This window comes from Scyliorhinus torazame, chromosome 6 (genome assembly GCF_047496885.1).
Source record: "Scyliorhinus torazame isolate Kashiwa2021f chromosome 6, sScyTor2.1, whole genome shotgun sequence".
Lineage (NCBI taxonomy): Eukaryota > Metazoa > Chordata > Chondrichthyes > Carcharhiniformes > Scyliorhinidae > Scyliorhinus > Scyliorhinus torazame.
In genome coordinates this window covers 25,704,819-26,855,560 of record NC_092712.1, presented here as the reverse complement: position 1 = coordinate 26,855,560, position 1,150,742 = coordinate 25,704,819, and the positions used below count along the sequence as shown (strand labels likewise).

General features: G+C 51.7%; 1 protein-coding gene and 1 long non-coding RNA gene across 4 annotated transcripts; one reads left to right on the top strand and one right to left on the bottom strand.

Annotated features, from left to right (window-relative positions):
* Nucleotides 1-12,250: 12,250 nt before the first annotated feature.
* LOC140425689 (uncharacterized) lies at nucleotides 12,251-84,462 on the bottom strand. 2 transcript variants are annotated; one of them, XR_011947919.1, is made up of 3 exons: nucleotides 84,245-84,462; nucleotides 73,701-73,817; nucleotides 12,251-12,436 (listed from the first exon to the last, which is right to left on the bottom strand). It is a non-coding gene; the product is annotated as an uncharacterized lncRNA (long non-coding RNA). The 2 variants fall into 2 exon arrangements; XR_011947920.1 differs by lacking the exon at nucleotides 12,251-12,436 and adding an exon at nucleotides 56,260-56,933.
* A 227,934-nt stretch (nucleotides 84,463-312,396) lies between these two features.
* On the top strand, nucleotides 312,397-1,118,070 carry LOC140424726 (tripartite motif-containing protein 14-like). 2 transcript variants are annotated; one of them, XM_072508053.1, is made up of 6 exons: nucleotides 312,399-312,929; nucleotides 318,089-318,184; nucleotides 340,840-341,070; nucleotides 360,870-360,892; nucleotides 372,426-372,559; nucleotides 1,117,434-1,118,070. In XM_072508053.1, exons 1-6 carry the CDS (start codon nucleotides 312,468-312,470, stop codon nucleotides 1,117,952-1,117,954), a joined length of 1,467 nt encoding a protein of 488 aa, XP_072364154.1. In that variant the 5' UTR covers nucleotides 312,399-312,467; the 3' UTR covers nucleotides 1,117,955-1,118,070. The 2 variants fall into 2 exon arrangements, with proteins under 2 accessions (XP_072364155.1, XP_072364154.1); XM_072508054.1 differs by lacking the exon at nucleotides 318,089-318,184 and having other exon boundaries at nucleotides 312,397-312,929.
* The last annotated feature ends 32,672 nt before the right edge of the window (nucleotides 1,118,071-1,150,742 follow it).

Here is a 1,150,742-nt window from a genome sequence, read left to right as displayed (position 1 = left end):
ATCCCACACCTCCACCCTATCCCACACCTCCTCCCTATCCCCCACCTCCTCTATCCCCCACCTCCACCCTATCCCACACCTCCACCCTATCCCACACCTCCACCCTATCCCCCACCTCTTCCCTATCCCACACCTCCACCCTATCCCACATCTCCTCCCTATCCCACACCTCCTCCCTATCCCCCACCTCCGCCCTATCCCCCACCTCCACCCTATCCCCCACCTCCACCCTATCCCCCACCTCCACCCTATCCCCCACCTCCTCCCTATCCCCCACCTCCTCCCTATCCCACACCTCCTCCCTATCCCCCACCTCCTCTATCCCCCACCTCCACCCTATCCCACACCTCCACCCTATCCCACACCTTCTCCCTATCCCCCACCTCCTCTATCCCCCACCTCCACCCTATCCCACACCTCCACCCTATCCCACACCTCCACCCTATCCCCACCTCCTCCCTATCCCACACCTCCACCCTATCCCACATCTCCTCCCTATCCCACACCTCCTCCCTATCCCCCACCTCCGCCCTATCCCCCACCTCCACCCTATCCCCCACCTCCACCCTATCCCCCACCTCCACCCTATCCCACACCTCCACCCTATCCCCCACCTCCTCCCTATCCCCCACCTCCTCCCTATCCCCCACCTCCTCCCTATCCCCCACCTCCACCCTATCCCCCACCTGCACCCTATCCCCACCTCCTCCCTATCCCACACCTCCACCCTATCCCCCACCTCCTCCCTATCCCCCACCTCCACCCTATCCCACACCTCCACCCTATCCCACACCTCCACCCTATCCCACACCTCCACCCTATCCCACACCTCCTCCCTATCCCACACCTCCACCCTATCCCCCACCTCCTCCCTATCCCACACCTCCACCCTATCCCACACCTCCACCCTATCCCACACCTCCACCCTATCCCACACCTCCACCCTATCCCACACCTCCACCCTATCCCCCACCTCCTCCCTATCCCACACCTCCTCCCTATCCCACACCTCCTCCTATCCCACACCTCCACCCTATCCCACACTTCCACCCTATCCCACATCTCCTCCCTATCCCACACCTCCACCCTATCCCACACCTCCACCCTATCCCACAACTCCACCCTATCCCCCACCTCCACCCTATCCCCCACCTCCACCCTATCCCCCACCTCCACCCTATCCCCCACATCCTCCCTATCCCACACCTCCTCCCTATCCCACACCTCCACCCTATCCCACCTCCGCCCTATCCCACACCTTCACCCTATCCCCCACCTCCTCCCTATCCCACACCTCCTCCCTATCCCACACCTCCACCCTATCCCACACCTCCACCCTATCCCCACCTCCGCCCTATCCCACACCTCCTCCCTATCCCCCACCTCCACCCTATCCCCCACCTCCACCCTATCCCCCACCTCCACCCTATCCCACATCTCCTCCCTATCCCACACCTCCTCCCTATCCCCCACCTCCGCCCTATCCCACACCTCCTCCCTATCCCACACCTCCACCCTATCCCCCACCTCCACCCTATCCCACACCTCCTCCCTATCCCACACCTCCACCCTATCCCACACCTCCTCCCTATCCCACACCTCCTCCCTATCCCACACCTCCACCCTATCCCACATCTCCACCCTATCCCACACCTCCTCCCTATCCCCCACCTCCGCCCTATCCCACACCTCCTCCCTATCCCACACCTCCACCCTATCCCCCACCTCCACCCTATCCCACACCTCCTCCCTATCCCACACCTCCACCCTATCCCCCACCTCCTCCCTATCCCCCACCTCCGCCCTATCCCACACCTCCTCCCTATCCCACACCTCCACCCTATCCCACACCTCCACCCTATCCCCCACCTCCACCCTATCCCACACCTCCTCCCTATCCCACACCTCCACCCTATCCCACACCTCCACCCTATCCCCCACCTCCACCCTATCCCACACCTCCTCCCTATCCACACCTCCACCCTATCCCACACCTCCTCCCTATCCCACACCTCCTCCCTATCCCACACCTCCACCCTATCCCCCACCTCCACCCTATCCCCCACCTCCACCCTATCCCACACCTCCACCCTATCCCCCACCTCCTCCCTATCCCACACCTCCGCCCTATCCCCCACCTCCTCCCTATCCCCCACCTCCACCCTATCCCCCACCTCCTCCCTATCCCACACCTCCTCCCTATCCCACACCTCCTCCCTATCCCCCACCTCCACCCTATCCCATACCTCCTCCCTATCCCCTACCTCCACCCTATCCCACACCTCCACCCTATCCCACACCTCCACCCTATCCCCCACCTCCACCCTATCCCCCACCTCCACCCTATCCCCCACCTCCACCCTATCCCCCACCTCCACCCTATCCCCCCACCTCCACCCTATCCCCCACCTCCTCCCTATCCCCCACCTCCTCCCTATCCCACACCTCCTCCCTATCCCCCACCTCCTCTATCCCCCACCTCCACCCTATCCCACACCTCCACCCTATCCCACACCTCCTCCCTATCCCCCACCTCCTCTATCCCCCACCTCCACCCTATCCCACACCTCCACCCTATCCCACACCTCCACCCTATCCCCCACCTCCTCCCTATCCCACACCTCCACCCTATCCCACATCTCCTCCCTATCCCACACCTCCTCCCTATCCCCCACCTCCGCCCTATCCCCCACCTCCACCCTATCCCCCCACCTCCACCCTATCCCCCACCTCCTCCCTATCCCACACCTCACCCTATCCCCCACCTCCTCCCTATCCCCCACCTCCTCCCTATCCCCCACCTCCTCCCTATCCCCCACCTCCACCCTATCCCCCACCTGCACCCTATCCCCCACCTCCTCCCTATCCCACACCTCCACCCTATCTATCCCCCACCTCCTCCCTATCCCCCACCTCCACCCTATCCCCCACCTCCACCCTATCCCACACCTCCACCCTATCCCACACCTCCACCCTATCCCACACCTCCACCCTATCCCACACCTCCTCCCTATCCCACACCTCCACCCTATCCCCCACCTCCTCCCTATCCCACACCTCCACCCTATCCCACACCTCCTCCCTATCCCCAACCTCCACCCTATCCCACACCTCCACCCTATCCCACACCTCCACCCTATCCCACACCTCCACCCTATCCCACACCTCCTCCCTATCCCACACCTCCACCCTATCCCCCACCTCCTCCCTATCCCACACCTCCTCCTATCCCACACCTCCTCCCTATCCCACACCTCCACCCTATCCCACACCTCCACCCTATCCCACATCTCCTCCCTATCCCACACCTCCACCCTATCCCACACCTCCACCCTATCCCACACCTCCACCCTATCCCCCACCTCCACCCTATCCCCACCTCCACCCTATCCCCCACCTCCTCCCTATCCCACACCTCCTCCCTATCCCACACCTCCACCCTATCCCACCTCCGCCCTATCCCACACCTCCACTCTATCCCCCACCTCCTCCCTATCCCACACCTCCTCCCTATCCCACACCTCCACCCTATCCCACACCTCCACCCTATCCCACCTCCGCCCTATCCCACACCTCCTCCCTATCCCCCACCTCCACCCTATCCCCCACCTCCACCCTATCCCCCACCTCCACCCTATCCCACATCTCCTCCCTATCCCACACCTCCTCCCTATCCCCCACCTCCGCCCTATCCCACACCTCCTCCCTATCCCCACACCCTCCGCCCTATCCCCCACCTCCGCCCTATCCCACACCTCCTCCCTATCCCCACCTCCACCCTATCCCCCACCTCCACCTATCCCCCACCTCCTCCCTATCCCACACCTCCTCCCTATCCCACACCTCCTCCCTATCCCCCACCTCCACCCTATCCCATACCTCCTCCCTATCCCCTACATCCACCCTATCCCACACCTCCACCCTATCCCACACCTCCACCCTAACCCCCACCTCCACCCTATCCCCCACCTCCACCCTATCCCCCACCTCCACCCTATCCCCCACCTCCACCCTATCCCCACCTCCTCCCTATCCCCCACCTCCTCCCTATCCCACACCTCCTCCCTATCCCCCACCTCCTCTATCCCCCACCTCCACCCTATCCCACACTCCACCCTATCCCACACCTCCTCCCTATCCCCCACCTCCTCTATCCCCCACCTCCACCCTATCCCACACCTCCACCCTATCCCACACCTCCACCCTATCCCCCACCTCCTCCCTATCCCACACCTCCACCCTATCCCACATCTCCTCCCTATCCCACACCTCCTCCCTATCCCCACCTCCGCCCTATCCCCCACCTCCACCCTATCCCCACCTCCACCCTATCCCCCACCTCCTCCCTATCCCACACCTCCACCCTACCCCCCACCTCCTCCCTATCCCCCACCTCCTCCCTATCCCCCACCTCCTCCCTATCCCCCACCTCCACCCTATCCCCCACCTGCACCCTATCCCCCACCTCCTCCTATCCCACACCTCCACCCTATCCCCCACCTCCTCCCTATCCCCCACCTCCACCCTATCCCCCACCTCCACCCTATCCCACACCTCCACCCTATCCCACACCTCCACCCTATCCCACACCTCCATCCTATCCCACACCTCCTCCCTATCCCACACCTCCACCCTATCCCCCCACCTCCTCCCTATCCCACACCTCCACCCTATCCCACACCTCCTCCCTATCCCAACCTCCACCCTATCCCACACCTCCACCCTATCCCACACCTCCACCCTATCCCACACCTCCACCCTATCCCACACCTCCTCCCTATCCCACACCTCCACCCTATCCCCCACCTCCTCCCTATCCCACACCTCCTCCCTATCCCACACCTCCTCCCTATCCCACACCTCCACCCTATCCCACACCTCCACCCTATCCCACATCTCCTCCCTATCCCACACCTCCACCCTATCCCACCACTCCACCCTATCCCACACCTCCACCCTATCCCCCACCTCCACCCTATCCCCCACCTCCACCCTATCCCCCACCTCCTCCCTATCCCACACCTCCTCCCTATCCCACACCTCCACCCTATCCCACCTCCGCCTATCCCACACCTCCACCCTATCCCCACCTCCTCCCTATCCCACACCTCCTCCCTATCCCACACCTCCACCCTATCCCACACCTCCACCCTATCCCACCTCCGCCCTATCCCACACCTCCTCCCTATCCCCCCACCTCCACCCTATCCCCCACCTCCACCCTATCCCCCACCTCCACCCTATCCCACATCTCCTCCCTATCCCACACCTCCTCCCTATCCCCCACCTCCGCCCTATCCCACACCTCCTCCCTATCCCACACCTCCACCCTATCCCCCACCTCCACCCTATCCCACACCTCCTCCCTATCCCACACCTCCACCCTATCCCACACCTCCTCCCTATCCCACACCTCCTCCCTATCCCACACCTCCACCCTATCCCACATCTCCTCCCTATCCCACACCCTCTCCCTATCCCCCCACCTCCGCCCTATCCCACACCTCCTCCCTATCCCACACCTCCACCCTATCCCCCACCTCCACCCTATCCCACACCTCCTCCCTATCCCACACCTCCACCTATCCCCCACCTCCTCCCTATCCCCCACCTCCGCCCTATCCCACACCTCCTCCCTATCCCACACCTCCACCCTATCCCACACCTCCACCCTATCCCCCACCTCCACCCTATCCCACACCTCCTCCCTATCCCACACCTCCACCCTATCCCACACCTCCACCCTATCCCCCACCTCCACCCTATCCCACACCTCCTCCCTATCCCACACCTCCACCCTATCCCACACCTCCTCCCTATCCCACACCTCCTCCCTATCCCACACCTCCACCCTATCCCCCACCTCCACCCTATCCCCCACCTCCACCTATCCCACACCTCCTCCCTATCCCACACCTCCACCCTATCCCCCACCTCCACCCTATCCCACATCTCCTCCCTATCCCACCACCTCCACCCTATCCCACACCTCCACCCTATCCCCCACCTCCACCCTATCCACACCTCCTCCCTGTCCCACACCTCCACCCTATCCCACATCTCCTCCCTATCCCACACCCCTCCTCCCTATCCCACACCTCCTCCCTATCCCACACCTCCACCCCTATCCCACATCTCCACCCTATCCCCCACCTCCGCCCTATCCCACACCTCCTCCCTATCCCCCACCTCCACCCTATCCCCCACCTCCACCCTATCCCACACCTCCTCCCTATCCCACACCTCCACCCTATCCCACACCTCCACCCTATCCCCCACCTCCACCCTATCCCACACCTCCTCCCTATCCCACACCCCCACCCTATCCCACATCTCCTCCCTATCCCACACCTCCTCCCTATCCCACACCTCCACCCTATCCCACACCTCCTCCCTATCCCACATCTCCTCCCTATCCCACACCTCCTCCCTATCCCACACCTCCACCCTATCCCCCACCTCCACCCTATCCCACACCTCCTCCCTATCCCACACCTCCACCCTATCCCACATCTCCTCCCTATCCCACACCTCCTCCCTATCCCCCACATCCACCCTATCCCCCACCTCCACCCTATCCCACATCTCCTCCCTATCCCACACCTCCTCCCTATCCCACACCTCCTCCCTATCCCACATCTCCTCCCTATCCCACACCTCCTCCCTATCCCACACCTCCACCCTATCCCCCACCTCCACCCTATCCCACACCTCCTCCCTATCCCCACACCTCCACCCTATCCCACATCTCCTCCCTACCCACACCTCCTCCCTATCCCACACCTCCTCCCTATCCCACACCTCCACCCTATCCCACACCTCCTCCCTATCCCACACCTCCTCCCTATCCCACACCTCCACCCTATCCCACATCTCCTCCCTATCCCACACCTCCACCCTATCCCACACCTCCTCCCTATCCCACACCTCCTCCCTATCCACACCTCCACCCTATCCCACACCTCCTCCCTATCCCACACCTCCAACCCTATCCCACATCTCCTCCCTATCCCCACACCTCCACCCTATCCCACACCTCCTCCCTATCCCACACCTCCTCCCTATCCCACATCTCCTCCCTATCCCACACCTCCTCCCTATCCCACACCTCCACCCTATCCCACATCTCCTCCCTATCCCACACCTCCACCCTATCCCACACCTCCTCCCTATCCCACACCTCATCGCTATCCCACACCTCCACCCTATCCCACACCTCCTCCCTATCCCACACCTCCTCCCTATCCCACACCTCCTCCCTATCCCACACCTCCACCCTATCCCACATCTCCTCCCTATCCCACAACCCAGAATCCCCACCTAACCTTTCTGGACACTAAGGGCAATTTATCACGGCCAATCCACCTAACCTGCACATCTTTGGACTGTGGGAGGAAACCGGAGCACCCGGAGGAAACCCACGCAGACACGGGGAGAACGTGCAGACTCCGCACAGACTCTGACCCTCGCCAACGGATCCACTATAGTCCCAATACCGGTGCAAACTGGGGTCAAACAGGGCTGTGTTATTGCACAAACGCTCTTCTCCATCTTCTTTACTGAACCACTCCACCCATCACCAGGGAGCCTTTCTACCAAGTGGAACTAACCTAAAGGACAAGTGGGAAACTATTCAATCTCCAACGCCTTCAGACCAAAATCAAGACCACCCTAACTTCTTCATCGAGCTGCAGTACGCAGGTGACACCTACATGTTCACACTCTGAGACCGAGCTACAAACCATCGTTGATGCATTCACCGGGGCACATGAGAGAATGGGCCTCAGACTAAACATTGGGAATACAAGGGTTCTCTACCAGCCCAGCAATGCCACACAACCGTGCCCCCGACCATCAAGATCCACGGTGAGCCCCTGGACAATAGGACCATTTCCCATACCTCCGGAGCCTCCTCCCGGTGCGAGCAGATATTGACGATGAAATCCGACGTTGACTCCAATGTGCCACCGCAGCCTTTGGACGTCTGGGGAACAGAGTTTTCGAAGATCGAGACCTCAAGTCCAGCACCAAGCTCATGGTCGACAGGGGAATCGTGTAGCGCCTTCGGGCTCCTCAAATGTGTGAGCACACGTAACCGTGTAACTGACCCATTCAGCCCTCGCACGTTCCACGTGACCAGCCTGATTAGGGGGCTCCTTGCCCCCCCACCCTGCCCCCACCCTGCCAATCAGCCGGACCCTCTTTTAAGCCAGCCCCCTGCCTGCGTCATGTGACTCTCCAGGCCCTCCCTCAGATGTCTGCCGCCGTCTCCCCCTTCCCAGCCGCACCATACACCCATGTCAGCAACCTCCCCCCCCCAACTGCACCCTCAAACAAAGAAACAACCCCATTCTGACTCCCCCCCACACCATGCCTTCCTCCTGGCAACCCCCCCCCCCCACTTCACTCCGTTAACTAGCCCGCCCCAGTTAGCATGGTGGCCCCCGCCCAAGGCCACTGTCTTTCCCTCACTTCTCCAGTCCACCCAACCCTCCCAACAAAGAGAACAAAAGGTACACTCAGCATCATTGCTCCCCTGTCAAAGCCCAACCCAAATGTCCCAACCCATGCACTTTACAATGGACACCAAGCTCCCCTCCAAATTTCCATGTCCTCACACTCTTCCCAGTCCATGGTCCCTCATAAAGTCCATCGCCTCCTCCGACGAGTCAAAATAAAACTCCTCTTCTGGTGTGTCACCCGCAAGCGGGCAGGGAATAAAACCCCAAACTTCACTCAATTCTGAAAGAGGGCATCCTTTACCCAGTTGAACCCAGCCCGCTGCTTCGCCAGCTCCACACCCAGGTCCTGGTAGACCCGCAGCTCATTCCCTTTCCAGGTGCATTTCCTGCTTTGCCTCGCCCATCTCAGAATTGTTTCCTTGTCCAAAACTCGATGCAGCCTCACCACCACTGCCCTGAGTGGCTCCCTCCACCTGCGGCCTCCTCCTGTGTGCCTGATCCACCTTGAGGGACTGGACGAAGGCCCCTGCCCCAACAACCTCTCCAGCATGCTCATCACACACTTGGCGGCCTCCGGTCCCTCAATGGCCTCAGGCACGCCAACAATCCTCAGATTCTGCCTCCTGGAGCGGTTCCCGAGGTCCTCCAATTTCTCTCTTCGCCTCTTCTGCCTCAAGCGGGTCAACTGCCTCCCCTGCTCCACCTTCTGGATCGCCAGGGCCTGCGCCTCCAGCCTCTGCTCCCCTCATTCAATCGCAGCTCTGAGCGGCTCCGCTGCCAGAACTTGTTGTCCGAAAACTCCACCAGCTGCTCCGCCGGTCACTGGGTAGGCAGCGCTGTCCCCTTGCCGTCCGCCATCTTCACCTATGGCGCACCACAAAAACCTTCCTGTTCCAGCTGCTCTCTCTTTCTCCCGGCACTTCTCGTCCGCTGATCCGTACTCCATCCTCCATCCTCACCAGAGCAGTATCACCTTCCAGGTGGGTGGGGGAAGGACCGAAAAATCCACCTCGAGCCGGGAGCCACCAAACGTGCGACCATTCACTCCATAGCCGCCACCGGAAGTCCTCCCCCCCTCACAATTTTGTACACCTCAATCAAGTCACCCCTCAGCCTTCTTTATTCCAAGGAAAATAACCCCAACCTATCCAATCTCTCCTCGTAGCTGCAATTTCCAAGCCCTGCCAACGTTCTTGTAAACCTCCTCTGCACTGTCTCCAGGGCAATAACGTCCTTCCTGCAATGTGGTGACCAGAACTGCACACAATACTCCAGTTGTGGCCTCTCCAGTGTTTTAGACAATTCCAACATTATATCCTTACTTTTATATTCTATACCCCTGCCATTGATGGACAGCTTCCATATACTTTCTTTACAACATTGATAATAATAATCTTTATTAGTGTCACAAGTTGGCTTACATTAACACTGCAATGAAGTTACTGTGAAAATCCCCTCATCGCCACATTCCGTCCCATGTTTGGGTACACAGAGGGAGAATTCAGAATGTCCAATTCACCTAACAAGCATGTCTTTCTGGACTTGTGGGAGGAAACGAGAGCACCCGGAGGAAACCCACTCAGGCACTGGGAGAACATGCAGTCTCCGCACAGACAGTGACCCAAGCCGGGAATCGAACCTGGGACCCTGGCGCTGTGAAGCAACAGTGCTAACCACTTTGCCTACTTGAACTGCTGCCTTTAGGGACCTGTGTACTTGTACACCAAGATCTCTCACTTCCTCGACCCCTCTTAGTATATTCTCATTTACTGTGTACTCCCCAGAACTGTTATTTTTTATAAATGTTTTTAATTGGGTTTTTGAATAAAGTATATTTACAGTTATGGACACAGAATAAAATTTATCTACATAGAAGAGAAGAAAACGAAAGAAAAAGCAAACAAACTGGTACGATATTGTGCACTAGCTCAACAACAGCAATTCTGTACAGTTAGCAATATTATTTTTAACACATAAGTAGGCACCTGTTTGTGGGGGGGGGGGGGGGGGGGTAGATATACATTTAGGTGCCGGAGAAACAATTACATTGGTTATGTCCAACACAGAGAGTGCAATACGCGAGTGGGTCTGGTGTTGGTGATGTCACTTGCTTCTCCCGGACGGATTCCGCTGCCGTTGTCGTCTCGCTCTCACCTCCGCTTCAGCCGTTCACCCGTCTTTCGCCTGCATTCTCCTTGTTCTCTGTCCCTGACTTTGCCAAGTTTGTTATCGTTTCCCGTGCCCTCCTTCCGGCTATCATTCCCCTGCCTCCCTCCCCCCTCTCTTGCTCCCCTCTATTGTTCCCCGTCTCCTCTCCCCCTCCCCCCCCCCCCCTTCTTCCCCCTTCACCCCTCCCCTTCTCCTGTGGTTTGCCTTTCTTTTCTCTTAGGTTTAGCTGTGCGTCCCCCCCCCCCCCCCCCCCCCCCTCCCGGTCTATCCCTCCCTCTCATGCTTTGGCTACTCTCCCCTGATTCTTGGCTACCTGGCTATTCTTCTGCTTGTTCGTTGGCCACAAACAGGTCCCGGAACAATTGGGTGAATGGCTCCCACGTTCTGTGGAAGCCGCCGTCTGACCCTCGGATGGCGAATTTGATTTTCTCCATTTGGAGAGATTCCGAGAGGTCGGACAGCCAGTCTGCAGCTTTGGGTGGTACTGCTGACCGCCAGCCGAACTGGATTCTACGGCGGGCGATCAGGGAGGCAAAGGCAAGGGCGTCCGCCCTCCTCCCCAGGAATAGATCTGGCTGGTCTGAAACCCCGAAGACCGCCACTTTCGGGCATGGCTCCACCCTGATCCCTACCACTTTGGACATTGCCTCGAAGGGTTATGGTGTTCGGGCCGGAAAGGGGAGCTGAGTCCACAAAGATCAGCCATGATCTCATTGAATGGCGGAGCAGGCTCGAGGGGCCAGATGGCCCACTCTTGCTCCTAGTTCTTATGTTCTTATGTTAATATTTCACAGCGTTCCTCCTGAACTACTGTATCTGCACCATCCATTTCCTTTGTAAACACGGAGACAAAATATTCATTTAAAACCCTTCCAACAGCCTCTATAATAATAATCTTTGTTGTCACAAGTGGGCTTACGTTAACGCTGCAATGAAGTCACTGTGAAAATCCCCTAGTCGCCACACTCCGGTGCCTGTTCGGGTACACAGAGGGAGAATTCAGAATGTCCAATTCACCTAACAGCACGTCTTTCGGGACTTGTAGGAGGAAACCGGAGCACCCGGAGGAAACCCACGCAGACACGGGGAGAACGTGCAGACTCCGCGCAGACAGTGACCCAAGCCGGGAATCGAACCTGGGACCCTGGCACTGTGAAGCAACAGTGCTAACCACTGTGCTACTGTGCCGCCTCCATCTCTGCATCTACACATAGGTTCCCTTCTTCACCTCTGACAGGTCCCCCTTTTTCCCGAACTAATCTTTCACAATTAATAAATTGGTAAAACATCTTTGGATTTTCTATAACTTTACTTGCGAATCTTTTTCATGCCCTTGGCTAATAAAGGCAAGTATACCATATACCTCTGAACCACTGTATCCACCTGCTCTACTTGCCAACTTTTACCCACTTACTTAATCTTTAAAAAATAAAAATTTAAATGTAGAGTACCTAATTATTTTTTCCAATTAAGAGGCAATTTAGCGTGGCCAATCCACCTACCCTGCATATCTTTGGGTTGTGGGGATGAGACCCAAGCAGACACGGGGGGGGGGGGGGGGAATGTGCAAACGCTGAATTTTCACCCTCCGGCGGCGGACATCTAGCTGCGAAGGGACCGCCAGATTGTGACACCTCCTGGACCAGCATTAAAACCCACCGAGGTGTGTGTAGCTGGGCTGATGGAGGGTGCAGAAGTCGACAGGAAACATACCTCCTGACACCTTTCTGGGCTGTGGCTGGGGTTGGAAAAGAAGTCCACTTCCTCTTCTTCCTCCCCTTGGTTTATTTTCTTCCTGGAGACACCTGCAAGTGATAAAGGTAAGGTAAAGGTAAAGTCACCATAGTCCCAGATGACCATAGGCTGCTTTCCCCTTTGGGGGGGGGAGCTGACTGGTGGTGATTTAACCTGGGGATCACCACACCTCAGGCGAGGGACAAGGTAGAGAAGGCGGGGCCTTGATGGGTGATCTCAGCTGGTACGGGAATTGAACCCACGCTGCTGGCCTCGCTCTGCATCACAAACCAGCTGTCCAGCCCACTGAGCTAACCTGCCAGAGTGCCAGGCTGGCGGGGGAACTGCCCGGGTGACAGGCTGGCAGAGCCAACGTGCCCAGGTACCAGGTTGCCTGTGCCAAGATCGGGCTCGGGGCCACCTTGCTCTTAAGATCGAAAGATTGGGGCGTGATTTGAAAATGGCTCCCCTATCTGCGAGTCGTCGTCTTGCACCAGTGCAGGAAATGATGCAAATGCAGCCTCGGCAGGGTGTCCCCCACTGAGGCCAAATAAGGCAAAGTGCCGTTAAATAGCGGGATCTTCCTCAGTGCTGCAGGCGCCAAGAAACACCCCGCTAAACATGTCCGAAACGGGACTCGTTTCTATCCCGTTAAATCGTGCCCACAGTGAATAGCTGGGGGTCTCAGAATTGATCCTTGCGATACCCACTAGTCACTGCCTGCCATTTGGAAAAAGACTCATTTATTCATACCCTTTATCTCCTGTCTGCCAACCAGTCTTCTATCCATCTCAATACACTTCCCCCAATCCCATACGCTTTAATTTTACACGTTAATCTGTGATGTGGGACTTTGTCAAAACCCTTCTGAAAATCCAAATCAACCACATCCACTGCCTCTCCCCCTCCATCCCATAATAACTCTACTAGTTACAGCCTCAACGAATTCCAATAGATTTGTCAAGCATGGTTTCCCCTTCATCAATCCACACTGAGTCTGTCCGATCCTGCTCTGCTATTATATTTTGTACAATGGATTCTAGAATTTTCCCCGCTATCGACGTCAGGCTGACTGGTCTACAATTCTTTCTTTTCTCTCAAGCTTCCTTTTTATTTATTTTTTAAAAAATGTTTATTCAAATTTTTCCAACAAAATTTTTAACTCCCCAACTCCCCCATAACGAAAAGAAGAAAGAACACAAACCCCACAATTAAAAATAATAAACTACTTATACATTGGGTTTCTCCCGCATATATTAACCCCCCCATATAACATTCCAAAGTACCCTTGTGGAAACCCCCCCTCACCCGCCCAAATACCCCCCCGAAAGAGACACCCCCCTCCCCTCCCCCCTGGGTTGCTGCTGACCTCCTCCTAGTGCTCCACGAGATAGTCTAGGAACGGTTGCCACCGCCTGAAGAACCCCTGCACAGACCCTCGTGAGGGAAACTTTATCCTCTCCAGCTTAATGAACCCTGCCATGTCATTTAGCCAGGCCTCCACGCTGGGGGGCTTCGCGTCCTTCCATAATAGCAAGATCCTCCGCCGGGCTACCAGGGACGCAAAGGCCAGGATACCAGCCTCTCTCGTCTCCTGCACTCCCGGCTCGTCCGTTACCCCAAATAGTGCCACCCCCCCAACTCGGCTTGACCTGGACTTTCACCATAGTCCTCGCGAAACCCCTCAAGAACCCATCCAGTGCCGGGCACGACCAGAACATGTGGAAGCTTCCTTTTCAAATAATGGAGTTACATTAGCTTCCCTCTGTAGCGCACAAAGACTCCGTGAGACGAATAGAGTGAAGTCGATGAGGCTTTATTAAGCGTGTCTGTTCCCCCGCAGCTCGATAGTAGAATGGCCTGCGGGGGAGGACTCCGGCTTCTTATACTCCGCCTTCAGGGCGGAGCTAGAGGTCAACGGCCAACCAGGACCCGGGATCTGTCAGCCAATGACATTAGGGCATCCAGTCCCACATGACCCCTAATACATACTACCACATTCACCCCTTGTCAAAAATGAACCCGGCGGGGTGATGCTTCGTATGGTGGTAAGGGTTTACAGGGCTGGTCCTGGGAGGAAAACATTCATATGGCAATACAGTATGTATAATTTTGTCCTGTTTCAACTATTTACAGAAGGTATCGGGAGAAAAGCAAAATGTTCTTGTGAAAAGTCCATATATTGATTTAGATCGACGCCACGAGTCGGTCGGGCGGTCTGGTCGTCCGTGTCGATCGCCTCGGCCCCGGTGGTGGTGGTGGTGCTTGTTCCGGTGTTGTCGTCTCCGGGGGCCTTACGGTTTCAGCTCGGGCTTTATTCTTGGTCGGGCCTGAGGGGAGGGGAACCGATCCTCCTGGGAAGGGGGCGGTCGCGGGGTGCGGCGGTGGCAGGAAGGGGGGGTGTTGGGTGAATGGCGTCGGTGGGGGGTGTGTGTTGCCGGCGGGCGCCAGATCCCGCAGGGAGACCGTGACCTGTCGGCCGTCGGGGTACTCCACGTAAGCGTACTGCGGGTTCGCGTGGAGGAGGTGAACCCTTTTGACCAACGGGTCCGCCTTGTGTGCCCGCACATGTTTTCAGAGCAAGATGGGTCCTGGGGCCGCCAGCCAGGTCGGCAGCGACGTTCCAGAGGAGGACTTGCTAGGGAAGACAAGGAGACGCTCATGAGGCATTTGATTAGTGCTCGTACACAATAGCGACCGGATGGAGTGGAGAGCGTCCGGGAGGACCTCCTGCCACCGTGAAACTGGGAGGTCCCTGGACCGTAGGGCCAGTAGGACGGTGTTACAGACCGTGCCGTTCTCCCTCTCTACTTGCCCGTTCCCCCGGGGGTTGTAGCTGGTCGTCCTGCTTGAGGCTATGCCCTTGCTGAGCAGGAACTGGCGCAGCTCGTCACTCATGAAAGAGGACCCCCTGTCGCTGTGGACGTATGCGGGGCAACCGAACAGTGTGAAGATGGTGTTCAAGGCTTTAATGACTGTGGCCGCGGTCATGTCAGAGCAGGGGATGGCGAATGGGAAGCGGGAGTATTCGTCCACCACATTCCGGAAGTATGTGTTGCGGTCGGTGGAGGGGGGGGGCCCTTTGAAATCCAGACTAAGGCGTTCAAAGGGGCGGGAAGCCTTAATCAGGTGCGCACCATCCGGCCTGAAAAAATGCGGTTTGCATTCTGCGCAGATGTGGCAGTCCCTTGTGACTGTACGGACCTCCTCTAAAGAGTATGGGAGGTTGCGGGACTTGATAAAGTGGAAAAACCGAGTGACCCCCGTGTGGCAGAGGTACTCGTGGAGGATTTGGAGGCGGTTAATTTGTGCGTTGGCACATGTGCCACGGGATAGGGCATCGGACGGCTCGTTCAGCTTTCCGGGACGATACAAGATCTCGTAGTTGAAGGTGGAGAGCTCGATCCTCCACCTTAAGATCTTGTCGTTTTTGATTTTGCCCCGCAGTGCATTATCGAACATGAAGGCTACCGACCGTTGGTCGGTGAGGAGAGTGAATCTCCTGCCGGCCAGGTAATGCCTCCAATGTCGCACAGCTTCCACTATGGCTTGGGCTTCCTTTTCCACTGAAGAGTGGCGGATTTCTGAAGCGTGGAGGGTTCGGGAGAAAAAGGCCACGGGTCTGCCCGCTTGGTTAAGGGTGGCCGCTAGAGCTACGTCGGAGGCGTCGCTCTCGACCTGGAAGGGGAGGGACTCGTCGATGGCGCGCATCGTGGCCTTTGCGATATCCGCTTTGATGCGGCTGAAGGCCTGGCAAGCCTCTGTCGACAGAGGGAAGGTCGTGGTCTGTATTAGGGGGCGGGCCTTGTCTGCGTACTGGGGGACCCACTGGGCGTAGTATGAAAAAAACCCCAGGCAGCGTTTCAGGGCTTTTGGGCAGTGCGGGAGGGGAAATTCCATGAGGGCGCGCATACGTTCGGGGTCGGGGCCTATTATCCCATTGCGCACTACGTAGCCCAGAATGGCTAGCCGGTTGGTGCTAAAAACGCACTTGTCCTCATTGTACGTGAGGTTCAAGGCTTTGGCGGTCTGGAGGAATTTTTGGAGGTTGGCGTCGTGGTCCTGCTGGTCGTGGCCGCAGATGGTTACATTGTCGAGATACGGGAACGTGGCCCGCAACCCATGTTGATCAACCATTCGGTCCATCTCCCGTTGGAAGACCGAGACCCCGTTTGTGACGCCAAATGGGACCCTTAGGAAATGGTATAATCGCCCGTCTGCCTCGAAGGCTGTGTACTTGCGGTCACTTGGGCGGATGGGGAGCTGATGGTAGGCGGACTTGAGGTCCACGGTGGAGAAGACTTTATATTGGGCAATCCGATTGACCATGTCGGATATGCGGGGGAGAGGGTACGCGTCTAGTTGTGTGTACCTGTTGATGGTCTGGCTATAGTCTATGACCATCCTTTGTTTCTCCCCTGTCTTCACTACTACCACCTGTGCTCTCCAGGGACTATTGCTGGCCTGGATTATGCCTGCCTTTAGTAGCCGCTGGACTTCGGACCGAATGAAGGTCCGGTCCTGGGCGCTGTACCGTCTGCTCCTAGTGGCGACGGGTTTGCAATCCGGGGTGAGGTTCGCAAACAAGGACGGGGGTTGCACCTTGAGGGTTGCGAGGCCGCAGATAGTGAGTGGGGGTATTGGGCCGCCGAATTTGAACGTAAGGCTCTGTAGATTGCACTGGAAATCTAATCCCAGTAGTGTGGGGGCGCAGAGTTGGGGAAGGACGTGTAGTTTGTAGTTTTTGAACTCCCTCCCCTGCACCGTTAGGGTAACTATGCAGAAACCTTTGATCTGTACGGAGTGGGATCCTGCAGCTAGGGAAATCTTTTGTGCGCTGGGATAGGTGGTCAAGGAACAGCGTCTTACCGTGTCAGGGTGGATAAAGCTCTCCGTGCTCCCGGAGTCGACTAGGCATGGTGTCTCGTGCCCGTTTATTAGCACCGTTGTCGTCGTCGTCTGGAGTGTCCGGGGCCGAGCTTGATCGAGCATTATTGAAGCGAGACGTGGTGTAGTAGTGGAGCGTCTTCCTCGAACCTCATGGAGCCGTCGACACTGGGGTCCGTTGTTGCCATCCAAGATAGCGTCGGGGATGAACAAAATGGCTGCCCCCATACATCGCACATGGCTGGGGGGTCACAAGATGGTGGCGGGGGTGGACAAAATGGCCACCCCCATGCGTCGTACAGGTCTGGGGTGGTCCAAGATGGCGGCGCCCTGCCTCCCCTCGTGGTGGCCGGGACCCAAAATGGCGGCGTCTGCGGGTCGCACATGGGGCGCTGGGGGGGTTGGGGAGCGTTAGGACCGCGCGGGGCTCCCTCATCACTGGGGACAGCGGTGGTCGGGACCCAAATTGGTAGCGCCGGCGGGTCATACGTGGGGACGGGGACGGGGGGGTTGGGGAGCGTAAGCGGCGTGCAGGGCTCCCTGTTCTCCCGGGACCGCGGTGGTCGGGACCCAGAGTGGCTGCGCCTGTGGGTCGTACATGGGGCGCTGGGGGGGTTGGGGAGCGTAAGCGGCGTGCAGGGCTCCCTGTTCTCCCGGGACAGCGGCGACCTCGCGGGACCGGCACACAACCGCGAAATGGCCCTTTTTCCCGCAGCTCTTGCAGATTGCTGTGCGGGCCGGGCAGCGCTGCCGGGGGTGTTTTGCCTGGCCGCAGAAATAGCAGCGGGCGCCCCCGGTGCGACTTGGCGTTTGGACCGCGCAAGCCTGTGGGGTGTCCAGGGGGGTGGGATGGGGTTGTCGCGACGGGTACGTACGGAGCCCAATGGGCTGCCGCGCGGTCGGGGCCGTAGGTGCGGGTATTACGCGCGGCCACGTCTAGGGAGGCTGCTAGGGCCCGTGCCTCTGAGAGTCCTAGCGACTCTTTTTCTAGAAGTCTTTGGCGGATTTGGGAGGAATTCATACCTGCCACAAAAGCATCGCGCATTAACATGTCCGTGTGTTCATTTGCGTTCACCGAAGGGCAGCTGCAGGCTCGTCCCAAAATCAGCAGCGCGGCGTAGAATTCATCTATCGATTCTCCGGGACTTTGCCGTCTCGTTGCGAGCTGGTAGCGAGCGTAGATTTGGTTAACTGGGCGGACATAGAGACTTTTCAGTGCTGCGAACGCCGTCTGGAAATCCTCCGCGTCTGCGATGAGGGTGAAAATCTCCGTGCTTAACCTCGAGTGCAGGACCTGTAGTTTTTGGTCTTCTGTGACCCGGCCGGTGGCCGTTCTGAGGTAGGCCTCGAAACAAGTCTGCCAGTGCTTGAAGGCTGCTGCCACGTTCACTGCGTGGGGGCTGATCCTCAGGCATTCCGGGATGATCCTGAGCTCCATAGTCCTTTTTAGGCACGCTTAATAAATTGTAGCGCACAAAGACTCCGTGAGACGAATAGAGTGAAGTTGATGAGGCTTTATTAAGCGTGTCTGTTCCCCCGCAGCTCGATAGTAGAATGGCCTGCGGGGGAGGACTCCGGCTTCTTATACTCCGCCTTTAGGGCGGAGCTAGAGGTCAACGGCCAACCAGGACCCGGGATCTGTCAGCCAATGACATTAGGGCTTCCAGTCCCACATGACCCCTAATACATACTACCATACCCTCCAATCTGCAGGAACGGTTCCACAGTTTATAGAATCCTGGAAGAGGACCACCAATGAATTTGATTTGATTTGATTTATCATTGTCACATGTATCAGTATACAGTGAAAGTATTGTTTCTTGCATGCTGTACAAACAATGCATACCGTACATAGGGAAGGAAGGAGAGACTGCAGAATATAATGTTACAGTTATAGCAAGGTGTAGAGAAAAGATCAACTTAATACGAGGTAGGTCCATTCAAAAGTCTGATGGCAGTAGGGAAGAAGCTGTTCTTGAGTCGGTTGGTACGTGACCTCAAACTTTGGTATCTTTTTCCTGACGGAAGAAGGTGGAAGAGAGTATGTCCGGGGTGCGTGGGGTCCTTAATTATGCTGGCTGCCTTTCTGAGGCAGCGGGAATTGGAGACAGAGTCGATGGATGGGAGGCTGGTTTGCGTGATGGACTGGGCTACATTCACAACCTTTTGTAGTTTCCTGCGGTCTTGGGCAGAGCAGGCTCCATACCAAGCTGTGATACAACCAGAAAGAATGCTTTCTATGGGGCATCTGTAGAAGTTGGTGAGGGTCGTAGCTGACATGTCAAATTTCCTTAGTCTTCTGAGAAAGTAGAGTCGTTGGTGGGCTTTCTTAACTATGATGTGGTGATGCCGGCGTTGGACTGGGGTGAGCACAGTACGAAGTCTTACAACACCAGGTTAAAGTCCAACAGGTTTGTTTCGATGTCACTAGCTTTCAGAGCGCTGCTCCTTCCTCAGGTGAATGAAGAGGTCTGTTCCAGAAACACATATATAGACAAATTCAAAGATGCCAAACAATGCTTGGAATGCGACCATTAGCAGGTGATTAAATCTTTACAGATCCAGAGATGGGGTGACCCCAGGTTAAAGAGGTGTGAATTGCATCAAGCCAGGACAGTTGGTACGATTTCGCAGGCCAGACGGTGGGGGATGAATGTAATGCGACATGAATCCCAGGTCCCGGTTGAGGCCGCACTCATGTGTGCGGAACTTGGCTATAAGTTTCTGCTCGGCGATTCTGCGTTGTCGCGCGTCCTGAAGGCCGCCTTGGAGAACGCTTACCCGGAGATCAGAGGCTGAATGCCCTTGACTGCTGAAGTGTTCCCCGACTGGAAGGGAACATTCCTGCCTGGTGATTGTTGCGCGATGTCCGTTCATTCGTTGTCGCAGCGTCTGCATGGTCTCGCCAATGTACCACGCCAGGCAGGAATGTTCCCTTCCAGTCGGGGAACACTTCAGCAGTCAAGGGCATTCAGCCTCTGATCTCCGGGTAAGCGTTCTCCAAGGCGGCCTTCAGGACGCGCGACAACGCAGAATCGCCGAGCAGAAACTTATAGCCAAGTTCCGCACACATGAGTGCGGCCTCAACCGGGACCTGGGATTCATGTCGCATTACATTCATCCCCCACCATCTGGCCTGCAAAATCCTACCAACTGTCCTGGCTTGATGCAATTCACACCTCTTTAACCTGGGGTTACCCCATCTCTGGATCTGTAAAGATTTAATCACCTGCTAATGGTCGCATTCCGAGCATTGTTTGGCATCTTTGAATTTGTCTATATATATGTTTCTGGAACAGACCTCTTCATTCACCTGAGGAAGGAGCAGCGCTCCGAAAGCTAGTGACATCGAAACAAACCTGTTGGACTTTAACCTGGTGTTGGAAGACTTCGTACTGTTTCTTAACTATAGTGTTGGCATGGGGGGACCAGGACAGGCTGTTGGTGATCTGGACACCTAAAAACTTGAAGCTCTCGGCCCTTTCTACTTCGTTCCCATTGATGGAGACAGGGGCATGTTCTCCACTATGCTTCCTGAAGTCGATGACAATCTCCTTTGTTTTGTTGACATTGAGGGAGAGATTATTGTCGTCGCACCAGTTCACCAGATTCTCTGTCTCATTCCTGTCCTATGTCTCGTCATTGATTGAAATCCGACCCACTACGGTGGTGTCATCAGCAAATTTGAGAATCGAGTTGGAGGGGAATTTGGCCACAGTCTTAGGTGTATAAGGAGTATAGTATGGGGCTGAGGACACAGCCTTATGGGGCACCGGTGTTGAGGATGATCGTGGAGGAGGTGTTGTTGCCTATCCTTACTGATTGTGGCCTGTGGGTTAGAAAGCTCAGGATCCAGTCGCAGAGGGAGGAGCCGAGGCCAAGGCCACGGAGTTTGGAGATGAGTTTTGTAGGAATGGTGGTGTTGAAGGCTGAGCTGTAGTCGATAAATGGGAGTCTGACATAGGTGTCTTTGTTATCTATGTAGAGTGCAGGGCCATGGAGATGGTGTCTGCTGTGGACCTGTTGTAGCGGTAGGCGAACTGTAGTGGATCAAGGCAATCCGGGAGGGTGGAGTTGATTTGTGCCATGACTAACCTTTCGAAGCAATTCATGATGATGGATGTCAGAGCCACTGGACGATAGTCATTAAGGTACAATCCACTATTTCTAGAGCCACCTCCTTCAGTACTCTGGGATGTAGATTATCAGGCCCTGGGAATTTATTGGCATTCAATCCCGTCGATTTCCCCAACACCATTTCCATATTGATAATCTATAATAATATTTATTAGTATCACAAGTAGGCTTACATTAACACTGCAATGAAGTTACTGTGAAAAGCCCCTAGTTGCCACACTCCGGCGCCTGTTCGAGTACACAGAGGGAGAATTCAGAATGTCCAAATTACCTTACAAGCCCGTCTTTCTGGACTTGTGGGCGGAAACCGGAACACCCGGTGGAAACCCAGGAAGACACGGGGAGAACGTGCAGACTCCGCACAGACAGTGACCCAAGCCAGGATTCGAAGCCAGGTCCTTGGCGCTGTGAGCAACAGTGCTAACCACTGTGCAACCGTGCCGCCCCCCCCCCCCCCCTCTCTGCTGCTTCTGATCTCCTTCAGTTCTTCCCTCTCATTAAACCCTGTGCATTGCCAGTAACGACCACCTGCACCCATGCTACGTTGGTTTCCTGGTTGCGCCTTCTGCTACCCTCAGCCGGGTACAGAATATCTCTCCTGACCTCGTCATGGTCGAGGGGGACACACAGGGAGGCATTGCTAAACGTGGGTGCCTGACCTTCACCTCCCCTTCCTGACATCTTCTCTCAATGGTAGGTGCTGACGGTAAGAAATTCCGGTCCTTTTAAATATGGCGCCCGGACATGATGGCAGGATGTGCGCCATGAAGCCCCCCCCACCACGGAATACAGTGCCAAAACTCCAGATGTACAATCAATGAGGTCGGGACCGGAAGCTATGGTTTGACTTCCCGCCGATCTCTGTAGCAGGAGACCCGCTCCCGTTAACACCACATGACTTACTCTCAGATGGGAGAATTCCGTGTGACATAGTAGTAATGTCGCTGCTGGACTAGTAATCTGGAATTCCTGGTTCTGGGACATGGGATCATGTCCCACCAAAGTAGCTGGTGAAATTTAAATCCAATTAATAAATCTGTCATCTAATGCTGGTCTCAGTAATGGTGATCATGAAACTATCACCAATTGTCGTAAAAACCCATCTGGTTCATTAATGTTCCCTTCGGGAAGGAAATCTGCCGGCCTTACCCGGCCTGGCCTACACCTGACTCCAGGCCCACAGCAATGTGGTCGACTCTTTACTGTCCTCCAAAAATGTTCATTTCAAGGGCAATTCGGGGTGGGCAACAAATGCTGACTTTTCCAGCAGGGCCCACATCCCATCAAAGAACAAAGATCAAAAAGGTCGGAGTGAATAGTGTGGACGCATTTCAGGAAAGAGAAAGGAAGATTTTCATTGAAATAATGCTTTTCAGGTCCACCGGACATCTCAAAGTGCTTTTCTGCCAATGAAGAACTTTTGAAGTGTTATGATGTGAGAAACGAGGCAGCCAATTTGTGCACAGCAAGATCCCGCAAGCAGCAATGTGGGAACGACAAGATAATCCATTTTCATGGTGTCGATTGAGGGATAAATATTGTCCAGAATGCCAAGGATAATACCCATGTGTGGTGATATGCCTATGGGCTATATCATAGGTGGATGGTGTGCCACCTCCAACCAACAGGTGGTGGTGCAGACACACCATGCGGTCACAAGACAAATGTCATGTGACCTGTGACTCCGACATAAGGGGAGACACATCCGGCCATCTTGAGAAGCCATGATGTGGAGATGCCGGCATTGGACTGGGGTGAGCACAGTAAGAAGTCTTACAACACCAGGTTAAAGTCCAACAGGTTTTTTTTCAAACACTAGCTTTCGGAGCACTGCTCCCTGAGAAGAAGATTGAGAGGGTGATACGACATGCATGTGAATGGTCAGTGCTGGGTGCAGGTTCCAGAGGAGTAGTTAGCAGGCTCCATGGTAACGCGCTCTGTATCAGATTGCTATCTTACCTCACAAGACTCAATAAAATATTCTGATTTGTGCTGGGGTTTTTGCTCGGGGAGTTTGTCGGTTATATTGTTGTGTTTGTGTTGTTGAAATTTGATGTTTAAAATTGTTAAAATGATCAATGCCTCAATAAAAAAAACGATTCTGATTTGGACAAGTCAAAGTGTTTAGTGGATTCTTTCGTATGGTATAAATTCTTCTTTGGAGTGATGCATGGGATCATTTCCATTATATCAACCAGGCAGATGGGACATCGCTTTCAGATGGCACCTCTGGCAGTGCAGCACTCTCTCTGGGAGAGCTGGATAAATACATCACAGACAAAGGAATGGGGGGAAATGCTCACAGTGTAAGATGAAGTGGGGGTAGGAGGAGGCTGATCTGGAACACAGTCATTTGTATAGACCTGTGGGATGAATAGCCTGTTTCTGTGCTGTAAATCCAATGCAATCCGCACATTACATGGATTCACAGCCATCACTTATCATAACAGTTACCCTGCCATTGGCAACTTTTCCAAATGCCATTCTGAGAGCGATGATTTGGTGGCAATTATGAAATTGGCATACTCCTGCGCAGAGGTGATGCTTTATGCTGGCTGCAGTTCAATCACATTTTTTCATGCATGGAATTCAAGGACTTTTAATTGCTATTTTAGAGATCACATTCCATCCAGTTTTCTGTTGAAAAAAAAATGCACGATCAGGAGCCTTGATGAGATGTTGCTTAAGCCAATTTTCCCACTCCCATTTCCCTGCCTCCATCACACAGGACACTGACTCCTGCTGCCATACATTTCAGTGAACATTGCCAAAGATTTCACACTTCCTCTCAGCAGCCGCAAATGCTCCGCTGACTGAGTGCATGAACCGAGATAACTATTCCAATTGCAAACAGCTCCAGTTGAGTTTGGTTCCACCTTTGCCCACCCCCAGGAATGCCAGAGGTTCTGAAGTGCAAGGCGATCGGAGTACGTGAATAAAGAAGACTTGCTCCAAATTGTACATGGTTTTGGGAAGACCACCTATAATACTGTGTTCAGCTTTGGTCTCCACACTTAAGAAGGGATAAGTGAAGTAAAGTCGCCACAGTCCCAGATGACCATAGGCAGTTTTCCCCTTTGAGGGGGGGGGGGGGGGGAGCTGACTGGTGGTGGTTTAACCTGAGGGTCACCACACCTCAGGCGAGGGGCAAGGTCGAGAAGGCGGGGCCTTGATGGGTGATCTCAGCTGGTACGGGAATTGAACCCGCGCTGCTGGCCTCGCTCTGCATCACAAGCCAGCTGTCTAGCCCACTGAGCTAAGCAGCCAGAGTGCCAGGCTGGCAGTGCCAAGGTGCCCGGGTGCCAGGTTGCCAAGGATCGGGCTCGGGGGGGTGGGGGGGGGGGGTCAAGGACCCCGTCAGAGGTAGGTTGGGTGCAGTGGGGGATCCAGAGGTCGCAGTAGAGTGGTTGCGGGAGGTCGAAAGATTGGGCGAGATTTAAAAATGGGCATTGAACCCACGCTGTCCAACCAACTGAGCTAAACCCAGCTTAAGAAAGGATAGACTTGGTGGGTGGCACGGTGGCACCCTAATTAGCACTGCTGCCTCACAGCACTGAGGACCCGGGTTCGATCAAGGCCCTGGGTCACTGTCCGTGTGGAGTTTGCACATTCTCCCCGAGTCTGCGTGGGTTTCACCCCCACAACCCAAAGATGTGTAAAGTAGGTGGATTGGCCGCGCTAAATTGCCCCTCAATTGGAAAAAATAATTGGGTACTCTAAATTTATTTTAAAAAAAAGAAAGGATAGACTTGCATTAGAGGCAGTAGACCAAAGATTCACGACATTAGTCCCTGGGATAAGGGGATTGTCCTATCATGAGAGGCTAAGTTAATTGGGTTTATATTCTCTGGAGTTTCAATGACCACATTGAAACATAGAAAATTGGCAAGGGGTTTGATAGGGTGGACGCAGAGATTCCACTGGACGGGGAATCGAAAACACTGGGGCGGAGATTCAGGATAAGGAGCCAATCATTTAGGATTGAGATGAGGAGGAATTTCTTCACTGTCAGGGGTGTGAATCTCAGGAATTCTCCCCCCGAGAGTTGTAGGTGCTCCATTGTGGAATATATTTAAGTTTGGGATAGACAGATTTTTGGTGCCTTCGGAAGTGAAGAGATATGTGAAGCGGCCAGATGACGTGGTTGCAAAACGCTCCGGCGTTTACGACGGCGTCAACACTTAGCCCCAGGATCGGAGAATCCCGCCCCAGTTTTGTCACACAGGCGGATTTATACTGAAAATGCACTTGCAGATGGGACTTCAGATTAAAATGCAGCGAAAGGTTTTGAAGAGGGACTGGGGGTTCCAGATGTTAAACTGTTTTCTCCCACAGCTGGAAATGTAATCTTGAATATCCTTTTGGCTCATGGGGTTTAGATCAATCGACATCAAGGCAGTTTTTCTGCAGGGCGATATGTTTCAGAATGAAGTATTTCTCAAAACCGCCCAAAGAGTCGGCAGGTGGAAAACTCTGCCAACTAAACAAATACTTCGAGGTGTAGTATTTTTCAGTGAGATCTGTTCTTGTGAACTAAAAGCAGAACCCACAATATTTTATAATTGTGGAATATAAAATCTCACTGTACAGGGAGATCAGATATTGACATGGATAGAAGGTTGGCCAGCTGACAGGAAACAAAGAGTTGGCACAAATGGGTCTTTTCCTGATTGGCAGGCTGTGACGAGTGATGTGCCTCAAGGATCAGTGCTGGGACCTCAACATTTTACAATTTATATGAAAGACCAGGGGCAAAATTCTCCGCAATCGGCGCGATGTCCGCCGGCCGGCGCCAAAAATGGTGCAAATCAGTCCGGCATCGCGCCGCCCCAAAGGTGCGGAATCCTCCGCATCTTGGGGGGCCCAGCCCTAACCTTGAGGGGCTAGGCCCACGCTGGACTGATTTCCGCCCCGCCAGCTGGCGGAAAAGGCCTTTGGTGCCCCGCCAGCTGGCGCGGAAATGACATCGCCGGGCGGCTCATGCGCGGGAGCGTTAGCGGCCGCTCACGGCATCCGCGCGCATGCGCTGTGGAGGGAGTCTCTTCCGCCTCCACCATGGTGGAGACCGTGGCGAAGGCGGAAGGAAAAGAGTGCCCCCACGGCACAGGCCCGCCCGCGGATCGGTGGGCCCCGATCGCGGGCCAGACCACCGTGGGGGCACCCCCCCGGGGCCAGATCGCCACGCGCCACCCCCAGTACCCCGGAGACCGCCCGCGCCGCCTTGTCCCGCCGGTAAGGTAGGTGGTTTAATCCACGCCGGCGGGACAGGCATTCTAGCAGCAGGACTTCGGCTCATCTGGGCCGGAGAATGGCGGGGGGGGGGGCCCGCCAACCGGCGCGGCGCGATTCCCGTCCTCGCCAAATCTCCGGTGCCGGAGAATTCGGCAACCGGCGGGATTCACGCCAGCCCCCGGCAATTCTCCGACCCGGCGGGGGGTTGGAGAATCTCGCCCCATATATTTTTTTAAAATTCAGATTACACAATTTATTTTTTTCCAATTAAAGGGCAACTTAGCATGGCCAATCCACCTACCCTGCACATCTTTTGGGTTGTGGGGGTGAGACCCACACAGACACGGGGAGAATGTGCAAACTCCACACGGACAGTAACCTGGGGCCAAGATCGAACCCAGGTCCTCGGTGCCAGGAGGCAGCAGTGTATCAGGTGAATGTACCTTTAAGAAATGGGCCTTTATCAAATAGCTGCAGTGATGTCAGGGTGTGGGTGGAGTTGGGCTGTCTGTCTTTCGTTTTCGTTTTTGAACTGGCAGATGCAGAGTATGTTTTTGGTTTCGTTTTCAGAGGTAGATAGCTGCATACAAAGCAAGCAGCTGTATAATGATCTCTCTCTCAACGAGCTAAGGAATGTCTCCAGATCATTGATGATTTCAAAGTAATACCTGTTTCTGTAGAGCATTTAAACCTGCTCTACAGGTCCCAGGTTCGATTCTGGCTTGGGTCACTGTCTGGGCGGAGTCTGCACATCCTCCCTGTGTCTGCGTGGGTTTCCTCCGGGTGCTCCGGTTTCCTCCCACAGTCCAAAGATGTGCGGGTTAGGTGGATTGGCCATGATAAATTGCCCTTAGTGTCCAAAATTTCCCTTAGTGTTGGGTGGGGTTACTGGGTTGTGGGGATAGGGTGGCGGTGTTGACCTTGGGTAGGGTGCTCTTTCCAAGAGCCGGTGCAGACTCGATGGGCTGAATGGCCTCCTTCTGCTCTGTAAATTCTATGATTACACTGGAGGGTCTGAGGGGGTGTATATATTGTGCTAAGTCGGGGTGTTAATGTTAATTTATTATTCATGTACAGGGGGGAGGGGGGGATGGAGGGTTGCTTTTTTGGACTATGTTTTGTACTTAACCCTGTTGGGTTCCTTTTTATTCATTTTGTTATTGATATTTTATGAAAACCTTAATAAAAATTGTTTTAAAAAAACTAAAGGAATCGAGATAGATTAGCTCAGCGGCAAAAACATCTGGCAAATGGAGCAAATGTAAAATCGAACATTTTGACAGGAAAAATAAAAAAAACATATTTTCTAAATGGTGAGAGATTTCAGCTCTCCGAGATCTGGGTGTCGTCACACATGAATCGCAGACGGCTACTTAGTCAATGCAGGGGGGTGATGACGATCCCGCAGAGATAATGCTTCTGTCTGACTCCTGTCTGTCTGCTGCCGGCACGCAGACTCCGCGTCTGAGCGAGGTACTGCCCTATGTCCCTTTGCTCTGGAGGGGGATTAGCGACGAGGGTCTCGGGCTCATTGAGTCATCACTGCGGATGAAACATTCACTCTGAGAGGGCCTAGCCGTCTGGCGGGCATGGAGGGCCCGTGTTAAACTGCGTCCAGATGGGGAGACGCCTCAAGCCACTGGGAGGTGGGCTAAAGAGGCAACAATAATATTTAATTCAGCGACATTTCCACGTGTTACAAGTCACAATGTTCCCCAAACAATAGTGCCTAACTTCTCCCGTGCCCACGCGCTGCCCCTACAATTCCTTAGACCTCCATACCCTCCCCATCATGCATTGGTGTGTTCCCAGGATGCACATCAGAGGTGGAGACTGCCTGGCCCGGTTACCTGAGCTGCCCTTAGCATCTGGAGAGCCGAGTCCTAGTGGGTGCAGGCCTATATTCAGATGGCACCGGCGTCGCCACTCCACCCTGTTCGGCCGGCTGTTGCCTGAGATGCAGCGGTCTCAGGAAATGGGATTCAGATGGGCTGGGCACTCCCGGGGTCCCCTGGGCGGAAGGCCCCTCGCTATGCTCCATTGGATCCTGGTCCCTCTGGCTGCTCGTGGGCCCCTGGGTCACTCCATGGGGTAGAGAGGCTGCTAGAGCGAGCTCCAGTGTGCTGCAAGTTGTGTAGGTGCACCATTGTCTGAACCATACAGTTGAAGTTTTCGGCCATGGTCCTCAGGGACTGTGCCATGCTCCAGACTTCTTCCGTCATGGATCTGATCTTGTGTCTCAGATTTTCCATTGAGAGCGTCACCCTCGCAGTGTTGGCCCGGCTGCTACGCATCACCGGCAACATCTCCTGCAACAGAAGACTTTGGGACTCCTCCATTCGGCTTGCAGCCACACGAGCATCGCTGACACCCCCTCCTGGTATTCCCGGCTCCGCCTTTGCATCTCAAGCAACCGAGGACCGAACATGTCCAGAGGCACAGCACCTGGCTGGGGCACAGCTGCTTCCCGAGATCCAGCAAACCTCTGACTGTCCAATCCCTGGGGTGTTCCTGCCTCCACCTGATGTGCATCAGAAGCTGTGTGGTCCCCACCAGATAGTGACGCTGAAGTCTGCCTGCAGAGGTCGCCCACCTTTGTGTCAGTGTGCGAGTGTCTGTGATGGTGGATGGTGCGGGTGTCCTTCTCCCAGATCACCTCGGAGGTCGTGTTGAGCGTGGGCGGTGGGGCACTGTTGGTGAACGGACCAGGCTGATTGGGCGATATTTCTGCAAGGCAAGGGGACCTGGTATTCGTACATGTCCTGGTCAAAGGTTTGGGATGCACAGAACTCACTTGAGACTGGTCAGCCGGATGAACGACGAGTGGCTCCTGACTTTTCTCACACAGGTCCACCTCGCCCTCAGCACAGGCCCGATCCTGGTACTCCCCGGCGAACTCCAGGGCCCTATCCTCAAAACGAGTCAGGATCTTAATCCCGGGCATCCCACCATCCATCTCCTCCCGCTCGCAGAGGTTTCGGCAAACGTATCCTGCTGGAACGCAAATGGGAAGATGTGACCTGGCTGTCTGGTGGCTCAGATATTGGTGATGGCTGGCATAGGTGGGCACTGCACTTAAGCTGAAGGGGTTCTGAAGAGCAATGCCGGGGGGGTGTAGGAAGCTTATGGGAAGTTGGGTGCTGGGGTCCTTCGAGATGGCAACATGTCAACACTAAGTGCTGAATTTGGTGCATTTGAGTGCTATAGTGAGAGTTTGGTGACCGAGGGAGTGCTGAATTTGGTGCATTTGGGTGCTATAGTGAGAGTTTGGTGACTTGAGGGAGTGCTGAATTTGGTGCTTTTTGAGTGCGATAGTGAGAGTTTGGTGACTGAGGGAGTGCTGAATTTGGGTGCATTTGAGTGCTATAGTGAGAGTTTGGTGACTGAGGGAGTTTGGTGAGGAGGGAGTAAGGTGCTCCTTTCATTTCATTTCCGCAAAGAGCGAGAAGGGAGCCAGGAGTTTACAGAGAGTGCAGCTGACTGGGAGCAGAGTCGGAGGGCGGAGGTCCAGTTGGTCCACAGGGCAGCTATATTCTGTCAGGTAAGAGGGGATGGAGGCTAGGCCAGTTGCATGCTCCTCCTGTAGGATGTGTGTGGTGAGGGATACCACCGGTATCCCCGCTGACTATACCTGCGGGAAGTCCAGCTCCAGCTCCTCAGTGACCGTGTTAGGGAACTGGAGCTGGAGCTGGATGAATTTCGGATCATCCGGGAGGCAGAGGGGATTATTGAGAAGAGTTACAGGGAGGTAACCACACCCAAGGTACAGGACAAGAGTAGATGGGTTACAGTCAGGGGAAAGAAAACAAACAGGCAGACAGTGCAGGGATCCCTCGTGGCCGTTCCCCTTCAAAACAAGTATACCGTTTTGGATGCTGTTGGGGGGGATGGCCTACCGGAGGAAGGCCCTAGCGGCCAGGTCTCTGGCACTGGGGCTCAGAAGGGAAGGGGGGAGAATAGAAAAGCAATAGTAATAGGAGATTCAATGGTTAGGGGAATACATAGGAGATTCTGTGGTCGCAAGCGAGACTCCCGGAAGGTATGTTGCCTCCCGGGTGCCAGGGACAGGGATGTCTCGGATCGTGTCTTCAGGATTCTTATGGGGGAGGGGGAGCAGTCAGAAGTCGTGGTGCACATTGGTACCAACGACGTAGGTAGGAAAAGGGGTGTGGAGGTAATAAACAGGTTTAGGGAGTTAGGCTGGAAGTTAAAAGCCAGGACAGACAGAGTTGTCATCTCTGGTTTGTTGCCGGTGCCACGTGATAGCGAGGCTAGGAATAGGGAGAGAGTGCAGCTGAACACGTGGCTGCAGGAATGGTGTAGGAGGGAGGGCTTCAGGTATTTGGATAATTGGAGCGTATTCTGGGGAAGGTGGGACCTGTACAAGCAGGACGGGTTGCATCTGAACCAGAGGGGCACCAATATCCTGGGAGGGAGGTTTTCCAGTACTCTTCGGGAGGGTTTAAACTAATTTGGCAGGGGAATGGGAACTGGATTTGTAGTCCAGCAACTAAGGTAGCCGATATCCATGACGCCAAAGTGTGTAGTGAGGCAGTGGGGAAGGGAACACTGACAAAGGAGAGTACTTGCAGGCACGGAGATGGGTTGAAGTGTGTATACTTCAACGCAAGAAGCATCAGGAATAAGGTGGGTGAACTTAAGGCATGGATCGGTACTTGGGACTACGATGTGGTGGCCATCACGGAAACTTGGATAGTAGAGGGGCAGAAATGGTTGTTGGAGGTCCCTGGTGAGAGATGTTTCAATAAGGTTAGTGAGGGTGGTAAAAGACGTGGGGGGGGGGGGGGTGGTGGCATTGTTAATTAGAGATAGTATAACAGCTGCAGAAAGGCAGTTTGAGGAGTATCTGCCTACTGAGGTAGTATGGATTGAAGTCAGAAATAGGAAAGGAGCAGTCACCTTGTTGGGAGTTTTCTATAGGCCCCCCAATAGTAGCAGAGATGTGGAGGAACAGATTGGGAAACAGATTTTGGAAAGGTGCAGAAGTCACAGGATAGTAGTCATGGGTGACTTCAACTTCCCAAACATTGAGTGGAAATTCTTTAGATCAAATAGTTTGGTTGGGGTGGTGTCGGTGCAGTGTGTCCAGGAAGCTTTTCTAACACAGTATGTAGATTGTCCGACCAGAGGGGAGGCCATATTGGATTTGGTACTTGGTAATGAACCAGGGCAAGTGATAGATTTGTTAGGGGGGAGCATTTTGGAGATAGTGACCACAGTTCTGTGACTTTCACTTTAGTAATGGAGAGGGATAGGTACGTGCAACAGGGCAAGGTTTACAATTGGGGGAAGGGTAAATACGATGTTGTCAGACAAGAATTGAAGTGCATAAGTTGGGAACATAGGCTGTCAGGGAAGGACACAAGTGAAATGTAGAACTTGTTCAAGGAACAGGTACTACGTGTCCTTGATATGTATGGCCGTGTCAGGCAGGGAAGAGATGGTCGAGTGAGGGAACCATGGTTGACAAGAGAGGTTGAATGTCTTGTTAAGAGGAAGAAGGAGACATATGTAAGGCTGAGGAAACAAGGTTCAGACAGGGCGCTGGAGGGATACAAAATAGTCGGGAGGGAACTGAAGAAAGGGATTAGGAGAGCTAAGAGAGGGCATGAAAAATCTTTGGCGGGTAGGATCAAGGAAAACCCCAAGGCCTTTTACACATATGTGAGAAATATGAGAATGACTAGAGCGAGGGTAGGTCCGATCAAGAAGGACAGTAGCAGGAGATTGTGTATTGAGTCTGAAGAGCTAGGAGTACAGGTCCACAGATCACTGAAAGGGGCTACACAGGTGGAGAAGGTAGTCAAGAAGGCATACGGCATGCTTGCCTTCATTGGCCGGGGCATTGAGTATAAGAATTGGCAAGTCATGTTGCAGCTGTATAGAACCTTAGTTAGGCCACACTTGGAGTATAGTGTTCAATTCTGGTCGCCACACTACCAGAAGGATGTGGAGGCTTTAGAGAGGGTGCAGAAGAGATTTACCAGAATGTTGCCTGGTATGGAGGGCATAAGCTATGAGGAGCGATTGAATAAACTCGGTTTGTTCTCACTGGAACGAAGGAGGTTGAGGGGCGACCTGATAGAGGTATACAAAATTATGAGGGGCATAGACAGAGTGGATAGTCAGAGGCTTTTCCCCAGGGTAGAGGGGTCAATTACTAGGGGGCATAGGTTTAAGGTGAGAGGGGCAAAGTTTAGAGTAGATGTACGAGGCAAGTTTTTTACGCAGAGGGTAGTGGGTGCCTGGAACTCACTACCGGAGGAGGTAGTGGAGGCAGGGACGATAGGGACATTTAAGGGGCATCTTGACAAATATATGAATAGGATGGGAATAGAAGGATACGGACCCAGGAAGTGTAGAAGATTGTAGTTTAGTCGGGCAGTATGGTCGGCACGGGCTTGGAGGGCCGAAGGGCCTGTTCCTGTGCTGTACATTTCTTTGTTCTTTGTTCTTTGAGAGGTCTTGAATGAGTACTTTTCTTCAGTATTTACAAATGAGAGGGGCCATATTGTTGGAGGGGACAGTGTGAAACAGACTGGTAAGCTCGAGGAAATACTTGTTAGGAAGGAAGATGTGTTGGGCATTTTGAAAAACTTGAGGATAGACAAGTCCCCCGGGCCTGACGGGATATATCCAAGGACTCTATGGGAAGCGAGAGATAAAATTGCAGAGCCGTTGGCAATGATCTTTTCGTCCTCACTGTCAACAGGGGTGGTACCAGGGGATTGGAGAGCTACAGGCCAGTTAGTCCTACTTCGGTGGTAGGGTAGGTCTTGCCTTACAAGTCTTATTGAATTCTTTGAGGAGGTGACCAAACATGTGGATGAAGGTAAAGCAGTGGATGTAGTGTACATGGATTTTAGTAAGGCATTTGATCAGGTTCCCCATAGAACATAGAACATTACAGCGCAGTATAGGCCCTTCGGGCCTCGATGTTGCGCCGACCTGTGAAACCATTCTAAAGCCCATCTACACTATTCCCGTATCGTCCATATGTCTATCCAATGACCATTTGAATACCTTTAGTGTTGGCGAGTCCACTATTGTTGCAGGCAGGGCATTCCACACCCTTACTACTCTCTGAGTAAAGAACCTATCTCTGACATCTGTCCTATATCTATCTCCGCACAATTTAAAGCTATGTCCCCTCATGCTAGACATCACCATCCGAGGAAAAAGGCTCTCACTGTCCACCCTATCCAATCCTCTGATCATCTTGTGTGCCTCAATTAAGTCACCTCTTAACCTTCTTCTCTCTAACGAAAACAGCCTCAAGTCCCTCAGCCTTTCCTCATAAGATCTTCCCTCCATACCAGGCAACATTCTGGTAAGTCTCCTCTGCACCCTTTCCAATGCTTCCACATCCTTCCTATAATGCGGCGACCAGAATTGCACGCAATACACCAAATGCGGCCGCACCAGAGTTTTGTACAGCTGCAACATGACCTCATGGCTCCGAAACTCAATCCCTCTACCAATAAAAGCTAACACACCGTACGCCTTCTTAACAACCCTCTCAGCCTGAGTGGCAACTTTCAGGGATCTATGTACATGGACACCGAGACCTCTCTGCTCATCCACACTGCCAAGAATCTTACCATTAGCCCAGTACTCTGTCATCCTGTTATTCCTTCCAAAATGAATCACCTCACACTTTTCTGCACTAAACTCCATTTGCCACCTCTCAGCTCAGCGCTGCAGCTTATCTATGTCCCTCTGTAACTTGTAACATCCTTCCGCACTGTCCACAACTCCACTGACTTTAGTGTCATCTGCAAATTTACTCACCCATCCTTCTACGCCCTCCTCCAGGTCATTTATAAAAATGACAAACAGCAGTGGCCCCAAAACAGATCCTTGTGGTACACCACTAGTAACTGGACTCCAGTCTGAACATTTCCCATCAGCCACCACCCTTTGTCTTCTTCCAGCTAGCCAATTTCTGATCCAAACTGCTAAATCTCCCTGAATCCCATGCTTCCGTATTTTCTGCAGTAGCCTACCGTGGGGAACCTTATCAAACGCTTTACTGAAATCCATATACACCACATCAACTGCTTTACCCTCATCCACCTGTTTGGTCACCTTCTCAAAGAACTCAATAAGGTTTGTGAGGCACGACCTACCCTTCACGAAACCGTGTTGACTATGTCTAATCAAATTATTCCTTTCCAGATTATTATACACCCTATCTCTTATAAACCTTTCCAAGATTTTGCCCACAACAGAAGTAAGGCTCACTGGTCTATAGTTACCGGGGTTGTCTCTACTCCCCTTCTTGAACAAGGGGACAACATTTGCTATCCTCCAGTCTTCTGGCACTATTCCTGTTGACAAAGATGACTGTAAGATCAAAGCCAAAGGCTCAGCAATCTCCTCCCTAGCTTCCCAGAGAATCCTAGGATAAATCCCATCCGGCCCAGGGGACTTATCTATTTTCCCACTTTCCAGAATTGTTAACACCTCCTCCTTATGAACCTCAAGCCCTTCCAGTCTAGTAGCCTGAATCTCAGTATTCTCCTCGACAACATTGTCTTTTTCCTGTGTGAATACTGATGAAAAATATTCATTTAGCACCTCTCCTATCTCCTCGGACTCCAAGCACAACTGTCCTTGACTGGCCCTACTCTTACCCTAGTCATTCTTTTATTCCTGACATATCTGTAGAAAGCTTTAGGGTTATCCTTGATCCTACCTGCCAAAGACTTCTCATGTCCCCTCCTGGCTCTTCTTAGCTCTCTCTTTAGGTCCTTCCTAGCTAACTTGTAACTCTCCAGCGCCCTTACTGAACCTTCATGTTTCATCTTTACATAAGCCTCCTTCTTCCTCTTGACAAGTGTTTCGACTGCCTTAGTAAACCACGGTTCCCTTGCTCGACCACTTCCTCCCTGCCTGACAGGTACATACTTATCAAGGACACGCAGTAGCTGTTCCTTGAACAAGCTCCACATTTCCATTGTGCCCATCCCCTGCAGTTTTCCTCTCCATCTGATGCATCCTAAGTCTTGCCTCATCGCATCATAATTGCCTTTCCCACAGATATAACTCTTGCCCTGCGGAATACACCTATCCCTTTCCATCACTAAAGTAAACGTAATCGAATTGTGGTCACTATCACCAAAGTGCTCACCTACCTCCAAATCGAACACCTGTCCTGGTTCATTACCCAGTACCAAATCCAATACAGCCTCGCCTCTCGTTGGCCTATCTACATACTGTGTCAGGAAACCCTCCTGCACACATTGGACAAAAACGGACCCATCCAAAGTATTCGATCTATCGCGTTTCCAGTCAATATTTGGAAAGTTAAAGTCCCCCTTAACAACTACCCTGTTCCTTTGCTCCTATCCAGAATCATCTTTGCAATCCTTTCCTCTACATCTCTGGAACTTTTTGGAGGCCTATAGAAAACCCCAAACAGGGTGACCTCTCCTTTCCTGTTTCTATCCTCAGCCCATACTACCTCAATCGACGAGTCCTCATCAAACGTCCTTTCTGCCACTGTAATACTGTCCTTGACTAACAATGCCACCCCTCCCCCTCTTTTACCACCTTCCCTGAGCTTACTGAAATATCTAAACCCCGGCACCTGCAACAACCATTCCTGTCCCTGCTCTATCCATGTCTCCGAAATGGCCACAACATCGAAGTCCCAGGTACCAATCCATGCCGCAAGTTCACCCACCTTATTCCGGATGCTCCTGGCATTGAAGAAGACACACTTTAAACCACCTTCCTGCCTGCCGGTACACACCTTGGTAAGTTTATGCAGAAAGTAAGGAGGCATGGGATAGTGGGAAATTTGGCCAGTTGGATAACGAACTGGCTAACCGATAGAAGTCAGAGAGTGGTGGTGGATGGCAAATATTCAGCCTGGATCCGTTACCAGTGGCGTACCGCAGGGATCAGTTCTGGGTCCTCTGCTGTTTGTGATTTTCATTAATGACTTGGATGAGGGAGTTGAAGGGTGGGTCAGTAAATTTGCAGATGATACGAAGATTGGTGGAGTTGTGGATAGAGAGGAGGGCTGTTGTCGGCTGCAAAGAGACATAGATAGGATGCTGAGCTAGTCTGAGAAGTGGCAGATGGAGTTTAACCCTGAAAAGTGTGATGTTGTCCATTCTGGAAGGACAAATATGAATGCGGAATACAGGGTTAACGGTAGGGTTCTTGGCAATGTGGAGGAGCAGATTGATCTTGGGGTCTATGTTCATACATCTTTGAAAGTTACCACTCAAGTGGATAGAGCTGTGAAGAAGGCCTATGGGGTGATAGTGTTCATTAACAGAGGGATTGAATTTAAGAGCCGTGAGGTGATGATGCAGCTGTACAAAACCTTGGTAAGGCCACATTTGGAGTACTGTGTACAGTTCTGGTCGCCTCATTTTAGGAAGGATGTGGAAGCTTTGGAAAAGGTGCAAAGGAGATTTACCAGGATGTTGCCTGGAATGGAGAGTAGGTTTTACGAGGAAAGGTTGAGTGTGCTAGTCCTTTTCTCATTAGAACGGAGAAGGATGAGGGGCGACTTGATAGAGGTTTATAAGATGATCAGGGGAATAGATAGAGTAGACAGTCAGAGACTTTTTCCCCGGGTGGAACAAACCATTACAAGGGGACATAAATCTAAGGTGAATGGTGGAAGATATAGGGGGGATGTCAGAGGTAGGTTCTTTACCCAGAGAGTAGTGGGGACATGGAATCCACTGACTGTGGAAGTAGTTGAGTCGGAAACATTAGGGACCTCCAAGCAGCTATTGGATAGGTACATGGATTACGGTCGAATGATATAGTGTAGATTAATTTGTTCTTAAGGGCAGCATGGCAGCATTGTGGATAGCACAATTGCTTCACAGCTCCCGGGTCCCAGGTTCGATTCCGGCTTGGGCCACTGTCTGTGCGGAGTCTGCACATCCTCCCCGTGTGTGCGTGGGTTTCTTCCGGGTGCTCCGGTTTCTTCCCACAGTCCAAAGATGTGCAGGTTAGGTGGATTGGCCATGGTAAATTGCCCTTAGTGTCCAGAATTGCCCTTAGTGTTGGGTGGGGTTACTGGGTTATGAGGATAGGGTGGAGTGTTGACCTTGGGTAGGGTGCTCTTTCCAAGAGCTGGTGCAGACTCGATGGGCCGAATGGCCTCCGTCTGCACTGTAAATTCTATGATAATCTTTGATTAATCTAGCACAAAGGTTCGGCACAACATCGTGGGCCGAAGGGCCTGTTCTGTGCTGTATTTTTCTATGTTCTATGTGGGATCAACGTTACATTCCGAGGGGTGATGGCAAGGTGGAGTGCAGAGAAGAGACGGGGAGTACTGGCTCAGGCAGAATGGAGTCGGTCATTCATCTTCTAGCAGCTCTGCACCCCCCTCCCCTCCCCCATTCTCTGAAGGAGGCGCCGACTGCCTCCCAAACGGGATCCGTTATATTGATAGAGTGCATGCCCGAAGGTACATTATTGCTCGTCCCTCCTCAAAGGCTTCTGGCGTGAGGGTGAGGGCCCCGCCCATGAATCGAGGAGCTGGCTTCCTGGCTGCCATCCTCCGGGAATGAATGGGAATAAGTGTTGCGGCGCCCTTTAAACGCAGCGGCCCATGATTAACGTGCTCAGGTGACCTCGAGGGAGAGCGAATCAGGCACTTCGCTCCTCAGGCGTTTTCCACGTGGATAAAATATTTTTTTCTCCAAAGATTGCAGTCCGTATCTTGCCACTGGGGCAGGCGGGAATCCCACCAGTTTTCACACCGGGATTGGCACATTTATTTGGAACATTCTATCCCATGTTTCAATTCGTCCAATCATGACCTGCTCTCTGACGGTAACCAAGGTAATCTCTCCCACCTCACCCTCCCTTGGCTCCTTCCTATTTCTCACCTACTTGCTGCAGTGTCAGTTTTCACATGTACACTGATGCCCATCCTGCCCTGCCTCGCCACCCTCTCCACTGTAGTTAAATATCAGTCTGCTTATCCAACATGCAGCGTTAAATGAGCAGAAATTTCTTCCAAATAAAAGTTGGGAAGACTTTTGTTTTCAATCCCCGTTCCGACCCCATTCCCTAGCTACCGGCTCCATCCGTCTCCCCGGCAACAGCCAGAGGTGAAACCAGCCTGTTCACAACCTTGGTGTCAATGTGCCCCTGAGGTGGGCTTTCAATCACGCATTGGCATCATCACTGGCACGGTCTAGTTGTGTCCCTTGTCCCCACACCTGCTTCAGCTCTCCTCCTGCTGAAACACCCACCCACAAGTCGTTCTCTCGGCATTTGACTTCTCCAATGCGCCCCTAGCTGGTCTCCCACATTCTACCTTGCAACTTGAGGTCAGTCAATGCGCTGCTGCCTGGCCTCCTAACTCAAACCAAGTCACTGACCTCCATTGGCCCCTGGTGAAGCAATTACTTGATTTTCAAATCTTGTTTTTGAATCTCTCCATGCCCTCACCTCTCCCTACATTTCTGTAATCTCCTCCAACCCCACAACACTCAGAGATCTCATCCTTGTACATCCCCAATTTTAATCACTCGACTATTGGTAGTCCTGCCTTCAGTTACCTAGACCCGAGCTCTGGACTTCCCTCCCTACACCTCTCCAACTCTGCTTCCTGCTTTAAGACGCTCTTTACATCTCTTTGATCAAGACTTTAGTCATCTGACCTAATATATCCTTCTGCGACTTGGTAACGCTCCAATTGCTTCACAGCTCCAGGGTCCCAGGTTTGATTCCGGCTTGGGTCACTGTCTGTGCGGAGTCTGCACGTCCTCCCTGTGTGTGCGTGGGTTTCCTCCGGGTGCTCCGGTTTCCTCCCACAGTGCAAAGATGTGCAGGTTAGGTGGATTGGTCATGTTAAATTGCCCATAGTGTCCAAAATTGCCCTTAGTGTTGGGTGGGGTTACTGGATTATGGAGAAAGGGTGGAGGTGTGGGGTTGGGTAGAGTGCTCTTTCCAAGAGCCGGTGCAGACTTGATGGGCTGAATGGCCTCCTTCTGCACTGTAATTTCTATGGTGCAGACTTGATGGGCTGAATGGCCTCCTTCTGCACTGTAATTTCTATGAAATCTATGAAAGTCTAGATGACCGCTTGTCAAAGCTTTGGGCTTTGGCATTTCCGTGACCGAGAAGTCACGGATATAGATTGAAAGGTGGTAGATTTAAAACTGAGTTGAGGAGGAAGTAATTCTCGCAGAGGGTGGTGAATTTGTGGAACTCACTGCCCCATAGTAAGGCGGCACGGTAGCACCATGGTTAGCACTGTTGCTTCACAGCTCCAGGGTCCCAGGTTCGATTCCCGGCTTGGGTCACTGTCTGTGCGGAGTCTGCACGTCCTCCCCGTGTGCGCGTGGGTTTCCTCCGGGTGCTCCGGTTTCCTCCCACAGTCCAAAGACGTGCAGGTTAGGTGGATTGGTCATGATAAATTTTCTTTAGTGTCCAAAAAGGTTAGGTGGGGTCACTGGGTTAGGGGGATAGGGTGGAGGTGTGGGATTAAGTAGGATGCTCCTTCCAAGGGCTGATATGATTCCATGATATTGCGGTGCAGGCTGAATCATTCGATGGTTTCAAGAAGGATATAGATTTATTTCTGATATAAAAAGGGATATGGGAGGTGGATTTGTGACCAGGAAGAGATCGGCCATGATCTGATTGAATGGTGGAGCAAGGTCGAAGGCTGAATTATCGACCTCTGCACCTAATTCCTAAGTTCCTATGCCAGATCTGCTGAGTTTTTCCAGCATTCTCTGTTTTTATTTCAGTATTCCAGCATCCATAGTATTTTGCTTTTATTTTAGTTGTAGCCTAAACAATGCTTCATAAAGGTTTGATATAACTGATACCATATGCTCTGCTAACTGCTCTCTTACTGTGTCCCCCATCTTCAAAATCGATGCTCACTGACTCTCTACCCCTGCACACTCTTTAGAACTGTGACATTCAGAATATATTTATCTCCCTATACTTCCAGGAGCCTTGTTATCACATACTTCATAATAGATTCTAGCATTTTCCCGACTGATGTCAAGCTTACTGCCTTATAGTTCCCTGTTTTGTCTCCCCATCTTGAAAAAAATGAAAATGAAAATCGCTTATTCTCACAAGTAGGCTTCAAATGAAGTTACTGTGAAAAGCCCCTAGTCGCCACATTCCGGCGCCTGTTCGGGGAGGCTGTTACAGTCCTGAGCAGCAGGACTACAGTGTTAAGATGGCAGCCTGAGCCTCTATTTTATATAAAGCCAAAACCTACAGGAGGATAAATGTATAAAACATACTTCAGCCCTGTTAGCTGTTCCTAACAGCAATTTACCGTACATGTTGCAGTATGCATTGATACTGATATGATAGCTGACGAGGCCAGTAATCTAAGACAAGTAAACAATGGCACCGTCTCAAACAGCTTGAACAAACTTGGTGCTCACAATGATGACAATTCAGCACCTGAGGGGATTATATTTGTCGGCGGACATTGTGAGTAACAAGGAACATTTCCCACAGCTCACAGCATTGGCAGCAATGGCTTGGTGGCACCCACTCCTGTTGTGATGAATGGTTACTGTACCCTTGACACCATGTAGGTGATGCCCCTTTAAGACCGGGCTTGGAACCCTGGGGGACTCCGCCTCCGGCTCCGCCCACCAGGGAGCCGTATATAAGGTGACGCCCTGTAAGTGGCACTCAGTAAGCACACGTCTCGGTCACTGACTAGTTCTCTGCTTATTAAAGCCTTCATTTACCATTCTACACTCTCGTGTCGTTATTGAGGGTACGACACTTGTACAATGCACACCATCCCAGGTGTTCTTGTCTGAGGAAGGGTTCATTCTGTGACACGAGAGCTGATTCTCCAGTCAGACGCTCGTGGAGAGCACGGGTGGGGAAACTGTGGTTGGAAATTAAACCCACAGTGTCCCGCGATGAGGTGACGTTGCCAGTCAATGCAAGAGAGAGATCAATCCCAGTGACCCACCATCTCTACTCAGCTACTCACTGACCAGTTAACACTGTCTTCATTTCAGATTTCCAATATATATGCTATTTTGTTCTGCAGTCTCCCTATTGGTCCAGTCGAACTCAGATATATAAATATGTCCCACTTATTCCCATCCATCAGTTCAACAAGCATCCACTTTCCACTTGTCTAATAAATATATTCATAACAAACTCTTTTCAGAAACATTAATTATTTATGTGCTTTGTCCATTCTGTGACTATAGCTCCCACATACTAACTACATCACCATGCATCTGATCATAATAATCTTTACTCGAGTCACAAGTAGGGCTTACATTAACGCTGCAATGAAGTTACTGTGAAAAGCCCCTAGTCGCCACACTCCGGCGCCTGTTTGGGTACACAGAGGGAGAATTCAGAATGGCCAATTCACCTAACAGCACGTCTTTCGGGGACTTGTGGAAGTAAACCGGAGCACCCGGAGGAAACCCACGCCGACACGGGGAGAATGTGCAGACTCCACACAGACAGTGACCCAAGCCGGGAATCGAACCTGGGACCCTGGCACTGTGAAGCAACAGTGCTAACCACTGTGCTACTGTGCCACCCATATTGGCATTTTGTATTCATATCTATATTTTCTGTCTTTATTATTACTAATCATTTAATTACATTATCATTGTTTCCTGAGAAGGGAAAATGAATTGCATTCATGTAGCACCTTAGGATCCCCCTAAACACTTTACAGCTAATGTAAAGTACTTTTTGAAGTATTGAATGGAGGAAACGCCAAAGCCAATTTGTGCACAGCAAGCTCCCAGGAACAGCTAGTGACCAGATAAGCTGTTGCTTGGTGCTGTTGCTTGAGGAATAAATATTGGCTGAGGACACCGGGGCGAATCCCGCCTGCGCTTCTTCACAATACTGGCACAGGATCCTTCATGTCTGTCAGAGGGCAGATGAGGCCTCAGTAACATGTCTCATTCAAAAGGCAGCAGCTTGAACATCCGCACTCCCTCAGGACTATACCAGAGTGCCAGCCTTGATTTTAGTGCTCGCGCCCTGTGTTGGGATCCTCGTGATTGAGAAGTGACAATGCTGATAATTTGCTCATGTGACCAAATTTTATCGGCGTGTCTTGACAGTGAATGAGGACAGACTATTCAACTGGAAGTGGCATCAACCTGGAGTCTGGTGCTGATTTCAAAATGAAATCTTTGTAAATGTCCTTTGGGGGAATTTGGGGCCTCTAATATTCCCTACTGGGCTCCATGCCTCCACCAGAACCTTTCCAAGCCCAACTTCTCAAGACACATGATGGGAGAACGTCTGACAACGTGACAATGTTCGGTCTGCGTCCGCAGGGGCGGAGCCTCTGCAACGGTCTTGAGAGAAAGGCAGCTGAGATCAGGAACTCGGCGTGCTGCTCGCTTGTGTGCGTCACGTTGCCAAGTCCTAACGTTTGAAAATGCTCTGGTGGCACGGCGGCACAGTGGTTAGCACTGCTGCCTCACAGCTCCCGGGTCCCGGGTTCAATTCCCGGCTTGGGTCACTGTCTGTGCGGAGTCTGCACGTTCTCCCCGTGTCTGCGTGGGTTTCCTCCGGGTGCTCCGGTTTCCTCCCACAGTCCAAAAGATGTGCAGGTTGGGTGGATTGGCCGTGCTAAATTGCCCCTTCGTGTCCAAAAAGGTTAGGTGGGGTTACTGGGTTACGGGGATAGGGTGCAGGCGTGGGCTTAAGTAGGGTGCTCTGTCCAAAGGCCAGTGCAAACTCGATGGGCCGAATGGCCTCCTTCTGCACTGTAAATTCTATGAACTATGAATGATTGTTAAACAAAGGAATACAAAAGTCATTCTGTGCACATAATAATCAAGATGTGAATGATCTTTTGCAGTATTATTTGAGGGTGGAATGTTAGGCAGGACTCAGAATCTGCAAATATCAGGTCTGCAAATAATACAATATTATTCAAACCCATCTGGGCCCAGCAGAACAGGCGAGTACACCTTGGATTTATAATCTTATTTGGAAGATTGGTCCATTTTTCACACATAATCCAAGACAATAGGCATATGGCCTGTCGGTGGAGGATCATGATGCAATCCTCAACTGCGACCACCATGCAATGAGCCGGCAGTAGGTGCCTCACAGAATACCAAGAAATGAACAGAGTAGGATCATAAGCTTATTTGCTCTCTTGCTAATGCAGGGGAGCTGACCCAAACGGCAGGGCCTCCAACTCCCTGCTGAGGCCTCCTAAATCAACACGTACTCCTAAAAGAAAGAATGAATTTGTATTTGGAGAGCACCTTGGGGCATCCTAATGTGCTTCACAGTCAGTGAGGTACCTCCCAAGCGCAGTTACTGCTATAGTGCAGGGGAGTGGGGCAGTGAATTTGCGCACAGCAAGATCCCGCAGGCTGCAGTGAGATCAATAGCCGAAGCTGCGATCCCCCCCCCCCCCCGGTCAGCGCGACTCAAGTCAGTCATTGACTCGAGGAGCCAAGGCAGCTCTGCAAAACGGCAACAATAGGAGGTTAACCGACACGGGCCCTTGAGCAGGACAGGGGAGAGCTGATGGAGCAGCTAATGCTAAAAATTGCCTTTGCAGCTGGAAGAGGACACCGCTTTCAATTCTTTAACAAGAACAGATGCTTTCTGTCAAGAAGAGCAGGCTGGGCCTAGTGAGACGAAGCATTAATGTTTAAGAAAGATGGTCTTATTAGAACAAGAAAGAAGAACATCAGTCATGTAAAAGACAGGTTAATAATGAAGATATGAGGAAGAGGCCAGCCAGAATGACCAGATTATTAGCCAGAGCCTGTAAATTAGCTATGGAACCCAAGCCAGGCTATGTGGAGACAGTTAGTAATGTGTGGGACGTGGCAGCCCCGTGATTTCATGTCACATCGCAGTTCCAGGCGGAAGACCAGTCATAAATTATACTCACATTGGGCAATCTTGCTTTTTTAGACCAGAGTTTTCACAAGCCGTTTTCTTCCCCCCTGTGTTCCTCTTGGGAAAAGAAAACAATATTCGTGCAAATTCTGAATTTGGGATGTTAAAGGACCGGATACGGTCCCGTCACCTCGCAGTGCAACTACTCTTAATCTCTTAACGTGAAGCCTCGGCGATAACATTTGTTGGATTATTTAACAATGCAAGGCAACACTTCTGCCCCCATCCCATCCCAAACTCAGAGAAAGTCAGACCAACCTCAGTGAGACTTGACCTTGGCACCAGACCGGGGAAGGACAGAAAGATGTCCATTTATATAGCCTCTCTGGAACAGTTCTTACAGATTGGAGGTAACTAATGTAACCCCACTATTTCAAAAGGGAGTTGGAGAGAAAACAGGGAATTATAGACCAGTGAGTCTGTCGTAAGTAGTGGGGAGTCCATTATTAAACAATTTATGGAAGGAGCAGTTGGAAAACAGTGGCAGGATCGGACAGAGTCAGCATGGATTTATGAAGGCGAATTCATGCTTGACAAATCTACTGGGATTCTTTAAGGATGTAGCTAGTAGAGTTGGCAAGTGCAGAGCCTGTGGATGTGGTTTATTTGGACTTTCAGAAGGCTTTTGTCCCACATAAGGGGCGAAATTCTCCGGAAACGGCGGGATGTCCGCCGACTGGCGCCCAAAACGGCGCAAATCAATCAGGCATCGCGCCGCCCCAAAGGTGCGGAATGCTCCGCATCTTTGGGGGCCGAGCCCCAACCTTAAGGGGCTAGGCCCACGCCGGATGAATTTCTGCCCCGCCAGATGGCGGAAAAGGCCTTTGATGCCCCGCCAGCTGGCGCAGAAATGACATCTCCGGGTGGCGCATGCGCGGGAGCGTCAGCGGCCACTGACGGCATCCCCGCGCATGCGCAGTGGAGGGAGTCTCTTCCGCCTCCGCCATGGTGGAGACCGTGGCGAAGGCGGAAGGGAAAGAGTGCCCCCACGGCACAGGCCTCCCCGCGGATCGGTGGGCCCCGATCGCGGGCCAGGCCACTGTGGGGGCACCCCCCGGGGCCAGATCGCCCCGCGCCCCCCCCAGGACCCCGGAGCCCGCCCGCGCCGCCTTGTCCCGCCGGTAAGGTAGGTGGTTTAATCTACGCCGGCGGGACAGGCATTTTAGCGGCGGGACTTCGGCTCATCCGGGCCGGAGAATCGCGGGGGGGTGGGCCCGCCAACTGGCGCGGCCCGATTCCCGCCCCCGCCGAATCTCCGGTGGTGGAGAATTCGGCAACAGGCGGGGGCGGGATTCACGCCAGCCCCCGGCGATTCTCCGATCCGGCGGGGGGTCGGAGAATCTCGCCCAAGAGGTTAGTGTGTCAAATTAAAGCGCATGGGGTTGGGAGCAGTGTATTGAGATGGATAGAAAACTGGTTGGCAGACAGGAAACAAGTACAGTAATAAACAGGTCTTTTTCCAAATGGCAGGCAGTGACTAGTGGGGTACCGCAGGGTTCAGTTTTAGAACCCCAGCTATTCACAATATATATTAATGATTTTGATGATGGAACTAAATGTTGTAGCCATCTGGGATGGCCACTTTGAGCATATAAGATGGACACTCGCAGAGCATACAGGGAAAAATGGACAATGCAAAGTAACAAGCAGGCACAGAGCCTGAATGTGTATTTAGAAGACAGACTGCAGACAGAACCGAAACTCTTGGCCGGTTTACACATTGATGGCCCGTCTCCGATGAACAAAGACCAGTGCTCAGGTAGCCGATACCGTCCCAGACATTCCGGCGCCACTACCTCAGCAAGAAGATAGAATCAAAGCAAGGCCAACGGCCACTCAGGACACGCCCAGCCATCAAGGCACCCGCCCCTTTATTGGCTCAGATCCATGGCAGTGATCGAGAAGCTTCCCAATTAATTGGGACCAAGGTTAAGGCCCGCCTAAAAGCACGCGAAGCCCCCCGGGTATAAGAAGGAACCCCGCCATACGTTCAGCCTCTTGGAATTGGCTCTCAACCGAGAGACCGCTCCACCTGCACCACCAGAAGCAAGTTCAAGTTCAACGCTCGCTACCAGACGGACGACCTTAGCTGTACCCCTGCTACCTCTTCGAACCCAACAGCCTCAGATCCGAACAACGGCCATTGTTCCTCTGACTTAAGTGGGCACCCGAAGTTAAGTATAGGTGTTAGTGATAGACATAGTTTAGCCTGTAGTGTTATTGTGCATGAGTAATCATACTGTGTGTAAATAAAGTAGCATTGACTTTGAACTAATTAACTGGTGTATTGGCTCTTTGATTGGTATTTGGTTGAACCTTGTGGTGGTATCAAGAGATACCTGACGACTCTGAAAGCCTATTCATAATTAAGATTAAGAAAGGCAACCTTATTAACCGCCATATTTATAGCCACTAAAAGAGAGCAACAATGTAATATCTCCAAACTTGGGCGGGAGAGTGAGCTGTGAGGAGGATAAAGAGATGCTTCAGTGTAATTTGGACAAGTTGAGTGAGTGGGCAAACACATGGCAGATGCAGTTTAATGTGAATCAATGTGAAGTTACCCACTTTGGTAACAAAAACAGGAAGACAGATTACTCTGTGAATGGCTATTGATTGGGAAAGGGGACAATGAGGCATGGATGTCTTTGTACACCAGATGGCGAAGGTAAACATGCAGGTACAGCTAAAGAAGGCTAATGGTGTGTTGGCCTTCATTGCGAGAGGATTCGAGTACAGGAGCAGGAATGTCTTTCTGCAATTATACAGGGCCTTGGTGAGGCCACACCTGGAATATTGTGTGCAGTTTTGGTCTCCTTATCTGAGGAAGCATTTAAAAAAAAATTCATTTATGGGATGTGGGCGTCACTGGTTAGGCCAGCATTTATTGCCCATCCCGAGTTGCTCATCAGAAGGTGGTGGTGCCTTCTTCGAGGCCATGTCCAAGGTTGTGGGGATGAAGGTGGAACTGTGCCCGAGAGTGGCACGCTTCGTGGTTTTGGACTAGCCAGAACTGCATATGGAGAAGGGGGCTGACGCCCTGACGTTTGCGCCCTTAATCGCCCGCCGGAGAATCCTGCTCGGCTGGCGATCAGCAGCGCCACCTGCAGACTGGCTGGCAGACCTGCCGGAATTTCTCCACCTGGAGAAGATTAAACGCACCGTCCAAGTGTCGGACAAGGGCTTCCACAAAGTGTGGGGGTCGTTCATCAGCCTGTTCCAAGGCCTGTTCGAAGCCAACAGCGGCTAGGGAGAGAGGGGACCGGGGGGGGGGGGGGGGGGGGGGGGAGAGAGGGGGGGGGGGTGCGAGGGATGAAGGAAAACAAATAAGAACACGGGCAGCACGGTGGCGCAGTGGTTAGCACTGCAGTCTCACGCCGCCGAGGTCCCAGGTTCGAATCCCGGCTCTGGGTCACTGTCCGTGTGGAGTTTGCCCATTCTCCCCGTGTTTGCGTGGGTTTCGCCCCCACAGCCCAAAATGGTGTGCAGGGTAGGTGGATTGGCCACACTAAATTGGCCCTTAATTGGAAAAAATGAATTGGGTACCGTAAATTTATTTTTAAAGATCACGTGAGAGCACAGACAATGTAAAGGAACAGAGGGGGCACGGGGCGGAGGAACAAAGAACAAAGAAAAGTACAGCACAGGAACAGGAGGGGTGGGAACCCAAGGGAGTCACAGGACGAAACAAAGGGAAACAGGGAGGAGGGGAGGGCCATGAAGGCCCCCCCCCCACCTCCCCCCTGTCCCGCATGGACAAGAAACCGCAACAGAAAGGAGCGGGGCACAGTATGTGACGCGCAGGGCAGGCGTCAGCATTAAGGGGGAAAACTAGACTACTGACGGGGGCAAGGGAGTGAGGGGGGGGGGGGGGACACCACATGTAAACATCTCTGTAAATAAGAAATGACTTCATGTGTAAATACCAGGTGCAGCACAGACTGAGATGTTGCTCTGTACAAACTTGAAAATGCCAATGAAAATATATTTTTAAAAAAGGTGAAGGTGAGGGAACGTCTTGAATCGCCGCCGTCTTTGTTCTTTGTATCGAGGGAGTGCAGCGAAGGTTTCCCAGACTGATTCCTGGGATGGCGGCGTTGACGTAAGAGGAGAGATTGAGTCGGTTAGGATTGTATTCGCTGGAGTTCAGAAGAATGAGGGGGGAACTCAGAGAAACCTATAAAATTCTAACAGGACTGGACAGGGTAGATGCAGGAAGGATGTGGGGGTGTCCAGAACCAGGAGTCGCAGTCCGAGGATACGGTGTAGACCATTTAGATCAGAAATGAGGAGAAATTTCTTCACCCAGAGAATGGTGACCCTGTGGAATTCGCTACCAACAGAAAATATTGTACGTTTCCCAGAAATAGCTCGATATAGCTCTGAGGGTGAAGAGGATCAAAGCATATGGGGGGGAGGCGGCAACACATTACTGACTTGGATGATCAGCCATGATCATAATGAATGGCGGAGTTCAGATAGATCGTTCCATACATGAAAAAAAGGTAAGCACTGTTGCTTCACAACTCCAGGGTCCCGGGTTCGATTCCCGACTTGGGTCACTGTCTGTGCGGAGTCTGCACGTTCTCGCCGTGTCTGCGTGGGTTTCCTCCGGGTGCTCCGGTTTCCTCCCACAGTCTAAAGACGTGCAGGTGGATTGGCCATGATAAATTGCCCTTAGTGTCCAAAAACGGTTAGGCGGGGTTACGGAGATAGGGTGGAGGTGTGGGGATAGGGTGGAGGCATGGGCTTAGGTAGGGTGCTCTTTCCAAGGGCCGGTGCAGACCCGATGGGCCAAATGGCCTCCATCTGCACTGTAAATTCCATGATTCTCTGGATTAAACATTATGTTCCAGTCAGGAATCTGGGGCGAAATTCTCCGGTATCGGCGCGATGTCCGCCGACCGGCGCCCAAAACGGCGCCAATCAGACGGGCATCGCGCCGCCCCAAAGGTGCGGAATGCTCCGCATCTTTGGGGGCCGAGCCCCAACATTGAGGGGCTAGGCCGGCGCCGGAGGAATATCCGCCCCGCCAGCTGGCGGAAACGGCCTTTGTTACCCCGCCAGCTGGCGCGGAAATGACATCTCCGGGCGGTGCATGCGCGGGAGCGTCAGCGGCCGCTGACAGTTTCCCGCGCATGCGCAGTGGAGGGAGTCTCTTCTGCCTCCGCCATGGTGGAGACCGTGGCGGACGCGGAAGGGAAAGAGTGCCCCCACGGCACAGGCCCGCCCGCGGATCGGTGGGCCCCGATCGCGGGCCAGGCCACCGTGGGGGCACCCCCCGGGGCCAGATCGCTCCGCGCCCCCCCCCCCCCCCCCCCCAGGACCCCGGAGCCCGCCCACGCCGCCTTGTCCCGCCGGTAAGGTAGGTGATTTAATTTACGCCGGTGGGACAGGCAATTTATCGGCGGGACTTCGGCCCACCCGGGCCGGAGAATCGAGCGGGGGGGCCCGCCAACCGGCGCACCGCGATTCCCGCCCCTGCCGAATATCCGGTGCCAGAGACTTCGGCAACCGGCGGGGGCGGGATTCACGCCAGCCCCCGGCGATTCTCCAACCCGGCGGGGGGTCGGAGAATGTCGCCCGTGTTCTCAATAAATATCCCCCTCCCTTCCTAAAGTTGAGTCTCTGCTGTAGACCTCCCATCGTAAACCCAATCTTAGATACACCCCCGATGTGCATACTGTTTCGTAAGTGTCCTCTGCCTGTGCTTGTTACATTGTAGTCGGTCTTGTACAAAACCCCACCAAGTGAATCCCTATGACTATTTGAGACATGTAACAGTCCAGTATCATGTTGAGAAACATATTCAACATATTAGACATCCCAGTTTTATTCTCACTAAATTGATAGTTTTGATCCGTCACACATTTGCACACCCCTCTCTATTCTTGTGTCTCTGGTTTCTCTTAATGTTTCCACTTGTTACAGCATCCGGTTTACCCTGTCTCAATAATCATTCTATCCATCACATGAAAGACCACCCCTCTTCCTCTCTCTCTCTCCGTAACTTCCTCGAATCCTGGGAGAACTCTGCATTCCTCTAACTCCGTCACCTCCTGCAGCCCCCACTTACTTTGCCCAACACCCAAGCCTTAAGCCCTTAAAGTCTGCAAATCCCTCCCGAAACCGCTGTGCATCAGAGACTGTTTAAGACCTCCCTCTACCATCAGGCGTTTGGTCACCTATTCTTTGCCTTCCACTCTGATTACATTCTGAATGTGTGTCTGATTCCGCTTCTGTAAAGCGTCTTTGAATGTTTTACCACAATAAAGATGCCGCATGAATGCAAATTGATGTTGTTTTTATCTTTAATCTCTGCAGAGCAAGTTTTATCCTGAGATCAGTGTAATGCATATCATTACTCAACGAAGTTTCCACAATGGTTTCTCTCAATTATGTAAACCGTTAGATCCTCGTTTCATTCTCTCGTCTCCAAACACCCGTCTCCAGAAATCTGAGGCATGACTCAGCCAGCTTCCCCTAGTTACCCGGTTTCTTTATTCTGTCTATACTTTCCCCACATGATTAAAATAAGGCCTGCTGACTTTTCCTACTAACTGTATTCATGTTTTTCTTCATCATTTATGTCTTATCCCCGGGCCTTTCCCACTGCTTATTTTCCCAGCCCTTTTCCCCCAGCTTTTTCCAATCCACCCATACACACTGTCTTCCTAATGAGCCCATTTTTGGCGCGAGAAACAATCTTCAGGTTATTCTCCTTTGTTGGTGTAGTGGTGATGTCTCTGGACTGGCAGCCCAGATGCCCAGCTTCAGACACTGGAGTTACGGGTTCAAATCCCACCCAGGGCAGCTGGGATATAAAGTGAAGTAACCACTAAACTACCACTGACCCACCGGGTTTACCAGAATTATAGAAAGTCTACAACGCGACGCCAAAGGCCCATCATGTCAGCACCAGCCAATAAAATGAGTCACCCAGCCTAATCAGCCTTTGGTCCGTAGCCCTGCAGCTTACCTCACTTAAGGTGCACATCCAGCCACTTTCACAATGAGTTGAGAGTTTCTGCCTCTCCTACCCGTTCATGCAGTGAGTTCCAGACCGCCACAACGCGCTGGGTGAAAAGATTTTCCTCTTACCCCCTCTAATCCTTTAACCCATCATGGGGGCATTGCGTATAAACACTGGCAAGTCATGCCACAGTTATATAGAACCTTGGTAAGGCCGCACTTGGAATATTGCGCACAATTCCGGTCGCCGCACTACCAGAAGGATGTGGAGGCTTTGGAGAGGGTGCAGAGGAGGTTTACCAGGATGTTGCCTGGTCTGGAGGGTATTAGCTAAGCGGAGAGGCTGAATAGACTCGGACTGTTTTCATTAGAAAGACGGAGGTTGAGGGGATTCCTGATAGAGGTCTACAAGATTATGAGGGGTGTGGATAGAGTGGATGGGAAGGCACTCTTTCACTCTCTCCCACGAGGGAGGGTCAGTCACCTGGAGGCATAGGTGTAAGGTCCGTGGGGCAAAGTTTAGAGGAGATGTGCGAGGCAGGTTTTTTACGCAGAGGGTGGTGAGTGTCTGGAACGCGTTGCCTGGGGAGGTTGCGGTAGCAGATACATTAACGGCGTTCAAAAGGCATCTTGACACATACATGGATAGGATGGGTACAGAGGGATACGGCACAAGGAAGTGCTGAGGGTTTGGGCCAAGGGTGATATCATGACTGGTACAGGTTTGGAGGGCGAAGAGCCTGTTCCTGTGCTGTATTGTTCTTTGTTCTGTTATGGGCCAGGGTTTAGAGAACCCCAAAGTGTATCATGGAGTTCACCTGACCCACAACTTTTAATAGACTGTGGTATGGGGAGCACACGGCCCACTCTACAGGTGTGGTACAGCAGAAATGGAAAAGTATTTTTTAAAGCAAAACAATGTTTATTCTATGAACTCAAGTTAACCTTTTTAAAACATACAGTGAACATCTTAGCAACCATCAATTCAAATACAACCGCCAAAGAATACAACACTAAGTAATGCTTAATAACTTCCCAAAAAACATCTAGAAGACAAAAGAAACACTTTTAACAGAAGCACATCAGGTTTACATTCACTACTGAGAACATTTATAATTCTGAATTCACCAAATGATCAAGAGATAGTCTTTTCATGGCAGAGAGAACAGCAGTACAACTGCTTTGTCTGGCTTCAGCTCCAACACTGAAAACAAAACTAAAACACACCTTGCAACAAACAGCCTAAAATGAAATTACTGAACCAGATAAGTTTTTACAACAATCAACAATGTTTCATCATCATCAGACTTTTTAATTCCAGTTAAAAAAAAAAATTGAATTCAAATTTCACCATCTGCAGTGGCGGGATTCGAACCTGGCTCTCCAGATTCTCTGCTGTTTCTGGTTTACTAGTCCAGTGACAATACCATTATGCCACCACCTCCTCTCCTTAATCTGTTCAAAACGGGAGGGAGGCAAAAAGCGGGTAACTAAAGGCCAATTAGCCTCATATCTTTTGTTGGAAAAATGTTGGAATCAATTATTCAGGAAGTAAAGCAGCACATTTGGAAAATCATAATCTAATCAAGCAGAGGCAGCATGGCCTCATGAAAGGGAAATTGTGGCTGACTAATTTATTCCAAAGTGGACTCAGCGGATGTGGTTTATTTGGACTTTCAGAAGGCTTTTGACAAAGTCCTGCATAAGAGATTAGAGTGGAAAATTAAAGCGCATGGTATTGGGGGTAGTGTATTGGGATGGATAGAAAACTGGTTGGCAGACAGGAAATAAAGAGTAGGAATTGATGGCTCTTTCTAAAATTGGCAGGCAGTGACTAGTGGGGTACCACAGGGATCGGTGCTGGGACCCCAGCTGTTCACAATATATATTAATGATTTAGAAGGAAACAAAATGTAATATCTCCAAGTTTGCAGATGACACGAAGTTGGGTGGGAGGGTGAGCTGTGAGGAGGATGCAGAGATCCGTCAGTGTGATTTGGACAAGTTGAGTGAGTGGGCAAATGAATGGCAGGGAAATGATGGATAAATGCGAGGTTATCCACTTCAGTAGCAAAAATTATTACTGGAATGGCCATAAATTAGGAGAAGGGAATGTGCAGCGGGACCTGGGTGTCCTCGTACACCAGCCACTGAGGGTAAGCATGCAGGTGCAGCAGGCGGGGAAGAAGGCAAATGGTTTGCTGGCCTTCATTGCGAGAGGATTCGAGTACAGGAGCAGGGATGTCTTGCTGCAGTTATACAGGGCCTTGGTGAGGCCACACCTGGAATAGTGTGCACAGTTTTAGTCTCCTTATCTGAGGAAGGATTTTCCAGCTATTGAGCTAGTGCAGTGAAGGTTTACCACACTGATTCCTGGGATGGCGGCGTTGACGTACGAGAAGAGAGTGAATCGGTTAGGATTGTATTCGCTGGAGTTCAGAAGAATGAGGGGGGATCACAGAGAAACCTATAAAATCCTAACAGGACTGGACAGGGTAGACGCAGGAAGGATGTTCGCAATGATGGGTGTGTCCAGAACCAGGGGTCACAGTCCGAGGATACGGGGTAGACCATTTAGGATTGAGATGAGGAGGAATTTCTTCACCCAGAGAGTGGTGAGCTTGTGGAATTCGTTACCACAGGAAGTATTTGAGGCCAAAACATTGCATGTTTTCAAGAAGCAGTTAGATATAGCACTTAGGGCGAAGGTGATCAAAGGATATAGGGGGGAAAGCGGGATTAGGCCCTTGAGGTGGGTGATCATAATGAATGGCAGAGCGGGCTCGAAGGGCTGAATGGACTTCCCTTGCTCCTATTTACTTTATTTCTAATTTTTGAGTTTTTCGAGGAAGTCTCAACCCGAGTGGATAGAGGGGAACCAGTAGATGTGCTGTATTTGGACTTCCGGAAGGCATTCGACAAGGTACCTCATAAAAGGTTAGATCATAGGATAAGAGCCAGCGGTGTTGGAGGTAGCATATTGGCAGGGATATCGGCTAATGGGCAGGGAACAGCGAGTGGAAATAAGGCGCTGGATTCTCCGATTTGGAGACTATGTCCCCTCGCCGGTGTGGGAACGGTGACGTTTTATGGCATCAAAATTGGCGCAAAACGGCCAATTATTCCCCGATTTGCTGGGGGCTAGCAGGGAGGCAGCATAGAGCACCCAGCTCTAGCTGGCGATGTGGCCTGAAGAATTGCCGGGTCCGTGGCCGCGCGTGCGTCCAGCGGCGATGTGCAGCGGCCGCGCCGTGCTTCACGGCGGATGCCTCTCGCGGACCCGGCCTGCGAAAGGTTCCCCCCTTCGGCCGGCTCGCGCGCCCTGGACCGCCGCACCACAGTAGCCCCCAGTCCCGAATATGTCCACCCCTGCCCGCGGATCGGGCCTCCCCCGACCGTGGCGGCACTGGACGGAGGCCGCAGCCGCCACGCTGAGTTCCCGAATGGGTGAGACCATGAGAGACCCACAGCGTCGGAAACTCGGCCGGTCGGGGACGGAGCTTCAGGGGGCGGGCCTCAGGCAATGTCCTGAGGCCATGGATACGTGGGGCCCTCCATGCCCTGATGTAGACAGGGGCATGTTCTCCACTACACTCGCCCTCCAAACCTGTACCGGTCATGATATCACCCTTGTCCAACCTTTACAATTTAACTTAAATTGAGAAAGCCATGCGAGTCCTGTTAAATCCAGTGGGCTCCGGAATAATTGGCACCATTAATGAGCCCAATAGGTACCCCGCTGCCAACAGGCAGGATACCAGCATTGGGCCCTGCTCCCCAAACTTGGTTGGGGACAGTTTTCCCGATGGCGGGAATTGGACACATGTACTTACACCTGTGAACTTGGCTCCCGGACCCCTGTCATCAAGCCTACTCGAGACTCAGTGGAATAACGAGCAATGTTTCTAATTATCCTCCAGGAGTCTATTGTATAAGAAATAGTGTAGAAAAGATAAATCTGGAATATTGCTTCAAGCTAAATGAAGTTAAAGCAAGGGAATATGTGTGCGAAACTAATAAGTGGCAAATATTTAGGATTGATGCCAGGCAGTTCTTTGCAAATTGTATCATAGAATCTTACAGGACAGAATAAGACCATTTGGCCCACAGAGTTTATACTTGCTCTTTGAAAGAGCAATCCCTGTGTGGAAACTGTAAACCAAAAATAATCAAATTTATGGAATGATCCCTAAGTGAAGAAATTACCGACAAGAATTCACATTGTGCTGCTTTTACTTTGACAATTCCAAATTAACGTAAATTAAACATGAATTAACAGGCAAGTGATACTTAAACAAAAAGTTAAATTTCACTTTAAATAGTCGATACTTAGGGCAGCACAATGGCGCAGAGGACCTGGCTTCGATCCAGGCCCCAGGTCATTGTCACCCTGTGGAGTTTCCACATTCGTCATAGAACCATAGAGTTTACAGTGCAGAAGGAGGCCATTCGGCCCATCGAGTCTGCACCAGCCCTCGGAAAGAGCACCCTTCTTAAGCCCACGCCTCCACCCTATCCCCGTAACCCCACCTGAACCTTTTAGGACATCAAGGGGCAATTTAGCACGGCCAGTCCACCTGACCTGCACATCTTTGGACTGTGGGAGGAAACCGGAGCACCCGGAGGAAACCCACGCAGGCACGGGGAAGTAGTGCAAACTCCACACAGACAGTCACCCGAGGCCAGCATTGAACCCGGGACCCTGGAGCTGTGAGGCAGCAGTGCTAGCCACAGTGTCCTCGTGCCGCCGTGTCTGTGTGGGTCTCACCCCCACAACCCAAAAAGATGTTCAGGGTTGGTGATTTGGTCAAGCTAAATTGCCCCTTAATTGGGAAAAAAAAAGAATTGGCTACTCTAAATTATAAAAAATTAAAACAATAAAATGAAATTTTTTAAAAAGTCGATACAACAAAGATGAGCCTTATGCAACTGAAAGGATTCACATTGCTCCCTGCACATGTATAGGACTAGGTAGCTACACATTATAACAATGTGCTGTTCTTTATTCACACAGGCTTATCCAACAACTGTTTTCACCTTCGAACTTTGTGGATATAATGAGCAACAGCAATGGAACATTTCTATGAGTCCTCTCTCCCTCGGGTCAATACAGTTGATTAATGATACCTGTTATATATATAAAATAGACACACATTAGGAAGCTATCCAGCCCTGTTCAAAAAGAGCGGCAGTCCCCAATTACAGTGTCTAACTGATCCTTAAATAGTTCTCGAGTCTTCATCCTCACAATGTTAACAAAAGATCCATTTTATATATTGAGCCAGAGACTTGGGCTGATTGGATAATGTGATGATCTTTGACCTGGAAGCATTACAATGGTCTGTGTCATTATTTTGATGAATGTTTGAAAAGAACCTTTAAAAGTCCAGGTCCCTCTGGTCGATTCTGTGCTGATATGCATCACTGTAAATACACAAGGAGTTAATGTAAATACACTACAACTAAGTAAACACTAGAGGGAGCACCAGAGACATCATGACATGCAGACATACAGCTAATGAACACATAGAATAGGACATGACCCATGGGCAGTCAAGACACCCAGAAGTGACACTACCACAAGGGGGTAACCCATATAAAAGGACAGGGCACACATGCTCTTTCTCTTTCCACAGGCGACACTCAGAGAGAAGGACAGGGGCAGATCAGAAGCATCACACCCACCCACGTGGCTTAGAGCAGACTGGTTAGTTAGATCGAGTTACTATAGCAAGATGAGCAGGAGAGTCGAACTCAAGTAGGAGAACTTCAAGTAGCTTATGCTACATGAAGAATAACACAACAGACTCCAGAATGTGCTGTTCTAAGAAACTATCCTGAAAACATTCTATGAACTCCTCATCTCGGCTACTTTTGCCCATCTGATTTTTCCAATCTATAAAATTCCCCATGGTTATTGCTGTACCTTTCTGACAAGCTGCCATTATCTATTCCTTTACACCCTGTCCCACTGTGTAGTTACGATTAGGGGCCCTGAACATCACTTTTTGCCTTTATCATTTCTCATCTCAATCCAAACTGCTTCTACACCCTGCTTTCCTGAACTTAGGCCATCTCTCTTTAATGTGCGAATACCAATATTAATTAACATAGCCACCTCACCACCTTTTCCCAGCTTCCTGTCTTTCCTAAATGTCATATTTATTGAAGATTTGAACACTCCAAATTTAAGGGCTGGAGAAAATACCCCACCATTTATAAATGGGAAATCAAAGTTAAAAACATCTGGGGTGGGATTCTCCCGTACCCGGCGGGGCGGGGGGGGGGGGGGGGGGGGGGGGGGTCCCGGCGGGAGGGAGTGCCGTGAATCACTCCGGCGTCGGGCCGCCCCAAAGGTGTGGAATCCTCCGCACCTTCAGGGGTTAGGCCCGCCCCGGAGTGGTTGACACCCCGCCGGCCTGCGGGATAGGGGCTTGGATGCAACCGGTGCAGAAGGGCCTCCGCCGGCCGGCACGAGTCTGTGCATACGCAGGAGCGCCAGCGTGTGCTGGCGTCATCCCCGCGCAAGCGCGAGAGGGTTCGTCTCCGCATCGGCCATCGCGGAGGACCACAACGGCCGATGTGGAGTAATAGAGTGCCCCCACTGCACATGCCCGCCTGCGGACCGGTCAATCCCGACCGCGGGCCAGGCCACCGTGGGGGCACCTCCTGGGGCAAGATCCCACCGCGACCCCCCCAGGAACCCCGGAGCCCCCCCGCGCCGCCGGTTCCCGCCGATAAGGGACCTACTCTGATTACGCCGGCGGGTGGGAGAATCCCGCCCCTTGTCTGTCCCACCAAAAACCTGCGGGACAGAGCCCTGTTCTTGGTTATATGCTGAATGTCACTTTAACTCCCTTTGACTGGGAGCAGCCCCAAGCTCCGGAGCTAAAGGCTATTGAGAATGGAATTGGCCTTGTTAGTTGAGAGCACTTAACAGCTCTCAAGTGTTACCGCAGATTCTGTTTGCTGATTGCTCCTGCTGGTAGCTGCAAATGCCTGGAGGCTGTGTGTTTGTTTGCTGCTGCCTCTTTTGCTTCTCTGGCCTGGAGTACGGAAACGGAGGATTGTAAGATGACCTGCTGCGAATGCTGGGGAGGGGGAAGGAGTGTTCATTCTCACTTCTGGCGTGCCAATAGTCTTTGTGATTTTCCACTGTTGGGAGTCTTCCGTTTGGTGCTGTAGGAGGGGGACATAGAGGCAGAATGATCCCAAAGCAGCTACAGCTGCCTGGAGGCAGTGTGTTTGTTTGCTGACACCCCTCTGTTTTTGTTACCTGGAGGAAGGAAAGGGAGGATGTAAGATGACCTGCTACCAGTGCTGGGGAAGGAGAAGGGGAGCTCTTTCTTCCTTCTGGTGTGTTCTGCAATGGTGTGACATTTTACCTTGTTGAGGAGTCTACGACTGGAAGCTGCAGGAGGGAGAGAGGGAGGTGGATTGATTCGAATGAGCAACTTGATGACGGCATTGAAGAAAGGGTTTTGCACATTATTGGTGACTTTATTGTACCGTTGACTGTTTAATGATAAATGCCTGGAGGCTGTGTGTTTGTTCACTGCTGCTTCTTTTGCTTCTGTGGCCTGGAGTAAAGAAAGGACGGATGTAGGATGACCTGCTGCCAATGCTGGAGAAGGGGATGGGGAGCTCTTTCCCTTTTCAGGTGTGCTCAACGCCCGAGCGTCTTTCCACTGTTGAGAGTCTTTTTGATTTGATTTGATTTATCATTGTCACATGTATTAGTATACAGTGAAAGTATTGTTTCTTGCATGCTGTACAAACAATGCATACCGTACATAGGGAAGGAAGGAGAGACTGCAGAATATAATGTTACAGTTATAGCGAGGTGTAGAGAAAAGATCAACTTAATACGAGGTAGGTCCATTCAAAAGTCTGATGGCAGTCGGGAAGAAGCTGTTCTTGAGTCGGTTGGTACGTGACCTCAAACTTTGGTATCTTTTTCCTGATGGAAGAAGGTGGAAGAGAGTATGTCCGGGGTGCGTGGGGTCCTTAATTATGCTGGCTGCCTTTCCGAGGCAGCGGGAATTGGAGACAGAGTCGATGGATGGGAGGCTGGTTTGCGTGATGGACTGGGCTACATTCACAACCTTTTGTAGTTTCCTGCGGTCTTGGGCAGAGCAGGCTCCATACCAAGCTGTGATACAACCAGAAAGAATGCTTTCTATGGGGCATCTGTAGAAGTTGGTGAGGGTCGTAGCTGACATGCCAAATTTCCTTAGTCTTCTGAGAAAGTAGAGTCGTTGGTGGGCTTTCTTAACTATAGTGTCAGCATGGGGGGACCAGGACAGGTTGTTGGTGATCTGGACACCTAAAAACTTGAAGCTCTCGACCCTTTCTACTTCGTTCCCATTGATGTAGACAGGGGCATGTTCTCCACTACGCTTTCTGAAGTCGATGACAATCTCCTTTGTTTTGTTGACATTGAGGGAGAGATTATTGTCGTCGGACCAGTTCACCAGATTCTCTGTCTCATTCCTGTCCTATGTCTCGTCATTGATTGAAATCCGACCCACTACGGTGGCGTCATCAGCAAATTTGAAAATCGAGTTGGAGGGGAATTTGGCCACACAGTCACAGGTGTATAAGGAGTACAGTAGGGGGCTGAGGACACAGCCTTGTGGGGCACCGGTGTTGAGGATGATCGTGGAGGAGGTGTTGTTGCCTATCTTTACTGATTGTGGCCTGTGGGTTAGAAAGTTCAGGTTCCAGTCGCAGAGGGAGGAGCCGAGGCCAAGGCCACGGAGTCTGGAGATGAGTTTCGTAGGAATGATGGTGTTGAAGGCTGAGCTGTAGTCGATAAATGGGAGTCTGACATAGGTGTCTTTGTTATCTATGTAGACTGCAGGGCCATGGAGATGGTGTCTGCTGTGGACCTGTTGCAGCGGGAGGCGAACTGTAGTGGATCAAGGCAATCTGGGAGGCTGGAGTTGATTCGTGCCAAGACTAACCTTTCGAAGCACTTCATGATGATGGATGTCAGAGCCACTGGACGACCAGTTTTTAAGGCACGCTGCTTGGCTTTTTTTTGGTACAGGGATGATGGTCGTCTTCTTGAAGCAGATTGTTGTAAAGAGAGGTTGAAGATGTCTGCGAATACCCCCGCCAGCAGATCTGCGCAAAGCCTGAGTGCTCGTCCGGGTACCCCATCCGGCCAGTGGCTTTCCGTGGGTTGACCTTCGAGAAGGATGCTCTGATGTCTGCAATGGTAATCTCAGATACACGTTCATCTGAGGCTTCCAGGGTGGAGGGCTCGCTCTCGCTGACCTCTTGTTCAAAGCGGTCATAGAATGCATTGAGCTAATCAGGGAGGGGTGCATTGGAGCCAGCGATTTTACATGCCTTCATCTTGTCGCCCGTTATGTCTTGCAGACCTTGCCATAGTCAGCGGGGATCCGTGTGGGACTCGAGCTTGGTCCGAGAGTCTACTGCTGGGAGCTGTGGGAAGGGGGAGCGGGGATCCGTGTGGGACTCGAGCTTGGTCCGAGAGTCTACTGCTGGGAGCTGTGGGAAGGGGGAGCGGGGATCCGTGTGAGACTCGAGCTTGATCCGAGAGTCTACTGCTGGGAGCTGTGGGAAGGGAGAGCGGGGATCCGTGTGGGACTCGAGCTTGGTCCGAGAGTCTACTGCTGGGAGCTGTGGGAAGGGAGAGCGAGGATCCGTGTGGCACTCGAGCTTGGTCCGAGAGTCTACTGCTGGGAGCTGTGGGAAGGGAGAGGGAGGTGGGTTGATCCAAATGAGCAACTTGAGGAAGGTGTTGAAGAAATGCTTTTGCTGATGGTTCTATTGTACTGTTGGTTGTTTAATGTTCATACAAACTGCTGTATCTTTGTGTTTGCATTGATGTTCTGTAGCAAAAAGCTGCTTGTATGTATGGCATGGTGTCTTTTCCCTGTTGACTAATGGTTAGTGTGACGTATGGACTGTTAAGTTGTTTGTTTTCATCTTTTTGTACAAAGGTATTGTTATCATCTTTCTTTATATAAATTTAGAGTACCTAATGACTTTTTTTCCAATCAAGGGGCAATTTAGCACGGCCAATTCACCTACCCTGCACATCTTTGAGTCGGGGGGGGGGGGTGAGACCCACGCAAACACGGGAGAGAATGTGCAAACTCCACACCGTAGGGGCAGCAGCCAAGAATCAAACACTCAAGAGCTGGGCTTCAGCGCTGAGGATATCCTCGAGACCAAAGGGTAAGTGTGTGGATCGGGGAGGGCACCTGAGCACGGTCTCCCTAATGTTCCCGGCAAGGGTCTAGGGGCCCCTGCTGTGGCTGGGGGTTAGTGTGCAGAGCAAGGGTCTCCAGCACAACTGGCTCGGTGGATGGCACTCTGAGGGAAGACGGGACACATAAGGGTGGGGGGTGCTTGGGGGATTTGAGGGTCTCGGGATGGAAGCTCTAACTGATTGTCAGTCTCTCTCCTTCCCCCATTCCTTGCAGATACCAAAATGATTGGTGGTGTCGGCCCTGTGGCGGCTGCCCTCGCGTTGTTGGGGGAGTGGGGGGGGGGGGGTGAGACAGGGCCGCTGTGAAGATTAATGTGACAGAGGCTTCACATGTATCAGTTGTAACATGTTTCAATAGTGAACATTGGACATTACCATACCTCCAGATTGTGACCCCCCCCCTGCACCCCTCCCTGCCCCCCCCCCCTCCCCTCCCACACACACACACCCCTAGTGCCCACTCAGTGATCCTCAATCACCTTGATCTTACATACCTAGGTGTCCGCCCAGGATGCACGCCAGAGGTGGAGGCAGTCTGCTGCTTTCCACGCCCGACCCATCCATCGACTGTCTACACCTCCCGCTGCCTGGGGAAAGCGGGCAGCATAATCAGGGTCTCCTCCCACCCGGCTCACTCACTCTTCCAATTCCTTCCAATGGCCGGAGATACAAAAGTCTGAGAACACGCACAAACAGGTTCAGAAACAGCTACTTCCCCGCTGTTACCAGACTCTTAAATGATCCTCTTATGGACTGACCTGATCTCTTCACACATCTCTACTGAGTAGTACCACACTCCGCATGCTTCACCCGATGTCTATGTATTTACATTGTGTATTTATTGTGTGTCCTATGTTTTTCATGTATGGAGCGGTCTGTCTGGACTGTAGGCAGAACAATACTTTTCACTGTACCTCTGTACATGTGACAATAAATCCAAATCCAATGCCCTTGGTGGACATCCTCTGGCTCCAGAGGGCCCTGGCCCACTTACCGGTGTCATTGGCTTCTCTGTCCCACCCTGTTCTGCCGGCTGCCTTCAGATGTGCCGGTGTCAGGAAGGGGGGATTCAGGAGAATTGGTGGTAGGCCCAGGTGGGCCTGCAGTGGTTTCTCCTCCAGGGGCTCCCGTAGGGCCCTAGGGGTTTCCATGGGACGGAGGGGCAGCTGGAGTGAGATCCAGAGGCCCCTGCCTCATCTGGTTCTGCCAGTCCTGGCGCCTCCCCGTTGGCTGCATCACGGTGTCGACGCCCCCAGCGATGCTCCTCAGTGACTGGGGCCACACTCTGCAGTGCCTCGGTAATATCTTCCTGTGTCTGCCGCCCAGGCCTCGGCGACTGGGACAGGACGTTGAGGCCCTCAGACATGGTCGTCAGAGACACCACCACTCAAGACACGTGCAACCCTCGCAGTGTTGGCCCCGGTGCCATGCGTTGCCAGCATCATCTCCTGTGTCCGTAGCCTTTGGGGCTTCATCGGCGATACGTTCGCTGTGATGTCATTGGCATCCCCTCCTGAATCTCACAACCGTCTCCTGTCACCTGCACCAGCTCGGGGAGAGGCCTCTCCAGAGGCTCGGCATTTGGCCAATCCACCTAACCTGCACGTCTTTGGACTGTGGGGGGAAACCGGAGCACCCAGAGGAAACCCACGCACACACGGGGAGAACGTGCAAATTCCACGCAGACAGTCACCGAAGGTCGGAATTGTACCCAGTCTCTAGCGTTGCAAGGCAGCAGTGCTAACCCCTGTGTCACCATATGAGGTGTGCGCCTGCGCTGGTGGAAGGTGCGGGTGATAGCTGTCACACCTCAATGATGGCGGTCTCCTCGGAGCTCTCCTCGGAGGTGGCGTGGGAGGGCGACTCCAGGTGGCCCAGCCCCATCAGATGGAGATCCTGCGAGACAATGGACATGTGGTCAGTGAGAGGGAAGGGTCATGTTGACCGACATGAATAACTCACTCGAGACAGGTCATCTGGATAAAGGGGCAGTGGATCCTCACCTCTCTGGCACAGGCCAACCTCGCTGTCGGTGACTGCTCTCACCATGCACAACCACGTTCCCCATGGGGGGGTGAGGACTCAGATCTCTGGTACTCCACCCTCCGTCTTGGCCCTTTCCCACTTATTATGGGTTATCTTCTCCTGCGGGGACACAGAGAGGGCATTGTGTATGGTGCTTGTCGGGTCCGGGGTGTCTATGGCAGGGCTGCCTGTGTGCACATGAAGGGGTTGTGGCATGTGGTGCCAGGGGGTTCTGAGGAACAAATGCAGAGTCCGGAGGGTGCGAGGTGTGAGCCAGTGATTTGCGGGGGGGGGGGGGGGCTTTGGGAATTTGGGGGGGGGGGTGCAGGAGAGAGGTGGTAACTTACCCTTGCGGCTTGGTGGAGGTCGTTTGCCATCTTCCTACATTGTCGTGCTGCCCGCACGGGCAGCTGCTCCACTGCCTCCTGGGTGGCATTGGCCACCCTGCTGCTGGTCATGCAGCCCACTCGGGGAACAGGATGTCCCGTCCAGCATCCAAAGCGTCCAGAAGCCTGGGCCGGTCAGTATTGGCATTGGCCTGTGCGCTGCCAAGCTTGTGTGTTGACTGGGAATGAGTGGTGAAGGAGCGTTTAAAAGCAGCTCCCCCTTGTTAGCCGAGAGACACTGAGGCGTGAGTTTGCCGAATCAGGCGGCGAGACAGCCAGTAATGGCGAGAAGCATGTGGGGGCTAATTTCCAGCACTAAGTGCCGTTAAATATGGGCCTTGATCTCGCCGACACGACGAGAGACACAACGCCAATCCCACCCAAAATGACACTGAGAAATGTTTCCCTTAAATTGCGCCCTCAATCTGCCTAACCTTTTGTTTTAATTTATTAATTGGCCATTTATTTATTTAGCATCATAAAGTAGACAGGGTACAGTCGCATAGTTGTTGTTACGGGGCCAGGAATGGGAGACTTGAGTTCAAAACTCACCACAGCAGCTGAGGAATTTAACTCAGTTAATCAAATAAATCTGGAATTAAAAAACAGTAACATGAGCCATGAAAATTCGTGGTTGTTGTAATTACTGAAATCCTTGAGGGAAGCTGTAGCCCACAGGACCCACAGGGATGGCCCGATTGATCTCCCCGTGGGGGCCTGCGGAATACGATCGCCCCCGCTGAAAGGCGGAAGCAACACAACGGGGCCCGATAAAAGCCAGTCAGGAAGGGAACCGCCGTTTCGGATGGTCCCGGTCGGACTTAGATGTTGCTCTCTGTCGCTTTGTAGCTGTGCTTTGGCCTATTGCATGAACCTTTCTGTTTGAATCCTTCTCAGGGCTCCTGCGATTGTAATACTGGCGACGAGGAAATAGGGAAAATGTTCAGACCATGGCTGAATCTCGCTACAGGGGAGAAAGGTCAGAACAAACGTCAAAACGCCACTCTTCGTGACGCTCGATGCTTTTGACACGGATAGGTGTGTTTTGACGTATATAGGACTGGGCCCAGTATGCTGAGCGAATGTATTACTTTTTTGGGAAAACAAGGGACGACCAGCAAAAGGTATACTCCTGACTGCATGTGGGACCCCTACCTTCATCATCACCAATAGCCTGACCAACCCTGCAGCCCCAGATTCCAAAACCTCTGACGAACGGGTGGCACCATGGCAAACCACTATGACCCCAAACCATCGATAATTGTCCGAAGGTACAGAAAAACCCCGCGGGAGTCACAGAACTTTGACGCGCCTGTGCAAGCTGGCCGAGTATTGTGATTATGAGCCATCCCTTCCGGAGGTGCTGAGGGACCGCGTTGTCTGCGGAATCAACAACATGGCAGCTCAATGTAAGTCGCTGGCTGAACCATCTTTGGATCTGAAGAGGATCTTAGAGATATCCTTCTCACCTGAAAACGGGAGTCCAGTACCACCAGGGATCACTAGACGTAGAGGTGAATAGCATTGGTCACCCCCCCGCCCCCCCCCCCCCCCCCCCATTCAGGCGAACATCGCCCCTGAAGAGTGGAGCCTCTGGGACATAACCACTGCCCGAGCAACGTCGGGGCTGTCATAATATACACACAAGTATATGATGGTGCACAGACAGACAGTGAGTGACACAAAGGATGACCAATGAACATACAGAACACAGCAGCCAATTACCAGACAGGACACGGCCACTATATAACCAGGGGACACTAGTTTTCCCGCTCTCTCGGGATGCAGCCTCGGAGACAGTCAGAGCCCGTGAGCAGCAACTAGAACATACACCATGTGGTAGTAAGATAGTCTGGTCAGGTTAGCCTCAGGTCTCCAGTCAACTCAGCATAGTGTCAACCCACAGTTCAAGCATGTTTAATAGTTAAGAGTTTAATAAAATCGAGTTGCATTTCTTCAAGTGTTGGAAGGTTGTCTCTCTCTCTGCTGCAGTAAACGCAGTCCTCGCAGACCCGGCATACCCAACACATCATGGGCCACACCCATTGACTGAGAGCCTCTACAGCCTGGCGAGACATCCCTCCTGAACTCCAGGAGGAGGATTCACAGCAGTGCTGCATCTGTGTCAGAGGAATTGTGGGAACCAGGAACACCAGATCCGCCAACAAGCACGTCACCCTGGTCAGGGAGGCACACCACCTAGAGCCAGGGCTTTACATTTGGCACTACCCGACGAGGACAAGTGCATGCAGCTAAACTGAGTCGCAGCTCCAAGAATAACCCCCGTCAAAATCACCATCCAGTTTAATGGCCACCCCCTTGAAATGGAAATTGACAGAGGGGCTGCCTGTTGGGTCACAGGGTGGCAGACATACCAGAAAGTCCAGACAGCAATCCAACGCCTGGACCTCAGGGTCACTGAGGAGCGTTTGGCAACATGCACGGGAGAACCATTGGCCATCGCGGGCACGGCGATGACTCCTGTTGCCTACGGGCAGCGGTCCGACCACTTGCCATTGAAGATTGAGCGAGGGCCCGGATCCAGTCCATTGGGCCGTGACGGCCTGCACAGGCTCCACCTGGACTGGCAGCAGAATCAGGTTGGGCACTGGGGGATTGTACAAACTCCGGGGGAAATACCCGATGCTTTCCACGATGGCCTGGAAAAAATAAAGGGAGGCGTGGCCAAAGTCTTCATAGAACCAGAAGGCCAAGTGAGGTATTTTAGGGCCTGCCCAGTTCCCAAAGCCCTGTTAACGAAGGTGGACGACGGACTCAGCCGGCAGGAAAGCCTGGGAATTATTCATCCTGTTGAGTCCGCAGAGCGGGCAATGCCCGTACTCCCGGTGCCTGTGTGGCAATTCCAAATTGACAGTGGATGGGTACCCGAGGCGGCGCACGGATCTCTATGCGCAGTTGGCTGGGGGACACTGCTTCTCAAAACTGGACATGAGCCACGCACACCTCCAGTTGGAACTGGACATGGCACCCAGGAAGTCTTTACGAATACATCAGCCTTCCATTCGGGATCTCGTCTGCCGTGAGATTTGTCAGAGGGTCAGGGAAAGCATCCTCCGCAGACTTGCACGGGGGGGGGGGGTTTACTTGGATGACGCCCTGGTCACTGGAGCCACCGAGGAGGAGCACCTGGGTAATTTGGAGGAAGTCCTTCGCCGGTTCTCTGAGGCAGGGGTCCTCCTAAAGACGGGCAAGGGTACCGGGTTGACAAGGACGGCTAGCACCCGGTAGAGGAGAAGGTACGGGCCATCAAACAGGCCCCCACACCCGCAAATACCACCAACCTACAGAAAATCCATCCCGACCTTGGCCACAGCATGGAAATTGGCATCTCCGTATTGTCCCGGCTGGGGCTAGATCCTTGCATGTATTTACTGAAAAGCCCATTCAGTTTAAATCCTTCTCGGGACTCGTAACAGAAACTATCAGCTGTCCTTTCCGCTCTGGCTACTGAAGCAATGTGATTGATTCTTATCTGCTCTTTGACTGATTGGATTGGATTTGTTTATTGTCACGTGTACTGAGGTACACTGGAAAGTATTATTCTGCGAGCAGCTCAAACAGATCATTTGGTACGTGAAAAGGAAATACATAGCCTGGCGCTGGGCAGCACGGTGGCACAAGTGGCTAGCACTGTGGCTTCACAGCGCCAGGGTCCCAGGTTCGATTCCCGGCTTGGGTCACTGCCTGTGCGGAGTCTGCACGTTCTCCCCCTGTCTGCGTGGGTTTCCTCCGGGTGCCCCAGTTTCCTCCCACAGTCCAAAGACGTGCAGGTTAGGTGGATTGGCCATGCTAAATTGCCCCTTAGTGTCCAAAAAGGTTAGGTGGGGTTACTGGGTTACGGGGATAGGGTGGAAGTGAGGGCTTAAGTGGGTCGGTGCAGACTCGATGGGCCGAATGGCCTCCTTCTGCACTGTACGTTCTGTGTTCTATGTTCTATGTTTTAACCACTGTGCTCCTGTGCCGCTCTGTATAAACAATGTGAATCTAGGATTAAATTATAATGCATCATAGAATCATAGAATTTACAGTGCAGAAGGAGGCCATTCGGCCCATCGAGTCTGCACCGGCTCTTGGAAAGAGCACCCTACCCAAGCCCACACCTCCACCCTATCCCCATAACCCAGTAACCCCACCCAACACTAAGGGCAATTTTGGACACTAAGGACAATTTAGCATGGCCAATCAGAGCAGTTCATCGCCGTATTCCATTAGCTCCTGTTGAGAGGCTGATCTTTTCATTCATATAGTAACTGACTTTGCAATCAGGCTCAATATCAGTGTTTGATATCAGGAAAGATGGCAACTTTGTCAACCTAACCTTTGTCGTAACCATTGAAGAATCAGACTAAAACTGAGCATTCCTTACAGCCAGCAGAATATGTAAGCATGGTCATCATCTCCCTCATCTTCACCGAAACAGCTTTATGGTAAATAAAGGGTCAATCTGAGGGAGTAATTTTTAAACTGCATGAATCTGGAATTGGTGAAAATATTTGCCATCTTCATTCGAGCCTCCATAACCTCCTGGAAGGGGAATCTTCACGACAATCGGGGATAGCAATAAATGCGATCTTACCAATAATGCCTGCTTCCCATGAATGACTCCTAACAATATTAAAGGGTATAAATAAAGGCTACAGGTCTGTCTTGACTTGTACCTGATGCACGATCAATTAAATTCAAGACGAGGTTGTATCATAACTGAAGGCTTTAATAGACTACGATGTGGAGATGCCGGCGTTGGACTGGGGTGAGCACAGTACGAAGTCTTACAACACCAGGTTAAAGTCCAACAGGTTTGTTTCGATGTCACTAGCTTTCGGAGCGCTGCTCCTTCCTCAGGTGAATGCAGAGGTCTGTTCCAGAAACACATATATAGACAAATTCAAAGATGCCAAACAATGCTAGGAATGCGACCATTAGCAGGTGATTAAATCTTTACAGATCCAGAGATGGGGTAACCCCAGGTTAAAGAGGTGTGAATTGCATCAAGCCAGGACAGTTGGTGGGATTTCACAGGCCAGATGGTGGGGGATGAATGTAATGCGACATGAATCCCAGGTCCCGGTTGAGGCCGCACTCATGTGTGCGGAACTTGGCTATAAGTTTCTGCTCGGCGATTCTGCGTTGTCGCGGGTCCTGAAGGCCACCTTGGAGTACGCTTACCCGGAGATCAGAGGCTGAATGCCCTTGACTGCTGAAGTGTTCCCCGACTGGAAGGGAACATTCCTGCCTGGTGATTGTCGCACAATGTCCGTTCATTCGTTGTCGCAGCGTCTGCATGGTCTCGCCAATGTACCACGCTTCGGGACATCCTTTCCTGCAGCGTATGAGGTAGACCACGTTGGCCGAGTCGCACGAGTATGTACCGCGTACCTGGTGGGCGGTGTTCTCACGTGTAATAGTGGTATCCATGTCGATGATTTGGCACGTCTTGCAGAGATTGCCATGACAGGGTTGTGTGGTGTCGTGGTCACTGTTCCGAAGACTGGGTAGTTTGCTGCAAACAATGGTTCGTTTGAGGTTGCGCGGTTGTTTGAAGGTTGTTTTAATAGACTAGATCTGTTTCCCCAGCAGCTTCGGTACAGAATGAGGGCTGCTGGGACGGCACCAGTTCTTATACCCCGCCTGTCAGGGCGGAGCTACATACCAAACAGCCAATGGTAAACTCCTAGGTTTACCCAATGATCTACAGCCTCTCGGGTACTGCAATACCTGAGAATACCACAGTACCTGCATGCTGTAATTAGCCCAGTGAACAAGGACACCTTGAAGGAATGTTCAATTGCCACCCCTCCAGCAGTTACCACTGTTGACTCCAGTCAGTTGAGTCAACAGCCTTAAACTTCAAACTATTTTATGGCTGAATTGACTGCCCCTGTTAACTGGTTTCGAAATGACCTACACCACAGAAATAGTCCATTCAGCCCAATCAGTCCATGCTGTATATCTGACTGAGATTGCTGGGAAAACATTCGGACACTTGGCGCCTGAGGAGAAACAAGTTGGTTTCAGATCGGAACTCTGCCTGAGAACTGGTTCGGCCAGTATGGTCCAGCCTGGAACGCTAATTCCTGACTTCCCGCCGTTGATGCAGGCTGACCTGTTGTATGGTTCCTGCTGTCGGCTATTTTTTTGTTTTGATTCTGTTATGGCGGCTGCATTTGTTTCTGTTTTATTTTTCTTGGAAGCTGGTTAATTAATCTGATTTGAGCTTGAAGCCAGTCCAAACTGCACAATAGAGCATTTGACCCATTTCCCAGCACTGGTGACACCATCTGTTCCACATTACCAGATTGCATAACTTCGACATTGCGATCGCCGCATTTTAGTTGCAATAAAGTGGCCTGTTAGATCAGCGGTGGACAACCTGCGGCCTGTAAGGGGGGGGGGGGGGGGGGGCGCATGAGGCCCATCTGCGTTCTGAGTGCTGCGGCCCACAAGACATTTTGTTGACCTATCCCCGCCCCCCCACCCCCCCACCCCCACGCAGGGTTGCCACATTCTGCTGATTTCCATCCACGCACTTTTTTTTCCCGTGTGACTGAAGTGATTTGCACGTAAAGCGAGCGAAAGTGAGGTGGGGAGCGAGCTGATTGCTCACAACACAGACTGTGACAGCCGTGCACTCCCTCTGCGTCCAAAGTGTAAATATTTCTTTTGTTTTTACTATTTGAAGTTGATGAGAGTTCTATTAATATTTAAATGATTAAGCATTTTCTGTACCTCGTTATAAAATATTTGGCGTGTATTAAACGTATTTAACCTTATTCAGGGGGTCATGGTTAGTGAACAAGCCCAATTTCAACCGTGGGGCCCCCTGAGGTGAAGGAGGGTCACTCATGCGGCCCACTCACCGGCCTAGGCTGCCCATCACTGTATTAGATGGTATCATTTAATGAAGATCAGGGGAGGATACCAGCACTTGTGTATTTTCACTGAGGGACAACAGCAACTTGCATTTATACGGCCCTTTGACATAGTTGAAGGCATTTCACAGGAGCATATAGGCAGGGAAAAATCAAGTCTGATCCTCATAAACAGGTATTAAGACCCGTGATTGATCAGAGTGGTAAGTTTTAAGGAGCACTTTAAAGAAGGGGAGAGAGATAGAGAGGAAGAGGGGGTTAGGGAGGGGATTCCAAAACTTAGACCCTGAAGATTTGAAGGCGTAGCTGCCAATGTTGAGGCAAAGGTTTTGAGAGAGCCACAAGAGGCTAAAATTGGAGGAACACAAGAGGCCTGGCTGGAACACAAGAGGCCTGGCTGGAACACAAGAGGCCTGGCTGGAACACAAGAGGCCTTGCTGAAATACAAGAGGCCTGGCTGGAACACAAGAGGCCTGGCTGGAACACAAGAGGCCTTGCTGAAATACAAGAGGCCTGGCTGGAACACAAGAGGCCTGGCTGGAACACAAGAGGCCTTGCTGAAATACAAGAGGCCTGGCTGGAACACAAGAGGCCTGGCTGGAACACAAGAGGCCTGGCTGGAACACAAGAGGCCTTGCTGAAATACAAGAGGCCTGGCTGGAACACAAGAGGCCTTGCTGGAACACAAGAGGCCTGGCTGGAACACAAGAGGCCTGGCTGAAACACAAGAGGTCTTGCTGGAAAGTGTGAATGTGTTGAGTATTGAAGTTGGCAGTGGGCCCCAGTGTGATGTGTCTTCCAGTTTAATAACCTGTCCTCATTCACTGCCAAGATATGCATGTGGAAATATGTTATTTGTCAGAAAAGTGATGATTAGATGCCGGGGGCGGCCCATAATCGCCGTCAGAGATAATGCTTCCTCACCAGCGACATCACGAAGTCCTTGCCCACAAAGGGCGGGAACCTCATTTTAATGAATTCCAATAAATTTTAATATTGTTAAAGGACTTCCCCAACACTCGATTAGCCCCCGACTAAGTATGTTCACACCTATGTTTACAACAGCTTTTTAATAACGTGAATCAGTTGAGAGGATTCCTCAGGCAGAGGGGAAAGGTAAGTATAGCTCCCCCCCCCCCCCTCCCCCGGGAAAGAAAGACATATCTGGGCACTGCCCTGACGCAGGTTGGCACTGCCAGGTTAGAAACCTGAAGTACCCCCCTGGCAGTGCCACCCTGGCCCTCGTGGGCGGGGGGGGGATGGGGCTTGATTGTCTGGGAGTGGAGGGGAGAGGCCATTGTTGATTGTCCAGAGGTGGGGGGAGGCCCTGATACCTCCGTGGTGGTGGTGGGAAAGTGGGTTAACATTTCTGATTTGATTGGGGTGTCCTTTATAGATGGTGCCCCGGTCTCTGTGGAGCCGGGAACCGGCTCCATCAGGCCCCACCCTGCGAGAGTGACAGCGTAAACCACACTCACTCATTGATTTTCTTTCAAAAGGTTGAAGATCGGAAATGATGTCTGCTATGTGCAACTGGAGAGCGACATGCCGGTTTCCAGTCTGCGGCTGGAACTTTGAAACAATATGGTCAAATTCCACCCAAATCACTTATCGGAGATTAACAGAAGACATTAAACCCGAGGCAGACACTCTCAGTAACAACATTTATATCGCGCCTTTAATATGGCTAAACATCACAAGGATGCTCTTAATCTATCAATGGGATTTACATTGAATCCAAAACCACAATGAATTTAGACAGCACGGTAGCACATGTGGCTAGCACTGTGGCTTCACAGCGCCAGAGTCCCAGGTTCGATTCCCCGCTGCGTCACTGTCTGTGCGGAGTCTGCACGTTCGCCCCGTGTCTGCGGGGGTTTCCTCCGGGTGCTCCGGTTTCCTCCCACAGTCCAAAGACGTGCAGGTTAGGTGGGTTGGCCACGCTAAATTGCCCTTAGTGTCCAAAAAGGTTAGGAGGGGCCATTGCGTTATGGGGATAGGGTGGAAGTGAGGGCTTAAGTGGGTCGGTGCAGACTCGATGGGCCGAATGGCCTCCTTCTGCACGGTGTGTTCTATGAATTAGAATGTTTTATTAAATGAAGTCAGATTGGCCTGGGTGATGTCACAGGCTCAAACACGAGCCTTTCAAATTAGGGATATCATCACGTTTAGCAAATTCAAACAAGTTTCCGGTGGATACACATTCACATCCAATTTGGCACAGTTTGATACTCAAGCCCGCGTTCTCACCCAGAACATGGAAGTATAAAATGGTACAGCACACAAAGAAACCATTCAGCCCATCAAGCTTGTATCAGCTCTTTCAAAGAGCAATCCAGTCAATCCTACTCCCTCACTCTTTCCCCCACATCCCTACAATTCTTCCTGCTTCAAGTATTTCCCAAATTCCATTGTGAAAGATTCCATTGAATCTGTGTCCACCACTCTATTAGGCAGAGAATTCCAAATCCTAACCAGTGATTGAGTAAGAGAAACATTTCCTCATGTCACCTCAGGCTCTTTAGTCAACCATCTTAAATCTTGCTCTCTTGTTAATGACCTCTCAGACATTGGAAACACTCTTTCTTTATTAACTCTACTTTCTTGATTCTTGATCTTAAATCATTCTATTAAATCTCCTCACCTTCTCTGCTCGGAGGAGAATGGTGCCAGTTCCTCGAGTCTCTCAATGTAACCCTACTCCTCTCTTCAAAGCCTTCACATTCTTCCAAAAGTGGGATGCCCAAGAATGAGCACAATGCTGTCAGGAAACAGAGGTAGTTTCAGTAATCTATATTTGCATTATTTAAGTCAGCTTAATTTGTATTTCTATATTTGGTATGAAAAGGGAATAACTTCATTTTAGCTTTATGTTAAACAAAGGTGCCTACCAGTCTGTAGGTTTAGTTTCACTTTAAACTTTGCCTGCATTTCAATGGAAGCTTTACAACATAAAAGTAATTACTGGGTTTAACAAAAACTGAGGTACTGCCTAGCAACCAGGCGCCCACACTGAAAAGCAGAAGCATTTGAGTTTCACTTTGGAACCAGGTAACCCGGGGGCAAGAAGCTGTCCACAGAAACTGCCAGTCCGAACGGGGCAATCTAGAGGGACAGAAACTATGTCCCAGAATCTAAATAAATGGTAAGTCCCTGAAACCAGGGAATGAGAGCTCCAGGAATCTGAAAAACGGACTCTGATCAGTGAATTCGGGACAGAGAGAGAGAGAGGCTCCCAGTGAAAGACAGGGCAGCAAGGTACAGACCTGGAGATCTCGGCTAGCGAGAAGCCAGACATCTGTGATGACCATAATGTTGGGGAGATCTTAATACAGCCTGAGAAGCAGTGGTGTCCTGTTGGTGTGGTTGGGTACTGAGAGATTGTATAGAAGCTTGAATGCACAGGGTGTTCCAGGACAGAGGAATACTGAAAGGAGAGGTTGAAATCCTGGATGTGGATCCTTGGTGAAGGCATCTGAGAGAAAGTGTTGTTTGGAAGAGGATTCCAAGGGTTTTCTTCAAGAGTGGAGTTTGGAAACACTTGTGTGAAAGCCAGAGTTCCAGTAGTTTGTGTACAGTGTGACAAGCATCTGGGGGTTTTGATGAGAAACGCACAGAAGTTGGTTTGGGTGGTGTCTGTCACTTGGTTTCAGAGTGTGTTGTGTCTGACCCCCATCTCGCTTATTGGTTTACATGGACTGTTATGAGCCAGAGTTTAGAGAACCACAAAGTGTATCATGGAGTTCACCTGACCCACAACTTTTACTAGATTGTGGTATGGGGAGCACACGGCCCACTCTACAGGTGTGGTACAGCAGAAATGGAAAAGTAGTTTTTAAAGAAAAACAATGTTTATTCTGTGAACTCAAGTTCACCTTTTTAAAACAAACAGTGAACATCTTAGCAACCATTAATTCGAATACAACCCCCAAAGAATACAACACTAAGTAATGCTTACGCTGTCCTTTTAACATCCAGAAGACTTACAAAAAACATAGGGCGGATTTCTACCCCCCACGACGGGTGGGAGAATCGCCGGGGCGCTGCGTGAGTCCCGCCACACCGCCCCGGTACCCGCACGCGATTCTTCCCCCCCCCCCCAAACCGGTGGGGCGAGAATCACGGCTGGCTGCTGGGAGAATCGCCGCTCGGCGTTTGTAACGGGCGAGCGACGATTCTCCGGCCCGGATGGGCCGAGCGGCCTGCCCAACACGACAGGTTCCCGCCGGCGCTGTCCTCACCTGGTCGCTGCCGGCGGGAACAGCGCGGGAATACTGGGGGAGGGCGGCCTGTGGGGGGGGGAGAGGGGGGTTCCTGCACCGGGGGGGGGCCTCAAAAGGGGTCTGGCCCGCGATCGGTGCCCACCAATCGGCGGGCCGGCCTCTCTGAAGGAGGACCTCCTTTCCTCCGCCACCCCGCAAGATCCATGCGACATCTTCCTGCGGGGCGGCCGCGGGGAAGGCGACAACCGCGCATGCGTGGGTGATGTCATTTACTCGGTGCCGCTTTTACGCAGCGCCAAGGCCCGGCACGCTTAAATGACGCGGCGCCACTCCTAGCCCCCCGGGGGCGGGAGAATAGGGGGCTGGGTGCGGCCTCCGACGCCGGAGTGAAACACTCCGGTTTTCACCCCGCCGTCGGCACTTAGTCTCCCGACGGGAGAATTGTGCCCTTAACCTTTAACAGAAGCACATCAGGTTAAAGTCACTACTGAAAACATTTATAATTCTGAATTCACCAAATGATCAAGAGATAGACTTTTCATGGCAGAGAGATCAACAGTACACCTGCTCTGTCTGGCTTCAGCTCCAACACTGAAAACGAAACTAAAACACACCCTGCAGCAAACAGCCTAAAACAAAAGTAAAAAGCTGACAGACAGCCCAGCTCCACCCACTCTCTGACATGAATGAAATGAAAATCGCTTATTGTCACGAATAGGCTTCAATGAAGTTACTGTGAAAAGCCCCTAGTCGCCACATTCCGGCGCCTGTTCGGGGAGGCTGGTACTAATAAACACCCATTTCATAAAGATACTCTCACATGACAGGGCTGTGCACTTACTGTGAATATTAGGGTATAAGGTGGATTTTGAAACTTGTGCTATCTTTATGAATCTGTAAAGGTGTAGCTGCAGTGAAGTAGTATTGTATTATGGATGATCATTTCTTGTTTAGCAACTGTTTTACTATTTTGTTAAAAGTTCATCGTCAGTCCTGAGACTCTGTTCATCCACGTCTCTAAACAAAAAAATAACAGCTAGGATCTATTGAGTCAGGTTCCACTCTGGGATCATGGAATCTTTACAGTGCAGAAGGAGGCCATTCGGCCCATCGAGTCTCTCCGACCCTCTGAAAGAGCACCTTACCTAGGCTCAAAGCCCACGCTATCCCCATAACCACACCTAGGGGACTATTTAGCATGGTCAATCCACTTAGCCTGCACAGTGCTAACCGCTGTGCCATCGTGCCGACCTGACTGTCAAGTCGTAACATCAGCTGATCATGACAATGCATTTGGATAGGGACTAGTATTTTATGTTGGCTTAGTGTACCGTACAAGGCTGTTTTTTGGAAGGGACATGTCAGACTGCTACTATACAATAATCCTTCATCTTAAGATGAAAGGAGAGAGTATTAGGAGACTGGGAGGATGTGACATTGCAACAAACCTAAGCAACACTGCCTGATCTGGTGTGTGCCGACAATGCTGAATATGGAAAGATCAGATTGTTGTTCAAGTGGGGCGGCACGGTAGCACAGTGGTTATCACTGCTGCCTCACAGATTCCCGGCTTGGATCACTGGCTGTGCGGAGTCTGCACGTTCTCCCCGTGCCTGCGTGGGTTTCCTCCGGGCGCTCCGGTTTCTTCCCACAGTCCAAAGATGTGCAGGTTAGGTGGATTGGCCGTGCTAAATTGTCCCTCAGTGTGCAAAGATGTGCAGCTTAGACGGGGTTACGGGAATAGGCAGGAGGATGGGCCTGCATTGGGTGCTCTTTCAGAGGGTTGGTGCAGACCCGATGGGCCAACGGCCTCCTTCTGGACTGAAGGGATTCAATGGTCCTATGAGAATGAATGAGGCAGACTTGTAGAGCTGAATAGCCTCCTTGTTTCCCTTCCATCAAAAGTCCTCATATTGCACACATAATACATTTTAAAAGAAATAACTCACCAATTTTAAAAATTGGAACAGGCTCCAATCTTTGTCTTATCCAGAGGAAATAGGCCATTACATGTACTTTGGGATGATATGATGATTGAACCATTGATACTGAGCAGATCTCTTTTGGCAAATATAAGTACAGCGGCCCCAGTTGAATTCACTTATTTGTAGTTGAGATATTATTGAGAGAATGACTATTTGAAGTCAATTTCGCTCGTTTGCTTCTCGTCGTTTGGTAGAACAGATCCTGGGTATATTTGTCTTGTGCTCGTCAGAACAATCGCAAATAAAAACCAATGTCAGTGGGGAACAACTCTTTTGTACTGTATGAGATGAGAGTGCTGATTGGCTGGCAAATGGATTCTGTCTTTGGTAAAGACGTTGCCATGGAGAATGCACCAGTTAATGGTGACTGGCAGCTGACTGCCAGGCATTGTTTGAAAGTTTAAGCCAGCAGTTTAACTTGGTCAAGGTATTGTCCTGAGGAATGAACCAGCGAATGGCTGTCACTTGTTTTGTTTCGCTGAAACAGGCCCAATGTGAGTACATGTTCTTTTGTGACGGAGTTCAGTACGGTGGGAGGGCTACACTATCGGAGGTGCTGTCTTTCAGGTGAAACATTAAACTAAGATGTCTTGGGCAGATGTAAAAGATCCCATGGTAATATTTCGAAGAGTAGGTGAGTTGTCCATGTTGTCCTGTGAAATATTTATCCTTCAATCAATGTTACAAAAAAGCAGATCATCTGTTCATCATCTGTGTGCTAATTAGCCTCCTACATTACAACAATTGCTACATTTCAAAAGTACTAGTTGGCTGTAACACACTTTGAAACATCCAGTGGACATGAAGAGTGTTGTATAAATACTAGTATTTCATTTATTCTTTTAATAGAATGCTTTACCATGTGTGTAAAAATATGCAGTTATTAAAGGCGTGCATCTACTCACGTCCTTGACACATTTCTCTCTCTCATTTTGAAACAATGAGATGTTGCAATCTTCCCTGCTAAGCTTGGGAGAAAGTGCTTTTTGTAACCAGTGCAGGGTACTCAAGGGTAAAGAGGTCTTCTGGCAACAGAGTCGCTGCTTGTTTCCCTCACTATCTTTTGATATATTTGGCCCATACAACATCAACATATTCACGGGGATCCTTGAACACAGACATCCGAAAGTGCTTTGCAGAGGAGAAATCAAGACTGAATCCAAACCATCTCCCCATGATAGGAAGATAGAGCAGCTAAACACGTGGCTAAACAACTGGTGTAGGAGGGAGGGTTTCCGTTATCTGGACCACTGGGAGCTCTTCCGGGGCAGGTGTGACCTATATAAGAAGGACGGGTTGCATCTAAACCGGAGAGGCATAAATATCCTGGCCACGAGGTTTGCTAGTGTCACACGGGAGGGTTTAAACTAGTATGGCAGGGGGTGGGCACGGGAGCAATAGGTCAGAAGGTGAGAGCATTGAGGGAGAACTAGGGAATAGGGACAGTGTGGCTCTGAGGCAGAGCAGACAGGGAGAAGTTGCTGAATACAGCGGGTCTGGTGGCCTGAAGTGCATATGTTTTAATGCAAGAAGTATTACGGGTAAGGCAGATGAACTTAGAGCTTGGATTAGTACTTGGAACTATGATGTTGTTGCCATTACAGAGACCTGGTTGAGGGAAGGGCAGGATTGGCAGCTAAACGTTCCAGGATTTAGATGTTTCAGGCGGGATAGAGGGTGATGTAAAAGGGGAGGCGGAGTTGCGCTACTGGTTAGGGAGAATATCACAGCTGTACTGCAGGAGGACACCTCAGAGGGCAGTGAGGCTATATGGGTAGAGATCAGGAATAAAAAGGGTGCAGTCACAATGTTGGGGGTTTACTACAGGACTCCAAACAGCCAGCGGGAGATAGAGGAGCAGATAGGTAGACAGATTTTGGAAAAGAGTAAAAACAACAGGGTTGTGGTGATGGGAGACTTCAACTTCCCCAATATTGACTGGGACTCACTTAGTGCCAGGGGCTTAGACGGGGCGGAGTTTGTAAGGAGCATCCAGGAGGGCTTCTTAAAACAATATGTAGACAGTCCAACTAGGGAAGGGGCGGTACTGGACCTGGTATTGGGGAATGAGCCCGGCCAGGTGGAAGATGTTTCAGTAGGGGAGCATTTCGGTAACAGTGACCACAATTCAGTAAGTTTTAAAGTACTGGTGGACAAGGTCAAGAGTGGCCCTAGGATGAATGTGCTAAATTGGGGGAAGGCTAATTATAACAATATTAGGCGGGAACTGAAGAACATAGATTGGGGGCCAATGTTTGAGGGCAAATCAACATCTGACATGTGGGAGGCTTTCAAATGTCAGTTGAAAGGAATTCAGGACCGGCATGTTCCTGTGAGGAAGAAGGATAAATATGGCAATTTTCGGGAACCTTGGATAACGAGAGATATTGTAGGCCTCATCAAAAAGAAAAAGGAGGCATTTGTCAGGGCTAAAAGGCTGGGAACAGACGAAGCCTGCGTGGAATATAAGGAAAGTAGGAAGGAACTTAAGCAAGGAATCAGGAGGGCTAGAAAGGGTCACGAAAAGTCATTGGCAAATAGGGTTAAGGAAAATCCCAAGGCTTTTTACACGTACATAAAAAGCAAGAGGGTAGCCAGGGAAAGGGTTGGCAAGGGAATCTATGTGTGGAGCCAGAGGAAATGGGCGAGGTCCTAAATGAATACTTTGCATCAGTATTCACCAAAGAGAAGAAATTGGTAGATGTTGAGTCTGGAGAAGGGTGTGTAGATCGCCTGGGTCACATTGAGATCCAAAAAGACGAGGTGTTGGGTGTCTTAAAAAATATTAAGGTCGATAAGTCCCCAGGGCCTGATGGGATCTACCCCAGAATACTGAAGGAGGCTGGAGAGCAAATTGCTGAGGCCTTGACAGAAATCTTTGGATCCTCACTGTCTTCAGGGGATGTCCCGGAGGACTGGAGAATAGCCAATGTTGTTCCTCTGTTTAAGAAGGGTAGCAAGGATAATCCAGGGAACTACAGGCCGGTGAGCCTTACTTCAGTGGTAGGGAAATTACTGGAGAGAATTGTTCGAGACAGGATCTACTCCCATTTGGAAGCAAATGGACGTATTGGTGAGAGGCAGCATGGTTTTGTGAAGGGGAGGTCGTGTCTCACTAACTTGATAGAATTTTTTGAGGAGGTCACAAAGATGATTGACGCAGATAGGGCAGTGGATGTTGTCTATATGGACTTCAGTAAGGCCTTTGACAAGGTCCCTCATGGTAGACTAGTACAAAAGGTGAAGTCACACGGGATCAGGGGTGAGCTGGCAAGGTGGCTACAGAACTGGCTAGGTCATAGAAGGCAGAGAGTAGCAATGGAAGGATGCTTTTCTAATTGGAGGGCTGTGACCAGTGGTGTTCCACAGGGATCAGTGCTGGGACTTTTGCTGTTTGTAGTACATATAAATGATTTGGAGGAAAATGTAACTGGTCTGATTAGTAAGTTTGCAGACGACACAAAGGTTGGTGGAATTGCGGATAGCGATGAGGACTGTCAGAGGATACAGCAGGATTTAGATTGTTTGGAGACTTGGGCAGACTTGAGTATTGAAAGTAAAAGAGATCTAGGAGTACAGGTCCACAGGTCACTGAAAGGAGCAATGCAGGTGGAGAAGGTAGTCAAGAAGGCATACGGCATGCTTGCCTTCATTGGCCGGGGCATTGAGTATAAGAATTGGCAAGTCATGTTGCAGCTGTATAGAACCTTAATTAGGCCACACTTGGAGTATAGTGTTCAATTCTGGTTGTCACACTACCAGAAGGATGTGGAGGCTTTAGGGAGGGTGCAGAAGAGATTTACCAGAATTTTGCCTGGTATGGAGGGCATTAGCTATGAGGAGCGGTTGAATAAACTCGGTTTGTTCTCACTGGAACGAAGGAGGTTGAGGGGCGACCTGATAGAGGTCTACAAAATTATGAGGGGCATAGACAGAGTGGATAGTCAGAGGCTTTTCCCCAGGGTAGAGGGGTCAATTACTAGGGGGCATAGGTTTAAGGTGAGAGGGGCAAGGTTTAGAGTAGATGTACGAGGCAAGTTTTTTACGCAGAGGGTAGTGGGTGCCTGGAACTCGCTACCGGAGGAGGTGGTGGAAGCAGGGACGATAGTGACATTTAAGGGGCATCTTGACAAAATACATGAATAGGATGGGAATAGAGGGATATGGACCCAGGAAGTGTAGAAGATTGTAGTTTAGTCGGGCAGCATTGTCGGCACGGGCTTGGAGGGCCGAAGGGCCTGTTCCTGTGCTGTACTTTTCTTTGTTCTTTGTTCTTTGTTCTATGACATTCAACAGCATTATGATCACTGAATCCCCCACCATCAAGATCCTGGGTCTTACCACTGGACAGAACATGAATGAAGGTTCTAAACGAACACTGGCTACAAGACCAGATCAGGAGTTGGGAATCCTGGGGCGAGTAGCTCACCTCCAGACTCCCCAAAGCCTGTCCACCATCTACAGGGCACAAGTCACGAGTGTGATGGAAACTCCCCACTTGCCTGGATGAGTGCATATGTTTTACGCCAGAAAAAATGGCGCAAAATGGCCACCGATTCCCCCTTTTGCCGGGGGCTAGCATGCCGGCAGTGTAGAGCACCCGGCTCTAGTTGCCGATACGGCCCGGAGAATTGCCGGATCCGTGGCTGCGCGTGCGCACGGCGGTGGCCTGCAGAGGGCGCGCCATGCTACATGGCGGAGGCTGCTCACGGGACCTGGCCCGCGAGATAGTGCCCCCCTTTGGCTGGCTCGCGCGCCCCGTACCATTCCCCCACAGTGCCCCCAGCCTCTAATAAAGTCCCCCTGCCCGCGAATCGGTCCTCCCCAGACTGTGGTGGCGCTAAACTGAGTCCGCAGCCGCCACGCTGAGTTCCCGATGGATGAGACCACATGTGATCGATGCCGTTGAGAACTCGGCCGGTCGGGGACGGAGCATCGGGGGGCGGGCAGCGGGCAATGTCCTGAGGCCGTCGATACATCCCGCGGTGTACCCTCCGAGTACGCCGCTTTGGAGGGGGCGGAGCATCGCGAAAGCGGCGCCGCTCCCGATTCGGTCGGGAACTGTGATCCTCCGGCCGATCGCCGAATGCAATTTTGGCATCGGCAACCGGAGAATCCAGCTCATGATCTCTGCCACCTAGAAGGACAAGGGCAGCAGCTATATGGGAACACTGGCTATTCCCCTCCAAGTCACTCACTATCCTGATTTGGAAATCCTGATCTGGTGAACTGGTGCGACGACAGTAATCTCTCCCTCAATGTCAACAAAATGAAGGAGATTGTCATTGACTTCAGGAAGCGTAGTGGAGAACATGCCCCTGTCTACATCAATGGGAACGGAGTAGAAAGGGTCGAGAGCTTCAGGTTTTTAGGTGTCCAGATCACCAACAGCCTGTCCTGGTCCCCCCATGCCGACACTATAGTTAAGAAAGCCCACCAACAACTCTACTTTCTCAGAAGACTAAGGAAATTTGGCATGTCAGCTACGACCCTCACCAACTTCTACAGATGCCCCATAGAAAGCATTCTTTCTGGTTGTATCACAGCTTGGTATGGAGCCTGCTCTGCCCAAGACCGCAGGAAACTACAAAAGGTTGTGAATGTAGCCCAGTCCATCACGCAAACCGGCCTCCCATCCATCGACTCTGTCTACAATTCCCGTTGCCTCGGAAAGGCAGCCAGCATAATTAAGGACCCCACGCACCCCGGACATACTCTCTTCCACCTTCTTCCGTCAGGAAAAAGATACCAAAGTTTGAGGTCACGTACCAACCGACTCAAGAACAGCTTCTTCCCGACTGCCATCAGACTTTTGAATGGACCTACCTCATATTAAGTTGATCTTTTCTCTACACCTCGCTATAACTGTAACATTATATTCTGCAGTCCCCTTCCTTCCCTATGTACGGTATGCACTGTTTGTACAGCATGCAAGAAACAATATTTTTCACTGTACACTAATACAGTTGACAATAGTAAATCAAATCAAATCAAAATATATCGCCGTTCTTTCCCTGTCACCGGATTAAAATCCTGGAACTCCCTCCCTAACAGCATTGTGGATGTACCTACACCACATAGACTGCAGCGGTTCAAGAAAGTGGCTCAGCGCCACCTTCTCAAGGGCAATAAATAATGGCCTAGCCGGTAACTCCAACAACCCTAGAAACAATAAAACACACATTGAAAGAGGAGTTAAACCAGGGTCTGCCTGATGGATTCTAACGCTATGTCACAGAAACTATCGGTGGAAGCCATGGCCTGGACTGGAGAGGGAGCAAAATCAGGAGTGAACAGAGATTTCGAAAATATATTTCTGGTATAGGCACGATTAATGTTTAAACAACGATAAAAATTACACCCTGTTTCAGGTCTTTTCTGATGCAGAATTCGCTGCTGGCAAGTTAGCGTTCGAAATGAAATGAAATGAAAATCGCTTATTGTCACAAGTAGGCTTCAAATGAAGTTACTGTGAAAAGCCCCTAGTCGCCACATTCTGGCGCCTGTTCGGGGAGGCTGGTACGGGAATTGAACCGTGCTGCTGGCCTGCCTTGGTCTGCTTTCAAAGCCAGCGATTTAGCCCTGTGCTAAACCAGCCTGGCACTGTGAGAGGCATCAACGAAAACAACTTGCATTTACAGAGCCACCAGGATTATTACCAGACTGAAGGTTAACACTGTCCTGTTCTTATTTAGCATTCAAAATGCATGCACAATGCATGCAATCCCCAGCAGGAAGAGGATACGAGGTTGATTTACAGTCACTGCTACCTCCACCACCAACCCACCCACCCCAATACCAAAACACACACACGCCCACACCAGTACCCCACAAACAGACCCACACCTACACACCCACCCACACCTACACACACACCCACCCACACCAACACACACACACCCATGCACTAAACCAAGGACGGAGCAATTAAATCACAAAGTTCATCAGAATATTTTGGACGGTAGGAATGAGCTTCATACCTTGTACAATAAAGTGTGTCCAATTGTGAGGTGTTTTGCTTGTTAAGGCTTGCCACTTAACCACCTGAGGCACATTGAAGGGACGATGTTAACCCCTTACCCTCTGACAGGAATGCAACAGCAACGGCATATTTGTGTGAGAGCCTTTGACATGTTTTCCAGAGACATGTGAGGAACTGAAGGCTATAGAAAGGTGGAGCGTTGTCCTCCTATCACCGCTGTAATCTCAGTGCGGAAATCAGAGGAAAAGTTTCCGGACTCATACGTCTCCAAGGTCTAACTTCACATGGATTTGGTAAGACGCGGAGATACTTGAACTGCACTTGAACCCGAGTGATGCGCAGTGCTCCAAATCAAACACTTCTTTATTCTCATGGTCAAACAAACATTGACTGCTTAAATCCTGAGCCAGCTTTCAGAAGCAACAATGAGACTTACTTGGTTACTTAATTCAACACAGATGTGAATAATCGTATTGGGGTTAAGGCAGGCAAGCAGCCCTGGTTTCGGGAATTGTCTGTGGAGTTTAAATTGGAATTCTAACCTTGACAAAGCAGGATTGATGGGGTATGATTGGCCGGAATAATACTTCTGTGATATTTTAGGTTATGTAAGTTTGTGGATTTATGCTTTAATGGTGGTGCAAGTAAAATAAGGCCATTCAGCCCATCATCTTTGTGCCTAGAGCACGGGAGCTATACACTCTCCTACTCTTTCCCTGCGTCCTTTTATATTCCTGCTTTTTCAATATTTACTCAGTTTCTGTTTAAATGATTTTCTAATCCCCTCCTCAATTGTCACTTGTGTGAAGTATTACAGATTAAAAAATAATTCTTCCTGTAATCATATTGCCTTTTTTCACCAATGTGTAATCAGGAAAGGCAATATTTTATTGTTTATCCTCTCTTCACCCTTTATTTTGTTGGGTTCCTTTTAACATTCCCTATTTCAATGAAATGTTTTTGGCTTTAATTTCCATTCCTGATGTAAGGCATGCCGGCCTTCATTGGCCGGGGCATTGAGTATAAGAATTGGCAAGTCATGTTGCAGCTGTATAGGACCTTAGTTAGGCCACACTTGGAGTATAGTGTTCAATTCTGGTCGCCACACTACCAGAAGGATGTGGAGGCTTTAGAGAGGGTGCAGATGAGATTTACCAGGATGTTGCCTGGTATGGAGGGCATTAGTTATGAGGAGCGGTTGAATAAACTCGGTTTGTTCTCACTGGAACGACGGAGGATGAGGGGCGACCTGATAGAGGTCTACAAAATTATGAGGGGCATAGACAGAGTGGACAGTCAGAGGCTTTTCCCCGGGGTAGAGGGGTCAATTACTAGGGGGCATAGGTTTAAAGTGAGAGGGGCAAGGTTTAGAGTAGATGTACGAGGCAAGTTTTTTTATGCAGAGGGTAGTGGGTGCCTGGAACTCGCTACCGGAGGAGGTGGTGGAAGCAGGGACGATAGTGACACTTAAGGGGCATCTTGACAAATACATGAATAGGATGGGAATAGAGGGATACGGACCCAGGAAGTGTAGAAGATTGTAGTTCAGACGAGCAGCATGGTCAGCGCAGGCTTGGAGGGCCGAAGGGCCTGTTCCTGTGCTGTACTTTTCTTTGTTCTTTGTTCTTAATTTGAGTGGATCTCCCAGGCCCCTTTCCAGACAATGTCCTTCCTTCAACTGGATACAAAAACTGCACTCGACCCCCTCATTGTTTCCTAATCAAAGGCTCAACAAATTCGACAACATGCCTCCGATTAAAACTCCAAGGGCGCGATTTAATGGCTGCGTTGCGCTGAAGCGAGAGTGCAACGAGGCCGTTAGATCGCGGGAGAGGCCGAAAACGAGAACCGTGCCAGGCGCCGATCGGTTTGCGATCTAATAGGCCCTCTCTCGTTGACGAAATCGGGATCCTCCTGTAGCGTGGCGAGAAACCAATAATCACCACTTTAGCCCAATCTCTGGGGGTGGCACGGTAGCCCTGCTGCCTCACGGCCCCAAGGACCCCGGTTCGATCCCGGTCCTGGGTCACTGCTCGTGTGGGGTTTGCACATTCTCCCCGTGTCTGCGTGGGTCTCACCCCCACAACCCAAAGATGTGCAGGTTAGGTGGATTGGCCACGCTGTAGCCACCTAAAATGGCCGATTCCCGAGTAAAATGGTCAAACCCCGATCTAAAATGGCGAACGAAAGAGGCTGATGGGAAAATCAGCCAACAGGACTCAAACAGACGGCTGCAGGCAAAACAGGGTATTCGGCTCTGAGGAAATCGGCCCAGACCGATACCTGCAGCCATTAACAGCACATCAACCCAGCCATCTGCATAGTAAGCAGCCATCCCCGGGAACAATTGCTACAAATTCGCAATTGAAAGCCAATCCAGACTTTTCGGCGCCAGCAGTGGCTGAGACCAAGAAAGGTGGACGACCACCCCCCGATCAAGGAATCGCCCCATCATTGGAGCATATCGAACCAAGTGATTGGGACCAAGTCCAATCACTTGGAACCAGGGTCAAGGTCCGCCCTGAGAGGCGGGAAGCCCCTAGGGACTATAAAAATAGGGGCCAAGTTCAGATCAACCCTTCTTCTCCTACTCGCAACCTTCGAGACCCTTCGACGAAGAAACAAGTAAGTCTTACCCCAGCGATCGCTACCAGATAGGTGTTCCAGACTATCGACTCGTACCAGCCTTTTTGAATCCCGCAGGCCAGACCCAATTCGATAGACCATTCGTTTCCCTGACCTGGTGGGCCATCACCAAAGTTAAGTATTGGCCTTTAGTGGTAGGTAATAGTCTAGGAGTAGGATTATTGTATAAGTATTTATTGCTGTATATAATAAATGATCGTTGATTTAACTTTTACTGAGCGGTGTGCTGCATTATTAATCATTACTTGAGCTTGAACCACGTGGCGGTATCAGAAAGATACCTGCCGACTCGTGAGCAAAGGTGACAGAATTAGAGCTAATAAAACTAAGGCTAATAAGAGCAACAACGCTTAATTGCCCCTTAAATTGGAAAAAGAAATTGGATACTCTAAATTAAAACAAAAATAAATGTAAAAATAAGCCCAATCTCCATGCAATTAACGGTAGCGACCCAGTATCTAATGGCCCCTGCTATCCACCCTCCTCCCCAGCAAGTGGCCACATGGGTGCCGATTAGCACTCCTTTTTAAACATGTGAAGCTGGCGGAAGGGCTGCAATCGGGATCCGAGGAGGTGAGTAACCATCTTCGCTTGTGGAAAATGGGCCTAGGGGCAATGGGGTTGCTGACCCTGTGCTCGGAGGGTGGGCTGGGCGAGCCCCCGGGGGGGGGGGGGGGGGCGGTCTCAGTTGGGGTGGTCCGCCATCAGCGGTGGAGGGTCTGCGGAGATAGGGGTGTGCCCGCCCATGGCCTGGAAGGAGGGGTGGCGATGGGTGACTCAGCACCCGCATGTCCGCCATGTCACCCCCTGGATTGTGCGTACCCGTTCCGGGGGCAGCCCCAGCCCCTGCCTGTCGGCCCCTCCGACCACCCATACAGAGGGTAGTGGGTGCCTGGAACTCGCTGCCGGAGGAGGTGGTGGAAGCAGGGACGATAGGGACATTTAAGGGGCATCTTGACAAATATATGAATAGGATGGGAATAGAAGGATACGGACCCAGGAAGTGTAGAAGATTGTAGTTTAGTCGGGCAGCATGGTCGGCACGGGCTTGGAGGGCCGAAGGGCCTGTTCCTGTGCTGTACTTTTCTTTGTTCTTTGTATAACTCCCACTGACCGTGGAGGCTGTAGGCCACGCGACTGAAGCCTATTGCTAATTGGGAATTGGATATCGTAGTAAAGTGAGCACTTCACAGCTCCCAAGTGGATTCCTATGGGTCAATGGGCCATGCAGCATGTGGGGGTTATTGCCTCGTGATGCCTGGATATTGGACCTGAATATAAAACTAAAATATTGGGGTTTCGGCCCAGTATCTGAGCCGCTGTTGGGGTCTAGCCTGGGATTGTAATATCATGGCTGACCATCCAACTCAATACCCTAATCCCGCTTTCCCCAAACTGCTTCTTCAAAACATACAATGCTTTGGCCTCAACTACTTGTGTGGGAATGAACTCCACAGGCTCACCACTCTCAGGCTGAAGACCTTTTTCCTCATCTCTGTCCTAAACCGTCTACCCACTAGTTGTGGACACCCCCCACCATCAGGGACATCTGCCCCTGTTAGACTTTTATAGGTTTCTACGAGATCCCCCCCTCATTCTTTTGAACTCCAGCGAATGCAGTCCTAACTGGCTCATTATCTCCTCACGCGTCAGTTCTGCCATCCCAGGAATCAGCCTGGTTGTAAGTTTCCAAAGCCTATAGGAGCTCCGGGATCACTGCTGCCCAGTAAACTTTGACCTTTATCTCGGAGTGCGATCCTGTTCCTCAGGTTACACCTTTCCTCAGTCTGAGCTGGCACTTTGGAGAGGCAACGATGAAGTCTATAGCACACGTCTGCCTTTGATGTGAGGAGGCTCCCAAGATATGGAAAGTGCTCCACATTTTCCTGCATTGTGTTATTTTTTATTTTAAAAAAATAAAATTAGAGTACCCAATTCTTTTTTTTTTCCAATTAAGGGGCTGTAGCCCTACCTGGGATGGTCACTTACAACAAGAAACATGGACGTTCGCAAAGCCCAACGGGAAATATGGACAATGTAAGGTTCAGGCAGGCACAGAGCCTGAATGTATATTCGTGAGCAAAGAGAGCATCGAAACCCCCAACCCATTCGCATTTTGATGGCCCATTTCCGTAAGACAAAGGATTGATACTCGGGTAACCGATACAAGCCCAGACATTTCGGCGCCACTCCCTGTACTCAGGAAGCATCAACAACCGGGTCAGTGACCGCTTCGGACACGCCCGGCCATCAAGGCACCCGCCCCTTTATTGGCTCAGATCGAAGGCAGTGATCGAGAACTGCCCAATTAGTGGGCTCCAAACCTACTGACCGCCCAAAAGAGCGCAAAACTCTCCAGGGATGAAGAGAGAGACACTGCCATGCGTTCGATCTCTTGCCACCAGAAGCAAGTTCCAAGTTCAACGCTCGCTACCAGACGGATGAGCCCAGCTGAACAGCAGTTACTTCTCCAGACCCAGCAGATCCAGATTCGAACAAAGGCCACTGTTCCTCTAACCTAAGCTGGGTGCCTGAAGTTAAGTACAGGTTGTTGTAGTTGTTAGGTGTAGTTTAACTAGTAGTGTTTATGTTGCATGTGTAAGATAATCTTGTGTGTAAATAAAGTACCATTGATTTTGAACTAACTAACTGGTTGTTTGGCTCTTTGATCGATACCCGGTTGAACCGTGTGGCGGTTTCATTTGATACCTGGCGACTCTGAGAGCGTATCATATTCATATCCAGATAAACAAAGGGCAACCTTATTGACTGCCATATTTACAGCAGGTAAAAAAAGGCAACAGGGCAATTTAGCCGGTTCAATCCACCTACCTTGCACATCTTTGGGTTGTGGGGGAGAATGTGCAAACTCCACACGGACAGTAACCCAGAGCCGGGATCGAACCTGGGACCTCGGCACCGTGTGACTGCAGTGCTACCACTGCGCCACCCTGCTGCCCCCAGCATCGTGTTATTGATCAATTCAGTTACCATAACCTCCAGGGCAATGGGCCAGGCGCTGGAACATAGGATTAGTGTAGTCAGATCTTTGCAGACTGGCATGGACACGATGGGCTGAATGGCATCCTACCATGCTGTAAACGTCTATGAATCTTAATCAACGGGGTGAGCTGGTTGGAAGAAGACCTCAGTTTTCCAGATGTTTGTTAAAGGTCCTTTTCCTCATATGCTTCAGAGAAGGAGTCGACAGTGGAGCTTAGTAACTAGGTCAGCACACACACTGTGTACTGGAACTCAACCACTGAAGGTAGAGGCCGAGGTTCTCCGAGCCTCCGTGCCGGAATCACGCTTGGGTCCGACGCGGACCGGAGAATCGCCGGCAGTCGACGCGGCGCCGGTCGGGGGCCATTGAAAGAGCCCCCCCCCCCCATTGGCGATTCTCCGCCGGCAACTGGCCGAGTTCCCGCCAGCATGTATATATACAGCCTTATATGTTTGCTCCACTCACACCCCCGTCCCATAGAATAGCCCAGGGGCCATCGGGCACCCCGAGGGAGGAGGGGGTAATGGGGCCCATGCCGGTGACTCCCGCAGGGACGGTGTCAAATGGGGCGGGCACCAGAGCTCACCTCAGAGCGGGCGGTCATCATCCCCCATCCCGTGAACCAGACCCACTGTTACTGCCAACCCAGGGCCCGCACCCCATAGTGAGGCCGGTAGGAATCATGGAGGGGGTTGCAGGGGAATGGGGGTGGGGTGGGATGTCCGTACCTATGGCCAGGCCCTCTAGTGGGTTAACCCGGAGATTAGAGCTTCCTATGCGTGGTGGCCCTAGTGCACACGGTGTGAGGCCGCCTGTGCCTGCCTGGGCCCCAAGTCCTGCCCATCCTCGCCCTCCTCCGCATCCTCCTCGTCGGACAAGGTCTGGCGTTCATCCTCCTCCTCCATCACGTCACCCCTCTGCTGCGCGATCGTGTGGAGGATAGTGCAGTCCACCAGTATGTGGGAGACTCTCTTAGAGCTAAACTGGGGGGCCCCTCCAGGATGGTTCAGGCACCTGAACCGTATCTTCAGGATGCCGAAGCACCGCTCGATCACACTGCTGGTCGCTGTACGGGCATCGCTGTACGGGCATCGCTGTACGGGCATTGCTGTACGGGCATCGCTGTACGGACATCGCTGTACGGGCATTGCTGTACGGGCATCGCTGTACGGGCATCGCTGTACGGGCATCGCTGTACGGGCATTGCTGTACGGGCATCGCTGTACGGGCATTGCTATACGGGCATCGCTGTACGGACATCGCTGTACGGGCATCGCTGTACGGGCATCGCTGTACGGGTATCGCTGTACGGACATCGCTGTATGGGCATCGCTGTACGGGCATCGCTGTACGGGCATTGCTATACGGGCATCGCTGTACGGGCATCGCTGTACGGGCATCGCTGTACGGGCATTGCTATACGGGCATCGCTGTACGGACATCGCTGTACGGGCATTGCTGTACGGGCATTGCTATACGGGCATCGCTGTACGGACATCGCTGTACGGACATCGCTGTACGGGCATCGCTGTACGGGCATCGCTGTAGCGGGTCTCCACATCAGTCTGCGACTCCCAGATAGGTGTCATCAGCCACGGTGGCAGCAGATAACCCCTGTCGCCCAAGGGCCAACCCCTCACCTGGGGGTGCGCCTCAAAGAGGTCAGGAACCCTCGACTGTGCCAGGATGAAGGTGCCGTGCCCGCTGCCTGGGTGTCGGGCTCAAACGTGCATGATGTGCATCTCATGGTCACACACGTTCGTCGAGTGGGACCCCTTTCGGTTTGTGAAGACCGGCCTGTCATAGGCCGATGCTCGTAGGAGGACATGCACCCCGTCAATCACCTCCTAGACCTGCCGCTTCTCGGCAATGGCGGCGAACCCCGCTCCCCGGGCATCCTGGTGGGCTCGGTCGGGCATACAGGACTTCCATGACAGCGTGTCTGCGTCTGTACACCGAGATCCGTGAGATCCCGAACTGGTCCCACTTGGTGCCGAGAAGGAGCCCGAGGCGTAAAGGTTATCCTTAAACTATGACCGCTGGTCCTGGACCCCCTCACCATCGGGAACATTGGGCGGGATTTTCCGACCCCCCCACCGGGTCGGAGAATCCCCGGGGGCTGGCGTGAATCCCGCCCCCGCCGTGTCCCGAAGTCTCCGCCACCAGAGATTCGGCGGGGGCGGGAATCGCACCGCGCCGGTCGGCGGGCCCACCCCCGCCGATTCTCCGGCCCACGATGGGCCGAAGTCCCGCTGCTGGAATGCCTGTCCCGCCAGCGTGGATTAAACCACCTTTTGAACGGCGGGACAAGGCGGCGTGGGCGGGCTACGGGGTCCTGGGGGGGGGCGCGGGGCGATCTGGCCCCGGGGGGTGCCCCCATGGTGGCCTGGCCTGCGATCGGGGCCCACCGATCCACGGGCGGGCCTGTGCCGTGGGGGCACTCTTTTTCTTCCGCCTTCGCCATGGTCTTCACTATGGCGGAGGCGGAACAGCCCCCCTCCCCTGCGCATGCGCGGGGATGACGTCAGCGGCCGCTGACGCTCCCGTGCATGCGCGGACCCGCGCCGCCCGGCGAAGACCTTTCGGCCCCGGCTGGTGTGGCGCCAAAGGCCTTTCCCGCCAGCCGGTGGAGCGGAAACCGCTCCGGCGCGGGCCTAGCCCCTCAAGGTGAGGGCTTGGGCCCTAAAGGTGTGGAGACTGCCGCACCTTTGGGGCGGCCCGACGCCGGAGCGGTTCCCGCCACTCCATCCCGCCGGGACCCCGGCCCTCCGGGTGGGGAGAATCCCGCCCACTGTTTCTGAATCTACCTTGTCTAATCCTGTTTTATAAGTTTCTATGAGATCCCCTCTCGCTCGACTAAACTCCAATGAATATTATCCGAACCGACTTAGTCTCTTCTCATAGGACAGTCGCGCCATCCCAGGAATCAGCCTGGTAAACGTTTGCTGCACTCCCTCCATAGCAAGAACATCCTTCCTCAGATAAGGACACCAAACCTGCCCACAATACTCCCGGTGTCACTCTGCACAACCATGGGCCACGGGGATCGATTTTTATAACTGCAAGTGAACCCCTCACCGTCGGTAATTCCCCCCGATGGAGGCGGAGCATCGTGGAAGCCCCTGAGCATACCGGGTCAAGCTCGCTAATGATAGGCGAACAGCGTTTGCTGTACGTGCGGAATAGAAGGCATTGACGCCGCTGTCGCGGCACCGGAGCGTGGCGTTCTGCCGGGCGCCCAGCGCCGGCCACGATTTTGGCTTCACGACCAATTCTCCACCCGGTAGCCTTTCCCGATTTCGAAAATCCCGCACCTTGGGCGCAATTCTCCCATCGGGAGACTAAGGCCCGATGCCTGAGTGAAAACCGGAGTGTTTCACTCCGAGTGTCAGAGGCCATTCCCAGCCCCCTATTCTCCCACCCCCGGTCGGCTAGGAGTGGCGCCGCGTCATTTACGTGCGCCGGGCCCTGGCGCCGCGTAAGCGCCGTGTAAATGACGCGACTGGCGTCGTGTAAATGCCGTCACCCGCGCAAGCGCGGTTGCCGTCCTCCCCGCGGCCGCCCGGCAAGAAGATGGCGGATGGATCTTGCGGGGCAGCGGAGGAAAGGAGGTCCTCCTTCAGAGAGGCCGGCCCGCCGATCGGTGGGCCCCGATCACGGGCCAGACCCCATTGGAGGCCCCCCCCCCCCCCCCATGCAGGAACCCCCCTCGCCCCACCACAGGCCACCTCCCCCCCCCCCCCAGCGTTCCCGCGCTGTTCCCGCTGGAAGCGACCAGGTGTGGATGGCGCCGGCGGGAACCTGTCGTGTTGGGCAGGCCGCTCGGCCCATCCAGGCGGGAGAATCGCTGCTCGCCCGTTTCCAACGGCAAGCGGCGATTCTCCCAGCGGCCGGCCGTGATTCGTGCCGCGCCGGTTTGGGGGGGGGGTGTGGGAGAATCGCGGGCGGCCGTCGGGACGGCGTGGCGGGACTCGCGCAGCGCCCGGGCGATTCTCCCACCCGGCGTGGGGGGGGGGGGGGCGAATTCCGCCCCTTATGTCTATATAGAATCCGTACAATCCCTACAATGCAGAAGGAGGCCATTCAGCCCATCAAGTGTGCACCCACTCTCCGAAAGAGCACCCTGCCTCGGCCCACTCCCCCGTCCTAACCCTGGAGCTCCACGCATCGATCATCGCCAGGCCACCCAACCTGCACCTCTTCGAACTGTGGGAGGAAACCGGAACACCTGGAGGAAAGCCACGCACACACGGGGAGAACGTGCTCACATACCTTTTAATAATATACCTTGTTGTTTCCCACCAGACTGCTAACACGACACCTTATCAAAGGCATTTTGAAAGTCATGATGTGGCGATGCCGGCGTTGGACTGGGGTGAGCACAGTACGAAGTCTTACAACACCAGGTTAAAGTCCAACAGGTTTGTTTCGATGTCACTAGCTTTCGGAGCGCTGCTCCTTCCTCAGGTGAATGCAGAGGTCTGTTCCAGAAACACATATATAGACAAATTCAAAGATGCCAAACAATGCTAGGAATGCGAGCATTAGCAGGTGATTAAATCTTTACAGATCCAGAGATGGGGTAACCCCAGGTTAAAGAGGTGTGAATTGTATCAAGCCAGAACAGTTGGTAGGATTTTGCAGGCCAGATGGTGGGGGATGAATGTAATGCAACATGAATCCCAGGTCCCGGTTGAGGCCGCACTCATGTGTGCGGAACTTGGCTATATGTTTCTGCTCGGCGATTCTGCGTTGTCGCGGGACAAACATGGGACACAACCGACAGAATACCCTTCGTCGTCCAGTACTTCCCCGGAGCGGAGAAACTACGTCATCTTCTTCACAGCCTTCAACACGTCATTGATGACGATGAACATCTTGCCAAGGTCATCCCCACACCCCCACTACTTGCCTTCAAACAACCGCGCAACCTCAAACGAACCATTGTTTGCAGCAAACTACCCAGTCTTCAGAACAGTGACCACGACACCACACAACCCTGTCATGGCAATCTCTGCAAGACGTGCCAGATCATTGACATGGATACCACTATTACACGTGAGAACACCACCCACCAGGTACGCGGTACATACTCGTGCGACTCGGCCAACATTGTCTACCACATACGCTGCAGGAAAGGATGTCCCGAAGCGTGGTACATTGGCGAGACCATGCAGACGCTGCGACATCGAATGAACGGACATCGCGCAACAATCACCAGGCAGGAATGTTCCCTTCCAGTCGGGGAACACTTCAGCAGTCAAGGGCATTCAGCCTCTGATCTCCGGGTAAGCGTTCTCCAAGGCGGCCTTCAGGACCCGCGACAACGCAGAATCGCCGAGCAGAAACTTATAGCCAAGTTCCGCACACATGAGTGCGGCCTCAACCGGGACCTGGGATTCATGTCGATTTACATTCATCCCCCACCATCTGGCCTGCAAAATCCTACCAACTGTTCTGGCTTGATACAATTCACACCTCTTTAACCTGGGGTTACCCCATCTCTGGATCTGTAAAGATTTAATCGCCTGCTAATGCTCGCATTCCTAGCATTGTTTGGCATCTTTGAATTGGTCTATATACGTGTTTCTGGAACATACCTCTTCATTCACCTGAGGAAGGAGCAGCGCTCCGAAAGCTAGTGACATCGAAACAAACCTGTTGGACTTTAACCTGGTGTTGTAAGACTTTGTACTATTTTGAAAGTCAGTCAGGCACAAGGGTTCTCTCCAAATCCATGTTGATTGCCTTCTATTAGTGTTAATGGGGAAAGAAAGCAGGCCATTGTTTCAGATGTAACGCAGCCTCAGGGCTTATTCCTGTCACTCACATCCCGATGAAGGGACCCCCAGATGCTGAATTTATCCCGTTAAACTTCTGTAAAGGCAGGAGGGTCTTGAATTTGATTTGTTGCTCCTTTCTATTAATTAATTTGAATTAAGAACATGGAAGCAGGAGGAGGCCATTCGGCCCTCGAGGTTTTACTGTCGCTGGGCTTGCCGTCCAGCCTGATGTCCGGGGAATATGGGTTTAAATCCCATCCGCGGTAGCAGCTGGGTTTAAATCAAAATCTGGAATTAAAAGCTGGGGGTGAATTTACCACCCCCCCAGCCCTGTGGTTCTCGGCGCCGACGCTGGCAGTCGGATGTTCAATTCCCGGCGCTGGCCAATGGAATTTCCCGTTGTAGCCACCCACGTGTTGCCGGGTGTGTTGCCGGTGGAACGGAGGTCCAGCCTGTGACATTATGGGAAATGTTCAGAACACAAAGGGTTAATGCCATATCATAATTAACCACTGGATGGAGCTAGATGCAGAACAATATGTCGGGAGGGAGATAAATCACTTGGTCGCGTGGTGTACCGAAAACAACCTCTCTCTAAATGTCGGAAAGACCAAGGAACTGATCATCGACTTCAGGAAGCACAGCACGACACACACTCCCGCCTACATCAATCGCTCCGAAGTGGAGATGGTCGATAGCTTTAAGTTCCTGGGGGTCACCATCGCCAACAGTCTGTCCTGGTCCACTCACGTTGATGCAACAGTCAAGAAAGCCCAACAACGTCTCTACTTCCTACGGAAGCGAAAGAAATTTGGCCTGTCTGCATCGACTCTCAAACTTCGACAGATGTGCCATAGAGAGCATCCTATCCAGCTGCATCACAGCCTGGTATGGTAACTGCTCGGCCCAAGATTGCAAGAAACTGCAGAGTGTGGTGAACTCAGCCCAGCGCTTTACACAAGCTTGCCACCCGCACATTGATTCTGTCTACACCTCCCGCTGCCTCAGGAAGGCAGACAGCATTGTCAGAGACCCCTCCCACCCAGGCTTTGCCTTCTTCCAGACCCTTCCATCAGGCAGAAGGTACAGAAGTCTGAAGACCCGCACATCCAGACATAGGAACAGTTTCTTCCCCACAGCTACAACACTCCTCAACGACTCCCCCTCGGACTGATCTGTTCCCTGTAGGAACACTATTCACGACGCCCTATGCTGCTCTTGCTCATGTATTTGCTTTGTTTGGCTACTTGTTCCGCTCTGTAACCAATCACTGTTTGTCGATGTACCATTTGTCAATGTTCTCTGTTGATTACTCTTGTGTCTACTGTGTACGTACTGTGTACGTTCCCTTGGCCGCAGAAAAATACTTTTCACTGCACTTCGGTACATGTGACAATAAATCAAATCAAATCAAAATCAAATATAAAGCACTGACTCACAGACTTCTGGGAGGATGGAGAGGAGAGCATAGGAGCACTGAGAGAGATCAGAGTACAGTTATAGATAGAGTGTAGATTAGTAGGTTATTGTTTACTATAGGAGTAAGTGGTCGAGCTTTAATAAGTAGTGTAAATAAATGTTATTGAACTTAGCTTCTGTGGTCCTTGTGAACGCTACAAAATCACAGAATCACAAAGAACACCACACTGCTGTCAGAGAATTCAGCCCCTTGTCTCAATAATAATTACCGAAACCATCACAATTGCTGTAAAAACCCATCTGGTTCACTAATGCCCTTCAGGGCAGGAAATCTGCTGTCCTTCCCCGGTCTGACCTACATGTGACTCCAGGTCCACAATAATGGGATTGACGCAATTAGGGATGGGCAACACATCTGACCCCACATTCTATTAAATAATCCTTTAAAAAATCCTTTAATAGCCTTAGCCAACAAAGATCCATTGATCAGTGTTGAGAGTGTTAGGGCAGCACGGTAGCATGGTGGTTAGCACAATTGCTTCACAGCTCCAGGGTCCCAGGTTCAATTCCCGGCTTGGGTCACTGTCTGTGCGGAGTCTGCACGTTCTCCCCGTGTCTGCGTGGGTTTCCTCCGGGTGCTCTGGTTTCCTCCCACAGTCCAAAGATGTGCAGGTTAGGTGGATTGGCCGTGATAAATTGCCCTCAGTGTCCAAAATTGCCCTTAATGTTGGGTGGGGTTACTGGGTTATGGGGATAGGGTGGAGGTGTGGACCTTGGGTAGGGTGCTCTTTCCAAGAGCCGGTGTAGACTCGATCGGCCGAATGGCCTCCTTCTGCACTGTAAACTCTATGATCTCATGCAGAAAGAAAAATAAAACCAATGTTGTGTCCAATGCTTATTTCCCCCAATTAAGGGGCAATTCAGCGTGGCCAATCCACCTACGCCCCACCATCTTTTTGCATTGTGGGGGTGAGACCCACGCAGACAGCACAGTGACCCGAGGCTGGGATCGAACTTGGGTCCTCCGCGCCGTGAGGCAGCAGTGCTAACCACTGTGCCACCTTGCCGCCCAGTTGTGTCCAATTCTGATCACCACTCTTTCGAAAGGGTGGCATGACATTGAAGAGGACACAGAAGAGATTTATACAACAGTGCCAGGGATGACAGACTACAGTTATATGGAGAGACTGGAGAAGCTAGGGTTGTCCTGCCTGGTGTAGGGAAGATTCACTGGGTTATGGGGATAGGGTGGAGGTGTTGATCTTGGGTAGGGTGCTCTTTCAAAGAGCCGGTGCAGACTTGATGGGCCGAATGGCCTCCTTCTGCACTGTAAATTCTATGACTAAATCGCTGGCTTTGAAAGCAGACCAAGGCAGGCCAGCAGCATGGTTCAATTCCTGTAAGTGCCAGGCAATGGCCATCTCTAACAAGAGAGAATCTAACCATCTCCTCTTAACATTCAATGGCATTACCATCACTGAATCCTCCACAATCAACCTCCTGGAAGGTGACCATTGACCAGAAACTGAACTAGACTAGCCATATAAATATTGTGGCTATAAGAACAGGTCAGAGTCTAGGATTCCTGCGGTGAGTAACTCAGCTCCTGACCCCCCCAAAGCCTGTCCACCATCGACAAGGCACAAGTCAGGAGTGCGATGGAATACTCTCCACTGGTCTGGATGAGTGCAGCTCCAACGACACTCAAGAAGCTCGACATCATCCAGGACAAAGCAGCCTGCATGATTTGTACTCCATCCACCACCTCTAACATTCACTCCCTCCACCACCAATGCACAGTGGCAGCCGTGTGCACCATCTACAAGATGCACTGCAGCAACTCACCAAGGCTCCTTCAACAGCAGCAATCAAACCCAAGACCGCCACCCACCTAGATGGACCAAGGCAGCAGATACCTGGGAACCCCACCACCTGGAGATTCCCCTCCCAGTCATTCACTATCCTGACTTGGAAATGTATTGCTGTCGCTTCACTGTCGCTGTGTCAATATCCTGGAACTCCCCCCCCTAACAGCACAGTGGGTGTACCTACACTGCATGGACTGCAGCGGTTCACAAGGGTGATGTGGAATGGGCATTTAATGCTGCCACCATATTTGTTCACACTAATCTCTCATGTGGGACCTGATCAAAAGTTTTCTGAAAATCCAGATACGTCACATCCACTGGTTCACCCTTATCTATTCTACTGGTTATGGCCTCAAAACATCCAGCATGTTTGTGAAACACTGGGCTGAATTCTCTACCTCACCACCGGCAGTGAGAACTGTGATTGGGCAGAGAAGAGCGCACAATGGAAAAATCACGAATCCGTCGGCATGTTCCGCTCCCCCGCTGATGGTGTTAGCGAAGTTTGTGCCCCGCGTCAGCAGGCCCATGCAAAACTGTCATTTGCATGGGTTTAAATCTCATTAGTGGGTTGGACACTTGATGCTCCACCCCTCTCCTGATGCTCCGCCCCTCCCCTGATGCTCCACCCCTCCCCTGATGCTGCACACCTCCCCTGATGCTCCACCCCTCCCCTGATGCTCCACCCCTCCCCTGATGCTGCAACCCTCTCCTGATGCTCGACCCCTCCCCTGATGCTCCACTGCTCCCCTGACGCTCCACCCCTCACCTGATGCTCCACTGCTCCCCTGATGCTCCACCCCTCTCCTGGTGCTCCTAACCTCCCCTGATGCTCCGCCCCTCCCCTGATGCTCCGCCCCTCCCCTGATGCTCCACCCCGCCCCTGATGCTCCACCCCTCGCCTGATGCTCCGCCCATCACCTGATGCACCACCCTCCCCTGATGCTCCACCCCTCTCCTGATGCTCCACCCCTCCCCTGATGCTCCACCCCTCTCCTGATGCTCCACCCCTCCCCTGATGCTCCACCCCTCCCCTGATGCTCCACCACTCTCCTGATGCTCCACCCCTCTCCTGATGCTCCACCCCTCTCCTGATGCTCCACCCCTCCCCTGATGCTCCACGCCTCCCCTGATGCCCCCCTCCCCTGATGCTCCACCCCTCTCCTGATGCTCCACCCCTCTCCTGATGCTCCACCCCTCCCCTGATGCTCCACGCCTCCCCTGATGCCCCCCTCCCCTGATGCTCCACACCTCCTCTGATGCTCCGCCCCTCCCCTGATGCTCCACCCTTCTCCTGATGCTCCGCCCCTCCACTGATGCTCCACCCCTCCCCTGATGCTCCACCCCTCACCTGATGCTCTACCGCTCCCATGATGCTCCACCCCTCGCCTGATGCTCCGCCCCTCCCCTGATGCTTCACTCCTCCCCTGAGTCTCTGCCCCTCCCCTGATGCTTCAGTCCACCCCTGATGCTCCGCCCCTCCCCTGATGCTCCGCCGCTCCCCTGATGCTCCACCCTTCTCCTGATGCTCCGCCCCTCCCCTGATGCTCCACCTCTCCCCTGATGCTCCGCCCCTCCCCTGATGCTCCACCCCTCCCCTGATGCTCCGCCCCTCCCCTGATGCTCCGCCCCTCTCCTGATGCTCCAGCCCTCCCCTGGTGCTCCGCCCCTTCCCTGATGCTCCACCCCTCCCCTGATGCTCCACCCCTCTCCTAATGCTCCGCCCCTCTCAGGCAGAAGTCACACGGCTGAGGATTGGTGCAAGTGTTACAAGGAGGGCCTGGTCGACATGGCTGCTGACTCTGTAAGTCCCACACACTCTCACTCTCTGTAAGTCCCACACTCTCTCACTCTCTGTAAGTCCCACACTCTCTCACTCTCTGTAAGTCCCACACTCTCTCACTCTCTGTGAGTCCCACACTCTCTCACACTCTCTGTAAGTCCCACACTCTCTCACTCTCTGTAAGTCCCACACTCTCTCACTCTCTGTAAGTCCCACACTCTCTCACTCTCTGTAAGTCCCACACGCTCTCACTCTCTGTAAGTCCCACACTCTCTCACACTCTGTAAGTCCCACACTCTCACTCCCTGTAAGTCCCACACACTCTCACTCTCTGTAAGTCCCACACGCTCTCACTCTCTGTAAGTCCCACACTCTCTGACTCTCTGTAAGTCCCACACTGTCTCACTCTCTGTAAGTCCCACACTCTCACTCTCTGTAAGTCCCACACACTCTCACTCTCTGTAAGTCCCACACGCTCTCACTCTCTGTAAGTCCCACACTCTCTGACTCTCTGTAAGTCCCACACTGTCTCACTCTCTGTAAGTCCCACACTCTCTCACTCTCTGTAAGTCTCACACTCTCTCACTCTCTGTAAGTCCCACACTCTCTGACTCTCTGTAAGTCCCACACTGTCTCACTCTCTGTAAGTCCCACACTCTCTGACTCTCTGTAAGTCCCACACTCTCTCACACTCTGTAAGTCCCACACTCTCACTCTCTGTAAGTCCCACACTCTCTCACTCTCTGTAAGTCCCACACTCTCTGACTCTCTGTAAGTCCCACACTGTCTCACTCTCTGTAAGTCCCACACTCTCTGACTCTCTGTAAGTCCCACACTCTCTCACACTCTGTAAGTCCCACACTCTCACTCTCTGTAAGTCCCACACGCTCTCACTCTCTGTAAGTCCCACACTCTCTCACACTCTGTAAGTCCCACACTCTCACTCTCTGTAAGTCCCACACTCTCTCACTCTCTGTAAGTCCCACACTCTCTCACTCTCTGTAAGTCCCACACTCTCTCACTCTCTGTAAGTCCCTCACTCTCTCACTCTCTGTAAGTCCCACACTCTCTCACTGTCTGTAAGTCCCTCACTCTCTCACTCTGTAAGTCCCACGCTCTCTCACTCTCTGTAAGTCCCACACTCTCTCACTCTCTGTAAGTCCCACACTCTCTCACTCTCTGTAAGTCCCACACTCTCTCACTCTCTGTAAGTCCCTCACTCTCTCACTCTGTAAGTCCCACGCTCTCTCACTCTCTGTAAGTCCCACACTCTCTCACTCTCTGTAAGTCCCACACTCTCTCACTCTCTGTAAGTCCCACACTCTCACACTCTCTGTAAGTCCCACACTCCCTCACTCTCTGTAAGTCCCACACTCTCTCACTCTCTGTAAGTCCCACACTCTCTGACTCTCTGTAAGTCCCACACTCTCTCACACTCTGTAAGTCCCACACTTTCACTCTCTGTAAGTCCCACACGCTCTCACTCTCTGTAAGTCCCACACTCTCTCACACTCTGTAAGTCCCACATTCTCACTCTCTGTAAGTCCCACACACTCTCACTCTCTGTAAGTCCCACACTCTCTCACTCTCTGTAAGTCCCTCACTCTCTCACTCTCTGTAAGTCCCACACTCTCTCACTCTCTGTAAGTCCCACACTCTCTCACTCTCTGTAAATCCCACACTCTCTCACTCTCTGTAAGTCCCTCACTCTCTCACTCTCGGTAAGTCCCACACTCTCTCACTCTCTGTAAGTCCCACACTCTCTCACTCTCTGTAAGTCCCACACTGTCTCACTCTCTGTAAGTCCCACACTCTCTCACTCTCTGTAAGTCCCACACTCTCTCACTCTCTGTAAGTCCCACACTCTCTCACTCTCTGTAAGTCCCTCACTCTCTCACTCTCTGTAAGTCCCACACTCTCTCACTCTCTGTAAGTCCCACACTGTCTCACTCTCTGTAAGTCCCACACTCTCTCACTCTCTGTAAGTCCCACACTCTCTCACTCTCTGTAAGTCCCACACTCTCTCACTCTCTGTAAGTCCCTCACTCTCTCACTCTCTGTAAGTCCCACACTCTCTCACTCTCTGTAAGTCCCACACTCTCTCACTCTCTGTAAGTCCCTCACTCTCTCACTCTCTGTAAGTCCCACACTCTCTCACTCTCTGTAAGTCCCACACTCTCTCACTCTCTGTAAGTCCCACACTCTCTCACACTCTGTAAGTCCCACACTCTCTCACTCTCTGTAAGTCCCACACTCTCTCACTCTCTCTAAGTCCCACACTCTCTCACTCTCTCTAAGTCCCACACTCTCTCACTCTCTGTAAGCCCCACACTCTCTCACTCTCTGTAAGTCCCACACTCTCTCACTCTCTGTAAGTCCCACACTCTCTCACTCTCTCTAAGTCCCACACTCTCTCACTCTCTGTAAGTCCCACACTCTCTGACTTTCTGTAAGTCCCACACTCTCTCACACTCTGTAAGTCCCACACTCTCTCACTCTCTGTAAGTCCCACACTCTCTCACTCTCTGTAAGTCCCACACTCTCTCACTCTTTGTAAGTCCCACACTCTCTCACTCTCTGTAAGTCCCACACTCTCTCACTCTCTGTAAGTCCCACACTCTCTCACACTCTGTAAGTCCCACACTCTCTCACTCTCTGTAAGTCCCACACTCTCTCACTCTCTCTAAGTCCCACACTCTCTCACTCTCTGTAAGTCCCAAACTCTCTCACTCTCTGTAAGTCCCACACTCTCTCACACTCTGTAAGTCCCACACTCTCTCACTCTCTGTAAGTCCCACACTCTCTCACTCTCTGTAAGTCCCACACTCTCTCACACTCTGTAAGTCCCACACTCTCACTCTCTGTAAGTCCCACACACTCTCGCTCTCTGTAAGTCCCACACTCTCTCACTCTCTGTAAGCCCCACACTCTCTCACTCTCTGTAAGTCCCACACTCTCTCACTCTCTGTAAGTCCCACACTCTCTCACTCTCTCTAAGTCCCACACTCTCTCACTCTCTGTAAGTCCCACACTCTCTGACTCTCTGTAAGTCCCACACTCTCTCACACTCTGTAAGTCCCACACTCTCTCACTCTCTGTAAGTCCCAAACTCTCTCACTCTCTGTAAGTCCCACACTCTCTCACTCTCTCTAAGTCCCACACTCTCTCACTCTCTGTAAGTCCCAAACTCTCTCACTCTCTGTAAGTCCCACACTCTCTCACACTCTGTAAGTCCCACACTCTCTCACTCTCTGTAAGTCCCACACTCTCTCACTCTCTGTAAGTCCCACACTCTCTCACACTCTGTAAGTCCCACACTCTCACTCTCTGTAAGTCCCACACACTCTCGCTCTCTGTAAGTCCCACACTCTCTCACTCTCTGTAAGCCCCACACTCTCTCACTCTCTGTAAGTCCCACACTCTCTCACTCTCTGTAAGTCCCACACTCTCTCACTCTCTCTAAGTCCCACACTCTCTCACTCTCTGTAAGTCCCACACTCTCTGACTCTCTGTAAGTCCCACACTCTCTCACACTCTGTAAGTCCCACACTCTCTCACTCTCTGTAAGTCCCAAACTCTCTCACTCTCTGTAAGTCCCACACTCTCTCACTCTCTGTAAGTCCCACACTCTCTCACTCTCTCTAAGTCCCACACTCTCTCACTCTCTCTAAGTCCCACACTCTCTCACTCTCTGTAAGCCCCACACTCTCTCACTCTCTGTAAGTCCCACACTCTCTCACTCTCTGTAAGTCCCACACTCTCTCACCCTCTGTAAGTCTCACACTCTCACACTCTCTGTAAGTCCCACACTCTCTCACTCTCTGTAAGTCCCACACTCTCTCACTCTCTGTAAGTCCCACACTCTCTCACTCTCTGTAAGTCCCACTCTCTCTCACTCTCTGTAAGTCCCACACTCTCTCACTCTCTGTAAGTCCCACACTCTCACACTCTCTGTAAGTCCCACACTCTCTCACTCTCTGTAAGTCCCACACTCTCTCACTCTCTGTAAGTCCCACACACTCTCACTCTCTGTAAGTCCCACACTCTCTCACTCTCTGTAAGTCCCGCACTCTCTTACTCTCTGTAAGTCCCACACTCTCTCACTCTCTGTAAGTCCCACACTCTCACACTCTCTGTAAGTCCCACACTCTCTCACTCTCTGTAAGTCCCTCACTCTCACTCTCTGTAAGTCCCACACTCTCTCACTCTCTGTAAGTCCCTCACTCTCACACTCTCTGTAAGTCCCACACTCTCTCACTCTCTGTAAGTCCCACACTCTCTCACTCTCTGTAAGTCCCACACTCTCTCACTCTCTGTAAGTCCCACACTCTCTCACTCTCTGTAAGTCCCACATTCTCTCACTCTCTGTAAGTCCCACACTCTCTCACTCTCTGTAAGTCCCACACTCTCTCACTCTCTGTAAGTCCCACACTCTCACTCTCTGTAAGTCCCACACACTCTCACTCTCTGTAAGTCCCACACTCTCTCACTCTCTGTAAGTCCCACACTCTCACACTCTCGGTAAGTCCCACACTCTCACTCTCTGTAAGTCCCACACTCTCTCACTCTCTGTAAGTCCCACACACTCTCACTCTCTGTAAGTCCCACACTTTCTCACTCTCTGTAAGTCCCACACTCTCTCACTCTCTGTAAGTCCCACACTCTCTCACTCTCTGTAAGTCCCACACACTCTCACTCTCTGTAAGTCCCACACTTTCTCACTCTCTGTAAGTCCCACACTCTCTCACTCTCTGTAAGTCCCACACTCTCTCACTCTCTGTAAGTCCCACACACTCTCACTCTCTGTAAGTCCCACACTCTCTCACTCTCTGCAAGTCCCACACTCTCACTCTCTGTAAGTCCCACACTCTCTCACTCTCTGTAAGTCCCTCACTCTCTCACTCTCTGAAAGTCCCACACTCTCTCACTCTCTGTAAGTCCCTCACTCTCTCACTCTCTGTAAGTCCCACACTCTCTCACTCTCTGTAAGTCCCACACTCTCACACTCTCTGTAAGTCCCTCACTCTCTCACTCTCTGTAAGTCCCACACTCTCTCACTCTCTGTAAGTCCCTCACTCTCTCACTCTCTGTAAGTCCCTCACTCTCTCACTCTCTGTAAGTCCCACACTCTCTCACTCTCTGTAAGTCCCACACTCTCTCACTCTGTGTGAGTCCCACACACTCTCACTCTCTGTAAGTCCCACACTCTCTCACTCTCTGTAAGTCCCACACACTCTCACTCTCTGTAAGTCCCACACTCTCTCACTCTCTGTGAGTCCCACACACTCTCACTCTCTGTAAGTCCCACACACTCTCACTCTCTGTAAGTCCCACACACTCTCACTCTCTGTAAGTCCCACACACTCTCACTCTCTGTAAGTCCCACACTCTCTCACTCTCTGTAAGCCCCACACTCTCTCACTCTCTGTAAGTCCCACACTCTCTCACTCTCTGTAAGTCCCACACTCTCTCACTCTCTCTAAGTCCCACACTCTCTCACTCTCTGTAAGTCCCACACTCTCTGACTCTCTGTAAGTCCCACACTCTCTCACACTCTGTAAGTCCCACACTCTCTCACTCTCTGTAAGTCCCAAACTCTCTCACTCTCTGTAAGTCCCACACTCTCTCACACTCTGTAAGTCCCACACTCTCTCACTCTCTGTAAGTCCCACACTCTCTCACTCTCTCTAAGTCCCACACTCTCTCACTCTCTCTAAGTCCCACACTCTCTCACTCTCTGGAAGCGCCACACTCTCTCACTCTCTGTAAGTCCCACACTCTCTCACTCTCTGTAAGTCCCACACTCTCTCACTCTCTCTAAGTCCCACACTCTCTCACTCTCTGTAAGTCCCACACTCTCTGACTCTCTGTAAGTCCCACACTCTCTCACACTCTGTAAGTCCCACAATCTCTCACTCTCTGTAAGTCCCACACTCTCTCACTCTCTGTAAGTCCCACACTCTCTCACTCTTTGTAAGTCCCACACTCTCTCACTCTCTGTAAGTCCCACACTCTCTCACTCTCTGTAAGTCCCACACTCTCTCACACTCTGTAAGTCCCACACTCTCTCACTCTCTGTAAGTCCCACACTCTCTCACTCTCTCTAAGTCCCACACTCTCTCACTCTCTGTAAGTCCCAAACTCTCTCACTCTCTGTAAGTCCCACACTCTCTCACACTCTGTAAGTCCCACACTCTCTCACTCTCTGTAAGTCCCACACTCTCTCACTCTCTGTAAGTCCCACACTCTCTCACACTCTGTAAGTCCCACACTCTCACTCTCTGTAAGTCCCACACACTCTCGCTCTCTGTAAGTCCCACACTCTCTCACTCTCTGTAAGCCCCACACTCTCTCACTCTCTGTAAGTCCCACACTCTCTCACTCTCTGTAAGTCCCACACTCTCTCACTCTCTCTAAGTCCCACACTCTCTCACTCTCTGTAAGTCCCACACTCTCTGACTCTCTGTAAGTCCCACACTCTCTCACACTCTGTAAGTCCCACACTCTCTCACTCTCTGTAAGTCCCAAACTCTCTCACTCTCTGTAAGTCCCACACACTCTCACACTCTGTAAGTCCCACACTCTCTCACTCTCTGTAAGTCCCACACTCTCTCACTCTCTCTAAGTCCCACACTCTCTCACTCTCTCTAAGTCCCACACTCTCTCACTCTCTGTAAGCCCCACACTCTCTCACTCTCTGTAAGTCCCACACTCTCTCACTCTCTGTAAGTCCCACACTCTCTCACCCTCTGTAAGTCTCACACTCTCACACTCTCTGTAAGTCCCACACTCTCTCACTCTCTGTAAGTCCCACACTCTCTCACTCTCTGTAAGTCCCACACTCTCTCACTCTCTGTAAGTCCCACTCTCTCTCACTCTCTGTAAGTCCCACACTCTCTCACTCTCTGTAAGTCCCACACTCTCACACTCTCTGTAAGTCCCACACTCTCTCACTCTCTGTAAGTCCCACACTCTCTCACTCTCTGTAAGTCCCACACACTCTCACTCTCTGTAAGTCCCACACTCTGTCACTCTCTGTAAGTCCCACACTCTCTTACTCTCTGTAAGTCCCACACTCTCTCACTCTCTTTAAGTCCCACACTCTCACACTCTCTGTAAGTCCCACACTCTCTCACTCTCTGTAAGTCCCTCACTCTCACTCTCTGTAAGTCCCACACTCTCTCACTCTCTGTAAGTCCCTCACTCTCACACTCTCTGTAAGTCCCACACTCTCTCACTCTCTGTAAGTCCCACACTCTCTCACTCTCTGTAAGTCCCACACTCTCTCACTCTCTGTAAGTCCCACACTCTCTCACTCTCTGTAAGTCCCACACTCTCTCACTCTCTGTAAGTCCCACACTCTCTCACTCTCTGTAAGTCCCACACTCTCACTCTCTGTAAGTCCCACACACTCTCACTCTCTGTAAGTCCCACACTCTCTCACTCTCTGTAAGTCCCACACTCTCACACTCTCGGTAAGTCCCACACTCTCACTCTCTGTAAGTCCCACACTCTCTCACTCTCTGTAAGTCCCACACACTCTCACTCTCTGTAAGTCCCACACTTTCTCACTCTCTGTAAGTCCCACACTCTCTCACTCTCTGTAAGTCCCACACTCTCTCACTCTCTGTAAGTCCCACACACTCTCACTCTCTGTAAGTCCCACACTTTCTCACTCTCTGTAAGTCCCACACTCTCTCACTCTCTGTAAGTCCCACACTCTCTCACTCTCTGTAAGTCCCACACACTCTCACTCTCTGTAAGTCCCACACTCTCTCACTCTCTGCAAGTCCCACACTCTCACTCTCTGTAAGTCCCACACTCTCTCACTCTCTGTAAGTCCCTCACTCTCTCACTCTCTGAAAGTCCCACACTCTCTCACTCTCTGTAAGTCCCTCACTCTCTCACTCTCTGTAAGTCCCACACTCTCTCACTCTCTGTAAGTCCCACACTCTCACACTCTCTGTAAGTCCCTCACTCTCTCACTCTCTGTAAGTCCCACACTCTCTCACTCTCTGTAAGTCCCTCACTCTCTCACTCTCTGTAAGTCCCTCACTCTCTCACTCTCTGTAAGTCCCATACTCTCTCACTCTGTGTGAGTCCCACACACTCTCACTCTCTGTAAGTCCCACACTCTCTCACTCTCTGTAAGTCCCACACACTCTCACTCTCTGTAAGTCCCACACTCTCTCACTCTCTGTGAGTCCCACACACTCTCACTCTCTGTAAGTCCCACACACTCTCACTCTCTGTAAGTCCCACACACTCTCACTCTCTGTAAGTCCCACACACTCTCACTCTCTGTAAGTCCCACACTCTCTCACTCTCTGTAAGTCCCACACTCTCTCACTCTCTGTAAGTCCCACACTCTCTCACTCTCTGTAAGTCCCACACTCTCTCACCCTCTGTAAGTCCCACACTCTCTCACTCTCTGTAAGTCCCACACTCTCTCACTCTCTGTAAGTCCCACACTCTCTCACTCTCTGTCAGTCCCACACTCTCTCACTCTCTGTAAGTCCCACACTCTCTCACTCTCTGTCAGTCCCACACTCTCTCACTCTCTGTAAGTCCCACACTCTCTCACTCTCTGTAAGTCCCACACTCTCTCACTCTCTGTAAGTACCACACTCTCTCACTCTCTGTAAGTCCCACACTCTCTCACTCTCTGTAAGTCCCACACTCTCTCACTCTCTGTCAGTCCCACACTCTCTCACTCTCTGTAAGTCCCACACTCTCTCGCCCTCTGTAAGTGCCACACTCTCTCACTCTCTGTAAGTCCCACACTCTCACACTCTCTGTAAGTCCCTCACTCTCTCACTCTCTGTAAGTCCCACACTCTCTCACTCTCTGCAAGTCCCACACTCTCTCACTCTCTGTAAGTCCCTCACTCTCTCACTCTCTGTAAGTCCCACACTCTCTCACTCTCTGTAAGTCCCACACTCTCTCACTCTCTGTAAGTCCCACACTCTCACTCTCTGTAAGTCCCACACTCTCTCACTCTCTGCAAGTCCCACACTCTCACTCTCTGTAAGTCCCACACTCTCACTCTCTGTAAGTCCCACACGCTCTCAATCTCTGTAAGTCCCACACTCTCCGACTCTCTGTAAGTCCCACACTGTCTCACTCTCTGTAAGTCCCACACTCTCACTCTCTGTAAGTCCCACACACTCTCACTCTCTGTAAGTCCCACACGCTCTCACTCTCTGTAAGTCCCACACTCTCTGACTCTCTGTAAGTCCCACACTGTCTCACTCTCTGTAAGTCCCACACTCTCTCACTCTCTGTAAGTCTCACACTCTCTCACTCTCTGTAAGTCCCACACTCTCTGACTCTCTGTAAGTCCCACACTGTCTCACTCTCTGTAAGTCCCACACTCTCTGACTCTCTGTAAGTCCCACACTCTCTCACACTCTGTAAGTCCCACACTCTCACTCTCTGTAAGTCCCACACTCTCTCACTCTCTGTAAGTCCCACACTCTCTGACTCTCTGTAAGTCCCACACTGTCTCACTCTCTGTAAGTCCCACACTCTCTGACTCTCTGTAAGTCCCACACTCTCTCACACTCTGTAAGTCCCACACTCTCACTCTCTGTAAGTCCCACACGCTCTCACTCTCTGTAAGTCCCACACTCTCTCACACTCTGTAAGTCCCACACTCTCACTCTCTGTAAGTCCCACACTCTCTCACTCTCTGTAAGTCCCACACTCTCTCACTCTCTGTAAGTCCCACACTCTCTCACTCTCTGTAAGTCCCTCACTCTCTCACTCTCTGTAAGTCCCACACTCTCTCACTGTCTGTAAGTCCCTCACTCTCTCACTCTGTAAGTCCCACGCTCTCTCACTCTCTGTAAGTCCCACACTCTCTCACTCTCTGTAAGTCCCACACTCTCTCACTCTCTGTAAGTCCCACACTCTCTCACTCTCTGTAAGTCCCTCACTCTCTCACTCTGTAAGTCCCACGCTCTCTCACTCTCTGTAAGTCCCACACTCTCTCACTCTCTGTAAGTCCCACACTCTCTCACTCTCTGTAAGTCCCACACTCTCACACTCTCTGTAAGTCCCACACTCCCTCACTCTCTGTAAGTCCCACACTCTCTCACTCTCTGTAAGTCCCACACTCTCTGACTCTCTGTAAGTCCCACACTCTCTCACACTCTGTAAGTCCCACACTCTCACTCTCTGTAAGTCCCACACGCTCTCACTCTCTGTAAGTCCCACACTCTCTCACACTCTGTAAGTCCCACATTCTCACTCTCTGTAAGTCCCACACACTCTCACTCTCTGTAAGTCCCACACTCTCTCACTCTCTGTAAGTCCCACACTCTCTCACTCTCTGTAAGTCCCACACTCTCTCACTATCTGTAAGTCCCACACTGTCTCACTCTCTGTAAGTCCCACACTCTCTCACTCTCTGTAAGTCCCTCACTCTCTCACTCTCTGTAAGTCCCACACTCTCTCACTCTCTGTAAGTCCCACACTCTCTCACTCTCTGTAAATCCCACACTCTCTCACTCTCTGTAAGTCCCTCACTCTCTCACTCTCGGTAAGTCCCACACTCTCTCACTCTCTGTAAGTCCCACACTCTCTCACTCTCTGTAAGTCCCACACTGTCTCACTCTCTGTAAGTCCCACACTCTCTCACTCTCTGTAAGTCCCACACTCTCTGTAAGTCCCACACTCTCTCACTCTCTGTAAGTCCCTCACTCTCTCACTCTATGTAAGTCCCACACTCTCTCACTCTCTGTAAGTCCCACACTCTCTCACTCTCTGTAAGTCCCTCACTCTCTCACTCTCTGTAAGTCCCACACTCTCTCACTCTCTGTAAGTCCCACACTCTCTCACTCTCTGTAAGTCCCACACTCTCTCACTCTCTGTAAGTCGCACACTCTCACTCTCTGTAAGTCCCACACTCTCTCACTCTCTGTAAGTCCCACACTCTCTCACACTCTGTAAGTCCCACACTCTCACTCTCTGTAAGTCCCACACACTCTCACTCTCTGTAAGTCCCACACTCTCTCACTCTCTGTAAGCCCCACACTCTCTCACTCTCTGTAAGTCCCACACTCTCTCACTCTCTGTAAGTCCCACACTCTCTCACTCTCTCTAAGTCCCACACTCTCTCACTCTCTGTAAGTCCCACACTCTCTGACTCTCTGTAAGTCCCACACTCTCTCACACTCTGTAAGTCCCACACTCTCTCACTCTCTGTAAGTCCCAAACTCTCTCACTCTCTGTAAGTCCCACACTCTCTCACACTCTGTAAGTCCCACACTCTCTCACTCTCTGTAAGTCCCACACTCTCTCACTCTCTCTAAGTCCCACACTCTCTCACTCTCTCTAAGTCCCACACTCTCTCACTCTCTGTAAGCCCCACACTCTCTCACTCTCTGTAAGTCCCACACTCTCTCACTCTCTGTAAGTCCCACACTCTCTCACTCTCTCTAAGTCCCACACTCTCTCACTCTTTGTAAGTCCCACACTCTCTCACTCTCTGTAAGTCCCACACTCTCTCACACTCTGTAAGTCCCACACTCTCTCACTCTCTGTAAGTCCCACACTCTCTCACTCTCTCTAAGTCCCACACTCTCTCACTCTCTGTAAGTCCCAAACTCTCTCACTCTCTGTAAGTCCCACACTCTCTCACACTCTGTAAGTCCCACACTCTCTCACTCTCTGTAAGTCCCACACTCTCTCACTCTCTGTAAGTCCCACACTCTCTCACACTCTGTAAGTCCCACACTCTCACTCTCTGTAAGTCCCACACACTCTCACTCTCTGTAAGTCCCACACTCTCTCACTCTCTGTAAGCCCCACACTCTCTCACTCTCTGTAAGTCCCACACTCTCTCACTCTCTGTAAGTCCCACACTCTCTCACTCTCTGTAAGTCCCACACTCTCTCACTCTCTGTAAGTCCCACACTCTCTGACTCTCTGTAAGTCCCACACTCTCTCACACTCTGTAAGTCCCACACTCTCTCACTCTCTGTAAGTCCCAAACTCTCTCACTCTCTGTAAGTCCCACACTCTCTCACACTCTGTAAGTCCCACACTCTCTCACTCTCTGTAAGTCCCACACTCTCTCACTCTCTCTAAGTCCCACACTCTCTCACTCTCTCTAAGTCCCACACTCTCTCACTCTCTGTAAGCCCCACACTCTCTCACTCTCTGTAAGTCCCACACTCTCTCACTCTCTGTAAGTCCCACACTCTCTCACCCTCTGTAAGTCTCACACTCTCACACTCTCTGTAAGTCCCACACTCTCTCACTCTCTGTAAGTCCCACACTCTCTCACTCTCTGTAAGTCCCACACTCTCTCACTCTCTGTAAGTCCCACTCTCTCTCACTCTCTGTAAGTCCCACACTCTCTCACTCTCTGTAAGTCCCACACTCTCACACTCTCTGTAAGACCCACACTCTCTCACTCTCTGTAAGTCCCACACTCTCTCACTCTCTGTAAGTCCCACACACTCTCACTCTCTGTAAGTCCCACACTCTCTCACTCTCTGTAAGTCCCACACTCTCTCACTCTCTGTAAGTCCCACACTCTCTCACTCTCTGTAAGTCCCACACTCTCACATTCTCTGTAAGTCCCACACTCTCTCACTCTCTGTAAGTCCCTCACTCTCACTCTCTGTAAGTCCCACACTCTCTCACTCTCTGTAAGTCCCTCACTCTCACACTCTCTGTAAGTCCCACACTCTCTCACTCTCTGTAAGTCCCACACTCTCTCACTCTCTGTAAGTCCCACACTCTCTCACTCTCTGTAAGTCCCACACTCTCTCACTCTCTGTAAGTCCCACACTCTCTCACTCTCTGTAAGTCCCACACTCTCTCACTCTCTGTAAGTCCCACACTCTCACTCTCTGTAAGTCCCATACACTCTCACTCTCTGTAAGTCCCACACTCTCTCACTCTCTGTAAGTCCCACACTCTCACACTCTCGGTAAGTCCCACACTCTCACTCTCTGTAAGTCCCACACTCTCTCACTCTCTGTAAGTCCCACACACTCTCACTCTCTGTAAGTCCCACACTTTCTCACTCTCTGTAAGTCCCACACTCTCTCACTCTCTGTAAGTCCCACACTCTCTCACTCTCTGTAAGTCCCACACTCTCTGACTCTCTGTAAGTCCCACACTCTCTCACACTCTGTAAGTCCCACACTCTCTCACTCTCTGTAAGTCCCACACTCTCTCACTCTCTGTAAGTCCCACACTCTCTCACTCTTTGTAAGTCCCACACTCTCTCACTCTCTGTAAGTCCCACACTCTCTCACTCTCTGTAAGTCCCACACTCTCTCACACTCTGTAAGTCCCACACTCTCTCACTCTCTGTAAGTCCCACACTCTCTCACTCTCTCTAAGTCCCACACTCTCTCACTCTCTGTAAGTCCCAAACTCTCTCACTCTCTGTAAGTCCCACACTCTCTCACACTCTGTAAGTCCCACACTCTCTCACTCTCTGTAAGTCCCACACTCTCTCACTCTCTGTAAGTCCCACACTCTCTCACACTCTGTAAGTCCCACACTCTCACTCTCTGTAAGTCCCACACACTCTCACTCTCTGTAAGTCCCACACTCTCTCACTCTCTGTAAGCCCCACACTCTCTCACTCTCTGTAAGTCCCACACTCTCTCACTCTCTGTAAGTCCCACACTCTCTCACTCTCTCTAAGTCCCACACTCTCTCACTCTCTGTAAGTCCCACACTCTCTGACTCTCTGTAAGTCCCACACTCTCTCACACTCTGTAAGTCCCACACTCTCTCACTCTCTGTAAGTCCCAAACTCTCTCACTCTCTGTAAGTCCCACACTCTCTCACACTCTGTAAGTCCCACACTCTCTCACTCTCTGTAAGTCCCACACTCTCTCACTCTCTCTAAGTCCCACACTCTCTCACTCTCTCTAAGTCCCACACTCTCTCACTCTCTGTAAGCCCCACACTCTCTCACTCTCTGTAAGTCCCACACTCTCTCACTCTCTGTAAGTCCCACACTCTCTCACCCTCTGTAAGTCTCACACTCTCACACTCTCTGTAAGTCCCACACTCTCTCACTCTCTGTAAGTCCCACACTCTCTCACTCTCTGTAAGTCCCACACTCTCTCACTCTCTGTAAGTCCCACTCTCTCTCACTCTCTGTAAGTCCCACACTCTCTCACTCTCTGTAAGTCCCACACTCTCACACTCTCTGTAAGTCCCACACTCTCTCACTCTCTGTAAGTCCCACACTCTCTCACTCGCTGTAAGTCCCACACACTCTCACTCTCTGTAAGTCCCACACTCTCTCACTCTCTGTAAGTCCCACACTCTCTCACTCTCTGTAAGTCCCACACTCTCTCACTCTCTGTAAGTCCCACACTCTCACATTCTCTGTAAGTCCCACACTCTCTCACTCTCTGTAAGTCCCTCACTCTCACTCTCTGTAAGTCCCACACTCTCTCACTCTCTGTAAGTCCCTCACTCTCACACTCTCTGTAAGTCCCACACTCTCTCACTCTCTGTAAGTCCCACACTCTCTCACTCTCTGTAAGTCCCACACTCTCTCACTCTCTGTAAGTCCCACACTCTCTCACTCTCTGTAAGTCCCACACTCTCTCACTCTCTGTAAGTCCCACACTCTCTCACTCTCTGTAAGTCCCACACTCTCACTCTCTGTAAGTCCCATACACTCTCACTCTCTGTAAGTCCCACACTCTCTCACTCTCTGTAAGTCCCACACTCTCACACTCTCGGTAAGTCCCACACTCTCACTCTCTGTAAGTCCCACACTCTCTCACTCTCTGTAAGTCCCACACACTCTCACTCTCTGTAAGTCCCACACTTTCTCACTCTCTGTAAGTCCCACACTCTCTCACTCTCTGTAAGTCCCACACTCTCTCACTCTCTGTAAGTCCCACACACTCTCACTCTCTGTAAGTCCCACACTCTCTCACTCTCTGTAAGTCCCACACTCTCTCACTCTCTGTAAGTCCCACACACTCTCACTCTCTGTAAGTCCCACACTCTCTCACTCTCTGCAAGTCCCACACTCTCACTCTCTGTAAGTCCCACACTCTCTCACTCTCTGTAAGTCCCTCACTCTCTCACTCTCTGAAAGTCCCACACTCTCTCACTCTCTGTAAGTCCCTCACTCTCTCACTCTCTGTAAGTCCCACACTCTCTCACTCTCTGTAAGTCCCACACTCTCACACTCTCTGTAAGTCCCTCACTCTCTCACTCTCTGTAAGTCCCACACTCTCTCACTCTCTGTAAGTCCCTCACTCTCTCACTCTCTGTAAGTCCCTCACTCTCTCACTCTCTGTAAGTCCCACACTCTCTCACTCTCTGTAAGTCCCACACTCTCTCACTCTGTGTGAGTCCCACACACTCTCACTCTCTGTAAGTCCCACACTCTCTCACTCTCTGTAAGTCCCACACACTCTCACTCTCTGTAAGTCCCACACTCTCTCACTCTCTGTGAGTCCCACACACTCTCACTCTCTGTAAGTCCCACACACTCTCACTCTCTGTAAGTCCCACACACTCTCACTCTCTGTAAGTCCCACACACTCTCACTCTCTGTAAGTCCCACACTCTCTCACTCTCTGTAAGTCCCACACTCTCTCACTCTCTGTAAGTCCCACACTCTCTCACTCTCTGTAAGTCCCACACTCTCTCACCCTCTGTAAGTCCCACACTCTCTCACTCTCTGTAAGTCCCACACTCTCTCACTCTCTGTAAGTCCCACACTCTCTCACTCTCTGTCAGTCCCACACTCTCTCACTCTCTGTAAGTCCCACACTCTCTCACTCTCTGTCAGTCCCACACTCTCTCACTCTCTGTAAGTCCCACACTCTCTCACTCTCTGTAAGTCCCACACTCTCTCACTCTCTGTAAGTCCCACACTCTCTCACTCTCTGTAAGTCCCACACTCTCTCACTCTCTGTAAGTCCCACACTCTCTCACTCTCTGTCAGTCCCACACTCTCTCACTCTCTGTAAGTCCCACACTCTCTCGCCCTCTGTAAGTGCCACACTCTCTCACTCTCTGTAAGTCCCACACTCTCACACTCTCTGTAAGTCCCTCACTCTCTCACTCTCTGTAAGTCCCACACTCTCTCACTCTCTGCAAGTCCCACACTCTCTCACTCTCTGTAAGTCCCTCACTCTCTCACTCTCTGTAAGTCCCACACTCTCTCACTCTCTGTAAGTCCCACACTCTCTCACTCTCTGTAAGTCCCACACTCTCACTCTCTGTAAGTCCCACACTCTCTCACTCTCTGCAAGTCCCACACTCTCACTCTCTGTAAGTCCCACACTCTCACTCTCTGTAAGTCCCACACTCTCACTCTCTGTAAGTCCCACACTCTCACTCTCTGTAAGTCCCACACTCTCACACTCTGTAAGTCCCACACACTCTCACTCTCTGTCAGTCCCACACTCTCACACTCTCTGTAAGTCCCACACTCTCTCACTCTCTGTCAGTCCCACACTCTCTCACTCTCTGTAAGTCCCACACTCTCTCACTCTCTGCAAGTCCCACACTCTCTCACTCTCTGCAAGTCCCACACACTCTCTGTAAGTCCCACACTCTCACACTCTCTGTAAGTCCCACACTCTCTCACTCTCTGTAAGTCCCACACTCTCTCACTCTCTGTAAGTCCCACACTCTCTCACTCTCTGCAAGTCCCACACTCTCACTCTCTGTAAGTCCCACACTCTCACACTCTCGGTAAGTCCCACACTCTCACTCTCTGTAAGTCCCACACTCTCACTCTCTGCAAGTCCCACACTCTCTCACTCTCTGCAAGTCCCACACTCTCACTCTCTGTAAGTCCCACACTCTCACTCTCTGGAAGTCCCACACTCTCACTCTCTGTAAGTCCCACACACTCTCACTCTCTGTAAGTCCCACACTCTCACTCTCTGTAAGTCCCACACTCTCACTCTCTGTAAGTCCCACACTCTCTCACTCTCTGCAAGTCCCACACTCTCACTCTCTGTAAGTCCCACACTCTCACACTCTCGGTAAGTCCCACACTCTCACACTCTCGGTAAGTCCCACACTCTCACTCTCTGTAAGTCCCACACTCTCACTCTCTGTAAGTCCCTCACACTCTCACTCTCTGTAAGTCCCACACTCTCACTCTCTGTAAGTCCCACACTCTCTCACTCTCTGTAAGTCCCACACTCTCTCACTCTCTGTAAGTCCCACACTCTCTCACTCTCTGTAAGTCCCACACTCTCTCACTCTCTCTAAGTCCCACACTCTCTCACTCTCTGTAAGTCCCACACTCTCTGACTCTCTGTAAGTCCCACACTCTCTCACACTCTGTAAGTCCCACACTCTCTCACTCTCTGTAAGTCCCAAACTCTCTCACTCTCTGTAAGTCCCACACTCTCTCACACTCTGTAAGTCCCACACTCTCTCACTCTCTGTAAGTCCCACACTCTCTCACTCTCTCTAAGTCCAACACTCTCTCACTCTCTCTAAGTCCCACACTCTCTCACTCTCTGTAAGCCCCACACTCTCTCACTCTCTGTAAGTCCCACACTCTCTCACTCTCTGTAAGTCCCACACTCTCTCACTCTCTCTAAGTCCCACACTCTCTCACTCTCTGTAAGTCCCACACTCTCTGACTCTCTGTAAGTCCCACACTCTCTCACACTCTGTAAGTCCCACACTCTCTCACTCTCTGTAAGTCCCACACTATCTCACTCTCTGTAAGTCCCACACTCTCTCACTCTTTGTAAGTCCCACACTCTCTCACTCTCTGTAAGTCCCACACTCTCTCACTCTCTGTAAGTCCCACACTCTCTCACACTCTGTAAGTCCCACACTCTCTCACTCTCTGTAAGTCCCACACTCTCTCACTCTCTCTAAGTCCCACACTCTCTCACTCTCTGTAAGTCCCAAACTCTCTCACTCTCTGTAAGTCCCACACTCTCTCACACTCTGTAAGTCCCACACTCTCTCACTCTCTGTAAGTCCCACACTCTCTCACTCTCTGTAAGTCCCACACTCTCTCACACTCTGTAAGTCCCACACTCTCACTCTCTGTAAGTCCCACACACTCTCACTCTCTGTAAGTCCCACACTCTCTCACTCTCTGTAAGCCCCACACTCTCTCACTCTCTGTAAGTCCCACACTCTCTCACTCTCTGTAAGTCCCACACTCTCTCACTCTCTCTAAGTCCCACACTCTCTCACTCTCTGTAAGTCCCACACTCTCTGACTCTCTGTAAGTCCCACACTCTCTCACACTCTGTAAGTCCCACACTCTCTCACTCTCTGTAAGTCCCAAACTCTCTCACTCTCTGTAAGTCCCACACTCTCTCACACTCTGTAAGTCCCACACTCTCTCACTCTCTGTAAGTCCCACACTCTCTCACTCTCTCTAAGTCCCACACTCTCTCACTCTCTCTAAGTCCCACACTCTCTCACTCTCTGTAAGCCCCACACTCTCTCACTCTCTGTAAGTCCCACACTCTCTCACTCTCTGTAAGTCCCACACTCTCTCACCCTCTGTAAGTCTCACACTCTCACACTCTCTGTAAGTCCCACACTCTCTCACTCTCTGTAAGTCCCACACTCTCTCACTCTCTGTAAGTCCCACACTCTCTCACTCTCTGTAAGTCCCACTCTCTCTCACTCTCTGTAAGTCCCACACTCTCTCACTCTCTGTAAGTCCCACACTCTCACACTCTCTGTAAGTCCCACACTCTCTCACTCTCTGTAAGTCCCACACTCTCTCACTCTCTGTAAGTCCCACACACTCTCACTCTCTGTAAGTCCCACACTCTCTCACTCTCTGTAAGTCCCACACTCTCTCACTCTCTGTAAGTCCCACACTCTCTCACTCTCTGTAAGTCCCACACTCTCACATTCTCTGTAAGTCCCACACTCTCTCACTCTCTGTAAGTCCCTCACTCTCACTCTCTGTAAGTCCCACACTCTCTCACTCTCTGTAAGTCCCTCACTCTCACACTCTCTGTAAGTCCCACACTCTCTCACTCTCTGTAAGTCCCACACTCTCTCACTCTCTGTAAGTCCCACACTCTCTCACTCTCTGTAAGTCCCACACTCTCTCACTCTCTGTAAGTCCCACACTCTCTCACTCTCTGTAAGTCCCACACTCTCTCACTCTCTGTAAGTCCCACACTCTCACTCTCTGTAAGTCCCATACACTCTCACTCTCTGTAAGTCCCACACTCTCTCACTCTCTGTAAGTCCCACACTCTCACACTCTCGGTAAGTCCCACACTCTCACTCTCTGTAAGTCCCACACTCTCTCACTCTCTGTAAGTCCCACACACTCTCACTCTCTGTAAGTCCCACACTTTCTCACTCTCTGTAAGTCCCACACTCTCTCACTCTCTGTAAGTCCCACACTCTCTCACTCTCTGTAAGTCCCACACTCTCTGACTCTCTGTAAGTCCCACACTCTCTCACACTCTGTAAGTCCCACACTCTCTCACTCTCTGTAAGTCCCACACTCTCTCACTCTCTGTAAGTCCCACACTCTCTCACTCTTTGTAAGTCCCACACTCTCTCACTCTCTGTAAGTCCCACACTCTCTCACTCTCTGTAAGTCCCACACTCTCTCACACTCTGTAAGTCCCACACTCTCTCACTCTCTGTAAGTCCCACACTCTCTCACTCTCTCTAAGTCCCACACTCTCTCACTCTCTGTAAGTCCCAAACTCTCTCACTCTCTGTAAGTCCCACACTCTCTCACACTCTGTAAGTCCCACACTCTCTCACTCTCTGTAAGTCCCACACTCTCTCACTCTCTGTAAGTCCCACACTCTCTCACACTCTGTAAGTCCCACACTCTCACTCTCTGTAAGTCCCACACACTCTCACTCTCTGTAAGTCCCACACTCTCTCACTCTCTGTAAGCCCCACACTCTCTCACTCTCTGTAAGTCCCACACTCTCTCACTCTCTGTAAGTCCCACACTCTCTCACTCTCTCTAAGTCCCACACTCTCTCACTCTCTGTAAGTCCCACACTCTCTGACTCTCTGTAAGTCCCACACTCTCTCACACTCTGTAAGTCCCACACTCTCTCACTCTCTGTAAGTCCCAAACTCTCTCACTCTCTGTAAGTCCCACACTCTCTCACACTCTGTAAGTCCCACACTCTCTCACTCTCTGTAAGTCCCACACTCTCTCACTCTCTCTAAGTCCCACACTCTCTCACTCTCTCTAAGTCCCACACTCTCTCACTCTCTGTAAGCCCCACACTCTCTCACTCTCTGTAAGTCCCACACTCTCTCACTCTCTGTAAGTCCCACACTCTCTCACCCTCTGTAAGTCTCACACTCTCACACTCTCTGTAAGTCCCACACTCTCTCACTCTCTGTAAGTCCCACACTCTCTCACTCTCTGTAAGTCCCACACTCTCTCACTCTCTGTAAGTCCCACTCTCTCTCACTCTCTGTAAGTCCCACACTCTCTCACTCTCTGTAAGTCCCACACTCTCACACTCTCTGTAAGTCCCACACTCTCTCACTCTCTGTAAGTCCCACACTCTCTCACTCTCTGTAATCCCACACACTCTCACTCTCTGTAAGTCCCACACTCTCTCACTCTCTGTAAGTCCCACACTCTCTCACTCTCTGTAAGTCCCACACTCTCTCACTCTCTGTAAGTCCCACACTCTCACATTCTCTGTAAGTCCCACACTCTCTCACTCTCTGTAAGTCCCTCACTCTCACTCTCTGTAAGTCCCACACTCTCTCACTCTCTGTAAGTCCCTCACTCTCACACTCTCTGTAAGTCCCACACTCTCTCACTCTCTGTAAGTCCCACACTCTCTCACTCTCTGTAAGTCCCACACTCTCTCACTCTCTGTAAGTCCCACACTCTCTCACTCTCTGTAAGTCCCACACTCTCTCACTCTCTGTAAGTCCCACACTCTCTCACTCTCTGTAAGTCCCACACTCTCACTCTCTGTAAGTCCCATACACTCTCACTCTCTGTAAGTCCCACACTCTCTCACTCTCTGTAAGTCCCACACTCTCACACTCTCGGTAAGTCCCACACTCTCACTCTCTGTAAGTCCCACACTCTCTCACTCTCTGTAAGTCCCACACACTCTCACTCTCTGTAAGTCCCACACTTTCTCACTCTCTGTAAGTCCCACACTCTCTCACTCTCTGTAAGTCCCACACTCTCTCACTCTCTGTAAGTCCCACACACTCTCACTCTCTGTAAGTCCCACACTCTCTCACTCTCTGTAAGTCCCACACTCTCTCACTCTCTGTAAGTCCCACACACTCTCACTCTCTGTAAGTCCCACACTCTCTCACTCTCTGCAAGTCCCACACTCTCACTCTCTGTAAGTCCCACACTCTCTCACTCTCTGTAAGTCCCTCACTCTCTCACTCTCTGAAAGTCCCACACTCTCTCACTCTCTGTAAGTCCCTCACTCTCTCACTCTCTGAAAGTCCCACACTCTCTCACTCTCTGTAAGTCCCACACTCTCACACTCTCTGTAAGTCCCTCACTCTCTCACTCTCTGTAAGTCCCACACTCTCTCACTCTCTGTAAGTCCCTCACTCTCTCACTCTCTGTAAGTCCCTCACTCTCTCACTCTCTGTAAGTCCCACACTCTCTCACTCTCTGTAAGTCCCACACTCTCTCACTCTGTGTGAGTCCCACACACTCTCACTCTCTGTAAGTCCCACACTCTCTCACCCTCTGTAAGTCCCACACTCTCTCACTCTCTGTAAGTCCCACACTCTCTCACTCTCTGTAAGTCCCACACTCTCTCACTCTCTGTCAGTCCCACACTCTCTCACTCTCTGTAAGTCCCACACTCTCTCACTCTCTGTCAGTCCCACACTCTCTCACTCTCTGTAAGTCCCACACTCTCTCACTCTCTGTAAGTCCCACACTCTCTCACTCTCTGTAAGTCCCACACTCTCTCACTCTCGATAAGTCCCACACTCTCTCACTCTTTGTAAGTCCCACACTCTCTCACTCTCTGTCAGTCCCACACTCTCTCACTCTCTGTAAGTCCCACACTCTCTCGCCCTCTGTAAGTGCCACACTCTCTCACTCTCTGTAAGTCCCACACTCTCACACTCTCTGTAAGTCCCTCACTCTCTCACTCTCTGTAAGTCCCACACTCTCTCACTCTCTGCAAGTCCCACACTCTCTCACTCTCTGTAAGTCCCTCACTCTCTCACTCTCTGTAAGTCCCACACTCTCTCACTCTCTGTAAGTCCCACACTCTCTCACTCTCTGTAAGTCCCAGACTCTCACTCTCTGTAAGTCCCACACTCTCTCACTCTCTGCAAGTCCCACACTCTCACTCTCTGTAAGTCCCACACTCTCACTCTCTGTAAGTCCCACACTCTCACTCTCTGTAAGTCCCACACTCTCACTCTCTGTAAGTCCCACACTCTCACTCTCTGTAAGTCCCACACACTCTCACTCTCTGTAAGTCCCACACTCTCACACTCTCTGTAAGTCCCACACTCTCTCACTCTCTGTCAGTCCCACACTCTCTCACTCTCTGCAAGTCCCACACTCTCTCACTCTCTGCAAGTCCCACACTCTCTCACTCTCTGCAAGTCCCACACACTCTCTGTAAGTCCCACACTCTCACACTCTCTGTAAGTCCCACACTCTCTCACTCTCTGTAAGTCCCACACTCTCTCACTCTCTGTAAGTCCCACACTCTCTCACTCTCTGCAAGTCCCACACTCTCACTCTCTGTAAGTCCCACACTCTCACACTCTCGGTAAGTCCCACACTCTCACTCTCTGTAAGTCCCACACTCTCACTCTCTGCAAGTCCCACACTCTCTCACTCTCTGCAAGTCCCACACTCTCACTCTCTGTAAGTCCCACACTCTCACTCTCTGTAAGTCCCACACACTCTCACTCTCTGTAAGTCCCACACTCTCACTCTCTGTAAGTCCCACACTCTCACTCTCTGTAAGTCCCACACTCTCTCACTCTCTGTAAGTCCCACACTCTCTCACTCTCTGTAAGTCCCACACTCTCTCACTCTCTGCAAGTCCCACACTCTCACTCTCTGTAAGTCCCACACTCTCACTCTCTGTAAGTCCCACACTCTCACTCTCTGTAAGTCCCACACTCTCACTCTCTGTAAGTCCCACACTCTCTCACTCTCTGTAAGTCCCACACTCTCTCACTCTCTGTAAGTCCCACACTCTCTCACTCTCTGTAAGTCCCTCACTCTCTCACTCTCTGTAAGTCCCACACACTCTCACTCTCTGTAAGTCCCACACTCTCACACTCTCGGTAAGTCCCACACTCTCACTCTCTGTAAGTCCCACACTCTCACTCTCTGTAAGTCCCACACTCTCTCACTCTCTGCAAGTCCCACACTCTCACTCTCTGTAAGTCCCACACTCCCACACTCTCGGTAAGTCCCACACTCTCACACTCTCGGTAAGTCCCACACTCTCACTCTCTGTAAGTCCCACACTCTCACTCTCTGTAAGTCCCTCACACTCTCACTCTCTGTAAGTCCCACACTCTCACTCTCTGTAAGTCCCACACTCTCTCACTCTCTGTAAGTCCCACACTCTCTCACTCTCTGTAAGTCCCACACTCTCTCACTCTCTGTAAGTCCCTCACTCTCTCACTCTCTGTAAGTCCCACACACTCTCACTCTCTGTAAGTCCCACACTCTCACACTCTCGTTAAGTCCCACACTCTCACTCTCTGTAAGTCCCACACTTTCACTCTCTGTAAGTCCCACACTCTCTCACTCTCTGCAAGTCCCACACTCTCACTCTCTGTAAGTCCCACACTCTCACACTCTCGGTAAGTCCCACACTCTCACACTCTCGGTAAGTCCCACACTCTCACTCTCTCTAAGTCCCACACTCTCACTCTCTGTAAGTCCCACACTCTCTCACTCTCTGCAAGTCCCACACTCTCACTCTCTGTAAGTCCCACACTCTCACACTCTCGGTAAGTCCCACACTCTCACACTCTCGGTAAGTCCCACACTCTCACTCTCTGCAAGTCCCACACTCTCTCACTCTCTGTAAGTCCCACACTCTCACACTCTCGGTAAGTCCCACACTCTCACTCTCTGTAAGTCCCACACTCTCACTCTCTGTAAGTCCCACACTCTCTCACTCTCTGTAAGTCCCTCACTCTCTCACTCTCTGTAAGTCCCACACTCTCTCACTCTCTGCAAGTCCCACACTCTCTCACTCTCTGTAAGTCCCACACTCTCCCACTCTCTGTAAGTCTCTCACTCTCTCACTCTCTGTAAGTCCCACACTCTCTCACTCTCTGTAAGTCCCACACTCTCTCACTCTCTGTAAGTCCCACACTCTCTCACTCTCTGTAAGTCCCACACTCTCTCACTCTCTGTACGTCCCACACTCTCTCACTCTCTGTAAGTCCCACACTCTCTCACTCTCTGTAAGTCCCACACTCTCACTCTCTGTAAGTCCCACACTCTCTCACTCTCTGTAAGTCCCACACTCTCTCACTCTCTGTAAGTCCCACACTCTCTCACTCTCTGTAAGTCCCACACTCTCTCACTCTCTGTAAGTCCCACACTCTCTCACTCTCTGTAAGTCCCACACTCTCTCACTCTCTGTAAGTCCCACTCTCTCACTCTCTGTAAGTCCCACACTCTCTCACTCTCTGCAAGTCCCACACTCTCTCACTCTCTGTAAGTCCCACACTCTCACACTCTCTGTAAGTCTCTCACTCTCTCACTCTCTGTAAGTCCCACACTCTCTCACTCTCTGTAAGTCCCACACTCTCTCACTCTCTGTAAGTCCCACACTCTCTCACTCTCTGTAAGTCCCACACTCTCTCACTCTCTGTAAGTCCCACACTCCCTCACTCTCTGTAAGTCCCACACTCTCAATCTCTGTAAGTCCCACACTCTCTCACTCTCTGTAAGTCCCTCACTCTCTCACTCTCTGTAAGTCCCACACTCTCTCACTCTGTGTGAGTCCCACACTCTCTCACTCTCTGTAAGTCCCACACTCTCTCACTCTCTGTAAGTCCCACACTCTCTCACTCTCTGTAAGTCCCACACTCTCTCACTCTCTGCAAGTCCCACACTCTCTCACTCTCTGTAAGTCCCACACTCTCAGTAAGTCCCACACTCTCTCACTCTCTGTAAGTCCCACACTCTCTCACTCTCTGTAAGTCCCTCACTCTCTCACTCTCTGTAAGTCCCTCACTCTCTCACTCTCTGTAAGTCCCACACACTCTCACTCTCTGTAAGTCCCACACTCTCTCACTCTCTGTAAGTCCCACACTCTCTCACTCTCTGTAAGTCCCACACTCTCTCACTCTCTGTAAGTCCCACACTCTCTCACTCTCTGTAAGTCCCACACTCTCTCACTCTCTGTAAGTCCCACACTCTCTCACTCTCTGTAAGTCCCACACTCTCTCACTCTCTGTAAGTCCCACACTCTCTCACTCTCTGTAAGTCCCACACTCTCACTCTCTGTAAGTCCCACACTCTCTCACTCTCTGTAAGTCCCTCACTCTCTCACTCTCTGTAAGTCCCTCACTCTCACACTCTCTGTAAGTCCCACACTCTCTCACTCTCTGTGAGTCCCACACTCTCTCACTCTCTGTAAGTCCCACACTCTCTCACTCTCTGTAAGTCCCTCACTCTCTCACTCTCTGTCAGTCCCTCACTCTCTTACTCTCTGTAAGTCCCACACTCTCTCACTCTCTGTAAGTCCCACACTCTCTCACTCTCTGTAAGTCCCACACTCTCTCACTCTCTGTAAGTCCCACACTCTCTCACTCTCTGTCAGTCCCACACTCTCTCACTCTCTGTAAGTCCCACACCGTCTCACTCTCTGTAAGTCCCACACTCTCTCACTCTGTGTGAGTCCCACACTCTCACTCTCTGTAAGTCCCACACTCTCTCACTCTCTGTAAGTCCCACACACTCTCACTCTCTGTAAGTCCCACACTCTCTCACTCTCTGTAAGTCCCACACACTCTCACTCTCTGTAAGTCCCACACACTCTCACTCTCTGTAAGTCCCACACACTCTCACTCTCTGTAAGTCCCACACTCTCTCACTCTCTGTAAGTCCCACACTCTCTCACTCTCTGTAAGTCCCACACTCTCTCACTCTCTGTAAGTCCCACACTCTCTCACCCTCTGTAAGTCCCACACTCTCTCACTCTCTGTAAGTCCCACACTCTCTCACTCTCTGTAAGTCCCACACTCTCTCACTCTCTGTCAGTCCCACACTCTCTCACTCTCTGTAAGTCCCACACTCTCTCACTCTCTGTCAGTCCCACACTCTCTCACTCTCTGTAAGTCCCACACTCTCTCACTCTCTGTAAGTCCCACACTCTCTCACTCTCTGTCAGTCCCACACTCTCTCACTCTCTGTAAGTCCCACACTCTCTCGCCCTCTGTAAGTGCCACACTCTCTCACTCTCTGTAAGTCCCACACTCTCACACTCTCTGTAAGTCCCTCACTCTCTCACTCTCTGTAAGTCCCACACTCTCTCACTCTCTGCAAGTCCCACACTCTCTCACTCTCTGTAAGTCCCTCACTCTCTCACTCTCTGTAAGTCCCACACTCTCTCACTCTCTGTAAGTCCCACACTCTCTCACTCTCTGTAAGTCCCACACTCTCACTCTCTGTAAGTCCCACACTCTCTCACTCTCTGCAAGTCCCACACTCTCACTCTCTGTAAGTCCCACACTTTCACTCTCTGTAAGTCCCACACTCTCACTCTCTGTAAGTCCCACACTCTCACTCTCTGTAAGTCCCACACACTCTCACTCTCTGTAAGTCCCACACTCTCACACTCTCTGTAAGTCCCACACTCTCTCACTCTCTGTCAGTCCCACACTCTCTCACTCTCTGTAAGTCCCACACTCTCTCACTCTCTGCAAGTCCCACACTCTCTCACTCTCTGCAAGTCCCACACTCTCTCACTCTCTGCAAGTCCCACACACTCTCTGTAAGTCCCACACTCTCACACTCTCTGTAAGTCCCACACTCTCTCACTCTCTGTAAGTCCCACACTCTCTCACTCTCTGTAAGTCCCACACTCTCTCACTCTCTGCAAGTCCCACACTCTCACTCTCTGTAAGTCCCACACTCTCACACTCTCGGTAAGTCCCACACTCTCACTCTCTGTAAGTCCCACACTCTCACTCTCTGCAAGTCCCACACTCTCTCACTCTCTGCAAGTCCCACACTCTCACTCTCTGTAAGTCCCACACTCTCACTCTCTGTAAGTCCCACACTCTCACTCTCTGTAAGTCCCACACACTCTCACTCTCTGTAAGTCCCACACTCTCACTCTCTGTAAGTCCCACACTCTCACTCTCTGTAAGTCCCACACTCTCTCACTCTCTGTAAGTCCCACACTCTCTCACTCTCTGTAAGTCCCACACTCTCTCACTCTCTGCAAGTCCCACACTCTCACTCTCTGTAAGTCCCACACTCTCACTCTCTGTAAGTCCCACACTCTCTCACTCTCTGTAAGTCCCACACTCTCACACTCTCTGTAAGTCTCTCACTCTCTCACTCTCTGTAAGTCCCACACTCTCTCACTCTCTGTAAGTCCCACACTCTCTCACTCTCTGTAAGTCCCACACTCTCTCACTCTCTGTAAGTCCCACACTCTCTCACTCTCTGTAAGTCCCACACTCTCTCACTCTCTGTAAGTCCCACACTCTCTCACTCTCTGTAAGTCCCACACTCTCCCACTCTCTGTAAGTCCCACACTCTCACTCTCTGTAAGTCCCACACTCTCTCACTCTCTGTAAGTCCCACACTCTCTCACTCTCTGTAAGTCCCACACTCTCACTCTCTGTAAGTCCCACACTCTCTCACTCTCTGTAAGTCCCACACTCTCTCACTCTCTGTAAGTCCCACACTCTCTCACTCTCTGTAAGTCCCACACTCTCTCACTCTCTGTAAGTCCCACACTCTCTCACTCTCTGTAAGTCCCACACTCTCACTCTCTGTAAGTCCCACACTCTCTCACTCTCTGTAAGTCCCACACTCTCTCACTCTCTGTAAGTCCCACACTCTCTCACTCTCTGTAAGTCCCACACTCTCACACTCTCTGTAAGTCTCTCACTCTCTCACTCTCTGTAAGTCCCACACTCTCTCACTCTCTGCAAGTCCCACACTCTCTCACTCTCTGTAAGTCCCACACTCTCTCACTCTCTGTAAGTCCCACACTCTCTCACTCTCTGTAAATCCCACGCTCTCTCACTCTCTGTAAATCCCACGCTCTCTCACTCTCTGTAAGTCCCACACTCTCTCACTCTCTGTAAATCCCACGCTCTCTCACTCTCTGTAAGTCCCACACTCTCTCACTCTCTGTAAGTCCCACACTCTCTCACTCTCTGCAAGTCCCACACTCTCTCACTCTCTGTAAGTGCCACACTCTCAGTAAGTCCCACACTCTCTCACTCTCTGTAAGTCCCACACTCTCTCACTCTCTGTAAGTCCCTCACTCTCTCACTCTCTGTAAGTCCCTCACTCTCTCACTCTCTGTAAGTCCCACACACTCTCACTCTCTGTAAGTCCCACACTCTCTCACTCTCTGTAAGTCCCACACTCTCTCACTCTCTGTAAGTCCCACACTCTCTCACTCTCTGTAAGTCCCACACTCTCTCACTCTCTGTAAGTCCCACACTCTCTCACTCTCTGTAAGTCCCACACTCTCAGTAAGTCCCACACTCTCTCACTCTCTGTAAGTCCCACACTCTCTCACTCTCTGTACGTCCCACACTCTCTCACTCTCTGTAAGTCCCACTCTCTCACTCTCTGTAAGTCCCTCACTCTCTCACTCTCTGTAAGTCCCTCACTCTCTCACACTGTGTAAGTCCCACACTCTCTCACTCTCTGTAAGTCCCACACTCTCTCACTCTCTGTAAGTCCCACTCTCTCACTCTCTGTAAGTCCCTCACTCTCTCACTCTCTGTAAGTCCCACACTCTCTCACTCTCTGTAAGTCCCAGACTCTCTCATTCTCTGTAAGTCCCACACTCTCTCACTCTCTGTCAGTCCCACACTCTCTCACTCTCTGTAAGTCCCACACTCTCTCACTCTTTGTAAGTCCCACTCTCTCACTCTCTGTAAGTCCCACACACTCTCACTCTCTGTAAGTCCCTCACTCTCTCACTCTGTGTAAGTCCCACACTCTCACACTCTCTGTAAGTCCCACACTCTCTCACACTCTGTAAGTCCCACACTCTCTCACTCTCTGTAAGTCCCACACTCTCTCACTCTCTGTAAGTCCCACACTCTCTCACTCTTTGTAAGTCCCACACTCTCTCACTCTCTGTAAGTCCCACACTCTCTCACTCTCTGTAAGTCCCACACTCTCTCACACTCTGTAAGTCCCACACTCTCTCACTCTCTGTAAGTCCCACACTCTCTCACTCTCTCTAAGTCCCACACTCTCTCACTCTCTGTAAGTCCCAAACTCTCTCACTCTCTGTAAGTCCCACACTCTCTCACACTCTGTAAGTCCCACACTCTCTCACTCTCTGTAAGTCCCACACTCTCTCACTCTCTGTAAGTCCCACACTCTCTCACACTCTGTAAGTCCCACACTCTCACTCTCTGTAAGTCCCACACACTCTCACTCTCTGTAAGTCCCACACTCTCTCACTCTCTGTAAGCCCCACACTCTCTCACTCTCTGTAAGTCCCACACTCTCTCACTCTCTGTAAGTCCCACACTCTCTCACTCTCTCTAAGTCCCACACTCTCTCACTCTCTGTAAGTCCCACACTCTCTGACTCTCTGTAAGTCCCACACTCTCTCACACTCTGTAAGTCCCACACTCTCTCACTCTCTGTAAGTCCCAAACTCTCTCACTCTCTGTAAGTCCCACACTCTCTCACACTCTGTAAGCCCCACACTCTCTCACTCTCTGTAAGTCCCACACTCTCTCACTCTCTCTAAGTCCCACACTCTCTCACTCTCTCTAAGTCCCACACTCTCTCACTCTCTGTAAGCCCCACACTCTCTCACTCTCTGTAAGTCCCACACTCTCTCACTCTCTGTAAGTCCCACACTCTCTCACCCTCTGTAAGTCTCACACTCTCACACTCTCTGTAAGTCCCACACTCTCTCACTCTCTGTAAGTCCCACACTCTCTCACTCTCTGTAAGTCCCACACTCTCTCACTCTCTGTAAGTCCCACACTCTCTCACTCTCTGTAAGTCCCACACTCTCTCACTCTCTGTAAGTCCCACACTCTCACACTCTCTGTAAGTCCCACACTCTCTCACTCTCTGTAAGTCCCACACTCTCTCTCACTCTCTGTAAGTCCCACACACTCTCACTCTCTGTAAGTCCCACACTCTCTCACTCTCTGTAAGTCCCACACTCTCTCACTCTCTGTAAGTCCCACACTCTCTCACTCTCTGTAAGTCCCACACTCTCACACTCTCTGTAAGTCCCACACTCTCTCACTCTCTGTAAGTCCCACACTCTCTCACTCTCTGTAAGTCCCACACACTCTCACTCTCTGTAAGTCCCACACTCTCTCACTCTCTGCAAGTCCCACACTCTCACTCTCTGTAAGTCCCACACTCTCTCACTCTCTGTAAGTCCCTCACTCTCTCACTCTCTGAAAGTCCCACACTCTCTCACTCTCTGTAAGTCCCTCACTCTCTCACTCTCTGTAAGTCCCACACTCTCTCACTCTCTGTAAGTCCCACACTCTCACACTCTCTGTAAGTCCCTCACTCTCTCACTCTCTGTAAGTCCCACACTCTCTCACTCTCTGTAAGTCCCTCACTCTCTCACTCTCTGTAAGTCCCTCACTCTCTCACTCTCTGTAAGTCCCACACTCTCTCACTCTCTGTAAGTCCCACACTCTCTCACTCTGTGTGAGTCCCACACACTCTCACTCTCTGTAAGTCCCACACTCTCTCACTCTCTGTAAGTCCCACACACTCTCACTCTCTGTAAGTCCCACACTCTCTCACTCTCTGTGAGTCCCACACACTCTCACTCTCTGTAAGTCCCACACACTCTCACTCTCTGTAAGTCCCACACACTCTCACTCTCTGTAAGTCCCACACACTCTCACTCTCTGTAAGTCCCACACTCTCTCACTCTCTGTAAGTCCCACACTCTCTCACTCTCTGTAAGTCCCACACTCTCTCACTCTCTGTAAGTCCCACACTCTCTCACCCTCTGTAAGTCCCACACTCTCTCACTCTCTGTAAGTCCCACACTCTCTCACTCTCTGTAAGTCCCACACTCTCTCACTCTCTGTCAGTCCCACACTCTCTCACTCTCTGTAAGTCCCACACTCTCTCACTCTCTGTCAGTCCCACACTCTCTCACTCTCTGTAAGTCCCACACTCTCTCACTCTCTGTAAGTCCCACACTCTCTCACTCTCTGTAAGTCCCACACTCTCTCACTCTCTGTAAGTCCCACACTCTCTCACTCTCTGTAAGTCCCACACTCTCTCACTCTCTGTCAGTCCGACACTCTCTCACTCTCTGTAAGTCCCACACTCTCTCGCCCTCTGTAAGTGCCACACTCTCTCACTCTCTGTAAGTCACACACTCTCACACTCTCTGTAAGTCCCTCACTCTCTCACTCTCTGTAAGTCCCACACTCTCTCACTCTCTGCAAGTCCCACACTCTCTCACTCTCTGTAAGTCCCTCACTCTCTCACTCTCTGTAAGTCCCACACTCTCTCACTCTCTGTAAGTCCCACACTCTCTCACTCTCTGTAAGTCCCACACTCTCACTCTCTGTAAGTCCCACACACTCTCACCCTCTGTAAGTCCCACACTCTCTCACTCTCTGTAAGTCCCACACTCTCTCACTCTCTGTAAGTCCCACACTCTCTCACTCTCTGTCAGTCCCACACTCTCTCACTCTCTGTAAGTCCCACACTCTCTCACTCTCTGTCAGTCCCACACTCTCTCACTCTCTGTAAGTCCCACACTCTCTCACTCTCTGTAAGTCCCACACTCTCTCACTCTCTGTAAGTCCCACACTCTCTCACTCTCTGTAAGTCCCACACTCTCTCACTCTCTGTCAGTCCCACACTCTCTCACTCTCTGTAAGTCCCACACTCTCTCGCCCTCTGTAAGTGCCACACTCTCTCACTCTCTGTAAGTCCCCCACTCTCACACTCTCTGTAAGTCCCTCACTCTCTCACTCTCTGTAAGTCCCACACTCTCTCACTCTCTGCAACTCCCACACTCTCTCACTCTCTGTAAGTCCCTCACTCTCTCACTCTCTGTAAGTCCCACACTCTCTCACTCTCTGTAAGTCCCACACTCTCTCACTCTCTGTAAGTCCCACACTCTCACTCTCTGTAAGTCCCACACTCTCTCACTCTCTGCAAGTCCCACACTCTCACTCTCTGTAAGTCCCACACTCTCACTCTCTGTAAGTCCCACACTCTCACTCTCTGTAAGTCCCACACTCTCACTCTCTGTAAGTCCCACACTCTCACTCTCTGTAAGTCCCACACACTCTCACTCTCTGTAAGTCCCACACTCTCACACTCTCAGTAAGTCCCACACTCTCTCACTCTCTGTCAGTCCCACACTCTCTCACTCTCTGTAAGTCCCACACTCTCTCACTCTCTGCAAGTCCCACACTCTCTCACTCTCTGCAAGTCCCACACACTCTCTGTAAGTCCCACACTCTCACACTCTCTGTAAGTCCCACACTCTCTCACTCTCTGTAAGTCCCACACTCTCTCACTCTCTGTAAGTCCCACACTCTCTCACTCTCTGCAAGTCCCACACTCTCACTCTCTGTAAGTCCCACACTCTCACACTCTCGGTAAGTCCCACACTCTCACTCTCTTTAAGTCCCACACTCTCACTCTCTGCAAGTCCCACACTCTCTCACTCTCTGCAAGTCCCACACTCTCACTCTCTGTAAGTCCCACACTCTCACTCTCTGTAAGTCCCACACTCTCACTCTCTGTAAGTCCCACACACTCTCACTCTCTGTAAGTCCCACACTCTCACTCTCTGTAAGTCCCACACTCTCACTCTCTGTAAGTCCCACACTCTCCCACTCTCTGTTAGTCCCACACTCTCTCACTCTCTGTAAGTCCCACACTCTCTCACTCTCTGCAAGTCCCACACTCTCACTCTCTGTAAGTCCCACACTCTCACTCTCTGTAAGTCCCACACTCTCACTCTCTGTAAGTCCCACACTCTCACTCTCTGTAAGTCCCACACTCTCTCACTCTCTGTAAGTCCCACACTCTCTCACTCTCTGTAAGTCCCACACTCTCTCACTCTCTGTAAGTCCCTCACTCTCTCACTCTCTGTAAGTCCCACACACTCTCACTCTCTGTAAGTCCCACACTCTCACACTCTCGGTAAGTCCCACACTCTCACTCTCTGCAAGTCCCACACTCTCACTCTCTGTAAGTCCCACACTCTCACACTCTCGGTAAGTCCCACACTCTCACACTCTCGGTAAGTCCCACACTCTCACTCTCTGTAAGTCCCTCACACTCTCACTCTCTGTAAGTCCCACACTCTCACTCTCTGTAAGTCCCACACTCTCTCACTCTCTGTAAGTCCCACACTCTCTCACTCTCTGTAAGTCCCACACTCTCTCACTCTCTGTAAGTCCCTCACTCTCTCACTCTCTGTAAGTCCCACACACTCTCACTCTCTGTAAGTCCCACACTCTCACACTCTCGTTAAGTCCCACACTCTCACTCTCTGTAAGTCCCACACTCTCACTCTCTGTAAGTCCCACACTCTCTCACTCTCTGCAAGTCCCACACTCTCACTCTCTGTAAGTCCCACACTCTCACACTCTCGGTAAGTCCCACACTCTCACACTCTCGGTAAGTCCCACACTCTCACTCTCTGCAAGTCCCACACTCTCTCACTCTCTGTAAGTCCCACACTCTCACACTCTCGGTAAGTCCCACACTCTCACTCTCTGTAAGTCCCACACTCTCACTCTCTGTAAGTCCCACACTCTCTCACTCTCTGTAAGTCCCTCACTCTCTCACTCTCTGTAAGTCCCACACTCTCTCACTCTCTGCAAGTCCCACACTCTCTCACTCTCTGTAAGTCCCACACTCTCACACTCTCTGTAAGTCTCTCACTCTCTCACTCTCTGTAAGTCCCACACTCTCTCACTCTCTGTAAGTCCCACACTCTCTCACTCTCTGTAAGTCCCACACTCTCTCACTCTCTGTAAGTCCCACACTCTCTCACTCTCTGTAAGTCCCACACTCTCTCACTCTCTGTAAGTCCCACACTCTCTCACTCTCTGTAAGTCCCACACTCTCCCACTCTCTGTAAGTCCCACACTCTCACTCTCTGTAAGTCCCACACTCTCTCACTCTCTGTAAGTCCCACACTCTCTCACTCTCTGTAAGTCCCACACTCTCTCACTCTCTGTAAGTCCCACACTCTCTCACTCTCTGTAAGTCCCACACTCTCTCACTCTCTGTAAGTCCCACACTCTCTCACTCTCTGTAAGTCCCACACTCTCTCACTCTCTGTAAGTCCCACTCTCTCACTCTCTGTAAGTCCCACACTCTCTCACTCTCTGCAAGTCCCACACTCTCTCACTCACTGTAAGTCCCACACGCTCACACTCTCTGTAAGTCTCTCACTCTCTCACTCTCTGTAAGTCCCACACTCTCTCACTCTCTGTAAGTCCCACACTCTCTCACTCTCTGTAAGTCCCTCACTCTCTCACACTCTGTAAGTCCCACACTCTCTCACTCTCTGTAAGTCCCACACTCTCTCACTCTCTGTAAGTCCCACACTCTCTCACTCTCTGTAAGTCCCACACTCTCTCACTCTCTGTAATTCCCACACACTCTCACTCTCTGTAAGTCCCTCACTCTCTCACTCTCTGTAAGTCCCATACTCTCTCACTCTCTTTAAGTCCCTCACTCTCTCACTCTCTGTAAGTCCCACACTCTCTCACTCTGTAAGTCCCACACTCTCTCACTCTCTGTAAGTCCCACACTCTCTCACTCTCTCTAAGTCCCACACTCTCTCACTCTCTGTAAGTCCCTCACTCTCTCACTCTCTGTAAGTCCCTCACTCTCTCACTCTCTGTAAGTCCCACACTCTCTCACTCTCTGTAAGTCCCACACTCTCTCACTCTCTGTAAGTCCCACACGCTCTCACTCTCTGTAAGTCCCACACTCTCTCACTCTCTGTAAGTCCCACACTCTCTCACTCTCTGTAATTCCCACACTCTCTCACTCTCTGTAAGTCCCTCACTCTCTCACTCTCTGTAAGTCCCTCACTCTCTCACTCTCTGTAAGTCCCACACTCTCTCACTCTGTAAGTCCCACACTCTCTCACTCTCTGTAAGTCCCACACTCTCTCACTCTCTGTAAGTCCCACACTCTCTCACTCTCTGTAATTCCCACACACTCTCACTCTCTGTAAGTCCCACACTCTCTCACTCTCTGTAAGTCCCTCACTCTCTCACTCTCTGTAAGTCCCACACTCTCTCACTCTCTGTAAGTCCCACACACTCTAACTCTCTAAGTCCCACACTCTCTCACTCTCTGTAAGTCCCTCACTCTCTCACTCTCTGTAAGTCCCACACTCTCTCACTCTCTGTAAGTCCCACACTCTCTCACTCTCTGTAATTCCCACACACTCTCACTCTCTGTAAGTCCCTCACTCTCTCACTCTCTGTAAGTCCCACACTCTCTCACTCTCTTTAAGTCCCTCACTCTCTCACTCTCTGTAAGTCCCACACTCTCTCACTCTGTAAGTCCCACACTCTCTCACTCTCTGTAAGTCCCACACTCTCTCACTCTCTGTAAGTCCCACACTCTCTCACTCTCTGTAAGTCCCTCACTCTCTCACTCTCTGTAAGTCCCTCACTCTCTCACTCTCTGTAAGTCCCACACTCTCTCACTCTCTGTAAGTCCCACACTCTCTCACTCTCTGTAAGTCCCACACGCTCTCACTCTCTGTAAGTCCCACACTCTCTCACTCTCTGTAAGTCCCACACTCTCTCACTCTCTGTAATTCCCACACTCTCTCACTCTCTGTAAGTCCCTCACTCTCTCACTCTCTGTAAGTCCCTCACTCTCTCACTCTCTGTAAGTCCCACACTCTCTCACTCTGTAAGTCCCACACTCTCTCACTCTCTGTAAGTCCCACACTCTCTCACTCTCTGTAAGTCCCACACTCTCTCACTCTCTCTAAGTCCCACACACTCTCACTCTCTGTAAGTCCCACACTCTCTCACTCTCTGTAAGTCCCTCACTCTCTCACTCGCTGTAAGTCCCTCACTCTCTCACTCTCTGGAAGTCCCACACTCTCTCACTCTCTGTAAGTCCCACACTCTCTCACTCTCTGTAAGTCCCACACTCTCTCACTCTCTGTAAGTCCCACACTCTCTCACTCTCTGTAAGTCCCTCACTCTCTCACTCTCTGTAAGTCCCTCACTCTCTCACACTCTGTAAGTCCCACACTCTCTCACTCTCTGTAAGTCCCACACTCTCTCACTCTCTGTAATTCCCACACACTCTCACTCTCTGTAAGTCCCACACTCTCTCACTCTCTGTAAGTCCCTCACTCTCTCACTCTCTGTAAGTCCCACACTCTCTCACTCTCTGTAAGTCCCACACACTCTAACTCTCTAAGTCCCACACTCTCTCACTCTCTGTAAGTCCCTCACTCTCTCACTCTCTGTAAGTCCCACACTCTCTCACTCTCTGTAAGTCCCACACTCTCTCACTCTCTGTAATTCCCACACACTCTCACTCTCTGTAAGTCCCTCACTCTCTCACTCTCTGTAAGTCCCACACTCTCTCACTCTCTTTAAGTCCCTCACTCTCTCACTCTCTGTAAGTCCCACACTCTCTCACTCTGTAAGTCCCACACTCTCTCACTCTCTGTAAGTCCCACACTCTCTCACTCTCTGTAAGTCCCACACTCTCTCACTCTCTGTAAGTCCCTCACTCTCTCACTCTCTGTAAGTCCCTCACTCTCTCACTCTCTGTAAGTCCCACACTCTCTCACTCTCTGTAAGCCCCACACTCTCTCACTCTCTGTAAGTCCCACACGCTCTCACTCTCTGTAAGTCCCACACTCTCTCACTCTCTGTAAGTCCCACACTCTCTCACTCTCTGTAATTCCCACACTCTCTCACTCTCTGTAAGTCCCTCACTCTCTCACTCTCTGTAAGTCCCTCACTCTCTCACTCTCTGTAAGTCCCACACTCTCTCACTCTGTAAGTCCCACACTCTCTCACTCTCTGTAAGTCCCACACTCTCTCACTCTCTGTAAGTCCCACACTCTCTCACTCTCTGTAAGTCCCACACTCTCTCACTCTCTGTAAGTCCCTCACTCTCTCACTCTCTGTAAGTCCCACACTCTCTCACTCTCTGTGAGTCCCACACTCTCACCACTCTCTCTAAGTCCCACACACTCTCACTCTCTGTAAGTCCCACACTCTCTCACTCTCTGTAAGTCCCACACTCTCTCACTCTCTGTAAGTCCCACACTCTCTCACTCTCTGTAAGTCCCACACTCTCTCTCTCTCTGTAAGTCCCTCACTCTCTCACTCTCTGTAAGTCCCACACACTCTCACTCTCTGTAAGTCCCACTCTCTCTCACTCTCTGTAAGTCCCACACTCTCTCTCTCTCTGTGAGTCCCACACTCTCTCACTCTCTGTGAGTCCCACACTCTCTCACTCTCTGTAAGTCCCACACTCTCTCACTCTCTGTAAGTCCCACACTCTCTCACTCTCTGTGTAAGTCCCACACTCTCTCACTCTCTGTAAGTCCCACACTCTCTCACTCTCTGTCAGTCCCACACTCTCACTCTCTGTGAGTCCCACACTCTCTCACTCTCTGTAAGTCCCACACTCTCTCACTCTCTGTGAGTCCCACACTCTCACCACTCTCTCTAAGTCCCACACTCTCTCACTCTCTGTAAGTCCCACACTCTCTCACTCTCTCTAAGTCCCACACTCTCTCACTCTCTCTAAGTCCCACACTCTCTCACTCTCTGTAAGTCCCACACTCTCTCACTCTCTGTCAGTCCCACACTCTCACTCTCTGTAAGTCCCACACTCTCTCACTCTCTGTAAGTCCCTCACTCTCTCACTCTCTGTAAGTCCCTCACTCTCACTCTCTGTAAGTCCCACACTCTCTCACTCTCTGTAAGTCCCACACACTCTCACTCTCTGTAAGTCCCACACACTCTCACTCTCTGTAAGTCCCTCACTCTCTCACTCTCTGTAAGTCCCACACTCTCTCACTCTCTGTAAGTCCCACACTCTCTCACTCTCTGTAAGTCCCACACTCTCTCACTCTCTGTGTAAGTCCCACACTCTCTCACTCTCTGTAAGTCCCACACTCTCTCACTCTCCGTAAGTCCCACACTCTCTCACTCTCTGTAAGTCCCACACTCTCAGTAAGTCCCACACTCTCTCACTCTCTGTAAGTCCCGCACTCTCTCACTCTCTGTAAGTCCCTCACTCTCTCACTCTCTGTAAGTCCCTCACTCTCTCACTCTCTGTAAGTCCCACACACTCTCACTCTCTGTAAGTCCCACACTCTCTCACTCTCTGTAAGTCCCACACTCTCTCACTCTCTGTAAGTCCCACACTCTCTCACTCTCTGTAAGTCCCACACTCTCTCACTCTCTGTAAGTCCCACACTCTCTCACTCTCTGTAAGTCCCACACTCTCAGTAAGTCCCACACTCTCTCACTCTCTGTAAGTCCCACACTCTCTCACTCTCTGTAAGTCCCACACTCTCTCACTCTCTGTAAGTCCCACACTCTCTCACTCTCTGTAAGTCCCACACTCTCACTCTCTGTAAGTCCCACACTCTCTCACTCTCTGTAAGTCCCACACTCTCTCACTCTCTGTAAGTCCCACTCTCTCACTCTCTGTAAGTCCCTCACTCTCTCACTCTCTGTAAGTCCCTCACTCTCTCACTCTGTGTAAGTCCCACACTCTCTCACTCTCTGTAAGTCCCACACTCTCTCTCTCTCTGTGAGTCCCACACTCTCTCACTCTCTGTGAGTCCCACACTCTCTCACTCTCTGTAAGTCCCACACTCTCTCACTCTCTGTAAGTCCCACACTCTCTCACTCTCTGTGTAAGTCCCACACTCTCTCACTCTCTGTAAGTCCCACACTCTCTCACTCTCTGTCAGTCCCACACTCTCACTCTCTGTGAGTCCCACACTCTCTCACTCTCTGTAAGTCCCACACTCTCTCACTCTCTGTGAGTCCCACACTCTCACCACTCTCTCTAAGTCCCACACTCTCTCACTCTCTGTAAGTCCCACACTCTCTCACTCTCTCTAAGTCCCACACTCTCTCACTCTCTCTAAGTCCCACACTCTCTCACTCTCTGTAAGTCCCACACTCTCTCACTCTCTGTCAGTCCCACACTCTCACTCTCTGTAAGTCCCACACTCTCTCACTCTCTGTAAGTCCCTCACTCTCTCACTCTCTGTAAGTCCCTCACTCTCACTCTCTGTAAGTCCCACACTCTCTCACTCTCTGTAAGTCCCACACACTCTCACTCTCTGTAAGTCCCACACACTCTCACTCTCTGTAAGTCCCTCACTCTCTCACTCTCTGTAAGTCCCACACTCTCTCACTCTCTGTAAGTCCCACACTCTCTCACTCTCTGTAAGTCCCACACTCTCTCACTCTCTGTGTAAGTCCCACACTCTCTCACTCTCTGTAAGTCCCACACTCTCTCACTCTCCGTAAGTCCCACACTCTCTCACTCTCTGTAAGTCCCACACTCTCAGTAAGTCCCACACTCTCTCACTCTCTGTAAGTCCCGCACTCTCTCACTCTCTGTAAGTCCCTCACTCTCTCACTCTCTGTATGTCCCTCACTCTCTCACTCTCTGTAAGTCCCACACACTCTCACTCTCTGTAAGTCCCACACTCTCTCACTCTCTGTAAGTCCCACACTCTCTCACTCTCTGTAAGTCCCACACTCTCTCACTCTCTGTAAGTCCCACACTCTCTCACTCTCTGTAAGTCCCACACTCTCTCACTCTCTGTAAGTCCCACACTCTCAGTAAGTCCCACACTCTCTCACTCTCTGTAAGTCCCACACTCTCTCACTCTCTGTAAGTCCCACACTCTCTCACTCTCTGTAAGTCCCACACTCTCTCACTCTCTGTAAGTCCCACACTCTCACTCTCTGTAAGTCCCACACTCTCTCACTCTCTGTAAGTCCCACACTCTCTCACTCTCTGTAAGTCCCACTCTCTCACTCTCTGTAAGTCCCTCACTCTCTCACTCTCTGTAAGTCCCTCACTCTCTCACTCTGTGTAAGTCCCACACTCTCTCACTCTCTGTAAGTCCCACACTCTCTCACTCTCTGTAAGTCCCACTCTCTCACTCTCTGTAAGTCCCTCACTCTCTCACTCTCTGTAAGTCCCACACTCTCTCACTCTCTGTAAGTCCCAGACTCTCTCACTCTCTGTAAGTCCCACACTCTCTCACTCTCTGTAAGTCCCACACTCTCTCACTCTCTGTCAGTCCCACACTCTCTCACTCTCTGTAAGTCCCACACTCTCTCACTCTCTGTAAGTCCCACACTCTCTCACTCTGTGTGAGTCCCACACTCTCTCACTCTCTGTAAGTCCCACACTCTCTCACTCTCTGTAAGTCCCACACTCTCTCACTCTCTGTAAGTCCCTCACTCTCTCACTCTCTGTAAGTCCCACACTCTCTCACTCTCTGTAAGTCCCACACTCTCTCACTCTCTGTAAGTCCCTCACTCTCTCACTCTCTGTAAGTCCCACACTCTCTCACTCTCTGTAAGTCCCACACTCTCTCACTCTCTGTGTAAGTCCCACACTCTCTCACTCTCTGTAAGTCCCACACTCTCTCACTCTCCGTAAGTCCCACACTCTCTCACTCTCTGTAAGTCCCTCACTCTCTCACTCTCTGTAAGTCCCACACTCTCTCACTCTCTGTAAGTCCCACACTCTCTCACTCTCTGTAAGTCCCACACTCTCTCACTCTCTGTAAGTCCCACACTCTCTCACTCTCTGTCAGTCCCACACTCTCACTCTCTGTAAGTCCCACACTCTCTCACTCTCTGTAAGTCCCACACACTCTCACTCGCTGTAAGTCCCACACTCTCACTCTCTGTAAGTCCCACACTCTCTCACTCTCTGTAAGTCCCACACTCTCACTCTCTGTAAGTCCCTCACTCTCTCACTCTCTGTAAGTCCCACACTCTCTCACTCTCTGTAAGTCCCACACTCTCTCACTCTCTGCGAGTCCCACACTCTCTCACTCTCTGTAAGTCCCACACTCTCTCACTCTCTGTAAGTCCCACACTCTCTCACTCTCTGTAAGTCCCTCACTCTCTCACTCTCTGTAAGTCCCTCACTCTCTCACTCTGTGTAAGTCCCACACTCTCTCACTCTCTGTAAGTCCCACACTCTCTCACTCTCTGTAAGTCCCACTCTCTCACTCTCTGTAAGTCCCTCACTCTCTCACTCTCTGTAAGTCCCACACTCTCTCACTCTCTGTAAGTCCCAGACTCTCTCACTCTCTGTAAGTCCCACACTCTCTCACTCTCTGTAAGTCCCACACTCTCTCACTCTCTGTCAGTCCCACACTCTCTCACTCTCTGTAAGTCCCACACTCTCTCACTCTCTGTAAGTCCCACACTCTCTCACTCTGTGTGAGTCCCACACTCTCTCACTCTCTGTAAGTCCCACACTCTCTCACTCTCTGTAAGTCCCACACTCTCTCACTCTCTGTAAGTCCCTCACTCTCTCACTCTCTGTAAGTCCCACACTCTCTCACTCTCTGTAAGTCCCACACTCTCTCACTCTCTGTAAGTCCCTCACTCTCTCACTCTCTGTAAGTCCCACACTCTCTCACTCTCTGTAAGTCCCACACTCTCTCACTCTCTGTGTAAGTCCCACACTCTCTCACTCTCTGTAAGTCCCACACTCTCTCACTCTCCGTAAGTCCCACACTCTCTCACTCTCTGTAAGTCCCTCACTCTCTCACTCTCTGTAAGTCCCACACTCTCTCACTCTCTGTAAGTCCCACACTCTCTCACTCTCTGTAAGTCCCACACTCTCTCACTCTCTGTAAGTCCCACACTCTCTCACTCTCTGTCAGTCCCACACTCTCACTCTCTGTAAGTCCCACACTCTCTCACTCTCTGTAAGTCCCACACACTCTCACTCGCTGTAAGTCCCACACTCTCACTCTCTGTAAGTCCCACACTCTCTCACTCTCTGTAAGTCCCACACTCTCACTCTCTGTAAGTCCCTCACTCTCTCACTCTCTGTAAGTCCCACACTCTCTCACTCTCTGTAAGTCCCACACTCTCTCACTCTCTGCGAGTCCCACACTCTCTCACTCTCTGTAAGTCCCACACTCTCTCACTCTCTGTAAGTCCCACACTCTCTCACTCTCTGTAAGTCCCACACTCTCTCACTCTCTGTAAGTCCCACACTCTCTCACTCTCTGTAAGTCCCACGCTCTCTCACTCTCTGTAAGTCCCACACTCTCTCACTCTCTGTAAATCCCACACTCTCTCACTCTCTGTAAGTCCCACACTCTCTCACTCTCTGTAAGTCCCACACTCTCTCACTCTCTGTAAGTCCCACGCTCTCTCACTCTCTGTAAGTCCCTCACTCTCTCACTCTCTGTAAGTCCCACACTCTCTCACTCTCTGTAAGTCCCACACTCTCTCACTCTCTGTAAGTCCCACACTCTCTCACTCTCTGTAAGTCCCACACTCTCTCACTCTCTGTAAGTCCCACACTCTCTCACTCTCTGTAAGTCCCACACTCTCTCACTCTCTGTAAGTCCCTCACTCTCTCACTCTGTGTGAGTCCCACACTCTCTCACTGTCTGTAAGTCCCACACTCTCACTCTCTGTAAGTCCCACACTCTCTCACTCTCTGTAAGTCCCACACTCTCTCACTCTCTGTAAGTCCCTCACTCTCTCACTCTGTGTGAGTCCCACACTCTCTCACTCTCTGTAAGTCCCTCACTCTCTCACTCTCTGTAAGTCCCACACTCTCTCACTCTCTGTAAGCCCCACACTCTCTCACTCTCTGTAAGTCCCTCACTCTCTCACTCTCTGTAAGTCCCACACTCTCTCACTCTCTGTAAGTCCCTCACTCTCTCACTCTCTGTAAGTCCCTCACTCTCTCACTCTGTGTAAGTCCCTCACTCTCTCACTCTCTGTAAGTCCCACACTCTCTCACTCTCTGTAAGTCCCACACTCTCTCACTCTCTGTAAGTCCCACACTCTCTCACTCTCTGTAAGTCCCTCACTCTCTCACTCTCTGTAAGTCCCACACTCTCTCACTCTCTGTAAGTCCCTCACTCTCTCACTCTCTGTAAGTCCCTCACTCTCTCACTCTGTGTAAGTCCCACACTCTCACTCTCTGTAAGTCCCACACTCTCTCACTCTCTGTAAGTCCCACACTCTCTGACTCTCTGTAAGTCCCACACTCTCTGACTCTCTGTAAGTCCCACACTCTCTCACTCTGTGTGAGTCCCACACTCTCTCACTCTCTGTAAGTCCCACACTCTCTCACTCTCTGTAAGTCCCTCACTCTCTCACTCTCTGTAAGTCCCACACTCTCTCACTCTCTGTAAGTCCCACACACTCTCACTCTCCATAAGTCCCACACTCTCTCACTCTCTGTAAGTCCCACACTCTCTGACTCTCTGTAAGTCCCACACTCTCTCACTCTCTGTAAGTCCCACACACTCTCACTCTCTGTAAGTCCCTCACTCTCTCACTCTCTGTAAGTCCCACACTCTCTCACTCTCTGTAAGTCCCACACTCTCTCACTCTCTGTAAGTCCCACACTCTCTCTGTAAGTCCCACACTCTCTCACTCTCTGTAAGTCCCACACTCTCTCTGTAAGTCCCACACACTCTCACTCTCTGTAAGTCCCACACTCTCTCACTCTGTGTGAGTCCCACACTCTCTCACTCTCTGTAAGTCCCACACTCTCTCACTCTCTGTAAGTCCCTCACTCTCTCACTCTGTGTGAGTCCCACACACTCTCACTCTCTGTAAGTCCCTCACTCTCTCACTCTGTGTGAGTCCCACACTCTCTCACTCTGTGTGAGTCCCTCACTCTCACCACTCTCTGGATGAAGAAGATTTTGAATCTTCTATTGACAGCCTCTCGTTGTGCTGCGTCTCAGAAGAGGAAACGGTCTCTGCGAATCCACACGATCAAACCCGTTCACTCTTTCGAACATCTCTATCAGGTCACCTCTCAATCGCCTTTGTTCAAGTTAACCATTGAAAATAGGAGCAGGAGGAGGCCATTCAGCCCATCGAATCTGCTCGAATTAGGGAGCAAGACTGTCGGCCCTTTCCCGATATGTGTACCCACGCAGTTCCGGTCGGTACCACTGTTCGCTGTACCTTCTCCAGTACCTCAATGTGCCTTTAGAACACGGTGCCCAGAACAGCGCGCAACATTCTGTGTGGCCTAACCAAGGTTCAGTGCTAGTGTTAGCACAACTCCTGTACACTTCAATTCCCTCTGGTAACAAAGCCTCATGCTTGGTTTTGCTTGTTTTACAGCCTTGCCAACATGTGGCGCAACTTTTGGGGATTGATGTATTTGTACTCTGAGATGCCTTTGTTACCGGCCTGTCATTTTCATAGGTTCGTGTTGGTTACATTGACAAAGCAGCTGCCCAAACATCAAACCATGCCCCCCCGCTCTCCCGAGCGAATCCCACTAATCCCCTGCTCCGCCGCTTCGTGTTGATGTTTACCTCCTCAATCTGACCATTTTAGTTGTGACATAGGGGGCGCAATTCTCCCATCGGGAGTCTAAGTGCCGACGACGCCGGAGTGAAAACCGGAGTGTTTCACTCTGGCGTCGGAGGCCGCTCCCAGCCCCCTATTCTCCCGCCCCCGGGGGGCTAGGAGCCGCGTCGCGTCATTTATGCGCGCCGGGCCTTGGCGCCACGTAAAAGCGGCGCCGCGTAAATGACGCGGCCAGCGCCACATTAATGACGTCACCCGCGCATGCGCGGTTGCTGTCCTCCCCGAAGCCCCCCCCCCCCCCCGCAAGCAGATGGCGGATGGATCTTGCGGGGCGGCGGAGAAAAGGAGGTCCTCCTTCAGAGAGGCCGGCCCGCCGATCAGTGGGCACCGATCGCGGGCCAGACCCCATTGGAGGCCCCCCCACAGGCTGCCCCGCCCCACAGCGTTCCCGCGCTGTTCCCGCCGGCAGCGACCAGGTGTGGACGGCGGCGGCGGGAAACCGTTGTGTTGGGCAGGCCGCTCGGCCCATCCGGGCCGGGGAATCGCCGCTCGCCCGTTACAAACGCCGAGCGGCGATCCTCCCAGCGGCCAGCCGTGATTCTCGCTGCGCCGGTTTGGTGGGGGGGGGGGGGGGTGGCGGGGAGAATCGCGTGCGGGCGTCGGGGCGGCGTGGTGGGACACGCGCGGTGCCCCGGCGATTCTCCCACCCGGCGTGGGGGGGGGGGGGGAGAATTCCGCCCAGGATAACTCCGAGAGGTCCTTTCTCCTTGTTACATCATGAGGAATTTAAGCTGCAGAATGCACCCAGTTTCTACTGCGTACATAGAATCGCTCGCAGCTCAGCATTAACTTGGCAGTGTTGCATAGAAAGGCTCCAATGTGTGGCACTGCTGAAGTTGGAAGAGCACAGTAAGAAGTCTCACAACACCAGGTTAAAGTCCAACAGCTTTGTTTCAAACACTAGGAAGGAGCAGTGCTCCGAAAGCTAGTGTTTGAAACAAAACCTGTTGGACTTTAACCTGGTGTTGCGAGACTTCTTACTGTGCTCACCCCAGTCCAACGCCGGCAGCTCCACGTCGAAGTTGGAAGTGTTCTTGTGAGGTTGAAACAAATATGTTGTTGATGTACAGAGTTTGAACGGGCTCTTTGCCAAGGCTGCTGACATTTCATCTTGTTTAGGCCCCGCCCCCTCGGAGCGGTATGAATGGAAACATTAGAAGCTGATGATGCAGGCAGTGGTTGTGCAGTTTTCATTCACAGCTATGGACACATCTTGTGTTGTCGTCCCTTCCATTGTGTAGTCCCTCTGTCCGATCACGGTCCTTCGCCTTTCTACTCCCCTTCCCTCCTAGGCCCGCCCCCTCCCCACCTACACTTTCCCCGTTGTGCTTGTTCAAAACATGTCCAAGTCATGTAAGAACCAGAAACGTTAACTCTTTCTCTCCAGAATTGGTGAGCATTTCCAGCATTTTCTATTTTTTATATAGGCCTGTCCATTTTTGGGGTGGTAGTGATGGGCGGGAGGGGTTCAGCACAGATTACCTGCCCTGTACCTAAACAGTGTGAGGCCTCAGGCTCTTCAGACACCTCGTCAGAGGCCCCAAGCCTCATTAGGAAGGAACCATAGGATCCCTACAGTCCAGAAAGAGGCCATTTGGCCCATTGAGACCCAAGAGCACCCTACTGAAGCCCATGCCTCCATCCCATCCCCACAACCCCTTAATCCCACCCAACCTTTTGGACACTAAGGGGCAATTGAGCATGGCCAATCCGCCTAACCCGCACATCTTTGGACAGTGGGAGGAAACCGGAGCACCCGGATGAAACCCACGCAGACACGGGAAGAACGTGCAAACTCCACACAGTCACCAAGGCTGGAATTGAACCCGGGTCCCTGGCGTGTGAGGCAGCAATGCCACCCTGCCACCCTACCATCTGTCGGTGCTCATCAGCAATAGGGAATGAGAAATTGTAGTATGGCTAGCAAAATAAAAAATGCCCTTGGGTAACGGGGTCCTGGGGTCAGGTCCAGAACTGGGATTAGGGGTCAGGCCCGAGTGCCAGGATTGGGGAGGTTCAGAGTGTGACTTGGGTCTGATTGGGGTTGTGGGGGCCGTCAGTCAGGCCTGGGGTCCAGCGATCGCCAAGTGTCAGGTCACAGGGTGGGGTTCAAGGACTGGTACTGGAGGATTCAGGGGCGAAATTCTCCGTTATCGGCGCGATGTCCGCCGACTGGCGCCAAAAACGTCGCAAATCCCACCTGCATCACGCCGCCCCAAACGTCGCAAAGTCTCCGGCCCGGAATGGGCTAGCAGCGACATGACGCTATCCGCGCTGGCTCACGTGGTTCACGGCGTGACGGATCAAAAGACGCGCTGCTCCCCCCACCCGACCAGAAGACCCGACTGGATGACTGGCCGCCGCTCAGCCCCGAGGTTCCAGTCCCGCGATGTGGAGGCGCTCCTGGACGCGGTGGAGCAGAGGAGGGAGGCCCTGTATCCCGGACACGGCCGCAGAGTTGCCCCACGCCACAGCCGGCGTCTGTGGAGGGAGGTGGCAGAGGCCGTCACCGCTGTGGCCCTGACACCACGGACAGGCACCCAGTGCCACAAGAAGGTGAACGACCTCGTCAGGGCAGCCAGGGTGAGCCCCCTCCCTGCCCGATATCCATATCCCCCATATCCGCCCTCCCCATATTCCCCATATCCCCCTCCCCATATCCCCCCTCCCCCATATCCCCCCTCCCCCATATCACCCCTCCCCATAGCCCTCCTCCCCATATCCCCCCTCCCCCATATCCCCCCTATACCCCCTCCCCATATCCCCATCCCCCATATCCCCCCTCCCCCATATACCCCTCCCCTTATCCCCCTCCCCATATCCTCCCTCCCCCATATCCCCCTCCCCCATATCCCCCTCCCCATCTCCCCCCTCCCGCATATCCCCCCTCCCCCATATCCTCCCTCCCCTATATCCCCCTCCCCATATCCCCTCCCACATATCCCCCTCCCCATATCCCCATATCCTCCCGACCCCATATCCTCCCTCCCCCATATCCCCCCTCCCCATATCCCCCCTCACCCATATCTCCCTCCCCCTATCCCCCTCCCCATATCCCCATATCCCCCCTCCCCATATCCCTCTCCCCATATCCCCCCTCCCACATATCCCCCTCCCATATCCCCCCTCCCCATATTCCCCCTCCCCATATCCTCCCTCCCCCATATCCCCCTCCCCATATCCACCCTCCCCATATCCTCATATCTCCCCTCCCCCATATCCCCCTCCCCATATCCCCCATACCCCACATCCCCCTATACCCCCTCCCCCATATCCCCCATATCCCCCTCCCCCATATCCTCCCTCCCCATACCCCCCTCCCCATATCCCCCTCCCCATATCCCCATATCCTCCCTCCCCATATCCCCCCTCCTCCATATCCCCCTCCCCATATCCCCCCTCCCCCATATCCCCCTCCCCATATCCCCCATTTCCCCCTCCCCATATCCCCCTCCCCCATATCCCCTCTCCCCCATATCCCCCTCCCCATATCCCCCTCCCCATATCCCCCCTCCCCATATCCCCCCTCCCCATATCCCCCTCCCCATATCCCCCTCCCCATATCCCCCTCCCCATATCCCCCTCCCCATATCCCCCTCCCCCATATCCTCCCTCCCCATATCCCCCTCCCCATAGCCCCCTCCCCCATATCCTCCCTCCCCCATATCCCACCTCCCCCATATCCCCCCTCCCCATATCCCCCCTCCCCATATCCCCGCTCCCCATATCCCCGCTCCCCCATATCCCCTCTCCCCCATATCCCCTCTCCCCCATATCTCCCCTCCCCCATATCCCCACTCCCCCATATCCCCCCTCCCCATATCCCCCCTCCCCCATATCCTCCCTCCCAATATACCCCCTCCCCCATATCCCCCCTCCCGCATATCCCCCCCTCCCCATATCCTCCCTCACCATATCCCCCTCCCCCTCTCCCATATCCCCCCTCCCCATATCCCCTCCCCATATCCCCCCTCCCCCATATCATCCCTCCCCCATATCATCCCTCCCCCATATCCCCCCTCCCCATATCCCCCTCCCCATATCCTCCCTCCCCCATATCCCCCTCCCCCATATCCCCCTCCCCCATATCCTTCCTCCCCATAACCTCCCCCACCTCATCCCCCTCCCCATATCCTTCCTCCCCATAACCTCCCTCCCCCTTATCCCCCACCCCCATATCCCCCTCCCCATCTCCCCCATCCCCATATCCCCCTCCCCATATCCCCCTCCCCCATATCTCCCCCATCCCCCTTCCCCTATCCCCTCCCCATATCCCACCTCCCCATATCCCTCCTCCCCATATCCACCTCCCCACATCCCCCTCCCCATATCCCCCCTCCCCATATCCTCCCTCCCCCATATCCCCCCTCCCCCATATCCCCCTCCCCATATTCCCTCCCCCATATCCCCCTCCCCATAGCCCCCCTCCCCATATGCTCCATATCTCCCCTCCCCATATCCCCCATACCCCCCTCCCCCATATCCCCCAATACCCCCTCCCCATATCCCCCATACCCCCCTCCCCATATCCCCCCTCCCCATATCCCCCTCCCCCATATCCCCCCTCCCCCATATCCCCCGTATCCTCCCTCCCCATATCCTCCCTCCCCCATATTCCCCTCCCGCATATCCTCCCTCCCCCATATCCCCCTCCCCATATCCCCCATATCCCCCGCCCCATATCCCCCTCCCCATATCCCCATATCACCCCTCCCCATATCCCCCTCTCCCATATCCCCCCTCCTCATATCCCCCCTCCCCCCCATATCCCCTCTCCCCCATATCCCCTCCCCATATCCTCCCTCCCCCATATCCCCCTCCCCATATCCCCCCCATATCCCCTCTCCCCCATATCCCCATATCCCCCCTCCCCATATCACCTGATCACTGCCTGCGTGTCTAACCATGCATGCTTCATTGTGTATCGCAGGAGCAAATGTCGAGGCACCCATCCCCGCAGATGCAGACCGCCCGCAGGATGCCCCTCGGAGGCCACGATAGTCGGAGAGACCCGGACCCTCCGGCATGCGACGCCCGCAGGATGTCCCTTGGAGACCACTGGAGACGGAGAGACCCGGACCCTCCGGCATGCGACGCCCGCAGGATGTCCCTTGGAGACCACGGGAGATGGAGAGACCTGGAGCAACAGGGAGACGACACCCCCGTCACATGCGGGTGCGGCGACGCAGGGGTGTGCCACCCAGCGACGAGGGGGGCAGCCACAGGCCCCCGTCACAGCCGAGCCAGGACACCACTACCCAGGTCACTACTACCCAGGACACCACTACCCAGGACACCACTACCCAGGACACCCCTACCCGGGACAGCACTACCCACGACACCACTACCCAGAAAGACGAAATACAGGACAGTGACACAGATTGGATGGGCGGAGACGAACCGCCACCCCAAAGTGCCATGGACTCAGAGTGGGACGAAGAGCACGACACAACGCCACTGCTGTCACCAACACCCTCCACCATCGCAGAGACGCTCACCTCGGTTGGGCACTCGTCTGGTCCACTCACTGGTGCGCACAACACAGCCGTCCCGGTACAGCAGGTGGAGGTAGGAGCAGCAGAGGGGCCGGGAGGTCGGAGGGCAGCCCAGCCCAAGCGAACACCTGCCGCCCAGATGGATCCCGGGTTCCTGCAGTTACCACACCCACACATAGATCCGATGCAACCACCGACCCGGAGACGAGCGAAGAGGGTGACGGCCAGCTTGCGGCGGCTGCAGTCGCAGGTGGAGGAGTCCACCCGTGTCCAGGAGCTGGCAGTGGTGCCGGTCATGCGTGCCACCCAGGCCGACACCGCACGGGTGGCGTCCGCGGTGGAGGCAATGGGTGCGACGGTGTCAGACATGGGGAGCGGTTTGCGAGGCCTGGGGCTTTCCGTGCAGGCAGCGTCTGTGGCCCAGGACATAGCTGCCCTCTCACAGGAGGCCATGAGCCAGTGCCAGCGCCAGATGGCAGAGGCACTCAACTCCGTGGCCCAGTCTCTGCAGGCCATGGCCCAGTCTCAGCAGGCCATAGCCCAGACTCTGCAGGCCATGGCCCAGTCTCAGCAGGCCATGGCCCAGTCTCTGCATGCCATCGCTGAGGGCAGCGGCGCCATTGCCCATGTGCGAGCCGGCGTCGCACTGTCACAGACAGGGTTTGCCAACCCCCTGGGCTCCATGGCTGCAAACCTGCAGACCCCTGTCGATACCAGCACGGGCCTCCAGGACTGGCAGCGGCAGATGTCGGGGGGGCGTCGGGGGGCCAGTCCCTTTGCATCCCCCACCCATGTAGAGGCCTTGGGGCCATCGGGCACCCCGAGGGAGGAGGAGGTGCTAGGGCCTGTTCCGGGTCCCATTGTAGGGGAGGTCCCGGAACACCGCGACACCCCGGACTCCGTCCCAGGTGCATCGGGTGGGCAACGGACAGGACAGGCTGGCAGCTCGCCATCCCAGTTGCCCGGGCCGCAGCCTGGCCCATCTAGGCCACGACGCCCCAGGAAACGGCCGCCATGGGATCCCGTGTCAGAGGGCAGGAATCACAGGAGTCCACCTCCAGTTCTGCTGTACCGTCTGGGGAACCACCTAGGCGTAGTCAAAGGGCCCGTAAGGCCAAACAATTAGACACTGAGTAAGTTGGCACGGGTGCAGGGCACAGCTGAGTTTTAGGGGCTAGGGCACGTGCATGAACTCCTTTCGTTATTAAAGTCAATGTTACACCTACAGAAGCTGCCTTTGTGCTCTGTCCAAAGCGTGCGGGGGTGTCATGTACGTTGAGCGCAAGTGTGTGTGTGAGGGGTGGTCTTACCTCAGCCCCAGGTGAGTCTGCCCCCTTCCCCTTGGGCCGCCATCAACATCCCCCCGGGCAGAGGACGGGACCGTGCGCTGCAGTGTCACAGCCGCATGCAGGGATGGTCCGGGTGGATGGTGGTACTGTGGCCATGGGTCAGACATAGTCCAACAATGTGGAGCCAGGAGCTCACCGCAGGGCGGGTTGTCATCATCCTCCATGGCCTGCGATAGACACGCGTCCACCCGCAACTGGGTGAGCCCGGCCCGTTGTGCCGCCGGTGGATCGGCAATGGGGGGGGCGGGGTGGTGTGCATGCGGGTGGGGTGGGTGGGGTTGGGGAGGGGGGTGAGGGTGCTGGGTGGGTGGATGGGTGGGGGTGGGGGTGGTCGGCTGTTGCCATGGTGTGCGGTCTGTGGCCATACTACCCGATTCCCACGCCCATCTAGTCAGTGAAGCGGGCGTCTATCAGTCTGTCCCATGCCCGCTGGGCCAGCCGGTAACGGTGGACAGCCACCCGCCTGTGTCTAGCCCATCTGCCCTGACCATTGCCCCCAACCCCCTCATCTGGGGAGGACTGCACCTCTTCCTGCTGCTCCTCCACTCCGCCCTCCTCTGCCTGCGGCACATCGCCCCTCTGTTGGGCTATGTTGTGCAGGACGCAGAACACCACAATGATGCGGCCGACCCTATCTGACCGATACTGGAGGGCGCCCCCAGCGAGGTCCAGGCACCTGAAACGCATCTTCAGCACGCCAAAGCACCTCTCGATCACTCCCCTTGTCGCTACATGGGCATCATTGTAGCGGTTCTCCGCCTCATTGCGTGGCCTCCGTATAGGCGTCATAAGCCACGATCGCAATGGGTAGCCCCTGTCGCCCAGCAACCAGCCCCTCAGCCGGGGGTGGCGTCCCTCGTACATGCCGGTGATGTATGACCGTGACAACGCGTATGAGTCGTGTACACTGCCCGGGTAACGGGCACAGACGTGCAGGACCATCATGCGGTGGTCGCAGACCACCTGTACGTTCATCGAATAGGTCCCCTTCCTATTAGTGAACACGGCCCTGTTATCTGCAGGTGGCCGCACGGCGACGTGCATCCCATCGATCGCGCCCTGGACCATGGGGAACCCGGCCACGGCAGAGAAGCCCACGGCCTGGGCATCTTGGCTGGCCCGGTCCACGGGGAAGCGGATGTAGTGGTGTGCCATGGCATATAGAGCATCTGTCACTGCCTGGATGCACCGGTGCACCGATGTCTGCGATATGCCGGACAGGTCCCCACTTGGTGCCTGGAATGGGGGGTGAACTTGGTGCATAAAAGTTCAGGGCCACCGTAACCTTGACGGACACGGGGAGAGGGTGTCCCCCGCCAGTGCCACGCAGTGACAGGTGTGCCAGCAGGTGCCAGATGTGTGCCACAGTTTCCCGGCTCACCCGGAGTCTCCTCCTGCATTCCCGGTCCCTGAGGTCCTGGTATGACTGCCGGGGCCGGTACACACGGGGCGCCCTCGGGTGCCTCCGTTGCCGTGGGGCCGTGATGTCCTCCTCCCCCTCCTCGACCTGTCGGTCAGGTGTCCCTCCAGCCTGGGCGGCTGCCGCCTGTCCCTCTGCGGCAGCCTGCGCCGCCTCTCTGGCACGCTCCTCCTCCTCCTCATCCAGGGCAACATGGACATTAGCGGCTGCCGCCACGGCGGCCAACATCGCTGGCTGACCGGAAAACATGATGGCCTGTGCGGGGGGTGGGGGGGGGGGGGACGACGACGACATGTCATCATTGCCCATACCCCCTCCTCCCCCCCAGCCAGGTGGCATGGACCGCATGGGTCCGACTGTTGGAGGCTGGCACCTGGCCAGGTGGACCAACTCACTTGCCCTCGCACCCCCCTCCCCGGCACGGACCCCCCCCCCCCCCCCCCACGTCCCTCCCCGGCACGGACCACCCCCCGTCCCCCTCCCCGGCACGGAACCCCCCCCCCCTCCCCAGCACGGACCACCCCCCGCCCCCCTCCCTGGCACGGACCCCCCCCCTCCCCGGCACGGACCCCCCCCCGTCCCCCCGTCCCTCCCCGGCACGGACCCCCCCTCCCCGGCACGGACCCCCCCCCCGTCCTCCTCCCCGGCACGGACCCCCATCCCCCCGTCCCCCTCCCCGGCACGGACCCCCCCCCCGTGCCCCTCCCTGGCAGTCATCCTCCCGTCCCCGGCACTCACCCCCCCTCCCGGCACTCCCCCGGAGCCCAGCCCACTCTAACCACCCCCCCCCCCCCCCCCCCCGCCGCACACACACACACACACCTCTCCCCCACACATACAGACTGCGGCCACGCCATCGCCTCTCCAGCGGCCAACCCCCCCAGGCCGTCACCCACCTCCACGCTGTTCGGCGTAAACCTTGAGCACTGGTTGACGGCAATTAATAGGTGGTTTGATTTACGCCGACGTGACCCGTCATCACGTCGACGGGACTTCGGCCCATCCGGACGGGAGAATATCGGCAGCCCCGAAATCCATTGCCGTGCCATTCTCCGAGGTGTGCGGTGCGATTGACGCCCCGCCGACCTTTCTCCCTTCGGAGAATTCGGCGGGCGGCGGGGGCGGGATTCACGACGGCCCACGGTGATTCTCCGACCCGGTGGGGGGTCGGAGAATCTCGCCCCTGGAGTCAAAGAGTCTATTTGCACCCACTTCAAAGACATTTCTGACTGAAATGGCTTTCTATGCTGTGTCAATAATACCCTTGCCGCTGAATCAGAAGGTTGTGAATTCAAGTCCTATTCCTGGTCTTGAGCTGAAAACAATCAAGGCCGGCACTCTGGTGTTACACAGTCAGGGGTTGGTTAGCTCAGTTGGCTGGATGGCTGATTCGTGATGGTCATTTCCCGTACCGGCTGAGGTTATTCATGAAGGCCCCGCCTTCTCAACCTTGACCTCGCCTGAGGTGTGGTGACCCTCAGGGTAAATCATCACCAGTCACCTGTTTCCCAACAGGGGAAAGCAGCCGCTGGTCCTCGGGGACTCTGGTAACTTTCACACAGTAAGAGATGCTATCTCCTGGTGAGGCCTTAAACCAAGGCCTCACCTGCCCTCACAGGTTGACTTGAAAGATGCCGTGGCATTCTTTTCGAGTAAAGCAGCGGATCTCTCAATTGGCATCACTAAAACACGCATGATTTGGTCATGGGCACATTGTTGCTGTGGGATTTTGCTGTGCACAAGTTTCCTGAGGATATTTCTGCATTACAACAGAAGTCTCGATGGTCAACATCCACATCACCGTTCCTTCACAGCTCCACCCCTCACCCTCAGCATCCTGCTCAACTCCACAGAACCCTCCATCACCAAGACCAGCTATCCATCTCCAAAATATTAACCAGCTCCGCCTCTACTCCACCGTCATTCAAACCCTGAGACCAGGCTTTGTGACATCCAGGTATATCTGTGGCTGGGGGCCTCCTTTCCTACACGCCGGCCCCCGGAGCCCTGCGCCATGTTGCGTCGGGGCCGGCACGTTGAAGGGGGCCACTGCGCATGCGTGGATCCCGCGGCGCACAGTTCGTGCCAGGATCGGCAGCTGGAGCGGCGCGAACCATTCCAGCACCGTGCTGGCCCCCTGCAGGGGCCAGAATTAGACGTGGGAGCGGCCCGTTCACGGCGTCTTAAAACGCGACGGCGTTTACGACGGCGTGGACACTCTGCCGCGGGATTGGAGAATCCCGCCCCCCCCCCCCCCCCCCCCCCCATCTACTTGTTCAGAAGGATATAAAAGATCACAAGACACTATTGTGAAGAAGAGTAGGAGAGTCAGCCCCACCGTCCTGACAATGTTTCTCACTCAACCAACATCGATTATGTGGACTTTGCTATTGGTGGGATCTCACTGTGGGGCAGCACGGTAGCACAGTGGTTAGCGCAGTGGCTTCACAGCTCCAGGGTCCCAGGTTCGATTCCCCGCTGGGTCACTGTCTGTGCGGAGTCTGCACATCCTCCCCGTGTCTGCGTGGGTTTCCTCCGGGTGCTCCGGTTTCCTCCCACAGTCCAAAGATGTGCGGGTTAGGTGGATTGGCCATGCTAAATTGCCCCTTAGTGTCCAAAAAAGGTTAAGTGGGGGTTACGGGGGTAGGGTAGATACGTGGGCTTGAGTAGCGTGCTGTTTCTAAGGGCCGGTGCAGACTCGACGGGCCGAATGGCCTCCTTCTGCACTGTAAATTCTATGACTCAATGAGAAATTAACTGCTCTGTTTCCGGCATTGCAGCAGTGACTACTCTTCAAAAAGGACCTCATTGGCTGTAAAGAACATTGAGATGTTTGGTGGTCATGCATAGCCCCACAGAAAAGGAGGTGTGGTGTAGGGGGTAATGTTACTGCACTAGCAATCCAGAGGCCCAGGCTAACAACAAGTCAACATGGTTTTACTCAAGGGGTTTTGTACTCGGCGATTGGGGGGGAGAATCACTTTTTACGATGGGATCGGGGGTGGCGCCTGTTTTCGTATACTGCGCCCCCTCCAAAACAGCAACATTGCGGGGCGCGCCTCACGCCATTGGGACGACCTCAGGACGTCACCTGAAGGCCCCCCCCAATGCTCCCCCCCACCCCCCGATGGGCTGAGTTCCCGACCGCGCGGTGGACGTGTGGTCTCAGCGACCCCGAGCTACCCCCTCACCAGTCAGAGGATCGGTGCTGGGGCGCTACCCATTTGTCCCACGTAAAACGCCACAGATCCTCTGCCCATAGCCCCAAAATCGGAGAATCCAGACCCCCCCCCCCCGTCTAACACCAGCGCCCCCCCCTAACACCAGCCCCCCCCCCGTCTAACACCAGCGCCCCCCCCCCAACACCAGCCCCCCCCCCCCCCTGTCTAACACCAGCGCCCCCCCCCCCCCCCCCCCCCCGTCTAACACGTTAAAAAAAAAAAAATTTTAGAGTACCCAATTCATTTTTCCAATGAAGGGGCAATTGAGCGTGGCCAATCCACCCACCCTGCACATCTTTGGGTTGTGGGGGCGAAACCCACGCAGACACGGGGAGAATGTGCAAACTCCACACGGACAGTGACCCGGAATCGAACCTGGGACCTCGGTGCCGTGAGTCTGCAGTGCTAACCACTGTGCCACCGTGCTGCCTTAACATGTTTTTTAAGGATGCAACTAGTCGGGGCGATAAAGGTGTTCTCCCCGTGTCTGAGTGAGTCTCACCCTCACAACCCAAAAAGATGTTCAGAGTGGGTGAATTGGCCAAGCTAAATTGCCCCTTAATTGGGAAAAAAAAGAATTGGATACGATAAAGGGAGATGAGCAGATATAGTGGGCTGGGTTCTCTGTTTTTGGGACTATGTCCTCACACCGTCGTAAAAACTGTGGTCTTTCACGCCCGAAAAATTGGCGTGAAAGAGCCACATATTCATAGCCCTCCTAGGGGCTAGCAGTGACCCTTCGGGAAGCTCGCATCTTTTGCTGCAGATACGGGCCCCCGCACTTCCGCGTCCGAGGCCGCGCATGCGCATGGCGGTGGGCTCCAGCGGCCGTGCCGTGCTCCATGGCGGACTCAGACCGCAGAGCTGGACCCTCCAAATAGTGCCCCCAATCGGCTGCGTGCCCGACCCAGGCCGCCTGTCCAAAATTACCCCGGTGCCGTCTAAGGCCCGCTTGCCCTCCGATCGTCCCGCCCCCGACCATGGCGGCCATGGACCGAGTCCGCAGCCGGCACGCTAGTATCCTGAACAGCAGGACCATGTTAGATCCACGCCGTCGGATCTTCAGCCAGTCGGAGGTGGGCATCCAGGAAAGGCCGCAGGTAGGCGCGCCCGGAGAATGGGGGAACCGGCGCCAGTCTCGCTTCCATGCGGGAAACTGGATTCTCCGCCCTGGGGCCGGCCGCGATTGCAGCGCTGGGGTGCGGGAATCCAGCCCAGTATACCCGGAGTTCCAAAAGGTATTTGATAAGGTGCTGCCCAGAAGGTTAATAGGTGAGGTAAGGGCTCATGAGTTGGGGGTAACACATTAGCATGAATAGAGGGTTGGCTAATGGATAGAAAACAGAGTGGATATAAACGAGGCAGTGGATAGTGCAATGCTGCAAGGATCACTGCTGGGCCCTCGGCTATTTACAATCTATATTAATGAAGAGACAGAGAGCAATGTATCTAAGTTGATCATACCAAGCTGGGTGGGAAGGTGAGCTGTGGGGAGGACACAGAGAGGCTGCAAAGAGATACTAACAGATTGGGTGAGAGGGCAACAACGTGTGGAGGGTGGAGAATCATATGGGGAAAGTGAGGTTATTCATTTCAGTTGTGAGAATAAAAGAGTTGATCATTTTTTAAATGGTGAGAACCCTGTAAGCGATGATGTTCAAAGTGCCGGTAGAAGGAACACTGAAAGCTAACATGCAGCTGCAGCAAGCAATTAGGAAGGTAAATGGCATGTTGGCCTTTATTGCAAGGCGATTGGAGTACAGAGATAAAGAAGTCCTGGTACAGTGCCACAGGGCTGGATTATTCTGCCCCGCCTGCTGCAAGAACGCCACGTGTGAGTCGCGGACAATGGAGAAGTCCATTGATCTCGGGCGGGATTCTCCAGTCGCCGGGCGGACACGGCCGGAGAATTCCGCCCTGTATCTGGAATTCTGCAGGCTGTTTTCGTCTTAAGGGGCAGCACGGTAGCATAGGAGTTAGCACAGTTGCTTCACAGCTCCAGGGTCCCAGGTTCGATTCCCCGCTGGGTCACTGTCTGTGTGGAGTTTGCACCTTCTCCCCGTGTGTGCGTGGGTTTCCTCCGGGTGCTCCGGTTTCCTCCCACAGTCCAAAAATGTGCAGGTTAGGTGGATTGGCCATGATAAATTGCCCTTCGTGTCCCAAAAAGGTTGGGTGGGGTTACTGGGTTACTGGGACACAGTGATGGTGTCGGCTTGGGTACAGAGCTCTTTCCAAGGGCCGGTGCAGACTCGATGGGCCGAGTGGACTGCACTGTAAATTCTATGATTCTATGATTCACATTTAAGAAAAGATATATTTCCATTGCAGGTGGTTACAGTGAAGGTTCACTAGGCAGGTCCCCGGGATGAGGGGTTGTCCTGTGTAGAGAGGCTGAGTAAATTGGGCCGATATTGTCTGAGAATGAGAGGCAATCTTATTGGAACCTACAACATTCTGAGGGGGTTTGGGACGGTGGACACTGAGAGATTGTTCCCGCTGATCGGGGAATCTGAAACACGGGGACAAAGTCTCAGAATATGGAGCCGATCATTTAGGACTGAGATGAGGATACATTATGTCACTCAAAGAGTTGTGAATCTTTGGAATTCTCCATCTCAGAGGGTTGTGGCTGGTCCATTTTTGAACAGATTTCAGACTGGGGTAGACTGATTTTTGGGGCAGGAATGACCGTTCCTGCGGCTACCTGGTGGCTCGAACTGATAATCCATGGGAGGTTTAGGGGAAAAAAAAATCAGCTCGAACCCCTCGCCGATTCCAGTACTGGTGAGGGTCTAGCACCGGGGCCAACTGATTGTTGCAGATTTACTGCCTGTGGTAATACCAGGTATTGCAGTACCTGAGAGGTGAATGACCATTGGCTAGACCTAGGAGTCTACCATTGGCTAACGTGCATAGCTCCGCCCTAAGAGGCGGGGTATAAGAACCCATGCCGTCCCAGCAGCCTTCACTTTCTGTATCAAAGCTGCTGGGTACAGTTCTAGCTGATTAAAGCCGATTAGATATGACTCCTCTTGTCTCGAGAGTTATTGATTGTGCATCACTGCCCCCCTTAAATAAACTGCTCCCGTCGACAAAGTATTAACCTTTCTCCTCAGGATGCGCAGCACGCCCCCTCCCAATTTGCTGATCTGTAATGAAAAGAATTCCTGGCTTCAGAATCAGCGGTCAACTCCTCACCCAAACATCCTTCTGCTAAGCCCTTACTGGGAAAGGATATGAACATGTGCAATCCTATTTACAGAGATGGACGATAATTCCAGGGAGAATTCAAGACTTCAGCGCACCCAGCCTCCTCCATCCATTTGCATTATGTACAGTACCTAATTCATCGGCAATACTTTAATCCCACACGGAGTTAGTTTACATTCTCAATGCTCCTTTTATTTTGGATATTTGATGGTACATCACGGAGATTAACTTCAAAGAGACCACGTTTAATTGATCTTTCTGGGATTATCCCGCCGCGTTAACAATTAACTGTTTGCTCCTGACTTTGATCTTCTAACTCCCTGTAATAAAGACGCCTAAACAATTAACATTTTGCAATCAAAGGCACTGTCTGAACTCACTGATTATAATGCAGCAGTTCTCAAATTTGCTGACTGCATTTTCTTCTAGAATCGCGAAATGGTTACGGCACAGAAGGAGGCCACTTGGCCTGTTGTGTTGTGCTGGTCCTCGGAAGGAGCAGTTCACCGACTGCTACTCTCCTGTAACCCTGCACTTCCTTCATTTTGTTTTATATAAATTTAGAGTACCCAATTCTTTATTACCAATTTAGCGTGGCCAATCCACCTACCCTGCACATCTTTGGGTTGTGGGGGTGAGACCCACGCAGACACGGGGAGAATGTGCAAACTCCACACGGACAGTGACCCAGAGCCGGGATCGAACCTGGGACCTCGGCGCCGTGAGGCTGCCGTGCTAACCACTGCGCCACCGAGCTGCCCTGAGTCTAACCGAGTCTAACCTCCACCCCGGCCTCCGTTCCCGCCTCAAGCTAAGTCTAACCTCCAACCTGTGCAGCGCATGGTCAGAGGTCACGATTCCCGCGGACTCCGCCCCCACCAACACCTCTCGGCTCACCACAGATTCTGAAGTATACCTTGTACGCGTGCGAGGAGGGGAAAGAGCAGCTGCCCCCTTACAAACTTATTGCCCCTTAACAAACAATCGCAACAACAAAATCACCCACCTGAGAAGAAAACCCTCCCCCACCCTCCGGCCGCCACACCACCCGCATCTTCCAAACTCTGTTATTCCAGCTCCTCCATCTCCCATCAACATTGAGTTCTCCCCCAGTTTATGGTCTCCAATAAAGTCACTGGCCACCTCTGGGGGTTTCGAAGTAGTACTCCCGGCCTTCAAAGGTCACCCACAGTTTCACCGGGTACAGCACCCCAAACCTGATCTGCCTTCGGTATCGAACCGCTTTGACCCTGTCGAACCCAGGGTGCCTTTTCGCCAGCTCCGCTCCAAGGTGCTGATGGATTTGGACTTTGTTCCCCTCCCATTCGCCCGTGAGCCAGAGCTGCCCTCTGTGTGACCACTCACTCCATGGCCGCCACCGGAAGCAAATGAAGCAACATCTCTAAATAAACCCGGCACTCTGTTTTCGTCAACTTAAAACGAGGCCTCTCCGCTACTTTTTCTCTTTGCGGCAACAACAAATCTAAAACTGAAGAGAAATCAGGCGATGAGGATTAGGGCAGTAAAAAAAAAAAGATTTGATTTCAGATTTGGATTTATTGTCACGTGTACCGAAGCACAGTGAGAAGTATTGTCCTGCGTACAGTCCAGGCAGATTGTTCCATACATTAAAAAGATTGTCCCATACATACACATAGACATCAGGTGAAGTATACGGAGAAGACGCGTGAAAAGATCAGATCAGTCCATAAGAGGGTAATTCAGGAGTGTGGTAACTGTGGGGAAGAGGCTGGTTTTGAACCTGTTAGTGCGTGTTCTCAAACTTTTGTATCTCCTGCCCAATGGAAGAGGTTGGAAGAGAGAATAACCCGGGTGGGAGGGGTCTTTGATTATGCTGCCCGCTTTCCCCAGGCAGCGGGAGGTGTAGACAGAGTCAATGGATGGAAGGCGGGTTCGCGTGATGGACTGGGCAGTGTTCACGACTCTCTGTAGTTTCTTAGTCTTGGGCTGAGCAGTTGCCAAACCAGGCTGTGATTGTTGTTGTACCATGCCACTAGGCTCGCTATTCTGACTCATCATTGTTTGAGATCAGAACCACTACTGTCGTGTCGTCAGCAAACTTGTAGATGAATTGGAGCTGAATTTTGCCACACAGTCGTGTGTGTATAGGGAGTATGGGAGGGGGTTAAGTACACAGCCTTGCAGGGCCCCGGTATTGAGGAGTATCGTGGGGGAGGTGTTGTTATTTATTCTTACTGATTGTGGTCTGTGGGTCAGAAAGGCGAGGATCCAATTGCAGAGTGAGGAGTCAAGTACTAGGTTTTGGAGCTTTGATATGAGCTTGGCTGGGATTATGGTGTTGAAGGCGGAGCTGTAGTCAATAGATAGGAGTCTGATGCAGGAGTCCTTATTGTCGAGATGCTCCAGGGATGAGTGCAGGGTCAGGGAGATGGCGTCTGCTGTGGATCGGATGAGGATTGCAGTGGATCTTGGCATTCTGGGAGTGCTGATGAAGATTTGGGCCATAAATAACCATTGACGAAGATTTGGAGGTTTGAAGAAATCCATGATCCACACTCCGGATGAAAACCATCAACGGGTTTATGGCAACCTTCAGGTCGTAGAGATGCCGCTACGAGGCAATTGACCGATTGCTGCAGCCATCAGTGCGAAATAAGGTGTTCAAAAATTAACCAGGACACAACTGTGAGTTACTGCAGCATATCCTTTAAACAAACAAATCAAGGTTTGTCGTGTGTAGAAGCTGCACAGACCATGCACGTGTCACGTGACTGCGGGAATGGGAACCCAGTAGCTGCCAACTCTGTAACGTACTGCTCAGGAACCGATAGTCCAGGCAAGGGAAGAACTAGTTTGCTTGTAGGCTTGGAGATTGGTTGCTTTCGGAAAATAAACGGAAGGGAGAAAGGCTGAAGGTTGAAGAAGCGCACGTTAGGGAACCGGGATCTGAAAAACGGCGGGAAAAAGTGACGCCATGGACGCGTTTGTTGAGGATCATGTGACATGGAATTCTTATGAGGAAAGGTTCCAATTATATCTTGTAGCAATTCAGATAACCTGCATTCTGACTTTTCTGAGCTTGGTTGGGTGAAAAATATTCATGTTGTTACAAAACCCAGTCCACCCAACTCATCCAGGAGAAAGAAGCGAATTACTGCAGATGCTAGAATCTGAAACAGATATCGAAAATGCTGGAAACTCTCAACAGGTCTGACAGCATCTGACAGATAACTATTAAGTCACCCAGACTCGAAACATTAGCTCCGTTCTCGCTCCACAGATGATGTCAGACCTGCTGAGATTTTCCAGCATTTTCTGAATTTAAATTGGGAGAATTGGCCGACAAACACTTAATGACAATCTTGGAAGGACGTCTCCCTCCGTTCGCATCCGATAGCTGAAAGATTTTGCTTCCATTGCTGCGCGCAAGAGGAAGGGGGAAGAAAATTTCAATTCATAGCAACACTACTTAAATTAGCCAAGTACTGTGAAATTGGTCAAACACTTGACGATACACTTTGAGACAGACTGGTCTGCGGTCTTCAGAAATGAAGCTATCCAAAGGAAATTGTTGACTAAAGGTGCATTAAAGCTACCGTGCCATTGTTGTACTCAGGTGGCACATTCCACGAGAGAATGTTGGAGTAAGGAGAATAAATGCACAAATTGTGGTAAAGTTGGTCACATCGCCAAGGCATGTTGGTCACACCAACCTTCATCAGTACAAATGAAGTGTGCCAAGAAAAACAGAGCTGAGCCTGTCGACCGAGTTCATCAGTTAAGTGATTGAACAAAAGACTCACTAGGGGACAATGTGTCAAGTCAGCTTAAAGAGATCAAGCTTGATACCTTATCAATGAAAGGAGATCAGCAACGCTTTTGGGTTTCTCCAAAACTTAATGGAAACTCTAACAAGATGGAAGCGGATACGGGTGCTGCAGTATCGCTCACACCTGAGACAATATACAGTCAGAAGCTAAAACATCTACTTTTACAACCATCGGATGTTGCCTTGAGAACATACACTGAGGAGGTCGTACCATTGAAGGGATGCATCAAGGTAAATGTGGAAGTTGGCGGCCAAAAAGTGTGGTTGCCAAGGAAACTTTCCAACATTGTCTGGCAGATCATGGTTGAAGAAGATGAAGCTCAACTGGGCCGTCGAGAACCAACTCGTTGAATCTATGAACGATCTACAATCACATCTGAATAGATATGCTAAGGTATCTGAAGAGACACTTGGATCCATGACTGGAGTGGAATTGAAACTCAAGTCCAAAGCAGACAATGTGCCAAAGCATCTTAAAGTGTGTATCATACCCTATGCCATCTGGCCAAAAGTGGAAGAAGAACTTGAGATGTTAAATGAGACAGGGGCCATTGAGCCTGTTATCACCTGTGATTGGGCGACACCAATCGTTCCTGTGTTAAAGAGGGATGGTTCAGTAAAAATGTATGGGGATTTCAAAACCACGTTCAACCCAGTATTGTGCCCTGGCCATTATCCTCTCCTGCTCAACAAAGATTTTTTCACAGAACTCTCAGAAGGCCAAACATTTAGCAAAATAGATGTTTTACAGGCATATCTACAGATGAATGTGCCTGCAGAGTCACAAATGTTACTTACCATAGTGATACATAAAGGTCTTTTTTGTTATCAGAGTCTTCCATTTGGGAGAACTTCAGAACCTGCTCTTTTCCAGAGATCCATGGATCAAATTCTGAGTGGGTTATCTGGTGGGCAATGTTAACGAGATGATATCCTTATTACACGTCAGAATGATGAAAAACGTATAAGGAATTTGGAGATAATCTTGTACGTTTGCAAAATCACAATCTTAGAGAAGTGTGAATTTTTAAAGTCTCCTATCAATTATCTGGGTCATATCATTGACAAAGATGGTTTATATAAAGAACCAAATTTTAAATTAATTTGGCAGGGGAATGGGAACCGGATTTGTAGTCCAGCAACTAAGGTAGCCGATATTCAGGACGCCAAAGCGTGTAATGAGGCAGTGGGGAAGGGAACACTGACAAAGGAGAGTACTTGCAGGCACGGAGATGGGTTGAAGTGTGTATACTTCAACGCAAGAAGCATCAGGAATAAGGTGGGTGAACTTAAGGCATGGATTGGTACTTGGGACTACGATGTGGTGACCATCACGGAAACTTGGATAGAAGAGGGGCAGAAATGGTTGTTGGAGGTCCCTGGTTATAGATGTTTCAATAAGATTAGGGAGGGTGGTAGAACATAGAACATAGACCAATACAGCGCAGTACAGGCCCTTCAGCCCACGATGTTGCACCGAAACAAAAGCCATCTAACCTACACTATGCCATTATCATCCATATGTTTATCCAATAAACTTTTAAATGCCCTCAATGTTGGCGAGTTCACTACTGTAGCAGGTAGGGCATTCCACGGCCTCACTACTCTTTGCGTAAAGAACCTACCTCTGACCTCTGTCCTATATCTATTACCCCTCAGTTTAAAGTTATGTCCCCTCGTGCCAGCCATATCCATCCGCGGGAGAAGGCTCTCACTGTCCACCCTATCCAACCCCCTGATCATTTTGTATGCCTCTATTAAGTCTCCTCTTAACCTTCTTCTCTCCAACGAAAACAACCTCAAGTCCATCAGCCTTTCCTCATAAGATTTTCCCTCCATACCAGGCAACATCCTGGTAAATCTCCTCTGCACACGCTTCAAAGCCTCCACGTCCTTCCTATAATGCGGTGACCAGAACTGTACGCAATACTCCAAATGCGGCCGTACCAGAGTTCTGTACAGCTGCAACATGACCTCCCGACTCCGTAACTCAATCCCTCTACCAATAAAGGCCAACACTCCATAGGCCTTCTTCACAACCCTATCAACCTGGGTGGCAACTTTCAGGGATCTATGTACATGGACACCTAGATCCCTCTGCTCATCCACACTTTCAAGAATTTTACCATTAGCCAAATATTCCGCATTCCTGTTATTCCTTCCAAAGTGAATCACCTCACACTTCTCTACATTAAACTCCATTTGCCACCTCTCAGCCCAGCTCTGCAGCTTATCTATATCCCTCTGTAACCTGCTACATCCTTCCACACTATCGACAACACCACCGACTTTAGTATCGTCTGCAAATTTACTCACCCACCCTTCTGCGCCTTCCTCTAGGTCATTGATAAAAATGACAAACAGCAACGGCCCCAGAACAGATCCTTGTGGTACTCCACTTGTGACTGTACTCCATTCTGAACATATCCCATCAACCACCACCCTCTGTCTTCTTTCAGCTAGCCAATTTCTGATCCACATCTCTAAATCACCCTCAATCCCCAGCCTCCGTATTTTTTGCAATAGCCTACCGTGGGGAACCTTATCAAACGCTTTGCTGAAATCCATATACACCACATCAACTGCTCTACCCTCGTCTACCTGTTCAGTCACCTTCTCAAAGAACTCAATAAGGTTTGTGAGGCATGACCTACCCTTCACAAAGCCATGCTGACTATCCCTGATCATATTATTCCTATCTAGATGATTATAAATCTTGTCTCTTATAATCCCCTCCAAGACTTTACCCACTACAGACGTGAGGCTCACCGGTCTATAGTTGCCGGGGTTGTCTCTGCTCCCCTTTTTGAACAAAGGGACCACATTTGCTGTCCTCCAGTCCTCTGGCACTATTCCTGTAGCCAATGATGACATAAAAATCAAAGCCAAAGGTCCAGCAATCTCTTCCCTGGCCTCCCATAGAATCCTAGGATAAATCCCATCAGGTCCCGGGGACTTATCTATTTTCAGCCTGTCCAGAATTGCCAACACCTCTTCCCTACGTACCTCAATGCCATCTATTCTATTAGCCTGGGGCTCAGCATTCTCCTCCACAACATTATCTTTTTCCTGAGTGAATACTGACGAAAAATATTCATTTAGTATCTCGCCTATCTCTTCAGACTCCACACACAATTTCCCATCCCTGTCCTTGACTGGTCCTACTCTTTCCCTAGTCATTCGCTTATTCCTGACATACCTATAGAAAGCTTTTGGGTTTTCCTTGATCCTTCCTGCCAAATACTTCTCATGTCCCCTCCTTGCTCGTCTTAGCTCTCTCTTTAGATCCTCCCTCGCTACCTTGTAACTATCCATCGCCCCAACCGAAACTTCACACTTCATCTTCACATAGGCCTCCTTCTTCCTCTTAACAAGAGATTCCACTTCCTTGGTAAACCACGGTTTCCTCGCTCGACGCCTTCCTCCCTGTCTGACCGGTACATACTTATCAAGAACACGCAGTAGCTGATCCTTGAACAAGCCCCACTTATCCAGTGTGCCCAACACTTGCAGCCTACTTCTCCACCTTATCCCCCCCAAGTCACGTCTAATGGCATCATAATTGCCCTTCCGCCAGCTATAACTCTTGCCCTGCGGTGTATACTTATCCCTTTCCATCATTAACGTAAACGTCACCGAATTGTGGTCACTGTCCCCAAAGTGCTCTCCTACCTCCAAATCCAGCACCTGGCCTGGTTCATTACCCAAAACCAAATCCAACGTGGCCTCACCTCTTGTTGGCCTGTCAACATATTGTTTCAGGAAACCCTCCTGCACACACTGTACAAAAAACGACCCATCTATTGTACTCGAACTATATCTTTTCCAGTCAATATTTGGAAAGTTAAAGTCTCCCATAATAACTACCCTGTTACTTTCACTCATATCCAGAATCATCTTCGCCATCCTTTCCTCTACATCCCTAGAACTATTAGGAGGCCTCTCAAAAACTCCCAACAGGGTGACCTCTCCTTTCCTGTTTCTAACTTCAGCCCATATTACCTCGGAAGAAGAGTCCCCATCTAGCATCCTCTCCGCCACCGTAATACTGCTCTTGACTAGCAGCGCCACACCTCCCCCTCTTTTGCCTCCTTCTCTGAGCTTACTAAAACACCTAAACCCCGGAACCTGCAACATCCATTCCTGTCCCTGCTCTATCCATGTCTCCGAAATGGCCACAACATCGAAGGTAAAAGAGGTGGGGGGTGGCATTATTAATTAGAGATAGTATAACAGCTGCAGAAAGGCAGTTCGAGGAGTATCACCCTATTGAGGTAGTATGGGTTGAAGTCAGAAATAGGAAAGGAGCAGTCACCTTGTTGGGAGTTTTCTATAGGTCCCCCAATAGTAGCAGAGATGTGGAGGAACAGATTGGGAAACAGATTTTGGAAAGGTGCAGAAGTCATAGGGTAGTAGTCATGGGCGACTTTAACTTCCCAAATATTGAGTGGAAACTCTTTAGACCAAATAGTTTGGATGGGGTGGTGTTTGTGCAGTGTGTCCAGGAAGCTTTTCTAACACAGTATGTAGATTGTCCGACCAGAGGAGGGGCAATATTGGATTTAGTACTGGGTAATGAACCAGGGCAAGTGATAGATTTGTTAGTGAGGGAGCATTTTGGAGATAGTGACCACAATTCTGTGACTTTCACTTTAGTAATGGAGAGGGATAGGTACGTGCAACAGGGCAAGGTTTACAATTGGGGGAAGGGTAAATACGATGTTGTCAGACAAGAATTGAAGTGCATAAGTTGGGAACATAGGCTGGCAGGGAAAGGCACAAGTGAAATGTGGAACTTGTTCAAGGAACAGGTGCTACGTGTCCTTGATATGTATGTCCCTGTCAGGCAGGGAAGAGATGGTCGAGTGAGGGAACCATGGTTGACAATGTCTTGTTAAGAGGGAAAAGGTGACTTATGTAAGGCTGAGGAAACAAGGTTCAGACAGGGCATTGGAGGGATACAAGATAGCCAGGAGGGAACTGAAGAAAGGGATTAGGAGAGCTAAGAGAGGGCATGAACAATCTTTGGCGGGTAGGATCAAGGAAAACCCCAAGGCCTTTTACACATATGTGAGAAATATGAGAATGAATAGAGCGAGGGTAGGTCCGATCAAGGACAGTAGCGGGAGATTGTGTATTGAGTCTGAAGAAATAGGAGAGGTCTTGAACGAGTACTTTTCTTCTGTATTTACAAATGAGAGGGGCGATATTGTTGGAGAGGACAGTGTGAAACAGATTGGTAAGCTCGTGGAAATACTTGTTAGGAAGGAAGATGTGTTGGGCATTTTGAAAAACTTGAGGATAGACAAGTCCCCCGGGCCTGACGGGATATATCCAAGGATTCTGTGGGAAGCAAGAGATGAAATTGCAGAGCCGTTGGCAATGATCTTTTCGTCCTCACTGTCAACAGGGGTGGTACCAGGGGATTGGAGAGTGGCGAATGTCGTGCCCCTGTTCAAAAAAGGAACTAGGGATAACCCTGGGAATTCCAGGCCAGTTAGTCTTACTTCGGTGGTAGGCAAAGTAATGGAAAGGGTACTGAAGGATAGGATTTCTGAGCATCTGGAAAGACACTGCTTGATTAGGGATAGTCAGCACGGATTTGTGAGGGGTGGGTCTTGCCTTACAAGTCTTATTGAATTCTTTGAGGAGGTGACCAAGCATGTGGATGAAGGTAAAGCAGTGGATGTAGTGTACATGGATTTTAGTAAGGCATTTGATAAAGTTCCCCATGGTAGGCTTATGCAGAAAGTAAGGCGGCATGGGATAGTGGGAAATTTGGCCAGTTGGATAACGAACTGGCTAACCGATAGAAGTCAGAGAGTGGTGGTGGATGGCAAATATTCAGCCTGGATCCCAGTTACCAGTGGCGTACCGGAGGGATCAGTTCTGGGTCCTCTGCTGTTTGTGATTTTCATTAATGACTTGGATGAGGGAGTTGAAGGGTGGGTCAGTGAATTTGCAGACGATACGAAGATTGGTGGAGTTGTGGATAGTAAGGAGGGCTGTTGTCGGCTGCAAAGAGACATAGATAGGATGCAGAGCTGGGCTGAGAAGTGGCAAATGGAGTTTAACCCTGAAAAGTGTGAGGTTGTCCATTTTGGAAGGACAAATATGAATGCGGAATATAGGGTTAACGGTAGAGTTCTTGGCACTGTGGAGGAGCAGAGAGATCTTGGGGTCTATGTTCATACTTCTTTGAAAGTTGCCACTTAAGTGGATAGAGTTGTGAAGAAGGCCTATGGTGTGCTAGCGTTCATTAACAGAGGGATTGAATTTAAGAGCCGTGAGGTGATGATGCAGCTGTACAAAACTTTGGTAAGGCCACATTTGGAGTACTGTGTACAGTTCTGGTCGCCTCATTTTAGGAAGGATGTGGAAGGTTTGGAAAAGGTGCAAAGAAGATTTACCAGGATGTTGCCTGGAATGGAGAGTAGGTCTTACGAGGAAAGGTTGAGGGTGCTAGGCTTTTTCTCATTAGAACGGAGAAGGATGAGGGGCGACTTGATAGAGGTTTATAAGATGATCAGGGGAATAGATAGAGTAGACAGTCAGAGACTTTTTCCCCGGGTGGAACAAACCATTACAAGGGGACATAAATTTAAGGTGAAAGGTGGAAGATATAGGAGGGATATCAGAGGTAGGTTCTTTACCCAGAGAGTAGTGGGGGCATGGAATGCACTGTCTCTGGAAGTAGTTGAGTCGGAAACATTAGGGACCTTCAAGCAGCTATTGGATAGGTACATGGATTACGGTAAAATGATATAGTGTAGATTTATTTGTTCTTAAGGGCAGCACGGCAGCATTGTGGATAGCACAATTGCTTCACAGCTCCAGGGTTCCAGGTTCGATTCCGGCTTGGGTCACTGTCTGTGTGGAGTATGTACTTTCTCCCTGTGTCTGCGTGGGTTTCCTCTGGGTGCTCCGGTTTCCTCCCACAGTCCAAAGATGTGCAGGTTAGGTGAATTGGCCAATGATAAATTGCCCTTAGTGTCCAAAATTGCCCTTGGTGTTGGGTGGAGGTGTTGAGTTTGGGTAGGGTGCTCTTTCCAAGAGCCGGTGCAGACTCAAAGGGCCGAATGGCCTCCTTCTGCACTGTAAATTCAATGATAATCTATGATTAATCTAGGACAAAGGTTCGGCACAACATCGTGGGCCGAAGGGCCTGCTCTGTGCTGTATTTTTCTATGTTCTATGGTCTATGTTCAAATAACGTGGCTGAGATCCTCGAAGCTCCATGTCCCACAAAACGTGGCACAGCTGAGGTCAATTTTCGGGTTGCGCGATTAGTATAGCAAATTTGTTCCTAACTGAGCAACGAGGCTGAAGCCAGTGCACATTTTGCTTCGTGTCGAGCAAGTTTGTCACTGGACCAAAGAATGTGAAAATTGAGAAGAAGGTGGGGCTATGCCAATCTTGTGTTACATGAAGGAATACTCCACCCCTGCAACCTTTGCATCCATGGGAATGGCCTACACAGCCAAGGCAGATAATTCATATTGACTGTACTGGTCCAATTCTTGGTGACGGTTGACGCACGCTCAAAGTGGCCAGAAGTTGCAATCATGAAGTCCACAACAACTGAACAGACAATTGAGAGATTCTGTGAGATATTTGCAAGGCTCGGAAAGCCAGAGCAACTTGTGAGTGACAATGGGACTGAATTTAACGGGACTCGGAACCAGAGTTCAAACATTACTGGAAGGTAATTTGTATCTGCCATGTTAAATCTGCTCCTCATCACCCAGAAACTAATGGGCTGGCCGAACACTTTGCGCAATCGCTCAAACACGCGAGCGATCAAGATCACCCAGATGTGTGAACAAGTTTCGAATGTCATATCGAAATTCAGTGCATTTGTCATGTGATTGGCCCTTTAAGAAATGTGCGTATTCTCAAATGGCTGCAGTGGTGTCATTGTGTGGGTGGAGCTGGGCTGTGGCTCTGGGTTTTACTTTCGATTTTGAGCTGGGCTGTGGCTCTGAGTTTTACTTTCGGTTTAGACAGTGGGAAGCTGCATTCAGACAAAGAAGGTTTATTTTGGTCTCTCTCTCTCTCTGCATGTTAAAATGTGTCCAGATCACTTGATAATTTAAAAGTGATGACTGTTTTCTGGAAAGAATTCAAACCTACTGTTTTGGTAAAAGGGTTTTTCTGGTATTGGATGTTGTTATCAAATTGAAACAGTTGAAAGGGAAGTTATTAAGGGTTATATATCGAGAGAACTGTAGGTGTGTGGGGTATTTATGTTTGTAGTTGATTTAAGTGTTTACTGTGTGTGTTTATAAAATGTTAACTGAATTCATAAAATAAACTTTGTTTTTGATTAAAAGTGCTTAAGGCCTCTGTTGAATACGACCTGCAAAGTAGGCCCTTGTGCTCCCCGTAACCAAAATCTATAAATAGTTGTGGGGTCAGGTGAACTCCATGATATACGTTGGAGTTTTCGAGGCTCTGGCCCGTGACACATTCAACAACGCAAAACTCACCGCCTATGCTACAATTCAAGAGGAAATTGAGAACACAATTCAACCTCTTGACACCACCTACAATTGGGAAATTGTCAGGCGACAGCGTCAAACACAAATGGTTAGGAGAGAGCAAAACTGGAAGTCTAGAGTCTTTAACCATGGAGAGCGTGTTTGAGCTAGAAATTATACCGCAAGTGAAAAATGGACTCCAGCCAGCAATCCAGCCAAGACAGGTCTGACATCTTACACAGCTCAAACAGATGATGAACAAGTTTGGTGTCAGCACAAAGTGAATGTACAGAGTCTTCATCAGAACCATTCACATCGGACTGTGCGGACAATGATACGACAGAACTGAGATCTCCTACTGCAGAAATGGCTGAGCCTGTCACTGCAGAATCGTCAGTACCAACGGAGACAGATCCTGAATGAGCTTCACAAGATGTGCCACCTACAAGGGAACAGAAAAACGCTTCTGTGATCGCAAAGAGCCAAATTCCTGAACATCAGATATTACCGAAACGAGACAGACGTCTTTCAAAGAGACGGTTTTGTTGATGTGTATATGTATAATTAAGATAAGGATATACTGTAATGAATATTGTGTTGGATCTGTTGTTTAATTGTCTGAAAGAAAGTTTGTTAGCCCTAAAGGAGTAAAGGTGTTGTATATTCAACACTATTGGCTGGTGAAATGTCACGTGATACACAGTGACATCCGTGGAGCATTTCATGGGCTTTTGGGGGCGTTCACCGTCTCACCCTGTAGAAGCGACATCTCTTAATAAACCCAAAACTGTGGGCGGGATTCTCTGTAGCCGGACGCCGAAATCGGGAACGGTGATCGGGTGGAGAATGGTTTCCCACGGCGAAATCGGGGCAGGTGTCGTTGTGATGCCGGTTGACGGTGCTCCGCCCCCTCCAAATCGGCATCATCAGAACACACGCAACGGCACTGGCGCATCATCAGCCAGCCCACCGCGATGCTCCGCCTCCAATGGGCTGGGATCCCGACGGCGCAGGCCACGTGTGGTCCCAGTGTTCGGGAACCAGGGGGGGTCGGAGAATCGCCGGGGGGGGGGGGGCGTGAATCTCGCCCCCGCCAGCCGCCGAATTCTCCGGCACCGAAAATTCAGCGGGGGCGGGAATCGCGTCGCGCCGGTCGGCGGGCCCCCCCCCCCCCCCCCAGTCGATTCTCCGGCCCACGATGGGCCGAAGTCCCGCTGCTGTCATGCCAGTCCCACCGGCGTGAATCAAACCACCTACCTTACCGGCGGGACTAGCAACACGGGTGGGCTCCGGGGTCCTGGGGGGGGGGGTGTGGGGATATGTAGCCCCGGGGGGGGAGGGTGCCCCCACGGTGGCCACGCATGCGCGGGGATGACATCAGCAGCCGCTGACGCTCCCGTGCATGCGCGGACTTCCGCCGGCCGACGGAGTCCCTTCGGCGCCGGCTGGCGTGGTGACAAAGGCCTTTCCCGCCGGCCGGTGGCGCGCAACATCTCCGCCGCTGGCCTAGGGGCGGGGTTCGCGGATATGCTGACAAGCACGGCCGCCGCCATGTTTCCCGGTGTGACCAATGGGGGTGTAGGGCTGCGCGGCTGCAGCTTTCCAGCCCTGCGCATGTACCACCCCCACCCACCGATTCTCCGGCAGTTCTCCATGCGGTGCTGGTGCCAGCCCCTCACCGGTCCCAGAATCGGTGAGTGCTTCGCACTGATTTTCCCATTATGGAGTACCGCGGATTCTCCGTTGGGACCGCCATTTAGCCTCAGAAACGGGGAATCCAGCACTCTGTTTTTACGAACTTAAAGCGTGACACCTCTACTTCTTTTTCTCTTTGCGGCAACAACAAATAAATAACACGGACCCTGACCACTCGCTGTGTGAATAAGAGTTTCTTCATATCGCCATTGCTTCCTTTGTCAATGATGGTAAATCTCTGCCCCCAGGTTTTGGATCCTTCCACCAACAGTGTCATGTGAGAGTACCTTTAAGAAATGGGTGTTTATAAATGGGTGTGTATATAAATATCTGTAGTGAGAGTACCTTTAAAAAATGGGTGTTTATTACTGCAGTGATGTCAGAGAGTGGGTGGAGCTGGGCTGTCTGTCAGCTTTTTACTTTTGTTTTAGGCTGTTTGCTGCAGGGTGTGTTTTAGTTGCATTTTCAATGTTGGAGCTGAAGCCAGTCAGAGCAGGTGTACTGTTGATCTCTCTGCCATGAAAAGGCTATCGCTTGATCATTTGGTGAATTCAGAATTATAAATGTTTTCAGTAGTGCCTTTAACCTGGTGTGCTTCTGTTAAAAGGTGTTTCTTTTGTAAGTCCTCTGGAGGTTAAAAGGACAGCGTTAGCATTACTTAGTGTTGTATTCTTTGGGGGTTGTATTTGAATTAATGGTTGCTAAGATGTTCACTGTATGTTTCAAAAAGGTCAACTTGAGTTCATAGAATAAACATTGTTTTTCTTTTTAAAATACTTTGCCATTTCTGCTGTAACACACCTGTAGAGTGGGCCGTGTGTTCCCCATACCACAGTCTATTAAAAGTTGTGCGTCAGGTGAACTCCACGATACACTTTGGGGTTTGCTAAACCCTGGCCCATAACAATAGGAACGGTTTCTCCCTACCCTCTCCATTTAGGCCCTCATGATTTTGAACACCTCAATCAAACCTTCCCTCAACCATCACAGACCCACCTTCTCCAATCCAACGACATGATTGAAGTCCCTCAGCCCTTGAACCATTCCTATGAATCTTTTCACAGCCTGTCCCGAGTGCGGGGTCCAGGCCTCGATCCAAATACCCCACCTGACGCTGAAGCAGTGTTTTACACGTGCTACCGACCCCTTCAGTCCAGTTACTGTAGTGATATTCAGATATCAATATGCATGATCAATGTATGTAAATGTAGTACAGTCATTTCAACACTAGATGGCTCACAGTCAAATACTATAAGAACTGATTTCCCGCCTTTTCTAAGTCCGATGATGTAGATGATGATTCAGAACAGTGAACAAGCAAGACATAGAATAGCTAGAGTGAGAGAAGTTAGAACTAGTTTGTTATAATAGTGTACAGTTATATAGTTATCTGTATTGTACTTTAATTCTTTATTGTTAGTTTAGTATTGAGTAAAATAACTCACAGTTTATTATTTTATTACTCATTAAATAGTTCATCTTTCAACAAAAAGACTATTGGTCATTTTATCATCCTGGTGGATTCAAGAGTAATATATATATTTTAGATTAGTCATTATTTAAAATATAACATGGTACCAGCGAGTTATAAATTTTTAAAGAAAGACTAATGAAGATTTAGTGTAGAAAAGAAGAAAGAAAAAGGTGGGACCTGTAAGGGAGGAAGACGACTTTTGCACTATGTTTATAAATTTGTGTACATTGTTTATTTTGTGGTTGTTGTAAAACCATAAATACCTCAATAAAATGTTTATAAAACAAAAGAAAAGAAGAAAAAAAGCACAAACGGATTCAACTATTTGACTACAGCAATCATCGCAACAGTTACCAGCAGCCTGGCTGTGCGCTAATTGTCTGTCACTCCCCCATCGTTGTGCAGGAATAGTTGGACTCCACTTCGAAGTAATGCAGCAGCCATGTTGGATGTCCTGAGGTAGTGAAGGACGCGAGATAAATATGTATATATTCACATCTCCCTCTCCTATGAGGAGCAGTAGAGTTAGGGTATTAAAATAACGACTGTAGCCCACTGTTCTGGTCTTTCCCTGTGGTCCTGTATCTTTGTTCCAAGCTTTTCATGCCCAGAAATGTGGGACCGGTGGGAAATGGTGCGGATTAATGGAACAGTAAACCTTGCTGAGAGATTTACTGGAGATCTCCAGAGAAAGTGTAGATCTTGCTGACGACAAACAGTGTGGATTTAGATTGCAAGGTAAGGCCTTAGGCAGCAGGCAACACACGTGCTTACTCCATGGAGGAGGGAGGCACGGGATAGGAGGCCCGTTCCTGAGGTGAATTAAAAACGGACTGAATCGTCAAAAGCGAAGGATGCTTGCGAATGGGGTTGTGTTGTACCCAGCAGCCCCCCCCCCCCGCCGCAGCTGTGTTACCGAATCATTGGAATGCGAAATGAACCCTCCCTTCCAGAGGTTTCCACAATGTGGCCACGGCATAAAACCATAAGACATAGGAGCAGAAGGAGGCCATTCAGCCCATCGAGTCTGCTCCGCCATTCAATGAGATCATAGCTGTTCTGATGTGGTAATCCTCAACTCCACTTTCCCACCTTATCCCCATAACCCACGATCCCCTCGCTGATTAAAAATCTGTCTGTCTCCGCCTTGAACATACTTCGCGACCCAGCCTCGACAGCTCTGTGCGGTAAAGAATTCCACACATTCACTCCCCTCTGAGACAAGAAATTCCTCCTCGTCTCTGTCTGAAATGGGCGACTGGTTTAGAAGTTTAGAAGGATCATAGAATCCCTATAGTGCAGAAAGAGGCCATTCGGCCCATCGCTGACCCACTGAACGAGCACCCTACCTGTTATAACCTGCCTGCTTGCCATTGGCTGGAGACTAATGACAATCCCACAATCCTGTGGGAGTATGAGCTTCCCCAATGAGGGGGGGGGGGGGGGGGGGCGGAGAAATCATTAGCAGACTCCCTGCCTAAATAAAGCCGGCCAGTTTGGAACCAGCAGGAAGGAGTGTGCAGCAAGAGAAGTTGCTGCTGTTGTGTATATAGATATGTTATTGTAAATAAATGTTATTTCTTTATATCCTTGAAACTCGTGCTGGATTCTTCGTGGCTCTCACAAAACTGGCGACGAGGGTTAAAGTGAATAGCTGTCTACACTGCTGAAGCCACCTCCCTGGATTTTTGTTGGATACAGGTTGGAAGTTGTTTTCTGTTACACCATGCCTCTGAACGGACGTTTGGATGTTTTTGATGCTGCGCTGGAAAGCTGGAACCAGTATGCACAACGGATGCTTTACTATTTCCGGGCAAACAACATCACCGAAAACGAGCGGCAGGTGGTCATATTGCTCACCGCCTGCGGCCCACATACGTTTGGGATGATTAGGAGCCTTACGTACCCAGCCGCGCCAGACACCAAAACGTTTGATGAACTTGTGAACTTAGTGGGGCAACATTTTAACCCAACCCCGTCCACAATAGTCCAGTGTTACCGGTTTAATACCGCTGAGAGGACCCCAGGAGAATCCCTTGCCGACTTTCTATCCAGGCTACGCGGGATTGCGGAGTACTGTGACTATGGTGAGACCTTGTCAGAAATGTTACGCGACCGTTTGGTTTGCGGTATTAACAATGCGACCAACCAGAGAAAGTTGTTAGCTGAGCCAAAATTGACTTTTCAACAGGCCATTCAAATAGTATTGTCCCGAGAGAGGGCAGAACGAGGAGTGCAGGAGCTACAGGGAATGGAAGTGCATGTCTTGGGGCGCAACCCCTTCTGTCCGAAAACGTCCCCCCGCACTCCTGTGGTACCTTGGGTGAGGCGACGTCCGGATCGACACCAGTGGCCGTCGGACATTCCTCCCCGAAGGGAGCCTTCTCCAGAACCAATGGATGAGGAGCCATGTCCGTGTCAGACTTATAGGCGCCGACCTCGTCACGGACGCCGGTCCTGGGGGCGCCACCGTCGTTCCGACCGAAACTGGGACCAGCCCAGGGGCTGTACCTTCCATGTGGATGAACCTGCGGTGACTACTCCTGAGGACGTGGAGACGGAGGACGACTGCCTGCAGCTGCATTGTGTGGCAGCTCCCCGTGTGGCCCCCATTAAGGTGACAGTACGGGTCAATGGTCACCCGCTGGAGATGGAGTTGGATACTGGCGCAGCGGTCTCCGTGATCGCCCAGAGGACATTCGACCGCATCAAGCAGGGTATACAGACCCTTACATTAACCGACACACAGGCCAGGTTGGCCACAAACACGGGGGAACCATTGGACATTGCAGGAACTACGATGACCCCTGTTGTTTATGGACGCCAGGAGGGGCGTTTCCCACTTATCGTGGTGCGCGGCCATGGGCCCAGCCTGTTGGGTCCGGACTGGTTGCGCCATTTGCACTTGCAGTGGCAGCACATCCTCCAAACAGTTTCTGGAGGGTTGACTGAGGTGCTAGGGCGATACCCAGATGTATTCCAGCCCGGTTTGGGGAAAATAAAAGGGGCCGTAGCCCATATCCAAGTCGAACCAGGAGCCATGCCGCACTATTTCTGCGCCCGGTGCCTTACGCTTTGCTCGAGAAGGTAGAAGGGGAGCTCACTCGTTTGGAAACTTTGGGTATTATCAGGCCCGTCCATTTCGCTGACTGGGCAGCACCAATTGTACCTGTAATGAAGCCAGATGCCACAGTTCGCTTGTGCGGCGACTATAAACTTACAGTGAATACAGCCATCCGACTCGACCGATATCCAATGCCTCGCATAGAGGATCTCTACGCGAAGCTTGCAGGTGGACTCTCGTTCACAAAATTAGATATGAGTCACGCCTACCTACAGTTGGAGCTGGACCCTGCTTCCCGACCATATGTAACAATTAATACACACCGGGACCTGTATGAATATACACGTTTGCCCTTTGGAGTATCCTCTGCCTGCGCTATTTTTCAACACGTTATGGAGGGCATTTTGAGAGGTTTACCGCGTGTCGCTGTCTACCTAGATGACGTTTTGATTACAGGGACGTCGGATGCAGGAACATTTGGAAAGTCTGGAGGCTGTCCTTAGATGCTTTTCGGAGGCTGGAGTCTATTTACGTCGCACAAAGTGCATCTTTCAGGTGAAGGAAGTAGTCTACCTGTGTTGTCGGGTGGACCGCGAAGGTTTGCACCCCGTCGCAGAGAAGGTGCGCGCGATTCAACAGGCCCCCGCCCCGACTGACACTTCGCATCTTCGTTCTTTTCTCGGTCTCGTAAACTATTACGGGAAGTTCCTCCCCAATCTGGCAACTACGCTGGCCCCGTTGCACCTTCTGCTAAAGAAAAATCACACCTGGGTTTGGGGTCAGCCGCAAGAAACCGCTTTCCGGCGGGTAAAACAACAATTGTCGTTGTCTGGGTTACTAACCCACTATGATCCTGGAAAGCTTTTGCTCGTCACATGTGATGCATCCCCGTATGGTATTGGGGCCGTCCTGTCCCACAAGATGGAGAACGGGGCCGAGCGGCCGATAGCTTTCGCCTCCCGCACATTGACTCCAGCGGAGAAAAAGTACGCGCAGATCGAGAAGGAGGGCCTGGCAGTGGTCTTTACGGTGAAACGTTTCCACCAGTACGTGTATGGCCGCCACTTCACTATCGTGACTGATCATAAGCCTCTGCTGGGACTTTTCAGAGAGGATAAGCCAATACCGCCCATTGCTTCCGCACGGATCCAGTGCTGGGCTTTGTTGCTCACTGCATTCTCTGGAGCACAAACCAGGTACGCAGATAGCGAATGCCGACGCACTGAGCCGATTGCCTTTATCGACCGGCCCCATGTCGATCCCCACGACCAGTGAGGTGGTTGCAACCCTAAATTTTATGGACACCTTGCCTGTCACGGCATCACAGATCCGTGAGTGGACCCAGACGGAGCCAGTCCTGTCAAAGGTTCGGCACATAGTCCTGTATGGTGGGCAGCATAGACAGCTCCCAGGCGAGTTGCGGGCATTTTCCTCCAAGCGGTCAGAATTCAGCGTGGAAGATGGCATCCTCTTGTGGGGGACGCGTGTGATTGTCCCGGAAAAAGGACAGGAGCTGATATTATCAGACTTGCACAATGGCCATCCAGGTGTGACCAAAATGAAAATGTTGGCCCGGAGTTATGTCTGGTGGCCAGGCCCCGACACCGACATTGAGAAGGTGGCCCAAAACTGCTCCATTTGTCAGGAGCATCAGAAGCTTCCGCCGGCCACGCCCCTACATCACTGGGAATGGCCAGGGCGGCCTTGGGCGCGCTTGCATGCGGATTTCACCGGCCCTTTTCAAGGATCTATGTTCCTTCTACTAATCAACGCCCAGTCTAAATGGCTAGAGGTGCACAAGATGCAGGGCACAACGTCCTGCGCAACAATTGAAAAGATGCGTTTATCGTTTAGTACGCATGGCCTCCCCGAGGTGCTGGTCACGGATAACGGCATTCCATTCACCAGTGAGGAGTTTGCGAGATTCATGAAGATGAACGGCATACGCCATATCCGCACTGCCCCTTACCACCCGGCTTCAAATGGGTTGGCGGAGCGCGCAGTGCAGACATTCAAACAAAGCCTAAAGAAGCAGGGTCAAAGGACACGAGACTGGCTCGCTTTTTGTTTACGTACAGGACCACCCCCCATGCGGTGCCTGGGGTAGCTCCCGCAGAACTCCTAATGGGCCGGAGACTTCGCACCCGCCTTAGTATGGTTTTCCCGGACATTGGTGCAAAAGTACGCCGCACACAAGAACGGCAGGGACAGGGTTTTTCTCGGCATCGGCCGATTCGGCAGTTTCCGCCCGGTGACCCAGTGTTTGTTCGGAATTTTGCTGGGGGTGCCCAGTGGGTCCCTGGCGTAATCTTTCGCCAAACGGGCCCTATATCTTACCAGGTGCAAGCCCAGGGTCGTCTCCAGCGCAAACATGTAGACCACGTTCGGTCCAGAAGACTATCCCTTCCAAAGATTCCCCGCCCCCGGAGCTCATTTCTACAACCACAGAGACCAGAGACAATGGAAAGTAGTCCTCACAATCTTCCTCTGGTGCCTCACTCGAAGCCTGCACAGGTCGTTACAGAACCGCGTGGAGATAGAGACGCCGAGATGACGGAGGCAGCAGACTCTGACTCCGAGATGGAGACACAGGATGCATCAGAGGGGGAATCCTCGGTCCCAAGGGCCATGGATGTACAACCGTTACGCCATTCATCACGGAAGCGGCAGTCTCCGTCTCGTTACACACCGCCCGATCCAGCGCCTCGTGCAAATGGTGTCCGGCCTGCGGCAAAACGAGTCCGATGCCCTCCTTCGCCAGGGTCTTCGGTGGATTCCTTGGACTTTGGGGGGGAGGGATGTTATAACCTGCCTACTTACCATTGAATTGAAATTAAAATCGCGTATTGTCACAAGTAGACTTCAAATGAAGTTACTGTGAAAAGCCCCTAGTCGCCACATTCCGGCACCTGTTCGGGGAGGCTGTTACGGGAATTGAACCGTGCTGCTGGCCTGCCTTCAAAGCCAGCGATTTAGCCCTGTGCTAAACAGCCCCTATAAACAGCCCATTGGCTGGGGACTAATGACAATCCCACAATCCTGTGGGAGTATGAGCTTCCCCAATGAGGGGGGTGGAGAAATCATTAGCAGACTCCCTGTATAAATAAAGCTGGCCAGTTTGGAACCAGCAGGAAGGAGTGAGCAGCAAGGGAAGTTGCTGCTGCTGTTGTGTATATATATGTTATTGTAAATAAATGTTATTTCTTTGTATCGTTGAAACTCGTGCTGGATTCTTTGTGGCTCTCACAAAACTATCCATATCCACACCCTGCTCCCTATCCCGGTTACCCCATAACCTAACATGCACATCTCTGGACACTAACGGACAATTTAGTATGGCCAATCCACCTAACCTGCACATCTTTGGACTGTGGGAGGAAACCGGAGCACCCGGAGGAAACCCACGCACACACGGGGAGGATGTGCAGACGCCGCACAGTCACCCGAGGCCGGAATTGAACCCGCGTCCCTGGTGCTGTGAGGCAGCAGTGCTAACCACTGTGCTGCCATGCTGCCCCAAAGGAGAGTGACCCATAGAAGAGTTAGAGGGGGTCCTTTCCCCCTTCCCGTAACAGCCTCCCCGAACAGGTGGCGGAATGTGGCGACTAGGGGCTTTTCACAGTTACTTCATTTGAAGCCTACTTGTGACAATAAGCGATTTTAATTTACTAACTTAATAAGAGTTTTTCGAGGAGGTCACTAAGATGATTGATGCAGGTAGGGCAGTGGATGTTGTCTATATGGACTTCAGTAAGGCCTTTGACAAGGTCCCTCATGGTAGACTAGTACAAAAGGTGAAGTCACACGGGATCAGGGGTGAGCTGGCAAGATGGATACAGAACTGGCTAGGTCATAGAAGGCAGAGAGTAGCAATGGAAGGATGCTTTTCTAATTGGAGGGCTGTGACCAGTGGTGTTCCACAGGGATCAGTGCTGGGACCTTTGCTCTTTGTAGTATATATAAATGATTTGGAGGAAAATGTAACTGGTCTGATTAGTAAGTTTGCAGACGACACAAAGGTTGGTGGAATTGCGGATAGCGATGAGGACTGTCAGAGGATACAGCAGGATTTAGATTGTTTGGAGACTTGGGCGGAGAGATGGCAGATGGAGTTTAATCCGGACAAATGTAAGGTAATGCATTTTGGAAGGTCTAATGCAGGTAGGGAATATACAGTGAATGGTAGAACCCTCAAGAGTATTGAAAGTCAAAGAGATCTAGGAGTACAGGTCCACAGGTCATTGAAAGGGGCAACACAGGTGGAGAAGGTAGTCAAGAAGGCATACGGCATGCTTGCCTTCATTGGCCGGGGCATTGAGTATAAGAATTGGCAAGTCATGTTGCAGCTGTATAGAACCTTAGTTAGGCCACACTTGGAGTATAGTGTTCAATTCTGGTCGCCACACTACCAGAAGGATGTGGAGGCTTTAGAGAGGGTGCAGAAGAGATTTACCAGAATGTTGCCTGGTATGGAGGGCATTAGCTATGAGGAGCGGTTGAATAAACTCGGTTTGATCTCACTGGAACGAAGGAGGTTGAGGGGAGACCTGATAGAGGTCTACAAAATTATGAGGGGCATAGACAGAGTGAATAGTCAGAGGCTTTTCCCCAGAGTAGAGGGGTCAATTACTAGGGGGCATAGGTTTAAGGTGAGAGGGGCAAGGTTTAGAGTAGATGTACGAGGCAAGTTTTTTACGCAGAGGATAGTGGGTGCCTGGAACTCGCTGCCGGAGGAGGTGGTGGAAGCAGGGACGATAGGGACATTTAAGGGGCATCTTGACAAATATATGAATAGGATGGGAATAGAGGGATACGGACCCAGGAAGTGTAGAAGATTGTAGTTTAGTCGGGCAGCATGGTCGGCACGGGCTTGGAGGGCCGAAGGGCCTGTTCCTGTGCTGTACTTTTCTTTGTTCTTTGTTCTTTGTTTTAGGACTGAGGTGAGGAGAAATGTCTTCACCCAGAGAGGGGTGAATCTGTGGAATTCACTACCAAAGGAAGTACTTGAGGCCAAAGCGTTATGTAATGTACCATGGGGCAGCACGGTAGCACAGTGGTTAGCACAGTTGTTTCACAGCTCCAGGGTCCCAGGTTCGATTCCCGGCTTGGGTCACTGTCTGTGTGGAGTCTGCACGTCCTCCCCGTGTGTGCGTGGGTTTCCTCCGGGTGCTCCGGTTTCCTCCCACAGTCCAAAGATGTGCAGGTTAGGTGGATTGGTCATGTTAAATTGCCCCTTAGTGTCCAAAATGGTTAAGTGGGGGTTACGGGGATAGGGTGGAGGTGTGGGCTTAAGTAGGGTGCTCTTTCCAAGGGCCGGTGTAGACTCGATGGGCCGAATGGCCTCTTTCCGCTCTGTAAATTCTATGATTCTATGATAAACGAACAACCAAATCAGACTGACCATTGTTTCCACTCACTGCTAATACTTGTCAGCTGCCATTTCAACCCAAATTCCTCCCCCCCCCCCCCCCTCCAGCCTCTCTCTCTCTCACTTTTTCACACTTTCTCACCCTCTGACGTTTTCTCTCCCTTGCTCCCTCACTCTCTTTTTCTGCCCCTCTCGACCTTTTCTCTCCCTTGCTCTCTCTTTCTCTCTCTCTCTCTCTGTTTCCCTCCCCTTTCTCGTTCTCTCTCTCTCTTTCTTCCTCCATCTCTCTCTCTCTCTCGCTCTCTTCAATGGTTGAATTCAGTCACACGCTGCCTTCATGAAAACAACAAGGAGCTCCGAGCTGTCGCACCCGGCACTCCGAGACCTTTACCAAAGAGGCGAATGGTCACGGCAGCATGCTGAGTAGCAGGCAGAGCTCCTGAGAGAGCAGAGCACAGGGCCAACTTGCTAGTTTTCGCACTGCAACAGTGACCATACTTCAGACAGACTTTGTGGACTGTGAAGTGCTTTGGGATGTCCTGAGGTTTTATACAATTACTTAAAACTGTCGCTTCCACTTCAGACATCCATTCTTCTTATTGTCTGTTTAATTCTCTTTCCCTGGGAACATTATGGCTGCAAGCAAGTGCCTGTTCTAGCACTGAGCGTCACCGGCCGGGAACGGGGGGGGGTGCGGTTGGGACCCCCTGCACCGTGTACACGTCGCCAGTCTCGGTGTCAGGCCTTTGGGCGAGGTCGCAGGCAGCCTCAAGTCTTCTTGGCTCAGGGTGACACAGACCCCTGCTGGGGCCTCTATTGCTGATCTGCTCTGCAGGGTCCCCTGCTGGTAACTGTGTGCATCAGCACCCTGCGGCACTCTCTCACACAGAATAAGAACACCCCCGGCAAATGTAGACATAGAACATGCAGTGCAGAAGGAGGCCATTCGGCATATGCGCCCATGCACATCATGAGGTAAAAGCAGGCAGTGACAGACACCCAGGCGAGCCAATCAATGTACAGAACAGAACACGACCAATCACCAGACAGAACACCAGAGGGGGGCTTCCAACTATAAAACACACGAGGCATCAGCACTCCGCCTCTTTCCACTGGTGACAACTGTAGTGACAGTCAGGGTGTACATAGCAGACAGCACCTTCTACACGTGGCTCAGAGCTAGCCTGGTCTAGATAGAATTTAGAATTTTTTTTTTTTTACAGTGCAGAAGGAGGCCATTCGGCCCATCGAGTCTGCACCGGCTCTTGGAAAGAGCACCCTACCCAAGGTCAACACCTCCACCCTATCCCCATAACCCAGTAACCCCACCCAACACTAAGGGCAATTTTGGACACTAAGGGCAATTTATCATGGCCAATCCACCTAACCTGCACATCTTTGGACTGTGGGAGGAAACCGGAGCACCCGGAGGAAACCCACGCACACACGGGGAGGATGTGCAGACTCCGCACAGACAGTGACCCAAGCCGGAATCGAACCTGGGACCCTGGAGCTGTGAAGCAATTGTGCTATCCACAAGGCTACCGTGCTGATAGTTAGCTTTAGCTTACTTAGAGTAGTAGAGAGTCAACCGACAGGCATGCTAGAGTTCAATAAATCTTTTATTGAACCAACGCCTTCGTTTGGTGGAGACTTGATCAGTTAATTGCATCGTGTGCAATCCGTGTTACCCCAGGGTGAACAACACGACAATTTGCATTTAATTAGCGCCTTCCCCAAGCTAAGGATGTTCCAAGATTACCAATTTGGTATGTTTTGAGGTGTTGTCACTGCTGTAGGGTAGGGGATTTGCGGGTCAGATTGCCCACAGTAAGCTCCCACAACTTCAACTAATTCAATGACCTGATCGTCCGTTTTAATGATTTTCATTGAAGGCTAGGATACCAGAGAGAACCCCCCCCCCCCCCCCGCCTGCACAGTATCTAGGATACCAGAGAGAACCCCCCCCCCCCCCACACCTTCACCCCCATCCCCACAAGCTCCCCACCCCCTCACCCCCATCCCCAAATGGCAAATGGGACTTCGGCCTAAGGTCTCGTCTGAAGGGCGGTACATCCACTTCCTCAGTATTGCACCTGAGTTCCAGCTTGTATTTTATGTGGCACGGTGGTACAGTGGTTGGCACAGCTGCCTCACAGCGCCAGGGACCCGGGTTCAATTCCGGCCTCGGGTGACTGTCTGTGAGGGGTTTTGCACTTCCTCTCAATGTCGACGTGGGTTTCCTCCGGGTGCTCCGGTTTCCTCCTGCAATCCAAGGGTCTGCAGGTGAGGTGGAGTGAACATGATCAATTGCCCCTAAGTGTCCAAAAGATTGGGTGGGGGTGGGGGGGGGGGGGGGGAGTCGGGGTTGGTATGGGCGGGGTGCTCTTTCAGTGAGTCGCTGCAGACTCGATGGGCTGAATGGTCTCCTTCTGCACTGTAGGGATCCTGGGATTCTATGATTGTAAGTCCTCGGCCACATCATTGCTCAGTCAGTGCGGGAGGGAATTCTGCAGCTGTCGGTGTGTAAAGCCAGCAAGAGGTTAGTGATTCAAGGGGGAGGAAGAGAAAACATTGGGGAGCAAGAGATCTGACAAAACTCCATAAGTGGCCAACATTTCAGGCTGAATTGAGAAACAGCTTATAGAACCAGACAGAATAGACACAGGAGCACATCCAGTGCATTGTGAATGTGTCATCTCGTTCAGTCCTGTCATGAAAAACAAGCACACACACATAATATACAGACAGGTAGCTAATGGACACAGAGAACAGGACATGACCAATGAGCAGGCAGGACACTCAGGGGTGGGATCTGACTATAAAAGACACGAGGCACTCACACTCCGCCTCTTTCCACTGATGAACATCTAGAGAGTGGGTCAGGGTGTATGTACAGTATCACACCTCCAGCACGTGGCTAAGAGCTAGTCTGGTTCAGTCAGACAGAGTAACCACACTTAGGTTAGCAGAAAGTCGAACTCATAGAGAACTGTGCTAACCTGTGCTGTTAGTTCAATAAACCTGATTGAACTACCTTCAAGGTCTGGAGTATCTTTCTGATCTAAACTGCATCCAGTTGCAGCCAGTGTTAGACCAGTGTACCTAACACGACATGATACCAGGTGACTACTAATTTAAGATGGCTTACCTCAGTCCGTTCCGTGACGACCAGCGAATGTATCCCGGCAGCATGGAGAAGATTCAGGCTCCTCACCAGCTCAGGACCTCCGGCAATCTCAGTGCCAACTGGCGGACATTCAAGCAAACGTTTCTGCTGTACATCGAAGCCTCCGAATGCCCACCTCTTTCCCCACACCCCTGTAGGTTCTGCCCCTTCAAGTATTGACAGGATTGAGAAGATCGTCCCAGCATAGAGCTAGTACAAGCACGATGGGCTGACTGATCTCCCCACACTGGAAAATCCTACAATCCCACGGTTTGTACCGTTCCACTAGCAAGCAAATTAAATTGCAAGAAATCAAAAGATGCCCCCTTGAGCTTGGTGACTCAACAGTGCTGAGTCTCAGAGATTCCAGGCTGCGCTTCTTTGATGAACAACAACTTGCAAATTTGACATAATAGAAAGAGACAAGGCACATCGCGGGAGTAGGAATGGACACAGATGGAGACGGCTGCCAAAGGGTGGAGCAATTAACATCGGGAAGCTTAAGAGGCCAGAATGAAAGGAATAGAGACAGGTATCGCAAGCTGGGGGGGGGGGGGGGGTGGGGGGGGATTTAATGCGGAGCGAGGCTGTGGGGGGGATTTATAAACAAAGATGAGGGGTGGGTTTCTCCGTTAGCCGACACCGAAATCAGAAATTGCGATTGGTCGAATAGCTTCCGTCACCTCGACAGCGGTGTCAATGCGTTTCTCTCCGCACGTACAGTAGACACCGTTTGCATATCATTAGTGGGCCCGTCTCGGTATTCTCCGGGGCCTCCGGCATTCTCCACCTCCGATGGGACGAGTTCACTTGTGCTTTTAAAAATCGTGAAACCGGCTGCTGAGGGAGGGAGAGGGGGTACGGAGAGGGTCAAACTTCGCCATAGTTGCTGACAGTTGTGCCGCTGGCTGGGGGGGGGGGGGCTTCTGCCAGGGCCGGGGGGAGTAGTGGGGGTGGTGAGGAGGTGGGCTGTGGGGTCGGGGTGGACGGGCAGGGAACACCATTGCCGCAGCCGATAAGGCAGCCACGCGGCTGCGCACACGGCTAACAGCCCACTTTGGGCCTAGTGCCACGGGTCGTATAGGTGACCCCCCAGGGCACCCCCCCAGGTGCCCTCTGGCCCCAGCCGACCCATCCGCTGTACGGGCGCGCTCCAGCACAACCAGTGCAATCTTATTGGCCGGGATGAGTGTGTGTGGGGAGTGTAATGTGTCTGTGCGGCTGCAGCTTGTCAGCCTCCCGAGTGTCGATCACGGACCCGGCGAATCCCGCACCGTTCCTCATTGGAACGGATTGTGTTCCACGCGGCTCCGGTGCCGGCTCCTCGGCGGTAGCGGAATCGATCCAGGTGCGGCGCCAGATTCTCTGTTGTAAAAGTCCACGGATTCTGCGTTGGCGTCAACACTTTGGGCTGGGTTCACCGTTGTGGCTAAACGTGGAGGATCTGAGGCGTTTTACATCCCGAAACAATCGGCGGCGCCGCCTCCACGATTCTGCGACCGGTGAAGGGCCAGCAGCCGCGCCGAGTAAAACGCCCGGCTCCACGATATAAACAGCTGGAGAATGGCCAGGTCCGTGGCTGCGCATGCGCACGGCGACGGCCTGCTGATAGTGTCCCCCAGGCCACCCCCTGGCCACCCCCCACCAGTCCCCCCAGCCCTCGCGGAAGCCCCCCCCCCACCCCGGCCAGCAGCACGGCTCCCAACCCCTGGTTCCCAGCCGCCACACCGGGTTCCCGACCGCTGAGACCCCACGTCAACCGCGCGGTTGGAAAATCGGCCGGTCGGGGGCGGAGCATCGGGGATGGAGCATCGGGGGCGGAGCATCGGGGGCGGAGCATCGGGGCGGGGCATCGGGGGCGTTGCATCGGGGGCGGAGCATCGGGGCGGGGCATTGGGGGCGGGGCATCGGGGGCGGGGCATCGGTGGTGGAGCAGCGGGGGCGGGGCATCGGGGGCAGGGCATCGGGGCAGGGCATCGGGGGTGGGGCATCGGGGGCGGGGCATCAGGGGCGGGGCATCGGTGGTGGAGCAGCGGGGGTGGGGCATCGGGGGCAGGGCATCGGGGCAGGGCATCGGGGGCGGGGCATCGGGGGCGGGGCATCGGGGCAGGGAATCGGGGGCGGGGCATCGGGGGCCGGAGCATCGGGTGAGGGCCTTCGGGGGCGGGGCATCGGGGGCGGGGCATCGGGGGCCGGAGCATCGGGTGAGGGCCTTCGGGTGACGCTCTAACGCTGTCCCCACAGCGTGCGACGTGCGACGCGATGACGCCATTCCCGAGGGAGCGGAGCATCGGGGGCGGGGCATCGGGGCGGAGCATCGGTGGTGGAGCATCGGGGGCGGGGCATTGGGGGCGGGGCATCGGGGCGGGGCATCGGGGCGGAGCATCGGTGGTGGAGCATCGGGGGCGGGGCATTGGGGGCGGGGCATCGGGGGCGGAGCATCGGTGGTGGAGCATCGGGGGCGGGGCATCGGGGGCGGGGCATCGGGGGCGTAGCATCGGGTGAGGGCCTTCGGGTGACGCATCAAAAGGATTCTCGGCCCGATCGCCGATTACGAAATTGGCTGCAGGGAACGGACAACCCCACATCGACCCAGAATATACGGTCACCCCCATCTCCCGTGCGCTCTCCCCCATCATCACCTCTCCCTCCTGTTGTGTGAAGCTGCTTCGGATAACACGGGCTGCTACTTGATGCAGTCTAACTAAAGGATTCTCCAGACTCTGAAATGAGTTCAACGTGTTTATTGAACTATTAACACGGTTCTCAAATGAGTTCGACTCTCTGCTAATCTAACTGTAGTAACTCAGTCTAACTGTACCAGCTCGCTCGAAGCCACGTGCTGGGTGTGATGTTGCTGATCAACCCTGTCTAACTCTCTAGATGTCTGTCTGTGGAAAGAGGTGTGAGTGCCTCATCCATTTTATAGTGTTTATGCCCCCTTGTGGTGATGCCACCTCTGAGTGTCCTGACTGCCCATTGGTTGTGTGCTATTCTGAGTGTTCATTGGTTGCATGTTTGCAAATCATGACACCCCCCCACCGCCTCTCCCCCCCATCGCTTCCCTCTCCCCCCACCGCCTCTCCCCCCCACCGCCTCTCCCCCCCATCGCTTCCCTCTCCCCCCACCGCCACTCCCTCCCACCGCCTCCCCCCACCGCCTCTCCCCCCCACCGCCTCGCCCCCCCCACCGCCACTCCCTCCCACCGCCTCTCCCCCCCCCACCGCCTCCCCCCCCACTGCCTCTCCCCCCCCCACCGCCTCTCCCCCCCCACCGCCCCCCACTACTCCCCCCCCCCCCCCCGCCTCTCCCCCCCCATCGCCTTACACACAGCACACTTGCCTGTGAATGATGTCAGGAAGGTGGAATGTCACTCTGCCTGACTAAATCTCTGGGAGCAGCGGCAGTAAAACTGAGCAGGGCTCACAAGGCCGGCACAGCCAGCTCAACATTGCTTCCCGCACGCCCCCTGCTGCCCCTTTATTCACAAGGCTTTGCATATTCCCACACGGGGTTTGCCTGTAATTACTGTCTGATGGGCCTCTGTTGAACACTGCCATCCCGGGACTTGGCGGCACTGCTGGGATTGCTGCCTGTCGGATGTTGAATCAGAGGGCGCGCCCACCTTTGCAGGTGAACACGATATTTTGAAGGAGCATTGGGGGCGTTTTCCCTGGTGTCTCGGTCAATTTTTATCCTTTAATCAGCATTGCTGAAGCAGATTATTTCATCATGATCACATTGCAACTGGTAAAACCTGGTCTGCCTGCGTGTTATCACATGCAGGTCTATGTGTATGTCTGTGCACGTTTGTACGTAATGTGTATCTGCATCTATGTGCGTGCCCATGTGATTTGCATTTCTGTGCACACATGTCTGTGTACCCCTATGTATACATGTGTGTATATCTGTGTGCAGATACATGTGTATCTGTGTGTATTTAAGTGCATGTTTATACAGGTTCAGGTTCAGCTGTGATGCTTCCTGCAGTTTAATAGCCAACGTGGCAGAGTTTGCGAGGTTAGCAGCAGGAAATCTCACTCACAGGACCTGGCGAATGCCCACTCCATTCCCTCGCTACATTATCAGAATGCTTCACCAACATGGAGTACTGGGTGAGTAGTACTGGTCTCCACTTAAACATTAGGTAGACTGAAGCCATTGTCTCCAGTCCCCATTCCAATCCCTGGACTCCAGCTACTGACGCCATCCATATTCCTGGCAACTGTCCCTGATTGGAAACCAGCAACATTGGTGTCATATAGACCCACGGATGGACCACATATTCGCGCCAGCAGAAGACCATCTATTCCTACTTCCGTAACATTTCACCTCTCGATCCCACTCTCCTCCCTCTCGATCTCACTCTCCTCCCTCTCGATCACACTCTCCTCCCTCTCGATCTCACTCTCCTCCCTCTCGATCTCACTCTCCTTCCGCTCGATCTCACTCTCCTCCCTCTCGATCTCACTCTCCTCTCGATCCCACTCTCCTTCCGCTCGATCCCACTCTCCTCCCTCTCAATCTCACTCTCCTCCCTCTCGATCACACTCTCCTCCCTCTCGATCTCACTCTCCTCCCTCTCGATCTCACTCTCCTTCCGCTCGATCTCACTCTCCTCCCTCTCGATCTCACTCTCCTCTCGATCCCACTCTCCTTCCGCTCGATCTCACTCTCCTCCCTCTAGATCTCACTCTCCTCCCTCTCGACCTCAATCTCCTCTCGATCTCACTGTCCTCTCGATCTCACTCTCCTCACTCTCGATCTCACTCTCCTCCCTTTCGATCTCACTCTCCTCCCTCTCGATCTCACTCTCCTCCCTCTCGATCTCACTCTCCTCTCAATCCCACTCTCCTTTCTCTCGATCTCACTCTCCTCCCTCTCGATCTCACGCTCCTCCCTCTCGATCTCACTCTCCCTTCGATCTCACTCTCCCCTCGATCACACACTCCTCTCGATCTCACTCTCCTCGCGATCTCACTCTCCCCTCGATCTCACTTTCCCCTCGATCTCACTCTCCTCTCGATCTCACTCTCCCCTCGATCTCACTCTCCCCTCGATCTCTCTCCTCTCGATCTCACTCTCCTCTCGATCTCACTCTCCTCTCGATCTCACTCTCCCCTCGATCTCACTCTCCTCTCGATCTCACTCCCCCCTTGATCTCAGTCTCCTCTCGATCTCACTCGCCCCTCAATCTCACTCTCCTCTCAATCTCACTCTCCTCTCGATCTCAATCTCCTCTCGATCTCACTCTCCCCTCGATCTCACTCTCCCCTCGATCTCGCTCTCCCCTCGATCTCGTTCTCCTCTCCATCTCGCTCTCCTCTCGATCTCGCTCTCCTCGCAATCTCACTCTCCTCTCGATCTCACTCTCCCCTCGATCTCACTCTCCCGTCGATCTAACTCTCCCCTCGATCTCACTCCCCTCTCGATCTCACTCTGCCCTCGGTCTCACTCTCCCCTCGATCTCACTCTCCCCTCGATCTCACTCTCCTTTCGATCTAACACTCCTCTCGATCTTACACTCCCCTCGATCTCACTCTCCTCTCGATCTCACTCTCCTCTCGATTTCACTCTCCCCTCGAACTCACTCTCCCCTCGATCTCACTCTCCCCTCGATCTCACTCTCCTCTCGATCTCACCCGCCCCTCAATCTCACTCTCCTCTCAATCTCACTCTCCTCTCGATCTCAATCTCCTCTCGATCTCACTCTCCCCTCGATCTCACTCTCCCCTCGATCTCGCTCTCCCCTCGATCTCGTTCTCCTCTCCATCTCGCTCTCCTCTCGATCTCGCTCTCCTCGCAATCTCACTCTCCCCTCGATCTCACTCTCCCCTCGATCTCACTCTCCCCTCGATCTCACTCTCCCGTCGATCTAACTCTCCCCTCGATCTCACTCCCCTCTCGATCTCACTCTGCCCTCGGTCTCACTCTCCCCTCGATCTCACTCTCCCCTCGATCTCACTCTCCTTTCGATCTAACACTCCTCGCGATCTTACACTCCCCTCGATCTAACTCTCCTCTCGATCTCACTCTCCCCTCGATCTCACTCTCCCCTCGATCTCACTCTCCTCTCGATCTCACTCTCCCCTCGATCTCAGTCTCCCCTCGATCTCACTCTCCTCTCGATCTCACTCTCCCCTCGATCTCACTCTCCTCTCGATCTCACTCTCCGCTCGATCTCACTCCTCTCGATCTCACATTCGTCTCGAACTCACTCTCCCTTCGACCTCACTCTCCCCTCGATCTCACTCTCCCCTCGATCTCACTCTACTCTCGATCTCACTCTCCTCTCGATCTCACTCTCCTCGCTCTCGATCTCACTCTCCCCTCGATCTCACTCTCCCCTCGATCTCACTCTCCTCCGTCTCGATCTCACACTCCTCTCGATCTCACATTCCTCTCGATCTCAATCTCCCCTCGACCTCACTCTCCCCTCGATCTCACTCTCCCCTCGATCTCACTCTACTCTCGATCTCACTCTCCTCTCGTTCTCACTCTCCTCGCTGTAGATCTCACTCTCCCTTCGATCTCACTCTCCCCTCGGTCTCACTCTCCCCTCGATCTCACTCTCCTCCCTCTCGATCTCCCTCTCCCTCTCGATCTCACTCTACTCTCGATCTCACTCTCCCCTGGATCTCACTCTCCCCTCGATCTCATTCTCCTCCCTCTCGATCTCACTCTCCTCTCGATCTCACTCTCCTATCGATCTCACTCTCCCCTCGATCTCAGTCTCCCCTCGAACTCACTCTCCCCTCAATCTCACTCTCCCCTGGATCTCACTCTCCTCTCGATCTTGCTCTCCCCTCGATCTCACTCTCCTCTCGTTCTCACTCTCCCCTCAATCTCACTCTCCCCTCGATCTCACACGCCCCTCGATCTCTCACCCCTTGATCTCACTCTCCTCTCGTTCTCACTCTCCCCTCGATCTCACTCTCCTCTCGATCTCACTCTCCTCTCGATCTCACTCTCCTCTCGAACTCACTCTCCACTCAATCTCACTCTCCCCTCGATCTAACTCTCCTCTCGAACTCACTCTCCTCTCGATCTCACTCTCCTCTCGATCTCAATCTCCTCTCGAACTCACTCTCCTCTCGATCTCACTCTCCTCTCATTCTCACTCTTCTCTCGATCTCACTCTCCTCTCGATCTCACTCTCCCCTCTACATCACTCTCCTCTCGATCTCACACTCGCCTCGATCTCACTCTTCTCTCGACCTCACTCTCCTCTCGATCTCAATCTCCTCTCGATCTCACTCTTCTCTCGATCTCACTCTCCCCTCGACCTCACTCTCCTCTCGATCTCACACTCGCCTCGATCTCACTCTCCTCTCGACCTCACTCTCCTCTCGATCTCACTCTCCTCTCGATCTCACTCTCCTCTCGATCTCTCTCTTCTCTCGATCTCACTCTCCCCTCGACCTCACTCTCCGCTCGATCTCACTCTCCTCTCGATCTCACTCCCCTCGATCTCACTCTCCGCTCGACCTCACTCTCCTCTCGATCTCACACTCGCCTTGATCTCACTCTCCTCTCGACCTCACACCCCTCTCGATCTCACTCTCCTCTCGATCTCACTCTCCTCTCGATCTCACTCTCCTCTCGATCTCACTCTCCTCTCGATCTCACCCTCCCCTCGACCTCACTCACCTCTCGATCTCACTCTCCTCTCGATCTCACTCTCCCCTCGATCTCACTCTCCCCTCGATCTCACTCTCCTCGCGATCTAACTCTCCCCTCGATCTCACTCTCCTCTCGATCTCACTCTTCTCTCGATCTCAATCTCCTCTCGACCTCACTCTCCTCTCGATCTCACTCTCCTCACATTCTCACTCTTCTCTCGATCTCACTCTCCCCTTGACCTCAGTCTCCTCTCGATCTCACACTCGCCTCGATCTCACTCACCTCTCGATCTCACTCTCCTCTCGATCTCACTCTCCCCTCGATCTCACTCTCCCCTCGATCTCACTCTCCTCGCGATCTCACTCTCCCCTCGATCTAACTCTCCCCTCGATCTCACTCTCCTCTCGATCTCACTCTTCTCTCGATCTCAATCTCCTCTCGACCTCACTCTCCTCTCGATCTCACTCTCCACTCGATCTCACTCTTCTCTCGATCTCACTCTCCCCTCGACCTCACTCTCCTCTCGATCTCACTCTCCCTTCGACCTCACTCTCCCCTCGATCTCACTCTCCCCTCGATCTCACTCTCCTCTCGATCTCACTCTCCTCCCGATCTCACTCTCCCCTCGATCTCACTCTCCTCTCGATCTCACTCTCCTCTCTCTCGATCTCACTCTCCCCTCGATCTCAGTCTCCCCTCGATCTCACTCTCCTCTCGATCTCACTCTCCCCTCGATCTCACTCTCCTCTCGATCTCACTCTCCCCTCGATCTCACTCTCCTCTCGATCTCACATTCCTCCCGATCTCACTCTCCCCTCGATCTCACTCTCCTCTCGATCTCACTCTCCTCCATCTCGATCTCACTCCCCCTCGATCTCACTCTGCCCTCGGTCTCACTCTCCCCTCGATCTCACTCTCCCCTCGATCTCACTCTCCTTTCGATCTAACACTCCTCTCGATCTTACTCTCCCCTCGATCTCACTCGCCCCTCAATCTCACTCTCCTCTCAATCTCACTCTCCTCTCGATCTCAATCTCCGCTCGATCTCACTCTCCCCTCGATCTCACTCTCCCATCGATCTCGCTCTCCCCTCGATCTCGTTCTCCTCTCCTTCTCGCTCTCCTCTCGATCTCGCTCTCCTCGCAATCTCACTCTCCTCTCGATCTCACTCTCCCCTCGATCTCACTCTCCCGTCGATCTAACTCTCCCCTCGATCTCACTCCCCTCTCGATCTCACTCTGCCCTCGGTCTCACTCTCCCCTCGATCTCACTCTCCCCTCGATCTCACTCTCCTTTCGATCTAACACTCCTCTCGATCTTACACTCCCCTCGATCTCACTCTCCTCTCGATCTCACTCTCCTCTCGATTTCACTCTCCCCTCGAACTCACTCTCCCCTCGATCTCACTCTCCCCTCGATCTCACTCTCCTCTCGATCTCACCCGCCCCTCAATCTCACTCTCCTCTCAATCTCACTCTCCTCTCGATCTCAATCTCCTCTCGATCTCACTCTCCCCTCGATCTCACTCTCCCCTCGATCTCGCTCTCCCCTCGATCTCGTTCTCCTCTCCATCTCGCTCTCCTCTCGATCTCGCTCTCCTCGCAATCTCACTCTCCTCTCGATCTCACTCTCCCCTCGATCTCACTCTCCCGTCGATCTAACTCTCCCCTCGATCTCACTCTCCCCTCGATCTCACTCTGCCCTCGGTCTCACTCTCCCCTCGATCTCACTCTCCCCTCGATCTCACTCTCCTTTCGATCTAACACTCCTCTCGATCTTACACTCCCCTCGATCTCACTCTCCTCTCGATCTCACTATCCTCTCGATTTCACTCTCCCCTCGAACTCACTCTCCCCTCGATCTCACTCTCCCCTCGATCTCACTCTCCTCTCGATCTCACTCTCCCCTCGATCTCAGTCTCCCCTCGATCTCACTCTCCTCTCGATCTCACTCTCCCCTCGATCTCACTCTCCTCTCGATCTCACTCTCCGCTCGATCTCACTCTCCTCTCGATCTCACATTCGTCTCGAACTCACTCTCCCTTCGACCTCACTCTCCCCTCGATCTCACTCACCCCTCGATCTCACTCTACTCTCGATCTCACTCTCCTCTCGATCTCACTCTCCTCGCTCTCGATCTCACTCTCCCCTCGATCTCACTCTCCCCTCGATCTCACTCTCCTCCGTCTCGATCTCACACTACTCTCGATCTCACATTCCTCTCGATCTCAATCTCCCCTCGACCTCCCTCTCCCCTCGATCTCACTCTCCCCTCGATCTCACTCTACTCTCGATCTCACTCTCCTCTCGTTCTCACTCTCCTCGCTGTAGATCTCACTCTCCCCTCGATCTCACTCTCCCCTCGGTCTCACTCTCCCCTCGATCTCACTCTCCTCCCTCTCGATCTCCCTCTCCCTCTCGATCTCACTCTACTCTCGATCTCACTCTCCCCTCGATCTCACTCTCCTCCCTCTCGATCTCCCTCTCCCTCTCGATCTCACTCTCCTCTCGTTCTCACTCTCCCCTCGATCTCACTCTCCTCTCGATCTCACTCTCCTCTCGATCTCACTCTCCTCTCGAACTCACTCTCCACTAAATCTCACTCTCCCCTCGATCTAACTCTCCCCTCGATCTCACTCTCCTCTCGATCTCACTCTCCTCTCGATCTCAATCTCCTCTCGAACTCACTCTCCTCTCGATCTCACTCTCCTCTCATTCTCACTCTTCTCTCGATCTCACTCTCCCCTCTACATCACTCTCCTCTCGATCTCACACTCGCCTCGATCTCACTCTTCTCTCGACCTCACTCTCCTCTCGATCTCAATCTCCTCTCGATCTCACTCTTCTCTCGATCTCACTCTCCTCCCTCTCGATCTCACTCTCCTCTCGACCTCACTCTCCTCTCGATCTCACTCTCCTCTCGATCTCACTCTCCTCTCGATCTCACTCTCCTCTCGATCTCACTCTTCTCTCGATCTCACTCTCCCCTCGACCTCACTCTCCGCTCGATCTCACTCTCCTCTCGATCTCACTCCCCTCGATCTCACTCTCCCCTCGACTTCACTCTCCTCTCGATCTCACACTCGCCTTGATCTCACTCTCCTCTCGACCTCACACCCCTCTCGATCTCACTCTCCTCTCGATCTCACTCTCCTCTCGATCTCACTCTCCTCTCGATCTCACCCTCCCCTCGACCTCACTCACCTCTCGATCTCACTCTCCTCTCGATCTCACTCTCCCCTCGATCTCACTCTCCCCTCGATCTCACTCTCCTCGCGATCTCACTCTCCCCTCGATCTAACTCTCCCCTCGATCTCACTCTCCTCTCGATCTCACTCTTCTCTCGATCTCAATCTCCTCTCGACCTCACTCTCCGCTCGATCTCACTCTCCTCACATTCTCACACTTCTCTCGATCTCACTCTCCCCTTGACCTCAGTCTCCTCTCGATCTCACACTCGCCTCGATCTCACTCTCCTCTCGACCTCACTCTCCTCTCGATCTCACTCTCCTCTCGATCTCACTCTTCTCTCGATCTCACTCTCCCCTCGACCTCACTCTCCTCTCGATCTCACTCTCCCCTGGATCTCACTGTCCCCTCGATCTCATTCTCCTCCCTCTCGATCTCACTCTCCCCTCGATCTCACTCTCCTCTCGATCTCACTCTCCTCTCGATCTCAATCTCCTCTCGAACTCACTCTCCTCTCGATCTCACTCTCCTCTCATTCTCACTCTTCTCTCGATCTCACTCTCCCCTCTACATCACTCTCCTCTCGATCTCACACTCGCCTCGATCTCACTCTTCTCTCGACCTCACTCTCCTCTCGATCTCAATCTCCTCTCGATCTCACTCTTCTCTCGATCTCACTCTCCTCCCTCTCGATCTCACTCTCCTCTCGACCTCACTCTCCTCTCGATCTCACTCTCCTCTCGATCTCACTCTCCTCTCGATCTCACTCTCCTCTCGATCTCACTCTTCTCTCGATCTCACTCTCCCCTCGACCTCACTCTCCGCTCGATCTCACTCTCCTCTCGATCTCACTCCCCTCGATCTCACTCTCCCCTCGACTTCACTCTCCTCTCGATCTCACACTCGCCTTGATCTCACTCTCCTCTCGACCTCACACCCCTCTCGATCTCACTCTCCTCTCGATCTCACTCTCCTCTCGATCTCACTCTCCTCTCGATCTCACCCTCCCCTCGACCTCACTCACCTCTCGATCTCACTCTCCTCTCGATCTCACTCTCCCCTCGATCTCACTCTCCCCTCGATCTCACTCTCCTCGCGATCTCACTCTCCCCTCGATCTAACTCTCCCCTCGATCTCACTCTCCTCTCGATCTCACTCTTCTCTCGATCTCAATCTCCTCTCGACCTCACTCTCCTCTCGATCTCACTCTCCTCACATTCTCACACTTCTCTCGATCTCACTCTCCCCTTGACCTCAGTCTCCTCTCGATCTCACACTCGCCTCGATCTCACTCTCCTCTCGACCTCACTCTCCTCTCGATCTCACTCTCCTCTCGATCTCACTCTTCTCTCGATCTCACTCTCCCCTCGACCTCACTCTCCTCTCGATCTCACTCTCCCCTGGATCTCACTGTCCCCTCGATCTCATTCTCCTCCCTCTCGATCTCACTCTCCTCTCGATCTCACTCTCCTATCGATCTCACTCTCCCCTCGATCTCAGTCTCCCCTCGAACTCACTCTCCCCTCAATCTCACTCTCCCCTGGATCTCACTCTCCTCTCGATCTTGCTCTCCCCTCGATCTCACTCTCCTCTCGTTCTCACTCTCCCCTCAATCTCACTCTCCCCTCGATCTCACACGCCCCTCGATCTCTCACCCCTTGATCTCACTCTCCTCTCGTTCTCACTCTCCCCTCGATCTCACTCTCCTCTCGATCTCACTCTCCTCTCGATCTCACTCTCCTCTCGAACTCACTCTCCACTCAATCTCACTCTCCCCTCGATCTAACTCTCCCCTCGATCTCACTCTCCTCTCGATCTCACTCTCCTCTCGATCTCAATCTCCTCTCGAACTCACTCTCCTCTCGATCTCACTCTCCTCTCATTCTCACTCTTCTCTCGATCTCACTCTCCCCTCTACATCACTCTCCTCTCGATCTCACACTCGCCTCGATCTCACTCTTCTCTCGACCTCACTCTCCTCTCGATCTCAATCTCCTCTCGATCTCACTCTTCTCTCGATCTCACTCTCCCCTCGACCTCACTCTCCTCTCGATCTCACACTCGCCTCGATCTCACTCTCCTCTCGACCTCACGCTCCTCTCGATCTCACTCTCCTCTCGATCTCACTCTTCTCTCGATCTCACTCTCCCCTCGACCTCACTCTCCTCTCGATCTCACTCTCCTCTCGATCTCACTCCCCTCGATCTCACTCTCCCCTCGACCTCACTCTCCTCTCGATCTCACACTCGCCTTGATCTCACTCTCCTCTCGACCTCACACCCCTCTCGATCTCACTCTCCTCTCGATCTCACTCTCCTCTCGATCTCACTCTCCTCTCGATCTCACTCTCCTCTCGATCTCACCCTCCCCTCGACCTCACTCACCTCTCGATCTCACTCTCCTCTCGATCTCACTCTCCCCTCGATCTCACTCTCCCCTCGATCTCACTCTCCTCGCGATCTCACTCTCCCCTCGATCTAACTCTCCCCTCGATCTCACTCTCCTCTCGATCTCACTCTTCTCTCGATCTCAATCTCCTCTCGACCTCACTCTCCTCTCGATCTCACTCTCCTCACATTCTCACTCTTCTCTCGATCTCACTCTCCCCTTGACCTCAGTCTTCTCTCGATTTCACACTCGCCTCGATCTCACTCTCCTCTAGACCTCACTCTCCTCTCGATCTCACTCTCCTCTCGATCTCACTCTTCTCTCGATCTCACTCTCCCCTCGACCTCACTCTCCTCTCGATCTCACTCTCCCTTCGACCTCACTCTCCCCTCGATCTCACTCTCCCCTCGATCTCACTCTCCTCTCGATCTCACTCTCCTCCCGATCTCACTCTCCCCTCGATCTCACTCTCCTCTCGATCTCACTCTCCTCCCTCTCGATCTCACTCTCCCCTCGATCTCAGTCTCCCCTCGATCTCACTCTCCTCTCGATCTCACTCTCCCCGCGATCTCACTCTCCTCTCGATCTCACTCTCCCCTCGATCTCACTCTCCTCTCGATCTCACATTCCTCCCGATCTCACTCTCCCCTCGATCTCACTCTCCTCTCGATCTCACTCTCCTCTATCTCGATCTCACTCCCCCTCGATCTCACTCTGCCCTCGGTCTCACTCTCCTCTCGATCTTACTCTCCCCTCGATCTCACTCTCCTCTCGATCTCACACTCCTCTCGATTTCACTCTCCCCTCGAACTCACTCTCCCCTCGATCTCACTCTCCCCTCGATCTCACTCTCCTCTCGATCTCACTCTCCCCTCGATCTCAGTCTCCCCTCGATCTCACTCTCCTCTCGATCTCACTCTCCCCTCGATCTCACTCTCCTCTCGATCTCACTCTCCGCTCGATCTCACTCTCCTCTCGATCTCACATTCGTCTCGATCTCACTCTCCCCTCGACCTCACTCTACTCTCGATCGCACTCTCCTCTCGAACTCACTCTCCTCGCTCTCGATCTCACTCTCCCCTCGATCTCACTCTCCCCTCGATCTCACTCTCCCCTCGATCTCACTCCCCTCCGTCTCGATCTCACACTCCTCTCGATCTCACATTCCTCTCGATCTCACTCTCCTCTCGACCTCACTCTCCCCTTGATCTCACTCTACTCTCGATCTCACTCTCCTCTCGTTCTCACTCTCCTCACTCTAGATCTCACTCTCCCCTCGATCTCACTCTCCCCTCGATCTCACTCTCCCCTCGATCTCACTCTCCACCCTCTCGATCTCCCTCTCCCTCTCGATCTCACTCTCCTATCGATCTCACTCTCCCCTCGATCTCAGTCTCCCCTCGATCTCACTCTCCCCTCAATCTCACTCTCCCCTCGATCTCACTCTCCCCTCGATCTCACTCTCCCCTGGATCTCACTCTCCTCTAGATCTTGCTCTCCCCTCGATCTCACTCTCCTCTCGTTCTCACTCTCCCCTCAATCTCACTCTCCCCTCGATCTCACACGCCCCTCGATCTCTCTCCCCTTGATCTCACACTCCTCTCGTTCTCACTCTCCCCTCGATCTCACTCTCCTCTCGATCTCACTCTCCTCTCGATCTCACTCTCCTCTCGATCTCACTCTCCACTCAATCTCACCCTCCCCTCGATCTAACTCTCCCCTCGATCTCACTCTCCTCTCGATCTCACTCTCCTCTCGATCTCAATCTCCTCTCGACCTCACTCTCCTCTCGATCTCACTCTCCTCTCATTCTCACTCTTCTCTCGATCTCACTCTCCCCTCGACCTCACTCTCCTCTCGATCTCACACTCGCCTCGATCTCACTCTCCTCTCGACCTCACTCTCCTCTCGATCTCACTCTCCTCTCGATCTCTCTCTTCTCTCGATCTCACTCTCCCCTCGACCTCACTCTCCTCTCGATCTCACACTCGCCTCGATCTCACTCTCCTCTCGACCTCACTCTCCTCTCGATCTCACTCTCCTCTCGATCTCACTCTCGTCTCGATCTCACTCTTCTCTCGATCTCACTCTCCCCTCGACCTCACTCTCCTCTCGATCTCACACTCCTATCGATCTCACTCCCCTCGATCTCACTCTCCCCTCGACCTCACTCTCCTCTCGATCTCACACTCGCCTCAATCTCACTCTCCTCTCGACCTCACACTCCTCTCGATCTCACTCTCCTCTCGATCTCACTCTCCTTTCGATCTCACTCTCCTCTCGATCTCACTCTCCTCCCTCTCGATCTCACTCTCCTCCCTCTCGATGTCACTCTCCTCTCGATCCCACTCTCCTTTCTCTCGATCTCACTCTCCTCCCTCTCGATCTCACTCTCCTCTCTCTCGATCTCACTCTCCCTTCGATCTCACTCTCCCCTCGATCTCACTCTCCTCTAGATCTCACTCTCCTCTCGATCTCGCTCTCCTCTCGATCTCGCTCTCCTCAGGATCTCGCCCTCCTCTCGATGTCACTCTCCTCTCGATCTCACTCTCCCCTCGATCTCACTCTCCCGTCGATCTCACTCTCCCCTCGCTCTCTCCCCTCGATCTCACTCCCCTCTCGATCTCACTCTGCCCTCGATCTCACTCTCCCCTCGATCTCACTCTCCTCTCGATCTAACACTCCTCTCGATCTTACTCTCCCCTCGATCTCACTCTCCTCTCGATCTCACTCTCCTTTCGATTTCACTCTCCCCTCGAACTCACTCTCCCCTCGATCTCACTCTCCCCTCGATCTCACTCTCCTCTCGATCTCACTCTCCTCCCGATCTCACTCTCCCCTCGATCTCACTCTCCTCTCGATCTCACTCTCCTCCCTCTCGATCTCAGTCTCCCCTCGATCTCAGTCTCCCCTCGATCTCACTCTACTCTCGATCTCACTCTCCCCTCGATCTCACTCTCCTCTCGATCTCACTCTCCCCTCGATCTCACTCTCCTCTCGATCTCCCATTCCTCTCGATCTCACTCTCCCCTCGACCTCACTCTCCCCTCGATCTCACTCTACTCTCGATCTCACTCTCCTCTCTCTCGATCTCACTCTACCTTCGATCTCACTCTCCCCTCGATCTCACTCTCCTCTAGATCTCACTCTCCTCTCGATCTCGCTCTCCTCTCGATCTCGCTCTCCTCTCGATCTCACTCTACTCTCGATCTCACTCTCCTCTCGATCTCACTATCCTCGCTCTTGATCTCACTCTACCCTCGATCTCACTCTCCCCTCGATCTCACTCTCCCCTCGATCTCACTCTCCTCCCTCTCGATCTCACTCTCCTGTCGATCTCACATTCCTCTCGATCTCACTCTCCCCTTGACCTCACTCTCCCCTCGATCTCACTCTCCCCTCGATCTCACTCTACTCTCGATCTCACTCTCCTCTCGATCTCACTCTTCTCTCGATCTCACTCTCCCCTCGACCTCACTCTCCTCTCGATCTCACCCTCCTATCGATCTCACTCCCCTCGATCTCACTCTCCCCTCGACCTCACTCTCCTCTCGATCTCACACTCTACTCAATCTCACTCTCCTCTCGACCTCACACTCCTCTCGATCTCACTCTCCTCTCGATCTCACTCTCCTCTCGATCTCACTCTCCTCTCGATCTCACTCTCCTCCCTCTCGATCTCACTCTCCTCCCTCTCGATGTCACTCTCCTCTCGATCCCACTCTCCTTTCTCTCGATCTCACTCTCCTCCCTCTCGATCTCACTCTCCTCTCTCTCGATCTCACTCTCCCTTCGATCTCACTCTCCCCTCGATCTCACTCTCCTCTAGATCTCACTCTCCTCTCGATCTCGCTCTCCTCTCGATCTCGCTCTCCTCTCGATCTCGCCCTCCTCTCGATGTCACTCTCCTCTCGATCTCACTCTCCCCTCGATCTCACTCTCCCGTCGATCTCACTCTCCCCTCGCTCTCTCCCCTCGATCTCACTCCCCTCTCGATCTCACTCTGCCCTCGATCTTACTCTCCCCTCGATCTCACTCTCCTCTCGATCTCACTCTCCTTTCGATTTCACTCTCCCCTCGAACTCACTCTCCCCTCGATCTCACTCTCCCCTCGATCTCACTCTCCTCTCGATCTCACTCTCCTCCCGATCTCACTCTCCCCTCGATCTCACTCTCCTCTCGATCTCACTCTCCTCCCTCTCGATCTCAGTCTCCCCTCGATCTCAGTCTCCCCTCGATCTCACTCTCCTCTCGATCTCACTCTCCCCTCGATCTCACTCTCCTCTCGATCTCACTCTCCCCTCGATCTCACTCTCCTCTCGATCTCCCATTCCTCTCGATCTCACTCTCCCCTCGACCTCACTCTCCCCTCGATCTCACTCTACTCTCGATCTCACTCTCCTCTCGATCTCACTATCCTCGCTCTTGATCTCACTCTACCCTCGATCTCACTCTCCCCTCGATCTCACTCTCCCCTCGATCTCACTCTCCTCCCTCTCGATCTCACTCTCCTGTCGATCTCACATTCCTCTCGATCTCACTCTCCCCTTGACCTCACTCTCCCCTCGATCTCACTCTCCCCTCGATCTCACTCTACTCTCGATCTCACTCTCCTCTCGATCTCACTCTCCTCGCTCTCGATCTCACACTCCCCTCGATCTCACTCTCCCCTCGATCTCACTCTCCCCTCGATCTCTCCCCTCGATCTCACTCCCCTCTCGATCTCACTCTGCCCTCGATCTCACTCTCCCCTCGATCTCACTCTCCTCTCGATCTAACACTCCTCTCGATCTTACTCTCCCCTCGATCTCACTCTCCTCTCGATCTCACTCTCCTTTCGATTTCACTCTCCCCTCGAACTCACTCTCCCCTCGATCTCACTCTCCCCTCGATCTCACTCTCCTCTCGATCTCACTCTCCTCCCGATCTCACTCTCCCCTCGATCTCACTCTCCTCTCGATCTCACTCTCCTCCCTCTCGATCTCAGTCTCCCCTCGATCTCAGTCTCCCCTCGATCTCACTCTCCTCTCGATCTCACTCTCCCCTCGATCTCACTCTCCTCTCGATCTCACTCTCCCCTCGATCTCACTCTCCTCTCGATCTCACATTCCTCTCGATCTCACTCTCCCCTCGAACGCACTCTCCCCTCGATCTCACTCTACTCTCGATCTCACTCTCCTCTCGATCTCACTATCCTCGCTCTTGATCTCACTCTACCCTCGATCTCACTCTCCCCTCGATCTCACTCTCCCCTCGATCTCACTCTCCTCCCTCTCGATCTCACTCTCCTGTCGATCTCACATTCCTCTCGATCTCACTCTCCCCTTGACCTCACTCTCCCCTCGATCTCACTCTCCCCTCGATCTCACTCTACTCTCGATCTCACTCTCCTCTCGATCTCACTCTCCTCGCTCTCGATCTCACACTCCCCTCGATCTCACTCTCCCCTCGATCTCACTCTCCCCTCGATCTCACTCTCCTCCCTCTCGATCTCACTCTCCTCTCGATCTCACACTCCCCTCGATCTCACTCTCCCCTCGATCTCACTCTCCTCGCGATCTCACTCTCCCCTCGATCTCACTCTCCCCTCGATTACACTCTCCCCTCATTCTCACTCTCCTCTCGATCTCACTTTCCCCTCGATCTCACTCTCCCCTCGATCTCACTCTCCTCTCCATCTCACTCTCCTCTCGATCTCAATCTCCTCTCGATCTCAGTCTCCTCTCGATCTCACTCTCCTCGCTCTCGATCTCACTCTCCTCCCTTTCGATCTCACTCTCCTCCCTCTCGATCTCACTCTCCTCCCTCTCGATCTCACTCTCCTCTCGATCCCACTCTCCTTTCTCTCGATCTCACTCTCCTCCCTCTCGATCTCACGCTCCTCCCTCTCGATCTCACTCTCCCTTCGATCTCACTCTCCCCTCGATCTCACTCTCCTCTCGATCTCACGCTCCTCTCGATCTCACTCTCCCCTCGATCTCACTCTCCCCTCGATCTCACTCTCCTCTCGATCTCACTCTCCCCTCGATCTCACTCTCCCCTCGATCTCTCTCCTCTCGATCTCACTCAACTCTCGATCACACTCTCCCCTCGATCTCACTCTCCCCTCGATCTCACTCTCCTCTCGATCTCACTCTCCCCTCGATCTCACTCTCCCCTCGATCTCTCTCCTCTCGATCTCACTCTCCTCTCGATCTCACTCTCCTCTCGATCTCACTCTCCCCTCGATCTCACTCTCCTCTCGATCTCACTCCCCCCTCGATCTCACTCTCCTCTCAATCTCACTCTCCTCTCGATCTCACTCTCCTCGCTCTCGATCTCACTCTCCCCTCGATCTCACTCTCCCCTCGATCTCACTCTCCCCTCGATCTCACTCTCCTCCCTCTCGATCTCACTCTCCTCTCGATCTCACACTCCCCTCGATCTCACTCTCCCCTCGATCTCACTCTCCTCGCGATCTCACCCTCCCCTCGATCTCACTCTCCTCTCGATCTCACTCTCCTCTCGATCTCAATCTCCTCTCGATCTCACTCTCCTCTCGATCTCACTCTCCTCGCTCTCGATCTCACGCTCCTCCCTCTCGATCTCACTCTCCCTTCGATCTCACTCTCCCCTCGATCTCACTCTCCTCTCGATCTCACGCTCCTCTCGATCTCACTCTCCCCTCGATCTCACTCTCCCCTCGATCTCACTCTCCTCTCGATCTCACTCTCCCCTCGATCTCACTCTCCCCTCGATCTCTCTCCTCTCGATCTCACTCTCCTCTCGATCACACTCTCCCCTCGATCTCACTCTCCCCTCGATCTCACTCTCCTCTCGATCTCACTCTCCCCTCGATCTCACTCTCCCCTCGATCTCTCTCCTCTCGATCTCACTCTCCTCTCGATCTCACTCTCCTCTCGATCTCACTCTCCCCTCGATCTCACTCTCCTCTCGATCCCACTCCCCCCTCGATCTCACTCTCCTCTCAATCTCACTCTCCTCTCGATCTCACTCTCCTCGCTCTCGATCTCACTCTCCCCTCGATCTCACTCTCCCCTCGATCTCACTCTCCCCTCGATCTCATTCTCCTCCCTCTCGATCTCACTCTCCTCTCGATCTCACACTCCCCTCGATCTCACTCTCCCCTCGATCTCACTCTCCTCGCGATCTCACTCTCCCCTCGATCTCACTCTCCCCTCGATCTCACTCTCCCCTCGATCTCACTCTCCTCTCGATCTCACTCTCCCCTCGATCTCACTCTCCCCTCGATCTCACTCTCCTCTCGATCTCACTCTCCTCTCGATCTCAATCTCCTCTCGATCTCACTCTCCTCTCGATCTCACTCTCCTCGCTCTCGATCTCACTCTCCTCCCTTTCGAACTCACTCTCCTCGCTCTCGATCTCACACTCCCCTCGATCTCACTCTCCCCTCGATCTCACTCTCCCCTCGATCTCTCCCCTCGATCTCACTCCCCTCTCGATCTCACTCTGCCCTCGATCTCACTCTCCCCTCGATCTCACTCTCCTCTCGATCTAACACTCCTCTCGATCTTACTCTCCCCTCGATCTCACTCTCCTCTCGATCTCACTCTCCTTTCGATTTCACTCTCCCCTCGAACTCACTCTCCCCTCGATCTCACTCTCCCCTCGATCTCACTCTCCTCTCGATCTCACTCTCCTCCCGATCTCACTCTCCCCTCGATCTCACTCTCCTCTCGATCTCACTCTCCTCCCTCTCGATCTCAGTCTCCCCTCGATCTCAGTCTCCCCTCGATCTCACTCTCCTCTCGATCTCACTCTCCCCTCGATCTCACTCTCCTCTCGATCTCACTCTCCCCTCGATCTCACTCTCCTCTCGATCTCACATTCCTCTCGATCTCACTCTCCCCTCGAACGCACTCTCCCCTCGATCTCACTCTACTCTCGATCTCACTCTCCTCTCGATCTCACTATCCTCGCTCTTGATCTCACTCTACCCTCGATCTCACTCTCCCCTCGATCTCACTCTCCCCTCGATCTCACTCTCCTCCCTCTCGATCTCACTCTCCTGTCGATCTCACATTCCTCTCGATCTCACTCTCCCCTTGACCTCACTCTCCCCTCGATCTCACTCTCCCCTCGATCTCACTCTACTCTCGATCTCACTCTCCTCTCGATCTCACTCTCCTCGCTCTCGATCTCACACTCCCCTCGATCTCACTCTCCCCTCGATCTCACTCTCCCCTCGATCTCACTCTCCTCCCTCTCGATCTCACTCTCCTCTCGATCTCACACTCCCCTCGATCTCACTCTCCCCTCGATCTCACTCTCCTCGCGATCTCACTCTCCCCTCGATCTCACTCTCCCCTCGATTACACTCTCCCCTCATTCTCACTCTCCTCTCGATCTCACTTTCCCCTCGATCTCACTCTCCCCTCGATCTCACTCTCCTCTCCATCTCACTCTCCTCTCGATCTCAATCTCCTCTCGATCTCAGTCTCCTCTCGATCTCACTCTCCTCGCTCTCGATCTCACTCTCCTCCCTTTCGATCTCACTCTCCTCCCTCTCGATCTCACGCTCCTCCCTCTCGATCTCACTCTCCCTTCGATCTCACTCTCCCCTCGATCTCACTCTCCTCTCGATCTCACGCTCCTCTCGATCTCACTCTCCCCTCGATCTCACTCTCCCCTCGATCTCACTCTCCTCTCGATCTCACTCTCCCCTCGATCTCACTCTCCCCTCGATCTCTCTCCTCTCGATCTCACTCAACTCTCGATCACACTCTCCCCTCGATCTCACTCTCCCCTCGATCTCACTCTCCTCTCGATCTCACTCTCCCCTCGATCTCACTCTCCCCTCGATCTCTCTCCTCTCGATCTCACTCTCCTCTCGATCTCACTCTCCTCTCGATCTCACTCTCCCCTCGATCTCACTCTCCTCTCGATCTCACTCCCCCCTCGATCTCACTCTCCTCTCAATCTCACTCTCCTCTCGATCTCACTCTCCTCGCTCTCGATCTCACTCTCCCCTCGATCTCACTCTCCCCTCGATCTCACTCTCCCCTCGATCTCACTCTCCTCCCTCTCGATCTCACTCTCCTCTCGATCTCACACTCCCCTCGATCTCACTCTCCCCTCGATCTCACTCTCCTCGCGATCTCACTCTCCCCTCGATCTCACTCTCCTCTCGATCTCACTCTCCTCTCGATCTCAATCTCCTCTCGATCTCACTCTCCTCTCGATCTCACTCTCCTCGCTCTCGATCTCACGCTCCTCCCTCTCGATCTCACTCTCCCTTCGATCTCACTCTCCCCTCGATCTCACTCTCCTCTCGATCTCACGCTCCTCTCGATCTCACTCTCCCCTCGATCTCACTCTCCCCTCGATCTCACTCTCCTCTCGATCTCACTCTCCCCTCGATCTCACTCTCCCCTCGATCTCTCTCCTCTCGATCTCACTCTCCTCTCGATCACACTCTCCCCTCGATCTCACTCTCCCCTCGATCTCACTCGCCTCTCGATCTCACTCTCCCCTCGATCTCACTCTCCCCTCGATCTCTCTCCTCTCGATCTCACTCTCCTCTCGATCTCACTCTCCTCTCGATCTCACTCTCCCCTCGATCTCACTCTCCTCTCGATCCCACTCCCCCCTCGATCTCACTCTCCTCTCAATCTCACTCTCCTCTCGATCTCACTCTCCTCGCTCTCGATCTCACTCTCCCCTCGATCTCACTCTCCCCTCGATCTCACTCTCCCCTCGATCTCACTCTCCTCCCTCTCGATCTCACTCTCCTCTCGATCTCACACTCCCCTCGATCTCACTCTCCCCTCGATCTCACTCTCCTCGCGATCTCACTCTCCCCTCGATCTCACTCTCCCCTCGATCTCACTCTCCCCTCGATCTCACTCTCCTCTCGATCTCACTCTCCCCTCGATCTCACTCTCCCCTCGATCTCACTCTCCTCTCGATCTCACTCTCCTCTCGATCTCAATCTCCTCTTGATCTCACTCTCCTCTCGATCTCACTCTCCTCGCTCTCGATCTCACTCTCCTCCCTTTCGAACTCACTCTCCTCCCTCTCGATCTCACTCTCCTCTCGATCTCACACTCCCCTCGATCTCACTCTCCCCTCGATCTCACTCTCCTCGCGATCTCACTCTCCCCTCGATCTCACTCTCCCCTCGATCTCACTCTCCCCTCGATCTCACTCTCCTCTCGATCTCACTCTCCCCTCGATCTCACTCTCCCCTCGATCTCACTCTCCTCTCGATCTCACTCTCCTCTCGATCTCACTCTCCTCTCGATCACTCTCTCCCCTCGATCTCACTCTTCTCCCTCTCGATTTCACTCTCCTCTCGGTCTCAGTCTCCCCACGATCTCACTCTCTCATCGATCTCACTCTCTACTCGATCACACTCTCCCTTCGATGTCACTCTCCCCGCGATCTCACTCTCCTCTCGGTCTCACTCTCCCCACGATCTCACTCTCTCATCGATCTCACTCTCTACTCGATCACACTCTCCCTTCGATGTCACTCTCCCCGCGATCTCACTCTCCTCTCGATTTCACTCTCCCCTCCATCTCACTCTCCTCTCGATCTCACTCTCCTTCGATCTCACTCTCCCCTCGATCTCACTCTTCTCTCGATCTCACTCTCCTCTCGATCTCACTATCCTCGCCCTTGATCTCACTCTACCCTCGATCTCACTCTCCCCTCGATCTCACTCTCCCCTCGATCTCACTCTCCTCCCTCTCGATCTCACTCTCCTGTCGATCTCACATTCCTCTCGATCTCACTCTCCCCTTGACCTCACTCTCCCCTCGATCTCACTCTCCCCTCGATCTCACTCTACTCTCGATCTCACTCTCCTCTCGATCTCACTCTCCTCGCTCTCGATCTCACACTCCCCTCGATCTCACTCTCCCCTCGATCTCACTCTCCCCTCGATCTCACTCTCCTCCCTCTCGATCTCACTCTCCTCTCGATCTCACACTCCCCTCGATCTCACTCTCCCCTCGATCTCACTCTCCTCGCGATCTCACTCTCCCCTCGATCTCACTCTCCCCTCGATCTCACTCTCCCCTCATTCTCACTCTCCTCTCGATCTCACTTTCCCCTCGATCTCACTCTCCCCTCGATCTCACTCTCCTCTCCATCTCACTCTCCTCTCGATCTCAATCTCCTCTCGATCTCAGTCTCCTCTCGATCTCACTCTCCTCGCTCTCGATCTCACTCTCCTCCCTTTCGATCTCACTCTCCTCCCTCTCGATCTCACTCTCCTCCCTCTCGATCTCACTCTCCTCTCGATCCCACTCTCCTTTCTCTCGATCTCACGCTCCTCCCTCTCGATCTCACTCTCCCTTCGATCTCACTCTCCCCTCGATCTCACTCTCCTCTCGATCTCACGCTCCTCTCGATCTCACTCTCCCCTCGATCTCACTCTCCCCTCGATCTCACTCTCCTCTCGATCTCACTCTCCCCTCGATCTCACTCTCCCCTCGATCTCTCTCCTCTCGATCTCACTCTCCTCTCGATCACACTCTCCCCTCGATCTCACTCTCCCCTCGATCTCACTCTCCTCTCGATCTCACTCTCCCCTCGATCTCACTCTCCCCTCGATCTCTCTCCTCTCGATCTCACTCTCCTCTCGATCTCACTCTCCTCTCGATCTCACTCTCCCCTCGATCTCACTCTCCTCTCGATCTCACTCCCCCCTCGATCTCACTCTCCTCTCAATCTCACTCTCCTCTCGATCTCACTCTCCTCGCTCTCGATCTCACTCTCCCCTCGATCTCACTCTCCCCTCGATCTCACTCTCCCCTCGATCTCACTCTCCTCCCTCTCGATCTCACTCTCCTCTCGATCTCACACTCCCCTCGATCTCACTCTCCCCTCGATCTCACTCTTCTCGCGATCTCACTCTCCCCTCGATCTCACTCTCCCCTCGATCTCACTCTCCCCTCGATCTCACTCTCCTCTCGATCTCACTCTCCCCTCGATCTCACTCTCCCCTCGATCTCACTCTCCTCTCGATCTCACTCTCCTCTCGATCTCAATCTCCTCTCGATCTCACTCTCCTCTCGATCTCACTCTCCTCGCTCTCGATCTCACTCTCCTCCCTTTCGATCTCACTCTCCTCCCTCTCGATCTCACTCTCCTCTCGATCTCACACTCCCCTCGATCTCACTCTCCCCTCGATCTCACTCTCCTCGCGATCTCACTCTCCCCTCGATCTCACTCTCCCCTCGATCTCACTCTCCCCTCGATCTCACTCTCCTCTCGATCTCACTCTCCCCTCGATCTCACTCTCCCCTCGATCTCACTCTCCTCTCGATCTCACTCTCCTCTCGATCTCACTCTCCTCTCGATCACTCTCTCCCCTCGATCTCACTCTTCTCCCTCTCGATCTCACTCTCCTCTCGGTCTCACTCTCCCCACGATCTCACTCTCTCATCGATCTCACTCTCTACTCGATCACACTCTCCCTTCGATGTCACTCTCCCCGCGATCTCACTCTCCTCTCGATTTCACTCTCCCCTCCATCTCACTCTCCTCTCGATCTCACTCTCCTTCGATCTCACTCTCCCCTCGATCTCACTCTCCTCCCTCTCGATCTCACTCTCCCCTCGATCTCACACTCCCCTCGATCTCACTCTCACCTCGATCTTACTCTCCTCTCGATCTCACTCTCCTCCCATTCTCACTCTCCTCTCGGTCTCACTCTCCTCTCGATCTCACTCTCCCCTCGCTCTCTCCCCTCGATCTCACTCCCCTCTCGATCTCACTCTGCCCTCGATCTCACTCTCCCCTCGATCTCACTCTCCTCTCGATTTCACTCTCCCCTCGAACTCACTCTCCCCTCGATCTCACTCTCCCCTCGATCTCACTCTCCTCTCGATCTCACTCTCCTCCCGATCTCACTCTCCCCTCGATCTCACTCTCCTCTCGATCTCACTCTCCTCCCTCTCGATCTCAGTCTCCCCTCGATCTCAGTCTCCCCTCGATCTCACTCTCCTCTCGATCTCACTCTCCCCTCGATCTCACTCTCCTCTCGATCTCACTCTCCCCTCGATCTCACTCTCCTCTCGATCTCCCATTCCTCTCGATCTCACTCTCCCCTCGACCTCACTCTCCCCTCGATCTCACTCTACTCTCGATCTCACTCTCCTCTCGATCTCACTATCCTCGCTCTTGATCTCACTCTACCCTCGATCTCACTCTCCCCTCGATCTCACTCTCCCCTCGATCTCACTCTCCTCCCTCTCGATCTCACTCTCCTGTCGATCTCACATTCCTCTCGATCTCACTCTCCCCTTGACCTCACTCTCCCCTCGATCTCACTCTCCCCTCGATCTCACTCTACTCTCGATCTCACTCTCCTCTCGATCTCACTCTCATCGCTCTCGATCTCACACTCCCCTCGATCTCACTCTCCCCTCGATCTCACTCTCCCCTCGATCTCTCCCCTCGATCTCACTCCCCTCTCGATCTCACTCTGCCCTCGATCTCACTCTCCCCTCGATCTCACTCTCCTCTCGATCTAACACTCCTCTCGATCTTACTCTCCCCTCGATCTCACTCTCCTCTCGATCTCACTCTCCTTTCGATTTCACTCTCCCCTCGAACTCACTCTCCCCTCGATCTCACTCTCCCCTCGATCTCACTCTCCTCTCGATCTCACTCTCCTCCCGATCTCACTCTCCCCTCGATCTCACTCTCCTCTCGATCTCACTCTCCTCCCTCTCGATCTCAGTCTCCCCTCGATCTCAGTCTCCCCTCGATCTCACTCTCCTCTCGATCTCACTCTCCCCTCGATCTCACTCTCCTCTCGATCTCACTCTCCCCTCGATCTCACTCTCCTCTCGATCTCAAATTCCTCTCGATCTCACTCTCCCCTCGACCTCACTCTCCCCTCGATCTCACTCTACTCTCGATCTCACTCTCCTCTCGATCTCACTATCCTCGCTCTTGATCTCACTCTACCCTCGATCTCACTCTCCCCTCGATCTCACTCTCCCCTCGATCTCACTCTCCTCCCTCTCGATCTCACTCTCCTGTCGATCTCACATTCCTCTCGATCTCACTCTCCCCTTGACCTCACTCTCCCCTCGATCTCACTCTCCCCTCGATCTCACTCTACTCTCGATCTCACTCTCCTCTCGATCTCACTCTCCTCGCTCTCGATCTCACACTCCCCTCGATCTCACTCTCCCCTCGATCTCACTCTCCCCTCGATCTCACTCTCCTCCCTCTCGATCTCACTCTCCTCTCGATCTCACACTCCCCTCGATCTCACTCTCCCCTCGATCTCACTCTCCTCGCGATCTTACTCTCCCCTCGATCTCACTCTCCCCTCGATCTCACTCTCCCCTCATTCTCACTCTCCTCTCGATCTCACTTTCCTCTCGATCTCACTCTCCCCTCGATCTCACTCTCCTCTCCATCTCACTCTCCTCTCGATCTCAATCTCCTCTCGATCTCAGTCTCCTCTCGATCTCACTCTCCTCGCTCTCGATCTCACTCTCCTCCCTTTAGATCTCACTCTCCTCCCTCTCGATCTCACTCTCCTCTCGATCCCACTCTCCTTTCTCTCGATCTCACTCTCCTCCCTCTCGATCTCACGCTCCTCCCTCTCGATCTCACTCTCCCTTCGATCTCACTCTCCCCTCGATCTCACTCTCCTCTCGATCTCACGCTCCTCTCGATCTCACTCTCCCCTCGATCTCACTCTCCCCTCGATCTCACTCTCCTCTCGATCTCACTCTCCCCTCGATCTCACTCTCCCCTCGATCTCTCTCCTTTCGATCTCACTCTCCTCTCGATCACACTCTCCCCTCGATCTCACTCTCCCCTCGATCTCACTCTCCTCTCGATCTCACTCTCCCCTCGATCTCACTCTCCCCTCGATCTCTCTCCTCTCGATCTCACTCTCCTCTCGATCTCACTCTCCTCTCGATCTCACTCTCCCCTCGATCTCACTCTCCTCTCGATCTCACTCCCCCCTCGATCTCACTCTCCTCTCAATCTCACTTTCCTCTCGATCTCACTCTCCTCGCTCTCGATCTCACTCTCCCCTCGATCTCACTCTCCCCTCGATCTCACTCTCCCCTCGATCTCACTCTCCTCCCTCTCGATTTCACTCTCCTCTCGATCTCACACTCCCCTCGATCTCACTCTCACCTCGATCTCACTCTCCTCGCGATCTCACTCTCCCCTCGATCTCACTCTCCACTCGATCTCACTCTCCCCTCGATCTCACTCTCCTCTCGATCTCACTCTCCCCTCGATCTCACTCTCCCCTCGATCTCACTCTCCTCTCGATCTCACTCTCCTCTCGATCTCAATCTCCTCTCGATCTCACTCTCCTCTCGATCTCACTCTCCTCGCTCTCGATCTCACGCTCCTCCCTCTCGATCTCACTCTCCCTTCGATCTCACTCTCCCCTCGATCTCACTCTCCTCTCGATCTCACGCTCCTCTCGATCTCACTCTCCCCTCGATCTCACTCTCCCCTCGATCTCACTCTCCTCTCGATCTCACTCTCCCCTCGATCTCACTCTCCCCTCGATCTCTCTCCTCTCGATCTCACTCTCCTCTCGATCACACTCTCCCCTCGATCTCACTCTCCCCTCGATCTCACTCTCCTCTCGATCTCACTCTCCCCTCGATCTCACTCTCCCCTCGATCTCTCTCCTCTCGATCTCACTCTCCTCTCGATCTCACTCTCCTCTCGATCTCACTCTCCCCTCGATCTCACTCTCCTCTCGATCTCACTCCCCCCTCGATCTCACTCTCCTCTCAATCTCACTCTCCTCTCGATCTCACTCTCCTCGCTCTCGATCTCACTCTTCCCTCGATCTCACTCTCCCCTCGATCTCACTCTCCCCTCGATCTCACTCTCCTCCCTCTCGATCTCACTCTCCTCTCGATCTCACACTCCCCTCGATCTCACTTTCCCCTCGATCTCACTCTCCTCGCGATCTCACTCTCCCCTCGATCTCACTCTCCCCTCGATCTCACTCTCCCCTCGATCTCACTCTCCTCTCGATCTCACTCTCCCCTCGATCTCACTCTCCCCTCGATCTCACTCTCCTCTCGATCTCACTCTCCTCTCGATCTCAATCTCCTCTCGATCTCACTCTCCTCTCGATCTCACTCTCCTCGCTCTCGATCTCACTCTCCTCCCTTTCGATCTCACTCTCCTCCCTCTCGATCTCACTCTCCTCTCGATCTCACACTCCCCTCGATCTCACTCTCCCCTCGATCTCACTCTCCTCGCGATCTCACTCCCCTCTCGATCTCACTCTCCCCTCGATCTCACTCTCCCCTCGATCTCACTCTCCTCTCGATCTCACTCTCCCCTCGATCTCACTCTCCCCTCGATCTCACTCTCCTCTCGATCTCACTCTCCTCTCGATCTCACTCTCCTCTCGATCACTCTCTCCCCTCGATCTCACTCTTCTCTCTCTCGATCTCACTCTCCTCTCGGTCTCACTCTCCCCACGATCTCACTCTCTCATCGATCTCACTCTCTACTCGATCACACTCTCCCTTCGATGTCACTCTCCCCGCGATCTCACTCTCCTCTCGATTTCACTCTCCTTCGATCTCACTCTCCCCTCGATCTCACTCTCCTCCCTCTCGACCTCACTCTCCCCTCGATCTCACTCTACTCTCGATCTCACTCTCCTCTCGATCTCACTATCCTCGCTCTTGATCTCACTCTACCCTCGATCTCACTCTCCCCTCGATCTCACTCTCCCCTCGATCTCACTCTCCTCCCTCTCGATCTCACTCTCCTGTCGATCTCACATTCCTCTCGATCTCACTCTCCCCTTGACCTCACTCTCCCCTCGATCTCACTCTCCCCTCGATCTCACTCTACTCTCGATCTCACTCTCCTCTCGATCTCACTCTCCTCGCTCTCGATCTCACACTCCCCTCGATCTCACTCTCCCCTCGATCTCACTCTCCCCTCGATCTCACTCTCCTCCCTCTCGATCTCACTCTCCTCTCGATCTCACACTCCCCTCGATCTCACTCTCCCCTCGATCTCACTCTCCTCGCGATCTCACTCTCCCCTCGATCTCACTCTCCCCTCGATCTCACTCTCCCCTCATTCTCACTCTCCTCTCGATCTCACTTTCCCCTCGATCTCACTCTCCCCTCGATCTCACTCTCCTCTCCATCTCACTCTCCTCTCGATCTCAATCTCCTCTCGATCTCAGTCTCCTCTCGATCTCACTCTCCTCGCTCTCGATCTCACTCTCCTCCCTTTCGATCTCACTCTCCTCCCTCTCGATCTCACTCTCCTCCCTCTCGATCTCACTCTCCTCTCGATCCCACTCTCCTTTCTCTCGATCTCACTCTCATCCCTCTCGATCTGACGCTCCTCCCTCTCGATCTCACTCTCCCTTCGATCTCACTCTCCCCTCGATCTCACTCTCCTCTCGATCTCACGCTCCTCTCGATCTCACTCTCCCCTCGATCTCACTCTCCCCTCGATCTCACTCTCCTCTCGATCTCACTCTCCCCTCGATCTCACTCTCCCCTCGATCTCTCTCCTCTCGATCTCACTCAACTCTCGATCACACTCTCCCCTCGATCTCACTCTCCCCTCGATCTCACTCTCCTCTCGATCTCACTCTCCCCTCGATCTCACTCTCCCCTCGATCTCTCTCCTCTCGATCTCACTCTCCTCTCGATCTCACTCTCCTCTCGATCTCACTCTCCCCTCGATCTCACTCTCCTCTCGATCTCACTCCCCCCTCGATCTCACTCTCCTCTCAATCTCACTCTCCTCTCGATCTCACTCTCCTCGCTCTCGATCTCACTCTCCCCTCGATCTCACTCTCCCCTCGATCTCACTCTCCCCTCGATCTCACTCTCCTCCCTCTCGATCTCACTCTCCTCTCGATCTCACACTCCCCTCGATCTCACTCTCCCCTCGATCTCACTCTCCTCGCGATCTCACTCTCCCCTCGATCTCACTCTCCCCTCGATCTCACTCTCCCCTCGATCTCACTCTCCTCTCGATCTCACTCTCCCCTCGATCTCACTCTCCCCTCGATCTCACTCTCCTCTCGATCTCACTCTCCTCTCGATCTCAATCTCCTCTCGATCTCACTCTCCTCTCGATCTCACTCTCCTCGCTCTCGATCTCACTCTCCTCCCTTTCGATCTCACTCTCCTCCCTCTCGATCTCACTCTCCTCTCGATCTCACACTCCCCTCGATCTCACTCTCCCCTCGATCTCAATCTCCTCGCGATCTCACACTCCCCTCGATCTCACTCTCCTCTCGATCTCACTCTCCTCTCGATCTCACTCTCCTCTCGATCACTCTCTCCCCTCGATCTCACTCTTCTCCCTCTCGATCTCACTCTCCTCTCGGTCTCACTCTCCCCACGATCTCACTCTCTCATCGATCTCACTCTCTACTCGATCACACTCTCCCTTCGATGTCACTCTCCCCGCGATCTCACTCTCCTCTCGATTTCACTCTCCCCTCCATCTCACTCTCCTCTCGATCTCACTCTCCTTCGACCTCACTCACCCCTCGATCTCACTCTCCTCCCTCTCGATCTCACTCTCCCCTCGATCTCACACTCCCCTCGATCTCACTCTCACCTCGATCTTACTCTCCTCTCGATCTCACTCTCCTCCCATTCTCACTCTCCCCTCGGTCTCACTCTCCTCTCGATCTCACTCTCCCCTCGATCTCACTCTCCCCTCGATCTCACTCTCCTCCCTCTCGATCTCACTCTCCTCTCGATCTCACTCTCCCCTCGATCTCACTCACCCCTAGATCTCACTCTCCCCTCGATCTCACTCTCCTCTCGATATTACTCTCCCCGCGATCTCACTCTCCCCTCGATCTCTCTCTCCCCTCGATCTCACTTTCCCCTCGATCTCACTCTCCTCTCGATCTCACTATCCTCTCGGTTTCACTCTCCCCTCGATCTCACTCTCCCCTCGATCTCACTCTCCCCTCGATCTCACTCTCCTCTCGATCTCACTCTCCTCTCAATCTCACACTCCCCTCGATCTCACTCTCCTCTCGATCTCACTCTCCCCTCGATCTCACTCTCCTCTCGATCTCACTCTCCTCTCGATCTCACTCTCCTCTCGATCTCACTCTCCCCTCGATCTCACTCTGCCCTCAATCTCACTCTCCCCTCAATCTCACTCTCCCCTCGATCTCACTCTCCCCTCGATCTCAGTCTCCTCTCAATCTCACTCTCCTCTCAATCTCACTCTCCTCTCGATCTCACTCTCCTCTCGATCTCACTCTCCTCTCGATCTCACTCTCCACTCGATCTCACTCTCCCCTCGATCTCACTCTCCTCTCGATCTCACTCTCCTCTCGATCTCACTCTCCTCTTAATCACGCTCTCCTCTCGATCTCACTCTCCCCTCACTCTCCCCTCGATCTCACTCTCCCCTCAATCTCACTCTCCCCTCAATCTCACTCTCCCCTCGCTCTCTCCCCTCGATCTCACTCCCCTCTCGATCTCACTCTGCCCTCGATCTCACTCTCCCCTCGATCTCACTCTCCTCTCGATTTCACTCTCCCCTCGAACTCACTCTCCCCTCGATCTCACTCTCCCCTCGATCTCACTCTCCTCTCGATCTCACTCTCCTCCCGATCTCACTCTCCCCTCGATCTCACTCTCCTCTCGATCTCACTCTCCTCCCTCTCGATCTCAGTCTCCCCTCGATCTCAGTCTCCCCTCGATCTCACTCTCCTCTCGATCTCACTCTCCCCTCGATCTCACTCTCCTCTCGATCTCACTCTCCCCTCGATCTCACTCTCCTCTCGATCTCCCATTCCTCTCGATCTCACTCTCCCCTCGACCTCACTCTCCCCTCGATCTCACTCTACTCTCGATCTCACTCTCCTCTCGATCTCACTATCCTCGCTCTTGATCTCACTCTACCCTCGATCTCACTCTCCCCTCGATCTCACTCTCCCCTCGATCTCACTCTCCTTCCTCTCGATCTCACTCTCCTGTCGATCTCACATTCCTCTCGATCTCACTCTCCCCTTGACTTCACTCTCCCCTCGATCTCACTCTCCCCTCGATCTCACTCTACTCTCGATCTCACTCTCCTCTCGATCTCACTCTCATCGCTCTCGATCTCACACTCCCCTCGATCTCACTCTCCCCTCGATCTCACTCTCCCCTCGATCTCTCCCCTCGATCTCACTCCCCTCTCGATCTCACTCTGCCCTCGATCTCACTCTCCCCTCGATCTCACTCTCCTCTCGATCTAACACTCCTCTCGATCTTACTCTCCCCTCGATCTCACTCTCCTCTCGATCTCACTCTCCTTTCGATTTCACTCTCCCCTCGAACTCACTCTCCCCTCGATCTCACTCTCCCCTCGATCTCACTCTCCTCTCGATCTCACTCTCCTCCCGATCTCACTCTCCCCTCGATCTCACTCTCCTCTCGATCTCACTCTCCTCCCTCTCGATCTCAGTCTCCCCTCGATCTCAGTCTCCCCTCGATCTCACTCTCCTCTCGATCTCACTCTCCCCTCGATCTCACTCTCCTCTCGATCTCACTCTCCCCTCGATCTCACTCTCCTCTCGATCTCACATTCCTCTCGATCTCACTCTCCCCTCGACCTCACTCTCCCCTCGATCTCACTCTACTCTCGATCTCACTCTCCTCTCGATCTCACTATCCTCGCTCTTGATCTCACTCTACCCTCGATCTCACTCTCCCCTCGATCTCACTCTCCCCTCGATCTCACTCTCCTCCCTCTCGATCTCACTCTCCTGTCGATCTCACATTCCTCTCGATCTCACTCTCCCCTTGACCTCACTCTCCCCTCGATCTCACTCTCCCCTCGATCTCACTCTACTCTCGATCTCACTCTCCTCTCGATCTCACTCTCCTCGCTCTCGATCTCACACTCCCCTCGATCTCACTCTCCCCTCGATCTCACTCTCCCCTCGATCTCACTCTCCTCCCTCTCGATCTCACTCTCCTCTCGATCTCACACTCCCCTCGATCTCACTCTCCCCTCGATCTCACTCTCCTCGCGATCTCACTCTCCCCTCGATCTCACTCTCCCCTCGATCTCACTCTCCCCTCATTCTCACTCTCCTCTCGATCTCACTTTCCCCTCGATCTCACTCTCCCCTCGATCTCACTCTCCTCTCCATCTCACTCTCCTCTCGATCTCAATCTCCTCTCGATCTCAGTCTCCTCTCGATCTCACTCTCCTCGCTCTCGATCTCACTCTCCTCCCTTTAGATCTCACTCTCCTCCCTCTCGATCTCACTCTCCTCCCTCTCGATCTCACTCTCCTCTCGATCCCACTCTCCTTTCTCTCGATCTCACTCTCCTCCCTCTCGATCTCACTCTCCTCTCGATCCCACTCTCCTTTCTCTCGATCTCACTCTCCTCCCTCTCGATCTCACGCTCCTCCCTCTCGATCTCACTCTCCCTTCGATCTCACTCTCCCCTCGATCTCACTCTCCTCTCGATCTCACGCTCCTCTCGATCTCACTCTCCCCTCGATCTCACTCTCCCCTCGATCTCACTCTCCTCTCGATCTCACTCTCCCCTCGATCTCACTCTCCCCTCGATCTCTCTCCTCTCGATCTCACTCTCCTCTCGATCACACTCTCCCCTCGATCTCACTCTCCCCTCGATCTCACTCTCCTCTCGATCTCACTCTCCCCTCGATCTCACTCTCCCCTCGATCTCTCTCCTCTCGATCTCACTCTCCTCTCGATCTCACTCTCCTCTCGATCTCACTCTCCCCTCGATCTCACTCTCCTCTCGATCTCACTCCCCCCTCGATCTCACTCTCCTCTCAATCTCACTTTCCTCTCGATCTCACTCTCCTCGCTCTCGATCTCACTCTCCCCTCGATCTCACTCTCCCCTCGATCTCACTCTCCCCTCGATCTCACTCTCCTCCCTCTCGATTTCACTCTCCTCTCGATCTCACACTCCCCTCGATCTCACTCTCCCCTCGATCTCACTCTCCTCGCGATCTCACTCTCCCCTCAATCTCACTCTCCCCTCGATCTCACTCTCCCCTCGATCTCACTCTCCTCTCGATCTCACTCTCCCCTCGATCTCACTCTCCCCTCGATCTCACTCTCCTCTCGATCTCACTCTCCTCTCGATCTCAATCGCCTCTCGATCTCACTCTCCTCTCGATCTCACTCTCCTCGCTCTCGATCTCACGCTCCTCCCTCTCGATCTCACTCTCCCTTCGATCTCACTCTCCCCTCGATCTCACTCTCCTCTCGATCTCACGCTCCTCTCGATCTCACTCTCCCCTCGATCTCACTCTCCCCTCGATCTCACTCTCCTCTCGATCTCACTCTCCCCTCGATCTCACTCTCCCCTCGATCTCTCTCCTCTCGATCTCACTCTCCTCTCGATCACACTCTCCCCTCGATCTCACTCTCCCCTCGATCTCACTCTCCTCTCGATCTCACTCTCCCCTCGATCTCACTCTCCCCTCGATCTCTCTCCTCTCGATCTCACTCTCCTCTCGATCTCACCCTCCTCTCGATCTCACTCTCCCCTCGATCTCACTCTCCTCTCGATCTCACTCCCCCCTCGATCTCACTCTCCTCTCAATCTCACTCTCCTCTCGATCTCACTCTCCTCGCTCTCGATCTCACTCTCCCCTCAATCTCACTCTCCCCTCGATCTCACTCTCCCCTCGATCTCACTCTCCTCCCTCTCGATCTCACTCTCCTCTCGATCTCACACTCCCCTCGATCTCACTCTCCCCTCGATCTCACTCTCCTCGCGATCTCACTCTCCCCTCGATCTCACTCTCCCCTCGATCTCACTCTCCCCTCGATCTCACTCTCCTCTCGATCTCACTCTCCCCTCGATCTCACTCTCCCCTCGATCTCACTCTCCTCTCGATCTCACTCTCCTCTCGATCTCAATCTCCTCTCGATCTCACTCTCCTCTCGATCTCACTCTCCTCGCTCTCGATCTCACTCTCCTCCCTTTCGATCTCACTCTCCTCCCTCTCGATCTCACTCTCCTCTCGATCTCACACTCCCCTCGATCTCACTCTCCCCTCGATCTCACTCTCCTCGCGATCTCACTCTCCTCTCGATCTCACTCTCCCCTCGATCTCACTCTCCCCTCGATCTCACTCTCCTCTCGATCTCACTCTCCCCTCGATCTCACTCTCCCCTCGATCTCACTCTCCTCCCTCTCGACCTCACTCTCCCCTCGATCTCACTCTACTCTCGATCTCACTCTCCTCTCGATCTCACTATCCTCGCTCTTGATCTCACTCTACCCTCGATCTCACTCTCCCCTCGATCTCACTCTCCCCTCGATCTCACTCTCCTCCCTCTTGATCTCACTCTCCTGTCGATCTCACATTCCTCTCGATCTCACTCTCCCCTTGACCTCACTCTCCCCTCGATCTCACTCTCCCCTCGATCTCACTCTACTCTCGATCTCACTCTCCTCTCGATCTCACTCTCCTCGCTCTCGATCTCACACTCCCCTCGATCTCACTCTCCCCTCGATCTCACTCTCCCCTCGATCTCACTCTCCTCCCTCTCGATCTCACTCTCCTCTCGATCTCACACTCCCCTCGATCTCACTCTCCCCTCGATCTCACTCTCCTCGCGATCTCACTCTCCCCTCGATCTCACTCTCCCCTCGATCTCACTCTCCCCTCATTCTCACTCTCCTCTCGATCTCACTTTCCCCTCGATCTCACTCTCCCCTCGATCTCACTCTCCTCTCCATCTCACTCTCCTCTCGATCTCACTCTCCCCTCGATCTCAGTCTCCTCTCGATCTCACTCTCCTCGCTCTCGATCTCACTCTCCTCCCTCTCGATCTCACTCTCCTCCCTCTCGATCTCACTCTCCTCCCTCTCGATCTCACTCTCCTCTCGATCCCACTCTCCTTTCTCTCGATCTCACTCTCATCCCTCTCGATCTCACGCTCCTCCCTCTCGATCTCACTCTCCCTTCGATCTCACTCTCCCCTCGATCTCACTCTCCTCTCGATCTCACGCTCCTCTCGATCTCACTCTCCCCTCGATCTCACTCTCCCCTCGATCTCACTCTCCTCTCGATCTCACTCTCCTCTCGATCACACTCTCCTTTCTCTCGATCTCACTCTCATCCCTCTCGATCTCACGCTCCTCCCTCTCGATCTCACTCTCCCTTCGATCTCACTCTCCCCTCGATCTCACTCTCCTCTCGATCTCACGCTCCTCTCGATCTCACTCTCCCCTCGATCTCACTCTCCCCTCGATCTCACGCTCCTCTCGATCTCACTCTCCCCTCGATCTCACTCTCCCCTCGATCTCACGCTCCTCTCGATCTCACTCTCCTCTCGATCTCACTCTCCCCTCGATCTCACTCTCCCCTCGATCTCTCTCCTCTCGATCTCACTCTCCTCTCGATCTCACTCTCCTCTCGATCTCACTCTCCTCTCGATCTCACTCTCCTCTCGATCTCACTCTCCTCTCAATCTCACACTCCCCTCGATCTCACTCTCCTCTCGATCTCACTCTCCCCTCGATCTCACTCTCCTCTCGATCTCACTCTCCTCTCGATCTCACTCTCCTCTCGATCTCACTCTCCCCTCGATCTCACTCTGCCCTCAATCTCACTCTCCCCTCAATCTCACTCTCCCCTCGATCTCACTCTCCCCTCGATCTCAGTCTCCTCTCAATCTCACTCTCCTCTCAATCTCACTCTCCTCTCGATCTCACTCTCCTCTCGATCTCACTCTCCTCTCGATCTCACTCTCCTCTCGATCTCACTCTCCCCTCGATCTCACTCTCCTCTCGATCTCACTCTCCCCTCGATCTCACTCTCCTCTCGATCTCACTCTCCCCTCACTCTCCCCTCGATCTCACTCTCCCCTCAATCTCACTCTCCCCTCAATCTCACTCTCCCCTCGATCTCACTCTCCCCTCGATCTCAGTCTCCTCTCGATCTCACTCTCCTCTCAATCTCACTCTCCTCTCGATCTCACTCTCCTCTCGATCTCACTCTCCTCTCGATCTCCCTCTCGATCTCACTCTCCTCTCGATCTCACTCTCCCCTGGATCTCACTCTCCCCATGATCTCACTCTCCTCACTCTCGATCACACTCTCCTCTCGATCTCACCCTCCCCTCGATCTCACTCTCCCCTCGATCACAGTCTCCCCTCGATCTCAGTCTCCCCTCAATCTCACTCTCCACTCGATCTCACTCTCCCCTCATCTCAGTCTCCCCTCGATTTCACTCTCCCCTCGATTTTACTCCCCTCTCGATCTCACTCTCCTCCCGTTCTCACTCTCCTCTCGATCTCACGCTCCTCTCGATCTCACTCTCCCCTCGATCTCACTCTGCACTCGATCTCACTCTCCTCTCGATCTCACTCTCCCCTCGATCTCAGTCTCTCGATCTCACTCTCCTCTTGATCTCACTCTCATTCCGATCTCACTCTCCTCTCGATCTCACTCTCTCCTCGATCTCACTCTCCCCTCGATCTCACTCTCCTCGCTCTCGATCTCACTCTCCTCTCGATCTCACTGTCCACTCGATCTCACTCTCCCATCGATCTCACTCTCTCGATCTCACTCTCCTCCCGATCTCACTCTCCTCTCGATCTCACTCTCCCCTCTATCTCACTCTCCTCTCGGTCTCACTCTCCTCTCGATCTCACTCTCCTCTCGATCTCACTCTCCTCCCTCTCGATCTCACTCTCCTCTCGATCTCACTCTCCTCTCGATCTCACTCTCCTCCCTCTCGATCTCACTCTCCCCTCGATGTCACTCTCTCGATCTCACTCTCCTCTCGATCTCACTCTCATCCCGATCTCACTCTCCTCCCTCTCGATCTCACTCTCCTCTCGATCTCACTCTCCTCTCGATCTCACTCTCCTCTCGATCTCACTCTCCTCTCGATCTCACTCTCCGCTCGATCTCACTCTCCTCTCGATATCACTCTCCTCCCTCTCGATCTCACCCTCCCCTTGATCTCGCTCTCCTCTCGATCTCACTCTCCTCTCGATCTCAGTCTTCTCTCGATCTCACTCTCCCCTCGATCTCACTCTCCTCTCGATCTCACTCTCCTCTCGATCTCACTCTCCCCTCGACCTCACGCTCCTCTCAATCTCACTGTCCTCTCGATCTCACTCTCCCCTCGATCTCACTCTCCCCTCAATCTCACTCTCCCCTCGACCTCACGCTCCTGTCGATCTCACTCTCCTCTCGATCTCACTCTCCTCTCGATCTCACCCTTCCCTCGATTTCACTCTCCCCTCGATCTCACTCTCCCCTCGATCTCACTCTCCCCTCGATCTCACTCTCCTCTCGATCTCACTCTCCCCTCGACCTCACGCTCCTCTCGATTCACTCTCCCCTCAATCTCGCTCTCCTCTCGATCTCACTCTGCCCTCAATCTCACTCTCCTCTCAATCTAACTCTCCTCTTAATCTCGCTCTCCTCTCGATCTCACTCTCTCCTCGATCTCACTCTCCCCTCGATCGCACTCTCCCTCTCGATCTCACTCTCCTCTCGATCTCACTCTCCCTCTCGATCTCACTCTCCTCTCGATCTCACTCTCCCCAGGATCTCACTCTCCCCTCGATCTCACTCTCCTCCCTCTCAATCTCACTCTCCTGTCGATCTCACTCTCCTCTCGATCTCACTCTCCTGTCGATCTCACTCTCCTCTCGATCTCACTCTCCTCTCGATCTCACCCTTCCCTCGATTTCACTCTCCCCTCGATCTCACTCTCCCCTCGATCTCACTCTCCTCTCGATCTCACTCTCCTCTCGATCTCACTCTCCTCTCGATCTCACTCTCCCCTCGATCTCACTCTCCTCTCGATCTCACTCCCCCCTCGATCTCACTCTCCTCTCAATCTCACTCTCCTCTCGATCTCACTCTCCTCGCTCTCGATCTCACTCTCCCCTCGATCTCACTCTCCCCTCGATCTCACTCTCCCCTCGATCTCACTCTCCTCCCTCTCGATCTCACTCTCCTCTCGATCTCACACTCCCCTCGATCTCACTCTCCCCTCGATCTCACTCTCCTCGCGATCTCACTCTTCCCTCGATCTCACTCTCCCCTCGATCTCACTCTCCCCTCGATCTCACTCTCCTCTCGATCTCACTCTCCCCTCGATCTCACTCTCCCCTCGATCTCACTCTCCTCTCGATCTCACTCTCCTCTCGATCTCAATCTCCTCTCGATCTCACTCTCCTCTCGATCTCACTCTCCTCGCTCTCGATCTCACTCTCCTCCCTTTCGATCTCACTCTCCTCCCTCTCGATCTCACTCTCCTCTCGATCTCACACTCCCCTCGATCTCACTCTCCCCTCGATCTCACTCTCCTCGCGATCTCACTCTCCTCTCGATCTCACTCTCCCCTCGATCTCACTCTCCCCTCGATCTCACTCTCCTCTCGATCTCACTCTCCCCTCGATCTCACTCTCCCCTCGATCTCACTCTCCTCTCGATCTCACTCTCCTCTCGATCTCACTCTCCTCTCGATCACTCTCTCCCCTCGATCTCACTCTTCTCTCTCTCGATCTCACTCTCCTCTCGGTCTCACTCTCCCCACGATCTCACTCTCTCATCGATCTCACTCTCTACTCGATCACACTCTCCCTTCGATGTCACTCTCCCCGCGATCTCACTCTCCTCTCGATCTCACTCTCCTTCGATCTCACTCTCCCCTCGATCTCACTCTCCTCCCTCTCGACCTCACTCTCCCCTCGATCTCACTCTACTCTCGATCTCACTCTCCTCTCGATCTCACTATCCTCGCTCTTGATCTCACTCTACCCTCGATCTCACTCTCCCCTCGATCTCACTCTCCCCTCGATCTCACTCTCCTCCCTCTCGATCTCACTCTCCTGTCGATCTCACATTCCTCTCGATCTCACTCTCCCCTTGACCTCACTCTCCCCTCGATCTCACTCTCCCCTCGATCTCACTCTACTCTCGATCTCACTCTCCTCTCGATCTCACTCTCCTCGCTCTCGATCTCACACTCCCCTCGATCTCACTCTCCCCTCGATCTCACTCTCCCCTCGATCTCACTCTCCTCCCTCTCGATCTCACTCTCCTCTCGATCTCACACTCCCCTCGATCTCACTCTCCCCTCGATCTCACTCTCCTCGCGATCTCACTCTCCCCTCGATCTCACTCTCCCCTCGATCTCACTCTCCCCTCATTCTCACTCTCCTCTCGATCTCACTTTCCCCTCGATCTCACTCTCCCCTCGATCTCACTCTCCTCTCCATCTCACTCTCCTCTCGATCTCAATCTCCTCTCGATCTCAGTCTCCTCTCGATCTCACTCTCCTCACTCTCGATCTCACTCTCCTCCCTTTCGATCTCACTCTCCTCCCTCTCGATCTCACTCTCCTCCCTCTCGATCTCACTCTCCTCTCGATCCCACTCTCCTTTCTCTCGATCTCACTCTCATCCCTCTCGATCTCACGCTCCTCCCTCTCGATCTCACTCTCCCTTCGATCTCACTCTCCCCTCGATCTCACTCTCCTCTCGATCTCACGCTCCTCTCGATCTCACTCTCCCCTCGATCTCACTCTCCCCTCGATCTCACTCTCCTCTCGATCTCACTCTCCTCTCGATCACACTCTCCTTTCTCTCGATCTCACTCTCATCCCTCTCGATCTCACGCTCCTCCCTCTCGATCTCACTCTCCCTTCGATCTCACTCTCCCCTCGATCTCACTCTCCTCTCGATCTCACGCTCCTCTCGATCTCACTCTCCCCTCGATCTCACTCTCCCCTCGATCTCACGCTCCTCTCGATCTCACTCTCCCCTCGATCTCACTCTCCCCTCGATCTCACGCTCCTCTCGATCTCACTCTCCTCTCGATCTCACTCTCCCCTCGATCTCACTCTCCCCTCGATCTCTCTCCTCTCGATCTCACTCTCCTCTCGATCTCACTCTCCTCTCGATCTCACTCTCCTCTCGATCTCACTCTCCTCTCAATCTCACACTCCCCTCGATCTCACTCTCCTCTCGATCTCACTCTCCCCTCGATCTCACTCTCCTCTCGATCTCACTCTCCTCTCGATCTCACTCTCCTCTCGATCTCACTCTCCCCTCGATCTCACTCTGCCCTCAATCTCACTCTCCCCTCAATCTCACTCTCCCCTCGATCTCACTCTCCCCTCGATCTCAGTCTCCTCTCAATCTCACTCTCCTCTCAATCTCACTCTCCTCTCGATCTCACTCTCCTCTCGATCTCACTCTCCTCTCGATCTCACTCTCCTCTCGATCTCACTCTCCCCTCGATCTCACTCTCCTCTCGATCTCACTCTCCTCTCGATCTCACTCTCCTCTTAATCACGCTCTCCTCTCGATCTCACTCTCCCCTCACTCTCCCCTCGATCTCACTCTCCCCTCAATCTCACTCTCCCCTCAATCTCACTCTCCCCTCGATCTCACTCTCCCCTCGATCTCAGTCTCCTCTCGATCTCACTCTCCTCTCAATCTCACTCTCCTCTCGATCTCACTCTCCTCTCGATCTCACTCTCCTCTCGATCTCCCTCTCGATCTCACTCTCCTCTCGATCTCACTCTCCCCTGGATCTCACTCTCCCCATGATCTCACTCTCCTCACTCTCGATCTCACTCTCCTCTCGATCTCACTCTCCTCTCGATCTCACTCTCCCCTCGATCACAGTCTCCCCTCGATCTCAGTCTCCCCTCAATCTCACTCTCCACTCGATCTCACTCTCCCCTCATCTCAGTCTCCCCTCGATTTCACTCTCCCCTCGATCTTACTCCCCTCTCGATCTCACTCTCCTCCCGTTCTCACTCTCCTCTCGATCTCACTCTCCTCTCGATCTCACTCTCCCCTCGATCTCACTCTGCACTCGATCTCACTCTCCTCTCGATCTCACTCTCCCCTCGATCTCAGTCTCTCGATCTCACTCTCCTCTTGATCTCACTCTCATTCCGATCTCACTCTCCTCTCGATCTCACTCTCCCCTCGATCTCACTCTCCCCTCGATCTCACTCTCCTCGCTCTCGATCTCACTCTCCTCTCGATCTCACTGTCCACTCGATCTCACTCTCCCATCGATCTCACTCTCTCGATCTCACTCTCCTCCCTATCTCACTCTCCTCTCGATCTCACTCTCCCCTCTATCTCACTCTCCTCTCGGTCTCACTCTCCTCTCGATCTCACTCTCCTCTCGATCTCACTCTCCTCCCTCTCGATCTCACTCTCCTCTCGATCTCACTCTCCTCTCGATCTCACTCTCCTCCCTCTCGATCTCACTCTCCCCTCGATGTCACTCTCTCGATCTCACTCTCCTCTCGATCTCACTCTCATCCCGATCTCACTCTCCTCCCTCTCGATCTCACTCTCCTCTCGATCTCACTCTCCTCTCGATCTCACTCTCCTCTCGATCTCACTCTCCTCTCGATCTCACTCTCCGCTCGATCTCACTCTCCTCTCGATATCACTCTCCTCCCTCTCGATCTCACCCTCCCCTTGATCTCGCTCTCCTCTCGATCTCACTCTCCTCTCGATCTCAGTCTTCTCTCGATCTCACTCTCCCCTCGATCTCACTCTCCTCTCGATCTCACTCTCCTCTCGATCTCACTCTCCCCTCGACCTCACGCTCCTCTCAATCTCACTGTCCTCTCGATCTCACTCTCCCCTCGATCTCACTCTCCCCTCAATCTCACTCTCCCCTCGACCTCACGCTCCTGTCGATCTCACTCTCCTCTCGATCTCACTCTCCTCTCGATCTCACCCTTCCCTCGATTTCACTCTCCCCTCGATCTCACTCTCCCCTCGATCTCACTCTCCCCTCGATCTCACTCTCCTCTCGATCTCACTCTCCCCTCGACCTCACGCTCCTCTCGATTCACTCTCCCCTCAATCTCGCTCTCCTCTCGATCTCACTCTGCCCTCGATCTCACTCTCCTCTCAATCTAACTCTCCTCTTAATCTCGCTCTCCTCTCGATCTCACTCTCTCCTCGATCTCACTCTCCCCTCGATCGCACTCTCCCTCTCGATCTCACTCTCCTCTCGATCTCACTCTCCCTCTCGATCTCACTCTCCTCTCGATCTCACTCTCCCCAGGATCTCACTCTCCCCTCGATCTCACTCTCCTCCCTCTCAATCTCACTCTCCTGTCGATCTCACTCTCCTCTCGATCTCACTCTCCTGTCGATCTCACTCTCCTCTCGATCTCACTCTCCTCTCGATCTCACCCTTCCCTCGATTTCACTCTCCCCTCGATCTCACTCTCCCCTTGATCTCACTCTCCCCTCGATCTCACTCTCCTCTCGATCTCACTCTCCTCTCGATCTCAATCTCCTCTCGATCTCACTCTCCCCTCAATCTCGCTCTCCTCTCGAACTCACTCTGCCCTCGATCTCACTCTCCTCTCAATCTAACTCTCCTCTTAATCTCGCTCTCCTCTCGATCTCACTCTCTCCTCGATCTCACTCTCCCCTCGATCGCACTCTCCCTCTCGATCTCACTCTCCTCTCGATCTCACTCTCCCTCTCGATCTCACTCTCCTCTCGATCTCACTCTCCCCAGGATCTCACTCTCCCCTCGATCTCACTCTCCTCCCTCTCAATCTCACTCTCCTGTCGATCTCACTCTCCTCTCGATCTCACTCTCCCCTCGATCTGAGTCTCCCCTCGATCTCACTCTCCCCTCAATCTCACTCTCCCCTCGATCTCACTCTCCCCTCGCTCTTGCTCTCCCCTCGATCTCACTCTCCTCTCGATCTCACTCTCCTCTCAAACTCACTCCCCCCTCGATCTCACTCTCCTCTCGATCTCACTCTCCCCTCGATATCACTCTCCCCTCGATCTCACTCTCCTCTCGATCTCATTCTCCTCTCGATCTCACTCTCCCCTCATCTCACTCTCCCCTCGATCTCACTCTCCCCTCGATCTCACTCTCCCCTCGATCTCACTCTCCTCTCGATCTCACTCTCCCCTCGATCTCACTCTCCTCTCGATCTCACTCTCCTCTCGATCTCACTCTCCTCTCGATCTCACTCTCCCCTCGATCTCACTCTGCCCTCAATCTCACTCTCCCCTCAATCTCACTCTCCCCTCGATCTCACTCTCCCCTCGATCTCAGTCTCCTCTCAATCTCACTCTCCTCTCAATCTCACTCTCCTCTCGATCTCACTCTCCTCTCGATCTCACTCTCCTCTCGATCTCACTCTCCTCTCGATCTCACTCTCCCCTCGATCTCACTCTCCTCTCGATCTCACTCTCCTCTCGATCTCACTCTCCTCTTAATCACGCTCTCCTCTCGATCTCACTCTCCCCTCACTCTCCCCTCGATCTCACTCTCCCCTCAATCTCACTCTCCCCTCAATCTCACTCTCCCCTCGATCTCACTCTCCCCTCGATCTCAGTCTCCTCTCGATCTCACTCTCCTCTCAATCTCACTCTCCTCTCGATCTCACTCTCCTCTCGATCTCACTCTCCTCTCGATCTCCCTCTCGATCTCACTCTCCTCTCGATCTCACTCTCCCCTGGATCTCACTCTCCCCACGATCTCACTCTCCTCACTCTCGATCTCACTCTCCTCTCGATCTCACTCTCCTCTCGATCTCACTCTCCCCTCGATCAAAGTCTCCCCTCGATCTCAGTCTCCCCTCAATCTCACTCTCCACTCGATCTCACTCTCCCCTCATCTCAGTCTCCCCTCGATTTCACTCTCCCCTCGATCTTACTCCCCTCTCGATCTCACTCTCCTCCCGTTCTCACTCTCCTCTCGATCTCACTCGCCTCTCGATCTCACTCTCCTCTCGATCTCACTCTTCTCTCGATCTCACTCTCCCCTCGATCTCACTCTCCCCTCGATCTCACTCTCCCCTCAATCTCACTCTCCCCTCGACCTCACGCTCCTGTCGATCTCACTCTCCTCTCGATCTCACTCTCCTCTCGATCTCACCCTTCCCTCGATTTCACTCTCCCCTCGATCTCACTCTCCCCTCGATCTCACTCTCCCCTCGATCTCACTCTCCTCTCGATCTCACTCTCCCCTCGACCTCACGCTCCTCTCGATTCACTCTCCCCTCAATCTCGCTCTCCTCTCGATCTCACTCTGCCCTCGATCTCACTCTCCTCTCAATCTAACTCTCCTCTTAATCTCGCTCTCCTCTCGATCTCACTCTCTCCTCGATCTCACTCTCCCCTCGATCGCACTCTCCCTCTCGATCTCACTCTCCTCTCGATCTCACTCTCCCTCTCGATCTCACTCTCCTCTCGATCTCACTCTCCCCAGGATCTCACTCTCCCCTCGATCTCACTCTCCTCCCTCTCAATCTCACTCTCCTGTCGATCTCACTCTCCTCTCGATCTCACTCTCCTGTCGATCTCACTCTCCTCTCGATCTCACTCTCCTCTCGATCTCACCCTTCCCTCGATTTCACTCTCCCCTCGATCTCACTCTCCCCTCGATCTCACTCTCCCCTCGATCTCACTCTCCTCTCGATCTCACTCTCCTCTCGATCTCAATCTCCTCTCGATCTCACTCTCCCCTCAATCTCGCTCTCCTCTCGATCTCACTCTGCCCTCGATCTCACTCTCCTCTCAATCTAACTCTCCTCTTAATCTCGCTCTCCTCTCGATCTCACTCTCTCCTCGATCTCACTCTCCCCTCGATCGCACTCTCCCTCTCGATCTCACTCTCCTCTCGATCTCACTCTCCCTCTCGATCTCACTCTCCTCTCGATCTCACTCTCCCCAGGATCTCACTCTCCCCTCGATCTCACTCTCCTCCCTCTCAATCTCACTCTCCTGTCGATCTCACTCTCCTCTCGATCTCACTCTCCCCTCGATCTGAGTCTCCCCTCGATCTCACTCTCCCCTCAATCTCACTCTCCCCTCGATCTCACTCTCCCCTCGCTCTTGCTCCCCCCTCGATCTCACTCTCCTCTCGATCTCACTCTCCTCTCAAACTCACTCCCCCCTCGATCTCACTCTCCTCTCGATCTCACTCTCCCCTCGATATCACTCTCCCCTCGATCTCACTCTCCTCTCGATCTCATTCTCCTCTCGATCTCACTCTCCCCTCATCTCACTCTCCCCTCGATCTCACTCTCCCCTCGATCTCACTCTCCCCTCGATCTCACTCTCCTCTCGATCTCACTCTCCCCTCGATCTCACTCTCCTCTCGATCTCACTCTCCTCTCGATCTCACTCTCCTCTCGATCTCACTCTCCCCTCGATCTCACTCTGCCCTCAATCTCACTCTCCCCTCAATCTCACTCTCCCCTCGATCTCACTCTCCCCTCGATCTCAGTCTCCTCTCAATCTCACTCTCCTCTCAATCTCACTCTCCTCTCGATCTCACTCTCCTCTCGATCTCACTCTCCTCTCGATCTCACTCTCCTCTCGATCTCACTCTCCCCTCGATCTCACTCTCCTCTCGATCTCACTCTCCTCTCGATCTCACTCTCCTCTTAATCACGCTCTCCTCTCGATCTCACTCTCCCCTCACTCTCCCCTCGATCTCACTCTCCCCTCAATCTCACTCTCCCGTCAATCTCACTCTCCCCTCGATCTCACTCTCCCCTCGATCTCAGTCTCCTCTCGATCTCACTCTCCTCTCAATCTCACTCTCCTCTCGATCTCACTCTCCTCTCGATCTCACTCTCCTCTCGATCTCCCTCTCGATCTCACTCTCCTCTCGATCTCACTCTCCCCTGGATCTCACTCTCCCCACGATCTCACTCTCCTCACTCTCGATCTCACTCTCCTCTCGATCTCACTCTCCTCTCGATCTCACTCTCCCCTCGATCACAGTCTCCCCTCGATCTCAGTCTCCCCTCAATCTCACTCTCCACTCGATCTCACTCTCCCCTCATCTCAGTCTCCCCTCGATTTCACTCTCCCCTCGATCTTACTCCCCTCTCGATCTCACTCTCCTCCCGTTCTCACTCTCCTCTCGATCTCACTCGCCTCTCGATCTCACTCTCCTCTCGATCTCACTCTTCTCTCGATCTCACTCTCCCCTCAATCTCGCTCTCCTCTCGATCTCACTCTGCCCTCGATCTCACTCTCCTCTCAATCTAACTCTCCTCTTAATCTCGCTCTCCTCTCGATCTCACTCTCTCCTCGATCTCACTCTCCCCTCGATCGCACTCTCCCTCTCGATCTCACTCTCCTCTCGATCTCACTCTCCCTCTCGATCTCACTCTCCTCTCGATCTCACTCTCCCCAGGATCTCACTCTCCCCTCGATCTCACTCTCCTCCCTCTCAATCTCACTCTCCTGTCGATCTCACTCTCCTCTCGATCTCACTCTCCCCTCGATCAAAGTCTCCCCTCGATCTCAGTCTCCCCTCAATCTCACTCTCCACTCGATCTCACTCTCCCCTCATCTCAGTCTCCCCTCGATTTCACTCTCCCCTCGATCTTACTCCCCTCTCGATCTCACTCTCCTCCCGTTCTCACTCTCCTCTCGATCTCACTCGCCTCTCGATCTCACTCTCCTCTCGATCTCACTCTTCTCTCGATCTCACTCTCCCCTCGATCTCACTCTCCCCTCGATCTCACTCTCCCCTCAATCTCACTCTCCCCTCGACCTCACGCTCCTGTCGATCTCACTCTCCTCTCGATCTCACTCTCCTCTCGATCTCACCCTTCCCTCGATTTCACTCTCCCCTCGATCTCACTCTCCCCTCGATCTCACTCTCCCCTCGATCTCACTCTCCTCTCGATCTCACTCTCCCCTCGACCTCACGCTCCTCTCGATTCACTCTCCCCTCAATCTCGCTCTCCTCTCGATCTCACTCTGCCCTCGATCTCACTCTCCTCTCAATCTAACTCTCCTCTTAATCTCGCTCTCCTCTCGATCTCACTCTCTCCTCGATCTCACTCTCCCCTCGATCGCACTCTCCCTCTCGATCTCACTCTCCTCTCGATCTCACTCTCACTCTCGATCTCACTCTCCTCTCGATCTCACTCTCCCCAGGATCTCACTCTCCCCTCGATCTCACTCTCCTCCCTCTCAATCTCACTCTCCTGTCGATCTCACTCTCCTCTCGATCTCACTCTCCTGTCGATCTCACTCTCCTCTCGATCTCACTCTCCTCTCGATCTCACCCTTCCCTCGATTTCACTCTCCCCTCGATCTCACTCTCCCCTCGATCTCACTCTCCCCTCGATCTCACTCTCCTCTCGATCTCACTCTCCTCTCGATCTCAATCTCCTCTCGATCTCACTCTCCCCTCAATCTCGCTCTCCTCTCGATCTCACTCTGCCCTCGATCTCACTCTCCTCTCAATCTAACTCTCCTCTTAATCTCGCTCTCCTCTCGATCTCACTCTCTCCTCGATCTCACTCTCCCCTCGATCGCACTCTCCCTCTCGATCTCACTCTCCTCTCGATCTCACTCTCCCTCTCGATCTCACTCTCCTCTCGATCTCACTCTCCCCAGGATCTCACTCTCCCCTCGATCTCACTCTCCTCCCTCTCAATCTCACTCTCCTGTCGATCTCACTCTCCTCTCGATCTCACTCTCCCCTCGATCTGAGTCTCCCCTCGATCTCACTCTCCCCTCAATCTCACTCTCCCCTCGATCTCACTCTCCCCTCGCTCTTGCTCCCCCCTCGATCTCACTCTCCTCTCGATCTCACTCTCCTCTCAAACTCACTCCCCCCTCGATCTCACTCTCCTCTCGATCTCACTCTCCCCTCGATATCACTCTCCCCTCGATCTCACTCTCCTCTCGATCTCATTCTCCTCTCGATCTCACTCTCCCCTCATCTCACTCTCCCCTCGATCTCACTCTCCCCTCGATCTCACTCTCCCCTCGATCTCACTCTCCTCTCGATCTCACTCTCCCCTCGATCTCACTCTCCTCTCGATCTCACTCTCCTCTCGATCTCACTCTCCTCTCGATCTCACTCTCCCCTCGATCTCACTCTGCCCTCAATCTCACTCTCCCCTCAATCTCACTCTCCCCTCGATCTCACTCTCCCCTCGATCTCAGTCTCCTCTCAATCTCACTCTCCTCTCAATCTCACTCTCCTCTCGATCTCACTCTCCTCTCGATCTCACTCTCCTCTCGATCTCACTCTCCTCTCGATCTCACTCTCCCCTCGATCTCACTCTCCTCTCGATCTCACTCTCCTCTCGATCTCACTCTCCTCTTAATCACGCTCTCCTCTCGATCTCACTCTCCCCTCACTCTCCCCTCGATCTCACTCTCCCCTCAATCTCACTCTCCCGTCAATCTCACTCTCCCCTCGATCTCACTCTCCCCTCGATCTCAGTCTCCTCTCGATCTCACTCTCCTCTCAATCTCACTCTCCTCTCGATCTCACTCTCCTCTCGATCTCACTCTCCTCTCGATCTCCCTCTCGATCTCACTCTCCTCTCGATCTCACTCTCCCCTGGATCTCACGCTCCCCACGATCTCACTCTCCTCACTCTCGATCTCACTCTCCTCTCGATCTCACTCTCCTCTCGATCTCACTCTCCCCTCGATCACAGTCTCCCCTCGATCTCAGTCTCCCCTCAATCTCACTCTCCACTCGATCTCACTCTCCCCTCATCTCAGTCTCCCCTCGATTTCACTCTCCCCTCGATCTTACTCCCCTCTCGATCTCACTCTCCTCCCGTTCTCACTCTCCTCTCGATCTCACTCGCCTCTCGATCTCACTCTCCTCTCGATCTCACTCTTCTCTCGATCTCACTCTCCCCTCGATCTCACTCTCCCCTCGATCTCACTCTCCCCTCAATCTCACTCTCCCCTCGACCTCACGCTCCTGTCGATCTCACTCTCCTCTCGATCTCACTCTCCTCTCGATCTCACCCTTCCCTCGATTTCACTCTCCCCTCGATCTCACTCTCCCCTCGATCTCACTCTCCCCTCGATCTCACTCTCCTCTCGATCTCACTCTCCCCTCGACCTCACGCTCCTCTCGATTCACTCTCCCCTCAATCTCGCTCTCCTCTCGATCTCACTCTGCCCTCGATCTCACTCTCCTCTCAATCTAACTCTCCTCTTAATCTCGCTCTCCTCTCGATCTCACTCTCTCCTCGATCTCACTCTCCCCTCGATCGCACTCTCCCTCTCGATCTCACTCTCCTCTCGATCTCACTCTCCCTCTCGATCTCACTCTCCTCTCGATCTCACTCTCCCCAGGATCTCACTCTCCCCTCGATCTCACTCTCCTCCCTCTCAATCTCACTCTCCTGTCGATCTCACTCTCCTCTCGATCTCACTCTCCTGTCGATCTCACTCTCCTCTCGATCTCAGTCTCCTCTCGATCTCACTCTCCTCTCAATCTCACTCTCCTCTTAATCACGCTCTCCTCTCGATCTCACTCTCCCCTCACTCTCCCCTCGATCTCACTCTCCCCTCAATCTCACTCTCCCCTCAATCTCACTCTCCCCTCGATCTCACTCTCCCCTCGATCTCACTCTCCTCTCGATCTCACTCTCCCCTCGATCTCACTCTCCTCTCAATCTCACTCTCCTCTCGATCTCACTCTCCTCTCGATCTCACTCTCCTCTCGATCTCCCTCTCGATCTCACTCTCCTCTCGATCTCACTCTCCCCTGGATCTCACTCTCCCCACGATCTCACTCTCCTCACTCTCGATCTCACTCTCCTCTCGATCTCACTCTCCTCTCGATCTCACTCTCCCCTCGATCAAAGTCTCCCCTCGATCTCAGTCTCCCCTCAATCTCACTCTCCACTCGATCTCACTCTCCCCTCATCTCAGTCTCCCCTCGATTTCACTCTCCCCTCGATCTTACTCCCCTCTCGATCTCACTCTCCTCCCGTTCTCACTCTCCTCTCGATCTCACTCGCCTCTCGATCTCACTCTCCTCTCGATCTCACTCTTCTCTCGATCTCACTCTCCCCTCGATCTCACTCTCCCCTCGATCTCACTCTCCCCTCAATCTCACTCTCCCCTCGACCTCACGCTCCTGTCGATCTCACTCTCCTCTCGATCTCACTCTCCTCTCGATCTCACCCTTCCCTCGATTTCACTCTCCCCTCGATCTCACTCTCCCCTCGATCTCACTCTCCCCTCGATCTCACTCTCCTCTCGATCTCACTCTCCCCTCGACCTCACGCTCCTCTCGATTCACTCTCCCCTCAATCTCGCTCTCCTCTCGATCTCACTCTGCCCTCGATCTCACTCTCCTCTCAATCTAACTCTCCTCTTAATCTCGCTCTCCTCTCGATCTCACTCTCTCCTCGATCTCACTCTCCCCTCGATCGCACTCTCCCTCTCGATCTCACTCTCCTCTCGATCTCACTCTCCCTCTCGATCTCACTCTCCTCTCGATCTCACTCTCCCCTCGATCACAGTCTCCCCTCGATCTCAGTCTCCCCTCAATCTCACTCTCCACTCGATCTCACTCTCCCCTCATCTCAGTCTCCCCTCGATTTCACTCTCCCCTCGATCTTACTCCCCTCTCGATCTCACTCTCCTCCCGTTCTCACTCTCCTCTCGATCTCACTCGCCTCTCGATCTCACTCTCCTCTCGATCTCACTCTTCTCTCGATCTCACTCTCCCCTCGATCTCACTCTCCCCTCGATCTCACTCTCCCCTCAATCTCACTCTCCCCTCGACCTCACGCTCCTGTCGATCTCACTCTCCTCTCGATCTCACTCTCCTCTCGATCTCACCCTTCCCTCGATTTCACTCTCCCCTCGATCTCACTCTCCCCTCGATCTCACTCTCCCCTCGATCTCACTCTCCTCTCGATCTCACTCTCCCCTCGACCTCACGCTCCTCTCGATTCACTCTCCCCTCAATCTCGCTCTCCTCTCGATCTCACTCTGCCCTCGATCTCACTCTCCTCTCAATCTAACTCTCCTCTTAATCTCGCTCTCCTCTCGATCTCACTCTCTCCTCGATCTCACTCTCCCCTCGATCGCACTCTCCCTCTCGATCTCACTCTCCTCTCGATCTCACTCTCCCTCTCGATCTCACTCTCCTCTCGATCTCACTCTCCCCAGGATCTCACTCTCCCCTCGATCTCACTCTCCTCCCTCTCAATCTCACTCTCCTGTCGATCTCACTCTCCTCTCGATCTCACTCTCCTGTCGATCTCACTCTCCTCTCGATCTCAGTCTCCTCTCGATCTCACTCTCCTCTCAATCTCACTCTCCTCTTAATCACGCTCTCCTCTCGATCTCACTCTCCCCTCACTCTCCCCTCGATCTCACTCTCCCCTCAATCTCACTCTCCCCTCAATCTCACTCTCCTCTCGATCTCACCCTTCCCTCGATTTCACTCTCCCCTCGATCTCACTCTCCCCTCGATCTCACTCTCCCCTCGATCTCACTCTCCTCTCGATCTCACTCTCCTCTCGATCTCAATCTCCTCTCGATCTCACTCTCCCCTCAATCTCGCTCTCCTCTCGATCTCACTCTGCCCTCGATCTCACTCTCCTCTCAATCTAACTCTCCTCTTAATCTCGCTCTCCTCTCGATCTCACTCTCTCCTCGATCTCACTCTCCCCTCGATCGAACTCTCCCTCTCGATCTCACTCTCCTCTCGATCTCACTCTCCCTCTCGATCTCACTCTCCTCTCGATCTCACTCTCCCCAGGATCTCACTCTCCCCTCGATCTCACTCTCCTCCCTCTCAATCTCACTCTCCTGTCGATCTCACTCTCCTCTCGATCTCACTCTCCCCTCGATCTGAGTCTCCCCTCGATCTCACTCTCCCCTCAATCTCACTCTCCCCTCGATCTCACTCTCCCCTCGCTCTTGCTCCCCCCTCGATCTCACTCTCCTCTCGATCTCACTCTCCTCTCAAACTCACTCCCCCCTCGATCTCACTCTCCTCTCGATCTCACTCTCCCCTCGATATCACTCTCCCCTCGATCTCACTCTCCTCTCGATCTCATTCTCCTCTCGATCTCACTCTCCCCTCATCTCACTCTCCCCTCGATCTCACTCTCCCCTCGATCTCACTCTCCCCTCGATCTCACTCTCCTCTCGATCTCACTCTCCCCTCGATCTCACTCTCCTCTCGATCTCACTCTCCTCTCGATCTCACTCTCCTCTCGATCTCACTCTCCCCTCGATCTCACTCTGCCCTCAATCTCACTCTCCCCTCAATCTCACTCTCCCCTCGATCTCACTCTCCCCTCGATCTCAGTCTCCTCTCAATCTCACTCTCCTCTCAATCTCACTCTCCTCTCGATCTCACTCTCCTCTCGATCTCACTCTCCTCTCGATCTCACTCTCCTCTCGATCTCACTCTCCCCTCGATCTCACTCTCCTCTCGATCTCACTCTCCTCTCGATCTCACTCTCCTCTTAATCACGCTCTCCTCTCGATCTCACTCTCCCCTCACTCTCCCCTCGATCTCACTCTCCCCTCAATCTCACTCTCCCCTCAATCTCACTCTCCCCTCGATCTCACTCTCCCCTCGATCTCAGTCTCCTCTCGATCTCACTCTCCTCTCAATCTCACTCTCCTCTCGATCTCACTCTCCTCTCGATCTCACTCTCCTCTCGATCTCCCTCTCGATCTCACTCTCCTCTCGATCTCACTCTCCCCTGGATCTCACTCTCCCCACGATCTCACTCTCCTCACTCTCGATCTCACTCTCCTCTCGATCTCACTCTCCTCTCGATCTCACTCTCCCCTCGATCACAGTCTCCCCTCGATCTCAGTCTCCCCTCAATCTCACTCTCCACTCGATCTCACTCTCCCCTCATCTCAGTCTCCCCTCGATTTCACTCTCCCCTCGATCTTACTCCCCTCTCGATCTCACTCTCCTCCCGTCCTCACTCTCCTCTCGATCTCACTCGCCTCTCGATCTCACTCTCCTCTCGATCTCACTCTTCTCTCGATCTCACTCTCCCCTCGATCTCACTCTCCCCTCGATCTCACTCTCCCCTCAATCTCACTCTCCCCTCGACCTCACGCTCCTGTCGATCTCACTCTCCTCTCGATCTCACTCTCCTCTCGATCTCACCCTTCCCTCGATTTCACTCTCCCCTCGATCTCACTCTCCCCTCGATCTCACTCTCCCCTCGATCTCACTCTCCTCTCGATCTCACTCTCCCCTCGACCTCACGCTCCTCTCGATTCACTCTCCCCTCAATCTCGCTCTCCTCTCGATCTCACTCTGCCCTCGATCTCACTCTCCTCTCAATCTAACTCTCCTCTTAATCTCGCTCTCCTCTCGATCTCACTCTCTCCTCGATCTCACTCTCCCCTCGATCGCACTCTCCCTCTCGATCTCACTCTCCTCTCGATCTCACTCTCCCTCTCGATCTCACTCTCCTCTCGATCTCACTCTCCCCAGGATCTCACTCTCCCCTCGATCTCACTCTCCTCCCTCTCAATCTCACTCTCCTGTCGATCTCACTCTCCTCTCGATCTCACTCTCCTGTCGATCTCACTCTCCTCTCGATCTCAGTCTCCTCTCGATCTCACTCTCCTCTCAATCTCACTCTCCTCTTAATCACGCTCTCCTCTCGATCTCACTCTCCCCTCACTCTCCCCTCGATCTCACTCTCCCCTCAATCTCACTCTCCCCTCAATCTCACTCTCCCCTCGATCTCACTCTCCCCTCGATCTCACTCTCCTCTCGATCTCACTCTCCCCTCGATCTCACTCTCCTCTCAATCTCACTCTCCTCTCGATCTCACTCTCCTCTCGATCTCACTCTCCTCTCGATCTCCCTCTCGATCTCACTCTCCTCTCGATCTCACTCTCCCCTGGATCTCACTCTCCCCACGATCTCACTCTCCTCACTCTCGATCTCACTCTCCTCTCGATCTCACTCTCCTCTCGATCTCACTCTCCCCTCGATCAAAGTCTCCCCTCGATCTCAGTCTCCCCTCAATCTCACTCTCCACTCGATCTCACTCTCCCCTCATCTCAGTCTCCCCTCGATTTCACTCTCCCCTCGATCTTACTCCCCTCTCGATCTCACTCTCCTCCCGTTCTCACTCTCCTCTCGATCTCACTCGCCTCTCGATCTCACTCTCCTCTCGATCTCACTCTTCTCTCGATCTCACTCTCCCCTCGATCTCACTCTCCCCTCGATCTCACTCTCCCCTCAATCTCACTCTCCCCTCGACCTCACGCTCCTGTCGATCTCACTCTCCTCTCGATCTCACTCTCCTCTCGATCTCACCCTTCCCTCGATTTCACTCTCCCCTCGATCTCACTCTCCCCTCGATCTCACTCTCCCCTCGATCTCACTCTCCTCTCGATCTCACTCTCCCCTCGACCTCACGCTCCTCTCGATTCACTCTCCCCTCAATCTCGCTCTCCTCTCGATCTCACTCTGCCCTCGATCTCACTCTCCTCTCAATCTAACTCTCCTCTTAATCTCGCTCTCCTCTCGATCTCACTCTCTCCTCGATCTCACTCTCCCCTCGATCGCACTCTCCCTCTCGATCTCACTCTCCTCTCGATCTCACTCTCCCTCTCGATCTCACTCTCCTCTCGATCTCACTCTCCCCTCGATCACAGTCTCCCCTCGATCTCAGTCTCCCCTCAATCTCACTCTCCACTCGATCTCACTCTCCCCTCATCTCAGTCTCCCCTCGATTTCACTCTCCCCTCGATCTTACTCCCCTCTCGATCTCACTCTCCTCCCGTTCTCACTCTCCTCTCGATCTCACTCGCCTCTCGATCTCACTCTCCTCTCGATCTCACTCTTCTCTCGATCTCACTCTCCCCTCGATCTCACTCTCCCCTCGATCTCACTCTCCCCTCGATCTCACTCTCCCCTCGACCTCACGCTCCTGTCGATCTCACTCTCCTCTCGATCTCACTCTCCTCTCGATCTCACCCTTCCCTCGATTTCACTCTCCCCTCGATCTCACTCTCCCCTCGATCTCACTCTCCCCTCGATCTCACTCTCCTCTCGATCTCACTCTCCCCTCGACCTCACGCTCCTCTCGATTCACTCTCCCCTCAATCTCGCTCTCCTCTCGATCTCACTCTGCCCTCGATCTCACTCTCCTCTCAATCTAACTCTCCTCTTAATCTCGCTCTCCTCTCGATCTCACTCTCTCCTCGATCTCACTCTCCCCTCGATCGCACTCTCCCTCTCGATCTCACTCTCCTCTCGATCTCACTCTCCCTCTCGATCTCACTCTCCTCTCGATCTCACTCTCCCCAGGATCTCACTCTCCCCTCGATCTCACTCTCCTCCCTCTCAATCTCACTCTCCTGTCGATCTCACTCTCCTCTCGATCTCACTCTCCTGTCGATCTCACTCTCCTCTCGATCTCAGTCTCCTCTCGATCTCACTCTCCTCTCAATCTCACTCTCCTCTTAATCACGCTCTCCTCTCGATCTCACTCTCCCCTCACTCTCCCCTCGATCTCACTCTCCCCTCAATCTCACTCTCCCCTCAATCTCACTCTCCCCTCGATCTCACTCTCCCCTCGATCTCACTCTCCTCTCGATCTCACTCTCCCCTCGATCTCACTCTCCTCTCAATCTCACTCTCCTCTCGATCTCACTCTCCTCTCGATCTCACTCTCCTCTCGATCTCCCTCTCGATCTCACTCTCCTCTCGATCTCACTCTCCCCTGGATCTCACTCTCCCCACGATCTCACTCTCCTCACTCTCGATCTCACTCTCCTCTCGATCTCACTCTCCTCTCGATCTCACTCTCCCCTCGATCAAAGTCTCCCCTCGATCTCAGTCTCCCCTCAATCTCACTCTCCACTCGATCTCACTCTCCCCTCATCTCAGTCTCCCCTCGATTTCACTCTCCCCTCGATCTTACTCCCCTCTCGATCTCACTCTCCTCCCGTTCTCACTCTCCTCTCGATCTCACTCGCCTCTCGATCTCACTCTCCTCTCGATCTCACTCTTCTCTCGATCTCACTCTCCCCTCGATCTCACTCTCCCCTCGATCTCACTCTCCCCTCAATCTCACTCTCCCCTCGACCTCACGCTCCTGTCGATCTCACTCTCCTCTCGATCTCACTCTCCTCTCGATCTCACCCTTCCCTCGATTTCACTCTCCCCTCGATCTCACTCTCCCCTCGATCTCACTCTCCCCTCGATCTCACTCTCCTCTCGATCTCACTCTCCCCTCGACCTCACGCTCCTCTCGATTCACTCTCCCCTCAATCTCGCTCTCCTCTCGATCTCACTCTGCCCTCGATCTCACTCTCCTCTCAATCTAACTCTCCTCTTAATCTCGCTCTCCTCTCGATCTCACTCTCTCCTCGATCTCACTCTCCCCTCGATCGCACTCTCCCTCTCGATCTCACTCTCCTCTCGATCTCACTCTCCCTCTCGATCTCACTCTCCTCTCGATCTCACTCTCCCCAGGATCTCACTCTCCCCTCGATCTCACTCTCCTCCCTCTCAATCTCACTCTCCTGTCGATCTCACTCTCCTCTCGATCTCACTCTCCTGTCGATCTCACTCTCCTCTCGATCTCACTCTCCTCTCGATCTCACCCTTCCCTCGATTTCACTCTCCCCTCGATCTCACTCTCCCCTCGATCTCACTCTCCCCTCGATCTCACTCTCCTCTCGATCTCACTCTCCTCTCGATCTCAATCTCCTCTCGATCTCACTCTCCCCTCAATCTCGCTCTCCTCTCGATCTCACTCTGCCCTCGATCTCACTCTCCTCTCAATCTAACTCTCCTCTTAATCTCGCTCTCCTCTCGATCTCACTCTCTCCTCGATCTCACTCTCCCCTCGATCGCACTCTCCCTCTCGATCTCACTCTCCTCTCGATCTCACTCTCCCTCTCGATCTCACTCTCCTCTCGATCTCACTCTCCCCAGGATCTCACTCTCCCCTCGATCTCACTCTCCTCCCTCTCAATCTCACTCTCCTGTCGATCTCACTCTCCTCTCGATCTCACTCTCCCCTCGATCTGAGTCTCCCCTCGATCTCACTCTCCCCTCAATCTCACTCTCCCCTCGATCTCACTCTCCCCTCGCTCTTGCTCTCCCCTCGATCTCACTCTCCTCTCGATCTCACTCTCCTCTCAAACTCACTCCCCCCTCGATCTCACTCTCCTCTCGATCTCACTCTCCCCTCGATATCACTCTCCCCTCGATCTCACTCTCCTCTCGATCTCATTCTCCTCTCGATCTCACTCTCCCCTCATCTCACTCTCCCCTCGATCTCACTCTCCCCTCGATCTCACTCTCCCCTCGATCTCACTCTCCTCTCGATCTCACTCTCCCCTCGATCTCACTCTCCTCTCGATCTCACTCTCCTCTCGATCTCACTCTCCTCTCGATCTCACTCTCCCCTCGATCTCACTCTGCCCTCAATCTCACTCTCCCCTCAATCTCACTCTCCCCTCGATCTCACTCTCCCCTCGATCTCAGTCTCCTCTCAATCTCACTCTCCTCTCAATCTCACTCTCCTCTCGATCTCACTCTCCTCTCGATCTCACTCTCCTCTCGATCTCACTCTCCTCTCGATCTCACTCTCCCCTCGATCTCACTCTCCTCTCGATCTCACTCTCCTCTCGATCTCACTCTCCTCTTAATCACGCTCTCCTCTCGATCTCACTCTCCCCTCACTCTCCCCTCGATCTCACTCTCCCCTCAATCTCACTCTCCCCTCAATCTCACTCTCCCCTCGATCTCACTCTCCCCTCGATCTCAGTCTCCTCTCGATCTCACTCTCCTCTCAATCTCACTCTCCTCTCGATCTCACTCTCCTCTCGATCTCACTCTCCTCTCGATCTCCCTCTCGATCTCACTCTCCTCTCGATCTCACTCTCCCCTGGATCTCACTCTCCCCACGATCTCACTCTCCTCACTCTCGATCTCACTCTCCTCTCGATCTCACTCTCCTCTCGATCTCACTCTCCCCTCGATCACAGTCTCCCCTCGATCTCAGTCTCCCCTCAATCTCACTCTCCACTCGATCTCACTCTCCCCTCATCTCAGTCTCCCCTCGATTTCACTCTCCCCTCGATCTTACTCCCCTCTCGATCTCACTCTCCTCCCGTTCTCACTCTCCTCTCGATCTCACTCGCCTCTCGATCTCACTCTCCTCTCGATCTCACTCTTCTCTCGATCTCACTCTCCCCTCGATCTCACTCTCCCCTCGATCTCACTCTCCCCTCAATCTCACTCTCCCCTCGACCTCACGCTCCTGTCGATCTCACTCTCCTCTCGATCTCACTCTCCTCTCGATCTCACCCTTCCCTCGATTTCACTCTCCCCTCGATCTCACTCTCCCCTCGATCTCACTCTCCCCTCGATCTCACTCTCCTCTCGATCTCACTCTCCCCTCGACCTCACGCTCCTCTCGATTCACTCTCCTCTCAGTCTCACTCTCCCCTCAATCTCGCTCTCCTCTCGATCTCACTCTGCCCTCGATCTCACTCTCCTCTCAATCTAACTCTCCTCTTAATCTCGCTCTCCTCTCGATCTCACTCTCTCCTCGATCTCACTCTCCCCTCGATCGCACTCTCCCTCTCGATCTCACTCTCCTCTCGATCTCACTCTCCCTCTCGATCTCACTCTCCTCTCGATCTCACTCTCCCCAGGATCTCACTCTCCCCTCGATCTCACTCTCCTCCCTCTCAATCTCACTCTCCTGTCGATCTCACTCTCCTCTCGATCTCACTCTCCTGTCGATCTCACTCTCCTCTCGATCTCACTCTCCTCTCGATCTCACCCTTCCCTCGATTTCACTCTCCCCTCGATCTCACTCTCCCCTCGATCTCACTCTCCCCTCGATCTCACTCTCCTCTCGATCTCACTCTCCTCTCGATCTCAATCTCCTCTCGATCTCACTCTCCCCTCAATCTCGCTCTCCTCTCGATCTCACTCTGCCCTCGATCTCACTCTCCTCTCAATCTAACTCTCCTCTTAATCTCGCTCTCCTCTCGATCTCACTCTCTCCTCGATCTCACTCTCCCCTCGATCGCACTCTCCCTCTCGATCTCACTCTCCTCTCGATCTCACTCTCCCTCTCGATCTCACTCTCCTCTCGATCTCACTCTCCCCAGGATCTCACTCTCCCCTCGATCTCACTCTCCTCCCTCTCAATCTCACTCTCCTGTCGATCTCACTCTCCTCTCGATCTCACTCTCCCCTCGATCTGAGTCTCCCCTCGATCTCACTCTCCCCTCAATCTCACTCTCCCCTCGATCTCACTCTCCCCTCGCTCTTGCTCTCCCCTCGATCTCACTCTCCTCTCGATCTCACTCTCCTCTCAAACTCACTCCCCCCTCGATCTCACTCTCCTCTCGATCTCACTCTCCCCTCGATATCACTCTCCCCTCGATCTCACTCTCCTCTCGATCTCATTCTCCTCTCGATCTCACTCTCCCCTCATCTCACTCTCCCCTCGATCTCACTCTCCCCTCGATCTCACTCTCCCCTCGATCTCACTCTTCCCACTGGCCGGTTAATGTCGGGGTCTCTCTTCCCACTGGCAGGTTAATGCCGGGGTCACTCTTCCCATTGGCAGGTTAATGTCGGGGTCACTCTTCCCACTGGCAGGTTAATGTCGGGGTCATTCTTCCCACTGGCAGGTTAATGCCGGGGTCACTCTTCCCACTGGCAGGTTATTGCCGCTGTCACTCTTCCCACTGGCAGGTTAATGCCGGGGTCACACTTCCCACTGGCAGGTTAATGCCGGGGTCACTCTTCCCACTGGCAGGTTAATGTCGGGGTCACTCTTCCCACTGGCAGGTTAATGCCGGGGTCACTCTTCCCACTGGCAGGTTAATGTCGGGGTCACTCTTCCCACTGGCAGATTAATGCCGGGGTCACTCTTCCCATTGGCAGGTTAATGTCGGGGTCACTCTTCCCACTGGCAGGTTAATGCCGGGGTCACTCTTCCCACTGGCAGGTTAATGCCGGAGTCACTTTTCCCACTGGCAGGTTAATGCCGGGGTCACTCTTCCCACTGGCAGATTAATGCCGGAATCACTCTTACCATTGGCAGGTTAATGCCGGAGTCACTCTTCCCACTGTCCGGTTAATGCCGGGATCACTCTTCCCACTGGCAGGTTAATGCCGGAGTCACTCTTCCCACTGGCAGGTTAATGCCGGAGTCACTCTTCCCACTGGCAGATTAATGCCGGGGTCACTCTCCCCACTGGCAGGTTAATGTCGGGGTCACTCTTCCCACTGGCAGGTTAATGCCGGGATCACTCTTCCCACTGGCAGGTTAATGCCGGGGTCACTCTTCCCACTGGCAGGTTAATGCCGGGGTCACTCTTCCCACTGGCAGGTTAATGCCGGGGTCACTCTTCCCACTGGCAGGTTAATGCCGGGGTCACTCTTCCCACTGGCAGGTTAATGCCGGGGTCACTCTTCCCACTGGCAGGTTAATGCCGGGGTCACTGTTCCCACTGGCAGGTTAATGCCGGGATCACTCTTCCCACTGGCAGGTTAATGTCGGGGTCACTCTTCCCACTGGCAGATTAATGCCGGGGTCACTCTTCCCACTGGCAGGTTAATGTCGGGGTCACTCTTCCCACTGGCAGATTAATGCCGGGGTCACTCTTCCCACTGGCAGGTTAATGTCGGGGTCACTCTTCCCACTGGCAGATTAATGCCGGGGTCACTCTTCCCACTGGCAGGTTAATGTCGGGGTCACTCTTCCCACTGGCAGGTTAATGCCGGGATCACTCTTCCCACTGGCAGGTTAATGCCGGGGTCACTCTTCCCACTGGCAGGTTAATGCCGGGGTCACTCTTCCCACTAGCAGGTTAATGCCGGGGTCACTCTTCCCACTGGCAGGTTAATGCCGGGGTCACTGTTCCCACTGGCAGGTTAATGCTGGGGTCACTCTTCCCATTGGCCGGTTAATGGTGAAAGGGAGGGTTGTAGGAATTGAAGGAGGTTACAGAGATAGGGACGGTTGTAGGGGTTGGAGGATGTTACAGAGATAGGGAGGGTTGTAGGAATTGGAGGAGGTTACAGAGATAGGGACGGTTGTAGGGGTTGGAGGATGTTACCGAGATAGGGAGGGTTGTAGGGATTGGAGGAGGTTACAGAGATAGGGAGGGTTGTAGGGGGTGACAGAGATAGGGCAGGTTGCAGGGGTTGGAGGAGGTTACAGAGATAGGGAGGGTTGTAGGGGTTTGAGGGGGTTACAGAAATAGGGCAGGTTGCAGGGGTTGGAGGAGGTTACAGAGATAGGGAAGTTTGTAGGAATTGGAGGAGGTTACAGAGAAATGGAAGGTTGTAGGGGCTGTAGGAGGTTACAGAGGTAGGGAAGATTGTAGGGTTTGTAGGTGGTTACAGAGATAGGGAGGGTTGTAGGGGTTGGAGGAAGTTACAAAGATATGGAGCATTGAAGGGTTGGAAGTGATTAGAGATAGGGAAGGTTCTAGGGGTTGGAGGAGGTTACAGAGATTGGGAGAGTTGTCGGGGTTGGAGGAGATTGCAGTGATAGGGAAGGTTGGAGTGGTTGGAGGAGGTTACAGAGATTGGGAGGGTTGTCGGGGTTGGAGGAGATTGCAGAGATAGGGAAGGTTGCAGGGGTTGGAGGAGGTTACAGAGATTGGGAGGGTTGTCGGGGTTGGAGGAGATTGCAGTGATAGGGAAGGTTGGAGGGGTTGGAGGAGGTTACAGAGATTGGTAGGGTTGTCGGGGTTGGAGGAGATTGCAGAGATAGGGAAGGTTGTAGGGGTTGGAGGAGTTTACAGAGATAGGGAGGGTTGTAGGGATTGGAGGATGTTACAGAGATAGGGAATGCTGTAGGGGTTGGAGGAGGTTACAGAGATAGGGAGGGTTGTAGGGGTTGGAGGAGATCACAGAGATAGGGAAGGTTGTAGAAGTTGGAGGATGTTTCAGATATAGGGAAGGTTGTAGGGACTGGAGGATGTCACAGAGATAGGGAATGTTGTAGGGGTTGGAGGAGGTTACAGAGATAGGGAGGGTTGTAGGGGTTGTAGGAGGTTACAAAGATAAGGAGCGTTGTAGGTTTGGAGGCGGTTAGAGGTAGGGAAGGTTGTGGGAGTTGGAGGCGGTTACAGAGAAAGGGATAGTTGTAGGGGTTGGAGGATGTTACAGATGTAGGGAAGGTTGTAGGGTTTGTAGGTGGTTACAGCGATAGGGAGGGTTGTAGGGGTTGGAGGAGATTACAATGATAGGGAGTGTTGTAGGTTTGGAGGAGATTAGAGATAGGGAAGGTTGTAGGAGTTGGAGGAGGTTACAGAGATAGGTTAGGTTGTAGATTTGGAAGTTACAGTTGAATCTGCCAAAAACCCTTTTAGCCCGGGCCATTTCGCTCGTGATCTCTTCCCGTTTGGGTATGGGGTAGTGTTCCCTCATGATGTTGTTGTTCAGGTCTTTCGGGTCGATGCAGATCCTGAGTTCGCCAGAGGGCTTTTTAATGCACACCATGGAGCTGACCCATGGCGTGGGCTCCGTGACACGGGAAAGCACTCCTTGGTCCTGGAGATCCTGCAGCTGCTGCTTGAGGCGGTCTTCGAGTGGTGCTGGGACTCTATGAGGGGCGTGAATGACCGGGGTGGCATCCTGTTTGAGCCGTATTCTGTAAGTGTAGGGCAGTGTGCCCATGCCCTCGAAACTCTCCTGGTTGTGGGCGAGGAGCGAGTGGAGCTGTGCCCTAAATTCTGCATCCGGGAAGTCGGACGTGCCTTCAGGAGACAGAGTGTGTACCTGCTGAACGAGGTGGAGAACCTTGCATGCCTGCGCGCCTAGCAGGGAGTCCTTCGATGATCCAACTATCTCAAAGGACAGTGTGGCTGTGTATGCTTTGTGTGTGACCTCGAGCTGGCAGGATCCCATGGCCGGGATAACATTTCCGCTGTAATCGACCATTTGACAGCGGGATGGCCGAATCGGTGGTCTGACCTTCAGGGCGTAGAAGGCTGACCGTGCTATAAGGTTGGCGGAGGCACCAGTGTCTAGACGGAATGTGATTGGTGACGGTTGACCGTTAGGGTGGCACACCATTCATCACCCGGATTAACGCTGTTCAGTGGCATCGGCTGGTGGGTCCTGCTTGGGGACATCCGGTTCCTGTCAATGACCGCGACGCAGAAGGCTTCCCGGTCGTCGGTATCACCGGTCTGTACATCGTCAGGGTATGACTCGGTGTATGGAGGCTGAATGGCCCGCACGTCCCTGCGAGGCTGGCAGAATTGGGGAGCGTTGGCAGGTTGAGCTGCTCGATAGCAGGCAGCGTAGTGGCCCATCTTGCCACAGCGGAGGCATTGTCGATTCTTTGCTGGACATTGCCGCTTTAAAATGTGCGGATCCACAGTTGCCACATGTCGTGACGTCATGGCGTTCGTTGCGCCACTGCACATGCGCAGTACGGTCCTGCGTAGAGCGCGCCTGCGCATCACGTCCCTCTGCGTCGACGTCTCTTTTGGCGCGTACAAGCGCGGGAGGCCGCGGAAAGCGCGCGAAATGGCAGCCCTCGTCCGGGCCGCGGGCCGGGAGGAACTTGATCGACTGGACCCGCTCGGCCTCGTAGGACCCCTGCCGTGCCGATTCGGCCGCCTGGAATTGGGAGTACCGGCTGGTCGCGTTTTCATGGCGGACGCAGGCTTCGATGGCGGTGGCTAAGGTGAGGCTCTTAATTTTGAGGAGCTGCTGGCGTAGGGTGCCCGAGGTGACCCCAAAAACTATCTGGTCCCGAATCATGGAATCGAAGGTGGCCTCATAACCGCAGGACTGCGCGAGGATACGGAGGTGTGTCAGGAAAGATTGAAAAGGCTCATCCTTACCCTGCAGGCGCTGCTGGAAGAGGTTCCTCTCGAAGCTCTCGTTCACCTCGACGCTGAAGTGCTGCTCGAGTAAGAAGGACCGTCTTGTACTTCGTCTTGTCCTCACCGTCTGCGAACACCAGGGAGTTGTAGATGTGGATGGCGTGTTGCCCTGCCGTGGAGAGGAGGAGGGCGATTTTCCTGGTGTCCGAAGCATTCTCCCTTCTGTGGCTTCTAGGAAGAACTGGAAGCGCTGTTTAAACAGCTTCCAGTTGACGCCGAGGTTTCCAGCGATTTGGAGCGTCTGCGGCGGGCTGATGGTGTCCATGGCGCAGGATGGTGGATCCCTGAAGATGTGCAGGTAGGTCTCACAGTTGCTGGGTTCCAAACCTGGTACTATGTCGTGTTGGGTGTTCCGCTATACAGATGAACCAACACGGTTGCAGATGGTACAACTCTGTTTTATTACTATCAATAACAACATCTGTAAACTTATGACTGTGGTTCGTTCTTTACCCTTTAACCTGTGGACCCAGCCCTAACACTGTCTTAGAGAGGCACTCAGCACATGGTGTATGTCTGAGTGGCTTGCTGTGAGCTCTGTGCCCTGAGCTGTCTCCTGCTGGAATGAGCGGGAACTGTGGTGTTCCCCGTTTTATAGTGCGTGTGCTCTCACTGGTGATTGGCTGTGATGTTGCGTGTGTGTTGATTGGTCCGTTGATCTGTCCATCAGTGTGTATGTGTGTTTGCACCATGATGTTTATCTGAATATCATGACAACAGGTGGGGCAGTTGAGCACTGTGTTGGCGATATCCTCATTGATGCCGGGCCAGTACACTGCCTCTCGGGCCCTCCGTCGGCACTTCTCCACGCCAAGATGGCCCTCGTGTAGCTGTTCCAAAACGAGCTGGCGCATGCTGTGCGGGATCACGATGCGGTCCAGCTTCAGGAGGACACCATCGACTACTGCCAGATCGTCTCTGATATTGTAGAACTGCGGGCATTGGCCCTTGAGCCACCCGTCCGTCATGTGATTAGAGGCCGTGAAGGCCACATGGGCATCAACCTGGCAGACGAACACCTCTGGGTCACGCTGCCCTGGACAGAGCGTCGGCTATGATCAGGTCCTTGTCCGGGGTGTATAGGAGCTGGAAATCGTATGACAGGGAGGGTTGTAGGTTTGGAGAGGTTATACAAATTGGAAAACAGCTAGCCCCCAGGGATGTGAATGACGCAGGTGTTTGAGTCACGCGAGGGCAGGTAGCAGAGTTGGGGGCGAGGTGCAATTCTGCAGTGGCCACATTTGTGTGTAACCAGAACACACAGATTTGTCCATGTGAAGTGAGAGGTTTCAGTGGGATGGGTGCGGCTAAACGGCTTCCTTCCGTGTTGGAAATTCTCCAGGGCCTCCATTAAACCGGGATTGAGAGCGCGTGTCGGAGTGGCTCCCAGTGGGAGAGCCAGTTCCATTTTAGTTCCTTTCCCAATTGAGCGGAGCCTCCCTCAGTGGCTCTCCTGCTAGAACTGTGCTCAGCGGCTGCATTCCACCAGCCCTGGCCAGCTTTCAGAGAGGCCTCAGCGAGGGGCCTAAGCAAGGGGCCTTGAAACACATCAGGCTTTCCACATGCATAGTTGTCAGGCACCCCGCTCCCTCCCACCTCTCCACAAACGAGGCCTCTGGCTGCACCAAGTAGTGTCCGTGAAGGAAGGGGAGAGGCGGAGAATATAGACAAACGGGGAATTCAAAGCTCTGAGTCAGACAAAATGGGAAACAGGGAAGGGCAGGAAAATAGTCTCCAACCTCTATGAAGGGACAGCACCACCTTCTGGATACCTTTGAAATTACAACAGCCTGAATCATTTCCCCTCGCCCCACAGAAGGAGACCATTCATGTGCCAGCTCTTTGAAAGACTGGTGTCTGGGGGGCATTTGGGGTAAAACTTGAATAATTTGATGGGATAAGGGTCCCACACGAGGAAAATGCCCCGCGGGTCAAGGTCCGAGAAGCCAACAAATAAAGAATCGGCGTCCGATTTGGAAGTCTCTCGAGGCTCATCTGTCGAAAGATTGGCGGAGGCTGCTGCCGTGGCTCGGGCCACTTCTGTGATGATCGAGATTGTTACGGGCACCTTGGCAGCGGGTTTCAAGAAGCAGCGGAAGGCCGGCTCCGAGGCGGTCAATAGTTCAATAGAGGCGACCTTGGCTCCAGCTGGCTTGGAGCTCGCGAGGACAGATGAGACGGTAAAGGCGGATGGCGCGGTGCTGCAGGGTGTGGAGGCGGTTGATCTCGGGCCAGAGTGATCGGATTGTCTCGCTGGAGACCGGCATGGCAATGCTGGCCGGCATTAACAAACGCTGCGTGTCAAGGTGGAGGATTTGGAGAATCAGTCCAGGAGGCAGAACCTTAGAACCATGGGGGCTGCCGGAGGGAGTACGGGGCCCAAATCCAACCGAAAATATGTCAAAGACGGTGGGGGAGGGAGGACCGTTGCCCCCCCCTGAGCTGAATCGGCCCCACCTGTCACTCCGGCGGAAGCCCCGACCACCAGGGGCAGTCATTGTCAGGTTCCACAGCTATCAGGAAGAGGAACGGGTTCTGAGGTGGCTGAAGGAGCACCAGGACTGCAGATAGGAGGGCCATGCCATCTCTATCAGGATGTGGGAGCGGAGCTGGCTAAAAGGCGGGCGGCATTTAACAAGGCCAAGGTTGCGTTATACCAGAGTGGAGTGTGGTGTGGGGTGATAGAGCCTGAAATCCTCTGAGTGGCTTTTAACTGGAAAGGCTATGGAAGGGACTCTCTGTTGCCTGGCACCGATATCCTAATCGGCTCTGATGCCCAAATAGGGGCCGGCGCAGGTTTGACGCTGGCCAGCCACGCTCCGCCCCCCTCGGAAATGGTGTCAGCGCGGTGCACACTGCGTGATGTTGCCAAGGTGTTGGTACATCATCGGCCGGCCCTCCCGCGATAACTCCGCCCCCGACGGGCCGGGTTGCCGACGACGCGGGGCACGCGTGGTCTCGGCCATGCGGGGACCCGGTGCGGGGGCGGCGGACCGTGCCCAGCGCCGCCACACTCGGCCGGGATACGTGCCGCTGGCCCGGGGACTTCCGCGAGGGCTGAGGGGGACTGGTGGGGGGGTGGTCAGGGGGTGGGATTGGATGGCGGGTCGAATCCGGGCACGGACGGCGCCATGTTGTGCGGGGCAATCGTCAGCCGCGGGCGTGCGCGGCGAGGGACCCGGCCATTCTCCGGCAGCCTTTGGCACAGGAGCTGGGGGTTTCACTTGGAACCGCTGCTAGCCCCTCACCGGCCCCAGAATCGGTGAGGGTTTCTGCGCAGAATCTTTGGTCATAAAAGCTCACACATGTCCTGTCGGCGTCAACACTTAGTCGTTGAAACGGAGAATCACGCCCGTTATTTTGAGGCACTGGAGGAGGCTTGTGTGAAGAGGCACGGGTTGGTAGTGAGTTAATTATTATTTAGATAGGGATTTGTTATTGTTGGGGATGACACGTGTTGTGGGGATTTGCTGGGCTTTCTTATTCCAGTTTGTGTTTTATTGTTCTTGCGTGGGGTGGGTGAGTTACTGTTTCTATGTTGGTGGATGTAGGTGAGGGGGTGGGGGGGGGGGGGGTTGGTGTCTTGTTGAGGCCGCCCTGCTAGCTGAGAAAGTTCGGTCACGGGAGCGAAGTGGTGGGGGGGAAATGCAGGTCATTATTTTGGGGTCGGTTTCGATAATGAGCTCAGGGTTTTTGTTTTATTTGGGGTTGGGGGTATTTGTGATAGGGAAGCAGGGGTTTTTGCTCGCCCTCTGGCTGTTGGTTTGGTTTTTTGGGGTGTGGTGATGTTGGGAGGTGGGGGAGGAGTGGGGGGGAGGAGGGAGGGCTTTTTGACGGTGACCATAACTTGTTTTTTAAATATATTTAGAGTATCCAATTCTTCTATTTCCCAATTAAGGAGCGATTTAGCGTGACCAATCCACCTAACCTGGACATCTTTGGGTTTGTGGGGGGGTGGGGCCCACGCAGACACGGGGAGAATGTGCAAACGCCACACGGACAGTGACTCAGGGCCGGGATCGAACCCGGGACCTCGGCGCCGTGAGGCAGCAGTGCTAACCAGTGCCGCCCAGGGGGGAACTTAAATCGTGTTTCGGATTCTGGAATGGACCAACCCATGGCTATTCCACCAGGGGTGGCAAAAACGTTGGTGGCTTTTATGGAGCAGATGCAGGGGTGGGGGGGGGGGGGGGGGTGGGGGGGGGCAGACACGCGGTGGTTTCTACATCAGAGGGATAAGGACTTTTCGTTTTTCTCCCATGTACACCAGGCCTACCTCAGATTGACTTTTTTGTGCTGGGTAGGTCTCGTCTTCCTGGGGTAAGGAGGGAGAGGGACTCAGTAATTATCACCTCGGATCATGCTCCACATTTTGTGGATTTGGAGTTTGAACCAGGTCCCTCTCAACGCCTGCCATGGAGATTAGGCATGGGGCTGTTGGCAGACAAAGGCAGCGTTAATGTAAGCCTACTTGTGACAATAAAGCTTATTATTATTGAGGGTTTCTGTGAGCGGATGCCCTTGGCCAGGGGAGTACATTAAGTTCAACAAGAGTGACTCTGCCTCCCCTTCTACATTGTGGGAGACCCTCGAGGTGGTCATTGGGGGAGGGATAGTTTCTTATAAATCACACCGGGACAGGACAGGGAGGGTGGAGCGACAGAGGCTGCTGGATTCCACCCTAGAGGTGGACTGCCAGTACTCGGTTGCCCCGACACCGCAGCTGTTGGTGAGTAGGAAGAAGGTGCAGATGGAATCCGACCTCCTCGCCACGAGTAAGACGGTGGACCTGCTGCGATGCTCGAGGGCACGGGGAGAAGGCCAGAGTCCTTTTAGCACACCAGCTGAGTGGCAGGCGGCCTCCCGGGAGTTGTACAGGTAAGGGTCTCTGGGCCAGCGAAGGACCCATTAATTCCTTTAGCTACTCGAAATTTATTGGCACTGCGGCACAGTGGTTAGCACCGCTGCCTCACGGCGCCAGGGTCCCGGGTTCGATTCCAACCTCGGGTGACTGTCTGTGTGGAGTTTGCACTTTCTCCCCGTGTGTGCGTGGGTTTCCTCCCACAGTCCAGGTTAGGTGGATTGGCCACGCTAAATTGCCCTTCGGTGGGATTACAGGGATAGGATGGGGGTTTGGATTGGGCTTGGGTGTCTGCTGAATGGCCTCCTTCTGCATTCCAGGGATTCTATGGTTGTGGTTGATAATAAAACTGATAAAACTATTTCCATTTCTGGTGAAAGGTTTGTGGCCCCACAGTAATTGGAACCTTCGAAAGGTGAAGGTGCAAAAAGAGACCATTCTGCCCATCCTGGGATAGTCTGGGGGCGGGATAGAACATAGAATGTACAGTGCAGAAGGAGGCCATTTGGCCCATCGAATCTGCACCGACCCACTTAAGCCCTCACTTCTACCCTATCCCCGTAACCCAGCAACCCCTCCTAACCTTTTTGGACACTAAGGGTAATTTATCATGGCCAACCCACCTAACCTGCACGCCTTTGGACTGTGGGAGGAAACCGGAGCACCTGGAGGAAACCCACGTAGACACGGGGAGAACGTGCAGACTCCGCACAGACAGTGACCCAAGCCGGGAATCGAACCTGGGACCCTGGAGCTGTGAAGCCATGGTGCTAACCACTGTGCTCCCGTGCTGCCCATTCTCTGGTCCCCCCCCCCCCCCCGGCAGCGCACCCCCGCCCGCGGGTTTCCCGGTGGCGTGGGGTGGCCTCAATGGGAATTCCCAATGACAGCTGGGAGGCCGGAGAATCCCAGAGCCAGTGGGCATCGCGCCACCTCCTGCTGCTGGGAAACAGGCGGCTGGGGGACAGGAGGATCCCGCCTTTGTGTTTCACAACACACAACAAGGCCCTTCGACCATCGTCTCTGTGCCGCCCATCCAGCAGCTGGTGCACAGCCTTGTCGGCTATCGTGGTTCCCGCCTCTGCCACCCTTTCAGGCAGCGATTTCCAGACTCCCCCCCCCCCCCTCTGGGTGCGAAGGGTTTCCCATGAGTCCCCTCTAAACCCCCTACACCTTACCTTAAACCTATGTCCCCCTGGTTATCGACCCCGCAACTAAGAGGAAAAGTTTATTACTATCCACCCGGTCTATGTCCATCATAATTCTGTACACCAGAGGGCAGCACGGAGGCGAGGTGGGTTAGCACTGCTGCCTCACGGCGCCGAGGTCCCAGGTTCGATCCCTTCTCTGGGTTACTGTCCGTGTGGAGTTTGCACATTCTCCCCGTGTCTGCGTGGGTTTTGCCCCCACAACCCAAAGATGTGCAGGGTAGGTGGATTGGCCACGCTAAATTGCCCCTTAATTGGAAAAAATGAATTGGGTACTCAAAATCTATAATAAAAAAATGATAATAATTCTGTAGACCTAATAATATACTTCACTGGCACCTCACAAACCCACTGCCTCCATCTCATAGGGTAAGTGGCAGCAGGCACGTGCGCACACCCTCTAAGCCGGACACCATCTTGCTTTGGATCCAAATCACCATTCCTTCCCCGTCGCTGAGTTAAAATCCTGGAATTCCGTCCCTTAGCAGCACTGCAGTCGAAGAAGGTGGCTCTCCCTCTCCTTCTCAAGGGCACTTAGGGATGGGTAACAAATTCCCAGCAACTCCACTTCCTGAAAAATGAAAGAAACCACCCCCCTCATCGCCGAGCTCAGTTCAATTGCTCCTGTGGCCACAAGATGGAGCTCTGCTCCACGGGAGCGCCAAGCACTTCGATTCCAGTCGGAGAAAGCGTTCCAGCTCCTGCGACCCGACACAGGATAAATCAGAGCTTGCCACCTGACAGTGAGTGGTTGGGTGGAGGGGCACGTCCTCCAGTCACGGATGGGACCTCGTTCTCTTTTCCATCCTCCCAGTTGCTTGTGCTACCAGAGATCGCAGCAACAACATTCTCTACCTCCTCAGTAACCTTTCATTCTTCATTCTTGGGGCAGCACGGGAGCACAGTGGTTAGCACTGTGGTTTCACAGCGCCAGGGTCCCAGGTTCGATTCCCGGCTTGGGTCACTGTCTGTGCGGAGTCTGCACGTTCTCCCTGTGTCTGCGTGGGCTTCCTCCGGATGCTCCGGTTTCCTCCCACAGTCCAAAGATGTACAGGTTAGGTGGATTGGCCATGCTAAATTGCCCTTAGTGTCCACAGACAGTGACGCAAGCCGGAATCGAACCTGGGACCCTGGAGCTGTGAAGCAATTGTGCTGTCCACAATGCTACCGTGCTGCCCATAATCATCATTAGTGGGCGGCACGGTATCACAAAGATTAGCACTGTTGCTTCACAGCTCCAGGGTCCCGGGTTCGATCCCCGGCTTGGGTCACTGTCTGTGCGGAGTCTGCACGTTCTCCCCGTGACGGCGTGGGTTTCCTCCGGGTGCCCCGGTTTCCTCCCACAAGTCCCGAAAGACGGGCTTGTTGGGTGAATTGGACATTCTGAATTCTCCCTCCGTGTACCCGAACAGGCGCCGGAATGTGGCGACTAGGGGCTTTTCACAGTAACTTCATTGCAGTGTTAATGTAAGCCTACTTGTGACACTAATAAAGATTATTATTATTATTGTTATTATCCCCCGCAGAGTCCAGCCAACGGCTCTAGTGCCCTGCCCGTGGAATCGGGCACCATCACGGAAACGTACTGTTGGCACCACAGTTATGATGAGAGGTCACATCCCAAGGCGAGAGAGCGTCTCGCTCCCTAGTGCTGGTCATCCCCAAACTGAGACGCTATGAGGGCATCCCTAACTCTTCGACCCATGCGGGCCCTGGCCAAGGCCCAAGGTCCTGCCACCTCCTCCTCCATGGGTTGTCCCTCGCCGCCCTCCTCAACCTTCTCCTCATCTGAGGAATCACGATGCTCCTCCATTCCCTCCTGTTCCAGGTGGTCTTCCCTCTGCAACGACACGGTGTGGTGAGCACAGAAGACCACAATAATGCGGGACACCCTCTGGGGGCTGTATTGGAAGGCACTCCCCTGACCGGTCCAGGCAACACAACCACATCTTCAACTGTCCAATTGCCTGCTCGGTCAGCATGCATGAAGCATGAGTGTCATTGTACGGAGTTTCCGTCTCAGTTTGTGGCCTCCGCACTGGTATCATCAGACACCTCCTGAGTGGGTATCCCTGTCCCTTATCGTTCTCGTGTATCTGTCTTGAGCACTATCCTTGATGGACTTAAGGGATTTTGTATAAGTTTCCTTGTAGACAGTTTCTGGCACCAATGAGACTGCTGACCCAGTGTCAATGTCCCTTCTTCATGGCCATGCATCCAGCTGCGGAGTGACCCAGTATCGGTGAGCAGTACAAGCAATGGCCAGCACATGTCCATCCGGCAGTGGAGTGACCCAGTATTGGTGTGTAGTACAAGCAATGGCCAGCACATGTCCATCCGGCAGTGGAGGGACCCAGTATCGGTGAGCAGTACAAGCAGTGGCCAACACATGTCCATCCGGCAGTGGAGTGACCCAGTATCGGTGTGTAGTACAAGCAATGGCCAGCACATGTCCATCCGGCAGTGGAGTGACCCAGTATCGGTGTGTAGTACAAGCAATGGCCAACACATGTCCATCCAGCTGCGGAGGGACCCAGTATCGGTGTGTAGTACAAGCAATGGCCAGCACATGTCCATCCGGCAGTGGAGGGACCCAGTATCGGTGTGTAGTACAAGCAATGGCCAACACATGTCCATCCGGCAGTGGAGGGACCCAGTATCGGTGTGTAGTACAAGCAATGGCCAACACATGTCCATCCGGCAGTGGAGTGACCCAGTATCGGTGTGTAGTACAAGCAATGGCCAACACATGTCCATCCAGCTGCGGAGTGACCCAGTATCGGTGTGTAGTACAAGCAATGGCCAGCACATGTCCATCCAGCTGCGGAGTGACCCAGTATCGGTGTGTAGTACAAGCAATGGCCAACACATGTCCATCCGGCAGTGGAGTGACCCAATATCGGTGTGTAGTACAAGCAATGGCCAGCACATGTCCATCCAGCTGCGGAGGGACCCAGTATCGGTGAGCAGTACAAGCAATGGCCAGCACATGTCCATCCGGCAGTGGAGTGACCCAGTATCGGTGTGTAGTACAAGCAATGGCCAACACATGTCCATCCGGCAGTGGAGTGACCCAGTATTGGTGTGCAGTACAAGCAATGGCCAACACATGTCCATCCGGCAGCGGAGTGACCCAGTATCGGTGAGCAGTACAAGTTTTAGTGAGGAGATGAAGGAGATTAGTATTAGTAAAGAAATGGTTTGGGAGAAACGAATGTGATTGAAGGCAGACAAAACTCCAGGGCCGGATAATCTTCATCCCAGAGTACTTAAGAAAGTGGCCCTGGAAATAGTAGATCCAATGGTGGTCATTTTCCAAAATTCTTTGGACTCTGGAATGGTTCCTCCAGATTGGGGGGGGGGGTACCGAATGTAACCCCCCTATGCAGAAATGGAGGCAGAGAGAAAACAGGGAAGTATAGACCAGTGAGCCTAACTTTGGTAGTAGAGAAGTTGCAGGAGTCCATTATCAAGGATTTCATCGCACAGCATTTGAAAAGCAATATTCAGATAAAGTCAGCATGGATTTATGAAAGGAAAGTCATGCTTGACAAATCTACTAGAATTCTTTGAAGATGTAACTAGTCGGGTTGACCAGGGAGAACCGGTGGATGTGGTTTATTTAGACTTTCAGAAGGCTTTCGGCAAGGTCTCACATAGATTACTATGTAAGGTTAAAGTACATGGGATTGCGGGTAGTGTCTTGAGATGGATAGAAAGCTTTTTCTAATTGGCAGGCAGTGATTGGCGGGCAGCAGAGTAGCACAGTGGTTAGCACAGTTGCTTCACAGCTCCAGGGTCCCAGGTTTGATTCCCCGCTGGGTCACTGTCTGTGCGGAGCCTGCACGTTCTCCCCGTGTGTGCGTGGGTTTCCTCCGGGTGCTCCAGTTCCCTCCCACAGTCCAAAGATGTGCAGGTTAGGTGGATTGGCCATGATAAATTGCCCTTAGTGTCCAAAAAGGTCAGCTGGGATTGCTGTGTTATGGGGATAGGGTAGAGGGGTGGACTTAAGTAGGGTGCTCTTTCCCAGAATGGCCTCCTTCTGCACTGTAAGTTCTATGAATTCTCTGATGATTAGTGGGGTACCGCAGAGATCTGTGCTAGGACCCCAACTGTTCACATTATATATTAATGATTTGGACAAGGGACCTAAATATAGTATCTCCAAATTTGCAGATGACATGAAGTTGGGTGGGAGGGTGAGCTGTGAGGAGGATGCAGAGATGCTTCAGCGGGATTTGCACAGGCTGAGTGAGTGGGCACATGCATGGCAGATGCAGTATAACGTGGATAAAAGTGAGGTTATCCACTTCAGTAGCACAAATAGGAAGGCAGGTTATTATTTGAATGGGTGTAAATTGAGAGAGGTGGATACTCAGCAAGACCTTGATGTCCTCGTGCATCAGTCGCTGAAAGTAAGCGGCAGGTACAACAGGCAGTGAAGACAAATGGTATGTTGGCCTTCATAGCGAGAGGATTTGAGTATAGGATCAGAGATGTTTTACTACAATTGTATCGGGCATTAGTGAGGCCACACCTGGAGTATTGTGGGCAGTTTTGGTGTCCTTATCTGAGGAAGGATGTTCTTGCTATGGAGGGAGTGCAGCAAAGGTTTACCAGGCTGATTCCTGGGATGGCGCGACTGTCATATGAGGAGAGACTAAGTCGGTTCGGATTATATTCATTGGAGTTTAGAAGAGTGAGAGGGGATCTCATAGAAACTTACAGAATTCTAACAGGATTGGACAGGGTCGATTCAGAAAGAATGTTCCCGATGGTGGGGGAGTCCAGAACTAGGGGTCATAGTTTGCGGTTAGGACTGAGGTGAGGAGAAATTTCTTCACCCCTAGTGCGGTGAATCTGTGGAATTCACTGCCACAGAAAGTAGTTGAGACCAAAACATTGTGTAATTTCAAGAAGGAATTAGATACAGCTCTTGGGGCTAAAGGGATCAAGGGATATGGGGGCAAGGCGGGATCAGGGTATTGAGGTTGAAGATAAGCCATGATCATAATGAATGATGCAGCAGGCTCGAAGGGTACAAGTAGCATAGAATGAACAATTGGTGTTCACCAGTCTGAAATGCAACATCAACGTATGAGCATCAATTTATTTGGTTCTGTTTGTGCCAGTGATAGTATACATTCCAATCCAAGTAAAATAGAGGATATTAAAGCCACACCAACTCCTCAAGATAAGGACAATCTTCAAAGATATCCTTGTCTCTAAGTTATTGGGCGTCATTCTCCGCCCCCCCAGAGGGTCGGAGAATGGCCGCCGTGAATCCCGCCCCCGCCTCCGCCGAAGTCTCCGAAGGGAGAAAGGTCGGCGGGGCGTTAATGGCGCCGCTGCCGCGGAGAATGTCACGGGTCTGCGCAAGGCAGCCGATTTTCGGCCTGCCGATATTCTTCCTTCCGGATGGGCCGAAGTCCCGTCGACGTGATGACCGTTCACGTCGACGTGAATCAAACCTCCTTTTCATCGGCGTGACCCGGTGCTCCAGGCTCACGCCGACCAGCGTGGAGGTGAGTGACGGCCTGGGGGGTTGGCTCTGGGCAGGCAATGGCGTGGCCGCAGTCTGATTGCGTGAGGAGAGGTGTGTCTCGGGTTGTGTGTGTGTGTGTGCAGCGGGGTGGGGTGGTAGGCTGGGCTCCGGGGGAGTGCCGGGAGGGGGTCCGTGCCGGGGTGGAGGTTGGGGGTTGAGGGGGGTCCGTGCTGGGGTGGAGGTTGGGGGGGTCCGTGCTGGGGTGGAGGTTGGGGGGGTCCGTGCCGTGCCGGGGTGGAGGTTGGGGGGGGGGGGTCCGTGCTGGGGTGAAGGTTGGGGGGGGGTCCGTGCCGGGGTGGAGGTTGGGGGGGGGGGTCCGTGCTGGGGTGGAGGTTGCGGGGGGGGTCCGTGCCGTGCCGGGGTGGAGGTTGGGGGGGGGTCCGTGCTGGGGTGGAGGTTGGGGAGGGTCCGTGCTGGGGTGGAGGTTGGGGGGGGTCCGTGCTGGGGTGGAGGTTGGGGGGGGTCCGTGCTGGGGTGGAGGTTGGGGGGGGTCCGTGCCGTGCCGGGGTGGAGGTTGGGGGTTGGGGGGGGTCCGTGCTGGGGTGGAGGTTGGGGGGGGGGTCCGTGCTGGGGTGGAGATTGGGGAGGGTCCGTGCCGTGCCGGGTGGAGGTTGGGGATTTGGGGGGGGTCGGTGCTGGGGTGGAGGTTGGGGGGGGGTCTGTGCTGGGGTGGAGGTTGGGGGGGTCCGTGCCGTGCCGGGGTGGAGGTTGGGTGTTGGGGGGGGGTCCGTGCTGGGGTGGAGGTTGGGGGGGGTCCGTGCTGGGCTGGAGGTTAGGGGGGGTCCGTGCTGGGGTGGAGGTTGGGGGTGTGTCCGTGCTGGGGTTGAGGTTGGGGGGGTTCCGTGCCGTGCCGGGGTGGAGGTTGGGGATTGGGGGGGGGGGGGTCCGTGCTGGGGTGGAGGTTGGGGGGGGTCCGTGCTGGGGTGGAGGTTGGGGGGCACCGTGCCGTGCCGGGGTGGAGGTTGGGGAAGGGTCCGTGCTTGGGTGGAGGTTGGGGGGGGTCCGTGCCGTGCCGGGGTGGAGGTTGGGGGTTGGGGGGGGTGTCCGTGCTGGGGTGGAGGTTGGAGGGGGGGGGTCCGTGCTGGGGTGGAGGTTGGGGGGGGTCCGTGCTGGGGTGGAGGCTGGGGGGGTGTCCGTGCTGGGGTGGAGGTTGGGGGTTGGGGGGGGGGTCCGTGCTGGGGTGGAGGTTGGGGGTTGGGGGGGGGGTCCGTGCTGGGGTGGAGGTTGGAGGTTGGGGGGGGGTCCGTGCTGGGGTGGAGGTTGGGGGGGGTCCGTGCTGGGGTGGAGGTTGGGGGGGGTCCGTGCCGAGGAGGGGGATGGGAGGGCAAGTGAGTTGGTCCACCTGGCCAGGTGCCAGCCTCCAACAGTTGGACCCATGCGGTCCATGCCACCTGGCTGGGGGGAGGAGGGGATATGGGCAATGATGACATGTCGTCGTTCCCCTCCCCCCACCAGGCCGTCATGTTTTCAGATCATCCAGCGATGTTGGCCGCCGTAGTGGCAGCCGCTCATGTCTATGTTGCCCTGGATGAGGAGGAGGAGGAGCGTGCCAGAGAGGCGGCGCAGGCTGCCGCAGAGGGGCAGGCGGCAGCCGCCCAGGCTGGAGGGACACCTGACCGACAGGACGAGGAGGGGGAGGAGGACGTCGCGGCCCCACGGCAACGGAGGCACCCGAGGGCGCCCCGTGTGTACCGGCCCCGGCAGTCATACCAGGACCTCACGGACCGGGAATGCAGGAGGAGACTCCGGATGAGTCGGGAAACCGTGGCACACATCTGGCACCTGCTGGCACACCTGTCACCGCGTGGCACTGGCGGGGGACACCCTCTCCCCGTGTCCGTCAAGGTTACGGTGGCCCTGAACCTTTATGCAACGGGGTAATTCCAGGCACCGAGTGGGGACCTGTCCGGCATATCGCAGACATCGGTGCATCGGTGCATCCGGGCAGTGACAGATGCCCTATATGCCATGGCGCACCGCTACATCCGCTTCCCCGTGGACCGGGCCAGCCAAGATGCCCGGGCCGTGGGCTTCTCTGCCGTTGTCGGGTTCCCCATGGTCCAGGGCGCGATCGATGGGATGCACGTCGCCGTGCGGCCACCTGCAGATAACAGGGCCGTGTTCACTAATAGGAAGGGGACCTATTCGATGAACGTACAGGTGGTCTGCGGCCACCGCATGATGATCCTGCACGTCTGCGCCCGTCACCCAGGCAGTGTACACGACTCATTCGTGTTGTCGCGGTCATCCATCCCCGGCATGTACGAGGGCAAGTGAGTTGGTCCACCTGGCCAGGTGCCAGCCTCCAACAGTTGGACCCATGCGGTCCATGCCACCTGGCTGGGGGGAGGAGGGGATATGGGCAATGATGACATGTCGTCGTTCCCCTCCCCCCCACCAGGCCGTCACCAGTCTGAAATGCAACATCAACGTATGAGCATCAATTTATTTGGTTCTGTTTGTGCCAGTGATAGTATACATTCCAATCCAAGTAAAATAGAGGATATTAAAGCCACACCAACTCCTCAAGATAAGGACAATCTTCAAAGATATCCTAGTCTCTAAGTTATTGGGCGTCATTCTCCGCCCCCCCAGAGGGTCGGAGAATGGCCGCCGTGAATCCCGCCCCCGCCGAAGTCTCCGAAGGGAGAAAGGTCGGCGGGGCATTAATGGCGCCGCTGCCGCGGAGAATGTCACGGGTCTGCGCAAGGCAGCCGATTTTCGGCCTGCCGATATTCTCCCTTCCGGATGGGCCGAAGTCCTGTCGACGTGATGACCGTTCACGTCGACGTGAATCAAACCTCCTTTTCATCGGCGTGACCCGGTGCTCCAGGCTCACGCCGACCAGCGTGGAGGTGAGTGACGGCCTGGGGGGTTGGCTCTGGGCAGGCAATGGCGTGGCCGCAGTCTGATTGCGTGAGGAGAGGTGTGTCTCGGGTTGTGTGTGTGTGTGTGCGGCGGGGTGGGGTGGTAGGCTGGGCTCCGGGGGAGTGCCGGGAGGGGGTCCGTGCCGGGGTGGAGGTTGGGGGTTGGGGGGGGTCCGTGCTGGGGTGGAGGTTGGGGGGGTCCGTGCTGGGGTGGAGGTTGGGGGGGGGTCCGTGCCGGGGTGGAGGTTGGGGGGGGGTCCGTGCTGGGGTGGAGGTTGCGGGGGGGGTCCGTGCCGTGCCGGGGTGGAGGTTGGGGGGGGGTCCGTGCTGGGGTGGAGGTTGGGGGGGATCCGTGCTGGGGTGGAGGTTGGGGGGGGTCCGTGCTGGGGTGGAGGTTGGGGGGGTCCGTGCCGTGCCGGGGTGCAGGTTGGGGGTTGGGGGGGGGTCCGTGCTGGGGTGGAGGTTGGGGGGGGTCCGTGCTGGGGTGGAGGTTGGGGGGGGTCCGTGCCGTGCCGGGGTGGAGGTTGGGGGTTGGGGGGGGGTCCGTGCTGGGGTGGAGGTTGGGGGGGGGAGGGGTCCGTGCTGGGGTGGAGATTGGGGAGGGTCCGTGCCGTGCCGGGGTGGAGGTTGGGGATTGGGGGGGGGGGTCCGTGCTGGGGTGGAGGTTGGGGGGGGGGTCCGTGCTGGGGTGGAGGTTGGGGGGGGTCCGTGCCGTGCCGGGGTGGAGGTTGGGGGGGGGTCCGTGCTGGGGTGGAGGTTGGGGGGGGGTCCGTGCCGTGCCGGGGTGGAGGTTGGGTGTTGGGGGGGGGGGTCCGTGCTGGGGTGGAGGTTGGGGGGGGGTCCGTGCTGGGGTGGAGGTTGGGGGGGGTCCGTGCCGTGCCGGGGTGGAGGTTGGGTGTTGGGGGGGGGTCCGTGCTGGGGTGGAGGCTGGGGGGGGTCCGTACTGGGCTGGAGGTTAGGGGGGGTCCGTGCTGGGGTGGAGGTTGGGGGGGAGTCCGTGCCGGGGTGGAGGTTGGGGGGGGGGGCTCCGTGCTGGGGTGGAGGTTGAGGGGGGGTCCGTGCTGGGGTGGAGGTTGGGGGGGGGGTCCGTGCTGGGGTGGAGGTTGGGGGGGTCCGTGCCATGCCGGGGTGGAGGTTGGGGGGGGGTCCGTGCTGGGGTGGAGGTTGGGGAGGGTTCCGTGCTGGGGTGGAGGTTGGGGGGGGTCCATGCCGTGCCGGGGTGTATGTTGGGGGTTGGGGGGGAAATGTGCTGAGGTGGAGGTTGGGGGGGGTCCGTGCCGTGCCGGTGTGGAGGTTGGGGTTTGGGGGGGGTCCGTGCTGGGGTGGAGGTTGGGGGGGGGGTCCGTGCTGGGGTTGAGGTTGGGGGGGGTCCGTGCCGTGCCGGGGTGGAGGTTGGGGATTGGGGGGGGGGTCCGTGCTGGGGTGGAGTTTGGGGGGGGTCCGTGCTGGGGTGGAGGTTGGGGGGCACCGTGCCGTGCCGGGGTGGAGGCTGGGGGGGGGGTCCGTGCTGGGGTGGAGGTTGGGGGGGGGGGGGTCCGTGCCGTGCCGGGGTGGAGGTTGGGGGTTGGGGGGGGGGTCCGTGCTGGGGTGGAGGTTGGAGGGGGGTGTCCGTGCTGGGGTGGAGGTTGGGGGGGGGTCCGTGCTGGGGTGGAGGTTGGGGGGGGTGTCCGTGCCGAGGAGGGGGATGGGAGGGCAAGTGAGTTGGTCCACCTGGCCAGGTGCCAGCCTCCAACAGTTGGACCCATGCGGTCCATGCCACCTGGCTGGGGGGAGGAGGGGATATGGGCAATGATGACATGTCGTCGTTCCCCTCCCCCCCACCAGGCCGTCATATTTTCAGACCATCCAGCGATGTTGGCCGCCGTGGTGGCAGCCGCTCATGTCTATGTTGCCCTGGATGAGGAGGAGGAGGAGCGTGCCAGAGAGGCGGCGCAGGCGGCAGCTGCCCAGGCTGGAGGGACACCTGACCGACAGGACGAGGAGGGGGAGGAGGACGTCGCGGCCCCACGGCAACGGAGGCACCCGAGGGCGCCCCGTGTGTACCGGCCCCGGCAGTCATACCAGGACCTCACGGACCGGGAATGCAGGAGGAGACTCCGGATGAGCCGGGGAAACCGTGGCACACATCTGCCACCTGCTGGCACACCTGTCACCGCGTGGCACTGGCGGGGGACACCCTCTCCCCGTGTCCGTCAAGGTTACGGTGGCCCTGAACCTTTATGCAACGGGGTAATTCCAGGCACCGAGTGGGGACCTGTCCGGCATATCGCAGACATCGGTGCATCGGTGCATCGGTGCATCCGGGCAGTGACAGATGCCCTTTATGCCATGGCGCACCGCTACATCCGCTTCCCCGTGGACCGGGCCAGCCAAGATGCCCGGGCCGTGGGCTTCTCTGCCGTTGTCGGGTTCCCCATGGTCCAGGGCGCGATTGATGGGATGCACGTCGCCGTGCGGCCACCTGCAGATAACAGGGCCGTGTTCACCAATAGGAAGGGGACCTATTCGATGAACGTACAGGTGGTCTGCGACCACCGCATGATGATCCTGCACGTCTGCGCCCGTCACCCAGGCAGTGTACACGACTCATTCGTGTTGTCGCGGTCATCCATCCCCGGCATGTACGAGGGACGCCATCCCCGGCTGAGGGGCTGGTTGCTGGGCGACAGGGGCTACCCATTGCGATCATGGCTGATGACGCCTATACGGAGGCCACGCAATGAGGCGGAGAACCGCTACTATGATGCCCATGTAGCGACAAGGGGAGTGATCGAGAGGTGCTTTGGCGTGCTGAAGATGCGTTTCAGGTGCCTGGACCTCTCTGGGGGCGCCCTCCAGTATCGGTCAGATAGGGTCGGCCGCATCATTGTGGTGTGCTGCGTCCTGCACAACATAGCCCAGCAGAGGGGCGATGTGCCGCAGGCAGAGGAGGGCGGAGTGGAGGAGCAGCAGGAAGAGGCCCAGTCCTCCCCAGATGAGGGGGAAGGGGGCAATGGTTAGGGCAGACGGGGTAGACACAGGCGGGTGGTTGTCCACCGTTACCGGCTGGCCCAGCGGGCACGGGACAGACTGATAGACGCCCGCTTCACTGACTAGATGGGCGTGGGAATCGGGTAGTATGGCCACAGACCGCACACCATGGCAACTGCCGACCACCCACACCCCCCCACCCATCCACCCACCCAGCACCCTCACCCCCCTCCCCAACCCCACCCACCCCACCCGCATGCACACCCCCCCCCCCCCCCCCACCCCATTGCCGATCCACCTGCGGCACAACGGGCCGGGCTCACACAGTTGCGGGTGGACGCGTGTCTATCGCAGGCCATGGAGGATGATGACAACCCGCCCTGCGATGAGCTCCTGGCTCTACATCGTTGGACTATGTCTGACCCATGACCACAGTACCACCATCCACCCGTCCCGTCCTCTGCCCGGGGGATGTTGATGGCGGCCCAGGGGGAAGGGGGCAGACTCACCTGGGGCTGAGGTAAGACCACCCCTCACACACACACTTGCGCTCAACGTACATGACACCCCCGCACACTTTGGACAGAGCACAAAGGCAGCTTCTGTAGGTGTAACATTGACTTTAATAACCAAAGGAGTTCATGCACGTGCCCTAGCCCCTAAAACTCATCTGTGCCCTGCACCCGTGCCAACTTACTCAGTGTCTAATTGTTTGGCCTTACGGGCCCTTTGACTACGTCTACGTGGTTCCCCAGACGGTACAGCAGAACTGGAGGTGGACTCCTGTGATTCCTGCCCTCTGACACTGGATCCCTTTGGCGGCCGTTTCCTGGGGCGTCCTGGCCTAGATGGGCCAGGCTGCGGCCCGGGCGACTGGGATGGCGAGCTGACAGCCTGTCCTGCCCGTTCCCCACCCGATGCACCTGGGATGGAAGGGGGGGAGTCCGAGGTGTCGCGGTGTACCGGGACCTCCCCTACAGAGGGAGCCGGGACGGACCACACCACCTCCTCCTCCCTCGGGGTGCCCGATGGGCCCCAGGCCTCTACATGGGTGGGGGATGCGAACGGACTGGCCATCCGACGTCCCCCCGACATCTGGCACTGCCAGTCCTGGAGGCCCGTGCTGGTATCGACAGGGGTCTGCAGGTTTGCAGCCATGGAGCCCAGGGTGTTGGCAAACCCTGTCTGTGACAGTGCGACGCCGGCTCGCACATGGCCACTGGCGCCGATGCCCTCAGCGATGGTCTGCAGAGACTGGGCCATGGCCTGCAGAGACTGGGCTATGGCCTGCTGAGACTGGGCCATGGCGTTGAGCGCCTCTGCCACCTGGCGCTGGCACTGGCTCATGGCCTCCTGTGAGAGGGCAGCCATTTCCTGGGCCACAGACGCCGCCTGCACGGAAGGCCCCAGGCCTCGCAAACCGTTCCCCATGTCTGACACCGTCGCACCCATTGCCTCCACCGCGGACGCCACCCGTGCGGTGTCAGCCTGGGTGGCACGCATGACCGGCACCACTCCCAGCTCCTGGACGCGGGTGGACTCCTCCACCTGCGACCGCAGCCGCCGCAAGCCGCCCGTCACCCTCTTCGCTCGTCTCCGGGTCGGTGGTTGCATCGGATCTATGTGTGGGTGTGGTAACTGCAGGAACCCGGGATCCATCTGGGCGGCAGATGTTCGCTTGGGCTGGGCTGCCCTCCGACCGCCCGGTCCCTCTGCTGCTCCTACCTCCACCTGCTGTACCGGGACGGCTGTGTTGTGCGCACCAGTGAGTGTACCAGACGCCTCATCACTAAAGTGCCCAACCGTGGTGAGTGTTTCTGCGATGGTGGAGGGTGTTGGTGACAGCAGTGGCGTTGTGTCGTGCTCTTCGTCCCACTCTGAGTCCATGGCACTTTGGGGTGGGGGTTCGTCTCCACCCATCCACTCTGACTCACTGTCCGGTATTTCGTCTTCCTGGGTAGTGCTGTCCCGGGTAGGGGTGTCCTGGGTAGTGCTGTCCCGGGTAGGGGTGTCCTGGGTAGTGGTGTCCTGGGTAGTGGTGTCCTGGGTAGTGGTGTCCTGGGTAGTGGTGTCCTGGCTCGGATGTGACGGGGGCCTGTGGCTGCCCCCCTCGTCGCTGGGTGGTCGCTCCCGCACGTGACGGGGGTGTCGTCTCCCTGTTGCTCCAGGTCTCTCCGTCTCCCGTGGTCTCCGAGGGGCATCCTGCGGGCGTCGCATGCTGGAGGGTCCGGGTCTCTCCGTCTCCCGTGGTCTCTGAGGGGCATCCTGCGGGCGTCGCATGCTGGAGGGTCCGGGTCTCTCCGTCTCCCGTGGTGTGCGAGGGACATCCTGCGGGCGTCGCATGCTGGAGGGTGCGGGTCTCTCCGTCTCCTGTGGTCTCCGAGGGGCATCCTGCGGGCGTCGCATGCTGGAGGGTGCGGGTCTCTCCGTCTCCTGTGGTCTCCGAGGGGCATCCTGCGGGCGTCGCATGCTGGAGGGTGCGGGTCTCTCCGTCTCCTGTGGTCTCCGAGGGGCATCCTGCGGGCGTCGCATGCTGGAGGGTGCGGGTCTCTCCGTCTCCTGTGGTCTCCGAGGGGCATCCTGCGGGCGTCGCATGCTGGAGGGTGCGGGTCTCTCCGTCTCCTGTGGTCTCCGAGGGGCATCCTGCGGGCGTCGCACGCTGGAGGGTGCGGGTCTCTCCGTCTCCCGTGGTCTCCGAGGGGCATCCTGCGGGCGTCGCATGCTGGAGGGTGCGGGTCTCTCCGTCTCCTGTGGTCTCCGAGGGGCATCCTGCGGGCGTCGCATGCTGGAGGGTTCGGGTCTCTCCGTCTCCCGTGGTCTCCGAGGGGCATCCTGCGGGCGTCGCATGCTGGAGGGTTCGGGTCTCTCCGTCTCCCGTGGTCTCCGAGGGGCATCCTGCGGGCGTCGCATGCTGGAGGGTTCGGGTCTCTCCGTCTCCCGTGGTCTCCGAGGGGCATCCTGCGGGCGTCGCATGCTGGAGGGTGCGGGTCTCTCCGTCTCCTGTGGTCTCCGAGGGGCATCCTGCGGGCGTCGCATGCTGGAGGGTTCGGGTCTCTCCGTCTCCCGTGGTCTCCGAGGGGCATCCTGCGGGCGTCGCATGCTGGAGGGTGCGGGTCTCTCCGTCTCCTGTGGTCTCCGAGGGGCATCCTGCGGGCGGTCTGCATCTGCGGGGATGGGTGCCTGGACGTTTGGTCCTGCGATACACAATGAAGCATGCATGGTTAGACATCAGGCAGTGATCAGGTGATACGGGGGAGGGGGATATAGGGGAGGGGGGATATGGGGACGGGCTGTCGGTGGCTCACTCGCTAGTACGCCCCTGACCTCTGCATCAGCAACCTCCCGGTCCTCAGGTCCGCCAGCCAGTTCCAGGGCCCTTTCCTCGTGTTCGGTCAGTGGCCTCTCATCAGCGGGCCCTCCTCCAGTCCTCACATGCTCCCTATTGTTGTGTGCGCGCTTCTCCTGTGGTGGGGGGGGGGGGGGGCGGGCAGGGGTAAAAGGCAACAGTGTTAGGCAGGTATATGAATGCACGCCATCGGTTGCGTGTGCATTGCAGAGGTTAAGGTTAGGGCTGGATTCACTTGGGGATATGGGGGAGGGGGGATATGGGGGATATGGGGGAGGGGGGATATGGGGGAGGGGGGGATATGGGGGAAGGGGGGATATGGGGGAGGGGGATATGGGGGAGGGGGGATATGGGGGAGGGGGGGATATGGGGGAGGGGGGATATGGGGGATATGGGGGAGGGGGGATATGGGGGATATGGGGGAGGGGGGATATGGGGGAGGGGGGGATATGGGGGAGGGGGGATATGGGGGAGGGGGGATATGGGGGATATGGGGGAGGGGGGGATATGGGGGAGGGGTGGATATGGGGGAGGGGGGACATGGGGGAGGCTCACCCTGCCGGCTCTGACGAGGTCGTTCACCTTCTTGTGGCACTGGGTGCCTGTCCGTGGTGTCAGGGCCACAGTGGTGACGGCCTCTGCCACCTCCCTCCACAGACGCCGGCTGTGGCGTGGGGCAACTCTGCGGCCATGCCCGGGATACAGGGCGTCCCTCCTCTGCTCCACCGCGTCCAGGAGCGCCTCCACATCGCGTGACACGAACCTCGGGGCTGAGCGACGGCCAGCCATCCAGTCGGGTGTTGCGGTCGGGTGTTCCGGTCGGGTGGGGGGGAGCAGCGCAGCCTTATGAGCCGTCACGCCGTGCGGCGCGTATGATGCTGCACGGCGTGAACCACTGCGCAAGCGCGGATCCCGTCACGTCGCTGCTAGCCCATTTCGGGCCGGAGACTATCGACCCATTTTTCCGACGTGACGCAAGTCGGATTTGCGCCGTTTTTTGCGCCGATCGGCGGACTTTCCGCCGATAACGGAGAATTTCGCCCATTGTCTCCACACATTCCCAAATCCGCTCGAAAATCCTCGTCGTTAAGGGGATTATTTGGAAAGGATTTGCCTGTCCTGTGACACAACGACCACCAGTGCCTCTTTGAGGCACTTCAACTTCATCATCAGTAGCATCAACTTTGTAATTTGATGATCTTAGGGGGACAAATACCCTGGAGATAGATTCCTCACAGAAAGGTCAGGGAGCACGCATGTTGCAAACTTTCTGTCCAAAATACAATCCAACTACAACATCAAGTGGGAAACATTCGCTTTAGCGTTGGAACCATGCACCTTTAGAGTCACCTTTTTGGCAAAGGATTTGTGGTGGAGACGGACTATGAGCCAATGGAGAAGATTTGGGGAAAGCCATTGAGCAGTGCACCACTAAGATTGCAACATCTCTTGATAACGATTCAAGATTACAACTGTGAGCAATTAAAGAAACCTCCAGATAAATTCACCACTGCAAGACGCAGGCGTAGCAGCAGATTACCGTGATACTTTAGAAACTCATAAATTCATCAGCTCTATGCACAAATGTAATGATGACCAAATATGAACATGTATTGTGAATTGTTACACTTCTTTAGAAAGGGGGAAAGTATCCTCGATAAGATAGAGAGAGGTTGTAATATGTCTTTAAAGGCATCAGCATGACATCACTAGAAGGGAAATGTGTCATGTGATCCAGTTTTAGTTTCACTTTTGCTTTGAGCAGAGCACACACGCACAGCTCTGATGTCTTCAAGCTTTATAGCCATGTACAACTATACGTATGTGCCTAGCCTTAATAAATGAACCCACGAATCGCTAATAAGTGATTGATGCCTTGTGGCTCGGACAACAAATACACCCCAAGAATTATATCATTCTAATAAGATAACACTTTGAACCCTTTACACTTTTCTTGTCCACAATCTTTTTGTGTTGAAATACGATGCAATGAATGATATATAGCTCCACTCAAGATCCAATCAGAGCACTAAACTCTCAGCGACCCATACTTAGTTATTCAACATTCTGCCACATTATTCTCCATATTGCTGTCAATATAGAAAGTTATTTCAAGGTCCCTCTCTGCTGCCCTCTGTTTCTCCGATTATCATGGAATCATAGAATCCCTATAGTGTAGAAGGAGGCCCTTCGGTCCATCAAGTCTGCACCAACCCTCTGAAAGAGCACCCTTCCTAGGCCCAATCTTCCCCCCCCCCCCTCCCTATCCCCATAATCCCACCTAACCTGCACATTTTTGGACTGTGGGAGGAAACTGGAGCACCCGAAGGAAACCCGCGCAGACGCGGGGAGAACGTGCAGACTCCGCCTGCAGGATTCTCCGTCAGCGCGATGCTCCGCCCCACCGGCAGCGCACCCACGCCCGCGCGTTTCCCGACGGCGTGGGGTGGCCCACATTGGGAAACCCTATTGGCCGGCCGCGGGAAAGGAGCGTCTCTCTGCCGGCGCCGGAAAACGAGGCTGGTGGGAAGGAGAATCCCGCCCCCGCATGTATCTTTTGTCGCCCACTATGCAACCCTCTCACTCTGGAAGCAATAATTTGCCTACATCAGTGATACAGTATTTAATTGGTTATAAAACACCTTGGGATGTCCTGAGATTACAAAAGACGCAGTAGAAATGCAAGACTTCGCTTTTTCATTCTCGATTTTCCATCTTTTGTTAGTTCTACCATTTGCAAAACTGATCTAAATCTTTCTGGAAATCTTGAAGTGGTTGAGAACAGCTTAGAAACAGGCCACTCAGCTCATTATGTCGATACTAGCTCTTTGGAAAAGCTATCCATTTAATTCCCCACAGTTTAGTTGTTGAACCTGCCTTCCACCACTCTTTCAGTCAGTACATTCCAGATCCCAGCAACATCATTGGTGAACATGAAGAGAGAGGGATGGAGGGAGGGAGGGAGAGAGAGAGAGAGGGATGGAGGGAGAGAGGGAGAGAGAGAGGGAGGGAGGGAGGGAGAGCAATCCCAGTCTCTCCACATCACTGCAGTGTCCCTGCTGAGTGCAATTTGTTTGCATAACAACATGTTTTAATGTAGATGCGAAATACCGAGCCCCAAGCACTGTCCACTCGAGTGTTATACTGTCTCCTGCAGTCCAACATTGTAAGTGACAACACTCTTACTGGGAGTCTTGTATTGATGCTGTTATATATGTGGGTTATTGTATTATGGCAATGGGCGCGATTCTCCGACCCCCCCACCGGGTCGGAGAATCGCCGGGGGCTGGCGTGAATCCCGCCCCCGCCGTGTCCCGAATTCTCTGCCACCAGAGATTCGGCGGGGGGCGGGAATCGCGCCGCGCCTGTCGACGGGAATCGCGCCGGTCGGCGGGCCCACCCCTGGCGATTCTCCGGCCCGCGATGGGCCGAAGTCCCGCCACTGTCAACCCTCACCAGCCGGCGTGGATTAGACCACCTTTTGAACGGCGGGACAAGGCGGCGCGGGCGGGCTCCGGGGTCCTGGGGGGGGGGGGCGCGGGCCGATCTGGCCCCGGGGGGTGCCCCCATGGTGGCCTGGCCCGCGATCAGGCCCACCAATCCGCGGAGGCCTGTGCCGTGGGGCCACTCTTTTTCTTCCGCCTTCGCCATGGTCTTCACTATGGCGGAGGCGGAAGAGCCCCCCTCCCCTGCGCATGGGCGGGGATGCTGTGAGCGGCCGCTGACGCTCCCGCGCATGCGTCGCCCGGTGAAGTCCTTTCGGTGCCGGCTGCCATGTCGCCAAAGGCCTTTCCCGCCAGCCGGCGGTGCGGAAACCGCTCCGGCGCGGGCCTAGCCCCTCAAAGGTGAGGGCTTGGCCTCTAAAAGGGGGGGGGAGGGAACGAGGGAGCGAGTGATGAGACCCCTGGGGGGGGTAGGCCTCGATTGGGGTGAGTGGGGGAAGTGGACTGCCATCGGTGATGGGGTCGCCCCCTGGACGGGTTGGGGGAGGAGGGGGGGGGGGTGGGTGGGTGGTGGGGGGGGGGGGGGAGTAGGTGTCCGGGGGGGGGGGGGGGGGGAGGGGCGGGATCCCAGCACCCATGGGTCCACAATGCCAACCTCTGGAGGATTGTCCCCACCCATAATGGGGGTAGCTGCAGTTACTATATAAAAGCAAATTACTGCAGACGCTGAAATCTGCGAGACCAAACGCAGACTGGGTGGTCTCTTTACTGAGCACCTTCGGTCTGTGCGCATTCAGGACCCTGACTTTCCCGTTGCTTGCCATTTTTAACACAAGGCCCCTGCTCCCATGACCACATGTCTGTCCTTGGCCTGCTGCAATGTTCCAGTGAAGCTCAACGCAAACTGGAGGAACAACATCTCATCTTCCGGTTAGGCATGCTACAGCCTTCCGGTCTTCAACATCGAATTCAACAACTTCAGATGATCAGGCTCGACCCCACCTCGACCCATTTGTTTTCATTTCATTTCATTTTAACTGTCTTTTACCATTTCATTTTCTCCTAATGTATATTTAACCCCCCCCCCCCACCCCCCACCACCCCAATCTTATCCACCTTTCCTTCACCCTTTCTCCTCTTGCTTCCCCTTCCCCTCCCCCCACATCTACAGTTCACCCTCTGATGGTAGTTTCCCTGCTGTTTGACCCTTCACATCTTTTGTTCTCTCTGGGGACTGCCATTAGCACTCTTTCCCTTGGTTCCTGTGGCCATTAGCACCCGGTTTCCCTGGGTTTCTGTGGCTATGACTCATCTTTCATTCTCACTCCACAGTATAAATATTTCCCATTTCTCCGTCGGTTAGCTTTGACTAAGAGTCATCGGACTCGACACGTTAGCTCTTTTTCTCTCCCTACAGATGCTGCCAGACCTGCTGAGATTTTCCAGCGTTTTCTCTTTCGTAGCTGCAGCCACTGCCCGCCTATCCCACGATCACCCATAACCCCCACATACCGTGGCGGCCTCCACAGCACCTCACGAGCTCCCAAATGGATTACCGTGGGTAGGCGTGAGTATTGCATGCAATTCTGGTCGCCACATTATAGGAAGGATGTGGAAGCATTGGAAAGGGTGCAGAGGAGATTTACCAGAATGTTGCCGGGAGTATGGAGGGAAGATCTTATGAGGAAAGGCTGAGGGACTTGAGGCTGTTTTCGTTAGAGAGAACAAGGTTAAGAGGTGACTTAATTGAGGCAAACAAGATGATCAGAGGATTGGATAGGGTGGACAGTGAGACCCTCTTTTCCTCAGATGGCGATGTCTAGCACGAGGGGACATAGCTTTAAGTTGAGGGGAGATAGATATAAGACAAATGTCAGAGGTCGGTTCTTTACTCAGAGAGTAGTAAGGGCGTGGAATGCCCTGCCTGCAACAGCAGTGGACTCGCCAACACTAAGGGCATTCAAATGGTCATTGGATAGACATATGGACGATAAGGGAATAGTGTAGATGGGCTTTAGAGTGGTTTCACAGGTCGGCGCAACATCGAGGGCCGAAGGGCCTGTACTGCGCTGTAATGTTCTATGTTCTATGTCTTAAGTGAAAGTTACTGCCGAACATCCCAATCAAACCGTGACGCCTGGACACTCTGCCTGAACACTTTGAACACCCAATAGCTGGGCCCCAGCACTGGGGACATCCCTAAAAACAGAGGGTGAGTGTGTGGACCGGGGAGGGAACCAGCGCCTGGTCCAGGTCACGTTACCATCGGGATCTGGGGTACAGGGTCTGGGGTCCGGTGCCCGTGGGCTCCCGCTGCGGCTGGGAGCTGGTGTCCAGACCGTGTTGGATGGTACCCTGAGGGATGGCAGGGGATGTGATGGGGGGGGCCATGGGGGACCAGACGGTACTGACCTGGAAGCCAAATCCGGACAGCCAGATGCCGGAGAAGGCAGCGGCTGCAGTGACCACAGAGACTCGAGGCAGCGGCCCACGTGCAGGGGCCCGCCCCACACACAGAGGACCTGGCTGTCCATCAGGCCAGGGAGGGAACCAGAGGGGGAGGCTGGCGAGGGTGTACCTGCATCGCTGGTTGATTAAGGAGATGGCGGACAGCATGTCCCACAGGAGGCTCCACTTCAACAAGAAACGGTGCGGCACCTGCGACACGTCCTTGTTACTTGGCACCACGCGGAGGAGAAGGATGCCCGCTCCCGATGGCCGCCAAGGTCACCGCGGCCCGAAACGTCTGTGCCTCAGGATCATCCCAGGGCTCGAGTCACAGATGCCCTGTTTATCCGGGCAGCTAACTGTATAAACTTTCATTGCATTCTCACGACGCCGAGGTCCCAGGTTCGATCCCGGCTCTGGGTCACTGTCCGTGTGGAGTTTGCACATTCTCCCCGTGTCTGCGTGGGTTTTCGCCCCCACAACACAAAGATGTGCAGGGTGGGTGGATCGGCCGCGCAAAATTGCCCCTTAATTGGAAAAATTAATTGGGGACACTAAATGTATTTTAAAAAAACTATGTAAACTTTGACCTGGACCAGGCCCAACAGGATGCCCAGGCAGCAGGATTCTCTGCCATGGATAGCATGTATGTCACCTTGTGCGCACTGGGGCATCAAGGTGTGCCCTTCATTAACAGGAAGGTGTTCCACTCCCTGCTGTGTTCAACTGATGTGTGACCACCACCTAAAGATCATGCACGATGTGTACACACTTACCAGGGAGTGTGCACGACAGCTACATCCTGGGGCAGTCGGAGATCCCCGACATCTTTGAGGGACAGCCCAGGATGGCCGGTTGGCTCTTTGGGGATCAGGGGTTCCTGCTGGGGACCTGGCTAATGACACAGATGCGGAGACTGGAGACCCAATACAACGAGGCCCACGTGGCCACCCAGCTGTCATTGAGCGGTGCTTAGGACTGCTTAAAATCCACCTCGATGCCTTCGTCGCTCTGGTGGTGCCCTGCAGTCCATCCCCCGGAGGGTCGCCCGCTTTGTGGTGGTCTGCTGTGCCCTCCACAACCTGGCACAGCAGCGGGGCAACGTGCTGGAGGTGGTGGAGGAGGAACATGTGGCCGCCTCCGAGGAGGAGGACGGGGAGGGGCTGGAGGACAAGCTGGGGGAGAACCTACTGGGCCAGCCGGAGGATGGAGGACATGCAGGAGCGGCGAGGGTTCGGCAAACCAGGAGGACTAGGGAGGCCCTCGTCCTCACTCTAGGATGATGGGCCTGAGTTGGCAGTGTCAGCAGGTCCATGTACTCACTGTGAGCAGAGCACCGGCACTCCTCGCTCTCCACCACAGTCTGACTCCTGTCTGTCTGCTAAGTGTCCATCACCTGCATGTGGTACGCCTTGGATTGGGAGGTAAGGGGGAAAATCAAGGACCACCCTGCCCACGGGCTGGGGGCAGGGGGTGAGAGGCTGGTCCGCATTGTGGTAAAAACATACCAGAGGCTTCACATGTCTAGGGTGTGTCATGTGAGAGTACCTTTGAGACATGGATGTTTAAGCAATGTACCTTTAAGAAAACAGTGATGTCAGAGAGTGGGTGGAGCTGGGCTTTAGATCAGCCACTTTGCAGTTTAGTTTTGAAGTTTCAGTTTGAAAAAGCAGCTTGTGTGTGTCTGTGTGTTTCCAGAGAGCTGCAGGTTTGCAGTTTGAAAAGAGCTTGGCAGTGTCTGTGTTTGCAGTGAGCTGGATCTCTCCCATGAAAGACTATCTCTGGATCATTTGGGTGATTTAAACTCATAATAGTAAAGCCTGTTTAAAGATGTTAAGTCTCTTGGAAGTTTGAAGGAACATTTTGAGGAATTATTTACTGTTGCAATATTTTCGGAGTTATCTTTGAAGTAAGGGGTGTTAAGAGATCCAATGTTTATGTGAGATGTTAAGTTGAGTTCATGGAATAAACATTGTTTTGTGTTTTAAAACCCACGTGTCCATAATTGTAATCCCACCCCTAGGGAACAAGCCGTGTGCTCGGAAAAGCAACAAATACATTAAAGGAGGAGGTTGGTTGAACTTCATGATACATTTTGAGGTTCTGAAAATGCCTCACCCATAACAATTGGGGGCTCGAGGGGGATAAAAGTCTATCTATTGGATTGGCTTTTGTGAACTTTAAAGCCAGTGAAGGTTTGTTGCTTTTCCGGTGTGGTATTTTGGTTTAGGTGGGGAGAGTATTGTGGACAATACTCTCCCCACCTGGACACTCTGCCTGAACACTTTGAACACCCAACAGCTGGGCCCCAGCACTGGGGACATCCCTAAAAACAGAGGGTGGGTGTGTGGTAAAATGTGAGGTAATGCATTTTGGAAGGTCTAATGCAGGTAGGGAATATACAGTGAATGGTAGAACCCTCAAGAGTATTGAAAGTCAAAGAGATCTAGGAGTACAGGTCCACAGGTCATTGAAAGGGGCAACATAGGTGCAGAAGGTAGTCAAGAAGGCATACGGCATGCTTGCCTTCATTGGCCGGGGCATTGAGTATAAGAATTGGCAAGTCATGTTGCAGCTGTATAGAACCTTAGTTAGGCCACACTTGGAGTATAGTGTTCAATTCTGGTCGCCACACTACCAGAAGGATGTGGAGGCTTTAGAGAGGGTGCAGAAGAGATTTACCAGAATGTTGCCTGGTATGGAGGGCATAAGCTATGAGGAGCGATTGAATAAACTCGGTTTGTTCTCACTGGAACGAAGGAGGTTGAGGGGAGACCTGATAGAGGTCTACAAAATTATGAGGGGCATAGACAGAGTGGATAGTCAGAGGCTTTTCCCCAGGGTAGAGGGGTCAATTACTAGGGGGCATAGGTTTAAGGTGAGAGGGGCAAGGTTTAGAGTAGATGTACGAGGCAAGTTTTTTACGCAGAGGGTAGTGGGTGCCTGGAACTCGCTACCGGAGGAGGTAGTGGAAGCAGGGACGATCGGGACATTTAAGGGGCATCTTGACAAATATATGAATAGGATGGGAATAGAAGGATACGGACCCAGGAAGTGTAGAATATTGTAGTTTAGTCAGGCAGCATGGTCGGCACGGGCTTGGAGGGCCGAAGGGCCTGTTCCTGTGCTGTACATTTCTTTGTTCTTTGTTCTTTGACAATGGCTCTTTCAGAGGCTCAGAACTTTTTGGGGGTGGAGACTGTCACATGCAGTACTTTACGGACAGAGACGAAAAGCAGACTGTTGGGTCCGGCAAAAACATTGCAGTTAACATTACCTGACAAAATGCGAAAAGATGAGGTGATTATGGCTGTGGATAAGCATTTAAAGTTGCCTGAGATAGAGTTTGACTCATTGGAAATGGCAAAAATTCTGTTGCAAATTGAACAAATGGAACATGAGAATGATTTAAAGCGGCTTGAATATGAAAGAGAGAGAGAGGGGAAAAAGAAAAGGAGAGAGAAGAAAGAAACAAAGAAAGAGATAGAGAGGAAAGGGAAAAAGAGAGAGAGTTTGAACTTCGGAAAATGGCTCTGAAACATGAAAATCAGTTAAAATTGGCAGACGCAAAGGGACACGTACAGTTGGAGGAGATGGATGAGGATGATGAGACAGAGCGTCATAGTCGAAGACGTGGTGGGGATCTATTTAAATATGTCCAAGCATTGCCAAGGTTTGACGAGAAGGAGGTAGAAGCCTTTTTCATTTCATTTGAGAAGGTAGCTAAACAAATGCAATGGCCACAGGACATGTGGGTATTACTGATTCAAACAAAGCTGGTAGGTAGGGCTAGTGAAGTGTTTGCATCACTACCGGAGGAGGTATCTGGAACGTATGAGGAGATGAAGAAATCCATCTTAAGTGCATATGAGCTAGTAGTGCCTGAAGCTTACAGACAAAGGTTTAGAAATTTAAGGAAAGAACTTGGTCAAACATACATGGAGTTTGAAAAGCTCAAACAGAGTAATTTTGATAGGTGGATAAGGCCTTTGTAAATAGACCAAACGTATGAAGCTCTCAGAGAAATTATACTTTTGGAGGAGTTTAAAAATTCAATTCCTGATGTAGTCAGAACTCATGTGGAAGAACAGAGTGTTAAAACTGCGAGATTAGCAGCAGAAATGGCAGATGATTATGAATTAGTTCATAAATCAACGATTGGTTTCTGACATTTTGGGGTTCTGAAAACGCCTCGCCCATAATAGGTGCAATGTGATTTATTGTGGTACAGTAGTGACCCCAACTGCCCCTAGCCCCCAATGGTTCCGGTCTGAGACTGGACATAATAATAATCTTTATTGTCACAAGTAGGCTTACATTAACACTGCAATGAAGTTGCTGTGAAAAGCCCCTAGTTGCCACACTCCGGCACCTGTTCAGGTACACTGAGGGAGAATTCAGAATGTCCTATTCACCTAACAAGCACGTCTTTCGGGACTTGTGGGAGGAAACTGGAGCACCCGGAGGAAACCCACGCAGACACGGGGGAGAACATGCAGACTCCGTACAGACAGTGACCCAAGCCGGGAATCGAACCTGTGACTCTGGACTGTGAAGCAACAGTTCTAACCACTGTGCTACCGTGCCGCCAATTGCTCCACAGAGCCCTGACAAGGTCCATCTGAGACTAGGACCCGTCCCCTAACGACTGGGATATGCTCCGCAGTGCCTCTTCAAGGTGCACCTGCATCGTGACTGGGACATGCTGCCGAGGTGCTGAGCGATGGCCATCACTGACTGAACCATGCCTTGGACACCCTCATTCATGGTGCTGACATCGTGCATACCAGGCTCTCCACTGCGGTGTTGGCCTCGGTGCCACGCATTGCCGGCGACATCTCTTGTGCACTCAGACTTTGGGACTCCTCCAATTGGCTGTGGACCCGCTGTTGTGTCGCTAACATCCCCCTGTGAACATCACGGCCACACCCTATCGACTTCACCAACTCCGGGTAAACCAGGTCCCGAGAGGGTCAGCATCTGACTGGGACCCAGCCACGTCCTGGGATCCAGCAGCCCTCCCACTGCTGTCTCCCCTGGGGGTTCCTGTCTCTGCCTGATCAGCAACAGTGCGGTGCTCACCGGATTGTGCCCAGAAGCCTGTCCACTACCATTGCCCACCGAGGTGTGTCTCTGGAGGATGGGGATCACAGCCGTAACATGATTATGGTGGCATCCTCGGAGATCTCCTCTGGGGTATTCTCAGGGAGGAGGAGGCGGGGTGGGGTGGTGGTACCAGCCCAGATGGGTCGGCACCGTCGGATGGTAATCCTGTGGGAGAATGGGCATGTGGTCAGTGGTAGGAATGGATCATCATGCTGGCATGAATAACACACGTGTGACAGGTCATCTGGGTGAGGGCCGGTGGATACCCATCTGTGCGGCACAGGACAATCCCAACGTCGGTGTCCGACCTGCCCTCGGCCACTCCCGCAACCTCCAGGGCCCGTTCCGCGTAGGGGGTGAGGACTCTGCTGGGCGGCACCCCACCGCCCGTCTGGGCTCTCTTCCGCCTGTTGTGGGCCAGCTACTGCCGTGGGGATGCAGAGAGGGCATCGTGAGCTGCACGCTTCGTACATCGCAGGGGTGGGAGACGGGGCATGGGGGGGGTGACAAGCGTGGGCACCACTGTTGGGCAGGGATGGGCTGGGGCACGGTTTGATGCTGGGCGGGGGCGGTGCCAGGCACATGGGGCAGGATTCTCCGATCCTGGGGCTAAGTGTTGACGCCGTCGTAAACGACAGAGCGTTTTGCAACCGTGTCATCCGGCCGCTCGGAGCAGGGATCCTGCGCTGTACTGGGGACCAGGACGGCACTGGGGCGCTTCACGCAGCTCCAGCTGCCGATACGGGTGCTAGCACGTCCGGCGCAGGTCCGCGCATGCGCGTGGGTTGCCTTCTCCGCGCCAGCCCCCGGGCACCATGGCGGAGCCCGACAGGGGCCCGGCGCGGAGGAATATAGGCCCCCCCGGGAAAAGCCCACCCGCCGATTCTCCAACACGGCGCGGGGTCGGAGAATCCCACCCACAGTCTTCAGGGAAGGGGAGCAGGTGTGATAGGAGGGACCGGTGCGCGGGCCGATGCCAACTCATCCGTGTGGCCCAGTGGAGGTAATTTAGGTTGTTGCAGATGCATCTGTCCATGACAGTATCGGTAGAAGTGGCCACCACACAGTCCGTGTGGAGACAAAGTCCCATCTTCACATTGAGGACACTCTCCGTCGTGTTGTGTGGCACTGCCACTGTGCTAAATGGGATATATTTATAACAGATCTAGCAGCTCAAGACTGGGCACCCACGAGGCGCTGTGGACCATCAGCTGCAGAATTGTTTTCAACCAGATTTTGTAACCTCATAGCCCGGCACATCCCCCACTTCACCATTACCACCGAGCCAGGGGATCAACCCTGGTTCAACGAAGAGTGCAGGAGAGCATGGCAGGAGCAACACCAGGCACACCGAAAAATGAGGTGTCGACCTGGTGAAGCTACAACAGAGGACTACTTGTGTGCCAAACAGCATAAGCAGCAAGTAATAGACAGAGCTAAGTGATTCCACAATGCACGCATCAGATCTAAGCTCTGCAGTCCTGCCACATCCAGCCGTGAATGGTGGGGGACAATTAAACAACTCACTGGAGGAGGAGGCTCCACAAATATCCCCATCCTCAATGATGGAGGAGCCCCGCACATCAGTGCAACAGACAAGACTGAGGCATTCACAACAATCTTCAGCCAGAAGTGCCGAGTGGATTATCTACTCTGGACTTGTGCTCCAGAAGTTGCCACACCCCTAGCCAAGCTGTCCCAGTACAGCTACAACACTGGCATCTACCCGGCAACGTGGAAAGTTGCCCAGTTGTGCCCTGGACACAGGAAACCGGACAAATCCAACCCAGCCAATTACCGCCCTATCAGTCTACTCTCCATCAGCAAAGTGATGGAAGGAGTCATCAGCAGTGCCATCAAGCGGCACTTACTCAGCAATAACCTGCTCACTGACGCTCGGTTTGGGTTCCGCCAGGGTCACTCAGCCCCTGACCTCATTACAGCCTTGGTTCAAACATGGGCAAAAGAGCTGAATGCCAGAAGTGAGGTGAGAAGTGACTGCCCTTGACATCAGGGCAGCATTTGACTGAGTCTGGCATCAAGGAGCCCGAGCTACACTGGAGTCAATGGGAATCGGGAGGTCAATCATCTCAACTCCAGGGCATCATTGCAGGAGTTCCTCAGGGTCGTGTCCTAGGCCCAACCATCTTCAGCTGCTTCATCAATGACATTCCTAAATGCCTTCAGATACCTTCAGGTACGCGCCTTTCTAAAAGAACAGGTGGTGACATTTCTGTTGCTACCCCCACGTAGGATACAGGACAGGGTGGTCTCTGGCACCTGGGTAGGGGAGGGGAAGGTGTCGGACATCTACCAAGAACTACAGGAGGCGGAGGAAGCCCCAGTGGTGGAACTTCAGGTCAAGTGGGAGGAGGAGCTAGGCAGGGAGCTGGATGCGGGCCTGTGGGCGGATGACCGAAGCAGGGTTAACTCCTCCACATCATGTGCCAGGCTTAGCTTAATTCAGTTTAAGGTGGTCCATCGGGCACACATGACGGCAGCAAGGATGAGGAAGCTCTTTGGGGTTGAGGATAAATGTGCGAGGTGTGCGGGAAGCCCAGCAGACCATGTCCATATGTTCTGGGCAAGCCCGGCTCTTAAGGGATTCTGGCAGGGATTTGCTAAGACAATGTCCAAGATCTCAGACACGCGGGTGGTGCCGAGTCCAGAGATAGCGATCTTTGGTGTGTCAGACGAACCGGGAGTTCAGGAAGCGAAAGAGGCCGAGGTGTTGGCCTTTGCCTCCCTGGTAGCCCGGAGACGGATCTTGTTAATGTGGAGGGACTCGAAACCCCCGAGTGTGGAGACCTGGGTTAGCGACATGGCTGGGTTTCTCAGTCTCGAGAAAATAAAGTTTGCCTTGAGGGGGTCGATGGCGGGGTTCTCTCGGAGGTGGCAGCCGTTCCTCGACTTTCTAGGAGAGCATTAAAATGTCAGCAGCAGCAATCCGGGGGCGGGGGGCGGGGGGGGCAGGTAGCCACATTAATACTCTGGCTACCAGGGTAGGTCAAAGGCTAGGAGTCCTACGGCAAGTAACTCACCTCTGTGAGCTCCGGCCTATAACCTTGACGTACATTTTTACTGGTGTAGGCTCAGGAAGTCAAATATTTCCCAAGTTATTCTAGAAACTATTAGATGCCATGTTGCTATTGAGAGACCATCAATTTGAACCTTGTCTATCTTTTATCAGTTAGAGCTAATCTCTCAACATCAAATCCCATATAACCAGCACAGGATGTCCCTCAAATGTAACGATAAAAATGTAGCAAATAACTAAAATGAATATCACCATCAATGTAACAAACAACATGTAGCAAAGAGCTATGGGCAAAATACACCTCAGTGTAACAATTTAACAGCACAAAACTGGCTGTTGTTCAAATATAGCTGAGTCATACATAGACAGTAACCAGTCAGTCACGGAAGGGCTTGCATTTAGCTAGCACCTTTCATGATTTAAGGCCAACAAAGGTCTTTCTTAGGGCAGTCACTGTCACAATTTAGGAGACGCAGCAACCAATTATCACACAGCAAGATCCCAAAGACAGCACTTATATAAATAACCAGATAATATGTTTAAATGACGCTGGGTTAAGAAAATTTGTACTTTGCTCCTGTCTTCACAAAAGAAGACATGAATAATACCCCAGAGGTGATGAGAAACCCAGGTTTCAATGAGCTGAAGGAAATCACTATAAGTAGAGAAATGGTTTGGGAAATTATTGAGACGGATGAATCTCCAGGGCCGGATAATCTTCATCCCAGAGTACTTCAGAAAGTGGCCCTAGAAATAGTAGATCCATCGGTGGTCATTTTCCCAAATTCTTTGGACTCTGTCGGGGGGCGGCCTATGGGGGGGAGGGGGGCTCTGTCCCCGGGGGGGGCCTCCGATGGGGTCTGGCCCGCGATCGGGGCCCACCGATCGGTGGGCCGGCCTCTCCCCCCCCCCCCCCCCCCCCCCCCGAGGCCTACTTTCCTGCGTGGCCGGCCCCTGAACACCGTCGCCATGTTGAGTCGGGGCCGGCGGGCTGAAGACGTCCCCCGCGCATGCGCAGGTTGGCGCGGCGCTCATTTGGCGCCGGGAAGGGAGGCTGGACGGCGTTCACAACGGCGCGAGCACTTGGGCTCCATTTGGGAGAATCGCCCCCCCATGCTTGACAAATCTACTAAATCTTTGAAGACGTAACTCGTAGAATTGACTAGGGAGAATCAATGGATGTCGTTTATTTGACCATTCAGTAGGCTTTCGACAAGATACCACATAGCAGATTATTATGCAAAGGTAAAGTGTATGGGATTGCGGGTATGTCTTGAGATGGATAGACAGCTGGTTAGCAGACAGGAAGAAAAATGTTGGAATCAATGGGTCTTTTTCTGATTGACAGGCAGTGACTAGTGGGGTACCGCAGAAATCTGTCTAGGACCCCAACTGTTCATATTATATATTAATGATTTGGACAGGCACTATGGCGCAGTGGTTAGCACTGCTGTCTACGGCGCTGAGGACCCGGGTTCGATCCCGGCCCCGGGTCATTGTCCGTGTGGAGTTTGCACATTCTCCCCGTGTTTGCGTGGGTCTCACCCCCACAACCCAAAGATTTGCAGGTTAGGTGGATTGACCACGCTAAATTGCCCCTTAAGTGGAAAAAAAAATAATTGGGTACTCTAAATTATTTTTTAAATTAATAATTTGGACGAGGGATCTAAATTTGCAGATAATACAAAGTTGGGTGGGAGGGTGAGCTGTGAGGAGGATGCAGAGATGCTTCAGTGGGATTTGGACAGGCTGAGTGAGTGGCCACATGCATGGCAGATGCAGTATAATGTGGATAAATGTGAGGTTATCCACTTCAGTAGCACAAATAGGGAGGCAGATTATTATTTGAATGGGTGTAAATTGAGAGAGGTGGATACTCAGCGAGACCTTGGTGTCTTTGTGCATCAGTCGCTGAAAGTAGCTCATAGGTACAGCAGACAGCTGGCCTTCATAGCGAGAGGATTTGAGTATAGGAATCATGATGTTTTACTGCAATTATACAGGGCATTGGTGAGGCCACACCGGGAGTATTGTGGGCAGTTTTGGTGTCCTTATCTGAGGAAGGATGTTCTTGCTATGGAGGGAGAGCAGCAAAGGTTTACCCGGCTGATTCCTGGGATGGCGGGACTGTCATATGAGGAAAACTAAGTTGGTTAGGATTATATTAATTTGAGTTTAGACGAGTGAGAGGGGATCTCACAGAAACGTATAAATTTCAAACGGGATTAGACAGGGTCGATTCAGAAAGAATGTTCCCGATGGTTGGGGAGTCCAGAACTAGGGGTCATAGTTTGAGGATAAGGGATAAACCTTTTAGGACTGAGATGAGGAGAAATTTCTTCACCCAGAGAGCGGTGAATCTGTGGAATTCGCTACCACAGGAAATATTTGGGGCCAAAACATTGCGTAATTTCAAGAAGGAATTAGATACAGCTCTTGGGGCTGAAGGGATCATGGGATGTGGGGAGAAGAGTATTGATCCTGATGATCAGCCATGATCATAATGAATGGGGGAGCAGGCTCGAAGGGCCGAATGGCCTCCACCTGCTTCTATTTTCTGTGTCTGTTTCTCGGTGTAGGCTCTGCTCTTGGAGGGCATGACTCACCGGAATGAGGTGCCCAATGCTATGTACATCCATGTCCACGGAGCCCTGGAGTTCCTAGACTCCCTTCTCCGCGCTTTCACACGTGAGGGTTAATTCTGTGGCGTTGTTTTAAGTCCAGAGAAGGTTCTGCCAACAACTTACGTTGGCTCAACGTGTTGTTTATGCCACACACAAGGGGGTCTCGCAGCATCTCTGCAAGGGGTGGCCCATAGTCACAATGCTCGGCCAGCTCGCGTAGGCACATCTGGAATTCCGTGACCGACTCCCCCTGGGATTCGTCCGGCCGTGTTGAACCTGTACCTCTGCACTATCACCAAAGGTCTGGGGTCATAATGGTCTGTCACAAGTCCTCCCAGTTCATACAACATAGAACAGTGCAGCACAGTACAGGCCCTTCGGCCCACGATGTTGTGCCGACCACTTATCCTAATCTAAGATCAACCTAACCTACACCCCTTCAATTTACTGCTGTCCATGTGTCTGTCCAAGAGTTGCTTAAATGTCCCGAATGACTCTGACTCCACCACCTCTGCTGGCCGTGCATTCCACACACCCACCACTCTGTGTAAAGAACCGACCTCTGACATCTCCCCTATACCTTCCTCCAATCACCTGAAAATTATGTCCCCTCGTGACAGCCATTTCCACCCTGGGGAAAAGTCTCTGGCTATCCACTCTATCCACGCCTCTCATCACCTTGCACACCTCCATCAAGTCACCTCTTCGCTCCAGTGAGAAATGAAATGAAAATGAAATGAATGAAAATCGCTTACTGTCACAAGTAGGCTTCAAATGAAGTTACTGTGAAAAGCCCCTAGTCGCCACATTCCGGCGCCTGTCCGGGGAGGCTGGTACGGGAATTGAACCGTGCTGCTGGCCTGCCTTGGTCTGCTTTAAAAGCCAGCGATTTAGCCCTGTGCTAAACCAGCCCCTAAAAGCCCTAGTTCCCTCAACCCTTCTTCATAAGACATGCCCTCCAGTCCAGGCAGCATCCTGGTAAATCTCTTCTACACCCTCCCCAAAGCATCCACATCCTTCCTATAATGAGAAGTTTTACAACACCAGGTTAAAGTCCAACAGGTTTGTTTCGATGTCACTAGCTTTCGGAGCGCTGCTCCTTCCTCAGGTGAATGAATCAGGACGCGCAACAACGCAGAATCGCCGAGCAGAAACTTATAGCCAAGTTCCGCACACATGAGTGCGGCCTCAACCGGGACCTGGGATTCATGTCGATTTACATTCATCCCCCACCATCTGGCCTGCGAAATCCTACCAACTGTCCTGGCTTGACACAATTCACACCTCTTTAACCTGGGGTTACCCCATCTCTGGATCTGTAAAGGTTTAATCAGCTGCTAATGGTCGCATTCCAAGCATTGTTTGGCATCTTTGAATCTGTCTATATATATATTTCTGGAACATACCTCTTCATTCACCTGAGGAAGGAGCAGCGCTCCGAAAGCTAGTGACATCGAAACAAACCTGTTGGACTTTAACCTGGTGTTGTAAGACTTCTTACTGTGCTCACCCCAGTCCAACGCCGGCATGTCCACATCATTCCTATAATGAGGCGAGCAGAACTGGACACAATATTCCAAGTGTGGTCTAACTAGAGTTTTATAAAGCTGCAGCAAAACCTCGCGGCTCTTAAACTCAATCCCCCTGTTAATGAAAGCCAACACACCATACGCCTTCTTAACAACCCTATTAATCTGGGTGGCAACTTTGAGGGATCCATGTACGTTGACCCCAAGATCCCTCTGTTCCTCCACACTTCAAAGAATCCTGCCTTTAACCCTGTATTCAGCATTCAAATTCGACCTTCCAAAATGAATCACGTCACATTTATAAATTCATAAAAGGTCTTTGAATCTGGAGCCATCGGGTAGGTGAAGCTTTTGATCGCACTAACGTTTGGGGCCCCGCAGGCGGTCAGGGGTATTACCTTTTGTCGGTCGTCTCCTGTAATTGCATTTGCCTGATTTCTATACAGCATCCGTTCAGCTAACTGGGCCCAATCTTCTACACCTGAATCGGAAGTCGCAATGTCCCGAAAGGCGGCATTTTGAAACTTGCTCTTGTGCTGAGGAATTTAAACACTGTCCGGAGGTCCAGAATCACGGCTATAGTTTTTCCTCGTCGCCTGTATAAAATCTTCAGGAGTCCCGAGAAGGTCAACCAACGAAGGCTTATTTGCTGAACAAAATTATAGTCCGCAACAAGACATAGGTCCCTGCCGGGACTGCCGATCATGCCGGTCCCAATCCGGGCCGGCTTTTAAGTGCTTGGTTCACGAGTCCCATCCGCTAGGCCTCCACCTCTCAGCAGGGCAGTTCATACTCCGTGCGCCCCGCGGGGTGATCAATTGGGTCATCCCTGTGGGTCTAGTGAGGGTTGTGACACAATCAGAGGCTGATTATCCCCTGCATTTGTGGCTGATAGGCTCAACTCTGCAAGTGCAGAGTGAAATCGGATTCTGATTGGATGGGATACAAAAAGAGCAGGGAGGTAAGTAACGGTTTGCAGCAGGCGCGCGCGCGCAAGACCACGAGGCGAGAGAGAGGAGCGACAGGGCCCGATGAGGACACGGTGTGGTGTGGGAAGCTGAGGTCTGCCCCGGCAGCAGTGCAAACACCCCCCCTGCCCCCCCACCCCAGGGGTTATGGGAGGAAGGGGAGTTTGTGAGGGGGTTGTGGGAGGGAGAGTTTTAGGGCCCAGGCCACTTAACTGTCACCAGTACCCAAGCACTCAACTGTTTTTTAAAATTAGTTCTTGGGTTGAGGGCAGTGCTGGCTCGCCCAGTATTTATTGCCCATCCCTAGTTGCTCTTGCAAAGGTGGTGATGAGCTGCCTTCTTGACCCGTTGCAGTCCATGCAGTGTAGGTACACTCACCGTGCTGTTAGGGAGGGAGTTCCAGGATTTTGACCCAGCGACAGTGAAGGGACGGCGATATATTTCCAAGTCGGGGTGGTGAGTGACTCGGAGGGGAACCTCCAGGTGGTGGGGTTCCCAGGTATCTGCTGCTCGTGTCCTTCTAGACGGCAGTGGGTTTGGAAGGTGCAGCCTAATGAGCCTTGGTGAGTTCCTTCCACGCATCTTGTAGATGGGATGCACGGCTGCTACTGTGCGTCGGTGGTGGAGGGAGTGAATATTTAAGGTGGTGGATGGTGCATTGATCAAGCGGGGCTGCTTTGTCCTGGATGGTCGAGCTTCTTGAGTGTTGTTGGAGCTGCACTCATCCAGGCAAGTGGAGAGCGTCCCATTACACTCCTGACTTGTGCCTTGCAGGTGGTGGACAGGCTTTGGGGGGTCAGGAGGTGAGTTATTCGCCGAAACCTCCCAGCCTCTGACCTGCTCTTGTCGCAGTATGTATAAGGCTAGCCCAGTTCAGTTCCTGGTCAATGCTGACTCCTAGGATGATGAAAGTGGGGGATTCAGTGATGGTAAGGTGAGGGGGAAAATAGTTATGGGCAGCACGGTAGCACAGTGGTTAGCACTGTCGCTTCACAGCGCCAGCATCCCAGGTTCAATTCCCGGCTTGGGTCACTGTCTGTGCGGAGTCTGCACGTTCTCCCTGTGTCTGTGTGGGTTTCCTCCGGGTGCTCCGGTTTCCTCCCACAAGTCCTGAAAGATGTGCTGTTAGATAATTTGGACATTCTGAATTCTCCCTCAATGTACCCGAACAGGCGCCTGAATGTGACGACTGGGGGATTGTCACAGTAACTTCATTGCAGTGTTAATGTAAGCCTACTTGTGACAATAAAGATTATTATAGAACATAGAACATAGAACAATACAGCGCAGTACAGGCCCTTCGGCCCACGATGTTGCACCGAAACAAAAGCCATCTAACCTACACTATGCCATTATCATCCATATGTTTATCCAATAAACTTTTAAATGCCCTCAATGTTGGCGAGTTCACTACTGTAGCAGGTAGGGCATTCCACGGCCTCACTACTCTTTGCGTAAAGAACCTACCTCTGACCTCTGTCCTATATCTATTACCCCTCAGTTTAAAGTTATGTCCCCTCGTGCCAGCCATATCCATCCGCGGGAGAAGGCTCTCACTGTCCACCCTATCCAACCCCCTGATCATTTTGTATGCCTCTATTAAGTCTCCTCTTAGCCTTCTTCTCTCCAACGAAAACAACCTCAAGTCCGTCAGCCTTTCCTCATAAGATTTTCCCTCCATACCAGGCAACATCCTGGTAAATCTCCTCTGCACCCGCTCCAAAGCCTCCACGTCCTTCCTATAATGCGGTGACCAGAACTGTACGCAATACTCCAAATGCGGCCGGACCAGAGTTCTGTACAGCTGCAACATGACCTCTCGACTCCGGAACTCAATCCCTCTACCAATAAAGGCCAACACTCCATAGGCCTTCTTCACAACCCTATCAACCTGGGTGGCAACTTTCAGGGATCTATGTACATGGACACCTAGATCCCTCTGCTCAGCCACTCTTTCAAGAACTTTACCATTAGCCAAATATTCTGCATTCCTGTTATTCCTTCCAAAGTGAATCACCTCACACTTCTCTACATTAAACTCCATTTGCCACCTCTCAGCCCAGCTCTGCAGCTTATCTATATCCCTCTGTAACCTGCTACATCCTTCCACACTATCGACAACACCACCGACTTTAGTATCATCTGCAAATTTACTCACCCACCCTTCTGTGCCTTCCTCTAGGTCATTGATAAAAATGACAAACAGCAACGGCCCCAGAACAGATCCTTGTGGTACGCCACTTGTGACTGTACTCCATTCTGAACATTTCCCATCAACCACCACCCTCTGTCTTCTTTCAGCTAGCCAATTTCTGATCCACATCTCTAAATCACCCTCAATCCCCAGCCTCCGTATTTTTTGCAATAGCCTACCGTGGGGAACCTTATCAAACGCTTTGCTGAAATCCATATACACCACATCAACTGCTCTACCCTCGTCTACCTGTTCAGTCACCTTCTCAAAGAACTCAATAAGGTTTGTGAGGCATGACCTACCCTTCACAAAGCCATGCTGACTATCCCTGATCATATCATTCCTATCTAGATGATTATAAATCTTGTCCCTTATAATCCCCTCCAAGACTTTACCCACTACAGACGTGAGGCTCACCGGTCTATAGTTGCCGGGGTTGTCTCTGCTCCCCTTTTTGAACAAAGGGACCACATTTGCTGTCCTCCAGTCCTCTGGCACTATTCCTGTAGCCAATGATGACATAAAAATCAAAGCCAAAGGTCCAGCAATCTCTTCCCTGGCCTCCCATAGAATCCTAGGATAAATCCCATCAGGTCCCGGGGACTTATCTATTTTCAGCCTGTCCAGAATTGCCAACACCTCTTCCCTACGTACCTCAATGCCATCTATTCTATTAGCCTGGGACTCAGCATTCTCCTCCACAACATTATCTTTTTCCTGAGTGAATACTGACGAAAAATATTCATTTAGTATCTCGCCTATCTCTTCAGACTCCACACACAATTTCCCATCCCTGTCCTTGACTGGTCCTACTCTTTCCCTAGTCATTCGCTTATTCCTGACATACCTATAGAAAGCTTTTGGGTTTTCCTTGATCCTTCCTGCCAAATACTTCTCATGTCCCCTCCTTGCTCGTCTTAGCTCTCTCTTTAGATCCTTCCTCGCTACCTTGTAACTATCCATCGCCCCAACCGAAACTTCACACTTCATCTTCACATAGGCCTCCTTCTTCCTCTTAACAAGAGATTCCACTTCCCTGGTAAACCACGGTTCCCTCGCTCGACGCCTTCCTCCCTGTCTGACCGGTACATACTTATCAAGAACACGCAGTAGCTGATCCTTGAACAAGCCCCACTTATCCAGTGTGCCCAACACTTGCAGCCTACTTCTCCACCTTATCCCCCCCAAGTCACGTCTAATGGCATCATAATTGCCCTTCCCCCAGCTATAACTCTTGCCCTGCGGTGTATACTTATCCCTTTCCATCATTAACGTAAACGTCACCGAATTGTGGTCACTGTCCCCAAAGTGCTCTCCTACCTCCAAATCCAACACCTGGCCTGGTTCATTACCCAAAACCAAATCCAACGTGGCCTCGCCTCTCGTTGGCCTGTCAACATATTGTTTCAGGAAACCCTCCTGCACACACTGTACAAAAAACGACCCATCTATTGTACTCGAACTATATCTTTTCCAGTCAATATTTGGAAAGTTAAAGTCTCCCATAATAACTACCCTGTTACTTTCGCTCATATCCAGAATCATCTTCGCCATCCTTTCCTCTACATCCCTAGAACTATTAGGAGGCCTATAAAAAACTCCCAACAGGGTGACCTCTCCTTTCCTGTTTCTAACTTCAGCCAATACTACCTCGGAAGAAGAGTCCCCATCTCGCATCCTCTCCGCCACCGTAATACTGCTCTTGACTAGCAGCGCCACACCTCCCCCTCTTTTGCCTCCTTCTCTGAGCTTACTAAAACACCTAAACCCCGGAACCTGCAACATCCATTCCTGTCCCTGCTCTATCCATGTCTCCGAAATGGCCACAACATCGAAGTCCCAGGTACCAACCCACGCTGCCAGTTCCCCTACCTTGTTTCGTATACTCCTGGCATTGAAGTAGACACACTTCAAACCACCTACCTGAACGCTGGCCCCCTCCTGCGACGTCAAATCTGTGCTCCTGACCTCTATACTCTCATTCTCCCTTACCCTAAAACTACAATCCAGGTTCCCATGCCCCTGCTGCATTAGTTTAAACCCCCCCAAAGAGCACTAACAAATCTCCCCCCCAGGATATTTGTGCCCCTCAGGTTCAGATGTAGACCATCCTGTCTGTAGAGGTCCCACCTTCCCCAGAAAGAGCCCCAGTTATCCAAAAATCTGAAACCCTCCCGCCTGCACCATCCCTGTAGCCACGTGTTTAAATGCTCTCTCTCCCTATTCCTCATCTCACTATCACGTGGCACGGGCAACAACCCAGAGATAACAACTCTGTTTGTTCTAGTTCTGAGCTTCCATCCTAGCTCCCTGAAAGCCTGCCTGACATCCTTGTCCCCTTTCCTACCTATGTCGTTGGTGCCAATGTGGACCACGACTTGGGGCTGCTCCCCCTCCCCCCTAAGGACCCGGAAAACACGATCCGAGACATCACGTACCCTTGCACCTGGGAGGCAACATACCAAACGTGAGTCTCTCACGCTCCCACAAAATCTCCTATCTGTGCCCCTGACTATAGAGTCCCCAATTACTAATGCTCTGCTCCTCTCCCCCCTTCCCTTCTGAGCAACAGGGACAGACTCCGTGCCAGAGGCCCGTACCCCATGGCTTACCCCTGGTAAGTCGTCCCCCCCACAAGTATCCAAAGCGGTATACTTGTTTCTCAGGGGAACGACCGCAGGGGATCCCTGCACTGACTGTTTTTTCCCAGTCCCTCTTACAGTTACCCACCTATCTCCAATCTTTGGTGTAACTAATTCCCTGAAGCTGCTATCTATGACCCCTTCTGCCTCCCGAATGATCCGAAGTTCTTCCAACTCCAGCTCCAGTTCCCTAACTCGGTCTTGGAGGAGCTGGAGATGGCAGCACTTCCTGCAGGTAAAATCAGTAGGGACACTAACTGCATCCCTCACCTCAAACATCCTGCAGGAGGAACATTGTACTCCCTTCCCTGCCATTCCTCTAACTTTCTACCAAGATCTGGCTAACAACTAAATTAAATTTTTATAAAAAATAATAATAATATAATAAAAATATGGTACTTACCTCAGACCAATGGGTTTTATTATTAGGTTAGAGGAGGAGGGCGGGTGGGAGACACTACACGTGTAGTGTCTCGGGTTTCCTCTCCACCAGAATTTATTGGTGAGGGTCTTCCCAGACGTCCGCGGGTCGACTTCCTGATCCCGCCTAAAAAACTAATTTAAAGAAAAGAGAAAAAGTCTCAGCTCCTGCTGAAACTGACTCACCACTCACCAGCTGCTCTCACGCCGAAATCGACTGGCCTGCCCCTGCAAAGAGAAGTGCTTTTAAAGGTTGACTTACCTCCCAGCACCCTCCTTCCGCAATGCTCCCGCTGAAACTGACTAACCAGCTGCTCTCACGCCACCGAAATCGACTGGCCTGCCCCTGCAAAGAGAAGTGCTTTTAAAGGTTGACTTACCTCCCAGCACCCTCCTTCCGCAATGCTCCCGCTGAAACTGACTAACCAGCTGCTCTCACGCCACCGAAATCGACTCTTATTATTATTATAGATTCTCTCTTGTTGGGTATGGTCATTGCCTGGCACTTGTGTGGAATGAATGTTGCCTATCAGCCCAAGTCTGAATGTTGTCCACCTTGCTGTCTGTAGGCATGAACTGTTTCAGTGTCTGAGGAGTTACAAATGGTGCTGAACATTGTGCAGTCATCAGCGAACATGCCCACTTCTGACCGTTTGATGGAGGAAAGATGCTTGGTGAAGCAGCTGAAGATGGTTGGGCCTAGGACTCTATTCTCCAACTCCAACAACCGCAACCATCTTCCTTTGTGCCGGGTATGACTCCAATCAGTGGAGAGTTTCCCCCCTGATTCCCATTGACTCCAGTTTACTTAGGGCTCCCTGATGCCACACTCGGTCAAATAGCACTGATCCTGGTATGAGCCAGTTCTGGCGAGCCGCTGAACATCGATAAGGATGAAGAATGTGGGGAGTGTTGTGTGTCCGCTCGCACGTTACAAACTAAATCTCTGGGTGTCTTATCAGAGTTGTAGGCTGGAGGAGATCAGTGTCAGGACATTGTTCGAGCTGATAAATGTTTCATTGTGCTGTCAGCTGCTGCTGTTGTTCCAGTGACTCCGATAGTATCTCGGAGCAGAGAGTTACTTCGTCCAGTTTTACGCTGACTTCTGCGAAATGAAAGACATTGCCTTTGTAATCGTAACCTTGAACTCTCCGTGTGAGGATTAACACTGAATGTCCCTGCTCGCGTTGAAAGGGCATCATCTTCACGAATGGGACCTGCTAAGAGTTCTGGGGCATCATTCTCCGACCCCCCGCCGGGTTGGAGAATCGCTGGAGGCCGCCGTGAATCCCGCCCCCGCCGGTTGCCGAAGTCTCCGGTACCGGATATTCGGCGGGGGCGGGAATCGGGCCGCGCCGGTTGGCAGGCCCCCCCGCTCGATTCTCCGGCCCGGATGGGCCGAAGTCCCGCCAATAAATTGCCTGTCCCGCCGGCGTGGATTAAACCACCTTTTGAACGGCGGGACAAGGCGGCGTGGGTGGGCTCCGGGGTCCTGGGGGGGGGCGCGCGGGGCGATCTAGCCCCGGGGGGTGCCCCCACGGTGGCCTGGTCCGCGATCGGGGCCCACCGATCCGCGGGAGGGCCTGTGCCGTGGGGGCACTCTTTCCCTTCCGCCTCCGCCACGGTCTCCACCATGGCGGAGGCGGAAGAGACTCCCTCCACTGCGCATGCGTGTGAAACTGTCAGTGGCCGCTGACGCTCCCGCGCATGCGCCGCCCGGGGATGTCATTTCCGCGCCAGCTAGCGGGGCGGAAATTCCTCCGGCGTCGGCCTAGCCCCTCAATGTTGGGGCTCGGCCCCCAAAGATGCGGAGCATTCCGCACCTTTGGGGCAGCGCGATGCCCGTCTGATTGGCGCCGTTTTGGGCGCCAGTCGGCAGACATCGCGCCGTTTCGGGAGAATTTCGCCCCTGATTGTCAATTATCACAAACGCAACTGCAAGTATTAGTGGCCCATTGATGGAACACTCTGAGCCGCCTGAAGCAATGAAATCTCACCTTCTGTCGGTGAACCTTGTGGTGGGTTCCCAGTGGAGTTTACCACCGTCTGCACAACACCCTCAATCCTGCCAGTTCATAGTCCCAACTTCAGGGGTTTTAATCCACACAGAACCCTTGCACGAAAACAGATACAATTACATTAGAAGCAGTTCAGTGACGGTTCACCTGACTTACCCCTGGGGTGAAGAGGAAAAGTTGTGCAGGTTGGGCCTCGATGGAGTTTAGAGAAACGAGAGGTTACCAATGCTTCCTGACAGCACCAGGGTTCCAGCCTTGGATGATTGTCCGTGTGGAGTTTGCACATTCTCCCTGTGTCCACGTGGGTTTCCTCCAAAGATGTGCGGGTTAGGTGGATTGGCCATGCCAAATTGCCCCTCAGTGTTCCAAGATGTGTAGGTTTGGTGGGGTTATGGGGATGGGGAGAGGGAATGGGCTTTGGTGAGGTGCTCTTTCGGGGGGTCGCTGCAGCCTCGATAGGCCAAATGGACTCCTCTACTCTGTAGCGATTCCATGTTCCTATCGCTCTCCCTGACCTAATGCCCTGTAGACCAACCACACACAAACATCAGATGCACTTACTGATCCATCCCCCGACCGCATTTTGGAAAATCGGACCGAAAGACGGTGCTCCTTCTCCCGGCATATAAGCAGAAACGACCGGCAGAATTCGGTTCAGAAGGTTGTGCGATGCTGAGGCAATGGAAGAGCTCCCACGTGACTGCTTGGGAGTCAGTGGACTGGTCCACATTTAAGAATTCAGCGACCTACCTAAACGAGTATGCCACCACCATCACAGACTTCATCAGTAAGTGTGTAGAAGGCTGCGTGCCAAGGAAGGTAGTAGGTGTGTTCCCCAACCGGAAACCGTGGTTTAACCGGGAAAACCACTCCCTACTAAAGTCCAGGTCTGAGCCGTTCGAGACAGGCGACCCTGACCCATACAAGAAATCCAGCTACGACCTCTGCAAAGCCATCAGTGATCCCAAGAGAGAAGATCAGACCAAGCTGGAGTCACAGACTAATGGAATGGACTATCATCGGTTGTGGCAAGGCTTAAACAACATAATGGTCTACAAAGCAAAGCCGAGTAGAATCTCTGGCAACAGAGCACCCCTCCCCGATGAACTCAATGCATTCTATGCTTCTTTCGAGCAGGAAACCACAAACCGTTGTCAACTGCTCCAGCAGCCTCGGACACACCCATACCGACCGTCACAGCTTGCGAAGTCAGATCGGCCTTTTTGAAAGTGAACCCTCGGAATGCAATGGGTCCTGACGGAGTCCCTGGCCGTGCACTCAGATCCTGCATGAACCAGCTGGCAGATGTGTTCACGCACATCTTCAACCTCGTCCAACTCTGTTCCGAGGTCCCCACCTGCTTCAAGAAGACCACCTTCGTACTGGTGCAAAGAAGAACCAGGCAACGTGCCTCAACGGCTACCAGACGTTGGCCTTGACATCTATCATTATGAAGTTCTTCGAGAGGTTGGTCATGAGACACATCAACACCATACTCCCAGAATGCCTTGATCCACTGCCATTCGCACACCGCCACAACCGGTCCACTGCAGACGTCATCTCCCTGGCCCTACACCCACCCCTGGAGCATTTCAAGGACTCCTACTTCAGACTCCTATTCATTGACTACAGCTCTGCCTTCAACACCATAAACCCAGCCGTGCTCATACCCAAACTCCAAAACCTAGGACTTGGCTCCTCCCTCTGCAACTGGATCCTCGACTTCCTGACCCATAGACCACAATCAGTAAAAATAAACAACAACACCACCTCCACAATAGTCCTCAATACCGTGATCCTGCAAGGCTGCATACTTAGCCCCCTACTACTTTCAAGAAATACACAACAGCGCCTATACTTCCTCAGGAAACTAAGGAAATTCGGCATGTCCACACTGACTCTTACCACTTTTACAGATGCACCATAGAAAGCATCCTATCGGGCTGCATCACAGCCTGGTATGGCAACTGCTCGGCCCAAGACCGTAAGAAACTACAGAGAGTCGTGAACACAGCCCAGTCCATCACACAAACCTACCTCCCATCCATTGACTCTGTCTACACCTCCCGTTGCCTGGGGAAAGCGGGCAGCTTAATCAAAGACCCCTCCCACCCAGGTTACTCTCTCTTCCAATCTCTTCCATCGGGCAGGAGATACAGAAGTCTGAGAACACGCACGAACAGACTCAAAAACAGCTTCTTCCCCACTGTCACCAGACTCCTGAACCACCCTCTTATGGACCAAACTGATCTCCTCACACACCTTCTCTGCCGAGTAGTGCTACACTGAGTACGCTTCACGCCATGTCTGTGTCTGTGTATTTACATCGTGTATTTATCGTATGCCTATGTTTTTCGTGTGTGGAACGATCTGCCTGGACTGTACGCAGAACTTTTCACTGTACCTCAGTACACGTGACGATAAATCTAAATCTAAAAATCTGCCAGGAGGGGGACCAGAACCCTTTGTCTTTCTTCCCCTCTGGCTCCTTCGAGGGAATTTGCTGCCGATATTTGTTTGACTTCACAATCCGCAGTTCATAATGCAGTCACTTGTGACAGCTGCCAGGGCTGGCACTTTATGGGCACTTTAGCACTGACGAGGCCAGTCAGCTGTGAGAGGGCATGCACTAGTCACCTTTCATTGCCTGAAAATATTAAATCAACCGAGATGGTGTTGTCTGTCCATGTGGCTGTGCGTTATTTAACTCTGTCACAGGATCACAGAATACTACAGTGCAGTCGAGGCCCTTCGGTCCATTGACTCTGCACTGATGCATGAAAGGTCCTGACCCACCCACTTAACCCCACTTGCCAGCAATTGGCCCTTGAATGTTAGGACGTGTCAAGTACTCATCCAGGTACTTTTTAAAGGATGTGAGGCAACCCGCCTCTACCCCCCTCCCAGGCCGTGCGTCCCAGACCGTCACCACCCTCTGGGTGAAAATGTTTTCCTCGAATCCTACCTAAACCTCCCAGCCCTCACTTCGAACTTGTGTCCCCGCGTGACTGACCCTCAACTGAGGGGAACAGCTGCTCCCTATCCACCCTCTCCATGCCCCTCAGACTCTTATACACTTAAATCAGTCTTTTCTGTTCCAGGGAAAACAACCCCAATCTCTCTTCAAAACTGAAACGCTCCATCCCAGGCAACGTCCTGGTGAATCTCCTCTGCACCCTCTCCAGCGCAACCACATCCTTCCTATAGTGTGGCGACCAGAATTACACGCAGTACTCCAGCTGTGGCCGAACCAAAGTTCTACACAGCTCTAACATGACCGCCCTGCTTTTGTAATCAATGCCTCGATTGATAAAGGCGAGTGTCTCACCTGCCTTTTTCACCACCCTATTAACCTGCCCTTCTGCCTTCAGAGACCCATGAACAAACACGCCAAGGTCCCTTTGTTCTTCGGATCTTCCCAGTGTCAGACCTTTCACAGTATACTTCCTTGTAAAATTACTCCTTCCAGGGGTGGTGCAGTGGTTAACACTTCTGCCTATGGCGCGGAGGACCCGGGTTCGATCCCGGCCCTGGGTCACTGTCCGTGTGGAGTTTGCACATTCTCCCCGTGTTTGCGTGGGTTTCGCCCCCACAACCCAAAGATGTGCAGGGTAGGTGGATTGGCCACGCTAAATTGCCCCTTAATTGGAAAAAATGAATTGGGTACTTTAAATTTAAAAAAAAACAATTACTCCTTCCAAAGTACGAAGTCTTACAACACCAGGTTAAAGTCCAACAGATTTGTTTCGAATCACTAGCTTTCGGAGCACTGCTCCCTCCTCAGCCCCGAAGAAGGCTTTCCAGTACCCAGCAAGTCTGGGGCAAGACCAGAACATGTGGGCGTGGCTGGCCAGGCCTCCTTGGCACTGTTCGCATCTATCCTCCACCTCCGGGAAGAACTTGCTCATTCAGGTTCTGGTCAAGTGAGCTCTATGTACCACTTTTAGCTGCATTAGGTTGAGCCTCACGCATGTGGAGGTAGAGTTGACCCTGTGCAGTGCTTCGCTCCAGAGTCCCTGCCCTACTTCGAATCCCAGGTCTTCCTCCCATTTCCTCCTTGTCGTGTCCAGTTCGGTGTCAGCCCTCTCGAGCAGTTGTTCGTACATGTAACGACAGTTCCCTCTGCTTAGGATGTCTACGTCCAGGAGCTCTTCTAATAGTGTCTGTCGAAGTGGTCACGGGTATGTCCTTGTCTCCTTCCATAGGAAGTTTTTAAGCAGCAGGTATCATAGTTTGTTGCCTTTAGCGAGTTGGAATCTCTGCGTCAGCTCTTCCAGTGTTATGACCCTACTGTCAGTGTATAGGCCCCTGACTGTCAATGTCCCCCATCCTGCCTCCACCTTTTAAAGGTGGCATCGGTGAGTGCTGGTGTGAAAATGTGGTAATTGCTGATGGGGGTTTTGTCAGACATTTCGGTCAGTCCGAATCGCTGCCGTAGTTGGTTCCAGGACTGGAGGGTGGCTATCACCACCGGGCTGCTGGAGTGTTTCTTGGGCGGGGATGGGAGTGCCGCCGTGGCGAGGGTCCAGAGGGAGGTCCCCTTGCAGGAGGCCTCTGGCTCCTTTATCCATCCCACCACTCTTTCCGCCGTCGCTGCCCAGTGGTAGAATTGCAGGTTTGGGAGAGCTGGCCCTCCCCTGGATTTTGTTTTCTGTAGGACCTTCTTTGTAATCCGAGCATTCTTTTCCCCCATACAAACGCCATGGCCTTGTCAACTAACAATGCAATGCCTCCTCCTCACCATGTAGCTGGGAGCCTCTCCCATATCTCTCCGCCTTCAGTAGCCAAGCAATGGCCAGTGTGGATTACGTCCACCATTGTCTCCTCCCCAGCTGACCAACCGGGCAAAGAAGAGGCAAAGATTGCATTGGGTTTACTGCAGGAAAACAGGACATTTGGCCCAGCTGGACTATGATACTATTTGTGCTCCACACAAGCCTCATCACACCCTACTTCAACTAACCCTGTTGACATCTCCTTCTATTCACTTCTCCTCATGTACTTACATAGCTTTGCCGTCAATGAATATATGCTATTTACCTCATTAACTCCATGAGGCACAACGTTCTGCATTTTAAACACTCTTTGGGTAAACAGCATTCAACTTCTTGGATTTATTCATGATTATCTTAGCATCATAGGCCCTAATTTTTGATTCCATCACAAGTGAAATTATGTCCAATATTACTGGTCCCGCATTAGAGATTAGTGTGTAAAATTAAAGCACATGGGATTAGAGGAAGCGTATTGAGATGGATAGAAAACTGGGTGGCAGGCAGGAAACAAACAATAGGAATTAACGGATCTTTTTCAAGTTGGCGGGGAGCGACTGTTGGCTACCACAGGGATCGGTGCTGGGACCCCAGCTATTCACAATATATATTAATGATTTGGAACAGGGAACAAAATGTAATATCTCCACATTTGCCAGTGACACCAAGTTGGGTGGGAGGGTGAGCTGTGAGGAGGATACAGAGATCTTTCAGTGTGATTTGGACAAGTTGAGTGAGTGGGCAAATGAATGGCAGATGCAGTATGACTTGGATAAATGCGCGGTTATCCAGTTTGGTAGCAACAACGAAAAGGCGGACTATTATCTGAATGGCCATAAATTAGGAGAGGGGAATGTGCAGCGGGACCTGGGCGTCCTCGTACACCAGTCACTGAGGGTAAGCATGCAGGTACAGCAGGCGGGGAAGAAGGCTAATGGTGTGTTGGCCTTCATTGCGAGAGGATTCGAGTACAGGAGCAGGGATGTCTTGCTGCAATTATACAGGGCCTTGGTGAGGCCACACCTGGAATATTGTGAGCAGTTTTGGTATCCTTATCTGAGGAAGGATGTTGGTGCTCTAGAGGGTGTAACAAAGGTTTACCAGACTGATTCCTGGGATGGCGGGACTGGCGTATGAGGAGGGAATGAATCGGTTAGGATTGTATTCACTGGAGACCAAAAGAATGAGGGGGGGATCCCATAGAAACCAATAAAATTCTAACAGGACTTGACAGGGTAGATGCAGGAAGGGTGTTCTCGATGGTGGGGGTGTCCAGAGCCAGGGGTCAGAGTCTGAGGATACAGGGTAGACCATTTAGGACAGAGACAAGGAGAAATTTCTTTGTCCAGAGAGTGGTCGGCCTGTGGAATTTGTTACGACATAAAGTAGATTCACCTGAGGAAGGAGCAGCGCTCCGAAAGCTAGTGACATCGAAACAAACCTGTTGGACTTTAACCTGGTGTTGTAAGACTTCTTACTGTGCTCACCCCAGTCCAACGCCAGCATCTCCACATCATGACATAAAGTAGGGTAGAAGGGTCAATTACTAGGGGGCATAGGTTTAAGGTGAGAGGGGCAAGGTTTAGAGTAGATGTACGAGGCAAGTTTTTTACGCAGAGGGTAGTGGGTGCCTGGAACTCGCTACCGGAGGAGGTGGTGGAAGCAGGGACGATAGGGACATTTAAGGGGCATCTTGACAAATATATGAATAGGATGGGAATAGAAGGATACGGACCCAGGAAGTGTAGAAGATTGTAGTTTAGTCGGGCAGCATGGTCGGCACGGGCTTGGAGGGCCAAAGGGCCTGTTCCTGTGCTGTACTTTTCTTTGTTCTTTGTTCTAGTAGTTGAGGCCAGAACATTGTATGTTTTCAAGAAGTAGAGATATAGCACTTAGGGTGAAGGGGGTCAAAGGATATGGGGGGAAGAAAGGATTTGGCCATTGAGTTGGATGATCAGCCAAGATCATAATGAATGGCAGAGCAGGCTCGAAGGGCCGAATGGCCTCCTCCTGCTTTATTTTCCATGTTTCTATGGGGCGGGATTTACCAGCTGTTCACGCTAGCGGGAAATTCCGGTCCCACGCCGACACACGGGTTTCCTGACGATGAGGGACGCTGTCACCGGGAAATGCCATTGGCAAGGGCGGGACGGGTAGACCCCGCTGGCGGGCTGCCTCCACCGCCGAATAACACACGGCGGGGCGGGCGTAACTCCCGCCGTATGTTTCTAAATGGAGAATGTTTCCAGTCCATGAGGAACTCAAAACGTTAACCCTGTTTCTCTCTCCACAGACGCTGCCAAACTGGCGGAGTTTTTCCTGCCGCTTCTGTTTTTATTTCATATTTCCAGCATCCGCAGGATTTTGCTTTTCTTTGAACAGAGTCTGGGTCACTGAATATATTCAAGACTGATTTGGAGAGATGTTTGATTGACAAGGGAGTCAAGGTTTATGGGGGCAGGCAGGAAAGTTGAGTTAAGCCCGTGTGGTAGATGCGTGATTGTCACCACCAGGTTTAAAGGACAACAAGCTATTGTTGCGTACCGGCCTCCTCGAACAGGTGCCGGAATGTGGCGACGAGGGGCTTTTTACAGCAACTTCATTGAAGCTTACTTGTGACAATAAGCGATTTTCATTTCATTTCATTACAGCTCCTGGATTGATTCTGCCCGGGAAAGCCCACGCTTAGCCGCCGGGATCCGCGCGCTACGGCCCGATTGGCTGATCGAGTCACATGGAAACCTCACGACATTAAAGGGGCTGCTACTGCAGGCCACAATCAGGCCAACGATGACCTTGACAAATGGAGCAACAGGCTCAAGGGGATGAATGGTGAACTGCTCCTATTTCTGTTGTTCTGGTGCATCTTTGTTTTCTCTACAATCGCACTCGCAGAGTTCCTTTAAACAAGAATTGAACGAGACTGCGGTGGGTTGTCACCATGGCCACTCGCTCTCAGTCTAATCAATCGCGAGATCTGATACAAATGCAGAGTTTGGGATAAAAGGCCATTGGGAATCCTACAGCTGAATTGTCCGGGTTGCTGACACTCTCCCTGGCCCTCCCCACTGTGAGTGAACCTGAAAATTCAAATTTAGCTGGCAGGGTGGCCTTCATCGGGGGGGGGGGGGGGGGGGGGGGGGGTGGTCCCGGGTGGCGAGGATCGTCACGGGGGACAGCTTTTGTCAGGCCGGGTCCGCGCGCGGCCGGCGCTATGTTGCATGGCCACGAACCTCCGTGTGCGTGCGTGGCCATGGGCCCAGCCATTCTCCGCCCATGTCCGCAGGTAAAACCGGGGGCTTTACGCTGCGCGGCTGCTAGCCCCCCCACCCCCCCACCCCCCCACCGGACGGGGGATCGGTGCGGGGCGGCGCCAACGTTCTGTCGACTGGCCGAAGTGAATGGTGAATGACAGAACATGTAGTTTCAATAATTTATCATGGAGTTGAGGAACCACAAAGGCAAAAAAACCATAATGGGAGTTATGTACAGGCCTCCTAACAGTGGTCAGGACCGGGGGCACAAAATGCACCACGAAATAGAAAGTGCATGTCAGAAAGGCAAGGTCACAGTGATCATGGGGGACTTCAATATGCAGGTGGACTGGGTAAATAATGCTGCCAGTGGACCCAAGGAAAGGGAATTCATTGAATGTTTACAGGAGGGCTTTTTGGAACAGCTTGTGATGGAGCCCACGAGGGAACAGGCCATCCTGGACTTAGTGTTATGTAATGAGCCAGACTTGATTAAAGATCATAAAGTAAGGGAGCACTTAGGAGGCAGTGATCATAATATGGTCGAATTCAATCTCCAATTTGAAAGAAAGAAGGTAGAATCAGATGTAAAGGTGTTGCAGTTAAATAAAGGTAACTACAGGGGCATGAGGGAGGAACTGACGAAAATCGACTGGGAGCAGAACCTAGTGGGAAAGACAGTAGAACAGCAATGGCAGGAGTTTCTGGGAGTAATTGAGGACACAGTACAGAGGTTCATCCCAAAGAAAAGAAAGGTTATCAGAGGGGGGATTAGGCAGCCATGGCTGACAAAGGAAGTTAGGGAATGCATCAAAGCAAAAGAGAAAGCCTATAATGTGGCAAAGAGTAGTGCGAAGTCAGAAGATTGGGAAGGCTACAAAAACAAACAGAGGATAACAAAGAGAGAAATAAGGAAAGAGAGGATCAAATATGAAGGTAGGCTAGCCAGTAACATTAGGAATGATAGTAAAAGTTTCTTTAAATACATTAAAAACAAACGGGAGGCAAAAGTTGACATTGGGCCGCTCCAAAATGACGCTGGTAATTTTGTGATGGGAGACAAGGAAATAGCTGAGGAACTAAACAAGTACTTTGCGTCAGTCTTCACAGTAGAAGACATGAGTAATATCCCAACAATTCCGGAGAGTCAGGGGGCAGAGTTGAATATGGTAGCCATCACAAAGGAGAAAGTGCTAGAGAAACTAAGAGGTCTAAAGATTGATAAATCTCCGGGCCCAGATGGGCTACATCCTAGAGTTCTAAAGGAGATAGCTGAAGAAATAGTGGAGGCGTTAGTTATGATCTTTCAAAAGTCACTGGAGTCAGGGAAAGTCCCAGAGGATTGGAAAATCGCTGTTGTAAACCCCCTGTTCAAGAAGGAAACAAGGAAAAAGATGGAAAATTATAGGCCAATTAGCCTAACCTCGGTTGTTGGCAAGATTCTAGAATCCATTGTTAAGGATGAGATTTCTAAATTCTTGGAAGTACAGGGTCGGATTAGGACAAGTCAGCATGGATTTAGTAAGGGGAGGTCGTGCCTGACAAACCTGTTAGAGTTCTTTGAAGAGATAACAAATAGGTTAGACCAAGGAGAGCCAATGGATGTTATCTATCTTGACTTCCAAAAGGCCTTTGATAAGGTGCCTCACGGGAGACTGCTGAGTAAAATAAGGGCCCATGGTATTCGAGGCAAGGCACTAACATGGATTGACGATTGGCTGTCAGGCAGAAGGCAGAGAGTTGGGATAAAAGGTTCTTTTTCGGAATGGCAACCGGTGACGAGTGGTGTCCCGCAGGGTTCAGTGTTGGGGCCACAGCTGTTCTCTTTATATATTAACGATCTAGATGACGGGACTGGGGGCATTCTGGCTAAGTTTGCCGATGATACAAAGATAGGTGGAGGGGCAGGTAGTATGGAGGAGGTGGGGAGGCTGCAGAAAGATTTAGACAGTTTAGGAGAGTGGTCCAAGAAATGGCTGATGAAATTCAACGTGGGCAAGTGCGAGGTCTTGCACTTTGGAAAAAAGAATAGAGGCATGGACTATTTTCTAAACGGTGACAAAATTCATAATGCTGAAGTGCAAAGGGACTTGGGAGTCCTAGTCCAGGATTCTCTAAAGGTAAACTTGCAGGTTGAGTCCGTAATTACGAAAGCAAATGCAATGTTGTCATTCATCTCAAGAGGCTTGGAATATAAAAGCAGGGATGTACTTCTGAAGCTTTATAAAGCATTAGTTAGGCCCCATTTAGAATACTGTGAGCAATTTTGGGCCCCACACCTCAGGAAGGACATACTGGCACTGGAGCGGGTCCAGCGGAGATTCACACGGATGATCCCAGGAATGGTAGGCCTAACATACGATGAACGTCTGAGGATCCTGGGATTATATTCATTGGAGTTTAGGAGGTTGAGGGGATATCTAATAGAAACTTACAAGATAATGAATGGCTTAGATAGGGTGGACGTAGGGAAGTTGTTTCCATTAGCAGGGGAGACTAGGACCCGGGGGCACAGCCTTAGAATAAAAGGGAGTCACTTTAGAACAGAGATGAGGAGAAATTTCTTCAGCCAGAGAGTGGTGGGTCTGTGGAATTCATTGCCACAGAGGGCGGTGGAGGCCGGGACGTTGAGTGTCTTTAAGACAGAAGTTGATAAATTCTTGATTTCTCGAGGAATTAAGGGCTATGGAGAGAGAGCGGGTAAATGGAGTTGAAATCAGCCGTGATTGAATGGTGGAGTGGACTCGATGGGCCGAATGGCCTTACGTCCACTCCTATGTCTTATGGTCTTATGGTCTAACAACTAAGATAACTACGATAAACAAAATAATAAACTGCTAACATTAATTAACTATTGTAAAACTAAAACTACCGCAAAATATGCCTATCCTACAGCACGGCCTACTCCCAACATCCAGCCACAGGGTCACGTGGTGGGTTTACACTGCCACCTAGTGGCCGGAGGTTGTGCATAATATTATGTACAAACTTGCTTTATGTATATCATCACAGAGGTCATTTGGCCCATCGGGTCTACATCAACCCTCCAAAAGAGCACCCCCATGTAGGCCCACTCCCCCCTGCCCTATCGCTGTCACCCCACCTAACCTGCACATCTTTGGGCTGTGGGAGGAAACCGGAGCACCCGGAGGAAACACACGCAGAGGCGGGGGGAACGGGGAGACTCCACACAGACAGGCACCCAAGGCCGGAATTGGACGCTGGCGCCGTGAGGCAGCAGTGCCAACCGCTGTGCCACCGCGCTGCTTCTTGGAAGTGGCCAAGCCCAAAGCCCGGCTTGTGCGTCCGGGTCGGCGACATTGCAGCCTTCGGTGACCTTTCTACATCTCGGAGACGTGCCAGTAACCTCACTGAGGAACTGCACCCAGCTTAGTCAGAGTGGCTGGTTGGGGTATGGAGGATCAGGCCTTTCTGATCAATCCAGGGACTCTGAGTCCAGGAGCACCTCCCACCTTCCCACCACCAAGAACAAATTGTACAACACAGGACGAAGAACTTCAGCCATCATGCCCAGCCTGGCCCTTTGACAAAGGTGAGCAATCCTTAACCTTCTCTCAGTTTCTCCGGTCGCCCCACGCAACCAAATTCACTCAGCCCCTTGCAAATCTCCTCAGCACCCAATCTGAGGTCTGGATATCCTTCCTGACGTGTGGTGCTCAGAATTGGACATAATACTCCCGCTGAGGCCTAATGATTTACAAAAGCATAATTTCCTTGCTTTTGTACTCTCTTTGTGAAGCCAAACATCCCGTGTGCTTTGTTTGATAGCCTTCCCTGCCACCTCTAAAGATTTGTGTTCCTATACCCCCAGCTCCAGCTGCCCCTCACCCACTTTGAGCATGTACAAATCCCAGGGATTAATTAAACACAGGGATGGAAGCAATGCTTGATCTTCCGCTGTGGTACACAAAGGGTTAATCTCCAGCCAGCGAGAACCTTGAAACAGTAACAACTAATCTTCAGTGCCTCTCAGTCAGTTTGTCAGCTGCTGCTCCTCTCTGCTGTGTCAAAATCTCTTTCCCACATTGTGGAGAGAAAGGCGGCGACAGCCTTCTGCCATGGAACCATCTTGTTGCATCTGCAGCTGCTCATTCGCTGACAACGAGAAGTTGCCCTGCGGCCATGACTTGTGCTCAAACTGCAGCGAAGACACCCAGGCCAAGGTGGCAGGCGAGGCGACCGCGTGCTGCCCACTGTGCAGCGATGCATCCCCCTTCAATCTCAGCCTGAAGCCCAGTCCGGCCCTCCCCCACCTGGACAAGCCGGACGAGGCTGCCGCCCTCCCGGTTCCCACTGCCGGGCTTCCCTCATCCGGAGAAGACCCACAGGAAGCCAGTGTGTGCGACCCTCTGGGGGAGCCCTCGACTGACCTCGTCAAGAAACGGTGCCAGGAACACAACGAGGCCCTGGAGTTTTACTGTGACGATGACGGAGAATGCGTGTGCGGCCCCTGTACAATAACAGGCAACCACAAATCTCACTCACTGATGAGCTTCAGGAACGCGGAAATTCAAATTAAGGTGAGTGAGCGGGATGAGGATGGTCCAATTAAAATTTGAGGAGAGTTTTGGGGGTATAAGCTAAGGCCAAAATGAGCAAAGGTTCAACAACTTTGGTTCGGAAGAGGAGATAAGAGATAGTGTGAAATCATAGAATGTTTACAGCGCAGCAAGAGTCTATTTGGTCCTTTCGATGTGTATATAACTAAAGGAAAGTACTTCTCCAAATGGCTATAATAGTGGTGATCCCACAGACCAATGAGGAAGAACAAAGGAAATGGTAAGAGTAGCAAACAGGGAATACGAGACACGACCTGGGCAGGGAGATTGAGGACAACCCTCTTTCGAAACTAACATCGTGAAACTGAAATTGAAAATAGGGAAATGGAAGACTTGGCGAAATAATTATCCTGCAATTATTCACAATAGAAATAGATAAAGTGCTGAAAATAGAATGAAAGCAAGGGGCGACCTAATTAGAATAAATGAATAAAACGATTGATAATTGCCAAGGCTCCTGGACCTGATGGGTACACTAACAAGTTATTGAATAACGCAGGTGAGGAACCTATTGATGTGTTAGTGCTGCCCTAGGCTCAAGGGGCTGAATAACACTATGAGGGGACCTCATTAACACTACACCCTGTATGCTTCATCCGATGCCAGTGCTTATGTAGTTACATTGTATATGTTGTGTTGCCCTATTATGTATTTTCTTTTATTCCCTTTTCTTCTCATGTACTTAACGATCTGTTGAGCTGCTCGCAGAAAAATACTTTTCACTGTACCTCGGTACACGTGACAATAAACAAATCCAATCCAATAGCTTACCTTTCTTCCTAATTCATATGTTTGTTCCAAACTTTCTTGATTTGGGAACTCTCTCCTTGGGTTAAAGATCACCAATCTCACTTGATCCTTTAAGAAGGGTGATGTGGAGATGCTGGTGTTGGACTGGGGTGGGCACAGTAAGAAGTCTTACAACACCAGGTTAAGGTCCAACAGGTTTGTTTCGAATCACTAGCTTTCGGAGCGCCGCTCCTTCCGGGCAGCACGGTAGCATAGTGGTTAGCAAAGTTGCTTCATAGCTCCAGGGTCCCAGGTTCGATTCCTGGCTTGGGTCGCTGTCTGTGCGGAGTCTGCACGTTCCCCCCGTGTCTGTGTGGGTTTCCTCCGGGTGCTCCGGTTTCCTCCCACAGTCCAAAGACGTGCAGGTTAGGTGGATTGGCCAGGATAAATTGGCCCGAGTGTCCAAGAAGGTTAGGTGGGGTTAGGGTGGATGCGTGGGCTTAAGTAGAGTGCTCTTTCCAAGGGCAGGTGCAGACTCGATGGGCCGAATGGCCTCCTTCTGCACTGTAAATTCTATGATTCTATGAGATGGAACACGGAGGGTCGGGATTATGGGTGTGTGATTATATGGAGTTCCGAAGGATCTGTGCTAAGGCCAAAGCTTTTCACTATATTTCTAAATAGCTTGGCTAAAGGAATACAGGAATAGGGAGCCTTGTACTTTTGGACTGTTTTCTGGTGTTCTTGATTAATGGGGGGATTAGTATTTATGTGGAGAAGGCAGGAGAATGGGGATGCGAAAAATATCAGCCATGATTGAATGGCGGAGCAGACTCGATGGGCCGAGTGGCCTAATTCTGCTCCTATGTCGCATGGTCTTATAGCCTGAGAGGAGATTTGTCAGAGGTATTCAAAATCATGAAGGGCCGTGGACGGGAGAAACTGCTCCCACTTGTGAGACGATCGAGAATGGGAGGGCTCAGATTTAAAACCATTGACACAAGGAGCAAAGGTGACCTGAGGGCAAATCCTTTCACACAGCGAGTGGCCAGGGTCTGAAATGCACTGCCTGGGAGCGTGCCTGGAGGCAGGTTCAACCGAGACATTCAAGAGGGAGTCCGACTGTTGTCGGGGAAGGAAGAATGCGTAGGGTTAGGGGGAGAAGACAGGGGAGTGGTACTCGGTGAGCTGTTCGTTTGGAGAGCCGGTGCGGCAACGATGGCCTGAATGGTCTCCTTCTGTGCTGTTACAATTCTGCCATTCTGTGGAGTATCCGATGGCACAGTCAGTAATGTGATCGGAGTAGAGATGGAATACTGATAGATTAAATGGAATCATAGAACCCCTACAGTGCAGAAGGAGGCCATTCGGCCCGTCGAGTCTGCACTGGCCCTCTAAAAGAGAACCCTGCTTCAGCCCACTCCCCCGCCCTATCCCCGTAACCCTACCTAACCTGCACAACCCTGGACACTAAGGGACAATTTAGTCTGGCCGATCCACCAGAAGTGGCCGATCCACCATAAGTGGCCAGAATTGTGGTAGATGGAGTTAAATATGGGTAAGTCCACTTTGACAGATAGATCAGAGTATATTTGCCATTGTTAGATACTTAGAATTGTGGAAGAGCAGAGCGATTTAGAGATCTATGTAAGATCATGGAATCCCTACAGTGCAGAAGGAGGCCATTTGACCCATCGAGTCTGCACCAGCCCTCTGACAGAGCACTCTACCCAAGTCCACTCCCACGCGCTATCCCAACATCCCTGAGCCTAACCGACATATCTTTGGACACTATGGGGCAATTTGGCATGGCAATTTCATCTATCCAGCATCTATGGGCAGCACGGTAGCATTGTGGATAGCACAATTGCTTCACAGCTCCAGGGTCCTAGGTTCGATTCCGGCTTGGGTCACTGTCTGTGCGGAGTCTGCACATCCTCCCCATGTGTGCGTGGGTTTCCTCCGGGTGCTCCGGTTTCCTCCCACAGTCCAAAGATGTGCAGGTTAGGTGGATTGGCCATGATAAATTGCCCTTCGTGTCCAAAATTGCCCTTAGTGTTGGGTGGGGTTACTGGGTTATGGGGATAGGGTGGAGGTGTTGACCTTGGGTAGGGCGCTCTTTTCAAGAGCCGGCGCAGACTCGATGGGCCGAATGGCCTCCTTCTGCACTGTAAATTCTACGATAATCTATGATAATCTATGATAATCTATGATCCTGCACAATTTTGGACTGTGGGAGGAAACCAGTGAACCCAGAGGAAACCCACACAGACACGGAGAGAACGTGCAGACTCCACACAGCCAGTCACCCAAGGCTGGAATTGAACCTGGGTCCCTGGCGCTGTGAGACAGCAGTGCTAACCACTGTGCCACCCAAGAAAGATTGCAGAAACTAGATAACAGGTACAAAGTAAAAGTGTGAGCCTTAACCATGGGTGCCATTGGGGTATTTGACACTGGACAGACAACACCACAAGGCCCCGACACCTGTCCTCACTCTATGTCCACCTGCACGTCCGGACACAATAGTCACTGTTGAAGAACAAGGGAAATTCTGGATACCATGGCCCCCTCCTACTGCACAGGCTCTAAGGTACACTGAAGCACCCACTGAAAGCTGGCCTTGCCCAAAGAATCAAACCTAGGAGCTTCCTGTATGACTCAGCAGCTCACTGGAAATCCCTCAAACCCATCAGGGTGGCACAGTGGTTAGCACTGCTGCCTCAGAGCGCCAGGGACCCAGGAAGGTTTCCAACCTTGGGTAACTGTCTGTGCACATTCTCCCCCTTGTCTGCGTATGTTTCCTCCGAGTGCTCCGGTTTCCTCCCACAGTCCAAGAATGTGCAGGTTAGGTGGAATGGCCATGATAAATTGCCCCTCAGTGTCCAAATTTGTGCAGATTAGATGGATTGGCCATGCTAAATTACACCTTAGTGGCCAAGGATGTGCGGGTTAGGTGGATTGGCCATGCTAAATTGCCCCTTAGTGCCCCAAGGATGAGCAGGTTAGGTGGATTGGCCATGCTAAATTGCCCCTTAGTGGCCAAGGATGTGCGGGTTAGGTGGATTGGCCATGCTAAATTGCCCCTTAGTGCCCCAAGGATGTGCGGGTTAGGTGGATTGGCCATGCTAAATTGCCCCTTCGTGGCCAAGGATGAGCAGGTTAGGTGGATTGGCCATGCTAAATTGCCCCTTAGTACCCAAGGATGAGCACGTTAGGTGGATTGGCCATACTAAATTACACCTTAGTGCCCAAGGATGTGCGGGTTAGGTGGATTGGCCATGCTAAATTGCCCCTTAGTGCCCAAGGATGAGCGGGTTAGGTAGATTGGCCAGACTAAATTGCCCCTTAGTGCCCATAGATGTGGGGTTAGGTGGATTAGCCATGCTAAATTACACCTTAGTGCCCATAGATGTGGTGTTAGGTGGATTAGCCATGCTAAATTGCCCCTTAGTGCCCATAGATGTGGTGTTAAGTGGATTGGCCATGCTAAATTGCCCCTTATTGCCCTTGGATGTGGGGTTAGGTGGATTGGCCATGCTAAACTGCCCCTTAGTGCCCATAGATGTGGTGTTAAGTGGATTGGCCATGCTAAATTGCCCCTTATTGCCGTTGGATGTGGGGTTGGGTGGATTGGCCATGCTAAACTGCCCCTTAGTGCCCATAGATGTGGGGTTAAGTGGATTGGCCATGCTAAATTGCCCCTTAGTGACCATAGATGTGGGGTTAGGTGGATTGGCCATACTAAATTGCCCCATAGTGACCTAAAATGTCCGGGTTAGGTGAGGTTACAGGGTTAAGAGGATAAGGCGGTGGGAGTGGGAATAGGTAGAGTGCACTTTCGGAGGGTCAGTGCAGACCTGATAGACTGAATGGCCTCTGTCCGCACTGTAGGCATTCTAGGGATCAGATAGATAGAGGCAGACACTCGAATTCAGGCTGACATGAGGATTGACAGTGAGGGGAGGCTCAAAAATCAACTGTCGCAGATCTCAGGTGGGGTGGGGGGTCCCTTTCAGGTGCCCCCTCTTTAAGGTCCGATGGTCTCTAGATCCCCCTCCCCAAAGTACCTGGATAAGTGAGAAACAATCCAAATGATCTGTCGCTTTGCTTCTTTGCTGAGAATCAATTCATCCTGCCCCGTGAGCAGCATAGCTACAAAGAAGAGATATACTGGACTCGAAACGCTAACTCTCTTTCTCTCTCCACAGGTGCTGCCAGACCTGCTGAGTTTTCCCAGCACTTCCTGATTTTATTTCCGATCTACAAATCTGCTGTGTTTTACATTTATTTCAGACTAGCCCCTGAATCTACCGTTTTTCCCTGGAATGCCTTTCAATCTATGCTCCAAATGATTTTTTTTCTGGGAATTATTTAACCTATCTTCACAGGCGAAATTGACGAAAGAAATTGAGAGCCTGCGGATCATTCAGCAAGATTGCCATTTTAAACACCAGGACGTGACCGTGTCCCAGTCGGAGATAAAGGTAGAGTGCAGCGTCCGGGACAAGGTTGATGATGGGACTTGAGCTGAATGTTTTGACACGGGAACAAGGGAGTGACAACTTGCAAACTGTCAAAACCTGACAGTGCCAACCTGACAGTGCCAACCTGACAGTGTAAAACTAACAGTGCCAACCTGACAGTGCCAACCTGACAGTGTAAAACTGACAGTGACAACCTGACAGTGACAACCTGACAGTGACAGCCTGACAGTGTAAAACTAACAGTGTGAAACTGACAGTGACAACCTGACAGTGACAACCTGACAGTGCCAACCTGACAGTGTAAAACTGACAGTGCCAACCTGACAGTGTAAAACTGACAGTGTGAAACTGACAGTGACAACCTGACAGTGACAACCTGACAGTGCCAACCTGACAGTGTAAAACTGACAGTGCCAACCTGACAGTGTAAAACTGACAGTGTAAAACTGACAGTGACAACCTGACAGTGTAAAACTGACAGTGACAACCTGACAGTGTAAAACTAACAGTGCCAACCTGACAGTGTAAAACTGACAGTGTGAAACTGACAGTGACAACCTGACAGTGACAACCTGACAGTGACAACCTGACAGTGACAACGTGACAGTGTAAAACTAACAGTGCCAACCTGACAGTGCCAACCTGACAGTGTAAAACTGACAGTGTAAAACTGACAGTGTAAAACTGACAGTGCCAACCTGACAGTGCCAACCTGACAGTGTAAAACTAACAGTGCCAACCTGACAGTGCCAACCTGACAGTGTAAAACTGACAGTGTAAAACTGACAGTGACAACCTGACAGTGACAACCTGACAGTGACAACCTGACAGTGTAAAACTGACAGTGTAAAACTGACAGTGTAAAAGTGACAGTGACAACCTGACAGTGACAACCTGACAGTGACAACGTGACAGTGTAAAACTAACAGTGCCAACCTGACAGTGTAAAACTGACGGTGTAAAACTGACAGTGACAACCTGACAGTGACAACCTGACAGTGTAAAACTGACAGTGACAACCTGACAGTGTAAAACTGACAGTGACAACCTGACAGTGACAACCTGACAGTGACAACCTGACAGTGTAAAACTGACAGTGACAACCTGACAGTGTAAAACTGACAGTGACAACCTGACAGTGACAACCTGACAGTGACAACCTGACAGTGTAAAACTGACAGTGACAACCTGACAGCGACAACCTGACAGTGTAAAACTGACAGTGACAACCTGACAGTGTAAAACTGACAGTGACAACCTGACAGTGACAACCTGACAGTGACAACCTGACAGTGTAAAACTGACAGTGTAAAACTGACAGTGACAACCTGACAGTGACAACCTGACAGTGTAAAACTGACAGTGACAACCTGACAGTGTAAAACTGACAGTGACAACCTGACATTGACAACCTGACAGTGACAACCTGACAGCGACAACCTGACAGTGACAACCTGACAGTGACAACCTGACATTGACAACCTGACAGTGACAACCTGACAGTGACAACGTGACAGTGTAAAACTGACAGCGATAACCTGACTGTGTAAAACTGACAGTGACAACCTGACAGTGACAACCTGACAGTGACAACCTGACAGTGTAAAACTGACAGCGATAACCGGACTGTGTAAAACTCACAGTGACAACCTGACAGCGATAACCTGACAGCGATAACCTGACAGTGACAACCTGACAGTGACAACATGACAGTGACAACCTGACAGTGACAACATGCCAGTGTAAAACTGTTGTCTAAAACTGACAGTGTCAACCTGACAGTGTAAAACTGACAGTGACAACCTGACAGTGTAAAACTGACAGTGACAACCTGACAGTGACAACCTGACAGTGACAAACTGACAGTGTAAAACTGATAGTGACAACCTGACAGTGTCAAACTGACAGTGTAAAACTGACAGCGATAACCTGACAGTGTAAAACTGACAGTGACAACCTGACAGTGTAAAACTGACAGTGACAACCTGACAGTGACAACCTGACAGTGTAAAACTGACAGTGACAACCTGACAGTGACAACCTGACAGTGACAACCTGACAGTGACAACCTGACAGGGATAACCTGACAGTGTAAAACTGACAGCGATAACCTGACAGTGTAAAACTGACAGTGACAACCTGACAGTGAGAACCTGACAGTGTAAAACTGACAGTGACAACCTGACAGTGACAAACTGACAGTGACAACCTGACAGTGACAACCTGACAGTGTCAAACTGACAGTGACAACCTGACAGTGTAAATCTGACAGTGTAAAACTGACAGTGTAAAACTGACAGTGCCAACCTGACAGTGTAAATCTGACAGTGTAAAACTGACAGTGACAACCTGACAGTGTCAACCTGACAGTGCCAACCTGATAGTGTAAAACTGACAGTGGCAACCTGACAGTGACAACCTGACAGTGACAACCTGACAGTGACAACCTGACAGTGTAAAACTGACAGCGATAACCTGACAGTGCCAACCTGACAGTGTAAAACTGACAGTGACAACCTGACAGTGACAACCTGACAGTGTCAACCTGACAGTGCCAACCTGATAGTGTAAAACTGACAGTGGCAACCTGACAGTGACAACCTGACAGTGTAAAACTGACAGTGTAAAACTGACAGTGACAACCTGACAGTGACAACCTGACAGTGTCAACCTGACAGTGCCAACCTGATAGTGTAAAACTGACAGTGACAACCTGACAGTGACAACCTGACAGTGTAAAACTGACAGTGGCAACCTGACAGTGACAACCTGACAGTGACAACCTGACAGTGACAACCTGACAGTGTAAAACTGACAGTGACAACCTGACAGTGTAAAACTGACAGTGTAAAACTGACAGTGACAACCTGACAGTGTAAAACTGACAGTGACAACCTGACAGTGACAATCTGACAGTGACAACCTGACAGTGTAAAACTGACAGTGACAACCTGACAGTGTAAAACTGACAGTGTAAAACTGACAGTGTAAAACTGACAGTGACAACCTGACAGTGTAAAACTGACAGTGACAACCTGACAGTGACAACCTGACAGTGACAACCTGACAGTGTAAAACTGACAGTGTAAAACTGACAGTGACAACCTGACAGTGACAACCTGACAGTGTAAAACTGACAGTGACAACCTGACAGTGTAAAACTGACAGTGACAACCTGACATTGACAACCTGACAGTGACAACCTGACAGTGACAACGTGACAGTGTAAAACTGACAGTGTAAAACTGACAGTGACAACCTGACAGTGACAACCTGACAGCGACAACCTGACAGTGACAACCTGACAGTGACAACCTGACATTGACAACCTGACAGTGACAACCTGACAGTGACAACGTGACAGTGACAACCTGACAGTGACAACCTGACAGTGTAAAACTGACAGCGATAACCTGACTGTGTAAAACTGACAGTGACAACCTGACAGTGACAACCTGACAGTGACAACCTGACAGTGTAAAACTGACAGCGATAACCGGACTGTGTAAAACTCACAGTGACAACCTGACAGCGATAACCTGACAGCGATAACCTGACAGTGACAACCTGACAGTGACAACATGACAGTGACAACCTGACAGTGACAACATGCCAGTGTAAAACTGTTGTCTAAAACTGACAGTGTCAACCTGACAGTGTAAAACTGACAGTGACAACCTGACAGTGTAAAACTGACAGTGACAACCTGACAGTGACAACCTGACAGTGTAAAACTGATAGTGACAACCTGACAGTGTAAAACTGACAGTGACAACCTGACAGTGACAACCTGACAGTGTAAAACTGACAGTGACAACCTGACAGTGTAAAACTGACAGTGACAACCTGACAGTGTAAAACTGACAGTGACAACCTGACAGTGACAACCTGACAGTGTAAAACTGACAGTGACAACCTGACAGTGACAACCTGACAGTGTAAAACTGACAGTGACAACCTGACAGTGTAAAACTGATAGTGACAACCTGACAGTGACAACCTGACAGCGACAACCTGACAGTGTAAAACTGACAGCGATAACCTGACAGTGTAAAACTGACAGTGACAACCTGACAGTGTAAAACTGACAGTGACAACCTGACAGTGACAACCTGACAGTGTAAAACTGATAGTGACAACCTGACAGTGACAACCTGACAGGGATAACCTGACAGTGTAAAACTGACAGCGATAACCTGACAGTGTAAAACTGACAGTGTAAAACTGACAGTGACAACCTGACAGTGTAAAACTGACAGTGACAACCTGACAGTGACAACCTGACAGTGTAAAACTGATAGTGACAACCTGACAGTGACAACCTGACAGGGATAACCTGACAGTGTAAAACTGACAGCGATAACCTGACAGTGTAAAACTGACAGTGACAACCTGACAGTGAGAACCTGACAGTGTAAAACTGACAGCGATAACCTGACAGTGACAAACTGACAGTGACAACCTGACAGTGCCAACCTGACAGTGTAAAACTGACAGTGACAACCTGACAGTGACAACCTGACAGTGTAAAACTGACAGTGTAAAACTGACAGTGACAACCTGACAGTGACAACCTGACAGTGTAAACCTGACAGTGTAAAACTGACAGTGACAACCTGACAGTGACAACCTGACAGTGTAAAACTGACAGTGTAAAACTGACAGTGACAACCTGACAGTGACAACCTGACAGTGACAATGTGACAGTGACAACCTGACAGTGTAAAACTGACAGTGCCAACCTGACAGTGTAAATCTGACAGTGTAAAACTGACAGTGACAACCTGACAGTGACAACCTGACAGTGTCAACCTGACAGTGCCAACCTGATAGTGTAAAACTGACAGTGGCAACCTGACAGTGACAACCTGACAGTGACAACCTGACAGTGACAACCTGACAGTGTAAAACTGACAGCGATAACCTGACAGTGCCAACCTGACAGTGTAAAACTGACAGTGACAACCTGACAGTGACAACCTGACAGTGTCAACCTGACAGTGTAAAACTGACAGTGGCAACCTGACAGTGACAACCTGACAGTGACAACCTGACAGTGACAACCTGACAGTGTAAAACTGACAGCGATAACCTGACAGTGCCAACCTGACAGTGTAAAACTGACAGTGACAACCTGACAGTGACAACCTGACAGTGTCAACCTGACAGTGTAAAACTGACAGTGGCAACCTGACAGTGACAACCTGACAGTGACAACCTGACAGTGACAACCTGACAGTGTAAAACTGACAGTGACAACCTGACAGTGTAAAACTGACAGTGTAAAACTGACAGTGACAACCTGACAGTGTAAAACTGACAGTGACAACCTGACAGTGACAATCTGACAGTGACAACCTGACAGTGTAAAACTGACAGTGACAACCTGACAGTGTAAAACTGACAGTGTAAAACTGACAGTGTAAAACTGACAGTGACAACCTGACAATGTAAAACTAACAGTGCCAACCTGACAGTGTAAAACTGACAGTGTAAAACTGACAGTGACAACCTGACAATGTAAAACTAACAGTGCCAACCTGACAGTGTAAAACTGACAGTGTAAAACTGACAGTGACAACCTGACAATGTAAAACTAACAGTGCCAACCTGACAGTGTAAAACTGACAGTGTAAAACTGACAGTGACAACCTGACAGTGTAAAACTGACAGTGACAACCTGACAGTGACAACCTGACAGTAACAACCTGACATTGACAACCTGACAGTGTAAAACTGACAGTGTAAAACTGACAGTGTAAAACTGACAGTGACAACCTGACTGTGTAAAACTGACAGTGAGAACCTGACAGTGTAAAACTGACAGTGTAAAACTGACAGTGTAAAACTGACAGTGACAACCTGACAGTGTAAAACTGACAGTGTAAAACTGACAGTGTAAAACTGACAATGCCAACCTGACAGTGACAACCTGACAGTGACAACCTGACAGTGTCAACCTGACAGTGACAACCTGACAGTGACAACCTGACAGTGTAAAACTGACAGTGACAACCTGACAGTGTAAAACTGACAGTGACAACCTGACAGTGACAACCTGACAGTGACAACCTGACAGTGTAAAACTGACAGTGACAACCTGACAGTGTAAAACTGACAGTGACAACCTGACAGTGACAACCTGACAGTGACAACCTGACAGTGTAAAACTGACAGTGTAAAACTGACAGTGACAACCTGACAGTGACAACCTGACAGTGTAAAACTGACAGTGTAAAACTGACAGTGACAACCTGACAGTGACAACCTGACAGTGTAAAACTAACAGTGACAACCTGACAGTGTAAAACTGACAGTGACAACCTGACAGTGACAACCTGACAGTGCCAACCTGACAGTGACAACCTGACAGTGCCAACCTGACAGTGACAACCTGACAGTGACAACCTGACAGTGCCAACCTGACAGTGTAAAACTGACAGTGACAACCTGACAGTGACAACCTGACAGTGACAACCTGACAGTGTGAACCTGACAGTGTAAAACTAACAGTGACAACGTGACAGTGACAACCTGACAGTGTAAAACTGACAGTGTAAAACTGACAGTGACAACCTGACAGTGAAAAACTGACAGTGACAACCTGACAGTGAAAAACTGACAGTGACAACGTGACAGTGACAACGTGACAGTGACAACGTGACAGTGACAACGTGACAGTGACAACCTGACAGTGACAACCTGACAGTGTAAAACTGACAGTGCCAACCTGACAGTGTAAAACTGACAGTGTAAAACTGACAGTGTAAAACTGACAGTGCCAACCTGACAGTGTAAAACTGACAGTGTAAAACTGACAGTGTCAACCTGACAGTGTCAACCTGACAGTGACAACCTGACAGTGTAAAACTGACAGTGCCAACCTGACAGTGCCAACCTGACAGTGACAACCTGACAGTGAAAAACTGACAGTGTAAAACTGACAGTGACAACCTGACAGTGACAACCTGACAGTGTAAAACTGACAGTGTCAACCTGACAGTGACAACCTGACAGTGTCAACCTGACAGTGTAAAACTGACAGTGTAAAACTGACAGTGACAACCTGACAGTGAAAAACTGACAGTGTAAAACTGACAGTGACAACCTGACAGTGACAACCTGACAGTGACAACCTGACAGTGTAAAACTGACAGTGTAAAACTGACAGTGTAAAACTGACAGTGCCAACCTGACAGTGACAACCTGACAGTGACAACCTGACAGTGTAAAACTGACAGTGTAAAACTGACAGTGACAACCTGACAGTGAAAAACTGACAGTGTAAAACTGACAGTGCCAACCTGACAGTGACAACCTGACAGTGTAAAACTGACAGTGACAACCTGACAGTGTAAAACTGACAGTGTAAAACTGACAGTGTAAAACTGACAGTGCCAACCTGACAGTGACAACCTGACAGTGAAAAACTGACAGTGTAAAACTGACAGTGCCAACCTGACAGTGACAACCTGACAGTGAAAAACTGACAGTGTAAAACTGAGTGTGTAAAACTGACAGTGACAACCTGACAGTGAAAAACTGACAGTGACAACCTGACAGTGACAACCTGACAGTGTCAACCTGACAGTGACAACCTGACAGTGTAAAACTGACAGTGTAAAACTGACAGTGACAACCTGACAGTGACAACCTGACAGTGTAAAACTGACAGTGTAAAACTGACAGTGACAACCTGACAGTGACAACCTGACAGTGTAAAACTGACAGTGCCAACCTGACAGTGACAACCTGACAGTGTAAAACTGACAGTGACAACCTGACAGTGTAAAACTGACAGTGACAACCTGACAGTGACAACCTGACAGTGACAACCTGACAGTGCCAACCTGACAGTGACAACCTGACAGTGTAAAACTGACAGTGACAACCTGACAGTGTAAAATTGACAGTGTAAAACTGACAGTGACAACCTGACAGTGACAACCTGACAGTGTAAAACTGACAGTGTAAAACTGACAGTGACAACCTGACAGTGACAACCTGACAGTGTAAAACTGACAGTGCCAACCTGACAGTGTAAAACTGACAGTGACAACCTGACAGTGACAACCTGACAGTGTCAACCTGACAGTGACAACCTGACAGTGACAACCTAACAGTGTAAAACTGACAGTGACAACCTGACAGTGACAACCTAACAGTGTAAAACTGACAGTGACAACATGACAGTGACAACCTGACAGTGTAAAACTGACAGTGTAAAACTGACAGTGACAACCTGACAGTAACAACCAGACAGTGACAACCTGACAGTGTAAAACTGACAGTGCCAACCTGACAGTGTAAAACTGACAGTGACAACCTGACAGTGACAACCTGACAGTGTCAACCTGACATTGCCAACCTGACAGTGACAACCTGACAGTGTAAAACTGACAGTGCCAACCTGACAGTGTAAAACTGACAGTGTAATACTGACAGTGACAACCTGACAGTGACAACCTGACAGTGTAAAACTGACAGTGTAAAACTGACAGTGTCAACCTGACAGTGACAACCTGACAGTGACAACCTGACAGTGACAACCTGACAGTGTAAAACTGACAGTGTAAAACTGACAGTGACAACCTGACAGTGACAACCTGACATGCCAACCTGACAGTGACAACCTGACAGTGTAAAACTGACAGTGACAACCTGACAGTGACAACCTGACAGTGACAACCTAACAGTGACAACCTGACAGTGTAAAACTGACAGTGTAAAACTGACAGTGACAACCTGACAGTGTAAAACTGACAGTGTCAACCTGACAGTGACAACCTGACAGTGACAACCTGACAGTGTCAACCTGACAGTGTAAAACTGACAGTGTAAAACTGACAGTGACAACCTGACAGTGACAACCTGACAGTGACAACCTGACAGTGTAAAACTGACATTGACAACCTGACAGTGACAACCTAACAATGACAACCTGACAGTGTAAAACTGACAGTGACAACCTGACAGTGTAAAACTGACAGTGACAACCTGACAGTGTAAACCTGACAGTGACAACCTGACAGTGTCAAACTGACAGTGACAACCTGACAGTGTAAAACTGACAGTGCCAACCTGACAGTGACGACCTGACAGTGTAAAACTAACAGTGTCAAACTCACAGTGTCAACCTGACAGTGACAACCTGACAGTGACAACCTGACAGTGTAAAACTGACAGTGACAACCTGACAGTGACAACCTGACAGTGTAAAACTGACAGTGTAAAACTGACAGTGACAACCTGACAGTGTCAACCTGACAGTGTAAAACTGACAGTGTAAAACTGACAGTGACAACCTGACAGTGTCAACCTGACAGTGTAAAACTGACAGTGTAAAACTGACAGTGACAACCTGACAGTGTCAACCTGACAGTGACAATGTGACAGTGACAACCTGACAGTGTAAAACTGACAGTGACAACCTGACAGTGCCAACCTGACAGTGTCAACCTGACAGTGTCAAACTGACAGTGACAACCTGACAGTGTAAAACTGACAGTGACAACCTGACAGTGCCAACCTGACAGTGTCAAACTGACAGTGACAACCTGACAGTGACAACCTGACAGTGACAACCTGACAGTGCCAACCTGACAGTGTCAAGCTGACAGTGACAAACTGACAGTGACAACCTGACAGTGTCAACCTGACAGTGCCAACCTGACAGTGACAACCTGACAGTGACAACCTGACAGTGACAACCTGACAGTGTAAAACTGACAGTGACAACCTGACAGTGACAACCTGACAGTGTAAAACTGACAGTGACAACCTGACAGTGACAACCTGACAGTGACAACCTGACAGTGTAAAACTGACAGTGTAAAACTGACAGTGACAACCTGACAGTGACAACCTGACAGTGTAAAACTGACAGTGACAACCTGACAGTGACAACCTGACAGTGACAACCTGACAGTGTAAAACTGACAGTGTAAAACTGACAGTGACAACCTGACAGTGTAAAACTGACAGCGTAAAACTGACAGTGACAACCTGACAGTGACAACCTGACAGTGTAAAACTAACAGTGTCAAACTCACAGTGTCAACCTGACAGTGACAACCTGACAGTGTCAAACTGACAGTGACAACCTGACAGTGTAAAACTGACAGTGACAACCTGACAGTGACAACCTGACAGTGACAACCTGACAGTGTAAACCTGACAGTGACAACCTGACAGTGTCATACTGACAGTGACAACCTGACAGTGTAAAACTGACAGTGACAACCTGACAGTGTAAAACTGACAGTGACAACCTGACAGTGACAACCTGACAGTGTCAAACTGACAGTGACAACCTGACAGTGTAAAACTGACAGTGACAACCTGACAGTGACAACCTGACAGTGTAAAACTGACAGTGACAACCTGACAGTGACAACCTGACAGTGACAACCTGACAGTGACAACCTGACAGTGACAACCTGACAGTGTAAAACTGACAGTGACAACCTGACAGTGTAAAACTGACAGTGACAACCTGACAGTGACAACCTGACAGTAACAACCTGACAGTGACAACCTGACAGTGTAAAACTGACAGTGTAAAACTGACAGTGTAAAACTGACAGTGCCAACCTGACAGTGACAACCTGACAGTGTAAAACTGACAGTGTAAACCTGACAGTGACAACCTGACAGTGACAACCTGACAGTGTAAAACTGACAGTGACAACCTGACAGTGTAAAACTGACAGTGTAAAACTGACAGTGACAACCTGACAGTGCCAACCTGACAGTGCCAACCTGACAGTGCCAACCTGACAGTGACAACCTGACAGTGACAACCTGACAGTGTAAAACTAACAGTGTCAAACTCACAGTGTCAACCTGACAGTGACAACCTGACAGTGTCAAACTGACAGTGACAACCTGACAGTGTAAAACTGACAGTGACAACCTGACAGTGACAACCTGACAGTGACAACCTGACAGTGACAACCTGACAGTGACGACCTGACAGTGTAAAACTAACAGTGTCAAACTCACAGTGTCAACCTGACAGTGACAACCTGACAGTGACAACCTGACAGTGTCAAACTGACAGTGACAACCTGACAGTGTAAAACTGACAGTGACAACCTGACAGTGACAACCTGACAGTGTAAAACTGACAGTGTAAAACTGACAGTGACAACCTGACAGTGACAACCTGACAGTGACAACCTGACAGTGACAACCTGACAGTGACAACCTGACAGTGTAAAACTGACAGTGACAACCTGACAGTGTAAAACTGACAGTGCCAACCTGACAGTGACAACCTGACAGTGTAAAACTGACAGTGTAAACCTGACAGTGACAACCTGACAGTGACAACCTGACAGTGTAAAACTGACAGTGACAACCTGACAGTGTAAAACTGACAGTGTAAAACTGACAGTGACAACCTGACAGTGCCAACCTGACAGTGACAACCTGACAGTGCCAACCTGACAGTGACAACCTGACAGTGCCAACCTGACAGTGACAACCTGACAGTGACAACCTGACAGTGCCAACCTGACAGTGCCAACCTGACAGTGACAACCTGACAGTGACAACCTGACAGTGACAACCTGACAGTGTAAAACTGACAGTGACAACCTGACAGTGACAACCTGACAGTGACAACCTGACAGTGTAAAACTGACAGTGTAAAACTGACAGTGACAACCTGACAGTGTCAACCTGACAGTGACAACCTGACAGTGACAACCTGACAGTGACAACCTGACAGTGACAACCAGACAGTGTAAAACTGACAGTGTAAAACTGACAGTGACAACCTGACAGTGTCAACCTGACAGTGACAATGTGACAGTGACAACCTGACAGTGTAAAACTGACAGTGACAACCTGACAGTGACAACCTGACAGTGACAACCTGGCAGTGACAACCTGACAGTGACAACCTGACAGTGTAAAACTGACAGTGCCAACCTGACAGTGTAAAACTGACAGTGACAACCTGACAGTGACAACCTGACAGTGTAAAACTGACAGTGTAAAACTGACAGTGACAACCTGACAGTGTCAACCTGACAGTGACAATGTGACAGTGACAACCTGACAGTGTAAAACTGACAGTGACAACCTGACAGTGCCAACCTGACAGTGTCAACCTGACAGTGTCAAACTGACAGTGACAACCTGACAGTGTAAAACTGACAGTGCCAACCTGACAGTGTCAACCTGACAGTGTCAACCTGACAGTGACAACCTGACAGTGTCAAACTGACAGTGACAACCTGACAGTGCCAACCTGACAGTGTCAACCTGACAGTGTCAAACTGACAGTGACAACCTGACAGTGTAAAACTGACAGTGCCAACCTGACAGTGTCAACCTGACAGTGTCAACCTGACAGTGTCAACCTGACAGTGTAAAACTGACAGTGCCAACCTGACAGTGTCAACCTGACAGTGTCAACCTGACAGTGACAACCTGACAGTGACAACCTGACAGTGACAACCTGACAGTGACAACCTGACAGTGTAAAACTGACAGTGACAACCTGACAGTGACAACCTGACAGTGTAAAACTGACAGTGTAAAACTGACAGTGTAAAACTGACAGTGACAACCTGACAGTGACAACCTGACAGTGACAACCTGACAGTGTAAAACTGACAGTGTAAAACTGACAGTGACAACCTGACAGTGACAACCTGACAGTGTAAAACTGACAGTGACAACCTGACAGTGTAAAACTGACAGTGTAAAACTGACAGTGACAACCTGACAGTGTAAAACTGACAGTGTAAAACTGACAGTGTAAAACTGACAGTGACAACCTGACAGTGACAACCTGACAGTGTCAAACTGACAGTGACAACCTGACAGTGACAACCTGACAGTGACAACCTGACAGTGTAAAACTGACAGTGACAACCTGACAGTGTAAAACTGACAGTGACAACCTGACAGTGTAAAACTGACAGTGTAAACCTGACAGTGAGAACCTGACAGTGTCAACCTGACAGTGTAAACCTGACAGTGAGAACCTGACAGTGTCAACCTGACAGTGTAAAACTGACAGTGACAACCTGACAGTGTAAAACTGACAGTGTAAAACTGACAGTGACAACCTGACAGTGACAACCTGACAGTGACAACCTGACAGTGTCAAACTGACAGTGACAACCTGACAGTGTAAAACCTGACAGTGTAAAACTGACAGTGCCAACCTGACAGTGACGACCTGACAGTGTATAACTAACAGTGTCAAACTCACAGTGTCAACCTGACAGTGACAACCTGACAGTGACAACCTGACAGTGTCAAACTGACAGTGACAACCTGACAGTGTAAAACTGACAGTGACAACCTGACAGTGACAACCTGACAGTGACAATGTGACAGTGACAACGTGACAGTGAAAAACTGACAGTGACAACCTGACAGTGTAAAACTGACAGTGACAACCTGACAGTGTAAAACTGACAGTGTAAAACTGACAGTGACGACCTGACAGTGACAACCTGACAGTGACAACCTGACAGTGTAAAACTGACAGTGACAACCTGACAGTGTAAAACTGACAGTGCCAACCTGACAGTGACGACCTGACAGTGACAACCTGACAGTGACAACCTGACAGTGTAAAACTGACAGTGTCAAACTCACAGTGTCAAACTCACAGTGTCAACCTGACAGTGACAACCTGACAGTGACAACCTGACAGTGTCAACCTGACAGTGTCAAACTGACAGTGACAACCTGACAGTGTAAAACTGACAGTGACAACCTGACAGTGACAACCTGACAGTGACAACCTGACAGTGTAAAACTGACAGTGACAACCTGACAGTGACAACCTGACAGTGACAACCTGACAGTGTCAAACTGACAGTGACAACCTGACAGTGTAAACCTGACAGTGCCAACCTGACAGTGACAACCTGACAGTGTCAAACTGACAGTGACAACCTGACAGTGTAAAACTGACAGTGTAAAACTGACAGTGTAAAACTGACAGTGACAACCTGACAGTGACAACCTGACAGTGACAAACTGACAGTGACAACCTGACAGTGACAAACTGACAGTGACAACCTGACAGTGACAACCTGACAGTGTAAAACTGACAGTGACAACCTGACAGTGTCAAACTGACAGTGACAACCTGACAGTGTAAACCTGACAGTGTAAAACTGACAGTGACAACCTGACAGTGTCAAACTGACAGTGACAACCTGACAGTGACAAACTGACAGTGTAAAACTGACAGTGACAACCTGACAGTGTCAAACTGACAGTGACAACCTGACAGTGACAACCTGACAGTGTAAAACTGACAGTGACAACCTGACAGTGTCAAACTGACAGTGACAACCTGACAGTGTCAAACTGACAGTGACAACCTGACAGTGACAACCTGACAGTGACAACCTGACAGTGACAACCTGACAGTGACAAACTGACAGTGACAACCTGACAGTGTAAAACTGACAGTGTAAAACTGACAGTGACAACCTGACAGTGTAAAACTGACAGTGTAAAACTGACAGTGACAACCTGACAGTGACAAACTGACAGTGTAAAACTGACAGTGACAACCTGACAGTGACAACCTGACAGTGACAACCTGACAGTGTCAACCTGACAGTGACAACCTGACAGTGTCAAACTGACAGTGACAACCTGACAGTGACAAACTGACAGTGTAAAACTGACAGTGACAACCTGACAGTGTCAAACTGACAGTGACAACCTGACAGTGACAAACTGACAGTGTAAAACTGACAGTGACAACCTGACAGTGACAACCTGACAGTGTAAAACTGACAGTGACAACCTGACAGTGTAAAACTGACAGTGACAACCTGACAGTGTAAAACTGACAGTGACAACCTGACAGGGTAAAACTGACAGTGTAAAACTGACAGTGACAACCTGACAGTGTAAACCTGACAGTGTAAAACTGACAGTGACAACCTGACAGTGACAAACTGACAGTGACAAACTGACAGTGTAAAACTGACAGTGACAACCTGACAGTGTAAAACTGACAGTGACAACCTGACAGTGTAAAACTGACAGTGACAACCTGACAGGGTAAAACTGACAGTGTAAAACTGACAGTGACAACCTGACAGTGTAAACCTGACAGTGTAAAACTGACAGTGACAACCTGACAGTGACAAACTGACAGTGACAAACTGACAGTGTAAAACTGACAGTGACAACCTGACAGTGACAACCTGACAGTGTAAACCTGACAGTGTAAAACTGACAGTGTAAAACTGACAGTGACAACCTGACAGTGACAAACTGACAGTGACAAACTGACAGTGTAAACCTGACAGTGTAAAACTGACAGTGACAACCTGACAGTGTAAACCTGACAGTGTAAAACTGACAGTGTAAAACTGACAGTGACAACCTGACAGTGCCAACCTGACAGTGACAACCTGACAGTGTAAACCTGACAGTGTAAAACTGACAGTGCCAACCTGACAGTGACAACCTGACAGTGTAAAACTGACAGTGATAACCTGACAGTGACAACCTGACAGTGACAACCTGACAGTGTAAAACTGACAGTGACAACCTGACAGTGTAAACCTGACAGTGTAAAACTGACAGTGACAACCTGACAGTGACAACCTGACAGTGTCAACCTGACAGTGACAACCTGACAGTGTAAAACTGACAGTGACGACCTGACAGTGTAAAACTAACAGTGTCAAACTCACAGTGTCAACCTGACAGTGACAACCTGACAGTGACAACCTGACAGTGTCAAACTGACAGTGACAACCTGACAGTGTAAAACTGACAGTGACAACCTGACAGTGACAACCTGACAGTGTAAAACTGACAGTGTAAAACTGACAGTGACAACCTGACAGTGACAACCTGACAGTGACAACCTGACAGTGACAACCTGACAGTGACAACCTGACAGTGTAAAACTGACAGTGACAACCTGACAGTGTAAAACTGACAGTGCCAACCTGACAGTGACAACCTGACAGTGTAAAACTGACAGTGTAAACCTGACAGTGACAACCTGACAGTGACAACCTGACAGTGTAAAACTGACAGTGACAACCTGACAGTGTAAAACTGACAGTGACAACCTGACAGTGCCAACCTGACAGTGACAACCTGACAGTGCCAACCTGACAGTGACAACCTGACAGTGCCAACCTGACAGTGACAACCTGACAGTGACAACCTGACAGTGCCAACCTGACAGTGCCAACCTGACAGTGACAACCTGACAGTGACAACCTGACAGTGACAACCTGACAGTGTAAAACTGACAGTGACAACCTGACAGTGACAACCTGACAGTGACAACCTGACAGTGTAAAACTGACAGTGTAAAACTGACAGTGACAACCTGACAGTGTCAACCTGACAGTGACAACCTGACAGTGACAACCTGACAGTGACAACCTGACAGTGACAACCAGACAGTGTAAAACTGACAGTGACAACCTGACAGTGTCAACCTGACAGTGACAATGTGACAGTGACAACCTGACAGTGTAAAACTGACAGTGACAACCTGATAGTGACAACCTGACAGTGACAACCTGGCAGTGACAACCTGACAGTGACAACCTGACAGTGTAAAACTGACAGTGCCAACCTGACAGTGTAAAACTGACAGTGACAACCTGACAGTGACAACCTGACAGTGTAAAACTGACAGTGTAAAACTGACAGTGACAACCTGACAGTGTCAACCTGACAGTGACAATGTGACAGTGACAACCTGACAGTGTAAAACTGACAGTGACAACCTGACAGTGCCAACCTGACAGTGTCAACCTGACAGTGTCAAACTGACAGTGACAACCTGACAGTGTAAAACTGACAGTGCCAACCTGACAGTGTCAACCTGACAGTGTCAACCTGACAGTGACAACCTGACAGTGTCAAACTGACAGTGACAACCTGACAGTGCCAACCTGACAGTGTCAACCTGACAGTGTCAAACTGACAGTGACAACCTGACAGTGTAAAACTGACAGTGCCAACCTGACAGTGTCAACCTGACAGTGTCAACCTGACAGTGTCAACCTGACAGTGTAAAACTGACAGTGCCAACCTGACAGTGTCAACCTGACAGTGTCAACCTGACAGTGACAACCTGACAGTGACAACCTGACAGTGACAACCTGACAGTGACAACCTGACAGTGACAACCTGACAGTGACAACCTGACAGTGTAAAACTGACAGTGACAACCTGACAGTGACAACCTGACAGTGTAAAACTGACAGTGTAAAACTGACAGTGTAAAACTGACAGTGACAACCTGACAGTGACAACCTGACAGTGACAACCTGACAGTGTAAAACTGACAGTGTAAAACTGACAGTGACAACCTGACAGTGACAACCTGACAGTGTAAAACTGACAGTGACAACCTGACAGTGTAAAACTGACAGTGTAAAACTGACAGTGACAACCTGACAGTGTAAAACTGACAGTGTAAAACTGACAGTGTAAAACTGACAGTGACAACCTGACAGTGACAACCTGACAGTGTCAAACTGACAGTGACAACCTGACAGTGACAACCTGACAGTGACAACCTGACAGTGTAAAACTGACAGTGACAACCTGACAGTGTAAAACTGACAGTGACAACCTGACAGTGTAAAACTGACAGTGTAAACCTGACAGTGAGAACCTGACAGTGTCAACCTGACAGTGTAAACCTGACAGTGAGAACCTGACAGTGTCAACCTGACAGTGTAAAACTGACAGTGACAACCTGACAGTGTAAAACTGACAGTGTAAAACTGACAGTGACAACCTGACAGTGACAACCTGACAGTGACAACCTGACAGTGTCAAACTGACAGTGACAACCTGACAGTGTAAAACCTGACAGTGTAAAACTGACAGTGCCAACCTGACAGTGACGACCTGACAGTGTATAACTAACAGTGTCAAACTCACAGTGTCAACCTGACAGTGACAACCTGACAGTGACAACCTGACAGTGTCAAACTGACAGTGACAACCTGACAGTGTAAAACTGACAGTGACAACCTGACAGTGACAACCTGACAGTGACAATGTGACAGTGACAACGTGACAGTGAAAAACTGACAGTGACAACCTGACAGTGTAAAACTGACAGTGACAACCTGACAGTGTAAAACTGACAGTGTAAAACTGACAGTGACGACCTGACAGTGACAACCTGACAGTGACAACCTGACAGTGTAAAACTGACAGTGACAACCTGACAGTGTAAAACTGACAGTGCCAACCTGACAGTGACGACCTGACAGTGACAACCTGACAGTGACAACCTGACAGTGTCAAACTGACAGTGACAACCAGACAGTGTAAAACTGACAGTGTCAAACTCACAGTGTCAAACTCACAGTGTCAACCTGACAGTGACAACCTGACAGTGACAACCTGACAGTGTCAACCTGACAGTGTCAAACTGACAGTGACAACCTGACAGTGTAAAACTGACAGTGACAACCTGACAGTGACAACCTGACAGTGACAACCTGACAGTGTAAAACTGACAGTGACAACCTGACAGTGACAACCTGACAGTGACAACCTGACAGTGTCAAACTGACAGTGACAACCTGACAGTGTAAACCTGACAGTGCCAACCTGACAGTGACAACCTGACAGTGTCAAACTGACAGTGACAACCTGACAGTGTAAAACTGACAGTGTAAAACTGACAGTGTAAAACTGACAGTGACAACCTGACAGTGACAACCTGACAGTGACAAACTGACAGTGACAACCTGACAGTGACAAACTGACAGTGACAACCTGACAGTGACAACCTGACAGTGTAAAACTGACAGTGACAACCTGACAGTGTCAAACTGACAGTGACAACCTGACAGTGTAAACCTGACAGTGTAAAACTGACAGTGACAACCTGACAGTGTCAAACTGACAGTGACAACCTGACAGTGACAAACTGACAGTGTAAAACTGACAGTGACAACCTGACAGTGTCAAACTGACAGTGACAACCTGACAGTGTAAACCTGACAGTGACAACCTGACAGTGTCAAACTGACAGTGACAACCTGACAGTGTAAAACTGACAGTGACAACCTGACAGTGTCAAACTGACAGTGACAACCTGACAGTGTCAAACTGACAGTGACAACCTGACAGTGACAACCTGACAGTGACAACCTGACAGTGACAACCTGACAGTGACAAACTGACAGTGACAACCTGACAGTGTAAAACTGACAGTGTAAAACTGACAGTGACAACCTGACAGTGTAAAACTGACAGTGTAAAACTGACAGTGACAACCTGACAGTGACAAACTGACAGTGTAAAACTGACAGTGACAACCTGACAGTGACAACCTGACAGTGACAACCTGACAGTGTCAACCTGACAGTGACAACCTGACAGTGTCAAACTGACAGTGACAACCTGACAGTGACAAACTGACAGTGTAAAACTGACAGTGACAACCTGACAGTGTCAAACTGACAGTGACAACCTGACAGTGACAAACTGACAGTGTAAAACTGACAGTGACAACCTGACAGTGACAACCTGACAGTGTAAAACTGACAGTGACAACCTGACAGTGTAAAACTGACAGTGACAACCTGACAGTGTAAAACTGACAGTGACAACCTGACAGGGTAAAACTGACAGTGTAAAACTGACAGTGACAACCTGACAGTGTAAACCTGACAGTGTAAAACTGACAGTGACAACCTGACAGTGACAAACTGACAGTGACAAACTGACAGTGTAAAACTGACAGTGACAACCTGACAGTGTAAAACTGACAGTGACAACCTGACAGTGTAAAACTGACAGTGACAACCTGACAGGGTAAAACTGACAGTGTAAAACTGACAGTGACAACCTGACAGTGTAAACCTGACAGTGTAAAACTGACAGTGACAACCTGACAGTGACAAACTGACAGTGACAAACTGACAGTGTAAAACTGACAGTGACAACCTGACAGTGACAACCTGACAGTGTAAACCTGACAGTGTAAAACTGACAGTGTAAAACTGACAGTGACAACCTGACAGTGACAAACTGACAGTGACAAACTGACAGTGTAAACCTGACAGTGTAAAACTGACAGTGACAACCTGACAGTGTAAACCTGACAGTGTAAAACTGACAGTGTAAAACTGACAGTGACAACCTGACAGTGCCAACCTGACAGTGACAACCTGACAGTGTAAACCTGACAGTGTAAAACTGACAGTGCCAACCTGACAGTGACAACCTGACAGTGTAAAACTGACAGTGACAACCTGACAGTGACAACCTGACAGTGACAACCTGACAGTGTAAAACTGACAGTGACAACCTGACAGTGTAAACCTGACAGTGTAAAACTGACAGTGACAACCTGACAGTGACAACCTGACAGTGTCAACCTGACAGTGACAACCTGACAGTGTAAAACTGACAGTGACAACCTGACAGTGACAACCTGACAGTGACAAACTGACAGTGACAACCTGACAGTGACAACCTGACAGTGACAACCTGACAGTGTCAACCTGGCAGTGTAAAACTGACAGTGACAACCTGACAGTGACAACCTGACAGTGACAAACTGACAGTGTAAAACTGACAGTGACAACCTGACAGTGTAAAACTGACAGTGTCAACCTGACAGTGACAACCTGACAGTGACAACCTGACAGTGTAAAACTGACAGTGTCAACCTGACAGTGACAACCTGACAGTGACAACCTGACAGTGTAAAACTGACAGTGTCAACCTGACAGTGTAAAACTGACAGTGACAACCTGACAGTGACAACCTGACAGTGACAACCTGACAGTGTAAAACTGACAGTGACAACCTGACAGTGACAACGTGACAGTGACAAACTGACAGTGACAACCTGACAGTGTCAAACTGACAGTGACAACCTGACAGTGACAACCTGACAGTGTAAAACTGACAGTGACAACCTGACAGTGTATAACTAACAGTGTCAAACTGACAGTGTCAACCTGACAGTGACAACCTGACAGTGTAAAACTGACAGTGACAACCTGACAGTGACAACCTGACAGTGTAAAACTGACAGTGACAACCTGACAGTGTATAACTAACAGTGTCAAACTGACAGTGTCAACCTGACAGTGACAACCTGACAGTGTAAAACTGACAGTGTCAACCTGACAGTGACAACCTGACAGTGACAACCTGACAGTGTAAAACTGACAGTGTCAACCTGACAGTGTAAAACTGACAGTGACAACCTGACAGTGACAACCTGACAGTGTAAAACTGACAGTGTAAACCTGACAGTGACAACCTGACAGTGACAACCTGACAGTGACAACCTGACAGTGACAACCTGACAGTGTAAAACTGACAGTGCCAACCTGTGCCTGGTGGCAGTACCAGGGTAGGCCCTTATGCGAGTCCCGTGGGGGTTGGTTTCCATTTATGTGTGATGGGGGGGAGAGCAGGCAGTGAGCGGGGAACATGTAGGTACGAGAGGGGGGGTCGAGCATTCAGGGGGAGGAACATCGGCAATACTTCTGCGGTGGTGGTGGGCGGAGCAACTTTAATTGTCTGGGGGTGGGGGTAGCCCCCAATACCTGTGTGGCGGCGGTCGCTGGGGGCGCTGATGGTGATATTACTCCTCTGTTCTTCTGTTCGGGTTTGGGCCTCCTTTAGAGATGTTGCCCTGACCTCTGTGGAGCTGGATGCCGGCTCTCTCAAGCCCTGTCCCGCCAATGTGACGGCGTAAATCACACTCACAAATTATGTTCTTTAAAGCGGCTCAACATCTGGAGTGAAAGCTGCTCCGTGCACCTGAAGGGCGGCACGCCAGGTTCCGGTCTGAGCCGCAAACTTTGGAAAAAAAGGTAAAATTCTGCCCATTATCAATATGTCAATAAATCTATGTGGTTGACTCTGAAATGCCCTCTGAAATGGCCTAGCAAGCCACTCAGTTCAAGGGCAATTAGGGATGGGCAATAAATGCTGGCCCAGCCAGCAAGGCCCTCATCCCATGAACATCCAGAAAAAAATTCAGAATTTCCAAAATCTGGAAATAAAATGCTGCCCATCAATAAAAATGACCAAATCTCTGTTATATTGGCATAAAAAAACTCAATCGATTGAGACACTAGTGCCCCTCTCGGGAAGGAAACCTGATGCCTTTACCCGATGGGCCTATAAGTGACTCCAGGCCCAGGACATGCCTTCTGGCAGTGGGTTCACGAGGAGGGCCCAGCATCACCTTCTTCGGGCAACTGGGCCAGAGTAATAATTGCTGGCCTTGCCAGAGGTGTTCACTTCCCGAGTTTGAATGTACACTTGGTAACTTGTCCAACTAGATGCTGAGAGGATGTTTCCCCTTGTGGGAGAGTCTCGGACCAGAGGGCACAATCTCAGAGTGAGGGAGTCGCCCATTTCAGACCCGAGATGAGGAGGAATTTCTTCTCTCGGAGGGGAGTGAATGTGTGGAATTCTTTACCGCAGAGAGCTGTAGAGGCCAGGTCGCTAAGTATGTTCAAGGCTGAGATGTCGAGATCACGATATTCACGCACTCTTAAAACAAAAAGTCGATAGAAATCTGTGAAGATTCCAATGGTCTCATGAAGTGGTGATTCCCAATAAAGTGACCCCTGTCCGCAGGGTAACTGACCAGTTTGTAACCAGGACGTGATTTGGAATTTCAGACACAAATCGATCAGCTGAAAGGGAATCTATCGAAGAAGTTCGCGGAGTGGAGGAAGAGCCTGGAGGAAGATGAAGACTTTGCCATGAAAACGATCGAAGAGGAAGGGCTCAAGGTGTTGACAAAGAGTGTTGAGTACATGGATGAACTGAACAAGAGAATGCATCAAATTAGACTGATCGATGATGAAACGCAGAATCTGGTCCATTTGGATCCGTTCTCACTTATCCAGGTACTTTCTTTTTTTTTCCTCTTTTTTTTTTCTCCTCTCCCCCCCCCCCACCCCCCACCCCACCCCACCCAAAGGACAGGGCCTCTTCCCCCCCCCCCCACCCCACCCAAAGGACAGGGCCTCTTCCCCCCCCCCCCACCTCCCCACCCAAAGGATAGGGCCCCTTCCCTCCCCCCCACCCCCCCACCAAAGGATAGGGCCTCTTCCCCCCCGCCCAAAGGAGTGGTCCTCCTCCCCCCCCCCCCCCCCCAGGATAGGGGCCTCTTCTCTCTCTCCCCAGGATAGGGCCTCCTCTCTCTCCCCCTCCACCCCCCCCCCCCCCACAGGATAGGGGCCTCCTCTCTCTCCCCTTCACCCCCCAGGATAGGGGCCTCCTCTCTCCCCCCCCCCCCCCCAGGATAGGGGCCTCCTCTCTCTTCCTCCACAGGATAGGGGCCTCCTCTCTCTCTCCCCCAGGATAGGGGCCTCCTCTCTCTCCCCCTCCCCCCCCCCCCCCAGGATAGGGGCCTCCTCTCTCTTTCCCCCCCCCCCCCCCCCCCAGGATAGGGGCCTCTTCTCTCTCTCCCCTGGGATAGGGGCCTCCTCTCTCTCTCCCCCAGGATAGGGGCCTCCTCTCTCTCTCCCCCAGGATAGGGGCCTCCTCTCTCTTCCCCCTCCCCCCCCAGGATAGGGGCCTCCTCCCTCTTCCCCCCAGGATAGGGCCTCCTCTCTCTCCCCCCATCCCGGGATAGGGGCCTCCTCTCTCTTTCCCCCCCCAAGGATAGGGGCCTCCTCTCTCTTCCCCCTCCACCCCCAGGATAGGGGCCTCCTCTCTCTCTCCCCCAGGATAGGGGCCTCCTCTCTCTCTCCCCCAGGATAGGGGCCTCCTCTCTCTCTCCCCCCCCTCCCCCCAGGATAGGGGCCTCCTCTCTCTTCCCCCCAGGATAGGGGCCTCCTCTCTCTCCCCCCATCCCAGGATAGGGCCCTCCTCTCTCCCCCTCCCCCAAGGATAGGGGCCTCCTCTCTCCCCCCCATCCCAGGATAGTGGCCTCTTCTCTCTTCCCCCCCAGGATAGGGTCCTCCTCTCTCTTCCCCCCTCCCCCCCACCCCCCCAGGATAGGGGCCTCCTCTCTCTTCCCCCCCAGGATAGGGGCCTCCTCTCTCTCTCCCCCAGGATAGGGGCCTCCTCTCTCTTCCCCCCCTCCCCCCCTCCCAGGATAGGGTCCTCCTCTCTCTTCCCCCCCAGGATAGGGGCCTCCTCTCTCTTCCCCCCCCCCCCCCCCAGGAAAGGGGCCTCCTCTCTCTCCCCCCCCCCCCCAGGATAGGGCCCTCCTCTCTCCCCCCCCCCCAGGATAGGGGCCTCCTCTCTCCCTCCCTCCCCCCCCCAAGGATAGGGGCCTCCTCTCTCTCCCCCCATCCCAGGATAGTGGCCTCCTCTCACTTCCCCCCCAGGATAGGGTCCTCCTCTCTCTTCCCCCCTCCCCCCCTCCACCCCCCCCAGGATAGGGGCCTCCTCTCTCTTCCCCCCCCCAGGATAGGGGCCTCCTCTCTCTCTCCCCCAGGATAGGGGCCTCCTCTCTCTTCCCCCCCCTCCCCCCTCGCAGGATAGGGTCCTCCTCTCTCTTCCCCCCCAGGAAAGGGGCCTCCTCTCTCTTCTCCCCCCCCCCCCAGGATAGGGGCCTCCTCTCTCACTCCCCCCGCCCCCCCCCCCAGGATAGGGGCCTCCTCTCTCTCCCCCCCAGGATAGGGGCCTCCTCTCTCTCCCCCCCAGGATAGGGGCCGCCTCTCTCTCTCCCCGCCCCCCCCCCCCCCCCCCAGGATAGGGGCCTCCTCTCTCTTCCCCCCCACTCTCCTCCTCCCCAGGATAGGGGCCTCCTCTCTCTTCCCCCCCCTCCCCCCCCAGGATAGGGCCCTCCTCTCCCCCCCCCCAAGGATAGGGGCCTCCTCTCTCTTCCCCCCCCCCTCCCCCCTCTCCCCCCCTCCCCCCTCTCCCCCCCCCTCTTCCCCCACCCCCCCCAGGACAGGGGCCTCCTCTCTCTTCCCCCCCAGGATAGGGCCCTCCTCTCTCTCTCTCCAGGATAGGGGCCTCCTCTCTCTTCCCCCCCTCCCCCCTCGCAGGATAGGGGCCTCCTCTCTCTTCCCCCCCCCCCTCCTCCTCCCCAGGATAGGGGCCTCCTCTCTCTCTCTCCAGGATAGGGCCCTCCTCTCTCCCCCCCCCCCCCCAAGGATAGGGGCCTCCTCTCTCTCCCTCCCCCCCCCAAGGATAGGGGCCTCCTCTCTCTCCCCCCATCCCAGGATAGTGGCCTCCTCTCTCTCCCCCCCCAGGATAGGGTCCTCCTCTCTCTTCCCCCCCTCCCCCCCCCCCCCCCAGGATAGGGGCCTCCTCTCTCTTCCCCCCCAGGATAGGGGCCTCCTCTCTCTCTCCCTCTCTCTCTCTCTCTCCCTCCCCCTCCTGGGGCAGGTGGTTTGTCTTATCCAGGTACTTTCAACAAACAATACATTACCTGCAACAATCTACTGCCTTCATTTTAAAATTATCATCCTTATGTTCAAATCCCTCCATGAATTCGCCCCTCCATATTCCTGTAACCTCCTCCAGCCCCCAAATCCTCCAAACCCATTGTGCCCCTCCAAGTTGGCCTCTTGCCATGGAGTCATTTTTCTTTTCTCCATTTCCAGAAATGTGGGTGTCGCTGGATAGGTCAGCACTTTCCTAATTGCCCTCGAGAAGGAGGTTCTGAGCTGCCTCCTTGTCCATGTGGTGTAGGCACACCCATAGTGCAGTTAGGGAGGGATTTCAACGGTTTGACTCAGCGACAGTGAAGGAACGGCGATGCATTTCCAAGTCGGGGTGGTGAGTGACTTGCAGGGGAACTTGCAGGTGGCGGCGTTCCCAGGTATCTGCTGCCTTTGTCCTTCTAGGTGGTGGAGATCACAGGCTTGAAAGGTACTGTCAAAGGAGCCCCGGTGAGTTACTGCAATGTATCTTGTAGCTGTTACGGACTGCTGCCACGGTGTGTCAGTGATAGAAGGAGTGACTGTTTAAGGTGTTGGATGGGGTCACAGAGCTGGGTTTAATGGGACTTCATGCTGTAACCAGCCCCTGCTAGAAGGTTGTGGGAGCCCTCTCCTGCTCGCATCGGCTGTCCCACTTCTATTTAACACTGAAAATAATGGCTGGAGGTTAAACTTTCTGAACTTTCTGGGGAGGAGGCCCTGCCTCGGCGAGCTGGCAGACAGGCCCAGCAGTGCTACCAGGAGAGGTGGCCACTGCTGGGACTGCAGCCAGTCCTGATCATAGAGTCATAGAATTTACAGTGCAGAAGGAGGCCATTTGGCCCATCGAGTCTGCACCGGCCCTTGGAAAGAGCACCCGACCTAAGCCCCATGCCTCCAACCTATCACAGTAACCCCACCTAACCTTTCTGGACACGAAGGACAATTTATCACGGCCAATCCACCTAACCTGCACGTCTTTGGACTGTGGGAGGAAACCGGAGCACCCGGAGGAAACCCACGCAAACACACGGGGAGAACGTGCAGACTCCGCACAGACAGTGACCCAGCGGGGAATTGAACCTGGGACCCTGGCGCTGTGAAGCCACAGTGCTAGCCACTGTGCTGCCCCTGATGAAGAGGATCCTGGGCTCGGAGATGTTCTGAGGTCTCTCTGGGGTCAGGGTCTCCGGCACCAGTGAAGGAGATGAGGGGGATGGGTGTGGCCGGTTTTGAGAGGCCAGAGTGCGGTAGGTTAAAGAGTGAGGATGACCTCCCTCAAGAGAGGTCCTTCCCCTTATCCATTCACCTGACACCAGTCTGCACAAATAAAGCTGTCAGGCTTCCCGCGTGACATGGGCCTCCCCCCACTGTTTACCAGCGATGGTGGGATGAGATATTTAAATGGTTATTAATTGGCAACCTAAAGGCCACAATTGGCCCAACAGCTGGTAAGGCATCTCGACAGCTCCCCAATCCGTGTATAGTTGTGCAGGGTCAGGATGGTAGATGGTGAGTAGACCCCATATCTTCAAATTCACCATTAGAGGAGCATTAAATTTAGTCCATGGAGTCATTATGGCACAAAAGGAGGCCATTCAGCCTATCGAGCCCATGCTAGCTCATTGTAGAGCAATCAATATAACTATGCTCCCACTGTGTCCTGCCAAATTCAAAGATCTATGCACATGAACCCTTTTATAACTGCGCCATTAAGTCTACATTCCCTCTCCAAATCCCTTATGCCAAATAACACCTCACACCTATTTAGATTGTATCTGCCACTTCGCTTCAACCTATTCCGTCCTGTTGTAGTCGATTGGGATTGTCTTCACTATTTGCCACACCTCTAAGTTTGTTACTATCAGCTAATTTTGAAATTTTGCTCAGCATTCCAATATATAAATAATGTATATAGCAAAACTAGCACTGACCCATGGAGAACATCATATCTAACCAATTTATTTGAAACCAATTGAGGAAGTAACCTGTGCTGCGGATTAAGGGGAACTGGTGGATGCACTGTACTGAGATTTCCAGAAGGCATTTGATAAAGTGCCACATCAAAGGTTATTGCGGAACATAAAAGCTTATTTTAGAGGAGGTAACATATTGCCATGGAAGGAAGATTAGTTAGTTCACAGGAAACAGAGAGTAGACATAAATGGGTATTTTTCTGGTTGACAGGATGTGATGAGTGGTGTGTCACAGGGATCAGTGCTGGGACCTCAACATTTTTGCAATTATTTAAATGAATTGGATTACGGTTTGAAGGGATGGTTGCCAAATTTGCTGATGTCACAAAGACAGGGAGGAAAGTAAGTTGTGAAGACGATATAAGGAGGCTACAAAAAGATAGAGATAGGTTAGTTGAGTGGGCAATGGTCTAGCAAATGGAGTATAATGTGAAATAGTCTGTTTTGACAGGAAGATTAAAAGGAGCCATACTTGCGTTGGCCAAGTATTCTAATCCCATTTTCAGGAATTCGCTCATAGTCCTGCATGCCTTGGTGGCAAATTTTGCTGGAGTGGCAGTCGGCATCGCCACCGGGGGTAGTGGTTTGGTTGGGTGACCTGTACGACTTCCTGCGGTTGGAGAAGATAAATTATAAGTTGAGGGGCTCTGCAGGGGAGTTTGAGAAAAGGTGGGGGATGTTTGTGACTGTGTTTGAAGAGCTGTTCATCGCGGGGGGGTGGGGGGGATGAAAAAGGGGGAAAATCTGTACAGACCGTATAGTTGATTGTTGGGAAGTATGTTTCCCGGACTGTTTATTGGCTGTATCCTGGTTTGATATTTGTAATAAAATACATTTTCTAAATATTTCTTAAATGTTATGAGGGTCTCTGCAGCGAGTTCCAGACTCCTACCACCTTCTGGGTGAAACAAAGTTTCCTCACATTCCCCCTAAACCTCCATTGATCCCTCCACCAAGGGAAAATGTTTCTTCCTGTCTACTCAATCTATGCCCCTCACAATTTTATACATCTCAGTCATGTCGTCCCCCCGCCCTCTCTCAGTCTCCTCGACTCCAAGGAAAACAACGCCAGTCCATCAATCTCTTTTCATCACCAAAACCCGCCAGGTGAAGTCCAAGTAGACCATGTCAAATGCATTTTCCTCATCGACACACCTGGTCACCTCAAAATTCAATCATGTTGGTCAGTCATGACCTCCCCTGAACAAAATCTTCCTGGCTGATCTTGATTAATCGCTGCCTCTCCAAACGCAGATTAATTCTGTCTCTCAGAATCGCTTCCAATAGTTTCCCCACCGCTGAGGTTAGACTGACTGGCCTGTAGATTCCTGGTTGATCCCTTCCTCCCTCCTTGAATAATGGTACCACATTGGCTATCCTCCAGTCCTCCAGCACCTCTCGTGTGGCCAGAGAAGAATTGACCAGAAGACCATAAGACATAGGAACAGAATTAGGCCACTCGGCCCATCGAGTCTGCTCTGCCATTCAATCATGGTTGATATGTTTCTCATTCCCATTCTCCTGCCTTCTCCCCATAACCCCTGATCCCCTATCTATCTCTGTCTTAAAGACACTCAGTGATTTGGCCTCCACAGCCTTCTGCGGCAAAGAGTTCCACAGATTCACCACCCTCTGGCTGAAGAAATTCCTCCTCATCTCTGTTTTAACAGATCGTCCCTTTGGTCTGAGATTGTGTCCTCTGGTTCTAGTTTTTCCGATAAGTGGAAACATCCTCTCCACCTCCACTCTATCCAGGCCTTGCAGTATTTTGTAAGTTTCAATAAGATCCCCCCTCATCCTTCTAAACTCCAAGAATACAGACCCAGAGTCCTCAACCATTCCTCATACGACAAGCTCTTCATTCCAGGGATCATTCTTGTGAACCTCCTCTGGACCCTTCCAAGGCTAGGACATCTTTCCTTAGATACGGGGCCCAAAACTGCTCATAATACTCCAAATGGGGTCTGACCAGAGCCTTATACAGCCTCAGAAGTACATCCCTGGTCTTGTATTCTAGCCCTCTCGACATGAATGCTAACATTGCATTTGCTTTCCTAACTGCCAACTGAACCTGCACGTTAACCTGAAGAGAATCTTGAACGAGGACTCCCAAGTCCCTTTGATTTCCTAAACATCTCCCCATTTATAAAATAGTCTATGCCTCCATTCTTCCTACCAATGTGAATAACCTCACACTTTTCCACATTGTATTCCATCAGCCACTTCATTGCCCACTCTCCCAGCCTGTCCAAGTCCTTCTGCAGCCCCCTTGCTTCCTCAATACTACCTGCCGCTCTACAGATCTTTGTATCATCTGCAAACTTAGCAACAGTGCCTTCAGTACCTTCTTCCAGATCATTAATGTATATTGTAAAAAGTTGTGGTTCCAGCACAGACCCCTGAGGGACACCACTAGTCACCGGCTGCCATCCTGAAAATGACCTCTTTATCCCCACTCTCTGCCTTCTGCCAGTCAGCCAATCCTCTATCCATGCCAGGATCTTACCCTTAACACCAAATGCTCTTAACTTATTTAACAGTCTCCTGTGCGACACCTTGTCAAAGGCCTTCTTGAAATCTAAATAAATCACGTCCACTGGTTCTCCTTTGTCTAACTTCCTTGTTACCTCCTCAAAGAATTCTAACAGATTTGTCAGACGTGACCTCCCTTTGACGAAGCCGTGCTGACTCAGTCCTATTTTACCATGCACTTCCAAGTGCTTCGCGATCTCATCTTTAATAACAGACTCTAAAATCTTACCAATGGCCGAAGTCAGGCTAACCGGCCTATAATTTCCTGTCTTCTGCCTCCCTCCCTTCTTAAACAGGGGTGTTACATTAGCCACCTTCCAGTCCTCTGGGACCCTCCCTGCCTCCAGTGATTCATGAAAGATCGCCACCTATGTCTCCACATAAGAACATAAGAACTAGGAGCAGGAGTAGGCCATCTGGCCCTTCGAGCCTGCTCCGCCATTCAATGAGATCATGGATGATCTTTTGTGGACTCAGCTCCACTTTCCGGCCCGAACACCATAACCCTTAATCCCTTTATTCTTCAAAAAACTATCTATCTTTATCTTAAAAACATTTAATGAAGGAGCCTCTACTGCTTCACTGGGCAAGGAATTCCATAGATTCACAACCCTTTGGGTGAAGAAGTTCCTCCTAAACTCAGTCCTAAATCTACTTCCCCTTATTTTGAGGCTATGCCCCCTAGTTCTGCTTTCACCCGCTAGTGGAAACAACCTCCCCTATCTATTCCCTTCATAATTTTATATGTTTCTATAAGATCCCCCGCATCCTTCTAAATTCCAACGAGTACAGTCCCAGTCTACTCAACCTCTCCTCATAATTCCAACCCCCTCAGCTCTGGAATTAACCTAGTGAATCTCCTCTGCACACCCTCCAGTGCCAGTACGTCCATTTTCAGGTGAGGAGACCAAAACTGAACACAATACTCCAGGCGTGGCCTCACTAACACCTTATACAGTTGCAGCATAACCTCCCTAGTCTTAAACTCTTCAACATCTCCTCAGCTATCTCTTTTAGAACCCTGGGGTGTAGTCCATCCGGTCCAGGTGATTTATCGGCCTTCAGACCTTTCAGTTTTCCCAGAACCTTCTCCTTAGTGATGGCCACTGCACTCACCTCTGCCCCCTGATTCTCCTGGAGCTCTGGTATCCCACTGGTGTCTTCCACCATGAAGACTGATGCAAAGTAACTATTCAGTTCGTCTGCCATTTCTTTGTTTCCTATTACTACTTCTCCAGCCACATTTTCCAGTGGTCCAATATCTATTCTTGCCTCTCTCTTACCTTTTACATATTGAATATTCTTTTATATTACTAGCTAGCTTACATTCATTTTTCAACTCTTCCTCTTATTGCTTTTTTAGTTTTCCTCCGTTCTCTTTTAAAGGCTTCCCAATCCTCTGGCTTCCCACTAATACTCGCCACTTTGTATGCTTTTTCTTTTTCTTTTATGCTGTCCTTGACTTCCCTCGTCAGCCATGGATGCCTCGTCCTCCCCTGAGCATGTTTCCTCCGCCTTGGGATGAATTTCTGTTGTGCCTCCCGAATAACCCCCAAAAACCCTTGCCATTGCTGTTCTGCTGTCCTCCGTGCTAGACTCCTTTTCCAATCAACTCTGGCCAGTTCCTCCCTCATGTCTTTGTAGTTAGGCCAGATATCGCCCAATTCATTTTTTCCAATTAAGGGGCAATTTAGCGTGGCCAATCCACCTACCCTGCACATATTTGGGTTGTGGGGGCTAAACCCACATTATCTTTATTCAATTATAATACCATTACATCTGATTCCAGCTTCTCCCTCTCAAACGGCCGAGTAAAATCTATCATATTGTGGTCACTGCCCCATAAGGGTTCCTTCATCTTAAGTTCCCTAATCAAGTCTGCCTCATTACACATCACCAAATCCAGAATTGCCTGTTTCCCAGTAGGCTTTGTCACAAGCTGCTCCAAAAAATCATCTCTTAGACATTCCACAAATTCCTTTTCTTGGGATCCACTACCAACCTGATTTTCTCAGTCCACCTACACATTGAAGTCCCCCATGTTTATTGTAATATTGCCTTTTTTACATGCCTTTTCTAACTCCTGATTTATTTTCTGGCCCACATCCTGACTACTGCTAGGGGGCCTGTACATAACTCCCATCAGGGTCTTTTTACCTTTGCAATTCCGCAACTCTACCCTCAAAGAATCTATGCCTTCTGATCCTATATCGCTCCTTGCTATCGATTTAACTTCATTCCTTACTAACAATGCAACCCCGCCCCTCTGCCCATCTGCCCGTCCTTTCGATAGGACCTTCCCCTTTATCTTTGATTTTCTAATTCTCCATACAATTCTCCCTCACACTATTTAGTTTAAAGCCCCTACTATTTCCTCCCTTGCCTCACTCAACAGCCTGGGGTACATTCATCTGGCCCTGGATATTTATCTATTTTCTTTTTTTTCCATTTTTAAAATAAATTTTATAGAATCATAGAATTTACAGTGCAGAAGGAGGCCATTCGGCCCATCGAGTCTGCACCGGCTCTTGGAAAAGCACCCTACCCAAGCCCACACCTCCACCCTATCCCCATAACCCAGTAACCCCACCTAACACTAAGGGCAATTTTGGACACTAAGGGCAATTTAACATGGCCAATCCACCTAACCTGCACATCTTTGGACTGTGGGAGGAAACCGGAGCACCCGGAGGAAACCCACGCACACACTGGGAGAACGTGCAGACTCCGCACAGACAGTGACCCAAGCCGGGAATCGAACCTGTGACCCTGGAGCTGTGAAGCAATTGTGCTAACCACTATGCTACCGTGCCGCCCATAATTTTGAGTACCCAATTCATTTTTTCCAATTAAGCGAGCCCAATCCACCTACCCTGCACACCTTTGGGTTGTGGGGGCGAAACCCACGCAGACACGGGGAGAATGTGCAAACTCCACACGGACATTGACCCAGAGCCGGGATCGAACCTGGGACCTCGGCGCCGTGAGGCAGCGGTGCTAACCACTGCGCCATCGTGCGGCCCCTTAGATTTATCTATTTTCAAGCCTGCCAGACCACTCAGAACCTCCTCTCTGTCTATGTTGATCTCTTTAATTTTATCACAGTCCTTCTCCCTGATTTTTAAACCCACACTGTCCCTCTCACGAGTGAACACCAACACAAAGTATTCATTTAGAACCCAACCTCCATCCTCCGTCTCCGCACACAAATGACCACTGTGGTCATTAATGGGCCCTACTCTTTCTCTCGTTCTCCTTTTACCTTTAGTGCATCTGGCAGTATCCTTCATGTCCCCTTTTTGCTCTCCTAATTTCCTTTTGAAATTCTGTCATGCACATTCTATACGCCTCTGGGGCCTCTGCATATTTGAGCCCATGATAAACCTCCCTTTTTCTCCTGATCCAATGCTGTATACCCATCGATAACCAGGGTTCACTGCATTTGTTGGTCTTACCCTTTTTCTTTATGTTGGCCCTGCACTCTCCATATTTCCTTCCTGAATGTGTCCCACGTTCTGTCACAGGTTTACCTAAACGTGTCAGCTCCCAGTCTACTCTGGCCAAATCATATCTGAATACAAAAGTAGGGAGGTTACACTTCAGTTGTACAGGGCACTAGTGAGACCACATTTGGAGTATTGTGTACTGTATTGGTCTCCTTATCTAAGGAAGGGTGTGTGTGTTGCCCATGTGGGCTCCACCTATGGACCATTGTACTGTACTACACTGATTGTATCATGTTGGTGCCCTTGGGGGCTCCGCCCCTGGCCCCGCCCCCTTGAGGGGAGGTATATAGAGCAGCTGCCCTGTAGGCGGCTCTCACTTGCAGAGCAGTCGCAGGCAGGCACTGTTCTAGTTGATTAAAGCCACTGTTCACTTCCACTCTCTGTCTCGAGTGAATTGATGGTTGCATCAGGGGGTCACTATTTAAAAATAAAGGGTTGCTCATTTGAAACGGAGATTAGGTGAATTTTTCTCACGCAAAGGATCGTGAGTCTTTGGAACTCTCTTCCACAAAAGGTTGTGACATCAGAGTCTCTGGATATTTTTAAGGCAAAGGTGGATAGGATTTGGTAGAAAGTCACTACAGTCTGAAAAACAACTATTTGACGTGACTTGTTTTCTGTCCTTCAGCCAATTTTTTAATCCAAGTTGACAATTCCACATGTCTCAATTTTGTTAACCAGGGATGTGGTACTTTTTCAAACACTTTCTTCAAATTCATATAGACAACATTCACCACACTCCCTTCATCAACCTTCTCTGGTACTTTATCAAAATGTTCAATTAAATTAATCAAGCATGATCTCCCTGTAACAAATTCATGTTGGCTCTCCTTAATTAATGCCAATCTCTCCAAACGTCTCTTGACTATTTTTCCTGTACAGTCCCAATATCCCTCACTCAACCATTGCCAACTGTGTCTTCAGTTACCTCAGCCTGACTTTTTGGAATTCACTCCTTAAACATCTCTACCTTGCCACATCTCTCTCTTGTCCTGATTTGTCCTTACACAGGAAAAATTAGGTAAAAAAATTAACCTTATTTGTGTTATTCTAAAGGAAGTGCATAGGAACATAGGAATCAGGAGCAGGAGTAGGAAATTCAGCCCTTTGAGCCTGCTCTGCATTGAATCAGTTCATGGCCGATATCTTCCTGGTCTCAAATCCACCACCCCCCAATTCCCCAGGTCGCTTTAACTATTTTTAAAATCAGAATAAATCTATCTCCTTCTTGAAACCATTTACTGATTCAGATTCCACCGCACCATGGGGCATCGAGTTCCACAGATTCACCACCCTCTGCGAGAAGTAGTTCCTCCTCATCTCAGTTTTAAATTCAATCGCATCTCAACCTATATCTGTGACCTCTCGTTCTAGATTTCCCCACATGGGAGAACGTTTGGCCTACATTTACTTGATCAATCCGTTAGGATTTTATACACCTCGATCAGATCCCCTCTCAACCTTCTAAACTCCAGCGAGTACAAGCCCAAACTGTTTAATCTCGCCTCATTTTTTAATTCAAACTTGTATCAAAGTAGGTTACAGCAAATAAACACCCCGGGAAACATACTTCCCAACAATCAACTGTACAGTTTGTACAGATTTTTCTCCTTTTTCACCCCTCCCTCCCCATCACCCACTCCCCCACCCCCCAGCTCCTCAAACACAGTCACAAACATCCCCACCTTTTCTCAAACTCCCCTGCTGAGCCCCTTAACTCATACTTTATCTTCTCTAACTGCAGGAAGTCGTACAGGTCACCCAACCAAGCTGCTACCCCCTGTGGCGATGCCAACCGCCACTCCAGCAAAATTCGTTGCCGTGCAATCAGAGAGGCGAAGGTCACGACATCGGTCTTCCTCCGCTCCATGAGCTCCGGCTTCTCTGATACCCCAAATATCGCCACCAAAGGGTCCGAGTCCACTCCCTCCTCCTCTATCCTGGCTAAGACCGCAAACACTCCCGCCCAGAATCTTCCCAATTTTTCACAAGCCCGAAACATGTGTGCGCGATTCGCTGGCCCCCGCCCACACCTCTCACACTCATCTGCTACCTCCTGGAAGAACCCACTCATTCTCGCCCGAGTCATATGCACCCTGTGCACCACCTTAAACTGTGTCAGGCTCATCCTTGCACAAGAGGAGGTCCGGTTTATCCTTCGCAGTGCCTCACTCCATACTCCCCAATTGATCTCCCCTCCCAACTCCGCTTCCCATTTCTCCTTGATCTTCACCACCCGCTCGCCTCCCTGCTCCCCCAGCCACTTAGATATATCCCCAATTCTTCCCTCCCCTTCCGCATCTGGAAGCAGCAGTCGCTCCAGCAGGGTGTATCCCGGCAATCTAGGGAACCACCTCCAAACCTTTCGCGCAAAGTCCCTAACCTGCAGATACCTGAACTCACTACCCCTCGGCAGCTCTACCCTCTCTCTTAGCTCCTCAGACTGGCGAACCCTTCCTCCAAATACAAATCCCTCACCTTGACCAGCCCCACTTCCCTCCACCTCCTGTATACACTATCCATCCCCCCCCCCCCCCCCACCCCCCCGGCTCAAACCCATGATTGTCGCACAGCAGCGTTAGCACCGACATCCCTTCCACCCTAAAATGCCTCCTCAGCTGATTCCACAAGTTCACCGTGGACTGCACCACTGGGTTCCCTGAATACCCACTCGGAGCCATTGGCAATGCTGCCGTCACCATAGCCCTCAAATTAGACCCCTTACAAGATTCCTCCTCCATCCTAGCCCACTCTACCCCTTCTCCTTCCCACCACCGCCGCACCTTGTCCACATTCGCCACCCAATAATAATGAAGCAGGTTTGGCAACGCCAACCCCCCCTGCTGCCTCTGCCTCTGTAGCAGGGTCCTCCCCACCCTCGGCACCTTCCCCGCCCATACAAAGTCAGAGATGATTGTGTCCACTTTCCGAAAAAAGGCCTTTGGTGTAAAGATCGGGAGAGCCTGAAAGATAAACAAGAACCTCGGCAGAATATTAATTTTCACCACTTGAACTCTCCCCGCCAACGTGCAGTGTATCCACCTCTAAAGATCCTCCCTGGCCTCCTCCACCAGCTTCGTTAAGTTCCACTTATGGAGCCCTGTCCATTCCCTCGCTACCTGAATCCCCAAATACCTAAACCTATCCCTCGCTACTGTAAATAGCATCCCCCCTAAATTAGCCCGCTGTGCCAGCTCATTCCCGGGAATACCTCGCTTTTCCCTACATTCAGCTTGTACCCCGAGAACCCTCCAAACCTCCCCAACAGGCCCATAATCCTTCCCATACTCTCCAACGGACCGAAACATACAGCAAGAGGTCATCGGCATAGAGCGACACCCGATGCTCCCTCTGTCCCCTCATTATCCCCTTCCACTCTGCCGATCCCCTGACAGCCATCGCCAATGGCTCTATGGCCAGCGCAAACAGCAGCGGCGACAGCGGGCACCCCTGCCTCGTACCCCTGTGTAAATCAAAGCTTTGTGAGCTCATATCATTCGTCCTCACCCTCGCTCTTGGCGCCACATACAGCAACCGCGCCCATGCCACAAATCTCGGCCCAAACCCAAACCTTCCCAAAACTTCGAACAAGTACCGCCACTCCACTCCACCCGATCAAATGCTTTCTCAGCATCCATGGACACCACCACCTCCGGTACCAGAGCTCTCGACGGATTCATCACCACATTCAACAGCCGTCTTATATTACTCGCGAGCTGCCTGCCCTTCACAAAGCCTGTTTGATCTTCTGCAACCACCCCCGGGACACAATCCTCCATCCTCCCCGCCAACAACTGAGCCAATACTTTCGTATCCGTGTTCAATAGTGATATGGGTCAATACGACCCACATTCCACCGGATCCTTCCCATTTTTTGGGATTAGTGTGATTACTGCCGGCTTCATCATCTCCGCCAGCTCCCCCTTCTCCAGTGCTTCATTAAACGCCCCCAACAGATGTGGTGCCAGTTCCGCCACAAATTCCTTATAAAATCCTGCCGGGTACCCATCCGGCCCGGGGGCCTCCCCCGACTTCATACCCCTGATACTATCCAGCACCTCACTCAGCCCCAGGGACTCCTCCAACGCCTGCCTCTTTGCTTCCTCCACCTGGGGAAATTCCAGCTCGTCCAGAAACCGTCCCATGTCCCCCTCCTCTCCCCCTGGGTCTGCCTCATAAAGTCCCTGGTAATACTCTCTAAATGCCTCATTTATCTTCCCTGGCTCTGACACCACATCCCCAGCCCCAGTCCGGATCTTCAATATTTCCCTGGACGCGGCCTGCCTCCGCAGCTGGTGCACCAGCATGCGGCTCGCCTTCTCCCCATACCCGTATTGCACCCCTCTTGCCCTACGCAGTTGCCCTACCGCCCTCCCCGTTGTCAGCCTATCAAATTGCCCCTGCAACCTTTTCCTCCTCGCCAATCCCTCCACGGTGGGCACCCTCGAATATTCCCTGTCCACCTCCACTATCTCGCTCACTAGACGGTCATGTTCCGCCCTCCTTTCCTTATTCGCACAAACCGTAAATGAGATAATTTCTCCCTGGACCACTGCCTTCAGTGCTTCCCAAAAACTGCCCGCCGACACCTCCCCATTCTGATTGAACTCCACATAATCCCTAATCACCAACCGCACCTTATCACAAAAACCGGCATCCGCCAACAACCCCGAGTCCAACCTCCACCCCGGCCTCTGCTCTCGTCCCGTACTGAACCGAATATCCAGCCAGTGGGGTGCATGGTCCGAGATAACTATCCCCACATACTCTGCCCCCTCCACCCCAACCAAAATCTCCTGACTCACTGCGAAGTAATCAATCCTCGAATACACCTTATAGACGTGTGAAAATAAGGAATACTCCCTTCCCCCTGTGTTCTGAAAGTGCCATGGATCCACCCATCCTCTCCATAAACACCCCCAGCTCCCTTGCCATTTGTACCCTACCCATCGACCTGGGGCTTGATCTATCCACCCTCGGCTCCAGGACACAGTTAAAATCTCCTCCCATGATCAACTGGTACGTGGCCAAATCCGGGATTGCTGCCAGTAACCCCCACATAAAACCCACATCATCCCAATTTGGGGCATACACATTTACCAACACTACCGGTGCCCCTTCCAATACCCCACTCCCAATCACATATCTCCCACCTGGCTCCCTCGCCTCCTTCGCACTCACAAATCCCATTTTTTTGCTCATTAAAATCGCCACACCTCTCGATTTCAAATCAAACCCCGAGTGAAAAACCTGCCCGACCCACCCCTCCCTTAACCTAACCTGGTCCTTCACACGGAGGTGTGTCTCCTGCAGAAAGACCACCCCCGCTTTCAAGCTCCTGAGGTGCGGGAACACCCGCGACCTTTTAACCGGCCCATTCAGTCCCCAGACGTTCCACGTCACCAACCTTAGCGGAGGCTTGCGCCTCCAATCCCCTCTACCGTCCATCATCTTCCCCACTTAACTCCTGCCCCTTTAATTCCACTCTGTACCTAGCCCATCCCAGATGGCCCCTTTCTTCGCCCTTGACCATGTCATCTCTCACCTCCTGCCGCATCGCAGAAACCCCCCTCCCCCCTTTTCCCCTTGCCTTCTTCCCCCCCCCCCCCCCCACTTCCCCTTTCCCCCCTCCCCCCAGCCACCCTTCTTGGCCTTCTCCCCCACCACCTCACGTCCGTTCACCAGCATAACCTGCTAGCACGGCTGCCCCTGCCCAAAGGCACATCCTAATGACCTCCCCACTGCTCAGCTCAAAGAAGAAGGCCTCCTGCTGGCCTTACCCTCGCCCTCCCAAACAAGGACTTCTCCTGAACCCCAGGTTGCCTTCTCCAAAAGCAAACAAACAGATGTTAAACACAAACAGGAGGGGGGATGGGAACATCCAACCCCACAAAACCTACAACTCCGGACAATCTCAACATTGAACAGAACCCCCCCCCCACCACCCACCCACAAAAAAAGGCGAAAATCCCCCAATCCCTACACCCACTTCAAACATGCTCCCGACCCTTACAAAGTGCCAGCACCCCGGTTCCCAAACATTGTCCACTCAGTTCTCCCCCAGTTTATGCTCCTTAATGAATTCTTCGGCCGCTTCTGGGGTCTTGAAATAATACTCCCGGCCTCCGAACGTCACCCATAACTTCACCGGGTAGAGCACCCCAAACCTGACCTGCCGCCGGTACAGCAGCGCCTTGGCCTTGTTGAAACCTGCGCGCCGTTTTGCCAACTTAGCTCCGATGTCCTGATAAATTCGGACGTTATTTCCCTCCCAGTCGCAGCTACGCTTCTCCCTGGCCCATCGCACAATTTTCTCTTTCTCCACAAATTTATGGAGTCTCATGATCACCACCCACGGCGGGTCCCCAGCTCTAGGCTTTTGCCTCAGAGACCTATGCGCTCGGTCCATTTCAGGTGCCTTATGTAGCACCCCTTCTGCCACCAGTCCCGCCAGCATCCTCGAGACGTACCTCGTGGCACTCACACCTTCCACTCCTTCAGGCAGGCCCACTATTCGCAGGTTCTGCCTTCTCGAGGCATTCTCCTACCCTTCCACCTTTGCCCTCAATGTTTTACAGAGGTCTCCGAGGAGCCCCACCTCCGCCTCCAGAGCACCACACGATGGCTGTGGTCCGAGATCACTCCTTCAACCTCCCGAATCTGCGACCCCTGCACCTCCAAACACCTCTCCATCCGCTCCAAAGTGCTCTTCAGGGATGCCACAGCTTCTGCAATGGCCTTTGCATGATCCTCATGCATTTCTTTCCTCTGTTTATGGAATTCCTCCTTGATAAAAGTCATCAGTTCCTGTATCTGGGGCCTTACAGCTTGCCCCTCCCCCACCTGCATGCTGGAAGAGATTGTCTGTGAAGCACAAGACGGTTTCAACTTTCCAGCCAAACCTCTCACTGTTTTCTGCCGGGTCCGGTGATCAGAAGACTTCCCATTCCAGGGGTAAACTACTCCTCTAACATTCACCTACGCCTTTTCATCAAAACTCCACCCGGATCTGGGTAAAAAGAGCCCTTTTCTGTGACTTTGAACAGGAACAGCCCTTTATGTGACCAATCACTCCATGGTCACAAGCGGAAGCTCTTAATCTCTCCTCATACGTCAACCCTTTCATCCCCGCGATCATTCTGGTGACCCTCCTCTGAACGGCCTCCAATGCCCCCACACCCTTCCTCAAATAAAGAGACCAAAACTGGACACAATACTCCAGATGGGGTCTCACCAACGCCCTATACAATTACAACACATCTCCATTTTTATACTCCAGTCCTTTTGCAATAAACGCTAACATTTAATTTGCCTTTTAGCCTGCATGCTGACTTTCTGCGATTCATGAACAAAGACTCCCAGATCCCTCTGCCCAGATGCATTTTGAATCTACTTTCCATTTAGATAATAATTTGCCCTTCTATTTTTTCGGCCAAAATGGATAACCTCACACTTATCCACAATAAACTCCATCTATATCCGTCTGAAAAATCTTTATATCTTCTTCACTGTCTGCTTTCCCGCCTATTTTAGTATCATCCGCAAATTTTGCTGTGTTACACTCTGTCACTGCTTGCAGATCAAGTGCAGGAACAGAGAGGCCTGGGGTGTGCAGACAAGAATCTTTCAAGAACAATACAGCACAGGATCAGGCCCTTCGGCCCTCCAAGCCTGTACCAGTCATGATACCAATCTTTGCCAAAGCCCTCAGCACTTCCTTGTGCCGTATCCCTCGATACCCATCCTATCCATGTGTTTGTCAAGATGCCTTTTGAACGCCGTTAATGTATCTGCTTCCACAACCTCTCCTGGCAACGCGTTCCAGGCACTCACCACCCTGTGTGTAAAAAACCTGCCTTGCACATCTCCTCTAAACTTTGCCCCACGGACCTTAAACCTATGCCCCCTGGTGACTGACCCCTGCACCCTGGGAAAGAGTGCCTGCCCATCCACTCTATCCATGCCCCTCATAATTTTGTAGGCCTCTATCAGGTCACCCCTCATCCTCCGTCTTTCTAATGAAAACAGTTCGAGTCTATTCAGCCTCTCCACATAGCTAACACCTTCCAGACCAGACAACATCCTGGTAAACCTCCTTTGCACCCTCTCCAAAGCCTCCACATCTTTCGGGTTGTGTGCCGACCAGAATTGTGTGCAATATTCCCAGTGCGGCCTTACCAAGGTTCTATACAACTGCAGCATGACTTGCCAGTTTTTATACTCGATGCCCCGTCCAATGAAGGCAAGCATTCCGTATGCTTTCTTGACTACCTTGTCCACTTGTGTTGCCACCTTCAACGATCTGTGGACCTGCACACCCAGATCTCTCTGACTTTCTATATTCCTAAGAGTTTTACCATTTACGGTATATAAGTAATTAGCAAAATCCGGTTTTAAAACCATTGCACTGCGAGTTATTATGGATGAAAAGGTGGTGGAAGCTGATTCATTAATAATTTCCAAATCTGGATAAATACCTGAAGGGAGAAACCTCACAGGGCTTTGAGCAGGAGAAGTAGCGGTCACCTGGAAAGCTCTTCAAAGGGCTGGCACAGAAAATGATGGGCTGAATGGACTCCTTCTGTACTCTATCATTCCAGCTGCCAAAGGGCAGCACGGTTGCATTGTGGATAGCACAATTGCTTCACAGCTCCAGGGTCCCAGGTTCGATTCCGGCTTGGGATACTGTCTGTGCGGAGTCTGCACATCCTCCCCGTGTGTGCGTGGGTTTCCTCCGGGTGCTCCGGTTTCCTCCCACAGTCCAAAGACGTGCAGGTTAGGTGGATTGGCCGTGATAAATTGCCCTTAGTGTCCAAAATTGCCCTTAGTGTTGGGTGGGGTTGGGTGAGGTTACTGGGTTATGGGGATAGGGTGGAGGTGTTGACCTTGGGTAGGGTGCTCTTTCCAAGAGCCGGTGCAGACTCGATGGGCTGAATGGCCTCCTTCTACACTGTAAATTCTATGTAAAAAAATCACTCGATGGCTCAAAGTCAAACTTTGTTTGATCGAGCTCCTGATATGTGCCTTTGGACATTTTGCTACGTTAAAGGTGCTATATATATATAAATGCAAGTTGTTGTTGCATGAGGTCTTCCTCTGAGGATGCACATTACTAGAGTATTGGGAGTGTCACCCAGTACTGCTGCTGGTGTCTCAACCATCTACAGCGGTGCCACCTTCGGCTTGGTGATTGGGTTTCTACGGCTCGTTCTGATAGGTTGAACTCTCCGATATCAGTCTAACTGTGTTGTAGTTTACCGTGTGTTAATGTGATGATTTAACGTGCCCGCTCTCTCTTTCTCCCCTACAGAAATCTAACGAAGTCCTTTCTCAGTAAGTTTCATTCAGCCGCATGGTAAATAATTGATGCTCCTCGGGCAAATATGTCTGCTCATTGGGTTATTAAATTTAATGAAGTTATTTGACTCTATTTACGGTCCAATTTCAGACAGGTCCAATCCTGGCTTCCAGCTCCACTTCCAGATCATATATACAGATGTCAGTCCCATATCCTATATCGAAGAATCAGTTCTGGGTCATAAATACAGGCATCAGTCACAGATCCTATATTGAGGTATCAGTCCGGGAACTTATACATAGGCATCAGTCACAGATCCTATGGAAAGGAATCAGTCCCGGATCATATATGCAGGCATCAGTCACAGATCCTATATCGAGGTATCAGTCTGGGAACATATATATAGGCATCAGTCGCAGATCCTATGTAAAGGAATCAGTCCCGGTCATATATACAGGCATCAGTCCCAGAGCATATATACTGATGTCACTCCCAATCACAAAGACAGACAATAGCCCCAGTTCATATACAGGGAGGTCTGTTCCAAATTCTAGACACAGACTTCAGTCCCAGATCCTAAATACGGGCATCAGTCCCAGAGCATATATACAGGCATCAGTCCCAGAGCATATATACAGGCATCAGTCCCAGAGCATATATACAGGCATCAGTCCCAGAGCATATATACAGGCATCAGTCCCAGAGCATATATACAGGCATCAGTCCCAGAGCATTTCCTGATGCCAGTCCTAATCACAAAGACAGACATTAGTCCCAGATCCTATGTACAGGTATTAGTCTCAGGTCCTATAGACAGGCATCTATCCTATATATAGGTGTCAGTCCCAGAGCCTATATATAGGCATCAGTCCCGGATCATATACAGAGACATCTGTCACAAATCCAATACACAGACTTCAGGCCCAGATCCTATATATAGGCATCAATTCCAAACAGCATATACAAATGTCAGTCCAGAACCCTAGGTATAGGCACCAATCCCAGATCCCTGTACAGACACAGTTCCAGATCCAATATACAGACATCAATCCTTGATCCCTTATCATGCATCAGTTACAGATCCTATATTCAGGCAACAGTCCCAGATCCCAGACACTTTAAAAAATATATATTTTTATTAAGAATTTTTCAATAACAGTATTTTCCACCTTACAAACAAACCCCCCCCCCCCCCGTAACAAAGAAAAGAAAAAAACTCGCGTGGCAAGACATGAACATGGCAAGTCAATAAAATACAGAACTTTGTACAATGGATTCTTCCCGTACATGTCAGTTTCCGGATCATTCATGTGCTTTCTTGCTGCAGATCCCATACACAGGCAACAGTCCCAGATCCCAGACACAGGCATCAGTTACAGCTCCCATATACAGGTGACAGTCCAGGATCCCAGACACAGGTAACAGTCCTAGATCCCATACACAGGCATCAGTTACAGCAGCTCCCATATACAGGTGACAGTCCCAGATCCCAGACACAGGCATCAGTTACAGCTCCCATATACAGGTGACAGTCCCAGATCCCAGACACAGGCGACAGTCCTAGATCCCAGACACAGGCATCAGTCCCAGATCCCATACACAGGTGACAGTCCCAGATCCCATACACAGGTGACAGTCCCAGATCCCATACACAGGTGAAAGTCTCAGATCCCGGACACAGGCATCAGTCCCAGATCCCATACACAGGTGACAGTCCCAGATCCCATACACAGGCGACAGTTACAGATCTCAGCCACAGGTGACAGTCCCAGATCCCATACACAGGCGACAGTCTCAGATCCCAGACACAGGCGACAGTCCCAGGTCCCATAAACAGGCATCAGTCCCAGATCCCATACACAGGCGACAGTCAAGATCCCAGATGCAGGCAACAGTCCCAGATCCCATACACAGGCATCAGTTACAGATCAAATATTCAGGAGGCATTTCCAGATCCCATACACAGGCGACAGTCCCAGATCCCATACATAGACATCAGTCCCAGATCCCAGACGCAGACGACAGTCCCAGATCCCATACACAGGCATCAGTCCCAGATCCCAGACACAGGCGACAGTTCCTGATCCCATACACAGGTTACAGTCCCAAATCCCATACACAGGCAACAATCCCAGATCCCATACACAGGCGGCAGTTCCAGATCCCTTACACAGGCGATTATCCAAGATCCCAGACACAGGCAACAGTCCTAGATCCCATACACAGGCATCACTCCCAGATCCCATACACAGGCGACAGTCCCAGATTCCATATACAGGCGACAGTCCCAGATCCCATACACAGGCGGCAGTCTCAGATCCCAGACACAGGCGACAGTCCCAGATCCTATACACAGGCGACAGTCCCAGATCCCATACACAGGCGACAGTCTCAGATCTCGTACACAGGCGACAGTCCCAGATCCCAGACACAGGCGACAGTTCCAGATCCCAGACACAGGCGACAGTCCCAGATCCCAGACACAGGCGACAGTCCCAGATCCCATACACAGGCAACAGTCCCAGATCCCATACACAGGCGACAGTCCAGATCCCATATACAGGCGACAGTCCCAGATCCCGTACACAGGCGACAGTCCCAGATCCCAGGCACAGGCGACAGTCCCAGATCCCACACACAGGTGACAGTCCCAGATCCCAGACACAGGCGACAGTCCCCGGTCCCATACACAGGCATCAGTCCCAGATCGCATACACAGGCGACAGTCCCAGATCCTAGACACAGGCAACTGTCCTAGATCCCACACAGGCATCAGTCCCAGATCCGATACACAGGCGACAGTCCCTGATCCCAGACACAGGCGACAGTCCCAGATCCTATACACAGGCGACAGTCCCAGATCCCAGACACAGGCGACAGTCCCAGATCCCGTACACAGGCGACAGTCCCAGATCCCATACACAGGCATCAGTCCCAGAGCCCATACACAGGCGACGGTCCCAGATCCCATACTCAGGCGACAGTCCCAGATCCCATACACAGGCGACAGTCCCAGATCCCATACACAGGCGATAGTCCCAGATCCCAGACACAGGCGACAGTCCCAGATCCCAGACACAGGCGACAGTCCCAGATCCCATACACAGGCGACAGTCCCAGATCCCAGACGCAGACGACAGTCCCAGATGCCATAGGCAAGCGACAGTCCCAGATCCCAGACACAGGCGACAGTCCCAGATGCCATGCACAGGCATCAGTTCCAGATCCCATACACAGGCGACAGTCCCAGATCCCGTACACAGGCGACAGTCCCGGATCCCAGGCACAGGCGACAGTCCCAGCTCCCACACACAGGTGACAGTCCCAGATCCCAGACACAGGTGACAGTCCCCGGTCCCAAACACAGGCATCAGCTCCAGATCCCATACACAGGCAACTGTCCTAGATCCCACACAGGCATCAGTCCCAGATCTGATACACAGGCGACAGTCCCTGATCCCAGACACAGGCGACAGTCCCAGATCCCATACACAGGCATCAGTCCCAGATCGCAGACACAGGCGACAGTCCCAGATCCCGTACACAGGCGACAGTCCCAAATCCCAGACACAGGCATCAGTCCCAGATCCCAGACACAGGCGACAGTCCCAGATCCCATACACAGGCATCAGTCCCAGATCGCAGACACAGGCGACAGTCCCAGATCCCGTACACAGGCGACAGTCCCAAATCCCAGACACAGGCGACAGTCCCAGATCCCATACACAGGCGACAGTCCCAGATCCCATACACAGGCATCAGTCCCAGATCCCATACACAGGCATCAGTCCCAGAGCCCATACACAGGCGACGGTCCCAGATCCCATACTCAGGCGACTGTCCCAGATCCCATACACAGGCGACAGTCCCAGATCCCATACACAGGCGATAGTCCCAGATCCCAGACACAGGCGACAGTCCCAGATCCCAGACACAGACGACTGTCCCAGATCCCATACACAGACGACAGTCCCAGATGCCATAGGCAGGCGACAGTCCCAGATCCCAGACACAGGCGACAGTCCCAGATGCCATGCACAGGCATCAATTCCAGATCCCATACACAGGCGACAGTCCCAGATCCCGTACACAGGCGACAGTCCCAGATCTCAGGCACAGGCGACAGTCCCAGCTCCCACACACAGGTGACAGTCCCAGATCCCAGACACAGGCGACAGTCCCCGGTCCCATACACAGGCATCAGCTCCAGATCCCATACACAGGCAACAGTCCCAGATCCCATACACAGGTGGCAGTTCCAGGTCGCATACACAGGTGACAGCCCCAGATCCTAGACACAGGCAACAGTCCTAGATCCCATACACAGGCATCAGTTACAGATCCAATATTCAGCAGGCATTTCCAGATCCCATACATAGGCATCAGTCACAGATCCCAGACGCAGACGACAGTCCCAGATCCCATACACAGGCATCTGTCCCAGATCCCAGACACAGGCGACAGTCCCTGATCCCATACACAGGTGACAGTCCCAAATCCCATACACGGGCAACAATCCCAGATCCCATACACAGGCGGCAGTTCCAGATCCCTTACACAGGCGACAGTCCCAGATCCTATACACAGGCGACAGTCCCAGATCCCATACACAGGTGACAGTCTCAGATCCCAGACATTGGCGACAGTCCCAGATCCCATACACAGGCGACAGTCCCAGATCCCAGACGCAGACGACAGTCCCAGATGCCATACGCAGGCGACAGTCCCAGATCCCAGACACAGGCGACAGTCCCAGATGCCATGCACCGGCATCAGTTCCAGATCCCATACACAGGCGACAGTCCCAGATGCCATACGCAGGCGACAGTCCCAGATCCCAGACACAGGCGACAGTCCCAGATGCCATGCACAGGCATCAGTTCCAGATCCCATACACAGGCGACAGTCCCAGATCCCGTACACAGGCGACAGTCCCAGATCTCAGGCACAGGCGACAGTCCCAGCTCCCACACACAGGTGACAGTCCCAGATCCCAGACACAGGCGACAGTCCCCGGTCCCATACACAGGCATCAGCTCCAGATCCCATACACAGGCAACAGTCCCAGATCCCATACACAGGCATCAGTCCCAGATCCCATACACAGGCGACAGTCCCAGATCCCATACACAGTCGACAGTCCCAGATCCCATACTCAGGCGACAGTCCCAGATCCCATACACAGGCGACAGTCCCAGATCCCATACACAGGCGACAGTCCCAGATCCCAGACACAGGCGACAGTCCCAGATCCCAGACATAGGCGACAGTCCCAGATGCCATATGCAGGCGACAGTCCCAGATCCCAGACACAGACGACAGTCCCAGATGCCATGCACAGGCATCAATTCCAGATCCCATACATAGGCGACAGTCCCAGATCCCGTACACAGGCGACAGTCCCTGATCCCAGGCACAGGCGACAGTCCCAGCTCCCACACACAGGTGACAGTCCCAGATCCCAGACACAGGCGAAAGTCCCCGGTCCCATACACAGGCATCAGCTCCAGATCCCATACACAGGCAACAGTCCCAGATCCCATACACAGTTGGCAGTTCCAGATCGCATACAAAGGTGACAGTCCCAGATCCTAGACCCAGACAACAGTCCTATAACCCATACACAGGCATCAGTCCCAGATCGCAGACACAGGCGACAGTCCCAGATCCCGTACACAGGCGACAGTCCCAAATCCCAGACACAGGCGACAGTCCCAGATCCCATACACAGGCGACAGTCCCAGATCCCAGACACAGGCGACAGTCCCAGATCCCAGACACAGGCGACAGTCCCAGATCCCAGACACAGGCGACAGTCCCAGATCCCATACACAGGCGACAGTCCCAGATCCCAGACGCAGACGACAGTCCCAGATGCCATAGGCAAGCGACAGTCCCAGATCCCAGACACAGGCGACAGTCCCAGATGCCATGCACAGGCATCAGTTCCAGATCCCATACACAGGCGACAGTCCCAGATCCCGTACACAGGCGACAGTCCCGGATCCCAGGCACAGGCGACAGTCCCAGCTCCCACACACAGGTGACAGTCCCAGATCCCAGACACAGGTGACAGTCCCCGGTCCCAAACACAGGCATCAGCTCCAGATCCCATACACAGGCGACGGTCCCAGATCCCATACTCAGGCGACTGTCCCAGATCCCATACACAGGCGACAGTCCCAGATCCCATACACAGGCGATAGTCCCAGATCCCAGACACAGGCGACAGTCCCAGATCCCAGACACAGACGACTGTCCCAGATCCCATACACAGACGACAGTCCCAGATGCCATAGGCAGGCGACAGTCCCAGATCCCAGACACAGGCGACAGTCCCAGATGCCATGCACAGGCATCAATTCCAGATCCCATACACAGGCGACAGTCCCAGATCCCGTACACAGGCGACAGTCCCAGATCTCAGGCACAGGCGACAGTCCCAGCTCCCACACACAGGTGACAGTCCCAGATCCCAGACACAGGCGACAGTCCCCGGTCCCATACACAGGCATCAGCTCCAGATCCCATACACAGGCAACAGTCCCAGATCCCATACACAGGTGGCAGTTCCAGGTCGCATACACAGGTGACAGTCCCAGATCCTAGACACAGGCAACAGTCCTAGATCCCATACACAGGCATCAGTTACAGATCCAATATTCAGGAGGCATTTCCAGATCCCATACATAGGCATCAGTCACAGATCCCAGACGCAGACGACAGTCCCAGATCCCATACACAGGCATCTGTCCCAGATCCCAGACACAGGCGACAGTCCCTGATCCCATACACAGGTGACAGTCCCAAATCCCATACACGGGCAACAATCCCAGATCCCATACACAGGCGGCAGTTCCAGATCCCTTACACAGGCGACAGTCCCAGATCCTATACACAGGCGACAGTCCCAGATCCCATACACAGGTGACAGTCTCAGATCCCAGACATTGGCGACAGTCCCAGATCCCATACACAGGCGACAGTCCCAGATCCCAGACGCAGACGACAGTCCCAGATGCCATACGCAGGCGACAGTCCCAGATCCCAGACACAGGCGACAGTCCCAGATGCCATGCACCGGCATCAGTTCCAGATCCCATACACAGGCGACAGTCCCAGATGCCATACGCAGGCGACAGTCCCAGATCCCAGACACAGGCGACAGTCCCAGATGCCATGCACAGGCATCAGTTCCAGATCCCATACACAGGCGACAGTCCCAGATCCCGTACACAGGCGACAGTCCCAGATCTCAGGCACAGGCGACAGTCCCAGCTCCCACACACAGGTGACAGTCCCAGATCCCAGACACAGGCGACAGTCCCCGGTCCCATACACAGGCATCAGCTCCAGATCCCATACACAGGCAACAGTCCCAGATCCCATACACAGGCATCAGTCCCAGATCCCATACACAGGCGACAGTCCCAGATCCCATACACAGTCGACAGTCCCAGATCCCATACTCAGGCGACAGTCCCAGATCCCATACACAGGCGACAGTCCCAGATCCCATACACAGGCGACAGTCCCAGATCCCAGACACAGGCGACAGTCCCAGATCCCAGACATAGGCGACAGTCCCAGATGCCATATGCAGGCGACAGTCCCAGATCCCAGACACAGACGACAGTCCCAGATGCCATGCACAGGCATCAATTCCAGATCCCATACATAGGCGACAGTCCCAGATCCCGTACACAGGCGACAGTCCCTGATCCCAGGCACAGGCGACAGTCCCAGCTCCCACACACAGGTGACAGTCCCAGATCCCAGACACAGGCGAAAGTCCCCGGTCCCATACACAGGCATCAGCTCCAGATCCCATACACAGGCAACAGTCCCAGATCCCATACACAGTTGGCAGTTCCAGATCGCATACAAAGGTGACAGTCCCAGATCCTAGACCCAGACAACAGTCCTATATCCCATACACAGGCATCAGTCCCAGATCGCAGACACAGGCGACAGTCCCAGATCCCGTACACAGGCGACAGTCCCAAATCCCAGACACAGGCGACAGTCCCAGATCCCATACACAGGCGACAGTCCCAGATCCCAGACACAGGTGACAGTCCCAGACCCCATACACAGGCATCCGTCTCAGAGCCCATACACAGGCGACAGTCCCAGATCCCATACTCAGACGACAGTCCCAGATCCCATACATAGGCGACAGTCCCAGATCCCAGACACAGGCGACAGTCTCAGATCCCATACACAGGCATCAGTCCCAGATCCCATACACAGGCGACAGTCCCAGATCCCAGATACAGGCGACAGTCCCAGATCCTATACAAAGGCGATAATCCCAGATCCCAGACACAGGCGAAAGTCACTGATCCCATACACAGACGGCAGTCCCAGACCCCATACACAGGCGATAGTCCCAGATCCCATACACAGGTGACAGTCCCAGATCCCAGACACAGACGACAGTCCCAGATGCCATACGCAGGCGACAGTCCCAGATCCCAGACACAGGTGACAGTCCCAGATCCCAGACACAGGCGACAGTCCCAGATCCCATACACAGGCGACAGTCCCAGATCCCAGATACAGGCGACAGTCCCAGATCCTATACAAAGGCGATAATCCCAGATCCCAGACACAGGCGAAAGTCACTGATCCCATACACAGACGGCAGTCCCAGACCCCATACACAGGCGATAGTCCCAGATCCCATACACAGGTGACAGTCCCAGATCCCAGACACAGACGACAGTCCCAGATCCCAGACACAGGCGACAGTCCCAGATCCCATACACAGGCGACAGTCCCAGATCCCAGATACAGGCGACAGTCCCAGATCCTATACACAGGCGACAGTCCCAGATCGCAAACACAGGCGACAGTCCCAGATCCCGTACACAGGCGACAGTCCCAGATCCCAGGCACCGGCGACAGTCCCAGATCCCACACACAGGCGACAGTCCCAGATCCCACACACAGGCGACAGTCCCAGATCCCATACACAGGCATCAGTCCCAGATCCCATACACAGGCGATAATCCCAGATCCCAGACACAGGCGAAAGTCCCTGATCCCATACACAGACGGCAGTCCCAGACCCCATACACAGGCGACAGTCCCAGATCCCATACACAGGCGACAGTCCCAGATCCCAGACACAGACGACAGTCCCAGATGCCATACGCAGGCGACAGTCCCAGATCCCAGACACAGGCGACAGTCCCAGATGCCATGCACAGGCATCAGTTCCAGATCCCATACACAGGCGACAGTCCCAGATCCCAGACACAGGCGACAGTCCCAGATCCTATACACAGGCGACAGTCCCAGATCGCAGGCACAGGTGACAGTCTCAGATCCCATACACAGGCAACAGTCCCAGATCCCAGACACAGGCGACAGTCCCAGATCCCAGACACAGATGACAGTCCCAGATCCCATACACATGCGACAGTCCCAGATCCCAGTCACAGGCGACAGTCCCAAATGCCATGCACAGGCATCAGTTCCAGATCCCATACAGAGGCGACAGTCCCAGGTCCCAGACACAGGCGACAGTCTCAGATCCCATACACAGGCGACAGTCCCAGATCCCAGACACAGGCGACAGTCCCAGATGCCATGCACAGGCATCAGTTCCAGATCCCATACACAGGCGAAAGTCCCAGATCCCAGACACAGGCGACAGTCCCAGATCCTATACACAGGCGACAGTCCCAGATCGCAGGCACAGGTGACAGTCTCAGATCCCATACACAGGCAACAGTCCCAGATCCCAGACACAGGCGACAGTCCCAGATCCCAGACACAGGTGACAGTCCCAGATCCCAGACACAGATGACAGTCCCAGATCCCATACACATGCGACAGCCCCTGATCCCAGTCACAGGCGACAGTCCCAAATGCCATGCACAGGCATCAGTTCCAGATCCCATATACAGGCGACAGTCCCAGATCCCAGACACAGACGACAGTCTCAGATCCCATACACAGGCGACAGTCCCAGATCCCAGACACAGGCGGCAGTCCCAGATGCCATGCTCAGTCATCAGTTCCAGATCCTATATATAGACATCAAGCCAGATCCGATATACAGGAGTTAGTCTCACATTGTATATACAGGCATCAGTTTCAGATTCTATATTCAGGCATCAGTTTCAGATCCTATATACAGGCACCAGTCCTGGATCATCTATATCGGCATCAGTCCCAGATCTTATATACTGATCTCAGTCCCAGGTCCTATATACAGGTGTCATAATAGTGCCCTATTATTGAAAAATATCGCTTATTGTCCCAAGTAGGCTTCAAATGAAGTTACTGTGAAAAGCCCCTAGTCGCCGCATTCCGGGGCCTGTCCGGGGAGTCTGGTACGGGAATTGAACCGTGCTGCTGGCCTGCCTTGGTCTGCTTTCGGTGTGGATTTCTCCAGATGAATTTTCTCAACGTAAGAATATAATTGAGAAAATGCTACATAGCCCCAGTAAGTCCACCCTCCTGTAGTCCACCTACAAGCTGTAGTTGAAGGAAAAACTATTTGGAACTGTTCTTTTATGTCAACATCTGCAGCTTGAGCTATTTATAAAATGCTCCAAGTGACCATTACAAAGTCTCGTGTGAAGGAAGACTTGCATTTATATCTTGCCTCTCATGATCCCAGTTGTACCAAAGCGGTGAAGTGGTGTGGCTTATTTTCATAACACACTACTGATAACTATTCAGGAAAACTATTGGCTTTAAGCTGTGTGTGTGTTTGGCGTAGTTGAATGTGCTGGCTTGATTTTCCTGCAAAACCTGCTGAAAACTACAATTTTGGTAATGTTCAGAAAAGTTATGTATTTTCTTTTATTTCCTGTTCTTTTCATGCACTTAATGATTTGTTGAGCTGCGCGCAGAAAAATACTTGTCACTGTCCCTCGGTACACGTGACAAAAACAAAATCCAATCCAATCCTGTATACAGGTGTCAGTCACAAGTACCATATACAGATGTCAGCCCAGATCCCACAGACAGACAGCTGTCCCAGATTCCATAATCAAATGTTAATGCCTGATCTTATATACAGGCATCAGCCATCAATCCCATGTCCAGGCTTCAGTCGCAGGCCCTGTGCATCGTTTTCAAGTGACCTTTAGACTTAATTCCAGATTTTCTTAGAATGTATACATCTATAAAATAATGGTGAGTGAGTTATAAAGGTCTGGAATGAGCTGCCTGAAGAATCATAGATCATAGATCATAGATTTTACAGTGCAGAAGGAGGCCATTCAGCCCATCGAGTCTGCACCGGCTCTTGGAAAGAGCACCCTACCCAAGGTCAACACCTCCACCCTATCCCCATAACCCAGTAACCCCACCTCACACCAAGGGCAATTTTGGACACGAAGGGCAATTTATCCTGGCCGATCCGCCTAATGTTGGAAGCAGGATTAATAATAAGTTTGAAAATGGAATTGCACAAGTTAAAGCGGCTATTGGCCGTGCTCTCCAACCTAGTGTCAGTGTGTGGATTAGTGGTGGAGTAATAACTCATTAACCCGTGGATTGTGGATCTGAAATGTTATAAGGATTTTCTTTCCTCATTCATTACAGAATCGCTGAGACTCAGAAACAATCAGAGATAAATATTCCGAAGCTCATCCTGAATCTGTACAACGCACCTGAACTTATCAAAGATCGGATGAATAATTCCTTTACCTACCAATCAGCCATTTTAGGAACCACAAGTAAGAGATGGTAGCTTTTCTATATACAATGGGCTGGTGGCAATGTTTATGCGTGTGGTACCCTCAATAACGACGCTTAGAGTGTAAACGGTAAAGAAGGCTTTAATAAACTAAGAACTAGACTAGTGCTGAGACGTGTGCTAACAGCTACGCCGCCCACAAGGCGGCCCCTTATATACGGCTCCCAGATGGGCGGAGCCGGAGGCGGAGCTCCCCAAGGTTCCAAGCCCGGTCTTAAAGGGGACATCACCTTACATGATGACAAGGGTACAGTGTTAGAGTAACCGTTCATCACAATGCGTAAACAGAGGCAGCAACAGTCTTCAGGAGGCTCAAGACAGACTGGTGAAATGGCAAACATTTTAAAAATTCATTTACGGGATGTGGGCGTCGCTGGGTGGGCCAGAATTAATTGGCCATCCCTGTTTTTACCTTAAGCGGTTGATGGTGAGCTGCCTTCTTGAATCGTGGCAGTCCATGTGGTGTAGGTACACCCACAGCGCTGTTAGGGAAGGAGTTGCAGGATTTTGACCCAGTGAAGGAACGGCCGATATATTTCCAAGTCAGGATGGTGGGCGGCTTAGAGTGAAACTTCCAGCTGGAGGTGTTCCCATGTGTCTGCTGCTCTTGTCCTTCTAGGTGGTAGAAGTAACAGGTTTGTATGGTGCTATGAAAGGATGCTTGGTGAATTTCCTGCAGTGCATCTTGTAGAGGCAATCATGACTGTCCCTGTGCATCAGTAGTGGAGGGTTTGAATGTTTGTGGGTGGGGGAGCAATCAAGCGGGGCTGCTTTGTCCTGGATGGTGTCGCACTTCTTGAGTGTTGTTGGAGCTGCTACTCATCCAGGCAAGTGGAGAGTATTCCATCACATTCCTGGCTTGTGCCTTGTAGATGGTGGTCTGGCTTTTGGGGTGTCAGGAGCTGAGTTACTCTTCCAGAATTTCCAGATCTAATCTTCTCTCAGACCACAGCATTTATATGGTTAGTCTCGTTCAATTTCTGGCTGATAAAGAATTGAATGCTCCGTTATGTCTGGTGAATGAGGGGAGTAAGTATAAATTAATTGGCACAATTTTAAAGGGAGTGCGGGGACAGAGGGGTTTGAGAGTATAGGCACGGAAATCGGTGGTAGGACAGGTCGAGAAGACTGTTAAGAATGTATTTGGATTTCTGGATTTTATAAATAATACCAAAAACAAAAGGAAGGAAGGTACACGACACCTTCACAGGAGACTGGTTAGGCTTCAGCTGCCGTCTTGTGTTCAATTGTGGGCATCGCACCTCAGGTTGAGGTTTACTGGAACGTCACCATGAATCTGAAGCTCTCCTCAGAGCAGAGAATGTTAACGGGACGTTTGGTGGAGGTGTTAAAAATCATGTTTGATAGAATAAATATGGAGAAACCATGGGCGGGATTCTCCGACCCCCCCCCCCCCCCGCCGGGTCGGAGAATCGCCGGGGGCTGGCGTGAATCCTGTCCCCGCCGGTTGCCGAATTCTCCGGCACCGGAGATTCGGCGGGGGCGGGAATCGCGCCGCGCCGGTTGGCGGGCCCCCCCCCCCCCCGGCGATTCTCCGGCCCGGATGGGCCGACGTCCCGCTGCTGGAATGCCTGTCCCGCCGGCGTGGATTAAACCACCTCTCTTACCGGCGGGCAAGGCGGCGCCGGGGGGCTCTGGGGTCCTGGGGGGGCGGGCGCGGGGCGATCTGGCCCCGGGGGGTGCCCCCACGGTGGCCTGGCACGCGATCGGGGCCCACCGATCCGCGGGCGGGCCTGTGCTGTGGGGGCACTCTTTTCCTTCTGCCTTCGCCATGGTCTCCACCATGGTGGAGGCGGAAGAGACTCCCTCCACTGCGCCTGCGCGGGGATGCCGTGAGCGGCCGCTGACGCACCCGCACATGCGCCGCCTGGCAATGGCATTGCCGCGCCAGCTGGCGGGGCACCCAAAGGCCTTTCCCGCCAGCTGGCGGGGCGGAAATCAGTCCGGCGCGGGCCTAGCCCCTCAAGGTTAGGGCTCGGCCGTTCAAGATGCGGAGGGTTCCGCACCTTTGGGGCGGCGCGATGCCGGACAGATTTGCGCCGTTTTTGGCGCCGGTCGGCGGACATCGCGCTGATTACGGAGAATTTCGCCCCATATTTCCGCTGGCAACAAGGCCAATAACCAAAGGGTACATAAAAACAGAGAAAATAGGATCAGGAGGAGGTCATTCGGCCCTTCAAGCCCGCTCCACCATTCATTACGAACGTGGCTGATTACCCAACTCAATAACCAGGGGCGGGATTCTGCCGTAACCGACAAGGCAGGCAACTCCGGCACGAAGGAGTGGCGTGAACCACTCCGGCGTCGGGCCGCCCCAAAGGTGCGGAAGGGGCTTGGCGCCATGCCAACTGGCGCCGAAGGGCCTCCGCGGCCGGCGCGAGTTGCCGCATGCGCGGGTGCGCCAGCGAGTGCTGGCATCATCCCAGCGCATGTGCAGGGGGGGTTCATCTCCGCGTCGGCCATCACGGAGGCCCACAGCAGCCGACGCGGAGGAATAGAGTGCCCCCACGGCACAGGCCCGCCCACGGATCGGTGGGCCCCGATCGCAGGCCAGACCACCGTGCCCCTCCCCCCACCCCTGTTCCCCACCCCCTATATCCTTTGATTCCTTTCACCCCAAGTGCTATGTCTAACTATTCTTGAAAACAAAATGTTTTGGCCTCAACTACTTTCTGTGGTAGCAAATTCTATTGGTTCACCACTCTTTGGGTGAAGACATTTCTCCTCATCCCAGTCCTAAATGGTTTACCCCATATCCTTAGACTGTGACCCCTGGTTCTGGGCTTCCCCGCCATTGGGAACGTCCTTCCTGCATCTAACCTGTTACAATTTTTAAAAAAGGTTTAGAATTCCCAAATAATTTTTTCCTATTAAGGAGCAATTTAGCGCGGCCAATCCACCCACCCTGCACATTGTTTGGGTTGTGGGGGTGAAACCCACGCAGACACGGGGAGGATGTGCAAATCCCACATGGACAGTGACCCAGAGCCGGGATCAAACCTAGGACCTGGGCGCCGTGAGGCAGCAATGCTAACCACTGCGCCACCGTGCTACCCTCTCCCTGTTAGAATTTTATAGGTTTCTATGAGAACCCTCCTCATTCTTCTAAACTCCAGCAAATATACTAACCTTTATTGTTGTCCAAACCTGTACCGGTCATGATACCACCCTTGGCCAAAACCCTCAGCACTTCCTTGTGCCGTATCCCTCTATACCCATCCTAACCATGTGTTTGTCAAGATGCCTTTTGAACACCGTTAATGTATCTGCTTCCACAACCTCCCCTGGCAACGCGTTCCAGGCACTCACCACACTCTGCGTAAAAAACCTGCCTCGCACATCTCCTCTAAACTTTGCCCCATGGACCTTAAACCTATGCCCCCTGGTGACTGACCCCTCCATCTTGGGAAAGAGTGCCTGCCCATCCACTCTATCCATGTCCCTCAATCTTGTGGACCTCTATCAGATCACCCCTCAACCTCTGCCTTTCTAAAAACTCTTTCTATTCAGCCTCTCCGCATAGCTAACACCCTCCAGACCAGGCAACACCCTGGCAAACCTCCTCTGCACCCTCTCCAAAGCCTCCACATCCTTCTGGTAGTGTGGCGACCAGAATTGTGAGCAATGTTCCAGGTGCGGCCTTACCAAGGTTCTATACAACTGCAGCGTGACTAGCCAGTTTTTATACTCGATGCCCCGTTCAATGAAGGCAAGCATTCCGTATGCTTTCTTTACTACCTTGTCCACATGTGTTGCCACCTTCAACGATCTGTGGACCTGCACACCCAGATCTCTCTGACTTTCTATATTCCTAAGAGTTTTGCCATTTACGGTACATTTCCCCTCTATGTTAGACCTATCAAAATGCATTCCCTCACATTTGTCCGGACTAAACTTCATTTTCCATTTCTCTGCCCAAGTCTCCAACCTATCTATGTCCTGCTGTATCCTCTGACAATCCTCAACACTATCTACCACTCCACCAACCTTGGTGTCATCCGTGAACTTACTAATCAGACCAGCTACGCTTTCCTCCAGATCGTTTATGTACACTACAAACAACAGAGGCCCAATCCCTGTGGAACATCACTAGTCACAACCTTCCATTCAGAAAAACACTCTTCTAATAATAATAATCGCTTATTGTCACAAGCAGGCTTCAATGAAGTTACTGTGAAAAGCCCCTAGTCACCACATTCCGGCACCTGTTCGGGGAGGCTGGAACGGGAATTGAACCCGCGCTGCTGGCCTTGTTCTGCATTACAAGCCAGCTGTCTTAGCCCACCGTGCTACTGCTACCCTTTGCCTTCTGTGACCGAGCCAGTTCTGTATCCATCCTACCACCTCACCTCTGATCCCGTGTGACTTCACCTTTCGTACCCGTCTGCCATGAGGCACCTTGTCAAAGGCTTTACTGAAGTCCATGTAAACAACATTCACCACCCTCCCCTCATCAATCATCTTTGTCACCTCCTCAAAAAACTCGATCAAGTTGGTGAGGCAAGACCTCCCCTTCACAAAACCACGCTGTCTATTGCTAATGAGTCCATTTGTTTCCAAATGAGTATAAATCCTGTCCCTGAGAATTCTCTCCAATAATTTACCTGCTACCGACGGAGGCTCACCGGCCTATGTTTCCTGGATTATCCCTGCTACCTTTCTTAAACAGCGGTACCACATTAGCTATTCCCCAGTCCTCTGGGATCACACCTGTAGCCAATGAGGATACAAAGATGTCAGTCAAGGCCCCAGCAATTTCCTCCCTTGCTTCCCTCAGTATGTGGCGACTAGGGGCTTTACACAGTAACTTCATTGAAGCCTACTTGTGACAAGAAGCGATTATTGTTATTAGTAGTATTAGTATTCTGGGGTAAATCCCATCCGGCCCAGGAGACTTATCCACCTTAATATCTTTTAAAAGACTCAGTATCTCCTCCTTTTTGATGTGAACACAATCCAGACTGTCCACACACCCTACCCAAGAATCATCTTTCACAAGGTCCCTTTCTTTGGTGAACACTGATGCAAAGTACTCATTTAGTACCTCACCCATTTCCTCTGGTTCAACACATTCCCCTCACTTTCCTTAAGTGGTCCAATCCTTTCAAAGAATCACAGAATTTACAGTGCAGAAGGAGGCCATTCGGCCCATCAAGTCTGCACCGGCCTTTACAAAGAGCACCCTACTCAAGCCCACGTATCTACCCTATCCCCATAATCCAGTAACCCCCACTTAACCCTTTTGGACACTAAGGGTAATTTATCACGGCCAATCCACCTAACCCGCACATCTTTGGACTGTGGGAGGAAACTGGAGCACCCGGAGGAAACCCACGCAGACACGGGGAGAATGTGCAGACTCCGCACAGACAGTGACCCAGACGGGAATTGAACCTGGGACCCTGGAGCTGTGAAGCAACTGTGCTAGCCACTGTGCTACCGTGTTGCCTACTCTCTTGCTTTTTCCATATGAATAAAAAGCTTTGGGATTCACCATAATCCTACTTGCAAGAACCTTTCATGACTCCTCCTAATTTCCCACTTCAGTACCATCCTACTTTCTTTATAATCCTCAAGGGTTTTAACTGCCCACACACCTTCTAGACCGTACAAAAGTCTCCTTTTTCTTTTTGACGAGGTTCACAATATCCCTTGTTATCCAAGGCTCCCTAAGCTTCCCATACTTATCCTTTGTTCTCTCAGGAATGTGACTTTCCTGAATCCTAATCAACTGTCGCTTGAAAGACTCCCACACGTCCGATGTTGATTTACCCTCCAACAGCCGCACCCAATCCAAATTCTTCAATTCCTGTCTAATGTTATCGTAATTTGCCTTTCCCCAGTTTAGCACCTTAACTCGAGGGTTACCCTCACCCCTATCCAAAAGTACCCTAAAACGTACGGAATTGTGGTCACTACTCCCAAAGTGTTCCTCAAACAAACCTCAACCACCTGTCCAGGCTCTTTCTCCAAGGCCAGATCCAGTACTGTCCCTTCCCTAGTTGGACTATCTACATATTGCATCAAGAAGGCTTCCTGGATACACCTTACAAACTCTGCCCCATCCAAACCCCGAGCACTAAGTGAGTCCCAGTCAATATAGGGGAAATTAAAATCGCCTACCACAACAATCCTGTACTTTTGCACCTATCCAATATCTCTCTACCTATCTGCTCCTCTATCTCTCACTGGCAGCTGGGGGGCCTGTAATAAACTCCCAACATTGTGATTACCCCCTTTCTGTTACTGAGCTCTACCCAGAATGCCTCATTGTATGAGGCCTCCGAGGTGTCCTCCCGCAGTACGGCTATAATATTCTCCTTAACCAGTAATGCTACTCACCCACCCCTTTTACATCCCTCTCTATCTCTCCTGAAGCATCTATTTCCTCCAACGTTCAGCTGCCAATCCTGCCCGTATCTAGCCCGTATCCTCAGACTGTGACCCCTGGTTCTGGACACACTCACCATCGGGAACATCCTTCCTGCGTCTACCCTGTCCAGTCCTGTTAGAATTTTATATGTTTCTCTGAGATTCCCCCTCATTCTTCTGAACTCCAGCGAATACAATCCTGACCGACTCAATCTCTCCTCGTACGTCAGTCCCGCCATCCCAGGAATCAGCCTGGTAAGCCTTTGCTGCACTCCCTCTGTAGCAAGAACATCCTTCCTCAGATAAGGAGACCAAAACTGCACATAATATTTCTAGTGTGGCCTGACCGAGCCCCTGTATAATTGCAGCAACACATCCCTGCTCCTGTCCTCGAATCCTCTCGCAATGGAGGCCAGCACACCATTTGCCTTCTTTACCGCCTGCTGTACCCTCAGTGACTGGTGCACGAGGACACCCAGGTCCCGCTGCACATTCCCCTCTCCTAATTTATGGCCATTCAGATAGTTTAAAAAAAAAATGTTTTTATTCTACATTTTCACATTTTCCTTCAAAATTCACACCCCGCCCACAAACAGTAAACGGTAACAAATACAAAATCAATCCCCTTAACAATACCAACGATCCCACCCTCCCACCACCCCAAACAACGGCCCACCTGTCAATATATGCATCCAATAAACCAAACCCTCCCACGGTGACAACAAAAAAACAAAGGAGAAAAAGGATCCGGGACCGCCCATGGTCACCATTGACCTATAGAGTCCCCCCCCCCCCCACACACACACACTCACGCCCTCCAACCTCTGAAAGAGTACCGTACATGATACCCAGGAGTTGTACCCCCCCCCCCACCCCCCGCCCAGTCTCCAACTCCTCCCATCCACTGCCTCTTGTAAACGCCCTCCCCCCAACCACGGTTCCTTCCCCCCAACTTTCCACCCCGGCTAGACCACTCGGACCCTGTTTTGCCAGGCTCCGATGGCCGCAGTATTCCCCCACCTCACTCCCGTTCACTGGCCGGCTTAAAGTCAGATGGCTAGTCAGAGGCTTTTCCCCAGGGTAGAGGGGTCAATTACTAGGGGGCATAGGTTTAAGGTGAGAGGGGCAAAGTTTAGAGTAGATGTACGAGGCAAGTTTTTTACGCAGAGGGTAGTGGGTGCCTGGAACTCACTACCGGAGGAGGTAGTGGAGGCAGGGACGATAGGGACATTTAAGGGGCATCTTGACAAATATATGAATAGGATGGGAATAGAAGGATACGGACCCAGGAAGTGTAGAAGATTGTAGTTTAGTCGGGCAGTATGGTCGGCACGGGCTTGGAGGGCCGAAGGGCCTGTTCCTGTGCTGTACATTTCTTTGTTCTTTGTTCTTTGTAAACCGGCCAGCGTGGAGGCCCCCCGCCCGGGTCCCTTTCCCCCTTGCCCGGCCCTAGGAAAGCCCAAAGATCCCCTTTTAGCACACACACCCCGCATATCCACCTACACCCCAAAGAGCCCTCATTTCGAGTGAAAGTCCCATCCCTTCCCTTGTCCAAATATATACACCATTGGCTCCTTTAGCCCCTACACCCGCACGCAGTGAAACAAAAAAAAAGAAAATACTGTCATGAGGTTCAATCGGCACATGGCCATTTCTCAATTTCTCGGTTCTGCCACAACTCTTCCGCTGTTCCAAAATAAAAGTCCCTGAGCTTGTAAGTCACCCTCAGCTTCGCTGGATATACAATGCCGCACCGCACCTTGCTTAGGGGCAGCACGGTAGCCTTGTGGGTAGCACAATTGCTTCACAGCGCCAGGGTCCCAGGTTCGATTCTGGCTTGGGTCACTGTCTGTGCGGAGTCTGCACATCCTCCCCGTGTGTGCGTGGGTTTCCTCCGGGTGCTCCGGTTTCCTCCCACAGTCCAAAGATGTGCAGGTTAGGTGGATCGGCCATGATCAATTGCCCTTAGTGTCCAAAATTGCCCTTAGTGGTGGGTGTGGTTACTGGGTTATGGGGATAGGGTGGCGGTGTTGACCTTGGGTAGGGTGCTCTTTCCAAGAGCCGGTGCAGACTTGATGGGCCGAATGGCCTCCTTCTGCACTGTAAATTCTATGTTCTAATGTACAGTGCCCTCTTCACCCGGTTGAAGGCAGCCCGCCTCCTTGCCAGCTCCACCGTAAAGTCCTGGTATACACGTATACCAGCTCCAGCCCACTGCACCTCCCGCTTCTGCTTGGCCCAGCTCAGGACCTTCTCCTTCACACTGTACCTACGGAAGCACAGAGTCACTGCCCTTGGCGGCTCACTCGCCTTTGGTACAGGCCTCCACGACCAATGAGCCCGATCCAGTTCATATCGGGAGGGATCCTCCCCCTCCCCCAGTAGTTTTGCCAGCATCGCGGTAAAATACTCAGTCGGCCTCGGTCCTTCAACTCCTTCGGGCAGCCCCACAATCCTCAAATTCTGTCGCCTTGTAGGGGGTGCCATCTCTGCTACTCCACTACTGGGCCGATATCTGGGGTTTGAGTATCTGTGTGTGTCTCTCTCCAGCTGGCACTGAAACTTCAGAGGCCAGGGGATGCCGCACTGGGACACCTCCACGGAAGAGAGCACTGAATCAAGCCTGCCGTTTATCCCTAACCGGAAGCCTGAGGCTTATATCACACAGATATCCAGACCCCCACCACTGCCCAGGTGATTCTCTCTCTTGCCGGTGGTGCAACACCCACCCGGTTCCTACTTCGCTGAAGTAGCTTTCCCAAGAGAGAGAATAGGACACTGCTGTTTATTACCTAACCAGCAGCCTGTCCTGAGTGAATCGCTCAAGATGACCCTAGATTCTCGAACCCGGAATTAAGGTGAGGAATATCTTAACAATGACTTGGTCAGAGATCGCTGGTGAGAGATTGAAGAATTTAAACGACTCCAATTATCAGCAAATCAAGGTTTATTGCAAAACCCAGGTCAAAATCATCAAACAGAAGAAATTATAATAAAATCTTAAACTCTAACACAAACTAAGTCTATTCAGAAAGTACTATAACGGACACAACGTAAAATCTTATTGTTACACAGTTTTAGCAATGACACAGAACACAAATCAAGTCCCCTTCCCCAAAGCCTCAACCACTATCAAAGTCAAGGGAGTTTCGCAAGCTGCTGCAGGGTACTTACAGTCACAGGCTGCAGGAGGTCAAGTCAAAGGTGGAGAGGTCAAGCCAAGAGACCCTCAATCGAAACACAGCCCCTTTTATATCCGTTTTACCAGGCTTTTTCCTGTGTTCGGCCAGCCCCTTTTGCATTGAATCCATAAGGTTTAAAGTTCCCGCTGGTCCTGCCCCCTTTGAGCCGGTCAGACCTGTCAAGATGGGAGTACCTCCCCTAGGTCCGCCTCCAGTCTGCTTTTCGAGATAACGAGGTTGAGCTCCCTTGTGAAGATTTTCAAAGTCTTCCATCTGCTCTGGAGATCGCTGCTATGTTGATGGGGTGTTGATTGGATTCTGCTCTGGTGGAGGCAAAGTCATTTACATCTGCATGGGGCTATGACCATCCCATTGTCCTGCTTGCAGGCAGGCCCCTTACAGCATTACCATGCCCCTTTGTCTCTGTGTTTAATCTTATCTAGTTGTCTGGCTCCTTCTTCCTTGTAGCTCCTGGGGGGGGGGGGGTTGTAAATACCTATGCCCCTACTCGGCTCAGCGGACCAAGCCTGCTGGGAAATTTGGTTACGTTCCCTTGGCTGAAAAGTGTCCAGTTTACAGTCTCTGGGTTTTATCCTTGGGCAGTCCAAAAAGGGCCGAATTGCCCGAAAACCTTACAGCCTGGATCTGTTTTCCAGGTCTTCCACTTTTCCTCGCAGATCCTTGTTAATGTCCATCACCTTCCGCATCTCTTTCCCCATCGAGGCAAGTTGATCACCGTGCTGCAATAACGTCTCCTCCACTTCCTTCAGCGCCTCCCCTTGCTCTCGCACCTCCGCCACTGCACTCGCCACCGCCGTCATCACCGGGGAAACCGCCTCCTCCACCAGCACACTCAAAAGCTCCCTCATCTCCTTCCTCACCGTCTCCATGTATTTTGTAAACTGCCTTTCAAATTCCGCAGCCATCACCTTAGTTATTTCTTCAGCCGTAAGCAGTGCGGCCTTCCCTGGTGCTCCAGCCTCCATTTTCCTTGGTGACCCCGCGGTGACATTTCCACTCCCCGACGGACCTTCAGCTGTTTTCCTTACGGACGTTCCTTTGCTCACCCTCGACATTTTTCTTCACTGTGCCTTCACTCTGCCGCCTCTGTGCCTTCTCCCTGCTTTTGCCGCCTCTGTGTACCCTGGGACCGGGCTTAAAGCCCCGAAAATGCCGTTCCCGAACAGGGGCCCTCCATTGTGCGGCCGCCTCCCACCCGCTGTCACTGGAAATGGGCCATTCAGATAATACTCTGCTTTCTGTTTTTTGCCACCAAAGTGGATATCTTCGCATTTATCCAAATTATTCTGCATCTGCCATTCATTTGCCCACTCACTCAACTTGTCCAAATCACGCTGAAGGATCTCTGCATCCTCCCCCTGTCCAGTTTACAGTCTCTGGGTTTTATCCTTGGGCAGTCCAAAAAGGGCCGAATTACCCGAAAACCTTACAGATGCCCCTTCGATACGTCCCTACCTGCTTGGACCGTATCGACACAGGTGAAGGGCAATCATTTCCTTTTGTGTGGACCGTAGGCCCCCCCTCAACAACATGCGAAACTACAAGTCCCAAGACAGTTCCCTTAATCTAGGCTACCCCTAACTTCATTGAAAGGGAAAGACAAGACCATACTTAATTCAAACACACAGTAACATACACACATTTCACCGGAACCCCAAACGTAAGGGTCCCTGTACATATATCACAATCAAGTAACTGAAACCCGCGAATCCATACACCTATTTACATTTGAATCTCTTTATTTCACTAAGGATCCTCTTTTCTGGGCTGCACTTCGCTTCTTCCCGTTGAAGGCTCTTCATTTTTCCTCCGTCGTCGATACCTGCAGCTGAGAGGTTCAGTACAACTGAGGCGACAGCATAATGTACCCCCTGGTACAACATTTTCTTTGTGGGGACAAACACTAAACCATTCTCAGGCCCCCCTGGTGGTGATCGGACAGTTGTGAGGGTCGATTGGTTGGGCTGTGGGCAGGGGTCGCTTTACCTGAACCAGCAGTTCGGTAGCTTTTACAGTCATCCCTTCCCTGGGCGTTACACATCCCTCCCCACTGCGGTCAATTCATCCCGTTCCCTGGGTTCTGCCACCACCTAACAAAGGTGATCGATGCCCCTTGTGGACATGCCTTGGTAGACCCCCATAAACACAAATAAATGCCCTGGTCAGAAGCCCACCACTTATCCCAGCAAACGGTGATCCTACCCGGTGACCCCGTGATGGTCCGGTAGGTGTTGTTGTCCAGGCGTTCCCAGTCCGAGGACCGATCCCTCATGTCCAGGCTCAGCTTCCTGGGTCACCACCATCTCCCCAAAGGAACGTCCCCCTTACAGGTTAAACACACCCGCCTGCCCTCAGTCACCCTAACCCGGTCAGTCGCCATCTGTATCTCCTCGCAGAGTACAGAGGCCTCTCCATAGGTGAAGCTCTGGTGGCTGGAGTACCTGGTCGAGTTCGACCCCAGCCATCCAGGCCACCTCCCCAGGTGTGAGTAGCGGGTCTGCTCTGTGGCCACCTGGTCTCCCTGTCCGGTAGTGACAAGAGGGGCTCTGCCGCCAGAGCACCCGTAGACGAAGGACTCTTCTGTCTCGCCTCTGCGGAGTTCTCCCGGTCCCACCATCGCCAAGATCATCAGCAAGCTCCACATCGTCGGGTGCCCCATCTGTAAAACAGACAAAACACATCCTTGCCTCTACAGAACTACCTACCTTAAAGTGCATGGCTTCTATCCAGCGGCAGCAGCAGCTCCCGCTTTTAAGTTGGGAAATTGACATGAAATTGCCGCAGCCTGTCTGTGGTTCTGTGTCCACAGCCCAGCTCCATCAGGGTCCTAGTGCCTGCTGCTCAATCATTATATCACTGCACTATGCGCTTCTGTGATCCCACGATCCTAAATAACCCACACACTACTAAACACTAATTAGAACTAGCAGGGGGAAAATGATATATACAATGCCACCCGTCTCCGGGTGGCCAAATTAAAACTGGACCCCGCTATACTGGGGCAGTTCACCTGTTTGGACCAACGGCTCGGGCCAGACCGTCCCCTCCCGGGGGTTCGGGCTGCCCCTTGCCTCTCCTTCCCCAACAGGGTTCGGGGATCCCTCAGCGCTCCCTTCTACTCGGGCCCCCTTACTGCGGGACCGGGTTCTAGGGAGGTGTGATGGGGACCATCTTACAGGGGGCTTGGAGACCCGATTGCTCCTTCGTCCCCTGGATGGTTCCCACGCCCAAGGTGATACCTCCCTCTCCTCTGCCTCCCTAGCCTCTATACTAAGGCAGGCCACCTGACCCACAGGTAATGGCTTGGGAATCGTTACTGTCCCTGGGCTGGGTGCTTGCAGCACTGTCGGTTTCTTTGGGACTGCCCCTTCGGGACAGCACCTTGTCACCGGTTGTGTGACCGTGGAGTCAGGGACCTCCCCCACCGTCGTTAATTCTACGGGGGGTTTCTCCACTACCACCCCCAGTCTTCCCCCCCAACTTGCTCTTTCTTGCCCTTATGGGGTGGAACAATTTAAATTGGCTGATGTGGCGTTCGCATGGGTCCCACCTTAAGGGATTTAAACTGCAAATAGCCGCTGAGGCAGCCTCCAGAATGGGACCCTGCACCTGGACCGGACCAGGGTCTGGGGCTAGAACTACCCCTGCGCTCCCTTTTTCCTGAGGCTGCTCCCTGGGTAGTCATACGGGTTCTTGTGGTGTGGGTGCGGGCAGGTCCTGGCCCGTTGCCATTGCCACCTGTCCCGACCCAGCTGCTAGGCTCTGCAAAAAGGCTAAAAGTTTTTTTAATTCGATGGTTTCCGGGGCAGCTGCTCCTGCCGCCGGGGTCTGACTCTCTACTGCGGGAGCCCTCTCCTCCTTGCCAGGGTTCTCACACTCCCTCTTGAAATGCCCGGCCTTACCACACCCGTAGCATACCGGTCTCTTGTCGGAGGTCCGGGTGCCCTCATGCTTCCACTCTCTCTTAGGGGGTGCTGGCGCGATTTCATGCACCTTACCCTTAAGGGGCTTTTCCTCACTCCTCTCCCCATTGCGATATGCGAGGGTGAGTTTCCTAAGGACCTCTGCCTCATTAAGGTCCGGGGTCTGCGGGTCGAACCAGTGTTCGGCTTTTGCCCTAACGTTAGGGAGACAGTTGGCTACTAGGGTCTTTAGCCAGTGGGCTGTTCTCTCCCCTAAATTCTGTCTATCCGCGGGGACCCCGCACGCCTCCACATAGACAATCCACAGCCTGTCTGCGAACATAGTGGGAGATTCCCCTGGTTGCTGCTTGGTTTCCCCCACCCTCATGAAAGGGCTCCCCAGATTCAAACCCATTGCCTCCAGCACAGCAGTCTGTGCTGCCGCCCATGTGTCAGATTGTCCCCCATTCCCGGAGATCACTGCCCTGCATAGCTGTGCATCTAGGGTCATCAGGAGCATCCTTACTTGCTCCCCCTCGTCGCAGTCATTAATGCTGGCTGCCTGCTCCACCTCCATAAAATGAAGCGACGGATCCCCTTTTGGAGTTAGCCTGGGAACGTGGGCCACCATCCCCCTGAGCGCGGATGCCCCATGAGGAATGATAATGTCGCCCTCAACCAGTCCCCTATTTGCCAGCCCCGCCGGGGGACCATACCTTCTCTGCCTGACAGGGCACATCTGCCCTACCTGGGGTTCCTGCTCCTCCGCCTCCCCGGCGTCCAGCTCTCCTGCCCCGTTGGGTAGCCCCCCTGTCCCCGGGCTAACTACCCATATAGGAGACGCCGCTATCTGGGGATACACCACTGACCCCCCTTGGACCTGCCCCTGACCGGGCGGTCCGAACCCTACCTGCTGACCCGGCCCCATCACCGGCATCCCAGGCAGTGGTCTGTCCCCATCCCATGGGGACCCACATACGATACCAGGCGGACACGCCGCCAGCTGGGGGTACCCTGCCGACCCCCCTTGGACTTGCCCCTGAACGTGCAGTCCGATCCCCCCCTGCCGACCCGGACACAATCCCGGCGCCTCAGGAGGCGGTCTATTCCTCTTGGCCTTTGGGGAATCATCCGCTGCGAGGAGCACCTTGCCCCTTGGGAACCCCCCTGGACCTACCAGGTGTACCTGTCCCCTGACCTTGGACAAGGTCTCCTCCAACTCCATTATCCGTGCCTGGCACGGCCCGTGAGCACAGTCCCCTACTTCCTCGCGAGCCACTCGGTACGCTGCCTGGATGTCCCGGAACTTCCCCTCCAGCTTCCTACACTGCTCTGTACTCCGAGCATAGAGTTCCTGGAGCCTCCATTCCTTTGTCTTACCCTCCACTATCTGCCAGTGGAGATATTCCTTCTCGCACCGGTTAGACTCGCTTTCCTGTCGGCTGCCCTGTTTAATTTCTGCCAATTCCTCCCGCAGTCGTTCCGCTGCGCTAGCGCTGTCCCCTGCGCTGGCCCTCACTTCTCCCAACTCCTGCTCTAATTCTTCGACCCTTCGCTCTGTTTTGGCTACCTGCTGGGACAAGCAAACCAGCCAAACTGCCTTCTCCAAGTGCCTTTTGTGTGCCTTACTTTCTGTCCATGCGGCCGCCGCCATTACGGGTCGCTCCGCATTGATTTATTCTGAGACCCAAGGTTTGGTGAGGTTGACCTTTTGCCACATATACGAGGAGATTCTCTCCTCCATTTTACTTCGTTCCCTCACCCCCTCTGCCAAGTCACATACTCCAAACCACCGGGCTCCTGCCGCGGTCGCCATTGTAGGGGGTGCCATCTCTGCTACTCCACTACTGGGCCGATATCTGGGGTTTGAGTATCTGTGTGTGTCTCTCTCCAGCTGGCACTGAAACTTCAGAGGCCAGGGGATGCCGCACTGGGACACCTCCACGGAAGAGAGCACTGAATCAAGCCTGCCGTTTATCCCTAACCGGAAGCCTGAGGCTTATATCACACAGATATCCAGACCCCCACCACTGCCCAGGTGATTCTCTCTCTTGCCGGTGGTGCAACACCCACCCGGTTCCTACTTCGCTGAAGTAGCTTTCCCAAGAGAGAGAATAGGACACTGCTGTTTATTACCTAACCAGCAGCCTGTCCTGAGTGAATCGTTCAAGATGACCCTAGATTCTCGAACCCGGAATTAAGGTGAGGAATATCTTAACAATGACTTGGTCAGAGATCGCTGGTGAGAGATTGAAGAATTTAAACGACTCCAATTATCAGCAAATCAAGGTTTATTGCAAAACCCAGGTCAAAATCATCAAACAGAAGAAATTATAATAAAATCTTAAACTCTAACACAAACTAAGTCTATTCAGAAAGTACTATAACGGACACAACGTAAAATCTTATTGTTACACAGTTTTAGCAATGACACAGAACACAAATCAAGTCCCCTTCCCCAAAGCCTCAACCACTATCAAGGTCAAGGGAGTTTCGCAAGCTGCTGCAGGGTACTTACAGTCACAGGCTGCAGGAGGTCAAGTCAAAGGTGGAGAGGTCAAGCCAAGAGACCCTCAATCGAAACACAGCCCCTTTTATATCCGTTTTACCAGGCTTTTTCCTGTGTTCGGCCAGCCCCTTTTGCATTGAATCCATAAGGTTTAAAGTTCCCGCTGGTCCTGCCCCCTTTGAGCCGGTCAGACCTGTCAAGATGGGAGTACCTCCCCTAGGTCCGCCTCCAGTCTGCTTTTCGAGATAACGAGGTTGAGCTCCCTTGTGAAGATTTTCAAAGTCTTCCATCTGCTCTGGAGATCGCTGCTATGTTGATGGGGTGTTGATTGGATTCTGCTCTGGTGGAGGCAAAGTCATTTACATCTGCATGGGGCTATGACCATCCCATTGTCCTGCTTGCAGGCAGGCCCCTTACAGCATTACCATGCCCCTTTGTCTCTGTGTTTAATCTTATCTAGTTGTCTGGCTCCTTCTTCCTTGTAGCTCCTGGGGGGGGGGGGGGGGTTGTAAATACCTATGCCCCTACTCGGCTCAGCGGACCAAGCCTGCTGGGAAATTTGGTTACGTTCCCTTGGCTGAAAAGTGTCCAGTTTACAGTCTCTGGGTTTTATCCTTGGGCAGTCCAAAAAGGGCCGAATTGCCCGAAAACCTTACAGCCTGGATCTGTTTTCCAGGTCTTCCACTTTTCCTCGCAGATCCTTGTTAATGTCCATCACCTTCCGCATCTCTTTCCCCATCGAGGCAAGTTGATCACCGTGCTGCAATAACGTCTCCTCCACTTCCTTCAGCGCCTCCCCTTGCTCTCGCACCTCCGCCACTGCGCTCGCCACCGCCGTCCTCACCGGGGAAACCGCCTCCTCCACCAGCGCACTCAAAACCTCCCTCATCTCCTTCCTCACCGTCTCCATGTATTTTGTAAACTGCCTTTCAAATTCCGCAGCCATCACCTTAGTTATTTCTTCAGCCGTAAGCAGTGCGGCCTTCCCTGGTGCTCCAGCCTCCATTTTCCTTGGTGACCCCGCGGTGACATTTCCACTCCCCGACGGACCTTCAGCTGTTTTCCTTACGGACGTTCCTTTGCTCACCCTCGACATTTTTCTTCACTGTGCCTTCACTCTGCCGCCTCTGTGCCTTCTCCCTGCTTTTGCCGCCTCTGTGGACCCTGGGACCGGGCTTAAAGCCCCGAAAATGCCGTTCCCGAACAGGGGCCCTCCATTGTGCGGCCGCCTCCCACCCGCTGTCACTGGAAATGGGCCATTCAGATAATACTCTGCTTTCTGTTTTTTGCCACCAAAGTGGATATCTTCGCATTTATCCAAATTATTCTGCATCTGCCATTCATTTGCCCACTCACTCAACTTGTCCAAATCACGCTGAAGGATCTCTGCATCCTCCTCACAGCTCACCCTCCCACCCAACCTGGTGCCATCTGCAAATTTGGAGGTAAGACATTTTGTTCCGTCATCTAAATCATTAATATATATTGTGAATAGCTGGGGTCCCAGCACCGATCCCTGCGATACCCCACTAGTCACTGTCTGCCAATTTGAAAAAGACTGGTTAATTCCTACTCTTTGTTTCCCATCTGCCAACCAGTTTTCTATCCATCTCAATACAGTACCCCCAAACCATGCACTTTAACTTTACACTCTAATCTTATGCGGGACTTTGTCGAAAGCCTTCTGAAAATCCAAATATACCACATCCACTGGTTCCCCTTCATCAATTCTACTAGTTGCATCCTCAAAGAATTCCAGTAGATTTGTCAAGCATGATTTCCCCTTCATAAACCCATACTGACTCTGCCCGATCCTGCCTCTGTTTTCTAAATGCTCTGCTACAAAATCTTTGCGAATGGATTCTAGAAATTTCCCCACTACTTACGACAGGCTTACTGGTCTATAATTCCCTGTTTTCTCTCTACCTCCTTGTGGTGGTATGCATTAGAGGTATTACGGGAGGTATTACGGTACCCTGTGATGCCGAGAGGCTATTGGTGGATAGACGCCGGGTCCCGATTGGATCAGCCGCCTACTGGCTCCACCCAGTAAGGCAGAGTATAAGAGCATGGGTTCTCCCAGCAGCCGCATTCTGTAACTGTGCTGCTGGGGAACAAGTCTGCGTAATAAAGCCATCGATTGACACCATCTCACCTTGTCTCGTGAGTGATTGATTGTGCCACACTCCCTTTTTAAATAGTGGGGTTACATTCGCCACCCTCCAATCTGCAGGAACTGTTCCGCAGTCTATAGATTCCTGGAAGATGACCACCAATGAATCCACTATTTCTAGAGCCACCTCCTTCAGTAGCCTGGGATGCAGTCATGGGGAGGCAGTGGCGTAGTGGCATTGTCACTGGACTAGTAATCCAGAGACCCAGAGTCATGCTCTGGGAACCTGGGTTTGAATCCTGCCACTGCAGATGGTGAAATTTAAATTCAATACAAATCTGGAATTTTAAAAGGAATTGAAAGTCCATAAACCAATGTCGATTGTTATAAAAACCCACCTGGTTTACTAATGTCCTTTAGGGAAAGAAATCTGCCATCCTTACCTGGTCTGGCCTCAGGGATGGGCAATAAATGCCAGCAACGCCCACATCCCATGAACGAATACAAAAAATTATTATCAGGTCCTGGGGATTTATCAGCCTTCAATCCCGTCAATTTCCCCAACACCATTTCTCTACTGATATTGCTCACCTTTAGTTCCTCCCTCTCACTAAATTCTTCATTCCCCAACATTACTGGTATCTTATTTGTGTCCTCATTTGTGAAAACAGAACTAAAGTATGTGTTTAGTTGCTCAGCCATTTGTTTGTCCACGATTAGACCTTCCCCTGTTTCTGACTGTAAGGGACCTACATTCGTCTTCACCGATCTTTTTATCTTCATGTACCTATGGACACTTTCACAGTCAGTTTGTATGTTCCCTGCAAGCTTACTTTCATACTCTATTTTCCCCTTCTTAATTAATCCCTTGGTCCTTCTTTGCTGTGTTATGGGCGAGGCGTTTTCAGAACCCCAAAATGTATCATGGAGTTCAACCAACCTCACCCTTTAATGGATTTGTTGCTTTTCCTAGCACACGGCTTGTTCCCTAGGTGTGGGATTACAATTATGGACACGTGGGTTTTTAAACACAGAACACTGTTTATTCCATGAACTCAACTTAACATCTTAAATAAACATTGGATCTCTTAACACCCCTTACTTCAAAGATAACTCAGAAAATATTGCAACAGTAAATACTTCCTTAAAATGTTCCTTCAAACTTCCAAGAGACTTAACACCTTTAAACAGTATCACATCAGGTTAGAGGATATATATAGTTTCTGTAGAATGGCAGAGATATATTAGTTTGGTTGATTTCAGCTCCAGCACCTTGCTTTTCTTCATGCAGCTCTCTGGAAACCCACAGACACACCCAAACTGCTTTCTCAAACCTGGCTTTCTACTTTTGAATCAGCTCACAGCAAAACAGCCAGGCACTTTTAAACTGTTCTCAGCAAAACCAGCCAGGTTCTTTTTTTAGCTGCTCTCAACAAAACCAGCCAGGTTCTTTTCAAAACTGAAACTAAAACCTTGCAAAATAGCTGACCTGAGCTGAGCTCCACCCACTCTCTGACATCACTGTTTTCTTAAAGGTACATTGCTTACACATCCATTTCTTAAAAGCACTCTTGCATGACACCTCCCCCCAAGAAAAAATAAATAAACCATCAACTTCAAGATGGTTTCATTTTTCACTTTTGCACCATCCACTAAGAAATGTACACAGTAAATATACCTTTTCGTTTTAAAAAAAACAACACACTCAAACAGGTATAATAATATAGTCCATTTTTCTTTGTTCTTCTTCCTCCAACCGAAATCCTTCTCGATTGACAGTCTCTTTGAACAAAGTCGCTGCACGATTCATCCATTCCCCTACTCCTCGGCATTTCTCTTTAGAATCAGATACTTTAGTTCAATCTGACCACAGAGTCCCTTGTAATTCTCCAATGCAGGAGCATTGGTGATCACAGCTTTCAGGGAGTCAAATGCCTGTTGAAAGTCCGCTGTCCATTGACATTTTTTAGGTTTCTTTAGCAAGTCCATCAGTGGAGTAATCACACCACAAAACCTTTGCACAAAGGTTCGATCAAATTCATTCATGTTAAGAGATCGCATTATTTCCCTTCGTCTTGAGGGTATCGGAAACTCCTCAAGGAAAATGATTCGGGCTTCTCCAAATTCACTTTCGGCTAGGTTCATCACCAAACCCGCCTCCTGAAGTTGATCGAAGAACTCCATACGCTGTTTTAAATGTTCTTTCCATGTCTGGAAGTTGAAAATAAAAGCAAATTGTCCCACTTTCTCCATGCAATCCTTCAATGGTGGGACAGGATAAGAGTCCGTTCTTGTAACTGCATTCACCTTTCTATAGTCCACACACAACCGTTGGGTACCATCTGGTTTAGGTACCATCACTATGGGTGAGCGCCATTGGCTGCAATCCACTTCAATTATGCCATTCTCCAGCACACTCTCAATCGCTCTGTTAACCTGTGCCAATTTTAAAGGATTAAGTCTATATGGATGTTGTTTGATAGGAACAGCATTTCCCAGATCTACATCATGTATAGACATTTTAGTACTTCCCAATTTATCTCTACAAACTTACCCATGTGATATCAATAACTCTTTCAGATCAGTCCGTTTTTCCTCTGGAAGGTAACTTAACAATTCATCCCAATTTTTAAGAACATCCTCATTTTCCAATTTAATTTGAGGTATGTCAAATTCACAGTCATCTGGATTTGGTTTGTCACTTTGAGTTAGAATCATTAAAACCTCCTTTTTCTCACCTTCCCTTTCAAAATACCTTTTAAGCATATTCACATGACACACTCGGTGAGTTTTCCTTCTATCTGGTGTTTTTACCACATAATTTACCTCACTTAATTTCCTTTCAATCTGATACGGTCCACAAAACCTAGCTTTTAAAGGCTCCTCTACCACTGGTAACAACACTAAAACTTTATCCCCACTGGCAAAACTACGAACTTTGGATTCTTGTCCGCTACCCGTTTCATCACATTTTGTGCAACTTTCAAATGTTGTCTAGCCAATTCACCTGCTCTATTTAATCGTTCCATAAAATTTGACACGTAATCCAATAATGTAATTTCCGATTTCTCACCCACCAATTTTTCCTTAATCAATTTAAGTGGTCCTCTTACCTCATGACCAAAAATTAGTTCAAAAGGACTAAATTTGGTAGACTCATTAGGTGCATCCCTAATTGCAAACAATACAAATGGAATTCCTTTAAGACCATAAGACCATAAGACATAGGAGCGGAAGTAAGGCCATTCGGCCCATCAAGTCCACTCCACCATTCAATCATGGCTGATTTCAACTACATTTACCTGCTCTCTCTCCATAGCCCTTAATTCCTCGAGAAATCAAGAATTTATCAACTTCTGTCTTAAAGACACTCAACGTCCCGGCCTCCACCGCCCTCTGTGGCAATGAATTCCACAGATCCACCACTCTCTGGCTGAAGAAATTTCTCCTCATCTCTGTTCTAAAGTGACTCCCTTTTATTCTAAGGCTGTGCCCCCGGGTCCTAGTCTCCCCTGCTAATGGAAACAACTTCCCTACGTCCACCCTATCTAAGCCATTCATTATCTTGTAAGTTTCTATTAGATCTCCCCTCAACTTCCTAAACTCCAATGAATATAATCCCAGGATCCTTAGGCCTACCATTCCTGGGATCATCCGTGTGAATCTCCGCTGGACCCGCTCCAGTGCCAGTATGTCCTTCCTGAGGTGTGGAGCCCAAAATTGCTCACCAGTATTCTAAATGGGGCCTAACTAATGCTTTATAAAGCTTCAGAAGTATATCCCAGCTTTTATATTCCAAGCCTCTTGAGATAAATGACAACATTGCATTTGCTTTCTTAATTACGGACTCAGCCTGCAAGTTTACCTTTAGAGAATCCTGGACTAGGACTCCCAAGTCCCTTTGCACTTCAGCATTATGAATTTTGTCACCGTTTAGAAAATAGTCCATGCCTCTATTCTTTTTTCCAAAGTGCAAGACCTCGCACTTGCCCACGTTGAATTTGATCAGCCATTTCTTGGACCACTCTCCTAAACTGTCTAAATCTTTCTGCAGCCTCCCCACCTCCTCCATACTACCTGCCCCTCCACCTATCTTTGTATCATCGGCAAACTTAGCCAGAATGCCCCCAGTCCCGTCATCTAGATCGTTAATATATAAGGAGAACGGCTGTGGCCCCAACACTGAACCCTGCGGGACACCACTCGTCACCGGTTGCCATTCCAAAAAATAACCTTTCATCCCAACTCTCTGCCTTCTGCCTGACAGCCAATCGTCAATCCATGTTAGTACCTTGCCTCGAATACCATGGGCCCTTATTTTACTCAGTAGTCTCCCGTGAGGCACCTTATCAAAGGCCTTTTGGAAGTCAAGATAGATAACATCCATTGGCTCTCCTTGGTCTAACCTATTTGTTATCTCTTCAAAGAACTCTAACCGGTTTGTCAGGCACGACCTCCCCTTACTAAATCCATGCTGACTTGTCCTAATCCGACCCTGCACTTCCAAGAATTTAGAAATCTCATCCTTAACAATGGATTCTAGAATCTTGCCAACAACCGAGGTTAGGCGAATTGGCCTATAATTTTCCATCTTTTTCCTTGTTCCCTTCTTGAACAGAGGGGTTACAACAGCGATTTTCCAATCCTCTGGGACTTTCCCTGACTCCAGTGACTTTTGAAAGATCATAACTAACGCCTCCACTATTTCTTCAGCTATCTCCTTTAGAACTCTAGGATGTAGCCCACCTGGGCCCGGAGATTTATCAATTTTTAGACCTCTTAGTTTCTCTAGCACTTTCTCCTTTGTGATGCCTACCATATTCAACTCTGCCCCCTGACTCTCCTGAATTGTTGGGATATTTCTCATGTCTTCTACTGTGAAGACTGACGCAAAGTACTTATTTAGTTCCTCAGCTATTTCCTTGTCTCCCATCACTAGATTACCAGCGTCATTTTGGAGCGGCCCAATGTCTACTTTTGCCTCCCGTTTGTTTTTAATGTATTTAAAGAAACTTTTACTATCATTCCTAATGTTACTGGCTAGCCTACCTTCATAATTGATCCTCTGTTTCCTTATTTCTCTTTTTGTTATCCTCTGTTTGTTTTTGTAGCCTTCCCAATCTTCTGACTTCCCACTACTCTTTGCCACATTATAGGCTTTCTCTTTTGCTTTGATGCATTCCCTAACTTCCTTTGTCAGCCATGGCTGCCTAATCCCCCCTCTGATAACCTTTCTTTTCTTTGGGATGAACCTCTGTACTGTGTCCTCAATTACTCCCAGAAACTCCTGCCATTGCTGTTCTACTGTCTTTCCCACTAGGCTCTGCTCCCAGTCGATTTTCGTCAGTTCCTCCCTCATGCCCCTGTAGTTACCTTTATTTAACTGCAACACCTTTACATCTGATTCTACCTTCTTTCTTTCAAATTGGAGATTGAATTCGACCATATTATGATCACTGCCTCCTAAGTGCTCCCTTACTTTAAGATCTTTAATCAAGCCTGGCTCATTACATAACACTAAGTCCAGAATGGCCTGTCCCCTCGTGGGCTCCATCACAAGCTGTTCCAAAAAGCCCTCCTGTAAACATTCAATGAATTCCCTTTCCTTGGGTCCACTGGCAGCATTATTTACCCAGCCCACCTGCATATTGAAGTCCCCCATGATCACTGTGACCTTGCCTTTCTGACATGCACTTTCTATTTTGTGGTGCATTTTGTGCCCCTGGTCCTGACCACTGTTAGGAGGCCTGTACATAACTCCCATTATGTTTTTTTTGCCTTTGTGGTTCCTCAACTCTACCCACACAGACTCCACATCATCTGACCCTATGTCATTTAGTGCTGTTGATTTAATTTCATTCCTAATTAACAAGGCAACCCCGCCCCCTCTGCCCACCTCTCGGTCTTTTCGATAGGTTATGAATCCCTGGATGTTTAAATGCCAGTCCTGAACCCCCTGCAACCACGTCTCTGTGATGCCTACCACATCATACCTGCCAGTCACAATCTGGGCCACAAGCTCATCTACCTTGTTCCGTACACTGCGCGCATTTAAATATAGCACCTTTAAATCTCTATTGACCATCCCTTTCTCCTTTCATTTCTCCTCTTGTCTAAACCTGTGACTTTGCGACCTTGCTACTACACAATCCGGAAAAATCCCAGGATATTCATCCTTCAACACTTCAGTTGACTGATTTTCCAATGGCTTATCAACCATAGTAGGCATCACTCCCACCTGCGATCCAGCTATATCATTACCCAAGATAAACTGTATCCCTGGACAAGATAGTTTATCTATTACTCCTACTATCACTTCACCACTCTTCACTGGACTTTCGAACCTTACCTTATATAATGGAACGCTGCTCCTCTCACCCTGAATTCCACATATCACCACCTTTTCTGGCAACATTCTTCCCAAACTACATAATTCCTCATCTCTTACCATTAAAGATTGACTAGCCCCTGTATCTCTTAAAATTGTGACTTCTTTACCTGCCCCTCCTGATACACATGAGTAAACTTTACCCACACAAGTAAATTCTTTAAAGACATCTGGCACCTTCTTAACAATTACTTCTTGAACAGGCTGTACAATCGTTTGCACCTCCTTCACTTCCCTTGGGCTTTCCTTTCCCACTCTAACAAACCCCACTGTCTTATCCTGTTTTCCCACATCAGCCTTCCCAGTGCTTTTCTTCAACCACCAACACTGTGACTTTACAGGGCCTAGTTTATTACAGTGAAAACATTTGAAACTTTTCATTTCTTTTCCATTTCTTTCCCACCCTCCTGGATTTCTTTTTTAATCTGAGGTACACTCTCTTTATTGTCTCCCATCAGATCACCTTTACCTTTACCACTTGAGTATTTCTCATGTCCCCAGTTTCTATCCCTCACCGGCTGAAACTGATGTCGGAAATCAATCTTTGATTTATGAACTAATTCATAATCATCTGCCATTTCTGCTGCTAATCTCGCAGTTTTAACCCTCTGTTCTTCCACATGAGTTATCACTACACCAGCAATTGAATTTTAAACTCCTCCAAAAGTATAATTTCTCTGAGAGCTTCATATGTTTGGTCTATTTTCAAAGCCCTTATCCACCTATCAAAATTACTCTGAGCCTTTCAAACTCCATGTATGTTTGACCAAATTCTTTCCTTAAATTTCTAAACCTTTGTCTGTAAGCTTCGGGCACTAGCTCATATGCACTTAAGATGGATTTCTTCACCTCCTCATACGTTCCAGATACCTCCTCCGGTAGTGATGCAAACACTTCACTAGCCCTACCTACCAACTTTGTTTGAATCAGTAACACCCACATGTCCTGTGGCCATTTCATTTGTTTAGCTACCTTCTCAAATGAAATGAAAAAGGCTTCCACTTCCTTCTCGTCAAACCTTGGCAATGCTTGGACATATTTAAATAAATTCCCACCAAGCCTTCGACTATGACGCTCTTTTTCACTATCCTCATCACTATCATCCAACTGTATGTTTCCCTTTACGTCTGCCAATTTTAACTGATTGTCATGTTTCATGGCCATTTTCTGAAGTTCAAATTCCCTCTCTTTATCTTTTTCCCTGATCTGTATCTCCCTTTCTTTTTCTTTTTGTTCTGCTAGGACTATTCTTTCTTTTCTCCTTTTCTTTCTCCTCTCGCTCTCTTTCTCTTTCTTTTTCCTCTCTCTCACTCTCGTATGCAAGCCACTTTAATTCTTTCTCATGTTCCATTTGTTCAATTTGCAACTGAATTTTTGCCATTTTCAATGAGTCAAACTCTATCTCAGGCAACTTTAAATGCTTAACCACCACCATAATTACCTCACCTTTTCGCATTTTGTCAGGAGATGTTAACTGCAATGTTCTTGCCAAATCTAACAGTCTGCATTTTTTTTCTGTCCGTAAAGTACTACGTGTGACATTCTCCACCCCAAAAAACTTCTGAGCCTCTGAAAGACCATTGTTCACAACACTCGCCCCACTTAAACTAAAATCCTTCACTGTCTTTAAGTTCACAAAAGCCAATCCAATAGATAGACTTTTATCCCCCTCGAGCCCCCAATTGTTATGGGGGGGGGTGCGTTTTCAGAACCCCAAAATGTATCATGGAGTTCAACCAACCTCACCCTTTAATGGATTTGTTGCTTTTCCGAGCACACGGCTTGTTCCCTAGGTGTGTGATTACAATTATGGACACGTGGGTTTTTAAACACAAAACACTGTTTATTCCATGAACTCAACTTAACATCTTAAATAAACATTGGCTCTCTTAACACCCCTTACTTCAAAGATAACTCAGAAAATATTGCAACAGTAAATACTTCCTTATATTGCAACAGTAAATACTTCCTTAAAATGTTCCTTCAAACTTCCAAGAGACTTAACACCTTTAAACAGTATCACATCAGGTTAGAGGATATATATAGTTTCTGTAGAATGGCAGAGATATATTAGCTTGGTTGATTTCAGCTCCAGCACCTTGCTTTTCTTCATGCAGCTCTCTGGAAACCCACAGACTCACCCAAACTGCTTTCTCAAACCTGGCCTTCTACTTTTGAATCAGCTCACAGCAAAACAGCCAGGCACTTTTAAACTGCTCTCAGCAAAACCAGCCAGGTTCTTTTCAAAACTGAAACTAAAAACCTGCAAAATGGCTGACCTGAGCTGAGCTCCACCCACTCTCTGACATCACTGTTTTCTTAAAGGTACATTGCTTATACATCCATTTCTTAAAGGCACTCTTGCATGACAGCTGAATTCTAAACAGCTCCCAATCCTCAGACCTATTATTTTTCTTCGCCAATTTGTATGCTACTTCCTCGGATCGAATAGTATCCCTAATTTCCCTTGTGAGCCATTGATTGGCCACATTTTCTGTTTTACGTTTCTGCCAGACAAGAATAAACAATTGGTACAGTTCCTCCATGCACTCTTAGAATGTTTGTCATTGCCTATCCACTGTCATCCCTCTAAGTAACATCCCCCAATCGATCATAGCCAACTCACGCCTGATTTCATCGTAATTTCCATTGTTAAAATTCAGGGCCCTCGTGTCAGAACCAACTACTTCACTCTCCATTTTGGTGAAAAATTCTATCATATTATGGTCGCTCATCCCCAACTTGTTTTGCACAACAAGATTGCCAATGATTTGGTTCTCATTACACAGTATCCAGTCTAGGACGGCCTGTACTCTAGTTGGCTCCTCAACATATTGATCCAGAAAACCATCCCACATACACTCCAAGAATTCCTCCTCTACTATATTGTGACTAATTTTCCCAATCTATATACAGATTAAAATCACCTATAATTACATTTGTTCCTTTATCACATGTGTCTCTAATTTCCTGTTTAATGCCATTCTCAACAATATCACTGCAGTTTGGCGATCTATGCATGACGGCCACTAATGTTCTTTTTGCCCCTTGGTATTTCTCAGCTCTTCCTATATAGATTCTGCATTGCCAGAGCAAATGTCCTCTCTCACTATTGTGTTAATTTCCTCCTTGACCAGCAATGACCGCACCACCTTTTCCTTTTTTTCTGTCTTTCCTAAACACTGAATACCCTGGACATTCATCCCTGGTCACCCTGCAGCCATGCCTCCGTAATCCCGACTATATCATACCCGTTTACATCTATTTACGCGATTAGTTCATCCACTTTATTGCGAATGAGCCTTTGGTTTCCCGCTCTCCTTATGTATGCTTTTATTTTGTAACTTTATTGTGTCTGTTTCTAAAAATGCTAATTCTAATAAAGACAGGCAGGAAACAAAGACTAGGAATTAACGGGTCTTTTTCCGGATGGCAGGCAGTGAGTAGTGGGGTACCGCCGGAATCGGTGCTGGGACACCAGCTGTTCGCCATATAGATTCATGATTTAGATGAGGGAACTGAATGTAGCATCTCCAAATTTGCAAATGTCACAAAATTGGGAGGGAGGGTGAGCTGTGAGGAGGATGCAGTGATGCTTCAGCGGGATTTGGACAGGGAGAGTGGGCAAATGCATGGCAGATACAGTATAATGTGAGGTTATCCGTTTGAGTAGCAAAAGCAGGAAGGCAGATTATTATCTGAAAGGCGATGATTGATAAAGGGGAATGTGCAACGAGACCTGGGTATCTTTGTACACCAGCTGCTGAAGGTAAGCATGCGGGTGCAGTCGGCAATAAAGAAGGCAAATGGTATGCTGGCCTTCATAGCGAGAGGATTTGAGTACAAGAGCAAGGATGTCTTGCTGCAATTAAACAAGGCCTTGGTGAGGCCACACTTGGAATATTATCATAGAATAACAGAGTCATTGAAGTCTACACCACAGAAAAGGCACTTCGGCCCACCACGTCTGCGCCAGTCAAAAACAACCGCCTAACCATTCCGGTCCGATTTTCCAGCACTTTGCCTTGTCTGCCTTGGCATCACATCTACATACTTCTTCAATGTTATGAGGGTCTCTGCCTCCACTACCAGTGGGACCTGGTTGAAAGCCTTCTGAAAGCTCTTTTATCCTCCCAGCTCCACTCTCAGTCGCGCCCTTTCTCACTCCTTTATCCTCCCGGCTCCGTTCTCAGTCTCACTCTTTCTTGTGCTCTATTATCCTTCCAGCTCCGCTCTCAGTCTCTCACTTTCTCACTCTCTGATATCCTCCCGGCTCCGCTCTCAGTCTCACTCTTTCTCACTCTCTGTTATCCTCCCGGCTCGGCTCTCAGTCTCACTCTTACTCACTCTCTGTTATCCACCCGGCTCCGTTCTCAGTCTCACTCTTTCTCACTCTCTGTTACCCTCCCGGCTCCGTTCTCAGTCTCACTCTTTCTCACTCTCTGTTATCCTCCCGGCTCCGCTCTGAGTCTCACTCTTTCTCACTGTCTGTTATCCTCCCGGCTCCACTCTCAGTCTCACTCTTTTATCCTCCCAGCTCCGCTCTCAGTCTCACTCTTGCTCACTCTCTGTTATACTCCCAGCTCCGCTCTCAGTCTCACTCTTTCTCACTCTCTGTTATACTCCCGGCTCCACTCTCAGCCGCACTCTTTCTCACTCGTTTATCCTCGCAGCTCATTCAATGTCTCGATCTTTCTCACTCTCTATTATCCTCCCAGCTGCGCTCTCAGTCTCGCTCTTTCTCACTATCTGTTATCCTCCCGGCTCCGCTCTCAGTCGCACTCTTTCTCACTCTCTGTTATACTCCCGGCTCCGCTCTCAGTCTCACTCTTTCTCACTCTCTATTATCCTCCCGGCTCCGCTCTCAGTCTCACTCTTTTATCCTCCCAGCTCCGCTCTCAGTCTCACTCTTTCTCACTCTGTTATACTCCCGGCTCCACTCTCAGTCTCACTCTTTATCACTCTCTGTTATCCTCCCGGCTCCGCTCTCAGGCTCACTCTTTCTCACTCTCTATTATCCTCCCAGCTGCGCTCTCAGTCTCGCTCATTCTCACTATCTGTTATCCTCCCGGCTCCGCTCTCAGTCGCACTCTTTCTCACTCTCTGTTATCCTCCCGGCTCCACTCTCAGTCTCGCTCTTTCTCACTCTCTGTTATACTCCCGGCTCCGCTCTCAGTCTCACTCTTTCTCACTCTCTGTTATCCGCCCGGCTCCGCTCTCAGTCTCACTATTTCTCACTCACTGTTATCCTCCCGGCTCCACTCTCAGTCTCGCTCTTTCTCACTCTCTGTTATACTCCCGGCTCCGCTCTCAGTCTCACTCTTTCTCACTCTCTGTTATCCGCCCGGCTCCGCTCTCAGTCTCACTATTTCTCACTCACTGTTATCCTCCCGGCTCCACTCTCAGTCTCACTCTTTCTCACTCTCTATTATCCTCTCGCCTCCGGTCTCAGGCTCACTCTTTCTCACTCTGTTATCCTCCCAGCTCCACTCTCAGTCACCGTCATTCACACTCTCTGTTACCCTCCTGGCTCCGCTCTCAGTCTCACAATTTCTCACTCACTGTTATCCTCCCGGCTCCACTCTCAGTCTAGCGCTTTCTCACTCTCTGTAATCACCCCGGCTCCGCTCTCAGTCTCACTCTTTCTCACTCTCTGTAATCACCCCGGCTCCGCTCTCAGTCTCGCTCTTTCTCACTCTCTGTTACCCTCCCGGCTCCGTTCTCAGTCTCACTCTTTCTCACTCTCTGTTACCCTCCCGGCTCCGTTCTCAGTCTCACTCTTTCTCACGCTCTGTTATCCTCCCGGCTCCGCTCTGAGTCTCACTCTTTCTCATTGTCTGTTATCCTCCCAGCTCCACTCTCAGTCTCACTCTTTCTCACTCTCTATTATTCTCCCAGCTGCGCTCTCAGTCTCACTCTTTCTCACTGTCTGTTATCCTCCCGACTCCACTCTCAGTCTCACTCTTTTATCCTCCCAGCCGCGCCCAGTCTCACTCTTTCTCACTCTCTGTTATAATCCCGGCTCCACTCGCAGTCGCACTCTTTCTCACTCGTTTATCCTCGCAGCTCATTCAATGTCTCGATCTTTCTCACTCTCTATTATCCTCCCAGCTGCGCTCTTTGTCTCACTCTTTCTCACTCTCTGTTATCCTCCCGGCTCCGCTCTCAGTCTCACTCTTTCTCACTCTCTGTTATCCTCCCGGCTCCGCTCTCAGACTCACTCTTTCTCACTCACTGTTATCCTCCCGGCTCCACTCTCAGTCTCACTCTTTCTCATTCTCTGTTATCCTCCCGGCTCCGCTCTCAGTCTCACTCTTTCACACTCTCTGTTATCCTCCCGGCTCCACTCTCAGTCTCACTCTTTCTCATTCTCTGTTATCCTCCCGGCTCCGCTCTCAGTCTCACTCTTTCTCACTCTCTGTTATACTCCCGGCTCCGCTCTCAGTCTCACTCATTCTCACTCACTGTTATCCTCCCGGCTCCACTCTCAGTCTCGCGCTTTCTCACCCTCTGTAATCACCCCGGCTCCGCTCTCAGTCTCACTCTTTCTCACTCTCTGTTATCCTCCCGGCTCCACTCTCAGTCTCACTCTTTCTCACTCACTGTTATCCTCCCGGCTCCGCTCTCAGTCTCACTCTTTCTCACTCTCTGTTATCCTCCCGGCTCCACTCTCAGTCTCACTCTTTCTCACTCACTGTTATCCACCCGGCTCCACTCTCAGTCTCACTCTTTCTCACTCTCTGTTATCCTCCCGGCTCCACTCTCAGTCTCACTCTTTCTCACTCTCTGTTATCCTCCCGGCTCCGCTTTCAGTCTCACTCTTTCTCACTCTCTATTATCCTCTCGCCTCCGGTCTCAGTCTCACTCTTTCTCACTCTCTGTTATCCTCCCGGCTCCACTCTCAGTCTCACTCTTTCTCACTCTCTGTTATCCTCCCGGCTCCGCTTTCAGTCTCACTCTTTCTCACTCTCTATTATCCTCTCGCCTCCGGTCTCAGTCTCACTCTTTCTCACTCTCTGTTATACTCCCGGCTCCACTCTCAGTCTCACTCTTTCTCACTCTCTATTATCCTCTCGCCTCCGGTCTCAGGCTCGCTCTTTCTCACTCTGTTATCCTCCCGGCTCCACTCTCAGTTACCGTCTTTCACACTCTCTGTTATACGCCCGGCTCCGCTCTCAGTCTCACAATTTCTCACTCACTTTTATCCTCCCGGCTCCACTCTCAGTCTCGCTCTTTCTCACTCTCTGTAATCACCCCGGCTCCGCTCTCAGTCTCACTCTTTCTCACTCTCTGTTATCCTCCCGGCTCCGCTCTGAGTCTCACTCTTTCTCACTGTCTGTTATCCTACCGGCTCCACTCTCAGTCTCACTCTTTTATCCTCCCAGCTCCGCTCTCAGTCTCACTCTTTCTCACTCTCTGTTATACTCCCGGCTCCACTCTCAGTCGCACTCTTTCTCACTCTCTGTTATCCTCCCGGCTCCGCTCTCAGTCTCACTCTTTCTCACTCTCTGTTATCCTCCCGGCTCCGCTCTCAGTCTCGCTGTTTCTCACTCTCTGTTATACTCCCGGCTCCACTCTCAGTCGCACTCTTTCTCACTCTCTGTTATCCTCCCGGCTCCGCTCTCAGTCTCACTCTTTCTCACTCTCTGTTATCCTCCCGGCTCCGCTCTCAGTCTCACTCTTTCAAACTCTCTGTTATCCTCCCGGCTCCGCTCTCAGTCTCACTCTTTCTCACTCTCTGTTATCCTCCCAGCTCCACTCTCAGTCTCACTCTTTCTCACTCTCTGTTATCCTCCCAGCTCCGCTCTCAGTCTCACTCTTTCTCACTCTCTGTTATACTCCCGGCTCCACTCTCAGTCGCACTCTTTCTCACTCTCTGTTATCCTCCCAGCTCCGCTCTCAGTCTCACTCTTTCTCACTCTCTGTTATACTCCCGGCTCCACTCGCAGTCGCACACTTTCTCACTCGTTTATCCTCGCAGCTCATTCAATGTCTCGATCTTTCTCACTCTCTATTATCCTCCCAGCTGCGCTCTCAGTCTCACTCTTTCTCACTCTCTTTTATCCTCCCAGCTCCACTCTCAGTCGCGCCCTTTCTCACTCCTTTATCCTCCCGGCTCCGTTCTCAGTCTCACTCTTTCTTGTGCTCTATTATCCTTCCAGCTCCGCTCTCAGTCTCTCACTTTCTCACTCTCTGATATCCTCCCGGCTCCGCTCTCAGTCTCACTCTTTCTCACTCTCTGTTATCCTCCCGGCTCGGCTCTCAGTCTCACTCTTACTCACTCTCTGTTATCCACCCGGCTCCGTTCTCAGTCTCACTCTTTCTCACTCTCTGTTACCCTCCCGGCTCCGTTCTCAGTCTCACTCTTTCTCACTCTCTGTTATCCTCCCGGCTCCGCTCTGAGTCTCACTCTTTCTCACTGTCTGTTATCCTCCCGGCTCCACTCTCAGTCTCACTCTTTTATCCTCCCAGCTCCGCTCTCAGTCTCACTCTTGCTCACTCTCTGTTATACTCCCAGCTCCGCTCTCAGTCTCACTCTTTCTCACTCTCTGTTATACTCCCGGCTCCACTCTCAGCCGCACTCTTTCTCACTCGTTTATCCTCGCAGCTCATTCAATGTCTCGATCTTTCTCACTCTCTATTATCCTCCCAGCTGCGCTCTCAGTCTCGCTCTTTCTCACTATCTGTTATCCTCCCGGCTCCGCTCTCAGTCGCACTCTTTCTCACTCTCTGTTATACTCCCGGCTCCGCTCTCAGTCTCACTCTTTCTCACTCTCTATTATCCTCCCGGCTCCGCTCTCAGTCTCACTCTTTTATCCTCCCAGCTCCGCTCTCAGTCTCACTCTTTCTCACTCTGTTATACTCCCGGCTCCACTCTCAGTCTCACTCTTTATCACTCTCTGTTATCCTCCCGGCTCCGCTCTCAGGCTCACTCTTTCTCACTCTCTATTATCCTCCCAGCTGCGCTCTCAGTCTCGCTCATTCTCACTATCTGTTATCCTCCCGGCTCCGCTCTCAGTCGCACTCTTTCTCACTCTCTGTTATCCTCCCGGCTCCACTCTCAGTCTCGCTCTTTCTCACTCTCTGTTATACTCCCGGCTCCGCTCTCAGTCTCACTCTTTCTCACTCTCTGTTATCCGCCCGGCTCCGCTCTCAGTCTCACTATTTCTCACTCACTGTTATCCTCCCGGCTCCACTCTCAGTCTCGCTCTTTCTCACTCTCTGTTATACTCCCGGCTCCGCTCTCAGTCTCACTCTTTCTCACTCTCTGTTATCCGCCCGGCTCCGCTCTCAGTCTCACTATTTCTCACTCACTGTTATCCTCCCGGCTCCACTCTCAGTCTCACTCTTTCTCACTCTCTATTATCCTCTCGCCTCCGGTCTCAGGCTCACTCTTTCTCACTCTGTTATCCTCCCAGCTCCACTCTCAGTCACCGTCATTCACACTCTCTGTTACCCTCCTGGCTCCGCTCTCAGTCTCACAATTTCTCACTCACTGTTATCCTCCCGGCTCCACTCTCAGTCTAGCGCTTTCTCACTCTCTGTAATCACCCCGGCTCCGCTCTCAGTCTCACTCTTTCTCACTCTCTGTAATCACCCCGGCTCCGCTCTCAGTCTCGCTCTTTCTCACTCTCTGTTACCCTCCCGGCTCCGTTCTCAGTCTCACTCTTTCTCACTCTCTGTTACCCTCCCGGCTCCGTTCTCAGTCTCACTCTTTCTCACGCTCTGTTATCCTCCCGGCTCCGCTCTGAGTCTCACTCTTTCTCATTGTCTGTTATCCTCCCAGCTCCACTCTCAGTCTCACTCTTTCTCACTCTCTATTATTCTCCCAGCTGCGCTCTCAGTCTCACTCTTTCTCACTGTCTGTTATCCTCCCGACTCCACTCTCAGTCTCACTCTTTTATCCTCCCAGCCGCGCCCAGTCTCACTCTTTCTCACTCTCTGTTATAATCCCGGCTCCACTCGCAGTCGCACTCTTTCTCACTCGTTTATCCTCGCAGCTCATTCAATGTCTCGATCTTTCTCACTCTCTATTATCCTCCCAGCTGCGCTCTTTGTCTCACTCTTTCTCACTCTCTGTTATCCTCCCGGCTCCGCTCTCAGTCTCACTCTTTCTCACTCTCTGTTATCCTCCCGGCTCCGCTCTCAGACTCACTCTTTCTCACTCACTGTTATCCTCCCGGCTCCACTCTCAGTCTCACTCTTTCTCATTCTCTGTTATCCTCCCGGCTCCGCTCTCAGTCTCACTCTTTCACACTCTCTGTTATCCTCCCGGCTCCACTCTCAGTCTCACTCTTTCTCATTCTCTGTTATCCTCCCGGCTCCGCTCTCAGTCTCACTCTTTCTCACTCTCTGTTATACTCCCGGCTCCGCTCTCAGTCTCACTCATTCTCACTCACTGTTATCCTCCCGGCTCCACTCTCAGTCTCGCGCTTTCTCACCCTCTGTAATCACCCCGGCTCCGCTCTCAGTCTCACTCTTTCTCACTCTCTGTTATCCTCCCGGCTCCACTCTCAGTCTCACTCTTTCTCACTCACTGTTATCCTCCCGGCTCCGCTCTCAGTCTCACTCTTTCTCACTCTCTGTTATCCTCCCGGCTCCACTCTCAGTCTCACTCTTTCTCACTCACTGTTATCCACCCGGCTCCACTCTCAGTCTCACTCTTTCTCACTCTCTGTTATCCTCCCGGCTCCACTCTCAGTCTCACTCTTTCTCACTCTCTGTTATCCTCCCGGCTCCGCTTTCAGTCTCACTCTTTCTCACTCTCTATTATCCTCTCGCCTCCGGTCTCAGTCTCACTCTTTCTCACTCTCTGTTATCCTCCCGGCTCCACTCTCAGTCTCACTCTTTCTCACTCTCTGTTATCCTCCCGGCTCCGCTTTCAGTCTCACTCTTTCTCACTCTCTATTATCCTCTCGCCTCCGGTCTCAGTCTCACTCTTTCTCACTCTCTGTTATACTCCCGGCTCCACTCTCAGTCTCACTCTTTCTCACTCTCTATTATCCTCTCGCCTCCGGTCTCAGGCTCGCTCTTTCTCACTCTGTTATCCTCCCGGCTCCACTCTCAGTTACCGTCTTTCACACTCTCTGTTATACGCCCGGCTCCGCTCTCAGTCTCACAATTTCTCACTCACTGTTATCCTCCCGGCTCCACTCTCAGTCTCGCTCTTTCTCACTCTCTGTAATCACCCCGGCTCCGCTCTCAGTCTCACTCTTTCTCACTCTCTGTTATCCTCCCGGCTCCGCTCTGAGTCTCACTCTTTCTCACTGTCTGTTATCCTACCGGCTCCACTCTCAGTCTCACTCTTTTATCCTCCCAGCTCCGCTCTCAGTCTCACTCTTTCTCACTCTCTGTTATACTCCCGGCTCCACTCTCAGTCGCACTCTTTCTCACTCTCTGTTATCCTCCCGGCTCCGCTCTCAGTCTCACTCTTTCTCACTCTCTGTTATCCTCCCGGCTCCGCTCTCAGTCTCGCTGTTTCTCACTCTCTGTTATACTCCCGGCTCCACTCTCAGTCGCACTCTTTCTCACTCTCTGTTATCCTCCCGGCTCCGCTCTCAGTCTCACTCTTTCTCACTCTCTGTTATCCTCCCGGCTCCGCTCTCAGTCTCACTCTTTCAAACTCTCTGTTATCCTCCCGGCTCCGCTCTCAGTCTCACTCTTTCTCACTCTCTGTTATCCTCCCAGCTCCACTCTCAGTCTCACTCTTTCTCACTCTCTGTTATCCTCCCAGCTCCGCTCTCAGTCTCACTCTTTCTCACTCTCTGTTATACTCCCGGCTCCACTCTCAGTCGCACTCTTTCTCACTCTCTGTTATCCTCCCAGCTCCGCTCTCAGTCTCACTCTTTCTCACTCTCTGTTATACTCCCGGCTCCACTCGCAGTCGCACACTTTCTCACTCGTTTATCCTCGCAGCTCATTCAATGTCTCGATCTTTCTCACTCTCTATTATCCTCCCAGCTGCGCTCTCAGTCTCACTCTTTCTCACTCTCTGTTATCCTCCCGGCTCCGCTCTCAGTCGCACTCTTTCTCACTCGTTTATCCTCGCAGCTCATTCAATGTCTCGATCTTTCTCACTCTCTATTATCCCCCCAGCTGCGTTCTCAGTCTCACTCTTTCTCACTGTCTGTTATCCTCCCGACTCCACTCTCAGTCTCACTCTTTTATCCTCCCAGCCGCGCCCAGTCTCACTCTTTCTCACTCTCTGTTATACTCCCGGCTCCGCTCTCAGTCTCGCTCTTTCTCACTCTCTATTATCCTCCCGGCTGCGCTCTGAGTCTCCCTCTTTCTCACTCTCTGTTATCCTCCCGGCACCGCTCTCAGTCGCACTCTTTCTCACTCTCTGTTATCCTCCCGGCTCCGCTCTCAGTCTCACTCTTTCTCACTCTCTATTATCCTCCCGGCTCCGCTCTCAGTCTCACTCTTTCTCACTCTCTGTTATCCTCCCGGCTCCACTCTCAGTCTCACTCTTTCTCACTCTCTGTTATACTCCCGGCTCCGCTCTCAGTCTCGCTCTTTCTCACTCTCTGTTATACTCCCGTCTCCACTCTCAGTCTCACTCTTTCTCACTCTCTGTTATACTCCCGGCTCCACTCTCAGTCTCACTCTTTCTCACTCTCTGTTATCCTCCCGGCTCCGCTCTGAGTCTCACTCTTTCTCATTGTCTGTTACCCTCCCAGCTCCACTCTCAGTCTCACTCTTTCTCACTGTCTGTTATACTCCCGGCTCCACTCTCAGTCTCGCTCTTTCTGACTCTCTGTTATACTCCCGGCTCCGCTCTCAGTCTCACTCTTTCTCACTCTCTGTTATACTCCCGGCTCCGCTCTCAGTCTCACTCTTTCTCACTCTCTGTTATCCTCCCGGCTCCGCTCTGAGTCTCACTCTTTCTCATTGTCTGTTACCCTCCCAGCTCCACTCTCAGTCTCACTCTTTCTCACTGTCTGTTATACTCCCGGCTCCACTCTCAGTCTCGCTCTTTCTGACTCTCTGTTATACTCCTGGCTCCGCTCTCAGTCTCACTCTTTCTCACTCTCTTTTATCCTCCCAGCTCCGCTCTCAGTCTCACTCTTTCTCACTCTCTGTTATCCTCCCGGCTCCGTTCTCAGTCTCGCTCTTTCTCATTCTCTGTTATACTCCCGGCTCCGCTCTCAGTCTCACTCTTTCTCACTCTCTGTTATCCTCCCGGCTCCGCTCTCAGTCTCACTCTTTCTCACTCTGTTATACCCCCGGCTCCACTCTCAGTCTCACTCTTTTATCCTCCCAGCTCCGCTCTCAGTCTCACTCTTTCTCACTCTCTGTTATACTCCCGGCTCCACTCTCAGTCGCACTCTTTCTCACTCGTTTATCCTCGCAGCTCATTCAATGTCTCGATCTTTCTCACTCTCTATTATCCTCCCAGCTGCGCTCCCAGTCTCACTCTTTCTCACTGTCTGTTATCCTCCCGACTCCACTCTCAGTCTCACTCTTTTATCCTCCCAGCCGCGCCCAGTCTCACTCTTTCTCACTCTCTGTTATACTCCCGGCTCCGCTCTCAGTCGCACTCTTTCTCACTCTCTATTATCCTCCCGGCTCCGCTCTCAGTCACCGTCTTTCACACTCTCTGTTATCCTCCCGGCTCCGCTCTCAGACTCACTCTTTCTCACTCTCTGTTATACTCCCGGCTCCGCTCTCAGTCTCACTCTTTCTCACTCTCTGTTATACTCCCGGCTCCGCTCTCAGTCTCACTCTTTCTCACTCACTGTTATCCTCCCTGCTCCGCTCTCAGTCTCACTATTTCTCACACTCTGTTATCCTCCCGGCTCCGCTCTCAGTCTCACTCTTTCTCACTCTCTGTTATACTCCCGGCTCCACTCTCAGTCTCACTCTTTCTCACTCACTGTTATCCTCCCGGCTCCGCTCTCAGTCTCACTATTTCTCACTCACTGTTATCCTCCAGGCTCCGCTCTCAGTCTCACTATTTCTCACTCACTGTTATCCTCCCGGCTCCACTCTCAGTCTCGCGCTTTCTCACCCTCTGTAATCACCCCGGCTCCGCTCTCAGTCTCACTATTTCTCACTCACTGTTATCCTCCCGGCTCCACTCTCAGTCTCACTCTTTCTCACTCTCTATTATCCTCTCACCTCCGGTCTCAGGCTCACTCTTTCTCACTCTCTGTTATCCTCCCAGCTCCACTCTCAGCCTCACTCTTTCTCACTCTCTGTTATACTCCCGGCTCCACTCTCAGTCTCACTCTTTCTCACTCTCTATTATCCTCTCGCCTCCGGTCTCAGGCTCGCTCTTTCTCACTCTGTTATCCTCCCGGCTCCACTCTCAGTTACCGTCTTTCACACTCTCTGTTATACGCCCGGCTCCGCTCTCAGTCTCACTCTTTCTCACTCTCTGTTATCCTCCCGGCTCCGTTCTCAGTCTCACTCTTTCTCACTCTCTGTTACCCTCCCGGCTCCGCTCTCAGTCTCACAATTTCTCACTCACTGTTATCCTCCCGGCTCCACTCTCAGTCTCACTCTTTCTCACTCTCTATTATCCTCTCGCCTCCGGTCTCAGGCTCACTCTTTCTCACTCTCTGTTATCCCCCCAGCTGCGTTCTCAGTCTCACTCTTTCTCACTGTCTGTTATCCTCCCGACTCCACTCTCAGTCTCACTCTTTTATCCTCCCAGCCGCGCCCAGTCTCACTCTTTCTCACTCTCTGTTATACTCCCGGCTCCGCTCTCAGTCTCGCTCTTTCTCACTCTCTATTATCCTCCCGGCTGCGCTCTGAGTCTCCCTCTTTCTCACTCTCTGTTATCCTCCCGGCACCGCTCTCAGTCGCACTCTTTCTCACTCTCTGTTATCCTCCCGGCTCCGCTCTCAGTCTCACTCTTTCTCACTCTCTATTATCCTCCCGGCTCCGCTCTCAGTCTCACTCTTTCTCACTCTCTGTTATCCTCCCGGCTCCACTCTCAGTCTCACTCTTTCTCACTCTCTGTTATACTCCCGGCTGCGCTCTCAGTCTCGCTCTTTCTCACTCTCTGTTATCCTCCCGGCTCCACTCTCAGCCTCACTCTTTCTCACTCTCTGTTATACTCCCGGCTCCACTCTCAGTCTCACTCTTTCTCACTCTCTATTATCCTCTCGCCTCCGGTCTCAGTCTCACTCTTTCTCACTCTCTGTTATCCTCCCGGCTCCGTTCTCAGTCTCACTCTTTCTCACTCTCTGTTATCCTCCCGGCTCCGCTCTGAGTCTCACTCATTCTCACTCGCTGTTATACTCCCGGCTCCACTCTCAGTCTCACTCTTTCTCACTCTCTGTTATACTCCCGGCTCCACTCTCAGTCGCACTCTTTCTCACTCGTTTATCCTCGCAGCTCATTCAATGTCTCCATCTTTCTCACTCTCTATTATCCTCCCAGCTGCGCTCTTTGTCTCACTCTTTCTCACTCTCTGTTATCCTCCCGGCTCCGCTCTCAGTCTCACTCTTTCTCACTCTCTGTTATCCTCCCGGCTCCGCTCTCAGACTCACTCTTTCTCACTCTCTGTTATACTCCCGGCTCCGCTCTCAGTCGCACTCTTTCTCACTCTCTATTATCCTCCCGGCTCCACTCTCAGTCACCGTCTTTCTCACTCTCTGTTATCCTCCCGGCTCCACTCTCAGTCTCACTCTTTCTCATTCTCTGTTATCCTCCCGGCTCCGCTCTCAGTCTCACTCTTTCTCACTCTCTGTTATACTCCCGGCTCCGCTCTCAGTCTCACTCTTTCTCACTCTCTGTTATACTCCCGGCTCCGCTCTCAGTCTCACTCTTTCTCACTCACTGTTATCCTCCCGGCTCCACTCTCAGTCTCGCGCTTTCTCACCCTCTGTAATCACCCCGGCTCCGCTCTCAGTCTCACTATTTCTCACTCACTGTTATCCTCCCGGCTCCACTCTCAGTCTCGCGCTTTCTCACCCTCTGTAATCACCCCGGCTCCGCTCTCAGTCTCACTCTTTCTCACTCTCTGTTATCCTCCCAGCTCCACTCTCAGCCTCACTCTTTCTCACTCTCTGTTATACTCCCGGCTCCACACTCAGTCTCACTCTTTCTCACTCTCTATTATCCTCTCGCCTCCGGTCTCAGGCTCACTCTTTCTCACTCTCTGTTATACTCCCGGCTCCACTCTCAGTCTCACTCTTTCTCACTCTGTTATCCTCCCGGCTCCACTCTCAGTTACCGTCTTTCACACTCTCTGTTATACGCCCGGCTCCGCTCTCAGTCTCGCTCTATCTCACTCTCTGTTATCACCCCGGCTCCGCTCTCAGTCTCACAATTTCTCACTCACTGTTATCCTCCCGGCTCCACTCTCAGTCTCGCGCTTTCTCACTCTCTGTAATCACCCCGGCTCCACTCTCAGTCTCACTCTTTCTCACTCTCTGTTATCCTCCCGGCTCCGCTCTGAGTCTCACTCTTTCTCACTGTCTGTTATCCTACCGGCTCCACTCTCAGTCTCACTCTTTTATCCTCCCAGCTCCGCTCTCAGTCTCACTCTTTCTCACTCTCTGTTATACTCCCGGCTCCACTCTCAGTCGCACTCTTTCTCACTCTCTGTTATCCTCCCGGCTCCGCTCTCAGTCTCACTCTTTCTCACTCTCTGTTATCCTCCCGGCTCCGCTCTCAGTCTCGCTGTTTCTCACTCTCTGTTATACTCCCGGCTCCACTCTCAGTCGCACTCTTTCTCACTCTCTGTTATCCTCCCGGCTCCACTCTCAGTCGCACTCTTTCTCACTCTCTGTTATCCTCCCGGCTCCGCTCTCAGTCTCACTCTTTCTCACTCTCTGTTATCCTCCCGGCTCCGCTCTCAGTCTCACTCTTTCTCACTCTCTATTATCCTCCCAGCTCCGCTCTCAGTCTCACTCTTTCTCACTCTCTGTTATACTCCCGGCTCCACTCTCAGTCGCACTCTTTCTCACTCGTTTATCCTCGCAGCTCATTCAATGTCTCGATCTTTCTCACTCTCTATTATCCCCCCAGCTGCGTTCTCAGTCTCACTCTTTCTCACTCTCTGTTATCCTCCCGGCTCCGCTCTCAGTCTCACTCTTTTTCACTCACTGTTATCCTCCCGGCTCCACTCTCAGTCTCACTCTTTCTCACTCTCTATTATCCTCCCGGCTCCGCTCTCAGACTCACTCTTTCTCACTCTCTGTTATCCTCCCGGCTCCGCTCTCAGTCTCACTCTTTTTCACTCACTGTTATCCTCCCGGCTCCACTCTCAGTCTCACTCTGTCTCACTCACTGTTATCCTCCCGGCTCCACTCTCAGTCTCACTCTTTCTCACTCTCTATTATCCTCCCGGCTCCGCTCTCAGTCACCGTCTTTCACACTCTCTGTTATCCTCCCGGCTCCGCTCTCAGTCTCACTCTTTCTCACTCACTGTTATCCTCCCGTGTCCACTCTCAGTCTCGCGCTTTCTCACTCTCTGTAATCACCCCGGCTCCGCTCTCAGTCTCACTCTTTCTCACTCACTGTTATCCTCCCGGGTCCACTCTCAGTCTCACTCTTTCTCACTCTCTATTATCCTCCCGGCTCCGCTCTCAGTCACCGTCTTTCACACTCTCTGTTATCCTCCCGGCTCCACTCTCAGTCTCACTCTATCTCACTCTCTGTTATCCTCCCGGCTCCACTCTCAGTCTCACTCTTTCTCATTCTCTGTTATACTCCCGGCTCCGTTCTCAGTCTCACTCTTTCTCACTCACTGTTATCCTCCCGGGTCCACTCTCAGTCTCGCGCTTTCTCACTCTCTGTAATCACCCCGGCCCCGCTCTCAGTCTCACTCTTACTCATTCTCTGTTATCCTCCCGGCTCCGTTCTCAGTCTCACTCTTTCTCACTCTCTGTTATCCTCCCGGCACCACTCTCAGTCTCACTCTTTTATCCTCCCAGCTCCGCTCTCAGTCTCACTCTTTTATCCTCCCGGCACCACTCTCAGTCTCACTCTTTTATCCTCCCAGCTCCGCTCTCAGTCTCACTCTTTCTCACTCTCTGTTATACTCCCGGCTCCACTCTCAGTCGCACGCTTTCTCACTCGTTTATCCTCGCAGCTCATTCAATGTCTCGATCTTTCTCACTCTCTATTATCCTCCCGGCTCCGCTCTCAGTCTCACTCTTTCTCACTGTCTGTTATCCTCCCGACTCCACTCTCAGTCTCACTCGTTTACCCTCCCAGCCGCGCCCAGTCTCACTCTTTCTCACTCTCTGTTATCCTCCCGGCTCCGCTCTCAGAATCACTCTTTCTCACTCTCTGTTATACTCCCGGCTCCGCTCTCAGTCGCACTCTTTCTCACTCTCTATTATCCTCCCGGCTCCGGTCTCAGTCACCGTCTTTCACACTCTCTGTTATCCTCCCGGCTCCCATCTCAGTCTCACTCTTTCTCACTCACTGTTATCCTCCCGGCTCCACTCTCAGTCTCACTCTTTCTCATTCTCTGTTATCCTCCCGGCTCCGCTCTCAGTCTCACTCTTTCTCACTCACTGTTATCCTCCCGGCTCCACTCTCAGTCTCGCGCTTTCTCACTCTCTGTAATCACCCCGGCTCCGCTCTCAGTCTCACTATTCCTCACTCACTGTTATCCTCCCGGCTCCACTCTCAGTCTCACTCTTTCTCACTCTCTATTATCCTCTCGCCTCCTGTCTCAGGCTCACTCTTTCTCACTCTCTGTTATCCCCCCAGCTCCACTCTCAGTCTCACTCTTTCTCACTCTCTGTTATACTCCCGGCTCCACTCTCAGTCTGACTCTTTCTCACTCTCTATTATCCTCTCGCCTCCGGTCTCAGGCTCACTCTTTCTCACTCTGTTATACTCCCAGCTCCACTCTCAGTCTCACTCTTTCACACTCTCTGTTATACGCCCGGCTCCGCTCTCAGTCTCACTCTTTCTCACTCGCTGTTATCCTCCCGGCTCCACTCTCAGTCTCACTCTTTCTCACTCTCTGTTATCACCCCGGCTCCGCTCTCAGTCTCACAATTTCTCACTCACTGTTATCCTCCCGGCTCCACTCTCAGTCTCGCGCTTTCTCACTCTCTGTAATCACCCCGGCTCCGCTCTCAGTCTCGCTCTTTCTCACTCTCTGTTATCCTCCCGGCTCCGCTCTGAGTCTCACTCTTTCTCACTGTCTGTTATCCTACCGGCTCCACTCTCAGTCTCACTCTTTTATCCTCCCAGCTCCGCTCTCAGTCTCACTCTTTCTCATTCTCTGTTATACCCCCGGCTCCAGTCTCAGCCTCACTCTTTCTCATTCTCTGTTATTCCCCCGGCTCCACTCTCAGTCGCACTCTTTCTCACTCTCTGTTATCCTCCCAGCTCCGCTCTCAGTCTCACTCTTTCTCACTCTCTATTATCCTCCCGGCTCCGCTCTCAGTCACCGTCTTTCACATTCTCTGTTATCCTCCCGGCTCCATTCTCAGTCTCACTCTTTTATCCTCCCAGCTCCGCTCTCAGTCTCACTCTTTCTCACTCTCTGTTATACTCCCGGCTCCACTCTCAGTCGCACTCTTTCTCACTCGTTTATCCTCGCAGCTCATTCAATGTCTCGATCTTTCTCACTCTCTATTATCCTCCCAGCTGCGCTCTCAGTCTCACTCTTTCTCACTGTGTTATCCTCCCGAATCCACTCTCAGTCTCACTCGTTTACCCTCCCAGCCGCGCCCAGTCTCACTCTTTCTCACTCTCTGTTATACTCCCGGCTCCACTCGCAGTCTCACTCTTTCTCACTCTCTGTTATCCTCCCGGCTCCGCTCTCAGAATCACTCTTTCTCACTCTCTGTTATACTCCCGGCTCCGCTCTCAATCGCACTCTTTCTCACTCTCTATTATCCTCCCGACTCCGCTCTCAGTCACCGTCTTTCACACTCTCTGTTATCCTCCCGGCTCCCATCTCAGTCTCACTCTTTCTCATTCTCTTTTATCCTCCCGGCCCCACTCTCAGTCTCACGCTTTCTCACTCTCTGTTATACTCCCGGCTCCGCTCTCAGTCTCACTCTTTCTCAGTCTCTGTTATCACCCCGGCTCCGCTCTCAGTCTCACTATTTCTCACTCACTGTTATCCTCCCGGCTCCACTCTCAGTCTCACTCTTTCTCACTCTCTATTATCCTCTCGCCTCCGGTCTCAGGCTCACTCTTTCTCACTCTCTGTTATCCTCCCAGCTCCACTCTCAGTCTCACTCTTTCTCACTCTCTGTTATCCTCCCGGCTCCACTCTCAGTCTCACTCTTTCTCACTCTGTTATCATCCCGGCTCCGCTCTCAGTCTCACAATTTCTCACTCACTGTTATCTTCCCGGCTCCACTCTCAGTCTCGCGCTATCTCACTCTATGTAATCACCCCGGCTCCGCTCTCAGTCTCGCTCTTTCTCACTCTCTGTTACCCTCCCGGCTCCGTTCTCAGTCTCACTCTTTCTCACTCTCTGTTATCCTCCCGGCTCCGCTCTCAGTCGCACTCTTTCTCACTCTCTGTTATACTCCCAGCTCCACTCTCAGTCGCACTCTTTCTCACTCGTTTATCCTCCCAGCTGCGCTCTCAGTCGCACTCTTTCTCACTCTCTGTTATACTCCCAGCTCCACTCTCAGTCGCACTCTTTCTCACTCGTTTATCCTCCCAGCTGCGCTCTCAGTCTCATTCTTTCTCACTCTCTGTTATCCTCCCGGCTCCGCTCTCAGTCGCACTCTTTCTCACTCTCTGTTATACTCCCAGCTCCACTCTCAGTCGCACTCTTTCTCACTCGTTTATCCTTCCAGCTGCGCTCTCAGTCTCATTCTTTCTCACTCTCTGTTATCCTCCCGGCTCCGCTCTCAGTCGCACTCTTTCTCACTCTCTGTTATACTCCCAGCTCCACTCTCAGTCGCACTCTTTCTCACTCGTTTATCCTTCCAGCTGCGCTCTCAGTCTCATTCTTTCTCACTCTCTATTATCCTCCCGGCTCCGCTCTCAGTCACCGTCTTTCACATTCTCTGTTATCCTCCCGACTCCACTCTCAGTCTCACTCTTTTATCCTCCCAGCCGCGCCCAGTCTCACTCTTTCTCACTCTCTGTTATCCTCCCGGCTCCGCTCTCAGACTCACTCTTTCTCACTCTCTGTTATCCTCCCGGCTCCACTCTCAGTCGCACTCTTTCTCACTCTCTATTATCCTCCCGGCTCCGCTCTCAGTCACCGTCTTTCACACTCTCTGTTATCCTCCCGGCTCCACTCTCAGTCTCACTCTTTCTCATTCTCTGTTATCCTCCCGGCTCCGCTCTCAGTCTCCCTCTTTCTCACTCTCTGTTATACTCCCGGCTCCGCTCTCAGTCTCACTATTTCTCACTCACTGTTATCCTCCCGGCTCCGTTCTCAGTCTCACTCTTTCTCACTCTCTGTTATCCTCCCGGCTCCGTTCTCAGTCTCACTCTTTCTCGCTCTCTGTTATACTCCCGGCTCCACTCTCAGTCGCACTCTTTCTCACTCGTTTATCCTCGCAGCTCATTCAATGTCTCGATCTTTCTCACTCTCTATTATCCTCCCAGCTGCGCTCTCAGTCTCACTCTTTCTCACTATCTGTTATCCTCCCGGCTCCGGTCTCAGTCTCACTCTTTCTCACTCTCTGTTATACTCCCAGCTCCGCTCTCAGTCTCACTCTTTCTCACTCTCTGTTATCTTCCCGACTCCACTCTCAGTCTCACTCTTTCTCACTCTCTATTATCCTCCCGGCTCCACTCTCAGTCTCACTCTTTTATCCTCCCAGCTCCGCTCTCAGTCTCACTCTTTCTCATTCTCTGTTATAATCCCGGCTCCACTCTCAGTCGCACTCTTTCTCACTCGTTTATCCTCGCAGCTCATTCAATGTCTCGATCTTTCTCACTCTCTATTATCCTCCCAGCTGCGCTCTCAGTCTCACTCTTTCTCACTGTGTTATCCTCCCGACTCCACTCTCAGTCTCACTCGTTTACCCTCCCAGCCGCGCCCAGTCTCACTCTTTCTCACTCTCTGTTATACTCCCGGCTCCGCTCTCAGTCTCACTCTTTCTCACTCTCTGTTATACTCCCGGCTCCACTCTCAGTCTCGCTCTTTCTCACTCTCTGTTATACTCCCGGCTCCACTCGCAGTCGCACTCTTTCTCACTCGTTTATCCTCGCAGCTCATTCAATGTCTCGATCTTTCTCACTCTCTATTATCCTCCCGGCTCCACTCTCAGTCTCACTCTTTCTCACTCTCTGTTATACTCCCGGCTCCGCTCTCAGTCGCACTCTTTCTCACTCTCTATTATCCTCCCGGCTCCGCTCTCAGTCACCGTCTTTCACACTCTCTGTTATCCTCCCGGCTCCCATCTCAGTCTCACTCTTTCTCATTCTCTGTTATCCTCCCGGCTCCGCTCTCAGTCTCACTCTTTCTCAATCTCTGTTATACTCCCGGCTCCGCTCTCAGTCTCACTCTTTCTCACTCACTGTTATCCTCCCGGCTCCACTCTCAGTCTCGCGCTTTCTCACTCTCTGTAATCACCCCGGCTCCGCTCTCAGTCTCACTATTTCTCACTGACTGTTATCCTGCCGGCTCCACTCTCAGTCTCACTCTTTCTCACTCTCTATTATCCTCTCGCCTCCGGTCTCAGGCTCACTCTTTCTCACTCTCTGTTATCCTCCCAGCTCCACTCTCATTCTCACTCTTTCTCACTCTCTGTTATCCTCCCGGCTCCACTCTCAGTCTCACTCTTTCTCACTCTCTATTATCCTCTCGCCTCCGGTCTCAGGCTCACTCTTTCTCACTCTCTGTTATCCTCCCAGCTCCACTCTCAGTCTCACTCTTTCTCACTCTCTGTTATCCTCCCGGCTCCACTCTCAGTCTCGCTCTTTCTCACTCTGTTATCTTCCCGGCTCCACTCTCAGTCTCACTCTTTCTCACTCTCTGTAATCAGCCCGGCTCCGCTCTCAGTCTCACTCTTTCTCACTCTCTGTTACTCTCCCGGCTCCGTTCTCAGTCTCACTCTTTCTCACTCTCTGTTATCCTCCCGGCTCCGCTCTGAGTCTCACTCTTTCTCACTGTCTGTTATCCTACCGGCACCACTCTCAGTCTCACTCTTTTATCCTCCCAGCTCCGCTCTCAGTCTCACTCTTTCTCACTCTCTGTTATACTCCCAGCTCCACTCTCAGTCGCACTCTTTCTCACTCGTTTATCCTCCCAGCTGCGCTCTCAGTCTCATTCTTTCTCACTCTCTGTTATACTCCCAGCTCCGCTCTCAGTCTCACTCTTTCTCACTCTCTGTTATCCTCCCGGCTCCGCTCTCAGTCTCACTAATTCTCACTCACTGTTATCCTCCCGGCTCCACTCTCAGTCTCACTCTTTCTCACTCTGTTATCCTCCCGGCTCCACTCTCAGTTACCGTCTTTCACACTCTCTGTTATACGCCCGGCTCCGCTCTCAGTCTCGCTCTATCTCACTCTCTGTTATCACCCCGGCTCCGCTCTCAGTCTCACAATTTCTCACTCACTGTTATCCTCCCGGCTCCACTCTCAGTCTCGCGCTTTCTCACTCTCTGTAATCACCCCGGCTCCACTCTCAGTCTCACTCTTTCTCACTCTCTGTTATCCTCCCGGCTCCGCTCTGAGTCTCACTCTTTCTCACTGTCTGTTATCCTACCGGCTCCACTCTCAGTCTCACTCTTTTATCCTCCCAGCTCCGCTCTCAGTCTCACTCTTTCTCACTCTCTGTTATACTCCCGGCTCCACTCTCAGTCGCACTCTTTCTCACTCTCTGTTATCCTCCGGGCTCCGCTCTCAGTCTCACTCTTTCTCACTCTCTGTTATCCTCCCGGCTCCGCTCTCAGTCTCGCTGTTTCTCACTCTCTGTTATACTCCCGGCTCCACTCTCAGTCGCACTCTTTCTCACTCTCTGTTATCCTCCCGGCTCCACTCTCAGTCGCACTCTTTCTCACTCTCTGTTATCCTCCCGGCTCCGCTCTCAGTCTCACTCTTTCTCACTCTCTGTTATCCTCCCGGCTCCGTTCTCAGTCTCACTCTTCCTCGCTCTCTGTTATACTCCCGGCTCCACTCTCAGTCGCACTCTTTCTCACTCGTTTATCCTCGCAGCTCATTCAATGTCTCGATCTTTCTCACTCTCTATTATCCTCCCAGCTGCGCTCTCAGTCTCACTCTTTCTCACTATCTGTTATCCTCCCGGCTCCGGTCTCAGTCTCACTCTTTCTCACTCTCTGTTATACTCCCAGCTCCGCTCTCAGTCTCACTCTTTCTCACTCTCTGTTATCTTCCCGACTCCACTCTCAGTCTCACTCTTTCTCACTCTCTATTATCCTCCCGGCTCCACTCTCAGTCTCAATCTTTTATCCTCCCAGCTCCGCTCTCAGTCTCACTCTTTCTCACTCTCTGTTATAATCCCGGCTCCACTCTCAGTCGCACTCTTTCTCACTCGTTTATCCTCGCAGCTCATTCAATGTCTCGATCTTTCTCACTCTCTATTATCCTCCCAGCTGCGCTCTCAGTCTCACTCTTTCTCACTGTGTTATCCTCCCGACTCCACTCTCAGTCTCACTCGTTTACCCTCCCAGCCGCGCCCAGTCTCACTCTTTCTCACTCTCTGTTATACTCCCGGCTCCGCTCTCAGTCTCACTCTTTCTCACTCTCTGTTATACTCCCGGCTCCACTCTCAGTCTCGCTCTTTCTCACTCTCTGTTATACTCCCGGCTCCACTCGCAGTCGCACTCTTTCTCACTCGTTTATCCTCGCAGCTCATTCAATGTCTCGATCTTTCTCACTCTCTATTATCCTCCCGGCTCCACTCTCAGTCTCACTCTTTCTCACTCTCTGTTATACTCCCGGCTCCGCTCTCAGTCGCACTCTTTCTCACTCTCTATTATCCTCCCGGCTCCGCTCTCAGTCACCGTCTTTCACACTCTCTGTTATCCTCCCGGCTCCCATCTCAGTCTCACTCTTTCTCATTCTCTGTTATCCTCCCGGCTCCGCTCTCAGTCTCACTCTTTCTCAATCTCTGTTATACTCCCGGCTCCGCTCTCAGTCTCACTCTTTCTCACTCACTGTTATCCTCCCGGCTCCACTCTCAGTCTCGCGCTTTCTCACTCTCTGTAATCACCCCGGCTCCGCTCTCAGTCTCACTATTTCTCACTGGCTGTTATCCTGCCGGCTCCACTCTCAGTCTCACTCTTTCTCACTCTCTATTATCCTCTCGCCTCCGGTCTCAGGCTCACTCTTTCTCACTCTCTGTTATCCTCCCAGCTCCACTCTCATTCTCACTCTTTCTCACTCTCTGTTATCCTCCCGGCTCCACTCTCAGTCTCACTCTTTCTCACTCTCTATTATCCTCTCGCCTCCGGTCTCAGGCTCACTCTTTCTCACTCTCTGTTATCCTCCCAGCTCCACTCTCAGTCTCACTCTTTCTCACTCTGTTATCTTCCCGGCTCCACTCTCAGTCTCACTCTTTCTCACTCTCTATTATCCTCTCGCCTCCGGTCTCAGGCTCACTCTTTCTCACTCTCTGTAATCAGCCCGGCTCCGCTCTCAGTCTCACTCTTTCTCACTCTCTGTTACCCTCCCGGCTCCGTTCTCAGTCTCACTCTTTCTCACTCTCTGTTATCCTCCCGGCTCCGCTCTGAGTCTCACTCTTTCTCACTGTCTGTTATCCTACCGGCACCACTCTCAGTCTCACTCTTTTATCCTCCCAGCTCCGCTCTCAGTCTCACTCTTTCTCACTCTCTGTTATACTCCCAGCTCCACTCTCAGTCGCACTCTTTCTCACTCGTTTATCCTCCCAGCTGCGCTCTCAGTCTCATTCTTTCTCACTCTCTGTTATCCTCCCGGCTCCGCTCTCAGTCGCACTCTTTCTCACTCTCTGTTATACTCCCAGCTCCGCTCTCAGTCTCACTCTTTCTCACTCTCTGTTATCCTCCCGGCTCCGCTCTCAGTCTCACTAATTCTCACTCACTGTTATCCTCCCGGCTCCACTCTCAGTTACCGTCTTTCACACTCTCTGTTATACGCCCGGCTCCGCTCTCAGTCTCGCTCTATCTCACTCTCTGTTATCACCCCGGCTCCGCTCTCAGTCTCACAATTTCTCACTCACTGTTATCCTCCCGGCTCCACTCTCAGTCTCGCGCTTTCTCACTCTCTGTAATCACCCCGGCTCCACTCTCAGTCTCACTCTTTCTCACTCTCTGTTATCCTCCCGGCTCCGCTCTGAGTCTCACTCTTTCTCACTGTCTGTTATCCTACCGGCTCCACTCTCAGACTCACTCTTTTATCCTCCCAGCTCCGCTCTCAGTCTCACTCTTTCTCACTCTCTGTTATACTCCCGGCTCCACTCTCAGTCGCACTCTTTCTCACTCTCTGTTATCCTCCCGGCTCCGCTCTCAGTCTCACTCTTTCTCACTCTCTGTTATCCTCCCGGCTCCGCTCTCAGTCTCGCTGTTTCTCACTCTCTGTTATCCTCCCGGCTCCGCTCTCAGTCTCGCTGTTTCTCACTCTCTGTTATACTCCCGGCTCCACTCTCAGTCGCACTCTTTCTCACTCTCTGTTATCCTCCCGGCTCCACTCTCAGTCGCACTCTTTCTCACTCTCTGTTATCCTCCCGGCTCCGCTCTCAGTCTCACTCTTTCTCACTCTCTGTTATCCTCCCGGCTCCGCTCTCAGTCTCACTCTTTCTCACTCTCTATTATCCTCCCAGCTCCGCTCTCAGTCTCACTCTTTCTCACTCTCTGTTATACTCCCGGCTCCACTCTCAGTCGCACTCTTTCTCACTCGTTTATCCTCGCAGCTCATTCAATGTCTCGATCTTTCTCACTCTCTATTATCCCCCCAGCTGCGTTCTCAGTCTCACTCTTTCTCATTCTCTGTTATCCTCCCGGCTCCGCTCTCAGTCTCACTCTTTTTCACTCACTGTTATCCTCCCGGCTCCACTCTCAGTCTCACTCTTTCTCACTCTCTGTTATCCTCCCGGCTCCGCTCTCAGACTCACTCTTTCTCACTCTCTGTTATCCTCTCGCCTCCGGTCTCAGGCTCACTCTTTCTCACTCTCTGTAATCAGCCCGGCTCCGCTCTCAGTCTCACTCTTTCTCACTCTCTGTTACCCTCCCGGCTCCGTTCTCAGTCTCACTCTTTCTCACTCTCTGTTATCCTCCCGGCTCCGCTCTGAGTCTCACTCTTTCTCACTGTCTGTTATCCTACCGGCACCACTCTCAGTCTCACTCTTTTATCCTCCCAGCTCCGCTCTCAGTCTCACTCTTTCTCACTCTCTGTTATACTCCCAGCTCCACTCTCAGTCGCACTCTTTCTCACTCGTTTATCCTCCCAGCTGCGCTCTCAGTCTCATTCTTTCTCACTCTCTGTTATCCTCCCGGCTCCGCTCTCAGTCGCACTCTTTCTCACTCTCTGTTATACTCCCAGCTCCGCTCTCAGTCTCACTCTTTCTCACTCTCTGTTATCCTCCCGGCTCCGCTCTCAGTCTCACTAATTCTCACTCACTGTTATCCTCCCGGCTCCACTCTCAGTTACCGTCTTTCACACTCTCTGTTATACGCCCGGCTCCGCTCTCAGTCTCGCTCTATCTCACTCTCTGTTATCACCCCGGCTCCGCTCTCAGTCTCACAATTTCTCACTCACTGTTATCCTCCCGGCTCCACTCTCAGTCTCGCGCTTTCTCACTCTCTGTAATCACCCCGGCTCCACTCTCAGTCTCACTCTTTCTCACTCTCTGTTATCCTCCCGGCTCCGCTCTGAGTCTCACTCTTTCTCACTGTCTGTTATCCTACCGGCTCCACTCTCAGTCTCACTCTTTTATCCTCCCAGCTCCGCTCTCAGTCTCACTCTTTCTCACTCTCTGTTATACTCCCGGCTCCACTCTCAGTCGCACTCTTTCTCACTCTCTGTTATCCTCCCGGCTCCGCTCTCAGTCTCACTCTTTCTCACTCTCTGTTATCCTCCCGGCTCCGCTCTCAGTCTCGCTGTTTCTCACTCTCTGTTATCCTCCCGGCTCCGCTCTCAGTCTCGCTGTTTCTCACTCTCTGTTATACTCCCGGCTCCACTCTGAGTCGCACTCTTTCTCACTCTCTGTTATCCTCCCGGCTCCACTCTCAGTCGCACTCTTTCTCACTCTCTGTTATCCTCCCGGCTCCGCTCTCAGTCTCACTCTTTCTCACTCTCTGTTATCCTCCCGGCTCCGCTCTCAGTCTCACTCTTTCTCACTCTCTATTATCCTCCCAGCTCCGCTCTCAGTCTCACTCTTTCTCACTCTCTGTTATACTCCCGGCTCCACTCTCAGTCGCACTCTTTCTCACTCGTTTATCCTCGCAGCTCATTCAATGTCTCGATCTTTCTCACTCTCTATTATCCCCCCAGCTGCGTTCTCAGTCTCACTCTTTCTCATTCTCTGTTATCCTCCCGGCTCCGCTCTCAGTCTCACTCTTTTTCACTCACTGTTATCCTCCCGGCTCCACTCTCAGTCTCACTCTTTCTCACTCTCTGTTATCCTCCCGGCTCCGCTCTCAGTCTCACTCTTTCTCACTCTCTGTTATCCTCCCGGCTCCGCTCTCAGTCTCACTCTTTTTCACTCACTGTTATCCTCCCGGCTCCACTCTCAGTCTCACTCTGTCTCACTCACTGTTATCCTCCCGGCTCCACTCTCAGTCTCACTCTTTCTCACTCTCTATTATCCTCCCGGCTCCGCTCTCAGTCACCGTCTTTCACACTCTCTGTTATCCTCCCGGCTCCGCTCTCAGTCTCACTCTTTCTCACTCACTGTTATCCTCCCGGCTCCGCTCTGAGTCTCACTCTTTCTCACCCTCTGTTATACTCCCGACTCCACTCTCAGCCTCGCTCTTTCTCACTCTGTTATCCTCCCAGCTCCACTCTCAGTCTCGCTCTTTCTCACTCTCTGTTATACTCCCAGCTCCACTCTCAGTCGCACTCTTTCTCACTCGTTTATCCTCCCAGCTGCGCTCTCAGTCTCATTCTTTCTCACTCTCTGTTATCCTCCCGGCTCCGCTCTCAGTCGCACTCTTTCTCACTCTCTGTTATACTCCCAGCTCCACTCTCAGTCGCACTCTTTCTCACTCGTTTATCCTCCCAGCTGCGCTCTCAGTCTCATTCTTTCTCACTCTCTGTTATCCTCCCGGCTCCGCTCTCAGTCGCACTCTTTCTCACTCTCTGTTATACTCCCAGCTCCACTCTCAGTCGCACTCTTTCTCACTCGTTTATCCTCCCAGCTGCGCTCTCAGTCTCATTCTTTCTCACTCTCTGTTATCCTCCCGGCTCCGCTCTCAGTCGCACTCTTTCTCACTCTCTGTTATACTCCCAGCTCCACTCTCAGTCGCACTCTTTCTCACTCGTTTATCCTTCCAGCTGCGCTCTCAGTCTCATTCTTTCTCACTCTCTGTTATCCTCCCGGCTCCGCTCTCAGTCGCACTCTTTCTCACTCTCTGTTATACTCCCAGCTCCACTCTCAGTCGCACTCTTTCTCACTCGTTTATCCTCCCAGCTGCGCTCTCAGTCTCATTCTTTCTCACTCTCTATTATCCTCCCGGCTCCGCTCTCAGTCACCGTCTTTCACATTCTCTGTTATCCTCCCGACTCCACTCTCAGTCTCACTCTTTTATCCTCCCAGCCGCGCCCAGTCTCATTCTTTCTCACTCTCTGTTATCCTCCCGGCTCCGCTCTCAGACTCACTCTTTCTCACTCTCTGTTATCCTCCCGGCTCCACTCTCAGTCGCACTCTTTCTCACTCTCTATTATCCTCCCGGCTCCGCTCTCAGTCACCGTCTTTCACACTCTCTGTTATCCTCCCGGCTCCACTCTCAGTCTCACTCTTTCTCATTCTCTGTTATCCTCCCGGCTCCGCTCTCAGTCTCCCTCTTTCTCACTCTCTGTTATACTCCCGGCTCCGCTCTCAGTCTCACTATTTCTCACTCACTGTTATCCTCCCGGCTCCGCTCTGAGTCTCACTCTTTCTCACCCTCTGTTATACTCCCGACTCCACTCTCAGCCTCGCTCTTTCTCACTCTGTTATCCTCCCAGCTCCACTCTCAGTCTCGCTCTTTCTCACTCTCTGTTATACTCCCAGCTCCACTCTCAGTCGCACTCTTTCTCACTCGTTTATCCTCCCAGCTGCGCTCTCAGTCTCATTCTTTCTCACTCTCTGTTATCCTCCCGGCTCCGCTCTCAGTCGCACTCTTTCTCACTCTCTGTTATACTCCCAGCTCCACTCTCAGTCGCACTCTTTCTCACTCGTTTATCCTCCCAGCTGCGCTCTCAGTCTCATTCTTTCTCACTCTCTGTTATCCTCCCGGCTCCGCTCTCAGTCGCACTCTTTCTCACTCTCTGTTATACTCCCAGCTCCACTCTCAGTCGCACTCTTTCTCACTCGTTTATCCTCCCAGCTGCGCTCTCAGTCTCATTCTTTCTCACTCTCTGTTATCCTCCCGGCTCCGCTCTCAGTCGCACTCTTTCTCACTCTCTGTTATACTCCCAGCTCCACTCTCAGTCGCACTCTTTCTCACTCGTTTATCCTTCCAGCTGCGCTCTCAGTCTCATTCTTTCTCACTCTCTGTTATCCTCCCGGCTCCGCTCTCAGTCGCACTCTTTCTCACTCTCTGTTATACTCCCAGCTCCACTCTCAGTCGCACTCTTTCTCACTCGTTTATCCTCCCAGCTGCGCTCTCAGTCTCATTCTTTCTCACTCTCTATTATCCTCCCGGCTCCGCTCTCAGTCACCGTCTTTCACATTCTCTGTTATCCTCCCGACTCCACTCTCAGTCTCACTCTTTTATCCTCCCAGCCGCGCCCAGTCTCATTCTTTCTCACTCTCTGTTATCCTCCCGGCTCCGCTCTCAGACTCACTCTTTCTCACTCTCTGTTATCCTCCCGGCTCCACTCTCAGTCGCACTCTTTCTCACTCTCTATTATCCTCCCGGCTCCGCTCTCAGTCACCGTCTTTCACACTCTCTGTTATCCTCCCGGCTCCACTCTCAGTCTCACTCTTTCTCATTCTCTGTTATCCTCCCGGCTCCGCTCTCAGTCTCCCTCTTTCTCACTCTCTGTTATACTCCCGGCTCCGCTCTCAGTCTCACTATTTCTCACTCACTGTTATCCTCCCGGCTCCGTTCTCAGTCTCACTCTTTCTCACTCCCTGTTATCCTCCCGGCTCCGTTCTCAGTCTCACTCTTTCTCGCTCTCTGTTATACTCCCGGCTCCACTCTCAGTCGCACTCTTTCTCACTCGTTTATCCTCGCAGCTCATTCAATGTCTCGATCTTTCTCACTCTCTATTATCCTCCCAGCTGCGCTCTCAGTCTCACTCTTTCTCACTATCTGTTATCCTCCCGGCTCCGGTCTCAGTCTCACTCTTTCTCACTCTCTGTTATACTCCCAGCTCCGCTCTCAGTCTCACTCTTTCTCACTCTCTGTTATCTTCCCGACTCCACTCTCAGTCTCACTCTTTCTCACTCTCTATTATCCTCCCGGCTCCACTCTCAGTCTCACTCTTTTATCCTCCCAGCTCCGCTCTCAGTCTCACTCTTTCTCACTCTCTGTTATAATCCCGGCTCCACTCTCAGTCGCACTCTTTCTCACTCGTTTATCCTCGCAGCTCATTCAATGTCTCGATCTTTCTCACTCTCTATTATCCTCTCAGCTGCGCTCTCAGTCTCACTCTTTCTCACTGTGTTATCCTCCCGACTCCACTCTCAGTCTCACTCGTTTACCCTCCCAGCCGCGCCCAGTCTCACTCTTTCTCACTCTCTGTTATACTCCCGGCTCCGCTCTCAGTCTCACTCTTTCTCACTCTCTGTTATACTCCCGGCTCCACTCTCAGTCTCGCTCTTTCTCACTCTCTGTTATACTCCAGGCTCCACTCGCAGGCGCACTCTTTCTCACTCGTTTATCCTCGCAGCTCATTCAATGTCTCGATCTTTCTCACTCTCTATTATCCTCCCGGCTCCACTCTCAGTCTCACTCTTTCTCACTCTCTGTTATACTCCCGGCTCCGCTCTCAGTCGCACTCTTTCTCACTCTCTATTATCCTCCCGGCTCCGCTCTCAGTCACCGTCTTTCACACTCTCTGTTATCCTCCCGGCTCCCATCTCAGTCTCACTCTTTCTCATTCTCTGTTATCCTCCCGGCTCCGCTCTCAGTCTCACTCTTTCTCAATCTCTGTTATACTCCCGGCTCCGCTCTCAGTCTCACTCTTTCTCACTCACTGTTATCCTCCCGGCTCCACTCTCAGTCTCGCGCTTTCTCACTCTCTGTAATCACCCCGGCTCCGCTCTCAGTCTCACTCTTTCTCACTCTCTAGTATCCTCTCGCCTCCGGTCTCAGGCTCACTCTTTCTCACTCTCTGTTATCCTCCCAGCTCCACTCTCAGTCTCGTTCTATCTCACTCTCTGTAATCAGCCCGGCTCCGCTCTCAGTCTCACTCTTTCTCACTCTCTGTTACCCTCCCGGCTCCGTTCTCAGTCTCACTCTTTCTCACTCTCTGTTATCCTCCCGGCTCCGCTCTGAGTCTCACTCTTTCTCACTGTCTGTTATCCTACCGGCACCACTCTCAGTCTCACTCTTTTATCCTCCCAGCTCCGCTCTCAGTCTCACTCTTTCTCACTCTCTGTTATACTCCCAGCTCCACTCTCAGTCGCACTCTTTCTCACTCGTTTATCCTCCCAGCTGCGCTCTCAGTCTCATTCTTTCTCACTCTCTGTTATCCTCCCGGCTCCGCTCTCAGTCGCACTCTTTCTCACTCTCTGTTATACTCCCAGCTCCGCTCTCAGTCTCACTCTTTCTCACTCTCTGTTATCCTCCCGGCTCCGCTCTCAGTCTCACTAATTCTCACTCACTGTTATCCTCCCGGCTACACTCTCAGTCTCACTCTTTCTCACTCTCTGTTATCCTCCCGGCTCCGCTCTCAGTCTCGCGCTTTCTCACTCTCTGTAATCACCCCGGCTCCGCTCTCAGTCTCACTCTTTCTCACTCTCTGTTATCCTCCCGGCTCCGCTCTCAGTCTCACTCTTTCTCACTCTCTGTTATCCTCCCAGCTCCACACTCAATCTCAATCTTTCTCACTCTCTGTTATCCTCCCGGCTCCGCTCTCAGTCTCACTCTTTTATCCTCCCGGCTCCACTCTCAGTCTCGCTCTTTCTCACTCTCTGTTATCCTCCCGGCTCCGCTTTCAGTCTCGTTCTTTCTCACTCTCTGTTGTCCTCCTGGCTCCACTCTCCGTCTCGCTCTTTCTCACTCTCACATTTACGTCCGTCTCCGCTCTCAGTCTCACTCTTTCTCACTCTCTATTATCCTCTCGCCTCCTGTCTCAGGCTCACTCTTTCTCACTCTGTTATCCTCCCGGATCCGTTCTCAGTCTCACTCTTTCTCAATCTCTGTTACCCTCCCGGCTCCGTTCTCAGTCTCACTCTTTCTCACTCTCTGTTATCCTCCCGGCTCCGCTCTGAGTCTCACTCTTTCTCACTGTCTGTTATACTCCCGGCTCCACTCTCAGTCTCACTCTTTTATCCTCCCACCTCCGCTTTCAGTCTCACTCTTTCTCACTCTCTGTTATCCTCCCGGCCCCGCTCTCAGTCACACACTTTCTCACTCTCTGTTATCCTCCCATCTCCACTCTCAGTCTCACTCTTTCTCACTCTCTATTATCCACCCGGCTCCGCTCTCAGTCTCACTCTTTCTCACTCTCTGTTATACTCCTGGCTCCACTCTCAGTCGCACTCTTTCTCACTCGTTTATCCTCGCAGCTCATTCAATGTCTCGATCTTTCTCACTCTCTATTATCCTCCCAGCTGCGCTCTCAGTCTCACTCTTTCTCACTCTGTTATACTCCCGGCTCCACTCTCAGTCTCGCTCTTTCTCACTCTCTGTTATCCTCCCGGCTCCGCTCTCAGGCTCACTCTTTCTCACTCTCTATTATCCTCCCAGCTGCGCTCTCAGTCTCGCTCATTCTCACTATCTGTTATCCTCCCGGCTCCGCTCTCAGTCGCACTCTTTCTCACTCTCTATTATCCTCCCGGCTCCACTCTCAGTCTCGCTCTTTCTCACTCTCTGTTATACTCCCGGCTCCGCTCTCAGTCTCACTCTTTCTCACTCTCTGTTATCCGCCCGGCTCCGCTCTCAGTCTCACTATTTCTCACTCACTGTTATCCTCCCGGCTCCACTCTCAGTCTCACTCTTTCTCACTCTCTATTATCCTCTCGCCTCCGGTCTCAGGCTCACTCTTTCTCACTCTGTTATCCTCCCAGCTCCACTCTCAGTCACCGTCATTCACACTCTCTGTTATCCTCCCGGCTCCGTTCTCAGTCTCACTCTTTCTCACTCTCTGTTACCCTCCCGGCTCCGCTCTCAGTCTCACTATTTCTCCCTCACTGTTATCCTCCCGGCTCCACTCTCAGTCTCACTCTTTCTCACTCTCTATTATCCTCTCGCCTCCGGTCTCAGGCTCACTCTTTCTCACTCTGTTATCCTCCCAGCTCCACTCTCAGTCACCGTCATTCACACTCTCTGTTATCCTCCCGGCTCCGTTCTCAGTCTCACTCTTTCTCACTCACTGTTATCCTCCCGGCTCCACTCTCAGTCTAGCGCTTTCTCACTCTCTGTAATCACCCCGGCTCCGCTCTCAGTCTCACTCTTTCTCACTCTCTGTAATCACCCCGGCTCCGCTCTCAGTCTCGCTCTTTCTCACTCTCTGTTACCCTCCCGGCTCCGTTCTCAGTCTCACTCTTTCTCACTCTCTGTTACCCTCCCGGCTCCGTTCTCAGTCTCACTCTTTCTCACTCTCTGTTATCCTCCCGGCTCCGCTCTGAGTCTCACTCTTTCTCATTGTCTGTTATCCTCCCAGCTCCACTCTCAGTCTCACTCTTTCTCACTCTCTATTATTCTCCCAGCTGCGCTCTCAGTCTCACTCTTTCTCACTGTCTGTTATCCTCCCGACTCCACTCTCAGTCTCACTCTTTTATCCTCCCAGCCGCGCCCAGTCTCACTCTTTCTCACTCTCTGTTATACTCCCGGCTCCACTCGCAGTCGCACTCTTTCTCACTCGTTTATCCTCGCAGCTCATTCAATGTCTCGATCTTTCTCACTCTCTATTATCCTCCCAGCTGCGCTCTTTGTCTCACTCTTTCTCACTCTCTGTTATCCTCCCGGCTCCGCTCTCAGTCTCACTCTTTCTCACTCTCTGTTATCCTCCCGGCTCCGCTCTCAGACTCACTCTTTCTCACTCACTGTTATCCTCCCGGCTCCACTCTCAGTCTCACTCTTTCTCATTCTCTGTTATCCTCCCGGCTCCGCTCTCAGTCTCACTCTTTCACACTCTCTGTTATCCTCCCGGCTCCACTCTCAGTCTCACTCTTTCTCATTCTCTGTTATCCTCCCGGCTCCGCTCTCAGTCTCACTCTTTCTCACTCTCTGTTATACTCCCGGCTCCGCTCTCAGTCTCACTCTTTCTCACTCTCTGTTATCCTCCCGGCTCCACTCTCAGTCTCACTCTTTCTCACTCTCTGTTATCCTCCCGGCTCCGCTTTCAGTCTCACTCTTTCTCACTCTCTATTATCCTCTCGCCTCCGGTCTCAGTCTCACTCTTTCTCACTCTCTGTTATCCTCCCGGCTCCACTCTCAGTCTCACTCTTTCTCACTCTCTGTTATCCTCCCGGCTCCGCTTTCAGTCTCACTCTTTCTCACTCTCTATTATCCTCTCGCCTCCGGTCTCAGTCTCACTCTTTCTCACTCTCTGTTATACTCCCGGCTCCACTCTCAGTCTCACTCTTTCTCACTCTCTATTATCCTCTCGCCTCCGGTCTCAGGCTCGCTCTTTCTCACTCTGTTATCCTCCCGGCTCCACTCTCAGTTACCGTCTTTCACACTCTCTGTTATACGCCCGGCTCCGCTCTCAGTCTCACAATTTCTCACTCACTGTTATCCTCCCGGCTCCACTCTCAGTCTCGCGCTTTCTCACTCTCTGTTATCCTCCCGGCTCCGCTCTGAGTCTCACTCTTTCTCACTGTCTGTTATCCTACCGGCTCCACTCTCAGTCTCACTCTTTTATCCTCCCAGCTCCGCTCTCAGTCTCACTCTTTCTCACTCTCTGTTATACTCCCGGCTCCACTCTCAGTCGGACTCTTTCTCACTCTCTGTTATCCTCCCGGCTCCGCTCTCAGTCTCACTCTTTCTCACTCTCTGTTATCCTCCGGGCTCCGCTCTCAGTCTCGCTGTTTCTCACTCTCTGTTATACTCCCGGCTCCACTCTCAGTCGCACTCTTTCTCACTCTCTGTTATCCTCCCGGCTCCGCTCTCAGTCTCACTCTTTCTCACTCTCTGTTATCCTCCCGGCTCCGCTCTCAGTCTCACTCTTTCTCACTCTCTGTTATCCTCCCGGCTCCGCTCTCAGTCTCGCTGTTTCTCACTCTCTGTTATACTCCCGGCTCCACTCTCAGTCGCACTCTTTCTCACTCTCTGTTATCCTCCCGGCTCCGCTCTCAGTCTCACTCTTTCTCACTCTCTGTTATACTCCCATCTCCACTCTCAGTCTCACTCTTTCTCACTCTCTATTATCCACCCGGCTCCGCTCTCAGTCTCACTCTTTCTCACTCTCTGTTATACTCCTGGCTCCACTCTCAGTCGCACTCTTTCTCACTCGTTTATCCTCGCAGCTCATTCAATGTCTCGATCTTTCTCACTCTCTATTATCCTCCCAGCTGCGCTCTCAGTCTCACTCTTTCTCACTCTGTTATACTCCCGGCTCCACTCTCAGTCTCGCTCTTTCTCACTCTCTGTTATCCTCCCGGCTCCGCTCTCAGGCTCACTCTTTCTCACTCTCTATTATCCTCCCAGCTGCGCTCTCAGTCTCGCTCATTCTCACTATCTGTTATCCTCCCGGCTCCGCTCTCAGTCGCACTCTTTCTCACTCTCTATTATCCTCCCGGCTCCACTCTCAGTCTCGCTCTTTCTCACTCTCTGTTATACTCCCGGCTCCGCTCTCAGTCTCACTCTTTCTCACTCTCTGTTATCCGCCCGGCTCCGCTCTCAGTCTCACTATTTCTCACTCACTGTTATCCTCCCGGCTCCACTCTCAGTCTCACTCTTTCTCACTCTCTATTATCCTCTCGCCTCCGGTCTCAGGCTCACTCTTTCTCACTCTGTTATCCTCCCAGCTCCACTCTCAGTCACCGTCATTCACACTCTCTGTTATCCTCCCGGCTCCGTTCTCAGTCTCACTCTTTCTCACTCTCTGTTACCCTCCCGGCTCCGCTCTCAGTCTCACTATTTCTCACTCACTGTTATCCTCCCGGCTCCACTCTCAGTCTCACTCTTTCTCACTCTCTATTATCCTCTCGCCTCCGGTCTCAGGCTCACTCTTTCTCACTCTGTTATCCTCCCAGCTCCACTCTCAGTCACCGTCATTCACACTCTCTGTTATCCTCCCGGCTCCGTTCTCAGTCTCACTCTTTCTCACTCACTGTTATCCTCCCGGCTCCACTCTCAGTCTAGCGCTTTCTCACTCTCTGTAATCACCCCGGCTCCGCTCTCAGTCTCACTTTTTCTCACTCTCTGTAATCACCCCGGCTCCGCTCTCAGTCTCGCTCTTTCTCACTCTCTGTTACCCTCCCGGCTCCGTTCTCAGTCTCACTCTTTCTCACTCTCTGTTACCCTCCCGGCTCCGTTCTCAGTCTCACTCTTTCTCACTCTCTGTTATCCTCCCGGCTCCGCTCTGAGTCTCACTCTTTCTCATTGTCTGTTATCCTCCCAGCTCCACTCTCAGTCTCACTCTTTCTCACTCTCTATTATTCTCCCAGCTGCGCTCTCAGTCTCACTCTTTCTCACTGTCTGTTATCCTCCCGACTCCACTCTCAGTCTCACTCTTTTATCCTCCCAGCCGCGCCCAGTCTCACTCTTTCTCACTCTCTGTTATACTCCCGGCTCCACTCGCAGTCGCACTCTTTCTCACTCGTTTATCCTCGCAGCTCATTCAATGTCTCGATCTTTCTCACTCTCTATTATCCTCCCAGCTGCGCTCTTTGTCTCACTCTTTCTCACTCTCTGTTATCCTCCCGGCTCCGCTCTCAGTCTCACTCTTTCTCACTCTCTGTTATCCTCCCGGCTCCGCTCTCAGACTCACTCTTTCTCACTCACTGTTATCCTCCCGGCTCCACTCTCAGTCTCACTCTTTCTCATTCTCTGTTATCCTCCCGGCTCCGCTCTCAGTCTCACTCTTTCACACTCTCTGTTATCCTCCCGGCTCCACTCTCAGTCTCACTCTTTCTCATTCTCTGTTATCCTCCCGGCTCCGCTCTCAGTCTCACTCTTTCTCACTCTCTGTTATACTCCCGGCTCCGCTCTCAGTCTCACTCTTTCTCACTCACTGTTATCCTCCCGGCTCCACTCTCAGTCTCGCGCTTTCTCACCCTCTGTAATCACCCCGGCTCCGCTCTCAGTCTCACTCTTTCTCACTCTCTGTTATCCTCCCGGCTCCACTCTCAGTCTCACTCTTTCTCACTCTCTGTTATCCTCCCGGCTCCGCTTTCAGTCTCACTCTTTCTCACTCTCTATTATCCTCTCGCCTCCGGTCTCAGTCTCACTCTTTCTCACTCTCTGTTATCCTCCCGGCTCCACTCTCAGTCTCACTCTTTCTCACTCTCTGTTATCCTCCCGGCTCCGCTTTCAGTCTCACTCTTTCTCACTCTCTATTATCCTCTCGCCTCCGGTCTCAGTCTCACTCTTTCTCACTCTCTGTTATACTCCCGGCTCCACTCTCAGTCTCACTCTTTCTCACTCTCTATTATCCTCTCGCCTCCGGTCTCAGGCTCGCTCTTTCTCACTCTGTTATCCTCCCGGCTCCACTCTCAGTTACCGTCTTTCACACTCTCTGTTATACGCCGGGCTCCGCTCTCAGTCTCACAATTTCTCACTCACTGTTATCCTCCCGGCTCCACTCTCAGTCTCGCGCTTTCTCACTCTCTGTAATCACCCCGGCTCCGCACTCAGTCTCACTCTTTCTCACTCTCTGTTATCCTCCCGGCTCCGCTCTGAGTCTCACTCTTTCTCACTGTCTGTTATCCTACCGGCTCCACTCTCAGTCTCACTCTTTTATCCTCCCAGCTCCGCTCTCAGTCTCACTCTTTCTCACTCTCTGTTATACTCCCGGCTCCACTCTCAGTCGCACTCTTTCTCACTCTCTGTTATCCTCCCGGCTCCGCTCTCAGTCTCACTCTTTCTCACTCTCTGTTATCCTCCGGGCTCCGCTCTCAGTCTCGCTGTTTCTCACTCTCTGTTATACTCCCGGCTCCACTCTCAGTCGCACTCTTTCTCACTCTCTGTTATCCTCCCGGCTCCGCTCTCAGTCTCACTCTTTCTCACTCTCTGTTATCCTCCCGGCTCCGCTCTCAGTCTCACTCTTTCTCACTCTCTGTTATCCTCCCGGCTCCGCTCTCAGTCTCGCTGTTTCTCACTCTCTGTTATACTCCCGGCTCCACTCTCAGTCGCACTCTTTCTCACTCTCTGTTATCCTCCCGGCTCCGCTCTCAGTCTCACTCTTTCTCACTCTCTGTTATCCTCCCAGCTCCGCTCTCAGTCTCACTCTTTCTCACTCTCTGTTATCCTCCCAGCTCCGCTCTCAGTCTCACTCTTTCTCACTCTCTGTTATACTCCCGGCTCCACTCTCAGTCGCACTCTTTCTCACTCTCTGTTATCCTCCCAGCTCCGCTCTCAGTCTCACTCTTTCTCACTCTCTGTTATACTCCCGGCTCCACTCGCAGTCGCACACTTTCTCACTCGTTTATCCTCGCAGCTCATTCAATGTCTCGATCTTTCTCACTCTCTATTATCCTCCCAGCTGCGCTCTCAGTCTCACTGTTTTCTCACTCTCTGTTATCCTCCCGGCTCCGCTCTCAGTCGCACTCTTTCTCACTCGTTTATCCTCGCAGCTCATTCAATGTCTCGATCTTTCTCACTCTCTATTATCCCCCCAGCTGCGTTCTCAGTCTCACTCTTTCTCACTGTCTGTTATCCTCCCGACTCCACTCTCAGTCTCACTCTTTTATCCTCCCACCGCGCCCAGTCTCACTCTTTCTCACTCTCTGTTATACTCCCGGCTCCACTCTCAGTCTCGCTCTTTCTCACTCTCTATTATCCTCCCGGCTGCGCTCTCAGTCTCACTCTTTCTCACTCTCTGTTATCCTCCCGGCACCGCTCTCAGTCGCACTCTTTCTCACTCTCTGTTATCCTCCCGGCTCCGCTCTCAGTCTCACTCTTTCTCACTCTCTATTATCCTCCCGGCTCCGCTCTCAGTCTCACTCTTTCTCACTCTCTGTTATCCTCCCGGCTCCACTCTCAGTGTCACTCTTTCTCACTCTCTGTTATACTCCCGGCTCCGCTCTCAGTCTCGCTCTTTCTCACTCTCTGTTATACTCCCGGCTCCACTCTCAGTCTCACTCTTTCTCACTCTCTGTTATACTCCCGGCTCCGCTCTCAGTCTCGCTCTTTCTGACTCTCTGTTATACTCCCGGCTCCGCTCTGAGTCTCACTCTTTCTCACTCTCTGTTATCCTCCCGGCTCCGCTCTGAGTCTCACTCTTTCTCATTGTCTGTTACCCTCCCAGCTCCACTCTCAGTCTCACTCTTTCTCACTGTCTGTTATACTCCCGGCTCCACTCTCAGTCTCGCTCTTTCTGACTCTCTGTTATACTCCCGGCTCCGCTCTCAGTCTCACTCTTTCTCACTCTCTGTTATACTCCCGGCTCCGCTCTCAGTCTCACTCTTTCTCACTCTCTGTTATCCTCCCGGCTCCGTTCTCAGTCTCACTCTTTCTCACTCTGTTATACCCCCGGCTCCACTCTCAGTCTCACTCTTTTATCCTCCCAGCTCCGCTCTCAGTCTCACTCTTTATCACTCTCTGTTATCCTCCCGGCTCCGTTCTCAGTCTCGCTCTTTCTCATTCTCTGTTATACTCCCGGCTCCGCTCTCAGTCTCACTCTTTCTCACTCTCTGTTATCCTCCCGGCTCCGCTCTCAGTCTCACTCTTTCTCACTCTGTTATACCCCCGGCTCCACTCTCAGTCTCACTCTTTTATCCTCCCAGCTCCGCTCTCAGTCTCACTCTTTCTCACTCTCTGTTATACTCCCGGCTCCACTCTCAGTCGCACTCTTTCTCACTCGTTTATCCTCGCAGCTCATTCAATGTCTCGATCTTTCTCACTCTCTATTATCCTTCCAGCTGCGCTCCCAGTCTCACTCTTTTTCACTGTCTGTTATCCTCCCGACTCCACTCTCAGTCTCACTCTTTTATCCTCCCAGCCGCGCCCAGTCTCACTCTTTCTCACTCTCTGTTATACTCCCGGCTCCGCTCTCAGTCGCACTCTTTCTCACTCTCTATTATCCTCCCGGCTCCGCTCTCAGTCACCGTCTTTCACACTCTCTGTTATCCTCCCGGCTCCGCTCTCAGACTCACTCTTTCTCACTCTCTGTTATACTCCCGGCTCCGCTCTCAGTCTCACTCTTTCTCACTCTCTGTTATACTCCCGGCTCCGCTCTCAGTCTCACTCTTTCTCACTCTCTGTTATACTCCCGGCTCCGCTCTCAGTCTCACTCTTTCTCACTCACTGTTATCCTCCCGGCTCCGCTCTCAGTCTCACTATTTCTCACACTCTGTTATACTCCCGGCTCCGCTCTCAGTCTCACTCTTTCTCACTCACTGTTATCCTCCCGGCTCCGTTCTCAGTCTCACTCTCTGTTATACTCCCGGCTCCACTCTCAGTCTCACTCTTTCTCACTCACTGTTATCCTCCCGGCTCCCCTCTCAGTCTCACTATTTCTCACTCACTGTTATCCTCCAGGCTCCGCTCTCAGTCTCACTATTTCTCACTCACTGTTATCCTCCCGGCTCCACTCTCAGTCTCGCGCTTTCTCACCCTCTGTAATCACCCCGGCTCCGCTCTCAGTCTCACTATTTCTCACTCACTGTTATCCTCCCGGCTCCACTCTCAGTCTCACTCTTTCTCACTCTCTATTATCCTCTCGCCTCCGGTCTCAGGCTCACTCTTTCTCACTCTCTGTTATCCTCCCAGCTCCACTCTCAGCCTCACTCTTTCTCACTCTCTGTTATACTCCCGGCTCCACTCTCAGTCTCACTCTTTCTCACTCTCTATTATCCTCTCGCCTCCGGTCTCAGGCTCGCTCTTTCTCACTCTGTTATCCTCCCGGCTCCACTCTCAGTTACCGTCTTTCACACTCTCTGTTATACGCCCGGCTCCGCTCTCAGTCTCACTCTTTCTCACTCTCTGTTATCCTCCCGGCTCCGTTCTCAGTCTCACTCTTTCTCACTCTCTGTTACCCTCCCGGCTCCGCTCTCAGTCTCACAATTTCTCACTCACTGTTATCCTCCCGGCTCCACTCTCAGTCTCACTCTTTCTCACTCTCTATTATCCTCTCGCCTCCGGTCTCAGGCTCACTCTTTCTCACTCTGTTATCCTCCCAGCTCCACTCTCAGTCACCGTCATTCACACTCTCTGTTATCCTCCCGGCTCCGTTCTCAGTCTCACTCTTTCTCACTCACTGTTATCCTCCCGGCTCCACTCTCAGTCTAGCGCTTTCTCACTCTCTGTAATCACCCCGGCTCCGCTCTCAGTCTCACTTTTTCTCACTCTCTGTAATCACCCCGGCTCCGCTCTCAGTCTCGCTCTTTCTCACTCTCTGTTACCCTCCCGGCTCCGTTCTCAGTCTCACTCTTTCTCACTCTCTGTTACCCTCCCGGCTCCGTTCTCAGTCTCACTCTTTCTCACTCTCTGTTATCCTCCCGGCTCCGCTCTGAGTCTCACTCTTTCTCATTGTCTGTTATCCTCCCAGCTCCACTCTCAGTCTCACTCTTTCTCACTCTCTATTATTCTCCCAGCTGCGCTCTCAGTCTCACTCTTTCTCACTGTCTGTTATCCTCCCGACTCCACTCTCAGTCTCACTCTTTTATCCTCCCAGCCGCGCCCAGTCTCACTCTTTCTCACTCTCTGTTATACTCCCGGCTCCACTCGCAGTCGCACTCTTTCTCACTCGTTTATCCTCGCAGCTCATTCAATGTCTCGATCTTTCTCACTCTCTATTATCCTCCCAGCTGCGCTCTTTGTCTCACTCTTTCTCACTCTCTGTTATCCTCCCGGCTCCGCTCTCAGTCTCACTCTTTCTCACTCTCTGTTATCCTCCCGGCTCCGCTCTCAGACTCACTCTTTCTCACTCACTGTTATCCTCCCGGCTCCACTCTCAGTCTCACTCTTTCTCATTCTCTGTTATCCTCCCGGCTCCGCTCTCAGTCTCACTCTTTCACACTCTCTGTTATCCTCCCGGCTCCACTCTCAGTCTCACTCTTTCTCATTCTCTGTTATCCTCCCGGCTCCGCTCTCAGTCTCACTCTTTCTCACTCTCTGTTATACTCCCGGCTCCGCTCTCAGTCTCACTCTTTCTCACTCACTGTTATCCTCCCGGCTCCACTCTCAGTCTCGCGCTTTCTCACCCTCTGTAATCACCCCGGCTCCGCTCTCAGTCTCACTCTTTCTCACTCTCTGTTATCCTCCCGGCTCCACTCTCAGTCTCACTCTTTCTCACTCTCTGTTATCCTCCCGGCTCCGCTTTCAGTCTCACTCTTTCTCACTCTCTATTATCCTCTCGCCTCCGGTCTCAGTCTCACTCTTTCTCACTCTCTGTTATCCTCCCGGCTCCACTCTCAGTCTCACTCTTTCTCACTCTCTGTTATCCTCCCGGCTCCGCTTTCAGTCTCACTCTTTCTCACTCTCTATTATCCTCTCGCCTCCGGTCTCAGTCTCACTCTTTCTCACTCTCTGTTATACTCCCGGCTCCACTCTCAGTCTCACTCTTTCTCACTCTCTATTATCCTCTCGCCTCCGGTCTCAGGCTCGCTCTTTCTCACTCTGTTATCCTCCCGGCTCCACTCTCAGTTACCGTCTTTCACACTCTCTGTTATACGCCGGGCTCCGCTCTCAGTCTCACAATTTCTCACTCACTGTTATCCTCCCGGCTCCACTCTCAGTCTCGCGCTTTCTCACTCTCTGTAATCACCCCGGCTCCGCACTCAGTCTCACTCTTTCTCACTCTCTGTTATCCTCCCGGCTCCGCTCTGAGTCTCACTCTTTCTCACTGTCTGTTATCCTACCGGCTCCACTCTCAGTCTCACTCTTTTATCCTCCCAGCTCCGCTCTCAGTCTCACTCTTTCTCACTCTCTGTTATACTCCCGGCTCCACTCTCAGTCGCACTCTTTCTCACTCTCTGTTATCCTCCCGGCTCCGCTCTCAGTCTCACTCTTTCTCACTCTCTGTTATCCTCCGGGCTCCGCTCTCAGTCTCGCTCTTTCTCACTCTCTGTTATCCTCCCGGCTCCGCTCTCAGTCTCACTCTTTCTCACTCTCTGTTATCCTCCCGGCTCCGCTCTCAGTCTCGCTGTTTCTCACTCTCTGTTATACTCCCGGCTCCACTCTCAGTCGCGCTCTTTCTCACTCTCTGTTATCCTCCCGGCTCCGCTCTCAGTCTCACTCTTTCTCACTCTCTGTTATCCTCCCAGCTCCGCTCTCAGTCTCACTCTTTCTCACTCTCTGTTATCCTCCCAGCTCCGCTCTCAGTCTCACTCTTTCTCACTCTCTGTTATACTCCCGGCTCCACTCTCAGTCGCACTCTTTCTCACTCTCTGTTATCCTCCCAGCTCCGCTCTCAGTCTCACTCTTTCTCACTCTCTGTTATACTCCCGGCTCCACTCGCAGTCGCACACTTTCTCACTCGTTTATCCTCGCAGCTCATTCAATGTCTCGATCTTTCTCACTCTCTATTATCCTCCCAGCTGCGCTCTCAGTCTCACTGTTTTCTCACTCTCTGTTATCCTCCCGGCTCCGCTCTCAGTCGCACTCTTTCTCACTCGTTTATCCTCGCAGCTCATTCAATGTCTCGATCTTTCTCACTCTCTATTATCCCCCCAGCTCCGCTCTGAGTCTCACTCTTTCTCACTGTCTGTTATCCTCCCGACTCCACTCTCAGTCTCACTCTTTCTCACTGTCTGTTATACTCCCGGCTCCACTCTCAGTCTCGCTCTTTCTGACTCTCTGTTATACTCCCGGCTCCGCTCTCAGTCTCACTCTTTCTCACTCTCTGTTATACTCCCGGCTCCGCTCTCAGTCTCACTCTTTCTCACTCTCTGTTATCCTCCCGGCTCCGTTCTCAGTCTCACTCTTTCTCACTCTGTTATACCCCCGGCTCCACTCTCAGTCTCACTCTTTTATCCTCCCAGCTCCGCTCTCAGTCTCACTCTTTCTCACTCTCTGTTATCCTCCCGGCTCCGTTCTCAGTCTCGCTCTTTCTCATTCTCTGTTATACTCCCGGCTCCGCTCTCAGTCTCACTCTTTCTCACTCTCTGTTATCCTCCCGGCTCCGCTCTCAGTCTCACTCTTTCTCACTCTGTTATACCCCCGGCTCCACTCTCAGTCTCACTCTTTTATCCTCCCAGCTCCGCTCTCAGTCTCACTCTTTCTCACTCTCTGTTATACTCCCGGCTCCACTCTCAGTCGCACTCTTTCTCACTCGTTTATCCTCGCAGCTCATTCAATGTCTCGATCTTTCTCACTCTCTATTATCCTTCCAGCTGCGCTCCCAGTCTCACTCTTTTTCACTGTCTGTTATCCTCCCGACTCCACTCTCAGTCTCACTCTTTTATCCTCCCAGCCGCGCCCAGTCTCACTCTTTCTCACTCTCTGTTATACTCCCGGCTCCGCTCTCAGTCGCACTCTTTCTCACTCTCTATTATCCTCCCGGCTCCGCTCTCAGTCACCGTCTTTCACACTCTCTGTTATCCTCCCGGCTCCGCTCTCAGACTCACTCTTTCTCACTCTCTGTTATACTCCCGGCTCCGCTCTCAGTCTCACTCTTTCTCACTCTCTGTTATACTCCCGGCTCCGCTCTCAGTCTCACTCTTTCTCACTCTCTGTTATACTCCCGGCTCCGCTCTCAGTCTCACTCTTTCTCACTCACTGTTATCCTCCCGGCTCCGCTCTCAGTCTCACTATTTCTCACACTCTGTTATACTCCCGGCTCCGCTCTCAGTCTCACTCTTTCTCACTCACTGTTATCCTCCCGGCTCCGTTCTCAGTCTCACTCTCTGTTATACTCCCGGCTCCACTCTCAGTCTCACTCTTTCTCACTCACTGTTATCCTCCCGGCTCCCCTCTCAGTCTCACTATTTCTCACTCACTGTTATCCTCCAGGCTCCGCTCTCAGTCTCACTATTTCTCACTCACTGTTATCCTCCCGGCTCCACTCTCAGTCTCGCGCTTTCTCACCCTCTGTAATCACCCCGGCTCCGCTCTCAGTCTCACTATTTCTCACTCACTGTTATCCTCCCGGCTCCACTCTCAGTCTCACTCTTTCTCACTCTCTATTATCCTCTCGCCTCCGGTCTCAGGCTCACTCTTTCTCACTCTCTGTTATCCTCCCAGCTCCACTCTCAGCCTCACTCTTTCTCACTCTCTGTTATACTCCCGGCTCCACTCTCAGTCTCACTCTTTCTCACTCTCTATTATCCTCTCGCCTCCGGTCTCAGGCTCGCTCTTTCTCACTCTGTTATCCTCCCGGCTCCACTCTCAGTTACCGTCTTTCACACTCTCTGTTATACGCCCGGCTCCGCTCTCAGTCTCACTCTTTCTCACTCTCTGTTATCCTCCCGGCTCCGTTCTCAGTCTCACTCTTTCTCACTCTCTGTTACCCTCCCGGCTCCGCTCTCAGTCTCACAATTTCTCACTCACTGTTATCCTCCCGGCTCCACTCTCAGTCTCACTCTTTCTCACTCTCTATTATCCTCTCGCCTCCGGTCTCAGGCTCACTCTTTCTCACTCTCTGTTATCCTCCCGGCTCCACTCTCAGCCTCACTCTTTCTCAGTCTCTGTTATACTCCCGGCTCCACTCTCTGTCTCACTCTTTCTCACTCTCTGTTATCCTCCCAGCTCCACTCTCAGTCTCGCTCTTTCTCACTCTCTGTTATACTCCCGGCTCCACTCTCTGTCTCACTCTTTCTCACTCTCTATTATCCTCTCGCCTCCGGTCTCAGTCTCACTCTTTCTCACTCTCTGTTATCCTCCCGGCTCCGTTCTCAGTCTCACTCTTTCTCACTCTCTGTTATCCTCCCGGCTCCGCTCTGAGTCTCACTCATTCTCACTCGCTGTTATACTCCCGGCTCCACTCTCAGTCTCACTCTTTTATCCTCCCAGCTCCGCTCTCAGTCTCACTCTTTCTCACTCTCTGTTATACTCCCGGCTCCACTCTCAGTCGCACTCTTTCTCACTCGTTTATCCTCGCAGCTCATTCAATGTCTCGATCTTTCTCACTCTCTATTATCCTCCCAGCTGCGCTCTTTGTCTCACTCTTTCTCACTCTCTGTTATCCTCCCGGCTCCGCTCTCAGTCTCACTCTTTCTCACTCTCTGTTATCCTCCCGGCTCCGCTCTCAGACTCACTCTTTCTCACTCTCTGTTATACTCCCGGCTCCGCTCTCAGTCGCACTCTTTCTCACTCTCTGTTATCCTCCCGGCTCCACTCTCAGTCTCACTCTTTCTCATTCTCTGTTATCCTCCCGGCTCCGCTCTCAGTCTCACTCTTTCTCACTCTCTGTTATACTCCCGGCTCCGCTCTCAGTCTCACTCTTTCTCACTCACTGTTATCCTCCCGGCTCCACTCTCAGTCTCGCGCTTTCTCACCCTCTGTAATCACCCCGGCTCCGCTCTCAGTCTCACTATTTCTCACTCACTGTTATCCTCCCGGCTCCACTCTCAGTCTCACTCTTTCTCACTCTCTATTATCCTCTCGCCTCCGGTCTCAGGCTCACTCTTTCTCACTCTCTGTTATCCTCCCAGCTCCACTCTCAGTCTCACTCTTTCTCACTCTCTGTTATACTCCCGGCTCCACTCTCAGTCTCACTCTTTCTCACTCTCTATTATCCTCTCGCCTCCGGTCTCAGGCTCGCTCTTTCTCACTCTGTTATCCTCCCGGCTCCACTCTCAGTTACCGTCTTTCACACTCTCTGTTATACGCCCGGCTCCGCTCTCAGTCTCACAATTTCTCACTCACTGTTATCCTCCCGGCTCCACTCTCAGTCTCGCGCTTTCTCACTCTCTGTAATCACCCCGGCTCCGCTCTCAGTCTCACTCTTTCTCACTCTCTGTTAACCTCCCGGCTCCGCTCTGAGTCTCACTCTTTCTCACTGTCTGTTATCCTACCGGTTCCACTCTCAGTCTCACTCTTTTATCCTCCCAGCTCCGCTCTCAGTCTCACTCTTTCTCACTCTCTGTTATACTCCCGGCTCCACTCTCAGTCGCACTCTTTCTCACTCTCTGTTATCCTCCCGGCTCCGCTCTCAGTCTCACTCTTTCTCACTCTCTGTTATCCTCCCGGCTCCGCTCTCAGTCTCGCTGTTTCTCACTCTCTGTTATACTCCCGGCTCCACTCTCAGTCGCACTCTTTCTCACTCTCTGTTATCCTCCCGGCTCCACTCTCAGTCGCACTCTTTCTCACTCTCTGTTATCCTCCCGGCTCCGCTCTCAGTCTCACTCTTTCTCACTCTCTGTTATCCTCCCGGCTCCGCTCTCAGTCTCACTCTTTCTCACTCTCTGTTATACTCCCGGCTCCGCTCTCAGTCTCACTCTTTCACACTCTCTATTATCCTCCCAGCTCCCCTCTCAGTCTCACTCTTTCTCACTCTCTGTTATACTCCCGGCTCCACTCTCAGTCGCACTCTTTCTCACTCGTTTATCCTCGCAGCTCATTCAATGTCTCGATCTTTCTCACTCTCTATTATCCCCCCAGCTGCGTTCTCAGTCTCACTCTTTCTCACTCTCTGTTATCCTCCCGGCTCCGCTCTCAGTCTCACTCTTTTTCACTCACTGTTATCCTCCCGGCTCCACTCTCAGTCTCACTCTTTCTCATTCTCTGTTATCCTCCCGGCTCCACTCTCAGTCTCACTCTTTCTCACTCTCTGTTATCCTCCAGGCTCCGCTCTCAGACTCACTCTTTCTCACTCTCTGTTATCCTCCCGGCTCCGCTCTCAGTCTCACTCTTTTTCACTCACTGTTATCCTCCCGGCTCCACTCTCAGCCTCACTCTTTCTCACTCACTGTTATCCTCCCGGCTCCACTCTCAGTCTCACTCTTTCTCACTCTCTATTATCCTCCCGGCTCCGCTCTCAGTCACCGTCTTTCACACTCTCTGTTATCCTCCCGGCTCCGCTCTCAGTCTCACTCTTTCTCACTCACTGTTATCCTCCCGGGTCCACACTCAGTCTCGCGCTTTCTCACTCTCTGTAATCACCCCGGCTCCGCTCTCAGTCTCACTCTTTCTCACTCACTGTTATCCTCCCGGGTCCACTCTCAGTCTCACTCTTTCTCACTCTCTGTTATCCTCCCGGCTCCGTTCTAAGACTCACTCTTTCTCACTCTCTGTTATACTCCCGGCTCCGCTCTCAGTCTCACTCTTTCTCACTCACTGTTATCCTCCCGGGTCCACTCTCAGTCTCACTCTTTCTCACTCTCAATTATCCTCCCGGCTCCGCTCTCAGTCACACACTTTCTCACTCTCTGTTATCCTCCCGGCTCCACTCTCAGTCTCACTCTTTCTCACTCTCTGTTAACCTCCCGGCTCCGCTCTCAGTCTCACTCTTTCTCACTCACTGTTATCCTCCCGGGTCCACTCTCAGTCTCGCGCTTTCTCACTCTCTGTAATCACCCCGGCTCCGCTCTAAGTCTCACTCTTACTCATTCTCTGTTATCCTCCCGGCTCCGTTCTCAGTCTCACTCTTTCTCACTCTCTGTTACCCTCCCGGCTCCGTTCTCAGTCTCACTCTTTCTCACTCTTTGTTATCCTCCCGGCTCCGCTCTGAGTCTCACTCTTTCTCATTGTCTGTTATCCTCCCGGCTCCACTCTCAGTCTCACTCTTTTATCCTCCCAGCTCCGCTCTCAGTCTCACTCTTTCTCACTCTCTGTTATACTCCCGGCTCCACTCTCAGTCGCACTCTTTCTCACTCGTTTATCCTCGCAGCTCATTCAATGTCTCGATCTTTCTCACTCTCTATTATCCTCCCGGCTCCGCTCTCAGTCTCACTCTTTCTCACTGTGTTATTCTCCCGACTCCACTCTCAGTCTCACTCGTTTACCCTCCCAGCCGCGCCCAGTCTCACTCTTTCTCACTCTCTGTTATACTCCCGGCTCCACTCTCAGTCGCACTCTTTCTCACTCGTTTATCCTCGCAGCTCATTCAATGTCTCGATCTTTCTCACTCTCTATTATCCTTCCAGCTGCGCTCCCAGTCTCACTCTTTTTCACTGTCTGTTATCCTCCCGACTCCACTCTCAGTCTCACTCTTTTATCCTCCCAGCCGCGCCCAGTCTCACTCTTTCTCACTCTCTGTTATACTCCCGGCTCCGCTCTCAGTCGCACTCTTTCTCACTCTCTATTATCCTCCCGGCTCCGCTCTCAGTCACCGTCTTTCACACTCTCTGTTATCCTCCCGGCTCCGCTCTCAGACTCACTCTTTCTCACTCTCTGTTATACTCGCGGCTCCGCTCTCAGTCTCACTCTTTCTCACTCTCTGTTATACTCCCGGCTCCGCTCTCAGTCTCACTCTTTCTCACTCTCTGTTATACTCCCGGCTCCGCTCTCAGTCTCACTCTTTCTCACTCACTGTTATCCTCCCGGCTCCGCTCTCAGTCTCACTATTTCTCACACTCTGTTATACTCCCGGCTCCGCTCTCAGTCTCACTCTTTCTCACTCACTGTTATCCTCCCGGCTCCGTTCTCAGTCTCACTCTCTGTTATACTCCCGGCTCCACTCTCAGTCTCACTCTTTCTCACTCACTGTTATCCTCCCGGCTCCCCTCTCAGTCTCACTATTTCTCACTCACTGTTATCCTCCAGGCTCCGCTCTCAGTCTCACTATTTCTCACTCACTGTTATCCTCCCGGCTCCACTCTCAGTCTCGCGCTTTCTCACCCTCTGTAATCACCCCGGCTCCGCTCTCAGTCTCACTATTTCTCACTCACTGTTATCCTCCCGGCTCCACTCTCAGTCTCACTCTTTCTCACTCTCTATTATCTTCTCGCCTCCGGTCTCAGGCTCGCTCTTTCTCACTCTGTTATCCTCCCGGCTCCACTCTCAGTTACCGTCTTTCACACTCTCTGTTATACGCCCGGCTCCGCTCTCAGTCTCACTCTTTCTCACTCTCTGTTATCCTCCCGGCTCCGTTCTCAGTCTCACTCTTTCTCACTCTCTGTTACCCTCCCGGCTCCGCTCTCAGTCTCACAATTTCTCACTCACTGTTATCCTCCCGGCTCCACTCTCAGTCTCACTCTTTCTCACTCTCTATTATCCTCTCGCCTCCGGTCTCAGGCTCACTCTTTCTCACTCTCTGTTATCCTCCCGGCTCCACTCTCAGCCTCACTCTTTCTCACTCTCTGTTATACTCCCGGCTCCACTCTCTGTCTCACTCTTTCTCACTCTCTATTATCCTCTCGCCTCCGGTCTCAGTCTCACTCTTTCTCACTCTCTGTTATCCTCCCGGCTCCGTTCTCAGTCTCACTCTTTCTCACTCTCTGTTATCCTCCCGGCTCCGCTCTGAGTCTCACTCATTCTCACTCGCTGTTATACTCCCGGCTCCACTCTCAGTCTCACTCTTTTATCCTCCCAGCTCCGCTCTCAGTCTCACTCTTTCTCACTCTCTGTTATACTCCCGGCTCCACTCTCAGTCGCACTCTTTCTCACTCGTTTATCCTCGCAGCTCATTCAATGTCTCGATCTTTCTCACTCTCTATTATCCTCCCAGCTGCGCTCTTTGTCTCACTCTTTCTCACTCTCTGTTATCCTCCCGGCTCCGCTCTCAGTCTCACTTTTTCTCACTCTCTGTTATCCTCCCGGCTCCGCTCTCAGACTCACTCTTTCTCACTCTCTGTTATACTCCCGGCTCCGCTCTCAGTCGCACTCTTTCTCACTCTCTGTTATCCTCCCGGCTCCACTCTCAGTCTCACTCTTTCTCATTCTCTGTTATCCTCCCGGCTCCGCTCTCAGTCTCACTCTTTCTCACTCTCTGTTATACTCCCGGCTCCGCTCTCAGTCTCACTCTTTCTCACTCACTGTTATCCTCCCGGCTCCACTCTCAGTCTCGCGCTTTCTCACCCTCTGTAATCACCCCGGCTCCGCTCTCAGTCTCACTATTTCTCACTCACTGTTATCCTCCCGGCTCCACTCTCAGTCTCACTCTTTCTCACTCTCTATTATCCTCTCGCCTCCGGTCTCAGGCTCACTCTTTCTCACTCTCTGTTATCCTCCCAGCTCCACTCTCAGCCTCACTCTTTCTCACTCTCTGTTATACTCCCGGCTCCACTCTCAGTCTCACTCTTTCTCACTCTCTATTATCCTCTCGCCTCCGGTCTCAGGCTCGCTCTTTCTCACTCTGTTATCCTCCCGGCTCCACTCTCAGTTACCGTCTTTCACACTCTCTGTTATACGCCCGGCTCCGCTCTCAGTCTCACAATTTCTCACTCACTGTTATCCTCCCGGCTCCACTCTCAGTCTCGCGCTTTCTCACTCTCTGTAATCACCCCGGCTCCGCTCTCAGTCTCACTCTTTCTCACTCTCTGTTATCCTCCCGGCTCCGCTCTGAGTCTCACTCTTTCTCACTGTCTGTTATCCTACCGGTTCCACTCTCAGTCTCACTCTTTTATCCTCCCAGCTCCGCTCTCAGTCTCACTCTTTCTCACTCTCTGTTATACTCCCGGCTCCACTCTCAGTCGCACTCTTTCTCACTCTCTGTTATCCTCCCGGCTCCGCTCTCAGTCTCACTCTTTCTCACTCTCTGTTATCCTCCCGGCTCCGCTCTCAGTCTCGCTGTTTCTCACTCTCTGTTATACTCCCGGCTCCACTCTCAGTCGCACTCTTTCTCACTCTCTGTTATCCTCCCGGCTCCACTCTCAGTCGCACTCTTTCTCACTCTCTGTTATCCTCCCGGCTCCGCTCTCAGTCTCACTCTTTCTCACTCTCTGTTATCCTCCCGGCTCCGCTCTCAGTCTCACTCTTTCTCACTCTCTGTTATACTCCCGGCTCCGCTCTCAGTCTCACTCTTTCACACTCTCTATTATCCTCCCAGCTCCCCTCTCAGTCTCACTCTTTCTCACTCTCTGTTATACTCCCGACTCCACTCTCAGTCGCACTCTTTCTCACTCGTTTATCCTCGCAGCTCATTCAATGTCTCGATCTTTCTCACTCTCTATTATCCCCCCAGCTGCGTTCTCAGTCTCACTCTTTCTCACTCTCTGTTATCCTCCCGGCTCCGCTCTCAGTCTCACTCTTTTTCACTCACTGTTATCCTCCCGGCTCCACTCTCAGTCTCACTCTTTCTCATTCTCTGTTATCCTCCCGGCTCCACTCTCAGTCTCACTCTTTCTCACTCTCTGTTATCCTCCAGGCTCCGCTCTCAGACTCACTCTTTCTCACTCTCTGTTATCCTCCCGGCTCCGCTCTCAGTCTCACTCTTTTTCACTCACTGTTATCCTCCCGGCTCCACTCTCAGCCTCACTCTTTCTCACTCACTGTTATCCTCCCGGCTCCACTCTCAGTCTCACTATGTCTCACTCACTGTTATCCTCCCGGCTCCACTCTCAGTCTCACTCTTTCTCACTCTCTATTATCCGCTCGCCTCCTGTCTCAGGCTCACTCTTTCTCACTCTCTGTTATCCTCCCAGCTCCACTCTCAGTCTCTCTCTTTCTCACTCTCTGTTATACTCCCGGCTCCACTCTCAGTCTCACTCTTTCTCACTCTCTATTATCCTCTCGTCTCCGGTCTCAGGCTCACTCTTTCTCACTCTGTTATACTCCCAGCTCCACTCTCAGTCTCACTCTTTCACACTCTCTGTTATACGCCCGGCTCCGCTCTCAGTCTCACTCTTTCTCACTCGCTGTTATCCTCCCGGCTCCACTCTCAGTCTCACTCTTTCTCACTCTCTGTTATCACCCCGGCTCCGCTCTCAGTCTCACAATTTCTCACTCACTGTTATCCTCCCGGCTCCACTCTCAGTCTCGCGCTTTCTCACTCTCTGTAATCACCCCGGCTCCGCTCTCAGTCTCGCTCTTTCTCACTCTCTGTTATCCTCCCGGCTCCGCTCTGAGTCTCACTCTTTCTCACTGTCTGTTATCCTACCGGCTCCACTCTCAGTCTCACTCTTTTATCCTCCCAGCTCCGCTCTCAGTCTCACTCTTTCTCACTCTCTGTTATACTCCCGGCTCCACTCTCAGTCGCACTCTTTCTCACTCGTTTATCCTCGCAGCTCATTCAATGTCTCGAACTTTCTCACTCTCTATTATCCTCCCAGCTGCGCTCTCAGTCTCTTTCTCACTCTCTGTTATCCTCCCGGCTCCGCTCTCAGAATCACTCTTTCTCACTCTCTGTTATACTCCCGGCTCCGCTCTCAGTCGCACTCTTTCTCACTCTCTATTATCCTCCCGGCTCCGCTCTCAGTCACCGTCTTTCACACTCTCTGTTATCCTCCCGGCTCCCATCTCAGTCTCACTCTTTCTCATTCTCTGTTATCCTCTCGGCCCCACTCTCAGTCTCACGCTTTCTCACTCTCTGTTATACTCCCGGCTCCGCTCTCAGTCTCACTCTTTCTCACTCACTGTTATCCTCCCGGCTCCACTCTCAGTCTCACGCTTTCTCACTCTCTGTAATCACCCCGGCTCCGCTCTCAGTCTCACTATTTCTCACTCACTGTTATCCTCCCGGCTCCACTCTCAGTCTCACTCTTTCTCACTCTCTATTATCCTCTCGCCTCCGGTCTCAGGCTCACTCTTTCTCACTCTCTGTTATCCTCCCGGCTCCACTCTCAGTCTCAATCTTTCTCACTCTCTATTATCCTCTCGCCTCCGGTCTCAGGCTCACTCTTTCTCACTCTCTGTTATCCTCCCGGCTCCACTCTCAGTTACCGTCTTTCACACTCTCTGTTATACGCCCGGCTCCGCTCTCAGTCTCACTCTTTCTCACTCTCTGTTATCCTCCCGGTTCCACTCTCAGTCTCACTCTTTCTCACTCTGTTATCATCCCGGCTCCGCTCTCAGTCTCACAATTTCCCACTCACTGTTATCTTCCCGGCTCCACTCTCAGTCTCGCGCTATCTCACTCTCTGTAATCACCCCGGCTCCGCTCTCAGTCTCGCTCTTTCTCACTCTCTGTTACCCTCCCGGCTCCGTTCTCAGTCTCACTCTTTCTCACTCTCTGTTATCCTCCCGGCTCCGCTCTGAGTCTCACTCTTTCTCACTCTCTGTTATACTCCCAGCTCCACTCTCAGTCGCACTCTTTCTCACTCGTTTATCCTCCCAGCTGCGCTCTCAGTCTCATTCTTTCTCACTCTCTATTATCCTCCCGGCTCCGCTCTCAGTCACCGTCTTTCACACTCTCTGTTATCCTCCCGGCTCCACTCTCAGTCTCACTCTTTCTCATTCTCTGTTATCCTCCCGGCTCCGCTCTCAGTCTCACTCTTTCTCACTCACTGTTATCCTCCCGGCTCCGCTCTCAGTCTCACTCTTTCTCACTCGCTGTTATCCTCCCGGCTCCACTCTCAGTCTCGCGCTTTCTCACTTTCTGTAATCACCCCAGCTCCGCTCTCAGTCTCACTATGTCTCACTCACTGTTATCCTCCCGGCTCCACTCTCAGTCTCACTCTTTCTCACTCTCTATTATCCGCTCGCCTCCTGTCTCAGGCTCACTCTTTCTCACTCTCTGTTATCCTCCCAGCTCCACTCTCAGTCTCTCTCTTTCTCACTCTCTGTTATACTCCCGGCTCCACTCTCAGTCTCACTCTTTCTCACTCTCTATTATCCTCTCGTCTCCGGTCTCAGGCTCACTCTTTCTCACTCTGTTATACTCCCAGCTCCACTCTCAGTCTCACTCTTTCACACTCTCTGTTATACGCCCGGCTCCGCTCTCAGTCTCACTCTTTCTCACTCGCTGTTATCCTCCCGGCTCCACTCTCAGTCTCACTCTTTCTCACTCTCTGTTATCACCCCGGCTCCGCTCTCAGTCTCACAATTTCTCACTCACTGTTATCCTCCCGGCTCCACTCTCAGTCTCGCGCTTTCTCACTCTCTGTAATCACCCCGGCTCCGCTCTCAGTCTCGCTCTTTCTCACTCTCTGTTATCCTCCCGGCTCCGCTCTGAGTCTCACTCTTTCTCACTGTCTGTTATCCTACCGGCTCCACTCTCAGTCTCACTCTTTTATCCTCCCAGCTCCGCTCTCAGTCTCACTCTTTCTCACTCTCTGTTATACTCCCGGCTCCACTCTCAGTCGCACTCTTTCTCACTCGTTTATCCTCGCAGCTCATTCAATGTCTCGAACTTTCTCACTCTCTATTATCCTCCCAGCTGCGCTCTCAGTCTCTTTCTCACTCTCTGTTATCCTCCCGGCTCCGCTCTCAGAATCACTCTTTCTCACTCTCTGTTATACTCCCGGCTCCGCTCTCAGTCGCACTCTTTCTCACTCTCTATTATCCTCCCGGCTCCGCTCTCAGTCACCGTCTTTCACACTCTCTGTTATCCTCCCGGCTCCCATCTCAGTCTCACTCTTTCTCATTCTCTGTTATCCTCTCGGCCCCACTCTCAGTCTCACGCTTTCTCACTCTCTGTTATACTCCCGGCTCCGCTCTCAGTCTCACTCTTTCTCACTCACTGTTATCCTCCCGGCTCCACTCTCAGTCTCACGCTTTCTCACTCTCTGTAATCACCCCGGCTCCGCTCTCAGTCTCACTATTTCTCACTCACTGTTATCCTCCCGGCTCCACTCTCAGTCTCACTCTTTCTCACTCTCTATTATCCTCTCGCCTCCGGTCTCAGGCTCACTCTTTCTCACTCTCTGTTATCCTCCCGGCTCCACTCTCAGTCGCACTCTTTCTCACTCGTTTATCCTCCCAGCTGCGCTCTCAGTCTCATTCTTTCTCACTCTCTATTATCCTCCCGGCTCCGCTCTCAGTCACCGTCTTTCACACTCTCTGTTATCCTCCCGGCTCCACTCTCAGTCTCACTCTTTCTCATTCTCTGTTATCCTCCCGGCTCCGCTCTCAGTCTCACTCTTTCTCACTCGCTGTTATCCTCCCGGCTCCACTCTCAGTCTCGCGCTTTCTCACTTTCTGTAATCACCCCAGCTCCGCTCTCAGTCTCACTATGTCTCACTCACTGTTATCCTCCCGGCTCCACTCTCAGTCTCACTCTTTCTCACTCTCTATTATCCGCTCGCCTCCTGTCTCAGGCTCACTCTTTCTCACTCTCTGTTATCCTCCCAGCTCCACTCTCAGTCTCTCTCTTTCTCACTCTCTGTTATACTCCCGGCTCCACTCTCAGTCTCACTCTTTCTCACTCTCTATTATCCTCTCGTCTCCGGTCTCAGGCTCACTCTTTCTCACTCTGTTATACTCCCAGCTCCACTCTCAGTCTCACTCTTTCACACTCTCTGTTATACGCCCGGCTCCGCTCTCAGTCTCACTCTTTCTCACTCGCTGTTATCCTCCCGGCTCCACTCTCAGTCTCACTCTTTCTCACTCTCTGTTATCACCCCGGCTCCGCTCTCAGACTCACTCTTTCTCACTCTCTGTTATACTCCCGGCTCCGCTCTCAGTCTCACTCTTTCTCACTCTCTGTTATACTCCCGGCTCCGCTCTCAGTCTCACTCTTTTATCCTCCCAGCCGCGCCCAGTCTCACTCTTTCTCACTCTCTGTTATCCTCCCGGCTCCGCTCTCAGACTCACTCTTTCTCACTCTCTGTTATCCTCCCGGCTCCACTCTGAGTCGCACTCTTTCACACTCTCTGTTATCCTCCCGGCTCCGCTCTCAGACTCACTCTTTCTCACTCTCTGTTATACTCCCGGCTCCGCTCTCAGTCTCACTCTTTCTCACTCTCTGTTATACTCCCGGCTCCGCTCTCAGTCTCACACTTTCTCACTCTCTGTTATACTCCCGGCTCCGCTCTCAGTCTCACTCTTTCTCACTCTCTGTTATCCTCCCGGCTCCGTTCTCAGTCTCACTCTTTCTCACTCTCTGTTATCCTCCCGGCTCCGTTCTCAGTCTCACTCTTTCTCACTCTCTGTTATCCTCCCGGCTCCGTTCTCAGTCTCACTCTTTCTCGCTCTCTGTTATACTCCCGGCTCCACTCTCAGTCGCACTCTTTCTCACTCGTTTATCCTCGCAGCTCATTCAATGTCTCGATCTTTCTCACTCTCTATTATCCTCCCAGCTGCGCTCTCAGTCTCACTCTTTCTCACTATCTGTTATCCTCCCGGCTCCGGTCTCAGTCTCACTCTTTCTCAGTCTCTGTTATACTCCCAGCTCCGCTCTCAGTCTCACTCTTTCTCACTCTCTGTTATCCTCCCGATTCCACTCTCAGTCTCACTCTTTCTCACTCTCTATTATCCTCCCGGCTCCACTCTCAGTCTCACTCTTTTATCCTCCCAGCTCCGCTCTCAGTCTCACTCTTTCTCACTCTCTGTTATAATCCCGGCTCCACTCTCAGTCGCACTCTTTCTCACTCGTTTATCCTCGCAGCTCATTCAATGTCTCGATCTTTCTCACTCTCTATTATCCTCCCAGCTGCGCTCTCAGTCTCACTCTTTCTCACTGTGTTATCCTCCCGACTCCACTCTCAGTCTCACTCGTTTACCCTCCCAGCCGCGCCCAGTCTCACTCTTTCTCACTCTCTGTTATACTCCCGGCTCCGCTCTCAGTCTCACTCTTTCTCACTCTCTGTTATACTCCCGGCTCCACTCTCAGTCTCGCTCTTTCTCACTCTCTGTTATACTCCCGGCTCCACTCGCAGTCGCACTCTTTCTCACTCGTTTATCCTCGCAGCTCATTCAATGTCTCGATCTTTCTCACTCTCTATTATCCTCCCGGCTCCACTCTCAGTCTCACTCTTTCTCACTCTCTGTTATCCTCCCGGCTCCGCTCTCAGAATCACTCTTTCTCACTCTCTGTTATACTCCCGGCTCCGCTCTCAGTCGCACTCTTTCTCACTCTCTATTATCCTCCCGGCTCCGCTCTCAGTCACCGTCTTTCACACTCTCTGTTATCCTCCCGGCTCCCATCTCAGTCTCACTCTTTCTCATTCTCTGTTATCCTCCCGGCTCCGCTCTCAGTCTCACTCTTTCTCAATCTCTGTTATACTCCCGGCTCCGCTCTCAGTCTCACTCTTTCTCACTCACTGTTATCCTCCCGGCTCCACTCTCAGTCTCGCGCTTTCTCACTCTCTGTAATCACCCCGGCTCCGCTCTCAGTCTCACTATTTCTCACTCACTGTTATCCTGCCGGCTCCACTCTCAGTCTCACTCTTTCTCACTCTCTATTATCCTCTCGCCTCCGGTCTCAGGCTCACTCTTTCTCACTCTCTGTTATCCTCCCAGCTCCACTCTCAGTCTCACTCTTTCTCACTCTCTGTTATCCTCCCGGCTCCACTCTCAGTCTCACTCTTTCTCACTCTCTATTATCCTCTCGCCTCCGGTCTCAGGCTCACTCTTTCTCACTCTCTGTTATCCTCCCAGCTCCACTCTCAGTCTCACTCTTTCTCACTCTCTGTTATACGCCCGGCTCCGCTCTCAGTCTCACTCTTTCTCACTCTGTTATCATCCCGGCTCCACTCTCAGTCTCGCGCTATCTCACTCTCTGTAATCAGCCCGGCTCCGCTCTCAGTCTCACTCTTTCTCACTCTCTGTTACCCTCCCGGCTCCGTTCTCAGTCTCACTCTTTCTCACTCTCTGTTATCCTCCCGGCTCCGCTCTGAGTCTCACTCTTTCTCACTGTCTGTTATCCTACCGGCTCCACTCTCAGTCTCACTCTTTTATCCTCCCAGCTCCGCTCTCAGTCTCACTCTTTCTCACTCTCTGTTATACTCCCAGCTCCACTCTCAGTCGCACTCTTTCTCACTCTCTGTTATCCTCCCGGCTCCGTTCTCAGTCTCACTCTTTCTCACTCTCTGTTACCCTCCCAGCTCCGCTCTCAGTCTCACTCTTTCTCACTCTGTTATCCTCCCGGCTCCGTTCTCAGTCTCACTCTTTCTCACTGTCTGTTATCCTCCCGGCTCCGCTCTCAGTCTCACTCTTTTATCCTCCCAGCTCCGCTCTCAGTCTCACTCTTTCTCACTCTCTGTTGTACTCCCGGCTCCACTCTCAGTCGCACTCTTTCTCACTCTCTGTTGTACTCCCGGCTCCACTCTCAGTCGCACTCTTTCTCACTCGTTTATCCTCGCAGCTCATTCAATGTCTCGATCTTTCTCACTCTCTATTATCCTGCCAGCTGCGCTCTCAGTCTCACTCTTTCTCACTATCTGTTATCCTCCCGGCTCCGCTCTCAGTCGCACTCTTTCTCACTCTCTGTTGTACTCCCAGCTCCGCTCTAAGTCTCACTCTTTCTCACTCTCTATTATCCTCCCAGCTGCGCTCTCATTCTCACTCTTTCTCACTCTCTATTATCCTCCCGGCTCCACTCTCAGTCACCGTCTTTCACACTCTCTGTTATACTCCCGGCTCCGCTCTCAGTCTCACTCTTTCTCACTCTCTGTTATCCTCCCAGCTGCGCTCTCAGTCTCACTCTTTCTCACTATCTGTTATCCTCCCGGCTCCGCTCTCAGTCGCACTCTTTCTCACTCTCTGTTGTACTCCCAGCTCCGCTCTCAGTCTCACTCTTTCTCACTCTCTATTATCCTCCCAGCTGCGCTCTCATTCTCACTCTTTCTCACTCTCTATTATCCTCCCGGCTCCACTCTCAGTCACCGTCTTTCACACTCTCTGTTATACTCCCGGCTCCGCTCTCAGTCTCACTCTTTCTCACTCTCTGTTATACTCCCGGCTCCGCTCTCAGTCTCACTATTTCTCACTCACTGTTATCCTCCCGGCTCCACTCTCAGTCTCGCGCTTTCTCACTCTCTGTAATCACCCCGGCTCCGCGCTCAGTCTCACTCTTTCTCACTCTTTGTTATCCTCCCGGCTCCGCTCTCAGTCTCGCTCTTTCTCACACTCTGTTATCCTCCCGGCTCCGCTCTCAGTCTCACTCTTTCTCACTCTCTGGTATACTCCCAGCTCCACTCTCAGTCTCGCTCTTTCTCACTCTCTGTTATCCTCCCGGCTTCGCTCTCAGTCTCGCTCTTTCTCACTCTCTGTTATCCTCCTGGCTCCGCTCTCAGTCTCACTCTTTCTCACTCTGTTATACTCCCGGCTCCACTCTCAGTCTCGCTCTTTCTCACTCTCTGTTATCCTCCCGGCTCCGCTCTCAGTCTCACTCTTTCTCACACTCTGTTATACTCCCGGCTCCACTCTCAGTCTTGCTTTTCTCACTCTCTATTATCCTCCCGGCTCCGCTCTCAGACTCACTCTTTCTCACTCTCATTTATCCTCCCGGCTCCACTCTCAGTCTCACCCTTTCTCAATCTCTGTTATCGTCCCAGCTCCACTCTCAGTCTCACTCTTACTAACTCTCTATTATCCACCCGGCTCCGCTCTCAGTCTCACGCTTTCTCACTCTCTGTTATACTCCCGGCTCCGCTCTCAGTCTCGCTCTTTCTCACTCCCTGTTATCCTCCCAGCTCCACTCTCAGTCTCAATCTTTCTCATTCTCACCCTCCCGGCTCCGCTCTCAGCCTCACTCTTTCTCACTCTCATTTATTCTCCCGGCTCCGCTCTCAGCCTTGCTCTTTCTCACTCTCTGTTATCCACCCGGCCGCCGCTCTCAGTCTCGCTCTTTCTCACTCTCTGTTACCCTCCCAGCTCCGTTTCAGTCACGCTCTTTCTCACTCTCTGTTATCCTCCCGGCTCCACTCTCAGTCTCGCTCTTTCTCACTCTCACATTTACGTCCGTCTCCGCTCTCAGTGTCACTCTTTCTCACTCTCTATTATCCTCTCGCCTCCGGACTGAGGCTCACTCTTTCTCACTCTCTGATATCCTCCCAGCTCCGCTCTCAGTCTTGCTTTTCTCACTCTCTCTTATCCTCCCGGCTCCGCTCTCAGTCTCACTCTTTCTCACTCTCTGTTATAGTCCCGGCTCCACTCCCAGTCTTGCTTTTCTCACTCTGTTATCCACCCGGCTCCGCTCTCAGTCTCGCTCTTTCTCACTCTCTGTTACCCTCCCAGCTCCATTATCAGTCTCGTTCTTTCTCACTCTCTGTTATCCTCCCGGCTCCACTCTCAGTCTCGCTCTTTCTCAATCTCACATTTACGTCCGTCTCCGCTCTCAGTCTCACTCTTTTTCACTCTCTATTATCCTCTCGCCTCCGGTCTCAGGCTCACTCTTTCTCACTCTCTGTTATCCTCCCAGCTCCACTCTCAGTCTCACTCTTTCTCACTCTCTGTTATCCTCCCGGCTCCACTCTCAGTCACCGTCTTTCACACTCTCTGTTATACTCCCGGCTCCGCTCTCAGTCTCCCTCTTTCTCACTCTCTGTTATCCTCCCGGCTCCGCTCTCAGTCTCACTATTTCTCACTCACTGTTATCCTCCCGGCTCCACTCTCAGTCTCGCGCTTTCTCACTCTCTGTAATCACCCCGGCTCCGCGCTCAGTCTCACTCTTTCGCACTCTCTGTTACCCTCCCGGCTCCGTTCTCAGTCTCACTCTTTCTCACTGTCTGTTATCCTCCCGGCTCCGCTCTCAGTCTCACTCTTTTATCCTCCCAGCTCCGCTCTCAGTCTAACTCTTTCTCACTCTCTGTTATACTCCCGGCTCCACTCTCAGTCGCACTCTTTCTCACTCGTTTATCCTCGCAGCTCATTCAATGTCTCGATCTTTCTCACTCTCTATTATCCTCCCAGCTGCGCTCTCAGTCTCACTCTTTCTCACTATATGTTATCCTCCCGGCTCCGCTCTCAGTCGCACTCTTTCTCACTCTCTGTTGTACTCCCAGCTCCGCTCTCAGTCTCACTCTTTCTCACTCTCTATTATCCTCCCGGCTCCGCTCTCAGTCTCACTCTTTCTCACTCTCTGTTATACTCCCGGCTCCGCTCTCAGTCTCACTCTTTCTCACTCTCTGTTATCCTCCCGGCTCCGCTCTCAGTCTCACTATTTCTCACTCACTGTTATCCACCCGGCTCCACTCTCAGTCTCGCGCTTTCTCACTCTCTGTAATCACCCCGGCTCCGCGCTCAGTCTCACTCTTTCTCACTGTCTGTTATACTCCCGGCTCCGTTCTCAGTCTCACTCTTTCTCACTCTCTGTTATCCTCCCGGCTCCGTTCTCAGTCTCACTCTTTCTCACTGTCTGTTATCCTCCCGGCTCCGCTCTCAGTCTCACTCTTTTATCCTCCCAGCTCCGCTCTCAGTCTCACTCTTTCTCACTCTCTGTTATACTCCCGGCTCCACTCTCAGTCGCACTCTTTCTCCCTCGTTTATCCTCGCAGCTCATTCAATGTCTCGATCTTTCTCACTCTCTATTATCCTCCCAGCTGCGCTCTCAGTCTCACTCTTTCTCACTATCTGTTATCCTCCCGGCTCCGCTCTCAGTCGCACTCTTTCTCACTCTCTGTTGTACTCCCAGCTCCGCTCTCAGTCTCACTCTTTCTCACTCTCTATTATCCTCCCAGCTGCGCTCTCATTCTCACTCTTTCTCACTCTCTATTATCCTCCCGGCTCCACTCTCAGTCACCGTCTTTCACACTCTCTGTTATACTCCCGGCTCCGCTCTCAGTCTCACTCTTTCTCACTCTCTGTTATACTCCCGGCTCCGCTCTCAGTCTCACTATTTCTCACTCACTGTTATCCTCCCGGCTCCACTCTCAGTCTCGCGCTTTCTCACTCTCTGTAATCACCCCGGCTCCGCGCTCAGTCTCACTCTTTCTCACTCTTTGTTATCCTCCCGGCTCCGCTCTCAGTCTCGCTCTTTCTCACACTCTGTTATCCTCCCGGCTCCGCTCTCAGTCTCACTCACTGGTGTACTCCCAGCTCCACTCTCAGTCTCGCTCTTTCTCACTCTCTGTTATCCTCCCGGCTTCGCTCTCAGTCTCGCTCTTTCTCACTCTCTGTTATCCTCCTGGCTCCGCTCTCAGTCTCACTCTTTCTCACTCTGTTATACTCCCGGCTCCACTCTCAGTCTCGCTCTTTCTCACTCTCTGTTATCCTCCCGGCTCCGCTCTCAGTCTCACTCTTTCTCACACTCTGTTATACTCCCGGCTCCACTCTCAGTCTTGCTTTTCTCACTCTCTATTATCCTCCCGGCTCCGCTCTCAGACTCACTCTTTCTCACTCTCATTTATCCTCCCGGCTCCACTCTCAGTCTCACCCTTTCTCAATCTCTGTTATCGTCCCAGCTCCACTCTCAGTCTCACTCTTACTAACTCTCTATTATCCACCCGGCTCCGCACTCAGTCTCACGCTTTCTCACTCTCTGTTATACTCCCGGCTCCGCTCTCAGTCTCGCTCTTTCTCACTCCCTGTTATCCTCCCAGCTCCACTCTCAGTCTCAATCTTTCTCATTCTCACCCTCCCGGCTCCGCTCTCAGCCTCACTCTTTCTCACTCTCATTTATTCTCCCGGCTCCGCTCTCAGCCTTGCTCTTTCTCACTCTCTGTTATCCACCCGGCTCCGCTCTCAGTCTCGCTCTTTCTCACTCTCTGTTACCCTCCCAGCTCCGTTTCAGTCACGCTCTTTCTCACTCTCTGTTATCCTCCCGGCTCCACTCTCAGTCTCGCTCTTTCTCACTCTCACATTTACGTCCGTCTCCGCTCTCAGTGTCACTCTTTCTCACTCTCTATTATCCTCTCGCCTCCGGACTGAGGCTCACTCTTTCTCACTCTCTGATATCCTCCCAGCTCCGCTCTCAGTCTTGCTTTTCTCACTCTCTCTTATCCTCCCGGCTCCGCTCTCAGTCTCACTCTTTCTCACTCTCTGTTATAGTCCCGGCTCCACTCCCAGTCTTGCTTTTCTCACTCTCTGTTATCCACCCGGCTCCGCTCTCAGTCTCGCTCTTTCTCACTCTCTGTTACCCTCCCAGCTCCATTATCAGTCTCGTTCTTTCTCACTCTCTGTTATCCTCCCGGCTCCACTCTCAGTCTCGCTCTTTCTCAATCTCACATTTACGTCCGTCTCCGCTCTCAGTCTCACTCTTTTTCACTCTCTATTATCCTCTCGCCTCCGGTCTCAGGCTCACTCTTTCTCACTCTCTGTTATCCTCCCAGCTCCACTCTCAGTCTCACTCTTTCTCACTCTCTGTTATCCTCCCGGCTCCACTCTCAGTCACCGTCTTTCACACTCTCTGTTATACTCCCGGCTCCGCTCTCAGTCTCCCTCTTTCTCACTCTCTGTTATCCTCCCGGCTCCGCTCTCAGTCTCACTATTTCTCACTCACTGTTATCCTCCCGGCTCCACTCTCAGTCTCGCGCTTTCTCACTCTCTGTAATCACCCCGGCTCCGCGCTCAGTCTCACTCTTTCGCACTCTCTGTTACCCTCCCGGCTCCGTTCTCAGTCTCACTCTTTCTCACTGTCTGTTATCCTCCCGGCTCCGCTCTCAGTCTCACTCTTTTATCCTCCCAGCTCCGCTCTCAGTCTAACTCTTTCTCACTCTCTGTTATACTCCCGGCTCCACTCTCAGTCGCACTCTTTCTCACTCGTTTATCCTCGCAGCTCATTCAATGTCTCGATCTTTCTCACTCTCTATTATCCTCCCAGCTGCGCTCTCAGTCTCACTCTTTCTCACTATATGTTATCCTCCCGGCTCCGCTCTCAGTCGCACTCTTTCTCACTCTCTGTTGTACTCCCAGCTCCGCTCTCAGTCTCACTCTTTCTCACTCTCTATTATCCTCCCAGCTGCGCTCTCATTCTCACTCTTTCTCACTCTCTATTATCCTCCCGGCTCCACTCTCAGTCACCGTCTTTCACACTCTCTGTTATACTCCCGGCTCCGCTCTCAGTCTCACTCTTTCTCACTCACTGTTATCCTCCCGGCTCCACTCTCAGTCTCGCGCTTTCTCACTCTCTGTAATCACCCCGGCTCCGCGCTCAGTCTCACTCTTTCTCACTCTTTGTTATCCTCCCGGCTCCGCTCTCAGTCTCGCTCTTTCTCACACTCTGTTATCCTCCCGGCTCCGCTCTCAGTCTCACTCTTTCTCACTCTCTGGTATACTCCCAGCTCCACTCTCAGTCTCGCTCTTTCTCACTCTCTGTTATCCTCCCGGCTTCGCTCTCAGTCTCGCTCTTTCTCACTCTCTGTTATCCTCCTGGCTCCGCTCTCAGTCTCGCTCTTTCTCACACTCTGTTATCCTCCCGGCTCCGCTCTCAGTCTCACTCTTTCTCACTCTCTGGTATACTCCCAGCTCCACTCTCAGTCTCGCTCTTTCTCACTCTCTGTTATCCTCCCGGCTTCGCTCTCAGTCTCGCTCTTTCTCACTCTCTGTTATCCTCCTGGCTCCGCTCTCAGTCTCACGTTTTCTCACTCTGTTATACTCCCGGCTCCACTCTCAGTCTCGCTCTTTCTCACTCTCTGTTATCCTCCCGGCTCCGCTCTCAGTCTCACTCTTTCTCACACTCTGTTATACTTCCGGCTCCACTCTCAGTCTTGCTTTTCTCACTCTCTATTATCCTCCCGGCTCCGCTCTCAGACTCACTCTTTCTCACTCTCATTTATCCTCCCGGCTCCACTCTCAGTCTCACCCTTTCTCAATCTCTGTTATCGTCCCAGCTCCACTCTCAGTCTCACTCTTACTAACTCTCTATTATCCACCCGGCTCCGCTCTCAGTCTCACGCTTTCTCACTCTCTGTTATACTCCCGGCTCCGCTCTCAGTCTCGCTCTTTCTCACTCCCTGTTATCCTCCCAGCTCCACTCTCAGTCTCAATCTTTCTCATTCTCACCCTCCCGGCTCCGCTCTCAGCCTCACTCTTTCTCACTCTCTGCTATTCTCCCGGCTCCGCTCTCAGCCTTGCTCTTTCTCACTCTCTGTTATCCACCCGGCTCCGCTCTCAGTCTCGCTCTTTCTCACTCTCTGTTACCCTCCCAGCTCCGTTTCAGTCACGCTCTTTCTCACTCTCTGTTATCCTCCCGGCTCCACTCTCAGTCTCGCTCTTTCTCACTCTCACATTTACGTCCGTCTCCGCTCTCAGTGTCACTCTTTCTCACTCTCTATTATCCTCTCGCCTCCGGACTGAGGCTCACTCTTTCTCACTCTCTGATATCCTCCCAGCTCCGCTCTCAGTCTTGCTTTTCTCACTCTCTCTTATCCTCCCGGCTCCGCTCTCAGTCTCACTCTTTCTCACTCTCTGTTATAGTCCCGGCTCCACTCCCAGTCTTGCTTTTCTCACTCTCTGTTATCCACCCGGCTCCGCTCTCAGTCTCGCTCTTTCTCACTCTCTGTTACCCTCCCAGCTCCGCTATCAGTCTCGTTCTTTCTCACTCTCTGTTATCCTCCCGGCTCCACTCTCAGTCTCGCTCTTTCTCAATCTCACATTTACGTCCGTCTCCGCTCTCAGTCTCACTCTTTTTCACTCTCTATTATCCTCTCGCCTCCGGTCTCAGGCTCACTCTTTCTCACTCTCTGTTATCCTCCCAGCTCCACTCTCAGTCTCACTCTTTCTCACTCTCTGTTATCCTCCCGGCTCCACTCTCAGTCACCGTCTTTCACACTCTCTGTTATACTCCCGGCTCCGCTCTCAGTCTCCCTCTTTCTCACTCTCTGTTATCCTCCCGGCTCCGCTCTCAGTCTCACTATTTCTCACTCACTGTTATCCTCCCGGCTCCACTCTCAGTGTCGCGCTTTCTCACTCTCTGTAATCACCCCGGCTCCGCGCTCAGTCTCACTCTTTCGCACTCTCTGTTACCCTCCCGGCTCCGTTCTCAGTCTCACTCTTTCTCACTGTCTGTTATCCTCCCGGCTCCGCTCTCAGTCTCACTCTTTTATCCTCCCAGCTCCGCTCTCAGTCTAACTCTTTCTCACTCTCTGTTATACTCCCGGCTCCACTCTCAGTCGCACTCTTTCTCACTCGTTTATCCTCGCAGCTCATTCAATGTCTCGATCTTTCTCACTCTCTATTATCCTCCCAGCTGCGCTCTCAGTCTCACTCTTTCTCACTATATGTTATCCTCCCGGCTCCGCTCTCAGTCGCACTCTTTCTCACTCTCTGTTGTACTCCCAGCTCCGCTCTCAGTCTCACTCTTTCTCACTCTCTATTATCCTCCCAGCTGCGCTCTCATTCTCACTCTTTCTCACTCTCTATTATCCTCCCGGCTCCACTCTCAGTCACCGTCTTTCACACTCTCTGTTATACTCCCGGCTCCGCTCTCAGTCTCACTCTTTCTCACTCACTGTTATCCTCCCGGCTCCACTCTCAGTCTCGCGCTTTCTCACTCTCTGTAATCACCCCGGCTCCGCGCTCAGTCTCACTCTTTCTCACTCTTTGTTATCCTCCCGGCTCCGCTCTCAGTCTCGCTCTTTCTCACACTCTGTTATCCTCCCGGCTCCGCTCTCAGTCTCACTCTTTCTCACTCTCTGGTATACTCCCAGCTCCACTCTCAGTCTCGCTCTTTCTCACTCTCTGTTATCCTCCCGGCTTCGCTCTCAGTCTCGCTCTTTCTCACTCTCTGTTATCCTCCTGGCTCCGCTCTCAGTCTCACTCTTTCTCACACTCTGTTATACTCCCGGCTCCACTCTCAGTCTTGCTTTTCTCACTCTCTATTATCCTCCCGGCTCCGCTCTCAGACTCACTCTTTCTCACTCTCATTTATCCTCCCGGCTCCACTCTCAGTCTCACCCTTTCTCAATCTCTGTTATCGTCCCAGCTCCACTCTCAGTCTCACTCTTACTCACTCTCTGTTATACTCCCGGCTCCGCTCTCAGTCTCGCTCTTTCTCACTCCCTGTTATCCTCCCAGCTCCACTCTCAGTCTCAATCTTTCTCATTCTCACCCTCCCGGCTCCGCTCTCAGTCTCACTCTTTCTCACTCTCTGTTATCCTCCCGGCTCCGCTCTCAGTCTCGCTCTTTCTCACACTCTGTTATCCTCCCGGCTCCGCTCTCAGTCTCACTCTTTCTCACTCTCTGGTATACTCCCAGCTCCACTCTCAGTCTCGCTCTTTCTCACTCTCTGTTATCCTCCTGGCTCCACTCTCAGTCTCGCTCTTTCTCACTCTCACATTTACGTCTGTCTCCGCTCTCAGTCTCACTCTTTCTCACTCTCTATTATCCTCTCGCCTCCGGTCTGAGGCTCACTCTTTCTCACTCTCTGTTATCCACCCGGCCCCGCTCTCAGTCTCGCTCTTTCTCACTCTCTGTTACCCTCCCAGCTCCGTTTCAGTCTCACTCTTTCTCACTCTCTGTTATCCTCCCAGCCCCACACTCAGCCTCGCTCTTTCTCACTCTCTGTTATACTCCCGGCTCCACTCTCAGTCTCACTATTTCTCACTCTCTGTTATCCTCCCGTCTCCGCTCTCAGTCTCACTCTTTCTCACTCTCTATTATCCTCTCGCCTCCGGTCTCAGGCTCACTCTTTCTCACTCTCTGTTATCCTCCCGGCTCCGCTCTCAGTCTCACTCTTTCTCACTCTCTGTTATACTCCCGGCTCCACTCTCAGTCTTGCTTTTCTCGCTCTCTATTATCCTCCCGGCTCTGCTCTCAGCCTCACTCTTTCTCACTCTCATTTATCCTTCCGGCTCCACTCTCAGTCTCACCCTTTCTCACTCTCTGTTATCGTCCCAACTCCACTGTCAGTCTTACTCTTTCTAACTCTCTATTATCCTCCCGGCCCCGCTCTCAGTCTCACTCTTTCTCACTTTCTGTTATACTCCCGGCTCCACTCTCAGTCTCACTCTGTCTAACTCTCTGTTATCCACCCGGCTCCGCTCTCAGTCTCGCTCTTTCTCACTCTCTGTTATCCTCCCACCTCCACTCTCAGTCTCTCGCTTTCTCACTGTCTTTTATACTTCCGTCTCCGCTCTCAGACTCACTCTTTCTCACTCTCTGTTATACTCCCGGCTCCACTCTCAGTCTTGCTTTTCTCGCTCTCTATTATCCTCCCGGCTCCGCTCTCAGCCTCACTCTTTCTCACTCTCTGTTATCGTCCCAGCTCCACTGTCAGTCTCACTCTTTCTAACTCTCTATTATCCTCACGGCCCCGCTCTCAGTCTCACTCTTTCTCACTTTCTGTTATCCTCCCGTCTCCGCTCTCAGTCTCACTCTTTCTAACTCTCTATTATCCTCCCGGCCCCGCTCTCAGTCTCACTCTTTCTCACTCTCTGTTATACTTCCGAATCCGCTCTTAGTCTCACTCTTTCTCACTCTCTGTTATACTCCCGGGTCCGCTCTCAGTCTCACTCTTTCTCACTCTCTGTTATCCTCCCGACTCCGCTCGCAGTCTCGCTCTTTCTCACTCTCTCTTATCCTCCCAGCTCCACTCTCAGTCTCACTATTTCTCACTCTCTGTTATCCTCATGGTTCCGCTCCCTATCTCAATCTTTCTCACTCTCTATTATCCTCCCGGCTCCACTCTCAGCCTCGCTCTTTCTCACTCTCTGTTATCCTCCCGGCTCCGCTCTCAGTCTCGCTCTTTCTCACTCTCATTTATCCTCTCGGCTCCACTCTCAGCCTCATTCTATCTCACTCTCTGTTATTCTCCCGGCTCCGCTCTCAGCCTCACTCTTTCTCACTCTCTGTTATTCTCCCGGCTCCACTCTCAGTCTCGCTCTTTCTCACTCTCTGTTATTCTCCCGGCTCCACTCTCAGCCTCATTCTATCTCACTCTCTGTTATTCTCCCGGCTCCACTCTCAGTCTCGCTCTTTCTCACTCTCTGTGATCCACCCGGCTCCGCTCTCAGTCTCGCTCTTTCTCACTCTCTGTTACCCTGCCAGCTCCGTTTCAGTCACGCTCTTTCTCGCTCTCTGTTAACCTCCCGGCTCCGCTATCAGTCTCGCTCTTTCACACTCTCTGTTGTACTCCCGGCTCCACACTCAGTCTTGCTTTTCTCACTCTCTGTTATAGTCCCGTCTCCACTCTCAGTCTTGCTTTTCTCACTCTCTATTGTCCTCCCGGCTCCGCTCTCAGCCTCACTCTTTCTCACTTTCATTTATCCTCCCGGCTCCGCTCTCAGCCTCACTCTTTCTCACTTTCATTTACCCTCCCGGCTCCGCTCTCAGTCTCACTCTTTCTCACTCTCTGTTATTCTCCCGGCTCCGCTCTCAGTCTTGCTTTTCTCACTCTCTAATATCCTCCCGGCTCCGCTCTCAGCCACTCTTTCTCACTCTCATTTATCCTCCCGGCTCCTCCCTCAGCCTCACTCTATCTCACTCTCTGTTATTCTCCCGGCTCCGCTCTCAGTCATGCTCTTTCTCACTCTCTGTTATCCACCCGGCTCCGCTCTCAGTCTCGCTCTTTCTCACTCTCCGTTACCCTCCCAGCTCCGTTTCAGACTCGCTCTTTCTCGCTCTCTGTTATACTTCCGGGTCCGCCCTCAGTCTCACTCTTTCTCACTCTCTGTTATCCTCCCGACTCCGCTCGCAGTCTCGCTCTTTCTCACTCTCTGTTATCCTCCCAGCTCCACTCTCAGTCTCACTATTTCTCACTCTCTGTTATCCTCCCGGCTCCGCTCTCAGTCTCACTCTTTCTCACTCTCTGGTATACTCCCAGCTCCACTCTCAGTCTCACTCTTTCTCACTCTCTATTATCCTCCCAGATGCGCTCTCATTCTCACTCTTTCTCACTCTCTATTATCCTCCCGGCTCCACTCTCAGTCACCGTCTTTCACACTCTCTGTTATACTCCCGGCTCCGCTCTCAGTCTCACTCTTTCTCACTCACTGTTATCCTCCCGGCTCCACTCTCAGTCTCGCGCTTTCTCACTCTCTGTAATCACCCCGGCTCCGCGCTCAGTCTCACTCTTTCTCACTCTTTGTTATCCTCCCGGCTCCGCTCTCAGTCTCGCTCTTTCTCACACTCTGTTATCCTCCCGGCTCCGCTCTCAGTCTCACTCTTTCTCACTCTCTGGTATACTCCCAGCTCCACTCTCAGTCTCGCTCTTTCTCACTCTCTGTTATCCTCCCGGCTTCGCTCTCAGTCTCGCTCTTTCTCACTCTCTGTTATCCTCCTGGCTCCGCTCTCAGTCTCACTCTTTCTAACACTCTGTTATACTCACGGCTCCACTCTCAGTCTTGCTTTTCTCACTCTCTATTATCCTCCCGGCTCCGCTCTCAGACTCACTCTTTCTCACTCTCATTTATCCTCCCGGCTCCACTCTCAGTCTCACCCTTTCTCAATCTCTGTTATCGTCCCAGCTCCACTCTCAGTCTCACTCTTACTCACTCTCTGCTATACTCCCGGCTCCGCTCTCAGTCTCGCTCTTTCTCACTCCCTGTTATCCTCCCAGCTCCACTCTCAGTCTCAATCTTTCTCATTCTCACCCTCCCGGCTCCGCTCTCAGTCTCACTCTTTCTCACTCTCTGTTATCCTCCCGGCTCCGCTCTCAGTCTCGCTCTTTCTCACACTCTGTTATCCTCCCGGCTCCGCTCTCAGTCTCACTCTTTCTCACTCTCTGGTATACTCCCAGCTCCACTCTCAGTCTCGCTCTTTCTCACTCTCTGTTATCCTCCTGGCTCCACTCTCAGTCTCGCTCTTTCTCACTCTCACATTTACGTCTGTCTCCGCTCTCAGTCTCACTCTTTCTCACTCTCTATTATCCTCTCGCCTCCGGTCTGAGGCTCACTCTTTCTCACTCTCTGTTATCCACCCGGCCCCGCTCTCAGTCTCGCTCTTTCTCACTCTCTGTTACCCTCCCAGCTCCGTTTCAGTCTCACTCTTTCTCACTCTCTGTTATCCTCCCAGCCCCACACTCAGCCTCGCTCTTTCTCACTCTCTGTTATACTCCCGGCTCCACTCTCAGTCTCACTATTTCTCACTCTCTGTTATCCTCCCGTCTCCGCTCTCAGTCTCACTCTTTCTCACTCTCTATTATCCTCTCGCCTCCGGTCTCAGGCTCACTCTTTCTCACTCTCTGTTATCCTCCCGGCTCCGCTCTCAGTCTCACTCTTTCTCACTCTCTGTTATACTCCCGGCTCCACTCTCAGTCTTGCTTTTCTCGCTCTCTATTATCCTCCCGGCTCCGCTCTCAGCCTCACTCTTTCTCACTCTCATTTATCCTTCCGGCTCCACTCTCAGTCTCACCCTTTCTCACTCTCTGTTATCATCCCAACTCCACTGTCAGTCTTACTCTTTCTAACTCTCTATTATCCTCCCGGCCCCGCTCTCAGTCTCACTCTTTCTCACTTTCTGTTATACTCCCGGCTCCACTCTCAGTCTCACTCTGTCTAACTCTCTGTTATCCACCCGGCTCCGCTCTCAGTCTCGCTCTTTCTCACTCTCTGTTATCCTCCCGCCTCCACTCTCAGTCTCTCGCTTTCTCACTGTCTTTTATACTTCCGTCTCCGCTCTCAGACTCACTCTTTCTCTCTCTCTGTTATACTCCCGGCTCCACTCTCAGTCTTGCTTTTCTCGCTCTCTATTTATCCTCCCGGCTCCGCTCTCAGCCTCACTCTTTCTTACTCTCATTTATCCTTCCGGCTCCACTCTCAGTCTCACCCTTTCTCACTCTCTGTTATCGTCCCAGCTCCACTGTCAGTCTCACTCTTTCTAACTCTCTATTATCCTCACGGCCCCGCTCTCAGTCTCACTCTTTCTCACTTTCTGTTATCCTCCCGTCTCCGCTCTCAGTCTCACTCTTTCTAACTCTCTATTATCCTCCCGGCCCCGCTCTCAGTCTCACTCTTTCTCACTCTCTGTTATACTCCCGGTTCCGCTCTCAGTCTCGCTCTTTCTCACTCTCTGTTATCCTCCCAGCTCCACTCTCAGTCTCAATCTTCCTCATTCTCTGTTATCCTCCCGGCTCCACTCTCAGTCTCACTCTATCTCACTCTCTGTTATTCTCCCGGCTACGCTCTCAGTCTTGCTCTTTTTCACTCTCTGTTATCCACCCGGCTCCGCTCTCAGTCTCGCTCTTTCTCACTCTCTGTTACCCTCCCAGCTCCGTTTCAGTCCCGCTCTTTCTCGCTCTCTGTTATACTTCCGAATCCGCTCTTAGTCTCACTCTTTCTCACTCTCTGTTATACTCCCGGGTCCGCTCTCAGTCTCACTCTTTCTCACTCTCTGTTATCCTCCCGACTCCGCTCGCAGTCTCGCTCTTTCTCACTCTCTCTTATCCTCCCAGCTCCACTCGCAGTCTCACTATTTCTCACTCTCTGTTATCCTCATGGTTCCGCTCCCTATCTCAATCTTTCTCACTCTCTATTATCCTCCCGGCTCCACTCTCAGCCTCACTCTTTCTCACTCTCATTTATCCTCTCGGCTCCACTCTCAGCCTCATTCTATCTCACTCTCTGTTATTCTCCCGGCTCCGCTCTCAGCCTTGCTCTTTCTCACTCTCTGTTATCCACCCGGCTCCGCTCTCAGTCTCGCTCTTTCTCACTCTCTGTTACCCTGCCAGCTCCGTTTCAGTCACGCTCTTTCTCGCTCTCTGTTAACCTCCCGGCTCCGCTATCAGTCTCGCTCTTTCACACTCTCTGTTGTACTCCCGGCTCCACACTCAGTCTTGCTTTTCTCACTCTCTGTTATAGTCCCGTCTCCACTCTCAGTCTTGCTTTTCTCACTCTCTATTGTCCTCCCGGCTCCGCTCTCAGCCTCACTCTTTCTCACTTTCATTTATCCTCCCGGCTCCACTCTCAGCCTCAATCTATCTCACTCTCTCTTACCCTCCCGGCTCCGCTCTCAGTCTCACTCTTTCTCACTCTCTGTTATTCTCCCGGCTCCGCTCTCAGTCTTGCTTTTCTCACTCTCTAATATCCTCCCGGCTCCGCTCTCAGCCACTCTTTCTCACTCTCATTTATCCTCCCGGCTCCTCGCTCAGCCTCACTCTATCTCACTCTCTGTTATTCTCCCGGCTCCGCTCTCAGTCATGCTCTTTCTCACTCTCTGTTATCCACCCGGCTCCGCTCTCAGTCTCGCTCTTTCTCACTCTCCGTTACCCTCCCAGCTCCGTTTCAGACTCGCTCTTTCTCGCTCTCTGTTATACTTCCGGGTCCGCTCTCAGTCTCACTCTTTCTCACTCTCTGTTATCCTCCCGACTCCGCTCGCAGTCTCGCTCTTTCTCACTCTCTGTTATCCTCCCAGCTCCACTCTCAGTCTCACTATTTCTCACTCTCTGTTATCCTCACCGTTCCGCTCCCTATCTCAATCTTTCTCACTCTCTATTATCCTCCCGTCTCCGCTCTCAGTCTCACTCTTTCTCACTCTCTATTATCCTCTCGCCTCCGGACTGAGGCTCACTCTTTCTCACTCTCTGATATCCTCCCAGCTCCGCTCTCAGTCTTGCTTTTCTCACTCTCTCTTATCCTCCCGGCTCCGCTCTCAGTCTCACTCTTTCTCACTCTCTGTTATAGTCCCGGCTCCACTCCCAGTCTTGCTTTTCTCACTCTCTATTATCCTCCCGGCTCCGCTCTCAGCCTCACTCTTTCTCACTCTCATTTATCCTCCCGGCTCCACTCTCAGCCTCACTCTATCTCACTCTCTCTTATCCTCCCGGCTCCGCTCTCCGTCTCACTCTTTCTCACTCTCTGTTGTACTCCCGGCTCCACTCCCAGTCTTGCTTTTCTCACTCTCTATTATCCTCCCGGCTCCGCTCTCAGCCTCACTCTTTCTCACTCTCATTTATCTTCCCGGCTCCACTCTCAGTCTCGCTCTTTCTCACTCTCTGTTACCCTCCCAGCTCCGCTATCAGTCTCGTTCTTTCTCACTCTCTGTTATCCTCCTGGCTCCACTCTCAGTCTCGCTCTTTCTCACTCTCACATTTACGTCCGTCTCCGCTCTCAGTCTCACTCTTTCTCACTCTCTATTATCCTCTCGCCTCCGGTCTCAGGCTCACTCTTTCTCACTCTCTGTTATCCTCCCAGCTCCACTCTCAGTCTCACTCTTTCTCACTCTCTGTTATACTCCCGGCTCCACTCTCAGTCTCACTCTTTCTCACTCTCTATTATCCTCTCGCCTCCGGTCTCAGGCTCACTCTTTCTCACTGTGTTATCCTCCCGGCTCCACTCTCAGTCACCGTCTTTCACACTCTCTGTTATACTTCCGGCTCCGCTCTCAGTCTCACTCTTTCTCACTCACTGGTATCCTCCCGGCTACACTCTCAGTCTCACTCTTTCTCACTCTCTGTTATCCTCCCGGCTCCGCTCTCAGTCTCGCTCTTTCTCACACTCTGTTATCCTCCCGGCTCCGCTCTCAGTCTCACTCTTTCTCACTCTCTGGTATACTCCCAGCTCCACTCTCAGTCTCGCTCTTTCTCACTCTCTGTTATCCTCCTGGCTCCACTCTCAGTCTCGCTCTTTCTCACTCTCACATTTACGTCCGTCTCCGCTCTCAGTCTCACTCTTTCTCACTCTCTATTATCCTCTCGCCTCCGGTCTGAGGCTCACTCTTTCTCACTCTCTGTTATCCACCCGGCACCGCTCTCAGTCTCGCTCTTTCTCACTCTCTGTTACCCTCCCAGCTCCGTTTCAGTCTCACTCTTTCTCACTCTCTGTTATCCTCCCAGCCCCACACTCAGCCTCGCTCTTTCTCACTCTCTGTTATACTCCCGGCTCCACTCTCAGTCTCACTATTTCTCACTCTCTGTTATCCTCCCGTCTCCGCTCTCAGTCTCACTCTTTCTCACTCTCTATTATCCTCTCGCCTCCGGTCTCAGGCTCACTCTTTCTCACTCTCTGTTATCCTCCCGGCTCCGCTCTCCGTCTCACTCTTTCTCACTCTCTGTTATACTCCCGGCTCCACTCACAGTCTCACTCTGCCTAACTCTCTGTTATCCACCCGGCTACGCTCTCAATCTCGCTCTTTCTCACTCTCTATTATCCTCTCGCCTCCGGTCTCAGTCTCACTCTTCCTCACTCTCTGGTATACTCCCAGCTCCACTCTCAGTCTCGCTCTTTCTCACTCTCTGTTATCCTCCTGGCTCCACTCTCAGTCTCGCTCTTTCTCACTCTCACATTTACGTCCGTCTCCGCTCTCAGTCTCACTCTTTCTCTCTCTCTATTATCCTCTCGCCTCCGGTCTGAGGCTCACTCTTTCTCACTCTCTGTTATCCACCCGGCACCGCTCTCAGTCTCGCTCTTTCTCACTCTCTGTTACCCTCCCAGCTCCGTTTCAGTGTCACTCTTTCTCACTCTCTGTTATCCTCCCAGCCCCACACTCAGCCTCGCTCTTTCTCACTCTCTGTTATACTCCCGGCTCCACTCTCAGTCTCACTATTTCTCACTCACTGTTATCCTCCCGTCTCCGCTCTCAGTCTCACTCTTTCTCACTCTCTATTATCCTCTCGCCTCCGGTCTCAGGCTCACTCTTTCTCACTCTCTGTTATCCTCCCGGCTCCGCTCTCAGTCTCACTGTTTCTCACTCTCTGTTATACTCCCGGCTCCAATCTCAGTCTTGCTTTTCTCGCTCTCTATTATCCTCCCGGCTCCGCTCTCAGCCTCACTCTTTCTCACTCTCATTTATCCTTCCGGCTCCACTCTCAGTCTCACCCTTTCTCACTCTCTGTTATCGTCCCAGCTCCACTGTCAGTCTCACTCTTTCTAACTCTCTATTATCCTCCCGGCCCCGCTCTCAGTCTCACTCTTTCTCACTTTCTGTTATCCTCCCGTCTCCGCTCTCAGTCTCACTCTTTCTAACTCTCTATTATCCTCCCGGCCCCGCTCTCAGTTTCACTCTTTCTCACTCTCTGTTATACTCCCGGTTCCGCTCTCAGTCTCGCTCTTTCTCACTCTCTGTTATCCTCCCAGCTCCACACTCAGTCTCAATCTTTCTCATTCTCTGTTATCCTCCCGGCTCCACTCTCAGTCTCACTCTTTCTCACTCTCTGTTATCCTCCCAGTTCCACTCTCAGTCTCACTCTTTCTCACTCTCTGTTATCCTCCCGGCTCCGTTCTCAGTCTCACTCTTTCTCACTCTGTTATACTCCCGGCTCCACTCTCAGTCTCACTATTTCTCACTCTCTGTTATCCTCCCGTCTCCGCTCTCAGTCTCACTCTTTCTCACTCTCTATTATCCTCTCGCCTCCGGTCTCAGGCTCACTCTTTCTCACTCTCTGTTATCCTCCCGGCTCCGCTCTCAGTCTCACTCTTTCTTACTCTCTGTTATACTCCCGGCTCCAATCTCAGTCTTGCTTTTCTCGCTCTCTATTATCCTCCCGGCTCCGCTCTCAGCCTCACTCTTTCCCACTCTCATTTATCCTCCCGTCTCCGCTCTCAGTCTCACTCTTTCTAACTCTCTATTATCCTCCCGGCCCCGCTCTCAGTTTCACTCTTTCTCACTCTCTGTTATACTCCCGGTTCCGCTCTCAGTCTCGCTCTTTCTCACTCTCTGTTATCCTCCCAGCTCCACTCTCAGTCTCAATCTTTCTCATTCTCTGTTATCCTCCCGGCTCCACTCTCAGTCTCACTCTTTCTCACTCTCTGTTATCCTCCCAGTTCCACTCTCAGTCTCACTCTTTCTCACTCTCTGTTATCCTCCCGGCTCCGTTCTCAGTCTCACTCTTTCTCACTCTGTTATACTCCCGGCTCCACTCTCAGTCTCACTATTTCTCACTCTCTGTTATCCTCCCGTCTCCGCTCTCAGTCTCACTCTTTCTCACTCTCTATTATCCTCTCGCCTCCGGTCTCAGGCTCACTCTTTCTCACTCTCTGTTATCCTCCCGGCTCCGCTCTCAGTCTCACTCTTTCTCACTCTCTGTTATCCTCCCAGTTCCACTCTCAGTCTCACTCTTTCTCACTCTCTGTTATCCTCCCGGCTCCGTTCTCAGTCTCACTCTTTCTCACTCTGTTATACTCCCGGCTCCACTCTCAGTCTCACTATTTCTCACTCTCTGTTATCCTCCCGTCTCCGCTCTCAGTCTCACTCTTTCTCACTCTCTATTATCCTCTCGCCTCCGGTCCCAGGCTCACTCTTTCTCACTCTCTGTTATCCTCCCGGCTCCGCTCTCAGTCTCACTCTTTCTTACTCTCTGTTATACTCCCGGCTCCAATCTCAGTCTTGCTTTTCTCACTTTCTGTTATCCTCCCGTCTCCGCTCTCAGTCTCACTCTTTCTAACTCTCTATTATCCTCCCGGCCCCGCTCTCAGTTTCACTCTTTCTCACTCTCTGTTATACTCCCGGTTCCGCTCTCAGTCTCGCTCTTTCTCACTCTCTGTTATCCTCCCAGCTCCACTCTCAGTCTCAATCTTTCTCATTCTCTGTTATCCTCCCGGCTCCACACACAGTCTTGCTTTTCTCACTCTCTGTTATAGTCCCGTCTCCACTCTCAGTCTTGCTTTTCTCACTCTCTATTGTCCTCCCGGCTCCGCTCTCAGCCTCACTCTTTCTCACTTTCATTTATCCTCCCGGCTCCACTCTCAGCCTCACTCTATCTCACTCTCTATTATCCTCCCAGCTCCACTCTCAGTCTCAATCTATCTCACTCTCTCTTATCCTCCCGGCTCCGCTCTCAGTCTCACTCTTTCTCACTCTCTGTTATTCTCCCGGCTCCGCTCTCAGTCTTGCTTTTCTCACTCTCTAATATCCTCCCGGCTCCGCTCTCAGCCAATCTTTCTCACTCTCATTTATCCTCCCGGCTCCTCCCTCAGCCTCACTCTATCTCACTCTCTGTTATTCTCCCGGCTCCGCTCTCAGTCATGCTCTTTCTCACTCTCTGTTATCCACCCGGCTCCGCTCTCAGTCTCGCTCTTTCTCACTCTCCGTTACCCTCCCAGCTCCGTTTCAGACTTGCTCTTTCTCGCTCTCTGTTATACTTCCGGGTCCGCTCTCAGTCTCACTCTTTCTCACTCTCTGTTATCCTCCCGACTCCGCTCGCAGTCTCGCTCTTTCTCACTCTCTGTTATCCTCCCAGCTCCACTCTCAGTCTCACTATTTCTCACTCTCTGTTATCCTCACCGTTCCGCTCCCTATCTCAATCTTTCTCACTCTCTATTATCCTCCCGTCTCCGCTCTCAGTCTCACTCTTTCTCACTCTCAATTATCCTCTCGCCTCCGGACTGAGGCTCACTCTTTCTCACTCTCTGATATCCTCCCAGCTCCGCTCTCAGTCTTGCTTTTCTCACTCTCTCTTATCCTCCCGGCTCCGCTCTCAGTCTCACTCTTTGTCACTCTCTGTTATAGTCCCGGCTCCACTCCCAGTCTTGCTTTTCTCACTCTCTATTATCCTCCCGGCTCCGCTCTCAGCCTCACTCTTTCTCACTCTCATTTATCCTCCCGGCTCCACTCTCAGCCTCACTCTATCTCACTCTCTCTTATCCTCCCGGCTCCGCTCTCAGTCTCACTTTTTCTCACTCTCTGTTGTACTCCCGGCTCCACTCCCAGTCTTGCTTTTCTCACTCTCTATTATCCTCCCGGCTCCGCTCTCAGCCTCACTCTTTCTCACTTTCATTTATCCTCCCGGCTCCACTCTCAGTCTCGCTCTTTCTCACTCTCTGTTACCCTCCCAGCTCCGCTATCAGTCTCGTTCTTACTCACTCTCTGTTATCCTCCTGGCTCCACTCTCAGTCTCGCTCTTTCTCACTCTCACATTTACGTCCGTCTCCGCTCTCAGTCTCACTCTTTCTCACTCTCTATTATCCTCTCGCCTCCGGTCTCAGGCTCACTCTTTCTCACTCTCTGTTATCCTCCCAGCTCCACTCTCAGTCTCACTCTTTCTCACTCTCTGTTATACTCCCGGCTCCACTCTCAGTCTCACTCTTTCTCACTCTCTATTATCCTCTCGCCTCCGGTCTCAGGCTCACTCTTTCTCACTGTGTTATCCTCCCGGCTCCACTCTCAGTCACCGTCTTTCACACTCTCTGTTATAATTCCGGCTCCGCTCTCAGTCTCACTCTTTCTCACTCACTGGTATCCTCCCGGCTACACTCTCAGTCTCACTCTTTCTCACTCTCTGTTATCCTCCCGGCTCCGCTCTCAGTCTCGCTCTTTCTCACACTCTGTTATCCTCCCGGCTCCGCTCTCAGTCTCACTCTTTCTCACTCTCTGGTATACTCCCAGCTCCACTCTCAGTCTCGCTCTTTCTCACTCTCTGTTATCCTCCTGGCTCCACTCTCAGTCTCGCTCTTTCTCACTCTCACATTTACGTCCGTCTCCGCTCTCAGTCTCACTCTTTCTCACTCTCTATTATCCTCTCGCCTCCGGTCTGAGGCTCACTCTTTCTCACTCTCTGTTATCCACCCGGCACCGCTCTCAGTCTCGCTCTTTCTCACTCTCTGTTACCCTCCCAGCTCCGTTTCAGTCTCACTCTTTCTCACTCTCTGTTATCCTCCCAGCCCCACACTCAGCCTCGCTCTTTCTCACTCTCTGTTATACTCCCGGCTCCACTCTCAGTCTCACTATTTCTCACTCTCTGTTATCCTCCCGTCTCCGCTCTCAGTCTCACTCTTTCTCACTCTCTATTATCATCTCGCCTCCGGTCTCAGGCTCACTCTTTCTCACTCTCTGTTATCCTCCCGGCTCCGCTCTCAGTCTCACTCTTTCTCACTCTCTGTTATACTCCCGGCTCCACTCTCAGTCTTGCTTTTCTCGCTCTCTATTATCCTCACGACTCTGCTCTCAGCCTCACTCTTTCTCACTCTCATTTATCCTTCCGGCTCCACTCTCAGTCTCACTCTTTCTCACTTTCTGTTATACTCCCGGCTCCACTCTCAGTCTCACTCTGTCTAACTCTCTGTTATCCACCCGGCTCCGCTCTCAGTCTCGCTCTTTCTCACTCTCTGTTATCCTCCCGCCTCCACTCTCAGTCTCTCGCTTTCTCACTGTCTTTTATACTTCCGTCTCCGCTCTCAGACTCACTCTTTCTCACTCTCTGTTATACTCCCGGTTCCGCTCTCAGTCTCGCTCTTTCTCACTCTCTGTTATCCTCCCAGCTCCACTCTCAGTCTCAATCTTTCTCATTCTCTGTTATCCTCCCGGCTCCACTCTCAGTCTCACTCTATCTCACTCTCTGTTATTCTCCCGGCTACGCTCTCAGTCTTGCTCTTTTTCACTCTCTGTTATCCACCCGGCTCCGCTCTCAGTCTCGCTCTTTCTCACTCTCTGTTACCCTCCCAGCTCCGTTTCAGTCCCGCTCTTTCTCGCTCTCTGTTATACTTCCGGCTCCGCTCTTAGTCTCACTCTTTCTCACTCTCTGTTATACTCCCGGGTCCGCTCTCAGTCTCACTCTTTCTCACTCTCTGTTATCCTCCCGACTCCGCTCGCAGTCTCGCTCTTTCTCACTCTCTCTTATCCTCCCAGCTCCACTCTCAGTCTCACTATTTCTCACTCTCTGTTATCCTCACGGTTCCGCTCCCTATCTCAATCTTTCTCACTCTCTGTTATCCTCACGGTTCCGCTCCCTATCTCAATCTTTCTCACTCTCTATTATCCTCCCGGCTCCACTCTCAGCCTCACTCTTTCTCACTCTCATTTATCCTCTCGGCTCCACTCTCAGCCTCACTCTATCTCACTCTCTGTTATTCTCCCGGCTCCGCTCTCAGCCTTGCTCTTTCTCACTCTCTGTTATCCACCCGGCTCCGCTCTCAGTCTCGCTCTTTCTCACTCTCTGTTACCCTCCCAGCTCCGTTTCAGTCACGCTCTTTCTCGCTCTCTGTTAACCTCCCGGCTCCGCTATCAGTCTCGTTCTTTCACACTCTCTGTTGTACTCCCGGCTCCACACTCAGTCTTCCTTTTCTCACTCTCTGTTATAGTCCCGGCTCCACTCTCAGTCTTGCTTTTCTCACTCTCTATTGTCCTCCCGGCTCCGCACTCAGCCTCACTCTTTCTCACTTTCATTTATCCTCCCGGCTCCACTCTCAGCCTCAATCTATCTCACTCTCTCTTATCCTCCCGGCTCCGCTCTCAGTCTCACTCTTTCTCACTCTCTGTTATTCTCCCGGCTCCGCTCTCAGTCTTGCTTTTCTCACTCTCTAATATCCTCCCGGCTCCGCTCTCAGCCACTCTTTCTCACTCTCATTTATCCTCCCGGCTCCTCCCTCAGCCTCACTCTATCTCACTCTCTGTTATTCTCCCGGCTCCGCTCTCAGTCATGCTCTTTCTCACTCTCTGTTATCCACCCGGCTCCGCTCTCAGTCTCGCTCTTTCTCACTCTCCGTTACCCTCCCAGCTCCGTTTCAGACTCGCTCTTTCTCGCTCTCTGTTATACTTCCGGCTCCGCTCTTCGTCTCACTCTTTCTCACTCTCTGTTATACTCCCGGGTCCGCTCTCAGTCTCACTCTTTCTCACTCTCTGTTATCCTCCCGACTCCGCTCGCAGTCTCGCTCTTTCTCACTCTCTGTTATCCTCCCAGCTCCACTCTCAGTCTCACTATTTCTCACTCTATGTTATTCTCCCGGCTCCACTCTTAGTCTCACACTTTCTCACTCTCTGTTATCCTCCTGGCTCCACTCTCATTCTCACTCTTTCTCACTCTCTGTTATACTCCCGGCTCTGCTCTCAGACTCACTCTTTCTCACTCTCTGTTATCCTCCCAGCTCCACTCTCAGTCTCACTCTTTCTCACTCTCTGTTATCCTCCCGGCTACGCTCTCAGTCTTGCTCTTTTTCACTCTCTGTTTCCACCCGGCTCCGCTCTCAGTCTCGCTCTTTCTCACTCTCTGTTACCCTCCCAGCTCCGTTTCAGTCTCGTTCTTTCTCACTCTCTGTTATCCTCCTGGCTCCACTCTCAGTCTCGCTCTTTCTCACTATCACATTTACGTCCGTCTCCGCTCTCAGTCTCACTCTTTCTCACTCTCTATTATCCTCTCGCCTCCGTTCTCAGGCTCACTCTTTCTCACTCTCTTTTATCCTCCCAGCTCCACTCTCAGTCTCACTCTTTCTCACTCTCTGTTATACTCCCTGCTCCACTCTCAGTCTCACTCTTTCTCACTCTCTATTATCCTCTCGCCTCCGGTCTCAGGCTCACTCTTTTTCACTCTGTCATCCTCCCGGCTCCACTCTCAGCCTCGTTTTTTCTCACTCTCTGTTATACTCCCAGCTCCACTCTCAGCCTCTCTCTTTCTCACTCTCTGTTATCCTCCCGGCTCTACTCTCAGTCTCACTCTTTCTCACTCTCTATTATACTCCTGGCTCCGCTCTCAGTCTCACTCTTTCTCACTCTCTGTTATACTCCCGGCTCCGCTCTCAGTCTCACTATTTCTCACTCTCTATTATCCTCCCGGCTCCGCTCTCAGTCTCGCTATTTCTAACTCTCTGTTATCCTTCCGGCTCCACTCTCAGTCTCACTCTTTCTCACTCTCTGTTATACTCCCGGCTCCGCTCTCAGTCTCACTCTTTCTCACTCTCTGTTATACTCCCGGGTCCGCTCTCAGTCTCACTCTTTCTCACTCTCTATTATCCTCCCGGCTCCGCTCTCAGTCTCGCTATTTCTAACTCTCTGTTATCCTTCCGGCTCCGCTCTCAGACTCACTCTTTCTCACTCTCTGTTATCCTCCCAGCTCCACTCTCAGACTCACTCTTTCTCACTCTCTATTATCCTCCCGGCTCCGCTCTCAGTCTCGCTATTTCTAACTCTCTGTTATCCTTCCGGCTCCGCTCTCAGACTCACTCTTTCTCACTCTCTGTTATCCTCCCGGCTCCGCTCTCAGTCTCGCTCTTTCTCACTCTCTGTTACCCTCCCAGCTCCGTTTCAGTCTCGTTCTTTCTCACTCTCTGTTATCCTCCTGACTCCACACTCAGTCTCGCTCTTTCTCAGTATCACATTTACGTCCGTCTCCGCTCTCAGTCTCACTCTTTCTCACTCTCTATTATCCTCTCGCCTCCGTTCTCAGGCTCACTCTTTCTCACTCTCTTTTATCTTCCCAGCTCCACTCTCAGTCTCACTCTTTCTCACTCTCTGTTATACTCCCTGCTCCACTCTCAGTCTCACTCTTTCTCACTCTCTATTATCCTCTCGCCTCCGGTCTCAGGCTCACTCTTTTTCACTCTGTCATCCTCCCAGCTCCACTCTCAGCCTCGTTTTTTCTCACTCTCTGTTATACTCCCAGCTTCACTCTCAGCCTCTCTCTTTCTCACTCTCTGTTATCCTCCCGGCTCTACTCTCAGTCTCGCTATTTCTAACTCTCTGTTATCCTTCCGGCTCCGCTCTCAGTCTCACTCTTTCTCACTCTCTGTTATACTCCCGGCTCCGCTCTCAGTCTCACTCTTTCTCACTCTCTGTTATACTTCCGGCTCCGCTCTCAGTCTCACTCTTTCTCACTCTCTATTATCCTCCCGGCTCCGCTCTCAGTCTCACTCTTTCTCACTCTCTGTTATACTCCCGGCTCCGCTCTCAGTCTCACTCTTTCTCACTCTCTGTTATACTTCCGGCTCCGCTCTCAGTCTCACTCTTTCTCACTCTCTATTATCCTCCCGGCTCCGCTCTCAGTCTCACTCTTTCTCACTCTCTATTATCCTCCCGGCTCCGCTCTCAGACTCACTCTTTCTCACTCTCTGTTATCCTCCCGGCCCCACTCTCAACCTCTCTCTTTCTCACTCTCTGTTATACTTCCGGCTCCGCTCTTAGTCTCACACTTTCTCACTCTCTGTTATACTCCCAGCTCCACTCTCAGTCTCACTCTTTCTCACTTTCTGTTATCCTCCCAGCTCCACTCTCAGTCTCACTTTTGCTCACTCTCTATTATCCTCCCGGCTCCGCTCTCAGTCTCACTCTTTCTCACTCTCTGTTATACTCCCAGCTCCACTCTCAGCCTCACTCTTTCTCACTCTCTATTATCCTCCCGGCTCCGCTCTCAGTCTCACTCTTTCTCACTCTCTGTTATACTTCCGGCTCCGCTCTCAGTCTCACTCTTTCTCAGTCTCTGTTATACTCCCGGCGGCGCTCTCAGTCTCACTCTTTCTCACTCTCTGTTATTCTCCCGGCTCCACTCTTAGTCTCACACTTTCTCACTCTCTGTTATCGTCCTGGCCCCACTCTCAGTCTCACTCTTTCTCACTCTCTGTTATACTCCCGGCTCCGCTCTCAGGCTCACTCTTTCTCACTCTCTGTTATCCTCCCAGCTCCACTCTCAGTCTCACTCTTTCTCACTCTCTGTTATACTCCCGGCTCCACTCTCAGTCTCACTCTTTCTCAATCTCTGTTATCCTCTCGCCTCCGGTCTCAGGCTCACTCCTTCTCACTCTGTTATCTCCCAGCTCCACTCTCAGCCTCGCTCTTTCTCACTCTCTGTTATACTCCCGGCTCCACTCTCAGCCTCACTATTTCTCACTCTCTGTTATCCTCCCGTCTCCGCTCTCAGTCTCACTCTTTCTCACTCTCTATTATCCTCTCGCCTCCGGTCTCAGGCTCGCTCTTTCTCACTCTCTGTTATCCTCCCGGCTCCTCTCTCAGTCTCACTCTTTCTCACTCTCTGTTATCCTGCCAGCTCCGCTCTCAGTCTTGCTCTTTTTCACTCTCTGTTATCCACCCGGCTCCGCTCTCAGTCTCGCTCTTTCTCACGCTCTGTTACCCTCCCAGCTCCGTTTCAGTCTCGTTCTTTCTCACTCTCTGTTATCCTCCTGGCTCCACTCTCAGTCTCGCTCTTTCTCACTATCACATTTACGTCCGTCTCCGCTCTCAGTCTCACTCTTTCTCACTCTCTATTATCCTCTCGCCTCCGTTCTCAGGCTCACTCTTTCTCACTCTCTTTTATCCTCCCAGCTCCACTCTCAGTCTCACTCTTTCTCACTCTCTGTTATACTCCCGGCTCCACTCTCAGTCTCACTCTTTCTCACTCTCTATTATCCTCTCGCCTCCGGTCTCAGGCTCACTCTTTCTCACTCTGTCATCCTCCCAGCTCCACTCTCAGCCTCGTTTTTTCTCACTCTCTGTTATACTCCCAGCTCCACTCTCAGCCTCTCTCTTTCTCACTCTCTGTTATCCTCCCGGCTCTACTCTCAGTCTCACTCTTTCTCACTCTCTATTATCCTCCCGGCTCCGCTCTCAGTCTCACTCTTTCTCACTCTCTATTATCCTCCCAGCTCCACTCTCAGTCTCACTCTTTCTCACTCTCTATTATCCTCCCGGCTCCGCTCTCAGTCTCACTCTTTCTCACTCTCTGTTATCCTTCCGGCTCCGCTCTCAGTCTCACTCTTTCTCACTCTTTGTTATACTTCCGGCTCCGCTCATAGTCTCACTCTTTCTCACTCTCTGTTATACTCCCGGGTCCGCTCTCAGTCTCACTCTTTCTCACTCTCTGTTATCCTCCCAGCTCCACTCTTAGTCTCACACTTTCTCACTCTCTGTTATCCTCCTGGCCCCACTCTCAGTCTCACTCTTTCTCACTCTCTGTTATACTCCCGGCTCCGCTCGCAGGCTCACTCTTTCCCACTATCTGTTATCCTCCAGGGTCCGCTCTCAGTCTCGCTCTTTCTCACTCTCTGTTATACTCCCGGGTCCGCTCTCAGTCTCGCTCTTTCTCACTCTCTGTTATCCTCCCAGCTCCACTCTCAGTCTCACTATTTCTCACTTTCTGTTATCCTCACGGTTCCGCTCCCTATCTCAATCTTTCTCACTCTCTATTATCCTCCCGGCTCCACTCTCAGTCTCACTCTTTCTCACTCTCTGTTATTCTCCCGGCTCCACTCTTAGTGTCACACTTTCTCACTCTCTGTTATCCTCCTGGCCCCACTCTCAGTCTCACTCTTTCTCACTCTCTGTTATACTCCAGGCTCCGCTCTCAGGCTCATTCTTTCTCACTCTCTGTTATCCTCCCAGCTCCACTCTCAGTCTCAGTCTTTCTCACTCTCTGTTATACTCCCGGCTCCACTCTCAGTCTCACTCTTTCTCACTCTCTATTATCCTCTCGCCTCCGGTCTCAGGCTCATTCCTTCTCACTCTGTTATCTCCCAGCTCCACTCTCTGCCTCGCTCTTTCTCACTCTCTGTTATACTCCCGGCTCCACTCTCAGTCTCACTATTTCTCACTCTCTGTTATCCTCCCGTCACCGCTCTCAGTCTCACTCTTTCTCACTCTCTGTTATCCTCCCGGCTCCGCTCTCAGTCTCACTCTTTCTCACTCTCTGTTATCCTCACGGTTCCGCTCCCTATCTCAATCTTTCTCACTCTCTATTATCGTCCCGGCTCCACTCTCAGCCTCACTCTTTCTCACTCTCATTTATCCTCCCAGCTCCACTCAGTCTCACTCTATCTCACTCTCTGTTATTCTCCCGGCTCCGCTCTCAGCCTTGCTCTTTTTCACTCTCTGTTACCCTCCCAGCTCCGTTTCAGTCACGCTCTTTCTCGCTCTCTGTTAACCTCCCGGCTCCGCTAGCAGTCTCGTTCTTTCTAACTCTCTGTTGTACTCCCGGCTCCACTCTCAGTCTTGCTTTTCTCACTCTCTCTTATCCTCCCGTCTCCGCTCTCAGTCTCACTCTTTCTCACTCTCTGTTATAGTCCCGGCTCCACTCTCAGTCTAGCTTTTCTCACTCTCTATTATCCTCCCGGCTCCGCTCTCAGCCTCACTCTTTCTCACTCTCATTTATCCTCCCGGCTCCACTCTCAGCCTCACTCTATCTCACTCTCTCTTAGCCTCCCGGCTCCCCTCTCAGTCTCACTCTTTCTCACTCTCTGTTGTACTCTCGGCTCCACTATCAGTCTTGCTTTTCTCACTCTCTATTATTCTCCCGGCTCCGCTCTCAGCCACGCTCTTTCTCACTCTCATTTATCCTCCCGGCTCCACTCTCAGCCTCACTCTATCTCACTCTCTGTTATTCTCCCGGCTCCGCTCTCAGTCATGCTCTTTCTCACTCTCTGTTATCCACCCGGCTCCGCTCTCAGTCTCGCTCTTTCTCACTCTCCGTTATCCTCCCAGCTCCGTTTCAGTCTCGCTCTTTCTCGCTCTCTGTTATACTTCCGGCTGCGCTCTTAGTCTCACTCTTTCTCACGCTCTGTTATCCTCCCGACTCCGCTCGCAGTCTCGCTCTTTCTCACTCTCTGTTATCCTCCCAGCTCCACTCTCAGTCTCACTATTTCTCACTCTCTGTTATCCTCACGGTTCCGCTCCCTATATCAATCTTTCCAACTCTCTATTATCCTCCCGGCTCCACTCTCAGTCTCACTCTTTCTCACTCTCTGTTATACTCCCGGCTCCGCTCTCAGACTCACTCTTTCTCACTCTCTGTTAACCTCCCAGCTCCACTCTCAGTCTCACTGTTTCTCACTCTCTGTTATCCTCCCGGCTCCGCTCTCAGTCTTGCTCTTTTTCACTCTCTGTTATCCACCCGGCTCCGCTCTCAGTCTCGCTCTTTCTCACTCTCTGTTACCCTCCCAGCTCCGTTTCAGTATCGTTCTTTCTCACTCTCTGTTATCCTCCTGGCTCCACTCTAAGTCTCGCTCTTTCTCACTATCACATTTACGTCCGTCTCCGCTCTCAGTCTCACTCTTTCTCACTCTCTATTATCCTCTCGCCTCCGTTCTCAGGCTCACTCTTTCTCACTCTCTTTTATCCTCCCAGCTCCACTCTCATCTCACTCTTTCTCACTCTCTGTTATACTCCCTGCTCCACTCTCAGTCTCACTCTTTCTCACTCTCTATTATCCACACGCCTCTGGTCTCAGGCTCACTCTTTCTCACTCTGTTATCCTCCCAGCTCCACTCTCAGCCTCGTTTTTTCTCACTCTCTGTTATCCTCCAGGCTCCGCTCTCAGTCTCACTCTTTCTCACTCTCTGTTATACTCCCAGCTCCACTCTCAGCCTCTCTATTTCTCACTCTCTGTTATCCTCCCGGCTCTACTCTCACTCTCACTCTTTCTCACTCTCTGTTATACTCCCGGCTCCGCTCTCAGTCTCACTCTTTCTCACTCTCTATTATCCTCCCAGCTCCGCTCTCAGTCTCACTGTTTCTAACTCTCTGTTATCCTTCCGGCTCCGCTCTAAGTCTCACTCTTTCTCACTCTCTGTTATACTCCCGGCTCCGCTATCAGTCTCACTCTTTCTCACTCTCTGTTATACTTCGGGCTCCGCTCTTAGTCTCCCTCTTTCTCACTCTCTGTTATACTCCCGGGTCCGCTCTCAGTCTCACTCTTTCTCACTCTCTGTTATCCTCCCGACTCCGCTCGCAGTCTCGCTCTTTCTCACTCTCTGTTATCCTCCCGGCTCCACTCTCAGTCTCAGTCTCACTCTTTCTCACTCTCTGTTATTCTCCCGGCTCCACTCTCAGTCTCACACTTTCTCACTCTCTGTTATCCTCCTGGCCCCACTCTCAGTCTCACTCTTTCTCACTCTCTGTTATACTCCCGGCTCCGCTCTCAGACTCACTCTTTCTCACTCTCTGTTATCCTCCCAGCTCCACTCTCAGTCTCACTCTTTCTCACTCTCTGTTATCCTCCCGGCTCCGCTCTCAGTCTCGCTCTTTCTCACTCTCTGTTATCCTCCCAGCTCCACTCTCAGTCTCACTCTTTCTCACTCTCTGTTCTCCTCCCGGCTCCACTCTCAGTCTCACTCTTTCTCAGTCTGTTATCCTCCCAGCTCCACTCTCAGTCTCACTCTTTCTCACTCTTTTACCATCCCGGCTCCGCTCTCATTCTCGCTCTTTTTGACTCTGTTAACCTCCCGGCTCCGGTCTCAGGCTCACTCTTTCTCACTCTCTGTTATCCACCCGGCACCGCTCTCAGTCTCGTTCTTTCTCACTCTCACATTTACGTCCGTTTCCGCTCTCAGTCTCACTCTTTCTCACTCTCTATTATCCTCTCGCCTCCGGTCTCAGGCTCACTCTTTCTCACTCTCTGTTATCCACCCGGCACCGCTCTCAGTCTCGCTCTTTCTCACTCTCTGTTACCCTCCCAGCTCCGTTTCAATCTCACTCTTTCTCACTCTCAGTTATCCTCCCAGCTCAACTCTCAGTCTCGCGCTTTATCACTCTCTGTTATGCTTCCGTCTCCGCTCTCAGTCTCACACTTTCTCACTCTCTATTATCCTCACGGTTCCGCTCTCAGTCTCGCTCTTTCTCACTCTCTGTTATCCTCCCAGCTCCACTCTCAGTCTCAATCTTTCTCATTCTCTGTTCTCCTCCCGGCTCCGCTCTCAGTCTTGCTCTTTTTCACTCTCTGTTATCCTCCCGGCTCCGCTATCAGTCTCGTTCGTTCTCACTCTCTGTTATCCTCCAGCCTCCACTCTCAGTCTCACTCTTTCTCACTCTCAATTATCCTCTTGCCTCCGGTCTCAGGCTCACTCTTTCTCACTCTCAGTTATCCTCCCAGCTCAACTCTCAGTCTCGCGCTTTATCACTCTCTGTTATGCTTCCGTCTCCGCTCTCAGTCTCACACTTTCTCACTCTCTATTATCCTCACGGTTCCGCTCTCAGTCTCGCTCTTTCTCACTCTCTGTTATCCCCCCGGCTCCGCTCTCAGTCTCACTCTTTCTCACTCTCTGTTATACTCCCGGCTCCACTCTCAGCCTCGCTCTTTCTCACTCTCTGTTATACTCCTGGCTCCACTCTCAACCTCTCTCTTTCTCACTCTCTGTTATCCTCCCGGCTCTACTCTCAGTCTCACTCTTTCTCACTCTCTGTTATACTACTGGCTCCACTCTCAACCTCTCTCTTTCTCACTCTCTGTTATCCTCCCGGCTCTACTCTCAGTCTCACTCTTTCTCACTCTCTGTTATACTCCCGGCTCCGCTATCAGTCTCACTCTTTCTCACTCTCTGTTATCCTCCCGGCTCCACTCTCAGTCTCACTCTTTCTCACTCTTTTACCATCCCGGCTCCGCTCTCAGTCTCGCTCTTTTTGACTCTGTTAACCTCCCGGCTCCGTTTCAGTCTTGCTCTTACTCGCTCTCTAATATCCTCCCGGCTCCGCTATCAGTCTCGTTCATTCTCAGTCTCTGTTATCCTCCCGGCTCCGCTCTCAGTCTCACTATTTCTCACTCACTGTTATCCTCCCGGGTCCACTCTCAGTCTCGCGCTTTCTCACTCTCTGTAATCACCCCGGCTCCGCTCTCAGTCTCACTCTTTCTCACTCTCTGTTATCCTCCCGCCTCCGCTCTCAGTCTCACTCTTTCTCACTCTCTAGTATACTCCCAGCTCCACTCTCAGTCCCGCTCTTTCTCACTCTGTGTTATCCTCCCGGCTCCGCTCTCAGTCTCACTCTTTCTCACTCTCTGTTATCCTCCCGCCTCCGCTCTCAGTCTCACTCTTTCTCACTCTCTAGTATACTCCCAGCTCCACTCTCAGTCTCGTTCTTTCTCACTCTCTGTTATCCTCCTGGCTCCACACTCAGTCTCGCTCTTTCTCACTCTCACATTTACGTCCGTTTCCGCTCTCAGTCTCACCCTTTCTCACTCTCTATTATCCTCTCGCCTCTGGTCTCAGGCTCACTCTTTCTCACTCTCTGTTATCCACCCGGCACCGCTCTGCGTCTCGCTCTTTCTCACTCTCTGTTGTACTCCCAGCTCCACTCTCAGTCCCGCTCTTTCTCACTCTCTGTTATCCTCCCGGCTCCGCTATCAGTCTCGTTCTTTCTCACTCTCTGTTATCCTCCTGGCTCCACACTCAGTCTCGCTCTTTCTCACTCTCACATTTACGTCCGTTTCCGCTCTCAGTCTCACTCTTTCTCACTCTCTATTATCCTCTCGCCTCTGGTCTCAGGCTCACTCTTTCTCACTCTCTGTTATCCACCCGGCACCACTCTCAGTCTCACTCTTTCTCACTCTCTGTTACCCTCCCAGCTCCGTTTCAGTCTCACTCTTTCTCACTCTCAGTTATCCTCCCAGCTCAACTGTCAGTCTCACTCTTTCTCACTCTCTGTTATACTCCCGGCGCCACTCTCAGTCTCACTCTTTCTCACTCTCTGTTATACTCCCGGCTCCACTCTCAGTCTCGCTCTTTCTCACTCTCTGTTATACTCCCGACTCCACTCTCAGTCTCACTCTTTCTCACTCTCTATTATCCTCTCGCCTCCGGTCTCAGGCTCACTCCTTCTCACTCTGTTATCCTCCCAGCTCCACTCTCAGCCTCGCTCTTTCTCACTCTCGGTTATACTCCCGTCTCCACTCTCAGTCTCACTCTTTCTCACTCTCTGTTATCCTCTTGCCTCCGGTCTCAGCCTCACTTTTTCTCACTCTCTGTTATCCTCCCGGCTCCGCTCTCAGTCTCACTCTTTCTCACTCTCTGTTATACTCCCGGCTCCACTCTCAGTCTTGCTTTTCTCACTCTCTATTATCCTCCCGGCTCCACTCTCAGTCTCACTCTTTCTCAGTCTTTTACCATCCCGGCTCCGCTCTCAGTCTCGCTCTTTTTCACTCTCTATTATCCTCACGGTTCCGCTCTCAGTCTCACTCTATCTCACTCTCTGTTATTCTCCCGGCTCCGCTCACAGTCTTGCTCTTTTTCACTCTCTGTTATCCACCCGCCTCCGCTCTCAGTCTCGCTCTTTCTCACTCTCTGATACCCTCCCAGCTCCATTTCAGACCCGCTCTTTCTCGCTCTCTGTTATCCTCCCGGCTCCGCTATCAGTCTCGTTCTTTCTCACTCTCTGTTATCCTCCTGGCTCCACTCTCAGTCTCGCTCTTTCTCACTATCACATTTACGTCTGTCTCCGCTCTCAGTCTCACTCTTTCTCACTCTCTATTATCCTCTCGCCTCCGGTCTCAGGCTCACTCTTTCTCACTCTGTTATCCTCCCAGCTCCACTCTCAGCCTCGCTCTTTCTCACTCTCTGTTATACTCCTGGCTCCACTCTCAACCTCTCTCTTTCTCACTCTCTGTTATCCTCCCGGCTCTACTCTCGGTCTCACTCTTTCTCACTCTCTGTTATACTCCCGGCTCCGCTCTCAGTTTCACTCTTTCTCACTCTCAATTATCCTCCCGGCTCCGCTCTCAGTCTCACTATTTCTAACTCTCTGTTATCCTTCCGGCTCCGCTCTCAGTCTCACTCTTTCTCACTCTCTGTTATACTCCCGGCTCCGCTCTCAGTCTCACTCTTTCTCACTCTCTGTTATACTCCCGGGTCCGCTCTCAGTCTCACTCTTTCTCACTGTCTGTTATCCTCCCGACTCCGCTCGCAGTCTCGCTCTTTCTCACTCTCTGTTATCCACCCAGCTCCACTCTCAGTCTCACTATTTCTCACTCTCTGTTATCCTCATGGTTCCGCTCCCTATCTCAATCTTTCTCACTCTCTATTATCCTCCCGGCTCCACTCTCAGTCTCACTGTTTCTCACTCTCTGTTATTCTCCCGGCTCCACTCTTAGTCTCACACTTTCTCACTCTCTGTTATCCTCCCGGCTCTACTCTCAGTCTCACTCTTTCTCACTCTCTATTATCCTCCCGGCTCCGCTCTCAGTCTCACTCTTTCTCACTCTCTATTATCCTCCCGGCTCCGCTCTCAGTCTCACTATTTCTAACTCTCTGTTATCCTTCCGGCTCCGCTCTCAGTCTCACTCTTTCTCACTCTCTGTTATACTCCCGGCTCCGCTCTCAGTCTCACTCTTTCTCACTCTCTATTATCCTCCCGGCTCCACTCTCAGTCTCACTATTTCTAACTCTCTGTTATCCTTCCAGCTCCGCTCTCAGTCTCACTCTTTCTCACTCTCTGTTATACTCCCGGCTCCGCTCTCAGTCTCACTCTTTCTCACTCTCTGTTATACTCCCGGGTCCGCTCTCAGTCTCACTCTTTCTCACTCTCTGTTATCCTCCCGACTCCGCTCGCAGTCTCGCTCTTTCTCACTCTCTGTTATCCTCCCAGCTCCACTCTCAGTCTCACTATTTCTCACTCTCTGTTATCCTCACGGTTCCGCTCCCTATCTCAATCTTTCTCACTCTCTATTATCCTCCCGGCTGCACTCTCAGTCTCACTCTTTCTCACTCTCTGTTATTCTCCCGGCTCCACTCTTAGTCTCACACTTTCTCACTCTCTGTTATCCTCCTGGCTCCACTCTCAGTCTCACTCTTTCTCACTCTCTGTTATCCTCCCAGCTCCACTCTCAGTCTCACTCTTTCTCACTGTCTGTTATCCTCCCGGCTCCGCTCTCAGTCTTGCTCTTTTTCACTCTCTGTTATCCACCCGGCTCCGCTCTCAGTCTCGCTCTTTCTCACTCTCTGTTACCCTCCCAGCTCCGTTTCAGTCTCGTTCTTTCTCACTCTCTGTTATCCTCCTGGCTCCACTCTCAGTCTCGCTCTTTCTCACTATCACATTTACGTCCGTCTCCGCTCTCAGTCTCACTCTTTCTCACTCTCTATTATCCTCTCGCCTCCGTTCTCAGGCTCACTCTTTCTCACTCTCTTTTATCCTCCCAGCTCCACTCTCAGTCTCACTCTTTCTCACTCTCTGTTCTACTCCCTGCTCCACTCTCAGTCTCACTCTTTCTCACTCTCTATTATCCTCTCGCCTCCGGTCTCAGTCTCACTCTTTCTCACTCTGTTATCCTCCCAGCTCCACTCTCAGCCTCGCTCCTTCTCACTCTCTGTTATACTCCCAGCTCCACTCTCAGCCTCTCTCTTTCTCACTCTCTGTTATCCTCCCGGCTCTACTCTCAGTCTCACTCTTTCTCACTCTCTATTATCCTCCCGGCTCCGCTCTCAGTCTCACTCTTTCTCACTCTCTGTTATACTCCCGCCTCAACTCTCAGTCTCACTCTTTCTCACTCTCTATTATCCTCCCGGCTCCGCTCTCAGTCTCACTATTTCTAACTCTCTGTTATCCTTCCGGCTCCGCTCTCAGTCTCACTCTTTCTCACTCTCTGTTATCCTCCCGGCTCTACTCTCAGTCTCACTCTTTCTCACTCTCTATTATCCTCCCGGCTCCGCTCTCAGTCTCACCCTTTCTCACTCTCTGTTATACTCCCGGCTCCGCTCTCAGTCTCACTCTTTCTCACTCTCTATTATCCTCCCGGCTCCGCTCTCAGTCTCACTATTTCTAACTCTCTGTTATCCTTCCGGCTCCGCTCTCAATCTCACTCTTTCTCACTCTCTGTTATACTCCCGGCTCCGCTCTCAGTCTCACTCTTTCTCACTCTCTGTTATACTCCCGGGTCCGCTCTCAGTCTCACTCTTTCTCACTCTCTGTTATCCTCCCGACTCCGCTCGCAGTCTCGCTCTTTCTCACTCTCTGTTATCCTCCCAGCTCCACTCTCAGTCTCACTATTTCTCACTCTCTGTTATCCTCACGGTTCCGCTCCCTATCTCAATCTTTCTCACTCTCTATTATCCTCCAGGCTCCACTCTCAGTCTCACTCTTTCTCACTCTCTGTTATTCTCCCGGCTCCACTCTTAGTCTCACACTTTCTCACTCTCTGTTATCCTCCTGGCTCCACTCTCAGTCTCACTCTTTCTCACTCTCTGTTATCCTCCCAGCTCCACTCTCAGTCTCACTCTTTCTCACTCTCTGTTATCCTCCCGGCTCCGTTTCAGTCTCGTTCTTTCTCACTCTCTGTTATCCTCCTGGCTCCACTCTCAGTCTCGCTCTTTCTCACTATCACATTTACGTCCGTCTCCGCTCTCAGTCTCACTCTTTCTCACTCTCTATTATCCTCTCGCCTCCGTTCTCAGGCTCACTCTTTCTCACTCTCTTTTATCCTCCCAGCTCCACTCTCAGTCTCACTCTTTCTCACTCTCTGTTATACTCCCTGCTCCACTCTCAGTCTCACTCTTTCTCACTCTCTATTATCCTCTCGCCTCCGGTCTCAGGCTCACTCTTTCTCACTCTGTTATCCTCCCAGCTCCACTCTCAGCCTCGCTCCTTCTCACTCTCTGTTGTACTCCCAGCTCCACTCTCAGCCTCTCTCTTTCTCACTCTCTGTTATCCTCCCGGCTCTACTCTCAGTCTCACTCTTTCTCACTCTCTATTATCCTCCCGGCTCCGCTCTCAGTCTCACTCTTTCTCACTCTCTGTTATACTCCCGCCTCAACTCTCAGTCTCACTCTTTCTCACTCTCTATTATCCTCCCGGCTCCGCTCTCAGTCTCACTATTTCTAACTCTCTGTTATCCTTCCGGCTCCGCTCTCAGTCTCACTCTTTCTCACTCTCTGTTATACTGCCGGGTCTGCTCTCAGTCTCACTCTTTCTCACTCTCTGTTATCGTCCCGACTCCGCTCGCAGTCTCGCTCTTTCTCACTCTCTGTTATCCTCCCAGCTCCACTCTCAGTCTCACTATTTCTCACTCTCTGTTATCCTCACGGTTCCGCTCCCTATCTCAATCTTTCTCACACTCTATTATCCGCCCGGCTCCACTCTCAGTCTCACTCTTTCTCACTCTCTGTTATTCTCCCGGCTCCACTCTTAGTCTCACACTGTCTCACTCTCTGTTATCCTCCTGGCCCCACTCTCAGTCTCACTCTTTCTCACTCTCTGTTATCCTTCCGGCTCCGCTCTCAGTCTCACTATTTCTAACTCTCTGTTATCCTTCCGGCTCCGCTCTCAGTCTCACTCTTTCTCACTCTCTGTTATCCACCCAGCTCCACTCTCAGTCTCACTATTTCTCACTCTCTGTTTTCCTCACGGTTCCGCTCCCTATCTCAATCTTTCTCACTCTCTATTATCCTCCCGGCTCCACTCTCAGTCTCACTGTTTCTCACTCTCTGTTATTCTCCCGGCTCCACTCTTAGTCTCACACTTTCTCACTCTCTGTTATCCTCCTGGCTCCACTCTCAGTCTCACTCTTTCTCACTCTCTGTTATACTCCAGGCTCCGCTCTCAGTCTCACTCTTTCTCACTCTCTATTATCCTCCCAGCTACACTCTCAGCCTCGCTCTTTCTCTCTCTCTGTTATACTCCTGGCTCCACTCTCAGCGTCTCTCTTTCTCACTCTGTTATCCTCCCGGCTCTACTCTCAGTCTCACTCTTTCTCACTCTCTATTATCCTCCCGGCTCCGCTCTCAGTCTCACCCTTTCTCACTCTCTGTTATACTCCCGGCTCCGCTCTCAGTCTCACTCTTTCTCACTCTCTATTATCCTCCCGGCTCCGCTCTCAGTCTCACTATTTCTAACTCTCTGTTATCCTTCCGGCTCCGCTCTCAGTCTCACTCTTTCTCACTCTCTGTTATACTCCCGGCTCCGCTCTCAGTCTCACTCTTTCTCACTCTCTGTTATACTCCCGGGTCCGCTCTCAGTCTCACTCTTTCTCACTCTCTGTTATCCTCCCGACTCCGCTCGCAGTCTCGCTCTTTCTCACTCTCTGTTATCCTCCCAGCTCCACTCTCAGTCTCACTATTTCTCACTCTCTGTTATCCTCACGGTTCCGCTCCCTATCTCAATCTTTCTCACTCTCTATTATCCTCCCGGCTCCACTCTCAGTCTCACTCTTTCTCACTCTCTGTAATTCTCCCGGCTCCACTCTTAGTCTCACACTTTCTCACTCTCTGTTATCCTCCTGGCTCCACTCTCAGTCTCACTCTTTCTCACTCTCTGTTATCCTCCCAGCTCCACTCTCAGTCTCACTCTTTCTCACTCTCTGTTATCCTCCCGGCTCCGCTCTCAGTCTTGCTCTTTTTCACTCTCTGTTATCCACCCGGCTCCGCTCTCAGTCTCGCTCTTTCTCACTCTCTGTTACCCTCCCAGCTCCGTTTCAGTCTCGTTCTTTCTCACTCTCTGTTATCCTCCTGGCTCCACTCTCAGTCTCGCTCTTTCTCACTATCACATTTACGTCCGTCTCCGCTCTCAGTCTCACTCTTTCTCACTCTCTATTATCCTCTCGCCTCCGTTCTCAGGCTGACTCTTTCTCACTCTCTTTTATCCTCCCAGCTCCACTCTCAGTCTCACTCTTTCTCACTCTCTGTTATACTCCCTGCTCCACTCTCAGTCTCACTCTTTCTCACTCTCTATTATCCTCTCGCCTCCGGTCTCAGGCTCACTCTTTCTCACTCTGTTATCCTCCCAGCTCCACTCTCAGCCTCGCTCCTTCTCACTCTCTGTTATACTCCCAGCTCCACTCTCAGCCTCTCTCTTTCTCACTCTCTGTTATCCTCCCGGCTCTACTCTCAGTCTCACTCTTTCTCACTCTCTATTATCCTCCCGGCTCCGCTCTCAGTCTCACTCTTTCTCACTCTCTCTTATACTCCCGCCTCAACTCTCAGTCTCACTCTTTCTCACTCTCTATTATCCTCCCGTCTCCGCTCTCAGTCTCACTATTTCTAACTCTCTGTTATCCTTCCGGCTCCGCTCTCAGTCTCACTCTTTCTCACTCTCTGTTATCCTCCCGGCTCTACTCTCAGTCTCACTCTTTCTCACTCTCTATTATCCTCCCAGCTCCGCTCTCAGTCTCACCCTTTCTCACTCTCTGTTATACTCCCGGCTCCGCTCTCAGTCTCACTCTTTCTCACTCTCTATTATCCTCCCGGCTCCGCTCTCAGTCTCACTATTTCTCACTCTCTGTTATCCTTCCGGCTCCGCTCTCAATCTCACTCTTTCTCACTCTCTGTTATACTCCCGGCTCCGCTCTCAGTCTCACTCTTTCTCACTCTCTGTTATCCTTCCGGCTCCGCTCTCAATCTCACTCTTTCTCACTCTCTGTTATACTCCCGGCTCCGCTCTCAGTCTCACTCTTTCTCACTCTCTGTTATACTCCCGGGTCCGCTCTCAGTCTCACTCTTTCTCACTCTCTGTTATCCTCCCGACTCCGCTCGCAGTCTCGCTCTTTCTCACTCTCTGTTATCCTCCCAGCTCCACTCTCAGTCTCACTATTTCTCACTCTCTGTTATCCTCACGGTTCCGCTCCCTATCTCAATCTTTCTCACTCTCTATTATCCTCCAGGCTCCACTCTCAGTCTCACTCTTTCTCACTCTCTGTTATTCTCCCGGCTCCACTCTTAGTCTCACACTTTCTCACTCTCTGTTATCCTCCTGGCTCCACTCTCAGTCTCACTCTTTCTCACTCTCTGTTATCCTCCCAGCTCCACTCTCAGTCTCACTCTTTCTCACTCTCTGTTATCCTCCCGGCTCCGCTCTCAGTCTTGCTCTTTTTCACTCTCTGTTATCCACCCGGCTCCGCTCTCAGTCTCGCTCTTTCTCACTCTCTGTTACCCTCCCAGCTCCGTTTCAGTCTCGTTCTTTCTCACTCTCTGTTATCCTCCTGGCTCCACTCTCAGTCTCGCTCTTTCTCACTATCACATTTACGTCCGTCTCCGCTCTCAGTCTCACTCTTTCTCACTCTCTATTATCCTCTCGCCTCCGTTCTCAGGCTCACTCTTTCTCACTCTCTGTTATACTCCCTGCTCCACTCTCAGTCTCACTCTTTCTCACTCTCTATTATCCTCTCGCCTCCGGTCTCAGGCTCACTCTTTCTCACTCTGTTATCCTCCCAGCTCCACTCTCAGCCTCGCTCCTTCTCACTCTCTGTTATACTCCCAGCTCCACTCTCAGCCTCTCTCTTTCTCACTCTCTGTTATCCTCCCGGCTCTACTCTCAGTCTCACTCTTTCTCACTCTCTATTATCCTCCCGGCTCCGCTCTCAGTCTCACTCTTTCTCACTCTCTCTTATACTCCCGCCTCAACTCTCAGTCTCACTCTTTCTCACTCTCTATTATCCTCCCGTCTCCGCTCTCAGTCTCACTATTTCTAACTCTCTGTTATCCTTCCGGCTCCGCTCTCAGTCTCACTCTTTCTCACTCTCTGTTATCCTCCCGGCTCTACTCTCAGTCTCACTCTTTCTCACTCTCTATTATCCTCCCAGCTCCGCTCTCAGTCTCACCCTTTCTCACTCTCTGTTATACTCCCGGCTCCGCTCTCAGTCTCACTCTTTCTCACTCTCTATTATCCTCCCGGCTCCGCTCTCAGTCTCACTATTTCTAACTCTCTGTTATCCTTCCGGCTCCGCTCTCAATCTCACTCTTTCTCACTCTCTGTTATACTCCCGGCTCCGCTCTCAGTCTCACTCTTTCTCACTCTCTGTTATACTCCCGGGTCCGCTCTCAGTCTCACTCTTTCTCACTCTCTGTTATCCTCCCGACTCCGCTCGCAGTCTCGCTCTTTCTCACTCTCTGTTATCCTCCCAGCTCCACTCTCAGTCTCACTATTTCTCACTCTCTGTTATCCTCACGGTTCCGCTCCCTATCTCAATCTTTCTCACTCTCTATTATCCTCCAGGCTCCACTCTCAGTCTCACTCTTTCTCACTCTCTGTTATTCTCCCGGCTCCACTCTTAGTCTCACACTTTCTCACTCTCTGTTATCCTCCTGGCTCCACTCTCAGTCTCACTCTTTCTCACTCTCTGTTATCCTCCCAGCTCCACTCTCAGTCTCACTCTTTCTCACTCTCTGTTATCCTCCCGGCTCCGCTCTCAGTCTTGCTCTTTTTCACTCTCTGTTATCCACCCGGCTCCGCTCTCAGTCTCGCTCTTTCTCACTCTCTGTTACCCTCCCAGCTCCGTTTCAGTCTCGTTATTTCTCACTCTCTGTTATCCTCCTGGCTCCACTCTCAGTCTCGCTCTTTCTCACTATCACATTTACGTCCGTCTCCGCTCTCAGTCTCACTCTTTCTCACTCTCTATTATCCTCTCGCCTCCGTTCTCAGGCTCACTCTTTCTCACTCTCTGTTATACTCCCTGCTCCACTCTCAGTCTCACTCTTTCTCACTGTCTATTATCCTCTCGCCTCCGGTCTCAGGCTCACTCTTTCTCACTCTGTTATCCTCCCAGCTCCACTCTCAGCCTCGCTCCTTCTCACTCTCTGTTATACTCCCTGCTCCACTCTCAGTCTCACTCTTTCTCACTGTCTATTATCCTCTCGCCTCCGGTCTCAGGCTCACTCTTTCTCACTCTCTGTTATACTCCCAGCTCCACTCTCAGCCTCTCTCTTTCTCACTCTCTGTTATCCTCCCGGCTCTACTCTCAGTCTCACTCTTTCTCACTCTCTATTATCCTCCCGGCTCCGCTCTCAGTCTCACTCTTTCTCACTCTCTGTTATACTCCCGCCTCAACTCTCAGTCTCACTCTTTCTCACTCTCTATTATCCTCCCGGCTCCGCTCTCAGTCTCACTATTTCTAACTCTCTGTTATCCTTCCGGCTCCGCTCTCAGTCTCACTCTTTCTCACTCTCTGTTATACTGCCGGGTCTGCTCTCAGTCTCACTCTTTCTCACTCTCTGTTATCGTCCCGACTCCGCTCGCAGTCTCGCTCTTTCTCACTCTCTGTTATCCACCCAGCTCCACTCTCAGTCTCACTATTTCTCACTCTCTGTTATCCTCACGGTTCCGATCCCTATCTCAATCTTTCTCACACTCTATTATCCGCCCGGCTCCACTCTCAGTCTCACTCTTTCTCACTCTCTGTTATTCTCCCGGCTCCACTCTTAGTCTCACACTGTCTCACTCTCTGTTATCCTCCTGGCCCCACTCTCAGTCTCACTCTTTCTCACTCTCTGTTATCCTTCCGGCTCCGCTCTCAGTCTCACTATTTCTAACTCTCTGTTATCCTCCCGGCTCCGTTTCTGTCTTGCTCTTTCTCTCTCTCTGATATCCTCCCGGCTCCGCGATCAGTCTCGTTCTTTCTCAGTCTCTGTTATCCTCCCGGCTCCGCTCTCAGTCTCACTATTTCTCACTCTCTATTATCCTCCCGGCCCCGCTCTCAGTCTCACTCTTTCTCACTCTCTGTTATCCTCCCAGCTCCACTCTCAGCCTCGCTCTTTCTCACTCTCTGTTATACTCCCGGCTCCACTCTCAGTCTCACTCTTTCTCAATCTCTGTTATCCTTCCGGCTCCGCTCTCAGTCTCACTCTTTCTCACTCTCTGTTATACTCCCGGCTCCACTCTCAGTCTCACTCTTTCTCACTCTCTGTTATACTCCCAGCTTTATTCTCAATCTCTCTCTTTCTCACCCTCTATTATCCTCCCGGCTCTGCTCTCAGTCTCACTGTCTCTAACTCTCTGTTCTCCTCCCGGCTCCGCTCACAGACTCACTCTTTCTCACTCTCTGTTATACTCCTGGCTCCGCTCTCAGTCTCACTCTTTCTCACTCTCTGTTATACTCCCAGCTCCACTCACAGTCTCACTCTTTCTCACTCTCTGTTATCACCCCGGCTCCACTCTCAGTCTCGCCCTTTCTCACTCTCTTTTATACTCCCAGCTCCATTCTCAGTCTCTCTCTTTCTCACTCTCTATTATCCTCCCGGCTCTGCTCTCAGTCTCACTGTTTCTCACTCTCTGTTATACTCCCAGCTCCACTATCAGTCTCACTCTTTCTCACTCTCTGTTATACTCCCGGCTCCATTCTCAGTCTTGCTCTTTCTCAATCTCTGTTATCACCCCGGCTCCGCTCTCAGTCGCACTCTGTCTCACTCTGTTATCGTCCCAGCTCCGCTCTCAGTCTCACTCTTTCTCACTCTCTGTTATACTCCCGGCTCCGCTCTCAGTCTCACTCTTTCTCACTCTCTGCTATACTTCCGGCTACGCTCTTAGTCTCACTCTTTCTCACACTCTGTTATACTCCCAGCTCCACTCTCAGTCTCACTCTTTCTCACTCTCTGTTATCCTCCCAGCTCCACTCTCAGTCTCACTCTTTCTCAAACTCTGTTATCTTCCTGGCTCCACTCTCAGTCTCACTCTTTCTCACTCTCTGTTATCCTCCCGCCCCACTCTCAGTCTCACGCTTTCTCACTCTCTTTTATGCTCCCGACTCCGCTCTCAGACTCACTCTTTCTCACTCTCCGTTATATTCCCGGGTCCGCTCTCACTCTTGCTCTATCTCACTCTCTGTTATCCACCCGGCTCCGCTCTCAGTCTCGCTCTTTGTCACTCTCTGTTATCCTCACGGCTCCACTCTCTGTCTCACTCTTTCTCACTCTCTATTATCCTCACGGCTCCGCTGTCAGTCTCACTCTTTCTCACTCTCTATTATCCTCCCGGCTCCGCTCTCAGTCTCGCTTTTTCTCACTCTCTGTTATCCTCCCAGCTCCACTCTCAGTCTCACTCTTTCTCACTCTGTTATCCTCCCGGCTCCGCTCTCAGTCTCGCTTTTTCTCACTCTGTTATCCTCCCAGCTCCACTCTCAGTCTCACTCTTTCTCACACTCTGTTATCTTCCTGTCTCCACTCTCAGTCTCACTCTTTTCTCACTCTCTGTTATCCTCCCGCCTCCGCTCTCAGTCTCACTCTTTCTCACTCTCTGTTATACTTCTGGCTCCACTCTCAGTCTTGCTCTTCTCACTCTCTATTATCCTCCCGGCTCCGCTCTCAGTCTCACTCATTCTCACTCTCTGTTATCATCCTGGCTCCGCTCTCGGTCTCATTATTTCTCACTCTCTATTATCCTCCCGACCCCGCTCTCAGTCTCACTCTTTCTCACTCTCTGTTATACTCCCGGCTCCACTCTCAGTCTCACTCTTTCTCACTCTCTGTTATCCACCTGGCTCCGCTCTCAGTCTCGCTCTTTCTCACTCTCTGTTTTCCTCCCAGATCCACTCTGAGTCTCGCTCTTTCTCACTCTCTGTTATCCTCCCGCCTCCACTCTCAGTCTCACGCTTTCTCACTCTCTTTTATACTCCCGACTCCACTCTCAGACTCACTCTTTCTCACTCTCTGTTAACCTCCCGACTCTGCTCGCAGTCTCACTCTTTCTCACTCTCTGTTATACTCCCGGCTCCACTCTCAGTCTTGCTCTTCTCACTCTCTATTATACTCCCGGCTCCACTCTCAGTCTCGCTCTTTCTCACTCTCTGTTATCCTCCCGGCTCCACTCTCAGTCTCACGCTTTCCCACTCTCTGTTATCGTCCCAGCTCCACTCTCAGTCTCACTCTTTATTACTCTCTATTATCCACCCGGCTCCGCTCTCAGTCTCACTCATTCTCACTCTCTGTTATCCTCCCGGCTCCGCTCTCTGTCTCACTCTTTCTCACTCTCTGTTATTCTCCCGGCTCCACTCTCAGTCTTGCTCTTCTCACTCTCTATCACCCTACCGGCTCCGCCTCAGCCTCACTCTTTCTCACTCTCTGTTATCCTCCCGGCTCCACTCTCAGTCTCGTTCTTTCTCACTCTCTGTTATCCTCCTGGCTCCACTCTCAGTCTCGCTCTTTCTCACTCTCTGTTATACTCCCAGCTTTATTCTCAATCTCTCTCTTTCTCACCCTCTATTATCCTCCCGGCTCTGCTCTCAGTCTCACTGTCTCTAACTCTCTGTTCTCCTCCCGGCTCCGCTCTCAGTCTCACTCTTTCTCACTCTCTGTTATACTCCCAGCTCCACTCACAGTCTCACTCTTTCTCACTCTCTGTTATCACCCCGGCTCCACTCTCAGTCTCGCCCTTTCTCACTCTCTTTTATACTCCCAGCTCCATTCTCAGTCTCTCTCTTTCTCACTCTCTATTATCCTCCCGGCTCTGCTCTCAGTCTCACTGTTTCTCACTCTCTGTTATACTCCCAGCTCCACTATCAGTCTCACTCTTTCTCACTCTCTGTTATACTCCCGGCTCCATTCTCAGTCTTGCTCTTTCTCAATCTCTGTTATCACCCCGGCTCCGCTCTCAGTCGCACTCTGTCTCACTCTGTTATCGTCCCAGCTCCGCTCTCAGTCTCACTCTTTCTCACTCTCTGTTATACTCCCGGCTCCGCTCTCAGTCTCACTCTTTCTCACTCTCTGCTATACTTCCGGCTACGCTCTTAGTCTCACTCTTTCTCACACTCTGTTATACTCCCAGCTCCACTCTCAGTCTCACTCTTTCTCAAACTCTGTTATCTTCCTGGCTCCACTCTCAGTCTCACTCTTTCTCACTCTCTGTTATCCTCCCGCCTCCACTCTCAGTCTCACGCTTTCTCACTCTCTTTTATACTCCCGACTCCGCTCTCAGACTCACTCTTTCTCACTCTCCGTTATATTCCCGGGTCCGCTCTCACTCTTGCTCTATCTCACTCTCTGTTATCCACCCGGCTCCGCTCTCAGTCTCGCTCTTTGTCACTCTCTGTTATCCTCCCGGCTCCACTCTCTGTCTCACTCTTTCTCACTCTCTATTATCCTCACGGCTCCGCTGTCAGTCTCACTCTTTCTCACTCTCTATTATCCTCCCGGCTCCGCTCTCAGTCTCGCTTTTTCTCACTCTCTGTTATCCTCCCAGCTCCACTCTCAGTCTCACTCTTTCTCACACTCTATTATCCTCACGGCTCCGCTGTCAGTCTCACTCTTTCTCACTCTCTATTATCCTCCCGGCTCCGCTCTCAGTCTCGCTTTTTCTCACTCTGTTATCCTCCCAGCTCCACTCTCAGTCTCACTCTTTCTCACACTCTGTTATCTTCCTGTCTCCACTCTCAGTCTCACTCTTTTCTCACTCTCTGTTATCCTCCCGCCTCCGCTCTCAGTCTCACTCTTTCTCACTCTCTGTTATCCTCCCGCCTCCGCTCTCAGTCTCACTCTTTCTCACTCTCTGTTATCCTCCCGCCACCGCTCTCAGTCTCACTCTTTCTCACTCACTGTTATCCTCCCAGCTCCACTCTCAGTCTCACTCTTTTCTCACTCTCTGTTATCCTCCCGGCTCCGCTCTCAGTCTCACTCTTTCTCACTCTCTGTTATCCTCCCGGCTCCGCTCTCAGTCTCACTATTTCTCTCTCACTGTTATACTCCCAGCTCCACTCTCAGTGTCGCTCTTTCTCACTCTATGTTATCCTCCCGGCTCCGCTCTCAGTCTCGCTCTTTCTCACTCTCTGTAATCACCCCGGCTCCGATCTCAGTCTCACTCTTTCTCACTCTCTGTTATCCTCCCGGCTCCACTCTCAGTCTCACTCTTTCTCACTCTCTGTTATCAACACGGCTCCGCTCTCAGTCTCACTCATTCTCACTCTCTGTTATCATCGCGGCTCCGCTCTCGGTCTCATCATTTCTCACTCTCTATTATCCTCCCGACCCCGCTCTCAGTCTCACTCTTTCTCACTCTCTGTTATACTCCCGGCTCCACTCTCAGTCTCACTCTTTCTCACTCTCCGTTATCCACCTGGCTCCGCTCTCAGTCTCGCTCTTTCTCACTCTCTGTTTTCCTCCCAACTCCACTCTCAGTCTTGCTCTTTCTCACTCTCTGTTATCCTCCCGCCTCCACTCTCAGTCTCGCTCTTTCTCACTCTCTATTATACACCCGACTCCACTCTCAGACTCACTCTTTCTCACTCTCTGTTATACTCCCAGCTCCGCTCTCAGTCTTTTCTTCCTCACTCTCTGTTATCCTCCCGACTCCGCTTGCAGTCTCACTCTTTCTCACTCTCTGGTATACTCCCGGCTCCACTCTCAGTCTTGCTCTTCTCACTCTCTATTATCCTCCCGGCTCCGCTCTCAGCCTCACTCTTTCTCACTCTCTGTTATCCTCCCAGCTCCACTCTCAGTCTCACGCTTTCTCACTCTCTGTTATCGTCCCAGCTCCACTCTCAGTCTCACTCTTTATAACTCTCTAATATCCACCCGGCTCCGCTCTCAGCCTCACTCTTACTCACTCTCTGTTATCCTCCCGGCTCCACTCTCAGTCTCGTTCTTTCTCACTCCCTGTTATCCTCCTGGCTCCACTCTCAGTCTCGCTTTTTCTCATTCTCACATTTACGTCCGTCTCCTCTCTCAGTCTCACTCTTTCTCACTCTCTATTATCCTCCCAGCTCCACTCTCAGTCGCCCTCTTTCTCACTCTCTGTTATACTCACGGCTCCACTCTTAGTCTCACTCTTTCTCACTCTCTGTTATACCCCCGGCTCCGCTCTCAGTCTCACTCTTTCTCACTCTCTATTATCCTCCCGGCTCCGATCTCAGTCTCACTATTTCTCACTCTCTGTTATACTTCCGGCTCCGCTCTCAGTCTCACTCTTTCTCACTCGATGTTATACTCCCGGTTCTGCTCTCAGTCTCACTCTTTCTCACTCTCTGTTATACTTCCGGCTCCGCTCTTAGACTCACTCTTTCTCACTCTCTGTTATCCTCCCGAATCCGCTCGCAGTCTCACTCTTTCTCACTCTCTATTATTCTCCCGGCTCCGCTCTCAGTCTCACTCTTTCTCACTCTCTGTAATCCTCCCGGCTCCGCTCTCAGTCTCACACTTTCTCACTCTCTGTTATACTCCAGGCTCCACTCTCAGTCTCACTCATTCTCACTCTCTGTTATCCTCCCGTCTCCACTCTCAGTCTCACTCTTTCTCACTCTCTGTTATCCTCCCAGCTCCACTCTCAGCCTCTCTCTTTCTCACTCTCTGTTATACTCCAGGCTGCACTCTCAGTCTCACTCTTTCTCACACTCTGTTATACTCCAGGCTGCACTCTCAGTCTCACTCTTTCTCACTCTCTGTTATACTCCCGGCTCCGCTCTCAGTCTCACTCTTTCTCACTCTCTGTTTTCCTCCCGACTCCGCTCTCAGTCTCACTATTTCTCACTCTCTGTTATCCTTCCGGCTCCGCAATCAGTCTCACTCTTTCTCACTCTATGTTATACTCCCGGTTCTGCTCTCAGTCTCACTCTTTCTCACTCTCTGTTATACTCCCGGCTCCGCTCTCAGTCTCACTCTTTCTCACTCTCTATTATCCTCCCGGCTCCGCTCTCAGTCTCACTATTTCTCACTCTCTGTTATCCTTCCGGCTCCGCTCTCAGTCTCACTCTTTCTCACTCTATGTTATACTCCCGGTTCTGCTCTCAGTCTCACTCTTTCTCACTCTCTGTTATACTCCCGGCTCCGCTCTCAGTCTCACTCTTTCTCACTCTCTATTATCCTCCCGGCTCCGCTCTCAGTCTCACTATTTCTCACTCTCTGTTATCCTTCCGGCTCCGCTCTTAGTCTCACTCTTTCTCACTCTATGTTATACTCCCGGTTCTGCTCTCAGTCTCACTCTTTCTCACTCTCTGTTATACTCCCGGCTCCGCTCTCAGTCTCACTCTTTCTCACTCTCTGTTATCCTCCCGACTCCGCTCGCTGTCTCACCCTTTCTCACTCTCTATTATTCTCCCGGCTCCGCTCTCAGTCTCACTCTTTTTCACTCTCTGTTATACTCCCGGCTCCACTCTCAGTCTCACTCTTTCTCACTCTCTATTATCCTCCCGGCTCCGCTCTCAGTCTCACTATTTCTCACTCTCTGTTATCCTTCCGGCTCCGCTCTCAGTCTCACTCTTTCTCACTCTCTGTTATCCTCCCGGCTCCGCTCTCAGTCTCACTCTTTCTCACTCTCTGTTATCCTCCCGGCTCCGCTCTCAGTCTCGCTTTTTCTCACTCTCTGTTATGCTCCCAGCTCCACTCTCAGTCTCGCTCTTTCTCACTCTCTATTATTCTCCCGGCTCCTCTCCCAGTCTCACTCTTTTCTCACTCTCTGTTATCCTCCCGGCTCCGCTCTCAGCCAAACGCTTTCTCACTCTCTGTTATCCTCCCGGCTCCGCTCTCAGTCTCGCTCTTTCTCACTCTCTGTTATACCCCCGGCTCCGCTCTCAGTCTCACTCTTTCTCACTCTCTATTATCCTCCCGGCTCCGATCTCAGTCTCACTATTTCTCACTCTCTGTTATCCTTCCGGCTCCGCTCTCAGACTCACTCTTTCTCACTCTCTGTTATACTCCCGGCTCCGCTCTCAGTCTCACTCTTTCTCACTCTCTGTTATACTCCCGGCTCCGCTCTTAGACTCACTCTTTCTCACTCTCTGTTATCCTCCCGAATCCGCTCGCAGTCTCACTCTTTCTCACTCTCTATTATTCTCCCGGCTCCGCTCTCAGTCTCACTCTTTCTCACTCTCTGTAATCCTCCCGGCTCCGCTCTCAGTCTCACACTTTCTCACTCTCTGTTATACTCCAGGCTCCACTCTCAGTCTCACTCTTTCTCACTCTCTGTTATCCTCCCGGTTCCGCTCTCAGTAACACTCTTTCTCACTCTCTATTATCCTCCGGGCTCCACTCTCAGACTCACTCTTTCTCACTCTCTGTTATCCTCCCGGCTCCACTCTTAGTCTCCCACTTTCTTACTCTCTGTTATGTACCCGGCTCCGCTCTCAGTCTCACTCTTTCTTACTCTCTGTTATCCACCCCGCTCCGCTCTCAGTCTCGCTGTATTTCACTCTCTGTTATCCTCCCAGCTCCAATCTCAGTCTCGCTCTTTCTCACTCTCTGTTATACTTCCGGCTCCGCTCTCAGTCGCACTCTTTCTCACTCTCTATTATCCTCCCGCGTCCGGTCTCAGTCTCACTCTTTCTCACTCTCTGTTATACTCCCGGCTCCACTCTCAGTCTCACTCATTCTCACTCTCTGTTATACTCCCGGCTCCACTCTCAGTCTCACTATTTCTCACTCTCTGTTTTCCTTCTGGCTCCGCTCTCAGTCACACTCTTTCTCACTCTCTGTTATACTCCCGGCTCTGCTCTCAGTCTCACTCTTTCTCACTCTCTGTTATACTTCCGGATCCGCTCTTAGTCTCACTCTTTCTCACTCTCTGTTATTCTCCCGGCTCCGCTCTCAGTCTCGTCTTTTCTCACTCTCTGTTATCCTCCCGGCTCCGCTCTCAGTCTCACTCTTTCTCACTCTCTGTTATCCTCCCGGCTCCGCTCTCAGTCTCGCTTTTTCTCATCTCTGTTATACTCCCAGCTCCACTCTCAGTCTCGCTCTTTCTCACTCTCTATTATCCTCCCGGCTCCGCTCTCAGTCTCACTCTTTCTCACTCTCTGTTATCCTCCCGGCTCCGCTCTCAGTCTCGCTTTTTCTCACTCTCTGTTATACTCCCAGCTCCACTCTCAGTCTCGCTCTTTCTCACTCTCTATTATACTCCCAGCTCCACTCTCAGTCTCACTCTTTCTCACTCTCTGGAATATACTCGGCTCCACTCTCAGTCTCACTCTTTCTCGCTCTTTATTATTCTCCCGGCTCCTCTCCCAGTCTCACTCTTTCTCCCTCTCTGGAATATACTCGGCTCCGCTCTCAGTCTCACTCTTTCTCACTCTCTGGAATATCCTCGGCTCCACTCTCAGTCTCACTCTTTCTCACTCTCTGTTATCCTCCCGGCTCCGCTCTCAGTAACACTCTTTCTCACTCTCTATTATCCTCCCGGCTCCACTCTCAGACTCACTCTTTCTCACTCTCTGTTATCCTCCCGGCTCCACTCTTAGTCTCCCACTTTCTCACTCTCTGTTATACTCCCGGCTCCGCTCTCAGTCTCACTCTTTCTCAAACTCTGTTATCTTCCTGGCTCCACTCTCAGTCTCACTCTTTCTCACTCTCTATTATCCTCCCGGCTCCGCTCTCAGTCTCACTCTTTCTCACTCTCTATTATCCTCCCGGCTCCGCTCTCAGTCTTGCTTTTTCTCACTCTCTGTTATCCTCCCAGCTCCACTCTCAGTCTCACTCTTTCTCAAACTCTGTTATCTTCCTGGCTCCACTCTCAGTCTCACTCTTTCTCACTCTCTGTTATCCTCCCGCCTCCACTCTCAGTCTCACGCTTTCTCACTCTCTTTTATACTCCCGACTCCGCTCTCAGACTCACTCTTTCTCACTCTCCGTTATATTCCCGGGTCCGCTCTCACTCTTGCTCTATCTCACTCTCTGTTATCCACCCGGCTCCGCTCTCAGTCTCGCTCTTTGTCACTCTCTGTTATCCTCCCGGCTCCACTCTCTGTCTCACTCTTTCTCACTCTCTATTATCCTCCCGGCTCCGCTCTCAGCCTCGCTCTTTCTCACTCTCTGTTACCCTCACAGCTCCGTTTCAGTCTCGCTCTTTCTGGCTCTCTGTCCTCCTCCCGGCTCCGGTATCAGTCTCGCTCTTTCTCACTCTCTCTTATCCTCCTGGCTCCACTCTCAGTCTCGCTCTTTCTCACTCTCACATTTACGTCCGTCTCCACTCTCAGTCTCACTCTTTCTCACTCTCAATTATCCTCTCGCCTCCGGTCTCAGGCTCACTCTTTCTCACTCTCTGTTATCCTCCCAGCTCCACTCTCAGTCTCGCTCTTTCTCACTCTCTGTTATACTCCCGGCTCCAATCTCAGTCTCACTCTTTCTCACTCTCTGTTATCCTCCCGTCTCCGCTCTCAGTCTCACTCTTTCTCACTCTCTATTATCCTCTCGCCTCCGGTCTCAGGCTCACTCTTTCTCACTCGCTATTATCCTACCGGCTCCACTCTCAGTCTCACTCTTTCTCACTCTCTATTATTCACCCGGCTCCGCTCTCAGTCTCACTCTTTCTCACTCTCTGTTATGCTCCCGGCTCCGCTCTCAGTCTCACTCTTTGTTATCCTTCCGGCTCCGCTCTCAGTCTCACTCTTTCTCACTCTCTGTTATACTTCCGGCTCCGCTCTTAGTCTCACTTTTTCTCACTCACTGTTATCCTCCCGACTCCGCTCGCAGTCTCGCTCTTTCTCACTCTCTGTTATCCTCCCGGGTCCGCTCTCAGTCTCACTCTTTTCTCACTCTCTGTTATACTCCCAGCTCCACTCTCAGTCTCTCTCTTTCTCACTCTCTATTATCCTCCCGGCTCCGCTCTCAGTCTCACTCTTTCTCACTCTCTGTTATACTCCCAGCTCCACTCTCAGTCTCACTCTTTCTCACTCTCTGGAATATACTCGGCTCCACTCTCAGTCTCACTCTTTCTCACTCTCTATTATTCACCCGGCTCCTCTCCCAGTCTCACTCTTTTCTCACTCTCTGTTATCCTCCCGGCTCCGCTCTCAGTCACACGCTTTCTCACTCTCTGTTATACTCCCGGCTCCACCCTCAGACTCCTCTTTCTCACTCTCTGTTATCCTCCCGGCTCCACTCTTAGTCTGCCACTTTCTCACTCTCTGTTATATACCCGGCTCCGCTCTCAGTCTCACTCTTTCTCACTCTCTGTTATCCACCCGGCTCCGCTCTCAGTCTCGCTGTTTCTCACTCTCTGTTATCCTCCCAGCTCCAATCTCAGTCTCGCTCTTTCTCGCTCTCTGTTATACTTCCGGCTCCGCTCTCAGTCGCACTCTTTCTCACTATCTATTATCCTCCCGCCTCCGGTCTCAGTCTCACTATTTCTCACTCTCTGTAATCCTCCCGGCTCCACTATCAGTCTCACTCATTCTCACTCTCTGTTATCCTCCCGGCTCCGCTCTCAGTCTCACTCATTCTCACTCTCTGTTATCCTCCCGGCTCCACTATCAGTCTCACTCTTTCTCACTCTCTATTATCCTCCCGGCTCCGCTCTCAGTCTCACTGTTTCTCACTCTCTGTTATACTCCCGGCTCCGCTCTCAGTCTCACTCTTTCTCACTCTCTATTATCCTCCCGGCTCTGCTCTCAGTCTCACTATTTCTCACTCTCTGTTATCCTTCTGGCTCCACTCTCAGTCTCACTCTTTCTCACTTTCTATTATCCTCCCGGCTCCGCTCTCAGTCTTGCTTTTTCTCACTCTCTGTTATCCTCCCGGCTCCGCTCTCAGTCTCACTCTTTCTCACTCTCTGTTATCCTCCCAGCTCCACTCTCAGTCTCACTCTTTCTCAAACTCTGTTATCTTCCTGGCTCCACTCTCAGTCTCACTCTTTCTCACTCTCTATTATCCTCCCGGCTCCGCTCTCAGTCTCACTCTTTCTCAAACTCTGTTATCTTCCTGGCTCCACTCTCAGTCTCACTCTTTCTCACTCTCTGTTATCCTCCCGCCTCCACTCTCAGTCTCACGCTTTCTCACTCTCTTTTATACTCCCGACTCCGCTCTCAGACTCACTCTTTCTCACTCTCCGTTATACTCCCGGCTCCGCTCTCAGTCTTGCTCTATCTCACTCTCTGTTATCCACACGGCTCCGCTCTCAGTCTCGCTCTTTGTCACTCTCTGTTATCCTCCCGGCTCCACTCTCAGTCTCACTCTTTCTCACTCTCTATTATCCTCCCGGCTCCACTCTCAGTCTCACTCTTTCTCACTCTCTGTTATCCTCCCGGCTCCGCTATCAGTCTCGTTCTTTCTCACTCTCTCTTATCCTCCTGGCTCCACTCTCAGTCTCGCTCTTTCTCACTCTCACATTTTCGTCCGTCTCCGCTCTCAGTCTCACTCTTTCTCACTCTCAATTATCCTCTCGCCTCCGGTCTCAGGCTCACTCTTTCTCACTCTCTGTTATCCTCCCAGCTCCACTCTCAGTCTCACTCTTTCTCACTCTCTATTATCCTCTCGCCTCCGGTCTCAGGCTCACTCTTTCTCACTCTCTGTTATTCTCCCAGCTCCACTCTCAGCCTCTCTCTTTCTCACTCCCTGTTATACTCCCGGCTCCACTCTCAATCTCACTCTTTCTCACTCTCTATTATTCACCCGGCTCCACTCTCAGTCTCACTCTTTCTCACTCTCTGTTATGCTCCCTGCTCCTCTCTCAGTCTCACTCTTTCTCACTCTCTGTTATCCTTCCGGCTCCGCTCTCAGTCTCACTCTTTCTCACTCTCTGTTATACTCCCGGCTCTGCTCTCAGGCTCACTCTTTCTCACTCTCTGTTATACTTCCGGCTCCGCTCTTAGTCTCACTTTTTCTCACTCACTGTTATCCTCCCGACTCCGCTCGCAGTCTCGCTCTTTCTCACTCTCTGTTATCCTCCCGGCTCCGCTCTCAGTCTCACTCTTTCTCACTCTCTGTAATCCTCCCGGCTCCGCTCTCAGTCTCACTCTTTCTCACTCTCTGTTATCCTCCCGGCTCCGCTCTCAGTCTCGCTTTTTCTCACCCTCTGTTATACTCCCAGCTCCACTCTCAGTCTCTCTCTTTCTCACTCTCTATTATCCTCTCGGCTCCGCTCTCAGTCTCACTCTTTCTCACTCTCTGTTATACTCCCAGCTCCACTCTCAGTCTCACTCTTTCTCACTCTCTGGAATATACTCGGCTCCACTCTCAGTCTCACTCTTTCTCACTCTTTATTATTCTCCCGGCTCCTCTCCCAGTCTCACTCTTTTCTCACTCTCTGTTATCCTCCCGGCTCCGCTCTCCGTCACACGCTTTTTCACTCTCTGTTATACTCCCGGCTCCGCTCTCAGTCTCACTCTTTCTCACTCTCTGGAATATCCTTCGCTCCACTCTCAGTAACACACTTTCTCACTCTCTATTATCCTCCCGGCTCCACTCTCAGTCTCACTCTTTCTCACTCTCTGTTATCCTCCCGGCTCCGCTCTCAGTCTCGCTTTTTCTCACTCTCTGTTATGCTCCCAGCTCCACTCTCAGTCTCGCTCTTTCTCACTCTCTATTATTCTCCCGGCTCCTCTCCCAGTCTCACTCTTTTCTCACTCTCTGTTATCCTCCCGGCTCCGCTCTCAGCCAAACGCTTTCTCACTCTCTGTTATCCTCCCGGCTCCGCTCTCAGTCTCGCTCTTTCTCACTCTCTGTTATACCCCCGGCTCCGCTCTCAGTCTCACTCTTTCTCACTCTCTATTATCCTCCCGGCTCCGATCTCAGTCTCACTATTTCTCACTCTCTGTTATCCTTCCGGCTCCGCTCTCAGACTCACTCTTTCTCACTCTCTGTTATACTCCCGGCTCCGCTCTCAGTCTCACTCTTTCTCACTCTCTGTTATACTCCCGGCTCCGCTCTTAGACTCACTCTTTCTCACTCTCTGTTATCCTCCCGAATCCGCTCGCAGTCTCACTCTTTCTCACTCTCTATTATTCTCCCGGCTCCGCTCTCAGTCTCACTCTTTCTCACTCTCTGTAATCCTCCCGGCTCCGCTCTCAGTCTCACACTTTCTCACTCTCTGTTATACTCCAGGCTCCACTCTCAGTCTCACTCTTTCTCACTCTCTGTTATCCTCCCGGTTCCGCTCTCAGTAACACTCTTTCTCACTCTCTATTATCCTCCGGGCTCCACTCTCAGACTCACTCTTTCTCACTCTCTGTTATCCTCCCGGCTCCACTCTTAGTCTCCCACTTTCTCACTCTCTGTTATGTACCCGGCTCCGCTCTCAGTCTCACTCTTTCTTACTCTCTGTTATCCACCCCGCTCCGCTCTCAGTCTCGCTCTTTCTCACTCTCTGTTATACTTCCGGCTCCGCTCTCAGTCGCACTCTTTCTCACTCTCTATTATCCTCCCGCGTCCGGTCTCAGTCTCACTCTTTCTCACTCTCTGTTATACTCCCGGCTCCACTCTCAGTCTCACTCATTCTCACTCTCTGTTATACTTCCGGATCCGCTCTTAGTCTCACTCTTTCTCACTCTCTGTTATTCTCCCGGCTCCGCTCTCAGTCTCGTCTTTTCTCACTCTCTGTTATCCTCCCGGCTCCGCTCTCAGTCTCACTCTTTCTCACTCTCTGTTATCCTCCCGTCTCCGCTCTCAGTCTCGCTTTTTCTCATCTCTGTTATACTCCCAGCTCCACTCTCAGTCTCGCTCTTTCTCACTCTCTATTATCCTCCCGGCTCCGCTCTCAGTCTCACTCTTTCTCACTCTCTGTTATCCTCCCGGCTCCGCTCTCAGTCTCGCTTTTTCTCACTCTCTGTTATACTCCCAGCTCCACTCTCAGTCTCGCTCTTTCTCACTCTCTATTATACTCCCAGCTCCACTCTCAGTCTCACTCTTTCTCACTCTCTGGAATATACTCGGCTCCACTCTCAGTCTCACTCTTTCTCGCTCTTTATTATTCTCCCGGCTCCTCTCCCAGTCTCACTCTTTCTCACTCTCTGGAATATACTCGGCTCCGCTCTCAGTCTCACTCTTTCTCACTCTCTGGAATATCCTCGGCTCCACTCTCAGTCTCACTCTTTCTCACTCTCTGTTATCCTCCCGGCTCCGCTCTCAGTAACACTCTTTCTCACTCTCTATTATCCTCCCGGCTCCACTCTCAGACTCACTCTTTCTCACTCTCTGTTATCCTCCCGGCTCCACTCTTAGTCTCCCACTTTCTCACTCTCTGTTATACTCCCGGCTCCGCTCTCAGTCTCGTCCTTTCTCACTCTCTGTTATCCTCCCAGCTCCACTCTCAGTCTCACTCTTTCTCAAACTCTGTTATCTTCCTGGCTCCACTCTCAGTCTCACTCTTTCTCACTCTCTATTATCCTCCCGGCTCCGCTCTCAGTCTCACTCTTTCTCACTCTCTATTATCCTCCCGGCTCCGCTCTCAGTCTTGCTTTTTCTCACTCTCTGTTATCCTCCCAGCTCCACTCTCAGTCTCACTCTTTCTCAAACTCTGTTATCTTCCTGGCTCCACTCTCAGTCTCACTCTTTCTCACTCTCTGTTATCCTCCCGCCTCCACTCTCAGTCTCACGCTTTCTCACTCTCTTTTATACTCCCGACTCCGCTCTCAGACTCACTCTTTCTCACTCTCCGTTATATTCCCGGGTCCGCTCTCACTCTTGCTCTATCTCACTCTCTGTTATCCACCCGGCTCCGCTCTCAGTCTCGCTCTTTGTCACTCTCTGTTATCCTCCCGGCTCCACTCTCTGTCTCACTCTTTCTCACTCTCTATTATCCTCCCGGCTCCGCTCTCAGCCTCGCTCTTTCTCACTCTCTGTTACCCTCACAGCTCCGTTTCAGTCTCGCTCTTTCTGGCTCTCTGTCCTCCTCCCGGCTCCGGTATCAGTCTCGCTCTTTCTCACTCTCTCTTATCCTCCTGGCTCCACTCTCAGTCTCGCTCTTTCTCACTCTCACATTTACGTCCGTCTCCACTCTCAGTCTCACTCTTTCTCACTCTCAATTATCCTCTCGCCTCCGGTCTCAGGCTCACTCTTTCTCACTCTCTGTTATCCTCCCAGCTCCACTCTCAGTCTCGCTCTTTCTCACTCTCTGTTATACTCCCGGCTCCAATCTCAGTCTCACTCTTTCTCACTCTCTGTTATCCTCCCGTCTCCGCTCTCAGTCTCACTCTTTCTCACTCTCTATTATCCTCTCGCCTCCGGTCTCAGGCTCACTCTTTCTCACTCGCTATTATCCTACCGGCTCCACTCTCAGTCTCACTCTTTCTCACTCTCTATTATTCACCCGGCTCCGCTCTCAGTCTCACTCTTTCTCACTCTCTGTTATGCTCCCGGCTCCGCTCTCAGTCTCACTCTTTGTTATCCTTCCGGCTCCGCTCTCAGTCTCACTCTTTCTCACTCTCTGTTATACTTCCGGCTCCGCTCTTAGTCTCACTTTTTCTCACTCACTGTTATCCTCCCGACTCCGCTCGCAGTCTCGCTCTTTCTCACTCTCTGTTATCCTCCCGGGTCCGCTCTCAGTCTCACTCTTTTCTCACTCTCTGTTATACTCCCAGCTCAACTCTCAGTCTCTCTCTTTCTCACTCTCTATTATCCTCCCGGCTCCGCTCTCAGTCTCACTCTTTCTCACTCTCTGTTATACTCCCAGCTCCACTCTCAGTCTCACTCTTTCTCACTCTCTGGAATATACTCGGCTCCACTCTCAGTCTCACTCTTTCTCACTCTCTATTATTCACCCGGCTCCTCTCCCAGTCTCACTCTTTTCTCACTCTCTGTTATCCTCCCGGCTCCGCTCTCAGTCACACGCTTTATCACTCTCTGTTATACTCCCGGCTCCACCCTCAGACTCCTCTTTCTCACTCTCTGTTATCCTCCCGGCTCCACTCTTAGTCTCCCACTTTCTCACTCTCTGTTATATACCCGGCTCCGCTCTCAGTCTCACTCTTTCTCACTCTCTGTTATCCACCCGGCTCCGCTCTCAGTCTCGCTGTTTCTCACTCTCTGTTATCCTCCCAGCTCCAATCTCAGTCTCGCTCTTTCTCGCTCTCTGTTATACTTCCGGCTCCGCTCTCAGTCGCACTCTTTCTCACTATCTATTATCCTCCCGCCTCCGGTCTCAGTCTCACTATTTCTCACTCTCTGTAATCCTCCCGGCTCCACTATCAGTCTCACTCATTCTCACTCTCTGTTATCCTCCCGGCTCCGCTCTCAGTCTCACTCATTCTCACTCTCTGTTATCCTCCCGGCTCCACTATCAGTCTCACTCTTTCTCACTCTCTATTATCCTCCCGGCTCCGCTCTCAGTCTCACTGTTTCTCACTCTCTGTTATACTCCCGGCTCCGCTCTCAGTCTCACTCTTTCTCACTCTCTATTATCCTCCCGGCTCTGCTCTCAGTCTCACTATTTCTCACTCTCTGTTATCCTTCTGGCTCCACTCTCAGTCTCACTCTTTCTCACTTTCTATTATCCTCCCGGCTCCGCTCTCAGTCTTGCTTTTTCTCACTCTCTGTTATCCTCCCGGCTCCGCTCTCAGTCTCACTCTTTCTCACTCTCTGTTATCCTCCCAGCTCCACTCTCAGTCTCACTCTTTCTCAAACTCTGTTATCTTCCTGGCTCCACTCTCAGTCTCACTCTTTCTCACTCTCTGTTATCCTCCCGCCTCCGCTCTCAGTCTCACGCTTTCTCACTCTCTTTTATACTCCCGACTCCGCTCTCAGACTCACTCTTTCTCACTCTCCGTTATACTCCCAGCTCCACTCTCAGTCTCACTCTTTCTCACTCTCTGGAATATACTCGGCTCCACTCTCAGTCTCACTCTTTCTCACTCTTTATTATTCTCCCGGCTCCTCTCCCAGTCTCACTCTTTTCTCACTCTCTGTTATCCTCCCGGCTCCGCTCTCCGTCACACGCTTTTTCACTCTCTGTTATACTCCCGGCTCCGCTCTCAGTCTCACTCTTTCTCACTCTCTGGAATATCCTTCGCTCCACTCTCAGTAACACACTTTCTCACTCTCTATTATCCTCCCGGCTCCACTCTCAGTCTCACTCTTTCTCACTCTCTGTTATCCTCCCGGCTCCGCTCTCAGTCTCGCTTTTTCTCACTCTCTGTTATGCTCCCAGCTCCACTCTCAGTCTCGCTCTTTCTCACTCTCTATTATTCTCCCGGCTCCTCTCCCAGTCTCACTCTTTTCTCACTCTCTGTTATCCTCCCGGCTCCGCTCTCAGCCAAACGCTTTCTCACTCTCTGTTATCCTCCCGGCTCCGCTCTCAGTCTCGCTCTTTCTCACTCTCTGTTATACCCCCGGCTCCGCTCTCAGTCTCACTCTTTCTCACTCTCTATTATCCTCCCGGCTCCGATCTCAGTCTCACTATTTCTCACTCTCTGTTATCCTTCCGGCTCCGCTCTCAGACTCACTCTTTCTCACTCTCTGTTATACTCCCGGCTCCGCTCTCAGTCTCACTCTTTCTCACTCTCTGTTATACTCCCGGCTCCGCTCTTAGACTCACTCTTTCTCACTCTCTGTTATCCTCCCAAATCCGCTCGCAGTCTCACTCTTTCTCACTCTCTATTATTCTCCCGGCTCCGCTCTCAGTCTCACTCTTTCTCACTCTCTGTAATCCTCCCGGCTCCGCTCTCAGTCTCACACTTTCTCACTCTCTGTTATACTCCAGGCTCCACTCTCAGTCTCACTCTTTCTCACTCTCTGTTATCCTCCCGGTTCCGCTCTCAGTAACACTCTTTCTCACTCTCTATTATCCTCCGGGCTCCACTCTCAGACTCACTCTTTCTCACTCTCTGTTATCCTCCCGGCTCCACTCTTAGTCTCCCACTTTCTCACTCTCTGTTATGTACCCGGCTCCGCTCTCAGTCTCACTCTTTCTTACTCTCTGTTATCCACCCCGCTCCGCTCTCAGTCTCGCTCTTTCTCACTCTCTGTTATACTTCCGGCTCCGCTCTCAGTCGCACTCTTTCTCACTCTCTATTATCCTCCCGCGTCCGGTCTCAGTCTCACTCTTTCTCACTCTCTGTTATACTCCCGGCTCCACTCTCAGTCTCACTCATTCTCACTCTCTGTTATACTTCCGGATCCGCTCTTAGTCTCACTCTTTCTCACTCTCTGTTATTCTCCCGGCTCCGCTCTCAGTCTCGTCTTTTCTCACTCTCTGTTATCCTCCCGGCTCCGCTCTCAGTCTCACTCTTTCTCACTCTCTGTTATCCTCCCGTCTCCGCTCTCAGTCTCGCTTTTTCTCATCTCTGTTATACTCCCAGCTCCACTCTCAGTCTCGCTCTTTCTCACTCTCTATTATCCTCCCGGCTCCGCTCTCAGTCTCACTCTTTCTCACTCTCTGTTATCCTCCCGGCTCCGCTCTCAGTCTCGCTTTTTCTCACTCTCTGTTATACTCCCAGCTCCACTCTCAGTCTCGCTCTTTCTCACTCTCTATTATACTCCCAGCTCCACTCTCAGTCTCACTCTTTCTCACTCTCTGGAATATACTCGGCTCCACTCTCAGTCTCACTCTTTCTCGCTCTTTATTATTCTCCCGGCTCCTCTCCCAGTCTCACTCTTTCTCACTCTCTGGAATATACTCGGCTCCGCTCTCAGTCTCACTCTTTCTCACTCTCTGGAATATCCTCGGCTCCACTCTCAGTCTCACTCTTTCTCACTCTCTGTTATCCTCCCGGCTCCGCTCTCAGTAACACTCTTTCTCACTCTCTATTATCCTCCCGGCTCCACTCTCAGACTCACTCTTTCTCACTCTCTGTTATCCTCCCGGCTCCACTCTTAGTCTCCCACTTTCTCACTCTCTGTTATACTCCCGGCTCCGCTCTCAGTCTCGTCCTTTCTCACTCTCTGTTATCCTCCCAGCTCCACTCTCAGTCTCACTCTTTCTCAAACTCTGTTATCTTCCTGGCTCCACTCTCAGTCTCACTCTTTCTCACTCTCTATTATCCTCCCGGCTCCGCTCTCAGTCTCACTCTTTCTCACTCTCTATTATCCTCCCGGCTCCGCTCTCAGTCTTGCTTTTTCTCACTCTCTGTTATCCTCCCAGCTCCACTCTCAGTCTCACTCTTTCTCAAACTCTGTTATCTTCCTGGCTCCACTCTCAGTCTCACTCTTTCTCACTCTCTGTTATCCTCCCGCCTCCACTCTCAGTCTCACGCTTTCTCACTCTCTTTTATACTCCCGACTCCGCTCTCAGACTCACTCTTTCTCACTCTCCGTTATATTCCCGGGTCCGCTCTCACTCTTGCTCTATCTCACTCTCTGTTATCCACCCGGCTCCGCTCTCAGTCTCGCTCTTTGTCACTCTCTGTTATCCTCCCGGCTCCACTCTCTGTCTCACTCTTTCTCACTCTCTATTATCCTCCCGGCTCCGCTCTCAGCCTCGCTCTTTCTCACTCTCTGTTACCCTCACAGCTCCGTTTCAGTCTCGCTCTTTCTGGCTCTCTGTCCTCCTCCCGGCTCCGGTATCAGTCTCGCTCTTTCTCACTCTCTCTTATCCTCCTGGCTCCACTCTCAGTCTCGCTCTTTCTCACTCTCACATTTACGTCCGTCTCCACTCTTAGTCTCACTCTTTCTCACTCTCTGTTATATACCCGGCTCCGCTCTCAGTCTCACTCTTTCTCACTCTCTGTTATCCACCCGGCTCCGCTCTCAGTCTCGCTGTTTCTCACTCTCTGTTATCCTCCCAGCTCCAATCTCAGTCTCGCTCTTTCTCGCTCTCTGTTATACTTCCGGCTCCGCTCTCAGTCGCACTCTTTCTCACTATCTATTATCCTCCCGCCTCCGGTCTCAGTCTCACTATTTCTCACTCTCTGTAATCCTCCCGGCTCCACTATCAGTCTCACTCATTCTCACTCTCTGTTATCCTCCCGGCTCCGCTCTCAGTCTCACTCATTCTCACTCTCTGTTATCCTCCCGGCTCCACTATCAGTCTCACTCTTTCTCACTCTCTATTATCCTCCCGGCTCCGCTCTCAGTCTCACTGTTTCTCACTCTCTGTTATACTCCCGGCTCCGCTCTCAGTCTCACTCTTTCTCACTCTGTATTATCCTCCCGGCTCTGCTCTCAGTCTCACTATTTCTCACTCTCTGTTATCCTTCTGGCTCCACTCTCAGTCTCACTCTTTCTCACTTTCTATTATCCTCCCGGCTCCGCTCTCAGTCTTGCTTTTTCTCACTCTCTGTTATCCTCCCGGCTCCGCTCTCAGTCTCACTCTTTCTCACTCTCTGTTATCCTCCCAGCTCCACTCTCAGTCTCACTCTTTCTCAAACTCTGTTATCTTCCTGGCTCCACTCTCAGTCTCACTCTTTCTCACTCTCTGTTATCCTCCCGCCTCCGCTCTCAGTCTCACGCTTTCTCACTCTCTTTTATACTCCCGACTCCGCTCTCAGACTCACTCTTTCTCACTCTCCGTTATACTCCCGGCTCCGCTCTCAGTCTTGCTCTATCTCACTCTCTGTTATCCACACGGCTCCGCTCTCAGTCTCGCTCTTTGTCACTCTCTGTTATCCTCCCGGCTCCACTCTCAGTCTCACTCTTTCTCACTCTCTATTATCCTCCCGGCTCCACTCTCAGTCTCACTCTTTCTCACTCTCTATTATCCTCCCGGCTCCGCTATCAGTCTCGTTCTTTCTCACTCTCTCTTATCCTCCTGGCTCCACTCTCAGTCTCGCTCTTTCTCACTCTCACATTTTCGTCCGCCTCCGCTCTCAGTCTCACTCTTTCTCACTCTCAATTATCCTCTCGCCTCCGGTCTCAGGCTCACTCTTTCTCACTCTCTGTTATCCTCCCAGCTCCACTCTCAGTCTCACTCTTTCTCACTCTCTATTATCCTCTCGCCTCCGGTCTCAGGCTCACTCTTTCTCACTCTCTGTTATTCTCCCAGCTCCACTCTCAGCCTCTCTCTTTCTCACTCCCTGTTATACTCCCGGCTCCACTCTCAATCTCACTCTTTCTCACTCTCTATTATTCACCCGGCTCCACTCTCAGTCTCACTCTTTCTCACTCTCTGTTATACTCCCGGCTCTGCTCTCAGGCTCACTCTTTCTCACTCTCTGTTATACTTCCGGCTCCGCTCTTAGTCTCACTTTTTCTCACTCACTGTTATCCTCCCGACTCCGCTCGCAGTCTCGCTCTTTCTCACTCTCTGTTATCCTCCCGGCTCCGCTCTCAGTCTCACTCTTTCTCACTCTCTGTAATCCTCCCGGCTCCGCTCTCAGTCTCACTCTTTCTCACTCTCTGTTATCCTCCCGGCTCCGCTCTCAGTCTCGCTTTTTCTCACCCTCTGTTATACTCCCAGCTCCACTCTCAGTCTCTCTCTTTCTCACTCTCTATTATCCTCTCGGCTCCGCTCTCAGTCTCACTCTTTCTCACTCTCTGTTATACTCCCAGCTCCACTCTCAGTCTCACTCTTTCTCACTCTCTGGAATATACTCGGCTCCACTCTCAGTCTCACTCTTTCTCACTCTCTATTATTCTCCCGGCTCCTCTCCCAGTCTCACTCTTTTCTCACTCTCTGTTATCCTCCCGGCTCCGCTCTCCGTCACACGCTTTTTCACTCTCTGTTATACTCCCGGCTCCGCTCTCAGTCTCACTCTTTCTCACTCTCTGGAATATCCTTCGCTCCACTCTCAGTAACACACTTTCTCACTCTCTATTATCCTCCCGGCTCCACTCTCAGACTCACTCTTTCTCACTCTCTGTTATCCTCCCGGCTCCACTCTTAGTCTCCCACTTTCTCACTCTCTGTTATATACCCGGCTCCGCTCTCAGTCTCACTCTTTCTCACTCTCTGTTATCCACCCGGCTCCGCTCTCAGTCTCGCTGTTTCTCACTCTCTGTTATCCTCCCAGCTCCAATCTCAGTCTCGCTCCTTCTCGCTCTCTGTTATACTTCCGGCTCCGCTCTCAGTCGCACTCTTTCTAACTCTCTATTATCCTCCCGCCTCCGGTCTCAGTCTCACTCTTTCTCACTCTCTGTTATACTCCCGGCTCCACTCTCAGTCTCACTCATTCTCACTCTCTGTTATCCTCCCGGCTCCACTATCAGTCTCACTCTTTCTCACTCTCTATTATCCTCCCGGCTCCGCTCTCAGTCTCACTGTTTCTCACTCTCTGTTATACTCCCGGCTCCGCTCTCAGTCTCACTCTTTCTCACTCTCTATTATCCTCCCGGCTCTGCTCTCAGTCTCACTATTTCTCACTCTCTGTTATCCTTCTGGCTCCCCTCTCAGTCAAACTCTTTCTCACTCTCTGTTATACTCCCGACTCTGCTCTCAGTCTCACTCTTTCTCACTCTCTGTTATACTTCCGGCTCCGCTCTTACTCTCACTCTTTCTCACTCTCTGTTATACTCCCGGCTCCGCTCTCTGTCTCGCTCTTTCTCACTCTCTGTTATCCTCCCAGCTCCACTCTCAGTCTCGCTCTTTCTCAAACTCTGTTATCTTCCTGGCTCCACTCTCAGTCTCACTCTTTCTCACTCTCTATTATCCTCCCGGCTCCACTCTCAGTCTCACTCTTTCTCACTCTCTATTATCCTCCCGGCTCCGCTCTCAGTCTTGCTTTTTCTCATTCTCTGTTATCCTCCCAGCTCCACTCTCAGTCTCACTCTTTCTCACTCTCTGTTATCTTCCTGGCTCCACTCTCAGTCTCACTCTTTCTCACTCTCTATTATCCTCCCGGCTCCGCTCTCAGTCTCACTCTTTCTCAAACTCTGTTATCTTCCTGGCTCCACTCTCAGTCTCACTCTTTCTCACTCTCTATTATCCTCCCGGCTCCGCTCTCAGTCTCACTCTTTCTCACTCTCTGTTATCCTCCCGCCTCCACTCTCAGTCTCACGCTTTCTCACTCTCTTTTATACTCCCGACTCCGCTCTCAGACTCACTCATTCTCACTCTCCGTTATACTCCCGGCTCCGCTCTCAGTCTTGCTCTTTCTCACTCTCTGTTATCCACCCGGCTCCGCTCTCAGTCTCGCTCTTTGTCAATCTCTGTTATCCTCACAGCTCCACTCTCAGCCTCGCTCTTTCTCACTCTCTGTTATACTCCCGGCTCCACTCTCAGTCTCACTCTTTCTCACTCTCTGTTATCAACCCGTCTCCGCTCTCAGTCTCACTCTTTCTCACTCTCTATTATCCTCTCGCCTCCGGTCTCAGGCTCACTCTTTCTCACTCTCTGTTATTCTCCCAGCTCCACTCTCAGTCTCACTCTTTCTCACTCGCTGTTATCCTCCCGGCTCCACTCTCAGTCTCACTCTTTCTCACTCTCTATTATTCACCCGGCTCCGCTCTCAGTCTCACTCTTTCTCACTCTCTGTTATGCTCCCGGCTCCGCTCTCAGTCTCACTCTTTCTCACTCTCTGTTATCCTTCCGGCTCCGCTCTCAGTCTCACTCTTTCTCACTCTCTGTTATACTCCCGGCTCTGCTCTCAGTCTCACTCTTTCTCACTCTCTGTTATACTTCCGGCTCCGCTCTTAGTCTCACTCTTTCTCACTCACTGTTATCCTCCCGACTCCGCTCGCAGTCTCGCTCTTTCTCACTCTCTGTTATCCCCCTGGCTCCGCTCTCAGTCTCACTCTTTCTCACTCTCTGTAATCCTCCCGGCTCCGCTCTCAGTCTCACTCTTTCTCACTCTCTGTTATCCTCCCGGCTCCGCTCTCAGTCTCGCTTTTTCTCACTCTCTGTTATACTCCCAGCTCCACTCTCAGTCTCGCTCTTTCTCACTCTCTATTATCCTCCCGGCTCCGCTCTCAGTCTCACTCTTTCTCACTCTCTGTTATACTCCCAGCTCCACTCTCAGTCTCACTTTTTCTCACTCTCTGGAATATATTCGGCTCCACTCTCAGTCTCACTCTTTCTCACTCTCTATTATTCTCCCGGCTCCTCTCCCAGTCTCACTCTTTTCTCACTCTCTGTTATCCACCCGGCTCCGCTCTCAGTCTCGCTCTTTGTCAATCTCTGTTATCCTCCCAGCTCCACTCTCAGCCTCGCTCTTTCTCACTCTCTGTTATACTCCCGTCTCCGCTCTCAGTCGCACTCTTTCTCACTCTCTATTATCCTCCCGCCTCCGGTCTCAGTCTCACTCTTTCTCACTCTCTGTTATACTCCCGGCTCCACTCTCAGTCTCACTCATTCTCACTCTCTGTTATCCTCCCGGCTCCACTATCAGTCTCACTCTTTCTCACTCTCTATTATCCTCCCGGCTCCGCTCTCAGTCTCACTGTTTCTCACTCTCTGTTATACTCCCGGCTCCACTCTCAGACTCACTCTTTCTCACTCTCTGTTATCCTCCTGGCTCCACTCTTAGTCTCCCACTTTATCACTCTCTGTTATCCTCCCGGCTCCACTCTTAGTCTCCCACTTTCTCACTCTCTGTTATCCTCCCGGCTCCACTCTCAGACTCACTCTTTCTCACTCTCTGTTATATAACCGGCTCCGCTCTCAGTCTCACTCTTTCTCACTCTCTGTTATCCACCCGGCTCCGCTCTCAGTCTCGCTGTTTCTCACTCTCTGTTATCCTCCCAGCTCCAATCTCAGTCTCGCTCTTTCTCGCTCTCTGTTATACTTCCGGCTCCGCTCTCAGTCGCACTCTTTCTCACTCTCTATTATCCTCCCGCCTCCGGTCTCAGTCTCACTCTTTCTCACTCTCTGTTATACTCCCGGCTCCACTCTCAGTCTCACTCATTCTCACTCTCTGTTATCCTCCCGGCTCCACTATCAGTCTCACTCTTTCTCACTCTCTATTATCCTCCCGGCTCCGCTCTCAGTCTCACTGTTTCTCACTCTCTGTTATACTCCCGGCTCCACTCTCAGACTCACTCTTTCTCACTCTCTGTTATCCTCCCGGCTCCACTCTTAGTCTCCCACTTTCTCACTCTCTGTTATCCTCCCGGCTCCGCTCTCAGTCTCACTCTTTCTCACTCTCTGTTATCCTCCCGGCTCCACTCTTAGTCTCCCACTTTCTCACTCTCTGTTATTCTCCCGGCTCCACTCTCAGACTCACTCTTTCTCACTCTCTGTTATATACCCGGCTCCGCTCTCAGTCTCACTCTTTCTCACTCTCTGTTATCCACCCGGCTCCGCTCTCAGTCTCGCTGTTTCTCACTCTCTGTTATCCTCCCAGCTCCAATCTCAGTCTCGCTCTTTCTCGCTCTCTGTTATACTTCCGGCTCCGCTCTCAGTCGCACTCTTTCTCACTCTCTATTATCCTCCCGCCTCCGGTCTCAGTCTCACTCTTTCTCACTCTCTGTTATACTCCCGGCTCCACTCTCAGTCTCACTCATTCTCACTCTCTGTTATCCTCCCGGCTCCACTATCAGTCTCACTCTTTCTCACTCTCTGTTATACTCCCGGCTCCGCCCTCAGTCTCACTCTTTCTCACTCTCTATTATCCTCCCGGCTCCGCTCTCAGTCTCACTGTTTCTCACTCTCTGTTATACTCCCGGCTCCGCCCTCAGTCTCACTCTTTCTCACTCTCTATTATCCTCCCGGCTCTGCTCTCAGTCTCAATATTTCTCACTCTCTGTTATCCTTCTGGCTCCGCTCTCAGTCACACTCTTTCTCACTCTCTGTTATACTCCCGGCTCTGCTCTCAGTCTCACTCTTTCTCACTCTCTGTTATACTTCCGGCTCCGCTCTTACTCTCACTCTTTCTCACTCACTGTTATACTCCCGGCTCCGCTCTCAGTCTCATCTTTTCTCACTCTCTGTTATCCTCCCAGCTCCACTCTCAGTCTCGCTCTTTCTCACTCTCTATTATCCTCCCGGCTCCGCTCTCAGTCTCACTCTTTCTCACTCTCTGTTATCCTCCCGTCTCCGCTCTCAGTCTCACTCTTTCTCACTCTCTATTATCCTCTCGCCTCCGGTCTCAGGCTCACTCTTTCTCACTCTCTGTTATTCTCCCAGCTCCACTCTCAGTCTCACTCTTTCTCACTCGCTGTTATCCTCCCGGCTCCACTCTCAGTCTCACTCTTTCTCACTCTCTATTATCCTCCCGGCTCCACTCTCAGTCTCACTCTTTCCCACTCTCTATTATCCTCCCGGCTCCGCTCTCAGTCTTGCTTTTTCTCACCCTCTGTTATCCTCCCAGCTCCACTCTCAGTCTCACTCTTTCTCAAACTCTGTTATCTTCCTGGCTCCACTCTCAGTCTCACTCTTTCTCACTCTCTATTATTCTCCCGGCTCCGCTCTCAGTCTCACTCTTTCTCAAACTCTGTTATCTTCCTGGCTCCACTCTCAGTCTCACTCTTTCTCACTCTCTATTATCCTCCCGGCTCCGCTCTCAGTCTCACTCTTTCTCACTCTCTGTTATCCTCCCGCCTCCACTCTCAGTCTCACGCTTTCTCACTCTCTTTTATACTCCCGACTCCGCTCTCAGACTCACTCATTCTCACTCTCCGTTATACTCCCGGCTCCGCTCTCAGTCTTGCTCTTTCTCACTCTCTGTTATCCACCCGGCTCCGCTCTCAGTCTCGCTCTTTGTCAATCTCTGTTATCCTCACAGCTCCACTCTCAGCCTCGCTCTTTCTCACTCTCTGTTATACTCCCGGCTCCACTCTCAGTCTCACTCTTTCTCACTCTCTGTTATCCTCCCGTCTCCGCTCTCAGTCTCACTCTTTCTCACTCTCTATTATCCTCTCGCCTCCGGTCTCAGGCTCACTCTTTCTCACTCTCTGTTATTCTCCCAGCTCCACTCTCAGTCTCACTCGCTGTTATCCTCCCGGCTCCACTCTCAGTCTCACTCTTTCTCACTCTCTATTATTCACCCGGCTCCGCTCTCAGTCTCACTCTTTCTCACTCTCTGTTATGCTCCCGGCTCCGCTCTCAGTCTCACTCTTTCTCACTCTCTGTTATCCTTCCGGCTCCGCTCTCAGTCTCACTCTTTCTCACTCTCTGTTATACTCCCGGCTCTGCTCTCAGTCTCACTCTTTCTCACTCTCTGTTATACTTCCGGCTCCGCTCTTAGTCTCACTCTTTCTCACTCACTGTTATCCTCCCGACTCCGCTCGCAGTCTCGCTCTTTCTCACTCTCTGTTATCCCCCTGGCTCCGCTCTCAGTCTCACTCTTTCTCACTCTCTGTAATCCTCCCGGCTCCGCTCTCAGTCTCACTCTTTCTCACTCTCTGTTATCCTCCCGGCTCCGCTCTCAGTCTCGCTTTTTCTCACTCTCTGTTATACTCCCAGCTCCACTCTCAGTCTCGCTCTTTCTCACTCTCTATTATCCTCCCGGCTCCGCTCTCAGTCTCACTCTTTCTCACTCTCTGTTATACTCCCAGCTCCACTCTCAGTCTCACTTTTTCTCACTCTCTGGAATATATTCGGCTCCACTCTCAGTCTCGCTCTTTCTCACTCTCTGTTATGCTCCCGGCTCCACTCTCAGTCTCACTCTTTCTCACTCTCTGTTATCCTCCCGTCTCCGCTCTCAGACTCACTCTTTCTCACTCTCTATTATCCTCTCGCCTCCGGTCTCAGGCTCACTCTTTCTCACTCTCTGTTATCCTTCCAGCTCCACTCTCAGCCTCGCTCTTTCTCACTCTCTGTTATACTCCCGGCTCCACTCTCAGTCTCACTCTTTCTCACTCTCTGTTATCCTCCCGTCTCCGCTCTCAGACTCACTCTTTCTCACTCTCTATTATCCTCTCGCCTCCGGTCTCAGGCTCACTCTTTCTCACTCTCTGTTATCCTTCCAGCTCCGCTCTCAGTCTCACTCTTTCTCACTCTCTGTTATACTCCCGGCTCTGCTCTCAGTCTCACTCTTTCTCACTCGCTGTTATCCTCCCGGCTCCACTCTCAGTCTCGCTCTTTCTCACTCTCTGTTATCCTCCCGGCTCCGCTCTCAGTATCGCTCTTTCTCACACTCTATTATTCACCCGGCGCCGCTCTCAGTCTCACTCTTTCTCACTCTCTATTATCCTCCCGGCTCCGCTCTCAGTCTCACTCTTTCTCACTCTCTGTTATCCTCCCGGCTCCGCTCTCAGTCTCACTCTTTCTCACTCTCTATTATCCTCCCGGCTCCGCTCTCAGTCTCACTCTTTCTCACTCTCTATTATTCACCCGGCTCCGCTCTCAGTCTCACTCTTTCTCACTCTCTATTATCCTCCCGGCTTCGCTCTCAGTCTCGCTCTTTCTCACTCTCTGTTATACTTCCGGCTCCGCTCTTAGTCTCACTCTTTCTCACTCTCTGTTATCCTCCCGGCTCCACTCTCAGTCTAACTCTTTCTCACTCTCTGTAATCCTCCCGGCTCCGCTCTCAGTCTCACTCTTTCTCACTCTCTGTTATCCTCCCGGCTCCGCTCTCAGTCTCGCTTTTTCTCACTCTCTGTTATACTCCCAGGTCCACTCTCAGTCTCGCTCTTTCTCACTCTCTATTATCCTCCCGGCTCCGCTCTCAGTCTCACTCTTTCTCACTCTCTGTTATACTCCCAGCTCCACTCTCAGTCTCACTTTTTCTCACTCTCTGGAATATACTCGGCTCCACTCTCAGTCTCACTCTTTCTCACTCTCTATTATTCTCCCGGCTCCTCTCCCAGTCTCACTCTTTTCTCACTCTCTGTTATCCTCCCGGCTCCGCTCTCAGTCACACGCTTTCTCACTCTCTGGAATATCCTCGGCTCCACTCTCAGTCCCACTCTTTCTCACTCTCTGTTATCCTCCCGGCTCTGCTCTCAGTACCACACTTTCTCACTCTCTATTATCCTCCCGGCTCCACTCTCAGACTCACTCTTTCTCACTCTCTGTTATCCTCCCGGCTCCGCTCTCAGTAACACACTTTCTCACTCTCTGTTATCCACCCGGCTCCAATCTCAGTCTCGCTCTTTCTCACTCTCTGTTATACTTCCGGCTCCGCTCTCAGTCGCACTCTTTCTCACTCTCTATTATCCTCCCGCCTCCGGTCTCAGTCTCACTCTTTCTCACACTCTAGTTATACTCCCGGCTCCGCTCTCAGTCTCACTCTTTCTCACTCTCTATTATCCTCCCGGCTCTGCTCTCAGTCTCACTATTTCTCACTCTCTGTTATCCTTCTGGCTCCGCTCTCAGTCACACTCTTTCTCACTCTCTGTTATACTCCCGGCTCTGCTCTCAGTCTCACTCTTTCTCACTCTCTGTTATACTTCCAGCTCCGCTCTTAGTCTCACTCTTTCTCACTCTCTGTTATACTCCCGGCTCCGCTCTCAGTCTCGTCTTTTCTCACTCTCTGTTATCCTCCCAGCTCCACTCTCAGTCTCACTCTTTCTCACTCTCTGTTATCCTCCCGGCTCCGCTCTCAGTCTCACTCTTTCTCACACTCTAGTTATACTCCCGGCTCCGCTCTCAGTCTCACTCTTTCTCACTCTCTATTATCCTCCCGGCTCTGCTCTCAGTCTCACTATTTCTCACTCTCTGTTATCCTTCTGGCTCCGCTCTCAGTCACACTCTTTCTCACTCTCTGTTATACTCCCGGCTCTGCTCTCAGTCTCACTCTTTCTCACTCTCTGTTATACTTCCAGCTCCGCTCTTAGTCTCACTCTTTCTCACTCTCCATTATACTCCCGGCTCGGCTCTCTGTCTCACTCTTTCTCACTCTCTGTTACCCTCCCGGCTCCACTCTCAGTCTCACTCTTTCTCACTCTCTATTATCCTCCCGGCTCCGCTCTCAGTCTCACTCTTTCTCACTCTCTGTTATCTTCCTGGCTCCGCTCTCAGTCTCACTCTATCTCACTCTCTGCTATCACCCCTGCTCCGCTCTCAGTCTCACTCTAACTCACTCTCTATTATCCACCCTGCTCCGCTCTCAGTTTGACTCTTTCTCACTCTGTTATCCTCCCGGCTCCACTCTTAGTCTCACACTTTCTCACTCTCTGTTATCCTCCTGGCTCCACTCTCAGTCTCACTCTTTCTCACTCTCTGTTATCACCACGGCTTCACTCTCAGTCTCACTTCTTCTCACTCTTTTACCCTCCCGGCTCTGATCTCAGCCTCGCTCTTTCTCACTCTGTTATCCACTCGGCCCCGCTCTCAGTCTCGCTCTTTGTCACTCTCTGTTATCCTCCCGGATCCACTCTCAGTCTCACTCTTTCTCACTCTCTATTATCCTCCCGGCTCCACTCTCAGTCTCACTCTTTCTCACTCTTTTACCATCCCGGCTCCGCTCTCAGTCTCGCTCTTTCTCACTCTCTGTTAACCTCCCGGCTCCGTTTCAGTCTCGCTCTTTCTCGCTCTCTGTTATCCTCCCGGCTCCGCTCTCAGTCTCACTCTTTCTCACACTCTCTGTTATACGCCCGGCTCCGCTCTCAGTCTCACTCTTTCTCACTGTCTATTATCCTCACGGCTCCGCTCTCAGTCTCACTCTTTCTCACTCTCTGTTATCCTCCCAGCTCCACTCTCAGTCTCACTCTTTCTCACTCTCTGTTATCCTCCCGCCTCCGTTCTCAGTCTCGCTCTTTCTCATTCTCTATAATCCTCCCAGCTCCACTCTCAGTCTCACTTTCCTCACTCTCTGTTATCTCCCCGGCTCTACTCTCAGTCTCGCTCTTTCTCATTCTCTGTTATCCTCCCGGCTCCACGCTCAGTCTCACTCTTTCTCACTCTCTATTATCCACCCGGCTCCGCTCTCAGTCTCACACTTTTTCACTCTTTTACCGTCCCGGCTCCACTCTCAGCCTCGCTCTTTCTCACTCACTGTTATCCTCCCGGCTCCACTCTCAGTCTCACTCTTTCTCACTCTCTATTATCCTCCCCGCTCCGCTCTCAGTCTCACTCTTTCTCAATCTCTGTTATACTCCCGACTCCGCTCTCAGTCTCGCTCTTTCTCACTCTCTGTTATACTTCCGGCTCCGCTCTTAGTCTCACTCTTTCTCACTCACTGTTATCCTCCCGACTCCGCTCGCAGTCTCGCTCTTTCTCACTCTCTGTTATCCTCCCGGCTCCGCTCTCAGTCTCATTCTTTCTCACTCTCTGTAATCCTCCCGGCTCCGCTCTCAGTCTCACTCTTTCTCACTCTCTGTTATCCTCCCGGCTCCGCTCTCAGTCTCAATCTTTCTCACTCTCTGTTATACTCCGAGCTCCACTCTCAGTAACACACTTTCTCACTCTCTATTATCCTCCCGGATCCACTCTCAGACTCACTCTTTCTCACTCTCTGTTATCCTCCCGGCTCCACTCTTAGTCTCCCACTTTCTCACTCTCTGTTATATCCCCGGCTCCGCTCTCAGTCTCACTCTTTCTCACTCTCCGTTATCCACCCGGCTCCGCTCTCAGTCTCGCTGTTTCTCACTCTCTGTTATCCTCCCAGCTCCAATCTCAGTCTCGCTCTTTCTCACTCTCTGTTATACTTCCGGCTCCGCTCTCAGTCGCACTCTTTCTCACTCTCTATTATCCTGCCGCCTCCGGTCTCAGTCTCACTCTTTCTCACTCTCTGTTATCCTCCCAGCTCCAATCTCAGTCTCGCTCTTTCTCACTCTCTGTTATACTTCCGCCTCCGGTCTCAGTCGCACTCTTTCTCACTCTCTATTATCCTGCCGCCTCCGGTCTCAGTCTTACACTTTCTCACTCTCTGTTATACTCCCGGCTCCACTCTCAGTCTCACTCTTTCTCACTCTCTGTTATCCTCCCGGCTCCACTATCAGTCTCACTCTTTCTCACTCTCTATTATCCTCCCGGCTCTGCTCTCAGTCTCACTATTTCTCCCTCTCTGTTATCCTTCTGGCTCCGCTCTCAGTCTCACTTTTTCTCACTCTCTGTTATACTTCCGGCTCCGCTCTTAGTCTCACTCTTTCTCACTCTCTGTTATACTCCCGGCTCCGCTCTCAGTCTCGTCTTTTCTCACTCTCTGTTATCCTCCCAGCTCCACTCTCAGTCTCACTCTTTCTCAAACTCTGTTATCTTCCTGGCTCCACTCTCAGTCTCACTCTTTCTCACTCTCTATTATCCTCCCGGCTCCGCTCTCATTCTCACTCTTTCTCACTCTCTATTATCCTCCCGGATCCGCTCTCAGTCTTGCTTTTTCTCTCTCTCTGTTCTCCTCCCGGCTCCACTCTTAGTCTTGCACTTTCTCACTCTCAGTTATCCTCCAGGCTCCACTCTCAGTCTCACTCTTTCTCACTCTCTGTTATCACCAAGGCTTCACTCTCAGTCTCACTCCTTCTCACTCTTTTACCCTCCCGGCTCTGATCTCAGCCTCACTCTTTGCTCACTCTCTGTTATCCTCCCGGCTCCGCTCTCAGTCTCACACTTTCTCTCTCTCTGTTATACTCACTGCTCCGCTCTCAGTCTCACTCTTTCTCACTCTCTGGAATATCCTCGGCTCCACTCTCAGTCTCACTCTTTCTCACTCTCTGTTATCCTCCCGGCTCCGCTCTCAGTAACACATTTTCTCACTCTCTATTATCCTCCAGGCTCCACTCTCAGACTCACTCTTTCTCACTCTCTGTTATCCTCCCGGCTCCACTCTTAGTCTCCCACTTTCTCACTCTCTGTTATATACCCGGCTCCGCTCTCAGTCTCACTCTTTCTCACTCTCTATTATCCTCCCGGCTCCGCTCTCAGTCTCACTCTTTCTCACTCTCTGTTATCCTCCCAGCTCCAATCTCAGTCTCGCTCTTTCTCACTCTCTGTTATACTTCCGGCTCCGCTCTCAGTCGCACTCTTTCTCACTCTCTATTATCCTGCCGCCTCCGGTCTCAGTCTCACTCTTTCTCACTCTCTGTTAAACTCCCGGCTCCACTCTCAGTCTCACTCATTCTCACTCTCTGTTATCCTCCCGGCTCCACTATCAGTCTCACTCTTTCTCACTCTCTATTATCCTCCTGGCTCCGCACTCAGTCTCACTGTTTCTCACTCTCTGTTATCCTCCCGGCTCCACTCTCAGTCTCACTCTTTCTCACTCTCTGTTATACTCCCGGCTCCGCTCTCAGTCTCACTCTTTCTCACTCTCTATTATCCTCCCGGCTCTGCTCTCAGTCTCACTCTTTCTCACTCTCTGTTATACTCCCGGCTCTGCTCTCAGTCTCACTATTTCTCACTCTCTGTTATACTCCCGGCTCCGCTCTCAGTCTCGTCTTTTCTCACTCTCTGTTATTCTCCCAGCTACACTCTCAGTCTCACTCTTTCTCACTCTCTGTTATCACCACGGCTTCACTCTCAGTCTCACTCCTTCTCACTCTTTTACCCTCCCGGCTCTGATCTCAGCCTCGCTCTTTCTCACTCTGTTATCCACCCGGCTCCGCTCTCAGTCTCGCTCTTTGTCACTCTCTGTTATCCTCCCGGCTCCACTCTCAGTCTCACTCTTTCTCACTCTTTTACCATCCCGGCTCCGCTCTCAGTGTCGCTCTTTCTCACTCTCTGTTAACCTCCCAGCTCCGTTTCAGTCTCGCTCTTTGTCGCTCTCTGTTATCCTCCCGGCTTGCTCTCAGTCTCACTCTTTCTCACTGTCTATTATCCTCACGGCTCCGCTCTCAGTCTCACTCTTTCTCACTCTCTGTTATCCTCCCAGCTCCACTCTCAGTCTCACTCTTTCTCACTCTCTGTTATCCTCCCGCCTCCGTTCTCAGTCTCGCTCTTTCTCACTCTCTATAATCCTCCCAGCTCCACTCTCAGTCTCACACATCCTCACTCTCTGTTATCTCCCCGTCTCCAATCTCAGTCTCGCTCTTTCTCACTCTCTGTTATCCTCCCCGCTCCGCTCTCAGTCTCACTCTTCTCTCTCTCTGTTATCCTCCTGGCTCCACTCTCAGTCTCACTCTTTCTCACTCTCTGTTATACTCCCGGCTCCGCTGTCAGTCACACACTTTCGCATTCTCTGTTATCCTCCCGGCTCCACTCTCAGTCTCACTCTATCTCACTCTCTATTATGTTCCCGGCGCCGCTCTCAGTCTCACTGTTTCTCACTCTCTGTTATACTCCCGGCTCCGCTCTCAGTATCGCTCTTTCTAACTCACTGTTATCCTCCCGGCTCCGCTCTCTGTCTCACTATTTCTCACTCTCTGTTATCCTTCCGGCTCCGCTCTCAGTCTCGCTTTTTCTCACTCTCTGTTATACTCCCGGCTCCGCTCTCAGTCTCACTCTTTCTCACTCTGTTATCCACCCGGCTCCGATCTCAGTCTCACTGTTTCTCTCTCTGTAATCCTCCCAGCTCCACTCTCAGCCTCACTCTTTCTCACTCTCTGTTATACTCCCGGCTCCGCTCTCAGACTCACTCTTTCTCACTCTCTGTTATGCTCCCGGCTCCGCTCTCAGCCTCGCTCTTTCTCACTCTCTGTTATCCTCCCAGCTCCACTCTCAGTCTCACTGTTTCTCAGTCTCCGTTATCCTCCCGGCTCCCCTCTCAGTCTGGCTCTTTCTCACTCTCTGTTATCCTCCCGGCTCAGCTCTCAGTCTCACTCTTTCTCACTCTCTGTTATCCTCCCGGCTCCGCTCTCAGTCTCACTCTTTCTCACTCTTTTACCATCCCGGCTCCGCTCTCAGCCTCGCTCTTTCTCACACTCTGTTACCCTTCCGGCTCCACTCTCAGTCTCGCTCTTTCTCACTCTCTATTATCCTCCCGCCTCTGGTCTCAGTCTCACTCTTTCTCACTCTCTGTTATACTCACGGTTGCACTCCCTCTTTCAATTTTTCTCACTCTCTATTATTCTCACGGCTCCACTCTCAGTCTCACTCTTTCTCAGTCTCTGTTATCCGCCCAGCTGCGCTCTCAGTCTCACTCTTTCTCACTCTCTGTTATACTCACGGTTCCACTCCCTCTTTCAATTTTTCTCACTCTCTATTATCCTCCCGGCTCCGCTCTCAGTCTCGCTCTTTCTCACTCTCTGTTATGCTCCCGGCTCCGCTCTAAGTCTCACTCTTTCTCACTCTCTATTATCCTCCCGGCTCCGCTCTCAATCTCGCTCTTTCTCACTCACTGTTATCCTCCCGTCTCCGCTCTCAGTCTCACTCTTTCTCACTCTCTGTTATCACCCCGGCTCCACTCTCAGTCTCGCTCTTTCTCACTCTGTTATCCTCGCGGCTCCGCTCTCAGTCTCACTCTTTCTCACTCTCTGTTATCGCCCCGGCCCCACTCTCAGTCTCGCTCTTTCTCACCCTCTATTATCCTCCCGGCTCCACTCTCAGTCTCGCTTTTTCTCACTCTCTGTTATACTCCCGGCTCCACTCTCAGTCTCACTCTTTCTCACTCTCTATTATCCTGCCGGCTCCGCTCTCAGTCTCGCTTTTTCTCACTCTCTGTTATCCTCCCAGCTCCACTCTCAGTCTCACTCTTTCTCACACTCTGTTATCTTCCTGGCTCCACTCTCAGTCTCACTCCTTCTCACTCTTTTACCCTCCCGGCTCTGATCTCAGCCTCACTCTTTGCTCACTCTCTGTTATCCTCCCGGCTCCGCTCTCAGTCACATTCTTTCTCACTCTCTGGAATATCCTCGGCTCCACTCTCAGTCTCACTCTTTCTCACTCTCTGTTATCCTCCCGGCTCCACTCTTAGTCTCCCACTTTCTCACTCTCTGTTATATACCCGGCTCCGCTCTCAGTCTCACTCTTTCTCACTCTCTGTTATCCTCCCAGCTCCAATCTCAGTCTCGCTCTTTCTCACTCTCTGTTATACTTCCGGCTCCGCTCTTCGTCTCACTCTTTCTCACTCTCTGTTATTCTCCCAGCTCCACTCTTAGTCTCACTCTTTCTCACTCTCTGTTATCACCACGGCTTCACTCTCAGTTTCACTCCTTCTCACTGTTTTACCCTCCCGGCTCTGATCTCAGCCTCACTCTTTCTCACTCTGTTATCCACCCGGCTCCGCTCTCATTCTCGCTCTTTGTCACTCTCTGTTATCCTCCCGGCTCCACTCTCAGTCTCACTCTTTCTCACTCTTTTACCATCCCGGCTCCGCTCTCAGTCTCGCTCTTTCTCACTCTCTGTTAACCTCCCAGCTCCGTTTCAGTCTCGCTCTTTCACGCTCTCTGTTATCCTCCCGGCTTGCTCTCAGTCTCACTCTTTCTCACTGTCTATTATCCTCACGGCTCCGCTCTCAGTCTCACTCTTTCTCACTCTCTGTTATCCTCCCAGCTCCACTCTCAGTCTCACTCTTTCTCACTCTCTGTTATCCTCCCGCCTCCGTTCTCAGTCTCGCTCTTTCTCACTCTCTATAATCCTCCCAGCTCCACTCTCAGTCTCACACAACCTCACTCTCTGTTATCTCCCCGTCTCCACTCTCAGTCTCGCTCTTTCTCACACTCTGTTATCCTCCCGGCTCCACTCTCAGTCTCACTCTTTCTCACTCTCTATTATCCACCCGGCTCCGCTCTCCGTCTCACACTTTTTCAGTCTTTTACCCTCCCGGCTCCGCTCTCAGCCTCGCTCTTTCTCACTCTCTGTTATCCTCCCGGCTCCACTCTCAGTCTCACTCTTTCTCACTCTCTATTATCCTCCCCGCTCCGCTCTAAGTCTCACTCTTTCTCACTCTCTATTATCCACACGGCTACGCTCTCAGTCTCACTCTTTCTCACTCTCTGTTATACTCCCGGCTCGACTCTCAGTCTCACTCATTCTCACTCTCTGTTACACTGCCGGCTCCGCTCTCAGTCTCGCTCTTTCTCACTCTCTGTTATCCTCCCGTCTCCGCTCTCAGTCACACACTTTCTCACTCTCTGTTATCCTCCCGGCTCCACTCTGTCTCACTCTTTCTCACTCTCCATTATCCTCCCCGCTCCGCTCTCAGTCTCACTCTTCTCTCTCTCTGTTATCCTCCTGGCTCCACTCTCAGTCTCACTCTTTCTCACTCTCTGTTATCCTCCCGGCTCCGCTCTCAGTCACACACTTTCTCATTCTCTGTTATCCTCCCGGCTCCACTCTCAGTCTCACTCTATCTCACTCTCTATTATGTTCCCGGCGCCGCTCTCAGTCTCACTGTTTCTCACTCTCTGTTATACTCCCGGCTCCGCTCTCAGTATCGCTCTTTCTCACTGTCTATTATCCTCCCGGCTCCGCTCTCTGTCTCACTATTTCTCACCCTCTGTTATCCTTCCGGCTCCGCTCTCAGTCTCGCTTTTTCTCACTCTCTGTTATACTCCCGGCTCCGCTCTCAGTCTCACTCTTTCTCACTCTGTTATCCACCCGGCTCCGCTCTCAGTCTCGCTGTTTCTCTCTCTGTAATCCTCCCAGCTCCACTCTCAGTCTCACTCTTTCTCACTCTCTGTTATACTCCCGGCTCCGCTCTCAGACTCACTCTTTCTCACTCTCTGTTATGCTCCCGGCTCCGCTCTCAGCCTCGCTCTTTCTCACTCTGTTATCCTCCCAGCTCCACTCTCAGTCTCACTGTTTCTCACTCTCCGTTATCCTCCCGGCTCCCCTCTCAGTCAGGCTCTTTCTCACTCTCTGTTATCCTCCCAGCTCCGCTCTCAGTCTCGCTCATTCTCACTCTCTGTTATACTCCCGGCTCCGCTCTCAGACTCACTCTTTCTCACTCTCTTTTATAGTCCCGACTCTGCTCTCAGACTCACTCTTTCTCACTCTCTGTTGTACTCCCGGCTCCGCTCTCAGTCTCGCTCTTTCTCACTCTCTGTTATCCTCCCAGCTCCACTCTCAGTCTCAATCTTTCTCATTCTCTGTTATCCTCCGGGCTCCGCTCTCAGTCTCACTCTTTCTCACTCTGTTATCCTCCCACCTCCACTCTCAGTCTCAATCTTTCTCACTCTCTGTTATCACCACGGCTTCACTCTCAGTCTCACTCCATCTCACATTTTTTCCCTCCCGGCTCCGTTCTCAGCCTCACCCTTTCTAACTCTCTGTTATCCTCCCGGCTACGCTCTCAGTCTCACTCTTTCTCACTCTCTGTTATCCTCCCGGCTCCGCTCTCAGTCTCACTCTTTCTCACTCTTTTACCATCCCGGCTCCTCTCTCAGCCTCGCTCTTTCTCACACTCTGTTACCCTTCCGGCTCCACTCTCAGTCTCGCTCTTTCTCACTCTCTGTTATACTCACGGTTCCACTCCCTCTTTCAATTTTTCTCACTCTCTATTATTCTCCCGGCTCCACTCTCAGTCTCACTCTTTCTCAGTCTCTGTTATCCGCCCAGCTGCGCTCTCAGTCTCACTCTTTCTCACTCTCTGTTATACTCACTGTTCCACTCCTTCTTTCAATTTTTCTCACTCTCTATTATCCTCCCGGCTCCGCTCTCAGTCTCGCTCTTTCTCACTCTCTGTTATACTCCCGGCTCCGCTCTAAGTCTCGCTCTTTCTCACTCTCTATTATCCTCACGGCTCCACTCTCAGTCTCACTCTTTCTCACTCTCTGTTATCCTCCCAGCTCCACTCTCTGTCTCACTCTTTCACACTCCCTGTTATCCTCCCGGTTCCGCTCTCAATCTCGCTCTTTCTCACTCTCTGTTATCCTCCCGTCTCCGCTCTCAGTCTCACTCTTTCTCACTCTCTGTTATCACCCCGGCTCCACTCTCAGTCTCACTCTTTCTCACTCTCTGTTATACTCCCGGCTCCACTCTCAGTCTCACTCTTTCTCACTCTCTGTTATCTCCCCGGCCCCACTCTCAGTCTCGCTCTTTCTCACTCTCTGTTATCCTCCCGGCTCCACTCTCAGTCTCATTCTTTCTCACTCTCTGTTATCCTGCCGGCTCCACTCTCAGTCTCGCTTTTTCTCACTCTCTGTTATCCTCCCGGCTCCACTCTCAGTCTCACTCTTTCTCACTCTCTATTATCCTGCCGGCTCCGCTCTCAGTCTCGCTTTTTCTCACTCTATGTTATCCTCCCGGCCCCACTCTCAGTCTCACTCTTTCTCACACTTGTTATCTTCCTGGCTCCACTCTCAGTCTCACTCTTTCTCACTCTCTATTATCCTCCCGGCTCTCTCAGTCTCTCAGTCACACACTTTCTCACACGCTGTTATCCTCCCAGCTCCACTCTCAGTTTCACTATTTCTCACTCTCTGTTATCCTCACGGTTCCGCTCCCTATCTCAATCTTTCTCACTCTCTATTATCCTCCCGGCTCCACTCTCAGTCTCTCTCTTTCTCACACTCTGTTATCCTCCCAGCTCCACTCTCCGTCTCACACTTTCTCACTCTCTGTTATATACCAGGCTCCGCTCTCAGTCTCACTCTTTCTCACTCTCTGTTATCCACCCGGCTCCGCTCTCATTCTCGCTGTTTCTCTCTCTGTAATCCTCCCAGCTCCACTCTCAGTCTCACTCTCTGTTATCCTCCCGGCTCCACTCTCAGTCTCACTCTTTCTCACTCTCTGTTATACCCCCGGCTCCGCTCTCAGTCTCGCTCTTTCTCACTCTCTGTTATCCTGCCAGCTCCACTCTCTGTCTCACGCTTTCTCACTCTGTTATCCTCCTGGCTCCACTCTCAGTCTCACTCTTTCTCACTCTCTGTTATACTCCCGGCTCCGCTCTCAGACTCACTCTTTCTCACTCTCTGTTATACTTCCGGCTCCGCTCTCAGTCTCGCTCTTTCTCACTCTCTGTTATCCTCCCAGCTCCACTCTCAGTCTCACTGTTTCTCACTATCTGTTATCCTCCCGGCTCCGCTCTCAGTCTCGCTCTTTCTCACTCTCTGTTATCCTCCCGGCTCCATTCTCAGTCTCGCTCTTTCTCACTCTCTTTTATCCTCCCAGCTCAACTCTCAGTCTCGCTCTTTCTCACTCTCTGGTCTCGTCCCGGCTCCACTCTCCGTCTCGCTCTTTCTCACTCTCTGTTATCCTCCCGGCTCCGCTCTCAGTCTCGCTCTTTCTCACTCTCTGTTATCCTCCCACCTCCACTCTCAGTCTCACTCTTTCTCACTCTCTGGTATCAGCACGGCTTCACTCTCAGTCTCACTCCTTCTCACTCTTTTACCCTCCCGGCTCCGATCCCAGCCTCGCTTTTTCTCACTCTCTGTTATCCACCCGGCTCCGCTCTCAGTCTCGCTCTTTGTCACTCTCTGTTATCCTCCCGGCTCCACTCTCAGTCTCACTCTTTCTCACTCTCTATTATCCTCCCGGCTCCACTCTCAGTCTCACTATTTCTCACTCTCTGTTATCCTCACGGTTCCGCTCCCTATCTCAATCTTTCTCACTCTCTATTATCCTCCCGGCTCCACTCTCAGACTCACTCTTTCTCACTCTCTGTTATCCTCCCGGCTCCGCTCTCAGTTTGATTCTTTCTCACTCTCTGTTATCCTGCCAGCTCCACTCTCAGTCTCACTCTTTCTCACTCTGTTATACTCCCGGCTCCGCTCTCAGTCTCGCTCTTTCTCACTCTCTGTTATATTCCCGGCTCCGCTCTCAGTCTCGCTCTTTCTCACTCTCTATTATCCTCCCAGCTCCACTCTCAGTCTCACTCTTTCTCACTCTGTTATCCACCCGGCTCCGCTCTCTGTCTTGCTGTTTCTCTCTCTGTAATCCTCCCAGCTCCGCTCTCAGACTCACTCTTTCTCACTCTCTGTTATTCTCCCGGCTCCGCTCACAGATTCACTCTTTCTCACTCTCTGTTATACACCCTGCTCCGCTCTCAGCCTCGCTCTTTCTCACTCTCTGTTATCCTCCCAGCTCCACTCTCAGTCTCACTGTTTCTGACTCTCTGTTATCCTCCCGGCTCCCCTCTCAGTCTGGCTCTTTCTCACTCTCTGTTATCCTCCCGGCTCCATTCTCAGTCTCGCTCTTTCTCACTCTCTGTTATCCACCATGCTCCGCTCTCAGTCTCGCTCATTCTCACTCTCTGTTATACTCCCGGTTCCGCTCTCAGACTCACTCTTTCTCACTCTCTTTTATACTCCCGACTCTGCTCTCAGACTCACTCTTTCTCACTCTCTTTTATACTCCCGACTCTGCTCTCAGACTCGCTCTTTCTCACTCTCTGTTATACTCCCGGCTCCGCTCTCAGTCTCGCTCTTTCTCACTCTGTTACCCTCCCAGCTCCACTCTCAGTCTCAATCTTTCTCATTCTCTGTTATCCTCCCGGCTCCACTCTCAGTCTCACTCTTTCTCACTCTCTGTTATCCTCCGGGCTCCGCTCTAAGTGTTGCTCTTTCTCACTCTGTTATCCTCCCACCTCCGCTCTCAGTCTCACTATTTCTCACTCTCTGTTATCACTACGGCTTCACTCTCAGTCTCACTCCATCTCACATTTTTTCCCTCCCGGCTCCGCTCTCAGCCTCACCCTTTCTCACTCTTTTACCATCCCGGCTCCGCTCTCAGCCTCGCTCTTTCTCACACTCTGTTACCCTTCCGGCTCCACTCTCAGTCTCACTCTTTCTCACTCTCTGTTATCCAACCGGCTCCCCTCTCAGTCTCACTCTTTCTCACTCTTTTACCATCCCGGCTCCGCTCTCAGCCTCGCTCTTTCTCACACTCTGTTACCCTTCCGGCTCCACTCTCAGTCTCGCTCTTTCTCACTCTCTATTATCCTCCATCCTCCGGTCTCAGTCTCACTCTTTCTCACTCTCTGTTATACTCACGGTTCCACTCCCTCTTTCAATTTTTCTCACTCTATATTATCCTCCCGGCTCCACTCTCAGTCTCACTCTTTCTCAGTCTCTGTTATCCGCCCAGCTGCGCTCTCAGTTTCACTCTTTCTCACTCTCTGTTATTCTCCCTGCTACATTCTTTGTCACACACTTTCTCACTCTCTGTTATACTCCCGGCTCTGCTCTCAGTCTCTCTCTTTCTCACTCTCTATTATCCTCACGGCTCCACTCTCAGTCTCACTCTTTCTCACTCTCTGTTATCCTCCCAGCTCCACTCTCTGTCTCACTCTTTCACACTCTCTGTTATCCTCCCGGCTCCGCTCTCAATCTAGCTCTTTCTCACTCTCTGTTATCCTCCCGTCTCCGCTCTCAGTCTCACTCTTTCTCACTCTCTGTTATCAGCCCGGCTCCACTCTCAGTCTCGCTCTTTCTCACTCTCTGTTATCCTCCCGGCTCCACTCTCAGTCTCACTCTTTCTCACTCTCTATTATCCTGCCGGCTCCGCTCTCAGTCTCACTCTTTTTCACTCTTTTACCCTTCCGGCTCCGCTCTCAGTCTCGCTTTTTCTCACTCTATGTTATCCTCCCGTCTCCGCTCTCAGTCTCACTCTTTCTCACACTTGTTATCTTCCTGGCTCCACTCTCAGTCTCACTCTTTCTCACTCTCTATTATCCTCCCGGATCCGCTCTCAGTCTTGCTTTTTCTCACTCTCTGTTATCCTCCCAGCTCCACTCTCAGTCTCGCTATTTTTCACTCTCTGTTATCCTCACGGTTCCGCTCCCTATCTCAATCTTTCTCACTCTCTATTATCCTCCCGGCTCCACTCTCAGACTCACTCTTTCTCACTCTCTGTTATCCTCCCAGCTCCGCTCTCAGTTTGATTCTTTCTCACTCTCTGTTATCCACCCGGCTCCACTCTCAGGCTCACTCTTTCTCACTCTCTGTTATCCTCCCAGCTCCGCTCTCAGTCTCACTCTGTTATCCTCCCAGCTCCACTCTCAGTCTCGCTATTTTTCAGTCTCTGTTATTCTCCCGGCTCCGCTCTCAGTTTGATTCTTTCTCACTCTCTGTTATCCACCCGGCTCCACTCTCAGACTCACTCTTTCTCACTCTGTTATACCCCCGGCTCCGCTCTCAGTCTCGCTCTTTCTCACTCTCTGTTATCCTGCCAGCTCCACTCTCTGTCTCACGCTTTCTCACTCTGTTATCCTCCTGGCTCCACTCTCAGTCTCGCTCTTTCTCACTCTCTGTTATACTCCCGGCTCCACTCTCAGACTCACTCTTTCTCACTCTCTGTTATACTTCCGGCTCCGCTCTCAGACTCACTCTTTCTCACTCTCTGTTATACTTCCGGCTCCGCTCTCAGTCTCGCTCTTTCTCACTCTCTGTTATACTCCCGGCTCTGCTCTCAGACTCACTCTTTCTCACTCTCTGTTATACTTCCGGCTCCGCTCTGAGTCTCGCTCTTTCTCACTCTCTGTTATCCTCCCAGCTCCACTCTCAGTCTCACTGTTTCTCACTATCTGTTATCCTCCCGGCTCCGCTCTCAGTCTCGCTCTTTCTCACTCTCTGTTATCCTCCCAGCTCCACTCTCAGTCTCACTGTTTCTCACTCTCTGTTATCCTCCCGGCTCCGCTCTCAGTCTCGCTCTTTCTCACTCTCTTTTATCCTCCCAGCACAACTCTCAGTCTCACTCTTTCTCACTCTCTGGTCTCGTCCCGGCTCCACTCTCCGTCTCGCTCTTTCTCACTCTCTGTTATCCTCCCACCTCCACTCTCAGTCTCACTCTTTCTCACTCTCTGGTATCAGCACGGCTTCACTCTCAGTCTCACTCCTTCTCACTCTTTTACCCTCCCGGCTCCGATCCCAGCCTCGCTCTTTCTCACTCTCTGTTATCCACCCGGCTCCGCTCTCAGTCTCGCTCTTTCTCACTCTCTATTAACCTCCCGGCTCCGTTTCAGTCTCGCTCTTTCTCGCTCTCTGTTATCCTCCCGGCTCAGCTATCAGTCTCGTTCTTTCTCACTCTCTGTTATACTCCCGGCTCCGCTCTCAGTCTCACTCTTTCTCACTCTCTGTTATCCTCCCGGCTCCACTCTCAGTCTCACTCTTTCTCACTCTCTGTTATCCTCCCGGCTCCACTCTCAGTCTCACTCTTTCTCACTCTCTATTATCCTCCCGGCTCCGCTCTCAGTCTCGCTTTTTCTCACTCTATGTTATCCTCCCAGCTCCACTCTCAGTCTCACTCTTTCTCACTCTCTGTTATACTCCCAGCTCCGCTCTCAGTCTCACTCTTTCTCACTCTCGGTTATCCTCCCAGCTCCACTCTCAGTCTCACTCTTTCTCACTGTCTGTTATATACCCGGCTCCGCTCTCAGTCTCACTCTTTCTCACTCTCTGTTATCCAGCCGGCTCCGCTCTCAGTCTCACTCTTTCTCACTCTCTGTTATCTTCCTGGCTCCACTCTCAGACTCACTCTTTCTCACTCTCTGGTATCAGCACGGCTTCACTCTCAGTCTCACTCCTTCTCACTCTTTCACCCTCCCGGCTCCGATCCCAGCCTCGCTCTTTCTCACTCTCTGTTATCCACCCGGCTCCGCTCTCAGTCTCGCTCTTTGTCACTCTCTGTAATCCTCCCGGCTCCACTCTCAGTCTCACTCTTTCTCACTCTCTATTATTCTCCCGGCTCCACTCTCAGTCTCACTCTTTCTCACTCTCTGTTACCCTCACAGCTCCGTTTCAGTCTCGCTCTTTCTCGCTCTCTGTTATCCTCCCGGCTCCGCTCTCAGTTTGATTCTTTCTCACTCTCTGTTATCCTCCCGGCTCCGCTCTCAGTCTCACTCTTTCTCACTCTATGTTATCCTCCCAGCTCCACTCTCAGTCTCACTCTTTCTCACTGTCTGTTATATACCCGGCTCCGCTCTCAGTCTCACTCTTTCTCACTCTCTGTTATCCTCCCGGCTCCGCTCTCAGTCTGGCTCTTTCTCACTCTCTGTTATCCTCCCAGCTCCACTCTCAGTCTCACTCTTTGTCACTCTCTGTTATCCTCCCGGCTCCGCTCTCAGTCTTGCTCTTTCTCACTCTCTTTTATCCTCCCAGCTCCACTCTCAGTCTCACTCTTTCTCACTCTCTGTTATCCTCCCGGCTCCACTCTCAGTCTCACTCTTTCTCACTCTCTGTTATCCTCCCGGCTCCACTCTCAGTCTCACTCTTTCTCACTCTCTGGTCTCGTCCCGGCTCCACTCTCAGTCTCGCTCTATCTCACTCTCTGTAATCCTCCCGGCTCCGCTCTCAGTCTCGCTCTTTCTCACTCTCTGTTATCCTCCCACCTCCACTCTCAGTCTCACTCTTTCTCACTCTCTGGTATCAGCACGGCTTCACTCTCAGTCTCACTCCTTCTCACTCTTTCACCCTCCCGGCTCCGATCCCATCCTCGCTCTTTCTCACTCTCTGTTATCCACCCGGCTCCGCGCTCAGTCTCGCTCTTTGTCACTCTCTGTAATCCTCCCGGCTCCACTCTCAGTCTCACTCTTTCTCACTCTCTATTATCCTCCCGGCTCCACTCTCAGTCTCGCTCTTTCTCGCTCTCTATTATCCTCCATCCTCCGGTCTCAGTCTCACTCTTTCTCACTCTCTGTTATACTCACGGTTCCACTCCCTCTTTCAATTTTTCTCACTCTATATTATCCTCCCGGCTCCACTCTCAGTCTCACTCTTTCTCAGTCTCTGTTATCCGCCCAGCTGCGCTCTCAGTTTCACTCTTTCTCACTCTCTGTTATTCTCCCTGCTACATTCTTTGTCACACACTTTCTCACTCTCTGTTATACTCCCGGCTCTGCTCTCAGTCTCTCTCTTTCTCACTCTCTATTATCCTCACGGCTCCACTCTCAGTCTCACTCTTTCTCACTCTCTGTTATCCTCCCAGCTCCACTCTCTGTCTCACTCTTTCACACTCTCTGTTATCCTCCCGGCTCCGCTCTCAATCTAGCTCTTTCTCACTCTCTGTTATCCTCCCGTCTCCGCTCTCAGTCTCACTCTTTCTCACTCTCTGTTATCAGCCCGGCTCCACTCTCAGTCTCGCTCTTTCTCACTCTCTGTTATCCTCCCGGCTCCACTCTCAGTCTCACTCTTTCTCACTCTCTATTATCCTGCCGGCTCCGCTCTCAGTCTCACTCTTTTTCACTCTTTTACCCTTCCGGCTCCGCTCTCAGTCTCGCTTTTTCTCACTCTATGTTATCCTCCCGTCTCCGCTCTCAGTCTCACTCTTTCTCACACTTGTTATCTTCCTGGCTCCACTCTCAGTCTCACTCTTTCTCACTCTCTATTATCCTCCCGGATCCGCTCTCAGTCTTGCTTTTTCTCACTCTCTGTTATCCTCCCAGCTCCACTCTCAGTCTCGCTATTTTTCACTCTCTGTTATCCTCACGGTTCCGCTCCCTATCTCAATCTTTCTCACTCTCTATTATCCTCCCGGCTCCACTCTCAGACTCACTCTTTCTCACTCTCTGTTATCCTCCCAGCTCCGCTCTCAGTTTGATTCTTTCTCACTCTCTGTTATCCACCCGGCTCCACTCTCAGGCTCACTCTTTCTCACTCTCTGTTATCCTCCCAGCTCCGCTCTCAGTCTCACTCTGTTATCCTCCCAGCTCCACTCTCAGTCTCGCTATTTTTCACTCTCTGTTATTCTCCCGGCTCCGCTCTCAGTTTGATTCTTTCTCACTCTCTGTTATCCACCCGGCTCCACTCTCAGACTCACTCTTTCTCACTCTGTTATACCCCCGGCTCCGCTCTCAGTCTCGCTCTTTCTCACTCTCTGTTATCCTGCCAGCTCCACTCTCTGTCTCACGCTTTCTCACTCTGTTATCCTCCTGGCTCCACTCTCAGTCTCGCTCTTTCTCACTCTCTGTTATACTCCCGGCTCCACTCTCAGACTCACTCTTTCTCACTCTCTGTTATACTTCCGGCTCCGCTCTCAGACTCACTCTTTCTCACTCTCTGTTATACTTCCGGCTCCGCTCTCAGTCTCGCTCTTTCTCACTCTCTGTTATACTCCCGGCTCTGCTCTCAGACTCACTCTTTCTCACTCTCTGTTATACTTCCGGCTCCGCTCTGAGTCTCGCTCTTTCTCACTCTCTGTTATCCTCCCAGCTCCACTCTCAGTCTCACTGTTTCTCACTATCTGTTATCCTCCCGGCTCCGCTCTCAGTCTCGCTCTTTCTCACTCTCTGTTATCCTCCCAGCTCCACTCTCAGTCTCACTGTTTCTCACTCTCTGTTATCCTCCCGGCTCCGCTCTCAGTCTCGCTCTTTCTCACTCTCTTTTATCCTCCCAGCACAACTCTCAGTCTCACTCTTTCTCACTCTCTGGTCTCGTCCCGGCTCCACTCTCCGTCTCGCTCTTTCTCACTCTCTGTTATCCTCCCACCTCCACTCTCAGTCTCACTCTTTCTCACTCTCTGGTATCAGCACGGCTTCACTCTCAGTCTCACTCCTTCTCACTCTTTTACCCTCCCGGCTCCGATCCCAGCCTCGCTCTTTCTCACTCTCTGTTATCCACCCGGCTCCGCTCTCAGTCTCGCTCTTTCTCACTCTCTATTAACCTCCCGGCTCCGTTTCAGTCTCGCTCTTTCTCGCTCTCTGTTATCCTCCCGGCTCAGCTATCAGTCTCGTTCTTTCTCACTCTCTGTTATACTCCCGGCTCCGCTCTCAGTCTCACTCTTTCTCACTCTCTGTTATCCTCCCGGCTCCACTCTCAGTCTCACTCTTTCTCACTCTCTGTTATCCTCCCGGCTCCACTCTCAGTCTCACTCTTTCTCACTCTCTATTATCCTCCCGGCTCCGCTCTCAGTCTCGCTTTTTCTCACTCTATGTTATCCTCCCAGCTCCACTCTCAGTCTCACTCTTTCTCACTCTCTGTTATACTCCCAGCTCCGCTCTCAGTCTCACTCTTTCTCACTCTCGGTTATCCTCCCAGCTCCACTCTCAGTCTCACTCTTTCTCACTGTCTGTTATATACCCGGCTCCGCTCTCAGTCTCACTCTTTCTCACTCTCTGTTATCCAGCCGGCTCCGCTCTCAGTCTCACTCTTTCTCACTCTCTGTTATCTTCCTGGCTCCACTCTCAGACTCACTCTTTCTCACTCTCTGGTATCAGCACGGCTTCACTCTCAGTCTCACTCCTTCTCACTCTTTCACCCTCCCGGCTCCGATCCCAGCCTCGCTCTTTCTCACGCTCTGTTATCCACCCGGCTCCGCTCTCAGTCTCGCTCTTTGTCACTCTCTGTAATCCTCCCGGCTCCACTCTCAGTCTCACTCTTTCTCACTCTCTATTATTCTCCCGGCTCCACTCTCAGTCTCACTCTTTCTCACTCTCTGTTACCCTCACAGCTCCGTTTCAGTCTCGCTCTTTCTCGCTCTCTGTTATCCTCCCGGCTCCGCTCTCAGTTTGATTCTTTCTCACTCTCTGTTATCCTCCCGGCTCCGCTCTCAGTCTCACTCTTTCTCACTCTATGTTATCCTCCCAGCTCCACTCTCAGTCTCACTCTTTCTCACTGTCTGTTATATACCCGGCTCCGCTCTCAGTCTCACTCTTTCTCACTCTCTGTTATCCTCCCGGCTCCGCTCTCAGTCTGGCTCTTTCTCACTCTCTGTTATCCTCCCAGCTCCACTCTCAGTCTCACTCTTTGTCACTCTCTGTTATCCTCCCGGCTCCGCTCTCAGTCTTGCTCTTTCTCACTCTCTTTTATCCTCCCAGCTCCACTCTCAGTCTCACTCTTTCTCACTCTCTGTTATCCTCCCGGCTCCACTCTCAGTCTCACTCTTTTTCACTCTCTGTTATCCTCCCGGCTCCACTCTCAGTCTCACTCTTTCTCACTCTCTGGTCTCGTCCCGGCTCCACTCTCAGTCTCGCTCTATCTCACTCTCTGTAATCCTCCCGGCTCCGCTCTCAGTCTCGCTCTTTCTCACTCTCTGTTATCCTCCCACCTCCACTCTCAGTCTCACTCTTTCTCACTCTCTGGTATCAGCACGGCTTCACTCTCAGTCTCACTCCTTCTCACTCTTTCACCCTCCCGGCTCCGATCCCATCCTCGCTCTTTCTCACTCTCTGTTATCCACCCGGCTCCGCGCTCAGTCTCGCTCTTTGTCACTCTCTGTAATCCTCCCGGCTCCACTCTCAGTCTCACTCTTTCTCACTCTCTATTATCCTCCCGGCTCCACTCTCAGTCTCGCTCTTTCTCGCTCTCTGTTATCCTCCCGGCTCAGCCAGTCTCGTTCTTTCTCAGTCTCTGTTATCCTCCTGGCTCCACTCTCAGTCTCGATCTTTCTCACTCTCTATTATACTTCCGGCTCCGCTCTCAGTCGCTCTCTTTCTCACTCTCTATTATCCTGCCACCTCCGGTCTCAGTCTCACTCTTTCTCACTCTCTGTTATACTCCCGGCTCCACTCTCAGTCTCACTCATTCTCACTCTCTGTTATCCTCCCGGCTCCGCTCTCAGTCTCGCTCTTTCTCACTCTCTATTATCCTCCCGGCTCCGCACTCAGTCTCACTGTTTCTCACTCTCTGTTATACTCCCGGCTCCGCTCTCAGTCTCACTCTTTCTCACTCTCTATTATCCTCCCGGCTCTGCTCTCAGTCTCACTATTTCTCACTCTCTGTTATCCTTCTGGCTCCGCTCTCTGTCTCACTCTTTCTCACTCTCTGTTATACTCCCGGCTCTGCTCTCAGTCTCACTATTTCTCACTCTCTGTTATACTTCCGGCTCCGCTCTTAGTCTCACTCTTTCTCACTCTCTGTTATACTCCCGGCTCCGCTCTCAGTCTCGTCTTTTCTCACTCTCTGTTATCCTCCCAGCTCCACTCTCAGTCTCACTCTTTCTCAAACTCTGTTATCTTCCTGGCTCCACTCTCAGTCTCACTCTTTCTCACTCTCTGTTATACTCCCGGCTCCGCTCTCAGTCTCACTCTTTCTCACTCTCTATTATCCTCCCGGCTCCGCTCTCAGTCTCACTCTTTCTCACTCTCTGGAATATCCTCGGCTCCACTCTCAGTCTCACTCTTTCTCACTCTCTGTTATCCTCCCGGCTCCGCTCTCAGTAACACACTTTCTCACTCTCTATTATCCTCCCGGCTCCACTCTCAGACTCACTCTTTCTCACTCTCTGTTATCCTCCCGGCTCCACTCTTAGTCTCCCACTTTCTCACTCTCTGTTATATACCCGGCTCCGCTCTCAGTCTCACTCTTTCTCACTCTCTGTTATCCACCCGGCTCTGCTCTCAGTCTCGCTGTTTCTCACTCTCTGTTATCCTCCCAGCTCCAATCTCAGTCTCGCTCTTTCTTACTCTCTGTTATACTTCCGGCTCCGCTCTCAGTCGCACTCTTTCTCACTCTCTATTATCCTCCCGGCTCCGCTCTCAGTCTTGCTTTTTCTCACTCTCTGTTATCCTCCCAGCTCCACTCTCAGTCTCACTCTTTCTCACACTCTGTTATCTTCCTGCCTCCACTCTCAGTCTCACTCTTTTCTCACTCTCTGTTATCCTCCCGGCTCCGCTCTCAGTCTCACTCTTTCTCACTCTCTATTATCCTCCCGGCTCTCTCAGTGTCTCAGTCACACACTTTCTCACAGTCTGTTATCCTCCCAGCTCCATTCTCAGTCTCGCTATTTTTCACTCTCTGTTATCCTCACGGTTCCGCTCCCTATCTCAATCTTTCTCACTCTCTATTATCCTCCCGGCTCCGCTCTCAGTTTGACTCTTTCTCTCTCTCTGTTCTCCTCCCGGCTCCACTCTTAGTCTCGCACTTTCTCACTCTCTGTTATCCTCCTGGCTCCACTCTCAGTCTCACTCTTTCTCACTCTCTGTTATCACCACGGCTTCACTCTCAGTCTCACTCCTTCTCACGCTTTTACCCTCCCGGCTCTGATCTCAGCCTCGCTCTTTCTCACTCTGTTATCCACCCGGCTCCGCTCTCAGTCTCGCTCTTTGTCACTCTCTGTTATCCTCCCGGCTCCACTCTCAGTCTCACTCTTTCTCACTCTTTTACCATCCCGGCTCCGCTCTGAGTCTCGCTCTTTCTCACTCTCTGTTAACCTCCCAGCTCCGTTTCAGTCTCGCTCTTTCTCGCTCTCTGTAATCCTCCCGGCTCCGCTCTCAGTCTCACTCTTTCTCACACTCTCTATTATACTCCCGGCTTGCTCTCAGTCTCACTCTTTCTCACTGTCTATTATCCTCACGGCTCCGCTCTCAGTCTCACTCTTTCTCACTCTCTGTTATCCTCCCAGCTCCACTCTCAGTCTCACTCTTTCTCACTCTCTGTTATCCTCCCGCCTCCGTTCTCAGTCTCGCTCTTTCTCACTCTCTGTTATCCTCCCGCCTCCGTTCTCAGTCTCGCTCTTTCTCACTCTCTATAATCCTCCCAGCTCCACTCTCAGTCTCACTCATCCTCACTCTCTGTTATCTCCCCGGCTCCACTCTCAGTCTCGCTCTTTCTCACTCTCTGTTATCCTCCCGGCTCCACTCTCAGTCTCACTCTTTCTCACTCTCTATTATCCACCCGGCTCCGCTCTCCGTCTCACACTTTTCAGTCTTTTACCATCCCGGCTCCGCTCTCAGCCTCGCTCTTTCTCACTCTCTGTTATCCTCCCGGCTCCACTCTCAGTCTCACTCTTTCTCACTCTTTATTATCCTCCCCGCTCCGCTCTCAGTCTCACTCTTTCTCACTCTCTGTTATACTCCCGGCTCGACTCTCAGTCTTGCTCTTTCTCACTCTATATAATCCTCCCGGCTCTTCTCTCTGTCTCACTCATTCTCACTCTCTGTTACACTGCCGGCTCCGCTCTCAGTCTCGCTCTTTCTCACTCTCTGTTATCCTCCCGGCTCCGCTCTCAGTCACACACTTTCTCACTCTCTGTTATCCTCCCAGCTCCACTCTGTCTCACTCTTTCTCACTCTCCATTATCCTCCCCGCTCCGCTCTCAGTCTCACTCTTCTCTCTCTCTGTTATCCTCCTGGCTCCACTCTCAGTCTCACTCTTTCTCACTCTCTATTATCCTCCCGGCTCCACTCTCAGTCTCACTGTTTCTCACTCTCTGTTATACTCCAGGCTCCGCTCTCAGTCACACACTTTCTCACTCTCTGTTATCCTCCCAGCTGCACTCTCAGTTTCACTCTTTCTCACTCTCTATTATCCTCCCCGCTCCGCTCTCAGTCTCACTCTTTCTCACTCTCTGTTATACTCCCGGCTCGACTCTCAGTCTTGCTCTTTCTCACTCAATATAATCCTCCCGGCTCTTCTCTCTGTCTCACTCATTCTCACTCTCTGTTACACTGCCGGCTCCGCTCTCAGTCTCGCTCTTTCTCACTCTCTGTTATCCTCCCGGCTCCGCTCTCAGTCACACACTTTCTCACTCTCTGTTATCCTCCCGTCTCCACTCTGTCTCACTCTTTCTCACTCTCCATTATCCTCCCGGCTCCACTCTCAGTCTCACTCTATCTCACTCTCTATTATGTTCCCGGCGCCGCTCTCAGTCTCACTGTTTCTCACTCTCTGTTATACTCCCGGCTCCGCTCTCAGTATCGCTCTTTCTCACTGTCTATTATCCTCCCGGCTCCGCTCTCTGTCTCACTATTTCTCACTCTCTGTTATCCTTCCGGCTCCGCTCTCAGTCTCGCTTTTCCTCACTCTCTGTTATACTCCCGGCTCCGCTCTCAGTCTCACTCTTTCTCACTCTGTTATCCACCCGGCTCCGCTCTCAGTCTCGCTGTTTCTCTCTCTGTAATCCTCCCAGCTCCACTCTCAGTCTCACTCTTTCTCACTCTCTGTTATACTCCCGGCTCCGCTCTCAGCCTCGCTCTTTCTCACTCTCTGTTATCCTCCCAGCTCCACTGTCAGTCTCACTGTTTCTCACTCTCCGTTATCCTCCCGGCTCCCCTCTCAGTCTGGCTCTTTCTCACTCTCTGTTATCCTCCCAGCTCCACTCTCAGTCTCACTCTTTCTCACTCTCTGTTATCCACCCGGCTCCGCTCTCAGACTCACTCTTTCTCACTCTCTTTTATAGTCCCGACTCTGCTCTCAGACTCACTCTTTCTCACTCTCTGTTGTACTCCCGGCTCCGCTCTCAGTCTCGCTCTTTCTCACTCTCTGTTAACCTCCCAGCTCCGTTTCAGTCTCGCTCTTTCTCGCTCTCTGTTATCCTCCCGGCTCCGCTCTCAGTCTCACTCTTTCTCACACTCTCTGTTATACTCCCGGCTTGTTCTCAGTCTCACTCTTTCTCACTGTCTATTATCCTCACGGCTCCGCTCTCAGTCTCACTCTTTCTCACTCTCTGTTATCCTCCCAGCTCCACTCTCAGTCTCACTCTTTCTCACTCTCTGTTATCCTCCCGCCTCCGTTCTCAGTCTCGCTCTTTCTCACTCTCTATAATCCTTCCAGCTCCACTCTCAGTCTCACTCATCCTCACTCTCTGTTATCTCCCCGGCTCCGCTCTCAGTCTCGCTCTTTCTCACTCTCTGTTATCCTCCCGGCTCCACTCTCAGTCTCACTCTTTCTCACTCTCTATTATCCACCCGGCTCCGCTCTCCGTCTCACACTTTTTCAGTCTTTTACCCTCCCGGCTCCGCTCTCAGCCTCGCTCTTTCTCACTCTCTGTTATCCTCCCAGCTCCACTCTCAGTCTCACTCTTTCTCACTCTCTATTATCCTCCCCGCTCCGCTCTCAGTCGCACTCTTTCTCAATCTCTATTATCCACACGGCTACGCTCTCAGTCTCACTCTTTCTCACTCTCTGTTATACTCCCGGCTCGACTCTCAGTCACACACTTTCTCACTCTCTGTTATCCTCCCGTCTCCACTCTGTCTCACTCTTCTCTCTCTCTGTTATCCTCCTGGCTCCACTCTCAGTCTCACTCTTTCTCACTCTCTATTATCCTCCCGGCTCCACTCTCAGTCTCTCTGTTTCTCACTCTCTGTTATCCTTCCGGCTCCACTCTCAGTCTCACTCTTTCTCACTCTCTGTTATCCTCCCGGCTCCACTCTCAGTCTCACTCTATCTCACTCTCTATTATGTTCACGGCGCCGCTCTCAGTCTCACTGTTTCTCACTCTCTGTTATACTCCCGGCTCCACTCTCAATCTCACTCTTTCTCACTCTCTGTAATCCTCCCAGCTCCACTCTCAGTCTCGCTCTATCTCACTCTCCGTTATCCTCCCGGCTCCCCTGTCAGTCTGGCTCTTTCTCACTCTCTGTTATCCTCCCAGCTCCACTCTCAGTCTCACTCTTTCTCACTCTCTGTTATCCACCCGGCTCCGCTCTCAGCCTCGCTCATTCTCACTCTCTGTTATACTCCCGGCTCCACTGTCAGACTCACTCTTTCTCACTCTCTTTTATAGTCCCGACTCTGCTCTCAGACTCACTCTTTCTCACTCTCTGTTGTACTCCCGTCTCCGCTCTCAGTCTCGCTCTTTCTCACTCTTTGTTATCCTCCCAGCTCCACTCTCAGTCTCAATCTTTCTCATTCTCTGTTATCCTCCCAGCTCCTCTCTCAGTCTCGCTCTTTCTCACTCTCTGTTATCCTCCCGGCTCCGCTCTAAGTCTCAATCTTTCTCACTCTCTGTTATCCTCCCGGCTCCGCTCTCAGTCTCAATCTTTCTCATTCTCTGTTATCCTCCCCGCTCCACTCTCAGTCTCAATCTTTCTCACTCTCTGTTATCCTCCCAGCTCCACTCTCAGTCTCACTCTTTCTCACTCTCTGTTATCCTCCGGGCTCCGCTCTCAGTGTCGCTCTTTCTCACTCTGTTATCCTCCCACCTCCACTCTCACTCTCACTCTTTCTCACTCTCTGTTATCACCACGGCTTCACTCTCAGTCTCACTCCATCTCACATTTTTTCCCTCCCGGCTCCGCTCTCAGCCTCACCCTTTCTCACTCTCTGTTATCCTCCCGGCTCCGCTCTTAGTCTCAATCTTTCTCACTCTCTGTTATCCTCCCGGCTCCGCTCTCAGTCTCACTCTTTCTCACTCTTTTACCATCCCGGCTCCGCTCTCTGCCTCGCTCTTTCTCACACTCGTTACCCTTCCGGCTCCACTCTCAGTCTCGCTCTTTCTCACTCTCTATTATCCTCCCGCCTCCGGTCTCAGTCTCACTCTTTCTCACTCTCTGTTATACTCACGGTTCCACTCCCTCTTTCAATTTTTCTCACTCTCTATTATCCTCCCGGCTCCACTCTCAGTCTCACTCTTTCTCACTCTCTGTTATCCACCCGGCTCCGCTCTCAGCCTCGCTCATTCTCACTCTCTGTTATACTCCCGGCTCCACTGTCAGACTCACTCTTTCTCACTCTCTTTTATAGTCCCGACTCTGCTCTCAGACTCACTCTTTCTCACTCTCTGTTGTACTCCCGGCTCCGCTCTCAGTCTCGCTCTTTCTCACTCTCTGTTATCCTCCCAGCTCCACTCTCAGTCTCAATCTTTCTCATTCTCTGTTATCCTCCCAGCTCCTCTCTCAGTCTCGCTCTTTCTCACTCTCTGTTATCCTCCCGGCTCCGCTCTAAGTCTCAATCTTTCTCACTCTCTGTTATCCTCCCGGCTCCGCTCTCAGTCTCAATCTTTCTCATTCTCTGTTATCCTCCCCGCTCCACTCTCAGTCTCAATCTTTCTCACTCTCTGTTATCCTCCCAGCTCCACTCTCAGTCTCACTCTTTCTCACTCTCTGTTATCCTCCGGGCTCCGCTCTCAGTGTCGCTCTTTCTCACTCTGTTATCCTCCCACCTCCACTCTCAGTCTCACTCTTTCTCACTCTCTGTTATCACCACGGCTTCACTCTCAGTCTCACTCCATCTCACATTTTTTCCCTCCCGGCTCCGCTCTCAGCCTCACCCTTTCTCACTCTCTGTTATCCTCCCGGCTCCGCTCTTAGTCTCACTCTTTCTCACTCTCTGTTATCCTCCCGGCTCCGCTCTCAGTCTCACTCTTTCTCACTCTTTTACCATCCCGGCTCCGCTCTCTGCCTCGCTCTTTCTCACACTCGTTACCCTTCCGGCTCCACTCTCAGTCTCGCTCTTTCTCACTCTCTATTATCCTCCCGCCTCCGGTCTCAGTCTCACTCTTTCTCACTCTCTGTTATACTCACGGTTCCACTCCCTCTTTCAATTTTTCTTACTCTCTATTATCCTCCCGGCTCCACTCTCAGTCTCACTCTTTCTCAGTCTCTGTTATCCGCCCAGCTGAGCTCTCAGTCTCACTCTTTCTCACTCTCTGTTATACTCACGGTTCCACTCCCTCTTTCAATTTTTCTCACTCTCTATTATCCTCCCGGCTCCGCTCTCAGTCTCGCTCTTTCTCACTCTCTGTTATCCTCCCGGCTCCGCTCTCAATCTCGCTCTTTCTCCCTCTCTGTTATCACCCCGGCTCCGCTCTCTGTCTCGCTTTTTCTCAGTCTCTGTTATCTCCCCGGCCCCACTCTCAGTCTCGCTCTTTCTCACTCTCTGTTATCCTCTCGCCTCCACTCTCAGCCTCACTCTTTCTCACTCTCTGTTATACTCACGGTTCCACTCCCTCTTTCAATTTTTCTTACTCTCTATTATCCTCCCGGCTCCACTCTCAGTCTCACTCTTTCTCAGTCTCTGTTATCCGCCCAGCTGAGCTCTCAGTCTCACTCTTTCTCACTCTCTATTATCCTCCCGGCTCCGCTCTCAGTCTCGCTCTTTCTCACTCTCTGTTATCCTCCCAGCTCCACTCTCTGTCTCACTATTTCTCACTCTCTATTATCCTCACGGTTCCGCTCTCAGTTTGATTCTTTCTCACTCTCTGTTATCCTCCCAGCTCCACTCTCAGTCTCACACTTTCTCACTCTCTATTATCCTCCCGGCTCCACTCTCAGTCTCACTGTTTCTCACTCTCTGTTATCCTTCCGGCTCCACTCTCAGTCACACACTTTCTCATTCTCTGTTATCCTTCCGGCTCCACTCTCAGTCTCGCTCTTTCTCATTCTCTGTTATCCTCCCAGCTCCGCTTTCAGTCTCGCTCTTTTCACTCTCTGTCATCCTCCCGGCTCCGCTCTCAGCCTCGCTCTTTCTCACTCTCTATTATCCTCCCGGCTCCACTCTCAGTCTCACTGTTTCTCACTCTCTGTTATCCTTCCGGCTCCACTCTCAGTCACACACTTTCTCATTCTCTGTTATCCTCCCGGCTCCACTCTCAGTCTCACTCTATCTCACTCTCTATTATGTTCCCGGCGCCGCTCTCAGTCTCACTGTTTCTCACTCTCTGTTATACTCCCGGCTCCGCTCTCTGTCTCACTATTTCTCACTCTCTGTTATCCTTCCGGCTCCACTCTCAATCTCACTCTTTCTCACTCTCTGTAATCCTCCCAGCTCCACTCTCAGTCTCGCTCTTTCTCACTCTCTATTATACTCCCAGCTCCACTCTCAGTCTCACTGTTTCTCACTCTCTGTTATCCTCCCGGCTCCGCTCTCAGTCTCACTCTTTCTCACTCTCTGTTATCCTCCCGGCTCCGCTCTCAGTCTCACTCTTTCCCACTCTCTGTTATCCTCCCGGCTCCCCTCTCAGTCTCACTCTTTCCCACTCTCTGTTATACGCCCGGCTCCGCTCTCAGCCTCGCTCTTTCTCACTCTCTGTTATCCTCCCAGCTCCACTCTCAGTCTCACTGTTTCTCACTCTCCGTTATCCTCCCGGCTCCCCTCTCAGTCTCACTCTTTCTCACTCTCTGTTATACTCCCGGCTCCGCTCTCAGTCTCGCTCTTTCTCACTCTCTGTTATCCTCCCAGCTCCACTCTCAGTCTCACTCTTTCTCATTCTCTGTTATCCACCCGGCTCCGCTCTCAGCCTCGCTCATTCTCACTCTCTGTTATACTCCCGGCTCCGCTGTCAGACTCACTCTTTCTCACTCTCTTTTATAGTCCCGACTCTGCTCTCAGACTCACTCTTTCTCACTCTCTGTTGTACTCCCGGCTCCGCTCTCAGTCTCGCTCTTTCTCACACTCTGTTATCCTCCCAGCTCCACTCTCAGTCTCACTCTTTCTCACTCTCTGTTATCCTCCGGGCTCCGCTCTCAGTGTCGCTCTTTCTCACTCTGTTATCCTCCCACCTCCACTCTCAGTCTCACTCTTTCTCACTCTCTGTTATCACCACGGCTTCACTCTCAGTCTCACTCCATCTCACATTTTTTCCCTCCCGGCTCCGCTCTCAGCCTCACCCTTTCTCACTCTCTGTTATCCTCCCGGCTCCGCTCTCAGTCTCACTCTTTCTCACTCTCTGTTATCCTCCCGGCTCCGCTCTCAGTCTCACTCTTTCTCACTCTTTTACCATCCCGGCTCCGCTCTCAGTCTCACTCTTTCTCACTCTCTGTTATCCTCCCGGCTCCGCTCTCAGCCTCACTCTTTCTCACTCTTTGTTATACTCCCGGCTACGCTCTCAGACTCACTCCTTCTCACTCTCTGATATACTCCCGGCTCCGCTCTCAGTCTCGCTCTTTTTCACTCTCTGTTATTCTCCCAGCTCCACTCTCAGTCTCATTCTTTCTCACTCTCTGTTATCCCCCCAGCTCCGCTCTCAGTCTCACTCTTTTTCACTCTTTTACCCTCCCGTCTCCGCTCTCAGCCTCGCTCTTTCTCAGTCTCTCTTATCCTCTCGGCTCCACTCACAGTCTCACTTTTTCTCACTCTCTGTTATCCTCCCGGCTCCGCTCTCAGTCACACACTTTCTCACTCGCTGTTATGCTCACGGTTCCGCTCCCTATCTCAATTTTTCTCACTCTCTATTATCCTCCCGGCTCCACTCTCAGTCTCGCTCTTTCTCACTCTCTGTTATTCTACTGACTCCACTCTCAGTGTCACTCTTTCCCACTCTCTATTATCCTCCCAGCTCCGCTCTCAGTCTCACTCTTTTTCACTCTTTTACTCACCCGGCTCCGCTCTCAGCCTCGCACTTTCTCACTCTCTGTTATCCTCCCGGCTCCACTCTCAGTCTCACTCTTTCTCAATCTCTATTATCCACCCCGCTCCGCTCTCAGTCTAACTCCTTTTCTCTCTTTTCCACTCCCGGCGCCACTCTCAGCCTCGCTCGTTCTCACTCTCTGTTATCCTCCCGGCTCCGCTCTCAGTCACACACTTTCTCACTCTCTGTTATCCTCCCAGCTCCACTCTCTGTCTCACTCTTTCTCACTCTCTATTATCCACCCGGCTCCGATCTTAGTCTCACTCTTTCTCACTCTCTGTTATCCTCACGGTTCCGCTCCCTATCTCAATTTTTCTCACTCTCTATTGTCCTCCCGGCTTTACTCTCAGACTCACTCTTTCTCACTCTCTGTTATCCTCCCAGCTCCGCTCTCAGTTTCACTCTTTCTCACTCTCTGTTATCTTCACTGCAACGTTCTCAGTCTCACTCTTTCTCACTCTCTGTTATCCTCCCGGCTCCACTCTTTGTCTCAAACTTTCTCACTCTCAGTTATACTCCCGGCTCCGCTCTCAGTCTCACTCTTTCTCACTCTCTATTATCCTCACGGCTCCGCTCTCAGTCTCACTCTTTCTCACTCTCTGTTATCCTCCCACCTCCACTCTCAGTCTCACTCTTTCTCACTCTGTTATCCTCCCGGCTCCGCTCTCAGTCTCGCTCTTTATCACTCTCTGTTATCCTCCCAGCTCCACTCTCAGTCTCACTCTTTCTCACTCTCTGTTATCCTCCCGGCTCCGCTCTCAGTCTCGCTCTTTCTCACTCTCTGTTATCCTCCCGGCTCCACTCTCAGTCTCATTCCTTCTCACTCTCTATCATCCTCCCGGCTCCGCTCTCAGTCTCACTCTTTTTCACTCTTTTACCCTCCCGCCTCCGCTCTCAGCCTCACTCTTTCTCACTCTCTATTATCCTCCCGGCTCAGCTCTCAGTCTCACTCTTTCTCACTCTCTGTTATCCTCCCGGCTCCGCTCTTAGTCTCACTCTTTTTCACTCTTTTACCCTCCCGGCGCCGCTCTCAGCCTCGCTCTTCCTCACTCTCTATTATCCTCCCGACTCCACTCTCAGTCTCACTCTTTCTCACTCTCTGTTATCCTCCCGGCTCCGCTCTCAGTCACACACTTTCTCACTCTCTGTTATCCTCCCATCTCCACTCTCAGTTTCACTCGTTCATCACTCTCTATTATCCACCCGGCTCCACTCTCAGTCTCACTCTTTCTCACTCTCTGTGATCCTCACGGTTCTGCTCCCTATCTCAATTTTTCTCACTCTCTATTATCCTCCCGGCTCCACTCAGACTCACCCTTTCTCACTATCTGTTATCCTCCCAGCTCCGCTCTCAGTTTCACTCTTTCTCACTCTGTTATCTTCCCGGCTACGCTCTCAGTCTCACTCTTTCTCACTCTCTGTTATCCTCCCGGCTCAACTTTTTGTCTCACATTTTCTCACTCTCTGTTATACTCCCGGCTCCACTCTCAGTCTCACTCTTTCTCACTCTCTGTTATCCTCCCGGCTCCGCTCTCATTCTCGCTCTTTCTCACTCTCTGTTATCCTCCCAGCTCCACTCTCAGTCTCACTCTTTCTCACTCTCTGTAATCACCCCGGCTCCACTCTCAGTCTCGCTCTTTCTCACTCTCTGTTATCCTCTCGGCTCCACTCTCAGTCTCACTCTTTCTCACTCTCTATTCTCCCGTCTCCGCTCTCAGTCTCACTCTTTTTCACTCTTTTAACCTCACGGCTCCGCTCTCAGTCTCACTCTTTCTCACTCTCTGTGATCCTCACGGTTCCGCTCCCTATCTCAAATTTTCTCACTCTCTATTTCTCCCGGCTCCACTCTCAGACTCACTCTTTCTCACTCTCTGTTATCCTCCCAGCTCCCCTCTCAGTTTCACTCTTTCTCACTCTCTGTTATCCCCCCGGCTACGCTCTCAGTCTCACTCTTTCTCTCTCTCTCTTATCCTCTCGGCTCCACTCACATTCTCACTCTTTCTCACTCTCTGTTATCCTCCCGGCTCCGCTCTCAGTCACACACTTTCTCACTCTCTGTTATCCTCTCAGTTCCATTCTCAGCCTCACTCTTTCTCACTCTCTATTACCCACACGGCTCCGCTCTCAGTCTCACTCTTTCTCACTCTCCGTTATCCTCACGGTTCCGCTCCCTATCTCAATTTTTCTCACTCTCTATTATCCTCCCGGATACACTCTCAGTCTCGCTCTTTCCCACTCTCTATTATCCTCCCAGCTCCGCTCTCAGTCTCACTCTTTTTCACTCTTTTACTCACCCGGCTCCGCTCTCAGCCTCGCTCTTTCTCACTCTCTGTTATCCTCCCGGCTCCACTCTCAGTTTCACTCTTTCTCAATCTCTATTATCCTCCCCGCTCCACTCTCAGTCTCACTCCTTCTCACTCTCTGTTATCCTCCCAGCTCCACTCTCAATCTCACTCTTTCTCTCTCTCTGTTATCCTCCTGGCTCCACTCTCAGTCTCACTCTTTCTCACTCTCTATTATCCTCACGGCTCCGATCTCAGTCTCACTCTTTCTCACTCTCTGTTATACTCCCGGCTCGTCTCTCAGTCTTACTCTTTCTCACTCTCTATTATCCTCCCGGCTCTTCTCTCAGTCTAACTCTTTCTCACTCTCTATTGTCCTCCCGGCTCCTCTCTCAGTCTCACTCTTTCTCACTCTCTGTTATACTCCCGGCTATGCTCTTGGACTCACTCTTTCTCACTCTCTGTTATCCTCCGAGCTCCACACTCAGTCTCGCTCTTTCTCACTCTCTGTTTTCCTCCCATCTCCACTCTCAGTCTCACTCTTTCTCACTCTGTTATCCTCTGGCACCACTCTCAGTCTCACTCTTTCTCACTCTCTATTATCCTCCCGGCTCCGCTCTCAGTCTCACTCTTTCTCACTCTCTGTTATACTCCCGGCTCCACTCTCAGTCTTGCTCTTTCTCACTCTCTATTATCCTCCCGGCTCCACTCTCAGTCTCACTCTTTCTCACTCTCTATTATCCTCTCCGCTCCACTCTCAGTCTCACTCTTTCTCTCTCTCTGTTATCCTCCTGGCTCCACTCTCAGTCTCACTCTTTCTCACTCTCTGATATACTCCGGACTCCACTCTCAGTCTTACTCTTTCTCTCTCTCAATTATCCTCCCGGCTCTTCTCTCAGTCTCACTCTTTCTCACTGTCTGTTATCCTCCCGGCTCCGCTCTCAGTCACACACTTTCTCACTCTCTGTTATCCTCCCTGCTCCACTCACAGTCTCACTCTTTCTCACTCTCTGTTATCCTCACGGTACCGCTCCCTATCTGAATTTTTCTCACTCTCTATTATCCTCCCGTCTCCACTCTCAGACTCACTCTTTCTCACTCTTTGTTATACTCCCGGCTACGCTCTCAGACTCACTCCTTCTCACTCTCTGTTATACTCCCGGCTCCGCTCTCAGTCTCGCTCTTTCTCACTCTCTGTTATTCTCCCAGCTCCACTCTCAGTCTCATTCTTTCTCACTCTCTGTTATCCCCCCAGCTCCGCTCTCAGTCTCACTCTTTCTCACTCTCTATTATCCACCCGGCTCCGCTCTCAGTCTCACTCTTTTTCACTCTTTTACCCTCCCGGCTCCGCTCTCAGCCTCGCTCTTTCTCACTCTCCCTTATCCTCTCGGCACCACTCACAGTCTCACTCTTTCTCACTCTCTGATATCCTCCCGGCTCCGCTCTCAGTCACACACTTTCTCACTCTCTGTTATCCTCACGGTTCCGCTCCCTATCTCAATTTTTCTCACTCTCTATTATCCTCCCGGCTCCACTCTCAGTCTCGCTCTTTCTCACTCTCTGTTATTCTACTGACTCCACTCTCAGTGTCACTCTTTCCCACTCTCTATTACCCTCCCAGCTCCGCTCTCAGTCCCACTCTTTTTCACTCTCTGTTATCCTCCCGGCTCCACTCTCAGTCTCACTCTTTCTCAATCTCTATTATCCACCCCGCTCCGCTCTCAGTCTCACTCCTTTTCTCTCTTTTACACTCCCGGCGCCACTCTCAGCCTCGCTCTTTCTCACTCTCTATTATCCTCAAGGCTCCGCACTCAGTCTCGCTCTTTCTCACTCTCTGTTATCCTCCCAGCTCCACTCTCAGTCTCACTCTTTCTCTCTCTCTGTAATCCTCCTGGCTCCACTCTCAGTCTCGCTCGTTCTCACTCTCTGTTATCCTCCCGGCTCCGCTCTCAGTCACACACTTTCTCACTCTCTGTTAACCTCCCAGCTCCACTCTCAGTCTCACTCTTTCTCACTCTCTATTATCCACCCGGCTCCGATCTCAGTCTCACTCTTTCTCACTCTCTGTTATCATCACGGTTCCGCTCCCTATCTCAATTTTTCTCACTCTCTATTGTCCTCCCGGCTCCACTCTCAGACTCACTCTTTCTCACTCTCTGTTATCCTCCCAGCTCCGCTCTCAGTTTCACTCTTTCTCACTCTCTGTTTTCTTCACTGCAACGTTCTCAGTCTCACTCTTTCTCACTCTGTTATCCTCCCGGCTCCACTCTTTGTCTCAAACTTTCTCACTCTCAGTTATACTCCCGGCTCCGCTCTCAGTCTCACTCTTTCTCACTCTCTATTATCCTCACGGCTCCGCTCTCAGTCTCACTCTTTCTCACTCTCTGTTATCCTCCCAGCTCCACTCTCAGTCTCACTCTTTCTCACTCTCTGTTATCCTCCCGGCTCCGCTCTCAGTCTCGCTCTTTATCACTCTCTGTTATCCTCCCAGCTCCACTCTCAGTCTCACTCTTTCTCACTCTCTGTTATCCTCCCGGCTCCGCTCTCAGTCTCGCTCTTTCTCACTCTCTGTTATTCTCCCGGCTCAGCTCTCAGTCTCACTCTTTCTCACTCTCTGTTATCCTCCCGGCTCCGCTCTTAGTCTCACTCTTTTTAACTCTTTTACCCTCCCGGCGCCGCTCTCAGCCTCGCTCTTCCTCACTCTCTATTATCCTCCCGGCTCGACACTATGTCTCACTCTTTCTCACTCCCTATTATCCTCCCAGCTCCGCTCTCAGTCTCACACTTTCTCACTCTCTGTTATACTCCCGGCTCCACTCTCAGTCTTGGTCTTTCTCACTCTCTATTATCCTCCCGACTCCTCTCTCAGTCTCACTCTTTCTCACTCTCTGTTATCCTCCCGGCTCCGCTCTCAGTCACACACTTTCTCACTCTCTGTTATCCTCCCATCTCCACTCTCAGTTTCACTCGTTCATCACTCTCTATTATCCACCCGGCTCCACTCTCAGTCTCACTCTTTCTCACTCTCTGTTATCCTCACGGTTCCGCTCCCTATCTCAATTTTTCTCACTCTCTATTATCCTCCCGGCTCCACTCTCAGACTCACTCTTTCTCACTCTCTGTTATCCTCCCGGCACCACTCAGACTCACCCTTTCTCACTATCTGTTATCCTCCCAGCTCCGCTCTCAGTTTCACTCTTTCTCACTCTCTGTTATCCTCCCGGCTCCACTCTTTGTCTCACATTTTCTCACTCTCTGTTATACTCCCGGCTCCACTCTCAGTCTCACTCTTTCTCACTCTCTATTATCCTCACGGCTCCGCTCTCAGTCTCACTCTTTCTCACTCTCTGTTATCTTCCCAGCTCCACTCTCAGTCTCACTCGTTCTCGCTCTCTGTTATCCTCCCGGCTCCGCTCTCATTCTCGCTCTTTCTCACTCTCTGTTATCCTCCCAGCTCCACTCACAGTCTCACTCTTTCTCACCCTCTGTAATCACCCTCGCTCCACTGTCAGTCTCGCTCTTTCTCACTCTCTGTTATCCTCTCGGCTCCACTCTCAGTCTCACTCTTTCTCACTCTCTATTCTCCCGTCTCCGCTCTAAGTCTCACTCTTTCTCACTCTTTTACCCTCCCGGCTCCGCTCTCAGTCTCACTCTTTCTCACTCTCTGTGATCCTCACGGTTCCGCTCCCTATCTCAATTTTTCTCACTCTCTATTATCCTCCCGGCTCCACTCTCAGACTCACTCTTTCTCACTCTCTGTTATCCTCCCAGCTCCCCTCTCAGTTTCACTCTTTCTCACTCTCTGTTATCTTCCCGGCTACGCTCTCAGTCTCGCTCTTTCTCACTCTCTGTTATACTCCCAGCTCCACTCTCAGTCTCACTCTTTCTCACTCTCTCTTATCCTCTCGGCTCCACTCACATTCTCACTCTTTCTCACTCTCTGCTATCCTCCCGGCTCCGCTCTCAGTCACACACTTTCTCACTCTCTGTTATCCTCTCAGTTCCATTCTCAGCCTCACTCTTTCTCACTCTCTATTACCCACACGGCTTCGCTCTCAGTCTCACTCTTTCTCACTCTCTGTTATCCTCACGGTTCCGCTCCCTATCTCAATTTTTCTCACTCTCTATTATCCTCCCGGATACACTCTCAGTCTCGCTCTTTCCCACTCTCTATTATCCTCCCAGCTCTGCTCTCAGTCTCACTCTTTTTCACTCTTTTACTCACCCGGCTCCGCTCTCAGCCTCGCTCTTTCTCACTCTCTATTATCCTCCCCGCTCCGCTCTCAGTCTCACTCCTTCTCACTCTCTGTTATCCTCCCAGCTCCACTCTCAGTCTCACTCTTTCTCTCTCTCTGTTATCCTCCTGGCTCCACTCTCAGTCTCACTCTTTCTCACTCTCTATTATCCTCACGGCTCCGATCTCAGTCTCACTCTTTCTCACTCTCTGTTATACTCCCGGCTCGTCTCTCAGTCTTACTCTTTCTCACTCTCTATTATCCTCCCGGCTCTTCTCTCAGTCTCACTCTTTCTCACTCTCTGTTACACTCCCGGCTCCGCTCTCAGTCTCACTCTTTCTCACTCTCTGTTATCCTCACGGTTCCGCTCCCTATCTCAATTTTTCTCACTCTCTATTGTCCTCCCGGCTCCACTCTCAGACTCACTCTTTCTCACTCTCCGTTATCCTCCCAGCTCCGCTCTCAGTTTCACTCTTTCTCACTCTCTGTTATCTTCCCTGCAACGTTCTCAGTCTCACTCTTTCTCACTCTCTGTTATCCTCCCGGCTCCACTGTTTGTCTCACACTTTCTCACTCTCAGTTATACTCCCGGCTCCGCTCTCAGTCTCACTCTTTCTCACTCTCTATTATCCTCACGGCTCCGCTCTCAGTCTCACTATTTCTCACTCTCTGTTATCCTCCCAGCTCCACTCTCAGTCTCACTCTTTCTCACTCTCTGTTATCCTCCCGGCTCCTCTCTCAGTCTCGCTCTTTATCACTCTCTGTTATTCTCCCAGCTCCACTCTCAGTCTCACTCTTTCTCACTCTCTGTTATCCTCCCGGCTCCGCTCTCAGTCTCGCTCTTTCTCACTCTCTGTTATCCTCCCGGCTCCGCTCTCAGTCTCACTCTTTTACACTCTTTTACCCTCCCGCCTCCGCTCTCAGCCTCACTCTTTCTCACTCTCTGTTATCCTCCCAGCTCCGCTCTCAGTCTCACTCTTTCTCACTCTCTGTTATCCTCCCGGCTCCACTCTCAGTCTCACTCTTTCTCACTCTCTATTATCCTCTCGGCTCCACTCTCAGTCTCGCTCTTCCTCACTCTCTGTTATCCTCCCGGCTCCGCTCTTAGTCTCACTCTTTTTCACTCTTTTTCCCTCCCGGCGCCGCTCTCAGCCTCGCTCTTCCTCACTCTCTATTATCCTCCCGGCTCCACACTATGTCTCGCTCTTTCACACTCTCTGTTATCCTCCCATCTCCACTCTCAGTCTCACTCTTTCTCACTCTGTTATCCTCTGGCTCCACTCTCAGTCTCAATCTTTCTCACTCTCTATTATCCTCCCGGCTCCGCTCTCAGTCTCACACTTTCTCACTCTCTGTTATCCTCCCGGCTCCGCTCTCAGTCACACACTTTCTCACTCTCTGTTATCCTCCCATCTCCACTCTCAGTCTCACTCTTTCTCACTCTGTTATCCTCTGGCTCCACTCTCAGTCTCAATCTTTCTCACTCTCTATTATCCACCCGGCTCCGCTCTCAGTCTCACTCTTTCTCACTCTCTGTGATCCTCACGGTTCCGCTCCCTATCACAATTTTTCTCACTCTCTATTATCCTCCCGGCTCCACTCAGACTCACCCTTTATCACTCTCTGTTATCCTCCCAGCTCCGCTCTCAGTTACACTCTTTCTCACTCTCCGTTATCCTCCCGTCTCCACTCTTTGTCTCACACTTTCTCACTCTCTGTTATACTCCCGGCTCCGCTCTCAGACTCACTCTTTCTCACTCTCTGTTATCCTCCCGACTCCGCTCTCAGTTTCACTCTTTTTCACTCTTTTACCCTCCCGGCTCCGCTCTCAGCCTCGCTCTTTCGCACTCACTCTTCTCCTCTCGGCTCCATTCTCAGTCTCACTCTTTCTCACTCTCTATTATCCTCCCGGCTCCGCTCTCAGTCTCACTCTTTTTCACTCTTTTACCCTCCCGGCGCCGCTCTCAGCCTCGCTCTTTCTCACTCTCTGTTATTCTCCCGGCTCCGCTCTCAGTCTCACTCTTCCTCACTCTCTATTATCCACCCGGCTCCGCACTCAGTCTCACTCTTTCTCACTCTGTAATCCTCCCAGCTCCACTCTCAGTCTCACTCTTTCTCGCTCTCTGTTATCCTCCTGGCTCCACTCTCAGTCTCACTCTTGCTCACTCTCTATTATCCTCCCGGCTCCGCACTCAGTCTCGCTCTTTCTCACTCTCTGTTATCCTCCCAGCTCCACTCTCAGTCTCGCTCTTTCTCACTCTCTGTTATCATCCCAGCTCCACTCTCAGTCTCACTCTTTCTCACTCTCTGTTACACTCCCAGCTCCACTATCAGTCTCACTCTTTCTCACTCTCTGTTATCCTCCCGGCTCCACTCTGTGTCTCACACTTTCTCACTCTCTGTTATACTCCCGGCTCCGCTTCAGTCTCACTATTTCTCACTCTCTATTATCCTCACCGCTCCGCTCTCAGTCTCACTCTTTCTCACTCTCTGTTATCCTCCCAGCTCCACTCTCAATCTCACTCTTTCTCACTCTCTGTTCTCCTCCCGGCTCCACTCTCAGTCTCACTCTTTCTCACTCTGTTTTCCTCCCAGCTCCGCTCTCAGTCTCACTCTTCCTCACAATCTGTTATCCTCCCAGCTCCACTCTCTGTCTCACTCTTTCTCACTCTCTGTTATCCTCCCGGCTCCACTCTCAGTCTCACTCTTTCTCACTCTCTATTATCCTCTCCGCTCCACTCTCAGTCTCACTCTTTCTGTCTCTCTGTTATCCTCCTGGCTCCACTCTCAGTCTCACTCTTTCTCACTCTCTATTTTCCTCCCTGCTCCGCTCTCAGTCTCACTCTTTCTCACTCTCTGTTCTCCTCCCAGCCGGACTCCACTCTCAGTCTTGCTCTTTCTCACTCTCAATTATCTTCCCGGCTCCGCTCTCAGTCTCACTCTTTCTCACTCTCTATTATCCTCACGGCACCGCTCTCAGTCACACACTTTCTCACTCTCTGTTATCCTCCCAGCTCCACTCTCAGTCTCACTCTTTCTCACTCTCTGTTATCCTCACGGTTCCGCTCCCTATCTGAATTTTTCTCACTCTCTATTATCCTCCCGTCTCCACTCTCAGACTCACTCTTTCTCACTCTCTGTTATACTCCAGGCTACGCTCTCAGACTCACTCTTTCTCACTCTCTGTTATACTCCCGGCTCCCCTCTCAGTCTCACTCCTTCTCACTCTCTGTTATCCTCCCAGCTCCGCTCTCAGTCTCACTCTTTCTCACTCTCTGTTATCCTCGCGGCTCCACTCTCAGTCTCGCTCTTTCTCACTCTCTGTTATCCTCCCGGCTCGGCTCTCAGTCTCACTCTTTTTCACTCTTTTACCCTCCCGGCTCCGCTCTCAGCCTCGCCCTTTCTCACTCTCTCTTATCCTCTCGGCTCAACTCACAGTCTCACTCTTTCTCACTCTCTGTTATCCTCCCGGCTCCGCTCTCAGTCACACACTTTCTCACTCTCTGTTATCCTCTCAGTTCCATTCTCAGCCTCACTCTTTCTCACTCTCTATTACCTACCCGGCTCCGCTCTCAGTCTCACTCTTTCTCACTCTCTGTTATCCTCACGGTTCCGCTCCCTATCTCAATTTTTCTCACTCTCTATTATCCTCCCGGCTCCACTCTCAGTCTCGCTCTTTCTCACTCTCTGTTATTCTACTGACTCCACTCTCAGTGTCACTCTTTCCCACTCTCTATTATCCTCCAAGCTCCGCTCTCAGTCTCACTATTTTTCACTCTTTTACTCACCCGGCTCCGCTCTCAGCCTCGCTCTTTCTCACTCTCTGTTATCCACCCGGCTCCACTCTCAGTCTCACTCTTTCTCAATCTCTATTATCCTCCCCGCTCCGCTCTCAGTCTCACTCCTTTTCTCTCTTTTACACTCCCGGCGCCACTCTCAGGCTCGCTCTTTCTCACTCTCTATTATCCTCCCGGCTCCGCACTCAGCCTCGCTCTTTCTCACTCTCTGTTATCCTCCCAGCTCCACTCTCAGTCTCACTCTTTCTCACTCTCTATTGTCCTCCCGGCTCCTCTCTCAGTCTCACTCTTTCTCACTCTCTGTTATACTCCCGGCTCCGCTCTCAGTCTCGCTCTATCTCACTCTCTGTAATCCTCCCAGCTCCACTCTCAGACTCACTCTTTCTCACTCTCTGTTATCCCACCAACTCCGCTCTCAGTCTCACTCTTTCTCACTCTCTGTTATCACCCCGGCTCCACTCTCAGTCTCGCTCGTTCTCACTCTCTATTATCCTCTCCGCTCCACTCTCAGTCTCACTCTTTCTCTCTCTCTGTTATCCTCCTGGCTCCACTCTTTGTCTCACACTTTCTCACTCACAGTTATACTCCCGGCTCCGCTCTCAGTCTCACTCTTTCTCACTCTCTATTATCCTCCCGGCTCCGCTCTCAGTCTCACTCTTTCTCACTCTCTGTTATCTTCCCTGCAACATTCTCAGTCTCACTCTTTCTCACTCTCTGTTATCCTCCCGGCTCCACTCTTTGTCTCACACTTTCTCACTCTCAGTTATACTCCCGGCTCCGCTCTCAGTCTCACTCTTTCTCACTCTCTATTATCCTCCCGGCTCCGCTCTCAGTCTCACTCTTTCTCACTCTCTGTTATCCTCCCAGCTCCACTCTCAGTCTCACTCTTTCTCACTCTCTGTTATCCTCCCGGCTCCGCTCTCAGTCTCGCTCTTTCTCACTCTCTGTTATCCTCCCGGCTCGGCTCTCAGTCTCACTCTTTTTCACTCTTTTACCCTCCCGGCTCCGCTCTCAGCCTCGCCCTTTCTCACTCTCTCTTATCCTCTCGGCTCAACTCACAGTCTCACTCTTTCTCACTCTCTGTTATCCTCCCGGCTCCGCTCTCAGTCACACACTTTCTCACTCTCTGTTATCCTCTCAGTTCCATTCTCAGCCTCACTCTTTCTCACTCTCTATTACCTACCCGGCTCCGCTCTCAGTCTCACTCTTTCTCACTCTCTGTTATCCTCACGGTTCCGCTCCCTATCTCAATTTTTCTCACTCTCTATTATCCTCCCGGCTCCACTCTCAGTCTCGCTCTTTCTCACTCTCTGTTATTCTACTGACTCCACTCTCAGTGTCACTCTTTCCCACTCTCTATTATCCTCCCAGCTCCGCTCTCAGTCTCACTATTTTTCACTCTTTTACTCACCCGGCTCCGCTCTCAGCCTCGCTCTTTCTCACTCTCTGTTATCCACCCGGCTCCACTCTCAGTCTCACTCTTTCTCAATCTCTATTATCCTCCCCGCTCCGCTCTCAGTCTCACTCCTTTTCTCTCTTTTACACTCCCGGCGCCACTCTCAGCCTCGCTCTTTCTCACTCTCTATTATCCTCCCGGCTCCGCACTCAGCCTCGCTCTTTCTCACTCTCTGTTATCCTCCCAGCTCCACTCTCAGTCTCACTCTTTCTCACTCTCTATTGTCCTCCCGGCTCCTCTCTCAGTCTCACTCTTTCTCACTCTCTGTTATACTCCCGGCTCCGCTCTCAGTCTCGCTCTATCTCACTCTCTGTAATCCTCCCAGCTCCACTCTCAGACTCACTCTTTCTCACTCTCTGTTATCCCACCAACTCCGCTCTCAGTCTCACTCTTTCTCACTCTCTGTTATCACCCCGGCTCCACTCTCAGTCTCGCTCGTTCTCACTCTCTATTATCCTCTCCGCTCCACTCTCAGTCTCACTCTTTCTCTCTCTCTGTTATCCTCCTGGCTCCACTCTTTGTCTCACACTTTCTCACTCTCAGTTATACTCCCGGCTCCGCTCTCAGTCTCACTCTTTCTCACTCTCTATTATCCTCCCGGCTCCGCTCTCAGTCTCACTCTTTCTCACTCTCTGTTATCTTCCCTGCAACATTCTCAGTCTCACTCTTTCTCACTCTCTGTTATCCTCCCGGCTCCACTCTTTGTCTCACACTTTCTCACTCTCAGTTATACTCCCGGCTCCGCTCTCAGTCTCACTCTTTCTCACTCTCTATTATCCTCCCGGCTCCGCTCTCAGTCTCACTCTTTCTCACTCTCTGTTATCCTCCCAGCTCCACTCTCAGTCTCACTCTTTCTCACTCTCTGTTATCTTCCCGGCTCCGCTCTCAGTCTCGCTCTTTATCACTCTCTGTTATTCTCCCAGCTCCACTCTCAGTCTCACTCTTTCTCACTCTCTGTTATCCTCCCGGCTCCGCTCTCAGTCTCGCTCTTTCTCACTCTCTGTTATCCTCCCGGCTCCACTCTCAGTCTCACTCTTTCTCACACTCTATTATCCTCCCGGCTCCGCTCTCAGTCTCACTCTTTTTCACTCTTTTACCCTCCCGCCTCCGCTCTCAGCCTCACTCTTTCTCACTCTCTGTTATCCTCCCAGCTCCGCTCTCAGTCTCACTCTTTCTCACTCTCTGTTATCCTCCCGGCTCCACTCTCAGTCTCACTCTTTCTCACTCTCTATTATCCTCTCGGCTCCACTCTCAGTCTCGCTCTTCCTCACTCTCTGTTATCCTCCCGGCTCCGCTCTTAGTCTCACTCTTTTTCACTCTTTTTCCCTCCCGGCGCCGCTCTCAGCCTCGCTCTTCCTCACTCTCTATTATCCTCCCGGCTCCACACTATGTCTCGCTCTTTCACACTCTCTGTTATCCTCCCATCTCCACTCTCAGTCTCACTCTTTCTCACTCTGTTATCCTCTGGCTCCACTCTCAGTCTCAATCTTTCTCAATCTCTATTATCCTCCCGGCTCCGCTCTCAGTCTCACACTTTCTCACTCTCTGTTATCCTCCCGGCTCCGCTCTCAGTCACACACTTTCTCACTCTCTGTTATCCTCCCATCTCCACTCTCAGTTTCACTCTTTCATCACTCTCTATTATCCACCCGGCTCCGCTCTCAGTCTCACTCTTTCTCACTCTCTGTGATCCTCACGGTTCCGCTCCCTATCACAATTTTTCTCATTCTGTATTATCCTCCCGGCTACACTCAGACTCACCCTTTCTCACTCTCTGTTATCCTCCCAGCTCCGCTCTCAGTTTCACTCTTTCTCACTCTCCGTTATCCTCCCGTCTCCACTCTTTGTCTCACACTTTCTCACTCTCTGTTATACTCCCGGCTCCGCTCTCAGACTCACTCATTCTCACTCTCTGTTATCCTCCCAGCTCCACTCAGTCTCACTCTTTCTCACTCTCTGTTATCCTCCCAGCTCCACTCAGTCTCACTCTTTCTCACTCTCTGTTATCCACCCGGCTCCGCTCTCAGTCTCACTCTTTCTCACTCTCTATTATCCTCCCGGCTCCGCTCTCAGTCTCACTCTTTCTCACTCTCTGTTATCCTCCCAGCTCCACTCTCAGTCTCACTCTTTCTCACTCTCTGTTATCCTCCCGGCTCCGCTCTCAGTCTCGCTCTTTATCACTCTCTGTTATTCTCCCAGCTCCACTCTCAGTCTCACTCTTTCTCACTTTCTGTTATCCTCCCGGCTCCGCTCTCAGTCTCGCTCTTTCTCACTCTCTGTTATCCTCCCGGCTCCACTCTCAGTCTCACTCTTTCTCACTCTCTATTATCCTCCCGGCTCCGCTCTCAGTCTCACTCTTTTTCACTCTGTTACCCTCCCGCCTCCGCTCTCACCCTCACTCTTTCTCACTCTCTGTTATCCTCCCAGCTCCGCTCTCAATCTCACTCTTTCTCACTCTCTGTTATCCTCCCGGCTCCACTCTCAGTCTCACTCTTTCTCACTCTCTATTATCCTCTCGGCTCCACTCTCAGTCTCGCTCTTCCTCACTCTCTGTTATCCTCCCGGCTCCGCTCTTAGTCTCACTCTTTTTCCCTCCCGGCGCCGCTCTCAGCCTCGCTCTTCCTCACGCTCTATTATCCTCCCGGCTCCACACTATGTCTCGCTCTTTCACACTCTCTGTTATCCTCCCATCTCCACTCTCAGTCTCACTCTTTCTCACTCTCTGTTATCCTCCCGGCTCCACTCTCAGTCTCACTCTTTCTCACTCTGTTATCCTCTGGCTCCACTCTCAGTCTCAATCTTTCTCACTCTCTATTATCCTCCCGGCTCCGCTCTCAGTCTCACACTTTCTCACTCTCTGTTATCCTCCCGGCTCCGCTCTCAGTCACACACTTTCTCACTCTCTGTTATCCTCCCATCTCCACTCTCAGTTTCACTCTTTCATCACTCTCTATTATCCACCCGGCTCCGCTCTCAGTCTCACTCTTTCTCACTCTCTGTGATCCTCACGGTTCCGCTCCCTATCACAATTTTTCTCATTCTCTATTATCCTCCCGGCTACACTCAGACTCACCCTTTCTCACTCTCTGTTATCCTCCCAGCTCCGCTCTCAGTTTCACTCTTTCTCACTCTCCGTTATCCTCCCGTCTCCACTCTTTGTCTCACACTTTCTCACTCTCTGTTATACTCCCGGATCCGCTCTCAGACTCACTCTTTCTCACTCTCTGTTATCCTCCCAGCTCCACTCAGCCTCACTCTTTCTCACTCTCTATTATCCTCCCGGCTCCGCTCACAATCTCACTCTTTCTCACTCTCTGTTATACTCCCGGCTCCACTCTCAGTCTCACTCTTTCTCACTCTCTGTTCTCCTCCCGGCTCCACTTTCAGTCTCACTCTTTCTCACTCAGTTATCCACCCGACTCCACTCTCAGTCTCACTCTTTCTCACTCTCTATTATCCTCCCAGCTCCGCTCTCAGTCTCACTCTTGCTCACTCTCTGTTATCACCCCGGCTCCACTCTCAGTCTCACTCTTTCTCACTCTCTATTTTCCTCTCGGCTCCGCTCTCAGTCTCACTCTTTCTCACTCTCTGATATACTCCGGGCTCCACTCTCAGTCTTGCTCTTTCTCACTCTCAATTATCCTCCCGGCTCTTCTCTCAGTCTCACTCTTTCTCACTCTCTATTATCCTCCCGGCTCCTCTCCCAGTCTCACTCTTTCTCACTCTCTGTTATACTCCCGGCTACGCTCTCGGACTCACTCTTTCTCACTCTCTGTTATACTCCCGGCTCCGCTCTCAGTCTCGCTCTTTCTCACTCTCTGTTATCCTCCCAGCTCCACTCACAGTCTCACTCTTTCTCACTCTCTGTTATCCTCCTGGCTCCGCTCTCAGTCTCGCTCTATCTCACTCTCTGTTATCCTCCCAGCTCCACTCTCAGTCTCACTCTTTCTCACTCTCTGTTATCCCACCAGCTCCGCTCTCAGTCTCACTTTTTCTCACTCTGTTATCCTCCCGACTCCACTCTCAGTCTCGCTCTTTCTCACTCTCTGTTATCCTACCGGCTCCACTCTCAGTCTCACTCGTTCTCACTCTCTATTATCCTCCCGACTCCGCTCTCAGTTTCACTCTTTTTCACTCTTTTACCCTCCCGGCTCCGCTCTCAGCCTCGCTCTTTCGCACTCACTCTTCTCCTCTCGGCTCCATTCTCAGTCTCACTCTTTCTCACTCTCTATTATCCTCCCGGCTCCGCTCTCAGTCTCACTCTTTTTCACTCTTTTACCCTCCCGGCGCCGCTCTCAGCCTCGCTCTTTCTCACTCTCTGTTATTCTCCCGGCTCCGCTCTCAGTCTCACTCTTCCTCACTCTCTATTATCCTCCCGGCTCCGCACTCAGTCTCACTCTTTCTCACTCTGTAATCCTCCCAGCTCCACTCTCAGTCTCACTCTTTCTCGCTCTCTGTTATCCTCCTGGCTCCACTCTCAGTCTCACTCTTGCTCACTCTCTATTATCCTCCCGGCTCCGCACTCAGTCTCGCTCTTTCTCACTCTCTGTTATCCTCCCAGCTCCACTCTCAGTCTCGCTCTTTCTCACTCTCTGTTATCATCCCAGCTCCACTCTCAGTCTCACTCTTTCTCACTCTCTATTATCCTCCCGGCTCTTCTCTCAGTCTCACTCTTTCTCACTCTCTGTTACACTCCCAGCTCCGCTATCAGTCTCACTCTTTCTCACTCTCTGTTATCCTCCCGGCTCCACTCTGTGTCTCACACTTTCTCACTCTCTGTTATACTCCCGGCTCCGCTTCAGTCTCACTATTTCTCACTCTCTATTATCCTCACCGCTCCGCTCTCAGTCTCACTCTTTCTCACTCTCTGTTATCCTCCCAGCTCCACTCTCAGTCTCACTCTTTCTCACTCTCTGTTATCCTCCCGGCTCCGCTCTCAGTCTCGCTCTTTCTCACTCTCTGTTATCCTCCCAACTCTACTCTCAGTCTCACTCTTTCTCACTCTCTGTTCTCCTCCCGGCTCCACTCTCAGTCTCACTCTTTCTCACTCTGTTATCCTCCCAGCTCCGCTCTCAGTCTCACTCTTCCTCACAATCTGTTATCCTCCCAGCTCCACTCTCTGTCTCACTCTTTCTCACTCTCTGTTATCCTCCCGGCTCCACTCTCAGTCTCACTCTTTCTCACTCTCTATTATCCTCTCCGCTCCACTCTCAGTCTCACTCTTTCTGTCTCTCTGTTATCCTCCTGGCTCCACTCTCAGTCTCACTCTTTCTCACTCTCTATTTTCCTCCCTGCTCCGCTCTCAGTCTCACTCTTTCTCACTCTCTGTTCTCCTCCCAGCCGGACTCCACTCTCAGTCTTGCTCTTTCTCACTCTCAATTATCTTCCCGGCTCCGCTCTCAGTCTCACTCTTTCTCACTCTCTATTATCCTCACGGCTCCGCTCTCAGTCACACACTTTCTCACTCTCTGTTATCCTCCCAGCTCCACTCTCAGTCTCACTCTTTCTCACTCTCTGTTATCCTCACGGTTCCGCTCCCTATCTGAATTTTTCTCACTCTCTATTATCCTCCCGTCTCCACTCTCAGACTCACTCTTTCTCACTCTCTGTTATACTCCAGGCTACGCTCTCAGACTCACTCTTTCTCACTCTCTGTTATACTCCCGGCTCCCCTCTCAGTCTCACTCCTTCTCACTCTATGTTATCCTCCCAGCTCCGCTCTCAGTCTCACTCTTTCTCACTCTCTGTTATCCTCGCGGCTCCACTCTCAGTCTCGCTCTTTCTCACTCTCTGTTATCCTCCCGGCTCGGCTCTCAGTCTCACACTTTTTCACTCTTTTACCCTCCCGGCTCCGCTCTCAGCCTCGCCCTTTCTCACTCTCTCTTATCCTCTCGGCTCAACTCACAGTCTCACTCTTTCTCACTCTCTGTTATCCTCCCGGCTCCGCTCTCAGTCACACACTTTCTCACTCTCTGTTATCCTCTCAGTTCCATTCTCAGCCTCACTCTTTCTCACTCTCTATTACCTACCCGGCTCCGCTCTCAGTCTCACTCTTTCTCACTCTCTGTTATCCTCACGGTTCCGCTCCCTATCTCAATTTTTCTCACTCTCTATTATCCTCCCGGCTCCACTCTCAGTCTCGCTCTTTCTCACTCTCTGTTATTCTACTGACTCCACTCTCAGTGTCACTCTTTCCCACTCTCTATTATCCTCCCAGCTCCGCTCTCAGTCTCACTCCTTTTCTCTCTTTTACACTCCCGGCTCCGCACTCAGCCTCGCTCTTTCTCACTCTCTGTTATCCTCCCAGCTCCACTCTCAGTCACACTCTTTCTCACTCTCTATTGTCCTCCCGGCTCCTCTCTCAGTCTCACTCTTTCTCACTCTCTGTTATACTCCCGGCTCCGCTCTCAGTCTCGCTCTATCTCACTCTCTGTAATCCTCCCAGCTCCACTCTCAGACTCACTCTTTCTCACTCTCTGTTATCCCACCAACTCCGCTCTCAGTCTCACTCTTTCTCACTCTCTGTTATCACCCCGGCTCCACTCTCAGTCTCGCTCGTTCTCACTCTCTATTATCCTCCCGGCTCCGCTCTCAGTCTCACTCTTTTTCACTCTTTTACCCTCCCGGCTCCGCTCTCAGCCTCACTCTTTCTCACTCACTCTTATCCTCTCGGCTCCACTCTCAGTCTCACTCTTTCTCACTCTCTATTATCCTCCCGGCTCCGCTCTCAGTCTCACTCTTTTTCTCTCTTTTACCCTCCCGGCGCTGCTCTCTGCCTCGCTCTTTCTCACTCTCTGTTATTCGCCCGGCTCCGCTCTCAGTCTCACTCTTCCTCACTCCCTATTATCCTCCTGGCTCTACTCTCAGTCTCACTCTTGCTCACTCTCTATTATCCTCCCAGCTCCGCTCTCAGTCTCACACTTTCTCACTCTCTGTTATAGTCCCGACTCCTTTCTCAGTCTCACTCTTTCTCACTCTCTGTTCTCCTCCCAGCTCGGCTTCCAGTCTCACTCTTCCTCACTCTCTGTTATCACCCCGGATCCACTATCAGTCTCGTACTTTCTCACTCTCTGTTATTCTGCCGGCTCCACTCTCAGTCTCACTCTTTCTCGCTCTCTATTATCCTCCCGGCTCCACTCTCAGACTCACTCTTTCTCATTCTCTGTTATCCTCCAGGCTCCACTCTCAGTCTCACTCTTTCTCACTCTCTGTTATACTCCCGGCTACGCTTCAGTCTCACTCTTTCTCACTCTCTATTATCCTCACCGCTCCACACTCAGTCTCACTCTTTCTCACTCTCTGTTATCCTCCCAGCTCCACTCTCAGTCTCACTCTTTCTCACTCTCTGTTATCCTCCCGGCTCCGCTCTCAGTCTCGCTCTTTCTCACTCTCTGTTATCGTCCCAGCTCCACTCTCAGTCGCACTCTTTCTCAAACTCTGTTCTCCTCCAGGCTCCACTCTCAGTCTCACTCTTTCTCACTCTGTTATCCTCCAAGCTCCGCTCTCAGTCTCACTCTTCCTCACTCTCTGTTATCCTCCCAGCTCCACTCTCTGTCTCACTCTTTCTCACTCTCTGTTATCCTCCCGGCTCCGCTCTCAGCCTCGCTCTTTCTCACTCTCTGTTATCCTCCCGGCTCCACTCTCAGTCTCACTCTTTTTCACTCTCTATTATCCTCTTCGCTCCACTCTCAGTCTCACTCTTTCTCTCTCTCTTTTATCCTCCTGGCTCCACTCTCAGTCTCACTGTTTCTCACTCTCTATTTTCCTCCCTGCTCCGCTCTCAGTCTCACTCTTTCTCACTCTCTGATATACTCCGGACTCCACTCTCAGTCTTGCTCTTTCTCACTCTCAATTATCCTCACGGCTCTTCTCTCAGTCTCACTCTTTCTCACTCTCTGTTATCCTCCCGGCTCTGCTCTCAGTCACACAATTTCTCACTCTCTGTTATCCTCCCAGCTCCACTCTCAGACTCACTCTTGCTCACTCTCTGTTATCCTCACGGTTCCGCTCCCTATCTGAATTTTTCTCACTCTCTATTATCCTCCCGGCTCCGCTCTCAGTCTCACTCTTTTTCACTCTTTTACCCTCCCGGCTCCGCTCTCAGCCTCGCTCTTTCTCACTCTCTCTTATCCTCTCGGCTCCACTCACAGTCTCACTCTTTCTCACTCTCTATTATCCTCCCGGCTCCGCTCTCAGTCTCACTCTTTTTCACTCTTTTACCCTCCCGGCTCCGCTCTCAGCCTCGCTCTTTCTCACTCTCTCTTATCCTCTCGGCTCCACTCACAGTCTCACTCTTTCTCACTCTCTGTTATTCTCCCGGCTCCGCTCTCAGTCTCACTCGTCCCTACTCTCTATTATTCTCCCGGCTCCGCACTCAGTCTCACTCTTGCTCACTCTCTATTATCCTCCCGGCTCCGCTCTCAGTCTCACTCTTTCTCACTCTCTGTTATACTCCTGACTCCTGTCTCAGTCTCACTCTTTCTCACTCTCTGTTACAATCCCGGCTCCGCTCTCAGTCTCGCTTTTCTCACTCTCTCTTATCCTCCCGGCTCCGCTCTCAGTCACACACTTGCTCACTCTCTGTTATCCTCCCAGCTCCACTCTCAGTCTCACTCTTTCTCACTCTATATTATCCTCCTGGCTCCACTCTCAGACTCACTTTTTCTCACTCTCTGTTATCCTCCCAGCTCCACTCTCAGTCTCACTCTTTCTCACTCTCTGTTATCCTCCCGGCTCCGCTCTCAGTCTCGCTCTTTCTCACTCTCTGTTATCCTCCTTGCTCCACTCTCAGTCTCACTCCTTCTTACTCTCTGTTCTCCTCCCGGCTCCACTCTCAGTCTCACACTTTCTCACTCTGTTATCCTCCCAGCTCCGCTCTCAGTCTCACTCTTCCTCACTCTCTGTTATCCTCCCGGCTCCACTCTCAGTCTCACACTTTCTCACTCTGTTATCCTCCCAGCTCCGCTCTCAGTCTCACTCTTCCTCACTCTCTGTTATCCTCCCAGCTCCACTCTCTGTCTCACTCTTTCTCACTCTCTGTTATCCTCTCGGCTCTGCTCTCAGCCTCGCTCTTTCTCACTCTCTGTTATCCTCCCGGCTCCACTCTCAGTCTCACTCTTTCTCATACTCTATTATCCTCTCCGCTCCACTCTCAGTCTCACTCTTTCTCTCTCTCTGTTATCCTCCTGGCTCCACTCTCAGTCTCACTCTTTCTCACACTCTATTATCCTCTCCGCTCCACTCTCAGTCTCACTCTTTCTCTCTCTCTGTTATCCTCCTGGCTCCACTCTCAGTCTCACTCTTTCTCACTCTCTATTTTCCTCCCTGCTCCGCTCTCAGTCTCACTCTTTCTCACTCTCTGATATACTCCGGACTCCACTCTCAGTCTTGCTCTTTCTCACTTTCAATTATCCGCCCAGCTCCACTCTCAGTCTCACTCTTTCTCACTCTCTGTTATCCTCACGGTTCCGCTACCTATCTGAATTTTTCTCACTCTCTTTTATCCTCCAGTCTCCACTCTCAGACTCACTCTTTCTCACTCTCTGTTATACTCCCGGCTACGCTCTCAGCCTCGCTCTTTCTCACTCTCTGTTATCCTCCCGGCTCCACTCTCAGTCTCACTCTTTCTCAATCTCCGTTATCCTCCCGCCTCCGCTCTCAGTCTCACTCTTTTTCACTCTTTTACCCTCCCGGCGCAGCTCTCAGCCTCGCTCTTTCTCAATCTCTGTTGTCCTCCCGGCTCCGCTCTCAGTCTCACTCTTTCTCACTCTCTGTTATCCTCCCGGCTCCGCTCTTAGTCTCACTCTTCCTCACACTCTATTATCCTCCCGGCTCCGCACTCAGTCTCGCTATTTCTCACTCTCTGTTATCATCCCGGCTCCTCTCTCAGTCTCACTCTTTCTCACTCTCTGTTATCCTCCCGGCTCCACTCTCAGTCTCACTCTTTCTCAATCTCTATTATCCTTCTGGCTCCACTCTCAGACTCACACTTTCTCATTCTCTGTTATCCTCCAGGCTCCACTCTTTGTCTCACACTTTCTCACTCTCTGTTATCCTCCCAGCTCCACTCTCAGTCTCGCTCTTTCTCACTCTCTGTTATCCTCCCAGCTCCGCTCTCAGTCGCACTCTTCCTCACTCTCTGTTATCCTCCCAGCTCCACTCTCTGTCTCACTCTTTCTCACTCTCTGTTATCCTCCCGGCTCCGCTCTCAGCCTCGCTCTTTCTCACTCTCTGTTATCCTCCCGGCTCCATTCTCAGTCTCACTCTTTTTCACTCTCGATTATCCTCTTCGCTCCACTCTCAGTCTCACTCTTTCTCTCTCTCTTTTATCCTCCTGGCTCCACTCTCAGACTCACTGTTTCTCACTCTCTATTTTCCTCCCTGCTCCGCTCTCAGTCTCACTCTTTCTCACTCTCTGATATACTCCGGACTCCACTCTCAGTCTTGCTCTTTCTCACTCTCAATTATCCTCACGGCTCTTCTCTCAGTCTCACTCTTTCTCACTCTCTGTTATCCTCCCAGCTCCACTCTCAGTCTCACTCTTTCTCACTCTCTGTTATCCTCACGGTTCCGCTCCCTATCTGAATTTTTCTCACTCTCTATTATTCTGCCCGGCTCCGCTCTCAGTCTCACTCTTTTTCACTCTTTTACCCTCCCGGCTCCGCTCTCAGCCTCGCTCTTTCTCACTCTCTCTTATCCTCTCGGCTCCACTCACAGTCTCACTCTTTCTCACTCTCTATTATCCTCCCGGCTCCGCTCTCAGTCTCACTCTTTTTCACTCTTTTACCCTCCCGGCTCCGCTCCCAGCCTCGCTCTTTCTCACTCTCTCTTATCCTCTCGGCTCCACTCACAGTCTCACTCTTTCTCACTCTCTATTATTCTCCCGGCTCCGCACTCAGTCTCACACTTGCTCACTCTCTATTATCCTCCCGGCTCCGCTCTCAGTCTCACTCTTTCTCACTCTCTGTTATACTCCTGACTCCTTTCTCAGTCTCACTCTTTCTCACTCTCTGTTACACTCCCGGCTCCGCTCTCAGTCTCGCTTTTCTCACTCTCTGTTATCCTCCTGGCTCCGCTCTCAGTCACACACTTTCTCACTCTCTGTTATCCTCCCAGCTCCGCTCTCAGTCACACACTTTCTCACTCTCTGTTATACTCCCGGCTACGCTCTCAGTCTCACTCTTTCTCACTCTCTGTTATCTTCCCAGCTCCACTCTCAGTCTCACTCTTTCTCACTCTCTGTTATCTTCCCGGCTCCGCTCTCAGTCTCACTCTTTCTCACTCTCTATTATCCTCCCGGCTCCACTCTCAGTCTCACTCTTTCTCACTCTCTGTTATCTTCCCGGCTCCGCTCTCAGTCTCACTCTTTCTCACTCTCTGTTATCCTCCTTGCTCCACTCTCAGTCTCACTCTTTCTTACTCTCTGTTCTCCTCCCGGCTCCACTCTCAGTCTCACATTTTCTCACTCTGTTATCCTCCCAGCTCCGCTCTCAGTCTCACTCTTCCTCACTCTCTGTTATCCTCCCAGCTCCACTCTCTGGCTCACTCTTTCTCACTCTCTGTTATCCTCTCGGCTCTGCTCTCAGCCTCGCTCTTTCTCACTCTCTGTTATCCTCCCGGCTCCACTCTCAGTCTCACTCTTTCTCACACTCTATTATCCTCTCCGCTCCACTCTCAGTCTCACTCTTTCTCACTCTCTGATATACTCCGGACTCCACTCTCAGTCTTGCTCTTTCTCACTTTCAATTATCCTCCCGGCTCTTCTCTCAGTCTCACTCTTTCTCACTCTCTGTTATCCTCCCGGCTCCGCTCTCAGTCACACACTGTCTCACTCTCTGTTATCCGCCCAGCTCCACTCTCAGTCTCACTCTTTCTCACTCTCTGTTATCCTCACGGTTCCGCTACCTATCTGAATTTTTCTCACTCTCTATTATCCTCCAGTCTCCACTCTCAGACTCACTCTTTCTCACTCTCTGTTATACTCCCGTCTACGCTCTCAGCCTCGCTCTTTCTCACTCTCTGTTATCCTCCCGGCTCCACTCTCAGTCTCACTCTCACTCAATCTCCGTTATCCTCCCGCCTCCGCTCTCAGTCTCACTCTTTTTCACTCTTTTACCCTCCCGGCGTAGCTCTCAGCCTCACTCTTTCTCAATCTCTGTTGTTCTCCCGGCTCCGCTCTCAGTCTCACTCTTTCTCACTCTCTGTTATCCTCCCGGCTCCGCTCTCAGTCTCACTCTTCCTCACACTCTATTATCCCCCCGGCTCCGCACTCAGTCTCGCTATTTCTCACTCTCTGTTATCATCCCGGCTCCTCTCTCAGTCTCACTCTTTCTCACTCTCTGTTATCCTCCCGGCTCCACTCTCAGTCTCACTCTTTCTCAATCTCATTTATCCACCCCGCTCCGCTCTCAGTCTCACTCCTTTTCTCTCTTTTACACTCCCGGCGCCACTCTCAGCCTCGCTCTTTCTCACTCTCTATTATCCTCCCGGCTCCGCACTCAGTCTCGCTCTTTCTCACTCTCTGTTAACCTCCCAGCTCCACTCTCAGTCTCACTCTTTCTCACTCTCTATTATCCACCCGGCTCCGATCTCAGTCTCACTCTTTCTCACTCTCTGTTATCCTCACGGTTCCGCTCCCTATCTCAATTTTTCTCACTCTCTATTGTCCTCCCGGCTCCACTCTCAGACTCACTCTTTCTCACTCTCTGTTATCCTCCCAGCTCCGCTCTCAGTTTCACTCTTTCTCACTCTCTGTTATCTTCACTGCAACGTTCTCAGTCTCACTCTTTCTCACTCTCTGTTATCCTCCCGGCTCCACTCTTTGTCTCAAACTTTCTCACTCTCGGTTATACTCCCGGCTCCGCTCTCAGTCTCACTCTTTCTCACTCTCTATTATCCTCACGGCTCCGCTCTCAGTCTCACTCTTTCTCACTCTCTGTTATCCTCCCAGCTCCACTCTCAGTCTCACTCTTTCTCATTCTCTGTTATCCTCCCGGCTCCGCTCTCAGTCTCGCTCTTTATCACTCTCTGTTATCCTCCCAGCTCCACTCTCAGTCTCACTCTTTCTCACTCTCTGTTATCCTCCCGGCTCCGCTCTCAGTCTCGCTCTTTCTCACTCTCTGTTATCCACCCGGCTCCACTCTCAGTCTCACTCTTTCTCACTCTCTATCATCCTCCCGGCTCCGCTCTCAGTCTCACTCTTTTCCACTCTTTTACCCTCCCGCCTCCGCTCTCAGCCTCGCTCTTTCTCACTCTCTGTTATCCTCCCGGCTCCACTCTCAGTCTCACTCTTTCTCACTCTCTGTTATCCTCCCGGCTCCGCTCTTAGTCTCACTCTTTTTCACTCTTTTACCCTCCCGGCGCCGCTCTCAGCCTCGCTCTTCCTCACTCTCTATTATCCTCCCGGCTCCACACTTTATGTCTCACTCTTTCTCACTCTCTATTATCCTCCCAGCTCCACTCTCAGTCTCACTCTTTCTCACTCTCTATTATCCTCCCGACTCCTCTCTCAGTCTCACTCTTTCTCACTCTCTGTTCTCCTCCCGGCTCCGCTCTCAGTCACACACTTTCTCACTCTCTGTTATCCTCCCATCTCCGCTCTCAGTTTCACTCGTTCATCACTCTCTATTATCCACCCGGCTCCACTCTCAGTCTCACTCTTTCACACTCTCTGTGATCCTCACGGTTCCGCTCCCTATCTCAATTTTTCTCACTCTCTATTATCCTCCCGACTCCACTCAGACTCACACTTTCTCACTCTCTGTTATACTCCCGGCTCCACTCTCAGTCTTGCTCTTTCTCACTCTCTATTATCCTCCCGACTCCTCTCTCAGTCTCACCCTTTCTCACTATCTGTTATCCTCCCAGCTCCGCTCTCAGTTTCACTCTTTCTCACTCTGTTATCTTCCCGGCTACGCTCTCAGTCTCACTCTTTCTCACTCTCTGTTATCCTCCCGGCTCCACTCTTTGTCTCACATTTTCTCACTCTCTGTTATACTCCCGGCTCCACTCTCAGTCTCACTCTTTCTCACTCTCTATTATCCTCACGGCTCCGCTCTCAGACTCACTCTTTCTCACTCTCTGTTATCCTCCCAGCTCCACTCTCAGTCTCACTCGTTCTCACTCTCTGTTATCCTCCCGGCTCCGCTCTCATTCTCGCTCTTTCTCACTCTCTGTTATCCTCCCAGCTCCACTCACAGTCTCACTCTTTCTCACTCTCTGTAATCACCCTCGCTCCACTGTCAGTCTCGCTCTTTCTCACTCTCTGTTATCCTCTCGGCTCCACTCTCAGTCTCACTCTTTCTCACTCTCTATTCTCCCGTCTCCGCTCTCAGTCTCACTCTTTCTCACTCTTTTACCCTCCCGGCTCCGCTCTCAGTCTCACTCTTTCTCACTCTCTGTGATCCTCACGGTTCCGCTCCCTATCTCAATTTTTCTCACTCTCTATTATCCTCCCGTCTCCACTCTCAGACTCACTCTTTCTCACTCTCTGTTATCCTCCCAGCTCCCCTCTCAGTTTCACTCTTTCTCACTCTCTGTTATCTTCCCGGCTCGGCTCTCAGTCTCACTCTTTCTCACTCTCTCTTATCCTCTCGGCTCCACTCACATTCTCACTCTTTCTCACTCTCTGTTATCCTCCCGGCTCCGCTCTCAGTCACACACTTTCTCACTCACTGTTATCCTCTCAGTTCCATTCTCAGCCTCACTCTTTCTCACTCTCTATTACCCACACGGCTTCGCTCTCAGTCTCACTCTTTCTCACTCTCTATTATCCTCCCGGATACACTCTCAGTCTCGCTCTTTCCCACTCTCTATTATCCTCCCAGCTCCGCTCTCAGTCTCACTCTTTTTCACTCTTTTACTCACCCGGCTCCGCTCTCAGCCTCGCTCTTTCTCACTCTCTGTTATCCTCCCGGCTCCACTCTCAGTCTCACTCTTTCTCAATCTCTATTATCCTCCCCGCTCCGCTCTCAGTCTCACTCCTTCTCACTCTCTGTTATCCTCCCAGCTCCACTCTCAGTCTCACTCTTTATCTCTCTCTGTTATCCTCCTGGCTCCACTCTTAGTCTCACTCTTTCTCACTCTCTATTATCCTCACGGCTCCGATCTCAGTCTCACTCTTTCTCACTCTCTGTTATACTCCCGGCTCGTCTCTCAGTCTTACTCTTTCTCACTCTCTATTATCCTCCCGGCTCTTCTCTCAGTCTCACTCTTTCTCACTCTCTGTTACACTCCCGGCTCCGCTCTCAGTCTCGCTCGTTCTCCCTCTCTGTTATCCTCCCGGCTCCGCTCTCATTCACACACTTTCTCACTCTCTGTTATCCTCCCAGCTCCACTCTCAGTCTCACTCTTTCTTACTTATATGTGTGGCATATAAGGAAAGTAGGAAGGAACTTAAGCAAGGAGTCAGGAGGGCTAGAAGGGGTCATGAAAAGGCATTGGCAAATAGGGTTAAGGAAAATCCCAAGGCTTTTTACACTTACATAAAAAGTAAGAGGGTAGCCAGGGAAAGGGTTGGCCCACTGAAGGATAGGCAAGGGAATCTATGTGTGGAGCCAGAGGAAATGGGCGAGGTACTAAATGAATACTTTGCATCAGTATTCACCAAAGAGAAGGAATTGGTAGATGTTGAGTCTGGAGAAGGGGGTGTAGATAGCCTGGGTCACATTGTGATCCAAAAAGACGAGGTGTTGGGTGTCTTAAAAAATATTAAGGTAGATAAGTCCCCAGGGCCGGATGGGATCTACCCCAGAATACTGAAGGAGGCTGGAGAGGAAATTGCTGAGGCCTTGACAGAAATCTTTGGATCCTCGCTGTCTTCAGGGGATGTCCCGGAGGACTGGAGAATAGCCAATGTTGTTCCTCTGTTTAAGAAGGGTGGCAGGGATAATCCCGGGAACTACAGGCCGGTGAGCCTTACTTCAGTGGTAGGGAAATTACTGGAGAGAATTCTTCGAGACAGGATCTACTCCCATTTGGAAGCAAATGGACGTATTAGTGAGAGGCAGCACGGTTTTGTGAAGGGGAGGTCGTGTCTCACTAACTTGATAGAGTTTTTCGAGGAGGTCACTAAGATGATTGATGCAGGTAGGGCAGTAGATGTTGTCTATATGGACTTCAGTAAGGCCTTTGACAAGGTCCCTCATGGTAGACTAGTACAAAAGGTGAAGTCACACGGGATCAGGGGTGAACTGGCAAGGTGGATACAGAACTGGCTAGGCCATAGAAGGCAGAGGGTAGCAATGGAGGGATGCTTTTCTAATTGGAGGGCTGTGACCAGTGGTGTTCCACAGGGATCAGTGCTGGGACCTTTGCTCTTTGTAGTATATATAAATGATTTGGAGGAAAATGTAACTGGTCTGATTAGTAAGTTTGCAGACGACACAAAGGTTGGTGGAATTGCGGATAGCGATGAGGACTGTCTGAGGATACAGCAGGATTTAGATTGTCTGGAGACTTGGGCGGAGAGATGGCAGATGGAGTTTAACCTGGACAAATGTGAGGTAATGCATTTTGGAAGGGCTAATGCAGGTAGGGAATATACAGTGAATGGTAGAACCCTCAAGAGTATTGAAAGTCAAAGAGATCTAGGAGTACAGGTCCACAGATCACTGAAAGGGGCTACACAGGTGGAGAAGGTAGTCAAGAAGGCATACGGCATGCTTGCCTTCATTGGCCGGGGCATTGAGTATAAGAATTGGCAAGTCATGTTGCAGCTGTATAGAACCTTAGTTAGGCCACACTTGGAGTATAGTGTTCAATTCTGGTCGCCACACTACCAGAAGGATGTGGAGGCTTTAGAGAGGGTGCAGAAGAGATTTACCAGAATGTTGCCTGGTATGGAGGGCATAAGCTATGAGGAGCGATTGAATAAACTCGGTTTGTTCTCACTGGAACGAAGGAGGTTGAGGGGCGACCTGATAGAGGTATACAAAATTATGAGGGGCATAGACAGAGTGGATAGTCAGAGGCTTTTCCCCAGGGTAGAGGGGTCAATTACTAGGGGGCATAGGTTTAAGGTGAGAGGGGCAAAGTTTAGAGTAGATGTACGAGGCAAGTTTTTTACGCAGAGGGTAGTGGGTGCCTGGAACTCACTACCGGAGGAGGTAGTGGAGGCAGGGACGATAGGGACATTTAAGGGGCATCTTGACAAATATATGAATAGGATGGGAATAGAAGGATACGGACCCAGGAAGTGTAGAAGATTGTAGTTTAGTCGGGCAGTATGGTCGGCACGGGCTTGGAGGGCCGAAGGGCCTGTTCCTGTGCTGTACATTTCTTTGTTGTTTGTTGTACTCTCAATTATCCACCCGGCTCCGATCTCAGTCTCACTCTTTCTCACTCTCTGTTATCCTCACGGTTCCGCTCCGTATCTCAATTTTTCTCACTCTCTATTGTCCTCCCGGCTCCACTCTCAGACTCACTCTTTCTCACTCTCTGTTATCTTCCCTGCAACGTTCTCAGTCTCACTCTTTCTCACTCTCTGTTATCCTCCCGGCTCCACTCTTTGTCTCACACTTTCTCACTCTCAGTTATACTCCCGGCTCCGCTCTCAGTCTCACTCTTTCTCACTCTTTATTATCCTCACGGCTCCGCTCTCAGTCTCACTCTTTCTCACTCTCTGTTATCCTCCCAGCTCCACTCTCAGTCTCACTCTTTCTCACTCTCTGTTATCCTCCCGGCTCCGCTCTCAGTCTCGCTCTTTATCACTCTCTGTTATTCTCCCAGCTCCACTCTCAGTCTCACTCTTTCTCACTCTCTGTTATCCTCCCGGCTCCGCTCTCAGTCTCGCTCTTTCTCACTCTCTGTTATCCTCCCGGCTCCGCTCTCAGTCTCACTCTTTCTCACTCTCTATTATCCTCCCGGCTCCGCTCTCAGTCTCACTCTTTTTCACTCTTTTACCCTCCCGCCTCCGCTCTCAGCCTCACTCTTTCTCACTCTCTGTTATCCTCCCAGCTCCGCTCTCAGTCTCACTCTTTCTCACTCTCTATTATCCTCCCGGCTCCACTCTCAGTCTCACTCTTTCTCACTCTCTGTTATCCTCCCGGCTCCACTCTCAGTCTCGCTCTTCCTCACTCTCTGTTATCCTCCCGGCTCCGCTCTTAGTCTCACTCTTTTTCACTCTTTTTCCCTCCCGGCGCCGCTCTCAGCCTCGCTCTTCCTCACTCTCTATTATCCTCCCGGCTCCACACTATGTCTCGCTCTTTCACACTCTCTGTTATCCTCCCATCTCCACTCTCAGTCTCACTCTTTCTCACTCTGTTATCCTCTGGCTCCACTCTCAGTCTCAATCCTTCTCACTCTCTATTATCCTCCCGGCTCCGCTCTCAGTCTCACACTTTCTCACTCTCTGTATCCTCCCGGCTCCGCTCTCAGTCACACACTTTCTCACTCTCTGTTATCCTCCCATCTCCACTCTCAGTTTCACTCTTTCATCACTCTCTATTATCCACCCGGCTCCGCTCTCAGTCTCACTCTTTCTCACTCTCTGTGATCCTCACGGTTCCGCTCCCTATCACAATTTTTCTCACTCTCTATTATCCTCCCGGCTGCACTCAGACTCACCCTTTATCACTCTCTGTTATCCTCCCAGCTCCGCTCTCAGTTTCACTCTGTCTCACTCTCCGTTATCCTCCCGTCTCCACTCTTTGTCTCACACTTTCTCACTCTCTGTTATCCTCCCAGCTCCACTCAGTCTCACTCTTTCTCACTCTCTGTTATCCTCCCGGCTCCGCTCACAGTCTCACTCTTTCTCACTCTCTGTTATCCTCCCAGCTCCACTCTCAGTCTCACTCTTTCTCACTCTCTGTTATCCTCCCAGCTCCACTCAGTCTCACTCTTTCTCTCTCTCTGTTATCCTCCTGTCTCCACTCTCAGTCTCACTCTTTCTCACTCTCTATTTTCCTCTCGGCTCCGCTCTCAGGCTCACTCTTTCTCACTCTCTGATATACTCCGGGCTCCACTCTCAGTCTTGCTCTTTCTCACTCTCAAGTATCCTCCCGGCTCTTCTCTCAGTCTCACTCTTTCTCACTCTCTATTGTCCTCCCGGCTCCTCTCCCAGTCTCACTCTTTCTCACTCTCTGTTATACTCCCGGCTACGCTCTCGGACTCACTCTTTCTCACTCTCTGTTATACTCCCGGCTCCGCTCTCAGTCTCGCTCTTTCTCACTCTCTGTTATCCTCCCAGCTCCACTCTCAGTCTCACTCTTTCTCACTCTCTGTTATCCTCCTGGCTCCGCTCTCAGTCTCGCTCTATCTCACTCTCTGTTATCCTCCCAGCTCCACTCTCAGTCTCACTCTTTCTCACTCTCTGTTATCCCACCAGCTCCGCTCTCAGTCTCACTTTTTCTCACTCTGTTATCCTCCCGACTCCACTCTCAGTCTCGCTCTTTCTCACTCTCTGTTATCCTACCGGCTCCACTCTCAGTCTCACTCATTCTCACTCTCTATTATCCTCCCGACTCCGCTCTCAGTCTCACTCTTTTTCCCTCTTTTACCCTCCCGGCTCCGCTCTCAGCCTCGCTCTTTCGCACTCACTCTTCTCCTCTCGGCTCCATTCTCAGTCTCACTCTTTCTAACTCTCTATTATCCTCCCGGCTCCGCTCTCAGTCTCACTCTTTTTCACTCTTTTACCCTCCCGGCGCCGCTCTCAGCCTCGCTCTTTCTCACTCTCTGTTATTCTCCCGGCTCCGCTCTCAGTCTCGCTCTTTCTCACTCTGTTATCCTCCCAGCTCCACTCTCAGTCTCACTCTTTCTCGCTCTCTGTTATCCTCCTGGCTCCACTCTCAGTCTCAGTCTTTCTCACTCTATATTATCCTCCCGGCTCAACTCTCAGACTCACTCTTTCTCACTCTCTGTTATCCTCCCGGCTCCACTCTTTGTCTCACACTTTCTCACTCTCTGTTATACTCCCGGCTCCGCTTCAGTCTCACTGTTTCTCACTCTCTATTATCCTCACCGCTCCGCTCTCAGTCTCGCTCTTTCTCACTCTCTGTTATCCTCCCAGCTCCACTCTCAGTCTCACTCTTTCTCACTCTCTGTTATCCTCCCGGCTCCGCTCTCAGTCTCGCTCTTTCTCACTCTCTGTTATCCTCCCAACTCCACTCTCAGTCTCACTCTTTCTCACTCTCTGTTCTCCTCCCGGCTCCACTCTCAGTCTCACTCTTTCTCACTCTGTTATCCTCCCAGCTCCGCTCTCATTCTCACTCTTCCTCACAATCTGTTATCCTCCCAGCTCCACTCTCTGTCTCACTCTTTCTCACTCTCTGTTCTCCTCCCAGCAGGACTCCACTCTCAGTCTTGCTCTTTCTCACTCTCAATTATCCTCCCGGCTCCGCTCTCAGTCTCACTCTTTCTCACTCTCTATTATCCTCACGGCTCCGCTCTCAGTCACACACTTTCTCACTCTCTGTTATCCTCCCAGCTCCACTCTCAGTCTCACTCTTTCTCACTCTCTGTTATCCTCACGGTTCCGCTCCCTATCTGAATTTTTCTCACTCTCTATTATTCTCACGGCTCCGCTCTCAGTCACACACTTTCTCACTCTCTGTTATCCTCCCAGCTCCACTCTCAGTATCACTCTTTCTCATTCTCTGTTATCCTCACGGTTCCGCTCCCTATCTGAATTTTTCTCACTCTCTATTATCCTCCCGTTTCCACTCTCAGACTCACTCTTTCTCACTCTCTGTTATACTCCAGGCTACACTCTCAGACGCACTCCTTCTCACTCTCTGTTATTCTCCCAGCTCCACTCTCAGTCTCATTCTTTCTCACTCTCTGTTATTCCCCCAGCTCCACTCTCAGTCTCACTCTTTCTCACTCTCTGTTATCCTGCCGGCACCACTCTCAGTGTCACTCTTTCTCACTCTCTCTTATCCTCCCGGCTCCGCTCTCAGTCTCACACTTTCTCACTCTCTATTACCTACCCGGCTCCGCTCTCAGTCTCACTCTTTCTCACTCTCTGTTATCCTCACGGTTCCGCTCCCTATCTCAATTTTTCTCACTCTCTATTATCCTCCCGGCTCCACTCTCAGTCTCGCTCTTTCTCACTCTCTGTTATTCTACTGACTCCACTCTCAGTGTCACTCTTTCCCACTCTCTATTATCCTCCCAGCTCCGCTCTCAGTCTCACTATTTTTCACTCTTTTACTCACCCGGCTCCGCTCTCAGCCTCGCTCTTTCTCACTCTCTGTTATCCACCCGGCTCCACTCTCAGTCTCACTCTTTCTCAATCTCTATTATCCTCCCCGCTCCGCTCTCAGGCTCACTCCTTTTCTCTCTTTTACACTCCCGGCGCCACTCTCAGCCTCGCTCTTTCTCACTCACTATTATCCTCCCGGCTCCGCACTCAGCCTCGCTCTTTCTCACTCTCTGTTATCCTCCCAGCTCCACTCTCAGTCTCACTTTTCTCACTCTCTATTGTCCTCCCGGCTCCTCTCTCAGTCTCACTCTTTCTCACTCTCTGTTATACTCCCGGCTCCGCTCTCAGTCTCGCTCTATCTCACTCTCTGTAATCCTCCCAGCTCCACTCTCAGTCTCACTCTTTCTCACTCTCTGTTATCCCACCAACTCCGCTCTCAGTCTCACTCTTTCTCACTCTCTGTAATCACCCCGGCACCACTCTCAGTCTCGCTCGTTCTCACTCTCTATTATCCTCCCGGCTCCGCTCTCAGTCTCACTCTTTTTCACTCTTTTACCCTCCCGGCTCCGCTCTCAGCCTCGCTCTTTCTCACTCACTCTTATCCTCTCGGCTCCACTCTCAGTCTCACTCTTTCTCACTCTCTATTATCCTCCCGGCTCCGCTCTCAGTCTCACTCTTTTTCACTCTTTTACCCTCCCGGCGCCGCTCTCAGCCTCGCTCTTTCTCACTCTCTGTTATTCGCCCGGCTCCGCTCTCAGTCTCACTCTTCCTCACTCTCTATTATCCTCCTGGCTCTACTCTCAGTCTCACTCTTGCTCACTCTCTATTATCCTCCCGGCTCCGCTCTCAGTCTCACACTTTCTCACTCTCTGTTATAGTCCCGACTCCTTTCTCAGTCTCACTCTTTCTCACTCTCTGTTATCCTCCCAGCTCGGCTTCCAGTCTCACTCTTCCTCACTCTCTGTTATCACCCCGGCTCCACTCTCAGTCTCGTACTTTCTCACTCTCTGTTATTCTGCCGGCTCCACTCTCAGTCTCACTCTTTCTCGCTCTCTATTATCCTCCCGGCTCCACTCTCAGACTCACTCTTTCTCATTCTCTGTTATCCTCCAGGCTCCACTCTTTGTCTCACACTTTCTCACTCTCTGTTATACTCCCGGCTACGCTTCAGTCTCACTCTTTCTCACTCTCTATTATCCTCACCGCTCCGCTCTCAGTCTCACTCTTTCTCACTCTCTGTTATCCTCCCAGCTCCATTCTCAGTCTCACTCTTTCTCACTCTCTGTTATCCTCCCGGCTCCGCTCTCAGTCTCGCTCTTTCTCACTCTCTGTTATCGTCCGAGCTCCACTCTCAGTCTCACTCTTTCTCAAACTCTGTTCTCCACCCGGCTCCAATCTCAGTCTCACTCTTTCTCACTCTGTTATCCTCCCAGCTCCGCTCTCAGTCTCACTCTTCCTCACTCTCTGTTATCCTCCCAGCTCCACTCTCTGTCTCACTCTTTCTCACTCTCTGTTATCCTCCCGGCTCCGCTCTCAGCCTCGCTCTTTCTCAATCTCTGTTATCCTCCTGGCTCCACTCTCAGTCTCACTCTTTTTCACTCTCTATTATCCTCTTCGCTCCACTCTCAGTCTCACTCTTTCTCTCTCTCTTTTATCCTCCTGGCTCCACTCTCAGTCTCACTGTTTCTCACTCTCTATTTTCCTCCCTGCTCCGCTCTCAGTCTCACTCTTTCTCACTCTCTGATATACTCCGGACTCCACTCTCAGTCTTGCTCTTTCTCACTCTCAATTATCCTCACAGCTCTTCTCTCAGTCTCACTCTTGCTCACTCTCTATTATCCTTCCGGGTCCGCTCTCAGTCACACAATTTCTCACTCTCTGTTATCCTCCCAGCTCCACTCTCAGTCTCACTCTTTCTCACTCTCTGTTATCCTCACGGTTCCGCTCCCTATCTGAATTTTTCTCACTCTCTATTATCCTCCCGGCTCCGCTCTCAGTCTCACTCTTTTTCACTCTTTTACCCTCCCGGCTCCGCTCTCAGCCTCGCTCTTTCTCACTCTCTCTTATCCTCTCGGCTCCACTCACAGTCTCACTCTTTCTCACTCTCTATTATCCTCCCGGCTCCGCTCTCAGTCTCACTCTTTTTCACTCTTTTACCCTCCCGGTTCCGCTCTCAGCCTCGCTCTTTCTCACTCTCTCTTATCCTCTCGGCTCCACTCACAGTCTCGCTCTTTCTCACTCTCTGTTATCCTCCCAGCTCCACTCTCAGTCTCACTCTTTCTCACTCTCTGTTATCCTCCCGGCTCCGCTCTCAGTCTCGCTCTTTCTCACTCTCTGTTATCCTCCCAACTCCACTCTCAGTCTCACTCTTTCTCACTCTCTGTTCTCCTCCCGGCTCCACTCTCAGTCTCACTCTTTCTCACTCTGTTATCCTCCCAGCTCCGCTCTCATTCTCACTCTTCCTCACAATCTGTTATCCTCCCAGCTCCACTCTCTGTCTCACTCTTTCTCACTCTCTGTTATCCTCCCGGCTCCACTCTCAGTCTCACTCTTTCTGTCTCTCTGTTATCCTCCTGGCTCCACTCTCAGTCTCACTCTTTCTCACTCTCTATTTTCCTCCCTGCTCCGCTCTCAGTCTCACTCTTTCTCACTCTCTGTTCTCCTCCCAGCCGGACTCCACTCTCAGTCTTGCTCTTTCTCACTCTCAATTATCCTCCCGGCTCCGCTCTCAGTCTCACTCTTTCTCACTCTCTATTATCCTCACGGCTCCGCTCTCAGTCACACACTTTCTCACTCTCTGTTATCCTCCCAGCTCCACTCTCAGTCTCACTCTTTCTCACTCTCTGTTATCCTCACGGTTCCGCTCCCTATCTGAATTTTTCTCACTCTCTATTATCCTCACGGCTCCGCTCTCAGTCACACACTTTCTCACTCTCTGTTATCCTCCCGTCTCCACTCTCAGACTCACTCTTTCTCACTCTCTATTATACTCCAGGCTACGCTCTCAGACTCACTCCTTCTCACTCTCTGTTATTCTCCCAGCTCCACTCTCAGTCTCATTCTTTCTCACTCTCTGTTATTCCCCCAGCTCCACTCTCAGTCTCACTCTTTCTCACTCTCTGTTATCCTGCCGGCACCACTCTCAGTGTCACTCTTTCTCACTCTCTCTTATCCTCCCGGCTCCGCTCTCAGTCTCACACTTTCTCACTCTCTATTACCTACCCGGCTCCGCTCTCAGTCTCACTCTTTCTCACTCTCTGTTATCCTCACGGTTCCGCTCCCTATCTCAATTTTTCTCACTCTCTATTATCCTCCCGGCTCCACTCTCAGTCTCGCTCTTTCTCACTCTCTGTTATTCTACTGACTCCACTCTCAGTGTCACTCTTTCCCACTCTCTATTATCCTCCCAGCTCCGCTCTCAGTCTCACTATTTTTCACTCTTTTACTCACCCGGCTCCGCTCTCAGTCTCACTCTTTCTCAATCTCTATTATCCTCCCCGCTCCGCTCTCAGTCTCACTCCTTTTCTCTCTTTTACACTCCCGGCGCCACTCTCAGCCTCGCTCTTTCTCACTCACTATTATCCTCCCGGCTCCGCACTCAGCCTCGCTCTTTCTCACTCTCTGTTATCCTCCCAGCTCCACTCTCAGTCTCACTCTTTCTCACTCTCTATTGTCCTCCCGGCTCCTCTCTCAGTCTCACTCTTTCTCACTCTCTGTTATACTCCCGGCTCCGCTCTCAGTCTCGCTCTATCTCACTCTCTGTAATCCTCCCAGCTCCACTCTCAGTCTCACACTTTCTCACTCTCTGTTATCCCACCAACTCCGCTCTCAGTCTCACTCTTTCTCACTCTCTGTAATCACCCCGGCACCACTCTCAGTCTCGCTCGTTCTCACTCTCTATTATCCTCCCGGCTCCGCTCTCAGTCTCACTCTTTTTCACTCTTTTACCCTCCCGGCTCCGCTCTCAGCCTCGCTCTTTCTCACTCAATCTTATCCTCTCGGCTCCACTCTCAGTCTCACTCTTTCTCACTCTCTATTATCCTCCCGGCTCCGCTCTCAGTCTCACTCTTTTTCACTCTTTTACCCTCCCGGCGCCGCTCTCAGCCTCGCTCTTTCTCACTCTCTGTTATTCGCCCGGCTCCGCTCTCAGTCTCACTCTTCCTCACTCTCTATTATCCTCCTGGCTCTACTCTCAGTCTCACTCTTGCTCACTCTCTATTATCCTCCCGGCTCCGCTCTCAGTCTCACACTTTCTCACTCTCTGTTATAGTCCCGACTCCTTTCTCAGTCTCACTCTTTCTCACTCTCTGTTATCCTCCCAGCTCGGCTTCCAGTCTCACTCTTCCTCACTCTCTGTTATCACCCCGGCTCCACTCTCAGTCTCGTACTTTCTCACTCTCTGTTATTCTGCCGGCTCCACTATCAGTCTCACTCTTTCTCGCTCTCTATTATCCTCCCGACTCCACTCTCAGACTCACTCTTTCTCATTCTCTGTTATCCTCCAGGCTCCACTCTTTGTCTCACACTTTCTCACTCTCTGTTATACTCCCGGCTACGCTTCAGTCTCACTCTTTCTCACTCTCTATTATCCTCACCGCTCCGCTCTCAGTCTCACTCTTTCTCACTCTCTGTTATCCTCCCAGCTCCACTCTCAGTCTCACTCTTTATCACTCTCTGTTATCCTCCCGGCTCCGCTCTCAGTCTCGCTCTTTCTCACTCTCTGTTATCGACCCAGCTCCACTCTCAGTCTCACTCTTTCTCAAACTCTGTTCTCCACCCGGCTCCAATCTCAGTCTCACTCTTTCTCACTCTGTTATCCTCCCAGCTCCGCTCTCAGTCTCACTCTTCCTCACTCTCTGTTATCCTCCCAGCTCCACTCTCTGTCTCACTCTTTCTCACTCTCTGTTATCCTCCCGGCTCCGCTCTCAGCCTCGCTCTTTCTCACTCTCTGTTATCCTCCTGGCTCCACTCTCAGTCTCACTCTTTTGCACTCTCTATTATCCTCTTCGCTCCACTCTCAGTCTCACTCTTTCTCTCTCTCTTTTATCCTCCTGGCTCCACTCTCAGTCTCACTGATTCTCACTCTCTATTTTCCTCCCTGCTCCGCTCTCAGTCTCACTCTTTCTCACTCTCTGATATACTCCGGACTGCACTCTCAGTCTTGCTCTTTCTCACTCTCAATTATCCTCACGGCTCTTCTCTCAGTCTCACTCTTGCTCACTCTCTATTATCCTTCCGGTTCCGCTCTCAGTCACACAATTTCTCACTCTCTGTTATCCTCCCAGCTCCACTCTCAGTCTCACTCTTTCTCACTCTCTGTTATCCTCACGGTTCCGCTCCCTATCTGAATTTTTCTCACTCTCTATTATTCTCCCGGCTCCGCTCTCAGTCTCACTCTTTTTCACTCTTTTACCCTCCCGGCTCCGCTCTCAACCTCGCTCTTTCTCACTCTCTCTTATCCTCTCGGCTCCACTCACAGTCTCACTCTTTCTCACTCTCTATTATCCTCCCGGCTCCGCTCTCAGTCTCACTCTTTTTCACTCTTTTACCCTCCCGGTTCCGCTCTCAGCCTCGCTCTTTCTCACTCTCTCTTATCCTCTCGGCTCCACTCACAGTCTCACTCTTTCTCACTCTCTGTTATTCTCCCGGCTCCGCTCTCAGTCTCACTCGTCCCTACTCTCTATTATTCTCCCGGCTCCGCACTCAGTCTCACTCTTGCTCACTCTCTATTATCCTTCCGGGTCCGCTCTCAGTCTCACTCTTTCTCACTCTCTGTTATACTCCTGACTCCTTTCTCAGTCTCACTCTTTCTCACTCTCTGTTACACTCCCGGCTCCGCTCTCAGTCTCGCTTTACTCACTCTCTGTTATCCTCCCGGCTCCGCTCTCAGTCACACACTTTCTCACTCTCTGTTATCCTCCCAGCTCCACTCTCAGTCTCACTCTTTCTCACTCTATATTATCCTCCTGGCTCCACTCTCAGACTCACTCTTTCTCACTCTCTGTTATCCTCCCAGCTCCACTCTCAGTCTCACTCTTTCTCACTCTCTGTTATCCTCCCGGCTCCGCTCTCAGTCTCACTCTTTCTCACTCTCTGTTCTCCTCCCGGCTCCACTCTCAGTCTCACTCTTTCTCACTCTGTTATCCTCCCAGCTCCGCTCTCATTCTCACTCTTCCTCACAATCTGTTATCCTCCCAGCTCCACTCTCTGTCTCACTCTTTCTCACTCTCTGTTATCCTCCCGGCTCCACTCTCAGTCTCACTCTTTCTGTCTCTCTGTTATCCTCCTGGCTCCACTCTCAGTCTCACTCTTTCTCACTCTCTATTTTCCTCCCTGCTCCGCTCTCAGTCTCACTCTTTCTCACTCTCTGTTCTCCTCCCAGCCGGACTCCACTCTCAGTCTTGCTCTTTCTCACTCTCAATTATCCTCCCGGCTCCGCTCTCAGTCTCACTCTTTCTCACTCTCTATTATCCTCACGGCTCCGCTCTCAGTCACACACTTTCTCACTCTCTGTTATCCTCCCAGCTCCACTCTCAGTCTCACTCTTTCTCACTCTCTGTTATCCTCACGGTTCCGCTCCCTATCTGAATTTTTCTCACTCTCTATTATCCTCACGGCTCCGCTCTCAGTCACACACTTTCTCACTCTCTGTTATCCTCCCGTCTCCACTCTCAGACTCACTCTTTCTCACTCTCTATTATACTCCAGGCTACGCTCTCAGACTCACTCCTTCTCACTCTCTGTTATTCTCCCAGCTCCACTCTCAGTCTCATTCTTTCTCACTCTCTGTTATTCCCCCAGCTCCACTCTCAGTCTCACTCTTTCTCACTCTCTGTTATCCTGCCGGCACCACTCTCAGTGTCACTCTTTCTCACTCTCTCTTATCCTCCCGGCTCCGCTCTCAGTCTCACACTTTCTCACTCTCTATTACCTACCCGGCTCCGCTCTCAGTCTCACTCTTTCTCACTCTCTGTTATCCTCACGGTTCCGCTCCCTATCTCAATTTTTCTCACTCTCTATTATCCTCCCGGCTCCACTCTCAGTCTCGCTCTTTCTCACTCTCTGTTATTCTACTGACTCCACTCTCAGTGTCACTCTTTCCCACTCTCTATTATCCTCCCAGCTCCGCTCTCAGTCTCACTATTTTTCACTCTTTTACTCACCCGGCTCCGCTCTCAGCCTCGCTCTTTCTCACTCTCTGTTATCCACCCGGCTCCACTCTCAGTCTCACTCTTTCTCAATCTCTATTATCCTCCCCGCTCCGCTCTCAGTCTCACTCCTTTTCTCTCTTTTACACTCCCGGCGCCACTCTCAGCCTCGCTCTTTCTCACTCACTATTATCCTCCCGGCTCCGCACTCAGCCTCGCTCTTTCTCACTCTCTGTTATCCTCCCAGCTCCACTCTCAGTCTCACTCTTTCTCACTCTCTATTGTCCTCCCGGCTCCTCTCTCAGTCTCACTCTTTCTCACTCTCTGTTATACTCCCGGCTCCGCTCTCAGTCTCGCTCTATCTCACTCTCTGTAATCCTCCCAGCTCCACTCTCAGTCTCACTCTTTCTCACTCTCTGTTATCCCACCAACTCCGCTCTCAGTCTCACTCTTTCTCACTCTCTGTAATCACCCCGGCACCACTCTCAGTCTCGCTCGTTCTCACTCTCTATTATCCTCCCGGCTCCGCTCTCAGTCTCACTCTTTTTCACTCTTTTACCCTCCCGGCTCCGCTCTCAGCCTCGCTCTTTCTCACTCAATCTTATCCTCTCGGCTCCACTCTCAGTCTCACTCTTTCTCACTCTCTATTATCCTCCCGGCTCCGCTCTCAGTCTCACTCTTTTTCACTCTTTTACCCTCCCGGCGCCGCTCTCAGCCTCGCTCTTTCTCACTCTCTGTTATTCGCCCGGCTCCGCTCTCAGTCTCACTCTTCCTCACTCTCTATTATCCTCCTGGCTCTACTCTCAGTCTCACTCTTGCTCACTCTCTATTATCCTCCCGGCTCCGCTCTCAGTCTCACACTTTCTCACTCTCTGTTATAGTCCCGACTCCTTTCTCAGTCTCACTCTTTCTCACTCTCTGTTATCCTCCCAGCTCGGCTTCCAGTCTCACTCTTCCTCACTCTCTGTTATCACCCCGGCTCCACTCTCAGTCTCGTACTTTCTCACTCTCTGTTATTCTGCCGGCTCCACTCTCAGTCTCACTCTTTCTCGCTCTCTATTATCCTCCCGACTCCACTCTCAGACTCACTCTTTCTCATTCTCTGTTATCCTCCAGGCTCCACTCTTTGTCTCACACTTTCTCACTCTCTGTTATACTCCCGGCTACGCTTCAGTCTCACTCTTTCTCACTCTCTATTATCCTCACCGCTCCGCTCTCAGTCTCACTCTTTCTCACTCTCTGTTATCCTCCCAGCTCCACTCTCAGTCTCACTCTTTATCACTCTCTGTTATCCTCCCGGCTCCGCTCTCAGTCTCGCTCTTTCTCACTCTCTGTTATCGACCCAGCTCCACTCTCAGTCTCACTCTTTCTCAAACTCTGTTCTCCACCCGGCTCCAATCTCAGTCTCACTCTTTCTCACTCTGTTATCCTCCCAGCTCCGCTCTCAGTCTCACTCTTCCTCACTCTCTGTTATCCTCCCAGCTCCACTCTCTGTCTCACTCTTTCTCACTCTCTGTTATCCTCCCGGCTCCGCTCTCAGCCTCGCTCTTTCTCACTCTCTGTTATCCTCCTGGCTCCACTCTCAGTCTCACTCTTTTGCACTCTCTATTATCCTCTTCGCTCCACTCTCAGTCTCACTCTTTCTCTCTCTCTTTTATCCTCCTGGCTCCACTCTCAGTCTCACTGATTCTCACTCTCTATTTTCCTCCCTGCTCCGCTCTCAGTCTCACTCTTTCTCACTCTCTGATATACTCCGGACTGCACTCTCAGTCTTGCTCTTTCTCACTCTCAATTATCCTCACGGCTCTTCTCTCAGTCTCACTCTTGCTCACTCTCTATTATCCTTCCGGTTCCGCTCTCAGTCACACAATTTCTCACTCTCTGTTATCCTCCCAGCTCCACTCTCAGTCTCACTCTTTCTCACTCTCTGTTATCCTCACGGTTCCGCTCCCTATCTGAATTTTTCTCACTCTCTATTATTCTCCCGGCTCCGCTCTCAGTCTCACTCTTTTTCACTCTTTTACCCTCCCGGCTCCGCTCTCAACCTCGCTCTTTCTCACTCTCTCTTATCCTCTCGGCTCCACTCACAGTCTCACTCTTTCTCACTCTCTATTATCCTCCCGGCTCCGCTCTCAGTCTCACTCTTTTTCACTCTTTTACCCTCCCGGTTCCGCTCTCAGCCTCGCTCTTTCTCACTCTCTCTTATCCTCTCGGCTCCACTCACAGTCTCACTCTTTCTCACTCTCTGTTATTCTCCCGGCTCCGCTCTCAGTCTCACTCGTCCCTACTCTCTATTATTCTCCCGGCTCCGCACTCAGTCTCACTCTTGCTCACTCTCTATTATCCTTCCGGGTCCGCTCTCAGTCTCACTCTTTCTCACTCTCTGTTATACTCCTGACTCCTTTCTCAGTCTCACTCTTTCTCACTCTCTGTTACACTCCCGGCTCCGCTCTCAGTCTCGCTTTACTCACTCTCTGTTATCCTCCCGGCTCCGCTCTCAGTCACACACTTTCTCACTCTCTGTTATCCTCCCAGCTCCACTCTCAGTCTCACTCTTTCTCACTCTATATTATCCTCCTGGCTCCACTCTCAGACTCACTCTTTCTCACTCTCTGTTATCCTCCCAGCTCCACTCTCAGTCTCACTCTTTCTCACTCTCTGTTATCCTCCCGGCTCCGCTCTCAGTCTCGCTCTTTCTCACTCTCTGTTATCCTCCTTGCTCCACTCTCAGTCTCACTCTTTCTTACTCTCTGTTCTCCTCCCGGCTCCACTCTCAGTCTCACACTTTCTCACCCTGTTATCCTCCCAGCTCCGCTCTCAGTCTCACTCTTCCTCACTCTCTGTTATCCTCCCAGCTCCACTCTCTGTCTCACTCTTTCTCACTCTCTATGATCCTCTCGGCTCTGCTCTCAGCCTCGCTCTTTCTGACTCTCTGTTATCCTCCCGGCTCCACTCTCAGTCTCACTCTTTCTCACTCTCTATTATCCTCTCCGCTCCACTCTCAGTCTCACTCTTTCTCACTCTCTGATATACTCCGGACTCCACTCTCAGTCTTGCTCTTTCTCACTTTCAATTATCCTCCCGGCTCTTCTCTCAGCCTCGCTCTTTCTCACTCTCTGTTATCCTCACGGCTCCACTCTCAGTCTCACTCTTTCTCACACTCTATTATCCTCTCCGCTCCACTCTCAGTCTCACTCTTTCTCTCTCTCTGTTATCCTCCTGGCTCCACTCTCAGTCTCACTCTTTCTCACTCTCTATTTTCCTCCCTGCTCCGCTCTCAGTCTCACTCTTTCTCACTCTCTGATATACTCCGGACTCCACTCTCAGTCTTGCTCTTTCTCACTTTCAATTATCCTCCCGGCTCTTCTCTCAGTCTCACTCTTTCTCACTCTCTGTTATCCGCCCAGCTCCACTCTCAGTCTCACTCTTTCTCACTCTCTGTTCTCCTCACGGTTCCGCTACCTATCTGAATTTTTCTCACTCTCTATTATCCTCCAGTCTCCACTCTCAGACTCACTCTTTCTCACTCTCTGTTATACTCCCGGCTACGCTCTCAGACTCACTCCTTCTCACTCTCTGTTATACTCCCGGCTCCGCTCTCAGTCTCACTCTTTCTCACTCTCTGTTATCCTACAGGCTCCACTCTCAGTCTCGCTCTTTCTCACTCTCTGTTATCCTACCGGCTCCACTCTCAGTCTCACTCTTTCTCACTCTCTATTATCCTCCGGCTCCGCTCTCAGTCTCACTCTTTTTCACTCTTTTACCCTCCCGGCTCCGCTCTCAGCCTCGCTCTTTCTCACTCTCTCTTATCCTCTCGGCTCCACTCTCAGTCTCACTCTTTCTCACTCTCTATTATCCTCCGGCTCCGCTCTCAGTCTCACTCTTTTTCACTCTTTTACCCTCCCGGCTCCGCTCTCAGCCTCGCTCTTTCTCACTCTCTATTATCCTCCGGCTCCGCTCTCAGTCTCACTCTTTTTCACTCTTTTACCCTCCCGGCTCCGCTCTCAGCCTCGCTCTTTCTCACTCTCTATTATCCTCCCGGCTCCGCTCTCAGTCTCACTCTTTTTCACTCATTTACCCTCCCGGCTCCGCTCTCAGTCTCGCTCTTTCTCACTCTCTGTTATTCTCCCGGCTCCGCTCTCAGTCTCACTCTTCCCCACTCTCTATTATCCTCCCGGCTCCGCACTCAGTCTCGCTCTTTCTCACTCTCTGTTATCCTCCCAGCTCCACTCTCAGTCTCACTCTTTCTCTCTCTCTGTTATCCTCCTGGCTTCATTCTCAGTCTCACTATTTCTCACTCTCTGTTATACTCCTGGCTCAACTCTCAGTCTTGCTCTTTCTCACTCTCTATTATCCTCCCGGCTCTTCTCTCCGTCTCACTCTTTCTCACTCTCTGTTACACTCCCGGCTCCGCTCTCAGTCTCGCTCTTTCTCACTCTCTGTTATCCTCACGGCTCCGCTCTCAGTCTCACTCTTTCTCACTCTCTGTTATCCTCATGGCTCCACTCTCAGACTCACTCTTTCTCACTCTCTGTTATCCTCCCAGCTCCGCTCTCAGTTTCACTCTTTCTCACTCTCTATTATCCTCCCGGCTCCGCTCTCAGTCTCGCTCTTTCTCACTCTCTATTATCCTCATGGCTCCACTCTCAGACTCACTCTTTCTCACTCTCTGTTATCCTCCCAGCTCCGCTCTCAGTTTCACTCTTTCTCACTCTCTGTTATCCTCCCAGCTCCGCTCTCAGTTTCACTTTTTCTCACTCTCTGTTATCTTCCCGGCAACGCTCTCAGTCTCACTCTTTCTCACTCTCTGTTATCCGCCCGGCTCCACTCTTTGTCTCACACTTTCCCGCTCTCTGTTATACTCCCGGCTCCGCTCTCAGCCTCACTCTTCCTCACTCTCTGTTATCACCCCTACTCCACTCTCAGTCTCACTCTTTCTCACTGTTATTCTCCCGGCTCCACTCTCGGTCTCACTCATACCCACTCTCTAATATCCTCCCGGCTCCACTCTCGGTCTCACTCTTTCTCACTCTCTGTTATTCTCCCGGCTCCGCTCTCAGTCTCACTCTTTTTCACTCTTCTACCCAACCGGCTCTGCTCTCAGCCTCGCTCTTTCTCACTCTCTGTTATCCTCCCGGCTCCACTCTCAGTCTCACTCTATCTCACTCTCTATTATCCTCTCCGCTCCACTCTCAGTCTCACTCTTTCTCCCTCTCTGTTATCCTCCTGGCTCCACTCTCAGTCTCACTCTTTCTCACTCACTATTTCCCTCCCGGCTCCGCTCTCAGTCTCACTCTTTCTCACTCTCTTATATATTCCGAACTCCACTCTCAGTCTTGCTCTTTCTCATTCTCAATTATCCTCCCGGCTCTTCTCTCAGTCTCACTCTTTCTCACTCTCTGTTATCCTCCCGGCTCCGCTCTCAGTCACACACTTTCTCACTCTCTGTTATCCTCCCAGCTCCACTCTCAGTCTCACTCTTTCTCACTCTCGGTTATCCTCACGGTTCCGCTCCCTAGCTCAATTTTTCTCACGCTCTATTATCCTCCCGTCTCCACTCTCAGACTCACTCTTTCTCACTCTCTGTTATCCGCCCGGCTCCGCTCTCAGTCTCGCTCTATCTCACTCTCTGTTATCCTCCGACCTCCACTCTCAGTCTCACTATTTCTCACTCTCTGTTATTCCCCCAGCTCCGCTCTCAGCCACACTTTTTCTCACTCTCTGTTATCCTCCCGACTCCGGTCTCAGTCTCACTCTTTCTCCCTCTCTGTTATCCTCCTGGCTCCACTCTCAGTCTCACTCTTTCTCACTCTCTAATTCCCTCCCGGCTCCGCTCTCAGTCTCACTCTTTCTCACTCGCTGATATACTCCGAACTCCACTCTCAGTCTTGCTCTTTCTCACTCTCAATTATCCTCCTGGCTCTTCTCTCAGTCTCACTCTTTCTCACTCTCTGTTATCCTCCCGGCTCCGCTCTCAGTCACACACTTTCTCACTCTCTGTTATCCTCCCAGCTCCACTCTCAGTCTCACTCTTTCTCACTGTCTGTTATCCTCACGGTTCCGCTCCCTAGCTCAATTTTTCTCACTCTCTATTATCCTCCCGTCTCCACTCTCAGTCTCACTCTTGCTCACTCTCTATTATCCTCCCGGCTCCGCTCTCAGTCTCACTCTTGCTCACTCTCTATTATCCTCCCGGCTCCGCTCTCAGTCTCACTCTTTCTCACTCTCTGTTATACTCCCCACTCCACTCTCAGTCTCACTCTTTCTCACTCTCTGTTATCCTCCCAGCTCCGCTCTCAGTCTCACTCTTCCTCACTCTCTGTTATCACCCCGGCTCCACTCTCAGTTTCGCACTTTCTCACTCTCTGTTATTCTCCCGGCTCCACTCTCAGTCTCACTCTTTCCCACTCTCTATTATCCTCCCGGCTCCGCTCTCAGTCTCACTCTTTTTCACTCTTTTACCCTGCCGGCTCCGCTCTCAGGCTCGCTCTTTCTCACTCGCTGTTATCCTATCCGCTCCGCTCTCAGTCTCACTCTTTTTCACTCATTTACACTCCCGGCGCCGCTCTCAGCCTCGCTCTTTCTCACTCTCTATTTTCCGCCCGGCTCCGCGCTCAGTCTCGCTCTTTCTCACTCTCTGATATCCTCCTGGCTCCACTCTCAGTCTCACTCTTGCTCACTCTCTGTTATACTCCCCACTCCACTCTCAGTCTCACTCTTTCTCACTCTCTGTTATACTCCCCACTCCACTCTCAGTCTCACTCTTTCTCACTCTCTGATATCCTCCTGGCTCCACTCTCAGTCTCACTCTTCCTCACTCTCTGATATCCTCCTGGCTCCACTCTCAGTCTCACTCTTTCTCACTCTCTATTTTCCTCCAGGCTCCGCTCTCAGTCTCACTCTTTCTCACTCTCTCATATACTCCGGACTCCACTTTCAGTCTTGCTCTTTCTCACTCTCAATTATCCTCCAGGCTATTCTCTCAGTCTCACTCTTTCTCACTCTCTGTTATCCTCCCGGCTCCGCTCTCAGTCACACAGCTTCTCACTCTCTGTTATCCTCCCAGCTCCACTCTCAGTCTCACTCTTTCTCACTCTCTGTTATCCTCACGGTTCCGCTCCCTATCTCAATTTTTCTCACTCTCTATTATCCTGCCGTCTCCACTCTCAGACTCACTCTTTCTCACTCTCTATTATACTGCCGGCTACGCTCTCAGACTCACTCTTTCTCACTCTCTGTTATACTCCCGGCTCCGCTCTCAGTCTCACTTTTTCTCACTCTCTATTATCCTGCCGTCTCCACTCTCAGACTCACTCTTTCTCACTCTCTATTATACTGCCGGCTACGCTCTCAGACTCACTCTTTCTCACTCTCTGTTATCCTACCGGCTCTGCTCTCAGTCTCACTCTTTCTCACTCTCTGTTATCCCTCTAGCACCGCTCTCGGTCTCACTTTTTCTCACTCTCTGTTATCCTACCGGCTCCACTCTCAGTCTCACTCTTTCTCACTCTCTGTTATCCTCCCAGCTCCACTCTCAGTCTCGCTCTTTCTCACTCTCTCTTATCTTCTCGGCTCCACTCTCAGCCTCACACTTTCTCACTCTCTATTATCCTCCCGGCTCCGCTCTCAGTCTCACTCTTTTTCACTCTTTTGCACTCCCGGCGCCGCTCTCAGCCTCACTCTATCTCACTCTCTCTTATCCTCTCGGCTCCACTCTCAGTCTCACTCTTTCTCACTCTCTGTTATCCTCCCGGCACCACTCTCAGTCTCACTCTTTCTCACTCTCTGTTATCCTCCCGGCTCCGCTCTCAGTCTCGCTCTTTCTCACTCTCTGTTCTCCTCCCGGCTCCACTCTCAGTCTCACTCTTTCTCACTCTGTTATCCTCCCAGCTCCGCTCTCAGTCTCACTCTTCCTCACTCTCTGTTATCCTCCCAGCTCCGCTCTCTGTCTCTCTCTTTCTCACTCTCTGTTATCCTCCCGGCTCCGCTCTCAGCCTCACTCTTTCTCACTCTCTGTTATCCTCCCGGCACCACTCTCAGTCTCACTCTTTCTCACTCTCTGTTATCCTCCCGGCTCCGCTCTCAGTCTCGCTCTTTCTCACTCTCTGTTCTCCTCCCGGCTCCACTCTCAGTCTCACTCTTTCTCACTCTGTTATCCTCCCAGCTCCGCTCTCAGTCTCACTCTTCCTCACTCTCTGTTATCCTCCCAGCTCCGCTCTCTGTCTCTCTCTTTCTCACTCTCTGTTAGCCTCCCAGCTCCACTCTCAGTCTCACTCTTTCTCACTCTCTGTTCTCCTCCCGGCTCCACTCTCAGTCTCACTCTTTCTCACTCTGTTATCCTCCCAGCTCCGCTCTCAGTCTCACTCTTCCTCACTCTCTGTTATCCTCCCAGCTCCGCTCTCTGTCTCTCTCTTTCTCACTCTCTGTTATCCTCCCGGCTCCGCTCTCAGCCTCGCTCTTTCTCACTCTCTGTTATCCTCCCGGCTCCACTCTCAGTCTCACTCTTGTTCACTCTCTATTATCCTCTTCGCTCCACTCTCAGTCTCACTCTTTCTCTCTCTCTTTTATCCTCCTGGCTCCACTCTCAGTCTCACTCTTTCTCACTCTCTAATTCACTCCCTGCTCCGCTCTCAGTCTCACTCTTTCTCACTCTCAATTATCCTCCCGGCTCTTCTCTCAGTCTCACTCTTTCTCACTCTCTGTTATCCTCCCGGCTCCGCTCTCAGTCACACACTTTCTCACTCTCTGTTATCCTCCCAGCTCCACTCTCAGTCTCACTCTTTCTCACTCTCTGTTATCCTCACGGTTCCGCTCCCTATCTGAATTTTTCTCACTCTCTATTATCCTCCCGTCTGCATTCTCAGACTCACTCTTTCTCACTCTCTGTTATCCTACCGGCTCCACTATCAGTCTCACTCTTTCTCACTCTCTATTATCCTCCCGGCTCCGCTCTCAGTCTCACACTTTCTCACTCTCTGTTATAGTCCCGACTCCTTTCTCAGTCTCACTCTTTCTCGCTCTCTATTATCCTCCCGGCTCCGCACTCAGTCTCGCTCTTTCTCACTCTCTGTTATCCTCCCAGCTCCACTCTCAGTCTCGTACTTTCTCACTCTCTGTTATTCTGCCGGCTCCACTCTCAGTCTCACTCTTTCTCGCTCTCTATTATCCTCCCGGCTCCACTCTCAGACTCACTCTTTCTCATTCTCTGTTATCCTCCCGGCTACGCTCTCAGACTCACTCCTTCTCACTCTCTGTTATCCTCCCGGCTCCGCTCTCAGTCACACACTTACTCACTCTCTGTTATCCTCCCAGCTCCACTCTCAGTCTCACTCTTTCTCACTCTCTATTATCCTCACCGCTCCGCCCTCAGTCTCACTCTTTCTCACTCTCTGTTATCCTCCCATCTCCACTCTCAGTCTCACTCTTTCTCACTCTCTGTTCTCCTCCCGGCTCCACTCTCAGTCTCACTCTTTCTCACTCTGTTATCCTCCCAGCTCCGCTCTCAGTCTCACTCTTCCTCACTCTCTGTTATCCTCCCAGCTCCACTCTCTGTCTCACTCTTTCTCACTCTCTGTATTCCTCCCGGCTCCGCTCTCAGCCTCGCTCTTTCTCACTCTCTGTTATCCTCCCGGCTCCACTCTCAGTCTCACTCTTTCTCACTCTCTATTATCCTCTCCGCTCCACTCTCAGTCTCACTATTTCTCTCTCTCTGTTATCCTCCTGGCTCCACTCTCAGTCTCACTCTTTCTCACTCTCTATTTTCCTCCCTGCTCCGCTCTCAGTCTCACTCTTTCTCACTCTCTGATATACTCCGGACTCCACTCTCAGTCTTGCTCTTTCTCACTTTCAATTATCCTCCCGGCTCTTCTCTCAGTCTCACTCTTTCTCACTCTGTTATCCTCCCGGCTCCGCTCTCAGTCACACACTTTCTCACTCTCTGTTATCCTCCCAGCTCCACTCTCAGTCTCACTCTTTCTCACTCTCTGTTATCCTCACGGTTCTGCTCCCTATCTGAATTTTTATCACTCTCTATTATCCTCCCTTCTCCACTCTCAGACTCACTCTTTCTCACTCTCTGTTATACTCCTGGCTACGCTCTCAGACTCACTCCTTCTCACTCTCTGTTATACTCCAGGCTCCGCTCTCAGTCTCGCTCTTTCTCACTCTCTGTTATTCTCCCAGCTCCACTCTCAGTCTCATTCTTTCTCACTCTCTGTTATCCCCCCAGCTCCGCTCTCAGTCTCACTCTTTCTCACTCTCTGTTATCCTACCGGCTTCACTCTCAGTCTCGCTCTTTCTCACTCTCTGTTATCCTACCGGCTCCACTCTCAGTCTCACTCTTTCTCACTCTCTATTATCCTCCCGGCTCCGCTCTCAGTCTCACTCTTTTTCACTCTTTTACCCTCCCGGCTCCATTCTCAGTCTCACTCTTTCTCACTCTCTGTTATACTCCCGGCTCGACTCTCAGTCTTGATCTTTCTCACTCTCTATTATCCTCCCGGCTCCGCTCTCAGACTCACTCTTTCTCACTCTCTATTATCCTCCCAGCTCCACTCTCAGTCTCACTCTTTCTCACTCTCTGTTACACTCCCGGCTCCGCTCTCAGTCTCGCTCTTTCTCACTCTCTGTTATCCTCGCGGCTCCACTCTCAGTCTCTCTCTTTCTCACTCTCTGTTATCCTCCCAACTCCGCTCTCAGACTCACTCTTTCTCACTCTCTATTATCCTCCCGACTCTTCTCTCATTCTCACTCTTTCTCACTCTCTGTTACACTCCCGGCTCCGCTCTCAGTCTCGCTCTTTCTCACTCTCTGTTATCCTATTGGCTCCACTCTCAGTCTCACTCACTCTAGCTGTGCGGAGTCTGCACTTCCTCCCCGTGTGTGCGTGGGTTTCCTCCGGGTGCTCCGGTTTCCTCCCACAGTCGAAAGATGTGCAGGTTAGGTGGATTAGCCATGATAAATTGCCCTCAGTGTCCAAAATTGCCCTTAGTGTTGGCTGGGGTTACTGGGTTATGGGGATAGGGTGGAGGTGTTGACCTTGGGTAGGGTGCTCTTTCCAAGAGCCGATGCAGACTCGATGGGCCGAATGGCCTCCTTCTGCATTGTAAATTCTAATTCTAATTCTAATTCTAATTCTGTCTCACTCTTTCTCACTCTCTGTTTTCCTCCCGGCTCCACTCTTTGTCTCACACTTTCTGTTACACTCCCGGCTCCGCTCTCAGTCTCGCTCTTTCTCACTCTCTGTTATCCTCGCGGCTCCACTCTCAGTCTCGCTCTTTCTCACTCTCTGTTATCCTACCGGCTCCACTCTCAGTCTCACTCTTTCTCACTCTCTGTTATCCTCCCAACTCCGCTCTCAGCCTCGCTCTTTCTCACTCTCTGTTATCCTCCCGGCTCCACTCTCAGTCTCACTCTTTCTGACTCTCTATTATCCTCTCCGCTCCACTCTCAGTCTCACTCTTTCTCTCTCTCTGTTATCCTCCTGGCTCCACTCTCAGTCTCACTCTTTCTCACTCTCTATTTTCCTCCCTGCTCCGCTCTCAGTCTCACTCTTTCTCACTCTCTGATATACTCCGGACTCCACTCTCAGTCTTGCTCTTTCTCACTTTCAATTATCCTCCCGGCTCTTCTCTCAGTCTCACTCTTTCTCACTCTCTGTTATCCTCCCGGCTCCGCTCTCATCACACACTTTCTCACTCTCTGTTATCCTCCCAGCTCCACTCTCAGTCTACTCTTTCTCACTCTCTGTTATCCTCACGGTTCCGCTCCCTATCTGAATTTTTCTCACTCTCTATTATCCTCCCGTCTCCACTCTCAGACTCACTCTTTCTCACTCTCTGTTATAATCCCGGCTACGCTCTCAGACTCACTCCTTCTCACTCTCTGTTATACTCCAGGCTCCGCTCTCAGTCTCACTCTTCCTCACTCTCTGTTATCACACCGGCTCCACTCTCAGTCTCGCTCTTTCTCACTGTTATTCTCCCGGCTCCACTCTCGGTCTCACTCGTTCCCACTCTCTAATATCCTCCCGGCTCCGCTCTCAGTCTGACTCTTTTTCACTCTTTTACCCAACCGGCTCCGCTCTCAGCCTCGCTCTTTCTCACTCTCTGTTATCCTCCCGGCTCCACTCTCAGTCTCACTCTTTCTCACTCTCTATTATCCTCTCCGCTCCACTCTCAGTCTCACTCTTTCTCTCTCTCTGTTATCCTCCTGGCTCCACTCTCAGTCTCACTCTTTCTCACTCTCTATTTTCCTCCCTGCTCCGCTCTCAGTCTCAATCTTTCTCACTCTCTGATATACTCCGGACTCCACTCTCAGTCTTGCTCTTTCTCACTTTCAATTATCCTCCCGGCTCTTCTCTCAGTCTCACTCTTTCTCACTCTCTGTTATCCTCCCGGCTCCGCTCTCAGTCACACACTTTCTCACTCTCTGTTATCCTCCCAGTTCCACTCTCAGTCTCACTCTTTCTCACTCCCTGTTATTCTCACGGTTCCGCTCCCTATCTGAATTTTTCTCACTCTCTATTATCCTCCCGTCTCCACTCTCAGACTCACTCTTTCTCACTCTCTGTTATACTCCCGGCTCCGCTCTCAGACTCACTCCTTCTTACTCTCTGTTATACTCCAGGCTCCGCTCTCAGTCTCGCTCTTTCTCACTCTCTGTTATTCTCCCAGCTCCACTCTCAGTCTAACTCTTTCTCACTCTCTGTTATCCTCCCGGCTCCGCTCTCAGTCTCACTCCTTCTCACTCTCTGTTATACTCCAGGCTCCGCTCTCAGTCTCGCTCTTTCTCACTCTCTGTTATACTCCCGGCTCCGCTCTCAGACTCACTCCTTCTCACTCTCTGTTATTCTCCAGGCTCCGCTCTCAGTCTCGCTCTTTCTCACTCTCTGTTATTCTCCCAGCTCCACTCTCAGTCTCACTCTTTCTCACTCTCTGTTATCCTCCCGGCTCCGCTCTCAGTCTCACTCCTTCTCACTCTCTGTTATTCTCCCAGCTCCACTCTCAGTCTCACTCTTTCTCACTCTCTGTTATACTCCCGGCTCCGCTCTCAGTCTCGCTCTTTCTCACTCTCTGTTATACACCCAACTCCACTCTCAGTCTCACTCTTTCTCACTCTCTGTTATCCCCCCAGCTCCGCTCTCAGTGTCACTCTTTCTCACTCTCTGTTATCCCCCCAGCTCCGCTCTCAGTCTCACTCTTTCTCACTCTCTGTTATCCTCCCGTCTCCACTCTCAGACTCACTCTTTCTCACTCTCTGTTATCCCCCCAGCTCCGCTCTCAGTCACATTCTTTCTCACTCTCTGTTATCCCCCCAGCTCCGCTCTCAGTCTCACTCTTTCTCGCTCTCTGTTATCCTCCCAGCTCCACTCTCAGTCTCAATCTTTCTCACTCTCTGTTATCCTACCGGCTCCACTCTCAGTCTGACTCTTTGTCACTCTCTATTATCCTCCCGGCTCCGCTCTCAGTCTCACTCTTTTTCACTCTTTTACCCTCCCGGCTCCGCTCTCAGCCTCGCTCTTTCTCACTCTCCCTTATCCTCTCGGCTCCACTCACAGTCTCACTCTTTCTCACTCTCTATTATCCTCCCGGCTCCGCTCTCAGTCTCACTCTTTTTCACTCATTTACCCTCCCGGCGCCGCTCTCAGCCTCGCTCTTTCTCACTCTCTGTTATACTCCCGGCTCCGCTCTCAGTCTCACATTCCCCACTCTATATTATCCTCTCGGCTCCGCACTCAGTCTCGCTCTTTCTCACTCTCTGTTATCCTCCCAGCTCCACTCTCAGTCTCACTCTTTCTCACTCTCTGTTATCCTCCTGGCTCCACTCTGAGTCTCACTCTTTCTCACTCTCTGTTATCCTCCTGGCTCCACTCTCAGTCTCACTCTTGCGCACTCTATATTATCATACCGGCCCCCCTCTCAGTCTCACTCTTTCTCACTCTCTGTTATTCTACCGGCTCCACTCTCAGTCTCGCTCTTTCTCGCTCTCTATTATCCTCCCGGCTACGCACTCAGTCTCGCTCTTTCTCACTCTCTGTTATCCTCCCAGCTCCTTATCTCAGTCTCACTCTTTCTCTCTCTCTGTTATCCTCCTGGCTCCATTCTCAGTCTCACTCTTTCTCACTCTCTGTTATACTCCCGGCTCGACTCTCAGTCTTGCTCTTTCTCACTCTCTATTATCCTCCCGGCTCTTCTCTCAGTCTCACTCTTTCTCACTGTCTGTTACACTCCCGGCTCCGCTCTCAGTCTCGCTCTTTCTCACTCTCTGTTATCCTCCCGGCTCCGCTCTCAGTCACACACTTTCTCACTCTCTGTTGTCCTCCCAGCTCCACTCTCAGTCTCACTCTTTCTCACTCTATATTATCCACCCGGCTCCGCTCTCAGTCTCACTCTTCCTCACTCTCTGTTATCCTCACGGTTCCGCTCCCTATCTCAATATTTCTCACTCTCTATTATCCTCCCGGCTCCACTCTCAGACTCACTCTTTCTCACTCTCTGTTATCCTCCCAGCTCCGCTCTCAGTTTCACTCTTTCTCACTCTCTGTTATCCTCCCGGCTCCACTCTTTGTCTCACTCTTTCCCACTCTCTGTTATACTCCCGGCTCCGCTTCAGTCTCACTCTTTCTCACTCTCTATTATCCTCAAGGCTCCGCTCTCATGCTCACTCTTTCTCACTCTCTGTTATCCTCCCAGCTCCGCTCTCAGTCTCGCTCTTTCTCACTCTCTGTTATCCTCCCAGCTCCACTCTCAGTCTCACTCTTTCTCACACTCTGTTCTCCTCCCGGCTCCGCTCTCAGTCTCACTCTTCCTCACTCTCTGTTATCACACCGGCTCCTCTCTCAGTCTCGCACTTTCTCACTGTTATTCTCCCGGCTCCACTTTCGGTCTCACTCGTTCCCACTCTCTAATATCCTCCCGGCTCCGCTCTCAGTCTGACTCTTTTTCACTCTTTTACCCAACCGGCTCCGCTCTCAGCCTCGCTCTTTCTCACTCTCTGTTAACCTCCCGGCTCCACTCTCAGTCTCACTCTTTCTCACTCTCTATTATCCTCTCCGCTCCTCTCTCAGTTTCACTCTTTCTCACTCTCTGTTATCCTCCCGGCTCCACTCTTTGTCTCACTCTTTCCCACTCTCTGTTATACTCCCGGCTACGCTTCAGTCTCACTCTTTCTCACTCTCTATTATCCTCAAGGCTCCGCTCTCATGCTCACTCTTTCTCACTCTCTGTTATCCTCCCAGCTCCGCTCTCAGTCTCGCTCTTTCTCACTCTCTGTTATCCTCCCAGCTCCACTCTCAGTCTCACTCTTTCTCACACTCTGTTCTCCTCCCGGCTCCGCTCTCAGTCTCACTCTTCCTCACTCTCTGTTATCACACCGGCTCCACTCTCAGTCTCGCACTTTCTCACTGTTATTTTCCCGGCTCCACTCTCGGTCTCACTCGTTCCCACTCTCTATTATCCTCCCGGCTCCGCTCTCAGTCTGACTCTTTTTCACTCTTTTACCCAACCGGCTCCGCTCTCAGCCTCGCTCTTTCTCACTCTCTGTTATCCTCCCGGCTCCACTCTCAGTCTTACTCTTTCTCACTCTCTATTATCCTCTCCGCTCCTCTCTCAGTCTCACTCTTTCTCTCTCTCTGTTATCCTCCTGGCTCCACTCTCAGTCTCACTCTCTATTTTCCTCCCTGCTCCGCTCTCAGCCTCAATCTTTCTCACTCTCTGTTATCCTCCCGGCTCCGCTCTCAGTCACACACTTTCTCACTCTCTGTTATCCTCCCAGTTCCACTCTCAGTCTCACTCTTTCTCACTCCCTGTTATCCTTACGGTTCCGCTCCCTATCTGAATTTTTCTCACTCTCTATTATCCTCCCGTCTCCACTCTCAGACTCACTCTTTCTCACTCTCTGTTCTACTCCCGGCTCCGCTCTCAGACTCACTCCTTCTCACTCTCTGTTATACTCCAGGCTCCGCTCTCAGTCTCGCTCTTTCTCACTCTCTGTTATTCTCCCAGCTCCACTCTCAGTCACATTCTTTCTCACTCTCTGTTATCCCCCCAGCTCCGCTCTCAGTCTCACTCTTTCTCACTCTCTATTATCCTCCCGGCTCCGCTCTCAGTCTCACTCTTTCTCACTCTCTATTATCCTCCCGGCTCCGCTCTCAGTCTCACTCTTTTTCACTCTTTTACCCTCCCGGCTCCGCTCTCAGCCTCGCTCTTTCTCACTCTCTCTTATCCTCTCGGCTCCACTCACAGTCTCACTCTTTCTCACTCTCTATTATCCTCCCACCTCCGCTCTCAGTCTCACTCTTTTTCACTCATTTACCCTCCCGGCGCCGCTCTCAGCCTCGCTCTTTCTTACACTCTGTTATACTCCCGGCTCCGCTCTCAGTCTCACTCTTCCCCACTCTCTATTATCCTCCCGGCTCCGCACTCAGTCTCGCTCTTTCTCACTCTCTGTTATCCTCCCAGCTCCACTCTCAGTCTCACTCTTTCTCACTCTCTGTTATCCTCCTGGCTCCACTCTCAGTCTCACTCTTGCTCACTCTATATTATCCTACCGGCCCCCCTCTCAGTCTCACTCTTTCTCACTCTCTGTTATTCTACCGGCTCCACTCTCAGTCTCGCTCTTTCTCGCTCCCTATTATCCTCCCGGCTCCGCACTCAGTCTCGCTCTTTCTCACTCTCTGTTATCCTCCCAGCTCCTTATCTCAGTCTCACTGTTTCTCTCTCTCTGTTATCCTCCTGGCTCCATTCTCAGTCTCACTCTTTCTCACTCTCTGTTATACTCCCGGCTCGACTCTCAGTCTCACTCTTTCTCACTCTCTATTATCCTCAAGGCTCCGCTCTCATTCTCACTCTTTCTCACTCTCTGTTATCCTCCCAGCTCCGCTCTCAGTCTCGCTCTTTCTCACTCTCTGTTATCCTCCCAGCTCCACTCTCAGTCTCACTCTTTCTCACACTCTGTTCTCCTCCCGGCTCCGCTCTCAGTCTCACTCTTCCTCACTCTCTGTTATCACCCCGGCTCCACTCTCAGTCTCGCTCTTTCTCACTGTTATTCTCCCGGCTCCACTCTCGGTCTCACTCGTTCCCACTCTCTAATATCCTCCCGGCTCCGCTCTCAGTCTCACTCTTTTTCACTCTTTTACCCAACCGGCTCCGCTCTCAGCCTCGCTCTTTCTCACTCTCTGTTATCCTCCCGACTCCACTCTCAGTCTCACTCTTTCTCACTCTCTATTATCCTCTCCGCTCCACTCTCAGCCTCACTCTTTCTCTCTCTCTGTTATCCTCCTGGCTCCGCTCTCAGTATCATTCTTTCTCACTCTCTATTTCCCTCCCGGCTCCGCTCTCAGTCTCACTCTTTCTCACTCTCTGATATACTCCGAACTCCACTCTCAGTCTTGCTCTTTCTCACTCTCAATTATCCTCCCGGCTCTTCTCTCAGTCTCACTCTTTCTCACTCTCTGTTATCCTCCCGGCTCCGCTCTCAGTCACACACTTTCACACTCTCTGTTATCCTCCCAGCTCCACTCTCAGCCTCACTCTTTCTCACTCTCTGTTATCCTCACGGTTCCGCTCCCTAGCTCAATTTTTCTCACTCTCTATTAACCTCCCGTCTCCACTCTCAGACTCACTCTTTCTCACTCTCTGTTATCCGCCCGGCTCCGCTCTCAGTCTCGCTCTATCTCACTCTCTGTTATCCTCCCACCTCCACTCTCAGTCTCACTCTTTCTCACTCTCTGTTATTCCCCCAGCTCCGCTCTCAGCCTCTCTTTTTCTCACTCTCTGTTATCCTCCCGACTCCGGTCTCAGTCTCACTCTTTCTCACTCTCTGTTATCACCCCGGCTCCACTCTCAGTCTCACTCTTTCTCACTCTCTGTTATCCTACCGGCTCCACTCTCAGTCTCACTCGTTCTCACTCTCTATTATCCTCCCGTCTCCACTCTCAGACTCACTCTTTCTCACTCTCTGTTATACTCCCGGCTCCGCTCTCAGACTCACTCCTTCTTACTCTCTGTTATACTCCAGGCTCCGCTCTCAGTCTCGCTCTTTCTCACTCTCTGTTATTCTCCCAGCTCCACTCTCAGTCTAACTCTTTCTCACTCTCTGTTATCCTCCCGGCTCCGCTCTCAGTCTCACTCCTTCTCACTCTCTGTTATACTCCAGGCTCCGCTCTCAGTCTCGCTCTTTCTCACTCTCTGTTATACTCCCGGCTCCGCTCTCAGACTCACTCCTTCTCACTCTCTGTTATTCTCCAGGCTCCGCTCTCAGTCTCGCTCTTTCTCACTCTCTGTTATTCTCCCAGCTCCACTCTCAGTCTCACTCTTTCTCACTCTCTGTTATCCTCCCGGCTCCGCTCTCAGTCTCACTCCTTCTCACTCTCTGTTATTCTCCCAGCTCCACTCTCAGTCTCACTCTTTCTCACTCTCTGTTATACTCCCGGCTCCGCTCTCAGTCTCGCTCTTTCTCACTCTCTGTTATACACCCAACTCCACTCTCAGTCTCACTCTTTCTCACTCTCTGTTATCCCCCCAGCTCCGCTCTCAGTGTCACTCTTTCTCACTCTCTGTTATCCCCCCAGCTCCGCTCTCAGTCTCACTCTTTCTCACTCTCTGTTATCCTCCCGTCTCCACTCTCAGACTCACTCTTTCTCACTCTCTGTTATCCCCCCAGCTCCGCTCTCAGTCTCATTCTTTCTCACTCTCTGTTATCCCCCCAGCTCCGCTCTCAGTCTCACTCTTTCTCGCTCTCTGTTATCCTCCCAGCTCCACTCTCAGTCTCAATCTTTCTCACTCTCTGTTATCCTACCGGCTCCACTCTCAGTCTGACTCTTTGTCACTCTCTATTATCCTCCCGGCTCCGCTCTCAGTCTCACTCTTTTTCACTCTTTTACCCTCCCGGCTCCGCTCTCAGCCTCGCTCTTTCTCACTCTCCCTTATCCTCTCGGCTCCACTCACAGTCTCACTCTTTCTCACTCTCTATTATCCTCCCGGCTCCGCTCTCAGTCTCACTCTTTTTCACTCATTTACCCTCCCGGCGCCGCTCTCAGCCTCGCTCTTTCTCACTCTCTGTTATACTCCCGGCTCCGCTCTCAGTCTCACATTCCCCACTCTATATTATCCTCTCGGCTCCGCACTCAGTCTCGCTCTTTCTCACTCTCTGTTATCCTCCCAGCTCCACTCTCAGTCTCACTCTTTCTCACTCTCTGTTATCCTCCTGGCTCCACTCTGAGTCTCACTCTTTCTCACTCTCTGTTATCCTCCTGGCTCCACTCTCAGTCTCACTCTTGCGCACTCTATATTATCATACCGGCCCCCCTCTCAGTCTCACTCTTTCTCACTCTCTGTTATTCTACCGGCTCCACTCTCAGTCTCGCTCTTTCTCGCTCTCTATTATCCTCCCGGCTACGCACTCAGTCTCGCTCTTTCTCACTCTCTGTTATCCTCCCAGCTCCTTATCTCAGTCTCACTCTTTCTCTCTCTCTGTTATCCTCCTGGCTCCATTCTCAGTCTCACTCTTTCTCACTCTCTGTTATACTCCCGGCTCGACTCTCAGTCTTGCTCTTTCTCACTCTCTATTATCCTCCCGGCTCTTCTCTCAGTCTCACTCTTTCTCACTGTCTGTTACACTCCCGGCTCCGCTCTCAGTCTCGCTCTTTCTCACTCTCTGTTATCCTCCCGGCTCCGCTCTCAGTCACACACTTTCTCACTCTCTGTTGTCCTCCCAGCTCCACTCTCAGTCTCACTCTTTCTCACTCTATATTATCCACCCGGCTCCGCTCTCAGTCTCACTCTTCCTCACTCTCTGTTATCCTCACGGTTCCGCTCCCTATCTCAATATTTCTCACTCTCTATTATCCTCCCGGCTCCACTCTCAGACTCACTCTTTCTCACTCTCTGTTATCCTCCCAGCTCCGCTCTCAGTTTCACTCTTTCTCACTCTCTGTTATCCTCCCGGCTCCACTCTTTGTCTCACTCTTTCCCACTCTCTGTTATACTCCCGGCTCCGCTTCAGTCTCACTCTTTCTCACTCTCTATTATCCTCAAGGCTCCGCTCTCATGCTCACTCTTTCTCACTCTCTGTTATCCTCCCAGCTCCGCTCTCAGTCTCGCTCTTTCTCACTCTCTGTTATCCTCCCAGCTCCACTCTCAGTCTCACTCTTTCTCACACTCTGTTCTCCTCCCGGCTCCGCTCTCAGTCTCACTCTTCCTCACTCTCTGTTATCACACCGGCTCCTCTCTCAGTCTCGCACTTTCTCACTGTTATTCTCCCGGCTCCACTTTCGGTCTCACTCGTTCCCACTCTCTAATATCCTCCCGGCTCCGCTCTCAGTCTGACTCTTTTTCACTCTTTTACCCAACCGGCTCCGCTCTCAGCCTCGCTCTTTCTCACTCTCTGTTAACCTCCCGGCTCCACTCTCAGTCTCACTCTTTCTCACTCTCTATTATCCTCTCCGCTCCTCTCTCAGTTTCACTCTTTCTCACTCTCTGTTATCCTCCCGGCTCCACTCTTTGTCTCACTCTTTCCCACTCTCTGTTATACTCCCGGCTACGCTTCAGTCTCACTCTTTCTCACTCTCTATTATCCTCAAGGCTCCGCTCTCATGCTCACTCTTTCTCACTCTCTGTTATCCTCCCAGCTCCGCTCTCAGTCTCGCTCTTTCTCACTCTCTGTTATCCTCCCAGCTCCACTCTCAGTCTCACTCTTTCTCACACTCTGTTCTCCTCCCGGCTCCGCTCTCAGTCTCACTCTTCCTCACTCTCTGTTATCACACCGGCTCCACTCTCAGTCTCGCACTTTCTCACTGTTATTTTCCCGGCTCCACTCTCGGTCTCACTCGTTCCCACTCTCTAATATCCTCCCGGCTCCGCTCTCAGTCTGACTCTTTTTCACTCTTTTACCCAACCGGCTCCGCTCTCAGCCTCGCTCTTTCTCACTCTCTGTTATCCTCCCGGCTCCACTCTCAGTCTCACTCTTTCTCACTCTCTATTATCCTCTCCGCTCCTCTCTCAGTCTCACTCTTTCTCTCTCTCTGTTATCCTCCTGGCTCCACTCTCAGTCTCACTCTCTATTTTCCTCCCTGCTCCGCTCTCAGCCTCAATCTTTCTCACTCTCTGTTATCCTCCCGGCTCCGCTCTCAGTCACACACTTTCTCACTCTCTGTTATCCTCCCAGTTCCACTCTCAGTCTCACTCTTTCTCACTCCCTGTTATCCTTACGGTTCCGCTCCCTATCTGAATTTTTCTCACTCTCTATTATCCTCCCGTCTCCACTCTCAGACTCACTCTTTCTCACTCTCTGTTCTACTCCCGGCTCCGCTCTCAGACTCACTCCTTCTCACTCTCTGTTATACTCCAGGCTCCGCTCTCAGTCTCGCTCTTTCTCACTCTCTGTTATTCTCCCAGCTCCACTCTCAGTCACATTCTTTCTCACTCTCTGTTATCCCCCCAGCTCCGCTCTCAGTCTCACTCTTTCTCACTCTCTATTATCCTCCCGGCTCCGCTCTCAGTCTCACTCTTTCTCACTCTCTATTATCCTCCCGGCTCCGCTCTCAGTCTCACTCTTTTTCACTCTTTTACCCTCCCGGCTCCGCTCTCAGCCTCGCTCTTTCTCACTCTCTCTTATCCTCTCGGCTCCACTCACAGTCTCACTCTTTCTCACTCTCTATTATCCTCCCACCTCCGCTCTCAGTCTCACTCTTTTTCACTCATTTACCCTCCCGGCGCCGCTCTCAGCCTCGCTCTTTCTTACACTCTGTTATACTCCCGGCTCCGCTCTCAGTCTCACTCTTCCCCACTCTCTATTATCCTCCCGGCTCCGCACTCAGTCTCGCTCTTTCTCACTCTCTGTTATCCTCCCAGCTCCACTCTCAGTCTCACTCTTTCTCACTCTCTGTTATCCTCCTGGCTCCACTCTCAGTCTCACTCTTGCTCACTCTATATTATCCTACCGGCCCCCCTCTCAGTCTCACTCTTTCTCACTCTCTGTTATTCTACCGGCTCCACTCTCAGTCTCGCTCTTTCTCGCTCCCTATTATCCTCCCGGCTCCGCACTCAGTCTCGCTCTTTCTCACTCTCTGTTATCCTCCCAGCTCCTTATCTCAGTCTCACTGTTTCTCTCTCTCTGTTATCCTCCTGGCTCCATTCTCAGTCTCACTCTTTCTCACTCTCTGTTATACTCCCGGCTCGACTCTCAGTCTCACTCTTTCTCACTCTCTATTATCCTCAAGGCTCCGCTCTCATTCTCACTCTTTCTCACTCTCTGTTATCCTCCCAGCTCCGCTCTCAGTCTCGCTCTTTCTCACTCTCTGTTATCCTCCCAGCTCCACTCTCAGTCTCACTCTTTCTCACACTCTGTTCTCCTCCCGGCTCCGCTCTCAGTCTCACTCTTCCTCACTCTCTGTTATCACCCCGGCTCCACTCTCAGTCTCGCTCTTTCTCACTGTTATTCTCCCGGCTCCACTCTCGGTCTCACCCGTTCCCACTCTCTAATATCCTCCCGGCTCCGCTCTCAGTCTCACTCTTTTTCACTCTTTTACCCAACCGGCTCCGCTCTCAGCCTCGCTCTTTCTCACTCTCTGTTATCCTCCCGACTCCACTCTCAGTCTCACTCTTTCTCACTCTCTATTATCCTCTCCGCTCCACTCTCAGCCTCACTCTTTCTCTCTCTCTGTTATCCTCCTGGCTCCGCTCTCAGTATCATTCTTTCTCACTCTCTATTTCCCTCCCGGCTCCGCTCTCAGTCTCACTCTTTCTCACTCTCTGATATACTCCGAACTCCACTCTCAGTCTTGCTCTTTCTCACTCTCAATTATCCTCCCGGCTCTTCTCTCAGTCTCACTCTTTCTCACTCTCTGTTATCCTCCCGGCTCCGCTCTCAGTCACACACTTTCACACTCTCTGTTATCCTCCCAGCTCCACTCTCAGCCTCACTCTTTCTCACTCTCTGTTATCCTCACGGTTCCGCTCCCTAGCTCAATTTTTCTCACTCTCTATTAACCTCCCGTCTCCACTCTCAGACTCACTCTTTCTCACTCTCTGTTATCCGCCCGGCTCCGCTCTCAGTCTCGCTCTATCTCACTCTCTGTTATCCTCCCACCTCCACTCTCAGTCTCACTCTTTCTCACTCTCTGTTATTCCCCCAGCTCCGCTCTCAGCCTCTCTTTTTCTCACTCTCTGTTATCCTCCCGACTCCGGTCTCAGTCTCACTCTTTCTCACTCTCTGTTATCACCCCGGCTCCACTCTCAGTCTCACTCTTTCTCACTCTCTGTTATCCTACCGGCTCCACTCTCAGTCTCACTCGTTCTCACTCGCTATTATCCTCCCGTCTCCGCTCTCATTCTCACTCTTTTTCACTCTTTTACCCTCCCGGCTCCGCTCTCAGTCTCACTCTTCCCCACTCTCTATTATCCTCCCGGCTCCGCACTCAGTCTCGCTCTTTCTCACTCTCTGTGATCCTCCCAGCTCCACTCTCAGTCTCACTCTTTCTCACTCTCTGTTATCCTCCTGGCTCCACTCTCAGTCTCACTCTTGCGCACTCTATATTATCATACCGGCCCCCCTCTCAGTCTCACTCTTTCTCACTCTCTGTTATTCTACCGGCTCCACTCTCAGTCTCGCTCTTTCTCGCTCTCTATTATCCTCCCGGCTACGCACTCAGTCTCGCTCTTTCTCACTCTCTGTTATCCTCCCAGCTCCTTATCTCAGTCTCACTCTTTCTCACTGTCTGTTACACTCCCGGCTCCGCTCTCAGTCTCGCTCTTTCTCACTCTCTGTTATCCTCCCGGCTCCGCTCTCAGTCACACACTTTCTCACTCTCTGTTGTCCTCCCAGCTCCACTCTCAGTCTCACTCTTTCTCACTCTATATTATCCACCCGGCTCCGCTCTCAGTCTCACTCTTCCTCACTCTCTGTTATCCTCACGGTTCCGCTCCCTATCTCAATATTTCTCACTCTCTATTATCCTCCCGGCTCCACTCTCAGACTCACTCTTTCTCACTCTCTGTTATCCTCCCAGCTCCGCTCTCAGTTTCACTCTTTCTCACTCTCTGTTATCCTCCCGGCTCCACTCTTTGTCTCACTCTTTCCCACTCTCTGTTATACTCCCGGCTCCGCTTCAGTCTCACTCTTTCTCACTCTCTATTATCCTCAAGGCTCCGCTCTCATGCTCACTCTTTCTCACTCTCTGTTATCCTCCCAGCTCCGCTCTCAGTCTCGCTCTTTCTCACTCTCTGTTATCCTCCCAGCTCCACTCTCAGTCTCACTCTTTCTCACACTCTGTTCTCCTCCCGGCTCCGCTCTCAGTCTCACTCTTCCTCACTCTCTGTTATCACACCGGCTCCACTCTCAGTCTCGCACTTTCTCACTGTTATTCTCCCGGCTCCACTTTCGGTCTCACTCGTTCCCACTCTCTAATATCCTCCCGGCTCCGCTCTCAGTCTGACTCTTTTTCACTCTTTTACCCAACCGGCTCCGCTCTCAGCCTCGCTCTTTCTCACTCTCTGTTATCCTCCCGGCTCCACTCTCAGTCTCACTCTTTCTCACTCTCTATTATCCTCTCCGCTCCTCTCTCAGTTTCACTCTTTCTCACTCTCTGTTATCCTCCCGGCTCCACTCTTTGTCTCACTCTTTCCCACTCTCTGTTATACTCCCGGCTACGCTTCAGTCTCACTCTTTCTCACTCTCTATTATCCTCAAGGCTCCGCTCTCATGCTCACTCTTTCTCACTCTCTGTTATCCTCCCAGCTCCGCTCTCAGTCTCGCTCTTTCTCACTCTCTGTTATCCTCCCAGCTCCACTCTCAGTCTCACTCTTTCTCACACTCTGTTCTCCTCCCGGCTCCGCTCTCAGTCTCACTCTTCCTCACTCTCTGTTATCACACCGGCTCCACTCTCAGTCTCGCACTTTCTCACTGTTATTTTCCCGGCTCCACTCTCGGTCTCACTCGTTCCCACTCTCTAATATCCTCCCGGCTCCGCTCTCAGTCTGACTCTTTTTCACTCTTTTACCCAACCGGCTCCGCTCTCAGCCTCGCTCTTTCTCACTCTCTGTTATCCTCCCGGCTCCACTCTCAGTCTCACTCTTTCTCACTCTCTATTATCCTCTCCGCTCCTCTCTCAGTCTCACTCTTTCTCTCTCTCTGTTATCCTCCTGGCTCCACTCTCAGTCTCACTCTCTATTTTCCTCCCTGCTCCGCTCTCAGTCTCAATCTTTCTCACTCTCTGTTATCCTCCCGGCTCCGCTCTCAGTCACACACTTTCTCACTCTCTGTTATCCTCCCAGTTCCACTCTCAGTCTCACTCTTTCTCACTCCCTGTTATCCTTACGGTTCCGCTCCCTATCTGAATTTTTCTCACTCTCTATTATCCTCCCGTCTCCACTCTCAGACTCACTCTTTCTCACTCTCTGTTCTACTCCCGGCTCCGCTCTCAGACTCACTCCTTCTCACTCTCTGTTATACTCCAGGCTCCGCTCTCAGTCTCGCTCTTTCTCACTCTCTGTTATTCTCCCAGCTCCACTCTCAGTCACATTCTTTCTCACTCTCTGTTATCCCCCCAGCTCCGCTCTCAGTCTCACTCTTTCTCACTCTCTATTATCCTCCCGGCTCCGCTCTCAGTCTCACTCTTTCTCACTCTCTATTATCCTCCCGGCTCCGCTCTCAGTCTCACTCTTTTTCACTCTTTTACCCTCCCGGCTCCGCTCTCAGCCTCGCTCTTTCTCACTCTCTCTTATCCTCTCGGCTCCACTCACAGTCTCACTCTTTCTCACTCTCTATTATCCTCCCACCTCCGCTCTCAGTCTCACTCTTTTTCACTCATTTACCCTCCCGGCGCCGCTCTCAGCCTCGCTCTTTCTTACACTCTGTTATACTCCCGGCTCCGCTCTCAGTCTCACTCTTCCCCACTCTCTATTATCCTCCCGGCTCCGCACTCAGTCTCGCTCTTTCTCACTCTCTGTTATCCTCCCAGCTCCACTCTCAGTCTCGCTCTTTCTCACTCTCTGTTATCCTCCCAGCTCCACTCTCAGTCTCACTCTTTCTCACTCTCTGTTATCCTCCTGGCTCCACTCTCAGTCTCACTCTTGCTCACTCTATATTATCCTACCGGCCCCCCTCTCAGTCTCACTCTTTCTCACTCTCTGTTATTCTACCGGCTCCACTCTCAGTCTCGCTCTTTCTCGCTCCCTATTATCCTCCCGGCTCCGCACTCAGTCTCGCTCTTTCTCACTCTCTGTTATCCTCCCAGCTCCTTTTCTCAGTCTCACTGTTTCTCTCTCTCTGTTATCCTCCTGGCTCCATTCTCAGTCTCACTCTTTCTCACTCTCTGTTATACTCCCGGCTCGACTCTCAGTCTTGCTCTTTCTCACTCTCTATTATCCTCCCGGCTCTTCTCTCAGTCTCACTCTTTCTCACTCTCTGTTACACTCCCGGCTCCGCTCTCAGTCTCGCTCTTTCTCACTCTCTGTTATCCTCCCGGCTCCGCTCTCAGTCACACACTTTCTCACTCTCTATTATCCTCCCGGCTCCGCTCTCAGTCTCGCTCTTTCTCACTCTCTGTTATCCACCCGGCTCCGCTCTCAGTCTCACTCTTTCTCACTCTCTTTTATCCTCACGGTTCCGCTCCCTATCTCAATTTTTCTCACTCTCTATTATCCTCCCGGCTCCACTCTCAGACTCACTCTTTCTCACTCTCTGTTATCTTCCCGGCAACGCTCTCAGTCTCACTCTTTCTCACTCTCTGTTATCCTCCTGGCTCCACTCTCAGTCTCACTCTTGCTCACTCTATATTATCCTACCGGCCCCCCTCTCAGTCTCACTCTTTCTCACTCTCTGTTATTCTACCGGCTCCACTCTCAGTCTCGCTCTTTCTCGCTCCCTATTATCCTCCCGGCTCCGCACTCAGTCTCGCTCTTTCTCACTCTCTGTTATCCTCCCGGCTCCTTTTCTCAGTCTCGCTGTTTCTCTCTCTCTGTTATCCTCCTGGCTCCATTCTCAGTCTCACTCTTTCTCACTCTCTGTTATACTCCCGGCTCGACTCTCAGTCTTGCTCTTTCTCACTCTCTATTATCCTCCCGGCTCTTCTCTCAGTCTCACTCTTTCTCACTCTCTGTTACACTCCCGGCTCCGCTCTCAGTCTCGCTCTTTCTCACTCTCTGTTATCCTCCCGGCTCCGCTCTCAGTCACACACTTTCTCACTCTCTATTATCCTCCCGGCTCCGCTCTCAGTCTCGCTCTTTCTCACTCTCTGTTATCCACCCGGCTCCGCTCTCAGTCTCACTCTTTCTCACTCTCTTTTATCCTCACGGTTCCGCTCCCTATCTCAATTTTTCTCACTCTCTATTATCCTCCCGGCTCCACTCTCAGACTCACTCTTTCTCACTCTCTGTTATCTTCCCGGCAACGCTCTCAGTCTCACTCTTTCTCACTCTCTGTTATCCTCCCGGCTCCACTCTTTGTCTCACACTTCCCCACTCTCTGTTATACTCCCGGCTCCGCTTCAGTCTCACTCTTTCTCACTCTCTATTATCCTCAAGGCTCCGCTCTCATTCTCACTCTTTCTCACTCTCTGTTATCCTCCCAGCTACGCTCTCAGTCTCGCTCTTTCTCACTCTCTGTTATCCTCCCAGCTCCACTCTCAGTCTCACTCTTTCTCACACTCTGTTCTCCTCCCGGCTCCGATCTCAGTCTCACTCTTTTTCTCTCTTTTACCCAACCGGCTCCGCTCTCAGCCTCGCTCTTTCTCACTCTCTATTTCCCTCCCGGCTCCGCTCTCAGTCTCACTCTTTCTCACTCTCTGATATACTCCGAACTCCACTCTCAGTCTTGCTCTTTCTCACTCTCAATTATCCTCCCGGCTCATCTCTCAGTCTCACTCTTTCTCACTCTCTGTTATCCTCCCAGCTCCACTCTCAGTCTCACTCTTTCTCACTCTTTGTTATCCTCATGGTTCCGCTCCCTAGCTCAATTTTTCTCACTCCCTATTATCCTCCCGTCTCCAATCTCAGACTCACTCTTTCTCACTCTCTGTTCTCCGCCCGGCCCCGCTCTCAGTCTCGCTCTATCTCACTCTCTGTTATCCTCCCACCTCCACTCTCAGTCTCACTCTTTCTCACTCTCTGTTATTCCCCCAGCTCCACTCTCAGTCTCACTCTTTCTCACTCTCTGTTATCACCCCGGCTCCACTCTCAGTCTCGCTCTTTCTAACTCTCTGTTATCCTACCGGCTCCACTCTCAGTCTCACTCGTTCTCACTCTCTATTATCCTCCCGGCTCCGCTCTCATTCTCACTCTTTTTCACTCTTTTACCCTCCCGGCTCCGCTCTCAGCCTCGCTCTTTCTCACTCTCTCTTATCCTCTCGGCTCCACTCTCAGTCTCACTCTTTCTCACTCTCTCTTATCCCGCCGGCTCCGTTCTCAGTCTCACTCTTTCTCACTCTCTGTTATCCACCTGGCTCCACTCTCAGTCTCACTCTTGCTCACTCTCTATTATCCTCCCGGCTCCTCTCTCAGTCTCACTCTTTTTCACTCTTTTACCCTCCCGGCTCCGCTCTCAGGCTCGCTCTTTCTCACTCTCTGTTATCCTCCCGGCTCCACTCTCAGTCTCACTCTTTCACACTCTCTATTATCCTCAAGGCTCCGCTCTCATTCTCACTCTTTCTCACTCTCTGTTATCCTCCCAGCTCCGCTCTCAGTCTCGCTCTTTCTCACTCTCTGTTATCCTCCCAGCTCCACTCTCAGTCTCACTCTTTCTCACACTCTGTTCTCCTCCCGGCTCCGCTCTCAGTCTCACTCTTCCTCACTCTCTGTTATCACCCCGGCTCCACTCTCAGCCTCGCTCTTTCTCACTGTTATTCTCCCGGCTCCACTCTCGGTCTCACTCGTTCCCACTCTCTAATATCCTCCCGGCTCCGCTCTCAGTCTCACTCTTTTTCACTCTTTTACCCAACCGGCTCCGCTCTCAGCCTCGCTCTTTCTCACTCTCTGTTATCCTCCCGGCTCCACTCTCAGTCTCACTCTTTCTCACTCTCTATTATCCTCTCCGCTCCACTCTCAGTCTCACTCTTTCTCTCTCTCTGTTATCCTCCTGGCTCCACTCTCAGTCTCACTCTTTCTCACTCTCTATTTCCCTCCCGGCTGCGCTCTCAGTCTCACTCTTTCTCACTCTCTGTTATCCTCCCAGCTCCACTCTCAGTCTCACTCTTTCTCACTCTCTGTTATCCTCCTGGCTCCACTCTCAGTCTCACTCTAGCTCACTCTCTATTATTCTCCTGGCTCCGCTCTCAGTCTCACTATTTCTCACTCTCTGTTATACTGACGACTCCACTCTCTGTCTCACTCTTTCTCGCTCTCTGTTATCCTCCCAGCTCCGCTCTCAGTCTCACTCTTCCTCACTCTCTGTAATCACCCCGGCTCCACTCTCAGTCTCGCTCTTTCTCACTCTGTTATCCTCCCAGCTCCACTCTCAGTCTCACTCTTTCTCACTCTCTGTTATCCTCACGGTTCCGCTCCCTAGCTCAATTTTTCTCACTCTCTATTATCCTCCCGTCTCCACTCTCAGACTCACTCTTTCTAACTCTCTGTTCTCCGCCCGGCCCCGCTCTCAGTCTCGCTCTATCTCACTCTCTGTTATCCTCCCACCTCCACTCTCAGTCTCACTCTTTCTCACTCTCTGTTATTCCCCCAGCTCCGCTCTCAGCCTCACTTTTTCTCACTCTCTGTTATCCTCCCGACTCCGGTCTCAGTCTCACTCTTTCTCACTCTCTGTTATCCTCCCGACTCCGACTCAGTCTCACTCTTTCTCACTCTCTGTTATCACCCCGGCTCCACTCTCAGTCTCGCTCTTTCTCACGCTCTGTTATCCTACCGGCTCCACTCTCAGTCTCACTCGTTCTCACTCTCTATTATCCTCCCGGCTCCGCTCTCATTCTCACTCTTTTTCACTCTTTTACCCTCCCGGCTCCGCTCTCAGCCTCGCTCTTTCTCACTCTCTCTTATCCTCTCGGCTCCACTCTCAGTCTCACTCTTTCTCACTCTCTATTATCCCCCCGGCTCCGCTCTCAGTCTCACTCTTTCTCACTCTGTTATCCACCTGGCTCCACTCTCAGTCTCACTCTTGCTCACTCTCTATTATCCTCCCGGCTCCGCTCTCAGTCTCGCTCTTTCTCACTCTCTGTTATCCACCCGGCTCCGCTCTCAGTCTCACTCTTTCTCACTCTCTTTTATCCTCACGGTTCCGCTCCCTATCTCAATTTTTCTCACTCTCTATTATCCTCCCGGCTCCACTCTCAGACTCACTCTTTCTCACTCTCTGTTATCTTCCCGGCTCCGCTTCAGTCTCACTCTTTCTCACTCTCTATTATCCTCAAGGCTCCGCTCTCATTCTCACTCTTTCTCACTCTCTGTTATCCTCCCAGCTACGCTCTCAGTCTCGCTCTTTCTCACTCTCTGTTATCCTCCCAGCTCCACTCTCAGTCTCACTCTTTCTCACACTCTGTTCTCCTCCCGGCTCCGATCTCAGTCTCACTCTTTTTCTCTCTTTTACCCAACCGGCTCCGCTCTCAGCCTCGCTCTTTCTCACTCTCTATTTCCCTCCCGGCTCCGCTCTCAGTCTCAGTCTTTCTCACTCTCTGATATACTCCGAACTCCACTCTCAGTCTTGCTCTTTCTCACTCTCAATTATCCTCCCGGCTCATCTCTCAGTCTCACTCTTTCTCACTCTCTGTTATCCTCCCAGCTCCACTCTCAGTCTCACTCTTTCTCACTCTCTGTTATCCTCATGGTTCCGCTCCCTAGCTCAATTTTTCTCACTCCCTATTATCCTCCCGTCTCCAATCTCAGACTCACTCTTTCTCACTCTCTGTTCTCCGCCCGGCCCCGCTCTCAGTCTCGCTCTATCTCACTCTCTGTTATCCTCCCACCTCCACTCTCAGTCTCACTCTTTCTCACTCTCTGTTATTCCCCCAGCTCCGCTCTCAGCCTCACTTTTTCTCACTCTCTGTTATCCTCCCGACTCCGGTCTCAGTCTCACTCTTTCTCACTCTCTGTTATCACCCCGGCTCCACTCTCAGTCTCGCTCTTTCTAACTCTCTGTTATCCTACCGGCTCCACTCTCAGTCTCACTCGTTCTCACTCTCTATTATCCTCCCGGCTCCGCTCTCATTCTCACTCTTTTTCACTCTTTTACCCTCCCGGCTCCGCTCTCAGCCTCGCTCTTTCTCACTCTCTCTTATCCTCTCGGCTCCACTCTCAGTCTCACTCTTTCTCACTCTCTATTATCCCGCCGGCTCCGCTCTCAGTCTCACTCTTTCTCACTCTCTGTTATCCACCTGGCTCCACTCTCAGTCTCACTCTTGCTCACTCTCTATTATCCTCCCGGCTCCTCTCTCAGTCTCACTCTTTTTCACTCTTTTACCCTCCCGGCTCCGCTCTCAGGCTCGCTCTTTCTCACTCTCTGTTATCCTCCCGGCTCCACTCTCAGTCTCACTCTTTCACACTCTCTATTATCCTCAAGGCTCCGCTCTCATTCTCACTCTTTCTCACTCTCTGTTATCCTCCCAGCTCCGCTCTCAGTCTCGCTCTTTCTCACTCTCTGTTATCCTCCCAGCTCCACTCTCAGTCTCACTCTTTCTCACACTCTGTTCTCCTCCCGGCTCCGCTCTCAGTCTCACTCTTCCTCACTCTCTGTTATCACCCCGGCTCCACTCTCAGCCTCGCTCTTTCTCACTGTTATTCTCCCGGCTCCACTCTCGGTCTCACTCGTTCCCACTCTCTAATATCCTCCCGGCTCCGCTCTCAGTCTCACTCTTTTTCACTCTTTTACCCAACCGGCTCCGCTCTCAGCCTCGCTCTTTCTCACTCTCTGTTATCCTCCCGGCTCCACTCTCAGTCTCACTCTTTCTCACTCTCTATTATCCTCTCCGCTCCACTCTCAGTCTCACTCTTTCTCTCTCTCTGTTATCCTCCTGGCTCCACTCTCAGTCTCACTCTTTCTCACTCTCTATTTCCCTCCCGGCTGCGCTCTCAGTCTCACTCTTTCTCACTCTCTGTTATCCTCCCAGCTCCACTCTCAGTCTCACTCTTTCTCACTCTCTGTTATCCTCCTGGCTCCACTCTCAGTCTCACTCTAGCTCACTCTCTATTATTCTCCTGGCTCCGCTCTCAGTCTCACTATTTCTCACTCTCTGTTATACTGACGACTCCACTCTCTGTCTCACTCTTTCTCGCTCTCTGTTATCCTCCCAGCTCCGCTCTCAGTCTCACTCTTCCTCACTCTCTGTAATCACCCCGGCTCCACTCTCAGTCTCGCTCTTTCTCACTCTGTTATCCTCCCAGCTCCACTCTCAGTCTCACTATTTCTCACTCTCTGTTATCCTCACGGTTCCGCTCCCTAGCTCAATTTTTCTCACTCTCTATTATCCTCCCGTCTCCACTCTCAGACTCACTCTTTCTAACTCTCTGTTCTCCGCCCGGCCCCGCTCTCAGTCTCGCTCTATCTCACTCTCTGTTATCCTCCCACCTCCACTCTCAGTCTCACTCTTTCTCACTCTCTGTTATTCCCCCAGCTCCGCTCTCAGCCTCACTTTTTCTCACTCTCTGTTATCCTCCCGACTCCGGTCTCAGTCTCACTCTTTCTCACTCTCTGTTATCCTCCCGACTCCGACTCAGTCTCACTCTTTCTCACTCTCTGTTATCACCCCGGCTCCACTCTCAGTCTCGCTCTTTCTCACGCTCTGTTATCCTACCGGCTCCACTCTCAGTCTCACTCGTTCTCACTCTCTATTATCCTCCCGGCTCCGCTCTCATTCTCACTCTTTTTCACTCTTTTACCCTCCCGGCTCCGCTCTCAGCCTCGCTCTTTCTCACTCTCTCTTATCCTCTCGGCTCCACTCTCAGTCTCACTCTTTCTCACTCTCTATTATCCCCCCGGCTCCGCTCTCAGTCTCACTCTTTCTCACTCTGTTATCCACCTGGCTCCACTCTCAGTCTCACTCTTGCTCACTCTCTATTATCCTCCCGGCTCCTCTCTCAGTCTCACTCTTTCTCACTCTCTGTTATACTCACGACTCCACTCTCTGTCACACTCTTTCTCGCTCTCTGTTATCCTCCCAGCTCCGCTCTCAGTCTCACTCTTCCTCACTCTCTGTAATCACCCCGGCTCCACTCTCAGTCTCTCTCTTTCTCACTCTCTGTTATCCTACCGGCTCCACACTCAGTCTCACTCTTTCTCACTCTCTATTATCCTCCCGGCTCCGCTCTCAGTCTCACTCTTTTTCACTCTTTTACCCTCCCGGCTACGCTCTCAGGCTCGCTATTTCTCACTCTCTCTTATCCTCTCGGCTCCACTCTCAGTCTCACTCTTTCTCACTCTCTATTATCCTCCCGGCTCCGCTCTCAGTCTCACTCTTTTTCACTCTTTTACCCACCCGGCGGCGCTCTCAGCCTCGCTCTTCCTCACTCTCTATTATCTTCCCGGCTCCGCTCTCAGCCTCGCTCTTTCTCACTCTCTCTTATCCTCTCGGCTCCGCTCTCAGTCTCACTCTTTCTCACTCTCTGATATACTCCGAACTCCACTCTCAGTCTTGCTCTTTCTCACTCTCAATTATCCTCCCGGCTCATCTCTCAGTCTCACTCTTTCTCACTCTCTGTTATCCTCCAGGCTCCGCTCTCAGTCACACAATTTCTCACTCTCTGTTATCCTGCCAGCTCCACTCTCAGTCTCACTCTTTCTCACTCTCTGTTATCCTCACGGTTCCGCTCCCTAGCTCAATTTTTCTCACTCTCTATTATCCTCTCGGCTCCACTCTCAGTCTCACTCTTTCTCACTCTCTATTATCCTCCCGGCTCCGCTCTCAGTCTCACTCTTTTTCACTCTTTTACCCACCCGGCGGCGCTCTCAGCCTCGCTCTTTCTCACTCTCTGTTATTCTCCCGGCTCCGCTCTCAGTCTCACTCTTTCTCACTCTCTGTTATCCTCACGGTTCCGCTCCCTAGCTCAATTTTTCTCACTCTCTATTATCCTCCCGTCTCCACTCTCAGACTCACTCTTTCTCACTCTCTGTTCTCCGCCCGGCCCCGCTCTCAGTCTCCCTTTATCTCACTCTCTGTTATCCTCCCACCTCCACTCTCAGTCTCACTCTTTCTCACTCTCTGTTATTCCCCCAGCTCCGCTCTCAGCCTCACTTTTTCTCACTCTCTGTTATCCTCCCGACTCCGGTCTCAGTCTCACTCTTTCTCACTCTCTGTTATCACCCCGGCTCCACTCTCAGTCTCGCTCTTTCTAACTCTCTGTTATCCTACCGGCTCCACTCTCAGTCTCACTCGTTCTCACTCTCTATTATCCTCCCGGCTCCGCTCTCATTCTCACTCTTTTTCACTCTTTTACCCTCCCGGCACCGCTCTCAGCCTCGCTCTTTCTCACTCTCTCTTATCCTCTCGGCTCCACTCTCAGTCTCACTCTTTCTCACTCTCTATTATCCCGCCGGCTCCGCTCTCAGTCTCACTCTTTCTCACTCTCTGTTATCCACCTGGCTCCACTCTCAGTCTCACTCTTGCTCACTCTCTATTATCCTCCCGGCTCCTCTCTCAGTCTCACTCTTTTTCACTCTTTTACCCTCCCGGCTCCGCTCTCAGGCTCGCTATTTCTCACTCTCTCTTATCCTCTCGGCTCCACTCTCAGTCTCACTCTTTCTCACTCTCTATTATCCTCCCGGCTCCGCTCTCAGTCTCACTCTTTTTCACTCTTTTACCCTCCCGGCGGCGCTCTCAGCCTCGCTCTTTCTCACTCTCTGTTATTCTCCCGGCTCCGCTCTCAGTCTCACTCTTCCTCACTCTCTATTATCCTCCCGGCTCCGCACTCAGTCTCGCTCTTTCTCACTCCCTGTTATCCTTCAGCTCCACTCTCATTCTCACACTTTCTCACTCTCTGTTATCCTCCTGGCTCCACTCTCAGTCTCACTCTTGTCACTCTCTATTATCCTCCCGGCTCCGCTCTCAGTCTCACTCTTTCTCACTCTCTGTTATTCTCCCCACTCCACTCTCAGTCTCACTCTTCCTCACTCTCTGTTATCACCCCGGCTCCACTCTCAGTCTCGCACTTTCTCACTCTCTGTTATTCTCCCGGCTCCACTCTCAGTCTCACTCTTTCCCACTCTCTATTATCCTTCCGGCTCCGCTCTCAGTCTCACTCTTTTTCACTCTTTTACCCTCCCGGCTCCGCTCTCAGGCTCGCTCTTTCTCACTCTCTGTTATCCTCCCGGCTCCACTCTCAGTCTCACTCTTTCACACTCTCTATTATCCTCAAGGCTCCGCTCTCATTCTCACTCTTTCTCACTCTCTGTTATCCTCCCAGCTCCGCTCTCAGTCTCGCTCTTTCTCACTCTCTGTTATCCTCCCAGCTCCACTCTCAGTCTCACTCTTTCTCACACTCTGTTCTCCTCCCGGCTCCGCTCTCAGTCTCACTCTTCCTCACTCTCTGTTATCACCCCGGCTCCACTCTCAGTCTCGCTCTTTCTCACTGTTATTCTCCCGGCTCCACTCTCGGTCTCACTCGTTCCCACTCTCTAATATCCTCCCGGCTCCGCTCTCAGTCTCACTCTTTTTCACTCTTTTACCCAACCGGCTCCGCTCTCAGCCTCGCTCTTTCTCACTCTCTGTTATCCTCCCGGCTCCACTCTCAGTCTCACTCTTTCTCACTCTCTATTATCCTCTCCGCTCCACTCTCAGTCTCACTCTTTCTCTCTCTCTGTTATCCTCCTGGCTCCACTCTCAGTCTCACTCTTTCTCACTCTCTATTTCCCTCCCGGCTGCGCTCTCAGCCTCACTCTTTCTCACTCTCTGTTATCCTCCCAGCTCCACTCTCAGTCTCACTCTTTCTCACTCTCTGTTATCCTCACGTTTCCGCTCCCGAGCTCAATTTTTCTCACTCTCTATTATCCTCCCGTCTCCACTCTCAGACTCACTCTTTCTCACTCTCTGTTATCCGCCCGCCTCCGCTCTCAGTCTCGCTCTATCTCACTCTCTGTTATCCTCCCACCTCCACTCTCAGTCTCACTCTTTCTCACTCTCTGTTATTCCCCCAGCTCTGCTCTCAGCCTCACTTTTTCTCACTCTCTGTTATCCTCCCGACTCCGGTCTCAGTCTCACCCTTTCCTACTCTATGTTATCACCCCGGCTCCACTCTCAGTCTCGCTCTTTCTGCCTCTCTGTTATCCTACCGGCTCCACTCTCAGTCTCACTCGTTCTCACTCTCTATTATCCTCCCGGCTCCGCTCTCATTCTCACTCTTTTTCACTCTTTTACCCTCCCGGCTCCGCTCTCAGCCTCGCTCTTTCTCACTCTCTCTTATCCTCTCGGCTCCACTCTCAGTCTCACTCTTTCTCACTCTCTATTATCCCCCCGGCTCCACTCTCAGACTCACTCTTTCTCACTCTCTGTTACCCTCCCAGCTCCGCTCTCAGTTTCACTCTTTCTCACTCTCTGTTATCTTCCCGGCAACGCTCTCAGTCTCACTCTTTCTCACTCTCTGTTATCCTCCCGGCTCCACTCTTTGTCTCACACTTCCCCACTCTCTGTTATACTCCCGGCTCCGCTTCAGTCTCACTCTTTCTCACTCTCTATTATCCTCAAGGCTCCGCTCTCATTCTCACTCTTTCTCACTCTCTGTTATCCTCCCAGCTCCGCTCTCAGTCTCACTCTTTCTCACTCTCTGTTATCCTCCCAGCTCCACTCTCAGTCTCACTCTTTCTCACACTCTGTTCTCGTCCCGGCTCCGCTCTCAGTCTCACTCTTTTTCACTCTTTTACCCAACCGGCTCCGCTCTCAGCCTCGCTGTTTCTCACTCTCTGTTTCCCTCCCGACTCCGCTCACAGTCTCACTCTTTCTCACTCTCTGATATACTCCGAACTCCACTCTCAGTCTTGCTCTTTCTCACTCTCAATTATCCTCCCGGCTCATCTCTCAGTCTCACTCTTTCTCACTCTCTGTTATCCTCCAGGCTCCGCTCTCAGTCACACACTTTCTCACTCTCTGTTATCCTCCCAGCTCCACTCTCAGTCTCACTCTTTCTCACTCTCTGTTATCCTCACGGTTCCGCTCCCTAGCTCAATTTTTCTCACTCTCTATTATCCTCCCGTCTCCACTCTCAGACTCACTCTTTCTCACTCTCTGTTCTCCGCCCGGCCCCGCTCTCAGTCTCGCTCTATCTCACTCTCTGTTATCCTCCCACCTCCACTCTCAGTCTGACTCTTTCTCACTCTCTGTTATTCCCCCAGCTCCGCTCTCAGTCTCACTTTTTCTCACTCTCTGTTATCCTCCCGACTCCGGTCTCAGTCTCACTCTTTCTCACTCTCTGTTTTCACCCCGGCTCCACTCTCAGTCTCGCTCTTTCTCACTCTCTGTTATCCTACCGGCTCCACTCTCAGTCTCACTCGTTCTCACTCTCTATTATCCTCCCGGCTCCGCTCTCATTCTCACTCTTTTTCACTCTTTTACCCTCCCGGCTCCGCTCTCAGCCTCGCTCTTTCTCACTCTCTATTATCCCCCCGGCTCCGCTCTCAGTCTCACTCTTTCTCACTCTCTGTTATCCACCTGGCTCCACTCTCAGTCTCACTCTTTCGCACTCTCTATTATCCCCCCGGCTCCGCTCTCAGTCTCACTCTTTCTCACTCTCTGTTATCCACCTGGCTCCACTCTCAGTCTCACTCTTGCTCACTCTCTATTATCCTCCCGGCTCCGCTCTCAGTCTCACTCTTTCTCACTCTCTGTTATACTCCCCACTCCACTCTCTGTCTCACTCTTTCTCGCTCTCTGTTATCCTCCCAGCTCCGCTCTCAGTCTCACTCTTCCTCACTCTCTGTAATCACCCCGGCTCCACTCTCAGTCTCGCTCTTTCTCACTCTCTGTTATCCTCCCAGCTCCACTCTCAGTCTCACTCTTTCTCACTCTCTGTTATCCTCACGGTTCCGCTCCCTAGCTCAATTTTTCTCACTCTCTATTATCCTCCCGTCTCCACTCTCAGACTCACTCTTTCTAACTCTCTGTTCTCCGCCCGGCCCCGCTCTCAGTCTCGCTCTATCTCACTCTCTGTTATCCTCCCACCTCCACTCTCAGTCTCACTCTTTCTCGCTCTCTGTTATCCTCCCAGCTCCGCTCTCAGTCTCACTCTTCCTCACTCTCTGTAATCACCCCGGCTCCACTCTCAGTCTCTCTCTTTCTCACTCTCTGTTATCCTACCAGCTCCACACTCAGTCTCACTCTTTCTCACTCTCTATTATCCTCCCGGCTCCGCTCTCAGTCTCACTCTTTTTCACTCTTTTACCCTCCCGGCTCCGCTCTCAGGCTCGCTATTTCTCACTCTCTCTTATCCTCCCGGCTCCAGTCTCAGTCTCACTCTTTCTCACTCTCTATTATCCTCCCGGCTCCGCTCTCATTCTCACTCTTTTTCACTCTTTTACCCTCCCGGCTCCGCTCTCAGCCTCGCTCTTTCTCACTCTCTATTATCCCCCCGGCTCCGCTCTCAGTCTCACTCTTTCTCACTCTCTGTTATCCACCTGGCTCCACTCTCAGTCTCACTCTTTCTCACTCTCTATTATCCCCCCGGCTCCGCTCTCAGTCTCACTCTTTCTCACTCTCTGTTATCCACCTGGCTCCACTCTCAGTCTCACTCTTGCTCACTCTCTATTATCCTCCCGGCTCCGCTCTCAGTCTCACTCTTTCTCACTCTCTGTTATACTCCCCACTCCACTCTCTGTCTCACTCTTTCTCGCTCTCTGTTATCCTCCCAGCTCCGCTCTCAGTCTCACTCTTCCTCACTCTCTGTAATCACCCCGGCTCCACTCTCAGTCTCGCTCTTTCTCACTCTCTGTTATCCTCCCAGCTCCACTCTCAGTCTCACTCTTTCTCACTCTCTGTTATCCTCACGGTTCCGCTCCCTAGCTCAATTTTTCTCACTCTCTATTATCCTCCCGTCTCCACTCTCAGACTCACTCTTTCTAACTCTCTGTTCTCCGCCCGGCCCCGCTCTCAGTCTCGCTCTATCTCACTCTCTGTTATCCTCCCACCTCCACTCTCAGTCTCACTCTTTCTCGCTCTCTGTTATCCTCCCAGCTCCGCTCTCAGTCTCACTCTTCCTCACTCTCTGTAATCACCCCGGCTCCACTCTCAGTCTCTCCCTTTCTCACTCTCTGTTATCCTACCGGCTCCACACTCAGTCTCACTCTTTCTCACTCTCTATTATCCTCCCGGCTCCGCTCTCAGTCTCACTCTTTTTCACTCTTTTCCAATCCCGGCTCCGCTCTCAGGCTCGCTATTTCTCACTCTCTCTTATCCTCTCGGCTCCACTCTCAGTCTCACTCTTTCTCACTCTCTATTATCCTCCCGGCTCCACTCTCAGTCTCACTCTTTTTCACTCTTTTACCCTCCCGGCGGCGCTCTCAGCCTCGCTCTTTCTCACTCTCTGTTATTCTCCCGGCTCCGCTCTCAGTCTCACTCTTCCTCACTCTCTATTATCTTCCCGGCAACGCTCTCAGTCTCACTCTTTCTCACTCTCTGTTATCCTCCCGGCTCCACTCTTTGTCTCACACTTCCCCACTCTCTGTTATACTCCCGGCTCCGCTTCAGTCTCACTCTTTCTCACTCTCTATTATCCTCAAGGCTCCGCTCTCATTCTCACTCTTTCTCACTCTCTGTTATCCTCCCAGCTCCGCTCTCAGTCACGCTCTTTCTCACTCTCTGTTATCCTCCCAGCTCCACTCTCAGTCTCACTCTTTCTCACACTCTGTTCTCCTCCCGGCTCCGCTCTCAGTCTCACTCTTTTTCACTCTTTTAGCCAACCAGCTCCGCTCTCAGCCTCGCTCTTTCTCACTCTCTATTTCCCTCCCGGCTCCGCTCTCAGTCTCACTGTTTCTCACTCTCTGATATACTCCGAACTCCACTCTCAGTCTTGCTCTTTCTCACTCTCAATTATACTCCCGGCTCATCTCTCAGTCTCACTCTTTCTCACTCTCTGTTATCCTCCAGGCTCCGCTCTCAGTCACACACATTCTCACTCTCTGTTATCCTCCCAGCTCCACTCTCAGTCTGACTCTTTCTCACTCTCTGTTATCCTCACGGTTCCGCTCCCAAGCTCAATTTTTCTCACTCTCTATTATCCTCCCGTCTCCACTCTCAGACTCACTCTTTCTCACTCTCTGTTCTCCGCCCGGCCCTGCTCTCAGTCTCGCTCTATCTCACTCTCTGTTATCCTCCCACCTCCACTCTCAGTCTCACTCTTTCTCACTCTCTGTTATTCCCCCAGCTCCGCTCTCAGCCTCACTTTTTCTCACTCTCTGTTATCCTCCCGACTCCGGTCTCAGTCTCACTCTTTCTCACTCTCTGTTATCACCCCGGCTCCACTCTCAGTCTCGCTCTTTCTCACTCTCTGTTATCCTACCGGCTCCACTCTCAGTCTCACTCGTTCTCACTCTCCATTATCCTCCCGGCTCCGCTCTCATTCTCACTCTTTTTCACTCTTTTACCCTCCCGGCTCCGCTCTCAGCCTCGCTCTTTCTCACTCTCTCTTATCCTCTCGGCTCCACTCTCAGTCTCACTCTTTCTCACTCTCTACTATCCCCCCGGCTCCTCTCTCAGTCTCACTCTTTTTCACTCTTTTACCCTCCCGGCTCCGCTCTCAGGCTCGCTATTTCTCACTCTCTCTTATCCTCTCGGCTCCACTCTCAGTCTCACTCTTTCTCACTCTCTATTATCCTCCCGGCTCCGCTCTCAGTCTCACTCTTTTTCACTCTTTTACCCTCCCGGCGGCGGTCTCAGCCTCGCTCTTTCTCACTCTCTGTTATTCTCCCGGCTCCGCTCTCAGTCTCACTCTTCCTCACTCTCTATTATCCTCCCGGCTCCGCACTCAGTCTCGCTCTTTCTCACTCCCTGTTATCCTTCAGCTCCACTCTCATTCTCACTCTTTCTCACTCTCTGTTATCCTCCTGGCTCCACTCTCAGTCTCACTCTTGCTCACTCTCTATTATCCTCCCGGCTCCGCTCTCAGTCTCACTCTTTCTCACTCTCTGTTATTCTCCCCACTCCACTCTCAGTCTCACTCTTTCTCACTCACTGTTATCCTCCCAGCTCCGCTCTCAGTCTCACTCTTCCTCACTCTCTGTTATCACCCCGGCTCCACTCTCAGTCTCGCACTTTCTCACTCTCTGTTATTCTCCCAGCTCCACTCTCAGCCTCACTTTTTCTCACTCTCTGTTATCCTCCCGACTCCGGTCTCAGTCTCACTCTTTCTCGCTCTCTGTTATCCTCCCAGCTCCGCTCTCAGTCTCACTCTTCCTCACTCTCTGTAATCACCCCGGCTCCACTCTCAGTCTCTCTCTTTCTCACTCTCTGTTATCCTACCGGCTCCACACTCAGTCTCACTCTTTCTCACTCTCTATTATCCTCCCGGCTCCGCTCTCAGTCTCACTCTTTTTCACTCTTTTACCCTCCCGGCTCCGCTCTCAGGCTCGCTATTTCTCACTCTCTCTTATCCTCTCGGCTCCGCTCTCAGTCTCACTCTTTCTCACTCTCTGTTATCCTCCCACCTCCACTCTCAGTCTCACTCTTTCTCACTCTCTGTTATTCCCCCAGCTCTGCTCTCAGCCTCACTTTTTCTCACTCTCTGTTATCCTCCCGACTCCGGTCTCAGTCTCACCCTTTCCTACTCTATGTTATCACCCCGGCTCCACTCTCAGTCTCGCTCTTTCTGCCTCTCTGTTATCCTACCGGCTCCACTCTCAGTCTCACTCGTTCTCACTCTCTATTATCCTCCCGGCTCCGCTCTCATTCTCACTCTTTTTCACTCTTTTACCCTCCCGGCTCCGCTCTCAGCCTCGCTCTTTCTCACTCTCTCTTATCCTCTCGGCTCCACTCTCAGTCTCACTCTTTCTCACTCTCTATTATCCCCCCGGCTCCACTCTCAGACTCACTCTTTCTCACTCTCTGTTACCCTCCCAGCTCCGCTCTCAGTTTCACTCTTTCTCACTCTCTGTTATCTTCCCGGCAACGCTCTCAGTCTCACTCTTTCTCACTCTCTGTTATCCTCCCGGCTCCACTCTTTGTCTCACACTTCCCCACTCTCTGTTATACTCCCGGCTCCGCTTCAGTCTCACTCTTTCTCACTCTCTATTATCCTCAAGGCTCCGCTCTCATTCTCACTCTTTCTCACTCTCTGTTATCCTCCCAGCTCCGCTCTCAGTCTCACTCTTTCTCACTCTCTGTTATCCTCCCAGCTCCACTCTCAGTCTCACTCTTTCTCACACTCTGTTCTCCTCCCGGCTCCGCTCTCAGTCTCACTCTTTTTCACTCTTTTACCCAACCGGCTCCGCTCTCAGCCTCGCTGTTTCTCACTCTCTGTTTCCCTCCCGACTCCGCTCACAGTCTCACTCTTTCTCACTCTCTGATATACTCCGAACTCCACTCTCAGTCTTGCTCTTTCTCACTCTCAATTATCCTCCCGGCTCATCTCTCAGTCTCACTCTTTCTCACTCTCTGTTATCCTCCAGGCTCCGCTCTCAGTCACACACTTTCTCACTCTCTGTTATCCTCCCAGCTCCACTCTCAGTCTCACTCTTTCTCACTCTCTGTTATCCTCACGGTTCCGCTCCCTAGCTCAATTTTTCTCACTCTCTATTATCCTCCCGTCTCCACTCTCAGACTCACTCTTTCTCACTCTCTGTTCTCCGCCCGGCCCCGCTCTCAGTCTCGCTCTATCTCACTCTCTGTTATCCTCCCACCTCCACTCTCAGTCTGACTCTTTCTCACTCTCTGTTATTCCCCCAGCTCCGCTCTCAGTCTCACTTTTTCTCACTCTCTGTTATCCTCCCGACTCCGGTCTCAGTCTCACTCTTTCTCACTCTCTGTTTTCACCCCGGCTCCACTCTCAGTCTCGCTCTTTCTCACTCTCTGTTATCCTACCGGCTCCACTCTCAGTCTCACTCGTTCTCACTCTCTATTATCCTCCCGGCTCCGCTCTCATTCTCACTCTTTTTCACTCTTTTACCCTCCCGGCTCCGCTCTCAGCCTCGCTCTTTCTCACTCTCTATTATCCCCCCGGCTCCGCTCTCAGTCTCACTCTTTCTCACTCTCTGTTATCCACCTGGCTCCACTCTCAGTCTCACTCTTTCGCACTCTCTATTATCCCCCCGGCTCCGCTCTCAGTCTCACTCTTTCTCACTCTCTGTTATCCACCTGGCTCCACTCTCAGTCTCACTCTTGCTCACTCTCTATTATCCTCCCGGCTCCGCTCTCAGTCTCACTCTTTCTCACTCTCTGTTATACTCCCCACTCCACTCTCTGTCTCACTCTTTCTCGCTCTCTGTTATCCTCCCAGCTCCGCTCTCAGTCTCACTCTTCCTCACTCTCTGTAATCACCCCGGCTCCACTCTCAGTCTCGCTCTTTCTCACTCTCTGTTATCCTCCCAGCTCCACTCTCAGTCTCACTCTTTCTCACTCTCTGTTATCCTCACGGTTCCGCTCCCTAGCTCAATTTTTCTCACTCTCTATTATCCTCCCGTCTCCACTCTCAGACTCACTCTTTCTAACTCTCTGTTCTCCGCCCGGCCCCGCTCTCAGTCTCGCTCTATCTCACTCTCTGTTATCCTCCCACCTCCACTCTCAGTCTCACTCTTTCTCGCTCTCTGTTATCCTCCCAGCTCCGCTCTCAGTCTCACTCTTCCTCACTCTCTGTAATCACCCCGGCTCCACTCTCAGTCTCTCTCTTTCTCACTCTCTGTTATCCTACCAGCTCCACACTCAGTCTCACTCTTTCTCACTCTCTATTATCCTCCCGGCTCCGCTCTCAGTCTCACTCTTTTTCACTCTTTTACCCTCCCGGCTCCGCTCTCAGGCTCGCTATTTCTCACTCTCTCTTATCCTCCCGGCTCCAGTCTCAGTCTCACTCTTTCTCACTCTCTATTATCCTCCCGGCTCCGCTCTCATTCTCACTCTTTTTCACTCTTTTACCCTCCCGGCTCCGCTCTCAGCCTCGCTCTTTCTCACTCTCTATTATCCCCCCGGCTCCGCTCTCAGTCTCACTCTTTCTCACTCTCTGTTATCCACCTGGCTCCACTCTCAGTCTCACTCTTTCTCACTCTCTATTATCCCCCCGGCTCCGCTCTCAGTCTCACTCTTTCTCACTCTCTGTTATCCACCTGGCTCCACTCTCAGTCTCACTCTTGCTCACTCTCTATTATCCTCCCGGCTCCGCTCTCAGTCTCACTCTTTCTCACTCTCTGTTATACTCCCCACTCCACTCTCTGTCTCACTCTTTCTCGCTCTCTGTTATCCTCCCAGCTCCGCTCTCAGTCTCACTCTTCCTCACTCTCTGTAATCACCCCGGCTCCACTCTCAGTCTCGCTCTTTCTCACTCTCTGTTATCCTCCCAGCTCCACTCTCAGTCTCACTCTTTCTCACTCTCTGTTATCCTCACGGTTCCGCTCCCTAGCTCAATTTTTCTCACTCTCTATTATCCTCCCGTCTCCACTCTCAGACTCACTCTTTCTAACTCTCTGTTCTCCGCCCGGCCCCGCTCTCAGTCTCGCTCTATCTCACTCTCTGTTATCCTCCCACCTCCACTCTCAGTCTCACTCTTTCTCGCTCTCTGTTATCCTCCCAGCTCCGCTCTCAGTCTCACTCTTCCTCACTCTCTGTAATCACCCCGGCTCCACTCTCAGTCTCTCCCTTTCTCACTCTCTGTTATCCTACCGGCTCCACACTCAGTCTCACTCTTTCTCACTCTCTATTATCCTCCCGGCTCCGCTCTCAGTCTCACTCTTTTTCACTCTTTTCCAATCCCGGCTCCGCTCTCAGGCTCGCTATTTCTCACTCTCTCTTATCCTCTCGGCTCCACTCTCAGTCTCACTCTTTCTCACTCTCTATTATCCTCCCGGCTCCACTCTCAGTCTCACTCTTTTTCACTCTTTTACCCTCCCGGCGGCGCTCTCAGCCTCGCTCTTTCTCACTCTCTGTTATTCTCCCGGCTCCGCTCTCAGTCTCACTCTTCCTCACTCTCTATTATCTTCCCGGCAACGCTCTCAGTCTCACTCTTTCTCACTCTCTGTTATCCTCCCGGCTCCACTCTTTGTCTCACACTTCCCCACTCTCTGTTATACTCCCGGCTCCGCTTCAGTCTCACTCTTTCTCACTCTCTATTATCCTCAAGGCTCCGCTCTCATTCTCACTCTTTCTCACTCTCTGTTATCCTCCCAGCTCCGCTCTCAGTCACGCTCTTTCTCACTCTCTGTTATCCTCCCAGCTCCACTCTCAGTCTCACTCTTTCTCACACTCTGTTCTCCTCCCGGCTCCGCTCTCAGTCTCACTCTTTTTCACTCTTTTACCCAACCAGCTCCGCTCTCAGCCTCGCTCTTTCTCACTCTCTATTTCCCTCCCGGCTCCGCTCTCAGTCTCACTCTTTCTCACTCTCTGATATACTCCGAACTCCACTCTCAGTCTTGCTCTTTCTCACTCTCAATTATACTCCCGGCTCATCTCTCAGTCTCACTCTTTCTCACTCTCTGTTATCCTCCAGGCTCCGCTCTCAGTCACACACATTCTCACTCTCTGTTATCCTCCCAGCTCCACTCTCAGTCTGACTCTTTCTCACTCTCTGTTATCCTCACGGTTCCGCTCCCAAGCTCAATTTTTCTCACTCTCTATTATCCTCCCGTCTCCACTCTCAGACTCACTCTTTCTCACTCTCTGTTCTCCGCCCGGCCCTGCTCTCAGTCTCGCTCTATCTCACTCTCTGTTATCCTCCCACCTCCACTCTCAGTCTCACTCTTTCTCACTCTCTGTTATTCCCCCAGCTCCGCTCTCAGCCTCACTTTTTCTCACTCTCTGTTATCCTCCCGACTCCGGTCTCAGTCTCACTCTTTCTCACTCTCTGTTATCACCCCGGCTCCACTCTCAGTCTCGCTCTTTCTCACTCTCTGTTATCCTACCGGCTCCACTCTCAGTCTCACTCGTTCTCACTCTCCATTATCCTCCCGGCTCCGCTCTCATTCTCACTCTTTTTCACTCTTTTACCCTCCCGGCTCCGCTCTCAGCCTCGCTCTTTCTCACTCTCTCTTATCCTCTCGGCTCCACTCTCAGTCTCACTCTTTCTCACTCTCTACTATCCCCCCGGCTCCTCTCTCAGTCTCACTCTTTTTCACTCTTTTACCCTCCCGGCTCCGCTCTCAGGCTCGCTATTTCTCACTCTTTCTTATCCTCTCGGCTCCACTCTCAGTCTCACTCTTTCTCACTCTCTATTATCCTCCCGGCTCCGCTCTCAGTCTCACTCTTTTTCACTCTTTTACCCTCCCGGCGGCGGTCTCAGCCTCGCTCTTTCTCACTCTCTGTTATTCTCCCGGCTCCGCTCTCAGTCTCACTCTTCCTCACTCTCTATTATCCTCCCGGCTCCGCACTCAGTCTCGCTCTTTCTCACTCCCTGTTATCCTTCAGCTCCACTCTCATTCTCACTCTTTCTCACTCTCTGTTATCCTCCTGGCTCCACTCTCAGTCTCACTCTTGCTCACTCTCTATTATCCTCCCGGCTCCGCTCTCAGTCTCACTCTTTCTCACTCTCTGTTATTCTCCCCACTCCACTCTCAGTCTCACTCTTTCTCACTCACTGTTATCCTCCCAGCTCCGCTCTCAGTCTCACTCTTCCTCACTCTCTGTTATCACCCCGGCTCCACTCTCAGTCTCGCACTTTCTCACTCTCTGTTATTCTCCCAGCTCCACTCTCAGCCTCACTTTTTCTCACTCTCTGTTATCCTCCCGACTCCGGTCTCAGTCTCACTCTTTCTCGCTCTCTGTTATCCTCCCAGCTCCGCTCTCAGTCTCACTCTTCCTCACTCTCTGTAATCACCCCGGCTCCACTCTCAGTCTCTCTCTTTCTCACTCTCTGTTATCCTACCGGCTCCACACTCAGTCTCACTCTTTCTCACTCTCTATTATCCTCCCGGCTCCGCTCTCAGTCTCACTCTTTTTCACTCTTTTACCCTCCCGGCTCCGCTCTCAGGCTCGCTATTTCTCACTCTCTCTTATCCTCTCGGCTCCACTCTCAGTCTCACTCTTTCTCACTCTCTATTATCCTCCCGGCTCCGCTCTCAGTCTCACTCTTTTTCACTCTTTTACCCTCCCGGCGGCGCTCTCAGCCTCGCTCTTTCTCACTCTCTGTTATTCTCCCGGCTCCGCTCTCAGTCTCACTCTTCCTCACTCTCTATTATCTTCCCGGCAACGCTCTCAGTCTCACTCTTTCTCACTCTCTGTTATCCTCCCGGCTCCACTCTTTGTCTCACACTTCCCCACTCTCTGTTATACTCCCGGCTCCGCTTCAGTCTCACTCTTTCTCACTCTCTATTATCCTCAAGGCTCCGCTCTCATTCTCACTCTTTCTCACTCTCTGTTATCCTCCCAGCTCCGCTCTCAGTCTCGCTCTTTCTCACTCTCTGTTATCCTCCCAGCTCCACTCTCAGTCTCACTCTTTCTCACACTCTGTTCTCCTCCCGGCTCCGCTCTCAGTCTCACTCATTTTCACTCTTTTACCCAACCAGCTCCGCTCTCAGCCTCGCTCTTTCTCACTCTCTATTTCCCTCCCGGCTCCGCTCTCAGTCTCACTCTTTCTCACTCTCTGATATACTCCGAACTCCACTCTCAGTCTTGCTCTTTCTCACTCTCAATTATACTCCCGGCTCATCTCTCAGTCTCACTCTTTCTCACTCTCTGTTATCCTCCAGGCTCCGCTCTCAGTCACACACTTTCTCACTCTCTGTTATCCTCCCAGCTCCACTCTCAGTCTCACTCTTTCTCACTCTCTGTTATCCTCACGGTTCCGCTCCCTAGCTCAATTTTTCTCACTCTCTATTATCCTCCCGTCTCCACTCTCAGACTCACTCTTTCTCACTCTCTGTTCTCCGCCCGGCCCTGCTCTCAGTCTCGCTCTATCTCACTCTCTGTTATCCTCCCACCTCCACTCTCAGTCTCACTCTTTCTCACTCTCTGTTATTCCCCCAGCTCCGCTCTCAGCCTCACTTTTTCTCACTCTCTGTTATCCTCCCGACTCCGGTCTCAGTCTCACTCTTTCTCACTCTCTGTTATCACCCCGGCTCCACTCTCAGTCTCGCTCATTCTCACTCTCTGTTATCCTACCGGCTCCACTCTCAGTCTCACTCGTTCTCACTCTCCATTATCCTCCCGGCTCCGCTCTCATTCTCACTCTTTTTCACTCTTTTACCCTCCCGGCTCCGCTCTCAGCCTCGCTCTTTCTCACTCTCTCTTATCCTCTCGGCTCCACTCTCAGTCTCACTCTTTCTCACTCTCTACTATCCCCACGGCTCCGCTCTCAGTCTCACTCTTACTCACTCTCTGTTATCCATCTGGCTCCAGTCTCAGTCTCACTCTTGCTCACTCTCTATTATCCTCCCGGCTCCGCTCTCAGTCTCACTGTTTCTCACTCTCTGTTATACTCCCCACTCCACTCTCAGTCTCACTCTTTCTCACTCTCTGTTATCCTCCTGGCTCCACTCTCAGTCTCACTCTAGCTCACTTTCTATTATCCTCCCGGCTCCGCTCTCATTCTCACTCTTTTTCACTCTCTGTTACCCTCCCGGCTCCGCTCTCAGCCTCACTTTTTCTCACTCTCTGTTATCCTCCCGACTCCGGTCTCAGTCTCACTCTTTCTCACTCTCTGTTATCCTCACGGTTCCGCTCCCTCGCTCAATTTTTCTCACTCTCTATTATCCTCCCGTCTCCACTCTCAGACTCACTCTTTCTCACTCTCTGTTCTCCGCCCGGCCCCGCTCTCAGTCTCGCTCTATCTCACTCTCTGTTACCCTCCCGGCTCCGCTCTCAGCCTCACTTTTTCTCACTCTCTGTTATCCTCCCGACTCCGGTCTCAGTCTCACTCTTTCTCACTCTCTGTTATCACCCCGGCTCCACTCTCAATCTCGCTCTTTCTCACGCTCTGTTATCCTACCGGCTCCACTCTCAGTCTCACTCGTTCTCACTCTCTATTATCCTCTCGGCTCCGCTCTCATTCTCACTCTTTTTCACTCTTTTACCCTCCCGGCTCCGCTCTCAGCCTCGCTCTTTCTCACTCTCTCTTATCCTCTCGGCTCCACTCAGTCTCACTCTTTCTCACTCTCTATTATCCCGCCGGCTCCGCTCTCAGTCTCACTCTTTCTCACTCTCTGTTATCCACCTGGCTCCACTCTCAGTCTCACTCTTGCTCACTCTCTATTATCCTCCCGGCTCCTCTCTCAGTCTCACTCTTTTTCACTCTTTTACCCTCCCGGCTCCGCTCTCAGGCTCGCTATTTCTCACTCTCTCTTATCCTCTCGGCTCCACTCTCAGTCTCACTCTTTCTCACTCTCTATTATCCTCCCGGCTCCGCTCTCAGTCTCACTCTTTTTCACTCTTTTACCCTCCCGGCGGCGCTCTCAGCCTCGCTCTTTCTCACTCTCTGTTATTCTCCCGGCTCCGCTCTCAGTCTCACTCTTCCTCACTCTCTATTATCCTCCCGGCTCCGCACTCAGTCTCGCTCTTTCTCACTCCCTGTTATCCTTCAGCGCCACTCTCATTCTCACTCTTTCTCACTCTCTGTTATCCTCCTGGCTCCAGTCTCAGTCTCACTCTTGCTCACTCTCTATTATCCTCCCGGCTCCGCTCTCAGTCTCACTCTTTCTCACTCTCTGTTATTCTCCCCACTCCACTCTCAGTCTCACTCTTTCTCACTCACTGTTATCCTCCCAGCTCCGCTCTCAGTCTCACTCTTCCTCACTCTCTGTTATCACCCCGGCTCCACTCTCAGTCTCGCACTTTCTCACTCTCTGTTATTCTCCCAGCTCCGCTCTCAGCCTCACTTTTTCTCACTCTCTGTTATCCTCCCGACTCCGGTCTCAGTCTCACTCTTTCTCACTCTCTGTTATCACCCCAGCTCCACTCTCAGTCTCACTCTTTCTCACTCTCTGTTATCCTCACGGTTCCGCTCCCTAGCTCAATTTTTCTCACTCTCTATTATCCTCCCGTCTCCACTCTCAGACTCACTCTTTCTCACTCTCTGTTCTCCGCCCGGCCCCGCTCTCAGTCTCGCTCTATCTCACTCTCTGTTACCCTCCCGGCTCCGCTCTCAGCCTCACTTTTTCTCACTCTCTGTTATCCTCCCGACTCCGGTCTCAGTCTCACTCTTTCTCACTCTCTGTTATCACCCCGGCTCCACTCTCAGTCTCGCTCTTTCTCACGCTCTGTTATCCTACCGGCTCCACTCTCAGTCTCACTCGTTCTCACTCTCTATTATCCTCCCGGCTCCGCTCTCATTCTCACTCTTTTTCACTCTTTTACCCTCTCGGCTCCGCTCTCAGCCTCGCTCTTTCTCACTCTCTCTTATCCTCTCGGCTCCACTCTCAGTCTCACTCTTTCTCACTCTCTATTATCCCCCCGGCTCCGCTCTCAGTCTCACTCTTTCTCACTCTCTGTTATCCTCCCACCTCCACTCTCAGTCTCACTCTTTCTCACTCTCTGTTATTCCCCCAGCTCCGCTCTCAGCCTCACTTTTTCTCACTCTCTGTTATCCTCCCGACTCCGGTCTCAGTCTCACTCTTTCTCACTCTCTGTTATCACCCCGGCTCCACTCTCAGTCTCACTCGTTCTCACTCTCTATTATCCTCCCGGCTCCGCTCTCATTCTCACTCTTTTTCACTCTTTTACCCTCCCGGCTCCGCTCTCAGCCTCGCTCTTTCTCACTCTCTCTTATCCTCTCGGCTCCACTCTCAGTCTCACTCTTTCTCACTCTCTATTATCCCGCCGGCTCCGCTCTCAGTCTCACTCTTTCTCACTCTCTGTTATCCACCTGGCTCCACTCTCAGTCTCACTCTTGCTCACTCTCTATTATCCTCCCGGCTCCTCTCTCAGTCTCACTCTTTTTCACTCTTTTACCCTCCCGGCTCCGCTCTCAGGCTCGCTATTTCTCACTCTCTCTTATCCTCTCGGCTCCACTCTCAGTCTCACTCTTTCTCACTCTCTATTATCCTCCCGGCTCCGCTCTCAGTCTCACTCTTTTTCACTCTTTTACCCTCCCGGCGGCGCTCTCAGCCTCGCTCTTTCTCACTCTCTGTTATTCTCCCGGCTCCGCTCTCAGTCTCACTCTTCCTCACTCTCTATTATCCTCCCGGCTCCGCACTCAGTCTCGGTCTTTCTCACTCCCTGTTATCCTTCAGCTCCACTCTCATTCTCACTCTTTCTCACTCTCTGTTATCCTCCTGGCTCCACTCTCAGTCTCACTCTTGCTCACTCTCTATTATCCTCCCGGCTCCGCTCTCAGTCTCACTCTTTCTCACTCTCTGTTATTCTCCCCACTCCACTCTCAGTCTCACTCTTTCTCACTCACTGTTATCCTCCCAGCTCCGCTCTCAGTCTCACTCTTCCTCACTCTCTGTTATCACCCCGGCTCCACTCTCAGTCTCGCACTTTCTCACTCTCTGTTATTCTCCCGGCTCCACTCTCAGTCTCACTCTTTCCCACTCTCTATTATCCTTCCGGCTCCGCTCTTAGTCTCACTCTTTTTCACTCTTTTACCCTCCCGGCTCCGCTCTCAGGCTCGCTCTTTCTCACTCTCTGTTATCCTCCCGGCTCCACTCTCAGTCTCACTCTTTCACACTCTCTATTATCCTCATGGCTCCGCTCTCATTCTCACTCTTTCTCACTCTCTGTTACCCACCCAGCTCCGCTCTCAGTCTCGCTCTTTCTCACTCTCTGTTATCCTCCCAGCTCCACTCTCAGTCTCACTCTTTCTCACACTCTGTTCTCCTCCTGGCTCCGCTCTCAGACTCACTCTTCCTCACTCTCTGTTATCACCCCGGCTCCACTCTCAGTCTCGCTCTTTCTCACTGCTATTCTCCCGGCTCCACTCTCGGTCTCACTCGTTCCCACTCTCTAATATCCTCCCGGCTCCGCTCTCAGTCTCACTCTTTTTCACTTTTTTACCCAACCGGCTCCGCTCTCAGCCTCGCTCTTTCTCACTCTCTGTTATCCTCCCGGCTCCACTCTCAGTCTCACTCTTTCTCACTCTCTATTATCCTCTCCGCTCCACTCTCAGTCTCACTCTTTCTCTCTCTCTGTTATCCTCCTGGCTCCACTCTCAGTCTCACTCTTTCTCACTCTCTATTTCCCTCCCGGCTGCGCTCTCAGCCTCACTCTTTCTCACTCTCTGTTATCCTCCCAGCTCCACTCTCAGTCTCACTCTTTCTCACTCTCTGTTATCCTCACGTTTCCGCTCCCGAGCTCAATTTTTCTCACTCTCTATTATCCTACCGTCTCCACTCTCAGACTCACTCTTTCTCACTCTCTGTTATCCGCCCGCCTCCGCTCTCAGTCTCGCTCTATCTCACTCTCTGTTATCCTCCCACCTCCACTCTCAGTCTCACTCTTTCTCACTCTCTGTTATTCCCCCAGCTCTGCTCTCAGCCTCACTTTTTCTCACTCTCTGTTATCCTCCCGACTCCGGTCTCAGTCTCACCCTTTCCGACTCTATGTTATCACCCCGGCTCCACTCTCAGTCTCGCTCTTTCTGCCTCTCTGTTATCCTACCGGCTCCACTCTCAGTCTCACTCGTTCTCACTCTCTATTATCCTCCCGGCTCCGCTCTCATTCTCACTCTTTTTCAATCTTTTACCCTCCCGGCTCCGCTCTCAGCCTCGCTCTTTCTCACTCTCTCTTATCCTCTCGGCTCCACTCTCAGTCTCACTCTTTCTCACTCTCTATTATCCCCCCGGCTCCACTCTCAGACTCACTCTTTCTCACTCTCTGTTACCCTCCCAGCTCCGCTCTCAGTTTCACTCTTTCTCACTCTCTGTTATCTTCCCGGCAACGCTCTCAGTCTCACTCTTTCTCACTCTCTGTTATCCTCCCGGCTCCACTCTTTGTCTCACACTTCCCCACTCTCTGTTATACTCCCGGCTCCGCTTCAGTCTCACTCTTTCTCACTCTCTATTATCCTCAAGGCTCCGCTCTCATTCTCACTCTTTCTCACTCTCTGTTATCCTCCCAGCTCCGCTCTCAGTCTCGCTCTTTCTCACTCTCTGTTATCCTCCCAGCTCCACTCTCAGTCTCACTCTTTCTCACACTCTGTTCTCCTCCCGGCTCCGCTCTCAGTCTCACTCTTTTTCACTCTTTTACCCAACCGGCTCCGCTCTCAGCCTCGCTCTTTCTCACTCTCTATTTCCCTCCCGGCTCCGCTCACAGTCTCACTCTTTCTCACTCTCTGATATACTCCGAACTCCACTCTCAGTCTTGCTCTTTCTCACTCTCAATTATCCTCCCGGCTCATCTCTCAGTCTCACTCTTTCTCACTCTCTGTTATCCTCCAGGCTCCGCTCTCAGTCACACACTTTCTCACTCTCTGTTATCCTCCCAGCTCCACTCTCAGTCTCACTCTTTCTCACTCTCTGTTATCCTCACGGTTCCGCTCCCTAGCTCAATTTTTCTCACTCTCTATTATCCTCCCGTCTCCACTCTCAGACTCACTCTTTCTCACTCTCTGTTCTCCGCCCGGCCCTGCTCTCAGTCTCGCTCTATCTCACTCTCTGTTATCCTCCCACCTCCACTCTCAGTCTCACTCTTTCTCACTCTCTGTTATTCCCCCAGCTCCGCTCTCAGTCTCACTTTTTCTCACTCTCTGTTATCCTCCCGACTCCGGTCTCAGTCTCACTCTTTCTCACTCTCAGTTATCACCCCGGCTCCACTCTCAGTCTCGCTCTTTCTCACTCTCTGTTATCCTACCGGCTCCACTCTCAGTCTCACTCGTTCCCACTCTCCATTATCCTCCCGGCTCCGCTCTCATTCTCACTCTTTTTCACTCTTTTACCCTCCCGGCTCCGCTCTCAGCCTCGCTCTTTCTCACTCTCTCTTATCCTCTCGGCTCCACTCTCAGTCTCACTCTTTCTCACTCTCTATTATCCCCCCGGCTCCGCTCTCAGTCTCACTCTTACTCACTCTCTGTTATCCACCTGGCTCCAGTCTCAGTCTCACTCTTGCTCACTCTCTATTATCCTCCCGGCTCCGCTCTCAGTCTCACTGTTTCTCACTCTCTGTTATACTCCCCACTCCACTCTCAGTCTCACTCTTTTTCACTCTTTTACCCAACCGGCTCCGCTCTCAGCCTCGCTCTTTCTCACTCTCTATTTCCCTCCCGGCTCCGCTCACAGTCTCACTCTTTCTCACTCTCTGATATACTCCGAACTCCACTCTCAGTCTTGCTCTTTCTCACTCTCAATTATCCTCCCGGCTCATCTCTCAGTCTCACTCTTTCTCACTCTCTGTTATCCTCCAGGCTCCGCTCTCAGTCACACACTTTCTCACTCTCTGTTATCCTCCCAGCTCCACTCTCAGTCTCACTCTTTCTCACTCTCTGTTATCCTCACGGTTCCGCTCCCTAGCTCAATTTTTCTCACTCTCTATTATCCTCCCGTCTCCACTCTCAGACTCACTCTTTCTCACTCTCTGTTCTCCGCCCGGCCCTGCTCTCAGTCTCGCTCTATCTCACTCTCTGTTATCCTCCCACCTCCACTCTCAGTCTCACTCTTTCTCACTCTCTGTTATTCCCCCAGCTCCGCTCTCAGTCTCACTTTTTCTCACTCTCTGTTATCCTCCCGACTCCGGTCTCAGTCTCACTCTTTCTCACTCTCAGTTATCACCCCGGCTCCACTCTCAGTCTCGCTCTTTCTCACTCTCTGTTATCCTACCGGCTCCACTCTCAGTCTCACTCGTTCCCACTCTCCATTATCCTCCCGGCTCCGCTCTCATTCTCACTCTTTTTCACTCTTTTACCCTCCCGGCTCCGCTCTCAGCCTCGCTCTTTCTCACTCTCTCTTATCCTCTCGGCTCCACTCTCAGTCTCACTCTTTCTCACTCTCTATTATCCCCCCGGCTCCGCTCTCAGTCTCACTCTTACTCACTCTCTGTTATCCACCTGGCTCCAGTCTCAGTCTCACTCTTGCTCACTCTCTATTATCCTCCCGGCTCCGCTCTCAGTCTCACTGTTTCTCACTCTCTGTTATACTCCCCACTCCACTCTCAGTCTCACTCTTTCTCACTCTCTGTTATCCTCCTGGCTCCACTCTCAGTCTCACTCTAGCTCACTCTCTATTATTCTCCCGGCTCCGCTCTCAGTCTCACTATTTCTCACTCTCTGTTATACTCACGACTCCACTCTCTGTCTCACTCTTTCTCGCTCTCTGTTATCCTCCCAGCTCCGCTCTCAGTCTCACTCTTCCTCACTCTCTGTAATCACCCCGGCTCCACTCTCAGTCTCGCTCTTTCTCACTCTCTGTTATCCTCCCAGCTCCACTCTCAGTCTCACTCTTTCTCACTCTCTGTTATCCTCACGGTTCCGCTCCCTAGCTCAATTTTTCTCACTCTCTATTATCCTCCCGTCTCCACTCTCAGACTCACTCTTTCTCACTCTCTGTTCTCCGCCCGGCCCCGCTCTCAGTCTCGCTCTATCTCACTCTCTGTTATCCTCCCACCTCCACTCTCAGTCTCACTCTTTCTCACTCTCTGTTATTCCCCCAGCTCCGCTCTCAGCCTCACTTTTTCTCACTCTCTGTTATCCTCCCGACTCCGGTCTCAGTCTCACTCTTTCTCACTCTCTGTTATCACCCTGGCTCCACTCCCAGTCTCGCTCTTTCTCACGCTCTGTTATCCTACCGGCTCCACTCTCAGTCTCACTCGTTCTCACTCTCTATTATCCTCCCGGCTCCGCTCTCATTCTCACTCTTTTTCACTCTTTTACCCTCCCGGCTCCGCTCTCAGCCTCGCTCTTTCTCACTCTCTCTTATCCTCTCGGCTCCACTCTCAGTCTCACTCTTTCTCACTCTCTGTTATCCACCTGGCTCCACTCTCAGTCACACTCTTGCTCACTCTCTATTATCCTCCCGGCTCCTCTCTCAGTCTCACTCTTTCTCACTCTCTGTTATACTCCCCACTCCACTCTCAGTCTCACTCTTTCTCACTCTCTGTTATCCTCCTGGCTCCACTCTCAGTCTCACTCTAGCTCACTCTCTATTATTCTCCCGGCTCCGCTCTCAGTCTCACTATTTCTCACTCTCTGTTATACTCACGACTCCACTCTCTGTCTCACTCTTTCTCGCTCTCTGTTATCCTCCCAGCTCCGCTCTCAGTCTCACTCTTCCTCACTCTCTGTAATCACCCCGGCTCCACACTCAGTCTCACTCTTTCTCACTCTCTATTATCCTCCCGGCTCCGCTCTCAGTCTCACTCTTTTTCACTCTTTTACCCTCCCGGCTCCGCTCTCAGGCTCGCTATTTCTCACTCTCTCTTATTCTCTCGGCTCCACTCTCAGTCTCACTCTTTCTCACTCTCTATTATCCTCCCGGCTCCGCTCTCAGTCTCACTCTTTTTCACTCTTTTACCCTCCCGGCGGCGCTCTCAGCCTCGCTCTTTCTCACTCTCTGTTATTCTCCCGGCTCCGCACTCAGTCTCGCTCTTTCTCACTCCCTGTTATCCTTCAGCTCCACTCTCATTCTCACTCTTTCTCACTCTCTGTTATCCTCCTGGCTCCACTCTCAGTCTCACTCTTGCTCACTCTCTATTATCCTCCTGGCTCCACTCTCAGTCTCACTCTTGCTCACTCTCTATTATCCTCCCGGCTCCACTCTCATTCTCACTCTTTCTCACTCTCTGTTATTCTCCCCACTCCACTCTCAGTCTCACTCTTTCTCACTCTCTGTTATCCTCCCAGCTCCGCTCTCAGTCTCACTCTTCCTCACTCTCTGTTATCAGCCCGGCTCCACTCTCAGTCTCGCACTTTCTCACTCTCTGTTATTCTCCCGGCTCCACTCTCAGTCTCACTCTTTCCCACTCTCTATTATCCTCCCGGCTCCGCTCTCAGTCTCACTCTTTTTCACTCTTTTACCTTCCCGGCTCCGCTCTCAGGCTCGCTCTTTCTCACTCTCTGTTATCCTCCCGGCTCCACTCTCAGTCTCACTCTTTCACACTCTCTATTATCCTCAAGCCTCCGCTCTCATTCTCACTCTTTCTCACTCTCTGTTATCCTCCCAGCTCCGCTCTCAGTCTCGCTCTTTCTCACTCTCTGTTATCCTCCCAGCTCCACTCTCTCAGTCTCACTCTTTCTCACACTCTGTTCTCCTCCCGGCTCCGCTCTCAGTTTCACTCTTCCTCACTCTCTGTTATCACCCCGGCTCCACTCTCAGTCTCGCTCTTTCTCACTGTTATTCTCCCGGCTCCACTCTCGGTCTCACTCGTTCCCACTCTCTAATATCCTCCCGGCTCCGCTCTCAGTCTCACTCTTTTTCACTCTTTTACCCAACCGGCTCCGCTCTCAGCCTCGCTCTTTCTCACTCTCTGTTATCCACCCGGCTCCACTCTCAGTCTCACTCTTTCTCACTCTCTATTATCCTCTCCGCTCCACTCTCAGTCTCACTCTTTCTCTCTCTCTGTTATCCTCCTGGCTCCACTCTCAGTCTCACTCTTTCTCACTCTCTATTTCCCTCCCGGCTGCGCTCTCAGTCTCACTCTTTCTCACTCTCTGATATACTCCGAACTCCACTCTCAGTCTTGCTCTTTCTCACTCTCAATTATCCTCCCGGCTCTTCTCTCAGTCTCACTCTTTCTCACTCTCTGTTATCCTCCCGGCTCCGCTCTCAGTCACACACTTTCTCACTCTCTGTTATCCTCCCAGCTCCACTTTCAGTCTCACTCTTTCTCTCTCTCTGTTATCCTCCTGGCTCCACTCTCAGTCTCACTCTTTCTCACTCTCTATTTCCCTCCCGGCTGCGCTCTCAGTCTCACTCTTTCTCACTCTCTGATATACTCCGAACTCCACTCTCAGTCTTGCTCTTTCTCACTCTCAATTATCCTCCCGGCTCTTCTCTCAGTCTCACTCTTTCTCACTCTCTGTTATCCTCCCGGCTCCACTCTCAGACTCACTCTTTCTCACTCTCTGTTACCCTCCCAGCTCCGCTCTCAGTTTCACTCTTTCTCACTCTCTGTTATCTTCCCGGCAACGCTCTCAGTCTCACTCTTTCTCACTCTCTGTTATCCTCCCGGCTCCACTCTTTGTCTCACACTTCCCCACTCTCTGTTATACTCCCGGCTCCGCTTCAGTCTCACTCTTTCTCACTCTCTATTATCCTCAAGGCTCCGCTCTCATTCTCACTCTTTCTCACTCTCTGTTATCCTCCCAGCTCCGCTCTCAGTCTCGCTCTTTCTCACTCTCTGTTATCCTCCCAGCTCCACTCTCAGTCTCACTCTTTCTCACACTCTGTTCTCCTCCCGGCTCCGCTCTCAGTCTCACTCTTTTTCACTCTTTTACCCAACCGGCTCCGCTCTCAGCCTCGCTCTTTCTCACTCTCTATTTCCCTCCCGGCTCCGCTCACAGTCTCACTCTTTCTCACTCTCTGATATACTCCGAACTCCACTCTCAGTCTTGCTCGTTCTCACTCTTAAATTATCCTCCCGGCTCATCTCTCAGTCTCACTCTTTCTCACTCTCTGTTATCCTCCAGGCTCCGCTCTCAGTCACACACTTTCTCACTCTCTGTTATCCTCCCAGCTCCACTCTCAGTCTCACTCTTTCTCACTATCTGTTATCCTCACGGTTCCGCTCCCTAGCTCAATTTTTCTCACTCTCTATTATCCTCCCGTCTCCACTCTCAGACTCACTCTTTCTCACTCTCTGTTCTCCGCCCGGCCCCGCTCTCAGTCTCGCTCTATCTCACTCTCCGTTATCCTCCCACCTCCACTCTCAGTCTCACTCTTTCTCACTCTCTGTTATTCCCCCAGCTCCGCTCTCAGCCTCACTTTTTCTCACTCTCTGTTATCCTCCCGACTCCGGTCTCAGTCTCACTCTTTCTCACTCTCTGTTATCACCCCGGCTCCACTCTCAGTCTCGCTCTTTCTCACTCTCTGTTATCCTACCGGCTCCACTCTCAGTCTCACTCGTTCTCACTCTCTATTATCCTCCCGGCTCCGCTCTCATTCTCACTCTTTTTCACTCTTTTACCCTCCCGGCTCCGCTCTCAGCCTCGCTCTTTCTCACTCTCTATTATCCCCCCGGCTCCGCTCTCAGTCTCACTCTTTCTCACTCTCTGTTATCCACCTGGCTCCACTCTCAGTCTCACTCTTTCTCACTCTCTATTATCCCCCCGGCTCCGCTCTCAGTCTCACTCTTTCTCACTCTCTGTTATCCACCTGGCTCCACTCTCAGTCTCACTCTTGCTCACTCTCTATTATCCTCCCGGCTCCGCTCTCAGTCTCACTCTTTCTCACTCTCTGTTATACTCCCCACTCCACTCTCAGTCTCACTCTTTCTCACTCTCTGTTATCCTCCTGGCTCCACTCTCAGTCTCACTCTAGCTCACTCTCTATTATTCTCCTGGCTCCGCTCTCAGTCTCACTATTTCTCACTCTCTGTTATACTCACGACTCCACTCTCTGTCTCACTCTTTCTCGCTCTCTGTTATCCTCCCAGCTCCGCTCTCAGTCTCACTCTTCCTCACTCTCTGTAATCACCCCGGCTCCACTCTCAGTCTCGCTCTTTCTCACTCTCTGTTATCCTCCCAGCTCCACTCTCAGTCTCACTCATTCTCACTCTCTGTTATCCTCACGGTTCCGCTCCCTCGCTCAATTTTTCTCACTCTCTATTATCCTCCCGTCTCCACTCTCAGTCTCACTCTTTCTAACTCTCTGTTCTCCGCCCGGCCCCGCTCTCAGTCTCACTCTATCTCACTCTCTGTTATCCTCCCACCTCCACTCTCAGTCTCACTCTTTCTCACTCTCTGTTATTCCCCCAGCTCCGCTCTCAGCCTCACTTTTTCTCACTCTCTGTTATCCTCCCGACTCCGGTCTCAGTCTCACTCTTTCTCACTCTCTGTTATCACCCCGGCTCCACTCTCAGTCTCGCTCTTTCTCACGCTCTGTTATCCTACCGGCTCCACTCTCAGTCTCACTCGTTCTCACTCTCTATTATCCTCCCGGCTCCGCTCTCATTCTCACTCTTTTTCACTCTTTTACCCTCCCGGCTCCGCTCTCAGCCTCGCTCTTTCTCACTCTCTCTTATCCTCTCGGCTCCACTCTCAGTCTCACTCTTTCTGACTCTCTATTATCCCCCCGGCTCCGCTCTCAGTCTCACTCTTTCTCACTCTGTTATCCACCTGGCTTCACTCTCAGTCTCACTCTTGCTCACTCTCTATTATCCTCCCGGCTCCTCTCTCAGTCTCACTCTTTCTCACTCTCTGTTATACTCCCCACTCCACTCTCAATCTCACTCTTTCTCACTCTCTGTTATCCTCCTGGCTCCACTCTCAGTCTCACTCTAGCTCACTCTCTATTATTCTCCCGGCTCCGCTCTCAGTCTTACTATTTCTCACTCTCTGTTATACTCACGACTCCACTCTCTGTCTCACTCTTTCTCGCTCTCTGTTATCCTCCCAGCTCCGCTCTCAGTCTCACTCTTCCTCACTCTCTGTAATCACCCCGGCTCCACTCTCAGTCTCTCTCTTTCTCACTCTCTGTTATCCTACCGGCTCCACACTCAGTCTCACTCTTTCTCACTCTCTATTATCCTCCCGGCTCCGCTCTCAGTCTCACTATTTTTCACTCTTTTACCCTCCCGGCTCCGCTCTCAGGCTCGCTATTTCTCACTCTCTCTTATCCTCTCGGCTCCACTCTCAGTCTCACTCTTTCTCACTCTCTATTATCCTCCCGGCTCCGCTCTCAGTCTCACTCTTTTTCACTCTTTTACCCTCCCGGCGGCGCTCTCAGCCTCGCTCTTTCTCACTCTCTGTTATTCTCCCGGCTCCGCTCTCAGTCTCACTCTTTCTCACTCTCTATTATCCTCCCGGCTCCGCTCTCAGTCTCACTCTTTTTCACTCTTTTACCCTCCCGGCGGCGCTCTCAGCCTCGCTCTTTCTCACTCTCTATTATCTTCCCGGCTCCACTCTCAGTCTTGCTCTTTCTCACTTTCAATTATCCTCCCGGCTCATCTCTCAGTCTCACTCTTTCTCACTCTCTGTTATCCTCCAGGCTCCGCTCTCAGTCACACAATTTCTCACTCTCTGTTATCCTCCCAGCTCCACTCTCAGTCTCACTCTTTCTCACTCTCTGTTATCCTCACGGTTCCGCTCCCTAGCTCAATTTTTCTCACTCTCTATTATCCTCCCGTCTCCACTCTCAGACTCACTCTTTCTCACTCTCTGTTCTCCGCCCGGCCCCGCTCTCAGTCTCGCTCTATCTCACTCTCTGTTATCCTCCCACCTCCACTCTCAGTCTCACTCTTTCTCACTCTCTGTTATTCCCCCAGCTCCGCTCTCAGCCTCACTTATTCTCACTCTCTGTTATCCTCCCGACTCCGGTCTCAGTCTCACTCTTTCTCACTCTCTGTTATCACCCCGGTTCCACTCTCAGTCTCGCTCTTTCTAACTCTCTGTTATCCTACCAGCTCCACTCTCAGTCTCACTCGTTCTCACTCTCTATTATCCTCCCGGCTCCGCTCTCATTCTCACTCTTTTTCACTCTTTTACCCTCCCGGCTCCGCTCTCAGCCTCGCTCTTTCTCACTCTCTCTGATCCTCTCGGCTCCACTCTCAGTCTCACTCTTTCTCACTCTCTATTATCCCGCCGGCTCCGCTCTCAGTCTCACTCTTTCTCACTCTCTGTTATCCACCTGGCCCCACTCTCAGTCTCACTCTTGCTCACTCTCTATTATCCTCCCGGCTCCTCTCTCAGTCTCACTCTTTTTCACTCTTTTACCCTCCCGGCTCCGCTCTCAGGCTCGCTATTTCTCACTCTCTCTTATCCTCTCGGCTCCACTCTCAGTCTCACTCTTTCTCACTCTCTATTATCCTCCCGGCTCCGCTCTCAGTCTCACTCTTTTTCACTCTTTTACCCTCCCGGCGGCGCTCTCAGCCTCGCTCTTTCTCACTCTCTGTTATTCTCCCGGCTCCGCTCTCAGTCTCACTCTTTCTCACTCTCTATTATCCTCCCGGCTCCGCACTCAGTCTCGCTCTTTCTCACTCCCTGTTATCCTACAGCTCCACTCTCATTCTCACTCTTTCTCACTCTCTGTCATCCTCCTGGCTCCACTCTCAGTCTCACTCTTGCTCACTCTCTATTATCCTCCCGGCTCCGCTCTCAGTCTCACTCTTTCTCACTCTCTGTTATTCTCCCCACTCCACTCTCAGTCTCACTCTTTCTCACTCACTGTTATCCTCCCAGCTCCGCTCTCAGTCTCACTCTTCCTCACTCTCTGTTATCACCCCGGCTCCACTTTCAGTCTCGCACTTTCTCACTCTCTGTTATTCTCCCGGCTCCACTCTCAGTCTCACTCTTTCCCACTCTCTATTATCCTCCCGGCTCCGCTCTCAGTCTCACTCTTTTTCACTCTTTTACCCTCCCGGCTCCGCTCTCAGGCTCGCTCTTTCTCACTCTCTGTTATCCTCCCGGCTCCACTCTCAGTCTCACTCTTTCACACTCTCTATTATCCTCAAGGCTCCGCTCTCATTCTCACTCTTTCTCACTCTCTGTTATCCTCCCAGCTCCGCTCTCAGTCTCGCTCTTTCTCACTCTCTGTTATCCTCCCAGCTCCACTCTCAGTCTCACTCTTTCTCACACTCTGTTCTCCTCCCGGCTCCGCTCTCAGTCTCACTCTTCCTCACTCTCTGTTATCACCCCGGCTCCACTCTCAGTCTCGCTCTTTCTCACTGTTATTCTCCCGGCTCCACTCTCGGTCTCACTCGTTCCCACTCTCTAATATCCTCCCGGCTCCGCTCTCAGTCTCACTGTTTTTCACTCTTTTACCCAACCGGCTCCGCTCTCAGCCTCTCTCTTTCTCACTCTCTGTTATCCTCCCGGCTCCACTCTCAGTCTCACTCTTTCTCACTCTCTATTATCCTCTCCGCTCCACTCTCAGTCTCACTCTTTCTCTCTCTCTGTTATCCTCCTGGCTCCACTCTCAGTCTCACTCTTTCTCACTCTCTATTTCCCTCCCGGCTGCGCTCTCAGTCTCACTCTTTCTCACTCTCTGTTATCCTCCCAGCTCCACTCTCAGTCTCACTCTTTCTCACTCTCTGTTATCCTCACGTTTCCGCTCCCGAGCTCAATTTTTCTCACTCTCTATTATCCTCCCGTCTCCACTCTCAGACTCACTCTTTCTCACTCTCTGTTATCCGCCCGCCTCCGCTCTCAGTCTCGCTCTATCTCACTCTCTGTTATCCTCCCACCTCCACTCTCAGTCTCACTCTTTCTCACTCTCTGCTATCCTCCCGACTCCGGTCTCAGTCTCACCCTTTCTCACTCTATGTTATCACCCCGGCTCCACTCTCAGTCTCGCTCTTTCTGTCTCTCTGTTATCCTACCGGCTCCACTCTCAGTCTCACTCGTTCTCACTCTCTATTATCCTCCCGGCTCCGCTCTCATTCTCACTCTTTTTCACTCTTTTACCCTCCCGGCTCCGCTCTCAGCCTCGCTCTTTCTCACTCTCTCTTATCCTCTCGGCTCCACTCTCAGTCTCACTCTTTCTCACTCTCTATTATCCCCCCGGCTCCACTCTCAGACTCACTCTTTCTCACTCTCTGTTACCCTCCCAGCTCCGCTCTCAGTTTCACTCTTTCTCACTCTCTGTTATCTTCCCGGCAACGCTCTCAGTCTCACTCTTTCTCACTCTCTGTTATCCTCCCGGCTCCACTCTTTGTCTCACACTTCCCCACTCTCTGTTATACTCCCGGCTCCGCTTCAGTCTCACTCTTTCTCACTCTCTATTATCCTCAAGGCTCCGCTCTCATTCTCACTCTTTCTCACTCTCTGTTATCCTCCCAGCTCCGCTCTCAGTCTCGCTCTTTCTCACTCTCTGTTATCCTCCCAGCTCCACTCTCAGTCTCACTCTTTCTCACACTCTGTTCTCCTCCCGGCTCCGCTCTCAGTCTCACTCTTTTTCACTCTTTTACCCAACCGGCTCCGCTCTCAGCCTCGCTCTTTCTCACTCTCTATTTCCCTCCCGGCTCCGCTCACAGTCTCACTCTTTCTCACTCTCTGATATACTCCGAACTCCACTCTCAGTCTTGCTCTTTCTCACTCTCAATTATCCTCCCGGCTCATCTCTCAGTCTCACTCTTTCTCACTCTCTGTTATCCTCCAGGCTCCGCTCTCAGTCACACACTTTCTCACTCTCTGTTATCCTCCCAGCTCCACTCTCAGTCTCACTCTTTCTCACTCTCTGTTATCCTCACGGTTCCGCTCCCTAGCTCAATTTTTCTCACTCTCTATTATCCTCCCGTCTCCACTCTCAGACTCACTCTTTCTCACTCTCTGTTCTCCGCCCGGCCCCACTCTCAGTCTCGCTCTATCTCACTCTCTGTTATCCTCCCACCTCCACTCTCAGTCTCACTCTTTCTCACTCTCTGTTATTCCCCCAGCTCCGCTCTCAGCCTCACTTTTTCTCACTCTCTGTTATCCTCCCGACTCCGGTCTCAGTCTCACTCTTTCTCACTCTCTGTTATCACCCCGGCTCCACTCTCAGTCTCGCTCTTTCTCACTCTCTGTTATCCTACCGGCTCCACTCTCAGTCTCACTCGTTCTCACTCTCTATTATCCTCCCGGCTCCGCTCTCATTCTCACTCTTTTTCACTCTTTTACCCTCCCGGCTCCGCTCTCAGCCTCGGTCTTTCTGACTCTCTATTATCCCCCCGGCTCCGCTCTCAGTCTCACTCTTTCTCACTCTCTGTTATCCACCTGGCTCCACTCTCAGTCTCACTCTTTCTCACTCTCTATTATCCCCCTGGCTCCGCTCTCAGTCTCACTCTTTCTCACTCTGTTATCCACCTGGCTCCACTCTCAGTCTCACTCTTGCTCACTCTCTATTATCCTCCCGGCTCCTCTCTCAGTCTCACTCTTTCTCACTCCCTGTTATACTCCCCACTCCACTCTCAGTCTCACTCTTTCTCACTCTCTGTTATCCTCCTGGCTCCACTCTCAGTCTCACTCTAGCTCACTCTCTATTATTCTCCCGGCTCCGCTCTCAGTCTCACTATTTCTCACTCTCTGTTATACTCACGACTCCACTCTCTGTCTCACTCTTTCTCGCTCTCTGTTATCCTCCCAGCTCCGCTCTCAGTCTCACTCTTCCTCACTCTCTGTAATCACCCCGGCTCCACTCTCAGTCTCTCTCTTTCTCACTCTCTGTTATCCTACCGGCTCCACACTCAGTCTCACTCTTTCTCACTCTCTATTATCCTCCCGGCTCCGCTCTCAGTCTCACTCTTTTTCACTCTTTTACCCTCCCGGCTCCGCTCTCAGGCTCGCTATTTCTCACTCTCTCTTATCCTCTCGGCTCCACTCTCAGTCTCACTCTTTCTCACTCTCTATTATCCTCCCGGCTCCGCTCTCAGTCTCACTCTTTTTCACTCTTTTACCCTCCCGGCGGCGCTCTCAGCCTCGCTCTTTCTCACTCTCTGTTATTCTCCCGGCTCCGCTCTCAGTCTCACTCTTCCTCACTCTCTATTATCTTCCCGGCAACGCTCTCAGTCTCACTCTTTCTCACTCTCTGTTATCCTCCCGGCTCCACTCTTTGTCTCACACTTCCCCACTCTCTGTTATACTCCCGGCTCCGCTTCAGTCTCACTCTTTCTCACTCTCTATTATCCTCAAGGCTCCGCTCTCATTCTCACTCTTTCTCACTCTCTGTTATCCTCCCAGCTCCGCTCTCAGTCTCGCTCTTTCTCACTCTCTGTTATCCTCCCAGCTCCACTCTCAGTCTCACTCTTTCTCACACTCTGTTCTCCTCCCGGCTCCGCTCTCAGTCTCACTCTTTTTCACTCTTTTACCCAACCGGCTCCGCTCTCAGCCTCGCTCTTTCTCACTCTCTATTTCCCTCCCGGCTCCGCTCTCAGTCTCACTCTTTCTCACTCTCTGATATACTCCGAACTCCACTCTCAGTCTTGCTCTTTCTCACTCTCAATTATCCTCCCGGCTCATCTCTCAGTCTCACTCTTTCTCACTCTCTGTTATCCTCCAGGCTCCGCTCTCAGTCACACACTTTCTCACTCTCTGTTATCCTCCCAGCTCCACTCTCAGTCTCACTCTTTCTCACTCTCTGTTATCCTCACGATTCCGCTCCCTAGCTCAATTTTTCTCACTCTCTATTAACCTCGCGTCTCCACTCTCAGACTCACTCTTTCTCACTCTCTGTTCTCCGCCCGGCCCCGCTCTCAGTCTCGCTCTATCTCACTCTCTGTTATCCTCCCACCTCCACTCTCAGTCTCACTCTTTCTCACTCTCTGTTATTCCCCCAGCTCCGCTCTCAGCCTCACTTTTTCTCACTCTCTGTTATCCTCCCGATTCCGGTCTCAGTCTCACTCTTTCTCACTCTCTGTTATCACCCCGGCTCCACTCTCAGTCTCGCTCTTTCTCACTCTCTGTTATCCTACCGGCTCCACTCTCAGTCTCACTCGTTCTCACTCTCCATTATCCTCCCGGCTCCGCTCTCATTCTCACTCTTTTTCACTCTTTTACCCTCCCGGCTCCGCTCTCAGCCTCGCTCTTTCTCACTCTCTCTTATCCTCTCGGCTCCACTCTCAGTCTCACTCTTTCTCACTCTCTATTATCCCCCCAGCTCCGCTCTCAGTCTCACTCTTTCTCACTCTCTGTTATCCACCTGGCTCCAGTCTCAGTCTCACTCTTGCTCACTCTCTATTATCCTCCCGGCTCCGCTCTCAGTCTCACTGTTTCTCACTCTCTGTTATACTCCCCACTCCACTCTCAGTCTCACTCTTTCTCACTCTCTGTTATCCTCCTGGCTCCACTCTCAGTCTCACTCTAGCTCACTCTCTATTATTCTCCCGGCTCCGCTCTCAGTCTCACTATTTCTCACTCTCTGTTATACTCACGACTCCACTCTCTGTCTCACTCTTTCTCGCTCTCTGTTATCCTCCCAGCTCCGCTCTCAGTCTCACTCTTCCTCACTCTCTGTAATCACCCCGGCTCCACTCTCAGTCTCGCTCTTTCTCACTCTCTGTTATCCTCCCAGCTCCACTCTCAGTCTCACTCTTTCTCACTCTCTGTTATCCTCACGGTTCCGCTCCCTAGCTCAATTTTTCTCACTCTCTATTATCCTCCCGTCTCCACTCTCAGACTCACTCTTTCTCACTCTCAGTTCTCCGCCCGGCCCCGCTCTCAGTCTCGCTCTATCTCACTCTCTGTTATCCTCCCACCTCCACTCTCAGTCTCACTCTTTCTCACTCTCTGTTATTCCCCCAGCTCCGCTCTCAGCCTCACTTTTTCTCACTCTCTGTTATCCTCCCGACTCCGGTCTCAGTCTCACTATTTCTCACTCTCTGTTATACTCACGACTCCACTCTCTGTCTCACTCTTTCTCGCTCTCTGTTATCCTCCCAGCTCCGCTCTCAGTCTCACTCTTCCTCACTCTCTGTTATCACACCGGCTCCACTCTCAGTCTCTCTCTTTCTCACTCTCTGTTATCCTACCGGCTCCACACTCAGTCTCACTCTTTCTCACTCTCTATTATCCTCCCCGCTCCGCTCTCAGTCTCACTCTTTTTCACTCTTTTACCCTCCCGGCTCCGCTCTCAGGCTCGCTATTTCTCACTCTCTCTTATCCTCTCGGCTCCACTCTCAGTCTCACTCTTTCTCACTCTCTATTATCCTCCCGGCTCCGCTCTCAGTCTCACTCTTTCTCACTCCCTGTTATCCTTCAGCTCCACTCTCATTCTCACTCTTTCTCACTCTCTGTTATCCTCCTGGCTCCACTCTCAGTCTCACTCTTGCTCACTCTCTATTATCCTCCCTGCTCCGCTCTCAGACTCACTCTTTCTCACTCTCTGTTATTCTCCCCACTCCACTCTCAGTCTCACTCTTTCTCACTCTCTGTTATCCTCCCAGCTCCGCTCTCAGTCTCACTCTTCCTCACTCTCTGTTATCACCCCGGCTCCACTCTCAGTCTTGCTCTTTCTCGCTCTCTGTTATTCTCCCGGCTCCACTCTCAGTCTCACTCTTTCCCACTCTCTATTATCCTCCCGGCTCCGCTCTCAGTCTCACTCTTTTTCACTCTTTTACCTTCCCGGCTCCGCTCTCAGGCTCGCTCTTTCTCACTCTCTGTTATCCTCCCGGCTCCACTCTCAGTCTCACTCTTTCACACTCTCTATTATCCTCAATGCTCCGCTCTCATTCTCACTCTTTCTCACTCTCTGTTATCCTCCCAGCTCGCTCTCAGTCTCGCTCTTTCTCACTCTCTGTTATCCTCCCAGCTCCACTCTCTCAGTCTCACTCTTTCTCACACTCTGTTCTCCTCCCGGCTCCGCTCTCAGTCTCACTCTTCCTCACTCTCTGTTATCACCCCGGCTCCACTCTCAGTCTCGCTCTTTCTCACTGTTATTCTCCCGGCTCCACTCTCGGTCTCACTCATTCCCACTCTCTAATATCCTCCCGGCTCCGCTCTCAGTCTCACTCTTTTTCACTCTTTTACCCAACCGGCTCCGCTCTCAGCCTCGCTCTTTCTCACTCTCTGTTATCCTCCCGGCTCCGCTCTCAGTCTCGCTCTTTCTCACTCTCTGTTATCCTCCCAGCTCCACTCTCTCAGTCTCACTCTTTCTCACACTCTGTTCTCCTCCCGGCTCCGCTCTCAGTCTCACTCTTCCTCACTCTCTGTTATCACCCCGGCTCCACTCTCAGTCTCGCTCTTTCTCACTGTTATTCTCCCGGCTCCACTCTCGGTCTCACTCGTTCCCACTCTCTAATATCCTCCCGGCTCCGCTCTCAGTCTCACTCTTTTTCACTCTTTTACCCAACTGGCTCCGCTCTAAGCCTCACTCTTTCTCTCTCTCTGTTATCCTCCTGGCTCCACTCTCAGTCTCACTCTTTCTCACTCTCTATTTCCCTCCCGGCTGCGCTCTCAGTCTCACTCTTTCTCACTCTCTGATATACTCCGAACTCCACTCTCAGTCTTGCTCTTTCTCACTCTCCATTATCCTCCCGGCTCTTCTCTCAGTCTCACTCTTTCTCACTCTCTGTTATCCTCCCGGCTCCGCTCTCAGTCACACACTTTCTCACTCTCTGTTATCCTCCCAGCTCCACTCTCAGTCTCACTCTTTCTCACTCTCTGTTATCCTCACGTTGCCGCTCCCGAGCTCAATTTTTCTCACTCTCTCTTATCCTCCCGTCTCCACTCTCAGACTCACTAATTCTCACTCTCTGTTATTCCCCCAGCTCCGCTCTCAGCCTCACTTTTTCTCACTCTCTGTTATCCTCCCGACTCCGGTCTCAGTCTCGCTCTTTCTCACTCTATGTCATCACCCCGGCTCCACTCTCAGTCTCGCTCTTTCTCACTCTCTGTTATCCTACCGGCTCCACTCTCAGTCTCACTCGTTCTCACTCTCTATTATCCTCCCGGCTCCGCTCTCATTCTCACTCTTTTTCACTCTTTTACCCTCCCGGCTCCGCTCTCAGCCTCGCTCTTTCTCACTCTCTCTTATCCTCTCGGCTCCACTCTCAGTCTCACTCTTTCTCACTCTCTACTATCCCCCCGGCTCCACTCTCAGACTCACTTTTTCTCACTCTCTGTTATCCTCCCAGCTCCGCTCTCAGTTTCACTCTTTCTCACTCTCTGTTATCTTCCCGGCAACGCTCTCAGTCTCACTCTTTCTCACTCTCTGTTATCCTCCAGGCTCCAGTCTTTGTCTCACACATCCCCACTCTCTGTTATACTCCCGGCTCCGCTTCAGTCTCACTCTTTCTCACTCTCTATTATCCTCAAGGCTCCGCTCTCATTCTCACTCTTTCTCACTCTCTGTTATCCTCCCAGCTCCGCTCTCAGTCTCGCTCTTTCTCACTCTCTGTTATCCTCCCAGCTCCACTCTCAGTCTCACTCTTTCTCACACTCTGTTCTCCTCCCGGCTCCGCTCTCAGTCTCACTCTTTTTCACTCTTTTACCCAACCGGCTCCGCTCTCAGCCTCGCTCTTTCTCACTCTCTGTTATCCTCCCAGCTCCACTCTCTCAGTCTCACTCTTTCTCACACTCTGTTCTCCTCCCGGCTCCGCTCTCAGTCTCACTCTTCCTCACTCTCTGTTATCACCCCGGCTCCACTCTCAGTCTCGCTCTTTCTCACTGTTATTCTCCCGGCTCCACTCTCGGTCTCACTCGTTCCCACTCTCTAATATCCTCCCGGCTCCGCTCTCAGTCTCACTCTTGTTCACTCTTTTACCCAACTGGCTCCGCTCTAAGCCTCACTCTTTCTCTCTCTCTGTTATCCTCCTGGCTCCACTCTCAGTCTCACTCTTTCTCACTCTCTATTTCCCTCCCGGCTGCGCTCTCAGTCTCACTCTTTCTCACTCTCTGATATACTCCGAACTCCACTCTCAGTCTTGCTCTTTCTCACTCTCCATTATCCTCCCGGCTCTTCTCTCAGTCTCACTCTTTCTCACTCTCTGTTATCCTCCCGGCTCCGCTCTCAGTCACACACTTTCTCACTCTCTGTTATCCTCCCAGCTCCACTCTCAGTCTCACTCTTTCTCACTCTCTGTTATCCTCACGTTTCCGCTCCCGAGCTCAATTTTTCTCACTCTCTCTTATTCTCCCGTCTCCACTCTCAGACTCACTCTTTCTCACTCTCTGTTATTCCCCCAGCTCCGCTCTCAGCCTCACTTTTTCTCACTCTCTGTTATCCTCCCGACTCCGGTCTCAGTCTCGCTCTTTCTCACTCTATGTCATCACCCCGGCTCCACTCTCAGTCTCGCTCTTTCTCACTCTCTATTTCCCTCCCGGCTCCGCTCTCAGTCTCACTCTTTCTCACTCTCTGATATACTCCGAACTCCACTCTCAGTCTCACTCTTTCTCACTCTCAATTATCCTCCCGGCTCATCTCTCAGTCTCACTCTTTCTCACTCTCTGTTATCCTCCAGGCTCCGCTCTCAGTCACACACTTTCTCATTCTCTGTTATCCTCCCAGCTCCACTCTCAGTCTCACTCTTACTCACTCTCTGTTATCCTCACGGTTCCGCTCCCTAGCTCAATTTTTCTCACTCTCTATTATCCTCCCGTCTCCACTCTCAGACTCACACTTTCTCACTCTCTGTTCTCCGCCCGGCCCCGCTCTCAATCTCGCTCTATCTCACTCTCTGTTATCCTCCCACCTCCACTCTCAGTCTCACTCTTTCTCTCTCTCTGTTATCCTCCTGGCTCCACTCTCAGTCTCACTCTTTCTCACTCTCTATTTCCCTCCCGGCTGCGCTCTCAGTCTCACTCTTTCTCACATCTGATATACTCCGAACTCCACTCTCAGTCTTGCTCTTTCTCACTCTCAATTATCCTCCCGGCTCTTCTCTCAGTCTCACTCTTTCTCACACTCTGTTATCCTCCCGGCTCCGCTCTCAGTCACACACTTTCTCACTCTCTGTTATCCTCCCAGCTCCACTCTCAGTCTCACTCTTTCTCACTCTCTGTTATCCTCACGTTTCCGCTCCCGAGCTCAATTTTTCTCACTCTCTATTATCCTCCCGTCTCCACTCTCAGACTCACTCTTTCTCACTCTCTGTTATCCGCCCGCCTCCGCTCTCAGTCTCGCTCTATCTCACTCTCTGTTATCCTCTCACCTCCACTCTCAGTCTCACTCTTTCTCACTCTCTGTTATTCCCCCAGCTCCGCTCTCAGCCTCACTTTTTCTCACTCTCTGTTATCCTCCCGACTCCGGTCTCAGTCTCACTCTTTCTCACTCTATGTTATCACCCCGGCTCCACTCTCAGTCTCGCTCTTTCTCACTCTCTGTTATCCTACCGGCTCCACTCTCAGTCTCACTCGTTCTCACTCTCTATTATCCTCCCGGCTCGGCTCTCATTCTCACTCTTTTTCAGTCTTTTACCCTCCCGGCTCCGCTCTCAGCCTCGCTCTTTCTCACTCTCTCTTATCCTCTCGGCTCCACTCTTAGTCTCACTCTTTCTCACTCTCTATTATCCCCCCGGCTCCACTCTCAGACTCACTCTTTCTCACTCTCTGTTATCCTCCCAGCTCCGCTCTCAGTTTCACTCTTTCTCACTCTCTGTTATCTTCCCGGCAACGCTCTCAGTCTCACTTTTTCTCACTCTCTGTTATCCTCCAGGCTCCACTCTTTGTCTCACACTTCCCCACTCTCTGTTATACTCCCGGCTCCGCTTCAGTCTCACTCTTTCTCACTCTCTATTATCCTCAAGGCTCCGCTCTCAGTCTCGCTCTTTCTCACTCTCTGTTATCCTCCCAGCTCCGCTCTCAGTCTCGCTCTTTCTCACTCTCTGTTATCCTCCCTGCTCCACTCTCAGTCTCACTCTTTCTCACACTCTGTTCTCCTCCCGGCTCCGCTCTCAGTCTCACTCTTTTTCACTCTGTTACCCAACCGGCTCCGCTCTCAGCCTCGCTCTTTCTCACTCTCTATTTCCCTCCCGGCTCCGCTCTCAGTCTCACTCTTTCTCACTCTCTGATATACTCCGAACTCCACTCTCAGTCTTGCTCTTTCTCACTCTCAATTATCCTCCCGGCTCATCTCTCAGTCTCACTCTTTCTCACTCTCTGTTATCCTCCAGGCTCCGCTCTCAGTCACACACTTTCTCACTCTCTGTTATCCTCCCAGCACCACTCTCAGTCTCACTCTTTCTCACTCTCTGTTATCCTCACGGTTCCGCTCCCTAGCTCAATTTTTCTCACTCTCTATTATCCTCCCGTCTCCACTCTCAGACTCACTCTTTCTCACTCTCTGTTCTCCGCCCGGCCCCGCTCTCAGTCTCGCTCTATCTCACTCTCTGTTATCCTCCCACCTCCACTCTCAGTCTCACTCTTTCTCACTCTCTGTTATTCCCCCAGCTCCGCTCTCAGCCTCACTTTTTCTCACTCTCTGTTATCCTCCCGACTCCGGTCTCAGTCTCACTCTTTCTCACTCTCTGTTATCACCCCGGCTCCACTCTCAGTCTCGCTCTATCTCACTCTCTATTATCCTCCCGGCTCCGCTCTCATTCTCACTCTTTTTCACTCTTTTACCCTCCCGGCTCCGCTCTCAGCTTCGCTCTTTCTCACTCTCTCTTATCCTCTCGGCTCCACTCTCAGTCTCACTCTTTCTCACTCTCTATTATCCCCCCGGCTCCGCTCTCAGTCTCACTCTTTCTCACTCTCTGTTATCCACCTGGCTCCACTCTCAGTCTCACTCTTGCTCACTCTCTATTATCCTCCCGGCTCCGCTCTCAGTCTCACTCTTTCTCACTCTCTGTTATACTCCCCACTCCACTCTCAGTCTCACTCTTTCTCACTCTCTGTTATCCTCCTGGCTCCACTCTCAGTCTCACTCTAGCTCACTCTCTATTATTCTCCCGGCTCCGCTCTCAGTCTCACTATTTCTCACTCTCTGTTATACTCACGACTCCACTCTCTGTCTCACTCTTTCTCGCTCTCTGTTATCCTCCCAGCTCCGCTCTCAGTCTCACTCTTCCTCACTCTCTGTAATCACCCCGGCTCCACTCTCAGTCTCGCTCTTTCTCACTCTCTATTATCCCCCCGGCTCCACTCTCAGACTCACTCTTTCTCACTCTCTGTTATCCTCCCAGCTCCGCTCTCAGTTTCACTCTTTCTCACTCTCTGTTATCTTCCCGGCAACGCTCTCAGTCTCACTTTTTCTCACTCTCTGTTATCCTCCAGGCTCCACTCTTTGTCTCACACTTCCCCACTCTCTGTTATACTCCCGGCTCCGCTTCAGTCTCACTCTTTCTCACTCTCTATTATCCTCATGGCTCCGCTCTCATTCTCACTCTTTCTCACTCTCTGTTATCCTCCCAGCTCCGCTCTCAGTCTCGCTCTTTCTCACTCTCTGTTATCCTCCCTGCTCCACTCTCAGCCTCACTCTTTCTCACACTCTGTTCTCCTCCCGGCTCCGCTCTCAGTCTCCCTCTTTTTCACTCTTTTACCCAACCGGCTCCGCTCTCAGCCTCGCTCTTTCTCACTCTCTATTTCCCTCCCGGCTCCGCTCTCAGTCTCACTCTTTCTCACTCTCTGATATACTCCGAACTCCACTCTCAGTCTTACTCTTTCTCACTCTCAATTATCCTCCCGGCTCATCTCCAGTCTCACTCTTTCTCACTCTCTGTTATCCTCCAGGCTCCGCTCTCAGTCACACACTTTCTCACTCTCTGTTATCCTCCCAGCTCCACTCTCAGTCTCACTCTTTCTCACTCTCTGTTATCCTCACGGTTCCGCTCCCTAGCTCAATTTTTCTCACTCTCTATTATCCTCCCGTCTCCACTCTCAGACTCACTCTTTCTCACTCTCTGTTCTCCGCCCGGCCCCGCTCTCAGTCTCGCTCTATCTCACTCTCTGTTATCCTCCCACATCCACTCTCAGTCTCACTCTTTCTCACTCTCTGTTATTCCCCCAGCTCCGCTCTCAGCCTCACTTTTTCTCACTCTCTGTTATCCTCCCGACTCCGGTCTCAGTCTCACTCTTTCTCACTCTCTGTTATCACCCCGGCTGCACTCTCAGTCTCACTCTTTCTCACTCTCTATTATCCTCCCGGCTCCGCTCTCATTCTCACTCTTTTTCACTCTTTTACCCTCCCGGCTCCGCTCTCAGCTTCGCTCTTTCTCACTCTCTCTTATCCTCTCGGCTCCACTCTCAGTCTCACTCTTTCTCACTCTCTATTATCCCCCCGGCTCCGCTCTCAGTCTCACTCTTTCTCACTCTCTGTTATCCACCTGGCTCCAATCTCAGTCTCACTCTTGCTCACTCTCTATTATCCTCCCGGCTCCGCTCTCAGTCTCACTCTTTCTCACTCTCTGTTATACTCCCCACTCCACTCTCAGTCTCACTCTTTCTCACTCTCTGTTATCCTCCTGGCTCCACTCTCAGTCTCACTCTAGCTCACTCTCTATTATTCTCCCGGCTCCGCTCTCAGTCTCACTATTTCTCACTCTCTGTTATACTCACGACTCCACTCTCTGTCTCACTCTTTCTCGCTCTCTGTTATCCTCCCAGCTCCGCTCTCAGTCTCACTATTCCTCACTCTCTGTAATCACCCCGGCTCCACTCTCAGTCTCGCTCTTTCTCACTCTCTGTTATCCTAAGGCTCCACACTCAGTCTCACTCTTTCTCACTCTCTATTATCCTCCCGGCTCCGCTCTCAGTCTCACTCTTTTTCACTCTTTTACCCTCCCGGCTCCGCTCTCAGGCTCGCTATTTCTCACTCTCTCTCTTATCCTCTCGGCTCCACTATCAGTCTCACTCTTTCTCACTCTCTATTATCCTCCCGGCTCCGCTCTCAGTCTCACTCTTTTTCACTCTTTTACCCTCCCGGCGGCGCTCTCAGCCTCGCTCTTTCTCACTCTCTGTTATTCTCCCGGCTGCGCTCTCAGTCTCACTCTTCCTCAGTCTCTATTATCCTCCCGGCTCCGCACTCAGTCTCGCTCTTTCTCACTCCCTGTCATCCTTCAGCTCCACTCTCATTCTCACTCTTTCTCACTCTCTGTTATCCTCCTGGCTCCACTCTCAGTCTCACTCTTGCTCACTCTCTATTATCCTCCCGGCTCCACTCTCAGTCTCACTCTTTCTCACTCTCTGTTATTCTCCCCACTCCACTCTCAGTCTCACTCTTTCTCGCTCTCTGTTATCCTCCCAGCTCCGCTCTCAGTCTCACTCTTCCTCACTCTCTGTTATCACCCCGGCTCCACTCTCAGTCTCGCACTTTCTCACTCTCTGTTATTCTCCCGGCTCCACTCTCAGTCTCACTCTTTCCCACTCTCTATTATCCTCCCGGCACCGCTCTCAGTCTCACTCTTTTTCACTCTTTTACCCTCCCGGCTCCGCTCTCAGGCTCGCTCTTTCTCACTCTCTGTTATCCTCCCGGCTCCACTCTCAGTCTCACTCTTTCTCACTCTCTATTATCCTCAAGGCTCCGCTCTCATTCTCACTCTTTCTCACTCTCTGTTATCCTCCCAGCTCCGCTCTCAGTCTCGCTCTTTCTCACTCTCTGTTATCCTCCCAGCTCCACTCTCAGTCTCACTCTTTCTCACACTCTGTTCTCCTCCCGGCTCCGCTCTCAGTCTCACTCTTCCTCACTCTCTGTTATCACCCCGGCTCCACTCTCAGTCTCGCTCTTTCTCACTGTTATTCTCCCGGCTCCACTCTCGGTCTCACTCGTTCCCACTCTCTAATATCCTCCCGGCTCCGCTCTCAGTCTCATTCTTTTTCACTCTTTTACCCAAACGGCTCCTCTCTCAGCCTCGCTCTTTCTCACTCTCTGTTATCCTCCCGGCTCCACTCTCAGTCTCACTCTTTCTCACTCTCTATTATCCTCTCCGCTCCACTCTCAGTCTCACTCTTTCTCTCTCTCTGTTATCCTCCTGGCTCCACTCTCAGTCTCACTCTTTCTCACTCTCTATTTCCCTCCCGGCTGCGCTCTCAGTCTCACTCTTTCTCACTCTCTGATATACTCCGAACTCCACTCTCAGTCTTGCTCTTTCTCACTCTCAATTATCCTCCCGGCTCTTCTCTCAGTCTCACTCTTTCTCACTTTCTGTTATCCTCCCGGCTCCGCTCTCAGTCACACACTTTCTCACTCTCTGTTATCCTCCCAGCTCCACTCTCAGTCTCACTCTTTCTCACTCTCTGTTATCCTCACGTTTCCGCTCCCGAGCTCAATTTTTCTCACTCTCTATTATCCTCCCGTCTCCACACTCAGACTCACTCTTTCTCACTCTCTGTTATCTGCCCGCCTCCGCTCTCAGTCTCGCTCTATCTCACTCTCTGTTATCCTCCCACCTTCACTCTCAGTCTCACTCTTTCTCACTCTCTGTTATTCCCCCAGCTCCGCTCTCAGCCTCACTTTTTCTCACTCTCTGTTATCCTCCCGACTCCGGTCTCAGTCTCACTCTTTCTCACTCTATGTTATCACCCCGGCTCCACTCTCAGTCTCGCTCTTTCTCACTCTCTGTTATCCTACCGGCTCCACTCTCAGTCTCACTCGTTCTCACTCTCTATTATCCTCCCGGCTCCGCTCTCATTCTCACTCTTTTTCACTCTTTTACCCTCCCGGCTCCGCTCTCAGCCTCGCTCTTTCTCACTCTCTGTTATCCTCCCGACTCCGGTCTCAGTCTCACTCTTTCTCACTCTATGTTATCACCCCGGCTCCACTCTCAGTCTCGCTCTTTCTCACTCTCTGTTATCCTACCGGCTCCACTCTCAGTCTCACTCGTTCTCACTCTCTATTATCCTCCCGGCTCGGCTCTCATTCTCACTCTTTTTCAGTCTTTTACCCTCCCGGCTCCGCTCTCAGCCTCGCTCTTTCTCACTCTCTCTTATCCTCTCGGCTCCACTCTTAGTCTCACTCTTTCTCACTCTCTATTATCCCCCCGGCTCCACTCTCAGACTCACTCTTTCTCACTCTCTGTTATCCTCCCAGCTCCGCTCTCAGTTTCACTCTTTCTCACTCTCTGTTATCTTCCCGGCAACGCTCTCAGTCTCACTTTTTCTCACTCTCTGTTATCCTCCAGGCTCCACTCTTTGTCTCACACTTCCCCACTCTCTGTTATACTCCCGGCTCCGCTTCAGTCTCACTCTTTCTCACTCTCTATTATCCTCAAGGCTCCGCTCTCAGTCTCGCTCTTTCTCACTCTCTGTTATCCTCCCAGCTCCGCTCTCAGTCTCGCTCTTTCTCACTCTCTGTTATCCTCCCTGCTCCACTCTCAGTCTCACTCTTTCTCACACTCTGTTCTCCTCCCGGCTCCGCTCTCAGTCTCACTCTTTTTCACTCTGTTACCCAACCGGCTCCGCTCTCAGCCTCGCTCTTTCTCACTCTCTATTTCCCTCCCGGCTCCGCTCTCAGTCTCACTCTTTCTCACTCTCTGATATACTCCGAACTCCACTCTCAGTCTTGCTCTTTCTCACTCTCAATTATCCTCCCGGCTCATCTCTCAGTCTCACTCTTTCTCACTCTCTGTTATCCTCCAGGCTCCGCTCTCAGTCACACACTTTCTCACTCTCTGTTATCCTCCCAGCACCACTCTCAGTCTCACTCTTTCTCACTCTCTGTTATCCTCACGGTTCCGCTCCCTAGCTCAATTTTTCTCACTCTCTATTATCCTCCCGTCTCCACTCTCAGACTCACTCTTTCTCACTCTCTGTTCTCCGCCCGGCCCCGCTCTCAGTCTCGCTCTATCTCACTCTCTGTTATCCTCCCACCTCCACTCTCAGTCTCACTCTTTCTCACTCTCTGTTATTCCCCCAGCTCCGCTCTCAGCCTCACTTTTTCTCACTCTCTGTTATCCTCCCGACTCCGGTCTCAGTCTCACTCTTTCTCACTCTCTGTTATCACCCCGGCTCCACTCTCAGTCTCGCTCTATCTCACTCTCTATTATCCTCCCGGCTCCGCTCTCATTCTCACTCTTTTTCACTCTTTTACCCTCCCGGCTCCGCTCTCAGCTTCGCTCTTTCTCACTCTCTCTTATCCTCTCGGCTCCACTCTCAGTCTCACTCTTTCTCACTCTCTATTATCCCCCCGGCTCCGCTCTCAGTCTCACTCTTTCTCACTCTCTGTTATCCACCTGGCTCCACTCTCAGTCTCACTCTTGCTCACTCTCTATTATCCTCCCGGCTCCGCTCTCAGTCTCACTCTTTCTCACTCTCTGTTATACTCCCCACTCCACTCTCAGTCTCACTCTTTCTCACTCTCTGTTATCCTCCTGGCTCCACTCTCAGTCTCACTCTAGCTCACTCTCTATTATTCTCCCGGCTCCGCTCTCAGTCTCACTATTTCTCACTCTCTGTTATACTCACGACTCCACTCTCTGTCTCACTCTTTCTCGCTCTCTGTTATCCTCCCAGCTCCGCTCTCAGTCTCACTCTTCCTCACTCTCTGTAATCACCCCGGCTCCACTCTCAGTCTCGCTCTTTCTCACTCTCTATTATCCCCCCGGCTCCACTCTCAGACTCACTCTTTCTCACTCTCTGTTATCCTCCCAGCTCCGCTCTCAGTTTCACTCTTTCTCACTCTCTGTTATCTTCCCGGCAACGCTCTCAGTCTCACTTTTTCTCACTCTCTGTTATCCTCCAGGCTCCACTCTTTGTCTCACACTTCCCCACTCTCTGTTATACTCCCGGCTCCGCTTCAGTCTCACTCTTTCTCACTCTCTATTATCCTCATGGCTCCGCTCTCATTCTCACTCTTTCTCACTCTCTGTTATCCTCCCAGCTCCGCTCTCAGTCTCGCTCTTTCTCACTCTCTGTTATCCTCCCTGCTCCACTCTCAGCCTCACTCTTTCTCACACTCTGTTCTCCTCCCGGCTCCGCTCTCAGTCTCCCTCTTTTTCACTCTTTTACCCAACCGGCTCCGCTCTCAGCCTCGCTCTTTCTCACTCTCTATTTCCCTCCCGGCTCCGCTCTCAGTCTCACTCTTTCTCACTCTCTGATATACTCCGAACTCCACTCTCAGTCTTACTCTTTCTCACTCTCAATTATCCTCCCGGCTCATCTCCAGTCTCACTCTTTCTCACTCTCTGTTATCCTCCAGGCTCCGCTCTCAGTCACACACTTTCTCACTCTCTGTTATCCTCCCAGCTCCACTCTCAGTCTCACTCTTTCTCACTCTCTGTTATCCTCACGGTTCCGCTCCCTAGCTCAATTTTTCTCACTCTCTATTATCCTCCCGTCTCCACTCTCAGACTCACTCTTTCTCACTCTCTGTTCTCCGCCCGGCCCCGCTCTCAGTCTCGCTCTATCTCACTCTCTGTTATCCTCCCACATCCACTCTCAGTCTCACTCTTTCTCACTCTCTGTTATTCCCCCAGCTCCGCTCTCAGCCTCACTTTTTCTCACTCTCTGTTATCCTCCCGACTCCGGTCTCAGTCTCACTCTTTCTCACTCTCTGTTATCACCCCGGCTGCACTCTCAGTCTCACTCTTTCTCACTCTCTATTATCCTCCCGGCTCCGCTCTCATTCTCACTCTTTTTCACTCTTTTACCCTCCCGGCTCCGCTCTCAGCTTCGCTCTTTCTCACTCTCTCTTATCCTCTCGGCTCCACTCTCAGTCTCACTCTTTCTCACTCTCTATTATCCCCCCGGCTCCGCTCTCAGTCTCACTCTTTCTCACTCTCTGTTATCCACCTGGCTCCAATCTCAGTCTCACTCTTGCTCACTCTCTATTATCCTCCCGGCTCCGCTCTCAGTCTCACTCTTTCTCACTCTCTGTTATACTCCCCACTCCACTCTCAGTCTCACTCTTTCTCACTCTCTGTTATCCTCCTGGCTCCACTCTCAGTCTCACTCTAGCTCACTCTCTATTATTCTCCCGGCTCCGCTCTCAGTCTCACTATTTCTCACTCTCTGTTATACTCACGACTCCACTCTCTGTCTCACTCTTTCTCGCTCTCTGTTATCCTCCCAGCTCCGCTCTCAGTCTCACTCTTCCTCACTCTCTGTAATCACCCCGGCTCCACTCTCAGTCTCGCTCTTTCTCACTCTCTGTTATCCTAAGGCTCCACACTCAGTCTCACTCTTTCTCACTCTCTATTATCCTCCCGGCTCCGCTCTCAGTCTCACTCTTTTTCACTCTTTTACCCTCCCGGCTCCGCTCTCAGGCTCGCTATTTCTCACTCTCTCTTATCCTCTCGGCTCCACTATCAGTCTCACTCTTTCTCACTCTCTATTATCCTCCCGGCTCCGCTCTCAGTCTCACTCTTTTTCACTCTTTTACCCTCCCGGCGGCGCTCTCAGCCTCGCTCTTTCTCACTCTCTGTTATTCTCCCGGCTGCGCTCTCAGTCTCACTCTTCCTCAGTCTCTATTATCCTCCCGGCTCCGCACTCAGTCTCGCTCTTTCTCACTCCCTGTCATCCTTCAGCTCCACTCTCATTCTCACTCTTTCTCACTCTCTGTTATCCTCCTGGCTCCACTCTCAGTCTCACTCTTGCTCACTCTCTATTATCCTCCCGGCTCCGCTCTCAGTCTCACTCTTTCTCACTCTCTGTTATTCTCCCCACTCCACTCTCAGTCTCACTCTTTCTCGCTCTCTGTTATCCTCCCAGCTCCGCTCTCAGTCTCACTCTTCCTCACTCTCTGTTATCACCCCGGCTCCACTCTCAGTCTCGCACTTTCTCACTCTCTGTTATTCTCCCGGCTCCACTCTCAGTCTCACTCTTTCCCACTCTCTATTATCCTCCCGGCACCGCTCTCAGTCTCACTCTTTTTCACTCTTTTACCCTCCCGGCTCCGCTCTCAGGCTCGCTCTTTCTCACTCTCTGTTATCCTCCCGGCTCCACTCTCAGTCTCACTCTTTCTCACTCTCTATTATCCTCAAGGCTCCGCTCTCATTCTCACTCTTTCTCACTCTCTGTTATCCTCCCAGCTCCGCTCTCAGTCTCGCTCTTTCTCACTCTCTGTTATCCTCCCAGCTCCACTCTCAGTCTCACTCTTTCTCACACTCTGTTCTCCTCCCGGCTCCGCTCTCAGTCTCACTCTTCCTCACTCTCTGTTATCACCCCGGCTCCACTCTCAGTCTCGCTCTTTCTCACTGTTATTCTCCCGGCTCCACTCTCGGTCTCACTCGTTCCCACTCTCTAATATCCTCCCGGCTCCGCTCTCAGTCTCATTCTTTTTCACTCTTTTACCCAAACGGCTCCTCTCTCAGCCTCGCTCTTTCTCACTCTCTGTTATCCTCCCGGCTCCACTCTCAGTCTCACTCTTTCTCACTCTCTATTATCCTCTCCGCTCCACTCTCAGTCTCACTCTTTCTCTCTCTCTGTTATCCTCCTGGCTCCACTCTCAGTCTCACTCTTTCTCACTCTCTATTTCCCTCCCGGCTGCGCTCTCAGTCTCACTCTTTCTCACTCTCTGATATACTCCGAACTCCACTCTCAGTCTTGCTCTTTCTCACTCTCAATTATCCTCCCGGCTCTTCTCTCAGTCTCACTCTTTCTCACTTTCTGTTATCCTCCCGGCTCCGCTCTCAGTCACACACTTTCTCACTCTCTGTTATCCTCCCAGCTCCACTCTCAGTCTCACTCTTTCTCACTCTCTGTTATCCTCACGTTTCCGCTCCCGAGCTCAATTTTTCTCACTCTCTATTATCCTCCCGTCTCCACACTCAGACTCACTCTTTCTCACTCTCTGTTATCTGCCCGCCTCCGCTCTCAGTCTCGCTCTATCTCACTCTCTGTTATCCTCCCACCTTCACTCTCAGTCTCACTCTTTCTCACTCTCTGTTATTCCCCCAGCTCCGCTCTCAGCCTCACTTTTTCTCACTCTCTGTTATCCTCCCGACTCCGGTCTCAGTCTCACTCTTTCTCACTCTATGTTATCACCCCGGCTCCACTCTCAGTCTCGCTCTTTCTCACTCTCTGTTATCCTACCGGCTCCACTCTCAGTCTCACTCGTTCTCACTCTCTATTATCCTCCCGGCTCCGCTCTCATTCTCACTCTTTTTCACTCTTTTACCCTCCCGGCTCCGCTCTCAGCCTCGCTCTTTCTCACTCTCTCTTATCCTCTCGGCTCCACACTCAGTCTCACTCTTTCTCACTCTCTATTATCCCCCCGGCTCCGCTCTCAGTCTCACTCTTTCTCACTCTCTGTTATCCACCTGGCTCCACTCTCAGTCTCACTCTTGCTCACTCTCTATTATCCTCCCGGCTCCGCTCTCAGTCTCACTCTTTCTCACTCTCTGTTATACTCCCCACTCCACTCTCAGTCTCACTCTTTCTCACTCTCTGTTATCCTCCTGGCTCCACTCTCAGTCTCACTCTAGCTCACTCTCTATTATCCTCCCAGCTCCGCTCTCAGTCTCACTATTTCTCACTCTCTGTTATACTCACGACTCCACTCTCAGTCTCACTCTTTCTCGCTCTCTGTTATCCTCCCAGCTCCACTCTCAGTCTCACTCTTCCTCACTCTCTGTTATCCCCCCGGCTCCACTCTCAGTCTCGCTCTTTCTCACTCTCTGTTATCCTACCGGCTCCACACTCAGTCTCGCTCTTTCTCACTCTCTGTTATCCTCCCGGCTCCACTCTCAGTCTCACTCTTTCTCACTCTCTATTATCCTCCCGGCTCCGCTCTCAGTCTCACTCTTTTTCACTCTTTTACCCTCTCGGCTCCGCTCTCAGGCTCGCTCTTTCTCACTCTCTCTTATCCTCTCGGCTCCACTCTCAGTCTCACTCTTTCTCACTCTCTATTACCCTCCTGGCGCCACTCTCAGCATCGCACTTTCTCACTCTCTGTTATTCTCCCGGCTCCGCGCTCAGTCTCACTCTTCCTCACTCTCTATTATCCTCCCGGCTCCGCACTCAGTCTCGCTCTTTCTCACTCCCTGTTATCCTCCAGCTCCACTCTCAGTCTCACTCTTTCTCACTCTCTGTTATCATCCTGGCTCCACTCTCAGTCTCACTCTTGCTCACTTTCTATTATCCTCCCGGCTCCGCTCTCAGTCTCACTCTTTCTCACTCTCTGTTATACTCCCCACTCCACTCTCAGTCTCACTCTTTCTCACTCTCTGTTATCCTCTCAGCTCCGCTCTCAGTCTCACTCTTCCTCACTCTCTGTTATCACCCCGGCTCCACTCTCAGTCTCGCACTTTCTCACTCTCTGTTATTCTCCCGGCTCCACTCTCAGCCTCACTCTTTCCCACTCTCTATTATCCTCCAGGCTCCGCTCTCAGTCTCACTCTTTTTCACTCTTTTACCCATCCGGCTCTGCTCTCAGGCTCGCTCTTTCTCACTCTCTGTTATCCTCCCGGCTCCACTCTCAGTCTCACTCTTTCTCACTCTCTATTATCCTATCCGCTCCGCTCTCAGTCGCACTCTTTTTCACTCATTTACACTCCCGGCGCCGCTTTCAGCCTCGCTCTTTCTCACTCTCTATTTTCCGCCCGGCTCCGCACTCAGTCTCGCTCTTTCTCACTCTCTGATATCCTCCTAGCTCCACTCTCAGTCTCACTCTTTCTCACTCTCTGTTATCCTCCCGGCTCCGCTCTCAGTCACACACCTTCTCACTCTCTGTTATCCTCCCAGCTCCACTCTCAGTCTGACTCTTTCTCACTCTCTGTTATCCTCACGGTTCCGCTCCCTGTCTCAATTTTTCTCACTCTCTATTTTCCTCCCGTCTCCACTCTCAGACTCACTCTTTCTCACTCTCTGTTATACTCCCGGCTACGCTCTCAGACTCACTCTTTCTCACTCTCTGTTATTCTCCCAGCTCCACTCTCAGTCTCACTCTTTCTCACTCTCTGTTATCCTCCCGGCTCCGCTATCAGTCTCACTCTTTCTCACTCTCTGTTATACTCCCGGCTACGCTCTCAGTCTCGCTCTATCTCACTCTCTGTTATCCTCCCACCTTCACTCTCAGTCTCACTCTTTCTCACTCTCTGTTATTCCCCCAGCTCCGCTCTCAGCCTCACTTTTTCTCACTCTCTGTTATCCTCCCGACTCCGGTCTCAGTCTCACTCTTTCTCACTCTATGTTATCACCCCGGCTCCACTCTCAGTCTCGCTCTTTCTCACTCTCTGTTATCCTACCGGCTCCACTCTCAGTCTCACTCGTTCTCACTCTCTATTATCCTCCCGGCTCCGCTCTCATTCTCACTCTTTTTCACTCTTTTACCCTCCCGGCTCCGCTCTCAGCCTCGCTCTTTCTCACTCTCTCTTATCCTCTCGGCTCCACACTCAGTCTCACTCTTTCTCACTCTCTATTATCCCCCCGGCTCCGCTCTCAGTCTCACTCTTTCTCACTCTCTGTTATCCACCTGGCTCCACTCTCAGTCTCACTCTTGCTCACTCTCTATTATCCTCCCGGCTCCGCTCTCAGTCTCACTCTTTCTCACTCTCTGTTATACTCCCCACTCCACTCTCAGTCTCACTCTTTCTCACTCTCTGTTATCCTCCTGGCTCCACTCTCAGTCTCACTCTAGCTCACTCTCTATTATCCTCCCAGCTCCGCTCTCAGTCTCACTATTTCTCACTCTCTGTTATACTCACGACTCCACTCTCAGTCTCACTCTTTCTCGCTCTCTGTTATCCTCCCAGCTCCACTCTCAGTCTCACTCTTCCTCACTCTCTGTTATCCCCCCGGCTCCACTCTCAGTCTCGCTCTTTCTCACTCTCTGTTATCCTACCGGCTCCACACTCAGTCTCGCTCTTTCTCACTCTCTGTTATCCTCCCGGCTCCACTCTCAGTCTCACTCTTTCTCACTCTCTATTATCCTCCCGGCTCCGCTCTCAGTCTCACTCTTTTTCACTCTTTTACCCTCTCGGCTCCGCTCTCAGGCTCGCTCTTTCTCACTCTCTCTTATCCTCTCGGCTCCACTCTCAGTCTCACTCTTTCTCACTCTCTATTACCCTCCTGGCGCCACTCTCAGCATCGCACTTTCTCACTCTCTGTTATTCTCCCGGCTCCGCGCTCAGTCTCACTCTTCCTCACTCTCTATTATCCTCCCGGCTCCGCACTCAGTCTCGCTCTTTCTCACTCCCTGTTATCCTCCAGCTCCACTCTCAGTCTCACTCTTTCTCACTCTCTGTTATCATCCTGGCTCCACTCTCAGTCTCACTCTTGCTCACTTTCTATTATCCTCCCGGCTCCGCTCTCAGTCTCACTCTTTCTCACTCTCTGTTATACTCCCCACTCCACTCTCAGTCTCACTCTTTCTCACTCTCTGTTATCCTCTCAGCTCCGCTCTCAGTCTCACTCTTCCTCACTCTCTGTTATCACCCCGGCTCCACTCTCAGTCTCGCACTTTCTCACTCTCTGTTATTCTCCCGGCTCCACTCTCAGCCTCACTCTTTCCCACTCTCTATTATCCTCCAGGCTCCGCTCTCAGTCTCACTCTTTTTCACTCTTTTACCCATCCGGCTCTGCTCTCAGGCTCGCTCTTTCTCACTCTCTGTTATCCTCCCGGCTCCACTCTCAGTCTCACTCTTTCTCACTCTCTATTATCCTATCCGCTCCGCTCTCAGTCGCACTCTTTTTCACTCATTTACACTCCCGGCGCCGCTTTCAGCCTCGCTCTTTCTCACTCTCTATTTTCCGCCCGGCTCCGCACTCAGTCTCGCTCTTTCTCACTCTCTGATATCCTCCTAGCTCCACTCTCAGTCTCACTCTTTCTCACTCTCTGTTATCCTCCCGGCTCCGCTCTCAGTCACACACCTTCTCACTCTCTGTTATCCTCCCAGCTCCACTCTCAGTCTGACTCTTTCTCACTCTCTGTTATCCTCACGGTTCCGCTCCCTGTCTCAATTTTTCTCACTCTCTATTTTCCTCCCGTCTCCACTCTCAGACTCACTCTTTCTCACTCTCTGTTATACTCCCGGCTACGCTCTCAGACTCACTCTTTCTCACTCTCTGTTATTCTCCCAGCTCCACTCTCAGTCTCACTCTTTCTCACTCTCTGTTATCCTCCCGGCTCCGCTATCAGTCTCACTCTTTCTCACTCTCTGTTATACTCCCGGCTACGCTCTCAGTCTCGCTCTATCTCACTCTCTGTTATCCTCCCAGCTCCACTCTCAGTCTCACTCTTTCTCACTCTCTGTTATCCCCCCAGCACCGCTCTCAGTCTCACTTTTTCTCACTCTCTGTTATCCTACCGGCTCGACTCTCAGTCTCACTCTTTCTCACTCACTATTATCCTCCCAGCTCCGCTCTCAGCCTCACTCTTTTTCACTCTTTTACCCTCCCGGCTCTGTTCTCAGCCTAGCTCTTTCTCACTCTCTCTTATCCTCTCGGCTCCACTCTCTGCCTCACTCTTTCTCACTCTCTATTATCCTCCCGGCTCCGCTCTCAGTCTCACTCTTGTTCACTCTTTTACCCTCCCGGCGCCGCTCTCAGGCTCGCTCTTTCTCACTCTCTATTATTCTCCCGGCTCCGCTCTCAGTCTCACTCTTTTTCACTCTTTTACCCTCCCGGCGCCGCTCTCAGCCTCGCTCTTTCTCACTCTCTATTATTCTCCCGTCTCCGCTCTCAGTCTCACTCTTCCTCACTCTCTATTATCCTCCCGGCTCCGCACTCAGTCTCGCTCTTTCTCACTCTCTGTTATCCTCCCAGCTCCACTCTCAGTCTCACTCTTTCTCACTCTCTGTTATCCTCCTGGCTCCACTCTCAGTCTCACTCTTGCTCACTCTCTATTATCCTCCCAGCTCCGCTCTCAGTCTCACTCTTCCTCACTCTCTGTTATCACCCCGGCTCCACTCTCAGTCTCGCACTTTCTCACTCTCTGTTATTCTCCCGGCTCCACTCTCAGTCTCACTCTTTCCCACTCTCTATTATCCTCACGGCTCCGCTCTAAGTCTCACTCTTTTTCACTCTTTTACCCTCCCGGCTCCGCTCTCAGGCTCGCTCTTTCTCACTCTCTGTTATCCTCCCACCTTCACTCTCAGTCTCACTCTTTCTCACTCTCTGTTATTCCCCCAGCTCCGCTCTCAGCCTCACTTTTTCTCACTCTCTGTTATCCTCCCGACTCCGGTCTCAGTCTCACTCTTTCTCACTCTATGTTATCACCCCGGCTCCACTCTCAGTCTCGCTCTTTCTCACTCTCTGTTATCCTACCGGCTCCACTCTCAGTCTCACTCGTTCTCACTCTCTATTATCCTCCCGGCTCCGCTCTCATTCTCACTCTTTTTCACTCTTTTACCCTCCCGGCTCCGCTCTCAGCCTCGCTCTTTCTCACTCTCTCTTATCCTCTCGGCTCCACACTCAGTCTCACTCTTTCTCACTCTCTATTATCCCCCCGGCTCCGCTCTCAGTCTCACTCTTTCTCACTCTCTGTTATCCACCTGGCTCCACTCTCAGTCTCACTCTTGCTCACTCTCTATTATCCTCCCGGCTCCGCTCTCAGTCTCACTCTTTCTCACTCTCTGATATACTCCCCACTCCACTCTCAGTCTCACTCTTTCTCACTCTCTGTTATCCTCCTGGCTCCACTCTCAGTCTCACTCTAGCTCACTCTCTATTATACTCCCAGCTCCGCTCTCAGTCTCACTATTTCTCACTCTCTGTTATACTCACGACTCCACTCTCAGTCTCACTCTTTCTCGCTCTCTGTTATCCTCCCAGCTCCACTCTCAGTCTCACTCTTCCTCACTCTCTGTTATCACCCCGGCTCCACTCTCAGTCTCGCTCTTTCTCACTCTCTGTTATCCTACCGGCTCCACACTCAGTCTCGCTCTTTCTCACTCTCTGTTATCCTCCCGGCTCCACTCTCAGTCTCACTCTTTCTCACTCTCTATTATCCTCCCGGCTCCGCTCTCAGTCTCACTCTTTTTCACTCTTTTACCCTCTCGGCTCCGCTCTCAGGCTCGCTCTTTCTCACTCTCTCTTATCCTCTCGGCTCCACTCTCAGTCTCACTCTTTCTCACTCTCTATTATCCTCCCGGCTACGCTCTCAGTCTCACCCTTTTTCACTCTTTTACCCTCCTGGCGCCACTCTCAGCATCGCTCTTTCTCACTCTCTGTTATTCTCCCGGCTCCGCGCTCAGTCTCACTCTTCCTCACTCTCTATTATCCTCCCGGCTCCGCACTCAGTCTCGCTCTTTCTCACTCCCTGTTATCCTCCAGCTCCACTCTCAGTCTCACTCTTTCTCACTCTCTGTTATCATCCTGGCTCCACTCTCAGTCTCACTCTTGCTCACTCTCTATTATCCTCCCGGCTCCGCTCTCAGTCTCACTCTTTCTCACTCTCTGTTATACTCCCCACTCCACTCTCAGTCTCACTCTTTCTCACTCTCTGTTATCCTCTCAGCTCCGCTCTCAGTCTCACTCTTCCTCACTCTCTGTTATCACCCCGGCTCCACTCTCAGTCTCGCACTTTCTCACTCTCTGTTATTCTCCCGGCTCCACTCTCAGTCTCACTCTTTCCCACTCTCTATTATCCTCCAGGCTCCGCTCTCAGTCTCACTCTTTTTCACTCTTTTACCCATCCGGCTCTGCTCTCAGGCTCGCTCTTTCTCACTCTCTGTTATCCTCCCGGCTCCACTCTCAGTCTCACTCTTTCTCACTCTCTATTATCCTATCCGCTCCGCTCTCAGTCGCACTCTTTTTCACTCATTTACACTCCCGGCGCCGCTTTCAGCCTCGCTCTTTCTCACTCTCTATTTTCCGCCCGGCTCCGCACTCAGTCTCGCTCTTTCTCACTCTCTGATATCCTCCTAGCTCCACTCTCAGTCTCACTCTTTCTCACTCTCTGTTATCCTCCCGGCTCCGCTCTCAGTCACACACCTTCTCACTCTCTGTTATCCTCCCAGCTCCACTCTCAGTCACACACCTTCTCACTCTCTGTTATCCTCCCAGCTCCACTCTCAGTCTGACTCTTTCTCACTCTCTGTTATCCTCACGGTTCCGCTCCCTGTCTCAATTTTTCTCACTCTCTATTATCCTCCCGTCTCCACTCTCAGACTCACTCTTTCTCACTCTCTGTTATACTCCCGGCTACGCTCTCAGACTCACTCTTTCTCACTCTCTGTTATTCTCCCAGCTCCACTCTCAGTCTCACTCTTTCTCACTCTCTGTAATCCTCCCGGCTCCGCTATCAGTCTCACTCTTTCTCACTCTCTGTTATACTCCCGGCTACGCTCTCAGTCTCGCTCTATCTCACTCTCTGTTATCCTCCCAGCTCCACTCTCAGTCTCACTCTTTCTCACTCTCTGTTATCCCCCCAGCACCGCTCTCAGTCTCACTTTTTCTCACTCTCTGTTATCCTACCGGCTCGACTCTCAGTCTCACTCTTTCTCACTCACTATTATCCTCCCAGCTCCGCTCTCAGCCTCACTCTTTTTCACTCTTTTACCCTCCCGGCTCTGTTCTCAGCCTAGCTCTTTCTCACTCTCTCTTATCCTCTCGGCTCCACTCTCTGCCTCACTCTTTCTCACTCTCTGTTATACTCCCGACTCCACTCTCAGTCTCACTCTTTCTCACTCTCTGTTATCCTCCCAGCTCCGCTCTCAGTCTCACTCTTCCTCACTCTCTGTTATCACCCCGGCTCCACTCTCAGTCTCGCACTTTCTCACTCTCTGTTATTCTCCCGGCTCCACTCTCAGTCTCACTCTTTCCCACTCTCTTTTATCCTCACGGCTCCGCTCTCAGTCTCACTCTTTTTCACTCTTTTACCCTCCCGGCTCCGCTCTCAGGCTCGCTCTTTCTCACTCTCTGTTATCCTCCCAGCTCCACTCTCAGTCTCACTCTTTCTCACTCTCTGTTATCCTCCTGGCTCCACTCTCAGTCTCACTCTTGCTCACTCTATATTATCGTACCGGCCCCTCTCTCAGTCTCACTCTTTCTCACTCTCTGTTATTCTACCGGCTCCACTCTCAGTCTCGCTCTTTCTCGCTCTCTATTATCCTCCCGGCTACGCACTCAGTCTCGCTCTTTCTCACTCTCTGTTATCCTCCCAGCTCCTTATCTCAGTCTCACTCTTTCTCACTCTCTGTTATCCTCCCACCTTCACTCTCAGTCTCACTCTTTCTCACTCTCTGTTATTCCCCCAGCTCCGCTCTCAGCCTCACTTTTTCTCACTCTCTGTTATCCTCCCGACTCCGGTCTCAGTCTCACTCTTTCTCACTCTATGTTATCACCCCGGCTCCACTCTCAGTCTCGCTCTTTCTCACTCTCTGTTATCCTACCGGCTCCACTCTCAGTCTCACTCGTTCTCACTCTCTATTATCCTCCCGGCTCCGCTCTCATTCTCACTCTTTTTCACTCTTTTACCCTCCCGGCTCCGCTTTCAGCCTCGCTCTTTCTCACTCTCTCTTATCCTCTCGGCTCCACACTCAGTCTCACTCTTTCTCACTCTCTATTATCCCCCCGGCTCCGCTCTCAGTCTCACTCTTTCTCACTCTCTGTTATCCACCTGGCTCCACTCTCAGTCTCACTCTTGCTCACTCTCTATTATCCTCCCGGCTCCGCTCTCAGTCTCACTCTTTCTCACTCTCTGTTATACTCCCCACTCCACTCTCAGTCTCACTCTTTCTCACTCTCTGTTATCCTCCTGGCTCCACTCTCAGTCTCACTCTAGCTCACTCTCTATTATCCTCCCAGCTCCGCTCTCAGTCTCACTATTTCTCACTCTCTGTTATACTCACGACTCCACTCTCAGTCTCACTCTTTCTCGCTCTCTGTTATCCTCCCAGCTCCACTCTCAGTCTCACTCTTCCTCACTCTCTGTTATCACCCCGGCTCCACTCTCAGTCTCGCTCTTTCTCACTCTCTGTTATCCTACCGGCTCCACACTCAGTCTCGCTCTTTCTCACTCTCTGTTATCCTCCCGGCTCCACTCTCAGTCTCACTCTTTCTCACTCTCTATTATCCTCCCGGCTCCGCTCTCAGTCTCACTCTTTTTCACTCTTTTACCCTCTCGGCTCCGCTCTCAGGCTCGCTCTTTCTCACTCTCTCTTATCCTCTCGGCTCCACTCTCAGTCTCACTCTTACTCACTCTCTATTATCCTCCCGGCTACGCTCTCAGTCTCACTCTTTTTCACTCTTTTACCCTCCTGGCGGCACTCTCAGCATCGCTCTTTCAAAATTCTCTGTTATTCTCCCGGCTCCGCGCTCAGTCTCACTCTTCCTCACTCTCTATTATCCTCCCGGCTCCGCACTCAGTCTCGCTCTTTCTCACTCCCTGTTATCCTCCAGCTCCACTCTCAGTCTCACTCTTTCTCACTCTCTGTTATCATCCTGGCTCCACTCTCAGTCTCACTCTTGCTCACTCTCTATTATCCTCCCGGCTCCGCTCTCAGTCTCACTCTTTCTCACTCTCTGTTATACTCCCCACTCCACTCTCAGTCTCACTCTTTCTCACTCTCTGTTATCCTCTCAGCTCCGCTCTCAGTCTCACTCTTCCTCACTCTCTGTTATCACCCCGGCTCCACTCTCAGTCTCGCACTTTCTCACTCTCTGTTATTCTCCCGGCTCCACTCTCAGTCTCACTCTTTCCCACTCTCTATTATCCTCCAGGCTCCGCTCTCAGTCTCACTCTTTTTCACTCTTTTACCCATCCGGCTCCGCTCTCAGGCTCGCTCTTTCTCAATCTCTGTTATCCTCCCGGCTCCACTCTCAGTCTCACTCTTTCTCACTCTCTATTATCCTATCCGCTCCGCTCTCAGTCGCACTCTTTTTCACTCATTTACACTCCCGGCGCCGCTTTCAGCCTCGCTCTTTCTCACTCTCTATTTTCCGCCCGGCTCCGCACTCAGTCTCGCTCTTTCTCACTCTCTGATATCCTCCTAGCTCCACTCTCAGTCTCACTCTTTCTCACTCTCTGTTATCCTCCCGGCTCCGCTCTCAGTCACACACCTTCTCACTCTCTGTTATCCTCCCAGCTCCACTCTCAGTCACACACCTTCTCACTCTCTGTTATCCTCCCAGCTCCACTCTCAGTCTGACTCTTTCTCACCCTCTGTTATCCTCACGGTTCCGCTCCGTGTCTCAATTTTTCTCACTCTCTATTATCCTCCCGTCTCCACTCTCAGACTCACTCTTTCTCACTCTCTGTTATTCTCCCAGCTCCACTCTCAGTCTCACTCTTTCTCACTCTCTGTTATCCTCCCGGCTCCGGTATCAGTCTCACTCTTTCTCACTCTCTGTTATACTCCCGGCTACGCTCTCAGTCTCGCTCTATCTCACTCTCTGTTATCCTCCCAGCTCCACTCTCAGTCTCACTCTTTCTCACTCTCTGTTATCCCCCCAGCACCGCTCTCAGTCTTACTTTTTCTCACTCTCTGTTATCCTACCGGCTCGCCTCTCAGTCTCACTCTTTCTCACTCACTATTATCCTCCCAGCTCCGCTCTCAGCCTCACTCTTTTTCACTCTTTTACCCTCCCGGCTCTGTTCTCAGCCTAGCTCTTTCTCACTCTCTCTTATCCTCTCGGCTCCACTCTCTGCCTCACTCTTTCTCACTCTCTATTATCCTCCCGGCTCCGCTCTCAGTCTCACTCTTGTTCACTCTTTTACCCTCCCGGCGCCGCTCTCAGCCTCGCTCTTTCTCACTCTCTATTATTCTCCCGTCTCCGCTCTCAGTCTCACTCTTCCTCACTCTCTATTATCCTCCCGGCTCCGCATTCAGTCTCGCTCTTTCTCACTCTCTGTTATCCTCCCAGCTCCACTCTCAGTCTCACTCTTTCTCACTCTCTGTTATCCTCCTGGCTCCACTCTCAGTCTCACTCTTGCTCACTCTCTATTATCCTCCCGGCTCCGCTCTCAGTCTCACTCTTTCTCACTCTCTGTTATACTCCCGACTCCACTCTCAGTCTCACTCTTTCTCACTCTCTGTTATCCTCCCAGCTCCGCTCTCAGTCTCACTCTTCCTCACTCTCTGTTATCACCCCGGCTCCACTCTCAGTCTCGCACTTTCTCACTCTCTGTTATTCTCCCGGCTCCACTCTCAGTCTCACTCATTCCCACTCTCTATTATCCTCACGGCTCCGCTCTCAGTCTCACTCTTTTTCACTCTTTTACCCTCCCGGCTCCGCTCTCAGGCTCGCTCTTTCTCACTCTCTGTTATCCTCCCAGCTCCACTCTCAGTCTCACTCTTTCTCACTCTCTGTTATCCTCCTGGCTCCACTCTCAGTCTCACTCTTGCTCACTCTATATTATCCTACCGGCCCCTCTCTCAGTCTCACTCTTTCTCACTCTCTGTTATTCTACCGGCTCCACTCTCAGTCTCGCTCTTTCTCGCTCTCTATTATCCTCCCGGCTACGCACTCAGTCTCGCTCTTTCTCACTCTCTGTTATCCTCCCAGCTCCTTATCTCAGTCTCACTCTTTCTCTCTCTCTGTTATACTCCTGGCTCCATTCTCAGTCTCACTCTTTCTCACTCTCTGTTATACTCCCGGCTCGACTCTCAGTCTTGCTCTTCCTCACTCTCTATTATCCTCCCGGCTCTTCTCTCAGTCTCACTCTTTCTCACTGTCTGTTACACTCCCGGCTCCGCTCTCAGTCTCGCTCTTTCTCACTCTCTGTTATCCTCCCGGCTCCGCTCTCAGTCACACACTTTCTCACTCTCTGTAATCCTCCCAGCTCCACTCTCAGTCTCACTCTTTCTCACTCTATATTATCCACCCGGCTCCGCTCTCAGTCTCACTCTTTCTCACTCTCTGTTATCCTCACGGTTCGCTCCCTATCTCAATTTTTCTCACTCTCTGTTATCCTCCCAGCTCCACTCTCAGTCTCACTCTTTCTCATTCTCTATTATCCTCCCAGCTCCACTCTCAGTCTCACTCTTTCTCACTCTCTATTATCCTCCCAGCTCCACTCTCAGTCTCACTCTTTCTCACTCTCTGTTATCCTCACGGTTCGCTCCCTATCTCAATTTTTCTCACTCTCTGTTATCCTCCCAGCTCCACTCTCAGTCTCACTCTTTCTCATTCTCTATTATCCTCCCAGCTCCACTCTCAGTCTCACTCTTTCTCACTCTCTATTATCCTCCCAGCTCCACTCTCAGTCTCACTCTTTCTCACTCTCTGTTCTCCTCCCGGCTCCGCTCTCAGTCTCACTCTTCCTCACTCTCTGTTATCACCCCGGCTCCACTCTCAGTCTCGCTCTTTCTCACTGTTATTCTCCCGGCTCCACTCTCGGTCTCACTCGTTCCCACTCTCTAATATCCTCCCGGCTCCGCTCTCAGTCTCACTCTTTTTCACTCTTTTACCCAACCTGCTCCGCTCTCAGCCTCGCTCTTTCTCACTCTCTGTTATCCTCCCGGCTCCACTCTCAGTCTCACTCTTTCTCACTCTCTATTATCCTCTCCGCTCCACTCTCAGTCTCACACTTTCTCTCCTCTGTTATCCTCCTGGCTCCACTCTCAGTCTCACTCTTTCTCACTCTCTATTTCCGTCCCGGCTCCGCTCTCAGTCTCACTCTTTCTCACTCTCTGATATACTCCGAACTCCACTCTCAGTCTTGCTCTTTCTCACTCTCAATTATCCTCCCGGCTCTTCTCTCAGTCTCACTCTTTCTCACTCTCTGTTATCCTCCAGGCTCCGCTCTCAGTCACACACTTTCTCACTCTCTGTTATCCTCCCAGCTCCACTCTCAGTCTCACTCTTTCTCACTCTCTGTTATCACCCCGGTTCCACTCTCAGTCTCGCTCTTTCTCACTCTCTGTTATCACCCCGGTTCCACTCTCAGTCTCACTCTTTCTCACTCTCTATTATCCTCCCGGCTCCGCTCTCATTCTCACTCTTTTTCACTCTTTTACCCTCCCGGCTCCGCTCTCAGCCTCGCTCTTTATCACTCTCTCTTATCCTCTCGGCTCCACTCTCAGTCTCACTCTTTCTCACTCTCTATTATCCCCCCTGCTCCGCTCTCAGTCTCACTCTTTCTCACTCTCTGTTATCCACCTGGCTCCACTCTCAGTCTCACTCTTGCTCACTCTCTATTATCCTCCCGGCTCCGCTCTCAGTCTCACTCTTTCTCACTCTCTATTATCCTCCTGGCTCCGCTCTCATTCTCACTCTTTTTCACTCTTTTACCCTCCCGGCTCCGCTCTCAGGTTCGCTCTTTATCACTCTCTCTTATCCTCCCGGCTCCGCTCTCAGTCTCACTCTTGCTCACTCTCTATTGTCCTCCCGGCTCCACTCTCAGTCTCACTCTTTCTCACTCTCTCTTATCCTCTCGGCTCCACTCTCAGTCTCACTCTTTCTCACTCTCTATTATCCTCCCGGCTCCGCTCTCAGTCTCACTCTTTTTCACTCTTTTACCCTCCCGGCGCCGCTCTCAGCCTCGCTCTTTCTCACTCTCTGTTATTCTCCCCACTCCACTCTCAGTCTCACTCTTTCTCACTCTCTGTTATCCTCCCAGCTCCGCTCTCAGTCTCACTCTTCCTCACTCTCTGTTATCACCCCGGCTCCACTCTCATTCTCACTCTTTCTCACTCTCTGTTATCCTCCTGGCTCCACTCTCAGTCTCACTCTTGCTCACTCTCTATTATCCTCCCGGCTCCGCTCTCAGTCTCACTCTTTCTCACTCTCTGTTATTCTCCCCACTCCACTCTCAGTCTCACTCTTTCTCACTCTCTGTTATCCTCCCAGCTCCGCTCTCAGTCTCACTCTTCCTCACTCTCTGTTATCACCCCGCCTCCACTCTCAGTCTCGCACTTTCTCACTCTCTGTTATTCTCCTGGCTCCACTCTCAGTCTCACTCTTTCCCACTCTCTATTATCCTCCCGGCTCCGCTCCCAGTCTCACTCTTTTTCACTCTTTTACCCTCCCGGCTCCGCTCTCAGGCTCGCTCTTTCTCACTCTCTGTTATCCTCCCGGCTCCACTCTCAGTCTCACTCTTTCTCACTCTCTATTATCCTCAAGGCTCCGCTCTCATTCTCACTCTTTCTCACTCTCTGTTATCCTCCCAGCTCCGCTCTCAGTCTCGCTCTTTCTCACTCTCTGTTATCCTCCCAGCTCCACTCTCAGTCTCACTCTTTCTCACACTCTGTTCTCCTCCCGGCTCCGCTCTCATTCTCACTCTTCCTCACTCTCTGTTATCACCCCGGCTCCACTCTCAGTCTCGCTCTTTCTCACTGTTATTCTCCCGGCTCCACTCTCGGTCTCACTCGTTCCCACTCTCTATTATCCTCCCGGCTCCGCTCTCAGTCTCACTCTTTTTCACTCTTTTACCCAACCGGCTCCGCTCACAGCCTCGCTCTTTCTCACTCTCTGTTATCCTCCCGGCTCCACTCTCAGTCTCACTCTTTCTCACTCTCTATTATCCTCTCCGCTCCACTCTCAGTCTCACTCTTTCTCACTCTCTATTTCCCTCCCGGCTGCGCTCTCAGTCTCACTCTTTCTCACTCTCTGATATACTCTGAACTCCACTCTCAGTCTTGTTCTTTCTCACTCTCAATTATCCTCCCGGCTCTTCTCTCAGTCTCACTCTTTCTCACTCTCTGTTATCCTCCCAGCTCCACTCTCAGTCTCACTCTTTCTCACTCTCTGTTATCCTCACGTTTCCGCTCCCTAGCTCAATTTTTCTCACTCTCTATTATCCTCCCGTCTCCACTCTCAGACTCACTCTTTCTCACTCTCTGTTATCCGCCCGCCTCCGCTCTCAGTCTCGCTCTATCTCACTCTCTGTTATCCTCCCACCTCCACTCTCAGTCTCACTCTTTCTCACTCTCTGTTATTCCCCCAGCTCCGCTCTCAGCCTCACTTTTTCTCACTCTCTGTTATCCTCCCGACTCCGGTCTCAGTCTCACTCTTTCTCACTCTATGTTATCACACCGGCTCCACTCTCAGTCTCGCTCTTTCTCACTCTCTGTTATCCTACCGGCTCCACTCTCAGTCTCACTCGTTCTCACGCTCTATTATCCTCCCGGCTCCGCTCTCATTCTCACTCTTTTTCACTCTTTTACCCTCCCGGCTCCGCGCTCAGTCTCGCTCTTTCTCACTCTCTCTTATCCTCTCGGCTCCACTCTCAGTCTCACTCTTTCTCACTCTATTATCCCCCCGGCTCCGCTCTCAGTCTCAGTCTTTCTCACTCTCTGTTATCCACCTGGCTCCACTCTCAGTCTCACTCTTGCTCACTCTCTATTATCCTCCCGGCTGCGCTCTCAGTCTCACTCTTTCTCACTCTCTGTTATACTCCCCACTCCACTCTCAGTCTCACTCTTTCTCACTCTCTGTTATCCTCCTGGCTCCACTCTCAGTCTCACTCTAGCTCACTCTCTATTATCCTCCCAGCTCCGCTCTCAGTCTCACTATTTCTCATTCTCTGTTATACTCACGACTCCACTCTCAGTCTCACTCTTTCTCGCTCTCTGTTATCCTCCCAGCTCCGCTCTCAGTCTCACTCTTCCTCACTCTCTGTTATCAGCCCGGCTCCACTCTCAGTCTCGCTCTTTCTCACTCTCTGTTATCCTACCGGCTCCACACTCAGTCTCGCTCTTTCTAACTCTCTGTTATCCTCCCGGCTCCACTCTCAGTCTCACTCTTTCTCACTCTCTATTATCCTCCCGGCTCCGCTCTCAGTCTCACTCTTTTTCACTCTTTTACCCTCTCGGCTCCGCTCTCAGGCTCGCTCTTTCACACTCTCTCTTATCCTCTCGGCTCCACTCTCAGTCTCACTCTTTCTCACTCTCTATTATCCTCCCGGCTACGCTCTCAGTCTCACTCTTTTTCACTCTTTTACCCTCCCGGCGCCGGTCTCAGCATCGCTCTTTCTCAATCTCTGTTATTCTCCCGGCTCCGCTCTCAGTCTCACTCTTCCTCACTCTCTATTATCCTCCTGGCTCCGCACTCAGTCTCGCTCTTTCTCACTCCCTGTTATCCTCCAACTCCACTCTCAGTCTCACTCTTTCTCACTCTCTGTTATCCTCCTGGCTCCACTCTCAGTCTCACTCTTGCTCACTCTCTATTATCCTCCCGGCTCCGCTCTCAGTTCACTCTTTCTCACTCTCTGTTATACTCCCCACTCCACTCTCAGTCTCACTCTTTTTCACTCTCTGTTATCCTCCCAGCTCCGCTCTCAGTCTCACTCTTCCTCACTCTCTGTTATACTCCCGCCTCCGCTCTCTGTCTCGCTCTTTCTCACTCTGTTATTCTCCCAGCTCCACTCTCAGTCTCACTCTTTCTCACTCTCTGTTATCCTCCCGGCTCCGCTCTCAGTCTCGCTCTATCTCACTCTCTGTTATCCTCCCAGCTCCACTCTCATTCTCACTCTTTCTCACTCTCTGTTATCCCCCCAGCACCGCTCTCAGTCTCACTCTTCCTCACTCTCTGTTATCACCCCGGCTCCACTCTCAGTCTCGCACTTTCTCACTCTCTGTTATTCTCCCGGCTCCACTCTCAGTCTCACTCTTTCCCACTCTCTATTATCCTCCCGGCTCCGCTCTCAGTCTCACACTTTTTCACTCTTTTACCCATCCGGCTCCGTTCTCAGGCTCGCTCTTTCTCACTCTCTGTTATCCTCCCGGCTCCACTCTCAGTCTCACTCTTTCTCACTCTCTATTATCCTATCCGCTCGGCTCTCAGTCTCACTCTTTTTCACTCATTTACACTCCCGGCGCCGCTCTCAGCCTCGCTGTTTCTCACTCTCTATTTTCCGCCCGGCTCCGCACTCAGTCTCGCTCTTTCTCACTCTCTGATATCCTCCTGGCTCCACTCTCAGTCTCACTCTTTCTCACTCTCTCATATACTCCGGACTCCACTCTCAGTCTTGCTCTTTCTCACTCTCAATTATCCTCCCGGCTCTTCTCTCAGTCTCACTCTTTCTCACTCTCTGTTATCCTCCCAGCTCCGCTCTCAGTCTCACTCTTTCTCACTCTCTGTTATCCTCCCGGCTCCACTCTCAGTCTCACTCTTTCTCACTCTCTGTTATCCTCCCGGCTCCGCTCTCAGTCTCACTCTTTCTCACTCTCTGTTATACTCCCGGCTCCGCTCTCAGCCTCACTCTTTTTCACTCTTTTACCCTCCTGGCTCTGTTCTCAGCCTAGCTCTTTCTCACTCTCTCTTATCCTCTCGGCTCCACTCTCTGCCTCACTCTTTCTCACTCTCTATTATCCTCCCGGCTCCGCTCTCAGTCTCACTCTTTTTCACTCTTTTACCCTCCCGGCGCCGCTCTCAGCCTCACTCTTTCTCACTCTCTCTTATCCTCTCGGCTCCACTCTCAGTCTCACTCTTTCTCACTCTCTGTTATCCTCCCGGCTCCACTCTCAGTCTCACTCTTTCTCACTCTCTGTTAAACTCCCGGCTCCGCTCTCAGTCACACACCTTCTCACTCTCTGTTATCCTCCCAGCTCCACTCTCAGTCTCACTCTTTCTCACTCTCTGTTATCCTCACGGTTCCGCTCCCTATCTCAATTTTTCTCACTCTCTATTATCCTCCCGTCTCCACTCTCAGACTCACTCTTTCTCACTCTCTGTTATATTCCCGGCTACGCTCTCAGACTCACTCTTTCTCACTCTCTGTTATACTCCCGCCTCCGCTCTCTGTCTCGCTCTTTCTCACTCTGTTATTCTCCCAGCTCCACTCTCAGTCTCACTCTTTCTCACTCTCTGTTATCCTCCCGGCTCCGCTCTCAGTCTCGCTCTATCTCACTCTCTGTTATCCTCCCAGCTCCACTCTCATTCTCACTCTTTCTCACTCTCTGTTATCCCCCCAGCACCGCTCTCAGTCTCACTTTTTCTCACTCTCTGTTATCCTACCGGCTCCACTCTCAGTCTCACTCTTTCTCACTCTCTAATATCCTCCCTGCTCCGCTCTCAGCCTCACTCTTTTTCACTCTTTTACCCTCCCGGCTCCGTTCTCAGCCTAGCTCTTTCTCACTCTCTCTTATCCTCTCGGCTCCACTCTCAGTCTCACTCTTTCTCACTCTCTATTTTCCTCCCGGCTCCGCTCTCAGTCTCACTCTTTCTCACTCTCTCATATACTCTGGACTCCACTCTCAGTCTTGCTCTTTCTCACTCTCAATTATCCTCCCGGCTCTTCTCTCAGTCTCACTCTTTCTCACTCTGTTATCCTCCCGGCTCCGCTCTCAGTCACACACCTTCTCACTCTCTGTTATCCTCCCGGCTCCACTCTCAGACTCACTCTTTCTCACTCTCTGTTATTCTCCCAGCTCCACTCTCAGTCTCACTCTTTCTCACTCTCTGTTATCCTCCCGGCTCCGCTATCAGTCTCACTCTTTCTCACTCTCTGTTATACTCCCGGCTACGCTCTCAGTCTTGCTCTATCTCACTCTCTGTTATCCTCCCAGCTCCACTCTCAGTCTCACTCTTTCTCACTCTCTATTTTCCTCCCGGCTCCGCTCTCAGTCTCACTCTTTCTCACTCTCTCATATACTCCGGACTCCACTCTCAGTCTCACTCTTTCTCACTCTCTGTTATCCTCCCGGCTCCGCTCTCAGTCTCGCTCTATCTCACTCTCTGTTATCCTCCCAGCTCCACTCTCAGTCTCACTCTTTCTCACTCTCTGTTATCCTCCCGGCTCCGCTATCAGTCTCACTCTTTCTCACTCTCTATTATCCTCCCGGCTCCGCTCTCAGTCTCACTCTTTTTCACTCTTTTACCCTCCCGGCGCCGCTCTCAGCCTCACTCTTTCTCACTCTCTCTTATCCTCTCGGCTCCACTCTCAGTCTCACTCTTTCTCACTCTCTGTTATCCTCCTGGCTCCACTCTCAGTCTCACTCTTGCTCACTCTCTATTATCCTCCTGGCTCCGCTCTCAATCTCACTCGTTCTTGCTCTCTGTTATCCTCCCAGCTCCGCTCTCAGTCTCACTCTTCCTCACACTCTGTTATCACCCCGGCTCCACTCTGAGTTTCGCTCTTTCTCACTCTCTTTTATCCTACCGGCAACACACTCAGTCTCACTCGTGCTCTCTCTCTGTTATCCTCCCGGCTCCGCTCACAGTCTCACGCTTTTTCACTCTTTTACCCTCCCGGCGCCGCTCTCAGCCTCGCTCTTTCTCACTCTCTGTTATCCTCCCGGCTCCACTCTCAGTCTCACTCTTTCTCACTCTCTATTATCCTCTCCGCTCCACTCTCAGTCTCACTCTTTCTCACTCTCTATTTCCCTCCCGGCTGCGCTCTCAGTCTCACTCTTTCTCACTCTCTGATATACTCTGAACTCCACTCTCAGTCTTGTTCTTTCTCACTCTCAATTATCCTCCCGGCTCTTCTCTCAGTCTCACTCTTTCTCACTCTCTGTTATCCTCCCAGCTCCACTCTCAGTCTCACTCTTTCTCACTCTCTGTTATCCTCACGTTTCCGCTCCCTAGCTCAATTTTTCTCACTCTCTATTATCCTCCCGTCTCCACTCAAAGACTCACTCTTTCTCACTCTCTGTTATCCGCCCGCCTCCGCTCTCAGTCTCGCTCTATCTCACTCTCTGTTATCCTCCCACCTCCACTCTCAGTCTCACTCTTTCTCACTCTCTGTTATTCCCCCAGCTCCGCTCTCAGCCTCACTTTTTCTCACTCTCTGTTATCCTCCCGACTCCGGTCTCAGTCTCACTCTTTTTCACTCTTTTACCCTCCCGGCTCCGCGCTCAGTCTCGCTCTTTCTCACTCTCTCTTATCCTCTCGGCTCCACTCTCAGTCTCACTCTTTCTCACTCTATTATCCCCCCGGCTCCGCTCTCAGTCTCAGTCTTTCTCACTCTCTGTTATCCATCTGGCTCCACTCTCAGTCTCACTCTTGCTCACTCTCTATTATCCTCCCGGCTGCGCTCTCAGTCTCACTCTTTCTCACTCTCTGTTATACTCCCCACTCCACTCTCAGTCTCACTCTTTCTCACTCTCTGTTATCCTCCTGGCTCCACTCTCAGTCTCACTCTAGCTCACTCTCTATTATCCTCCCAGCTCCGCTCTCAGTCTCACTATTTCTCATTCTCTGTTATACTCACGACTCCACTCTCAGTCTCACTCTTTCTCGCTCTCTGTTATCCTCCCAGCTCCGCTCTCAGTCTCACTCTTCCTCACTCTCTGTTATCAGCCCGGCTCCACTCTCAGTCTCGCTCTTTCTCACTCTCTGTTATCCTACCGGCTCCACACTCAGTCTCGCTCTTTCTAACTCTCTGTTATCCTCCCGGCTCCACTCTCAGTCTCACTCTTTCTCACTCTCTATTATCCTCCCGGCTCCGCTCTCAGTCTCACTCTTTTTCACTCTTTTACCCTCTCGGCTCCGCTCTCAGGCTCGCTCTTTCACACTCTCTCTTATCCTCTCGGCTCCACTCTCAGTCTCACTCTTTCTCACTCTCTATTATCCTCCCGGCTACGCTCTCAGTCTCACTCTTTTTCACTCTTTTACCCTCCCGGCGCCGGTCTCAGCATCGCTCTTTCTCAATCTCTGTTATTCCCCCGGCTCCGCTCTCAGTCTCACTCTTCCTCACTCTCTATTATCCTCCCGGCTCCGCACTCAGTCTCGCTCTTTCTCACTCCCTGTTATCCTCCAACTCTACTCTCAGTCTCACTCTTTCTCACTCTCTGTTATCCTCCTGGCTCCACTCTCAGTCTCACTCTTGCTCACTCTCTATTATCCTCCCGGCTCCGCTCTCAGTTCACTCTTTCTCACTCTCTGTTATACTCCCCACTCCACTCTCAGTCTCACTCTTTTTCACTCTCTGTTATCCTCCCAGCTCCGCTCTCAGTCTCACTCTTCCTCACTCTCTGTTATCACCCCGGCTCCACTCTCAGTCTCGCACTTTCTCACTCTCTGTTATTCTCCCGGCTCCACTCTCAGTCTCACTCTTTCCCACTCTCTATTATCCTCCCGGCTCCGCTCTCAGTCTCACACTTTTTCACTCTTTTACCCATCCGGCTCCGTTCTCAGGCTCGCTCTTTCTCACTCTCTGTTATCCTCCCGGCTCCACTCTCAGTCTCACTCTTTCTCACTCTCTATTATCCTATCCGCTCCGCTCTCAGTCTCACTCTTTTTCACTCATTTACACTCCCGGCGCCGCTCTCAGCCTCGCTGTTTCTCACTCTCTATTTTCCGCCCGGCTCCGCACTCAGTCTCGCTCTTTCTCACTCTCTGTTATCCTCCCGGCTCCACTCTCAGTCTCACTCTTTCTCACTCTCTGTTATCCTCCCGGCTCCGCTCTCAGTCTCACTCTTTCTCACTCTCTGTTATACTCCCGGCTACGCTCTCAGTCTCGCTCTATCTCACTCTCTGTTATCCTCCCAGCTCCACTCTCAGTCTCACTCTTTCTCACTCTCTGTTATCCCCCCAGCACCGCTCTCAGTCTCACTTTTTCTCACTCTCTGTTATCCTCCCGGCTCCGCTCTCAGCCTCACTCTTTTTCACTCTTTTACCCTCCTGGCTCTGTTCTCAGCCTAGCTCTTTCTCACTCTCTCTTATCCTCTCGGCTCCACTCTCTGCCTCACTCTTTCTCACTCTCTATTATCCTCCCGGCTCCGCTCTCAGTCTCACTCTTTTTCACTCTTTTACCCTCCCGGCGCCGCTCTCAGCCTCACTCTTTCTCACTCTCTCTTATCCTCTCGGCTCCACTCTCAGTCTCACTCTTTCTCACTCTCTGTTATCCTCCCGGCTCCACTCTCAGTCTCACTCTTTCTCACTCTCTGTTAAACTCCCGGCTCCGCTCTCAGTCACACACCTTCTCACTCTCTGTTATCCTCCCAGCTCCACTCTCAGTCTCACTCTTTCTCACTCTCTGTTATCCTCACGGTTCCGCTCCCTATCTCAATTTTTCTCACTCTCTATTATCCTCCCGTCTCCACTCTCAGACTCACTCTTTCTCACTCTCTGTTATATTCCCGGCTACGCTCTCAGACTCACTCTTTCTCACTCTCTGTTATACTCCCGCCTCCGCTCTCTGTCTCGCTCTTTCTCACTCTGTTATTCTCCCAGCTCCACTCTCAGTCTCACTCTTTCTCACTCTCTGTTATCCTCCCGGCTCCGCTCTCAGTCTCGCTCTATCTCACTCTCTGTTATCCTCCCAGCTCCACTCTCATTCTCACTCTTTCTCACTCTCTGTTATCCCCCCAGCACCGCTCTCAGTCTCACTTTTTCTCACTCTCTGTTATCCTACCGGCTCCACTCTCAGTCTCACTCTTTCTCACTCTCTAATATCCTCCCTGCTCCGCTCTCAGCCTCACTCTTTTTCACTCTTTTACCCTCCCGGCTCCGTTCTCAGCCTAGCTCTTTCTCACTCTCTCTTATCCTCTCGGCTCCACTCTCAGTCTCACTCTTTCTCACTCTCTATTTTCCTCCCGGCTCCGCTCTCAGTCTCACTCTTACTCACTCTCTCATATACTCTGGACTCCACTCTCAGTCTTGCTCTTTCTCACTCTCAATTATCCTCCCGGCTCTTCTCTCAGTCTCACTCTTTCTCACTCTGTTATCCTCCCGGCTCCGCTCTCAGTCACACACCTTCTCACTCTCTGTTATCCTCCCGGCTCCACTCTCAGACTCACTCTTTCTCACTCTCTGTTATTCTCCCAGCTCCACTCTCAGTCTCACTCTTTCTCACTCTCTGTTATCCTCCCGGCTCCGCTATCAGTCTCACTCTTTCTCACTCTCTGTTATACTCCCGGCTACGCTGTCAGTCTTGCTCTATCTCACTCTCTGTTATCCTCCCAGCTCCACTCTCAGTCTCACTCTTTCTCACTCTCTATTTTCCTCCCGGCTCCGCTCTCAGTCTCACTCTTTCTCACTCTCTGTTATCCTCCTGGCTCCACTCTCAGTCTCACTCTTGCTCACTCTCTATTATCCTCCTGGCTCCGCTCTCAATCTCACTCGTTCTTGCTCTCTGTTATCCTCCCAGCTCCGCTCTCAGTCTCACTCTTCCTCACACTCTGTTATCACCCCGGCTCCGCTCACAGTCTCACTCTTTTTCACTCTTTTACCCTCCCGGCGCCGCTCTCAGCCTCGCTCTTTCTCACTCTCTATTATTCTCCCGGCTCCTCTCTCAGTCTCACTCTTCCTCACTCTCTATTATCCTCCCGGCTCCGCACTCAGTCTCGCTCTTTCTCACTCTCTGTTATCCTCCCAGCTCCACTCTCAGTCTCACTCTTTCTCACTCTCTGTTATCCTCCTGGCTCCACTCTCAGTCTCACTCTTGCTCACTCTTTATTATCCTCCCGGCTCCGCTCTCAGTCTCACTCTTTCTCACTCTCTGTTATACTCCCGACTCCACTCTCAGTCTCACTCTTTCTCACTCTCTGTTATCCCTCCAGCTCCGCTCTCAGTCTCACTCTTCCTCACTCTCTGTTATCACCCCGGCTCCACTCTCAGTCTCGCACTTTCTCACTCTCTGTTATTCTCCCGGCTCCACTCTCAGTCTCACTCTTTCCCACTCTCTATTATCCTCACGGCTCCGCTCTCAGTCTCACTCTTTTTCACTCTTTTACCCTCCCGGCTCTGCTCTCAGGCTCGCTCTTTCTCACTCTCTGTTATCCTCCCGGCTCCACTCTCAGTCTCACTCTTTCTCACTCTCTATTATCCTATCCGCTCCGCTCTCAGTCTCACTCTTTTTCACTCATTTACACTCCCGGCGCCGCTCTCAGCCTCGCTCTTTCTCACTCTCTATTTTCCTCCCGGCTCCTCACTCAGTCTCGCTCTTTCTCACTCTCTGATATCCTCCTGGCTCCACTCTCAGTCTCACTCTTTCTCACTCTCTATTTTCCTCCCGGCACCGCTCTCAGTCTTGCTCTTTCTCACTCTTTCATATACTCCGGACTCCACTCTCAGTCTTGCTCTTTCTCACTCTCAATTATCCTCCCGGATCTTCTCTCAGTCACACTGTTTCTCACTCTCTGTTAAACTCCCAGCTCCGCTCTCAGTCACACACCTTCTCACTCTCTGTTATCCTCCCAGCTCCACTCTCAGTCTCACTCTTTCTCACTCTCTGTTATCCTCACGGTTCCGCTCCCTATCTCAATTTTTCTCACTCTCTATTATCCTCCCGTCTCCACTCTCAGACTCACTCTTTCTCACTTTCTGTTATATTCCCGGCTACGCTCTCAGACTCACTCTTTCTCACTCTCTGTTATACTCCCGGCTCCGCTCTCTGTCTCGCTCTTTCTCACTCTGTTATTCTCCCAGCTCCACTCTCAGTCTCACTCATTCTCACTCTGTTATTCTCCCGGCTCCGCTCACAGTCTCACTCTTTTTCACTCTTTTACCCTCCCGGCTCCGCTCTCAGGCTTGCTCTTTCTCACTCTCTATTATCCACCCGGCTCCGCACTCAGTCTCGCTCTTTCTCACTCTCTTATCCTCCCAGCTCCACTCTCAGTCTCACTCTTTCTCACTCTCTGTTATCCTCCTGGCTCCACTCTCAGTCTCACTCTTGCTCACTCTCTATTATCCTCCCGGCTCCGCTCTCAGTCTCACTCTTTCTCACTCTCTGTTATACTCCCGACTCCACTCTCAGTCTCACTCTTTCTCACTCTCTGTTATCCTCCCAGCTCCGCTCTCAGTCTCACTCTTCCTCACTCTCTGTTATCACCCCGGCTCCACTCTCAGTCTCGCACTTTCTCACTCTCTGTTATTCTCCCGGCTCCACTCTCAGTCTCACTCTTTCCCACTCTCTATTATCCTCACGGCTCCGCTCTCAGTCTCACTCTTTTTCACTCTTTTACCCTCCCGGCTCCGCTCTCAGGCTCGCTCTTTCTCACTCTCTATTATCCTCCCGGCTCCGCACTCAGTCTCGCTCTTTCTCACTCTCTGTTATCCTCCCAGCTCCACTCTCAGTCTCACTCTTTCTCACTCTCTGTTATCCTCCTGGCTCCACTCTCAGTCTCACTCTTGCTCACTCTCTATTATCCTCCCGGCTCCGCTCTCAGTCTCACTCTTTCTCACTCTCTGTTATACTCCCGACTCCACTCTCAGTCTCACTCTTTCTCACTCTCTGTTATCCTCCCAGCTCCGCTCTCAGTCTCACTCTTCCTCACTCTCTGTTATCACCCCGGCTCCACTCTCAGTCTCGCACTTTCTCACTCTCTGTTATTCTCCCGGCTCCACTCTCAGTCTCACTCTTTCCCACTCTCTATTATCCTCATGGCTCCGCTCTCAGTCTCACTCTTTTTCACTATTTTACCCTCCCGGCTCCGCTCTCAGGCTCGCTCTTTCTCACTCTCTGTTATCCTCCCGGCTCCACTCTCAGTCTCACTCTTTCTCACTCTCTATTATCCTATCCGCTCCGCTCTCAGTCTCACTCTTTTTCACTCATTTACACTCCCGGCGCCGCTCTCAGCCTCGCTCTTTCTCACTCTCTATTTTCCTCCCGGCTCCGCACTCAGTCTCGCTCTTTCTCACTCTCTGATATCCTCCTGGCTCCACTCTCAGTCTCACTCTTTCTCACTCTCTATTTTCCTCCCGGCACCGCTCTCAGTCTTACTCTTTCTCACTCTTTCATATACTCCGGACTCCACTCTCAGTCTTGCTCTTTCTCACTCTCAATTATCCTCCCAGATCTTCTCTCAGTCACACTGTTTCTCACTCTCTGTTAAACTCCCGGCTCCGCTCTCAGGCACACACCTTCTCACTCTCTGTTAACCTCCCAGCTACACTCTCAGTCTCACTCTTTCTCGCTCTCTGCTTTCCTCCCGCCACCGTTCTCATTATCACTCTTTCTCACTCTCCGTTATCCTTCCGGCTCCGCTCTAAGTCTCCCTCTTTCTCACTCTCTGTTATCCACCCGGCTCCGCTCTCAGTCTCACACTTTCTCACTCTCTGTTCTACCTCCGCCTCCTCTCTCAGTCTCGCTCTTTCTCACTCTCTGTTATCCTCACGGTTCCACTCCCTATCTCAATTTTTCTCACTCTCTATTATCCTCCCGTCTCCACTCTCAGACTCACTCTTTCTCACTCTCTGTTATATTCCCGCCTACGCTCTCAGACTCACTCTTTCTCACTCTCTGTTATACTCCCGGCTCCGCTCTCTGTCTCGCTCTTTCTCACTCTGTTATTCTCCCAGCTCCACTCTCAGTCTCACTCTTTCTCACTCTCTGTTATCCTCCCGGCTCCGCTCTCAGTCTCGCTCTATCTCACTCTCTGTTATCCTCCCAGCTCCACTCTCAGTCTCACTCTTTCTCACTCTCTGTTATCCTCCCGGCTCCGCTATCAGTCTCACTCTTTCTCACTCTCTGTTATACTCCCGGCTACGCTCTCAGTCTTGCTCTATCTCACTCTCTGTTATCCTCCCAGCTCCACTCTCAGTCTCACTCTTTCTCACTCTCTGTTATCCCCCCAGCACCGCTCTCAGTCTCACTTTTTCTCACTCTCTGTTATCCTACCGGCTCGACTCTCAGTCTCACTCTTTCTCACTTTCTATTATCCTCCCGGCTCCGCTCTCAGCCTCACTCTTTTTCACTCTTTTACCCTCCCGGCTCTGTTCTCTGCCTCACTCTTTCTCACTCTCTATTATCCTCCCGGCTCCGTTCTCAGTCTCACTCTTTTTCACTCTTTTACCCTCATGGCGCCGCTCTCAGCCTCACTCTTTCTCACTCTCTCTTATCCTCTCGGCTCCACTCTCAGTCTCACTCTTTCTCACTCTCTGTTATCCTCCTGGCTCCACTCTCAGTCTCACTCTTGCTCACTCTCTATTATCCTCCTGGCTCCGCTCTCAGTCTCACTCGTTCTTGCTCTCTGTTATCCTCCCAGCTCCGCTCTCAGTCTCACTCTTCCTCACACTCTGTTATCACCCCGGCTCCACTCTGAGTCTCGCTCTTTCTCACTCTCTTTTATCCTACCGGCTACACACTCAGTCTCACTCGTGCTCTCTCTCTCTTATCCTCCCGGCTCCGCTCACATTCTCACTCTTTTTCACTCTTTTACCCTCCCGGCTCCGCTCTCAGGCTCGCTCTTTCTCACTCTCTCTTATCCTCTCGGCTCCACTCTCAGTCTCACTCTTTCTCACTCTCTATTATCCTCCCGGCTCCGCTCTCAGTCTCACTCTATTTCACTCTTTTACCCTCCCGGCGCCGCTCTCAGCCTCGCTCTTTCTCACTCTCTATTATTCTCCCGGCTCCGCTCTCAGTCTCACTCTTCCTCACTCTCTATTATCCTCCCGGCTCCGCACTCAGTCTCTCTCTTTCTCACTCTCTGTTATCCTCCCAGCTCCACTCTCAGTCTCACTCTTTCTCACTCTCTGTTATCCTCCTGGCTCCACTCTCAGTCTCACTCTTGCTCACTCTCTATTATCCTCCCGGCTCCGCTCTCAGTCTCACTCTTTCTCGCTCTCTGTTATACTCCCGACTCCACTGTCAGTCTCACTCTTTCTCACTCTCTGTTATCCTCCCAGCTCCGCTCTCAGTCTCACTCTTCCTCACTCTCTGTTATCAGCCCGGCTCCACTCTCAGTCTCGCACTTTCTCACTCTCTGTTATTCTCCCGGCTCCACTCTCAGTCTCACTCTTTCCCACTCTCTATTATCCTCACGGCTCCGCTCTCAGTCTCACTCTTTTTCACTCTTTTACCCTCCCGGCTCCGCTCTCAGGCTCGCTCTTTCTCACTCTCTATTATCCTATCCGCTCCGCTCTCAGTCTCACTCTTTTTCACTCATTTACACTCCCGGCGCCGCTCTCAGCCTCGCTCTTTCTCACTCTCTATTTTCCTCCCGGCTCCGCACTCAGTCTCGCTCTTTCTCACTCTCTGATATCCTCCTGGCTCCACTCTCAGTCTCACTCTTTCTCACTCTCTATTTTCCTCCCGGCACCGCTCTCAGTCTTGCTCTTTCTCACTCTTTCATATACTCCGGACTCCACTCTCAGTCTTGCTCTTTCTCACTCTCAATTATCCTCCCGGCTCCGCTCTCAGTCACACACCTTCTCACTCTCTGTTATCCTCCCAGCTCCACTCTCAGTCTCACTCTTTCTCACTCTCTGTTATCCTCACGGTTCCGCTCCCTATCTCAATTTTTCTCACTCTCTATTATCCTCCCGTCTCCACTCTCAGACTCACTCTTTCTCACTCTCTGTTATATTCCCGGCTACGCTCTCAGACTCACTCTTTCTCACTCTCTGTTATACTCCCGGCTCCGCTCTCTGTCTCGCTCTTTCTCACTCTGTTATTCTCCCAGCTCCACTCTCAGTCTCACTCTTTCTCACTCTGTTATTCTCTCGGCTCCGCTCACAGTCTCACTCTTTTTCACTCTTTTACCCTCCCGGCTCCGCTCTCAGGCTTGCTCTTTCTCACTCTCTATTATCCTCCCGGCTCCGCACTCAGTCTCGCTCTTTCTCACTCTCTGTTATCATCCCAGATCCACTCTCAGTCTCACTCTTTCTCACTCTCTGTTATCCTCCTGGCTCCACTCTCAGTCTCACTCTTGCTCACTCTCTATTATCCTCCCGGCTCCGCTCTCAGTCTCACTATTTCTCACTCTCTGTTATACTCCCGACTCCACTCTCAGTCTCACTCTTTCTCACTCTCTGTTATCCTCCCAGCTCCGCTCTCAGTCTCACTCTTCCTCACTCTCTGTTATCACCCCGGCTCCACTCTCAGTCTCGCACTTTCTCACTCTCTGTTATTCTCCCGGCTCCACTCTCAGTCTCACTCTTTCCCAATCTCTATTATCCTCACGGCTCCGCTCTCAGTCTCACACTTTTTCACTCTTTTACCCTCCCGGCTCCGCTCTCAGGCTCGCTCTTTCTCACTCTCTATTATCCTCCCGGCTCCGCACTCAGTCTCGCTCTTTCTCACTCTCTGTTATCCTCCCAGCTCCACTCTCAGTCTCACTCTTTCTCACTCTCTGTTATCCTCCTGGCTCCACTCTCAGTCTCACTCTTGCTCACTCTCTATTATCCTCCCGGCTCCGCTCTCAGTCTCACTCTTTCTCACTCTCTGTTATACTCCCGACTCCACTCTCAGTCTCACTCTTTCTCACTCTCTGTTATGCTCCCAGCTCCGCTCTCAGTCTCACTCTTCCTCACTCTCTGTTATCACCCCGGCTCCACTCTCAGTCTCGCACTTTCTCACTCTCTGTTATTCTCCCGGCTCCACTCTCAGTCTCACTCTTTTTCACTCATTTACACTCCCGGCGCCGCTCTCAGCCTCGCTCTTTCTCACTCCCTATTTTCCTCCCGGCTCCGCACTCAGTCTCGCTCTTTCTCACTCTCTGATATCCTCCTGGCTCCACTCTCAGTCTCACTCTTTCTCACTCTCTATTTTCCTCCCGGCACCGCTCTCAGTCTTACTCTTTCTCACTCTTTCATATACTCCGGACTCCACTCTCAGTCTTGCTCTTTCTCACTCTCAATTATCCTCCCGGATCTTCTCTCAGTCACACTGTTTCTCACTCTCTGTTAAACTCCCGGCTCCGCTCTCAGTCACACACCTTCTCACTCTATGTTATCCTCCCAGCTGCACTCTCAGTCTCACTCTTTCTCGCTCTCTGCTTTCCTCCCGCCACCGTTCTCAGTATCACTCTTTCTCACTCTCTGTTATCCTTCTGGCTCCGCTCTAAGTCTCCCTCTTTCTCACTCTCTGTTATCCTCCCGGCTCCGCTCTCAGTCTCACACTTTCTCACTCTTTGTTATACCTCCGCCTCCTCTCTCAGTCTCGCTCTTTCTCACTCTCTATTATCCTCCCGGCTCCACTTCAGTCTCACTCTTTCTCACTCCCTGTTATGCACCCTGCTCCGCTTTCAGTCTCGCTCTTTCTCATTCTCTGCTATCCACCCGGCTCCGCTCTCTGTCTCGCTCTTTCTCACTCTCTGTTATCCTACCGGCTCGACTCTCAGTCTCACTCTTTCTCACTCTTTATTATCCTCCCGGCTCCGCTCTCAGCCTCACTCTTTTTCACTCTTTTACCCTCCCGGCTCTGTTCTCAGCCTAGCTCTTTCTCACTCTCTCTTATCCTCTCGGCTCCACTCTCTGCCTCACTTTTTCTCACTCTCTATTATCCTCCCGGCTCCGCTCTCAGTCTCACTCTTTTTCACTCTTTTACCCTCCCGGCGCTGCTCTCAGCCTCACTCTTTCTCACTCTCTCTTATCCTCTCGGCTCCACTCTCAGTCTCACTCTTTCTCACTCTCTGTTATCCTCCCGGCTCCACTCTCAGTCTCACTCTTTCTCACTCTCTGTTATCCTCCTGGCTCCACTCTCAGTCTCACTCTTGCTCACTCTCTATTATCCTCCTGGCTCCGCTCTCAGTCTCACTCTTTCTCACTCTCTGTTATACTCCCTACTCCACTCTCAGTCTCACTCGTTCTTGCTCTCTGTTATCCTCCCAGCTCCGCTCTCAGTCTCACTCGTGCTCACTCTCTATTATCCTCCCGGCTCCGCTCACAGTCTCACTCTTTTTCACTCTTTTACCCTCCCGGCTCCGCTCTCAGGCTCGCTCTTTCTCACTCTCTCTTATCCTCTCGGCTCCACTCTCATTCTCACTCTTTCTCACTCTCTATTATCCTCCCGGCTCCGCTCTCAGTCTCACTCTTTTTCACTCTTTTACCCTCCCGGCGCCGCTCTCAGCCTCGCTCTTTCTCACTCTCTGTTATCCTCCCACCTCCACTCTCAGTCTCACTCTTTCTCACTCTCTGTTATCCTCCTGGCTCCACTCTCAGTCTCACTCTTGCTCACTCTCTATTATCCTCCCGGCTCCGCTCTCAGTCTCACTCTTTCTCACTCTCTGTTATACTCCCGACTCCACTCTCAGTCTCACTCTTTCTCACTCTCTGTTATCCTCCCAGCTCCGCTCTCAGTCTCGCTCTTTCTCACTCTCTGTTATCACCCCGGCTCCACTCTCAGTCTCGCACTTTCACACTCTCTGTTATTCTCCCGGCTCCACTCTCAGTCTCACTCTTTCCCACTCTCTATTATCCTCACGGCTCCGCTCTCAGTCTCACTCTTTTTCACTCTTTTCCCTCCCGGCTCCGCTCTCAGGCTCGCTCTTTCTCACTCTTTATTTTCCTCCCGGCTCCGCACTCAGTCTCGCTCTTTCTCACTCTCTGATATCCTCCTGGCTCCACTCTCAGTCTCACACTTTCTCACTCTCTATTTTCCTCCCGGCACCGCTCTCAGTCTTACTCTTTCTCACTCTTTCATATACTCCGGACTCCACTCTCAGTCTTGCTCTTTCTCACTCTCAATTATCCTCCCGGATCTTCTCTCAGTCACACTGTTTCTCACTCTCTGTTAAACTCCCGGCTCCACTCTCAGTCACACACCTTCTCACTCTCTGTTATCCTCCCAGCTCCACTCTCAGTCTCAGTCTTTCTCACTCTCTGTTATCCTCCCAGCTCCACTCTCAGTCTCACTCTTTCTCACTCTGTGTTATCCTCAAGGTTCCGCTCCCTATCTGAATTTTTCTCACTCTCTATTATCCTCCCCTCTCCACTCTCAGACACACTCTTTCTCACTCTCTGTTATATTCCCGGCTACGCTCTCAGACTCACTCTTTCTCACTCTCTGTTATACTCCCGGCTCCGCTCTCTGTCTCGCTCTATCTCACTCTGTTATTCTCCCAGCTCCACTCTCAGTCTCACTCTTTCTCACTCTCTGTTATCCTCCCGGCTCCGCTCTCAGTCTCGCTCTATCTCACTCTCTGTTATACTCCCAGCTCCACTCTCAGTCTCACTCTTTCTCACTCTCTGTTATCCTCCCGGCTCCGCTATCAGTCTCACTCTTTCTCACTCTCTGTTATACTCCCGGCTACGCTCTCAGTCTTGCTCTATCTCACTCTCTGTTATCCTCCCAGCTCCACTCTCAGTCTCACTCTTTCTCACTCTCTGTTATCCCGCCAGCACCGCTCTCAGTCTCACTTTTTCTCACTCTCTGTTATCCTACCGGCTCGACTCTCAGTCTCACTCTTTCTCACTTTCTATTATCCTCCCGGCTCCGCTCTCAGCCTCACTCTTTTTCACTCTTTTACCCTCCCGGCTCTGTTCTCAGCCTAGCTCTTTCTCACTCTCTCTTATCCTCTCGGCTCCACTTTCTGCCTCACTCTTTCTCACTCTCTATTATCCTCCCGGCTCCGCTCTCAGTCTCACTCTTTTTCACTCTTTTACCCTCCCGGCGCCGCTCTCAGCCTCACTCTTTATCACTCTCTCTTATCCTCTCGGCTCCACTCTCAGTCTCACTCTTTCTCACTCTCTGTTATCCTCCTGGCTCCACTCTCAGTCTCACTCTTGCTCACTCTCTATTATCCTCCTGGCTCCGCTCTCAGTCTCACTCGTTCTTGCTCTCTGTTATCCTCCCAGCTCCGCTCTCAGTCTCACTCTTCCTCACACTCTGTTATCACCCCGGCTCCACTCTGAGTCTCGCTCTTTCTCACTCTCTTTTATCCTACCGGCTCCACACTCAGTCTCACTCGTGCTCGCTCTCTATTATCCTCCCGGCTCCTCTCACAGTCTCACTCTTTTTCACTCTTTTACCCTCCCGGCTCCGCTCTCAGGCTCGCTCTTTCTCACTCTCTCTTATCCTCTCGGCTCCACTGTCAGTCTCACTCTTTCTCACTCTCTATTGTCCTCCCGGCTCCGCTCTCAGTCTCACTCTATTTCACTCTTTTACCCTCCCGGCGCCGCTCTCAGCCTCGCTCTTTCTCACTCTCTATTATTCTCCCGGCTCCGCTCTCAGTCTCACTCTTCCTCACTCTCTATTATCCTCCCGGCTCCGCACTCAGTCTCGCTCTTTCTCACTCTCTGTTATCCTCCCAGCTCCACTCTCAGTCTCACTCTTTCTCACTCTCTGTTATCCTCCTGGCTCCACTCTCAGTCTCACTCTTGCTCACTCTCTATTATCCTCCCGGCTCCGCTCTCAGTCTCACTCTTTCTCACTCTCTGTTATACTCCCGACTCCACTCTCAGTCTCACTCTTTCTCACTCTCTGTTATACTCCCGACTCCACTCTCAGTCTCACTCTTTCTCACTCTCTGTTATCCTCCCAGCTCCGCTCTCAGTCTCACTCTTCCTCACTCTCTGTTATCACCCCGGCTCCACTCTCAGTCTCGCACTTTCTCACTCTCTGTTATTCTCCCGGCTCCACTCTCAGTCTCACTCTTTCCCACTCTTTATTATCCTCACGGCTCCGCTCTCAGTCTCACTCTTTTTCACTCTTTTCCCTCCCGGCTCCGCTCTCAGGCTCGCTCTTTCTCACTCTCTGTTATCCTCCATGCTCCACTCTCAGTCTCATTCTTTCTCACTCTCTATTATCCTATCCGCTCCGCTCTCAGTCTCACTCTTTTTCACTCATTTACCCTCCCGGCTCCGCTCTCAGGCTCGCTCTTTCTCACTCTCTATTTTCCTCCCGGCTCCGCACTCAGTCTCGCTCTTTCTCACTCTCTGATATCCTCCTGGCTCCACTCTCAGTCTCACTCTTTCTCACTCTCTATTTTCCTCCCGGCACCGCTCTCAGTCTTACTCTTTCTCACTCTTTCATATACTCCGGACTCCACTCTCAGTCTTGCTCTTTCTCACTCTCAATTATCCTCCCGGATCTTCTCTCAGTCACACTGTTTCTCACTCTCTGTTAAACTCCCGGCTCCGCTCTCAGTCACACACCTTCTCACTCTCTGTTATCCTCCCAGCTCCACTCTCAGTCTCACTCTTTCTCACTCTCTGTTATCCTCACGGTTCCGCTCCCTATCTCAGTTTTTCTCACTCTCTATTATCCTCCCGTCTCCACTCTCAGACTCACTCTTTCTCACTCTCTGTTATATTCCCGGCTACGCTCTCAGACTCTCTCTTTCTCACTCTCTGTTATACTCCCGGCTCCGCTCTCTGTCTCGCTCTATCTCACTCTGTTATTCTCCCAGCTCCACTCTCAGTCTCACTCTTTCTCACTCTCTGTTATCCTCCCGGCTCCGCTCTCAGTCTCGCTCTTTCTCACTCTCTGTTATCCTCCCAGCTCCACTCTCAGTCTCACTCTTTCTCACTCTCTGTTATCCTCCCGGCTCCGCTATCAGTCTCACTCTTTCTCACTCTCTGTTATACTCCCGGCTATGCTCTCAGTCTTGCTCTATCTCACTCTCTGTTATCCTCCCAGCTCCACTCTCAGTCTCACTCTTTCTCACTCTCTGTTATCCCCCCAGCACCGCTCTCAGTCTCACTTTTTCTCACTCTCTGTTATCCTACCGGCTCGACTCTCAGTCTCACTCTTTCTCACTTTCTATTATCCTCCCGGCTCCGCTCTCAGCCTCACTCTTTTTCACTCTTTTACCCTCCCGGCTCTGTTCTCAGCCTAGCTCTTTCTCACTCTCTCTTATCCTCTCGGCTCCACTCTCTGCCTCACTCTTTCTCACTCTCTATTATCCTCCCGGCTCCGCTCTCAGTCTCACTCTTTTTCACACTTTTACCCTCCCGGCGCCGCTCTCAGCCTCACTCTTTCTCACTCTCTCTTATCCTCTCGGCTCCACTCTCAGTCTCACTCTTTCTCACTCTCTGTTATCCTCCTGGCTCCACTCTCAGTCTCACTCTTGCTCACTCTCTATTATCCTCCTGGCTCCGCTCTCAGTCTCACTCGTTCTTGCTCTCTGTTATCCTCCCAGCTCCGCTCTCAGTCTCACTCTTCCTCACACTCTGTTATCCTACCGGCTCCACACTCAGTCTCACTCGTGCTCTCTCTCTATTATCCTCCCGGCTCCGCTCACAGTCTCACTCTTTTTCACTCTTTTACCCTCCCGGCTCCGCTCTCAGGCTCGCTCTTTCTCACTCTCTATTATCCTCCCGGCTCCGCTCTCAGTCTCACTCTATTTCACTCTTTTACCCTCCCGGCGCCGCTCTCAGCCTTGCTCTTTCTCACTCTCTATTATTCTCCCGGCTCCGCTCTCAGTCTCACTCTTCCTCACTCTCTATTATCCTCCCGGCTCCGCACTCAGTCTCGCTCTTTCTCACTCTCTGTTATCCTCCCAGCTCCACTCTCAGTCTCACTCTTTCTCACTCTCTGTTATCCTCCTGGCTCCACTCTCAGTCTCACTCTTGCTCACTCTCTATTATCCTCACGGCTCCGCTCTCAGTCTCACTCTTTCTCACTCTCTGTTATACTCCCGACTCCACTCTCAGTCTCACTCTTTCTCACTCTCTGTTATCCTCCCAGCTCCGCTCTCAGTTTCACTCTTCCTCACTCTCTGTTATCACCCCGGCTACACTCTCAGTCTCGCACTTTCTCACTCTCTGTTATTCTCCCGGCTCCACTCTCAGTCTCACTCTTTCCCACTCTCTATTATCCTCACGGCTCCGCTCTCAGTCTCACTCTTTTTCACTCTTTTACCCTCCCGGCTCCGCTCTCAGGCTCGCTCTTTCTCACTCTCTGTTATGCTCCCAGCTCCACTCTCAGTCTCACTCTTTTTCACTCTCTATTATCCTATCCGCTCCGCTCTCAGTCTCACTCTTTTTCACTCATTCACACTCCCGGCGCCGCTCTCAGCCTCGCTCTTTCTCACTCTCTATTTTCCTCCCGGCTCCGCACTCAGTCTCGCTCTTTCTCACTCTCTGATATCCTCCTGGCTCCACTCTCAGTCTCACTCTTTCTCACTCTCTATTTTCCTCCCGGCACCGCTCTCAGTCTTGCTCTTTCTCACTCTTTCATATACTCCGGACTCCACTCTCAGTCTTGCTCTTTCTCACTCTCAATTATCCTCCCGGATCTTCTCTCAGTCACACTGTTTCTCACTCTCTGTTAAACTCCCGGCTCCGCTCTCAGTCACACACCTTCTCACTCTCTGTTATCCTCCCAGCTCCACTCTCAGTCTCACTCTTTCTCACTCTCTGTTATACTCACGGTTCCGCTCCCTATCTCAATTATTCTCACTCTCTATTATCCTCCCGTCTCCACTCTCAGATTCACTCTTTCTCACTCTCTGTTATATTCCCGGCTACGCTCTCAGACTCACTCTTTCTCACTCACTGTTATACTCCCGGCTCCGCTCTCTGTCTCGCTCTTTCTCACTCTGTTATTCTTCCAGCTCCACTCTCAGTCTCACTCTTTCTCACTCTCTGTTATCCTCCCGGCTCCGCTCTCAGTCTCGCTCTATCTCACTCTCTGTTATCCTCCCAGCTCCACTCTCATTCTCACTCTTTCTCACTCTCTGTTATCCCTCCAGCACCGCTCTCAGTCTCACTTTTTCTCACTCTCTGTTATCCTATCAGCTCCACTCTCAGTCTCACTCTTTCTCACTCTCTAATATCCTCCCGGCTCCGCTCTCAGCCTCACTCTTTTTCACTCTTTTACCCTCCCGGCTCCGTTCTCAGCCTAGCTCTTTCTCACTCTCTCTTATCCTCTCGGCTCCACTCTCAGTCTCACTCTTTCTCACTCTCTATTATCCTCCCGGCTCCGCTCTCAGTCTCACTCTTTTTCACTCTTTTACCCTCCCGGCGCCGCTCTCAGCCTCGCTCTTTCTCACTCTCTGTTATTCTCCCGGCTCCGCTCTCAGTCTCACTCTCTATTATCCTCCCGGCTCCGCACACAGTCTCGCTCTTTCTCACTCTCTGTTATCCTCCCGCCTCCGCTCTCAGCCTCGCTCTTTCTCACCTCTGTTATCCTCGCGGCTCCACTCTCAGTCTCACTCTTTCTCACTCTCTGTTATCCTCCCGGCTCCGCTCTCAGTCACACACTTTCTCACTCTCTGTTATCCTCCCAGCTCCACTCTCAGTCTCACTCTTTCTCACTCTCTGTTATTCTCCCGGCTCCACTCTCAGTCTCACTCTTTCTCACTCTCTGTTATCCTCCTGGCTCCACTCTCAGTCTCACTCTTGCTCACTCTCTATTATCCTCCTGGCTCCGCTCTCAGTCTCACTCTTTCTCACTCTCTGTTATACTCCCGACTCCACTCTCAGTCTCACTCGTTCTTGCTCTCTGTTATCCTCCCAGCTCCGCTCTCAGTCTCACTCTTCCTCACTCTCTGTTATCACCCCGGCTCCACTCTGAGTCTCGCTCTTTCTCACTCTCTTTTATCCTACCGGCTCCACACTCAGTCTCACTCGTGCTCACTCTCTATTATCCTCCCGGCTCCGCTCACAGTCTCACTCTTTTTCACTCTTTTACCCTCCCAGCTCCACTCTCATTCTCACTCTTTCTCACTCTCTGTTATCCCTCCAGCACCGCTCTCAGTCTCACTTTTTCTCACTCTCTGTTATCCTATCAGCTCCACTCTCAGTCTCACTCTTTCTCACTCTCTAATATCCTCCCGGCTCCGCTCTCAGTCTCACTCTTTTTCACTCTTTTACCCTCCCGGCGCCGCTCTCAGCCTCGCTCTTTCTCACTCTCTGTTATTCTCCCGGCTCCGCTCTCAGTCTCACTCTCTATTATCCTCCCGGCTCCGCACACAGTCTCGCTCTTTCTCACTCTCTGTTATCCTCCCGCCTCCGCTCTCAGCCTCGCTCTTTCTCACCTCTGTTATCCTCCCGGCTCCACTCTCAGTCTCACTCTTTCTCACTCTCTGTTATCCTCCCGGCTCCGCTCTCAGTCACACACTTTCTCACTCTCTGTTATCCTCCCAGCTCCACTCTCAGTCTCACTCTTTCTCACTCTCTGTTATTCTCCCGGCTCCACTCTCAGTCTCACTCTTTCTCACTCTCTGTTATCCTCCTGGCTCCACTCTCAGTCTCACTCTTGCTCACTCTCTATTATCCTCCTGGCTCCGCTCTCAGTCTCACTCTTTCTCACTCTCTGTTATACTCCCGACTCCACTCTCAGTCTCACTCGTTCTTGCTCTCTGTTATCCTCCCAGCTCCGCTCTCAGTCTCACTCTTCCTCACTCTCTGTTATCACCCCGGCTCCACTCTGAGTCTCGCTCTTTCTCACTCTCTTTTATCCTACCGGCTCCACACTCAGTCTCACTCGTGCTCACTCTCTATTATCCTCCCGGCTCCGCTCACAGTCTCACTCTTTTTCACTCTTTTACCCTCCCGGCTCCACTCTCAGGCTTGCTCTTTCTCACTCTCTGTTATCCGCCCAGCTCCACTCTCAGTCTCACTCTTTCTCACTCTCTGTTATCCTCCTGGCTCCACTCTCAGTCTCACTCTTGCTCACTCTCTATTATCCTCCCGGCTCCGCTCTCAGTCTCACTCTTTCTCACTCTCTGTTATACTCCCGACTCCACTCTCAGTCTCACTCTTTCTCACTCTCTGTTATCCTCCCAGCTCCGCTCTCAGTCTCACTCTTCCTCACTCTCTGTTATCACCCCGGCTCCACTCTCAGTCTCGCACTTTCTCACTCTCTGTTATTCTCCCGGCTCCACTCTCAGTCTCACTCTTTCCCACTCTCTATTATCCTCACGGCTCTGCTCTCAGTCTCACTCTTTCTCACTCATTTACACTCCCGGCGCCGCTCTCAGCCTCGCTCTTTCTCACTCTCTATTTTCCTCCCGGCACCGCTCTCAGTCTTACTCTTTCTCACTCTTTCATATACTCCGGACTCCACTCTCAGTCTTGCTCTTTCTCACTCTCAATTGTCCTCCCGGATCTTCTCTCAGTCACACTGTTTCTCACTCTCTGTTAAACTCCCGGCTCCGCTCTCAGTCACACACCTTCTCACTCTCTGTTATCCTCCCAGCTCCACTCTCAGTCTCACTCTTTCTCGCTCTCTGCTTTCCTCCCGCCACCGTTCTCAGCATCACTCTTTCTCACTCTCTGTTATCCTTCCGGCTCCGCTCTAAGTCTCCCTCTGTCTCACTCTCTGTTATCCTCCCGGCTCCGCTCTCAGTCTCACACTTTCTCACTCTCTGTTATACCTCCGCCTCCTCTCTCAGTCTCGCTCTTTCTCACTCTCTATTATCCTCCCGGCTCCACTTCAGTCTCACTCTTTCTCACTCCCTGTTATGCACCCTGCTCCGCTCTCAGTCTCGCTCTTTCTCATTCTCTGCTATCCACCCGGGTCCGCTCTCTGTCTCGCTCTTTCTCACTCTCTGTTATCCTCCCAGCTCCACTCGCAGTCTCAATCTTTCTCACTCTCTGTTCTCCTCCCGGCTCAACTCTCAGTCTCACTCTTTCTCACTCTCTGTTATCCTCCCGGCTCCATTCTCAATCTCACTCTTTCTCACTCTCTGTTATCCTCCCAGCTCCGCTCTCAGTCTCACTCTTTCTCACTCTCTATTATCCTCCCGGCTCCGCTCTCAGTCACACACCTTCTCACTCTCTGTTATCCTCCCAGCTCCACTCTCAGTCTCACTCTTTCTCACTCTCTGTTATCCTCACGGTTCCACTCCCTATCTCAATTTTTCTCACTCTCTATTATCCTCCCGTCTCCACTCTCAGACTCACTCTTTCTCACTCTCTATTATACTCCCGCCTATGCTCTCAGACTCACTCTTTCTCACTCTCTGTTATACTCCCGGCTCCGCTCTCAGTCTCGCTCTTTCTCACTCTGTTATTCTCCCAGCTCCACTCTCAGTCTCACTCTTTCTCACTCTCTGTTATCCTCTCGGCTCCGCTCTCAGTCTCACTCTTTCTCACTCTCTGTTATCCTCCCAGCACAGCTCTCAGTCTCACTCTTTTTCACTCTTTTACCCTCCCGGCGCCGCTCTCAGCCTCGCTCTTTCTCACTCTCTGTTATTCTCCCGGCTCCGCTCTCAGTCTCACTCTCTATTATCCTCCCGGCTCCGCACACAGTCTCGCTCTTTCTCACTCTCTGTTATCCTCCCGCCTCCGCTCTCAGCCTCGCTCTTTCTCACTCTCTGTTATCCTCCCGGCTCCACTCTCAGTCTCACTCTTTCTCACTCTCTGTTATCCTCCCGGCTCCGCTCTCAGTCACACACTTTCTCACTCTCTGTTATCCTCCCAGCTCCACTCTCAGTCTCACTCTTTCTCACTCTCTGTTATCCTCCCGGCTCCACTCTCAGTCTCACTCTTTCTCACTCTCTGTTATCCTCCTGGCTCCACTCTCAGTCTCACTCTTGCTCACTCTCTATTATCCTCCTGGCTCCGCTCTCAGTCTCACTCTTTCTCACTCTCTGTTATACTCCCGACTCCACTCTCAGTCTCACTCGTTCTTGCTCTCTGTTATTCTCCCAGCTCCACTCTCAGTCTCACTCTTTCTCACTCTCTGTTATCCTCCCGGCTCCGCTCTCAGTCTCGCTCTATCTCACTCTCTGTTATCCTCCCAGCTCCACTCTCATTCTCACTCTTTCTCACTCTCTGTTATCCCCCCAGCACCGCTCTCAGTCTCACTTTTTCTCACTCTCTGTTATCCTACCGGCTCCACTCTCAGTCTCACTCTTTCTCACTCTCTAATATCCTCCCGGCTCCGCTCTCAGCCTCACTCTTTTTCACTCTTTTACCCTCCCGGCTCCGTTCTCAGCCTAGCTCTTTCTCACTCTCTCTTATTCTCTCGGCTCCACTCTCAGTCTCACTCTTTCTCACTCTCTATTATCCTCCCGGCTCCGCTCTCAGTCTCACTCTTTTTCACTCTTTTACCCTCCCGGCTCCGTTCTCAGCCTAGCTCTTTCTCACTCTCTCTTATCCTCTCGGCTCCACTCTCAGTCTCACTCTTTCTCACTCTCTATTATCCTCCCGGCTCCGCTCTCAGTCTCACTCTTTTTAACTCTTTTACCCTCCCGGCGCCGCTCTCAGCCTCGCTCTTTCTCACTCTCTGTTATTCTCCAGGCTCCGCTCTCAGTCTCACTCTCTATTATCCTCCCGGCTCCGCACACCGTCTCGCTCTTTCTCACTCTCTGTTATCCTCCCGCCTCCGCTCTCAGCCTCGCTCTTTCTCACTCTCTGTTATCATCCCGGCTCCACTCTCAGTCTCACTCTTTCTCACTCTCTGTTATCCTCCCGGCTCCGCTCTCAGTCTCGCTCTTTCTCACTCTCTGTTATCCTCACAGTTCCGCTCCCTATCACAATTTTTCTCACTCTCTATTATCCTCCCGGCTCCACTCTCAGACTCACTCTTTCTCACTCTCTTTTATACTCCCGTCTCTTCTCTCAGTCTCACTCTTTCTCACTCTCTGTTATCCTTCCGGCTCCGCTCTAAGTCTCACTCTTTCTCACTCTCTGTTATCCTTCCGGCTCCGCTCTAAGTCTCACTCTTTCTCACTCTCTGTTATACTTCCGGCTCCGCTCTAAGTCTCCCTCTTTCTCACTCTCTGTTATCCTCCCGGCGCCGCTCTCAGTATCATTCTTTCTCACTCTCTGTTATCCTCCCGGCTCCGCTCTCAGTCTCACACTTTCTCACTCTCTGTTATACCTCCGCCTCCTCTCTCAGTCTCACTCTTTCTCACTCTCTATTATCCTCCCGGCTCCACTTCAGTCTCACTCTTTCTCACTCCCTGTTATGCACCCTGCTCCGCTCTCAGTCTCGCTCTTTCTCATTCTTTGCTATCCACCCGGCTCCGCTCTCTGTCTCGCTCTTTCTCACTCTCTGTTATCCTCCGAGCTCCACTCTCAGTCTCACTCTTTCTCACTCTCTGTTCTCCTCCCGGCTCAACTTTCAGTCTCACTCTTTCTCACTCTCTGTTATCCTCCCGGCTCCATTCTCAGTCTCACTCTTTCTCACTCTCTGTTATCCTCCCAGCTCCGCTCTCAGTCTCACTCTTTCTCACTCTCTATTATCCTCCCGGCTCCGCTCTCAGTCACACACCTTCTCACTCTCTGTTATCCTCCCAGCTCCACTCTCAGTCTCACTCTTTCTCACTCTCTGTTATCCTCACGGTTCCGCTCACTATCTCAATTTTTCTCACTCTCTATTATCCTCCCGTCTCCACTCTCAGACTCACTCTTTCTCGCTCTCTGTTATACTCCCGGCTACGCTCTCAGACTCACTCTTTCTCACTCTCTGTTATACCCCCGGCTCCATTCTCAGTCTCACTCTTTCTCACTCTCTGTTATCCTCCCGGCTCCGCTCTCAGTCTCACTCTTTCTCACTCTCTATTATCCTCCCGGCTCCGCTCTCAGTCACACACTTTCTCACTCTGTTATTCTCCCAGCTCCACTCTCAGTCTCACTCTTTCTCACTCTCTGTTATCCTCCCGGCTCCGCTCTCAGTCTCGCTCTATCTCACCCTCTGTTATCCTCCCAGATCCACTCTCAGTCTCACTCTTTCTCACTCTCGGTTATCCCCCCAGCACAGCTCTCAGTCTCACTTTTTCTCACCCTCTGTTATCCTACCGGCTCCACTCTCAGTCTCACTCTTTCTCACTCTCTATTATCCTTCCGGCTCCGCTCTCAGCCTCACTCTTTTTCACTCTTTTACCCTCCCGGCTCCGTTCTCAGCCTAGCTCTTTCTCACTCTCTCTTATCCTCTCGGCTCCACTCTCAGTCTCACTCTTTCTCACTCTCTATTATCCTCACGGCTCCGCTCTCAGTCTCACTCTTTTTCACTCTTTTACCCTCCCGGCGCCGCTCTCAGCCTCGCTCTTTCTCACTCTCTGTTATCCTCCCGGCTCCGCTCTCAGTCTCGCTCTATCTCACTCTCTGTTATCCTCCCAGATCCACTCTCAGTCTCACTCTTTCTCACTCTCGGTTATCCCCCCAGCACAGCTCTCAGTCTCACTTTTTCTCACCCTCTGTTATCCTACCGGCTCCACTCTCAGTCTCACTCTTTCTCACTCTCTATTATCCTTCCGGCTCCGCTCTCAGCCTCACTCTTTTCACTCTTTTACCCTCCCGGCTCCGTTCTCAGCCTAGCTCTTTCTCACTCTCTCTTATCCTCTCGGCTCCACTCTCAGTCTCACTCTTTCTCACTCTCTATTATCCTCACGGCTCCGCTCTCAGTCTCACTCTTTTTCACTCTTTTACCCTCCCGGCGCCGCTCTCAGCCTCGCTCTTTCTCACTCTCTGTTATTCTCCCGGCTCCACTCTCAATCTCACTCTTCCTCACTCTCTATTAACCTCCCGGCTCCGCGCTCAGTCTCGCTCTTTCTCACTCTCTGTTATCCTTCCAGCTCCACTCTCAGTCTCACTCTTTCTCACTCTCTGTTATCCTCCTGGCTCCACTCTCAGTCTCACTCTTGCTCACTCTATATTATCCTCCCGGCTCCCCTCTCGGTCTCACTCTTTCTCACTCTCTGTTATACTCCCGGCTCCACTCTCTGTCTTGCTCTTTCTCACTCTCTATTATCCTCCCGGCTCCTCCCTCAGTCACACACTTTCTCGCTCTCTATTATCCACCCGGCTCCGCTCTCAGTCTCACTCTTTCTCACATTCTGTTATCCTCACGGTTCCGCTCCCTATCTCAATTTTTCTCACTCTCTATTATCCTCCCGGCTCCACTCTCAGACTCACTCTTTCACACTCTCTTTTATACTCCCGGCTCATCTCTCAGTCTCACTCTTTCTCACTCTCTGTTATCCTTCCGGCACCGCTCTAAGTCTCACTCTTTCTCACTCTCTGTTATCCTCCCGGCTCCGCTCTCAGTCTCACACTTCCTCACTCTCTGTTATACCTCCGCCTCCGCTCTCAGTCTCACTCTTTCTCACTCTCTATTATCCTCCCGGCTCCACTCTCAGTCTCACTCTTTCTCACTCTCTGTTATCCACCCGGCTCCGCTCTCAGTATCACTCTTTCTCACTCTCTGTTATCCTCACGGTTCCGCTCCCAATCTCAATTTTTCTCACTCGCTATTACCCTCCCGGCTCCACTCTCAGACTCACTCTTTCTCACTCTCTGTTACCCTCCCAGCTCCGTTCTCAGTTTCACTCTTGCTCACTCTCTGTTATCTTCTCGGCTACGCTCTCAGTCTCACTCTTTCTCACTCTCTGTTACCCTCCCGGCTCCACTCTTTGTCTCAAACCTTCTCACTCTCTGTTACACTCCCGGCTCCGCTCTCAATCTTACTCTTTCTCACTCTCTATTATATTCACGGCTCCGCTCTCAGTCTCACTCTTTCTCACTCTCTGTTATCCTCCCAGCGCCACTCTCAGTCTCACTCTTTCTCACCCTCTGTTATCACCCCGGCTCCACTCTCAGTCTCACTCTTTCTCACTCTCTGTTACCCTCCCGGCTCCACTCTCAGTCTCGCTCTTTCTTCTTCTCTGTTATACTCCCGGCTCCGCACTCAGTCTCACTCTTTCTCACTCTTTATTATCCTCCCGGCTCCACTCTCAGTCTCAATTTTTCTCACTCTCTATTATCCTCCCGGCTCCGATCTCAGTCTCACTCTTTCTCACTCTCTGTTATCCTCCTGGCTCCACTCTCAGTCTTGCTCATTCTCACTCTCTATTATCCACACGGCTCCGCTCTCAGTATCACTCTTTCACATTCTCTGTTATCCTCACGGTTCGCTCCCTATCTCAATTTTTCTCACTCGCTATTATCCTCCCGGCTCCACTCTCAGACTCACTCTTTCTCACTCTCTGTTATCCTCCCGGCTACGCTCTCAGTCTCACTCTTTCTCACTCTCTGTTATCCTCCCGGCTCCACTCTTTGTCTCACACTTTCTCACTCTCTGTTAAACTCCCGCTCCGCTCTCAGTCTTACTCTTTCTCATTCTCTATTATCTTCACGGCTCCGCTCTCAGTCTCACTCTTTCTCACTCTCTGTTATCCTCCCAGCTCCACTCTCAGTCTCACTCTTTCTCACCCTCTGTTATCACCCCGGCTCCACTCTCAGTCTCACTCTTCCTCACTCTCTGTTATCCTCCCGGCTCCACTCTCTGTCTCACTCTTTCTCACTCTCTATTATCCTCCCGGCTCCGCTCTCAGTCTCACTCTTTTTCACTCTTTTACCCTCCCGGCTCCGCTCTCAGCCTCGCCCTTTCTCACTCTCTGTTATCCTCCCGGCTCCACTCTCAGTCTCAGTCTTTCTCCCTCTCTATTATCCTCACGGCTCCACTCACAGTCTCACTCTTTCTCACTCTCTGCTATCCTTCCGGCTCCGCTCTAAGTCTCACTCTTTCTCACTCTCTATCATCCTCCCGGCTCCACTCTCAGTCTCACTCTCTGTTATCCACCCGGCTCCGCTCTCAGTCTCGCTCTTTCTCACTCTCTGTTATCCACACGGCTCCGCTCTCAGTCTCGCTCTTTCGCGCTCTCTGTTATCCTCCCAGCTCCACTCTCAGTCTCACTCTTTCTCACTCTCTGTTATCCTCCCGGCTCCGCTCTCAGTCTCACTCTTTCCCACTCTCTGTTATACTCCCGGCTCCGCTCTCAGTCTCGCTCTATCTCACTCTCTGTTATCCTCCCAGCTCCACTCTCAGTCTCACTCTTTCTCACTCTCTGTTATCCTCCCGACTCCGCTCTCAGTCTCACTCTTTCTCACTCTCTATTATCACCCTGGCTCCACTCTCAGTCTCGCTCTTTCTCACTCTCTATTATCCTACCGGCTCCGCTCTCAGTCTCACTCTTTTTCACTCTTTTACCCTCCCGGCTCCGCTCTCAGCCTCGCTCTTTCTCACTCTCTCTTATCCTCTCGGCTCCACTCTCAGTCTCACTCTTTCTCACTCTCTATTATCCTCCCGGCTCCGCTCTCAGTCTCACTCTTTTTCACTCTTTTAACCTCCCGGCGCCGCTCTCAGACTCACTCTTTCTCACTCTCTCTCATGCTCTCGGCTCCACTCTCAGTCTCACTCTTTCTCATTCTCTGTTATCCTCGCGGCTCCACTCTCAGTCTCACTCTGTCTCACTCTCTGTTATCCTCTTGGCTCCACTCTCAATCTCACTCTTGCTCACTCTCTATTATCCTCCCGGCTCCGCTCTCAGTCTCACTCTTTCTCACTCTCTCTAATACTCCCGACTCCACTCTCAGTCTCACTCTTTCTCACTCTCTATTTCCCTCCCGGCTCCGCTCTCAGTCTCACTCATTCTCACTCTCTGATATACTCCGGTCTCCACTCTCAGTCTTGCTCTTTCTCACTGTCAATTAACCTCCCGGCTCTTCTCTCAGTCTCACTCTTTCTCACTGTGTTATCCTCCCAGCTCCACTCTGCCTCACTCTTTCTCACTCTCTATTGTTCTCCCGGCTCCTCTCTCAGTCTTACTCTTTCTCACTCTCTGTTATACTCCCGGCTACACTCTCAGACTCACTCTTTCTCACTCTCTGTTATACTCCCTGCTCCGCTCTCAGTCTCGCTCTTTCTCACTCTCTGTTATTCTCCCAGCTCCACTCTCAGTCTCACTCTTTCTCACTCTCTGTTATCCTCCCGGCTCCGCTCTCAGTCTCGCTCTATCTCACTCTCTGTTATCCTCCCAGCTCCACTCTCAGCCTCACTCTTTCTCACTCTCTGTTATCACCCCGGCTCCACTCTCAGTCTCGCTCTTTCTCACTCTCTGTTATCCTACCGGCTCCACTCTCAGTCTCACTCTTTCTCACTCTCTATTATCCTCCTGGCACCGCTCTCAGTCTCACTCTTTTTCACTCTTTTACCCTCCCGGCTCCGCTCTCAGCCTCGCTCATTCTCACTCTCTCTTATCCTCTCGGCTCCCTCTCAGTCTCACTCTTTCTCACTCTCTATTATCCTCCCGGCTCCGCTCTCAGTCTCACACATTTTCACTCTTTTACCCTCCCGGCGCCGCTCTGAGCCTCGTTCTTTCTCACTCTCTGTTATTCTCCCGGCTCCGCTCTCAGTCTCACTCTTCCTCACTCTCTATTATCCTCCCGGCTCCGCACTCAGTCACGCTCTTTCTCACTCTCTGTTATCCTCCCAGCTCCACTCAGTCTCACTCTTTCTCACTCTCTGTTATCCTCACGGTTCTGCTCCCTATCTCAATTTTTCTCACTCTCTATTATCCTCCTGGCTCCACTCTCAGTCTTGCTCATTCTCACTCTCTATTATCCAGACGGCTCCGCTCTCAGTATCACTCTTTCTCACTCTCTGTTATCCACCCGGCTCCACTCTCAGTCTCGCTCTGTCTCTCTCTCTGTTATCCTCCCGGCTCCACTCTCAGTCTCGCTCTGTCTCTCTCTCTGTTATCCTCCCGGCTCCACTCTCAGTCTCACTCTTTCTCACTCTCTATTATCCTCCCGGCTCCGCGCTCAGTCTCACTCTTTTTCACTCTTTTACCCTCCCGGCTCCACTCTCACTCTCACTCTTTCTCACTCTCTGTTATCACCCTGGCTCCACTCTCAGTCTCGCTCTTTCTGACTCTGTTATCCTCCCGGCTCCGCTCTCAGTCTCACTCTTTCTCACTCACCGTTATCACCGTGGCTCCAGTCTCAGTCTCGCTCTTTCTCACTCTCTATTATCCTCCCGGCTCCACGCTCAGTCTCGCTCTTTCTCACTCTCTGTTATCCTCCCGCTCCGCTCTCAGTCTTACTCTTCCTCATTCTCTCTTATCTTCACGGCTCCGCTCTCAGTCTCACTCTTTCTCACTCTCTGTTATCCTCCCAGCTCCACTCTCAGTCTCACTCTTTCTCACCCTCTGTTATCACCCCGGCTCCACTCTCAGCATCGCTCTTTCTTACTCTCTGTTATCCTCCCGGCTCCACTCTCTGTCTCACTCTTTCTCACTCTCTATTATCCTCCCGGCTCCGCTCTCAGTCTCACTCTTTTTCACTCTTTTACCCTCCCGGCTCCGCTCTCAGCCTCGCCCTTTCTCACTCTCTGTTATCCTCCCGGCTCCACTCTCAGTCTCAGTCTTTCTCCCTCTCTATTATCCTCACGGCTCCACTCACAGTCTCACTCTTTCTCACTCTCTGCTATCCTTCCGGCTCCGCTCTAAGTCTCACACTTTCTCACTCTCTATCATCCTCCCGGCTCCACTCTCAGTCTCAATCTCTGTTATCCACCCGGCTCCGCTCTCAGTCTCGCTCTTTCTCACTCTCTGTTATCCACACAGCTCCGCTCTCAGTCTCGCTCTTTCGCGCTCTCTGTTATCCTCCCAGCTCCACTCTCAGTCTCACTCTTTCTCACTCTCTGTTATCCTCCCGGCTCCGCTCTCAGTCTCACTCTTTCTCACTCTCTGTTATACTCCCGGCTCCGCTCTCAGTCTCGCTCTTTCTCACTCTCTATTATCCTCCCGGCTCCGCTCTCAGTCTCACACTTTTTCACTCTTTTACCCTCCCGGCGCCGCTCTGAGCCTCGTTCTTTCTCACTCTCTGTTATTCTCCCGGCTCCGCTCTCAGTCTCACTCTTCCTCACTCTCTATTATCCTCCCGGCTCCGCACTCAGTCACGCTCTTTCTCACTCTCTGTTATCCTCCCAGCTCCACTCAGTCTCACTCTTTCTCACTCTCTGTTATCCTCACGGTTCTGCTCCCTATCTCAATTTTTCTCACTCTCTATTATCCTCCTGGCTCCACTCTCAGTCTTGCTCATTCTCACTCTCTATTATCCAGACGGCTCCGCTCTCAGTATCACTCTTTCTCACTCTCTGTTATCCACCCGGCTCCACTCTCAGTCTCGCTCTGTCTCTCTCTCTGTTATCCTCCCGGCTCCACTCTCAGTCTCGCTCTGTCTCTCTCTCTGTTATCCTCCCGGCTCCACTCTCAGTCTTGCTCATTCTCACTCTCTATTATCCTCCCGGCTCCGCGCTCAGTCTCACTCTTTTTCACTCTTTTACCCTCCCGGCTCCACTCTCAGTCTCACTCTTTCGCACTCTCTGTTATCACCCTGGCTCCACTCTCAGTCTCGCTCTTTCTGACTCTGTTATCCTCCCGGCTCCGCTCTCAGTCTCACTCTTTCTCACTCTCTGTTAAACTCCCGCTCCGCTCTCAGTCTTACTCTTCCTCATTCTCTATTATCTTCACGGCTCCGCTCTCAGTCTCACTATTTCTCACTCTCTGTTATCCTCCCAGCTCCACTCTCAGTCTCACTCTTTCTCACCCTCTGTTATCACCCCGGCTCCACTCTCAGCCTCGCTCTTTCTTACTCTCTGTTATCCTCCCGGCTCCACTCTCTGTCTCACTCTTTCTCACTCTCTATTATCCTCCCGGCTCCGCTCTCAGTCTCACTCTTTTTCACTCTTTTACCCTCCCGGCTCCGCTCTCAGCCTCGCCCTTTCTCACTCTCTGTTATCCTCCCGGCTCCACTCTCAGTCTCAGTCTTTCTCCCTCTCTATTATCCTCACGGCTCCACTCACAGTCTCACTCTTTCTCACTCTCTGCTATCCTTCCGGCTCCGCTCTAAGTCTCACTCTTTCTCACTCTCTATCATCCTCCCGGCTCCACTCTCAGTCTCACTCTCTGTTATCCACCCGGCTCCGCTCTCAGTCTCGCTCTTTCTCACTCTCTGTTATCCACACAGCTCCGCTCTCAGTCTCGCTCTTTCGCGCTCTCTGTTATCCTCCCAACTCCACTCTCAGTCTCACTCTTTCTCACTCTCTGTTATCCTCCCGGCTCCGCTCTCAGTCTCACTCTTTCTCACTCTCTGTTATACTCCCGGCTCCGCTCTCAGTCTCGCTCCATCTCACTCTCTGTTATCCTCCCAGCTCCACTCTCAGTCTCACTCTTTCTCACTCTCTGTTATCCTCGCGACTCCGCTCTCAGTCTCACTCTTTCTCACTCTCTATTATCCTACCGGCTCCGCTCTCAGTCTCACTCTTTTTCACTCTTTTACCCTCCCGGCTCCGCTCTCAGCCTCGCTCTTTCTCACTCTCTCTTATCCTCTCGGCTCCACTCTCAGTCTTACTCTTTCTCACTCTCTATTATCCTCCCGCCTCGCTCTCAGTCTCACTATTTTTCACTCTTTTAACCTCTCGGCTCCACTCGCAGTCTCACTCTTTCTCACTCTCTCTTATCCTCTCGGCTCCACTCGCAGTCTCACTCTTTCTCACTCTCTGTTATCCTCTTGGCTCCACTCTCAATCTCACTCTTGCTCACTCTCTATTATCCTCCCGGCTCCGTTCTCAGTCTCACTCTTTCTCACTCTCTGTAATACTCCCGACTCCACTCTCAGTCTCACTCTTTCTCACTCTCTATTTCCCTCCCGGCTCCGCTCTCAGTCTCACTCATTCTCACTCTCTGATATACTCCGGACTCCACTCTCAGTCTTGCTCTTTCTCACTGTCAATTAACCTCCCGGCTCTTCTCTCAGTCTCACTCTTTCTCACTCTGTTATCCTCCCAGCTCCACTCTGCCTCACTCTTTCTCACTCTCTATTGTTCTCCCGGCTCCTCTCTCAGTCTTACTCTTTCTCACTCTCTGTTATACTCCCGGCTACACTCTCAGACTCACTCTTTCTCACTCTCTGTTATACTCCCGGCTCCGCTCTCAGTCTCGCTCTTTCTCACTCTCTGTTATTCTCCCAGCTCCACTCTCAGTCTCACTCTTTCTCACTCTCTGTTATCCTCCCGGCTCCGCTCTCAGTCTCGCTCTATCTCACTCTCTGTTATCCTCCCAGCTCCACTCTCAGTCTCACTCTTTCTCACTCTCTGTTATCCTCACGGTTCTGCTCCCTATCTCAATTTTTCTCACTCTCTATTATCCTCCTGGCTCCACTCTCAGTCTTGCTCTTTCTCACTCTCTATTATCCACACGGCTCCGCTCTCAGCCTCGCCCTTTCTCACTCTCTGTTATCCTCCCGGCTCCACTCTCAGTCTCAGTCTTTCTCCCTCTCTATTATCCTCACGGCTCCACTCACAGTCTCACTCTTTCTCACTCTCTGCTATCCTTCCGGCTCCGCTCTAAGTCTCACTCTTTCTCACTCTCTATCATCCTCCCGGCTCCACTCTCAGTCTCACTCTTTCTCACTCTCTGTTATCCACCCGGCTCCGCTCTCAGTCTCGCTCTTTCTCACTCTCTGTTATCCACACGGCTCCGCTCTCAGTCTCGCTCTTTCGCGCGCTCTGTTATCCTCCCAGCTCCACTCTCAGTCTCACTCTTTCTCACTCTCTGTTATCCTCCCGGCTCCGCTCTCAGTCTCTCTCTTTCTCACTCACTGTTATACTCCCGGCTCCGCTCTCAGTCTCGCTCTATCTCACTCTCTGTTATCCTCCCAGCTCCACTCTCAGTCTCACTCTTTCTCACTCTCTGTTATCCTCCCGACTCCACTCTCAGTCTCACTCTTTCTCACTCTCTATTATCATCCCGGCTCCGCTCTCAGTCTCACTCTTTTTCACTCTTTTAACCTCCCGGCGCCGCTCTCAGACTCACTCTTTCTCACTCTCTCTCATGCTCTCGGCTCCACTCTCAGTCTCACTCTTTCTCACTCTCTGTTATCCTCGCGGCTCCACTCTCAGTCTCACTCTGTCTCACTCTCTGTTATCCTCTTGGCTCCACTCTCAATCTCACTCTTGCTCACTCTCTATTATCCTCCCGGCTCCGCTCTCAGTCTCACTCTTTCTCACTCTCTGTAATACTCCCGACTCCACTCTCAGTCTCACTCTTTCTCACTCTCTATTTCCCTCCCGGCTCCGCTCTCAGTCTCACTCATTCTCACTCTCTGATATACTCCGGACTCCACTCTCAGTCTTGCTCTTTCTCACTGTCAATTAACCTCCCGGCTCTTCTCTCAGTCTCACTCTTTCTCACTCTGTTATCCTCCCAGCTCCACTCTGCCTCACTCTTTCTCACTCTCTATTGTTCTCCCGGCTCCTCTCTCAGTCTTACTCTTTCTCACTCTCTGTTATACTCCCGGCTACACTCTCAGACTCACTCTTTCTCACTCTCTGTTATACTCCCGGCTCCGCTCTCAGTCTCGCTCTTTCTCACTCTCTGTTATTCTCCCAGCTCCACTCTCAGTCTCACTCTTTCTCACTCTCTGTTATCCTCCCGGCTCCGCTCTCAGTCTCGCTCTATCTCACTCTCTGTTATCCTCCCAGCTCCACTCTCAGTCTCACTCTTTCTCACTCTCTGTTATCACCCCGGCTCCACTCTCAGTCTCGCTCTTTCTCACTCTCTGTTATCCTACCGGCTCCACTCTCAGTCTCACTCTTTCTCACTCTCTATTATCCTCCTGGCACCGCTCTCAGTCTCACTCTTTTTCACTCTTTTACCCTCCCGGCTCCGCTCTCAGCCTTGCTCATTCTCACTCTCTCTTATCCTCTCGGCTCCCTCTCAGTCTCACTCTTTCTCACTCTCTATTATCCTCCCGGCTCCGCTCTCAGTCTCACTCTTTTTCACTCTTTTACCCTCCCGGCGCCGCTCTGAGCCTCGTTCTTTCTCACTCTCTGTTATTCTCCCGGCTCCGCTCTCAGTCTCACTCTTCCTCACTCTCTATTATCCTCCCGGCTCCGCACTCAGTCACGCTCTTTCTCACTCTCTGTTATCCTCCCAGCTCCACTCAGTCTCACTCTTTCTCACTCTCTGTTATCCTCACGGTTCTGCTCCCTATCTCAATTTTTCTCACTCTCTATTATCCTCCTGGCTCCACTCTCAGTCTTGCTCATTCTCACTCTCTATTATCCACACGGCTCCGCTCTCAGTATCACTCTTTCTCACTCTCTGTTATCCACCCGGCTCCACTCTCAGTCTCGCTCTGTCTCTCTCTCTGTTATCCTCCCGGCTCCACTTTCAGTCTCACTCTTTCTCACTCTCTATTATCCTCCCGGCTCCGCGCTCAGTCTCACTCTTTTTCACTCTTTTACCCTCCCGGCTCCACTCTCACTCTCACTCTTTCTCACTCTCTGTTATCACCCTGGCTCCACTCTCAGTCTCGCTCTTTCTGACTCTGTTATCCTCCCGGCTCCGCTCTCAGTCTCACTCTTTCTCACTCTCCGTTATCACCGTGGCTCCAGTCTCAGTCTCGCTCTTTCTCACTCTCTATTATCCTCCCGGCTCCACGCTCAGTCTCGCTCTTTCTCACTCTCTGTTAAACTCCCGCTCCGCTCTCAGTCTTACTCTTTCTCATTCTCTATTATCTTCACGGCTCCGCTCTCAGTCTCACTCTTTCTCACTCTCTGTTATCCTCCCAGCTCCACTCTAAGTCTCACTCTTTCTCACCCTCTGTTATCACCCCGGCTCCACTCTCAGCCTCGCTCTTTCTTACTCTCTGTTATCCTCCCGGCTCCACTCTCTGTCTCACTCTTTCTCACTCTCTATTATCCTCCCGGCTCCGCTCTCAGTCTCACTCTTTTTCACTCTTTTACCCTCCCGGCTCCGCTCTCAACCTCGCCCTTTCTCACTCTCTGTTATCCTCCCGGCTCCACTCTTAGTCTCAGTCTTTCTCCCTCTCTATTATCCTCACGGCTCCACTCACAGTCTCACTCTTTCTCACTCTCTGCTATCCTTCCGGCTCCGCTCTAAGTCTCACTCTTTCTCACTCTCTATCATCCTCCCGGCTCCACTCTCAGTCTCACTCTCTGTTATCCACCCGGCTCCGCTCTCAGTCTCGCTCTTTCTCACTCTCTGTTATCCACACAGCTCCGCTCTCAGTCTCGCTCTTTCGCGCTCTCTGTTATCCTCCCAGCTCCACTCTCAGTCTCACTCTTTCTCACTCTCTGTTATACTCCCGTCTCCCCTCTCAGTCTCACTCTTTCTCACTCTCTGTTATCCTCCCAGTTCCACTCTCAGTCTCACTCTTTCTCACTCTCTGTTATCCTCCCGGCTCCGTTCTCAGTCTCACTCTTTCTCACTCTGTTATAATCCCGGCTCCGCTCTCAGTCTCGCTCTATCTCACTCTCTGTTATCCTCCCAGCTCCACTCTCAGTCTCACTCTTTCTCACTCTCTGTTATCCTCCCGACTCCGCTCTCAGTCTCACTCTTTCTCACTCTCTGTTATCACCCTGGCTCCACTCTCAGTCTCGCTCTTTCTCACTCTCTGTTATCCTACCGGCTCCACTCTCAGTCTCACTGGTTCTCACTCTCTATTATCCTACCGGCTCCGCTCTCAGTCTCACTCTTTTTCACTCTTTTACCCTCCCGGCTCCGCTCTCAGCCTCGCTCTTTCTCACTCTCTCTTATCCTCTCGGCTCCACTCTCAATCTCAATCTTTCTCACTCTCTATTATCCTCCCGCCTCGCTCTCAGTCTCACTCTTTTTCACTCTTTTAACCTCCCGGCGCCGCTCTCAGACTCACTCTTTCTCACTCTCTCTTATCCTCTCGGCTCCACTCTCAGTCTCACTCTTTCTCACTCTCTGTTATCCTCGCGGCTCCACTCTCAGTCTCACTCTGTCTCACTCTCTGTTATCCTCTTGGCTCCACTCTCAATCTCACTCTTGCTCACTCTCTATTATCCTCCCGGCTCCGCTCTCAGTCTCACTCTTTCTCACTCTCTGTAATACTCCCGACTCCACTCTCAGTCTCACTCTTTCTCACTCTCTATTTCCCTCCCGGCTCCGCTCTCAGTCTCACTCATTCTCACTCTCTGATATACTCCGGACTCCACTCTCAGTCTTGCTCTTTCTCACTGTCAATTAACCTCCCGGCTCTTCTCTCAGTCTCACTCTTTCTCACTCTGTTATCCTCCCAGCTCCACTCTGCCTCACTCTTTCTCACTCTCTATTGTTCTCCCGGCTCCTCTCTCAGTCTTACTCTTTCTCACTCTCTGTTATACTCCCGGCTACACTCTCAGACTCACTCTTTCTCACTCTCTGTTATACTCCCGGCTCCGCTCTCAGTCTCGCTCTTTCTCACTCTCTGTTATTCTCCCAGCTCCACTCTCAGTCTCACTCTTTCTCAATCTCTGTTATCCTCCCGGCTCCGCTCTCAGTCTCGCTCTATCTCACTCTCTGTTATCCTCCCAGCTCCACTCTCAGTCTCACTCTTTCTCACTCTCTGTTATCACCCCGGCTCCACTCTCAGTCTCGCTCTTTCTCACTCTCTCTTATCCTCTCGGCTCCCTCTCAGTCTCACTCTTTCTCACTCTCTATTATCCTCCCGGCTCCGCTCTCAGTCTCACTCTTTTTCACTCTTTTACCCTCCCGGCGCCGCTCTGAGCCTCGTTCTTTCTCACTCTCTGTTATTCTCCCGGCTCCGCTCTCAGTCTCACTCTTCCTCACTCTCTATTATCCTCCCGGCTCCGCACTCAGTCACGCTCTTTCTCACTCTCTGTTATCCTCCCAGCTCCATTCTCAGTCTCACTCTTTCTCACTCTCTGTTATCCTCACGGTTCTGCTCCCTATCTCAATATTTCTCACTCTCTATTATACTCCTGGCTCCACTCTCAGTCTTGCTCATTCTCACTCTCTATTATCCACACGGCTCCGCTCTCAGTATCACTCTTTCTCACTCTCTGTTATCCACCCGGCTCCACTCTCAGTCTCGCTCTGTCTCTCTCTCTGTTATCCTCCCGGCTCCACTCTCAGTCTCACTCTTTCTCACTCTCTATTATCCTCCCGGCTCCGCGCTCTGTCTCACTCTTTTTCACTCTTTTACCCTCCCGGCTCCACTCTCACTCTCACTCTTTCTCACTCTCTGTTATCACCCTGGCTCCACTCTCAGTCTCGCTCTTTCTGACTCTGTTATCCTCCCGGCTCCGCTCTCAGTCTCACTCTTTCTCACTCTCTGTTATCACCGTGGCTCCAGTCTCAGTCTCGCTCTTCCTCACTCTCTATTATCCTCCCGGCTCCGCACTCAGTCACGCTCTTTCTCACTCTCTGTTATCACCGTGGCTCCAGTCTCAGTCTCGCTCTTCCTCACTCTCTGTTATCCTCCCAGCTCCATTCTCAGTCTCACTCTTTCTCACTCTCTATTATCCTCCCGGCTCCGCTCTCAGTCTCACTCTTTCTCACTCTCTGTTATCACCGTGGCTCCAGTCTCAGTCTCGCTCTTCCTCACTCTCTGTTATCCTCCCAGCTCCATTCTCAGTCTCACTCTTTCTCACTCTCTATTATCCTCCCGGCTCCACTCTCAGTCTCGCTCTTTCTCACTCTGTTATCCGCCCAGCTCCACTCTCAGTCTCGCTCTTTCTCACTCTCTGTTATCCTCCTCACTCCACTCTCAGTCTTGCTCATTCTCACTCTCTATTATCCACACGACTCCGCTCACAGTCTCACTCTTTCTCACTCTCTGTTATCCTCCAGGCTCCGCTCTCAGTCTCACTCTTTCTCACTCTCTATTATCCTCACGGCTCCGCTCTCAGTCTCGCTCTTTCTCACTCTCTGTTATCCACCCGGCTCCCCTCTCAGTCTCGCTCTGTCTCTCTCTCTGTTATCCTCCCGGCTCCACTCTCAGTCTCACTCTTTCTCACTCTCTATTATCCTCCCGGCTCCACTCTCAGCCTCACTCTTTCTCGCTATCTGTTATCCTCCCGGCTCCGCTCTCAGTCTCACTCTTTCTCACTCTCTGTTATCCACCCGGCTCCCCTCTCAGTCTCGCTCTGTCTCTCTCTCTGTTATCCTCCCGGCTCCACTCTCAGTCTCACTCTTTCTCACTCTCTGTTATCCTCCCAGCTCCGCACTCAATCTCACTCTTTCTCACTCTCTGTTATCCTCCCGGCTCCGCTCTCAGTCTCACTCTTTCTCACTCTCTGTTATCCACCCGGCTCCACTCTCAGTCTCGCTCTGTCTCTCTCTCTGTTATCCTCCCGGCTCCACTCTCAGTCTCACTCTTTCTCACTCTCTATTATCCTCCCGGCTCCACTCTCAGTCTCACTCTTTCTCACTCTCTATTATCCTCCCGGCTCCACTCTCAGTCTCACTCTTTCTCACTCTCTATTATCCTCCCGGCTCCACTCTCACTCTCACTCTTTCTCACTCTCTATTATCCTCCTGGCTCCACTCTCAGTCTCACTCTTTCTCACTCTCTGTTATCCTCCCGGCTCCGCTCTCAGTCTCACTCTTTCTCACTCTCTGTTATTCTCCCGGCTCCGCGCTCAGTCTCGCTCTTTCTCACTCTGTTATCCGCCCAGCTCCACTCTCAGTCTCACTCTTTCTCACTCTCTGTTATCCTCCTCACTCCACTCTCAGTCTTGCTCATTCTCACTCTCTATTATCCACACGACTCCGCTCTCAGTATCACTCTTTCTCACTCTCACAGTTCCGCACCCTATCTCAATTTTTCTCACTCTATTATCCTCCCGGCTCCACTCTCAGACTCACTCTTGCTCACTCTCTGTTATCCTCCCAGCTCCGCTCTCAGTTTCACCCTTTCTCACTCTCTGTTATCTTCCCGGCTACGCTCTCAGTCTCACGCTTTCTCACTCTGTTATACTCCCGGCTCCACTCTCAGACTCACTCTTGCTCACTCTCTGTTATCCTCCCAGCTCCGCTCTCAGTTTCACCCTTTCTCACTCTCTGTTATCCTCCCGGCTCCGTTCTCAGTCTCACACTTTTTCACTCTCTGTTATCACACCGGCTCCACTCAGTCTCACACTTTTTCACTCTTTTACCCTCCCAGCTCCGCTCTCAGCCTCGCTCTTTCTCACTGTATGTTATCCTCCCCGCTCCACTCTCAGTCTCACTCTTTCTCACTCTCTATTATCCTCACGGCTCCGCTCTCAGTCTCTCTCTTTCTCACTCTCTATTATCATTCCGGCTCCGCTCTAAGTCTCACTCTTTCTCACTCTGTAATCCTCCCAGCTCTGCTCTCAGTCTCACTCTTTCTCACTCTCTGTTATCCTCCCGGCTCTGCTCTCAGTCTCACTCTTTCTCACTCTCTGTTATCACACCGGCTCCACTCTCACTCTCGCTCTGTCCCACTCTCTGTTGCCCTCCCGGCTCCTCTCTCAGCCTCGCTCTTTCTCACTCTCTGTTATCCTCCCGGCTCCACTCTCTGTCTCACTCTTTCTCACTCTCTATTATCCTCCCAGCTCCGCTCTCAGTCTCACTCTTTTTCACTCTTTTACCCTCCCGGCGCCGCTCTCAGCCTCGCTCATTCTCACTCTCTGTTATCCTCCCGGCTCCGCTCTCAGTCTCACTCTTTCTCACTCTCTGTTATCCTCACGGTTCCGCTCCCTATCTCAATATTTCTCACTCTCTATTATCCTCCCGGCTCCGCTCTCAGTCTCACTCTTTTTCACTCTTTTACCATCCCGGCGCCCCTCTCAGACGCACTCTTTCTCACTCTCTGTTATCTTCCCGGCTCCGCTCTGAGTCTCTCTCTTTCTCACTCTCTGTTATCCTCCCAGCTCCGCTCTCAGTCTCAATCTTTCTCACTCTCTGTTATCTTCCCGGCTCCGCTCTGAGTCTCTCTCTTTCTCACTCTCTGTTATCCTCCCAGCTCCGCTCTCAGTCTCAATCTTTCTCACTCTCTGTTATCACCCCGGCACCACTCTCAGTCTCGCTCTTTCTCACTCTGTTATCCTCCCGGCTCCGCTCTCAGTCTCACTCTTTCTCACTCTCTGTTATCCTCCCGGCTCCGCTCTCAGTCTCACTCTTCCTCACTCTCTGTTATCCTCACGGTTCCTCTCCCTATCTCAATTTTTCTCACTGTCTATGATCCTCCCGGCTCCGCTCTCAGTCTCACTCTTTTTCACTCTATTACCCTCCCGGCGCCCCTCTCAGACTCACTCTTTCTCACTCTCTGTTAACCTCCTGGCTCCGCTCTGAGTCTCACTCTTTCTCACTCTCTGGTATTCTTCCGCCTCCGCTCTCAGTCTCACTCTATCTCACTCTCTATTATCCTCCCGGCTCCACTCTCAGTCTCACTCTTTCTCACTCTCTCTTATCCACCCGGCCCCGCTCTCTGTCTCGCTCTTTCTCACTCTCTTTTATCCTCCCAGCTCCGCTCTCAGTCTCACTCTTTCTCACTCTCTGTTCTCCTCCCGGCTCCACTCTCAGTCTCACTCTTTCTCACTCTCTGTTATCCTCCCGGCTCCACTCTCAGTCTCACACGTTCTCACTCTGTTATCCTCCCAGCTCCGCTCTCAGTCTCACTCATTCTCACTCTCTGTTTTCACCCCGGCTCCACTCTCAGTCTCGCTCTTTCTCACTCTGTTATCCTCCCGGCTCCGCACTCAGTCTCACTCTTTCTCACTCTCTGTTATCCTCCCGGCTCCGCTCTCAGTCTCACTCTTCCTCACTCTCTATTATCCTCCCGGCTCCGCACTCAGTCTCGCTCTTTCTCACTCTGTTATCCTCCCAGCTCCACTCTCAGTCTCACTCCTTCTCACTCTCTGTTATCCTCCTGGCTCCACTCTCAGTCTTGCTCATTCTCACTCTCTATTATCCACACGGCTCCGCTCTCAGTATCACTCTTTCTCACTCTCTTTTATCCACACGGCTCCGCTCTCAGTTTCAATCTTTCTCACTCTCTGTTATCCTCCCGGCTACGCTCTCAGTATCACTCTTTCTCACTCTCTGTTATCCTCCCGTCTCCACTCTTTGTCTCACACTTTCTCACTCTCTGTTATATTCCCGGCTCCACTCTCAGTCTCACTCTTTCTCAGTCTCTGTTATCCTCCTGGCTCCACTCTCAGTCTCACTCTTGCTCACTCTATATTATCCTCCCGGCTCCGCTCTCAGTCTCACTCTTTCTCACTCTCTGTTATACTCCCGGCTCCACTCTCAGTCTTGCTCTTTCTCACTCTCTATTATCCTCCCGGCTCATCTCTCTGTCTCACTCTTTCTCACTCTCTATTATCCACCCGGCTCCGCTCTCAGTCTCACTCTTTCTCACTCTCTGTTATCCTCAAGGTTCCGCTCCCTATCTCTATTTTTCTCACTCTCTATTATCCTCCCGGCTCCGCTCTCAGTCTTGCTCATTCTCACTCTCTATTATCCTCCCGGCTCCGCTCTCAGTCTTGCTCTTTCTCACTCTCTGTTATCCTCCAGGCTCCGCTCTCAGTCTCACTCTTTCTCACTCTCTATTATCCTCACGGCTCCGCTCTCAGTCTCACTCTTTCTCACTCTCCGTTATACTTCCGCCTCCGCTCTCAGTCTCACTCTTTCTCACTCTCTATCATCCTCCCGGCTCCGCTCTCTGTCTCGCTCTTTCTCACTCTCTGTTATCCTCCCAGCTCCACTCTCAGTCTCACCCTTTCTCACTCTCTGTTCTCCTCCCGCCTCCGCTCTCAGTCTCATTCTTTCTCACTCTCTGTTATCCTCAAGGTTCCGCTCCCTAGCTCAATTTTTCTCACTCTCTATTATCCTGCCGGCTCCGCTCTCAGTCTTGCTCATACTCACTCTCTATTATCCACACGGCTCCGCTCTCAGTATCACTCTTTCTCACTCAACGTTATCATCCCGGCTCCGCTCTCAGTCTCACTCTTCTTCACTCTCTATTATCCTCACGGCTCCGCACTCAGTCTCGCTCTTTCTCACTCTCTGTTATCCTCCCAGCTCCACTCTCAGTCTCACTCATTCTCACTCTCTGTTATCCTCCCGGCTCCACTCTTTTCTCACACTTTCGCACTCTCTGTTATATTCCCGGCTCCGCTCTCTGTCTCGCTCTTTCTCACTCTCTGTTATCCTCCCGGCTCCACTCTCAGTCTCACACTTTCTCACTCAGTTATCCTCCCGGCTCCACTCTCAATCTCACTCTTTCTCACTCTCTGTTATCCTCCGGGCTCCACTCTCAGACTCACTCTTTCTCACTCTCTGTTACACTCCCGGCTCCGCTCTCAGTCTCACTCTTTCTCACTCTCTGTTATCCTCCCAGCTCCGCTCTCAGTCTCATTCTTTCTCACTCTCTGTTTTCACCCCGGCTCCACTCTCAGTCTCGCTCTTTGTCACTCTCTGTTATCCTCCCGGCTCCGCTCTCAGTCTCACTCTTTCTCACTCTCTGTTATCCTCCCGGCTCCGCTCTCAGTCTCACTCTTCCTCACTCTCTATTATCCTCCCGGCTCCGCACTCAGTCTCGCTCTTTCTCACTCTGTTATCCTCCAGGCTCCGCTCTCAGTCTCACTCTATCTCACTCTCTGTTATCCTCCTGGCTCCACTCTCAGTCTTGCTCATTCTCCCTCTCTGTTATACACCCCGCTCCGCTCTCAGTATCACTCTTTCTCACTCTCTTTTATCCACACGGCTCCGCTCTCAGTATCACTCTTTCTCATTCTGTTATTCTCACGGAGCTGCTCCCTGTCTCAATTTTTCTCACTCTCTATTATCCTCCCGGCACCACTCTCAGACTCACTCTTTCTCACTCTCTGTTATCCTCCCAGCTCCGCTCTCAGTTTCACTCTTTCTCACTCTCTGTTATCCTCCCGGCTACGCTCTCAGTCTCACTCTTTCTCACTCTCTGTTATCCTCACGGTTCCGCTCCCTATCTCAATATTTCTCACTCTCTATTATCCTCCCGGCTCCGCTCTCAGGCTCACTCTTTTTCACTCTTTTACCGTCCCGGCGCCCCTCTCAGACGCACTCTTTCTCACTCTCTGTTATCTTCCCGGCTCCGCTCTGAGTCTCTCTCTTTCTCACTCTCTGTTATCACCCCGGCACCACTCTCAGTCTCGCTCTTTCTCACTCTGTTATCCTCCCGGCTCCGCTCTCAGTCTCACTCTTTCTCACTCTCTGTTATCCTCCCGGCTCCGCTCTCAGTCTCACTCTTCCTCACTCGCTGTTATCCTCACGGTTCCTCTCCCTATCTCAATTTTTCTCACTGTCTATGATCCTCCCGGCTCCGCTCTCAGTCTCACTCTTTTTCACTCTATTACCCTCCCGGCGCCCCTCTCAGACTCACTCTTTCTCACTCTCTGTTAACCTCCTGGCTCCGCTCTGACTCTCACTCTTTCTCACTCTCTGGTATTCTTCCGCCTCCGCTCTCAGTCTCACTCTATCTCACTCTCTATTATCCTCCCGGCTCCACTCTCAGTCTCACTCTTTCTCACTCTCTCTTATCCACCCGGCCCCGCTCTCTGTCTCGCTCTTTCTCACTCTCTTTTATCCTCCCAGCTCCGCTCTCAGTCTCACTCTTTCTCACTCTCTGTTCTCCTCCCGGCTCCACTCTCAGTCTCACTCTTTCTCACTCTCTGTTATCCTCCCGGCTCCACTCTCAGTCTCACACTTTCTCACTCTGTTATCCTCCCAGCTCCGCTCTCAGTCTCACTCATTCTCACTCTCTGTTTTCACCCCGGCTCCACTCTCAGTCTCGCTCTTTCTCACTCTGTTATCCTCCCGGCTCCGCACTCAGTCTCACTCTTTCTCACTCTCTGTTATCCTCCCGGCTCCGCTCTCAGTCTCACCCTTCCTCACTCTCTATTATCCTCCCGGCTCCGCACTCAGTCTCGCTCTTTCTCACTCTGTTATCCTCCCAGCTCCACTCTCAGTCTCACTCCTTCTCACTCTCTGTTATCCTCCTGGCTCCACTCTCAGTCTTGCTCATTCTCACTCTCTATTATCCACACGGCTCCGCTCTCAGTATCACTCTTTCTCACTCTCTTTTATCCACACGGCTCCGCTCTCAGTTTCAATCTTTCTCACTCTCTGTTATCCTCCCGGCTACGCTCTCAGTATCACTCTTTCTCACTCTCTGTTATCCTCCTGGCTCCACTCTCAGTCTCACTCTTGCTCACTCTATATTATCTTCCCGGCTCCGCTCTCAGTCTCACTCTTTCTCACTCTCTGTTATACTCCCGGCTCCACTCTCAGTCTTGCTCTTTCTCACTCTCTATTATCCTCCCGGCTCATCTCTCTGTCTCACTCTTTCTCACTCTCTATTATCCACCCGGCTCCGCTCTCAGTCTCACTCTTTCTCACTCTCTGTTATCCTCAAGGTTCCGCTCCCTATCTCAATTTTTCTCACTCTCTATTATCCTCCCGGCTCCGCTCTCAGTCTTGCTCATTCTCACTCTCTATTATCCTCCCGGCTCCGCTCTCAGTCTTGCTCTTTCTCACTCTCTGTTATCCTCCAGGCTCCGCTCTCAGTCTCACTCTTTCTCACTCTCTATTATCCTCACGGCTCCGCTCTCAGTCTCACTCTTTCTCACTCTCCGTTATACTTCCGCCTCCGCTCTCAGTCTCACTCTTTCTCACTCTCTATCATCCTCCCGGCTCCGCTCTCTGTCTCGCTCTTTCTCACTCTCTGTTATCCTCCCAGCTCCACTCTCAGTCTCACCCTTTCTCACTCTCTGTTCTCCTCCCGCCTCCGCTCTCAGTCTCATTCTTTCTCACTCTCTGTTATCCTCAAGGTTCCGCTCCCTAGCTCAATTTTTCTCACTCTCTATTACCCTGCCGGCTCCGCTCTCAGTCTTGCTCATTCTCACTCTCTATTATCCACACGGCTCCGCTCTCAGTATCACTCTTTCTCACTCAACGTTATCATCCCGGCTCCGCTCTCAGTCTCACTCTTCTTCACTCTCTATTATCCTCACGGCTCCGCACTCAGTCTCGCTCTTTCTCACTCTCTGTTATCCTCCCAGCTCCGCTCTCAGTCTTGCTCATTCTCACTCTCTATTATCCACACGGCTCCGCTCTCAGTCTCATTCTTTCTCACTCTCTGTTATCCTCCCGGCTCCACTCTTTTCTCACACTTTCGCACTCTCTGTTATATTCCCGGCTCCGCTCTCTGTCTCGCTCTTTCTCACTCTCTGTTATCCTCCCGGCTCCACTCTCAGTCTCACACTTTCTCACTCAGTTATCCTCCCGGCTCCACTCTCAATCTCACTCTTTCTCACTCTCTGTTATCCTCCGGGCTCCACTCTCAGACTCACTCTTTCTCACTCTCTGTTACACTCCCGGCTCCGCTCTCAGTCTCACTCTTTCTCACTCTCTGTTATCCTCCCAGCTCCGCTCTCAGTCTCACTCTTTCACACTCTCTGTTTTCACCCCGGCTCCACTCTCAGTCTCGCTCTTTGTCACTCTCTGTTATCCTCCCGGCTCCGCTCTCAGTCTCACTCTTTCTCACTCTCTGTTATCCTCCCGGCTCCGCTCTCAGTCTCACTCTTCCTCACTCTCTATTATCCTCCCGGCTCCGCACTCAGTCTCGCTCTTTCTCACTCTGTTATCCTCCAGGCTCCGCTCTCAGTCTCACTCTATCTCACTCTCTGTTATCCTCCTGGCTCCACTCTCAGTCTTGCTCATTTTCCCTCTCTGTTATACACCCCGCTCCGCTCTCAGTATCACTCTTTCTCACTCTCTTTTATCCACATGGCTCCGCTCTCAGTATCACTCTTTCTCATTCTGTTATTCTCACGGTGCTGCTCCCTGTCTCAATTTTTCTCACTCTCTATTATCCTCCCGGCACCACTCTCAGACTCACTCTTTCTCACTCTCTGTTATCCTCCCAGCTCCGCTCTCAGTTTCACTCTTTCTCACTCTCTGTTATCCTCCCGGCTGCGCTCTCAGTCTCACTCTTTCTCACTCTCTGTTATCCTCCCGTCTCCACTCTTTGTCTCACACTTTCTCACTCTCTGTTATCCTCCTGGCTCCACTCTCAGTCTCACTCTTTCTCACTCTCTGTTCTCCTCCCGCCTCCGCTCTCAGTCTCACTCTTTCTCACTCTCTGTTATCCTCAAGGTTCCGCTCCCTCTCTCAATTTTTCTCACTCTCTATTATCCACACGGCTCCGCTCTCAGTCTCACTCTTTCTCACTCTCTATTATCCTCCCGGCTCCGCACTCAGTCTCGCTCTTTCTCACTCTCTGTTATCCTCCCAGCTCCACTCTCAGTCTCACTCTTTATCACTCTCTGTTTTCCTCCCGGCTACGCTCTCAGTCTCACTCTATCTCAGTCTCTGTTATCCTCCTGGCTCCACTCTCAGTCTCACTCTTGCTGACTCTATATTATCCTCCCGGCTCCGCTCTCAGTCTCACACTTTCTCACTCTCTGTTATCCTCCTGGCTCCGCTCTCAGTCTCGCTCTTTCTCACTCTCTGTTATACTCCCGGCTCCGTTCTCTGTCTCGCTCTTTCTCACTCTCTGTTATCCTCCCAGCTCCACTCTCAGTCTCACTCTTTCTCACTCTCTGTTATCCTCCTGGCTCAACTCGCATTCATGCTCATTCTCACTCTCTATTATCCACACGGTTCCGCTCTCAGTCTCACTCTTCCTCACTCTCTGTTATCCTCCCGGCTCCGCTCTCAGTCTCTCTCTTTCTCACTCTCTGTTATATTCCCGGCTCCACTCTCAGTCTCACTCTTTCTCACTCTCTGTTATCCTCACGGTTCCGCTCCCTATCTCAATTTTTCTCACTCGCTATTATCCTCCCGGCTCCATTCTCAGACTCACTCTTTCTCACTCTCTGTTATCCACACGGCTCCGCTCTCAGTATCACTCTATCTCACTCTCTTTTATCCACACGGCTCCGCTCTCAGTATCACTCTTTCTCACTCTGTTATTCTCACGGTTCGGCTCCCTATCTCAATTTTTCTCACTCTCTATTATCCTCCCAGCTCCGCTCTCAGTTTCACTCTTTCTCACTCTCTGTTATTTTCCCGGATACGCTCTCAGTCTCACTCTTACTCTCTGTTATCCTCCCAGCTCCCCTCTCAGTCTCGCTCTTTCTCACTGTCTGTTATCCTCCCGGCTCCGCGCTCAGTCTCACTCTTCCTCAATCTCTATTATCCTCCCGGCTCCGCACTCAGTCTCGCTCTTTCTCACTCTCTGTTATCCTCCCAGCTCCACTCTCAGTCTCACTCTTTCTCACTCTCTGTTATCCTCCCGGCTACGCTCTCAGTCTCACTCTTTCTCAGTCTCTGTTATCCTCCTGGCTCCACTCTCAGTCTCACTCTTGCTCACTCTATATTATCCTCCCGGCTCCGCTCTCAGTCTCGCACTTTCTCACTCTCTCTTATCCTCACCGTTCCGCTCCCTATCTCAATTTTTCTCACTCTCTATTATCCTCCCGGCTCCGCTCTCAGTCTCACTCTTTCTCACTCTCTGTTATCCTCCTGGCTCCACTCTCAGTCTTGCTCATTCTCACTCTCTATTATCCACACGGCTCCGCTCTCAGTATCACTCTTTCTCACTCTCTGTTATCCTCACGGTTCCGCTCCCTATCTCAATTTTTCTCACTCGCTATTATCCTCCCGGCTCCACTCTCAGACTCACTCTTTCTCACTCTCTGTTATCCTCCCAGCTCCGCTCTCAGTTTCACTCTTTCTCACTCTCTGTTATCCTCCCGGCTCCACTCTTTGTCTCACACTTTCTCACTCTCTGTTATACTCCCGGCTCCGCTCTCAGTCTCACTCTTTCTCACTCTCTATTACCCTCCCGGCTCCGCTCTCAGTCTCGCTCTTTCTCACTCTCTGTTATCCTCCCGGCTCCGCTCTCAGTCTCACTCTTTCTCACTCTCTGTTATCACCCCGGCTCCACTCTCAGTCTCGCTCTTTCCCACTCTCTGTTATCCTCCCGGCTCCACTCTCAGTCTCACTCTTTCTCACTCTCTATTATCCTCCCGTCTCCGCTCTCAGTCTCACTCTTTTTCACTCTTTTACCCTCCCGGCTCTGCTCTCAGCCTCACCCTTTCTCACTCTCTGTTATCCTCCCGGCTCCACTCTCAGTCTTACTTTTTCTCACTCTCTATTATCCTCACGGCTCCACTCACAGTCTCACACTTTCTCACTCTCTGTTATACTTCCGCCTCCGCTCCCAGTCTCACTCTTTCTCACTCTCTATCATCCTCCCGGCTCCACTCTCAGTCTCACTCTTTCTCACTCTCTGTTATCCACCCGGCTCCGCTCTCAGTCTCGCTCTTTCTCACTCTCTGTTATCCACCCGGCTCCGCTCTCTGTCTCGCTCTTTCTCACTCTCTGTTATCCTCCCAGCTCCACTCTCAGTCTCACCCTTTCTCACTCTCTGTCCTCCTCCCGCCTCCGCTCTCAATCTCACTCTTTCTCACTCTCTGTTATCCTCAAGGTTCCGCTCCCTATCTCAATTTTTCTCACTCTCTATTATCCTCCCGGCTCCGCTCTCAGTCTTGCTCATTCTCACTCTCTATTATCCACACGGCTCCGCTCTCAGTATCACTCTTTCTCACTCAACGTTATCATCCCGGCTCCGCTCTCAGTCTCACTCTTCTTCACTCTCTATTATCCGCCCTGCTCCGCACTCAGTCTCGCTCTTTCTCACTCGCTGTTATCCTCCCGGCTACGCTCTCAGTCTCACTCTTTCTCACTCTCTGTTATCCTCCCGGCTCCACTCTTTTCTCACACTCTGTTATATTCCCGGCTCCGCTCTCAGTCTCACTCTTTCTCAGTCTCTGTTATCCTCCTGGCTCCACTCTCAGTCTCACTCTTGCTGACTCTATATTATCCTCCCGGCTCCGCTCTCAGTCTCACTCTTTCTCACTCTCTGTTATACTCCCGGCTCCACTCTCAGTCTTGCTCTTTCTCACTCTCTATTATCCTCCCGGCTCCGCTCTCTGTCTCGCTCTTTCTCACTCTCTGTTATCCTCCCAGCTCCACTCTCAGTCTCACTCTTTCTCACTCTCTATTATCCACACGGCTCCGCTCTCAGTATCACTCTATCTCACTCTCTTTTATCGACACGACTCCGCTCTCAGTATCACTCTTTCTCACTCTCTGTTATCTTCCCGGCTACGCTCTCAGTCTCACTCTTACTCTCTGTTATCCTCCCAGCTCCACACTCAGTCTCGCTCTTTCTCACTCTCTGTTATCCTCCCAGCTCCACTCTCAGTGTCACTCTTTCTCACTCTATATTATCCTCCCGGCTCCGCTCTCAGTCGCACTCTTTCTCACTCTCTATTATCCTCCCGGCTCCTCTCTCAGTCTCACTCTTTCTCACTCTCTATTATCCACCCGGCTCCGCTCTCAGTCTCACTCTTTCTCACTGTCTGTTATCCTCACGGTTCCGCTCCCTATCTCAATTTTTCTCACTCGCTATTATCCTCCCGGCTCCACTCTCAGACTCACTCTTTCTCACTCTCTGTTATCCTCCCGGCTCCGCTCTCAGTTTCACTCTTTCTCACTCTCTATTATCCTCCTGGCTCCGCTCTCAGTCTCGCTCTTTCTCACTCTCTGTTATCCTCCCGGCTCCGCTCTCAGTCTCACTCTTTCTCACTCTCTGTTATCCTCCCGGCTCCGCTCTCAGTCTCACTCTTTTTCACTCTTTTACCCTCCCGGCTCCGCTCTCAGCCTCGCTCTTTCTCGCTCTCTGTTGTCCTCCTGGCTCCACTCTCAGTCTCACTCTTTCTCACTCTCTATTATCCTCACGGCTCCACTCACAGTCTCACACTTTCTCACTCTCTGGTATACTTCCGCCTCCGCTCTCAGTCTCACTCTTTCTCACTCTCGAGCATCCTCCCAGCTCCACTCTCAGTCTCACTCTTTCTCACTCTCTGTTATCCACCCGGCTCCGCTCTCAGTCTCGATCTTTCTCACTCTCTGTTATCCACCCGGCTCCGCTCTCTGTCTCGCTCTTTCTCACTCTCTGTTATCCTCCCAGCTCCACTCTCAGTCTCACCCTTTCTCACTCTCTGTTCTCCTCCCGCCTCCACTCTCAGTCTCGCTCTTTCTCACTCTCTGTTATCCACCCGGCACCACTCACAGTCTCACTATTTCTCACTCTCTGTTATCCACCCGGCTCCACTCTCAGTCTCACTATTTCTCACTCTATGTTATCCACCCGGCTCCGCTCTCAGTCTCACTCTTTCTCACTCTCTATTATCCTCCCGGCTCCGCTCTCAGTCTCACTCTTTCTCACTCTCTGTTATCCTCCCGGCTCCACTCTCAGTCTCACTCTTTCTCACTCTCTGTTATCCTCCCGGCTCCGGTCTCAGTCTCACTCTTTCTCACTCTGAGTTATCCTCACGGCTCCGCTCTCGGTCTCACTGTTTCTCACTCTCTGTTATCCTCCCGGTTCCACTCTCAGTCCTACTCTTTCTCACTCTCTGTTATCCTCCCGGCACCTCTCTCATTCTCACACTTTCTCACTCTCTGTTACACTCCCGGCTCCGCTCTCAGTCTCACTCTTTCTCACTCTCTGTATACTCCCCGCTCCACTCACAGTCTCACTATTTCTCACTCTCTGTTATCCACCCGGCTCCACTCTCAGTCTCACTCTTTCTCACTCTCTATTACCCTCCCGGCTCCGCTCTCAGTCTCACTCTTTCTCACTCTCTGTTATCCACCCGGCTCCACTCTCAGTCTCACTCTTTCTCACTCTCTATTACCCTCCCGGCTCCACTCTCAGTCTCACTCTTTCTCACTCTCTATTAACCTCCCGGCTCCGCTCTCAGTCTCACTATTTCTCACTCTCTGTTATCCTCCCAGCTCCACTCTCAGTCCACTCTTTCTAACTCTCTGTTATCCTCCCGGTTCCACTGTCAGTCTCACTCTTTCTCACCCTCTATTATCCTCCCGGCTCCGCTCTCAGTCTCACTCTTTCTCACTCTCTGTTATCCTCCCAGCTCTGCTCTCAGTCTCACTCTTTCTCACTCTCTGTTATCCACCCGGCTCGGCTCTCAGTCTCACTCTTTCTCACTCTCTGTTATACTTCCGCCTCCGCTCTCCGTCTCACTCTTTCTCACTCTCTATTATCCTCTCGGCTCCGCTCTCAATCTCACTCTTTTTCACTCTTTTACCCTCCCAGCTCCGCTCTCAGCCTCGCTCTTTCTCACTCTCTGTTACCCTCCCGGCTCCGCTCTCAGTCTCACTCTTTCTCACTCTCTATTATCCTCACGGCTCCGCTCTCAGTCTCTCTCTTTCTCACTCTCTGTTATCCTTCCGGCTCCACTCTAAGTCTCACTCTTTCTCACTCTCTATTATCCTCCCGGCTCCACTCTCAGTCTCACTCTTTCTCACTCTCTGTAATCCTCCCAGCTCTGCTCTCAGTCTCACTCTTTCTCACTCTCTGTTATCCTCCCGGCTCCACTCTCAGTCTCACTCTTTCTCACTCTCTGTTATCACACCGGCTCCACTCTCAGTCTCGCTCTTTTTCACTCTTTTACCCTCCCGGCTCCTCTCTCAGCCTCGCTCTTTCTCACTCTCTGTTATCCTCCCGGCTCCACTCTCTGTCTCGCTCTCTCTCACTCTCTATTATCCTCCCGGCTCCGCTCTCAGTCTCACTCTTTTTCACTCTTTAAATCTCCCGGCGCCGCTCTCAGCTTCGCTCATTCTCACTCTCTGTTATCCTCCCGGCTCCGCCCTCAGTCTCACTCTTTCTCACTCTCTGTTATCCTCCCGGCTCCGCTCTCAGTCTCACTCTTTTTCACTCTTTTACCCTCCCGGCGCCCCTCTCAGACGCACTCTTTCTCACTCTCTGTTATCCTCCCGGCTCCGCTCTGAGTCTCACTCTTTGTCACTCTCTGCTATACTTCCGCCTCCGCTCTCAGTCTCACTATATCTCACTCTCTATTATCCTCCCGGCTCCACTCTCAGTCACACTTTTTCTCACTGTCTGTTATCCACCCGGCACCGCTCTCAGTCTCACTCTTTCTCTCTCTCTGTTCTCCTCCCGGCTCCACTCTCAGTCTCGCTCTTTCTCACTCTCTGTTATCCTCCCGGCTCCACTCTCAGTCTCACTCTTTCTCACTCTGTTATCCTCCCAGCTCCGCTCTCAGTCTCACTCTTTCTCACTCTCTGTTATCATCCGGCTCCACTCTCAGTCTCGCTCTTTCTCACTCTCTGTTATCCTCCCGGCTCCGCTCTCAGTCTCACTCTTTCTCACTCTCTGTTATCCTCCCAGCTCCGCTCTCAGTCTCACTCTTTCTCACTCTCAGTTATCACCCCGGCTCCGCTCTCAGTCTCACTCTTTCTCACTCTCTGTTATCCTCCCGGCTCCGCTCTCAGTCTCACTCTTCCTCACTCTCTGTTATCCTCACGGTTCCGCTTCCTATCTCAATTTTTCTCACTCTCTATGATCCTCCCGGCTCTGCTCTCAGACTCACTCTTTCTTACTCTCTGTTATCCTCCTGGCTCCGCTCTGAGTCTCACTCTTTCTCACTCTCTGCTATTCTTCCGCCTCCGCTCTCAGTCTCACTATATCTCACTCTCTATTATCCTCCCGGCTCCTCTCTCAGTCTCACTCTTTCTCACACTCTCTTATCCACCCGGCTCCGCTCTCTGTCTCGCTCTTTCTCACTCTCTGTTATCCTCCCAACTCCACTCTCAGTCTCACTCTTTCTCACTCTCTGTTCTCCTCCCTGCTCCACTCTCAGTCTCACTCTTTCTCACTCTCTGTTATCCTCCCGGCTCCACTCTCAGTCTCACACTTTCTCACTCTGTTATCCTCCCAGCTCCGCTCTCAGTCTCACTCTTTCTCACTCTCTGTTATCCTCCCAGCTCCGCTCTCAGTCTAACTCTTTCTCACTCTCTGTTATACTCCCGACTCCACTCTCAGTCTCGCTCTTTCTCACTCTCTGTTATCCTCCCGGCTCCGCTCTCAGTCTCACTCTTTCTCACTCTCTGTTATCCTCCCGGCTCCGCTCTCAGTCTCACTCTTCCTCACTCTCTATTATCCTCCCGGCTCCGCAGTCAGTCTCACTCTTTCTCACTGTCTGTTATCCTCCCAGCTCCGCTCTCAGTCTCACTCTTTCTCACTCTCTGTTATCACCCCGGCTCCGCTCTCAGTCTCGCTCTTTCTCACTCTCTGTTATCCTCCCGGCTCCGCTCTCAGTCTCACTCTTTCTCACTCTCTGTTATCCTCCCGGCTCCGCTCTCAGTCTCACTCTTCCTCACTCTCTGTTATCCTCACGGTTCCGCTTCCTATCTCCATTTTTCTCACTCTCTATTATCCTCCCGGCTCCTCTCTCAGTCTCACTCTTTCTCACTCTCTCTTATCCACCCGGCTCCGCTCTCTGTCTCGCTCTTTCTCACTCTCTGTTATCCTCCCAACTCCACTCTCAGTCTCACTCTTTCTCACTCTCTGTTCTCCTCCCGGCTCCCCTCTCAGTCTCACTCTTTCTCACTCTCTGTTATCCTCCCGGCTCCACTCTCAGTCTCACACTTTCTCACTGTGTTATCCTCCCAGCTCCGCTCTCAGTCTCACTCTTTCTCACTCTCTGTTATCCTCCCGGCTCCTCTCTCAGCCTCGCTCTTTCTCACTCTCTGTTATCCTCCCGGCTCCACTCTCTGTCTCGCTCTTTCTCACTCTCTATTATCCTCCCGGCTCCGCTCTCAGTCTCACTCTTTTTCACTCTTTAAATCTCCCGGCGCCGCTCTCAGCCTCGCTCATTCTCACTCTCTGTTATCCTCCCGGCTCCGCCCTCAGTCTCACTCTTTCTCACTCTCTGTTATCCTCCCGGCTCCGCCCTCAGTCTCACTCTTTCTCACTCACTGTTATCCTCACGGTTCCGCTCCCTGTCTCAATTTTTCTCACTCTCTATTATCCTCCCGGCTCCGCTCTCAGTCTCACTCTTTTTCACTCTTTTACCCTCCCGGCGCCCCTCTCAGACGCACTCTTTCTCACTCTCTGTTATCCTCCCGGCTCCGCTCTGAGTCTCACTCTTTGTCACTCTCTGCTATACTTCCGCCTCCGCTCTCAGTCTCACTATATCTCACTCTCTATTATCCTCCCGGCTCCACTCTCAGTCACACTTTTTCTCACTGTCTCTTATCCACCCGGCACCGCTCTCAGTCTCACTCTTTCTCTCTCTCTGTTCTCCTCCCGGCTCCACTCTCAGTCTCGCTCTTTCTCACTCTCTGTTATCCTCCCGGCTCCACTCTCAGTCTCACTCTTTCTCACTCTGTTATCCTCCCAGCTCCGCTCTCAGTCTCACTCTTTCTCACTCTCTGTTATCATCCGGCTCCACTCTCAGTCTCGCTCTTTCTCACTCTCTGTTATCCTCCCGGCTCCGCTCTCAGTCTCACTCTTTCTCACTCTCTGTTATCCTCCCAGCTCCGCTCTCAGTCTCACTCTTTCTCACTCTCAGTTATCACCCCGGCTCCACTCTCAGTCTCACTCTTTCTCACTGTCTGTTATCCTCACCGTTCCGCTCCCTATCTCAATTTTTCTCACTCTCTATTATCCTTCCGGCTCCGCTCTCAGTCTCACTCTTTATCACTGTCTGTTATCCTCACGGTTCCGCTCCCTATCTCAATTTTTCTCACTCGCTATTATCCTCCCGGCTCCACTCTCAGACTCACTCTTTCTCACTCTCTGTTATCCTCCCGGCTCCGCTCTCAGTTTCACTCTTTCTCACTCTCTATTATCCTCCTGGCTCCGCTCTCAGTCTCGCTCTTTCTCACTCTCTGTTATCCTCCCGGCTCCGCTCTCAGTCTCACTCTTTCTCACTCTCTGTTATCACCCCGGCTCCACTCTCAGTCTCGCTCTTTCTCACTCTCTGTTATCCTCCCGGCTCCACTCTCAGTCTCACTCTTTCTCACTCTCTATTATCCTCCCGGCTCCGCTCTCAGTCTCACTCTTTTTCACTCTTTTACCCTCCCGGCTCCGCTCTCAGCCTCGCTCTTTCTCGCTCTCTGTTGTCCTCCTGGCTCCACTCTCAGTCTCACTCTTTCTCACTCTCTATTATCCTCACGGCTCCACTCACAGTCTCACACTTTCTCACTCTCTGTTATACTTCCGCCTCCGCTCTCAGTCTCACTCTTTCTCACTCTCGAGCATCCTCCCAGCTCCACTCTCAGTCTCACTCTTTCTCACTCTCTGTTATCCACCCGGCTCCGCTCTCAGTCTCGATCTTTCTCACTCTCTATTATCCACCCGGCTCCGCTCTCTGTCTCGCTCTTTCTCACTCTCTGTTATCCTCCCAGCTCCACTCTCAGTCTCACCCTTTCTCACTCTCTGTTCTCCTCCCGCCTCCACTCTCAGTCTCGCTCTTTCTCACTCTCTGTTATCCACCCGGCACCACTCACAGTCTCACTATTTCTCACTCTCTGTTATCCACCCGGCTCCACTCTCAGTCTCACTATTTCTCACTCTATGTTATCCACCCGGCTCCGCTCTCAGTCTCACTCTTTCTCACTCTCTATTATCCTCCCGGCTCCGCTCTCAGTCTCACTCTTTCTGACTCTCTGTTATCCTCCCGGCTCCACTCTCAGTCTCACTCTTTCTCACTCTCTGTTATCCTCCCGGCTCCGGTCTCAGTCTCACTCTTTCTCACTCTGAGTTATCCTCACGGCTCCGCTCTCGGTCTCACTGTTTCTCACCCTCTGTTACCCTCCCGGTTCCACTCTCAGTCCTACTCTTTCTCACTCTCTGTTATCCTCCCGGCACCTCTCTCATTCTCACACTTTCTCACTCTCTGTTACACTCCCGGCTCCGCTCTCAGTCTCACTCTTTCTCACTCTCTGTATACTCCCCGCTCCACTCTCAGTCTCACTATTTCTCACTCTCTGTTATCCACCCGGCTCCACTCTCAGTCTCACTCTTTCTCACTCTCTATTACCCTCCCGGCTACGCTCTCAGTCTCACTCTTTCTCACTCTCTGTTATCCACCCGGCTCCACTCTCAGTCTCACTCTTTCTCACTCTCTATTTCCCTCCCGGCTCCACTCTCAGTCTCACTCTTTCTCACTCTCTATTAACCTCCCGGCTCCGCTCTCAGTCTCACTATTTCTCACTCTCTGTTATCCTCCTAGCTCCACTCTCAGTCCACTCTTTCTAACTCTCTGTTATCCTCCCGGTTCCACTGTCAGTCTCACTCTTTCTCACTCTCTATTATCCTCCCGGCTCCGCTCTCAGTCTCACTCTTTCTCACTCTCTGTTATCCTCCCAGCTCTGCTCTCAGTCTCACTCTTTCTCACTCTCTGTTATCCACCCGGCTCGGCTCTCAGTCTCACTCTTTCTCACTCTCTGTTATACTTCCGCCTCCGCTCTCCGTCTCACTCTTTCTCACTCTCTATTATCCTCTCGGCTCTGCTCTCAATCTCACTCTTTTTCACTCTTTTACCCTCCCAGCTCCGCTCTCAGCCTCGCTCTTTCTCACTCTCTGTTACCCTCCCGGCTCCGCTCTCAGTCTCACTCTTTCTCACTCTCTATTATCCTCACGGCTCCGCTCTCAGTCTCTCTCTTTCTCACTCTCTGTTATCCTTCCGGCTCCACTCTAAGTCTCACTCTTTCTCACTCTCTATTATCCTCCCGGCTCCACTCTCAGTCTCACTCTTTCTCACTCTCTGTAATCCTCCCAGCTCTGCTCTCAGTCTCACTCTTTCTCACTCTCTGTTATCCTCCCGGCTCCACTCTCAGTCTCACTCTTTCTCACTCTCTGTTATCACACCGGCTCCACTCTCAGTCTCGCTCTGTCCCACTCTCTGTTATCCTCCCGGCTCCACTCTCAGTCTCGCTCTTTTTCACTCTTTTCCCCTCCCGGCTCCTCTCTCAGCCTCGCTCTTTCTCACTCTCTGTTATCCTCCCGGCTCCACTCTCTGTCTCGCTCTTTCTCACTCTCTATTATCCTCCCGGCTCCGCTCTCAGTCTCACTCTTTTTCACTCTTTAAATCTTCCGGCGCCGCTCTCAGCCTCGCTCATTCTCACTCTCTGTTATCCTCCCGGCTCCGCCCTCAGTCTCACTCTTTCTCACTCTCTGTTATCCTCCAGGCTCCGCGCTCAGTCTCACTCTTTCTCACTCTCTGTTATCCTCCCGGCTCCACTCTCAGTCTCACTCTTTCTCACTCTGTTATCCTCCCAGCTCCGCTCTCAGTCTCACTCTTTCTCACTCTCTGTTATCATCCGGCTCCACTCTCAGTCTCGCTCTTTCTCACTCTCTGTTATCCTCCCGGCTCCGCTCTCAGTCTCACTCTTTCTCACTCTCTGTTATCCTCCCAGCTCCGCTCTCAGTCTCACTCTTCCTCACTCTCTGTTATCCTCACGGTTCCGCTTCCTATCTCAATTTTTCTCACTCTCTATGATCCTCCCGGCTCTGCTCTCAGACTCACTCTTTCTTACTCTCTGTTATCCTCCTGGCGCCGCTCTGAGTCTCACTCTTTCTCACTCTCTGCTATTCTTCCGCCTCCGCTCTCAGTCTCACTATATCTCACTCTCTATTATCCTCCCGGCGCCTCTCTCAGTCTCACTCTTTCTCACTCTCTCTTATCCACCCGGCTCCGCTCTCTGTCTCGCTCTTTCTCACTCTCTGTTATCCTCCCAACTCCACTCTCAGTCTCACTCTTTCTCACTCTCTGTTCTCCTCCCTGCTCCACTCTCAGTCTCACTCTTTCTCACTCTCTGTTATCCTCCCGGCTCCACTCTCAGTCTCACACTTTCTCACTCTGTTATCCTCCCAGCTCCGCTCTCAGTCTCACTCTTTCTCACTCTCTGTTATCCTCCCAGCTCCGCTCTCAGTCTCACTCTTTCTCACTCTCTGTTTTCACCCCGGCTCCGCTCTCAGTCTCGTTCTTTCTCACTCTCTGTTATCCTCCCGGCTCCGCTCTCAGTCTCACTATTTCTCACTCTCTGTTATCCTCCCAGCTCCACTCTCAGTCCACTCTTTCTCACTCTCTGTTCTCCTCCCGGCTCCGCTCTCAGTCTCACTCTTTCTCACTCTCTGTTATCACCCCGGCTCCGCTCTCAGTCTCGCTCTTTCTCACTCTCTGTTATCCTCCCGGCTCCGCTCTCAGTCTCACTCTTTCTCACTCTCTGTTATCCTCCCGGCTCCGCTCTCAGTCTCACTCTTCCTCACTCTCTGTTATCCTCACGGTTCCGCTTCCTATCTCCATTTTTCTCACTCTCTATTATCCTCCCGGCTCCGCTCTCAGTCTCACTCTTTTTCACTCTTTTACCCTCCCGGCGCCCCTCTCAGACTCACTCTTTCTTACTCTCTGTTATCCTCCTCGCTCCGCTCTCAGTCTCACTATATCTCACTCTCTATTATCCTCCCGGCTCCTCTCTCAGTCTCACTCTTTCTCACTCTCTCTTATCCACCCGGCTCCGCTCTCTGTCTCGCTCTTTCTCACTCTCTGTTATCCTCCCAACTCCACTCTCAGTCTCACTTTTTCTCACTCTCTGTTCTCCTCCCGGCTCCCCTCTCAGTCTCACTCTTTCTCACTCTCTGTTATCCTCCCGGCTCCACTCTCAGTCTCACACTTTCTCACTCTGTTATCCTCCCAGCTCCGCTCTCAGTCTCACTCTTTCTCACTCTCTGTTATCCTCCCGGCTCCTCTCTCAGCCTCGCTCTTTCTCACTCTCTGTTATCCTCCCGGCTCCACTCTCTGTCTCGCTCTTTCTCACTCTCTATTATCCTCCCGGCTCCGCTCTCAGTCTCACTCTTTTTCACTCTTTAAATCTCCCGGCGCCGCTCTCAGCCTCGCTCATTCTCACTCTCTGTTATCCTCCCGGCTCCGCCCTCAGTCTCACTCTTTCTCACTCTCTGTTATCCTCCCGGCTCCGCCCTCAGTCTCACTCTTTCTCACTCACTGTTATCCTCACGGTTCCGCTCCCTGTCTCAATTTTTCTCACTCTCTATTATCCTCCCGGCTCCGCTCTCAGTCTCACTCTTTTTCACTCTTTAAATCTCCCGGCGCCGCTCTCAGCCTCGCTCATTCTCACTCTCTGTTATCCTCCCGGCTCCGCCCTCAGTCTCACTCTTTCTCACTCTCTATTATCCTCCCGGCTCCGCTCACAGTCTCACTCTTTTTCACTCTTTTACCCTCCCGGCGCCCCTCTCAGACGCACTCTTTCTCACTCTCTGTTATCCTCCCGGCTCCGCTCTGAGTCTCACTCTTTGTCACTCTCTGCTATACTTCCGCCTCCGCTCTCAGTTTCACTATATCTCACTCTCTATTATCCTCCCAGCTCCACTCTCAGTCACACTTTTTCTCACTGTCTCTTATCCACCCGGCACCGCTCTCAGTCTCACTCTTTCTCTCTCTCTGTTCTCCTCCCGGCTCCACTCTCAGTCTCGCTCTTTCTCACTCTCTGTTATCCACCCGGCTCCACTCTCAGTCTCACTCTTTCTCACTCTGTTATCCTCCCAGCTCCGCTCTCAGTCTCACTCTTTCTCACTCTCTGTTATCATCCGGCTCCACTCTCAGTCTCGCTCTTTCTCACTCTCTGTTATCCTCCCGGCTCCGCTCTCAGTCTCACTCTTTCTCACTCTCTGTTATCCTCCCAGCTCCGCTCTCAGTCTCACTCTTTCTCACTCTCAGTTATCACCCCGGCTCCACTCTCAGTCTCGCTCTTTCTCACTCTCTGTTATCCTCCCGGCTCCGCTCTCAGTCTCACTCTTTCTCACTCTCTGTTATCCTCCCGGCTCCGCTCTCAGTCTCACTCTTCCTCACTCTCTGTTATCCTCACGGTTCCGCTTCCTATCTCAATTTTTCTCACTCTCTATGATCCTCCCGGCTCTGCTCTCAGACTCACTCTTTCTTACTCTCTGTTATCCTCCTGGCTCCGCTCTGAGTCTCACTCTTTCTCACTCTCTGCTATTCTTCCGCCTCCGCTCTCAGTCTCACTATATCTCACTCTCTATTATCCTCCCGGCTCCTCTCTCAGTCTCACTCTTTCTCACTCTCTCTTATCCACCCGGCTCCGCTCTCTGTCTCGCTCTTTCTCACTCTCTGTTATCCTCCGAACTCCACTCTCAGTCTCACTCTTTCCCACTCTCTGTTCTCCTCCCTGCTCCACTCTCAGTCTCACTCTTTCTCACTCTCTGTTATCCTCCCAGCTCCGCTCTCAGTCTCACTCTTTCTCACTCTCTGTTTTCACCCCGGCTCCACTCTCAGTCTCGCTATTTCTCACTCTCTGTTATCCTCCCGGCTCCGCTCTCAGTCTCACTCTTTCTCACTCTCTGTTATCCTCCCGGCTCCACTCTCAGTCTCACTCTTCCTCACTCTCTATTATCCTCCCGGCCCCGCTCTCAGTCTCGCTCTTTCTCACTCTCTGTTATCCTCCCAGCTCCACTCTCAGTCTCGCTCTTTCTCACTGTCTGTTATTCTCCCAGCTCCGCTCTCAGTCTCACTCTTTCTCACTCTCTATTATCCTCCCGGCTCCGCTCTCAGTCTCACTCTTTCTCACTCTCTGTTATCACCCCGGCTCCGCTCTCAGTCTCGCTCTTTCTCACTCTCTGTTATCCTCCCGGCTCCGCTCTCAGTCTCACTCTTTCTCACTCTCTGTTATCCTCCCGGCTCCGCTCTCAGTCTCACTCTTCCTCACTCTCTGTTATCCTCACGGTTCCGCTTCCTATCTCCATTTTTCTCACTCTCTATGATCCTCCCGGCTCCGCTCTCAGTCTCACTCTTTTTCACTCTTTTACCCTCCCGGCGCCCCTCTCAGACTCACTCTTTCTTACTCTCTGTTATCCTCCTCGCTCCGCTCTGAGTCTCATTCTTTCTCACTCTCTGCTATTCTTCCGCCTCCGCTCTCAGTCTCACTATATCTCACTCTCTATTATCCTCCCGGCTCCTCTCTCAGTCTCACTCTTTCTCACTCTCTCTTATCCACCCGGCTCCGCTCTCTGTCTCGCTCTTTCTCACTCTCTGTTATCCTCCCAACTCCACTCTCAGTCTCACTCTTTCTCACTCTCTGTTCTCCTCCCGGCTCCCCTCTCAGTCTCACTCTTTCTCACTCTCTGTTATCCTCCCGGCTCCACTCTCAGTCTCACACTTTCTCACTCTGTTATCCTCCCAGCTCCGCTCTCAGTCTCACTCTTTCTCACTCTCTGTTATCCTCCCAGCTCCGCTCTCAGTCTCACTCTTTTTCACTCTCTGTTATACTCCCGGCTCCGCTCTCAGTCTCACTCTTTCTCACTCTCTGTATTCACCCCGGCTCCACTCTCAGTCTCGCTATTTCTCACTCTCTGTTATCCTCCCGGCTCCGCTCTCAGTCTCACTCTTTCTCACTCTCTGTTATCCTCCCGGCTCCACTCTCAGTCTCACTCTTTCTCACTCTCTATTATCCTCACGGCTCCGCTCTCAGTCTCTCTCTTTCTCACTCTCTGTAATCCTCCCAGCTCTGCTCTCAGTCTCACTCTTTCTCACTCTCTGTAATCCACCCGGCTCTGCTCTCAGTCTCACTCTTTCTCACTCTCTGTTATCACACCGGCTCCACTCTCAGTCTCGATCTGTCCCACTCTCTGTTATCCTCCCGGCTCCACTCTCAGTCTCACTCTTTTTCACTCTCTATTATCCACACGGCTCCGCTCTTAGTATCACTCTTTCTCACTCTCTTTTATCCACACGGCTCATCTCTCACTATCACTCTTTCTCACTCTGTTACTCTCACGGTTCCGCTCCCTATCTCAATTTTTCTCACTCTCTATTATCCTCCCGGCACCACTCTCAGACTCACTCTTTCTCACTCTCAGTTATCCTCCCAGTTCCGCTCTCAGTTTCACTCTTTCTCACTCTCTGTTATCCTCCCGGCTACGCTCTCAGACTCACTCTTTCTCACTCTCTGTTATGTTCCCAGCTCGGCTCTCTGTCTCACTCTTTTTCACTCTTTTACCCTCCCAGCTCCGCTCTCAGCCTCGCTCTTTCTCACTCTCTGTTATCCTCCCGGCTCCACTCTCAGTCTCACTCTTTCTCACTCTCTATTATCCTCACGGCTCCGCTCTCAGTCTCTCTCTTTCTCACTCTCTGTTATCCTTCCGGCTCCGCTCTAAGTCTCACTCTTTCTCACTCTGTAATCCTCCCAGCTCTGCTCTCAGTCTCACTCTTTCTCACTCTCTGTTATCCACCCGGCTCTGCTCTCAGTCTCACTCTTTCTCACTCTCTGTTATCACACCGGCTCCGCTCTCAGTCTCGATCTGTCCCACTCTCTGTTATCCTCCCGGCTCCACTCTCAGTCTCACTCTTTTTCACTCTTTTACCCTCCCGGCTCCTCTCTCAGCCTCGCTCTTTCTCACTCTCTGTTATCCTCCCGGCTCCACTCTCTGTCTCACTCTTTCTCACTCTCTATTATCCTCCCGGCTCCGCTCCCAGTCTCACTCTTTTTCACTCTTTTACCCTCCCGGCGCCGCTCTCAGCTTCGCTCATTCTCACTCTCTGTTATCCTCCCGGCTCCGCTCTCAGTCTCACTCTTTCTCACTCTCTGTTATCCTCACGGTTCCTTCCCTATCTCAATTTTTCTCACTCTCTATTATCCTCCCGGCTCCGCTCTCAGTCTCACTCTTTTTCACTCTTTTACCCTCCCGGCGCCCCACTCAGACGCACTCTTTCTCACTGTCTCTTATCCACCCGGCTCCGCTCTCTGTCTCGCTCTTTCTCACTCTCTATTATCCTCCCAGCTCCACTCTCAGTCTCACTCTTTCTCACTCTCTGTTATCCACCCGGCTCCACTCTCAGTCTCGCTCTTTCTCACTCTCTGTTATCCTCACGGCTCCGCTCTCAGTCTCGCTCTTTCTCACTCTCTGTTATCCTCACGGCTCCGCTCTCAGTCTCACTCTTCCTCACTCTCTGTTATCCTCACGGTTCCGCTTCCTATCTCAATTTTTCTCACTCTCTATGATCCTCCCGGCTCCGCTCTCAGTCTCACTATTTTTCACTCTTTTACCCTCCCGGCGCCCCTCTCAGACTCACTCTTTCTTACTCTCTGTTATCCTCCTGGCTCCGCTCTGAGTCTCACTCTTTCTCACTCTCTGCTATTCTTCCGCCTCCGCTCTCAGTCTCACTATATCTCACTCTCTATTATCCTCCCGGCTCCACTCTCAGTCTCACTCTTTCTCACTCTCTCTTATCCACCCGGCTCCGCTCCCTGTCTCGCTCTTTCTCACTCTCTGTTATCCTCCCAGCTCCACTCTCAGTCTCACTCTTTCTCACTCTCTGTTATCCTCCCGGCTCCACTCTCAGTCTCACTCTTTCTCACTCTCTGTTCTCCCTCTGGCTCCGCTCTCAGTCTCACTCTTTCTCACTCTCTGTTATACTCCCGGCTCCACTCTCAGTCTCAGTCTTTCTCACTCTCTGTAATCCACCCGGCTCGGCTCTCAGTCTCACTCTTTCTCACACTCTGTTATACTTCCGCCTCCGCTCTCCGTCTCACTCTTTCTCACTCTCTGTTATACTTCCGGCTCCGCTCTAAGTCTCACTCTTTCTCACTCTGTAATCCTCCCAGCTCTGCTCTCAGTCTCACTCTTTCTCACTCTCTGTTATCCTCCCGGCTCCACTCTCAGTCTCACTCTTTCTCACTCTCTATTATCCTCACGGCTCCCCTCTCATTCTCTCTCTTTCTCACTCTCTGTTATCCTTCCGGCTCCGCTCTAAGTCTCACTCTTTCTCACTCTGTAATCCTCCCAGCTCTGCTCTCAGTCTCACTCTTTCTCACTCTCTGTTATCCTCCCGGCTCTGCTCTCAGTCTCGCTCTGTCCCACTCTCTGTTATCCTCCCGGCTCCACTCTCAGTCTCACTCTTTTTCACTCTTTTACCCTCCCGGCTCCTCTCTCAGCCTCGCTCTTTCTCACTCTCTGTTATTCTCCCGGCTCCACTCTTTGTCTCACTCTTTCTCACTCTCGATTATCCTCCCGGCTCCGCTCTCTGTCTCACTCTTTTTCACTCTTTTAATCTCCTGGCGCCGCTCTCAGCCTCGCTCATTCTCACTCTCTGTTATCCTCCCGGCTCCGCTCTCAGTCTCACTCTTTCTCACTCTCTGTTATCCTCACGGTTCCGCTCCCTATCTCAATTTTTCTCACTCTCTATTATCCTCCCGGCTCCGCTCTCAGTCTCACTCTTTTTCACTCTTTTACCCTCTCGGCGCCCCTCTCAGACGCACTCTTTCTCACTCTCTGTTATCGTCCCGGCTCCGCTCTGAGTCTCATCTCTTTGTCACTCTCTGCTATACTTCCGCCTCCGCTCTCAGTCTCACTATATCTCACTCTCTATTATCCTCCCGGCTCCACTCTCAGTCTCACTCTTTCTCACTGTCTCTTATCCACCCGGCTCCGCTCTCTGTCTCGCTCTTTCTCACTCTCTATTATCCTCCCAGCTCCACTCTCAGTCTCACTCTTTCTCACTCTCTGTTATCCTCCCGGCTCCACTCTCAGTCTCACTCTTTCTCACTCTGTTATCCTCCCAGCTCCGCTCTCAGTCTCACTCTTTCTCACTCTCTGTTATCCTCCCAGCTCCGCTCTCAGTCTCACTCTTTCTCACTCTCTGTTATCACCCCGGCTCCACTCTCAGTCTCACTCTTTCTCACTCTCTGTTATCCTCCCGGCTCCGCTCTCAGTCTCACTCTTTCTAACTCTCTGTTATCCTCCCGGCTCCGCTCTCAGTCTCACTCTTCCTCACTCTCCGTTATCCTCACGGTTCAGCTTCCTATCTCAATTTTTCTCACTCTCTATGATCCTCCCGGCTCCGCTCTCAGTCTCACTCTTTTTCACTCTTTTACCCTCCCGGCGCCCCTCTCAGACTCACTCTTTCTTACTCTCTGTTATCCTCCTGGCTCCGCTCTGAGTTCACTCTTTCTCACTCTCTGCTATTCTTCCGCCTCCGCTCTCAGTCTCACTATATATCACTCTCTATTATCCTCTAGGCTCCACTCTCAGTCTCACTCTTTCTCACTCTCTCTTATCCACCCGGCTCCGCTCTCTGTCTGGCTCTTTCTCACTCTCTGTTATCCTCCCAGCTCCACTCTCAGTCTCACTCTTTCTCACTCTCTGTTCTCCTCCCGGCTCCACTCTCAGTCTCACTATTTCTCACTCACTGTTATCCTCCTGGCTCCACTCTCAGTCTCACACTTTCTCACTCTGTTATCCTCCCAGCTCCGCTCTCAGTCTCACTCTTTCTCACTCTCTGTTATCCTCCCAGATCTGCTCTCAGTCTCACTCTTTCTCACTCTCTGTTTTCACCCCGGCTCCACTCTCAGTCTCGCTATTTCTCATTCTCTGTTATCCTCCCGGCTCCGCTCTCAGTCTCACCCTTTCTCACTCTCTATTATCCTCCCGGCTCCGCAGTCAGTCTCGCTCTTTCTCACTCTCTGTTATCCTCCCGGCTCCGCTCTCAGTCTCACTATTTCTCACTCTCTGTTATCCTCCCAGCTCCACTCTCAGTCCACTCTTTCTAACTCTCTGTTATCCTCCCGGCTCCGCTCTCAGTCTCACTCTTTCTCACTCTCTGTTATCCTCCCGGCTCCGCTCTCAGTCTCAATCTTTCTCACTCTCTATTATCCTCCCGGCTCCACTCTCAGTCTCACTCTTTCTCACTCTCTGTTATCCACCCGGCTCGGCTCTCAGTCTCACTCTTTCTCACTCTCTATTATCCTCTCGGCTCCGCTCTCAGTCTCACTCTTTTTCACTCTTTTACCCTCCCAGCTCCACTCTCAGCCTCGCTCTTTCTCACTCTCTGTTATCCTCCCGGCTCCACTCTCAGTCTCACTCTTTCTCACTCTCTATTATCCTCACGGCTCCGCTCTCAGTCTCTCTCTTTCTCACTCTCTGTTATTCTCCCGGCTCTGCTCTCAGTCTCACTCTTTCTCACTCTCTGTTATCCTCCCGGCTCTGCTCTCAGTCTGACTCTTTCTCACTCTCTGTTATCCCCCCGGCTCTGCTCTCAGTCTCACTCTTTCTCAATCTCTGTTATCACACCGGCTCCACTCTCAGTCTCGATCTGTCCCACTCTCTGTTATCCTCCCGGCTCCACTCTCAGTCTCACTCTTTTTCACTCTTTTACCCTCCCGGCTCCTCTCTCAGCTTCGCTCTTTCTCACTCTCTGTTATCCTCCCGGCTCCACTCTCTGTCTCACTCTTTCTCACTCTCTATTATCCTCCCGGCTATGCACTCAATCACTCTCTTTTTCACTCTTTTACCCTCCCGGCGCCGCTCTCAGCCTCGCTCAGTCTCACTCTCTGTTATCCTCCCGGCTCCGCTCTCAGTCTCACTCTTTCTCACTCTCTGTTATCCTCACGGTTCCGCTCCCTATCTCAATTTTTCTCACTCTCTATTATCCTCCCGGCTCCGCTCTCAGTCTCACTCTTTTTCACTCTTTTACCCTCCCGGCGCCCCTCTCAGACGCACTCTTTATCACTCTCTGTTATCCTCCCGGCTCCGCTCTGAGTCTCACTCTTTTTCACTCTCTGCTATACTTCCGCCTCCGCTCTCAGTTTCACTATATCTCACTCTCTATTATCCTCCCGGCTCCACTCTCAGTCTCACTCTTTCTCACTCTCTGTTCTCCTCCCGGCTCCACTCTCAGTCTCACTCTTTCTCACTCTCTGTTATCCTCCCGGCTCCACTCTCAGTCTCACTCTTTCTCACTCTGTTATCCTCCCAGCTCCGCTCTCAGTCTCACTCTTTCTCACTCTCTGTTATCCTCCCAGCTCCGCTCTCAGTCTCACTCTTTCTCACTCTCTGTTATCACCCCGACTCCACTCTCATTCTCGCTCTTTCTCACTCTCTGTTATCCTCCCGGCTCCGCTCTCAGTCTCACTCTTTCTCACTCTCTGTTATCCTCCCGGCTCCGCTCTCAGTCTCACTCTTCCTCACTCTCTGTTATCCTCACGGTTCCGCTTCCTATCTCAATTTTTCTCACTCTCTATGATCCTCCCGGCTCCGCTCTCAGTCTCACGCTTTTTCACTCTTTTACCCTCCTGGCGCCCCTCTCAGACTCACTCTTTCTTACTCTCTGTTATCCTCCTGGCTCCGCTCTGAGTCTCAGTCTTTCTCACTCTCTGCTATTCTTCCGCCTCCGCTCTCAGTCTCACTATATCTCACTCTCTCTTATCCACCCGGCTCCGCTCTCTGTCTCGCTCTTTCTCACTCTCTCTTATCCACCCGGCTCCTCTCTCTGTCTCGCTCATTCTCACTCTCTGTTATCCTCCCAGCTCCACTCTCAGTCTCACTCTTTCTCACTCTCTGTTCTCCTCCCGGCTCCACTCTCAGTCTCACTCTTTCTCACTCTCAGTTATCCTCCCGGCACCACTCTCAGACTCACTCTTTCTCAGTCTCTGTTATCCTCCCAGCTCCGCTCTCAGTTTCACTCTTTCTCACTCTCTGTTATCCTCCCGGCTACGCTCTCAGTCTCACTCTTTCTCACTCTCTGTTATCCTCCCGTCTCCACTCTTTGTCTCACACTTTCTCACTCTCTGTTATACTCCCGGCTCCACTCTCAGTCTTGCTCTTTCTCACTCTCTATTATCCTCCCGGCTCATCTCTGTGTCTCACTCTTTCTCACTCTCTATTATCCACCCGGCTCCGCTCTCTGTCTCACTCTTTCTCACTCTCTGTTATCCTCACGGTTCCGCTCCCTATCTCAATTTTTCTCACTCTCTATTATCCTCCCGGCTCCGCTCTCAGTCTTGCTCATTCTCACTCTCTATTATCCACACGGCTCCGCTTTCAGTATCACTCATTCTCACTCAACGTTATCATCCCGGCTCCGCTCTCAGTCTCACTCTTCTTCACTCTCTATAATCCTCCCGGCTCCGCACTCAGTCTCGCTCTTTCTCACTCTCTGTTATCCTCCCAGCTCCACTCTCAGTCTCACTCTTTATCACTCTCTGTTATCCTCCTAGCTCCACTCTCAGTCTCACTCTTGCTCACTCTATATTATCCTCCCGGCTCCGCTCTCAGTCTCACTCTTTCTCACTCTCTGTTATACTCCCGGCTCCACTCTCAGTCTTGCTCTTTCTCACTCTCTATTATCCTCCCAGCTCCACTCTCAGTCTCACTCTTTCTCACTCTCTGTTACCCTCCTGGCTCCACTCTCAGTCATGCTCATTCTCACTCTCTATTATCCACACGGCTCCGCTCTCAGTATCACTCTTTCTCACTCTGTTATTCTCACGGTTCCGCTCCCTATCTCAATTTTTCTCACTCTCTGTTATCCTCCCGGCACCACTCTCAGACTCACTCTTTCTCACTCTCTGTTATCCTCCCAGCTCCGCTCTCAGTTTCACTCTTTTTCACTCTCTGTTATCTTCCCGGCTACGCTTTCAGTCTCACTCTTACGCTCTGTTATCCTGCCAGCTCCACTCCCAGTCTCACTCTTCCTCACTCTCTGTTATCACCCCGGCTCCACTCTCAGTCTCGCTCGTTCTCACTCTCTGTTATCCTCCCGGCTCCGCTCTCAGTCTCACTCTTCCTCACTCTCTATTAACCTCCCGGCTCCGCACTCAGTCTCGCTCCTTCTCACTCTCTGTTACCCTCCCAGCTCCACTCTCAGTCTCACTCTTTCTCAGTCTCTGTTATCCTCCTGGCTCCACTCTCAGTCTCACTCTTGCTCACTCTATATTATCCTCCTGGCTCCGTTCTCAGTCTCACTCTTTCTCACTCTCTGTTATACTCCCGGCTCCACTCTCAGTCTCGCTCTTTCTCACTCTCTATTATCCTCCCGGCTGCTCTCTCAGTCTCACTCTTTCTCACTCTATATTATCCACCCGGCTCCGCTCTCAGTCTCCCTCTTTCTCACTCTCTGTTATGCTCACGGTTCCGCTCCCTATCTCAATTTTTCTCACTCTCTATTATCCTCCCGGCTCCGCTCTCAGTCTCACTCTTTCTCATTCTCTGTTATCCTCCCGGCTCCACTCTTTTCTTACACTTTCGCACTCTCTGTTATATTCCCGGATCCGCTCTCAGCCTCACTCTTTCTCAGTCTCTGTTATCCTCCTTGCTCCACTCTCAGTCTCACTCTTGCTCACTCTATATTATCCTCCCGGCTCCGCTCTCAGTCTCACTCTTTCTCACTCTCTGTTATACTCCCGGCTCCACTCTCAGTCTTGCTCTTTCTCACTCTCTATTATCCTCCCGGCTCCGCTCTCTGTCTCGCTCTTTCTCACTCTCTGTTATCCTCCCAGCTCCACTCTCAGTCTCACTCTTTCTCACTCTCTGTTACCCTCCTGGCTCCACTCTCAGTCATGCTCATTCTCACTCTCTATTATCCACACGGCTCCGCTCTCAGTATCACTCTTTCTCACTCTGTTATTCTCACGGTTCCGCTCCCTATCTCAATTTTTCTCACTCTCTATTATCCTCCCGGCACCACTCTCAGACTCACTCTTTCTCACTCTCTGTTATCCTCCCAGCTCCGCTCTCAGTTTCACTCTTTCTCACTCTCTGTTATCTTCCCGGCTACGCTTTCAGTCTCACTCTTACGGTCTGTTATCCTGCCAGCTCCACTCCCAGTCTCACTCTTCCTCACTCTCTGTTATCACCCCGGCTCCACTCTCAGTCTCGCTCGTTCTCACTCTCTGTTATCCTCCCGGCTCCGCTCTCAGTCTCACTCTTCCTCACTCTCTATTAACCTCCCGGCTCCGCACTCAGTCTCGCTCCTTCTCACTCTCTGTTACCCTCCCAGCTCCACTCTCAGTCTCACTCTTTCTCAGTCTCTTTTATCCTCCTGGCTCCACTCTCAGTCTCACTATTGCTCACTCTATATTATCCTCCTGGCTCCGTTCTCAGTCTCACTCTTTCTCACTCTCTGTTATACTCCCGGCTCCACTCTCAGCCTTGCTCTTTCTCACTCTCTATTATCCTCCCGGCTGCTCTCTCAGTCTCACTCTTTCTCACTCTATATTATCCACCCGGCTCCGCTCTCAGTCTCCCTCTTTCTCACTCTCTGTTATGCTCACGGTTCCGCTCCCTATCTCAATTTTTCTCACTCTCTATTATCCTCCCGGCTCCGCTCTCAGTCTCACTCTTTCTCATTCTCTGTTATCCTCCTGGCTCCACTCTCAGTCTTTCTCATTCTCACTCTCTATTATCCACACGGCTCCGCTCTCAGTCTCACTCTTTTTCACTCTCTGTTATCCACACGGCTCCGCTCTCAGTCTCACTCTTTCTCACTCTCTGTTATCCTCACGGTTGCACTCCATATCTCAATTTTTCTCGCTCGCTATTGTCCTCCCGGCTCCACTCTCAGACTCACTCTTTCTCACTCTCTGTTATCCTCCCAGCACCGCTCTCAGTTTCACTCTTTCTCACTCTCTGTTATCCTCCCGGCTCCACTCTTTGTCTCACACTTTCTCACTCTCTGTTATACTCCCGGCTCCGCTCTCAGTCTCACTCTTTCTCACTCTCTATTATCCTCCCGGCTCCGCTCTCAGTCTCGCTCTTTCTCACTCTCTGTTATCCTCCCGGCTCCGCTCTCAGTCTCACTCTTTCTCACTCTCTGTTATCACCCCGGCTCCGCTCTCAGTCTCGCTCTTTCTCACTCTCTGTTATCCTCCCGGCTCCGCTCTCAGTCTCACTCTTTCTCACTCTCTGTTATCCTCCCGGCTCCACTCTCAGTCTTACTCTTTCTCACTCTCTATTATCCTCCCGGCTCCGCTCTCAGTCTCACTCTTTTTCACTCTTTTACCCTCCCGGCTCCGCTCTCAGCCTCGCCCTTTCTCACTCTCTGTTATCCTCCCGGCTCCACTCTCAGTCTCACTCTTTCTCACTCTCTATTGTCCTCACGGCTCCACTCACAGTCTCACACTTCCTCACTCTCTGTTATACTTCCGCCTCCGCTCTCAGTCTCACTCTTTCTCACTCTCTGTTATCCTCCCGGCTCCACTCTCAGTCTCACTCTTTCTCACTCTCTGTTATCCACCCGGCTCCGCTCTCTGTCTCGCTCTTTCTCACTCTCTGTTATCCTCCCAGCTCCACTCTCAGTCTCACCCTTTCTCACTCTCTGTTCTCCTCCCGCCTCCGCTCTCAGTCTCACTCTTTCTCACTCTCTGTATCCTCCCGGCACCACTCTCAGCCTCACTATTTCTCACTCTCTGTTATCCACCCGGCTCCACTCTCAGTCTCACTATTTCACGCTCTCTGTTATCCACCCGGCTCCGCTCTCAGTCTCGCTCTTTCTCACTCTCTGTTATACTCCCGGCTCCACTCTCAGTCTTGCTCATTCTCACTCTCTATTATCCACACGGCTTGGCTCTCAGTCTCACTATTTCTCACTCTCTGTTATCCTCACGGTTCCGCTCCCTATCTCAATTTGTCTCACTCGCTATTATCCTCCCGGCTCCACTCTCAGTCTCACTCTTTCTCACTCTCTATTATCCTCACGGCTCCCCTCACAGTCTCACACTTTCTCACTCTCTGTTATACTTCCGCCTCCGCTCTCAGTCTCACTCTTTCTCACTCTCTATCATCCTCCCGGCTCCACTCTCAGTCTCACTCTTTCTCACTCTCTGTTATCCACCCGGCTCCGCTCTCAGTCTCGCTCTTTCTCACTCTCTGTTATCCACCCGGCTCCGCTCTCTGTCTCGCTCTTTCTCACTCTCTGTTATCCTCCCAGCTCCACTCTCAGTCTCACCCTTTCTCACTCTCTGTTCTCCTCCCGCCTCCGCTCTCAGCCTCGCTCTTTCTCACTCTCTGTTATACTCCCGGCACCACTCTCAGTCTCACTATTTCTCACTCTCTGTTATCCACCCGGCTCCACTCTCAGTCTCGCTCTTTCTCACTCTCTGTTATCATCCCAGCTCCACTTTCAGTCTCACTCTTCCTCACTCTCTGTGATACTCCCGGCTCCTCTCTCAGTCTCACTCTTTGTCACTCTCTGTTGTGCTCCCGGCACCACTCTCAGTCTCACTCTTTCTCACTCTCTGTAATCCTCCCGGCTCCTCTCTCAGCCTCGCTCTTTCTCACTCTCTGTTATACTCCCTGCTCCGCTCTCAGTCTCGCTCTTTCTCACTCTCTGTTATCCTCCCGGCTCCACTCTCAGTCTCGCTCTTTCTCGCTCTGTTATACTCCCGGCTCCGCACTCAGTCTCGTTCTTTCTCACTCTCTGTTATCCTCCCGGCTCCACTCTCAGTCTCGCACTTTCTCACTCTCTGTTGGCCTCCCAGCTCCACTCCCAGTCACACACTTTCGCACTCTCTGTAATCCTCCCGGCTCCTCTCTCAGCCTCGCTCTTTCTCACTCTCTGTTATACTCCCTGCTCCGCTCTCAGTCTCGCTCTTTCTCACTCTCTGTTATCCTCCCGGCTCCACTCTCAGTCTCGCTCTTTCTCGCTCTGTTATACTCCCGGCTCCGCACTCAGTCTCGTTCTTTCTCACTCTCTGTTATCCTCCCAGCTCCACTCTCAGTCTCACTCTTTCTCTCTCTCTGTTGTACTCCCGGCTCCGCTCTCTGTCTCACTCTTTCTCACTCTCTGTTATCCCCCCGGCTCCGCTCTCAGTCTCACTCTTTCTCACTCTCTGTTATCCTCCCGGCTCCGCTGTCAGCCTCGCTCTTTCTCACTCTCTGTTATACTCGCGGCTACGCTCTCAGTCTCACTCTTTCTCGCTCTCAGTTATCCTCCCGGCTCCACTCTCAGTCTCACTCTTTCTCACTCTCTGTTGTGCACCCGGCTCCGCTCTCAGTCTCACCCGTTCTGACTCTCTGTTATCCTCCAGGCTCCACTCTCAGTCTCACTCTTTCTCACTCTCTGTTATCCTCCCGGCTCCACTCTCAGTCTCACTATTTCTCACTCTCTGTTATCCTCCCGGCTGGACTCTCAGTAGCACTCTTTCTCACTGTCTGTTATCCCCCCGGCTCCGCTCTCAGTCTCACTCTTTCTCACTCTCTGTTATCCTCCCTGCTCCGCTCTCAGTCTCGCTCTTTCTCACTCTCTGTTATCCTCCCGGCTCCACTCTCAGTCTCGCTCTTTCTCGATCTGTTATACTCCCGGCTCCGCACTCAGTCTCGCTCTTTCTCACTCTCTGTTATCCTCCCAGCACCACTCTCAGTCTCACTCTTTCTCTCTCTCTGTTATCCTCCCAGCACCACTCTCAGTCTCACTCTTTCTCAGTCTCTGTTATCCTCCCAGCTCCACTCTCAGTCTCGCTCTTTCTCGCTCTGTTATACTCCCGGCTCCGCTCTCTGTCTCACTCTTTCTCGCTCTGTTATACTCCCGGCTCCGCTCTCTGTCTCGCTCTTTCTCACTCTCTGTTATCCTCGCGGCTACGCTCTCAGTCTCACTCTTTCTCGCTCTCTGTTATCCTCCCGGCTCCACTCTCAGTCTCACTCTTTCTCACTCTCTGTTGTGCACCCGGCTCCGCTCTCAGTCTCACCCGTTCTGACTCTCTGTTATCCTCCAGGCTCCACTCTCAGTCTCACTCTTTCTCACTCTGTTATCCGCCCGGCTCCACTCTCAGTCTCACTCTTTCTCACTCTCTGTTATTCTCTCGGCTCCATTCTCAGTCTCACTCTTTCTCACTCTCTATTATCCTCCCGGCTCCACTCTCAGTCTCACTATTTCTCACTCTCTGTTATCCTCCCGGCTGGACTCTCAGTAGCACTCTTTCTCACTGTCTGTTATCCCCCCGGCTCCGCTCTCAGTCTCACTCTTTCTCACTCTCTGTTATCCTCCCGGCTCCGCTCTCAGTCTCTCTCTTCCTCAGTCTCTGTTATACTCCCAGCTCCACTCTCAGTCTCGCTCTTTCTCACTCTCTGTTATCCCCCCGGCTCCGCTCTCAGTCTCACTCTTTCTCACTCTCTGTTATACTCCCGGCACCACTCTCAGTCTCACTATTTCTCACTCTCTGTTATCCACCCGGCTCCACTCTCAGTCTCGCTCTTTCTCACTCTCTGTTATCATCCCAGCTCCACTCTCAGTCTCACTCTTCCTCACTCTCTGTGATTCTCCCGGCTCCTCTCTCAGACTCACTCTTTATCACTCTCTGTTGTGCTCCTGGCTCCACTCTCAGTCTCGCTCTTTCTCACTCTCTGTTATCATCCCAGCTCCACTCTCAGTCTCACTCTTCCTCACTCTCTGTGATACTCCCGGCTCCTCTCTCAGACTCACTCTTTCTCACTCTCTGTTGTGCTCCCGGCTCCACTCTCAGTCTCACTCTTTCTCACTCTCTGTAATCCTCCCGGCTCCTCTCTCAGCCTCGCTCTTTCTCACTCTCTGTTATACTCCCTGCTCCGCTCTCAGTCTCGCTCTTTCTCACTCTCTGTTATCCTCCCGGCTCCACTCTCAGTCTCGCTCTTTCTCGCTCTGTTATCCTCCCGGCTCCGCTCTCAGTCTCGCTCTTTCTCACTCTCTGTTATCCTCCCGGCTCCGCACTCAGTCTCGCTCTTTCTCACTCTCTGTTGGCCTCCCAGCTCCACTCCCAGTCACACACTTTCGCACTCTCTGTTATCCTCCCAGCACCACTCTCAGTCTCACTCTTTCTCTCTCTCTGTTATCCTCCCAGCACCACTCTCAGTCTCACTCTTTCTCACTCTCTGTTATCCTCCCAGCCCCACTCTCAGTCTCACTCTTTCTCTCTCTCTGTTATCCTCCCAGCACCACTCTCAGTCTCACTCTTTCTCACTCTCTGTTATCCTCCCAGCCCCACTCTCAGTCTCACTCTTTCTCAGTCTCTGTTATTCTCCCGGCTCCGCTGTCAGCCTCGCTCTTTCTCACTCTCTGTTATCCTCGCGGCTACGCTCTCAGTCTCACTCTTTCTCGCTCTCTGTTATCCTCCCGGCTCCGCTCTCAGTCTCACCCGTTCTGACTCTCTGTTATCCTCCAGGCTCCACTCTCAGTCTCACTCTTTCTCACTCTGTTATCCGCCCGGCTCCACTCTCAGTCTCACTCTTTCTCACTCTCTGTTATTCTCTCGGCTCCATTCTCAGTCTCACTCTTTCTCACTCTCTATTATCCTCCCGGCTCCACTCTCAGTCTCACTATTTCTCACTCTCTGTTATCCTCCCGGCTGGACTCTCAGTAGCACTCTTTCTCACTGTCTGTTATCCCCCCGGCTCCGCTCTCAGTCTCACTCTTTCTCACTCTCTGTTATCCTCCCTGCTCCGCTCTCAGTCTCGCTCTTTCTCACTCTCTGTTATCCTCCCGGCTCCACTCTCAGTCTCGCTCTTTCTCGCTCTGTTATCCTCCCGGCTCCACTCTCAGTCTCGCACTTTCTCACTCTCTGTTGGCCTCCCAGCTCCACTCCCAGTCACACACTTTCGCACTCTCTGTTATCCTCCCAGCACCACTCTCAGTCTCACTCTTTCTCTCTCTCTGTTATCCTCCCTGCACCACTCTCAGTCTCACTCTTTCTCACTCTCTGTTATCCTCCCAGCCCCACTCTCAGTCTCGCTCTTTCTCGCTCTGTTATACTCCCGGCTCCGCTCTCTGTCTCACTCTTTCTCAGTCTCTGTTATCCTCCCGGCTCCGCTGTCAGCCTCGCTCTTTCTCACTCTCTGTTATCCTCGCGGCTACGCTCTCAGTCTCACTCTTTCTCGCTCTCTGTTATCCCCCCGGCTCCGCTCTCAGTCTCACTCTTTCTCACTCTCTGTTATCCTCCCGGCTCCACTCTCAGTCTCGCTCTTTCTCGCTCTGTTATACTCCCGGCTCCGCTCTCTGTCTCACTCTTTCTCACTCTCTGTTATCCTCGCGGCTACGCTCTCAGTCTCACTCTTTCTCGCTCTCTGTTATCCTCCCGGCTCCACTCTCAGTCTCACTCTTTCTCACTCTCTGTTGTGCACCCGGCTCCGCTCTCAGTCTCACCCGTTCTGACTCTCTGTTATCCTCCAGGCTCCACTCTCAGTCTCACTCTTTCTCACTCTGTTATCCGCCCGGCTCCACTCTCAGTCTCACTCTTTCTCACTCTCTGTTATTCTCTCGGCTCCATTCTCAGTCTCACTCTTTCTCACTCTCTATTATCCTCCCGGCTCCACTCTCAGTCTCACTATTTCTCACTCTCTGTTATCCTCCCGGCTGCACTCTCAGTAGCACTCTTTCTCACTGTCTGTTATCCCCCCGGCTCCGCTCTCAGTCTCACTCTTTCTCACTCTCTGTTATCCTCCCGGCTCCGCTCTCAGTCTCTCTCTTCCTCACTCTCTGTTATACTCCCAGCTCCACTCTCAGTCTCGCTCTTTCTCACTCTCTGTTATCCCCCCGGCTCCGCTCTCAGTCTCACTCTTTCTCACTCTCTGTTATCCTCCCGGCTCCGCTCTCAGTCTCTCTCTTTCTCACTCTCTGTTATCCTCCCGGCTCGACGCTCAGCCTCACTCTTTCTCACTCTCTGTTATATTCCCGCCTCCATTTTCATTATCACTCTTTCTCACTCTCTATTATCCTCACACTCTCCACCCTCAGTCTCGCTCTTTCTCACTCTCTGTAATCCTCCCGGCTCGACTCTCAGCCTCGCTCTTTCTCACTCTCTGTTATCACCCAGGCTCCGCTCTCAGTCTCACTCTTTCTCACTCTCTGTTATCACCCAGGCTCCGCTCTCAGTCTCACTCTCTCTCACTCTCTGTTATACTCCCAGCTCCACTCTCAGTTTCACTCTTTCTCACTCTCTATTATCCTCACTGCTCCTCTCTCATTCTCACTCTTTCTCACTCTCTGTTATCCTCCCAGCTCTGCTCGCAGTCTCACTCTTTCTCACTCTCTATTATCCACCCGGCTCCGCCTTCAGTCTCACTCTCTCTCACTCGCTGTTATACTCCCAGCTCCACTCTCAGTCTCACTCTTTCTTACTCTCTATTATCCTCCCGGCTCCGCTCTCGGTCTCACTCTTTCTCACTCTCTATTATCCTCCCGGCTCCGCTCTCAGTCTCGCTCCTTCTCACTCTCTGTTATACTCCCAGCTCTGCCCTCAGTCTCACTCCTTCTCACTTTCTCTGATACTCCTGCCCCACGCTCAGTCTCGCTCTTTCTCACTCTCTGTTATCATCCGGGCTCCGCTCTCAGTCTCTCTCTTTCTCACTCTCTGTTATCCTCGCTGCTCCACTATCAGTCTCGCTCTTTCTCACTCTCTGTTATACTCCCGGCTCCGCTCTCAGTCTCGATCTTTCTCACTCTCTGTTATACTCCCGGCTCCGCTCTCAGTCTCACTCTTTCTCACTCTCTGTCATCATCCCGGCTCCGCTCTCAGTCTCGCTCTTTCTCACTCTCTATTATCGTCCCGGCTCCGCTCTCAGCGTCACTCTTTCTCACTCTCTTTCATCATCCCGGCTCCGCTCTCAGTCACACACTTTCTCACTCTCTGTTATCCTCACGGCTCCGCTCTCTGCCTCAATCTTTCTCACTCTCTGTTATCCTCCCGGCTCCACTCTCAGTCTCACTCTTTCTCACTCTCTGACATCCTCCCGGCACCGCTCTCAGTCTCACTCTTTCTCACTCTCTGTTTTCCTACCAGCTCCACTCTGTCTCACTCTTTCTCACTCTCTGTTATCCTCCCGTCACCGCTCTCAGTCTCACTCTTTCTCACTCTCTGTTATCTCCCCGGCTCCGCTTGCAGTCTCACTCTTTCTCACGCTCTATTATCCTCCCGGCTCCACTCTCAGTCTCACTATTTCTCACTCTCTGTTATCCTCCCGGCTAGGCTCTCAGTAGCACTCTTTCTCACTCTCTGTTATCCTCCCGGCTCCGCACACAGTCTCGCTCTTTCTCACTCTCTGTTATACTCCCGGCTCCACTCTCAGTCTCTCTCGTTCTCACTCTGTTATACTCCCAGCTCCACTCTCAGTCTCGCTCTTTCTCACTCTGTTTTCCTCCCGCCTCCACTCTCAGTATCGCTCTTTCTCACTCTCTATTATACTCCCGGCTCCACTCTCAGACTCACTCTTTCTCACTCTCTGTTTTCCTCCCGGCTCCGTTCTCAGTCTCACTCTTTCTCACTCTCTATTATCCTTCCGGTTCCTCACTCAGTCTCACTCTTTCTCACTCTCTGTAATCCTCCTGGCTCCGCTCTCAGTCTCACTCTTTCTCACTCTCTGTTATCCTCCCGGCTCCACTCCCAGACTCACTCTTTCTCACTCACTGTTATCCTCGCGGCTCCGCTCTCAGTCACACACCTTCTCACTCTCTGTTATCCTCCCGGCTCCACTCTCAGACTCACTCTTTCTCACTCTCTGTAATCCTCCTGGCTCCGCTCTCAGTCTCACTCTTTCTCACTCTCTGTTATCCTTCCGGCTCCACTCTCAGTCTCACTCTTTCACACTCTCTGTAATCCTCCTGGCTCCGCTCTCAGTCTCACTCTTTCTCACTCTCTATTATCCTTCCGGCTCCACTCTCAGTCTCACTCTTTCTCACTCTCTGTTATACTCCCGGCTCCGTTTTCAGTCTCACTCTTTCTCACTCTCTATTATCCTTCCGGCTCCACTCTCAGTCTCACTCTTTCTCACTCTCTGTTATCCTCCCGGCTCCACTCTCAGACTCACTCTTTCTCACTCTCTGTTATACTCCCGGCTCCGTTTTCAGTCTCACTCTTTCTCACTCTCTGTCATCCTCCCGGCTCCGCTCTCAGTCTCACTCTATCTCACTCTCTGTTATACTCCCGCCTCCACTCTCGGTCACACACTTTCTCACTCTCTATTATCCTTCCGGCTCCACTCTCAGTCTCACTCTTTCTCACTCTCTGTTATCCTCCCGGCTCCGCTCTCAGTCACACACTTTCTCACTCTCTATTATCCTTCCGGCTCCACTCTCAGTCTCACTCTTTCTCACTCTCTGTTATCCTCCCGGCTCCGCTTTCAGTCTCGCTCTTTCTCACTCTCTATTATCCTCCCGGCTCCGCTCTCAGTCTCACTCTTTCTCACTCTCTATTATCCTTCCGGCTCCACTCTCAGTCTCGCTCTTTCTCACGCTCAGTTATCCTCCCGGCTCCGCTCTCAGTCTCACTCTTTCTCACGCTCAGTTATCCTCCCGGCTCACTCTCAGTCTTGCTTTTTCTCACTCTCTATTACCCTCCCCGCTCCGCTATCAGCCTCGCTCATTCTCAATCTCTGTTATCTTCCCGGCTCCACTCTCAGTCTCCCTCTTTCTCACTCTCTGTTATACTCCTGGCTCCACTCTCAGCCTCTCTCTTTCTCACTCTCTGTTATACTCCCAGCTCCACTCTCAGTTTCATTCTTTCTCACTCTCTGTTATCCTCCCGGCTCCGCTCTCAGTCTCACTCTTTCTCACTCTCTGTTATCACCCCGGCTCCGCTCTCAGCCTCGCTATTCCTCACTCTCTGTTATACATCCGACTTCACTCTCAGTCTCGCTCTTTCTCACTCTCTGTTATCCTCCCGTCTCCGCTCTCAGTCTCACTCTTTCTCACTCTCTGTTATACTCCCGGCTCCACTCTCAGTCTCACTCTTTCTCTCTCTCTGTTATCCTCCTGGCTCCGCTCTCAGTCTCGCTCTTTCTCACTCTCTATTATCCTCCCGGCTCCGCTTTCAGTCTCACTCTTTCTCACTCTCTGTTATAATCCCGGCTCCACTTTCAGTCTCGCTCTTTCTCACTCTCTGTTATCCTCCCGGCTCCGCTTTCAGCCTCACTCTTTCTCACTCTCTGTTATAATCCCGGCTGGACTCTCAGCCTCGCTCTTTCTCACTCTCTGTTATACTCCCGGCTCCGCTCTCAGTCTCACTCTTTCTCACTTTCTGTTATCCTCCAGGCTCCACTCTCAGTCTCACTCTTTCTCACTCTCTATTATCCTCCCGGCTCGGCTCTTAGTCTCACTCTTTCTCACTCTCGGTTATAATCCCGGCTCCACCATCAGTCTCACTCTTTCTCTCTCTCTGTTATAATCCCGGCTCCACCCTCAGTCTCACTCTTTCTCACTCTCTGTTATAATCCCGGCTCCACTTTCAGTCTCACTCTTTCTCACTCTCTGTTATCACCCCGGCTCCGCTCTCAGTCTCACTCTTTCTCACTCACTGTTATCCTCCCGGCTCCGCTCTCAGTCTCACTCTTTCTCACTCTCTGTTATAATCCCGGCTCCGCTTTCAGTCTCGCTCTTTTCACTCTCTGTTATCCTCCCGGCTCCGCTCTCAGTCTCGCTCTTTCTCACTCTCTGTTATCCTCCAGGCTCCGCTCTCAGTCTCACTCTTTCTCACTCTCTGTTATACTCCCGGCTCCACTCTCAGTCTCACTCTTTCTCACTCTCTGTTATCCTCCCGGCTCCGCTCTCAGTCTCACTCTTTCTCACTCTCTGTTATACTCCCGGCTCCACTCTCAGTCTTCCTGTTTCTCGCTCTCTGTAATCATCCTGGCACCACTCTCAATCTCGCTCTTTCTCACACTCTAGTTATACTCCCGGCTCCGCTCTCTGTCTCACTCTTTCTCACTCTCTGTTATACTCCCAGCTCCGTTCTCAGTCTCACTCTTTCTCACTCTCTGTTATCCTCCCGACTGCGCTCTCAGTCTCACTCTTTCTCACTCTCTGTTATCCTCCCGGCTCCACTCTCAGTCTCACTCTTTCTCACTCTCTGTTATCCTCCCTGCTCCGCTCTCAGTCTCGCTCTTTCTCACTCTCTGTTATCCTCCCGGCTGGACTCTCAGCCTCGCTCTTTCTCACTCTCTGTTATCCCCCAGGCATCGCTCTCAGTCTCACTCTTTCTCACTCTCGGTTATCCTCCCGGCTCCATTCTCAGTCTCACTCTTTCTCACTCTCTATTATCCTCCCGGCTCCGCTCTCTGTCTCACTTTTTCGCACACTCTAGTTATACGCCCGGCTCCGCTCTCTGTCTCACTCTTTCTCACTCTCTGTTATACTCCCAGCTCCGTTCTCAGTCTTCCTCTTTCTCACTCTCTGTAATCCTACTGGCACCACTCTCAGTCTCGCTCTTTCTCACACTCTAGTTATACTCCCGGCTCCGCTCTCAGTCTCACTCTTTCTCACTCTCTGTTATCCTCCCGGCTCCACTCTAAGTCTCACTCTTTCTCACTCTCTGTTATCCTCCCGTCTCCACTCTCAGTCTCGCTCTTTCTCACTCTCTGTTATCCTCCCGGCTCCGCTCTCAGACTCACTCTTTCTCACTCTCTGTTATCCTCCCGGCTCTGCTCTCAGTCTCGCTCTTTCTCACTCTCTGTTATCCTCCCGGCTCCGCTCTCAGTCTCACTCTTTCTCACTCTCTGTTATCCTCCCGGCTCCACTCTCAGTCTCACTCTTTCTCACTCTCTGTTTTCCTCCCAGCTCCACTCTGTCTCACTCTTTCTCACTCTCCGTTATCCTCCCGGCTGGACTCTCAGCCTCACTCTTTCTCACTCTCTATTATCCTCCCGGCTCGGCTGTCTGTCTCACTCTTTCTCACTCTCTGTTATACTCCCGGCTCCGATCTCAGTCTCACTCTTTCTCACTCACTGTTATCCTCCCGGCTCCGCTCTCAGTCTCGCTCTTTCTCACTCTCTGTTATCCTCCCGGCTCCGCTCTCAGTCTCACTCTTTCTCACTCACTGTTATCACCCCTGCTCCACTCTCAGTCTCACTCTTTCTCACTCCCTGTTATCCTCCCGGCTCCGCTCTCAGTCCCACTCTTTCTCACTCACTGTTCTCACCCCTGCTCCACTCTCAGTCTCACTCTTTCTCACTCTTTGTTATCCTCCCGGCTCCGCTCTCAGTCCCACTCTTTCTCACTCCCTGTTATCCTCCCGGCTCCGCTCTCAGTCTCACTCTTTCTCACTCACTGTTATCACCCCTGCTCCACTCTCAGTCTCACTCTTTCTCACTCTTTGTTATCCTCCCGGCTCCGCTCTCAGTCCCACTCTTTCTCACTCTCTGTTATACTCCCGGCTCCACTCTCAGTCTCACTCTTTCTCACTCCCTGTTATCCTCCCGGCTCCACTCTCAGTCTCACTCTTTCTCACTCTCTGTTATCCTCCCGTCTCCACTCTCAGTCTCACTCTTTCTCACTCTCTGTTATACTCCCAGCTCCGCTCACAGTCTCGCTCTTTCTCACTCTCTGTTATCCTCCCGGCTCCGCTCTCAGTCTCACTCTTTCTCACTCTCTGTTTTCCTCCCAGCTCCACTCTGTCTCTCTCTTTCTCACTCTCTGTTATCCTCCCGGCTGGACTCTCAGCCTCACTCTTTCTCACTCTCTGTTATTCCCCAGGCACCGCTCTCAGCCTCACTCTTTCTCACTCTCTGTTATCCCCCAGGCACCACTCTCAGTCTCACTCTTTCTCACTCTCTGTTATCCTCCCGGCTCCATTCTCAGTCTCACTCTTTCTCATTCTCTATTATCCCCCAGGCATCGCTCTCAGTCTCACTCTTTCTCACTCTCGGTTATCCTCCCGGCTCCATTCTCAGTCTCACTCTTTCTCACTCTCTATTATCCTCCCGGCTCCGCTCTCTGTCTCACTTTTTCGCACACTCTAGTTATACGCCCGGCTCCGCTCTCTGTCTCACTCTTTCTCACTCTCTGTTATACTCCCAGCTCCGTTCTCAGTCTTCCTCTTTCTCACTCTCTGTAATCCTACTGGCACCACTCTCAGTCTCGCTCTTTCTCACACTCTAGTTATACTCCCGGCTCCGCTCTCAGTCTCACTCTTTCTCACTCTCTGTTATCCTCCCGGCTCCACTCTAAGTCTCACTCTTTCTCACTCTCTGTTATCCTCCCGTCTCCACTCTCAGTCTCGCTCTTTCTCACTCTCTGTTATCCTCCCGGCTCCGCTCTCAGACTCACTCTTTCTCACTCTCTGTTATCCTCCCGGCTCTGCTCTCAGTCTCGCTCTTTCTCACTCTCTGTTATCCTCCCGGCTCCGCTCTCAGTCTCACTCTTTCTCACTCTCTGTTATCCTCCCGGCTCCACTCTCAGTCTCACTCTTTCTCACTCTCTGTTTTCCTCCCAGCTCCACTCTGTCTCACTCTTTCTCACTCTCCGTTATCCTCCCGGCTGGACTCTCAGCCTCACTCTTTCTCACTCTCTATTATCCTCCCGGCTCGGCTGTCTGTCTCACTCTTTCTCACTCTCTGTTATACTCCCGGCTCCGATCTCAGTCTCACTCTTTCTCACTCACTGTTATCCTCCGGGCTCCGCTCTCAGTCTCGCTCTTTCTCACTCTCTGTTATCCTCCCGGCTCCGCTCTCAGTCTCACTCTTTCTCACTCACTGTTATCACCCCTGCTCCACTCTCAGTCTCACTCTTTCTCACTCCCTGTTATCCTCCCGGCTCCGCTCTCAGTCCCACTCTTTCTCACTCACTGTTCTCACCCCTGCTCCACTCTCAGTCTCACTCTTTCTCACTCTTTGTTATCCTCCCGGCTCCGCTCTCAGTCCCACTCTTTCTCACTCCCTGTTATCCTCCCGGCTCCGCTCTCAGTCTCACTCTTTCTCACTCACTGTTATCACCCCTGCTCCACTCTCAGTCTCACTCTTTCTCACTCTTTGTTATCCTCCCGGCTCCGCTCTCAGTCCCACTCTTTCTCACTCTCTGTTATACTCCCGGCTCCACTCTCAGTCTCACTCTTTCTCACTCCCTGTTATCCTCCCGGCTCCACTCTCAGTCTCACTCTTTCTCACTCTCTGTTATCCTCCCGTCTCCACTCTCAGTCTCACTCTTTCTCACTCTCTGTTATACTCCCAGCTCCGCTCACAGTCTCGCTCTTTCTCACTCTCTGTTATCCTCCCGGCTCCGCTCTCAGTCTCACTCTTTCTCACTCTCTGTTTTCCTCCCAGCTCCACTCTGTCTCTCTCTTTCTCACTCTCTGTTATCCTCCCGGCTGGACTCTCAGCCTCACTCTTTCTCACTCTCTGTTATTCCCCAGGCACCGCTCTCAGCCTCACTCTTTCTCACTCTCTGTTATCCCCCAGGCACCACTCTCAGTCTCACTCTTTCTCACTCTCTGTTATCCTCCCGGCTCCATTCTCAGTCTCACTCTTTCTCATTCTCTATTATCCTCCCGGCTCGGCTCTCTGTCTCACTCTTTCTCACCCTCTGTTATACTCCCGGCTCCGCTCTCAGCCTCACTCGTTCTCACTGTCTGTTACCTCCCGGCACCACTCTCAGTCTCGCTCTTTCTCACACTCTAGTTATACTCCCGGCTCCGCTCTGTCTCACTCTTTCTCACTCTCTGTTATACGCCCAGCTCCGTTCTCAGTCTCACTCTTTCTCACTCTCTGTTATACTCCCGGCTCTGCTCTCAGTCTCACACTTTCTCACTCAGAGTTATCCTCCCGGCTCCGCTCTCAGTGTTGCTCTTTCTCACTCTCTGTTATCCTCCCGGCTCCGCTCTCAGTCTCACACTTTCTCACTCAGAGTTATCCTCCCGGCTCCGCTCTCAGTGTTGCTCTTTCTCACTCTCTGTTATACTCCCGGCTCCGCTCTCAGTCTCACTCTTTCTCACTCACTGTTATCCTCCCGGCTCCGATCTCAGTCTCACTCTTTCTCACTCACTGTTATCCTCCCGGCTCCGCTCTCAGTCTCGCTCTTTCTCACTCTCTGTTATCCTCCCGGCTCCGCTCTCAGTCTCACTCTTTCTCACTCACTGTTATCACCCCTGCTCCACTCTCAGTCTCACTCTTTCTCACTCCCTGTTATCCTCCCGGCTCCGCTCTCAGTCCCACTCTTTCTCACTCACTGTTATCACCCCTGCTCCACTCTCAGTCTCACTCTTTCTCACTCTTTGTTATCCTCCCGGCTCCGCTCTCAGTCCCACTCTTTCTCACTCCCTGTTATCCTCCCGGCTCCGCTCTCAGTCTCACTCTTTCTCACTCACTGTTATCACCCCTGCTCCACTCTCAGTCTCACTCTTTCTCACTCTTTGTTATCCTCCCGGCTCCGCTCTCAGTCCCACTCTTTCTCACTCTCTGTTATACTCCCGGCTCCACTCTCAGTCTCACTCTTTCTCACTCCCTGTTATCCTCCCGGCTCCACTCTCAGTCTCACTCTTTCTCACTCTCTGTTATCCTCCCGTCTCCACTCTCAGTCTCACTCTTTCTCACTCTCTGTTATACTCCCAGCTCCGCTCTCAGTCTCGCTCTTTCTCACTCTCTGTTATCCTCCCGGCTCCGCTCTCAGTCTCACTCTTTCTCACTCTCTGTTTTCCTCCCAGCTCCACTCTGTCTCTCTCTTTCTCACTCTCTGTTATCCTCCCGGCTGGACTCTCAGCCTCACTCTTTCTCACTCTCTGTTATTCCCCAGGCACCGCTCTCAGCCTCACTCTTTCTCACTCTCTGTTATCCCCCAGGCACCACTCTCAGTCTCACTCTTTCTCACTCTCTGTTATCCTCCCGGCTCCATTCTCAGTCTCACTCTTTCTCACTCTCTATTATCCTCCCGGCTCGGCTCTCTGTCTCACTCTTTCTCACCCTCTGTTATACTCCCGGCTCCGCTCTCAGCCTCACTCGTTCTCACTGTCTGTTACCTCCCGGCACCACTCTCAGTCTCGCTCTTTCTCACACTCTAGTTATACTCCCGGCTCCGCTCTGTCTCACTCTTTCTCACTCTCTGTTATACGCCCAGCTCCGTTCTCAGTCTCACTCTTTCTCACTCTCTGTTATACTCCCGGCTCTGCTCTCAGTCTCACACTTTCTCACTCAGAGTTATCCTCCCGGCTCCGCTCTCAGTGTTGCTCTTTCTCACTCTCTGTTATCCTCCCGGCTCCGCTCTCAGTCTCACACTTTCTCACTCAGAGTTATCCTCCCGGCTCCGCTCTCAGTTTCGCTCTTTCTCACTCTCTGTTTTACTCCCGGCTCCGCTCTCAGTCTCACTCTTTCTCACTCACTGTTATCCTCCCGGCTCCGCTCTCAGTCTCGCTCTTTCTCACTCTCTGTTATACTCCCGGCTCCGCTCTCAGTCTCTCTCTTTCTCACTCTCTGTTATACTCCCAGCTCCACTCTCAGTCTCACACTTTCTCACTCTCTATTATCCTCCCGGATCCGCTCTCAGCCTCGCTGATTCTCACTCTCTATTATACTCCCGGCTCGGCTCTCTGTCTCACTCTTTCTCACTCTCTGTTATACTCCCGTCTCCTCTCTAAGTCTCACTCTTTCTCACTCTCTATTATCCTTCCGGCTCCTCTCTCAGTCTCACTCTTTCTCACTCTCTGTTATCTTCCCGGCTCCACTCTCAGTCTCACTCTTCTCACTCTCTGTTATCCTCCCGGCTCCACTCTCAGTCTCACTCTTTCTCACTCTCTGTTATCCTCCCGACTCCGCTCTCAGTCTCGCTCTTTCTCACTCTCTATTACCCTCCCCGCTCCACTCTCAGGCTCGCTCTTTCTCACTCTGTTGTCCTCCCAGCTCCGTTCTCAGTCTCACTCTTTCTCACTCTCTATTATACCCCCGGCTCCACTCTCAGTCTCACTCTTTCTCACTCTCTGTTATCCTCCCGGCTCCTCTCTCAGTCTCACTCTTTCGCGCTCTCTATTATACTCCCAGCTCCACTCTCAGTCTCACTCTTTCTCACTCTTTCACCATCCCGGCTCCGCTCTCAGTCTCGCTCTTCCTCAATCTCTGTTATACATCCGACTTCACTCTCAGTCTCGCTCTTTGTCACTCTCTGTTATCCTCCCGGCTCCGCTCTTCTCACTCTTTCTCACTCTCTGTTATCCTCCCGGCTCCGCTTTCAGTCTCACTCTTTCTCACTCTCTGTTATCCTCCCAGCTCCACTCTCAGTCTCATGCTTTCTCACTCTCTGTTATAATCCCGGCTGGACTCTCAGTCTCACTCTTTCTCACTCTCTGTTATCCTCCAGGCACCGCTCTCAGTCTCACTCATTCTCACTTTCTGTTATCCTCCAGGCTCCACTCTCAGTCTCACTCTTTCTCACTCTCTGTTATCCTCCCGGCTCCACTCTCAGTCTCACTCTTTCTCACTCTCTGTTATCCTCCCGGCTCCATTCTCAGTCTCACTCTTTCTCACTCTCTGTTATCCTCCAGGCTCCACTCTCAGTCTCACTCTTTCTCACTCTCTGTTATAATCCCGGCTCCACCCTCAGTCTCACTCTTTTTCACTCTCTGTTATAATCCCGGCTCCACTTTCAGTCTCACTCTTTCTCACTCTCTGTTATCCTCCCGGCTCCGCTCTCAGTCTCACTCTTTCTCACTCACTGTTATCCTCCCGGCTCCGCTCTCAGTCTCACTCTTTCTCACTCTGTTATACTCCCGGTCCACTCTCAGTCTCACTCTTTCTCACTTTCTGTTATCCTCCCGGCTCCGCTCTCAGTCTCACTCTTTCTCACTCACTGTTATCCTCCCGGCTCCGCTCTCAGTCTCACTCTTTCTCACTCTGTTATACTCCCGGCTCCACTCTCTGTCTCACTCTTTCTCACTCTCTGTTATAATCCCGGCTCCGCTTTCAGTCTCGCTCTTTTCACTCTCTGTTATCCTCCCGGCTCCGCTCTCAGTCTCGCTCTTTCTCACTCTCTGTTATCCTCCAGGCTCCGCTCTCAGTCTCACTCTTTCTCACTCTCTGTTATACTCCCGGCTCCACTCTCAGTCTCACTATTTCTCACTCTCTGTTATCCTCCCGGCTCCGTTCTCAGTCTCACTCTTTCTCACTCTCTGTTATCCTCCCGGCTGCGCTCTCAGTCTCACTCTTTCTCACTCTCTGTTATCCTCCCGGCTCCACTCTCAGTCTCACTCTTTCTCACTCTCTGTTATCCTCCCCGCTCCGCTCTCAGTCTCGCTCTTTCTCACTCTCTGTTATCCTCCCGGCTGGACTCTCAGCCTCGCTCTTTCTCACTCTCTGTTATCCCCCAGGCATCGCTCTCAGTCTCACTCTTTCTCACTCTCTGTTATCCTCGCGGCTCCATTCTCAGTCTCACTCTTTCTCACTCTCTATTATCCTCCCGGCTCGGCTCTCTGTCTCACTCTTTCGCACACTCTATTTATACTCCCGGCTCCGCTCTCTGTCTCACTCTTTCTCACTCTCTGTTATGCGCCCAGCTCCGTTCTCAGTCTCACTCTTTCTCACTCTCTGTTGTACTCCCGGCTCCGCTCTCAGCCTCACTCTTTCTCACTGTCTGTTATCCTCCCGGCTCCGCTCTCTGTCTCACTCTTTCTCACTCTCTGTTATACTCCCGGCTCCACTCTCAGTCTCACTCTTTCTAACTCACTGTTATCCTCCCGGCTCCGATCTCAGTCTCGCTCTTTCTCACTCTCTGTTATCCTCCCGGCTCCACTCTCAGTCTCACTCTTTCTCACTCACTGTTATCCTCCCGGCTCCGCTCTCAGTCTCGCTCTTTCTCACTCTCAGTTATCCTCCCGGCTCCGCTCTCAGTCTCACTCTTTCTCACTCACTGTTATCCTCCCGGCTCCGCTCTCAGTCTCGCTCTTTCTCACTCTCAGTTATACTCCCAGCTCCACTCTCAGTCTCACACTTTCTCACTCTCTATTATCCTCCCGGATCCGCTCTCAGCCTCGCTCTTTCGCACTCTCTATTATACTCCCGGCTCGGCTCTCTGTCTCACTCTTTCTCACTCTCTGTTATACTCCCGTCTCCTCTCTCAGTCTCACTCTTTCTGACTCTCTATTATCCTTCCGGCTCCTCTCTCAGTCTCACTCTTTCTCACTCTCTGTTATCTTCCCGGCTCCACTCTCAGTCTCACTCTTCTCACTCTCTGTTATCCTCCCGGCTCCACTCTCAGTCTCACTCTTTCTCACTCTCTGTTATCCTCCCGACTCCGCTCTCAGTCTCGCTCTTTCTCACTCTCTATTATCCTCCCCGCTCCACTCTCAGGCTCGCTCTTTCTCACTCTGTTGTCCTCCCAGCTCCGTTCTCAGTCTCACTCTTTCTCACTCTATTATACCCCCGGCTCCACTCTCAGTCTCACTCTTTCTCACTCTCTTTATCCTCCCGGCTCCTCTCTCAGTCTCACTCTTTCTCACTCTCTATTATACTCCCAGCTCAACTCTCAGTCTCACTCTTTCTCACTCTTTTACCATCCCGGCTCCGCTCTGTCTCGCTCTTTCTCACTCTCTATTATCCTCACGGCTCCGCTCTCAGTCTCGCTCTTTCTCACTCTCTGTTATCACCCCGGCTCCGCTCTCAGCCTCGCTCTTCCTCAATCTCTGTTATACATCCGACTTCACTCTCAGTCTCGCTCTTTCTCACTCTCTGTTATCCTCCCGGCTACGCTCTTCTCACTCTTTCTCACTCTCTGTTATCCTCCCGTCTCCGCTCTCAGTCTCCCTCTTTCTAACTCTCTGTTATAATCCCGGCTCCACTTTCAGTCTCGCTCTTTCTCACTCTCTGTTATCCTCCCAGCTCCGCTCTCAGTCTCACTCTTTCTCACTCTCTGTTATCCTCCCAGCTCCACTCTCAGTCTCATGCTTTCTCACTCTCTGTTATAATCCCGGCTGGACTCTCAGCCTCGCTCTTTCTCACTCTCTGTTATCCTCCAGGCACCGCTCTCAGTCTCACTCTTTCTCACTCTCTGTTATCCTCCCGGCTCCATTCTCAGTCTCACTCTTTCTCACTCTCTGTTATCCTCCCGGCTCGGCTCTTCGTCTCACTCTTTCTCACTCTCTGTTACAATCCCGGCTCCACCCTCAGTCTCACTCTTTCTCACTCTCTGTTATAATCCCGGCTCCACTTTCAGTCTCACTCTTTCTCACTCTCTGTTATCACCCCAGCTCCGCTTTCAGTCTCACTCTTTCTCACTCTCTGTTATCCTCCCGGCTCCGCTCTCAGTCTCACTCTTTCTCACTCACTGTTATCCTCCCGGCTCCGCTCTCAGTCTCACTCTTTCTCACTCTGTTATACTCCCGGCTCCACTCTCAGTCTCACTCTTTTTCACTCTCTGTTATAATCCCGGCTCCGCTTTCAGTCTCGCTCTTTTCAATCTCTGTTATCCTCCCGGCTCCGCTCTCAGTCTCGCTCTTTCTCACTCTCTGTTATCCTCCAGGCTCCATTCTCAGTCTCACTCTTTCTCACTCTGTTATCCTCCAGGCTCCATTCTCAGTCTCACTCTTTCTCACTCTCTGTTATCCTCCCGGCTCCACTCGCAGTCTCACTCTTTCTCATTCTCTGTTATCCTCCCGGCTCCACTCTCAGTCTCACTCTTTCTCATTCTCTGTTATACTCCCGGCTCCACTCTCAGTCTCACTATTTCTAACTCTCTGTTATCCTCCCGGCTCCGCTCTCAGTCTCACTCTTTCTCACTCTCTGTTATCCTCCCAGCTCCACTCTCAGTCTCATGCTTTCTCACTCTCTGTTATACTCCCGGCTCCACTCTCAGTCTTCCTCTTTCTCGCTCTCTGTAATCCTACTGGCACCACTCTCAGTCTCGCTCTTTCTCACACTCTAGTTATACTCCCGGCTCCGCTCTCTGTCTCACTCTTTCTCACTCTCTGTTATACTCCCAGCTCCGTTCTCAGTCTCACTCTTTCTCACTCTCTGTTATCCTCCCGGCTGCTCTCTCAGTCTCACTCTTTCTCACTCTCTGTTATCCTCCCGGTCCACTCTCAGTCTCACTCTTTCTCACTCTCTGTTACCCTCCCGGTCCACTCTCAGTCTCACTCTTTCTCACTCTCTGTTATCCTCCCGGCTGGACTCTCAGCCTCGCTCTTTCTCACTCTCTGTTATCCCCCCGGCTCCATTCTCAGTCTCACTCTTTCTCACTCTCTGTTATCCTCCCGGCTCAATTCTCAGTCTCACTCTTTCTCACTCTCTATTATCCTCCCGGCTCGGCTCTCTGTCTCACTCTTTCGCACACTCTATTTATACTCCCGGCTCCGCTCTCTGTCTCACTCTTTCTCACTCTCTGTTATACGCCCAGCTCCGTTCTCAGTCTCACTCATTCTCACTCTCTGTTATACTCCCGGCTCCGCTCTCAGCCTCACTCTTTCTCACTGTCTGTTATCCTCCCGGCTCCGCTCTCTGTCTCACTCTTTCTCACTCTCTGTTATACGCCCAGCTCCGTTCTCAGTCTCACTCTTTCTCACTCTCTGTTATACTCCCGGCTCCGCTCTCAGTCTCACTCTTTCTAACTCACTGTTATCCTCCCGGCTCCGCTCTCAGTCTCGCTCTTTCTCACTCTCTGTTATCCTCCCGGCTCCGCTCTCAGTCTCACTCTTTCTCACTCACTGTTATCCTCCCGGCTCCGCTCTCAGTCTCTCTCTTTCTCACTCTCTGTTATACTCCCAGCTCCACTCTCAGTCTCACACTTTCTCACTCTCTATTATCCTCCCGGATCCACTCTCAGCCTCGCTCTTTCTCACTCTCTATTATACTCCCGGCTCGGCTCTCTGTCTCACTCTTTCTCACTCTCTGTTATACTCACGTCTCCTCTCTCAGTCTCACTCTTTCTGACTCTCTATTATCCTTCCGGCTCCTCTCTCAGTCTCACTCTTTCTCACTCTCTGTTATCTTCCCGGCTCCACTCTCAGTCTCACTCTTCTCACTCTCTGTTATCCTCCCGGCTCCACTCTCAGTCTCACTCTTTCTCACTCTCTGTTATCCTCCCGACTCCGCTCTCAGTCTCGCTCTTTCTCACTCTCTATTATCCTCCCCGCTCCACTCTCAGGCTCGCTCTTTCTCACTCTGTTGTCCTCCCAGCTCCGTTCTCAGTCTCACTCTTTCTCACTCTATTATACCCCCGGCTCCACTCTCAGTCTCACTCTTTCTCACTCTCTTTATCCTCCCGGCTCCTCTCTCAGTCTCACTCTTTCTCACTCTCTATTATACTCCCAGCTCAACTCTCAGTCTCACTCTTTCTCACTCTTTTACCATCCCAGCTCCGCTCTCAGTCTCGCTCTTTCTCACTCTCTATTATCCTCACGGCTCCGCTCTCAGTCTCGCTCTTTCTCACTCTCTGTTATCACCCCGGCTCCGCTCTCAGCCTCGCTCTTCCTCAATCTCTGTTATACATCCGACTTCACTCTCAGTCTCGCTCTTTCTCACTCTCTGTTATCCTCCCGGCTCCGCTCTTCTCACTCTTTCTCACTCTCTGTTATCCTCCCGTCTCCGCTCTCAGTCTCCCTCTTTCTAACTCTCTGTTATAATCCCGGCTCCACTTTCAGTCTCGCTCTTTCTCACTCTCTGTTATCCTCCCAGCTCCGCTCTCAGTCTCACTCTTTCTCACTCTCTGTTATCCTCCCAGCTCCACTCTCAGTCTCATGCTTTCTCACTCTCTGTTATAATCCCGGCTGGACTCTCAGCCTCGCTCTTTCTCACTCTCTGTTATCCTCCAGGCACCGCTCTCAGTCTCACTCTTTCTCACTCTCTGTTATCCTCCCGGCTCCATTCTCAGTCTCACTCTTTCTCACTCTCTGTTATCCTCCCGGCTCGGCTCTTCGTCTCACTCTTTCTCACTCTCTGTTACAATCCCGGCTCCACCCTCAGTCTCACTCTTTCTCACTCTCTGTTATAATCCCGGCTCCACTTTCAGTCTCACTCTTTCTCACTCTCTGTTATCACCCCAGCTCCGCTTTCAGTCTCACTCTTTCTCACTCTCTGTTATCCTCCCGGCTCCGCTCTCAGTCTCACTCTTTCTCACTCACTGTTATCCTCCCGGCTCCGCTCTCAGTCTCACTCTTTCTCACTCTGTTATACTCCCGGCTCCACTCTCAGTCTCACTCTTTTTCACTCTCTGTTATAATCCCGGCTCCGCTTTCAGTCTCGCTCTTTTCAATCTCTGTTATCCTCCCGGCTCCGCTCTCAGTCTCGCTCTTTCTCACTCTCTGTTATCCTCCAGGCTCCATTCTCAGTCTCACTCTTTCTCACTCTCTGTTATCCTCCAGGCTCCATTCTCAGTCTCACTCTTTCTCACTCTCTGTTATCCTCCCGGCTCCACTCGCAGTCTCACTCTTTCTCATTCTCTGTTATCCTCCCGGCTCCACTCTCAGTCTCACTCTTTCTCATTCTCTGTTATACTCCCGGCTCCACTCTCAGTCTCACTATTTCTAACTCTCTGTTATCCTCCCGGCTCCGCTCTCAGTCTCACTCTTTCTCACTCTCTGTTATCCTCCCAGCTCCACTCTCAGTCTCATGCTTTCTCACTCTCTGATATACTCCCGGCTCCACTCTCAGTCTTCCTCTTTCTCGCTCTCTGTAATCCTACTGGCACCACTCTCAGTCTCGCTCTTTCTCACACTCTAGTTATACTCCCGGCTCCGCTCTCTGTCTCACTCTTTCTCACTCTCTGTTATCCTCCCGGTCCACTCTCAGTCTCACTCTTTCTCACTCTCTGTTATCCTCCCGGCTGGACTCTCAGCCTCGCTCTTTCTCACTCTCTGTTATCCCCCCGGCTCCATTCTCAGTCTCACTCTTTCTCACTCTCTGTTATCCTCCCGGCTCAATTCTCAGTCTCACTCTTTCTCACTCTCTATTATCCTCCCGGCTCGGCTCTCTGTCTCACTCTTTCGCACACTCTATTTATACTCCCGGCTCCGCTCTCTGTCTCACTCTTTCTCACTCTCTGTTATACGCCCAGCTCCGTTCTCAGTCTCACTCATTCTCACTCTCTGTTATACTCCCGGCTCCGCTCTCAGCCTCACTCTTTCTCACTGTCTGTTATCCTCCCGGCTCCGCTCTCAGTCTCACTCTTTCTAACTCACTGTTATCCTCCCGGCTCCGCTCTCAGTCTCGCTCTTTCTCACTCTCTGTTATCCTCCCGGCTCCGCTCTCAGTCTCACTCTTTCTCACTCACTGTTATCCTCCCGGCTCCGCTCTCAGTCTCTCTCTTTCTCACTCTCTGTTATACTCCCAGCTCCACTCTCAGTCTCACACTTTCTCACTCTCTATTATCCTCCCGGATCCACTCTCAGCCTCGCTCTTTCTCACTCTCTATTATACTCCCGGCTCGGCTCTCTGTCTCACTCTTTCTCACTCTCTGTTATACTCACGTCTCCTCTCTCAGTCTCACTCTTTCTGACTCTCTATTATCCTTCCGGCTCCTCTCTCAGTCTCACTCTTTCTCACTCTCTGTTATCCTCCCGGCTCCACTCTCAGTCTCACTCTTTATCACTGTCTGTTATCTTCCCGGCTCCACTCTCAGTCTCACTCTTCTCACTCTCTGTTATCCTCCCGGCTCCACTCTCAGTCTCACTCTTTCTCACTCTCTGTTATCCTCCCGACTCCGCTCTCAGTCTCGCTCTTTCTCACTCTCTATTATCCTCCCCGCTCCACTCTCAGGCTCGCTCTTACTCACTCTGTTGTCCTCCCAGCTCCGTTCTCAGTCTCACTCTTTCTCACTCTCTATTATACCCCCGGCTCCACTCTCAGTCTCACTCTTTCTCACTCTCTGTTATCCTCCCGGTTCCTCTCTCAGTCTCACTCTTTCTCACTCTCTATTATACTCCCAGCTCCACTCTCAGTCTCACTCTTTCTCACTCTTTTACCATCCCGGCTCCGCTCTCAGTCTCGCTCTTTCTCACTCTCAATTATCCTCCCGGCTCCGCTCTCAGTCTCGCTCTTTCTCACTCTCTGTTATCACCCCGGCTCCGCTCTCAGCCTCGCTCTTCCTCAATCTCTGTTATACATCCGACTTCACTCTCAGTCTCGCTCTTTCTCACTCTCTGTTATCCTCCCGGCTCCGCTCTTCTCACTCTTTCTCACTCTCTGTTATCCTCCCGTCTCCGCTCTCAGTCTCCCTCTTTCTAACTCTCTGTTATACTCCCGGCTCCACTCTCAGTCTCACTCTTTCTCACTCTCTGTTATAATCCCGGCTCCACTTTCAGTCACGCTCTTTCTCACTCTCTGTTATCCTCCCGGCTCCGCTTTCAGTCTCTCTCTTTCTCACTCTCTGTTATCCTCCCAGCTCCACTCTCAGTCTCATGCTTTCTCACTCTCTGTTATAATCCCGGCTGGACTCTCAGCCTCGCTCTTTCTCACTCTCTGTTATCCTCCAGGCACCGCTCTCAGTCTCACTCATTCTCACTTTCTGTTATCCTCCCGGCTCCATTCTCAGTCTCACTCTTTCTCACTCTCTGTTATCACCCCGGCTCCGCTTTCAGTCTCACTCTTTCTCACTCTCTGTTATCCTCCCGGCTCCGCTCTCAGTCTCACTCTTTCTCACTCACTGTTATCCTCCCGGCTCCGCTCTCAGTCTCACTCTTTCTCACTCTGTTATACTCCCGGCTCCACTCTCAGTCTCACTCTTTTTCACTCTCTGTTATAATCCCGGCTCCGTTTTCAGTCTCGCTCTTTTCAATCTCTGTTATCCTCGCGGCTCCGTTCTCAGTCTCGCTCTTTCTCACTCTCTGTTATCCTCCAGGCTCCGCGCTCAGTCTCACGCTTTCTCACTCTCTGTTATACTCCCGGCTCCACTCTCAGTCTCACTATTTCTCACTCTCTGTTATCCTCCCGGCTCCGCTCTCAGTCTCACTCTTTCTCACTCCCTGTTATCCTCCCGGCTCCACTCTCAGTCTCACTCTTTCTCACTCTCTGTTATCCTCCCGTCTCCACTCTCAGTCTCGCTCTTTCTCACTCTCTGTTATCCTCCCGGCTCCGCTCTCAGCCTCACTCTTTCTCACTCTCTGTTATCCTCCCGGCTCCGCTCTCAGTCTCGCTCTTTCTCACTCTCTGTTATACTCCCAGCTCCGCTCTCAGTCTCGCTCTTTCTCACTCTCTGTTATACTCCCAGCTCCGCTCTCAGTCTCGCTCTTTCTCACTCTCTGTTATACTCCCAGCTCCACTCTCAGTCTCACTCTTTCTCACTCTCTGTTATACTCCCAGCTCCACTCTCAGTCTCACTCTTTCTCACTCTCTGTTATCCTCCCAGCTCCACTCTCAGTCTCACTCTTTCTCACTCTCTGTTATACCCGCAGCTGCACTCTCAGTCTCACTCTTTCTCACTCTCTGTTATCCTCCCGGCTCCGCTCTCAGTCTCACTCTTTCTCACTCTCTGTTATACTCCCCGCTCCGCTCTCAGTCTCGCTCTTTCTCACTCTCTGTTATCCTCCCGGCTCCGCTCTCAGTCTCACTCTTTCTCACTCTCTGTTATACGCCCAGCTCCGTTCTCAGTCTCAGTCTTTCTCACTCTCTGTTATCCTCCCGGCTGGGCTCTCAGTCTCACTCTTTCTCACTCTCTGTTATACTCCCAGCTCCACTCTCAGTCTCACTCTTTCTCGCTCTCTGTAATCCTACTGGCACCACTCTCAGTCTCGCTCTTTCTCACACTCTAGTTATACTCCCGGCTCCGCTCTCTGTCTCACTCTTTCTCACTCTCTGTTATACTCCCGGCTCCACTCTCAGTCTTCCTCTTTCTCGCTCTCTGTAATCCTACTGGCACCACTCTCAGTCTCGCTCTTTCTCACACTCTAGTTATACTCCCGGCGCCGCTCTCAGTCTCACTCTTTCTCACTCTCTGTTATACTCCTGGCTCCACTCTCAGTCTTCCTCTTTCTCGCTCTCTGTAATCCTACTGGCACCACTCTCAGTCTCGCTCTTTCTCACACTCTAGTTATACTCCCGGCTCCGCTCTCTGTCTCAGACTTTATCCCTCTCTGTTATACTCCCGGCTCCGCTCTCAGTCTCAGTCTTTCTCACTCTCTGTTATCCTCCCGGCTCCGCTCTCAGTCTCACTCTTTCTCACTCACAGTTATCCTCCCGGCTCCGCTCTCAGTCTCACTCTTTCTCACTCACTGTTATCCTCCCGGCTCCGCTCTCAGTCTCACTCTTTCTCACTCACTGTTATCCTCCCGGCTCCGCTCTCAGTCTCACGCTTTCTCACTCACAGTTATCCTCCCGGCTCCGCTCTCAGTCTCACTCTTTCTCACTCACTGTTATCCTCCCGGCTCCGCTCTCAGTCTCACTCTTTCTCACTCACAGTTATCCTCCCGGCTCCGCTCTCAGTCTCACTCTTTCTCACTCTCTGTTATACTCCCGGCTCCGCTCTCAGTCTCACTCTTTCTCACTCTCTGTTATACTCCCGGCTCCGCTCTCAGTCTCACTCTTTCTCACTCACTGTTATCCTCCCGGCTCCGCTCTCAGTCTCACTCTTTCTCACTCTCTGTTTTCCTCCCAGCTCCACTCTGTCTCTCTCTTTCTCACTCTCTGTTATCCTCCCGGCTGGGCTCTCAGCCTCACTCTTTCTCACTCTCTGTTATCCCCCAGGCACCGCTCTCAGTCTCACTCCTTCTCACTCTCTGTTATACTCCCGGCTCCACTCTCAGCCTCACTCTTTCTCACTCTCTGTTATACTCCCGGCTCCACTCTCTGTCTCACTCTTTCTCACTCTCTGTTATACTCCCGGCTCCGCTCTCAGCCTCACTCTTTCTCACTCACTGTTATCCTCCCGGCTCCACTCTCTGTCTCACTCTTTCTCACTCTCTGTTATACTCCCGGCTCCGCTCTCAGCCTCACTCTTTCTCACTCACTGTTATCCTCCCGGCTCCGCTCTCTGTCTCACTCTTTCTCACTCTCTGTTATACTCCCGGCTCCACTCTCTGTCTCACTCTTTCTCACTCTCTGTTATACTCCCGGCTCCTCTCTCAGCCTCACTCTTTCTCACTCTCTGTTATACTCCCGGCTCCGCTCTCAGCCTCACTCTTTCTCACTCACTGTTATCCTCCCGGCTCAGCTCTCAGTCTCACTCTTTCTCACTCTCTGTTATACTCCCGGCTCCGCTCTCAGTCTCACTCTTTCTCACTCTCTGTTATCCTCCCGGCTCCGCTCTCAGTCTCACACTTTCTCACTCACTGTTATCCTCCCGGCTCCGCTCTCAGTCTCACTCTTTCTCACTCACTGTTATCCTCCCGGCTCCTCTCTCAGTCTCGCTCTTTCTCACTCTCTGTTATACTCCCAGCTCCACTCTCAGTCTCACACTTTCTCACTCTCTATTATGCTCCCGGATCCGCTTTCAGTCTCACTCTTTCTCACTCTCTGTTATCCTCCCGGCTCCGCTCTCAGTCTCACTCTTTCTCACTCACTGTTATCCTCCCGGCTCCGCTCTCAGTCTCACTCTTTCTCACTCTGTTATACGCCCGGCTCCACTCTCAGTCTCACTCTCTGTTATCCTCCCGGCTCCGCTCTCAGTCTCGCTCTTTCTCACTCTCTGTTATCCTCCAGGCTCCGCTCTCAGTCTCACGCTTTCTCACTCTCTGTTATACTCCCGGCTCCACTCTCAGTCTCACTCTTTCTCACTCTCTGTTATCCTCCCCGCTCCGCTCTCAGTCTCGCTCTTTCTCACTCTCTGTTATCCTCCCGGCTGGACTCTCAGCCTCGCTCTTTCTCACTCTCTGTTATCCCCCAGGCATCGCTCTCAGTCTCACTCTTTCTCACTCTCTGTTATCCTCCCGGCTCGGCTCCCTGTCTCACTCTATCGCACACTCTATTTATACTCCCGGCTCCGCTCTCTGTCTCACTCTTTCTCACTCTCTGTTATACGCCCAGCTCCGTTCTCAGTCTCACTCTTTCTCACTCTCTGTTATACTCCCGGCTCCGCTCTCAGCCTCACTCTTTCTCACTGTCTGTTATCCTCCCGGCTCCGCTCTCAGTCTCGCTCTTTCTCACTCTCTGTTATCCTCCCGGCTCCACTCTCAGTCTTCCTCTTTCTCGCTCTCTGTAATCCTACTGGCACCACTCTCAGTCTCGCTCTTTCTCAGACTCTAGTTATACTCCCGTCTCCGCTCTCAGTCTCACTCTTTCTCACTCCCTGTTATCCTCCCGGCTCCACTCTAAGTTTCACTCTTTCTCTCTCTCTGTTATCCTCCCGTCTCCACTCTCAGTCTCGCTCTTTCTCACTCTCTGTTATCCTCCCGGCTCCGCTCTCAGACTCACTCTTTCTCACTCTCTGTTATCCTCCCGGCTCCGCTCTCAGTCTCGCTCTTTCTCACTCTCTGTTATCCTCCCGGCTCCGCTCTCAGTCTCACTCTTTCTCACTCTCTGTTTTCCTCCCGGCTCCGCTCTCAGTCTCACTCTTTCTCACTCTCTGTTTTCCTCCCAGCTCCACTCTATCTCACTCTTTCTCACTCTCCGTTATCCTCCCGGCTGGACTCTCAGCCTCACTCTTTCTCACTCTCTATTATCCTCCCGGCTCGGCTGTCTGTCTCACTCTTTCTCACTCTCTGTTATACTCCCGGCTCCGCTCTCAGTCTCACTCTTTCTCACTCACTGTTATCCTCCCGGCTCCGCTCTCAGTCTCGCTCTTTCTCACTCTCTGTTATCCTCCCGGCTCCGCTCTCAGTCTCACTCTTTCTCACTCTCTGTTATCCTGCCGGCTCCGCTCTCAGTCTCACTCTTTCTCACTCCCTGTTATCCTCCCGGCTCCACTCTCAGTCTCACTCTTTCTCACTCTCTGTTATCCTCCCGTCTCCACTCTCAGTCTCGCTCTTTCTCACTCTCTGTTATCCTCCCGGCTCCGCTCTCAGCCTCACTCTTTCTCACTCTCTGTTATCCTCCCGGCTCCGCTCTCAGTCTCGCTCTTTCTCACTCTCTGTTATACTCCCAGCTCCGCTCTCAGTCTCGCTCTTTCTCACTCTCTGTTATACTCCCAGCTCCGCTCTCAGTTTCGCTCTTTCTCACTCTCTGTTATACTCCCAGCTCCACTCTCAGTCTCACTCTTTCTCACTCTCTGGTATACTCCCAGCTCCACTCTCAGTCTCACTCTTTCTCACTCTCTGTTATCCTCCCAGCTCCACTCTCAGTCTCACTCTTTCTCACTCTCTGTTATACTCCCAGCTCCACTCTCAGTCTCACTATTTCTCACTCTCTGTTATCCTCCCGGCTCCGCTCTCAGTCTCACTCTTTCTCACTCTCTGTTATACTCCCCGCTCCGCTCTCAGTCTCGCTCTTTCTCACTCTCTGTTATCCTCCCGGCTCCGCTCTCAGTCTCACTCTTTCTCACTCTCTGTTATCCTCCCGGCTGGGCTCTCAGTCTCACTCTTTCTCACTCTCTGTTATCCTCCCGGCTGGGCTCTCAGTCTCACTCTTTCTCACTCTCTGTTATACTCCCAGCTCCACTCTCAGTCTCAGTCTTTCTCACTCTCTGTTATACTCCCAGCTCCGCTCTCAGTCTCACTCCTTCTCACTCTCTGTTATCCTCCCGGCTCCGCTCTCAGTCTTCCTCTTTCTCGCTCTCTGTAATCCTACTGGCACCACTCTCAGTCTCGCTCTTTCTCACACTCTAGTTATACTCCCGTCTCCGCTCTCAGTCTCACTCTTTCTCACTCTCTGTTATCCTCCCGGCTCCACTCTCAGTCTCACTCTTTCTCACTCTCTGTTATCCTCCCGGCTCCACTCTCAGTCTCGCTCTTTCTCACTCTCTGTTATCCTCCCGGCTCCGCTCTCAGACTCACTCTTTCTCACTCTCTGTTATCCTCCCGGCTCCGCTCTCAGTCTCGCTCTTTCTCACTCTCTGTTATCCTCCCGGCTCCGCTCTCAGTCTCACTCTTTCTCACTCTCTGTTTTCCTCCCGGCTCCGCTCTCAGTCTCACTCTTTCTCACTCTCTGTTTTCCTCCCAGCTCCACTCTATCTCACTCTTTCTCACTCTCCGTTATCCTCCCGGCTGGACTCTCAGCCTCACTCTTTCTCACTCTCTATTATCCTCCCGGCTCGGCTGTCTGTCTCACTCTTTCTCACTCTCTGTTATACTCCCGGCTCCGCTCTCAGTCTCACTCTTTCTCACTCACTGTTATCCTCCCGGCTCCGCTCTCAGTCTCGCTCTTTCTCACTCTCTGTTATCCTCCCGGCTCCGCTCTCAGTCTCACTCTTTCTCACTCTCTGTTATCCTGCCGGCTCCGCTCTCAGTCTCACTCTTTCTCACTCCCTGTTATCCTCCCGGCTCCACTCTCAGTCTCACTCTTTCTCACTCTCTGTTATCCTCCCGTCTCCACTCTCAGTCTCGCTCTTTCTCACTCTCTGTTATCCTCCCGGCTCCGCTCTCAGCCTCACTCTTTCTCACTCTCTGTTATCCTCCCGGCTCCGCTCTCAGTCTCGCTCTTTCTCACTCTCTGTTATACTCCCAGCTCCGCTCTCAGTCTCGCTCTTTCTCACTCTCTGTTATACTCCCAGCTCCGCTCTCAGTTTCGCTCTTTCTCACTCTCTGTTATACTCCCAGCTCCACTCTCAGTCTCACTCTTTCTCACTCTCTGTTATACTCCCAGCTCCACTCTCAGTCTCACTCTTTCTCACTCTCTGTTATCCTCCCAGCTCCACTCTCAGTCTCACTCTTTCTCACTCTCTGTTATACTCCCAGCTCCACTCTCAGTCTCACTATTTCTCACTCTCTGTTATCCTCCCGGCTCCGCTCTCAGTCTCACTCTTTCTCACTCTCTGTTATACTCCCCGCTCCGCTCTCAGTCTCGCTCTTTCTCACTCTCTGTTATCCTCCCGGCTCCGCTCTCAGTCTCACTCTTTCTCACTCTCTGTTATCCTCCCGGCTGGGCTCTCAGTCTCACTCTTTCTCACTCTCTGTTATCCTCCCGGCTGGGCTCTCAGTCTCACTCTTTCTCACTCTCTGTTATACTCCCAGCTCCACTCTCAGTCTCAGTCTTTCTCACTCTCTGTTATACTCCCAGCTCCGCTCTCAGTCTCACCTCTTCTCACTCTCTGTTATCCTCCCGGCTCCGCTCTCAGTCTTCCTCTTTCTCGCTCTCTGTAATCCTACTGGCACCACTCTCAGTCTCGCTCTTTCTCACACTCTAGTTATACTCCCGGCTCCGCTCTCTGTCTCACTCTTTCTCACTCTCTGTTATACTCCCGGCTCCACTCTCAGACTTCCTCTTTCTCGCTCTCTGTAATCCTACTGGCACCACTCTCAGTCTCGCTCTTTCTCACACTCTAGTTATACGCCCGGCTCCGCTCTCTGTCTCACTCTTTCTCACTCTCTGTTATACTCCCGGCTCCACTCTCAGTCTTCCTCTTTCTCGCTCTCTGTAATCCTACTGGCACCACTCTCAGTCTCGCTCTTTCTCACACTCTAGTTATACTCCCGGCTCCGCTCTCAGTCTCACTCTTTCTCACTCTCTGTTATACTCCCGGCTCCGCTCTCAGCCTCACTCTTTCTCACTGTCTGTTATCCTCCCGGCTCCGCTCTCAGTCTCACTCTTTCTCACTCACTGTTATCCTCCCGGCTCCGCTCTCAGTCTCACTCTTTCTCACTCACAGTTATCCTCCCGGCTCCGCTCTCAGTCTCACTCTTTCTCACTCTCTATTATCCTCCCGGCTCCACTCTCAGTCTCGCTCTTTCTCACTCTCTGTTATCCTCCCGGCTCCGCTCTCAGTCTCGCTCTTTCTCACTCTCTGTTATCCTCCCGGCTCCGCTCTCAGTCTCACTCTTTCTCACTCTCTATTATCCTCCCGGCTCCGCTCTCAGTCTCACTCTTTCTCACTCTCTGTTATACTCCCGGCTCCACTCTCAGTCTCGCTCTTTCTCACTCTCTGTTATACTCCCGGCTCCGCTCTCAGTCTCACTCTTTCTCACTCTCTGTTATCCTCCCGGCTCCGCTCTCAGTCTCACTCTTTCTCACTCACAGTTATCCTCCCGACTCCGCTCTCAGTCTCACTCTTTCTCACTCACTGTTATCCTCCCGGCTCCGCTCTCAGTCTCACTCTTTCTCACTCACTGTTATCCTCCCGGCTCCGCTCTCAGCCTCACTCTTTCTCACTCACAGTTATCCTCCCGGCTCCGCTCTCAGTCTCACTCTTTCTCACTCACTGTTATCCTCCCGGCTCCGCTCTCAGTCTCACTCTTTCTCACTCACAGTTATCCTCCCGGCTCCGCTCTCAGTCTCACTCTTTCCCACTCTCTGTTATCCTCCCGGCTCCGCTCTCAGTCTCACTCTTTCTCACTCTCTGTTATACTCCCGGCTCCGCTCTCAGTCTCACTCTTTCTCACTCTCTGTTATACTCCCGGCTCCGCTCTCAGTCTCACTCTTTCTCACTCACTGTTATCCTCCCGGCTCCGCTCTCAGTCTCACTCTTTCTCACTCTCTGTTATACTCCCGGCTCCACTCTCAGTCTCACTCTTTCTCACTCACTGTTATCCTCCCGGCTCCGCTCTCAGTCTCACTCTTTCTCACTCACTGTTATCCTCCCGGCTCCTCTCTCAGTCTCGCTCTTTCTCACTCTCTGTTATACTCCCGGCTCCGGTCTCAGTCTCTCTCTTTCTCACTCTCTGTTATACTCCCAGCTCCACTCTCAGTCTCACACTTTCTCACTCTCTATTATGCTCCCGGATCCGCTCTCAGCCTCGCTCTTTCTCACTCTCTGTTATCCTCCCGGCTCCGCTCTCAGTCTCACTCTTTCTCACTCTCTGTTATACTCCCGGCTCCGCTCTCAGTCTCACTCTTTCTCACTCTCTGTTATACTCCCAGCTCCGCTCTCAGTTTCGCTCTTTCTCACTCTCTGTTATACTCCCAGCTCCACTCTCAGTCTCACTCTTTCTCACTCTCTGTTATACTCCCAGCTCCACTCTCAGTCTCACTCTTTCTCACTCTCTGTTATCCTCCCAGCTCCACTCTCAGTCTCGCTCTTTCTCACTCTCTGTTATCCTCCCGGCTCCGCTCTCAGTCTCACTCTTTCTCACTCTCTGTTATCCTCCCGGCTGGGCTCTCAGTCTCACTCTTTCTCACTCTCTGTTATCCTCCCGGCTGGGCTCTCAGTCTCACTCTTTCTCACTCTCTGTTATACTCCCAGCTCCACTCTCAGTCTCAGTCTTTCTCACTCTCTGTTATACTCCCAGCTCCGCTCTCAGTCTCACTCCTTCTCACTCTCTGTTATCCTCCCGGCTCCGCTCTCAGTCTTCCTCTTTCTCGCTCTCTGTAATCCTACTGGCACCACTCTCAGTCTCGCTCTTTCTCACACTCTAGTTATACTCCCGGCTCCGCTCTCTGTCTCACTCTTTCTCACTCTCTGTTATACTCCCGGCTCCACTCTCAGACTTCCTCTTTCTCGCTCTCTGTAATCCTACTGGCACCACTCTCAGTCTCGCTCTTTCTCACACTCTAGTTATACGCCCGGCTCCGCTCTCTGTCTCACTCTTTCTCACTCTCTGTTATACTCCCGGCTCCACTCTCAGTCTTCCTCTTTCTCGCTCTCTGTAATCCTACTGGCACCACTCTCAGTCTCGCTCTTTCTCACACTCTAGTTATACTCCCGGCTCCGCTCTCAGTCTCACTCTTTCTCACTCTCTGTTATACTCCCGGCTCCGCTCTCAGCCTCACTCTTTCTCACTGTCTGTTATCCTCCCGGCTCCGCTCTCAGTCTCACTCTTTCTCACTCACTGTTATCCTCCCGGCTCCGCTCTCAGTCTCACTCTTTCTCACTCACAGTTATCCTCCCGGCTCCGCTCTCAGTCTCACTCTTTCTCACTCTCTATTATCCTCCCGGCTCCACTCTCAGTCTCGCTCTTTCTCACTCTCTGTTATCCTCCCGGCTCCGCTCTCAGTCTCGCTCTTTCTCACTCTCTGTTATCCTCCCGGCTCCGCTCTCAGTCTCACTCTTTCTCACTCTCTATTATCCTCCCGGCTCCGCTCTCAGTCTCACTCTTTCTCACTCTCTGTTATACTCCCGGCTCCACTCTCAGTCTCGCTCTTTCTCACTCTCTGTTATACTCCCGGCTCCGCTCTCAGTCTCACTCTTTCTCACTCTCTGTTATCCTCCCGGCTCCGCTCTCAGTCTCACTCTTTCTCACTCACAGTTATCCTCCCGACTCCGCTCTCAGTCTCACTCTTTCTCACTCACTGTTATCCTCCCGGCTCCGCTCTCAGTCTCACTCTTTCTCACTCACTGTTATCCTCCCGGCTCCGCTCTCAGCCTCACTCTTTCTCACTCACAGTTATCCTCCCGGCTCCGCTCTCAGTCTCACTCTTTCTCACTCACTGTTATCCTCCCGGCTCCGCTCTCAGTCTCACTCTTTCTCACTCACAGTTATCCTCCCGGCTCCGCTCTCAGTCTCACTCTTTCCCACTCTCTGTTATCCTCCCGGCTCCGCTCTCAGTCTCACTCTTTCTCACTCTCTGTTATACTCCCGGCTCCGCTCTCAGTCTCACTCTTTCTCACTCTCTGTTATACTCCCGGCTCCGCTCTCAGTCTCACTCTTTCTCACTCACTGTTATCCTCCCGGCTCCGCTCTCAGTCTCACTCTTTCTCACTCTCTGTTATACTCCCGGCTCCACTCTCAGTCTCACTCTTTCTCACTCACTGTTATCCTCCCGGCTCCGCTCTCAGTCTCACTCTTTCTCACTCACTGTTATCCTCCCGGCTCCTCTCTCAGTCTCGCTCTTTCTCACTCTCTGTTATACTCCCGGCTCCGCTCTCAGTCTCTCTCTTTCTCACTCTCTGTTATACTCCCAGCTCCACTCTCAGTCTCACACTTTCTCACTCTCTATTATGCTCCCGGATCCGCTCTCAGCCTCGCTCTTTCTCACTCTCTGTTATCCTCCCGGCTCCGCTCTCAGTCTCACTCTTTCTCACTCTCTGTTATACTCCCGGCTCCGCTCTCAGTCTCACTCTTTCTCACTCACTGTTATCCTCCCGGCTCCGCTCTCAGTCTCACTCTTTCTCACTCACTGTTATCCTCCCGGCTCCTCTCTCAGTCTCGCTCTTTCTAACTCTCTATTATACTCCCGGCTCGGCTCTCTGTCTCACTCTTTCTCACTCTCTGTTATACTCCCGTCTCCTCTCTCAGTCTCACTCTTTCTCACTCTCTATTATCCTTCCGGCTCCTCTCTCAGTCTCACTCTTTATCACTGTCTGCTTTCTTCCCGGCTCCACTCTCTGTCTCACTCTTCTCACTCTCAATTATCCTCCCGGCTCCACTCTCAGTCTCACTCTTTCTCACTCTCTATTATCCTCCCCGCTCCACTCTCAGGCTCGCTCTTTCTCACTCTGTTGTCCTCCCAGCTCCGTTCTCAGTCTCACTCTTTCTCACTCTCTATTATACCCCCGGCTCCACTCTCAGTCTCACGCTTTCTCACTCTCTGTTATCCTCCCGGCTCCTCTCTCAGTCTCACTCTTTCTCACTCTCTATTATACCCCCGGCTCCACTCTCAGTCTCGCTCTTTCTCACTCTCTGTTATCCTCCCGTCTCCACTCTCAGTCTCGCTCTTTCTCACTCTCTGTTATCCTCCCGGCTCCACTCTCAGTCTCGCTCTTTCTCACTCTCTGTTATCCTCCCGGCTCCGCTCTCAGTCTCGCTCTTTCTCACTCTCTGTTATCCTCCCGGCTCCACTCTCAGTCTCGCTCTTTCTCACTCTCTGTTATCCTCCCGGCTCCGCTCTCAGTCTCGCTCTTTCTCACTCTCTGTTATCCTCCCGGCTCCACTCTCAGTCTCGCTCTTTCTCACTCTCTATTATCCTCCCGGCTCCGCTCTCAGCCTCACTCTTTCTCACTCTTTATTATGCTCCCCGCTCTGCTCTCAGACTCACTCTTTCTCACTCTCTGTTATCCTCCCGGCTCCGCTCTCAGTCTCGCTCTTTCTCACTCTCTGTTATACTCCCAGCTCCGCTCTCAGTCTCGCTCTTTCTCACTCTCTGTTATACTCCCAGCTCCGCTCTCAGTCTCGCTCTTTCTCACTCTCTGTTATACTCCCAGCTCCACTCTCAGTCTCACTCTTTCTCACTCTCTGTTATCCTCCCAGCTCCTCTCTCAGTCTCGTTCTTTCTCACTCTCTGTTATACTCCCAGCTCCACTCTCAGTCTCACTCATTCTCACTCTCTGTTATACTCCCAGCTCCGCTCTCAGTCTCGCTCTTTCTCACTCTCTGTTATCCTCCCGGCTCCGCTCTCAGTCTCACTCTTTCTCACTCTCTGTTTTCCTCCCAGCTCCACTCTGTCTCTCTCTTTCTCACTCTCTGTTATCCTCCCGGCTGGACTCTCAGCCTCACTCTTTCTCTCTCTCTGTTATCCCCCAGGCACCGCTCTCAGTCTCACTCTTTCTCACTCTCTGTTATAATCCCGGCTCCACTCTCTGTCTCACTCTTTCTCACTCTCTGTTATCCTCCCGGCTCCATTCTCAGTCTCTCTCTTTCTCACTCCCTGTTATCCCCCAGGCACCGCTCTCAGTCTCACTCTTTCTCACTCTCTGTTATCCCCCAGGCACCGCTCTCAGTCTCACTCTTTCTCACTCTCTGTTATAATCCCGGCTCCACTCTCTGTCTCACTCTTTCTCACTCTCTGTTATCCTCCCGGCTCCATTCTCAGTCTCTCTCTTTCTCACTCTCTGTTATCCCCCAGGCACCGCTCTCTGTCTCACTCTTTCTCACTCTCTGTTATCCCCCAGGCACCGCTCTCAGTCTCACTCTTTCTCACTCTCTGTTATCCCCCAGGCACCGCTCTCAGTCTCACTCTTTCTCACTCTCTGTTATAATCCCGGCTCCACTCTCAGTCTCACTCTTTCTCACTCTCTATTATCCTCCCGGCTCGGCTCTCTGTCTCACTTTTTCTCACTCTCTATTATACTCCCGGCTCCGCTCTCAGCCTCACTCGTTCTCACTGTCTGTTACCTCCCGGCTCCGCTCTCAGTCTCGCTCTTTCTCACTCTCTGTTATACTCCCGGCTCCACTCTCAGTCTTCCTCTTTCTCGCTCTCTGTAATCCTACTGGCACCACTCTCAGTCTCGCTCTTTCTCACACTCTAGTTATACTCCCGGCTCCACTCTCAGACTCACTCTTTCTCACTCTCTGTTATACGCCCAGCTCCGCTCTCAGCCTCACTCTTTCTCACTGTCTGTTATCCTCCCGGCTCTGCTCTCAGCCTCACTCTTTCTCACTGTCTGTTATCCTCCCGGCTCCGCTCTCAGTCTCACACTTTCTCACTCACAGTTATCCTGCCGGCTCCGCTCTCAGTTTCGCTCTTTCTCACTCTCTGTTATACTCCCGGCTCCGCTCTCAGTCTCACTCTTTCTAACTCACTGTTATCCTCCCAGCTCCGCTCTCAGTCTCGCTCTTTCTCACTCTCTGTTATCCTCCCGGCTCCGCTCTCAGTCTCACTCTTTCTCACTCACTGTTATCCTCCCGGCTCCGCTCTCGGTCTCGCTCTTTCTCACTCGCTGTTATACTCCCGGCTCTGCTCTCAGTCTCTCTCTTTCTCACTCTCTGTTATACTCCCAGCTCCACTCTCAGTCTCACACTTTCTCACTCTCTATTATCCTCCCGGATCCGCTCTCAGCCTCGCTCTTTCTCACTCTCTATTATACTCCCGGCTCGGCTCTCTGTCTCACTCTTTCTCACTCTCTGTTATACTCCCGTCTCCTCTCTCAGTCTCACTGATTCTCACTCTCTATTATCCTTCCGGCTCCTCTCTCAGTCTCACTCTTTCTCACTCTCTGTTATCCTCCCGGCTCCACTCTCAGTCTCACTCTTTATCACTGTCTGTTAGCTTCCCGGCTCCACTCTCAGTCTCACTCTTCTCACTCTCTGTTATCCTCCCGGCTCCACTCTCAGTCTCACGCTTTCTCACTCTCTGTTATCCTCCCGACTCCGCTCTCAGTCTCGCTCTTACTCAATCTCTATTATCCTCCCCGCTCCACTCTCAGGCTCGCTCTTTCTCACTCAGTTGTCCTCCCAGCTCCGTTCTCAGTCTCACTCTTTCTCACTCTCTATTATACCCCCGGCTCCACTCTCAGTCTCACTCTTTCTCACTCTCTGTTATCCTCCCGGCTTCTCTCTCAGTCTCACTCTTTCTCACTCTCTATTATACTCCCGGCTCCACTCTCAGTCTCACTCTTTCTCACTCTTTTACCATCCCGGCTCCGCTCTCAGTCTCGCTCTTTCTCACTCTCGATTATCCTCCCGGCTCCGCTCTCAGTCTCGCTCTTTCTCACTCTCGATTATCCTCCCGGCTCCGCTCTCAGCCTCGCTCTTCCTCAATCTCTGTTATACATCCGACTTCACTCTCAGTCTCGCTCTTTGTCACTCTCTGTTATCCTCCCGGCTCCGCTCTTCTCACTCTTTCTCACTCTCTGTTATCCTCCCGTCTCCGCTCTCAGTCTCACTCTTTCTAACTCTCTGTTATACTCCCGGCTCCACTCTCAGTCTCACTCTTTCTCACTATCTGTTATAATCCCGGCTCCACTTTCAGTCTCGCTCTTTCTCACTCTCTGTTATCCTCCCGGCTCCGCTTTCAGTCTCACTCTTTCTCACTCTCTGTTATCCTCCCAGCTCCACTCTCAGTCTCACTCTTTCTCACTCTCTGTTATACTCCCGGCTCCGCTCTCAGCCTCACACTTTCTCACTGTCTGTTATCCTCCCGGCTCCACTCTCAGTCTCGCTCTTTCTCACTCTCTGTTATATACCCGGCTCCGCTCTCAGTCTCACTCTTTCTCGCTCTCTGTAATCCTACTGGCACCACTCTCAGTCTCGCTCTTTCTCACACTCTAGTTATACTCCGGGCTCCGCTCTCAGTCTCACTCTTTCTCACTATCTGTTATCCTCCCGGCTCCACTCTAAGTTTCACTCTTTCTCACTCTCTGTTATCCTCCAGTCTCCACTCTCAGTCTCACTCTTTCTCACTCTCTGTTATCCTCCCGGCTCCGCTCTCAGTCTCCCTCTATCTCACTCTCTGTTATCCTCCCGGCTCCGCTCTCAGTCTCACTCTTTCTCACTCTCTGTTATCCTCCCGGCTCCGCTCTCAGTCTCACTCTTTCTCACTCTCTGTTTTCCTCCCAGCTCCACTCTGTCTCACTCTTTCTCACTCTCCGTTATCCTCCCGGCTGGACTCTCAGCCTCACTCTTTCTCACTCTCTATTATCCTCCTGGCTCGGCTGTCTGTCTCACTCTTTCTCACTCTCTGTTATACTCCCGGCTCCGCTCTCAGTCTCACTCTTTCTCACTCTCTGTTATCCTCCCGGCTCCGCTCTCAGTCTCGCTCTTTCTCACTCTCTGTTATCCTGCCGGCTCCGCTCTCAGTCTCACTCTTTCTCACTCCCTGTTATCCTCCCGGCTCCACTCTCAGTCTCACTCTTTCTCACTCTCTGTTATCCTCCCGTCTGCACTCTCAGTCTCGCTCTTTCTCACTCTCTGTTATCCTCCCGGCTCCGCTCTCAGTCTCACTCTTTCTCATTGTCTGTTATCCTGCCGGCTCCACTCTCAGTCTCACTCTTTCTCACTCTCTGTTATCCTCCCGGCTCCGCTCTCAGACTCACTCTTTCTCACTCTCTGTTATCCTCCCGGCTCCGCTCTCAGTCTCGCTCTTTCTCACTCTCTGTTATCCTCCCGGCTCCGCTCTCAGTCTCACTCTTTCTCACTCACTGTTATCCTCCCGGATCCGCTCTCAGTCTCACTCTTTCTCACTCTCTGTTATCCCCCAGGCATCGCTCTCAGTCTCACTCTTTCACACTCTCTGTTATACTCCCGGCACCACTCTCAGTCTCACTCTATCTCACTCTCTGTTATAATCCCGGCTCCGCTTTCAGTCTCGCTCTTTTCACTCTCTGTTATCCTCCCGGCTCCGCTCTCAGTCTCGCTCTTTCTCACTCTCTGTCATCCTCCAGGCTCCGCTCTCAGTCTCACTCTTTCTCACTCTCTGTTATCCTCCCGGCTCCACTCTCAGTCTCACTCTTTTTCACTCTCTGTTATCCTCCCCGCTCCGCTCTCAGTCTCGCTCTTTCTCACTCTCTGTTATCCTCCCGGCTGGACTCTCAGCCTCGCTCTTTCTCACTCTCTGTTATCCCCCAGGCATCGCTCTCAGTCTCACTCTTTCTCACTCTCTGTTATCCTCCCGGCTCCATTCTCAGTCTCACTCTTTCTCACTCTCTATTATCCTCCCGGCTCGGCTCTCTGTCTCACTCTTTCGCACACTCTATTTATACTCCCGGCTCCGCTCTCTGTCTCACTCTTTCTCACTCTCTGTTATACGCCCAGCTCCGCTCTCTGTCTCGCTCTTTCTCACTCTCTGTTATACTCCCGGCTCCGCTCTCAGCCTCACTCTTTTTCACTCCCTGTTATATACCCGGCTCCGCTCTCAGTCTCATGCTTTCTCACTCTCTGTTATACTCCCGGCTCCACTCTCAGTCTTCCTCTTTCTCGCTCTCTGTAATCCTACTGGCACCACTCTCAGTCTCGCTCTTTCCCACACTCTAGTTATACTCCGGGCTCCGCTCTCAGTCTCACTCTTTCTCACTCTCTGTTATCCTCCAGTCTCCACTCTCAGTCTCGCTCTTTCTCACTCTCTGTTATCCTCCCGGCTCCGCTCTCAGACTCACTCTTTCTCACTCTCTGTTATCCTCCCGGCTCCGCTCTCAGTCTCGCTCTATCTCACTCTCTGTTATCCTCCCGGCTCCGCTCTCAGTCTCACTCTTTCTCACTCTCTGTTTTCCTCCCAGCTCCACTCTGTCTCACTCTTTCTCACTCTCCGTTATCCTCCCGGCTGGACTCTCAGCCTCACTCTTTCTCACTCTCTATTATCCTCCCGGCTCGGCTGTCTGTCTCACTCTTTCTCACTCTCTGTTATACTCCCGGCTCCGCTCTCAGTCTCGCTCTTTCTCACTCTCTATTATCCTCCCGGCTCGGCTGTCTGTCTCACTCTTTCTCACTCTCTGTTATACTCCCGGCTCCACTCTCAGTTTCACTCTTTCTCACTCACTGTTATCCTCCCGGCTCCGCTCTCAGTCTAGCTCTTTCTCACTCTCTGTTATCCTCCCGGCTCCGCTCTCAGTCTCACTCTTTCTCACTCTCTGTTATCCTCCCGGCTCCGCTCTCAGTCTCACTCTTTCTCACTCCCTGTTATCCTCCCGGCTCCACTCTCAGTCTCACTCTTTCTCACTCTCTGTTATCCTCCCGTCTGCACTCTCAGTCTCGCTCTTTCTCACTCTCTGTTATCCTCCCGGCTCCGCTCTCAGACTCACTCTTTCTCACTCTCTGTTATCCTCCCGGCTCCGCTCTCAGACTCACTCTTTCTCACTCTCTGTTATCCTCCCGGCTCCGCTCTCAGTCTCGCTCTATCTCACTCTCTGTTATCCTCCCGGCTCCGCTCTCAGTCTCACTCTTTCTCACTCACTGTTATCCTCCCGGCTCCGCTCTCAGTCTCGCTCTTTCTCACTCTCTGTTATCCTGCCGGCTCCGCTCTCAGTCTCACTCTTTCTCACTCCCTGTTATACTCCCGGCTCCACTCTCAGTCTCACTCTTTCTCACTCTCTGTTATCCTCCCGTCTGCACTCTCAGTCTCGCTCTTTCTCACTCTCTGTTATCCTCCCGGCTCCGCTCTCAGTCTCACTCTTTCTCACTGTCTGTTATCCTGCCGGCTCCGCTCTCAGTCTCACTCTTTCTCACTCCCTGTTATCCTCCCGGCTCCACTCTCAGTCTCCCTCTTTCTCACTCTCTGTTATCCTCCCGTCTGCACTCTCAGTCTCGCTCTTTCTCACTCACTGTTATCCTCCCGGCTCCGCTCTCAGTCTCACTCTTTTTCACTCACTGTTATCCTCCCGGCTCCGCTCTCAGTCTCACTCTTTCTCACTCTGTTATACTCCCGGCACCACTCTCAGTCTCACTCTATCTCACTCTCTGTTATAATCCCGGCTCCGCTTTCAGTCTCGCTCTTTTCACTCTCTGTTATCCTCCCGGCTCCGCTCTCAGTCTCGCTCTTTCTCACTCTCTGTTATCCTCCAGGCTCCGCTCTCAGTATCACTCTTTCTCACTCTCTGTTATCCTCCCGGCTCCATTCTCAGTCTCACTCTTTCTCACTCTCTATTATCCTCCCGGCTCGGCTCTCTGTCTCACTCTTTCGCACACTCTATTTATACTCCCGGCTCCGCTCTCTGTCTCACTCTTTCTCACTCTCTGTTATACGCCCAGCTCCGTTCTCAGTCTCACTCTTTCTCACTCTCTGTTATCCTCCCGGCTCCGCTCTCAGTCTCGCTCTTTCTCACTCTCTGTTATATACCCGGCTCCGCTCTCAGTCTCATGATTTCTCACTCTCTGTTATACTCCCGGCTCCACTCTCAGTCTTCCTCTTTCTCGCTCTCTGTAATCCTACTGGCACCACTCTCAGTCTCGCTCTTTCTCACACTCTAGTTATACTCCGGGCTCCGCTCTCAGTCTCACTCTTTCTCACTCTCTGTTATCCTCCCGGCTCCACTCTAAGGTTCACTCTTTCTCACTCTCTGTTATCCTCCAGTCTCCACTCTCAGTCTCGCTCTTTCTCACTCTCTGTTATCCTCCCGGCTCCGCTCTCAGACTCACTCTTTCTCACTCTCTGTTATCCTCCCGGCTCCGCTCTCAGTCTCGCTCTATCTCACTCTCTGTTATCCTCCCGGCTCCGCTCTCAGTCTCACTCTTTCTCACTCTCTGTTATCCTACCGGCTCTGCTCTCAGTCTCACTCTTTCTCACTCTCTGTTACCCTCCCGGCTCCACTCTCAGTCTCACTCTTTCTCACTCTCTGTTACCTCCCGGCTCCGCTCTCAGTCTCACTCTTTCTCATTCTCTGTTATACTCCCGGATCCACTCTCGGTCTCACTCTTTCTCACTCTCTGTTATAATCCCGGCTCCACTTTCAGTCTCGCTCTTTCTCACTCTCTATTATCCTCCCCGCTCCGCTCTCAGGCTCGCTCTTTCTCACTCTCTGTTATCCTCCCGGCTCCACTCTCAGACTCACTTTTTCTCACTCTCTGTTATACTCCCGCCTCCACTCTGAGTCTCACTCTTTCTCACTCTCTGTTATCCTCCCGGCTCCGCTCTCAGTCTCACTCTTTCTCACTCTCTGTTATCCTACCGACTCCGCTCTCAGTCTCGCTCTTTCTCACTCTGTTATACTCCCAGCTCTGCTCTCAGTCTCTCTCTTTCTCACTCTCTGTTATACTCCCAGCTCCACTCTCAGTCTTGCTCTTTCTCACTCTCTATTATCCTTCCGGCTCCTCTCTCAGTCTCACTCTTTCTCACTGTCTGTTATCCTCCCGGCTCCACTCTTAGTCTCACTTTTTCTCACTCTCTGTTATACTCCCGCCTCCACTCTCAGTCTCACTCTTTCTCACTCTCTGTTATCCTCCCGGCTCCGCTCTCAGTCTCACTCTTTCTCACTCTCTGTTATCCTACCGACTCCGCTCTCAGTCTCGCTCTTTCTCACTCTGTTATACTCCCAGCTCTGCTCTCAGTCTCTCTCTTTCTCACTCTCTGTTATACTCCCAGCTCCACTCTCAGTCTTGCTCTTTCTCACTCTCTATTATCCTTCCGGCTCCTCTCTCAGTCTCACTCTTTCTCACTGTCTGTTATCCTCCCGGCTCCACTCTCAGTCTCACTCTTTCTCACTGTCTGTTATCCTCCTAGCTCCACTCTCAGTCTTGCTCTTTCTCACTCTCTATTATCCTCCCGGCTCCGCTCTCAGCCTCACTCTTTCTCACTCTCTATTATACTCCCGGCTCCACTCTCAGACTCACTCTTTCTCACTCTCTGTTAAAGTCCCGCCTCCACTCTCAGTATCCCTCATTCTCACTCTCTATTATCCTTCCGTCTCCTCTCTCAGTCTCACTCTTTCTCACTGTCTGTTACCCTCCGGGCTCCGCTCACAGACTCACTCTTTCTCACTCTCTGCTATCCTACCGGCTCCGCTCTCAGTCTCACTCTTTCTCACTCTCTGTTATCCTCCCGGCTCCACTCTCAGTCTCACTCTTTCTCACTCTCTGTTATCCTCCCGGCTCCGCTTTCAGTCTCACTCTTTCTCACTCTCTGTTATACTCCCGTCTCCCCTCTCAGTCTCACTCTTTCTCATTCTCTGTTATCCTCCCGTCTCCGCTCACAGTCTCACTCTTTCTCACTCTCTGTTATACTCCCGGATCCACTCTCAGTCTCACTCTTTCTCACTCTCTGTTATAATCCCGGCTCCACTTTCAGTCTCGCTCTTTCTCACTCTCTATTATCCTCCCCGCTCCGCTCTCAGGCTCGCTCTTTCTCACTCTCTGTTATCCTCCCGGCTCCACTCTCAGTCTCACCCTTTCTCACTCTCTATTATACTCCCGGCTCCACTCTCAGACTCACTTTTTCTCACTCTCTGTTATACTCCCGCCTCCACTCTCAGTCTCACTCTTTCTCACTCTCTGTTATCCTCCCGACTCCGCTCTCAGTCTCGCTCTTTCTCACTCTGTTATACTCCCGGCTCTGCTCTCAGTCTCTCTCTTTCTCACTCTCAGTTATACTCCCAGCTCCACTCTCAGTCTTGCTCTTTCTCACTCTCTATTATCCTCCCGGCTCCGCTCTCAGCCTCACTTTTTCTCACTCTCTATTATGCTCCCCGCTCCGCTCTCAGGCTCGCTCTTTCTCACTCTCTGTTATCCTCCCGACTCCACTTTCAGTCTCACTCTTTCTCACTCTCTATTATACTCCCGGCTCCACTCTCAGACTCACTCTTTCTCACTCTCTGTTATAATCGCGCCTCCACTCTCAGTATCCCTCTTTCTCACTCTCTATTATCCTTCCGTCTCCTCTCTCAGTCTCTCTCTTTCTCACTGTCTGTTATCCTCCTGGCTCCACTCTCTGTCTCACTCTTTCTCACTGTCTGTTATCCTCCGGGCTCCGCTCTCAGACTCTCTCTTTCTCACTCTCTGCTATCCTACCGGCTCTGCTCTCAGTCTCACTCTTTCTCACTCTCTGTTACCCTCCCGGCTCCACTCTCAGTCTCACTCTTTCTCACTCTCTGTTACCTCCCGGCTCCGCTCTCAGTCTCACTCTTTCTCATTCTCTGTTATACTCCCGGATCCACTCTCGGTCTCACTCTTTCTCACTCTCTGTTATAATCCCGGCTCCACTTTCAGTCTCGCTCTTTCTCACTCTCTATTATCCTCCCCGCTCCGCTCTCAGGCTCGCTCTTTCTCACTCTCTGTTATCCTCCCGGCTCCACTCTCAGACTCACTTTTTCTCACTCTCTGTTATACTCCCGCCTCCACTCTGAGTCTCACTCTTTCTCACTCTCTGTTATCCTCCCGGCTCCGCTCTCAGTCTCACTCTTTCTCACTCTCTGTTATCCTACCGACTCCGCTCTCAGTCTCGCTCTTTCTCACTCTGTTATACTCCCAGCTCTGCTCTCAGTCTCTCTCTTTCTCACTCTCTGTTATACTCCCAGCTCCACTCTCAGTCTTGCTCTTTCTCACTCTCTATTATCCTTCCGGCTCCTCTCTCAGTCTCACTCTTTCTCACTGTCTGTTATCCTCCCGGCTCCACTCTTAGTCTCACTCTTTCTCACTGTCTGTTATCCTCCCGGCTCTGCTCTCAGTCTCACTCTTTCTCACTCTCTGCTATCCTCCCGGTTCCGCTCTCAGTCTCGCTCTTTCTTACTCTCTGTTATACTCCCGGCTCCGCTCTCAGTCTCTCTCTTTCTCACTCTCTGTTATACTGCCAGCTCCGCTCTCAGTCTCGCTCTTTCTCACTCTCTGTTAACCTCCCGGCTCCGCACTCAGTCTCACTCTTTCTCACTCTCTGTTATACTCCCGGCTCCGCTTTCAGTCTCTCTCTTTCTCACTCTCTGTTATCCTCCCAGCTCCACTCTCAGTCTTGCTCTTTCTCACTCTCTATTATCCTCCCGGCTCCGCTCTCAGCCTCACTCTTTCTCACTCTCTATTATGCTCCCCGCTCCGCTCTCTGGCTCGCTCTTTCTCACTCTCTGTTAACCTCCCGGCTCCACTCTCAGTCTCACTCTTTCTCACTCTCTATTAAAGTCCCGGCTCCACTCTCAGACTCACTCTTTCTCACTCTCTGTTAAACTCCCGCCTCCACTCTCAGTATCCCTCTTTCTCACTCTCTATTATCCTTCCGTCTCCTCTCTCAGTCTCACTCTTTCTCACTGTCTGTTATCATCCCGGCTCCACTCTCAGTCTCACTCTTTCTCACTCTCTGTTAAACTCCCGCCTCCACTCTCAGTATCCCTCTTTCTCACTCTCTATTATCCTTCCGTCTCCTCTCTCAGTCTCACACTTTCTCACTGTCTGTTATCCTCCGGGCTCCGCTCTCAGACTCACTCTTTCTCACTCTCTGCTATCCTACCGGCTCCGCTCTCAGTCTCACTCTTTCTCACTCTCTGTTATCCTCCCGGCTCCACTCTCAGTCTCACTCTTTCTCACTCTCTGTTATCCTCCCGGCTCCGCTCTCAGTCTCACTCTTTCTCACTCTCTGTTATACTCCCGTCTCCCCTCTCAGTCTCACTCTTTCTCATTCTCTGTTATCCTCCCGTCTCCGCTCTCAGTCTCACTCTTTCTCACTCTCTGTCATACTCCCGGATCCACTCTCAGTCTCACTCTTTCTCACTCTCTGTTATAATCCCGGCTCCACTTTCAGTCTCGCTCTTTCTCACTCTCTATTATCCTCCCCGCTCCGCTCTCAGGCTCGCTCTTTCTCACTCTCTGTTATCCTCCCGGCTCCACTCTCAGTCTCACCCTTTCTCACTCTCTATTATACTCCCGGCTCCACTCTCAGACTCACTTTTTCTCACTCTCTGTTATACTCCCGCCTCCACTCTCAGTCTCACTCTTTCTCACTCTCTGTTATCCTCCCGGCTCCGCTCTCAGACTCACTCTTTCTCACTCTCTGTTATCCTCCCGACTCCGCTCTCAGTCTCGCTCTTTCTCAATCTGTTATACTCCCGGCTCTGCTCTCAGTCTCTCTCTTTCTCACTCTCTGTTATACTCCCAGCTCCACTCTCAGTCTTGCTCTTTCTCACTCTCTATTATCCTCCCGGCTCCGCTCTCAGCCTCACTTTTTCTCACTCTCTATTATGCTCCCCGCTCCGCTCTCAGGCTCGCTCTTTCTCACTCTCTGTTATCCTCCCGGCTCCACTTTCAGTCTCACTCTTTCTCACTCTCTATTCTACTCCCGGCTCCACTCTCAGACTCACTCTTTCTCACTCTCTGTTATACTCCCGCCTCCACTCTCAGTATCCCTCTTTCTCACTCTCTATTATCCTTCCGTCTCCTCTCTCAGTCTCACTCTTTCTCACTGTCTGTTATCCTCCCGGCTCCACTCTCTGTCTCACTCTTTCTCACTGTCTGTTATCCTCCGGGCTCCGCTCTCAGACTCTCTCTTTCTCACTCTCTGTTACCCTCCCGGCTCCACTCTCAGTCTCACTCTTTCTCACTCTCTGTTACCTCCCGGCTCCGCTCTCAGTCTCACTCTTTCTCACTCTCTGTTATACTCCCGTCTCCCCTCTCAGTCTCACTCTTTCTCATTCTCTGTTATACTCCCGGATCCACTCTCAGTCTCACTCTTTCTCACTCTCTGTTATAATCCCGGCTCCACTTTCAGTCTCGCTCTTTCTCACTCTCTATTATCCTCCCCGCTCCGCTCTCAGGCTCGCTCTTTCTCACTCTCTGTTATCCTCCCGGCTCCACTCTCAGTCTCACCCTTTCTCACTCTCTATTATACTCCCGGCTCCACTCTCAGACTCACTTTTTCTCACTCTCTGTAATACTCCCGCCTCCACTCTCAGTCTCACTCTTTCTCACTCTCTGTTATCCTACCGACTCCGCTCTCAGTCTCGCTCTTTCTCACTCTGTTATACTCCCAGCTCTGCTCTCAGTCTCTCTCTTTCTCACTCTCTGTTATACTCCCAGCTCCACTCTCAGTCTTGCTCTTTCTCACTCTCTATTATCCTTCCGGCTCCTCTCTCAGTCTCACTCTTTCTCACTGTCTGTTATCCTCCCGGCTCCACTCTCAGTCTCACTCTTTCTCACTGTCTGTTATCCTCCCGGCTCTGCTCTCAGTCTCACTCTTTCTCACTCTCTGCTATCCTCTCGGTTCCGCTCTCAGTCTCGCTCTTTCTCACTCTCTGTTATACTCCCGGCTCCGCTCTCAGTCTCTCTCTTTCTCACTCTCTGTTATACTGCCAGCTCCACTCTCAGTCTTGCTCTTTCTCACTCTCTATTATCCTCCCGGCTCCGCTCTCAGCCTCACTCTTTCTCACTCTCTGTTATCCTCCCCGCTCCGCTCTTAGGCTCGCTCTTTCTCACTCTCTGTTATACTCCCAGCTCCACTCTCAGTCTCGCTCTTTCTCACTCTCTATTATCCTCCCCGCTCCGCTCTCAGGCTCGCTCTTTCTCACTCTCTGTTATCCTCCCGGCTCCACTCTCAGTCTCACCCTTTCTCACTCTCTATTATACTCCCGGCTCCACTCTCAGACTCACTTTTTCTCACTCTCTGTTATACTCCCGCCTCCACTCTCAGTCTCACTCTTTCTCACTCTCTGTTATCCTCCCGGCTCCGCTCTCAGACTCACTCTTTCTCACTCTCTGTTATCCTCCCGACTCCGCTCTCAGTCTCGCTCTTTCTCAATCTGTTATACTCCCGGCTCTGCTCTCAGTCTCTCTCTTTCTCACTCTCTGTTATACTCCCAGCTCCACTCTCAGTCTTGCTCTTTCTCACTCTCTATTATCCTCCCGGCTCCGCTCTCAGCCTCACTTTTTCTCACTCTCTATTATGCTCCCCGCTCCGCTCTCAGGCTCGCTCTTTCTCACTCTCTGTTATCCTCCCGGCTCCACTTTCAGTCTCACTCTTTCTCACTCTCTATTCTACTCCCGGCTCCACTCTCAGACTCACTCTTTCTCACTCTCTGTTATACTCCCGCCTCCACTCTCAGTATCCCTCTTTCTCACTCTCTATTATCCTTCCGTCTCCTCTCTCAGTCTCACTCTTTCTCACTGTCTGTTATCCTCCCGGCTCCACTCTCTGTCTCATTCTTTCTCACTGTCTGTTATCCTCCGGGCTCCGCTCTCAGACTCTCTCTTTCTCACTCTCTGTTACCCTCCCGGCTCCACTCTCAGTCTCACTCTTTCTCACTCTCTGTTACCTCCCGGCTCCGCTCTCAGTCTCACTCTTTCTCACTCTGTTATACTCCCGTCTCCCCTCTCAGTCTCACTCTTTCTCATTCTCTGTTATACTCCCGGATCCACTCTCAGTCTCACTCTTTCTCACTCTCTGTTATAATCCCGGCTCCACTTTCAGTCTCGCTCTTTCTCACTCTCTATTATCCTCCCCGCTCCGCTCTCAGGCTCGCTCTTTCTCACTCTCTGTTATCCTCCCGGCTCCACTCTCAGACTCACTTTTTCTCACTCTCTGTTATACTCCCGCCTCCACTCTCAGTCTCACTCTTTCTCACTCTCTGTTATCCTCCCGGCTCCGCTCTCAGACTCACTCTTTCTCACTCTCTGTTATCCTCCCGACTCCGCTCTCAGTCTCGCTCTTTCTCAATCTGTTATACTCCCGGCTCTGCTCTCAGTCTCTCTCTTTCTCACTCTCTGTTATACTCCCAGCTCCACTCTCAGTCTTGCTCTTTCTCACTCTCTATTATCCTCCCGGCTCCGCTCTCAGCCTCACTTTTTCTCACTCTCTATTATGCTCCCCGCTCCGCTCTCAGGCTCGCTCTTTCTCACTCTCTGTTATCCTCCCGGCTCCACTTTCAGTCTCACTCTTTCTCACTCTCTATTCTACTCCCGGCTCCACTCTCAGACTCACTCTTTCTCACTCTCTGTTATACTCCCGCCTCCACTCTCAGTATCCCTCTTTCTCACTCTCTATTATCCTTCCGTCTCCTCTCTCAGTCTCACTCTTTCTCACTGTCTGTTATCCTCCCGGCTCCACTCTCTGTCTCACTCTTTCTCACTGTCTGTTATCCTCCGGGCTCCGCTCTCAGACTCTCTCTTTCTCACTCTCTGTTACCCTCCCGGCTCCACTCTCAGTCTCACTCTTTCTCACTCTCTGTTACCTCCCGGCTCCGCTCTCAGTCTCACTCTTTCTCACTCTCTGTTATACTCCCGTCTCCCCTCTCAGTCTCACTCTTTCTCATTCTCTGTTATACTCCCGGATCCACTCTCAGTCTCACTCTTTCTCACTCTCTGTTATAATCCCGGCTCCACTTTCAGTCTCGCTCTTTCTCACTCTCTATTATCCTCCCCGCTCCGCTCTCAGGCTCGCTCTTTCTCACTCTCTGTTATCCTCCCGGCTCCACTCTCAGTCTCACCCTTTCTCACTCTCTATTATACTCCCGGCTCCACTCTCAGACTCACTTTTTCTCACTCTCTGTAATACTCCCGCCTCCACTCTCAGTCTCACTCTTTCTCACTCTCTGTTATCCTACCGACTCCGCTCTCAGTCTCGCTCTTTCTCACTCTGTTATACTCCCAGCTCTGCTCTCAGTCTCTCTCTTTCTCACTCTCTGTTATACTCCCAGCTCCACTCTCAGTCTTGCTCTTTCTCACTCTCTATTATCCTTCCGGCTCCTCTCTCAGTCTCACTCTTTCTCACTGTCTGTTATCCTCCCGGCTCCACTCTCAGTCTCACTCTTTCTCACTGTCTGTTATCCTCCCGGCTCTGCTCTCAGTCTCACTCTTTCTCACTCTCTGCTATCCTCTCGGTTCCGCTCTCAGTCTCGCTCTTTCTCACTCTCTGTTATACTCCCGGCTCCGCTCTCAGTCTCTCTCTTTCTCACTCTCTGTTATACTGCCAGCTCCACTCTCAGTCTTGCTCTTTCTCACTCTCTATTATCCTCCCGGCTCCGCTCTCAGCCTCACTCTTTCTCACTCTCTGTTATCCTCCCCGCTCCGCTCTTAGGCTCGCTCTTTCTCACTCTCTGTTATACTCCCAGCTCCACTCTCAGTCTCGCTCTTTCTCACTCTCTATTATCCTCCCCGCTCCGCTCTCAGGCTCGCTCTTTCTCACTCTCTGTTATCCTCCCGGCTCCACTCTCAGTCTCACCCTTTCTCACTCTCTATTATACTCCCGGCTCCACTCTCAGACTCACTTTTTCTCACTCTCTGTTATACTCCCGCCTCCACTCTCAGTCTCACTCTTTCTCACTCTCTGTTATCCTCCCGGCTCCGCTCTCAGACTCACTCTTTCTCACTCTCTGTTATCCTCCCGACTCCGCTCTCAGTCTCGCTCTTTCTCAATCTGTTATACTCCCGGCTCTGCTCTCAGTCTCTCTCTTTCTCACTCTCTGTTATACTCCCAGCTCCACTCTCAGTCTTGCTCTTTCTCACTCTCTATTATCCTCCCGGCTCCGCTCTCAGCCTCACTTTTTCTCACTCTCTATTATGCTCCCCGCTCCGCTCTCAGGCTCGCTCTTTCTCACTCTCTGTTATCCTCCCGGCTCCACTTTCAGTCTCACTCTTTCTCACTCTCTATTCTACTCCCGGCTCCACTCTCAGACTCACTCTTTCTCACTCTCTGTTATACTCCCGCCTCCACTCTCAGTATCCCTCTTTCTCACTCTCTATTATCCTTCCGTCTCCTCTCTCAGTCTCACTCTTTCTCACTGTCTGTTATCCTCCCGGCTCCACTCTCTGTCTCATTCTTTCTCACTGTCTGTTATCCTCCGGGCTCCGCTCTCAGACTCTCTCTTTCTCACTCTCTGTTACCCTCCCGGCTCCACTCTCAGTCTCACTCTTTCTCACTCTCTGTTACCTCCCGGCTCCGCTCTCAGTCTCACTCTTTCTCACTCTCTGTTATACTCCCGTCTCCCCTCTCAGTCTCACTCTTTCTCATTCTCTGTTATACTCCCGGATCCACTCTCAGTCTCACTCTTTCTCACTCTCTGTTATAATCCCGGCTCCACTTTCAGTCTCGCTCTTTCTCACTCTCTATTATCCTCCCCGCTCCGCTCTCAGGCTCGCTCTTTCTCACTCTCTGTTATCCTCCCGGCTCCACTCTCAGTCTCACCCTTTCTCACTCTCTATTATACTCCCGGCTCCACTCTCAGACTCACTTTGTCTCACTCTCTGTTATACTCCCGCCTCCACTCTCAGTCTCACTCTTTCTCACTCTCTGTTATCCTCCCGGCTCCGCTCTCAGTCTCACTCTTTCTCACTCTCTGTTATCCTACCGACTCCGCTCTCAGTCTCGCTCTTTCTCACTCTGTTATACTCCCAGCTCTGCTCTCAGTCTCTCTCTTTCTCACTCTCTGTTATACTCCCAGCTCCACTCTCAGTCTTGCTCTTTCTCACTCTCTATTATCCTTCCGGCTCCTCTCTCAGTCTCACTCTTTCTCACTGTCTGTTATCCTCCCGGCTCCACTCTCAGTCTCACTCTTTCTCACTGTCTGTTATCCTCCCGGCTCTGCTCTCAGTCTCACTCTTTCTCACTCTCTGCTATCCTCTCGGTTCCGCTCTCAGTCTCGCTCTTTCTCACTCTCTGTTATACTCCCGGCTCCGCTCTCAGTCTCTCTCTTTCTCACTCTCTGTTATACTGCCAGCTCCAGTCTCAGTCTTGCTCTTTCTCACTCTCTATTATCCTCCCGGCTCCGCTCTCAGCCTCACTCTTTCTCACTCTCTGTTATCCTCCCCGCTCCGCTCTTAGGCTCGCTCTTTCTCACTCTCTGTTATACTCCCAGCTCCACTCTCAGTCTTGCTCTTTCTCACTCTCTATTATCCTCCCGGCTCCACTCTCAGTCTCACTCTTTCTCACTCTCTGTTATCCTCCCGTCTCCGCTCTCAGTCTCACTCATTCTCACTCTCTGTTATACTCCCGGATCCACTCTCAGTCTCACTCTTTCTCACTCTCTGTTATAATCCCGGCTCCACTTTCAGTCTCGCTCTTTCTCACTCTCTATTATCCTCCCCGCTCCGCTCTCAGGCTCACTCTTTCTCACTCTCTGTTATCCTCCCGGCTCCACTCTCAGTCTCACCCTTTCTCACTCTCTATTATACTCCCGGCTCCACTCTCAGACTCACTTTTTCTCACTCTCTGTTATACTCCCGCCTCCACTCTCAGTCTCACTCTTTCTCACTCTCTGTTACCCTCCCGGCTCCGCTCTCAGTCTCACTCTTTCTCACTCTCTGTTATCCTCCCGACTCCGCTCTCAGTCTCGCTCTTTCTCACTCTCTGTTATACTCCCAGCTCCACTCTCAGTCTTGCTCTTTCTCACTCTCTATTATCCTCCCGGCTCCGCTCTCAGCCTCACTTTTTCTCACTCTCTATTATGCTCCCCGCTCCGCTCTCAGGCTCGCTCTTTCTCACTCTCTGTTATCCTCCCGGCTCCACTTTCAGTCTCACTCTTTCTCACTCTCTATTCTACTCCCGGCTCCACTCTCAGACTCACTCTTTCTCACTCTCTGTTATACTCCCGCCTCCACTCTCAGTATCCCTCTTTCTCACTCTCTATTATCCTTCCGTCTCCTCTCTCAGTCTCACTCTTTCTCACTGTCTGTTATCCTCCCGGCTCCACTCTCTGTCTCATTCTTTCTCACTGTCTGTTATCCTCCGGGCTCCGCTCTCAGACTCTCTCTTTCTCACTCTCTGTTACCCTCCCGGCTCCACTCTCAGTCTCACTCTTTCTCACTCTCTGTTACCTCCCGGCTCCGCTCTCAGTCTCACTCTTTCTCACTCTCTGTTATACTCCCGTCTCCCCTCTCAGTCTCACTCTTTCTCATTCTCTGTTATACTCCCGGATCCACTCTCAGTCTCACTCTTTCTCACTCTCTGTTATAATCCCGGCTCCACTTTCAGTCTCGCTCTTTCTCACTCTCTATTATCCTCCCCGCTCCGCTCTCAGGCTCGCTCTTTCTCACTCTCTGTTATCCTCCCGGCTCCACTCTCAGTCTCACCCTTTCTCACTCTCTATTATACTCCCGGCTCCACTCTCAGACTCACTTTGTCTCACTCTCTGTTATACTCCCGCCTCCACTCTCAGTCTCACTCTTTCTCACTCTCTGTTATCCTCCCGGCTCCGCTCTCAGTCTCACTCTTTCTCACTCTCTGTTATCCTACCGACTCCGCTCTCAGTCTCGCTCTTTCTCACTCTGTTATACTCCCAGCTCTGCTCTCAGTCTCTCTCTTTCTCACTCTCTGTTATACTCCCAGCTCCACTCTCAGTCTTGCTCTTTCTCACTCTCTATTATCCTTCCGGCTCCTCTCTCAGTCTCACTCTTTCTCACTGTCTGTTATCCTCCCGGCTCCACTCTCAGTCTCACTCTTTCTCACTGTCTGTTATCCTCCCGGCTCTGCTCTCAGTCTCACTCTTTCTCACTCTCTGCTATCCTCTCGGTTCCGCTCTCAGTCTCGCTCTTTCTCACTCTCTGTTATACTCCCGGCTCCGCTCTCAGTCTCTCTCTTTCTCACTCTCTGTTATACTGCCAGCTCCACTCTCAGTCTTGCTCTTTCTCACTCTCTATTATCCTCCCGGCTCCGCTCTCAGCCTCACTCTTTCTCACTCTCTGTTATCCTCCCCGCTCCGCTCTTAGGCTCGCTCTTTCTCACTCTCTGTTATACTCCCAGCTCCACTCTCAGTCTTGCTCTTTCTCACTCTCTATTATCCTCCCGGCTCCACTCTCAGTCTCACTCTTTCTCACTCTCTGTTATCCTCCCGTCTCCGCTCTCAGTCTCACTCATTCTCACTCTCTGTTATACTCCCGGATCCACTCTCAGTCTCACTCTTTCTCACTCTCTGTTATAATCCCGGCTCCACTTTCAGTCTCGCTCTTTCTCACTCTCTATTATCCTCCCCGCTCCGCTCTCAGGCTCACTCTTTCTCACTCTCTGTTATCCTCCCGGCTCCACTCTCAGTCTCACCCTTTCTCACTCTCTATTATACTCCCGGCTCCACTCTCAGACTCACTTTTTCTCACTCTCTGTTATACTCCCGCCTCCACTCTCAGTCTCACTCTTTCTCACTCTCTGTTACCCTCCCGGCTCCGCTCTCAGTCTCACTCTTTCTCACTCTCTGTTATCCTCCCGACTCCGCTCTCAGTCTCGCTCTTTCTCACTCTGTTATACTCCCGGCTCTGCTCTCAGTCTCTCTCTTTCTCACTCTCTGTTCTACTCCCAGCTCCACTCTCAGTCTTTCTCTTTCTCACTCTCTATTATCCTCCCGGCTCCGCTCTTAGCCTCACTTTTTCTCACTCTCTATTATGCTCCCCGCTCCGCTCTCAGGCTCGCTCTTTCTCACTCTCTGTTATCCACCCGGCTCCACTTTCAGTCTCACTCTTTCTCACTCTCTATTATACTCCCGGCTCCACTCTCAGAATCACTCTTTCTCACTCTCTGTTATACTCCCGCCTCCACTTTCAGTATCACTCTTTCTCACTCTCTGCTATCCTCCCGGTTCCGCTCTCAGTCTCGCTCTTTCTCACTCTCTGTTATACTCCCGGCTCCGCTCTCAGTCTCTCTCTTTCACAATCTCTGTTATACTGCCAGCTCCACTCTCAGTCTTGCCCTTTCTCACTCTCTATTATCCTCCCGGCTCCGCTCTCAGCCTCACTCTTTCTCACTCTCTGTTATCCTCCCCGCTCCGCTCTCAGGCTCGCTCTTTCTCACTCTCTGTTATACTCCCAGCTCCACTCTCAGTCTTGCTCTTTCTCACTCTCTATTATCCTACCGGCTCGACACTCAGCCTCGCTCATTCTCACTCTCTGTAATCACCCTGGCACCGCTCTCAGTCTCACTCATTCTCACTCTCTATTATGCTCCCGGCTCCGCTCTCAGCCTCACTTTTTCTAACTCTCTATTATGCTCACCGCTCCGCTCCCAGGCTCGCTCTTTCTCACTCTCTGTTATCCTCCCGGCTCCACTCTCAGTATCACTCTTTCTCACTCTCTATTATCCTTCCGGCTCCTCTCTCAGTCTCACTCTTTCTCACTCTCTGTTATACTCCCGCCTCCACTCTCAGTATCCCTCTTTCTCACTCTCTATTATCCTTCCGTCTCCGCTCTCAGTCTCACTCTTTCTCACTGTCTGTTATCCTCCCGGCTCCACTCTCAGTCTCACTCTTTCTCACTGTCTGTTATCCTCCGGGCTCCGCTCTCAGACTCTCTCTTTCTCACTCTCTGCTATCCTACCGGCTCTGCTCTCAGTCTCACTTTTTCTCACTCTCTGTTATACTCCCGCCTCCACTCTCAGTCTCACTCTTTCTCACTCTCTGTTATCCTCCCGGCTCCGCTCTCAGTCTCACTCTTTCTCACTCTCTGTTATCCTCCCGACTCCGCTCTCAGTCTCGCTCTTTCTCACTCTGTTATACTCCCGGCTCTGCTCTCAGTCTCTCTCTTTCTCACTCTCTGTTATACTCCCAGCTCCACTCTCAGTCTTGCTCTTTCTCACTCTCTATTATCCTTCCGGCTCCTCTCTCAGTCTCACTCTTTCTCACTGTCTGTTATCCTCCCGGCTCCACTTTCAGTCTCACTATTTCTCACTGTCTGTTATCCTCCCGGCTCTGCTCTCAGTCTCACTCTTTCTCACTCTCTGCTATCCTCCCGGTTCCGCTCTCAGTCTCGCTCTTTCTCACTCTCTGTTATACTCCCGGCTCCGCTCTCAGACTCTCTCTTTCTCACTCTCTGTTATACTGCCAGCTCCACTCTCAGTCTTGCTCTTTCTCACTCTCTATTATCCTCCCGGCTCCGCTCTCAGCCTCACTCTTTCTCACTCTCTGTTATCCTCCCCGCTCCGCTCTTAGGCTCGCTCTTTCTCACTCTCTGTTATACTCCCAGCTCCACTCTCAGTCTTGCTCTTTCTCACTCTCTATTATCCTCCCGGCTCCACTCTCAGTCTCACTCTTTCTCACTCTCTGTTATCCTCCCGTCTCCGCTCTCAGTCTCACTCTTTCTCACTCTCTGTTATACTCCCGGATCCACTTTCAGTCTCGCTCTTTCTCACTCTCTATTATCCTCCCCGCTCCGCTCTCAGGCTCACTCTTTCTCACTCTCTATTATCCTCCCGGCTCCACTCTCAGTCTCACTCTTTCTCACTCTCTGTTATCCTCCCGTCTCCGCTCTCAGTCTCACTCTTTCTCACTCTCTGTTATACTCCCGGATCCACTTTCAGTCTCGCTCTTTCTCACTCTCTATTATCCTCCCCGCTCCATTCTCAGTCTTGCTCTTTCTCACTCTCTATTATCCTCCCCGCTCCGCTCTCAGGCTCACTCTTTCTCACTCTCTGTTATACTCCCGGCTCCGCTCTCAGTCTCACTCTTTCTCACTCTCTGTTATCCTCCCAGCTCCACTTTCAGTCTCACTCTTTCTCACTCTCTGTTATCACCCCAGCTCCGCTTTCAGTCTCATAGAACATAGAACATAGAACAATACAGCGCAGTACAGGCCCTTCGGCCCACGATGTTGCACCGAAACAAAAGCCATCTAACCTACACTATACCATTATCATCCATATGTTTATCCAATAAACTTTTAAATGCCCTCAATGTTGGCGAGTTCACTACTGTAGCAGGTAGGGCATTCCACGGCCTCACTACTCTTTGCGTAAAGAACCTACCTCTGACCTCTGTCCTATATCTATTACCCCTCAGTTTAAAGTCATGTCCCCTCGTGCCAGCCGTTTCCATCCGCGGGATAAGGCTCTCACTGTCCACCCTATCCAACCCCCTAATCATTTTGTATGCCTCTATTAAGTCTCCTCTTAACCTTCTTCTCTCCATCGAAAACAACCTCGAGTCCATCAGCCTTTCCTCATAAGATTTTCCCTCCATACCAGGCAACACCTGGTAAATCTCCTCTGCACCCGCTCCAAAGCCTCCACGTCCTTCCTATAATGCGGTGACCAGAACTGTACGCAATACTCCAAATGCGGCCGTACCAGAGTTCTGTACAGCTGCAACATGACCTCCTGACTCCGGAACCCAATCCCTCTACCAATAAAGGCCAACACTCCATAGGCCTTCTTCACCACCCTATCAACCTGGTTGGCAACTTTCAGGGATCTATGTACATGGACACCTAGATCCCTCTGCTCATCCACACTTTCAAGAACTTTTCCATTAGCCAAATATTCCACATTCCTGTTATTCCTTCCAAAGTGAATCACCTCACACTTCTCTACATTAAACTCCATTTGCCACCTCTCAGCCCAGCTCTGCAGCTTATCTATATCCCTCTGTAACCTGCTACTTCCTTCCACACTATTGACAGCACCACCGACTTTAGTATCGTCTGCAAATTTACTCACCCACCCTTCTGCGCCTTCCTCTACGTCATTGATAAAAATGACAAACAGCAACGGCCCCAGAACAGATCCTTGTGGTACTCCACTTGTGACTGAACTCCATTCTGAACATTTCCCATCAACCACCACCCTCTGTCTTCTTTCAGCTAGCCAATTTCTGATCCACATCTCTAAATCACCCTCAATCCCCAGCCTCTGTATTTTCTGCAATAGCCTACCGTGGGGAACCTTATCAAACGCTTTGCTGAAATCCATATACACCACATCAACTGCTCTACCCTCGTCTACCTGTTCAGTCACCTTCTCAAAGAACTCGATAAGGTTTGTGGGGCATGACCTACCCTTCACAAAGCCATGCTGACTATCCCTGATCATATTATTCCTATCTAGATGATTATAAATTTTGTCTCTTATAATCCCCTCCAAGACTTTACCCACTACAGACGTGAGGCTCACCGGTCTATAGTTGCCGGGGTTGTCTCTGCTCCCCTTTTTGAACAAAGGGACCACATTTGCTATCCTCCAGTCCTCTGGCACTATTCCTGTAGCCAATGATGACATAAAAATCAAAACCAATGGTCCAGCAATCTCTTCCCTGGCCTCCCAGAGAATCCTAGGATAAATCCCATCAGGTCCCGGGGACTTATCTATTTTCAGCCTGTCCAGAATTGCCAACACCTCTTCCCTACGTACCTCAATGCCATCTGATCTATTTACCTGGAGCTCAGCATTCTCCTCCACAACATTATCTTTTTCCTGAGTGAATACTGACGAAAAATATTCATTTAGTATCTCGCCTATCTCTTCAGACTCTACACACAACTTCCCATCCCTGTCCTTGACTGGTCCTACTCTTTCCCTAGTCATTCGCTTATTCCTGACATACCTATAGAAAGCTTTTGGGTTTTCCTTGATCCTTCCTGCCAAATACTTCTCATGTCCCCTCCTTGCTCGTCTTAGCTCTCTCTTTAGATCCTTCCTCGCTACCTTGTAACTATCCATCGCCCCAACTGAAACTTCACACCTCATCTTCACATAGGCCTCCTTCTTCCTCTTAACAAGAGATTCCACTTCTTTGGTAAACCATGGTTCCCTCGCTCGGCACCTTCCTCCCTGCCTGACCGGTACATACTTATCAAGAACACGCAGTAGCTGATCCTTGAACAAGCTCCACTTATCCAGTGTGTCCAACACTTGCAGCCTACTTCTCCACCTTATCCCCCCCAAGTCACGTCTAATGGCATCATAATTTCCCTTCCCCCAGCTATAACTCTTGCCCTGCGGTGTATACTTATCCCTTTCCATCCTTCACGTAAACGTCACCGAATTGTGGTCACTGTCCCCAAAGTGCTCACCTACCTCCAAATCCAACACCTGGCCTGCTTCATTACCCAAAATCAAATCCAATGTGGCCTCGCCTCTTGTTGGCCTGTCAACATATTGTTTCAGGAAACCCTCCTGCACACACCGTACAAAAAACGACCCATCTAATGTACTCGAACAATATCTTTTCCAGTCAATATTTGGAAAGTTAAAGTCTCCCATAATAACTACCCTGTTACTTTCGCTCTTATCCAGGATCATCCTCGCCATCCTTTCCTCTGCATCCCTAGAACTATTTGGAGGCCTATAGAAGACTCCCAACAGTGTGACCTCTCCTTTGATGTTTCTAACCTCAGCCCATACTACCTCGGAAGATGAGTCCCCATCTAGCATCCTCTCCGCCACCGTAATACTGCTCTTGACTAGCAGTGCCACACCTCCCCCTCTTTTGCCTCCTTCTCTGAGCTTACTAAAACACCTAAACCCCGGAACCTGCAACATCCATTCCTGTCCCTGCTCTATCCATGTCTCCGAAATGGCCACAACATCGAAGTCCCAGGTACCAACCCATGCTGCCAGTTCCCCTACCTTATTTCGTATACTCCTGGCATTGAAGTAGACACACTTCAAACCACCTACCTGAACACTGGCCCCCTCCTGCGACGTCAAATCTGAGCTCCTGACCTCTATACTCTCATTCTCCCTTACCCTAAAACTACAATCCAGGTTCCCATGCCCCTGCTGCATTAGTTTAAACCCCCCCAAAGAGCACTAACAAATCTCCCCCCCCAGGATATTTGTGCCCCGCAGGTTCAGATGTAGACCATCCTGTCTGTAGAGGTCCCACCTTCCCCAGAAAGAGCCCCAGTTATCCAGAAATCTGAATCCCTCCCGCCTGCACCATCCCTGTAGCCACATGTTTAATTGCTCTCTCTCCCTATTCCTCATCTCACTATCACGTGGCACGGGCAACAACCCAGAGATAACAACTCTGTTTGTTCTAGTTCTGAGCTTCCATCCTAGCTCCCTGAAAGCCTGCCTGACATCCTTATCCCCTTTCCTACCTATGTCGTTAGTGCCAATGTGGACCACGACTTGGGGCTGCTCCCCCTCCCCCTTAAGGACCCGGAAAACACGATCCGAGACATCACGTACCCTTGCACCTGGGAGGCAACATACCAAACGTGAGTCTCTCTCGCTCCCACAAAATCTCCTATCTGTGCCCCTGACTATCGAGTCCCCAATTACTAATGCTCTGCTCCTCTTCCCCCCTTCCCTTCTGAGCAACAGGGACAGACTCCGTGCCAGAGGCCCGTACCCCATGGCTTACCCCTGGTAAATCGTCCCCCCCACAAGTATCCAAAGCGGTATACTTGTTTCTCAGGGGAACGACCGCAGGGGATCCCTGCACTGACTGCTTTTTCCCAGTCCCTCTTACAGTTACCCACCTATCTCCAATCTTTGGTGTAACTTATTCCCTGAAGCTGCTATCTATGACCCCTTCTGCCTCCCGAATGATCCGAAGTTCTTCCAACTCCAGCTCCAGTTCCCTAACTCGGTCTCGGAGGAGCTGGAGATGGCAGCACTTCCTGCAGGTAAAATCAGCAGGGACACTAACTGCATCCCTCACCTCAAACATCCTGCAGGAGGAACATTGCACTCCCTTCCCTGCCATCCCTCTAACTTTCTACCAAGATCTGGCTAACAACTAAATTAAATTTTTTATATAAAAAAAAAATTAATAACAATAATAAAATATGGTACTTACCTCAGACCAATGGGTTTTATTATTAGGTTAGAGGAGGAGAGCGGGTGGGAGACACTACACGTGTAGTGTCTCGGGTTTCCTCTCCACCAGAATTTATTGGTGAGGGTCTCACTCTTTCTCACTCTCTGTTATCCTCCCGGCTCCGCTCTCAGTCTCACACTTTCTCACTCTCTGTTATCCTCCCGGCTCCGCTCTCAGTCTCACACTTTCTCACTCTCTGTTATCCTCCAGGCTCCGCTCTCAGTCTCACTCTTTCTCACTCTCTGTTATACTCCCGGCTCCACTCTCAGTCTCACTCTTTCTCACTCTCTGTTATACTCCCGTCTCCGCGCTCAGTCTCACTCTTTCTCACTCTCTGTTATCCTCCCGGCTCCGCTCTCAGTCTCACTCTTTCTCACTCTCTGTTATCCTCCCGTCACCACTCTCTGTCTCACTCTTTCTCACTCTCTGTTATACTCCCGGCTCCACTCTCAGTCTCACTTATTCTCACTCTCTGTTATAATCCCGGCTCCGCTTTCAGTCTCGCTCTTTTCACTCTCTGTTATCCTCCCGGCTCCGCTCTCAGCCTCGCTCTTTCCCACTCTCTGTTATCCTCCAGGCTCCGCTCTCAGTCTCACTCTTTCTCACTCTCTGTTATACTCCCGGCTCCACTCTCAGTCTCACTCTTTCTCACTCTCTGTTATCCTCCCGGCTGGACTCTCAGCCTCGCTCTTTCTCAATCTCAGTTATCCTCCCGGATCGGCTCTCTATCTCACTCTTTCTCACTCTCTGTTATACTCCCGGCTCCACTCTCAGTCTCACTCTTTCTCACTCTCTGTTATCCTCACGGCTGCACTCTCAGTCTCGCTCTTTCTCAATCTCTGTTGTCCTCCCGGCTGGACTCTCACGCTCGCTCTTTCTCACTCTCTGTTATCCTCCCGGCTCCGCTCTCAGTCTCGCTCTTTCTCACTCTCTGTTATCCTCCCGGCTCCGCTCTCAGTCTCGCTCTTTCTCACTCTCTCTTATACTCCCGGCCCCACTCTCAGTCTCGCTCTTTCTGACTCGCTGTTATCCTCCCGGCTGGACTCTCAGCCTTGCTCTTTCTCACTGTCTGTTATCCTCCCGGCTCCACTCTCAGTCTCACTCTTTTATCCTCCCAGCTCCGCTCTCAGTCTCACTCTTTCTCACTCTCTGTTATACTCCCGGCTCCACTCTCAGTCGCACTCTTTCTCACTCGTTTATCCTCGCAGCTCATTCAATGTCTCGATCTTTCTCACTCTCTATTATCCTCCCAGCTGCGCTCCCAGTCTCACTCTTTCTCACTATCTGTTATCCTCCCGGCTCCGTTCTCAGTCTCACTCTTTCTCACTCTCTGTTATCCTCCCGGCTCCGTTCTCAGTCTCACTCTTTCTCACTCTCTGTTTTCCTCCCGGCTCCACTCTCAGTCTCGCTCTTTCTCATTCTCTGTTATACTCCCGGCTCCATTCTCAGTCTTGCTCTTTCTCAATCTTAGTTATCACCCCGGCTCCGCTATCAGTCTCACTCTTTCTCATTCTCTATTATCCTCCAGGCTCCGCTCTCAGTCTCACTCATTCTCACTCTCTGTTATCACCCCGGCTCCGCTTTCAGTCTCACTCTTTCTTACTCTCTGTTATCACCCCGTCTCCGCTCTCAGTCTCACTCTTTCTCACTCTCTATTATCCTCCCGGCTCCGCTTTCAGTCTCACTCTTTCTCACTCTCTGTTATACTCCCGGCTCCTCTCTCAGTCTCACTCTTTCTCACTCTCTGTTATACTCCCGGCTCCGCTCTCAGTCTCACTCTTTCTCACTCTCTGTTATCCTCCCAGCTCCGCTCTCAGTCTCGCTCTTTCTCAATCTCTGTTATCACCCCGGCTCCGCTCTCAGTCTCACTCTTACTCAATCTCTATTATCCTCCCGGCTCCGCTCTCAGTCTCACTCTTTCTCACTCTCTGTTATCACCCCGGCTCCGCTCTCAGTCTCACTCTTTCTCACTCTCTGTTATACTCCCGGCTCCACTCTCAGTCTCACTTATTCTCACTCTCTGTTATAATCCTGGCTCCGCTTTCAGTCTCGCTCTTTTCACTCTCTGTCATCCTCCCGGCTCCGCTCTCAGCCTCGCTCTTTCTCACTCTCTGTTATCCTCCAGGCTCCGCTCTCAGTCTCACTCTTTCTCACTCTCTGTTATACTCCCGGCTCCACTCTCAGTCTCACTCTTTCTCACTCTCTGTTATCCACCCGGCTGGACTCTCAGCCTCGCTCTTTCTCAATCTCTGTTATCCTCCCGGCTCGGCTCTCTATCTCACTCTTTCTCACTCTCTGTTATACTCCCGGCTCCACTCTCAGTCTCACTCTTTCTCACTCTCTGTTATCCACCCGGCTGGACTCTCAGCCTCGCTCTTTCTCAATCTCTGTTATCCTCCCGGCTCGGCTCTCTATCTCACTCTTTCTCACTGTCTGTTATCCTCCCGGCTCTGCTCTCAGTCTCACTCTTTCTCACTCTATGTTATCCTCCCAGCTCCGCTCTCAGTCGCGCTCATTCTCCCTCTCTGTTATACTCCCAGCTTCATTCTCAATCTCTCTCTTTCTCACTCTCTGTTATCCTCCCGGCTCCGCTCTCAGTCTCACTCTTTCTCACTCTCTGTTCTCCTCCCGGCTCCGCTCTCAGACTCACTCTTTCTCACTCTCTGTTTTACTCCTGGCTCCGCTCTGTGTCTCACTCTTTCTCACTCTCTGTTATGCTCCCGGCTCTGCTCTCAGTCTCTCTCTTTCTAACTCTCTGTTCTCCTCCCGGCTCCGCTCTCAGACTCACTCTTTCTCACTCTGTTATACTCCCGGCTCCATTCTCAGTATCACTTACTCATTCTCTGTTTTCCTCCCAGCTCCACTCTCAGCCTCGCTCCTTCTCAATCTCTGTTATACTCCCGGCTCCACTCTCAGTCTCACTCTTTCTCACTGTCTGTTATACACCCGACTCCACTCTCAGTCTCGCTCTTTCTCACTCTCTGTTATACTCCCAGCTCCATTCTCAGTCTCACTCTTTCTCACTCTCTGTTATCCTCCCAGCTCCGCTCTCAGTCTCACTCTTTCTCACTCTCTGTTATCCTCCCAGCTCCGCTCTCAGTCTCACTCTTTCTCACTCTCTGTTATACTCCCGGCTCGTCTCTCAGTCTCGCTTTCTCACTCTCTGTTATACTCCCGGCTCCACTCTCAGTCTCACTCTTTCTCGCTCTCTGTTATACTCCCAGCTCCACTCTCAGCCTCACTCTTTCTCACTCTCTGTTATCCTCCCAGCTCCACTCTCAGTCTCACTCTTTCTCACTCTCTGTTATACTCCCAGCTCCACTCTCAGTCTCACTCTTTTTCACTCTCTGTTATCCTCCCGGCTCCATTCTCAGCCTCGCTCTTTCTCACTCTCTGTTATCCTCCCGGCTCCACTCTCAGCCTCACTCTTTCTCACTCTCTGTTATACTCCCGACTCCACTCCCAGTCTCGCTCTTTCTCACTCTCTGTTGTCCTCCCGGCTCCATTCACAGTCTCGCTCTTTCTCACTCTCTGTTATCCTCCCGGCTCCATTCTCAGTCTCGCTCTTTCTCACTCTCTGTTATCCTCCCGGCTCCACTCTCAGTCTCGCTCTTTCTCACTCTCTATTATCCTCGCGGCTCTGCTCTCAGTCTCACTGTTTCTCACTCTCTGTTATACTCCCGGCTCTGCTCTCAGTCTCACTCTTTCTCACTCTCTGTTATACTCCCGGCTCCGCTCTCAGTCTCACTCATTCTCACTCTCTGTTATACTCCCAGCCCGTCTCAGTCTCGCTCTTTCTCACTCTCTGTTATCCTCCCGGCTCCATTCTCAGTCTCGCTCTTTTTCACTCTCTGTTATCCTCCCGGCTCCATTCTCAGCCTCGCTCTTTCTCACTGTCTGTTATAATCCCGACTCCACTCTCCGTCTCGCTCTTTCTCACTCTCTGTTGTCCTCCCGGCTCCATTCACAGTCTCGCTCTTTCTCACTCTCTGTTATCCTCCCGGCTCCATTCTCAGTCTCGCTCTTTCTCACTCTCTGTTATTCTCCCGGCTCCACTCTCAGTCTTGCTCTTTCCCAGTCCCTGTTATCCTCCCGTCTCCACTCTCAGTCTCGCTCTTCCTCACTCTCTGTTATACTCCCGGCACCACTCTCAGTCTCGATCTTTCTCACTCTCTGTTATCACCCCGGCTCCGCTCTCAGTCTCACTCTTTCTCAATCTCTATTATCCTCCCGGCTCCGCTCTCAGTCTCACTCTTTCTCACTCTCTGTTATCACCCCGGCTCCGCTCTCAGTCTCAATCTTTCTCACTCTCTGTTATACTCCCGGCTCCACTCTCAGTCTCACTTATTCTCACTCTCTGTTATAATCCCGGCTCCGCTTTCAGTCTCGCTCTTTTCACTCTCTGTTATCCTCCCGGCTCCGCTCTCAGCCTCGCTCTTTCTCACTCTCTGTTATCCTCCAAGCTCCGCTCTCAGTCTCACTCTTTCTCACTCTCTGTTCTACTCCCGGCTCCACTCTCAGTCTCACTCTTTCTCACTCTCTGTTATCCTCCCGGCTGGACTCTCAGCCTCGCTCTTTCTCAATCTCTGTTATCCTCCCGGCTCGGCTCTCTATATCACTCTTTCTCACTCTCTGTTATACTCCCGGCTACACTCTCAGTCTCACTCTTTCTCACTCTCTGTTATCCTCCCGGCTGCACTCTCAGGAGCACTCTTTCTCACTGTCTGTTATCCTCCCGGCTCTGCTCTCAGTCTCACTCTTTCTCACTCTCTGTTATCCTCCCAGCTCCACGCTCAGTCGCGCTCTTTCTCACTCTCTGTTATACTCCCAGCTTCATTCTCAATCTCTCTCTTTCTCACTCTCTATTATCCTCCCGGCTCTGCTCTCAGTCACACTGTTTCTAACTCTCTGTTCTCCTCCCGGCTCCGCTCTCAGACTCACTCTTTCTCACTCTCTGTTTTACTCCTGGCTCCGCTCTGAGTCTCACTCTTTCTCACTCTCTGTTATACTCCCAGCTCCATTCACAGTCTCACTCTTTCTCACTCTCTGTTATACTCCCGGCTCCACTCTCAGTCTCACTCTTTCTCACTCTCTGTTATACTCCCGGCTCCATTCTCAGTCTCACTCTTTCTCACTCTCTGTTATACTTCTGGCTCCGCTCTCAGTCTCACTCTTTCTCACTCTCTGTTATACTCCCGGCTCCGCTCTCAGTCTCACTCATTCTCACTCTCTGTTATCCTCCCAGCTCGTCTCAGTCTCAGTCTTTCTCACTCTTTGTTATACTCCCGGCTCCATTCTCAGCCTCGCTCTTTCTCACTCTCTGTTATCCTCCCGGCTCCATTCTCAGCCTCGCTCTTTCTCACTCTCTGTTATCCTCCCGGCTCCACTCTCAGCCTCACTCTTTCTCACTCTCTGTTATACTCCCGACTCCACTCCCAGTCTCGCTCTTTCTCACTCTCTGTTGTCCTCCCGGCTCCATTCACAGTCTCGCTCTTTCTCACTCTCTGTTATCCTCCCGGCTCCATTCTCAGTCTCGCTCTTTCTCACTCTCTGTTATACTCCCGGCTCCACTCTCAGTCTCGCTCTTTCTCACTCTCTATTATCCTCCTGGCTCTGCTCTCAGTCTCACTGTTTCTCACTCTCTGTTATACTCCCGGCTCCGCTCTCAGTCTCACTCTTTCTCACTCTCTGTTATACTCCCGGCTCCGCTCTCAGTCTCACTCATTCTCACTCTCTGTTATACTCCCAGCTCCACTCTCAGTCTCGCTCTTTCTCACTCTCTGTTATCCTCCCGGCTCCATTCTCAGTCTCGCTCTTTTTCACTCTCTGTTATCCTCCCGGCTCCATTCTCAGTCTCGCTCTTTTTCACTCTCTGTTATCCTCCCGGCTCCATTCTCAGCCTCGCTCTTTCTCACTCTCTGTTATCCTCCCGGCTCCACTCTCAGTCTCGCTCTATCTCACTCTCTGTTATAATCCCGACTCCACTCTCAGCCTCGCTCTTTCTCACTCTCTGTTATTCTCCCGGCTCCACTCTCAGTCTCGCTCTTTCCCAGTCCCTGTTATCCTCCCGGCTCCACTCTCAGTCTCGCTCTTTCTCACTCTCTGTTATACTCCCGGCACCACTCTCAGTCTCGCTCTTTCTCACTCTCTGTTATCACCCCGGCTCCGCTCTCAGTCTCACTCTTTCTCAATCTCTATTATCCTCCCGGCTCCGCTCTCAGTCTCACTCTTTCTCACTCTCTGTTATCACCCCGGCTCCGCTCCCAGTCTCAATCTTTCTCACTCTCTGTTATACTCCCGGCTCCACTCTCAGTCTCACTTATTCTCACTCTCTGTTATAATCCCGGCTCCGCTTTCAGTCTCGCTCTTTTCACTCTCTGTTATCCTCCCGGCTACGCTCTCAGCCTCGCTCTTTCTCACTCTCTGTTATCCTCCAAGCTCCGCTCTCAGTCTCACTCTTTCTCACTCTCTGTTATACTCCCGGCTCCACTCTCAGTCTCACTCTTTCTCACTCTCTGTTATACTCCCGACTCCACTCCCAGTCTCGCTCTTTCTCACTCTCTGTTGTCCTCCCGGCTCCATTCACAGTCTCGCTCTTTCTCACTCTCTGTTATCCTCCCGGCTCCACTCTCAGTCTCACTCTTTCTCACTCTCTGTTATCCTCCCGTCTCCGCTCTCAGTCTCACTCTTTCTCACTCTCTGTTATACTCCCGGATCCACTTTCAGTCTCGCTCTTTCTCACTCTCTATTATCCTCCCCGCTCCGCTCTCAGGCTCACTCTTTCTCACTCTCTATTATCCTCCCGGCTCCACTCTCAGTCTCACTCTTTCTCACTCTCTGTTATCCTCCCGTCTCCGCTCTCAGTCTCACTCTTTCTCACTCTCTGTTATACTCCCGGATCCACTTTCAGTCTCGCTCTTTCTCACTCTCTATTATCCTCCCCGCTCCATTCTCAGTCTTGCTCTTTCTCACTCTCTATTATCCTCCCCGCTCCGCTCTCAGGCTCACTCTTTCTCACTCTCTGTTATACTCCCGGCTCCGCTCTCAGTCTCACTCTTTCTCACTCTCTGTTATCCTCCCAGCTCCACTTTCAGTCTCACTCTTTCTCACTCTCTGTTATCACCCCAGCTCCGCTTTCAGTCTCATAGAACATAGAACATAGAACAATACAGCGCAGTACAGGCCCTTCGGCCCACGATGTTGCACCGAAACAAAAGCCATCTAACCTACACTATACCATTATCATCCATATGTTTATCCAATAAACTTTTAAATGCCCTCAATGTTGGCGAGTTCACTACTGTAGCAGGTAGGGCATTCCACGGCCTCACTACTCTTTGCGTAAAGAACCTACCTCTGACCTCTGTCCTATATCTATTACCCCTCAGTTTAAAGTCATGTCCCCTCGTGCCAGCCGTTTCCATCCGCGGGATAAGGCTCTCACTGTCCACCCTATCCAACCCCCTAATCATTTTGTATGCCTCTATTAAGTCTCCTCTTAACCTTCTTCTCTCCATCGAAAACAACCTCGAGTCCATCAGCCTTTCCTCATAAGATTTTCCCTCCATACCAGGCAACACCTGGTAAATCTCCTCTGCACCCGCTCCAAAGCCTCCACGTCCTTCCTATAATGCGGTGACCAGAACTGTACGCAATACTCCAAATGCGGCCGTACCAGAGTTCTGTACAGCTGCAACATGACCTCCTGACTCCGGAACCCAATCCCTCTACCAATAAAGGCCAACACTCCATAGGCCTTCTTCACCACCCTATCAACCTGGTTGGCAACTTTCAGGGATCTATGTACATGGACACCTAGATCCCTCTGCTCATCCACACTTTCAAGAACTTTTCCATTAGCCAAATATTCCACATTCCTGTTATTCCTTCCAAAGTGAATCACCTCACACTTCTCTACATTAAACTCCATTTGCCACCTCTCAGCCCAGCTCTGCAGCTTATCTATATCCCTCTGTAACCTGCTACTTCCTTCCACACTATTGACAGCACCACCGACTTTAGTATCGTCTGCAAATTTACTCACCCACCCTTCTGCGCCTTCCTCTACGTCATTGATAAAAATGACAAACAGCAACGGCCCCAGAACAGATCCTTGTGGTACTCCACTTGTGACTGAACTCCATTCTGAACATTTCCCATCAACCACCACCCTCTGTCTTCTTTCAGCTAGCCAATTTCTGATCCACATCTCTAAATCACCCTCAATCCCCAGCCTCTGTATTTTCTGCAATAGCCTACCGTGGGGAACCTTATCAAACGCTTTGCTGAAATCCATATACACCACATCAACTGCTCTACCCTCGTCTACCTGTTCAGTCACCTTCTCAAAGAACTCGATAAGGTTTGTGGGGCATGACCTACCCTTCACAAAGCCATGCTGACTATCCCTGATCATATTATTCCTATCTAGATGATTATAAATTTTGTCTCTTATAATCCCCTCCAAGACTTTACCCACTACAGACGTGAGGCTCACCGGTCTATAGTTGCCGGGGTTGTCTCTGCTCCCCTTTTTGAACAAAGGGACCACATTTGCTATCCTCCAGTCCTCTGGCACTATTCCTGTAGCCAATGATGACATAAAAATCAAAACCAATGGTCCAGCAATCTCTTCCCTGGCCTCCCAGAGAATCCTAGGATAAATCCCATCAGGTCCCGGGGACTTATCTATTTTCAGCCTGTCCAGAATTGCCAACACCTCTTCCCTACGTACCTCAATGCCATCTGATCTATTTACCTGGAGCTCAGCATTCTCCTCCACAACATTATCTTTTTCCTGAGTGAATACTGACGAAAAATATTCATTTAGTATCTCGCCTATCTCTTCAGACTCTACACACAACTTCCCATCCCTGTCCTTGACTGGTCCTACTCTTTCCCTAGTCATTCGCTTATTCCTGACATACCTATAGAAAGCTTTTGGGTTTTCCTTGATCCTTCCTGCCAAATACTTCTCATGTCCCCTCCTTGCTCGTCTTAGCTCTCTCTTTAGATCCTTCCTCGCTACCTTGTAACTATCCATCGCCCCAACTGAAACTTCACACCTCATCTTCACATAGGCCTCCTTCTTCCTCTTAACAAGAGATTCCACTTCTTTGGTAAACCATGGTTCCCTCGCTCGGCACCTTCCTCCCTGCCTGACCGGTACATACTTATCAAGAACACGCAGTAGCTGATCCTTGAACAAGCTCCACTTATCCAGTGTGTCCAACACTTGCAGCCTACTTCTCCACCTTATCCCCCCCAAGTCACGTCTAATGGCATCATAATTTCCCTTCCCCCAGCTATAACTCTTGCCCTGCGGTGTATACTTATCCCTTTCCATCCTTCACGTAAACGTCACCGAATTGTGGTCACTGTCCCCAAAGTGCTCACCTACCTCCAAATCCAACACCTGGCCTGCTTCATTACCCAAAATCAAATCCAATGTGGCCTCGCCTCTTGTTGGCCTGTCAACATATTGTTTCAGGAAACCCTCCTGCACACACCGTACAAAAAACGACCCATCTAATGTACTCGAACAATATCTTTTCCAGTCAATATTTGGAAAGTTAAAGTCTCCCATAATAACTACCCTGTTACTTTCGCTCTTATCCAGGATCATCCTCGCCATCCTTTCCTCTGCATCCCTAGAACTATTTGGAGGCCTATAGAAGACTCCCAACAGTGTGACCTCTCCTTTGATGTTTCTAACCTCAGCCCATACTACCTCGGAAGATGAGTCCCCATCTAGCATCCTCTCCGCCACCGTAATACTGCTCTTGACTAGCAGTGCCACACCTCCCCCTCTTTTGCCTCCTTCTCTGAGCTTACTAAAACACCTAAACCCCGGAACCTGCAACATCCATTCCTGTCCCTGCTCTATCCATGTCTCCGAAATGGCCACAACATCGAAGTCCCAGGTACCAACCCATGCTGCCAGTTCCCCTACCTTATTTCGTATACTCCTGGCATTGAAGTAGACACACTTCAAACCACCTACCTGAACACTGGCCCCCTCCTGCGACGTCAAATCTGAGCTCCTGACCTCTATACTCTCATTCTCCCTTACCCTAAAACTACAATCCAGGTTCCCATGCCCCTGCTGCATTAGTTTAAACCCCCCCAAAGAGCACTAACAAATCTCCCCCCCAGGATATTTGTGCCCCGCAGGTTCAGATGTAGACCATCCTGTCTGTAGAGGTCCCACCTTCCCCAGAAAGAGCCCCAGTTATCCAGAAATCTGAATCCCTCCCGCCTGCACCATCCCTGTAGCCACATGTTTAATTGCTCTCTCTCCCTATTCCTCATCTCACTATCACGTGGCACGGGCAACAACCCAGAGATAACAACTCTGTTTGTTCTAGTTCTGAGCTTCCATCCTAGCTCCCTGAAAGCCTGCCTGACATCCTTATCCCCTTTCCTACCTATGTCGTTAGTGCCAATGTGGACCACGACTTGGGGCTGCTCCCCCTCCCCCTTAAGGACCCGGAAAACACGATCCGAGACATCACGTACCCTTGCACCTGGGAGGCAACATACCAAACGTGAGTCTCTCTCGCTCCCACAAAATCTCCTATCTGTGCCCCTGACTATCGAGTCCCCAATTACTAATGCTCTGCTCCTCTTCCCCCCTTCCCTTCTGAGCAACAGGGACAGACTCCGTGCCAGAGGCCCGTACCCCATGGCTTACCCCTGGTAAATCGTCCCCCCCACAAGTATCCAAAGCGGTATACTTGTTTCTCAGGGGAACGACCGCAGGGGATCCCTGCACTGACTGCTTTTTCCCAGTCCCTCTTACAGTTACCCACCTATCTCCAATCTTTGGTGTAACTTATTCCCTGAAGCTGCTATCTATGACCCCTTCTGCCTCCCGAATGATCCGAAGTTCTTCCAACTCCAGCTCCAGTTCCCTAACTCGGTCTCGGAGGAGCTGGAGATGGCAGCACTTCCTGCAGGTAAAATCAGCAGGGACACTAACTGCATCCCTCACCTCAAACATCCTGCAGGAGGAACATTGCACTCCCTTCCCTGCCATCCCTCTAACTTTCTACCAAGATCTGGCTAACAACTAAATTAAATTTTTTATATAAAAAAAAAATTAATAACAATAATAAAATATGGTACTTACCTCAGACCAATGGGTTTTATTATTAGGTTAGAGGAGGAGAGCGGGTGGGAGACACTACACGTGTAGTGTCTCGGGTTTCCTCTCCACCAGAATTTATTGGTGAGGGTCTCACTCTTTCTCACTCTCTGTTATCCTCCCGGCTCCGCTCTCAGTCTCACACTTTCTCACTCTCTGTTATCCTCCCGGCTCCGCTCTCAGTCTCACACTTTCTCACTCTCTGTTATCCTCCAGGCTCCGCTCTCAGTCTCACTCTTTCTCACTCTCTGTTATACTCCCGGCTCCACTCTCAGTCTCACTCTTTCTCACTCTCTGTTATACTCCCGTCTCCGCGCTCAGTCTCACTCTTTCTCACTCTCTGTTATCCTCCCGGCTCCGCTCTCAGTCTCACTCTTTCTCACTCTCTGTTATCCTCCCGTCACCACTCTCTGTCTCACTCTTTCTCACTCTCTGTTATACTCCCGGCTCCACTCTCAGTCTCACTTATTCTCACTCTCTGTTATAATCCCGGCTCCGCTTTCAGTCTCGCTCTTTTCACTCTCTGTTATCCTCCCGGCTCCGCTCTCAGCCTCGCTCTTTCCCACTCTCTGTTATCCTCCAGGCTCCGCTCTCAGTCTCACTCTTTCTCACTCTCTGTTATACTCCCGGCTCCACTCTCAGTCTCACTCTTTCTCACTCTCTGTTATCCTCCCGGCTGGACTCTCAGCCTCGCTCTTTCTCAATCTCAGTTATCCTCCCGGATCGGCTCTCTATCTCACTCTTTCTCACTCTCTGTTATACTCCCGGCTCCACTCTCAGTCTCACTCTTTCTCACTCTCTGTTATCCTCACGGCTGCACTCTCAGTCTCGCTCTTTCTCAATCTCTGTTGTCCTCCCGGCTGGACTCTCACGCTCGCTCTTTCTCACTCTCTGTTATCCTCCCGGCTCCGCTCTCAGTCTCGCTCTTTCTCACTCTCTGTTATCCTCCCGGCTCCGCTCTCAGTCTCGCTCTTTCTCACTCTCTCTTATACTCCCGGCCCCACTCTCAGTCTCGCTCTTTCTGACTCGCTGTTATCCTCCCGGCTGGACTCTCAGCCTTGCTCTTTCTCACTGTCTGTTATCCTCCCGGCTCCACTCTCAGTCTCACTCTTTTATCCTCCCAGCTCCGCTCTCAGTCTCACTCTTTCTCACTCTCTGTTATACTCCCGGCTCCACTCTCAGTCGCACTCTTTCTCACTCGTTTATCCTCGCAGCTCATTCAATGTCTCGATCTTTCTCACTCTCTATTATCCTCCCAGCTGCGCTCCCAGTCTCACTCTTTCTCACTATCTGTTATCCTCCCGGCTCCGTTCTCAGTCTCACTCTTTCTCACTCTCTGTTATCCTCCCGGCTCCGTTCTCAGTCTCACTCTTTCTCACTCTCTGTTTTCCTCCCGGCTCCACTCTCAGTCTCGCTCTTTCTCATTCTCTGTTATACTCCCGGCTCCATTCTCAGTCTTGCTCTTTCTCAATCTTAGTTATCACCCCGGCTCCGCTATCAGTCTCACTCTTTCTCATTCTCTATTATCCTCCAGGCTCCGCTCTCAGTCTCACTCATTCTCACTCTCTGTTATCACCCCGGCTCCGCTTTCAGTCTCACTCTTTCTTACTCTCTGTTATCACCCCGTCTCCGCTCTCAGTCTCACTCTTTCTCACTCTCTATTATCCTCCCGGCTCCGCTTTCAGTCTCACTCTTTCTCACTCTCTGTTATACTCCCGGCTCCTCTCTCAGTCTCACTCTTTCTCACTCTCTGTTATACTCCCGGCTCCGCTCTCAGTCTCACTCTTTCTCACTCTCTGTTATCCTCCCAGCTCCGCTCTCAGTCTCGCTCTTTCTCAATCTCTGTTATCACCCCGGCTCCGCTCTCAGTCTCACTCTTACTCAATCTCTATTATCCTCCCGGCTCCGCTCTCAGTCTCACTCTTTCTCACTCTCTGTTATCACCCCGGCTCCGCTCTCAGTCTCACTCTTTCTCACTCTCTGTTATACTCCCGGCTCCACTCTCAGTCTCACTTATTCTCACTCTCTGTTATAATCCTGGCTCCGCTTTCAGTCTCGCTCTTTTCACTCTCTGTCATCCTCCCGGCTCCGCTCTCAGCCTCGCTCTTTCTCACTCTCTGTTATCCTCCAGGCTCCGCTCTCAGTCTCACTCTTTCTCACTCTCTGTTATACTCCCGGCTCCACTCTCAGTCTCACTCTTTCTCACTCTCTGTTATCCACCCGGCTGGACTCTCAGCCTCGCTCTTTCTCAATCTCTGTTATCCTCCCGGCTCGGCTCTCTATCTCACTCTTTCTCACTCTCTGTTATACTCCCGGCTCCACTCTCAGTCTCACTCTTTCTCACTCTCTGTTATCCACCCGGCTGGACTCTCAGCCTCGCTCTTTCTCAATCTCTGTTATCCTCCCGGCTCGGCTCTCTATCTCACTCTTTCTCACTGTCTGTTATCCTCCCGGCTCTGCTCTCAGTCTCACTCTTTCTCACTCTATGTTATCCTCCCAGCTCCGCTCTCAGTCGCGCTCATTCTCCCTCTCTGTTATACTCCCAGCTTCATTCTCAATCTCTCTCTTTCTCACTCTCTGTTATCCTCCCGGCTCCGCTCTCAGTCTCACTCTTTCTCACTCTCTGTTCTCCTCCCGGCTCCGCTCTCAGACTCACTCTTTCTCACTCTCTGTTTTACTCCTGGCTCCGCTCTGTGTCTCACTCTTTCTCACTCTCTGTTATGCTCCCGGCTCTGCTCTCAGTCTCTCTCTTTCTAACTCTCTGTTCTCCTCCCGGCTCCGCTCTCAGACTCACTCTTTCTCACTCTGTTATACTCCCGGCTCCATTCTCAGTATCACTTACTCATTCTCTGTTTTCCTCCCAGCTCCACTCTCAGCCTCGCTCCTTCTCAATCTCTGTTATACTCCCGGCTCCACTCTCAGTCTCACTCTTTCTCACTGTCTGTTATACACCCGACTCCACTCTCAGTCTCGCTCTTTCTCACTCTCTGTTATACTCCCAGCTCCATTCTCAGTCTCACTCTTTCTCACTCTCTGTTATCCTCCCAGCTCCGCTCTCAGTCTCACTCTTTCTCACTCTCTGTTATCCTCCCAGCTCCGCTCTCAGTCTCACTCTTTCTCACTCTCTGTTATACTCCCGGCTCGTCTCTCAGTCTCGCTTTCTCACTCTCTGTTATACTCCCGGCTCCACTCTCAGTCTCACTCTTTCTCGCTCTCTGTTATACTCCCAGCTCCACTCTCAGCCTCACTCTTTCTCACTCTCTGTTATCCTCCCAGCTCCACTCTCAGTCTCACTCTTTCTCACTCTCTGTTATACTCCCAGCTCCACTCTCAGTCTCACTCTTTTTCACTCTCTGTTATCCTCCCGGCTCCATTCTCAGCCTCGCTCTTTCTCACTCTCTGTTATCCTCCCGGCTCCACTCTCAGCCTCACTCTTTCTCACTCTCTGTTATACTCCCGACTCCACTCCCAGTCTCGCTCTTTCTCACTCTCTGTTGTCCTCCCGGCTCCATTCACAGTCTCGCTCTTTCTCACTCTCTGTTATCCTCCCGGCTCCATTCTCAGTCTCGCTCTTTCTCACTCTCTGTTATCCTCCCGGCTCCACTCTCAGTCTCGCTCTTTCTCACTCTCTATTATCCTCGCGGCTCTGCTCTCAGTCTCACTGTTTCTCACTCTCTGTTATACTCCCGGCTCTGCTCTCAGTCTCACTCTTTCTCACTCTCTGTTATACTCCCGGCTCCGCTCTCAGTCTCACTCATTCTCACTCTCTGTTATACTCCCAGCCCGTCTCAGTCTCGCTCTTTCTCACTCTCTGTTATCCTCCCGGCTCCATTCTCAGTCTCGCTCTTTTTCACTCTCTGTTATCCTCCCGGCTCCATTCTCAGCCTCGCTCTTTCTCACTGTCTGTTATAATCCCGACTCCACTCTCCGTCTCGCTCTTTCTCACTCTCTGTTGTCCTCCCGGCTCCATTCACAGTCTCGCTCTTTCTCACTCTCTGTTATCCTCCCGGCTCCATTCTCAGTCTCGCTCTTTCTCACTCTCTGTTATTCTCCCGGCTCCACTCTCAGTCTTGCTCTTTCCCAGTCCCTGTTATCCTCCCGTCTCCACTCTCAGTCTCGCTCTTCCTCACTCTCTGTTATACTCCCGGCACCACTCTCAGTCTCGATCTTTCTCACTCTCTGTTATCACCCCGGCTCCGCTCTCAGTCTCACTCTTTCTCAATCTCTATTATCCTCCCGGCTCCGCTCTCAGTCTCACTCTTTCTCACTCTCTGTTATCACCCCGGCTCCGCTCTCAGTCTCAATCTTTCTCACTCTCTGTTATACTCCCGGCTCCACTCTCAGTCTCACTTATTCTCACTCTCTGTTATAATCCCGGCTCCGCTTTCAGTCTCGCTCTTTTCACTCTCTGTTATCCTCCCGGCTCCGCTCTCAGCCTCGCTCTTTCTCACTCTCTGTTATCCTCCAAGCTCCGCTCTCAGTCTCACTCTTTCTCACTCTCTGTTCTACTCCCGGCTCCACTCTCAGTCTCACTCTTTCTCACTCTCTGTTATCCTCCCGGCTGGACTCTCAGCCTCGCTCTTTCTCAATCTCTGTTATCCTCCCGGCTCGGCTCTCTATATCACTCTTTCTCACTCTCTGTTATACTCCCGGCTACACTCTCAGTCTCACTCTTTCTCACTCTCTGTTATCCTCCCGGCTGCACTCTCAGGAGCACTCTTTCTCACTGTCTGTTATCCTCCCGGCTCTGCTCTCAGTCTCACTCTTTCTCACTCTCTGTTATCCTCCCAGCTCCACGCTCAGTCGCGCTCTTTCTCACTCTCTGTTATACTCCCAGCTTCATTCTCAATCTCTCTCTTTCTCACTCTCTATTATCCTCCCGGCTCTGCTCTCAGTCACACTGTTTCTAACTCTCTGTTCTCCTCCCGGCTCCGCTCTCAGACTCACTCTTTCTCACTCTCTGTTTTACTCCTGGCTCCGCTCTGAGTCTCACTCTTTCTCACTCTCTGTTATACTCCCAGCTCCATTCACAGTCTCACTCTTTCTCACTCTCTGTTATACTCCCGGCTCCACTCTCAGTCTCACTCTTTCTCACTCTCTGTTATACTCCCGGCTCCATTCTCAGTCTCACTCTTTCTCACTCTCTGTTATACTTCTGGCTCCGCTCTCAGTCTCACTCTTTCTCACTCTCTGTTATACTCCCGGCTCCGCTCTCAGTCTCACTCATTCTCACTCTCTGTTATCCTCCCAGCTCGTCTCAGTCTCAGTCTTTCTCACTCTTTGTTATACTCCCGGCTCCATTCTCAGCCTCGCTCTTTCTCACTCTCTGTTGTCCTCCCGGCTCCATTCACAGTCTCGCTCTTTCTCACTCTCTGTTATCCTCCCGGCTCCATTCTCAGTATCGCTCTTTCTCACTCTCTGTTATTCTCCCGGCTCCACTCTCAGTCTCGCTCTTTCTCAGTCCCTGTTATCCTCCCGGCTCCACTCTCAGTCTCGCTCTTTCTCACTCTCTGTTATTCTCCCGGCTCCACTCTCAGTCTTGCTCTTTCCCAGTCCCTGTTATCCTCCCGGCTCCACTCTCAGTCTCGCTCTTCCTCACTCTCTGTTATACTCCCGGCACCACTCTCAGTCTCGATCTTTCTCACTCTCTGTTATCACCCCGGCTCCGCTCTCAGTCTCACTCTTTCTCAATCTCTATTATCCTCCCGGCTCCGCTCTCAGTCTCACTCTTTCTCACTCTCTGTTATCACCCCGGCTCCGCTCTCAGTCTCAATCTTTCTCACTCTCTGTTATACTCCCGGCTCCACTCTCAGTCTCACTTATTCTCACTCTCTGTTATAATCCCGGCTCCGCTTTCAGTCTCGCTCTTTTCACTCTCTGTTATCCTCCCGGCTCCGCTCTCAGCCTCGCTCTTTCTCACTCTCTGTTATCCTCCAAGCTCCGCTCTCAGTCTCACTCTTTCTCACTCTCTGTTCTACTCCCGGCTCCACTCTCAGTCTCACTCTTTCTCACTCTCTGTTATCCTCCCGGCTGGACTCTCAGCCTCGCTCTTTCTCAATCTCTGTTATCCTCCCGGCTCGGCTCTCTATATCACTCTTTCTCACTCTCTGTTATACTCCCGGCTACACTCTCAGTCTCACTCTTTCTCACTCTCTGTTATCCTCCCGGCTGCACTCTCAGGAGCACTCTTTCTCACTGTCTGTTATCCTCCCGGCTCTGCTCTCAGTCTCACTCTTTCTCACTCTCTGTTATCCTCCCAGCTCCACGCTCAGTCGCGCTCTTTCTCACTCTCTGTTATACTCCCAGCTTCATTCTCAATCTCTCTCTTTCTCACTCTCTATTATCCTCCCGGCTCTGCTCTCAGTCACACTGTTTCTAACTCTCTGTTCTCCTCCCGGCTCCGCTCTCAGACTCACTCTTTCTCACTCTCTGTTTTACTCCTGGCTCCGCTCTGAGTCTCACTCTTTCTCACTCTCTGTTATACTCCCAGCTCCATTCACAGTCTCACTCTTTCTCACTCTCTGTTATACTCCCGGCTCCACTCTCAGTCTCACTCTTTCTCACTCTCTGTTATACTCCCGGCTCCATTCTCAGTCTCACTCTTTCTCACTCTCTGTTATACTTCTGGCTCCGCTCTCAGTCTCACTCTTTCTCACTCTCTGTTATACTCCCGGCTCCGCTCTCAGTCTCACTCATTCTCACTCTCTGTTATCCTCCCAGCTCGTCTCAGTCTCAGTCTTTCTCACTCTTTGTTATACTCCCGGCTCCATTCTCAGCCTCGCTCTTTCTCACTCTCTGTTGTCCTCCCGGCTCCATTCACAGTCTCGCTCTTTCTCACTCTCTGTTATCCTCCCGGCTCCATTCTCAGTATCGCTCTTTCTCACTCTCTGTTATTCTCCCGGCTCCACTCTCAGTCTCGCTCTTTCTCAGTCCCTGTTATCCTCCCGGCTCCACTCTCAGTCTCGCTCCTTCTCACTCTCTGTTATACTCCCGGCTCCACTCTCAGTCTCACTCTTTCTCACTCTCTATTATCCTCCCGGCTCCGCTCTCAGTCTCACTCTTTCTCACTCTCTGTTATCACCCCGGCTCCGCTCTCAGTCTCACTCTTTCTCACTCTCTGTTATACTCCCGGCTCCACTCTCAGTCTCACTTATTCTCACTCTCTGTTATAATCCTGGCTCCGCTTTCAGTCTCGCTCTTTTCACTCTCTGTCATCCTCCCGGCTCCGCTCTCAGCCTCGCTCTTTCTCACTCTCTGTTATCCTCCAGGCTCCGCTCTCAGTCTCACTCTTTCTCACTCTCTGTTATACTCCCGGCTCCACTCTCAGTCTCGCTCTTTCTCACTCTCTGTTATACTCCCGGCTCCACTCTCAGTCTCACTCTTTCTCGCTCTCTGTTATACTCCCAGCTCCACTCTCAGCCTCACTCTTTCTCACTCTCTGTTATCCTCCCAGCTCCACTCTCAGCCTCACTCTTTCTCACTCTCTGTTATACTCCCGGCTCGTCTCTCAGTCTCGCTCTTTCTCAATCTCTGTTATCCTCCCGGCTCCATTCTCAGTCTCGCTCTTTTTCACTCTCTGTTATCCTCCCGGCTCCATTCTCAGCCTCGCTCTTTCTCACTCTCTGTTATCCTCCCGGCTCCACTCTCAGCCTCACTCTTTCTCACTCTCTGTTATACTCCCGGCTCCACTCTCAGTCTCGCTCTTTCTCACTCTCTGTTAAACTCCCAGCTCCACTCTCAGCCTCACTCTTTCTCACTCTCTGTCATCCTCCCGGCTCCGCTCTCAGCCTCGCTCTTTCTCACTCTCTGTTATCCTCCAGGCTCCGCTCTCAGTCTCACTCTTTCTCACTCTCTGTTATACTCCCGGCTCCACTCTCAGTCTCGCTCTTTCTCACTCTCTGTTATACTCCCGGCTCCACTCTCAGTCTCACTCTTTCTCACTCTCTGTTATACTCCCGGCTCCACTCTCAGTCTCGCTCTTTCTCACTCTCTGTTATACTCCCGGCTCCACTCTCAGCCTCACTCTTTCTCACTCTCTGTTATACTCCCGGCTCGTCTCTCAGTCTCGCTCTTTCTCAATCTCTGTTATCCTCCCGGCTCCATTCTCAGTCTCGCTCTTTTTCACTCTCTGTTATCCTCCCGGCTCCATTCTCAGCCTCGCTCTTTCTCACTCTCTGTTATCCTCCCGGCTCCACTCTCAGCCTCACTCTTTCTCACTCTCTGTTATACTCCCGACTCCACTCCCAGTCTCGCTCTTTCTCACTCTCTGTTGTCCTCCCGGCTCCATTCACAGTCTCGCTCTTTCTCACTCTCTGTTATCCTCCCGGCTCCATTCTCAGTCTCGCTCTTTCTCACTCTCTGTTATACTCCCGGCTCCACTCTCAGTCTCGCTCTTTCTCACTCTCTATTATCCTCCTGGCTCTGCTCTCAGTCTCACTGTTTCTCACTCTCTGTTATACTCCCGGCTCCGCTCTCAGTCTCACTCTTTCTCACTCTCTGTTATACTCCCGGCTCCGCTCTCAGTCTCACTCATTCTCACTCTCTGTTATACTCCCAGCTCCACTCTCAGTCTCGCTCTTTCTCACTCTCTGTTATCCTCCCGGCTCCATTCTCAGTCTCGCTCTTTTTCACTCTCTGTTATCCTCCCGGCTCCATTCTCAGTCTCGCTCTTTTTCACTCTCTGTTATCCTCCCGGCTCCATTCTCAGCCTCGCTCTTTCTCACTCTCTGTTATCCTCCCGGCTCCACTCTCAGTCTCGCTCTATCTCACTCTCTGTTATAATCCCGACTCCACTCTCAGCCTCGCTCTTTCTCACTCTCTGTTATTCTCCCGGCTCCACTCTCAGTCTCGCTCTTTCCCAGTCCCTGTTATCCTCCCGGCTCCACTCTCAGTCTCGCTCTTTCTCACTCTCTGTTATACTCCCGGCACCACTCTCAGTCTCGCTCTTTCTCACTCTCTGTTATCACCCCGGCTCCGCTCTCAGTCTCACTCTTTCTCAATCTCTATTATCCTCCCGGCTCCGCTCTCAGTCTCACTCTTTCTCACTCTCTGTTATCACCCCGGCTCCGCTCCCAGTCTCAATCTTTCTCACTCTCTGTTATACTCCCGGCTCCACTCTCAGTCTCACTTATTCTCACTCTCTGTTATAATCCCGGCTCCGCTTTCAGTCTCGCTCTTTTCACTCTCTGTTATCCTCCCGGCTACGCTCTCAGCCTCGCTCTTTCTCACTCTCTGTTATCCTCCAAGCTCCGCTCTCAGTCTCACTCTTTCTCACTCTCTGTTATACTCCCGGCTCCACTCTCAGTCTCACTCTTTCTCACTCTCTGTTATACTCCCGACTCCACTCCCAGTCTCGCTCTTTCTCACTCTCTGTTGTCCTCCCGGCTCCATTCACAGTCTCGCTCTTTCTCACTCTCTGTTATCCTCCCGGCTCCATTCTCAGTCTCGCTCTTTCTCACTCTCTGTTATCCTCCCGGCTCCACTCTCAGTCTCGCTCTTTCTCACTCTCTATTATCCTCCCGGCTCTGCTCTCAGTCTCACTGTTTCTCACTCTCTGTTATACTCCCGGCTCTGCTCTCAGTCTCACTCTTTCTCACTCTCTGTTATACTCCCGGCTCCGCTCTCAGTCTCACTCATTCTCACTCTCTGTTATACTCCCAGCCCGTCTCAGTCTCGCTCTTTCTCACTCTCTGTTATCCTCCCGGCTCCATTCTCAGTCTCGCTCTTTTTCACTCTCTGTTATCCTCCCGGCTCCATTCTCAGCCTCGCTCTTTCTCACTCTCTGTTATCCTCCCGGCTCCACTCTCAGTCTCGCTCTATCTCACTCTCTGTTATAATCCCGACTCCACTCTCCGTCTCGCTCTTTCTCACTCTCTGTTGTCCTCCCGGCTCCATTCACAGTCTCGCTCTTTCTCACTCTCTGTTATCCTCCCGGCTCCATTCTCAGTCTCGCTCTTTCTCACTCTCTGTTATTCTCCCGGCTCCACTCTCAGTCTTGCTCTTTCCCAGTCCCTGTTATCCTCCCGGCTCCACTCTCAGTCTCGCTCTTCCTCACTCTCTGTTATACTCCCGGCACCACTCTCAGTCTCGCTCTTTCTCACTCTCTGTTATCACCCCGGCTCCGCTCTCAGTCTCACTCTTTCTCAATCTCTATTATCCTCCCGGCTCCGCTCTCAGTCTCACTCTTTCTCACTCTCTGTTATCACCCCGGCTCCGCTCTCAGTCTCAATCTTTCTCACTCTCTGTTATACTCCCGGCTCCACTCTCAGTCTCACTTATTCTCACTCTCTGTTATAATCCCGGCTCCGCTTTCAGTCTCGCTCTTTTCACTCTCTGTTATCCTCCCGGCTCCGCTCTCAGCCTCGCTCTTTCTCACTCTCTGTTATCCTCCAAGCTCCGCTCTCAGTCTCACTCTTTCTCACTCTCTGTTCTACTCCCGGCTCCACTCTCAGTCTCACTCTTTCTCACTCTCTGTTATCCTCCCGGCTGGACTCTCAGCCTCGCTCTTTCTCAATCTCTGTTATCCTCCCGGCTCGGCTCTCTATATCACTCTTTCTCACTCTCTGTTATACTCCCGGCTACACTCTCAGTCTCACTCTTTCTCACTCTCTGTTATCCTCCCGGCTGCACTCTCAGGAGCACTCTTTCTCACTGTCTGTTATCCTCCCGGCTCTGCTCTCAGTCTCACTCTTTCTCTCTCTCTGTTATCCTCCCAGCTCCACGCTCAGTCGCGCTCTTTCTCACTCTCTGTTATACTCCCAGCTTCATTCTCAATCTCTCTCTTTCTCACTCTCTATTATCCTCCCGGCTCTGCTCTCAGTCACACTGTTTCTAACTCTCTGTTCTCCTCCCGGCTCCGCTCTCAGACTCACTCTTTCTCACTCTCTGTTTTACTCCTGGCTCCGCTCTGAGTCTCACTCTTTCTCACTCTCTGTTATACTCCCAGCTCCATTCACAGTCTCACTCTTTCTCACTCTCTGTTATACTCCCGGCTCCACTCTCGGTCTCACTCTTTCTCACTCTCTGTTATACTCCCGGCTCCATTCTCAGTCTCACTCTTTCTCACTCTCTGTTATACTTCTGGCTCCGCTCTCAGTCTCACTCTTTCTCACTCTCTGTTATACTCCCGGCTCCGCTCTCAGTCTCACTCATTCTCACTCTCTGTTATCCTCCCAGCTCGTCTCAGTCTCAGTCTTTCTCACTCTTTGTTATACTCCCGGCTCCATTCTCAGCCTCGCTCTTTCTCACTCTCTGTTGTCCTCCCGGCTCCATTCACAGTCTCGCTCTTTCTCACTCTCTGTTATCCTCCCGGCTCCATTCTCAGTATCGCTCTTTCTCACTCTCTGTTATTCTCCCGGCTCCACTCTCAGTCTCGCTCTTTCTCAGTCCCTGTTATCCTCCCGGCTCCACTCTCAGTCTCGCTCCTTCTCACTCTCTGTTATACTCCCGGCTCCACTCTCAGTCTCACTCTTTCTCACTCTCTATTATCCTCCCGGCTCCGCTCTCAGTCTCACTCTTTCTCACTCTCTGTTATCACCCCGGCTCCGCTCTCAGTCTCACTCTTTCTCACTCTCTGTTATACTCCCGGCTCCACTCTCAGTCTCACTTATTCTCACTCTCTGTTATAATCCTGGCTCCGCTTTCAGTCTCGCTCTTTTCACTCTCTGTCATCCTCCCGGCTCCGCTCTCAGCCTCGCTCTTTCTCACTCTCTGTTATCCTCCAGGCTCCGCTCTCAGTCTCACTCTTTCTCACTCTCTGTTATACTCCCGGCTCCACTCTCAGTCTCGCTCTTTCTCACTCTCTGTTATACTCCCAGCTCCACTCTCAGCCTCACTCTTTCTCACTCTCTGTTATCCTCCAGGCTCCGCTCTCAGTCTCACTCTTTCTCACTCTCTGTTATACTCCCGGCTCCACTCTCAGTCTCGCTCTTTCTCACTCTCTGTTATACTCCCGGCTCCACTCTCAGTCTCACTCTTTCTCGCTCTCTGTTATACTCCCAGCTCCACTCTCAGCCTCACTCTTTCTCACTCTCTGTTATCCTCCCAGCTCCACTCTCAGCCTCACTCTTTCTCACTCTCTGTTATACTCCCGGCTCGTCTCTCAGTCTCGCTCTTTCTCAATCTCTGTTATCCTCCCGGCTCCATTCTCAGTCTCGCTCTTTTTCACTCTCTGTTATCCTCCCGGCTCCATTCTCAGCCTCGCTCTTTCTCACTCTCTGTTATCCTCCCGGCTCCACTCTCAGCCTCACTCTTTCTCACTCTCTGTTATACTCCCGACTCCACTCCCAGTCTCGCTCTTTCTCACTCTCTGTTGTCCTCCCGGCTCCATTCACAGTCTCGCTCTTTCTCACTCTCTGTTATCCTCCCGGCTCCATTCTCAGTCTCGCTCTTTCTCACTCTCTGTTATACTCCCGGCTCCACTCTCAGTCTCGCTCTTTCTCACTCTCTATTATCCTCCTGGCTCTGCTCTCAGTCTCACTGTTTCTCACTCTCTGTTATACTCCCGGCTCCGCTCTCAGTCTCACTCTTTCTCACTCTCTGTTATACTCCCGGCTCCGCTCTCAGTCTCACTCATTCTCACTCTCTGTTATACTCCCAGCTCCACTCTCAGTCTCGCTCTTTCTCACTCTCTGTTATCCTCCCGGCTCCATTCTCAGTCTCGCTCTTTTTCACTCTCTGTTATCCTCCCGGCTCCATTCTCAGTCTCGCTCTTTTTCACTCTCTGTTATCCTCCCGGCTCCATTCTCAGCCTCGCTCTTTCTCACTCTCTGTTATCCTCCCGGCTCCACTCTCAGTCTCGCTCTATCTCACTCTCTGTTATAATCCCGACTCCACTCTCAGCCTCGCTCTTTCTCACTCTCTGTTATTCTCCCGGCTCCACTCTCAGTCTCGCTCTTTCCCAGTCCCTGTTATCCTCCCGGCTCCACTCTCAGTCTCGCTCTTTCTCACTCTCTGTTATACTCCCGGCACCACTCTCAGTCTCGCTCTTTCTCACTCTCTGTTATCACCCCGGCTCCGCTCTCAGTCTCACTCTTTCTCAATCTCTATTATCCTCCCGGCTCCGCTCTCAGTCTCACTCTTTCTCACTCTCTGTTATCACCCCGGCTCCGCTCCCAGTCTCAATCTTTCTCACTCTCTGTTATACTCCCGGCTCCACTCTCCGTCTCACTTATTCTCACTCTCTGTTATAATCCCGGCTCCGCTTTCAGTCTCGCTCTTTTCACTCTCTGTTATCCTCCCGGCTCCGCTCTCAGCCTCGCTCTTTCTCACTCTCTGTTATCCTCCAAGCTCCGCTCTCAGTCTCACTCTTTCTCACTCTCTGTTCTACTCCCGGCTCCACTCTCAGTCTCACTCTTTCTCACTCTCTGTTATCCTCCCGGCTGGACTCTCAGCCTCGCTCTTTCTCAATCTCTGTTATCCTCCCGGCTCGGCTCTCTATATCACTCTTTCTCACTCTCTGTTATACTCCCGGCTACACTCTCAGTCTCACTCTTTCTCACTCTCTGTTATCCTCCCGGCTGCACTCTCAGGAGCACTCTTTCTCACTGTCTGTTATCCTCCCGGCTCTGCTCTCAGTCTCACTCTTTCTCACTCTCTGTTATCCTCCCAGCTCCACGCTCAGTCGCGCTCTTTCTCACTCTCTGTTATACTCCCAGCTTCATTCTCAATCTCTCTCTTTCTCACTCTCTATTATCCTCCCGGCTCTGCTCTCAGTCACACTGTTTCTAACTCTCTGTTCTCCTCCCGGCTCCGCTCTCAGACTCACTCTTTCTCACTCTCTGTTTTACTCCTGGCTCCGCTCTGAGTCTCACTCTTTCTCACTCTCTGTTATACTCCCAGCTCCATTCACAGTCTCACTCTTTCTCACTCTCTGTTATACTCCCGGCTCCACTCTCAGTCTCACTCTTTCTCACTCTCTGTTATACTCCCGGCTGGACTCTCAGCCTCGCTCTTTCTCAATCTCTGTTATCCTCCCGGCTCGGCTCTCTATATCACTCTTTCTCACTCTCTGTTATACTCCCGGCTACACTCTCAGTCTCACTCTTTCTCACTCTCTGTTATCCTCCCGGCTGCACTCTCCGGAGCACTCTTTCTCACTGTCTGTTATCCTCCCGGCTCTGCTCTCAGTCTCACTCTTTCTCACTCTCTGTTATCCTCCCAGCTCCACGCTCAGTCGCGCTCTTTCTCACTCTCTGTTATACTCCCAGCTTCATTCTCAATCTCTCTCTTTCTCACTCTCTATTATCCTCCCGGCTCTGCTCTCAGTCACACTGTTTCTAACTCTCTGTTCTCCTCCCGGCTCCGCTCTCAGACTCACTCTTTCTCACTCTCTGTTTTACTCCTGGCTCCGCTCTGAGTCTCACTCTTTCTCACTCTCTGTTATACTCCCAGCTCCATTCACAGTCTCACTCTTTCTCACTCTCTGTTATACTCCCGGCTCCACTCTCAGTCTCACTCTTTCTCACTCTCTGTTATACTCCCGGCTCCATTCTCAGTCTCACTCTTTCTCACTCTCTGTTATACTTCTGGCTCCGCTCTCAGTCTCACTCATTCTCACTCTCTGTTATCCTCCCAGCTCGTCTCAGTCTCAGTCTTTCTCACTCTTTGTTATACTCCCGGCTCCACACTCAGTCTCGCTCTTTCTCACTCTCTGTTGTCCTCCCGGCTCCATTCACAGTCTCGCTCTTTCTCACTCTCTGTTATCCTCCCGGCTCCATTCTCAGTATCGCTCTTTCTCACTCTCTGTTATTCTCCCGGCTCCACTCTCAGTCTCGCTCTTTCTCAGTCCCTGTTATCCTCCCGGCTCCACTCTCAGTCTCGCTCCTTCTCACTCTCTGTTATACTCCCGGCTCCACTCTCAGTCTCGCTCTTTCTCACTCTCTGTTATCCTCCCAGCTCCGCTCTCAGTCGCGCTCTTTCTCAATCTCTGTTATCACCCCGGCTCCGCTCTCAGTCTCACTCTTACTCAATCTCTATTATCCTCCCGGCTCCGCAATCAGTCTCACTCTTTCTCACTCTCTGTTATCACCCCGGCTCCGCTCTCAGTCTCACTCTTTCTCACTCTCTGTTATACTCCCGGCTCCACTCTCAGTCTCACTTATTCTCACTCTCTGTTATAATCCTGGCTCCGCTTTCAGTCTCGCTCTTTTCACTCTCTGTCATACTCCCGGCTCCGCTCTCAGCCTCACTCTTTCTCACTCTCTGTTATCCTCCAGGCTCCGCTCTCAGTCTCACTCTTTCTCACTCTCTGTTATACTCCCGGCTCCACTCTCAGTCTCACTCTTTCTCACTCTCTGTTATCCACCCGGCTGGACTCTCAGCCTCGCTCTTTCTCAATCTCTGTTATCCTCCCGGCTCGGCTCTCTATCTCACTCTTTCTCACTCTCTGTTATACTCCCGGCTCCACTCTCAGTCTCACTCCTTCTCACTCTCTGTTATCCTCCGGGCTGCACTCTCAGGAGCACTCTTTCTCACTGTCTGTTATCCTCCCGGCTCTGCTCTCAGTCTCACTCTTTCTCACTCTCTCTTATCCTCCCGGCTCCGCTCTCAGTCGCGCTCATTCTCCCTCTCTGTTATACTCCCAGCTTCATTCTCAATCTCTCTCTTTCTCACTCTCTATTATCCTCCCGGCTCTGCTCTCAGTCTCACTGTTTCTAACTCTCTGTTCTCCTCCCGGCTCCGCTCTCAGACTCACTCTTTCTCACTCTCTGTTTTACTCCTGGCTCCGCTCTGTGTCTCACTCTTTCTCACTCTCTGTTATACTCCCAGCTCCATTCACAGTCTCACTCTTTCTCACTCTCTGTTATACTCCCCGCTCCACTCTCAGTCTCACTCTTTCTCACTCTCTGTTATACACCCGACTCCACTCTCAGTCTCGCTCTTTCTCACTCTCTGTTATACTCCCGGCTCCACTCTCAGTCTCACTCTTTCTCACTCTCTGTTATCCACCCGGCTGGACTCTCAGCCGCGCTCTTTCTCACTCTCTGTTATACTCCCGGCTCCACTCTCAGTCTCACTCTTTCTCACTCTCTGTTATACACCCGACTCCACTCTCAGTCTCGCTCTTTCTCACTCTCTGTTATACTCCCGGCTCCACTCGCAGTCTCACTCTTTCTCACTCTCTGTTATCCTCCCGGCTGCACTCTCAGGAGCACTCTTTCTCACTGTCTGTTATCCTCCCGGCTCTGCTCTCAGTCTCACTCTTTCTCACTCTCTGTTATCCTCCCAGCTCCGCTCTCAGTCGCGCTCTTTCTCACTCTCTGTTATACTCCCAGCTTCATTCTCAATCTCTCTCTTTCTCACTCTCTATTATCCTCCCGGCTCTGCTCTCAGTCTCACTGTTTCTAACTCTCTGTTCTCCTCCCGGCTCCGCTATCAGTCTCACTCTTTCTCACTCTCTGTTATACTCCCGGCTCCATTCTCAGTATCACTTACTCACTCTCTGTTTTCCTCCCAGCTCCACTCTCAGTCTCGCTCTTTCTCACTCTCTGTTATCCTCCCGGCTCCATTCTCAGCCTCGCTCTTTCTCACTCTCTGTTATCCTCCCGGCTCCACTCTCAGTCTCGCTCTTTCTCACTCTCTGTTATCCTCCCGGCTCCATTCTCAGCCTCGCTCTTTCTCACTCTCTGTTATCCTCCCGGCTCCATTCTCAGTCTCGCTCTTTCTCACTCTCTGTTATACTCCCGACTCCACTCCCAGTCTCGCTCTTTCTCACTCTCTGTTGTCCTCCCGGCTCCATTCACAGTCTCGCTCTTTCTCACTCTCTGTTATCCTCCCGGCTCCATTCTCAGTCTCGCTCTTTCTCACTCTCTGTTATCCTCCCGGCTCCACTCTCAGTCTCGCTCTTTCTCACTCTCTATTATCCTCCCGACTCTGCTCTCAGTCTCACTGTTTCTCACTCTCTGTTATACTCCCGGCTCCATTCTCAGTCTCACTCATTCTCACTCTCTGTTATACTCCCGGCTCCGCTCTCAGTCTCACTGTTTCTAACTCTCTGTTATACTCCCAGCCCGTCTCAGTCTCAGTCTTTCTCACTCTCTGTTATACTCCCGGCTCCATTCTCAGTATCACTTTCTCACTCTCTGTTTTCCTCCCAGCTCCACTCTCAGTCTCGCTCTTTCTCACTCTCTGCTATCCTCCCGGCTCCATTCTCAGTCTCGCTCTTTTTCACTCTCTGTTATCCTCCCGGCTCCATTCTCAGCCTTGCTCTTTCTCACTCTCTGTTATCCTCCCGGCTCCACTCTCAGTCTCGCTCTATCTCACTCTCTGTTATAATCCCGACTCCACTCTCAGTCTCGCTCTTTCTCACTCTCTGTTGTCCTCCCGGCTCCATTCACAGTCTCGCTCTTTCTCACTCTCTGTTATCCTCCCGGCTCCATTCTCAGTCTCGCTCTTTCTCACTCTCTGTTATTCTCCCGGCTCCACTCTCAGTCTCGCTCTTTCCCAGTCCCTGTTATCCTCCCGGCTCCACTCTCAGTCTCGCTCTTTCTCACTCTCTGTTATACTCCCGGCACCACTCTCAGTCTCGCTCTTTCTCACTCTCTGTTATCACCCCGGCTCCGCTCTCAGTCTCACTCTTTCTCAATCTCTATTATCCTCCCGGCTCCGCTCTCAGTCTCACTCTTTCTCACTCTCTGTTATCACCCCGGCTCCGCTCTCAGTCTCAATCTTTCTCACTCTCTGTTATACTCCCGGCTCCACTCTCAGTCTCACTTATTCTCACTCTCTGTTATAATCCCGGCTCCGCTTTCAGTCTCGCTCTTTTCACTCTCTGTTATCCTCCCGGCTCCGCTCTCAGCCTCGCTCTTTCTCACTCTCTGTTATCCTCCAAGCTCCGCTCTCAGTCTCACTCTTTCTCACTCTCTGTTATACTCCCGGCTCCACTCTCAGTCTCACTCTTTCTCACTCTCTGTTATCCTCCCGGCTGGACTCTCAGCCTCGCTCTTTCTCAATTTCTGTTATCCTCCCGGCTCGGCTCTCTATCTCACTCTTTCTCACTCTCTGTTATACTCCCGGCTACACTCTCAGTCTCACTCTTTCTCACTCTCTGTTATACTCCCGGCTACACTCTCAGTCTCACTCTTTCTCACTGTCTGTTATCCTCCCGGCTCTGCTCTCAGTCTCACTCTTTCTCACTCTCTGTTATCCTCCCAGCTCCACTCTCAGTCGCGCTCTTTCTCACTCTCTGTTATACTCCCAGCTTCATTCTCAATCTCTCTCTTTCTCACTCTCTATTATCCTCCCGGCTCTGCTCTCAGTCACACTGTTTCTAACTCTCTGTTCTCCTCCCGGCTCCGCTCTCAGGCTCACTCTTTCTCACTCTCTGTTTTACTCCTGGCTCCGCTCTGAGTCTCACTCTTTCTCACTCTCTATTATACTCCCGGCTCCACTCTCAGTCTCACTCTTTCTCACTCTCTGTTATACACCCGACTCCACTCTCAGTCTCGCTCTTTCTCACTCTCTGTTATACTCCCGGCTCCATTCTCAGTATCACTTACTCACTCTCTGTTTTCCTCCCAGCTCCACTCTCGGTCTCGCTCTTTCTCACTCTCTGTTATCCTCCCGGCTCCATTCTCAGTCTCACTCTTTCTCACTCTCTGTTATACTCCCGGCTCCGCTCTCAGTCTCACTCTTTCTCACTCTCTGTTATACTCCCGGCTCGTCTCTCAGTCTCAGTCTTTCTCAATCTCTGTTATACACCCGACTCCACTCTCAGTCTCGCTCTTTCTCACTCTCTGTTATCCTCCCGGCTCCATTCTCAGTCTCACTCTTTCTCACTCTCTGTTGTCCTCCCGGCTCCATTCACAGTCTCGCTCTTTCTCACTCTCTGTTATCCTCCCGGCTCCATTCTCAGTCTCGCTCTTTCTCACTCTCTGTTATCCTCCCGGCTCCACTCTCAGTCTCGCTCTTTCTCACTCTCTGTTACCTCCCGGCTCCACTCTCAGTCTCTCTCTTTCTCACTCTCTGTTATACTCCCGGCTCCGCTCTCAGTCTCACTCTTTCTCACTCTCTGTTATCCTCCCGTCTCCGCTCTCAGTCTCACTCTTTCTCACTCTCTGTTATCCTCCCGGCTCCACTCTCAGTCTCGTTCTTTCTCACTCTCTGTTATACTCCCGGCTCCATTCTCAGTATCACTTACTCACTCTCTGTTTTCCTCCCAGCCCCACTCTCAGTCTCGCTCTTTCTCACTCTCTGTTATACTCCCGGCTCCACTCTCAGTCTCACTCTTTCTCACTCTCTGTTATATACCCGACTCCACTCTCAGTCTCGCTCTTTCTCACTCTCTGTTATCCTCCCGGCTCCATTCTCAGCCTCGCTCTTTCTCACTCTCTGTTATCCTCCCGGCTCCACTCTCAGTCTCGCTCTTTCTCACTCTCTGTTGTCCTCCCAGCTCCATTCACAGTCTCGCTCTTTCTCACTCTCTGTTATCCTCCCGGCTCCATTCTAAGTCTCGCTCTTTCTCACTCTCTGTTATTCTCCCGGCTCCACTCTCAGTCTCGCTCTTTCCCAGTCCCTGTTATCCTCCCGGCTCCACTCTCAGTCCCGCTCTTTCTCATTCTCTGTTATCCTCCCGGCTCCACTCTCAGCCTCGCTCTTTCTCAATCTCTGTTATCCTCCCGGCTCGGCTCTCTATCTCACTCTTTCTCACTCTCTGTTATACTCCCGGCTCCACTCTCAGTCTCACTCTTTCTCACTCTCTGTTATCCTCCCGGCTGCACTCTCAGGAGCACTCTTTCTCACTGTCTGTTATCCTCCCGGCTCTGCTCTCAGTCTCACTCTTTCTCACTCTCTGTTATCCTCCCAGCTCCACTCTCACTCTCGCTCTTTCTCACTCTCTGTTATACTCCCATCTTCATTCTCAATCTCTCTCTTTCTCACTCTCTATTATCCTCCCGGCTCTGCTCTCAGTCTCACTGTTTCTAACTCTCTGTTCTCCTCCCGGCTCCGCTCTCAGGCTCACTCTTTCTCACTCTCTGTTTTACTCCTGGCTCCGCTCTGAGTCTCACTCTTTCTCACTCTCTGTTATACTCCCAGCTCCATTCACAGTCTCACTCTTTCTCACTCTCTGTTATACTCCCGGCTCCATTCTCAGTATCACTTACTCACTCTCTGTTTTCCTCCCAGCTCCACTCTCAGTCTCGCTCTTTCTCACTCTCTATTATCCTCCCGTCTCCGCTCTCAGTCTCACTCTTTCTCACTCTCTGTTATACTCCCGGCTCCCCTCTCAGTCTCACACTTTCTCACTCTCTGTTATACTCCCGGCTCCGCTCTCAGTCTCGCTCTTTCTCACTCTGTTATACTCCCGGCTCCATTCTCAGTCTCAGTATTTCTCACTCTCTGTTATACTCCCGGCTCCACTCTCAGTCTCACACTTTCTCACTCTCTGTTATACTCCCGGCTCCGCTCTCAGTCTCACTCTTTCTCACTCTCTGTTATACTCCCGGCTCCATTCTCAGCCTCGCTCTTTCTCAATCTCTGTTATACTCCCGGCTCCATTCTCAGCCTCGCTCTTTCTCACTCTCTGTTATACTCCCGGCTCCACTCTCAGCCTCGCTCTTTCTCACTCTCTGTTATCACCCCGGCTCCGCTCTCAGTCTCACTCTTTCTCAATCTCTATTATCCTCCCGGCTCCGCTCTCAGTCTCACTCTTTCTCACTCTCTGTTATCACCCCGGCTCCGCTCTCAGTCTCAATCTTTCTCACTCTCTGTTATACTCCCGGCTCCACTCTCAGTCTCACTTATTCTCACTCTCTGTTATAATCCCGGCTCCGCTTTCAGTCTCGCTCTTTTCACTCTCTGTTATCCTCCCGGCTCCGCTCTCAGCCTCGCTCTTTCTCACTCTCTGTTATCCTCCAAGCTCCGCTCTCAGTCTCACTCTTTCTCACTCTCTGTTATACTCCCGGCTCCACTCTCAGTCTCACTCTTTCTCACTCTCTGTTATCCTCCCGGCTGGACTCTCAACCTCGCTCTTTCTCAATTTCTGTTATCCTCCCGGCTCGGCTCTCTATCTCACTCTTTCTCACTCTCTGTTATACTCCCGGCTACACTCTCAGCCTCACTCTTTCTCACTCTCTGTTATACTCCCGGCTACACTCTCAGTCTCACTCTTTCTCACTGTCTGTTATCCTCCCGGCTCTGCTCTCAGTCTCACTCTTTCTCACTCTCTGTTATCCTCCCAGCTCCACTCTCAGTCGCGCTCTTTCTCACTCTCTGTTATACTCCCAGCTTCATTCTCAATCTCTCTCTTTCTCACTCTCTATTATCCTCCCGGCTCTGCTCTCAGTCACACTGTTTCTAACTCTCTGTTCTCCTCCCGGCTCCGCTCTCAGACTCACTCTTTCTCACTCTCTGTTTTACTCCTGGCTCCGCTCTGAGTCTCACTCTTTCTCACTCTCTATTATACTCCCGGCTCCACTCTCAGTCTCACTCTTTCTCACTCTCTGTTATACACCCGACTCCACTCTCAGTCTCGCTCTTTCTCACTCTCTGTTATACTCCCGGCTCCATTCTCAGTATCACATACTCACTCTCTGTTTTCCTCCCAGCTCCACTCTCGGTCTCGCTCTTTCTCACTCTCTGTTATACTCCCGGCTCCGCTCTCAGTCTCACTCTTTCTCACTCTCTGTTATACTCCCGGCTCGTCTCTCAGTCTCAGTCTTTCTCAATCTCTGTTATACACCCGACTCCACTCTCAGTCTCGCTCTTTCTCACTCTCTGTTATCCTCCCGGCTCCATTCTCAGTCTCACTCTTTCTCACTCTCTGTTGTCCTCCCGGCTCCATTCACAGTCTCGCTCTTTCTCACTCTCTGTTATCCTCCCGGCTCCATTCTCAGTCTCGCTCTTTCTCACTCTCTGTTATCCTCCCGGCTCCACTCTCAGTCTCGCTCTTTCTCACTCTCTGTTACCTCCCGGCTCCACTCTCAGTCTCTCTCTTTCTCACTCTCTGTTATACTCCCGGCTCCGCTCTCAGTCTCACTCTTTCTCACTCTCTGTTATCCTCCCGTCTCCGCTCTCAGTCTCACTCTTTCACACTCTCTGTTATCCTCCCGGCTCCACTCTCAGTCTCGTTCTTTCTCACTCTCTGTTATACTCCCGTCTCCGCTCTCAGTATCACTTACTCACTCTCTGTTTTCCTCCCAGCCCCACTCTCAGTCTCGCTCTTTCTCACTCTCTGTTATACTCCCGGCTCCACTCTCAGTCTCACTCTTTCTCACTCTCTGTTATATACCCGACTCCACTCTCAGTCTCGCTCTTTCTCACTCTCTGTTATACTCCCGGCTCCATTCTCAGTCTCACTCTTTCTCACTCTCTGTTATACTCCCGGCTCCGCTCTCAGTCTCGCTCTTTCTCACTCTCTGTTATCCTCCCGGCTCCGCTCTCAGTCTCGCTCTTTCTCACTCTCTGTTATACTCCCGGCTCCGCTCTCAGTCTCACTCTTTCTCACTCTCTGTTATCCTCCCGGCTCCGCTCTCAGTCTCGCTCTTTCTCACTCTCTGTTATACTCCCGGCTCCGCTCTCAGTCTCACTCATTCTCACTCTCTGTTATACTCCCAGCTCGTCTCAGTCTCAGTCTTTCTCACTCTTTGTTATACTCCCGGCTCCATTCTCAGTATCACTTACTCACTCTCTGTTTTCCTCCCAGCTCCACTCTCAGTCTCGCTCTTTCTCACTCTCTGTTATCCTCCCGGCTCCATTCTCAGTCTCGCTCTTTTTCACTCTCTGTTATCCTCCCGGCTCCATTCTCAGCCTCGCTCTTTCTCACTCTCTGTTATCCTCCCGGCTCCACTCTCAGTCTCGCTCTTTCTCACTCTCTGTTGTCCTCCCAGCTCCATTCACAGTCTCGCTCTTTCTCACTCTCTGTTATCCTCCCGGCTCCATTCTAAGTCTCGCTCTTTCTCACTCTCTGTTATTCTCCCGGCTCCACTCTCAGTCTCGCTCTTTCCCAGTCCCTGTTATCCTCCCGGCTCCACTCTCAGTCCCGCTCTTTCTCATTCTCTGTTATCCTCCCGGCTCCACTCTCAGCCTCGCTCTTTCTCAATCTCTGTTATCCTCCCGGCTCGGCTCTCTATCTCACTCTTTCTCACTCTCTGTTATACTCCCAGCTCCACTCTCACTCTCGCTCTTTCTCACTCTCTGTTATACTCCCATCTTCATTCTCAATCTCTCTCTTTCTCACTCTCTATTATCCTCCCGGCTCTGCTCTCAGTCTCACTGTTTCTAACTCTCTGTTCTCCTCCCGGCTCCGCTCTCAGACTCACTCTTTCTCACTCTCTGTTATACTCCCGGCTCCGCTCTCAGTCTCGCTCTTTCTCACTCTGTTATACTCCCGGCTCCATTCTCAGTCTCAGTATTTCTCACTCTCTGTTATACTCCCGGCTCCACTCTCAGTCTCACACTTTCTCACTCTCTGTTATACTCCCGGCTCCGCTCTCAGTCTCACTCTTTCTCACTCTCTGTTATACTCCCGGCTCCATTCTCAGCCTCGCTCTTTCTCAATCTCTGTTATACTCCCGGCTCCATTCTCAGCCTCGCTCTTTCTCACTCTCTGTTATACTCCCGGCTCCACTCTCAGCCTCGCTCTTTCTCACTCTCTGTTATCACCCCGGCTCCGCTCTCAGTCTCACTCTTTCTCAATCTCTATTATCCTCCCGGCTCCGCTCTCAGTCTCACTCTTTCTCACTCTCTGTTATCACCCCGGCTCCGCTCTCAGTCTCAATCTTTCTCACTCTCTGTTATACTCCCGGCTCCACTCTCAGTCTCACTTATTCTCACTCTCTGTTATAATCCCGGCTCCGCTTTCAGTCTCGCTCTTTTCACTCTCTGTTATCCTCCCGGCTCCGCTCTCAGCCTCGCTCTTTCTCACTCTCTGTTATCCTCCAAGCTCCGCTCTCAGTCTCACTCTTTCTCACTCTCTGTTATACTCCCGGCTCCACTCTCACTCTCGCTCTTTCTCACTCTCTGTTATACTCCCATCTTCATTCTCAATCTCTCTCTTTCTCACTCTCTATTATCCTCCCGGCTCTGCTCTCAGTCTCACTGTTTCTAACTCTCTGTTCTCCTCCCGGCTCCGCTCTCAGACTCACTCTTTCTCACTCTCTGTTTTACTCCTGGCTCCGCTCTGAGTCTCACTCTTTCTCACTCTCTGTTATACTCCCAGCTCCATTCACAGTCTCACTCTTTCTCACTCTCTGTTATACTCCCGGCTCCATTCTCAGTATCACTTACTCACTCTCTGTTTTCCTCCCAGCTCCACTCTCAGTCTCGCTCTTTCTCACTCTCTATTATCCTCCCGTCTCCGCTCTCAGTCTCACTCTTTCTCACTCTCTGTTATACTCCCGGCTCCACTCTCAATCTCACACTTTCTCACTCTCTGTTATACTCCCGGCTCCGCTCTCAGTCTCGCTCTTTCTCACTCAGTTATACTCCCGGCTCCATTCTCAGTCTCAGTATTTCTCAGTCTCTGTTATACTCCCGGCTCCACTCTCAGTCTCACACTTTCTCACTCTCTGTTATACTCCCGGCTCCGCTCTCAGTCTCACTCTTTCTCACTCTCTGTTATACTCCCGGCTCCATTCTCAGCCTCGCTCTTTCTCAATCTCTGTTATACTCCCGGCTCCATTCTCAGCCTCGCTCTTTCTCACTCTCTGTTATACTCCCGGCTCCACTCTCAGCCTCGCTCTTTCTCACTCTCTGTTATACTCCCGACTCCACTCTCAGTCTCAGTCTTTCTCAATCTCTGTTATACTCCCGGCTCCATTCTCAGCCTCGCTCTTTCTCACTCTCTGTTATACTCCCGACTCCAGTCTCAGTCTCAGTCTTTCTCAATCTCTGTTATACTCCCGGCTCCACTCTCAGCCTCGCTCTTTCTCACTCTCTGTTATACTCCCGACTCCACTCTCAGTCTCGCTCTTTCTCACTCTCTATTATCCTCCCGGCTCCGCTCTCAGTCTCGCTCTTTCTCACTCTCTGTTATCCTCCCGGCTCCACTCTCAGTCTCGCTCTTTCTCACTCTCTATTATCCTCCCGGCTCTGCTCTCAGTCTCACTGTTTCTCACTCTCTGTTGTCCTCCCGGCTCCATTCACAATCTCGCTCTTTCTCACTCTCTGTTATCCTCCCGGCTCCATTCTCAGTCTCGCTCTTTCTCACTCTCTGTTATCCTCCCGGCTCCACTCTCAGTCTCGCTCTTTCTCACTCTCTGTTATCCTCCCGGCTCCACTCTCAGTCTCGCTCTTTCTCACTCTCTATTATCCTCCCAGCTCGTCTCAGTCTCAGTCTTTCTCACTCTTTGTTATACTCCCGGCTCCATTCTCAGTATCACTTACTCACTCTCTGTTTTCCTCCCAGCTCCACTCTCAGTCTCGCTCTTTCTCACTCTCTGTTATCCTCCCGGCTCCATTCTCAGTCTCGCTCTTTTTCACTCTCTGTTATCCTCCCGGCTCCATTCTCAGCCTCGCTCTTTCTCACTCTCTGTTATCCTCCCGGCTCCACTCTCAGTATCACTTACTCACTCTCTGTTTTCCTCCCAGCTCCACTCTCAGTCTCGCTCTTTCTCACTCTCTATTATCCTCCCGTCTCCGCTCTCAGTCTCACTCTTTCTCACTCTCTGTTATACTCCCGGCTCCACTCTCAGTCTCACACTTTCTCACTCTCTGTTATACTCCCGGCTCCGCTCTCAGTCTCGCTCTTTCTCACTCTGTTATACTCCCGGCTCCATTCTCAGTCTCAGTATTTCTCACTCTCTGTTATACTCCCGGCTCCACTCTCAGTCTCACACTTTCTCACTCTCTGTTATACTCCCGGCTCCGCTCTCAGTCTCACTCTTTCTCACTCTCTGTTATACTCCCGGCTCCATTCTCAGCCTCGCTCTTTCTCAATCTCTGTTATACTCCCGGCTCCATTCTCAGCCTCGCTCTTTCTCACTCTCTGTTATACTCCCGGCTCCACTCTCAGCCTCGCTCTTTCTCACTCTCTGTTATACTCCCGACTCCACTCTCAGTCTCAGTCTTTCTCAATCTCTGTTATACTCCCGGCTCCATTCTCAGCCTCGCTCTTTCTCACTCTCTGTTATACTCCCGGCTCCACTCTCAGTCTCAGTCTTTCTCACTCTCTGTTATACTCCCGGCTCCACTCTCAGTCTCGCTCTATCTCACTCTCTGTTATACTCCCGACTCCAGTCTCAGTCTCAGTCTTTCTCAATCTCTGTTATACTCCCGGCTCCACTCTCAGCCTCGCTCTTTCTCACTCTCTGTTATACTCCCGACTCCACTCTCAGTCTCGCTCTTTCTCACTCTCTATTATCCTCCCGGCTCCGCTCTCAGTCTCGCTCTTTCTCACTCTCTGTTATCCTCCCGGCTCCACTCTCAGTCTCGCTCTTTCTCACTCTCTATTATCCTCCCGGCTCTGCTCTCAGTCTCACTGTTTCTCACTCTCTGTTGTCCTCCCGGCTCCATTCACAATCTCGCTCTTTCTCACTCTCTGTTATCCTCCCGGCTCCATTCTCAGTCTCGCTCTTTCTCACTCTCTGTTATCCTCCCGGCTCCACTCTCAGTCTCGCTCTTTCTCACTCTCTGTTATCCTCCCGGCTCCACTCTCAGTCTCGCTCTTTCTCACTCTCTATTATCCTCCCAGCTCGTCTCAGTCTCAGTCTTTCTCACTCTTTGTTATACTCCCGGCTCCATTCTCAGTATCACTTACTCACTCTCTGTTTTCCTCCCAGCTCCACTCTCAGTCTCGCTCTTTCTCACTCTCTGTTATCCTCCCGGCTCCATTCTCAGTCTCGCTCTTTTTCACTCTCTGTTATCCTCCCGGCTCCACTCTCAGTCTCGCTCTTTCTCACTCTCTGTTGTCCTCCCAGCTCCATTCACAGTCTCGCTCTTTCTCACTCTCTGTTATCCTCCCGGCTCCATTCTCAGTCTCGCTCTTTCTCACTCTCTGTTATTCTCCCGGCTCCACTCTCAGTCTCGCTCTTTCCCAGTCCCTGTTATCCTCCCGGCTCCACTCTCAGTCCCGCTCTTTCTCATTCTCTGTTATCCTCCCGGCTCCATTCTAAGTCTCGCTCTTTCTCACTCTCTGTTATCCTCCCGGCTCGGCTCTCTATCTCACTCTTTCTCACTCTCTGTTATACTCCCGGCTCCACTCTCAGTCTCACTCTTTCTCACTCTCTGTTATCCTCCCGGCTGCACTCTCAGGAGCACTCTTTCTCACTGTCTGTTATCCTCCCGGCTCTGCTCTCAGTCTCACTCTTCTCACTCTCTGTTATCCTCCCGGCTCCACTCTCACTCTCGCTCTTTCTCACTCTCTGTTATACTCCCATCTTCATTCTCAATCTCTCTCTTTCTCACTCTCTATTATCCTCCCGGCTCTGCTCTCAGTCTCACTGTTTCTAACTCTCTGTTCTCCTCCCGGCTCCGCTCTCAGACTCACTCTTTCTCACTCTCTGTTTTACTCCTGGCTCCGCTCTGAGTCTCACTCTTTCTCACTCTCTGTTATACTCCCAGCTCCATTCACAGTCTCACTCTTTCTCACTCTCTGTTATACTCCCGGCTCCATTCTCAGTATCACTTACTCACTCTCTGTTTTCCTCCCAGCTCCACTCTCAGTCTCGCTCTTTCTCACTCTCTATTATCCTCCCGTCTCCGCTCTCAGTCTCACTCTTTCTCCCTCTCTGTTATACTCCCGGCTCCACTCTCAGTCTCACACTTTCTCACTCTCTGTTATACACCCGGCTCCGCTCTCAGTCTCGCTCTTTCTCACTCTGTTATACTCCCGGCTCCATTCTCAGTCTCAGTATTTCTCACTCTCTGTTATACTCCCGGCTCCACTCTCAGTCTCACACTTTCTCACTCTCTGTTATACACCCGGCTCCGCTCTCAGTCTCACTCTTTCTCACTCTCTGTTATACTCCCGGCTCCATTCTCAGCCTCGCTCTTTCTCAATCTCTGTTATACTCCCGGCTCCATTCTCAGCCTCGCTCTTTCTCACTCTCTGTTATACTCCCGGCTCCACTCTCAGCCTCGCTCTTTCTCACTCTCTGTTATACTCCCGACTCCACTCTCAGTCTCAGTCTTTCTCAATCTCTGTTATACTCCCGGCTCCATTCTCAGCCTCGCTCTTTCTCACTCTCTGTTATACTCCCGGCTCCACTCTCAGCCTCGCTCTTTCTCACTCTCTGTTATACTCCCGACTCCAGTCTCAGTCTCAGTCTTTCTCAATCTCTGTTATACTCCCGGCTCCACTCTCAGCCTCGCTCTTTCTCACTCTCTGTTATACTCCCGACTCCACTCTCAGTCTCGCTCTTTCTCACTCTCTATTATCCTCCCGGCTCCGCTCTCAGTCTCGCTCTTTCTCACTCTCTGTTATCCTCCCGGCTCCACTCTCAGTCTCGCTCTTTCTCACTCTCTATTATCCTCCCGGCTCTGCTCTCAGTCTCACTGTTTCTCACTCTCTGTTGTCCTCCCGGCTCCATTCACAATCTCGCTCTTTCTCACTCTCTGTTATCCTCCCGGCTCCATTCTCAGTCTCGCTCTTTCTCACTCTCTGTTATCCTCCCGGCTCCACTCTCAGTCTCGCTCTTTCTCACTCTCTGTTATCCTCCCGGCTCCACTCTCAGTCTCGCTCTTTCTCACTCTCTATTATCCTCCCGGCTCTGCTCTCAGTCTCACTGTTTCTCACTCTCTGTTATACTCCCGGCTCCATTCTCAGTATCACTTACTCACTCTCTGTTTTCCTCCCAGCCCCACTCTCAGTCTCGCTCTTTCTCACTCTCTGTTATACTCCCGGCTCCACTCTCAGTCTCACTCTTTCTCACTCTCTGTTATACACCCGACTCCACTCTCAGTCTCGCTCTTTCTCACTCTCTGTTATCCTCCCGGCTCCACTCTCAGTCTCACTCTTTCTCACTCTCTGTTATACTCCCGGCTCCATTCTCAGTCTCACTCTTTCTCACTCTCTGTTATACTCCCGGCTCCATTCTCAGTCTCACTCTTTCTCACTCTCTGTTATCCTCCCGGCTCCATTCTCAGTCTCGCTCTTTCTCACTCTCTGTTATCCTCCCGGCTCCACTCTCAGTCTCGCTCTTTCTCACTCTCTATTATCCTCCCGGCTCTGCTCTCAGTCTCACTGTTTCTCACTCTCTGTTATACTCCCGGCTCCACTCTCAGTATCACTTACTCACTCTCTGTTTTCCTCCCAGCCCCACTCTCAGTCTCGCTCTTTCTCGCTCTCTGTTATACACCTGACTCCACTCTCAGTCTCGCTCTTTCTCACTCTCTGTTATCCTCCCAGCTCCGCTCTCAGTCTCGCTCTTTCTCACTCTCTGTTATACTCCCGGCTCCATTCTCAGTCTCACTCTTTCTCACTCTCTGTTATACTCCCGGCTCCGCTCTCAGTCTCACTCATTCTCACTCTCTGTTATACTCCCAGCTCGTCTCAGTCTCAGTCTTTCTCACTCCTTGTTATACTCCCGGCTCCATTCTCAGTATCACTTTCTCACTCTCTGTTTTCCTCCCAGCTCCACTCTCAGTCTCGCTGTTTCTCACTCTCTGTTATCCTCCCGGCTCCACTCTCAGTCCCGCTCTTTCTCACTCTCTGTTATACTCCCGGCACCACTCTCAGTCTCGCTCTTTCTCACTCTCTGTTATCCTCCCAGCTCCGCTCTCAGTCTCGCTCTTTCTCAATCTCTGTTATCACCCCGGCTCCGCTCTCAGTCTCACTCTTTCTCACTCTCTGTTATCCTCCCGGCTCCGCTCTCAGTCTCACTCTTTCTCACTCTCTATTATCCTCCCGGCTCCACTCTCAGGCTCAATCTTTCTCACTCTCTGTTATCCTCCCGGCTCCACTCTCAGGCTCAATCTTTCTCACTCTCTGTTATCACCCCGGCTCCGCTCTCAGTCTCGCTCTTTCTCACTCTCTGTTATACTCCCGGCTCCGCTCTCAGTCTCACTCTTTCTCACTCTCTGTTATACTCCCGGCTCCGCTCTCAGTCTCACTCATTCTCACTCTCTGTTATACTCCCAGCTCGTCTCAGTCTCAGTCTTTCTCACTCTTTGTTATACTCCCGGCTCCGCTCTCAGTCTCACTCTTTCTCACTCTCTGTTATACTCCCGGCTCCATTCTCAGTCTCGCTCTTTTTCACTCTCTGTTATCCTCCCGGCCCAATTCTCAGCCTCGCTCTTTCTCACTCTCTGTTATCCTCCCGGCTCCACTCTCAGTCTCGCTCTTTCTCACTCTCTGTTATAATCCTGACTCCACTCTCAGTCTCGCTCTTTCTCACTCTCTGTTGACCTCCCGGCTCCATTCACAGTGTCGCTCTTTCTCACTCTCTGTTATCCTCCCGGCTCCGTTCTCAGTCTCGCTCTTTCTCACTCTCTGTTATTCTCCCGGCTCCACTCTCAGTCTCGCTCTTTCCCAGTCCCTGTTATCCTCCCGGCTCCACTCTCCGTCTCGCTCTTTCTCACTCTCTGTTATCCTCCCAGCTCCGCTCTCAGTCTCGCTCTTTCTCACTCTCTGTTATCACCCCGGCTCCGCTCTCAGTCTCACTCTTTCTCAATCTCTATTATCCTCCCGGCTCCGCTCTCAGTCTCACTCTTTCTCACTCTCTGTTATCACGCCTTCTCCGCTCTCAGTCTCAATCTTTCTCACTCTCTGTTATACTTCCGGCTCCGCTCTCAGTCTCACTCTTTCTCACTCTCTGTTATCACGCCGGCTCCGCTCTCAGTCTCGCTCTTTCTCACTCTCTGTTGACCTCCCGGCTCCATTCACAGTGTCGCTCTTTCTCACTCTCTGTTATCCTCCCGGCTCCGTTCTCAGTCTCGCTCTTTCTCACTCTCTGTTATTCTCCCGACTCCACTCTCAGTCTCGCTCTTTCCCAGTCCCTGTTATCCTCCCGGCTCCACTCTCAGTCTCGCTCTTTCTCACTCTCTGTTATCCTCCCAGCTCCGCTCTCAGTCTCGCTCTTTCTCAATCTCTGTTATCACCCCGGCTCCGCTCTCAGTCTCACTCTTTCTCAATCTCTATTATCCTCCCGGCTCCGCTCTCAGTCTCACTCTTTCTCACTCTCTGTTATCACGCCGGCTCCGCTCTCAGTCTCAATCTTTCTCACTCTCTGTTATACTCCCGGCTCCATTCTCAGTCTCACTTATTCTCACTCTCTGTTATAATCCCGGCTCCGCTTTCAGTCTCGCTCATTTCACTCTCTGTTATCCTCCCGGCTCCGCTCTCAGCCTCACTCTTTCTCACTCTCTGTTATCCTCCAGGCTCCGCTCTCAGTCTCACTCTTTCTCACTCTCTGTTATACTCCCGGCTTCCCTCTCAGTCTCACTCATTCTCACTCTCTGTTATCCTCCCGGCTGGACTCTCAGCCTCGCTCTTTCTCAATCTCTGTTATCCTCCCGGCTCGGCTCTCTATCTCACTCTTTCTCACTCTCTGTTATACTCCCGGCTCCACTCTCAGTCTCACTCTTTCTCACTCTCTGTTATACACCCGACTCCACTCTCAGTCTCGCTCTTTCTCACTCTCTGTTATACTCCCGGCTCCACTCTCAGTCTCACTCTTTCTCACTCTCTGTTATACACCCGACTCCACTTTCAGTCTCACTCTTTCTCACTCTCTGTTTTCCTCCCAGCTCCACTCTCAGTCTCGCTCTTTCTCACTCTCTGTTATACTCCCGGCTCCACTCTCAGTCTCACTCTTTCTCACTCTCTGTTATACACCCGACTCCACTCTCAGTCTGGCTCTTTCTCACTCTCTGTTTTCCTCCCAGCTCCACTCTCGGTCTCGCTCTTTCTCACTCTATGTTATACTCCCGGCTCCACTCTCAGTCTCACTCTTTCTCACTCTCTGTTATACTCCCGGCTCGTCTCTCAGTCTCAGTCTTTCTCAATCTCTGTTATACTCCCGGCTCCATTCTCAGCCTCGCTCTTTCTCACTCTCTGTTATACTCCCGACTCCACTCTCAGTCTCGCTCTTTCTCACTCTCTGTTGTCCTCCCGGCTCCACTCTCAGTCTCACTCTTTCTCACTCTCTGTTATCCTCCCGGCTCCACTCTCAGCCTCGCTCTTTCTCACTCTCTGTTATACTCCCGACTCCACTCTCAGTCTCGCTCTTTCTCACTCTCTGTTGTCCTCCCGGCTCCACTCTCAGTCTCACTCTTTCTCACTCTCTGTTATACTCCCGACTCCACTCTCAGTCTCACTCTTTCTCACTCTCTGTTATCCTCCCGACTCCACTCTCTGTCTCACTCTTTCTCACTCTCTGTTATCCTCCCGGCTCCACTCTCAGCCTCGCTCTTTCTCACTCTCTGTTATACTCCCGACTCCACTCTCAGTCTCGCTCTTTCTCACTCTCTGTTGTCCTCCCGGCTCCATTCACAATCTCGCTCTTTCTCACTCTCTGTTATCCTCCCGGCTCCATTCTCAGTCTCGCTCTTTCTCACTCTCTGTTATCCTCCCGGCTCCACTCTCAGCCTCGCTCTTTCTCACTCTCTGTTATACTCCCGACTCCACTCTCAGTCTCGCTCTTTCTCACTCTCTGTTGTCCTCCCGGCTCCATTCACAATCTCGCTCTTTCTCACTCTCTGTTATCCTCCCGGCTCCATTCTCAGTCTCGCTCTTTCTCACTCTCTGTTATCCTCCCGGCTCCATTCTCAGTATCACTTACTCACTCTCTGTTTTCCTCCCAGCCCCACTCTCAGTCTCGCTCTTTCTCACTCTCTGTTATACTCCCGGCTCCACTCTCAGTCTCACTCTTTCTCACTCTCTGTTATACACCCGACTCCACTCTCAGTCTCGCTCTTTCACACTCTCTGTTATACTCCCGGCTCCATTCTCAGTCTCGCTCTTTCTCACTCTCTGTTATCCTCCCGGCTCCACTCTCAGTCTCGCTCTTTCTCACTCTCTGTTATCCTCCCGGCTCCACTCTCAGTCTCGCTCTTTCTCACTCTCTATTATCCTCCCGGCTCTGCTCTCAGTCTCACTGTTTCTCGCTCTCTATTATCCCCCCGGCTCCATTCTCAGTATCACTTACTCACTCTCTGTTTTCCTCCCAGCCCCACTCTCAGTCTCGCTCTTTCACACTCTGTGTTATACTCCCGGCTCCATTCTCAGTCTCGCTCTTTCTCACTCTCTGTTATCCTCCCGGCTCCACTCTCAGTCTCGCTCTTTCTCACTCTCTGTTATACTCCCGGCTCCACTCTCAGTCTCACTCTTTCTCACTCTCTATTATCCTCCCAGCCCCACTCTCAGTCTCGCTCTTTCTCACTCTCTGTTATACTCCCGGCTCCATTCTCAGTATCACTTACTCACTCTCTGTTTTCCTCCCAGCTCCACTCTCAGTCTCGCTCTTTCTCACTCTCTGTTATCCTCCCGGCTCCACTCTCAGTCTCGCTCTTTCTCACTCTCTGTTATCCTCCCGGCTCCGCTCTCAGTCTCGCTCTTTCTCACTCTCTGTTATCCTCCCGGCTCCATTCTCAGCTTCGCTCTTTCTCACTCTCTGTTATCCTCCCGGCTCCACTCTCAGTCTCGCTCTTTCTCACTCTCTGTTATCCTCCCGGCTCCGCTCTCAGTCTCGCTCTTTCTCAATCTCTGTTATTCTCCCGGCTCCACTCTCAGTCTCGCTCTTTCCCAGTCCCTGTTATCCTCCCGGCTCCACTCTCAGTCCCGCTCTTTCTCACTCTCTGTTATACTCCCGGCTCCACTCTCAGTCTCGCTCTTTCTCACTCTCTGTTATCCTCCAGGCTCCGCTCTCAGTCTCACTCTTTCTCACTCTCTGTTATAATCCCGGCTCCGCTTTCAGTCTCGCTCTTTTCACTCTCTGTTATCCTCCCGGCTCCGCTCTCAGCCTCGCTCTTTCTCACTCTCTGTTATCCTCCAGGCTCCGCTCTCAGTCTCACTCTTTCTCACTCTCTGTTATACTCCCGGCTCCGCTCTCAGCCTCGCTCTTTCTCACTCTCTGTTATCCTCCCGGCTCCGCTCTCAGCCTCGCTCTTTCTCACACTCTGTTATCCTCCCGACTCCGCTCTCAGTCTCACTCTTTCTCACTCTCTGTTATCCTCCCGGCTGGACTCTCAGCCTCGCTCTTTCTCAATCTCTGTTATCCTCCCAGCTCGGCTCTCTATCTCACTCTTTCTCACTCTCTGTTATACTCCCGGCTCCACTCTCAGTCTCACTCTTTCTCACTCTCTGTTATCCTCCCGGCTCTGCTCTCAGTCTCACTGTTTCTCACTCTCTGTTATACTCCCGGCTCCACTCTCAGTCTCACTCTTTCTCACTCTCTGTTATACACCTGACTCCACTCTCAGTCTCGCTCTTTCTCACTCTCTGTTATACTCCCGGCTCCATTCTCAGTCTCACTCTTTCTCACTCTCTGTTATACTCCCGGCTCCGCTCTCAGTCTCACTCTTTCTCACTCTCTGTTATACTCCCGGCTCCGCTCTCAGTCTCACTCATTCTCACTCTCTGTTATACTCCCAGCTCGTCTCAGTCTCAGTCTTTCTCACTCTTTGTTATACTCCCGGCTCCATTCTCAGTATCACTTACTCACTCTCTGTTTTCCTCCCAGCTCCACTCTCAGTCTCGCTCTTTCTCACTCTCTGTTATCCTCCCGGCTCCATTCTCAGCCTCGCTCTTTCTCACTCTCTTTTATCCTCCCGGCTCCACTCTCAGTCTCGCTCTATCTCACTCTCTGTTATAATCCCGACTCCACTCTCAGTCTCGCTCTTTCTCAATCTCTGTTGTCCTCCCGGCTCCATTCACAGTCTCGCTCTTTTTCACTCTCTGTTATCCTCCCGGCTCCATTCTCAGTCTCGCTCTTTCTCACTCTCTGTTATTCTCCCGGCTCCACTCTCAGTCTCGCTCTTTCCCAGTCCCTGTTATCCTCCCGGCTCCACTCTCAGTCTCGCTATTTCTCACTCTCTGTTATACTCCCGGCACCACTCTCAGTCTCGCTCTTTCTCTCTCTCTGTTATCCTCCCAGCTCCGCTCTCAGTCTCGCTCTTTCTCAATCTCTGTTATCATCCCGGCTCCGCTCTCATAGATTACATAGATTACATAGAACATACAGTGCAGAAGGAGGCCATTCGGCCCATCGAGTCTGCACCGACCCACATTAATCCCTCACTTCCACCTTATCCCCGCAACACAATAACCCCTCCCAACCCTTATGGACACTACGGGTAATTTAGCATGGCCAATCCACCTAACCTGCACGTCTTTGGACTGTGGGAGGAAACCGGAGCACCCGGAGGAAACCCACGCGGACACGGGGAGAACGTGCAAACTCCGCACAGACAGTGACCCAGCGGGGAATCGAACCTGGGACCCTGGAGCTGTGAAGCCACAGTGCTAATCACTTGTGCTACCGTGCTGCTCAGTCTCACTCTTTCTCAATCTCTATTATCCTCCCGGCTCCGCTCTCAGTCTCACTCTTTCTCACTCTCTGTTATACTCCCGGCTCCATTCTCAGTATCACTTACTCACTCTCTGTTATACTCCCAGCTCCACTCTCAGTCTCACTCTTTCTCACTCTCTGTTATACTCCCAGCACCACTCTCAGCCTCGCTCTTTCTCACTCTCTGTTATACTCCCGACTCCACTCTCAGTCTCACTCTTTCTCACTCTCTGTTGTCCTCCCGGCTCCATTCACAATCTCGCTCTTTCTCACTCTCTGTTATCCTCCCGGCTCCATTCTCAGTCTCGCTCTTTCTCACTCTCTGTTATCCTCCCGGCTCCACTCTCAGTCTCGCTCTTTCTCACTCTCTATTATCCTCCCGGCTCTGCTCTCAGTCTCACTGTTTCTCACTCTCTGTTATACTCCCGGCTCCACTCTCAGTCTCACTCTTTCTCACTCTCTGTTATCCTCCCGGCTCCATTCTCAGTCTCGCTCTTTCTCACTCTCTGTTATCCTCCCGGCTCCACTCTCAGTCTCACTCTTTCTCACTCTCTGTTATACACCCGACTCCACTCTCAGTCTCGCTCTTTCTAACTCTCTGTTATACTCCCGGCTCCATTCTCAGTCTCACTCTTTCTCACTCTCTGTTATACGCCCGGCTCCGCTCTCAGACTCACTCTTTCTCACTCTCTGTTATCCTCCCGGCTCCACTCTCAGTCTCGCTCTTTCTCACTCTCTGTTATCCTCCCGGCTCCACTCTCAGTCTCGCTCTTTCTCACTCTCTGTTATCCTCCCGGCTCCACTCTCAGACTCACTCTTTCTCACTCTCTGTTATACTCCCGGCTCCGCTCTCAGTCTCACTCTTTGTTATACTCCCAGCTCGTCTCAGTCTCAGTCTTTCTCACTCTTTGTTATACTCCCGGCTCCATTCTCAGTATCACTTACTCACTCTCTGTTTTCCTCCCAGCTCCACTCTCAGTCTCGCTCTTTCTCACTCTCTGTTATCCTCCCGGCTCCATTCTCAGCTTCGCTCTTTCTCACTCTCTGTTATCCTCCCGGCTCCACTCTCAGTCTCGCTCTTTCTCACTCTCTGTTATAATCCCGACTCCACTCTCAGTCTCGCTCTTTCTCGCTCTCTGTTGTCCTCCCGGCTCCATTCACAGTCTCGCTCTTTCTCACTCTCTGTTATCCTCCCGGCTCCATTCTCAGTCTCGCTCTTTCTCACTCTCTGTTATTCTCCCGGCTCCACTCTCAGTCTCGCTCTTTCCCAGTCCCTGTTATCCTCCCGGCTCCACTCTCAGTCCCGCTCTTTCTCACTCTCTGTTATACTCCCGGCACCACTCTCAGTCTCGCTCTTTCTCACTCTCTGTTATCCTCCCAGCTCCGCTCTCAGTCTCGCTCTTTCTCACTCTCTGTTATACTCCCGCCTCCAATCTCAGTCTCACTCTTTCTCACTCTCTGTTATCCTCCCGGCTGGACTCTCAGCCTCGCTCTTTCTCAATCTCTGTTATCCTCCCAGCTCGGTTCTCTATCTCACTCTTTCTCACTCTCTGTTATACTCCCGGCTCCACTCTCAGTCTCACTCTTTCTCACTCTCTGTTATCCTCCCGGCTCTGCTCTCAGTCTCACTGTTTCTCACTCTCTGTTATCCTCCCGGCTCCGCTCTCAGTCTCACTCTTTCTCACTCTCTGTTATACACCTGACTCCACTCTCAGTCTCGCTCTTTCTCACTCTCTGTTATACTCCCGGCTCCATTCTCAGTCTCACTCTTTCTCACTCTCTGTTATACTCCCGGCTCCATTCTCAGTCTCACTCTTTCTCACTCTCTGTTATACTCCCGGCTCCGCTCTCAGTCTCACTCTTTCTCACTCTCTGTTATACTCCCGGCTCCGCTCTCAGTCTCACTCATTCTCACTCTCTGTTATACTCCCAGCTCGTCTCAGTCTCAGTCTTTCTCACTCTTTGTTATACTCCCGGCTCCATTCTCAGTATCACTTCCTCACTCTCTGTTTTCCTCCCAGCTCCACTCTCAGTCTCGCTCTTTCTCACTCTCTGTTATCCTCCCGGCTCCATTCTCAGTCTCGCTCTTTTTCACTCTCTGTTATCCTCCCGGCTCCATTCTCAGCCTCGCTCTTTCTCACTCTCTTTTATCCTCCCGGCTCCATTCTCAGTCTCGCTCTATCTCACTCTCTGTTATAATCCCTACTCCACTCTCAGTCTCGCTCTTTCTCAATCTCTGTTGTCCTCCCGGCTCCATTCACAGTCTCGCTCTTTCTCACTCTCTGTTATCCTCCCGGCTCCATTCTCAGTCTCGCTCTTTCTCACTCTCTGTTATTCTCCCGGCTCCACTCTCAGTCTCGCTCTTTCCCAGTCCCTGTTATCCTCCCGGCTCCACTCTCAGTCTCGCTATTTCTCACTCTCTGTTATACTCCCGGCACCACTCTCAGTCTCGCTCTTTCTCACTCTCTGTTATCCTCCCAGCTCCGCTCTCAGTCTCGCTCTTTCTCAATCTCTGTTATCACCCCGGCTCCGCTCTCATAGATTACATAGATTACATAGAACATACAGTGCAGAAGGAGGCCATTCGGCCCATCGAGTCTGCACCGACCCACATTAATCCCTCACTTCCACCTTATCCCCGCAACACAATAACCCCTCCCAACCCTTATGGACACTACGGGTAATTTAGCATGGCCAATCCACCTAACCTGCACGTCTTTGGACTGTGGGAGGAAACCGGAGCACCCGGAGGAAACCCACGCGGACACGGGGAGAACGTGCAAACTCCGCACAGACAGTGACCCAGCGGGGAATCGAACCTGGGACCCTGGAGCTGTGAAGCCACAGTGCTAATCACTTGTGCTACCGTGCTGCTCAGTCTCACTCTTTCTCAATCTCTATTATCCTCCCGGCTCCGCTCTCAGTCTCACTCTTTCTCACTCTCTGTTATACTCCCGGCTCCATTCTCAGTATCACTTACTCACTCTCTGTTTTCCTCCCAGCTCCACTCTCGGTCTCGCTCTTTCTCACTCTCTGTTATACTCCCGGCTCCACTCTCAGTCTCACTCTTTCTCACTCTCTGTTATACACCCGACTCCACTCTCAGTCTCGCTCTTTCTCACTCTCTGTTATACTCCCGGCTCCATTCTCAGTCTCACTTACTCACTCTCTGTTTTCCTCCCAGCTCCACTCTCGGTCTCGCTCTTTCTCACTCTCTGTTATACTCCCGGCTCCGCTCTCAGTCTCAGTCTTTCTCACTCTCTGTTATACACCCGACTCCACTCTCAGCCTCGCTCTTTCTCACTCTCTGTTATACTCCCGACTCCACTCTCAGTCTCGCTCTTTCTCACTCTCTGTTATACTCCCAGCTCCATTCTCAGCCTCGCTCTTTCTCACTCTCTGTTATCCTCCCGGCTCCACTCTCAGCCTCGCTCTTTCTCACTCTCTGTTATACTCCCGACTCCACTCTCAGTCTCGCTCTTTCTCACTCTCTGTTGTCCTCCCGGCTCCATTCACAATCTCGCTCTTTCTCACGCTCTGTTATCCTCCCGGCTCCACTCTCAGTCTCGCTCTTTCTCACTCTCTGTTATCCTCCCGGCTCCACTCTCAGTCTCGCTCTTTCTCACTCTCTATTATCCTCCCGGCTCTGCTCTCAGTCTCACTGTTTCTCACTCTCTGTTATACTCCCGGCTCCACTCTCAGTCTCGCTCTTTCTCACTCTCTGTTATACTCCCGGCTCCATTCTCAGTCTCACTCTTTCTCACTCTCTGTTATACGCCCGGCTCCGCTCTCAGTCTCACTCTTTCTCACTCTCTGTTATCCTCCCGGCTCCACTCTCAGTCTCGCTCTTTCTCACTCTCTGTTATCCTCCCGGCTCCACTCTCAGTCTCGCTCTTTCTCACTCTCTATTATCCTCCCGGCTCTGCTCTCAGTCTCACTGTTTCTCACTCTCTGTTATACTCCCAGCTCCATTCTCAGTCTCACTCTTTCTCACTCTCTGTTATACTCACGGCTCCATTCTCAGTATCACTTACTCACTCTCTGTTTTCCTCCCAGCCCCACTCTCAGTCTCGCTCTTTCTCACTCTCTGTTATACTCCCAGCACCACTCTCAGTCTCGCTCTTTCTCACTCTCTGTTATCCTCCCAGCTCCACTCTCAGTCTCACTCTTTCTCACTCTCTGTTATACTCCCGGCTCCATTCTCAGTCTCACTCTTTCTCACTCTCTGTTATACTCCCGGCTCCGCTCTCAGTCTCACTCTTTCTCACTCTCTGTTACCCTCCCGGCTCCGCTCTCAGTCTCACTCTTTCTCACTCTCTGTTATACTCCCGGCTCCGCTCTCAGTCTCACTCATTCTCACTCGCTGTTATACTCCCAGCTCGTCTCAGTCTCAGTCTTTGTCACTCTTTGTTATACTCCCGGCTCCATTCTCAGTATCACTTACTCACTCTCTGTTTTCCTCCCAGCTCCACTCTCAGCCTCGCTCTTTCTCAATCTCTGTTATCCTCCCAGCTCGGCTCTCTATCTCACTCTTTCTCACTCTCTGTTATACTCCCGGCTCCACTCTCAGTCTCACTCTTTCTCACTCTCTGTTATCCTCCCGGCTCGTCTCTCAGTCTCGCCCTTTCTCACTCTCTGTTATACTCCCGGCTCCATTCTCAGTCTCACTCTTTCTCACTCTCTGTTATACTCCCGGCTCCGCTCTCAGTCTCACTCATTCTCACTCTCTGTTATACTCCCAGCTCGTCTCAGTCTCAGTCTTTCTCACTCCTTGTTATACTCCCGGCTCCATTCTCAGTATCACTTTCTCACTCTCTGTTTTCCTCCCAGCTCCACTCTCAGTCTCGCTGTTTCTCACTCTCTGTTATCCTCCCGGCTCCACTCTCAGTCCCGCTCTTTCTCACTCTCTGTTATACTCCCGGCACCACTCTCAGTCTCGCTCTTTCTCACTCTCTGTTATCCTCCCAGCTCCGCTCTCAGTCTCGCTCTTTCTCAATCTCTGTTATCACCCCGGCTCCGCTCTCAGTCTCACTCTTTCTCACTCTCTGTTATCCTCCCGGCTCCGCTCTCAGTCTCACTCTTTCTCACTCTCTATTATCCTCCCGGCTCCACTCTCAGGCTCAATCTTTCTCACTCTCTGTTATCCTCCCGGCTCCACTCTCAGGCTCAATCTTTCTCACTCTCTGTTATCACCCCGGCTCCGCTCTCAGTCTCGCTCTTTCTCACTCTCTGTTATACTCCCGGCTCCGCTCTCAGTCTCACTCTTTCTCACTCTCTGTTATACTCCCGGCTCCGCTCTCAGTCTCACTCATTCTCACTCTCTGTTATACTCCCAGCTCGTCTCAGTCTCAGTCTTTCTCACTCTTTGTTATACTCCCGGCTCCGCTCTCAGTCTCACTCTTTCTCACTCTCTGTTATACTCCCGGCTCCATTCTCAGTCTCGCTCTTTTTCACTCTCTGTTATCCTCCCGGCCCAATTCTCAGCCTCGCTCTTTCTCACTCTCTGTTATCCTCCCGGCTCCACTCTCAGTCTCGCTCTTTCTCACTCTCTGTTATAATCCTGACTCCACTCTCAGTCTCGCTCTTTCTCACTCTCTGTTGACCTCCCGGCTCCATTCACAGTGTCGCTCTTTCTCACTCTCTGTTATCCTCCCGGCTCCGTTCTCAGTCTCGCTCTTTCTCACTCTCTGTTATTCTCCCGGCTCCACTCTCAGTCTCGCTCTTTCCCAGTCCCTGTTATCCTCCCGGCTCCACTCTCCGTCTCGCTCTTTCTCACTCTCTGTTATCCTCCCAGCTCCGCTCTCAGTCTCGCTCTTTCTCACTCTCTGTTATCACCCCGGCTCCGCTCTCAGTCTCACTCTTTCTCAATCTCTATTATCCTCCCGGCTCCGCTCTCAGTCTCACTCTTTCTCACTCTCTGTTATCACGCCTTCTCCGCTCTCAGTCTCAATCTTTCTCACTCTCTGTTATACTTCCGGCTCCGCTCTCAGTCTCACTCTTTCTCACTCTCTGTTATCACGCCGGCTCCGCTCTCAGTCTCGCTCTTTCTCACTCTCTGTTGACCTCCCGGCTCCATTCACAGTGTCGCTCTTTCTCACTCTCTGTTATCCTCCCGGCTCCGTTCTCAGTCTCGCTCTTTCTCACTCTCTGTTATTCTCCCGACTCCACTCTCAGTCTCGCTCTTTCCCAGTCCCTGTTATCCTCCCGGCTCCACTCTCAGTCTCGCTCTTTCTCACTCTCTGTTATCCTCCCAGCTCCGCTCTCAGTCTCGCTCTTTCTCAATCTCTGTTATCACCCCGGCTCCGCTCTCAGTCTCACTCTTTCTCAATCTCTATTATCCTCCCGGCTCCGCTCTCAGTCTCACTCTTTCTCACTCTCTGTTATCACGCCGGCTCCGCTCTCAGTCTCAATCTTTCTCACTCTCTGTTATACTCCCGGCTCCATTCTCAGTCTCACTTATTCTCACTCTCTGTTATAATCCCGGCTCCGCTTTCAGTCTCGCTCATTTCACTCTCTGTTATCCTCCCGGCTCCGCTCTCAGCCTCACTCTTTCTCACTCTCTGTTATCCTCCAGGCTCCGCTCTCAGTCTCACTCTTTCTCACTCTCTGTTATACTCCCGGCTTCCCTCTCAGTCTCACTCATTCTCACTCTCTGTTATCCTCCCGGCTGGACTCTCAGCCTCGCTCTTTCTCAATCTCTGTTATCCTCCCGGCTCGGCTCTCTATCTCACTCTTTCTCACTCTCTGTTATACTCCCGGCTCCACTCTCAGTCTCACTCTTTCTCACTCTCTGTTATACACCCGACTCCACTCTCAGTCTCGCTCTTTCTCACTCTCTGTTATACTCCCGGCTCCACTCTCAGTCTCACTCTTTCTCACTCTCTGTTATACACCCGACTCCACTTTCAGTCTCACTCTTTCTCACTCTCTGTTTTCCTCCCAGCTCCACTCTCAGTCTCGCTCTTTCTCACTCTCTGTTATACTCCCGGCTCCACTCTCAGTCTCACTCTTTCTCACTCTCTGTTATACACCCGACTCCACTCTCAGTCTGGCTCTTTCTCACTCTCTGTTTTCCTCCCAGCTCCACTCTCGGTCTCGCTCTTTCTCACTCTATGTTATACTCCCGGCTCCACTCTCAGTCTCACTCTTTCTCACTCTCTGTTATACTCCCGGCTCGTCTCTCAGTCTCAGTCTTTCTCAATCTCTGTTATACTCCCGGCTCCATTCTCAGCCTCGCTCTTTCTCACTCTCTGTTATACTCCCGACTCCACTCTCAGTCTCGCTCTTTCTCACTCTCTGTTGTCCTCCCGGCTCCACTCTCAGTCTCACTCTTTCTCACTCTCTGTTATCCTCCCGGCTCCACTCTCAGCCTCGCTCTTTCTCACTCTCTGTTATACTCCCGACTCCACTCTCAGTCTCGCTCTTTCTCACTCTCTGTTGTCCTCCCGGCTCCACTCTCAGTCTCACTCTTTCTCACTCTCTGTTATACTCCCGACTCCACTCTCAGTCTCACTCTTTCTCACTCTCTGTTATCCTCCCGACTCCACTCTCTGTCTCACTCTTTCTCACTCTCTGTTATCCTCCCGGCTCCACTCTCAGCCTCGCTCTTTCTCACTCTCTGTTATACTCCCGACTCCACTCTCAGTCTCGCTCTTTCTCACTCTCTGTTGTCCTCCCGGCTCCATTCACAATCTCGCTCTTTCTCACTCTCTGTTATCCTCCCGGCTCCATTCTCAGTCTCGCTCTTTCTCACTCTCTGTTATCCTCCCGGCTCCACTCTCAGCCTCGCTCTTTCTCACTCTCTGTTATACTCCCGACTCCACTCTCAGTCTCGCTCTTTCTCACTCTCTGTTGTCCTCCCGGCTCCATTCACAATCTCGCTCTTTCTCACTCTCTGTTATCCTCCCGGCTCCATTCTCAGTCTCGCTCTTTCTCACTCTCTGTTATCCTCCCGGCTCCATTCTCAGTATCACTTACTCACTCTCTGTTTTCCTCCCAGCCCCACTCTCAGTCTCGCTCTTTCTCACTCTCTGTTATACTCCCGGCTCCACTCTCAGTCTCACTCTTTCTCACTCTCTGTTATACACCCGACTCCACTCTCAGTCTCGCTCTTTCACACTCTCTGTTATACTCCCGGCTCCATTCTCAGTCTCGCTCTTTCTCACTCTCTGTTATCCTCCCGGCTCCACTCTCAGTCTCGCTCTTTCTCACTCTCTGTTATCCTCCCGGCTCCACTCTCAGTCTCGCTCTTTCTCACTCTCTATTATCCTCCCGGCTCTGCTCTCAGTCTCACTGTTTCTCGCTCTCTATTATCCCCCCGGCTCCATTCTCAGTATCACTTACTCACTCTCTGTTTTCCTCCCAGCCCCACTCTCAGTCTCGCTCTTTCACACTCTGTGTTATACTCCCGGCTCCATTCTCAGTCTCGCTCTTTCTCACTCTCTGTTATCCTCCCGGCTCCACTCTCAGTCTCGCTCTTTCTCACTCTCTGTTATACTCCCGGCTCCACTCTCAGTCTCACTCTTTCTCACTCTCTATTATCCTCCCAGCCCCACTCTCAGTCTCGCTCTTTCTCACTCTCTGTTATACTCCCGGCTCCATTCTCAGTATCACTTACTCACTCTCTGTTTTCCTCCCAGCTCCACTCTCAGTCTCGCTCTTTCTCACTCTCTGTTATCCTCCCGGCTCCACTCTCAGTCTCGCTCTTTCTCACTCTCTGTTATCCTCCCGGCTCCGCTCTCAGTCTCGCTCTTTCTCACTCTCTGTTATCCTCCCGGCTCCATTCTCAGCTTCGCTCTTTCTCACTCTCTGTTATCCTCCCGGCTCCACTCTCAGTCTCGCTCTTTCTCACTCTCTGTTATCCTCCCGGCTCCGCTCTCAGTCTCGCTCTTTCTCAATCTCTGTTATTCTCCCGGCTCCACTCTCAGTCTCGCTCTTTCCCAGTCCCTGTTATCCTCCCGGCTCCACTCTCAGTCCCGCTCTTTCTCACTCTCTGTTATACTCCCGGCTCCACTCTCAGTCTCGCTCTTTCTCACTCTCTGTTATCCTCCAGGCTCCGCTCTCAGTCTCACTCTTTCTCACTCTCTGTTATAATCCCGGCTCCGCTTTCAGTCTCGCTCTTTTCACTCTCTGTTATCCTCCCGGCTCCGCTCTCAGCCTCGCTCTTTCTCACTCTCTGTTATCCTCCAGGCTCCGCTCTCAGTCTCACTCTTTCTCACTCTCTGTTATACTCCCGGCTCCGCTCTCAGCCTCGCTCTTTCTCACTCTCTGTTATCCTCCCGGCTCCGCTCTCAGCCTCGCTCTTTCTCACACTCTGTTATCCTCCCGACTCCGCTCTCAGTCTCACTCTTTCTCACTCTCTGTTATCCTCCCGGCTGGACTCTCAGCCTCGCTCTTTCTCAATCTCTGTTATCCTCCCAGCTCGGCTCTCTATCTCACTCTTTCTCACTCTCTGTTATACTCCCGGCTCCACTCTCAGTCTCACTCTTTCTCACTCTCTGTTATCCTCCCGGCTCTGCTCTCAGTCTCACTGTTTCTCACTCTCTGTTATACTCCCGGCTCCACTCTCAGTCTCACTCTTTCTCACTCTCTGTTATACACCTGACTCCACTCTCAGTCTCGCTCTTTCTCACTCTCTGTTATACTCCCGGCTCCATTCTCAGTCTCACTCTTTCTCACTCTCTGTTATACTCCCGGCTCCGCTCTCAGTCTCACTCTTTCTCACTCTCTGTTATACTCCCGGCTCCGCTCTCAGTCTCACTCATTCTCACTCTCTGTTATACTCCCAGCTCGTCTCAGTCTCAGTCTTTCTCACTCTTTGTTATACTCCCGGCTCCATTCTCAGTATCACTTACTCACTCTCTGTTTTCCTCCCAGCTCCACTCTCAGTCTCGCTCTTTCTCACTCTCTGTTATCCTCCCGGCTCCATTCTCAGCCTCGCTCTTTCTCACTCTCTTTTATCCTCCCGGCTCCACTCTCAGTCTCGCTCTATCTCACTCTCTGTTATAATCCCGACTCCACTCTCAGTCTCGCTCTTTCTCAATCTCTGTTGTCCTCCCGGCTCCATTCACAGTCTCGCTCTTTTTCACTCTCTGTTATCCTCCCGGCTCCATTCTCAGTCTCGCTCTTTCTCACTCTCTGTTATTCTCCCGGCTCCACTCTCAGTCTCGCTCTTTCCCAGTCCCTGTTATCCTCCCGGCTCCACTCTCAGTCTCGCTATTTCTCACTCTCTGTTATACTCCCGGCACCACTCTCAGTCTCGCTCTTTCTCTCTCTCTGTTATCCTCCCAGCTCCGCTCTCAGTCTCGCTCTTTCTCAATCTCTGTTATCATCCCGGCTCCGCTCTCATAGATTACATAGATTACATAGAACATACAGTGCAGAAGGAGGCCATTCGGCCCATCGAGTCTGCACCGACCCACATTAATCCCTCACTTCCACCTTATCCCCGCAACACAATAACCCCTCCCAACCCTTATGGACACTACGGGTAATTTAGCATGGCCAATCCACCTAACCTGCACGTCTTTGGACTGTGGGAGGAAACCGGAGCACCCGGAGGAAACCCACGCGGACACGGGGAGAACGTGCAAACTCCGCACAGACAGTGACCCAGCGGGGAATCGAACCTGGGACCCTGGAGCTGTGAAGCCACAGTGCTAATCACTTGTGCTACCGTGCTGCTCAGTCTCACTCTTTCTCAATCTCTATTATCCTCCCGGCTCCGCTCTCAGTCTCACTCTTTCTCACTCTCTGTTATACTCCCGGCTCCATTCTCAGTATCACTTACTCACTCTCTGTTATACTCCCAGCTCCACTCTCAGTCTCACTCTTTCTCACTCTCTGTTATACTCCCAGCACCACTCTCAGCCTCGCTCTTTCTCACTCTCTGTTATACTCCCGACTCCACTCTCAGTCTCACTCTTTCTCACTCTCTGTTGTCCTCCCGGCTCCATTCACAATCTCGCTCTTTCTCACTCTCTGTTATCCTCCCGGCTCCATTCTCAGTCTCGCTCTTTCTCACTCTCTGTTATCCTCCCGGCTCCACTCTCAGTCTCGCTCTTTCTCACTCTCTATTATCCTCCCGGCTCTGCTCTCAGTCTCACTGTTTCTCACTCTCTGTTATACTCCCGGCTCCACTCTCAGTCTCACTCTTTCTCACTCTCTGTTATCCTCCCGGCTCCATTCTCAGTCTCGCTCTTTCTCACTCTCTGTTATCCTCCCGGCTCCACTCTCAGTCTCACTCTTTCTCACTCTCTGTTATACACCCGACTCCACTCTCAGTCTCGCTCTTTCTAACTCTCTGTTATACTCCCGGCTCCATTCTCAGTCTCACTCTTTCTCACTCTCTGTTATACGCCCGGCTCCGCTCTCAGACTCACTCTTTCTCACTCTCTGTTATCCTCCCGGCTCCACTCTCAGTCTCGCTCTTTCTCACTCTCTGTTATCCTCCCGGCTCCACTCTCAGTCTCGCTCTTTCTCACTCTCTGTTATCCTCCCGGCTCCACTCTCAGACTCACTCTTTCTCACTCTCTGTTATACTCCCGGCTCCGCTCTCAGTCTCACTCTTTCTCACTCTCTGTTATACTCCCAGCTCGTCTCAGTCTCAGTCTTTCTCACTCTTTGTTATACTCCCGGCTCCATTCTCAGTATCACTTACTCACTCTCTGTTTTCCTCCCAGCTCCACTCTCAGTCTCGCTCTTTCTCACTCTCTGTTATCCTCCCGGCTCCATTCTCAGCTTCGCTCTTTCTCACTCTCTGTTATCCTCCCGGCTCCACTCTCAGTCTCGCTCTTTCTCACTCTCTGTTATAATCCCGACTCCACTCTCAGTCTCGCTCTTTCTCACTCTCTGTTGTCCTCCCGGCTCCATTCACAGTCTCGCTCTTTCTCACTCTCTGTTATCCTCCCGGCTCCATTCTCAGTCTCGCTCTTTCTCACTCTCTGTTATTCTCCCGGCTCCACTCTCAGTCTCGCTCTTTCCCAGTCCCTGTTATCCTCCCGGCTCCACTCTCAGTCCCGCTCTTTCTCACTCTCTGTTATACTCCCGGCACCACTCTCAGTCTCGCTCTTTCTCACTCTCTGTTATCCTCCCAGCTCCGCTCTCAGTCTCGCTCTTTCTCACTCTCTGTTATACTCCCGCCTCCAATCTCAGTCTCACTCTTTCTCACTCTCTGTTATCCTCCCGGCTGGACTCTCAGCCTCGCTCTTTCTCAATCTCTGTTATCCTCCCAGCTCGGTTCTCTATCTCACTCTTTCTCACTCTCTGTTATACTCCCGGCTCCACTCTCAGTCTCACTCTTTCTCACTCTCTGTTATCCTCCCGGCTCTGCTCTCAGTCTCACTGTTTCTCACTCTCTGTTATCCTCCCGGCTCCGCTCTCAGTCTCACTCTTTCTCACTCTCTGTTATACACCTGACTCCACTCTCAGTCTCGCTCTTTCTCACTCTCTGTTATACTCCCGGCTCCATTCTCAGTCTCACTCTTTCTCACTCTCTGTTATACTCCCGGCTCCATTCTCAGTCTCACTCTTTCTCACTCTCTGTTATACTCCCGGCTCCGCTCTCAGTCTCACTCTTTCTCACTCTCTGTTATACTCCCGGCTCCGCTCTCAGTCTCACTCATTCTCACTCTCTGTTATACTCCCAGCTCGTCTCAGTCTCAGTCTTTCTCACTCTTTGTTATACTCCCGGCTCCATTCTCAGTATCACTTCCTCACTCTCTGTTTTCCTCCCAGCTCCACTCTCAGTCTCGCTCTTTCTCACTCTCTGTTATCCTCCCGGCTCCATTCTCAGTCTCGCTCTTTTTCACTCTCTGTTATCCTCCCGGCTCCATTCTCAGCCTCGCTCTTTCTCACTCTCTTTTATCCTCCCGGCTCCATTCTCAGTCTCGCTCTATCTCACTCTCTGTTATAATCCCTACTCCACTCTCAGTCTCGCTCTTTCTCAATCTCTGTTGTCCTCCCGGCTCCATTCACAGTCTCGCTCTTTCTCACTCTCTGTTATCCTCCCGGCTCCATTCTCAGTCTCGCTCTTTCTCACTCTCTGTTATTCTCCCGGCTCCACTCTCAGTCTCGCTCTTTCCCAGTCCCTGTTATCCTCCCGGCTCCACTCTCAGTCTCGCTATTTCTCACTCTCTGTTATACTCCCGGCACCACTCTCAGTCTCGCTCTTTCTCACTCTCTGTTATCCTCCCAGCTCCGCTCTCAGTCTCGCTCTTTCTCAATCTCTGTTATCACCCCGGCTCCGCTCTCATAGATTACATAGATTACATAGAACATACAGTGCAGAAGGAGGCCATTCGGCCCATCGAGTCTGCACCGACCCACATTAATCCCTCACTTCCACCTTATCCCCGCAACACAATAACCCCTCCCAACCCTTATGGACACTACGGGTAATTTAGCATGGCCAATCCACCTAACCTGCACGTCTTTGGACTGTGGGAGGAAACCGGAGCACCCGGAGGAAACCCACGCGGACACGGGGAGAACGTGCAAACTCCGCACAGACAGTGACCCAGCGGGGAATCGAACCTGGGACCCTGGAGCTGTGAAGCCACAGTGCTAATCACTTGTGCTACCGTGCTGCTCAGTCTCACTCTTTCTCAATCTCTATTATCCTCCCGGCTCCGCTCTCAGTCTCACTCTTTCTCACTCTCTGTTATACTCCCGGCTCCATTCTCAGTATCACTTACTCACTCTCTGTTTTCCTCCCAGCTCCACTCTCGGTCTCGCTCTTTCTCACTCTCTGTTATACTCCCGGCTCCACTCTCAGTCTCACTCTTTCTCACTCTCTGTTATACACCCGACTCCACTCTCAGTCTCGCTCTTTCTCACTCTCTGTTATACTCCCGGCTCCATTCTCAGTCTCACTTACTCACTCTCTGTTTTCCTCCCAGCTCCACTCTCGGTCTCGCTCTTTCTCACTCTCTGTTATACTCCCGGCTCCGCTCTCAGTCTCAGTCTTTCTCACTCTCTGTTATACACCCGACTCCACTCTCAGCCTCGCTCTTTCTCACTCTCTGTTATACTCCCGACTCCACTCTCAGTCTCGCTCTTTCTCACTCTCTGTTGTCCTCCCGGCTCCATTCACAATCTCGCTCTTTCTCACTCTCTGTTATACTCCCAGCTCCATTCTCAGCCTCGCTCTTTCTCACTCTCTGTTATCCTCCCGGCTCCACTCTCAGCCTCGCTCTTTCTCACTCTCTGTTATACTCCCGACTCCACTCTCAGTCTCGCTCTTTCTCACTCTCTGTTGTCCTCCCGGCTCCATTCACAATCTCGCTCTTTCTCACGCTCTGTTATCCTCCCGGCTCCACTCTCAGTCTCGCTCTTTCTCACTCTCTGTTATCCTCCCGGCTCCACTCTCAGTCTCGCTCTTTCTCACTCTCTATTATCCTCCCGGCTCTGCTCTCAGTCTCACTGTTTCTCACTCTCTGTTATACTCCCGGCTCCACTCTCAGTCTCGCTCTTTCTCACTCTCTGTTATACTCCCGGCTCCATTCTCAGTCTCACTCTTTCTCACTCTCTGTTATACGCCCGGCTCCGCTCTCAGTCTCACTCTTTCTCACTCTCTGTTATCCTCCCGGCTCCACTCTCAGTCTCGCTCTTTCTCACTCTCTGTTATCCTCCCGGCTCCACTCTCAGTCTCGCTCTTTCTCACTCTCTATTATCCTCCCGGCTCTGCTCTCAGTCTCACTGTTTCTCACTCTCTGTTATACTCCCAGCTCCATTCTCAGTCTCACTCTTTCTCACTCTCTGTTATACTCACGGCTCCATTCTCAGTATCACTTACTCACTCTCTGTTTTCCTCCCAGCCCCACTCTCAGTCTCGCTCTTTCTCACTCTCTGTTATACTCCCAGCACCACTCTCAGTCTCGCTCTTTCTCACTCTCTGTTATCCTCCCAGCTCCACTCTCAGTCTCACTCTTTCTCACTCTCTGTTATACTCCCGGCTCCATTCTCAGTCTCACTCTTTCTCACTCTCTGTTATACTCCCGGCTCCGCTCTCAGTCTCACTCTTTCTCACTCTCTGTTACCCTCCCGGCTCCGCTCTCAGTCTCACTCTTTCTCACTCTCTGTTATACTCCCGGCTCCGCTCTCAGTCTCACTCATTCTCACTCGCTGTTATACTCCCAGCTCGTCTCAGTCTCAGTCTTTGTCACTCTTTGTTATACTCCCGGCTCCATTCTCAGTATCACTTACTCACTCTCTGTTTTCCTCCCAGCTCCACTCTCAGCCTCGCTCTTTCTCAATCTCTGTTATCCTCCCAGCTCGGCTCTCTATCTCACTCTTTCTCACTCTCTGTTATACTCCCGGCTCCACTCTCAGTCTCACTCTTTCTCACTCTCTGTTATCCTCCCGGCTCGTCTCTCAGTCTCGCCCTTTCTCACTCTCTGTTATACTCCCGGCTCCACTCTCAGTCTCACTCTTTCTCACTCTCTGTTATACACCTGACTCCACTCTCAGTCTCGCTCTTTCTCACTCTCTGTTATACTCCCGGCTCCATTCTCAGTCTCACTCTTTCTCACTCTCTGTTATACTCCCGGCTCCGCGCTCAGTCTCACTCTTTCTCACTCTCTGTTATACTCCCGGCTCCGCTCTCAGTCTCACTCATTCTCACTCTCTGTTATACTCCCGGCTCCATTCTCAGTCTCACTCATTCTCACTCTCTGTTATACTCCCGGCTCCGCTCTCAGTCTCACTCATTCTCACTCTTTGTTATACTCCCGGCTCCATTCTCAGTATCACTTCCTCACTCTCTGTTTTCCTCCCAGCTCCACTCTCAGTCTCGCTCTTTCTCACTCGCTGTTATCCTCCCGGCTCCATTCTCAGTCTCGCTCTTTTTCACTCTCTGTTATCCTCCCGGCTCCATTCTCAGCCTCGCTCTTTCTCACTCTCTTTTAACCTCCCGGCTCCACTCTCAGTCTCGCTCTATCTCACTCTCTGTTATAATCCCTACTCCACTCTCAGTCTCGCTCTTTCTCAATCTCTGTTGTCCTCCCGGCTCCATTCACAGTCTCGCTCTTTCTCACTCTCTGTTATCCTCCCGGCTCCATTCTCAGTCTCGCTCTTTCTCACTCTCTGTTATCCTCCCGGCTCCACTCTCAGTCTCGCTCTTTCTCACTCTCTGTTGTCCTCCCGGCTCCATTCACAGTCTCGCTCTTTCTCACTCTCTGTTATCCACCCGGCTCCACTCTCAGTCTCGCTCTTTCTCACTCTCTGTTGTCCTCCCAGCTCCATTCTCAGTCTCGCTCTTTCTCACTCTCTGTTATCCTCCCGGCTCCATTCTCAGTCTCGCTCTTTCTCACTCTCTGTTATTCTCCCGGCTCCACTCTCAGTCTCGCTAATTCTCACTCTCTGTTATACTCCCGGCACCACTCTCAGTCTCGCTCTTTCTCACTCTCTGTTATGCTCCCAGCTCCGCTCTCAGTCTCGCTCTTTCTCAATCTCTGTTATCACCCCGGCTCCGCTCTCATAGATTACATAGATTACATAGAACATACAGTGCAGAAGGAGGCCATTCGGCCCATCGAGTCTGCACCGACCCACATTAATCCCTCACTTCCACCTTATCCCCGCAACACAATAACCCCTCCCAACCATTATGGACACTACGGGTAATTTAGCATGGCCAATCCACCTAACCTGCACGTCTTTGGACTGTGGGAGGAAACCGGAGCACCCGGAGGAAACCCACGCGGACACGGGGAGAACGTGCAAACTCCGCACAGACAATGACCCAGCGGGGAATCGAACCTGGGACCCTGGAGCTGTGAAGCCACAGTGCTAATCACTTGTGCTACCGTGCTGCTCAGTCTCACTCTTTCTCAATCTCTATTATCCTCCCGGCTCCGCTCTCAGTCTCACTTACTCACTCTCTGTTTTCCTCCCAGCTCCACTCTCGGTCTCGCTCTTTCTCACTCTCTGTTATACACCCGACTCCACTCTCAGTCTCGCTCTTTCTCACTCTCTGTTATACTCCCGGCTCCATTCTCAGTATCACTTACTCACTCTCTGTTTTCCTCCCAGCTCCACTCTCGGTCTCGCTCTTTCTCACTCTCTGTTATCCTCCCGGCTCCGCTCTCAGTCTCACTCTTTCTCACTCTCTGTTATCCTCCCGGCTCCGCTCTCAGTCTCAGTCTTTCTCAATCTCTGTTATACTCCCGGCTCCATTCTCAGTGTCACTTACTCACTCTCTGTTTTCCTCCCAGCTCCACTCTCAGTCTCGCTCTTTTTCACTCTCTGTTATCCTCCCGGCTCCACTCTCAGTCTCACTCTTTCTCACTCTCTGTTATACACCCGACTCCACTCTCAGTCTCGCTCTTTCTCACTCTCTGTTGTCCTCCCGGCTCCACTCTCAGTCTCGCTCTTTTTCACTCTCTGTTATCCTCCCGGCTCCACTCTCAGTCTCACTCTTTCTCACTCTCTGTTATACTCCCGACTCCACTCTCAGTCTTGCTCTTTCTCACTCTCTGTTGTCCTCCCGGCTCCATTCACAATCTCGCTCTTTCTCACTCTCTGTTATACTCCCAGCTCCATTCTCAGCCTCGCTCTTTCTCACTCTCTGTTATCCTCCCGGCTCCACTCTCAGCCTCGCTCTTTCTCACTCTCTGTTATACTCCCGACTCCACTCTCAGTCTCGCTCTTTCTCACTCTCTGTTGTCCTCCCGGCTCCATTCACAATCTCGCTCTTTCTCACGCTCTGTTATCCTCCCGGCTCCACTCTCAGTCTCGCTCTTTCTCACTCTCTGTTATCCTCCCGGCTCCACTCTCAGTCTCGCTCTTTCTCACTCTCTATTATCCTCCCGGCTCTGCTCTCAGTCTCACTGTTTCTCACTCTCTGTTATACTCCCGGCTCCACTCTCAGTCTCACTCTTTCTCACTCTCTGTTATACACCCGACTCCACTCTCAGTCTCGCTCTTTCTCACTCTCTGTTATACTCACGGCTCCATTCTCAGTATCACTTACTCACTCTCTGTTTTCCTCCCAGCCCCACTCTCAGTCTCGCTCTTTCTCACTCTCTGTTATACTCCCAGCACCACTCTCAGTCTCGCTCTTTCTCACTCTCTGTTATCCTCCCAGCTCCACTCTCAGTCTCACTCTTTCTCACTCTCTGTTATACTCCCGGCTCCATTCTCAGTCTCACTCTTTCTCACTCTCTGTTATACTCCCGGCTCCGCTCTCAGTCTCACTCTTTCTCACTCTCTGTTACCCTCCCGGCTCCGCTCTCAGTCTCACTCTTTCTCACTCTCTGTTATACTCCCGGCTCCGCTCTCAGTCTCACTCATTCTCACTCGCTGTTATACTCCCAGCTCGTCTCAGTCTCAGTCTTTCTCGCTCTTTGTTATACTCCCGGCTCCATTCTCAGTATCACTTACTCACTCTCTGTTTTCCTCCCAGCTCCACTCTCAGCCTCGCTCTTTCTCAATCTCTGTTATCCTCCCAGCTCGGCTCTCTATCTCACTCTTTCTCACTCTCTGTTATACTCCCGGCTCCACTCTCAGTCTCACTCTTTCTCACTCTCTGTTATCCTCCCGGCTCGTCTCTCAGTCTCGCCCTTTCTCACTCTCTGTTATACTCCCGGCTCCACTCTCAGTCTCACTCTTTCTCACTCTCTGTTATACACCTGACTCCACTCTCAGTCTCGCTCTTTCTCACTCTCTGTTATACTCCCGGCTCCATTCTCAGTCTCACTCTTTCTCACTCTCTGTTATACTCCCGGCTCCGCTCTCAGTCTCACTCTTTCTCACTCTCTGTTATACTCCCGGCTCCGCTCTCAGTCTCACTCATTCTCACTCTCTGTTATACTCCCGGCTCCATTCTCAGTCTCACTCATTCTCACTCTCTGTTATACTCCCGGCTCCGCTCTCAGTCTCACTCATTCTCACTCTTTGTTATACTCCCGGCTCCATTCTCAGTATCACTTCCTCACTCTCTGTTTTCCTCCCAGCTCCACTCTCAGTCTCGCTCTTTCTCACTCGCTGTTATCCTCCCGGCTCCATTCTCAGTCTCGCTCTTTTTCACTCTCTGTTATCCTCCCGGCTCCATTCTCAGCCTCGCTCTTTCTCACTCTCTTTTAACCTCCCGGCTCCACTCTCAGTCTCGCTCTATCTCACTCTCTGTTATAATCCCTACTCCACTCTCAGTCTCGCTCTTTCTCAATCTCTATTATCCTCCCGGCTCCATTCTCAGTCTCGCTCTTTCTCACTCTCTGTTATCCTCCCGGCTCCACTCTCAGTCTCGCTCTTTCTCACTCTCTGTTGTCCTCCCGGCTCCATTCACAGTCTCGCTCTTTCTCACTCTCTGTTATCCACCCGGCTCCACTCTCAGTCTCGCTCTTTCTCACTCTCTGTTGTCCTCCCAGCTCCACTCTCAGTCTCGCTCTTTCTCACTCTCTGTTATCCTCCCGGCTCCATTCTCAGTTTCGCTCTTTCTCACTCTCTGTTATTCTCCCGGCTCCACTCTCAGTCTCGCTCTTTCCCAGTCCCTGTTATCCTCCCGGCTCCACTCTCAGTCTCGCTAATTCTCACTCTCTGTTATACTCCCGGCACCACTCTCAGTCTCGCTCTTTCTCACTCTCTGTTATGCTCCCAGCTCCGCTCTCAGTCTCGCTCTTTCTCAATCTCTGTTATCACCCCGGCTCCGCTCTCATAGATTACATAGATTAAATAGAACATACAGTGCAGAAGGAGGCCATTCGGCCCATCGAGTCTGCACCGACCCACATTAATCCCTCACTTCCACCTTATCCCCGCAACACAATAACCCCTCCCAACCATTATGGACACTACGGGTAATTTAGCATGGCCAATCCACCTAACCTGCACGTCTTTGGACTGTGGGAGGAAACCGGAGCACCCGGAGGAAACCCACGCGGACACGGGGAGAACGTGCAAACTCCGCACAGACAGTGACCCAGCGGGGAATCGAACCTGGGACCCTGGAGCTGTGAAGCCACAGTGCTAATCACTTGTGCTACCGTGCTGCTCAGTCTCACTCTTTCTCAAACTCTATTATCCTCCCGGCTCCGCTCTCAGTCTCACTTACTCACTCTCTGTTTTCCTCCCAGCTCCACTCTCGGTCTCGCTCTTTCTCACTCTCTGTTATACACCCGACTCCACTCTCAGTCTCGCTCTTTCTCACTCTCTGTTATACTCCCGGCTCCATTCTCAGTATCACTTACTCACTCTCTGTTTTCCTCCCAGCTCCACTCTCGGTCTCGCTCTTTCTCACTCTCTGTTATCCTCCCGGCTCCGCTCTCAGTCTCACTCTTTCTCACTCTCTGTTATCCTCCCGGCTCCGCTCTCAGTCTCAGTCTTTCTCAATCTCTGTTTTCCTCCCAGCTCCACTCTCAGTCTCGCTCTTTTTCACTCTCTGTTATCCTCCCGGCTCCACTCTCAGTCTCACTCTTTCTCACTCTCTGTTATACACCCGACTCCACTCTCAGTCTCGCTCTTTCTCACTCTCTGTTGTCCTCCCGGCTCCACTCTCAGTCTCGCTCTTTTTCACTCTCAGTTATCCTCCCGGCTCCACTCTCAGTCTCACTCTTTCTCACTCTCTGTTATACTCCCGACTCCACTCTCAGTCTTGCTCTTTCTCACTCTCTGTTGTCCTCACGGCTCCATTCACAATCTCGCTCTTTCTCACTCTCTGTTATACTCCCAGCTCCATTCTCAGCCTCGCTCTTTCTCACTCTCTGTTATCCTCCCGGCTCCACTCTCAGCCTCGCTCTTTCTCACTCTCTATTATTCACCCGGCTCCGCTCTCAGTCTCACTCTTTCTCACTCTCAGTTATCCTCCCGGCTCCACTCTCAGTCTCACTCTTTCTCACTCTCTGTTATACTCCCGACTCCACTCTCAGTCTTGCTCTTTCTCACTCTCTGTTGTCCTCACGGCTCCATTCACAATCTCGCTCTTTCTCACTCTCTGTTATCCTCCCGGCTCCACTCTCAGCCTCGCTCTTTCTCACTCTCTGTTATACTCCCGACTCCACTCTCAGTCTCGCTCTTTCTCACTCTCTGTTGTCCTCCCGGCTCCATTCACAATCTCGCTCTTTCTCACGCTCTGTTATCCTCCCGGCTCCACTCTCAGTCTCGCTCTTTCTCACTCTCTGTTACCCTCCCGGCTCCACTCTCAGTCTCGCTCTTTCTCACTCTCTATTATCCTCCCGGCTCTGCTCTCAGTCTCACTGTTTCTCACTCTCTGTTACCCTCCCGGCTCCACTCTCAGTCTCGCTCTTTCTCACTCTCTATTATCCTCCCGGCTCTGCTCTCAGTCTCACTGTTTCTCACTCTCTGTTATACTCCCGGCTCCACTCTCAGTCTCACTCTTTCTCACTCTCTGTTATACACCCGACTCCACTCTCAGTCTCGCTCTTTCTCACTCTCTGTTATACTCCCGGCTCCATTATCAGTCTCACTCTTTCTCACTCTCTGTTATACGCCCGGCTCCGCTCTCAGTCTCACTCTTTCTCACTCTCTGTTATCCTCCCGGCTCCACTCTCAGTCTCGCTCTTTCTCACTCTCTGTTATCCTCCCGGCTCCACTCTCAGTCTCGCTCTTTCTCACTCTCTATTATCCTCCCGGCTCTGCTCTCAGTCTCACTGTTTCTCACTCTCTGTTATACTCCCGGCTCCATTCTCAGTCTCACTCTTTCTCACTCTCTGTTATACTCACGGCTCCATTCTCAGTATCACTTACTCACTCTCTGTTTTCCTCCTAGCCCCACTCTCAGTCTCGCTCTTTCTCACTCTCTGTTATACTCCCAGCACCACTCTCAGTCTCGCTCTTTCTCACTCTCTGTTATCCTCCCAGCTCCACTCTCAGTCTCACTCTTTCTCACTCTCTGTTATACTCCCGGCTCCATTCTCAGTCTCACTCTTTCTCACTCTCTGTTATACTCCCGGCTCCGCTCTCAGTCTCACTCTTTCTCACTCTCTATTAACCTCCCGGCTCCGCTCTCAGTCTCACTCTTTCTCACTCTCTGTTATACTCCCGGCTCCGCTCTCAGTCTCACTCATTCTCACTCGCTGTTATACTCCCAGCTCGTCTCAGTCTCAGTCTTTCTCACTCTTTGTTATACTCCCGGCTCCGCTCTCAGTCTCACTCATTCTCACTCGCTGTTATACTCCCAGCTCGTCTCAGTCTCAGTCTTTCTCACTCTTTGTTATACTCCCGGCTCCACTCTCAGTCCCGCTCTTTCTCACTCTCTGTTATACTCCCGGCACCACTCTCAGTCTCGCTCTTTCTCACTCTCTGTTATCCTCTCAGCTCCGCTCTCAGTCTCGCTCTTTCTCAATCTCTGTTATCACCCCGGCTCCGCTCTCAGTCTCACTCTTTCTCACTCTCTGTTATACTCCCGGCTCCATTCTCAGTCTCACTCTTTCTCAATCTCTATTATCCTCCCGGCTCCACTCTCAGTCTCGCTCTTTTCACTCTCTGTTATCCTCCCGGCTCCGCTCTCAGCCTCGCTCTTTCTCACTCTCTGTTATCCTCCCGGCTCCGCTTTCAGTCTCGCTCTTTCTCACTCTCTGTTATCCTCCCGCCTCCAATCTCAGTCTCACTCTTTCTCACTCTCTGTTATCCTCCCGGCTGGACTCTCAGCCTCGCTCTTTCTCAATCTCTGTTATCCTCCCAGCTCGGCTCTCTATCTCACTCTTTCTCACTCTCTGTTATCCTCCCGGCTCCGCTTTCAGTCTCGCTCTTTCTCACTCTCTGTTATCCTCCCGGCTCCGCTTTCAGTCTCGCTCTTTCTCACTCTCTGTTATACTCCCGGCACCACTCGCAGTCTCACTCTTTCTCACTCTCTGTTATCCTCCCGGCTCTGCTCTCAGTCTCACTGTTTCTCACTCTCTGTTATACTCCCGGCTCCATTCTCAGTATCACTTACTCACTCTCTGTTTTCCGCCCAGCCCCACTCTCAGTCTCGCTCTTTCTCACTCTCTGTTATACACCTGACTCCACTCTCAGTCTCGCTCATTCTCACTCTCTGTTATACTCCCGGCTCCATTCTCAGTCTCACTCTTTCTCACTCTCTGTTATACTCCCGGCTCCGCTCTCAGTCTCACTCTTTCTCACTCTCTGTTATACTCCCGGCTCCGCTCTCAGTCTCGCTCATTCTCACTCTCTGTTATCCTCCCGACTCCGCTCTCAGTCTCGCTCATTCTCACTCTTTGTTATCCTCCCGGCTCCACTCTCAGTCTCGCTCTTTCTCACTCTCTGTTATACTCCCGGCTCCACTCTCAGTCTCACTCTTTCTCACTCTCTGTTTTCCTCCCAGCTCCACTCTCAGTCTCGTTCTTTCTCACTCTGTTATACTCCCGGCTCCATTCTCAGTATCACTTACTCACTCTCTGTTTTCCTCACAGCTCCACTCTCAGTCTCGCTCTTTCTCACTCTCTGTTATCCTCCCGGCTCCATTCTCAGTCTCGCTCTTTCTCACTCTCTTTTATCCTCCCGGCTCCACTCTCAGTCTCGCTCTTTTTCACTCTCTGTTATCCTCCCGGCTCCATTCTCAGCCTCGCTCTTTCTCACTCTCTTTTATCCTCCCGGCTCCACTCTCAGCCTCGCTCTTTCTCACTCTCTGTTATCCTCCAGGCTCCGCTCTCAGTCTCACTCTTTCTCACTCTCTGTTATCCTCCCGGCTCCGCTTTCAGTCTCGCTCTTTCTCACTCTCTGTTATACTCCCGCCTCCAATCTCAGTCTCACTCTTTCTCACTCTCTGTTATCCTCCCGGCTGGACTCTCAGCCTCGCTCTTTCTCAATCTCTGTTATCCTCCCAGCTCGGCTCTCTATCTCACTCTTTCTCACTCTCTGTTATCCTCCCGGCTCCGCTTTCAGTCTCGCTCTTTCTCACTCTCTGTTATCCTCCCGGCTCCGCTTTCAGTCTCGCTCTTTCTCACTCTCTGTTATACTCCCGGCTCCACTCGCAGTCTCACTCTTTCTCACTCTCTGTTATCCTCCCGGCTCTGCTCTCAGTCTCACTGTTTCTCACTCTCTGTTATACTCCCGGCTCCATTCTCAGTATCACTTACTCACTCTCTGTTTTCCGCCCAGCCCCACTCTCAGTCTCGCTCTTTCTCACTCTCTGTTATACACCTGACTCCACTCTCAGTCTCGCTCATTCTCACTCTCTGTTATCCTCCCGGCTCCGCTTTCAGTCTCGCTCTTTCTCACTCTCTGTTATCCTCCCGGCTCCGCTTTCAGTCTCGCTCTTTCTCACTCTCTGTTATACTCCCGGCTCCACTCGCAGTCTCACTCTTTCTCACTCTCTGTTATCCTCCCGGCTCCGCTTTCAGTCTCGCTTTTTCTCACTCTCTGTTATACTCCCGGCTCCATTCTCAGTCTCACTCTTTCTCACTCTCTGTTATACTCCCGGCTCCGCTCTCAGTCTCACTCTTTCTCACTCTCTGTTATACTCCCGGCTCCGCTCTCAGTCTCGCTCATTCTCACTCTCTGTTATACTCCCAGCTCGTCTCAGTCTCAGTCTTTCTCACTCTTTGTTATACTCCCGGCTCCATTCTCAGTATCACTTACTCACTCTCTGTTTTCCTCCCAGCTCCACTCTCAGTCTCGTTCTTTCTCACTCTGTTATACTCCCGGCTCCATTCTCAGTATCACTTACTCACTCTCTGTTTTCCTCACAGCTCCACTCTCAGTCTCGCTCTTTCTCACTCTCTGTTATCCTCCCGGCTCCATTCTCAGTCTCGCTCTTATCACTCTCTTTTATCCTCCCGGCTCCACTCTCAGTCTCGCTCTTTTTCACTCTCTGTTATCCTCCCGGCTCCATTCTCAGCCTCGCTCTTTCTCACTCTCTTTTATCCTCCCGGCTCCACTCTCAGTCTCGCTCTATCTCACTCTCTGTTATAATCCCGGCTCCACTCTCAGTCTCGCTCTTTCTCACTCTCTGTTATTCTCCCGGCTCCACTCTCAGTCTCGCTCTTTCCCAGTCCCTGTTATCCTCCCAGCTCCACTCTCAGTCTCGCTCTTTCTCACTCTCTGTTATCCTCCCGGCTCCACTCTCAGTCTCGCTCTTTCTCAATCTCTGTTATCACCCCGGCTCCGCTCTCAGTCTCACTCTTTCTCAATCTCTGTTATCCTCCCGGCTCCGCTCTCAGTCTCACTCTTTCTCACTCTCTGTTATACTCCCGGCACCACTCTCAGTCTCACTCTTTCTCACTCTCTGTTATACTCCCGGCTCCACTCTCAGTCTCACTTATTCTCACTCTCTGTTAAAATCCCGGCTCCGCTTTCAGTCTCGCTCTTTTCACTCTCTGTTATCCTCCCGGCTCCGCTCTCAGTCTCACTCTTTCTCACTCTCTGTTATACTCCCGGCTCCACTCTCAGTCTCACTCTTTCTCACTCTCTGTTATCCTCCCGGCTGGACTCTCAGCCTCGCTCTTTCTCAATCTCTGTTATCCTCCCAGCTCGGCTCTCTATCTCACTCTTTCTCACTCTCTGTTATACTCCCGGCTCCACTCTCAGTCTCACTCTTTCTCACTCTCTGTTATCCTCCCGGCTCTGCTCTCAGTCTCACTGTTTCTCACACTCTGTTATACTCCCGGCTCCATTCTCAGTGTCACTTACTCACTCTCTGTTTTCCTCCCTTCTCCACTCTCAGCCTCGCTCTTTCTCACTCTCTGTTATCCTCCCGGCTCCATTCTCAGTCTCGCTCTTTTTCACTCTCTGTTATCCACCCGGCTCCATTCTCAGCCTCGCTCTTTCTCACTCTCTGTTATCCTCCCAGCTCCACTCTCAGTCTCGCTCTATCTCACTCTCTGTTATAATCCCGACTCCACTCTCAGTCTCGCTCTTTCTCACTCTCTGTTGTCCTCCCGGCTCCATTCACAGTCTCGCTCTTTCTCACTCTCTGTTATCCTCCCGGCTCCATTCTCAGTCTCGCTCTTTCTCACTCTCTGTTATTCTCCCGGCTCCACTCTCAGTCTCGCTCTTTCCCAGTCCCTGTTATCCTCCCGGCTCCACTCTCAGTCTCGCTATTTCTCGCTCTCTGTTATACTCCCGGCACCACTCTCAGTCTCGCTCTTTCTCACACTCTGTTATCCTCCCAGCTCCGCTCTCAGTCTCGCTCTTTCTCAATCTCTGTTATCACCCCGGCTCCGCTCTCAGTCTCACTCTTTCTCAATCTCTATTATCCTCCCGGCTCCACTCTCAGTCTCACTCTTTCTCACTCTCTGTTATACACCCGACTCCACTCTCAGTCTCGCTCTTTCTCACTCTCTGTTATACTCCCGGCTCCACTCTCAGTCTCACTCTTTCTCACTCTCTGTTATCCTCCCGGCTCCGCTCTCAGTCTCACTCTTTCTCACTCTCTGTTATCCTCCCAGCTCCGCTCTCAGTCTCACTCTTTCTCACTCTCTGTTATACTCCCGGCTCCGCTCTCAGTCTCACTCTTTCTCACTCTCTGTTATACTCCCAGCTCCACTCTCAGTCTCACTCTTTCTCACTCTCTGTTATACTCCCGGCTCCGCTCTCAGTCTCACTCTTTCTCACTCTCTGTTATACTCCCAGCTCCGCTCTGAGCCTCGCTCTTTCTCACTCTCTGTTATCCTCCAGGCTCCGCTCTCAGTCTCACTCTTTCTCACTCTCTGTTATACTCCCGGCTCCACTCTCAGTCTCACTCTTTCTCACTCTCTGTTATCCTCCCGGCTGGACTCTCAGCCTCGCTCTTTCTCAATCTCTGTTATCCTCCCAGCTCGGCTCTCTATCTCACTCTTTCTCACTCTCTGTTATACTCCCGGCTCCACTCTCAGTCTCACTCTTTCTCACTCTCTGTTATCCTCCCGGCTGCACTCTCAGGAGCACTCATTCGCACTGTCTGTTATCCTTCCGGCTCTGCTCTCAGTCTCACTCTTTCTCACTCTTTCTCACTCTCTGTTATACTCCCAGCTTCATTCTCAATCTCTCTCTTTCTCACTCTCTATTATCCTCCCGGCTCTGCTCTCAGACTCACTCTTTCTCACTCTCTGTTTTACTCCTGGCTCCGCTCTCAGTCTCACTCTTTGTCACTCTCTGTTATACTCCCAGCTCCACTCACAGTCTCACTCTTTCTCACTCTCTGTTATACTCCCGGCTCCATTCTCAGTATCACTTACTCACTCTCTGTTTTCCTCCCAGCTCCACTCTCGGTCTCGCTCTTTCTCACTCTGTTATACTCCCGGCTCCGCTCTCAGTCTCACTCTTTCTCACTCTATGTTATCCTCCCAGCTCCACTCACAGTCTCACTCTTTCTCACTCTCTGTTATACTCCCGGCTCCATTCTCAGTATCACTTACGCACTCTCTGTTTTCCTCCCAGCTCCACTCTCAGTCTCGCTCTTTCTCACTCTCTGTTATACTCCCGGCTCCACTCTCAGCCTCACTCTTTCTCACTCTCTGTTATACTCCCAGCTCCACTCTCAGTCTCGCTCTTTCTCACTCTCTGTTATCCTCCCGGCTCCGCTCTCAGTCTCACTCTTTCTCACTCTCTGTTATCCTCCCGGCTCCGCTCTCAGTCTCACTCTTTCTCACTCTCTGTTATCCTCCCGGCTCCGCTCTCAGTCTCACTCTTTCTCACTCTCTGTTATCCTCCCGGCTCCGCTCTCAGTCTCACTCTTTCTCACTCTCTGTTATACTCCCGGCTCCACTCTCAGTCTCACTCTTCTCACTCTCTGTTATCCTCCCGGATACACTCTCAGCCTCGCTCTTTCTCGCTCTCTATTATCCTCCCGGCTCCACTCTCAGTCTCACTCTTTCTCACTCTCTGTTATACACCCGACTCCACTCTCAGTCTCGCTCTTTCTCACTCTCTGTTATACTCCCGGCTCCACTCTCAGTCTCACTCTTTCTCACTCTCTGTTATCCTCCCGGCTCCGCTCTCAGTCTCACTCTTTCTCACTCTCTGTTATCCTCCCAGCTCCGCTCTCAGTCTCACTCTTTCTCACTCTCTGTTATACTCCCGGCTCCGCTCTCAGTCTCACTCTTTCTCACTCTCTGTTATACTCCCAGCTCCACTCTCAGTCTCACTCTTTCTCACTCTCTGTTATACTCCCGGCTCCGCTCTCAGTCTCACTCTTTCTCACTCACTGTTATACTCCCAGCTCCGCTCTGAGCCTCGCTCTTTCTCACTCTCTGTTATCCTCCAGGCTCCGCTCTCAGTCTCACTCTTTCTCACTCTCTGTTATACTCCCGGCTCCACTCTCAGTCTCACTCTTTCTCACTCTCTGTTATCCTCCCGGCTGGACTCTCAGCCTCGCTCTTTCTCAATCTCTGTTATCCTCCCAGCTCGGCTCTCTATCTCACTCTTTCTCACTCTCTGTTATACTCCCGGCTCCACTCTCAGTCTCACTCTTTCTCACTCTCTGTTATCCTCCCGGCTGCACTCTCAGGAGCACTCATTCGCACTGTCTGTTATCCTTCCGGCTCTGCTCTCAGTCTCACTCTTTCTCACTCTTTCTCACTCTCTGTTATACTCCCAGCTTCATTCTCAATCTCTCTCTTTCTCACTCTCTATTATCCTCCCGGCTCTGCTCTCAGACTCACTCTTTCTCACTCTCTGTTTTACTCCTGGCTCCGCTCTCAGTCTCACTCTTTGTCACTCTCTGTTATACTCCCAGCTCCACTCACAGTCTCACTCTTTCTCACTCTCTGTTATACTCCCGGCTCCATTCTCAGTATCACTTACTCACTCTCTGTTTTCCTCCCAGCTCCACTCTCGGTCTCGCTCTTTCTCACTCTGTTATACTCCCGGCTCCGCTCTCAGTCTCACTCTTTCTCACTCTATGTTATCCTCCCAGCTCCACTCACAGTCTCACTCTTTCTCACTCTCTGTTATACTCCCGGCTCCATTCTCAGTATCACTTACGCACTCTCTGTTTTCCTCCCAGCTCCACTCTCAGTCTCGCTCTTTCTCACTCTCTGTTATACTCCCGGCTCCACTCTCAGCCTCACTCTTTCTCACTCTCTGTTATACTCCCAGCTCCACTCTCAGTCTCGCTCTTTCTCACTCTCTGTTATCCTTCCGGCTCCGCTCTCAGTCTCACTCTTTCTCACTCTCTGTTATCCTCCCGGCTCCGCTCTCAGTCTCACTCTTTCTCACTCTCTGTTATCCTCCCGGCTCCGCTCTCAGTCTCACTCTTTCTCACTCTCTGTTATCCTCCCGGCTCCGCTCTCAGTCTCACTCTTTCTCACTCTCTGTTATACTCCCGGCTCCACTCTCAGTCTCACTCTTCTCACTCTCTGTTATCCTCCCGGATACACTCTCAGCCTCGCTCTTTCTCGCTCTCTATTATCCTCCCGGCTCCACTCTCAGTCTCACTCTTTCTCACTCTCTGTTATACACCCGACTCCACTCTCAGTCTCGCTCTTTCTCACTCTCTGTTATCACCCCGGCTCCGCTCTCAGACTCACTCTTTCTCACTCTCTGTTATCCGCCCGGCTCCATTCTCAGTCTCGCTCTTTCTCACTCTCTGTTATCCTCCCGGCTCCACTCTCAGTCTCGCTCTTTCTCATTCTCTATTATCCTCCCGTCTCCACTCTCAGTCTCACTCTTTCTCACTCTCTGTTATCACCCCGGCTCCGCTCTCAGTCTCACTCTTTCTCATTCTCTATTATCCTCCCGTCTCCACTCTCAGTCTCGCTCTTTCTCACTCTCTGTTATACTCCCGGCTCCACTCTCAGCCTCGCTCTTTCTCACTCTCTGTTATCCTCCCGGCTCCGCTCTCAGTCTCACTCTTTCTCACTCTCAGTTATCACCCCGGCTCCACTCTCAGTCTCGCTCTTTCTCACTCTCTGTTATACTCCCGGCTCCATTCTCAGTATCACTTTCTCACTCTCTGTTTTCCTCCCAGCTCCGCTCTCAGTCTCACTCTTTCTCACTCTCTGTTATACTCCCGGCTCCACTCTCAGTCTCGCTCTTTCTCACTCTCTGTTATACTCCCGGCTCCATTCTCAGTATCACTTTATCACTCTCTGTTTTCCTCCCTGCTCCACTCTCAGTCTCGCTCTTTCTCACTCTCTGTTATACTCCCAGCTTCATTCTCAATCTCTCTCTTTCTCACTCTCTATCATCCTCCCGGCTCTGCTCTCAGACTCACTCTTTCTCACTCTCTGTTTTACTCCTGGCTCCGCTCTCAGTCTCACTCTTTGTCACTCTGTTATACTCCCAGCCCCACTCTCAGTCTCAGTCTTTCTCACTCTCTGTTATACTCCCGGCTCCACTCTCAGTATCACTTACTCACTCTCTGTTTTCCTCCCAGCTCCACTCTCAGTCTCGCTCTTTCTCACTCTCTGTTATCCTCCCAGCTCCACTCACAGTCTCACTCTTTCTCACTCTCTGTTATACTCCCGGCTCCATTCTCAGTATCACTTACGCACTCTCTGTTTTCCTCCCAGCTCCACTCTCAGTCTCACTCTTTCTCACTCTCTGTTATACTCCCGGCTCCACTCTCAGCCTCACTCTTTCTCACTCCCTGTTATACTCCCAGCTCCACTCTCAGTCTCGCTCTTTCTCACTCTCTGTTATCCTCCCGGCTCCGCTCTCAGTCTCGCTCTTTCTCACTCTCTGTTATACTCCCGGCTCCATTCTCAGTATCACTTACTCACTCTCTGTTTTCCTCCCAGCTCCACTCTCGGTCTCGCTCTTTCTCACTCTGTTATACTCCCGGCTCCGCTCTCAGTCTCACTCTTTCTCACTCTCTGTTATCCTCCCAGCTCCACTCACAGTCTCACTCTTTCTCACTCTCTGTTATACTCCCGGCTCCATTCTCAGTATCACTTACGCACTCTCTGTTTTCCTCCCAGCTCCACTCTCAGTCTCGCTCTTTCTCACTCTCTGTTATACTCCCGGCTCCACTCTCAGCCTCACTCTTTCTCACTCTCTGTTATACTCCCAGCTCCACTCTCAGTCTCGCTCTTTCTCACTCTCTGTTATCCTCCCGGCTCCGCTCTCAGTCTCACTCTTTCTCACTCTCTGTTATCCTCCCGGCTCCGCTCTCAGTCTCACTCTTTCTCACTCTCTGTTATCCTCCCGGCTCCGCTCTCAGTCTCACTCTTTCTCACTCTCTGTTATCCTCCCGGCTCCGCTCTCAGTCTCACTCTTTCTCACTCTCTGTTATACTCCCGGCTCCACTCTCAGTCTCACTCTTCTCACTCTCTGTTATCCGCCCGGCTCCATTCTCAGTCTCGCTCTTTCTCACTCTCTGTTATCCTCCCGGCTCCACTCTCAGTCTCGCTCTTTCTCATTCTCTATTATCCTCCCGTCTCCACTCTCAGTCTCACTCTTTCTCACTCTCTGTTATCACCCCGGCTCCGCTCTCAGTCTCACTCTTTCTCATTCTCTATTATCCTCCCGTCTCCACTCTCAGTCTCACTCTTTCTCACTCTCTGTTATACTCCCGGCTCCGCTCTCAGTCTCACTCTTTCTCACTCTCTGTTATCACGCCGTCTCCGCTCTCAGTCTCACTCTTTCTCACTCTCTATTATCCTCCCGACTCCGCTCTCAGTCTCGATCTTTCTCACTCTCTGTTATACTCCCAGCATCATTCTCAGTCTCTCTCTTTCTCGCTCTCTATTATCCTCCCGGCTCCACTCTCAGTCTCGCTCTTTCTCACTCTCTGTTATCCTCCCGGCTCCACTCTCAGTCTCGCTCTTTCTCCCTCTCTGTTCTACTCCCGGCTCCACTCTCATTCTCACTCTTTCTCACTCTCTGTTGTCCTCCCGGCTCCATTCACAGTCTCGCTCTTTCTCACTCTCTGTTATCCTCCCGGCTCCACTCTCAGTCTCGCTCTTTCTCACTCTCTGTTATACTCCCGGCTCCACTCTCAGTCTCGCTCTTTCTCACTCTCTGTTATCCTCCCAGCTCCGCTCTCAGTCTCGCTCTTTCTCAATCTCTGTTATCACCCCGGCTCCGCTCTCAGTCTCACTCTTTCTCATTCTCTATTATCCTCCCGGCTCCGCTCTCAGTCTCACTCTTTCTCACTCTCTGTTATCACCCCGGCTCCGCTCTCAGTCTCACTCTTTCTCACTCTCTGTTATACTCCCGGTTCCACTCGGAGTCTCACTCTTTCTAACTCTCGCTTATCCTCCCGGTTCCACACTCAGCCTCACTCTTTCTCACTCTCTGTTATCCTCCCGGCTCCGCTCTCAGCCTCGCTCTTTCTCACTCTCTGTTATCCTCCCGGCTCCATTCTCAGCCTCGCTCTTTCTCACTCTCTGTTATCCTCCCGGCTCCACTCTCAGTCTCGCTCTTTCTCACTCTCTGTTATACTCCCGACTCCACTCTCAGTCTCGCTCTTTCTCACTCTCTGTTGTCCTCCCGGCTCCATTCACTGTCTCGCTCTTTCTCACTCTCTGTTATCCTCCCGGCTCCATTCTCAGTCTCGCTCTTTCTCACTCTCTGTTATCCTCCCGGCTCCACTCTCAGTCTCGCTCTTTCTCACTCTCTATTATCCTCCCGGCTCCGCTCTCAGTCACACAGCTTCTCACTCTCTGTTATCCTCCCGGCTCCACACTCAGTCTCGCTCTTTCTCAATCTCTGTTATCACCCCGGCTCCGCTCTCAGTCTCACTCTTTCTCATTCTCTATTATCCTCCCGGCTCCACACACAGTCTCGCTCTTTCTCACTCTCTGTTATCACCCCGGCTCCGCTCTCAGTCTCACTCTGTCTCACTCTCTGTTATACTCCCGGTTCCACTCGGAGTCTCACTCTTTCTAACTCTCGCTTATCCTCCCGGTTCCACACTCAGCCTCACTCTTTCTCACCCTCTGTTATCCTCCCGGCTCCGCTCTCAGCCTCGCTCTTTCTCACTCTCTGTTATACTACGGGCTCCATTCTCAGTATCAATTTTTCTCACTCTTTCTCACTCTCTGTTATCCTCCCGGCTCCGCTCTCTTCTCACTCTTTCTCACTCTCTGTTATTCTCCCAGCTCCACTCTCAGTCTCACTTTTTCTCACTCTCTGTTATCCTCCCGGCTCCGCTATCAGTCTCACTCTTTCTCACTCTCTGTTATACTCCCGGCTACGCTCTCAGTCTTGCTCTATCTCACTCTCTGTTATCCTCCCAGCTCCACTCTCAGTCTCACTCTTTCTCACTCTCTATTTTCCTCCCGGCTCCGCTCTCTGTCTCGCTCGTTCTCACTCTGTTATCCTCCCGGCTCCACTCTCAGTCTCGCTGTTTCTCACTCTCTGTTATACTCCCGGCTCCACTCTCAGCCTCGCTCTTTCTCACTCTCTGTTATCCTCCCGGCTCCACTCTCAGTCTCACTCTTTCTCACTCTCTGTTATCTGCCCGGCTCCATTCTCAGTCTCGCTCTTTCTCACTCTCTGTTATCCTCCCGGCTCCACTCTCAGTCTCGCTCTTTCTCACTCTCTGTTATACTCCCGGCTCTGCTCTCAGACTCGCTCTTTCTCAATCTCTGTTATCACCCCGGCTCCGCTCTCTGTCTCACTCTTTCTCATTCTCTATTATTCTCCCGGCTCCGCTCTCAGTCTCACTCTTTCTCACTCTCTGTTATCACCCCGGCTCCGCTCTCAGTCTCACTGTTTCTCACTCTCTGTTATACCCCCGGCTCCGCTATCAGTCTCACTCTTTCTCACTCTCTGTTATCACGCCGTCTCCGCTCTCAGTCTCACTCATTCTCACTCTCTATTATCCTCCCGACTCCGCTCTCAGTCTCGCTCTTTCTCACTGTCTGTTATCCTCCCGGCTCCGCTCTCAGCCTCGCTCTTTCTCACTCTCTGTTATACTCCGGGCTCCATTCTCAGTATCAATCTTTCTCACTCCTTGTTTTCCTCCCAGCTCCACTCTCAGTCTCACTCTTTCTCACTCTCTGTTATCCTCCCAGTTCCGCTCTCTTCTCACTCTTTCTCACTGCCTGTTATTCTCCCGGCTCCACTCTCAGTCTCGCTCTTTCTCACTCTCTGTTATACTCCCGGCTCCACACTCAGTCTCGCTCTTTCTCACTCACTGTTATCCTCCCGGCTCCACTCTCAGGCTCACTCTTTCTCACTCTCTGTTATACTCCCGGATACACTCTCAGCCTCGCTCTTTCTCACTCTCTGTTATCCTCCCGGCTCCACTCTCAGTCTCACTCTTTCTCACTCTCTGTTATACACCCGACTCCACTCTCAGTCTCGCTCTTTCTCACTCTCTGTTATCCGCTCGGCTCCATTCTCAGTCTCGCTCTTTCTCACTCTCTGTTATCCTCCCGGCTCCACTCTCAGTCTCGCTCTTTCTCACTCTCTGTTATACTCCCGGCTCCATTCTCAGTCTCGCTCTTTCTCACTCTCTGTTATCCTCCCGGCTCCGCTCTCAGTCTCGCTCTTTCTCCCTCTCTGTTATACTCCCGGCGCCATTCTCAGTCTCGTTCTTTCTCACTCTCTATTATGCTCCCGGCTCCGCTCTCAGTCTCACTCTTTCTCACTCTCGGTTATCCACCCGGCTCCATTCTCAGTCTTCCTCTTTCTCATTCTCTGTTATCACCCCTGCTCCGCTCTCAGTCTCTCTCTTTCTCACTCTCTATTATCCTCCCGGCTCCGCTCTCTGTCTCGCTCGTTCTCACTCTGTTATCCTCCCGGCTCCACTCTCAGTCTCGCTGTTTCTCACTCTCTGTTATACTCCCGGCTCCATTCTCAGTCTTCCTCTTTCTCATTCTCTGTTATCACCCCTGCTCCGCTCTCAGTCTCACTCTTTCTCACTCTCTATTTTCCTCCCGGCTCCGCTCTCTGTCTCGCTCGTTCTCACTCTGTTATCCTCCCGGCTCCACTCTCAGTCTCGCTGTTTCTCACTCTCTGTTATACTCCCGGCTCCACTCTCAGCCTCGCTCTTTCTCACTCTCTGTTATCCTCCCGGCTCCACTCTCAGTCTCACTCTTTCTCACTCTCTGTTATCTGCCCGGCTCCATTCTCAGTCTCGCTCTTTCTCACTCTCTGTTATCCTCCCGGCTCCACTCTCAGTCTCGCTCTTTCTCACTCTCTGTTATACTCCCGGCTCTGCTCTCAGACTCGCTCTTTCTCAATCTCTGTTATCACCCCGGCTCCGCTCTCTGTCTCACTCTTTCTCATTCTCTATTATTCTCCCGGCTCCGCTCTCAGTCTCACTCTTTCTCACTCTCTGTTATCACCCCGGCTCCGCTCTCAGTCTCACTGTTTCTCACTCTCTGTTATACCCCCGGCTCCGCTATCAGTCTCACTCTTTCTCACTCTCTGTTATCACGCCGTCTCCGCTCTCAGTCTCACTCATTCTCACTCTCTATTATCCTCCCGACTCCGCTCTCAGTCTCGCTCTTTCTCACTGTCTGTTATCCTCCCGGCTCCGCTCTCAGCCTCGCTCTTTCTCACTCTCTGTTATACTCCGGGCTCCATTCTCAGTATCAATCTTTCTCACTCCTTGTTTTCCTCCCAGCTCCACTCTCAGTCTCACTCTTTCTCACTCTCTGTTATCCTCCCAGTTCCGCTCTCTTCTCACTCTTTCTCACTGCCTGTTATTCTCCCGGCTCCACTCTCAGTCTCGCTCTTTCTCACTCTCTGTTATACTCCCGGCTCCACACTCAGTCTCGCTCTTTCTCACTCACTGTTATCCTCCCGGCTCCACTCTCAGGCTCACTCTTTCTCACTCTCTGTTATACTCCCGGATACACTCTCAGCCTCGCTCTTTCTCACTCTCTGTTATCCTCCCGGCTCCACTCTCAGTCTCACTCTTTCTCACTCTCTGTTATACACCCGACTCCACTCTCAGTCTCGCTCTTTCTCACTCTCTGTTATCCGCCCGGCTCCATTCTCAGTCTCGCTCTTTCTCACTCTCTGTTATCCTCCCGGCTCCACTCTCAGTCTCGCTCTTTCTCATTCTCTGTTATACTCCCGGCTCTGCTCTCAGACTCGCTCTTTCTCAATCTCTGTTATCACCCCGGCTCCGCTCTCAGTCTCACTCTTTCTCATTCTCTATTATCCTCCCGGCTCCACTCTCAGTCTCACTCTTTCTCACTCTCTGTTATACACCCGACTCCACTCTCAGTCTCGCTCTTTCTCACTCTCTGTTATCCGCCCGGCTCCATTCTCAGTCTCGCTCTTTCTCACTCTCTGTTATACTCCCGGCTCCATTCTCAGTCTCGCTCTTTCTCACTCTCTGTTATCCTCCCGGCTCCGCTCTCAGTCTCGCTCTTTCTCCCTCTCTGTTATACTCCCGGCGCCATTCTCAGTCTCGTTCTTTCTCACTCTCTATTATGCTCCCGGCTCCGCTCTCAGTCTCACTCTTTCTCACTCTCAGTTATCCACCCGGCTCCATTCTCAGTCTTCCTCTTTCTCATTCTCTGTTATCACCCCTGCTCCGCTCTCAGTCTCTCTCTTTCTCACTCTCTATTATCCTCCCGGCTCCGCTCTCAGTCTCACTGTATCTCAGTCTGTTTTCCTTCCAGCTCCACTCTCAGTCTCACTCTTTCTCACTCTCTGTTATCCTCCCGGCTCCGCTCTCAGTCTCGCTGTTTCTCACTCTCTGTCATACTCCAGGCTCCATTCGCAGTCTCACTCTATCTCACTCTCTGTTATCACCCCGGCTCCACTCTCAGTCTTGCTCTTTCTCACTCTCTATTATCCTCCTGGCTCCGCTCTCAGTCTCAATCTTTCTCACTCTCTGTTATCCTCCCGGCTCCGCTCTCAGTCTCACTCTTTCTCACTCTCTATTATCCTCCTCGGCTCCGCTCTTAGTCTCACTCTTTCTCACTCTCTGTTATCACCCCGGCTCCGCTCTCAGTCTCACTCTTTCTCACTCTCTATTATCCTCCCGGCTCCGCTCTCAGTCTCGCTCTTTCTTACTCTCTGTTATACCCCCAGCTCCACTCTCAGTCTCATCTATGTTATCTTCCCGGCTCCGCTCTCAGTCTCACACTTTCTCACTCTCTGTTATACTCCCGGCTCCACTCTCAGTCTCACTCTATGTCACTCTCTGTCATCCTGCCGGCTCCGCTCTCATTCTCACTCTTTCTCACTCTTTTACCCTCCCGGCTCCGCTCTCAGCCTCGCACTTTGTCACTCTCTATTATCCACCCGGATCCGCTCTCAGTCTCGCTCTTTCTCACTCTCTGTAATCCTCCCGACTTGAGTCTCAGCCTCGCTCTTTCTCGCTCTCTATTATCCTACCGGCTCCATTCTCAGTCTCACTCTTTCTCACTCTCTATTATCCTCCCTGCTCCGCTCTCAGTCTCACTCTTTCTCACTCTCAGTTATCACCCCGGCTCCACTCCAGCCTCGCTCTTTCTCACTCTCTGTTATCCTCCCAGCTCCGCTCTCAGTCCTACTCTTTCTCACTCTCTGTTATCCTCCCGGCTCCACTCTCAATCTCGCTCTTTCTCACTCTGTATTATCCTCCCGGCTCCGCTCTCAGTCTCACTCATTCTCACTCTCTATTATAGTCCCGGCTCCGCTCTCAGTCTCGCTCTTTCTCACTCTCTGTTAATGACCCGGCTCCGCTCTCAGTCTCACTCTTTCTCACTCTCTGTTATCCTCCTGGCTCCATTCTCAGTCTCGCTCTTTCTCACTCTCTGTTATCCTCCTGGCTCCACTCTCAGCCTCACTCTTTCTCACTCTCTATTGTGCTCCCGGCTCTGCTCTCAGTCTCACTCTTTCTCACTCTCAGTTATCCACCCGGCTCCATTCTCAGTCTTCCTCTTTCTCATTCTCTGTTATCACCCCTGCTCCGCTCTCAGTCTCTCTCTTTCTCACTCTCTATTATCCTCCCGGCTCCGCTCTCAGTCTCACTGTATCTCACTCTGTTTTCCTTCCAGCTACACTCTCAGTCTCACTCTTTCTTATTCTCTGTTATTCTCCCGGCCTCACTCTCAGTCTCGCTCTTTCTCACTCTCTGTTACCCTCCCGGCTCCGCTCTCAGTCTCGCTGTTTCTCACTCTCTGTCATACTCCAGGCTCCATTCGCAGTCTCACTCTATCTCACTCTCTGTTGTCACCCCGGCTCCACTCTCAGTCTTGCTCTTTCTCACTCTCTATTATCCTCCTGGCTCCACTCTCAGTCTCAATCTTTCTCACTCTCTGTTATCCTCCCGGCTCTGCTCTCAGTCTCACTCTTTCTCACTCTCTGTTATCCTCCCGGCTCCACTCTCAGTCTCGCTCTTTTTCACTCTCTATTATCCTCCTCGGCTCCGCTCTTAGTCTCACTCTTTCTCACTCTCTGTTATCACCCCGGCTCCGCTCTCAGTCTCACTCTTTCTCACGCTCTATTATCCTCCCGGCTCCGCTCTCAGTCTCGCTCTTTCTTACTCTCTGTTATACCCCCAGCTCAACTCTCAGTCTCATCTATGTTATCTTCCCGGCTCCGCTCTCAGTCTCACTCTTTCTCACTCTCTATTATCCTCCCGGCTCCGCTCTCAGTCTCGCTCTTTCTTACTCTCTGTTATACTCCCAGCTCCACTCTCAGTCTCACTCTATGTCACTCTCTGTCATCCTGCCGGCTCCGCTCTCATTCTCACTCTTTCTCACTCTTTTACCCTCCCGGCTCCGCTCTCAGCCTTGCACTTTCTCACTCTCTATTATCCATCCGGATCCGCTCTCAGTCTCGCTCTTTCTCACTCTCTGTAATCCTCCCGACTTCTGTCTCAGCCTCGCTCTTTCTCGCTCTCTATTATCCTACCAGCTCCATTCTCAGTCTCACTCTTTCTCACTCTCTATTATCCTCCCGGCTCGGCTCTCAGTCTCGCTGTTTCTCACTCTGTTTTCCTTCCAGCTCCACTCTCAGTCTCACTCTTTCTCATTCTCTGTTATTCTCCCGGCCCCACTCTCAGTCTCGCTCTTTCTCACTCTCTGTTACCCTCCCGGCTCCGCTCTCAGTCTCGCTGTTTCTCACTCTCTGTCATACTCCAGGCTCCATTCGCAGTCTCACTCTTTCTCATTCTCTGTTATCCTCCCGGCCCCACTCTCAGTCTCGCTCTTTCTCACTCTCTGTTACCCTCCCGGCTCCGCTCACAGTCTCGCTCTTTCTCACTCTCTGTATTCCTTCCAGCTCCACTCTCAGTCCCACTCTTTCTCATTCTCTGTTATTCTCCCGGCCCCACTCTCAGTCTCGCTCTTTCTCACTCTCTGTTACCCTCCCGGCTCCGCTCTCAGTCTCGCTGTTTCTCACTCTCTCTCATACTCCAGGCTCCATTTGCAGTCTCACTCTATCTCAATCTCTGTTATCACCCCGGCTCCACTCTGAGTCTCACTCTTTCTCACTCTCAATTATCCTCCCGGCCCCACTCTCAGTCTCGCTCTTTCTCACGCTCTGTTACCCTCCCGGCTCCGCTCTCAGTCTCGCTGTTTCTCACTCTCTCTCATACTCCAGGCTCCATTCGCAGTCTCACTCTATCTCAATCTCTGTTATCCTCCTGGCTCCACTCTCAGTCTCGCTCTTTCTCACTCTCAATTATCCTCCCGGCTCCACTCTCAGTCTCACTCTTTCTCACTCTCTGTTATCCCCCCAGCTCCGCTATCAGTCTCACTCTTTCTCGCTCTCTATTATCCTCACGGCTCCGCACTCCGTTCACTCTTTCTTACTCTCTGTTATACCCCCAGCTCCACTCTCAGTCTCATCTATGTTATCCTCCCGGCTCCGCTCTCAGTCTCACTCTTTCTCACTCTCTGTTATCACCCCGGCTCCGCTCGCAGTCTCACTCGTTCTCAGTCTCTATTATAGTCCCGGCTCCGCTCTCAGCCTCGCTCTTTCTCACTCTCTGTTAATGACCCGGCTCCGCTCTCAGTCTCACTCTTTCTCACTCTCTGTCATCCTCCTGGCTCCATTCTCAGTCTCGCTCTTTCTCACTCTCTGTTATCCTCCTGGCTCCACTCTCAGCCTCACTCTTTCTCACTCTCTATTATGCTCCCGGCTCCGCTCTCAGTCTCACTCTTTCTCACTCTCAGTTATCCACCCGGCTCCATTCTCAGTCTTCCTCTTCCTCATTCTCTGTTATCACCCCTGCTCCACTCTCAGTCTCGCTCTTCCTCACTCTCTGTTATCCACCCGGCTCCGCTCTCAGTCTCACACTTTCTCACTCTCTGTTATACTCCCGGCTCCACTCTCAGTCTCACTCTTTGTCACTCTCTGTCATCCTGCCAGCTCCGCTCTCAGTCTCATTCTTTCTCACTCTTTTACCCTCCCGGCTCCGCTCTCGGCCTCGCACTTTCTCACTTTCTATTATCCACCCGGATCTGCTCTCTGTCTCACTTTTTCTCACTCTCTGTAATCCTGCCGACTTGAGTCTCAGCCTCGCTCTTTCTCGCTCTCTGTTATCCTCCCGGCTCCATTCTCAGTCTCACTCTTTCTCACTCTCTATTATCTTCCCGGCTCTGCTCTCAGTCTCACTCTTTCTCACTCTCAGTTATCACCCCGTCTCCGCTCTCAGTCTCTCTCTTTCTCACTCTCTATTATCCTGCCGGCTCCGCTCTCAGTCTCACTCTTTCACACTCTCTTTTATACTCCCAGCTCCACTCTCAGCCTCGCAATTTCTCCCTCACTATTATCCATCCGGATCCGCTCTCAGTCTCACTCTTCCTCACTCTCTGTTATCCTCCCGGATCGACTCGCAGTCTCACTCTTTCTCACTCTTTTACCCTCCCGGCTCCGCTCTCAGTCTCGTACTTTCTCACTCTCTATTATCCACCCAGATCCGCTCTCAGTCTCACTCTTTCTCACTCTCTGTTATCCTCCCGGCTCCACTCTCAATCTCGCTCTTTCTCACTCTCTGTTATCCTCCCGGCTCCACTCTCAGTCTCACTCTTTCTCACTCTCGATTATCCTCCCGGCTCCGCTCTCAGTCTCACTTTTTCTCACTCTCTGTTATCCTCCCGGCTCCACTCTCAGTCTCACTCTTTCTCACTCTCTGTTATCCTCCCGGCTCCACTCTCAATCTCGCTCTTTCTCACTCTCGATTATCCTCCCGGCTCCGCTCTCAGTCTCACTATTTCTCACTCTCTGTTATCCTCCCCACTCCGCTCTCAGTCTCACTCTTTCACACTCTCTATTATCCTCCCGGCTCCGCTCTCAGTTTCTTTCTCACTCTCAAATATCCTCCCGGCTCCGCTTTCAGTCTCACTCTTTCTCACTCTCTGTTATACCACCAGCTCCACTCTCAGTCTCATCTCTGTTATCCTCCCCGCTCCGCTCTCAGTCTCACAATATCTCACCCTCTGTTATACTCCCGGCTCCACTCTCAGTCTCACTCCTTGTCACTCTCTGTCATCCTATCGGCGCCGCTCTCAGTCTCACAATATCTCACTCTCTGTTATACTCCCGGCTCCGCTCTCAGACTCACTCTTTCTCACTCTCTAATTTCCACCCGGATCCGCTCTCAGTCTCACTCTTTCTCACTCTCTATTATGCTCCCGGCTCCGCTCTCAGTCTCACTCTTTCTCACTCTCAGTTATCCACCCGGCTCCATTCTCAGTCTTCCTCTTCCTCATTCTCTGTTATCACCCCTGCTCCACTCTCAGTCTCGCTCTTCCTCACTCTCTGTTATCCACCCGGCTCCGCTCTCAGTCTCACACTTTCTCACTCTCTGTTATACTCCCGGCTCCACTCTCAGTCTCACTCTTTGTCACTCTCTGTCATCCTGCCAGCTCCGCTCTCAGTCTCATTCTTTCTCACTCTTTTACCCTCCCGGCTCCGCTCTCGGCCTCGCACTTTCTCACTTTCTATTATCCACCCGGATCTGCTCTCTGTCTCACTTTTTCTCACTCTCTGTAATCCTGCCGACTTGAGTCTCAGCCTCGCTCTTTCTCGCTCTCTGTTATCCTCCCGGCTCCATTCTCAGTCTCACTCTTTCTCACTCTCTATTATCTTCCCGGCTCTGCTCTCAGTCTCACTCTTTCTCACTCTCAGTTATCACCCCGTCTCCGCTCTCAGTCTCTCTCTTTCTCACTCTCTATTATCCTGCCGGCTCCGCTCTCAGTCTCACTCTTTCACACTCTCTTTTATACTCCCAGCTCCACTCTCAGCCTCGCAATTTCTCCCTCACTATTATCCATCCGGATCCGCTCTCAGTCTCACTCTTCCTCACTCTCTGTTATCCTCCCGGATCGACTCGCAGTCTCACTCTTTCTCACTCTTTTACCCTCCCGGCTCCGCTCTCAGTCTCGTACTTTCTCACTCTCTATTATCCACCCAGATCCGCTCTCAGTCTCACTCTTTCTCACTCTCTGTTATCCTCCCGGCTCCACTCTCAATCTCGCTCTTTCTCACTCTCGATTATCCTCCCGGCTCCGCTCTCAGTCTCACTTTTTCTCACTCTCTGTTATCCTCCCGGCTCCACTCTCAGTCTCACTCTTTCTCACTCTCTGTTATCCTCCCGGCTCCACTCTCAATCTCGCTCTTTCTCACTCTCGATTATCCTCCCGGCTCCGCTCTCAGTCTCACTATTTCTCACTCTCTGTTATCCTCCCCACTCCGCTCTCAGTCTCACTCTTTCACACTCTCTATTATCCTCCCGGCTCCGCTCTCAGTTTCTTTCTCACTCTCAAATATCCTCCCGGCTCCGCTTTCAGTCTCACTCTTTCTCACTCTCTGTTATACCACCAGCTCCACTCTCAGTCTCATCTCTGTTATCCTCCCCGCTCCGCTCTCAGTCTCACAATATCTCACCCTCTGTTATACTCCCGGCTCCACTCTCAGTCTCACTCCTTGTCACTCTCTGTCATCCTATCGGCGCCGCTCTCAGTCTCACAATATCTCACTCTCTGTTATACTCCCGGCTCCGCTCTCAGACTCACTCTTTCTCACTCTCTAATTTCCACCCGGATCCGCTCTCAGTCTCACTCTTTCTCACTCTCTGTAATCCACCCGACTTGAGTCTCAGCCTCGCTCTTTCTCGCTCTCTGGTATACTCCCGGCTCCGCTCTCAGTCTCACACTTTCTCACTCTCTGTTATCACCCCGGGTCCGCTCTCAGTCTAACTCTTTCTCACTCACTATTATCCTCCCGGCTCCACTCTCAGTCTCGCACTTTCTCACTCTCTGTTATACTCCCGGCTCCGCTCTCAGACTCACTCTTTCTCACTCTCTAATTTCCACCCGGATCCGCTCTCAGTCTCACTCTTTCTCACTCTCTGTAATCCACCCGACTTGAGTCTCAGCCTCGCTCTTTCTCGCTCTCTGGTATACTCCCGGCTCCGCTCTCAGTCTCACACTTTCTCACTCTCTGTTATCACCCCGGGTCCGCTCTCAGTCTAACTCTTTCTCACTCACTATTATCCTCCCGGCACCGCGCTCAGTCTCGCTCTTTCTCACTCTCTGTTATCCTCCCGGCTCCACTCTCAGTCGCACGCTTTCTCACTCTCTATTATCTTCCCGGCTCCGCTCTCAGTCTCACTCTTTCTCACTCTCAGTTATCACCCCGGCTCCACTCTCCGTGTCACTCTTTCACACTCTCTATTATCCTGCCGGCTCCGCTCTCAGTCTCACTCTTTCACACTCTCTTTTATACTCCCAGTTCCACTCTCAGTCTCACTCTTTGTCACTCTCTGTCATCCTGCCAGCTCCGCTCTCAGTCTCATTCTTTCTCACTCTTTTACCCTCCCGGCTCCGCTCTCGGCCTCGCACTTTCTCACTTTCTATTATCCACCCGGATCTGCTCTCTGTCTCACTTTTTCTCACTCTCTGTAATCCTGCCGACTTGAGTCTCAGCCTCGCTCTTTCTCGCTCTCTGTTATCCTCCCGGCTCCATTCTCAGTCTCACTCTTTCTCACTCTCTATTATCTTCCCGGCTCTGCTCTCAGTCTCACTCTTTCTCACTCTCAGTTATCACCCCGTCTCCGCTCTCAGTCTCTCTCTTTCTCACTCTCTATTATCCTGCCGGCTCCGCTCTCAGTCTCACTCTTTCACACTCTCTTTTATACTCCCAGCTCCACTCTCAGCCTCGCAATTTCTCCCTCACTATTATCCATCCGGATCCGCTCTCAGTCTCACTCTTCCTCACTCTCTGTTATCCTCCCGGATCGACTCGCAGTCTCACTCTTTCTCACTCTTTTACCCTCCCGGCTCCGCTCTCAGTCTCGTACTTTCTCACTCTCTATTATCCACCCGGATCCGCTCTCAGTCTCACTCTTTCTCACTCTCTGTTATCCTCCCGGCTCCACTCTCAATCTCGCTCTTTCTCACTCTCGATTATCCTCCCGGCTCCGCTCTCAGTCTCACTTTTTCTCACTCTCTGTTATCCTCCCGGCTCCACTCTCAGTCTCACTCTTTCTCACTCTCTGTTATCCTCCCGGCTCCACTCTCAATCTCGCTCTTTCTCACTCTCGATTATCCTCCCGGCTCCGCTCTCAGTCTCACTATTTCTCACTCTCTGTTATCCTCCCCACTCCGCTCTCAGTCTCACTCTTTCACACTCTCTATTATCCTCCCGGCTCCGCTCTCAGTTTCTTTCTCACTCTCAAATATCCTCCCGGCTCCGCTTTCAGTCTCACTCTTTCTCACTCTCTGTTATACCACCAGCTCCACTCTCAGTCTCATCTCTGTTATCCTCCCCGCTCCGCTCTCAGTCTCACAATATCTCACCCTCTGTTATACTCCCGGCTCCACTCTCAGTCTCACTCCTTGTCACTCTCTGTCATCCTATCGGCGCCGCTCTCAGTCTCACAATATCTCACTCTCTGTTATACTCCCGGCTCCGCTCTCAGACTCACTCTTTCTCACTCTCTAATTTCCACCCGGATCCGCTCTCAGTCTCACTCTTTCTCACTCTCTGTAATCCACCCGACTTGAGTCTCAGCCTCGCTCTTTCTCGCTCTCTGGTATACTCCCGGCTCCGCTCTCAGTCTCACACTTTCTCACTCTCTGTTATCACCCCGGGTCCGCTCTCAGTCTAACTCTTTCTCACTCACTATTATCCTCCCGGCTCCACTCTCAGTCTCGCACTTTCTCACTCTCTGTTATACTCCCGGCTCCGCTCTCAGACTCACTCTTTCTCACTCTCTAATTTCCACCCGGATCCGCTCTCAGTCTCACTCTTTCTCACTCTCTGTAATCCACCCGACTTGAGTCTCAGCCTCGCTCTTTCTCGCTCTCTGGTATACTCCCGGCTCCGCTCTCAGTCTCACACTTTCTCACTCTCTGTTATCACCCCGGGTCCGCTCTCAGTCTAACTCTTTCTCACTCACTATTATCCTCCCGGCACCGCGCTCAGTCTCGCTCTTTCTCACTCTCTGTTATCCTCCCGGCTCCACCCTCAGTCGCACGCTTTCTCACTCTCTATTATCTTCCCGGCTCCGCTCTCAGTCTCACTCTTTCTCACTCTCAGTTATCACCCCGGCTCCACTCTCCGTGTCACTCTTTCACACTCTCTATTATCCTGCCGGCTCCGCTCTCAGTCTCACTCTTTCACACTCTCTTTTATACTCCCAGTTCCACTCTCAGTCTCACTCTTTCTCACTCTCTGTTATACTCCCGGCTCCACTCTCAGTCTCACTCTTTGTCACTCTCTGTCATCCTCCCGGCTCCGCTCTCAGTCTCATTCTTTCTCACTCTTTTACCCTCCCGGCTCCGCTCTCAGCCTCGCACTTTCTCACTCTCTATTATCCACCCGGATCCGCTCTCAGTCTCACTCTTTCTCATTCTCTGTTATCCTCCCGGCTCCACTCTCAGTCTCGCTCTTTCTCGCTCTCTATTATCCACCCGGATCCGCTCTCAGTCTCACTATTTCTCAATCTCTGTTATACTCCCAGCTCCGCTCTCAGTCTCACTCTTTCTCGCTCTCTCTCATCCTGCCGGCTCCGCTCTCAGTCTCACTCTTTCTCACTCTTTTACCCTCCCGGCTCCGCTCTCAGCCTCGCACTTTCTCACTCTCTATTATCCACCCGGATCCGCTCTCAGTCTCACTCTTTCTCACTCTCTGTAATCCTCCCGACTTGAGCCTCAGCCTCGCTCTTTCTCGCTCTCTGGTATACTCCCGGCTCCGTATTCAGTCTCACTCTTTCTCACTCTCTGTTATCACCCCAGCTCCGCTCTCAGTCTAACTCTTTCTCACTCACTATTATCCTCCCGGCTCCGCTCTCAGTCTCACGCTTTATCACTCTCAGTCAACCTCCCAGCTCCACTCTCAGACTTCCTCTTTCTCACTCTCTGTTCTCCTCCCGGCTCCGCTCTCAGTCTCACTCTTTCTCACTCTCTGTTATCACCCCGGCTCCGCTGTCAGTCTCACTCTTTCTCATTCTCTATTATCCACCCGGCTCCGCTCTCAGTCTCGCTCTTTCTTACTCTCTGTTATCCTCCTAGCTCCACTCTCAGTCTCATCTCTGTTATCCTCCCGGCTCCGCTCTCAGTCTCGCTCTTCCTCACTCTCTGTTATCCTCCCGGCTCCGCTCTCAGTCTCACAATTTCTCACTCTCTGTTATACTCCCAGCTCCACTCTCAGTCTCACTCTTTCTCACTCTCTGTCATCCTGACGGCTCCGCTCTCAGTCTCACGCTTTCTCACTCTTTTACCCTCCCGGCTCCGTTCTCAGCCTCGCACTTTCGCACTCTCTATTATCCTCCCGGATCGACTCGCAGTCTCACTCTTTCTCACTCTCTGTAATCCTCCAGACTTGACTCTCAGCCTCGCTCTTTCTCGCTCTCTGTTATCCTCCCGGATCGACTCTCAGTCTCATTCTTTCTCACTCTCTGTTATACTGCCTGCTCCGCTCTCAGTCTCACTCTTTCTCACTCTTTTACCCTCCCGGCTCCGCTCTCAGCCTCGCACTTTCTCACTCTCTATTATCCACCCGGATCCGCTCTCAGTCTCACTCTTTCTCACTCTCTGTTATCCCCCCGGCTCCACTCTCAATCTCGCTATTTCTCACTCTCTATTATCCTCCCGGCTCCGCTCTCAGTCTCACTTTTTCTCACTCTCTATTATCCTCCCGGCTCCACACTCAGTCTCACTATTTCTCACTCTCTGTTATCCTCCCCACTCCGCTCTCAGTCTCACTCTTTCACACTCTCTATTATCCTCCCGGCTCCGCTCTCAGTTTCACTCTTTCTCACTCTCAAATATCCTCCCGGCTCCGCTCTCAGTCTCATCTCTGTTATCCTCCCGGCTCCGCTCTCAGTCTCACTCTTTCTCACTCTCTGTTATACTCCCGTCTCCGCTCTCAGTCTCACACTTTCTCACTCTCTGTTATACTCCCGGCTCCACTCTCAGTCTCACTCTTTGTCACTCTCTGTTATCCTCCCAGCTCCGCTCTCAGTCTCACTCTTTCTCGCTCTCTGTCATCCTGCCGGCTCCGCTCTCAGTCTCACTCTTTCTCACTCTTTTACCCTCCCGGCTCCGCTCTCAGCCTCGCACTTTCTCACTCTCTATTATCCACCCGGATCTGCTCTCAGTCTCACTCTTTCTCACTCTCTGTAATCCTCCCGACTTGAGTCTCAGTCTCGCTCTTTCTCACTCTCTGTTATACTCCCGGCTCCGTTTTCAGTCTCACTCTTTCTCACTCTCTGTTATCACACCGGCTCCGCTCTCAGTCTAACTCTTTCTCACTCACTATTATCCTCCCGGCTCCGCTCTCAGTCTCACGCTTTCTCACTCTCAGTCATCCTCCCGGCTCCACTCTCAGACTTCCTCTTTCCCACTCTCTATTATCCTCCCGGCTCCGCTATCAGTCTCATTCTTTCTCACTCTGTTATACTCCCGGCTCCGCTCTCGGTCTCACTCTTTCTCACTCTCTATGAGACGCCCAGCTCCACTCTCAGTCTCACTCTTTCTCACTCTCTGTTATCACCCCGGCTCCGCTCTCTGTCTCACTCTTTCTCACTCTCTATTATCCTCCCGGCTCCGCTCTCAGTCTCGCTCTTTCTCACTCTCAGTTATCACCCCTGCTCCGCTCTCAGTCTCACTCTTTCTCACTCTCTATTATCCACCCGGCTCCGCTCTCAGTCTCGCTCTTTCTTACTCTCTGTTCTCCTCCAAACTCCACTCTCAGTCTCATCTCTGTTATCCTCCCGGCTCCGCTCTCAGTCTCGCTCTTCCTCACACTCTGTTATACTCCCGGCTCCACTCTCAGTCTCACTCTTTGTCACTCTCTGTCATCCTCCCGGCTCCGCTCTCAGTCTCATTCTTTCTCACTCTTTTACCCTCCCGGCTCCGCTCTCAGCCTCGCACTTTCTCACTCTCTATTATCCACCCGGATCCGCTCTCAGTCTCACTCTTTCTCATTCTCTGTTATCCTCCTGGCTCCACTCTCAGTGTCCATCTTTCTCGCTCTCTGTTATCCTCCCGGATCGACTCGCAGTCTCACCCTTTCTCACTCTCTGTAATCCTCCAGACTCGACTCTCAGCCTCGCTCTTTCTCGCTCTCTGTTATCCTTCCGGATCGACTCTCAGTCTCACTCTTTCTCACTCTCTGTTATACTGCCGGCTCAGCTCTCAGTCTCACTCTTTCTCACTCTTTTACCCTCCCGGCTCCGCTCTCAGCCTCACACTTTCTCTCTCTCTATTATTCACCCGGATCCGCTCTCAGTCTCACTCTTTCTCACTCTCTGTTATCCGCCCGGCTCCACTCTCAATCTCGCTCTTTCTCACTCTCTATTATCCTCCCGGCTCCGCTCTCAGTTTCACGCTTTCTCACTCTCAAATATCCTCCCGGCTCCACTCTCAGTCTCACTCTTTCTCACTCTCTGTTATACCCCCAGCTCCACTCTCAGTCTCATCTCTGTTATCCTCCCGGCTCCGCTCTCAGTCTCACAATATCTCACTCTCTGTTATACTCCCAGCTCCGCTCTCAGTCTCACTCTTTCTCGCTCTCTGTCATCCTGCCGGCTCCGCTCTCAGTCTCGCTCTTTCTCACTCTCTGTTATCCTCCCGGCTCCGCTCTCAGTCTCACTCTTGCTCACTCTTTTACCCTCCCGGCTCCGTTCTCAGCCTCGCACTTTCTCACTCTCTATTATCCACCCGGATCCGCTCTCAGTCTCACTCTTTCTCACTCTCTGTAATCCTCCCGACTTGAGTCTCAGCCTCGCTCTTTCTCACTCTCTGGTATACTCCCGGCTCCGTTTTCAGTCTCACTCTTTCTCACTCTCTGTTATCACCCCGGCTCCGCTCTCAGTCTAACTCTTTCTCACTCAATATTATCCTCCCGGCACCGCTCTCAGTCTCGCTCTTTCTCACTCTCTGTTATCCTCCCGGCTCCGCTCTCAGTCTCACGCTTTCTCACTCTCAGTCATCCTCCCGGCTCCACTCTCAGACTTCCTCTTTCTCACTCTCTATTATCCTGCCGGCTCCACTCTCAGTCTCGCTCTTTCTCACTCTCTGTAATCCTCCCGACTTGAGTCTCAGCCTCGCTCTTTCTCGCTCTCTATTATCCTACCGGCTCCATTCTCAGTCTCACTCTTTCTCACTCTCTATTATCCTCCCTGCTCCGCTCTCAGTCTCACTCTTTCTCACTCTCAGTTATCACCCCGGCTCCACTCTCAGTCTCACTCTTTCTCACTCTCTGTTATCCTCCCAGCTCCATTCTCAGTCTCACTCTTTCTCACTCTCTGTTATCCTCCCGGCTCCACTCTCAATCTCGCTCTTTCTCACTCGGTATTGTCCTCCCGGCTCCGCTCTCAGTCTTACTTTTTCTCACTCTCTATTATCCTCCCGGCTCCACTCTCAGTCTCACTCTTTCTCACTCTCTGTTATCCTCCCAGATCCACTCTCAGTCTCACTCTTTCTCACTCTCTGTTATCCTCCCGGCTCCACTCTCAATCTCGCTCTTTCTCACTCTGTATTATCCTCCCGGCTCCGCTCTCAGTCTCACTTTTTCTCACTCTGTATTATCCTCCCGGCTCCGCTCTCAGTCTCACTCTTTCTCACTCTCTATTATCCTCCCGGCTCGGCGCTCAGTCTCGCTGTTTCTCACTCTCTATTATACCCCCAGCTCCACTCTCAGTCTCACTCTTTCTCACTCTCTGTTATCCTCCCGGCTCCGCTCTCAGTCTCACTCTTTCTCACTCTCTATTATCCTCCTGGGTCCGCTCTCAGTCTCAATCTTTCTCACTCTCTGTTATCCTCCCGGCTCCACTCTCAGTCTCACTCTTTCTCACTCTCTGTTATCCTCCCGGCTCCGCTCTCATTCTCAATCTTTCTCACTCTCTGTTATCCTCCCGGCTCCACTCTCAGTCTCACTCTTTCTCACTCTCTATTATCCTCCTCGGCTCCGCTCTTAGTCTCAGTCTTTCTCACTCACTGTTATCACCCAGGCTCCGCTCTCAGTCTCACTCTTTCTCACTCTCTGTTACCCTCCCGGCTCCGCTCACAGTCTCGCTCTTTCTCACTCTCTGTATTCCTTCCAGCTCCACTCTCAGTCCCACTCTTTCTCACTCTCTGTTATTCTCCCGGCCCCACTCTCAGTCTCGCTCTTTCTCACTCTCTGTTACCCTCCCGGCTCCGCTCTCAGTCTCGCTGTTTCTCACTCTCTCTCATACTCCAGGCTCCATTCGCAGTCTCACTCTATCTCACTCTCTGTTATCACCCCGGCTCCACTCTCAGTCTTGCTCTTTCTCACTCTCAATTATCCCCCCAGCTCCGCTATCAGTCTCACTCTTTCTCGCTCTCTGTTATCCTCACGGCTCCGCACTCCGTTCAATCTTTCTCACTCTCTATTATCCTCCCGGCTCCGCTCTCAGTCTCACTCTTTCTTACTCTCTGTTATACCCCCAGCTCCACTCTCAGTCTCACTCTTTCTCACTCTCTGTTATCCTCCCGGCTCCGCTCTCAGTCTCACTTTTTCTCACCATCTATTATCCTCCCGGCTCCGCTCTCAGTCTCGCTCTTTCTTACTCTCTGTTATACCCCCAGCTCCACTCTCAGTCTCATCTATGTTATCTTCCCGGCTCCGCTCTCAGTCTCACACTTTGTCACTCTCTGTTATACTCCCGGCTCCACTCTCAGTCTCACTCTATGTCACTCTCTGTCATCCTGCCGGCTCCGCTCTCATTCTCACTCTTTCTCACTCTTTTACCCTCCCGGCTCCGCTCTCAGCCTCGCACTTTCTCACTCTCTATTATCCACCCGGATCCGCTCTCAGTCTCGCTCTTTCTCACTCTCTGTAATCCTCCCGACTTGAGTCTCAGCCTCGCTCTTTCTCGCTCTCTATTATCCCCCCAGCTCCGCTATCAGTCTCACTCTTTCTCGCTCTCTGTTATCCTCACGGCTCCGCACTCCGTTCACTCTTTCTCACTCTCTGTTATCACCCCGGCTCCACTCTCAGTCTTGCTCTTTCTCACTCTCTATTATCCTCCCGGCTCCACTGTCAGTCTCACTCTTTCTCACTCTCTGTTATCCTCCCAGCTCCACTCTCAGTCTCACTCTTTCTCACTCTCTGTTATCCTCCCGGCTCCACACTCAGTCTCACTCTTTTTCACTCTTTTACCCTCCCGGCTCCGCTCTCAGCCTCGCACTTTCTCACTCTCTGTTATCCTCCCAGCTCCACTCTCAGTCTCACTCTTTCTCACTCTCTATTATCCACCCGGATCCGCTCTCAGTCTCGCTCTTTCTCACTCTCTGTAATCCTCCCGACTTGAGTCTCAGCCTCACTCTTTCTCGCTCTCTATTATCCTACCGGCTCCATTTTCAGTCTCACTCTTTCTCACTCTCTATTATCCTCCCTGCTCCGCTCTCAGCCTCGCTCTTTCTCACTCTTTGTTATCCTCCCAGCTCCGCTCTCAGTCTCAGTCTTTCTCACTCTGTTATCCTCTGGCTCCACTCTCAGTCTCACTCTTTCTCACTCTGTATTATCCTCCCGGCTCCACTCTCAATCTCGCTCTTTCTCACTCTGTATTATCCTCCCGGCTCCGCTCTCAGTCTCGCTCTTTCTCGCTCTCTATTATGCTCCCGGCTCCACTCTCAGTCTTGCTCTTTCTCACTCTCTATTATCCTCCCGGCTCCACTCTCAGTCTCACTCTTTCTCACTCTCTGTTATCCTCCCGGCTCCGCTCTCAGTCTCAATCTTTCTCACTCTCTATTATCCTCCCGGCTACACTCTCAGTCTCACTCTATCTCACTCTCTGTTATCACCCCGGCTCCACTCTCAGTCTTGCTCTTTCTCACTCTCTATTATCCTCCCGGCTCCACTCTCAGTCTCACTCTTTCTCACTCTCTGTTATCCTCCCAGCTCCACTCTCAGTCTCACTCTTTCTCACTCTCTATTATCCTCCCGGCTCCGCTCTCAGTCTCGCTCTTTCTTACTCTCTGTTATACCCCCAGCTCCACTCTCAGTCTCGCTCTTCCTGACTCTCTGTTATCCTCCCGGCTCCACACTCAGTCTCACTCTTTCTCACTCTCTATTATCCACCCGGATCCGCTCTCAGTCTCGCTCTTTCTCACTCTCTGTAATCCTCCCGACTTGAGTCTCAGCCTCACTCTTTCTCGCTCTCTATTATCCTACCGGCTCCATTCTCAGTCTCACTCTTTCTCACTCTCTATTATCCTCCCTGCTCCGCTCTCAGTCTCACTCTTTCTCACTCTCAGTTATCACCCCGGCTCCACTCTCAGCCTCGCTCTTTCTCACTCTCTGTTATCCTCCCAGCTCCGCTCTCAGTCTCAGTCTTTCTCACTCTGTTATCCTCTTGCTCCACTCTCAGTCTCACTCTTTCTCACTCTGTATTATCCTCCCGGCTCCACTCTCAATCTCGCTCTTTCTCACTCTGTATTATCCTCCCGGCTCCGCTCTCAGTCTCGCTCTTTCTCGCTCTCTATTATCCTCCCGGCTCCACACTCAGTCTCACTCTTTCTCACTCTCTGTTATCCTCCCAGATCCACTCTCAGTATCACTCTTTCTCACTCTCTGTTATACTCCCAGCTCCACTCTCAGTCTCACTCTTTCTCACTCTCTGTCATACTCGCGGCTCCGTTTTCAGTCTCACTCTTTCTCACTCTCTATTATCCTCCCGGCTCGGTTCTCGGTCTCGCTCTTTCTCACTCTCTGTCATACTCCAGGCTCCATTCGCAGTCTCGCTCTTTCTCACTCTCTATTATCCTCCCGGCTCCACTCTCAGTCTCACTCTTTCTCACTCTCTATTATCTTCCCGGCTCCACTCTCAGTCTCACTCTTTCTCAATCTCTATTATCCTCACGGCTCCGCTCTCAGTCTCACTCTTTCTCACTCTCTATTATGCTCCCAGCTCCGCTCTCAGTCTCAATCTTTCTCACTCTCTGTTCTCCCCCTTGGCTCCGCTCTTAGTCTCACTCTTTCTCACTCTTTTACCCTCCCGTCTCCGCTCTCAGCCTCACACTTTCTCACTCTCTATTATGCACCCGGATCCGCTCTCAGTCTCACTCTTTCTCACTCTCTGTTATACTCCCGGCTCCGCTCTCAGTCTCGCTCTTTCTCACTCTCTGTTATCCTCCCGGCACCACTCTCAATCTCGCTCTTTCTCAATCTCTATTATCCTCCCGGCTCCGCTCTCAGTCCCACATTTTCTCACTCTCTATTATCCTCCCGGCTCCGCTCTCAGTCTCACTCTTTCTCACTCTCTGTTATCCTCCCAGGTCCGCTGTCAGTCTCACTCTTTCTCACTCTGTTATACTCCCGGCTCCGTTTTCAGTCTCACTCTTTCTCACTCTCTGTTATCCTCCCGGCACCGCTCTCAATCTCACTCTTTCTCACTCTCTGTTATCCTCCCGGCTCCACTCTCAGACTTCCTCTTTCTCACTCTCTATTATCCTCCCGGAACCACTCTCAGTCTCGCTCTTTCTCACTCTCTGTTATCCTCACGGCTCCGCTCTCAGTTTCAGTCTTTCTCACTCACTGTTATCCTTCCAGCTCCGCTCTCAGTCTCGCTCTTTCTCACTCACTGTTATACTCCCGGCTCGACTCTCAGTCTCGCTCTTTCTCACTCTGTTATCCTCACGGCTCCGCTCTCAGTCTCACTATTTCTCACGCTCTGTTATCCTGCCGGCTCAGCTCTCAGTCTCACTCTTTCTCACTCTTTTACCCTCCCGGCTCCGCTCTCAGCCTCGCCCTCGCACTTTCTCACTCTCTATTATCCACCCGGATCCGCTCTCAGTCTCACTCATTCTCACTCTCTGTAATCCTCCCGACTTGAGTCTCAGCCTCGCTCTTTCTCGCTCTCTGTTATCCTCCCGGCTCCATTCTCAGTCTCACTCTTTCTCACTCTCTATTATCCTCCCTGCTCCGCTCTCAGTCTCACTCTTTCTCACTCTCAGTTATCACCCCGGCTCCACTCTCAGCCTCGCTCTTTCTCACTCTCTGTTATCCTCCCAGCTCCGCTCTCAGTCTCAGTCTTTCTCACTCTGTTATCCTCTTGCTCCACTCTCAGTCTCACTCTTTCTCACTCTGTATTATCCTCCCGGCTCCACTCTCAATCTCGCTCTTTCTCACTCTGTATTATCCTCCCGGCTCCGCTCTCAGTCTCGCTCTTTCTCGCTCTCTATTATCCTCCCGGCTCCACACTCAGTCTCACTCTTTCTCACTCTCTGTTATCCTCCCAGATCCACTCTCAGTATCACTCTTTCTCACTCTCTGTTATACTCCCAGCTCCACTCTCAGTCTCACTCTTTCTCACTCTCTGTCATACTCGCCGCTCCGTTTTCAGTCTCACTCTTTCTCACTCTCTATTATCCTCCCGGCTCGGTTCTCGGTCTCGCTCTTTCTCACTCTCTGTCATACTCCAGGCTCCATTCGCAGTCTCGCTCTTTCTCACTCTCTATTATCCTCCCGGCTCCACTCTCAGTCTCACTCTTTCTCACTCTCTATTATCTTCCCGGCTCCACTCTCAGTCTCACTCTTTCTCAATCTCTATTATCCTCACGGCTCCGCTCTCAGTCTCACTCTTTCTCACTCTCTATTATGCTCCCAGCTCCGCTCTCAGTCTCAATCTTTCTCACTCTCTGTTCTCCCCCTTGGCTCCGCTCTTAGTCTCACTCTTTCTCACTCTTTTACCCTCCAGTCTCCGCTCTCAGCCTCACACTTTCTCACTCTCTATTATGCACCCGGATCCGCTCTCAGTCTCACTCTTTCTCACTCTCTGTTATACTCCCGGCTCCGCTCTCAGTCTCGCTCTTTCTCACTCTCTGTTATCCTCCCGGCACCACTCTCAATCTCGCTCTTTCTCAATCTCTATTATCCTCCCGGCTCCGCTCTCAGTCCCACATTTTCTCACTCTCTATTATCCTCCCGGCTCCGCTCTCAGTCTCACTCTTTCTCACTCTCTGTTATCCTCCCAGGTCCGCTGTCAGTCTCACTCTTTCTCACTCTGTTATACTCCCAGCTCCGTTTTCAGTCTCACTCTTTCTCACTCTCTGTTATCCTCCCGGCACCGCTCTCAATCTCACTCTTTCTCACTCTCTGTTATCCTCCCGGCTCCACTCTCAGACTTCCTCTTTCTCACTCTCTATTATCCTCCCGGAACCACTCTCAGTCTCGCTCTTTCTCACTCTCTGTTATCCTCACGGCTCCGCTCTCAGTTTCAGTCTTTCTCACTCACTGTTATCCTTCCAGCTCCGCTCTCAGTCTCGCTCTTTCTCACTCACTGTTATACTCCCGGCTCGACTCTCAGTCTCGCTCTTTCTCACTCTGTTATCCTCACGGCTCCGCTCTCAGTCTCACTATTTCTCACGCTCTGTTATCCTGCCGGCTCAGCTCTCAGTCTCACTCTTTCTCACTCTTTTACCCTCCCGGCTCCGCTCTCAGCCTCGCCCTCGCACTTTCTCACTCTCTATTATCCACCCGGATCCGCTCTCAGTCTCACTCATTCTCACTCTCTGTAATCCTCCCGACTTGAGTCTCAGCCTCGCTCTTTCTCGCTCTCTGTTATCCTCCCGGCTCCATTCTCAGTCTCACTCTTTCTCACTCTCTATTATCCTCCCGGCTCCGCTCTCAGTCTCACTCTTTCTCACTCTCTGTTATCACCCCGGCTCCGCTCTCAGTCTCACTTTTTGTCACTCTCTGTTATCCTCCCGGCTCCACTCTCAGTCTCACTCTTTCTCACTCTCTATGATCCTCCCGGCTCCGCTCTCAGTCTCACACTTTCTCACTCTCTGTTATACTCCCGGCTCCACTCTCAGTCTCACTCTTTGTCACTCTCTGTCATCCTCCTGGCTCCCATCTCAGTCTCACTCTTTCTCACTCTTTTACCCTCCCGGCTCCGCTCTCAGCCTCGCACTTTCTCACTCTCTATTATCCACCCGGATCCGCTCTCAGTCTCACTCTTTCTCACTCTCTGTTATCCTCCCGGCTCCACTCTCAGTCTCCATCTTTCTCGCTCTCTGTTATCCTCCCGGCTCCGCTCTCAGCCTCGCTCTTTCTCACTCTCTATTATCCTCCCGGCTCCGCTCTCAGTCTCACTCTTTCTCACTCTCTGTTATCCTCTTGGCTCCATTCTCAGTCTCTCTCTTTCTCTCTCTTTTACCATCCCGTCTCCACTCTCAGTCTCACTCTTTCTCACTCTCTATTATGCTGCCGGCTCCGCTCTCAGTCTCGCTCTTTCTCACTCTCTGTTATCACCCCTGCTCCGCTCTCAGTCTCTCTCTTTCTCACTCTCTATTATCCTCCCGGCTCCGCTCTCAGTCTCACTCTTTCTCATTCTCTGTTATCCTCCCGGCCCCACTCTCAGTCTCTCTCTTTCTCACTCTCTATTATCCTCCCGGCTCCGCTCACAGTCTCGCTCTTTCTCACTCACTGTTATACTCCCGGCTCCATTCGCAGTCTCACTCTATCTCACTCTCTGTTATCACCCCGGCTCCGCTCTCAGTCTCTCTCTTTCTCACTCTCTGTTATACTCCCGGCTCGGCTCTCGGTCTCACTCTTTCTCACTCTCTGTCATACTCCAGGCTCCATTCGCAGACTCGCTCTTTCTCACTCTCTATTATCCGCCCGGCTCCACTCTCAGTCTCACTCTTTCTCACTCTCTATTATCTTCCCGGCTCCGCTCTCAGTCTCACTCTTTCTCGCTCTCTGTTATCACCCGGGCTCTACTCTGTCTCGCTCTTTCTCACTCTCTGTTATACTCCCGGGTCCAATCTCAGTCTCACTCTTTCTCACTCTCAGTTATCCACCGGGCTCCATTCTCAGTCTTCCTCTTTCTCACTCTCTGTTATCACCCCTGCTCCGCTCTCAGTCTCGCTGTTTCTCACTCTCTGTTATGCTCCAGGCTCCATTCGCAGTCTCATTCTATCTCACTCTCTGTTATCACCCCGGCTCCGCTCTCAGTCTCACTCTTTCTCACTCTCTATTATGCTCCCGGCTCCGCTCTCAGTCTCAATCTTTCTCACTCTCTGTTCTCCCCCTTGGCTCCGCTCTTAGTCTCACTCTTTCTCACTCTTTTACCCTCCCGTCTCCGCTCTCAGCCTCGCACTTTCTCACTCTCTATTATGCACCCGGATCCGCTCTCAGTCTCACTCTTTCTCACTCTCTGTTATACTCCCGGCTCCGCTCTCAGTCTTGCTGTTTCTCACTCTCTGTTATCCTCCCGGCTCCGCTCTCAGTCTCACTCTTTCTCACTCTCTGTTATACTCCCGGCTCCATTCGCAGTCTCACTCTATCTCACTCTCTGTTATCACCCCGGCTCCGCTCTCAGTCTCATTCTTTCTCACTCTCTATTATCCTCCCGGCTGCGCTCTCAGTCTCACTCTTTCTCACTGTCTGTTATACTCCCGGCTCCACTCTCAGTCTCACTCTTTCTCACTCTCTGTTATCCTCCCGGCTCCACTCAGTCTCAGTCTTTCCCACTCTCTGTTATCCTCCCAGGTCCGGTCTCAGTCTCACTCTTTCTCACTGTCTGTTATACTCCCGGCTCCACTCTCAGTCTCACTCTTTCCCACTCTCTGTTATCCTCCCAGGTCCGGTCTCAGTCTCACTCTTTCTCACTGTCTGTTATACTCCCGGCTCCACTCTCAGTCTCACTCTTTCTCACTCTCTATTATACTCCCAGCTCCGTTTTCAGTCTCACTCTTTCTCACTCTCTGTTATCACCCCGGCTCCACTCTCAGTCTCGCTCTTTCTCACTCTCTGTTATACTCCCGGCTCCGTTTTCAGTCTCACTCTTTCTCACTCTCTGTTATACTCCGGGCTCCGCTCTAAGTCTCACTCTTTCTCACTCTCAGTCATCCTCCCGGCTCCACTCTCAGACTTACTCTTTCTCACTCTCTATTATCCTCCCGGCTCCACTCTCAGTCTCACTCTTTCTCACTCTCTATTATCCTTCCGGCTCCACTCTCAGTCTCACTCTTTCTCACTCTCTATTATCCTCCCGGCTCCACTCTCAGTCTCACTCTTTCTCACTCTCTATTATCCTCCCGGCTCCGTTCTCAGTCTCACCCTTTCTTACTCTCTGTTATACACCCAGCTCCACTCTCAGTCTCATCTCTGTTGTCCTCCCGGCTCCGCTCCCTGTCTCGCTCTTCCTCACTCTCTGTTATCCTCCCGGCTCCGCTCTCAGTCTCATACTTTCTCACTCTCTGTTATACTCCCGGCTCCATTCTCAGTCTCACTCTTTCTCACTCTCTGTTACCCTCCCGGCTCCGCTCACAGTCTCGCTGTTTCTCACTCACTGTTATACTCCCGGCTCCATTCTCAGTCTCACTCTTTCTCACTCTCTGTTACCCTCCCGGCTCCGCTCTCAGTCTCATACTTTCTCACTCTCTGTTATACTCCCGGCTCCATTCTCAGTCTCACTCTTTCTCACTCTCTGTTACCCTCCCGGCTCCGCTCTCAGTCTCACTCTATCTCACTCTCTGTTATCACCCCGGCTCCACTCTCAGCCTCGCACTTTCTCACTCTCTGTTATCCACCCGGATCCGCTCTCAGTTTCACTCTTTCTCACTCTCTGTAATTCTCCCGACTTGAGCCTCAGCCTCGCTCTTTCTCACTCTCTATTATCCTGCCTGCTCCGCTCTCAGTCTCACTCTTTCTCACTCTCAGTCATCCTCCCGGCTGCACTCTCAGACTCACTCTTTCTCACTCTTTTACCCTCCCGGCTCCGCTCTCAGCCTCGCACTTTCTCACTCTCTATTATCCACCCGGATCCGCTCTCAGTCTCACACTTTCTTACTCTCTGTTATCCCGCAAGCTCCACTCTTAGTCTCACTCTTTGTCACTCTCTGTCATCCTGCCGGCTCCGCTCTCAGACTCACTCTTTCTCACTCTTTTACCCTCCCGGCTCCGTTCTCAGCCTCGCTCTTTCTCACTCTCTATTATCTACCCGGATCCGCTCTCAGTTTCACTCTTTCTCACTCTCTGTAATTCTCCCGACTTGAGCCTCAGCCTCGCTCTTTCTCACTCTCTATTATCCTGCCTGCTCCGCTCTCAGTCTCACTCTTTCTCACTCTCTGTTACACTCCCGGCTCGACTCTCAGTGTCGCTCTTTCTGACTCTCTGTTATCTTCCAGGCTCCGCTCTCAGTCTCACTATTTCTCACTCTCAGTTATCACCCCGGCTCCGCTCTCAGTCTCACTCTTTCTCACTCTCTGTTATTCTCCCGGCTCCACTCTCAGTCTCACTTTTTCTCACTCTCAGTTATCCTCCCGGCTCCATTCTCAGGCTTCCTCTTTCTCACTCTCTGTTATCCTCCAGGCTCCGCTCTCAGTCTCACTCTTTCTCATTCTCTGTTATCCTCCCGGCCCCACTCTCAGTCTCGCTCTTTCTCACTCTCTGTTACCCTCCCGGCTCCGCTCTCAGCCTCGCTCATTCTCACTCACTGTTATACTCCCGGCTCCATTCGCAGTCTCACTCTTTCTCACTCTTTTATCCTCCCGGCTCCGCTCTCAGCCTCGCTCTTTCTCACTCTCTATTATCCTGCCTGCTCCGCTCTCAGCCTCACTCTTTCTCACTCTCTGTTATCCTCTCGGCTCCACTCAGTCTCAGTCTTTCTCACTCTCTGTTATCCTCCCAGGTCCGGTCTCAGTCTCACTCTTTCTCACTGTCTGTTATAATCCCGGCTCCGCTCTCAGTTTCACTCTTTCTCACTCACTATGATCCTCCCGGCACCGCTCTCAGTCTCACTCTTTCTCACTCTCTGTTGTACTCCGGGCTCCGCTCTCAGTCTCACTCTTTCTCACTCTCTGTTATCACCCCTGCTCCGCTCTCAGTCTCTCGCTTTCTCACTCTCTATTATCCTCCCGGCTGCACTCTCAGACTTCCTCTTTCTCACTCTCTATTATCCTCCCGGCTCCGCTCTCAATCTCGCTGTTTCTCACTCTCTGTTACCCTCCCGGATCCGCTCTCAGTCTCACTCTTTCTCACTCTCTGTTACCCTGCCGGCTCCACTCTCAGTCTCACTCTATCTCACTCTCTGTTATCACCCCGGCTCCGCTCTCTGTCTCACTCTTTCTCACTCTCTGTTATCCTACTGGCTCCACTCTCATTCTCACTCTTTCTCACTGTCTGTTATACTCCCGGCTCCACTCTCAGCCTCGCTCTTTCTCACTCTCTATTATCCTGCCTGCTCCGCTCTCAGTCTCACTATTTCTCACTCTCTGTTATACTCCCGGCTCGACTCTCAGTGTCGCTCTTTCTCACTCTCTGTTATCCTCCAGGCTCCGCTCTCAGTCTCACTATTTCTCACTCTCAGTTATCACCCCGGCTCCGCTCTCAGTCTCACTCTTTCTCACTCTCTGTTATTCTCCTGGCTCCACTCTCAGTCTCACTTTTTCTCACTCTCAGTTATCCTCCCGGCTCCGCTCTCAGTCTCGCTCTTTCTCACTCTGTTATCCTCCAGGCTCCGCTCTCAGTCTCACTCTTTCTCATTCTCTGTTATCCTCCCGGCCCCACTCTCACTCTCGCTCTTTCTCACTCTCTGTTACCCTCCCGGCTCCATTCGCAGTCTCACTCTATCTCACTCTCTGTTATCACCCCGGCTCCACTATCAGTCTCACTCTTTCTCATTCTCTGTTATCCTCCCGGCCCCACTCTCACTCTCGCTCTTTCTCACTCTCAGTTATCCTCCCGGCTCTGCTCTCAGTCTCGCTCTATCTCACTCTCTATTATCACCCCGGCTCCGCTCTCAGTCTCACTCTTTCTCACTCTCTATTATCCTCCTGGCTCCGCTCTCAGTCTCACTCTTTCTCACTCTCTGTTATACTCCCGGCTCCATTCTCAGCCTCACTCTTTCTCACTCTCTGTTATCCTCCCAGGTCCGGTCTCAGTCTCACTCTTTCTCACTGTCTGTTATACTCCCGGCTCCGTTTTCAGTCTCACTCTTTCTCACTCACTATGATCCTCCCGGCACCGCTCTCAGTCTCACTCTTTCTAACTCTCTGTTATACTCCGGGCTCCGCTCTCAGTCTCACTCTTTCTCACTCTCAGTCATCCTCCCGGCTCCGCTCTCAGTCTCACTCTTTCTCACTCTATTATTTTTCCGGCTCCACTCTCAGTCTCACTCTTTCTCACTGTCTATTATCCTCCCGGCTCCACTCTCAGTCTCACTCTTTCTCACTCTCTATTATCCTTCCGGCTCCACTCTCAGTCTCACTCTTTCTCACTCTCTATTATCCTTCCGGCTCCGCTCTCAGTCTCACTCTTTCTCACTCTCTGTTATACTCCCGGCTCCGTTTTCAGTCTCACTCTTTCTCACTCTCTGTTATCCTCCCGGCCCCGCTCACAGTCTCGCTGTTTCTCACTCTCTGTTATCCTCCCGGCTCCGCTCTCAGTCTCACTCTTTCTCACTGTCTGTTATACTCCCGGCTCGTATCTCAGTCTCACTCTTTCTCACTCTCTGTTGTCCTCCCGGCTCCACTCTCAGTCTCAGTCTTTCCCACTCTCTGTTATCCTCCCGGCTCCTCTCTCAGTCTCACTCTTTCTCACTGTCTGTTATACTCCCGGCTCCAATCTCAGTCTCACTCTTTCTCACTCTCTGTTGTCCTCCCGGCTCCACTCAGTCTCAGTCTTTCCCACTCTCTGTTATACTCCCGGCTCCGTTTTCAGTCTCACTCTTTCTCACTCTCAGTCATCCTCCCGGCTCCACTCTCAGACTTCCTCTTTCTCACTCTCTATTATGCTCCCGGCTCCACTCTCAGTCTCACTCTTTCTCACTCTCTATTATCCTTCCTGCTCAACTCTCAGTCTCACTCTTTCTACTCTCTATTATCCTTCCGGCTCTACTCTCAGTCTCACTCTTTCTCACTCTCTGTTATTCTCCCAGCTCCACTCTCAGTCTCACTCTGTCTCACTCTCTGTTATCACCCCGGCTCCGCTCTCAGTCTCACTCTTTCTCACTCTCTGTTATACTCCCGGCTCCACTCTCAGTCTCTCTCTTTCTCATTCTCTATTTTCCTCCCGGCTCCGCTCTCATTCTCACTCTTTCTCACTCTCTATTATCCTCCCGCCTCCACTCTCAGTCTCACTCTTTCTCACTCTCTATTATCCTTCCGGCTCCACTCTCAGTCTCACTCTTTCTCACTCTCTATTATCCTTCCGGCTCTACTCTCAGTCTCACTCTTTCTCACTCTCTGTTATCCTCCCGGCTCCGCTCTCAGTCTCACTCTTTCTCACTCTCTGTTATTCTCCCAGCTCCACTCTCAGTCTCACTCTTTCTCACTTTCTGTTATACTCCCGGCTCCGCTTTCAGTCTCACTCTTTCTCACTCTCTGTTATATTCCCAGCTCCACTCTCAGTCTCACTCTGTCTCACTCTCTGTTATACTCCCGGCTCCGCTTTCAGTCTCACTCTTTCTTACTCTCTGGTATACTCCCGGCTCCACTCTCAGTCTCGCTCTTTCTCACTCTCTGTTATACTCCCGGCTCCGTTTTCAGTCTCACTCTTTCTCACTCTCTGTTATCACCCCGGCTCCGCTCTCAGTCTCACTCTTTCTCACTCTCTGTTATACTCCCGGCTCCACTCTGAGTCTCTCTCTTTCTCATTCTCTATTTTCCTCCCGGCTCCGCTCTCATTCTCACTCTTTCTCACTCTCTATTATCCTCCCGCCTCCACTCTCAGTCTCACTCTTTCTAACTCTCTATTATCCTCCCGGCTCCGCTCTCAGTCTCACTCTTTCTCACTCTCTGTTATCACCCCGGCTCCTCTCTCGGTCTCACTCTTTCTCACTCTTTTACCCTCCCGGCTCCGCTCTCAGCCTCGCACTTTCTCCCTCTCTATTATCCACCCGGATCCGCTCTCAGTTTCACCCTTTCTCACTCTCTGTCATCCTCCCGACTTGAGCCTCAGCCTCGCTCTTTCTCACTCTCTATTATCCTGCCTGCTCCGCTCTCAGTCTCACTCTTTCTCACTCTCTGTTACACTCCCGGCTCGACTCTCAGTGTCGCTCTTTCTGACTCTCTGTTATCCTCCAGGCTCCGCTCTCAGTCTCACTCTTTCTCACTCTCAGTCATCCTCCCGGCTCCACTCTCAGACTTACTCTTTCTCACTCTCTATTATCCTCCCGGCTCCGCTCTCAGTCTCACTCTTTCTCACTCTCTGTGAGACTCCCAGCTCCACTCTCAGTCTCACTCTTTCTCACTCTCTGTTATTCTCCCAGCTCCGCTCTCAGGCTCACGCTTTCTCACTCTCTGTTATCCTCCCGGCTCCGCTCTCATTCTCTCTCTTTCTCACTCTCTATTATCCTCCCGCCTCCACTCTCAGTCTCACTCTTTCTCACTCTCTATTATCCTCTCGGCTCCGCTCTCAGTCTCACTCTTTCTCACTCTCTGTTATCACCCCGGCTCCGCTCTCAGTCTCACTCTTTCTCACTCTCTATTATCCTCCCGGCTCCGCTCTCAGTCTCGCCCTTTCTTACTCTCTGTTATACCCCCAGCTCCACTCTCAGTCTCATCTCTGTTATCCTCCCGGCTCCGCTCTCAGTCTCACTCTTCCTCACTCTCTGTTATCCTGCCGGCTCTGCTCTCAGTCTCACACTTTCCCACTCTCTGTTATACTTCCGGCTCCATTCTCAGTCTCACTCTTTGTCACTCTCTGTCATCCTGCCGGCTCCGCTCTCATTCTCACTCTTTCTCGCTCTTTTACCCTCCCGGCTCGGCTCTCAGCCTCGCACTTTTTCACTCACTATTATCCACCCGGATCCGCTCTCAGTCTCACACTTTCTTACTCTCTGTTATACTCCCGGCTCCACTCTCAGTCTCACTCTTTGTCACTCTCTGTTATCCTCCCGGCTCCGCTCTCAGTCTCACACTTTCTCACTCTCTGTTGTCCCGCAAGCTCCACTCTTAGTCTCACTCTTTGTCACTCTCTGTCATCCTGCCGGCTCCGCTCTCAGACTCACTCTTTCTCACTCTTTTACCCTCCCGGTTCCGCTCACAGCCTCGCACTTTCTCACTCTCTATTATCCACCCGGATCCGCTCTCAGTCTCACACTTTCTTACTCTCTGTTATACTCCCGGCTCCACTCTCAGTCTCACTCTTTCTCACTCTCTGTAATCCTCCCGACTTGAGCCTCAGCCTCGCTCTTTCTCACTCTCTATTAGCCTGCCTGCTCCGCTCTCAGTCTCACTCTTTCTCACTCTCTGTTACACTCCCGGCTCGACTCTCAGTGTCGCTCTTTCTGACTCTCTGTTATCCTCCAGGCTCCGCTCTCAGTCTCACTATTTCTCACTCTCAGTTATCACCCCGGCTCCGCTCTCAGTCTCACTCTTTCTCCCTCTCTATTATCCTGCCGGCTCCACTCTCAGTCTCACTAATTCTCACTCTCTGTTATCCTCCCGGCTCCACTCTCAGTCTCGCACTTTCTCACTCTCTGTTATACTCCTGGCTCCACTCTCAGTCTCACTCTTTCTCACTCTCTGTTATACTCCCGGCTCCGCTCTCAGTCTCACTCTTTCTCACTGTCAGTTATCCTCCCGGCTCCATTCTCAGTCTTCCTCTTTCTCACGCTCTGTTATCACCCCTGCTCCGCTCTCAGTCTCTCTCTTTCTCACTCTCTATTATCCTCCCGGCTCTGCTCTCAGTCTCTCTCTTTCTCACTCTCTATTATACTCCCGGCTCCGCTCTCAGTCTCACTGTATCTCACTCTGTTTTCCTTCCAGCTCCACTCTCAGTCTCACTCTTTCTCACTCTCTGTTATCCTCCCGGCTCCACTCTCAGTCTCACTCTTTCTCACTCTCTGTTATCTTCCCGGCAACGCTCTCAGTCTCACTCTTTCTCACTCTCTGTTATACTCCCAGCGCCGCTCTCAGTCTCACTCTTTCTCACTCTCTGTTATACTCCCGGCTCCGCTCTCAGTCTCACTCTTTCTCACTCTCTGTTATCTTCCCGGCAACGCTCTCAGTCTCACTCTTTCTCACTCTCTGTTATACTCCCGGCGCCGCTCTCAGACTCACTCTTTCTCACTCTCTGTTATCTTCCCGGCAACGCTCTCAGTCTCACTCTTTCTCACTCTCTGTTATACTCCCGGCGCCGCTCTCAGACTCACTCTTTCTCACTCTCTATTATCCTCCCGGCTCCGCTCTCAGTCTCACTCTTTCTCACTCTCTGTTATACTCCCGGCTCCGCTCTCAGTCTCACTCTTTCTCACTCTCTGTTATCTTCCCGGCAACGCTCTCAGTCTCACTCTTTCTCACTCTCTATTATCCTCCCGGCTCCACTCTCAGTCTCACTCTTTCTCACTCTCTGTTATCATCCCGGCTCCACTCTCAGTCTCACTCTTTCTCTCTCTCTGTTATACTCCCGGCTCCGCTCTCAGTCTCACTCTTTCTCACTCTCTGTTATCTTCCCGGCAACGCTCTCAGTCTCACTCTTTCTCACTCTCTATTATCCTCCCGGCTCCACTCTCAGTCTCACTCTTTCTCACTCTCTGTTATCCTCCTGGCTCCACTCTCAGTCTCACTCTTTCTCACTCTCTATTATCCTCCCGGCTCCACTCTCAGTCTCGCTCTTTTTTACTTGTTTTGTTTGCACTGAGTGCAGAATTTGGTGCTTTTTGAGTGCGATAGTAAGAGTTTGGTGACCGATGGAGTGCTGAATTTGGTGCTTTTTGAGTGCGATAGTGAGAGTTTGGTGACCGAGGGAGTGCTGAATTTGGTGCTTTTTGAGTGCGATAGTGAGAGTTTGGTGACCGAGGGAGTGCTGAATTTGGTGCTTTTTGAGTGCTATAGTAAGAGTTTGGTGACCGAGGGAGTTAGGTGAGGAGGGAGTAAGGTGCTCCTTTCATTTTGTTTCCGACATTTCAGCAAAGAGTGAGAAGAGAGCCAGGAGTTTACAGAAAGTGCAGCTGACTGGGAGCAGAGTCGGAGGGCGGAGATCTAGTTAGTCCACAGGGCAGCTATATTCAGTCAGGTAAGAAGGGATGGAGGCTAGGCCAGTTGCATGTGTCCCCGCTGACTATACCTGCGGGAAGTGCACCCAACTTCAGCTCCTCAGAGACCGCGTTCGGGAACTGGAGCTGAAGCTGGATGAACTTCGGATCATCCGGGAGGCAGAGGGGGTGATTGAGAAGAGTTACAAGGAGGTAACCACACCCAAGGTACAGGACAAGAATAGCTGGGTTACAGTCAGGGGGAAAAAACAAACAGGCAGACAGTGCAGGGATCCCTCGTGGCCGTTCCCCTTCAAAACAAGTATACCGTTATGGATGCTGTTGGGGGGGATGACCTACCGGGGGAAGGACCTAGCGGCCAGGTCTCTGGCACTGAGTCTGGCTCTGGGGCTCAGAAGGGAAGGGGGGAGAATAGAAAAGCAATAGTTGTAGGAGATTCAATGGTTAGGGGAATAGATAGGAGATTCTGTGGTCGCGAGCGAGACTCCCGGAAGGTATGTTGCCTCCCGGGTGCCAGGGCCAGGGATGTCTTGGATCGTGTCTTCAGGATCCTTAAGGGGGAGGGTGAGCAGCCAGAAGTCGTGGTGCACATTGGTACCAACGACATAGGTAGGAAAAGGGGTGTGGAGGTAATAAACAAGTTTAGGGAGTTAGGCTGGAAGTTAAAAGCCAGGACAGACAGAGTTGTCATCTCTGGTTTGTTGCCGGTGCCACGTGATAGCGAGGCTAGGAATAGGGAGAGAGTGCAGCTGAACACGTGGCTGCAGGAATGGTGTAGGAGGGAGGGCTTCAGGTATTTGGATAATTGGAGCGCATTCTGGGGAAGGTGGGACCTGTACAAGCAGGACGGGTTGCATCTGAACCAGAGGGGCACCAATATCCTGGGAGGGAGGTTTTCTAGTACCCTTCGGGAGGGTTTAAACTAATTTGGCAGGGGAATGGGAACTGGATTTGTAGTCCAGCAACTAAGGTAGCCGATATTCAGGACGCCAAAGCGTGTAGTGAGGCAGTGGGGAAGGGAACACTGACAAAGGAGAGTACTTGCAGGCACGGAGATGGGTTGAAGTGTGTATACTTCAACGCAAGAAGCATCAGGAATAAGGTGGGTGAACTTAAGGCATGGATCGGTACTTGGGACTACGATGTGGTGGCCATCACGGAAACTTGGATAGAAGAGGGGCAGAAATGGTTGTTGGAGGTCCCTGGTTATAGATGTTTCAATAAGATTAGGGAGGGTGGTAAAAGAGGTGGGGGGGTGGCATTATTAATTAGAGATAGTATAACAGCTGCAGAAAGGCAGTTCGAGGAGTATCACCCTATTGAGGTAGTATGGGTTGAAGTCAGAAATAGGAAAGGAGCAGTCACCTTGTTAGGAGTTTTCTATAGGCCCCCTAATAGTAGCAGAGATGTGGAGGAACAGATTGGGAAACAGATTTTGGAAAGGTGCAGAAGTCATAGGGTAGTAGTCATGGGCGACTTTAACTTCCCAAATATTGAGTGGAAACTCTTTAGATCAAATAGTTTGGATGGGGTGGTGTTTGTGCAGTGTGTCCAGGAAGCTTTTCTAACACAGTATGTCGATTGTCCGACCAGAGGAGGGGCAATATTGGATTTAGTACTGGGAAATGAACCAGGGCAAGTGATAGATTTGTTAGTGGGGGAGCATTTTGGAGATAGTGACCATAATTCTGTGACTTTCACTTTAGTAATGGAGAGGGATAGGTATGTGCAACAGGGCAAGGTTTACAATTGGGGGAAGGGTAAATACGATGTTGTCAGACAAGGATTGAAGTGCATAAGTTGGGAACATAGGCTGTCAGGGAAGGACACAAGTGAAATGTGGAACTTGTTCAAGGAACAGGTGCTACGTGTCCTTGATATGTATGTCCCTGTCAGGCAGGGAAGAGATGGTCGAGTGAGGGAACCATGGTTGACAAGAGAGGTTGAATGCCTTGTTAATAGGAAAAAGGAGACTTATGTAAGGCTGAGGAAACAAGGTTCAGACAGGGCATTGGAGGGATACAAGATAGCCAGGAGGGAACTGAAGAAAGGGATTAGGAGAGCTAAGAGAGGGCATGAACAATCTTTGGCGGGTAGGATCAAGGAAAACCCCAAGGCCTTTTACACATATGTGAGAAATATGAGAATGACTAGAGCGAGGGTAGGTCCGATCAAGGACAGTAGCGGGAGATTGTGTATTGAGTCTGAAGAGATAGGAGAGGTCTTGAACGAGTACTTTTCTTCTGTATTTACAAATGAGAGGGGCGATATTGTTGGAGAGGACAGTGTGAAACAGATTGGTAAGCTCGAGGAAATACTTGTTAGGAAGGAAGATGTGTTGGGCATTTTGAAAAACTTGAGGATAGACAAGTCCCCCGGGCCTGACGGGATATATCCAAGGATTCTATGGGAAGCAAGAGATGAAATTGCAGAGCCGTTGGCAATGATCTTTTTGTCCTCACTGTCAACAGGGGTGGTACCAGGGGATTGGAGAGTGGCGAATGTCGTGCCCCTGTTCAAAAGAGGGACTAGGGATAACCCTGGGAATTACAGGCCAGTTAGTCTTACTTCGGTGGTAGGAAAAGTAATGGAAAGGGTACTGAAGGATAGGATTTCTGAGCATCTGGAAAGACACTGCTTGATTAGGGATAGTCAGCACGGATTTGTGAGGGGTAGGTCTTGCCTTACAAGTCTTATTGAATTCTTTGAGGAGGTGACCAAGCATGTGGATGAAGGTAAAGCAGTGGATGTAGTGTACATGGATTTTAGTAAGGCATTTGATAAGGTTCCCCATGGTAGGCGTATGCAGAAAGTAAGGAGGCATGGGATAGTGGGAAATTTGGCCAGTTGGATAACGAACTGGCTAACCGATAGAAGTCAGAGAGTGGTGGTGGATGGCAAATATTCAGCCTGGATCCCAGTTACCAGTGGCGTACCGCAGGGATCAGTTCTGGGTCCTCTGCTGTTTGTGATTTTCATTAATGACTTGGATGAGGGAGTTGAAGGGTGGGTCAGTAAATTTGCAGACGATACGAAGATTGGTGGAGTTGTGGATAGTGAGGAGGGCTGTTGTCGGCTGCAAAGAGACATAGATAGGATGCAGAGCTGGGCTGGGAAGTGGCAGATGGAGTTTAACCCTGAAAAGTGTGAGGTTGTCCATTTTGGAAGGACAAATATGAATGCGGAATACAGGGTTAACGGTAGAGTTCTTGTCAATGTGGAGGAGCAGAGAGATCTTGGGGTCTATGTTCATACATCTTTGAAAGTTGCCACTCAAGTGGATAGAGCTGTGAAGAAGGCCTATGGTGTGCTCGCGTTCATTAACAGAGGGATTGAATTTAAGAGCCGTGAGGTGATGATGCAGCTGTACAAAACTTTGGTAAGGCCACATTTGGAGTACTGTGTACAGTTCTGGTCGCCTCATTTAAGGAAGGATGTGGAAGCTTTGGAAAAGGTGCGAAGAAGATTTACCAGGATGTTGCCTGGAATGGAGAGTAGGTCTTATGAGGAAAGGTTGAGGGTGCTAGGCCTTTTCTCATTAGAACGGAGAAGGATGAGGGGCGACTTGATAGAGGTTTATAAGATGATCAGGGGAATAGATAGAGTAGACAGTCAGAGACTTTTTCCCCGGGTGGAACAAACCATTACAAGGTGACATAAATTTAAGGTGAAAGGTGGAAGATATAGGAGGGATATCAGAGGTAGGTTCTTTACCCAGAGAGTAGTGGGGGCATGGAATGCACTGCCTGTGGAAGTAGTTGAGTCGGAAACATTAGGGACCTTCAAGCAGCTATTGGATAGGTACATGGATTACGGGAAAATGATATAGTGTAGATTTATTTGTTCTTAAGGGCAGCACGGTAGCATTGTGGATAGCGCAATTGCTTCACAGATCCATGGTCCCAGGTTCGATTCCGGCTTGGGTCACTGTCTGTACGGAGTCTGCACGTCCTCCCCGTGTCTGCGTGGGTTTCCTCCGGGTGCTCCGGTTTCCTCCCACAGCCCAAAGATGTGCAGGTTAGGTGAATTGGCCAATGATAAATTGCCCTTAATGTCCAAAATTGCCCTTGCTGTTGGGTGGAGGTGTTGAGTTTGGGTAGGGTGCTCTTTCCAGGAGCCGGTGCAGACTCAAAGGGCCGAATGGCCTCCTTCTGTACTGTAAATTCAATGATAATCTATGATTAATCTAGGACAAAGGTTCGGCACAACATCGTGGGACGAACGGGATGGTCTGTGATGTATTTTCTATGTTCTATGTTCTATGTGCTCTCTGTTATACCCCCAGCTCCACTCTCAGTCTCATCTCTGTTATCCTCCTGGCTCCGCTCTCAGTCTCGCTCTTCCTCACTCTCTGTTATCCTCCCGGCTCCGCTCTCAGTCTCACACTTTCTCACTCTCTGTTATACTCCCGGCTCCACTCTCAGTCTCACTCATTTGTCACTCTCTGTCATCCTGCCGGCTCCGCTCTCAGTCTCGCTCTTTCTCACTCTCTGTTATCCTCCCGGCTCCATTCTCAGTCTCGCTCTTTCTCACTCTCTGTTATACTCCTGGCTCCACTCTCAGTCTCACTCTTTCTCACTCTCTGTTATACTCCCGGCTCCGCTCTCAGTCTCACTCTTTCTCACTCTCTGTTATCCTCCCGGCTCCATTCTCAGTCTCACTCTTTCTCGCTCTCTGTTATCCTCCCGGCTCCATTCTCAGTCTTCCTCTTTCTCACTCACTGTTATCACCCCTGCTTCGCTCTCAGTCTCTCTCTTTCTCACTCTCTATTATCCTCCCGGCTCCGCTCTCAGTCTCACTCTTTCTCACTCTCTGTTATCCTCCCGGCTCCACTCTCAGTCTCACTCTTTCTTACTCTCTGTTATACCCCCAGTTCCACTCTCAGTCTCACTCTTTCTCACTCTCTATTATCCTCCCGGCTCCGCTGTCAGTCTCACTCTTTCTCACTCACTGTTATACTCCCGGCTCCACTCTCAGTCTCGCTCTTTCTCACTCTCTGTTATCCTCCCGGCTCCACTCTCAGTCTCACTCTTTCTCACTCTCAATTATCCTCCTCGGCTCCGCTCTCAGTCTCACTCTTTCTCACTCTCTGTTATCCTCCCGGCTCCAATCTCAGTCTCACTCATTCTCACTCTCTGTTATCACCCTGGCTCATTTCTCAGTCTCACTCTTTCTCACTCTCTATTATCCTCCCGGCTCCGCTCTCAGTCTCGCTCTTTCTTACTCTCTGTTATACCCCCAGCTCCACTCTCAGTCTCACTCTTTGTCACTCTCTGCCATCCTGCCGGCTCCGCTCTCAGTCTCACTCTTTCTCACTCTTTTACCGTCCCGGCTCCGCTCTCAGTCTCACTCTTTCTCACTCTCTGTTATCCTCCCGGCTCCACTCTCAGTCTCACTCTTTCTTACTCTCTGTTATACCCCCAGTTCCACTCTCAGTCTCACTCTTTCTCACTCTCTATTATCCTCCCGGCTCCGCTCTCAGTCTCACTCTTTCTCAATCTCTATTATCCTCCCGGCTCCGCTCTCAGTCTCACTCTTTCTCACTCTCTATTATCCTCCCGGCTCCGCTCTCATTTTCACTCTTTCTCACTCTCTATTATCCTCCCGGCTCCGCTCTCAGTTTCACTCTTTCTCACTCTCTATTATCCTCCCGGCTCCGCTCTCAGTCTCATTCTTTCTCACTCTCAGTTATCACTCCGGCTCCGCTCTCAGTCTCACTCTTTCTCAATCTCTATTATCCTCCCGGCTCCGCTCTCAGTCTCGCTCTTTCTTACTCTCTGTTATACCCCCAGCTCCACTCTCAGTCTCACCTCTGTTATCCTCCCGGCTCCAGTCTCAGTCTCACACTTTCTCACTCCCTGTTATACTCCCGGCTCCACTCTCAGTCTCACTCTTTGTCACTCTCTGTCATCCTGCCGGCTCCGCGCTCAGTCTCACTCTTTCTCACTCTTTTCCCTCCCGGCTCCGCTCTCAGCCTCGCACTTTCTCACTCTCTATTATCCACCCGGATCCGCTCTCAGTCTCACTCTTTCTCACTCTCTGTAATCCTGCCAACTTGAGTCTCAGCCTCGCTCTTTCTCGCTCTCTGTTATTCTCGCGGCTCCATTCTCAGTATCACTCTTTCTCACTCTCTATTATCCTACCGGCTCCGCTCTCAGTCTCGCTCTTTCTCACTCTCTGTTATACTCCCGGCTCCACTCTCAGTGTCACTCTTTCTCACTCTCTGTTATCACCCCGGCTCCGCTCTCAGTCTCGCTCTTTCTCACTCTCTGTCATCCTGCCGGCTCCGCTCTCAGTCTCGCTCTTTCTCACTCTCAGTTATCCTCCCGGCTCCATTCTCAGTCCTCCTCTTTCTCACTCTCTGTTATCCTCCAGGCTCCATTCTCAGTCTCACTCTTTCTCACTCTCTGATATCCTCCCAGCCCCACTCTCAGTCTCACTCATTCTCACTCTCTGTTACCCTCCCGGCTCCGCTCACAGTCTCGCTGTTTCTCACTCTCTGTTATACTCCCGGCTCCATTCGCAGTCTCACTCTTTCTCACTCTCTGTTATACTCCCGGCTCCGCTCTCATTCTCACTCTTTCTCACTCTCTATTATCCTCCCGCCTCCACTCTCAGTCTCACTCTTTCTCACTCTCTATTATCCTCCCGGCTCCGCTCTCAGTCTCACTTTTTCTCACTCTCTCTTATCCTCCCGGCTCCGCTCTCAGTCTCGCTCTTTCTCACTCTTTTACCCTCCCGGCTCCGCTCTCAGCCTCGCACTTTCTCACTCTCTATTATCCACCCGGATCCGCTCTCAGTCTCACTATTTCTCACTCTCTGTAATCCTCCCGACTTGTGTCTCAGCCTCTCTCTTTCTCGCTCTCAGTTATCCTCCAGGCTCCATTCTCAGTCTCACTCTTTCTCACTCTCTATTATCCTCCCAGCTCCACTCTCAGTCTCACTCTTTCTCACTCTCTATTATCCTCCCGGCTCCACTCTCAGTCTCACTCTTTCATGCTCTCTGATATCCTCCCGGCTCCACTCTTAGTCTCACTATTTCTCACGCTCTATTATCCTCCCGGCTCCGCTCTCAGTCTCACTCTTTCTCACTCTCTATTATCCTCCCGGCTCCGCTCTCAGTCTCACTCTATCTCACTCTCTGTTATCACCCCGGCTCCGCTCTCAGTCTCACTCTTTCTCACTCTCTATTATCCTCCCGGCTCCACTCTCAGTCTCACTCTTTCTCACTCTCTGTTATCCTCCTGGCTCCACTCTCAGCCTCACTCTTTCTCACTCTCTATTATCCTCTTCGGCTCCGCTCTCATTCTCACTCTTTCTCACTCTCTATTATCCTCCCGGCTCCACTCTCAGTCTCACTCGTTCTTACTCTCTGTTATACCCCCAGCTCCACTCTCAGTCTCACCTCTGTTAACCTCCCGGCTCCGCTCTCAGTCTCACACTTTCTCACTCTCTGTTTTACTCCCGGCTCCACTCTCAGTCTCACTCTATCTCACTCTCTGTCATCCTGCCGGCTCCGCTCTCAGTCTCACTCTTTCTCACTCTTTTACCCTCCCGGCTCCGCTCTCAGCCTCGCACTTTCTCACTCTCTATTATCCACCCGGATCCGCTCTCAGTCTCACTCTTTCTCACTCTCTGTAATCCTCCCGACCTGAGTCTCAGTCTCACTCTTTCTCACTCTCTATTATCCTCCCGGCTCCACTCTCAGTCTCACTCTTTCTCACTCTCTATTACCCTCCCGGCTCCGCTCTCAGCCTTTCACATTCTCACTCTCTATTATCCACCCGGATCCGCTCTCAGTCTCACTCTTTCTCACTCTCTGTAATCCTCCCGACTTCAGTCGCAGCCTCGCTCTTTCTCGCTCTTTGTCATCCTCCCCACTCCATTCTCAGTCTCACTCTTTCTCACTCTCTATTATCCTCCCGGCTCCACTCTCAGTCTCACTCTTTCTCACTCTCAGTTATCACCTCGGCTCCGCTCTCAGTCTCACTCTTTCTCACTCTCTGTTATCCTCCCGGCTCCACTCTCAATCTCACTCTTTCTCACTCTCTGTTATTCTACCAGCTCCGCTCTCAGTCTCACTATTTCTCACTCTCTGTTATCCTCCCGGCTCCGTTTTCAGTCTCACTATTTCTCACTCTCTGTTATCACCCCTGCTCCGCTCTCAGTCTCACTCTTTCTCACTCTCTATTATCCTCCCGCCTCCCCTCTCAGTTTCACTCTTTCTCACTCTATTATCCTCCCGGCTCCACTCTCAGTCTCACTCTTTCTCACTCTCTGTTAACACCGCGGCTCCGCTCTCAGTCTCACTCTTTCTCACTCTCTATTATCCTCCCGGCTCCGCTCTCAGTCTCGCTCTTTCTTACTCTCTGTTATACCCCCAGCTCCACTCTCAGTCTCACCTCTGTTATCCTCCCGGCTCCAGTCTCAGTCTCACACTTTCTCACTCCCTGTTATACTCCCGGCTCCACTCTCAGTCTCACTCTTTGTCACTCTCTGTCATCCTGCCGGCTCCGCGCTCAGTCTCACTCTTTCTCACTCTTTTCCCTCCCGGCTCCGCTCTCAGCCTCGCACTTTCTCACTCTCTATTATCCACCCGGATCCGCTCTCAGTCTCACTCTTTCTCACTCTCTGTAATCCTGCCAACTTGAGTCTCAGCCTCGCTCTTTCTCGCTCTCTGTTATTCTCGCGGCTCCATTCTCAGTATCACTCTTTCTCACTCTCTATTATCCTACCGGCTCCGCTCTCAGTCTCGCTCTTTCTCACTCTCTGTTATACTCCCAGCTCCACTCTCAGTGTCACTCTTTCTCACTCTCTGTTATCACCCCGGCTCCGCTCTCAGTCTCGCTCTTTCTCACTCTCTGTCATCCTGCCGGCTCCGCTCTCAGTCTCGCTCTTTCTCACTCTCAGTTATCCTCCCGGCTCCATTCTCAGTCCTCCTCTTTCTCACTCTCTGTTATCCTCCAGGCTCCATTCTCAGTCTCACTCTTTCTCACTCTCTGTTATCCTCCCAGCCCCACTCTCAGTCTCACTCATTCTCACTCTCTGTTACCCTCCCGGCTCCGCTCACAGTCTCGCTGTTTCTCACTCTCTGTTATACTCCCGGCTCAATTCGCAGTCTCACTCTTTCTCACTCTCTGTTATACTCCCGGCTCCATTCGCAGTCTCACTCTTTCTCACTCTCTGTTATCCTCCTGGCTCCACTCTCAGCCTCACTCTTTCTCACTCTCTATTATCCTCTTCGGCTCCGCTCTCATTCTCACTCTTTCTCACTCTCTATTATCCTCCCGGCTCCACTCTCAGTCTCACTCGTTCTTACTCTCTGTTATACCCCCAGCTCCACTCTCAGTCTCACCTCTGTTAACCTCCCGGCTCCGCTCTCAGTCTCACACTTTCTCACTCTCTGTTTTACTCCCGGCTCCACTCTCAGTCTCACTCTATCTCACTCTCTGTCATCCTGCCGGCTCCGCTCTCAGTCTCACTCTTTCTCACTCTTTTACCCTCCCGGCTCCGCTCTCAGCCTCGCACTTTCTCACTCTCTATTATCCACCCGGATCCGCTCTCAGTCTCACTCTTTCTCACTCTCTGTAATCCTCCCGACCTGAGTCTCAGTCTCACTCTTTCTCACTCTCTATTATCCTCCCGGCTCCACTCTCAGTCTCACTCTTTCTCACTCTCTATTACCCTCCCGGCTCCGCTCTCAGCCTTTCACATTCTCACTCTCTATTATCCACCCGGATCCGCTCTCAGTCTCACTCTTTCTCACTCTCTGTAATCCTCCCGACTTCAGTCTCAGCCTCGCTCTTTCTCGCTCTTTGTCATCCTCCCCACTCCATTCTCAGTCTCACTCTTTCTCACTCTCTATTATCCTCCCGGCTCCACTCTCAGTCTCACTCTTTCTCACTCTCAGTTATCACCTCGGCCCCGCTCTCAGTCTCACTCTTTCTCACTCTCTGTTATCCTCCCGGCTCCACTCTCAATCTCACTCTTTCTCACTCTCTGTTATTCTCCCAGCTCCGCTCTCAGTCTCACTATTTCTCACTCTCTGTTATCCTCCCGGCTCCGTTTTCAGTCTCACTATTTCTCACTCTCTGTTATCACCCCTGCTCCGCTCTCAGTCTCACTCTTTCTCACTCTCTATTATCCTCCCGCCTCCCCTCTCAGTTTCACTCTTTCTCACTCTATTATCCTCCCGGCTCCACTCTCAGTCTCACTCTTTCTCACTCTCTGTTAACACCGCGGCTCCGCTCTCAGTCTCACTCTTTCTCACTCTCTATTATCCTCCCGGCTCCGCTCTCAGTCTCGCTCTTTCTTACTCTCTGTTATACCCCCAGCTCCACTCTCAGTCTCACCTCTGTTATCCTCCCGGCTCCAGTCTCAGTCTCACACTTTCTCACTCCCTGTTATACTCCCGGCTCCACTCTCAGTCTCACTCTTTGTCACTCTCTGTCATCCTGCCGGCTCCGCGCTCAGTCTCACTCTTTCTCACTCTTTTCCCTCCCGGCTCCGCTCTCAGCCTCGCACTTTCTCACTCTCTATTATCCACCCGGATCCGCTCTCAGTCTCACTCTTTCTCACTCTCTGTAATCCTGCCAACTTGAGTCTCAGCCTCGCTCTTTCTCGCTCTCTGTTATTCTCGCGGCTCCATTCTCAGTATCACTCTTTCTCACTCTCTATTATCCTACCGGCTCCGCTCTCAGTCTCGCTCTTTCTCACTCTCTGTTATACTCCCAGCTCCACTCTCAGTGTCACTCTTTCTCACTCTCTGTTATCACCCCGGCTCCGCTCTCAGTCTCGCTCTTTCTCACTCTCTGTCATCCTGCCGGCTCCGCTCTCAGTCTCGCTCTTTCTCACTCTCAGTTATCCTCCCGGCTCCATTCTCAGTCCTCCTCTTTCTCACTCTCTGTTATCCTCCAGGCTCCATTCTCAGTCTCACTCTTTCTCACTCTCTGTTATCCTCCCAGCCCCACTCTCAGTCTCACTCATTCTCACTCTCTGTTACCCTCCCGGCTCCGCTCACAGTCTCGCTGTTTCTCACTCTCTGTTATACTCCCGGCTCCATTCGCAGTCTCACTCTTTCTCACTCTCTGTTATACTCCCGGCTCCGCTCTCATTCTCACTCTTTCTCACTCTCTATTATCCTTCCGCCTCCACTCTCAGTCTCACTCTTTCTCACTCTCTATTATCCTCCCGGCTCCGCTCTCAGTCTCACTTTTTCTCACTCTCTCTTATCCTCCCGGCTCCGCTCTCAGTCTCGCTCTTTCTCACTCTTTTACCCTCCCGGCTCCGCTCTCAGCCTCGCACTTTCTCACTCTCTATTATCCACCCGGATCCGCTCTCAGTCTCACTATTTCTCACTCTCTGTAATCCTCCCGACTTGTGTCTCAGCCTCTCTCTTTCTCGCTCTCAGTTATCCTCCAGGCTCCATTCTCAGTCTCACTCTTTCTCACTCTCTATTATCCTCCCAGCTCCACTCTCAGTCTCACTCTTTCTCACTCTCTATTATCCTCCCGGCTCCACTCTCAGTCTCACTCTTTCATGCTCTCTGATATCCTCCCGGCTCCACTCTTAGTCTCACTATTTCTCACGCTCTATTATCCTCCCGGCTCCGCTCTCAGTCTCACTCTTTCTCACTCTCTATTATCCTCCCGGCTCCGCTCTCAGTCTCACTCTATCTCACTCTCTGTTATCACCCCGGCTCCGCTCTCAGTCTCACTCTTTCTCACTCTCTATTATCCTCCCGGCTCCACTCTCAGTCTCACTCTTTCTCACTCTCTGTTATCCTCCTGGCTCCACTCTCAGCCTCACTCTTTCTCACTCTCTATTATCCTCTTCGGCTCCGCTCTCATTCTCACTCTTTCTCACTCTCTATTATCCTCCCGGCTCCACTCTCAGTCTCACTCGTTCTTACTCTCTGTTATACCCCCAGCTCCACTCTCAGTCTCACCTCTGTTAACCTCCCGGCTCCGCTCTCAGTCTCACACTTTCTCACTCTCTGTTTTACTCCCGGCTCCACTCTCAGTCTCACTCTATCTCACTCTCTGTCATCCTGCCAGCTCCGCTCTCAGTCTCACTCTTTCTCACTCTTTTACCCTCCCGGCTCCGCTCTCAGCCTCGCACTTTCTCACTCTCTATTATCCACCCGGATCCGCTCTCAGTCTCACTCTTTCTCACTCTCTGTAATCCTCCCGACCTGAGTCTCAGTCTCACTCTTTCTCACTCTCTATTATCCTCCCGGCTCCACTCTCAGTCTCACTATTTCTCACTCTCTATTACCCTCCCGGCTCCGCTCTCAGCCTTTCACATTCTCACTCTCTATTATCCACCCGGATCCGCTCTCAGTCTCACTCTTTCTCACTCTCTGTAATCCTCCCGACTTGAGTCTCAGCCTCGCTCTTTCTCGCTCTTTGTCATCCTCCCCACTCCATTCTCAGTCTCACTCTTTCTCACTCTCTATTATCCTCCCGGCTCCGCTCTCAGTCTCACTCTTTCTCACTCTCAGTTATCACCTCGGCTCGGCTCTCAGTCTCACTCTTTCTCACTCTCTGTTATCCTCCCGGCTCCACTCTCAATCTCGCTCTTTCTCACTCTCTATTATCCTCCCGGCACCGCTCACAGTCTCACGCTTTCTCACTCTCAGTTATCCTCCCGGCTCCAGTCTCAGTCTCAGTCTTTCTCACTCTCTGTTATCCTCCCAGGTCCGCTCTCAGTCTCACTCTTTCTCACTCTCTATTATCCTCCCGGCTCCGCTCTCAGTCTCACTCTTTCTCACTCTCTGATATACTCCAGGCTCCGCTCTCAGTCTCACTCTTTCTCACTCTCTGTTATCACCCCGGCTCCGCTCTCAGTCTCACTCTTTCTCACTCTCTATTATCCTCCCGGCTCCGCTCTCAGTCGCGCTATTTCTTACTCTCTGTTATATCCCCAGCTCCACTCTCAGACTCACCTCTGTTATCCTCCCGGCTCCGCTCTCAGTCTCACACTTTCTCACTCTCTGTTTTACTCCCGGCTCCTCTCTCAGTCTCACTCTTTGTCACTCTCTGTCATCCTGCCGGCTCCGCTGTCAGTCTCACTCTTTCTCACTCTTTTACCCTCCCGGCTCCGCACTCAGCCTTTCACTTTCTCACTCTCTATTATCCACCCGGATCCGCTCTCAGTCTCACTCTTTCTCACTCTCTGTAATCCTCCCGACTTGAGTCTCAGCCTCGTTCTTTCTCGCTCTTTGTTATCCTCCTGGCTCCATTCTCAGTCTCACTCTTCCTCACTCTCTATTATCCTCCCGGCTCCACTCTCAGTCTCACTCTTTCTCACTCTCTGTTATCCTCCTGGCTCCACTCTCAGCCTCACTCTTTCTCACTCTCTATTATCCTCTTCGGCTCCGCTCTCATTCTCACTCTTTCTCACTCTCTATTATCCTCCCGGCTCCACTCTCAGTCTCACTCGTTCTTACTCTCTGTTATACCCCCAGCTCCACTCTCAGTCTCACCTCTGTTAACCTCCCGGCTCCGCTCTCAGTCTCACACTTTCTCACTCTCTGTTTTACTCCCGGCTCCACTCTCAGTCTCACTCTATCTCACTCTCTGTCATCCTGCCGGCTCCGCTCTCAGTCTCACTCTTTCTCACTCTTTTACCCTCCCGGCTCCGCTCTCAGCCTCGCACTTTCTCACTCTCTATTATCCACCCGGATCCGCTCTCAGTCTCACTCTTTCTCACTCTCTGTAATCCTCCCGACCTGAGTCTCAGCCTCACTCTTTCTCACTCTCTATTATCCTCCCGGCTCCACTCTCAGTCTCACTATTTCTCACTCTCTATTACCCTCCCGGCTCCGCTCTCAGCCTTTCACATTCTCACTCTCTATTATCCACCCGGATCCGCTCTCAGTCTCACTCTTTCTCACTCTCTGTAATCCTCCCGACTTGAGTCTCAGCCTCGCTCTTTCTCGCTCTTTGTCATCCTCCCCACTCCATTCTCAGTCTCACTCTTTCTCACTCTCTATTATCCTCCCGGCTCCGCTCTCAGTCTCACTCTTTCTCACTCTCAGTTATCACCTCGGCTCCGCTCTCAGTCTCACTCTTTCTCACTCTCTGTTATCCTCCCGGCTCCACTCTCAATCTCGCTCTTTCTCACTCTCTATTATCCTCCCGGCTCCGCTCACAGTCTCACGCTTTCTCACTCTCAGTTATCCTCCCGGCTCCAGTCTCAGTCTCAGTCTTTCTCACTCTCTGTTATCCTCCCAGGTCCGCTCTCAGTCTCACTCTTTCTCACTCTCTATTATCCTCCCGGCTCCGCTCTCAGTCTCACTCTTTCTCACTCTCTGATATACTCCAGGCTCCGCTCTCAGTCTCACTCTTTCTCACTCTCTGTTATCACCCCGGCTCCGCTCTCAGTCTCGCTCTTTCTCACTCTCTATTATCCTCCCGGCTCCGCTCTCAGTCGCGCTATTTCTTACTCTCTGTTATATCCCCAGCTCCACTCTCAGACTCACCTCTGTTATCCTCCCGGCTCCGCTCTCAGTCTCACACTTTCTCACTCTCTGTTTTACTCCCGGCTCCTCTCTCAGTCTCACTCTTTGTCACTCTCTGTCATCCTGCCGGCTCCGCTGTCAGTCTCACTCTTTCTCACTCTTTTACCCTCCCGGCTCCGCACTCAGCCTTTCACTTTCTCACTCTCTATTATCCACCCGGATCCGCTCTCAGTCTCACTCTTTCTCACTCTCTGTTATCCTCCCAGGTGCGCTCTCAGTCTCACTTTTTCTCACTCTCTGTTATCCTCCCGGCTCCGCTCTCAGTCTCACTCTTTCTCACTCTCTGTTATACTCCAGGCTCCGCTCTCAGTCTCACTCTTTCTCACTCTCTGTGCAACTCCCAGCTCCACTCTCAGTCTCACTCTTTCTCACTCTCTGTTATACTCCCGGCTCCACTCTCAATCTCACTCTTTCTCACTCTCTGTTATTCTCCCAGCTCCGCTCTCAGTCTCACTATTTCTCACTCTCTGTTATCCTCCCGGCTCCGTTTTCAGTCTCACTATTTCTCACTCTCTGTTATCACCCCTGCTCCGCTCTCAGTCTCACTCTTTCTCACTCTCTATTATCCTCCCGCCTCCCCTCTCAGTTTCACTCTTTCTCACTCTCTGTCATCCTGCCGGCTCCGCTCTCAGTCTCGCTCTTTCTCACTCTCAGTTATCCTCCCGGCTCCATTCTCAGTCCTCCTCTTTCTCACTCTCTGTTATCCTCCAGGCTCCATTCTCAGTCTCACTCTTTCTCACTCTCTGTTATCCTCCCAGCCCCACTCTCAGTCTCACTCATTCTCACTCTCTGTTACCCTCCCGGCTCCGCTCACAGTCTCGCTGTTTCTCACTCTCTGTTATACTCCCGGCTCCATTCGCAGTCTCACTCTTTCTCACTCTCTGTTATACTCCCGGCTCCGCTCTCATTCTCACTCTTTCTCACTCTCTATTATCCTTCCGCCTCCACTCTCAGTCTCACTCTTTCTCACTCTCTATTATCCTCCCGGCTCCGCTCTCAGTCTCACTTTTTCTCACTCTCTCTTATCCTCCCGGCTCCGCTCTCAGTCTCGCTCTTTCTCACTCTTTTACCCTCCCGGCTCCGCTCTCAGCCTCGCACTTTCTCACTCTCTATTATCCACCCGGATCCGCTCTCAGTCTCACTATTTCTCACTCTCTGTAATCCTCCCGACTTGTGTCTCAGCCTCTCTCTTTCTCGCTCTCAGTTATCCTCCAGGCTCCATTCTCAGTCTCACTCTTTCTCACTCTCTATTATCCTCCCAGCTCCACTCTCAGTCTCACTCTTTCTCACTCTCTATTATCCTCCCGGCTCCACTCTCAGTCTCACTCTTTCATGCTCTCTGATATCCTCCCGGCTCCACTCTTAGTCTCACTATTTCTCACGCTCTATTATCCTCCCGGCTCCGCTCTCAGTCTCACTCTTTCTCACTCTCTATTATCCTCCCGGCTCCGCTCTCAGTCTCACTCTATCTCACTCTCTGTTATCACCCCGGCTCCGCTCTCAGTCTCACTCTTTCTCACTCTCTATTATCCTCCCGGCTCCACTCTCAGTCTCACTCTTTCTCACTCTCTGTTATCCTCCTGGCTCCACTCTCAGCCTCACTCTTTCTCACTCTCTATTATCCTCTTCGGCTCCGCTCTCATTCTCACTCTTTCTCACTCTCTATTATCCTCCCGGCTCCACTCTCAGTCTCACTCGTTCTTACTCTCTGTTATACCCCCAGCTCCACTCTCAGTCTCACCTCTGTTAACCTCCCGGCTCCGCTCTCAGTCTCACACTTTCTCACTCTCTGTTTTACTCCCGGCTCCACTCTCAGTCTCACTCTATCTCACTCTCTGTCATCCTGCCAGCTCCGCTCTCAGTCTCACTCTTTCTCACTCTTTTACCCTCCCGGCTCCGCTCTCAGCCTCGCACTTTCTCACTCTCTATTATCCACCCGGATCCGCTCTCAGTCTCACTCTTTCTCACTCTCTGTAATCCTCCCGACCTGAGTCTCAGTCTCACTCTTTCTCACTCTCTATTATCCTCCCGGCTCCACTCTCAGTCTCACTATTTCTCACTCTCTATTACCCTCCCGGCTCCGCTCTCAGCCTTTCACATTCTCACTCTCTATTATCCACCCGGATCCGCTCTCAGTCTCACTCTTTCTCACTCTCTGTAATCCTCCCGACTTGAGTCTCAGCCTCGCTCTTTCTCGCTCTTTGTCATCCTCCCCACTCCATTCTCAGTCTCACTCTTTCTCACTCTCTATTATCCTCCCGGCTCCGCTCTCAGTCTCACTCTTTCTCACTCTCAGTTATCACCTCGGCTCGGCTCTCAGTCTCACTCTTTCTCACTCTCTGTTATCCTCCCGGCTCCACTCTCAATCTCGCTCTTTCTCACTCTCTATTATCCTCCCGGCACCGCTCACAGTCTCACGCTTTCTCACTCTCAGTTATCCTCCCGGCTCCAGTCTCAGTCTCAGTCTTTCTCACTCTCTGTTATCCTCCCAGGTCCGCTCTCAGTCTCACTCTTTCTCACTCTCTATTATCCTCCCGGCTCCGCTCTCAGTCTCACTCTTTCTCACTCTCTGATATACTCCAGGCTCCGCTCTCAGTCTCACTCTTTCTCACTCTCTGTTATCACCCCGGCTCCGCTCTCAGTCTCACTCTTTCTCACTCTCTATTATCCTCCCGGCTCCGCTCTCAGTCGCGCTATTTCTTACTCTCTGTTATATCCCCAGCTCCACTCTCAGACTCACCTCTGTTATCCTCCCGGCTCCGCTCTCAGTCTCACACTTTCTCACTCTCTGTTTTACTCCCGGCTCCTCTCTCAGTCTCACTCTTTGTCACTCTCTGTCATCCTGCCGGCTCCGCTGTCAGTCTCACTCTTTCTCACTCTTTTACCCTCCCGGCTCCGCACTCAGCCTTTCACTTTCTCACTCTCTATTATCCACCCGGATCCGCTCTCAGTCTCACTCTTTCTCACTCTCTGTAATCCTCCCGACTTGAGTCTCAGCCTCGTTCTTTCTCGCTCTTTGTTATCCTCCTGGCTCCATTCTCAGTCTCACTCTTCCTCACTCTCTATTATCCTCCCGGCTCCACTCTCAGTCTCACTCTTTCTCACTCTCTGTTATCCTCCTGGCTCCACTCTCAGCCTCACTCTTTCTCACTCTCTATTATCCTCTTCGGCTCCGCTCTCATTCTCACTCTTTCTCACTCTCTATTATCCTCCCGGCTCCACTCTCAGTCTCACTCGTTCTTACTCTCTGTTATACCCCCAGCTCCACTCTCAGTCTCACCTCTGTTAACCTCCCGGCTCCGCTCTCAGTCTCACACTTTCTCACTCTCTGTTTTACTCCCGGCTCCACTCTCAGTCTCACTCTATCTCACTCTCTGTCATCCTGCCGGCTCCGCTCTCAGTCTCACTCTTTCTCACTCTTTTACCCTCCCGGCTCCGCTCTCAGCCTCGCACTTTCTCACTCTCTATTATCCACCCGGATCCGCTCTCAGTCTCACTCTTTCTCACTCTCTGTAATCCTCCCGACCTGAGTCTCAGCCTCACTCTTTCTCACTCTCTATTATCCTCCCGGCTCCACTCTCAGTCTCACTATTTCTCACTCTCTATTACCCTCCCGGCTCCGCTCTCAGCCTTTCACATTCTCACTCTCTATTATCCACCCGGATCCGCTCTCAGTCTCACTCTTTCTCACTCTCTGTAATCCTCCCGACTTGAGTCTCAGCCTCGCTCTTTCTCGCTCTTTGTCATCCTCCCCACTCCATTCTCAGTCTCACTCTTTCTCACTCTCTATTATCCTCCCGGCTCCGCTCTCAGTCTCACTCTTTCTCACTCTCAGTTATCACCTCGGCTCCGCTCTCAGTCTCACTCTTTCTCACTCTCTGTTATCCTCCCGGCTCCACTCTCAATCTCGCTCTTTCTCACTCTCTATTATCCTCCCGGCTCCGCTCACAGTCTCACGCTTTCTCACTCTCAGTTATCCTCCCGGCTCCAGTCTCAGTCTCAGTCTTTCTCACTCTCTGTTATCCTCCCAGGTCCGCTCTCAGTCTCACTCTTTCTCACTCTCTATTATCCTCCCGGCTCCGCTCTCAGTCTCACTCTTTCTCACTCTCTGATATACTCCAGGCTCCGCTCTCAGTCTCACTCTTTCTCACTCTCTGTTATCACCCCGGCTCCGCTCTCAGTCTCGCTCTTTCTCACTCTCTATTATCCTCCCGGCTCCGCTCTCAGTCGCGCTATTTCTTACTCTCTGTTATATCCCCAGCTCCACTCTCAGACTCACCTCTGTTATCCTCCCGGCTCCGCTCTCAGTCTCACACTTTCTCACTCTCTGTTTTACTCCCGGCTCCTCTCTCAGTCTCACTCTTTGTCACTCTCTGTCATCCTGCCGGCTCCGCTGTCAGTCTCACTCTTTCTCACTCTTTTACCCTCCCGGCTCCGCACTCAGCCTTTCACTTTCTCACTCTCTATTATCCACCCGGATCCGCTCTCAGTCTCACTCTTTCTCACTCTCTGTTATCCTCCCAGGTGCGCTCTCAGTCTCACTTTTTCTCACTCTCTGTTATCCTCCCGGCTCCGCTCTCAGTCTCACTCTTTCTCACTCTCTGTTATACTCCAGGCTCCGCTCTCAGTCTCACTCTTTCTCACTCTCTGTGCAACTCCCAGCTCCACTCTCAGTCTCACTCTTTCTCACTCTCTGTTATACTCCCGGCTCCACTCTCAATCTCACTCTTTCTCACTCTCTGTTATTCTCCCAGCTCCGCTCTCAGTCTCACTATTTCTCACTCTCTGTTATCCTCCCGGCTCCGTTTTCAGTCTCACTATTTCTCACTCTCTGTTATCACCCCTGCTCCGCTCTCAGTCTCACTCTTTCTCACTCTCTATTATCCTCCCGCCTCCCCTCTCAGTTTCACTCTTTCTCACTCTATTATCCTCCCGGCTCCACTCTCAGTCTCACTCTTTCTCACTCTAAGTTAACACCGCGGCTCCGCTCTCAGTCTCACTCTTTCTCACTCTCTATTATCCTCCCGGCTCCGCTCTCAGTCTCGCTCTTTCTTACTCTCTGTTATACCCCCAGCTCCACTCTCAGTCTCATCTCTGTTATCCTCCCATCTCCGCTCTCAGTCTCGCTCTTCCTCACTCTCTGTTATCTTCCCGGCTCCACTCTCAGTCTCACTCTTTGTCACTCTCTGTCATCATGCAGGCTCCGCTCTCAGTCTCACACTCTCTCACTCTTTTACCCTCCCGGCTCCGCTCTCAGCCTCGCACTTTCTCACTCTCTATTATCCACCCGGATCCGCTCTCAGTCTCACTCTTTCTCACTCTCTGTAATCCTCCCTACTTGAGTCTCAGCCTCGCTCTTTCTCGCTCTCTGTTATCCTCCCGGCTCCATCCTCTGTCTCACTCTTTCTCACTCTCTATTATCCTCCCGGTTCAGCTCTCAGTCTCACTCTTTCTCACTCTCAGTTATGACCCCGGCTCCATTCCCAGTCTCACTCTTTCTCACTCTATTTTATCCTGCCGGCTCCGCTCTCAGTCTCACTCTTTCGCACTCTCTTTTATACTCCCAGCTCCACTCTCAGTCTCGCTCTTTCTCACTCTCTGTTATCCTCCCGGCTCCACTCTCAGTCTCACTTTTTCTCACTCTCTATTATCCTCCCGGCTCCGCTCTCAGTCTCACTCTTTCTCACTCTCTATTATCCTCCCGCCTCCCCTCTCAGTTTCACTCTTTCTCACTCTATTATTCTCCCGGCTCCACTCTCAGTCTCACTCTTTCTCACTCTCTGTTAACACCGCGGCTCCGCTCTCAGTCTCACTCTTTCTCACTCTCTATTATCCTCCCGGCTCCCCTCTCAGTTTCACTCTTTCTCACTCTATTATTCCCCCGGCTCCGCTCTCAGTCTCGCTCTTTCTTACTCTCTGTTATACCCCCAGCTCCACTCTCAGTCTCATCTCTGTTATCCTCCCATCTCCGCTCTCAGTCTCGCTCTTCCTCAATCTCTGTTATCCTCCCGGCTCCACTCTCAGTCTCACTCTTTGTCACTCTCTGTCATCCAGCCGGCTCCGCTCTCAGTCTCACTCTCTCTCACTCTTTTACCCTCCCGGCTCCGCTCTCAGCCTTGCACTTTCTCACTCTCTATTATCCACCCGGATCCGCTCTCAGTCTCACTCTTTCTCACTCTCTGTAATCCTCCCTACTTGAGTCTCAGCCTCGCTCTTTCTCGCTCTCTGTTATCCTCCCGGCTCCATCCTCAGTCTCACTCTTTCTCACTCTCTATTATCCACCCGGTTCCGCTCTCAGTCTCACTCTTTCTCACTCTCAGTTATGACCCCGGCTCCATTCGCAGTCTCACTCTTTCTCACTCTATTTTATCCTGCCGGCTCCGCTCTCAGTCTCTCTCTTTCTCACCCTCTTTTATACTCCCAGCTCCACTCTCAGTCTCGCTCTTTCTCACTCTCTGTTATCCTCCCGGCTCCACTCTCAGTCTCACTTTTTCTCACTCTCTATTATCCTCCCGGCTCCGCTCACAGTCTCACACTTTCTCACTCTCTATTATCCACCCGAATCCGCTCTCAGTCTCACTCTTTCTCACTCTCTGTTATCCTCCCAGATCGACTCTCAGTCTCACTCTTTCTCACTCTCTGTAATCCTCCAGACTCGACTCTCAGCCTCGCTCTTTCTCACTCTCTGTTATACTCCCGGCTCCATTCGCAGTCTCACTCTTTCTCACTCTCTATTATCCTCCCGGCTCCGCTCTCAGTCTCGCTCTTTCTTACTCTCTGTTATACCCCCAGCTCCACTCTCAGTCTCATCTCTGTTATCCTCCCATCTCCGCTCTCAGTCTCGCTCTTCCTCACTCTCTGTTATCTTCCCGGCTCCACTCTCAGTCTCACTCTTTCTCACTCTCTGTCATCCTGCCGGCTCCGCTCTCAGTCTCACTCTCTCTCACTCTTTTACCCTCCCGGCTCCGCTCTCAGCCTCGCACTTTCTCACTCTCTATTATCCACCCGGATCCGCTCTCAATCTCACTCTTTCTCACTCTCTATTATCCTCCCGGCTCCGCTCTCAGTCTCACTCTATCTCACTCTCTGTTAACACCCCGGCTCCGCTCTCAGTCTCACTCTTTCTCACTCTCTATTATCCTCCCGGCTCCACTCTCAGTCTCACTCTTTCTCACTCTCTGTTATCCTCCTGGCTCCACTCTCAGCCTCACTCTTTCTCACTCTCTATTATCCTCTTCGGCTCCGCTCTCATTCTCACTCTTTCTCACTCTCTATTATCCTCCCGGCTCCACTCTCAGTCTCACTTGTTCTTACTCTCTGTTATACCCCCAGCTCCACTCTCAGTCTCACCTCTGTTAACCTCCCGGCTCCGCTCTCAGTCTCACACTTTCTCACTCTCTGTTTTACTCCCGGCTCCACTCTCAGTCTCACTCTATCTCACTCTCTGTCATCCTGCCGGCTCCGCTCTCAGTCTCACTCTTTCTCACTCTTTTACCCTCCCGGCTCCGCTCTCAGCCTCGCACTTTCACACTCTCTATTATCCACCCGGATCCGCTCTCAGTCTCACTCTTTCTCACTCTCTGTAATCCTCCCGACCTGAGTCTCAGTCTCACTCTTTCTCACTCTCTATTATCCTCCCGGCTCCACTCTCAGTCTCACTATTTCTCACTCTCTATTACCCTCCCGGCTCCGCTCTCAGCCTTTCACATTCTCACTCTCTATTATCCACCCGGATCCGCTCTCAGTCTCACTCTTTCTCACTCTCTGTAATCCTCCCGACTTGAGTCTCAGCCTCGCTCTTTCTCGCTCTTTGTCATCCTCCCCACTCCATTCTCAGTCTCACTCTTTCTCACTCTCTATTATCCTCCCGGCTCCGCTCTCAGTCTCACTCTTTCTCACTCTCAGTTATCACCTCGGCTCCGCTCTCAGTCTCACTCTTTCTCACTCTCTGTTATCCTCCCGGCTCCACTCTCAATCTCGCTCTTTCTCACTCTCTATTATCCTCCCGGCTCCGCTCACAGTCTCACCCTTTCTCACTCTCAGTTATCCTCCCGGCTCCAGTCTCAGTCTCAGTCTTTCTCACTCTCTGTTATCCTCCCAGGTCCGCTCTCAGTCTCACTCTTTCTCACTCTCTATTATCCTCCCGGCTCCGCTCTCAGTCTCACTCGTTCTCACTCTCTGATATACTCCAGGCTCCGCTCTCAGTCTCACTCTTTCTCACTCTCTGTTATCACCCCGGCTCCGCTCTCAGTCTCACTCTTTCTCACTCTCTATTATCCTCCCGGCTCCGCTCTCAGTCGCGCTATTTCTTACTCTCTGTTATATCCCCAGCTCCACTCTCAGACTCACCTCTGTTATCCTCCCGGCTCCGCTCTCAGTCTCACACTTTCTCACTCTCTGTTTTACTCCCGGCTCCTCTCTCAGTCTCACTCTTTGTCACTCTCTGTCATCCTGCCGGCTCCGCTGTCAGTCTCACTCTTTCTCACTCTTTTACCCTCCCGGCTCCGCAATCAGCCTTTCACTTTCTCACTCTCTATTTTCCACCCGGATCCGCTCTCAGTCTCACTCTTTCTCACTCTCTGTAATCCTCCCGACTTGAGTCTCAGCCTCGTTCTTTCTCGCTCTTTGTTATCCTCCTGGCTCCATTCTCAGTCTCACTCTTCCTCACTCTCTGTTATCCTCCCGGCTCCACTCTCAATCTCGCTCTTTCTAACTCTCTATTATCCTCCCGGCTCCGCTCACAGTCTAACTTTTTCTCACTCTCTATTATCCTCCCGGCTCCACTCTCAATCTCACGCTTTCTCACTCTGTTATCCTCCCGGCTCCACTCTCAGTCTCATTCTTCCTCACTCTCTGTTATCCTCCCAGGTCCGCTCTCAGTCTCACTCTTTCTCACTCTCTATTATCCTCCCGGCTCCACTCTCAGTCTCACTCTTTCTCACTCTCTGTTATCCTCCCAGGTCCGCTCTCAGTCTCACTCTTTCTCACTCTCTGTTATCCTCCCGGCTCCGCTCTCAGTCTCACTCTTTCTCACTCTCTGTTATACTCCAGGCTCCGCTCTTAGTCTCACTCTTTCTCACTCTCTGTGCAACTCCCAGCTCCACTCTCAGTCTCACTCTTTCTCACTCTCTGTTATTCTCCCAGCTCCGCTCTCAGTCTCACTATTTCTCACTCTCTGTTATCCTCCCGGCTCCGTTGTCAGTCTCACTATTTCTCACTCTCTGTTATTACCCCTGCTCCGCTCTCAGTCTCACTATTTCTCACTCTCTGTTATCCTCCCGGCTCCGTTTTCAGTCTCACTATTTCTCACTCTCTGTTATTACCCCTGCTCCGCTCTCAGTCTCACTATTTCTCACTCTCTGTTATCTCCCGGCTCCGTTTTCAGTCTCACTATTTCTCACTCTCTGTTATTACCCCTGCTCCGCTCTCAGTCTCACTCTTTCTCACTCTCTATTATCCTCCCGCCTCCCCTCTCAGTTTCACTCTTTCTCACTCTATTATCCTCCCGGCTCCACTCTCAGTCTCACTCTTTCTCACTCGCTGTTAACACCGCGGCTCCGCTCTCAGTCTCACTCTTTCTCACTCTCTATTATCCTCCCGGCTCCGCTCTCAGTCTCGCTCTTTCTTACTCTCTGTTATACCCCCAGCTCCACTCTCAGTCTCATCTCTGTTATCCTCCCATCTCCGCTCTCAGTCTCGCTCTTCCTCACTCTCTGTTATCTTCCCGGCTCCACTCTCAGTCTCACTCTTTGTCACTCTCTGTCATCATGCCGGCTCCGCTCTCAGTCTCACACTCTCTCACTCTTTTACCCTCCCGGCTCCGCTCTCAGCCTCGCACTTTCTCACTCTCTATTATCCACCCGGATCCGCTCTCAGTCTCACTCTTTCTCACTCTCTGTAATCCTCCCTACTTGAGTCTCAGCCTCGCTCTTTCTCGCTCTCTGTTATCCTCCCGGCTCCATCCTCTGTCTCACTCTTTCTCACTCTCTATTATCCTCCCGGTTCAGCTCTCAGTCTCACTCTTTCTCACTCTCAGTTATGACCCCGGCTCCATTCCCAGTCTCACTCTTTCTCACTCTATTTTATCCTGCCGGCTCCGCTCTCAGTCTCACTCTTTCGCACTCTCTTTTATACTCCCAGCTCCACTCTCAGTCTCGCTCTTTCTCACTCTCTGTTATCCTCCCGGCTCCACTCTCAGTCTCACTTTTTCTCACTCTCTATTATCCTCCCGGCTCCGCTCTCAGTCTCACTCTTTCTCACTCTCTATTATCCTCCCGGCTCCGCTCTCAGTCTCACACTTTCTCACTCTCTATTATCCACCCGGATCCGCTCTCAGTCTCACTCTTTCTCACTCTCTGTTATCCTCCCAGATCGACTCTCAGTCTCACTCTTTCTCACTCTCTATTATCCTCCCGGCTCCGCTCTCAGTCTCGCTCTTTCTTACTCTCTGTTATACCCCCAGCTCCACTCTCAGTCTCATCTCTGTTATCCTCCCATCTCCGCTCTCAGTCTCGCTCTTCCTCACTCTCTGTTATCTTCCCGGCTCCACTCTCAGTCTCACTCTTTGTCACTCTCTGTCATCATGCCGGCTCCGCTCTCAGTCTCACACTCTCTCACTCTTTTACCCTCCCGGCTCCGCTCTCAGCCTCGCACTTTCTCACTCTCTATTATCCACCCGGATCCGCTCTCAGTCTCACTCTTTCTCACTCTCTGTAATCCTCCCTACTTGAGTCTCAGCCTCGCTCTTTCTCGCTCTCTGTTATCCTCCCGGCTCCATCCTCTGTCTCACTCTTTCTCACTCTCTATTATCCTCCCGGTTCAGCTCTCAGTCTCACTCTTTCTCACTCTCAGTTATGACCCCGGCTCCATTCCCAGTCTCACTCTTTCTCACTCTATTTTATCCTGCCGGCTCCGCTCTCAGTCTCACTCTTTCGCACTCTCTTTTATACTCCCAGCTCCACTCTCAGTCTCGCTCTTTCTCACTCTCTGTTATCCTCCCGGCTCCACTCTCAGTCTCACTTTTTCTCACTCTCTATTATCCTCCCGGCTCCGCTCTCAGTCTCACTCTTTCTCACTCTCTATTATCCTCCCGCCTCCCCTCTCAGTTTCACTCTTTCTCACTCTATTATTCTCCCGGCTCCACTCTCAGTCTCACTCTTTCTCACTCTCAGTTAACACCGCGGCTCCGCTCTCAGTCTCACTCTTTCTCACTCTCTATTATCCTCCCGGCTCCGCTCTCAGTCTCGCTCTTTCTTACTCTCTGTTATACCCCCAGCTCCACTCTCAGTCTCATCTCTGTTATCCTCCCATCTCCGCTCTCAGTCTCGCTCTTCCTCAATCTCTGTTATCCTCCCGGCTCCACTCTCAGTCTCACTCTTTGTCACTCTCTGTCATCCTGCCGGCTCCGCTCTCAGTCTCACTCTCTCTCACTCTTTTACCCTCCCGGCTCCGCTCTCAGCCTCGCACTTTCTCACTCTCTATTATCCACCCGGATCCGCTCTCAGTCTCACTCTTTCTCACTCTCTGTAATCCTCCCTACTTGAGTCTCAGCCTCGCTCTTTCTCGCTCTCTGTTATCCTCCCGGCTCCATCCTCAGTCTCACTCTTTCTCACTCTCTATTATCCAGCCGGTTCCGCTCTCAGTCTCACTCTTTCTCACTCTCAGTTATGACCCCGGCTCCATTCGCAGTCTCACTCTTTCTCACTCTATTTTATCCTGCCGGCTCCGCTCTCAGTCTCACTCTTTCTCACCCTCTTTTATACTCCCAGCTCCACTCTCAGTCTCGGTCTTTCTCACTCTCTGTTATCCTCCCGGCTCCACTCTCAGTCTCACTTTTTCTCACTCTCTATTATCCTCCCGGCTCCGCTCTCAGTCTCACACTTTCTTACTCTCTATTATCCACCCGGATCCGCTCTCAGTCTCACTCTTTCTCACTCTCTGTTATCCTCCCAGATCGACTCTCAGTCTCACTCTTTCTCACTCTCTATTACCCTCCCGGCTCCGCTCTCAGCCTTTCACATTCTCACTCTCTATTATCCACCCGGATCCGCTCTCAGTCTCACTCTTTCTCACTCTCTGTAATCCTCCCGACTTGAGTCTCAGCCTCGCTCTTTCTCACTCTTTGTCATCCTCCCCACTCCATTCTCAGTCTCACTCTTTCTCACACTCTATTATCCTCCCGGCTCCGCTCTCAGTCTCACTCTTTCTCACTCTCAGTTATCACCTCGGCTCCGCTCTCAGTCTCACTCTTTCTCACTCTCTGTTATCCTCCCGGCTCCACTCTCAATCTCGCTCTTTCTCACTCTCTATTATCCTCCCGGCTCCGCTCACAGTCTCACGCTTTCTCACTCTCAGTTATCCTCCCGGCTCCAGTCTCAGTCTCAGTCTTTCTCACTCTCTGTTATCCTCCCAGGTCCGCTCTCAGTCTCACTCTTTCTCACTCTCTATTATCCTCCCGGCTCCGCTCTCAGTCTCACTCTTTCTCACTCTCTATTATCCTCCCGGCTCCGCTCTCAGTCGCGCTATTTCTTACTCTCTGTTATATCCCCAGCTCCACTCTCAGACTCACCTCTGTTATCCTCCCGGCTCCGCTCTCAGTCTCACACTTTCTCACTCTCTGTTTTACTCCCGGCTCCTCTCTCAGTCTCACTCTTTGTCACTCTCTGTCATCCTGCCGGCTCCGCTGTCAGTCTCACTCTTTCTCACTCTTTTACCCTCCCGGCTCCGCACTCAGCCTTTCACTTTCTCACTCTCTATTATCCACCCGGATCCGCTCTCAGTCTCACTCTTTCTCACTCTCTGTAATCCTCCCGACTTGAGTCTCAGCCTCGTTCTTTCTCGCTCTTTGTTATCCTCCTGGCTCCATTCTCAGTCTCACTCTTCCTCACTCTCTGTTATCCTCCCGGCTCCACTCTCAATCTCGCTCTTTCTAACTCTCTATTATCCTCCCGGCTCCGCTCACAGTCTAACTTTTTCTCACTCTCTATTATCCTCCCGGCTCCACTCTCAATCTCACGCTTTCTCACTCTCTGTTATCCTCCCGGCTCCACTCTCAGTCTCATTCTTCCTCACTCTCTGTTATCCTCCCAGGTCCGCTCTCAGTCTCACTCTTTCTCACTCTCTATTATCCTCCCGGCTCCACTCTCAGTCTCACTCTTTCTCACTCTCTGTTATCCTCCCAGTTCCGCTCTCAGTCTCACTCTTTCTCACTCTCTGTTATCCTCCCGGCTCCGCTCTCAGTCTCACTCTTTCTCACTCTCTGTTATACTCCAGGCTCCGCTCTCAGTCTCACTCTTTCTCACTCTCTGTGCAACTCCCAGCTCCACTCTCAGTCTCACTCTTTCTCACTCTCTGTTATACTCCCGGCTCCACTCTCAATCTCACTCTTTCTCACTCTCTGTTATTCTCCCAGCTCCGCTCTCAGTCTCACTATTTCTCACTCTCTGTTATCCTCCCGGCTCCGTTTTCAGTCTCACTATTTCTCACTCTCTGTTATCACCCCTGCTCCGCTCTCAGTCTCACTCTTTCTCACTCTCTATTATCCTCCCGCCTCCCCTCTCAGTTTCACTCTTTCTCACTCTATTATCCTCCCGGCTCCACTCTCAGTCTCACTCTTTCTCACTCTCTGTTAACACCGCGGCTCCGCTCTCAGTCTCACTCTTTCTCACTCTCTATTATCCTCCCGGCTCCGCTCTCAGTCTCGCTCTTTCTTACTCTCTGTTATACCCCCAGCTCCACTCTCAGTCTCATCTCTGTTATCCTCCCATCTCCGCTCTCAGTCTCGCTCTTCCTCACTCTCTGTTATCTTCCCGGCTCCACTCTCAGTCTCACTCTTTGTCACTCTCTGTCATCATGCCGGCTCCGCTCTCAGTCTCACACTCTCTCACTCTTTTACCCTCCCGGCTCCGCTCTCAGCCTCGCACTTTCTCACTCTCTATTATCCACCCGGATCCGCTCTCAGTCTCACTCTTTCTCACTCTCTGTAATCCTCCCTACTTGAGTCTCAGCCTCGCTCTTTCTCGCTCTCTGTTATCCTCCCGGCTCCATCCTCTGTCTCACTCTTTCTCACTCTCTATTATCCTCCCGGTTCAGCTCTCAGTCTCACTCTTTCTCACTCTCAGTTATGACCCCGGCTCCATTCCCAGTCTCACTCTTTCTCACTCTATTTTATCCTGCCGGCTCCGCTCTCAGTCTCACTCTTTCGCACTCTCTTTTATACTCCCAGCTCCACTCTCAGTCTCGCTCTTTCTCACTCTCTGTTATCCTCCCGGCTCCACTCTCAGTCTCACTTTTTCTCACTCTCTATTATCCTCCCGGCTCCGCTCTCAGTCTCACTCTTTCTCACTCTCTATTATCCTCCCGCCTCCCCTCTCAGTTTCACTCTTTCTCACTCTATTATTCTCCCGGCTCCACTCTCAGTCTCACTCTTTCTCACTCTCTGTTAACACCGCGGCTCCGCTCTCAGTCTCACTCTTTCTCACTCTCTATTATCCTCCCGGCTCCGCTCTCAGTCTCACTCTTTCTCACTCTCAGTTATCACCCTGGCTCCATTCGCAGTCTCACTCTTTCTCACCCTCTTTTATACTCCCAGCTCCACTCTCAGTCTCGCTCTTTCTCACTCTCTGTTATCCTCCCGGCTCCACTCTCAGTCTCACTTTTTGTCACTCTCTATTATGCTCCCGGCTCCGCTCTCAGTCTCACACTTTCTCACTCTCTATTATCCACCCGGATCCGCTCTCAGTCTCACTCTTTCTCACTCTCTGTTATCCTCCCAGATCGACTCTCAGTCTCACTCTTTCTCACTCTCTGTAATCCTTCAGACTCGACTCTCAGCCTCGCTCTTTCTCACTCTCTGTTATACTCCCGGCTCCATTCGCAGTCTCACTCTTTCTCACTCTCTATTATCCTCCCGGCTCCGCTCTCAGTCTCGCTCTTTCTTACTCTCTGTTATACCCCCAGCTCCACTCTCAGTCTCATCTCTGTTATCCTCCCATCTCCGCTCTCAGTCTCGCTCTTCCTCACTCTCTGTTATCTTCCCGGCTCCACTCTCAGTCTCACTCTTTGTCACTCTCTGTCATCCTGCCGGCTCCGCTCTCAGTCTCACTCTCTCTCACTCTTTTACCCTCCCGGCTCCGCTCTCAGCCTCGCACTTTCTCACTCTCTATTATCCACCCGGATCCGCTCTCAATCTCACTCTTTCTCACTCTCTGTAATCCGCCCGACTTGAATTTCAGCCTCGCTCGTTCTCACTCTCTGTTATCCACCCGGCTCCACTCTCAGTCTCACTCTTTCTCACTCTCTGTTATCCTCCCGACTTGAGTCTCAGCCTCTCTCTTTCTCGCTCTCTGTTATCCTCCCGGCTCCATTCTCAGTCTTCCTCTTTCTCACTCTCTGTTATCACCCCAGCTCCGCTCTCAGTCTCTCTCTTTCTCACTCTCTATTACCCTCCCGGCTCCGCTCTCAGTCTCACTCTTTCTCATTCTCTGTTATCCTCCCGGCCCCACTCTCACTCTCGCTCTTTCTCACTCTCTGTTACACTCCCGGCTCCGCTCTCAGTCTCGCTGTTTCTCAGTCTCTGTTATACTCCCGGCTCGATTCGCAGTCTCACTCTATCTCACTCTGTTATCACCCCGGCTCCGCTCTCAGTCTCACTCTTTCTCACTCTCTATTATGCTCCCGGCTTTGCTCTCAGTCTCAATCTTTCTCACTCTCTGTTATCCTCCCGGCTCCATTCTCAGTCTCGCTCTTTCTCACTCTCTAGTATGCTCCCGGCTCCGCTCTCAGTCTCACTCTTTCTCACTCTCAGTTATCCTCCCGGCTCCATTCTCAGTCTTCCTCTTTCTCACTCTCTGTTATCACCCCTGCTCCGCGCTCAGTCTCTCTCTTTCTCATTCTCTATTATCTTCCCGGCTCCGCTCTCAGTCTCACTCTTTCTCACTCTCTGTTATCCTCCCGGCTCCATTCTCAGTCTCGCTCTTTCTCACACTCTGTTAGCTTCCCGGCACCACTCTCAGTGTCGCTCTTTCTCACTCTCTGTTACCCTCCCAGCTCCGCTCTCAGTCTCGCTGTTTCTCACTCTCTGTTATACTCCCGGCTCCATTCGCAGTCTCACTCTATCTCACTCTCTGTTATCACCCCGGGTCCACTCTCAGTCACACTCTTTCTCACTCTCTATTATCCTCCCGGCTCCGCTCTCAGTCTCAATCTTTCTCACTCTCTGTTATCCTCCCGGCTCCGCTCTCAGTCTCACTCTTTCTCACCCTCTGTTATACTCCCGGCTCCGCTCTCAGTCTCACTCTTTCTCACTCTCTGTTATCCTCCCGGCTCCATTCTCAGTCTCACTCTTTCTCACTCTCTAGTATGCTCCCGGCTCCGCTCTCAGTCTCACTCTTTCTCACTCTCAGTTATCCTCCCGGCTCCATGCTCAGTCTTCCTCTTTCTCACTCTCTGTTATCACCCCTGCTGCGCTCTCAGTCTCTCCCTTTCTCACTCTCTATTATACTCCCGGCTACGCTCTCAGTCTCACTGTATCTCACTCTGTTTTCCTTCCAGCTCCACTCTCAGTCTCACTCTTTCTCATTCTCTGTTATCTTCCCGGCCCCACTCTCAGTGTCGCTCTTTCTCACTCTCTGTTACCCTCCCAGCTCCGCTCTCAGTCTCGCTGTTTCTCACTCTCTGTTACCCTCCCAGCTCCACTCTCAGCCTCGCTCTTTCTCACTCTCTGTTATACCCCTAGCTCCACTCTCAGTCTCACCTCTGTTATCCTCCCGGCTCCGCTCTCAGTCTCACACTTTCTCACTCTCTGTTTTACTCCCGGCTCAACTCTCAGTCTCACTCTTTGTCAGTCTCTGTCATCCTGCCGGCTCCGCTCTCAGTCTCACTCTTTCTCACTCTCTGTAATCCTCCCTACTTGAGTCTCAGCCTCGCTCTTTCTCGCTCTCTGTTATCCTCCCGGCTCCATCCTCAGTCTCACTCTTTCTCACTCTCTATTATCCACCCGGTTCCGCTCTCAGTCTCACTCTTTCTCACTCTCAGTTATCACCCCGGCTCCATTCGCAGTCTCACTCTTTCTCACTCTATTTTATCCTGCCGGCTCCGCTCTCTGTCTCTCTCTTTCTCACCCTCTTTTATACTCCCAGCTCCACTCTCAGTCTCGCTCTTTCTCACTCTCTGTTATCCTCCCGGCTCCACTCTCAGTCTCACTTTTTCTCACTCTCTATTATGCTCCCGGCTCCGCTCTCAGTCTCACACTTTCTCACTCTCTATTATCCACCCGGATCCGCTCTCAGTCTCACTCTTTCTCACTCTCTGTTATCCTCCCAGATCGACTCTCAGTCTCACTCTTTCTCACTCTCTGTAATCCTTCAGACTCGACTCTCAGCCTCGCTCTTTCTCACTCTCTGTTATACTCCCGGCTCCATTCGCAGTCTCACTCTTTCTCACTCTCTATTATCCTCCCGGCTCCGCTCTCAGTCTCGCTCTTTCTTACTCTCTGTTATACCCCCAGCTCCACTCTCAGTCTCATCTCTGTTATCCTCCCATCTCCGCTCTCAGTCTCGCTCTTCCTCACTCTCTGTTATCTTCCCGGCTCCACTCTCAGTCTCACTCTTTGTCACTCTCTGTCATCCTGCCGGCTCCGCTCTCAGTCTCACTCTCTCTCACTCTTTTACCCTCCCGGCTCCGCTCTCAGCCTCGCACTTTCTCACTCTCTATTATCCACCCGGATCTGCTCTCAATCTCACTCTTTCTCACTCTCTGTAATCCTCCCGACTTGAATTTCAGCCTCGCTCGTTCTCACTCTCTGTTATCCACCCGGCTCCACTCTCAGTCTCACTCTTTCTCACTCTCTGTTATCCTCCCGACTTGAGTCTCAGCCTCTCTCTTTCTCGCTCTCTGTTATCCTCCCGGCTCCATTCTCAGTCTTCCTCTTTCTCACTCTCTGTTATCACCCCAGCTCCGCTCTCAGTCTCTCTCTTTCTCACTCTCTATTACCCTCCCGGCTCCGCTCTCAGTCTCGCTGTTTCTCAGTCTCTGTTATACTCCCGGCTCGATTCGCAGTCTCACTCTATCTCACTCTGTTATCACCCCGGCTCCGCTCTCAGTCTCACTCTTTCTCACTCTCTATTATGCTCCCGGCTTTGCTCTCAGTCTCAATCTTTCTCACTCTCTGTTATCCTCCCGGCTCCATTCTCAGTCTCGCTCTTTCTCACTCTCTAGTATGCTCCCGGCTCCGCTCTCAGTCTCACTCTTTCTCACTCTCAGTTATCCTCCCGGCTCCATTCTCAGTCTTCCTCTTTCTCACTCTCTGTTATCACCCCTGCTCCGCGCTCAGTCTCTCTCTTTCTCATTCTCTATTATCTTCCCGGCTCCGCTCTCAGTCTCACTCTTTCTCACTCTCTGTTATCCTCCCGGCTCCATTCTCAGTCTCGCTCTTTCTCACACTCTGTTAGCTTCCCGGCACCACTCTCAGTGTCGCTCTTTCTCACTCTCTGTTACCCTCCCAGCTCCGCTCTCAGTCTCGCTGTTTCTCACTCTCTATTATGCTCCCGGCTCCGCTCTCAGTCTCACTCTTTCTCACTCTCAGTTATACTCCCGGCTCCATTCGCAGTCTCACTCTATCTCACTCTCTGTTATCACCCCGGGTCCGCTCTCAGTCACACTCTTTCTCACTCTCTATTATCCTCCCGGCTCCGCTCTCAGTCTCAATCTTTCTCACTCTCTGTTATCCTCCCGGCTCCGCTCTCAGTCTCACTCTTTCTCACCCTCTGTTATACTCCCGGCTCCGCTCTCAGTCTCACTCTTTCTCACTCTCTGTTATCCTCCCGGTTCCATTCTCAGTCTCACTCTTTCTCACTCTCTATTATGCTCCCGGCTCCGCTCTCAGTCTCACTCTTTCTCACTCTCAGTTATCCTCCCGGCTCCATGCTCAGTCTTCCTCTTTCTCACTCTCTGTTATCACCCCTGCTGCGCTCTCAGTCTCTCCCTTTCTCACTCTCTATTATACTCCCGGCTACGCTCTCAGTCTCACTGTATCTCACTCTGTTTTCCTTCCAGCTCCACTCTCAGTCTCACTCTTTCTCATTCTCTGTTATCTTCCCGGCCCCACTCTCAGTGTCGCTCTTTCTCACTCTCTGTTACTCTCCCAGCTCCGCTCTCAGTCTCGCTGTTTCTCACTCTCTGTTACCCTCCCAGCTCCACTCTCAGCCTCGCTCTTTCTCACTCTCTGTTATACCCCCAGCTCCACTCTCAGTCTCACCTCTGTTATCCTCCCGGCTCCGCTCTCAGTCTCACACTTTCTCACTCTCTGTTTTACTCCCGGCTCAACTCTCAGTCTCACTCTTTGTCAGTCTCTGTCATCCTGCCGGCTCCGCTCTCAGTCTCACTCTTTCTCACTCTTTTACCCTCCCGGCTCCGCTCTCAGCCTTGCACTTTCTCACTCTCTATTATCCTCCCGGCTCCGCTCTCAGTCTCACTCTTTCTCACTCTCAGTTATCACCCCGGCTCACTCTCTGTTTCACTCTTTCTAACTCTCTGTTATCCTCCCGGCTCCACTCTCAATCTCGCTCTTTCTCTCTCTCTATTATCCTCCCGGCTCCGCTCTCAGTCTCACTTTTTCTCACTCTCTATTATCCTCTCGGCTCCACACTCAGTCTCACTCTTTCTCACTCTCTGTAATCCTCCCGACTTGAGTCTGAGCCTCGCTCTTTCTCGCTCTCTGTTATCCTCCCGGCTCCATTCTCAGTCTCACTCTTTCTCACTCTCTATTATCACCCCGGCTCCGCTCTCAGTCTCACTCTTTCTCACTCTCTGTTATCCTCCCGGCTCCACTCTCAATTTCGATCTTTCTCACCCTCTATTATTCTCCCCGCTCCGCTCACAATCTCACTTTTTCTCACTCTCTATTATCCTCCTGGCTCCACTCTCAGTCTCACTCTTTTTCACTCTCTGTCATACTCCCGGCTCCACTCTCAGTCTCACTCTTTCTCACTCTCTGTTATCCTCCCAGGTCCGCTCTGAGTCTCACTCTTTCTCACTCTCTATTATCCTCCCGGCTCCATTCTCAGTCTCACTCTTTCTCACTCTCTGTTACACTCCCGGCTCCGCTCTCAGTCTCACTCTTTCTCACTCTCTGTTATACACCCGGTTCCGCTCTCAGTCTCACTCTTTCTCACTCTCTGTTATCACCCCGGCTCCGTTCTCAGTCTCACTCTTTCTCACTCTCTATTATCCTCCCGGCTACGCTCTCATTCTCACTCTTTCTCACTCTCTATTATCCTCCCGGCTCCGCTCTCAGTTTCACTCTTTCTCACTCTCTATTATCCTCCCGGCTCCACTCTCAGTCTCACTCTCTCACTCTCTGTTATCATCCCGGCTCCGCTATCAGTCTCACTCTTTCTCACTCTCTATTATCCTTCCAGCTCCGCTCTCAGTCTCGCTCTTTCTTAGTCTCTGTTATAGCCCCAGCTCCACACTCAGTCTCATCTCTGTTATTCTCCCGGCTCCGGTCTCAGTCTCGCTCTTCCTCACTCTCTGTTATCCTCCCGGCTCCGCCCTCAGTCTCACTCTTTCTCACACTCTGTGAGACTCCCAGCTCCGCTCTCAGTCTCACTCTTTCTCACTCTCTGTTATACTCCCGGCTCCACTCTCAGTCTCACTCTTTCTCACTCTCTGTTATCCTCCCGGCTCCACTCTCAATTTCGCTCTTTCTCACCCTCTATTATCCTCCCCGCTCCGCTCACAAACTCACTTTTTCTCACTCTCTATTATCCTGCTGGCTCCACTCTCAGTCTCACTCTTTTTCACTCTCTGTTATCCTCCCGGCTCCACTCTCAGTCTCAGTCTTTCTCACTCACTGTTATTCTCCCAGGTCCGCTCTGAGTCTCACTCTTTCTCACTCTCTATTATCCTCCCGGCTCCTTTCTCAGTCTCACTCTTTCTCACTCTCTGTTCCACTCCCGGCTCCGCTCTCAGTCTCACTCTTTCTCACTCTCTGTTATACTCCCGGCTCCGCTCTCAGTCTCACTCTTTCTCACTCTCTATTATCCTCCCGGCTACGCTCTCATTCTCACTCTTTCTCACTCTCTATTATCCTCCCGGCTCCGCTCTCAGTTTCACTCTTTCTCACTCTCTATTATCCTCCCGGCTCCACTCTCAGTCTCACTCTCTCACTCTCTGTTATCACCCCGGCTCCGCTATCAGTCTCACTCTTTCTCACTCTCTATTATCCTCCCAGCTCCGCTCTCAGTCTCGCTCTTTCTTAGTCTCTGTTATAGCCCCAGCTCCACTCTCAGTCTCATCTCTGTTATTCTCCGTGCTCCGGTCTCAGTCTCGCTCTTCCTCACTCTCTGTTATCCTCCCGGCTCCGCCCTCAGTCTCACTCTTTCTCACTCTCTATTATCCTCCCGGCTCCGCCCTCATTCACACTCTTTCTCACTCTCTATTATCCTCCCGGCTCCACTCTCAGTCTCACTCTTTCTCACTCTCTATTATCCTCCCGGCTCCGCTCTCAGTCTCACTCTCTCACTCTCTGTTATCACCCCGGCTCCGCTCTCAGTCTCACTCTTTCTCACCCTCTATTATCCTCCCGGCTCCGCTCTCAGACTCGCTCTTTCTTACTCTCTGTTATACCACCAGCTCCACTCTCAGTCTCATCTCTGTTATCCTCCCGGCTCCGCTCTAAGTCTCGCTCTTCCTCACTCTCTGTTATCCTCCCGGCTCCACTCTCAGTCTCACACTTTCTCACTCTCTGTTATACTCCCGGCTCCACTCTCAGTCTCACTCTTTCTCACTCTCTGTTATACCCCCGGCTCAGCTCTCAGTCTCACTCTTTCTCACTCTCTGTTATCCTACCGGCTCCATTCTCAGTCTCGCTCTTTCTCACTCTCTATTATCCTCCCGGCTCCATTCTCAGTCTTCCTTTTTCTCACTCTGTTATACTCCCGGCTCCACTCTCAGTCTCACTCTTTCTCACTCTCTGTAATCCTCCCGACTTGAATTTCAGCCTCGCTCTTTCTCGCTCTCTGTTATCCTCCCGGCTCCACTCTCAGTCTCACTCTTTCTCACTCTCTGTTATCCTCCCGGCTCCATTCTCAGTCTCACTCTTTTTCACTCTCTATTATGCTCCCGGCTCCGCTCTCACTCTTTCTCACTCTCAGCTATCCTCCCGGCTCCATTCTCAGTCTTCCTCTTTCTCACTCTCTGTTATCACCCCGGCTCCGCTCTCAGTCTCTCTCTTTCTCACTCTCTATTATCCTCCCGGCTCCGCTCTCAGTCTCAATCCTTCTCACTCTCTATTATCCTCCCGGCTCCGCTCTCAGTCTCGTTCTTTCTCACTCTCTGTTATACTCCCGGGTCCGACTCAGTCTCACTCTTTCTCACTCTCTGTTATACTCCCAGCTCCACTCTCAGTCTCACTCTTTCTCACTCTCTGTTATACTCCGAGCTGCATTCTCAATCTCACTCTTTCTCACTCTCTATTATCCTCCCAGCTCCGCTCTCAGTCTCACTCTTTCTCACTCTGTGTTATACTCCGAGATCCATTCTCAATCTCAATCTTTCTCACTCTCTATTATCCTCCCGGCTCCGCTCTCAGTCTCACTTTTGCTCACTCTCTATTATCCTCCCGGCTCCGCTCTCAGTCTCACTCTTTCTCACTCTCTGTTATACTCCCGGCTCCACTCTCAGTCTCACTCTTTCTCACTCTCTGTTATCCTCCCGGCTCCACTCTCAATTTCGCTCTTTCTCACCCTCTATTATCCTCCCCGCTCCGCTCACAAACTCACTTTTTCTCACTCTCTATTATCCTGCTGGCTCCACTCTCAGTCTCACTCTTTTTCACTCTCTGTTATCCTCCCGGCTCCACTCTCAGTCTCAGTCTTTCTCACTCACTGTTATTCTCCCAGGTCCGCTCTGAGTCTCACTCTTTCTCACTCTCTATTATCCTCCCGGCTCCTTTCTCAGTCTCACTCTTTCTCACTCTCTGTTCCACTCCCGGCTCCGCTCTCAGTCTCACTCTTTCTCACTCTCTGTTATACTCCCGGCTCCGCTCTCAGTCTCACTCTTTCTCACTCTCTATTATCCTCCCGGCTACGCTCTCATTCTCACTCTTTCTCACTCTCTATTATCCTCCCGGCTCCGCTCTCAGTTTCACTCTTTCTCACTCTCTATTATCCTCCCGGCTCCACTCTCAGTCTCACTCTCTCACTCTCTGTTATCACCCCGGCTCCGCTATCAGTCTCACTCTTTCTCACTCTCTATTATCCTCCCAGCTCCGCTCTCAGTCTCGCTCTTTCTTAGTCTCTGTTATAGCCCCAGCTCCACTCTCAGTCTCATCTCTGTTATTCTCCGTGCTCCGGTCTCAGTCTCGCTCTTCCTCACTCTCTGTTATCCTCCCGGCTCCGCCCTCAGTCTCACTCTTTCTCACTCTCTATTATCCTCCCGGCTCCGCCCTCATTCACACTCTTTCTCACTCTCTATTATCCTCCCGGCTCCACTCTCAGTCTCACTCTTTCTCACTCTCTATTATCCTCCCGGCTCCGCTCTCAGTCTCACTCTCTCACTCTCTGTTATCACCCCGGCTCCGCTCTCAGTCTCACTCTTTCTCACCCTCTATTATCCTCCCGGCTCCGCTCTCAGACTCGCTCTTTCTTACTCTCTGTTATACCACCAGCTCCACTCTCAGTCTCATCTCTGTTATCCTCCCGGCTCCGCTCTAAGTCTCGCTCTTCCTCACTCTCTGTTATCCTCCCGGCTCCACTCTCAGTCTCACACTTTCTCACTCTCTGTTATACTCCCGGCTCCACTCTCAGTCTCACTCTTTCTCACTCTCTGTTATACCCCCGGCTCAGCTCTCAGTCTCACTCTTTCTCACTCTCTGTTATCCTACCGGCTCCATTCTCAGTCTCGCTCTTTCTCACTCTCTATTATCCTCCCGGCTCCATTCTCAGTCTTCCTTTTTCTCACTCTGTTATACTCCCGGCTCCACTCTCAGTCTCACTCTTTCTCACTCTCTGTAATCCTCCCGACTTGAATTTCAGCCTCGCTCTTTCTCGCTCTCTGTTATCCTCCCGGCTCCACTCTCAGTCTCACTCTTTCTCACTCTCTGTTATCCTCCCGGCTCCATTCTCAGTCTCACTCTTTTTCACTCTCTATTATGCTCCCGGCTCCGCTCTCACTCTTTCTCACTCTCAGCTATCCTCCCGGCTCCATTCTCAGTCTTCCTCTTTCTCACTCTCTGTTATCACCCCGGCTCCGCTCTCAGTCTCTCTCTTTCTCACTCTCTATTATCCTCCCGGCTCCGCTCTCAGTCTCAATCCTTCTCACTCTCTATTATCCTCCCGGCTCCGCTCTCAGTCTCGTTCTTTCTCACTCTCTGTTATACTCCCGGGTCCGACTCAGTCTCACTCTTTCTCACTCTCTGTTATACTCCCAGCTCCACTCTCAGTCTCACTCTTTCTCACTCTCTGTTATACTCCGAGCTGCATTCTCAATCTCACTCTTTCTCACTCTCTATTATCCTCCCAGCTCCGCTCTCAGTCTCACTCTTTCTCACTCTGTGTTATACTCCGAGATCCATTCTCAATCTCAATCTTTCTCACTCTCTATTATCCTCCCGGCTCCGCTCTCAGTCTCACTTTTGCTCACTCTCTATTATCCTCCCGGCTCCGCTCTCAGTCTCACTCTTTCTCACTCTGTGTTATACTCCGAGATCCATTCTCAATCTCAATCTTTCTCACTCTCTATTATCCTCCCGGCTCCGCTCTCCGTCTCACTCTTTCTCACTCTCTGTTGTACTCCCGGCTCCGCTCTCAGTCTCACTCTTTCTCACTCTCAGTAATCCTCCCGGCTCCACTCTCAGTCACACTCTTTCTCACTCTCTGTTATACTCCCGGCTCCACTCTCAGTCTCACTCTTTCTCACTCTCTGTTATCCTCCCAGCTCCGCTCTCAGTCTCACTCTTTCTCACTCTCTGTTATCACCCTGGCTCCGCTCTCAGTCTCACTCTTTCGCACTCTCTATTATCCTCCCGGCTCCGCACTCTTTCTCACTCTTTCTCACTCTCTATTATCCTCCCGGCTCCACTCTCAGTCTCACTCTTTCTCACTCTCTAATAACCTCCCAGCTCAGCTCTCAGTGTCACTCTTTCTCACTCTCTGTCGTCCTGCCGGCTCCGCTCTCAGTCTCACTCTTTCTCACTCTCTATTATCAACCCGGATCCGCTCTCAGTCTCACTCTTTCTCACTCACTGTAATCCTCCCGACTTGAATTTCAGCCTTGCTCTTTCTCGCTCTCTGTTATCCTCCCGGCTCCACTCTCAGTCTCGCTCTTTCTCACTCTCTGTTATCCTCCCGGCTCCATTCTCAGTCTCTCTCTTTCTCACTCTCTGTTATCCTCCCGGCTCCATTCTCAGTCTCGCTCTTTCTCACTCTCTGTTATCCTCCCGGCTCCATTCTCAGTCTCGCTCTTTCTCACTCTGTTATACTCCTGGCTCCACTCTCAGTCTCACTCTTTCTCACTCACTGTTATACTCCCGGCTCCGCTCTCAGTCTCACTCTTTCTCACTCTCAGTTATCCTCCCGGCTCCATTCTCAGTCTTCCTCTTTCTCACTCTCTGTTATCACCCCTGCTCCGTGCTCAGTCTCTCTCTTTCTCACTCTCTATTATCTTCCCGGCTCCGCTCTCAGTCTCACTGTATCTCAGTCTGTTTTCCTTCCAGCTCCACTCTCAGTCTCACTCTTTCTGACTCTCTAGTATACTCCCGGCTCCGCTCTCAGTCTCGCTCTTTCTGACTCTCTAGTATGCTCCCGGCTCCATTCGCAGTCTCACTCTATCTCACTCTCTGTTATCACCCCGGCTCCGCTCTCAGTCACACTCTTTCTCACTCTCTATTATCCTCCCGGCTCCGCTCTCAGTCTCAATCTTTCTCACTCTCTGTTATCCTCCCGGCTCCGCTCTCAGTCTCACTCTTTCTCACTCTCTGTTATACTCCCGGCTCCGCTCTCAGTCTCACTCTTTCTCACTCTCTGTTATCCTCCCGGCTCCATTCTCAGTCTCACTCTTTCTCACTCTCTAGTATGCTCCCGGCTCCGCTCTCAGTCTCACTCTTTCTCACTCTCAGTTATCTTCTCGGCTCCATTCTCAGTCTTCCTCTTTCTCACTCTCTGTTATCACCCCTGCTCCGCTCTCAGTCTCTCTCTTTCTCACTCTCTATTATACTCCCGGCTACGCTCTCAGTCTCACTGTATCTCACTCTGTTTTCCTTCCAGCTCCACACTCAGTCTCACTCTTTCTCATTCTCTGTTATCTTCCCGGCCCCACTCTCAGTGTCGCTCTTTCTCACTCTCTGTTACCCTCCCAGCTCCGCTCTCAGTCTCGCTGTTTCTCACTCTCTGTTACCCTCCCAGCTCCACTCTCAGCCTCGCTCTTTCTCACTCTCTGTTATTCCCCCAGCTCCACTCTCAGTCTCACCTCTGTTATCCTCCCGGCTCCGCTCTCAGTCTCACACTTTCTCACTCTCTGTTTTACTCCCGGCTCAACTCTCAGTCTCACTCTTTGTCACTCTCTGTCATCCTGCCGGCTCCGCTCTCAGTCTCACACTTTCTCACTCTTTTACCCTCCCGGCTCCGCTCTCAGCCTTGCACTTTCTCACTCTCTATTATCCTCCCGGCTCCGCTCTCAGTCTCACTCTTTCTCACTCTCAGTTATCACCCCGGCTCACTCTCTGTTTCACTCTTTCTAACTCTCTGTTATCCTCCCGGCTAAACTCTCAATCTCGCTCTTTCTCACTCTCTATTATCCTCCCGGCTCCGCTCTCAGTCTCACTTTTTTTCACTCTCTATTATCCTCCCGGTTCCACTCTCAGTCTCATTCTTTCTCACTCTCTGTAATCCTCCCGACTTGAGTCTGAGCCTCGCTCTTTCGCGCTCTCTGTTATCCTCCCGGCTCCATTCTCAATCTCACTCTTTCTCACTCTCTGTTATCCTCCCGGCTCCACTCTCAATTTCGCTCTTTCTCACCCTCTATTATCCTCCCCGCTCCGCTCACAATCTCACTTTTTCTCACTCTCTATTATCCTCCTGGCTCCACTCTCAGTCTCACTCTTTTTCACTCTCTGTTATCCTCCCGGCTCCACTCTCAGTCTCAGTCTTTCTCACTCTCTGTTATGCTCCCGGCTCCGCTCTGAGTCTCACTCTTTCTCATTCTCTATTATCCTCCCGGCCCCTTTCTCAGTGTGACTCTTTCTCACTCTCTGTTACACTCCCGGCTCCGCTCTCAGTCTCACTCTTTCTCACACTCTGTTACACTCCCGGCGCCGCTCTCAGTCTCACTCTTTCTCATTCTCTGTTATCCTCCCGGCTCCGATCTCAGTCTCACTCTTTCTCACTCTCTATTATCCTCCCGGCTACGCTCTCATTCTCACTCTTTCTCACTCTCTATTATCCTCCCGGCTCCGCTCTCAGTTTCACTCTTTCTCACTCTCTATTATCCTCCCGGCTCCACTCTCAGTCTCACTCTCTCACTCGCTGTTATCACCCCGGCTCCGCTCTCAGTCTCACTCTTTCTCACTCTCTATTATCCTCCCAGCTCCGCTCTCAGTCTCGCTCTTTCTCACACTCTGTTATCCTCCCGGCTCCGCCCTCAGTCTCACTCTTTCTCACACTCTGTGAGACTCCCAGCTCCACTCTCAGCCTCACTCTTTATCACTCTCTGTTATACTCCCGGCTCCACTCTCAGTCTTACTCTTTCTCACTCTCTGTTATTCTCCCAGCTCCGCTCTCAGTCTCACTCTTTCTCACTCTCTGTTATACTCTCGGCTCCGTTTTCAGTCTCACTCTTTCTCACGCTCTGTTATCACCCCGGCTCCGCTCTCAGTCTCAATCCTTCTCACTCTCTGTTATCCTCCCGGCTCCACTCTCAGTCTCGGTCTTTCTCACTCTCTGTTATACTCCCGGGTCCGCTCTCAGTCTCACTCTTTCTCACTCTCTGTTATCCTCCCGGCTCCACTCTCAGTCTCAGTCTTTCTCACTCTCTGTTATCCTCCCAAGTCCGCTCTGAGTCTCCCACTTTCTCACTCTCTATTATCCTCCCGGCTCCGCTCTCAGTCTCACTCTTTCTCACTCTCTATTATCCTCCCGGCTCCGCTCTCAGTCTCACTCTCTCACTCTCTGTTAACACCCCGGCTCCGCTCTCAGTCTCACTCTTTCTCACCCTCTATTATCCTCCCGGCTCCGCTCTCAGACTCGCTCTTTCTTACTCTCTGTTATACCACCAGCTCCACTCTCAGTCTCATCTCTGTTATCCTCCCGGCTCCGCTCTAAGTCTCGCTCTTCCTCACTCCCTGTTATCCTCCCGGCTCCACTCTCAGTCTCACTCTTTCTCACTCTCTGTTATACCCCCGGCTCCGCTCTCAGTCTCTCTCTTTCTCACTCTCTGTTATCCTCCCGGGTCCGCTCTCAGTCTCACTCTTTCTCACTCTCTGTTATACTCCCGGCTCCTCTCTCAGTCTCACTCTTTCTCACTCTCTGTTATACTCCCGGGTCCGCTCTCAGTCTCACTCTTTCTCACTCTCTGTTATGCTCCCGGCTCCACTCTCAGTCTCACTCTTTCTCACGCTCTGTTATCCTCCCGGCTCCATTCTCAGTCTTCCTCTTTCTCACTCTCTGTTATCACCCCGGCTCCGCTCTCAGTCTCTCTCTTTCTCACTCTCTATTATCCTCCCGGCTCCATTCTCAGTCTTCCTTTTTCTCACTCTGTTATACTCCCGGATCCACTCTCAGTCTCACTCTTTGTCACTCTCTGTCATCCTGCCGGCTCCGCTCTCAGTCTCACTCTTTCTCACTCTCTGTAATCCTCCCGACTTGAATTTCAGCCTCGCTCTTTCTCGCTCTCTGTTATCCTCCCGGCTCCACTCTCAGTCTCACTCTTTTTCACTCTCTATTATGCTCCCGGCTCCGCTCTCACTCTTTCTCACTCTCAGCTATCCTCCCGGCTCCATTCTCAGTCTTCCTCTTTCTCACTCTCTGTTATCACCCCGGCTCCGCTCTCAGTCTCTCTCTTTCTCACTCTCTGTTATCCTCCCGGGTCCGCTCTCAGTCTCACTCTTTCTCACTCTCTGTTATACTCCCGGCTCCTCTCTCAGTCTCACTCTTTCTCACTCTCTGTTATACTCCCGGGTCCGCTCTCAGTCTCACTCTTTCTCACTCTCTGTTATCCTCCCGGCTCCACTCTCAGTCTCAGTCTTCCTCACTCTCTGTTATCCTCCCAAGTCCGCTCTGAGTCTCCCACTTTCTTACTCTCTATTATCCTCCCGGCTCCGCTCTCAGTCTCACTCTTTCTCACTCTCTGTTACACTCCCGGCTCCGCTCTCAGTCTCACTCTTTCTCACTCTCTGTTATACTCCCGGCTCCGCTCTCAGTCTCACTCTTTCTCACTCTCTGTTATCCTCCCGGCTCCACTCTCAGTCTCACTCTTTCTCACTCTCTGTTATACTCCCAGCTCCATTTTCAATCTCACTCTCTGTTATTCTCCGGGCTCCGCTCTCAGTCTCACTCTTTCTCACTCTCTGTTATACTCCCGGCTCCGCTCTCAGTCTCACTCTTTCTCACTCTCTGTTATCCTCCCGGCTCCACTCTCAGTCTCACTCTTTCTCACTCTCTGTTATACTCCCAGCTCCATTTTCAATCTCACTCTCTATTATCCACCCGGCTCCGCTCTCCGTCTCACTCTTTCTCATTCTCTATTATCCTCCTGGCTCCGCTATCAGTCTCAATTTTTCTCACTCTCTGTTATCCTCCCGGCTCCGCTCTCCGTCTCACTCTTTCTCACTCTCTGTTATCCTCCCGGCTCCGCTCTCAGTCTCACTCTTTCTCACTCTCTGTTATCACCCCGGCTCTGCTCTCAGTCTCACTCTTCCTCACTCTCTATTATCCTCACGGCATCGCTCTCAATCTCGCTCTTTCTTACTCTCTGTTATACACCCAGCTCCACTCTCAGTCTCACTCTTTCGCACTCTCTGTTATCCTCCCGGCTCCGCTCTCAGTCTCACTCTTCCTCACTCTCTGTTATCCTCCCGGCTCCGCTCTCAGTCTCACACTTTCTCACTCTCTGTTTTACTCCCGGCTCAACTCTCAGTCTCACTCTTTGTCACTCTCTGTCATCCTGCCGACTCCGCTCGCAGTCTCAGTCTTTATCACTCTTTTACCCACCCGGCTCCGCTCTCAGCCTTGCACTTTCTCACTCTCTATTATCCTCCCGGCTCCGCTCTCAGTCTCGCTCTTTCTCAGTCTTTATTATCCTCCCGGCTCCGCTCTCAGTCTCACTTTTTCTCACTCTCTATTATCCTCCCGGCTCCACTCTCAGTCTCACTCTTTCTCACTCTCTGTAATCCTCCTGACTTGAGTCTCAGCCTCACTCTTTCTCGCTCTCTGTTATCCTCCCGGCTCCGCTCTCAGTCTCACTCTTTCTCACTCTCTGTTATCCTCCCGGCTCCACTCTCAATTTCGCTCTTTCTCACCCTCTATTTTCCTCCCCGCTCCGCTCACAATCTCACTTTTTCTCACTCTCTATTATCCTCCCGGCTCCACTCTCAGTCTCACTCTTTTTCACTCTCTGTTATCCTCCCGGCTCCACTCTCAGTCTCAGTCTTTCTCACTCTCTGTTATCCTCCCACGTCCGCTCTGAGTCTCCCTCTTTCTCACTCTCTATTATCCTCCCGGCTCCGCTCTCAGTCTCACTCTTTCTCACTCTCTGTTACACTCCCGGCTCCGCTTTCAATCTCACTCTTTCTCACTCTCTATTATCACCCCGGCTCCACTCTCAGTCTCACTCTTTCTCACTCTCTATTATCCTCCCGGCTACGCTCTCATTCTCACTCTTTCTCACTCTCTATTATCCTCCCGGCTCCGCTCTCAGTTTCACTCTTTCTCACTCTCTATTATCCTCCCGGCTCCACTCTCAGTATCACTCTCTCACTCTCTGTTATCACCCCGGCTCCGCTCTCAGTCTCACTCTTTCTCACTCTCTATTATCCTCCCGGCTCCGCTCTCAGTCTCGCTCTTTCTTAGTCTCTGTTATAGCCCCAGCTCCACTCTCAGTCTCATCTCTGTTATTCTACCGGCTCCGCTCTCAGTCTCGCTCTTCCTCACTCTCTGTTATCCTCCCGGCTCCGCTCTCAGTCTCACTCTTTCTCACTCTCTGTGAGACTCCCAGCTCCACTCTCAGTCTCACGCTTTCTCACTCTCTGTTATACTCCCGGCTCCACTCTCAGTCTCACTCTTTCTCACTCTCTGTTATTCTCCCAGCTCCGCTCTCAGTCTCACTCTTTCTCACTCTCTGTTATACTCCCGGCTCCGATTTCAGTCTCACTCTTTCTCAATCTCTGTTATCACCCCGGCTCCGCTCTCCGTCTCACATTTTCTCACTCTCTATTATCCTCCTGGCTCCGCTCTCATTCTCACTCTTTCTCACTCTCTATTATCCTCCCGGCTCCACTCTCAGTTTCACTCTTTCTCACTCTCTGTTATTCTCCCGGCTCCGCTCTCAGTCTCACTCTCTCACTCTCTGTTATCACCCCGGCTCCGCTCTCAGTCTCGCTCTTTCTCACCCTCTATTATCCACCCGGCTCCGCTCTCAGACTTGCTCTTTCTTACTCTCTGTTATACCCCCAGCTCCACTCTCAGTCTCATCTCTGTTATCCTCCCGGCTCCGCTCTAAGTCTCGCTCTTCCTCACTCTCTGTTATCCTCCCGGCTCCACTCTCAGTCTCACACTTTCTCACTCTCTGTTATACACCGGCTCCACTCTCAGTCTCACTCTTTGTCACTCTCTGTAATCCTCCCGACTTGAGTCTCACCCTCGCTCTTTCTCGCTCTCTGTTATCCTCCCGGCTCCATTCTCAGTCTCAATCTATCTCACTCTCTATTATCCTCCCGGCTCCTCTCTCAGTCTCACTGTTTCTCACTCTCTATTATCCTCCCGGCTCCGCTCTCAGTCTCACTATTTCTCACTCGATATTATCCTGCCGGCTCCGCTCTCAGTCTCCTCTTTCTCACTCTCTTTTATACTCCCAGCTCCACTCTCAGTCTCACTCTTTCTCACTCTCTGTTATCCTCCCGGCTCCACTCTCAGTCTCACTCTTTCTCACTCTCTATTATCCTCCCGGCTCCGCTCTCAGTCTCGCACTTTCTCACTCTCTGTTATACTCCCAGCTCCACTCTCAGTCTCACATTCCCACTCTCTGTCATCCTCCTGGCTCCGCTCTCAGTCTCACTCTTTCTCACTCTTTTACCCTCCCGGCTCCGCTCTCAGCCTCGCACTTTCTCACTCTCTATTATCCACCCGGATCCGCTCTCAGTCTCACTCTTTCTCACTCTCTGTTATCCTCCCGGGTCCACTCTCAGTCGCCTTCTTTCTCGCTCTCTGTTATCCTCCCGGAACGACTCTCAGTCTCACTGTTTCTCACTCTCTATAATCCTCCAGACTCGACTCTCAGCCTCGCTCTTTCTCATTCTCTGTTATCCTCCCGGCTCCACTCTCAGTCTCACTCTTTCTCACTCTCTGTTATCCTACCGGCTCCATTCTCAGTCTCACTCTTTCTCACTCTCTATTATCCTCCCGGCTCCATTCTCAGCCTTCCTCTTTCTCACTCTGTTATGCTCCCGGCTCCACTCTCAGTCTCACTCTTTGTCACTCTCTGTCATCCTGCCGGCTCCGCTCTCAGTCTCACTCTTTCTCACTCTCTGTAATCCTCCCGACTTGAATTTCAGCCTCGCTCTTTCTCCCTCTCTGTTATCCTCCCGGCTCCACTCACAGTCTCACTCTTTCTCACTCTCTGTATCCTCCCGGCTCCATTCTCAGTCTCGCTCTTTCTCACTCTCTATTATCCTCCCGGCTCCACTCTCGGTCACACTCTTTCTCACTCTCTGTTATACTCCCAGCTCCGTTTTCAGTCTCACTCTTTCTCACTCTCTGTTATCACCCCGGCTCCGCTCTCAGTCTCACTCTTTCTCACTCTCTATTATCCTCCCGGCTCCGCACTCTTTCTCACTCTTTCTCACTCTCTATTATCCTCCCGGCTCCACTCTCAGTCTCACTCTCTCTCACTCTCTAATATCCTCCCGGCTCCGCTCTCAGTGTCACTCTTTCTCACTCTCTGTTATCACCCCGGCTCCGCTCTCAGTCTCACTCTTTCTCACTCTCTATTATCCTCCCGGCTCCTCTCTCAGTCTCGCTCTTTCTTACTCTCTGTTATACCCCCAGCTCCACTCTCAGTCTCATCTCTGTTATCCTCCCGGCTACGCTCTCAGTCACGCTCTTTCTCACTCTCTTACCCTCCCGGCTCCGCTCTCAGCATCGCACTTTCTCACTCTCTTTTATCCACCCGGATCCGCTCTCAGTCTCACTCTTTCTCACTCTCTGTTATCCTCCCGGCTTCACTCTCAGTCTCACTCTTTTACCCTCCCGGCTCCGCTCTCAGCATCGCACTTTCTCACTCTCTAATATCCTCCCGGCTCCGCTCTCAGTCTCACTCTTGCTCACTCTTTTACCCTCCCGGCTCCGCTCTCAGCCTCGCACTTTCTCACTCTCTACTATCCACCCGGATCCGCTCTCAGTCTCACTCTTTCTCACTCTGTTATCGCGCCGGCTCCGCTCTCTTTCTAACTTTTTCTCGCTCTCTATTATTCTCCCGGCTCCGCTCTCAGTCTCAATGCTTCTCACTCTCTGTTATCCTCCCGGCTCCGCTCTCAGTCTCGCTCTTTCTCACTCTGCTATCACCCCGGCTCTGCTCTCAGTCTCACTATTTCTCACTCTCTATTATCCTCCCGGCTCCGCTCTCAGTCTCACTCTCTCACTCTCTGTTATCACCCCGGCTCCGCTCTCAGTCTCGCTCTTTCTCACCCTCTATTATCCACCCGGCTCCGCTCTCAGACTTGCTCTTTCTTACTCTCTGTTATACCCCCAGCTCCACTCTCAGTCTCATCTCTGTTATCCTCCCGGCTCCGCTCTAAGTCTCGCTCTTCCTCACTCTCTGTTATCCTCCCGGCTCCACTCTCAGTCTCACACTTTCTCACTCTCTGTTATACACCGGCTCCACTCTCAGTCTCACTCTTTGTCACTCTCTGTAATCCTCCCGACTTGAGTCTCACCCTCGCTCTTTCTCGCTCTCTGTTATCCTCCCGGCTCCATTCTCAGTCTCAATCTATCTCACTCTCTATTATCCTCCCGGCTCCGCTCTCAGTCTCACTGTTTCTCACTCTCTATTATCCTCCCGGCTCCGCTCTCAGTCTCACTATTTCTCACTCGATATTATCCTGCCGGCTCCGCTCTCAGTCTCCTCTTTCTCACTCTCTTTTATACTCCCAGCTCCACTCTCAGTCTCACTCTTTCTCACTCTCTGTTATCCTCCCGGCTCCACTCTCAGTCTCACTCTTTCTCACTCTCTATTATCCTCCCGGCTCCGCTCTCAGTCTCGCACTTTCTCACTCTCTGTTATACTCCCAGCTCCACTCTCAGTCTCACATTCCCACTCTCTGTCATCCTCCTGGCTCCGCTCTCAGTCTCACTCTTTCTCACTCTTTTACCCTCCCGGCTCCGCTCTCAGCCTCGCACTTTCTCACTCTCTATTATCCACCCGGATCCGCTCTCAGTCTCACTCTTTCTCACTCTGTTATCCTGCCGGGTCCACTCTCAGTCGCCTTCTTTCTCGCTCTCTGTTATCCTCCCGGAACGACTCTCAGTCTCACTGTTTCACACTCTCTATAATCCTCCAGACTCGACTCTCAGCCTCGCTCTTTCTCATTCTCTGTTATCCTCCCGGCTCCACTCTCAGTCTCACTCTTTCTCACTCTCTGTTATCCTACCGGCTCCATTCTCAGTCTCACTCTTTCTCACTCTCTATTATCCTCCCGGCTCCATTCTCAGCCTTCCTCTTTCTCACTCTGTTATGCTCCCGGCTCCACTCTCAGTCTCACTCTTTGTCACTCTCTGTCATCCTGCCGGCTCCGCTCTCAGTCTCACTCTTTCTCACTCTCTGTAATCCTCCCGACTTGAATTTCAGCCTCGCTCTTTCTCCCTCTCTGTTATCCTCCCGGCTCCACTCACAGTCTCACTCTTTCTCACTCTCTGTATCCTCCCGGCTCCATTCTCAGTCTCGCTCTTTCTCACTCTCTATTATCCTCCCGGCTCCACTCTCGGTCACACTCTTTCTCACTCTCTGTTATACTCCCAGCTCCGTTTTCAGTCTCACTCTTTCTCACTCTCTGTTATCACCCCGGCTCCGCTCTCAGTCTCACTCTTTCTCACTCTCTATTATCCTCCCGGCTCCGCACTCTTTCTCACTCTTTCTCACTCTCTATTATCCTCCCGGCTCCACTCTCAGTCTCACTCTCTCTCACTCTCTAATATCCTCCCGGCTCCGCTCTCAGTGTCACTCTTTCTCACTCTCTGTTATCACCCCGGCTCCGCTCTCAGTCTCACTCTTTCTCACTCTCTATTATCCTCCCGGCTCCTCTCTCAGTCTCGCTCTTTCTTACTCTCTGTTATACCCCGAGCTCCACTCTCAGTCTCATCTCTGTTATCCTCCCGGCTACGCTCTCAGTCACGCTCTTTCTCACTCTCTTACCCTCCCGGCTCCGCTCTCAGCATCGCACTTTCTCACTCTCTTTTATCCACCCGGATCCGCTCTCAGTCTCACTCTTTCTCACTCTCTGTTATCCTCCCGGCTTCACTCTCAGTCTCACTCTTTTACCCTCCCGGCTCCGCTCTCAGCATCGCACTTTCTCACTCTCTAATATCCTCCCGGCTCCGCTCTCAGTCTCACTCTTGCTCACTCTTTTACCCTCCCGGCTCCGCTCTCAGCCTCGCACTTTCTCACTCTCTACTATCCACCCGGATCCGCTCTCAGTCTCACTCTTTCTCACTCTGTTATCGCGCCGGCTCCGCTCTCTTTCTAACTTTTTCTCGCTCTCTATTATTCTCCCGGCTCCGCTCTCAGTCTCAATGCTTCTCACTCTCTGTTATCCTCCCGGCTCCGCTCTCAGTCTCGCTCTTTCTCACTCTGCTATCACCCCGGCTCTGCTCTCAGTCTCACTATTTCTCACTCTCTATTATCCTCCCGGCTCCACTCTCAGTCTCACTCTCTCACTCTCTATTATCCTCCCGGCTCCGCTCTCAGTCTCACTCTCTCACTCTCTATTATCCACCCGGCTCCGCTCTCAGACTTGCTCTTTCTTACTCTCTGTTATACCCCCAGCTCCACTCTCAGTCTCATCTCTGTTATCCTCCCGGCTCCGCTCTAAGTCTCGCTCTTCCTCACTCTATGTTATCCTCCCGGCTCCACTCTCAGTCTCACACTTTCTCACTCTCTGTTATACACCGGCTCCACTCTCAGTCTCACTCTTTGTCACTCTCTGTAATCCTCCCGACTTGAGTCTCACCCTCGCTCTTTCTCGCTCTCTGTTATCCTCCCGGCTCCACTCTCAGTCTCACTCTCTCACTCTCTATTATCCTCCCGGCTCCGCTCTCAGTCTCACTCTCTCACTCTCTATTATCCACCCGGCTCCGCTCTCAGACTTGCTCTTTCTTACTCTCTGTTATACCCCCAGCTCCACTCTCAGTCTCATCTCTGTTATCCTCCCGGCTCCGCTCTAAGTCTCGCTCTTCCTCACTCTATGTTATCCTCCCGGCTCCACTCTCAGTCTCACTCTTTCTCAGTCTCTATTATCCTCACGGCTCCGCTCTCAGTCTCACTCTTTCTCACTCGATATTATCCTGCCGGCTCCGCTCTCAGTCTCCTCTTTCTCACTCTCTTTTATACTCCCAGCTCCACTCTCAGTCTCACTCTTTCTCACTCTCTGTTATCCTCCCGGCTCCACTCTCAGTCTCACTCTTTCTCACTCTCTATTATCCTCCCGGCTCCGCTCTCAGTCTCACTCTTTCTCACTCGATATTATCCTGCCGGCTCCGCTCTCAGTCTCCTCTTTCTCACTCTCTTTTATACTCCCAGCTCCACTCTCAGTCTCACTCTTTCTCACTCTCTGTTATACTCCCAGCTCCACTCTCAGTCTCACATTCCCACTCTCTGTCATCCTCCCGGCTCCACTCTCAGTCTCACTCTTTCTCACTCTTTTACCCTCCCGGCTCCGCTCTCAGTCTCACTCTTTCTCACTCTTTTACCCTCCCGGCTCCGCTCTCAGCCTCGCACTTTCTCACTCTCTATTATCCACCCGGATCCGCTCTCAGTCTCACTCTTTCTCACTCTGTTATCCTCCCGGGTCCACTCTCAGTCGCCTTCTTTCTCGCTCTCTGTTATCCTCCCGGAACGACTCTCAGTCTCACTGTTTCTCACTCTCTATAATCCTCCAGACTCGACTCTCAGCCTCGCTCTTTCTCATTCTCTGTTATCCTCCCGGCTCCACTCTCAGTCTCACTCTTTCTCACTCTCTGTTATCCTACCGGCTCCATTCTCAGTCTCACTCTTTCTCACTCTCTATTATCCTCCCGGCTCCATTCTCAGCCTTCCTCTTTCTCACTCTGTTATGCTCCCGGCTCCACTCTCAGTCTCACTCTTTGTCACTCTCTGTCATCCTGCCGGCTCCGCTCTCAGTCTCACTCTTTCTCACTCTCTGTAATCCTCCCGACTTGAATTTCAGCCTCGCTCTTTCTCGCTCTCTGTTATCCTCCCGGCTCCACTCACAGTCTCACTCTTTCTCACTCTCTGTATCCTCCCGGCTCCATTCTCAGTCTCGCTCTTTCTCACTCTCTATTATCCTCCCGGCTCCACTCTCAGACTTCCTCTTTCTCACTCTCTATTATCCTCCCAGCTCCACTCTCGGTCACACTCTTTCTCACTCTCTGTTATACTCCCAGCTCCGTTTTCAGTCTCACTCTTTCTCACTCTCTGTTATCACCCCGGCTCCGCTCTCAGTCTCACTCTTTCTCACTCTCTATTATCCTCCCGGCTCCGCACTCTTTCTCACTCTTTCTCACTCTCTATTATCCTCCCGGCTCCACTCTCAGTCTCACTCTCTCTCACTCTCTAATATCCTCCCGGCTCCGCTCTCAGTGTCACTCTTTCTCACTCTCTGTTATCACCCCGGCTCCGCTCTCAGTCTCACTCTTTCTCACTCTCTATTATCCTCCCGGCTCCTCTCCCAGTCTCGCTCTTTCTTACTCTCTGTTATACCCCCAGCTCCACTCTCAGTCTCATCTCTGTTATCCTCCCGGCTACGCTCTCAGTCTCGCTCTTTCTCACTCTCTTACCCTCCCGGCTCCGCTCTCAGCATCGCACTTTCTCACTCTCTTTTATCCACCCGGATCCGCTCTCAGTCTCACTCTTTCTCACTCTCTGTTATCCTCCCGGCTTCACTCTCAGTCTCACTCTTTTACCCTCCCGGCTCCGCTCTCAGCATCGCACTTTATCAACTCTCTAATATCCTCCCGGCTCCGCTCTCAGTCTCACTCTTCCTCACTCTTTTACCCTCCCGGCTCCGCTCTCAGCCTCGCACTTTCTCACTCTCTATTATCCACCCGGATCCGCTCTCAGTCTCACTCTTTCTCACTCTCTATTATCCTCCCGGATCCGGTCTCAGTCTCACACTTTATCACTCTCTGTTATACTCCCAGCTCCGCTCTCAGTCTCACTCTTTGTCACTCTCTGTCATTCTTCCGGCTCCGCTCTCAGTCTCGCTCTTTCTCACTCTTTTAACTTGCCGGCTCCGCCCTCAGCATCGCACTTTCTCACTCACTATTATCCACCCGGATCCGCTCTCAGTCTCACTCTTTCTCACTCTCTGTTATCCTCCCGGGTCCACTCTCAGTCTCCTTCTTTGTCGCTCTCTGTTATCCTCCCGGATCGACTCTCAGTCTCACTCTTTCTCACTCTCTGTAATCCTCCAGACTCGACTCTCAGTCTCGCTCTTTCTCACTCTCTGTTATCCTCCCGGCTCGACTCTCAGTCTCACTCTTTCTCACTCTCTGTTATACCCCCGGCTCCGCTCTCAGTCTCACTCTTTCTCTCTCTCTGTTATCCTCCCGGCTCCATTCTCAGTCTCACTCTTTCTCACTCTCTATTATGCTCCTGTCTCCGCTCTCAGTCTCACTCTTTCTCACACTCAGTTATCCTCCCAGCTCCACTCTGAGTCTCACTTTTTGTCACTCTCTGTCATCCTGCCGACTCCGCTCTCAGTCTCACTCTTTCTCACTCTTTTACCCTCCCGGCTCCGCTCTCAGCCTCGCACTTTCTCACTCTCTATTATCCACCCGGAACCGCTCTCAGTCTCACTCTTTCTCACTCTCTGTAATCCTCCCGACTTGAGTCTCAGCCTCGCTCTTTCTCGCTCTCTGTTATCCTCCCGGCTCCATTCTCAATCTCACTCTTTCTCACTCTCTATTATCCTCCCGGCTCCGTTCTCAGTCTCACTCTTTCTCACTCTCAGTTATCACCCCGGCTCCGCTCTCAGTCTCACTCTTTCTCACGCTCTGTTATCACCCCGGCTCCGCTCTCAGTCTCACTCTTTCTCACTCTCTATTATCCTCCCGGCTCCGCTCTCAGTCTCACACTTTATCACTCTCTGTTATACTCCCGGCTCCGCTCTCAGTCTCACTCTTTGTCACTCTCTGTCATCCTCCCGGCTCCGCTCTCAGTCTTACTCTTTCTCACTCTTTTACCCTCCCGGCTCCGCTCTCAGTCTCACTCTTTCTCACTCTTTTACCCTCCCGGCTCCGCTCTCAGCCTCGCACTTTCTCACTCTCTATTATCCACCCGGATCCGCTCTCAGTCTCACTCTTTCTCACTCTCTGTAATCCTCCCGACTTGAGTCTCAGCCTCGCTCTTTCTCGCTCTGTTATCCTCCCGGCTCCATTCTCAGTCTCACTCTTTCTCACTGCCTATTATCCTCCCGGCTCCGCTCTCAGTCTCACTCTTTCTCACTCTCTATTCTCCACCCGGATCCGCTCTCAGTCTCACTCTTTCTCACTCTCTGTTATCCTCCCGGGTCCACTCTCAGTCTCCTTCTTTCTCGCTCTCTGTTATCCTCCCGGATCGACTCTCAGTCTCACTCTTTCTCACTCTCTGTTATCCTCCCAGCACCACTCTCAGTCTCACTCTTTCTCACTCTCTGTTATCACCCCTGCTCCGCTCTCAGTCTCACTCTTCCTCACTCTCTGTTATCCTCCCGGCTCTATTCTCAGTCTCACTCTTTCTCACTCTCTATTATCCTCCAGGCTCCGCTCTTAGTCTCACTCTTTCTGACTCTCAGTTATCACCCCGGCTCCGCTCTCAGTCTCACTATTTCTCACTCTCTATTATCCTCCCGGCTCCGCTCACAGTCTCACTTTTTCTCACTCTCTATTATCCTGCCGGCTCCAATCTCTGTCTCACTCTTTCTCACTCTCTGTTATCCTCCCGGCTCCACTCTCAGTCACAGTCTTTCTCACTCTCTGTGAGACATCCAGCTCCGCTCTCAGTCTCACTCTTTCTCACTCTCTGTGAGCCTCCCGGCTCCACTCTCAGTCTCACTCTTTCTCACTCTCTGTGAGACATCCAGCTCCACTCTCAGTCTCACTCTTTCTCACTCTCTGTTATACTCCCGTCTCCACTCTCAGTCTCACTCTTTCTCACTCTCTGTTATTCTCCCAGCTCCACTCTCAGTCTCACTCTTTCTCACTCTCTGTTATACTCCCGTCTCCACTCTCAGTCTCACTCTTTCTCACTCTCTGTTATACTCTCGGCTCCGTTTTCAGTCTCACTCTTTCTCACTCTCTATTATCCTCCCGGCTCCGCTCTCATTCTCACTCTTTCTCACTCTCTATTATCCTCCCGGCTCCGCTCTCAGTCTCACTCTCTCAATCTCTGTTTTCACCCCGGCTCCGCTCCCAGTCTCACTCTTTCTCACTCTCTATCATCCTACCGGCTCCGCTCTCATTCTCACTCTTTCTCACTGTCTATTATCCTCCCGGCTCCGCTCTCAGTCTCGCTCTTTATCACTCTCTATTATCCTCCCGGCTCCACTCTCAGTCTCACTCTTTCTCACTCTCGATTATCCTCCTGGCTCCGCTCTCAATCTCACTCCCTCTCACTCTCTGTTATCACCCCGGCTCCGCTCTCAGTCTCTCTCTTTCTCACTCTCTGTTATACCCCCAGCTCCACTCTCAGTCTCACTCTTTGTCACTCTCTGTCAGCCTGCTGACTCCGCTCTCAGTCTCACTTTTTCTCACTCTTTTACCCTCCCGGCTCCGATCTCAGCCTCGCACTTTCTCACTCTCTGTTATCCACCCGGATCCGCTCTCAGTCTCACTCTTTCTCACTCTCTGTAATCCTCCCGACTTGACTCACAGCCTCGCTCTTTCGCGCTCTCTGTTATCATCCCGGCTCCATTCTCAGTCTCACTCTTTCTCACTCTCTATTATCCTCCCGGCTCCGCTCTCAGTCTCACTCTTTCTCACTCTCAGTTATCACCCCGGCTCCGCTCTCAGTCTCACTCTTTCTCACTTTACAGGCATGTTCCTTTGAGGAAGAAAGATAAATACGGCAATTTTCGGGAACCTTGGATGACGAGTGATATTGTAGGCCTCGTCAAAAAGAAAAAGGAGGCATTTGTCAGGGCTAAAAGGCTGGGAACAGATGAAGCCTGTGTGGCATATAAGGAAAGTAGGATGGAGCTTAAGCAAGGAGTCAGGAGGGCTAGAAGGGGTCACGAAAAGGCATTGGCAAATAGGGTTAAGGAAAATCCCAAGGCTTTTTACACGTACATAAAAAGCAAGAGGGTAGCCAGGGAAAGGGTTGGCCCACTGAAGGATCGGCAAGGGAATCTATGTGTGGAGCCAGAGGAAATGGGCGAGGTACTAAATGAATACTTTGCATCAGTATTCACCAAAGAGAAGGAATTGGTAGATGTTGAGTCTGGAGAAGGGGGTGTAGATAGCCTGGGTCACATTGTCATCCAAAAAGACGAGGTGTTGGGTGTCTTAAAAAATATTAAGGTAGATAAGTCCCCAGGGCCTGATGGGATCTACCCCAGAATACTGAAGGAGGCTGGAGAGGAAATTGCTGAGGCCTTGACAGAAATCTTTGGATCCTCGCTGTCTTCAGGGGATGTCCCGGAGGACTGGAGAATAGCCAATGTTGTTCCTCTGTTTAAGAAGGGTAGCAAGGATAATCCCGGGAACTACAGGCCGGTGAGCCTTACTTCAGTGGTAGGGAAATTACTGGAGAGAATTCTTCGAGACAGGATCTACTCCCATTTGGAAGCAAATGGACGTATTAGTGAGAGGCAGCATGGTTTTGTGAAGGGGAGGTCGTGTCTCACTAACTTGATAGAGTTTTTCGAGGAGGTCACTAAGATGATTGATGCAGGTAGGGCAGTAGATGTTGTCTATATGGACTTCAGTAAGGCCTTTGACAAGGTCCCTCATGGTAGACTAGTACAAAAGGTGAAGTCACACGGGATCAGGGGTGAACTGGCAAGGTGGATACAGAACTGGCTAGGCCATAGAAGGCAGAGGGTAGCAATGGAGGGATGCTTTTCTAATTGGAGGGCTGTGACCAGTGGTGTTCCACAGGGATCAGTGCTGGGACCTTTGCTCTTTGTAGTATATATAAATGATTTGGAGGAAAATGTAACTGGTCTGATTAGTAAGTTTGCAGACGACACAAAGGTTGGTGGAATTGCGGATAGCGATGAGGACTGTCTGAGGATACAGCAGGATTTAGATTGTCTGGAGACTTGGGCGGAGAGATGGCAGATGGAGTTTAATCCGGACAAATGTGAGGTAATGCATTTTGGAAGGGCTAATGCAGGTAGGGAATATACAGTGAATGGTAGAACCCTCAAGAGTATTGAAAGTCAAAGAGATCTAGGAGTCCAGGTCCACAGGTCATTGAAAGGGGCAACACAGGTGGAGAAGGTAGTCAAGAAGGCATACGGCATGCTTGCCTTCATTGGCCGGGGCATTGAGTATAAGAATTGGCAAGTCATGTTGCAGCTGTATAGAACCTTAGTTAGGCCACACTTGGAGTATAGTGTTCAATTCTGGTCGCCACACTACCAGAAGGATGTGGAGGCTTTAGAGAGGGTGCAGAAGAGATTTACCAGAATGTTGCCTGGTATGGAGGGCATAAGCTATGAGGAGCGATTGAATAAACTCGGTTTGTTCTCACTGGAACGAAGGAGGTTGAGGGGCGACCTGATAGAGGTATACAAAATTATGAGGGGCATAGACAGAGTGGATAGTCAGAGGCTTTTCCCCAGGGTAGAGGGGTCAATTACTAGGGGGCATAGGTTTAAGGTGAGAGGGGCAAGGTTTAGAGTAGATGTACGAGGCAAGTTTTTTACGCAGAGGGTAGTGGGTGCCTGGAACTCACTACCGGAGGAGGTAGTGGAAGCAGGGACGATAGGGACATTTAAGGGGCATCTTGACAAATATATGAATAGGATGGGAATAGAAGGATACGGACCCAGGAAGTGTAGAAGATTGTAGTTTAGTCGGGCAGTATGGTCGGCACGGGCTTGGAGGGCCGAAGGGCCTGTTCCTGTGCTGTACATTTCTTTGTTCTTTGTTCTATATTATCCTGCCGGCTCCGCTCTCAGTCTCACTCTTTCTCACACTCTTTTATACTCCCAGCTCCACTCTCAGTCTCACTCTTTCTCACTCTCTGTTATCCTCCCGGCTCCACTCTCAGTCTCACTCTTTCTCACTCTCTGTTATCCTCCCGGCTCCGCTCTCAGTCTCACACTTTCTCACTCTCTGTTATACTCCCGGCTCCACTCTCAGTCTCACTCTTTGTCACTCTCTGTCATCCTCCCTGCTCCGCTCTCAGTCTCACTCTTTCTCACTCTTTTACCCCCCCGGCTCCGCTCTCGGCCTCGCACTTTCTCACTCTCTGTTATCCACCCGGATCCGCTCTCAGTCTCACTCTTTCTCACTCTCTGTTATCCTCCCGGGTCCAATATCAGTCTCCTTCTTTCTCAGTCTCTGTTATAACCCCGGCTCCGCGCTCAGTCTCACTCTTTCTCACTCTCTGTTATCCTCCCTGCTCCATTCTCAGTCTCACTCTTTCTCACTCTCTATTATGCTCCCGGCTCCGCTCTCAGTCTCACTCTTTCTCACTCTCAGTTATTCTCCCAGCTCCGCACTCAGTCTCACTCTTTCTCTCATTTTGTTATACTCCCGACTCCGTTTTCAGTCTCACTCTTTCTCACTCTCTATTATCCTCCCGGCTCCGCTCTCAATCTCACTCTTTCTCACTCTCTATTATCCTCCCGGCTCCGCTCTCAGTCTCACTCTTTCTCACTCTCTATTATCCTCCCGGCTCCGCTCTCAGTCTCATTCGTTCTCACTCTCTATTATCCTCCTGGCTCCTCTCTCAGTCTCGCTCTTTCTTACTGTCTGTTATACCCCCAGCTCCACTCTCAGTCTCACTCTTTGTCACTCTCTGTCATCCTGCTGACTCCGCTCTCAGTCTCACTTTTTCTCACTCTTTTACCCTCCCGGCTCCGATCTCAGCCTCGCACTTTCTCACTCTCTGTTATCCACCCGGATCCGCTCTCAGTCTCACTCTTTCTCGCTCTCTGTAATCCTCCCGACTTGACTCACAGCCTCGCTCTTTCGCGCTCTCTGTTATCCTCCCGGCTCCATTCTCAGTCTCACTCTTTCTCATTCTCTATTATCCTCCCGGCTCCGCTCTCAGTCTCACTCTTTCTCACTCTCAGTTATCACCCCGGCTCCGCTCTCAGTCTCACTCTTTCTCACTCTATTTTATCCTGCCGGCTTCGCTCTCAGTCTCACTCTTTCTCACTCACTTTTATACTCCCAGCTCCACTCTCAGTCTCACTCTTTCTCACTCTCTGTTATCCTCCCGGCTCCAGTCACAGTCAAAGTCTTTGTCACTCTCTGTCATCCTCCCTGCTCCGCTCTCAGTCTCACTCTTTCTCACTCTTTTACCCTCCCGGCTCCGCTCCCAGCCTCGCACTTTCTCACTCTCTATTATCCACCCGGATCCGCTCTCAGTCTCACTCTTTCTCACTCTCTGTTATCCACCCGGATCCGCTCTCAGTCTCACTCTTTCTCACTCTCTGTTATCCTCCCGTGTGCACTATCAGTCTCCTTCTTTCTCACTCTCTGTTATAACCCCGGCTCCGCGCTCATTCTCACTCTTTCTCACTCTCTGTTATCCTCCCTGCTCCATTCTCAGTCTCACTCTTTCTCACTCTCTATTATGCTCCCGGCTCCGCTCTCAGTCTCACTCTTTCGCACTCTCAGTTATTCTCCCAGCTCCGCTCTCAGTCTCACTCTTTCTCACTCTCTGTTATACTCCCGGCTCCGTTTTCAGTCTCACTCTTTCTCACTCTCTATTATCCTCCCGGCTCCGCTCTCATTCTCACTCTTTCTCACTCTCTGTTATCACCCCGGCTCCGATCTCAGTCTCACTCTTTCTCACTCTCTATCATCCTACCGGCTCCGCTCACATTCTCATTCTTTCTCACTGTCTATTATCCTCCCGGCTCCGGTCTCAGTCTCGCTCTTTATCACTCTCTATTATCCTCCCGGCTCCACTCTCAGTCTCACTCTTTCTCACTCTCGATTATCCTCCTGGCTCCGCTCTCAATCTCACTCTCTCTCACTCTCTGTTATCACCCCGGCTCCGCTCTCAGTCTCTCTCTTTCTCACTCTCTGTTATACCCCCAGCTCCAGTCTCAGTCTCACACTTTGTCACTCTCTGTCAGCCTGCTGACTCCGCTCTCAGTCTCACTTTTTCTCACTCTTTTACCCTCCCGGCTCCGATCTCAGCCTCGCACTTTCTCACTCTCTGTTATCCTCCCGGATCCGCTCTCAGTCTCACTCTTTCTCGCTCTCTGTAATCCTCCCGACTTGACTCACAGCCTCGCTCTTTCGCGCTCTCTGTTATCATCCCGGCTCCATTTTCAGTCTCACTCTTTCTCACTCTCTATTATCCTCCCGGCTCCGCTCTCAGTCTCACTCTTTCTCACTCTCAGTTATCACCCCGGCTCCGCTCTCAGTCTCACTCTTTCTCACTCTATATTATCCTGCCGGCTCCGCTCTCAGTCTCACTCTTTCTCACACTCTTTTATACTCCCAGCTCCACTCTCAGTCTCACTCTTTCTCACTCTCTGTTATCCTCCCGGCTCCACTCTCAGTCTCACTCTTTCTCACTCTCTATTATCCTCCCGGCTCCGCTCTCAGTCTCACACTTTCTCACTCTCTGTTATACTCCCGGCTCCACTCTCAGTCTCACTCTTTGTCACTCTCTGTCATCCTCCCTGCTCCGCTCTCAGTCTCACTCTTTCTCACTCTTTTACCCTCCCGGCTCCGCTCTCGGCCTCGCACTTTCTCACTCTCTGTTATCCACCCGGATCCGCTCTCAGTCTCACTCTTTCTCACTCTCTGTTATCCTCCCGGGTCCAATATCAGTCTCCTTCTTTCTCAGTCTCTGTTATAGCCCCGGCTCCGCGCTCAGTCTCACTCTTTCTCACTCTCTGTTATCCTCCCTGCTCCATTCTCAGTCTCACTCTTTCTCACTCTCTATTATGCTCCCGGCTCCGCTCTCAGTCTCACTCTTTCTCACTCTCAGTTATTCTCCCAGCTCCGCACTCAGTCTCACTCTTTCTCTCATTTTGTTATACTCCCGACTCCGTTTTCAGTCTCACTCTTTCTCACTCTCTATTATCCTCCCGGCTCCGCTCTCAGTCTCACTCTTTCTCACTCTCTATTATCCTCCCGGCTCCGCTCTCAGTCTCACTCTCTCACTCTCTGTTATCACCCCGGCTCCGCTCCCAGTCTCACTCTTTCTCGCTCTCTATTATCCTCCCGGCTCCGCTCTCAGTCTCGCTCTTTCTTACTCTCTGTTATACCCCAGCTCCACTCTCAGTCTCATCTCTGTTATCCCCCCGGCTCCGCTCTCAATCTCACTCTCTCACTCTGTTATCACCCCGGCTCCGCTCTCAGTCTCACTCGTTCTCACTCTCTATTATCCTCCTGGCTCCTCTCTCAGTCTCGCTCTTTCTTACTGTCTGTTATACCCCCAGCTCCACTCTCAGTCTCACTCTTTGTCACTCTCTGTCATCCTGCTGACTCCGCTCTCAGTCTCACTTTTTCTCACTCTTTTACCCTCCCGGCTCCGATCTCAGCCTCGCACTTTCTCACTCTCTGTTATCCTCCCGGCTCCGATCTCAGCCTCGCACTTTCTGACTCTCTGTTATCCACCCGGATCCGCTCTCAGTCTCACTCTTTCTCGCTCTCTGTAATCCTCCCGACTTGACTCACAGCCTCGCTCTTTCGCGCTCTCTGTTATCCTCCCAGCTCCATTCTCAGTCTCACTCTTTCTCATTCTCTATTATCCTCCCGGCTCCGCTCTCAGTCTCACTCTTTCTCACTCTCAGTTATCACACCGGCTCCGCTCTCAGTCTCACTCTTTCTCACTCTATTTTATCCTGCCGGATCCGCTCTCAGTCTCACTCTTTCTCACTCTCTTTTATACTCCCAGCTCCACTCTCAGTCTCACTCTTTCTCACTCTCTGTTATCCTCCCGGCTCCAGTCTCAGTCACACTTTTTGTCACTCTCTGTCATCCTCCCTGCTCCGCTCTCAGTCTCACTCTTTCTCACTCTTTTACCCTCCTGGCTCCGCTCTCAGCCTCGCACTTTCTCACTCTCTATTATCCACCCGGATCCGCTCTCAGTCTCACTCTTTCTCACTCTCTGTTATCCACCCGGATCCGCTCTCAGTCTCACTCTTTCTCACTCTCTGTTATCCTCCCGTGTGCACTATCAGTCTCCTTCTTTCTCACTCTCTGTTATAACCCCGGCTCCGCGCTGATTCTCACTCTTTCTCACTCTCTGTTATCCTCCCTGCTCCATTCTCAGTCTCACTCTTTCTCACTCTCTATTATGCTCCCGGCTCCGCTCTCAGTCTCACTCTTTCTCACTCTCAGTTATTCTCCCAGCTCCGCTCTCAGTCTCACTCTTTCTCACTCTCTGTTATACTCCCGGCTCCGTTTTCAGTCTCACTCTTTCTCACTCTCTATTATATTCCCGGCTCCGCTCTCATTCTCACTCTTTCTCACTCTCTATTATCCTCCCGGCTCCGCTCTCAGTCTCACTCTTTCTCACTATCTATTATCCTCCCGGCTCCGCTCTCAGTCTCACTCTTTGTCACTCTCTGTCAGCCTGCTGACTCCGCTCTCAGTCTCACTTTTTCTCACTCTTTTACCCTCCCGGCTCCGATCTCAGCCTCGCACTTTCTCACTCTCTGTTATCCACCCGGATCCGCTCTCAGTCTCACTCTTTCTCACTCTCTGTAATCCTCCCGACTTGACTCACAGCCTCGCTCTTTCGCGCTCTCTGTTATCATCCCGGCTCCATTCTCAGTCTCACTCTTTCTCACTCTCTATTATCCTCCCGGCTCCGCTCTCAGTCTCACTCTTTCTCACTCTCAGTTATCACCCCGGCTCCGCTCTCAGTCTCGCTCTTTCTTACTCTCTGTTATACCCCAGCTCCACTCTCAGTCTCATCTCTATTATCCTCCTGGCTCCTCTCTCAGTCTCGCTCTTCCACACTCTCTATTATCCTCACGGCTCCGCTCTCATTCTCACTCTTTCTCACTCTCTGTTATCACCCCGGCTCCGCTCTCAGTCTCACTCTTTCTCACTCTCTATCATCCTACCGGCTCCGCTCTCATTCTCACTCTTTCTCACTGTCTATTATCCTCCCGGCTCCGCTCTCAGTCTCGCTCTTTATCACTCTCTATTATCCTCCCGGCTCCACTCTCAGTCTCACTCTTTCTCACTCTCGATTATCCTCCTGGCTCCGCTCTCAATCTCACTCTCTCTCACTCTCTGTTATCACCCCGGCTCCGCCCTCAGTCTCTCTCTTTCTCACTCTCTGTTATACCCCCAGCTCCACTCTCAGTCTCACACTTTGTCACTCTCTGTCAGCCTGCTGACTCCGCTCTCAGTCTCACTTTTTCTCACTCTTTTACCCTCCCGGCTCCGATCTCAGCCTCGCACTTTCTCACTCTCTGTTATCCACCCGGATCCGCTCTCAGTCTCACTCTTTCTCACTCTCTGTAATCCTCCCGACTTGACTCACAGCCTCGCTCTTTCGCGCTCTCTGTTATCATCCCGGCTCCATTCTCAGTCTCACTCTTTCTCACTCTCTATTATCCTCCCGGCTCCGCTCTCAGTCTCACTCTTTCTCACTCTCTGTTATCCACACGGCTCCACTCTCAGTCTCACTCTTTCTCACTCTCTATTATCCTCCCGGCTCCGCTCTCAGTCTCACACTTTCTCACTCTCTGTTATACTCCCGGCTCCACTCTCAGTCTCACTCTTTGTCACTCTCTGTCATCCTCCCTGCTCCGCTCTCAGTCTCACTCTTTCTCACTCTTTTACCCTCCCGGCTCCGCTCTCGGCCTCGCACTTTCTCACTCTCTGTTATCCACCCGGATCCGCTCTCAGTCTCACTCTTTCTCACTCTCTGTTATCCTCCCGGGTCCAATATCAGTCTCCTTCTTTCTCAGTCTCTGTTATAGCCCCGGATCCGCGCTCAGTCTCACTCTTTCTCACTCTCTGTTATTCTCCCAGCTCCGCACTCAGTCTCACTCTTTCTCTCATTTTGTTATACTCCCGACTCCGTTTTCTGTCTCACTCTTTCTCACTCTCTATTATCCTCCCGGCTCCGCTCTCAATCTCATTCTTTTTCACTCTCTATTATCCTCCCGGCTCCGCTCTCAGTCTCACTCTTTCTCACTCTCTATTATCCTCCCGGCTCCGCTCTCAGTCTCACTCTCTCACTCTCTGTTATCATCCCGGCTCCGCTCCCAGTCTCACTCTTTCTCGCTCTCTATTATCCTCCCGGCTCCGCTCTCAGTCTCGCTCTTTATTACTCTCTGTTATACCCCAGCTCCACTCTCAGTCTCTCTCTTTCTCACTCTCTGTTATCCTCCCGGCTCCGCTCTCAATCTCACTCTTTCTCACTCTCTGTTATCACCCCGGCTCCGCTCTCAGTCTCACTCTTTCTCACTCTCTGTTATCACCCCGGCTCCGCTCTCAGTCTCACTCGTTCTCACTCTCTATTATCCTCCTGGCTCCTCTCTCAGTCTCGCTCTTTCTTACTGTCTGTTATACCCCCAGCTCCACTCTCAGTCTCACTCTTTGTCACTCTCTGTCATCCTGCTGACTCCGCTCTCAGTCTCACTTTTTCTCACTCTTTTACCCTCCCGGCTCCAATCTCAGCCTCGCACTTTCTCACTCTCTGTTATCCACTCGGATCCGCTCTCAGTCTCACTCTTTCTCGCTCTCTGTAATCCTCCCGACTTGACTCACAGCCTCGCTCTTTCGCGCTCTCTGTTATCCTCCCGGCTCCATTCTCAGTCTCACTCTTTCTCATTCTCTATTATCCTCCCGGCTCCGCTCTCAGTCTCACTCTTTCTCACTCTCAGTTATCACCCCGGCTCCGCTCTCAGTCTCACTCTTTCTCACTCTATTTTATCCTGCCGGATCCGCTCTCAGTCTCCCTCTTTCTCACTCTCTTTTATACTCACAGCTCCACTCTCAGTCTCACTCTTTCTCACTCTCTGTTATCCTCCCGGCTCCAGTCTCAGTCACACTCTTTGTCACTCTCTGTCATCATCCCTGCTCCGCTCTCAGTCTCACTCTTTCTCACTCTTTTACCCTCCCGGCTCCGCTCTCAGCCTCGCACTTTCTCACTCTCTATTATCCACCCGGATCCGCTCTCAGTCTCACTCTTTCTCACTCTCTGTTATCCTCCCGTGTGCACTATCAGTCTCCTTCTTTCTCACTCTCTGTTATAACCCCGGCTCCACTCTCAGTCTCACTCTTTCTCACTCTCTGTTATCCACCCGGATCCGCTCTCAGTCTCACTCTTTCTCACTCTCTGTTATACTCCCGGCTCCGTTTTCAGTCTCACTCTTTCTCACTCTCTATTATCCTCCCGGCTCCGCTCTCATTCTCACTCTTTCTCACTCTCTATTATCCTCCTGGCTCCGCTCTCAGTCTCGCTCTTCCTCACTCTCTGTTATACTCCCGGCTCCGTTTTCAGTCTCACTCTTTCTCACTCTCTGTTATCACCCCGGCTCCGCTCTCAGTCTCACTCTTTCTCACTCTCTGTTATACTCCCGGCTCCGTTTTCAGTCTCACTCTTTCTCACTCTCTATTATCCTCCCGGCTCCGCTCTCAGTCTCACTCTTTCTCACTCTCTATTATCCTCCCGGCTCCACTGTCAGTCTCGGTCTTTATCACTCTCTATTATCCTCCTGGCTCCGCTCTCAGTCTCACTCTTTCTCACTCTATTTTATCCTGCCGGATCCGCTCTCAGTCTCACTCTTTCTCACTCTCTTTTATACTCCCAGCTCCACTCTCAGTCTCACTCTATCTCACTCTCTGTTATTCTCCCGGCTCCACTCTCAGTCACACTCTTTGTCACTCTCTGTCATCCTCCCTGCTCCGCTCTCAGTCTCACTCTTTCTCACTCTTTTACCCTCCCGGCTCCGCTCTCAGCCTCGCACTTTCTCACTCTCTATTATCCACCCGGATCCGCTCTCAGTCTCACTCTTTCTCACTCTCTGTTATCCACCCGGATCCGCTCTCAGTCTCACTCTTTCTCACTCTCTGTTATCCTCCCGTGTGCACTATCAGTCTCCTTCTTTCTCACTCTCTGTTATAACCCCGGCTCCGCGCTCATTCTCACTCTTTCTCACTCTCTGTTATCCTCCCTGCTCCATTCTCAGTCTCACTCTTTCTCACTCTCTATTATGCTCCCGGCTCCGCTCTCAGTCTCACTCTTTCTCACTCTCAGTTATTCTCCCAGCTCCGCTCTCAGTCTCACTCTTTCTCACTCTCTGTTATACTCCCGGCTCCGTTTTCAGTCTCACTCTTTCTCACTCTCTATTATCCTCCCGGCTCCGCTCTCATTCTCACTCTTTCTCACTCTCTATTATCCTCCCGGCTCCGCTCTCAGTCTCACTCTTTCTCACTATCTATTATCCTCCCGGCTCCGCTCTCAGTCTCACTCTCTCACTCTCTGTTATCACCCCGGCTCCGCTCTCAGTCTCACTCTTTCTCGTTCTCTATTATCCTCCCGGCTCCGCTCTCAGTCTCGCTCTTTCTTACTCTCTGTTATACCCCAGCTCCACTCTCAGTCTCATCTCTATTATCCTCCCGGCTCCACTCTCAGTCTCGGTCTTTATCACTCTCTATTATCCTCCCGGCTCCACTCTCAGTCTCACTCTTTCTCATTCTCGATTATCCTCCCGGCTCCGCTCTCAATCTCACTCTCTCCCTCTCTGTTATCACCCCGGCTCCGCTCTCAGTCTCACACTTTCTCACTCTCTGTTATACTCCCGGCTCCACTCTCAGTCTCACTCTTTGTCACTCTCTGTCATCCTCCCTGCTCCGCTCTCAGTCTCACTCTTTCTCACTCTTTTACCCTCCCGGCTCCGCTCTCAGCCTCGCACTTTCTCACTCTCTATTATCCACTCGGCTCCGCGCTCAGTCTCACACTTTCTCACTCTCTGTTATCCTCCCTGCTCCATTCTCAGTCTCGCTCTTTCTCACTCTCTATTATGCTCCCGGCTCTGGTCTCAGTCTCACTCTTTCTCACTCTCAGTTATCCGCCCGGCTCCATTCTCAGTCTTCCTCTTTCTCACTCTCTGTTATCACCCCGGCTCCGCTCTCAGTCTCACTCTTTCTCATTCTCTATTATCCTCCCGGCTCCGCTCTCAGTCTCAGTCTTTCTCACTCTTTTACCCCCTCGGCTCCGCTCTCACCCGCGCACTTTCTCAGTCTCTATTATCCACCTGGATCCGCTCTCAGTCTCACTCTTTCTCACTCTCTGTAATCCTCCCGACTTGAGTCTCAGCCTCGCTCTTTCTCGCTCTCTGTTATCCTCCCGGCTCCATTCTCAGTCTCACTCTTTCTCACTCTCTATTATCCTCCCGGCTCCGCTCTCAGTCTCACTCATTCTCACTCTATATTATCCTGCCGGCTCCACTCTCAGTCTCGCTCTTTATCACTCTCTATTATCCTCACGGCTCCACTCTCAGTCTCACTCTTTCTCACTCTCGATTATCCTCCCGGCTCCGCTCTCAGTCTCACTCATTCTCACTCTATATTATCCTGCCGGCTGCACTCTCAGTCTCGCTCTTTATCACTCTCTATTATCCTCACGGCTCCACTCTCAGTCTCGCTCTTTCTCACTCTCTGTTATCACCCCGGCTCCGCTCTCAGTCTCACTCTTTCTCACTCTCTATTATCCTCCTGGCTCCGCTCTCAGTCTCGCTCTTTCTTACTCTCTGTTATACCCCCAGCTCCACTCTCAGTCTCACTCTTTGTCACTCTCTGTCATCCTGCTGACTCCGCTCTCAGTCTCACTTTTTCTCACTCTTTTACCCTCCCGGCTCCGATCTCAGCCTCGCACTTTCTCACTCTCTGTTATCCACCCGGATCCGCTCTCAGTCTCACTCTTTCTCACTCTCTGTAATCCTCCCGACTTGACTCACAGCCTCGCTCTTTCGCGCTCTCTGTTATCCTCCCGGCTCCATTCTCAGTCTCGCTCTTCCTCACTCTCTGTTATACTCCCGGCTCCGTTTTCAGTCTCACTCTTTCTCACTCTCTGTTATCACCCCGGCTCCGCTCACAGTCTCACTCTTTCTCACTCTCTATTATCCTCCCGGCTCCACTCTCAGTCTCGGTCTTTATCACTCTCTATTATCCTCCCGGCTCCACTCTCAGTCTCACTCTTTCTCACTCTCGATTATCCTCCCGGCTCCGCTCTCAATCTCACTCTCTCACTCTCTGTTATCACCCCGGCTCCGCTCTCAGTCTCACTCGTTCTCACTCTCTATTATCCACCTGGCTCCGCTCTCAGTCTCGCTCTTTATTACTCTCTGTTATACCCCCAGCTCCACTCTCAGTCTCACTCTTTGTCACTCTCTGTCATCCTGCTGACTCCGCTCTCAGTCTCACTTTTTCTCACTCTTTTACCCTCCCGGCTCCGATCTCAGCCTCGCACTTTCTCACTCTCTGTTATCCACCCGGATCCGCTCACAGTCTCACTCTTTCTCACTCTCTGTAATCCTCCCGACTTGACTCACAGCCTCGCTCTTTCGCGCTCTCTGTTATCCTCCCGGCTCCATTCTCAGTCTCGCTCTTTATTACTCTCTGTTATACCCCCAGCTCCACTCTCAGTCTCACTCTTTGTCACTCTCTGTCATCCTGCTGACTCCGCTCTCAGTCTCACTTTTTCTCACTCTTTTACCCTCCCGGCTCCGATCTCAGCCTCGCACTTTCTCACTCTCTGTTATCCTCCCGGCTCCACTCTCAGTCTCACTCTTTCTCATTCTCGATTATCCTCCCGGCTCCGCTCTCAATCTCACTCTCTCCCTCTCTGTTATCACCCCGGCTCCGCTCTCAGTCTCACTCTTTCTCTCTCTCTATTATCCTCCTGGCTCCGCTCTCAGTCTCACTCTTTCTCACTCTATTTTATCCTGCCGGATCCGCTCTCAGTCTCACTCTTTCTCACTCTCTTTTATACTCCCAGCTCCACTCTCAGTCTCACTCTATCTCACTCTCTGTTATTCTCCCGGCTCCACTCTCAGTCACACTCTTTGTCACTCTCTGTCATCCTCCCTGCTCCGCTCTCAGTCTCACTCTTTCTCACTCTTTTACCCTCCCGGCTCCGCTCTCAGCCTCGCACTTTCTCACTCTCTATTATCCACCCGGATCCGCTCTCAGTCTCACTCTTTCTCACTCTCTGTTATCCACCCGGATCCGCTCTCAGTCTCACTCTTTCTCACTCTCTGTTATCCTCCCGTGTGCACTATCAGTCTCCTTCTTTCTCACTCTCTGTTATAACCCCGGCTCCGCGCTCATTCTCACTCTTTCTCACTCTCTGTTATCCTCCCTGCTCCATTCTCAGTCTCACTCTTTCTCACTCTCTATTATGCTCCCGGCTCCGCTCTCAGTCTCACTCTTTCTCACTCTCAGTTATTCTCCCAGCTCCGCTCTCAGTCTCACTCTTTCTCACTCTCTGTTATACTCCCGGCTCCGTTTTCAGTCTCACTCTTTCTCACTCTCTATTATCCTCCCGGCTCCGCTCTCATTCTCACTCTTTCTCACTCTCTATTATCCTCCCGGCTCCGCTCTCAGTCTCACTCTTTCTCACTATCTATTATCCTCCCGGCTCCGCTCTCAGTCTCACTCTCTCACTCTCTGTTATCACCCCGGCTCCGCTCTCAGTCTCACTCTTTCTCGTTCTCTATTATCCTCCCGGCTCCGCTCTCAGTCTCGCTCTTTCTTACTCTCTGTTATACCCCAGCTCCACTCTCAGTCTCATCTCTATTATCCTCCCGGCTCCACTCTCAGTCTCGGTCTTTATCACTCTCTATTATCCTCCCGGCTCCACTCTCAGTCTCACTCTTTCTCATTCTCGATTATCCTCCCGGCTCCGCTCTCAATCTCACTCTTTCTCACTATCTATTATCCTCCCGGCTCCGCTCTCAGTCTCACTCTCTCCCTCTCTGTTATCACCCCGGCTCCGCTCTCAGTCTCACTCTTTCTCTCTCTCTATTATCCTCCTGGCTCCACTCTCATTCTCACTCTTTCTCACTCTCTGTTATACTCCCGGCTCCACTCTCAGTCTCACTCTTTGTCACTCTCTGTCATCCTCCCTGCTCCGCTCTCAGTCTCACTCTTTCTCACTCTTTTACCCTCCCGGCTCCACTCTCAGCCTCGCACTTTCTCACTCTCTATTATCCACTCGGATCCGCTCTCAGTCTCACTCTTTCTCACTCTCTGTTAACCTCCCGGGTCCACTATCAGTCTCCTTCTTTCTCACTCTCTGTTATAACCCCGGCTCCGCGCTCAGTCTCACACTTTCTCACTCTCTGTTATCCTCCCTGCTCCATTCTCAGTCTCACTCATTCTCACTCTCTATTATGCTCCCGGCTCCGGTCTCAGTCTCACTCTTTCTCACTCTCAGTTATCCGCCCTGCTCCATTCTCAGTCTTCCTCTTTCTCACTCTCTGTTATCACCCCGGCTCCGCTCTCAGTCTCACTCTTTCTCATTCTCTATTATCCTCCCGGCTCCGCTCTCAGTCTCAGTCTTTCTCACTCTTTTACCCTCTCGGCTCCGCTCTCACCCGCGCACTTTCTCAGTCTCTATTATCCACCTGGATCCGCTCTCAGTCTCACTCTTTCTCACTCTCTGTAATCCTCCCGACTTGAGTCTCAGCCTCGCTCTTTCTCGCTCTCTGTTATCCTCCCGGCTCCATTCTCAGTCTCACTCTTTCTCACTCTCTATTATCCTCCCGGCTCCGCTCTCAGTCTCACTCATTCTCACTCTATATTATCCTGCCGGCTCCACTCTCAGTCTCGCTCTTTATCACTCTCTATTATCCTCACGGCTCCACTCTCAGTCTCACTCTTTCTCACTCTCGATTATCCTCCCGGCTCCGCTCTCAATCTCACTCTCTCACTCTCTGTTATCACCCCGGCTCCGCTCTCAGTCTCACTCTTTCTCACTCTCTATTATCCACCTGGCTCCGCTCTCAGTCTCGCTCTTTATTACTCTCTGTTATACCCCCAGCTCCACTCTCAGTCTCACTCTTTGTCACTCTCTGTCATCCTGCTGACTCCGCTCTCAGTCTCACTTTTTCTCACTCTTTTACCCTCCCGGCTCCGATCTCAGCCTCGCACTTTCTCACTCTCTGTTATCCACCCGGATCCGCTCTCAGTCTCACTCTTTCTCACTCTCTGTAATCCTCCCGACTTGACTCACAGCCTCGCTCTTTCGCGCTCTCTGTTATCCTCCCGGCTCCATTCTCAGTCTCACTCTTTCTCACTCTCTATTGTCCTCCCGGCTCCGCTCTCAGTCTCACTCTTTCTCACTCTCAGTTATCACCCCGGCTCCGCTCTCAGTCTCACTCTTTCTCACTCTATTTTATCCTGCCAGATCCGCTCTCAGTCTCACTCTTTCTCACTCTCTGTTATCCTCCCGGCTCCACTCTCAGTCTCACTCTTTCACACTCTCTAATATCCTCCCGGCTCCGCTCTCAGTCTCACACTTTCTCACTCTTTGTTATACTCCCGGCTCCACTCTCAGTCTCACTCTTTGTCACTCTCTGTCATCCTCCCTGCTCCGCTCTCAGTCTCACTCTTTCTCACTCTTTTACCCTCCCGGCTCCGCTCTCAGCCTCGCACTTTCTCACTCTCTATTATCCACTCGGATCCGCTCTCAGTCTCACTCTTTCTCACTCTCTGTTAACCTCCCGGGTCCACTATCAGTCTCCTTCTTTCTCACTCTCTGTTATAACCCCGGCTCCGCGCTCAGTCTCACACTTTCTCACTCTCTGTTATCCTCCCTGCTCCATTCTCAGTCTCGCTCTTTCTCACTCTCTATTATGCTCCCGGCTCTGGTCTCAGTCTCACTCTTTCTCACTCTCAGTTATCCGCCCGGCTCCATTCTCAGTCTTCCTCTTTCTCACTCTCTGTTATCACCCCGGCTCCGCTCTCAGTCTCACTCTTTCTCATTCTCTATTATCCTCCCGGCTCCGCTCTCAGTCTCAGTCTTTCTCACTCTTTTACCCCCTCGGCTCCGCTCTCACCCGCGCACTTTCTCAGTCTCTATTATCCACCTGGATCCGCTCTCAGTCTCACTCTTTCTCACTCTCTGTAATCCTCCCGACTTGAGTCTCAGCCTCGCTCTTTCTCGCTCTCTGTTATCCTCCCGGCTCCATTCTGAGTCTCACTCTTTCTCACTCTCTATTATCCTCCCGGCTCTGCTCTCAGTCTCACTCATTCTCAATCTATATTATCCTGCCGGCTCCACTCTCAGTCTCGCTCTTTATCACTCTCTATTATCCTCACGGCTCCACTCTCAGTCTCACTCTTTCTCACTCTCGATTATCCTCCCGGCTCCGCTCTCAGTCTCACTCATTCTCACTCTATATTATCCTGCCGGCTGCACTCTCAGTCTCGCTCTTTATCACTCTCTATTATCCTCACGGCTCCACTCTCAGTCTCGCTCTTTCTTACTCTCTGTTATACCCCCAGCTCCACTCTCAGTCTCACTCTTTGTCACTCTCTGTCATCCTGCTGACTCCGCTCTCAGTCTCACTTTTTCTCACTCTTTTACCCTCCCGGCTCCGATCTCAGCCTCGCACTTTCTCACTCTCTGTTATCCACCCGGATCCGCTCTCAGTCTCACTCTTTCTCACTCTCTGTAATCCTCCCGACTTGACTCACAGCCTCGCTCTTTCGCGCTCTCTGTTATCCTCCCGGCTCCATTCTCAGTCTCGCTCTTCCTCACTCTCTGTTATACTCCCGGCTCCGTTTTCAGTCTCACTCTTTCTCACTCTCTGTTATCACCCCGGCTCCGCTCACAGTCTCACTCTTTCTCACTCTCTATTATCCTCCCGGCTCCACTCTCAGTCTCGGTCTTTATCACTCTCTATTATCCTCCCGGCTCCACTCTCAGTCTCACTCTTTCTCACTCTCGATTATCCTCCCGGCTCCGCTCTCAATCTCACTCTCTCACTCTCTGTTATCACCCCGGCTCCGCTCTCAGTCTCACTCGTTCTCACTCTCTATTATCCACCTGGCTCCGCTCTCAGTCTCGCTCTTTATTACTCTCTGTTATACCCCCAGCTCCACTCTCAGTCTCACTCTTTGTCACTCTCTGTCATCCTGCTGACTCCGCTCTCAGTCTCACTTTTTCTCACTCTTTTACCCTCCCGGCTCCGATCTCAGCCTCGCACTTTCTCACTCTCTGTTATCCACCCGGATCCGCTCTCAGTCTCACTCTTTCTCACTCTCTGTAATCCTCCCGACTTGACTCACAGCCTCGCTCTTTCGCGCTCTCTGTTATCCTCCCGGCTCCATTCTCAGTCTCGCTCTTTATTACTCTCTGTTATACCCCCAGCTCCACTCTCAGTCTCACTCTTTGTCACTCTCTGTCATCCTGCTGACTCCGCTCTCAGTCTCACTTTTTCTCACTCTTTTACCCTCCCGGCTCCGATCTCAGCCTCGCACTTTCTCACTCTCTGTTATCCTCCCGGCTCCACTCTCAGTCTCACTCTTTCTCATTCTCGATTATCCTCCCGGCTCCGCTCTCAATCTCACTCTCTCCCTCTCTGTTATCACCCCGGCTCCGCTCTCAGTCTCACTCTTTCTCTCTCTCTATTATCCTCCTGGCTCCGCTCTCAGTCTCACTCTTTCTCACTCTATTTTATCCTGCCGGATCCGCTCTCAGTCTCACTCTTTCTCACTCTCTTTTATACTCCCAGCTCCACTCTCAGTCTCACTCTATCTCACTCTCTGTTATTCTCCCGGCTCCACTCTCAGTCACACTCTTTGTCACTCTCTGTCATCCTCCCTGCTCCGCTCTCAGTCTCACTCTTTCTCACTCTTTTACCCTCCCGGCTCCGCTCTCAGCCTCGCACTTTCTCACTCTCTATTATCCACCCGGATCCGCTCTCAGTCTCACTCTTTCTCACTCTCTGTTATCCACCCGGATCCGCTCTCAGTCTCACTCTTTCTCACTCTCTGTTATCCTCCCGTGTGCACTATCAGTCTCCTTCTTTCTCACTCTCTGTTATAACCCCGGCTCCGCGCTCATTCTCACTCTTTCTCACTCTCTGTTATCCTCCCTGCTCCATTCTCAGTCTCACTCTTTCTCACTCTCTATTATGCTCCCGGCTCCGCTCTCAGTCTCACTCTTTCTCACTCTCAGTTATTCTCCCAGCTCCGCTCTCAGTCTCACTCTTTCTCACTCTCTGTTATACTCCCGGCTCCGTTTTCAGTCTCACTCTTTCTCACTCTCTATTATCCTCCCGGCTCCGCTCTCATTCTCACTCTTTCTCACTCTCTATTATCCTCCCGGCTCCGCTCTCAGTCTCACTCTTTCTCACTATCTATTATCCTCCCGGCTCCGCTCTCAGTCTCACTCTCTCACTCTCTGTTATCACCCCGGCTCCGCTCTCAGTCTCACTCTTTCTCGTTCTCTATTATCCTCCCGGCTCCGCTCTCAGTCTCGCTCTTTCTTACTCTCTGTTATACCCCAGCTCCACTCTCAGTCTCATCTCTATTATCCTCCCGGCTCCACTCTCAGTCTCGGTCTTTATCACTCTCTATTATCCTCCCGGCTCCACTCTCAGTCTCACTCTTTCTCATTCTCGATTATCCTCCCGGCTCCGCTCTCAATCTCACTCTTTCTCACTATCTATTATCCTCCCGGCTCCGCTCTCAGTCTCACTCTCTCCCTCTCTGTTATCACCCCGGCTCCGCTCTCAGTCTCACTCTTTCTCTCTCTCTATTATCCTCCTGGCTCCACTCTCATTCTCACTCTTTCTCACTCTCTGTTATACTCCCGGCTCCACTCTCAGTCTCACTCTTTGTCACTCTCTGTCATCCTCCCTGCTCCGCTCTCAGTCTCACTCTTTCTCACTCTTTTACCCTCCCGGCTCCGCTCTCAGCCTCGCACTTTCTCACTCTCTATTATCCACTCGGATCCGCTCTCAGTCTCACTCTTTCTCACTCTCTGTTAACCTCCCGGGTCCACTATCAGTCTCCTTCTTTCTCACTCTCTGTTATAACCCCGGCTCCGCGCTCAGTCTCACACTTTCTCACTCTCTGTTATCCTCCCTGCTCCATTCTCAGTCTCACTCATTCTCACTCTCTATTATGCTCCCGGCTCCGGTCTCAGTCTCACTCTTTCTCACTCTCAGTTATCCGCCCTGCTCCATTCTCAGTCTTCCTCTTTCTCACTCTCTGTTATCACCCCGGCTCCGCTCTCAGTCTCACTCTTTCTCATTCTCTATTATCCTCCCGGCTCCGCTCTCAGTCTCAGTTTTTCTCACTCTTTTACCCTCTCGGCTCCGCTCTCACCCGCGCACTTTCTCAGTCTCTATTATCCACCTGGATCCGCTCTCAGTCTCACTCTTTCTCACTCTCTGTAATCCTCCCGACTTGAGTCTCAGCCTCGCTCTTTCTCGCTCTCTGTTATCCTCCCGGCTCCATTCTCAGTCTCACTCTTTCTCACTCTCTATTATCCTCCCGGCTCCGCTCTCAGTCTCACTCATTCTCACTCTATATTATCCTGCCGGCTCCACTCTCAGTCTCGCTCTTTATCACTCTCTATTATCCTCACGGCTCCACTCTCAGTCTCACTCTTTCTCACTCTCGATTATCCTCCCGGCTCCGCTCTCAATCTCACTCTCTCACTCTCTGTTATCACCCCGGCTCCGCTCTCAGTCTCACTCTTTCTCACTCTCTATTATCCACCTGGCTCCGCTCTCAGTCTCGCTCTTTATTACTCTCTGTTATACCCCCAGCTCCACTCTCAGTCTCACTCTTTGTCACTCTCTGTCATCCTGCTGACTCCGCTCTCAGTCTCACTTTTTCTCACTCTTTTACCCTCCCGGCTCCGATCTCAGCCTCGCACTTTCTCACTCTCTGTTATCCACCCGGATCCGCTCTCAGTCTCACTCTTTCTCACTCTCTGTAATCCTCCCGACTTGACTCACAGCCTCGCTCTTTCGCGCTCTCTGTTATCCTCCCGGCTCCATTCTCAGTCTCACTCTTTCTCACTCTCTATTGTCCTCCCGGCTCCGCTCTCAGTCTCACTCTTTCTCACTCTCAGTTATCACCCCGGCTCCGCTCTCAGTCTCACTCTTTCTCACTCTATTTTATCCTGCCAGATCCGCTCTCAGTCTCACTCTTTCTCACTCTCTGTTATCCTCCCGGCTCCACTCTCAGTCTCACTCTTTCACACTCTCTAATATCCTCCCGGCTCCGCTCTCAGTCTCACACTTTCTCACTCTTTGTTATACTCCCGGCTCCACTCTCAGTCTCACTCTTTGTCACTCTCTGTCATCCTCCCTGCTCCGCTCTCAGTCTCACTCTTTCTCACTCTTTTACCCTCCCGGCTCCGCTCGCAGCCTCGCACATTCTCACTCTCTATTATCCACCCGGTCCGCTCTCAGTCTCACTCTTTCTCACTCTCTGTTATCCTCCCGGGTCCACTATCAGTCTCCTTCTTTCTCACTCTCTGTTATAACCCCGGCTCCGCTCTCAATCTCACTGTTTCTCACTCTCTTTTATCCTCCGTGCTCCATTCTCAGTCTCACTCTTTCTCACTCTCTATTATGCTCACGGCTCCGCTCTCAGTCTCACTCTTTCTCACTCTCAGTTATCCTCCCGGCTCCATTCTCAGTCTCACTCTTTCTCACTCTCTGTTATACTCCCGGCTCCACTCTCAGTCTCAACCTTTGTCACTCTCTGTCATCCTGCCGGCTCCATTCTCAGTCTCACTCTTTCTCACTCTTTTACCCTCTCGGCTCCGCTCTCAGCCTCGCACTTTCTCACTCTCTATTATCCACCCGGATCCGCTCTCAGTCTCACTCTTTCTCACTCTCTGTAATCCTCCCGACTTGAGTCTCAGCCTCGCTCTTTCTCGCTCTCTGTTATCCTCCCGGCTCCATTCTCAGTCTCACTCTTTCTCACTCTCTATTATCCTCCCGGCTCCGCTCTCAGTCTCACTCTTTCTCTCTCTCAGTTATCACCCCGGCTCCGCTCTCAGTCTCACTCATTCTCACTCCATATTATCCTACCGGCTCCCCTCTCAGTCTCACTCTTTCTCACTCTCTGTTATCCTCCCGGCTCCACACGCAGTCTGACTCTTTCTCACTCTCTATGATCCTCCCGGCTCCGCTCTCAGTCTCACACTTTCTCACTCTCTTTTATACTCCCGGCTGCACTCTCAGTCTCACTCTTTGTCACTCTCTGTCATCCTCCCGGCTCCGCTCACAGTCTCACTTTTTCTCACTCTTTTATCCTCCTGGCTCCGCTCTCAGCCTTGCACTTTCTCACTCTCTGTTATCCTCCCGGGTCCACTCTCAGTCTCCTTCTTTCTCGCTCTCTGTTATCCTCCCGGATCGACTCTCAGTCTCACTCTTTCTCACTCTCTGTAATCCTCCAGACTCGACTCTCAGCCTCACTCTTTCCCACTATCTGTTATACCCCCGGCTGCGCTCTCAGTCTCACTCTTTCTCACTCTCTGTTATCCTCCCTGCTCCATTCTCAGTCTCACTCATTCTCACTCTCTATTATGCTCCCGGCTCCGCTCTCAGTCTCACTCTTTCTCACTCTCAGTTATTCCCCCGGCTCCATTCTCAGTCTTCCTCTTTCTCACTCTCTGTTATCACACCTGCTCCCCTCTCAGTCTCTCTCTTTCTCAATCTCTATTATCCTCCCGGCTCCGCTCTCAGTCTCACTCTTTCTCATTCTCTGTTATCCTCCCGGCCCCACTCTCAGTCTCGCTGTTTCTCACTCTCTGTTATACTCCCGGCTCCATTCGCAGTCTCACTCTATCTCACTCTCTGTTGTCACACCGGCTCCGCTCTCAGTCTTACTCTTTCTCACTCTCTGTTATCCTCCCGACTCCGCTCTCAGTCTCACAATTTCTCACTCTGTTATTGCGCCGGCTCCGCTCTCAGTCTCACTTTTTCTCACTCTTTTACCCTCCCGGCTCCGCTCTCAGCCTTGCACTTTCTCACTCTCTGTTATCCTACCGGGTCCACTCTCAGTCTCCTTCTTTCTCGCTCTCTGTTATCCTTCCGGATTAACTCTCAGTCTCACTCTTTCTCACTCTCTGTAATCCTCCAGACTCGACTCTCAACCTCACTCTTTCTCACTCTCTCTTATCCTCCCGGCCCCACTTTCAGTCTCACTCTTTCTCACTATCTGTTATACCCCCTGCTGCGCTCTCAGTCTCACTCTTTCTCACTCTCTGTTATCCTCCCTGCTCCATTCTCAGTCTCACTCATTCTCACTCTCTATTATGCTCCCGGCTCCGCTCTCAGTCTCACTCTTTCTCACTCTCAGTTATCCTCCCGGCTCCATTCTCAGTCTTCCTCTTTCTCACTCTCTGTTATCACCCCTGCTCCGCTCTCAGTCTCTCTCTTTCTCACTCTCTATTATCCTCCCGGCTCCGCTCTCAGTCTCACTCTTTCTCATTCTCTGTTATCCTCCCGGCCCCACTCTCACTCTCGCTCTTTCTCACTCTCTGTTACCCTCCCGGCTCCGCTCTCAGTCTCGCTGTTTCTCACTCTCTGTTATACTCCTGGCTCCATTCGCAGTCTCACTCTATCTCACTCTCTGTTGTCACACCGGCTCCGCTCTCAGTCTCACTCTTTCTCACTCTCTGTTATCCTCCCGGCTCCACTCTCAGTCTCACTCTTTCTCACTCTCTATTATCCTCCTGGCTCCGCTCTCAGTGTCATTCTTTCTCACTCTCTGTTATCACCCCGGATCAACTCTCAGTCTCACTCTTTCTCACTCTCTTTTATACTCCCAGCTCCACTCTCAGTCTCACTAATTCTCACTCTCTGTTAACCTCCCAGCTCCACTCTCAGTCTCACTCGTTCTCACTCTCTGTTATACTCCCGGCTCGACTCTCAGTCTCGCTTTTTCTCACTCTCTGTTATCCTCCCAGCTCCGCTCTCAGTCTCACTATTTCTCACTCTCAGTTATCACCCCGGCTCCACTCTCAGTCTCACTCTTTCTCACTCTCTATTATCCTGCCGGCTCCGCTCTCAGTCTCACTCTTTCTCACTCTCTATTATCCTGCCGGCTCCGCTCTCAGTCTCACTCTTTCTCACTCTCTGTTATCCTCCCGGCTCCACTCTCAGTCTCGCTCTTTCTCACTCTCTGTTATTCTCCCGGCTCCGCTCTCAGTCTCACTAATTCTCACTCTCTGTTATACTCCCGGCTCCATTCTCAGTCTCACTAATTCTCACTCTCTGTTATACTCCCGGCTCCATTCTCAGTCTCGCTCTTTCTCACTCTCTGTTACCCTCCCGGCTCCAATCTCAGTCTCACTCTTTCTCACTCTCAGTTATCCTCACGGCTCCACTCTCAGTCTCGCTCTTTCTCACTCTGTTATCCTCCCGGCTCCGCTCTCAGTCTCGCTCTTTCTCACTCTCTGTTATTCTGCCGGCTCCGCTCTCAGTCTCACTCTTTCTCACTCTCTGTTATCCTCCCGGCTCCACTCTCAGTCTCGCTCTTTCTCACTCTCTGTTATTCTCCCGGCTCCGCTCTCAGTCTCACTAATTCTCACTCTCTGTTATACTCCCGGCTCCACTCTGAGTCTCACTAATTCTCACTCTCTGTTATACTCCCGGCTCCACTCTCAGTCTCGTTCTTTCTCACTCTCTGTTATACTCCCGGCTCCATTCTCAGTCTCGCTCTTTCTCACTCTCTGTTACCCTCCCGGCTCCAATCTCAGTCTCACTCTTTCTCACTCTCAGTCATCCTCCCGGCTCCGCTCTCAGCCTCGCTCTTTCTCTCTCTCTATTATCCTCCCGGCTCCGCTCTCAGTCTCACTCTTTCTCACTCTCTATTATACTACCTGCTCCGCTCTCAGTCTCACTCTTTCTCACTCTCTGTTATACTCCCAGCTCCACTCTCAGTCTCACTCTTTCTCACTCTCTGTTATACTCCCGGCTCCGCTTTCAGTCGCACTCTTTCTCACTCTCTGTTATTCTCCCGGCTCCGCTCTCAGTTTCACTCTTCCTCATTCTCTGTTATTCTCCCGGCTCCGCTCTCAGTCTCACTAATTCTCACTCTCTGTTATACTCCCGGCTCCACTCTCAGTCTCGCTCTTTCTCACTCTCTGTTATACTCCCGGCTCCATTCTCAGTCTCGCTCTTTCTCACTCTCTGTTATCCTCCCGGCTCCGCTCTCAGTCTCGCTCTTTCTCCCTCTCTGTTATACTCCCGGCGCCATTCTCAGTCTCGTTCTTTCTCACTCTCTGTTATCCTCCCGGCTCCATTCTCAGTCTTCCTCTTTCTCGCTCTCTTTTATCACCCCTCCTCCGCTCTCAGTCTCTCTCTATTATCCTCCCGGCTCCGCTCTCAGTCTCACTCTTTCTCACTCTGTTATCCTCCCATCTCCGCTCTCAGTCTCACTATTTCTCACTCTCAGTTATCCTCCCGGCTCCATTCTCAGTCTTCCTCTTTCTCGCTCTCTTTTATCACCCCTCCTCCGCTCTCAGTCTCTCTCTATTATCCTCCCGGCTCCGCTCTCAGTCTCACTCTTTCTCACTCTCTATTATCCTCCCAGCTCCGCTCTCAGTCTCACTGTATCTCACTCTGTTTTCCTTCCAGCTCCACTCTCAGTCTCACTCTTTCTCATTTTCTGTTATCCTCCCGGCCCCACTCTCAGTCTCGCTCTTTCTCACTCTCTGTTACCCTCCCGCTCAGCTCTCAGTCTCGCTGTTTCTCACTCTCTGTTATACTCCCGGCTCCATTCGCAGTCTCACTCTATCTCACTCTCTGTTATCACCCCTGCTCCGCTCTCAGTCTCACTCTTTCTCACTCTCTGTTATCCTCCAGGCTCCGTTCTCAGTCTCACTCTTTCTCACTCTCTGTTATCCTCCCGGCTCCGCTCTCAGTCTCACTCTTTCTCACTCTCTATTATCCTTCCGGATCCGCTCTCAGTCTCACTCTTTCTCACTCTCTGTTATCAACCTGGCTCCGCTCTCAGTCTCACTCTATCTCACTCTCTATTATCCTCCCGGCTCCGCTCTCAGTCTCGCTCTTCCTCACTCTCTGTTATCCTCCAGGCTCCGTTCTCAGTCTCACTCTTTCTCACTCTCTGTTATCCTCCCGGCTCCACTCTCAGTCTCACTCTTTGTCACTCTCTGTCATCCTCCCGGCTCCACTCACAGTCTCACTCTTTCTCACTCATTTACCCTCCCGGCTCCGCTCTCAGCCTCGCACTATCTCGCTCTCTATTATCCACCCGGATCCGCTCTCAGTTTCACTCTTTCTCACTCTCTGTAATCCTCCCGGCTCCACTTTCAGTCTCGCTCTTCCTCACTCTCTGTTAGCCTCCCGGCTCCACTCTCAGTCTCACTCTTTCTCACTCTCTGTTAGCCTCCCGGCTCCACTCTCAGTCTCACTCTTTCTCACTCTCTGTTATCCTCCCGGCTCCACCTTCAGTCTCACTCTTTCTCACTCTCTGTTATCCTCCCGGCTCCGTTTACTGTCTCACTCTTTCTCACTCTCTGTTATCACCCCGGCTCCGCTCTCAGCCTCGCTCTTTCTCTCTCTCTATTATCCTCCCGGCTCCGCTCTCATTCTCACTCTTTCTCACTCTCTGTTATACTCCCTGCTCCGCTCTCAGTCTCACTCTTTCTCACTCTCTGTGAGACTCCCAGCTCCACTCTCAGCGTCCCTCTTTCTCACTCTCTGTTATACTCCCAGCTCCACTCTCAGTCTCACTCTTTCTCACTCTCTGTTATACTCCCGGCTCCGCTTTCAGTCGCACTCTTTCTCACTCTCTGTTATTCTCCCGGCTCCGCTCTCAGTCTCACTCTTCCTCATTCTCTGTTATTCATCCGGCTCCGCTCTCATTCTCGCTCTTTCTCACTCTCTATTATCCTCCCGGCTCCACTCAGTCTCACTCTTTCTCACTCTCTATTATCCTCCCGGCTCCGCTCTCAGTCTCACTCTTTCTCACTCTCTATTATCCTCCTGGCTCCGCTCTCAGTCTCGCTCTTTCTTACTCTCTGTTATACCCCCAGCTCCACTCTCAGTCTCACTCTTTGTCACTCTCTGTCATCCTGCTGACTCCGCTCTCAGTCTCACTTTTTCTCACTCTTTTACCCTCCCGGCTCCGATCTCAGCCTCGCACTTTCTCACTCTCTGTTTTCCACCCAGATCCGCTCTCAGACTCACTCTTTCTCACTCTCTGTAATCCTCCCGACTTGACTCACTGCCTCGCTCTTTCGCGCTCTCTGTTATCCTCCCGGCTCCATTCTCAGTCTCACTCTTTCTCACTCTCTATTATCCTCCCGGCTCCGCTCTCAGTCTCACTCTTTCTCACTCTCAGTTATCACCCCGGCTCCGCTCTCAGTCTCACTCTTTCTCACTCTATATTATCCTGCCAGCTCCACTCTCAGTCTCACTCTTTCTCACTCTCTGTTATCCTCCCGGCTCCACTCAGTCTCACTCTTTCTCACTCTCTATTATCCTCCCGGCTCCGCTCTCAGTCTCACACTTTCTCACTCTTTGTTATACTCCCGGCTCCACTCTCAGTCTCACTCTTTGTCACTCTCTGTCATCCTCCCTGCTCCGCTCTCAGTCTCACTCTTTCTCACTCTTTTACCCTCCCGGCTCCGCTCTCAGCCTCGCACTTTCTCACTCTCTATTATCCACACGGATCCGCTCTCAGACTCACTCTTTCTCACTCTCTGTTATCCTCCCGGGTCCACTATCAGTCTCCTTCTTTCTCACTCTCTGTTATAACCCCGGCTCCGCGCTCAGTCTCACTCTTTCTCACTCTCTGTTATCCTCCCGGCTCCATTCTCACTCTCGCTCTTTCTCACTCTCTGTTACCCTCCCGGCTCCGCTCTCAGCCTCGCTGTTTCTCACTCTCTGTTATACTCCCGGCTCCATTCGCAGTCTCACTCTATCTCACTCTCTGTTATCACCCCTGCTCCGCTCTCAGTCTCACTCTTTCTCACTCTCTGTTATCCTCCAGGCTCCGCTCTCAGTCTCACTCTTTCTCACTCTCTGTTATCCTCCCGGCTCCGCTCTCAGTCTCACTCTTTCTCACTCTCTATTATCCTCCCGGCTCCGCTCTCAGTCTCACTCTTTCTCACTCTCTGTTATCAACCTGGCTCCGCTCTCAATCTCACTCTATCTCACTCTCTATTATTCTCCCGGCTCCGCTCTCAGTCTCGCTCTTCCTCACTCTCTGTTATTCTCCCGGCTCCGCTCTCAGTGTCACACTTGCTCACTCTCTGTTATACTCCCGGCTCCACTCTCAGTCTCACTCTTTCTCACTCTCTATTATCCTCCCGGCTCCGCTCTCAGTCTCGCTCTTTCTCACTCTCTGTTATCAACCTGGCTCCGCTCTCAATCTCACTCTATCTCACTCTCTATTATCCTCCCGGCTCCGCTCTCAGTCTCGCTCTTCCTCACTCTCTGTTATTCTCCCGGCTCCACTCTCAGTCTCACTCTTTCTCACTCTCTGTCATCCTCCCGGCTCCACTCTCAGCCTCGCTCTTTCTCACTCTCTATTATCCACCCGGATCCGCTCTCAGTTTCACTCTTTCTCACTCTCTGTAATCCTCCCGACTTGAGTCTCAGTCTCGCTCTTTCTCGCTCTCTGTTATCCTCCCGGCTCCATTCTCAGTCTCACTCTTTCTCACTCTCTATTATCCTCCCGGCTCCGCTCTCAGTCTCACTCTTTCTCACTCTGTTATCCTCCCGGCTCCACTTTCAGTCTCGCTCTTCCTCACTCTCTGTTAGCCTCCCGGCTCCACTCTCAGTCTCGCTCTTTCTCATTCTCTGTTATCCTCCGGGCTCCACTCTCAGACTCACTCTTTCTCACTCTCTGTTATCCTCCCGGCTCCACTCTCAGTCTCGCTCTTTCTCATTCTCTGTTATCCTCCCGGCTCCACTCTCAGACTCACTCTTTCTCACTCTCTGTTATCCTACCGGCTCCACTCTCAGACTCACTCTTTCTCACTCTCTGTTATCAACCTGGCTCCGCTCTCAATCTCACTCTATCTCACTCTCTATTATTCTCCCGGCTCCGCTCTCAGTCTCGCTCTTCCTCACTCTCTGTTATTCTCCCGGCTCCGCTATCAGTGTCACACTTGCTCACTCTCTGTTATACTCCCGGCTCCACTCTCAGTCTCACTCTTTCTCACTCTCTATTATCCTCCCGGCTCCGCTCTCAGTCTCACTCTTTCTCACTCTCTGTTATCAACCTGGCTCCGCTCTCAATCTCACTCTATCTCACTCTCTATTATCCTCCCGGCTCCGCTCTCAGTCTCGCTCTTCCTCACTCTCTGTTATTCTCCCGGCTCCGCTCTCAGTGTCACACTTGCTCACTCTCTGTCATCCTCCCGGCTCCACTCTCAGCCTCGCTCTTTCTCACTCTCTATTATCCACCCGGATCCGCTCTCAGTTTCACTCTTTCTCACTCTCTGTAATCCTCCCGACTTGAGTCTCAGTCTCGCTCTTTCTCGCTCTCTGTTATCCTCCCGGCTCCATTCTCAGTCTCACTCTTTCTCACTCTCTATTATCCTCCCGGCTCCGCTCTCAGTCTCACTCTTTCTCACTCTGTTATCCTCCCGGCTCCACTTTCAGTCTCGCTCTTCCTCACTCTCTGTTAGCCTCCCGGCTCCACTCTCAGTCTCGCTCTTTCTCATTCTCTGTTATCCTCCGGGCTCCACTCTCAGACTCACTCTTTCTCACTCTCTGTTATCCTCCCGGCTCCACTCTCAGTCTCGCTCTTTCTCATTCTCTGTTATCCTCCCGGCTCCACTCTCAGACTCACTCTTTCTCACTCTCTGTTATCCTCCCGGCTCCACTCTCAGTCTCGCTCTTTCTCATTCTCTGTTATCCTACCGGCTCCACTCTCAGACTCACTCTTTCTCACTCTCTGTTATCCTCCCGGCTCCGCTCTTAGTCTCGCCCTTTCTCACTCTCTGTTATACTCCCGGCTCCGCTCTCAGTCTCACTAATTCTCACTCTGTTATGCTCCCGGCTCCACTCTCAGTCTCGCTCTTTCTCACTCTCTGTTATACTCCCGGCTCCATTCTCAGTCTCGCTCTTTCTCACTCTCTGTTATCCTCCCGGCTCCGCTCTCAGTCTCGCTCTTTCTCACTCTCTGTTATACTCCCGGCTCCATTCTCAGTCTCGCTCTTTCTCACTCTCTGTTATCCTCCCGGCTCCGCTCTCAGTCTCACTAATTCTCACTCTCTGTTATGCTCCCGGCTCCACTCTCAGTCTCACTCTTTCTCACTCACTGTTATACTCCCGGCTCCACTCTCAGTCTCGCTCTTTCTCATTCTCTGTTATCCTCCCGGCTCCACTCTCAGACTCACTCTTTCTCACTCTCTGTTATCCTCCCGGCTCCGCTCTTAGTCTCGCTCTTTCTCACTCTCTGTTATACTCCCGGCTCCGCTCTCAGTCTCACTAATTCTCACTCTCTGTTATGCTCCCGGCTCCACTCTCAGTCTCGCTCTTTCTCACTCTCTGTTATACTCCCGGCTCCATTCTCAGTCTCGCTCTTTCTCACTCTCTGTTATCCTCCCGGCTCCGCTCTCAGTCTCGCTCTTTCTCCCTCTCTATTATACTCCCGGCTCCACTCTCAGACTCACTCTTTCTCACTCTCTGTTATCCTCCCGGCTCCGCTCTTAGTCTCGCTCTTTCTCACTCTCTGTTATTCTCCCGGCTCCGCTCTCAGTCTCACTAATTCTCACTCTCTGTTATACTCCCGGCTCCATTCTCAGTCTCGCTCTTTCTCACTCTCTGTTACCCTCCCGGCTCCAATCTCAGTCTCACTCTTTCTCACTCTCAGTTATCCTCACGGCTCCACTCTCAGTCTCGCTCTTTCTCACTCTCAGTCATCCTCCCGGCTCCGCTCTCAGTCTCACTCTTTCTGACTCTCTGTGAGACTCCCAGCTCCACTCTCAGCGTCCCTCTTTCTCACTCTCTGTTATACTCCCGGCTCCGCTTTCAGTCGCACTCTTTCTCACTCTCTGTTATTCTCCCGGCTCCGCTCTCAGTTTCACTCTTCCTCATTCTCTGTTATTCTCCCGGCTCCACTCTCAGTCTCGCTCTTTCTCACTCACTGTTATCCTCCCAGCTCCGCTCTCAGTCTCGCTCTTTCTCCCTCTCTGTTATACTCCCGGCGCCATTCTCAGTCTCGTTCTTTTTCACTCTCTGTTATACTCCCGGCTCCACTCTCAGCCTCGCTCTTTCTCACTCTCTGTTATACTCCCGGCTCCACTCTCAGTCTCACTCTTTCTCACTCTCTGTTATACTCCCGGCTCCATTCTCAGTCTCGTTCATTCTCACTCTCTGTTATCCTCCCGGCTCCGCTCTCAGTCTCGCTCTTTCTCCCTCTCTGTTATATTCCCGGCGCCATTCTCAGTCTCGTTCTTTTTCACTCTCTGTTATCCTCCCGGCTCCAATCTCAGTCTCACTCTTTCTCACTCTCAGTTATCACCCCTGCTCCGCTCTCAGTCTCTCTCTATTATCCTCCCGGCTCCGCTCTCAGTCTCACTCTTTCTCACTCTGTTATCCTCCCATCTCCGCTCTCAGTCTCACTCTTTCTAGTGGGCAGCACGGTAGCATTGTGGATAGCACAAATGCTTCACAGCTCCAGGGTCCCAGGTTCGATTCCGGCTTGGGTCACTGTCTGTGCGGAGTCTGCACATCCTCCCCGTGTGTGCGTTGGTTTCCTCCTGGTGCTCCGGTTTCCTCCCACAGTCCAAAGATGTGCAGGTTAGGTGGATTGGCCATGATAAATTGCCCATAGTGTCCAAAAATTGCCCTGAGTGTTGGGTGGGGTTACTGGGTTACTGGGTTATGGGGTTAGGGTGGAGGTGTTGACCTTGGGTAGGGTGCTCTTTCCAAGAGCCGGTGCAGACTCGATGGGCCGAATGGCCTCCTTCTGCACTGTAAGTTCTATGATTCTATGATTCTCACTCTCTATTATCCTCCCAGCTCCGCTCTCAGTCTCACTGTATCTCACTCTGTTTTCCTTCCAGCTCCACTCTCAGTCTCACTCTTTCTCACTCTCTGTTACCCTCCCGCTCAGCTCTCAGTCTCGCTGTTTCTCACTCTCTGTTATACTCCCTGCTCCGCTCTCAGTCTCACTCTTTCACACTCTCTGTTATCCTCCAGGCTCCGTTCTCAGTCTCACTCTTTCTCACTCTCTGTTATCCTCCCGGCTCCGCTCTCAGTCTCACTCTTTCTCACTCTCTATTATCCTCCCGGCTCCGCTCTCAGTCTCACTCTTTCTCACTCTCTGTTATCAACCTGGCTCCGCTCTCAGTCTCACTCTATCTCACTCTCTATTATCCTCCCGGCTCCGCTCTCAGTCTCGCTCTTCCTCACTCTCTGTTATCCTCCAGGCTCCGTTCTCAGTCTCACTCTTTCTCACTCTCTGTTATCCTCCCGGCTCCACTCTCAGTCTCACTCTATGTCACTCTCTGTCATCCTCCCGGCTCCACTCACAGTCTCACTCTTTCTCACTCATTTACCCTCCCGGCTCCGCTCTCAGTCTCGCTCTTCCTCACTCTCTGTTATTCTCCCGGCTCCGCTCTCAGTGTCACACTTGCTCACTCTCTGTCATCCTCCCGGCTCCACTCTCAGCCTCGCTCTTTCTCACTCTCTATTATCCACCCGGATCCGCTCTCAGTTTCACTCTTTCTCACTCTCTGTAATCCTCCCGACTTGAGTCTCAGTCTCGCTCTTTCTCGCTCTCTGTTATCCTCCCGGCTCCATTCTCAGTCTCACTCTTTCTCACTCTCTATTATCCTCCCGGCTCCGCTCTCAGTCTCACTCTTTCTCACTCTGTTATCCTCCCGGCTCCACTTTCAGTCTCGCTCTTCCTCACTCTCTGTTAGCCTCCCGGCTCCACTCTCAGTCTCGCTCTTTCTCATTCTCTGTTATCCTCCGGGCTCCACTCTCAGACTCACTCTTTCTCACTCTCTGTTATCCTCCCGGCTCCACTCTCAGTCTCGCTCTTTCTCATTCTCTGTTATCCTACCGGCTCCACTCTCAGACTCACTCTTTCTCACTCTCTGTTATCCTCCCGGCTCCGCTCTTAGTCTCGCCCTTTCTCACTCTCTGTTATACTCCCGGCTCCGCTCTCAGTCTCACTAATTCTCACTCTGTTATGCTCCCGGCTCCACTCTCAGTCTCGCTCTTTCTCACTCTCTGTTATACTCCCGGCTCCATTCTCAGTCTCGCTCTTTCTCACTCTCTGTTATCCTCCCGGCTCCGCTCTCAGTCTCGCTCTTTCTCACTCTCTGTTATACTCCCGGCTCCATTCTCAGTCTCGCTCTTTCTCACTCTCTGTTATCCTCCCGGCTCCGCTCTCAGTCTCACTAATTCTCACTCTCTGTTAATTTCCCGGCTCCACTCTCAGTCTCACTCTTTCTCACTCACTGTTATCCTCCCGGCTCCACTCTCAGTCTCACTCTTTTACACTCTCTGTTATACTCCCGGCTCCACTCTCAGTCTCGCTCTTTCTCATTCTCTGTTATCCTCCCGGCTCCACTCTCAGACTCACTCTTTCTCACTCTCTGTTATCCTCCCGGCTCCGCTCTTAGTCTCGCTCTTTCTCACTCTCTGTTATACTCCCGGCTCCGCTCTCAGTCTCACTAATTCTCACTCTCTGTTATGCTCCCGGCTCCACTCTCAGTCTCGCTCTTTCTCACTCTCTGTTATACTCCCGGCTCCATTCTCAGTCTCGCTCTTTCTCACTCTCTGTTATCCTCCCGGCTCCGCTCCCAGTCTCGCTCTTTCTCCCTCTCTATTATACTCCCGGCTCCACTCTCAGACTCACTCTTTCTCACTCTCTGTTATCCTCCCGGCTCCGCTCTTAGTCTCGCTCTTTCTCACTCTCTGTTATTCTCCCGGCTCCGCTCTCAGTCTCACTAATTCTCACTCTCTGTTATACTCCCGGCTCCATTCTCAGTCTCGCTCTTTCTCACTCTCTGTTACCCTCCCGGCTCCAATCTCAGTCTCACTCTTTCTCACTCTCAGTTATCCTCACGGCTCCACTCTCAGTCTCGCTCTTTCTCACTCTCAGTCATCCTCCCGGCTCCGCTCTCAGTCTCACTCTTTCTGACTCTCTGTGAGACTCCCAGCTCCACTCTCAGCGTCCCTCTTTCTCACTCTCTGTTATACTCCCGGCTCCGCTTTCAGTCGCACTCTTTCTCACTCTCTGTTATTCTCCCGGCTCCGCTCTCAGTTTCACTCTTCCTCATTCTCTGTTATTCTCCCGGCTCCACTCTCAGTCTCGCTCTTTCTCACTCACTGTTATCCTCCCAGCTCCGCTCTCAGTCTCGCTCTTTCTCCCTCTCTGTTATACTCCCGGCGCCATTCTCAGTCTCGTTCTTTTTCACTCTCTGTTATACTCCCGGCTCCACTCTCAGTCTCGCTCTTTCTCACTCTCTGTTATACTCCCGGCTCCACTCTCAGTCTCACTCTTTCTCACTCTCTGTTATACTCCCGGCTCCATTCTCAGTCTCGTTCATTCTCACTCTCTGTTATCCTCCCGGCTCCGCTCTCAGTCTCGCTCTTTCTCCCTCTCTGTTATACTCCCGGCGCCATTCTCAGTCTCGTTCTTTTTCACTCTCTGTTATCCTCCCGGCTCCAATCTCAGTCTCACTCTTTCTCACTCTCAGTTATCACCCCTGCTCCGCTCTCAGTCTCTCTCTATTATCCTCCCGGCTCCGCTCTCAGTCTCACTCTTTCTCACTCTGTTATCCTCCCATCTCCGCTCTCAGTCTCACTCTTTCTAGTGGGCAGCACGGTAGCATTGTGGATAGCACAAATGCTTCACAGCTCCAGGGTCCCAGGTTCGATTCCGGCTTGGGTCACTGTCTGTGCGGAGTCTGCACATCCTCCCCGTGTGTGCGTTGGTTTCCTCCTGGTGCTCCGGTTTCCTCCCATAGTCCAAAGATGTGCAGGTTAGGTGGATTGGCCATGATAAATTGCCCATAGTGTCCAAAAATTGCCCTGAGTGTTGGGTGGGGTTACTGGGTTACTGGGTTATGGGGTTAGGGTGGAGGTGTTGACCTTGGGTAGGGTGCTCTTTCCAAGAGCCGGTGCAGACTCGATGGGCCGAATGGCCTCCTTCTGCACTGTAAGTTCTATGATTCTATGATTCTCACTCTCTATTATCCTCCCAGCTCCGCTCTCAGTCTCACTGTATCTCACTCTGTTTTCCTTCCAGCTCCACTCTCAGTCTCACTCTTTCTCATTTTCTGTTATCCTCCCGGCCCCACTCTCAGTCTCGCTCTTTCTCACTCTCTGTTACCCTCCCGCTCAGCTCTCAGTCTCGCTGTTTCTCACTCTCTGTTATACTCCCGGCTCCATTCGCAGTCTCACTCTATCTCACTCTCTGTTATCACCCCTGCTCCGCTCTCAGTCTCACTCTTTCACACTCTCTGTTATCCTCCAGGCTCCGTTCTCAGTCTCACTCTTTCTCACTCTCTGTTATCCTCCCGGCTCCGCTCTCAGTCTCACTCTTTCTCACTCTCTATTATCCTCCCGGCTCCGCTCTCAGTCTCACTCTTTCTCACTCTCTGTTATCAACCTGGCTCCGCTCTCAGTCTCACTCTATCTCACTCTCTATTATCCTCCCGGCTCCGCTCTCAGTCTCGCTCTTCCTCACTCTCTGTTATCCTCCAGGCTCCGTTCTCAGTCTCACTCTTTCTCACTCTCTGTTATCCTCCCGGCTCCACTCTCAGTCTCACTCTATGTCACTCTCTGTCATCCTCCCGGCTCCACTCACAGTCTCACTCTTTCTCACTCATTTACCCTCCCGGCTCCGCTCTCAGCCTCGCACTATCTCGCTCTCTATTATCCACCCGGATCCGCTCTCAGTTTCACTCTTTCTCACTCTCTGTTAGCCTCCCGGCTCCACTCTCAGTCTCACTCTTTCTCACTCTCTGTTATCCTCCCGGCTCCACTCTCAGTCTCACTCTTTCTCACTCTCTGTTATCCTCCCGGCTCCGTTTACTGTCTCACTCTTTCTCACTCTCTGTTATCACCCCGGCTCCGCTCTCAGCCTCGCTCTTTCTCTCTCTCTATTATCCTCCCGGCTCCGCTCTCATTCTCACTCTTTCTCACTCTCTGTGAGACTCCCAGCTCCACTCTCAGCGTCCCTCTTTCTCACTCTCTGTTATACTCCCAGCTCCACTCTCAGTCTCACTCTTTCTCACTCTCTGTTATACTCCCGGCTCCGCATTCAGTCGCACTCTTTCTCACTCTCTGTTATTCTCCCGGCTCCGCTCTCAGTCTCACTCTTCCTCATTCTCTGTTATTCATCCGGCTCCGCTCTCATTCTCCCTCTGTCTCACTCTCTATTATCCTCCCGGCTCCACTCAGTCTCACTCTTTCTCACTCTCTATTATCCTCCCGGCTCCGCTCTCAATCTCACTCTCTCACTCTCTGTTATCACCCCGGCTCCGCTCTCAGTCTCACTCTTTCTCACTCTCTATTATCCTCCTGGCTCCGCTCTCAGTCTCGCTCTTTCTTACTCTCTGTTATACCCCCAGCTCCACTCTCAGTCTCACTCTTTGTCACTCTCTGTCATCCTGCTGACTCCGCTCTCAGTCTCACTTTTTCTCACTCTTTTACCCTCCCGGCTCCGATCTCAGCCTCGCACTTTCTCACTCTCTGTTATCCACCCAGATCCGCTCTCAGACTCACTCTTTCTCACTCTCTGTAATCCTCCCGACTTGACTCACAGCCTCGCTCTTTCGGGCTCTCTGTTATCCTCCCGGCTCCATTCTCAGTCTCACTCTTTCTCACTCTCTATTATCCTCCCGGCTCCGCTCTCAGTCTCACTCTTTCTCACTCTCAGTTATCACTCCGGCTCCGCTCTCAGTCTCACTCTTTCTCACTCTCTGTCATCCTCCCTGCTCCGCTCTCAGTCTCACTCTTTCTCACTCTTTTACCCTCCCGGCTCCGCTCTCAGCCTCGCACTTTCTCACTCTCTATTATCCACACGGATCCGCTCTCAGTCTCACTCTTTCTCACTCTCTGTGATCCTCCCGGGTCCACTATCAGTCTCACTCTTTCTCACTCTCTGTTATCCTCCCTGCTCCATTCTCAGTCTCACTCTTTCTCACTCTCTATTATGCTCCCGGCTGCGCTCTCAGTCTCACTCTTTCTCACTCTCAGTTATCCTCCCGGCTCCATTCTCACTCTCGCTCTTTCTCACTCTCTGTTACCCTCCCGGCTCCGCTCTCAGTCTCGCTGTTTCTCACTCTCTGATATACTCCCGGCTCCATTCGCAGTCTCACTCTATCTCACTCTCTGTTATCACCCCTGCTCCGCTCTCAGTCTCACTCTTTCTCACTCTCTGTTATCCTCCAGGCTCGGCTCTCAGTCTCACTCTTTCTCACTCTCTCTAATCCTCCCGGCTCCGCTCTCAGTCTCACTCTTTCTCACTCTCTATTATCCTCCCGGCTCCGCTCTCAGTCTCACTCTTTCTCACTCTCTGTTATCAACCTGGCTCCGCTCTCAGTCTCACTCTATCTCACTCTCTATTATCCTCCCGGCTCCGCTCTCAGTCTCGCTCTTCCTCAGTTTCTGTTATTCTCCCGGCTCCGCTCTCAGTGTCACACTTGCTCACTCTCTGTTATACTCCCGGCTCCACTCTCAGTCTCACTCTCTCTCACTCTCTGTCATCCTGCCGGCTCCACTCACAGTCTCACTCTTTCTCACTCATTTACCCTCCCGGCTCCGCTCTCAGCCTCGCACTATGTCGCTCTCTATTATCCACCCGGATCCGCTCTCAGTTTCACTCTTTCTCACTCTCTGTAATCCTCCCGACTTGAGTCTCAGCCTCGCTCTTTCTCGCTCACAGTTACCACCCCGGCTCCGCTCTCAGTCTCACTCTTTCTCACTCTCTGTTATCCTCCCGGCTCCACTCTCAGTCTCACTCTTTCTCACTCTCTGTTATCCTCCCGGCTCCGTTTACTGTCTCACTCTTTCTCACTCTCTGTTATCACCCCGGCTCCGCTCTCAGCCTCGCTCTTCCTCTCTCTCTATTATCCTCCCGTCTCCGCTCTCAGTCTCACTCTTTCTCACTCTCTGTTACACTCCCTGCTCCGCTCTCAGTCTCACTCTTTCTCACTCTCTGTGAGACTCCCAGCTCCACTCTCAGCGTCCCTCTTTCTCACTCTCTGTTATACTCCCAGCTCCACTCTCAGTCTCACTCTTTCTCACTCTCTGTTATAATCCCGGCTCCGCTTTCAGTCGCACTCTTTCTCACTCTCTGTTATTCTCCCGGCTCCGCTCTCAGACTCACTCTTCCTCATTCTCTGTTATTCTCCCGGCTCCGCTCTCATTCTCGCTCTTTCTCACTCTCTATTATCCTCCCGGCTCCACTCAGTCTCACTCTTTCTCACTCTCTATTATCCTCCCGGCTCCGCTCTCAATCTCACTCTCTCACTCTCTGTTATCACCCCGGCTCCGCTCTCAGTCTCACTCTTTCTCACTCTCTATTATCCTCCTGGCTCCGCTCTCAGTGCGCTCTTTCTTACTCTCTGTTATTCCCCCAGCTCCACTCTCAGTCTCACTCTTTGTCACTCTCTGTCATCCTGCTGACTCCGCTCTCAGTCTCACTTTTTCTCACTCTTTTTTACCCTCCCGGCTCCGATCTCAGCCTCGCACTTTCTCACTCTCTGTTATCCACCCGGATCCGCTCTCAGACTCACTCTTTCTCACTCTCTGTAATCCTCCCAACTTGAGTCTCAGCCTCGCTCTTTCTCGCTCTCTGTTATCCTCCCGGCTCCATTCTCAGTCTCACTCTTTCTCACTCTCTATTATCCTCCCGGCTCCGCTCTCAGTCTCACTCTTTCTCACTCTCAGTTATCACCGCGGCTCCGCTCTCAGTCTCACTCTTTCTCACTCTATATTATCCTGCCGGCTCCGCTCTCAGTCTCACTCTTTCTCACTCTCTTTTATACTCCCAGCTCCACTCTCAGTCTCACTCTTTCTCACTCTCTGTTATCCTCCCGGCTCCACTCAGTCTCACTCTTTCTCACTCTCTATTATCCTCCCGGCTCCGCTCTCAGTCTCACACTTTCTCACTCTTTGTTATACTCCAGGCTCCACTCTCAGTCTCACTCTTTGTCACTCTCTGTCATCCTCCCTGCTCCGCTCTCAGTCTCACTCTTTCTCACTCTGTTATCCTCCCGGCTCCACTTTCAGTCTCGCTCTTTCTCACTCTCTATTATCCACCCGGCTCCGCTCTCAGTCTCACTCTTTCTCACTCTCTGTTATCACCCCGGCTCCGCTCTCAGCCTCGCTCTTTCTCTCTCTCTATTATCCTCCCGTCTCCGCTCTCAGTCTCACTCTTTCTCACTCTCTGTTATACTCCCTGCTCCGCTCTCAGTCTCACTCTTTCTCACTCTCTGTGAGACTCCCAGCTCCACTCTCAGCGTCCCTCTTTCTCACTCTCTGTTATACTCCCAGCTCCACTCTCAGTCTCACTCTTTCTCACTCTCTGTTATACTCCCGGCTCCGCTTTCAGTCGCACTCTTTCTCACTCTCTGTTATTCTCCCGGCTCCGCTCTCAGTCTCACTCTTCCTCATTCTCTGTTATTCTCCCGGCTCCGCTCTCATTCTCGCTCTTTCTCACTCTCTATTATCCTCCCGGCTCCACTCAGTCTCACTCTTTCTCACTCTCTATTATCCTCCCGGCTCCGCTCTCAATCTCACTCTCTCACTCTCTGTTATCACCCCGGCTCCGCTCTCAGTCTCACTCTTTTTCACTCTCTATTATCCTCCTGGCTCCGCTCTCAGTCTCGCTCTTTCTTACTCTCTGTTATACCCCCAGCTCCACTCTCAGTCTCACTCTTTGTCACTCTCTGTCATCCTGCTGACTCCGCTCTCAGTCTCACTTTTTCTCACTCTTTTACCCTCCCGGCTCCGATCTCAGCCTCGCACTTTCTCACTCTCTGTTATCCACCCGGATCCGCTCTCAGACTCACTCTTTCTCACTCTCTGTAATCCTCCCAACTTGAGTCTCAGCCTCGCTCTTTCTCGCTCTCTGTTATCCTCCCGGCTCCATTCTCAGTCTCACTCTTTCTCACTCTCTATTATCCTCCCGGCTCCGCTCTCAGTCTCACTCTTTCTCACTCTCAGTTATCACCCCGGCTCCGCTCTCAGTCTCACTCTTTCTCACTCTATATTATCCTGCCGGCTCCGTTCTTAGTCTCACTCTTTCTCACTCTCTGTTATCACCCCGGCTCCGCTCTCAGTCTCACTCTTTCTCACTCTATATTATCCTGCCGGCTCCGTTCTTAGTCTCACTCTTTCTCACTCTCTTTTATACTCCCAGCTCCACTGTCAGTCTCACTCTTTCTCACTCTCTGTTATCCTCCCGGCTCCACTCACTCTCACTCTTTCTCACTCTCTATTATCCTCCCGGCTCCGCACTCAGTCTCAAACTTTCTCACTCTCTGTTATCACCCCGGCTCCGCTCTCAGTCTCACTCTTTCTCACTCTATATTATCCTGCCGGCTCCGCTCTCAGTCTCACTCTTTCTCACTCTCTTTTATACTCCCAGCTCCACTCTCAGTCTCACTCTTTCTCACTCTTTGTTATACTCCTGGCTCCACTCTCAGTCTCACTCTTTGTCACTCTCTGTCATCCTCCCTGCTCCGCTCTCAGTCTCACTCTTTCTCACTCTTTTACCCTCCCAGCTCCACTCTCTGTCTCACTCTTTCTCACTCTCTATTATCCACCCGGATCCGCTCTCCGTCTCACTCTTTCTCACTCTCTGTTATCCTCCCGGGTCCACTATCAGTCTCCTTCTTTCTCACTCTCTGTTATAACCCCGGCTCCGCGCTCAGTCTCACTCTTTCTCACTCTCTGTTATCCTCCCTGCTCCATTCTGAGTCTCACTCTTTCTCACTCTCTATTATGCTCCCGGCTCCGCTCTCAGTCTTCCTCTTTCTCACACTCTGTTATACTCCCCTGCTCCGCTCTCAGTCTCTCTCTTTCTCACTCTCTATTATACTCCCGGCTCCACTCTCAGTCTCACTCTTTCTCGCTCTCTGTCATCCTGCCGGCTCCGCTCTCAGTCTCACTCTTTCTCACTCTTTTACCCTCTCGGCTCCGCTCTCAGCCTCGCACTTTCTCACTCTCTATTATCCACCCGGATCCGCTCTCAGTTTCACTCTTTCTCACTCTCTGTAATCCTCCCAACTTGAGTCTCAGCCTCGCTCTTTCTCGCTCTCTGTTATCCTCCCGGCTCCATTCTCAGTCTCACTCTTTCTCACTCTCTATTATCCTCCCGGCTCCGCTCTCAGTCTCACTCTTTCTCACTCTCAGTTATCACCCCGGCTTCGCTCTCAGTCTCACTCATTCTCACTCTATATTATCCTGCCGGCTCCACTCTCAGTCTCACTCTTTCTCACTCTCTGTTATCCTCCCGGCTCCACACTCAGTCTGACTCTTTCTCACTCTATATTATCCTGCCGGCTCCACTCTCAGTCTCGCTCTTTCTCACTCTCTATTATCCTCCCGGCTCCGCTCTCAGTCTCACACTTTCTCACTCTCTGTTATCCTCCCGGCCCCACTCTCAGTCTCACTCTTTCTCAATCTCTGTTATCACCCCTGCTCCGCTCTCAGTCTCTCTCTTTCTCACTCTCTATTATCCTCCCGGCTCCGCTCTCAGTCTCACTCTTTCTCACTCCCTGACATCCTCCCGGCTCCACTCTCACTCTCGCTCTTTCTCACTCTCTGTTACCCTCCCGGCTCCGCTCTCAGTCTCGCTGTTTCTCAGCCTCTGTTATACTCCCGGCTCCATTCGCAGTCTCACTCTCTATTATCCTCCCGGCTCCGCTCTCAGTCTCACTCTTTCTCACTCACTGTTATCCTCCCGGCTCCACTCTCAGTCTCACTCTTTCTCACTCTCTGTTATCCTCCCGGCTCCGCTCTCAGTCTCACTCTTTCTCACTCTCTGTTATACTCCCGGCTCTGTTTTCAGTCTCACTCTTTCTCACTCTCTGTTATCACCCCGGCTCCGCTCTCAGTCTATCTCTTTCTCACTCTCTATTATCCTCCCGGCTCCACTCTCAGTCTCACTCTTTCTCACTCTCTATTATCCTCCCGGCTCCGCTCTCAGTGTCACTCTTTCTCACTCTCTGTTATCACCCCGGCTCCGCTCTCAGTCTCACTAATTCTCACTCTCTGTTATCCTCCCGGCTCAACTCTCAGTCTCACTCTTTCTCACCCTCTGTTATACTCCCGGCTCGACTCTCAGTTTCACTCTATCTCACCCTCTGTTATACTCCCGCCTCGACTTTCAGTCTCGCTCCTTCTCACTCTCTGTTATCCTCCCGGCTCCACTCTGTCTCGCTCTTTCTCACTCTCTGTTATTCTCCCGGCTCCGCTCTCAGTCTCACTAATTCTCACTCTCTGTTATACTCCCGGCTCCACTCTCAGTCTCACTCTTTCTCACTCTCTGTTATCCTCCCGGGTCCACTCTCAGTCTCCTTCTTTCTCGCTCTCTGTTATCCTCCCGGATCGACTCTCAGTCTCACTCTTTCTCACTCTCTGTAATCCTCCAGACTTGACACTCAGCCTCGCTCTTTCTCACTCTCTGTTATCCTCCCGGCTCCATTCTCAGTCTTCCTCTTTCTCACTCTCTGTTATCACCCCTGCTCCGCTCTCAGTCTCTCTCTTTCTCACTCTCTATTATCCTCCCGGCTCCGCTCTCAATCTCACACTATCTCACTCTCTTTTATACTCCCGGCTCCACTCTCAGTCTCACTCTTTGTCACTCTCTGTCATCCTCCCGGCTCCGCTCTCAGTCTCACTCTTTCTCACTCTTTTACCCTCCCGGCTCCGCTCTCAGCCTTGCACTTTCTCACTCTCTATTATCCATCCGGATCCGCTCTCAGTTTCTCTCTTTCTCACTCTCTATTATGGTCCCAGCTCCGCTCTCAGTCTCACACTTTCTCATTCTATGTTATCCTCCCGGCCCCACTCTCACTCTCGCTCTTTCTCACTCTCTGTTGCCCTCCCGGCTCCGCTCTCAGTCTCGCTGTTTCTCACTCTCTGTTATACTCCCGGCTCCATTCGTAGTCTCACTCTATCTCACTCTCTGTTATCACCCCGGCTCCGCTCTCAGTCTCACTCTTTCTCACTCTCTATTATCCTCCCAGCTCCGCTCTCAGTCTCAATCCTTCTCACTCTCTGTTATCCTCCCGGCTCCGCTCTCAGCCTCGCACTTTCTCACTCTCTATTATCCACCCGGATCCGCTCTCAGTCTCACTCTTTCTCACTCTCTGTAATCCTCCCGACTTGAGTCTCAGCCTCGCTCTTTCTCACTCTCTGTTATCCTCCCGGCTCCATTCAGAGTCTCACTCTTTCTCACTCTCTGTTATTCTCCCGGCTCCACTCTCAGTCTCGCTCTTTCTCACTCTCTGTTATCCTCCCGGGTCCACTCTCAGTCACCTTCTTTCTCGCTCTCTGTTATCCTCCCGGATCGACTCTCAGTCTCACTCTTTCTCACTCTCTGTAATCCTCCAGACTTGACTCTCAGCCTCGCTCTTTCTCACTCTCTGTTATCCTCCCGGCTCCATTCTCAGTCTTCCTCTTTCTCACTCTCTGTTATCACCCCTGCTCCGCTCTCAGTCTCTCTCTTTCTCACTCTCTATTATCCTCCCGGCTCCGCTCTCAGTCTCACAGTATCTCACTCTCTGTTATCCTCCCGGGTCCACTCTCAGTCTCCTTCTTTCTCGCTCTCTGTTATCCTCCCGGATCGACTCTCAGTCTCACTCTTTCTCACTAAATGTAATCCTCCAGACTCGACTCTCAGCCTCGCTCTTTCTCACTCTCTGTTATACATCCGGCCCCACTCTCAGTCTCACTCTTTCTCACTATCTGTTATACCCCCGGCTGCGCTCTCAGTCTCACTCTTTCTCACTCACTGTTATCCTCCCTACTCCATTCTCAGTCTCACTCTTTCTCACTCTCTATTATGCTCGTGGCTCCGCTCTCAGTCTCACTCTTTCTCACTCTCAGATATCCTCCCGGCTCCATTCTCAGTCTTCCTCTTTCTCACTCTCTGTTATCACCCCTGCTCCGCTCTCAGTCTCTCTCTTTCTCACTCTCTATTATCCTCCCGGCTCCGTTCTCAGTCTCACTCTTTCTCACTCTCTGTTATCCTCCCGGCTCCGCTCTCAGTCTCACTCTTTCTCACTCTCTATTATCCTCCCGGCTCCGCTCTCAGTCTCACTCTTTCTCACTCCCTGTTATCAACCTGGCTCCGCTCTCAGTCTCACTCTATCTCACTCTCTATTATCCTCCCGGCTCCGCTCTCAGTCTCGCTCTTCCTCACTCTCTGTTATCCTCCAGGCTCCGTTCTCAGTCTCACTCTTTCTCACTCTCTGTTATCCTCCCGGCTCCACTCTCAGTCTCACTCTATGTCACTCTCTGTCATCCTCCCGGCTCCACTCACAGTCTCACTCTTTCTCACTCATTTACCCTCCCGGCTCCGCTCTCAGCCTCGCACTATCTCGCTCTCTATTATCCACCCGGATCCGCTCTCAGTTTCACTCTTTCTCACTCTCTGTTAGCCTCCCGGCTCCACTCTCAGTCTCACTCTTTCTCACTCTCTGTTATCCTCCCGGCTCCACTCTCAGTCTCACTCTTTCTCACTCTCTGTTATCCTCCCGGCTCCGTTTACTGTCTCACTCTTTCTCACTCTCTGTTATCACCCCGGCTCCGCTCTCAGCCTCGCTCTTTCTCTCTCTCTATTATCCTCCCGGCTCCGCTCTCATTCTCACTCTTTCTCACTCTCTGTGAGACTCCCAGCTCCACTCTCAGCGTCCCTCTTTCTCACTCTCTGTTATACTCCCAGCTCCACTCTCAGTCTCACTCTTTCTCACTCTCTGTTATACTCCCGGCTCCGCATTCAGTCGCACTCTTTCTCACTCTCTGTTATTCTCCCGGCTCCGCTCTCAGTCTCACTCTTCCTCATTCTCTGTTATTCATCCGGCTCCGCTCTCATTCTCCCTCTTTCTCACTCTCTATTATCCTCCCGGCTCCACTCAGTCTCACTCTTTCTCACTCTCTATTATCCTCCCGGCTCCGCTCTCAATCTCACTCTCTCACTCTCTGTTATCACCCCGGCTCCGCTCTCAGTCTCACTCTTTCTCACTCTCTATTATCCTCCTGGCTCCGCTCTCAGTCTCGCTCTTTCTTACTCTCTGTTATACCCCCAGCTCCACTCTCAGTCTCACTCTTTGTCACTCTCTGTCATCCTGCTGACTCCGCTCTCAGTCTCACTTTTTCTCACTCTTTTACCCTCCCGGCTCCGATCTCAGCCTCGCACTTTCTCACTCTCTGTTATCCACCCAGATCCGCTCTCAGACTCACTCTTTCTCACTCTCTGTAATCCTCCCGACTTGACTCACAGCCTCGCTCTTTCGCGCTCTCTGTTATCCTCCCGGCTCCATTCTCAGTCTCACTCTTTCTCACTCTCTATTATCCTCCCGGCTCCGCTCTCAGTCTCACTCTTTCTCACTCTCAGTTATCACTCCGGCTCCGCTCTCAGTCTCACTCTTTCTCACTCTCTGTCATCCTCCCTGCTCCGCTCACAGTCTCACTCTTTCTCACTCTTTTACCCTCCCGGCTCCGCTCTCAGCCTCGCACTTTCTCACTCTCTATTATCCACACGGATCCGCTCTCAGTCTCACTTTTTCTCACTCTCTGTGATCCTCCCGGGTCCACTATCAGTCTCCTTCTTTCTCACTCTCTGTTACAACACCGGCTCCGCTCTCAGTCTCACTCTTTCTCACTCTCTGTTATCCTCCCTGCTCCATTCTCAGTCTCACTCTTTCTCACTCTCTATTATGCTCCCGGCTGCGCTCTCAGTCTCACTCTTTCTCCCTCTCAGTTATCCTCCCGGCTCCATTCTCACTCTCGCTCTTTCTCACTCTCTGTTACCCTCCCGGCTCCGCTCTCAGTCTCGCTGTTTCTCACTCTCTGTTATACTCCCGGCTCCATTCGCAGTCTCACTCTATCTCACTCTCTGTTATCACCCCTGCTCCGCTCTCAGTCTCACTCTTTCTCACTCTCTGTTATCCTCCAGGCTCGGCTCTCAGTCTCACTCTTTCTCACTCTCTCTAATCCTCCCGGCTCCGCTCTCAGTCTCACTCTTTCTCACTCTCTATTATCCTCCCGGCTCCGCTCTCAGTCTCACTCTTTCTCACTCTCTGTTATCAACCTGGCTCCGCTCTCAGTCTCACTCTATCTCACTCTCTATTATCCTCCCGGCTCCGCTCTCAGTCTCGCTCTTCCTCAGTTTCTGTTATTCTCCCGGCTCCGCTCTCAGTGTCACACTTGCTCACTCTCTGTTATACTCCCGGCTCCACTCTCAGTCTCACTCTTTCTCACTCTCTGTCATCCTGCCGGCTCCACTCACAGTCTCACTCTTTCTCACTCATTTACCCTCCCGGCTCCGCTCTCAGCCTCGCACTATGTCGCTCTCTATTATCCACCCGGATCCGCTCTCAGTTTCACTCTTTCTCACTCTCTGTAATCCTCCCGACTTGAGTCTCAGCCTCGCTCTTTCTCGCTCACAGTTACCACCCCGGCTCCGCTCTCAGTCTCACTCTTTCTCACTCTCTGTTATCCTCCCGGCTCCACTCTCAGTCTCACTCTTTCTCACTCTCTGTTATCCTCCCGGCTCCGTTTACTGTCTCACTCTTTCTCACTCTCTGTTATCACCCCGGCTCCGCTCTCAGCCTCGCTCTTCCTCTCTCTCTATTATCCTCCCGTCTCCGCTCTCAGTCTCACTCTTTCTCACTCTCTGTTACACTCCCTGCTCCGCTCTCAGTCTCACTCTTTCTCACTCTCTGTGAGACTCCCAGCTCCACTCTCAGCGTCCCTCTTTCTCACTCTCTGTTATACTCCCAGCTCCACTCTCAGTCTCACTCTTTCTCACTCTCTGTTATTCTCCCGGCTCCGCTCTCAGACTCACTCTTCCTCATTCTCTGTTATTCTCCCGGCTCCGCTCTCATTCTCGCTCTTTCTCACTCTCTATTATCCTCCCGGCTCCACTCAGTCTCACTCTTTCTCACTCTCTATTATCCTCCCGGCTCCGCTCTCAATCTCACTCTCTCACTCTCTGTTATCACCCCGGCTCCGCTCTCAGTCTCACTCTTTCTCACTCTCTATTATCCTCCTGGCTCCGCTCTCAGTGCGCTCTTTCTTACTCTCTGTTATTCCCCCAGCTCCACTCTCAGTCTCACTCTTTGTCACTCTCTGTCATCCTGCTGACTCCGCTCTCAGTCTCACTTTCTCTCACTCTTTTTTACCCTCCCGGCTCCGATCTCAGCCTCGCACTTTCTCACTCTCTGTTATCCACCCGGATCCGCTCTCAGACTCACTCTTTCTCACTCTCTGTTATCCTCCCAACTTGAGTCTCAGCCTCGCTCTTTCTCGCTCTCTGTTATCCTCCCGGCTCCATTCTCAGTCTCACTCTTTCTCACTCTCTATTATCCTCCCGGCTCCGCTCTCAGTCTCACTCTTTCTCACTCTCAGTTATCACCCCGGCTCCGCTCTCAGTCTCACTCTTTCTCACTCTATATTATCCTGCCGGCTCCGCTCTCAGTCTCACTCTTTCTCACTCTCTTTTATACTCCCAGCTCCACTCTCAGTCTCACTCTTTCTCACTCTCTGTTATCCTCCCGGCTCCACTCAGTCTCACTCTTTCTCACTCTCTATTATCCTCCCGGCTCCGCTCTCAGTCTCACACTTTCTCACTCTTTGTTATACTCCCGGCTCCACTCTCAGTCTCACTCTTTGTCACTCTCTGTCATCCTCCCTGCTCCGCTCTCAGTCTCACTCTTTCTCACTCTGTTATCCTCCCGGCTCCACTTTCAGTCTCGCTCTTTCTCACTCTCTATTATCCACCCGGCTCCGCTCTCAGTCTCACTCTTTCTCATTCTCTGTTATCACCCCGGCTCCGCTCTCAGCCTCGCTCTTTCTCTCTCTCTATTATCCTCCCGTCTCCGCTCTCAGTCTCACTCTTTCTCACTCTCTGTTATACTCCCTGCTCCGCTCTCAGTCTCACTCTTTCTCACTCTCTGTGAGACTCCCAGCTCCACTCTCAGCGTCCCTCTTTCTCACTCTCTGTTATACTCCCAGCTCCACTCTCAGTCTCACTCTTTCTCACTCTCTGTTATACTCCCGGCTCCGCTTTCAGTCGCACTCTTTCTCACTCTCTGTTATTCTCCCGGCTCCGCTCTCAGTCTCACTCTTCCTCATTCTCTGTTATTCTCCCGGCTCCGCTCTCATTCTCGCTCTTTCTCACTCTCTATTATCCTCCCGGCTCCACTCAGTCTCACTCTTTCTCACTCTCTATTATCCTCCCGGCTCCGCTCTCAATCTCACTCTCTCACTCTCTGTTATCACCCCGGCTCCGCTCTCAGTCTCACTCTTTTTCACTCTCTATTATCCTCCTGGCTCCGCTCTCAGTCTCGCTCTTTCTTACTCTCTGTTATACCCCCAGCTCCACTCTTAGTCTCACTCTTTGTCACTCTCTGTCATCCTGCTGACTCCGCTCTCAGTCTCACTTTTTCTCACTCTTTTACCCTCCCGGCTCCGATCTCAGCCTCGCACTTTCTCACTCTCTGTTATCCACCCGGATCCGCTCTCAGACTCACTCTTTCTCACTCTCTGTAATCCTCCCAACTTGAGTCTCAGCCTCGCTCTTTCTCGCTCTCTGTTATCCTCCCGGCTCCATTCTCAGTCTCACTCTTTCTCACTCTCTATTATCCTCCCGGCTCCGCTCTCAGTCTCACTCTTTCTCACTCTCAGTTATCACCCCGGCTCCGCTCTCAGTCTCACTCTTTCTCACTCTATATTATCCTGCCGGCTCCGCTCTTAGTCTCACTCTTTCTCACTCTCTTTTATACTCCCAGCTCCACTCTCAGTCTCACTCTTTCTCACTCTCTGTTATCCTCCCGGCTCCACTCAGTCTCACTCTTTCTCACTCTCTATTATCCTCCCGGCTCCGCACTCAGTCTCAAACTTTCTCACTCTCTGTTATCACCCCGGCTCCGCTCTCAGCCTCACTCTTTCTCACTCTATATTATCCTGCCGGCTCCGCTCTCAGTCTCACTCTTTCTCACTCTCTTTTATACTCCCAGCTCCACTCTCAGTCTCACTCTTTCTCACTCTTTGTTATACTCCTGGCTCCACTCTCAGTCTCACTCTTTGTCACTCTCTGTCATCCTCCCTGCTCCGCTCTCAGTCTCACTCTTTCTCACTCTTTTACCCTCCCAGCTCCACTCTCTGTCTCACTCTTTCTCACTCTCTATTATCCACCCGGATCCGCTCTCCGTCTCACTCTTTCTCACTCTCTGTTATCCTCCCGGGTCCACTATCAGTCTCCTTCTTTCTCACTCTCTGTTATAACCCCGGCTCCGCGCTCAGTCTCACTCTTTCTCACTCTCTGTTATCCTCCCTGCTCCATTCTGAGTCTCACTCTTTCTCACTCTCTATTATGCTCCCGGCTCCGCTCTCAGTCTTCCTCTTTCTCACACTCTGTTATACTCCCCTGCTCCGCTCTCAGTCTCTCTCTTTCTCACTCTCTATTATACTCCCGGCTCCACTCTCAGTCTCACTCTTTCTCGCTCTCTGTCATCCTGCCGGCTCCGCTCTCAGTCTCACTCTTTCTCACTCTTTTACCCTCTCGGCTCCGCTCTCAGCCTCGCACTTTCTCACTCTCTATTATCCACCCGGATCCGCTCTCAGTTTCACTCTTTCTCACTCTCTGTAATCCTCCCAACTTGAGTCTCAGCCTCGCTCTTTCTCGCTCTCTGTTGTCCTCCCGGCTCCATTCTCAGTCTCACTCTTTCTCACTCTCTATTATCCTCCCGGCTCCGCTCTCAGTCTCACTCTTTCTCACTCTCAGTTATCACCCCGGCTTCGCTCTCAGTCTCACTCATTCTCACTCTATATTATCCTGCCGGCTCCACTCTCAGTCTCACTCTTTCTCACTCTCAGTTATCACCCCGGCTTCGCTCTCAGTCTCACTCATTCTCACTCTATATTATCCTCCCGGCTCCGCTCTCAGTCTCACTCTTTCTCACTCTCTGTTATCCTCCCGGCCCCACTCTCAGTCTCACTCTTTCTCAATCTCTGTTATCACCCCTGCTCCGCTCTCAGTCTCTCTCTTTCTCACTCTCTATTATCCTCGCGGCTCCGCTCTCAGTCTCACTCTTTCTCACTCCCTGACATCCTCCCGGCTCCACTCTCACTCTCGCTCTTTCTCACTCTCTGTTACCCTCCCGGCTCCGCTCTCAGTCTCGCTGTTTCTCAGCCTCTGTTATACTCCCGGCTCCATTCGCAGTCTCACTCTCTATTATCCTCCCGGCTCCGCTCTCAGTCTCACTCTTTCTCACTCACTGTTATCCTCCCGGCTCCACTCTCAGTCTCACTCTTTCTCACTCTCTGTTATCCTCCCGGCTCCGCTCTCAGTCTCACTCTTTCTCACTCTCTGTTATACTCCCGGCTCTGTTTTCAGTCTCACTCTTTCTCACTCTCTGTTATCACCCCGGCTCCGCTCTCAGTCTATCTCTTTCTCACTCTCTATTATCCTCCCGGCTCCACTCTCAGTCTCACTCTTTCTCACTCTCTATTATCCTCCCGGCTCCGCTCTCAGTGTCACTCTTTCTCACTCTCTGTTATCACCCCGGCTCCGCTCTCAGTCTCACTAATTCTCACTCTCTGTTATCCTCCCGGCTCAACTCTCAGTCTCACTCTTTCTCACCCTCTGTTATACTCCCGGCTCGACTCTCAGTTTCACTCTATCTCACCCTCTGTTATACTACCGCCTCGACTTTCAGTCTCGCTCCTTCTCACTCTCTGTTATCCTCCCGGCTCCACTCTGTCTCGCTCTTTCTCACTCTCTGTTATTCTCCCGGCTCCGCTCTCAGTCTCACTAATTCTCACTCTCTGTTATACTCCCGGCTCCACTCTCAGTCTCACTCTTTCTCACTCTCTGTTATCCTCCCGGGTCCACTCTCAGTCTCCTTCTTTCTCGCTCTCTGTTATCCTCCCGGATCGACTCTCAGTCTCACTCTTTCTCACTCTCTGTAATCCTCCAGACTTGACACTCAGCCTCGCTCTTTCTCACTCTCTGTTATCCTCCCGGCTCCATTCTCAGTCTTCCTCTTTCTCACTCTCTGTTATCACCCCTGCTCCGCTCTCAGTCTCTCTCTTTCTCACTCTCTATTATCCTCCCGGCTCCGCTCTCAATCTCACACTATCTCACTCTCTTTTATACTCCCGGCTCCACTCTCAGTCTCACTCTTTGTCACTCTCTGTCATCCTCCCGGCTCCGCTCTCAGTCTCACTCTTTCTCACTCTTTTACCCTCCCGGCTCCGCTCTCAGCCTTGCACTTTCTCACTCTCTATTATCCATCCGGATCCGCTCTCAGTTTCTCTCTTTCTCACTCTCTATTATGGTCCCAGCTCCGCTCTCAGTCTCACACTTTCTCATTCTATGTTATCCTCCCGGCCCCACTCTCACTCTCGCTCTTTCTCACTCTCTGTTACCCTCCCGGCTCCGCTCTCAGTCTCGCTGTTTCTCACTCTCTGTTATACTCCCGGCTCCATTCGTAGTCTCACTCTATCTCACTCTCTGTTATCACCCCGGCTCCGCTCTCAGTCTCACTCTTTCTCACTCTCTATTATCCTCCCAGCTCCGCTCTCAGTCTCAATCCTTCTCACTCTCTGTTATCCTCCCGGCTCCGCTCTCAGCCTCGCACTTTCTCATTCTCTATTATCCACCCGGATCCGCTCTCAGTCTCACTCTTTCTCACTCTCTGTAATCCTCCCGACTTGAGTCTCAGCCTCGCTCTTTCTCACTCTCTGTTATCCTCCCGGCTCCATTCAGAGCCTCACTCTTTCTCACTCTCTGTTATTCTCCCGGCTCCACTCTCAGTCTCACTCTTTCTCACTCTCTGTTATCCTCCCGGGTCCACTCTCAGTCTCACTCTTTCTCACTCTCTGTAATCCTCCAGACTCGACTCTCAGCCTCGCTCTTTCTCACTCTCTGTTATACATCCGGCCCCACTCTCAGTCTCACTCTTTCTCACTATCTGTTATACCCCCGGCTGCGCTCTCAGTCTCACTCTTTCTCACTCACTGTTATCCTCCCTACTCCATTCTCAGCCTCACTCTTTCTCACTCTCTATTATGCTCGTGGCTCCGCTCTCAGTCTCACTCTTTCTCACTCTCAGATATCCTCCCGGCTCCATTCTCAGTCTTCCTCTTTCTCACTCTCTGTTATCACCCCTGCTCCGCTCTCAGTCTCTCTCTTTCTCACTCTCTATTATCCTCCCGGCTCTGCTCTCAGTCTCACACTATCTCACTCGCTTTTATACTCCCGGCTCCACTCTCAGTCTCACTCTTTGTCACTCTCTGTCATCCTCCCGGCTCCGCTCTCAGTCTCACTCTTTCTCACTCTTTTACCCTCCCGGCTCCGCTCTCAGCCTTGCACTTTCTCACTCTGTATTATCCATCCGGATCCGCTCTCAGTCTCACTCTTTCTCACTCTCTGTTATCCTCCCGGGTCCACTCTCAGTCTCCTTCTTTCTCGCTCTCTGTTATCCTCACGGATCAACTCTCAGTCACACTCTTTCTCACTCTCTGTAATCCTCCAGACTCGACTCTCAGCCTCGCTCTTTCTCACTCTCTGTTATCCTCCCGGCCCCACTTTCAGTCTCACTCTTTCTCACTATCTGTTATACCCCGGCTGCGCTCTCAGTCTCACTCTTTCTCACTCGCTGTTATCCTCCCTTCTCCATTCTCAGTCTCACTCTTTCTCACTCTCTGTTACCCTCCCGGCTCCGCTCTCAGTCTCGCTGTTTCTCACTCTATGTTATACTCCCGGCTCCATTCGCAGTCTCACTCTATCTCACTCTCTGTTATCACCCCGGCTCTGCTCTCAGTCTCACTCTTTCCCACTCTCTATTATCCTCCCGGCTCCGCTCTCAGTCTCAATCATTCTCACTCTCTGTTATCCTCCCGGCACCGCTCTCAGCCTCGCACTTTCTCACTCTCTATTATCCACCCGGATCCGCTCTCAGTCTCACTCTTTCTCACTCTCTGTAATCCTCCCGACTTGAGTCTCAGCCTCGCTCTTTCTCGCTCTCTGTTATCCTCCCGGCTCCATTCAGAGTCTCACTCTTTCTCACTCTCTATTATCCTCCCGGCCCCGCTCTCAGTCTCACTCTTTCTCACTCTCAGTTATCACCCCGGCTCCGCTCTCAGTCTCACTCATTCTCACTCTCTATTATCCTGCCGGCTCCGCTCTCAGTCTCGCTCTTTCTCACTCTCTGTTATACTCCCAGCTCAGCTCTCAATCTCACTCTTTCTCACTCTCTGTTATACTCCCGGCTCCGCTCTCAGTCTCACTCTTTCTCACTCTCTGTTATCACCCCGACTCCGCTCTCAGTCTCTCTCTTTCTCACTCGCTGTTATCACCCCGGCTCCGCTCTCAGTGACACTCTTTCTCACTCTCTGTTATCACCCCGGCTCCGCTCTCAGTCTCACTCTTTCTCACTCTCTTTTATACTCCCAGCTCCACTCTCAGTCTCACTAATTCTCACTCTCTGTTAACCTCCCAGCTCCACTCTCAGTCTCACTCTTTCTCACTCTCTATTATCCTCCCGGCTCCGCTCTCAGTCTCACTCTTTCTCACTCTCTGTTATACTCCCGGCTCCGCTCTCAGTCTCACTCTTTCTCACTCTCTTTTATACTCCCAGCTCCACTCTCAGTCTCATTCTTTCTCACTCTCTATTATCCTCCCGGCGCCACTCTCAGTCTCACTCTTTCTCACTCTCTGTTATACTCCCGGCTCCGCTCTCAGTCTCACTCTTTCTCACTCTCTATTATCCTCCCGGCTCCGCTCTCAGTCTCACTCTTTCTCACTCTCTTTTATACTCCCAGCTCCACTCTCAGTCTCACTAATTCTCACTCTCTGTTAACCTCCCAGCTCCACTCTCAGTCTCACTCTTTCTCACTCTCTATTATCCTCCCGGCTCCGCTCTCAGTCTCACTCTTTCTCACTCTCTGTTATCACCCCTGCTCCGCTCTCAGTCTCTCTCTTTCTCACTCTCTGTAATCCTCCCTGCTCCGCTCTCAGTCTCACTCTTTCTCACTCTCTGTTATCACCCCTGCTCGGCTCTCAGTCTCACTCTTTCTCACTCTCTATTATCCTCCCTGCTCCGCTCTCAGTCTCACTCTTTCTCACTCTCTGTTATCACCCCTGCTCCGCTCTCAGTCTCTCTCTTTCTCACTCTCTATTATCCTCCCGGCTCCGCTCTCAATCTCACACTATCTCACTCTCTTTTATACTCCCGGCTCCACTCTCAGTCTCACTCTTTGTCACTCTCTGTCATCCTCCCGGCTCCGCTCTCAGTCTCACTCTTTCTCACTCTTTTACCCTCCCGGCTCCGCTCTCAGCCTTGCACTTTCTCACTCTCTATTATCCATCCGGATCCGCTCTCAGTTTCTCTCTTTCTCACTCTCTATTATGGTCCCAGCTCCGCTCTCAGTCTCACACTTTCTCATTCTATGTTATCCTCCCGGCCCCACTCTCACTCTCGCTCTTTCTCACTCTCTGTTACCCTCCCGGCTCCGCTCTCAGTCTCGCTGTTTCTCACTCTCTGTTATACTCCCGGCTCCATTCGTAGTCTCACTCTATCTCACTCTCTGTTATCACCCCGGCTCCGCTCTCAGTCTCACTCTTTCTCACTCTCTATTATCCTCCCAGCTCCGCTCTCAGTCTCAATCCTTCTCACTCTCTGTTATCCTCCCGGCTCCGCTCTCAGCCTCGCACTTTCTCACTCTCTATTATCCACCCGGATCCGCTCTCAGTCTCACTCTTTCTCACTCTCTGTAATCCTCCCGACTTGAGTCTCAGCCTCGCTCTTTCTCACTCTCTGTTATCCTCCCGGCTCCATTCAGAGTCTCACTCTTTCTCACTCTCTGTTATTCTCCCGGCTCCACTCTCAGTCTCGCTCTTTCTCACTCTCTGTTATCCTCCCGGGTCCACTCTCAGTCACCTTCTTTCTCACTATCTGTTATACCCCCGGCTGCGCTCTCAGCCTCGCACTTTCTCACTCTCTATTATCCACCCGGATCCGCTCTCAGTCTCACTCTTTCTCACTCTCTGTAATCCTCCCGACTTGAGTCTCAGCCTCGCTCTTTCTCACTCTCTGTTATCCTCCCGGCTCCATTCAGAGTCTCACTCTTTCTCACTCTCTGTTATCCTCCCGGATCGACTCTCAGTCTCACTCTTTCTCACTCTCTGTAATCCTCCAGACTCGACTCTCAGCCTCGCTCTTTCTCACTCTCTGTTATACATCCGGCCCCACTCTCAGTCTCACTCTTTCTCACTATCTGTTATACCCCCGGCTGCGCTCTCAGTCTCACTCTTTCTCACTCACTGTTATCCTCCCTACTCCATTCTCAGTCTCACTCTTTCTCACTCTCTATTATGCTCGTGGCTCCGCTCTCAGTCTCACTCTTTCTCACTCTCAGATATCCTCCCGGCTCCATTCTCAGTCTTCCTCTTTCTCACTCTCTGTTATCACCCCTGCTCCGCTCTCAGTCTCTCTCTTTCTCACTCTCTATTATCCTCCCGGCTCTGCTCTCAGTCTCACACTATCTCACTCGCTTTTATACTCCCGGCTCCACTCTCAGTCTCACTCTTTGTCACTCTCTGTCATCCTCCCGGCTCCGCTCTCAGTCTCACTCTTTCTCACTCTTTTACCCTCCCGGCTCCGCTCTCAGCCTTGCACTTTCTCACTCTGTATTATCCATCCGGATCCGCTCTCAGTCTCACTCTTTCTCACTCTCTGTTATCCTCCCGGGTCCACTCTCAGTCTCCTTCTTTCTCGCTCTCTGTTATCCTCACGGATCAACTCTCAGTCACACTCTTTCTCACTCTCTGTAATCCTCCAGACTCGACTCTCAGCCTCGCTCTTTCTCACTCTCTGTTATCCTCCCGGCCCCACTTTCAGTCTCACTCTTTCTCACTATCTGTTATACCCCGGCTACGCTCTCAGTCTCACTCTTTCTCACTCGCTGTTATCCTCCCTTCTCCATTCTCAGTCTCACTCTTTCTCACTCTCTGTTACCCTCCCGGCTCCGCTCTCAGTCTCGCTGTTTCTCACTCTATGTTATACTCCCGGCTCCATTCGCAGTCTCACTCTATCTCACTCTCTGTTATCACCCCGGCTCTGCTCTCAGTCTCACTCTTTCCCACTCTCTATTATCCTCCCGGCTCCGCTCTCAGTCTCAATCATTCTCACTCTCTGTTATCCTCCCGGCACCGCTCTCAGCCTCGCACTTTCTCACTCTCTATTATCCACCCGGATCCGCTCTCAGTCTCACTCTTTCTCACTCTCTGTAATCCTCCCGACTTGAGTCTCAGCCTCGCTCTTTCTCGCTCTCTGTTATCCTCCCGGCTCCATTCAGAGTCTCACTCTTTCTCACTCTCTATTATCCTCCCGGCCCCGCTCTCAGTCTCACTCTTTCTCACTCTCAGTTATCACCCCGGCTCCGCTCTCAGTCTCACTCATTCTCACTCTCTATTATCCTGCCGGCTCCGCTCTCAGTCTCGCTCTTTCTCACTCTCTGTTATACTCCCAGCTCAGCTCTCAATCTCACTCTTTCTCACTCTCTGTTATACTCCCGGCTCCGCTCTCAGTCTCACTCTTTCTCACTCTCTGTTATCACCCCGACTCCGCTCTCAGTCTCTCTCTTTCTCACTCGCTGTTATCACCCCGGCTCCGCTCTCAGTGACACTCTTTCTCACTCTCTGTTATCACCCCGGCTCCGCTCTCAGTCTCACTCTTTCTCACTCTCTTTTATACTCCCAGCTCCACTCTCAGTCTCACTAATTCTCACTCTCTGTTAACCTCCCAGCTCCACTCTCAGTCTCACTCTTTCTCACTCTCTATTATCCTCCCGGCTCCGCTCTCAGTCTCACTCTTTCTCACTCTCTGTTATACTCCCGGCTCCGCTCTCAGTCTCACTCTTTCTCACTCTCTTTTATACTCCCAGCTCCACTCTCAGTCTCATTCTTTCTCACTCTCTATTATCCTCCCGGCGCCACTCTCAGTCTCACTCTTTCTCACTCTCTGTTATACTCCCGGCTCCGCTCTCAGTCTCACTCTTTCTCACTCTCTATTATCCTCCCGGCTCCGCTCTCAGTCTCACTCTTTCTCACTCTCTTTTATACTCCCAGCTCCACTCTCAGTCTCACTAATTCTCACTCTCTGTTAACCTCCCAGCTCCACTCTCAGTCTCACTCTTTCTCACTCTCTATTATCCTCCCGGCTCCGCTCTCAGTCTCACTCTTTCTCACTCTCTGTTATCACCCCTGCTCCGCTCTCAGTCTCTCTCTTTCTCACTCTCTGTAATCCTCCCTGCTCCGCTCTCAGTCTCACTCTTTCTCACTCTCTGTTATCACCCCTGCTCGGCTCTCAGTCTCACTCTTTCTCACTCTCTATTATCCTCCCTGCTCCGCTCTCAGTCTCACTCTTTCTCACTCTCTGTTATCACCCCTGCTCCGCTCTCAGTCTCTCTCTTTCTCACTCTCTGTAATCCTCCCTGCTCCGCTCTCAGTCTCACTCTTTCTCACTCTCTGTTATCACCCCTGCTCCGCTCTCAGTCTCTCTCTTTCTCACTCTCTATTATCCTCCCTGCTCCGCTCTCAGTCTCACTCTTTCTCACTCTCTGTTATCACCCCTGCTCCGCTCTCAGTCTCTCTCTTTCTCACTCTCTGTTATCACCCCTGCTCCGCTCTCAGTCTCTCTCTTTCTCACTCTCTGTAATCCTCCCTGCTCCGCTCTCAGTCTCACTCTTTCTCACTCTCTGTTATCACCCCTGCTCCGCTCTCAGTCTCACTCTTTCTCACTCTCTGTTATCCTCCCAGCTCCAATCTCAGTCTCATTCTTTCTCACTCTCTATTATCCTCTCTGCTCCGCTCTCAGTCTCACTCTTTCTCACTCTCTGTTATCACCCCTGCTCCGCTCTCAGTCTCTCTCTTTCTCACTCTCTATTATCCTCCCGGCTCCGCTCTCAGACTCACTCTTTCTCACTCTCTGTTATACTCCCGGCTCCATTCGCAGTCTCACTCTATCTTACTCTCTGTTATCACCCCGGCTCGGCTCTCAGTCTCACTCTTTCTCACTCTCTATTTTCCACCCGGATCCACTCTCAGTCTCACTCTTTCTCGCTCTCTGTTATCCTCCCGGCTCCATTCAGAGTCTCACTCTTTCTCACTCTCTGTTATTCACCCGGCTCCGCTCTCAGTCTCACTAAGTCTCACTCTCTGTTATACTCCCGGCTCCACTCTCAGTCTTGCTCTTTCTCACTCTCTGTTATCCTCCCGGCTCCACTCTCAGTCTCACTCTTTCTCACTCTCTGTTACACTTCCGGCTCCACTCTGTCTCGCTCTTTCTCACTCTCTGTTATCCTCCCGGCTCCACTCTCAGTCTCACTCTTTGTCACTCTCTGTTATACTCCCGGCTCCGCTCTCAGTCTCACTCTTTCATACTCTCTGTTATACGCCCGGCTCCACTCTCAGTCTCACTCTTTCTCACTCTTTGTTATCCTCTCGGGTCCACTCTCAGTCTCCTTCTTTCTCACTCTCTGTTATCCTCCCGGCCCCACTCTCAGTCTCACTCTTTCTCACTATCTGTTATACCCCCGGCTGCGCTCTCAGTCTCACTCTTTCTCACTCACTGTTATCCTTCCTGCTCCATTCTCAGTCTCACTCTTTCTCACTCTCTATTATGCTCGTGGCTCCGCTCTCAGCCTCACTCTTTCTCACTCTCAGTTATACTCCCGGCTCCACTCACAGTCTCGCTCTTTCTCACTCTCTGTTATTCTCCCAGCTCCACTCTGTCTCGCTCTTTCTCACTCTCTGTTATTCTCCCGACTCCGCTCTCAGTCTCACTAATTCTCACTCTCTGTTATACTCCCGGCTCCACTCTCAGTCTCGCTCTTTCTCACTCTCTGTTATCCTCCCGGATCGACTCTCAGTCTCACTCTTTCTCACTCTCTGTAATCCTCCAGACTCGACTCTCAGCCTCGCTCTTTCTCACTCTCTGTTATCCTCCCGGCCCCACTCTCAGTCTCACTCTTTCTCACTATCTGTTATACCCCCGGCTGCGTTCTCAGTCTCACTCTTTCTCACTCACTGTTATCCTCCCTGCTCCATTCTCAGTCTCACTCTTTCTCACTCTCTATTATGCTCGTGGCTCCGCTCTCAGTCTCACTCTTTCTCACTCTCAGTTAGCCTCCCGGCTCCATTCTCAGTCTTCCTCTTTCTCACTCTCTGTTATCCTCTCGGCTCCGCTCTCAGTCTCACTCTTTCTCACTCTTTTACCCTCCCGGCTCCGCTCTCAGCCTTGCACTTTCTCACTCTCTATTATCCATCCGGATCCGCTCTCAGTCTCACTCTTTCTCACTCTCTGTTTTCCTCCCGGGTCCACTCTCAGTCTCCTTCTTTCTCACTCTCTGTTATCCTCACGGATCAACTCTCAGTCTCACTCGTTCTCACTCTCTGTAATCCTCCAGACTCGACTCTCAGCCTCGCTTTTCTCACTCTCTGTTATCCTCCCGGCCCCACTCTCAGTCTCACTCTTTCTCACTCTCTGTTATCCTCCCTGCTCCATTCTCAGTCTCACTCTTTCTCACTCTCTATTATGCTCCCGGCTCCGCTCTCAGTCTCACTCTTTCTCACTCTCAGTTATCCTCCCGGCTCCATTCTCAGTCTTCCTCTTTCACACTCTCTGTTATCACCCCTGCTCCGCTCTCATTCTCTCTCTTTCTCACTCTCTATTATCCTCCCGGCTCCGCTCTCAGTCTCACTCTTTCTCATTCTCTGTTATCCTCCCGGCCCCACTCTCACTCTCGCTCTTTCTCACTCTCTGTTACCCTCCCGGCTCCGCTCTCAGTCTCGCTGTTTCTCACTCACTGTTATCCTTCCTGCTCCATTCTCAGTCTCACTCTTTCTCACTCTCTATTATGCTCGTGGCTCCGCTCTCAGTCTCACTCTTTCTCACTCTCAGTTATACTCCCGGCTCCACTCACAGTCTCGCTCTTTCTCACTCTCTGTTATTCTCCCAGCTCCACTCTGTCTCGCTCTTTCTCACTCTCTGTTATTCTCCCGACTCCGCTCTCAGTCTCACTAATTCTCACTCTCTGTTATACTCCCGGCTCCACTCTCAGTCTCGCTCTTTCTCACTCTCTGTTATCCTCCCGGGTCCACTCTCAGTCTCACTCTTTCTCACTCTCTGTAATCCTCCAGACTCGACTCTCAGCCTCGCTCTTTCTCACTCTCTGTTATCCTCCCGGCCCCACTCTCAGTCTCACTCTTTCTCACTATCTGTTATACCCCCGGCTGCGTTCTCAGTCTCACTCTTTCTCACTCACTGTTATCCTCCCTGCTCCATTCTCAGTCTCACTCTTTCTCACTCTCTATTTTGCTCGTGGCTCCGCTCTCAGTCTCACTCTTTCTCACTCTCTGTAATCCTCCAGACTCGACTCTCAGCCTCGCTCTTTCTCACTCTCAGTTATCACCCCGGCTCCGCTCTCAGTCTCACTCATTCTCACTCTCTATTATCCTGCCGGCTCCGCTCTCAGTCTCGCTCTTTCTCACTCTCTGTTATACTCCCAGCTCAGCTCTCAATCTCACTCTTTCTCACTCTCTGTTATACTCCCGGCTCCGCTCTCAGTCTCACTCTTTCTCACTCTCTGTTATCACCCCGACTCCGCTCTCAGTCTCTCTCTTTCTCACTCGCTGTTATCACCCCGGCTCCGCTCTCAGTGACACTCTTTCTCACTCTCTGTTATCACCCCGGCTCCGCTCTCAGTCTCACTCTTTCTCACTCTCTTTTATTCTCCCAGCTCCACTCTCAGTCTCACTAATTCTCACTCTCTGTTAACCTCCCAGCTCCACTCTCAGTCTCACTCTTTCTCACTCTCTATTATCCTCCCGGCTCCGCTCTCAGTCTCACTCTTTCTCACTCTCTGTTATACTCCCGGCTCCGCTCTCAGTCTCACTCTTTCTCACTCTCTTTTATACTCCCAGCTCCACTCTCAGTCTCATTCTTTCTCACTCTCTATTATCCTCCCGGCGCCACTCTCAGTCTCACTCTTTCTCACTCTCTGTTATACTCCCGGCTCCGCTCTCAGTCTCACTCTTTCTCACTCTCTATTATCCTCCCGGCTCCGCTCTCAGTCTCACTCTTTCTCACTCTCTTTTATACTCCCAGCTCCACTCTCAGTCTCACTAATTCTCACTCTCTGTTAACCTCCCAGCTCCACTCTCAGTCTCACTCTTTCTCACTCTCTATTATCCTCCCGGCTCCGCTCTCAGTGTCACTCTTTCTCGCTCTCTGTTATCCTCCCGGCTCCATTCAGAGTCTCACTATTTATCACTCTCTGTAATCCTCCCTGCTCCGGTCTCAGTCTCACTCTTTCTCACTCTCTGTTATCACACCTGCTCCGCTCTCAGTCTCACTCTTTCTCACTCTCTATTATCCTCCCTGCTCCGCTCTCAGTCTCACTCTTTCTCACTCTCTGTTATCACCCCTGCTCCGCTCTCAGTCTCTCTCTTTCTCACTCTCTGTTATCACCCCTGCTCCGCTCTCAGTCTCTCTCTTTCTCACTCTCTGTAATCCTCCCTGCTCCGCTCTCAGTCTCACTCTTTCTCACTCTCTGTTATCACCCCTGCTCCGCTCTCAGTCTCACTCTTTCTCACTCTCTGTTATCCTCCCAGCTCCAATCTCAGTCTCATTCTTTCTCACTCTCTATTATCCTCTCTGCTCCGCTCTCAGTCTCACTCTTTCTCACTCTCTGTTATCACCCCTCTCCGCTCTCAGTCTCTCTCTTTCTCACTCTCTATTATCCTCCCGGCTCCGCTCTCAGACTCACTCTTTCTCACTCTCTGTTATACTCCCGGCTCCATTCGCAGTCTCACTCTATCTTACTCTCTGTTATCACCCCGGCTCGGCTCTCAGTCTCACTCTTTCTCACTCTCTATTTTCCACCCGGATCCACTCTCAGTCTCACTCTTTCTCGCTCTCTGTTATCCTCCCGGCTCCATTCAGAGTCTCACTCTTTCTCACTCTCTGTTACCCTCCCGGCTCCGCTCACAGTCTCGCTGTTTCTCACTCTCTGTTATACTCCCGGCTCCGCTCTCAGTCTCACTCTTTCTCACTCTCTGTTATCCTCCCGGCTCCACTCTGTCTCGCTCTTTCTCACTCTCTGTTATTCTCCCAGCTCCACTCTGTCTCGCTCTTTCTCACTCTCTGTTATTCTCCCGACTCCGCTCTCAGTCTCACTAATTCTCACTCTCTGTTATACTCCCGGCTCCACTCTCAGTCTCGCTCTTTCTCACTCTCTGTTATCCTCCCGGGTCCACTCTCAGTCTCCTTCTTTCTCGCTCTCTGTTATCCTCCCGGATCGACTCTCAGTCTCACTCTTTCTCACTCTCTGTAATCCTCCAGACTCGACTCTCAGCCTCGCTCTTTCTCACTCTCTGTTATCCTCCCGGCCCCACTCTCAGTCTCCTTCTTTCTCACTCTCTGTTATCCTCCCGGCCCCACTCTCAGTCTCACTCTTTCTCACTATCTGTTATACCCCCGGCTGCGCTCTCAGTCTCACTCTTTCTCACTCACTGTTATCCTTCCTGCTCCATTCTCAGTCTCACTCTTTCTCACTCTCTATTATGCTCGTGGCTCCGCTCTCAGTCTCACTCTTTCTCACTCTCAGTTATACTCCCGGCTCCACTCACAGTCTCGCTCTTTCTCACTCTCTGTTATTCTCCCAGCTCCACTCTGTCTCGCTCTTTCTCACTCTCTGTTATTCTCCCGACTCCGCTCTCAGTCTCACTAATTCTCACTCTCTGTTATACTCCCGGCTCCACTCTCAGTCTCGCTCTTTCTCACTCTCTGTTATCCTCCCGGGTCCACTCTCAGTCTCACTCTTTCTCACTCTCTGTAATCCTCCAGACTCGACTCTCAGCCTCGCTCTTTCTCACTCTCTGTTATCCTCCCGGCCCCACTCTCAGTCTCACTCTTTCTCACTATCTGTTATACCCCCGGCTGCGTTCTCAGTCTCACTCTTTCTCACTCACTGTTATCCTCCCTGCTCCATTCTCAGTCTCACTCTTTCTCACTCTCTATTATGCTCGTGGCTCCGCTCTCAGTCTCACTCTTTCTCACTCTCAGTTAGCCTCCCGGCTCCATTCTCAGTCTTCCTCTTTCTCACTCTCTGTTATCCTCTCGGCTCCGCTCTCAGTCTCACTCTTTCTCACTCTTTTACCCTCCCGGCTCCGCTCTCAGCCTTGCACTTTCTCACTCTCTATTATCCATCCGGATCCGCTCTCAGTCTCACTCTTTCTCACTCTCTGTTTTCCTCCCGGGTCCACTCTCAGTCTCCTTCTTTCTCACTCTCTGTTATCCTCACGGATCAACTCTCAGTCTCACTCGTTCTCACTCTCTGTAATCCTCCAGACTCGACTCTCAGCCTCGCTTTTCTCACTCTCTGTTATCCTCCCGGCCCCACTCTCAGTCTCACTCTTTCTCACTCTCTGTTATCCTCCCTGCTCCATTCTCAGTCTCACTCTTTCTCACTCTCTATTATGCTCCCGGCTCCGCTCTCAGTCTCACTCTTTCTCACTCTCAGTTATCCTCCCGGCTCCATTCTCAGTCTTCCTCTTTCACACTCTCTGTTATCACCCCTGCTCCGCTCTCATTCTCTCTCTTTCTCACTCTCTATTATCCTCCCGGCTCCGCTCTCAGTCTCACTTTTTCTCATTCTCTGTTATCCTCCCGGCCCCACTCTCACTCTCGCTCTTTCTCACTCTCTGTTACCCTCCCGGCTCCGCTCTCAGTCTCGCTGTTTCTCACTCTCTGTTATACTCCCGGCTCCGCTCTCAGTCTCACTCTTTCTCACTCTCTGTTATCCTCCCGGCTCCACTCTGTCTCGCTCTTTCTCACTCTCTGTTATTCTCCCAGCTCCACTCTGTCTCGCTCTTTCTCACTCTCTGTTATTCTCCCGACTCCGCTCTCAGTCTCACTAATTCTCACTCTCTGTTATACTCCCGGCTCCACTCTCAGTCTCGCTCTTTCTCACTCTCTGTTATCCTCCCGGGTCCACTCTCAGTCTCCTTCTTTCTCGCTCTCTGTTATCCTCCCGGATCGACTCTCAGTCTCACTCTTTCTCACTCTCTGTAATCCTCCAGACTCGACTCTCAGCCTCGCTCTTTCTCACTCTCTGTTATCCTCCCGGCCCCACTCTCAGTCTCACTCTTTCTCACTATCTGTTATACCCCCGGCTGCGCTCTCAGTCTCACTCTTTCTCACTCACTGTTATCCTCCCTGCTCCATTCTCAGTCTCACTCTTTCTCACTCTCTATTTTGCTCGTGGCTCCGCTCTCAGTCTCACTCTTTCTCACTCTCTGTAATCCTCTAGACTCGACTCTCAGCCTCGCTCTTTCTCACTCTCAGTTATCACCCCGGCTCCGCTCTCAGTCTCACTCATTCTCACTCTCTATTATCCTGCCGGCTCCGCTCTCAGTCTCGCTCTTTCTCACTCTCTGTTATACTCCCAGCTCCGCTCTCAGTCTCACTCTTTCTCACTCTCTGTTATCACCCCGACTCCGCTCTCAGTCTCTCTCTTTCTCACCCGCTGTTATCACCCCGGCTCCGCTCTCAGTGACACTCTTTCTCACTCTCTGTTATCACCCCGGCTCCGCTCTCAGTCTCACTCTTTCTCACTCTCTTTTATTCTCCCAGCTCCACTCTCAGTCTCACTAATTCTCACTCTCTGTTAACCTCCCAGCTCCACTCTCAGTCTCACTCTTTCTCACTCTCTATTATCCTCCCGGCTCCGCTCTCAGTCTCACTCTTTCTCACTCTCTGTTATACTCCCGGCTCCGCTCTCAGTCTCACTCTTTCTCACTCTCTTTTATACTCCCAGCTCCACTCTCAGTCTCATTCTTTCTCACTCTCTATTATCCTCCCGGCGCCACTCTCAGTCTCACTCTTTCTCACTCTCTGTTATACTCCCGGCTCCACTCTCAGTCTCACTCTTTCTCACTCTCTATTATCCTCCCGGCTCCGCTCTCAGTCTCACTCTTTCTCACTCTCTTTTATACTCCCAGCTCCACTCTCAGTCTCACTAATTCTCACTCTCTGTTAACCTCCCAGCTCCACTCTCAGTCTCACTCTTTCTCACTCTCTATTATCCTCCCGGCTCCGCTCTCAGTGTCACTCTTTCTCGCTCTCTGTTATCCTCCCGGCTCCATTCAGAGTCTCACTCTTTATCACTCTCTATTATCCTCCCTGCTCCGCTCTCAGTCTCACTCTTTCTCACTCTCTGTTATCACCCCTGCTCCGCTCTCAGTCTCTCTCTTTCTCACTCTCTGTAATCCTCCCTGCTCCGCTCTCAGTCTCACTCTTTCTCACTCTCTGTTATCACCCCTGCTCCGCTCTCAGTCTCACTCTTTCTCACTCTCTATTATCCTCCCTGCTCCGCTCTCAGTCTCACTCTTTCTCACTCTCTGTTATCACCCCTGCTCCGCTCTCAGTCTCTCTCTTTCTCACTCTCTGTAATCCTCCCTGCTCCGCTCTCAGTCTCACTCTTTCTCACTCTCTGTTATCACCCCTGCTCCGCTCTCAGTCTCTCTCTTTCTCACTCTCTATTATCCTCCCTGCTCCGCTCTCAGTCTCACTCTTTCTCACTCTCTGTTATCACCCCTGCTCCGCTCTCAGTCTCTCTCTTTCTCACTCTCTGTTATCACCCCTGCTCCGCTCTCAGTCTCTCTCTTTCTCACTCTCTGTAATCCTCCCTGCTCCGCTCTCAGTCTCACTCTTTCTCACTCTCTGTTATCACCCCTGCTCCGCTCTCAGTCTCACTCTTTCTCACTCTCTGTTATCCTCCCAGCTCCAATCTCAGTCTCATTCTTTCTCACTCTCTATTATCCTCTCTGCTCCGCTCTCAGTCTCACTCTTTCTCACTCTCTGTTATCACCCCTGCTCCGCTCTCAGTCTCTCTCTTTCTCACTCTCTATTATCCTCCCGGCTCCGCTCTCAGACTCACTCTTTCTCACTCTCTGTTATACTCCCGGCTCCATTCGCAGTCTCACTCTATCTTACTCTCTGTTATCACCCCGGCTCGGCTCTCAGTCTCACTCTTTCTCACTCTCTATTTTCCACCCGGATCCACTCTCAGTCTCACTCTTTCTCGCTCTCTGTTATCCTCCCGGCTCCATTCAGAGTCTCACTCTTTCTCACTCTCTGTTATTCTCCCGGCTCCGCTCTCAGTCTCACTAATTCTCACTCTCTGTTATACTCCCGGCTCCACTCTCAGTCTTGCTCTTTCTCACTCTCTGTTATCCTCCCGGCTCCACTCTCAGTCTCACTCTTTCTCACTCTCTGTTACACTCCCGGCTCCACTCTGTCTCGCTCTTTCTCACTCTCTGTTATCCTCCCGGCTCCACTCTCAGTCTCACTCTTTGTCACTCTCTGTTATACTCCCGGCTCCGCTCTCAGTCTCACTCTTTCATACTCTCTGTTATACGCCCGGCTCCACTCTCAGTCTCACTCTTTCTCACTCTTTGTTATCCTCTCGGGTCCACTCTCAGTCTCCTTCTTTCTCACTCTCTGTTATCCTCCCGGCCCCACTCTCAGTCTCACTCTTTCTCACTATCTGTTATACCCCCGGCTGCGCTCTCAGTCTCACTCTTTCTCACTCACTGTTATCCTCCCTGCTCCATTCTCAGTCTCACTCTTTCTCACTCTCTATTATGCTCGTGGCTCCGCTCTCAGTCTCACTCTTTCTCACTCTCAGTTATACTCCCGGCTCCACTCACAGTCTCGCTCTTTCTCACTCTCTGTTATCCTCCCGGCTCCGCTCTCAGTCTCGCTGTTTCTCACTCTCTGTTATTCTCCCAGCTCCACTCTGTCTCGCTCTTTCTCACTCTCTGTTATTCTCCCGACTCCGCTCTCAGTCTCACTAATTCTCACTCTCTGTTATACTCCCGGCTCCACTCTCAGTCTCGCTCTTTCTCACTCTCTGTTATCCTCCCGGGTCCACTCTCAGTCTCACTCTTTCTCACTCTCTGTAATCCTCCAGACTCGACTCTCAGCCTCGCTCTTTCTCACTCTCTGTTATCCTCCCGGCCCCACTCTCAGTCTCACTCTTTCTCACTATCTGTTATACCCCCGGCTGCGTTCTCAGTCTCACTCTTTCTCACTCACTGTTATCCTCCCTGCTCCATTCTCAGTCTCACTCTTTCTCACTCTCTATTATGCTCGTGGCTCCGCTCTCAGTCTCACTCTTTCTCACTCTCAGTTAGCCTCCCGGCTCCATTCTCAGTCTTCCTCTTTCTCACTCTCTGTTATCCTCTCGGCTCCGCTCTCAGTCTCACTCTTTCTCACTCTTTTACCCTCCCGGCTCCGCTCTCAGCCTTGCACTTTCTCACTCTCTATTATCCATCCGGATCCGCTCTCAGTCTCACTCTTTCTCACTCTCTGTTTTCCTCCCGGGTCCACTCTCAGTCTCCTTCTTTCTCGCTCTCTGTTATCCTCACGGATCAACTCTCAGTCTCACTCGTTCTCACTCTCTGTAATCCTGCAGACTCGACTCTCAGCCTCGCTTTTCTCACTCTCTGTTATCCTCCCGGCCCCACTCTCAGTCTCACTCTTTCTCACTCTCTGTTATCCTCCCTGCTCCATTCTCAGTCTCACTCTTTCTCACTCTCTATTATGCTCCCGGCTCCGCTCTCAGTCTCACTCTTTCTCACTCTCAGTTATCCTCCCGGCTCCATTCTCAGTCTTCCTCTTTCACACTCTCTGTTATCACCACTGCTCCGCTCTCATTCTCTCTCTTTCTCACTCTCTATTATCCTCCCGGCTCCGCTCTCAGTCTCACTCTTTCTCATTCTCTGTTATCCTCCCGGCCCCACTCTCACTCTCGCTCTTTCTCACTCTCTGTTACCCTCCCGGCTCCGCTCTCAGTCTCGCTGTTTCTCACTCTCTGTTATACTCCCGGCTCCGCTCTCAGTCTCACTCTTTCTCACTCTCTGTTATCCTCCCGGCTCCACTCTGTCTCGCTCTTTCTCACTCTCTGTTATTCTCCCAGCTCCACTCTGTCTCGCTCTTTCTCACTCTCTGTTATTCTCCCGACTCCGCTCTCAGTCTCACTAATTCTCACTCTCTGTTATACTCCCGGCTCCACTCTCAGTCTCGCTCTTTCTCACTCTCTGTTATCCTCCCGGGTCCACTCTCAGTCTCCTTCTTTCTCGCTCACTGTTATCCTCCCGGATCGACTCTCAGTCTCACTCTTTATCACTCTCTGTAATCCTCCAGACTCGACTCTCAGCCTCGCTCTTTCTCACTCTCTGTTATCCTCCCGGCCCCACTCTCAGTCTCACTCTTTCTCACTATCTGTTATACCCCCGGCTGCGCTCTCAGTCTCACTCTTTCTCACTCACTGTTATCCTCCCTGCTCCATTCTCAGTCTCACTCTTTCTCACTCTCTATTTTGCTCGTGGCTCCGCTCTCAGTCTCACTCTTTCTCACTCTCAGTTAGCCTCCCGGCTCCATTCTCAGTCTTCCTCTTTCTCACTCTCTGTTATCCTCTCGGCTCCGCTCTCAGTCTCACTCTTTCTCACTCTTTTACCCTCCCGGCTCCGCTCTCAGCCTTGCACTTTCTCACTCTCTATTATCCATCCGGATCCGCTCTCAGTCTCACTCTTTCTCACTCTCTGTTTTCCTCCCGGGTCCACTCTCAGTCTCTTTCTTTCTCGCTCTCTGTTATCCTCACGGATCAACTCTCAGTCTCACTCGTTCTCACTCTCTGTAATCCTCCAGACTCGACTCTCAGCCTCGCTTTTCTCACTCTCTGTTATCCTCCCGGCCCCACTCTCAGTCTCACTCTTTCTCACTCTCTATTATGCTCCCGGCTCCACTCTCAGTCTCACTCTTTCTCACTCTCAGTTATCCTCCCGGCTCCATTCTCAGTCTTCCTCTTTCACACTCTCTGTTATCACCCCTGTTCCGCTCTCATTCTCTCTCTTTCTCACTCTCTATTATCCTCCCGGCTCCGCTCTCAGTCTCACTCTTTCTCATTCTCTGTTATCCTCCCGGCCCCACTCTCACTCTCGCTCTTTCTCACTCTCTGTTACCCTCCCGGCTCCGCTCTCAGTCTCGCTGTTTCTCACTCTCTGTTATACTCCCGGCTCCATTCGCAGTCTCACTATATCTCACTCTCTGTTATCACCCCGGCTCCGCTCTCAGTCTCACTCTTTCTCATTCTCTATTATCCTCTCGGCTCCGCTCTCAATCTCAATCCTTCTCACTCTCTGTTATCCTCCCGGCTCCGCTCTCAGCCTCGCACTTTCTCACTCTCTATTATCCACCCGGATCCGCTCTCAGTCTCACTCTTTCTCACTCTCTGTAATCCTCCCGGCTCCATTCAGAGTCTCACTCTTTCTCACTCTCTATTATCCTCCCGGCTCCGCTCTCATTCTCACTCTTTCTCACTCTCAGTTATCACCCCGGCTCCGCTCTCAGTCTCACTCTTTCTCACTCTCTATTATCCTGCCGGCTCCGCTCTCAGTCTCACTTTTTCTCACTCTCTGTTATCCTCCCGGCTGCACTCTGTCTTGCTCTTTCTCACTCTCTGTTATTCTCCCGGCTCCGCTCTCAGTCTCACTAATTCTCACTCTCTGTTATACTCCCGGCTCCACTCGCAGTCTCGCTCTTTCTCACTCTCTGTTATCCTCCCGGGTCCACTCTCAGTCTCCTTCTTTCTCGCTCTCTGTTATCCTCCCGGCCCCACTCTCAGTCTCACTCTTTCTCACTATCTGTTATACCCCCGGCTGCGCTCTCAGTCTCACTCTTTCTCACTCACTGTTATCCTCCCTGCTCCATTCTCAGTCTCACTCTTTCTCACTCTCTATTTTGCTCGTGGCTCCGCTCTCAGTCTCACTCTTTCTCACTCTCTGTAATCCTCCAGACTCGACTCTCAGCCTCGCTCTTTCTCACTCTCAGTTATCACCCCGGCTCCGCTCTCAGTCTCACTCATTCTCACTCTCTATTATCCTGCCGGCTCCGCTCTCAGTCTCGCTCTTTCTCACTCTCTGTTATACTCCCAGCTCAGCTCTCAATCTCACTCTTTCTCACTCTCTGTTATACTCCCGGCTCCGCTCTCAGTCTCACTCTTTCTCACTCTCTGTTATCACCCCGACTCCGCTCTCAGTCTCTCTCTTTCTCACTCGCTGTTATCACCCCGGCTCCGCTCTCAGTGACACTCTTTCTCACTCTCTGTTATCACCCCGGCTCCGCTCTCAGTCTCACTCTTTCTCACTCTCTTTTATTCTCCCAGCTCCACTCTCAGTCTCACTAATTCTCACTCTCTGTTAACCTCCCAGCTCCACTCTCAGTCTCACTCTTTCTCACTCTCTATTATCCTCCCGGCTTCGCTCTCAGTCTCACTCTTTCTCACTCTCTGTTATACTCCCGGCTCCGCTCTCAGTCTCACTCTTTCTCACTCTCTTTTATACTCCCAGCTCCACTCTCAGTCTCATTCTTTCTCACTCTCTATTATCCTCCCGGCGCCACTCTCAGTCTCACTCTTTCTCACTCTCTGTTATACTCCCGGCTCCGCTCTCAGTCTCACTCTTTCTCACTCTCTATTATCCTCCCGGCTCCGCTCTCAGTCTCACTCTTTCTCACTCTCTTTTATACTCCCAGCTCCACTCTCAGTCTCACTAATTCTCACTCTCTGTTAACCTCCCAGCTCCACTCTCAGTCTCACTCTTTCTCACTCTCTATTATCCTCCCGGCTCCGCTCTCAGTGTCACTCTTTCTCGCTCTCTGTTATCCTCCCGGCTCCATTCAGAGTCTCACTCTTTATCACTCTCTATTATCCTCCCTGCTCCGCTCTCAGTCTCACTCTTTCTCACTCTCTGTTATCACCCCTGCTCCGCTCTCAGTCTCTCTCTTTCTCACTCTCTGTAATCCTCCCTGCTCCGTTCTCAGTCTCACTCTTTCTCACTCTCTGTTATCACCCCTGCTCCGCTCTCAGTCTCACTCTTTCTCACTCTCTATTATCCTCCCTGCTCCGCTCTCAGTCTCACTCTTTCTCACTCTCTGTTATCACCCCTGCTCCGCTCTCAGTCTCTCTCTTTCTCACTCTCTGTAATCCTCCCTGCTCCGCTCTCAGTCTCACTCTTTCTCACTCTCTGTTATCACCCCTGCTCCGCTCTCAGTCTCTCTCTTTCTCACTCTCTATTATCCTCCCTGCTCCGCTCTCAGTCTCACTCTTTCTCACTCTCTGTTATCACCCCTGCTCCGCTCTCAGTCTCTCTCTTTCTCACTCTCTGTTATCACCCCTGCTCCGCTCTCAGTCTCTCTCTTTCTCACTCTCTGTAATCCTCCCTGCTCCGCTCTCAGTCTCACTCTTTCTCACTCTCTGTTATCACCCCTGCTCCGCTCTCAGTCTCACTCTTTCTCACTCTCTGTTATCCTCCCAGCTCCAATCTCAGTCTCATTCTTTCTCACTCTCTATTATCCTCTCTGCTCCGCTCTCAGTCTCACTCTTTCTCACTCTCTGTTATCACCCCTGCTCCGCTCTCAGTCTCTCTCTTTCTCACTCTCTATTATCCTCCCGGCTCCGCTCTCAGACTCACTCTTTCTCACTCTCTGTTATACTCCCGGCTCCATTCGCAGTCTCACTCTATCTTACTCTCTGTTATCACCCCGGCTCGGCTCTCAGTCTCACTCTTTCTCACTCTCTATTTTCCACCCGGATCCACTCTCAGTCTCACTCTTTCTCGCTCTCTGTTATCCTCCCGGCTCCATTCAGAGTCTCACTCTTTCTCACTCTCTGTTATTCTCCCGGCTCCGCTCTCAGTCTCACTAATTCTCACTCTCTGTTATACTCCCGGCTCCACTCTCAGTCTTGCTCTTTCTCACTCTCTGTTATCCTCCCGGCTCCACTCTCAGTCTCACTCTTTCTCACTCTCTGTTACACTCCCGGCTCCACTCTGTCTCGCTCTTTCTCACTCTCTGTTATCCTCCCGGCTCCACTCTCAGTCTCACTCTTTGTCACTCTCTGTTATACTCCCGGCTCCGCTCTCAGTCTCACTCTTTCATACTCTCTGTTATACGCCCGGCTCCACTCTCAGTCTCACTCTTTCTCACTCTTTGTTATCCTCTCGGGTCCACTCTCAGTCTCCTTCTTTCTCACTCTCTGTTATCCTCCCGGCCCCACTCTCAGTCTCACTCTTTCTCACTATCTGTTATACCCCCGGCTGCGCTCTCAGTCTCACTCTTTCTCACTCACTGTTATCCTCCCTGCTCCATTCTCAGTCTCACTCTTTCTCACTCTCTATTATGCTCGTGGCTCCGCTCTCAGTCTCACTCTTTCTCACTCTCAGTTATACTCCCGGCTCCACTCACAGTCTCGCTCTTTCTCACTCTCTGTTATCCTCCCGGCTCCGCTCTCAGTCTCGTTGTTTCTCACTCTCTGTTATTCTCCCAGCTCCACTCTGTCTCGCTCTTTCTCACTCTCTGTTATTCTCCCGACTCCGCTCTCAGTCTCACTAATTCTCACTCTCTGTTATACTCCCGGCTCCACTCTCAGTCTCGCTCTTTCTCACTCTCTGTTATCCTCCCGGGTCCACTCTCAGTCTCACTCTTTCTCACTCTCTGTAATCCTCCAGACTCGACTCTCAGCCTCGCTCTTTCTCACTCTCTGTTATCCTCCCGGCCCCACTCTCAGTCTCACTCTTTCTCACTATCTGTTATACCCCCGGCTGCGTTCTCAGTCTCACTCTTTCTCACTCACTGTTATCCTCCCTGCTCCATTCTCAGTCTCACTCTTTCTCACTCTCTATTCTGCTCGTGGCTCCGCTCTCAGTCTCACTCTTTCTCACTCTCAGTTAGCCTCCCGGCTCCATTCTCAGTCTTCCTCTTTCTCACTCTCTGTTATCCTCTCGGCTCCGCTCTCAGTCTCACTCTTTCTCACTCTTTTACCCTCCCGGCTCCGCTCTCAGCCTTGCACTTTCTCACTCTCTATTATCCATCCGGATCCGCTCTCAGTCTCACTCTTTCTCACTCTCTGTTTTCCTCCCGGGTCCACTCTCAGTCTCCTTCTTTCTCGCTCTCTGTTATCCTCACGGATCAACTCTCAGTCTCACTCGTTCTCACTCTCTGTAATCCTGCAGACTCGACTCTCAGCCTCGCTTTTCTCACTCTCTGTTATCCTCCCGGCCCCACTCTCAGTCTCACTCTTTCTCACTCTCTATTATGCTCCCGGCTCCGCTCTCAGTCTCACTCTTTCTCACTCTCAGTTATCCTCCCGGCTCCATTCTCAGTCTTCCTCTTTCACACTCTCTGTTATCACCCCTGCTCCGCTCTCATTCTCTCTCTTTCTCACTCTCTATTATCCTCCCGGCTCCGCTCTCAGTCTCACTCTTTCTCATTCTCTGTTATCCTCCCGGCCCCACTCTCACTCTCGCTCTTTCTCACTCTCTGTTACCCTCCCGGCTCCGCTCTCAGTCTCGCTGTTTCTCACTCTCTGTTATACTCCCGGCTCCGCTCTCAGTCTCACTCTTTCTCACTCTCTGTTATCCTCCCGGCTCCACTCTGTCTCGCTCTTTCTCACTCTCAGTTATCCTCCCGGCTCCATTCTCAGTCTTCCTCTTTCACACTCTCTGTTATCACCCCTGCTCCGCTCTCATTCTCTCTCTTTCTCACTCTCTATTATCCTCCCGGCTCCGCTCTCAGTCTCACTCTTTCTCATTCTCTGTTATCCTCCCGGCCCCACTCTCACTCTCGCTCTTTCTCACTCTCTGTTACCCTCCCGGCTCCGCTCTCAGTCTCGCTGTTTCTCACTCTCTGTTATACTCCCGGCTCCATTCGCAGTCTCACTATATCTCACTCTCTGTTATCACCCCGGCTCCGCTCTCAGTCTCACTCTTTCTCATTCTCTATTATCCTCTCGGCTCCGCTCTCAATCTCAATCCTTCTCACTCTCTGTTATCCTCCCGGCTCCGCTCTCAGCCTCGCACTTTCTCACTCTCTATTATCCACCCGGATCCGCTCTCAGTCTCACTCTTTCTCACTCTCTGTAATCCTCCCGGCTCCATTCAGAGTCTCACTCTTTCTCACTCTCTATTATCCTCCCGGCTCCGCTCTCATTCTCACTCTTTCTCACTCTCAGTTATCACCCCGGCTCCGCTCTCAGTCTCACTCTTTCTCACTCTCTATTATCCTGCCGGCTCCGCTCTCAGTCTCACTTTTTCTCACTCTCTGTTATCCTCCCGGCTCCACTCTGTCTCGCTCTTTCTCACTCTGTGTTATTCTCCCGGCTCCGCTCTCAGTCTCACTAATTCTCACTCTCTGTTATACTCCCGGCTCCACTCGCAGTCTCGCTCTTTCTCACTCTCTGTTATCCTCCCGGGTCCACTCTCAGTCTCCTTCTTTCTCGCTCTCTGTTATCCTCCCGGATCGACTCTCAGTCTCACTCTTTCTCACTCTCTGTAATCCTCCAGACTCGACTCTCAGTCTCGCTCTTTCTCACTCTCTGTTATCCTCCCGGGTCCACTCTCAGTCTCCTTATTTCTCGCTCTCTGTTATCCTCCCGGCTCCATTCTTAGTCTTCCCCTTTCTCACTCTCTGTTATCACCCCTGCTCCGCTCTCAGTCTCTCTCTATTATCCTCGCGGCTCCGCTCTCAGTCTCACTCTTTCTCACTCTGTTATCCTCCCGGCTCTTCTCTCAGTCTCACTCTTTCTCACTCTCTATTAGCCTTCCAGCTCCACTCTCAGTCTCACTCTTTCTCATTTTCTGTTATCCTCCCGGCCCCACTCTCAGTCTCGCTCTTTCTCACTCTCTGTTATCCTCCCGGCTCCACTCTCAGTCTCACTCTATCTCACTCTCTGTTTTACTCCCGGCTCCATTCGCAGTCTCACTCTATCTCACTCTCTGTTATCACTCCGGCTCCGCTCTCAGTCTCACTCTTTCTCACTCTCCGTTATCCTCCAGGCTCCGCTCTCAGTCTCACTCTTTCTCATTCTCTGTTATCCTCCCGGCCCCACTCTCACTCTCGCTCTTTCTCACTCTCTGTTACCCTCCCGGCTCCGCTCTCAGTCTCGCTGTTTCTCACTCTCTGTTAAACTCCCGGCTCCGCTCTCAGTCTCGCTCTTTCTCACTCTCTGTTATACTCCCAGCTCCGCTCTCAATCTCACTCTTTCTCACTCTCTGTTACCCTCCCGGCTCCGCTCTCAGTCTCGCTGTTTCTCACTCTCTGTTAAACTCCCGGCTCCGCTCTCAGTCTCGCTCTTTCTCACTCTCTGTTACCCTCCCGGCTCCGCTCTCAGTCTCGCTGTTTCTCACTCTCTGTTAAACTCCCGGCTCCGCTCTCAGTCTCACTCTTTCTCACTCTCTGTTATACTCCCAGCTCCACTCTCAGTCTCACTCTTTCTCACTCTCTGTTATCACCCCGGCTCCGCTCTCAGGCTCTCTCTTTCTCACTCTCTGTTATACTCCCGGCTCGACTCTCAGTCTCGCTCTTTCTCACTCTCTGTTATCCTCCCGGCTCCGCTCTCAGTCTCACTATTTCTCACTCTCAGTTATCACCCCGGCTCCGCTCTCAGTCTCACTCTTTCTCACTCTCTATTATCCTGACGGCTCCGCTCTCAGTCTCACTCTTTCTCACTCTCTGTTATCCTCCCGGCTCCACTCTGTCTCGCTCTTTCTCACTCTCTGTTATTCTCCCGGCTCCGCTCTCAGTCTCACTAATTCTCACTCTCTGTTATACTCCCGGCTCCACTCTCAGTCTCGCTCTTTCTCACTCTCTGTTATACTCCCGGCTCCATTCTCAGTCTCGCTCTTTCTCACTCTCTGTTATCCTCCCGGCTCCGCTCTCAGTCTCGCTCTTTCTCCCTCTCTGTTATACTCCCGGCGCCATTCTCAGTCTCGTTCTTTCTCAATCTCTGTTAACCTCCCGGCTCCATTCTCAGTCTCACTCCTTCTCACTCTCAGTTATCCTCCCGGCTCCATTCTTAGACTTCCTCTTTCTCACTCTCTGTTATCACCCCTGCTCCGCTCTCAGTCTCTCTCTATTATCCTCGCGGCTCCGCTCTCAGTCTCACTCTTTCTCACTCTGTTATCCTCCCGGCTCTGCTCTCAGTCTCACTCTTTCTCACTCTCTATTATCCTCCCGGCTCCGCTCTCAGTCTCACTCTTTCTCACTCTCTGTTTTCCTTCCAGCTCCACTCTCAGTCTTACTCTTTCTCATTTTCTGTTATCCTCCCGGCCCCACTCTCAGTCTCGCTCTTTCTCACTCTCTGTTACCCTCCCGCTCCGCTCTCAGTCTCGCTGTTTCTCTCTCTCTGTTATACTCCCGGCTCCATTCGCAGTCTCACTATATCTTACTCTCTGTTATCACCCCGGCTCGGCTCTCAGTCTCACTCTTTCTCACTCTCTATTATCCTCCCGGCTCCGCTCTCAGTCTCAATTCTTCTCACTCTCTGTTATCCTCCCGGCTCCGCTCTCAGCCTCGCACTTTCACACTCTCTATTTTCCACCCGGATCCGCTCTCAGTCTCACTCTTTCTCGCTCTCTGTAATCCTCCCGACTTGAGTCTCAGCCTCGCTCTTTCTCGCTCTCTGTTATCCTCCCGGCTCCATTCAGAGTCTCACTCTTTCTCACTCTCTATTATCCTCCCCGCTCCGCTCTCAGTCTCACTCTTTCTCACTCTCAGTTATCACCCCGGCTCCGCTCTCAGTCTCACTCATTCTCACTCTATATTATCCTGCCAGCTCGACTCTCAGTCTCACTCTATCTCACCCTCTGTTATACTCCCGGCTCAACTCTCAGTCTCGCTCTTTCTCACTCTCTGTTATCCTCCAGGCTCCGCTCTCAGTCTCACTATTTCTCACTCTCAGTTATCACCCCGGCTCCGCTCTCAGTCTCACTCTTTCTCACTCTCTATTATCCTGCCGGCTCCGCTCTCAGTCTCACTCTTTCTCACTCTCTGTTACACTCCCGGCTCCACTCTGTCTCGCTCTTTCTCACTCTCTGTTATTCTCCCGGCTCCGCTCTCAGTCTCACTAATTCTCACTCTCTGTTATACTCCCGGCTCCACTCTCAGTCTCGCTCTTTCTCACTCTCTGTTATCCTCCCGGCTCCACTCTCAGTCTCACTCTTTCTCACTCTCTGTTACACTCCCGGCTCCACTCTGTCTCGCTCTTTCTCACTCTCTGTTATTCTCCCGGCTCCGCTCTCAGCCTCACTCTTTCTCAATCTCTGTTACACTCCCGGCTCCACTCTGTCTCGCTCTTTCTCACTCTCTGTTATTCTCCCGGCTCCACTCTCAGTCTCACTCTTTCTCACTCTCTGTTACACTCCCGGCTCCACTCTGTCTCGCTCTTTCTCACTCTCTGTTATCCTCACGGCTCCACTCTCAGTCTCACTAATTCTCACTCTCTGTTATACTCCCGGCTCCGCTCTCAGTCTCACTCTTTCATACTCTCTGTTATACTCCCGGCTCCACTCTCAGTCTCACTCTTTCTCACTCTGTGTTATCCTCCCGGTCGACTCTCAGTCTCACTCTTTCTCACTCTCTGTAATCCTCCAGACTCGACTCTCAGCCTCGCTCTTTCTCACTCTCTGTTATCCTCCCGGCCCCACTCTCAGTCTCACTCTTTCTCACTATCTGTTATACCCCCGGCTGCGCTCTCAGTCTCACTCTTTCTCACTCACTGTTATCCTCCCTGCTCCATTCTCAGTCTCACTCTTTCTCACTCTCTATTATGCTCGTGGCTCCGCTCTCAGTCTCACTCTTTCTCACTCTCAGTTATACTCCCGGCTCCACTCACAGTCTCGCTCTTTCTCACTCTCTGTTATCCTTCCGAGTCCACTCTCAGTCTCCTTCTTTCTCGCTCTCTGTTATCCTCCCGGATCGACTCTCAGTCTCACTCTTTCTCACTCTCTGTAATTCTCCAGACTCGACTCTCAGCCTCGCTCTTTCTCACTCTCTGTTATCCTCCCTGCTCCATTCTCAGTCTCACTCTTTCTCACTCTCTATTATGCTCCCGGCTCAGCTCTCAGTCTCACTCTTTCTCACTCTCAGTTATCCTCCCGGCTCCATTCTCAGTCTTCCTCTTTCTCACTCTCTGTTATCACCCCTGCTCCGCTCTCAGACTCTCTCTTTCTCACTCTCTAATATCCTCCCGGCTCCGCTCTCAGTCTCACTCTTTCTCATTCTCTGTTATCCTCCCGGCCCCACTCTCACTCTCGCTCTTTCTCACTCTCTGTTACCCTCCCGGCTCCGCTCTCAGTCTCGCTGTTTCTCACTCTCTGTTATACTCCCGGCTCCATTCGCAGTCTCACTCTATCTCACTCTCTGTTATCACCCCGGCTCGGCTCTCAGTCTCACTCTTTCTCACTCTCTATTATCCTCCCGACTCCGCTCTCAGTCTCAATCCTTCTCACTCTCTGTTATCCTCCCGGCACCGCTCTCAGCCTCGCACTTTCTCACTCTCTATTTTCCACCCGGATCCGCTCTCAGTCTCACTCTTTCTCACTCTCTGTAATCCTCCCGACTTGAGTCTCAGCCTCGCTCTTTCTCGCTCTCTGTTATCCTCCCGGCTCCATTCAGAGTCTCACCCTTTCTCACTCTCTATTATCCTCCCTGCTCCGCTCTCAGTCTCACTCTTTCTCAGTCTCTGTTATCACCCCTGCTCCGCTCTCAGTCTCTCTCTTTCTCACTCTCTATTATCCTCCCGGCTCCGCTCTCAGTCTCACTCTTTCCAATTCTCTGTTATCCTCCCGGCCCCACTCTCACTCTCGCTCTTTCTCACTCTCTGTTACCCTCCCGGCTCCGCTCTCAGTCTCGCTGTTTCTCACTCTCTGTTATACTCCCGGCTCTATTCGCAGTCTCACTCTATCTCACTCTCTGTTATCCTCCCGGCTCGACTCTCAGTCTCACTCTATCTCACCCTATGTTATACTCCCGGCTCGACTCTCAGTCTCGCTCTTTCTCACTCTCTGTTATCCTCCCGGCTCCGCTCTCAGTCTCACTATTTCTCACTCTCAGTTATCACCCCGGCTCCGCTCTCAGTCTCACTCTTTCTCACTCTCTGTTATCCTCCCGGCTCCACTCTATCTCGCTCTTTCTCACTCTCTGTTATTCTCCCAGCTCCACTCTGTCTCGCTCTTTCTCACTCTCTGTTATTCTCCCGACTCCGCTCTCAGTCTCACTAATTCTCACTCTCTGTTATACTCCCGGCTCCACTCTCAGTCTCGCTCTTTCTCACTCTCTGTTATCCTCCCGGGTCCACTCTCAGTCTCCTTCTTTCTCGCTCTCTGTTATCCTCCCGGATCGACTCTCAGTCTCACTCTTTCTCACTCTCTGTAATCCTCCAGACTCGACTCTCAGCCTCGCTCTTTCTCACTCTCTGTTATACCCCGGGCTGCGCTCTCAGTCTCACTCTTTCTCACTCACTGTTATCCTCCCTGCTCCATTCTCAGTCTCACTCTTTCTCACTCTCTATTATGCTCGTGCCTCCGCTCTCAGTCTCACTCTTTCTCACTCTCAGTTAGCCTCCCGGCTCCATTCTCAGTCTTCCTCTTTCTCACTCTCTGTTATCCTCCCGGCTCCGCTCTCAGTCTCACTCTTTCTCACTCTTTTACCCTCCCGGCTCCGCTCTCAGCCTTGCACTTTCTCACTCTCTATTATCCATCCGGATCCGCTCTCAGTCTCACTCTTTCTCACTCTCTGTTTTCCTCCCGGGTCCACTCTCAGTCTCCTTCTTTCTCGCTCTCTGTTATCCTCACGGATCAACTCTCAGTCTCACTCGTTCTCACTCTCTGTAATCCTCCAGACTCGACTCTCAGCCTCGCTTTTCTCACTCTCTGTTATCCTCCCGGCCCCACTCTCAGTCTCACTCTTTCTCACTCTCTGTTATCCTCCCTGCTCCATTCTCAGTCTCACTCTTTCTCACTCTCTATTATGCTTCCGGCTCCGCTCTCAGTCTCAATCCTTCTCACTCTCTGTTATCCTCCCGGCTCCGCTCTCAGCCTCGCACTTTCTCACTCTCTATTTTCCACCCGGATCCGCTCTCAGTCTCACTTTTTCTCACTCTCTGTAATCCTCCCGACTTGAGTCTCAGCCTCGCTCTTTCTCGCTCTCTGTTATCCTCCCGGCTCCATTCAGAGTCTCACTCTTTCTCACTCTCTATTATCCTCACTGCTCCGCTCTCAGTCTCACTCTTTCTCACTCTCTGTTATCACCCCTGCTCCGCTCTCAGTCTCTCTCTTTCTCACTCTCTATTATCCTCCCGGCTCCGCTCTCAGTCTCACTCTTTCCAATTCTCTGTTATCCTCCCGGCCCCACTCTCACTCTCGCTCTTTCTCACTCTCTGTTACCCTCCCGGCTCCGCTCTCAGTCTCGCTGTTTCTCACTCCCTGTTATACTCCCGGCTCCATTCGCAGTCTCACTCTATCTCACTCTCTGTTATCCTCCCGGCTCGACTCTCAGCCTCACTCTATCTCACCCTATGTTATACTCCCGGCTCGACTCTCAGTCTCGCTCTTTCTCACTCTCTGTTATCCTCCCGGCTCCGCTCTCAGTCTCACTATTTCTCACTCTCAGTTATCACCCCGGCTCCGCTCTCAGTCTCACTCTTTCTCACTCTCTGTTATCCTCCCGGCTCCACTCTGTCTCGCTCTTTCTCACTCTCTGTTATTCTCCCAGCTCCACTCTGTCTCGCTCTTTCTCACTCTCTGTTATTCTCCCGACTCCGCTCTCAGTCTCACTAATTCTCACTCTCTGTTATACTCCCGGCTCCACTCTCAGCCTCACTCTTTCTCACTCTCTGTTATCCTCCCGGGTCCACTCTCAGTCTCCTTCTTTCTCGCTCTCTGTTATCCTCCCGGATCGACTCTCAGTCTCACTCTTTCTCACTCTCTGTAATCCTCCAGACTCGACTCTCAGCCTCGCTCTTTCTCACTCTCTGTTATCCTCCCGGCCCGACTCTCAGTCTCACTCTTTCTCACTATCTGTTATACCCCCGGCTGCACTCTCAGTCTCGCTCTATCTCACTCTCTGTTATCCTCCCTGCTCCATTCTCAGTCTCACTCTTTCTCACTCTCTATTATGCTCGTGGCTCCGCTCTCAGTCTCACTCTTTCTCACTCTCAGTTAGCCTCCCGGCTCCATTCTCAGTCTTCCTCTTTCTCACTCTCTGTTATCCTCCCGGCTCCGCTCTCAGTCTCACTCTTTCTCACTCTTTTACCCTCCCGGCTCCGCTCTCAGCCTTGCACTTTCTCACTCTCTATTATCCATCCGGATCCGCTCTCAGTCTCACTCTTTCTCACTCTCTGTTTTCCTCCCGGGTCCACTCTCAGTCTCCTTCTTTCTCGCTCTCTGTTATCCTCACGGATCAACTCTCAGTCTCACTCGTTCTCACTCTCTGTAATCCTCCAGACTCGACTCTCAGCCTCGCTTTTCTCACTCTCTGTTATCCTCCCGGCCCCACTCTCAGTCTCACTCTTTCTCACTCTGTTATCCTCCCTGCTCCATTCTCAGTCTCACTCTTTCTCACTCTCTATTATCCTCCCGGCTCCGCTCTCAGTCTCACTCTTTCTCATTCTCTGTTATCCTCCCGGCCCCACTCTCACTCTCGCTCTTTCTCACTCTCTGTTACCCTCCCGGCTCCGCTCTCAGTCTCGCTGTTTCTCACTCTCTGTTATACTCCCGGCTCCATTCGCAGTCTCACTATATCTCACTCTCTGTTATCACCCCGGCTCCGCTCTCAGTCTCACTCTTTCTCATTCTCTATTATCCTCTCGGCTCCGCTCTCAATCTCAATCCTTCTCACTCTCTGTTATACTCCCGGCTCCACTCTCAGTCTCGCTCTTTCTCACTCTCTGTTATACTCCCGGCTCCATTCTCAGTCTCGCTCTTTCTCACTCTCTGTTATCCTCCCGGCTCCGCTCTCAGTCTCGCTCTTTCTCCCTCTCTGTTATACTCCCGGCGCCATTCTCAGTCTCGTTCTTTCTCAATCTCTGTTATCCTCCCGGCTCCATTCTCAGTCTCACTCCTTCTCACTCTCAGTTATCCTCCCGGCTCCATTCTTAGTCTTCCTCTTTCTCACTCTCGGTTATCACCCCTGCTCCGCTCTCAGTCTCACTCTTTCTCACACTCTATTATCCTCCCGGCTCCGCTCTCAGTGTCACTCTTTCTCACTCTCTGTTATCACCCCGGCTCCGCTCTGAGTCTCACTCTTTCTCACTCTCTTTTATACTCCCAGCTCCACTCTCAGTCTCACTAATTCTCACTCTCTGTTATCCTCCCGGCTCAACTCTCAGTCTCACTCTTTCTCACTCTCTGTTATCCTCCCGGCTCAACTCTCAGTCTCACTCTTTCTCACTCTCTGTTATCCTCCCAGCTCCGCTCTCAGTCTCACTCTTTCTCACCCTCTGTTATACTCCCAGCTCGACTCTCAGTCTCACTCTATCTCACCCTCTGTTATACTCCCGGCTCGACTCTCAGTCTCGCTCTTTCTCACTGTCTGTTATCCTCAATGCTCCGCTCTCAGTCTCACTATTTCTCACTCTCAGTTATCACCCCGGGTCCGCTCTCAGTCTCACTCTTTCTCACTCTCTATTATCCTGCCGGCTCCGTTCTCAGTCTCACTTTTTCTCACTCTCTATTATCCTCGCGGCTCCACTCTGTCTCGCTCTTTCTCACTCTCTGTTATTCTCCCGGCTCCGCTCTCAGTCTCACTCTTTCTCACTCTCTATTATCCTGCCGGCTCCGTTCTCAGTCTCACTCTTTCTCACTCTCTGTTATACTCCCGGCTCCACTCGCAGTCTCGCTCTTTCTCACTCTCTGTTATCCTCCCGGGTCCACTCTCAGTCTCCTTCTTTCTCGCTCTCTGTTATCCTCACGGATCAACTCTCAGTCTCACTCGTTCTCACTCTCTGTAATCCTCCAGACTCGACTCTCAGCCTCGCTTTTCTCACTCTCTGTTATCCTCCCGGCCCCACTCTCAGTCTCACTCTTTCTCACTCTCTGTTATCCTCCCTGCTCCATTCTCAGTCTCACTCTTTCTCACTCTCTATTATGCTCCCGGCTCCGCTCTCAGTCTCAATCCTTCTCACTCTCTGTTATCCTCCCGGCTCCGCTCTCCGCCTCGCACTTTCTCACTCTCTATTTTCCACCCGGATCCGCTCTCAGTCTCACTCTTTCTCACTCTCTGTAATCCTCCCGACTTGAGTCTCAGCCTCGCTCTTTCTCGCTCTCTGTTATCCGCCCGGCTCCATTCAGAGTCTCACTCTTTCTCACTCTCTATTATCCTCACTGCTCCGCTCTCAGTCTCACTCTTTCTCACTCTCTGTTATCACCCCTGCTCCGCTCTCAGTCTCTCTCTTTCTCACTCTCTATTATCCTCCCGGCTCCGCTCCCAGTCTCACTCTTTCCAATTCTCTGTTATCCTCCCGGCCCCACTCTCACTCTCGCTCTTTCTCACTCTCTGTTACCCTCCCGGCTCCGCTCTCAGTCTCGCTGTTTCTCACTCCCTGTTATACTCCCGGCTCCATTCGCAGTCTCACTCTATCTCACTCTCTGTTATCCTCCCGGCTCGACTCTCAGCCTCACTCTATCTCACCCTATGTTATACTCCCGGCTCGACTCTCTGTCTCGCTCTTTCTCACTCTCTGTTATCCTCCCGGCTCCGCTCTCAGTCTCACTATTTCTCACTCTCAGTTATCACCCCGGCTCCGCTCTCAGTCTCACTCTTTCTCACTCTCTGTTATCCTCCCGGCTCCACTCTGTCTCGCTCTTTCTCACTCTCTGTTATTCTCCCAGCTCCACTCTGTCTCGCTCTTTCTCACTCTCTGTTATTCTCCCGACTCCGCTCTCAGTCTCACTAATTCTCACTCTCTGTTATACTCCCGGCTCCACTCTCAGTCTCGCTCTTTCTCACTCTCTGTTATCCTCCCGGGTCCACTCTCAGTCTCCTTCTTTCTCGCTCTCTGTTATCCTCCCGGATCGACTCTCAGTCTCACTCTTTCTCACTCTCTGTAATCCTCCAGACTCGACTCTCAGCCTCGCTCTTTCTCACTCTCTGTTATCCTCCCGGCCCGACTCTCAGTCTCACTCTTTCTCACTATCTGTTATACCCCCGGCTGCGCTCTCAGTCTCACTCTTTCTCACTCACTGTTATCCTCCCTGCTCCATTCTCAGTCTCACTCTTTCTCACTCTCTATTATGCTCGTGGCTCCGCTCTCAGTCTCACTCTTTCTCACTCTCAGTTAGCCTCCCGGCTCCATTCTCAGTCTTCCTCTTTCTCACTCTCTGTTATCCTCCCGGCTCCGCTCTCAGTCTCACTCTTTCTCACTCTCAGTTAGCCTCCCGGCTCCGCTCTCAGCCTTGCACTTTCTCACTCTCTATTATCCATCCGGATCCGCTCTCAGTCTCACTCTTTCTCACTCTCTGTTTTCCTCCCGGGTCCACTCTCAGTCTCCTTCTTTCTCGCTCTCTGTTATCCTCACGGATCAACTCTCAGTCTCACTCGTTCTCACTCTCTGTAATCCTCCAGACTCGACTCTCAGCCTCGCTTTTCTCACTCTCTGTTATCCTCCCGGCCCCACTCTCAGTCTCACTCTTTCTCACTCTGTTATCCTCCCTGCTCCATTCTCAGTCTCACTCTTTCTCACTCTCTATTATCCTCCCGGCTCCGCTCTCAGTCTCACTCTTTCTCATTCTCTGTTATCCTCCCGGCCCCACTCTCACTCTCGCTCTTTCTCACTCTCTGTTACCCTCCCGGCTCCGCTCTCAGTCTCGCTGTTTCTCACTCTCTGTTATACTCCCGGCTCCATTCGCAGTCTCACTATATCTCACTCTCTGTTATCACCCCGGCTCCGCTCTCAGTCTCACTCTTTCTCATTCTCTATTATCCTCTCGGCTCCGCTCTCAATCTCAATCCTTCTCACTCTCTGTTATACTCCCGGCTCCACTCTCAGTCTCGCTCTTTCTCACTCTCTGTTATACTCCCGGCTCCATTCTCAGTCTCGCTCTTTCTCACTCTCTGTTATCCTCCCGGCTCCGCTCTCAGTCTCGCTCTTTCTCCCTCTCTGTTATACTCCCGGCGCCATTCTCAGTCTCGTTCTTTCTCAATCTCTGTTATCCTCCCGGCTCCATTCTCAGTCTCACTCCTTCTCACTCTCAGTTATCCTCCCGGCTCCATTCTTAGTCTTCCTCTTTCTCACTCTCTGTTATCACCCCTGCTCCGCTCTCAGTCTCACTCTTTCTCACACTCTATTATCCTCCCGGCTCCGCTCTCAGTGTCACTCTTTCTCACTCTCTGTTATCACCCCGGCTCCGCTCTGAGTCTCACTCTTTCTCACTCTCTTTTATACTCCCAGCTCCACTCTCAGTCTCACTAATTCTCACTCTCTGTTATCCTCCCGGCTCAACTCTCAGTCTCACTCTTTCTCACTCTCTGTTATCGTCCCGGCTCAACTCTCAGTCTCACTCTTTCTCACTCTCTGTTATCCTCCCAGCTCCGCTCTCAGTCTCACTCTTTCTCACCCTCTGTTATACTCCCAGCTCGACTCTCAGTCTCACTCTATCTCACCCTCTGTTATACTCCCGGCTCGACTCTCAGTCTCGCTCTTTCTCACTGTCTGTTATCCTCAATGCTCCGCTCTCAGTCTCACTATTTCTCACTCTCAGTTATCACCCCGGGTCCGCTCTCAGTCTCACTCTTTCTCACTCTCTATTATCCTGCCGGCTCCGTTCTCAGTCTCACTTTTTCTCACTCTCTGTTATCCTCCCGGCTCCACTCTGTCTCGCTCTTTCTCACTCTCTGTTATTCTCCCGGCTCCGCTCTCAGTCTCACTCTTTCTCACTCTCTATTATCCTGCCGGCTCCGTTCTCAGTCTCACTCTTTCTCACTCTCTGTTATACTCCCGGCTCCACTCGCAGTCTCGCTCTTTCTCACTCTCTGTTATCCTCCCGGGTCCACTCTCAGTCTCCTTCTTTCTCGCTCTCTGTTATCCTCACGGATCAACTCTCAGTCTCACTCGTTCTCACTCTCTGTAATCCTCCAGACTCGACTCTCAGCCTCGCTTTTCTCACTCTCTGTTATCCTCCCGGCCCCACTCTCAGTCTCACTCTTTCTCACTCTCTGTTATCCTCCCTGCTCCATTCTCAGTCTCACTCTTTCTCACTCTCTATTATGCTCCCGGCTCCGCTCTCAGTCTCAATCCTTCTCACTCTCTGTTATCCTCCCGGCTCCGCTCTCAGCCTCGCACTTTCTCACTCTCTATTTTCCACCCGGATCCGCTCTCAGTCTCACTCTTTCTCACTCTCTGTAATCCTCCCGACTTGAGTCTCAGCCTCGCTCTTTCTCGCTCTCTGTTATCCTCCCGGCTCCATTCAGAGTCTCACTCTTTCTCACTCTCTATTATCCTCACTGCTCCGCTCTCAGTCTCACTGTTTCTCACTCTCTGTTATCACCCCTGCTCCGCTCTCAGTCTCTCTCTTTCTCACTCTCTATTATCCTCCCGGCTCCGCTCTCAGTCTCACTCTTTCCAATTCTCTGTTATCCTCCCGGCCCCACTCTCACTCTCGCTCTTTCTCACTCTCTGTTACCCTCCCGGCTCCGCTCTCAGTCTCGCTGTTTCTCACTCCCTGTTATACTCCCGGCTCCATTCGCAGTCTCACTCTATCTCACGCTCTGTTATCCTCCCGGCTCGACTCTCAGCCTCACTCTATCTCACCCTATGTTATACTCCCGGCTCGACTCTCAGTCTCGCTCTTTCTCACTCTCTGTTATCCTCCCGGCTCCGCTCTCAGTCTCACTATTTCTCACTCTCAGTTATCACCCCGGCTCCGCTCTCAGTCTCACTCTTTCTCACTCTCTGTTATCCTCCCGGCTCCACTCTGTCTCGCTCTTTCTCACTCTCTGTTATTCTCCCGGTTCCATTCTCAGCCTCGCTCTGTCTCTCTCTCTGTTATACTCCCGGCTCCACTCTCAGTCTCGCTCTTTCTCACTCTCTGTTATCCTCCCGGGTCCACTCTCAGTCTCCTTCTTTCTCGCTCTCTGTTATCCTCCCGGATCGACTCTCAGTCTCACTCTTTCTCACTCTCTGTAATCCTCCAGACTCGACTCTCAGCCTCGCTCTTTCTCACTCTCTGTTATCCTCCCGGCCCCACTCTCAGTCTCACTCTTTCTCACTATCTGTTATACCCCCGGCTGCGCTCTCAGTCTCACTCTTTCTCACTCACTGTTATCCTCCCTGCTCCATTCTCAGTCTCACTCTTTCTCACTCTCTATTATGCTCGTGGCTCCGCTCTCAGTCTCACTCTTTCTCACTCTCAGTTAGCCTCCCGGCTCCATTCTCAGTCTTCCTCTTTCTCACTCTCTGTTATCCTCCCGGCTCCGCTCTCAGTCTCACTCTTTCTCACTCTTTTACCCTCCCGGCTCCGCTCTCAGCCTTGCACTTTCTCACTCTCTATTATCCATCCGGATCCGCTCTCAGTCTCACTCTTTCTCACTCTCTGTTTTCCTCCCGGGTCCACTCTCAGTCTCCTTCTTTCTCGCTCTCTGTTATCCTCACGGATCAACTCTCAGTCTCACTCGTTCTCACTCTCTGTAATCCTCCAGACTCGACTCTCAGCCTCGCTTTTCTCACTCTCTGTTATCCTCCCGGCCCCACTCTCAGTCTCACTCTTTCTCACTCTGTTATCCTCCCTGCTCCATTCTCAGTCTCACTCTTTTTCACTCTCTATTATCCTCCCGGCTCCGCTCTCAGTCTCACTCTTTCTCATTCTCTGTTATCCTCCCGGCCCCACTCTCACTCTCGCTCTTTCTCACTCTCTGTTACCCTCCCGGCTCCGCTCTCAGTCTCGCTGTTTCTCACTCTCTGTTATACTCCCGGCTCCATTCGCAGTCTCACTATATCTCACTCTCTGTTATCACCCCGGCTCCGCTCTCAGTCTCACTCTTTCTCATTCTCTATTATCCTCTCGGCTCCGCTCTCAATCTCAATCCTTCTCACTCTCTGTTATACTCCCGGCTCCACTCTCAGTCTCGCTCTTTCTCACTCTCTGTTATACTCCCGGCTCCATTCTCAGTCTCGCTCTTTCTCACTCTCTGTTATCCTCCCGGCTCCGCTCTCAGTCTCGCTCTTTCTCCCTCTCTGTTATACTCCCGGCGCCATTCTCAGTCTCGTTCTTTCTCAATCTCTGTTATCCTCCCGGCTCCATTCTCAGTCTCACTCCTTCTCACTCTCAGTTATCCTCCCGGCTCCATTCTTAGTCTTCCTCTTTCTCACTCTCTGTTATCACCCCTGCTCCGCTCTCAGTCTCACTCTTTCTCACACTCTATTATCCTCCCGGCTCCGCTCTCAGTGTCACTCTTTCTCACTCTCTGTTATCACCCCGGCTCCGCTCTGAGTCTCACTCTTTCTCACTCTCTTTTATACTCCCAGCTCCACTCTCAGTCTCACTAATTCTCACTCTCTGTTATCCTCCCGGCTCAACTCTCAGTCTCACTCTTTCTCACTCTCTGTTATCCTCCCGGCTCAACTCTCAGTCTCACTCTTTCTCACTCTCTGTTATCCTCCCAGCTCCGCTCTCAGTCTCACTCTTTCTCACCCTCTGTTATACTACCAGCTCGACTCTCAGTCTCACTCTATCTCACCCTCTGTTATACTCCCGGCTCGACTCTCAGTCTCGCTCTTTCTCACTGTCTGTTATCCTCAATGCTCCGCTCTCAGTCTCACTATTTCTCACTCTCAGTTATCACCCCGGGTCCGCTCTCAGTCTCACTCTTTCTCACTCTCTATTATCCTGCCGGCTCCGTTCTCAGTCTCACTTTTTCTCACTCTCTGTTATCCTCCCGGCTCCACTCTGTCTCGCTCTTTCTCACTCTCTGTTATTCTCCCGGCTCCGCTCTCAGTCTCACTCTTTCTCACTCTCTATTATCCTGCCGGCTCCGTTCTCAGTCTCACTCTTTCTCACTCTCTGTTATACTCCCGGCTCCACTCGCATTCTCGCTCTTTCTCACTCTCTGTTATCCTCCCGGGTCCACTCTCAGTCTCCTTCTTTCTCGCTCTCTGTTATCCTCCCGGATCGACTCTCTGTCTCACTCTTTCTCACTCTCTGTAATCCTCCAGACTCGACTCTCAGTCTCGCTCTTTCTCACTCTCTGTTATCCTCCCGGGTCCACTCTCAGTCTCCTTCTTTCTCGCTCTCTGTTATCCTCCCGGCTCCATTCTTAGTCTTCCTCTTTCTCACTCTCTGTTATCACCCCTGCTCCGCTCTCAGTCTCTCTCTATTATCCTCGCGGCTCCGCTCTCAGTCTCACTCTTTCTCACTCTGTTATCCTCCCGGCTCTGCTCTCAGTCTCACTCTTTCTCACTCTCTATTATCCTTCCAGCTCCACTCTCAGTCTCACTCTTTCTCACTCTCTATTATCTTACCGGCTCCGCTCTCAGTCTCGCTCTTTCTCACTCTCTGGTATACCCCCAGCTCCGCTCTCAGACTCACTCTTTCTCACTCTCTGTTATACTCCCAGCTCCGCTCTCAATCTCACTCTTTCTCACTCTCTGTTATACTCCGTGCTCTGTTTTCAGTCTCACTCTTTCTCACCCTCTGTTATCACCCCGGCTCCACTCTCAGTCTCACTCTTTCTCACACTCTATTATCCTCCCGGCTCCGCTCTCAGTGTCACCCTTTCTCACTCTCTGTTATCACCCCGGCTCCGCTCTGAGTCTCACTCTTTCTCACTCTCTTTTATACTCCCAGCTCCGCTCTCAGTCTCACTCTTTCTCACTTTCTGTTATCCTCCCGGCTCCGCTCTCAGTCTCGCTCTTTCTCCCTCTCTGTTATACTCCGGGCGCCATTCTCAGTCTCGCTCTTTCTCACTCTCTGTTATCCTCCCGGCTCCGCTCTCAGTCTCGCTCTTTCTCCCTCTCTGTTATACTCCGGGCGCCATTCTCAGTCTCGTTCTTTCTCACTTTCTGTTTTCCTCCCGGCTCCATTCTCAGTCTCACTCTTTCTCACTCTCTGTTATCACCCCTGCTCCGCTCTCAGTCTCTCTCTATTATCCTCGCGGCTCCGCTCCCAGTCTCACTCTTTCTCACTCTGTTATCCTCCCGGCAATGCTCTCAGTCTCACTCTTTCTCACTCTCTGTTTTCCTTCCATCTCCACTCTCAGTCTCACTCTTTCTAATTTTCTGTTATCCTCCCGGCCCCACTCTCAGTCTCGCTCTTTCTCACTCTCTGTTACCCTCCCGCTCCGCTCTCAGTCTCGCTGTTTCTCACTCTCTGTTATACTCCCGGCTCCATTCGCAGTCTCACTCTATCTCACTCTCTATTATCATCCCGGCTCCATTCTCAGTCTCGCTCTTTCTCACTCTCTGTTATCCTCCCGGCTCCGCTCTCAGTCTCACTAATTCTCACTCTCTGTTATACTCCCGGCTCCACTCTCAGTCTCGCTCTTTCTCACTCTCTGCTATACTCCCGGCTCCATTCTCAGTCTCGCTCTTTCTCACTCTCTGTTATCCTCCCGGCTCCACTCTCAGCCTCGCTCTTTCTCACTCTCTGTTATCCTCCCGGCTCCATTCTCAGTCTCGCTCTTTCGCACTCTGTTATCCTCCCGGCTCCATTCTCAGTCTCACTCTTTCTCACTCTCAGTTATCACCCTGGCACCGCTCTCAGTCTCACTCTTTCTCACTCTCTATTATCCTCCCGGCTCTGCTCTCAGTCTCGCTCTTTCTTACTCTCTGTTATACACCCAGCTCCACTCTCAGTCTCGCTCTTTCTCACTCTCTGTTACCCTCCCGCTCCGCTCTCAGTCTCTCTCTAATATCCTCCCGGCTCCGCTCTCAGTCTCACTCTTTCTCACTCTGTTATCCTCCCGGCCCCACTCTCAGTCTCGCTCTTTCTCACTCTCTGATCCCCTCCCGCTCCGCTCTCAGTCCAACTGTTTCTCACTCTCTGTCATACTCCCGGCTCCATTCGCAGTCTCACTCTTTCTCACTCTCTGTTATTCCCCCCGGCTCTGCTCTCAGTCTCACTCTTTCTCACTCTCTGTTATACCCCTGGCTCCGCTCTCAGTCTCACTCTTTCTCACTCTCTGTTATCCTCCCGGCTCCACTCTCAGTCTCACTCTTTCTCACTCTCTGTTATCCTCCAGGCTCCGCTCTCAGTCTCATTCTTTCGCACTCTCTGTTATCCTCCCGGCTCCGCTCTCAGTCTCACTCTTTCTCACTCTCTATTATCCTCCCGGCTCCACTCTCAGTCTCACTCTTTCTCACTCTCTGTTATCACCCTGGCACCGCTCTCAGTCTCACTCTTTCTCACTCTCTATTATCCTCCCGGCTCTGCTCTCAGTCTCGCTCTTTCTTACTCTCTGTTATACACCCAGCTCCACTCTCAGTCTCATCTCTGTTATCCTCCCGGCTCCGCTCTCAGTCTCGCTCTTCCTCACTCTCTGTTATCCTCCCGGCTCCGCTCTCAGTCTCACACTTTCACACTCTCTGTTATTCTCCCGGCTACGCTCTCAGTCTCACTAATTCTCACTCTCTGTTATACTCCCGGCTCCACTCTCAGTCTCGCTCTTTGTCACTCTCTGTTATCATCCCGGCTCGGCTCACAGTCTCACTCTTTCATCACTCTTTCACCCTACTGGCTCCGCTCTCAGCCTCGCACTTTCTCACTCTCTATTATCCACCCGGATCCGCTCTCAGTTTCACTCATTCTCACTCTCTGTAATCCTCCCGACTTGAGTCTCAGCCTCGCTCTTTCTCGCTCTCTGTTATCATCCCGGCTCCATTCTCAGTCTCACTCTTTCTCACTCTCTATTATCCTCCCGGCTCCGCTCTCAGTCTCACTCTTTCTCACTCTCTATTATCCTCACGGCTCCGCTCTCAGTCTCACGCTTTCTCACTCTCTGTTTCCTCCCGGCTCCGCTCTCAGTCTCTCTCTTTCTCACTCTCTTTTACCCTCCCGGCTCCGCTCTCAGTCTCACTCGTTCTCACTCTCTGTTATACTCTCAGCTCCACTCTCAGTCTCACTCTTTCTCACTCCCTGTTATACTCCCTCCTCCGCACTCAGTCTCGCTCTTTCTCACTCTCTGTTATCCTCCCAGCTCCGCTCTCAGTCTCACTCTTTCTCACTCTCTGTTATCCTCCCGGCTCCGTTTACTGTCTCACTGTTTCTCACTCTCTGTTATCACCCCGGCTCCGCTCTCAGTCTCACTCTTTCTCACTCTCAGTCATCCTCCCGGCTCCGCTCTCAGCCTCGCTCTTTCTCTGTCTCTATTATCCTCCCGGCTCCGTTTTCAGTCTCACTCTTTGTCAATCTCTGTTATACTCCCAGCTCCGCTCTCAGTCTCACTCTTTCTCACTCTCTGTTATCCTCCCAGCTCCACTCTCAGTCTCACTCTTTCTCACTCTTTGTTATAGTCCCGGCTCTGCTCTCAGTCTCACTCTTTCTCACTCTCTGTTATACTCCCAGCTCCGCTCTCAGTCTCACTCTTTCTCACTCTCACCCGGCTCTACTCTCAGTCACACTCTTTCTCACTCGCTGTTATCCTCCAAGCTCCGCTCTCAGTCTCACTCTTTCTCACTCTCTGTTATCACCCGGCTCTACTCTCAGTCACACTCTTTCTCACTCTCTGTTATCCTCCAAGCTCCGCTTTCAGTCTCACTCTTTCTCACTCTCTGTTACCCTCCCAGCTGCACTCTCTGTCTCACTCTTTCTCACTCTCTGTTATCACCCGGCTCCACTCTCAGTCTCACTCTTTTTCACTCTGTGATACTCCCGGCTCCATTCTCAGTCTCGCTCTTTTTCACTCTCTGTTATCCTCCCGGCTCCACTCTCAGTCTCGCTCTTTCTCACTCTCTGTTATCCTCCCGGCTCCACTCTCAGCGTCCCTCTTTCTCACTCTCTGTTATCCTCCCGACTCTGCTCTCAGTATCACTCCTTCTCACTCTCTGTTCTTCACCCAGCTCCACTCTCAGTCTCACTGTTGCTCACTCTCTTTTATCCTCCCGGCTCCGCTCTCAGTTTCGCTCTTTCTAACTCTCTGCTATACTCCCGGCTCCACTCTCTACTCACTCTTTCTCACACTCTGTTATGCTCCCAGCTCCACTCTCAGTCTCACACTTTCTCACTCTCTGTTATACTCCCGGCACCATTCTCAGTCTCACTCTTTCTCACTCTCTGTTATCCTCCCCGCTCCGCTCTCAGTCTCTCTCTTTCTCACTCTCTGTTTTCCTCCCGGGTCCGCTCTCAGTTTCACTCTTTCTCACTCTCTGTTATACTCCCGGCTCCATTCTCAGTCTCGCTCTTTCTCACTCTCTGTTATCCTCCCGGCTCCGCTCTCAGTCTCTCTCTTTCTCACTCTGTTATACTCCCGGCTCCGCTCTCAGTCTCACTATTTCTCACTCTCTGTTTTGCTCCCGGGTCCGCTCTCAGTTTCACTCTTTCTCACTCTCTGTTATACTCCCGGCTCCATTCTCAGTCTCGCTCTTTCTCACTCTCTGTTATCCTCCCGGCTCCGCTCTCAGTCTCTCTCTTTCTCACTCTCTGTTATCCTCCCGGCTCCATTCTCAGTCTCACTCTTTCTCACTCTCTTTTCTACTCCCAGCTCCACTCTCAGTCTCACTAATTCTCACTCTCTGTTAACCTCCCAGCTCCACTCTCAGTCTCACTCTTTCTCACTCTCTGTTAACCTCCCAGCTCCACTCTCAGTCTCACTCTTTCTCACTCTCTGTTATCCTCCCGGCTCAACTCTCAGTCTCACTCTTTCTCACCCTCTGTTATACACCCGGCTCGACTCTCAGTCTCACTCTATCTCAGCCTCTGTTAAACTCCCGGCTCGACTCTCAGTCTCACTAATTCTCACCCTCTGTTATACTCCCGGCTCGACTCTCAGTCTCACTCTTTCTCACGCTCTGTTATCACCCCGGCTCCGCTCTCAGTCTCACTCTTTCTCCCTCTCTATTATCCTGCCGGATCCGCTCTCAGTCTCACTCTTTCTCACTCTCTGTTATCCTCCCGGCTCCACTCTGTCTCGCTCTTTCTCACTCTCTGTTATTCTCCCGGCTCCGCTCTCAGTCTCACTAATTCTCACACTCTGTTATACTCGCGGCTCCACTCGCAGTCTCGCTCTTTCTCACTCTCTGTTATCCTCCCGGGTCCACTCTCAGTCTCCTTCTTTCTCGCTCTCTGTTATCCTCCCGGATCGACTCTCAGTCTCACTCTTTCTCACTCTCTGTAATCCTCCAGACTCGACTCTCAGCCTCGCTCTTTCTCACTCTCTGTTATCCTCCCGGCCCCACTCTCAGTCTCACTCTTTCTCACTATCTGTTATACCTCCGGCTGCGCTCTCAGTCTCACTCTTTCTCACTCACTGTTATCCTCCCTGCTCCATTTTCAGTCTCACTCTTTCTCACTCTCTATTATGCTCCCGGCTCCGCTCTCAGTCTCACTCTTTCTCACTCTCAGTTATCACCCCTGCTCCGCTCTCAGTCTCTCTCTTTCTCACTCTCTATTATCCTCCCGGCTCCGCTCTCAGTCTCACTCTTTCTCATTCTCTGTTATCCTCCCGGCCCCACTCTCACTCTCGCTCTTTCTCACTCTCTGTTACCCTCCCGGCTCCGCTCTCAGTCTCGCTGTTTCTCACTCTCTGTTATACTCCCGGCTCCATTCGCAGTCTCACTCTATCTCACTCTCTGTTATCACCCCGGCTCGGTCCTCAGTCTCACTCTTTCTCACTCTCTATTATCCTCCCGGCTCCGCTCTCAGTCTCAATCCTTCTCACTCTCTGTTATCCTCCCGGCTCCGCTCTCAGCCACGCACTTTCTCACTCTCTATTTTCCACCCGGATCCGCTCTCAGTCTCACTCTTTCTCACTCTCTGTAATCCTCCCGACTTGAGTCTCAGCCTCGCTCTTTCTCGCTCTCTGTTATCCTCCCTGCTCCGCTCTCAGTCTCACTCATTCTCACTCTCTATTATCCTCCCGGCTCCGTTCTCAGTCTCGCTCTTTCTCACTCTCTGTTATACTCCCAGCTCCGCTCTCAATCTCACTCTTTCTCACTCTCTGTTATCACCCCGGCTCCGCTCTCAGGCTCTCTCTTTCTCACTCTCTATTATCCTGCCGGCTCCACTCTCAGTCTCACTCTTTCTCACTCTCTTGTAACCTCCCAGCTCCACTCTCAGTCTCACTCTTTCTCACTCTCTGTTATCCTCCCGTCTCCGCTATCAGTGTCACTCTTTCTCACTCTCAGATATCACCCCGGCTCCGCTCCCAGTCTCACTCTTTCTCACTCTCTGTTATCCTCCCGGCTCCACTCTGTCTCGCTCTTTCTCACTCTCTGTTATCCTCCCGGCTCCACTCTGTCTCGCTCTTTCTCACTCTCTGTTATCCTCCCGGCTCCACTCTCAGTCTCACTCTTTCTCACTCTCTTTTACCCTCCCGGCTCCGCTCTCAGTCTCACTCTTTCTCGCTCTCTATTATCCTCCCGGTTCCGCTCTCAGTCTCACTCTTTCTCACTCTCTGTTATCCTCCCGGTTCCGCTCTCAGTCTCACTCTTTCTCACTCTCTTTTACCCTCCCGGCTCCGCTCTCAGTCTCACTCTTTCTCGCTCTCTATTATCCTCCCGGCTCCACTCTCAGTCTCGCGCTTTCTCACTCTCTGTTATACTCTCAGCTCCACTCTCAGTCTCACTCTTTCTCACTCTCTGTTATACTCCCGGCTCCACTCTCTGTCTCGCTCTTTCTCACTCCCTGTTATACTCCCTCCTCCGCACTCAGTCTCGCTCTTTCTCACTCTCTGTTATCCTCCCCGCTCCGCTCTCAGTCTCACTCTTTCTCACTCTCTGTTATAGTCCCGGCTCTGCTCTCAGTCTCACTCTTTCTCGCTCTCTGTTATCCTCCCGGCTCAGCTCTCAGTCTCACTCTTTCTCACTCTCTGTTATCCTCCCAGCTCCGCTCTCAGTCTCACTCTTTCTCACTCTCACCCGGCTCTACTCTCAGTCACACTCTTTCTCACTCTCTGTTATCCTCCAAGCTCCGCTCTCAGTCTCACTCTTTCTCACTCTCTGTTATCACCCGGCTCTACTCTCAGTCTCGCTCTTTCTCACTCTCTGTTATCACCCGGCTCTACTCTCAGTCTCACTCTTTCTCACTCTCTGTTATCCTCCAAGCTCCGCTTTCAGTCTCACTCTTTCTCACTCTCTGTTACCCTCCCAGCTGCACTCTCTGTCTCACTCTTTCTCACTCTCTGTTATCACCCGGCTCTACTCTCAGTCTCACTCTTTCTCACTCTCTGTTATCCTCCAAGCTCCGCTTTCAGTCTCACTCTTTCTCACTCTCTGTTACCCTCCCAGCTGCACTCTCTGTCTCACTCTTTCTCACTCTCTGTTACACACCCATCTCCGCTCTCAGTCTCACTTTTTCTCACTCTCTGTTATCACCCGGCTCCACTCTCAGTCTCACTCTTTTTCACTCTGTGATACTCCCGGCTCCATTCTCAGTCTCGCTCTTTTTCACTCTCTGTTATCCTCCCGGCTCCACTCTCAGTCACGCTCTTTCTCACTCTCTGTTATCCTCCCGGCTCCGCTCTCAGTCTCACTCTTTCCCACTCTCTGTTATACTCCCGGCACCATTCTCAGTCTCACTCTTTCTCACTCTCTGTTATCCTCCCCGCTCCGCTCTCAGTCTCTCTCTTTCTCACTCTCTGTTTTCCTCCCGGGTCCGCTCTCAGTTTCACTCTTTCTCACTCTCTGTTATCCTCCCCGCTCCGCTCTCAGTCTCTCTCTTTCTGACTCTCTGTTATCCTCCCGGCTCCGCTCTCAGTCTCACTCTTTCTCGCTCTGTTATACTCCCGGCTCCACTCTAAGTCTCGCTCTTTCTCACTCTCTGTTATCCTCCCGGCTCCGCTCTCAGTCTCTCTCTTTCTCTCTCTCTGTTATCCTCCCGGCTCCACTCTCAGTCTCACTCGTTCTCACTCTCTGTTATACTCCCGGCTCCATTCTCAGTCTCACTCTTTCTCACTCTTATTTACTCTCCTCGCTCCGCTCTCAGTCTCACTCTTTCTCACTCTCTGTTATACTCCCGGCTCCCCTCTCAGTCTCTCTCTTTCTCACTCTCTTTTACCCTCCCCACTCCGCTCTCAGTCTCACTCTTTCTCGCTCTCTATTATCCTCCCGGTCCACTCTCAGTCTCACTCTTTCTCACTCTCTATTATCCTCCCGGCTCCACTCTCAGTCTCACTCTTTCCCACTCTCTGTTATACTCCCGGCTCCATTCTCAGTCTCACACTTTCTCACTCTCTTTTATACTCCCAGCTCCACTCTCAGTCTCACTAATTCTCACTCTCTGTTAACCTCCCAGCTCCACTCTCAGTCTCACTCTTTCTCGCTCTCTGTTATACTCACGGCTCCACTCTCAATCTCACTCTTTCTCACTCTCTGTTAACCTCCCAGCTCCACTCTCAGTCTCACTCTTTCTCACTCTCTGTTATCCTCCCGGCTCAACTCTCAGTCTCACTCTTTCTCACCCTCTGTTAAACTCCCGGCTCGACTCTCAGTCTCGCTCTTTCTCACTCTCTGTTATACTCCCGGCTCCGCTCTCAGTCTCACTATTTCTCACTCTCAGTTATCACCCCGGCTCCGCTCTCAGTCTCACTCTTTCTCACTCTCTATTATCCTGCCGGATCCGCTCTCAGTCTCACTCTTTCTCACTCTCTGTTATCCTCCCGGCTCCACTCTGTCTCGCTCTTTCTCACTCTCTGTTATTCTCCCGGCTCCACTCGCAGTCTCGCTCTTTCTCACTCTCTGTTATACTCCCGGCTCCACTCGCAGTCTCGCTCTTTCTCACTCTCTGTTATCCCCCCGGGTCCACTCTCAGTCTCCTTCTTTCTCGCTCTCTGTTATCCTCCCGGCTCCGCTCTCAGTCTCACTAATTCTCACACTCTGTTATACTCCCGGCTCCACTCTCAGTCTCACTCTTTCTCACTCTCTGTAATCCTCCAGACTCGACTCTCAGCCTCGCTCTTTCTCACTCTCTGTTATCCTCCCGGCCCCACTCTCAGTCTCACTCTTTCTCATTATCTGTTATACCTCCGGCTGCGCTCTCAGTCTCACTCTTTCTCACTCACTGTTATCCTCCCTGCTCCATTTTCAGTCTCACTCTTTCTCACTCTCTATTATGCTCCCGGCTCCGCTCTCAGTCTCTCTCTTTCTCACTCTCTATTATCCTCCCGGCTCCGCTCTCAGTCTCACTCTTTCTCATTCTATGTTATCCTCCCGGCCCCACTCTCACTCTCGCTCTTTCTCACTCTCTGTTACCCTCCCGGCTCCGCTCTCAGTCTCGCTGTTTCTCACTCTCTGTTATACTCCCGGCTCCATTCGCAGTCTCACTCTATCTCACTCTCTGTTATCACCCCGGCTCGGTCCTCAGTCTCACTCTTTCTCACTCTCTATTATCCTCCCGGCTCCGCTCTCAGTCTCAATCCTTCTCACTCTCTGTTATCCTCCCGGCTCCGCTCTCAGCCTCGCACTTTCTCACTCTCTATTTTCCACCCGGATCCGCTCTCAGTCTCACTCTTTCTCACTCTCTGTAATCCTCCCGACTTGAGTCTCAGCCTCGCTCTTTCTCGCTCTCTGTTATCCTCCCAGCTCCGCTCTCAATCTCACTCTTTCTCACTCTCTGTTATCACCCCGGCTCCGCTCTCAGGCTCTCTCTTTCTCACTCTCTATTATCCTGCCGGCTCCACTCTCAGTCTCACTCTTTCTCACTCTCTGTTATCCTCCCGGCTCCGCTCTCAGTGTCACTCTTTCTCACTCTCAGATATCACCCCGGCTCCGCTCCCAGTCTCACTCTTTCTCACTCTCTATTATCCTGCCGGCTCCGCTCTCAGTCTCACTCTTTCTCACTCTCTGTTATCCTCCCCGTTCCGCTCTCAGTCTCGCTCTTTCTCCCTCTCTGTTATACTCCCGGCGCCATTCTCAGTCTCGTTCTTTCTCACTCTCTGTTATCCTCCCGGCTCCATTCTCAGTCTCACTCTTTCTCACTCTGTTATCCTCCCGGCTCTGCTCTCAGTCTCACTCTTTCTCACTCTCTATCATCCTCCCAGGTCCGCTCTCAGTCTCACTGTATCTCACTCTATTTTCCTTCCAGCTCCACTCTCAGTCTCACTCTTTCTCATTTTCTGTTATCCTCCCGGCCCCACTCTCAGTCTCGCTCTTTCTCACTCTCTGTTACCCTCCCGCTCCGCTCTCAGTCTCGCTGTTTCTCACTCTCTGTTATCCTCCCCGCTCCGCTCTCAGTCTCACTCTTTCTCACTCTCTGTTATAGTCCCGGCTCTGCTCTCAGTCTCACTCTTTCTCGCTCTCTGTTATCCTCCCGGCTCAGCTCTCAGTCTCACTCTTTCTCACTCTCTGTTATCCTCCCAGCTCCGCTCTCAGTCTCACTCTTTCTCACTCTCACCCGGCTCTACTCTCAGTCACACTCTTTCTCACTCTCTGTTATCCTCCAAGCTCCGCTCTCAGTCTCACTCTTTCTCACTCTCTGTTATCACCCGGCTCTACTCTCAGTCTCGCTCTTTCTCACTCTCTGTTATCACCCGGCTCTACTCTCAGTCTCACTCTTTCTCACTCTCTGTTATCCTCCAAGCTCCGCTTTCAGTCTCACTCTTTCTCACTCTCTGTTACCCTCCCAGCTGCACTCTCTGTCTCACTCTTTCTCACTCTCTGTTATCACCCGGCTCTACTCTCAGTCTCACTCTTTCTCACTCTCTGTTATCCTCCAAGCTCCGCTTTCAGTCTCACTCTTTCTCACTCTCTGTTACCCTCCCAGCTGCACTCTCTGTCTCACTCTTTCTCACTCTCTGTTACACACCCATCTCCGCTCTCAGTCTCACTTTTTCTCACTCTCTGTTATCACCCGGCTCCACTCTCAGTCTCACTCTTTTTCACTCTGTGATACTCCCGGCTCCATTCTCAGTCTCGCTCTTTTTCACTCTCTGTTATCCTCCCGGCTCCACTCTCAGTCACGCTCTTTCTCACTCTCTGTTATCCTCCCGGCTCCGCTCTCAGTCTCACTCTTTCCCACTCTCTGTTATACTCCCGGCACCATTCTCAGTCTCACTCTTTCTCACTCTCTGTTATCCTCCCCGCTCCGCTCTCAGTCTCTCTCTTTCTCACTCTCTGTTTTCCTCCCGGGTCCGCTCTCAGTTTCACTCTTTCTCACTCTCTGTTATCCTCCCCGCTCCGCTCTCAGTCTCTCTCTTTCTGACTCTCTGTTATCCTCCCGGCTCCGCTCTCAGTCTCACTCTTTCTCGCTCTGTTATACTCCCGGCTCCACTCTAAGTCTCGCTCTTTCTCACTCTCTGTTATCCTCCCGGCTCCGCTCTCAGTCTCTCTCTTTCTCTCTCTCTGTTATCCTCCCGGCTCCACTCTCAGTCTCACTCGTTCTCACTCTCTGTTATACTCCCGGCTCCATTCTCAGTCTCACTCTTTCTCACTCTTATTTACTCTCCTCGCTCCGCTCTCAGTCTCACTCTTTCTCACTCTCTGTTATACTCCCGGCTCCCCTCTCAGTCTCTCTCTTTCTCACTCTCTTTTACCCTCCCCACTCCGCTCTCAGTCTCACTCTTTCTCGCTCTCTATTATCCTCCCGGTCCACTCTCAGTCTCACTCTTTCTCACTCTCTATTATCCTCCCGGCTCCACTCTCAGTCTCACTCTTTCCCACTCTCTGTTATACTCCCGGCTCCATTCTCAGTCTCACACTTTCTCACTCTCTTTTATACTCCCAGCTCCACTCTCAGTCTCACTAATTCTCACTCTCTGTTAACCTCCCAGCTCCACTCTCAGTCTCACTCTTTCTCGCTCTCTGTTATACTCACGGCTCCACTCTCAATCTCACTCTTTCTCACTCTCTGTTAACCTCCCAGCTCCACTCTCAGTCTCACTCTTTCTCACTCTCTGTTATCCTCCCGGCTCAACTCTCAGTCTCACTCTTTCTCACCCTCTGTTAAACTCCCGGCTCGACTCTCAGTCTCGCTCTTTCTCACTCTCTGTTATACTCCCGGCTCCGCTCTCAGTCTCACTATTTCTCACTCTCAGTTATCACCCCGGCTCCGCTCTCAGTCTCACTCTTTCTCACTCTCTATTATCCTGCCGGATCCGCTCTCAGTCTCACTCTTTCTCACTCTCTGTTATCCTCCCGGCTCCACTCTGTCTCGCTCTTTCTCACTCTCTGTTATTCTCCCGGCTCCACTCGCAGTCTCGCTCTTTCTCACTCTCTGTTATACTCCCGGCTCCACTCGCAGTCTCGCTCTTTCTCACTCTCTGTTATCCCCCCGGGTCCACTCTCAGTCTCCTTCTTTCTCGCTCTCTGTTATCCTCCCGGCTCCGCTCTCAGTCTCACTAATTCTCACACTCTGTTATACTCCCGGCTCCACTCTCAGTCTCACTCTTTCTCACTCTCTGTAATCCTCCAGACTCGACTCTCAGCCTCGCTCTTTCTCACTCTCTGTTATCCTCCCGGCCCCACTCTCAGTCTCACTCTTTCTCATTATCTGTTATACCTCCGGCTGCGCTCTCAGTCTCACTCTTTCTCACTCACTGTTATCCTCCCTGCTCCATTTTCAGTCTCACTCTTTCTCACTCTCTATTATGCTCCCGGCTCCGCTCTCAGTCTCTCTCTTTCTCACTCTCTATTATCCTCCCGGCTCCGCTCTCAGTCTCACTCTTTCTCATTCTATGTTATCCTCCCGGCCCCACTCTCACTCTCGCTCTTTCTCACTCTCTGTTACCCTCCCGGCTCCGCTCTCAGTCTCGCTGTTTCTCACTCTCTGTTATACTCCCGGCTCCATTCGCAGTCTCACTCTATCTCACTCTCTGTTATCACCCCGGCTCGGTCCTCAGTCTCACTCTTTCTCACTCTCTATTATCCTCCCGGCTCCGCTCTCAGTCTCAATCCTTCTCACTCTCTGTTATCCTCCCGGCTCCGCTCTCAGCCTCGCACTTTCTCACTCTCTATTTTCCACCCGGATCCGCTCTCAGTCTCACTCTTTCTCACTCTCTGTAATCCTCCCGACTTGAGTCTCAGCCTCGCTCTTTCTCGCTCTCTGTTATCCTCCCAGCTCCGCTCTCAATCTCACTCTTTCTCACTCTCTGTTATCACCCCGGCTCCGCTCTCAGGCTCTCTCTTTCTCACTCTCTATTATCCTGCCGGCTCCACTCTCAGTCTCACTCTTTCTCACTCTCTGTTATCCTCCCGGCTCCGCTCTCAGTGTCACTCTTTCTCACTCTCAGATATCACCCCGGCTCCGCTCCCAGTCTCACTCTTTCTCACTCTCTATTATCCTGCCGGCTCCGCTCTCAGTCTCACTCTTTCTCACTCTCTGTTATCCTCCCCGTTCCGCTCTCAGTCTCGCTCTTTCTCCCTCTCTGTTATACTCCCGGCGCCATTCTCAGTCTCGTTCTTTCTCACTCTCTGTTATCCTCCCGGCTCCATTCTCAGTCTCACTCTTTCTCACTCTGTTATCCTCCCGGCTCTGCTCTCAGTCTCACTCTTTCTCACTCTCTATCATCCTCCCAGGTCCGCTCTCAGTCTCACTGTATCTCACTCTATTTTCCTTCCAGCTCCACTCTCAGTCTCACTCTTTCTCATTTTCTGTTATCCTCCCGGCCCCACTCTCAGTCTCGCTCTTTCTCACTCTCTGTTACCCTCCCGCTCCGCTCTCAGTCTCGCTGTTTCTCACTCTCTGTTATACGCCCGGCTCCGCTCTCAGTCTCGCTCTATCTCACTCTCTGTTATCCTCCCGGCTCCATTCTCAGTCTTCCTCTTTCTCACTCTCTGTCATCCTGCCGGCTCCGCTCTCAGTCTCACTCTTTCTCAGTCTTTTACCCCCTCGGCTCCGCTCTCAGCCTCGCACTTTCTCACTCTCTATTATCCACCCGGATCCGCTCTCAGTCTCACTCTCTGTAATCCTCCCGCCTTGAGTCTCAGCCTCGCTCTTTCTCGCTCTCTGTTATCCTCCCGGCTCCATTCAGAGTCACACTCTTTCTCACTCTCTATTATCCTCCCAGCTCCGCTCTCAGTCTCACTCTTTCTCACTCTCAGTTATCACCCCGGCTCCGCTCTCAGTCTCACTCATTCTCACTCTATATTATCCTGCCGGCTCCGCTCTCAGTCTCACTCATTCTCACTCTATATTATCCTCCCGGCTCCGCTCTCAGTCTCGGTCTTTTTCACTCTTTTACCCTCCCGGCTCCGCTCTCAGCCTTGCACTTTCTCACACTCTATTATCCATCCGGACCGCTCTCAGTCTCACTCTTTCTCACTCTCTGTTATCCTCCCGGGTCCACTCTCAGTCTCCTTCATTCTCGCTCTCTGTTATCCTCCCGGATCGACTCCCAGTCTCACTCTTTCTCACTCTCTGTAATCCTCCAGACTCGACTCTCAGCCTCGCTCTTTCTCACTCTCTGTTATCCTCCCTGCTCCATTCTCAGTCTTACTCTTTCTCACTCTCTATTATGCTCCCGGCACCGCTGTCAGTCTCACTCTTTCTCACTCTCAGTTATCCTCCCGGCTCTGCTCTCAGTCTCACTCTTTCTCATTCTCTGTTATCCTCCCGGCCCCACTCTCACACTCGCTCTTTCTCACTCTCTGTTACCCTCCCGGCTCCGCTTTCCGTCTCACTCTTTCTCACTCTCAGTTATTCTCCCGGCTCCATTCTCAGTCTTCCTCTTTCTCACTCTCTGTTATCACCCCTGCTCCGCTCTCAGTCTCTCTCTAATATCCTCCCTGCTCCGCTCTCAGTCTCACTCTTTCTCACTCTCTGTTACCCTCCCGCTCCGCTCTCAGTCCAACTGTTTCTCACTCTCTGTCATACTCCCGGCTCCATTCGCAGTCTCACTCTTTCTCACTCTCTGTTATTCCCCCCGGCTCCGCTCTCAGTCTCACTCTTTCTCACTCTCTGTTATCCTCCCGGCACCACTCTCAGTCTCGCTCTTTCTCACTCTCTGTTATACTCCCGGCTCCGCTCTCAGTCTCACTCTTTCTCACTCTCTGTTATCCTCCCGGCTCCGCTCTCAGTCTCACTCTTTCTCACTCTCTGTTATCCTCCCGGCTCCACTCTCAGTCTCACTCTTTCTCACTCTCTGTTATCCTCCAGGCTCCGCTCTCAGTCTCACTCTTTCTCACTCTCTTTTATCCTCCCGGCTCCGCTCTCAGTCTCACTCTTTCTCACTCTCTATTATCCTCCCGGCTCCACTCTCAGTCTCACTCTTTCTCACTCTCTGTTATCACCCTGGCACCGCTCTCAGTCTCACTCTTTCTCACTCTCTATTATCCTCCCGGCTCTGCTCTCAGTCTCGCTCTTTCTTACTCTCTGTTATACGCCCAGCTCCACTCTCAGTCTCATCTCTGTTATCCTCCCGGCTCCGCTCTCAGTCTCGCTCTTCCTCACTCTCTGTTATCCTCCCGGCTCCGCTCTCATTCTCACACTTTCACACTCTCTGTTATACTCCCGGCTCCACTCTCAGTCTCGCTCTTTCTCACTCTCTGTTATTCTCCCGGCTCCGCTCTCAGTCTCACTAATTCTCACTCTCTGTTATACTCCCGGCTCCACTCTCAGTCTCGCTCTTTGTCCCTCTCTGTTATCATCCCGGCTCCGCTCACAGTCTCACTCTTTCTCACTCTTTTACCCTCCCGGCTCCGCTCTCAGCCTCGCACTTTCTCACTCTCTATTATCCAACCGGATCCGCTCTCAGTTTCACTCTTTCTCACTCTCTGTAATCCTCCCGACTTGAGTCTCAGCCTCGCTCTTTCTCGCTCTCTGTTATCATCCCGGCTCCATTCTCAGTCTCACTCTTTCTCACCCTCTATTATCCTCCCGGCTCCGCTCTCAGTCTCACACTTTCTCATTCACAGTTATCACCCCGGCTCCGCTCTCAGTCTCACTCTTTCTCACTCTGTTATCCTCCCGGCTCCACTTTCAGTCTCGCTCTTCCTCACTCTCTGTTATTCTCCCGGCTCCACTCTCAGTCTCACTCTTTCTCACTCTCTGTTATCCTCCCGGCTCCGTTTACTGTCTCACTCTTTCTCACTCTCTGTTATCACCCCGGCTCCGCTCTCAGTCTCACTCTTTCTCACTCTCAGTCATCCTCCCGGCTCCGCTCTCAGCCTCGCTCTTTCTCTCTCTCTATTATCCTCCCGGCTCCGCTCTCAGTCTCACTCTTTCTCACTCTCTGTTATACTCCCGGCTCCGCTCTCAGTCTCACTCTTTCTCACTCTCTGTGAGATTCCCAGATCCACTCTCAGCGTCCCTCTTTGTCAATCTCTGTTATATTCCCTGCTCCACTCTCAGTCTCACTCTTTCTCACTCTCTGTTATCCTCCCGGCTCCGCTCTCAGTCTCTCTCTTTCTCACTCTCTTTTACCCTCCCCACTCCGCTCTCAGTCTCACTCTTTCTCGCTCTCTATTATCCTCACGGCTCCACTCTCAGTCTCACTCTTTCTCACTCTCTGTAATACTCCCGGCACCACTCTCAGTCTCACTCTTTCTCACTCTCTGTTATACTCCCGGCTCCGCTCTCAGTCTCACTCTTCCTCACTCTCTTTTACCCTCCCGGCTCCGCTCTCAGTCTCACTCTTTCTCGCTCTCTATTATCCTCCCGGCTCCGCTCTCAGTCTCACTCTTTCTCGCTCTCTATTATCCTCCCGGCTCCGCACTCAGTCTCACTCTTTCTCACTCTCTGTTATCCTCCCAGCTCCGCTCTCAGTCTCACTCTTTCTCACTCTCACCCGGCTCTACTCTCAGTCACACTCTTTCTCACTCTCTGTTATCCTCCAAGCTCCGCTCTCAGTCTCAAACAAAGAACAACAAAGAACAAAGAAATGTACAGCACAGGAACAGGCCCTTCGGCCCTCCAAGCCCGTGCCGACCATACTGCCCGACTAAACTACAATCTTCTACACTTCCTGGGTCCGTATCCTTCTATTCCCATCCTATTCATATATTTGTCAAGATGCCCCTTAAATGTCCCTATCGTCCCTGCTTCCACTACCTCCTCCGGTAGTGAGTTCCAGGCACCCACTACCCTCTGCGTAAAAAACTTGCCTCGTACATCTACTCTAAACTTTGCCCCTCTCACCTTAAACCTATGCCCCCTAGTAATTGACCCCTCTACCCTGGGGAAAAGCCTCTGACTATCCACTCTGTCTATGCCCCTCATAATTTTGTATACCTCTATCAGGTCGCCCCTCAACCTCCTTCGTTCCAGTGAGAACAAACCGAGTTTATTCAATCGCTCCTCATAGCTTATGCCCTCCATACCAGGCAACATTCTGGTAAATCTCTTCTGCACCCTCTCTAAAGCCTCCACATCCTTCTGGTAGTGTGGCGACCAGAATTGAACACTATACTCCAAGTGTGGCCTAACTAAGGTTCTATACAGCTGCAACATGACTTGCCAATTCTTATACTCAATGCCCCGGCCAATGAAGGCAAGCATGCCGTATGCCTTCTTGACTACCTTCTCCACCTGTGCAGCCCCTTTCAGTGATCTGTGGACCTGTACTCCTAGATCTCTTTGACTTTCAATACTCTTGAGGGTTCTGCATGTACACATGACTCTCTGACTTTCAATACTCCTGAGGGTTCTACCATTCACTGTATATTCCCTACCTGCATTCGACCTTCCAAAATGCATTACCTCACATTTGTCCGGATTAAACTCCATTTGCCATCTCTCCGCCCAAGTCTCCAAACAATCTAAATCCTGCTGTATCCTCTTGACAGTCCTCATCGCTATCCGCAATTCCACCAACCTTTGTGTCGTCTGCAAACTTACTAATCAGACCAGTTACATTTTCCTCCAAATCATTTATATATACTACAAAGAGCAAAGGTCCCAGCACTGATCCCTGTGGAACGCCACTGGTCACAGGCCTCCAATTAGAAAAGCATCCCTCCATTGCTACCCTCTGCCTTCTATGGCCTAGCCAGTTCTGTATCCACCTTGCCAGTTCACCCCTGATCCCGCGTGACTTCACCTTTTGTACTCGTCTACCATGAGGGACCTTGTCAAAGGCCTTACTGAAGTCCATATAGACAACATCTACTGCCCTACCTGCATCAATCATCTGAGTGACCTCCTCGAAAAACTCTATCAAGTTAGTGAGACACGACCTCCCCTTCACAAAACCGTGCTGCCTCTCACTAATACGTCCATTTGCTTCCAAATGGGAGTAGATCCTGTCTCGAAGAATTCTCTCCAGTAATTTCCCTACCACTGAAGTAAGGCTCACCGGCCTGTAGTTCCCGGGATTATCCCTGCCACCCTTCTTAAACAGAGGAACAACATTGGCTATTCTCCAGTCCTCCGGGACATCCCCTGAAGACAAAGATTTCTGTCAGGGCCTCAGCAATTTCCTCTCCAGCCTCCTTCAGTATTCTGGGGTAGATCCCATCCGGCCCTGGGGACTTATCTACCTTAATATTTTTGAAGACACCCAACACCTCGTCTTTTTGGATCACAATGTGACCCAGGCTATCTACACCCCCTTCTCCAGACTCAACATCTACCAATTCCTTCTCTTTGGTGAATACTGATGCAAAGTATTCATTTAGTACCTCGCCCATTTCCTCTGGCTCCACACACAGATTCCCTTGCCTATCCTTCAGTGGGCCAACCCTTTCCCTGGCTACCCTCTTGCTTTTTATGTACGTGTAAAAAGCCTTGGGATTTTCCTTAACCCTATTTGCCAATGACTTTCATGACCCCTTCTAGCCCTCCTGACTCCTTGCTTAAGTTCCTTCCTACTTTCCTTATATGCCACACAGGCTTCGTCTGTTCCCAGCCTTTTAGCCCTGACAAATGCCTCCTTTTTCTTTTTGACGAGGCCTACAATATCACTCGTCATCCAAGGTTGCCGAAAATTGCCGTATTTATCTTTCTTCCTCACAGGAACATGCCTGTCCTGTATTCCTTTCAACTGACACTTGAAAGCCTCCCACATGTCAGATGTTGATTTGCCCTCAAACATCCGCCCCCAATCTATGTTCTTCAGTTCCCGCCTAATATTGTTATAATTAGCCTTCCCCCAATTTAGCACATTCATCCTCGGACCACTCTTATCCTTGTCCACCAGTACTTTAAAACTTACTGAATTGTGGTCACTGTTACCGAAATGCTCCCCTACTGAAACATCTACCACCTGGCCGGGCTCATTCCCCAATACCAGGTCCAGTACCGCCCCTTCCCTAGTTGGACTGTTTACATATTGTTTTAAGAAGCCCTCCTGGATGCTCCTTACAAACCCCGTCCCGTCTAAGCCTCTGGCACTAAGTGAGTCCCAGTCAATATTGGGGAAGTTGAAGTCTCCCATCACCGCAACCCTGTTGTTTTTACTCTTTTCCAAAATCTGTCTACCTATCTGCTCCTCTATCTCCCGCTGGCTGTTGGGAGGCCTGTAGTATACCCCCAACATTGTGACTGCACCCTTCTTATTCCTGATCTCTACCCATATAGCCTCACTGCCCTCTGAGGTGTCCTCTCGCAGTATAGCTGTGATATTCTCCCGAACAAGTAGCGCAACTCCGCCTCCCCTTTTACATCCCCCTCTATCCCGCCTGAAACATCTAAATCCCGGAACATTTAGCTGCCAATCCTGCCCTTCCCTCAACCAGGTCTCTGTAATGGCAACAACATCATAGTTCCAAGTAGTAATCCAAGCTCTAAGTTCATCTGCCTTACCCGTAATGCTCCTTGCATTAAAACATATGCACTTCAGGCCACCAGACCCGCTGTGTTCAGCAACTTTTCCCCGTCTGCTCTGCCTCAGAGCCACACTGTCCCTATTCCCTAGTTCTCCCTCAATGCTCTCACCTTCTGACCTATTGCTCCCATGCCCACCCCCCTGCCATACTAGTTTAAACCCTCCCGTGTGACACTAGCAAACCTCGCGGCCAGGATATTTATGCCTCTCCGGTTTAGATGCAACCCGTCCATCTTATACAGGTCACACCTTCCCCGGAAGAGCTCCCAGTGGTCCAGATAACGGAAACCCTCCCTCCTACACCAGCTGTTTAGCCACGTGTTTGTCTGCTCTATCTTCCTATTTCTAGCCTCACTGGCACGTGGCACAGGGAGTAATCCCGAGATTACAACCCTCGAGGTCCTGTCTTTTAACTTTCTGCCTAGCTCCCTGAACTCCTGCTGCAGGACCTCATGCCCCTTCCTGCCTATGTCGTTAGTACCAATATGTACAACGACCTCTGCCTGTTTGCCCTCCCCCTTCAGGATTCCCTCTACCCGTTCGGAGACATCCTGGACCCTGGCACCAGGGAGGCAACATACCATCCTGGAGTCTCTTTCACGTCCACAGAAGCGCCTATCTGTGCCCCTGACTATAGAGTCCCCTATTACTATTACTCTTCTGCGCTTTGACCCTCCCTTCTGAACATCAGAGCCAGCCGTGGTGCCACTGCTCTGGCTGCTGCTGTTTTCCCCTGATAGGCTATCCCCCCCGACAGTATCCAAAGGGGTATATCTGTTCGAGAGGGGGACAACCACAGGGGATTCCTGCACTGACTGCCTGCCCTTTCTGGTGGTCACCCATTTCTCTGCCTGCACCTTGGGTGTGACCACATTTACATAACTGCGATCTATGACGCTTTCCGCCACCTGCATGCTCCTAAGTGCATCCAATTGCTGCTCCAACCGAACCATGCGGTCTGTGAGGAGCTGCAGTTGGGTGCACTTTCTGCAGATGAAGCCATCCGGGACGCTGGAAGCCTCCCGGACCTGCCACATCTCACAGTCAGAGCACAGCACCCCTCTAACTGACATTGCGTCAATTAATTAAAATTAAAATTTGTCTTTTTTTGAAATACTTTTTTTTTAAATTGCAAAGTTACTGTCAACTATCTGTTTCCTAGCACTAGATTTCTAATAGAAATGCGATAGCTAACTATAATACTCTCCGATCTCTGGCTTAGATATCCTCTAAATTATAATTAAGTTATTATGTTTAATTAGTTCCCAAATACTCAATTTTTTTAAATTTAGGTTAGAATCCCAACCAGCCACTCAGGTCACAGCTTTTCTGTGATGTCACTTCAGTTTCCCCCCGACACACACAATTTGAAAAAAGGTATAAAAGTAAAAATCACTTACTTACCTTCTTACCTTCTGAGTGTCTGAGATGTTCTCAGGTTCTCTCGCTGACAGAGACTGCTCCTCCACCACCGATCCTTGACCTGCACAATGCTAATAATATAATATGGCACTTACCTTACACCAATGGGTCTTATTATTAGGTTAGAGGAGGAGAGCGGGTGGGAGACACTACACGTGTAGTGTCTCGGGTTTCCTCTCCACCAGAATTTATTGGTTGGGGGGGGGGGACTTGCCAGAGGTCGAACTTCCGGTTCCCGCCTTATATAAAAACAAATAAAACAGAAAAGAAGAACAGACACGGGACCAGGTAAGGCTTTTTAAATTCACTACTCACCTCCCAGAAGGCCCCTGCGCACCGCTGCCGCCGAAATCCAAAGGGCTGCTCCTGTAAAGGTAAGGTTTTTAATACACTACTCACCTCCCAGAAGGCCCCTGCGCACCGCTGCCGCCGAAATCCAAAGGGCTGCTCCTGTAAAGGTAAGGTTTTTAAATTCACTACTCACCTCCAAGAAGGCCCCTGCGCACCGCTGCCGCCGAAATCCAAAGGGCTGCTCCTGTAAAGGTAAGGTTTTTAAACTCACTACTCACCTCCCAGAAGGCCCCTGCGCACCGCTGCCGCCGAAATCCAAAGGGCTGCTCCTGTAAAGGTAAGAGCTTTTAAACTCACTACTCACCTCCAAGAAGGCCCCTGCGCACCGCTGCCGCCGAAATCCAAAGGGCTCACTCTTTCTCACTCTCTGTTAACCTCCCGGCTCCACTCTCAGTCTCACTCTTTCTCACTCTCTGTTATACTCCCGGCTCCACTCTCAGTCTCACTCTTTCTCACTCTCTGTTATCCTCCCGGCTCCGCTCTCAGTCTCTCTCTTTCTCACTCTCTGTTATCCTCCCGGCTCCATTCTCAGTCTCACTCTTTCTCACTCTTATTTACTCTCCTCGCTCCGCTCTCAGTCTCACTCTTTCTCACTCTCTGTTATCCTCCCGGCTCCTCTCTCAGTCTCACTCTTTCTCAGTCTCAGTCATCCTCCCGGCTCCGCTCTCAGTCTCACTCTTTCTCACTCTCTGTTATCCTCCCGGCTCCACTCTCAGTCTCACTCTTTCTCACTCTCTGTTATCCTCCCGGCTCCGTTTACTGTCTCACTCTTTCTCACTCTCTGTTATCACCCCGGCTCCACTCTCAGTCTCACTCTTTCTCACTCTCTGTTATCCTCCCGGCTCCACTCTCAGTCTCACTCTTTCTCACTCTCTGTTATCCTCCCGGCTCCACTCTCAGTCTCACTCTTTCTCACTCTCTGTTATCCTCCCGGCTCCGCTCTCAGTCTCACTCTTTCTCACTCTCTGTTATACTCCCGGCTCCACTCTCAGTCTCACTCTTTCTCACTCTCAGTCATCCTCCCGGCTCCGCTCTCAGCCTCGCTCTTTCTCTCTCTCTATTATCCTCCCGGCTCCGCTCTCAGTCTCACTCTTTCTCACTCTCTGTTATACTCCCGGCTCCGCTCTCAGTCTCTCTCTTTCTCACTCTCTTTTACCCTCCCCACTCCGCTCTCAGTCTCACTCTTTCTCGCTCTCTATTATCCTCACGGCTCCACTCTCAGTCTCACTCTTTCTCACTCTCTGTTATACTCCCGGCTCCACTCTCAGTCTCACTCTTTCTCACTCTCTGTTTCCTCCCGGCTCCGCTCTCAGTCTCTCTCTTTCTCACTCTCTGTTATACTCCCGGCTCCGCTCTCAGTCTCACTCTTTCTCACTCTCTGTTTCCTCCCGGCTCCGCTCTCAGTCTCTCTCTTTCTCACTCTCTGTTATCCTCCCGGTTCCGCTCTCAGTCTCACTCTTTCTCGCTCTCTATTATCCTCCCGGCTCCGCTCTCAGTCTCACTCTTTCTCACTCTCTGTTATAGTCCGGGCTCTGCTCTCAGTCTCACTCTTTCTCGCTCTCTGTTATCCTCCCGGCTCAGCTCTCAGTCTCACTCTTTCTCACTCTCTGTTATCCTCCAAGCTCCGCTCTCAGTCTCACTCTTTCTCACTCTCTGTTATCACCCGGCTCTACCCTCAGTCACACTCTTTCTCACTCTCTGTTATCCTCCAAGCTCCGCTTTCAGTCTCACTCTTTCTCACTCTCTGTTATACACCCGTCTCCGCTCTCAGTCTCACTTTTTCTCACTCTCTGTTATCACCCGGCTCCGCTCTCAGTCTCACTCTTTCTCACTCTCTGTTATCCTCACGGCTCCACTCTCAGTCTCGCTCTTCCTCACTCTCTGTTATCCTCCCGGCTCCACTCTCAGCGTCCCTCCTTCTCACTCTCTGTTCTTCTCCCAGCTCCACTCTCAGTCTCACTGTTTCTCACTCTCTTTTATCCTCCCGGCTCCGCTCTCAGTTTCGCTCTTTCTAACTCTCTGCTATACTCCCGGCTCCACTCTCAGTCTCACTCTTTCTCACTCTCTGTTATCCTCCCAGCTCCACTCTCAGTCTCACTCTTTCTCACTCTCTGTTATACTCCCGGCACCATTCTCAGTCTCACTCTTTCTCACTCTCTGTTATCCTCCCCGCTCCGCTTTCAGTCTCTCTCTTTCTCACTCTCTGTTTTCCTCCCGGTTCCGCTCTCTGTTTCACTCTTTCTCACTCTCTGTTATACCTCCGGCTCCATTCTCAGTCTCGCTCTTTCTCACTCTCTGTTATCCTCCCGGCTCCGCTCTCAGTCTCGCTCTTTCTCACTCTCTGTTATCCTCCCAGCTCCGCTCTCAGTCTCTCTCTTTCTCATTCTCTGTTTTCCTCCCGGCTCCGCTCTCAGTCTCAATCCTTCTCACTCTCTGTTACCCTCCCGGCTCCACTCTCAGTCTCGCTCTTTCTCACTCTCTGTTATCCTCCCGGCTCCGCTCTCAGTCTCTCTCTTTCTCACTCTCTGTATTCTCTCGGCTCCACTCTCAGTCTCACACTTTCTCACTCTCTGTTATCCTCCTGGCTCCACTCTGAGTCTCACTCTTCCTCACTCTCTGTTATCCTCCCGGCTCCGCTCTCAGTCTCACTCTTTCTCACTCTCTGTTATACTCCCAGTTCCGCTCTCAGCCTCGCTCTTTCTCACTCTCTGTTATCCTCCCAGCTCCACTCTCAGTCTCACACTTTCTCACTCTCTATTATCCTCCCGGCTCCATTCTCAGTCTCACTCTTCCTCACTCTCTGTTATCCTCCCGACTCCGCTCTCAGTCTCACTCTTTCTCACTCTCTGTTATACTCCCAGTTCCGCTCTCAGTCTCACTCTTCCTCACTCTCTGTTATCCTCCCGGCTCCATTCTCAATCTCACTCTTTCTCACTCTCTATTATCCTCCCGGCTCCACTCTCAGTCTCACTCTTTCTCACTCTCTGTTATACTCCCGGCTCCGCTCTGTTGTTAAAAACTCACCACTATTCTTAGAATTCCCCCTAGACCAAAAAGGGCAGAGATTCTAAATGGTGATCAGGGATTCCCACTCCCTGACTCCGATGCAGACTTAGGTGGTGCTATTCAGGTCAAACTATATCTTCAAGTTATCCCCCGGTATAACCCATACCTTCACCGAAGATTTCATCTACTTACCACTTAGTAGCATCGATCCTGGGTCCCGCATTGCTAAGTGAGTGAAGTAGACTTTGGAAGAACCACTGTTTCAGGTTAAAACTTTTAAGTTATTTTATTATTCTGTATTTTTTCTCTTTTTAAAAGATGCAATTACTGTCTTTACAGAAAGTAGAAATATCTTGCTTCTGGATCCTTCTGGTTGGTTGAAGGGACCTTCAGGCCCAACTTGACAATCAATCTTCTTTAAAGTCTGGTCTTCTTCAGATGTATTCGCTAGTTAGCTCAGTTGCTGTGTCCCATCTGTCCCATGACCAAGCTGTGAGCTGACTCTGCCTACTCTTTAAATTCTAGTCTTCCTTCGATGTATTAGCTATTTTAGCTCGGTTGCTATGCCCTGTCCATTTCCCATGGCTGAGCTGACTATAATCTGTCTCTGCTTCTCCCCCCTCTCTCCCTCTCTCTCTCTCTCTATCCTGGTTCTGGTAGTTCCTGCTCTGGTCTCTCGGTTTATATTCGCTTTCTAACAATTAAGTTTTTATGATGTTATTGTAAAGTAACTCTTATTTTCTTTGATTGTAAAAAGTACCTTTTGATCTAAACCTTTTAATCCAACTAAATATTGATTTGGACATGACTTCATCTCATTGATCTGATTACATTGTGTCCGTTGTGGTGTTCAAAATGCTTTGGTTTCAAGAGGTGTTACTTTTAATTCCTGTCATTTCTAAAGTTTTATTTTCCAATTGTGTCCTCAGCTCAATTTTGACTTTGATTTTGGCTTTGAATTATGTTTCTCGTAGACTGATAGCCCTGGTATTAGCAAATTTTCACACCGAGAACCTCATCCATTCTTTTCCAGATCCTTACTAAGTTAGTTACTGTCAATGAAGCTGTGAGCCATTGTCTTTGGCTTCATTCAAAATCCTGTTTGTCTTGTTTGCTGAGCCTGCTTGACCAAGGCTATCTGCATTTTACAATCCTTCCCTGGCAGCTGCTGTTAACCCTTTGTGGGATCTTTCCCTGTATCCTCTCATGTTTCTCTCAGACCAGGTATTGCCAGACTTCCATGTTTCAAATGACACATCTTTCCATATTATGAATTACAGCTCTCAGTCTCACTATTTCCCACTCTCTGTTATCCTCCCGGCTCCACTCTCAGTCTCACTCTTTCTCACTCTCTGTTATCCTCCCGGCTCCACTCTCAGTCTCACTCTTTCTCACTCTCTGTTATACTCCCGGCTCCGCTCTGAGTCTCACTCTTTCTCACTCTCTGTTATCCTCCCGGCTCCACTCTCAGCCTCGCTCTTTCTCACTCTCTGTTATCCTCCCAGCTCCACTCTCAGTCTCGCTCTTCCTCACTCTCTGTTACCCTTCCGGCTCCGCTCTCAGCCTCACTCTTTCTCACTCTCTGTTACCCTCTCGGCTCCGCTCTCAGTCTCACTCTTTCTCACTCTCTGTTATACTCCCGGCTCCACTCTCAGCCTCGCTCTTTCGCGCTCTCTGTTATCTTCCTGGCTCCACTCTCAGTCTCACTCTTTCTCACTCTCTGTTATCCTCCCGGCTCCGCTCTCAGTCTCACTCTTTCTCACTCTCTATTATCCTCCCGGCTCCGCTCTCAGTCTCACTCTTTCTCACTCTCTATTATCCTCCCGGCTCCACTCTCAGTCTCACTCTTTCTCACTCTCTGTTATCTTCCCGGCTCCACTCTCAGTCTCGCTCTTTCTCACTCTCTGTTATACTCCCGGCCCCACTCTCAGTCTCACTCTTTCTCACTCTCTGTTATCCTCCCGGCTCCGCTCTCAATCTCACTCTTTCTCACTCTCTGTTATACTCCCGGCTCCACTCTCAGCCTCGCTCTTTCGCGCTCTCTGTTATCCTCCTGGCTCCGCTCTCAGTCTCACTCTTTCTCACTCTCTGTTATACTCCCGGCTCCACTCTCAGCCTCGCTCTTTCGCGCTCTCTGTTATCTTCCTGGCTCCACTCTCAGTCTCACTCTTTCTCACTCTCTGTTATCCTCCCGGCTCCGCTCTCAGTCTCACTCTTTCTCACTCTCTATTATCCTCCCGGCTCCACTCTCAGTCTCACTCTTTCTCGCTCTCTGTTATACTCCCGGCCCCACTCTCAGTCTCGCTCTCTGTTATCTTCCCGGCTCCACTCTCAGTCTCGCTCTTTCTCACTCTCTGTTATACTCCCGGCCCCACTCTCAGTCTCACTCTTTCTCACTCTCTGTTATCCTCCCGGCTCCGCTCTCAATCTCGCTCTTTCTCACTCTCTGTTGCCCTCCCGGCTCCGCTCTCAGTCTCGCTGTTTCTCACTCTCTGTTATACTCCCGGCCCCACTCTCAGTCTCACTCTTTCTCACTCTCTGTTATACTCCCGGCCCCACTCTCAGTCTCACTCTTTCTCACTCTCTGTTATACTCCCGGCCCCACTCTCAGTCTCACTCTTTCTCGCTCTCTGTTATACTCCCGGCTCCACTCTCAGCCTCGCTCTTTCGCGCTCTCTGTTATCCTCCTGGCTCCACTCTCAGTCTCACTCTTTCTCACTCTCTGTTATCTTCCTGGCTCCACTCTCAGTCTCACTCTTTCTCACTCTCTGTTATCCTCCCGGCTCCACTCTCAATCTCGCTCTTTCTCACTCTCTGTTATACTCCCGGCTCCACTCTCAGTCTCACTCTTTCTCACTCTCTATTATCCTCCCGGCTCCACTCTCAGTCTCGCTCTTTCTCACTCTCTGTTATCTTCCCGGCTCCACTCTCAGTCTCACTCTTTCTCACTCTCTGTTATACTCCCGGCTCCGCTCTCAGTCTCACTCTTTCTCACTCTCTGTTATCTTCCCGGCTCCACTCTCAGTCTCACTCTTTCTCACTCTCTGTTATACTCCCGGCTCCGCTCTCAGTCTCACTCTTTCTCACTCTCTGTTATCTTCCCGGCTCCACTCTCAGTCTCGCTCTTTCTCACTCTCTGTTATCCTCCCGGCTCCACTCTCAGTCTCGCTCTTTCTCACTCTCTGTTATCTTCCCGGCTCCACTCTCAGTCTCACTCTTTCTCACTCTCTGTTATACTCCCGGCTCCGCTCTCAGTCTCACTCTTTCTCACTCTCTGTTATCCTCCCGGCTCCACTCTCAGTCTCGCTCTTTCTCACTCTCTGTTATCTTCCCGGCTCCACTCTCAGTCTCACTCTTTCTCACTCTCTGTTATCCTCCCGGCTCCACTCTCAGTCTCACTCTTTCTCACTCGATGTTATACTCCCGGTTCTGCTCTCAGTCTCACTCTTTCTCGCTCTCGGTTATACTTCCGGCTCCGCTCTCAGTCTCGCTCTTTCTCACTCTCTGTTACCCTCTCGGCTCCGCTCTCAGTCTCGCTCTTTCTCACTCTCTGTTACCCTCTCGGCTCCGCTCTCAGTCTCGCTCTTTCTCACTCTCTGTTATCCTCCCGGCTCCGCTCTCAGCCTTGCTCTTTCTCACTCTTTATTATCCTCCCGGCTCCACTCTCAGTCTCGCTCTTTCTCACTCTCTGTTATCACCCCGGCTCCGCTCTCAGTCTCGCTCTTTCTCACTCTCTGTTATCCTCCCAGCTCCACTCTCAGTCTCACTCTTTCTCACTCTCTATTATCCACCCGGCTCCACTCTCAGTCTCGCTCTTTCTCACTCTCTGTTATCCTCCCGGCTCCACTCTCAGTCTCGCTCTTTCTCACTCTCTGTTATCACCCCGGCTCCGCTCTCAGTCTCGCTCTTTCTCACTCTCTGTTATCCTCCCGGCTCCGCTCTCAGTCTCACTCTTTCTCACTCTTTATTATCCTCCCGGCTCCGCTCTCAGCCTTGCTCTTTCTCACTCTCTGTTATCACCCCGGCTCCGCTCTCAGTCTCGCTCTTTCTCACTCTTTATTATCCTCCCGGCTCCGCTCTCAGTCTCGCTCTTTCTCACTCTCTGTTATCCTCCCAGCTCCACTCTCAGTCTCACTCTTTCTCACTCTCTGTTATACTCCCGGCTCCACTCTCAGTCTCACTCTTTCTCACTCTCTGTTATCCTCCCGGCTCCGCTCTCAGTCTCACTCTTTCTCACTGTCTGTTATCCTCCCAGCTCCGCTCTCAGTCTCATCTTTCTCACTCTCTGTTATCTTCGCGGCTCCACTCTCAGCCTCGCTCTTTCTCGCTCTCTTTTATCCTCCATGCTCCGCTCGCAGTCTTGCTCTTTTTAAAAAAATCTTTTTATTGGCATTTTCAAAATTCTAAACATTGCTGCTCGTTTTCATTTATTGTACCCTCCCAAAGGTTTCTTCTTAGGTTTCTCTATTTACAGTCTGTCGCCGTCTGGCTCAGTATACACTCCTCCCTATTCCTCCACCCCTCACACTCCCCTCTCATTGCCCACCCCCCCCTCCTTTCCCCCCCTTTTCACTGCTGCTCCCCATTTTTTCTTGCTGGGTTTTGCTACCTCACCTTACTCTCCCCCCCCCCCCCCGGTCCTTCCTCGCTTTCCTCTTTCTATCTTGTCCTGGCTATTTCCCCCTGGCTCCTGGCTCTATTTATTTATGTGTTGGCCACAAACGGGTCCCGGAACAGCCGGGTGAATGGCTCCCACGTTCTGTGGAATCCCTCTGCCGACCCATGGATGGTGAATTCGATTTTCTCCATTGGGAGAAATTCCGATCGGTCGGACAGCAAGTCTGCAGCTTCAGTCTCGCTCTTTCTCGCGCTCTTTTATCCTCCCTGCTCCACTCTCACTCTCGCTCTTTCTCACGATTCTTCATCCTCCCCTCTCAGCTCTCAGTCTCGCTCTTTTATCCTTGGTCTCCACTTCAATCTTGCTCTTTCTCGCGCTCTTTTATCCTCCAGGTCCCGCTCTGAGTCTCGCACTCCATTATCCTCGCGGCTCATTCTCTGTCTCTTTCTTTCTTGCGCTCTTCTATCCTTCCGGCTCCGCTGTCAGTCTCGCTCTTTCTCACACTTTTTAATCCTTCCTTAGAGCAGATTCTCAACAACAAATGAGTTGTTCAATTTATTTTACACATCCTTTATTACATTGTGATCACTATTACTAAATTGTTCCCCTGCACTTACTTCTCCCATCACTTCTGGATCATTACTCATTATAATATGGAACAATTATTCATTTCCTTTTGGGCTTTTCCATTCTGAGTGAGAAAGGATTCTTATATGCACTGTTTAAACTCAATTCCTTTTTCTCCTTTCACTACATTTCCTGCCTGTTTATTTGGGGTATTCAAATTGTTTATGATTACTCTATGCCTAGATTTGTCTGTATATTTGTTCCTCCAATCGGGGCGGCACAGTGGTTAGCACTGCTGCCTCACCGCTCCAGGGACTCCGGTTCAATTCCAGCCTTGGGTCACCGTCTGTGTGGATTTTGCCCTTTCTCCCCGTGTCTGCGTGGGTCTCCTCCGGGTGCTCCGGTTTCCTCCCACAGTCCCATGATGAGCAGGTTAGCTGGATTGGCCGCGCTAAATTGCCCCTCGGTGTCCAAAAGCTTAGGTCGTGTTACGGGGATGGGGCGGAGGCGTGGGCTTAAGTAGGGTGTTCTTTCCAAGGGCTGGTGCAGATTTGATGGGCCGAATGGATACATTCAGCACTGTAAATTCTATGATTCTATCCCTTCCACTATTTGGTGAAATTTGCCTATAGTGCTCCCGTTATTAAACTGTGCCTGTCTGGTAACGGGGAGGGAGTGGATCGATATGATTGATGGACCTACTGATGGCGTTTACCTCTGAGCCACCTATTGGTGGGATGAACATACGACAGCCTCTGACCTCTTTGTGTCTCCCTCCCTCCCCTAGATCAGTGGTCGATTCTGTCTCTGGACCCAGATTCAGCCTATTGGCTCCTGAACGTCTCCGATGATGAGAAGACAGTCATGTTCGGGTACATGGGAGAGAACTCCTGGCACAACTCCAAGATGTTCGAGAACATGCATCAGATCCTGTGCGCTCAGAGCTTCACCGCCGGCTGCCACTCCTGGGACGTGAAGACTGGTGGCATTGCCTGGGGGGTGGGTGTTGCCTACGGGACCATAGAACGGGGGGGGCTGGACTCTTACTTCACCAACAGCAATAAGTCGTGGTGTTTATATTTCTATCGCGGTTTACTGACAGCTTGTCATAAGAACCAGCAGACTTTCTTACTCAAGTACTCAGCCATCAGCAGGATGCGCATCCAGCTGGATTACGAGGCCGGGACCGTGTCCTTTTACCAGGTCAATGAGAATCAGCGACACTTACACACGTTTAAAACCACCTTCACTGAACCGGTGTTTCCAGGATTCTCTTGTTCCGGCAATTCCTCCATAAAATTGTGTTAAAGTGGGAGATTCAATAATGGGCCCCAGTGATAACCTCAACCCAAATTCACCAAATGAAAAAGACAACATTTCATATTCTCCAGGATATTAGTCTCCAGTTATTTCAATAGAATTTTGGGGGGGGGGGGTAAATGTGTTTTGGGGGGTGGGGGTAAATGTGTTTGGGGGGGGGGGGGGGGGGGGGCGTGGTCCCAGAATCGTGCCTTGTCCCATCAGGGAACTGGTGGGCCAGTTACATTCAGGTTGCCTCTGGCTCCACTGCTTTGATCTCGCATCGCTGTGACTTTCTGTTCACACGTATTTTTGGCAAGTCGCATTTTGGTGACTGCTTTGATGAAAACTTAGAACGATGATAGCACCTTTAAACGTCCTGCTGCACGTCACAGGACAAAATATGACCCCCCCCCCCCCCCCCCCCCGCCCCAAGCCACAAATGGTGCCATTAGGCTAGACGGCCAAAGACCTGGTCAAAGGGGCTGTTTAGCACAGGGCTAAATCGCCGGCTTTGAAAGCAGACCAAGGCAGGCCAGCAGCGCGGTTCAATTCCCGTAACAGCCTCCCCAAACAGGCGCCGGAATGTGGCGACTAGGGGCTTTTCACAGTCACTTCATTTGAAGCCTACTTGTGACAATAAGCGATTTTCATTTCATTCATTCATTTCATTTCAAAGAGGTAGGTTTTGAGGAGCATTTTAGCAGAGGACAGAGGTAGACAGATTGAAGGAGAGAGTTCCAGAGCCTGGGGGCTTGGCAGTTGTAGGCAGGGCTACCCTTGGTGGAGTCATGAAAACTGGGGGACATCCAGGAGTCCCGAATGGCAGCAGCGCAGATATCTCGGAGGTTCGTGGGGCTGGATTAGTCAAGTCTACACAATGACCTCTGACCCACACATCTTTTTGGCGGCAGTCAATGTTTGATTAGCATTTTGACCTCTGAACCGCAGAGATCCCTGGGGGAGAGTCAAATCGAATGAGATGGGCACGGGTGAACATTCCAGCCTCCTCCCGCCCGCTGCTCAGGATTGATCAGGCAAATGCTGCAATTCCATTCTTTTTGTTTGTTTGTTCTTTTTTAAATAAATTTAGAGTACCCAATTCATTTTTTCCAATTAAGGGGGCAATTTAGCGCGGCCAACCCACCCACCCTGCACACCTTTGGGTTGTGGGGGCGAAACCCACGCAGACACGGGGAGAACGTGCAAACTCCGCACGGACAGTGACCCAGGGCCGGGATCGAACCCGGGACCTCGGCGCCGTGAGGCAGCAGGGCTCACCCACTGCGCACCACCCACTCACCCACAATCCTTCCTGAAGGAAGATTTGACGGCGAGGAGGAAATGGGATGGTTGAGGTGATGGGGAAGGATACGGACTCTGCAGTGACTGTGTTCAATAGGGCCAGAGCAATGTGCCCAGTGAGGTGACACCATTCTGTCAGAAACATTCACAAACTTCCAGGTGATCTTGGAGGTCTGACACTAGAAGGAGATTGGTCAAAGGGCCCCTTTTCAAATGGATTAGGAATCACTGACTCCATCGAAATTATACTATTTAAGATCAATAACTGGTGCTCATGGTGAATGCACAGTGCTTATAAGAAAAGGGAGGCTACAAAAGGTATAAATTACACACCATTGCCTACCTGTCAATAAAATACACTAACATGTCCAGAGTCCGTCAAATCTGAGAACTTTACTTTGCAGCAGGGTGGCACAGTGGTTAGCACTGCTGCCTCGCAGCGCCCAGGACCTGGGTTCGATTCTGAACTTGGGAATGTCTTGTGTGGAGCCTGCACGTTCTCCCCGTGTCTGCTTGGGTTTCCTCCGGGTGCTCCGGTTTCCTTTCATTCCAAAGATGTGCGGGTCCAGATGGATTGGCCGCGCTCAATTGCTCTTTAGTGTCCAAAGTTAAGGTGGGGCTATGGGGCTAGGGAGGGGGAGTGGGCCTGGGTAAGGTGCTCTTTCGGAGGGTCGGTCCATACTCGATGGGCCAAATGGCCTCCTTCTGCACTGTAGGGATTCAATGATTCATCGCAATGTGGTTCAACTAAGAGTTGTGGGTAGAACAGTTCACACTGGGGTCAAAGGTTATCATTCCGAGTAATATATGAGGTAGATTTAAATTCCGGATGAACCTGTTCTTGGTAATCCAGTGGTGTGTTGATAATAATTATCTCTAATTTTGATGGAGAAGGAATCTTTACTACACACAAGAAAATACTGAGCTTGATTTGGGTTGATTTGTTCCCCATTCCGATATCCAGTCTGGACGAAGTGGGGTTTTCTTTTACTGAGCGACATGACTGTCACTGTAACTGATGGTGCCATCAGCAGATTTCTCTGCTCCAGATATTTTTACTGATGCGTCTTGCTAAGTAATCTCTGTAATATGTTCTGAAATGTTCTGTACCAACTTCTGCCGTCAAGATTTTCTTTGGTAAATAAACTGAGTAATTAAAAGCGTCAGGATTCTGTGTGTCTGTACTAACTGTAAAACAGGGATCACGAAAGATCTTGGGCGGGATTCTCCATTGGCTGACGCCGAAATTGGGAAACGGGATTGGGCGGAGAATAGGATCCGGCGCCAAAACTGGGGCGGGCGCCATTTTGACGCCAAAGCGTAATTCTCCGACACCTCGACAGCGGCGTCAATGCGTTCCGCGACGCACGTACACTAAACACCGTTTCCATATCATTAGGGGGCCCGACCCGGTATCCCCCGGGGCTTCCGCGATGCTCTGCCTCTGGTGGGCCAATCTCCCGATGCAGCGGTTCACTCGTGCTTTTCAAAATCGTGAAACCGTCGTCGTGGCTGCTGGAGGACTGAGAGGGGGTTGCAGCAAATGTCCAACAGCGCCATAGTTTGCTGACAGTTGTGCCACTGGCCCGGGGAGGGGGGGGGAGTGGCGGGGGGTGGCCAGGAGGTGGGCTGTGGGGTCGGGGTGGACGGGCACGGACCACCATTGCCGCAGCCGGCAAGGCAGCCACGCGGCTGCGCACACCGCGAACAGCCCACTGTAAACTTAGGGCTCTGGGTCGTATAGGTCCCCCCTCCCCCCTCGTGCACTCCCCTCGGTGCCCTCTGGCCCCAGCTTCTTCAGTATTTATATATATATATAAATCGCTTATTTATATATTTATATATATAAATGTCACAAGGAGGCTTCAATGAAGTTACTGTGAAAACCCCTAAGTCGTCACATTCCGGCGTCTGTTCGGGGAGGCCGGTACGGGAATTGAACCCGCGCTGCTGGCCTTGGTCTGCATTACAAGCCAGCTGTTTAGCCCCTAATTCTCCCCCACTTGATATTGTTTCATTGTAGTCCCCACTCTGCAATGAGACGAGCCATGGAGTGTCACTTCCATCAAACTTGAAAACCGTCAGATAGGAGTTAAAACATGGATAAGATAATTGAATGCCACCACAGGTTTGTGGGGCTGAATGGTACTTCCGTTCCATAGGAACATGCAGATCGGAAAAGACTGGTTGGTTATAGGAACAGGGGAAGCCATTCAGCCTCTTAATTAGTTCCTCCATTTATTGAGACCGTGGCTGATTGATATGAACTCGACCCAAGTTTCTCGGCTCCATATCCTTTTCTAGAAATCTAGCAATAATCTATCACTCTCAGAGTCAAAGTTGTTAATTGAGCTAACATCTCATGTTGTCTTTGACGAGAGTTCTACACTTCTACCACCTTTTCTTTTTTTTAAAAATGTTTTTATTCTCCATTTTCACATTCTCCTTCAAAATTCACACCCCGCCCACAAACCGTAAACGGTAACAAATACAAAATCAATCCCCCCCAACAATACCGACGATCCCACCCTCCCACCACCCCAAACAACGGTCCACCTGTCAATATATGCATCCAATAAAACAAACCCTCCCACGGTGGCAACAAAAAAACAAAGGAGAAAAAGAAAAAGGAGTCCGGGACCGCCCATGGTCGCCATTGACCGATAGAGTCCACTCCCCCACCCCCTCCCTACACTCAACGCCATCCTCCACCACCTTTTCTGCGAAGCATTTCCCAACTTCCCTCCCCAAATGGTCTGTCTCTGACTGTTACAATCTCCTGTGCTAGACCCCCCCCCCCCCCCCCCCCGTGGAAAGGGATTCTCCCGATCTACCTCATCAGTTCCTTTCAAAATCCTAAAAAAAACTCAATTAAATCCCCTTTTCTATTCCAGGTAATCGACGGCACACCTGGTTTCTCCCAGTCAGGAGGCACAGATTGAGAGTCCCAGTGTGTTACTTGTAGACATGCAATCTCCAGGAACAGACCAAAAGCTTTAGGCCTATCCAGGGGAAGTAAATTACAGAATCACAGAACTGTCTCTTCTTCTTTAACGACAGAATGGTTGTGGCACAAAAGGAGGCCAATCAGTCCATTGTGGTCACCCATGATCATGATGAATGGCGGAGCAGGCTCGAAGGGCCGAATGGTCCCCTCCTTCTTTTATTCTCTATGTTTCTATATCTGTACCCACTCTCCAAGTGAGCCACTACCCCCCCCCCCCCCCATTCCTGCCTTTCAAATAACAGGCTAATTCCCTTTTGAAAGCTCCGAGTGAATCTGCCCCTCCACAGCATTCTCAAGAAGTAGTGCATCCCTGACCTTAATCACTCGGTGTGAAAACACTTCTTCTTATGTCCCCACAGAAGATTGGCTTCTTTTGCCAATTACTTTAAAACCTGTGTCCTCTCACGTCGAGGAACCTCTCCCTAGCTACACCTTTTTTAGACCCCACATGATCTTGCACACGGTCAGATCTCCTCTGAGCCTTCTTTGCTCCAAGGAAAATAGTCTTAACTTTTCCCATCTGGCTTCAAGACTGGAGTTCCTCATCCCTCATCATTCGCGTGAGTCTTTTCTGCACCCTCTCCAATGCCTCCACACCCTTCCTAAAGTGTGGCACCCAGAGCTGGACCAAACTGGTGACTTACACAAAGTCAGTATAAACTGGAACAAATACTGGCAAGTCATGCTGCAGTTGTATAGAATCTTGGTACGGCCGCACTTGGAATATTGCGCACAATTCTGGTTGCAGCACTACCAGAAGGATGTGGAGGCTTTGGAGAGGGTGCAGAGGAGGTTTGCCAGGGTGTTGCCTGGTCTGGAGGGTGTTAGCTAAGCGGAGAGGCTGAATAGACTCGGACTGTTTTCATTAGAAAGACGGAGGTTGAGGGGTGACCTGATAGACGTCTACAAGATTACCAGATCATCGACATGGGTACCACCATTACATGTGAGAACACCACCCACCAGGTACGCGGTACATACTCGTGCGACTCGGCCAACGTTGTCGACCTCATACGCTGCAGGAAAGGATGTCCCGAAGCGTGGTACGTTGGCGAGACCATGCAGACGCTGCGACAACGAATGAACGGACGCCACGCACAATCACCAGGCAGGAATGTTCCCTTTCAGTCGGGGAACACTTCAGGAGTCAAGGGCATTCAGCCTCCTATCTTTGGGTAAGCGTTCTCCAAGGCGGCCTTCTGCGCGACAACGCAGAATCGCCGAGCAGAAACTGATAGCCAAGTTCCGCACACATGAGTGCGGCCTCAACCGGGACCTGGGATTCATGTCCCACTGCATTCACTCCCTACCAATTGTCCTGGTTTGAGACAATTCACACCTCTTTAACCTGTGATTATCCCTCTCTCCAGTCGGTCCGTCAGGACCTGTAAAGACTTAATTATCTGCAAAGACTCACATTCAAAGTATCGTCTTGCACCATTGACTTCGTCTACATATGTGGTTGTGGAACCCACCTCTTCACTCACCTGAGGAAGGCTCTGAAAGCTAGTGATTCGAAACAAACCTGCTGGACTTTAACCTGGTGTTGTCAGACGTCTTACTGTGCTCACCCCAGTCCAACGCCGGCATCTACACATCAAGATTATGAGGGGCATAAATAGAGTGGATGGGCAGGCACTCCTTCCCAGGGTGGAGGGGTCAGTCACCTGGGGGCATAAGTTTAAGGTCCGTGGGGCAAAGTTTAGAGGAGATGCCCGAGGCAGCTCTTTTTCCGCAGAGGGTGGTGAGTGCCTGGAATGCGTTGCCAGGGGAGGTTGTGGAAGCAGATACATTAACGGCGTTCAAAAGGCATCTTGACAAATACATGGATAGGATGGGTACAGAGGGATACGGTACAAGGAAGTGCTGAGGGTTTTGGCCAAGGGTGGTATGACCGGTACAGGCTTGGAGGGCCGAAGGGCCTGTTCCTGTGCTCTATTGGTCTTTTATTCCAACATATTTTCTCGTGCGCTCTATAAAATCTGGGGGATTCCTCCCTGACTCCCAGAAGTTGGCCAAAATGATTAATCATGAGGCACACACGCACTGCTCCATGCACCTTCCCTGCACAGTGGTATCAGCCTCAGCTAGAAACTTCTACAATTCCCTCACTGTTTCACTGAAATCCATCCTCATCACAGAAGCCAGTAACTCTTTCCACCAGTCGACACCCCTCTGCACAAATAACACCTCCTGACATCACGCCTGGTCCGAAACATGCTCAGCTTATACACACTTGGGCCCGGCCTGTCTTGTTGAAACAATTTGTCCAGAAGCAATCCCGACCATTCAAACAAATCTCCCCGAAGTTTACGCTTGTATAAAGCCATCCAGACCCAGCTGCCCAAACCTAGAAACTGTCATTGTTGCAGAGGACCGTCCAATGAATCCATTCCAGGACAAGGGAAAATATGTTATACTGACTTTGTGTAAGTCACCCATTTGGTCCAGTTCTGGGTGCCACACTTTAGGAAGGGTGTGAAGGCATTGGATAGGGTGCAGAAAAGATTACACGAATGATGAAGGATGAGAAACTTCAGTATTGAAGCCAGATTGGAAATGTTTCAGTCTGTAACTCACTCCCAGGTATCCATCACTCTATATATAAACCACCCTGAACCCCTCGATTAGATTCCAGTCTGTAACTCACTCCCAGGTATCCATCACTCTATATATAAACCATCCTGAACCCCTCAATTAGATTCCAGTCTGTAACTCACTCCCAGGTATCCATTACTCTATATATAAACCACCCTGAACCCCTCAATTAGATTCCAGTCTGTAACTCACTCCCAGGTATCCATCACTCTATATATAAACCATCCTGAACCCCTCAATTAGATTCCAGTCTGTAACTCACTCCCAGGTATCCATTACTCTATATATAAACCACCCTGAACCCCTCAATTAGATTCCAGTCTGTAACTCACTCCCAGGTATCCATCACTCTATATATAAACCACCCTGAACCCCTCGATTAGATTCCAGTCTGTAACTCACTCCCAGGTATCCATCACTCTATATATAAACCACCCTGAACCCCTCGATTAGATTCCAGTCTGTAACTCATTCCCAGGTATCCATTATTCTATATATAAACCACCCTGAACCCCTCGATTAGATTCCAGTCTGTAACTCACTCCCGGATATCCATTATTCTATATATAAACCACACTGAACCCCTCGATTAGATTCCAGTCTGTAACTCACTCCCGGGTATCCATTATTCTATATAAAAACCACCCTGAACCCCTCGATTAGCTTCTAGTCTGTAACTCACTCCCGGGTATCCATTATTCTATGTTTCAACCACCCTGAACCCCTCAATTAGATTCCAGTCTGTAACTCACTCCCGAGTATCCATTATTCTATATATAAACCACCCTGAACCCCTCGATTAGATTCCAGTCTGTAACTCACTCCCGGGTATCCATCACTCTATATATAAACCACCCGAACCCCTCGATTAGATTCCAGTCTGTAACTCACTCCCGGGTATCCATTATTCTATTTATAAACCACAGGAACCTCTCGATTAGATTCCAGTCTGTAACTCACTCCCGGGTATCCATTATTCTATATATAAACCACCCTGAACCCCTCGATTTGATTCCAGTCTGTAACTCACTCCCGGGGTATCCATTATTCTATATATAAACCACCTGAACCCCTCGATTAGATTCCAGTCTGTAACTCACTCCCGGGTGTCCATTATTCTATATATAAACCACCCAAACATCTCGATTAGATTCCAGTCTGTAGCTCACTCCCGGGTATCCATTATTCTATATATAAACCACCCTGAACCCCTCGATTTGATTCCAGTCTGTAACTCACTCCCGGGTATCCATTATTCTATATATAAAGCCACCCGAACTCCTCGATTAGATTCCAGTCTGTAGCTCACTCCCGGGTATCCATCACTCTATATATGAACCACCCTGAACCCCTCGATTAGATTCCAGTCTGTAACTCACTCCCGGGTATCCATTATTCTATATATAAACCACCCTGAACCCCTCGATTAGATTCCAGTCTGTAACTCACTCCCGGGTATCCATCACTCTATATAGAAACCACCCTGAACCCCTCGATTAGATTCCAGTCTGTAACTCACTCCCGGGTATCCATCACTCTATATATAAACCACCCTGAACCACTCGATTAGATTCCAGTCTGTAACTCACTCCCGGGTATCCATTATTCTATATATAAAGCCACCCGAACTCCTCGATTAGATTCCAGTCTGTAACTCACTCCCGGGTATCCATTATTCTATATATAAACCACCCTGAACCCCTCGATTAGATTCCAGTCTGTAACTCACTCCCGGGTATCCATTATTCTATATATAAACCACCCTGAACCCCTCGATTAGATTCCAGTCTGTAACTCATTCCCGAGTATCCATCACTCTATATATGAACCACCCTGAACCCCTCGATTAGATTCCAGTCTGTAACTCACTCCCGGGTATCCATCACTCTATATATAAACCACCCTGAACCCCTCGATTAGATTCCAGTCTGTAACTCAATCCCGGGTATCCATCACTCTATATATAAACCACCCTGAACCCCTCGATTCGATTCCAGTCTGTAACTCACTCCCGGGTATCCATTACTCTATATATAAACCACCCTGAACCCCTCGATTAGATTCCAGTCTGTAACTCAATCCCGGGTATCCATCACTCTATATATAAACCACCCTGAACCCCTCGATTCGATTCCAGTCTGTAACTCACTCCCGGGTATCCATTATTCTATATATAAACCACCCTGAACCCCTCAATTAGATTCCAGTCTGTAACTCACTCCAGGGTATCCAATATTCTATATATAAACCACCCTGAACCCCTCAATTAGATTCCAGTCTGTAACTTGTTCCCGAGTATCCATTATTCTATATATAAACCACCCGAACCCCTCAATTAGATTCCAGTCTGTAACTCACTCCCGCGTATCCATTATTCTATATATAAACCACCCTGAACCCCTCGATTAGATTCCAGTCTGTAACTCACTCCCGGGTATCCATTATCCTATATATAAACCACCCTGAATCCCTCGATTAGATTCCAGTCTGTAACTCACTCCCGGGGTATCCATTATTCTATATATAAACCACCCTGAACCCCTCGATTAGATTCCAGTCTGTAACTCACTCCCGGGTATCCATTATTCTATATATAAACCACCCTGAACCCCTCGATTAGATTCCAGTCTGTAACTCACTCCCGGGTATCCATTATTCTATATATAAACCACCCTGAACCCCTCGATTAGATTCCAGTCTGTAACTCACTCCCGGGGTTTCCATTATTCTATATATAAAGCCACCCGAACTCCTCGATTAGATTCCAGTCTGTAACTCACTCCCGGGTATCCATCACTCTATATATAAACCACCCTGAACCCCTCGATTAGATTCCAGTCTGTAACTCACTCCCGGGTATCCATCACTCTATATATAAACCACCCTGAACCCCTCGATTAGATTCCAGTCTGTAACTCACTCCCGGGTATCCATCACTCTATATATAAACCACCCTGAACCCCTCGATTAGATTCCAGTCTGTAACTCACTCCCGGGTATCCATTATTCTATATATAAACCACCCTGAACCCCTCGATTAGATTCCAGTCTGTAACTCACTCCCGGGGTATCCATTATTCTATCTATAAAGCCACCCGAACTCCCTGATTAGATTCCAGTCTGTAGCTCACTCCCGGGTATCCATCACTCTATATATAAACCACCCTGAACCCCTTGATTAAATTCCAGTCTGTAACTCACTCCCGGGTATCCATCACTCTATATATAAACCACCCTGTGGTAGTATGTATTGGGGGTCATGTGGGACTGGAAGCCCTAATGTCATTGGCTGACAGATCCCGGGTCCTGGTTGGCCGTTGACCTCTAGCTCCGCCCTGAAGGCGGAGTATAAGAAGCCGGAGTCCTCCCCCGCAGGCCATTCTACTATCGAGCTGCGGGGGAACAGACACGCTTAATAAAGCCTCATCGACTTCACTCTATTCGTCTCACGGAGTCTTTGTGCGCTACAATTTATTAAGCATGCCTAAAAAGGACTATGGAGCTCAGGATCATTCCGGAATGCCTGAGGATCAGCCCCCACGCAGTGAACGCGGCAGCAGCCTTCAAGCACTGGCAGACTTGTTTCGAGGCCTACCTCAGAACGGCCACGGGCCGGGTCACAGAAGACCAAAAACTACAGGTCCTGCACTCGAGGGTGAGCACGGAGATTTTCTCCCTCATCGAAGACGCGGAAGATTTCCAGACGGCGTTTGCAGCACTGAAAAGTCTCTATGTCCGCCCAGTTAACCAAATCTACGCTCGCTACCAGCTCGCAAGGTCCCGGAGAATCGATGGATGAATTCTACGCCGCGCTGCTGATTTTGGGACGAGCCTGCAGCTGCCCTTCGGTGAACGCAAATGAACACACGGACATGTTAATGCGCGATGCTTTTGTGGCAGGTATGAATTCCTCCCAAATCCGCCAAAGACTTCTAGAAAGAGAGTCGCTAGGACTCTCAGAGGCCCGGGCCCTAGCAGCCTCCCTAGACGTGGCCGCGCGTAATACCCGTGCCTACGGCCCCGACTGCGCGGCAGCCCATTGCGCTCCGTACGTACCCGTCGCGACAAACCCACCCCCCCCCCCCGGACACCCCACAGGCTTGCGCGGTCCAAACGCCAAGTCGCACCGGGGGCGCCCGCTGCTATTTCTGCGGCGTAGACGACCTACTACTGCAGACAGACACCAAGGAATAGCACATTGAGCTTCTGTCCGAACTCCTGGAACTCTTACACTCAAGTCAACCCCAGTAAAGTCAACCCCAAAAAAGCCCAGATTTTGGAAGAAAAGGTGATATATTTTGGGAACAATTATCACACATGGTAAACGCGAGATCGAGCACAAAAGAATAGACTCGATCGCTAAATTGCTCCTTCCCCAGAACGTTTCAGCCCTCTGGTCGTTTTTGGGACTGGATGGCTACTGCCGAAACCACTGACTGTTTCGCCAGCAAGGCAGCGCCCCTCTTAGACCTCCTAAAGAAAGGAGCCCCCTGGGAATGGCTTCCGCAGCATACGGATGCTATGGACTCTTTAAAACAGGCACTCATAGCAGCCCCCGCACTACAAGTTCCAGACCCGCTTTCCCTTTACGCCATAGCTATTGAGGGCAGCACGGTAGCATTGTGGATAGCACAATTGCTTCACAGCGCCAGGGTCCCAGGTTCGATTCCGACTTGGGTCTCTGTCTGTGCAGAGTCTGCACATCCTCCCCGTGTGTGCGTGGGTTTCCTCCGGGTGCTCCTGTTTCCTCCCACAGTCCAAAGATGGCAGGTTAGGTGGATTGGCCATGGTAAATTGCCCTTAGTGTCCAAAATGGCCCTTAGTGTTGGGTGGGGTTTACTGGGTTATGGGGATAGGGTGGAGGTGTTGACCTTGGGTAGGGTGCTCTTTCCAAGAGCCGGTGCAGATTCGATGGGCTGAATGGCCTCCTTCTGCACTGTAAATTCTATGAATAGAGGTAGCGACCACAGACCGCACCCTTTCGGCCGTGCTCCTCCAGGAACGGCATGACCAGTTAAGGCCCGTAGCTTACGCCTCCAGAATTTTAGATGCTGTGGAGCAGGGATTTTCAGCCTGTGAGAGGCACTTGCTCGCAGTATTTTGGGTAGTCCAGTATTTTTCGTACATTACCAGACTAAACCCCATCACAATCCTCACAGAACACAGCCCCACCCAACTTTTACTGGACGGACGACTCAGGGACGGTACAGTAAGCCAGATTAGAGCAGCTAGATGGACCCTTCTCTTGCAGGGACGGGACATCACTGTTGAAAGAACAAAGACGCACACCTTTTTAGCCGACAACTTACAGTACCCTGGAACCCCCCATGAATGCGAAATTATCTCTCCACACCACAACACAGGCCCCTATATCGCTAAAACACCCCCCAGACAGATAGGTAGTTCAACCCAGAGCCCCCAGCACACGGACACGTGTGAGCCCTTAAAGATCTATGTGGATGGATCTTCCACAGTCTTGGATGGGAAGCGCATAACAGGTTGCGGTATCTATGTCGAGGACGCGCCCTTGAGGAAATATCGTCGAAACTTCCAGGCCACTTAGGCGCGCAGGCAGCAGAATTCGCGGCCATCGCGTATATAGTAGATCACCCAGATTCCTTCCCCAGCCCAGCAGACATGTACTCGGACAGCCTCTATGTCTGTAACAGCCTCACGGAATTTCTGCCCCTGTGAAAAGCAAGAGGATTTGTTTCCGCAGACGGAAAACCCCTCGGCTCAGCCCCATTGCTCCGTCATGCTTTAGAGAGAGCACAGAACAGGACTTATGGGATCATCAAAGTCCGCAGCCACCATCGCTCCCCCCCCCCCCCCCCTCCCCCTGGAAATGTGAAAGCCGACCCACTGGCTAAAGCAGGTTCCAGGCATGGATATTTTTGGACACCCCCCGAAAGCGCACCAGTGAGCGCAGTTCAGATCTCACAGACAAAGATCGAGGATCTCGTAGAGGCCCAGAAGCAGGACAGCAATCTCAGGGAGATTGCAAAAGGAAAATATCCAGCACCCTATGAGAGGTTCAAAAATGCACTGACCACACATGACGGTGTGGTGCTAAAAGACACCCATTTTTTGGTTCCTGAACAGGACAGAAATCAACTGATTTGTTTGTTCCATGACGGTCATGGACATCAGGGAATCGATCCCACTACAGCCCATCTCAAGCAGCTTTGTTGGTGGCCGAATTTAAAGGATGATGTAAATCACTACATCGAGAATTGTCTTATCTGTGCCCAGAATAATCCGGACAGATATGCCAAAAAGGCTCAACTCAGCCACACCCGACCCGTTAATGGCCCCTGGACTAACCTCCAGATTGATTTTATAGGACCATTGCCCCCTTGCAGGGATGGCTATAAATATGTACTTGTGGTAATTGACACATTTACAAAATGGGTGGAAGCATTCCCGTCCAGAACAAACACTGCAAAAACCACAGCCAAGATTTTGACCCACCACATCTTTACAAGATGGGGACTCCCCCGCAGCATTGAATCAGACCAAGGCTCCCATTTTACGGGACGTGTCATGCAGAACATCCTCACGATATTTGGCATCACCCAAAGATTCCACATAGCATACCACCCACAGTCGAGTGGTATCGTGGAGCGCATGAATCGGACCCTAAAATCCACCCTCAGAAAAATGGTCCAGCAGAACACCACCACTTGGGACTCAGTCCTCCCTTTTGCGCTGATGTTTTTGCGCAATACAATTTCTACTTCCACAGGTTACACCCCACACACTCATGACCGGACGCCCCATGAAAGGCACAGAATATTTATTAGGTTTAGGCTTGACCAGGCTCGAGGTGACGGCCCTCACACACGAGAAAGCAGTAGAGCAATTAGTTGAACATGTTAAAACGGCTCAGCTAGCAGTCGCAGTAAAATTGGGCACCAGAAAGAAACAGAGAAAGGCTTGTTTCGACAAGACAGTGCATGCGACTGAGTACAGTATAGGACAGCAAGTCATGCTCTCCGTATATAACCCCAGCACATTCCTGTCACCAAAATACTCGGGTCCGTACTCCATTGCGGACAAAGTAAGCCCTTCCGTGTATAAAATACAGTATCCCAACGGTAAGACTGCGTGGCTCCATATCAACCAGCTGAAGGCATATGGAACACAGTCTAACCACGCACACCACATCATGCTCGACGCAGCACACCACGCCCCGCCCACAGCCAACGTAACCCTACCCTCCCCCAACACGTCCAGCCCAGCCACGGACTCAACCTCGACTCCACCCCCGAAATATGCACTCCGCCCCGGAACGCCCACAGACTGCAGCAGCAGAGTAAGAAGTTTTACAACACCAGATTAAAGTCCAACAGGTTTGTTTCGATGTCACTAGCTTTCGGAGCGCTGCTCCTTCCTCAGGTGAATGAAGAGGCATGTTCCAGAAACATATATATAGACAAATTCAAAGATGCCAGACAATGCTAGGAATGCGAGCATTAGCAGGTGATTAAATCTTTACAGATCCAGAGATGGGGTAACCCCAGGTTAAAGAGGTGTGAATTGTGTCAAGCCAGGACAGTTGGTAGGATTTCGCAGGCCAGATGGTGGGGGCTGAATGTAATGCGACATGAATCCCAGGTCCCGGTTGAGGCCGCACTCATGTGTGCGGAACTTGGCTATAAGCTTCTGCTCGCCGATTCTGCGTTGTCGCGGGTCCTGAAGGCCGCCTTGGAGAACGCTTACCCGGAGATCTGCAGCAGCAGAGACAGCGACTGTGACTCGGACGATAGCCACAGCACGCCTCCCTACTATCCCAGGCAACAGGCCCCACACCCAGCGATTCCGACTACGATCAGAGTGATCCCTTCATGATCACTTTCCTCAACAAACGCCACCACCGACCAACGAACTATACTGACGACCCCGATTCTGTCCCCACACAACTAGACACCAACTATTGGCACCGAGATAACTCGTTCCGACTCGTCCGGAACGACGAGAGCGATCCCACCTCACACCACGCAGCCCTCTCAGCCCTAATCCTCCAGAGTTTGGCACCCGGGAGAAGAGGACGACCTTGAGTCTGTCTCCCAAACTGAGAACACCTTTGCGACCCTGTTCGCAACCGAGAACTGAGGTGTCCAGATGATGTTTTAAAGGAACCGCTTGGGAGAAGTGGTGTCCTTTCTGATGGAACCTGCAGCATGTTTGATGTTGTTTGTAAGTTTGTTAAATGTTGTATGTCCGACAGGAAAAAAAATTTTCACGGCCCCACGCCTTTTCGGCCGAAACCTCTGAGGACTTGCCTACAGAGACTCACTATTGCCAGACACTAATTCAACGGAACTAGCTTGTCTGCGGAGACTTGTTAAGGTACCAGATGCCCGTTCATAACTGCCCTTCTGGTTCGAAGGTAGAACAACTACGGCAGCCCCACCACGATGACTACATTTCTTGCCCGTTCTTGTCAGTTGCTAAGGCAATGGAGAAACGGCTTGGGACTCGCCCTGCCTGGGAACCCCCCCTCTGGTCAACTACGCTCGGGTAGGAAAGACATGGCATTGGTAGCCGTCCTACCCAGGGACTCCATCCAACTCTTACCCGTCGTGGCCCATACGCACCTCATTTTGGAAATTTTAGTTCAAAAAGTTTTGTTTTCTTTCAGGTAACCCTTAGGTTGCCAACCACATGCTATTTACATCCTGAAACATTTGGATGGTAAATTGCACAGTCTGCGAGACGGTTCGCACTGGTTCATTATTTGAAAGTGTGTCTTGTCCTAAAATTCGGTTTTGGGGAAGAAAAAAAAAAGAGGGAGTCACACATAGTGACCAATTATAAAGGGAGTAATTGGCACTAAAGGACAGACAGACTATCGTACGAGATGTTAAACAAAGATAGTTACAGACACTATGCTTGTTTCCACAGAACCCCAGAAGCTCCAGGAGAGAAGAAAGAAAAGAGAAGAGCCATGAGGACTCCCTCCACATGGATCACCCTCATAATAATGAACATTTGGTTGCGAGTGAACGCAAACCCCATGACCTCAAGCCCCCCAGCCGTTAATGTTTCACTTCCCCAAAATACCCAGAGCCCAGTCACCAGCGACACCACACCATCTTGGTGTGCCAGGTTTATAACCTGGTACTCTGTCATATGTAATAGGAACCTTACTAGTATTGGCGAAACTCTGCTGCATCGTGCAGACAATGCGTCTCAGGAAATGGAGAAGGAGAGCCTACCGCACTCGAACCCCGGTATATAGGATCAGATCCCCTATTTTCGGATACGACCAGACCCCCGCAATCTATAATAAAGAGCATTCGTTTGCGGTTTTATTGTAAATAAAGAAATGTAAAGAACTTTTCATGAGCAAATTGTACGATCCTGAGCTTGACTGCCAAGCCAGGGAAACTGTGTATAAACTGCTATCATTTTGTTGTATGGTTGAGGAAGGTAGTATGATGAAATGTTTAAGTGAGTGTAGTGTATTAAGAATAGTTAGAGGTTCCCAGTTTATTGGTTTGTAATGCATGTCCCTGTTTGACATAACGCCCCTTAGAATTGTCAGTTAAGACTTCTGGGTGCGGCGATGACCAGCTAAGTCGCACGTTTCGGCAGCTCCCGGTGGAACGGACTTTTGGGCTCTTAATAGGAGCCCCATCGGCAATTTTAACGGCAAATAACACTGTGCGGTAAACCAGAAGGGAATCCCCCCGGACACGGATGGAAAAAAGAGAGGAAAGTAGCCGGATTGCGGAGGATCCTCAAGAGCAGCGGCCAGGAAGGCAGGCACAAAGCAAGATGGCGTCGGAAGGAGGCAGTTTAATATGGGGCCCTGACCAACAAGAGTTCCTGCGGCGTTGCGTAGATGAACTCAAAAAGGAGATGAAGAAGGAGCTGTTGGCCCCGATATTACAAGCGATTGAGGGGCTAAAGGAGGAGCAAAAGACCCAGGAACAGGAGCTTCGGGTCGTGAAGGCAAAGGCTGCTGAGAATGAGGACGACATACAGGGCCTGGTGGTGAAAACGGAGATCCACGAGGCACAACACAAAAGATGATGTGTGGAAAGGCTGGAGGTGCTGGAGAACAATACGAGGAGGAAGAACTTAAGGATTCTTGGTCTTCCCGAAGGTGCAGAGGGGGCGGACGTCGGGGCATATGTGAGCACGATGCTGCATTCGTTAATGGGATCGGAGGCCCCGACGGGTCCGCTGGAGGTGGAGGGAGCCTATCGAGTTGTGGCGCGAAGACCGAGGGCTGGAGAAATTCCTCGAGCAATAGTTGTGAGATTTCTCCGATATAAGGACAGAGAGATGGTCCTCAGATGGGCCAAGAAAACTCGGAGCAGTAGGTGGGAGAATGCGGTGATCCGCGTGTATCAAGATTGGAGTGCGGAGGTGGCGAGAAGGAGGGCGAGCTTTAATCGGGCCAAGGCGGTGTTGCATAAAAGGAAGGTCAAATTCGGAATGTTGCAGCCGGCAAGACTGTGGGTCACACATCTAGGGAAACACCACTACTTCGAAACGGCAGACGAAGCGTGGACATTTATTGTCGAGGAGAAGCTGGAGTGAGTGGGCCAGAAGAAAAAGAACGTTTGGGACAAATGGGGGGGGGGGTGAATTTGTGGGATGAAGGGGGGAAAAGGGGGAGGAGAAGACTTCCCAGATTGTTAAACCTGCGACCCTGTAACTTCTCTCTCTTCCCCATGTCGTGGGGGAGGGGGTGAGGGAGGATGAGGAGCTGAGGGCGCCGGCCATTGGGGGCGGGGCCAAAAGGGAAGCGCGGGCTTTGTTCCCGCGCTATGGTAATCATGGCGGGAACACGGAAGCAGGAAGGAGGGGGCCTCGCACAGTGTTAGCCGAGGTCACGGGGGGGGGGGGGGGGGGGGGGGGAGCCGAGGTCGGCCAGAGTTTGCTGACTTCTGGGAGCAACATGGGGGGTGCAATTACGCTAGCTTGGGATCTAGCGGGGCGGGGGGGGGTTAACTGGGTTGCTGCTGCTGGGGAGAAGGGGGAGCTGGTATGGGAGGGGGGGGTTGGGGCGGGGGGGGCACCGCCTGGGGGGGATACAGCTACGTGGGAACCGGGTGAGGAGCTGGATTGAAAAAGGAAATGGCTAGTCGACAAGGGGGGGGGGGGTAAAGAGCCCCCCAACCCAGTTGATCATGTGGAATGTGAGAGGGCTGACCGGGCCGATTAAGAGGGCACGGGTACTCGCACACCTAAAGAAACTTAAGGCAGATGTGGTTATGCTTCAGGAGACGCATCTGAAGCTGATAGACCAGGTTAGACTTCGCAAAGGATGGGTGGGGCAGGTGTTTCATTCGGGGCTAGATGCAAAAAACAGGGGGTGGCCGTACTAGTGGGGAAGCGGGTAATGTTTGAGGCAAAGACTATAGTGGCGGATAGTGGGGGCAGATACGTGATGGTGAGTGGCAAACTGCAAGGGGAGGCGGTGGTATTAGTGAACGTGTATGCCCCGAACTGGGATGATGCCAATTTTATGAGGCGTATGTTAGGACGCATCCCGGACCTAGAGGCGGGAAAGTTGGTAATGGGTGGAGACTTTAATACGGTGCTGGACCCAGGGCTGGACAGATCGAGGTCCAGGACCGGAAGGAGGCCGGCTGCAGCTAGGGTGCTTAAGGATTTTATGGTACAGATGGGAGGAGTAGATCCCTGGAGATTTAGTAGACCTAGGAGCAAGGAGTTTTCATTTTTCTCCTATGTACATAAAGTATTTTCACGAATAGATTTTTTTGTTTTGGGAAGGGCACTGATCCCAAAGGTGACGGGGACGGAGTACACGGCTATAGCCATCTCAGATCATGCTCCACACTGGGTGGACCTGGAGATAGGGGAAGAAAAACAACAGCGTCCACCCTGGAGAATGGACTTGGGATTATTGGCAGATGAGGGGGTGTGTTTAAGGGTGATGGGGTGTATTGAAAGGTACTTGGAACTCAATGATAATGGGGAGGTACAGGTGGGAGTGGTCTGGGAGGCACTGAAGGCAGTGGTTAGAGGGGAGCTGATATCTATTAGGGCACATAAAGGAAAGCAGGAGGGTAGGGAAAGGGAGCGGTTGTTGAAAGAACTTCTGAGGGTGGACAGACAATACGCGGAGGCACCGGAGGAGGGATTATATAGGGAAAGGCAAAGGCTACATATAGAGTTTGACTTGTTGACTATGGGTAAGGCAGAGGCACAATGGAGGAAGGCACAGGGTGTACATTACGAATATGGGGAGAAGGCGAGTAGGTTGTTGGCCCACCAACTGAGGAAAAGGGGAGCAGCGAGGGAGATAGGGGGGGTGAGAGATGAGGTGGGAGAGATGGAGCGGGGAGCGGAGAGAGTGAATGGAGTGTTCAAGGCATTTTATGAAAGATTATATGAAGCGCAGCCCCCGGACGGGAAGGAGAGAATGATGTGCTTTCTGGATCAGCTGGAATTCCCTAAGGTGGAGGAGCAGGAGAGAGTGGGGCTGGGAGCACAGATTGAGACGGAGGAAGTAGTGAAAGGGATTGGAAGCATGCAGGCGGGGAAAACCCCGGGACCAGACGGATTCCCAGTTGAATTCTATAAGAAATATTTGGACTTGCTGGCCCCGCTACTGATGAGAACCTTTAATGAGGCGAGGGAAAGGGGGCTGCTGCCCCCGACTATCTCAGAGGCAACGATATCGCTCCTCCTAAAGAAGGAAAAAGACCTGCTGCAATGCGGGTCGTACAGGCCCATTTCCCTCCTGAATGTGGATGCTAAGATCCTGGCCAAGGTAATGGCAATGAGGATAGAGGATTGTGTCCCGGGGGTGGTCCATGAGGACCAAACTGGGTTTGTGAAGGGGAGACAGCTAAATACAAATATACGGAGGCTGCTAGGGGTAATGATGATGCCCCCACCAGAGGGGGAAGCGGAGATAGTGGTGGCGATGGATGCCGAGAAAGCATTTGATAGAGTGGAGTGGGATTATTTGTGGGAGGTGTTGAGGAGATTTGGCTTTGGGGACGGGTGTATCAGGTGGGTACAGTTGCTGTATAGGGCCCCGATGGCGAGCGTGGTCACGAATGGACGGGGGTCTGACTATTCTCGGCTCCATAGAGGGACGAGGCAGGGATGTCCTCTGTCCCCGTTATTGTTTGCACTGGCGATTGAACCCCTGGCCATGGCACTGAGGGGTTCCAGGAAGTGGAGGGGAGTACTTAGGGGGGGAGAAGAACACCGGGTATCTCTATATGCGGACGATTTGTTGCTATATGTGGCGGACCCGGCGGAGGGAATGCCAGGGATAATGCGGATACTTGGGGAGTTTGGAGATTTTTCAGGGTATAAACTGAACATGGGGAAAAGTGAGTTATTTGTGGTGCACCCGGGGGAGCAGAGCAGAGAGATAGAGGATTTACCATTGAGGATGGTAACAAGGGACTTCCGGTACCTGGGGATCCAGATAGCCAAGAATTGGGGTACATTACATAGGCTCAATTTAACACGGTTGGTGGAACAGATGGAGGAGGATTTCAAGAGATGGGACATGGTGTCCTTGTCATTGGCAGGTAGGGTGCAGGCGGTTAAAATGGTGGTCCTCCCGAGATTCCTTTTTGTGTTTCAGTGCCTCCCGGTGGTGATCACGAAGGCTTTTTTCAAAAGAATTGAGAAGAGCATTATGAGTTTTGTGTGGGCTGGGAAGACCCCGAGAGTGAGGTAGGGATTCTTGCAGCGCAGTAGGGACGGGGGGGGGGGGGGGGGGGGGGGGGCTGGCACTACCGAGCCTAAGTGAGTACTACTGGGCCGCCAATGTTTCAATGGTGTGTAAGTGGATGGGAGAAGGGGAGGGAGCGGAGTGGAAGAGAATGGAGAGGGCGTCCTGCAAGGGGACTAGCCTGCAAGCAATGGTGACGGCGCCGTTGCCGTTCTCACCAAAGAAATACACCACAAGCCCGGTGGTGGTGGCTACATTGAGAATTTGGGGGCAGTGGAGACGGCATAGGGGAGGGATGGGAGCTTCGGTGCGGTCCCCGATAAGAAACAATCATAGGTTCATTCTGGGGAGAATGGATGGGGGATTTGGAGCATGGCAAAGAGCTGGAAAATGGGAAGAAGAACTGGGGGAGGAGATTGAGGAGGCGCTGTGGGCGGATGCCCTACATAGGGTAAACTCATCGTCCTCATGTGCCAGGCTAAGCCTGATACAATTTAAGGTGCTACACAGGGCGCATATGACTGGAGCACGGCTTAGTAAATTGTTTGGGGGTAGAGGATAGGTGTGCGAGATGCTCGAGAGGCCCAGCGAATCACACCCACATGTTTTGGTCATGCCCGGTACTACAGGGGTTCTGGGTGGGGGTGGCAAAGGTGCTTTCGAAGGTGGTGGGGGTCCGGGTCGAACCAAGCTGGGGGTTGGCTATATTTGGGGTTGCAGAAGAGCTGGGAGTGCAGGAGGCGAGAGAGGCTGACGTGTTGGCCTTTGCGTCCCTTGTAGCCCGGCGCAGGATATTGTTAATGTGGAAGGAAGCTAAGCCCCCGGGGGTGGAGACCTGGATAAACGATATGGCAGGGTTCATAAAGTTAGAACGGATTAAGTTTGTGTTAAGGGGTTCGGCTCAGGGGTTCACCAGGCGGTGGCAACCGTTCGTCGACTACCTCACAGAAAGATAGAGGGAATGGAAAAGAAGTAGATAGCAGCAACCCAGGGGGGAGGGGGGGGGGGGGGGAGGAATCGGACGGACTCTCAGGGATGTTATTGTACATGTATAGGTATTTGGTATATGTAATTGTATATTGGACTGTTGGATTGTAATTTTGGAGCGTATTTATTTTGGACAAGGCAGTTGCCATTTAGTTTTGTTTTTCTTTTGTTTTTGTTTTTATATATTATTTATTTATTTGTTTAAAACTGGCCACGGCTATTTATATTGCTTTATTGTTGTGTAAAAGAAACACTACGTATTGTTATGTTTGGCCAAAAAACTCGAATAAAATATATTTAAAAAAAAAAAGAATTGTCAGTTAAAAATCTTTTTTGCACAGTTATGGTCAGTGCAGAGGCTATGAAGGAAGTGCCCCCCCCCCAGGTCAGGGAATGGAAAGCAACATAGTTATGTGATCCTTCACGCTTCGCGTTCGGATCACAAGGAGGGATTGTAGCCACTTAAAATGGCTAACTCCGGATTCAAAATGGCGAACGGCAAAGGCTGATGGGAAAGTCAGCCAACAAGACAAACCAGCAGCTGCAGGTTGGCTGTGTATTTACCTCTGGAAAGGCCAGACAATATCGATACCAGCAACCATCAGCATAACAAAACACCAGCCATCTGCATACTAATGAGCAATCCCCAGGAACAATAAGCAACATTTAGACACATAAAGCAAAACCAGACTCTTCGGCGCCAGCAGGAGCCTACACAAAAGGAGGTGAACGAGCACCTCAAGACCGCCCATCGATCAGGGAACCGCTCCAGCATTGGAGAAAATTGAACCAAGCGATTGGGACAAAGTCCAATCACTTGGGACCAGGTACAGGGTCCGCCCCGAAAGGCGGGAAGCCCCTGGGGACTATAAGAATTGAGCCCCAAGTTCAAATCGCTCTCTTCTTCTTCACCTCGTCGCTCTCTTCACCGCTCTCTTCTTCCTGCCCAGGTCACCCAGCAACAACGAACCAACATTGACCGTGACCGGAGCAGTGAAGATCGAAATCATAAGTCTTAATTCAACGCTCGCTACGAGATAGGCGCTCCTAGCTACCAAGCCGTACCAACTTCGAATCCCGCAGGCTCAGAACCCAAACGAAAGGCCATTTGTTTCCCTGACCTGGTGGGCCAGTCCGAAGTTAAGTATCGGCCTGTTAGTTGTAGAAGTAGCTTAGACGTAGAATTTGTGCATGAGTAGCGATTACTGTGTATAATAAATGTGCTTTGATTTAAATCTTACTAAGCGGTGTATTGGATTATTGATCATTACTCAGACTTGAACCTCGTGGCGGTATCATAAAGATACCTGGCGACTCGAGAGCAAAGGTAATAAAACAGAGCAATTGAACTAAGGAGAAAATTAACAACACCACCCTGAACCCCTCGATTAGATTCCAGTCTGTAACTCACTCCCGGGTATCCATTATTCTATTTATAAACCACCCTGAACCCCTCGATTAGATTCCAGTCTGTAACTCACTCCCGGGTTCCATTATTCTATATATAAACCACCCTGAACCCCTCGATTATATTCCAGTCGGTAACTCACTCCCGGGTATCCATTATTCTATATATAAACCACCCGAACCCCGGACTTCCGGTGGCGTGGGCGAGCAGGGCGGCCACAACAAGAGCTCCCGCCGGTGGCCGCGATTCGCGGCGATTTCGGGGAAATCCCCGAGTCCTCCCGCACTCCCCGACTATCGTCGGCCTTTGGGGCCGTCACGAGCAGCCAGCGGGGCCGGTTTAAAAACCAGCGAAGAACCCCGCGCGGGTGTCGGGCGGCGGGGGCTGAGGCGCTGGGCCCGGCGCGGCAGGTCAGAGTAGCGGGGGCGGAGCTACGAGGAGGCCGAGGCGGCAGGCCCGAGGCCAGGGCACCATGTAGGGAGGGTGCTCCACGTCGGATGGCTCCCACCTAGGAGGAAGAAAGAAGGCTGAAGCCTGGTCCCAGGGGAGCTCTGGGTGAATGCAGAGGAGAAAGAAAGAAGGTGTAAGGAAGTTTGGTGAAAGTTGTTTTTTTCTCTCCCCCTTTTTTTTTCAAAAAAAGAATAAGTCAGATTGATGAAGGACAGGAGGTGAAGGGGGAGAGAGGAGAAAAGAAATAAGATAAAAAAACAATAAGCCGCTAAAGGATGCGAAGAGCAGCGTCGAAGAAAGGAGGAAACGCGGGTTCGCCGCCGAAGGAGAAGACGAGCAAAAGTGTTGACAGGATGGCGGAAGCCGAACTGCAAGGCGGGGCCGCACTACGTACGGTGGAGAAGATGACCGAGGTGATGGCGGTGGAGCTGGAAAAACAGTTTGTGAGGCACATGGAGGCCTTGAGGAAAGAGATGGCGGTCGTGTTGAGGTCAGTGGTGGAGGAGGCAATCGGCCCGATGAGGGTGGAGGTGGCAAAGGCATCGGCCGAGGTGAGAGAGCAGGGCGAGAAGGTGAAGGAGGTGGAGGAGGCCGTGACACGACACAGCGACCAGGTCACCTCGATGGGGGACGAGCTGCGGAGGGTGGTGGAGGTTAACAGAGGACTCCGAGCAAAGCTGGAAGACTTGGAAAACCGCTCAAGGCGGCACAATCTGAGAATTGTGGGCTTGCCCGAAGGGACAGAGGGCCCAAGGCCAATGCAATACTTTGCTGAGAAGTTGGCGGAGCTGATGGGGGAGGGCGAGAGCCCCACCCTGTACGAGCTAGACCGAGCTCATCGGTCATTAAGGCCGAAGCCCAAAGTGAACGAGCCGCCAAGGGCAGTAATTTGCATGAAGGAGAAGGTATTAAGCTGGGCGAAGCAGGAGCGTGAGGTGCTGTGGGATGGTACTGCGGTTCGGATCTACCAGGACTTGACGGTGGAGTTGGCAAAATGATGAGCGGCGTTTGGGCGAGTGAAGGCGGATTTGTACAAGGGGGTGCGATTTGGTGTGGTGTACCCGGTGAAGTTGAGAGTAACATATAACGCCAAAGACTTTTATTTTGAGACAGTGGAGGCGGCTGAGGCGTTCATGAGGGCAGAAGGCTTGGGACAGACGTGAAGAGCGGAACTGGAAGAGAGACTGTGGACTGTGTTTGAGCGGCTGGAAAATGTACAAATGTTACAACTTTCTTTTTACTGAAATTTACTTCTCTTTGCATTGTTACAGAGTTCAAGTTAATGGCATTCTGTGTTGCGACGGTTAAATGTTATGTTAGTGAATTGTAGGGGTTGGATTGTTGGGTTTGTTTTGGTGTTTCTTTCTCTGGGACTGGGTGGAAGGGGGCGAGAGGTCTTGGCGGGGGGAGCCACCCGCGCTAGCTAACTAAAGTCAGTTAGTGAACGGGGGTGAGGTGAGAGGAGGACTGCGGACGTTGGAGCCTGGAAGCAGGCTTCAATGGGCCTACGTGGCGAGCAAGAGGGGGTGGAGGGATGGATGGTGGGGGATGTTTTTGTAGAGGAGGCTCTTGGGAGGGGGTGAAGGGGTTTGATGTTAATAATGGACAGGGGCGGGTCAGGCTTATGGGGCAGGGCCCGGTGGTATGGTGATGGTGGATAAGAAAGGTGGGGGTGGGGGGGTGGTGGTGAGAGACCCCCAGTAAGGATAGCCACATGGAACGTGAGAGGGTTAGGAGGTCCGGTCAAGAGGTCAAGGGTGCTTGCACATCTTAAAAGTTTGAAAGCCAATGTAGCAATGCTGCAGGAGACTCACTTGAGGGTGAAGGACCAGGTGAGACTTAAAAAGTGCTGGGTTAGCCAAGTGTTTCACTCCGGATTTGATGGAAGGGCTCGAGGGGTAGCGGTGTTGGTCAGCAAAAGGGTACGCTTCCAGATGGAGAAGGTGGTGGCAGATCAGGGGGGTAGATATGTGATTGTGGCAGGGGCGCTGGAGGGGAGATTAGTGGCGCTGTTAAATGTATACGGTCCCAATTGGAACGTTGTGGGATTCGCGAGGAAGGTGTTTGGGGCTATTCCCGACTTGGACATGCATGAGCTGATTGTGGGGGGGGGACTGGAACTTGGTGCAGGAGCCAAGGTTCGACAGATCACGGCCGCGCTCGCTGATCCCATCAGGGGGGGCGAAGGCGCTGGCTGGGCTAATGGTGGAAATGGGAGGGGTGGACCCTTGGAGGTTCCTGCACCCAAGGGAACGGGAGTACTCGTTTTTCTCAGCGGTCCATAAGGTATACTCGCGGGTCGACTTTTTTGTGGTGGGGAAGGCTTTGCTGGCTGGAGTCAAGGGGTCGGAATACTCTGCAATTGCAGTGTCAGATCACGCTCCACATTGGGTGGATATGGTGCTGGAGAAGGGGGCAGCACAGAGACCGGGGTGGAAACTGGATGTGGGGCTTTTGGGGAACCAAGTGTTCTGTGAGAAAATTGAAAAGGTAATTAAGGAATATGTAGGTTTCAATTGTACGGGTGAGGTGTCAAAGGCAGTCGTCTGGGAGGCTCTAAAGGTGGTGGTGAGGGGTGAGGTGATTTTGTTTAAGGCCAGGGTGGACAAAGAGAGAGGTTGGAGCGGCAGAGGGTAATAGATGAGATATTGGAGGTAGATAGGAGGTATGCAGAGGATGGGGACCCGGCGAAGCTGGAAAAGAGGAAGGAACTACAGGCGAGTTTCGACCGACTGTCCACCAGGAAGGTGGTGGGCTAACTGAGACGAGCAAGGGGTGCAGTTTATGAACATGGAGATACATGGCGTATGTTAGCAGGTCAGCTCCAGAGGGAGGCAGCGGCAAGGGAAATTCTTCAGGTGAAGGATAGGGCAGGGAAGTTGGTGGTGGCTCCAGTGCTGATTAACAAGGTTTTTGAGTTTTATGAGAGGTTGTACAAGTCAGAGCCACCCGGGGGAGACCGTGAGATGCAGGAATTTCTAGATGGGTTGGAGTACCCGAGGCTAGGGGAGGGGGACAGGGCTACATTAGAAGGAGCAATAGTGGAGCAGGAGATAAAGGATGCGATTGGGAGGATGCAGTCGGGGAAGGTGGTAGGGCCGGATGGGTTTCCGGCGGAATATTATAAAAAATTTCAGGATAGGTTGGCACCCCTGATGGTGGGGATGTTTGAGGAGGGGATAGGGAAGGGGGTGTTGCTGCAAACCTTGGAGCAGGCATCGATTTCACTGTTGCTAAAAAAAGATAAGGATCCGACGGAGTGTGGGTCGTATCGGCCCATATCACTTCTGAACGTGGACGCAAAAGTGTTGGCGAAGGTACTGGCGGGTAGGCTGGAGGAGTGCCTCCCGAAGGTGATAGGGGTGGATCAGACGGGGTTTGTGAAAGGGAGGCAGCTGTTTTCGAACATTAGGAGGGTTTTGAACGTCTTTATGGCACCGGCGGAAGGGAAGGAAACAGAGGTAGTTGTGGCATTGGACGCCGAGAAGGCATTTGATCGGGTAGAATGGGGGTACCTGATGGCAGTGCTGGGGCGATTTGGGATTGGAGCAAGGTTTGTGAACTGGGTAAAGCTATTATACAAGGAGCCGAAGGCGAGTGTCCGCACAAACAATATCATTTTGAGATACTTTTCTCTCCACCGTGGGACGAGACAGGGATGTCCCATGTCCCCCCTGCTGTTTGCACTTGCGATTGAGCCGTTGGCCATCGCATTGAGAAGTTCGGGAGCATGGAAAGGACTAGTGCGGGGGGAGGGGGGATAGAACATAGGGTGTCCTTATATGCTGACGACTTGCTGCTGCATGTGTCGGAACCGAGTGCGTCGATAGGAGGAATATTGGAGCTACTGCGGGTATTTGGGTCTTTCTTGGGGTACAAGCTGAACCTGGACAAGAGTGAGTATTTTGTGGTGTCTCGGCCGGGAGTGGGGGCAAGGGAGGGAGGGCTGCCATTCCGTAGGGCAGGGACTCACTTTAGGTATCTAGGGGTGCAGGTTGCCCGGGAGTGGGGAGGCTTCGTAGGTACATCACTAGTTTGGTGGGGAGAGTGAAAGCCGATCTGGCAAGGTGGGACGGCCTTCCTCTGACACTGGTGGGTCGGGTACAGGCGGTTAAAATGAATGTGTTGCCGCGATTCCTGTTTATTTTTCAATGCCTACCAATTTTCCTGCCAGTCTTATTTCAGGGAGATTGAGGGAAGGATTACCTCATTCATATGGGGAGGGAAGGTGGCCAGAGTGAGAAAGGTGCTGCTACAGAGGGGAAGGCAGGCAGGGGGTTTGGGTCTCCCGAACCTGTTGGTACTACTACTGGGCGGCGAATGTGGAGAAGGTGCGGAGCTGGGTCAGAGGGGTTGATTCTCAGTGGGTCAGAATGGAGGAGAGTTTGTGCAGGGTGTCGGGGCTGAAGGCACTAGCAACAGCGCCGCTCCCGATAGCTCCGGGGAAATATTCAAGGAGTCCGGTAATAATAGCTTCATTGAAAATCTGGAGGTAGTTTCGCCAACACTTCGGGTTGGGTTTAGGGTCAAGGGAAATGCCGATTCGGGGGAACCACAGATTTGAGCCAGGGAGGTGGGATGGAAGTTTTCGGGAAGGATTAAGACGCTAAAAGATTTGTTTCTTCGGGGTCGGTTTGCAGGATTGAGGGAGCTGGAAGCGAAGTATGGGCTTGAGCAGGGAGAAGTGTTTAGGTACATGCAGGTTCGGGATTTTGCCAGGAAGGAGATACAGAGCTTCCCAGAGGAACCGGCCTATACATTGCTGGAGGAGGTGTTGACGACAAGGGGACTGGAGGTGTACGAAGCTATTTTGGAAGAGGATAAGGCACCACTGGAAGGGATCAAAGCAAAGTGGGAGAAAGAGCTGGGAGAGGTTGCAGAGGAGGGAGTCTGGTGTGAGGTGCTCCAGAGAGTGAATGCCCCCACCTCATGTGCGAGGTTGGGACTGATACAGCTGAAGGTGGTATACAGAGCACAGTTCACGAGAGCGAGGATGAGCCAATTTTTTGAAGTAGAGGATGAAGTGAGTGTTGCAGGGGGGTGGGGGGGGGGGGGGGGGGGGGCTGCTAATCACGTTCATATGTTTTGGTCCTGTCCAAAGCGAGGGGAGTACTGGAAGGAGGTGTTTAGGGTAATTTCCAAGATGGTGCGTGTGAAATTGGACCCGGGTCCCCAGGAGGCCATATTCGGGGTGTCGGACCAGCCAGAGTTGGAAACGGGTGCGGAGGCAGGTTTCATTGCCTTCGCCTCGTTGATCGCCCGAAGGCGGATCCTGCTGGGATGGAGAGCAGCCTCTCCACCCAGTGCCCTGGCGTGGCGGGGGGACCTGTTGGAATACTTGACCCTTGAGAATGTTAAGTTCGAACTGAGGGGAAGCTCAGAGGGGTTCTACAAGTCATGGGCACTATTTATTATGCACTTTCAAGAACTGGATAACATTGAACATTAGTTGGGGGGTGGGTGGTAGGCTGTGTAGATTATGGGTGAATCTGGGTAATCCCTGATTCCTTTTTGTCATTTGTTTATGTAAACATGCGGGCTGAGGTTTGGGGGTTGGTGGGCGGATGGGATCGTTGTTATTATGGGGATTGACATATCTTGCTGATGAAATGAAAATGAATGAAAAATGAAAATCGCTTATTGTCACAAGTAGGCTCAAATGAAGTTACTGTGAAAAGTCCTAGTCGCCACATTCCGGCGCCTGTTCGGGAAGGCTGGTACGGGATTATTGTTGATGGGAGTAAATGCGGGAGAAAATGTGAAAAAGGAGAATAAAAATATTTTTTTTAAAAACCCGAACCCTTCGAATAGATTCCAGTCTGTAACTCACTCCCGAGTATCCATTATTCTATATATAAACCACCCTGAACACCTCGATTAGATTCCAGTCTGTAACTCACTCCCGGGTATCCATTATTCTATATATAAACCACCCTGAACCCCTCGATTAGATTCCAGTCTGTAACTCACTCCCGAGTATCCATTATTCTATATATAAACCACCCTGAACCCCTTGATTAGATTCCAATCTGTAACTCACTCCCGGGTATCAATTATTCTATATATAAACCACCCTGAACTCCTCGATTAGATTCCAGTCTGCAACTCACTACCGAGTATCCAATATTCTATATATAAACCACCCGAACGTCTCGGTTATATTCCAGTCTGTAACTCACTCCCGGGTATCCATTATTCCATATATAAACCCTGTGAGCCCCTCGATTAGATTCCAGTGTGTAACTCACTCCCGGGTATGTTATTCTACATAAAAACCACCCTGAACCCCTCGATTAGATTCCAATCTGTAACTCACTCCTGGATATCCATTATTCTATATATACAAACCACTCTGATGCCCTCGTTTAGATTTCAGTCGGCAACTCACTACCGAATATCCATTATTCTATATATAAATCATCCACTCCATTCGATTAGATTCCAGTCTGTAACTCACTCCTGCTTATCCATTAGTCTAGATATAAACAACCCGAACCCACAATTTGATTTATCTGTATCTCACTCCCGGATATCCCTTATTCTATATATAAACCGCCTGAACCCCTCGATTAGATTCCAGTCTGTATCTCACTCCCGGATATCCCTTATTCTATATATAAACCGCCTGAACCCCTCGATTAGATTCCAGTCTGTATCTCATTCTCAGATATCCATTATTCTATATATAAACCACCTGAACCCCTCGATTAGATTCCAGTCTGTATCTCACTCCCGGATATCCATTATTCTATATATAAACCACCCTGAACCCCTCGATTAGATTCCAGTCTGTAACTCACTCCCGGGTATCCATTATTCTATATATAAACCACCCAAACCCCTCGATTAGATTCCAGTCTGTAACTCACTCCTGGATATCCATTATTCTATATATAAACCACCCTGAACCCCTCGATTAGATTCCAGTCTGTAACTCACTCCCGGGTATCCATTATTCTATATATAAACCACCCTGAACCCCTCGATTAGATTCCAGTCTGTAACTCACTCCCGGGTATCCATTATTCTATATATAAACCACCCAAACCCCTCGATTAGATTCCAGTCTGTAACTCACTCCTGGATATCCATTATTCTATATATACAAACCACTCTGATGCCCTCGTTTAGATTTCAGTCGGCAACTCACTACCGAATATCCATTATTCTATATATAAATCATCCACTCCATTCGATTAGATTCCAGTCTGTAACTCACTCCTGCTTATCCATTAGTCTAGATATAAACAACCCGAACCCACAATTTGATTTATCTGTATCTCACTCCCGGATATCCCTTATTTTATATATAAACCACCCTGAACCCCTCGATTAGATTCCAGTCTGTATCTCACTCCCGGATATCCCTTATTCTATATATAAACCGCCTGAACCCCTCGATTAGATTCCAGTCTGTCACTCACTCCCGGATATCCCTTATTCTATATATAAACCGCCTGAACCCCTCGATTAGATTCCAGTCTGTATCTCACTCCCGGATATCCCTTATTCTATATATAAACCACGCTGAACCCCTTGATTAGATTCCAGTCTGTAACTCACTCCCGGGTATCCATTACTCTATATATAAACCACCCAAACCCCTTGATTAGATTCCAGTCTGTATCTCATTCCCAGGTATCCATTACTCTATATATAAACCACCCTGAACCCCTCAATTAGATTCCAGTCTGTAACTCACTCCCGAGTATCCATTATTCTATATATAAACCACCCTGAACCCCTCAATTAGATTCTAGTCTGTATCTCACTCCCGGATATCCCTTATTTTATATATAAACCACGCTGAACCCCTTGATTAGATTCCAGTCTGTAACTCACTCCCGGGTATCCATTACTCTATATATAAACCACCCAAACCCCTTGATTAGATTCCAGTCTGTATCTCATTCCCAGGTATCCATTACTCTATATATAAACCACCCTGAACCCCTCAATTAGATTCCAGTCTGTAACTCACTCCCGGGTATCCATTATTCTATATATAAACCACCCTGAACCCCTTGATTAGATTCCAGTCTGTAACTCACTCCCGGGTATCCATTATTCTATATATAAACCACCCTGAACCCCTTGATTAGATTCCAGTCTGTAACTCACTCCCGGGTATCCATTACTCTATATATAAACCACCCAACCCCTTGATTAGATTCCGGTCTGTATCTCATTCCCGGGTATCCATTACTCTATATATAAACCACCCTGAACCTCTCGATTAGATTCCAGTCTGTAACTCACTCCCAGGTATCCATTATTCTATATATAAACCACCCAAACCCCTCGATTAGATTCCAGTCAGTATCTCACTCCCAGTATCCATTATTCTATATATAAACCACCCTGAACCTCTCGATTAGATTCCAGTCTGTAACTCACTCCCGGGTATCCATTATTCTATATATAAACCACCTGAACCCCTCGAGTAGATTCCAGTCTGTAACTCACTCCAGGGTATCCGTTATTCTATATATAAACCACCGAACCCCTCGATTAGATTCCAGTCTGTATCTCACTCCCGGATATCCATTATTCTATATATTAACCACGCTGAACCCCTTGATTAGATTCCAGTCTGTAACTCACTCCCGGGTATCCATCACTCTATTTTTAAACCACCCAAACCCTTTGATTAGATTCCAGTCTGTATCTCATTCCCAGGTATCCATTACTCTATATATAAACCACCCTGAACCCTCAATTAGATTCCAGTCTGTAACTCACTCCCGGGTATCCATTATTCTATATATAAACCACCCTGAACCCCTTGATTAGATTCCAGTCTGTAACTCACTCCCGGGTATCCATTACTCTATATATAAACCACCCAACCCCTTGATTAGATTCCGGTCTGTATCTCATTCCCGGGTATCCATTACTCTATATATAAACCACCCTGAACCTCTCGATTAGATTCCAGTCTGTAACTCACTCCCAGGTATCCATTATTCTATATATAAACCACCTGAACCCCTCGAGTAGATTCCAGTCTGTAACTCACTCCAGGGTATCCGTTATTCTATATATAAACCACCGAACCCCTCGATTAGACTCCAGTCTGTACCTCACTCCAGGGTATCCATTATTCTATATATAAACCACCCTGAACCCCTCGATTAGATTCCAGTCTGTAACTCACTCCCGGGTATCCATTACTCTATATATAAACCACCTGAACCCCTCGATTAGATTCCAGTCTGTAACTCACTCCCGGGTATCCATTACTCTATATATAAACCACCTGAACCCCTCGATTAGATTCCAGTCTGTAACTCACTCCCGAGTATCCATTATTCTATATATAAACCACCCTGGACCCCTGGATTAGATTTGTCTGTAACTC

Coding starts and splice junctions, on each gene's coding strand:
- LOC140424726 (XM_072508053.1), top strand. CDS start 312,468: ATGGAACCATCTTGTTGCATCTGCAGCTGCTCATTCGCTGACAACGAG. Junction 318,185..340,839: donor TGTCCCAGTCGGAGATAAAG/GTAGAGTGCAGC, acceptor TTGGAATTTCAG/ACACAAATCGATCAGCTGAA. Junction 341,071..360,869: donor ATCCGTTCTCACTTATCCAG/GTACTTTCTTTT, acceptor TCTCCCCTACAG/AAATCTAACGAAGTCCTTTC.